Consider the following 1,153,433-nt stretch of genomic DNA (forward strand, 5'->3'; position numbering starts at 1 on the left):
TTTCAGATATTGTTGGAAGTTTCAGGCTTTGAAAATTATGACATAAAATGCAAAGAAATGCAATCAGACAAATTTCTACTAGGAAAAAGCGTTCATTTTTTGCTCAGCAGCTCAAATCAGTGTCGACATGACATTTATGTATCTTTAAGCTTTAAATCAGTGCTTCACAGTGGGGGCGAGGTAGGAGGCTATCAGAATCACCCAGGAAGCCTTTCCAACTCCACCAGCCCTCCTCCTCCCGTGGCCCCTCCTCCCCCTGAGATTCTGTCTAAGATGTGTCTCTGAACTTGAGTAACACCATCTGTTCACTTACAAATAGGCATTTTTATCTCCAAAAGGGCAGGTTTCTGCACATGAGCCTCTAACATGGATGGGGCGGGCGGGGGCAGGAGGGAGAGGGTGGCAGTGGGGGTGGCTGAAACATACATCAATGACATATTCTTTCAGTTGAATGCTGACATGGTAAAAAATGGATGTGTGTCTATTTTCTGAGCGATACATTCCGTTGGCGAGCCCCTGGACTAATGAGAGGAAAATTGCTCCTTTAAATACTCATATAGGTCAGCAAGCTTCATTCTGAGAGTGTTCTATAAGTTCAGGCTGCATTTTCTGTGCGATTTCCATAAATGAGATGTTCATTTGTAGGATGAAGTAAAGGAGTGTGGCCGACTCAGCTCAAATCAGCTACTGCTATTAGGAAAACATGGTGAGTGAGTGACATCAACTGTATTATCATAAACGGTGTTAAAAGCCATTTTTATTATACACACGTTTCCCGTAGCTGAAATTCCTATGACAACTGTGTCACAGTCCCTGAAGTGTAATTTTTTTCCCTTTAAAAAACATTGCGAGGCTTGGTAGATATTGTTCTGTTCTCCACGGAACTGACCTTCGAGGCCTCCTTTGCTGCAAGCGTTATCTTGACTTTGCGAACATAAGGTACCGACATAAACACATACGCTGCTCACATTTTTATACTGTAATCCCATATTTGAATCATTTTATTCTAGCATGCTTTTGCCAAATTTTTGGAATATGGAGTATGTTGAGTATTTTGAAGTAAATATTCATAAATTATCATTTTCATTTTTGAAAGTAAAAATATTCATCTGAAGGGAAGTAAGACATTAAAGTACTTAGGGAATTAAAATAGTCAAAATGTTACAAATATATTTGATATGACAACTTTTTATATCAGCAAAATGACTAAAAGACTTCTGAAACCTCTTTGATACTTATTTACTGAAATATAGTAATAATATTTTACGTATAGATAATATTTATAAATGGCTTTCAATCCCATGCATGGTTAGTAGTCTTTATGTGAATCAGTGTGTTCAACTCTTACAACAGTTTTATAAAGGGGGTACTATTAGTATCCCAATTTATAGACAATTGTGCTGATGAAAAATATGAATTTTTCTGAAGTTACAAGGTTCGTGAGGGAGAGAGCAGAGATTAGAACCCAGGCATTTTTGCTGCAGAGCCTGCGCTCTGAAACACTTGATGACTAATTAGGTCCACTGGTGCTCCTGGGCTCATCCTTGGGTGAGTCCTGCTCGATGGTCCTGCAGAAAACAGTGATTCATTCCCACCCATCCTCATGAGTGAATATTGGGAAAGTTACCATGGCTTTCGAAGGGCATTCCGGATGCCTCTCTGACACAAAATTGTCTTTGAAATACAAAGTAATTTCCCTTTAATTTCTTTTCCCACAGAGGTACATCATGTTGATATAATGTGATCTTGCTGTCTCCTCTTAATCCATAGATTTCTACATATGTCCTCATATGTAGACCTCAGGGAACATGATAGAAAAATGACTTGATGTTCCAGCTCTTCCTTTCTCTCTCTGCTTTTTGCCGGAATATCTGGAGATAGACATGGTGAAATTTGGACTTTCAGGCTTTTTTTTTACTTCCCCATATTATATCCTCGAAATCAACAAGTTCAGTAGCCTTGAGTTATTTAGAAGAAGTGGCATCTTCTCTACACTCTAGAAGCTAATTTAAAAACCCATTATTTGGCTACAGACATAGGAATTTTATCTTGGTGTTCAGGACTAAATATGAATTCTTTCCCGCACACATTTCTGCTCTATGCATAAGTATGTCCATTTCCAGTAACCTTTCCCCTCTTTCTCAGGTAGACAAGTGCCTTGAGATGACAAGGAGGCTATTCCGGTCTTGAAAAGGCAACAGAGAAAAACCCATGAACAAAATTAAAGCCGCTATCCATTTACTATATGTCAGCCAACAGATTAACTGTTGTTAAAGAGTCCAAGGTGTCTGAGACCCAAAACCAAATCATATAAATTAGTAGAAGGAAACTGTATGTTTATGGAGATAGCAATAGAAGGTGATAAAAATGCACATGGACATCAGAAGAAAAAATGCTATAGCACCCAGGGAAAGCTTGATACCTGGGTTAGTATTTACACTAGACTTTGAAGCGTGGTTAGTCTATTTGTGAGGAAGGAAATTTCAGGTAGATTAAGGCTCTTGAGAAAATGCAGAGCGTCTCAAAGGTGTCAATTTTCCAGTTTGTGACCAGACAAAAGATTTGATTACTAGGAGAATGCAAGTTGGCTATGGCAAGGGCTTAGAGGCAATGGTGAAGCCCCAGTGCCAGGCTCCAAATGCTAACACACCTCCTCAGATAACTTATTTTCAATATTTTCAAGAGATTTTAGCCTTCTCATATGTTCAAACAGGTTTTCAAGCTATTTGGCCCTATTTTCTACAATCATAAATTTGCTCTGGAGATTCCTCCTAACGTCTAATCAGCACAATTTGTAGCCTCTGGTTGGAGTGATCAATATAGTGAAAAACAAATCATTGCATATAAATGGTTTCCTTGGGGGTTTTTTTTGTTTGTTTGTTTTTTGTTTTTGTTTGTTTGTTTGTTTTGCAAATACTGCTTTCATTAAATACGTTCATCTGGCATTACAAAGGCGTTTTTGTTGGTGATGACTACATGACACATTTAGTTGTACAACTTCAAGACACATGTATATTAGTATATGCACAAAAACTAGCATGAATTTTTTCAGCTTCACAAAAATTAAATTTTAACAGGGGAGTTCCCGTCGTGGCTCAGTGGTTAATGAATCCGACTAGGAACCATGAGGTTGTGGGTTTGGTCCCTGGCCTCGCTCAGTGGGCTAAGGATCTGGTGTTGCCGTGAGCTGTGGTGTAGGTCGCAGACACGGCTCGGATCCTGCATTGCTATGGCTCTGGCGTAGGCTGGTGGCTATAGCTCTTATTAGACCCCTAGCCTGGGAACCTCTATATGCCGCAGGTGTGGCCCTAAAAGGATAAAAGACAAAAAAATAAAAAAATTAAAAATTAAAAAATTAAATTTTAACAAAGTTTTTCCCATTGCAAATATATGGAACTTAGCTTGTTAATTGTCCTTTAAAAATAATTAGCAATGGAAGAGTCATCCACATATGTAATTTTCTTGCATATAAGCAAAAAGAAAAATAAGTTAATCATCTGAAATCCTATCAACATGGTTAGTCACAACGTTTTATTTTTTTACCAGAGATTGGCAAACATTTTCTGCAAAGTGTCATATAGCAAATATATTAGGCTTTTCAGGTCCTAGAGTCTTAATCTCAACAACTTAACCATATCATTGCAGCAAAAAACAACCAAAGATAATGCATAAACAAATAGATGTGAATGTGTTCCAATTCAGTTTTATTTGCAAAAACAGATAGTGGGCTTGATTTGGGCTGCAGGCTGTAGTTTGTCAACTGTGGTATACACACTCTCAGAATTATTTTCCTTGTAAATACACACATGTGCATATACCCACATGCCTACCTGGTTTTGCATATATTTACAAATACATATTTTATATTCATACATATACATATATGTTTATGTGCATATACATACTATTACGTGTGTCTATTCACAAAAAATTTAGGAAGATCTACTTGCAAAATTCCATGGGGTTTTGCAAGCAGATTTTCCCTTAAAAAATATTATTGAACCAGAGTATAATATTAAAAGCTGTAAAATACTAACTGGATAACTATATCACAATATATTTTCCTAATTCTGTGTTGTGGTTTTTTTTAATTCAATGAATTGTATTATATTTACAGTTATACTACCACCATCATAACCTAATTTGAGAACATTTCCATCCCAAACCCCAAGTCCATCCCTCCCCACCAATCTGTCCCCTTTGGTAACCTTAAGTTTTTCCAAGTGTGGGAGTCTGGGAGTTTCCATCGTGGCTCAGTGGTTAACGAACCCAACTAACATCCAAGAGGACGTGCGTTCAACCACTATCCTTGCTCAGTGGATTAAGCATCCAGCGTTGCCGTAAAAGTCTGTTTCTGTCTGCAAATAAGTCTCCTTGTATTTTTAAAAAACAACATGTCCACAGATGACCAAAAATATCTATGAATAATGAGGTCCCCTTTAATCTCACTAGTGTGAAAAATGCAAGGTGAAATGTACCTTTGAGCATAATAATAATAAAAAGATCTTCCTGGTCCTAACAAAAAGTAAAATGCAAACAACAACAAAAATAGCATGGATTAAATTAAAATGCATATAAATTACTATATCATTTACTCAGTTTTAGATTTATTTTTTCATTATGTAATCACTCTTAGGGTCATCTAACAGGTCTTGGTTAGGTAATATTGGTGATTCAAATATTACTACAGTAGGGAAAAATTCTTCTTGGGAAACTCAAAGTCTAGAGGAGTGTCACATGTAAACAAGGAAGGCAATAATATCAAGGATGTTATTCTTAATTGTACCTCATTTGTAATATTGTCATAAAACTTAACAGTAAGTTGCCCACTGAGTGCTATTCTGCAACACCAGGCTGTTCTTGGCCAGTGGGACCATCTGGTGAATCATGGAGGTAAATTTTCTGAACAGTTGTTGGTTGCTTCCTCACTGCTAAAGTCCATCTTTTTAACTTGTTTCACACAATTCTCTTTAAAATACCTTTGGAAAAGTCTCACTTGAATTATTTTTACTCCTTCTTTCTTTCCCTGAATGTTCCATTCCTTTTGCTCAACTTTATCAGAAAAAAAATACTCTTCTTCTTTGTTCCTTGTTGTTTAATCTGTTAACCAAAAAACAAACAAAAAACAGTCATGATCAACATGAGTGTAGTTAGCACTAGTCCAATATCTGTGTTAAAGAAAATCAAATTCTCCAATTTCCAATGGAAATTAAACATTAAGTAGGAAGAATGGCTTCATGCTGGAGAATCGTTGGAAATATCATGAAATGAACTCAGGAATCTCGGTAGTACTTTTTTTTCTTTTCCTCATTATTTATACCATAAGCACGAAGATCGAAGATCGAATGTTTTCCCTCTTATCTGATTGAATTATAAATGATATTGCTTTATTTTTTGGTAGAGCTTCATCCACTGTAATATCATTGTTTTTTACACATTTACCTGATTAACATGATTTCATGACCTGAATTCTAGACCATAATTTATTATGCGTTTCTATAAAATAAAGCGCAACATATTTTTAACAATGAACTCATAAATAAATTCAGGAAAATATTTCAAGTAAAAGATCTCTAATATATAATAACTGATTTGTTATATATTACAAAACTTTCTTATAATTTTTCCTCATTTATTCTTTAAATGTCTAGTAATTACCTTTTCTGCACCGGGCAAACTATTAGGAACTATGGGGAAAAAAACAATATGGTTATATAACCAAAATGTTAGTAAATCATTACAATATTGCCTGAACAATCCACTTCAATTCCCAGTGAACACAAGTAGTCCTAAGAAATTAATGTGTCCCTCTCACCCGTTAAATCTTATTTCTAATTCTTTAATGCCTTTAATTAAGTTGAGGATAGTTTACTGTAGCAAGTAGCTTTTCAGGATTACATAGTTTATTCTTAATTATATCATGAATATTTAATGATACAAATTTATCTTCCTATGTTCTGGAATTAGTAACCCAACATCCCCACTGAACACTACCTCCACTGGCTTTTTGTCTGCTACTTGTTATGTTCGGGCTCTCACTGCTTTTCGTCTTAATTATTAAAGACACCATGACTTTTCTTCCCCCTTTAGTTCATTTTGCACCTTAATACAAGACATATTCGCAATAGCATCTCCTTGTTCTAAAGCCTTTTGGTACCTTTCTAGTATATTCATAGAGTACAGGATATATGCATATAAATATATAATGTACATATGCATCTAATGTTGGATAGATCACTTAGCAAACTACTAAAAGCCTTTCAAAAATTAGTCCCACCTCCCTATCCAAATTTACCTTGCTGTATTTGCCTGCGTCTATATAAACATGAGTTCAGATCCCAATGTGACACAAATTTAGCCAGGCTAGTTACTTAACTCCTCTAGGCGCTGACATTTTTACTCATACTTAAAACAGGGATGTTAATATTATCTACTTCATAGGGAGTATTGTTGTGTGCATCAAATGAATATATATAAGATGCGAGACTAATGGGTGTTCAAAACAGTAAGAATTTTTTTTAAGTTATAATTAGCAGTTACATTACGCACAATGCTTTCTGGACTCCAAACAAACCCACTCAGTATTTGACATCCATGCTCTACTCTTCTTTCCTGCTTTTGCCCTAGGTGTTTCTTCCGCCTGAAATGCCATCCTTTCCAGATCTGCAAGCATCAGTTCTATTTATCCTTCAAGGCCCAAGCCTATGTGTTCTCATTTAAGACGTCGCTGAGCATTTGAATTTGAAGTAAGTGCTCTTTCTTTTCCCTCCCAGAGCCACGTTTTCATGCCTCTCCCACTGTACTCTCAGTCGTCCTATTTAGTTCCCTATTCTGTCTTACTTTCTGCTGGTTATTAGCACCACAGGGGAGATGGCCGTCTGATTTATTTTTAACTTAATCTGAGAACATGATTTCTCTCACTAGGCACTGCTTGTTGTGATAATGCTGCATTAAAAAAAATCACCCCAAGAGTTCTGTTTGTGGCTCAGAAGTTTAGGAACCCAACTCGTATCCATGAGGATGTGGGTTTGATTCCTGGCCCACGCGATCTGGCATTGCTGTGAGCTGTGGTGTAGGTTGCAGATGTGGCTGGGATCTGGCATGGCCATGGCTGTGGCATAGGCTGGCAGCTACAGATCTGATTTGACCCCCAGCCTGGGAACTTCCATACGCCTCAGGTGCCCTACTTTATGTGTTCACATTGTTCCTGTTTTTTATAACAAAGAAATTAAAGTGCAAAGAAGTTTCAGGAAGAGCTGAACAAATGAGTTTGATAAATAGAGACCTAAATCTTTATTTCCTGATTCAGAATTTTCCCACCATGCCATAAATTATCTTATTTCTTCAATCTATAATGTGAAAAAAACAACTGTGGTCCCATGTGGCAAATAAAATGAAATGAGATGTATGAGGAGCTCTAGTCAGCAAGAAATTATAATATCTGCCCCTGGTAATATTCTAAATTGCAAATTCTCTCATTTTTCTTCAAATTTTTATTGGGCATGGCGTTGTTTTCTCCCTCTTACAGCAATTACAGCTTGTGACACAAATGCAGAAATCATCCTGGACTTTTCTTTCTCTCCCTGTATTTCTTCTTTCTATTCTCTTTCTACTTGTCCTTTTCCCTTTCTTCCTTCCTTTGGTTCTTGCATTCTTACTTCCTGCTTTCCCTCTGTCTCCCTTGTTAGTCTTTCATGTCATCTCTCCTGTTGCTTGTTTGGTTTTTGGCTTTATTTCTTTTTTGGAAATATTACCTCTGCACCTGAACTGTAAAGTCCTTGAGGAGAAAGTACTATCTGAGTGCTACACACATCCCATGTTTTCAACAAATGCTCTCTAGTAGACTGAAGAATACAGTATATTCCATCCTTTTATTCCCCAGTCTTATAGAAAACAGCCCTCCCTATTACTCAACCAAAGACAGAATCACTTCCCATCTATTACAGTTCTCTAACCCGTCATCTTCTGCCGACGTGTCTTTCTCTTTGTGCTGTCCTCTTGTCCCTCTTCCCCAGCACCAGTGAGTTCAACCTAGATGACCAGGCCAGCCATCACAAAATCCTTTCCTTTCCAAAACAGTCCAACACACGAGACTTTTCTAGGTGGGCCATTTGATAGGTTATTGAGAACATGCAAACTGCTTGGGCTGAGAACTTTCAGAGATGTTATTTGGAAGAAACCTATGCTGTCTCCATCTCCTGGGCCTGTTTTTCCTTTTCCTGCCTGGAACATTGATCATGATACCCAGAGGTGGAAAAACCATCCAGAAACGGTTGTGGAACATGGAGCCAAGCCTTGAAAAGAGCATAATTAAACTACTTTAGTCCAAAGTGATCCTGAACTGCCCACTCCCAGATTTCTTATTGTTAGAGAGAAACACACCTTTTGTGTTAAGCTTAGTATTATTGATACACACGTGTTTAAGTCTTAAAACTAGGTAATTTTCTTCTCAGATGCCCCTAGCTAAGATTTTCTTATATCTTTGTATCTCCGCAACATTTTGGTACTTAGGTGAAATCATTTTGTTTTTTCCTCTGTATTGCCCATTAGACAGTAAGCCTGTAGTGCACAGGGACGCTTACTCATGAGAATTCTTCCCAGGGGTCCTGGAATGAAGCCTCAGTAAAACAGGGGCTGAGTGAAAGTTTTCTGAATTGAACTGAGTTGAGCTGAACTTAATTGACTGGCACTGAACTGAAAGGAACGGAAGTAAATAGTGGTCAATCCTGTCAGTCAATTAATGTAAAAAGCAATCTACCAGGAGCTGTTCTTTAGTCCCCCTTAATTAATGCTCTTCATTTGGCACAAAGATGTGTTGTGGCACAAAACTCATGCCTAGAGAAGAACTCATTCTCCCCCCTGCACACCACAGGATGGGCATAGTTATCTCGTCTGCCTGTCATCCATTCTCTTGGCATCTATTCTTTCATATTAACCTTCCTTCTTCGTATGTTCATTTTCTTCTTAGGAAACCCCGTCTCTTCCCACTGTCAATCCAGGTTTCCAGTTCCCAGGAATTGGCATAGGATCCAAGCCTTGCCATTCAATATATTCCAATCATTTGGTGATTAAGATGGTGATTGGCTTAGGTTTGGGTATGTGTTCCAAGACAGGTCAAGGATGTAATTCTGGGATTTTGTCAACTAGATGGGAATGAGCGTGTTCTTTTGCTGAGACCGATTATGTCAAATACAGTGTAAACCTGGAGCTGCCAGGCATCCCAATGTGGACGTCACTGGGTTGTAAATAAAGCCAAGATGGAGGTGAGCAGAACTAAGAGATTGGAAGCAGTTGGGGAGGGACTAAGTCCTATGAGTGGTGGCATTTGACCACGAGATCTAGAATGTGTTCCCTGAAATCAACCTGGGAAAAGTTACTAAACCCCTGTTTCCTCATGTATAAAATGGAGATAATAATAACACCTAAGAAAGATAATTAAATGAAATAGCACATGTAGAGAGTTTAGAACAGTACCTAAGACACAGTGTGTGATCAATAAATGTTAGCCATTGTTAATATAAATACTTTTATCCATGTCTTTGGAGTTATATACATCAGTAATTATCTTTTAGGCTTAAGCTGCTTTGAGTTGGGGTTCTATCACTTGCAACCAAAAGGGCCTTGTCTGATACAATTAATATAAAGCATAAAGCCCCAGAGCGTACGGGTTCCTGGCAGGCCAAATGCCCTTCTGTGGGCAGAGGCAGAGAAGGGGTATTGAATCAATTCAGTCTGGACCATCTGGCTCTCCTTGCTTGATGTCTACCAGTAATTTTACCTGAGGTCTATGAAACCCAACTCCTAGTGAGTTTCTTCTTATTAATATTTTTAATATTTACAAAAATCCCCCTATGTCTATGTTGCCAGTTAATAATTTCTCTAAATATATGATTTATTTTTTAAAATATATAAAAGTACAAAAAGTGAGGAATCGAACACATGAGAGAGATTAAATGAAAGAAAATATTTCTATAATTAATACATCTTCACTGTTTTTTACTTCCTAAACCTTAAGCTGGAAACTTTTCCATACTAGTTTAGAGTAAATAACATTATAACTAAGGAGCCTACATGCTAAATAGCATACTTTTCTTGGTGTAGATTTCTGGAGGGATATGGAGGGGATTTGCATGCTTAATTCCCATTAGCACCTGTCACTGGGATTTATTATCCCAGAGTTAATGCTCCACTCACTGCAGCCAAGAAAAAGGAAGCCCTTGTACATGGATTTAAATGACGCTTTTTATTTTTCAAAATGAGATGAATTTCATGTCTGTTCCTTAAACACCTGCAGTATTCCAATCTTGAAAAAGTCATATTTAAACTCATTCTTGGGGGAAATTTGCCCAATTTGATTTTATTCAACAACATGAAAACCCTATTCATAATTTGAAATTTTGTCCCAAGGAAAAAAAAAAAGTAGGTTTTTTTTTTTTTTTTTTTTTTTTTTTGGTTTTTGTCTTTTTGCCTTTTCAAGGGCTGCTCCCGTGGCATATGGAGGTTCCCAGGCTAGGGGTCTAATTGGAGCTGTAGCCGCCAGCCTACGCCAGAGCCACAGTAACGCCGGATCTGAGCCACCTTTGTGACCTACACCACAGCTCACGGCAATGCCGGATCCTCAACCCACTGAGCAAGGCCAGGGATCCAAACCCACAACCTCATGGTTCCTAGTCGGATTCGTTAACCACTGAGCCATGACGGGAACTCCACAAAAAGAAGTTTTAATAAAGGACTTAGCTCAGATTTAGGATCCGTTAGCTCTCATTGATCTCGTTTATTAAATATTCCAGAAGTGTTTATTGATCACCTATTATGTGTCAGGCAGTTTTCTAGGTTCTGGGTATAGATCCTGGAAAGTACTAAGAAAAAAAAAATTCTTCTCCTTAAAGAAGCATACATTCTATTGGAGAGTACCCAGCAGATACAGACACAGACACACATACACACAGACACACACACACACACAGACACACACACACACACACACAGAGCTATGTATACTTAAACTACACATTTATGTGTTTTTATAAAATAAGCACTATATGAAAAATCAAAGCAGGTAAATGCAATTGTGGGTGAGCTATTTTAGGTCAATTGGTCAGAGAGGGTCCCTCTAAGCAGTGACATTTGAGCCCAGATTTAAGTGAAGAAAGTTAGTAGTTCCATGCTCAGAAGTCTCGGCAACACTATATTCATCATCTTTTCCATGAAGAAAAAACTAGGCAGGATGTTGCTGTGTAAAAGCAAGTTGCATCTGCAATCACAGATTGTAGGAAAGTTGCCTGCTTGGTGAAGTTGATCAGTTTGCTGGTTCTTTCCTTGTTCTCTTGCACTCACTCTTCTCTCCCTTTTCCACCTCATCTCTACATACCATTTCTCAAAGGATTCCTGCTCTCTGTAGGCTGAGTTTTGGTACTCAACTACTTTCCCCTTCTTTTCTCTTACTCTTTGTATCAGAGAATTAATTAATTAATACTCTTTCTATCAGAGAATTAATTTTATGCACCGTCTGTCATTGGGCACGTCAATGACCCAAGTAGAATTTCGTGACAACTTAATTCTACTTAGCTAACTAGACTTTGAGGATTCTTCCCTACTGAGCCTTTTTGACACTCAATCAACCAATACTGATTGAGCACCAGCTACATATTTGGCTCTGTGTTAGGGGCAGGGGATATAATGATGAACAGACAAAGTCTCTGCCTTAGAAAGAATTAAATAAATTCTCCTTAGAAAAGGTAGGCAATAACATTGCAAATGAATAAATAAATAAAATTTAGATGTTGTTAATATAATGAGCACATTGTGGAAGTTTCTTAGTAATTAAGCTGCTGTCCTTTTTGGAAAAATTATAAAGACAAATATGAAATATAATCATAACCCCTACTAGTGATGTCATCCTTAAAATAAAGGATGGCTTATGAGTGGCCTAGCAACACTGTTCAATATAGTAGCCCTAGGAGTTCCCACTGTGACACAGCTAGATCAGCAGTGGTGTCTCATCTCTTTAGCACTGGGACTCAAGTTGGATCCCTGTTCTGGCACAGTGGGTTAAGGATCCAGTTTTAGGCCACAAATGGCCAGGGGAATCAACATATCTGGGGGTGGCCAAAAAAGAAAAAGACAACAAAACAAAAACACAATATAGTCGCCCTAGCCATGCGGCAATAAACATTAATCAATTCCATAAAAATAAAAATGTTCAACTCACACTAGTCACATTGCCAGTACGCAATAGCAATATGTGTCTAGTGACTACCACTTTGGAAAGCACAGATACAAACATGTTTCTCATTGCAAAATGTTTGTCGGCCAGCACTCAGCTGGTATGCAGCTGATAGGAACGTTTTGTCAATGCTAAGAACAGCAGCTAACAATTTCATGTGTCAGGCATTTTGCATATGTTGAACTCATTTTTCTCTAACAAAACTCTAGAAGAGAGTTGCTGCTACTGGATCCATCTCACAGATAAAGAGACTGAGGCGGCTAGCTTTATTTATTTATTTATTTATTTGACATTTGTCAGCTAGTAGTAGGAAATGCTAAGAATTAAACCCAGGCAGACTGACACAGGAACCTCTTACCCTTTTACCCAAATATCCAGATATCTTGGTATGGGGAAGCTGAAGAGGGTGAAAAGCGGTTTGGGCAGGCTGTGTGCCTCCACAGAAATAAGAACTGGCTTGATTTTTCAGTGTCTTTGCCAGGGATGACCTTTTTCCGATCTACCAGACTCATCCAAGACAAGTCTTATCAGCAAGAGGTTTAGAAGGAGCTTGGCAGGCATAATCCTGGAACTTTGAAACCATTTAATAAAATATTTCATAGATGAAGAACTGAGACATGCAGTTTAGCTGCCCTGCCCACTGAATGAGTTAGGACCACAGCCAAGATTAGACCACAGCTTCCTGCCTGTGTGTGTGTGTGTGTGTGTACACATTGCCTCTTTGTCACCAAGAGCTTAAAATTTCCTTGATAAATTACTTAGAAATGTAATAATCTTGGGAACTGGTTTCTTCTTCCCAGGTCAGTGTGCCAGTGTGTTTTGAACTTTTAATCCATCCACTCTCCTTTCATCCAGGCTTTCCTTATTTTATCCACCCATTCTCACACTCCCGCTGCATCATTACAACAGGGATCCATAACTCAGCTATCCAGACAATTCTTTCCTGAAGAAAAAAATAATAAATTAAAAATGCATAGCAGTTTGAGTCCTTACACAGACTGTTAGGAATCTGGAGAACCTGTCAGAGGTTCCACCCTCACTTTAAGTGAGTATTTACAAATTTTGTTGTGCAGTGTTTCTGGGAGTTTCTTCTCGTAGCATCTCACCACGCTTTACATACTCAACCTTGCCAGCCACCAAGATGCACGCCAATAAAGCTCCGTTGGAAAAGAAAAAAAAAAAAATGTTTTCCTTGAGGTTTTAGTTTCTGTTCCACCACGGAGAGATCACGGGTGCTCAGCGCATCCAGCGGTCTGAGGGGCGCTGACAGCCCCCAGACTGCAGCGTGTCGGGGGCGCTGCGAAAGCTTCCTGCCTCTTCCCTGCCACGCAGGACTTCAGCTGGAGCCCGAAGCCGGCTCAATCAATCGCAAGACCCAAAGTCGCAGAGCGCGTCCCGTCCCGGGGAGTCTGGCATGGGCTCCGGCGGCGCCGCGGCGAAGCTGGCAGGCGGCAGGCTGAGCTACCCCGGCCACTGCCAAGCGGCTCGGGGCGCGCCCGCTGCGCTCTCGCAGTCCGGGTCTGGCGCGCCGCGGGAGGCAGGCGCGCTCCCACCCTCAGAAGCCGCCTCTTTGCTCAGGTCTCTCTCGCCTCAGCTTCCTCAGCTAAACCAACAGCCGCTCTCCAGCTCCGGCTCTGGGCACGCAGCTCCCTCCAATCCTTGCTTACATAACGCGGGCGGGCGCGCTCCCGCCGCCGCTTCCCCTCCGGCGGAGTAGGGCTGGGCCCTCCACGCCTCCTCGGCTAGCGCCTCCGCGCGCCCGTGCGCCCCGCACTAGGAGGTGACCCTCCTGGGCCACCCAGCAACAGCGGCAGCAGCCTGGACGTCTCTCCCTCCGCGTGACAACACAGATTGGAGACGGGAGCGGCCTCCCAAGTGCACCACTCCCTCCCTCCGCTCCCCACTCTCTCTTGCACTCCCTCCGCCCCAGCCCCCCCCACCCCCGCCCGCCCCCCGTGCCTGTGTGTGTTTGGCACCGGCAGGGGACCCGGGGAGCAGTCCAGGCTCGGCGCGCGGCGGAGCTACGGCTGCTCTCGCTGCTGAGAGGCGCGGCGCGGCGGCCGCCTTGCGCCTCCCCGGACTTTCCAAGTGGGGGCAGAGCAGCCGCTCGCGGAGCCGCCAGTTAGAAGGCAAGGGAAAGAGAGACCTCCAAACTCCTCCTCAGCGTCTCCTCTCCACCCCCTTTTGGCCCCTGCCCTTGGAGAAAGTGGAGTGTGGCGCTCGGTTATCTTATTTCTTCAGACAGCTTCGCGGAGCACGGAGTCAGCGGCTGCCCTGTGGGGCTCTCCGCTGTTGGCGCGCCTCTGTGTGTGGCTCCCCCAGGCACACCTCTGTCGACGATGAGGAAAGGTCTGCGGGCGACAGCGGCCCGCTGCGGACTGGGACTGGGATACGTGCTGCAAATGCTTGTGCTACCTGCCCTGGCCCTGCTCAGCGCCAGCGGCACCGGCTCGGCCGCTCAAGGTAAGGGGGTCCGCCGATCTCCGCAGCCACCTCCCTTCGCCTCCTCCTTCCCTCCTTCTTCCTCTCCTCCTCCCCGGTTCTCCTGGCTTCGCTAATCCCCCTCGTTTCTCTCCACGGCAAATCACTTGCAATTCTACTTTCCCAACTATTCGAGAAGCTTTGGTTATGATGTTTAATCGATCCTCCGAAATGGGCACGGATGGGCCGGGGACGCACGGGGTGTGGACGCACGTCTGTCCCTGGGCATGTGGACGCCTTGGTGTCGTTTACACTTTCTGCTCCAAACGCACACGTTGTTGCGTATTGTGCAGCCCGAGGTTTGGAGAGACACTGAGTGCGGGTGGCAGCGTGGCATGCCCTAGATGCACCCTGATGCGCAGAGGCTCCCCGCGCTGTGCCGCGTCTGGGAGCCTGGGGAGTCTCTGAGCACGCCAGGCGCGGAAGGGCGCTCAGCGAAGGAAATGTGTCCATTACGGCCGAGGACCCGCCGGCGCTGGTGCCCCTCGGCTGCTGCTCGGGCTGCTGTGGCGATACACCGCGCACCGGGACCCGCCACCCAGCCCGCAGGCCGTGGGGTGTGCACGCCTCCGCTCTCCTACCCTCTCGGCGTCCCCCACCCAGCGGGCGACCGAGAAACTTAAAACCCCAGAGCTCGGAGGAAACGGACTGGTCGTTCAGACCAAATCCGAAACTCCCCGGGGTAACCGGCCACTTTATAACTCTGGCATTTGAATTTAATGCGTCTGAGCTTTAAAAGAAGTGTCCGGAGCCCTGGGCAAAACCGGCGTCGGGAGAAGCTGGGCCAAGGAGTTGAGGGTGGGGAAGGGAGGAGGGGAGGCACGGGAGCTAAGGGCGTCCTTCTTGCCCTCGTAGTTTGAGGTGGTAGAGGCAGATCCCAGCCTCCCGAGCTCCGAGCTGAGCAGAAGGGAGACGGAGAGGAAAGACTCCACGGGGTTTCTGTCGGGTCACCTGGGTCCCCAACCTTCTGGCCAAGCTGAGCGCCCACCTGGGTCTTAGCGCCCAGTTTGGTGGTGGTTGCTGGCTCCGGGGAGGGCAGCTCAGCTGTTCTCTGGGATGGGGGCGCGGGTGCAAGAAGCTTCTGCAGCGTTTCGGAGGTCATCCAGGCATCCCATCATCTCGGTTACACTCTTGCCAAATTTGGAAGGCAGAGGAAGTGCAACGACAGCCTCACCTCCCCGGGAGATGCTCAGACACTCCGGAGCTTAGCCGCAGCAGTCCCTCTGCTCGGGAGAGGCGCTGGGGGCCCGGGCTTTGGAGGTGGAGCGGAGCGCTGAGAGTAGGCTAGAGTCTGGGTGGGGAGGTAAGTGATTAGCGAGGCTTTGTGAATTAGCCATAGCTACTTCGGGAGTAAATTTTCCTGCTGCCTCGCTAAGTAGCCACGCTCATAAATCCTTCCTTCCCTCCTTGCCAGATGCCTCCCTTCCCCGAGGTTCTGCTGCCCTGATTTTCTTATTCATAATTCCAGAGCTCATCTGTCTGTCCATTTTACAAAGAAATCCCCATTGAGAAGCATAAACTTCTTGTTGGTTTCTTGAAATTGGAAGGTCTCAGGAAAGGCAGCTGAGGGTGCTTAGAGGGATGTTTGGAAGTTTAAGTGAGCAACCTGATGAATTGTTGTGGAATCAACCGCGTGACTCCCAGTGGAATTCGCCTACTGTTATTGGGAGCACAAAGGACTCAGCTATAGGGTGGGGGTGGGAGTGAGAGGGGGACAGGGCAGTGAGGGAACTGTTAGTTAAAGTCCCCAAAGATGCCACACAGGCGATGTAGGATCCCTGCCGAGAGCTTACTACAGCCAAATTAAAAAGACTGGATAGGAAGAAAGATCAATATAGATAATCAAACAGGAGATTGTAAGTGGATTAATATTGAAAGAAGAAAGGGGAAGAGAGTAAAAGAAAAGACGCTCAGGATAGAATGAGGGTTTGCTACTTACACATTTTTCATCTTATAGACCTGGAAGTCAAAGATTGTGGATTTAACCTACTCTTCTGATCTTGAGTGGAAAAATATAATGTATTCTTCTGGGTGTCTGCAATTCAGTGCCTTTTCTCTCAGTTTAGTTTATTGAGCTCTTTCAGTTCCTGGTGAACAAACTATTTATGTTTGAATCTTGTGGTCTTTGAGAGACATTATTCCACCACTTTTATCATTGTTTTCCTCCATAAGCCAGGATACCCCAGCATTCCTGTGTTGTCTGTTAGGTGTCAGAATGTAGAAAGCACCAAACTACTTTCAGCTGCTATCACTACCACTCTGATCTGTTCCTCTAGCCTGTTTACTATTGAACCACCAATATGCTTTCTTCTCAGAATCACACTTATATAATGGCCTGGTAGTCAGACCTCTCTTTCCCTCTGATTTCTTCTCTTTTCACTTCTCTCGTTGGACTGTATCACTACGGAAATAAGGGATGCTCTTGCCCCCTCAAAGTATGATTTCCTTGTGCTGAGAACTTAAAGATGGAAATAAAATATTCTTTATGAATGGAATTATGTATGCCATTTAGATAAGAAAGTTCATTTAAGCCCTTTACTATGAGGATAAGGTTTTTATGCTGTTGTTAGAGAGATACTAGAAAAAAATGGAAGTTTAAGGGAATATGTGTCTCTTTAGAGGGAGCCAAGGAAATAACAGATGTTTATGATAAAAAAGCAGAATGGATGTTATTTGTGAGAGTGCTTCATTTTGTATCTGTGGTTTGAAGAAAGACAGCAGTCATTTTTAAACAGATCTTTGGGAGAATCCCTAGGCTTTAGGCAACAACTTTCTCCTTTCTGGCTCTGCTCTAATTATTTCGTTCAGGATTGCTGGGAACTCCAAGCTCCAGGGAATTTGTGGTGTTTCTGACTTTCAAGAATGAAAGATTTTACTAGGAAAAGGATCTGCATGTGTGTGTGTGTGTGTGTGTGTGTGCGTGTGCGCGCGTGCGAGGGGGTGGGGGTTAGTTTGCCTCAGAATTTGTGCCCTCCTGTTTTATAAATGCATTTTATTTCTGGATTACACAGCATTGATATTCTGCTTATCTAGCACCAACTAGTGTTATGAGTGTTAACACCACCAAACTGAGAACAGAAAATTACTGAAGACTCTAATTATATTGGGATAATTCTCTATTATTGTAAGATACTTTATAATGTTTTAAAAGCAATATATTTCTTCAGAGAAAAGAGTAAAAATTACTTCCATGCATTTATGTATATTGGTGCAGTACAGAACAACTGGCATGAAAGAGAACTGAGTTTCATAACAAGTATACTATATTTTTTTTTATGTTAGGAGCAGAATAAATTCATAAACTCACATGGCCTTTGCAGTAAGGAAAAGTAGCCTGGTTTACCTTTGTTAGAACAATAATTGGATGTCTTCTAGCTTAGGGAATACTTAAAAGGCTTCAAAGAGTAAAGTTTTCAAGTAGTTGGAAAGAATGAGGAACCATAAAATTAATGTTTATTGACTCCCTGGCCTTCTGTGTTCTGGATACTGAGCATCCCAAGTTCAACAAGATAGGGTCCTAGAGCAGCTCTCTCCCATTTGCAGTCTGATTGTCCTGATCAGAATTCATATGGGTCTTTGGTAAGCAGTTTCCCCTAAAGACAAGAAGGAGGCATGAGCTCTCCTAGACAAACCATTTTAACTTATTTAGACTTATTGTTGAGACTTAGAAGTAACTGTTCTCTAATGTATGCTAGGTTATCCAATTAGCACAAATAGCCAGAATGCCTTAACTAGGTGCAGGACTTTTCTGATTTAGGTCATGGCTGTGCTGGAGCAGCAGAGGGAGTCACTTTCAGAAGAAACATTAAAATTACAGGCTGCAAGCACAACTTCAGGAAGATAATGGGGAAGCATCTGGGGGCTGGAATTGAGCAAGTCCTCTGGCCTTGCTCTTTTAGGTTGTATCTTTTTTCCTTTGTCTTTTGGGTTTGTGCCAGTTGAAAGCACACCTCTTCACATCCCCACAAATTAGGAATCTATGAACTCCTTTGGATAGTGTATAGTATTAAAAGTAAGGTTCTGAACAATTATTTTGCATGTATCATGTCCCACACTCTGTGCTACTTATTAGGGACACAGAGTTGAGGTGACAGTTTCACTTCTCAAGGAAAGCAGAAGTGTCTAATTATAATTTACTTTCTGAAATGTAAATTATAGCTCTAGTCCCTTCTGGATTCAAGCATCCAAAGATAGTAAACATAGGAGAGGCTAGAGTTCTAGTGTGAGTGGTGGCAGGGGGTTCCATGATTTCTTCACGGAGGAGTTTAAAGGTGGCAGTTTGGCTGGAAGTCAGACGTTCTTAAAGCTGAGTTTGCACTGCAACTGTTTTATAAATCTTACTGAGCTTTAATATATATATGATTGGTCTGGCTTTTGGGAAGCACAAGTTAGAGCCTGTTAGTAGTGTTTGCCCATTCTGCCTGTTTGTTTAATGGTTACCACTGTCTCGTAACGCTGCCTCCACCACCTCCTAGCTGTGAGTTGTTTAGCAACCCCGTGCCTCAGTTTCCTCAGATGTGAAGTGAGGGTAAGATACTCTAAATCATATTAGGGTTGAATGAAGTAATATATCTAAAGTATGCCTAGCAGTATTCTTTGGCTTCCAAATCCATAAACCATGAGCAAAGAAATTTAGAGGTTAAAGAAATTGAAGATTGATACATTTGAACTAGGATTGGGGATTGCTGCAGATGCTGCTTCCCCTAAAGCAACAAGTGGGGCTGTCTGAGGAGATGCTCCCAAGTGTACCACTGCAAACTCCTGGACAGGGCATGGTTCTTTGAACAGCCCGTGGGAAGCTCTTTCCTTTCACAGCCACATTTTTGCCCCTTTCTACATGCTCTGGGAAAATTAACCTAATAGCAGTTCTAAAAATGCCCTGTTAGGTCACAGCCTGTTAAGTCCTGGCTACAAGCTCCACGCTTAACTTTCTGTCTTTACAATCAATATTGAAAGATAACTTTTCATAAATCCATAAACACTTTTATGAAAAAAACAAAAAGGTCCAGTTCCAGGTTTTCAGATAATGATTTTGAGAAAACCAAAATGTCAATAGTTTATGCAAATGTCAATGGTTTTTCTTTAAAAAAAAAATGGACGGAAGTGGAGTTCCCGTCGTGGTGCAGTGCTTAACGAATCCGACTAGGAACCATGAGGTTGCAGGTTCGGTCCCTGGCCTTGCTCAGTGGGTTAAGGATCCGGCTCCGATTAGACCCCTAGCCTGGGAACCTCATATGCCACAGGAGCGGCCCAAGAGATAGCAAAAAGACAAATAAGCAAAATTAATTAATTAATTAAAAAAAAAATAGACAGAAGTATATGTCTAAAGAACATAACTGGGAGTTCCCGTCATGGCTCAGTGGTTAATGAATCCGACCAGGAACCACGAGGTTGCGGGTTCAATCCCTGGCTTCGCTCAGTGGGTTAAGGATCCAGCGTTGCTGTGAGCTGTGGTGTAGGTCGAAGACATGGCTCGGATTCCATGTTGCTGTGGCTCTGGCGTAGGCTGGCGGCTACAGTTCCAATTAGACCCCTAGCCTGGGAACCTCCATATGCCGGGGGTGTGGCCCAAGAATTGACAAAAAGACAAAAAATAAAGAATGTAACTGAATATGTGGTAAAACAACACACACACACACACACACAAATATGGGAAAATAGTTTGACTTGAAGACAAAGCAAATTCACCAGGGCATTCATATATTAAAGTTATGTTTGCAATAGAAAGTTTTAGCATTACAATTGAGAAAAACATGAATAATCTAGATAATGTATATTTTCAAATTTCACATTTAATTACTTCTATTTTAAGGGTTATTGGTATTTTTTTCATGGTTAATGCAGATGTTTTCAGGCAAATTTAAAAAATAAAACTAGATATTTGGGGGGATTTTTATGTATTTAGAGTTAAGACGTCTTTCTTTTACAGTATTTTAGTTCTGCTTTTAATTTTGGATAGCCCAGTCTGTACTTACAGAGCTCCAAATGTCTTACTCTTTTTCTTTTTTAACCTAACTTCTTGAAGCCATGTATGGGCTCTTCTTTAATTTCAGATTTTATTTGGTTTTGTTATTGCTTACGTATTTGTGGAAGAGAGCTCCATGAATCTGAGGCCTTGGATATTGTTCCAGTATCACTTAGTTCAAGGATGTTTAAACTAGAACAGAAACTCAGTGCTATTTTTTTATTTGACTTTGGAAGCAGTGTAAGTTTGCCTTGAGCAAAATTAAAAAAAACAAACACCTACTGTCTCCTTTTTTCTAGTTCTTAAAAGAAATCCAATAATTGAATAATTTATAATTTCTTTTAAATATTTTTGATCTCCAAATTTGTAGAGATTTTGATAAAAACATTTTGTAGTAATTTTTGAGTTAATAAAATTAGAAATAGTAAATATTTTATCTTCTCTACCTGATTAGAATTCTCAGAAGAATTTCTGTCTTTTCATGAAAACCCAAAACATATGTTGCAAATATTTGGACTCTTTGTAATCAAAATGTTAGAAAATATTGTTATAATTTTATAGTTTAAGAAAGTGTGGGTTAAAGTTGTAATGTGGTTTTTTCTTTTTGAGTATTCCTGACCCCCTCCCCCCAAAAAATTCCTCCCTTAGGATTATATAATGATGTTTTGATAGACACAGAAGAATATCTCCATATTTTATAGGTGTTAAAGTTATTGTGACATTAGTTAAAGTGAAATTATAATTTGGAAAGTGAGCTGTAGCTTCGAAAGTGCCAAATATGCAGATATTTGTCCTTATGTCATTATACCTTTTATTAGCAGTGAGCAGTGATTCAAAAGTGCTTTGTGTGGCAAAAGTGTAAGCCTAACATCTGAAAACTCCAGTGTTTGGGGAATACCCTCTTCTAATTAAATAACTGACCATGTCTCATTACCGGCGTGGTAGTAGAACATAAGAGATTGGGGGGACAAGTGAGACTTCATTGTATTTATGTGCCTGTTACAGCTCTTACTTTAACTATGAGGGCTCCAGATAATCATGTTAACAAATGATATTGATTAATCAAATTTAACTCCAGCGTTACCAGTCTTATTTATTTTAAAATGTTGTGAGGACAGGGATTTTAACTTCATTAATCATTGTCATTTGGATCCTGTGGCTAGATTCATTTCTCAGCAATTATGAGAGCCATAAAAATGCCTCATGTAGATAAACGTGTATTATCTGCTCTTCTAACTAAGGATGTTAAACACCAGAAACTCCCTTAGCACATTTAACAAGTTTATTGATGAATGCTAACATTTCTCAGTTTTAGTCAATGTCTTAATTGATTATTTAATCATGGACTGACTGAACTCAAATGTAATTTATTGTCTTCTCTTTTTTCTCTGTTCAGAATAAAAACCTTATTTATGAACATTCATCTCTAGTAAAAACACATTAGTGCTTGCACATTACAATGCATCTGTATCCCAGTTATAAGGGTAAATAGGTCTGTGAGTGGACATGCAGGTATTTTCCAAAATTCAAGAATATTAGTGTGTATAAGAATATAAAATATGAAAGAGCAGTGTAGAAGTAATGTATATATTTGTATAGAAAAGTAATTATTAAAATAATTCATAATATACATTCTCTTAGATGATAGGGCATGTGATATAATAATACCCCATAAATTATAGGCATAGTGAAACATATTCATGTATCAAAGAAAAGTGAAGGGGAGCAGTTTGGAACTATTTTGGGTTTTGTGAATTTACAAGTTTGTTTCTTATATGCAAATTGAGTATTTTTGGAAGATTCTAATATCTTTTTGGAATTTTAAGAATCTAAAAAAATGATTTCGAGAACTAGATCAAAGACAAACAGTATTCTCTAACTTTCACAGAAACTAAAAGTGATAGTCAGTGAAGAAAAGGCCCTACTGTTGTTTTATTATACATGATTGTCAGAGACCTGTGTTATCTCTAATCCAGACCAAACAAGATTACCACCACAATAAAAACTTGATGATTGAAAAGTCATAGCAAATAACGGTAATTTCACTTTGAGCATTATATCTGTGTAAAATATGTTGACATTTGAATTTAGCTTTTGATAAGAGAAAATGATATATTTTATCTTCCATGAATAAAGTGTTTGCCAAATATACACATTGTAGCCACCCAGTGGAAGTAGGTAAGTTTGGCAAGCAGTAATCTTGAAATCATGCTAAATAAAACAGCAATTATGTTACCTGTCCTTTTCTTTAGCATCTTCCCTTCTTCCTTCCGGATCTCCATAGGATGATGAAAGAATATAAGCTTTAAAAATGTGTTAGGGGTCAAATTCAAGGATTGAAAGAGCCTAAGACATTTTCCTCCTGGGCTACTACAGCCATCACCAGCAGAGCAGACAGCTTGGTGGAAAACAGAAGCCCATTTCACTGTTCTCAGAAGCTGAGGAAAAACAGGCATGTTCAAATGATTTATTGTTTGTGCTCTCTGGAAAAGAGACCTAGGGTCAGTATTTCATCATAATATTATTCAGTGGGCACTCTGACTTGAAATTTTATTATGTAAATAGAAAAATAATAAAATGGATATGCACCTATTTCAGTTAACATAGCAAAAGAATTTGGAAAGTATTTAAAAGGTGTATTTTTGAAAGAAGTTACACTTTACTTGGTCCTGTTTGAGTAGGATATACATGTTTGAGAAATGTAGACTTAAATCAGTGGCATACTAATACATAGAATCCTTTGGTGATTTCTATAAAATGCATTGCTATTTCCTCAGCTACTCTGTTAAACATTGCCGTTAATAACAGTATCAATGTTGGATGTTACATCTCACCTATACATCAGAAATCGAATAGCATTCTTAGGATTATATGGGAGTTCTTAAGGACAATTGTCCCAGAAAAGACATTGATCAAAATAGATATTTATTTTTGTTTATATTTAAAAGGACCACGTAGAGAAAGTTAAACTTTACTTACTATAACCTGATGAAAAAATACAAAAAGATGGCTCGAAAAAAATTTTAGCAATAGGTATGTTTTCCCAGTAGGAATGGTGGTAATCGGTTTATTGGATTTATTGGAAATGATGAGCACATGAAAGATACACATGTCATTTTTATTGAATTAAATAACTATGGAATTATTTCCTATGAGGGTATTTCCAGGCAGACTCTTAATGGAATGAAGAGTTACAAGAAGTAGACAAATTTAGTTCTCTGTGAGTGAATATATATATTATATATATATGAACAACAAAGTGTGTATGTGTGTAACTTTTTTATGTTTGTTTGTTTTAGGATAGTTCATTTTCAAACAGCCTTGGCAATATCCTTAAAATACAAATAGAACCTATCAAACAAATGAAAACAATTTTTTTTAATAAAAATATTCGTAGGGCAGTCATTGAATGGGGAATTAGTTTTCACCACTGGTTTCTAACTGAAAAATTATATTCTTTTCTGTAAAAAGATGATCAGTAGCTAAACTATTGACAGTAGTTTTCAGGAGAGACATCTCTGCCTCATTTGTGCAGTGGCTAATCTGATAGAAACAGATTTCTCCTGTCCTCCACGTGGCAGATACGGGGGGATCTCCTTGTTCACTGGCTTATTTCAAACACGTGGAGAACTTCCACCTTTTCCTATAAAGTAGACTGTAATTTTTTTGACCAAAGGAGAAGGTCGGCTTTCCTGCTGCACGAGTAACATCTTTCATTCACACCTAAGACCCCTCTGCAGGAGAGACAGTGTTTGCTCTGTAAGCACCCTACCTGAGGTGACCTCTCATGATTGGGCCGATTGAAGGCAAAGTCAGCTGTGTTGTTTTTTCCCCTGAATTCAGTTCTGATTTGTTTCAACTTCTGAATAAAATGAAGTCAAGTTTCCAGGCTGCGGAATGTTTAACTTTCTTGGACTCCCTCAGATGCCATACAGGTGGCTTTCTTTCCAGATTTCTCCCTTACACTCATTGATACCTTTGTTTAAACAAAGATAAAGTTAGTTGAGGAGAAAGAAAGGTGGTTGTTAAGGAAAGAATATAAAAATTTACTTCCACGTGGATTGATAATGTGCTTTTTTGCTTATTTTTCATATTGTAGTAAATGCAAATTATTTATATGATACATCAATATGTAAATATATGTTAATTGTCACCATATGTTTCCACATCACTTGGCGTTTCTGAACTAGGATTTTCAAAGATATGAATAAATTCTAGCTTTTGGGATATTGTTTCCTGAGTTCTCTGACATATCGTATGTTCATGTATGATGTGGGGTTTTCGTAAGAAAATACGCAATACTCTAATAAGAATAGCAAATAATAATGCCCCCACAAAGTTTTGTGATTACAAGTCTGAATGCTAATGAGAGGGGTTGCCTGTTTAATGCTGAATTGCAAGGTTAAAAAGAGAGTCTTAAAGATAAGAGCGGATTCCACAGTCCTTGAGTTTGTTTTGCATTCAGTGACAGTCACTAAATTAGGGAAAGGAATGTTCAAACAACACACTTGAGGAAAAGTGATTTTTATAGAAAGGAGCCATTTCTGCTAATAGCCAGTAACTGCACGTAACCCTGCTGACATTAAAAGTCCATTAGCTAAGCCCAGTTTAAATAGCAGCTGATGCAGTGTCAGCTAAATGTACGTTGGAATTTTTTCATATAATGCAGTAATAGCAGTTATATAATTTTTTTCTAAAACTACATACATTAAGTAAAACAAATGTCATCTGATAGTGGTGGCAGGGCTGCTAATAAGCAGGCAGAGATTTGTGATGAAACAAAAGTAACCGTCTATATAACAAGAAGATAATAAATGGTAGTGATGGTTTTAAAAGGGAGCCTTTGAGAAAAATCATATGGAGAAGCTTAAGCTGACATCCAGAAAGAGTTGTTTCCATAGAAGCACATATTAATGAGCACTACTTTGAGATGTTCATTTAAAGTGAAGTGATTTTTTTTTTTTTTTTTTGCCATTAGCCTCAGTGTTCAGTTTTCAGTGTATTTTGAAACAACAGGAACCCCCCTCCTTAGGCACTGTTATACGTGTAAATGGCAGGGGAGTGAGGGTAGAGGGTAAAATGAGGTTGAAGAATGAAAACAAGGAAAAAAGTAAAAACAGATAAAACTTCATATGTTAATATTTTTGAGGTGATTACTATGGTAATATTACGACTTTTTAGTACTGCCTACAATGAAATCAAAGGTTGAAATATCCATATTATTCCCCTCTCCTGTTTTTCCATCTTTCGAATATTTCCCAATCTCCACTTTGATCATCTGAAAGATAAGTTTTACTGAAAATTTGTGGTAGAGTCCAAGGATTTTTAATACGTCGTCTTAAAGAATTCTCTAAGGCAGTGTTCCCTAACGATGAGACCATTGTGGAGACAGTGAGAGTTGCTCAGTAATGTGTGAGTTGATAACAGGGCAGTAATTAATCAGTGGCTGTCATGCTCACACCACTGTAAAGTATTAGGAGAACCTCCTTGCCGACCACCCCTCCCCATTATCAGACCATTAGTGAAACCTTGTACAGGCAACAGTGGGGAGCTCTGCTTAAGCTTATGACCCGAATCATTGGGATATGAGCTTTGTGCATATTTTCCCAGTGGTCACTTGAATTCTCATCACACTTTCTAGGACTCAGAATTGATGTGTCATTCGAACCTGAGAATTTATTTATAAGTCCGACCTGAGACATCACCTCTTTTGTCTGTTTTTAGTTTAAAATTAGTTCAGTTTTCTTTCTTTGATTAAAAAATACCTCACATAACCCTGCATTGCTTGAACGTGGCGGGGGGGGGGGGAAGAAAGAAAAGAAAAAGAAAGGAAAAGAGAAGACAAGGACTACTATTTAATCATAATGGGCTGGCAGAGATCTCCCTTTTATGTTCACAGATTTTCATACAAGCATTTCATAATAAAATCAAGAAGTTTTCTTTGGTGTTGGTAACTGTTTTAATTCAGTTCAGGCCACTGCAAAGGCTTATTTTGAATGAATTGGAAGCTTTCAGGGACAGAGTTTATGCAATTAAATTCCTAACCAAAATCCCATTTACTAACATATTGCATGAGGGACTTGATGAGTAATCTCGTCTTTAGTATGTAACTCAAACATTAGTAACAGATGCAAATATGCCTCAGTTCAACCAGTGGGCTTTGATTTTTAATTCTAAACCAACTTAAGTTTTTTCAGACTAAGACATCTGTTAAAAGTGACTATTTTCCGTATGTTTTTCCTTTTCTGTTGCATAAATCTATTGCAAGATGAAAAGAGAATGTCATAGTATTTGGCCACACAATAAATTTGTACACATCTATGAACTAATGTTATGAAATTGAATTATATTGAAAATTACATGATGATGCTAGACTGATGGAAATAGGACAACTATTACATTAGTGTTTGGAATAGTTTTTAGAAAAAAAAAATTACCCTGCAATGCCAATAAACTTACTTTCCTGGAAGTTTTACAGTGTGTCTTTCTTGCATGAAAAATTACATTTTTTAAAAATTTGAGTGAACACAGTATGTAGTATGGATTTGGTGCCAAATTGAATTTATTTATTCATTTATGCTTGGAAAACTTTTCTTAAAATAATGTTTAATAATGCTTAGTCTTTAGTGTGATTGTTTTGGCTGTTTTTAGGGAATTGTTTAGACCATTCCTTTTTTCTTTTTTTTTGCCATTTAACATTTCTTTTCTTTGACTGTTAGGGAAGTAAAAACATATTAGATGTATGCATGTAGGTGCAGGTCTGATAATTTCCTGGTATAGAAAATTGATCACAATTCTTTAAAAAAAATTAATGTTTATATTCAAGAGTATTCCTGGCAACTATGCTCAGGAAATATTAATGCAGCGTTTATATATATATGTAAGTCTCTTGGTAAAAGTGAATAAACTGCGCAAAGCTCTAAGTTTGAAAACTGCATACAAGGTTAAAATCTTTTCGTTTCACACCACATTTATAAATAGAATGTCAGAATCGTAATCGTATTTATATCATAGCATGGTGGGGATTACCAGGGTTGTCAAAATGGAAGACTTAGGACAGAGCCTGGCACCAGATGAGTACTTAATGCACATTAGTGATTGTTGTTGCTGTTGCTGTTGTATTTTCATTATGTACGTCTACACCGTTCAGCTCTCATTTGGCACTACTGTGGAAAGAACTGAATATATCACAATAATGAGAGGATTGCACGCAATTGGAGGTACCACCATTTTGAAAATACGTGAACGAGCAAAAGCATATTGTCAAAGGTGAAATTCTTTTCTTCTTCTTCTTTTTTTTTTTTTTTTTTTGTCTTTTTGCCATTTCTTGGGCCTCTTCCTCGGCACATGGAGGTTCCCAGGCTAGGGGTCTAATTGGAACTGTAGTCGACAGCCTACGCCAGAGCCACAGCAATGCGGGATCCAAGCCGTATCTGTGACCTACACCACAGCTCACGGCAATGCTGGATCCTTAACCCAGTGAGCGAGGCCAGGGAGTGAACCCGCAGCCTCATGGATCCTAGTCGGATTTGTTAACCACTGCACCACAACGGAAACTCCTGAAATTCTTTTCTTTGTTGATTTTTATTTTTTCTGTTATAGTTGATTTACAGTGTTCTGTCAATTTCTACTGTACAGCAAAGCTACCCAGTCATATATGTATATATGTATATATATAATTTTTCTCACATTATCCTCCATCATGTTCCATCACAAGTGACTAGATATAGTTCCCTGTGCTATACAGCAGGATCTCATTTCTTAACCACTCCAAATGCTATATAGTTTGCTGTACTAACCCCAAATTCCCAGTCCATCCCACTCCCTCCTCCATCGTTGGCAATGATAAGTCTCTTTTCCAAGTCCATGACTTTCTTTTCTGTGGAAAGATCCATTTGTGCCATATATTGGATTCCAGATATAAGTGATATCACATGGTATTTGTCTTTCTCTTTGTGACTGACTTCACTTAGTATGAGAGTCTCTAGTTCCATCCATGTTGCTTCAAGTGGCATTATTTAGTTCTTTGTATGGCTGAGTAGTATTCCACTGTGTATATATACCACAAAAGATGAAATTCTTGAAAACAAATTGGTAGATTTTAAAATCACACTTAAAAACACCCAGTTAAGTCATAAGATTTTAATTGTACCTTAAAAATTTTAGAAACTCTGTGTGTGTGTGCATGTATTTCAGTTTTATGGACAAATATTAAATGATTTCTTTTTTTTCTGTGCCAGATTCTGAATGTAGAATATATTCGATTAAAACTAGTACTATTAAAAATAAGTGCTAATGAGATTATCAATTTATACTTTTCTCCACTATATATTGACTATATTTGTAAAGAAAAATGTAAGTAAAAAGGTTAGAAAAAAGGGCAAATTCTTTACTTTCTGCTAATGTGCAAACTCTTTTTAAAGGAATAGGAACAACTTTCTTCACCTATATCAGAAATTTCAATACAGCAAAGCATTTACTTATCCTAGGGTAGAAGCAAAATTTATTAAACTGAAATTTCCAAGCAAGGACCAAGTCCTTATAAGTGCAAGGGGCATATTACAATACAGGCAAAAAGAGAAATTAGATACCAGACTATTATATATGTATATTGTAATTGACATTTGCATTTAAGAAAATATTTTTCTAATGGATTAGTTCATGACCAAACTGGAGCTGAACTCATAGTTTCTCATAGGTATGCATGTGTTAATTATGATGTATAAGAAGAGAAAGGGGAAAAATGTGCAGATCACGGTTTTTTTGAAAAAAAGTTTTCTAGTGTATATTTTTAAAATAGGAGTGTGCTGTTAAGTAACAACTTTATGTTGAAAAAATATGGACATAGAATGTGCTTTCAGCTACGAATAATATTTAGTTATATGTGTTTAGTTCACTGTGACATTAATCTTAATTGTTCTTTTTAAAACTATTCTTTAAAATATTTCATTGTAGGAGTTCCCGTCGTGGCGCAGTGGTTAACGAATCCGACTAGGAACCATGAGGTTGCGGGTTCGGTCCCTGCCCTTGCTTAGTGGGTTAACGATCCGGCGTTGCCGTGAGCTGTGGTGTAGGTTGCAGACGCGGCTCGGATCCAGCGTTGCTGTGGCTCTGGCGTAGGCCGGTGGCTACAGCTCCGATTCAACCCCTAGCCTGGGAACCTCCATATGCCGCGGGAGCGGCCCAAGAAATAGCAACAACAACAATAATGCCGCGGGAGCAGCCCAAGAAATAGCAACAACAACAAAAAAAAAAAAAAAAAAAAAAGACAAAAAAAATATTTCATTGTAAAATTAAAGACAAAACATAAAAAACTTTTTTCTCAAAACTGAAAATAATGCAATTTTGGACATTTAGCAAACAATGCAATAGATGCATTTACTTACTAAATAAACAAGGATGACTCCTTCACCAAACTAAAATGATACCCACGCAGCAATCACTTTAAAAAGCCCATTGAGCACTGATCCTATTGCTATTTTCTTTATGCAAAAAGCAAAGTTTAACATTCTTAGTTTTTAACTCTGACCCAAGTTCAGCACTATAGGAAACTTTTTTTTTTTTTTTTTTTTTTTTTTTGCCTTTTTGCCTTTTTGCTCTATTGGGCCACACTTGCTGCATATGGAAGTTCCTGGGCTAGGGGTCGAATGGAGCTGCAGCTGCTGGCCTATATCACAGCCACAGCAACAGCAACGCCAGATCCAAGCCACTCTGCAATGTACACTGCAACTCATAGCAACGCCAGATCCTTAACACACTAGGCGGGACCAGGGCTTGAACCCACATCCTCATGGATACTAATCTGGTTCATTACTACTGAGCCACAGTGGGGACACCTGCACTTTTTAAAGAGAAAATAAGAACTCCAGAATCAACAGTGTGGTTTGTTTCTACATAATTATAAAAACTTCTTATCTTTGTAAGATTTTATTCCATTAAAAAATAAGAGAAGCAACCTAGAATGTTTTAATGATTGATTAAACTACATATTTGTTTTTTTCTGCTGTATATAACGTTTGGTTTATGGTAGTTTTCTTTGAAGATTTCCAAGATTTCCAGGGAAGAAACCACAATGGTTAAAAAGATGAGACTGTTTATAAACCCTTTTTCCAAGCTGTATCTGGTTGGGTTTTTTTGTTTGTTTGTTTTGCTTTTAAAAATAAAGATGAGCTTCTCAAAACTTTAATTTTCTGAATAATTTTCTGAACACTAAACAGTTTTGGGAAGTTCTGGTGTGTGATTACTGAGGTTTGGGAGTGTTTTTTTTTTAAATTGACATGAACAATATTTTGTGCCAGAATATATTTTTATTTATTATTATCGTAATGAGGTAAGAGGGGAGCAATTTAGAAAGCCTAGTTGTTAAACAAAAAATTATTATTTCAGTCTCATATATTTAGATGTTTGAAAGCATAATAAATAAATTCAACCCTTTAATGATGTTATATTATCAAAGATGACATATATTACTGAAACATGTTCGAATATGTCCATTTCTCCCCACTGGATCTCTTTCTATCCACCACACGGAAGCCAAGTAAATCCTTGCAAATGTCATCAGTACAGTTCTTTTTCTTAAAACTCTCCAATGGCTTTCCATGGCCTCTAGAATCAGATCTAAACTTTTTAATATAGCTGACAGAGATATTTGTTCCTATACCTCTAATTCCATTTCTGGAATTCTTCTGTGGTTATGGTTTCCTCAGATAATGCACTTTTCCCAAACCTGGCACAGGTTGTTCCAGAGTAGCCCTAAAAAAGAACACGTTTCCGGTATTTTCAGCAAGCTGGCAGTGAGCATGGTGGCTTACACTCTTTCCTGTGCTGTGAACAAATGTGCATTCCTCGTGTCCCATCCCTTTCTGCTGGCCGACTTCTGCTCCTCTTCATTTCTTCATAAAGCACCTTTAACACCCAGCTGGAACACTCTCCTTTCCCTTCCGTTCCCAGCTAGCATGTCAGCGTGAGGAGGGCAGGACCTGTGTTCGTTGTGGTGTCTCTAGCATGCAACCTGGTGCTTTACACACACAGCACATGATATAGATCCTTTGAATGATTCTTTTTTTTTTTTTTGAAGGAATGCCTGTTTTTTCATGCATAAATAACACGTCTTAGAAGGACTTTTGGTGACCACTCATTGTGGAGTTAGCAAGAACTTGCTATGTTCCCTGTCTCGCCCACTCTGCGAGCTACTGGATGATGGAGTAAGCCGAATATGAAGTAGTAGGGGGAAAGGATAGTCTCAGGAGTCAAAATTCACCTTCTCTTAGATTCTGCCTAGAAGGCCCATCTCCTCATTCTTCCTTCAGAAATCCATTCCTAACTTCAGACCATCTATCCTATAATTTGGATCTACCAAGTAATGAACTTGTAGTCTCATGGAGTTGAAGGAAATAAATCTCATACAACTGATGAGTAAGCAGTACGAGCACAACTAGTCTCTTAACTGGTTTGGTCTAGTTGCCTAAACACAGAATGCCAAACCTTAAAGAGGTCTGCAAGTCAAAACAGATCCCTAGCACCCACCCCCCAGAGCACCTTTCTGATTATGCAGGTGTAGAATTCTATCCTATGGAATATTGTGAAATTAATAGACTTTTTGTTAGGTGATGACATAGTTTATATTAGAATTAAGTCCGAGGTACTCTTTCTTATTTCTCTCCACTATAAAGTAAACCAGCCTCTTCCAAGATGTGTGTCTGTTTGGGCTGCTATAACAAAATAACATTTATAAACAACAGAAATTTCTTTCTCACAGTTCTGGAGTTGAGGGTTCAAGATTAAGACACCAGCATGGTCAAGTGGGTAAGGATCCACTTCCCGGCATGGTCAAGTGGGTAAGGATCCACTTCCCGGCATGGTCAAGTGGGTAAGGATCCACTTCCCGGCTCACAGAGAGCCATCTTCTCTGTGTCCTCACAGGGTGATAGGGCAGCGGAGCTCTGTGGGGTGTCCTTTATAAGTACACTAATCCCATTCATGAAGCCTCCACCCTCTTGACCTAAGCATCTCCCAAAGGCCTCACCTCCTCGTAGCATCATCTTTGGGGATTAAGACTCAACATATGAATTTGCGTAGGACACAAACATTTGAACTGTCTCAATACAGTAATAGGAATATAAGATGGGAGGGCAGGGGGAGGTGGCGGAGTGGCGCAGAGTCAAGAAAAATAAATCTGTTTCAAAGTGCATGTTAAACAGTTGTTTTCCTGTAAGTGACTGTTGTTTGACAGTTCTTTTGCTCGGACTGCAGTCTGTTTTCTTTGGGCAGGATATTTGGTTTTTTAGACTAGGAAATAGGATAGTGCAATGTATCATTAAAAAGCATTATTGAATCAAGTATTCTCATAGGCACTTTTAAGGTGACCAAAATATGTTATGGATTATGCTACATTGCCAGCAAGGAGGAAATTATAACAAGTAACTACTCCTTTTTTGTTAAGACTTCAGTAAACACAGACCCAACTTGCCCTGAATAATTACCACAGAGAGCTATGCAGTGGTCTTTAACTGGTAGTTGTTTGTAATCAAGCAGCCTGAATCTTGCCTTGACATAAAGCAGAGGAAGTGGTTCGGAGACAGACCTGTAATTATCAGCAGCAGGTGCCCATAATGGAATGCCAGAGAGATGTTTAAAGAGGCCAGTATTACTTTAGGAAAGCTTTCAGGACTGTCAATTTAGACCAAAAGACATCAAAATAAAAACTGGCCTGAGAGCAGTATTAAAAGAATATTTCTTTGGAAACAAAAGAAAATGTAATAAATTCCTTCTATGCAAACTAACCTTGTCTTCCTTATGCCTAAGTATTATCAAGATGTGAAGTCTGAAACAAGCCTGGATTCCATAATCAGGAAAGGGATAATTTAAACACTTTAGACATTTTGGGGTTATTAAACAGTTTATGGTGTAAACAAAACCTCTGCTGTTTATTTTAATAGGGATCACATGATTAATTGAATGAAAAATTAGCTTTTCTCAAATGAATTTTCATGGTGTCAAAGGACATCAGATCATTGATTCTATTAATCATATATGACCAAAATTTTTTATTCAATCACTTAACAGTCTTCTGCATTGTAACTTTTAAGTTGAAGAATAAGAACAAAATAAACTGTGTGTTGTATTAAATGGAAACCAAAACTTTAATGTACATTTTACTACTTTACTGTATATTAACTTATTGGACATTTGTCAGTTGCATAGAATTTTTCACTGGTCAGTGATAACTTTTTCAACTTTCACCTATTTCTAAAAGAAATAAAATATTATCACTCTTTCTGAATGGTACTTAGATGGAATAATGATCCATATGACAAAATATATGTAGTAAAAACTTGTAATCTAGTTATTAGAGGAATGTTAAGTGTAGATTTTAATGCCAGTTCTCCTTTAAGCAATTCACTTAGTTAAGTTGTTTTGATAGTGCACTCTTATTTTGATATTTTTCTTTCATCTTAAACTATAGATGAAAGGCTGTGGTTTATATTCACTTACAGGAAATTCTATTACATGAGGCATAGACAGACCAAAGAAAACCAACAAAATATAATTGCCTGTGTAGCTTTTTTTTTTTTACATTTTTGAATGGAGCATTTCCTTTTGCTTTTTCTTTCTTCCCATGTAAGCAATACTTGTCAGCTGTTTTTACGCTGTGGAGGGAATGAACCTCAGGGAACCAAACACCTTCTGATGGAGAGAGGAGTCGTGGTATATCTGTAAGACCTCATTCGTTCTCAGATGTGTTTAGCATGTATTTTGGGTACCATTTGTTTTCCTGCCTAATGTTAACCATATATCCCTCACTATGAAAACAAGTGGGGAAGTCACTCATTCTCTTCTCTTGCCAGAAGAGCCTTTGGCTCCCACAATAGTTGTATATCAAGATCTTGCCCTACTTAAAAGGAAGACATTAAAATTTATTCTGGAAATTTATCAGGACACACCAACCCTCACAAATGTGGAGGAAAGATCTCTGTAGCTAAATTAAAATAAACTTAAGTCACGTGACGCATTATGCTTAAGATAACTCAGTCTAAAAATGCATATGTAAGTTGTAGAAGATCTCAATCGTGTTCAAATTGGACCCCAAATGTGGAAGAGAGGTTCAAGAATTAATTAAAAACAGATGTATAAAGAGAGGGAAATAGTATTTCTATGATTTGAAATTTATATGCATATTTTAACCTATTTGTAGTTCTTTTCCTTTATTTGTGAGATAAATTAAACCAAGCCTGACATAGGACTCACAGTTTATATAGGTATAACAAAGCACCCAAGTACTTGCTTGCATTCTCACTAATGAAATTTAAAATTTACCTTAGAGCTGGTGGATGTGAAAGTTAGAATATGTCTCACTCTTTTAACATGTATTATATTCTCTCAAACTACAGTTCCATTTAACCTCTTGTTGTGGAGAAAAAACTTCCAGTACAGCTGACATCAGTTCAATTTAGGAAGTATTCACTGGTGTATTCCATAGAGAAATGAAATAAAATAGAATAAGACCTAGTACCCATCTTTAATAAATTTAAAAATCTTGTTTAGAAGATAAAATATGCAGATAAAATATATAAAACAATAAGATGGGAAATTGACAGAAGAATAAGTAAAAATATTTTGGAAGAGAAAAAAGGAGAGATAAATGTTATTTGGTGCTAGAACTTTCTGCTGGGATAAACTTTAGCCAATTTTGAGAAAGGAATAAAGCAATGTCTCTCATTCCCTTTTATAAGTACTGCACCCACTTAACTGGGAGGCCACTGGAAATGTTTGGTTACAGCTGTGCAAGACTCTGTTCTCTCTTCACCTCTTCCCATTTTCTTCCCCTTTCAATTTTGAGAGCAATTCTTCCCTAGGGCTTTCTCCTCTTAACAGCTCTTGTCTTTGCCTTGAAGTGAGGAGTTACAGAGAGCCTGGTTTCTTATTTCTTGAGTAGCTCCTGCCTTTGCCCTCCCAGGGCTACCTTCCATTTCTATAGTGCAAAGTGAGTCTCCAATCCAAATTTAGCTGTTTTATTACATACTTTGTAGCTAAGCTGCTTTAGGCCAGACATTACCACATCTCTCAGCAACAGAGTTTGAGTTTGTCAAGTTGTACAGGTTTGTTGTCTCTTTTTAAATACAGTTCTACGTATTCTAAAGCTTGTTTGGATTTTGAGTAACGGTCTCCTTGGTGCTCTGATGTTTATAAAGTGACGTCAGTGCTAGAAGGTAGAGGATTCCTACGGTAGATATATGCCAGTCCCTTTAAAGGATATAAGAAGGGAAGGAGGACCTTTTGCATCAATCTCCAGGGTGGGAGAATAGATAAAGTTAAGCATGGACCTCCTGTAGAACTACTTCAAAGTCAATTGTAAAACCTCGATACTTAACTAAAATTCTTCAGGTGAATTTAAATGGAAAGGGCCACAGGAATCTATGTGAACAATTCTGAGACTTGGATTTAAAGTTTAACACATAAGAATATTTTGCCTAATATCCTTCACAAATATTTGACTAGATAGATCGATAAGTGACAGACTATTAATTTTAAATTAGGTGGTATAATACATTTTAGAACTTTTTCTTACTCCTTAATTCTTCCTTTAGTAAAAGCTTTTTAACTTTTTCTTATGCTTTTTGTCATTTGGAGAAACTAAGAGTATCGCTAGGGTAAACAGTATATGGGATGCCAGTGAATATTTCTGAAGCTTTGGTACTTTCCAGTTTTAGAATTATGAAAACATGAATGTGGGAAGAATGTGGGAGAAGAGTATAAAGTGATTTTTCAGTATAGTGTTACAACCATGCATGTGGTAGGATCTTATTAAAAGTTTCTGAAATAACTGGATTAAAAAATACATATAAAGAAACTTCGTGTTTTAGATTAATAAGAAAACCAACCTCATTCTCTCAAGTGAAGACTTCATAATTCTTTTTTTAACTTTTTAATTGAAGTATCATTGATTTACAATGTATTAGCTTCTAGTGTACAGAAAAATGATTCAGTTATATATATATATATGTAAAATATATACTATTACAAATTATCAAATATAGCTCCCTGTGCTATACAGTAGATCCTTGTTGTCTATCTGTTTTATATATATATATATTAGTTTATGTCTGCTAATTTCAAGCTCCTAACCTTAACTTTCCCCTTTGATAACCATAAGTTTGTTTTCTTGTTTTCTTTTTTCTTTTTTCTATAATGACTTTTATTTTTTTCCGTTATAGCTGGTTTACAGTGTTCTGTCAATTTTCTACTGTAGAGCATGGTGACCCAGTTACGCATATATGGATACATTCTTTTTTTCACATTATCACGCTCCATCATAAGTGACTAGACATAGTTCCCAGTGCTACACAGCAGGATCTCATTGCTAATGCATTCCAAAGGCAATAGTCCACCTCACACCAGTCAGAATGGCCATCATTGATATGTCCACAAATAACAAATGCTGGAAGGGGTGTGGAGAAAAGGGAACCCTCCTGCACTGTTGGTGGGAATGTAAGCTGGTACAACCACTATGGAGAACAGTATGGAGGTACCTTAGAAAACTATGCATAGAACTACATATGATCTAGCAATCCCACTCTTGGACATATATCCAGAAAAAACTTTCCTTGAAGAAGACACGTGTACCCGCATGTTCATTGAAGCACTATTCACAATAGCCAAGATGTGGAAACAACCCAAATGTCCATCGACATAAGTTTGTTTTCTATGTCTACCAGTCTGTTTACACTTTGTCAGTCCATTTGTACCATTTTTTTTTTAGATTCCACGTACAAGTGATATCATGTGATATTTGTCTTCCTCTGTCTGACTTCAGTTGGATAATTATCTCTAGGTCCATCTAGGTCACTGCAAATAACAGTATTTCATTCTTAAAAAAAAAAAAAAAAAAGGGAGGGAGTTCCTGTTATGACGCAGCGGAAATGAATCCAACTAGGAACCATGAGGTTGCAGGTTAGATCCCTGGCCTCACTCAGTGGGTTGAGGATCTGGCGTTGCTGTGAGCTGTGGTGTAGGTCACAGACGTGGCTCAGATCTGACGTTGCTTGGCTGTGGTATAGGCCAGTGGCTACAGCTCCTATTAGACCCCTAGCCTGGAAACCTCCATATGCCATGGGTGCAGCCCTAAAAAGACAAAAAAACAAAAACAAAAACAAAAAAGTAGCATTTCGTTCTTTTTTATAGCTGAGTAGTATTCCATTGTATACCACGTTTTCTTTATACATTTGCCAGTTGATGGGCATGTGTGTTGCTTCCATGTCTTGGCTGTTGTAAATAGTGCTGCTGTGAAAATTGTGATGCAGGTATTTTTTTGAATTAGACTTTTCTCCAGACACATACTCAGGAGTAGGATTGCTGGATCATATGGTAACTCTATTTTTAGTTTTATAAGGACCCTCCATACTGCATTCCATAGTGTTTGCACCAATTTACATTCTTACCAACAGTGTAGTAGGGTGCCCTTTTCTTATGCCCTCTTCAGCAGTTATTATCTGTAGACTTTTTAGTCTTGGCCATTCAGACTGGCATAAGGTGAAATCTCATTGTAGTTTTCATTTCTCTGATAATTAAGATTTCATAATTCTTACCAAATACTAGTCTTCTCATCTGAACAAGTAATTATAAGCCTGTGAAAATAGACAATTCAATTTCCTAAAATATGCAAAAACAATAATCACAGAAGCAATTATGAATGCTTTACTATGTCAAATGTTATACACAAAAATATACATAGAAATTGATAGCTGTATAGAATACCTGCTTCAGGACCATGAAGAAAGATATGAAGACCAAGATCTATTCCATTTGTTTCAAAAAATCCTAGAGTGGCACAAGGTTTTGGAGTTTTTCTTTAATTTTAACAGTATTAATTTAATTTGTAACCCTGATAAAAGAAGCTCTAGCGTGTAGTATATCTTTGTGATTAAAAATATCTAATCTATTATTTTTCAATAAATACAGTTTATTAAGTAATTAGTATAAAACAATATCAAATGCAGGAAAAACATGAAAAGTCCTAAGTAGTATAAAATTTGCAAAATACTGATATATCTTGTCTATTAGTATTTGTATCTTTGTCATTCGTTATTAAAATATTTGGAATTGAAATTGACCATATTAAGTTCAGTCCAATTTTGTAATTTGATTTCATTTATTGGAATGTATTTGTAGAGTTTTTATATTGGATTTTAAATATCATTACTTGACTCAAAACTTTATCCCAAAAAGCTTTTTTAATCCCAAAAAGTCTGTGTTAACGATGCACTTTGGTTCCCATTATTGGTTTCTTCAGTGCTACATTTTCTTTTAGGAAAACTAAAATTGAACCCTCAGCTACTTTTATTCATGAGGGAATTAATGTAAAGAATTACTATTTTTTGCATCTTTATTGTTAGTCTGTAATGTTGGTAATGTAAGTTAGGATCATTTTCTAATCCAAGTGATTGGTTTCAGAGACACCAACATGGAGCAAAATTGACTTGTTGTGAGAATATTATTTCAGCTTTGGAAAATGAGAGGCCTATTTTTGGCCCATATTCAATATTTTTTAAAACCTGGATTAACTATGCAGTTTTAGAATATAGTTCTTTAGTGGTGATTATTTAAATAGCTCAGACTTTAATTTTGATTTTAAGATACACATTTAAAACCTCATAGATATTGCAAATAATTCATTTGTCCTAGTATTACATACTAGTTTAGTAATTTTAAACTATTTCTGAGCATTTTTCATTAAAATTTTTTTTCATTATTGAGTTAACCTAAATTTAAGTCTGTCTTGACTAAAATTTGTGTAGGAGTGTATTTGTTTATATTTTGTATGATAAACTCTTTTTTGTATATTTTCTTAATCAGGCACAGTTTCATCATTGAACCTACATGTCTGTCTTTCTCCAGCATGTTGAATAAGAGATTAGATGCATTCCAGTGACCCAGAGATAGAGAGACCACATAGTTATTGGCTAAATTAGGTCTCTTTTTTTTTTTTAATGAATGGGAAAGCTATTAAGAATTATTTCTGGACAACTAGCATAAACTGGGATTGTCTTGGGTTAACGGGATGAATAATCACCCTACTAGGAGGCTATAATATCCTATAGTACTTTCTAAACCTCTAGGTTAAAAATGAGCTTATATTCATCGTAGGTTGAGAATCAAATGTACTTTATTCTATATTTCTGTGATTTCCCTTTCTTAATGGTGAAAAGACTAACTGATTAACCAGAACAGCTACTCTCTTTCTTGCCTGTATCAAAAAATAGAGTGTGTTGCTTTACCTGTGCACCTCACTCTTTCATGAAACCTATTTGAATGTTTTATTACATGTATTGTAGGAAGTAAAACAGCTTGCTTCTGGTAACAGTTTGATTTTTTTTTTAAGTATTAGAAATCAAGATTTGTTTTAAAAGACCTAGAACATATTTTACCAGGAATGGTCCTGCCACCTTTTCTCCATTCTTGTTAGTTGTGGTTCTACTTGGAATTGTCACCAAATAGCCATACACTTTGAGAGGCTCTATCACTGCCTTTTTTGGGGCAGCCCCAAGATACTCAACAACGGAACACAAAACAGAGAAAACTTTGACACTAACCTTCTGTAAATTGTCGTATTTGTCTTAGATGATTTCTACTTCAGAATATATTCAAATTCAACTGAAATGACCAAAATGGATTTTTGGATTGAAAAGAAGTAATATTTCTAAGAGTTCCCATGTGGCTCAGCAGGTTAAGGATCCAACGTTGTCACTGCAGTGGCTTGGGTCGCTGCCATGGTGCAGGTTCAATCCCTGGCCCAGGAACTTCTGTATGCCATGGGCGTGGCCAAAAAAATAATAAACAGTATTTCCAAACAATTGTCTTGGACGTAGGCAAGATGTATCTGCCATTTATCATGTCTTTCTTCCTAGAAATAGTCTCAGGTCATTTCATTGATAGGAGGATTGCATAAGGTTGTTCTTTCAACGTTCTGATCTTGAATGAAAAGTTTTGGTAAAATATGTTTGCGCTACATGGGTTTCCATCTTTGTGTCTTGTGGAATTTACGAAAGTCGTTTTATTAAAATTTTCTAGAATGAAACACACGCACACACATAATGCTTAAATACCCATTCATCAAGTTTCAGAAAGTAGTTCTGCAGTTATAAGAGGATAAGGTTGAAATTTCACCCAAGAAGAATTCTAAAACTGATCTAATTTACTTTAGTGCTTGAGCATTCCTTGGTATTTTAGGAAGAAGAATAAATGTGGGAAACAATTAGTTATATGTACTCAATTAGAACTAATGCACAAGGCCAGCAACACAGGGGAGGGCATTCTCAGAACTGCTACTATTATGTATGTTATACTTCCTTTTGGCGTTGGAGCTTCCAAATGTATTCCATCAAGTCTGTGTGCAATGCTTCTTTTTTTGACAGGGGCATGTGGAGGGAGGGCTTTCTCTAATTCAGCCAGGCTTCAGTGACCCACTAATTTGGCATCTTTTTTTTTTTTTTTTTTTTTTTTTTTTTAAAGAACACATGAGAAGCTGAAACCCAGATGGGGAACTGAGTTGCCTTGTGTTCAGAAACTTGACCTCCCCAGAACATATATTTTACAGATGAGGAAACAGACCCCCTTAGAGCCCAGAGTTCACAGAGTTGCTAATGTGGACTCAGGGTACAGTTTATGTCCCCTGGCTCCTGCTTCCAGCTGTTTTCCACTGTGTGGTGCTGCATCTGCAACTGCCCCCATGCAGATTTATATTTCATGCCTCTGAATCTTATTCTTCCTTGGGCAACCCATTGGCCACAAGCTCCAGTGCCTCCTGGGACCAGTGAGGTTTACATGAGTAAGTGGGCTGAGTGGAGGATGGCAGATACTGCTGGCGAATGTGGTGAACCAGAGAGCACATGTCCTGCCTGATAGAGAAGGCTCCAGTCTTTATACCTGGGCCTGGTCAGGTGACAGCTTTTCAAGAAAAAACAGAAATCTCAATTTTTATTTCAAATATCTCAAGCAGAACAAGTCAAAGAAAACTTACCCTCCTCTGGACATGTGCCAGCTGCCTGCAGATTGAAACCTCTACTTCCGTGCTTGTTTCTCATCTTCCTAACAGCAGCAATCATAATAGGCCCTGTTGCTGAAAATATACAAGGCACCATTTGTGCATTATGTCTTGTAACTCTTTCAACATCCCAGGGTAATACTGAAGATGAGGAAACTGAGGCTCTGCCAGTTCGAAGTCATTTTCCAAAGTCCGGCAGCCAAATGCAGAGCTAAGCTAGCCCTGTCTGAATCCACAGGTTTTAATCTTACTCGCATACCCTACAGTCTCCTTGATGGTTCAGCCATCACTGGTTAAATAAAAGCTACTGGTGAATCTGTAAAGTTTTCCGAAGTCCATTTAAATTCAGCTTTTCAAACATGTAGTGAATTATCACTATCTAAAAAGCATTTTGTTCCCTCAAGATGAAAGGTAACACTGCATTAACTATGATACGTGACCTGGTAGATAAGCTTCATTTGTAAACTAATAATTAAGCGTGGACTGTGATAATTTCTAGAATTTAAATATATTTCTGGTGTAATAAGTTTCTATCTGGCCATTTAGTTAGGTTCTAGCTGGGATGACACACATTTTTTCCTCTTAAAAAAATCAATATATTGTATACCTGTAATAGGGATGAAATTCAGGCTTTTAAAACTCTCATTAGGTGATAGGTGATTGATACCTTTGACATTTATTCCTAAAAGTAATGTTTCAATTTGATGAATTATGTATTTGAAATTAGATCGCTAATTGACTCTACGTTTACATTTGATTTTTTCTTATATGTTTTAAATGCAATTGCAAAATTATTTTGTTATTATTTTATTCCTTCAACTTTGAATACAGTACTGTCATTGTCAATTTAGCAGAACTAGTAGAATTATTTAACAAATTAACTTCTGATATTTTTATTATTACTTTCTGTCTCTCTTGCTGTAAGTATGGCCACGCATTCTTTCACAAGTTATATCCCTAATTAATTGCACACCATACTTTGTTTCAATTACAATCATAACTTTTCATCTGGTCTCATGTCTGTTTCTACTACATGCAGAGATGATTAGTTATGTCAAAAGAGAGGTGACAGGAGATCTCTAAGGAATGGACACCACAGTGGATACTGTTGGTTCCCTGTCCTGATCTTCTTTACTGGCCCAGTGCACGCATCCCCCAGCTGCTGTGATGTTGGCGGCTACAGGCTCACAGCTGTCCCTTTCTCCAAAGAATTGCCTTTGGCTGAACCAGGAGCTGTCTTGCCTTGTAGATTTCTTCAAGGTGGAAACAGTACTGCTGGGCAATCCATGCTCCATGTCAGAAAGGCTGAAGTCTGACTTGGTGAGAGCAGATTTTTCCTTACTTCCACCTCTGCTCTCTCTATTTCTCCCGAGAGTGTCCTTCAGTGACAAAAGCATAGGAATCCCTGTATCAGGCTCCTCTTTGAAGGAACCCAGGTAAAGAAGATTCTAGAGCACACCCATAGGTGTTGTTGAAATACACCGTGATTTCCTGGAAAATATGCCTACAAATAAGGGGCCTTTTCATTTCTTGTGCTTTGCTCTGGTCTCTGGTGTTGTTCAAAATTAGAACTACCCAAGACTTTGGCATCTTTGAGCAGAACAATTATGAGAACATGTGACTTGGAATACAGTCTCTTCTCCCCTGCAATGTCTAATGTAGGTTCACATTCACTATTAGGAGAAGAAGAAGTTACGATGAAAATACGGAAGTGATTTTAAGAATTCTGCTGGGGATTACAGTAGCTCTTTGTATTGAAAGGTAGTGGTGATAACAGGGTCCACTGTAATTTGGAGGTTGACTTTCAACTGTGAACCTTAAAGGATTGATTGAAAAACCTTCTTTACTCCACAAGTGAAAAAAAAAAAAAAAATATATATATATATATATATACACACACATAGTTTTTTGTAGGTGGTTTTTCATATTAATAACTTAATAATGATGAAGTTTAAATTCTAACCAAGCATCTCTTTCTCTCCCTCCTCTTTCTCTTTCTCCTCCTTCCCACTCCCCTCTTCCACTCCCACCCCCCACCCTCACCTCTCATACATACCTGTAGATGCTTTCACTCTTTCTCATACCTCCTTTTAGAATAGCTTTCATTCAGACATCTCTATTTTACAGAAAGAAATGTTAGTATTCAGCCTTAAAAATAAATATTTAAAGTTCCTAGCCGTTTGGAAGGTACCAATATATAAACAGTTGAGAATTTTTTTTTTTTTTGGTTTTAATTCTTTTATAAAAAGGGTATTTTCCAAAAATTGTTTTACATATAATTTAATATCTGGAAATCAAATATACAAACTATACCTTAATAAAATGCTTAAATAATATCTTTTTTCACATGCATTTATTCAGCCAGGGACAATTTGTAGATGATTTGGGAAAATTGAGTATGATTTAGAATGTATTATTAAATTATTCTGTAAATAAATTACTAGAACAAATTTGGTCATTTTTTTTTCCTTAGGAAAAAAATGCACATTTCTGACTTATTTTCAGTTTGATATTCATTAAGTTGAATTAACATAATTTGTAACTGCCAGTTTTCTCATTCACCATGCCAGGGCTAAGTTGAGTAATAAAATTAAATAGAAAATTATGTTTACTCTTACATAGTTTTACTCATTTTGTTTTCCCTTGAATTCTGTAATATATAAAGATGGATAGTAACTTATAAAAATAAACATTTATTTCTAGAGTCCACATTTTCAATCAAGTATTTTGGAAAATTTATGAAGATCTGTGTACCTTTCTAATCATTTTACCTTGGATGTTTCTATTTAGGGTACCAAGACAGATGGGAATCATTGCTTCATAAGACTACATAGAATCAAATTATCAAAAAGGAGCACACACTTTCTAAAATTTTTCTGAAAATAGCTTTTTAAATGCAGCTTCCTCAGTGACTCAAGAAATCTGTTTCATGGTATTCTATTTTTAGTCATTTATCCAAAGAGATTACGAATATCTCTTTAGAGCAGAATATTCATATTAGAATTCAAGTATAAATGTCTGTCATGTTTTCACCATTCTGAATTTTGGAGTTCATTATAGTAACTAATATAACCTGAGCAAATATAATGAGTCAATTATAAAAAATGAAAAGTTTCAAATTTTACTCTTAGTTTTAAATCTCATTCGAAATAACTCTTTTTGTCTTGAATTAATTGGAGTATCTTAGAACAATGATATAAGCATCAGTACACCTACAAATATATTTCATATTCTATATCTGGAGGTGGTGTGATCCGTAAAGCGATCTGGGTATCTCTTTCTAGGTTGGGTATCTAGAGACTTGAGAAGTCCTGAGACTTTGGAAAAATTGTTTCATCTTTTGGAAACCTCAGGTTCTTCACCCATCTCAGCATTTGGTGGGGGTGGGGGTGGGGGTGGGGTTGATAGAGATCCCTGTATACTTCAGCTTGTGTGAAAGAGTTAGAATCCATCTTGACACTGTTCGTAGAACAGTTTTATATGATTCCTAGTAGTTTTGTATGATTCCTAGTAGAAGGCACTGGTGATGTCTGGGTTAATGACTCCTCTGGGAGTAGAGCTTCTCACTATGAAGTCAGCATGTTCCAAAAGCTCTTTATAAACCATTTCTATTAAAGATGCAAGCATTAGCAGTTATGCGAGACAGAAATACCTTGAGCTTTGTTTGCAATTTAGGTTTGACGGTAAGTAGGGCAGACTGTGGATGAGATGTGAAATTCATAAAAGTCTCCTCTTTCTGTTCCTTTATACATTTTGGACAATTAAGACATTTATTGAATGTTCCCACAATTAATTCCATTGCCTGTATGGATATAGGAAAGTGTTTGTGGTGAGGCAACTCGGCAGGTAGGTTGATAACACTTCGGTGAGTTCCAGTCAAAATTTTGCCTCAAGCAGCAGTTGAAGGAGGAAAGAGTTAAAAAAGAAAGAAGATGGGTGTGGGGAGGGGAGAGGGTAAGTATTTAGGTTTGCTTTTCTGTTGAAGTTTTGTGAATTAGTAAGTGAAACACGTTTGGGGTCACTGAGCTTAAGTAATGGCAGTGGTAGTGCTGATGAAAATCTTAAGTCTATTTTATGGTCTATAAAGGGGAGAAGTCATTTAATCACTCGAGAGTGATAGGGTCGTATGATGGCCTGGAGGGAGATCTCTAGTTTCTCCCTCCAAATGGATTCTTACTTCTCTGGGGGATTCAGACCCATGCTGATCTTGTTCTAAAGCCAAGCACCCAGTCCCACGTCTGGGTGGGTTCAGATGTCAGCTACCACACTCCTAGAATTTTTTTTCCTTAACCAGCTGCTTGCAGCTTAATAGTATACCCAAGCATCATCATAAAATTCTCTTTAACTCCCTTTTCTCTGCATCCTGAAGCCACATTTACCAAATGTTGATTTAACCTTAAAGCTACATTTCCCAAAGTGTTTGACCCATAGAAAATAGGAGCTGATTCTCTAGTCAAATTTCTCCTCTCTTTCTCTGTTTCTTTCACTCTTTCTTTCTCAGTTTCAAAATGAATTTCAAAAGGACAGTTTTGGAAATAATACTCTAAACCAGTCTCTCTAAATCTTTATCACTAAGACAATATATTTTGTGTATTGTGAAAGTATTTTTTTTTTTGTCTTTTTTTTGTTGTTGTTATTGTTGTTGTTGTTGTTGTTGCTATTTCTTGGGCCGCTCCCGCGGCATATGGAGGTTCCCAGGCTAGGGGTCGAATCGGAGCTGTAGCCCCCGGCCTACACCAGAGCCACAGCAACGCGGATCCGAGCCGCATCTGCAACCTACACCACAGCTCACGGCAACGCCGGATCCTTAACCCACTGAGCAAGGGCAGGGACCGAACCCGCAACCTCATGGTTCCTAGTCGGATTCGTTAACCACTGCGCCACAACGGGAACTCCAGTATTTTTAAATATTAAATTACATTTCTCACTAAAGCCTCATCCTTTAAAAAAATACTTAATTTTAAAAAATTACTTGATTTGAAAGACTACTTATGTTTATTTATAAGGACTTAAATCTTAGGAAAACAACCTCTTCATCAAAGGGGCAGGCATATTTTACTTAATTATTTTTTGAACTCAGTCACCAAATAAACCCTACACAAAATAAATCTAATTTGATTGCTTTCTTGTAAGTGAAGTAAAACTATAATTCTTACAAACTAAATGACTTAAAAAGGACCTTTTAAAGTGAGATGGTTGTTCTGTGTAGGGAAAATGACAAAGTTCCTTCAAGGTCAGCTCCTACAGTTGCAGCTAATTTCCTAGGCCTTACTGCATCCATAGTCATATACCTGACATTGGATCCTCAGATAGTTTTCGCTATAGATGCGCCTATTTAAGGTATGTGTTTTAACTATGTTTGGTAGCATAATTACTAAATCACGTTTTCCTGTGTATGTTACAGTTTGAAGGGATTCAGTCTTAGCACTGTATATGGATCTTCTGTGGGTTAGTCAGTGAGCAGATGAATGAAGTGTTGCTTGAAGAAAGGGAACAAAGATCATCTTCTTGTTCAGTGTAAATCCTGGGTACCGGGGAGCCTGTGATTTATGTGCAGTGAGAAAGTGGGCCTTGTGTTTTTGACGCCATCACCGGTGACACATAGGCCAAACATAAAGGAGATCGTGTGGCTTTAGTTCTGGAAATATGGTAGGGCAAGGCCTTCTTCTACGGCTTTATCAGTTCTTGGACAAGGACTTCAGGGTTATGTTGAGTAACACATTCCCTATCGCAGCCTTTTCTCCTCATTAAGGGGAAAAAAATCCTGCCATAATGGGATCCGTGATTAGAGTTAATGCAGTCTCTAACATCTCCCAGATGTTTTAACGTCACTCATGTCACTTGCAGAGTTTATAAAAGTGATTTGTCTACTGTTTTTTTCTTTTTTGGACCAAACATTATCTTTCTGCTTGAGGGGGAAAAAAAGCTAAATCAGAAACTCAGTGAGTTACTTAACATAATTCACAGCATGTTTAGAAACAGTGCTAAAATGCAAAGTATGTAATCAATGGCACATTCTCATAAAGTATGTATTTGCACTCTGTAGCAGAAATGGGATCATGCCAAAATGACCAGATGTCTCTTCTTAATGGTATCCCTTTTTTTTAATACTGTGCCTCAATTCCAACTTTTCATGACCATAAAATATTTTTATCTTCCAGTATAGGGATAGAAATAGCATAATCCCAACTTGGAAGAGTATTATTTTTAGTGTTGAGTTAAAAGTTTAATTTTCAAAATTGTTGTCTTGATCATGATATTTTTAGGAGCACTCTTCCATAATTATCCTTTTTTGTTTCGTTTCAAGTTTTTGCATGGTTTCAGCTTTTAGATGTGTGTGGTTTTAGATGTATTTATAATATAGGTGAAACACCCTCTTTTCCTTTTTATTGTGTGTGGTAGGCACCCTATATCAGGTAGTCGTATATTTATATGTAGTAAGCGTGACCCCCAACATAAGGTCATTGGCACTTAGAAACCCTATAATTCATAGATTAAAACATAAATCAAAAACAAAATGAGGAAGATGTAAGTAGCAAGTAAGAAGTAAGACTCCCATTTAGAGGAAGCAAGAATTCTCTTGCTTGTTAGATTTAAGGATTAAGATACTAGTATCTTGCATTTGAATAACTCTTTAATACTTCTGTCACTTTTCATTCTTTGTATCTAGGTTTAACATTTATAAATCAGTGTTTATGTTATTACATTTAACCTTCATAATCACTGAGTAAGGAAAAATAGATATTATCTCCCAATTTATGGAAGAGGAAACTGATCAGTGAGTGGCTGAGCCGGGCACACTTCCTTCCCCTTCTTATGCTCTTTCATTACTGCACACTGCCTCAAAACCTCTATGCTGGGACCTCAGTTCTCTTTTTCTAGGTCTCTCCACATATATGTGCTTTGGGAAACACAGTAACTTGGCACTCACTGTAGATCCTTGAGGGCACACAGGAAGTGTCATTCCAAGAAGAGATTTTAAAAATGTGTGGTTGAAATGAAGCCTTCTGTTGCCTGGCTCTCCAAAGAGATAAACACCAGATGCAGACATTGATGTAACAATGATTATCCAGGCTGATGAACATGTTACTTTGATTAGAAGGACAGTGGGCGTAGAAGGCTTTGGGAATAGTGGGGGATTTTGCAAATCCATCACTCCTTCCACTCCAAAGGGTCATGTGATCACTCTGACCAGGGCAGCTGACCACCACCAGGTGGTCACACACATTCAGACCCAAACTTTCACTGTCCACCAGCTGAAAGTCTTGGAAAAGAAGACACTTGATCTTCATAATCTGAAAAATTGGGCCAACCTCCAGAAGTTTCACTAAACCATGTGTGTTTTCACTCTTTATCACATATTCAGTACTAATTCTGTTTTGATTGAATGAATAAAGGCGATTCCAAACCATAAAATATACTATCTTAGTCAATACTATTTTCATTTGCTAAACATTTAGAACCTCCAGTTCAGAATTTACATTCAAGAATTTTCTATGAGAAGCTATATTTTGGCATTAATTCAAGGTATATTTTAGTCAAGTATCAAATGTTTTTAATTTTAATTATATTTTATCCTAATCCAAATAAAATGATTGACTATGACCATTTTTTAAGTACTAGATTTGAACATATAGATAAACATTATTACTATGGTATTTAGAAAAAAAATATTTTTCTGCATAGTGATCCAGTAAAAAAAAAAAAAAAACCATACAAATAAAGTTACTTAATTTTTTACTATAGGCACAATTTATGTTTTAATAAAAAATTTAATTTGTACATAGTACATGCACTCCTAGAATTAATCTATACATGCACAGTGCCACATCTTTTAAAGATTGCTTGGTGAATATTTATACAAATTTTACAACATCTATATACATTCTTTAGACTGCCAAGTTTCACTTGGCTGAAGCCTCTGTACAGTACTAGAATAGGAAAATGTGATCTCAAAAAGTGCAAGAATTGCTGAAATTTATTATTTTTTAATTGAAAATTCACCTTTGTCTTAAAGTACATTGTTGGTTTTTTTTTAAAATCCTATTAGACATGTAAGGTGTTTTTTTCCTTTGGATCTTTATTGAACATCTGTTGACTGTTGACTGTGCATAGTAGATGATTAGAGCTACTTGGCTGCATTATTCATGCTTAACATTCATTTCTTTCTCTATCATAAAGGAAAATTTTAAATGCTTTTAATTATCCATTTTTTTTTCAGCCAACTAAAACTTTGGCTTACTGAGGAAAACCTAAAAGGCTAAGCACAAATACCTTATTTTAAGGGGAAATTTTGGAATACTCTTCAAATGTTGTTGTTGGGATTTTAATCAGAATATCATCTGTGCAGATTTCACTCTGTCATTGTCACTTACAAGCTGTTTAAACGGGCAGTTCCTTAGCATTCTGAGCCTCAGTTTGGCCACCTGTAAAACAGAAACCATAATGCCTTCCCTAAGACACTTACAAAATATTGAGAAGACATGTGAAAGCAGCAAATTCCATGAATGTGCTATAATCAGGAGTTGGATTATAATTAGTAAATTAATTGCTTGTATACCAGTAGAAGGAAGATACATTGCATAAGAGATATTCTTGACGCAACTTTTGAATTGACCTTAGTTTTGCATATTACTTATGTAAAGCAATTGACTTCTTTCCTGTCCTCTATATATAAATGCTTCTCTAGTCTTTCTGTACAAATTGAGGAATGCCTCAAGAAATTGTTTGAGCCATACAGTCTATATGTAAGAATTACTTGCTTCAGCAATAAGAAATTAGATACATCCTATTTATTTGTTTGTTTGCTTATTATTGGCTGTACCTGCAATATGTGTAAGTTCCCAGGCCAGGGATCGAACCCACACTACAGCAGTGACCCAAGCCATGGTGGTGAAAACACAGGATCTCTTAGGCCACCTAGGGCCACCTCCTAGGCCACCAGGGAACCCCCTAGATATATTTTTTAAAGTATAGTATTAAAATGGGGGAACATGAAGGAATAAATTACCATTCATGTATTTATTCATTCAGTAAATATTTATTGAAGCTCTGCTGTTTGCCTGGCACTTTTCTTGTATCTAAAGATTCAGGGTATATAAAGATGATGAGTGGTTTCTGTCCTCATGGAACACAGGCTAGTGTAAGAGATGAACAGTGAAGAGTAATATAGAAAATTATTTAGTTTTAATTGTGACAAGTGCCTTGAAGGAAAGTTACCATAAATTGTAGAAACATACAATGAATTGTAGAATTTGCCTAGGAAGACTTCTCAGAGGAGGTTATTTGACCCTAGAAGAGTCCTAAGAATTAACCCCGTATAAAGAGAATTCCAATCCACTTCAAGGACACAGAGAATTACTACAAATTTCTTCAGATTAGTCAAAGCATACTGAGGTCACTTTTTAAAGTCCGAATTTATTTTTTATTCGTACTTAACTCAGAGGATTTTTTTTTCTTTTTTTTTTTTAATATTTAGATACACAAACTATATATAGCTGTTTAAATATAAATGCATATTTTGGTAGTTGCATTACTCCCAAGCTCATCTATAACAGATTTGAGCTTAAATTATTATATAGTATCTATAATTTTTTAATGTTTTTCTTGTATAAACAACTTCTGCTGAGAGAGGACCATGGAAACTTGAGAGACGTGGTAGCGGGACTAGTAAGACTGGTTCATCACAGAAAATTCTTGGAGAAACAGGGAGAAACAAGTGAAGAGGTTTGTCGTGATGCGCGGTGTTACCTGGGCATCCAACAAAAACATACTGAGGTTTGAATTTTCAAACTCCCAGCATATTAAAAAGGGATTTACCTCGCTCGCTATTCTAAAGCTGTTGCTTTTTTCTGCCTCCCACATTGCCTGTTTCTGTATTCAATTTGGTGTGATCTACCTAATGTATTCAGCTATAGAAATAACATAAAAGAGGAGATGAACATTTCAATATGCTTTGATTCATGTGTCTTAATATACAATAACCTTGAATTTTGTGAGGAAATTCATGGGAATTACTCTTGAAATGTCAACATAACATGTCTGCTTGTAAAGGCAAAGGCAAAGTAGTACTAATACATAATCATGCTGGCAGATTTTTATATCTCTGAAAGATTTCAGTCTACATCCTGAGATGGTGTAACAGAAAAGGAAGTTTGCAAGAGAAAATTTCTCCCTGATTCAGTGGGATCCTAATGTATTTGTTTCTCTAACCATTATCTTCTTATCACGTTATGAATGGAGGCACCACTTAGCACACCAGGTCTGTGTGTGCTTGGCATTCTGAACCTTAATCTGACTAATGCCCCCATTGCGAGATGTAAATAGATTACAAAGAAAAATTCAATATTTTCGCCTTTCTCCCACCAGAGCAGCCCACATTAGTTGTTTCCTGCCACATAATTGCGTTACATGCCAGGATGTGATCCATGGTTAATGGCAGTCAGAGTCACCTGTCACTTTGCTTTTAGCCTCAGTCATTCAGTATGATTTACATATTTAGCACCATGACAAGAACTTGGTTTGTCAAACCACTTGAGGCATTATACTAACCTCTTATCGAGAAAATAGGATTTTAATTTTTTTTCCAGAGGGACACCTTTGCCAGGGGGTAAAGCACATATACATAAAGCATCTATAAGGTAGATGAATTAATTTGTGAAGGATTTTTATGTCCTTAAAATATGGACTGTATTTCTGCACCAATACTTCTGAGATCTTAGTTTTATTACCTGAAAAGTTAATTTTTATTTTAGCTTAATTTTTAAGGATAAAAGCATTATTACTTTTAGATGGTAACAGCAAATACCTGAGTAGTTTTCTGTGAACATGGCATGAAAAAGTTGGAAATCTAGTTTGTTGTTGTCATAAGCAAAACAGATGTAATATCAGGTAGGGAATCTTTCAACCCTATTGAAATGTGAGAAATAATAAATTTTATTTATTTTTATGTGTAAACAGATATCCATTGAAAAGAGCTTAAATTGTTTAGTTGTTTATGTGAAAGTTTCCTCCCTGAAGTGGCTTGAATATCAGAGGGTTTTGAGGAGGAAAGATGACTTTTTCTCATAGTCTTATTTTATATCTGGACTTTTCAGAACCATGCCCCGTTTCCCTCACTACATTATTCTGGGGGTAGAGGATGAGACAGTTGCCAGCTGTGAGTGCGAAATTCTCCATGATTTGTTGAAAATAGTCCATTCGGCTTCTCTACCAATATCCTGATGTGTAAGCATAGGAAAAACTGCCCGATTCCAATCCATTTTTCATACTTTCATCAGGGTATTTTTTTGGTGCATGTGAAATGCAAAAGTAATTTTTTTCATACATTTTCCCGTATTTTTCATGTGTTCCTTCATCAAGTTCTAGCTTGACTCTCTGCTTAAAATCTTAAAATGGTGCCTTATAATGAACTAAATGAAGACAGTTCCCTGTGGTCATAGAGCATGCTGGGTCTTTCACATTCTGGTCCTGCCTCCTGCCCTCTTTTCCAGCCCCTTTTTTGGTTCCATGTTCCACTTGCATTGCCTTGCTCTTCAACCACTTTGTGCCCAGCGTTGGGTATACTGCTTCCTCCTTGTCTGACAAATATTCTTCACTCATCCTTCAAGTTTCATTCAAAACAGGATGAACTTGACAAGGCCACCTTCTTCCCTCACATCTTCTTCCAGATCATGTCTAGGATGTTACCCCAGCCCTCTGCCTCCAGCTCCTCAGAAGAAAACGTCCACCACTTCCCTTCCACAGTCGTTGGCACATGTTACTGGTTTTCTCAGATTTTCCATTGCAGGGCTCTCAATCCCTTATGTCTTTCTCCCACATGTGAGAGAAAACTCTTGAAAGGAAGGGCCCAGGGACCATTTAATCAGCTTTACATCTTGTGCATCTAGCAGAGACAGTGAAGCTTCTGTAGAACGCAGACTTGGGACGCCTGATGTCCACGCAGCTTTACTAGGAGCTCTGTATGTATCTTCTGAAGGAATGAATCAATATAAATAGTAATGGAACAAACCACTAGCTAAAGAGTTGTAGACTGTTGTCAGGTGGTTAAGGATTTCTCTATCAATTTCTACATCATGGGCTATTTTCCCCCTGTGTAATTTAATAAAGTTGAATATTGAACACGTATAACGTTAGTTCGGTGTACCTTATCTTTGGCATGTAGAAGAGAGATTTTATTTTCCTTAGTCATCTGACATAGCTTTTTTGCAATTCTAGAGTGCCATCAAAGTGTTGAGGTTAGAAAACTTTCTGAAACTAAGAACAAGAATTAATAGCAATCTCTTATTAGAGAAAACACACACATTCAAACACAGTTAAAAAATATGTGAGTATTACCAAACTCTCCTTTGTGGTATTTGGGTTTGGCTGCTACCATGCAACTCTTAGCTCCTGCTAATTTGACAAGGTCAATGACGGTACTGCCTGCCTTGCAGTTATCAAGGGTTGCAAGGAGTTTTTTGGGGGGTGATCACAAATTCATTAGCTTTTCTGTCACTGAAAGAGCTTCCCAGCTACTCTTTCTGTCTTTCTGAACCAGTATCCCTGGGGTATCGGTGTCCTTTTATATTCAACAGAAATCATGGAATCTTTTTACCTGATTCTCAGGGCATGGCTGATGGGGACCTGCAGAAACCTTGAATTGTCTCTGAGGACAGCTCAACCTTTCTCTGTGTGTGTTAGTTTTTCTCTCTGGACAACCTAATAAAAAAGGGATGAATTAGGGAAATGCTAAGGCAAATTTTGTATAGAGCTGTAGAACATTCTATGGGCTATAGGTTTTATTTATTAATAAATTACATTAAATGCCACTCTTTGATTTTTCAGTGTTGGCAATGTCCAAGTTACTCTACCAGAATTTGTCTGCTAAGTCTGATTTCTGATTTTCCTGTAGCACAATGTATTTATGATAAAAATTTTAAAGTAAGAATTTATGAAGGGATAAAAACCACTGAAGCATTGAGACTGTTTTTCAAATATATGTGCATGTGTGTATATAAAAAAAAAAGAGAGAGACCCAAGGATAGAGAGAGCTATATTCAATTGCTTTAATTCTGGATTCTCAGTGTATGGTACACAGTAAGCACTGAAAAAATAGTTGTTGAATGAAATAAAGGAAGGAAGGAAAGAAGGAATGAACACCACGTATAACTAGTTATTTTAAGGAGCTATATCCACATTTACTTATTTATAACCTAGATCAGAGTGTTGCTTGCCCTCTAGTGGTCTGTTTTAATGAAATAGGAAAGTAAGACTAACCCGGCTTTGAAAAGTGAATATTTACTTGATAATATAAAGTATTTATAAGTTCATAGTAGGGTCACTTTAATTTTTAGTAAATATATGGCTAATAAAGTTTGCTTTTAACCGTGTCAAAATTTTTCCAGTGAAACATATCAGGGAAGATTTGGGAAATCAAAAAAAGGACTTTTCCCTTTAGAAAGATGCAGATGTTTTACGTATGACATTGATGTCTTAAACTCGATATTATTATATTTTAAGAGTATTCACAATTTGTTGTGTCTCAAAAAAATATAGATAGACTTCAAACTGTGTTTCTTGTCTTACAAGAAGCAATCAGGTACTTCATAGGTAGAAAACAAAATCTATCAGAGTATTGTAATTATAGATGTAAAATACAAACATTCTTCTTTTGGATATCCTGGTTATAGGTATATAGAAAACTGGTGGCAATTTTAAAAATATTATCTCTATTGTTCATATTTGCTTACTATTATACAAATAATTATTTGGATAAAAATGGCCTTTTAGTCTAATATCAAGTATAGTAATCGAATGATATTAAAATTAAATAAACATTCATAAAACATATGTTATGAAAAATGTTTTTGTCTTAACTCTCTAATTTTCTACATGATTGCAATTGTTTTTAATTGAATCAATAGCGAGGTAATTCATTTGTAGTAAGCAGCAGTGGTTGAATCAGTTATTTAAAAGATGATGTCAATCTTTAAGTTTTTATTAAATCTCTTTGTCTTATGTGTTTCTGATATTGCAGCATTCATTTTCCTTGCTTTGCCTCAGTTTATAGCTTATGTAATAGAAATGAAGGTGGAATTTTTTTATCTATAATGCAGGGCCTAAAAATTAGGATGAAGTGTGAAATATCTACAAATGAACATAGAATTATCAAGTAAGATTTTGTATGAAATCAAGCCATGAATAAGGAAGCTTAAACTAAAACTTTAATAAATACTGGATTACATTTCTTTGACTAATTGCTATCACATACAGAAAAATAATTATACTGAAAAATGTGGGCATATATTTTTATGGTTACTAAAAGAAAGCCATTAAAAATCGTTCCCTGGGTTTCTGAAGTCTTTAACTGATATAGTAACGTTAAGTCAGGGGTATACTTAATTAAATGTTATTGAATATTTTTTATTGGTATCATATGTTGAACCTTTTGCTTGTTTGAAAATTGTTTCCACATTCTCGAATTCTCTAGAATTTACTTGAAATTACTTTTGAAATTTAGAATTATTGTGAGAAATTGTGCATACAATACAGTTTGAAGACTTTAAGTTCTTTTCCTTAATCTGGAATGTTCATGTTTAGAATTCTGATAGTTTCTAGAAGGAAGAAAATGCTTCATTTTTAAATTAATTTGGGACACCTTGTTTTATAAAAGTTGTTTACTGTAGGACTTCACAACTTATTATTAACACAATTGTATTAATTAACATGCATTATTAATCCCCAAATGGGTTATAATGTACATCTCTGTCCAAGTTTGATGAACCTTTTTTCTAGAAACTTTGGGTCACAAGAAATTTTCGTCTAGTCCATCCTCTTTGGGAACAAGCAAGGCTTAAGTAGGGCGTTGAAGAAAAAGCACGGTAAAGATGGACAGAAAAAAAAAACATTAAGTGAAGAAGGGAACACCCCTGAGTCACAGCAAGAATGGAAACATAATTTCCAAGCATGTTTTATTAGTTCACCCTGACTGGACTGGAGAATTCATACTGGCAAATACTGTTCCTCGCATCTGGGCCACTAACATGGGGCCAGACTGTCCGGAGCCTCAAGGCCAAGTTAAGGGATTTGGGCTTTGTCACATAGTGTGCAGGAAGCTGTTGAAAGTTTCTGATGAGGAAATTGATATTAGTAATAATGACTGTAGCCATCATTTATTGAGCACTTATCTTAGGAACTCTTCTCATGTTTTACTTGTATTAACCCATTTATTTGTGTCAGCAGCCTTATGTGGTAGGTAGGAAATAAGGCATCAAAATACCAAGTAACTTTTACAAGATTAGTAACCCGGTGAACATTGGAGCTGACATGCATACATTCCCAACCAATGTGATTCCAGAACCTTCGCCCTTAAACTCTATTCCACGGTATAAAAACAGTGTTGTATAGAGAGATGAAACTGGAATCATATGCAGATGGATCCAAGTGGAAGAAAAATTGCTTAAATCAGGAGGTTCTTGCAGTAAACCAAGTGCGAGATCCTAATATCTTCCATTAACGTGATGGTAGTGGGAATGGAAAGGAAGGGGTGAAATTCAGTGACTCTAAGAAGAAAATGTTAACGCTGAGCATCTTGACTTAATTGATGGTTTCCCATTGATCCAGGGAAGTGGAGTTCCCTGTATCAGTTACAGCTGACTGTGGCATTTTGAATAAGACCATGAGAGAGATTATGATACCACTGACAAAACTGAGGACCTCTTACAGAAGAAAAAGTATAGGGGAAAATGATGTCTGTGAATTTTAAAGCTCTTAAGTTGGAAGTGAAGTCAGTGTACTAGAATCCTGTGACTGTACAGTGGAGGGGGAAATGGCCACACACAGATTACTGAGTCATCAGCACCATTGTGACGATGGAGATCAGAAGGTCTGAGCATCTTTTTAAAGCTAAGAATGAGCTAAGAGCTGAGGTTAGAGAAAGGGGTCTTGGGATTGCTCAGTGTTACAAAGCCATGGATGAAGAAAAATCGGAGACGGAAACTAATAATTCATAGAAAACACAAAATGTAATGTTGCAGAGGTTACACAGGAAAAGATGCTTAAAGTGATGACATCCAGCATTGTTAAAGAGAACAAAAAAGGGGGGGCGGGGAAGGGTGAGGGAGAACTGGAAAGAGGGAGGAAGGGTTAAGTCATTCCATTGATTGCTCTGTTTGGCTGTCATTAGAAGTTGGTCATTCCAAAGTTACCAGCTGTCAGCTATCTGTCCTAATTATCTAATGGTGTATCATTAGCTCATTTTCTTTCGTCAGTTTAAATAGATAATCACTTTCCTTTGTATCCATTAATTTTCTCAGTACGATATTAGAAAAGAAATGAAACATGGTTTTTTTAGAATGTTTGATGGAGTCAAATTCATGAGAGTAAAAACTATGAAAACTGACAACTTCAACACATTTATTGGGTTGGGTTCTTAAATATTTATCAAATGCCTACCCTATACCTCAAGATAAAATAATGATTTTCAGGTGAAAGAGTACAATTTCAATCATTTAGGGTATACGTGTGTTTTGTGTATATACGTGTATGCATATGCCATTTATTGTATATGTCACTCATATTTATTATCATATTTGCATTCAGAATTAAGAAAGAAGGCATTAGAAGACAATAATAAGAAATGGGGATATCCTGGATATTATCATTACTATATATTTAAATAAGCATTTTATTCTATTCTTCTTATTAATACGGTATAAATATTAAAAAAAAAACCAGATTGGTGATGTAGTGTCTGATTAATTTTTCCCAGATTTACCATCTGTGTAGGCCAGCTACATAGTCGTTTTGCTAGGTCTTCTTTCCAATTAGCTTTCACTCAACATGCTGGGCTTTTCAAAGAATGTAAAGTAACACGTAATATATTATTACATCAAAGACCACTCAAAATAGCAGCTCTAAAATGTGTGAGTGACAGGATAAATTACTACTGAGTATTATGCTTAACGTCTCTATTACCTAGGGGCAAAAACCATCATGCTGTGTTGGTGGTTTGGTGACATATTTTGACTGGAATGTGTTGTACTATTGGGCATCAGTCAAATGAAATAATTTATAATCTTTACTGAATCTGAGGCAGATAAAGGCAGCATTCTCAATACAAATACTTTCATAGCACTATTGCTCTGATCTTATCACCCCAAATTTGGATATCCTGCAACTACCTAGCAATTTTGCTTCTGAGTTATTTTTGATTAATATAACAGAATGTTTTCTGCTTTGTCTGGGAAGGCCATAAAAATAAATTTATCTACTTGTTGAGATTAAGATGATTATAATGAAAATAAAAATTAGATGAATGAAGTATAAATGAAACAGGATTGTCATCCTCTTTTTGTTGCCAGATAATAGGAGAAAGAATTCAACTCGGCACATTGGTAGCACTCCCAGGAAAAAAGCAGTTTAGAATGAGTCTTTACCCTTGACATGCGTTCAGGCTGGTGTTCTTTGAATTTGTTCTTGGACTTCCTCAGAGACAAGATAAAATCTAAGTTGTGACCTTAATGCTTCCTGTCTGCAGAAGACATAGTTTCTCACTCCTTGCAAAAACTATGGTATTGTTTTTTCAACATCCCCTGTATTTCAGATAGAGGGGCAGTAGTTTTGCCAGTAGACATGAGGTTATACAGACACATGTTTTTCCCCAGTAGCTTAGTAAGTGATAAATTCATTTGGAGGTCACTGAAGTTTCTAGAACACAAACATAGTGTGCTCCCCATAACCTAAATCTGACATGTGTTGAGGAAGAACTTTTCATAATAATGATCAAATCAATTTGCTTTACTTGCTTAAAATATTATGTCACCCAATGACAGAACAAAAAAAGTGTTTATAAGGCATACTGCATAATTAGGAAGTAAATTCTTAAGATATATGGCTAATACAGCAAGGTTTGAATAGCACCATTTCTAAAGCTGAATCATGGTCTTTGATGAAAGTGGGCTGTAACAATGCAGGCTTTGAGAGCCTTGCAAAATCTCAATTAGGTTGCTGAAATGTTTCCACAGTTTATTTTTCTAGGATCTTTTCCATGACTGCTTGCTCATAAAGACCTGGTTGTGGAAGGAAATTGGGCAGGAACTCTTGAATTGGCCTCTTGTTTGCCTGGTTCTATCGACCTGTACCAGGGTGGTAACACTTTGGGGGCCTTAAGTTGTTCATTTGCTACTGTTCTTAATCAATACATTGTTCTATGTTAATGAATAATTAAAATAAAATTCTAATAATGGCCCAAGTTAAATTAAATTAAAGCAGGGAGCAAAATCTAAAATTGAGAAGCGAATATTTGTTGATTTTTGTCTTTGATTCCCTGCCGTATCTAGCATGGCTATTTTCCTTTTTTAGAGAGTATCAGAAATGTTTGGCTAGAGAAGCTAAGTCTGTAAGTTTCAGACTACTTGAATTTGAGTAAAAATGTAGAAATTCTTTATTGAAAGTAATTGTAAAAAAATTAAAATTAAGTGATGTAAAAGATCATAAAAATTATAAAATGGACCCCTCCAAATGTAAACCGAAATATATGACATCATACAGTGAAAACTTTAGTCAGTGATTCACTTAAGTGAGGGTATTTACACATGTATATACATAGATAGTATCTTTGAAAAATACTTTTTTAAAAATTTGGCACAAGGGTTAATTTTTCATTCCCTATTCTAATGTGTCAGCATCTTTTTTGAAACCACAGCTCAATTCTGTTACTGGGTGTATAGACTTGAAGCAATGTGTATTTTTCTCCCATTAAACACTTTTTTCTACTCACATTTAAATAATAGACAAAATCAGTAATCCAGCACTCCCTAAATTATTCAATACCATGGTCATGATTATAATTCATGCTATTTTTTCAAGAGTACTATAAAGAAGTTAGATTCACAAAGATGGGATTCATATAACAGATGTATATACGTCTTTTATATATTTGCCACAGACATGGGGTCAAGAGGAAATGAGAGGTGCCCAAAAGGCACAACTGGGGATTTGAAGATAGGAGGTTAAAGAAATACTTAAAGTTTTCAGTTTATTTTGTGCTATATTTAGAACTAAGGGGTGGGTAAATTTGCTCAGAAGGAAATTCTGTTTGTGGTAAGACAGGGGAAGAAGCCCTCGTGTAGAAAGGCAGAGAAAAATGGAGAACTTTTTCCAGGATCTGAGAACCAGGACATGCCATCTTATAGTCCCATAAATAGAATGTTCGTTAGTAAAAAGTTAATAGGATTTTGAGAACAGAATTGTGGTTTTCCTGTATAATGTGATGGAGTTAAGATCAAATCATACACTGGAAAACCTATAGAAAATAAATTTTCAGGATTCTTCATGGTATTAAATAGTGATGATTGATTAATGACATTAATTTGAAGTTACTCTCAGGTTGATACGAAGTGACAATCAGGGGCAGAGGTGAAAGAGAAGAAAATGCCATGGGATTGGAACTAAAGTTGCTTTGTTATAGTCAGGGTACTAGTGAAAAATTTCCACCGAGTGTATAAGCAAAATGAAACAGGAGAGGATAGAAGCAGTGTCCTATGTCAAACAACAATAAAGAATTTAGAGGAGTCGGGTGTGTGTTGGGGGGGCAGTAGGGGCGTGGGGAGGCATGCTATTTCCTGCTTTTTTAAAGAGCTAGCTAGATGGTTTTGCATATTTTGCAGTTGAAATGAGCAGAAATAAAAAAGTACATAAATCATATGGCTTACTATTCTGTTATTTTAGTGCCTCGTAATAAATTTGCTGAAGTTTTTAAAATTTCATTTGGCTTCTGTTCTTCAATAACTTTCAGAGGGTTTGTGTCCTGGTGATAGCCAAACAATATTAGAAAAAAGGAACTGAATTTATTGCATTCAGAGAATTATGTCAAATGACTCTAATAGACAATAAGTTACAAGAAGGATCAAAACAAATGTCAGCTTAATGTTTAGAAAGAGAAAAGTTAGACGCATTGTCCAATAATTACAAATTTGAAAGTAATAGAAGACATATGGATTAAACTTTTTTCCTTAATAAGAAGTTAGGATATGGAATGCATTCGTGGAATATTAATAAAGGTCAAAAGAATTTTTTATGAAGAACGAGGAAATATATAAAACTAGTTAGAATGCAGCTTAACATCATTTGTAAAACCTAGGATAGGAGATGTGTGGGAGTCTTGGCAAGGGGGAGACTTTAAAGTCTGGGAGTATTTGATAACACCATAATATTCAAAACAACCTGAACGAAAACTGTATTTTACCCTAAGAGGAAGTTACAGGAGATGATTTCATTAAACATTTAACATAATGAAAACGTCTACTTCCATTGTTAATAATGGTAAAAATGGTGACAGGTGTCTACTGAGTGCTGTCTGCAGACAGTCAAGCCTGTGCTTAACATTAGGGGCTGTCCTGTAACGGTTCTGTGATTATGTCATCTGACTCTTTGCAATTGTGTATAAGTCAAAAACATGTTTATGTGAAAATTATCTTTTATTATATTTCTAGCAGTGTTTTCGATCCAGCGTGTTCACTAGGTGATCAGGGGTGAATCAAATTCATTGTAACAAAGCAACTAGACAAAACCAGAACGAATTCTATTTTTCAGTAAAAGATCAAGTGTAAATGCTCATTCACTTGTGTTAGAACTAGTAATGAAGTTTGAATACACCAGCATGATAAGAATTTGAAAATATAACTATTCTTCCAATGAGTGAACCACAGTTTTTGAATTTTTCAAAAAGGCAGTTCTTAGAACCCTAATTTATGAACATAAGAGTGGGATCCGTTTGTAATATTTACTTGACATTTTTTATAAACTGAAGTAAAAATCACCTCTTTATTCTTACAGTAGCATTTGTCTGTGGCTGCATCACCACAGGCTTCCAATCAAGAAATAAATATCTCAGCATTTCCAACATAAGAGGAAAGGAACTTTGTTAAACATACGTATATTTCAAAAACTGTTTTACATGGAAGAGATCATTCATCACTGTGAGAATATTTTCAAAGGTGGTATCAGATGTGAAATTCAAAACTGCCTCAAAGCTGAATCCTGAAAAAGGAATTGTCACAGACAAAAGAATCCTTGGTCCTATTCATAGTCCCAGGATGCTGATTTGCCTTTTTAATATTTGTATACGTTATAGGTTGGCATTTTAAAAGCTATTTCACTTCAAAATTATTTTAAGATATGTATGTTTATATCTATAAGCATTAACAAGAGTCAAAGAATTTATTAATTTAACAACAGCGATTGAGATTTCTACACTCTTTAATATGTGATAATACTAATATATGACAGGCCGGATATGAACTTTCAGCTATGAAAGGGTTCCTTAAACTCACCAGTAACAAAAAACTATAAGTGGGAATGGTTAGCCTTCTTAGAAAGCAAACTCCTTTCAACTTGTCTTAATTAAATAGTAAAATTATATGTTAATACTTTATGCCGTTGTGGACAATAAAACCCCTATAAAATGATGTAATTCTCCTCGTTCTGAGCCAGTGAAATATGCCTCCAGCTAGTCCTTCTTTTAAAGTGCAGAGGCACATACAGATCAGAGGACTAGCTGCATGTATATACATACCTAAGAAGGAAAATCAAATAGTACCATTATCGATTTCAATATTTCAAATACAAATCACTTTCCAAGAACTGAAATAAGTACATTAATTTGTAACTCTGTGTCAAGGCAGAGTTAGAATCATATCTCTTTTTATGCCCAAGAATACAGTGTTTCATCTCTAATTCAAAATGTCTAAATTCTGTAAATACTTATTTAAACATAGAAAACAGCGTTACTCTGGGAGTTTATTTGTTAATGGGTCTATAGTCCTATTTATAATAGCTGTTAATGTTCGAAAGCTGGACAATTTATGTTTTTATGTGATAACACATGGCTTGCCCATGGGGAAGGCTGTGCCATACTTGTAGGTACACAAACCTAATCAAGGTGGTATCACTGGATTTTCCCTCCTTAAATAACCAGTGAATGAAAATTATTCTCTAGTAGTTCAAAGAAGAAAGTGCTAAAAACTATTAGTTAAAAGAGCTTTCTGCCTGACTGCATTAATTTCCTATTCATTTCATTAAAGAGAAAGTTTTGATAGAGCTTATAAATTACAGCATGTTCCTAGCAGACTAATAGCTTGAGGAAAAACACGTAATGGTTCTCCTTAATCAAAATAAGAGCAAGTGGTTGTTTATCCAGCTGAGGAATCTTGGATCCAGGGTGCTCATTTTATTACCTCTATGGCAAATCAAAAGTAACCCGTAGAAACATAACCAATGAAATAAATATGAAGAGTTAGGAAAAAACAGTCATGTGGCTATGATAGACACAGTTTCTTGGGAACTCATCTATTCATTAGCCAGTTTATTTATTTAGGACTTAACATGGGGCAGTTATTGTGCTATAAGCACTAGGGTTATCATGGTAAACAAAACCCTTATAGTGCTTGTCATCATGAAATGTATTATCTAGGAGGACAGTGAATGGGTAGGATAGGGCTTGTAGAAGTTCTTGACTCCTTTGAAACCGGAGGGCCTCTCATTTACATTCCTTGCGGCATGACAAAGTGCTAAGAACGAAGCCAAATGAAAATTAAATATATTCCCTATTAAAAAGAAAATATCACAGCACTTCTTTGAACGAGGGGTTAAAGGATTGGCTGCTCCAAAAATAAAATAAACCTCCAAAATGTGTATCATTTATATTCTCTCCACGTCAACCGATCATTTATATTCTCTCCACGTCAACCGGCTTTCCAGATTTTAGAGGGCTTCAGCTACTGATGATTCAGACACTAAAGGTGTATTAAGTGTTCAGAGGATGGAGGGGTTCACCCTCATGTACCGTCTGTTTTCTGCCATCCAGGGTCTGCACTTAACAGCTTAGGAGGTAGCCAGTTAACCTTTCTGAAACATAGCCTGTCTGGTCTCGTTAATCACAGTGAACGAGTGTCCTTTCACTCCTGTTTTCTCCTCCCCAGCGTCTTCGTCTTCCACATTTGCACACACGTACCAGCTTCTAACTGGACATCAGTGTAAACACCGTGACGGCTTAGGCAAAAGTCTGTGACTGAGGCGAGGGAGTGTATGGAGTGTGTTTAGTCTCTGGCCAAGACTTATAGGAGTTTAGGTTTCCTGTGATTGACTATGTACTCCTCCCTTTCTCTCCCTCCAACTTCACTTCTCTGGCCCAGATCAATGTCATCCAGTTAAGTGAGTCTGCTATATGAAAGCTCTCTGTTGACCTTGCCTTCCTGATTGATTGCATGCAAAATGCACAGGAGTGAGGTGTCTAGGAAGAGAACTGTCCTGCCACTGCCCTTGCCACCACACCCTGAGATCACTGGGGCTTCCTGCAGAGATGTAGGCTGCTTGTGGAGAAGCGAGACCTGAGAACACTCAGGGAACCACAAGGAAGCTGAAAGCTGCATCCAGCCCTTCTCCACGCCTGTGGGCATCATTCATAAAGGGAAGACAGCAGTTGAAAGGCTTGTTGGCCTTCAAGACATTCCTGAAGGAGACAGTGACCAGATCCTCAGATGTCTGTGGGTATCGAGCTGATTTTTTAACCTCTACTTGTTACCTCTAGGATATTCTTCCCACCTTGACCTCTGAGAATCCCTGGAATTTGTGTTGTGTTTTGTTTTGGTTTTTTTTCAAGTTGGAAATTACATCATGAATGGACTTTGACCTAGAATAAGAAGTTTATTTTAACACTGTATGTCTGAAAATATTTTTCTCACCTGAGTGCATTTCATCTCGTCCTTGATAAACTTACCTTTTCCTCCATTTCCATGAGGGGAAAGAGGTTTTATTAGCAAAACACTCTACCAATAGAGAACACTGTAAACTTGCATTTTTTTCCTTCTCTCACCATAGAGAAGTATTTTTTTTTTAAAGACAACAGATTTATGGCAGCAGAAGATACAAAGTATCAGCAATTAAAGTATCAGCTCTCTGTGTCTTGCCCCCCCTGAGTCTTCATGAAGTTTTCCGTGTCATTTCATATAAATCAACTCTGAAATAAAGCACTTAAATGTAAAATATGAATTCAGTTATAACGATACATGACTCCAATCAGAAAATATTTTGGAACAAATAAAATGATTTTAACAGAGGAAATTGCCCACAGGTCTGTGTTTTCCAAATACATAGAGATTGGCTCAAAGTTAGAGCTACAACCAACCTGTGAAGAAAAAAAATCCTACAATTAATTCATAGTATTAGCTAATGCAGGCACACATTTACGTTTTGGGAGCACTTGGGCAAAGCATATCTCATTTGGTATCTTAGAGAATATACAAGGCTTTTCTTCCTACATGGTACAGTTCAGCTAGTCAGGAGGCAAGGTTTTAAGTACAGTTACTCTTTACCTTCTTTCCCTATGACTCCCTGAATGATCTCTTTTTGCCAAAACAACTACTGTGATACATTTCTGATGTGACGTTAGAAAATAAGAGATTCATAGATTAAAATAAGTGGTAGGCAGAATTGCGTGTGGACCTCAATAAAACACAAAGCAACAGTTATTTAAAACATATAATTTTATTTTATATTCTGTATCATTCAGGGAGTAATAATAAGCAAGAGCTGCCGTGTCTTAGTTCTTCACTGAGTTTTGGCATCTGTGATGGGTGCTTCATAAATTTATAGTTTCTGATGTTTGAAAAGCCTGAAAGTTATGTATATTGTCACTCATATTTTACAGAGAAGAAAACAAAGTAGGCTAACAGTAGTGGAGCAGTTATCTAACTCTAAACCTGAGGTTTGAAAGGTTGTGGTTTTAGCAGCATTCTGATCACTGAATGGAATATTATGTAGCTCTTTAAAAGCTCATCATAAAATTATGTGGAATTATCTGAAAATGCTGATGAGGGAGTAAATGAAAATATGGGTCACAATAAAATGCACAATTTTTTGAAAGACTGGGAAATAACATGTAATAGGAAAGTGGTTTTTGAATTATGCTTTTTTTCTTTGCCGTATTTTCTAAACTTCCTTTAATATCATTATAATTATATTTTTTATAAATACCTATTTTAAAATAATACGTGAATCAGAGAGTTGAGTGGTGAACAAGTGCATGGAGAATATTTATTATTAATGTCACCTATGTGCCTTTTGTACCACGAGTTTACACTTACTACCTTAAGTCTTACAATTTGTTTACACTCCTAGGAAACCATTAGTGATTTCCACATAAGAGTGGCCGCCAGGATCCGGCATGGCCCAGAATGCTCACTAAATAAACCCCCTGTGAATGATTGTTGAATAAACAAGGATCTTTCTTAAAGCTCATTAATAATACAGAGTTTGTAGAATAAGCATAGCCTTAACGAATATGATCTCCCAGGAATGGCTTACATTACATATGTCAGTATGGGTTTACATTTCAAAATAAGTGTAAATATATATTTATTGTACTTGTTCTCAATGCTGTTGTCACTTAGTGCCCAATATTTGTCACTTGATCAAGTTAGGGATCTCCTGTACATGAATAACATCCCCATTTTAAACCTAGGGTGGGCTAAACATGAGTCTTTTATTAGTAGCATACTTGAAAATATTTTAGGTCACAATTTACAGATGGGTGAAAATGTGCAGCTTATATTTTCCTAATTAACTTTTTTTTAAACAACTGTAATTATTTCTAGTTCTGTATTCTTCAGATATTTAACATACTACAATGTCCAGGTATTGTATAGTTTGAAATTCAGTCAATACTTTTCATTTCTTATCAGATACCAATATACCTCTTCTTGGCCCATCTGGGACATTCATTAATTTGAAAGAGAAAAGGAAGAAGCCATTAGGCACTTTTGTTGAAGTTCTCATTTCTGAGGCTCACTAAATGTCTTCTTTGAAAATCAGGAAAAGCTAAAACATAAGTCGTGTGCCTACATTGTCAACAGATTGTGCCACTCTGTTAAGCTGTTAAATTAGGATTTATGCAAAATAATTTATGTATAGAATGGCCAATACTGTTTTTCTCCAGAATAGTGTAGTATCTCAGGTCTTGATTTTCAGTCTTCTAGTTTGTAGTAGTTTTCCATTAAAAAAGTTATTTAACATTTATTGAATTGCTCCTGTGTGCAATATAAGTGGGACAATGTGTGTAAAACACCTTGGAAAACGCAAAGTCCTGTACAAATGTAAAGCGTTGCTATTAATATTATGTCCCTGAATAATTTCTAATCTCTCCATATGAGTAGAGTGTTGCCTGATGATTCTTTGTCATACATTTGCACCTTAATAAATCCTTATTCTGCTTATTTTTAGTCCTTCATGTTGTTGCTACTGTAAGTGGCAGAAAGATTTCCACTAACTTCATAATTCAAAAATGAAAATGACTGAGTTGGCCATGAAAACAATAGAGCTTTAGAGTCAGGACTCCAGAGTTTAAGTCCCAGATGTGCTACTTGTTAGCTGTTCAAGCTCGGGCAGCCATTTAATCTGCTGGAGTCTTAGTTTCCTATCCATAAAATATGGATTATATTCTACGTCTTAATTTACTCACTGAGACTATTGTGAAAGTGTAGAGAGATAGTATATGTGAAGCTTATGTGATCTTTGTAGGTATATATCAATTATATCTTTTTAATTATAAATGTGTGGCTCTCAACTCCGTATAATGTCTATCCTCTTCCTCAGAGGGTCTATCAGTGCAAAAAAAAAGAAAAAAGTCAGTGCCTAATTGGATCCTGAAATTGACAAACTTTTCCCTTCTGGTGTTAGAGACAACAGTTTTGTCCATTTCAGGGCACTCTCTATGGACCAGCAGAACCTGACTTCTGTGCTGGTACAATCTGTCTTAAAACTGACCAAAGCTTCAGATGATATCTATAAGGAATACCCCATCGTTTCGCATTCACAGCAGAGGGGAGTGGAAATGTGTTAACAATCTTCCTTTCAGTTAGGTTTAGAAAATGTGGTATTGTGTAAAAAGAGGAATACAGAGAGCAATTCTTTCTTCTCTACAGCTTAATGACTCGCTTGCTTCCATTAAAAATAATTAGAAATGCCTGTGTAAATGACATGCACCGTGTACATAAATGAGTCGCTTTTATTACATTTGGAGAAATATCCTGTATAAATCCAATTTCCAAATAGCTCTCTGCATGGGAACCATATATGTTAATATAAAATATTCTGATTTATAATGAAATCAATTTTTTTCAATGAATTCTTTCAATCAAAGTTAAAGAAAGGTAATAGTGGGTTACTTCTGGGCACTGAGATTTAATGAAGACACTCACAATAGGTACTGACTTAAGAAGTTTTATCAGGTTCACACTTGAAGACCATGTGAACACATTATATGCACATCTTCATCTTTAAATTGGATTTTAAAATGTTTTAATTTTAGCCGATTTAGTTTAATAGGTTTTAATTTTAGCATCACCTGTTAGAAACCGAAGACCCCCCTCCCTCCTCCATCACATTTGCCTGTTCCTATCTAAAATTTACATCTAAAATTTTGAGAGTTTCATTTAATGTGAGAAAGTGTTTTAAACAGAGGTACATTCCATGCACTTTCTTTGATAAAACATTGAACTCTCTTAACTACATATAAAGGAACAGGGACCAGCAATAAAATCTAAAGATCTCCAATACCCAAAACAAATTGTGGAATCTCTTTGGTCAAATTTTTAACAACCGGAAAAATATAGTAATTCTAAAGAATACAGGTTCTGAAATCTTTGAATGAATCACAAGTTGCAATTATTATGCCAGTTGAGTATTTGAACTTATAGACCCACCTTGACACCGTCATTAAATCATAAATGGTTTGTTCTTTTATGAAATGTAAATGGATTTAAATAGCATTTCATTTGTGCTTTTACATTCACCAAATAGTACCTCTTGTTAAGCCTATCCAATCATTTAAGCTCTATTCAGTCAATCTTTTTTTTTTTTTAACTCACTAATCATACAAATGATTTTCCCTTCTTGCCCTTTTCAATCTGGTGAACATTTTTTAAGAACCTTAGAGTGAGTAAGGATAACTAACTCCTGCAGTTTTAATATCTCCTTATTGAATTTTGATATCATAGTTTTAATTTAATCATAAAATGCACCAAATATATGACAACTTTGGCAGATTCAATTTTTTAAAACTAAAAAAATGGCATTGTAATTGAAATAGAATATTAACTGGGAATGGTAGTGGAGATTTCCTGTCTATCATTTGCTTTCAGATTGTTTATTAATAACAAGATTAGCCTTTAGGTAAGAATATTGTTGATCAGCCAGACATCTTTAGCTTTGAGTTAACAGATTAATGATTTCCAAAGATCTCTGTAATAAGCAGGGATATGCAGCCGATTTTGTCCACATTTTAAAAATTCCTTAACCCAGTTACTAGATGCCTTAAAAATCTAGACAGGTGTTGCCCCAGTTTACATAGTTGAAAATGAATACCTAAGCACAACTTAAAAATTTAAAAGAAAGATTTATTCAACATCATTCAGTATTTTTTTGTTTTTTTTGGGGTTTTTTTGTTTTTACCATTTGTATTACTCTCATTTTTTTCACAGATTAAAAACATTGTTCAAGTTTAATAAAGCTCGCCGTGTATTGTTTCCATCCACTTATTAAAAAGTGCACTGTTGGATAAAGACATTTGGAAAACTCTCTTTGAGAAGAATGTTGGAATTCTTATTTGTGACTCTGTGGGTTAAGGACCAGACGTTGTCTCTGTGAGAATGGGGGTTCGATCCCTGGCCTCACTCAGTGGGTTAGGAATCTGGTGTTGCTGCAAGCTGCAGCATTGGTCGTACGTAGATGCAGCTTGGCCGTGGCTGTGGCATAGGCCTCAGCTGTGGATCCGATTTGACCCTGGTCTGGGACCTTCCATATGTCTCAGGTGTAGTCCTAAAAAGAAAAAAAAAAGAAAAAAATGTTCACAGTGGAATCTTAACTTGAAATTTGGTGTTTACAGTCTTTTTCTAACTTTCCTGCCATCTTTCCAACCATGAATTTCTTCACAGTAATTGGATGGTTGTACTCACAGTTTTCCAAAAAAAAGTTCTTGTGAATTCCTCCTTCAAAGATGTACCTTTACTCTCAGTTTGGAATTTTCTTGCACCTTCTTTCCACTCCATTATGGTCTCAGATCCTAGCTCTGGGAACATCTCATCCCTACTAATTCCAGCCCATGGCTTTTTCCCATTTATCTGAACTTATATTGCAGTTGTTGTCTTTGTTCTAATTTGGGATTAAGCGTACATTGGCATCTATTAATGAAGTTTATAGTTTATTAAAGTTGTCCCCCACTATGCCGTCATATGTACTAAATTCTCGCCAACATACATCTCAACATATAAGAGAAGTTTAATAAATATGCTTGAGCTAAACTCTAGCTGAAAAGAGTAGTATGAATCGATCAAAATTATTTATTAAGTTAAAAGAAATGAGGCTATTTACTAATAAATATATGTGTAGCTCTCCAAGTATTATGTAATGGGAATCCTTGGACAATTGCTTTAATACATAAATGGGAAGGAGGTAAAATAAACCTAAAAATCTTATCTAAGTTAGTTTAAAATGTCTTCTAAGTTAAACATTGCATTTGTAAAGATTTACTCTGCTGGATCTCATTAGGTGATAAATTTACCTTAGGACAATAGTAAACAGGTCTTTGCACTAGAAAACTAATCTTCCTTAAAGTTGAGAGTTGAGATTTTTTTTTTTGCCTGATAATATGAACGAATTATTATTTTTCCCTGTCTTGAGTAAAATATACTTTATTTATTTATTTATTTATTTATTTATTTATTTATTTTTGTCCGTTTTTCCTTTTCTAGGGCTGCTCTGTGGCATATAGAGGTTCCCAGGCTAGGGGTCTAATTGGAGCTGTAGCCGCCAGCCTACACCAGAACTACAGCAACATGGGATCCGAGCCACGTCTGTGACCTACACCACAGCGCATGGCAACGCCGAATCCTTAACCCACTGAGCAAGGCCAGGGATCGAACCTGCAACCTCATGGTTCTCTGTCAGATTCGTTAACCACTGCGCCACAACAGGAACTCCAAGTAAAATACACTTTTGAATATTAAACAGTGTTAAAAATGTTTAATGTGCAAGGTAACCAAAAGACAAAATCTTTAAGCCATTTGGTATATATTTTGAGAGTGAGTCTCATTAAAAAAAAGAAAAAAAATAAAGCCCGGATAATTCAGGTTGCTAATGCTAGAAGAAGAAGGCTCAATAACTATGAATAGTTTTTGCTAAGTTGATTGCCTATTCATTTTAACAGAAAGCAAAAACAGCTTTTTAAATTATATAACAAAGTGTTGCAAACGGTTAGTCTTTAAAAAAAAAATCAACAGTAAGTGGTAGAAGCATGATAGAAACAAACACACCTGACAAATATTAAACTGTCAAAATCATGGCTACTCAGTCCAAGAAAAAGGTACTTTATTAAAATAGTGTGGGTAAGCATAGAATAAAAGTATAATTTATTTTAAAAATTCTGTACATTTCTGTTTAAACAACATGGAAAATATTAGAGGCTGATTTCTATCATCCATTTCCTTTCTTCTCACAACTACGCAATCTCCCTTATAAAATTTTGTATGATAGATGGTAACTGGATAACTAATGTACTAACTTTAAGAGTCTCAGTCAGTATACTTCCTTAATCTTATATGCATATTTTGATATAAGCCCAAATTTTCTGGCTAATCTTGCTTGATGTTAACTAAACAGTGCCAGTGATAATGACATTTCAGTGCTTGGACACATATTGATATTCAAGTGGCAATTTCTGTTTGAAAGTAGAACAAGTCACTAAATATCTCAGGAATGCCTTATTTAAAATATAGAACAAGGGAGTTCCCCTTGTGCCACAGCGGAAACGAATCCAACTAGTATCCACGAGTGTGTGGGTTTGATCCCTGGCTTTGCTCAGTGGGTTAGGGATCCAGTGTTGCCGTGAGCTGTAACTTAGGTTGCAGACATGGCTTGGATCCTTCATTGCTGTGGCTGTGGTGTAGGCTGGCAGCTACCACTCCGATTTGACCCTGGGAACTTCCATATGCCATGGGTGTGGCCCTAAAAAAAGAAAAAATATATAGAACAGAACAAAATGCAGAAATAAAATCATTTGATTTGAACTTCACCACTGACATTTCAATATCATTTATAGAGTACTTTCATGTAAATTATCCCATTTGATCTCTGCAACTCTCTTATGTGATAATTATCATTTCTCACTGAACAGCTGGGTGAACAGGTTCACGGATAAGTGGATGAATCAGGATTTGGGTACATGTTCTTTGTGACTGTCTAGTGGGCTTCTCTTTCTGTCATAACCTCACAGTAAACAAAATGAATTGACCCAGAAATAGAATGACTTTTTCTGACTTGTCCAATTTTCCACATTTAGATCTTAAAAATGTTCATTGAAATCACGTATCTTTAGTCTCTTTGAAAAACTCCTAATGTTTGTTGTCCTAATTCTGCATTTTTTTCCCTCTCAGTGAGTGACTGTGATCATGTCTATGAAATCCTGACCTTCTTCCATCTTTAAAATGGCAATGCAGTACTATACTGTGTTGTGCCTGCGATTATATTGTCAGTCCCCAGTTAAATAATTTACTACGCTCACGCTTCCTTCCTTGTTTCATGCAAATGTATATTTATATCTCTCTATCTATCTGTCTCTCCATCTATCTACCTATCATCTATCTATATCACTCTTTTTGGCCAGTCATTTGCCATTATTAGAACTTTAGAAAGGAAGCAGTTTGTGTATTCCCTCTTATTTTTGTGGCACCACCTACCTATTAATGTTCATTCACTAGACATGTAGTAAGTTTCTACTCTATTCCATGAGCTAAGCATTAGGAAATTATACAAACCTAGTCCCTGCCATGAGGATCCTTTTATCTAGTGAGAGAAACAGGAAATGTATAATAATTACAAATGTATAATATATGTAATATATAGTATGTATAATATACATAATATAATGTGTATAACATATAATGTATATAATGTATATAATGTATAATATAATGTATATAGTATAAAATATATGATGTAATGTATATATAATGTATATAATGTATACACATAATTATATATAATGTGTAATAATTACAAAAATAAATAGATTATAGAATTATAATCTATATAGTACAGTGAAATGAGATCTGCCTGAGTGTATAATAACTCAATAATTATTCAGTTTAAAGCATTTGTATTTACAGAATTTTTACATTTTAAAGTGTTTGGTTGTTTATTCTTAGAAACTTCAGAGACCTAATGGACTATCTCTTAGATGTCCTCTTAATCAGTATGACTAATAGGTACATATATTCATAAACAAATTGTTCCCTTAGTCGGAAGATTATTGAGAGAGAACTACTGAATGGTAATTTTCTTTTCCATTTAAATTTGTGGTTAGGCTGACATTTCAGGAAGGTTTTATTGAAGCAGTAAGGTCACTCAGTAAAATGCAGATGATGAATCTGAGTGTTAATTATGCTTTATTTCATACATATAGACGTGCAGAATCTAAGTCATAGTCAAGATGTTAATTACTTTATAATGATTAGAATAAATTAATGTACAGGCTCCTTTTATTATTAATTAAAAGTCCACAATGGGATCAGCAATTCAGATAAGCAATAAAATGTGGTTGAATGCTTATTTCCCACTATGAACCTCAGGATGTTTACTGGCAGAAATATCTTGAAAAGTTCAAAATATTTAGCACCATCATATTTTAATGGCTTTTTTCCTTTGAGTTACTTCTCTAAGGACTTTTGGTAACTTGCTGTATTTGAGTTTGACCATTGCAGCCCCTTTCATCTTGTCGAAATAGTTCTTTTGACCACTCTGAAATCAGATTTTCTTCCTATGTTTCCTTCCATCTCTTTACCTCTCAGATGCATCTTTCTCAGTCTCTTTCTCTGCCTCTCCTTTTTCTTTACAACTCTTAAGTGTTGAGGTTTCGAGGCTCCATCCTGGGCCCCTCTCTCCTCTCTATCTAAGTATTAGGGTTTCAGCATGTATTTGTTGCAGTTATGTGTCATGGCTCTGATTAACTTTTTTAGATTTCATTTAGTCCCATGGATTTTCAACTACAATGCCCCCTAAAATTCAAAATTTCAGCCCTAAAATCCAGAATCACATCCTCAACGGCATAGTTGATATCTCCATCGGAAATAGGCTATGACAGAATTCTTGATTTCTCTCCCTCCTTTCTTCATCCCCAAACTTATCTTCTGCATCCCTTCCCCACTTCTGTTTTCTCATTGCATACTTCTTCATCTCTCACTGAGCTCCGCTTGCCTTCATTCTGTTCCATAAATGCCACTGTGCTTTCCACAAAGAACCTTTGGTTCTTCTGCTTGTGATGCCCCGTCAGCCAGAAATTGATCTGTGCTTTCTCAACATGCATTGCTATTGCATCATTCTATCATCACTTCTTAGACTTTGAAAAGTGTATTTCTTGTTTATTTTCTTTGTCCTTCCCTTCCTTCCTCCCTCCCTCTCTCTCCTCCTTCCTTCCTTTCCAATTTCTCTCATTTTTATTACATTGTTATACTCTCCTTCCCTTTGGGTATACACAGTTTAATGTAGTAGAGAACAAATAAATATCTGTCGCAAGGCATGATTTAGTCAAATTCTCATTTTTCTAACTGATCTTTCTGAGGATACCTCAGAAAGCTGGACAGCGTGCATGTCTATGTGTGGGTGAGCTACTACTTTACCTAACGTTGTCGTTATCTAAAGTTATCTAAATATTTGAAATATTCCATGCTAACAACTCCTGCTTCCTCCTGGGACTGTGAATAGAATTATTTCCAGATGGTCTCGAAATTTCAGCATATTGCTACAGTTAACAAAAAGCTTTTGTAAATGTTATATTAACCACTAAGGAGCATGTGCTACCATTAATTTGTGTTATGAGTTCCTGTTGTTAATGTTAGAATTTGCCTGTACATGCATTTTACTCCTTAAATCATATGTAATAATTACAGTACTGGTTGCAAAGAATTACAGATATCAGAAGATTGACACTGAAATACTTAAAACTGTATTAGGTGTTCCTCTCAGCAAAAAACTGATTTTTCAGAAGTAGTGGAAGTATTGTCCTGTTTGATCTTTAAGTTTCTTTAAAAAATCTGCTAAAACCAAGCTAGGAAGACCTGAATTATTGATGTTAGGGAAGGTATAAATTGTAATTCGTTTCTCTTTCTCTTTTCTTTGTATTTATATCAAGTAAATTGATGGAAAATTCTCTTTAGAACATTGTATTTCTCTTTGTTACTATGAAGAATAATAATATTATGAATAACAGTAACAGCATGTTGCATTCAATAGTACATTGTTTTTCAAAGTTTTTTAATGGGGACATAAATAAATAAGTTTAACATCAATATCCTTGCCATTGATATAGTGGTTATTTCCAGAATATTTCCAGGATAGAGTATTTTAAAAGTCATTTGGGCTCACTGTAGTTTGACTGAAGGAAGCTAAACATTGCTTCATTGATTGAACCTGTGTAGGAATCAAAGCAAAAAGAACGGTTATCACATAGAACATGTGAAAAGTTTTAAAGAAACTGGAATGGGATGTCCTAAAATTCTCTTCTGCTTACTTATAAACAGTTGATTTAAATGAAAAAGACAAACCTAAAATTACTGGGAGGAAGGAGTTAACCAATAATGAATTCAAGGTCATAAAGTATACTTCCTATTTCTTTACAAGAACCTAAGGCTATAGTTTCTTTTGCTGCTTGCCAACTTATATATGGTTACCAGGGAAACTTCCTGTTCCAAATTATGCTGTGTGAAACTTAGATGTATTCTCTGAATTTAGACCCCAAATTTAGATTCTATTTAAAATAATGAGGATGTGGTGGGAGGGAGTTCTCTAATATATCATTTAACATTTGTAGTTTCTTTCTTAAGACAAAAATCTTTGGTGGTGTGTAAGTTTTTATAATAGGGTAAATCAATACATAGCATGTTTAACCATCTCATAAATTTGGCCAGTCTGTTTTTGTTTTTTGTTTTTGTTTTTGTTTCATTTTGTTTTTTTGGTCTAACTTGAATAAGTTAGATAAAAAGCAGTGTTTTACTTTGAGTGATTTTATGTATGAATATTAAAAATTGTATACCACAGAGTTTAGTATTTAAATGGCATTTCGCTTTTCTTTCTCTCGTGGAAAAATAATGTGCTAGAGATTAGTGGGCATATTTTCAAATGGGAATAAATATTTGTAGAGTTTTAGAGAATGTGGTTCCTCAATCCTTTATGAAGACCTGTATTTATGTAGTAGAGATATCTATTCATTCACTTCTCTGTTTATTCAACAAGCATATATTGTTCACTATTAGGTACTAGGCAATGTTCTAAATACAAAGGATTCCAAATCAAATGTTTTACCTACCCTCAAGGACACTGGAGGGACAGAAGGCAATAAATCAGTCATCACAATACACTGTGGTAAATCTATAGAAATGCTGCAGAAATGCTGCCCTGGGCCAGGGTCAAGGTGGAGACGCATTCAAATTAGATGGTGGGACTCAGGACCATCTGAGTCCTTCCAAGATCTGGAAGAAGAAATACATTAAAGACTTTGGAAGCCAAGGAGCAACTCAGATAATCAGATTTGCATTTGGGAATAACTCATCTCCGTGTGGAGGCTGGTGGAGTTGAGTCCAGCTCACCAGAACACCTTATGCTTGGGAGACTACTGTGTTACTCAAGTTGGGGATGATGAAGCCTGAGTGAAGGCAGATGCGGTAGGAATGTCAAGAAGGGATACCAAAGGGTACTGATGTGGCAGTAAATTGGAGTCAAAGAATGTTAGAAAAGAAAAAAGAAAAGGACTAAGAATGGTGACTAAGAATGGTGAATGCCTGTGTCTTTTTTTTTTTTTTTTTTTTTTTTTTTTTTTTTTTTTTTTGCTGTTGAGAGCTGTACCTGTGACATATGGAGGTTTCCAGGCTAGGGGTCTAATTGGAGCTACAGCCACCAGCCTACACCAGAGCCACAGCAACACAGGATCCATGCTGTGTCTGCGACCTACACCACAGCTCACGGCAATGCCAGATCCTTAACCCACTGAGCAAAGCCAGGGATGGTACCTGCAACCTCATGGTTCCTAGTCAGATTTGTTTCTGCTGAGCCATGGTGGGAACCCCAATGTCTATATCTTATAGGCTAGGAAAAGATAGCCTAGAAAATGATGTTTTCAAATTGTCTAAAACTTAGACAAAGGGGATATTGTCAGTGGTGAGTATGCAGTATTTTCAGGAACATTTTGTATACTAGGTTAGAATAATAAAAATAAAAACTTTCTGTAATGTTATAAATTATCAAATTATGCATTTAATTTTCCTTCATGTATATTTGACCTCTTGAACTTGAACAAATCAGACACTGAAAAGGAAGGCTGATGGGGTATTTTTTTTTTAAATCAAAGCTGATTAAATCACATAAAAATATTTCAGCAAAAGGTTGCTCCTTAAGAAACTTGATCTTTTTCAGAAAAATGTTTTTCAGAGTTCATTTCTAACATAAATTTATTTAAATCAGTTAATGTCATCTAACATTTTCTTAACTATTACAATATTCTTAATGCAAGAGATATTGAAAGGTTATGTAATTAAATGCATGTTTGAACCTGTGGTTATTGTGTTCCTAGTGTTACTAATAAGAGTAACCATCTGGGTGAATCAGAAGTGTAGTTTCTAGAACTCTACCTCATAGCCTTGACCCTTTAAACCCATAGTTGAGATTTAACGTCAAAATAAAGTACAGGAAAAAAGTGACAAAACATCAAAGTAATATCTCCTTTTCCTTTTTTCTTTAAAAATAAACTAAAAATCAAGATATACGGTGTATCTGGCCCTTATTAATTTAGGGCCATTTTATAATCATCAATATAATCATCATTCAGTTTTTAAGTGCTCATGAAATTCACAAAGAAAATATGAGTATTCCACTGTTTGTGAAGAGGGAGTCTATATTATATATTATGACACTGTTAATTTACTTTGGGACCCATGAAGGTCCCTACACATTGTCTTTCTCAAAACACTGTAAAATGTGTATTTAGGGCTATAGGCATTGATCTTAAAAAGTTCAATAATGTCTTTATTTGATCATGACTCCAGTATCCAGAGTAGGTCCTCACATCTCATTGTTTCCTTACTACATTTTTGCTAAATAAATCAGTTATCGTATTTAACTTTAGGCACAATTTTAAACGCAGCTCACTTAGAATCACTATAATAGACATTGTCATATTCTGTCTCAGCCTAAGATATCTAGTAATTCCCAGTGCAGTTTAGTGTAGTGAGTTTTTTAAAGTTATACGTCTTTTTATTGGAAGTTATTGCCAAAACATGTAATTAATAACAAACCATGTTCCATTAAATGGAAATTTATGTATTTTTTTTTCAAAACATATGCTCATACTAAAGGAAGGAAGGCAGGATATAAATGTCAGATAGTCATCACTGCATTTGTTTTGAGACCACTTATGGGAATTATGTTCCATCAGCCAAGAGAGATTAATATATGCTTGTTTAGATTGTGTTTGTCATTTGCTAAATATTTTATAACTGAGGACAAAAGTTTAGAAAGTGTTTTCAGGTTTAAAAATAATTTTTTATCAAGATAACAGGAACTTGTCAAATGGTTTAGTTTTACCTTCAAAACTTATTCAGAATCTCACCTCCTCCACCTACACTTTGGTCCAAGCTCATTGTAATAGCCTCCTAATTAGTTGATTTCATCAGAACAGAAAAGGCATTTGCAGCAGTAACTCTCAACTTTCCTAACCTCAGTGGCTTAACCCCCCAAAATATTCATGTGCTTATTCATAAATGTGTACTGTATTTTGAAAGGTGAGGGGGCTGTGGGAGCTTCCTACAGTCATTCAGGGATCCAAGCTGAGGAAGGCTGTACCATTCACAGTGCCACCAGCTGAAGCAATAGAAGAGAGACTGAAAATCCTAGAACCTCAGTGTGGAAGTGACATAAGTAACATTTTCATCCAACTTCTGTCCCGTGGCCACACCTAACCAGAGGGGCTGGGAACCATATCTCTTGTGTGCCCAGGAAGAAGAAGGGCACTGAGAACTCCTGAGCACTGATAATGTCTTCTGCACCAGTTTGTAAGCTCAAACCTTTCCTTGCTCCAAGGCAACCTCAGTAGAACAGTTAAATGATGGCTTTAACTTGTCAGATCACATCACTCGTCTCAAAATCATTAGAATTGCTTCCTAGATCACTCAGAGGGAAAACAAGTGTCCTTACTAGGAACCACACAGCCTAACAGGCCCTCCTGAGTAGTTCCCTCTCTCACCTCCTATGTCTCCTTGTTAGAGAGGCCCTTCTTCATCACCTTGTTTTATTTTTCTCCATGGTACTTACCACACTTTGATATACTATGGTTATTGGTTTTGACTATTTATTGTTTGTCTCTTCCTGCTAGAATATAAACTACGAAAGGGCAAAGATTCTGTTTAGTTCACTGTTTTAACCCTGATGCCTGGAATGGTACCCAGCATGTTAGAACACGAATGAATGGATGAATACACGAATGAATGGATGAATGAACGAATGAATGGGATGCCCCTAGGAACTGTATAGGTAACTTGTTTGTCATATATTATTCCCAAGAAACATGTTTTATTTTATTTTTCCCTTCTTTTTTCCTTGTTGCTGAGGGTATCACTAAAAATTAGTCGTATCAAGACTTGCCCCATGCATAATGGAATCCAGATTGAAAACAGTGAAACTGAGGGATCAAAGGCAAACATGGGGAACATTTACTCTATGGAGAGGTTGTATCAAAGGGAGGTGGTGACTTTTAAGGCAGCTTCTGAGCTGTATGGAATTCATAATAGAATATGAACCATTAATGGATTTTTTTCTTTGCTTTATTTCATTTATTTTTAGAATGAGACTGTTATCTGGTTGTTGAAGTGAGAAAAGCTTATCACTCTGCCATCTTTTATACTAAAGTTATATTCTACCAACTTATAATTACATTTAAGATTTCTAGGACATGGTTCTTAGTAACATAATGAATAGAGAAAAATATACATGTGTATACATATACACATATATATTGGTAAAGGAGTGGGTGTTTATAAAATAAAGTTAAAGATAATATGAAAAGTGCTGACTTGACTTTAATAGTTGCAAAAGGAAAAACATTAATATCCTTTTTAGTGCAGTTGACAAGAGATGAGCTGTCAAAGAAGAAAAGATAGAAGGGAGTCTGGGTGAATTATTTGCTAGTGTGAGACTGACAATTTTTTATGCCTGAATGGAACTTAAGTTCTTTGCCAGTGGACAGTCTAATATACCAGAACCAAGCCCAGCCATTGACTATTAGCAGGAGGTCTTGAAAACAAGGTAGTGATGGGCTGGTGCTTATAAAGGGCTGGCAGTTCCCTTGTGGGAACTGCTAGAATTCCCTGCTGCTCTTCCAGTGAATTCCATTGTGGTCATATTAACATGCCTTTTGGGGGGGGGGGCATCTGAGGCATAATAAGCAGGCTGTGTGCAATGGCAGAAAAATGACAGGGGATGATCTTTGAGAAGATTCTCAGCCAGATTCCACCATATATACCTGCAAATAGTAGCATGTATTGGCCATTTCTGAGGGCATGGCAACTAATAATTTCAGGCAACAGTTTCCTAAAGTAACAAGTGTTCCAGAAGTAGTAAACTGATGCCTCATTGTATGTCAGACTTCTCCAGAGGAACAATAAAAAGAGATGTATTGTAAGAAACTGGCTCCCAGGATTATGGAGGCTGAGAAATCCTCAGATCTGCAGTCAGCAAGCTGGAGACCCAGGACAGCTGGGTCCCAATCTGAATCTGAAGACTGGGGAAGTGGGAGAGGTCAGTGGTATAAGCTCCAGTCCAAGTCTGAGTCTAAAGGCAGGAGAGGACCTACGTCCCTGCTCAAAGACATGGAGAGAGAGAGGACTCTTCCTTACTCAGCCTTTTTGTTCTGTTCAGGCCTTCGAAGGATTGGCTAAGGCCCACTGGCATAAGGGAAGGCAGTCTGCCTTACTCAGTCCACCTCTACTCTTCAAATGTTCGCCTCATCCAGAAACACCTTCACAGGCACACCCAGAATAATGTTTCATCAAATATCTGGGCACTCTTTGGCCCAATCTAGTTGACACTAAAATTAATCATCCATGAAAAGTAAATTACTTTTTTTGGGGAGGGAAGGAAGACTTCTGGGTGGAAAATACTTTCATATTCTTAGGTCTCTTGTAAACACAGCTATTCCTTAGAAGACGAGGGCTATTTTATGTGTTAAAGACAGTTAATTTGACTTTTCAGACCTTCCACCGAGTATAGTAGTTAAGTTCTGAACCTCCATATAGTTTCAAAGGTACATTTGGGTAACTGAGGAGGGAAAATACTGTCCACTTAAATGATAACAGTTTCCATCCTCTGTTGTGGTTTACACTATAGGATCTCAATTCTGGCTGCATATTGGTACTATCTAGGGAAGTGTTTCAAAATACTCAGCTTTGGGTTACCATCCTGAACAAGCAGACTCATTGGGGTGGGGCCTAGGTGATTCCAGTGGGCAGCCAGGATTGAAATCCTCTGATTCTGTAAACCAGAGATGATGGTGCAGCCCTTTACTGTGAATTGCCTTCTGCTTAAGAAGTGCCATGTGCTATGTGTACTGTCTGGTAGTCTAGTGATCCCCATTCAGCTCCTTAGGTTCTTTTTTTTTTTTTCCTGGTCTGATTTGTTTCTGCTGCACCCTGATGGGAACTCCAGAAACAAAAATATTATTATTATTATTTAATAGTTATCTCCGCAGTACAATTTGTTTTCCTACTGTACAGCATGGTGACCCAGTTACACATACGTGTACACATTCTATTTTCGCACATTATTCATTCTCCATCACAAGTGACTAGACATAGTTCCCAGGGCTACCCAGCAGGATCTCATGGCTAATCCATTCCAAAGGCAATAGTTTGTATCTCTTAACCTCAAGCTCCCCAACCATCCCACTCCCTCTCTCTCCCCCTTGGCACCCACAAGTCTATTTTCTAAGTCCATGATTCTTTTCTGTGGAAAGGTTCATTTGTGCCGTATATTAGGTTCCAGATATAAGTGATATCATATGGTATTTGTCTTTCTCTTTCTGACATTTCACTCAGTATGAGAGTCTCTAGTTCCATCCATGTTGCTGCACATGGCATTATTTCGTTCTTTTTTATGACTGAGTAATTTTACATTGTGTATATATACCACATCTTCCTAATCTAATCATCTGTCAATGGACATTTGGGTTGTTTCTATGTCTTGCGTATTGTGAATAGAGCTGCAATGAACATGTGGGTGTATGTGTCTTTTTTTAAGGAAAATTTTGTCTAGATATATGCCCAAGAGTGGAATGGCTGGGTCATATGGTAGTTCTATGTATAGATTCATTCATCTGCTTAGATTCTAATGTCTGTGCTTTGTCAAATAAATTCCAACTTCTGGGCTCTCAGTGGCTCCTTCAGTATATGTGGGTAAGAACTTCAAAGTTTCTTGCCTTATCATTGCTTCACAAAGTTTGCCTGTGGCTGAGCATTCCCTAAACACTCCCCAGACCGTGATGGTTTGACAGTTTAGGGTACCTCTAAATTTATCACCTCCAAGTTCAGATTGGGCTTGTGTTCCATCCCCTGCTAAAAGGTGATTAAAACTCTAGTGTTGCATGATAATGTCAGGAAGCAGAGAAAGATTTCTTTAAGGAGTTTGCCCCAACCCCATGGAGTTGCGTTAGGAAAGCAAGCCTGGGGAGTATCTCTGTAAAACCTTAGTTTCTTTGACCTACGCCTTGATGATAGGGCTTGGTGGTCTTTCATCTTAAGAGTGACTGATTTTCTCTCCTGCATCACAGAGTACAAAAAGTGTATCTTGCTTCTGGCATGATCTTTAATCATACACTTAGAGATCTATCCAGTAGTCTAAGATCCCATATCATATAAGCTCACACAGGAATAGTGATAACAGTTTTTTAGCCGAGATTAGAGACACATGACAAGAAAGAATGTATGTATAAAGATAATGGGAGAGACTATTTAAAATCAAGAATGACCCAGAAGATAAAAATTCATGTGCATCTGCATACAAATAGACATAAGAATAAAGCAGTCTCTTAGTCCCTTTGGGCTACTGTAACAAAGTACCACAGACTGGCTGGTGGCTTACAAACAACAGACATCTATTTCTTGTGGTTCTGGAAGCCAGAAGTCCAAGATCAAGGCACCAGCCTAGTCAGGTAAGGGCCCTCCTCTTGATTCATAGCTGGCACCTTCTCACTGTGTCTTCACACGGTAGAAGCAGCCAGAAGTTTCTCTGGAGCCTCTTTTATGAGGCATTAATCCCATTCAGGAAGGTTCCATTCTCCTGACTTGAGCACCTCCCAAAGGCCCCACCTACTAATACCATCACGTTGGGCATTAGGATTTCAACATGTGAATTAGTGGAGGTGGGGGCACATAATTAGACCATAGCAAGCATTTTTCAGTTCTTAAAGGTAGATGTTCAAAAAAAATTTAATCCTGGATTCTGAACATAATAGACCATTATGTCTGTTATTGATAAAGCTAAATAAATTGATACAGTGCAGATCAATTAAAGAAAAGGCACTTGGGCCAATTGAGGCTAACCGGGAGGGGTCATATATATCAGTTTATTTTACAAGAAGGGTATGGGATAGAAACAGCCACCCAGATGGTAGAATTCTCATCAGTGTTGACAGTATTGTCGAAAGGATGACAGGAGCAAAGATGAAGCAGTCCTGAACCACTGAAAAACATGGAAGAGTCTCATTAACTGTATGGCTAGTAAATGTCAGGTGGCGTGGATATTAAAAGAGGATGTTGGGGAGTGATCTTGGGAAAGTGATAGGGAGAAAGAAGAAGAATGACGATCTCTTTCCTTTGTCCTGCCAGTCAAGAAGTTTGGTGACAGGGACACATAGAAGGGCCAGCCTTTGATGGCAAGAGTTATTACAGAAAAGTAGCTGTGTTAACGGAGAATGAATGACATGGTAGAAGGAGCTTTGGAGCAAAACCCATAAGGTAGAGGAGGATGTCAGGATAGAGAGAGAATGGTGGAAGGACGGAGTAAAGGTTTAGGGTTGGGTATTGGTTTAGAGAGTGGTATCAGTGAACTAAGAAATCTAGTCTAGTAACAATAACATCGGCAGCAACAGTAACAGTTAAAATGTACTGAGCTGCAAGTACCGTGCACCATTCTAAGCATTTTATACATATTAACCTATTTAAATTGCATCTCAGTTTATAAACTAGGTACTGTTATTGGAACTACAGAGAGGCTGCATAATTAGGTCAGGGTCACATGACTAGTCAACACTAGGGCTGCAATTCCAGCCCTGGTAATCCAGCTCCAAAGCCCATACTCTGAAGATTGTGTGCTCTTAAGTGTGACAACACCTGAAGGCAGTTGTGTCTAGATGAGAGTTTTTTTCACAAAAATAATGCCTTTTAAAAAGATAATGCTATTCTAAATTTCAGTACATTTTTTTTAATTGAAGTATAGTTGTGTTAGGTTCAGGTGTACAGCAAAGTGATTCCATTATATGTGTATGCGTGTGTGTGTATGTGTGTGTTCTTTTTCAGATTATTTTCCTCTATAGGTTATTACAAAATATTGAGTAGAGTCCCCTGTTCTATACCGTAGGTCCTTGTTGGCTATCTCTTTTATACATAGTGGTATATATATGTTAATCTCAATTTCTTAATTAAACCCTCTTCCCTCCCTATCCCTTTTGGTAACTATCAGTTTGTTTTCCACGCCTGTGGGTCTATTTCTGGTTTGTAAATAAGTTCATTTGTATCTCTCTTTTTTTTTTCAGGTTATACATATAAGTGATATCATAGATATTTGTCTGTGTCTGGCTTTCTTCACATGGTAGGATAATCTCTAGGTCCATCTGTGTTGCTGCAAAGGGCATGATTTCATAATGTAACATCTACTTGATGAAAAAAGGCTGGTGTGTTGTCTGCCTTTTTGGGAGGTAGTTTGGTGAACATGGATGGACCAGGTAGGAGCATCCAAAGGACTTTTGGTTCAGGAGGCAGCGAGCTTTGGCAGCTCAAAGTTTCCACCTCACATGGGGATACACCCGGCTGGCCAACCATGGAGCCCTGACCTTGGAAAGCACTCTTAGTACTGTTCCACCAGCTTCTGCTTCTCAGACTTTCTCCCTTTCCTCAGTCTGTCTTCATTCTCTCTTACACTGACGTATTCTTTTCTTGGTTATGTTAATATCACTTATGTCTTTGGCCTGGGAATCAGGAGTCTCTTTAATTTTGCAGTTTTCTTTTCTGTGATCTATTTTGTACTGATTCCACAGTGTAACTCTCACAATGCAATATTATTTCCAAATTAGTGATCTGTCTATGTATGGAACATAAAAAGAGTAACACAATCCCTGGGCTAAAGAGGCTCTCAGGAGGGTACCTCATCTGTGTCACAGCCAGTTGGCAAAATTGTTCTCCAGTGTCTTGGAAGATGGATCCCTGCATCCTTACACATCTGTTCTCTCCTCAAATATAGAAGCAGTCTGACTTAATCATCCTAATGGGTAGCTTTAGACATTTTCATTCGGGTTAAAATTCATATTCCATTTTGCTTGCTTTTTCTCTCATACTTGTGCCTGTTGTGTGCATGGATAAACATATATATGTGGTTAAAAACTGTCCTAATTCGGATTCTGAATGTCCAAATGAATGGCTTTGTGTGGTCAGGTTACTTTTGCCGTACAAAGCTGTGAAAAAGAGTGCAGGCTCTGGAGGCGGGCAGTTCTGGATGAAAAGACCCTGTGTGACCCTGAAGAATTACTTTATCACTACCAGCCTCATTTTTTCTTTTCTGTAAACCAAGAATAGGAATAGTATATACCTCAGAGGGTTAGGAAGATTAAATGGAGAAAAATAAATATGGAAAAATTCTTACTGCTACAATATGTATTATTTAACATTAAACAACTATGACTTTTATTAGTAGAGCCATATGCCTTTCTCCTCTTCAAACCAATACTATCTTAAAAAACAAAACAAACAAAAAAACCTCTTCCCAAACAGTTCTAACCAATTGGCTTGATCTGATCTAAATAAAATGTCATCCCAAACCAGTATGTATCGGAGGGAGTTTCCGTTGTGCCTCAGTGGTAACGAACCTGACTAGTATCCATGAGGATACCAGTTTGATCCCTGGCCTTGCTCACTTGCTTAAGGATCCAGCGTTGCCTGAGCTGTGGTGTAGGTCACAGACATGGCTTGAATCTGGCATTGCTGTGGCTGTGGCATAGGCCAGCAGCTGCAGCTCCAATTCAACTCCTAGCCTGGGAATTTCAGTATGCCATATATATACATATGTGTGTGTGTGTGTGTGTGTGTGTGTGTGTGTGTTTTATGTATCAGGGATTTTTTGCATATACACACACTTGAGAATTTCAAGTTCCCAAATTAGTAACAAATGATAGATTGCTTTCATTGGGCACTTAATCTTATCTTGAACTTAAGTTAATATATGTAAAAGAAAGGACAAATAAGCCATTGCTAAATCTTCGTGACAAAGTGCAATTTGTCTCACTTTTCTTACTTTATGGAGAAGGATGTGAGAAACTCACCCTAGTTCCCATAGCGAGGAAGGGCCGTGAACTTGAGACTCAGGCCTGGTTCTAAAGCCCAGCCATTTCTCATTATATCTGCTTCTTTTCAGGCTGTGCAGTTTTAATGTCAGGTGGGACTTTTTGGTGTGTGGGTTTTGGGGTTTTCCTTTTTTGTTTTTGGTTCATGTGAGATGTATGGTTCTTTCAACATGTGAAGAAACAATAAACATTTCAGAAGCTATATCAAAATATGAATTTGTGATTTTAATTTAGGAAAGTAATAGAGATAAAGGAAATGTTCATTTACAAAACTAATGGACACCCTTGTTCTAAAAAGTTATATTATTTTTCACTTGGTTGTGTGAGATTTTATGTAATTTGTGCAATGTCTTATCTGTAATCTGCCACCACCTTTTGGGGCAAGGAAAACAACTGGCTGGCTGTCATCTCCAAACTGCCATTCCTTTTACAACTACAGAATGCCCTGTGGAGATGGTCTATGCCAGGCCTTTTTAAGACTTTACAAAGACTGGAGACCCACTGCTTTCAAACAGAAATATTTACTGAGAAGCTAATCCATGTATCAGAGATCTGAAGAAAGAGAGCCTGACTAACAGCTGAAAATAGGGCTCATTAGGGGAGAAATCTGCAATGAGCCCCGGGGGAGGTTCTCTAATTCTAGAAAGGATGTGTTTAAAAGGAAAGGCCAAGAAATGGAGTGAGATCAAATGATATATTTGAAGTAAGAAGTTGGACAAACTGACTTCTGTTACTGAATATTAATAGAAGTGAATAAAATGGGTCCCATTAAGTTATTACAATGCATCATATGGTCTTTAATCAGAAATATTTGCTTATCTAACTCGGAATCTTGGCCAGTACGCAATAGTATGTAGTAATGCTGGGGAACATAATGTGTGTCTGACATAATTACATGAACTTTTAAAAGTACTTCCTTCCTCTGAGAAACATAGCGGGGTTCTTCTTATCATTAGTGGTTATGCTGCCTAATCAGGGAATGAAGAAGCTGGCACTGGTTTTTATTCAGGGTCAAGCATTGAGAGAATTAAAGCAATTAATGAATTAATCATATGAAAAATTCATACTGACCATAGGAGGTTTCCTAGAAGCAAGTTGTGCTTGCTGTGTTTGTTGTTGTTTTTTTTAATATTCTTAATGTCACAGAGCAAAAGTGAAGAGAAAGGCCTTGCATATAAGATTCATTGTGCCACTTTTTTTTTTTTTATGGCTGCACCTATGGTATATAGAAATTCACGGGCCAGGGATCAAATCCAATCTGCAGCTATGATCTATGCCAGGCTGTAGCAATGAATAATTCTCAACCTGCTGTGCCACAGTGGGAATTTCTTGTATCTTTTTTTTTTTTTTGTCTTTTTAGGACCGTACCTACAGCATATGGAGGTTCCCAAGCCAGGACTCAAATCGGAGCTGTAGCCGCCAGTCTACACCACAGCCACAGCAACACCAGATCTGAGCCATGCCTGTGATCCACAGCACAGCTCACCGCAACGCCAGATCCTTAACCCACTGAGTGAGGCCAGGGATCAAACCTGCGTCCTCATGGATGCTAGTCAGCTTCGTTTCCACTGAGCCATCATGGGAACTCCTATTTTTAATATATGCCATCCTTTAGTTCTCTCAGCACCTCTCCAAACTGTGTGTCGTTATTACTTTCTCGTCCTGTAGATTGGGAGATGGAGCAGAGTTGAGAGAATGACTGAAGCAAGACCCAGTGTGGGTCTCTCATTCATATTCCCTGTTCTTACATGCTCTCTGATTCAATCATGGGTTTTTCACAGTCTTATCCTCCTGAAGTCAGTTTTCAGAGCAGAGAGTATATAGACGCCTCTTAATTTAAAATTAGATTATGCCTTTATCTTTGGGAAAGTGGAGACCCTTGACCTCAGCCACGAGTGAACAGAGCAGGAGGTAGAACCCCAGGATGACTCCCAGCTGGAGCTGCTTGTTAGCGTGCAGGCAGGCTGTAGTACAGATGAGGTGGTGGGGACGCCGTCACTAGGCAATGGTGATGTGAATAGACCAAGATGTTGTAAAACAGCCCTAGGAAGCTCAGAAACAGGGACAGCTACTCTGTGGCGTTAGAAGTCACAGTAGCGGTTACACCCGGGGACAGTGAGTAGTGCTTTGGAGACAGCATGAGGGGGCTTCTGAGATCCTGGTAAAGTCCTCTTTCTTGCTCTGGTGCTGGGTAGGCAAATGGGTTCAATTCATGAAATTTAATCAGTGTTACATTATAATCCACATATTTTTCTTAAGTGTTTTTAAAAATTTTTTCATTTTTACCAAAAAGTGTGTGTGTGTGTGTGTGTGTGTGTGTGTGTGTGTGTGTGTATCAAGCTCGGTTTGGCTGCAGCTCTGCATCTCAACTTTATGGCACAGGGCCAGCCAGGGAAGGCAAATCAACTCTGAGGAATGCAAGCACATTTTTGGGCGATATTAACATAGATGGGGAAAAATAATAACACTGATGCTGAGTGAAAGAAAAACATTAACTACACAACCATTGAAGGAAAAATGTGTCCCTGAGGGTTTAGGTACTCTAAGGAAGGAATTTCACTACATGCGCTCTCACTGTCTTCAACGCAGAAAGACCAAAAGGCTGAGGAATATATTTGGTGATTATAGCCTGTAAGCGTTGAGAACTCCGTGATCCATGTGCAAGAGATGGACCTTGAAAAGAAACAGATTGTCAGATGAGAGCTATGATCCTAACAAACATTTCCCTTCCAGAAGTCTACCATTCTGAGACTTTGTGCTGACCTCACGCTCATAATTAAATCATTAATGGCTACTGTCTCCCTCGTGTAGAAGTTTGCAGTGGAAGTGATACTCGACTCGGAAGATGCCACACAAGAGTGGCGATCGTAATATTTCTTGAGTAATTTCAGCATGTAGGTCACTGACTTTGAAAATCTGCCTGTAGGTGACTGTCTCTAGGAAGACTTCATCTTTTGATGGCTTTCTTAAAAATGAATACTTACGAACAGGTCACCTCAGTTTCACTTAAAGTTATGCCTGTATCAGGAGAAAATGAAGGAAAATTAAACCATTGTTAAAGACATGAATTCTAAGTGGAATCCATGCTTATCCTGAAATTTGAAGATAAAGGCAGGGACATTTCCCAGCGAAAAGAGGAAAGGATACAGCACATTATTCATAAAGCACAAAGAAGCAGGAAGCTCTCAAGAGAGATAAAAGGGAATATTTTGCTCAGCTCTACAGTCAGAACTTCAGTATTCATGGATGAACTTGCCATTCATAGATGTTAAAATAAAACAGGACCCCGGTTACCATGCATGGGGATAGGGCAGAAATCTTAGGCAAGCATATCTTTATTCAAATTAAGTTTCAGATGGTTGCAGTACACAAGTTACAAGGGGAAATTTTAAGGCAATTTGTGAGAAGAAAGTCAAAACCCACCAACGAAGAGGATTCGTCATTAATTACCATCGAGTGAGTTTATCATCGGATTATATTTTGAGGAACCTAATAGGAGTTAAATTCCAAATGCTCTGTACCATTGGCAGCCGAATGTAAGATATTTGAGTAACAGGTTTGTTATTAACCAATTTATGATCCTTTTATTTCAGTGAAGCATAAGGGACATGATAAGAATTTGCTATAAATAATGGCAGTTTGGTTGCATAGGAACATTTATTTTTTTTTTTAGATTTTAAAACAATAGAATGGGCCAAATATCTTTGTAAATTATATTAATGAGATAGATTGCTACTTTTAATGGAGGCTCTGTGCTCTACTTTCTGCCTTATGCAGATTTGCCAGTTAATAAGCCTGAACAGTGTTTCTGTTGGTACAAAATGAATCTGAAACGATTGTCAGATTATCTGTTTGGCATGCCTGGCTGGTGTCTGGAATGGCACTTTGCTAATGTGCTATTACTCAGTGTCATTAACCCACACAAATGATTGAAAGGTGAATTTATATGTGTACCATGGGGCTCAGCACAGGGAACACACTGCAGTGAAACGATGCTACAAAGGATAAAATGAACCATTCGTTCTGGATTTCCATTCTTTAGTCTTCATGTCCTCACTTTAAAAACATATGATATTGAAATATATGGAGAAGAATGAGACAAAACTATTACTCAAAAAAACAAAACAAAACAAAAAAACCACAACTTAGCATGGCATCACTGGCTGAAAATTTATATGGTTGAAAAGTGAGTAGTCATCTCTCTCTCATGACTCTCATATTGGAGGAATCTTGGCAAAAAAAAGTCATATAAATACTTTGGAACTTACTTCATACGAGTATATTTGGAAACCTTAAATAGAAAAGCAGAACTTGTGATGGAAATGTGAAATGAAAAGCCTCTCTCTCCTCCATCCCGGAAATTTACTTGACACTTTTGCAGATTAATTAAAATGCTTTAGGATGGAAAATATTTTTTTCTTAAGTAACACATCTATGACAGATAGCAGAGCCATAAAATGGAAGCTACCAAATATTTTCCATTTCAACTATTTAATGAGTTTTGATAGTCTTTCAAGAGGCATTTTAATGTACACTGATGCATTTTAATTAAAAGGCTGTGTAAATTTTGAATAGATTTGTAAATAATAGGTGGTGCCTTATTCTTAAGGAAATAAATAGAAACTTTTCTATGCAAAATGTGCCTTGACTCTGATTCCCATTTTCTGCAGAGCTGATTTTGTTTAGATTTAACTAACTTAGATACTTAAGGCATTTATTTATTTATGTTTATAGCATAATACAGTCATATTATTTTTATTAACCAAATTTCAAAGCAAAATCAACATTTCCAAAGAAAATCTTTTTTTTTTTTTCTGCTTTTAGCTCCAGCTTCCTCACTGCTGGCTTACTGTATGCCCTACCCTCATTCTTGGCCTCCGGAAATAGACAGTTTTAAGTTTCAGCCATTTTTCCTATTTTAAATTTAAGAACTTGTATGAAGAGCATTTCTAAATTTCCTAATTTGGCTTCATTTTACTTGGATGATGGTTTCTGTCTTTGTATCTTTGACAAGGATAAAAAAAAAAAAATTGTTTCCTAACATTCACCATACATAGCAAGAACTTTTTCAGTGCCACTAATCTATCTTGTTGAAAGATTAAATATTTCATACTTTTTAATTTTTTTAAACAAGGAGGTTTCTTGCAATTGAAAAAGAATAATTAGCAATTTCTGCTTAGCTAAGCAAGTAGACCATAAGTGTAATTTGGACTTGCTAGAAATGGGTTTTCTTTATCACCTCCTTAAAATATTTATCATACCAGAATGTTGTTTATTTTCCTGCTCTAGTTATAAATGTTTGTTAAGCATAAAATTTGATAAATATCTGATCCGTCTCCAAACCTATTATGAAATAGCCTTACTTTGTTTTGAGTATTCACTTTGTTCACTCTTATAATTTATTGCTGCAGTGTTTTTCCTGGCCCTTCCCTCTGCCCTTTATTATCTACTGTTTTCCTGCTCCGCCCCCTACACTGGAGCCACCCCTCCAGGACAGTACCTCATTCAAAGGTGCAGTCCCCATCTTCCCTGGTGTTGTGATGTGCTCGTGGTGTGCGCCATCCTTTGCTGACCAGGCAGTCCAAGTTAAACTGGCAAATGGGTCCATGTTAACGGGCTCACTCATCCTTCCCTTTAAAATATTGACATCTACTCAGAGACCCTCCTGGAAGGAGTACGTTCTGCAGTGAATATCCAGACATAGGGCTTCACTTAACTTTCACGTAGTTCTATGACTTCTCACAACACAACTTTAGAATCTATGCTGTGGTTTTGGTCAGCTGTGGGATATGTTGCTACGGAATAATGATTGTAAATTCCGGGGACACTCTAAAAAGAAAATGAACGTTCTCTTCTCTCTCTCTGCCCTCTCTTTCCCTCCATTCATATCTGTGATTGTTCTTTATGTGACTCTCTTTACACACACACTCCTACATCCACACACACTGATTACATTTCCTGGAATCTAATGCCTTCTACACCCTCCAAAAAATGTGACTGTGTATGGTATGTATTGCTACATGACATGTTACCCCAAAATTTAGCAGCTTAAAACAAAAATATTTTGTAACATTTATCAACAGTTTATTACATATATAAACATTATGTTTATACAGCTTTGGAAGATCAGGTATCCTGGACGAGCTTCGTTGGTTGGGTCCAACAGGAGCTCTCATGAGGTAGCAGTCAAGCTATAGGCAGGGGCCCGCGCCATTTGAAGGTTGACTAGGGCCAGAGGGCCTGCTTCCAAGTTGGCTCACTCCTGTGGCTGTTGGCAGGAGGCTTCAGTTTCTCATCATGGTTTGAGTGTCCTAACGACATGCCAGCTGACTTCCACTGAGCAAATGATCTCACAGAGAGCAAGAGGGCACGTAGGAAGCCCTGTGCCTTTTATGACCCACTCTCTAAAGCTGTCCACTATCACAACCACCTCACTCTGTTCGTTAGAAGGGAGTCACTGAATCTGGTCCCTACCCAATTGGAATGCAATTAGGCTCCAACTCTTGAAGGGAGTAGCATCAAAGATTTTGTGTGTGTGTGTGTGTGTGTGTGTTTAAAGGCATTTTATTTTATTTTATTCTCATATAATTTTTTTATTTTATCATTGTCTCAGCTTTTATTATTATTATTTTTTAATAGTTATTTCTCCAATACAATTTTTTTCTACTGTATATGACATGGTGACCCAGTTAGAATGTATAGAAAGATTTTGATGTATCGTAAAACCCCCACATTTACTAAAAAAATATTTCTAGTTGCTGAAATTAACACTATAATGACATTTATTAATGGCTTTTAAAAATACAACACTATGAGTTTCTTTTGAAGGTTGGGATTTTTAAAATCTTCTTCAACTTTATATCCACAGATCAACTCAAGCATAGAACCTGGTAGGTGCAGAATGCTGGTAGGTGCAGAATAAGAATAGAATTAATTGGAGTTTGTGCTGTGGTGCCGTGGGTTAAGAATCCAACTACAGTGGCTCAGGTCACTGCTGAGGTGTGGATTTAGTCTCTAATCCCTGGCCAGGCACAGTGGCTTAAAGAATCAGGCATTGCCACAGCTGTGGCTTAGTTCACAGCTATGGCTCAGATTCAGTCCCTGGCCCTGGAACTTCCATATGCTGTGAGTGCAGCCATTAAAAAAAAAAAAAGAAGAGTGAATTACCCAATGTCTCCAAAGGCTGGGAGAGGTTTCCTAAACATCTAAAGTTTTACCGTCTACATTTAATTCTTCTTGCTCTGCTCTCAAATAATGTTACATAGGGGAAAACAGAATTAAATGAGTTTATGTCTTCTAATTTCAAAAATCACTTGTGAGAGTTCCAAGTGTCCAAGTTTATCTCCTAATTAGTGTCCTACATATGTGTAGTTTATATGTAACGTATTATATGTTGATTATCTGTTAGTAGATGTCGTGTTCATTGTCTGATACCTTTACTAGATTTTTAAGCTTCATAAACACGAAGATTTTTTCCTGTTTTGTTGAAGGCTGTATCCCTAGCACAAGGACATTGTTTGACATAGCATAGGAATGTAAATTAAGTGAATTAATTAAAGTACTCACTAAGCCAAGGATGTCAGAATCTTAACTTACAGTTTTCATGGATTCAGTTAGACCTAGTTATGCTTATTTGGAGATGTTAAAAATATCTCTTCTTAGAGTTCCCTGGTGGGTCAGCAAGTTAAGGATCAGGTGTTGTCACTTCTGTGGCTCTGGCTACTGCTGGGGTGTGCTAGTTGAATCTGTGGCCCGGGAACTTCCACAAGCCACAGGCGCAAACATAAAAACCAACTCTCTTCTTCTCTCTGGGTTAACATTTTCAGTGTTAAAGTGTTTATATGTAAAGATCTATTGTTAAATGCACTTGAAGCTATTGCCCAGATATAGGCTCTTGGGAATGACCCAGTTTACTTGATTAGATTGCTGGCATCTTGGAAAGTATAGGGTGAGATATTGGGCAGTCAAGTTTTATAATCAACGTGTGGTGAAGAGAAGCCTTGAATACTGGTCAAGACTGAATACACGTTCAGGGCCTGTGCAGGATGAAAAGAGGGGGAAGCTCATGGGAGAAATCCTTCCCTTGTAGTTCTGGCCCTGAAATTAGAAAGAAAAGAAAATATGCAAATCCAAACTATTGCTTTTTTTTTTTTAACCTGAGTACTTTGGATCTATTTATATATATTTGTCACCATTAGATTTTCTAATTTCTGGATATAAATTGCCACAGATCCTAATATAAACTACTCTATTCATTTTTAACCATCCCACATGTTACCCAAAATGATGGTGCAGATCTGCTTTAAAGAACTACCAGGTCTGTAGGAACCATGAGGTTGTGGGTTCGATCCCTGGCCTCGCTCAGTGGGTTGGGGATCCGGCGTTGCCGTGAGCTATGGTGTGGGTTGCAGACATGGCTCGGATCCCATGTTGCTGTGGCTCTGGTGTAGGCCGGTGGCTACAGCTCCGATTGGACCCCTAGCCTGGGAACCTCCATATGCCACAAGAGCAGCTCAAGAAAAGGCAAAAAAGACAAAAAAAAAAGAACTACCAAGTCTGTTCAGAAAGGATGGGAGTGAGAGAAAGACTATTTGGCTTCCTCCCGACATGGAAGAAAAGACAGGTACATATCGAGCAGCTGGAACATCTTTGTGAACTTCTCCACAAGGATTCATGTATTTTTAGAATTCAAAGGGGCTTAAGAGACTATGGATTCTAATCTCCTTTTACTATGATAGAGAATTTGGATAATTATCTTCCTCAAAGTGTGTCAATATGATGATTTTCATAGTTAAGCCTCTTATCTCTTCATTTTTGTGGAGATGGAAGTTACAGGGGGCAGTATGGCTTGAGAAGCTGTCCACTGACAGGGATGAGTAATATAGGGAATCTATTTAAAAGAGTTCATCCTCTTCCCACCTGAGTGTCCCTAACTCTTTGTGGCCATTTGTTTTAAATGTTTTATTGTTTATTTAACTGGCCTGCAGGTGACCCATACAGTTTCATTTGGGACTCTTGGTAGTTACGTGATTCTCATCCTCACTGGGACGTGTGTTCAGCTTGGATCATCTCTGTGAAATCTCCAAAAGAATTCCTTTTTCATTGTTTAACTCCCAGTGATGTATTTTATTTGAACATCAGAACTCTTCACTTGTTTCCCCAAATTAATATGTAACGTTTCACCCTGTTTAGAACACTGGTAAATGTTCTAAGTTCTGAAGATGATTCTTTTATTTAGTTTTTAAAATTATGTTATTATTTTTGAGTTTCACAAATTCTTTTTAAATTATTGTTATTATTTTTGAGTTTAACAGGAAGGCTACATTGAAGACACGCATTAGATTCAGATTGAAGCAAAAGCCTGCTTGGAATTTTTTTTCACATTTGTAAGACAGTGATTTATAAGAGAAATTCGAACAAGTAATTCCTATAAGTGATTTCAGTTACAAAATGATGTGAATTTATTTATATTTAAGAAATCCATTTATGACATCTGGAAGTATTATTAGTGAAATAGGATCCTATATTTAATTATACTTTCTGTGGATAACACATGAGTCCATGTGATTATGATCATAAATTAAAGCATTTAAAATAGCGCTATTTTAGATTCTCTTATTTTTCTAGTTTAAAAAAGGCCTTTCATAGATGACACAGAATACTGTCAAATAGCAATTCCCAAGGCTTAGAAAGAAACTTCTCTCATCAGACTCTCCTTAATGATGCTGCACTCGATACTTGCCCTCTTTTAACTGTCTTTGACTAATTCTCGTGTCTTAAAGAGAGATGGAATGGCTCTCAAAGGCTAAGATTAAAATGCCAGATGCAGCACATGAATCAATTGTAAATGACAAAAACGAACAGTAACAATTTCATTTCTGTAGGAACCAATTCATTATTATGCAGCCTGCCAATGTTCCAGCTCCTCCCAGCAGCCCAGCTTAGCCTTCACCAAATTTGTTCCTTAAAAGTAAACCAAAACAGAGCTTTTTAAATGAGCCTTATGCTGTGGTTCACTATCCAGAGTTTCCACATCGATTTTATTGGGTCCCTAAAATGAGAGGTGGTTCTTCATCCACATATGCAGCGTTTTCCTGTGATGTGGTAAAAACGGTACTTTGTGAATAAAAAAGGCTGTTGTTTTCTAAGTAAGCTTGTAAAAGTACTGTAATTGATACATTTCAACTTGTACTTCCTGAGATGGCTTGTTTATAGTAAGCATCAGCAATTAGTAAAATGCTCCTTTATTTCACTGAATATTAATACTTTAATAATAGAGTTGTAGAGTTTAGAACTACTTAGGAGAGAAACCTCTGGTTTGTTTACATGGTTCTGTCCCTCCCAGAGGGCGAGACCTGCTTCTCAACCCTGTGCCCAACACTGTGGTTTGAAAATAGGAAGTCAGCGGAGGCCTGTTGAGTGAATAAGTGAATGGTTAAATGGTGTAAATGTTGCTTTAAGGCGTATGCTGAGATTTACATTTACAGTGATCTGAGAGGCCTAGAGTCCCTTATTTTCTTAAGCCGCATTACCTGCTCTCTGTCACAAGCCATGTAAATCACATGGGTTATTCATAGTTTTAACTTGGAGGATTTTGCAGATTCTCCAGGCTTCCAGCTTGGTCCTCGGCTCCATCCTTCACGTTCCTGTTTTCCATTAGAATGGGTGCTTGCCTCCTTCTGCCTCATGGTTTGTCACCTGAGCTTTAGCCTCAGCTTGGCCTCATCTTGTGTCCACCGGTCATTACACAGTTGGGCCTCTTGCTCTTTGAATCGGGAGAGGCTAGTGTCTTCCTAAGCTGAGACCTCTCCCGCCCCTGCTTCCTCCTGAGCACCTTCTCTGCACACCAGAAGCCTCTTCTCACTTCTTCCAAAGTTTCTACGCATTTAGCTGCTCCTCTGTCCTGTGATCACTTGTCCCCAGGCAGAGGTTGCCGTTGGATCCTGCAGCCTGGTTGCCACTCTAATCGCTGGCCTTACTTGTCAGCCCTTTCATTAGCCCTGGTGACTGGAAGCCTGGTTTTTCTCCAGCTTGAAAGCCCAGCATTTAGCTGCGGGGGAGCCACCCGTGTTGGAGGGTGGCAGCTGGAGCCCTACCTGCCTCAACAGAACCAGATCAAGTAATCATCTTAGATATTTCCAGGCTTCCTTGTTTAGAAGGCAGACAGATCAAAGACACTGCCCCCCTCTAAGATTTGAAGACCAGCAGAGCAGCCTTAAGGCCTTTACCCCTTCATGACCCCTAAATGTTCACCAACTGTGTGTTATTTCACATGCAAGGGCCTGAGTGTGGTGACTTTGCAGTATGCGGATTTGACTCTCTACCTTAATCAAGTAATCTGGAGAATCAAAGAGCAACTTACATAGACACTTAGATTTCCTGAATACACTTATCAACAAGAGAAAGGTCTTTCTTTAAAGATTTGAATACATTAGAAGAAAGTCATTTGTGGACATTGTTCTTAAATTTGTCACCTAAATCCAGGTTACTTGTTAATAATAATTGTTTTGTTTTGAGGTTTTTGTTCTCCTCCACCCCCTCCACCCCTGGAAAGGTCTAAAACATTACACACTTAACCCTTACTCGTTTCATCCAGAAAGCTTTATCTGACTTTCCCTTAAGACAGTTCCCTTCTGTGCGTTTCCATATTACAAGAACTTAGCCTTGAACTAGGAATTACTCTGGAGGATTTCATTTTTATATTCAAGATGAACGTAACTATATTCTCCACTAGAATGTTTTTAGGCTGATAAGGGCCTTTATGGGCAGGGGACAGGTCTTGTTTATGATTTTATCCCTATTATCTAAATTATTACCAGGAACATATTTATCACTCAGTATGTATTTCTTGAATTTATGAATACATCCATAGTGTGCATTATCCCATTATCCTGTGTCTGGTTTGAGTGTCTCATTTTTTGTTGTCTAAAATTATTATTTACTGTGTATCATCATAGGTATAATCTGCTTACACATGCACATATCAAACAGAAGGTATTCAGATAGAGGGAGGGGAGTGAGCGAGTATTGAGGGACCATTTGGCCCATGCACTAACTGTTAAAAAGCAGCATAGCTATTTTTGAATGTGGTTATATTATTTTCAAAAATAATAAATATGTGGCCTATCATTTTCTCTGTATTCTCTCACCTAAAAAAAGACCAAGGCTCTAATCTAGTTGATTGAGGAAAGGATTGTGGGAATCAGCAAACAAATAAAATGTCAGTAAGTAGTTCCAGCTGCCAATCCTATAACTGCAAGATAAAAAGGAGAAAACCAGGAGTTGTCTTGTGGCACGATGGATGGAGTTAAGGACCTGACGTTGTCACTGATGTGGCTCCAGTCACTGCTATGGCTTGGCTTGGATCTCTGGCCAGGGAATTTTCACATGCCATGGGCACAGCAAAAAAAAAAAAAAAAAGATCGGAACAGGCAGAGAAATATTTCCTCTTTTTTGGCTAAATTTCTGCACATGGAAGAAGATCTTGGGTGGGGAAGCAATCTGATTTTGCCAGCAGTATTACAAGTACTGTTACTATCATCACTCGATGTCAACTGAGATGGACTTAACTCCTGTGTGGTCGGCACTGGGTCCAACAGAGGATCAGAAAAACACCTCGTCTGAGCTGTGCAGCTACTTGCTGAAGGGGGACTTGCCCAATGAGAGACTCAGTGTTGTCTTTGCCATTTTTTTTTTAACCAGGAAAAGACTAAGGGTAATGTGACAGTAAACAACTTAATGGAGCAGAAAATAATGACACATTTCACATTACCGTTAATTCTTTTATCACCTTGAGCTATTTCTAAGGTAAAACTGAAATTTTATTTAGATTAATGTGAATAGTTGATTCTCTCAGTTCTAGGGTTAATTGTATTTTGAGTGAGTCAGCAGTAATTTAGAATGTTACTTAGGAGAATATTTTTATACCAACATGTGACTGTAACGTATTCATAATACAGTATTCTAATCACAAAGAGAGCAACAATTTCTTTGTCTAATTTCTCTCTTCTGACATCTATTCAACTCATTGCTGACTTCTGTTCCATATTGGAAAAGGACTGTATAACATCTTAACTTCACAGGAAGATCAGTCAAATTATATGTGAGTTATTCTAAATTTCTTGTGTTACATTGTCCTTGGAGGAAGAGATATTTTGCCTTAAGAAGTCCTCAAGTATTCTGAAAGAGTCAACACAAGCCCTGCTTATATCATCAGAGTACTTAATGAAGGAGCATCATTGTCACTGTCAATAATTTAAAATTAATACTAGGAATATTTTCTGTAGTGATAAAATCTAACTCTTCAGAATGTAATATGCCAAAATACCAGAAAATATCTGAAATATTTAAGTCATCCATTGTGCCTGTCTGTTCATAATATTATAATATTACGCTGTTCATAATTTTTGTAAATAATAAGCATCTTTTATCTAGTTACGGTGGATATAATTCTAGGATGCCCTATATAAGATTACCCCCTTCTGGTGTACACACCCTTATAGGCTTCTTACCCACTGAGTGTACGCGGACCTAGGAAAGTGTGGGTTGGCCCCTCCGTGATTATGTTACATTATTTGGCAAGAGGGATTTTGTAGCTATAGTTAAGATCCATAAATAGTTGGCATTGAGTTAGCCAAAAGACAAATAAGCAGGTTGCTAACGGTTTAGGTTATTCTACAGAAAAAAATTATTATAGTGTTATTAAAATTTATATGAAAAACTTAGATATTATGTTAATCATATTTATATATTACATACAAATGTATATTATATGATATGAAATAATTATGTAGTTGTATGTATAAATGGATAGAACTCTTTAAAAGAAAGTTTATCACAAGGAAATACAAAAAGCACATTATATACTTCAGTCCCCCCTAAAAAGCTGGAGTTTTGATACCATGAACCCAGGCAGTTTCAGAAGCAAGCTTGTAAGATGAAATTAATTGCCCACAGACAATCCTGATTGGGGGGTTCTCTGGTTACTTGTTACTCTTATCCCTTTAAAAAAATGCAATTATCTTATATTTGATCCAAGTAAAAATTCATTTTCACAAGAAAAAAAAAGAATGTGAATTTAGGAATTCAGTATCTGTCCCCGTGTTTTGACTCATTGACTATTATGAAAAATAATTTCAGTTGCTGTTTAAAATAATTGGTAAGGTGCTTAATGTTACATGAACAAATTCCTACATTATGAGTAAGTTAAGTAACATGTTACCTATGTAGAAATTGTTGAAAAATACTTAGAAAGATATTTCTAAGATGGCTAGTTGCTCGCACGTTGAAAAGAGTGTTATTACGAGTTCCCCACATGGTATTACAATAAGTATCCCAGAGAATGGATAGCAGTTCTACACGAAGAGCCTTTTAGGGGAATTCTTTTAGACAATCCTGGACTCACTTGATCCACCACATTGCAGCATGATGTGAGTTAATGCCACATTCATGTCCCCTCATTTATTTCCAGAGAAGTTGGCGCCCACATTAACTCCTCTGCCTCCAAATCTGTTATCCTTGATAAAATAGTGTGGGCAGAGTCAGTCATTCACAAGATTGTTAAAATATTTATGACTTATAAAGAAGTTTACCTAATCCATTGTATTGAACTGGGTTGTAACTATAGTCTACTTGTATACATTTATTGTATTTTGTCCATTTGCAGTGTGATTTATGGGTCTTATATATTCTCAATCAATTGTATGTTCAAAATTACTATTGCACTAAAATAGACAATGGCAGGTCTGGAGCCAGTATAGTCTGATACCTTGATGGTCTTTAGGACTTTGAATACACTGATTACTGGAATGATACAGTGTCCATCAATCTCCTGAATGACTTTGTACACTTTGATTTTTTTTTTTTTTTTAATATTCAGGTACCAAAGTCAGTTCTTAGAGGAACATAAAGTAACAATTACGATGCCATATGAAAGGAATTAAAGTGAATTCCAGGTGTATTTCACTCTACTAAATATAGGAAGGGACTGGGGATTTGAAGGGAAATTCAAGAGTTGGAAGGAATGGGAAAAACACTGAACTATTGTAGTACTTTTGCCTCTAATGGAAGATAATTTTCAAATGGAACACATGGTTCCTTTAACTGTATGTTCCTTCTTAAAATAGATGTAATGAGTAAATAACCAAGGAAAATTCCTAGGCAGTTAGCTGAGCTATAAATGAAAAGGTGCTAAGAATGCCCATGTAATTTTTCTGAAATTAAAAGATAAGTCAGAAATCTTTTTAGAGCAAGCCAAAGGATATTGTAATTTTAGAATTCATTCACTCACAAATATTATGGTAGCGAATAAAAGCTTGCAGTAAAAAAAAAAAAAAATGTATGGTTATAAATTCCTGCCATACTATTTAAATTTGGGGCCACTGTGAACTTCAGTATTCTACTAAATAATAGTAACAATAGTATTCACTCATTTAATCAGCATGAGGATTAAAGGAGTTAACATATATAAAGCTAGATAGGTACTCAAAATTTAATCGTTATGACTCATGTAAACCCAATTTTTTCTGAGTATTAATTACCTGTCTGACAGAGAAGATCTATTTTTATAATCAACCTACTCTGAAAAATATAAGGGTAACTTTTAAAGGCTTTGGAAGAAATGTCAACTGAAATCCTTGACTTTTTTTTAGTTAGCTCTGGTTGGGGGCCATATATATATGTGAGGTTGAGAGGGAAAAAAGGACAGACAAATTTTATAATTTTATAAAGAAAGAGGAAGAAATGGAGATAGCAAACTAAAACTATGTGTTAGCTTTTGTGAAAAGAGAAACAGAAAATTCTATTCTAATGTTTATTTTTCACCTGGCTGAAAAATCATTCAGCAAAAATGCTGTTGATAGAAACATGTCATGTAGACAGTCTCAAGATCATCTTTTTAGCTCAGTGATCCCTATTTTGTGGCCAAAACAGAGGTAAAGTGGAATATTAATGTAATAAATGCTATTTAAATATTGGAGTAATATTTAATTATATAATTTTATGGGGTAGGCCCTTTCATTCCTACCCTAGGTTCCATTTTTGTTCATTTCAAACTCCTAACCCCCTAAAAAATTCCCGGCCCTGGAATAAGAGTGTGCCACTTGGAGCCTCATTTCCTTATAAAATGCATTGAAACAATATAAGTAAAAAATTATAAATAAGGAGATAAAATGTATGCACACACCCCCCCCATGTTCAAGCAGAAGAAGAAATATAAAGGAAAAGTAGATGAAAACACAAAAATATCTTCACAATAAGTAAATATTCTTCAATACCCGATACGATACCTCCTGTGCTCTTCCCTTCATTGCCTGTTCCTTCTCAAACAAACTGATCCTAGACTGGGAATTCTGAATTCCCCACTAAGGATAGATTCTCCTAGTTTAGCACCACAAAGAAAGCTGTTCACGTTTCTGAGTTGTGTCGGACAGAACTCCAGGAATGGGTTAGCAGGGTTCTCAGCCCAGAGTATCCTCAGGCAGAAATCAAACAGTCCGTCTGGCCTGTGCTACAGTCCCTTCTAGGGCCTAAGTCCTTGACTGGGGTCTTTGGTTGTTGGCAGAATTCAGCTGCTGTGGTTGTAAGACTGATGTCCCTGTTTTCTTTCCGACTGTCAGTTCTTAAAAAGTGCATCTCTTTCTCCTTCTCTCTCCCTCTCACTCGGTGTCACTCTCAATCTCTTTCTCTCCAAAGTCGATGACTGAGGATTCAGAAATAAATAGATAAAATTTGCAGTTTGACCCTAGTGCCGCAGCTGCTGAAATATTAACGACATTAGATGTGCAAGGAGGAAATGTGAGTGCAGACCAGAAACCTTTAAGCTGTGTGCACTTGTCTTGCTGGTTCCTGGGAGTTCCTTTTCTAGACAAATGAAATGTGACAAAGATGGTGAGAGGATGTGATGTGGTCACCACAATTCTTTGACAGCACGATTTGGCAAATGGATAAAGAGGACAAGGGAGGTCACTCTTTTCATGTTTGTTTACTTATTTCAAGAAATTGCTTTCGAAGAGTGTCTCACAAATCAGTGTTATATATGGAAAATGGTTCCCAGGAGTTCCCTTCGTGTCTCAGTGGTTAACAAACCTGACTAGGATCCATGAGGATGCTGGTTCCATCCCTGGCCTCGCTCAGTGGGTTAAGGACCCAGAGCTGCTGTGAGCTGTAGTGTGGGCCACAGACGTGGCTCGGATCCCACGTTGTTGTGGCTGTGGTGTAGGCCAGCAGCTGTACTCTGATTCTAACCCTAGCCTGGGAACTTCCATATGCCGTGGATACTGCCCTAAAAAAAGCAAAAAGGAAAAAAAAAGAAAAAAAGAAAGAAAAGAAAAAAGAAAATGGTTCCCTCCTCTACTTTTTAAAACATATTTGCTTATAATCAGTGAACATAACAGATGTGAGAAAAGGAAATAAAAAATGAGTGCATTCCTAATGCTTCTGAAATTAAGTTGAATGAACTCAAAAATGGTATTGAATGGTGTGACATAGATTCTTTTTTAATGTGTGCATAAACATGTAGGTGAAAGCATTTTAACTTATGTCAACTGATTTGTAATTCATTCAGGAGTAGCTTTTAAGTATATACAAAAGTATTTTCTGTGAATACAGAAGTTAGAGATGAACACAATATATGTATTTTTTCGTCTTTTTAGGGCCACACCTGTGCATATGGAAGTTCCCAGGCTAGGGGTCAAATCAGAGCTATAGCTGCCGGCCTAAGACACAGCCACAGCAGTGCAGGTTCTGAGTTGTGACAGCCACCTACACCACAGCTCACAGCAATGCTGGATCCTTAACTCACTGAGCAAGGCCAGGGATCGAACCCTCGTCCTCATGGGTACTAGTCGGGTTCGTTAATCACTGAGCCACGACAGGAACTCCTGAACATAATATTTTATTGCTTATGTTATGCCTATTAAATATTTTTCGTTTTAAGGACTTAGAAAATACTCTCATTTAATTTTCTAAACAAATATCTAATTTTTATATAGGAAATAAAATTTTTAATAGTATTTGTTTAAGTCTCTTAGTGAATGAGTTATGCTCATTAAACATGTCAGGATATGTAATCATTTTTTTAAAAGGAAACCCTCCTGTTTATTTATTTTTATTTATTCTTTGCTTTTTAGGGGTGCACCTGCGGCATATGGAGGGTTCCAAGTTAGGGGTCGAATAGAACCTATAGCTGCCGGCCTATGCCACAGCCGCAGCAACGCAGGATCCAAGCCATGTGTGACATACATCACAGCTCACAGCAACACTGGATCTTTAACCCACTGAGCAAGGCCAGGGATCGAACCCACAGCCTCATGGTTCCTAGTCGGATTCATTTCCCCTGTGCCATGATGGGAACTCAGAAACCCTCCTGTTTATATCTGGGTACATATCTGTACCTTCAACTTACTTGAAATTTCTAGCGTCCAAATTTTGGAGAAGTCCTTGAATATTTGTACTTTTCTTACTATCTCCTGGCTCTGGTAATTTTTTTAATCAGAAAAATATATGTTATCTGAAGATCAAGTCTAAAAAAGCCATTGACTTCATTTTCTGGATTTATATTGAACATCAGAACCAAATTAATATTTTCCATCCAAAAATTAAGAAAGTTCTAATGACACAGTCAGTGAAAACATACAGACTTATGCTAGTTGAGTTTACCAAAGCAAATCTGTTTATTTCTGTCATTTCTGTGGTTGAGTTCCCTCAACCCAATGATTTCTCTATCCCTACAACTGACTTTTCTGTAATCCTATTATACTATTTATACACAGTTCTCATACCTAGAGAATTTAAATATGAAATCAGCTTAGTCTGTGATTTTATTTTACTTGAGCAGATTTTTCTCTTCTTGATTTTTGTGATTTTAACCTAAAACCACAGATAGTTGTTGGTCTGTTCCAATTGTTTTTTTGTGTGTGTGTATTTTTATTTTTTTTATTTAATGATTTTTATTTTTTTCCATTATAGCCAGTTTACAGTGTTCTGTCAATTTTCTACTGTACAGCAAGGTGACCCAGTCACACATACACATACACATTCCTTTTTCTCACATTATCATGCTACATTCGTAAGTTACTGGATATAGTTCCCAGAGCTATACAGCAAGATCTCATTGCTTATCTGTTTCAAAGGCAATAGTTTGCATCTATTAACCTCAGACTCACAGTCCATCCCACTTGTTCCCCCTCCCCCTTGGCAACCACAAGTCTGTTCTCCATGTCCTTGATTTTTTTTTTCTTTGAAAATGTTCATTTGTGCCATTTACTAGTTTCCAGATATAAGTGATACCATGTGGTATTTGTCTATCTCTTTCTGACTTACTTCACTTAGTATGAGAGTCTCTAGTTCCATCCATGTTGCTGCAAAGGCCATTAATTTTTTTTTTTTGCTTTTTATGACTGAGTAGTATTCCATTGTGTATATATACCACATCTTCCGAATCCCATCATCTGTCAATGGACATTTGGGTTGTTTCCATGTCTTGGCTATTGTGAATAGAGCTGCAATGAATATGTGGGTGCATGTGTCTTTTTCAAGGAAAGTTTTGTCCGGATATATGCCCAAGAGTGGGATTGCTGGGTCATATGGTATTTCTATATATAGTTTTCTAAGGTACCTCCATACTGTTTTCCATAGTGGTTGTGCGAATTTACATTCCCTCCAACAGTGCAGGAGGGTTCCCTTTCCTCCATACCCTCCCCATATTTGTTATTTGTGGAGTTGTTAATGATGGCCATTCTGACTGGTGTAAGGTGTTATTTACCTCATAGTAGTTTCGATTTGTATTTCTCTAATAATCAATGATGTTGAGCATTTTTTTCATGTACTTTTGGCCATCTGTATATTGTCTTTGGAGAAATGTCTGTTCAGATCTTTTGCCCATTTTTCAATTGGGTCGTTGGCTTTTTTGCCATTGAGTTGTATAAATCGTTTGTATATTTTAGAAATTAAGCCCTTGTCAGTTGCATATTTTCACAGTTTTCTCCCATTCTGTATGTAAGTTGTCCTTTTGTTTTTTTTTTGTTTTTTTTTTTTGTTTTTTTTTTTATGGTTTCCTTTGCTGTGCAAAAGCTTGTAAGTTTGATTAGGTCCCATTGGTTTATTTTTGCTTTATTTCTGTTGCCTTAGGGGACTGACCTGATAAAACATTTTTAAGGTTGATGTTAGAGAATGTTTTGCCTATGTTCTCTTCTAGGAGTGTGATGGTGTCTTTCTTCTGTTTAAGTCTTTAAGCCATTTTGAGTTTATTTTTGTGCATGGCGTGAGGGTGTGTTCCAGTTTCATTGATTTAAGTTGCGGCTGTCCAATTGTTAATATTATACTCTGAATTAATATTTCATTGTGTTATTATAATCATTACCATCATACACATGGTAATTAAAACAGGGGGGAAGGGAATCCTCAACACAAGGGGAGCCTGTATAGTGTTACCTGGGACAAAGCCCCCACTGTTACCCGCAAGCCTCATGGAACAGCAGTCATTATCTTTGCAATAAATTAGCATCTAGGGCCTGACTGTCATACTTGTGGTATCAGACACCAGTGGATTCAGTCTTCTCTCATGGTTATACTGAGGTAGCAAACCAAAATTCCAATCTGAAATGGAAAACATGCGAGTTTGTGCCTCATAAACACTGTGGCTCAGTGGTAATGAACCGGACTAGTATCCATGAGAATGCAGGTTTTATCCCTGGCCCCTGCTCAGTGGGTTAAGGATCAAGCATTCCCGTGAGCAGTGTAGTTTGCAGACATGGCTCGGATCTGGTGTTGCCGTGGCTATGGTATAGGCCAGCAGCTGCAGTTCTGATTAGACCCCTGGCCTGGGAACTTTCAGATGCCAGGGGTGCAACCCTAAAAAGACAAGAGAAACAAACAAAAAAGGAAAACATAACCATTATATGGAGTGGAATACCCCCATGGACTATGATGCGCAGTCTCTCCCCATCGTATAGACACATGGGAGGTCAGATGAATGCCAGATTATTCGTGTCCAGTAAGAACTAAATATCTCAAGAACAAGAATATCAAGGTCTGTATGACAAAAGCATTTTCTCTCTTTAGTCAAATGTACATGAAAAAAAATGTAGCAAAGTTTGCTTGGAATCAAGGCAAGGAGAATTAGATAAATTATATGGCTCTGGGCTATTGCAGATGGCTACCAAATGCAGTAGAGAAGTTTCTGGCAATGGAAAGTGAACAATACAAGCCCTCATCTCTCTCCAGCTGAGACGTGACTTTGCCAATGGGAAGAAATTTTTGAAGTTTATTGCCCAAAGCTCATACGCTCCTGAAAAAAGTTTGAAAGATACTTTTGAGTACTGACCTCTGTGACTCCCTTTGTTAATATGATCCTGTGGATGATTAATGGTCCTCTGCCTTCTCCAGGGGTGGAGACACTATTTTTAATACATATGTGCATTTTGCATATCCCTTTCTTGTTCCATTGTGTTTCTATTTTACAGTTTAACATTAAGGGGGCAGTAGAATGTCTTTTTTGTTGTTGTTGTTAGCAACTAGGTTGCCTTTATTTTTTTGTCATTTTATTTTTACTTTATTTCCCCAATACATTATTATTATTATTTTTCTGCTGTACAGCATGGTGATCCAGTTACACATACATGCATACATTCTTTTTTCTCACATTATCATGTTTGGGGGGAACATCTCATTCTGGTCTGCAAATATTGACAAATAAATATCTCTTAATGTCCTTCCCGTTGACTTAATTGTAAAATTAGAAGTGTTCAGCAGATATTTGGACACTGATATAGTCAAATCATTAGAAAATGAGTTTCACAGATGGAGAAAATACATGTATGTGTATTTAAAAAAATATGTAGTATATGTTATTAACCACAACTGCAACCAGAAAGTGATTAATTCTAAGTCCCATTCTGTGTTCAAGAATACCTAGATATTTTCTGCTGGGTTCAAAAGTGAATCAGCTGTATCTGCAGCTAATTATGTATTACTTCTAATTCACCTCTTCCTCCGTTCCCTGCTTCCCCTCCTCCACAAATCCCACTTGCTTGTTTTCTTGCAAAGCTGCCAAGAAACTGTGAACAAATTTAACGTCTGAATAACTGCTTGCTCTCTCAATGACCTTGAAAAATTACTTGCATCATTAAAAATTCATAGAAAAGAAAGTTTTTGAGAAGACTGACACATGTAATCATAGTACCTCCTGTTACACTTCTGCGCTATTACCGTCTTGTGAACTTTACAAAAATCATCTCAAAGACAAACTTTGCTCTTGTTACCCAATTATATCAAAAGTTTGTGATTTTTTTAAAAAAGAGAATAGCGCTATTTTCTGATAGAGAAAAAGAGGGAAAACGAAAGACTGACTCATCCTGTACATTTTTCTGATAACTTCGCAATGACTATTTCAAACAGCGCCACAAAATTTCAGATGAGGTATTACAGGGTTTTTTTTGATTGAGTGAGACTCACAGAGCATGTAATTAACCGGTTTGGTGGCCTTTAGTGCTTTCACCATGTGACTTGCTAGTTTCAGAACTTGTTCATCAGTCTAGAAGATTTCGTACCTTTGAAGTAATCACTCTCCAGGCCTCTCTCCTCCCTTCCCCAGAAACTGCCAAAGGGCTCCCCCTCTCTTAGCATTTGTCTGTTCTGAATGTCAATGGTTCTAACTGTAAATATGTATAGAGTTTATATTCCATTTATACACTGATTTTATTCCCCATTTTTCTTGAGGGAAGAGAGATGGAGGCAAAGGATGTAAAGTCCTAAGAATAAGTTACAAAAAACCTAGCGAGATGTTAAAATGTCATCTAAAGAAGCCTTCTGATACTCCTCTTATAGCAAGTACCACACCGTACTGTAGTGATCTCCTTATTTGTCTGTTTTCTTCAAGACTGAACCCCTTGGAGAACTACTTTTTTCACTTTAGCCCTAGTGCTCGATGCAGTGCTTTTACACATCCAAGTGTTTGCTGTTTACTAAAGCAGATGGGAGAGAAGAGGTGAGGTCATTGATAGTATTTTAACCTAAATAAATAAATAAATCGTTACACTGGATTCCTCTTTTCTTTTCCTTTCCTTTCCCTTTTTTATTTTCTTCTTTCTCCATTTCTTTCTTTCATGCGCGTATTGTTTTGTTTTTGGGGTGTGGCTTTCCTGAAGTTACTTTGAAGTGTATAGACCTGGTCCCAGCATGTATTTATAGAATCAAAATTGGCCTTACCTTCATTTATCCAACATTGAGCTTTGTTAGCATGTCATTAGTGATTATGATCCTATTACTGTCAAATACGTAAAAGAGCTACATTTAATTATTGGGGCAGTGCAGTCTGATTTTGTTCTGTCTTTTTCTTTCTCTAGGCATTTTTTCCTCTTGGCACAACCTTTGTCTTCCACCTCCAGCCCCACCCCTTTGCCCAAAGCATCAGTACTCAGTCCAGTGGGTTCAGCCAATGAACACTCACCCAAGATTGAATGAGAGACACATAGAGTAGCGCCTATGGAAAAGGGAGAAAAACTAGATCTAACACACTTCCTCCTGTATACTTTCCTTAAAATATGATATTTATTTTGCATGGGATATTGGGGAGCATGATCATTTAAAAACCCAGTGTCCATCCCATTCAGTTTTCGACAAGGCAGCTAAACTTCAAGTGGACAAAGTGCCAGCCACAGATAGCAGAGGGTGTCATTTCAGCAATGGCTAAGATAAGCCTTTTCCTTTTCCTTATCTTTTTTTTCACTTCCTGTTTGAAGATAATTCTGCTCATGCTGGCAGATCTGTTTGTTGTGTCCGAAGAGTCAGTGGGAAATAATAGCCGTTTCCATAATTCTTTAAACATTAGTGTTCATGAGCCTTCATTATATATCGGTTTAGACAGACTGCTCCTTCACAGGTGGGGTGTTAGACTGCATTTTAATGGTCTCTTTCCAAGGGTCTATGAAGATAGTGCTGTACACCTGATTTATGGGCAAGAATAGGTTGTTGTTGATTTCATTGAATTCCTAAGGAAATTGTTTTCTGCTCGTTTTGTCTTTCCTCTGGGTAACACATCACATTATCTTGTTTGGGGGTGTTTGCTCGCTGCTCAGCACCATTAGCATACATCTGGGCCACCCTTTGTGTGGAGCTGTCCCCTGGTGAAACCCTCAGTGGTCTGGGATGGAGAAGGACTGCAATTTACAGAGTCCATTATCACCTCTGGACGTGTAGAATGATAATGGAAGTGACAGAGGTGCAGCTGAAAATTGGCTCTTAATATTTTATGTGCTCAAGCAAAGGATTGGAAATCTCATGCTGCTCTTTAGGGAAAATGAAGTATGTGGGTTTTTGTTTTTTTCTTTTTTTTCTATTAGAAAGTTATATGCAAAGGGTTGGCTGCAGGATTTCAAAGAAAGTATTACAGCACATTCATTTTGGGTTAACCAATACTTCTCGCTGAAGGTTTGGAGAGAAAAAAATATTTCTGCATGAAAAATTAAAATATGGGAACCAAGCCCAGCATTGAAGCAGAGCTTTAGAACTGATAATTCTAAAAAAACATACCATATATGTTACCACTTTGTTTTAATGGATATGCCATATCTAAGGAATCCCAAATATTTGCCTGAAAAAGATTATGTTCAAGCTTTGAGGTGTTTTCTTCTCATGTTAGAATGATGTTTCAAGATCTGTCGTAGTCACACTGATCTTTAAAACAGAAAATCTGAGTTCCCGTCGTGGCTCAGTGGTTAACGAATCCGTCTAGGAACCATGAGGTTGCAGGTTCGGTCCCTGGCCTTGCTCAGTGGGTTAAGGATCCAGTGTTGCCGTGAGCTGTGGTTGTGTAGGCTGCAGAGGCGGCTCAAATCCCATGTTGCTGTGGCTGTTGTGTAGGCCAGCAACTGTGGCTCTGATTAGACCCCTAGCCTGGGAACTTCCATATGCCACGGGTGCAGCCCTTAAAAAAAACAAAAAGCAAAACAGAAATTCTATCAGAATCTTTAAGTGTTTAAGACCTGTAAGATGGAAAATAAATACAGCTTCTGAAATAATCATATTAATAATTAACATTTATTTAGCATATTACAATGCTGATAATAGCACTAAAGAGGATTGTTGAAGAATTTTCTCTTGAGAAATTAGTGTCTGGGTGACCAAGATGAGATACAATACAGTACCGTTTTTGTAAGTGTTTTATTACTTGTCATCCATCTTATTTGAGACAAAACAAAAGTAGCACAGTAATACGTTTTCTTAATATTAAAAGACTTGATATAATTGAAATTTGGCAATTGTTAAGTCCTGTCTGCATTTCCTTGATGTATATTTATGTCAGGAATTTCTCGTTTCTCTACTTTACCAATAGAGGGTCCGTTAGTGACATTACTGTATCGCTACTGCCTGATGGTTAGAATGTCAGATTTTACATTTTGAGGCCTTTGGAGATGACGGGATAAGCCTGGTGAGGTTTTTCTTCAGTTGCTTTTCAGAAATGACAACCTACTTCCTCTTGTGTGTTTCTATCTGTGTTTCTTTTCTGGATATAAATATCACTTTACCCAACTGAGGATAAGTTTCAAGTTGCTCTGGTGGATTTCAAGCCTCATTTAAATCAGCAATGCCTGCCTTTTGAATCAGGTCGCAGTAGATCTGTTTATTTAGATGTGTCGTTTGATTTAGTTGCCACAAACAGGATCAAAGCAACAAAACTCCAGATTGAGACTTCAGGAGACTTCTCGATGCTACCAACATACTGTCAGTGGTGCTCAAACTATTTGGATTACAGGTTTCTCATATTCTTGACGCAAATAAAGTCTTGTATGGAATCAGTATTAGTAGCATTAAGTTTTATCACTACACACTTATTGAGTGTTATGTGCCAAATGAAATTTTAGACACATTTGCATGCATTCTCTATATGATGATATCTTTTGGGGCTTCCAAGTTTATGCGGGAAAAGATGGTTGCCTTGGTCACTGTTAGAACCAGATCAAATCCAATTCCTGAAAATTAATAGAAACTCAGTAAATATTTGTTGAATAAAAAACCATTGTTTAATTCTAGACATGTTAACAGATAACTGTATAAACATTTTAGGGGGTAGATTCATTTGATCGGGAGCTCTAGTGTTGATGACAGGGCAGTGGTCCTCTCTTTGCTTTGGGGTACTGAGAATGTAAACAAACAGAATTGCAGGGATAAAAACTTCTTCATCCAGTTAGGGCTTGGTTGGTTTGCTATTTAGAGGTGAGCCAGGTAGCAGTGATATTTCCTTTAGTTGCCAGATGTAGTTGCTCCCTCCAGGTCTTGCCACGTCTAGAACAAAGTGTCAATATTTAACGTGTCTGTTTTTCCTTTTTAAATAATTGCATCACACAACGATGAAATAGTCCTCTCAAAAGGGTGTATCTGTTGCTGGCGGCTTTTCTATGTAAAAATCTATTTCCCAGGTGTTATTACGTTACCATACCTCTGTGTTAGAAATCTGTAGGCATTAATGGTAGTTATAACGTAATTTATCAAAGGGAAATATGTAGAATATTCCAGAGCTTCACACTCTGCCACACTACTGAACATTATCGACTCTTGTAACAGGCCTGCATCCCATTGCCAGCATTGTCTCTCAGTTCCATGCTGAGTTAGAGCTGCTTTTCCCATTGCACATCTGATAAAACCAAACTTGGAAGCTATATGGAGATTTTTTAATAGTCCATCTTTAAATTGCTCTATTGTATGCCATCACTAGAATTTACTTCCTATACGTATGTAATTTAAATATACATGCAGTTCGTATATGTATATGTAATTTAAACTGATCCTTGCTACAATCCCAAGAGGCAGACAGGGCAGGTTACTATTGTTATTAAACTTACACAGACAAGGGAAGGCCCAGCTTGGTTGTATAGTTTGCCCCTGATAATGAGATTTTCAGGGAAAAGGGATTTGTAGGAAATAAATATTTGTTGCATGTGAGGGCTAAAGCGCTTGCTCAGAGTTCTTCCCACAGAAGTTATAATACCATGTCTAGAAATCAGGCTTAGGTCTCTTTTGTAAATGAGAGACGATCCTGACCAAGCAGAAACAACACTCTGAACTAGGTATTAGCTAGAAAAGTGTGAGTGTGGACATGCTTGTTTCCTCTACCGGTGGAGTCCTCCTTCTCACCTTCATTGATCAAAGTTGTATCTCTCCAGTGGGGCCAGTTCTCAGGTCCCTTCTTCCTGCAAAAAGAGCTTTATTTCTTCCAAGTTCTTTCTCCTCTATTTAATATTCTTCACAGGCTGCCTTGTGGTCATCTTTTTTTATTATTATTTTCTATCATGCGTCTCAGTGAATCTGCAGTTAGGCAGGCCTGAATTTCCGTCTCTAATCTGCCTCTTTAAATTAGCTGTCTCTCACTGGGCAAATTGCTAAATTTTCTGGTATGACTTTCCTTGATGGAAATTAGGTCACCTGCTTCATAGGTGAGGTTTCAGGCCAACACATGTAAAGAGCTTTTTGCAAAATGTGTGGCATGGAATAAATGCCCAACAAATAGTAGCTATTATTATTTGGGGTCTTTATATTTCACTAGAGTTTAATTCAGATATTCTTCTGTCTATGAATCTAGCACAGTAGTTGGATATTGACTGTTATAAAAATACCTATCGACTCTCCAGCTATACAGCTATTATTAAATAAACTCGATTCAAGTCCAAGCAAATATTTCTAGATAAAATATAACATTTCTGCATGCTAAAGAGAAACTCTTTAATCTTCATTCCATGGTTCAAGATACTGTGAATATATTTAAGAAATAATTTTTGCATGGAGTTAATTCTTGAGCAGGGTCAGAGAAAGAGATGAGCACAGATAATGGTAAGGTCTCCCAGGCTACTGAACCGTGCATAAGACATGATGGAGAAATGCAGGGAGGACCACTTTGTGAATGGATAACCAAGATATAGCAGTGGTGCCCTAGCCATACTCAGTCAACAGACATATTTAATGGTCCACCATTTACAAATCAGAAAATGAACTGATTTTTAAAATGTAGCACAACTTACACAGAGTCAAAGTCACTCTTTTTAGTTTACTGTTCTATAACGTTTGACAAACACATTCAGTTATGCAACTACCACAGCTGTGTAGCCAACACAATCAAGACATAGAACATTCGTCACTGTCAGTGAATCTGGAGTTAGGTGGGCCTGAATTTAATTCCTGGATCTGCCACATTCAGGCTCCAGGTCACTGACCATTTCCTTCATATTCAAAATAGGACTAGGCATTCCCGCTGTAGTGTAGTTGGTTAAGGATCTGGTGTTGCCCAGGAGCTTCCATATGTCGTGGGTGGTTGCTGCCAAAGGAAAAAAAAAAAAGAATAGGGCTTCAGGTATGCTGTTTGTCAATCCCTTTCCTTACTCCCAGTTTCTGGCAACACTTAGCTATTTCCTGTCCCTGTAGTTTTGCCTTTTCCAGAACTTCATATAAGTATGATCTTATTTTTCTAATAGCTTCTTTCTCTAGTTTCTGTCATTTAGCATCATTATTTGATATTAACCATGTTTTTGTATGTGTCAATAGTCAATTCCTTTCATACCTAAGTAGTATTCCATTGAATGGATGTACAAGGGCTTGTTTATCCATTGGCCAGATGAAAGTTGCCTACAGTTTTCAGTAATTACAAGTAAAAATGCTATAAGCATTAGTGGGCAAGTTTTCATGTGAACCTAAATTTTCATTTATCTTGGGAAAATGCCTAGAAGTGGATTGCTGGGCCACATGGTAAGTGTTTTGAACTATTTCTTAGAGTGTTTTTAAAAAAAAAATGTAATGAGGGACATGTCATACTGGTTATACACACACACACACACACACACACACACACACACACACAGGTGCAGCATATGGAAGTTCCCAGGCTGGGGCTCGAATCAGAGCTACAGCTCCTGGTCTACACCACAGCTATAGCAACACCAGATCAGAGCCTCATCTGGGACCTACAGTTTGCGGCAATGCCAGATCCTTAACCCACTCATCAGGGCCAGGGATCAAACCCGCATCCAAATGGACACTAGTCGGGTTTGTTTTGGATGAGACACAATGGGAACTCCCATACTGATTTTTTAATTGAATAATTATAAGTTTACTCTGACTGATAATATTAAGCATCATGTAATATTTTCTTAAGTAGTCATCATCTAGAGCATCACTTACTGAGTATTGAGTAATTATCATATGTAAGAATTTGTATTCTGTGGTCCTTCAAGGCATCACCATATGGAGTGCTAATTTTCCCTAAATGGATTCGGGCAACTATTTTTGGATTCTTGTCTTCTATTTTGTAGGGGTTTTTTTTCCTTCTGCCTTTACAGATTGCTGTGAAGTTTGCCCTCTGGCTACTTCTTGCTGCACTCTGCTCTTTTCATTTACTATGTTTTACCTATTGCTTCATAGTAAATTAGACTAAGTTGTTAAATTATTCGTTACTTAAGAACAGATAGGCTCTGAATGATGGCCTTTTTTCTTTTAGATTCTCTCTTGCAAAGAAATGTGTCCTTCCTCCATTATAGATACTTTTCATGAAATCTGCTTTAGTAAAAACCAACCCCTTCTTTGCAGGTTTTTTGTCATCTTCCAGAAACTTGATATTCTTGATAAGTAACTCCAGGTGGTACTATCCTTATTGATAACAGAAAGTCACATCCCGTTGTGCCCTCTCTTCCACTCTAGCAGTGACTACTCATCCTGCCCAAGGTAACTTAAGACTTCCTTCCTCTTCAAGAATGTATCCAGATGACTCCATTGATCTTGACTTCTATAACTCAGATTGTTCAGCACACTCATGTATTGCTTTATTACAGACTCTTTCTTTCATAGTAATTTTAGGCTTATCCTAGCAACAAAATTGCCAAGAACTTTCACATTTTCCCCTGAAATGCTTCCCCTTGTACTAGATATACCAACAAGTTGCCACGCCAATTAATATTTATGGGTTGATTGCTTGATTAGATAGTATAAAACAACCTTACTAAGAACATTATCTTACTGAATTTGCATACGTCGTGTTCTGAGTCTATCACAGAATGCTGTTAAAAAGTAAACAAACCGTACATTCTGGCTGTTGCTATCACAGGGTGATAGAGAAAAGTCCCCTCTGATTCCAGATGGAACGCAACAGACACATAAGCTGCATTCAGCTGCACTTCCTCTCTTTATCACCATTACTCACCTAAAATAAAAAAGTCTCATCCTTTTCATTCATATATCTAAGAAAAAGAAGGCAAGGGTACAGATGAAATTAAGGAGTAAAAAGTAGGATTAAAATGGTATATACTTAAAAGGAGGGAAAAAATAAGCCTTGATAATTTAGTTTGCAAAGCATCTCTTGAAATTTGGTACATATTTGATATATGAATTGTCTGTAAACTCTGTCCTTTGCAAAAGTAGAAAAACAAAGGGCAACTAATAATGAAAATAAGTTGAGTGAGGTGACAGCTTTGTCATTTTTAAAATTGGATTTGCTTTCTACTTCCCTTCCGAAATGACACACTCAGGGCCCTGCCTCCACTGCTGTCAATTTAGTTACCTCCAACATTATTAAACCCTGCAATGAAAGTTCCATTAGAATAATTCTACCAAGAGTGGCTAGTTATATGCTTCTTGGTACATTTCTAAATATAATTGAAGACTACTGGGATATAATATTACAGTTAATTTTTAAATGGAAGCAAAATCTTGGATTTGCACAGTGGTGATAATCCCCCTGAAACACATCAACTAGACCAGAGACACTGAGTTCCAGCAGAGACTGGAGGAAAGAATTATTAATCCACTGCTCCAGGCTGAGGACCATGCTCCTTAAATTGATGGTGTATTTAAAACATCCCCATGGCTAATCAAACAGATTCCTGAATTATTTCCCAAGGAAAGCCATTCCTGCTAAGTACTGACAAGCAAGTCCCCCCATTTTATAAATGGGATTTCTGAGACCTACAGTTCTCTTCCCAAGACCTCATAGTGAATAAAAGAAAATGAGGTTATCTAAAAGCAGGTCTCCATCTAACCAGTGCTGTTTTTACTGTAAAACTCCATGTTAGCAAGGGTACCCCAATTCTGTTGCTTGTCTGTCCATTTTCAATATAATGTATAGAGAAATTTTTATGCTCTCCAACTTAGTAAACTGTCAGTATATATGGAGATATACTATGTTAAGAACCAGCTCTGTGACAAAAGACTAAGGAATTCATTCTGTGGTATTTTAAAAGGATGGCGGAATGTTAATGAGTTAACATAAGACTATGTAAAAAGAATAAAACGCTCATGATTTAATTTAAAAATTTTCTAAACTGAAGCCTCAATTTACACCTTGTAGCACTGAAAATGTATAAATTTAAGAGAATAAAATAACACAAGGGCATATAGATAAAAACCAAATTTTCAGTGAGTTCCAAAAAGAGGAATTACTTATCAAGTTCTTAGAGGTTGTTGATTCCACCAAGGCCTGGTGGGGGCGAGATGATCAGCCATTTGCTCTGATTGTTCATATAATATCTAAGTCTGTGTGGGTAAGCAGATAGCATTAGATCATTCAAAGTCATCTCTTTAAAGTTCACAAATCTTAAAGAAAGAGTCTTTCAAACATTAATTCATACTGTGAGTAGAAAAAATACATAGCTTGTTGCCCTTTAACAACTTCTAATTACACTTGAAAAATAACAACAAAAATAAGCAAAGGCCTCTGAAGCCCTCTCATCTCTTTCAGTGCCCCCTGCCTGGCTGTGACCCGTCTAATCTGGTCATTACCATTCTCTTCGCACTGGGTCACCCTGGCCTCCTTGATGTTTCTTGGCACATCCAGGCTGACTCCCAGTTCAAGCCTCATGTATGAGCTGTTGCCTCCCCTGGGGATATTCCCAGAGCAGAACGTGTCTTTATCCTTATCTTTCTTGACCAGTCCCACTAAAATATCACCAGTTTCCCACTTGCCAGCTTTCCAGTGAGCTTCGTCCTTTACATGTTCCTTCCACTGGAATGTAAGCCCTTCGCGGACAAGGACTAGCTTGTTCATCATTAAGTCTCCTAAACCTAGGAAACACCTGCCTGAGCTAATAGTAAGATGAATAGTACAGGCGTAAGCTATACATAGTATGTATTTATATGAATATGTGCATGGGACTTCTAAAAGTAAAGGTCATCTCTGTACATATTACTAATTATTTAGAACACATTGCTAATTATCCTCTCTAGGATAGCTATAATTTTACCTCACCAAAATGTGTCCAAGTACAAATGTTAGAGGCTGAAGAGGATACACGTTGTTAAAAAAACATGAGGGACCTTCAAGACCTTGTAATTCAGTCTTTGCCTCCACTTCTGTTGCACAGTTAGGGTAAATGCAATCCAAAAATGTGACACAGTACACAGGGTCACATGTTTAGTAGACTCTACAAGCCATTCTCCAAAGTGGGCTTCTGAATGGAAGTCAGCTGAAGACCCTTTCCACTTAGCCAGGCTGCCTTTCTTTCCTCTATGTTGGATTGTCCACTGATCTACCTGCCTGCCATCTCTTGGTCGTGGTAGTTTCTTATACTGTTAGGCTTCATATAAGTGACTTATTCCGAAACAGTGTTTGGGAGACTGGGCTCCTGAAACAGACTGTCTGGTTTGAATCCTGACTGTGCTATTTACTAGATACAGTGTACCAATAAATTATGTAACTGTGTCTCAGTTAATTCATCCATAAAATGGTGATAACAATTGATAGCAATACTTATTTTTTCCTATGAGAATTAAACAAAGTAATTTATGTACATATAACAAAGTAAGTATACCTGATTTTTTTTTTTTTTACAAGATCTTTAAGACTTTGGTTTGTAGAGTTATTCTGGATAAATAAAAACTGAGTACTAACATATTAAATAATATCTGGCCAAAATAATTTACAAATTTCTTTATTAGTTAAATATTGATTGAAGAAAAGGCACCCTGGACAGATTTTTTACCACTAACCAAGGAGTTCTCTTTCACCATTAACTAAATGTAAAACAATTTCAGTGTTACCTTTGGAAACATACATATTTAAATTTACTACAAGGAAAGTAATAAATTCATTTGAAGTCTATTATGAATGATTTTTATATTATGTCTTACATAGCAGTGTCATTGCTTCCTTTCATTAAACCAGGTAATGAGGACATAGACATATTTGAATGTTCAGGAAGTGGATAGAAACAAAGACAAAAATGGAAGTCTGGAGGCTTTTAACTGAAATTAGACCTTTTGTATCCATTTTTGAAACAGTTTCTCCAACACTCTTGAATTTAAGCAACCTCTTTGAAAGAATACTTTGTGACTAGTCACTTATGATGGAGCATGATAGTGTGAGAAAAAAAGAATGTATACATGTATGTGTAACTGGGTCACCATGCTGTCCAGTAGAAAATTGACAGAACTCTGTAAACTAGCTATAATGGAAAAAAATAAAAATCATTAAAAAAAAGGGAATACTTTGTGTAGTCTAAAACTTACCAGAAATTCTAAAATCTAATGTTATACTCAGTCTTTTCCAATGACCTGACCACATTTTAAAAAATGTTTTTGTTCTTCTACTTTTTAAAATCACTTGAGTATGTCTTAAGTTTAATATTTGTGAAGTCCTTTTAGATTCTTTAAATGAATGACTCTATATGAATGCAAAATATCTTTGTTAATTCCTAGAAGTGTAAAAAAATTACTTAATGTACTTAGTGTAATGTAGAATACCCTGAAGATGAAAATTGTGATGTAAACACTATGCGTAAGTTTTATTTACTAAAGTAAACCGTGTTCAAGCTGTTTCCTGATGAGTACTTTTAAAATTTCATTTCCCAGACTCCTTTCAAGAGTTCACTGAAGCATGCATGCCATGCTATTCAAGCACTTCAGGAATCTTCCCCCCACCTTTTTTTTTTTTTTCTTTAGCTTCAAGTCTTAGGAATTCTAATTTTCTGTTCTTAACTATCACTTTTACTGCCACCTAGAAACCTGTATGTAACATCATAAAATCATATGCAAATGAGATTGGCTGTATTTGCACTGTTGTCTTTTTTTACTGTAGAAATAGAATTTTTTACTCAGACTTCATTTATTTATTAATTAAAATCAAACCAATATTTGAAATAATTTGGAGAGTATTGAAAGAGACTCTTAACGTCCTCCCTTGATTATAAATGATGTGAATGATTAGTACTAACTTGCTATGGAAAGTTATTACAGAGTCATCTGTTTTGTTCGAATTTCTCACGTGTAGAGGGCAAAATATTTTTTTTAAATGTGCCTAAATTCATCTTGGCTGTCTCATTTTTCCTATTCATTCTTTTCTCTAATACTAGTGATGGGGACGGGGGCTAACACACACAGATAAATGACCTCCCACTGAAAATAATCTTTAATCTGTTGTCTCCATTTATCCCATTGCATATATTTCTGGTATTTCTATCCATGTAGAACAGTGAGCCTATCTGTGACTTCAAAATTTCCTAATACAAAGGTAGCTGAAGGTAGATGGCTTGCCAGACAAAGAATGGAAGTGGCAGAAATGCCAGTAAAAAGCAGAAGCAGCAACAGCTGGCCAAATCTGTGACCCCCAAGAGCTGGAAGACAGGAGAGAAATGTGAATGAGAGAAAACAAGCAATCCTTGTTATGGGTGTGCTGAGCTCTTGGCTTGTCCTGTCTGCCTCCTTCCTCTCCCCTCTCTCCCTTTCTAATATTTCAACTTCCGGAAAGGAGTTGGTGAAGGAGCAGTGCCATGATTACAAGAGAAAGATTGACATTCCATTTGTTAGTGCTTGCGGGGTCACTACACACTCTGACTTATGGGTTTATGCTTCATACCCAATTAGCCAGTCAAAATGGGAATGTCCATTGTTTTAAGAAAATCCAAGTTGACATCAGCATCTCCTAAATTCATTTGACCTCAGAATACTTTTTTTCCCTGAAATACCATTAACATCCCACTTCTAGAGCTAGTGTTCCTTGGAATGTACTTTGGAGGATGATGCTTTAAATAATCAAAAATTTTCATTACTTTTTCCACGTACCGCACTAACAAGGAAATATATGATATGTTTTTAGACAGTTTCCCCCCAAAAAAGTTCAAGTAAAAATGACTTTGTTTCTAAAAGTCTTCCTCTTTCATCTGTCTGAAGCTTGTCTATGACCTTAACCACATCAGATAACTAAGGGGATACTTGTTTGTTAAATAAACTTTGTCTTAAAACATAAAAAGGAAAAGAGAGAAGGAGGAGAACTAAAACTCATGTAACCCTCTTCTTTTTCCTAAATGAATCCGATTTTTCTTCTTGTGTTTGTGTTCAAATGGCCTCTGAACCCTTCTTCATGTCCTCCATGCCAGCTGTGCTTAAAAATCTTTTACGTTCTAGAAATTTAGGATGTTTCGTTATTTATCTGTATTTGTTAGGGCCAGCCTTAATGAAGAAGACTTTATAATAGACTGCTTATTGCAAGGGCTTGTAAAAGAAAAATAAGCTGAGTTTGGCCTGTGAACTTGGATATGCACTAGAGGTATAGGTTTTTTTTACTACGTGACAGAGCAGAAGGAGACTGAAATTGCTAATAGGAGTTTTTGAGGATTTAGGGATTAAAAACAAAGCCACCTTGTGTCATCTTCACTTGGGGAGAAGGAAAGACATTTAGTATTTAGAGACGACCTGGTACTGCATCATGGGCCTCGGTTTGTTGCTGAAGTTTCCTCACTGTTTATGGATAACGTGAAAAGGAAAAGATATCTGTAGATCCTGTCTGGAAAATAATATTATCAGACGCTAGAACTACCATTTGCAAATTTTTCAAGTAGCTCGATCCATAAAAGCAACTGTTTAGGAAGCTGTGCACATGGTGAGCATTTTCTGTTTCGCCCATCTCAGGTAACGTTTGCTTAGAGCCCTCAGATGCAAAATGTAGATAATAAGAAATACCTAGATCTTAAGGATATTTGAGTGATGCCTGTATTTTTGTTTTATTTACCAGTGAAAATTAAAAGCATCCTCACAAATTATGTTTTTCTGTTTTCAGTGATATATTTTTGCTTCATGTTTTACTTTTTAATATATTTTTATGATCATTTCGTGTACAGATATTTTTAAAGAGACTTTTACATGGTTGAATTATTAACCAAGAGTGTATTCTCAATCGTCTTGACACCAACGCCACTAGAATTCAGTCTTCTAATGTGCACTGCTATATAGTGAGATGTTGTTTGTGGGGACTCTGTTCCAGTAGAGGAAGGAGTAGCATGGTTTTGGTCTCTCACTTTTATTGGTTTAAAGTGGTCATGGAATCTCCAAGTTAAGGTCTAGGGCCATCAGTAGGAGAAATGATTTGTTAAAAATAGAGCAATCCTGGAGTTCCCTGGTGGCACAGCATGTTAAGGATGGGGCATTGTCATGTGGTACAGGTTCGATCCTTGGCCTGGGAACTTCTGCACGCAGTGGGCATGCCTATATAAATATACACACACATACATTGTGTGTGCGTGTGTGTATACACACACATATATATATACACACATATACATATAGCAATCCTGGCAGAGCAAATTTTTTTTTTTAGTTATGTGGTAAACTTCAAAACTCTGATCTAGTCATAGAGTACCAGTGTCTGTAAATGGAGTTCCTTTGGAGTGGTTTCTTTGACAGGGTTTTGTTATAGTCACAGAAAAGAAAATCCAGAATGGTTGTTAATAAATTGGGAAGCATGAATGTGCAAAGCTTACCTGCAGCTCTGCCTTTATTTCTATACCCAAATAAACTCCAGCTAAATTGTGAAATTAATCACCCTGAAGTCCTAGGCCCTGATAAGGGTCCTGCCACTCTGTTTTATTTCTTTTGATGCTGTAAAACAATTTTGCAAAGTTTTCTTAGCTGGGCTTTGGCTTTTATTACAGAATCACATGCATCACAAGAGCCCTTATCTTAATGCTGTATCATTCCAGGGATTGGATCCAGCTTATTCAACTTCTTTGCTAAATTGCCATGTTGCAGGAAAGCTAATTACAGTTCTTCATTGAGTCAGTGCTTATTATCTGCTCTCCCCACCACAAAATATGGTGCTCTCTAGGCTAATCAATAAAATTCAGTGTTTTATTTTTATAATTTCTTGCTTTTTTATCTCTATGTATGAGAGAAAGACTATATTGTTTACTTATTAAAGATTATTTAGCACATCTTCACAACTGTAGATTTTTTCCCTACTGCTACGGGTTCCTAACACAATGTGTCACAGAATAAAGACTGGCTTTTATTTTCTTATTTATATGATACTATTATTTATGAATCTTCAATAAATAAATACATTGAACTTAATAATTAAAAATCTTTTGCATGTTTTGAATCCTTGAGAATTTATTCAAAATGACCTATGGTCATAGAAGACCACCAGTTCAAGTATTCAGGGCCATCCAAATATGAATTTTTAATAATATTTTCAATAAAATATAATGACTATATTAGAACTGACATGGTATACTTAATGTAAATTTCACAATTAGAGCTGCATAATTTATTCACATCAATATTAGACCTATATTTGATGTTCAGCTCTGTTTTATTCACTTTAAAATGGTTTTTGTTCTGCTTAATTGGTTTGGATTTGCTCTGTCAGGTTCTTTTTCCTCTATCTCTTTAGTGAGAAAGTTACACTCCTTTATATTGTCTCTATTTCTTTTTAAAGAAAAAGTCTGATTAAAAGCAATTTATTCACAGTTTATGAGCACTTCAAAAAAATGTTTCCTGCCTTCACTGTAGCATTGTGGAAACCTCATGATACATCCTTCATAGAAAATAGACACTAGAAAATACATAAACCATGAGATTCTGTTAAAGGTCATTATTTCTAAGATCACATTATTGACTGTGTTCTGAAAGAATAGAGCCTGATGCCATGGGGACACCTCTATTCACACCCATTGTTAATTGGCTTGCTAACTATTTCTGTATTTCTATTGGCTATAGAGCAATTAGTTTTATGCTAGTATATATTGGTAAAAATATTCTGTTATTCTAGTAGCTTGAAACATTCATTACTCTATTATTCTTAGAGTTATTTAACAGAAATAACCTAGAGCTTTTCTTCATGAGTGACCGGTCTCCATATTTTTAGCAAGATGACCGCTTCAGAAATGCCCAGACATGGGAGTTCCTTGGTGGCACATCTGGTTAAGGATCCAGCTTTGTTGCTGCTGTGGTGTGGAGTCAATCCCTGGCTGGGGAATTCCCTGATGTCATGTGCATAGCTTAAAAAAAAAAAAAAGCCCAATCAATAACCATTCATCCATAGCAATTTCTATAGTTATTTATATATCTTTACAATATTCAGTGTAATATTTGAACAATTACTGTGGTTACAATTTTCCTTTAATTTCGTAATTGTGGTTTTTGTCAACTTTTCTTATACTGAGGAACCTGTTTTATTTAGCTTTAAAAAAGTTTTGGAGGAGTTCCCGTCATGGCTCAGTGGTTAACGAATCTGACTAGGAACCATGAGGTTGCAGGTTCAATCCCTGGCCTTGCTCAGTGGGTTAAGGATCCGGCGTTGCCGTGGGCTGTGGTGTAGGTTGCAGACGCGGCTTGGATCCCGTGTTACTGTGGCTGTGGTATAGGCCAGTGGCTACAGCTCTGATTAGCCCCCTAGCCTGGGAACCTCCGTATGCCACGGGAGCAGCCCAAGAAATGGCAAAAAAGACCAAAAAAAAAGTTTTGGAGTTCACCACCAAGAAAATAATTCCTGGACTTTTTGAAGATTATGTAATAGAGGAGGATTTACTCAATTTCATAGAAATAGACAATGAGTTATTATTTTTAAGCTACTAGTTGATGATTGATGCACTTAATTTTCTTTTTGAATTTTTTTCCATCAAAGAAAATATAATTTCTTATATCCTTAGTTATTAGCAATCCTGGAAATGAATAATCATAAAAAAATTAGAATAAAAATTATTTTAAGTTAAACGTGCATTTAATATCATAAGGCAGTTTTAAATTGTGGAGAAGGTCTTCAAAAAAATCACACAAATAACAATGGGAAGTAGTACATGCTACAACACAACATATATGTTCCTAAAATTTACCTCTCTATTCGAAATCATGAAATACAAATCACAAGCACTTATGGGAAACAAAAGTTGAGGTATACACTTGATATCTGAATTAGGCACACACACATATAGACAGGAACCTAATCGAAATGGTAGCATAATTTTACACATGTAAATGGTTAAGAAATACATAAATATTATAATAAAAATGGACTTTACCTTGAAAGAGACCCGAAATTTGCTTATAGAAGAGCTGCAGCTAGAGAATTATTGTGATGAGGTAGAAGGGAGGTTATCTGAAATCTGATAGGAAGCTCTACACCAGATATGGTTCTTAACACATAGGGCAGACTGAAGTACCTGGTAGATGTTTGTGGGGCATTTTGTGAATTCCTGTGTAGCCAGTGTCAGTTGGGTGCAGTTTTCTGTGTTCCTTACTATTTATCACATGCAAAATAATGCATACCCAAATGGGAAACTGGTATCATATTCAATTATTTCCTGTGGGGAATTTGCATTTTCAAATCAGGAGTTATAGTGGAACTGACTATGCAATTGAAAGACACACTAGGTGTTCCCACTGTGGCTCAGTGGGTTAAGAACCTGACATAGTGTCCCTGAGGATGCGGGTTCAATACCTGGCCTCACTCAGTAGGTTAGGAGTCCGGTGTTGCCGCAAGCTGCAGGATAGGTCCCAGATGCAGCTTGGATTCTCTGTTGCCCTGACTGTGGGTAGGCGGGCAGCTGCAGCTCTGATTCAACCCCTAGCCTGGGAACTTCCATATGCCTAAGGTGCAGACGTAAAAAGGAAAAAAACAAAGATAGACACACTAACTTTCTAATTGAAAATGATGAACTTTATGGTAAAAAGAAGTGACTGTTCGATACTGTCATAAACATCAATATAATCAATGTCCACTGTTTTAATTTTTTCATCCACTGTTATGCAAAATTGAACTTCAGCGTCTTTGTCCAACCTCATTCATTCATTCAAATTTTATTGCGCAAGAAGTAACATCTTACCTGGAAGAGATATCAGAATTGGGAAGACCACTGTGTGTTCATGTAACATTTAAAAATTGTTTTTCTGCTTTCTTATACTATGTGGAATTCGTGCTTACTACACTAGTCAGAACAAATAAACATGAGGTATTCTATTCATTAATGAAAGAATGAATTTAAAGAAGTGAAAGCCATGCAAAATTTATTTAACCTATCCTATTCCCATCATACGTTTTTCTGAAAGAGCAAAAACCTCTTGTGATGTGTTTCTATTACTGTGAGAGAGGTTAACAAATATTGGAAGGAATAGGCTTTGAGAGACTTCAGTGCTTCTGTGGCCCTTACAACGTGCTTTCATATTCCGGAGCTGGACTCCAGTGCACAGAGTAGAAAAATAATAAGTTCTTTGAGCTGAAACTTCATAGTCGCTGTGGGATATTCAAGAAGGAGACCAATGGAGAGAAAGATAATATAGTCATAGCTTTGAACTTGTCCTGGATTTTACTTGCTAGAAGCCAAGTGAAAGTCACTCTGACACCTTATTATTACTAGCTCTTTCTCCGTGTAGGGAAAAGTGCTCCACAGTCCATGTTGATAAAAGTGAAAGGGAGTTCACACATGAGAGAGAAGGTGGTCTTGAATTTAGTGTGTAAAAGAAGGATGGTAAGGCTAAGATCTACTCCACACCTCAGCTTGGAAGCCACTTTCAATGCAAGTCTTTCCTACCCATTTACTCCAAGTTAGGTATCCCTTCTTGCATTCCCAAAGTACTTCCCAGGCTGTAGTGTATGTCTGTTTCCTGTTTCCCATTGTGGAATTGAGGATAGAAACATTTGTCTCATTCCCTATTAAATGTCCCTATTATTAAATGTGTGTTTTTAATTTTCTGGGACAGAGTAGGTGCTTCGTAAACAAAGAGGAATGAATGAATGTTCCTTGAAATTCAAAACTTAACTGTTTAAAGAAAGGAAGAAAAAATAAACATGCAATTGGCTGATAAATAATATGGCTTATTTTTATGGAATAAACAAGTAGTGTCTAAGAAAGAAGCAATCAAAGAGACTATAATTCATTGAGTTATAGTTATCTGCTGTATGCCTCCTGTGTTTCACTATGTTAGATGACATAATGCATTAGAAATATGTGGTCCCTGCAATCATGGAGCTTCTAGTCTAGTGAACTACGTAGACATTAAATAAAGAAAACCTAAACAAATGTGTAATACACATTTTGATTGGAACATTACAGAGCATGACTGGGGAGATATAATCTACATGAATAGGCAATAAGGGCATCTTTAAGGAGGTGATATTTTAAAGTGACAATTGAAGAATGAGGAGGGGCAAAAGGAAGAAGGATTAACCTGTGTGTGGGCTGTAAAGATAACAGGAGCTCAGCTTGGGTGAGAAAAAGAAAGAAGGCTGGTGTAAGGAGATGGGTTAGCTAGAAAGGATGAACTAGGGTTGTGGTTAGAGAAACGACCTGGAGCCAGATCATGCTTGGTGTAGAGGGTTTGGATTTTAAACAGAATGAGTTACATTGATTGGAACTTTAGTTTGGAATTAACCCATACACAATACCATATAAAATTGTGGCTGTGAAAAGGTTCATTTGTGCCGTAGATTAGATTCCAGATATTAGTGATATCATATGGTATTTGTCTTTCTCTTTCTGACTTACTTCACTCAGTATGAGTCTCTAGTTCCATTCATGTTGCTGCAAATGGCATTATTTTGTTCTTTTTTTATGTACAGTAGAAAAAAAAAACAACGTATTGGGAAGATAAAATAAAATAATTAAAAAAAAATAAAATGGTGGCTGTATAGCCCAAAGAACCATATTCAGTATCTTGTAATAACCTATAGTAGAAAAAAATCTGAAAAAGAATATCTATCTATCTATAAAACTGAAACTTTGTACACCTGGAACTAACAAGTATAGTTGAAGTAAATCAACTATACCTCAATTTTTGAAAAAAGAACTGTCACTCAGGGAAAAAACAAAACAAAACAGTGAGTTTTTACTTTGTGAATTCTATTTTGTGTAAATATTACATAAATTGAACAAATGTTGAACTCTGGTTAATGATATGCATCCATAAATATTTAGAGGAAAGCATGCTGGAGTCTCTACCTTACTTTGAAATGCATTCAGAACAGAACATTGATGGATGGAGGAATGGATGGATGTATAGACAAGTGCTTAAAGTTACTAATAAGATCTAGGTGGTGGATACATAGATATTTACTACAAAGTTTCTTCAACTTTGCTGAGTGTTTGTATTAATATTTATAGTAAAATATTGGAAAGATAAGGGAATGTTCAAAAATGATGGTAAGGAAAGACAACACAATCTCGCAAAATCTCACCATCAGAAGGAAGGCTTATTCTAGCATATGACCATTTGCTTCTTTTCCTATGAATTTTTATCTTTATGGAATTGGGATCTGCTTTCGTGATAAGAAGCGTCTCCCATAGCTTTAAAAAACATTTCAAATTATTTGCATGACTTACATCACTTAAACTGTCAAATCTTTTGGTGAAGTATTTCTTTGAGTACATATAAAGATAAATCTGTTAGACTAGCTAAGCCGTCAGTCCTTGGCCGTCCACCAGCACCTATCAGTACAGTAGAAAGGAAGTGAACATGCTCAAGTCTATTGCTCAAGATAGCTCGAGTCTTCAGCTATCTGCAGAAGATTCTACTTAAAATATTTTTTTCAGGTTTGTGGTTGATTTAAATGATACAAAAGAAAGAACCACTGTTTCTTTGAAAGTGTGCCCGAGTCTTGGTGTACTTAGGAGTTTGGCTTCTAACCTATCTGTAAAAATTAAGTAGCATAAGTCCAAGGCTATAGAACAGAGATTCCTCTTTTCCTTGATGAGTTGTTACCCACCATGAGCATTTCACTGATAAATTAGTGCATCATAGAATCACATCAGAAACCTCGTGCTTGATCTCCCTGTGTTTTCAGTAAAAACATTCCCCTTTTACTGATGTTTGTTCCTATTGACCCTTTGAGGTCAGAAGACAGAGTTTCTTTATTAAATCAGTAAATCAGAAGTATTTATTGGCTCTAGAAATGTCTGAGTGATCTTGGCCAATACCAGCCCCAAACAGGGTTCTGACCAACCACTGTGAATTCTGCTTTTCCAAGAAGGTAGGGGGTGAGAGATTATAACAGGCTCCGTGTAAGTAGTCAGTCACTTACTGCCTTCAAAGCACTGATTTTCTTGGTATAGGCAAATTGCCAAAATCAATGTTTTTGTCACACATAAATAGTTTAGCAAGTAGAAGACTGTATGGTTATTTCCCCTATATTGAAAAGCCATCAAACATTTAAAGAGTAAAATATGTGGTAGGTTTTACAGAGGAACTTATTTTTATTCTCCATGTTACACAGAAAATAATTAGATGATTGTTGGCATTAGCAACTGTGCTAAGATCAGCTATACTGCAGGAACGATGAAAGCAGACTTTCATAATGAGAGCAAATGGCCTGGAGTCTACAAGAAATTGTGGAGAATTCTTTTAGGGTGGCACCATTGCTAATTAAAACCTAAGAAACAACACCAAAATTGTTCAGGAAACCCAAATACTCATTGCAGAACCAACCTTGAGGGTCATTCCAATTTTTAAACTGTCTTCATTGGAATTTGAGTTTTAAAGAATGTGTCCAGAGCTGCTTAACTTCATTTATACTCATTTCCTTTTATATCTTTTTCATTGGGCACCCTCAGTTTTCTGTTCTTGTCTTGACATCATTATTACTTGATATGGGACATTGAGAAGTGAGGAAGCAATTTGTTCAGAAATCGTGCCTGTGGCAAGTATTTTAAACTGGCGAGTGTAGCCTCTTTATCATCATCATTATCATTAGAAAGCTATAGGTCAGGAGTGTCTTAAGTCCCTTGTGTTTCAGCATTGTCTACTAAATTAGGGTTAATTAAAATGTCTCTTTTGAAAGTACTTCTCTAGAATACACACAAAACACACACACACAAACACACACACACATGTGCGTGCCCACATTTTTGTTCCAGTCTTCCTTTAAGGGGTCATTATTTCTGTGTCTTGCAGGGAAGAATGGAACTGATGTGTATAGGGTATTATTTCATTTTTCTAGACTAAAAGAGGAAGAAAATCATCTAGAGAACTGTGATTTTTCAGACATGCTCATGATTCTACCCCAGTGTAAAGGCTAGATTTTATTTTTAAAATATTATGTTTTTGAGTCATTACCCTTATTCTCTTGATATCTTAAAATAGCAGAGGTTTCTTCAATCTGTGCTTTGACTCCTCCAAAGAAAGTAGCCTCTGAACTGAGGATGGGTAAGTACTTTCCAGGAGGTTTATTTCTAAAGTGCAGCTCTGTTCCCAGAGATGTTTTTTCCTTTTTATGGCCACACCCGTGGCACATGGAAGTTCAGGTCTAGGGGTCGAATCAAAGCTGCAGCTGCCTGTGTCTCAGCCACAGCAACATTGGATCTGAGCTGTATCTGTGACCTATGCTGCAGCTTGCAGCCATGCTAGATCCTTAACCTGCTGAACAAGGCCAGGGACTGAACCTGCATCTTCACGGACACTCTGTTGGATTCTTAACCCACTGAGCCACAACAGGAACTCCCATTCCTAGAGATTTTGAATCAGGAGGACAATGGTGGGACTCAGAATGCTGTGTTTTAACAATCCCCCAAGCAGATTCTGATGCACGTGATCTTTGGACATATTTTGAAAAGCTCTACTTCATACCATCACTCTAGAGAGTTCTGGAGGTGAGTGAGGGGTGCCATTAAACTGCACAGGAGGGGACCCTACATTGACATAGTAGTGGCACTGGATTCGAGCTGAGGACTGAAGGTTGAGTGGAAGTTACCCAGTCAGGCAGTTGGGATTAATGGGAATGCGAAGGTGAAGACATTTCATTTTAAGTAGAAATAAATTCAAGTGCAAAGACTTAGGAGCTAGAGAGAAAATGGTGCTTTTTGGATGAGGAATGTCCTGTGAGTGGTTGAAGAGGCATCGTATAGATGTATGACTGAACCACTTTGTTGTATGGCAGAAATTGTCACAACCTGGTAAATGAGCTGTACTTCCATAAAATTAAAAAAAAAACAAAACACAAAAGATGATGCTGAAGGAATTGAGGGATCAGATTACAGTTCCTGTAGCCAATTGAAGGATTTAGGGCCACATTCCTGCCAAACAGCACCAGAACTCCTGTAGGCTGTGTGCCTTTCCCGCCATCCCTATGCCCCTTCGTGTTCTTAAGCTCCATGTAATCTTGGGTCTGTCACCATCTTAAGAAGACAGCAGCTTTCAGTTGTTCCACTGCAACTTCCAGGGGTGGAAACGTTACAGAAATAAAAAGTCACGATGTAACATGCAAGAAAAAATGGCTCTTTTGTATTTTATTTGAAAATAACTTCTATCTCATAATTCAGACTGCTCTCTTCATTGACTTTGGTCTTGTAAATATTAGGAAATGAACAAGGATGCTGTGGTACAAGTGTTATGTGACAAAAACTTTTTTAAAATTGATCTAAAATTCTGCCATTTGGATCCTGTGACCTGAATTTTAAAATGCCTTTCTTTTCTACTTGGTAACAGAAAGTAAACCAGACATTTTTTTAATATTTTATTTTGAATACATTTTTTATCGTGAAATTTAAATAAGTAAATATCACCATCCTGATCCACAAATCAATGTTAAGATACATGTTACCCTTCAGACTGAAGAAATTCCATGTTCTGTTTGTGACTTTTGGCCATTAGTTTTTCAGTCAGTTACCCATACCTGTTCTCTCTTCCTGGCTAAGGATACGTGTGTGTTTAAATGTGTGCTTATATGGTCAAAATTGCCGGTCAAGAAAGGCAAATAACTAAATATACACTAGAGGTAAGAAATTTAAGACAACACCTAACAAGCTTAAACTTGATATGTTAACTCTGCTGCTGTGAATGCAACTTCATTGGCCTTGCTCTGATCACATCAGTGTACAAACACCTTTAAATGGAAAGCTTAGAGCCTGCCAAGAAGCAGATTTTTTTTTTCCTCTCCTTTTTCTCAATTTAACTTTGAAAGTAGGAGGATTTGATTTTTTGATCTGCCAAGTAGCTGTCAACTTAAAACAACTAGATTTTATTTCCTAGTGTTTGATTTCTTGATCTGGATTAAGGCTTGAACCAGACATCTACCAATCTAAACAGGTATAGGGGCAAGAAAGAACTAAACTTTTCATTCTACGAGTTCTTGAAAGAATGCAGACGCAACCTGTAGACTGTGTGATAAGACAGTAACCTCCAGATTGTTCATTTGTTTGTTTTTTCTGAAAGGATCACTGTTATTTAAAGGAAAATGCAAAGTGCTCATTCAAATAGAAATCAGCTTCTTAAGACAGTCTTTAAAGACAGTTTCAGACCTTGTCATCTGGATGCTACTTTTAAAGTGCCACCTAATGAACTGGAAAAGGCCTTTATTAGCAAATTTATTTGCATTTGGCCTACCATAGTGAAAGGCTTGTTTAGGGTGGGTTTTGCTTTCTCAAATTGCCCTCTTTAAATAAACAGAGCAGGAGAAGAAAGCTTTTAGATGTATAACATGAAGCCATTACAAGAAGCTGAAAGTCAACCCATGAAAGAAAGGAGCTGTTTAGTGCTTTTCCAGTTAAGGATCTGGGTGGTGCTGGAGAGAGAATGGAAGATAATAGACTCCTAGTGACGGAGCTGTCAGGAGACAGAAAACTGTAGCAGCTTTGTGGGAAAATAGAATCGCTGGCTTTGCCCACTTGACCTTTACTCTGAATAGATGAGCTTAAGAAGATCACAAAGGACTTTGCGAAAAAGTAGTCTGCTCAGTTCTTTTGGTTCTTGAAACTCCTCTTTTATTCAGGGGAGTTTTAAGTTTGTTTCTTGGTATCCTTGAAGGGATTCCTTGAAATCTCTATTATCACATCATAGGTGTGTGTTTTAAATGGAGACATTGCTCACCGTATGGCCATCACGTTTCCTATGCAGCAGTAAAATGGAGTGTGTTTATGAAGAAGGATTACTGAATAGGGACCCCAGCATCTGTAAACTTCACATTATCACTCCTATCAAAGGCATTCATTGAGTCCCCTTCTATGTTTCTGGGTAAAAGCCTAATCTTATTTAAATCGGAAACACAATCACCATTTGAAAGCACAGGGTATATCAAATGCATATATACTGTTGGGTAGATGAAAGGCTTGTAGATTAATTGCCAGCATTTTCAGAAAATAGAGGTTGACAGTAGAGGTTCATGGGAAAAAGATCTGGGAGATTTTAGTTAAGTACCAGTTGAATTGGTGCCAAGGTTATGATGTGGTAGCCAACAACTCTGTTTCATCCTAGTTGCATTCATGGAGTTATAACTTCCTGCCCTAAGATACACGGACACTGATTGTGCACTTAAAAAATTATGTCCAGTTATGAACATCCCACTTCCAAAGGAAACTGGCAACTTTGAGGACATGCAGAAGAGACTACTTTCCAAACTCTATTGAAAAAAAAAGTAATCGATCAAATTTAGCGGAGAAGACTTGTGATTTGAATGGGAAAGAAAGGATAGGCATGAGCACAGATTTCAAATATCTGAAGGCCTGTTACACAGAAGAATATCACTTGTGGGATTTCACAAAATGTATAGTTTCTGAAACCGTATAAATATATGCCAGAATAAATGACAGATGGATTAAGCAGTTAATATAGGAAATATTGAGAAACCATAAAATCACATAAGAAAATAGAACTAAATATTTGACATCTTTTGGATTCGAAATGAGTGATACCAAATGAAGAAACCATAAAGAGAATATTGATGGTTATGAGTAGGAATATCTGAATTATTCAAAAGTTCTTTTAAGTTATAATAAAAAATTTACATACAAAGAAGCTAAAACAACTTAAAAAATATATTCACCAAGAATAATTAGTGGTGTGAATAAATGTTGAGATTATAATGTTGAGTAAAAAGATCCCTAGATCGAAGTCTTAAAGTTGAAATTTATATATTAAAATAGCTTCTAAGAAGTTTTTTTTAATGGACTTCTCTGGGTGGTTAAATTGTAGGTTTTTAAATTTAATTTTTGATATTTCTGTATTTTCCAAAACTTTACATAATAATTCTGTTTTGTTCAGGTTTGTGGAAAGTTACATAAAAAGCAATGGGTACAAAAAACGAAGTGAGTTAATATTTAAGCCTTATAGGTATATTAGTTAAAGTTGATGAAAAAAGTATTTCTGGAGTTCCCGTCGTGGCGCAGTGGTTAATGAATCTGACTAGGTACCATGAGGTTGCAGGTTCGATCCCTGGCCTTGCTCAGTGGGTTAAGGATCCGGCGTTGCCATGAGCTGTGGTGTAGGTCGCAGATGCGGCTCGGATCCTGCGTTGCTGTGACTCTGGCGTAGGCCTGCGACTACAGCTCCGATTCGACGACCCCTAGCCGAGGAACCTCCATATGCCGCGGGAGCGGCCCAAAGAAATAGCAAAAAGACAAAAAAAAAAAGAAAAGAAAAGAAAAAAAGTATTTCTAACAACTAAATTTTAACAATTCTCTTGTCCTATGGCTATGCCCTTCATTAGAAGAATTCCTGGAGAAAAATCGCAGTAAGTCAGAGATGTTATAGGATGGCTTGCATTAGTGGAGAGAGGGAGTCAGGATTTGGGCACCTCCAATGTCCTTTCAACACTGAACTTCCCAGGGGGCAAGTTACCATTGGAAAGATTATGCAGATTGGAGCAGAAAAGAAATCTACAACTTCAGGTTATTTAGACATAGTCGAAATGAGAAGTTGGAGGTTCAGAGAGTCATTCTAATGGGAAGGAAAGCACTCAAAATCTCCTGAGCCCTGTTCCCGTTCTTTCCCCTTCTGCAGAGACAAAATAATTGTTTGGTGGTTAAAAGTGCATGGATTTGGATCCAAGTCCAGTCACTTCTAGTCTCTGTACTTCTCTGTGCCTCAGTTTCCTCATCTGTAAAACTAAGAAGGGTTATTATACTTGTAAGGTTGCTGAGGGGATTGAATACTTTCATGTATATAAAGCACTCAGCAGATTTCAAGACATGCATGAACAATCGATATTACCTGATGTGTTAAAATATGTATCTCTGTATAATAAACTAAGTATTGCAATTTTGCTTCACTGGACATGTATATATGGGGTGGGTGGGAGGAGAGGAATGTCCAGGATCATTTCTATTTATTTATTTGTTTATATGCTATAAATATAAATAAATCTCTCACCAGGTTTCTCCTCCCTCACTAAGATTTGCTAAGAATTTCATGAATCAAAGAGAAAAAACAGAGCCAATAATAATGTTTCCTTCATGGAAAAAAAAGATGACAGCTTTTTAAGTGTGACTTAGCACTGTCCTTTTTATTTAGTACTTCATGTTTATGGAAACTGCGTGATTTTGTTATGCAGTTATCCACGTTGGGAGCCTCCAGTTTAGACCATGAGCATATTTCTATTCAGTCTAGAAGCAGTAATAACTGTACCGAAATGCTTGTTTCACTGCCATTTGTGCCTTCAACTTTAGAAGGTCATGGAGGTATTAGAGAATGTTTAGAGTTGCTCAAGTCTGCCTCTTAACCACACCAATACAAATGCTCATACAGCTCAGGATTTCTCTCCCAGACACACAGGAATGGGCACAGAGTCTGTACATTTAAAGGAAAAAACCGTGATTACTTATAGCTTTGGATGTCTACTATTTTAAAGGACATTTCTCCCGAAATGCTTCCTAAAATACCTTTTATTTGTGATTTATCTTTCCCAATTTCCAAATATGTTTTAAATATTAAAAACTAAAACAAAAAAATAAGCATTTATTTGAAAAGAACAATATAAAAACATTATTTTCATTTTTGAGAGTGTGTTTTCTTGTGAAAGCTTTTTGTTGTTGTTTTTTCTGAAACTATGAATACGAATACAAATAGTGGCCCATAAACCGAATGAATCCCTTACATGCAATTCCATGACCTCATAATTCCCTGGTGTTACCTGCAGCTATTTAAAATTGTAAAATACAGCTGCATTGGGAAAGATGAGATGTGAGCACATACCTTGCTTCCTCCTGCCATATATTAAGTACCCACTGGGATAAGCTGCCAGTGAACACAGGTGTATTCTGGGCAGCATGACCGAACAGCTCTTGTCTTTAGTGTCATGGATGTCCAAAATGCAGTTTTGATTCCTCCAGTTCCCAGAGAGCTATTTCTGTTGGGATGCTCACGTGATATTCGGTTCAGGAAATTCTCTTCTAGCAGAAGATATAATCCTTTCGTATAGAAAGTGCCAGCACTGCAACTGGGTTTGTCAAAGGATTTATCTGCCTTAGTAAAGGTATTCCCTGGAGGTAGCAGGAAGAAGTCTCCTTGTTGAGCCAAAACTACCACCACTTTATGTGTATTTAATAATGATGTTCTTGAGGTTTAAAAATCAGCAAATTTATAGTTCTGAAATTACGGATTGATACTTTTGTTTTAAATGCATGTCCCCTATCGTCATCACTCAAGAATTCTCTTCTCAGGTACTTCCCTCCTAGTTGTTACTGTTCTGTATCTGGAAGAGGAAGTACATTAACCGCACATGTGAGTCCAAACACACACACAAGCACAGCAGAATTATCTACTGGTAGCCATTATCTGTAAAACTAATTAAGGAGAATAGCATATTAACATGCACATCGTGAAGCAAACTCCTTTCTCTCTAGAGTATATTCTCATTGAGATACAAGGACTTTATCTTTGGCACAGTGGGTCTGAACTAATTGAGATGTCATTAAAAAAAAAGAAGTCGGTTAAGGAGGTTAGAGGAGAGCGATGGTGCTGCAAAATTGTCAATGTGCAAGAAGACAGTTTTTAGTAAAAACACCGCCCCCAGTTGCAGACCTAATCAATGGCAGGAATGAGGGAGGGGTGAGGGGCAGATAATAGGGAAAAATAATGTCTCGAAGAGAAAAAAAAGAGCAAGACCCTAATTGAAATGGGAAGCACTCTCATTTTAGAAAATGTTTCCTTAGCAGATTGTTCTAGCCCTCTGCCTCAAGGTTTTTGATTAAATTAATGATGGTAGTGATAAGCTCCATTAGTGTTTCTGTTTCCAGAGGGATATTTTCTACAGCCTTCTCTTGTCCTTTCTTTCCCACATCTCAGGTATGACAATAGAATTGCTAATTGAAGCCAGAACAAGCCAAGAAGATGAACTTATTATTACTATGCAAATGCAGACAATCCAGGAAATTAATATTTCATGTGTGCCTACCTAAACGAGTAATGTTCCCATTATGGGCTTCGTGTCACTCAGCTGGGAAGCTGTTGCTGCAGCTTGTTGTCGTCAGTGAGGTCTTGAACTTCTCTTTCTTGTTGCATGTAGCCTGCTGTCTTGGGACCAGTCAGCACATCTGACATGTTGTGTTCGGTTCCCCTCGCTGTTATCACAGATCTTCCACCAGTGCAAGTAGATGAACTTGTTCTGATCCGCAGGATATTATCAACTTGATTTCTTGTCTTGGTAGTAAATGAGAGGAAAACAGCAGCCAAGTCCTAGATGACAAAGAAGGGAAGAATATTTCAATAAAAGGAATCATAAAATTCATAATAGGGGATGTGATAGGGACTCTTCCGTAAAGCATAATTATCCTACTGAGAGCTTTGGAAAACACAATAAAAAAGTGTTACTTTGGGAGCCTGAAATAGTTACATTAAATTATTCATAAAATTATTCATTTGTTTGCTACACTCCACTATATTGCATATTCATATGAAAGCTATTGTAGGTAACAGCATTGTGTGTGTTTGTGAAAAACAGAGTGTGTAGTAGAAATAAGTGAGAAGTAATTTTGGTTTTAGTCCTCTAATTCTGGTTTGGGGTTAAATATCAAATAATAAATATGGTACCTAAGAGCAGAACCCAAAAGAAATCTTCTTGTTAATCTACCATAGGGCCTGAAATACTATTAAGCATTCAAGTACATATTCAACAAATATGTTGGATTCAATTCATTTTTGTGTCCTTAACCTTGTTGAAAAATAGATACATTCTAGAAATGGAGGAAGAAGATGAGTGACAGAGAAAAATGGGCTTGTTGAGGTGTCCATGATTCTCTGTCATTCTTTCTACAAAATCATCGATTGATATTATCTTTCACAGTTAGTTAGGTTCTTCTTTGCCTTTATGAAGAATACCCTACAGTTATAGGTGGTATTCAGTCAGAGACTTTCAAGGCAACTGGAGTCCAGAATGTCTGTTCCAAAAAGATCATGCGGAAGTTTTGAAGATGCAGAATAATTTGTTAGACAGAAATGAGTAGGGAGTACATGTCTGATAATTGAGAGAGAGAGGAACAGTGGTCACGAACCCGACTAGTATCCATGAGGATGAGGGTTCCATCCCTGGCCTCACTCAGTGGGTTAAGGATCCCATGTTGCCGTGAGCTGTGGTGTAGGTTGCAGACGCAGCTTGGATCCTGCGTTGCCACAGCTGTGGCTAAGCTGGCAGCTGCAGCTCCCGTTTGACCCCTAGCCTGGGAACACCCATATGCTGCAGGTGCAGCCCTAAAAAGCAAAATACATACATACATACATGCATACATACATACATAAGAGGGAAAAAGCATTACTTATGTTTGCCTAGATGAGGTAAAAAGGCTGAACTAGAATATTACAGAGATTGAGGATAGTTATGTCTTCCAGAGAACTGGCCCCAGATCTCAACATGTAATACAAGGTAGACCTGGAGTTAAATTCTGAGATGACCTGGGTTTGCTAAACTCAAGCGTTAATCTTGTGATTTAGAAAATTCGATCAAAGTAGCTTTTGTTCTTCTCGACTAGGGAATTTTCTTTATTAAAGTTCTTTTGAAAATGTTACCTGGAATTTTATACATTTCCCTTTTCTGATCCTTCTTTGAGTGTCATGTATCTTTTCCATGTTACTCACAATAAATTGGGTAGGTGCCTCCATGCAAGAAAAAGGATGTTTTCTACTGTGTTTGCAGTACCTCTGTGTGGAAGCCTGTTTTTGCTGAAATCTTTTTATTATTCCAGCTCACTGTAATGAAATCTATAAAGGATTCCCATTTAAAAGAAAGGAAGGGAGTTCCCGTAGTGGCTCAGTGGCTAATGAATCCAACGAGGAACCATGAGGTTGCGGGTTCGATCCCGGGCCTTGCTCGGTGGGTTGAGGATCCGGCGTTGCCGTGAGCTGTGGTGTAGGTCACAAAGGTGGCTCAGATATGGTGTTGCTGTGGCTGTGGCGTAGACCAGCGGCTGCAGCTCCGATTAGACCCCTAGCCTGGGAACCTCCATATGCCGCAGGAGCGGCCCTAGAAAAGGCAAAAAGACAAATAAATAAATAAACAAATAAAAGGAAGATAAAAGGAACAATACATAAATGTAAACCAATTCAGAACTCTCAAATTATTTTTAAAATTTTTACATATGCATCAATAAAACATACTTGCATAAAGTTTTAATGGGAAATATTTATCAATCCCCTTTTCAAAAATATAAGTGCACAAGTGTTGGTAGCTAAAAAAGATGAAATTTGTTGAATCTCTGGACTTATGAAAATACTTATTTTTGGGAGCTATTATATAAGTGCACAAGTGTTGGTAGCTAAAAAAGATGAAATTTGTTGAATCTCTGGACTTATGAAAATACTTATTTTTGGGGGCTATGTGTCCTCTTTGACACAAATATATCTGATATTCTCAATGAAATTGCTTACAAAATAGGACTAAATCTGCCCGAATTTTATGTTAGACATCCTCAATGAATGTAGCAAGGAAGAAGAGCTGGAAGTGGAACCTAAAGGATACTGTCTTGGTACCTTTTCAGTAAGTTTTCATCAGATTTTAGAGGGTAGAGATTTATTATACTCTTCAAATAGGATTCATTTACCCTGATTCATCTTTCCTCGTTATACACAGTTAAGCACAGAAAAAAATTAACAAACTCTTAATGCCTACTAATGATTTGTTTTCATATTTGATTCTTGCTATTTATTCTTAGGCCCTCCCAAGTGGAAATGTTGAAAATACCATTCCTTGGCTCTCCCTGGTTGGCTTAGTGGGTTAAGGATCAGGTGTTGTCGCTTTGTCACTGCTGCGGTTCGGGTCAGTGCTGTGGCATAGGTTCCATCCCTGGCATGGATACTTCCACATGCCAAGAGTGTGGCAAAAAAACAAACAAGCGAACAGAGATATTAAAGAACTACTGAGCTATGAGCTGCTCTGAGGTTATATTTTAGAAGTTAAGTTCTAGAGGGGAAGAATCTTGTTTGAGGTATTTTGTGTTATCTCGTATATCCATTATAGCATCAGGAGTAATTAGTACCACACACTAGAAAGCCACCATCCTAGGAATGAATCTCCTGGGTGCTGAGCTCTGAAGGAAAAGTTGAGGGTCTTTAGGGCGGCGAGGTGGTGACTGTATAACTACATTACTTCAATGTTCTGTCTTATGTGCGGCTCAAGAAATATCTGTTTACTTTAATTGAGTGGGCATAAATAGCATTTACCAGAAATCCTTTGCTGGCAGCCAGCTGCATTGGGCTGTGGAGAACCGTAGAGTATTCTCCCTGGAGTTGGAGGGAACACAACCTCTTTTTAGTGTTCATCTTTGATCAAAGGGGAGACTTACATTGTAAGATCAGTTATGATTTCATTCTGATTACCATTAAGTGGTTTAATAGAAAACAAATTTTATATTCTCCTAAAGAATCTATGGGCAAAAAAGACAAATAAAGTAAAATACTGGGTTTTCAGATAATTTGTTTTTAGTGGTTTTCATTTTCTTAAGAAATTAAGAATTGCTTTCTTTTTATGTTTCCATAATAGCAAGGCTACTTTGTCATCTGACTTTCTCTGATATAAAACTGGGTGAGCTAGAGGGAATATGTAGAAACCAACCCCAAACCACCTGGATATAGTTTACTCCGTCTCCATCAATCATTTATTGCAGACTTGATATCTTAATGTTTCAGCTGTCAGAACACTGACTTTAATCTAAGGAAGTCTATGTTTTTGTTTACATTATCTCAATTCCAAGTATCTATGGGAAAAAAATTATGGGATGTCAGAAATATCGAAGATTATTATGTCTGCTTAATGAGATGGATACTCCCTAAACAAACTAAAGTCAGTGATACGGAATGTGAGCAGCAGAAAAACATTCTAAAGTTAAGGAAGGTGGGAGTGGGGGGAGGGTAGCAGTTTAGGAAGCAGTGAAGTTAGTCTGAGATATTTGCTTGGTGTTGGCCTCTGATGGTCATGAAGAAAAGGGACTGTCTTGTAATCCTTTTCTCTATATTTTTTCTTTTTATTTAAAAGTGGCTTTTATTACTTTTTTATGGCAGTATAGTTGATTTACGAGGTTGTGCTAATTTCTGCTGTACAGCAGTGACCCGCTCATATATATACATTCCACTATCTTCCATCACGGGCTGTCCCGAGAGAGTGGATATAGCTGCCTGTGCTGCACAGAAGGACCTCTTTGCGTATCCATTCTAAATGTAATAGTTTGCATTTTTCATCTTTCTGAAGAAAGTTCGATTTTCCCTTGTTAGCCCTGAAACGTTTCTTTTTTCTCCAAAGTTTTACCTTTTCTCTTTATAAATGCTCACAGGTCAGAGTCATGAGCATCTGGTGCTTGTTCAGTAAAAGATAGTCATGTTGTCTTAGAAGAAAGGCCTCAGGTTACTACACATACTTCCGGTCCCCAGCCTGGCGTCGCTATGCAGATGGAGATTTTAGATCATAGCATGATTACCTGTGATACATTTTCTTGTCTTTCCTTCTTTCTTAATTTTGCGTTTCTTAAAATTCCTAACCAAGTGTATCATAAGCATTGCTTAAAAATATGACATAAGTTACTTTTCATTTCCAAAAACTATCAGGACATCAAAGGGAGGCGTTCCTGTCATGGCTCAGGAGTAATGAACCCAGGAGGGATGCAGGTTCAATCCCTGGCCTTGCTCAATTGGCTAAGGATCCGGCATTGCCTGGAGCTGTGGTGTAGGTTGCAAACTAGGCTTGGATGCTGCCTTGCTGTGGCTGTGGCCTAGGCTGGCAGATGTAGCTCTGTTTGGACCCCTAGCCTGAGACTGTCCATATGCCATGAGTGTGGCCCTAAAAAGCAAAAAAAAAAAAAAGGAAGGAAGGAGAGAAAGAAAGAAAGAGAGTCAGAGGGACAACCTCTTGGCATGGCGTTTCTCATCATACTTGTATAGTTTGAAGATAGAATTCTGAAAGAGAACGGTAACCTCAGACTGATATTTCAAAGGAGGACACAGTTGTTTTTAAAACCTCATGTAATCATTCAACCTGGCAAGACTAAGGTTCTAATGCTATCGGAGTCCACAGTCATGGGCGAGAAGGTGGGGTCCTCACCCCGCCTTCACCTGAGTGGAATAATGGTCCATGAGACGAGTTTGAAGGATGCAGCCCATTGAGAAAACGTTCCCCAGGGACTTTTTGCCCCTCTGGAGCTACTTACTGCTTCTCCCTATTAAATGAGTACTAATAAAGTTTCTAATCACTTGATGTGCTCACCAAATACCTGAATTTTTCAGTATGTCATTTTCTTTGGGAGAAGCAGCAGCCAGAGACTGCCTGATGCTTGGAGGGAAAGATGGCCTTTAAGGAGGAATGTAGGTACAGAAAGGGAGGCACAGGAGGACAGATTTAAGTTGCTGTAACTTCCTCTAAGAATTGACTTGATAGCAAGCAGATAATTCCATTTTGTGAAGGTCTACAACTTGAAAGCATTCTGAGATGTTTGGAGGGGATGCATTCATCTCAAAGTGGAACAGTAAAGAAGATTGTAAAAGGAAGATTTCTGAAAGGAGGCTATGACCATTTTGAGGAGTAAAGCTAAAAATATAGATTCGTAAAGCATTTAGCTAAATTCATGGATAAACTATACTTATTTAGTTAGGGAGTGTCTGGGTATGTATCCCTAATATCCTGCAATTGGTGTTTTGGGAGAGAAAACAGGTATTGCTTATCCCAAAGTGCCATGGTATCAGGATTCTTTCATAAAATTGATTATGGCATTCTTGGATTTTTGCAGACTCTCTCTTTGTTATGCTTTTCATATATAGTGGTTTTAATTGTGCTTGGTAACAGGTCAAAGAGGAAATAACTGGTATGGCTCTAACAAAACAAGAGATAACAGCCACGTTTTTATTTAGAGGTGGCATAATGCCAAAGGCATACACTCAGTCCTATGCACTCACATTCGCCCACTCGGTCCCTTTGTGCCTGCCCCCGTTTCCTTCCTGCCTTGGCCCTACTTCATGAATAATCATAGTATGAATGATGAAATACAGCTATGAAATGTTATGTCAATTAAAGAGACTTTATATGATGCTAATTAGATGAGGAACTGAAGATGCTTGTCTCCTTTTTCCTCTAAATTAGTTTTAATCAATCTGAACAACATCCCAAGGAAACATTTTCAAGGAGAATTGCAAAATGGTCATCAAGAGGATGATTTTCCCTGCTCACTAAATATGAAAATCACTATGCAACAAGTGCATGATGTCAAACCCTGGCGTTTATTAATAATGAAAGTATAGGTCAAAGAGCTCCGGAGCTGGGGGTGGGAGGATACATTTAAAACACATGATTAAACCTAAGGCACATTCAGGACTTCACAGTGCTAATTTACGTAAAATGATGTATTAAATCTCCACCTGGCAAAGTCATTTTCATGTACAATTCATTTTCTTGTGTGCCATGAGAGTTAGGGTTTCTCATACTATGAAGAAATATAGGGCTCATTCTGAAATATATAAAAAATAAAATATGCTAGAGAAAAAGGAGTCTGGATGTCACTTGGCCCACACTTAACGGTGGGTAAGCATGCGGTTTGGGGCGTCAAACAGACCTTGTGTTCAATTCCTGTTTCTGGCACCTAACTTACCTTGGGCAAGTTCCTTGGCCTCGGTTTCTCACCAGTAAGAGAGTGTCATAGAATTTACCTCACAGGGCGTTTAAAGAAATAAATGAGACGAGATTTAACACCCCTTGAATCCCTGGAACAGATGTTTGAGCTATCACAAGCACTTAGCTAGTTCTAATACATGCATTCCGTAAATCTTTGTAGCTTGTTTACCTTGTGGAAGGATAGGACTTTGCTGGATCCTTTCAAACAGCTTTAAATGCTATTTATTAAATACGCTATTAAATGCTTATTTTTTCCAAAAAGCAAAGCAATTTAACTATGTCATATATTTTGTTCTGTTGCCCTATGACTTGGACATGGTGTGTAGACATGATGATAATGACATCATGGAAGTTTTGGAAGTGAAAGCAATATTTCCGTAATGCTGATAAAAGTATATTTAAGCGAACTGGGACCTAACTGTTTTAATTGCCAGAAAAATCCAATTTATCTTGAAGCAAATTCTCTGTTCTTAATTTTCACACACTAATTTTCCTTCTATCCCCTAGAGCCAGAGAATCGAGATAGCACTTCTACATGACAGCAGAGATTTTGCATCATATCCACACCCTTATAGCCTCATGTTGTTGTTGTTGTTTAAATCATTGTCCCCAACATAGTCTTTAGTCATTTAGTTGGTTCTTAAAGGCAAATACTTAATTGTTCAAAAATGGACTGAAGAGGAGTTCCTGTCATGGCTCAGTGGTTAACGAATCTGACTAGGAAGTATGAGGTTTCGGGTTCGATCCCTGGCCTTGCTCAGTGGGTTGAGGATCCGGTGTTGCCATGAGCTGTGGTGTAGATTTGCAGACATGGCTCAGATCCCAGCGTTGCTGTGGCTGTGGCGTAGGCCGGCAGCTATAGCTCCGATTGGACCCCTAGCCTGGGAACCTCCATGTGCCACGGGAGTGGCCCAAGAAATGGCAAAAAGACAAAAAAAAAAAAAAAAAAAAAAAAAAGGACTGAAGAATGAACTTCCCTTAAAGTAAACTTCCTGATTCCCTGGGTGCGCTACAGTGCCCACCAGCATTTCTGGTGCTTCCTTACTCTAAACACCCATAGTTAGCCAGTCATCTTTCAGATCCCTTAGTCTGAGTGCCCAACAGACACACCGAGAGGTGGTTTCCTTGTCTCTGCTGACCAGCCGGTCCATCTATGAAACACGTGCCTTAACGTTCTTCCTGACATTGACTTAAAACTTTCTAACTTCTACTAACCATTCTTTTTCTAACTTCCACTCTATTTCTGCCCTCTGGACCTTCACAAATGCGTTTATCACAATGCCCCCTTTCTCTCACTTATTTGCTCCTATTTTACTCTTAACATGCCCAGTTCCATCACTGTTTTTACAACAACTGATGAAGTTTTCAGTTCGGGTTGTGAGGGGAAAGGAACATTATTATCTTTTAGTTATTGCCCGTGTAAAAAGCAACAATTTTAAAAATGATTTTCAAGGCACTTGAAAAGTGGTCTCAAAACAAGTGGCTTTTTCTCAGAATGATGAGTTCACACTTCGAGTTGCCTTTGAACACCTGTGTGTCCTGAACTCAAACAAGTTTTCCCTCTTTATCCTGTACTTTCTAATGAGTTGTCATGGACACTTTTAAAGGTTGTTAATCATGAAGGATGTTTAGGAAATGAGGTCTGATACATGTAATAAGTCTTATTTTTTTATTTTTTGCTTTTTAGGGCTGCACCAGTGGCATATGGAGGTTCCCAGGCTAGGGGTCAAATCAGAACTACAGCTGCTGGCCTACACCACAGCCACAGCAAGGCAGGATCCAGCCGTGTCTGCAACCTACACTACAGCTCACAGCAATGCCAGATCCTTAACCCACAGAGCAAGGCCAGGGATCAAACCTGCAACCTCATGGTTCCTAGTCAGATTCGTTTCCGCTGCATCACGACAGGAATTCCAAGCCTTATTTTTTAAGTCAGTGTTGCTTTAATGAAATGAGGTATTGAATTTATTTATTTATTTTTTTTTTTTCCGGCGCCGCAATGTTGCTCGCGGTTAAAAGGGCCGCCGCCGGGTGAACAGACAGCCCCAGTTATGCGCAAGCGCGTGCTCTGGCGCTGCAGCCTGACCCCCGGCGCCACGCGCAGGCGCAACGGGGGCTCAAAGGCAGCGCGTGGATTTATTAAACTAGACAATTAACCTAATGAATAGTATGTAAATACTTGGTATGAATAGTATGGAAATAGTATGTGAAAAGTGACTGACACATAAAAGATTCTAATAAATATCAGTCAACAAATAATCAGTTTCACATATTCATTCTATTTAATTGACTTGCTTTTTTGTTTATTTTTCTTAAAAAATCTGTGTTTTGGGGGAAACTCCAGGTTTTTGCTATGAATCATGTGTATGCCCTGCCCCATCTGAGATTTGGTTTCAGATAGTTAAATTGGGGCTAGGAAGCTATAATCATCAAAACAGTTCTGGTTCTGTTTTGCCAAGTAGTTTGAGAATCATCTTCCTAATATATTTGGAAACTTGAACTAAAAAGTTGTGACTAAAAGAAGGAAGTAGGGTGTCAGTAAAAATAGGCTAGCTTGAGACAAATATGAATGGCTAATGAAACTTTCGAATGCCTAGTTTTTTGTTTTTTTTTTTAGTTATTTACTTGGTATGGTTACATTCATGCTTCTGGCAATCCCTTTAAGAGTTAAAGGGGTCCGTGACAGCTCAGGCTAAAGTATCAAAGAGATTAGAAAAGAAAGAAATTTTTAGTTGTGATGGCCAGGGTTCAGGAAAGAGTTAAGGTTATATGGATTTAATATGATGAGTAAATATTATTGTACTGAAGATTTGGACTTTATTTTATTCCCCACTTATAAAAGAAAGGTCACAATGATCTCCAAAATTCTTTTCTTTATATTTTTGGCATAATTATCCAGATCATTTTTTTCTCCCTCACCGCACTGTATAACCTCCTTGAAGAAAATGTGTTTAAGTTCAAAGGCATTTTACTGAGCCTGAAAAAAATTACCTGAAAGTATTGGGTTATGAGTTTCTCTCTGCCTGTTTAATTACAAAATGTAAAACAGTTGGGTCTAAGTACCTTAGTTTCTAAGTATTTTCTTTATACCCTGATTTTTGCCATCATCTGCCAGTAAACTCAAATACCACCATTGACTGAGCATTCAGATCATGGCTAACAATCTTCACAGCAAAGCCAGGGAATCTCCATATGTAGCTTGTGTCTTCAGAAACTCATAAGCAGTCATGGAGGTGTTGGGAGCACAGAGTCACCTTTGCAGACAGCCTAGACCTTTAGGCACTTGCCTAATTTCTTTGTTAGTAGGACCCTTTGTTTTCATTTTATCAGTCCTTTTTTTGTGTGGGAAGGGGGGTTGTATAACTTTCTCCAAAAGGCTCATATTCTAGGGGAAAAAAGTGAAAACTGAAAAATGGAAAATATGAAGGGTTTCTAGAGGACCAATAAAAGAATCTCACCTTAATTTCAGAATTTTTACCAGCTGTATGAGTGGTTCATTAAATTAAGCTGGTGTGCTATTTGAGGTGATGCATTGATTGGGTTGTAAAAAAAAAATTTGTGATTGGCTAATTGCCTCCACTATCTATAAGGTCCAGAGAAGTTTCACAGCACCTTTGGGTCTGAGTGCAACTTAGGAAACAGCTTTTCTCTGAAGGTGAGGACCCATATCCTTCCCATTTGCAGGCGGTGCCTTTTTTAAAAAAGGAAAACCAGGTGGAGTTCCCTGGTGGCTCAGCTGGTAAAGGATCTGTCGTTGTCACTGCTGTGGCACGGATTTGATCCCTAGCCCACATGCCATGGGTGGGGCCAAATAGATAAATGAAAGGAAAACCAGAGATCCATTCTGTACCTAATTGAACACTGATGTAATCGCAGGGCGTGCAGTACAGAGCTATGTAGTCTAGTGACGCAGGAATGGAAAATGTAGGGTCTTCTGCTCCCTTGGCTGTTTCACAGACTCACAGATAGATTTGGAGGAAAAGTTTTCAACTCTTTGGAAGCAACACTCTTTAATGCAGAAATTATTATGATGATTAAAAACAAAAATGAGATGTACAGCAGTGCTGGCAAACACTTTCTCCAGTCTGTGTTTTAGAACCTTCACTCCCACCTTTGGGAGAGTGAATTCAGTTGAACATTCTGAATTGTATTGTTTTCAATGAAGTGCAAAGGTAATAAGACCCTCCACACAAATGTGGTATAATCAGAATAATTAGATGTTAGGTCCAATTTGACTGATGATGTTGATGGAGGGCAATTCGGAAGAAGAGTGTAGCCCTCTGTGGGAAAATGTTTGAGGCTAGGCTCCACCATGGGTGGCCTTGAGAAAGCAGGGCTGACTCGGAGGTGGGCAGGGAAATACAGGTCAATCTTCTCCCTAGTTGACATCACCAGAGAGCACACACGAAAGTCTGCTTGGGTTGCATTAGTGGTTATGAGAGATACTGGAAGCAGAAGAGAAGCCATACAAAAAATGGAATAGGCTATGCCTCAGGTATATAAAATAAGTAGTAGCTTCAAAAAAAAAAAAAATCAAGGAATAATAAGACCCAGAGGCTGGAGTATGGCAAGGGCATTGGGATATGAGTTTGGGACCTGAGGTTGGTTAAGAGGGATGGTGGGTTTATCAGAGGTCCCATGGGATTCTTCCATTCTCTGTTTACAGTGATTTGTGCCTTCGAAAAAGCACTACCCTGTTCACTTTTGTTCACTTTCCAAAAGTGAAAGAAATGGGGGAGAATCCTGGCTCTGTAGATGGAAAGCAAGAGATAGTTCCAGGGAAAAATTTGAAGCCACACCCATGCTTTCCTCTTCGCCTGTGCTCCCTGTGCAGTTTGGCCTCACCCTTTTGCTTTCGCCTTTTCTCTCACCACCTGTATCTTGTAGTCTTATGCTCTCACTGGTGACAGGAGGAACCTAAAACCTACTCAAGGGCAGGAATTGGTGACTTTTTGTGCTACCTCTCACAAGAGTATTCACATTTTAATAGTCTCCCAGGAATAAGGCCATAAATCATTTATGGAATAAATCATGAATGGTAAATTATCGGGTATCAGCATAATTTTTCTGGAGACAGTTGACTTCTCACTGCTTCTCATTCTATACGCCATACAGTGACTTTCAACTCAATGTACTCTTAATGTATTCATTTACACAACCAACATTATCAAAGGTCTACTAATATATATCAGGCACAACTCCTGGGACCTGAAAAATAACTATAAGATAAAGATCAGATCAGTTCTTTCAGGGAGTTTACGGGTCCAGAAAAGGAGGAAGAGGCTCACATAAAGTTAAAGTGTGAGAAAAGAAAAATAGATCCAGTGGGAACCCCCAATGGATGGGACAGTTGTCCTACACAGAATGTGTGCAGAGACAGCTTCATGAAAAAGGTTAATCTCCGAGGTGAATTTTGCTTAGTGAAATGAACCCCGTGAACAGAATTGAGGAGGGCGAGTTCGAAGAAGGGGGAGAAGTAAAAGTAGGCATGAACATAAGGAGGCTTAAAGAGCACACTGCACACTGCAGGTCAGTTGGCCTGAGTGGAACATGAGACATTGGGGCAGATAAGGGTCAGGACAAGCCACGAGGCTGAAGAAGCCTGTGCGACTCTGTACCAACCTAGACCTTCTGTGTCCTGAATGCAGTGAAGAAATAGCTCTGACATGATTAGAACTGTGTTTTAGAAGAAGCATTCCACAGCATTATGGAGCAATGACAGGATGGAGTGAGGACACGAGGCCAGGAGAGGCCCCCCAGGAGGCACTTGGAGTTGTTGGGTCTTTGATAAAGATAATAGCAGCAGATGCAGGACCCTTTGCAGGGAGACCGAGAACTAGTTTAGGATCCATGGTTGCCCTGGCTGAAAGCCATCAGGAAAGCTCCAACTTAATAAGCAGCCGTATTCTCATAGACATCACTTAGCCAACTGTGCAAATTCAAAATTTATGAATACAAGGAAGAGACAGAGATCCAATTTAGTTGCAGCCCTTTCATTTGCCTAATTTCCTTTAGTGTAATTCAAGCTTATACTGTGTTAGGTGAATTATTTAAAATATATGTACCTTTCCTCTAGTGTGCAGATTTATGGGTGGAAGTGAGGGAGCCTGATGTTAAACATATGTGTACATTCATTTTTGAAATGCAGGAAACTGGACAGTTGTGGTTTCCTGCAGGAACTTCTAACAGAAACCAAAAAAGGAATATAATGTGCCAGAAAGCTCAAGATGGTATATAAAAGCAAATTGCAAGGAAGAGAAAGCTGGCCACCCAAAGGAAGATAACCTTCTCTTTAAAATTCTGCCTTCTGTGCCCCTAATCAGATGGGCTGAGTGACTGACACAGGACCCTTTACTTTATGGATGTCCAAGTTTCTCTTGCCTGCTAGACCAGAAACATAAATCTTGTTGCTCTAATAAAGACATTTAAGGCAGAAAGTTATGATCGTGTCCTCAATATCTTAAAGTTAGATGTGTCAAGACATTGGAAGACATCCATCTTTCCTGTCCTGGCCATTCTCTGGTTTGTCCTGAGGGGCTGTGGCATGTGTTTTCCTTGAAATTTTCAATAAAAGATAAGAAAATAATTTATTTTGGATCATCAGCTTTCCCAGCTGAACTCCTGCGAGGTTGACTTGTAGAGACAATTAAACCGAGCATGTGCTCAGTTTACGTGGACATTGTTATTGCAGCATTTGTCCCTTTCCTGACAAATCGCATTATTCCTCTGCCCTCTGAACCATTAGAAGGTCCGGAGGGAATCAGGTGGTGATGAGGAGGGGCTGATCTCACATTTGTCAACCCCGAGGCAGAGCCAGGCTGAACTGCCAACTCTCTTTGATTCCTTACACTGGTGAAGGGGGTGGGGGCTGAGCTTGGGTGGGACACGCGTTTGAATGCTGTCATTTGCCTCTCAGCAGAAGCCCATCATCTCTTTAGTGTTCAGAGTGAGTGTGATGCCCCCAGATTTGTTCAATAATTGCCCTGATTTCTGCCTGAGGCTTGACTTTCTTCTAGCTCAATGTTGTGTCCCCTAACACCCTCCCCCCATTGCTAACAAAGTGCCTCTTTCATTTGCTCTGGGCTGTAGCCCGTGTGGTCCGCCTGGGCTTTAGCTCTGAGGCCGATTCAGCATCACAGACTTCCCTTTGTGAGCATCTTCCCTCTCTTCCCTCTCTCTCTCCCCTCCTCCAGGCATTGAAAAAAAAATAAATAGTAGGGGATTTTAGTTAATGCTCAAACATCTGTTGAATTCTAAAAGAGTAGAGTTTGTAATGCATGCACGAAAGTAAAATGGGACAGGTAGCCTCCCTTTGAATGGAATCTGTTAGTCTCCTCTTTTTTATTAAAAGGATATGACCTGGTGTGGGATGCCACGTCTTTGGAGTGGTGTCAGGGTCAGTATAACCCAGTGGATTAGGAGAGTTTTTAGGAACCCGCGGATGTTGGGAAGAGGTGCATCAGAACCTCCTCCTAGTGTGGTCAGGGTATGGTGTTGAATTCCTCAGAGAATCAGTTTGCCATCTGCAAAGGAGAGGGAATAATACCCATCTTACCCATCAGAAAGTAAGGACAATACATATGAGAGGTGCTAACAAGATGTGCTGAGTGCCCCATATTATCACTAGCAGTCACTATTTTCATTGACATAGTTGTTTTTCTACTTATACTGTGATTGTCTGCTCTCAAAGAGCACAGAGCCCCCAGCCAGCTGGAAGATTGGATGTGACAATGTCCTCGCATATGGAGTCCGCAGAGCTTGGGGAAACCCCTCCTTTATACCAGGTCAATCCTGTTCACACCGCAGTGAGTAAGAGCAACACTGCCTCACCCCTCATGGGCCACACCCTCTGTGGCAGGCGAGGGATGGATCAGAGTGGACTCCAGAACAAGTCAAAACGATAAAGGAAATGCTTGTGAGTGTAGTGAGTACTATGAAGAGTCTAAGGGGCAGAGCTAGAGAGCAATCCACAGAGGGTGCTTAATTTAGCTTGGTTGGTCATGGAGGGCTGAACACAGTGTAAGGTCCCCCAACTTTATTCATACAGGATCCCTTTCAACATCAAAAAATTTGACTACCTCCACAGGATAAGTCATGGTACTTTCAAGTTTCATTGGTTTGAAAATACAGAGATAAAAGGCTATTATGAATTCAGTAAAAACTTTTGCACACAATATATTTTTTTTTACTCAGAGCAACATCAGTGTGTATCCGAAAAGTAGAAGTATGCATATGTGTAGGATATGTTCTTGGTTCTTCTGAAGATGATGCCAGGTTTGCATTTGGACCTGAGGATTTGAACACTCTAAAATTATTCTGTTATGCTGAGTCCTGGGGTTGTTTGAGGCTAGTCTGGTGGAAATCACAGAGTGAAAAAAGGTCTGGGTGGAGGGGATGAGAGACCTTAGCCCTCTTTTCTCCTTTTACAAAAACTAAGCAAAGAGCAAAGAAGCCAGTTAGCTTTTTGTGTGTGTGTGTCTTTTTGTCTTTTTGTCTTCTTAGGGCCATATGGAGGTCCCCAGGCTAGGGGTCCAATCAGAGCTGTGGCCGCCAGCCTATGCCGCAGCCACAGTAACAGGGGCTCCAAGCCATGTCTGCGACCTACACCGCAGCTCATGACACCGCAGGATCTTTAACCCACTGAGCGAGGCGAGGGGTCAAACCCACTTCCTCTAGGATGCTAGTTGGGTTCACTAACCTCTGAGTTAGAGAACTCTCCACTAGCCTTTTTTTGAGTCTGTTTCCTCATTATTGGAATGACGATAGTAACATCTGTTGTTTAACCTACTAATGGCTGTGTGAAGATGCACTAATCTGACGGGTAGGAAAGTTCTTGCAAAGCATTTTGAATTGTCTGAAGATACAAGTATTAGCCATAGCCTAAGTAAGAAATCCTAATAAGCTAGACTGAAGTTCAATTGCTAAAAAAAAACCCAAAAAACTAACGTATCAAACTACCTACTTCTCCTGCCGCTTCCTGGATTAGGGTCACACGAAACTCTGTGGCCATCAGCTGCTTTAGCCTGTGTCCATTTCTCCAAATGATGTGAAAGTGGGTCACCTCTTGGGCTCAGAAGGGTAAATGCATTATTATTATCCTCAACCCTCTCATCTTTGGAGAGGTTATATTATGTAGGTATGTCAGCTACTTAAATGCTGCAAAAGGAGTTCCCATCGTGGCGCAGTGGTTAACGAATCCGACTAGGAACCATGAGGTTGCGGGTTCGGTCCCTGCCCTTGCTCAGTGGGATAACAATCCGGCGTTGCCGTGAGCTGTGGTGTAGGTTGCAGACGCGGCTCGGATCCCACGTTGCGGTGGCTCTGGCGTAGGCCATTGGCTACAGTTCTGATTAGACCCCTATCCTGGGAACCTCCATATGCCGTGGGAGCGGCCCAAAGAAATAACAAAAAGACAATAAATAAATAAATAAATAAATAAATGCTGCAAAAGAAGTAGCATATTTGAAGTCTCCAGAAATGTCTCTTTGTTTCTCTCTCTCCCTATAGATAAATATACAAATTAACAATTTATTTAACAATAGATGTATTTATCAATATGTTTAACAAGGTAGAGACATTTATTTTAATTTACATATTAATAAATGTGTAATATGTTTTTATAATAATAGTCAAACAACATTTTCAGATGTCAGATAATTCCTTACCTATCCCTTTCAGAGCTCTGAGCCAACCACTTTGGACACTTGCAATTATTTTTTCTGGTGTTTTTTTCATATTTACTCCTAAGCAAACTTTTTTTTCTTTTTATGGCCACACATGCGGTTATGGAAGTTCCCAGGCTACAGGTCAAATTGGAGCTGCAGCCGGTGGCCTATGCCCCAGCCACAGTGATGCCAGATCCAAGCCATATCTTCGACCTACACTACAGCTGTGGCGACACTGGATCCTTAACTCAGTGAGCAAGGCCAGAATCCAACCCACATCCTCCTGGATACCAGTCAGGCTCTTAACCCACTGAGCCACAATGGGAATTCCCATGAGTAAACTCTTGATTGACTTGCAACTCTTGCAAAGGGAAGCTTGGTTCTATTATAATCCCTTTTTTCCAGCCCACGTGCTCCCCTCTCCTAGCTCCCTTATCTGTAGCACTTTGTAGTTAAATTAGTATTGTTAACTGTAAATCAACTATACTTTAATTTTTTTTTCTTTTTAGGGGCTGCACCTGCAGCATATGGAGGTTCTCAGACTAGGGGTCGAATCAGAACTGTAGCTGCCAGCCTACCCCACAGCCATAGCAATGCAGGATCCTTAACCCACTGAGCGAGGGCAAGGGTCAAACTTGCATCCTCACGGACACTAGTCAGATTCGTTTCCACTGAGCCACGATGGAACTCCATATACTTTAATTTTTAAAAGACCGAAGAAAAATAGACGTAATGCCCTTTCACCTTAAGAAGAATATATGATGCTAACAAATTCACCTGTTGCAAATGTTGGAACCTCTGTTCTGTACAGCCAACAACCAAGTGAGCCTATTAAGTGATATTTGTCACTGGGGAATGGAGAAGAGGTTTAGTGAACCTTTGACAAACTTTTGTTTTTTTCTGATTTTTGCAGTAAATGCACTGTATTTCGGCTACAAAAAAATTAGTGTCTTTTTTTTTTTTTGGTCTTTTTTTTTGTCTTTTTAGGGCTGCTGCCTCGGCATACGGAGGTTCCCAGGCTAGGGGTCGAATTGGAACTGCAGCCGCCAGCCTACACCAGAGCCACAGCAACGCGGGATCCGAGCCACGTCGTCAACCCATACCACAGCTCAGGGCAATGCTGGATCCCTAACCCACTGAGCAGGGCCAGGGATCAAACCCTCAACCTCGTGGTTCCAGTTAGATTCGTTAACCACTAAGCCACGATGGGAACTCCAAATTAGTGTTGTTTATAGCCTCATGATGGTATATATATATATAGTTATATTAATTTCTTTTTCTTGTACAACTTTTTAATTGAAATAATAATCACCTCTCTGCATTTCTTTGTTTTCCTCTCTCTTTCCCCTTTTTCCCCTCACCTTAGATTTCTAACTACTAACATTAATGTATATAATGTATCCATGAATTCCTCCACCAAATTCTTAAATTACTCCTGGCAAGGCAAAATGCATCCTGTCATCCACTATGCCTTGGACTCAGTGGTTTTGGAGTCCTCTCTCCCAGCTCCAGCTTTCCTGATCCCGCTCTAGCCTGGCTGCACAGCTGTCTACCTAAGATTTCCCTGCCTGTTGCCCCAGACACATTCGCTGCTTTTACTAGACATTCCGCCTCTTGAAGTACCTCACATCTTCTTGTCTCTTTTACTCCCCATTGTTGGTGAAATACATCTGTTAGCATCTCCCTAAGAAGAGATGTGAGAAGGATAAAGATGAGAAAGATTAAATTTTAGTGTCCTTTGTATACATGAAGACATTCGTATTCTCTTTAAATTGTCAGTTGGTACTGTGCTTGTATATAGATTTCTAGATAATAACTTTATTATCTAAAACCTTAGCCTAAATAATTCACCATCTTATTTCCATATTTCTTTTAAAAAAAGCAAAAAAACCCCTTCATCTGTTATGGTCTACTCTCCTGTTCTCCTTTTCCCTAGTGTGTTTGTAGCTTTTTTTTTTTTTTTTTTCATTAGAATTAGGAGTTTCAGGAGTGAGGCATAACCATCCACTTATAACCAATAAGTGGCTGAAAATATGCCCACTTAACATCACATTTGTTAAATTTGCCATCAGTAACCATTGAACTATTTTGATTTTAAAAGCAAGTGTTTGCATTTTTGAATGGGCATTATTTTTTTTTAAACGAAATTGCTGAAAACATAGTTTGGAATGAACCAGCTTTTGAAAAATATGAAAATCACTTTTAGTTAACAATTTTAAGCACTAAGATTTAAATGTTACTTTTATTCTCTAGGAGTATATCACTTTATTTCTCGTTATTTGAGTTGCTTTATAAATTATACTCAGAAATTTAAACATGGAAATAAACAAGGAATGTATTTTGCCGTAGGGTAGCTTAAAGGACTAAGGGTAAAAGAAATCAAGGTTATGACCTATTTTTGGTTATATAATCTATTTTTTGCCACATTCTGATAAATTTGGACTATGAATCAAGTCTGCCCTAGTTGCATCACATATAAGCCATACCTAAACTACAGTTGGCAGGTTTCATTTTAGAGAAATGAGATCAAGCCTGGGCCTAATGGAATCAAACAATAACTTTTCAGATGATTTCAAGGTTTTTGAAAAGCCTGCCACAGTACTGCAGATCATGGCATTGTCTCTTAAGAAGCTCCTGCTATATATTGCAGCTTATTAACTGGAGGGCAGGCAACTGCTCACTTAACATTGCTGTTAAGATGATATATTCCTACAGATGGGCTGCAGAGCTTTGGAAAGCAGTGAAATGGGAAATTGAATGAGTAAATGATTAATGTGGGAGTGGAGTTAACAGTCAAGATATTGGGAAATCAAGTAATCTTGATATCATACTTTGATCTGGCATGTAATGAGAGTTGTTTTTGTTTTTCAGAAGTCACTAGGACAAGAGTTTCTATTTTTTGCTCCTTGGCTGATAGCTCCTAACATTTGCTAATCTCTATTTTTAACAAAAAGAGTGTGCCTTAGGCCCCAGGCCAATGGCAAGCAAAGTGTCTTAGGAAATGTTGAAGCATTTTTTGTATTCATTTTCCATGTTACAGCCACCCACTGATGGCAGTTCATATCATTTCCATTTAATGTGACAGTATACAAAGTTCTCATGGAATAAACATGCTTAAGCAGAAACATGTATTGATTTCAGTTAATAAAATCACAAATAATCGTTCAAGGTGAGCAAATACATCAGGAATTGTCAACATGGAGCTAAGGTTTAGGAAGCTCTGGCACAGGACAAGAAGACGTGAAGCCTCAGCTTTGATTCTGTCCATAGTAAATGCCATGACATGTGCAGGTCATCTAACTCTTCCATCTAAAATGAGGTGTCAGACCAAATTTCTTATTTTTAAACCCTTCAGATGTCCTAAATTTTGTGACTTTTCCTGGCACTTAATGTACGTGTAGGTTGTTTTTCGTCTGCTACGTCTGGGAAAAGGTGAACAATTCGGAAACAGCTGATGATAACCATCAACAGCTTCCTCCTGAGGCACAGGAAATATAGAAGAACAAATTGACCTTATTTCACATCATTTTAGAGCTGGTAGCCCTCTTAGCGAACCTAAAGACTAACTTCCCCTGCCAACACTCACTTAATAAATGAGAAAACCAAAGTGTCTCAGAAAATGTATGATGCTCATTATCATAGAGCTTAGTAATCAGAGGCAAAAATACTCTTGGATCCTTGAACTTTGGCCTAGCATCTTAGGGTTACCGTGGTCCTCTTCATATAATATCATTATGACCTTGTATGAGATGATTTTCTTGAATTTGTTGAACTCATGCTTGTGAAGAAGTGTGGGTCATGCCTGGATGTAGACTTTTTTCACCTCCAACACAATCAGAAATAAAACAAGGCTCAGCCGAGTGGGTACCTGGATGAATCATGCCATTTGCTTCATCAGTACCAGCCGCTGATAAAAATAACTCAAGACAGCTAATTTTTTTCTGACATACTTTTGGATGGTTTTGTTCAAAAATATTCTATTTTCCTTCAGTGGTTAGGTCTAAATGAAATAGGAAGAGGTGTAATCAGACCCCCTTCCAGGAGAACATCATGAAGACTGGCAGACTGTGAATTATTTTAACTTTGCAAATAGTTGCATTATTAATTTGTTTTCCTAGTTGTTGATATAAAAGCTATTCTTAAGGAAAAATGAAGGGGGGGGGATGTTTATGTGCTTTCTTGTTTTTTTCCTCCCAGTCCATTAGAGTCTATTGACTCTTCATCAATTTAATTATTGTGTTATATACGTCTAATGTACTTGCCACACAGGAGGCTAAATAGTTTCCTTCCCCCAAGGTAGCTTTCTATTGCTAGAAAGCGATCCATGCATGAGGCAAGCTGGCTACTTTGGAAATATCCTCCTATTGATTATAAGAGCTTTCAAAAATGACTCAGAAAGCACTACTGAGGAAACATACCAGGGTTTCCCTCTTTAATTATGACCTAAAGCAAATCCTTGAAACAAGAGATTGTAAAAGACCCGTAGAGCAGAGAAGAGCAGTGCAGTGTCATGGAAAATGGGAAGAGAGGGACTCGGGCCAGAAGAAGGGAACTTGTGAAATGGCAACTGATCTGCAGCTGACAATGACTATGGAAAATATATATTGATTTAGTTTCCTCAGTCTAAGTATTACATTTAAAATATTTACAGTGGCTCCTGAAAGGGAACAAAGTTTTGAAAGGTAGTAGAAATAAAACAAAAATATTAGTAAATGTTTATTGGGCCCTCCTGACTTCCCTGCATAGAAGATTTCACTGGTTTCCCACCGTCTGTCAAATTAAATGCCTTCTCTTCACCTCCACACTGAGCTTGTTCCTATGTGAGTTACAGCCAAGTTGACATGTTCAAGTTCATGCTCTTGGCTGCTCAACACATTTTTGCTCAGGCTGTTTCCTTAAAATGTTCTCTTCCCAGCTAACTCCCTGTCTCTGACTCTCTGACTTTGGAAATTTCATTAATACGGACAGGCTTATTTAAAGACCTTACTCTGAGAAGCCTTACCTGGTTCTCCCAACCAGATGCAATCCTTTGCTCCTTTTTTATTTTTATTTTTTTATTTTTTTGTCGTTTTTTTTGCTATTTCTTGGGCCGCTCCCGCAGCATATGGAGGTTCCCAGGCTAGGGGTCAAATCGGAGCTGTAGCCACTGGCCTATGCCAGAGCCACAGCAACGCTGGATCCGAGCTGTGTCTGTGACCTATACCACAGCTCACGGCAACGCCGGATCGTTAACCCACTGGGCAAGGGCAGGGACCGAACCCTCAACCTCATGGTTCCTAGTCGGATTCGTTAACCACTGCGCCACGACGGGAACTCCCTTTTTTATTTTTAATACCTACTGCATTTACCCCTGTATTCCACTCATTAATTATTGGTGCACTTGTCTAATTCTTTCTTTCTGCCTCCAAGATGGTGAAATTCTTGACTTCCTGAGCATAGAAGTAATTTATCGTCATCAAGTCGAAAAGATATCTTAAATACCTTACATCATATTTTTTAATTGCTATCTAGTAGACGAAAAAGTAAATAACCCAAAATTGAGATCACTTTTAAGGCCACAGCAGAAATGTCCCAAAGAGTCTTTAGATTAGTTTATAACATTACGGGAAAAAAATGAGGGGCAATCTGTTAGACGAAAGGATTCTAGAGAAATTGCTGCCGAGGAATTCCAAATAGGTTTAGAAAGATTGAGGTAAGTGGAGACAATGATCTAGAGAAGCCGCCTGAACTAAAGTGGAGGGGAGTAAAGTATAGGGTACAACCATGCAATAGATAGTAAATACATGTTACAGTATATTTGCATAGTGACAGAGGGGTTTACAGCTTGTAAATTATTTCTGTGTATATTACCTTTGTCCTTAATACCACCCTATAACACTTAGGTACTACAACCCTTTCAAGCCATCTGGGAATATCTGTTTATTCTTTGCCCCTCTTGGTCTCGCATCATCAGAAACAAGGAGAAACATTTGCGTGCATTTTTATTCCCCTCAAGGCTAAGTAGTTCTTTAAGACATAAACAAATGGAGAATGATTATGCTTATTACACAAAATAAGTCCCTGAGAGAAGTGTGCTTGATCACAGAGCCCAGACTTAAACATAGGTCTTCTTTGTCCATGTCCAGAGCTCTTTCTTCCACGTCAAGGCCTCCAGTGTGCTAGGACGGCAGGCCCATGCAGAAGAGAGAGATCTGAAAATGCGTATCTGATGGATGCTGCATGGGGGGTAGGAGTCATTCAAAAATTATATCCAGCAGAGTGAAACAGAGATGATACCTTTAAGTTGCATAATAGCATTGATCAGAAAGCATTTGGAAAAAATTACCAGGAGGTTGAGGTGGAATTAAGTGAAGATGTTACATTAGTCACATTACATTTCACAAAATGAGTAAAACTACAAATGACACATTTTTAGAAACAGCTTTTAGGGAAAAACTAGATAATTGATACCTGAAATTATATAAAGACAGGAGAGAAGCTCTTTTCTCCCATCTCTCTACTAATAACTGCTGTCCACATCAAACACCAACATAAGACACCACTTTCAAGATGCTATCTTCGATGTGACCCATCCTTCTCTGATATCTTTCAGGCTTTCAATTAAAAAAAAAAAATCAGTGTTTCTTGAATGTCAGCTGCGCATCCAGAGAATACACAAGTGAAAAAAATACTCTTGCTGGCCTCTTTGAGAAGACTTCATATCAGAAAATCCCGTGGCTCAGATCCAATTAGGCTCACCTCTCTGGGGCCCTTAGCCACTTGTTCTGCCTCAAATCCTAGCAGGGGCTCCTCCCCAACCTCTCACGGATAAGGACTAAAATAAAAAGACTGTGAAGAGTCGCTAAACATATATATTGAGTTCTCTCTATTACTCTCCAGTCAGTTTTATATTACTTCAGAATGTGTTTTCTCCAGCAGCTTCAATACTCTCCCCAGAAGAGTGCAGATGCTAACTTATACATCCTGGAGTGCACTCAACAAGTTAGAGCCTCCCCAATCAGAAAATATATTGTAAAGAAAAGAAAAATACCTCTAAGATGATTACTCCGGGGGAAAAAAATTCTTTTAGTGAGAAAATCATCTTTTAGAAAAGAAAAAAAAAAGTACCCTACCATCCAAAATTCAGTTGATGAAGTCAAAATAAAATGATGGTTATTTGGCTTTGGAGGTTATGCATTATGGCAGTTGTATTAGTTTCCTACTGCTGCATAACAAATTATTACAAAAGTAGCAGCTTAAGGAGTTCTCATGTGGCTCAGTGGGTTAAAGGTCTGACATCACTGCAGTGGCTTGGGTTGCTGCTGTGGCACAGGTTCGATCCCTAGCCCCAGAATTTCTGCATGCTGGGATCATGGCCAAGAGCAAAAACAAAACAAAACTCCAAAACAAAAGTAGCAACTTCAAATAGAACCCCATCTACTATCTCACAGTTGCTGCAGGTTAAGGAGTTCAGGCACAGCTTACCTGGGTTCTTTGCTAAGTATCTCACAGGCTACCATGCAGGTGTTGGCTAGGGGTGAGTTCTTATCAGAGGTGGGGAGTCATAATATCCACTTCTCGGCTCCCACAGGTTGGTGAAATAATTCCTTTCCTTATAGCTGTTGAACTGAGGGCCATATTTCTTTGCTGGCTGTTGGTGAGGTCTTCCCTCAGCTCCCATCGTCTTCCCACAGCTCCTTGCCTCATGCCTGTCTCAGACCATGGCAGCCTGCTTCTTCAAAGCCAACATGGGGAGCCTCTATCTGCGAAGACAGTCTTTTATAAAGTAACATAGTTATAGTAGAGACATTGCATCACCTTCACTATACTCTGCTGGTCAGGAGCAAGTCACAGGTTTCTCCTGCCCTCCAGGAAAGAGTTTATACAAGGGTGTAAGTCATTGGAATTAGTTTAGGATCTGTCTGCTACAGGAGTTTTGTCCATGGCAGTGTGTGTCTGAGTGTGTGTCTATGTGTGTATTTCTCAGAGATTGGTTACCTTTTTCTGTAGCAATGTTAGAAACCAAATCCAGTGATTGAGAAGGTAATCATTATTTCAGGAAATATATAAGGGAATATATGCAGGCATTGTGCGAAGTTGGGGTAAACAAAGGAGACAGACCCTGTAGTTGAGGAACACATACTCTAACAGGAAAGAATAATATTAAAGATAAACAGAAAATCTACTCCCATACATAAATATAGTTTCTTAGAAGTGCAGAGAAAGAAAAGAGAAGGGTTCTCAGAAAAAGATTACTGAAAAAAAATCCACTTGGGTGTAACAGGAGAGAGTAAAAAGAAAGAAGTACTTTGGAGTTGGTTGTCATGGCATGCCTCCTTGGAGAAATGCCATTTGACCATCTGAAGAATGCCTAGAAGTTATTCAAGAAGAAGGGAAGAGATCTCTAGGTAGGAAGAGCAAAAGCCCTAAGGCAGGAAAGACAAGGCTCATCTGAGAGACCAGAAAAGACCAGTGTAACGGGAGGAGATGCAGTGTGGATAGAAGATGGGGCAGTAGGAAGGGGCTGCAGACCTTGTTGGGGATTTTACATTTTTACTAAGTGCAGTGGGAATCCATAGAAGGGTTTTCAGTGGGGAGGTGACAGGATCCAATCTGAAAACACTAGTGGAGAAAAATGTTTTGCATTCTTTCTAATCCTCAATAACCTTCCAGGATTCTTGCCTGTTACATGCAATACAATGTCTTCTTGTGAAGTTGTTGGCAAGGTTTCCCTGGCAGTCTCTAGGGAAAGCCCTACTGAAAGTAATTGCTATTTAATCATGTCTCATTTAACGTTTGTAGAATACTGTCTTTGGCGTGATAATTCTTGTGTCTTGAGCTTTTTCTTATTTTATACTGATTGCATTTTTATTTGGGGTGCATAATATTACAGGTGACACACTTCTACTCATATTTGTTATCCTAATTATGTTGAAGATATTAGAAAGACCTGTGATATAAATAGCATGTTTAAAATAAATTGACCTTATTTGGGAAGGTTTCAGTGGAGAAACACAGAGCCTACATTCTAAATTTTTCTGGTATTATTCAAGGAATTCATGGAGTAAAATAATGTTTTCTGTTTCCTCTCAAGTAGTAAAAAGTATTTTTCCTGTGATTTTTATCTAATTAGTTCTAAAGCTACATTTATATCTGAAAGCCTTCTGCAGTAATTTCATTCCCACATAGAATTCACTGTTGGCAGAAAAAAGGGACAGGTTGCTGAAGTTTTTTGCTACCAATTAAATAGCAAGAACCATCCCACTGAGAAAGCACAGACTAAACTTCATCTCATTAAGACAAAGTCCAGATACCCTGTTTACTTGTGGTTGAAAATCAATGCCTTATTGTCTTCTAGAAATACATAATTTGCAGCAGAAACAAGAAACAGGAGGTATGCGTTCATTGCTTTGTCTAAACTTGTAATTAAAAATGCAAGTTTTTTATTTTCAGTTGGACAGTTTTAGCACATTAGCAATGGTTTAGAATGTTATAAACCCGCAATGAGGAGAATCCTTTGCTGACAGAACTTTACTTACTGCCTTGTGCCTAAGCTGACAGTCAAATAATTGTTGAATGATTCAATAATGAGTGATTGAATGGAGTTTGCCTTCTGACTTGCAGCTATTATTCTCACAAATTTGGTAGACAATTTGCAGAATCTGGCAACCAGAAATGGGCAGGACTTATATCACAATTAGGGGTGATCTTGGTTGCAACTTCGGTGAAATGTAGAAAGATTCAATTACTGAGCAATACAGAATACCTTTCATTAAAATTCTGGAGAGATAATTTCTTCTGATTAGCCAAGTCATTTTGATGACCCAAGTAAATGGTTTTGCTTGTAACCATGGAATCTTTTATTTCAATTTGCATATGGTTAGTGATATAAATTTTTTTCCTGCCCTTTGGGAGCAAGGATGTGTTATCCACTTTAGCATTTTACATAGGAAGCAGAAAAAGCTACATTTGGCTAGTTCTTATTGGGAAATTGTGTCCCAAGGGTGCAATAAAGATGCCAATTTTATGAACAGATTGTAGAACTGGACACATTGAATTATGAAGATGGAGCAGAATGCAGACAATTAATAATACTACTGCTCTGAAATATACATGAGAGTTTCAAAGAAATGTTTTTGATAGTTGTCTCAGTGTCATATGATGAGATAATCTCTACCTTCTGCCTCGCGCAGCCAGTTTAAATGTGCTTTATTCCCTGCAATCCATGTCTAAAAATTTGAAGGGCGGTGGAAACTCATAACATCATTTCTTCAGTTGAGGGACATTTTTCCAAAGAAGTGAATTTTAAGGATTTTTCTGGGTACGTTGTGTGCATGTCTGTCCTCGGGATCTAATAACATACATAGGCAAAAATCCATCTAAAGAACTACCTAAGTTCTACTTGCAGTACATCCTGCTAGTGTACTTTTTTTCTATTTTGGCCGAATGCATTTGGTGTTTATTTGAAAACTAATTATTAGTGTAATGTCTAAGGAAAAGTCAGGAGGGGATAAACAAAACAGGGTCTTTATCCAGAGGATAATTAACTAAATTGTTTAGATGCTAAGTGTATTCTTACTTTCTCTAATGTTACTATTTAAAAATCATTCATGGAAGGAGATCAACAGGAAATGAATGGTTATCATGTCCCTACTTGTTTAGTTGAAAATAAAGCCAGTTGGCAAAGATTTAAATAGTTAATTTTTTTTTTTTCTTTCTATGGCTGCACCTGTGGCATAATGAAGGTTCCTGGGGCCAGGGGTCTAACCACAGCTGCAGCTGCAGGCCTACACCACCGCCACAGCAACACTGGATCTGAGCCTCATCTGGAATCCTTAATCCACTGAGCCCACATCCTCACGGACACTATGTGGGGTTCTTAACCCACTGAGCCACACTGGAAACTGCTAGTTAATTTATTAACCTTGGAGTCTGGTAGACTATCTCACTTTGTATAAAGCACTTATGTTTCTCAGAACCATGAGATGTTAAGTTTTTGTGCCCAAAGCACAGTGAGGCCAAACAAATGGAAATGTCTGAATTTGGAGTAGAGAAAGGTTTATTGCCAGCCATGCAAGAAGACAGGTGGCTCGTGCCTCCCAAACTGCCCCCCACCACCACCCGCCATCGCTTGCCCCTACCCCACTGCCAATTTCCCAGAACTGTTTTTGTAAAGCGTTTTTGAAAGTCAGGTGAGGGAGTGGGGTCACAGGATATGTGACCAACCAGCGCATGGTTCTCTGATTGGCTGATGGTGAGGTAGCAGATGGTGTCACAGGGGTTCACATTATCAGTCCTCAGGCTCCAGGAGGCCTGGGAGCTGTGTGCCCATGGTCATTGGGTGGTTAACATCTTCCATTTGGTGGGAGAAGCCTTCACATTTGTAAAACAACTCAGGAAATGTGCACCAGATACTGTTATCTAGGTGCTTCAGAGAGGAGCTAAGGCAAAGGATACGGGCAAAGGGCCTGTCCCCAGGAGGCCCCAGAGGGTCCTGCTTGTTACATGTGGAACCTGTTTTATATTCTTCAGGGACATTCTTCTTACTTCCCACTTGTCAAGCCCAGGTTTGTTCTGCTCCTCCCCAGGGCACCCAGATAGCACTCGTAAGACTTCCCACCTTTCTTCTTCTTCCCCCGCCCCCTTCTCTGGCACCCAGCCTCCCGGATTCCCTGTCTGAATGCACTGAACCCATGGGCTGTGCCAGAGATCTTAGTGCACGTAGGAGGATGGGTAGGAGTTTGGTGAATGTCAGTAACTTTAAGCTCTTTGGGCCTCAACTCCCTTATCTGTAAAACTGGCATAATTATAGTGCCTAACTCACCAAGTATTTAAGCTTAGATGAACTAAATACAAACAAAATTAGTTAAACGTAACATGTAATGCCCTTAAATAGAGGTTGGCATATAGAATCATCATCAGTTACCTAGGTACAAATACAAATGCCCATTTAAAGTACAGGTATTTTAAAAAAAAAAGAGTTCCCGTCATGGCGCAGTGGTTAACGAATCCGACTAGGAACCATGAGGTTGCGGGTTCGGTCCCTGCCCTTGCTCAGTGGGTTAACGATCCGGCGTTGCCGTGAGCTGTGGTGTAGGTCACAGACGCGGCTCGGATCCCACGTTGCGGTGGCTCTGGCGTAGGCCGGTGGCTACAGTTCTGATTAGACCCCTAGCCTGGGAACCTCCATATGCCGTGGGAGCGGCCCAAAGAAATAACAAAAAGACAAAAAAATAAATAAAAATAAAAATAAAATAAAGTACAAGTATTTCCCTCTTGGAGAAAAGAAAATACAGGTCATCTCTCTTTTCTTCTCATCTCACAGACTTAGCAAATAGTACAGGGATCTTTGGAATCATATATCCAATACCTTTATAAATGAGAAAAAGAATATCCAGAGAGCTGAGATATCTTATACAACATCAGTTAACTAGATAGTGAGCACCAGATCCTGGATCCAAGTGTCCTGGTATCTGTGGGGTCAGCATATGTTTTCTATGTAACAGAATCTCCTCCTTTCCGTGGAGAGTCCCAGGGTCCTAGAGACAAAAATCCTCAGAGTCACAGCCTACGGGTTTGTCTTAAGCTGAAACTCCTTGCCCTATTTTATTAGTTACCTGTTTATAATAGTCTGCAGATTGTTTCCTAAGATTCTTACCCCAAAGGCTGATCCTGAAAAAAAAAATAAAGAAATTGCTTCTGGTTGAAGTCAGAGAAGCTGTGCTGCCCTGAAAGCAGACCATATGCTCATTACAGGTCAGTGGGATGCAGAGTCAGGGCCAGCTTCATGGTTGTGCCCCAGGCTTGGTTTAGGGATCTGTTCTTGCTATCTTAAAATTCTGAGTATTTTTTTTACAAAGAGTTTCATTTTTTTTCCATTATAGATGGTTTACAGTGTTCTTAGTATTTTTCAAATAAGGAATCCCACATTTTCATGATCTTTTTGACCTCACAAATTATTTGGCCAGTCCTCTGATGAAATAGCAGATCTTTCCCTTGGAATTCAGGAACTTTTAGATCTGCTTTGCATGGAAGGAACTGAGAAGCAAAACTCTGGACTTTTAACAACCCCCCTTAGCATTATAGATAAGAATTGTGTTTTCATAAAAGCAACATGCTGCATTTTATTTAAAAAGAAGGTGCTTTAGCATTAATATGGCCTCTAAGGAGAAAAAGCCTGCTGTGTGACAGCTGTAGACGGGTCATGGCGGAAACTAACAGAACTCTCAGAGATTTAACCTGGACTAATTCCTCTGGAACTCTGTTTAAAGGGATTTTGTTCCAATTTTTAAAAATAAAGACTATAAGTTCATACGTGTATATATATATATATGGATAACATTAATCCTGCTTTATTAGAATCCGTGCAAGAGAAACATTGCTTTACTGGGATGATAACCAGTTTTTAACCATCCAACTGAATTAATGACTCTATGGGAAAAGTAAGGCAGGTAACTAAAAAAAAAAAAAAAAAAAAAAAAAAAAAAAAATCACAGAGGTACATGGCTAATAGACAAATAACTTTGGATCCAATTAGCAGTTGGTTAGCTTTTCAAGGTAGACGATGCATAGAGCTTGGACTAATCTTCTACAGAACAAGTGGCTGTTTCACAATGATGTAAAGAGAGCCTCGGCCAAATGACCTGCCCACCGAGGAGGACTCCTCCAAACCATTTAGCTCCTGGGCAGAGAGGAGGGCTGAAGAAGCAAACTGGTGGGAAGTGGGGGGCGGGGGCTCGCTGTGAATCTTTGCCCTTTGAATTAATTCGAGTTGACCTACTTGAGCAATGATTGAGGAATTTTTGATTCAGTTTGCCCCGATCTATCCCCTGGTGAGCATGGGCTTGTTATTTTTTAATGAAACCATTTTCACAGCCTGTTGTTTTAGGTGTCAGCAATAGAAGAGAGTGAGGTTATAGATATATATTATATATATATATTTTATTCTTATTCCATTTTTTTCATCAATTCTTCTAGTGCTGTTTGTGCTGCCAAGTTGCTTTGAAGCAGCGTCTTACTGCATAGCATATTTTCTAGCATACAGCTGCATAACCCTAACAAAGGATAGAAATAATCACAAATAATGACAGATGAGAAAAAAATATACAGCAAATACCTTTCAGAATTATAACTGTATACTTTTGTCATCTCTTCTGATTTGTGTAAAGAAATCTTTTGGGAGGTACCTGTCCCGGCATTGAACTTTTCCAGCCCAACTCATAGCCTGTCTCTGGAAATCAGTGGAAAAATGGTACTTCCTATTTTTTGCTATTAAGGTGAACACGGTTTATTAATTCCAGTTTTCATCTTTTGGTGGTCAGAGTAAGTAAAGGTCAATCCTTTTCCTACCAAGAGGAGTTTTCCAATTAGAAACATTTTATTCAGTGTGTAAAGAGGGACTGACTGCAGATTAGCTCCTCCTGCTCTGTGAGATTTCATTACCACCTTTCAAAAATTGCTTTAGTAAGATTGAAGGTGCCTTCACAAATTATTCATGAAGCTTCAGGAGTGGACAGAAGTCTCAGTTAGATAGTTAGAAAGCAGCTGGGTACAGAAGTCAAGCTTAGCTAATTCTTAAAACAAATGGAGTAGCAATACTGCCGAGAATAGCAGATTTATTCCACTGTGTCATTGTGAGCTTTGGTGTGTCAGAGCACCACTAAAGGCAATGCATTAACAGTACTCAGTGCAGGTTTGCAGATTAGACATCCTGAGCCACCCAGGCATACATCCTCATTTGTTTTTCTCTTTCTTGATAAGACTCTCAGACAACAGGTTTTCAAAACAGGGTGCCATTATCCTAACTTTAATCTTATTTATATTCAAAACTGTCTTCCAGGATCGATGCCTACAAGGAGGCATATAGTAAGCTTTTTAATTTATAAAAGCATGTCATATAGGATTTGCTTTTTGAATTCTAGTTTTTTAAAAAAGCAACTATAATTTTTGGAATCAACGACTACAATAAAAATCAGAAAAATAGCCGTTTTAGGTCTTGAACTTCAAATAAAATAGCCGTTTTAGGTCTTGAACTTCAAATGGGTAAGGAATCACAGGAGAAGGTACCAGCCTGCTAAATGTTCTCCATGTAAACATGGTAAAATGACACTCCTGTCCATATTCCAGGGGCAGAGGGTGGACACTCAGACCACAGAAGTAACAGTCTCATTCAGTATTTAGGCGCAACAAAATAAATACTTGGCAGTGTACCCAGTGGAAGGTACTTGTCCAGAGTATCAGCTGGAGTAATGCTAATTGAGAAAATACTCCAGGAGAACCTTAAGATATAGGAAGTGTCCTGAGGGGTTATCACTTGAGCCCACATCATTGCTATTAGCAATTTAAAGGAAGAGTTTTTTATTTCCTTTCTTGATTTTCCCCTCTTGATTCCTCCAGCTGTGTTCTCACAATGAGGCAGGCTGAGCAGGTCACAGAAGTTCCATCTCGGAAAACCCAAGTTACTTATATTCACTCAACATTTTTGTTTTATCCTTTGACCTTCTTAAAATAATAATGCCTGCTATATTAGTGGGGGAGGCAACATTGCAGGCAACAGGCATGACTGTTAGATTCCTCTGAACCATCTAATTCCTCCATTTGTCCTACTCCCACCTTGCATTTTATCATGAGGTGACACATAACAGAAGAGCAGTATAATAAATCTAAGCCTATGACTTACTATGTTTCCCCAAGGGTAGAGATCCCTTCTGTTTCTTTTTTCTTTCCAGGTTAAAGGGTGCATTGGTGGACATCTAATACCATGCGTGCTGATCTGAAGGAATTTCCTCAGGGGAGTGTGAGATGCATATATCTTATTTATAGTCTCCTGGGAGATTTTTACTTATCCATAGTCACAGTTAAATCAATATGGCCTCGGCTCTTCCCAACCAGTAATATATGGTTAGCTGAATTGCTTTAATAAAACATAAGATAAATTGAAATTCTCTTATTTTCTCTCGTGTGACCCTTTTAAGCACTTTGCCATGGTAAGATTTTCATGGTAAAATAGTCGATTGGAAAAGTGCTTAGATAATTCAAACTCTTTGAAAAACTGCTCTGCCCATCGTTTAAATTTTGCCAAAATTTGTACCATTTTTAGACTGATTAATAACTAATCATTGACTGGGATGCATTCTTTTAACCTAAGAGTGGTGTCAATTATATAATTTGTCAATTATATAATTTTTTTCTACTTGAGTCACAGAAATGTTAGAAATAACTCAATGATTATTACCTGATAATGAATCAGGTTTCTGGGGGGAGGCGGTCCTTGGTTGAAAATTGGGTAGGTGTTTAAGCAAATTTAGTTCTAGGCCTCAAAGATACATTTCTGTAAAAAAAAAAAAAGTCATTTATTTGTCAACCTACATTTAAAAATAGTATGAATACCTATTACAAAGTGTTTTTTTTTCCCTCATGTGAAGAACATGGCTCATATTACAGTTCGTATAACCTGGTAGTTGAAAAAAGTTAAGATTTCTCATCATCAAAATAGTTACGGCACTGCCTACCAAATAGTTTTTGTCTATATTTAGTAGATATTCTCCCTGAGTTCTAACAGTTTACATATAAAATAAGTGGGGTTGACGGTGAAAGAAAGAGTGAAAGATATATTAGAGAGGAAGAAATGACAGTTATCTGACTGTCCAGCTCATCTCTTGTTCATGATTTGATATATGAAAATTGTTCAGCGTAATTTCTGCGGTTGTCAGAAAATGACAATCAGAATAATATACTGGAAAATGATTTAGATTCGTTATGGTCCTAGGCTCCCCTGTTTCTAAAAATGTGTCAGTTTGGAGGACATTTAGCCACTTTGGGCCTCAGATTTCTCCTCTATAAAAGGGGGTTAAAAAGCCAATCACCAGGCTGTTGTGAATTAAATATGGAAGGTGCTATGAAAAATGGAAAGCATTCTGGAAGAGGTAGCTTTTAGAAAGCATTTGAAATCACTGCTTTTAGAGCTAGAAGCCACCTTTGGAAATAGTGAGCCCCCTGTCTCCGTTTGGGAAATGAGAGACCAGGACACGGAGGAGGTGACCTTTGCTCCACATCACACAGAACTTGGACCTCAATTTAGACCCCTTGATGCACTGAGCTATCTCATTTGTTTACTTGTGCGTTTATTTGTTGTGTTTGATTATAACTACACTGTTGGGATTATTAAGAAGCGCAGGGTTGTAACTTTATCTCTTTTGAAAATGTAGACGCCAAGATGAGAATTCTGTAGAGATTTCAGTTGTACACTCCCTTGTTTAGAAGTTCTAGAGAATAGGCCTGTTTTTGAACATGCTGGCAGTGTACCTTGCTGGCTAGTTTCCAGCTAAGCTTTTTACCAAATCCTGGCTTTAATCCACCAGCAGCATCTGGAGCAATGGAATGAACTAGACACCTCAGAGCCTCCAACTCTTCCTTTTGTTTGCATTGATTTATCTCTTGCTGGGTCATCAGAGTGATGCTTCTTACGATCCAGCAACTAGGATGGAGATTATGATTGAGAAATAATGTTGTCATTTTCATACCTTTTGGCATACTTTTAAAGTATTTTCAAGACAAGCAATGAACTTTCAACTTTACCTTCTAGAACAGCTCTATCCAATAGAACTATGATATACACTGAATATGTAATTTAAAATTTTCTTGCAGTCATATAAAAAATTAAGGAAGCAGTGTTAAAATTAATCTTAGCATTATTTTAATTCAATATATCTAAAATATAATTTCAACATGTAATCAGTATTTTAAAACTATTAATGAGATATTTCATATCCTCTTTTTAAAATGTCTTTGAAATCCAGTGTGTATTTTATACCCACAGTACATCTTAATTCCGATGCTAAATTTTCCTTGGAAATATTTGATCTGCATTTGATTTCATAAAATTTGCATTTGAAAAATAGCTTTATATACTCAAACTGTTCTGAAAAAAAATTTCCTCTAGGAGTTCCCATTGTGGCTCAGCAGAAACTAATCCAACTAGGAGCCATGAGGTTGTGCGTTTGATCCCTGGCCTCACTCAGTGGGTTGAGGATCCTGTGTTGCCCTGAGCTGTGGTGTATGTCGCAGATGCAGCTGCGTTGCTGTGGCTGTGGTGTAGGCCGGCAGCTGCAGCTCTGATTTCACCCCTAGCCTGAGAACCTCCATATGTTGCAGGTGCGGCCCCACAAAACAAAAAAAAGAAAAAATTCATTTAACTGAATTGAGTACTACCTCAGTTTGTCAGTTATGTTAGTCAGATTTCAGGTACTCAATAGCCACATGTAGCTAGTGGCTGCCATATAGGATAGCATGATTTCAGAAGCTTCTGCAATGCTCATATTTTAGCATCTCTCTCTTTATATGGGGGGAAAATAGTCAAAAATCCATCTATCCCTCTACTTTATTTTATTTCATTGACTAATGCTTTATTTTGCTATGCAAACACCTTTCTATACTTTCTGTAGTAAATACATAGATTTTCCTTTTCATATTGAATGGTAAAACATCCATTATAAGAACTGATGGGAAGATAAATGTTGGGAAATTGCCTTAACTGTGCTTGTTAGTGCTTGAATTGACCAGATTTCCTCTCCAGCAGCTTTGAATGCTTTGTGGGTTTGTATAGCTGTGTGCCCTGCTTTATAAGTACTTTCAGTGTAACCTGCTTAGTTTCACTTGATTGTTCTAGTGTGGTTAAGGACAAATGTTTTGGAATAATAACAGGCCTATCAAATTGCCAACTGGGAGAGCCATGGATTATGCTTAGGGCAGCTTTTTGTGGCATTTTCTGTACCTGGCAAAATATTTTATTAAAAAAAAAAAAATTTCAACTTCCCAATGGATTCTTTACTGGCAGATTCTAGAAAATACTTGTTTATATAATATATTGGCTTACTACTTACCATTACTTTCTTAAAAGTTAGTGTTTGGGGACCCTGTAGAGAGATGGATTAACAGAGGAATTGAGAGCATGGCTTATGAGTCAGACTGGCTGTATTTGTATCATGATTTGACTACTTATAAATTATGTGAATTTGTGCAATTATCTCACCTTTCCCAGCCTTAGTTTTCTCATTCTGGTATGGAGATAGGAATTGAGTCTACTTTAGGGTTGTTAGAGAATCAAATGAGAATATATCCTCTGCCCTGTGCCTGGAACAGAGTAAATGCTCAGAATATGAGCTATTACTATGCAAAGACTACCAGGACTACACACTGTCACGCTTTAAACCCATCTCCAAAGGTTAAAAAGAGGAATATCACATGCTATACTTGGTCACATTGAAGGAAAGTCAAAAAGGTATAAACTCTGCAGAGTGGAGTGTCAGAGTGCAAAGTCTCCAGTTTCACTTTTTGTTGTTTTTCTTTTAAATTAGTGTGCACGTTTTTTCTCCCAAGGTGTAAGAGGAATTGTTCAGCAGTGAAAATTTTTCTTTTCTTACCTGTTCCAAGATGACTGGTTTGCATCTGTTTTGAAACAAGGCTTTATAAACAAATCCTTGAAAATAATTCTATGAATAGTAGATCAGACTTTTAATCAAGGTATGGTTTTATGTTCTGAAAATTATAGCAAAGATAAACATCATGAAGTACATTTGCTAGTTTTATGTACTGCCAGATTGGTAAATTACTGTACTTTTTTGATGTCCTATTATTGTTGTGGTTGGTTGTGTTTTAATTTACATCATCCTTCATGTTTCTCAACTCCTATTTCTCAGAAATCTTTTCTGTATTGTTATTAATATGGCATGCGTAATGTTTATAGTGTTTGCATAAAAATAGATCATCTCAGATAGGTAGTTTTCAATGTTTAAAGCAAATGTGCTTACTCATTGACTGTGAGAAATTTCCTTCTGAAACAAATATAGGACCATCCATCTCTTGAAAGAAATTCTTATGTTCTTTGCTTATCTGCCTGACTGCCTTGAAAACATAGCTTGGAAATCATTCCCATATTCTTGGGAAGCAGTCCATCATTTAGCCAGTGTCTACTGAACAGCAAAATCCTTGAGATAATCAGGTTGTTACAAGTAAAGATATTTTAGGAAGGGGGTCTTAATCAGGTAAAATGAAAACCTACACTGAATTGATGTTTAAGATGCATTATCAGAGGCAGAAAAAATCTTACTTTGGTCTTTGACAGAGTTAGTTGCAAAAGTTCATAGTCAGATCAGCAAAGGCAGAAACACAGGGTCTTAGAATATATTTGGCATTATTTTATTTTATTTTATTTTATTTTATTTTTGGCTGCCCTCTGGCATATCGAGTTCCCAAGCCAGAGATCAGATCTGAGCTGTTGTGACCTCTGCCTCAGCTGCAGCAATGCCAGATCTTTTATCCCACTGTGTTGATCCTGGGATTGAACCTGCATCCTGGCACTGCAGAGAGGCCTCCGATCCTGTTGTGCCACAGTAGGAACTCCATATTCAGCATCATTTTAAAAGCCGTAATACTGAGTTGTTACCTTTGTGTGTGTGTGTGTGTGTGTGTGTGTGTGTGTGTACACACACACATATATTTGGAGCTATAAAATACTTTTTTTTTTACATTTGAAAAGTGGAACTAAGTCAAAAAGTGGCACACATTTAGAAATGTCAGGGTAGTTAATTTGAAGTATGGCCATTTATTCTCAAAGATACCACATTCAAACAAATAGAGCACATAAGACATGAATACATTTTTTAAAATATTTCTTTATGAATTAGAATATATGTTTTTCTTCTATATTTGAATTAACATTTTTAAAAAAAATCTGACATTTTATTTATGTGAGGAGTGAAAGAGAAATAAGTGCATCTAGAAGACTAGAGTTTAGATTAGTTTAAACATTATCATCAATGTCCAAGCCTAGATAATGATAAACCTGGTATTTTGTCGACATCTTGTGTAGGTTTCTAATCTTGGATTCGAACTCATATGAATTTTCATTAAGATCCACAAAAAGATCCTCATGAGAGAAAAAAAAATTCTTTACCGCATTAAGTTACGGATAAGAGGAACATAAAAACAGAGACCTTTTTGGTGAGACATGAGAACAGCTCCAGCACCTGCCCTTCCCAGCAAGATAGGGACGTGGCCGTGGTATCTGCTGCTTTCAACATTCTTATACCCAAGAGAGACTAGCAAGTCACAGTCCTGCAGAGTTTGTCCATTTTTGTTAAAGGAACATCACCATCAGGGAGACTGAGAGATTGTCTGCATCTCAGAGTATAAACAGTCATTGTATAGAGATGGACGGAGAGCTTCAGAAAGAGACAGAGGCATTCATGTACAAATTATGCACCTGTTCTAGGCGTGCTCAGAAGAAAGAAATATTTGAGTGCATCAAAAGTTGAGTGTTATGGTAAGGAAGGAGATAAGCTGAAAAAATATGGAGGAGTTCCTGCTGTGGTACAGTGGGTTAATGATTGGCATGTCTCTGTGAAGGCAGTGGTTTGACCCTGGCCTGGTGGCACAGTAGGTTACGGATCCAGCATTGCTGTAACTTTGGCAGGTCACAGCTCTGGCTTGGATTTGATGCCTGGCCTGAGAACTTACATATGCTGCAGAGGCGGCTGGAAAAAGAAAAAAAGGAAAATTTTAAATAACTTAAAAAAAAGAGGAACTCCTGTCGTGGTTCAGCGGAAGTGAATCTAACTAGCATACATGAGGATGCAGGTTTGATCCCTGACCTCGCTCAGTGGGTTAAGGATCTGGCATTGCTGTGAACTGTGGTGTAGGTCACAGACGAGGCTTGGATCTGGCACTGCCGTGGCTGTGGCTAGGCCAGCAGCTACAGCTCTGATTTGACACCTAGCCTGGGAACCTCCATGTGCCACAGGTGTGGCCCTAAAAAGACAAAAAGAAAAATATGGAGACATGAATGCTCAGCCAGCAATACATGCTGAAACTGTATTTGGACATTGCAGTAGTGTCTAAGAGACCAGTTAGAAATTGTAATAATACAAGAGTGAGATGGGGGAACAGAGAAACAAATGAAAGAAACATTAGGAAAATTGCAAGGAGAGACACTGCAAGTTATGACGTACGATTAGAAATGAGTCAAGATGCGTTTCAGAGTGGGTGTTAGCAGTAACAGTGGTGGTATCATTAACAGACTCTTTATGTAGAGAGAATGTTAGGTGTCTTTTTTTAAAGAGGACCGAGACTTTGTGATACTTCAACTTGGTGTGAACCTGATTCATCTCTTGACCAGCTTTTAGATTTGGGGTCATCCAACAATTGTCGTCCTAACAGAGTCTGATTTTTCTCCGTTCATTATTAAAAATGTAGTCAAAGAAGAGATTTCTGGACATATCAGAGCTCAAGAAGATATGAAATAAAAAAACAAGGCTGGTATGGTGTATTTCTTACACATGTGTAAATTGAGGTCCCAGGTGGAAATTCAGATAGGTTGTCTACCAGAATTGTTATCATAAGGCTAGACCTTCAGCCACTGGTCAGCACTGAAGATGAGGTTTGGATAGCCATCAGCAAAAATAATAATTTTGTTGTAAGGATATAAAGATTGGCAAGTTTTTCAAAAACTTTTTAGGTTCTTCTTTTCCATGTGCAAAAAAAAAAAAAAAAAAAAAAAAAAAAAAAAAAAAACCTACCTGCTAGATAGCAATGGAAACTGACACTTTTAATTGCAGAACCCTAGAATAATACACGGTGATATTAAAATCCCTCTTTCTGTGTTCTCTAGTTCTATGAAGTATCACTGGAAGCCATTTGGCTTTAGTTCTTACTTGTTTAGTGATGGTAAAAATGAATTTTAATGAAAATATAATTTTTTTACAAGAACAAAATTAAATTGAGCAGCACAACATTATATGTTTCTTATATCTTCCTATAAATTGTAATCACAACTTTTTGTAGGTATAAGAAATTTAGCACTTCTGTACAATAGGGAAAAAGTCATGACCAGCACAGTTTGGTTTCAGAGTATGTTTGAAACAAAATGAAGTCTTTATGTGCATGAAAAGTTTTTCTTTCCTAAATTAAGAGTTTACAAAGCACCGACTGAAGGGATGATATAAACAGGGACCCATAATCATTCCAGTGGTTGAAGACCTTTCATTTCACTCTGAGAGTTCTCTCACTGCCACTTCCAGTTGGGCTGCAGACCTCCCTCTAGGCACGAATGCTATGTGAAGGAACTCATCCCCCTTCTCCTCTCTTTAAACTCTAGCCCTTTCTTATATTCTTTGTCTAGTTTGTTGGTAGCAGTAGTGGGATAAGCCTGTCACTTCATCTCTCTTCTCCTGTACCCATATCCAGTCAAGGACTGAACCATCTTGAAGGATCTTTAAAATTTTCATCCTCGTCTTGTCCAAAGCCACTGTTGGTACAGGCCTCCATAATCTCTCACCAGATTTTCAGTATTTTCCTCCTTACTCATCCCTTTCTATCTTCTACCCCTTCCAGTCCCTCCTCTACACAGCCACCAGAAATGTTACTTTTAGATGGAAATCTGGACCTGTCACTCCCCCTTCCCCGGAAGACTTTTTAATGGTCTCTTGGCAAGATGTCATTAAGTCTCCTAATTTTACCTGCCAAGCCTTTATCTATTCTCCATCCTTTAATCCATACCGATGCACAGGAAGCCTGTGTTCCAGCTCTGCCGAATGTCTTGTGTTTCTTCACAACCCCTCTTTTCGGTCCTACTTCTACAACACCGAAAGTGTGTAAAGTGCCCTTGACCTACTTGCTGACTTAACCAGGTCATCTTTCCTGACCTCTTCACTTGTAGGCACAATTTGTTCCTCTCACTTTATACTTCCATCTATTATTCCTATAATTGTAACTGTTTTTCGATCTCTTTCTCCATTTTAATGGGAACTTAAAGACTTTCATAAGCACATTCTATTTACAAGCCCAAGCAAAGGACCTGGCATGTAATAGTTATTCAATTAATATTTCCTACATGAAGTTGGTTTAAGAAACTGGGAGAGATATGCTTAACATTGTAAAAATATGCAGTTCTCCTCTTAACCATACCACTGACAAGCTTTTATATAAAGCCTATTGGGGAAAAAAAATTGTATATATCCACATATACATATATACCCGTTTCATCTCTATTTGGGATGTATGTAATTGGTTATATATATATATATATATATAAATACTTGGGTTTGAAATACACTGTTCTAGTTATTATTTTCTTTTAGAGTAAATCAGTTTTTTGACTCTTTACTGCTACTTTAATAAATGACACTGAAGTAAATGAACTAAATTAGTTCATGCTATTTACTAAAGTGTATAGTGTCCTAGGGTAAATAATTTTTGGAAAGAGTCTAGTGCTCTTTTTAAACTGAGAGATGAAAGGACACATTTGAGTATCCTGATGTGAAGAGGAAAACAGTGTGTCCTATTGAAAATTAAGATGAAAAGGGAACATGTATAGTTACTTGCCAGTGTAGTGAGAATGCCCATGTCTCAGCTTATTCAAAATTAGGAAGATAAATATTAAAGTTTGTTGGTGTGCCTCCATTAGGTTAGCAAATATGAATGTCAATATTATCACAAATGCAGTGTTAGAACTGATGTTTGGTCCTAACTTGAATGCAATGATTCAATTAAGTTTAGTACTCAACTCTCTCATATTGAGTAAAGAATAAACAGCCTGTTTTCCTTATCACCGAAATCTCCTTGGTGTGCTGTGGTTTAGTATTTCTATAAATAAGCAGTTAGAAAAAGGTAAACAGATTCATCATGAAGTTGTATTGAATCGGTAAAGAGATAACTGAGTCTTAACATCCAAAACAGAAATCTTGAGGATGACTATTATGGGAATAGTTTGAAAAGGAGTGAAAAACATTAAATCACCAAAGGAAGTTTAACATCCCACTGTTTTTATGCATTTAACAATAGAGAAATCCATAGAGTTTGCAGTACTTATCCTTTTATAACTGCTTAAACACTTTGAAAAAGATGTCTGACTAAAAGTAAATATATATATGTATACGTATATATATATGTCAGATAATTTACATATTTTTGGAAGAAGAAAATAGGAGAACGTGTTGATCATTTAGCTTCTTTTTCTTCATCCTCTTCTCTTTTTTATTTTTCATTTTCACACTTACCTTCTGCTTTGATACTGCATTAAGCTTTGGCAGCACTGTTTACTGTTTATTCTAGGGACGCTTCCTAGGTAGAGTTTCGGTTGTAATATCCCGCTGACAATACAGTAAATGCAAATCTGGAGAAAGCAACAGTAGGAACTGCTGTGCATCTGCAGTAAGGTAATCAGATTTTGATACCCCAAACCTAACACAGCCCACAAGATGAATAACCAAATGCTACAGTAAATTGTTTCTTAGCATACATCTACAGTACCAGTGTAATTTGGACAGTGGTGCATTTGACAGCTGACCCATCAAAAGCAGTGCACCCTGAGGAAGTTGCTTACCTCCAGCTTTACATTTAGCCAAGTCTTGACACAGCAGTGGCTGAGGAGGAGAATCAATTGAGAATCCAATGGCGGCAAGGCTGTTTATTCCATTGCCAGAAAAAGACACAAGCAAAGAGTAGATTATTCTGCCTTCAGACTCTCTACTATGTAATTACTCAAATTAGAAGATGGGTCGCCTCTGCTTTATGAATTCCTTTTGAGTGCCAGTTTGCTTGTATATTATAATAAGCATGATTAAAAGCTAAGCTATTACCTGTTCCCAAAAGATCGATTTACGCAGAATGACACAATGTAGTTCTCAGTTGCTTCTCATGCAGTGTAGTCATCAAATAAGTGAGATGGTGTTCGTGACTTCAAAGAAAAGAGGTCTTTGGAGAATATGTGCATTATGTTTGTCTATGGAAGTTTGTCTTAAATAGTGGGCCAGAACATGTTAAAATATTTAAAGCAAGTAAGGATGCTTCCAGTTCACAAATTGGGAGAGTCCTTGTTTGAATGTGACCTTTTAATGGTTTATCATATTAAATAAAGTCCTCAAAGTTATTTCGCATGCTGTAGAGTTATCATCTATTATTTTCTGCTTAAAAAAATGATTTCAGTTTCAAGATTCCCACTTTTATTCCCATATGCTATAAGCCAAGGCCAGAGATACCAATGACAGTGGAGTTAGACGAGAGGGCAGCTGTGAGAGGGAGAAAGCCATGGTGGCTGTGAAATCAAACCCACTCTCCTATCTGCTGGGCAGCGTCACTGAGGAGAGTGATTCACTGAAGTAGCTGTACTCACCAGCACAGTGCCCTCATGCATCAAAAGCAAAACCAAAAAAAGAAAAAAAAAGTTTGGAGAAATTAAAAGGAAAAAAATTTTCTCTTACAATTATAGGTCTTATGAACTCTTCATACAGATCAAGAGAACTGATCAAATTAACTTTTGAATTGAAACGTGCTGTCATAGAAAAACAAACACTGTATTCCAAGGCTGAGAAAGAAGAAAAGACATGTCTTATTCTTCATTCTGATGTGGAGTACCTTTTGAATGATAATATTTAGGTTTCTAAAAATGTTATAAAAACCAAAAAAAAAAAAAAAAAAATTAGAACCAACCAAGAAGTAAGAAGTTAAAGGGAAGCAGCATTGAAAAATGTTTCGGAGACCAACATGACACTGGAATGCAAGATGAAAATTATAACCCAGGGGAATGGGACCTTACATTGATAAATGCTAAATGCAAATCTTTGTTATATACAAAACGCACCAAAGAGCCAGTAAAAACAGCAAAAATAAAAAGTATTATAGAAGTGTTACAAGCAATCAGTTAAAAAGAAAATGTTACCTTTCTGAATTGTGATATTTATCATTTTTCAGATTTCTAATTTGTTATGACTTCTTTTCTCATTCTAAATAAAATATTCTATTTGTATTTAAATGTATACACATGGTTTTGGATTCTTCTTCTTAATGGGCCTCCCAATTTTTTAAAGCTTATGAGCCACAAATTCTGGACATATTCTTGCAGATCAGAGATGATGACCCTGGTAAAAAGGACTTTACCTTTGCCAAGTGCTGACACTGGACTTCGAAATAGACCACTCTTGACCTGAGCCCATTCATGTGCGTCAATTTCAGATTGGCTGGGAAACCTAAACACTCAGCCTTATCTGGGGCTCCTGAGTCCGTGGGTAGATGCTTTAGTAACTGTAGAGTCAGGGCTTGCCAAGACCAGCTCAACAGGTTAGGGCTGAAGAATGGGTGCTGTGAAACTTAAGGAAAAAGTTAACATAAACAAGACACAGAGACATTTATCTTAATTCAAGGTGGGAACCAGTGGACTCAAGGTCTCAGGGACCAAGAGAGCTGCCTCAAGAAACCACACTGCTTATATTGTGCTCTTTGGGATTAAGTCAAGTGCAGGATATAGTTCTTTTTTATTATTTTAAAAGTTCTTTTATTATTTTAAAAGTCACATAGCTGGTAGATGGTTAAGCTTTTACTCTGACCTTTAGGCATTTAACAATCATTAGCATTTGAGGAAGCTTGGCATTAGCTATCCTTAGCTATCTATGCATAGCATCTAGAGAATCATCACTGTGCTTCTGCAAAAGGCATGCCTATCTGTGGCAACCTGGTGTGCCTAGGTTTGCACCTTGGTTCTCTTTGCTGATGCATATCCTACTAACACTGCTCATAAACCACTTGGGGCCATGAGGTTCCTCTTTCTCTTATTCTTAAGAGGACATATCATGCTGTGTAAACATCGTGCCAATCTGCACAGGTCCAGGTGCCTAGACCAACGCATTATGTCTTCATTCAGCTGACCATATGAAGAACTTTGCCTTTAGGTCTTTGTTCTTAAGCTTAGGTCATTTACCAGCACTGCGACTGTTTTTCAAACAGGAATATGGGGTAAAGTAAAGTAGGACAAGATGGAGTTTTCAGTACAGAGGCTAAGAGAATATTGTAGAAACGTATCTCGCAACAAGGGCTTTGCTCTTTCTTTCTTCTGTTATGGACCACCTGCCCTACCCACACCACACGTACTCTCATACCTATATTCTAGGGTTGTGGTCAACAACCATTCACTATTAACCAGATAGCATCCTAACATGAGAAGACCCCATTGTCTGAATATCTCGTAGTTTTATAGATTTATGGTTTTCATTTAATGCTTTAGCAGGCTTTTGGGTTTTGTTTTGTTGTTGTCGTTTGGTTTGTTTGCTTTTTCAAATTTAGGCACTTAATGTTGCCATTTAGGTAGGTAGTAAGTGTAGATGCAGTATTTTACACAATATTTCCAAATCTCCATTACTGACAATAAATTGCTTAAAATTTAGAAGTGTCACATAATTAAGACATTCTAATATCTGAGCTTTAGACATATTCTTCAAACTTAACTACTTTTTGTTAAAATAAGTGCCACCCCAGGTTACTGTCTTGCAGGCGGGGATATATTGTGATGTAGCAGTGTGATTTTTCTTTTTGGGGAATGTTAAGAATGGCATGTTTATTTGAAATTACATAAAATAAGAAGATATAAGCATAGGAATACCTGCTCCTTCTACTTCCACTTTCTTCTAGCAACAGGGCACCCACACAGCCATAGTCTCCTTTTACAGCAGATTTACTATGAACTTCAAGTCATTCATCACCTTCATGAAGAATTTCACAGCAATATAAAAACAGCACATCCAGGGCCATGATGTAGCTGTGGCTCTCTTAGAAGCACAATGATGTTCAATAATGAGTGTTCATATCCAGAAACAAAGTATACATCTCATTCTGTGCCTATAAGAAATTCAGGTTGTTTCTGGTTAGGGAATAATGCAATAATTAAAAATAATAATAATAATTCTAGGAGTTACTGTCATGGCTCAGCGGTTAACAAACTACTACTATTATTATTAACTACTATCCATGAGAATGTGGGTTCGATCCCTGGCCTCGCTCAGTGGGTTAAGGGTCTGGTGTGGCCGTGACCTGTGGTATAGGTTGCAGACACGCCTCAGATCCTATATTGCTGTAGCTCTGGCATAGGCCGGCAGCTGCAGCTACAATTGGACCCCTAGCCTGGGAACCTCCATATGCTGTGGGTGAGGCCCTAAAAAGACAAAAAGACAAGACAAACAAGCAAACCCCAAAAAACATGATTGTAAAATGAAAACACTCATTAAGAATCTATTTATAAACACTAATGATAATAGGTGTTAGAATTTAAAGACATTGAAATCCTAAGTCTCTCGTATTTTTTTTCCTGTGTACTGAGTTAAATCCTATTTCATATAAATTGCATACATAACAAATCTTCCTTACAATGAAGATTTGAAGTTGGTATGGTAAAATTGAGCAAAATGGGAACTTTAACATTTCACTTGTCACCTCGTCCCTGGGAGAGAGATCCTTTCGCTAGTGAGGTTAAGTTAATTAAAATGGGCTCGGTGTTATTAGCTCCATGCAAAATCCGAAGCTAAATGCTTAATCATAGAAATTAGAAATGATCATTTAATGAATTATTTAATAAATAGTGTGGTTTTACTCCAGGATATTCGCAAAAGCTAGCTGTTTGTCACACATGGAAAGAAAGGTGGGAAAAATAGCATCACAGCAAACTTAGAGATTTAGTTAGCAGGACTTTTTTTTTTTTTTTTAATGACTGCTTTTAAGAAGTTATCCTAAAGATGGTTCATGTAAAGAATAAAAAGATCTTAGACATTAGGAAAAACAGTAATTTATGATCATAATTATATTAATGATTTTTAGTGTTCTTTATTATATATTATTTATATGCCACCTAAATTTGACCATGTTAAAGAGCCATAAAATACAAGAGGATAGCCTCGATTTTATTTTAAATAAATTTACATTTTATATTATTTTAATTATGAAAATCAATGTAATGTTTTTAAATACATTTAAAACCCTTGGAAAGAAACTGGATGTGCAAATACAGCTCAAATAAAAATTGATGCATGAGAAAATGGGACAACATGTGATTGCTTTCCATTGAGGAGAATTAAGTCAACATAAAGTGCATGAAAATAATATAAGGAACAAAGAGGACTGCCAAATAGAAACTTTAAGGAGGATATTTCGGAATGCTTTCTAACAGAGGAGGAACAGAAAGGTAAATGCAACATATGCTGTAATGATACATACATTTTGTCATCAAACCGTGTCTTGCAGGGACTCCTCACAGCTCCCATACATCCACTGGCCCCATCTCAGGTCCCTTCCCTAGGAGTAGGTGACAGAAGTAACAAAGACAGGAGGCAGGGCTGCCATCTTGTCACCTCCTTATCTTCTGCCTGTGCCCTGAGATGCCTTATCACGCCTCACAAGTGCCAAGTCGTTGTTATTCTCATGGCTGCTGAGCACTGATCTACCACCAAGTGAAACTAAATCATGTGAAACTAAATCCAAAATTCCACAAGGAATGGGGTCAACCTATCAGTGAAAATAATAGCCCATTTGAGTGCTTCTTTCTCTGACCGGAAGGCAAGCTCTCCATAGTCCACTGGGGATATTTCCTAAAAACACTTTGAAAGCTCACACATGTGTGCTGTGATTTTTTTTTTTTTTTTTTTTTTTTAGAAAGCAGGATACTCTGCTTGGGGAATAGGAAGGCCTCTGCAACAGTGAAAAATGGTATAGACGGAAAAGATCCACGATCGTGTTCAGAGAGATGTTTGCATAATTTAATGTGGCTTATGTTTTCAAAAGCTTAGATAATTGCTCATTAAAGACTTCAGCAAGTTTATAGAAAGAGTGCTTGCTCCATGGCAGTCACTGTACAGCGTAAACCTATTTTAGCAAATTTTCCGATGTGCACAGCATGCATCTGTGACTGAGACAAAAATCAATGCTTATGGATTTAGCAGTGTAATCCTATCACTTGTTCTGTGAGATATGATTTGAAATGTAAAGTACGTTAAGACTTAAGTGAACTTGGAGGCATGGAATCTCTGGGGTGTTTCTTAGTATCCTATTTATTATTGATCAGTCTATTTCTTTATTGTCTCTCTTCTCCTGGCCCCAGTTATCCTTCTTTCCTTATTCACCAATAGCTTTTAAATTATGTGTACCATAACCAATAAACTATCCTCAGTATGAATATTTACTTTCTACTTTCAAAACAAGTAATAATTCTAAAGTTTTCAAAGCAAGAACGTCATCATGTAACCAGTTGAGTTAACGTCTTAAAACAAAAATATGAGTAAAAGGTGAAGTTGCTCCAAGAAATTTTAGTGTTTTCTCTGGAAACATAATACTGAGTAATTCAACTACTTTTAAGTAATCTTAAATAACTCTGTATTGTTATGTTTTATATTTATAGGTTTTTTTTTTTTTTTTGGCCGCCCCATGGCATATGGAGCTCCCAGGCCAGGAATCAGATCTGAGGTGGGCTGTGAACTAGGCCACAGCTACCGCAACAATGAATCCTTAACCCACTGTGCTAGGCCGGGGACTGAACCTGCATCCCAGCTCTCCCAAGTCACTGCCAATCCCATTGTGCCACAGCAGGAGCTCTTATATGAAGTTTTGAATGTAAAATTTGAGAAATTGTGGGTTATAATCTAATTAAGATTTTTAAAATTAGATGTTTACCCTCAAATTTACTATGAAAGAACAGTTTGAAATAGACATAGCTACCCAGCATTAGTCACTAATTCATTCACTGATTCATTCATTAATTCAAGAAATAACCATGGGAGACCTGTGACAAGAACTAGAACGAAGTCTCCAAGTATTATAAGGATCATATTCTAGTGATTCCTCATAAGTTCTCTACCAGATGCTATTAGTAAGGTGATGTTTGTTTGTACATGCAAAAAGTTGGGCTTTCTGATGATCATTAACTTTCGAAATCATCATCAGCCATAATAACCTTAGGATAGCATAATAAAAATTGCTACAGTTCTGTAGGCTTTTATCCATGCTTTAACCTAATTTGAGATAAAATTCTCCTCAGTTTAATAAAATGTTCCTCCCATTAACAGAGTATATCGCTAAGTACCTGATTTTTAGTCCCTATTCTGAAAGTGAGTTATACTTTTCATTTACTGTATTCTTTCGATGGGGATGATCCATTTCAAACTAACCTGAATTCTAAAGGCTATAATTTTCATTTTCATCAGCATATTCTTAATTTGGGGAAGAGTGTGAACTGCCAATGAAAATTAGGCCACTGTCTACATAAACTATTAACTCTTGAGTTTAACTAGGTGATTTTTAGATATAAATAAAGGAAGTGAAAGAAAAGAATACGTCTCCGTGTAAGGGAAGACATGAGTGAAAATCCTTCAGAACACTTCTGTCCAGACTCTGTGTGTGAAAATAATTATGGGGAAAAAAAACCTCTCCCATTAGTTGTGAGCGCTTCTTGTTTGGGTGCAGGTGTATATAGTTAAAGCTTGTCACTTGTTGAGAAGAAATCCTGCCTTCAGTGAACACTGTGGATGGTGTCTGCTTACACATGCAGTCTGAGTCTTTTAAAAGTTATTTTGTCTTTAAAAGAGCAAATGCACAGAATGACCTTCAGCTACTATTAATCCATCTAAATGTAGGGCATGAATGCAGAACACCATCTGTCAGCTGAGAATTCCCCAGCCACCACCCCAACCCCCATTTCCCCAAAGTCCTCTTGGGGCCTGGATAACTTAGGGAGAGGTCTTTCTTTGCTGGCAAGGAAAGAGTGCATTTAGACTAATCATTAAAACCCATTACCTAACAAAGTGCATGTTCTTCAGGAATAGGGTGATACTTGCCAATGAATTAATCAGCAAAATAGACTATGAGAAGGTGAGATTAACAGTCTCAGGAAAGATCAGAATCCATGAGATGCCAAAGCAGTTTCTAGCAGCCATAAATCTTAGCCCAATTAGAGGGATTTTCTCTTAGCAATTTAGAATTCTATCTGGATTTGGTCTCTCTGCTGCTCCACACTGTTTTATATCCGAGGCTGGAACAACGACCAGGACTTTGCTGGAGCTTGATAGCAAGAATCATTTATTTGAATAATTGATCATTCAATTAGTAGAGCAAATGTTGAACAGTTGGACAGCTCTTTTTATCAGTGTTGATGGGAAGTAATTGGCTGTAGTTCATTATAAAGCAGAAAATTGAAAAGTGTAATTTGAAAATAAGAATATTAAATACAACCTTCCCCGCACAAGAAAGCCTTCTTACCTGCTCTTTTTGTCATAGCTGTTTGATTTTCTTTTCCCTCAGTGTTATTACATTTCAAAATATATCAAGCAACTGATTGCATTCCCTGAATATTACTGAACAGTGACTTGCTTATACAAAGTGCGCCTAATATTAAGTAATTCTGTAGAGTTGTAGCCTAAGAGTAGAGAATGACATTAGCACCTCACTGGGTTTAAAATACAAGAGAAAAGACAGGTGGCCAAAACTTGGGCTATGCTGACTCTCCACCCAATTTATAGGGAGAAACTATAATTTCAAGAAAAAATGCATACATTTTTAAACGGTCAAATTTGAACTTGTAACAAAATAATAGATGGATATATGGTTTCCTATGGACATTACCATTACTTTGTCTTGAAAGTATTTTGAAAATACTTACTCAAGGAAAACTGTTGTAGACTACACTTTTTTCATGGTGAGTTTAATCTAAGGTCAAAAGACGAATTTGATTAGAATGATAAACTCATAACTCAGTTATCATAATAAAAAATTTAAAAAACATAATTTTTTAAAAAAGGAAATTTCTAAAGGTATAAATGATCTCTAGTTCTCAAGCTGACCCTGTTTTTAAACCAACATAAATATTGATACACCAGCAAATCTACTTTTCATGTAGAACATGGGAACAAATTTAATATTTAAAAACAGTCTATTTCTTTCCTGTTTCTAAAATCATATAACCTGCTTCTTAGAGTAGAAACTTTGAATCACCTTATAAATGAATTAATGTTTCAAATATCATTTATGTTTATTCCTTTTATCTTAAAAGTATTTTAAATAAGAAATATTAAATAATATATTATAACTATGTAGTATGAATAATTTAATATAAAACAATGTTAAATAGTGAGCACTCATTTCATTCTGCATTTGAAGGGACTTTCTGAAGAATTTTGCCGTTGAGAGCATTGCTTTTCATTTTAAAACAGGCACTTTGCTGTTAGAAATTGTCTTTTTAATTTTATTTGCCGTGGTTTTATTAAGGATAAGTATTAAAAGTTATCAAATACCTTTTTGGCTTGAATTAATTATATGATATTTTGGTTGCTGTTCAGGTTAGCTTGCTGTATTAACATATTTTCTTTATTATAATCACCTTTGCATTTCTGTTCTGTTTATTCTTCACTGTAGAAGGAATATCTACACATTTCTTGATAATGGTTTCTTTTAAAATAATCCATTGTTGTTCTTTTCACCCTGTTTGAGAAGGTAGAAAATTTATTTTTCTATGCAGTTAAAGACTCTTAAGAGAAGATGTTTTGGTAATGGATTTTTCTTGTTAATTTTAATTAAGTTTTAAAATATTTACTTCAATTCTATCCTTAATAACCAATTCTAATTCATTTTTATATTGATTCAGAATCCTGATTATTTACTCTCTATGACTGTCATTTTCTCTCACCTTTTTCTTAATTTAACTTTTTGTTTGTTCATCCACTTCTTACCCAAATATTAATTGAGAGTCAATTGTGCGACAAGCCGCTATGCAAGGTGGATGAAAGAAAGACCAAAAGGGTAAAATGTTCACGTCCCAGTTTCTGTTAAATATTTGCAGTCTATTTTCCTCCAGTCTATATTGTTTTCCATGTCAGTTCTACTATTTAATATTTGAAGTCCTGATTTAAATATTCAGTATTACAGCTCAACCTATATTATTATAATTTAGTCCCCATGATATTTTTTACTTCCTTATAATTAATAATGTGATTTGTTTCTAACCTCTGCATTTACTTTATATGACCTGTGCACTGTATTTGATTTCCATGCTTTTCTACTTCCTTCTTTCCCTGTTTTATAGAGCAATTCTGACTGGTGCTGGACCGAACCACCTTCAAGCCTGGTTGAGATGGCCTCTTGCCCTGGGCTTTCCATTCTGGAGAGTCTCCATTCTGGCCCTCCTCCAGCTATGTCTCTCTTCACCCACCTCCTCTTACGGACTATGCTCTGGGTACCCAGGACCCCACAATTCTCTGCTCATATGGCACTAGCTTGATTTCAGGCATGGCCGTGTAGTTGCCTACAAGGGATCTACAGGTGGAAAGAGAATAATCAGCTGTTCCCATTCCCCATGGAACTCAGAGCACTTAAGAATGATAATTTAGAACTTAGCCACATAATGAATCCCTGGAAGTTATATGTGTCAAGATCAGAGATACCGAATATTTTACTTACTGGTTTGTTAGCTTGATTTATAACCTCGAACTGTTTAGACATTTGGTACACAGGCTTCCATTTGTACTTTTGTCCTGAGTGCTACAAATGTTGAGGCAGGTGTGCATTGAAGTATTATTTTTCTTTGTTTTCTTGGATCATTTTCTTAGTTCATGACATCAGTACTTGACAAACATTGCTTTTATATCACTTTCCTCTTGTCTTAACATCAAACTGTGCCGTTTTCAAGTTTTTGCTGCGATGAAGACCTGATGATAATACAGTTGAGGGGCTGACTCAGGCCCGTTCTTCAGATTTACTATCAGATGCCAATTGAAGGCCAGTTAGAGAGCAAGTCTTTTGTGTGGTGGTTTGAGTAGAGAGTGTCATCAACATAATTCAGTTATATTTAGAATTGCTTCAGAACCAAGATGAAACAATGTCTTTACTTTTGCCTTTTACCTTGAAGCTTAACATATTTCAAGGAACAAGGAGGAGTTAATGGAAGTATTCCTCCATCTATCCCACATTTGTAAAAGGAGTCAGTGTCTTTCTTTGCTAAGACATAAGCTACGAACTAAGCCATTTATTTCCTATAAACTGAAGATCTATTCGCTTACTCATAGTTTTCTGTCCATACATACTATGTGCCGGCAGCTGTGCTGGTGGTAAAGATACAATCGGGAAATACTTTCAGGACATTTGAGAGGAGGAATTAGATGAAAATCATCGTAACAAATCAACATATGTCACCATGTTGGGTAAAGATAAAAGCCTCAAAGAAGAATGAAGTGTTAAGTAAGGACACAGGACAGTCTCTGGGTAGGTGACAGTGCAGGGGGTCCTGGGTGAGTTGAGAGAGCAGAGTGGAAGGAGAAATGTCCCAACTGATAGAACCAGTCATGATCCTCAGGCAGGAGATTGTTTGGCAGGTGTCAGAGGAACACCAGAAAAGCCCAAGGAGCTGGAACTGAGTTGAGGAGGGAGAGAGCGGTAGCAAGGATGGAAATCTGGTATCCAGTTGTGTAGATATAGGACATTCCAGGCTGGGGTGAAATGAAGGCATTGGGGGTTTTAAGTGGCATGTGTTCATTTATGTTTTAAGAATATCACTCTGATGTTGGGGAACAGTGGCATCTAGGAGTTTCAAGTCAACACAGAGAGAGCTGCAAGGAGACTGCTATAGCAGCTACCAGCAAAAGATCACGGTGGCCTGCACTCCGCTGCTAGCAGAGGATGCACAGGAAATGAATTTGAGGTATGACTGTTTTGCAGAAGTCAGCGCTTAATTCCAGCTTCCAGCAGTTGGCAGAATCCTGCCATCTTCCCCCCCCCCCCCCATTCCTCTCTCATGTAGTAGTTTAGTTTCCTTGAAGGCCTAGAGTCTGGTACTGTCTCTTACACTGTACTGTACAGAAATCTAAACTGTACTCTTTTATTATATATGCATCCTCTGAGCAGGAAGGAATGATTTGGGGGTACTTTACTCTGAAGCAGAGCAAGAAGGTCTCCTCTGTGTTCACACACCACCAACTGCACAGTAGTTTTGGCTTTAAGTGCTAAGCTGTATATCTGCTTTTATTTGTAAGGATGTCACAGATCTGTTTTTTGAATGTGGAGTGAATGCTGATTTTTAATAAAAATGTAGTATTACCCAAAAGAGGCTGAAGAAATTGAAACTCAGAATGGTTAATCTCTTAAAATGTTTTTGACAATTTCTAAATTTTGTAGTCTAAGAAAGAGGAAGGACTAAGAAATCTTTTTGGAATCAGTGGTGCCTGATAGAGCCAACATTTCCTGTTTGAAAATGAGTTTTTTGAACAAAAACAAACAAAAAAACTAAACAAAAAACCCACCATTCTTACTTTTCCCAACTTGATCCATGAGAGTCCCCCCCTGCCCCGCACTCCCCTCTGCCTTTGCAGTTGCTCATTCCTCCCCTTTGCCTCAGCTTAAAGCATCTATGTCCAGTGTCTGTGAAATGATGTTTTATCTGTGTCTCAGGATAAGAAACGGCAATCACTCCACCAGGTGCTGGAAACTGGTTAGCCTTGAGGCAAGGGTTTCTGGGGCCACAGCTCAGGGATGTGTATTTAATTACAGGGTCTCCGGAAACCCCTCTCTTGGCTACCACAAGCAACGGCCTCTTTTCTGGGCTTGGGAGCCAGACATGGACTGTTTCCTCAGGGGCGGGGCCCCACATAGCATGGTGGGGCTTCTTCTTTGGCTGGAGCTGGCCTCCTTTGAGACTTGAAGACTTCTGGCTGTCCTGCAACATGAGCCACAGTGGCCCTGCCTCTACCGACTCAGAAGATGCCTGGTCCCGCTGCCCAATCTGTTCCCCATCTGGCCTCTCTCCTCTGGGCCTGCAGCCCTAAATGGGCCACGACCTGCTTAGGACTCAGTTGCAGGCTCAAAGGGAAGCTGTGAGTCAGGTCAGAGTTTGCTTCAAGCCCAAGAAAAAAGTTGTCTTACTGGTGGAGGCTGGTCTTCCAAACCCCAGAGCCAGCCCTGCCAGCCAAAGGATTGTTTGTTGCCCTTTGGTAACCATTGTTTTCTTTCTCTTATAATAGGTGATAAAGTTGTTGAATCAAATTTCCATGAAAAAGAAAAACAAAACAAAACAAAACTACCTCTTGAGTGACATCCTGGTCGATTCCTCTCTGAGGAATCTGTGCAAAAAGAATACTGTAGCTCTTGCTCTGTTTACATGTTTCTATCAGGAAAGAAACCCCGCCCGCCCTAGGGTGTTGGTGTTTTTGTCTGCAATAGGGGCCCGTGGCTGCGTTGTAATGTCTGGGCTGTGTCTGGGGACTCCTTCCCACTTTCCAGCCAGGGTCTAGCCATCCCTGTGAAGAGGCTTCCTTTTCCTTCCTATGGCATAGGGAGAACCCCCTTTGGCACATGCATCCGTGAGCCTACCCCTGGGCTACCTACCTTAGGCCCACCTCCACCCGCAGGCCTGTATAGGAATCGTGTAAACAGTTTGTCTCTGAGCCCTTGTCCCCAAAGGGCTGGCCAAGGGCTGCCTGCCAACCTGGCTCCATCAGTCCTGTATGACCAAGTGATCGTTGGCGGCTCTGCTACCCAAGCCCTCTGCTACCTCCCACCCTGCCATCTGGCAAGGGACGGGCCTACCTGTGGAAACGTGACCAATTAGTGTGAAATGCATGTTTAGCAAATGTTAGGTACTATATTTGAACCAATAAATGTGAATCCTTCTGCACATGGAAAAAAAAAAAAAAGAAAATGAGATTTTTGTATGATGTTGGGGAGAGGGGGCTAGATACGGCATCTGAAATGTTGTGGAAACCACTATGTCTGCATTGTGTCTGTGGGTTCACCTAGTTTGGGCCTCAAATAAAACACATGGATGCCAAATACTTAGAAAGCGTCTGTTCTTCTAAATGTATTAAGCAATTTACCTTAGGTAATGTAGCCTATAAAATTTTAATTTTGGATTAAATAAACCATATCTTTCGCAGTGCCTATTGCACCTTGATATGCAAAAGATGAAATATGGGCATATTTAGTGAATTTCTTCTCAGGATGCTCCACTGGAGAAGGGTCAGTCATTTCCTAATGAAAGTCATCAATAGCAATTCCTCTTTGGAAGCTCATGGAAATTAGCTTTAAACAACAGACATGGGTATCTTGGGTGTTACACAATTATGTGATAGGATTGTTACATGTTTAAGAAAATGGTTTCAGGAGGCACTGCATTGAAGAGTGATTGATAGGAAGCTAATTTTCTGGGCTCTGGCGCTAGTTGCATTATAATCTAGAAAGCAGAGACACAGATACCTTGAAAATCTTCAGTAAGAAAGGCAGAACATGGTCTTTATAAATAAATTGCCCAAGGTTAATAAGGATTATTGCATTTAATGTTATATTTGGACAGAGCAGATGTTATATTTGAATTAAATATCCTTTTGATTTATTGCTTCTCAGTAAATGTGCTATGAGGTTTCAAGCTTGCTTCCTTCTGTGAAAAGCTATTTATTTAATAAGCACTTATACGTCTCTTTTGTTCCCAGTGCTTTGTACATATTAACTCATTTAATCCACATTACAGTACTTTGAAGTTGGTAATAAAATTGTCCACATTTCTCAAATGAAAAAACATGGAACAGAGAGATTAATTAACTTGCCCATACTCACACAGGGGTTAAATGGGGAGCTCAAGCAACATAGATGCAGAGACATGGCTCTTAACTGACAGTTTATGCTGCATCTTCCTTATCCTTTAGAGTAACCAAAAGGTTTGATCTTTCCCAAGTCTAATGTCAGTTCTGTCTGCCTTCACCACCAACAATTAAGCCCTTACGTTTTTCTTTCTTTCTTATCATAACTACAAGTTCAGCAAATGCTGAAACACAATGGCAAGTCTGTCTTATGCAAGGTGTGTTGGCATCAGTTTAAAAAGCAGCCTGGATTTTCTCATCTTTTACATATCTTACTTATCTTATAACACCATTTCTGCAAGATAAAACCCATGGGGGGGAAAAACAAAAACAAAAAAAACACCGAATGGCACTCTGATGAGGAGCCTGTTGCATCCGGGAAAATGCTGCTTAACCAAAGCATTCCTGAAAATAAAAAGGCCTTCTATTCACCTATGAAGACACTTGCTTTTCCCAGTTAAAAGAAGGAAATAGGTCATAAATATGGAGCCAAGAAAGTTTATCTGTTTCCTCTGTAACATTTTAATAAGTAAAAGGTGAAAAGAAAATCAATGCTTGCCTATTTTCTAATGCCAGCTCTGGTTTATTTCATTGTCTAATTAACATTTGACATACCATGTAGTGTCTTAGGGCACAGAGAATTCACTTGTGGCCTGAAGCAAATTCCATTGCTGTGATTTTGTTAGATCGCTTAAGTTAAACTGTGATAGACAGAGATAGTTGCAAAAACACTAAGGACTATTTTAATGCTCTGGAAGTCTTGCTTTCAAAGATGGCATTTGTCCTTTTAAGTATCTCCCAAATTAATGTCAGCTGTTCTAAAAGCATCAAATGATAACGAGTTTCCAAAGTTCCTGCTATAGCCTGAATGCAGGTCATTCAGTCTTTCCTAGTCCTTTCTCCCTAAAGAGTCAAGAAAAGTTTAGGAAATTACAGCTTGTCTCCCTTTGTCTTTGCTGTCTTTTCACCTAGAATTGTAGCCTTACCATGATTCCATGTGATAAACCCATGTCTTATTTTTCTCAGTTTATATCCCACCTACAGCTCTGTTAAAACAATCAATTTACTGAACATATATTAAGCTCCTACTGTGTATAAAGCAGGACAGATGGGAAGATGCATTACTCAGTTTGATAGTAGACACAGCAGAATCTAACCCAATTTAGACTGGGTTAAATGCTGTGGAGGCATGGGCTGAGTACTGATTAATTACACCTTATGAATCAATGCAATATTAAATCTATGAGTTTAAGCATAGGTGAGATTTTTCCAGTCAAAGGATGGGTAACTAGGCAAGGGAATGGGGTGCCTTGGAAACAGAAGTTACAAAGAACAGTATCATTCAGGGAATTTGTTCATGCATTCAACAGATTATTTAATGAATACTCACCATATTTTAGAAACTGTTGTGGTTATTTGCAATGATAAATGTATAGATGCTCAAAACAGAAAGAAAAAAAAAATCCCTGTTTTGATGGGGCCTGAATTCCAGTGAGAAAAAAATTAATAGTAAATAGTAGAGAAATAAGTAAAATATTGGTAGGTTAGAAGGTGACAGATGTTGTAGGGGAAAAAAGTGGAGCAGAGTAAGAGGAATTAAGAGTGCTAGTAGGGGGATGGAAGGTTGTTATTATAATAAGTTAAATGAAGATTAAAGACAAGAATTAGAGGCCAAGAACTGAGGATTAAGGCCAAGAATAAAAGTCATAGATAATCAGATTAGGGTGGGGAGGTGTCAGATGAGGCTTGTAAAGTGGACCAGAGCCATAATATATAAAAGACTTTGCATATAAACACAGGATGATTGACTTTAATGCCAGAGATAAAAGGGGAACATGAAAGGTTTTTGGAGAAAGTTAGTAATATGATTAGATTGCATTAGAAAAACAAACAGAAAACCACAGGCTGTGGTAAGAACAGATAGGCGGTTCTGGTGGTGATTCACTCAGGTAAGGATCCAGCTAAAAGCTGGTGGGAAAGGCAAATGGGGTGGAATGTAGAAACGTGTCAGAGGTCTGCATGAAATGACTTGAAAATTGAATGATTGTGAGGAGTAAGGGAGAAGGAAGAATTAAACTTGATTCCCGTGTTTCTGATTTTGTTATCTTTAACTATATTTGAGCTAAGGAATGCAGGAAGAGATTCCGACTGGCGGTTGTCATATAAAACTTGTGTAAATATAAATGACTTCATTCATGGTAGGTGTACAAATACATCAGCTTTTTTTACACCTTCCCCTCTCTCCGCCGTAGACAGGTGGAATTTGGAGAAGGTGTCCAACAAGATGCCGATTGCACTTGACCCATGGAGATTGATGAGTTAATGAACTAAAGTCAGGGAAGAGAATAAGAGTATGCATGGAGGAGTTCCCATCATGGCTCAGCGGTAACAAACTTGACTAGTATCCAGGAGGACTTGGGGTCAATCCCTGGCCTCCGTCAATGGGTTAAGGATCCAGCATTGCCATGAGCTGTGGTGTAGGTCACAAATGCGGCTTGGATCCTCTGTGGCTGTGGCTGTGGCATAGGCCAGTAGCTGTAGCTCTGATTTGACCCCTAGCCTGGGAACTTCCATATGCTGCAGGTCTAAAAAGACCAAAAAAAAAAAAAAAAAAAAAAAAAAGTATGCATGGAAAAAGAAGGGTGGCACTTTAAAGTCAACTTTAAGGCATAAAACAGTCCTCAGTCGGTTACAAAAAATAGCAACATTAACTCAAATTTGAAGTCTTTTATTTGATTAAAGAAATTTTCCTACCAACCATCCCAACAGTTTTCTTTGGTAACTCTATAATATGCAGCCCATACTGGGCTATCAAATATGTATAAATCATAAATTATCCACCTGGTGTCCCTCCCACAGTTCTGAGCATTTAATATTCTTCCCTTATAAAAATCTTTTCTTCTTTTATTCCAGATCATTCATGATTGGTCCAAATCAACATTTGCATCCGAGAGAAAAACTACAAAAGTTAACTCTGCCTTACTTTAATAATCTCAAATAAAACTGGCTTATTTTCCTGTAATGCCCTGTCATGTTACCTGAGGGGTGTAATAGAGAGATGTACGTATACATACAGATGTATACACATAGCTTTATGAATTACTGGGAGAGCTATGCATTTCCTTTAGAAAGCCATCATCCCGGCCAATTCAGCATGTACACAGGCGGTTATTCACTGAACAGTCTTTCAGTTTGTTCTCAGACAAAAGACTGAAGAGATTGTATGGTTAATGTCAGCCATGTGCTGTTTCTTGCCTGGCTGATTTAAAGATTGTTCTGTTACATAAGTCATATAACCTAGATGTGAATTGCATAAAATTAGTGTTGTCACAGTGAGTTATGAACAAAAATGCTGTGGCTTTGTTAAGTGTCACTAAAATGTAGACATTGTGCTCTGTATGGCTAAAAACATGGTGATTTCTTTATATGTTCATTTGCTATTTATATTTATGGTATTTAGAACATTATGTAAGCAAAGGGTAATGCCAAGGACTTAGAGATTAGAGGTTTCTAGGTGTTTATTGATAAACAATTACCGTGAATGTTATTCATTCCAAAGATTTTTTAGCACACTAAAATCAATCCTAAGCTTGATCAACATGCTATTTCAAGCAATAAAATTAAAAGATCATATTATCCCCAAGCTTGAAAAAGCAACCTCAGTACTCACTTTTGAATAATTTCTTCAGTAATACGATAGGTAAAAAGTCACTCAACTTTATCTCAGCTGCATCTTTTTCAACATGAAGGTAGCCAGTCTGTTAGCTCGAAGAAGTTCATAACTTTGAATGATAAAAGGAAGGGCATTACACACTTGAATCACTCTTGGAATCCTTCATCTTGCAGATTCTGTAAAGAAAGACTGAGAAACATACCTTTGTCTGTCATTAGAATGATTCGATAGTATGTTCTATTACCAGGAAACAACTGCTTGAGGGCTTCTGCAGGCAGAATTCCTAAATTAATATTCTGTCCACTGGTAACGAGTAGTAACATATCTCTAAAACTTCATATTTATCATTGCATAACTCCTTTCGTGGTAGCGGTATAGCTTAATGGCAAGCCCCAGGCCTAGATCAGGCAGAACAGCATCTAATTTTCTGTAACACAAGTTATGTGACCTTGGGAAACCGGCTCTCACTTACCCTTGATTTCCTCATCTATCTGTGAAGCTCATCCTTGAACTGATTGACATAGATTAAGGAGGCCAGGTACTCAAGTGCCAAGTACTGTGCCTCTGTACAATAGGCTCTCAACAAATGTAATATGATTTAATTAAAAATCTTGGAAATTATGGAGTTCCCATCATGGCTCAGCTGTAATGAATCCAACGAGTATCCATGAGGATGCACGTTCGATCCCTGGCCTCACTCAGTGGGTTAAGGATCTGGCATTGCTGTGAGCTGTAGTGTAGGTCACAGATGCAGCTCAGATCCCATGTTGCTGTGGCTGTGGTGTAAGCTGGCAGCTACAGCTCCCATTCGACCCCTAGCCTGGGAACTTCCATATGCTGCAGGTGTGAGCCTAAAAAGAAAAAAAAAAAAATCTTGAAAATGCTTTCTGAGAAAGAGGTAACAGTTGAGTCTAGCCATAACAATGAAGAAAGTTATCAAACTGTTTAATGACGTCAGCTATAGATTATTCAAGCCATAAATTAATTGACAAATGTTAGGCATAGTCCCCTGGGGGTGTCCCTTCTTTTCCTGTCTATCTCTACCAACACTTCTTACAAGTTTATTAGGAAAACAAGTGTATGAAAATCCCATGCCTTTCACCATTTATTCCCAAGGATATGCCTCTTCTATTTATAAGTGAGATTTCAGGCAAATAATCCTGAGGGAAACCGGCAGATATTATGTAATTAATACCCCAGCTTGACTTCTAAGAATTCGCTGGAATTAGTAATCAGAAAAACAATTATTTCTTAAAACTAGAGCGTATGTTGTTCTGTGCACTTGAAAGACGCATAGGAGCCCACATGGGGTGCTCAAGTCGGTGTTTACGTAAACTGTCATTCAACGTCTTGTCTTTCAGCAAAGATTAACCTTTAAAAAGGTGAATTACATTAGCTGTTTTCCGTTTCAGTTATCCAGGCAACCTTATCAACCCTTTAAAAGGAAGTCCTGAGTTGATAGACCTCCAGTGGGCCTTCTGTATAACTCTGTCCTTTTATGTTTCCTGTTAAAAGTCTGGACTTGGAAATGGTGTTATTAAATGGCGTGTTTTTAATGAGGTTTGACTATTTCATATTCTAAGAGCTCCCTTCCTGGGATCCTTAGAGGCACATTACCAAGTGTTACAAGGCAGGGCAGAAATCTGCTCCTCGTTATCTGGGCCATGCAAGAGTGTGTTGTATCAGAGCCCCAGAGCTACAGTCAAAATTCCTTTCAAGGGCCAAATGCAGAGAGTATGTGATGTGGAAGCAAACTTGCTGTGTTCGTGATAGGTGCTGGGAAACGTCCCATAGACTGGGGGCCTCAGATGTGCTGCTGGCAGCTTGGCCGAATCAGCAAGCACCCTCTGTGTCACTTTGCGATAAGGAATTGGGGACCGTGCCCTGTGCTAAGACCGAGTGCTGAGGCCACACGTGGTTGAATCACGTATCAAAGAAGGTCCAAAAACCTGATATGAAAATGACACTTGGAGAGGTTTCCCAGGTTCTCCAATGTCACTTCAGTATGTGTATAAACAACCCAAGCCACACAGAAACAGTCACTAGGCATCTTGGTATAACACTATTGAAGCTCACTTTCCCTCCTTCCCAACCAAAGGGAGAGTAGGAGAGCAGGCAGCAGAAGTCCTTTCAGCTTTCCTGACAGCCTCAGGACCATGCTAACTAGATCATCTGATAACCAGATAGGCAAGGTAAAGACTGAGGCTTAAATAAAACTAGAGCTTTCCTTCTACACTGCCTGCCTATTAAGGAAGGCACCACCACTTTGAACTGCATATTCTTTTTGATTACGTGCTCTTTTGGAAAAACAGGTGATTGTTTCATTCATATAATCATTCCCATCGTGCTTTTCCTACTTTGCCTTTGTCCCACTGTGATAAAAAGGTAAAACGGCATTCAGTAATTGCATGGAGCCGCCCACAACGGGTGGTGCGGTTTGCTACTTTTGCAACTCCCAAAGAATGAAAAGCACACATCAAACTGCAAATATAGGTACGCAAAAGAAGGTTAACAGACTAAAACAGCTATGAGCTGAAAATGAGTACAGATAAACCTTCCTTTTCATGTAGGCCCCAGAGACCACCCTAACCTTGCTTAAGAAAGCCAGCAGCAGGAAAGCAGGTCATAAAGCCCCACTGTGGCCAGGAGTATGCAGCCTTTGCTTGGCAGCATGTTGGTGAAGAAGAGTCCTGGGAATATCTGGAATCACATGCCCAGAGTAAAGCAAAAACCAAGCCAAGCAGCCTCGACGCAAGCAGATGCAAGGTTCCTCTCTAGACAGAGCTGTGCAATAAAAATATAATGCAACTTCACATGAAATTTTAAATTTCTAGTAGCCGCATTAAAAGATTTAAAAAAAAATCTAGTGGAGTTCGCGTCGTGGCGCAGTGGTTAATGAATCCGACTAGGAACCATGAGGTTGCAGGTTCGGTCCCTGCCCTTGCTCAGTGGGTTAACCATCCGGCATTGCCGTGAGCTGTGGTGTAGGTTGCAGATGCGGCTCAGATCCCACGTTGCTGTGGCTCTGGTGTAGGCCGGTGGCTACAGCTCCGATTCGACCCCTAGCCGGGGAACCTCCATATGCCACGGGAGCAGCTTAAGAAATAGCAAAAAGACAAAAATAAATAAATAAATTAATTTAAAAAAACCTAGTAAAATCAACTTTAATAAATCATATCCAAAATATGATTATTTGAACATGTATTCAATCTTAAAACATTATTAATGAGATATTTTCTCTTTGTGTGTGTGTGTGTGAGTGTGAGTGCGTGCGCACATACACGCACGCGTGCTAAATCTTTGAAATCCAGTGTGTATTTTATACTTCCACCACGTCTCAGTTTGGATTAGCTGTGTTTCAAGTGCCCAGTATGTGGCTAGTGGCCAGTGTGTTGGACAGTTCAACTCTAGACTAAACTTTCTTAGTGATAAAAAGGATTCAAAATAGACACTCATTAGCTCCATTCTAACTTTTTTTTTTTTTTTTTTTTTTGTCTTTTTTGCCATTTCTTGGGCCACTCCTGCGGTACATGGAGGTTCCCAGGCTAGGGGTCGAATCAGAGCCGTAGCCACCAGCCTATGCCACAGCCACAGCAACGTGGGAATCTGAGCTGTATCTGCGACCTACACCACAGCTCATGGCAACACCGGATCCTTAACCCACTGAGCAAGGCCAGGGATCAAACCCACAACCTCATGGTTCCTAGTCAGATTCATTAACCACGGAGCCACGACGGGAACTCTTCCATTCTAACTTTTAAAACTATGCGCTGTATTTTCTTGTGGACAGCAAATAGACAGGTGGCAAAATTATCTTGGATACCACAAAATGACAGAATAATTTTAGAAACTTTTTTTTTAACTCAGGCTTATAAAAGGCAGCCTTATCTATATTTACCATTTCTGCTTCTTTTCTTCCTCTAGAATGTCATCCTTATTTCTTCCTATTTTACCTGCTGCTCCAGTTGAAACTTTTGTTTAATTTGCTTAGATTTGAGCTGTCTAACCTATAACTCCAGTTACACTGAATGACTGAGAACTTAAAATATTGCTGGTATGACTGAGGAATTGTGTGCTTCATTTTATTTAATTTTCATTAATTTAAATTTAAAACTGATACTGGAATCAGCTATTAGAAAATGTTTAGGTATGTTTGGGATATTTTGGATGTGTGACTCTCCTGTAGTTATTGAGCTATAAATTTTATGAAAACCAAGTTCAAATCAAATGATTCCAGTGAAAATTTAGCTCTCAAATTGATTGCTAAAATTATAAATGTAATACACACTGAATTTCATAGTTTTAGTACAAGAAAAAGAATGTAAAATATCAGTAAATTTTTATGTTGAGTGTATGTTACAGTAACAATATTTTGATATATTGGGTTAAGTAAAATATTATTAAAGCTAAGTTCACTTGTTTCTTTTTAATTTTTGTAATACGACTACTGGAAACTTTTAAATTGCCTATGTGGTTTGCATTATATTTGATTGGTTAGCTCTGGCTTAGGTCCTCATACTTATTTGAGCTTTTGGAATGTCCCAAAGACTTGGTTTGAAGAGCAATGGCTGAGAGTGGAAAACATTCCTGAAATCTACAAATCATGGCCGATTTACAGGTGGCCCCTTGAAAAAGTCAAAGAGTTTAATGAAGGCCATCATAAATAAACATTAGCAGTCATCAAAGCTGGCCTGCCTTTCAACATATTGCTCTGTGAAATGTTCTTGCCTTTTTTGTTTCTGGGTTTTTATATGCATTCATATTTTTAAGTCAATAATTTTTACAAATTCCATGAAGTGACTATAAGTATGGTAGTAAGTCTATATTTTGTAAAGTGTTTTGAAATGAACAGTTAAAAAATACTATAAAAACACATTTTTACTTAGATTCTATGGATAGAGGAAAAAAAACATAGACATTATGTTATTGAATTTGCTTTTCCACATACCTCAGTGTTCAATTGAACTACTCAGTTATGATGTATTATAATTTCATACATCACAGATAACTAGATTTAATGTTATTTTAGACGTCAAAATGTTTTTAAATCATGAAAGGGGTATTCATACACGAGGCTGAACAGGCTGTCAGCACACCAGAGGCTAATTTAGACTGTGTCTGGGTTATTTTCCTGGGCTCTAATGCTTCTGTGAAAGCATCTATTCAGTGCCCCGTATCTGTCTTTCATCAGAATGAATTTGTCAGCCATTTCTGGGGAAGATAATATAAAATAATTTTCTGAATGTAATATTTGTATTCCATTGCTAACACAGTCTACAAACGTCTCCTTAGGTAGAAGTTGGTCAACTCAAAAAGAATTCCTTAAACACTTACTGTGAGCTAAGTATTGTAGGCTATAAAACCCATTCCTTGAACCATCTAAAATCTTCATGAATCATTGAAATTAAGCAATGTGGAAGGTTTAACATCTGAAAAAAGATAATATTAAATTAGTATAATAAAGAATAGTGTTCCAAAGTTGGGAAAGAATCAGGAGAACATAATTAATCTTAGTATATTCCATTTTTCTTGGAGTAACCAATAAGATCGATGAGTAGAGATCAAAATTTTAGAGGATATAGATGCTTAATATGTAGACTGTTTAGACCATCTGTTACATAAATTTGAATAAAATGTCACAAAGCATCTTATTAAAGAGGACTAGAGAAGAATCGAGAAGATCCAAACTGGAGTTCTGACCTACCATTGATCAAAAGTGTGACTCGGGGATTTGTTGGTAAGCTTTCTGAGCCTCAGTGTCGTTGCATGGAAAATGGGGGTTGGTAAACCCTTCCCTGCCTGATCCTACAGGGTCTCAGTAAAGAGCGAATGAAAGAGGGTTTTGTCCTTTTTTTTTTTTCCTTAATTTTACATGACTAGTGAAATGCAGGACATAGTTACCAACCTATCTTCTTAAATTCCTTTGAAGATTTATAATGTTCCTCTGCTTTCTTCAGCTACTTGTAGACCTGATAGCACTGCTAATTATTTGTGAGCTCAAATAGAAATGCTTTGGCATAAACTGCCTTACAAAGAAAAGTTATTATTTTAAAATAATCTCAGCGTGTAGCTCTTCAGTTTAATGTGACAAAAATAAGTTAAATAATTAAAAAATACAAAGTTAGATTTGACTGGAATTAATCAGAAGATCACAGAGGGTTTTAATATGGAACTATATTCAAACCATTGAATAACACGGGAATTAGGGATGTCGGCCCTCGCACTGTCAAAAACCCGTGTTTAATTTATAGTCGGCCCTCTGCCTCCAGGGTTCCTCTGATCCATGGATTCTATCAACTGCAGATTGTAGTGCTGTTGTATCTACTTTTGAAAAAAACCCATGTATAAACAGACTTTCACAATTCAAACCGTTGTTGTTCAAGTATCAGTTGTATTTTACCAATTATTTTGCGATTAGGTTTCCAGCTAGCATTTTATTTTAACAAAGGTCCTACCAGGAATAGCTTCTTGTTATACTTTACAATGAAGTAAACACTGGTTTAGTGTTTAATTTTTATTTAAATGGGAAATTTTAGACTACGAAGCAGTTTCTCAAGACTTAAAGGAATCCAGAAGAAGATGGGATTTTAACTGTGTTGTTTCTGTTATTGTTGAACACTTCAGGCAATTTAGCTTCCTCAAGAAGTTTAAGATAAAAGGCTACAGTGACTACTCCATCTCTTCCGATAAATTTAGGGTGAAATATAATTTGTACATTTATTAGAATTTTTGGCATCACATGTATTTTATTACTATAACATAATGCTTACCCTGACCTCATTTCTTTAAAACAGTAAACTTGAACATTTCTCTTTTGAAAAGTTGGCTGCACCTGCAGCATATGGAATTTGCCAGGCTAGGGGTTGAATCGGAGCTGAAGCGGCCTACACCACAGCCACAGCAACACTTCATCCAAGCTGCATCTGTGACCTACACCACAGCTTGCAGCAATGCTGGATGCTTAGAACACTGACCCAGGCTAGGGATAGAACCCACATCCTCACAGAAACAATGCTGGGACCTTAACCTCTCGAGCCACAGAGGGAACTCCTCCATGCTCTTTGATTGACAGGATCAGCTAGTGGGTTTGCAGCATCTTTGCTCATGATATTCTACAGAATAAAATTTAATTTTTCTTCAAATGGTAGATAAACATGGATTATTGCTTATAACTCAGATATGAAAAACCTGCTTCTCAGGAAATCCTTAGAGTGGAGAAATACTGAGGGGGAAAGTTACTTGGTACATAACAGTTAAATCCTGGATTAGAAGAAAGGTATTGCCCTTAGATGAGTGCATTGCTGGAGCTCAGTTTTCTAGAAATGACCGGTCATCTCAGACACCCCAAGTCTTGTTATTGCACTTAACGTTTTATGTTGTTTATTCTCAATAGATTTTCATATGCACTGGTATTTAAGGCATGTGTGGTTTTAACTTATGTATGTTGGAAATTGATCTTTGAAAAGTTCCCTTGGCTTTTCAATATATATTTGACTGCTAGGAACCCTTTCAAATATGGTATGAGCCATTAGAAGGAGCATTATGAAACAGAATCCTCACGCTGCATTATGAAAGAAAATTTTCAATGAGGAAGTGCTTGTAAAAGCAAAGTGGGGCACTATTTCTGTTAGAAAATTAAAAGAATAAATTATGTTGTTTTATTTCGTTTGGTTCATATTGAATTGTGCTCGATAAAGAATTTGGCAATGCTTAGAAAAATACATAAACCGCAATGAGTAAGAGAAATCATAGAGGAAGTTGGTAAGGCAGGAAAATCATCAAGCTCTGATGGTAATGAATTTATGATGATGAGGACATATTTATTCAGTTGTACTCAAAGCCAGGTACTGTTGTGAACACTTTTCATGTGGAAACTCGTTTAATCCTCACCGTAACCTTAGCTAATAAGAATGTCTTCACAGATGAAGAAAAAGCACTGATACATGTCCTAAGTCACAGAGTTAAAGAGGCAGAAACCATGCTGGAAACTTGCCAGCTGGCCTTCGAGCCTGGGATCTAGGTTGCTGAGCTCTGCTGCCTTCTCTGTAAACCCAGCGTGCAGAATTATGGAGTCTTTGCAGGGTACCACAAATTTGGCTCTAGGACATTTAGCAGCTAAACGAAAGCTGCAAAGGTAATCACAGTGTCCACAGGAATAATACATCAATTATTGCCGAATTAAAAAAACTCATAGCACTTTCCGTATGTATTTGGAACTACCTCACTGCACCATGTATTGAATCATACCAAGAGTCAAATCATGCCCCCCTATGGTGAATGACCTTTGAGTCATAAAAGCTCCACTTGTTTTGCCAAGTAATTAATAGATCTTGAGAGTATCTATACCTCTAAACGGCAGCATATTAGCACAAGCCAGGTAAGCGCAGATGTATTTTGCCAGCTCAGCTTAGAGCCAAAACTTTCAGCCTCCAGACCAGTGGTATTTTGTGCCCTACAAGCCTGAGGCTCCTTTAGGAAATTTCCCATGGTGGGTGAGGATAACAGCAGGTCAGACTAAGAATGATGGAGATGGGAAGTTTTGAGCATGCAGCCAAAATAAGTCAAATCTTACTATGTTGACAATTACAGATGTACATGTATATGAATTTGTCATCCCAATACTTTAACCCAAAGAGTTTGGCCAGCATGGTTCAAATTCTGGTGTAAGATTGCTTCCTCCAGGAGAGTAAGAGTCAGCACCTAAGTAAAGCAGTCCAGCCAAGCCCAGAGGCTAGAGCTGTGTTATCCTGGGAACTAGAGGTGGCCTGGTCTGAGTTTGACTCCGGGAGTAAGATGTCAGGCAGTCTCAGCCAGGGTGGCAAGGGGAGCTGTGGCTGTTATTCCACCAGAAAAGAAAAGCAGAGGCATCGCTTTTGAAGGTCTCAGGGTATTTCTTTGTAACTAAACAATGAACTACCTTGGCATTGCTTCAGAAGAGGCATTACATCAAAGAACTTTTTCCCTCTGCCTGTCTTTTTTGTGACTGAGAACAAGAGGGAAGCAAAGCCTCTTTTATGCAGTGCATATTAATCACTATCAAAACACACAGCTGTTGGATTAATTTGGGTACTAATTTACTTAGAGTTTGATTTTGCCACTTAAAATGAAGTATTATCACTGAGGCATAGTGTGAAAGTGTGTTGTTGTGAATGACCTTTGAGTCATAAAATCTCCACTTGTTTTGCCAAATAATCTGATGTTCAGTGAGTCTCCCACTGCCCAAAGACCTCTGTAATCCTGAGATGTGACATTTTATGTTTGCAGATGCTTGATTTAGTGGTGCCTCTGCCAGCTGATCACTAACAAATGGCAGCACAGCCAAGGAAGACCAGTGAGATGTGTCTGGTCTGTGTAATGGTAAACCTGTGGTGCCAGCTGTCTTCCAGAAACTCTCCTTAAAAACTCAGAATTAGCTGGCCATAATCAGTTCATTAAAAAACGCAACAGCCAAGAACTATTACGGAGATTGAAAATATTTGCTGATGTCCCCACTGAGGGAGGTAAAGTTGGGTTGGGTTTCTGTGTATGACTCCAGAGGATGACGTGTACATAGCTCATGTTATGAGTGGCGCCCCCTAAAGTCGTGTAATATCGTAGTTCTACATTTTAAATTGTGCATGGTTTTTACCATTTTAACAGTATCCCATAATTATTTAACATGTGTTCGTGTCCCAACTTGTCTATAAACTCCTTCAGGATTAGTTTTATTTTCTTATTCTTAATATTGCCAAGCCCTGGTCAAGTCCCTAGGGCGCAGGAAACTTTTAAAGCTTTTTTTTTTTTTTTTTTTTTTTTTTTGTCTTTTTGCCATTTCTTGGGCCGCTCCCGCGGCATATGGAGGTTCCCAGGCTAGGGGTCTAATCGGAGCTGTAGCCCCCGGCCTACACCAGAGCCACAGCAACGTGGGATCCGAGCCGAGTCTGCGACCTACACCACAGCTCATGGCAACGCCGGATCCTTAACCCACTGACCAAGGCCAGGGATTGAACCCACAACCTCATGGTTCCTAGTCGGATTCATTAACCACTGAGCCACAGTGGGAACTCCAGGAAACTTTTAAAGCTTATACATTTGGTTGAACAAAAGTGCAAATATATTTTATAAAGCTAAGGTTTTTCGCTTTTGTGTTTAAACACATAAGAACTTTCCGAAAACATTACTCGTATTGGTATGTCAGCTCAGCCTTCGCATTCCTAATAGTTAGGAATCTTCAGGACGCAAGTGAAAGAAGACCAAATCAAATACATCTAAGTCAAACGGAAAAAAAAAAAAAAAAAAAAATGGATGTAGTGGTTCGTGTAACAGAAAATCCCAGAATTAAATCTGTCTGACTTCGGTTGCAGCCAGGTCTGTGGACATGAACGATGCCCTCCAACACATTTTTCCTACATCTCTCAGTTCTGCCTTTCACGTTGTCTCCATTTAAACTGGTGCTTTCTGTCCCACATCAGGATGGCCCCTAACAGCCCATACTAACAGCCAGTCCTTTCAGCAAGCATTTTCTTTCCATGACAACAAAATCCCAGGTTTTATTTTGATGACACTCTGTTGGGTCACATGCACGCCTTTCACCGGTCATTGTGGTCACAAGACTGGAATGCTCTGATGGGCTGGAGGAAAGAGGAGTGGGACACTGAACCACCTGGCCTGAGAGTATAATAGATATTTCTGTCACAGAACAAGAGTAAGTAGCTGATGGGCAAAGAAAAACAACACGGTGCCACTGCAGTGTTGTCCACTTAACAGGTGATGAAACTAGAGCTCAGAGAGATGTCTTGACAATGTAGTTCTTCTAACACTGATTCCGGTGTGTTTTGCCCATTTTCTCTCATCCACCCAGTCCTTCCTGGAGGACCCACATTTGTAGATAATTAATAGTAAGGACTTTTTTAGACCTGCACCAGGATACTCTGAGATACTGAAGATCCAGATGCATGATTGGGTAAACTAATAATAGGAGTCAGGGGAATAGTTTTGGAGTCTTTGGTTCAGTAGGATTCAACCTGATTTCCCAACATATGAAAAAAGGCGGCTTGATTTTCCTGACAGCTGATACCAGTAGAAGAAGCTTTCCCCGAAGTACTCGTAGTGACTTCAACAGGAAAAAAAAAAAAAAAAAAAGTTCAGATAGTCTCCTTGTTTCTCTGCTCTCCTGACTATTGAAAGAATGTTATTTGATTTACTTTGGATGTGGTTCTGGGTTTGGTGAGAACGAAGTGGTGCTATGTCCTGAGAGAATTGTGTGTATTCTAAAGAGTCACAGTCAAGAGCCCGCAGCCCCTACTGCATAGGAGACATCTTCATAAATACTGCATGATTCGGCATCCACATTTGCACAGAAAGACACATCCTTGAGAACCACATTTTATTTTAGTTCAGTTTTGTTTGCTTTCTGATTCACTTTTTGCAGCAGTCAGTCTGTAAGATGTGAAAAGGATAATGATTTCACAAGACCTTGAGTTGAACCCATGCAGAGGAAGAGGGAGTGGGGAAATCTGCCCTGAAATCAACCTGCTTATTTTAGTAGATTTGAAGAAAAACAGAGCATGAAAACAACAAATCAGCCTGACTTATCTAGGAGGAGTGGATAAAATAGTCCCTGCAGGAGGAAACGTGTAACCCAATCCAGGAGTTTATCACATCTTCCTGAAAGCCTGAAATAGCTCTATGAATTTATATTGTTTCCGAAAGCCATGTGCACCTTGCCGCCTTGCCCTGCCCCACTGTGAACCCTGAAATCAATCCATTGCTCTCTCAAACTTTAGGAAAATGATATGCCGCTAACGACAGTGAACTCGCTGCATTCACACGGTGGTTTTTCACTCCCTGAGTTTACTGAAACGGAAGACAGAAAGGGTATGCCTTCCTGAAAATAACCACATGTGTGTGTTTCAAGACCTGGATTTTCTAGGCATGAGTGCATTGCTGATGAAATACCTCCTTAGCATGAGGAAACTTTATTATTCTTCCTTTCCACAAACTGTTTGCCTCTTTTACACTTGTAAAGATTGTCCACTCCTATTTCTCTTTTGGAACTTTGATAAAACAGAAGCCTTGGTGAAAAGAAAATGGATACTGTTCAAGAAATCTACCTCCTAAAACAAAAAACGGTCAGAGCTGTATCCTCTGAGCCCCTGTCTTTCTGCAGACCTCTCTCCTTGGCCTCAGTTTACATTCGTTCCTAGTCATTTATATATTTAGATATTTGAAAGAGGCCCTTTGCTGGTGGATAAATGTAAGTTAGTATTTCTGGCTCAAGGATTACAGCTAAAGGTTCTTAAATTTTACGTTTAAGTTGCACTCAATGTCTTAGAAAATTTTCCTTATATTCTTTGCGTATTGTCCTAGCTTGTTATTACTTGACAAAAATTTTCATGGTGCGAATACCCTACTCTGGACTAGTTAACAATTTTCAAAGTTCTTATACATATTTGGTGCCACTGTGTTTTGTTGTTCCTCTATGTATTGTGAATAATGATTTGCTAAATCTTTTTTCTTAAATTAGATCATAGCTTTTACAGGTAATTTAAAGCTGTTGAATATTAAGTATAAACATAAGGATGTTTGAATAAGTTAGATAGAAAGTAAACCAAATAGAAGAGTAATAACAATATATCATTGTGCTCTCTGAAGAGACTAGCAGATAAATATTGTAAAATTACCTATTGAAAAAAGTGCCACCTGTATGTCTCATTTTGACTTATAACTAATAAATAGGTATTGGTACCTCCTTGAGACACTCCACAGAGCTGACTATTCATCAGGTGATTCTCCAAGTCTGTGTACTGAGGGTCGCTCAAAGAAAATTTTTACTGATCCTTAGGTGTGCAGACCTTGGGCAAGTTAATTGACTTCTCTCTGCACCTGTTTTTTCATCTTTATGATGGAAGCAACTACATTACTCATGGTGCTGTTGTGTGAATTAAGTGAGAGAATAAATCTAGAGTACTTAGAGGGGTACCTGGAATTTGTCAGTACTTTATAAGTTTTTTTTTTTTATTGTTTTTGTGTTATTGCTAATGGAAAGTACTGTAAGAGAAGTATGAATAATGATTTGCTAAATTCTAAGTTTTCATGTCCTGGGAGGCAGCCCTGCCTATCAAGCACTTAGGCTTACAAAGCTGAAAGTCCCTGCATTGCTCTCCTGGTTCTTCCGTTAAACGGGTGGAGAGTCTTGAGAACCACACTCAAAATTTCAAAACCCAGGTTTTCATCTATGGAAAACATAGGGAGCTCCTTATAAAAAGTCACATCCCACAGGGTGGCTAAAAAATGAGACAATGATATAATGTCGTTAAATAATATAGGAAAAAAAATAGTTTTGTTAAGAAAACTTTTTTTCCTCTCTTCTTAGACTTTGGGGGCTTTCAGCAAGTGATAGTGGAACCCGTGATTAAATGTCATTCAGTCTTTTTGCCCTTAAGCTGAGTACCCTGGATCAACAGCAAACAGTACATACCTGATCTTCACATTGTAAAACAAAATTAAGTTAATGTTTTCTGTTTATTTATAAAATATGGGAATAGGTTTAAAGGAATTGGCAACGTGGCAGATTTTAATTTTATCTCAGCAGAGAAAACAGTGCTGTATTCCCAATTTTAATCCCTTGTTTCCTTTAATCTTTACTTTTGTCTTCTAAATAGACAACAATATTGAAAGTGCTGCTTAATTCTGAGGTCCTATAATTTCCCCCCAAAACAACTTATTGAGAATGAGTTCACCTATACTGGTTGGTTAATCCATTTGTGTCTTTTGCTGAAGAATTTAACTAAATACCCTAAATAAACTACTTCCAAATATAATAACACAATTTTAAAAGTTTAACTGTCTTTAAAGGAGACCAGAGTCTTTGGACCTTTTTGTTTACTTGTAAACTTCTAGAAATGCTGAAGCATTTGTCATATTTCAAAATCTAGTCTTTATCTGAAACATCAAGGCAGATTTAGGTTTTGAAAGAAATTTTTTTCTATTTTATAAAAATAGCTCACCTCTTTCAACTTCATGTAAAGATGGCAGGCTAGGCTAAAGTGACAAAGAATGCCTTAAGGGAAACTTTGAATGAATAACTTTGAAGGAAAACTATTTTCACCAAAGACTTGTCCAGATTTAATTAGTTACGGGAGTTAAAGACAGGGAGAAAAGGCCAGGAGCCTAAAGGGATTTCGGGAGTAAAGTGTCAAGGAGAAGTGAGGTCTCATATAGAGAAGGAAGTGTTACTGCTTTCAGGTTTAATACTTTTGTGACCTAGTGTCAAGTGTTGTGATTTCCAGTGGCAGGAAAGGTGACAGTGTGAAAAATTAACCAAGGCTGTGTCTTGCTGGATGTGATTCATACCCTTACCATCTTCTTCAGTGCTCTGGGGATATTATCTTTTGAAACAGTAAATTCTGGAAGAATGTCCTTTGCCCCATCAAAAAGGATTTTAAAAATGGATGTATTGATACATAATCAGTATCCTCATAAGCAGATAAGCAGATTTCATGAAATATGAATTTGCATCACATGCCACACGGAAACTATGATTTTAAAAAATACACAAACCCACCCAGAACTCAACTATCAAGGCTAAAGATAAGAATGACGTTAATAAAGGTGGTGATTCTTGTTTGTTTTTGCTGTAAAAATCTTCAGAAATGTTGGTGTCATGCAGATACTTAACCAAAACCTTAAATGTGCAGGGTTCTTTTTTTTAATTTTTACATTGGATGTTAGTTTATACTAAACATAGTAGCATAGTAGCTGATACATAGTAGACATATCATAGCATTCACTTTGACAAGTGATGATCAATTTGCATTACTATAGAGTTCCCACTGTAGTGCAGTGGGTTAAGAATCCAACCGCAAATGCTCAGGTCACTGCGGAGGCTCGAGTTCTATCCCCAGCCTCAGGGCAGTGGGTTAAAGGATTTTGCACTGCTGCAGTTATAGCGTAGTTCTCAGCTGCAGCTCAGATTCGGTCTCTGGCCCGGGAACTTCCATATGCCACAGGTACAGCCATCAAAAAAATGTTTTTACTATAAAAATCAATGGTGAACACAGAGCTTGACAACAACATACAGCATGATCCCATTTGTATTTTTTAATGCCATATATGTATCCACACACATTTACACACACACCTGCATAAGTAACTGCATAGAGAAAGTTCTGGAACGAAACACACTAGTGTTAAGAGTAAGTAGGTTGGGGAGTGAGAAAGGAGCTTGAGGAGTGAGTCACTTTCTATTTTTGGTATTTTTTTATTATAGAATTTTAGCAACTAAAATCTGTAAGTATTATAGCTTTTTAATAGAGAAAAAATAACAGCATAAAAAGCAATTCCCATAAGGTAGCTCAAAAATAAGAAGATAGCAAATAAGTGTCAAGTGAATTTAAAAGGGGGGATTGAGGCAGTGCCACAGAGTTTACATAATCAGAAAATTTAGACCCACGCCATGAAATTTCGATATTGGCCTGGGGGGCTCTGTTCCTGTCACTTAATAGCTATGCAATCTCAGACAAGCTACTCAAAGTAGCTGGGCCTCAGTTTCCTCTTCTATAAAGTGAGCCAATTCTGGAGTTCCTGTTGTGGCTCAGCGGAAGTGAATCTGACTAGCATCCTTGAGGATGCAGGTTCGATCCCTGGTCTCACTCAGCAGGTTAAGGATCCGGCATTGCTGTGAGCTGTGGTGTAGGCCACAGACATGGCTCGGATCTGATGTTGCTGTGGCTGTGGTATGGGCCAGCAGCTACGGCTCTGATTCAACCCCAAGCCTGGAAACCTCCATATGCTGTAGAGGTGGCCTTAAAAAAGAGTAAATAAATAAATAACTAAATAAATAAATCAAATGAGCCAATTCTAAAATGTATGTAGCTATTGAATTATGCAGCAAATTACTTGTCTTCAGCCACAAGTGATTGCACCATATTTTCCCCACTTCACAGTTTGGTGACAGCCACTCATTCAGTGAGACAGGGCACAAAGAAAGAAGCAATTCCCTGAAGACATGGCACAGGCAAATGAGACAATTCTCTGAGTGTCTTTCTCCCACTGTTGTAACACTGGCCTCCCTGCCACATTCCTGACCAATGGTCATGATGGAAACAGAGACTTTTAGACTAGAGGACTTCTCCAGTACTCTCACTTTCTGGAAGCTCTGCTATTTCTGTATTTGATATTCTCACAGCTGTGATTTTAGTTCTCAAAATACTAACCTACCTATCAACCTACCCAACCGCACTCACAAAAAGCAATAAGTCATTGGGGAGTGACTGGGACCAAAATCAGTTCCCAACTTGCAGTTCAGTTTTTCTTTACCACCTCCTGCTGGTTCCTCCAAAGCAGCAAAATAAACATATTTTGGGAATAATATGTAACTAAAGTTTGTATATATGGAGACTATTAATGAGAGAGCACATTCTGAACTGTTATTTATAAATTATGTCCAAAATTTTAAAAGAGAGAGGATTGAGATGAGATAGAATATTTTATATGCCCACAAGAAAGAAGGAGGACTCTTAAGAAAATGCTAATAGAAAATCTAAAGTCTCATTTGTTACAAAGTAGAAAAATAAGAGCACTGACTTTTACATTAAAAATTTTGTGTAGCATAGTTTCAGTAATTTCTATAGCTCTTCGTCCATTCATTCAATAAACATAATCTTTTATTCATATTTTTGTCCTTTTGTGTACCAAACATGGCTGGGTACTACAGATTCTTAAATCTTGTTTAGAGAAACTCTCTGTGTATCCAGGGACATTGGTATGAAATATTATTCCGTGAGAAGTGTAACAATATAACAATGCTCAGTGTGCCTTGGTGAGAGAGAGAATGCAACAAACCCATGCTGGGTGGGTCTAGAACTTCCTTGAGGAAAGAAAGCTTAAGGTAAATTTGGAAAGAAGAGTAGGATTTATTAGGCACCAGAGAGAAAGGATGTTTCAGGAAAATGGATTAAAGAGATACTATCATTCTAGTATGTGTTTAGGAAAATGAGATAAACTTAGTATCCGCAGTAGCAATATGACAAGAAAATAATGCGAATAGTTATCATAATGATCTTATCTGTGGTAGGCTCTATGTTAAATTGTTCCTATTACCTTACTTCAGGTAACCTGCACCCTATCACCATATTACTATACCTACTCATTTTATAGCCATATAAACTGAGGTTGGGTGAAATGCCAAAAGTCATATATATATTGTAAGTAGAAATTACGTAATTCATAGTCCATGAAAACTCAAAGTCTATGTGTTTTCCCCAAGATACAGAAAGCCCTGCAACTATTTACTCAGAAAATATATACTGAATTCCAAGGTCTATAATAAACACCCAATAATCAAAGATGAATAAGAGCCAGTTAGTTACAAAGTTAAATGCAGTGTTAGAAATACATATAAGCTCTTAACAAATTTGAAGGGAGGGGGTGGGAGAGATAGGTTCTAAGCTTGCATAGGTGAGGAAAATAAAGCAAACTTCCTGAATGCAGTGATGTCTGAACTGGGACATAGAGGATGAGGAGGAGCAGGTGAACTAGAAGAGGAATGTCACTGAAGACAGAAGGTGTAGAAGCTGCATGTCGGGTGCATAGCAGGGTAGACCGTCTATGCTGTTGGAATGTAGAGGTCAAGGCAGGGAGCAGTGAGAGAAGGTAGAATGATAGACATGCTTCAGATTAGGGAGGAGCTTGTATACCATGCAGATGAGCTTGGATTTACAGGAAATGAGGAGCTCTTCTGTGATTTTTCATATATTTAAACATTTCCATCATAGATAAAAAAATGTATACAGATTTTTGATGAGTAGATACAGGTAGGTTATAGTTGATAATTTGACTTATCATAATACATTATCTATGGAAATGGTGTTAATTTTCTTCATAATAATTTTTGATATGTTCACTTCAATTGAGAAAAATTTTAGTGCCTACGGATATATGTATGACTCCGGCTGCAGTAAGGAATACAAAAATAGTTGGGACTCTCAAATTGCATTAAAGAATGTTTACAAATGAACAGTAAAGAATGGTTTCTCTGGGAGGATTATGAATAGATTTTTCAGTAGTATTGAGATAGGCATTGAAGAGTCAATAGGGAATAAAGCATTCCGTGCAGAACAAATATACGGAAGTGACAACAATTTTTAAGCTATGTTTCTGGAATACAGACTTACCAAGTTTAGCTTTGGTGAAGTGATGGTAAATAAGTTGAAATTTAAAATAATTGGGGGCAGAGTTCCCATCGTGGCGCAGTGGTTAACGAATCCGACTAGGAACCATGAGGTTGCGGGTTCGGTCCCTGCCCTTGCTCAGTGGGTTAACGATTTGGCGTTGCCGTGAGCTGTGGTGTAGGTTGCAGACGCGGCTCGGATCCTGCGTTGCTGTGGCTCTGGCGTAGGCTGGTGGCTGCAGCTCCGATTCAACCCCTAGCCTGGGAATCTCCATATGCCGCGGGAGCGGCCCAAGAAATAGCAACAACAACAACAACAACAACAACAAAAAGACAAAAGACAAAAAAAAATAAATAAAATAAAAAATAAAATAAAATAATTGGGGGCCACATTTTGTTAATACTGAAAGTTTCCAGCAAAAGCTGTTATGATTCCACTTTCTGTATAGATAATAAATAGATGGCAAGTCAAATCAGAAACAAGGGTCTTGTAATAATTGCAGTGCAAATGGTAAGATCTCAACTGGAGTTCTGGGGATAGAAAGAGGAATAAGGGTTGATGGTGAGAGAGACAGTGTAGAGCAGATTTTATGCACTGTGCATGTTGTGGGTTCAGCTTGATGGGGAGAGGGGACTCCAGGCTTTGACAGTGAGAATATTACAGTCAGAAATAAGGAGTTGAATCAAAAGAAGCAGCTAGTTTTAGAGCAAAGACCATTTTATCTGATGCCAAGGCTGAGGCTAGAGTGTTAAACAAAATGGGTAAAAATTATGATCTCATAAAGCTTGGATTTTTGTGGGTGAGGAAAAGAAAATAAGCCACTAACTTGAGAGGGTGATAGGAGATAAAAAGAAATCAAATAGAATAGCATGTTCTTAGACATTGGAGATTGAGCTTGTCTCTTTGGCAAGGAGGCAACTTGAACTAAAACCGAAGTGGCAAGAAGGAGGGGGAAGATCTTTCCTAGAAAAATGAAGAGCAAGTGCAAGCTCTCAGTGGAACTGAGTTTGGTGTATTCAGAGATATGAATACCCGTCTGTCTGTCTCGAGCATGACGAGGACAGGATAGGAGAGTTGCAAAGGAGACATAAAGGCTGGTAGCAGTCGGATCAGGTGGATGCTTATTGGCCTTGGTAAAGAGTCTGATTTTGTTCTCAGTCAATGTGAAGGCACTGAAGAATTTTAAGAAGCAGCGGGGTGGTCTGGAAGATTATGTGTGTGACATGATCTGATAATTGTAGGCAGAGTTGTGGATGAGATGCCCAAGGGAGCGACTAAAGGAAAGAACCTTGGCAAGTATCTCACTATATTCAAGCAGCAAAGAAAGAAGAGAAAGGTCAAAGAGGTAGGACAGGAAGCAATCTAGTGCTAATGCACAGTCCCCAAGAGAGGAGGAAGTTTCAAAAAGGAGGGAGTGGTGCAATGAAGTGTCAAATAAGGCCAAGAGGTTGAAGAGGCATTGTAATCAGATGTATCGTTTTATGTCTCACTCACAAAATATTTTAAATTCAACTCTGGCTAGTGAGGGAATGTATTTAGTCCAAAGCTGTGCACAACTCATGATGCATGACATTTACAGTTGCATAGAAGGTAGATATAATTTTTTAAAGCTTCTACCAGCTTTATTTTCCTTTTTCTTATTTTTTAATTTTTATTTATTTTTCTTCAAGTAGTCTTAATTGTAATCAATTGTTATTTCCCCAGTACACCTTTTTTTCTACTGTAGAGCATGGTGACCCAGTTATGCATATATGTATACATTCTTTTTTCCTGAAATAGTTCCCAGCGCAGCACTATTCACAGTAGCCAAGATATAGAAACAACCCAAATGTCATCAACAGATGATTGGATTAGGAAGATATAGTATATATACACAATGGAATACTACTCAGCCATAAAAAAGATATAATTTTTTGATGTGGGAACTGAATCTGTACTTGTTAACACTAAAGGGTAATCTTTCAAATATGCACATTTCTTTTTTTAAACGACTTTAATATTTTCCATTATATTTGGTTTACAGCATTATGTCAGTTTTCTACTATACAACAAAGTGATCCAGTCACACACACACACACACACACACACACATATGTATGTATATATATATTCTTTTTTTCACATTATCCTCCATCATGCTCCATCATAAGGGACTAGATATATGGGCTATACAGCTGGATCTCATTGCTTATTCATTCCAAATGCAAAAAGTTTGCATCTCTTAACCCCGGACTCCCAGTCCTTCACACTCCTCCCCCTTCTCCTTGGCAGCCACAAGTCTGTTCTCCAAGTCCATGTGTTTCTTTTCTGTGGAGAGGTTCATTTGTGCCATATGTTAGATTCCAGATATAAGTGATATCATATGGTATTTGGCTTCCTCTTTCCAACTTACTTCACTTAGCATGAGAGTCTTTAGTTCCATCCATGTTGCTGCAAGTGCCAGGATTTGTTCCTTTTTATTGCTGAGTAGTATTCCATTGTGTACATATACCACAGCTTCTTAATCTATTCATCTGCCAATGGACATTTAGATTGTTTCCAGTTTTTGGCTATTGTGAATAGTTCTTCAGTGAACATACAGGTGCATGTATCCTTTTCAAGGAGAGTTTTATCTGGATATATGCCCAAGAGTGGGATTGCTGGATCATATGGTAGTTCTATATTTAGTTTTACCTAAACTCCTCCATACTCTTTTCCAGAGTGGTTGTGACCATTTCCATTCCCACCAACAGTGTAGGAGGGTACCTTTTCTCTACAACCTCTCCAGCATTTGTTATTTGTTGACCTGTTAATGATGGCCGTTCTGACTGGTGTGAGGCAGTACCTCATAGTAGTTTTGATTTGCATTTCTCTAATAGTTAATGATGTTGAGCATTTTTTCATGTGTCTGTTAGCTATCTGTGTATCTTCGTTGAAAAAATATCTATTCACATCTTTTGCCCATTTTTCAATTGGGTTCAGGGCTTTTTTGCTGTTAAGTTGTATAACTTGTTTGTATATTATAGAGACTAAGCCCTTGTTAGTTGCTTCAGTTGAAATTATTTTCTCCCATTCCATAGGTTGTCTTTTTTTTTTTTATGGTTTCCTTTGTTGTGCAGATCTTGTCAGTTGATTAGGTCCCATTGGTTTATTTTTGCTTTTATCAAATATGTGTATTTCTATTGTATTTTGTCCAAAGATTTCTTCTCACAATGTCTGTTGATAGAGTAATTCCTACATCTCTTCTATCCTATAGAACTTCTATAGGAACAAAAAGTCAAATGGAAAGAAAAAAAAAAAACCTCTGAACTTTGTGCCTGTTATGCAGAAGTGAATAAGATAAGCACTATCCCTAACTCTTGGTCCTACCTTCTAGTGGGGAAGAAATATAAACAATAAGAGTAGAGGGCAATAGGAGATGCTATCTGGGGTATAATGTCCAGGATTTGAAAGGGGAGGCCTTTGGAAGAAGGGGTGTTTGATATCTGAACAATGAGTAAGAGTATGAAACAAGGTGGTGATAAAATTGCAGGAAGTGTGACACCAGCTTTATGTGTCACCTAGGCTGGGCTACAGACCCCAGTTACTCAGTCAAACACTGACTCAGGGAAGCCCTGGTTCTGCTTAAAAAGGCTTAGTAGGTCTTTCAACTGATGAAATCAGGCCTACCTAGATTATTTAGGATAATTTCTCCTACTCAAGCAAATTAATTTTGTCCTAATCACACCCAGAACATGCTTTGACAGCAACACCTAGGTTAGTGTTTGACTGAATAATTGGGTAATATATTCTTGGCCAAGTTAACACAAAAAACTCACTATCAAAGAGTCTTCCAGGAAGAAGAGAAGCATAGGTTATGTGAATATAATGTTGAATTATTCGGTCTTTACTGGATTCTTTTCAGCCATAAATCTTTCTTTTAGTTAACTAGTTAGGTTTACACTGAAATTTATGTTGTCTTATCTATCTATTGATAATTGCTTCATTTCTATAATATTCTTCTAAATGATCCCTTAGATTCCTGAAGTTCAAAGTAATAGTACAAGATTTGTACTTCTAACTATTAATAGAGAGTAAGAAAATTGTAGAAGTTCTTCTTAATTCACTGCATAAATCTCTATATGTATTAGCAGACCTTCCCGACATCCAAAAATTAAACATTTTAAGATGAGAGTTAAGTACTAATGAATTATAAAGATGTTATTTACATAACCAGACTAAGAGGCTATTTTTTTATTATAAGTTCATATTTTCATAAATGTAACATCTTTTATTTATTTATTTTTATAAGACAAAAGATTTCATTGAGAGGTAAAGTGCAGCTTTGGCTGTAACAACTAAGACAGTCCTAGCATATAGATGGTGATCCACAAATATTTATTCTTAAACAAATTTTGAGAAAGATAGTAAGCTATTTTAGTTCAAAGTCAGAAATTCACAGAGATGAGGAGATTACAGAAATGGAAAATAAAGAGAAAAATGAGATTAAACTAGGCAGAATGAAATAAATGCTATATAGCTATAAGCAACATGGTCTTTGAACACAAGTTTTAGTGACAACCTCACATCAGGCCTTGTGGAGTCATATCATTGATTTGGGAAGGTTAATTTAATGAAAAAACCTATGATGGTTATTCCAGGCTGAAGCAATAGCTTGCTCATGGGATTGTTTAATTTCTCCATCTCTTAACTTTAATAAAAACTCAAAAAACACATTAAAAATAGTAACCATCCATAATCTGGCCTTTAAAAAACCTACTCCAAATAGAGGATAAAAATCCCCCCAAAGCTCTCCAGTTTTCTCCTCAGAAGTAATTACTGTTAATGTTTCTCAGCTTTGGCTTCTAGGCTTTGCAGTAGGCTTCTTCTTGTGATGTAGCCATCTACACCCACTCCCACACCCACACCCACACCCACACACACTTCTTTCTCCCATCTCTCCCTCCTTTGTGCTTTCCCTTCTTTTCTTTCTTCCTTACAAAAAGTGGTACCATTCAAATTGACTGAAACATAGTTTTATTTACTTGGTGAACACTGGATGCCTACTAGTTTAATACATACAAATCTGCCTCTTATTTTTCTTGGTGAAACAGTGTGCTCTTAGAAGGATAGATCATAAATAACTATCTAACCATTGCTTGGTTGATTTTTAGTTGTTTTTGTTTCCTTTAAATAGTTAAGTCCAACTATCTTTTGTTGTAATATATCATTTATTTTTTTAATAAACAATACTGCAGTGAACAGCTTTGTAAATGTTTATATTTGGGTGCCATTATGTCTGTAACATGGATTCTAAGAAGTGGGATAATCTTTTTCAAGGTGTGCATAGATTTAATTTTTATTTATATTGTCAAATATCCTTTTCTGTGACACTAGTTTACACTACAGCCAGTACATGCAAATATGCATTTCCTTAACAACTCATCAATCATTTAGTATTTTTTAGCTAATCTGATAAGTAAAAAGAAACTTATCATCTTGCTTTACATCATATTTATTATTTGAAGCAGAAAGCAAATGTATTGTTGAAAATTTTTTTCCAAGAGCATGGTGGATAGACCACATGGCAGAGATAGAAACTGTGGCAGGAAAACACTTAGGAGGATTTTATATTAGTAAAAGTCAGAAATAATACAGTCTTAAACTGGGACAGAAGGAGGTGTCTCTTCCTTCACAGCTAAGTGCATGTCAAATAGCATGCTGGCTTCATGTCACTATTAATAATGTATGGGCATTATTTGGAAATTCTTTAAAAGCAAGAAAAAGTTTTTTTTTTTCTTTTGGAGTTAGAAATCATGCACTATCTCCAAATTGCACAATACATTTAAGGCGTTATATATTCAGCTACTTAAATTTAAATGATGAATCCATTAATACACTGCTTGAAATATAGAACATAGTCTTTGTCTTCCAAAGGATATTTCAATCCAAGTATTAAAAATAAGCTGGAGTCTCATTCAAATAGTTAATTCCAGTTGCCTTTTGTTGTAATATATCATGAATTATCTCTCTGATGGATGGGCAGCCAAATGCAGATAAAATTAGCTTTGCAGTCATTCATTTTAAATTGCTCTTGGATCATTTGGAAGTAAATTCCATTTCAGAAGAATATGCTTCAGGTCTCAGACAAAGAGATAATAGTCCTATATTTTATGATATAAGCAATAATAGTTTAAGTCTTATGATTCAGAAATATAGAAATGTATGTATTAAGTTGATGAAAATTAAGGCTTGATACATAGCAATAAAACCAGAAACCTAAAGCTTCCTAGATTGATGTTCATAGCATAATATTTTCCTGTCAAGAATTAGGTGGAATGAAAGTCTATAAAAATAATACATGGTACAAAGCCTTCTCATATGTATATGAGGTAGCAGAAAAGGAAATGCCGAGATTTACTTGATATCAAGTTAAAAATGACAGTATTATTACTGAGTAATGGTAGAAAGTAGAAAATTATGTCAAGTGTTAGGGGAGGTTAAAATGAATAATAATAATTTATATGGATCAAAAGGTAACTATAGCTTTAAGTTAATACAGAATTCAATGTACAGAATAAAACCAACTTTAGAAATTTTACTTTGTTGTTTTGCACAAACTGCATGTAGAAAATTTGTTTAGCAATTTAATTAATCAAATCATTTTCCCCAGAGAGCATGAGGCAGGCAATATCGGTATCTGGAATGTGCCTTTATACAATGTATAATAACTTAAGATACTGTGGCACTTGTCAGAAATAACTTCACAGTCTGAAGTTGCTATTCACAAATTGAGTTTCTGTTATCTCCCTGAAGACTTTAGGAGGCTCTTTGGATATTTATATTAAGAAATAAAGTGGTAAGAAGATGCACTCACTATTCGCACCAGCTGAAGATCAAATTGTTCTTTTACAGCTTCAAGTTTTGCAGCATGACCTTAATGGTATTAAAAAGCTGGTTGGTTTGTGTAGTAAAATGAATTGCATGAAGGAGCTGATCTCAGTAAACAGTCCACCAGTTCAAAGTAGAATCTCAAACCTTATTTATTATTCTCATGTACTAAACAGCCCTCTGGTGCCCTAAAAATGTTAACCTCGGTGTGGCAGGAATTTTACTTGTTTTGGATCAGGCCCACGGATGGCACTGGAGGACCTCCAAAGGGAAAGTCAGGAGCAGATAAAATCACACACTTTCCCTTGTATGCCATTGCAAAGACACTTGCTTAGAAGATTGATTGGCACCCGAGGTTCTTAGTCTGAAAAGCCGTGTCTTCTAGGAAATATCTAATCGTATAAGAGGCTGGGAAATAGCAAATACGTTTTAAAACAGATATCCACTAAGAAAGATGTGAGTTCACGTCTCACTTCACCTGAAGTGGAACGCTCAGCTAACTGACATTGGTAGACAGGGCCAGGTTCATGTGGATGTGACCTGTGCTGGCACACAGAACCTGTGCTTGGTTTCATACTCTACTGTCAACCATCTCAGAATTCTTAATGCATTTTTTACAAGGATTCCCAAATTTTCATTCTGCATTGGGCCACACAAATTTCATTGCCAGTCCAGTTTGTAGATCTTACTGTTTTTATGAAACCTTATATTTGCAAATGAATTTGAGGCACTAGAAACTCTAAAGTACTGTGTCAATCTGTTAAGAGTGATCACTTACCATTAGTGTGAGATTTTTATTGCCCTAAGTACCTGGCACTATGCTGGAGTTATGGAAAATAAAAATGAAAACGATAGTAGTCCCTGTCTTCAAAGAGCATTTATACTAATGTTTCATACTAATTTTGAAAATTAGGAAGAGTTGCGTAACGCGGGTTGCCAAAATTAAAAAGTAGATTTCTCCATGTGTGAGAGGCAAATCCATAGTATGGAGCAGTTAAATGTTCATGAAGCAGTATTGGCAGATAATCACTTGCAGATGATTTTTCCTTATTGAATACACATGGTATTTGGAAGTGTTCACTTTTTCCTTATTAAATATACCTGGTATTTAAAGATGCTCACTTTTTCCATATAGATGTAACCATGCTAGATATTTAAATACTCAGACATTTCCCTTTATAATTTTGGTTGAAGAGAATTGACTTGCATGTTTGAATTCTTTACTTACTCTAGAAGAAAAGTATAAGATGAAATTTGATAAAAAGGCAATTTATGAAATACCACTATATCTGGAAGTTAATGGTGGTACTTTTTTTTTTTTTTTTTTTTTTTTTTTTGTCTCGTGCACAGAGAGTGTTTTCTGAGCATGCTTAACCTGGTGGCGGGGGAGTTATTATCTAGGCCAGTTTCCATGGTTGGGCATGGTACCCAGACCATCTGTTGCAGATAAAGAAGGGAGGAATTTCACAACAGCCTGTGAGCCTACTGATAGTCACTCCACTTGGATTTTGTAATCTCTACTTCACGATACATATCTTGCTGACTCTGGGTCTTGAAAATTATAAATGTCATTCTTACACCTGAATTGAGTACTAAAAAGTGATGTGCCCTATTGTCTGGTATGAATTAATCTAGGGCATAGACTTAAATATACATATAACAAGAAATATTAGCAACCTAATAGGTTGTCATTGGTTAAGGCATCTCTCTAGATATCAAACTTGAGAGACAGGATTCATACAGAGACTAGAATGATATATTAAGGAAACACTGGATTTATGACATGATGAAAACATTTTCACATGATAGAAATCATTCCTTAATGATTTACATATTAAGTGATATTTAACAGATGCTTTGAAAGAAATCAACACTTTATGATGCCTCAAACCAAGACAATTATGTCTCTTTCCTTGTAGTAATCTTCTTGTCTTAAAACTCAAAATTAAGGACACAAAAATTAGTCTATACATTTTCTAAATATATCAAATCATTACTTTTTTTTCTAGCCGTTAGCAGAGCCTTGTTTGACTTGAAAACATGTATGTGATTTTTCTCAACTTCCATTAATCTTCTCAGTAGTTTACAGTAAAATACTCGGGAGAGGAGTTCCCTGGTGACCTAGGGGATTGAGGATCTGGTGTTGTCACTGCTCTGGCACAGGTTTGATCCCTGGCCTGGGAACGTCCTCATGCTGTGAATGTGGCCAAATAATAATAATAATAATAAAATAATAATACTCAGAAGAATTTTTTTTTTTTTTTTTTTTTTTTTTTTGGTTTTTAGGGCCACACTGGCAGCATGTGCAAGTTCCCACGCTAGGGGTCAAATCAGAGTTACAGCTGCCAGCCACAGCCACAGCCACAGTCACAGCAACGTGGGATCCAAGCCGTGTCTGCAACCTACACCACAGCTCACAGCAATGCTAGATCCTTAACCCATTGAGCGAGGTCAGGGATCAAACCCGAATCCTCATGGTTCCTAGTTGGGTTCGTTAACTGCCGAGCCATGAAGGGAACTCCAGAAGAAAATTTTTTGAAATGACTTAAGCAATTCATATCATCTTACATTTGAACTTCGCTTAAGTCAGTGATGAAGTAAAGGATGAAAATATATGTGCTTAGGGTATATACGTAGGTTGGGATAATCAGTTTTTAGTGCTTCTCTTTCTGCAGGATATAAATATGTAAATCTTTTTGCTACATTAATGAATAAGGTAAGGTAGTACATGATCATCTGATATCTTGCAATCGTTACTACTTCTGAAGGAACAAGTCTCACCTTCTAAAACAATGACTAAAAAAGGGCTTTTATATTTTTCATACCCAAATGAATATATTGTTATGAAACGCGTACACGTGTTGTTGTATGTATAAATAGACCCCGATAGTAAAAAGTAAAATCGAGTTGACCCTCTACCTTCATGAGTAATAATGATTAAAAACAGCAGCTAACATTTTATAGAACTTGAGTCTGATATTTTGTGGCACTTTATTGATTATCAGCACTGTCTGTCATTACATATAACAGTAAGTGCTTTGAAAGAGACAAACAAGAAAAAATGGAATAAGGCTTCAAGACATCAGCTTCAGGCTGATGGATCTGTCAATACCTCAGTTCCCCATTCCTTTGCCTTTCTGAACTGTGTTTATTTAAGCAGTCTTGAGTGTTCTTGCATATTGACTGAAGAAGCTGAAATTGATGGAAATGAAGTTATTCTTTAGTAAGCTGACAGTTTGGGTCCTTGATGTTCAACAATAGAAAAACCAGAGATGATTCCCTGCCAGAAGAAAGCCAATTAAGGACGTAAAGTGAGAAAGCCAGTTGGAGACAGAAAACATCACTTACATTGCAGGCTTAGTAATTTATAATCAAGGAACAGCTTTGAAAGCTAGTTTTGTCTGTGATGCAAATGAAGCCAGTTTCTACTACAAAACAGATTGGTAGGGACCAGATGTCATTATATTCGACAGCTACTACATGACCTAGATCAAAAAAGTCCCAGGCCACATTTCTTAGTGGGCAAATGTCGCCCTGACCAATGGCCATCCCCCAGCACAGGGCCACAATTAATCAAGGATGAAATGAGTTCCAAGATAACATCTTAGCAACCAGTCTTTAACTACCAATACCATAACCGATATTTGCAGCTGAATATACATACTTTTAAAGAACTTGTAAAAACTTTCAATTTTGGCCTCAGTTTTACTGTTACATATTAGCCTAGGGTACTTAATCAACTTAGGGAATTAATAATAGTTTTGTTCTTCACTATCACTCATAGGAGGAAAATAAGTAGGCTTAACCTAAGTGTAGTGTATCAGAAAGACTCCTTTAGGGGTTCCCGCTGTGGCACAACAGGATCAGCGGTGTCTGTACAGCGCTGGGATGCAGGTTCAATCCCCAGCCTGGAACAGTGGGTTGAAGGATCCTGAGTTGCCACACCTGTGGCGTAGGTTGCAACTGTGGCTTAGATATGCTACAGGGAAGCCAGAAAAGAAAAAAAAAGAAAAAGAAAAGAGAGAAAGAAATACTCCTTTGACTTTTGTGGAATACAATAATAGGGTTTTTAAAGGCACTATTTTTGGCCCTGTGTGCATGTATGCATGTACCATGTGGAAGTTCCAGGGCCAGGGATCAAACCTACTGGAGGCAGCAACCCAGGCCACTGCAGTGATAACACCAGATCTTTAACCCACTGCACCACAATGAACTCCTAAAGGCACTTTTATTATTTTCTTCTTTTTTATTTGGAATCATGCAGAACTCAAAGGAAACCGTGCCTCAAATATGCTAATATCTCAAATGGTTTTGAGGCTTTGTTTATTCAGTGGTGTTGGAACAAGAAGGTAGGAGCAATATGTTTGATAAATTTCAAATATAAAAATGAGACTATTGTTCTTCATGTTAATATTCTAGTATTATTAATATTCTAATCAGAATAGGCTTGACTAGTCATTAACGAACATGATAATTGGGATACATTTTCCAAATAAGACTAAAGAGCATTGCCTGACTCTAGGCTCTACTGTGGATCTGTTATCTGACTTGATGTTATCATCTGTATTTCCAGTGTTGAGTATAATTCAGAGCTCTGTAAATGTTTTTGGTGGAGTGAATGAATATGCTATGAAGCAGCACCTTTTAAAAATTATGACAGATTCAAATCTAAAAAGGCCTTTAACTCATGTTTCTAGTATTTTTTTTTAAGCTCCTTACAAAGGAATTAAGATTTACCTAAAAGCCTTATACTTTTCAAATAAATTTTTCTAATGAAGTTCCTTTGCTTGCTCAGCTCTCAAGGGTAACACTGTGTCGTGGGAGGCGTAGTGATATGTTGGGGAGATCACAGTTTTTTGAGGGAAACAAACCTGCCTTCTGATCCTAGTTCTGCTGTTTACTACCTGTATTCTCAGAACACGATAATTATCCTCCTGGATGTTGAGTTTGCCATGTGTAACAGTGAGAATAACTATATACATCCTTAATTGAACAACTAGTCAATAGGCTTAACATATGGCCTAGTTCATAGCAACTACGCACATAGAGATGTAGGAATCATTATTGTTATAGAACCAGGTTTGTTTCACACAGCTCGCAGCAAGCCAAAATGCAGAGATGGTATAGTTTGCAGGAAAAGGGGGGGGTTTATTCGAAAGGCAGCCAAGTGAGGACACAAGGAGCAGGTCTCAGAATCACCCACCTGAAGGCAAGTGTCTTGTGGTATCTATGAGATAAAGAATAAAGGAGTTCCTGTTGTGGTGCAGCAGAAATGAATACGATTAGGAACCATGAGGTTGCTGGTTCCATCCCTGGTCTCACTCAGTGGATTAAGGATCTGATGTTGCTGTGAGCTCTGGTGTAGGTCAGAGACGTGACTCGGATCTGGCGTTGCTGTGGTTGTGGCATAGGCCGGCAGTTGTGGCTCTGATTGGACCCCTGGCCTGGGAACCTCCAAATGCCTGCAGGTGTGGCCCTAAAAAGAAAAAAAAAAGAGAGAATAAAGAGGTAAATCTATCTAAGGCATGGGGAGCTTGGATAAAGGTGATTGGGAAAAGGTGGTTAATTCTCCTTCTGCACAGGTGTAACTAAGCTACAGGTCTCTGTTCTTGAAAAAATGAAAGCACTTAGCATAATCTGAAGGTGGAGTTTTTGGCCCTCTGACATCAAAAGGTCACCAAACGTGCCCAGTTGATCAGTGGCCTTATCCAGTCTTAACCAGCTCAGCTCAAACTAGAGTAAGTTCAGCTCGAAAACAACTTAGTTTTCACAGTTGACTCTAAGTTCCTGGAAAACTCAGGCCAACATCTTACTGTTTAGACTCTATGCCTCTTAGAGAATACGCAAGTCCTTTGTAGACCTTGATTAGTAAAGGCAAGTGAAATAAATTTCACTAGTAATTACCCATGGTTTCCTTATTTTTAAAAGTAGTGAGTGCCAGGCAAATGGCTACAGTTTTGAACATTTTTTACTTTCTTCTTGTTTTACCAGACGACGACTTTTTTCATGAACTCCCAGAAACCTTTCCATCCGATCCACCTGAGCCTCTGCCACATTTCCTTATTGAGCCTGAAGAAGCTTATATTGTGAAGAATAAGCCTGTGAACCTGTACTGTAAAGCCAGCCCTGCCACCCAGATCTACTTCAAGTGCAACAGTGAATGGGTTCATCAGAAGGACCACATAGTAGACGAACGAGTAGATGAAACCTCTGGTGAGTTTGCCATTGTATTTGGACTGCTATTTAGGATTCACTCACTACTTTGACATGTTGTCATATTGTTCTTTCAATCATTTAAATTAAAAATGAAGTTATTATCCTTCGGTAAAAAGTTTTAAATCAGTTTGGTTATGATTTGGTGATCTCCTTCCATGCATTGCAAAATGAACTGTGATAAATCTTGATTTGATTTCTGTTGAACTATGTAGAATTAAAGCATGGTTCAGTCTTAAGAAGATAAATAATGAAAATGAATAGAATGAATCATGGTAAAAAAAAAATACCCTAATTAAAGATGCCCTCGAATTTCACTTGTATGTCAAGTCTAAATATAGTGTCAGTTCTAAATATCCTGGGATTGAGGAGTGTGTTCAACTAAAAATAAATGGTACTTGTTTACATGACTATCAAATGTTTAGTTACATGCCTATTTCCCCTTATGTGTTTTTTAAAAATTTGTTAACACTGTATTCTGTGTTTTTAACTTCCACTTAAAAAAGAATCCTAACTACCAATTCTTAGCTAGTGTTAAATCAAGAGTGATTGAGAGTAGTGATACTGTGGGATCAGAGAGAAGAATTGGTGAGTTTGGCCTCCATTTGGGTGGGTCTTGATCAAAGTATCTTTGCTACTAGCTTTATTCCCGATTTTCTTGCTCTGTAAATATCATCTTTAACAGTAAAATACTAAAGCCATAGAAAAGATAAAGTAGATCTTAATAAGCTGTGGAGTTTACATTGGTCATAAAGGAAACTTTCTTGATAGCAAGTTTTTATTCTACAATGGGTAACTTAAGATAGTTATGGAAACTCCTAGAGTGCTTTTAAATTGGAAAGATATATATCTTTGTGTGGTGGTTTAAGAGTTTTTGCTCTTCAGTAAAGCAAAGACAAATTTGAACTTTCAGATCCCTTCCAGATCTGTGATTTTATAATTAACACTTTAAATATTAAGATTTTACTGATCAATATTTCCAAGCTAAATTATGAAAAATATGATAAAAGTGAAAGTATTTAAATATCTTCATTTTCTTTCATAAACATCTTTACATACTGAAATGATGTGGTTTCCAAATTCAATTGTAGTTAATTTATTTTTGTATCCAAATGTTGGATTAATGAGGTGCAAGTGCTGACCAGCATTTGAAAGAGCTCTGCATTCAGTGTCTCTAACATTAAAGAGCTATTAAGTGATGGAACATAAAGAAATAGAACAGATTGTGAGAGGACTGAGAAGAGCATCTTTAAAAAAAAAAAAAAAGCATGCGAGATGAGATATATACTTACATAACACAAATGGTCTTAGAAAATCAGGTGGCAGCTCTACATAATTGTGTGTGAGTTTTAGAGTCAATATGCTCACTGCATGCAAGCTGATGATTGTAGAAATAACTGCATATCCAACTGTATGGCCGTTTCCATTAGGGAATTGTCCCACCTCTTGGTCTAATTACTCAGTAAATAACTCCACCAGATGTCTTCAAAATCTCAAGCGAATTGAGTTTTATTTGTTTCAGCTCATTTGTTTGTAAAGATGTCAAACACACACGTCTCATAGTAGGAAGATAATGTAATCACAAACTGAAAGTCAAACATAGGCTTGTCTTTACTAAATTAATGAAAATGGTTATATAGAAAAATTATAAATAATACATTGAGTACCTCTACAGCTTTATGTTGTCTTGGTAATATGTGTGTGTGTGTGTGTGTGTGTGTATTTCTTTTTAAAAAGACATTTACTTTCTATAATGCACTATATTTTATTACTTATACATAAGATTAACTAATATTGCATACACCAATGATTAGTAATACTTCTTAAAGCAACTATAGATGAAAATATGGGGCAAGTTTTCATTCAAATTCAGAATAAGATAGATTAGAGCTAAGGAAAGATTTGACAACCCTAATACGTGCATAGTATTCATATTTGGAGTGGAATGCAATGTACTTCCTTGTCTTTTTTTTTTTTTTTTTTTTTGGTCTTTTTGCCATTTCTTGGGCCGCTCCTGCGGCATGTGGAGGTTCCCAGGCTAGGGGTCCAATCAGAGCTGTAGCCGCCAGCCTAGGCCAGAGCCACAGCAACATGGGATCCGAGCCACATCTGCAACCTACACCACAGCTCACGGCAACGCCAGATCGTTAACCCACTGAGCAAGGGCAGGGATCGAACCCACCACCTCATGGTTCCTGGTTGGATTTGTTGACCACTGCACCATGACAGGAACTCCCTTTTCTTGTCTTGTCTTTTGTTCTCATCCAAAACTATATAAGATAGCTAAGCATACAGGTAAATATATTACCTTTAAATTTAGGACAAAGATGCCAATAGATACTAGTATTATTTGGTATTGTTCTTAACATACTAGCCAATGCAATTAGACAAGGCAAATAATTGAAAAACATTAAAATTATAAAACAAATGGAAAATGATCGTTAGAATAAAAATGATTTTGTAGATCTGGGAAACGCAGAGTTTCAAAGGAAAAAACTGAAAAACATCAAGAGAATACAGAAAAGTGGCTGATAGAAGATATACAATACCCATCAACTTTTCTAAGTACAGATAGTCAACTCAAATTATAATGAATTATAATGAAATAAAATGTATCATTTACAATAACAATATAAAAGAAAAATGTAGATACAAATCTATCATGAAATTTGCAGAATTTTGGAGAACTTTAGAATCTATTGAGAGACAAAAAATGTATATAATAACTTAAATAAGTGGAAAGACATATCTTGTTCTTGGATAGAAAGTCAATATTTTATTTTTATTTTTATTTTTTTTGTCTTTTTTCTCTCTTTTTTTTTGTGTGTGTTGTTGTTGTTGCTATTTCTTGGGCCACTCCCGTGGCACATGGAGGTTCCCAGGCTAGGGGTTGAATCGGAGCTGTAGCCACCGGCCTACGCCAGAGGCACAGCAACGCGGGATCCGAGCTGCGTCTGCAACCTATACCACAGCTCACGGCAACGCCGGATCGTTAACCCACTGAGCAAGGGCAGGGACCGAACCCGCAACCTCATGGTTCCTAGTCGGATTCGTTAACCACTGCGCCACGACGGGAACTCCCAAAAGTCAATATTTTAAATATTTGCTATCTATAAATGAATCTAAGTCACCAACATTGTATGAAAATAATTTGTGAAAATAGCTAGAAGAATTCTGAAATGGTAGTGTAGTAAAGGAAATTCAGCTCTTTATAAATGTATTATAAGGTTAAAGAAGTTAAAACAGTTTCATCTTAGCAGAATAAGACACACAGGTTAATGGACCAAAAGAGAAACCAGGAAATAAACATCTAAGGCATTTTACAATGTGATGAAATGATTTTTCAACCTACAAGATAGGCAGTTGGAAAAGTAAAAAATAAGTAGATAAAGCTTAGATTCTAGCTCATTCTTTAGAATAAAATTCTAGATGTTAAGGCTTAACACCATTATCATCATCATTATCACTGTTGTTATCACCATGGTCACTAGGAGAAAAATTTGGCAGTTGGTTGGTTGGTTGTTTGGTTTCAGTGGTGATCAAGAACTTTTTAATGGAGACAAAATCTAGACGCCTTATAAGAAAGCACTGTTAAATTTAAATATCTAAACCAGAAAAACCACAAAAAACAAAGGCCAGACATATATTAGTCAAAGGATTAATTTGATTAACATATTACTAGCTTTTAAAACACATTCAAGAGAAAGATCTGCAACCCAATATAAAATTGAGCAAATTTTGCACATGGAGATATAGGAAAAAAAATGTAAATGGTAAATATGTATCTAAGGAAATATTATCAGGATCAAAAGAGTTATACACAGTGTTGATGGAGGAGTAAGACTGCATATTTCATACTTTGTTGATGAGGTTGCAAACTGATACAATCTTTGTGAAGACCAATTTGAAAGTACTTATCAATATTTAAATGTATATACACTTTCACTTAGAAACTACAAGTTTAGCAACTATCTAAAAATAAAATTCCAGGATTTCCCACTGTGGTGCAGTGGGTTAAGACTCTGACTGCAGAGGCACAGGTTCAATCCCCAACCCAGCACAGTGGTTTAAAGGTCCAGCGTTGCTGCAGCTATAGGGTAGGTTGCAGATTCAGCTTGGATTCAGTCCTTGGCCCGGGGACTTCCATATGCCATAGGTGTCACCACCCTAAAAAATAAAATAAAATGAAATAAAATTCCTAATGAGCACAAGGACTTGCATGCAAGGTTGTCCATAGTACACTTGTTGAAGTTAGTATGTCAAGAAGGCTTTCTTCTAGGATGAAATACTGTGCTGCTTTTTAAAACAATGAGGCTTCTCCACTCATTTAGCTGTAGGAAAATCACTCAGAAAAAATTTGAAATGAAAATCAAAGTACAGAACATTGCCTGCAATATGTTCTTATTACGTAAAAAAGAGGATGCACATGTACTTGCCTATGCATTGGGATTTTCTGGAGAAATATACAAGCAGCTGACAGCTCAGAATCTGGGGTGGTAGGAGACTTATTGTTTGATTTTTGTTCAATCCTGTGAATGTGTTATTTTCATGATAGATAATGAAACCTGAATTTTAAAACCCCAAGCTATTTTGTTGCATCTCTGCCTGCTATCATAAATCTCCAATCTACACAACTACTGGGAGTAGGCCTCTTATATTAGAGCGCTTTGCTTTCCTGTGAGATCAGAACATTGTGAATGGAATTGAGATAGAACTGCTTGGTTTGGGCTTTTTGCCTCTGAAATGGGGTTCACCTATAACGTTGGTGTGCAACTCTTCAGTGCAGTCGGAGTATAGTTTTGTTGTGGTCCTCAGTGATTCTTAATATCAAGAAATGTTAGAATACATTAAATCTTGAAATGTATTACAAATCAGAGAAATTTTGTTGGCATTTTAAAATCAAATTGGTTCACAGATGAGAGAACAGAGAGAAGTTATTGCAAGCAAGCTTGTTTTTATAGTACCTCTACCTTAGAATAATGGTATCTGGAAGCATGTTTAGTGGCAATCAGGTACATTGCCTCACAACTAAGAAAAATCAACTGCATTCAGTAAAATCTCCAGCATAGGTAGATTTTCACCGAAAAACTATAAAACAATAAAACAAAAAAAGAACCAAAGTTTCTCTCCAACTCACAAAATTCTACCTTGTAAATTTGAAGGTATTACATATGCTGTCTTACTCTGAAGTATTTTGTGTGTGTGTGTGTGTGTTTTTGCTATTTCTTGGGCTGCTCCCGCGGCATATGGAGGTTCCCAGGCTAGGGGTCTAATCGGAGCTGCAGTCTCCGGCCTACGCCAGAGCCACAGCAACGCAGGATCTGAGCCGCGTCTGCAACCTACACCACAGCTCACGGCAATGCCGGATCCTTAACCCACTGAGCAAGGGCAGGGACCGAACCCGCAACCTCATGGTTCCTAGTCGGATTCGTTAACCACTGCACCACGAGGGGAATTCCTGAAGTATTAAGCAAATGATTATTTATACTCACCGAGCAAAGCTATTGCATTTGTTCATAAAAGGTACTGATTAAAGATCATTCATTACTGTTACTGTTCGCTTTTCTATAATTTAAACCACATTTGCATATCTTGCAAATATATAACATAAAAACAGAAAACTGGGAAGCAGCTTATGTTAGATGCTTTAGGAAATTTCATTGTTGAGAAGCATTGATTTGATAATATAGTAATAAGTACCCATGTTCCTTCAAAATTTCATAGAAATCTTGATGTGCTGAAAATTTTATCATTACATTTTTAAAAAAAACTCAGGCTTGGCTGCTTGCTTTCTGTTTACTTGAAGACTTTTCAACCCTTGTTACCATGGTACCTAAGATTCACCATCAAAAAGTAAATATTTCCCCTTTATGAAGAAGCAAAGGAGTTTAGAAAACCTCAGTTGGTTTGAAATCTTAGTAATCCCCAGGTTTTCCCTTTTCTTCTTTAGTTATTCTCATATTAGCAGAATATTATCAATAGGACCAACACAACAACAATTAAAAGAGTTGTTCCAAGCTCTATACTGTATGTCAGGTACTATGTGATTTAGCATTCACAGCAATCTTACGAGATAATTTTGGGATTCTCCTTTTGCAAATGAGAAAACTGAGGCTCAGCAGGATAAAAAACTCATCTGCCCCAGTTACATAGGTAGAAGATGATGGAGCCAGGATATGAGCTCAGGGCTCCTGATCCCAAAGCCTCTGTTCCTGGCCCTGTAGCCAGTGTCTCCCTAAGTTCTGACATAACTTTGAACACAGAATGAAGTTAGATTAAAAAAGAGCTATGGAAATGCAAGTGTGCCTTTTCTCAGGAAAGAAAATCTGGTTCCAAATGTCTACTAAACATTAACCTTTCATGCTTTTATCTGCCTTCCTTACCTTGTGTCAAGTTTTTCATAAATGGCCTTTGTGATTCTTTAATGTAATAATTAAGATAGTGCTTAGGATTTGATTATCTTTATTGATTAGGGTATTTAACATTTGGCCAAATAGTAAAAGGTGAGCCCTGACAGGAAAAAAAAAAAAAAAAAGGAAGAAACTGATGAAGAGAATCCATAGTTGGGCACAAATTCGAGTGAATTGCCTTTACTCAAAACAGAGCTTTCAAAAAATATATGGTGCTCACTCAGGTCCCCATTTGTTGGAAGAGTGGCACGGTTGAAATTCTTTCTCCTCCTGTATTCCTATTTTAGATATTTCTTTATTCCATTCCATCACCAAAAACAGAAACCTCAGCTTCACCTCGTATTCCAACCAAGTGATTGATCATCAAATACTGCTAATTCCTTCTCAGAATTCTCCCGCGAAACATTCTCCTGTTTTTAATTCTTGCTGCTATTTCCCTAGTATAGGCCTTAATGGTATACTTCCTTGTTTTGTTTTGTTTTGTTTTCTATTTATGGCCACACTCATGGCATATGGGAGTTCCTAGGCCAGGGGTTGAATTAGAGCTGCAGCTGCAGCTTATGCCACATCCATGGCAGCACCATATCCTTAACCCACTGAGCTAGGCCAGGGATTGAACTCATGTCCTCATGGAGACAATGTTGGGTCTTTAACCTGCTGAGCCAGAGTGGGAACTCCCTGTCTCAGATTATTTAAATCGCCTTCTATACATTCTTGGTGTCAGCCTTTGTCCTCAGCAATAATAATCCATTTTCCAGGTAGTTACAGGCCTAAAGAATAGGTCCAGGTGTTTATTATTTTTCCATTTCTTAAAATATATATCTTTCCTTTGCACTGAATAAAGCCCATCCTCCTCGGTCATATATTCAAAAGCTTCAGTACAATCTGTTACTAATCAAACTTTCTGGCCTTATTTTAAGTTTCCCCCCATCTCATCCCCTTTACACTAGGCCAGTTTGGTTTCTCCTCCTAAACTGTGTTCATGAGCCTCTAGTGTCTTATAAGTGCTATTTGGGGAAAAAACAAAAAGCTTTGTGGTCACATAATTTAGGAAACACTGCAGTAATTTTCCCTTTTGGAAAAAGTATCAAGTGTGGTTAGAGGTAGAAGTCCCAGGAAAGCTCTGAAGTGTAAAAACTATTTTTAACCTCATATTATTTGGTAGCTGAATTCTTTTTCTCAGAACCTCTGTTAAAATATCATGAGAGGGAGTTCCCATTGTGGCTCAGTGGAAACGAATGTGACTAGTATCCATGAAGACACAGGTTTGATCCCTGGCCTTGCTCAGCAGGTTAAGGATCCAGCGTTCCCATTGCCATGAGTTGCAGTGTAGGCCACAGATGCAAAAAAAAAAAAAAAAAAAAAAAAATCATGGGAACTTAATGTCACACTAGGATATGATTTAGAAAGTGCTGCTCCTACATTTTCAAAGAGAAATTAGGTGGGATTTGTTTAAATTTTATTAAATGAGTGCAAACATTCTTTATACTTTTGTTTTTGTTTTGTCTTTTTTGTCTCTTAGGGCCACACTGGCAGCATATGAAGGTTCCCAGGCTATGGGTCTAATCCGAGCTGTAACTGCCAGCCTATGCTGCTGGAGCCACAGCAACGCCAGATCCGAGCCATGTCTGCAACCTACACCACAGCTCACGGCAACGCTGGATCATTAACCCACTGAGCAAGACCAGGGATCGAACCCACAACCTCATGGTTCCTAGTCAGACTCGTTAACCACTGCGCCACAACAGGAACTCCTTATTCTTTATACTTTTGTGTCTTAGAATCATAGAAACTTTAAGTTGTGAGACTATAGAAGTTATTTAAGCCCAATGAGTTATTGGCATTTTCCTCATTAAATTGTATTAAAGTGAATATAATCAGTTTTCTGACACTTAATGGTACTACTTAGGTCATATGGAACTTTAGGAATAGGTTTGTTCACCTCCTGGCCTATTACTAATTTGAGATCCTTAGAAGGGACAGTTGTCACTTCTCCATTTCTAAGTTATCCCTCATCTTCAACCCCGTCATTGTGAGCTGAAGATTAAGCACCATGAATTCAGGGACTGTCTTTTTCACTATTCTGGTTCCAGGCTTAACTTGATGTTGGGTACTTAGTAGATGCTCAATAAATATGTGTTATATAAAATAATGTTCCTTCATATCACACTGTCCCCATCCTATCTCTGTTAAATCCTACTCATTTTAAAGAAGCATCGCAAATGCTTTTTTCACTTAGTTGTGCTTCTCTTTTTATTATAGTCATAAGTGTGAAATGTATATGTGTATTAGGTTAAACCACATGAAATTATCAATATTCAATCATTTTTGAGGTATAAAATGGCAATTTGTGGTATTCAGTATCATGTTACTGTAGAAGAGTTATATTCATATATATATTCAGTTTGATTGGAATAGTATGGTATCCCCTATGTTTTGTAAAGCTTTGTCTTTTGTAAAGTTTATAACACATGGCATCAAACGTAGGAAATGATGAAGTTTGTTTTGTGGAATTATAGCGATCCATCTTACTAAATTTTGGTAACTGAAATGTAGTGATACATGCTGATAATGTTTTTATTTGGAATATTTCATGAACAGGTAGTTTGAGGAGTAAACATAGCATAACTTGTATAAGAGTAGTTATTTTGCATATTAAATACACATAACAGACTAATTGTTGTTCTCTATATAAAATAACTGCTTTGAACTCAGTTCTCATTAATAGAATGAATATTTTCAAAAGGATGTAAGGTGGGCTTTGTTTACATTTTAGTAAATAATGCAAAAAATTGGGAGCCCTATTTGAACTTCATTCCATAATTTTTAATTTATTTCAATGAGAGTAGTACCTTTGCAAGAATAGAATCTTATACTTGTAATATGTTTGTCTGCCAATGAAGATAAATGATTTTGGGATATAAATCAATTATTTATTCGATTTCCTTCTCACAGGCCCTTATTTCAATACTAGAAACTAAAAATTTTTCATTTCAATATGACATAGGCCCCCAGATAAAAATAGAACCTGGGCAAGAATGTATGTGGTACTTTAAAGCTTTTCCACTGAGTCAATCAGATAACTTGGCGAGAAAGTAGTTACCAGGGTGTGTTAACAGAATATCAATTATCCTGAAATCCTGCTTTTTCTTATTCTTCATTTGTTAGTGCTCACAGTGGATTTACCCTAATTTCACATAGACTTTAAATCTTTGAACACCTGGGTTAACATGGCCAACATAATCCTAACTGCAATTACAATAGCTGGTTAGATCGGAGTTCCAGAACTTGGATTTTAGTTACTGCTTTCATTCTGTTGGAGCATGAAGATAGTCTTGGCTAGCTGAGTGATTTGGGCTCTCTCACTGGGTATAAACCTGGTTTTTATTTCCATTCTTTTCCTAACTTACAAACAGGAGTGAGTACTTGGAAAAATTTTAGGCTACACTTTTAGATTCCTTCTGTTTCTAATATATCATTGTCCTGGAGTTTTTATTGTTGTTGTTTGTTTTTGTAATTCACATGTTTGCAAATATCAATATTATAGACTCTGCACATACTCTGAAACACCCTTGCCCCACCATATTTGCAAAACAGTGTAGTTTTCATTTAGTTAGATCCCAAGGGGGAAGAGTTTTAATGTTTGAATTACATACTGTATTGAAAAATGTAATACTGTGTATTTTTTAAACAGAGACAGCCCAGAACATGATTGCAAAGTAGAGGCAAGAAAACATTACAGTGCAGTTCAAGGCAGTTTTAGCTCACTGAAACAGAAATTTTAGAGGAAAACAGAAATTTTCTAAAACTTTATACAGCGAGAGTGTTTACTGTAATAAACACAAAGGGCTTCTCCTCTGCCAATTAACACATGGGGCCAAGTTGCTTGTAATGCATTACTCCCTTTTCTTCCTACAGCTAAGATGAAAGCATTGATTAATACAGTGTAATCTAGAATATGCATATAAATAGGTATGTAAATACATACACATGTATATGTATGTGAGTACATTTGTGTGTGTGTCCACCGAAATTTTGAGAAGAGAAAATCAAACACTGTCCACCCTCAGGCTCACGTAGAGGTTACAATAAGAAGCAGGAGTCCAAGGACCATTCTTCATCTAGAGTACTTGCTACCCAAACAGGCATTTCAAGAACAAAACTAGTGATTGTGTTGCTATAGCAATTTTGCCATGTGCCCAGCAACCGTACATATGCTGTGGCTTAGAGTTTTAATATACCCACTTCGAAGTGAGAATAGCACAAGTGTTAAAAGCCATAATGTATTTTTAATCTAACCTTTGGCTAAAATATGTGAGGGCTTTAGGGAGAGTTTCTTGTTATTTATTTTCATGGGAAGGAACATACTGAGCTGAATTCCAGATTGTAATATGAAATAGATTTATCATCTTGTTTAAGGAAGTTTAAGAAACAATTTCAGCTTAAAAAGAGGGTTTTCCTAAAGAGCATGGCTTTCTCTCAAAATTCAAATGTTCCTTTTTGTTGTCTGAACCTGTTGTGCTAAATAAAAATAAATCTAGTTGATAATTATGCAATAACAACCTAGGTTGTTGTTCTTCTTACTCTGTGATGTCACAAATTATTATCCATTCTATTTGAGCTCTGTATCTATCACTAAATCTCCTATCCAATATTCCAATAATATTTTCCAGCTCAAAATTCTGCTGGTATTTTCTCTCTCACCCCATTTTTTGGGGGGAATTTAAAAAAAACAACAGAAACTTTTTAATTAAAAAATGCTATACTCAATGAATATGCTAATGCTAAAACTTAGAAGAGGCCTTTGCTCACTCTGGATTCTTTAGTCTTCTCCCCAAATATCATCAATCCAGTCATCCATCCCTTAGCTAACCACTCTTGCCAATTGTTCTGTAAAGCACAATTTGGAGATACAAAACCAGCATGTATAACATGAGAGCTACAATTAGCAAAATTCAGGGTCTGGCAAAAAAGCAGGACAGCAGGTAGGAAATATAATATCTAGCAATGACAAACAATTCAGATCAGGGAAGTCTAATTTCATTGAAAGTTTAACCTAATTTTAAAAACCTGTTTTGAAAGAAGTCTCTGAGAACATAAAAGCAAGGGCAACAAGGAACTATTAGGCATTGGCTACATTTGACAGTCACTAGTGCAGGAATTTTAAAAATACCTATGTCCTGTCCCCACCCCCAGAGAGAATGGTTTAATTGGGAACAGGGCATAGTTTTTTGCCTGTCTGTCTGCTTGTTTTAAGATCACTAGTAATGCTAATGTACAACCAGACTTGAAAAGGCTACATTTTAAATGTAGCCAAGAAGAAGTACATCTCCTTTCTATTCAAAAACCAAGAACTGGGAACTATGTCTAGTCACGTATGATGGAGCATGATGGAGGATAATGTGAGAAAAAGAAGGTATATATGTTTGTGTGACTGGGTGACTTTGCTGGACAGTAGAAAATTGACCAAACGCTGTAAACCAACAATAATGGAAAAAATAAAAATCATTTAAAAAAAAAAAAAAGTGACCCAGATACTTGACTTAGTGCTGTACGTAGAGCTCAGCTAAAAATCTGATGCACTTAAGGAGATCACGTCTAGAGAGGGCAAAATAGAGGATGGAAAAAAGGGGTGAAAAAGAGTGTGCTTTGCCATTTGCTTGGGGTCTGCTTTCATTATGAGAATAAATTCACGAACCCCCCTGATGGCTCGTGGTGTAGAGTTACGTGGTGGAGAGCCCTTGCTTTCTTCAATATCCTCTCGCCTGTCTCTGCCTATTAGACTCCTCAGGCTGAGAGATAGCAGCCTCCTGAGGGAAGAGGGGGGAACTCAAGGGCTTGAGTGAATTAAAATTTAGCTGGAAAAACCCAGGGGAATGTTCTGTACAAGGCAATTCCAGGAATGGCAGGGAATGAATGACATGCCTCTTTTTAGAGCTGCAGCTTGATGATCCTGGACAATGATGCCCTCTGTATGAGATGACGTGAGTGACTCCAAGGCTCCCCCTCACACCCATTCCAGGGGCATTTGTGAAACCAGAAAAACACCGCATGGCAGACAGCTTTTCCTCACCTTTTTGCTCTGTCGGATTCCTGAGTCTATTCTTGGAACGTAGAGGCAGAGTAAATGCCCTTAGCCACTGTATTAGTTTCCTATGGCTGCCACAATAAATTACCATGAAATTCGTGGCTTAAAACAGCAGACATTTATTCTCCCACCATTTTGGAGACTGGGTGTCTGAAATCCAGCAGAGCCACTCTTCCCCTGGGGTCTTGAGAGGAAAATCTGTCCCTTGTCTCTTCTAGCATGGGTGGGTAGCTGTCCCAGCATTCCTGGGCTTGTGGCCCCATCACCTCATTCTCTGCCTCTGTCATCATATCACTTTCTCCTCTTTGCCGTCTCTGTATATCTCATATAATGACACTTATCGCTGGATTTAGGGCCCACCTAGATAATTCAGGATCTCAAAATCCTAAATTTAATTACATCAGCAAAGACCCTTTTACCAAATAAGGGAACATTCACCTGTTCTGGGGATTCATATGTGAACATGATCTTGTGAGGGGCCACAGATCAGTTTACTGCAGTCAACAAATATCTGTCAAGAAAAACCGCTTCATGTGACAGCTTAAAGGGCAGTGAACCTCAACAGATGCCTCACCGAGGGGACGTACAGATGGCAAGTGAGCATCTGAAAAGATGCTCCACGTCGAACGCCATCAGGAGAAGGAAAATCGAAACAAAGCAATACCACCACAAACGTATTGGAATGGCCAAAATTCTGAACACTGATGACACCAGTGCTGGCAAGAATGTGGAGAAACGTGCACGCTCATTTATTTCTGGTTGGAAAGCAAAATGGCACATTCCCTTGAAACGCAGTTTAGAGATTTTTTTACAAAACAAAACATACTCTTACCATATGATACAGCAGTTGGGCTCTTTGGTATTTAACCAAAGGAGCTGAAAACTTATGTCCACATAAAAAATCGATGTTTATAGCACCTTTATTCATAATTGCCAAGACTTGGCAGCAACCAAGGTGTCCTTCGTAGGTGAATGGATAAATAAGTTTTAGTCTATCCAAGCAATGAAATAGTATTCTGTGCAAAAAAACAAAAAACAAAAAACTGTCAAGTCATCAAAAGATATGGAAGTTTCTTTTCTTTTCTTTCCTTTTCTTTTTTTGTTTTTTAGCCCCATTCATGGCATATAGAAGTTCCTGGGCTAGAAATTCAATCTGAGCCACAGCTGCTACCTATACCACAGTTGCAGCAACTCTGTATCCATAACCCACTGATCAAATACATACCTGGGCAGCAACCTGAGCTGCTGCAAGACAACACTGAACCCTTGAACCACTGCACCACAGTGGGAACTCCTAAAAGACTCTTAAATGCATGTTTCTAAGTGGAAGAAATCAATCTGAAAACTACATACTATATGATTTCAATTAATGGACCTTCAGGAAGAGGCAAAACTATGGAGAGAGGGAAAAAATCTTTGGTTACCAAGGGAGGGAAGGATGAGTAAGTGTAGCAGAGGGGATTTTTAGAGCAGTGAAACTACTCCATATGGTACTGAAATGGTGGCTACATGTCATTACATTCGTCCAAATTCATAGCATGTACAACATCAAGAGTGAACCCTAATGTGAACTATGAACTTTGGGTGATGATGTGCTCAGTGTAGGCTCATCAGCTGTGAAAGGTATACGACTCTGGTGCAGAATGTGGATAACAGGGGAGGCCATGCGTGTGTGGGAGCAGGAGGTATGGGAGAGATGTCTGTACCTTTCTCCAATTTTGCTGAAAACTTAACACTGCTCTTAAAAATAGTCTCTGAAATACCATGACCAAGAAAGTCTATGATAGAGGAGACATGAGTAGGGCGTAGTGGGGCTGAAAGAGAAACATTTTCTGGCGGTTTTCCCTCATTTAGTCAATATTTCTAAGTCAACTGTAAATGTAACAGACAATAGAGCCATCCCTTGTGTTCTTTACTAGCTTTCGGAAGCCTCCCCCAGTCTGTTGCATTGTACTGTGGGCCAGATGCAGGGAAAGAGCTGTGCAGCCAGGCTCCTGTGTGAGGCTCCCTTCCTTGTGCCTTGGTGTCCTCGCCAGCCTCTGTGCTCTAACAGTTGTCCTGTCTCACAGAGACCCAAAAATTCTCACAGCCAGACTTCTCATGAAAATTCTTTCCCCACATAGTTGCCAAAACCAAATTGAAATAGCCATGCCACCAAAAGAGCTTCACTTGAGAATTTCACACACACACACACACACACACACAGGCACACGCACACACGCATGCAAGCACTTTTGCTTGGCCTAGCAACACAATGGGAATGTAAACACGTTGTTAATGCAGTCACTCTCAGTTGGCTTCCCAGATGGCTTAAGTTCAATAGATTTTTTCCCCCTGATTTCCTCAGCTTCTCCTAGCAAGTGCTAAACAGCCATTATGCCATTTCCCGCACATTGAGATTCATCTGCAGCTACTAAACTGCCTCCAAAGTGCTTCAATTTTGCATGAGTGCTAAGCTGGGGCCTGGGAGACATTACCCAGTGCTGAAGGCCCAGATCATTAGAAAGAGCATGTAAATCCTCTGAACCAGAAATAAAAAGTGCAGAGATTTCCTTTGTGAAGTCCCAACTGCAGCTTTATGTAAAACATGAACCACTGGCAAGATTTTGTGTGTGTGTGTGTGTGTGTGTGTGTGTGTTTTACCTTTCAATTTTAATTTTGCCCTTTTTTAAAAAACTTTGGCATATGTGTTCTACTTTTTTTAAGCAGAGATTTATTTCATAGCCAGGAACAGATGAAATAATTGCCATGCACTATCACTATTTCTCTTCTTAGGACACCAGAGCCTCTTCACTTTTAACAGGGATGGAACTTCAAAGTGTTGATAGATTTTTAAAACAAACTTGAAACCAGCTTTGGGGGGGGTGGGTTAAGATCCATAAGATGTGTGCAGGGGCCGTAAATCTGCATTATTTAAGTAAGCGTAGAAGTAGAAAGTATACAGATACTGGATTATGGAGAGAGGTTGGAGTAGAATCAAAGGAGGATTGTGAAAATCATTAATGAGAAAGAAATGAGTGTATTCTCATTTTTCAACAGACGCATCCTTGTAGATCACTACTTGAGTCTTATTTGTGTTTTTCAAGGTGAACATATTTTTTTATCTGGACTTGAGCTGTATTTTCATCTCTGATGGCCTGCCAGCCTGCTTGTCAGAATATCTTGCCTCAAATTAGAAGCCTGCATGTGGTTGGCTAGAGCAGTGTCTACGAGAGGGCAGGCACGGTCGGGTTGGAATTCTGAGTAGCCTGTAGTTCTGCATGCTGTGGGGCTGAGCCCATGCCCTAAGCCTGTGGAGTGGTGACAAGAAGCACTTATGATGGAAAGGCTGACTTGCCACCCTCGTTCAATATGTCCTTTGCACTAGAATTTTGTGGACAATTATAAGAACATTTTGGAGTTCCCGTCATGGTGCAGCGGAAACGAATCCAACTAGGAACCATGAGGTTGCACGTTCGATCCCTGGCCTCGCTCAGTGGGTAAGGATCCGTCATTGCCTTTAGCTGTGGTGTAGGCTGCAGACGTGGCTTGGATCTGACATTGCTGTGTCTGTGGTGTAGGCTGGCAGCTACAGCTCTGATTGGATCCATAGCCTGGGAACCTCCACATGCCGTGAGTGCAGCCTAAAAAGTCGAAAAAGAAAAAAAGAGGGAGTTCTCTTATGGCCTAGCGGGTTGAAGCTCCTGCGTTCTCACCACTGTGGCTCTGGTTGCTGCTGTGTGGTGTAGGTTCAATCCCTGGCCCAGGAATTCCCATGTACTGCCTGTGTGGCAAAAAAGAAAAAAAAAATACAAAAAAAAAAAAAAAAAAACCAAGAGAGAACCTGAAATAAACATTGCAACTCTCATTAAAAAAAAAGAAAAAAAGAATATTTTACTTTTTTGTCTATAGTCTATCCATTCGAGAGTAATAAACCAGGCCCCCTTTACACGATTGGTCTGTATTTTTTTTTTTCCATATATGTATGTAATAACTCAAGCTCTCTTTCTTTTAAGGTTCTGAGAGGAAAAATATACATTTATGATCAGATACAGAGGTTCACTATTTATCTTTAAACATATTTCTAAGGACCTTTATTAACCACTGATTTGTTGAACACTGCAAACACTGATTTATTGAACACTGTAAGTGGGATCTAACAAAAAGTACAGTGAATGGGTTTATAATAGGGTATGAATTAAATACACTCCAACTTGGAGGTAAAAAGAAGATACTGCATGAATGGTATGCATGTAAATATACATAGTGGGGTTAGGTGCATATGGATACTGTCTATACAACATACCCACTTTAAGCTAAAACCCAGTTTTGTCTGTCACTATGTTGTATGTATCCTTCAGGCTGAATGGACCTGTCTGCTAATTTCATTTTACTAAAAACATGGCTGATCATGAAAATGAGATCAACTTTATTAGTGTATCATCACAAAATATTATTTATGTGATTCTATACTTGCGACACTGAACCACACATATTAAATAACTAGCTTTCCTGTTCTCCCATGGACATTGTTTATCCACTAGGGTGTGTATCCTTTGAAGGGAATACATTTATAAAAAAAGGAAAAAGAACAAAACTTTGCCTGGAGATATGAACAGACACATGATTGAAGCTGTTTGTTCAGTTGGCAGTATTATACTGTTACATAAATATCTCAGGGAATTGGAGCTCATGGTGGAAAACAATCATTTTTCCTTCTTTCTTTTTCTTTGTGATGCTAGTGCAGGCTGGACATGAAGACATTACAAGTTAAACACAGCGTTCAGAATCAGGCATCTTTTTATGTCGTTTTAGTTTTTCTGTCTCTAGAGAAAACAACAAATTCGGACGTTTGAGTATAAAGAAAAGTGTAACAGTAATTAAACATCATAACCTAGATTTTCACATCAATTTGTTCAACATTTATGTTAGAAATAATATTTTGAAAAAATATTGCAAGCATACCATTTGAACATATTTTGTTATATAATAAACAAATTATACTGTGTTGTAGCATTTGGGGCATATTAAAATTACAAATTCAGATATTTGAAAACTCAATATAAATGCCTCTCTGTGTATCTGAAATGCATAGCCAATTTTTAAAAATTTAATAGTTTGGAGCTAAGCACTGAATCATGATTAAAAAAAACCACAAAGTATTGTGAATTTATGAGTATTTTCTTCATTTATTCAACAGTCGTTTATGAAAACTCATTCTGTGCCAAACATATTGTAGTCTGTATCATTCAAGTCTGTATTATGCTAAACTACAGTAACAATTAGACCCTATCAAGGATAGAAAGGCTCAGACATGATAGTGTGGTTTACATAAGTCCCAGGAATGTGCCCTTGGTTGGAGGGCAGTCCTGTTCTCTTTGTCAGGCATGGACCCAGGCTCCTTCCATCTTGTGGCTCTGCAGTCTTCTTAGGCTTCATCTTTCTGTGTCCAGTCAGCTGAAAGAGAAAGGCAACAAGGAGACCACTCACCAGCTTCTTCAATAGCTTGGCCAAGAAGATGTACACATTCCTTCTGTCACATTATAGTGTCTAAAACTTCTAAAACAAAGGAAGCTAGAAAATGTGGCCCAGTTATGTTCCTAGGAAGATGTAAGGGGCTGTCAGTCTTTGCCACAGTCTGTCTATCAAAGTACTTTCTTTTAAAGATTCCTTTTGATCGAGTAACCATCTGTGAAGTACACTGGAAAAGGACTATTTTTATCAACTTAAACTTTAAGAAAATGAGAAATTTAACACCCTGCCTAAAGTTACTCACGATGGTAGCCAAGCAAGGACTAAAAATCTGGTTTTCTTCCTTTTAGTCTAATATTCTATCTTTTCTACATTTAGCGCTCTCTCTGTCCATAAAGATGGTCATACCACAGAAAACAATAACCCAAACTTCATTGGATGTGATACCTGTTAGCATTTTAATATCATGGTGATCTCTTAAAAATTCAATTCCTGTTTTTTCCTGTTAAATTAGTTTTATCAGTTATATTGTAGAAGGACATCTAATACTCATGTCCTATGCTTTCCTTCCTGGGCACACAGGAATACCACAAGTCCTGCATCTTTGCCAGTTCAGCTTGGCCAAATGATTGCTTCTAGCCAATGGGCTGAGAAAGCTTTGTTGAACTGCAGATCCAAGACATTTAAGAGCTGGTGTGAGCCCTCTGTGCTCTGTTGTCCTTGTTTGGAGACCTGATAGCCATGGTTGAGAAGCGGCAGATTGAAGGTAGATGAGGCCAGGGTTACTGTGAAAGTGCATATAAAATAGCATGATAATGTGAGAAAAAAGAATGTATACGTGTATGTGTGACTGGGTCACCTTGCTGCACAGTAGGAAATTGACAGAAAACTGTAAATCAGCTATAATGGAGAAAAATAAAAATCATTATGAAAAAATAAAAAATAAAATAAAAAATATTAATAATAAAGCAGTATTATTACTTTAAAAGAAAAAGCAGCCCTGAAGACTTTTGTGATAGAAAAAATAGTCTTGAATTTTGTAAAAGCTGTGAAATCAGGGGCATTTTTTGTACACAACGTGACATAAACTATTTTAGTTTCTAAAATCACATTAGTTAGGCTGGCTTGTCTCATATTAAGGGCCTGCTCTGCTAAGAGGTTTACATGTATCACCTCATCTAATCCTTAGAATAACACTTTGAGTTAGGTATTTTAATTCCCATTTTCTTATTGAGGAGTGTTATTTAGTGAGTAGAGGAATTTTCCCCAGGTCATATATCTAGTCATTGGAGGAGCTAGAATTTAAATCCTTCTCCAAAGATCATACTCTCAATTAAGTTAATCCCAAGGGTTAATTAAACATAAGGTTTTACCAGCATGTGTGTGGCAATATTATCTTTTGGAATTTTACCTAAAACCTTATGTTTATCAAAAATTGAGTATATGTAACTTAGAATCAACAGAGGGTCAAAGATAGCCCCTGTATAAAAAAAAAAAAAAAGAAAAAATTTTAAGTGCATCATATTTATTTGCATTATTTTATTAAATCATCTCTTCCTTTGAACTGATAAAAGAAAGACTTGAGGCAAAGGTCCCAGAAATAACAAATAGTTATTTCTTGGTCTCTCTATAAAGTTAGAATTGAAAATTGGTGTTTTGGCAGGAGCTCAATATGTATTCCTAGCTTGAAAATATGAAATACTAATATCTTTCATCTCTATTTAGAATTTCACAAGTTGCATTTTTTCCTTCTGTAAATTGATTTGTTCTCACATATTAGAATTCTTTTTTAAAAGGGTAAGAAAAAAGGATCTTTTCATTGGTACTCCATCTGTGTTTATTCCACTATTATTGAAGGCTCAGCAATTTTAAAGGCTCTGAAACGCATGACAAGAACTCCACGTTTTGTTCCCCACTGTCGGTGTGAATACCAAGCATGTTCAAAATTTAAATCAAAGTTGTGTTTGATTATGTCTTTACGGCTAGGATAGGAGGTGCAACTGCCACCATGACTGAAGGTTCCTTTCCTCTAAAATATAATGAGACAGAATCACGTATGTTTTCAATAAGTGTATCACAGTGTCCTTGGGAAAATATTCTTTCAGTAATTCAACAAATATTTGTTATATGCCTGCTGTATGTGCCAGGAAGTATTCTAGGCCAGGGCAATCTCAGGTAACAAATAAACATTTCTACCCGGATGGAGTTCCCATCCTAGTGGGAAAGCGAAGAAAGACTCTTGAAGATGTGACTGTGCTCTTGACATCCTTTCATGTGCTTCATTAAAAGATGACGTTGGCTTATTCTGCCCCCTACTTGTCAGAACTAGCCTAGTGAGGTGTTTCCATTTGGGTGCTTAGTGTCCCTGCCTCACCGTGTACTGGGACAGGGATACTACAAGTTCAGAATGAGTGAGGCGGGCAGGCTTTTTGGTTGCTGCACTCCATTGACTCTTCACTCATGGCAACAGGGTAGCTCCACCCCGCTCTGCACTTTAATACAGCAGGGAGTTAGGGGGTTCGTAAAATCTTGGTAACATGGCTAAAGGACAGAAAATTTAGAGGAAAATCTCTAGAACTAGTTCCTGCTGTTCAAACTCCATTTCTAAATATTGTAGCCACATCTGCATGGCCCTGAACAGTGGACATCCCCACGCAGCCCAAACTCTCTCAGCTCTGTTACCGATTTCCTAAACCAACCAGGTCTTTCTCCTCTGGGAGAATATGATTAGGTATTGATTGGAATAGAATAACTGTGATTAGAATAACTCCCAATCAGGCTGTTCTTCCCCTCTCTAAAGACTATGTTAGTACCTCCAGTGGTAATTTTGTTAATAGAATATAGTTGTATTCTCAATTGTAATTGTTTATAGTATATTTAGAAAGAATTTTATATATTTCAAGAGTTTTTGTAGCTGTTATTCCATTTCTTTTCTCACAACCAAAGGAGAACACATTTTTAACTTCATTTTGTGAAACCAAAGCGTAATGAATTTAAGACTTTACAAAAGTCAGATACAGAGCAGGAATTTATTTTTATTTATTTATTTATTTATTTATTTAGCTAGCTAGCTATCTTTTTTTAGGGCCACACCTTCAGTGTATGGAAGTTGCCAGGCTAGGGTTTGAATCAGAACTGCAGCGGCTGTCCTGTGCCACAACCACATCAACACTGGATCTGAGCCACACCTGTGACCTATACTGGAGGTCATCAATGCCAAATCCTTAACCCACTGAGTGAGGCCAGGGATTGAACCCACATCCTCACACTATATTGGATTCTTTTTTTTTGTCTTTTTGCTATTTCTTTGGGCCGCTCCCACGGCATATGGAGGTTCCCAGGCTACGGGTCAAATTGGAGCTGTAGCCCCTGGCCTACGCCAGAGCCACAGCAACGCAGGATCCGAGCCGCATCTGCAACCTACACCACAGCTCACGGCAACGCCGGATCGTTAACCCACTGAGCAAGGGCAGGGACTGAACCCGCAACCTCATGGTTCCTAGTTGGATTTGTTAACCACTGCGCCACGACGGGAACTCCTATATTGGATTCTTAACCTGCTAAGCCACAATAGGAACTCCTATTTTCTTAGCTAGATAAGTCACTAGATTGCTGCATATTGGACAAGCATTTTTCTAGTCTCTCAGTTGTAATAATAATTGTCCTGGATGAGTTGAAGTATTTTTTAAAGTGAACATTTATAGTTTGGTTTTAAAGTTTTTTTAAGAATACGAAATGTACTGCTTTTAAGATAGACAGGGGAGTTCCAGTTGTGGTACAGCACAAACAAATCCTACTGTTATCTAAGAGGATGGGGGTTCGATCCTGGCCTTGCTCAGTAGGTCAGGGATCCGGCGTTGCCCTGAGCTGTGGTGTAGGTCACAGATGGGGCTCAGATCCCATGTCTCTGTAGTTCTGTTGTAGGCCAGCAGCTATAGTTCCGATTTGACCCCTAGCTTGGGAACTTCCATATGCTATGAGTTCGGCCCTAAAAAACAAACAAACAAAAAGATAAACAGATTGCTGTCCGCCTTATCCAACATGTGAACGCTTATAAGTGGTAGTCACTCCAGAGGTGATTGCTCCTAATGCATTTTTCTCAATTATTTGGGATAAGAAAAAAAAATGAAAGCCTGAGAGTATAAGTAATTATTATTCTGAATGTATGTAGCTGATTTCTATTGTCAGAAAGTGTTTTCAGAGGGTCACCAAGAATATTGCTCTTAACACATGTGGTTAATGACTTGATATAAGATCATAGATCTGAAAACAATTTTTTTAATAATAATTAAAATTAAAATTATTAAAATACAATTAAAGTAAATGAGATTAGTTTTGTTTACTATTAAAGTCATATTAATCTTCCTAAAATATGTTTGTTTTAAAAATGTTATTTCACCATTGCGAAAATTGTGAAATTTCACAATTTTCACAGGCTCCCTGCTCCCCAAAACAGTCTTCTTAGCTGCCATATGAGACTCTCTCTCCTTGAATCTCTCTTCTAATTCCATGGTCTTACTCCTTTACTTAATTCATGTAAACCAGTCTGCACTGTAGTCTCCATGCTTTTTCATCTCTGCCCTTTGGCTCCTTGCTCTTCTCTCCTCCTCGAGTGCCTTTGATTCCTCTCTAAATTTTTAAACCCAAACCATGCTTCAGCATCAAACTCAAATATTCCATTTCCTCAGGTTTCCCAGGATCTCTCCTTCTAAAACAGTTTCACTATGGTTTTCTTTATGGGGTTTTCAAAATTTCCAAACAATGGCTTTTATTCAATAGATCAACATCTGGAGAATGCTAAACAAAACCACATTGACAGCCATGATGACATGGGGTTCTGTGTTTATGTTGACTGTAGGGTTCTGTGGTTGCATAAATTTGGGGGGAATGGTGGCAGTCCAAACTGAACCTTCCTCTTTATGGCAGAACCTCGGACCAATGCCTGCACTATACTAATGGGCCCTCTGAGTTTCTAAAAGAAAGTTGTATTAAGCAGAATGCCTCAAACTTATTCGTGCAAAACACCTATTTTTTAGTTACAATTTGAGGAATACTGATATTTTGAGAAAAGTAAGAACTTTGGATTCAGACAAATGTGGATCTGCCCTGATTTCAGTAGTTACATATTGGCTGTGTGAACAATTGTTCAAATTCTGACCTCATGCCTTATCTGTATTATAGGTGTAACAATACTAATCCCCAAGGATTACTGTGCAGATTAACTGAGATCTATGGTAGATTCTCAATAAATACTGGTTACCTCTACTGTTCTGTTACAATTAAATTTGCTTGTAGTGAAATTTAACACTACTTTGTGTTACAGCTGTAACATACAAATCATTCATTCATTTAACATCCATTAACTAGACAAATATTTGTGCCAGTTATTATACTGATGGATTCACAATGCACATGACAGAGTCCCTTTACTCAGTAAACTACTATTTTTATCTCTAGTATTAGACAATAGACTTCTAAAGGAAGGATCCATAAGCAATCCATCTCTATGCCCACCTTGGAATCTACTGCTCAAAAACCATCTGCATGGTAGAACGTCACCCATAGCAGGACAGAGGCCTTATCTGTCTTCTTTACCTCGGCACATAGGAGAGTGTGGGCACATACTAGAGTCTAAATAAATAACTGTTGAATGAATGACTGGACAAAATTAATAGTAAGGTCTCTATTTCATAAGTACATAGTTAACTAACCTCCAGTAATACATTATGATTCCCCACACTTATTGACAGGAATCTTTTTTTCTTAATTGTGTTAAAATTACTTCTATTGAAATCACTAATGAATCAAATGAAATAAGGACAGAAAGGAATGCAGATAGATTTAGAAAATTATTAAGGATTATACTCCTAAAGAAAAATGTTGGAATATACATTCAAATATGTATAATACTTGATGCTTTAGGACAAGTATTTAGATGAGTAATGCACTTGCTATCTCAGTGGAATGTGCTTTGTGTCCTTCCAAATCAAACAAATTGCCATCATGTTTTCACAGAATTGCTTCTTTATATTCCAAAGAACATCAACATACAGGAAGAGGTTAATTACAAAAAGCATTTTAGTTCCCATTTTTGTCTCAGAAAGGCTTCTTGGAATAATTATTCAATAGGTTTTTTTTTTTTTAATCACCAATGTTAAGAATAGGAATTAAATGATAGGCCAGAGCTGGTACGATGAATTTCTGCCAATTCATTTATACAACTTGATAAATAAGAGAAAATATTTTGGATACCCACCACTCTAATTGTCCTTCATACTCGCAACCCTAAGATTGATGGTGGTTAGGAAGTCAAATCAAAAGTAGGAGAACAAAAAAAAAAAGAAAAAAAAAAGAAAAAAAAGTAGGAGCACGGATTCTCCTATAATATCTAAAACCTGACACTCCTGCAAAAGAAAGGGAAAAACAGTGTTAGCATTGTCAGGGTATCATTTATCACTCTATTTTAATATCATATTGCAATTAAAATTTCAAGAGAGAAGATTGCTCTTATCTATGGTTGTCATATAGCTTTCCAGAAGCACTAGTCATCTCCCTACTCCAGATACATAATCCAATGAATTTTTTTCTCAGTTCAAAAGACAAAACAATATACAGACACAAAGCAGAACAGACTAACTAGAGCTATCACATAAAAGGGAATCAAGTCAATGGCCTACGTATGAAATGCTTCCAAGCAAATACCTTGGACCGTTCAGTCCAAGCCATGTTATTCTTTAACTTTTAGGTAAATTCATCTTGATCACAAAGATAATAAATGTAACTTTAACAAAATTATACTCATAATAAATCTAATATACTAGTCAGTTGCAATTCCCAATTACACAAAGTAATTTTAATTAGATGGCCTGTGTCTATATTAAATATTATATTAAAAATTCAAGGAAGGCATATCAGAGACAAGTTGGTAAATCATGTTTTTACAGTGTCTTTTCCTGATATACTTTAAAGATTGTCAGATGACTTTATGTAAAATAAAATAATGTCTTCATTATAAAGTTCTGCCTTTTGAGTTATATAGTGTTTATTTTAGTGAAAGTTATAAGTTGCTAAAATAATTATTAGATTTTTATGGAATGACATCCTTATACATAATGATAGTATTTTGTGTGATTAAATTTATGTTACAACATCTCCAACTGATATGTTTCAGATTTTAGGTTGTTAGTGAAAACTAATAGGATTAAGTTCTGGAAGAAAGCAAGAAAAAGAGACCACACAAATTCAATAAAATGTGAGATATTCCAGAACATTCTTACCTGCAGCTTTGTATATCTCTCACCAGCCTGTGTCCTACATGAATGTACTATCATAAGATTTTGTAGAGTGACCTCTGCAGCTCTTCTCCCAATAGGGAAAGTGCTGGAAGAAATAGAATCACTGGGTCTGCACGACATGGTGTCTCAAAATGTCCCTTTGTATAGGAAAGATAAAGTAGCTGGAGGAAGGAGAAATAGAACTCAGGCACACCTAACACCTAAGCCTAGCATGAGGTTAGGATGCTTTTTAGTAAAACATACCGGGATATTAGAAGATGCAGACTGGAGAGTCCCCTTTGTGGCTCAGTGGTAACAAACCTGACTAGTATCCATGAAGGTGCAGGTTCAATCCATGGCCCTGCTCAGAGGATTAAGGATCCTTTGTTGCCATGACTGTGGTATCAGTCACAGACAAGGCTTGGATCTGGCATTTCTGTGTCTGTGGTGTAGGCCTACAGTTGTAGCTCTGATTGACCCCTAGTCAGGGAACTTCCATATGCCATGGCCCTTAAAAAAAAAAAAGAAGAAGAAGAAGAAGAAGATGCAGATTGGATGAGCACATTTCAAAAATATGTTAAGATGATGCATGATTTTTTAATATCACCTAATAAACAAGATAAATGAATAGCACAAGCCTGGAGGTGATATTGATCCATCTTTTCGTTTCTAGAACTTAACAATTTTTGATATTTGTAGACTTTAAATTTTTGTTGGCTGCAGATTACATTTCTGGGGGAATGTGGATATTATTTTAAATAATTCTAGAACAGGATTCATTGCATATTTTTGATCACTTTATAATAGTCTCTAGAAAAACACTGTGATGCTTGACCACTATTATGAAGTTAAAATTGTGCTAAAGATAAGGAAGGAGTTCTCTTCATGGCTCAGTGTTAACGAATCCGACTAGGAACCATGAGGTTGTGGGTTCAGTCCCTGGCCTTGCTCAGTGGGTTAAGGATCCTGTGTTGCCATGAGCTGTGGTGTTCGTCGCAGACGCAGCTCGGATCCCGTGTTGCTGTGGCTGTGGCGTAGGCCGGCAGCTACAGCTCTGATTCGACCCCTAGCCTGGGAACCTCCACATGCTGCGGGTGCGGCCCAAGAAATGGCAAAAAAGACAAAAAAACAAAAAAAAAAAAAAGGCAATTGTACTAAAGATAAAGAATAAATATCAATTACCAGATTTTAATGCCATATTCATTTTTAGCCTCACAAAGATCCAATCAGAGTGTTACATTTGCATCTGAATTTCCAAAGTCATTTGAAACTTGCTATTAACACGTGCATATTCATACTCATTATGACTCCTTGGTATAGTATGCTAATTACTTTCCTGCACTCTGGTTCCCAAACCACAACGATTCCTATTATAAAAGCAAATCACTGCAAACTTCAAACAGCATGAATCCTTGAGATGCCACTATTAAAGGAAGAACAGCGATGGGAAATCTTTGATGTTATCAGATGGGATGGAAAATACACATTTGTATTTGAGTAAATCCTGTAGACCGAAGCATTTCCTCCCACCCTTCAATAACCTGAAACCAATTTCAAGTTCCCAAATGCTCTTCAAAGCAACCTGCCTTGGAAATGATGCTGATGGCATTTCAAATTTCAAGGCAGCTTGCTTTTTCCATCTCAAAGCTTCAAGCAGATTTAAAATTTCACTTTCAAAGAGAAAGGATATTACCTTCTTTTACCCCAACCACTAGCCTCTGGTTTGATGGATGTCATAGGTAATGAACAGAATGTCATAGGTAATGAACTTACCTATGGTAATGAAAAAAAATGATATGGAACTGAGGAACTCAGAGTCTAAATAATGTATCTAATTCTAGAGAATTCCAAACTGTCAGTGTTTAGACGCCACACACTTCAGTTTTCTCTTGTTCTGGTGTTGATCAAAAGTGGAAATGTAAACTTCGGGCATATGGCAGGACAACTGTACACAACTCTAATTAATCCATCTCCTCCTGAATGGGGTGTCTGTGAAGCCGAAGGCAAAAATCAGTGTGTGCTTAACTCCTATGCCCACAGGGTGCCTGGGCCACACGATTCAGAACATTCATACTGCGAAAAATCCCTGTAGCAGGACGGTTGGTCTGTGGCTTCTTAAAAGGATTTAGATTTGTGGTCAGTAGAAGCATCCATGAGCCTCTTTGGACTAAGGGAAACAGTGGCCCTAGTGAAGTTCCCCTAGCATTTAATTAGGTTTCCTATAATTGCTTTAAGTAAAAGGAAGGAATGAAACCTGCAGTTATCATCTTGGGATGCAAAATATTTGTATGTGGTTTTAATATCCTGAGCCTGTTTGTTGCTGCTCTACATTTTGGAAAGAGCCATTATAGTTCTAAGGAAGTAACGCACTGCATGTTTATCAGCCCTTTGGTGACTGTAAATTTACTGCAACAACCTTTAGAGGAAGAGTCTTTTTTCCAGTAACAGACTTTCTATGTGAACAGAGAAGGTATAAACAAGTAAAACAGAAAAGTACTAAACACCAGAGAGTGGAATTTAAAAAAAAGGTGGAAGGGGAGTTCCCACTGTGGCTCAACAGTAACGAACCCATGAGGATGAGGGTTTGATCCCTGGCCTAACTCAGTGGGTTAAGGATTCCGTGGTGTAGGTCACAGAAGCGGCACAGATCTGGGATTGCTGTGTCTGTGGTATAGGCCAGCAGCTGCAGCTCTGACTCAACCCCTGGCCTAGGAACTTCCATATACCTCGGGTGCAGCCCTAAAGAAAAAAAAAAAAAAAGGTGGCAGGAGAGAAGGAAGGCTGTGCCCCGTTACAATGAGACAGCAAAATAAATAAGAGGCCTAAGCAAGGACCAGGAAAGTATTATTATTTGTTAAGTTTGGTTATTTTGTTTGTCTGTTTTGTTTTTGTTTTTTGCTATGGAGATCTGTTTTATTGGTTGAACATGGGCTAAAATTATAGAGTAATCTTTTCATCGGTGAGTGAGGGATTGAGATACGCTAGTTACTTGTAAATTCTTTTTAACCTGATCACTGTGTAAACATGAAAGCATTATTAATTTTCAAAACTTTAAAATGATATGAAAGACACTTAATACACTTTTGAAAATAGAATTGCCCCAGCAGGATCTTGCCCTGCTTTGAGCTTAGTAAGTCCATTTTACTGGGCTTTACTCAAGTTCAGAGACTCTTGGGTGGACTTAAGGACTTCGTCATTTCTGTGACCCAAGTCCCATCCGCTTGTGATAGGAAGTATTGTTTACCTCCCAGTGGCTCCGCACCAACTATTGTTGGGAGGTGGTTAATTTCCCTGAGGGCTTTTACGCATTTGAGCATGTCCTAGATTTTAGGGTAAGTGCCAGAATACTCTTTTTTAGGATCTCCAGGTGCATCTTTCATGTTACCTCTCAACAAGAGGTCATGATCAAACATATTTAGAAATCATAACTTTTAGGAACTAATCTCTATAACTTGTACATATCATATATGTGTATATTTTAAATTCTCATTAATTATGTCATCTTCTTGCTTAAAACATTTGGCTCTCAGAAAGGAATCCCAAATCTTAAACCTGGGGTACAGTAGCAGCTCTCCAACTATAGCATGCTTCAGGATTCTTAAAGGGCTTTTTAAAATGGTGCTGGGCCAGACTCAATTTTTCTTGGTCAGTGAGTCTGGGGCAGGGTCCAGGAATTTGCAGTTCCAGTAAGTTCCTAGGTGATGCTGATAAAGCTGTTCTGTGGGCCACACTTTGAGAACCGCTGGTTTACAAGCATGTGTATAAACTGGTCCCTTTCTTGTCTCTAGTTTCATCTCATGCAAGTATTCGTTGTGTCCAGTGCTCAGTTGTCTTCTGGGTTCCCATTCTCCTCCTTCCCTCTCCTGCTCCTTCCATGTGTCCTGTCTCCCTCCGCATATGATTTAGTCAACGTAACTCGTGTTGGATCCTTCATGCTAAGCTGGGTCCACTTGTTACTCACTCTCATTGTTCTTACACTTTTGTGCAGCATTGAACACAATTGTAATTGGAGAGTAAGCTGTACAATTTGGTTAATCTGTGCCTCCTCCCAATAATGTAAAGTCACTGAGGGCAGAGACTATATCACTCATCAGAGTTTCGCAAGTATCTTCTACATCATTGATACTCAATAGATCTTTGATCGATGAATTAAGGAATGAATGAGTAGTACAAAGTAACACATGTAATTGTTCTTACTGTGCTCCTCTCTGACCCACAGCAAATTCTCCTCCTCCCTAAGGGTGCTCCTGCCAGTTCTTCAGCAGACACTCCGTACTGGAAGTGTGTGCAAGAGCTCTGGCAGTCGCCCACATATATTGTTTTAATATAATAATCCTTGCTCAGTGCAAAGAAGTGTATTGCAGAATGGATCTCTAAAAAAAGCATTGTTATCTCAAGAAAAATACCCCTAAAATGATAATCCCAGATTCTTAGTTCAGTTTTTGTTATTTAGGATTATATAATGCTGTGAAATAAATTCCAATTCTCTGAGAATTTTAACTGGAGGCCACTTTATTTTTTTTTGCTTTTATTGCCTTTTTTTTTTCTTTTTTTAGGGCCGCTCCAGAGGGATATGGAGGTTCCCAGGCTAGGGGTCCATTCAGAGCTACAGCTGTTGGCCTACACCACAGCCACAGCAGCATGGGATCCGGGCCATGTCTGCTGCCTACACCACAGCTCATAGCAATGCTGGATCCTTAACCCACTGAGCGAGGTCAGGGATCGAACCCTCAACCTCATGGTTCCTAGTCAGATTTGTTTCTGCTGTGCCATGACAGGAACTCCGAGGCCACTTTATTTTTAACAGGATTTTGGTTACATTATTATTATAGAGAAACATTTGGGCTTTCAAAATATCAATCATGAAAGCTTTAAAGTCGTGCACTCTTTGGAGAGAACAGCAGAGGTTTATTAATTGAGGCTAGTATTTCCTTCAAGAAAACAGTGTATCTTAATAACAGATGAAGCTATTTTAAAAAATGACTTAGTTGTAAAATATCAGCACATATTTATAAGGTACTAGGTCATATTATAATAAAACCTGATATGCATCTGTGTATACAGGTTTATATTATTTATCTACTTATGACTATAGTTTTAGGTCATTGTGTCATTTCATGTGAAGAAGTAGGTAGACTTAGTTATTGTAAAGCCGTACAGTGCATGGGTATCTTACCCACAGCCTGTATAATTAAGATAGAATCCCTGGAAGATGTTAAATTCAAGTTCCTGTTTGAGTACACACAGGAGGATAACTTGATCGAGGGTGAATATCAGTCAGGCTCTAAGAGGAAAGGTATAATTCTGTGGAGTGATAGATCTACTCCACTTTCATTTTCTGATGAATCCAGAAGCTTTGGAATAGCAAATAAGAGAATGAAAAAGTCGTGAGTCAATTAACTCGAGCCAGACGAGAATCAGCCCTGGGATGCTGGGCTGTGGCTTCAGGAAGGATCACGGGGGGAAATGGAGTGTGTTTTGTATTCCGTTAGTACAGGTCTTCTCCTGACTTGGGCTTCCTCTCCCTCCGCAGGTCTCATTGTCCGAGAAGTGAGCATCGAGATTTCCCGCCAGCAAGTGGAAGAACTCTTTGGGCCCGAAGATTACTGGTGTCAGTGTGTGGCCTGGAGCTCGGCGGGCACCACCAAGAGTCGGAAGGCCTACGTGCGCATCGCATGTGAGTCTTCTGTACATTGTGCAGGGACCTGCAGGTTCCATAAGCTGACAGCAGAAGAGAAAATTTCAACTGTGCCTGCTCTAGTGTCAAAGAACCCTGGTTATAAGTGCCTCCCCGACTTCTGCTTTTGATCTGCACTTTCCCCTTCAGTCACCAGAATATCCTTTTATTTGTTGTTTCAAGGCACTGAGTAATTTTCCTTTAGGGATATCAAAGAATTAGTGCTACTTTCAAAAGATTGAATTTTCTTTTTTAATCAGGTACTAATTAGGCAATGGGAAAACCAACTATATTCCTTTAATGAGTTTATTCTGCCAGTTTTTTAGGACAGTGTTGACAAGATTTGCTATTAGAAATAGAAATTACCCAGACAAACTTCTCTCTTTATTTTAGAACTGTCCTAGCGTACCAGAATACATCACTCTTTTCCAAACTGTGTTCATTTCTAGAATATTTATGTTCAGGGAGAGGTTAAAAGGTGCCTCACAAAAAAAGAGTTCCATAATCAGTAAATGTGGGAACTACTTTGGGGGGAACAAAGTTAAAGAGGTTTCATCATTGCAAAACTTTCCAGACTCTTTTTTTTTTTTTTTTTTTTTTGGTCTTTTTGCCATTTCTTTGGCCGCTCCCTCGGCATATGGAGGTTCCCAGGCTAGGGGTCGAATCAGAGCTGTAGCCACAGGCCTACACCACAGCCATAACAATGCAGGATCCAAGCCACAGCTTAGGGCAACGCTGGATCCTTAACCCGCTGAACGAGGCCAGGGATGGAACCCTCATCCTCATGGATCCTAGTCAGATTTGTTAACTGCTGAGCTATGAAGGGAACTCCCTGCTTTAATCTTGTCTTAAGGTTCCATACGGAGAAATTTTCTCAAATGTGAGACCACTGCAATTCATGTAAATTTTACTATCTGAATCCCTTTGCAGATCTGTATTTTACTAGACTTTATTTTGGGTTGATGTGTCATTTTGTGTTGATTTACCTCTAATATGTCACGAAGTCCCAATGGTTTTGGCTCTGATCCTTCGCCCAGTTATATTTTCACCTCTTCCTCCCCTGCTGCTTGATCTAGATCCCAACTATTGCAAACCCTTCCCAGTAGACTCCAGTATGATCAAAAATATGATCATATCATCAAAAATGCATTTTTTGATATATGATCAAAAATGCATTTTCCTAAAACTCAAGTTTCACCTCAGCTCACCTCTATCTCTGCTTAAAATCTTACAATGGCCATAATAAAGTTCCACGGACTGGGTGGCAACAGAAACTTATTTTCTTATAATTCTGGAAGCCGAAGTCCAAGATCAAGGTGCTGGCAGTACTTCTGAAGCCTCTCTCCTTGGCTCGTAGGTGATCACCTTCTCCATGTCTTCACAGTCTTCCTCCGGTAACTATCCAGGTCCAAATTTCTCGTCTTATAAGGATGCCAGTCACCTAATGGCGTAAATGGACACTGAATGGACTTAGTCACCTCTTTAAAGGCCCTATCTCCAAATTAAGTCACGTTCTGGCGTACTAGGGGTTTAGACGTCAACATATGAATTTTGGGAGGGCGCCTTCCAGCTCATGACAGCTGTATTTCATTGTTTACATAATGCGGCCGATGTTTTCAGCTGGGACCACATCAGATTAGAAAAATTTCAATTTCTATGCTTTCCAGCTATTGTTCCTACTGAAGGGCTTCAGCTTTCTCTTACTTCCCTTTATTATTTGTAAGAACTCATTTATTCAATGAATAATTAGTAAGCACTTACTGTCTTCTTGGGACAATTCTAGGCATTGGGTATGGAACTAGAATCCAAACACGTAATGGGTCCCTGCTCTCAGGAGGCGGATGTCTGGTGAGCAAGGGCACACTCTAAATGAAATAAATAGTCAGCAGCAGAGCGGATGGGAAGTGCTATGAAGAAAGATAAATGGGGAGGGGGTGAGTTCTGCTGAGGAGGAAGGCCTCTGGACAACGCTGACGTTAGGCAGAGGGGACAGCAAGTGGCACAGGTACAAACACCCTGAGATACCAGGAAGACCGAATTAGCCAGGGTGGTTGGAAGAGAGTAGGTAAGAGTAGATGAAGTGAGAAAGGTAAGGAGGAGAAGGATGATCTGGAGATGGCCTGGGGCCTGTGGGAGTGTAGCATCTTTGGTACTCAGCATGACATGAGAACTTTGGAATGTTTTCAGCAGAGGAATTCTTGTGTGTGTGTGTGTGTGTGTGTGTGTGTGTGTGTGTGGTGTGTGTGGTGTGTGTGTGTGTGTGTGTGTGTGATGGCCACATCTGGGGTGTATGGAAAGTCCCAGGCCAGGGATCACATCAGAGCTGCCGCTGCAGGCCTCGCTACAGCCACAGCAACAGAAGATCCAAGTTGCATCTGCAGCTTACACCACAGGTTGTGGCAATGCCAGGTTCTTAACCCACTGAACAATGCCACGGATCGAACCTGAATCCTAACAGAGACAACATCAGCTCCTCAACCTGCTGAGTCACAGTGGGAATTCCTCGGCAGAGGAATTCTTGAGATGACTTTCATTTTAGCAGGATCACCCACCTGCTGTATTGAGAAGAGACTGTGAGAAGCAAGAATAGAAGCAGGGAATCCAGTTATGAGGCTGCAGTTATGAGAGATGTTAGAATAGCACAGATTAGAAGCAGTGGAGCTGATGAGACCTGGATTCTAGAGCTTTTTTTTTTTTTTTTTTTTTAGTTTGGATGTGGGATGTGAGAGAAAAAAAAGGAAAGAATGATTCAACAGGCCTGAGCTTTTGGAAGGATTTCTTCCAGTTGTCCTAGGTGAAGTCATTCCTGCCTCATCAGTCTCCAGAGTGATAGGTATGCCTTTCTCAAACCTTTCAGAGCAGTTTGTCCACCCTCTTCATGTGGGGCCTGTCTCCTTTGAATTATATGGACTTGGTGTAACGTCTGTGTTTCATTCCAGTGAGTTCTGTGAGGTCAGTTTTGCTTAATTCCGCTTTGCTTGACTTTATGTCTTTAGTGCTTAGCACAATGCCTAGAACACCAGTGATGTTTAATAAATTTTGTTGAATTAAAACCATTATAAAGACTTCTCAGTGAAGTTTATTAAAATGCTCTATATTAATCATTCCTCTCTGAGCATGTCTAAAGGATTTTTCTCCTTGTCTTATGTGGGTTCTCCATGAAATAGACGCTGAGATGGAGACATGCATGTGGAAATACATTCGAGAGTATTCTTAGAAACAGTATCTGTGGAGGAGTGGAATTGGGCAGGGGGAGAGATTGAACTCTAGTGCTGGTACAACAAAAGACGACCCCACGGGGGGGTCTCTGAGCTAGGATGGCCATTCAGTTGTCCCATCTTGAGGCCTAGGAGGTAAATGACCACTTCTCCTCAAAAATGACTCGTCAACACAGGGGAGCCCCACCTGTACTCCTCACCCTTACAAACCTGTGTGACCTGGGCCAAAGCAGCTCTTCTCAACTGAGAGCAATTCCAGGACTGAGAGGCTGAGAGCCTGCCTTCATCATCACTTCTCCCAACAGGTGGGCTCAGTCCTGAGAGGGGGGTCGGGGGGCACACCAGGGCATCCACTATAGTCATTTGCCAGAAACCTCGAAGGATTGATTTTATGAATCATAGAAGAAAAAAAGAGACTGTCAAACATTGTAAAAAGAAACAAAAGACTGTTTTAGTCAAATAAAGGAATTTAAAATTAGCTTCTAGTTATAATCAAAAGAGGCATAAGTATATAAAACTTTATATTTTCTTGCTATATGTTTGTTAATATCAAGTATGATAAATATTTTAAATTGCCGGTCTAAACTCAACACTAAATTGGCTTGCTTAAAAGAGGTTTATGGGCTTCATTGTTCCAAATGATGACCCTCATATTGTGTCAATTTCACATATAAATATATACATTTAAAATATGTAATATGTATAATAGTTATATAGCATTCTCTTTGTGTAGCCCTATTCTTCACATAAAAATTAAAAACATATAAGAATCCCACCTTTGTTTGCAACATATTGCATAATCTTTGCTGTTTACTTCACATCTTTTTAAAAAAAGATTTTATTACATTTGATTTACAATGCTCTGTCAGTTTCTGCTGTAGAGCAGACTCAGTTATGCATATAGTTATACACATAAGGTTTGTCTTGTCCATGTGTATATATATATATATTCTTTTTCTCATATTATCTTCCATCATGTTCTATTGCAAGTAATTGGATATAGTTCCCTCTGCTATACAGTAGGCCCTCGTTGCTTATGTATTCTAAATGTAATAGTTTGCATCTACTAACCCCAAACTTCCAGTCCATCCCACTCCCTCTGCCTCCCCTTGGCAACCACAAGTCTGTTCTCCGGGCCTTTTAAACATAGTTTAAGATTTTTCAAAGAAGAAGACAAACTCTTCTTCTAGTAGACCATTCATTTTCCCGTAGCCCCTTTCATCTTCAAGTATTAAGGCTGAAGAATGGTTTGCTTGTACTTGCGTAATGAACCGAACTCGTATGTGTGTGGCCAAGGAACAACATCCGACACATAAAGATTTACTCACATAGATTTACTTCATGATGGGAAAAAAAAAGTTTAATTTCAGATTCTCTCTGTAAGGCTCATCCCTACCAAGCCAGTCCTTGCTAAATGTCGCAGGAAGTTTGCAGATTTTCTGGTTAGCCCTGTTTCAAGCCAGCTGTGGTGCCTTGCCCAGTAATATTTAACAGATGGCCCTCACATCAACTGCAATTAAAGTTTAAACTTGTCTCAGGTAAAGATAGCCATGCTGCTGAAGTTAAATAAGTGCAATTATGTCTCACCTAATTCGGTTTATACTCATTATGTGTACTATGGAGGGGCCCATAGTTTTTCATGTAAAAGCTCCATTTTCAGAATTCATAAAGCAGAAATGAATATTTAGCTATTCATTGACTTATTTAATTTTTAAATATTTTGTATATGCAACATATATAAAATACAAAAATAAATTTTTGAGACAATCAGGAGAGAGGGAAAACAGGAAATAGGAAAGTTAGGATTGGGCCAGGCATGAGGTCTGGACATTTACCAGAGGGCAATATCAGGTATCCTTAGTGGCTGTTGCAGCTTCCACTGCAGAGAGGAGTGGCTTCTGAGAGAGCTCAAGTGGACACTGTAATGACTGTTCAGGGTAGAACTCTGACGGTGATACGACTGACAGTTTCACTGGCTTGTATGCTTCAGGGTCCCTGATTATAGGCCCATGGGAAAACTCTGAGGGTTAAAGTCGGAAAGCATCATTCCGGCAAAATGCCAGCAAACACCATCTTTCTTGGTTTCAATGTGGCTGCTCCTGTTGGTGCTCTGGCTGTTGATGGCACGGTTGCTGTTGGCAGGGAGTGGTGGATAGAAAGTGAAAGAAGTGGTCCAGGGGAGTGGTGAGAGCACATGTTTGGGGGCCAGCCTGACTAGTATTCAAACCCTACCTCTGTCACGTGCTAGTGTGACACTGGTCAGGGGACTTGACCCCTCTGAGACTTAGTTTCATCAACTGCGAATGACAATGAGAGCATTATTTTAAGATTAAACTAGAAAAAACCTTAAGGCATGTGGCATGGCGCCAGACACCAAACAAATGCCAAGTGAGTGATAATAGCGTTCACAACAACAGAGATAATGATTTAAACACACTTTTTTTGTGCATTTTGAAACTCAGCCATACTAAGTTAACTTTAAAAACTAAACCGCTCTTCCTTCTTTTACCATTTCCTGTCCCAGGCCTGAGCTATCAGTCCCAGAGGCTGAAGTTCTCTGCTGACTCACGTGTATTTAGACTGTAATTTCATTCCTGTGCCTGAGGATGGAGGAACACTCTATGTGGTTACTCTTCTCCTCAATTTAGGAGTAACTGGATTTACGTGCACAGACAGCCCATCTTCCTGGGGAGGAAGGACAGTTTCTAAAGATTTTCTCCTAATTTGGTGTGTAAACCCATAAATCACGACCACCACCACAAAGGCCACGGACTGCAGATTGGAATAAGATAGTTCCTGGGAAGAATCGGGAGGTTCAGGGTGGCTCTCTGTGCCCTGGTCCTCTTCCCTGAGATCAGAACCACATTGTGAGCCATCTGTGGATTGGGACCAAGCCTTGTTTACACTTGTGAGTCTGTAGGGTCTGGCACACTGTCCAGAACAATAGTGTCCTAAGAAATACAAAGCCAGACACATGTCATTTCAACTTTCCTAGTAGCCACCTTTAAAAAAGTAAGAAAGAGGCAGAAGTAATTTTAATAATGCGTGCTATTTAAATTATCATTTCAACAAAATAAACGAGCAATATAAACAATATAATATAATGCAATACAATATAATGCAATATAAACAAGCATTCATGAGATAATTTACATTGTTTTTTTTTTCATACTAACTTTTGGGATCCACTGTGTTTATACGACACTACTTCTCAGTTGAGACTAACTACATGTCAGCTGCTCCATAGCTGCCTGTGGCTCGTGTTGGACAGATGGGCTGTGGAATAATAATAACAGTAGATGTGCTGTTCCAACCACTTTAGTTTTTCACCTCACACGGTTACGTTTGTGTATATATGGGGGCGGAGGAGGGGGTATGTGAAAACCCTCGGGATCTACTCTCTTAGCAAAGTTTAATTATGCAGTGCCGTATTATTAACGGTAGTAACCATTCTGTACAAAAATATCCCCAGAATTTATTCATCTTGTAACTGAAAGTTTGTACCCAACACTTGGATGGATTAGCTCATTCAGTCCCAATTCTATGTGACAGGTGTTATTATCCTTGTTTTGCAGATGAGGAAATTGAGGGCAAAGGAAGATTTAAAAATCCGCCTGAGTTTAAAGCTCATATATGGAGAAGCAGGTCAGACCAGCAAAGGAGTTCATGCTTTTAACTAAGACACTGAATACAAATAAGAGAGGAGATGACAATGATTTTTGTGGCAATTCACAACAGTATCTTATTTTTCACATACATGATGTCATAGGCTCACTATTATTTATGATGCAGACTTGTAAGAAGACCTTGGGTTCCTGCCTCTCCACTGTTGCTTGGTCTGCTCCAACCACACCAGTTTCCTTGTTTTTAGAATATGATGCACTTATTCCAGGTACAGGCTGTTTGCGATAACTCTTCCTTCCTGTAGGGAAACAACCTTCCCCCTGGCTCTTCCCCTCTATCCCTGGCTCACTTCTTTCTCATTCAAATTTATGCTGAGATTTCAGCTATTCGGAGGGGTCAACCTTGACCAATTTACCTAACGCCCACTGTTGACAATGCTGTCACTCCGCTCACCCCAAGCCTCCTTTATCGTTCTCCAGAGCATTTATCTTCATCATTATTTGTGATCTTTTATGTTGACCATCTTGACCACTGGAATGTAAGCTTCACAAGAGCAGGCACTTTATTTTTTTCATCATTGTATTCCCAAAGCCTAAATATAGTGTCTTGGATATGGCTGGTGCTAAGTACTGAAGACATAAATAAAAAGAATGAAACTAAGTTGAAAGCATATGAGAAGGCAAAGTGATGATGCTATTTAAAGGTAATGATTTGTTCTTTTAGGACAATGTTTTATCATCCAAGGAATTCAAGGACATCAGATAGACTGAAGTGACTCCCTTATCCTCCCCCCACTTTAAACCCCATTACATTTTTGTACTTATTTATTTTCTCCATAACACTTACCAACTTTTATTTATTACATTCATGGCTTGTGATCTGTCCCAACCCCCAGCCCCTTAGAAGGGAAGATCCACGTGGGCAAAGATTTTTGTTTGTTTTCTTCATTGATGAGTTCAAAATGCCTACAATGATGATGCCTGACACAGTGTAGGAACTCAGCAAATATCTTAAAGGAAGGAATGCAGTAATATTTCTATAGTAGGGGTAGTAATATCTCCAGTTAAATATATTTGTGATCTTGTGAATTATTGTGTTAATTTATATATACGGAAGTCATTGTTTGTGGCCTTTTATGTTACATTTTCATTTCCTCTCTGTGTATTCTCTTTGGCTTTAAAACAAAATTAAATACACAATTTAACCAGATAATGCATTTCGTTAGCTTGAAAGATGAAGGTTATACCATGACAGTGTCTGGCAGCCTAACGCCAAACGTCTTGGTAGAGCTCAGCATGCTTGCCAGCATATCACAGTAAATGGCCTATTTACCAACATGCATTTCTGAGCTGTGGTTTGCTCCCCTATATGACCATTTAAGCCCCAGTAAGCCTACTGTATGTTACAGAGACTGGATTTTTAGTTGGATGAGTTTAATTACATAATTTAGACATTTTTAGATAACATGGCAATTTTTAACAATAATTTTTTTTCTTTTTCCTTTTTTTTTTTTTTTTGCGGAACTTCCCAATCTAGGGGTCACATCACAGCTACACCTGTCAGCCTACAACACAGCCACAGCAATGTGGGACCTGAGCCAGGTGTGCAACCTGTACCACAGTTCATGGCAATGCCAGATCCTCAGCCCACTAAGCGAGGCCAGGGATCAAACCTGCGTCCTCATGGATACTAGTCAGATTCGTTTCTGCTGAGCCATGACAGGGATTCCCAGTTTTTCCTTGTTTCATTTAAATCTTAATCATTATATTAATTGGCTCATCATATGGTTCCCATTTTAAGGTTAAAAACTGTAACATATACCTGATTATATCAGTCTGTATGTGTCCTACCATATTTGGTTTTGTATTTAGATAGAAGTTCCTGAGATCTGTGGAGGCCCCACAAATCTATAGACATTTTTATCTCAGATTTGTTCTGGGAGGTAGATATCTAATTGATAGAACACTGTATCATAAGTTATATTTGGGGGGAAAATCATCCATCTATGTGCTATAGGCAGGGCTGGTAACCCACTGAACTAAAATATGTCATTAGAATAATGTTTTGTGCTGTATGAAATGGGAAGTTTATGGCTAAACTGCTTATTTGCCCAAAAAAAGCTTGTCTGCAATCGTTGCATTCTTTTCTCGTGTTCTGAAAAAAAGAGGCTTAATTTTTTGATATGTCAGGTTCCTCATCCATAAAGTTGGCATGTTTTTTACTATTTATCCCTAAGACATACCTTAAAAAATATTGTGATGACATATAATCATTTTTTTCTGAAACTAAAGATGCAGAATGAATATAAGAGTGGTTTATATATATTTTTTCCCCTCACTCTTCTCTGTAATGGATGTCTTTGGAGTTCTAGCTCCAAAATATTTATTTTTAAAAAAACCCTCTAGCAAAACTATCTGAATACAAATATGTTTGTCCTGTAAATGCCCTAAAGCCAAGAAATAAAGAAGAATGGCTGAAATTGTTTTTTTTGCTTTGCAAGGACTTTGCTCACTCAGGATTTCTCTATTTAAATGACCTCATGCAGTGAAGGATAGCCATGCCTTGGCAAAACCAAAGACATTGCCAAGATAATCCTTCTGCTGATTTGCTCAAAGATCATTCTAACCTCTGTTCCTGCATATAACTATGATACTATAAAAATTTTCATGGTAAATTTGTGAAAGAGTAGTCAAAAAATTAGCATTATTTTTAAGTAAGAAGAGGTTACAAAATAATAACAGGAACAAAATCTAAATCTTTCATTTTCGTTCTTTTGTCTTTAAAAAATCCTCTGCCCCAATAACCAGCATTTATGTGTGCTTACTGTATGCCTATTTCTGTTGTAAGCCCCTTGTGCATGTTAACTCTTGGCAATGCCTCCAGCAATCCTATGAGGTAGGTTCTGATAGTTTCCTTATTTTGCAAATAATGAAATTGATGCATGGAAATGAAACATTAGATAACTTACCCAAGTCACTTCTTTAGGAAATAGTTAATCTGACTTTTAAACTTTCCTTGTACAGTCCAATTAACTGCACAGATTTGCAGAGAAACACGTGACAGTTTTTCACTTTGCAGCCTAACCATAGAGGAAACTTCATGTTTTTGTTTGTTGGTTCATGATGTTTCGTTGTAACTTTTACAGTATTTGAGAAGAAAAAGCAAGTGAAAAAGAAAACTCCTTCCAACATTTTTTATGTACTGTGTCTCTTCTATTTCAAAACCTCAAATATAAAGGTTGAATAAAAAATTTTTTCCATGATATTTTCAAATTCCAGCACAGACAACATACTCTATTCCTGGGGTGGGGGGAAATGGCAAACTTTTTAGGGTTCTATGGGATTGTCAAGACTTTTTTAACTGCATGTAAAGTGCCTAAAGCTCAGAAGACTCATCTATTCTCCTAAAAGATGCTCTATTGGTCAGTTCACGGCAGCTATTTCCTGTTAACAGCCAGATTTGGTGATTGCAGTATAACTTATATTCTACTATGACAACATAATTATCCCCTTTTATCATTATTGCAAGAAAGGCACATTTCCCCACCATATTATTACTGTATGTGACCATGGAATTATTTTAGTTGCTAGAGGAACACTTTGAAAGTACATTAAAACAAAATTTCAAAAACTAAAAAAAGTGTCAGCACCTCTGATCATTGAGCATGAAAAGAATTAATTGAAAAGTAATTTGAAAATATGAAAATGTGAATCACGGTAAAGCAGCTGTGTTTGCTTCATGCAAGTTCCAGCCCATGTCCGAGAGTATAGACGATTGCTAAGAACAGCTAACTACCATTAGTTAAGTACAGAATATCCCTAGATCTAGAGCCATTTTGTCATGACCAGCCCAAACTGGGAGGAATGAAGCTTAATGCTAAGACTTGGACTGTAATCTCTTAGAAGAAATAAAATAATTAATTTAATTTAATGTCGGTACAACCATGAACTCTGTGAAAGGTTGCCAGCTATACAGATTTGGGCTGGATGGAGTAGGTAACTAAACATTTATAGAGAGCTTTCATGTATTGGCAAGGGTTATATGGAAATTACCTTATGTAATCTGTACAATAACCCTATGAGGCAGTATTATAATTATCATTATTTTAGGGATGAAGAAAGAAAAGCACATAAGCCTCATTAAGCGCAGGCCAGGATTAACACTGGACAGATTGATCTAGGCCCCAAGTTCATAATACCTGTGGTAACTGGATAATATTACAAGATATCAAGTATTGATGCCTGGGACCTGTAGATCTTACCTTACATGGAAAAAGGATATTTGCAGATGTGCTTAAATTAAGAATTTTAAGGAGTTCCCATTGTGGCTCAGCGGGTTAAAAACCTGACAGGGTGACCATGAGGACACAGGTTCAGTCCCTGGTCTCCCTCACTGGGCTAAGGATCTGCATAGGTCTCAGATGTGGCTAGGAGCTTGCGTTGTTGTAGCCAGCAAAGCAGCCCAGATTCCACCCCTAGCCCAGGATCTTCCAAATGCCACAGATACAGTCCTAAAAAATAATAATAATAATAATTTTAATAATATTAAGAACATAATAATTTTAAATATTATTATAATAATAACAATTTTTAAATTATTATTATTATTTTGAGATGGGGAGATTTTCCTGGGTTATCCAGGTCAGGCCTAAATGTCATCACAAGTGTCCTTATAAGAGAACTGCAGAGGGAGACTTGACACAGATAGCAGAGGGGGCATTGTGACCACAGAGACAGAAATTAGAGAGAGGGAGCAGCCACAAGCCAAGGAATGCTGGTGGCCACCAGAATCTGGAAAAAAAACTACAGATGCTCTTTGAGAACCTCTGGAGGGAGTAGAGCCTTGCTGACCCCTTGCTTTTGGCCCAGTGAAACAGATTTCAGATCGCTGGCCTCCAGACTATGAGAAAATAAATTTTCATTATTTTAAGCCAGCAAGATTGTGGTAATTTCTACAGAAAAAAATACAGCTACTCTGCAGTATTCCCTCAGCAGATCCACATCATGGGGTACCCTGCTTCTAAACAGCTGGTAAGCTTGAACAAGTAAGTTAACCTCCCAGGGTCCTGGTGGTATTATCTGTTAAGTCAAGGGGTTGGGCTGTGCGATTTTTAAGGGCTCTTATGGTTAAACACCATATGAGACATTATTCTCAGACCGACCTTTACTCAAGGGCATGGCCAGGTTATTTTGGAAATTGAATTTAATTTGGCATTCATTAAAGATCTGTTATGTACTCAGCACCATGCACCATGATATATTTGACCTCAAGGAATTTTTTAAATTCTGTTTCTTTAAAACGTTGCTTAATCCTCTGAAATCCTACTTTATTGCCTAAGATACTTTCTCAAAGTAGGTAAGGGAACATGAACTAATAATTATAAAATGCTATTTCAGAAAATGTTATGTACGTAACTCTACTAACAGAAAGAACGTTACCCACCAAGGTATCTTGGTCAGCTTTCTTGGTTGTGTCTGAAAGTCATAAGGTGGGGAGAAGTTAGGGGGTTGTTTCTGAGGTAGGAGAGGGACCTCAAGAAATAAGGAACATTTGACACTGCTAGCAATGTGTTTGCTAGACCAGTATCCCAAAATGGTAGACCACAAGCCCAGTATGACTCGCCGGCTTTCTCGTTTGGCCCTTAAAATATTGGTCCACACAGCTATTTTGATAAAAGTTTTAACAAATTTTCTACTTGTGTGTGTTGGCAACATACGCAATTCGAAAACAATTCACATAATCATTCATGTTACTAGTTTCTGTGAAATAGGGGGTCTGTGGCCCACTGAGCCTGCCTTCCCATATGACAGCATAGAGCTGAGTCGCAAGTAAAAAGTTAAATGAGTTGGTTTTGTACCCATATCTCTACTAGAATTTGGAAAACCAAAGACAGCCCAGGTGGGTGGTATTTTTTAAGAAGAGAGTAATCCTCGCGCCTCACTTTCTTTCATTGAAGTTGCCTTCATGTCCCCGAGACACTCGTGAAATGTCAACTTCTATGCTATGACATTTTGTACAATGTCAGCCCTTAGCCTGCACAAAAGTAAACACTACTGACACTGGGGAAACCCCAACAGGGACTCGTTGCCATAAGAGCCACAGTTTAGAAGCAGGTCTTCTTGGTTCCTACAGCCACTCAGTCCCCTCTCTCCCAGTGCCTACACCTTGCCACGCATGTCATGGATATGCCATTATGGACCAATCAATCAATCTGTGTTTCTCGATTTCAGTGCTGTGTGTAAAACACTCCTGGGACCAGTTAAAACTGTAGATTCCTGGGACCTAACTTAAATATAAAATCTGCATTTTTTTTTTTTCAAGCACGGCAGTGTAATTCCTGCCTTTCTCTTTGTGACGCATCACCTTCATTCATTAGTCTCCCACATTCATAATTATTTTGTTTCACTTGATTGTGTTTATTTTGATTAACAATGATAATGCCTAACGTTTGTGTAGCATAATAAATTCACTAATACTATGGGGAAAGATGGGTAGGGATTACTGTGTTTTTGATACATATTACATTCAAGACATGATGCTAGGATTTTCTAGGTGCCTCCTCCTTTATAACCCTCTAAAATAGTTACTGTTATCATACTCACTTTTCCACTGAAGAAACTAAAGTAAGAGGAGGTTAAGCCATGTGCTCAAAGTCACACAGCTGGTCAAGTGGTAGAGTTGGGACCTGAACCCAAATTTGTCCAAGATGAAGATCTCGCTCTTGGCTGCTTTCACAGTGATCTACCATAAAACATATGTTTATATCATGGCCCATTAAATAAATATATACCTATCTCTTCTCACATACGAATACATGGAGATATGTGTATATATGTGTGTGTGTGTACATATATACATACTTAATAATACGATGTATGATACACCTGGACATTTTCTGCCAAGTCAATTTAATGTTTTTAATGCTGGTTTTAAATTCATTAAGTTGAACTCATAATCATCTAAGTTATCACGACACAGTTTGAAAAACACAATATCCCTTAAATTCCGTAAGAACAATAAAGAATATTAGATACTATGGTTTAAAGGCTATATGGCCCAAGTGTGTAAGAGAATGACATGTTGGAATTTACTCAGATGAATAATCATCTTTCATGCCAGAACTCTCTGACAAATAATAATAGAAATAGTTGTAATAATTTATTAAGTGTGTTTTGTGCCTTAGAGCCTTCTAAAACCTTTTCAGATTCAGTATCTTTTTTAATATTCAAAAAACCCTATGAGATCTAAAAACAAAAAGCAACCAACATTAATAAGGTAATAATATTTTATGATATCTTATTATTCAATGGAATTTAAACATTTTAATTTCCATTACAATAGTCTATTGAAGTATACCCATCAGAGCCTTCTTAACTTCACAGTATCAGTCTATCACATTGTCAAGATTTTGTCTTTTAAAAAATATTTTATTCTCTTCAAGCTTTCTGCATAATGAAGTAGTATTGCAAAGGGAATAGGCATTGTTAACAAATGCAAATTTTTTTAAACTTGGAGTGAGAACATGTTTATTTTCTTTTTCAAAGATAGTAATACTAGCAAGCTTCCTGCTCAGACACGATATAGAGATCTTTTGCTGGTGTCTTCTCCTGGTCTCCTTCCAGAATCAGCAGGGCTTACAGATGCTTGGATGGTAGTGTGACCCATTTTAGTCAAAGCCCCCACCTGTCCAGCCTTGACTTTTCCATTGTAGGCCACTCTCACCCATTTTGGCCAATGTCAGGCAAAGATGCTCAAGTATTGTCACTGTGGAGGGGACCTGATTTTCAGCTTCTTTCATAAATATGCACCTTGGTGTGATAGGCTTTCTTGCATGCTGTTTTTGGGTAGGCATTTCACTCCCACCTCTCCACAGAGAGGTAGAGTACTTAGTTTTGTCAAAGTAATTTTCAATGCATTTATAATCATCAAAGCTTTCATATCCATCTGCTTTGTGATATATTTTATACAGCTCTATTGGGTGTGAAAAAGTATTTTCTGATTTTTTTTAATATGAAATCTTTTGGAACCCACCTATCTCCCCATTTTCTAACTCTTACAAATATCTGCACATTGAAGTGTACAAAAGTTCCATGAAGATTTTCCTAAGAGGAAAATTACAAGCTGTTCTCTTCCAAGATCCATCATCTCCTAGACTCTTCAAAAATAATATCTTCCATTATTTCTCTTGGACACTAATAATTGGTATAAATCCTTAAAGCTCTTAGTTGACAAAGGATAGGCTGTTTTCCCCTAAAATGAATGTTTAAAGAATGTTAGTCTATTCACTCATAGGCCCTTATGACAAAAGAGACCTTCAAAAGCATCCAGCCATTTACTTTCATTTTACAAAAGAGGAAGGTGAGGCCACAGAGTCTTCAAACTCACAGGTATCCTCTTTTCTGTCTAACATTGTCAAACAGTAGAGTTCGCATTTGTGGAGTGCCATGAATTAGTGGGTTTCACATCATAAATAATTCGTTACCATGGTATTAGTACTGTGGGAAAAAATTGACAGCATCAGAATTCTACCATAACAAATGAGACATCATGTGCATCTACACGTGTGTGTCCTAAAAGGCCTTCCTTGATTACTGTGTAAATGGTAAACAGAAATCCATATAGTTTCAGATCTGATTCCACGTCTGCTAACTGGATTTCCCTATATGGATTTAGTCAGCTGATATTCATGTTCTTAAGTAAACATCTCTCTGAGGGCGTGCATATGACAACGCTGGTTTGTTTTTCATTGACGGAATCGATGACTAAATAAGAGGTACGCCAAGTTGACTTTGTAAAAGTCATCTAGGTTATAATGAAAGGACTTTATACTTATTTTAGTAGCAGCCTAAGAATTCATAGAAAGAAAATAGAAATGTAGAATCCTAAAGGTTCTCCAAGGGCAGAAATTCATCTTTTTCTGGACAGAAATGCCCACATTATTATAAAACATTCTGTTTTACATCTAATTCTGAGCTGACAAGGGTCCGTTTTTCAGACTTATTCATTCGTCACCCTTATGTTCTCTCTGCCTGCCAGGCATGCGGCCTGCCTCGTATCACATCTCTCCAAATGATAAAAGATATGCTTAAAATGTTACTCACCCTCTTGCCGAGTAATGTAGAGGCTCATGGAATGGAGCAGCTGCCACGCTGGCCAGCACAATGTATATTCTGTGCTTATTACCCAGCCTGAGAGCCAGAAAAGAGGTTTTATGGCAGCAATTAAAAGGATTTTTCAGGAAGGAGTATTGCTTTGTGTGTTGGGGGGGGGGGTTAGGTGTGAATCATTTTAGAAATTGGGTAAAATTTACATAGAGTTTAAAATTAAACAACACTGAAACAAAAGGCTCGTGTGGTATTCTGTGCTGGTAAGATTAAACCTGTCTTGTGAAGTACATGTCTCTGACAAGGATTCTCATAAAATGTGCCTTCATGTGGCAGGAATTTGAAAACTGTGTCCCAAACTATACCATATCTATACAATACACCAGGAGAATTACAGCAGGCTACATCCGAACTCATCATCCCTTAATGATGCCGCTAACTTCTGAAATCATGAAATTTTGCAAAAGAGTAGCAGTTCTCATAATGGTCATTTTCCCAGTTCCTGTGCACCCTTAACACAGCTGGACTTTTCCTCTCCCTTCACTCCTATTTTCCCAAACCAGTGACTTCTTCTTCTGAGTCCTTTGCTGTATTTGACTCGTTGGCCTCCCAGCCTCTTAAAACTTCATTCTCTTCTTGGATCTCCCGACACTTGTCTCTTGGTTTTTCTCCTTGTTCCTACAATATAATTTTTGCAGGCGGTTTTTCCTCTTGAATGTTGGTGACCTCTAGTTGTGGTGGTGGGTTTTCTGCTAGTTTGTTTTCTGGCCACAGTCTCTCCCGTGGTAATGTCATCTCTTTCTGGTGCTTCAGCTATCTCCTAGACAATGAAGCACAGATCTCCTACCAGGCTTTCTTTTCCAAACTCTAGACCAGTGGCTCTCAACTCGAAGTAATTTTTCCTTCATTATCTAGAGAACATTTGGCATTATTTGGAGGCATTTATTCTGACATGGCTTGGAGGGGCGCTACCAGTATTTGCTGGGTAGAGTTCAGGAATGCTGCTAAGCACCTTGCTATGCACAGGGCAACATCACAGCTGAAGGATCCAGTCCAATGTCAATGTGCCGAGATAAAGAAAACAGGATCTGGACCTTCCGGACTTTTCCATTTGGACATCCCACAGACATACGAAACTGAACATGTACCAAAATAAATTTGCTGTCTTTCTCCCCATGTTCCTGCCCAATTTGGTAACATTTCATTTAACAATGGTATCATCTTAACAATTGCAATAGCTAAGAATATAGTAGTATCCTTTCTTTTGGCAGTCCCTGGATACCTAGCTCTTCCTGAGCATATGATCTATGTATTACTAGAACTTCTGGTAATAAAGATTTCTCCTCTTCCAATCCACTAGCCGTAGCTGAGTTCAGGACCCCGTGATACTCTTGATCTATTCAAATGAGTCCCTGATGACCTTCTGCCTCTTCATCACCACCTCAATCACACTGAGGGCAATATGACATCTTATCTCCCTCCTCTATTCAAAAGCCTCTGAGGGTTTACCGTTCCTCACCTTGGCAGGAAGGCTTTTCATAAATAGAGTTACCTTTCCAGTCTTCATTCCGAATCTTATACATCTTTACCCTAAGTGCCTAATAAAGTGTCCACCATAAGGAGACAAGTAATAAGTGCTAAAGGAATTCATTTTCACTAGTGGGAAGCATAAATGCCTCACTCTTTAATTCTTATTTTGTGATATGTTGGATAGTGTAACTGAGAATGAATAGTCAGTATGTTATTTGATGTAAGAGCTCATTCGGGTCTTTAGGACTTCACCCTGCCCCTCATCATGTGGGATTGATTCAGAATCATTTTTCACAAATGAGATGTATCTTGTCAAGAGTGTTTTAGCCCATAAAAATTATTCACTGCTGCTATTGTTTTAATTAGCATTTGGTGTTTTGCTAAATTTTTTTATCTGCATGCAGATTAAAAACAAAGAGAAGTAACACATGAGGAAAGAAGAGTAGACACAATTTTAATGCTTCTGTTGAAAGGACACAGACATGACTGGGTCACTTTGCTGTATAGCAGAAATTGACACAACATTGTAAATCTACTATACTTTTAATTGAAAAAAAAGAAGGGACACAGATCAACCAAAAGAGATGTGAAGGGCTGTGTGGAATAGTGGAAGAGGAGATTCTAATGCAGTACCAGTAATTTTTCTGTGAGGCTTTGAGTCATTTGAGAAACATGTTTCTCCTGCATAAAATAAGGACCTGGTTTAGAGAACTTGCAGGTTCTAATACCTCTGTGGATTTGAAGTGTTCATAGCTACAATATCCTCAACTTCTTGATAATCAAATCAGAAATGCCCTTTTGACAGAAATTCTGGCACCATTTGAAGAGGCTCTTGTCTTACGTCAGACTCAGATCTAACCGTCTTTTCATGACCCCTAAGCTTTTGAAGATTTTCTTCTGCCGAGAATTTCAACCAAATGGCAAATCTGTGACAATGATTTTTTTTTTCCTCACTGCATTTTTCCAGGTGATGTTTTGAGTAGCTCCTTGAAATTCATTAGAGATAGGCCCCTGGAGTCTTCAGATTTTCACTCATTAGTTCAGTAGACTGAAATGGTGCTTTTAGATTCTTAAGTCTTTGTTGGGGACATGGGATGAAAAGACAGAGGCATCAACTTTTTAATAAAATGAACTGGGTAAAATTCCAGTAGCTTTATTGGAAGAAACTGAACAGTATATGTATGAAATAATTTTTTTGGTTTGCTTCTTTTTTTTTTTTTTTTTTTTTTAAATGCTATTTCAAAGCCCTATGGCTGACTCCTTTACTTTTCAGCTTTGGTGTCTAAACTGAAAAACTGGTTTCTGACATTTTTGTGTCCATCAATAGCAGTTTTAAAATTTGTACTGGATATTGCTCTAGCAACTCTAGCTATATAAATACATACTTAGACTCTTGGTATCTTTGAGCAGAAATGACTCTTTAATCTTCTAATGGTCATGCAATAGCATACGGAGATATTTCTGGACCCATTCCAGTAGTTGCTCTTTTCCCTGCCTTGTGTTTGAGACACCTCAAATTCTTTCAGGATTCCAACATTCTGTTTTCCACTCTAAAACAGAAGTTGCTTTTGAGTTACTGATTAAAAGACCTCAAAATTGTTACAATGTCAATAGTGTCTACAGTGAAGAAAGAAAAAAGTAATATACATAATATACATAACAAGATCATGACAGTGGCATTCTTTTGATTAAAAATGTGATTATTATAGGTGATTATTAAGAAATATAAAGAAAATACAATCAATGAGTTTCCCTCATTGTTAAAATGAGGATCTCTAAGGCATTCCAGTGAGGATTAAAGTAAAAACGTTTCATGGCCTCTGAATTTCATAATTTCTGTCACACAGAATATAATTACCCAGAATGGGTAATATTAACATGTGATTTAAAAAAATACAAAGAAATGGAGTTCCCGTCAGGGCCCAGGAGTAACAAACCTCGCTAGTATCCATAAGGACGCAGGTTCGATCCCTGGCCTTGCTCAGTGGGTTAAAGATCCGGCATTGCTGGGAGCTGTGGTGTAGATTGCTGATGTGACTGGGATTGGGCATTGCTGTGGCTATGGCATAGGCTGCAGCTCCGATTTGCCCACTAGCCTGGGAACTTCCGTATGCCGTGAGTGCAGCCCTAAAAAGAAAAAGAAAAAAAAAAAAGAAACAAAATACTAAACTGCAAAATTTTTTATTGTACTTCCTGTAAATGAATAAATTTTAATTAGTTTTTTTATTTCATTACTTGTGCTTTCCAGATCTGCGAAAGACATTTGAGCAGGAACCCCTGGGAAAGGAAGTATCCTTGGAACAGGAAGTCTTGCTCCAGTGTCGACCGCCTGAAGGGATCCCAGTGGCTGAAGTGAGTGACAAAAATTCTTTGCATTTAGCAATTGGCACTTAGTTATTCTAACAGAGGCCTAATCCATGGCTAATGGTGCAGTGAATTAGGGCATGGCATGATGAATGGTGGGTAATGGAGTCCTAACTGCTTGCTACTGGCAAAACAGATTGATTGAGGACTGATTAATGACTTGGAGTCAATTAGAATGCCCCACTGGACAAGCTACAGGCAGCTTGGTTTAATTTTGTTATTCTCTTTTAAGAAATCAGAAACACTGCTTTATTTTATCTGGCACTAATTATAGAGAAAAATGCTATGACATAATAATGTGCCATCAATTTTACTGCCCTTCTTGATAGTATGCAAAAAATGTAAAAAGGGTGTGTGTGTGAGAGAGAGAGTGTGAGAGAGCCTATGCATTCCATGGATGTATTTCCTGCTCTATGATGTAATAGTCATGGGCAGACCTAAAAGCCATATCCACATGCCATGCATAAAAAATATTTTTGAGGGATGTCAATTAGTTTCATCCTGTAAGCTTTCCATCAGCTCTTCGTTTTCTTTGTTTTTGCTGAAACAAAGCCTATGGATAGTTATTGAAATATTTAAATCAGATTTATGCTGTAACTTTTCATTAGCCCCTAACAGTGCAGTGCCCTTTGAAAATGCCTGTCCATGATCACGAGAAAGGGCCACACTTTCCTTGAGGTACCATCATCTTAGAGCATACGGCTGAGGAAAATCATCTAATACTGTGTCTTTCATTTCCTTTCAAATAATCCCAAACTCTGAAAAATGTTACCCTTTATGATTATCAGAAGACATTCTAATATGCATCAAACACTATTTCCCTGGCAGATTCAGTTTGCTACAGACACAGAAAAACTTTAACTTGACAAGTGTCATATCTGCCAATTTGTTGATGGTCCTGGTTAGCCTCTATACTACATTGAGTTCTTTGGACTTTTGCGTCTTCTATTGCATCTATGAAAAGAGGCATTTTTTTAAATTGTTGCAATTTGGGTCTACATATATATATATGTAGGGTCACCTAATATTTTTGTAAAAATAAGCCCTGAATTTTTCCTGTCTATGAAATTACAAAGCAATATTGAGACTTACAATATTGTCCATTGTCCAAAAAAATGTTTTCATAGTTAATCAATGCGCTTACTGTTAGATTCCATAGTTTTTCAGTCTTTTGAAAGTTCAGGCAGAAGTGGGAGTCAGCACGGTTAGCTGGTCCCATGACAAGAAATTAAACATCTGATTGCTCTTTACGAATTAATAATAATGATGATGATAACAATAATAATGATAAATTAGAAATTTAGGCAGGGTCCTTATTAAATGACTCCGTTTTTCTGTCACGGCCATTCATATCTCCAGTGTGTCAATGCAAAGACTCCAAGTGGCACTCAGTAAAATTTTCTTTTTTACTTTGAAAGAGAGCCATTTTACTGCCTCATACCTGGTGTCCCATGGCACTTTCTAGCGTTGTACCAGAGACTTTATATGATTTTAGCTGTTTTATACAACCACACCAAAACCTGATCTTCCAGCACTGACACACAATATGACTTACCATGATTAAAAAGAAGGCAGCTCTCCTGTGTTAAGTTTTTCCTTTCACTTATGACATAAATGCATCTGTCTCCTTAATTGTATCTCTTTCTTTCTTTCTTTTTTTTTTTTTTTGTCTTTTTGTCTTTTTCAGGGCCGCACCCGTGGCACATGGAGGTTCCCAGGCTAGGGGTCTAATCTGAGCTGTTGCTGCTGGTCTACACCACAGCCACAGCAATGCCTGACCCAAGCCTGTTTGTGACCTACACCACAGCACACCTCATGGCAATGCTGGATCCTTAGCCCAGTGAGCGAGGCCAGGGATCGAACCCGCAACCTCATGGTTTCTAGTTGGATTCATCTCCACTGCGCCACGACGGGAACTCTTCCTTAATTGTATTTCTAAAATTCTAATGCAAACCTCCTCCATTAAACTGTCTTAAAGACCAAAACATGTCCTGAGTAACATGGGTGTCCACAGACTTTTGTTGACTTGATGTTTCTTAAAGGTAACTGGTCCCCCAAAATAAAAAATAAAAAAAATAAAGGAATTCCTTAGCGGCTCAGTGGGTCAAGGATTCAGCATTGTCACTACTGTGGCTCAGTTCACTGCTGTGGCACAGGTTCCATCCCCACATGCTGCAGACATGGCCAAAAAAAAAGCAACTGATAATTCAAAGGCTTTCAATGAGGAGATGCTAGCAATTTCTTCATTTTTTAGTCTCCTTAGCAAAGTGGTTCTCTTTGTCAAGGAATAAAGATTCATGACTGCAAGCTAATTGGCGGTGAATTTTATTTGTACCATCACTAGGGAAGAGACCAATTAACACTTGGCAAGCTCAAAGATCATATACCCATTTGACATTCAAAGAACTATATTTAACGTGAATCTTTTCTTTTTTCTTTTTGAAGTCAGAAGAGAGATCAAACACACATGTTCAAGAGCAGGCTAATAAACTCCTGTGTAGATTATTTGCAACACCCTTGAAATCACCAAGCTCAGAAATCTAATGAATATCTTAACATGACACATCACAACTGTCATTTGCCCAAGAAGAGCAGATAAATTTAAAAAGAAAGGGATGAAATGTAACGTGGTGAGTTAAGGGATTATAAGATTGTTTTAATTTAATGATATATGCATTCATTATTTAATATTTGAGGAATGTAAAATCATAAATATAGCAGAGAGCGAAATACGGATCTTAAAGGGAAACCTGCTGGTAAAACTCTTGTGTTTTATCATAAATAAAATCAGTCCTTAAGACCACAGGCCATGCTGGCAAAGATGTGTGCTTCTTTTGTATTCAAGGCAAATGATTCGGAAAAACTCAGATAGTAAATGTTCAACTAATACATGGTGGCTTAACTCAATTGTCTTTGTTTTATAAGTATATGTCCAGCATCATTGAAGAAGCAGTCAAGTACATTATTATTATTATTATTATTATTATTATTATTATTATTATTTTGTCTTTTTGCCTTTTCTAGGGCCACTTCCTGCAGCACATGGAGGTTCCCAGGCTAGGGGTCAAATCTGAGTCATAGCCACCAGCCTACACCACAGCCACAGCAACACAGGATCCAAACTGCGTCTACGACTCACACCACGGCTCACGGCAATGCCAGATCCTCGACCCACTGAGCAAGGCCAGGGATGGAACCCACAACCTCATGGTTCCTAGTCCGATTCGTTAACCACTGAGCCACGACGGAAACTTCATCAAGTACATTCTTTACAGAATAACATGAGGCAATAATTTTCTTCCTTCCCATGTAAACAGCAGGTTTCCAAAGACCTCTACTAATCTTACATTATAGTGGCATCATCATTGGCACAAATAATGGCAAAGACATTTCTGAGGTAATAAATAAACCTTCAATTTTCTCCCCTACCTTGACTTTAATTTCTGCTATAGAGTGTTAAATTAATTTCCATGTAGAATTCTAGGTTTACCTGTGTCACCATTTTTAAAATTTTTATATTGGGGCAAGGTATTTCTTTCTTTCTTCCTTTTTTTTTTTTTTTTTTTGTGCTTTAAAGCCACAACTATGGCATATGGAGGTTCCCACGCTAGAGGTCCAATTGGAGCTATAGCCGCCGGTCTACACCACAGCCACAGCCACAGCCACATCAGATCTGAGCCATGTCTGCAACCTACACCACAGCTCACAGCAATGCCAGATCCTTAACCCACTGAGTGAGGCCAGGGATGGAACCCACTGCCTCATGGTTCTTAGTTGGATTCCTTTCCACTGTGCCATGACAGGAACTCCCAGGCAAGGTATTTCAATTCTCTGTTCCCGATTTTCTTCAGACTACAAAATGGAGATAATGTGTCTCTCCAGGATGTAGTTGAAGATGAAATGAGATGATGTATGCAAATCACTTAGAATGTGTAGAAGCACACAGGATACATTATGAGTGTTATTATTATAGCATCACCTATTGATTCACAGAAGACTGAATTCAGCCTCTTGAATTCAGAGCAGTCACTGAGCACATCGCACCTCTGCTGGGCACTGTGGGGTGAGCAGAGATGAAGCTTCTGTCCTATGAAGAATCATCAAGATGCCCTCCTGTGTTTTCTAGCCAATTATTTTGGTTAGTGTCCCTCAATGCTACAAAGGAAGATAATACTAGCGCTTTCAAACAAGGAAGCACCCTTATTTATGTACCTATCTACTGTACAAATGTGTTAATGTGATGATGGATAGGGAGTCCCAATATGCTGCTGTCCTTACTCTGATTTTTTCTTGTTGTTGTTGTTGTTTTTTAGTTGTTAGTGTTATAAAGGTTTTTTAATTTTTTTTTTTTTTTTGGTCTCTTTGCCATTTCTTGGGCCGCTCCTGCGGCATATGGAGGTTCCCAGACTAGGGGTCGAATTGGAGCCATAGCCCCCAGCCTATGCCAGAGCCACGGCAACACAGGATCCGAGCCGCGTCAGCGACCTACACCACAGCTCATGGCAACGCCGGATCGTTAACCCACTGAGCAAGGGCAGGGATCGAACCCGCAACCTCATGGTTCCTAGTCAGATTCATTAACCACTGTGCCACGATGGGAACTCCAGGTTTTTAAAATTTTTTTATTATAGTTGATTTACAGTGTTCCTTAATTTCTGCTGCATAGCAAAGCGACCCAGTCAAACATATTTTTAAAGTTCTTATTATCTATTTAGTCATCAGGGTCCCAAGACACTGGACCAGACTTCATATTTCCTCCCAAAGAAGAAATTTGGGCTGGGGCTACTGTTGGTAGTTCTCCTTTCCCCAGCCAAAAGAAAGGAAGAGAGAGACAAAGAAAGTCTCAGAGGAGGAGGCCAACTCAGGGTTCCTCATACTCCATCTCTCCAGGGGGTGATGGTTTTGACTAAGAACTCCTCTCAGAACTCATTGATTAAGAAAAAATGTGTGGTAGGTGCCTCAGAGATGAAGCACAAGGGCTTCAGAGTGCTAGTCTGAGCTGCTCCTTCCTCTGGCCTCCTTGCCACACACCTTAATAATTATTTTCTTTATTTAAAATAATTATCAACCACACAGCTTCCTTAAAGCAAGGTCAGAGTCTGAAGGCCTTCTGCTATATCAGCTATAAACTGAACCCTATGCATTCCTGGGAGCCCATGCTTGGAGAGAGGGGCACTCCATTATTAAGCAGCAGATACAGAACTGTTTCAGTATTTGACACCTGATATGAATGAACCCGCATGACGGGATGAGCGTCAGCCCCTGTGGTACCCTGATCTGTTATAGCTCCCAACTTTTGTCTATGCGGAAATGTATCTGTTTATTCCTTTGCCTGCCTGACTAGATTGTGATGAAATAAGGAAGGAAAAGGGATTTTTTTGTTCATGTTTATCTCCAATGCCAGCAGAATGTAGGTTGCATGGAAGATTCTCTTAGTATGTTTAACTAAACGAAATAAAGGGTCCATGTTGGATGTGAAACAGAAGCTGCACCTCCGGAAATGGAACTTCCCAGAAAAAGGATGTCACCTCTGAAGATGCCTACTGAGGAAATTCAAGTGCTGGTGGAATGAGGGCATCAATCTGTCAGAAGGATTCTGAGCCACTGGATCAGAATAAAAGGCCATCAAGGAAGTTCCCACTGTGGCCCAGCGGGTTAAGAACTGCTGTTGTCTCAGTGAAGATGTGGGTTCAATCCCTGGCCTCACTCTGAGTTAAGCCCCTGGTGTTGCCACAAGCTTCAGTATAGGTGGCAGATGTGGCTCGTATCCAGGGTTGCTGTGGCATAGGCCTCAGCTGCAGCTCCAGCCATTGGGAGTTACTTTTGTTCAAGGACTATAGGGTAGGTTAATAATTACATTGAAATTAAAAGTAGGCTAGGTGAAAGAAAGAAAAACAAATTTCAGAACTACTCCGAAATGGTATTGCTCAGTATTTTTAATAACTCGTTTATTAGGATCAAGCCAAAAATATAATGCTTTTCTTCCATTTCTGGGGAGGCATGTGCTCCCCGCTTCGCAAAACACCCCCATGTCTCTAAAGAATCCAGAAAATTAATATGGCCGTGAACGGGTGCTGGGTTGCTCCAGTGGCGTAATGGCAGCACTCGATGAAATGAATCCCCCTTTGCTCATTTTAGTTTATGCCTGGAAAATGTTGCTGTCATAGGATGAGCTAGAAATACACTCAGAGATGTTTTATTTCATCAGATTATCTCCTTTGGAGAGTACTGGGATCAAAACATCAATGGATACAAGATTTGTTGGCCTGGCAAAGGGAGCAAAACTGAATTTTTCACTAAAACAAACCTGTGATTTGTTTCACCCTAAACAAGGGGATAATTGTGCCTCTAATTATAGTTGAACTATTTCTCATAGGAGTTTAATTGGAGGAACAGGGCACACTCTTCAACTTATTGACCCAGTTGTGCTTAAAAATCGTCGTCTTATTTATCAATATTTGCATCTCTAATTAGCAAGTGGGAAAATATGGGGTGAAGTGTAAAAGAATAGATTATTTTGCTGAGTTTAGTCTTGCTAAACAGGAAAGAGTTTTGGTTTTTTTTTAAGCTGATACTGCCAGGGGAAAAAAAGCTACTGGCAGCTGGAGGCTTCATCAAATGTACAACATCAGGTGCCTCTCCATCTAATTGATTATTAATATGGCCACTGAGCACTTTGGTTTGGGAGAGGCGTACATGTTTCAGTGCCATTCTCTCATAATTGGAACTTCATATGGATGCATTTCCATGCAGGTGCCTTGTCTCCCAAGCTGTGCTTTATATTCTTTGCAGGCAAAAGAGGTTTAGAGAGAAAAGAAGAGTTTGAATACTAATTTGGAGAGAGACAAGGCTTTCAGCGCCCAGTGATATCTGTTGGATAGTGTGTGCTTAGCATCAGGAAGAGGTATTGTTTATGAGAGGATTATCAGTCTTGGAAATAGGTTTTTCACAAATATTAGGTTCCCTTTCCCTGACTCGCGGTCAGCTTGCAAGGCCTGCTTTGGTCTGGTCAATATGTGCCGACGTCATCCCTTTCTTACGGTCACTCCGTATGTTTTTCTGCCAATACGTGCCTCTAACAGTTATACACAGAGATCACCACAAGCACGGATATTCATGTGAACTGAGTTAAAAATTATAAGAAAATTAAACAATATCAACATCAATGTTTAAAACAGGAAGAAATGATAAATCTTTTCTGACTTCTAATGTATTTGCGGCTTGACTTTTGCACATACATAGTGGCTCCTTTGACCCTCTAGTACAAAATGCAGTTGTTATTTTTAATCACTAATTGACTTATTCAAGAAATATCTATTTCCACTGGTTGTGTGCTGGAGACTTTTCTAGTTGCAGGAGATACATGGTGGTCAAAGTCCCTAAAGGGTAACAAAACAAAACAGTAAAGAAGAACAGAAATAAAAGTGCAAGATATTGTTAGATAATTGCAAATTAAAGGAAACAAGGTCATATCTGAGAGGTTGATGGTTGTTGGGGATCAGGAGTCACTTTAAAGTTCAAGGAGAATCTATCTGAAGGGGTAACATTTGAGCTGAGATCTGAATGACAGGAAAGAGCCAGACATGAAAAGATCTGGGTCAGGAAGCTCCAGGCAGGGGAGCAGAATGCTGCTAGAATGTGGTTATGGCTTGAAAAGGAGGCCAGTGTCTCTGAGACACAGTGAGCCAAGAGGAGGGCAGGAAGCCCTTCAGTCAGAGGGGGTGGGATGAGCTTGGGGACCAAAACGTGTAATGCTAAGGGGTGTGGAATTGTTTCTGAATATATGCAGAGTCATTGGAGAGTATAAGTAAGGGATTGTCATGACCTAATATATATTTATTTCAAAGATCATTCTTGTTGCTCTAGGGAGTACAGACTTGAGAAGTATAAGAATAGAAGCCGAAACACCTTTTAGGAGACCTTGCCTTACTTTAAGTGATAGGAGGTGGTGTCCCTTCTTGGAGTGGAAGCAGAAAAGATAAAGGGGGAGAAATAAAGGATGTATTTTAATTCCAGTGGTACTAGAAAATTCTGAACATGGATTTTAAATTTGATTTTATTAAAGGAATAAAATCTAGAAAATACTTGGAATATTTTCACTTTCAGAAGAAAGTAAAATCTTGCATACCAAAAGTCAGCATACCCACTAGAGTGAGCTTTTCTTAGATAATCTAAAATCAGTGGCCTGTAGACTTCAGCTGTTTTCAAATACAGTCTCTGTATCAGTGGTGCTTCAAACAGGCAGTAACCTAGCTGGTGTCCATAATCACAGGGCAAGAGGGGTCTTTTATTTCCACAGCCTTTATTTCCTGAAAAAAAAATGTTTCTTTCTTAGATAAGTTCTTTTGCTTTGGAATTTTTTTCAATGATTCTCCATATGCTTAGAGGCACTATTTATGGTAAACTGACTGTGGATGAAAAATGTCAGTCACAGCAAAAAAAGCAAAAAAACCCCAGTATTTTTTAAAGGTGGTCAGACTTAGCAAGGGTCCCCCACACTCTTAATTGGTGAATAAGAGAAAATACTGAGAGTTATTTAACCTGAATGGCAAGTTTATAGTAAAGACCGGCTAGGAACTATCTCCAGACTAATTGATTTAAGGTCCTTTTGCCCTGAAAATTTTAGCATTTTAAGGACATTTCAGTGCCATTTTGTCCCCTGGAAAGCTATTATTAGATATAGTCATTAGGGCTTTTTCGGTAGTTGTCACTGTTAATTCATTATCAACATTTTTTTTTTCTTTCTCAAGTTAAATTTAAGGCTTTAGAAATGTAGGTTTTCAGATTTCAAGACAAGTTCACCTCTATAATGTGGTCTGCATTCATTCAGCTCTCAAAAGCAATGAGCCAGACATATGTGCAATTAAGGGAGTGTTTCCCCAGCAGGGAAACAAAATCCCTTCCTTAGCAAATTCCTTCCCTTTGCACAAGCTGCAACAACTGAGCAAAATGCCACTCCAATTTCCAGTACCGAACCAAGTCTGGTCGCAGGACTTGCAGGGAGCCAAATGCTGAGATGCCCGAGGTTTGCAGCTGAGAAGAGTTAATTCAAGAGCCTGCCAATTTAAGGAGACCGGAAAACAAGTCTTGGACCCGCCTCCCCGCTAGCAAGGGGTTGGGATATTTGCGGAATAAGCAGGGTGGTCTTAGGCAGGAGAAAGGTGATTGGAGGCGGGAAAAGGCTCGGTAAGGTGTTCTGCGCAGGCGCCGTCTCCTTCAAATGCTTCCGAATCCTCAAAGGGGAGGCGCCCAGTGTGACCTGAGGACGAAGCTTTGCAGCTTCTGAGGTCAACGGCCCACTCGTCCCCTAAAACTGGCCCCAGACCCAGTTTTAGACGGTCCCAGCAACCTTGGCCACTCACAGTAGGCAGGAGGTGACTTCGGGTTCCTGCGTGCAAACTGAGAAGGTACGCAATTGAAGACGGGTTCCAAGAAAGGAAGAAGTAGTAAAATGCACTTTATCAGTGAAGGCAGTTTTCCAACCAGGGGGTTTTGACCAGCTGTTCTCTTATCTGTCGTCCTGTAAGAAAAGCTCAGATTTCCCTTATAAGTTTCTGATTATATTTTTAAGTCCATGGGGTGTGGTTTCATTAACACTTGCTTTTTTGAAAATCTGTTGTCTATTTTTTTGCTTTTTCTATGGTTGTCTAAAGCTATAATTTCAACGTGCTTGAAATCCAGTACTTTCACAAACCTACTAAAAGGTTCAAAGTATTTCGGACAATGGTCCACCCAGAAGTGAGTGAGTGCCCTAATGCTGTTGCCAATCTGAGAAGCAAATAGCTGCCTAAACAAAGTAGCATCCATTCTTGGCAAGAGAGAATGTCTATGGAGCCGTGGTTCCGAGATGGCTCTGGAAAGGAGTGCAGGGGGAGTTTCTTTGTATACTTTTTTTTTTCTTTTTAACAGCCTTTTGGTGCTTGTGTTTTTTTTTTTTTTTTTTGGTCTTTTTGGGGCCGCACCCACGGCATATGGAGGTTCTCAGGCTAGGGGTCAAATTGGAGCTGTAGCTGCCGGCCTACACCGCAGCCACAGCAACACAGGATCCTAGCCGAGTCTTCGACCCACACCACAGCTCCCAGCAACGCTGGATCCTTAACCCACTGAGCGAGGCCAGGGATCGAACCCAAGCCCTCATGGATACTAGTCGCCTTCATTAACCACTGAGCTATGATGGGAACTCTGCATCTTATATTTTCAAGGTGCTTTTTTACCCACAACTTTCATTGGTAAGTAACATTCATTTATGTTACATAATGAAGACTTTATTGGTTGGTCATATAAGACACCTGTTGTCAGTGTGAGACACCAGAAGAAAATCTGGGATTTCAAACTCTGGAGCAGTTGAGCTAAATCCTACCCTGTGAAAGTCTACGAAAGGCTTATTAACTATAAGTGTCTTTTAGCATTGTCAAGGCTTTACTATTCAAGGTGTGATGCATAGATTATCTATATGGGCTGAACTGGGGGCCTGTTAGAAAGGTGGAATTTCAAACCCCACTTGGCATTAATCAGAATCTGCATTTTAACACATCAGAACCAGGCTGCAGTACTGGTTCTCAAATTAGGTTGCATGGGAATCACCTGGGAATCATTAGAAAATACTGATGCTATAAGCCCATGCTAGAGATACTGATCTAATAGGTATTTTATGCAGCCTGGCTATCACTGTTTTTAATAGGTTTTTAATAACTCCCTAGGTGATTGTAAAAATGCCACAAATGTTGAAAACCATTGTTCTAAAGGGTAAAGTTAAAACAAATACAGGAAAAGCCTCAAACTTTTCACTTCTAAGCCAGTCAGTAAAACTTGGCCTTCTCTCTGCTTCTAGCTACTGTTCCTTGTAGAAGCTTGGCTTGGCTGAGTATGCGTTTGATAATTGCCCCATAATTGCTTTTCCCATTTGTTTGATTAATGTACCTGCATGTGTAACACTCCTAGGCTGAATTTCCAATTCTCTTCGGTGTACACTTGCCTCCCAACTCTGTTGTGTCATTTTCAACCTCTGTGTTTGGACTTGCCGGGCCCCAGTTTTGAGCAGAGTAACCTTTCTGATGTGGATTTTTCTAGCTAATGGTTGCTGGTCTCACTTTTCATGTTGGGTGGCATGTGGCAGTTTCCCTTTGTTAATTAGAACAAATGTGCCAATTATGTTAATGTTTCTCCCAGTACCAATCAGTGAATAATTAGACACAACACATCTGTCTTTCACAGGAGAGTAGAATAGAAAAGAAAACTGCAAGGTGCTTTGCTTTTTGTTATTGACGTAGATGATGAGGCAGTTCCTTAGCCAATCACATGGTTAACAAGTTCATCTATCAGAAGGGCCAGGGGTGCCAATAGCTACTTGGCAGTCTGAACACCTCTCCTTGTGAGCACTTTCCTGACCAAAGTCTATTTTTTTTTTCTTTTGTCTTTTTAGGGCCCCACTGGTGGCATATGGAGGTTCCCAGGCCAGGGGTCCAACCGGAGCTGTTGCTGCCGGCCTACACCACAGCAACGCCAGATCCAGGCCGCCAGATCTGAGCCAGGGATCGAACCCACCGCCTCAGAGTTCCTAGTTGGATTCATTTCTCCTGCACCATGATGGGAACTCCCCAAAGTCTATTTCTAAATGATCTCTGCAAAGAATTTAAGTGATTTTTCCATTAAATATTTTTTTTTCTTTTTTACATTTCCTTATCAGTAAGATGCCCATATGTCATTTACCCTGAACTGTGGAAGGAAATGGGTTTTTAAGAAGTATTTAAAACTCTTAAAAAGAATGCGGCTTTATTGATGTAAAAGATCATGCTGAAAGAAATCACAAAATTCAACCTATAGGATTAAATTGAAGGTTTTTGAAAATACAAGTAAATCTCCATTGGATTTATAATTCGCTACAGTTTCTTTGTCTCCATGTGTCATAACTCTGGAGCTCTATGATTAATGGAAAAAATTGATTTTGCTTCTCTTGTTTTTATTGGTATTTTTGGTGCATACTTGGCAGGATTTTAGAGAGAGGTGATTGTAGCCAAATGATTTCATAATTCAGGCAGTGCCTCTATCCTTGTGTTGATTCTGCCAGTGTGGGGAAGAGACTTAGGAAAGCAGCACATCTGCCTTCTTGAAGGTAGTCAAAATATATCCTAACTGCCTTTCAGATAAAGTTTTTTATTTGGTTTAGAATTTATAGTATATGCACTCTAGCAAATGTGGCTCACATTCCTAACGGTTGATAATATTAAACTATGTACTTTTGGCATCTGAAGGTAAAACATCACCATTTTTATAATGTCTGTGCTATGTGTCTCTACTGTTCTTTTATAAATGGTCAGAAAGGAAGAATGACTTTCAAATTATAAATTCTTTTTTCTCACTGACTTAAAACAAAGGAACAACTGACATCAGACATTTAATGTTTGGAAATGGTTGTGCTTACAATACTAGTGCATTTCTAGAACGCCCTAACACATGAATCATCCTGGGATATGTTCCTTTTGCCCAGGGGGTCGGAGGCATCAGGCAGTGAAAAAGAAGACATGGCTGTTGATTTATTTTTCAGTACATCCTTCTGACCAAAATAGGTCTTTTATAGTAAAACATGAACATAGTTATGTTTTAAATAATTTAAGTAAGCCATGAAGAAAAAATACTGGACATAATTTTTGGAAAATAATTGCTGTGTGTAAGTGGGTTCCCCACTTTACGTACTCTTAACATTGGAAGTTTTGAAATCGGTCTTAGGTAGCCTAGCTTTTATGATGTTTAATTAGAAGGTGAGTATAGGAAAGCCAGGATTAAAAACAGGGGTGATTTACCCCATTTGGAATGTTTAATCCACCTCTTTCTGTCTTTCCTGATGGTATCAATTGCAAATTAAATGGAATATGAAAAACGAAGCATTTAGGGAAGAGGTAACAGAATTTTCGAAACCTGAAGGTGGTTGAATGCTGGAGGAGCTGCCAAGAAGAGGTTTTGCAAGCCTGAGCCATTGAAAATGATCTCCCCGTTTTTCTTCAAAACTTCTCTTCCCCTGACAGCACTTAGGTAGCCAATAGTTCTGAATTTTATAAAATATCAGTGACAGTAAAACTATAAAACCATGCATGTAAAAGCCGTAAAAAGAGTTGATCCTTAAATCACACCACACACAGGAAGGGATGGCAGTTTTACACGCCTTTTCTGGGAACACACAATATGGTGTGCTCTAGTCCTAAAACTTATCATCAAACTGGGAATCACTCATCTCCATTAATAACGTCAAGTAGGGTTTTCAGAACTCTGCCAGGCTGAAGGCATCAATAGAACCGAAAGGCGTAACTATTGAAGGAGTTTCTAAGCAGTTTATCCTCTTAGAGTGAGAGCTGGAAAGCAGTCCTATAGGATGGCTAGAAATACCACATCTTTTCTGCTACATACACTAGGAGAGATTGAGGTTGTAAATAAAGAGAAACTTTCTCACGAGGAGAGTTTTATCAATAAAGTCTCATAAACCAACATCAGGAGGCCTGTGTAGTGGGAAATTGAAAGATTTCTCGCATTCCACCCCCCTCCGCACTTGGTGTTATGAACATAGAGGTATGTACTTCTTGACGACAAGCACTGAGTCATCACCATTTAAAATGCATTAATAGCAGATATAGCTCTGTTTGAGGTAAACTTAGAGAAGAGGCAGTTAAATTGAATTTATTGACTACCTCCTAATTCTAAGTGCCTTACCTTCCATATTGCATTAAATCTTCTTACAAACCTGGGAGGGCTGGTCCTTCCTCTTGTACAGGTGAGGATTGTAATTCTGGGAGCTTATAGCCCACTTGCAAGGCTGCAGCTTAGCACGTGGGAGGGCCAGCATGCAGCACCACGGCTAACTCTAAAGCCCATGTTTTTTCCTATAAAAAATTTTATTGACTGTATGTTTTTAAAATTTAGTTTTTTTTTTTTTTTTTTTTTTTTTTTGGTTTTTTTAGGGCCACAGCTGTGGCATATGGAGGTTCCCAGGCTAGAAGTCCAATCAGAGCTGTAGCTGCTAACCTACACCCCAGCCGCAGCAACAGGGGATCCGAGCCACGTCTGTGACCTACACCACAGCTCATGGCAACGCTGGATCCTTAACCCACTGAGCAAGGCCAGGGATCAAGCCGGCATCCTCATGGATGCTAATTGGGTTTGTTAACCACTGAGCCACGACGGAAACTTCAAAATTTAGTTTACTTAATGTGATACAAGTTGTGTATAGACTTATTTGATCAATTTTCATGAGCTTTCATCATATGGGAAATATATTTTGTTTTGTAAGTGTTATATCATCTCATTGACTCTACAAAAGTATTCACATTTATTTGATTTGTTACTATTTACACACTTCGTGAAATAATTAGAATTTTAGAATGTAAAAGAAATTAAACTCAACTTCAGTTCCATTAATAAAGAATATCCCAATGATTTTTTTAAACATGTTTTATTTTCTGTTCAAGAACTTTTCCAGAATATTTTTCTAAAATGAAATTAATTGGTATATACTATAGGTTCATAGGTCACTTTTTTGTCTATCACAAAACTGCTCTTAGTTTTACAATAAAAAGTGCTTAGTACTTACAAGTCATCTGAGTATTTCAGCTTCTAGAAATCTATATATATATATTGCTAAGAATGAATTCAAAATTATGAAGTCATCTGAAACTTGAGAAGTCATAGTTATTGAACATTTCTGCCTAATTTCTACCACCTGCAGTGGTGCTTGGTGCATGGATATTCACAGAACTAACTTTGAGTAGATCCTACTGTCTTGTATTTTCCTATGCAATCATATCTTAGTTTCTTCTCTTTGAATGTGGCAACCTCTGTCAGTTGAGAGAGTGCTTATTTTTATTTAAAACCTTATTGTTTATGGTAATAGCTTGTATTTTTCATATGGCTGAAACTTCATTCATCTATGTCTCTGTTCTTCATTCATTCTTTCACCACACTTCGTCATGAAGGTTTTATTTCTGTGCGTCTCAAACAAGTACTCTTCCCTGTTCCTGGAATATTCTGCCTCAGGATTGGCTCTATATAGGTATTGATTTCGTAGTGTGTTATCACTTCTTCGGAGTAGCCATTCCTGTCACTGAAAGCAAGAGTCAGCAAACTATAGCCTACAGGCCAAATGTGGCCCACCTCCTGTTTTTGTAAACAAAGTTTTATTGCAGCACAGCCTTGCTCATTCATTTGCATACTGTCTGTGGCTTTTGTTCAGAAACCATTTGGCCCACAAAGCCTAAAATATTAAATACACAGTCCTTTACAGGAAGGTTTCTTACTCCAGATGTGAAGTACTATGTAATGCTGATTTGTTTTTTTCTAGACCTTAGGACCACTGAAATTATCCAGTATGTTTGTTTATACATTGTTTCTCTTTTTGAGAATCACTTTGAAGACAGACTGATTTACTGATGCATTCTAAGTATCAGAAATAGTGAGGCCACATAGTAGATGCTGAGCAAGTATTCATTGGATAAACTATCAATACATTTTTTTTAACATCTTTGCTAGGGCACTATGCTTGATACTGTGGGCATTCAAAATATATTGTTCAAAATGTATCATAGTGTATATATCATATATGAGATATATAAGTATGTATTTTAAATAAATAAAATGCATGCATATATAAAATCATGCTCTTGAGAGCTTTTATGGTAGGAGTCCATAAACTCTACAGTAAATTGTAATACTACAGTATGAAACATGGTTTGAGAAGAATGCTAGAGCTGCACATAAAAGGAAAACTTATTCTGCTTAGCAGAGCCAAAAAAGGCTTCAGAAAGAAAGTGTCTTCTGAGGTGAACATTGAAGAATGAATGGAATTGTCTCAGCAGAAAAGCAGAAAGGCATTCTGGGTAAAGTGCACAGACAATGCAAAGGTATAGTGGCCATGGTAACAGTGGACACATGCTGAGGAAACTTCAGAAAGTTCAGCGTGCCTGAAGGCTAGAATTAAGTGTCTAAGGTGAAGCTGATACCGACCAGCATCCTTGGACCCTTTAATCAATATTGATTATGAAATTGATAAGAATCCAGAGGAGCTATTCAGAGAAGGCTATACTGGGACTTGTAGCACAAGGAAACAAAAACCAGAAACAGGTGTCTTTGCTTGCTCTCCAAGGAGGGTGAGCTGGTCCCTTAAATGGGGTGAGGGTGGGGGCAGATCAGTGGGTTAGGGCCAGAGGGATGGCTTAGGTGCTTTGCCCATTCTCTTGGTGGTCCTTTGCCCTGGGATCATGCTCAGTTGTACCCTGCTTTTGCTCATGGTACCTGGGAAGTAGAAGTTGGTTTTTGTATTTTATAATATACTATAGCTGGGGCATGTATGCAGTTATTTTTAGTCCCTTATAATTTCTTTGTATTCTGTTGCTTGAGACATTTGTTGAGGTGCCAGCACTCCAGTAACGGGTCCCAGTTCGAGCCTGTCTCAAAGCTACAGCAGTAACTGGGGACAGCTTGCAAAAGGTTTTGTGTGGCACACTGTGAAGTTTGAATTTCAACCTAGAGACAGTGACACAATTTTTTGCTGATATGTGCTTAAGATTTATATTTTAGAATTATTGGGGTTAAAATAGTATCACAATACTTAAGAAAAGTAGGGCTAGGGAGGTGGGCCCAGGTTTGAGAAGCACTTGAGGTAGAATCTGTAACTTAATGGAATGATGTTGAGACAGCTGTGAGGATTATTCCAAGCTTTAAGTTCACGAATAGGAGCATAATGACTCCACTAATTATGACCAAATTTTCAGAGAGAGGACCAACGTGGGGAGAGATTGAGATCAATTCAGCACCATAGGCTTCTCATATTTGTTGAGCATTCAGATGGAATTACCTAGAAAGTAAATGGAAATGTGAGTGGAACTTAACAGAATTTAGGACTAAAATTAATGATTTTTGAGTTAGGAGCCATGAGAGGGTATCACCCAGCCAGTGCATAGAGGCCAGTTGTTTGAAAACCGAGCCACACTTCAGCATCACCTGAAGAGTTTTAAAAATGCCAAAGCCCAGGCCCTTTGTCAGCCCAGCGAAATCAGACCCTCTACAGGCACAGGCAGGTCTTCACAACTCCCCTCGTGATGCTGGGGGTTCTCACCAAAGTTGAGAACCACTGCTATAAAATGAAAAGGGGAGAAAAAGAGAGCTCCCTGAGGAGAACTACATAAACATAGTGAATGAAATAAAGGGACCAATGAGGAAGTCTGAGAAAGAACAGAGCCAGGTGGCAAGAAAATAGCAGAGGGAGACAAGATGCCCATGGACCGGTCACCTTTGAAAGTCAGGGTTGAGTGGTGAGTGTGAATCCAGACAGCAGTAAATTGAGGAGTGACTGGGCAGGTGAATAGTTGGAAACTGAATATTCAGCTCTTTCAAGCAGTTTAGCCATTAAAGGGAGGAGAATGTGGAAGCAAAGATGAGAAGGGACAGGCTTGTCCTGAGTAATTTTGTCGGTGGTTTGTTTGGGGGATGGAGGAGATACGTGTGTTTGTGTTTGACTTAACACGATAAAGGAAGAGCTTTGAGAGGAGTTTGGCGTAATTGGTCTGTTAAACACGTGTGTTATCGGCTGAGAGTAAGGATGATGACAAAAGTATTGAGTAACTTGTTGATGACCTAGGGCTTCAGAAAGCCTAAGAGGTGGAAGAAGTGACCAGCAAGCACAAATCTGAGTGCAGGTCTCAGCAAGGCAGAGAAGAGAATGATCTTGGGAGTGGTGCCTCTCCCTTCGAGTTTGTGCCTTCTGGATACACTCTCTTCTTCCTATTTGCTCATACTTTTCAGCTAGAGTAAGATGACCTTATTTTCATTCGTCTATCCTTGATTGAATGTTGAACAAGTTCTCACAATGTAAAGATTGCTCTTCATAGGAGTGTATCACGTGGCTCAGCATTCTTGCCATGGACCATGTTGCCTAAAATAACAAACCACAGAGTGGTAATTTAGATTTAACGCATGTGAATCTGGATATATGCAAATAGGTGTCTTTAGAACAGAATTTTATGGAATGCTATTAGATAAAAATGTGACCATTAAAATATTTTCATGGATAGCGGATATAATTTATTCTTTCCTGAAATCGTTGTTTATAGAAGCCATTTAACTAGAAAAGACTAAAAGTTGTAACTTAGTTGTAACTGAAGTAAATTATTCTGTAGAAAAATAATAGTAATGCCAGCTTAAAGTCGTATAGCAGTAATCAAAAGTGCTGTCATGTAATTTTCATATCTCACAGGGCCTTTTTGAAGGAATCAGGACAGATATTAATATGTAGAGATAGAAAAAGAAGGTTTAATAATATTAAGTGACTTGCCTAAAGTTGAACAATGGATAGAACATCTGGGTCTTAACTTTAGCCCTTTAAATTTGAAACTCAAGTGTCTTTTGGTAAGATCTCATTGGCCTTATGTAAATGTGAAGCCATACATATAATTGCAGAAGCACCCAGGAGAAATGTGCAGAGGGTTCCATTTACTGGTCCCCAACTCCCACTTCTATTATCCTGTTCTATGGTCTTCCTAATTCTCAGCCTCTCTCAGTCTCCCCTGATAAGAGTTTCTTTCTTGACGACAGAATCACCATCTTCACATGCACTAGTGCAGTAATCTTCAAATTTTTGCTAGCATATTCCTAAAAGACCTAAATAAATAAAAATAGCTGGAGAGATAATATTATCTATTATATCTCCCCATTTTTAAGTTGGTATCTAAATGTTCATAAAATAGTAGGAAAAGATACTGTGTCTGGGTATGTTATAAACACCTGGTGTTTTTCAGTACAATGGTTAAGTGTCTTAAGCTGATGCAGTGGAATGCAAACACCAAATGCCATAATAACTTCTTACCCCAAATCATCTGCTGACAAAATGTAAGAACAAATTCTTTAACAGAAGGAATATTTGCAGTGTCTCTTTTTCTGTCTTGTATTTCTATGTCACTTCCTCCATAGATTTTTTTTTTTTGCCCTAAAATGTTTGATGCAGAAGTTTTTATTGATTACCATTCCATACTCTATAACAAAATATACGTACAAATTTTATTTCTTTAATAGACCATGGAAATCCGTGTTAGATTTTTGGGGGGTTAAGTTGTCAGTACATTCATTAAGATTAGTACGTGATTTGTCCAAAGAACGCAAATGATACTGCAAATTTTGATATATATTTAGTATAGATACTGACTTTTTATTGGAATCACATCTTGGAACAGGAGAAATGAGGCAGTCCTCTTCCCCAGTTAGCTCATTTAGCCCTGTTTGAATGTTACTGTCTACTGAAATGAGACTGGATAACATCAGTTTTATTTCTGTCTGTCGTTTATAATAGATTCAAATACTGAGATTCTTCTCATCCATAAATAAGTAAACAGGAACACATGGAGTTATATTGTAACAAGGTCCCCTAACTCTGTGCACATTTTCTGAATTATACACTAAAATCATAGTGCTCTATCATCAAAATTTATGTTCAGTGACCCATCAGCTGGCATATTAGGTCCTCCTTCAATTTTGATGAAAGCAAAGAATCATAAACCACTGATTTTCAAGAGGGTTGTTACCCTATCATTACAGTTCTTATTCTCAACTGCCACGCTAATATTTCCAATTATTCACTTGTTTGGCCCCTTGGGTTTTTTTACATTCTCACAACATACCATAGGATATTAGAGATGCCTTTGTTATGGAAAGTAGATAGCAGGATCTCAAGACAATTAGTTTTAGGATGAAGCGCATAGGGGCATTCAAGATGCAAATACTGATGCCCTTCAATACATTTTTGTTTGTGTGCCCCTTGGAAAATTTTACATACTGCTGGATACTCGAATCTCAGTTTGAAATCCTCATACCTTTGGACTTTATTTAAATTGAAAAGGATTTTCTCTTAGTCATTTATGTGCCAAATTTTATAATACTTCATATTGTTTTAAGATGTTATTTCTTCAGGTCATTTGCATGTAAAGAGGATCTTCTAATGGTGGGATTAAGAATTGCCCCTTCTTAAGTACATTTCACGTCACTGCCAAAAATTTGGGGGACAGTTTTGGAGAGGATGGAGGTTTTCCTGATCTCCTGAAATTCAAAATACACCTAGTCCTAGTGTTAGCTCTGAAAGTAAATGTGAGTTGGTCATTTAAGGAAGGCAGAGTAGGAGTTCCCATTGTGACTCAGCACAAACGAACCCGACTAGTATGCATGAGGATGAGAGTTCAGTCCCTGCCCTCGCTCAGTGGGTTAGGGATCTGATATTGGCTTGAGTTGTGGTTTAAGTTGCAGATGCACCTCAAATCCTGCATGGCTGTCTGTGGCATAGGCTGGCAGCTGCCACTCCGATCCGACCCCTAACCTAGGAATTTCCATATGCCACAGGTGTTGCACTAGAAAAAATGAGGGGAGGGTGCAGAGTAGTGGTGAAAACAGGGTGGATCCTCTGTCTCTCCTGGGGATCTCACTGCCTCCCTGGAGAACATAAGCCAGAGGCTAGTCCAAGCCCCTGCACTGAAACAAAATAGCTAAGGTATTTTTTGGTGTCCCAGTTTCTTCCAGCCACCATCATATGGTCTGGAGCCCATTCTGTCCTCAAGTCTATGGCACTGTAGTTGTCTCCCCGCAGTTCTTTGCTTAGTAGACAAAAGAGAGCCAGAGCACAGGCAGTCCTGAATTCAGATTTAGGGTCACTCCTTTATGAGCTTTGTAAGCCTGTGCTAGTTCTTCATGAGCATCATTCTTCTCATCTGAAAACCTCCCTCACAGGAACAGAAGGAGGAACAGAGCTGATGTACATAAAGTTCCCCAGCTAGGTGCCTGAAATGCTTACTGTATTCCTCCTCCTCACCCATGGCCAGCGTGCTCCATCCCTCTCACCCCCCTTTCTGTCCTCTAAATTTCAGCACAGGGAAAATAACTCTGCTTTTGAACTCTCCATAGACAAGGTCATTATTAGTTTTCAACCTCCTCAGAAGCTTTCTGGGTGAAATCTGAAACTGACCCCAATTAGGAGAGGGCAGGGAGAGACCCAAGAAAGGCAGACCACTCCACATTGGTAGGTGGCAGTTTCAGTAGGCAAGGAAACTTACACACAAGGCTTGTCTAGGATGGCTCCAAGATGAGTAGATCTCTGCACCCTCCTCTTGAATCTTAAAAATTAATATAGAAGTCTTGGAGTTCCCGTCATGGCGCAGTGGTTAACGAATCCGACTAGGAACCATGAGGTTGCGGGTTCGGTCCCTGCCCTTGCTCAGTGGGTTAACGATCCGGCGTTGCCGTAAGCTGTGGTGTAGGTTGCAGACGCGGCTCGGATCCTGTGTTGCTGTGGCTCTGGCGTAGGCCGGTGGCTACAGCTCCGATTGGACCCCTAGCCTGGGAACCTCCATATGCCGCGGGAGCGGCCCAAGAAATAGCAAAAAGACAAAAAAAAAAAAAAAAAAATAGAGGTCTTGAGTGAGTTCTGTCATGTATACTGTCAAGATGGTCTCAACATCACATTACTATCTCAAGGCTGCATCTTTGGGCAGCTTCTAGGATGACAGGAGCAAGACAAGCATACATTCCAGAGACAGGGAAGGGTATGAAGGACCTCCAGTTGCCCAGGTCCAGCTCACAGGTCAAGCTGCGGTCTTGTCCTCTCACTAACCTCCCCCAGCAGTCATGATTCACGTTCGAGACTACAGGGTGCCCTTTCCACCTCCAGGTTGAAGCCCTATTTGCCCTGCTCCAAAAGGATGAATTATGTACCATAATTTCTACTTCTTTCCTGTTAAAGCTGTCCATCTGCCCCACAATCTTTTCCATGTGAAGAGAATGAGGAGCAAAAGGAAGAACTTGGGATACTCACTCCTGTAGTTGCGGGCAATGGGGAGAGGGAAGGTGGCAAGAAAGAAATTGCATCTCTTGAGGACTTGGGTAAAGGTGTTAATAAGTCTAATGACAGGTGTGCCATTGTATGAGAGTGGAGTGGAGACTGATTTCATTAAGAGAACGGGTGATGATGGCTCACTTGAAGTAGTGGGGGAACTGGAAAACACAAAGGTAAAATAAAAGCTATAAAAATGTCCATGCTCTAGGTAAAAGTAATAGTAACAAATAAATTGCCTTTTATGCCTTATTATTACCAAGTACAATAATTAATGTTTCTCAAATTAATCTTGATAACATTTACTAAAAATCTATTCTGGAGTTCTCTGGTGGCCTAGTGGTTAAGGATCTGGTGTTTTCACTTCTTTGGCTCAGATTCCATCCCTGATCTGGAGGCATGACCAAAGGGGGGGAAAAAAAAACTGCTTACACTCCTAAAGAGTTAATGTAGTGTGATGGTTTATTTATAACCTAAAAGAATCAGAAAATAATATTTATTTAGACTGATTAAAATCTCATGTTATAATATCACTAAAGCACGTACATACCAAGGACATCTCTAGAATTATGGATTTAAAGAGTTTAAATAGAAATATGTGTTTAGGCTTAGAATACAAACTAGATTGGGCAACTTAAAGAGATTTGATGTAATGGTGAGTTGACTTTGTTTCAAAAGAAGCATCGATTGAGGGTTAAAGGAATTCAGATATCAAAATACTGTTTTATTTTTTAAATTTTTTATTGAAATATAGTTGATCTACAATATTAGTTTAATAATATATATATTATTATATTTTATAAAATACTGGCTCTATTTCCCTGTGATGTTTATCTTTGTATCTTATTTATTTTATGCATAGCCATTTGTATCTCCCTGCCAGCAACTACTTTCTTCTCTATATCTGTGAGTCAGTTTCTGTTTTGTTGTATTCATTTGTTTATTTTTTAGATTCTACATATAAGTGATAACATACAGTATTTGTCTTTCTCCAGTCTCTTTCGCTAAGCATAATACCCATTAAGTTCCTGTTGTTGAAAGTGGCAAAATTTCATTATTTGTTATGTCTGAGTATTATTTTATTGTATGTATGTGTACATATATATAAAATACGTATACCCACACACTCTGTGTCTTCTTTATCCATTTATCTGTTGTGAAACATTTAGGTTGCTTCCATGTCTTGGCTATTGTGAATAATTGCTGCTTTGGAGTTCCTGTTGTGGTTCAGTGGGTTGAGAACCCAACTAGTATCCATGAGGATCCAGGTCTGATTCCTGGTCTCATTCAGTGGATTAAGGATCCAGCATTGCCATAAGCTGCAGTGTAGATCGCTGATGTGGCTTAGATCCGATGTGGCTTAGATCCGGTGTGGCTGTGGCTGTGGCATGGGCCTACAGTTGTAGCTCCCATTCAATCCCTGGCTCTGGGAATTTCCGTATGCCATGGGTGTGGCCCTAAAAAGAAAAAAAAAAAAAAATGTTGCTTTGAGCATTGAGGTGCATTGTCTTTTCAAGTTAGTATTTTTGTTTTCTTTGAATCTATACCTGGGAGTGGAATTGTTGGATCATATGGAAATTCTGCTTTTAGTTTTTTGAGAAATGGTCATGCTCTTATCCTTAGTGGTTGCATCACTTCACATTCCCATCAACAGAGGGGTCCCTTTTTTCTACATCCATGCCAACTTTTGTTATTTGTAGGCTTTGATGATGGCCATTCTGGCAGGTATGAGGTGCTATTTCATTGTGGTTTTGATTCACATTTCTCTGATGTTTAGTGATGTTGAGTATCTTTTCATGTGCCTGTTGGCCATCTGTATATCTTTTTTAGAAAAACATGTATTCTGCCCCTTTTCAATTGGCTTTTTTTTTTTTTTTTTGAGAGTTTGGGAGCCCATGCCAATAGCATGAAGAAATTCCCAGGCCAGGGACCAAACCTGTACCATAGCAGTGACAAAGCTGGATCCTCAACCTGCTAGGCCACCAAGGAACTCAGGGTTGTTTGTTTATTGATTTTGAGTTGTATGAGCTGTTTTTGGCTATTAACTGCTCATGGGTCATATCATTTACAAATATTTTCTCGCATTCAATAGGTTGTCTTTTTGTTTTTGTCAGTGTTTTCCCTCGCGCTGCAAAAACTTATAAATTTAATTACGTCCCATTTGTTGATTTTTTGCTTTTGTTTCCTTTGCCTTTGGAGACAGATCACAAAAATAATGCTGTGATTTACATTAGCCTTCTGCCTATGTTTTCTTCTAGGACATTGGGGGTTCCAGTCTTACATTTTGGTTTTTAATTCATCTTGAGTTTATTCTTTGTGTATAATATAAGAAAATATTGCAATTTCATTCTTTTACAAATAGCCGTCCGTTTTTTCCAGCACCACTTATTAAAGATACTGTCTTTACGCCATTGTATATCCTTGCCATCTTTGTCCTAGATTAATTGACCACAGGAGTGTGGGTTTATTAGTGGTTTCTTTATTCTGTTACATTTATCCATGTGTCTGTTTTTGTGTCAATCCCATATGGTTTTGATTAACGGTAACTTTGTAGGATAGTCTGAAGTCGGGGAACATGATAACTTCAGATTTGATATTTTTTGTCAAGATTGTTTTGGCTATTTGGGGTCTCTTGGGATTTCCTGAAACATTTAGGATTATTCTAGTTCTGTGAAAAAATATTAGGGGTGTTTTGATTGGGATTACATTAAATCTCTAGTTTGTTTTGAGTAGTATGGACATTTTAGCAATACTCTGCCATCCCTGAAAATGGGATATTTTTCCTTTTATTTGTATCATCTTCAATTTTCTTCATCAGAATCTTACAGATTTCAGGGTATAGATATTTCACTTTCTTGTTTAAATTTATTCCTATGTATTTTACTTTTTTTTTTTTTTTTTTTTTGACTACCCCCATGGAATATGGAAGTTCCTGGGCCAGGGATTGAATCTGAGCTGCAGCTGTGACATATGCCACAGCTGCAGCAACTCTGGATCCCTAACCCACTATACCAGTCCCAGGATTGAAATCGCATCGCAGCAGTGACCCATGACACTGCAGAGACAATGCCCAATCCTTAACTCACTCACTGTGCCACAGGAGGAACTCCTGTGTTTTACTCTTTTTTCACGTGATTGTAAATGGCATTATTTTCTTGCTTTCTCTGATAATTCATTACTAATGCATACAAAAGCAATGGATATCTGTATATTATCTTGAACCCTGCACCTTACCTAATTCATTTAATAGTTCTGAAGTTTTCTTTTTGGTGGAGACTTTTAGGATTTGCTATATTTAGTATTATGTCATGTTCAAATAGTGTCAGTTTATTTCTTCCCCTCCAATTTGAATGCCTTTTATTTCTTTTTTGTCTGATTCCTGTGGCTAGGATTTGCAATACCATGTTAAATACAGTGGCAAGAGTGGGCATCTGTATCTAATTCTTGATTTTAGGGGAAAAGAATTCAGCTTTTCACTCTTGAGTATGATGTTAGTTTTGGTTTTGTCATAAATGGACTTTATTATGTTTAGATATGTTTCCTCTGTACCAACATTGAGAGTTTTTATCATGAGTGAATGTTGAATTTTGTCAAATCCTTTTTCCCTGAGATGATCATGTGATTTTTTTATCCTTCCTTTTTCTAATGTGTATCACATTGATTTTCAGATATTGAGTCATCCTTACATCACTGAAATAGATCCTACTTCATTGTGGTGTATGGTTTTTGATGTGTATTGTTGAATTGAGTCTGCTAACACTATATTCATCAGAGGTATTGACCTGTAATTTTCTTTTTGTAGTGTCTTTGTCTGGTTTTGAGGATAAGGTCATGGTGGCCTCATAGGATGAATTTGGGAGTGTTCTCAGCTCTTCAAATTTTTGGCATAGTCTGAGAATTTTAGATATTAACCCTTCTTTATATCTTTGTTAGAATTCCCCTGTGAAGCCTTCTGGTCCTGGACTTTTGTTTGTTGTGAATTTTTTTTTTCCACAAATTCAGTTTTACTACTAGTGATTGGACTTTTCTTCCTAGTAGATCCTTGGAACATTGTGTATTTTTGGAAATTTATCTATTTCTTCTGGGTTGTACAGTGTTGATATAACTGCAGTATTATTTTATGATTTTTTTGTATCTCTGTGGTATAGGTTGTTATTTCTTCTTTCTCTCTTTTTTTTTTTTGGGGGGGAAGGCCTCCCTCTTCTTGATGAGCCTGGCTAAAGTTTTATCCATTTTGTTTATCTTTTCAAAAAACAATTCTTAGTTTCATTTATCTTTTCTATTTTTTAATCTATATGTATTTTTTTTAAAGTTACTTTTTATAGTCTTTAGTATATCCTTCTTGCTGACTTTGAGCTTTATTTATTCTTCTTTCTCTAATTCCTTAGATGGTTGACTGGGTTGTTTATTTGAGATTTTTCTTGTTTTTTTGAGGAAGGCCTTCATTGTTAAAAATTTCCTCCTTAGAACTGCTTTCACCATATCCCATAGATTTTGGAAAGTTGTTTTGGAAGTTTTATTTTCATTTTTCTTAAGGTATTTTCTGATTTCCTCTGTGGTTTTTTTTATTGCCCTATTGTATTTTAGCAGTATGTTGTTTAGTTTCCATGAGTTTTTGTTTTTCCCATTTTAATTCCTATAATTTCTAGTTTTATATTGTCATGGTCAGAAAAAATGCTCAATATAATTTCTATCTTCTTAGATTTGCTGGGACTTGTTATATGGCCTAGAATGTGATCTTTCCTAGAGAACATCCATGAGCATTTGAAAATGTGTATTCTGCTGTTTTTGTATGAAATGGCTCATAGATACCTATGAAGTCCAGCTGGTCATTTAGGATGACTGTTTCTTTATTGATTTTCTGTCTGGATGATCTGTTCATTGATGTAAGTGGTGTGTTAAAATCTCCCGCAATAACTATGTTATTAATTTCTCCCTTTATGTCTTAGTGTTTGCTTTATATATTTTCATGCTCTCATCTTATGTATGTACATGATGATGGGTATAATATCCTCTTCTTGTATTGATCCCTTTTAAAACAAAGTCTATAATACTTATAAAGTCAGAGAGACTTGACTTTTGTTATAGACTTTTGTTTTAAAGTCTGTGTTGTCTGATATGAGGCCCCTATAATATGAGTGTTGCTACACTTGATGTTGTCTTAAAGTCTGTTAAACTACTCTTATTTTTAAAATGTTTTTCTTTTTGTTCTTATTGGGTAATTTCCATTATTCTAGGTCACATTTTTTCTTCTGTATCACTTAGTCTGTTATTAATTCCTTGTAGTGTGTTTTTCATTTTAGCTAATGTGTTCTTCAGTTCTGACTGGTTCTTTTTTATATGTTCTAGTTCCTTGTTAAAATTCTCACTGTGTTCATCTACTATTTTTCATAACTCAGCATTCTTTTTTTTTGGTCTTTTATTTTTTTTTAGGGCCACACCTGTGGCATATGGAGGTTCCCAGGCTAGAGGTTGAATCAGAGCTGTAGCCACTGGCCGACGCAACAGCCACAGCAACATGGGATCTGAGCCACATGTGCAACCTACACCACAGCTCATGGCAACACTGGATCCTTAACCTACTGAGTGAGGCCAGGGATTGAACCTGCGTCCTCATGAATGCTACTTGGGTTCGTTAACCACTTAGCCACAACGGTAACTCCTAACTCAGCATTCTTATTACTAAAGCTTTGAACTCTTTATCTGGTAAATGATTTACTTGTTTAATTGCTTGTTTCTCCAGGGGTTTTTCTCTTGTTTTTTCATTTGAAACAGATTTTTCCTGTCTTCTCATTTTGTTTAACTTTCTCTGTCTCTGTGATATTAGGTGAAACAGTTACCTATTCTGCCCTTTTGTGGGAGGATCCCTATACAATTTGTTAGTGCCCACCGGTTTTAATAGAAGAGCTGGATCTAACGTGAGCATGAGTCACATCTTCCCTTATGGTGCCTTGGCAGCTTTCGCCTTTGTAGGAGGTGAGGCTGAGTTGGAGGTGCTAGAGCCAGAGCCAAGCGTAAGCTGGGGTTTCTTCTCTGCTCAGTGGCCAACAAAACCCTATTAGGGGCAGAGGCAGGTCCCAAGTTGCTGGAGCAGAAGCCCTGAGGGTCAAGTCTAAGCTGGCTCCATTCCCTCTATAAGTGTGTGTAATACTTGCTTCCATCAGATGCATTTGGGAGCCAGCTTTGCTCACAACTTACACTCCTCTCAGCCACTACAGCCCTCTGCTTATTGTGGAGCTGTGTAGTGGAGCAAGAGGAGCCAGAGCTGGTGCTCAGCTCAGACTGTGGCATGTGCTAGGGCAGTCATGGGAAATGGGCCAAGGCCCAGACAGTTTCAGTCGTCTTCCTCTCTCTAGTTCCTAGGAGAAAGCGAGCATGTGCACACTCTTCACAAGCAGAGCCTAGGTTCCTTTCAGCCCTCCTGTTAGTCCCACTTGTTTTCAAACCAGCTAAGGGGACTCATCTTGCTGCTGTCACACCTCAGGCTGGGGTGCCCAGTATGTGTCTTGAATGGTCCACTTCCTATAGTGGATCTTTGTGTAATCTCTTTTTCTTCTGTGTCCCTTCCTAGGGGGCACAGGTCCCAACCTGACCACTTCTCTTCTTTCCTACTTGATTCTTTGTGATTCTTTCTTATAACTTTGGCAGTCTTAAGAGTCTTTCTGCCAGTCTCCAGGTCATTTTCAGTGAGAATTACTCCATATGTAGATGAGTTTTTGATGTCTTTATGTGGGGAGGTGAGCTCCACATCCTACTCCTCCACCACTTTGTCATCTCCTCCTTTCCTTTTTGTTTTTAGAGTAACACCACTTCTCCATTTCTTTGTACAAGTATTTGGATTTTTCCCATCTCCTTTAGAATATCCTTAATATTAATGATAATTTGAGAATACTGACTACACGCCAAGCACTAAGCAATCTGTGTATTAACTCATTTGATCCTCGAAAACCTCATGGAATCAATTCTAGAATTATCCTCATGTTATCAGTGAGGACCCTGGGGCACAGAGAAGATAAGAAATTTGCCCAGCAGAGGTGCAGGAATGGGTTTTGAACTGCCTGAGAACAGCACTCTTACCTGGCACTGCAGGAATTGCTCCTCCTCCTTCTTTGTTTTTTTTTTCTTTTTCTTTTTTATCTAGGGCTGCACTCACGGCATATGGAGGTTCCCAGGCTAGGGGTTGAATCGGAGCTATAGCTGCCGGCCTACGCCAGAGCCACACAGGATCCGAGCCACAACTGCGACCTACACCACAGCTAACGGCAATGCCAGATCCTTAACCACTGAGCGAGGCCAGGGATCAAAACTGCAACCTCATGGTTCCTAGTCGGATTCGTTAACCACTGGGCCACAACGGGAACTCTAGGAATTGCTTCTTAAAGTTAAGATTCACAATGGGAATAATCAATACCAACAGCAACCTGTGTGCAAATAGAGCATCCTAACATTGGCTGAAAACTATTTTTCTTACCTATTAATAAAATCCTATGCCTTTATAAACACTTGAGTAAATTACTTCGAATGTGCCCCAAATTATTTGAAAAGATTGCAGTTACAGAGCCACAAGGACAGAAGCAGTATTTTGCCTCACTGCAACCCTGACAAGTTATGGTTTATGGGCACAGCCTTTTATTGTTTTCTGAACTTCAACCTATTTTTCTCTCTTCTTGAATGTTTTATACATAGCTAAAAATAACTTCTAACTTGCAAAGACTTCACCCTTGTATAAATCAAATGGTTTGCTAAACGGGAGGGGGTGGGAGGAAGCCAAGTCTCAGGGTGAAATCAACAAGAAGCACTGACATGAAAAAAATAAGAATAGAATTCAGAGGCCAGACTGAAATACTGACTCCAGACTAACCAAGATTAATTTATAAATAAATAGCAAAAATGTCATTAAATACTTGCAACTCAATACAGTTAATTTCTAGCAGCACAAAAGACACTGGATCATTTCTTGGGATTTTATGTACAGTTTATGTAAGGAGACTCACGGTGAAACTACTCCAAATGGAAGATTGTCACTTTATTTGGTGGTGTTGAGTTCTGGAGAATACTGCATGAAAAGAATATATATTTTTTTCATAAAAGGATATATTCATAAGAATTTTATATTGATTTGCTGATTCAGAGAACCCTTTACATGATAAACAGAATTACTCTCACATCCTTTCCTAAGTTTTCAACCAAAATGGGAGTCAATTGTGCTTTATCCTTTTTATCAATATCCGTGTTCAGTTCTTTTGATCTAAGAGAAGCAGAAGTAATGAGGATTTTGTCATTGTTATTTTTGTATTCCAAAAGCTGAGAGAAAAAAAAAAATCACCTTGTTCATGGAAATAACGGGATAATTTGAGCAGTTTAGGTGTTGTAGAGAATCATGCCGTGCTACTTGGGTTCTTTGTAAGATCAGCCAGATCAACTCCTCATCCTTTCAGCCCTTAAATCTTTTCTGCCTCCTTTATTCCTGATTCACACACGGGTCCCCCAGCCAGAACCAGATATGGTTTCACTGTGCCCTCTCCTTTCCACCAACAGTCAGCTCTTCTGCCCCGTTCCTTGTCCCTTCAAATTACTTTCTAAATCCATTCTTTTCTCCCTACTCTCTTTGCCACTTCCTTAATTCACTCTTCATGGTCTTTCACCAGAACTATGTCAACAGCCTCTTTAACTGGTTTCCGGCTTCTGCTGTGTCACAGTAATGATCCACACTGCCTCCAAAAGTCATTTTTTTTTTTTTTTTTTTGTCTTTTTGCTATTTCTTGGGCCACTCCCACGGCACATGGAGGTTCCCAGGCTATGGGTCGAATCGGAGCTATAGCCACCGGCCTACGTCAGAGCCACAGCAACGCGGGATCCGAGCCGCGTCTGCAACCTACACCACAGCTCACAGCAACGCCAGATCCTTAACCCACTGACCAAGGGCAGAGATCGAACCCGCAACCTCATGGTTCCTAGTCAGATTCGTTAACCACTGCGCCACGACGGGAACTCCCAAAAGTCATTCTTAAAGCCAGGCGTCATTACGCCTCTTCTCTTCGGACCCTTCAGTGGATCGCAACAAATACAAATAAAGGTCAGGTGTGTTAGCACAGCATTGGAGCCCCTCCGTGATTTCCCGAAAGCCACATCTCCGTCCTTGCTTCACTCCCCCGACGGTGCAGTTAAGACCACTGTCCAGTGCTCAGACTCCCCAAGAGGCTTCAAGCCTGGCCTTTTCCTGACATGTCCTCTCCTTCATCCTACGTGTTCCTTCTTTCCTTCCCAACAAGCTTAATTCCATCTTTGAGAAACTAGTTCAGATGTCTTCTCCTTGTGTATCTGAAGCCCAGTTTACCTCCATCCTTAGATGTAATCTTTTGTCTCTGTGACATTGCATTATGTGTTGATAAGTTTGTCTTCTTATGCAGCAGAGGGCACCACAAGCAAGCACTTGCCTGATTTGTCCCTTCGTCCCCCAACACTTAATACCTTCCATGTAATAGGTACTCAGTATTTGTGGAATAGAATTGAAATTCTAAAATGCCTAACTCTTCGTTTATTGAAATTGAAAGTTTTGGGGAGCTATATTGTAGGCTCAGGTTTGCTGTGATCACCTAGACTCTGTGTTAAGTAGATGAAATTCTGCAATAATTACTCAGACACCTTTTAAAAATTCTCCAGACATACAGATAAAACATGGGCTAGAGGGAAATCCACTTTTTTTTTTTTTTTTTTTGGTCTTTTGTCTTTTTTTAGGGCCGCACCCACAGCATATGGAGGTTTCCAGGCTAGGGGTCTAATCAGAGAGCCACAGCAATGCCAGATCTGAGCTGCATTTGCGACCTACACCACAGCTCATGGCAACGCCAGATCCTTAACTCACTGAATAAGGCCAGGGATCAAACCCGAAACCTTGTGGTTCCTAGTCAGAATTCCACTTTCAAATATGCCTTAGTTAAAACATACTGGCCAATGGACACTTTAGAATACATGGTGGTGAAACACAAGGAGTCTCCTAGCCTAAGTCCAGAGACCCTCTTCTGTCTCATGGTTTCCCCAGTGAGTCCACTTGGAGGCTAGGCCAGCTCTGTAGGCTTTGGCCTTGGGCAGTGGAGCTTTGTGTTCTGAGTGTCCAGCAGAACTTAGAAGAGATGTTTGAAATTGCTCTCACTATATATATATTCATTATTAATTTTGAGAGTTAAAATTTATAGGGACTTAAAGATGTCTGTAGCAGACTTGATGCCACTGCATGTTTTGTTCACACATTTAACAAATGCTAATTAAGTTCCTGCTATATGCCAGTTTCAGGTCACAGGAATATAACAGTAATCAAAAAATCGACCAAAATCCATGGAGCTGACATTCTGGTAGAGAGGACAAATAATAAGTAAAATACAGACTATATAAAATGAAGAAAATAGGAGTTCTCATTGTGGTTCAGTGGGTTAAGGATCCACTGTTGTCTCTCTGAGGATGCAAGTTCAATCCCTGGCCTTGCTCAGTAAGTTAAGGATCCAGTGTGGCCACAAGCTGCATTGTAGGTCCCAGATGCTGCTTGGATCCAGGGTTTCTGTGGCTGTGGTCTAACCCTGCAGCTCCAATCTGACACCTAGCCCAGGAACCTCTATATGCGGCCAGTGTGGCCATAAAAAGAAGAAAATAAAAGAGCAAGAGAGTGGGCGCGTATACAGAGGTAGATGTTACCCTGGGAAGGTGACATCTGATTAAAGATCCGAAGGAGAGAAGAGAGCAAACTTACTGGGGGAAGGATTATTCCAGGCAGATGTACCTGTAGACTCAACATCTCCAAGGCAGGAGCACCCCTGGTGTGCACAGGAACCAGCAAAGAAGCCAGCGTCTAAAGAGATGAGAGAAAAGGGGAGAGTAAACTAGGTGATCTCAGTTGAGGGGTCTTTATGATGCAGAATCTTGAGTTCCCTGTAAGAACTATGGCCTTGACACTGAGAGATACAGGGAGCCATTGGAGGCTTTGAGATGAGGTATAGCATGGTCTGACTTAGGGTTTAAGCATCCCTGTACTGTGTTGAGAATAGATGTTAGGGCCAAGGGGAAAGGCAGGGATAAGACAGGAAGTTGTTCAATAATCCAGAGAGAACTGACAGTGACTTGCATGGGAAGTGGGTGCTGAGGGGACAGGAAGTGGTCCGATTCTGATATGCTGCTCTGACATCAGATTGGCAATGGCACGGAAGAGAGGAGTCAAGGCCACATCTGAGATTTCTGAGTATTGGAGGATAGCGTTGGCCTTGACTGAGATGGGTAAGGCTGTGGGAGGAGCAGATTTGGAGGGCAGTTCAGGAGGTCGTTATTAGACAACCCAGTGGAGATGCAAGAAGGCAGTTGGATATATGAGTCTGGAGTTCAGAGATAGGATCTAGACTGGAGATAAATTTCAGAGTCATCTGCTTGAGACTGGATGAGCTCACCATGGAACTGAATATGGATAGAAAGTAGAAAAAGGAGGAGGTCCAAAGATAAGAGTTACCACAGGGAGAAGAGACCTTAGCCCAGGGAAGCGATGGGGGGTGGGGGGGAAGGATAGGACAAAAGCAGGAAAGTGCCCTGTCCAGAGGAAGCAAGTGAGGAGGAAACCAATGGGGTTAAATGCTGCGGCTGAGTCAAGTTCGTTAAAATAGTAAAACCTCACCAGCCCACCTAACAAAGTGAAAGTAACCACTACCTTTGGAAAGAGCAGATCTGACGATGGGAGTCATAGATGAAGAGGATGAGAACTGGAGAGGGTGAATATACACAAGTATTCCAAGAGGTTACGATGAGCAAAGACTTGTGGGGGTGACCAGAGGCAGAAATGAATGTGGCAGGACTTTCTTTTAAGTTGTGAAAAAGTCTTCTACAGTGAAGCCAGGAGGGGAAGCCTCTGGCCTAGCATGTGTGACTCTGTGAGTGTGAGAGGCTTGCAGACCAAGATCAGTGCAAGGGAGAGCCACGTAATGGAGAGGCCAAGATGCTGAAAGTGTCGTCTTTGTGATTTTGAAAATCATCAGAAATTATGACAAAGTTGTGCTGGATAAAATGATGATGCATGAAATCTCACAAAACACAGGTGTTTGGAGGAAATGGTCTGGAACGACAATACAGATCAGAGGGACACTTAGGGGACCCCCCCCCAGGCCTGGTGGTGTGTTGGCTTAAGGGAGATCAAACACCCCCCCATTTGAAAGGACTGTAGAAGGAATAGCAGCATTCTCAAGGGTTAGGATTTAAAGAAAAGTGGGAAAAAAAATCTAAAAAGGGGTGCAGGTTTTAGAGGATACCACTGCTGTAATCCAAGACCTTGTGGCAGGATTACAAGAGTTTTGGAGGGTGGGTGACGGGGAGCACAGCGCGTGGTGATTGTTGTGCAGGAGGTGGGTGCTGGCTGGCAGTCCGACCCAAGATTCTTGTCAAAATAAGCCCTCAGAATAGGACATTGTGACAAGACTGGGAGCTCTGGGGCATAGGGAACTGGGAAGGGGGCATCTTGACAAAAAACCAGAGTCCTTGGCTCCTTTCTTCATTCCTGCGGGTAGTTTCCAGCTGTAGATCCCATTGTTTCCTCAGACAAAGGCATGTAGGCAAGCCCAGTGTGGAAAGCAGATCAAAGCCAGCTTCCTTGGTTAAAGCCCAAGTTAGGGGAGGGAAGGCATTGTCCCTCACAGGTCCTGGGGTGCTGCCACAGCATTTCTGGGGCTCCTTGGGGTTCCTCAGAGCTCATGTCATAGTCACTGCCCCAGTGTTGGTGAGAGACACCTGAGGAAAATGCAGTCATGGATAAGAACATAAAGATCATATACCCAATAATCACCTAAGTCTTTTTAAATCTTCTGTCAACAGTACAGATTGCGTTTTCCTTCCATGTAATAGAATATTCAAATAAACAAGTGGTTTGCAGTATCCCTGAGGATCTCCTTATGTCATTTATGATCAGGTTCACTTGACTGTTGTTACCTGATGCTACGTACACAGAAGAAACCATAGTTTTGAACAGTCCTGACTTAGATCAGGTTCTCCAGAAGCAAACCATGTGGCAAAGGTTTGAATGCAAATGGCTTGTTATGGAAGTGCTCCCTGGCATCCCTATTAGCAGTGGGAGCAAGCAGGAGAGAAAAGGAGAAGCCCAGAACATAGCAATTTGAGATGTCTCAGGGAGGTAGCTTCGGCTGATCCCTGCAGGGAAACTTTGGAGAGAAATAACTCAGGTTCCAGCCTGTTTGGACACAAAGCTTATTTCTACCCCTGTGAGGCGGTGGCAGAGGTGGAAGTTGAGGAGGAAGCTGTGATCCCCTAGGAACTTCAAGCAAAGCATCTGGGAGCCTGAGGGCCATCCTGCAAGAAGAGCAGGTATGGGTCCTTAAAAGAAAAGCACACTAAGTGTGTCTGCATGTGTATACCTGAGCACAGACCCACACACAGAAGGGATCTAAGACCAAAAAAATCAGGGGAGACCAACAGTACCATCTGTAAGTGGAAAGCTTTCCTTCGAATGACAGAGATAACCTGTGTAAACATTAGATTCGGAAGGTATTCATGTCAACTGCTTGATGACAATTGAAAGGGTTGGAATTTTGCTACCTTTCCCCTTGCTCTTGTAGAGGGTTCATGTATGTACGTATATAAGTATGTATATACCACATACATAGGGCCAAATTTTGAGAAAATCCAGGTCAAGTGAGTGTGAGTCATCAAATATATCCAAGCATATGACTGAATGTGCTGTCTTTATTTAAAACAAAATGCATGTTTTAGAACTTCACTATTTTAAAGGGATTGCACTTTCTCATTTCCATTGTGTAAATATCAACAATGTTTAGCTATTTCAAAATTTGCATCATTACAAATAGATGCTCTTATCTATATCCTCATATGTTTATTTCAAGAAGTTTGTTTTTTGTTTTTCCCTTAAATTGTGGTCTTTTTTTTTTTTTCCTGAGGATTAGAGAAGCATTTTAGAGTCCCTATGTTAGATATAATTTGGAACAGTGCAGCATCCAGCCCACTGACAGATTTAGAGATTAATTTCCAGACCTCTTGCGGTGCTGGGGAAGCAAGCTCCTTAAGATTTTGAAAATGGCAACAATATTGACTCCCTACCTGAAGGTTACTTGTATCCATATCCACAGTACTGCAAAAGAAAATTTTAAGTGTGGTAAATATCAATGTTGTTCTGTTTTATGGAAAAAATCTGTGCATAGGGGGAAAAAAAGCAATTTGTAGGACAAGAAATAGTTTATCCTTCATAAGGACATCTTATGAAGATAGATTTCACCCCCCCCTTCATTTTTTAAGGGTAATACTGCTGCTGCTAAACCATCATTTGCATGGAAAAACAATGTTCAGTAGTTTTGAACAGTCACATTTTAGGTCAAGATCTTCAGAAGCAAACCACAAGCCAAAGATTTGATGCCAGAAAGAAAGTGATAGACAAAAGGAGAGATTTGACAATGACTTATATGCCATTTAGATTGCATTGAGAGCTGGTGGAAAACCTTTTTCTCCTCCCAAGTATTTTGGCTTAGATAACTCTCTAAATACATGTTTGCTATATTTTAAAGTAAGTGCATTTTCAGGGAAATTTAATCCATATGTCTCAGCAATGCTACACATAAATCATCCAAATGTTGCTTTATTAGAGCTACATGATGTCTAAGATGCCTTTTGAGCTTTTTTAATAGTCTTATATTCTTTTCCGAAAAGCAGCAGGTAAGTTGCCAAGAGTAAACCAATCAAATAGGAAAGGTTTGAGTTCAGTTTGAAATGCTTAGCCTATTATTTTTGATTGGGTTCTGAACTTGGCATGCACCATCCCGTGTTCCTGCCTTCAGGGCAAAGTGAAAACAATTTGAACTCTGTATTTCCCAATTGGGTCATTGACATTTGAGAAGAATGTAGCATAGACAGAATCAGCGTGTTTGGCAGGTGAGTGATACACTTAACATGACCTCAGAAAGTTACTTCCTCCAGTTGGCAGAAGTTCGTAGCATAGAGCAATGCTATTCATGCTGCAAAACAGAAGTTCAGACAGACAGCCGTGGAGGGATCCATACCGGGGGTCTAACTGTTTCTCCTGTGCATCTTTAGGTGGAATGGTTGAAAAATGAAGACATCATTGATCCTGTGGAAGATCGGAATTTTTATATTACTATTGATCACAACCTCATCATAAAGCAGGCCCGCCTCTCAGATACTGCAAACTATACTTGCGTTGCCAAAAACATTGTTGCCAAGAGAAAAAGCACAACCGCAACTGTCATAGTCTATGGTGAGTAAGCTTTTGGGGATCTCAATTTAGATCAGGTAAAAGTGCAGTTTCTCATTTTAATTTTAAAATATCAAGTAAAAAGGCCTTTCTTCAATCCCCATTGCTGCTATCTTCCAGCTTCTTACATGGACAGTGAAGTTTAACTGCTTTCCTGTTACTCATAGAAAAACTAGACTTAGAAATCTCTAGCCCTTTGTCAGTTAATAAGAAGAGAAGGAACTCTATTTAAGGACCAGGAGAGTTCCCTGTCTCCCTTAGCCTTCCCTGCTTCGTAGGCTGGACCACCAAGATCTAGAGGGAGTTTGAGATGAAGATGCTTAAAGCAGCCTGCAGCTCTTTCTGTGGGCCTCAGGAGAGTGACTGCAAAACCTCAGGAAAACTGGAGCTGACATGTTCTCCAAATATATCAGAGAAACTTTCATTCCCTGAAACTTGCTTTGCACTACGTCAGGGACATCCAGAGTGAAGACGGGCTGCATTGCCAAATGGTCCTAACTTAACCTAACTGTATAGCGAGGTTTGACATGACTTCTTTAGGAAGCTTCCCTTCCATTCTCTGGCCCCTTCTCATCCATCTCACATCTAAGCTTATCCTTTCTCTAGAAGTACTAAATGATTCTACACTCCATTTTGCTGTGGCATATGATACTTGTATCTCCTTGTCTGCTTTAGCTCTCAATGGCTTTCTTGTCATTTCACAGGTAGTTCTATCTTCCCAGCTAAGCTTTTAAGCTCCTCTGCAGCCTAAGAGACAGTGCCTTAAATTTATATATTTCTCACTGTACTATTGGATACATAGTAGGTCTTCCTATTCTTGATGAGTTTTTGTCTCAGAGGAAACAGAACAACTCTGAGAACTATTTTGAGGTTCTGCCACCTTGGGAATGATGTGGCTACCACTTAGAATGTAGGGAAGCTCTTCACAGCTGCTTCAGTGTTCAGAGGCACTCCAGGGGATTTGCCTAAATGACTGGGAAGGAAGGACAGCCGCTGGCAAGTCTGTGGCTCATGGCACTTACTTACTGCAGGTAGTTGCATTTGGCTGGTTGTGTCCTCATGCTGCAGGGTGTTATGAGAACCGAAACCACTGTGATGTTTGAAAGACTGAAGGTAGTGGTGCTTTAAAACTGTCATTTTCATTACAGGACAGAGGCCTACTATCTTTTAAAAATCCTCTGAAATTTAATTGCCTCGTCTAGATAGTGGCTATGTTGAGATAGAAGCCGTTGCTTTTCTTAAGTCACAATTAAATGTTTCCCACCTTTTGTCTTTTTCTAAACTTGCCGAACAACTTAATTAACAGCATTGGAAATGCAAAAGAAATGGGGCACATCTCAGCTTGTACCAATCATAAACAACTAATGAGGTGGATTCTAAATAGATGTATTACATAGGTGTTTAATGGACATGCAGATCTCTTTTCCTGTGTATAGCATGCTTTAAATATCCATAAACACAAGCTGAACCTGGTCTTTAGGAAGGATCAAACACAAATAACAAGCATTTCGAGTTTAGAACACAGCATGGCCCTAGGGGTCAGGAGTCTGATGCTCGAGGACTATCACTAACTTAGCTTCAGTTGGCCGCTGAAATAGGATGCTTGTAGCCATTATTTTCTCCATAACATGAGGGAATGGCCTAGGGTCTTCAAGACCTTTCTTTGTGTAAAAGTTTGATGATTCATTTCTCAATCAGATACTGAATCATCAATAAAATTCTAGCAGAGCAGTGCGTGTACATTGTAACCCCACATACTGGCTTGCCAGTATGTTGGTAAGCAAGTTACACTGAAAGTTCCCCCATGTTCGGAGTTTTGTGAAGTTGAGAAGATTAAATTGCTTTTTGGAACACTAAATGAAACTACAGCGAGCAAACATCTGTTTGTCCTTTTCATGGCCTCATAAAATAGCCTGTCCAAGGCTTATAGGTTGGGCTCACTGCAAGTCCACAAAAGAACCATATACATCTAACAAGTGTTTCATTTTTGACTCTGTTGTATATATTTAATTTCATTAGTAGCATGTTTAGATTGCAGATATATATTCATTATAGAAAACTGGGGAACGCAAAAGAGCAAAGAAAAGAATACCTATAATCCTGTCATTTTGTTATCCACAGATAATTTTAAATAAGATTGATATATATGCTAGTATTTTCTAAGCATAGATGGGATCTTAAAATATGGAATAGACATACATATTTTTTACTTAAAAACATAATGGTGAAATATCCATGTATTCTTAGACTTCTACAGCCTCATTTTCAATAGCTCTCTAGTCAGTTGCATGAATATACATGTTTATCCTTTTCTTACTGTTGAGTATCAGTTGATTTCAGTTATTTACCTTTCTCTGCTGTGAAAAAAATCTTGTCTATGTTTGTATATGTAGCACATTCAGATTATTCCCTATTGTATAAGTTTCTAGAGAGGGAGAGGACCACGTGATGTTCACGTATTAAGGTTTGTGTTATCTGAGTAATACTCTTCTTTGCTATCAAGAAGCAGATGCATATACCAGCTGTGCCATGTTTTAACCACACACCATCAAATTATTTTTGTTAGAAATTGCTTAATTTCAATATTTCATGGACTCAACATACTGAAATACTAAATATTGGAGGTTTTATAATCACACCTATACTGACATCTCCATCAAACAGCATAATTTGTCTTTGTACACAAAACAGGTGTCAATTTCAGTTACATCAGCTAATCACTAATTCACTCAAATAGATACTCAGTTAAAAATCCAGCTGTCAAGACTTACAAAAGCAAAAAAACTAGGTTCACTTAGTAATGAAACTAACTAAAAATCATTAAAAGGTGAAAAAGTTTATATATACTAAGGGAAAATAATCATCCGTCATTTAGATTCAATGATTTCATCAGTTCCCATGCTTCAGAGTCGCATGCAGCTTTGGGGTAAGGATGTAAACATATGTTATTTTAGATAAGTTGCCAAAAGTAATGTTTAGACCTTTATAAGAGGATTCTTTTTTCCAAAGAACACCGGCTGAGGAGAGTAGAACACAATCCTCTTTTTTCTGAGTAGGTAAATAGAAGTTGATAATTCATTTTATTTATCTCTGTGCTTAGATTCTTCAGCTCTGCAATAAAATTTTGAATGAAATAATATCCAAGGCTGCTTCTTACTTTGAAATTCTCGCTTTTTTTGTTTTGTTTTGTTTTGTTTAGGTCACTTGGGATACAACTTTTTTGTTTAGGTGCTATGTGTGGTTTGTGTGTCTCTGTGTGTATGGGCATATGTTTAATTCACGTTTTATTATTTACACCCTTCCAGTAAATGGTGGCTGGTCCACCTGGACAGAGTGGTCTGTGTGTAATAGCCGCTGTGGACGAGGGTATCAGAAGCGCACAAGGACCTGCACCAATCCAGCCCCACTCAATGGTGGTGCCTTCTGTGAAGGGCAGAGTGTGCAGAAAATAGCCTGTACCACGTTGTGCCCAGGTAAATAAACCAGTGCTCTCATTCCAAATGTCTCCTCCTATTCTAGAAATAAGTTTTAGGGTATGTATTACAAAACCTTACTCTTGACCTGAATGTATAATAACCATGTTTTAAATCCATCATATTAGTCAGGGCTCACATTGTTGGGAAATCAAATCTTTTATCCCAAAGAGTACTTGACTTTATTACCCAAACATGCAAAATAGTATAAAACAGAAGATTAAACACACATGACCATAATCTCTCCCAACAAAAACTCAACAAAACTGTTGGAGCCAAGATTGCAGGTTCTGTAATTCAAGGCGTTTGAGCAGCATTGAAAGCCACATATTTAGGATGACAACCCTTGATATCCAGAAGGCCATAGAAATTAACTGGAACTGAAATTTATAAAATGTTTTAGGTGAAGTACTTGATATTTGTGTCAGTTTCTGGACAAGGGCAAATAAAACATTTGGAATGCATTAAAAGGAAATCAAGGAGTTCCATCGAGGCTCAGTGGTTAACGAATCTGACTAGGAACCATGAGGTCGTGGGTTCGATCCTTGGCCTTGCTCAGTGGGTTAAGGATCCTGTGTTGCTGTGAGCTGTGGTGTAGGTCACAGACGCGGCTCGGATCTGGCGTGGCTGTGGCTGTGGCATAGGCTGGCGGCTACAGATCCAATTAGACCCCTAGCCTGGAACCTCCATATGCCGCAGGTGAGGCCCTGAAAAGACAAAAAAAAAAAAAAAAAAAAAAAAACCAAAAAATGGAAATCTAAGCTTTGTGACACATGAGCTAATTAATGGATTTTGAAAATGCAATGTAGTCATCTCTTTATTGTCTGTACATGTTGGTCATCTATTTTGTGGATTACTTGCAGTGGTACCTATAGCAAGATTGCGTCCCTTTGCCTCTCTGAGCATCGTTCTGTGCTATATCATATTGTCACCAGCTCTTAACGCCTGGTAAATTGAAGTTAATATTTGCCAAAACCAAAACCCACTAAAATGTCTAATTATACAATATACTTAAAAGTTAAGCTAAAATTATTTTGAAATAACCATAAATTTAGTGTGTTCCATTGGGGTAGCTATTAAATTGTCACTTCCATTATTTAGATGCACAGAACTCCTTACTTCCCTTTATTCTGCCCAACTTTTGTTAGGTTCATCTGTTAATAGAGCCTTTCTCAGAGATGGGTTGCAGAAATGAACTGGAGAGAAAACCATAATCTGTATTTGATATTCCTGTGTTGATTACTAAATATCAAAAGAGTATTACCACACTGAATTTTTTGAGAGGTTTTATTTATAGAACAAACTTTTGACATGTAGCTAGGCTAAGAATTTCAGTATTTTATCTTGCTCTCTGCTGTGTTCTGTCTCTATACTGACTTTCACAATTAAAATGCCCTGAGCATTTACTTAAAATAGAAATATGTGTGTGTGTTTTGTGTGTGTGCTTTGGGATGGTCTAGGTCAAAGCAAATGTCTTTTCTCCAAATAGCTGGGAGTTGCTTATACAGCCAACTTTGTACAGTTGAAATATTAATACTTTCATTATTTTTTCATGTTGACATATTTATATCTCTATACATATTATGTATAATGCATATATTTACATAGTAATTTGAATATGAAATCACATAGATTTCCCAAACTATGTAGACTGTTAAAATTAATGTAATTTCTATCAATATGTAGACATAACATGTTATGTACATTGTAGTTTGACAGTGTCTTACATTAAGTCCTAGATAATTATTTTATATTTCACAAACTTCTTTGGAAAATTGACTCTTACTTCACTAATTTCCCCTTATTTATGTTTAGGACCTTTTAAAAAAATGCATTTTAAAGTGTGACCCGTGGCACATGGAGGTTCCCAGGCTAGGGGTCGAATCAGAGCTACAGCTGCCGGCCTGCAGCACAGCCACAGCAATGCCAGATCCGAGCCATGTCTGCAACCTACACCACAGCTGCTGGCAACACCGCATCCTTAACCCACTGAGCAAAGCCAGGGATCGAACCTGCAACCTCATGGTTCCTAGTCGGATTCGTTAACCACTGAGCCATGAGGGGAACTCCAAGGTCCTTTAATTTTCAATCCAAAAGTATCCTCTTTAATAGAACAAGGGGCACCGCCATGGTTTACTTTTATGTAGCTCCTGGTGACAGCTTTGGCTTCCTTGTGTCCCGTTAAGCTTCCCTTGCCTGGTCAGTGAGGAAACAGTCACACACCTGACAAGGCAGGGTCTCAGAGCCCACAATGGGTCTGTAGAACATGCGGTGCTTCCACTAGTTCAGGTCAATACAGTTCTCCTTGGTGGGGCATTTTCTTCAGTGTTGGGTGTTTCAGTTACAGTTGTGTGCCCCTCTGCCCTTGCGAAGTTCCTTCTCCCTTTGACCTGATGCTGGGTTTTGTGTGGCAGTGGATGGCAGATGGACCTCATGGAGTAAGTGGTCGACCTGCGGGACCGAGTGCACACACTGGCGCAGAAGGGAGTGCACAGCACCAGCCCCCAAGAATGGAGGCAAGGACTGCGATGGCCTCGTCTTACAGTCCAAGAACTGCACGGATGGGCTGTGCATGCAGAGTAAGTCTACTTGAGCAATCAGCAGATGCTGGGGAGCTCTGATATTTAACCATCTGGGTTCCTTTGAAGGAAATATTAAAAATGAAAAACTCTTGAATAACAGCAAAAATGCGATATTATACCACCATCCTAGATTTATCTCATAATTGAAAAAAAAAAAAAAACAAATTTCCCAGGAAGCAGAAGGAATAATAACTGTGTCCAGTTAACAAATGACACACAGTATTGCTCTCCCATGAGCAAAAAGGGATTTAGTCATTTCCATGGAGGGGCTTGTCATTCTTTCCAGAACAGGGAAGTGCTACACAGTTTTTTTAAAGTACAAAAGGGCCCCCTCAACGCCTCATAGAGTCACATGATTTCCAAAAAGTAAGCTATGTATTCCTAATTTATGATTGTTACTAAACCAATGTCCACAGAATTTAAAAAATATATATAAGGACAGAAAATATTTCTGCAGGTAGATTTACTAATGTACAACAGTTGTTTGGTGGGAACATTCTTACCAACTCCTTGAAAATGCTGGGTTTGTGCTAGAAATTACAATGTTTAAAGGAAATGTTTATAAAATTAAATTTTAAAAATAGGTGTAGAAGATTGGCTCAGGAATATAATGGGTGCTATAAGCTAAATATTCCACATTTTTCATGGCTTTGTTCCTTAGATTTTCTTAATGAGACAGTAGTTTGATTTCCATGCTTGCAAACTCTCTCCTTTATTGAGGAGCCCTTAGATATACAGAATTTACCATTCCTGTTATGACCATGAATTAAGGTACTAAGAATTGTTCTGAAATCATAGCTATATGAATGAATGGATCAAACAGTGTACTGTCTTTGGAGTAACTAACAGCGGCCAGATATTGACATTTCTTACAACACATTACAAGTTGCTTGTGGAATGCAAACAGGTAAAGGTATTTGTATAGAAGTATTTGTATTTCTTATTTATCTGAAAACAAGCTATTTAAGTCTTCTGCTATTGCGCAGTGGATTAAGAATCTGACTGCAGTGGCTCAGGTCACTGTGGAGGCAGGTTCAATCTCTGCCTCAGTGCAGTGGGTTAAAGGACCCGGCATTGCCACAGCTGTGGTAAATGTTGCAGGTGCAGCTTGGATTCAATCCCTGGCCCAGGAACTTCCATATGCCACGAGTGTAGCCATAAAAAAAATTAAGATATTTTATTTTCAGTGCATTTATACAATTCTGTTTACCTTCTTGTATCTACAGGGACCTTTAAAAAGAAACCTTATTAAAAATACAAATAGATAATTATGTTGCTGACAGAATAAAATCCAATGGGTCTCTTAGTTTTCTGTCCATGGTACGTGGTGTTCTTTGAGAGCAGACTGCAGCTGAAGTTAAAGCACAGCTTCTGGTTGTGATTTGGGGATGGATACTGTGCATCTCACTAAGTTTGTATCAGAAACACAAGAATAAAAAGAATACAGCTATTTTACTAATCATTTATCCAGAGATACAGTGTTTGTTCCCTTAGGCATTAGTTTTGAGTTGAGGATTAAAATGAAAACATACCACAAACAAGTTTCTTTTTTTTTAACATTTTTATAATTTAGTATTCTTCTTTTAGTGTTGAACAGATTGATTCATGTGATCAAAAAGTAGCAAGATTTGAAGTTTCTTTCACTCTCTCCCTCTTTCAATATCATATTTCAGCTTTGGGTGATTCAATGCCTCCTGCTTCTATTGTGCATATTTTAAAATTCCCAAAGCAACCTATTTAACACAGCTGCAAGATAAAACATTGGGCCTTTTCTTAGTTATACAAAATGACACTTTTCTAAATTACGACATTTGTCAAATACAAGTGTGATATGTGTAAGACTTTCAAGACATAGAATCCCCTTAGCCTCTAGCTTATTTCTTATAGTAGTAATAGAATTTTTTCTAATGATTAGATATTTTAACAGTAATGATGCCAGGACTTGTGTGTAAAGAAGGAGGGGAATGAGGCTTACAAGGGGGATATTTTGTTGTTTTCATTTGTTTACTTCTTTATCAAGTCTTTTATTAGACTAAATCATTTGGGTACGTGAATTTAAATCAGTCAGTTAAAAAAGCTGTTTCCTTTTTCAGGTCTGATTTGCTATAGTAGCAGTCCCTAACTAAGTCAATAAACTTTTTCATTTTCCCTCCTCTATCTACTGCAGTGCAAAAGCAGTTTTGTAGTCTGTGCTATTTATTGATTTCCTCAGTGATAAAAACCTCAGAGATACTGTTGTGCTATATAATTACAGTATTTTACAGTGAAAGTTACAGCTTCTGTTTACCAGTAAGCTGGGCGTTTCTGACATAGCACTGCTGACAAAGTCTTACAAAGAAATAATACTGTTCTTGGTCCTTATTTTTGAAAACAGAAGACTTTCTCATAGTGAAAGTACCCAGCTTTTAAGAGGGACAAGTCTGTATCTAAGAAAAAGAATGGGAGTTGAAAAGACAGCTAGAAAGTTGCAGTTGACAATTAGAAATTATCGCTTAATGTTTATTTACTTTAGGAGTATTAGTATCTTCAATGCATTGATAAATAGCTCTTTATCAGTATTATTATTATCTCAAAATAAAGCTAGCCTACTTCCTTTGAACTAGAGAGGCAACATAACCTCTGAATCTACTCAAAGTTGTGTACAAATGATACAAAGGTGATGAACTATTAGGAAGGAGAAATTCAGAGTTCACAATGGATGTCAGTGGAATTCAGAGTTACCTAGATAATGTAATGTGGTATATTTTAAAAGCCAAATCAGAACTTAAGAGTCCTACAGTATGAAGTATATAGAAAACATTACTGTTAATGCTTTATTTACAAATTTGTTCAGAATAATCATATTCAGACACATTTCTTCTCTAGCCACTGTCCTCGTTATAAACACCTTTGTCTCAAAGTGTCTAGAAAATGTGGATAAAATATTAAAACTTAAAAGACATGCACACACATTTGGGGAGAGAGTATGTGTGTATGTGTGAGAGGGAGAGATGGAATATCAAGTTCAAAAGAAAGTAAAGAAATTCTCAAGTGCCAGAATTGCAGCAGATGTCAAATCTAGAAAAGGACCTTTGTGAGTGGACAGCTGGATACCGAAGAGGTGCATGAGATGTGGATGTAGGTCCTAGAGAGTTAGGCCTTCAGTTCTGAGGCTGTGGGTTGAAAGAAAGAACCATGAATAAAACTGCATCTCATAAATGGCTGCTGCCATCATGAAAAATTACTAGAAATTTTTTATCCATTAGCCCAGGGAAGCCACAGGAAAATTCATGGTCAAGAAAAGAAAAATGAAGTCTTCACTTAAGTAAAATCTGTAGTGAAACCACAGTCCTGTACCCAGTTCTGGTGTGGAGTCTTAGATATAATCCAGGGAACAAAAAGTAATGTATAATTTATGTAATTGATAAAAATTTCTGGGCTACCAGCACAACTGAACAGCAAGCCATTTTCTAGAGTTCTTTCTGCAACTCAAGTGAATTTGTCTGTAATAAAGATAGTCCACTCCTGAAAATGAACTTATTAAAGTTTTATATCACCCAAGGGAATAGTCTGCTGCAAGGGAGGGAGATTTGGCAACATAATAGATAGGTGAGTTAATACTCTAATAACATGGACTCCTAGAGCAACACGAATGAGGCTGTATAATCAATAAAAATAAAAAGACTATATTTTTAAAAGAACACGTGAAAAAATACTGTAAAATACAGACAAATTTGAGGAAAAACCAAATAGGATGTGACCCATTGAAGTGAAAACTCAATGGGTGATTAAAAATCAGAGCAAAGACAGCTTCAGATAAAGCTGAAGAGAAAATTAGTAAACTAGAAAGTAGACCTCATGATGCTTTTCAGAATACAGAGAGGAAAGATAAAGTTATTATATGAAAGGTAGGTTTAAACACATGGAAGATAAAATGAGAAAGTCCCATATTTCTTAAGAGAGCAAAATTAAAAGTTTTTCAGACAATCAAGATAGAGAGGGCTTACTCCTCACATTCTCAATAAGTAAACTACTAAAAATATAAAAATTGATTATTTTTTAATAAAAAGGAACCAATTAAGGGGCAGGTGAAAATCAGATGGAACTAAACTATAGACAGAAATAACACAGAATATGAGAAGGTATAATCTTCTAAGTTAAAATGTTTTGCTTACTATGTATTGTTCAGGTAAAGAACAGTAATACCATTTGTGTCAAACTCTACTGATTCAAGTGTTCCAGTTAAAATAAGGTTGAATATATAAATGTGAAATAAGATTTTTAAGGGCAGGAAAGAAAGAAAAATTGTAGTTAATTGAAAAAAATAAGATGGTATATATTAGTGATTATCATATATCAAGGATAATAATATAAATGAATTAAAATTATCAGGTAAAGGAAATACAAAATTATGAGAGTTTTATGAGAGACCTACTTAAATCATAAGTATAGAGAAAGATTGAAAGTCACAAAGTAGAATATAGTTCAGTCTTTATTTATTTTTTATTACTCAGTTTATTGCATTTGTAGTTGTACAATGATCATCACGATCCAATTTTATAGCATTTCCATCCCACAACCCAAGCGCATCCCCCAGCCCCCAAACTGTCTCCTCTGGAGACCATAAGTTTTTCAAATTCTGTGAGTCAGTGTCTGTTCTGCAAAGAAGTTCATTGTGTCCTTTTTTTCAGATTCCACACATTAGTGAAATCATTTGATGTTGGTGTCTCATTGTATGACTGACTTCACTTAGCATGATAATTTCTAGGTCCATCCATGTTGCTAAAAATGCTGGTATTTCATTCCTTTTAATGGCTGAGTAATATTCCATTGTGTATATGTACCACATCTTCTTGCTCCACTCCTCTGTCGATGGACATTTAGGTTGTTGGCATGTCTTGGCTATTGCAAATAGTGCTGCAATGAACATCGGAGTACATGTGTCTTTGCAAGTCATGATTTTCTCTGGATAGATGCCCAGGAGTGGGATTGCTGGATCAAATGGTAGTTCTATGTTTAGTTTACTGAGGCATCTCCATACTGTTTTCCACAGTGGTTGCACCAATTTACAATCCCACCAACAGTGTACTAGGGTTCCTTTTTCTCCACACCCTCTCCAGCACTTACTATTTGTAGTCTTTTTGATGATGGCCGTTCTGGCTGGTGTAAGGTGTTAACTCACCGTAGCTTTGACTTGCATTTCTCTAATGATGAGTGATGTTGAACATCTTTTCATGTGTTTTTTGGCCATCAGTATGTCTTCTTTGGAGAACTGTCTTTTTAGATCTTCTGCCCATTTTTTTAATGGTTGGTTGTTTTTTTTTGGTATTGAGCTCAGTCTTTACTATAAAATGACTAATGCTGTAACTATCTGATGGGGTCATTCTTAATCCAATTTTATTTTCCATTTCTAAGTAATACATATTACAGATTTGTTTCATTCATAGTTTTAATTTTTCTGAGTATTTCTGGGTTTTTTTGTTTGTTTTGTCTTTTGTCTTTTCAAGGCCGCACCCGCAGCATATAGAGGTTCCCAGGCTAGGGGGTCCAGTCAGAGCTACAGCTCTGGCCTATGCCAGAGCCACAGCAGCGCCAGTTCTGAGCCGCATCTGTGACCTACGCCACAGCTTATGGCCACGCCGGATCCTTAACCCACTGAGCAAGGCCAGGGATCAAATACACAACTTCATGGTTCCTAGTCGGATTTGTTTCCTCTGTGCCATGACGGGAACTCCTATTTCTGGTTTTGATACAATATTTGTGCATGGATGATTTCCTACTTCTGCTATATGTTTGCCTTTACCAGTAACATTCTCATTTGTAATTTTCTTGTTTCTAGTTGTGGCCTTTTCTTTTCTGCCTAAAGAAGTGCCTTTAGTATTTGCTGTTAAGCTAGTTTGGTGATGCTGAATTCTCTTCTTTTTTGCTGTCTGTAAAGTTTTAATTTCTTCTTCAAATCTGAATGAGAGCCTTGCTGGGTAAAGTATTTTCGGTTGTAGGTTTTTTCCTGTCATTAATATATTGTGCCACTCACTTCTGGCCTGCAGAGTTTCTGCTGGCAAATCAGCTGATAACGTTATGGGGATTCCTTTGTATGTTATTTGTTGCTTTTACCAAGCTGCTTTCAGTATTTTCTCTTTGTCTTTAATTTTGATCAGTTTGATTAATATGTGTCTTGGGGTGTTCCTCCTTGGGTTTATTCTCTATGAGACTCATTGTGCACCCTGTAATTGAGTGAACCATTCCTTTCCTGTGTTAGGAGAATTTTTGGCTATTATCTCTTCAGATAGTTTATCAGGTCCTTTCTCTTGTCGCCTTCTGCCACCCCAATAATGTGCATTCAGTGTCGTCCCAGAGGTCTCTCAGACTGTCCTTTGTTTTCATTCTTCTTTATTCTGTTCCATGTAAGTGATTTCCACCAATCTGTCTTCCTTGCTTAGTTATTCTTCTTCCTGTGTTCTGTTAATGATTCTTTCTAGTAAACTTTTCATTTCTGTTATTGTGTTGTTCATCTCTGCTTGTTTTTTGCATTTTCTCTTTCTTTTTAAACATCTTTTGTAATGTCTTGATCTTTGCCTCAGTTCCCCCAACCCCACGGGATCTTGGATCATCCTTACTGTCATTGCTCTAATGTCTTTTTCGTGTGGATTGCTTATATCCACTTCACTGTGTTGTCCGTCTGGGGCTTTGTCTTGTTCTTTCATCTAGAGCACATCTCTGTGCCATTTCATTTTGTCTAGCTTTCTGTCTTCATGATCTCCTTTCTGCAGGCTGCAGGGTGTAGCCTCTCTTGTTTCTGGGTCTGCTCCCTTGAGGGCGGAGTTAATACAGGGATTCATGGCTGGTTTTCTGATGGGAGGGACTGGTGCCTGCTCACTGGTGGGTGGAGCTGTCTGTTACTCTGGTAAGCCCATGTCGTTGGGTGTGGTTCAAGGCAGCTGTGTGCCTAGGAAGACCTTAGGCAGCCTGTCTGCTGATGGGTGTTTATTGTTTGGCATGGGGCTTCTCAGCCCTGGTGCTGGCATGCTGCTGGGTGGGGCCAGATTTTTCAGAAATGGTAGCCTCTAGGAAGCTTATGCCAATCATTATTTCCTAGGACCTCTGCCTCCAGTGTCCTGCCCCACAGTGAGACACAGCAACCTCTGCCTCCCCAGGTGACCCTTCAAGACCTGCAGGTAGATCTGTCCTGGATTCCTATGTGATCCTTGCTTTGCCCTAGGAGCCAGTGCATGTGGAAACCCTGTATGTGCCCTCCAAGAATGGTCCTGTTTCAGTCCTGTAGGGCTCCTGTGCTCAAGCCTTGGTGGCCTTCACTGCTGAATGCTCTGGGGGCTCCTTCTGCCAGTGCCAGACCTCCAGACTGGGGAACCTGACATGGGATTCAGAACTGTCATCCCTGTGGGAGGGTCTCTGCGATAGTTACTTTGCAGTTCGTGGGTCACTGCTTGATGGGTATGGGATTGCTTAGATGGCAAAAGTGCCCCTCCTATCATCTCCTTGTGGCTTCTTCTTTGTGTTTGGTGTAAGGTAATCTTTTTTGATAGATTCCAGTCTGATTTGTCAATGGTTGTTCAGCAGTTAGTTGTGATTTTGGTGTTTCATGAGAGAAGGTGAGCTTGATTGGCACTCTGTATTCTGCCATCTTGTCTATGAATCTGTAAATGATTTTTTTTTTTTTTGTCTTTTTCTAGGGCCACGCCCATGGCATGTGGAGGTTTTCAGGCTAGGGGTCTAATTGGAGGTGTAGCTGTGGCCTACGCCAGAGCCACAGCAATGCCAAATCCAAGCAGCATCTGCCACCCACACCACAGCTCACAGCAACGCCGGATCCTTAACCCACTGAGCAAGGCCAGGGATTGAACCTACAACCTCATGGTTTCTAGTCTGATTCATTAACCACTGAGCCATGACGGGAACTCCTATTTTTTATTTTTTTAAATTTTTTTAATTTTTTTTTATTTTTTAAGGAATGCTAAGGATTGGCTAGAACAACTGCCTGATCTTGGAAGCAGGAGTCTTATCTCTGAATTTGAGATGTAGCAATACCACTGATCTGTCCTGGGAATTTGGTCTCCTTTATTCATGTTAGATTTAAATTATAATATATAAATTTGCATAAAATGCTTGTATAAAACTGTAGGTGGCAAGAGTTACTTATAACAAGTAAACCAAATGGACATATAAAAGTATTTTAAAGCTACAGCGATTTGGAACTGAATTTTAGTTGTACCCTTTTTTTCTCAATTGCTTATCATGTATGGCTGTGTGTATATGTGTATATATATAAAATCACTCTGTATCCTTGCAACCAAACATACGCTGAAACTGTTTCATAAACTGCATTCATTATGTGGTTCTATGTACTTTCATTTGTGAAAAAAGTTCATAGTCTTTAAGCAGTTTCAGAAGCTCCACTAAATTTTTAAGCCATCCAAACACATTAGTTGATATTGAAATATTGCATATACCATGTATATATTATACTGGAGATATATATATCCTGGGTATATCATTGGCCTGACAAAGTAGTTCTTACACGGGATACCACTTTCAAATTAAGAGCATACAGAAATTGGTGTTATTTCACTACAATGCATTATTCAATAGTAATTAAAAACCATCAGAATCAATATCCCAGAAAGAAGTTAGACATTACTGGTTTATAAGCACATTGTTAATTTGAAAACAAAATTAAATACTGGTGTTCTTGGTATGCTAAAAGATATGGATTGCATTCAGAAAGAAAGGGTATATGACTTGGAGTGTTTTTCACTATTGAAAATAACTAAACGCACAAGTCCTTATAGCTCTGATGCAAGAGACAGCATTAATAGGTTAGATCGTTTTTACTTAATACTATAGAACAGTGTATCTTATTCAGAAGACAGTAATGGAAGGTCTGTTGTGCTCTATATCCATTCAGGTTTCTGTATATCATCTCTAATGTTCTATGAAAGCAGCTGCTGGTTTTGCCGTGTAGTTTTGAAATAGGGTTTGTGTAAAATGGTTCTGGAGAGAGAGAAATGAGGGAGGGGGAGGGAAGAGGGGGAGAGAGGGGAGTGGGGAGGGGCAAGAGGAAGAGAGGGAACAGGGAGAACACATACTAGACACAGAAAGAGGAAACACTTAAAAAAATCTCCAAAAATGCTAAGCCAGTAAGCATGTTTTCTACTTAGGTTGAAATACAGCTGTATTACAAAGACCGGATAACTTGGAACTTTTGTAATTTTTATAGTGAATTTGTATTAAGACCTACTTTGTCATGGTTGGCATGTAGTGGTTTAATCCATGCTTATGTCTTCCTTTGAAGACAGCAATCCAAGGACTACATATGTGTCACTTGGTCCCTTTGTGTGTGTGTGTGTGTGTGTGTATATGTATGTATGTATGAATATACTCAATTAGATTATTACATGACTGCAGCTCTTCCTACAGAGTTTGTTTTTTAATCCCATTTGAGGTGGAATCCCACATAGGAACGCCTGAGAGTTCAAATCTGAATTTAGAATTACTTTTTCTTGCTGAAGAGGGTTTATGCCACAGTAGACAAATTAGAATTTGCAATTTACAAACAAGAACTGCCTGAAATTGTGTCTGCCTCAGTGCACTTCCTGACTTTGGGAAATTAAAATGTTATGCAGTCTGCAAATTTAGCACTTTCTGCTCATTAAAAAATTTACATGTCACCCGGCTCTCCCATTAATTCTCACGTACAGAGGAAGTGGCAGAACTCTGTGTAAATTGTAGTGCGGACACACTGCATTCCAGGGCCTCCAGAATCCCAGGTGCATTTAATGTGAGGAAATAATTTACAAATAGTCTGCTCTTGATTTTAGCATGATACGTCTGTAACCACCTTGGCAGGGATTTGAGAAGGTGCTAGTCAGTTTGCAGTGAAATTCTTGTCAACACAGCGGTGTGATAGGAACGCATAATTGTGAGTGTCAGACAGTGAGTGCTTTTATCTATAGTCTGAAAGAAGTTGATGTCATAGCTGTGTCTGTATAGTCCGTGATATGTGCAGTGTCCCAGCTGGCAAATAAATATTCCGTCAGTGGACGGGCTGCCCAACACGGCGCTCTGCTGTCTCCGGTATAATGAGTGTGGTTTGCTTCTGCTTTTTTCCTTTCTGGTAAAACATTTTCCTGCTTTTGAAAGCAGGGATGTGGTTAGGAACTTCAGCCCACAGAAATCTGCCGAATACCTGTGGAGCCCCAAAGAGTTTGGTGCAGGAGGACAAATGCAAGGTCTTCGGCTTCGAGGATGCAGTAGAAACTCTGAGGGGATTAAGAGAGGTCCCACCTTGTGCAACCACAGCAAAGCTTGGAGTCCTTCGAGATCACATAGGGGAAGGGCCAGTGCTTTTGCTTGTTTTCTTTTTGCCTAAAAACCCAGCAGATGGGGTGATGTATGCTAGGAATCAGCCTTTTTCCGTTAGGACTTTTCATCACTTCACTTTATCAGATGTCTTTTTACTACCATGGATTTATTTAACATCACCTTTGGATGTAATAATTTATCCTCTTTCTGAAGGAACATTGACAGGGACAGAATCTACTGCACTGAAACACTATGGCAGCTGATCTGTGGGTTTGATTTTACTCAACTGTTGAGTTAATTTTCAGACATTTATTCATCACTTACTGTGGGTCACAGATAAGACCTTTGTATCTGAGGTGTTCACGCCCTGCTCTTCATTTTCAGAAAAGCGTGGTTGTCGATGTTAGGGACAGGGCTGTGGATTGGTTACCAAAGCATAGCTGGCTGTCCCTTGAAGGCTGGAGCAAGAATTACCAGGGCAGTTTGGTAACTGACATCAGTGATAAGCGAATGTTCTTTTCAGTTTTTGTTGTCATGTCCTAGGATTAATGTATTCATTTATTTGGAGTTCCTTAAGCCCCCATCAATAAATAAATCCTCAGAAGAGTGGTAAATTATAATAAATGACCTTAAGTGTCTTTGACAGCCCTGACCTTTGACATCATTAGTGCTGTCCTGATGGGCTGGCTGGATAAGAACCAACCTAAAAAGAGAAGAAAAAAATCTGGACGTGTTTATTTTGAATGGCCCTTGAGGTTTTTAATAAGAACATTTCCATCAGAAGAAATGTAATTGGAATGAGAAAAATCACATATGTTGGCTTAGTGTAAGGTCACTGGCGTGTGCACACACACACACACACAAAAACCAAGCTGCCAGGTCAAGGCGCAGGGAACATCCATGGAGAATACAGATTCTTCTAATACTAGGATTATAAAAATGAGGACAGATCTTCTGAAATGCTCTATTGTACTTCGGATGGATAAATAAGCTAAAACTAACTGATAGCTTGATGATTTAAAAAGGTATACTTTATAGAATACATTAATGCTTTTATAGACTATAATTGTCATATTCATAACTTATATACTACTCCCCATTTGAGATGAATTAATCCTGTTTAATCCTCATAGTGTCATAAGATCTATTTATATGTAATAAGGTCACAGATGCAGCCCCATATTGAAATAATGAGCAACTTTGAAGGCAAGCAGGAACACCTTAAAAAAAACTCCACCCATCTGCCTTCTGGCTACAGACTTGATAGCTCATCTAAAGGCACAGTTTTAATTCCAAGGCATCTACATAAAGATTTTCTTTTTACATGTTCCTTAAATCGGGATTGATAGTTCTGAAACTTTGGAGAATATGGAAATTACTTTATCATATGTATTTTAGTCTAAAGGAATTACAGATATAACTTGTAATTTTATTCATTTTCACCTGATATAATGACTTAAGCCCTGGCATTAGTTGCTTCTAAACCGCCAGTCTACTGTGTAACAGGTGGCCAAACTAAAGTGAAATTGACCTGAGTTCAATTTAATAAAACTCATAAAGAACAAAAAATAGTCTACAAATAGAACTTTTGATATTCCTCTAATAATAGTTCTATCTTGGGAAGGAAGAACCTGAGATACAAAATTGAAACAGCCCACCCAACGCCCACAAGTTAGTATAAGAGCCAATATATGAACCCAAATCTGTCTCATTTTGAAATAAGCCTTTTTTTGTGTGTGGGCTCTTGGATCCTGAAAGCAAGTGGTTGTCAGCTTTTACTGCTTTAAAGTGTGATTTTCTTCTTATGTGTAGTGTCCCTCCAGTTTTTATTGTTTATTCCTTTGTTTCTCTTGGCATCATTTTTGAGGGAAATGGTGCTTCTCTTTTAAATATTTACATTTATGGTAGGTTCGGTGCCAAGAACAGTGCCATCATTATACATTAACAACTTCATCATTCTCGCATTAGCTCCCTAGTTACACTAGAATAGAGATGCCCATTTTTGCTTACCCCACAATGAAACAAAAGACACTATTTGGAAGTTGTTTTATATAAGGGCGAGAATCTTTGTCATTTCAGCTTTCTCATGCATGTCAGTGATAACATTTCAAATGGAGAGGTGTTTTCTAGTCTAAATAGTTAGTATTACGTCATGCAATAGTTGAATTCAAATTAACATGAGCATATCCAGCCGGTTTCTCTTATTTCCTTGTCTCTCATTTAAATCTGTTCATTGGTGTCAGACAATACTTAGAAAAATGATGGAGCTGGGATCTGCCCGTGCTTTGCTGTTTCACCAGCTTTGTGCTATTTAGGCAAGTCCCTTCATTACTCTATGTCCTGGCTCCTTGGTCTGCAGGTACAAATAGGATTATAAGAGGGGATTCTAGTCAGTGGTTCATTTTAACTTTAACAACCTGGGGATTTGAGTTAGTAAGCGCATAAACTTGGTTTTAAGGAATTTAAACCTGGCCAGTGACGGTCAGGAGTTGTAACATTTCTCGCAACAGAGTATTTGCTTGAAAACTTTTTTACTAAAGTTATGGGAAGTTCCTCCCGTGGGGCAAGCAGGTTAAGAATCTGGTGTTGTCTCTGCAGTAGTTTGTGTCACTGCTGAGGCTCAGGTTCGATCCCCGGCCTGGTGCAGTGGGTTTAAGGATCCGGTGTTGCTGCAGCTTTGGTGTAGGTCGCAGCTGCAGCTCAGATTCTGTCTCTGGCTAGGGACCTTCCATATGCTCTCGAGAAAGAAAAAAACAAAAATGCTACTTATGATGTAAAAACAGTTTGCATTATTTTTTAAAAATTTAATCATAAAGTCACTATTCTATTGTCTATCATTCCTATTGCATGAAAAAGAAAATATAAAAGTCCAGAAACATCAAAGCAGTTGTTGTTTATTGGGGAAGGGAAGATTGACATATAATCACTGGAGTTGTTTCTGAGGTTTCCCAGATAAAAACCCACCAGATAGCCTACATTCATGTGATTGCACAATGACAAGCCATGTATTTGAGGGTAACTTGATCGTGCTTACTGCTGTATAAAACCAGAGAAAGCTCACTTTCCTTTTTAAGATCCTTAGGCATGGGCTTTCTTCTTTTATAACAGTTGGACACGAGCTAAAAAATAATGGGCAAACGCCATATCTAGTCCAAAGGATGACCTTGCGAAAATTAGAAAAAGTCATTTCTTCCTCGAGTTACTTCACCACCATCAGCCAGAATGTTGCTTTATTAACAATCCAGATCTGCCAGTCACCGCCAATGTGAACAAGGCCTCCCAGAGCTGGACGGTGCAAAACTTGCATGTTGTCAGCTTCACTGACAGGAAGATGGAAACCAGACTTGAGTCTCGATACTTCCTTTGCGTTTAGCTATCACTTCCCATGTTTGGGACTGATTTTCCTCATTTGAAAGAAAGTTTGAACTAGATAATCTCTTAAAATGATGCTTTGAGCAATCCTCATGTGGCTTCCTAGCACAAGAAGCATTTCACTCCTTAAGAACAGCCCACTCTTGGAGTACCCATCATGGCGCAGCGGAAACGAATCCGACTAGGAACCATGAGGTTGCAGGTTCGATCCCTGGCCTCACTCAGCGGGTTAAGGATCTGGCGTTGCTGTGAGCTGTGGTGTAACGTCGTAGACACGGCTCGGATCTGGCATTGCTGTGGCTCTGGCATAGGCTGGCGGCTGTAGCTCCGATTCAACCCCTAGCCTGGGAACCTCTATATGCCGCTGGTGCGGCCCTAAAAGGACAAAAAAAAAAAAAAAAAAGAACAACCCACTCTTGTTCTGGTTTTCAGAGTGTTTATGCCTTCACTTAAAGTTTTTCTCCACAATCAAACTTCCTCTAATCCCAGATCAGGAAAATCTCTTATTCGAATAGGATAAATATTCTTAACAAAAAGCACTACTCTGGGGTGACTTCCTCTGGTTGAAGTTGCTGATCCTGCTGCAGCCAGATGGGCATGCCCTGTACCCTTCCCCGAGCTCTGTGCTGGGCTCCTTCTGAGTGCTCAAGCAGTGATTCTGATTGTTACCAGTGGAGGTGTGTTTTGTTCCAGACAGTTCTTCCATGACAAGACCATTCTTCCTGTTGCAGGACTTTTCAGTATCCTTGGTCTTCACTAAATACCACATGCAACCCCCTAATCATTATGACAAAAAAAGCCTCCTCTGCCCCCTTTCCAAACACCCCCTTTAGCAGTAGCACCACCTCTGGTGAGAAACCATTTTAGCATCAAGTTGCTCTCTGGCCCTGAAAATTTGCTTCTCAAACAAGCAACTATTTCTCAAACTATGTCTTTGCCAGAAGCCACAAATAACCTTCTTTAAAAGGAGAGGGATGAAAGAGTATACAGTACTTGAAAGCGTGCATTTCTTACAGCTTTGCAGAAAAACTGGGCTCCTTGTTTCTGTCGTAACTAAGAAACCTGAAATTCAAACAAATTTCCTATTTATTATATTGAATAATAGGCAGTGTTGACTCTAGAAATAAAATGTGTCAAAAACCCAGTGTTGGAGTTCCCTGGTGGCTTAGCAGGTTAAGGATCTGACATTGTCACTGCTGTGGCGTCGACTCAGTCCCTGGCCTGGGAATGTCCATAGGCCATGGGTGTGGTCAGAGTGAAAACAAAAAGCCCAGAGTCTTAGTGTAATTAAAAGGTGCATCATAATGACATTGATAGGGCTGTCATTTACTGATGGCTGATAGTATACCAGCACTTTATTAATTTTATTTATCCTTTCCACAACTATATGGAAATGTGTATTCAGAATTCCTTACAGATGAGAAAACTGATGCTTGGAGAAATGAAATAGTTTGACCGAGCTCTCATAGTTAAGGAAGTGACAGGGCTGGGATTCAAACTGAAGTCCATGGGACTGAAAAACTTATTTTCACTGCCTTGGCCAACAACCGAGGTGCTTTTTCAATCGACCTGACTTTCAAGTAGTAGGAAAGTTAACTGAAAACCCTAACTTATGAACCAGGCTGTTAACAGTGGCACTAAGAACAATTATTTTGCGGTGTGTTCTGCCAGAGATGCGATTTTTCATTATTGCCAGGACCGCTCTCAGCAGGATCACCTCATTAGCTGAAGAAAATGTTCCCTGTTGTTCGGTGAGAGGGGGATCAGATGGAGATGTATAAAAACAAACTCTAGAAAGTAATTCTGTGTTCCCCTCATTTAGGGAATAGAACAGTAATCCCTGTCTTTTTTGATTTCCAGCCTCCTAGGTGATGTTTTAGTTGTATAGTTGCAGAAGTGTTTTGAAAAAGATGGGAAAAGTTTTCAGAGTTGCCTTCCAAAACTCTTTATCAGTGTCTCCATAACCATAAATTGGGGTGTGAAACCCTTATGAGCGTACTTAATACTTGTCTGTTTTTAATTTTTCCATGTAGGAAAATAACAGTTTGGCTAGATTAGCCACTACTGGCTGTGAGGAATAACTAATAGTGAGACTTTTATTTATTTTATTTTTTAGAACAACCCCAAATGTAAGCCCTTTCATTAAATAGGTCAATACATTTATTGGTAGACATCTCCCAGGCTTTGCTTTATAGAAACCATCCATAAAATCCGGTCACTCTGCTCCCTTTTGCTCTGCATTATCTAGAGAGAAACAGTGGTCTTTCCAAAAGTACATTTTTGATCATAGGATTTGAATTTCATTTAGAATAAAATTGAAATGCCTAACCCTGGGCCACCGGGCCTGTGTGATCTTGCTGCTGCTCTCCACTCTGAGGCTGCCTAGTCCCTCTTTGCTTTCACTCACTGCCATCTAACTGCTCCATTTTTATGTCAGGACTTTGGCATCTCCTGTCCCTCCGCATGGAACACTGTTCCCTCCCGATCTTTACTTGGCTGGTTCCTTCTCATTGTAGAAGCTTCAGCTGCAACTTTGTTTCAATAGAGAATTCTTCCCTGGTTATTGTTTTTATCTCCAATCCCATTATATTCTTTTATTTTCCAAAAGAACTTTTTCAACATTTGATCATTTTGTTTACTTGTTGCTATTAAATAAGAATGAAAGCAGTGACTTTTCCCATCTCGTTTGTCCTTGTACCTCATACCTGGAATGGAACCTAGCATATAATAGAGTTCAAGAAAAATGAACGAATGAATGAATGAGCAGAGTTTAGTTCTGTCTCTAGAAATATGTCTCAGATAAATATCACAAGGCACAAAAGTATTTATTGAGTGGTCCAGATCTAAACATGGGAAAGTAGAGATTAAAATTAAAAAATTGGAGTTCCCGTCGTGGCTCAGTGGTTAACAAATCCAACTAGGAACCATGAGGTTGTGGGTTCGATCCCTGGCCTTGCTCAGTGGGTTAAGGATCCAGCGTTGCTGTGAGCTGTGGTGTAACGTCGTAGACGCGGCTCGGATCCGGCATTGCTGTGGCTCTGGCCTAGGCCGGTGGCTACAGCTCCGATTAGACCCCTAGCCTGGGAACCTCCATATGCTGCAGGAGCGGCCCAAGAAATGGCAAAAAGACAAAAAAAAAAAAAAATTAAAGAATTATAGGTGTTCCCGTTGTGGCTCAGTGGTTAATGAATCTGACTGACATCCACGAGCACGCAGGTTCAATCCCTGGCATCACTCAGTGGGTTAAGGATCCGGCATTGTCGTGAGCTGTGGTGTAGGTTGCAGATGTGGCTCAGATCCTGGTGAGTTGCTGTGGCTCTGGCGTAGGCCGGCGGCTACAGCTCTGATTTGACTCCTGGCCTGGGAACCTCTATATGCTGGGGGCGTGGCCCTAAAAAGCAAAGAAAAAAAAAATTATATATTTCGTTTTTATTATTCCTTGGTCTGCTTGTCATAAAGAGGAATTCTGTTGGGAAGTAGAGATGAAAGCCAAGGAAACTCCGTAACTGCTTCACAGGGCAATATTTCAGACCATGTTCTATCTTTCTGGAGATAGGCTTTTCTTTTTACAAGATATGGCTCTTCTGCTTACTTGAGCAGGCCCACCCTGATTCTTTTCAAAATGTTCAGGGCGAACATCAGACGATCCCCAAATATCCTATTTTACACTCATTTCCAGTCCCTCTCATCTGAAAAAAAAAAAAAAAAAAAAAAACCTTTTGACATCCCTCTACTTAAAATCATCCCTGCAACAACATCATTTATCTGGTCTTTTGTACAAGCAGTGAAATTATATGGTCTTTGGGTTTCTAAAATAAATAACCTTTTTTTCTTGTGCCAGTATATGTCCCAGATGTCCTTTTATTGAGTTCACAGAATACAAATGGAAAAAGGTTATTACCAGACAGAAGTGTTTAAAAATGAAAATCAAACCTAATACATGGACTCAGACAACTGGAATAAGGAATATAATATTTATAAAACTGAGTAGGAGGTTGCAATCATTGCTCTAAAATAAAGCATTAAAAATTAATTCAGAGCAAACCTGTCTGTGCTATAGCAAACCTCTTTTTCATTAAGGTAGCACTGCATGTTTCTTCAGAATTAGTTCCCCAAAATAGGTAAATAGCTTGTAAGAACTGCATGTTCTGCAAACTACAGAAGATGTATCTGAAGCACGATTTGGAGTTACCTTTAGTGTTAAAGCTTTACAGATCTTTAATTTTGAACCGCTTAATTGTGATTCTCCGCGCAGTTTCTCTGTGTTTTGCCCTTGAGTCTTACTAGGAACGTTTAATTCACACGATTCTTCTTCATCTTCATTTGATTAATCCAAATGGTACTGTATCATTTGATTAATTCATATGTTACAGAATATTAAATATTTTGAGAGCTGTGGGTGCTAGTTATAATCCTTTAAATATTTGCATAGATTTTCATTTCAGAAAGTTTGTGTCCCGCATTTTAAATCTTTTACTTCACATGACTGATTGTTATCATCATCATCAAGCATCGTCATTATCCTCATCAGTTTCCTACCTTGGAATACACTGAAAAGAAAGAAAAATACAACTGCTCACATTACTTCTGCATTTACTCTTGAGTTGAGATTTTTATTTTGCCCAATGTTTACTATTCCTCTGAGGCCCTGAAATAACCTTATAACCTCTAGGCCCTATTGATTTTTGAATGATTTCAGATCTAAAACATCCAGTTTCCGTTGTGTTGACAAAATGCTCAGTCCCTGGGCAAAATCTATTGAACTCCTATTACGTGGAGGGAAAAGAAACAACTGAAAATCCAAAAAGTACGTCTGTGAAGGAGGGAGGGAAGGTGGTCCTGCCCAGCTCAGTAAATGGGTATTTAACCTTTGACCAGTGACGACAGGTCTTCTCTGGCTCTATTAGACAGAGAGCAAGCTGTTATGATTAAATAAAACAAAAAAACTGTTTAGAGCCTTACTGAATATGTCATGGGAATTAAAGCATATGGCGGGGAAAAGGAAAAAAGATTTTCCTTATGCTAATGACCCTTGATGTCTGAAATAAATTAGATCCATTAGAGTTTATGCTCAATAAAGAAAGACTTTAAGCACTCCAAAGTTAGTGACTCGAGACCAGTTTTTGCTCTGAAATTCAATCTGCCTACTTATTAATTCTTAGTGAGGCTCCAGAGCAGACAGGAGATGCAAAATCATAATTCTGTACTGAAGCAGAATTTTAAAGGACTCAGGTTTCTTCTCCTTTTATTTTAATTTAACCATTTTTCATACTTTTTTTTTGTTTCCCCCATTAATTTGATTTGGTTCCCATTTTTGTTTCATTTTTTGTTTCTTTTCAAGGTTTCATTTATCCTATTTCAACTGAGCAGAGAACCCAGAATGAATATGGATTTTCTTGTAAGTTTGATGTTTGGTTTTTATGTTGCTGAATAATCATTTAACGTTATTGCCCCCAGTTCAAGTTTACCTTTCTTTGGATCACAGATGTGCACACAGGAAATAGGCGCCTAATATATTCTAACATGAAAAACAAATTAGATTTTCACTGCTGAAGAGAAGAAAGGGTCATTTCAAGTCTCTGCCAGCGTTAAAATCTATCAGTCTACCATTCAAAGCTTGAGGCCCAGAAGCCGACAAAACATATCATGAAATATGCTGATCTAAATAAAGGGAAAAGTTCGAATGCTAAGAAGTGGAGGGTTGAGAAAACGCAGATCTGTTGAGTTAGAAATCCTGAATGGTGAATAAGTAATTATAGCCTGGTAAAGTAAACATTAAGGATTTAGATACAGTATTCTGACCAGAGTTCAGAACACTGCTCTAGAGCCTCAAATAAAACCCAGCAGCAAAGTGAAGTCAGCACTTTGAAAGCAGGACTCCCACAACCCAGAGGGTTTGGTGTGACACTGGTTTTCTGAAAAGATCTGTCAATATTGATTTGATTGATGCAAAAGCAGATATATTAGAAATGTTGGGAAAGACAGTAGTTTAAAAAGCAAAAAGATGCTTTTGCATATCGTACATTTTAACACACAATGCTAAAAGAAAAGGAGTGATTTCCCAAAGTGCATTGAAGATACATGACATGAGAGTGTGGGTGATCAGCGGGCCACTGGCGATCCAAATATCAGTCATTTCGCCATATAAACCCTGTGGCTGTGAGTCTTAGGGTAGTGGTTCCTCCGCTCTTAGGATGTCGTGGGACCTAGAAACCTGAGCATTCTCTTCCTGCAAAATGCACCTGTATAAACCTGAGCATAAAAATGCTGCTCTTTACCATCTGAAGCACCAATTTCATCACGTGTCATGGTGAGTGGGACAGCTTTCATTAACTTTGCTAACAATTTTTGTGGGTCACAGAAACCTAATAAAAACAGAGACTTAAAGACATCTATGGGATTCAGCAAATGTTTAGTTTTCTTGGTTTTGTTTGAATTATCAGCTTCTATCACCATTTGCCATTGTAACAAAGAATATTCTGTGCCACTAAGGCAACATGCAACATTTACTGGAATTTTCTTCTTGCCTTACCCAGAGACAACCCCGCCCCCGCAACCTCAGCTGACCTCGCACTGTGTTAATCAAATGTTTAATTGCCTTTCGGGGGTAGTCTGACCTTTCTGATCACTGAACCAGGCCTATATCTTACTCAGTCCACCATAAAGCTGCATTTCATTCCAGTAATGAGTAGCTCAGATGTAAATCTCTGACAAGAAACCGTGAGAAGCTTGGGGTTCTCAGAGGTAATACTCAATCTGTAGCAAAAGCCTAGGTTATCAGCATTAACCTCTCCTCCCCAGATCTGGGTCTTCTGAAAGTATACCTTTCACACCCAACACGTTTGCTCACAATGTTTGCTTTGCTTGGTTCCATCATTTCACCCACCCCTTCACCGATTTAGGGGAAAGTGAGAAGAGTACTGTGGAAACTAATTTTGTGACTTGGAATGATACTTAGAAAAATATTCTCATTCAGTAAATATACAGATTCAGAATATGCCAGATATTTCTAACAGAGTGTTTATGTTTATGTTTTTATAGAAATATCAATGAATTCAGAGCCACCTTCCAAACTTTTCTACCTGAAATTAGTCATAAACTTGTTTTTTTCCTGTGGATTGGGATCATTTGAGCTCCCAGTTTCTTTTATGCCTTGTAATAAATGGTCTGCTATGCTGCCCAATTTAGGGTAGATTAGTGAGTGGATAGATGCAGGGTGAGAAAGGAAAAGAAATCAGAGATAATTTTTCGCTGAAAGGCCACAGTTGTTTTATATAGCTTTTGAAATAGATTTGAAATTAACCTATAGAAAAGGCAATAAATGTCTGAAAAAAATGAGAGCGGTACCTATGTATACTGTGGGAAACTTCTCTAACCAGTTAATCCAGTGTTTCCTTCTCCCCTTCAGCCGCTCCTGATTCAGATGATGTTGCTCTGTATGTTGGCGTTGTGATCGCTGTGATTGTCTGCCTGGCCATTTCTGTGGTCGTGGCCCTCTTTGTGTATCGGAAGAATCATCGTAACTTTGAGTCGGATATTATTGACTCTTCGGCACTCAACGGAGGCTTTCAGCCTGTGAACATCAAGGCAGCAAGACAAGGTCAGTGGACATTGCACTTCACCCATAGACTCGTGCATAGAAGCAGCCTCCCTGGTGACTTCAAACTAATGAAATCACCCAGTGCAGCTGGACTGTAAGCCCCATGAAGACAGGGATTTTGTTCTGTTTTGGTGATTGCTATATTAGTTTCATTCACGTAGCAAATTAGAGTTGACAAGGTGCATGGATCTTTCCTTCTTGTCCTTCTCTAATGGGGTTCTCTGTCATACTTTTTAACTTTTATTTGAAAAGAGTACCCAGACTGGTTCATTGATTTCTTGACTCTCCTTATTCTCCCTTTGGACAAGACATCTTGTATTGCTATGAAAACAGTGATCTACCAGTGTAGACAAGAGAAACTATTCCCTATAGTCGCCCAGTGAGGATCACTGTCTATAAGTCCATTCTAAGCTAAATACCTTAGAAACAATGAGAGGACTTCAAGACAAATTATCGAATGAACTTGTCTGTTTATTTGTAGCCAGTAATAAAACAGATCCTAGCTATCTAATTGCCCTGTTTTCACCAGACCTTTAGAGTCTCTCCAGCTCTAATACTTGTTGGGTCGCTTAGCTATTGGCTCAGAAAGTGTCAGGGGGCGTCTGACTAACGTGAGTTGCCTGAATGAAGAATGGGAAACAGACAATGGACATCCTTTCTCTTTCTGACTCAGACCTCCTGGCAGTACCCCCAGACCTCACATCAGCTGCAGCCATGTACAGAGGACCTGTCTATGCCTTGCATGATGTCTCCGACAAAATCCCAATGACCAACTCTCCAATTCTGGATCCACTGCCTAACCTGAAAATCAAAGTGTACAATACCTCAGGTGCTGTTACACCCCAAGATGACCTCTCTGAGTTTGCCTCAAAGCTGTCCCCTCAGATGACCCAGTCTTTATTGGAGAATGAGGCCCTCAACCTGAAGAATCAGAGTCTAGCAAGGCAGACGGACCCATCCTGCACTGCATTTGGTACCTTCAACTCCCTCGGGGGTCACCTTATTGTCCCCAATTCAGGTAATTCCTAAAGGTTTTTTACATCACAGAGGTAGAGCTTGAAAACTTATTCTTACACCAAAAACCTTTATTTTTGGTTTTCATTAAGCCTGAAAAGCTAAATGTAGCCTACCTAACCCAAATTTACTCTCAGTGTAAGTCAAACATTACTTCAGACAAAATCAGCAAAATTGCATTATCTTCCTCCAACCAACTCTGAAAACACCTGTTCTCGAAATATTATACTCACAACTTTCTGCTAAAGCATAATTTAGAACTGTCATTGACCTTTTTAATAGAGCTTCAGGAGGCAACATTAAGCCAGAAGCCCTCACTGTTGTCATCACACTTTAAAAGGACAAATTAATTAGAAAGCATATCGGTTGATTCAGTTCCAATTCTGTACAGGAAACAATACTTCAGCATACTAATGTTTAGATGATCAGAGGACGTGATAATAGCTGTCAGATCTTCATTTATTAACTTAACTTTATTACAAAGACTTCAGTCTCAAGTTATTGACAAGGTACCCACTCCAACCTCAAATATATCTAGCTAGAATCACAGCTTCATTATGTGTCTTTTTTGTAGTATTACCTAGTTTTCAGTTTATTCATTTAGTTACCTGCTTCTAGAGAATAAATCCTATAAAGCTTTAAATAGTGAACTAAATTTAGTGACTTATAATGTTTAAGTTTGGTATTAAATCTAATCAGTAGTAGTAATTGGTTTGGAGTTATCTACTATAAGAGGCTTAATGGATTCCTCTCTGAATGTACAGTAGCTTTTTTTGGACAAGACAAAAGTATTTTGTAAATACAGCAGAAAGGAACAATTTGAATCAAAGTCTACATGTAGCATAAAAAGAGAATAATATGTGTAAGAGCCATAGAGCCAAGTAACATACAGAAACAGTTGGTCTTCAGATCTGAATATGAACTTGTCTTTGATTTTTTTCCTCTCGTTTAGTCCCCCGTTTCAACACCTTGCAGTTTTTCACCTCATACTTTTAAAAGTGTATTTTAACAAATTGAGATATTTAGTAGAACATCAATTTTCCTTTTTTAAAATATATTTTACATAGCCGAGAGCATACATTATATATTAAAGCTTTTAAACTTATTCTCATGCTTATTGCATGCTCTTTAAAATCATGATTTTAAATATATTTTTAATAGTCTCCCAAATGAATAGATCAAAATATACCTTACTGTTATTTCATTGTTTAAATACTACATTCCCAAGGCAATTTTTTCATGGTATCCTCCTTTGCATTTTTTTCCATTCCATACACATGTCACTTTTTCATGTGAATTATTATGAGGGCTTCTTAAGTGGAAAGGAGGGGGCTAGCATGTTTTAAATACTTCTGTGTCCTGGGCAGTGGTGATTTACATGCATTATTTTATTTAATACAGTAACAGGACTTACCTTATATGTGTCAGGCATTATTCTTATTATTTTACATAATTCTGTTTCATCCACAAACAAACATAAAGGCACATTTGATTGTTCCCAAAGAAAAAATAAAAATACCAAGGTTTATGTGCCTCAGGTGTGGTCTCCCTGCTTCCACTCTGTGCCTCCCCAAACCATCCTGACCCTGGCTTGACATTGCACTTCCCACAGTCCTCGCGTTGCTTCCTTCTCAAGAAGTTCATGACTCAGCATTTTCAACCAGTTATAGAGGCTTTGACTAACCGTTCCTCTTTAACTCCCCATTCTTTACTCTTGAGACGTTCCAGCATTTGTTGGGCACATTTCCTTATTGCCCTCTGCTCACTTGGCATATTCCATTTCCTTGCTATTTAAATAAGCAAGTCAAAGATAAGAACACTGTCTCTTACTTCTTGACATTCACTACATGCCCAACACTGTACTCACAGTCATGTTCCATAAATTTTTATTGAGTTGAAATTAACAGTGTTTATTACAATAAAATTATGGAGTCAAGTATCTTCAGGTTGCTGCCCATCCTGAATTATGCTCTATGATGAGGCCTTAGTGATGGAAGCCCATTGTTCCTATAGTGTGGTCCACATACCACCATCACTGGCATCACCTGTTGGAACTACAACTTCCCTAGGCCTTCTGAATCAGAAACTTGGCGGGTAGAGTACAGTAACCTGTGCTTTAGCAAATCTTCCGAGTTGATGCAAACCCGGGTTGCAAACCCCTGCCCCTGGTAGTTGACTTAGAATAAAGCTCAATCCAACAGTCCTACAAAGGCACCAGTTAGCAGCTAAGGAAAAACCTGCTGGACCTGCTATCACTAAACGTAGCAGTTGCTCTTCACTTTCTACAGTTATTGTGTGATGAAAGAAGTTCTCCACCAATTATTCTATTGCCCAAAAAACACTGAGGCTAACCAGATACTTCACAAATAAATGATTTTTGATATTGTTAAGGTTAGCTTTTTCCTGACTTTGAATCTTGTGGGGATTTTTCTTTTTTTTTTAATTAGAAATGATGTGTCATTACAGCTGTTTGAAATTTTAAGAGCAGTTGTTGGTTTTGCCCTCATTTTTACAAGGAAAACGGCAGTGGAACCATCTGTCCATTCCCTAAATAAAACTAGAGTTTAAAAAATTCCATCATTCCTTTAAGTAATTCCATAACAGTTCAGAGGGAGCTGTGGTAACAAACAAGGCCAATAAGGAAGGAAAGCAGGGCACCTATGAATATTTACATGTCTTTAGAGAAAAAGCAGCAGGCTTATGGCGACATAGCCACAAAATCTCCTCATTCCTTTTCACGTGCTTCAAAGGCATTCTGTGAAGTTTCTTTTTGATTCCTAGGTCTTATGTGACTGCTTTTCTCTTTTGCTATTCAGGAGTAAGCTTGCTGATTCCCGCTGGGGCCATTCCCCAAGGGAGAGTCTACGAAATGTATGTGACTGTACACAGGAAAGAAAATATGAGGTAAATATGCTTTTTCTGGTGCACTTGACTTTATCAATGTCTGACTTGGAGGAGAATTGTACATTAGAAAGAAGACACCCAACATATTTTTCTCTTCATTGCCCCGCTTCTGGCATATCCTTTGCCCTCTAACCCTATAAAAGGTCACCTTTTGCTTCTCTTTATCTCTGAAGCTCCAGACGCCTTTGCAGGTCTTGAATAGGGGAAGGCCAGAGATCTTTTCTCAAGTGGACATGTGACCGTATGAGCTGAAAAAATGGCCAGGCCTGTGATCCGTAGACAGTATGACAGAGACACATGGCAGACAGAGAGACATCAGCTTCCTGTGGCCTGGCTCAGGAATCCAGCCTGTTGCCATTACAGGGTTAAAGGTCACAAAAAATTAGACAACCCCTTAACCCCTGACCTGCCACCCCCACCTCAGCCCAGCACTTTATTCTCACTTGCAGATTCTTCTTTTAGGGACTGTCTTCTAGCGTTGAAGCTGAGAGACCGCCTTCTTAACGTGCAGCACCTGTAACGTCTGCCCTTGGGCTTTTCTAAATGGGCCTAAGGTTGACCCAAACTAGGTTGAATCTAAGGGCTGTTCTCAATATTTCATAATCACCAAGATGAAGTTATTTTAAGTAAAAATAACAAGAGGAGTTTCCAAGTCCTAAGTTCAATTTTCACTTTGGCCTCTAACAAATCGTATCTGGTCTGTCTTGATTAGTTCTCACATAAAGTGTGTGTGTTAAATAGTGCTTTCAAGGCCTGACTGATGAATGCTTCTGAAGTGCACGGAGATCTTAAAAATAAGAGATGTAGTTGAAATGAAGGTCCTTACATGTAATTATCATTATTTTTCCCAAGGCAAAGGCATTGCTCCGCGGCCCTGAGCTCTGAATGCAAAGCTCTGACAAATGTGGAGCTAGGTTATCATTAGACGTCATCATACCTTTTCTCTTCCCCTCAGGCATCCTCAGGAAAACATGCATTTTTAGTCGTCTTCTTCAGTAGCCAAAAAGCTCTTTCACTATGTTCTCACATGGAGATATTGGTATTTATCATCTGTAGGGTCCAGAACGTTGGTTTTCTCAGGTGGTGTACTTTCACCGACACACATACCAGCCTGTCTAAGAAAAATAATAAAATTCCTTGAGCATTATTCATGTGCCTTAAATTTGAGCAACCGAAAATCACTAAAAGCTTGTATTTGCTCACATCAAATATTCATTTTTCCATTCTCAATACAAAGGAACAGCCACAGGCCCTCTGAACGCCCTTCTTTTGCAACAGGAGAAATGAAGATTAGCAAACTCTAAGACCCCTTTGTAGTTTTGTTTCTTTCTCTTGTCCAGAGTCGAGGTTAGCATAAGTACATCCATCCCTCAAGGCCTTTTGCCAACATGGACATGTTGTTTAAACAGAAATGAGTCTTGGCTTGTGCTTGATGCTGAGAAGTAGTGTTCATGGTCTCTTACTTTTCCATATGATCACCATTATCTGTACCTGAAAAATCAAGCCTTAAGGGGCTGCTGCAGGGCTGTACTGAAGCTGAAACACATGGGCAGTCAGGTGCCTCGTATGATTTTTGCTCCCACAGTTTTGTCGGCACCCTGACTGGGATAATTGTACACTTTGGGTGAAGGAGAGAGAAACAGGAAATTGATAAAGCTAGACCCTTCTGCTTTTAGCTTCCTCTGCCTTTGGCTTTAAAGAAAAGGAAACTATAAATCACTTCTTGCCATGCCTGCCACCTGAAGTTAGGTGCAGAGGGAATTGCACTATTAAAGTTGCTGTGCATCAGAGAAGTTCTGCTTATAAAAATGAAGCTAGAGAAATCTTAAGATCCCAAGAGAAACTATGCACAAGAGACCATGAAACAAGAAACAAACACAAGAAGATAACTGTCTTAAATAAATAAGAACGCCCTTTCTTCACTAATTCTCTGTTGTGATCTAGATGCATTTTTCTTATAAAAACACAAGAAGACTATTGTTTTAAGATACAGCAATACTGCAAAACGTAGCTACCATACAGTCAGCCTCCTTCTGGTTTCATTTACCTCTCACTGCAATTCTGTAAGTTATGATGAGTTTCCCTTTAAGGGTGAAAAGACTGGGGTGTGACTTGAGTCACACAGTCAAGGTTTTACAATTAGCAGGTGAGAGAAGGCAGAATTCCCACCCAGGTTATCTCCTCACCAAGTTCTCGCTCCAACATGCCATCCTGCCCTCCATGGCACCCGGTACCAGACAGCCTCTGCCCTCTTATTTTTGATTGTAATTTTTATTATTGTTGAGCACAGTTTCTTTCTGTTATTCACCAAGGATCCTTTCTCGCATCACATTTTAGAACATCTTTCAGAGAAGACACTGTGAGGACCGCAGGAGATAAAAATGTTCCTTCAGGGCATGTGTAGGAAAATGGTGATTCTTTTTCTCCATTTTCCTTCTCTGTGACCGCCTTCATTGCATCCAAAACTGGGTGTTTTTCCAGCTGGATACCAGCCAGCTGATCCTCTGCTGATATGAACTGTCTAAAGGGAGGTGTGAACTTAATTGCATGTGGCAAGTGAATGTGACAAGAGGGGGCCTTATCATTACGGAAGATGCTCTAAGAGAAAGCACAGAATGGCAGATGAGCAGCCTAAATGAGCTGCAGCGATGGGCCAGGCTGTCTCTGACCAAAAGCTAAAGGGCAGCGCTGCTGATTTCTGCCTCTCCCGCTTTACACATCCCTGGAGAGGCTGCCAAGCCCGTTTCCCCCTGTGGATACAATCCCCGCCATTAATGGCACCACCATAGGCCTTTTTGCCTTGTTTCCAATAGCAGTTTTAAAAAATGAGTCTGACTCAGACTGAAGTTTGGCCCTTGATCATTTCTTATTGAAAAACAATTTGAAATGAAGATATGTATGTTAATATTCCCTTTCTCTCTATTCTCTCCTTGCCTAGTAGTTTTCTCAAAAGGCCAAAAAGTCAATTTAGACATTCCAAATATAAAGGTAAATAGAACTTTTTTTTTTTTTTTGGTAAATTGTGGGAAACCTTATAAGCTCCTGAGCAGCCAAGTGCTGCAGGAACAGCAGTGCTCTTCAAAGGTTGATCTGGTGACACTGTGCAGGATGAATTGGTTAGAGGAAACAGAAAGACTCCCCAGAAAGCTAGGGGGCCTGGTTGGCCTGAGACAGTAATCACGGTGTGAGGCGAGGAGGAAAGGAGCCAGGCCTGAGTCTAGAGAATGGAAAGAAAAATGTATTTCAGAAGAAGAGGGATTTCACAACTGGTCAGAAGTGTGGCAAAAAGCGGAAAAACACACAGAATGTATCTAGGAGTCAAGCCTTGGGCAGTGCGAAAATTGTGAGAGTAATGCCAAGGGTCAGAAGCAGCATTTGGTTCACGGAGCAAGAACAAATTCTGATTTTGATGTGCACAGCATGGGCAAGGGGCGACATGGGATTCACGTTAGAGACGCAGATGGGAAGCCACCAGTGAGTGGATCCTCGGAGGGAAAGAGTGCAGCGGCAGAAAGCAGAGAACTTAGGAGACAACTTAAGGAAATACTCTGATTAAGTTTTGGGTATGATGAACAAAACTAAATCGACTGTACAAGGATAAGGCAGAAGAATAGTTTGCATCTAGCAAGGTGCTTAATAGAGAGTTTGCTCCTCAGTAAATGTTTTTCGACTGTACGAGGATAAAGCAGAAGAATAGTTTGCATCTAGCAATGTGCTTAATAGAGAGTTTGCTCCTCAGTAAATGTTTTTCAACGCAAGAATGAATGATTTTAAGTCTAATAGGAAAAAAATCCAAGGTGAAGAGAGTTTCAAGCTGGAGGAAGTGATTCACAGAGGTACTACTAAAATTAAAATGCAAAGAAAAAGAATAATTTTTTTAGGTATTGGATTTGTCAACTTTGAGACACTGGTTGCTTTTAGTGTTGGGTTTTGTTTGTCTGTTTGTTTGTTTTAAAGGATGCAATCCCAGTAGGAAAGGTTTAAGGTATGAGTTAGTGGTGAGGCAATTAAGAGTATCATTCTATTTACTGAGTATAAATAATGAAGTAATATGTTAGGATTGTGGGCCAGATACCCTTTGTACATAATCATGTAGCAGAAGGTTTTCATTTTATTTAATGTGTTGTCTGGACCTTTGTAAAATAGCAGTTGTTACTGTTATCTCTCAGTGAAACCCAGTGATAGAGTCCTAAATCTCTTTTTTGAAGGAACAGCTATAAAAAGACTAAAGGTAGAGAGGGGAAAGGAGCGGAGTCCGGGTGTGTTTAAATGTTATTCTCTCACTGTGCTCCGCAGTGTTTATTTATTGAGTCCTACTTCTAAAGAAATGATTCAAGGTGATCTATGAAAACAGGCTTTTTCAACAGAAGGAAAAAAAAATTTTTGAATAAGCAGATGAAAAAATGAGAAAATGGAAAAAGTAAGATTCGAAAAGAGAAAGCCAGGTAAGCAGTTAGAATATAAAATATGTGGTATAATTCCCAACAGAATTCTTGTTAATAGGTCATGAAGTTACTGTTTCAAAGCTTTCGCTAGGGGAACATGGTAAGTTACAAGATCCATGTGTCCAAAAGGGAAAAATATGCCAGGAAGAAGCTCAGTTATTTCTCCTTTGGCTTCTCATAAAGGAAACATTTTGTTCATACAGTGAACAGCATTGAATAGTAAAAAATAGCAGTGAGCTTCATGTAGATACTTCTGTCAGTGTCCTTCCGTGTGCAGATAGTGTAAAGCCCAAGTTTAAATTCAGTAAAGTAATTCCACAAGGTTTAGCGCTTCAGTCTGGGGCACAGTACTTAGCTGTTCTGGCTTAATCCAGGGACAGATTTTGGCCTGTCTAGGGAAATGGGAGCACACCCTTCAGAGTGGCTCCCATAAATTTTTTTTTTTTTTTTTTTTTTTTGCTCAATCGAGCTTTTGAGAGCAAGTGAGTTAGATACTCCTTGTCGGATACCTTGAGTGCAGATATTTCAAGTTGCCAGTTATACATGAAACCCTGTGCTTTAAGAGGCAGCTGAGTCTAGGATGCGATTGTCATCCTGAGGGACCTGACGAAAGATGTGTGTTAATCACACAGAGGTAGATGGAAAAAGATTCTTTTCAAGAAGCAGTGCTGAGCTTGCTTTAGCAAACAAATCGAAAACAAAAAAATATATATTAAAAAAAAAAAAACCTGCAAGCCCTGAATCCAGATAAGCAACCCAGAATATACGACTGTGTGAAAGAAACCAGACGACTTGTGCTTGGATCCTAGCTTTGCCCATGACTAGCTTTGTGGCTTTAGGGAAGTGTGTTAATATCTCTAGATTCCAGTTTCCTCTTGTGGGGAAAAAAAAAAAAAAGGTAATATAAATACTTATCCTGACTACCTTACAGATGTGCCTTGGGCAGCAAATGTAATAGCTTTTATGAAAGTTTTGTAAATTGTGCACTTCTGTATCGGAGAAGTTCTTCTTGCTGATAACAGCAAGAAAAGGATAAGAAAATCTGACAGGAAACTAAAACTCCTCTCTGAAGGCTTTGTCTTAGAGTTCTCAGAACACCTCCAGCATTTACCATGATCTTTTTTTCCTTGTTGGACTTTGAAAAGCCTTTAAGAATTGAATCATTGTTCATTGCTGAATTTCTACTTAATTGCTATTTCTGCAGCTAATTTTTACCATGAGTTCATTTCCATATCATCTGCAATTAATATTTACAGAATGTCTGCTTAAATAGCTTAGATAGCACATGAGACATAAAGGAATAAAGACCCTTCTCTGCAAAAACATAAAAGATTTATTTTTTACTATTTTGGCTGTACATATTTTAATATCCTCCCTTTATGTAAATAAAGAAATGTGGATTCAAACTCTGACCTTTGGTTTCACAAAGTTAAATCTTAACCTTCCCAAAGAGGCTCCTTCCATATATGCTTGGAAATGTTTCCAGTTTGAGTATTATACTTCTTTTATCTTGAAAACCCAAAAAAGATTCTTATCATTATTTCTTCTTTGTTTTGCATTCCCTGTTATCAATTCCACATCACCACTTCCCTATTCATTACATTCTTGCACCTCACTGGGTTAATAAATTCTTTTGACACCTACTGCCCCTTCTTTCCCTTGCTGTCCCTCCTCCAAGAATGTTGCCCATCAATATTGCATGCCAGGGGAGTGCAGGTCTGACAGCGCCCCAGCCCAGCAGGGAGTCTTCTCCCTTCTGTTCCAACTCAGTGATGAGAAGAATCTGCCCTCCTTCTGCCTCAAGCACCAGCTGCTAACAGTAGACTAAGACACAGATGTTTCCAATCCCCAACTTTGTTGCAAGGACCACTTGAAATGGATTCCACTTTAGTCTCCTCCTTAAAAGTTTAATGCTCATTCTTAAGGTACACTTGAAACTAAAAGGTAAGAGTAGTGCTCAGGAAAATGCAGCCATTACTGCCTTCCCTCCTGCCCCCAGTGGGAAAAGTAGAATTATGCAAGAATACGATTACTGCTTACAGCAAATAATATAATATCAACTAAGTCAACACAGTGAAAGCAAGACTTCACTCACATTCTTAGAGAGTGAATTTCAGACTGGGACAAAGGAAGACAAACTGGGCTAAGAGGAAATGAAAACCAAAAGGGGACAGTAATGAGTTCTCAAGCTGCCATTCACCTTGCAGTTCCAAATATAAGTACGTTTCCAAGTACTTTGATAACTTTTGATGCAGTAAAACTATGTTATTATTCGGTGAAAATGGAGATGGTATTAAAAGAATAAAAAGATAATTTTTGAAAAAAAATTTCTGAAATAGAAGGAAAGGAAAGCTGTAAGTTGGGAGATTCTAGTGAAATTTTATAATTAACGAGGAAGCACTGATAGCCAAGTTTTATTAAGGAGAAAATACACCAAATTTTAACTTGAGTTCTTAGAACGGGTGATAATAATTACTAAGAACTTCGGAATTTCTAAGATTTGACCTTGCTTGTGACGTACCAAGTCGGCTGCCACACTTTGGTGGATGCTCATAAATGACATAAAACTCCTGAGTCAGAGACAGAGGATAGTTTATTGCTCACAGCAGTAGTGCTAGCCAAAGTATTACCATGTTGGTGCCCATTTCCCAAGCCCCAGTTCTGAAAGAGTGATGTAAAGACAAACAGGTGGCATCTACACACTCTGTGGTTGTGTTCCAGGAATAGACCTTTGAGCTTAGGGAACCCCAGAGTGTTTTATGATGGGAAGTAGACATGTCTGCCATTTCTCCAGAGGTAAGTACAATCTTTATCTTCCAAGGTGATTGCTGTACAGTTGCCTTGAAAAAAAAAAAAAATAAGGACAATGTAGAAACATGAGAGATCCATGAGGAATAGTCTTCCAACAATATTAAAAAAATAATAAGAGCTACTATCTTTCATTGAGTGTTAAGTGAGTGTAAGCCATTGATATAAGCTAACTTCTAGATTATGTAGTAGTTAATATATTAGCCACAGATCAAGACTAGAGAAAAATCCATTTCAAGTGGCTGTTGCAATTATAAAGGAATTTGATATGTCCTTTGTAATATCCACATGAATGAAATGGAAAGATATGAACTGTGCAATGTGCATTTTAATGGGTTTATATTTGACTGAACTAAATAACTCTTAAGTGTTGATGTCAGACTAGAGAGAGGTTTCAAGCATTGTCCTTGAAAGAGCTCTGTCTTTGCCCTATTCTTGTATTACAGTGTTATCAGTGATTGGAATGAGAACATAAATGGCAGGCATATCAAATTTATGGAGGGTAAAAGACTGAAAGAGATAGACAACATTTGGAGGGAAGACATAGCATTAAGAAATACATGACCTGAAAATTGTCCTAAAACTATTAAGGTGAAATTAGATAGCTAAATATAAATTTCTCTATATAGTTTCAAAAGCCATCATTTCAACCACAGACCTATAAAGACAGCCTAAGAGGCTTTCATGTTAGGAATGCATAGAGTGGTTAGCTTTAACAAATTACTTAACCTTCTTGGGGCTTCGTTGCCTCTTTTTATAAAGGAGATGCTTAACCATATTATCTCTATCTTCCCATCTAACTCAAGTCTGCTAAATAATATTTATAAATAATTGATTGAGAATAATCAAAGGCAACAATTTTGTGAGGCATTGATCTAACTACATATTCCAAAGCAAGGAAAATGGTGGTCCCTCAATACTGTGTCTTAAGAACAGTCGGTCCCCACAGAATCTCTGGGTTCAGTATCTGCAGATTCTACCAACCTCAGATCAATAACACTTGGAAAAAAAACCATTTTTTGCAAGAAATCTCCAGAAAGCAGACTTAAATTTGCAGTGGCACATTTAATTTGCAGTGGCAGCTATTTTCATAGCATTTAAATTATATTAGGTATTATAATAATCTAGAGATGATTTGAAGTATATGAGAGGATATGTGTAGGTTGTATGCCATTTTATGTAGTGGTTATATAATTTTTTGGTTATAAATGATTATAAAATTTTTATAATGGTTGCATAATTTTTACGCAATGGTTATATGCCATTTCATATAAGAAACTTGAACATTTGGGGATTTTGGTATCTGCAAGGTGTCCTGGAACCAGTTTTCTACAGATACTTAGGGATAACTGTCTCAGCTTCATTTCAAGATGCTCCACTCGACCGAAGACACTGAAACACTGACAGACCATCTCTAAGAAAATAAAGATAGAATTATGATAGGGAGATACCTGGAAACCATGTTTTTCTAGCTGAAGTTGCAAAAATTGAGGAGGGTTGGTCTGGAAGAAAAGACTTTTTAGAGATGTAATAACCTGTCAGTGTGTAAGAGGTTCTTTCGTGCTAGAATGGGGAGAAGACAGGCCAGGGATATATGAAGAGAAGTGTCAGGAGGGCAGATTGTGTTCCTTCTAAGTAAGAATGTTTTATAAATGTGACTTAATAATAGATGAGGTGACCCTTCAGTAGTAGCTGGCTACAATTTTGGAAGAGTTTAAAGAACTGACCCTATGTCAGCATGTTGTAGAGAAGCTCTGTGCTTATTGACTCTGAGGGCTCGCCCGTCTCTAAAATCCTGTGAGGCCAGGATTTCTTAAGTCATGCTATTCTGACAGCATAGTTTTGAGTATTGTTTCTGCAAAGGCATTGGTTTTGGATCCAGCAGTAGCCCTTGTTAGTCGTGTGACTTGGGGCAATCCAGTCAACACCCGGGGGCTACTTCCTCACATATCAACTGGTAGCTCGGGTTCATTTATCCATTGGCTGGTTGGTTGCAGTCTTGTTAGGGAAAGAATAAGGCAATTGGGGGAAAAAAGTGAAAGTAAAGAATTTGGGTCTTTGAAGTTCATTCCACCCAGATCTCAGAGTGTGAAGCATGCATGTAGAGAAATATCACTTTAAATTAGTATAGAAATACAGTTTTATTTTCTTTGTGTTCATATTTGAAATACTGAATCTGCTGTGCTAGCCTCAATTATTCCTGAAAGTCATTTGGAAGAAGTTCAGCTCTGGGGTGTTCTTACTCTATTTTTGTTTTTGAAGTGTTTTTCAAGTTAGGTCCTAAAAGCAGAAAAGTACCTAAAACTCTGTGAAACCACTGGCAGCTCTTATCAGAAAAGATAGTCATGTAACTTCATAAGGATCCGATCTTTCTCATTCCATCCTGAAAGTATCTGTATGTGAATTCAGAGGAAATGACCAAAGCCAGACCTGTGTCTGAAGGAAGGGATCAAAGAGATGTAGGCAGATTCACTGTTATCAGAAAGACCCCAAGTCTTACAAGATCAAAGTCTTGGTATAAAGTGCATGTCTTCCCATTTAATTCTACCTCAACCCCCCTCCCCCTCCCCCCGCAAAAAAAAAACCCTCCAAGAAGAAACTATTTGTACAACTTTAGATCTGAAATTTCAGTGGGTATGTAGTACGTCAGTATTACGGCACTGTCATGACGCCAATCTCTGCTCTCCTCCTAGGCCGCCCATGGAGGACTCTCAGACACTCTTGACCCCTGTGGTGAGCTGTGGGCCTCCAGGAGCCCTGCTGACCCGCCCTGTCATCCTCACTATGCATCACTGTGCAGATCCCAATACCGAGGACTGGAAGATACAGCTCAAGAGCCAGGCAGCACAGGGACAGTGGGAGGTGAGCCTCTACTGGGATAAAGTCGGAACCAAAGAGTAATCCTTGTAGATGAGCCAGAACAGTTATGCAAAAGATTTTATTTTTAAAACAAAACATGGATTTTTAGCCTACCTCAAAATGAAAGAGAGTGGGGGACAGAGAGGAAGGGAAAGAGGGAGGGAAGAGGAGAGAGACAGACACTGGTTCCTGAGAGCATTTATCTACTGATTGGTAGATAGGCACAAAGAAAATGATGGCGAAGCATTAGCTAACACATAGGGAAAGTGCATTTAAGAGTTTTATCTAAGTCTCTTTTAGACTATGCATACCGTCTTGGGAAGGGAAACATATATTTTCTAAATTTTCAGTTCGGCCCCTGGGTCAGAAAATGTTAGGCACTTACTTACCAACAAGCACCAGGACTGTGGGTCTGAACTTCCCTGGGAGAAGAAGAAGGGTGTATCCTAAGCACCTACAGTGAAGGACCTCTGTGGCATCTTGGCTCTCTGTAGCCGCTGCCTGCAGAACTTCTTAAGGACAGTGCCTTAAACAGAACCTGTTCTTTACATCAGAACCCTGCAAACACTTGAAATTAAGTACAAAGGGATTCCTTATATTTACCATGAAGATTTTCTACCTAGTACCTTAAAAATATGATTTGCGTCATCATTACAGAGAGAGTTATCCAGCATGCATGTTGGATATATTTCGTGATTACTTACGGTGTTTTTCTTTGGGGAAAGAAAATTTTAGGGAAAAAAACCGTGAAGACTCAAACCCCTAATATTTTAGGAAAACGTAGCAGTAGGGTTAGCAGCATAGCAGGCATCCTTGGAATTACCTGGAATGTCCCCTCTGGACGTGCTCTCCTCTTAGTAACGAGGCATAACTCCTTGCCAGAGGACCTGAAGTCCAGGATTGAAGTCTAGGGCTGTACTTTATGTTAAGACTAGACTTTACCAAATCTAACTTCAGTTCCATTTAAGTTGAAATGATCTAAGAAATATCCCAGAGTCTTATTCTCAAGGGATCCTAAATTGTTCACACAATTCTCTGCCTTAACACCCAGTTTCTGAATTTGAGTAATAACAGCAATAACCACAGTAACATTATGAAAAGAAAGGAGATGAGACGAGTAGAAGAGCAAAATCCTGATGCAAACACTCATACTTGTGACAGAGACATGGAGCATCTTTATTCTCCACCGTTTCTTCTGGGAGGCTTTCTATAATAGGCCATCAGGAAATGACACTCGAGGCTTGCCCTGCTGGAGAAAGCAGCTTCTTTCCAGGTGTCCTTTGGGGACTGGGCCAAACTGGAGGTGCTGCATTTCTTTCTCCCCTTTCTGATTCAGTTTGAGCTTCTTTGGGTACTGATGTCATTGATGAAATGACGTCATGAATGCTATTAAAGCACAGCCCTTACTGTAGTTCAGATGATATCATAAGGCCCAACTACTAAACAACTACCTTTAGGGACTCCTTTCACAGCTTTGTCCAGCCTTTGTCATTCACTTTTATTTTTTTTATTTTTTATTTTTTGACAACCATTTGGCCCAATGAGATACAGTAGGAAGCCAAGTAGATAGGGTTGCTGCCTCTCTGAGATTAACCTAATGCAGAGGCTAAATCCACACATGGATTTTATTTCTCCCACATAAAATTTTCTTTTAAAGTTGGATTAATCAAACGTTGGAGGGGAGGTTCCTTGTGGCACAGCAGGTTAAGGATCCAGCGTTACTGCAACTGCGGTGTTGATTCAACCCCTGGCCCGGGAACTTCCACATGCCATGGGTGCAGCCAAAAAAAAGAGGAAGATTTCACATAAAAAATCAACTTCCAAGAAACTCTTAAAAAATTAAAGGCTGTGTCCTCGCTGGGCCTGTCTTCCTGCTGTGTCTGGTACTTTCACCGTAAGCTTCTTCACCATAGACATTTTTGCCACCTAATTAATTGGCCATAAGGCAGTTTTGCTGTAAAAGATAAAATAACTGGTTGATGGTTTGGTTTGACAGTTTCATTTCAACTGGTTGACAGCTTGGTTTCATCTCTCCACTGATGCAATACTCTCATTTTTATACTACATAAATCTGAAAGAGGCCGAGGGCTGAAAAGACATAGAGTTGAGCCCAGAGAACTTTGGAACATCTATCAAGGAACATGTGACAGCACATACCAAGAAGAAACAACAGTGCAGAGGCTTCAGCAACATAATGCAAAGCGTAGTTATAAATATGCAGCTTAGTATTTGGAACCTGATACCTCTCTTGATGATGAAGGAATTTTAGCCAAAAAAAAAAAAAAAAAAAAGCCAAATGAGATGAATTAGCAAACAAAAAACCCATATAATACTACAAATGAAAGGCTTTGAAGACAAGTGCTTAGGTACAACCCACAAAAGAAAATCAGTTTATTGCATGGGATTGTCATGAATCAACACACATTTCAAATGTATTTAAATATTTTATGTTTCATGATAATGTCTTTTAATTTTTGTTATTCATTTTTCATGTTTAATTTTTTAAAATGCCCCTCTTTTATTTTTTTGCTCTTTTATCTTTTATGGAAAAAAAAAACAAAACCCATTTCACTAGCAAAGATGCCTATGAAGTGCCTAGAGGCCATTCCTGCAGCGCTGCAATGGCTAAAGCCAAGTGGAGACTGAGCTCTTCAGACTGGCTCATGCTCTGCTTCCCTGCAATCTTCACCACTCCTTATTATCTTCTGCCCTACCTGCTTCACACATTCCATCACCTGGCCACCCTGGGAGGCATGTGGAATTGTGAGCCTTGGTTTATAGATTCCATTCTTAGTCTTTTAGATAATTTCTGTGACCTGAGTCATTGGGTTAAATCAAAATCTAGTTAGTAACTATTTTTTATAAAACTCATCAGTTCCACTTTGTTTTTTCCTAAATGTTTTAAAAATATAAAAGATTAGTTTGTTTAAAGGATTATATGAAAAATAACATGTCTTTAAAGGCATAGAGGTTGCCATATTGTACTTTTAGGAAGGTCAAAGAGTCCAGATTATGAGCAAAAGCAGTGTATTGCTGTGGAAAGTAGCTGATGGGTGAGTTTGGGAGAACACAGTAGAATAGTGTTGCATAATTCCTTAATTTCTGTAATTCTTTTTTAAATTTTTTTCAAACCCCTTAATTTTTTAGGGGGAAACACTACGATAATGGCATTGAAATAAAATAGTACTTTTGGATTAAATCAGCAATATGGAGATTAAAGCAAATACGAGAAACAGATAATCAACTCAGATACACTGAAGTTAAAAGGATAACTTCCTGTTGTGGCTCAGCGGTAATGAACCTGACTAGTATCCATGAGGATGCAGGTTCCATCCCTGGCCTCGCTCAGTGGGTTAAGGATCCGGCATTGCCACGAGCTGTGGTGTAGGTCACAGACTCGGCTTGGATCCTACGTTGTTGTGGCTATGGTGTAGGCCAGCGGCTGTAGCTCTGATTTGACCCCTAGCCTGGGAACTTCCATATGCTGCAGGCAGGGCCCTTAAAAAAAATAAATAAATAAATAACCTATGAGTCTCTTTTGGAATTTTAGATAGAGTCTAGTAATGTAGATTCTTGGACGATCAAAAAAGGCTAAATGAAGATCTTCTAAATAAAGTATGCTATCAGTATAAAGACAAGGGAAGTGAAGGAAAGAACAGACTAAGAATGCAAATAGAACTATAATAAGGTCAGAGAAAGAAAAAAGAGCAGGAGAAGGAATAATCAAAACTCAAGAGGTCCTGCTTTGTGCATTGCCATTGGTCAGCGTCCCGGAGGCCAGGAGCTCCCCAGTGCCTCAGCCACAGCCTCTTCCTTCCCGTCCTGCAGGATGTGGTGGTGGTTGGAGAGGAAAACTTCACCACACCCTGCTACATTCAGCTGGATGCAGAGGCCTGCCACCTCCTGTCTGAGAACCTTGGCACCTATGCCCTGGTGGGGCAGTCCACCACCAAAGCTGCTGCAAAGCGCCTGAAGCTGGCCATCTTCGGACCACTCTGCTGCTCCTCTCTGGAGTACAGCCTCCGAGTCTACTGTCTGGATGACACTCAGGATGCCCTGAAGGTAAGTGGCCCCAGCCTGAGCCACCCACCTCACACCCTAGAGATGATAGGCGTGCGTACCTGCACCCAGGTGCGTGAACACAAGTATTTGGCCCCCCGAAATGCAGTTACAGAAACAAATTAGAGATTTCTCTGAAGCCATGCTGATAAATAAGCTGTTTCCGGTATGCTGATTCCTCCCAAGGGCTACTTTTGTTTACCTTCCTTGATTTCTTTTAATGAAAAATTTAGTAGTGGAAGAATTTGGCAATGAGACCTGTGGATGGTAAATAATCTGCTTCCGTGTTTATCTCAGCTGTGTTCTCCCTATAAAAGGAATTGGCATAATTGCTCACACTCTATGTTCCTCTTGTGTGCTGCTTCATTATATGTTTTCCCATCCTTTTTATGAGGACTGTGAGGAAGAGAGTTAGCATTTGACAACAGGCTGCTGCTTTACAGAATAAATGAGCTTAATTCCTTGTGCTATTATTGCCATTCGTTTTCTCCCTTTTGAAGCTTTAAAGGATGTATAGTAGGTGCCTCTGAAGAAGTAGTAAAAGAAGTATGTGAAGGCTTAGGAGACCAGTTGGAGGGTGATAAATGCATTAGATGAGGGCAGAGTCCTGTGAGAGTTCAGGGCAAGAGGGCATCGTGTTATTCTGAGGAAATCTGAAAAGGAGCTAACGTTTGAGATTGGCCCTAAGGGAAGGTAGAGTTTGACCAACAATACTGGGAAAAATAAAAGATTTCTGGATGAAGGGAACAGCATGAAGAAACACAGGGGCAACAATTCAATACAGACTCTACCCGGCATGCCTACAGGCCCTCCTATCTATTATTTTAGGCTTTCCAGAGAGCCTAAAATAATAGATAGGAGTTTTATTGGGATGGACCGTGACAGCAGGAGAGAAAAGTGGAGATTCAGTTTGAGTTAGTGGAGAACTATTGGAGAGATGTAAACAGAAGATAGACATGACTGGAAATAGATGTTAAAGAGTCGTCTGAGGTCCATGGAAAGATAGTGTCCAGTTCAGGAAAGCCTGGAGCGCTGGGGTGAAGACAGATGAATTACAGGAAGGGAATGGGTATGAAAGGTTCTACTGAGTAACTCTTGCAGGTGCTGGCGACTAACCCTGAATAGAGTGGAGCAGAAGATCAAGTCTGTCGCTAAGTAAGAGTAGCAATTCAGGGGCAGGTACTCTGGAGTGTGAATATGGGAAGTTTGCTTCTGGAATATTCAGTCAGAGGTATGGATTCGTCATCAGGACAAAGGGGTCCAAGGGACAGTTAGAAACACAGGTGTGGCTTTCTGAACAGAGAGCAGATCCTGAGATAGACTCAGGAACCAGCTGTATAATTTTAACATTTGTGATTGGGGAGAATATCAAGGGAGAGTGAAAGGAGAAAATAATAATAGAAAATTCTCAGTAGTGTTTATTTGTTATGTGCCAGGCAAGATTCTAAATATCTTCTATTAACTCAATGAATCTTTGAAACAATCTGTAGGACGCCATTGTCCCTGCTTTGCAGATACGCAGTCCTAGGCACAGAAGGGCTAAGTAAGTTGCTCTAGGTCGGTCACTCAGCTATTGAGTGGAGAAAGCAGGCTTTGTGCCAGGGCAGCTGGCTGTGGTCTAGACTCTCGGCTCCTAAAGTGGGCTGCTCGAAGAGCCACACCTAGAGCTCAGGGAGTGGGGAAGCCCTGCCCTTGCAAGGGAGGAGGAAGGGTAGCCAGAAGAGGAAGAGGAGCAGTGGTAGAAAAATGCATCCAGGAAGCCACAGGAAGAAATCCCCCCACCCCCGAAATTCAGAGTATTTCCTTCTGGAGTTTCTGTCCAGAGAGTACTTCTGGGTCATGGAACACTGAGAGTTGCAGGTTGGGTCTATGGAGGGGATGAGACATAGTTGGTACCTGGCTATATAATTTTTTTTTTCTGTTCTTTTCTAGGGCCACACCTGAGGCATATGGAGGTTCCCAGGCGAGGGGTCTAAAGGAAGCTATAGCCGCCGGCCTACACCACAGCCACAGCAACACAGGATCCGAGCCGCGTCTGTGACCTGCACTGCAGCTCACGGCAGCGCCAGATCCTTAACCCACTGAGCAAGGCCAGGGATCGAACCTGCACCCTCCTGGTTGCTAGTCAGACCCATTAACCACTGAGTCACGACAGGAACTCCCGGATATAATTTTGGTGGGCCTGTAGGCATCGTTGATGTTATATAAATGATGTGAGTACACAGCTCCAGTGTAAGGCTTAAGGTTATTTCTTTTACATCCCTTGCAAATGTACTTCTAAGGCACTGTCAGGATAGATACCATCCTAGGCTTAAGTTCTTCTTGGGGAAAACTGTATTTGTAGGTGAGCCATGCGTCTGATTAAGGCAAACCTTTTTAATAATTCAATGAAAATCATTTCAAAAAGCATACCTACCACAGAAGATCTACATCATATTTGAAATGTCTGATATGCGTATTATATATTCACACAAATAGTTCTTATACTCAGGCACTCTTGACCTTTCTTCCCAACAGACACACATATCCATGCAAAAAAAAAAAAAACTAACATTTCATAACATAATTTGGTTTATGTTAATTAGTAAAAAGAAATGCAAATGGTCAAAACTGAGGAAGGCTGACAAAAAAGTTTAAGATGTAAAAACAACCCAAGAGCAGTTTGTATTGTGGTCAGTGCTTTCCAAATAGACATTTATAAATTCTCAGCATCTGGGAATCCAACACTTAGCCTGAAACAAACATGAATAATGGATAAGGTTTGCTTACCCCTCATGGCCTTTTAAATAATGCAGAAATAGCAGAATTCTGAGTTATAGGTAAACGGTCCATCCAACATACTGAAGAGACAATTAGCTCAGTCCCGCCAACGCGGCCTCATGCCCATGCTTGAATTGGAACTTTGGGGCCGATTAACTCAGAAAAGCCCTTCATTACCTAAATTCTGCCTTCCTGGCACCTCGACTGCTAGTGTTCGCGCCAGCCTCTCTCCCATCGCCCTGCTCCACTAATCGCCGTCACCCGTAAATATTATCTTTTGCATCACGCCTCAAATACCTCCTCTTTGAGGCCCAGCCCCACTCCTCACTCATGCTCATCCTAAATCCTAAATAGTAGCTCCCTATCCTGCACGTGTGGGAGTCAGGGAGCTTTAAAGAAGACTTGTTTCAGGTTCCAAAGATGCTGATCTGATCAATGTAGGCATTGGGTTTGGTTTTCGACCTCTTCCTGGGTCATTCTCTTGTGCACCTGAGGTTAAGAACTATTATTCTAAAAAAGTTTCACATATTTTTTGGAGCTTTCATCCTGTTATAGAAAAACTTTCTTATATCAAGTCATTTTATCACCCATTCCTTCGCCTGCTCACATTAACTGCAACCAGCACTTCTAAATGACATGCATCCCTTACAGCCCCTGCAGTGAGGACCACACCCCCTAACTAACCACAAGACCCAGAGGAAAAGTTCCAGTACTTCTCATAACTCTGACCACTTCAGCAGCATCGCTTTACTTCTAGCCTGGCTTTTTGTTTTTTTGTTTTTTTGGTTTTTTTTTTGCTTTTTAGGGCTGCACCTGTGGCATATAGAAGTTCCCAGGTTAGGGGTAGGTCGAATTGGAGCTGCACCTGCCAGCCTACGCCACAGCAACATGGGTTCTGAGCCGTGTCTGTGACCTACACCTCAGCTCACGGCAACGCCAGATCCTTAACCCACTAAGCGAGACCAGGGATCGAACCCATGTCCTCATGGATACCAATCGGGTATGTTACCACTGAGCCATAACGGGAACTCCCTGTTTTGTTTTTCTTTTGTTACACTGTGACTTGTTACCCCTTTTCAGTTCCTTAGCACAGAATCCCCTTAGTGCCCAGGCAGCAGTACCTGCTTTGTTGTCTTCCTTTTCACTCATTTTATTCCCATCATCCTCTCAAAATCAAAATCACCTCTTATTCGCAGCTCCTTTGCCCACGTTTCTTCTAGTAACTGTGACATCATTCTACATCACCCAGCCTCCAGTGCAGGCACACCTCATTCTCGTTCAGAACTGCACCAAGATCTCCACCTCTGAAGCCCTCTGACCTTCCTTCTCTCTCACGCAAGGTTCACAGCAACTGCCCTTTGTTCTGAAGGAAGACCGCCTTTAACCTCTCCTGGTTCCCGGTCCACAAACCTTCATCTTCTCTTACCTTCATCTCCAGGGAACTGACTTCCACTCGGAAATCCCTTGCCATCTAAAGCTGCTGCAGGTTTTTCTTTTGTCTTTCTTTCTTTCTTTCTTTTTTTTTTTTTTTTTTTTGGTCTTTTTAGATCAGCACCCACGGCATATGGAGGTGCCCAGGCTAGGGGTCTAATCAGAGCTGTAGCTGCCCGCCTACATCACAGTCACAGCAACATGGCATCTGAGCAAGTCTGTGACCTACATCACAGCTCACCGCAAGCAACACCCTTAACCCACTGAGCGAGGCCGGGGATCAAACCTGCATCCTCATGGATTCATTTCCGCTGAGCCACGATGGGAACTCCTGCTGCAGGTATTTCTAATTCCTGTAGTTACAGATGACCTCCACTGAACAACCCCTCTACTTCTGTTGAGTTTCTCTAAAGAATTGCTGATTGAGGAGTTCCCACTGTGGCTCAGCGACAACAAACCCGATTAGTATCCATGAGGATGGGGGTTTGATCCCTGGCCTTGCTCAGTGGGTCAAGGGTCCAGCACTGCCATGAGCTGTGGTGCAGGTCGTGGACGTGGCTCGGACCTGCTGTGACTGTGGTCGAGGGTGGCACCTTCAGCTCCGATTTAACTTGTTGCCTGGGAACGCCCATATGCTGGGGGTGTGGCCCTAAAAATAAGAAGAAAAAAAAAAGAATTTCTGACTGAGTATGTCACACTCTGTAGACATCTGCCCTAAGCTATGGCTCTCCTGCTTCTCCACAGTCCTTTTATGCGTTTCTTCGTGACTCATGAGCTTTCGCCCGGCGCTTCTGAGCCTCTCTCACGCTCCTCAAGTCCTTGATTGCACCGAAGCCCCTTCTTGCAGTGTAATGACCTAACACCTATGGTAGCACTCAAGGGATGATCCCTCAGCTGCTGTCCTTTACCCTCGAAGCCTTTTATTTCAGCCTCTTCTCACCTAGTCTGGGCTCTGATGGGAAGGAGCTCTACTTCTGTGTTTGCGCTTCCATCCACTTTCTCCACCAGGTCTATCTCCAGCCTAGCAAACAGAGCCTGAAAGTGGGTCTCCCAAGACCTGGTATTTTCCTAGAGTTACACTGTGGACTGGGAATTCTTTCTGAACTGTAGAAGCCCCTCGGAGAAGGTCAGACAAGGGCGAAGAGGGAAGCCTAGGGCCGCACTCATTTTCAGGGTCAGAGCTACCCAGTTTGGATAGCTGTTAGAAAGACTCTGGCCCAATGTCTGGATCTGAGTATATCAAGACCATTAATTCCCACTTTCATCATACTGTCCATGTAGATAGGGAAGAAATAAAAGGAGACCACCACAGCAGTCAGTCTCAGCAACCCTGCTGCGTTCTTTCCTCTCCCCACCCACCTCTTTGATTTTGGCAGCCTTATAACCATTTCGCTGAGTGTTTTTAAACCTGGAAGCAAAAATGGTCACCTAAAACTTAAAAGCTGCGTTTAGCAATGTGGAACCATTGATGTGGAATTATAATGCTGGCAGTGACTGCTGGAGTAAAAAAAGTCAAGGCTGCTGGGAGACAGTGAAATTCTTTTATCCACCTTTCAGGTGGATTTTTTTTCCCCCGTGCATATGCTAGAAGGACCAGTGGGAGCAATGTGCAGGTTGAGTTCATGTAAAGAGATAAAGGTGAAAAGAATTGGGAGAACAGTTTAGAACCAGTTCTGTTCTCAAATAGAGAGGTTACACCTATTAAAAAGATTGACTGATCGTGTCACACTTTTCTCTTTACCTCCTCTTCAGGTGATTCAAGTACTACTGGTATTTTCCTTTCATTGTTTGCAAAGACTTGAATCCTAATATAAATAGGCCAGAAATGAATAGAGAGCAAGGTTATATGAGGGGTAAGTTGAAAAACAGTCAGATAGAAACATACATCAGTGTTGACATACTTATTTCTGTCCCACTATCCTAGGGGTACAGTTATAGGTTCTCCTTTCCTAATAAAGGGGTGTACACGAAACTCTGAACAGGAGTTATTTGCTCACAAATGGGCAGTGTGTGATGTTACTTGAATTTCTGACAGATGCATATGTGATACAAACCAAATGACGTGTAGAAACATAAGCGGTCTTTCTTTATGTAGTCATTTGGCAGGCAAGAGTCAACTTTGGATTACTTCACTTTTCACTAACCCTCATCCAGGCCGGAACATAGCATAGTCACTCTGAAAGATGATAGTATGAAGATATAAGAGACACGCGAGAAGTCTAATTGAGAACTGAGCTAGACACAGTACTACGGTCATACTCAGTTTCTTGGGCCACAGAGGTAGATGGCCATAGGTAGCTTCTGAAAAGTTTTATTTCATCCTGCCACCTGATGCTTCTCACCAGTGTCCTTCTGGTGTCCCCTTCATGGCCAGCTGTGACACTACTGAACCCAGAACACCCCAGGCTGGCCCTCCATTGGTTGGCCCCATGAGCCATATATTTGCTTTCCCTTTCCTCGACCACCTCAAAACTAGCATGACCTGGAGTTCCCGTCGTGGCGCAGTGGTTAATGAATCCGACTAGGAACAATGAGGTTGTGGGTTCAGTCCCTGGCCTTGCTCAGTGGGTTAAGGATCCGGCGTTGCCATGAACTGTGGTGTAGGTCACAGACGTGGCTCGGACCCTGCGTTGCTGTGGCGTAGGCCGGCAGCTACAGCTCCAATTGGACCCCTAGCCTGGGAACCTCCATATCTGAGGGAGCGGCCCTGGAAAAGGCAAACCAACAAACAAACAAAAAACTGGCATGACCTATGTTTCATTATTTTCAGGATCCTGGCCTCTGGAGTTAATAGATTCGCACAAGAACATGTGCATTATATAACAACAGATGTGTTAGAGGTGACTAAAGTGTTTTCCCTGCTCAGTATGTGTAAGGAAGGGTGGCGTGGAAGGAAAGTTTGAATTAGGTTGGCTGACTCCACCCTCGTCACTTCTATGTCACTGATCTTTGAACTTGATCCCTTGGACAACCATCATCACAACCGAATTTTACATTTCCATCTGAAACCCCCAGTCCATCCCTTTCCCTGCCAACCTGTCTCCTTTGGTAACCATACGTTTTTCAAATTCTGTGAGTCAGTTTCTTTTCTGCAAAGAAGTTCATTGTATCCTTTTTTTAGATTTCACCTGTAAGTGATAGCGTATGACATTTGTGTCTCACTGTCTGACTAACTTCACTTAGAGCATGATAATTTCTGTTCCATCCATGTTGCTGCAAGTGGCATTATTTTGTTCTTTTTTATGGCTGAGTAGTTTTCCCTTGTGTGTATGTACCACATCTTAATCCATTCATCTGTCAGTGGACATTTAGATTGTTTACATGTCTTGGCTATTGTGAATAGTGTTGCAGTGAACATAGGGGTGCGTGTGTTTTTTTCAAGGAAAGTTTTGTCCAGATATATGCCTGGGGGGGATTGCTGGGTCATATGGTAGTTCCAAATTTAGTTTTCTGAGGTACCTCCATTCTGTTTTCCATATGTCTTCTTTGGAGAAATGTCTCTTCAGATCTTCCACCCATTTTTCAATTGGGTTTTTTGTTTTTTGCTGTTGAAGTCTGAGCTGTTTGCATATTTTGGAGATTAAGTCCTTGTCATTTGCATCATTTGCAACTATTTTCTCCCATTCCACGGGGTTTTTTTTTCATTTTTTATGGTTTCTTTTGTGGTGCCAAAGCTTGTGAGTTTGATTAGGTCCCATTGGTTTATTTTTGTTTTTATTTCTATTGCCTTGGGAGACTGACCTAAGAAAACATTTGTATGGTTGATGTCAGAGAATGTTTTACCTATGTTCTCCTCTAGGAGTTTTATGGTGTCGTATCTTATGATTAGGTCTTTAAGCCATTTTGAGTTTATTTTTGTGCATGGTGTGAAGGGGGTATTCTAGTTTTGTTGATTTACGTGCAGCTCTCCAGTTTTCCCAGCACCACTTGCTAAAGAGAATGTCTTTTTCCAATTTTATATTCTTGCCTCCTTTGTCAAAGATTAATTGGTCATAGGTGTCTGGGTTTATTTCTGTGAAACTATGAAATAAGTTTATTCTTAGAAAACTATGTTGAATAGTAGAGGCAAGAACAGACATCCTTGTCTTGTTGCTGATCTTGGTGGAAATTTTCTCAGCTTTTCACCACTGAGGATGATGTTAGCTGTGAGTTTGTCATCTATGGTCTTTATTATGTCAAGGTAGGTTCCTCCATGCCTGCTTTCTGGAGGGTTTTTATCAGAAATGGGTGTTGGATTTTGCCAAAAGTTTTTTCTGCATCTATTGAGAGGATCATATATATGGTTTTTATTCTTAAGTTTGTTAATGTGTCTCTTACACTGATGGATTTGCAGATATTGAGAAACCCTGGCATCCCTGAATAAATCCCACTTGATCATGGTGTACTATCCTTTTAATGTATTGTTGGATTTGGTTTGCTAGTATTTTGTTGAGGATTTTTGTATCTATGTTCATCAGTGATATTGGCCTATAATTTACTTTTTTGTGGTATCTTTGTCTGGTTTTGGTATCAGGGTAATGGTGGCCTCATAGAATGAGTCTGGGAGTGTTCCTTCCTCTGCAGTTTTTTGGAAGAGTTTCAGAAGGATAGGTGTTAACTCCACTCTAAATGTTGTTTTATAGAATTCACCTGTGAAGCCATCTGGCCTGGACTTTTGTTTGTTGTTAGTTTTTAAATTATAGTTTCAGTTTCAGTACCTGTGATTGGTCTGTTCATCTTTTCTATTTTGTCTTGGTTTAGTCTTGGAAGATTGTACTTTCCTAAGAACTGTGCATTTCTTCTAGGTTATCCATTTTATTGGCATGTAGTTGCTTGTAGTCTCTTATGATCCTTTGTATTTCTCTGATGTCCATTGTACTGTCTTCTTTTTCATTTCTAATTTTATTGATTTGAATCTTCTCTCTTGTTGAGTCTGGCTAAGGCTTTATCAATTTTGTTGATCTTTTCAAAGAGCCAGCTTTTAGTTTCATTGATCTTTTCTATGGTTTTCTTCATTTCTATTTCATTTATTTCTGCTCTGATCTTTATGATTTCTTTCCTTCTGCTAACTTTGGGTTTTGTCTGTTCTACTCTCTCTAGTCACTTTAGGTGTAAAGTTAGATTGTTTATGTGAGATTTTCTTGTCTTGTGAGGTAGGCTTGTATTGCTATAAACTTCCCTCTTAGAACTGCTTTTGCTGCATCCCATGTTTTGGATTGCTGTGTCTGTTATTACTTGCTTCTAGGTATTTTTTAATTTCCTCTTTGATTTCTTCAGTGATCCATTGGTTGTTTAGTAGCATGCTGTTTAGTCTTGACCTGTTTGTGATTTTTGCCATTTTTTTGTTTATTTCCAGTTGTATAGCATTGTGGTTGGAAAAGACGCTTGATATGAATTCAGTTTTCTTATATTTACTGAGGCTTGATTTGTGGCCCATAATATGATCTATCCTGGAGATTGTTCCATGTGCACATGAAAGGAATGTGTATTCTGCTGTTTTTGGATGAAAAGTTCTGTAAATATCTATTAAGTACATCTGGTCTAATAAATCATTTAAGGTCTGTGTTTTCTTTTTGATTTTCTGTTTGGATGATCTGTCCATTGCTGTAAGTGGGGCGTTAAAGTGTCCTGCTGTTATTGTGCATTTCTTCTTTTAAGGTTGTTAGCAGTTGCCTTATATATTGATGTGATCCTATGTTGGGTACATATATATTTACAATTGCTGTATCTTCTTCTTGGATTGATCTTTGATCATTATGTAATGTCCTTCTTTGTCTCTTATAATATCTTAAGGTCTTTTTTGTCTGACATAAGTATTGCTACTGCAGCTTTCTTTTGATATCCATTTACATGAAATACTTTCTCCATCCTCTCAATTTCAATTTGTATATGTCCCTAGAACTGAAGTGGGTCTCCTGAAGAAAGTATATATATATCAGCCAGTCTATGTCTTTTGGTTGGGACATTTAGTCCATTTACATTTAAGTTATTGATTTGAATGTTTTTATTGCCATTTTATTAACTGTTTTGGATTTGTTTTTTTTCTTCCCTTCTTGTGGTTTGAAGGTTATCTTTAGTGTTGTTTTTGGATTGCTTTTTATTTGTATGTGTATCTATTGTAGAGTTTTGGTTTGCAGTTATCATGAAGTTTTGATATAGGAGTCTATATGTATATATATATATACAAGATTGTTTTAAGTTGTCTTTTAATTGCAAGTGCATCTCCAGTATCCTGCATTTGTACCCTCCTCTTCTTGTGATTTCTGGTTTTGGTAGCATATTAGTATGTGGATGATTTACTACCTTTATTATATATATGCCTTTACTGATGAGTCTTGTCACTGTAATATTTTCATTTCTAGTTGTGGCCTTTTCTTTTCCACCTAGAGAAATTCTTTAGTATTTGTCATAAAGCTGGTTTAATGGTGCTGAATTCTCTTAGGTTTTGCTTGTCTGTAAAGCTTTTGATTTCTTCTTCGAATCTGAACAAGAGCTTTGCTGGGTAGAGTAATCTTGGTTGGAGGTTTTTCCTTTCATCATTTTAAGTATATAGTGCCATTCCCTTCTGGCCTGCAGAGTTTCTGCTGAAAAATCTACTGATAACCTTATCAGGGGTCCCTTTATGTTATTTGTTTCTTTTCCCTAGTTGCTTTCAATATTTTCTCTTTGTCTTTAATTTTGGTTGGTTTGATTAATATGTGTCTTGGGGTGTTCCTCCTTAGACTTATTTACATGGTACTTGTACTTCCTGGATTTGAGTGAGTGATTCTTTTCCCATGTTAGGGAAGTTTTCAGCTGTTATCTCTTCAAATGTTTTCTCTGGCCTTTTATCTCTCTCTCTTCCTTCTGGCACCCATATAATATGGGTTTTGGTGCATTTAACATTGTCCCCGAGTTCTCTTAGACTGTCTTCATTTCTTTTCAGTTTTTTTTCTCTTTTCTGTTAAGCGTGAGTAATCACTAATCTGTCTTCCACCTTGCTTATTTGTTCTTTTTCCTCCTGTATTCTGCTATTGATTGCTTCTAGTGAATTTTTTTTAATCTTTTTTGTCCTTTTTTAGGGCTGCACCCACAGCATATGTAGGTTCCTGGGCTAGGGGTCTAATCAGAGCTACAGCTGCCAGCCCATGCCAGAGCCACAGCAACACCAGATCGAGCTGTCTGTGACCTACTCCACAGCTCACAGCAACGCTGGATCCTTAACCCACTGAGCAAGGCCAGGGATCGAACCTGCAACTCATGGTTCCTAGTCAGTTTCGTTTCTGCTGCACCACGACAGGAACTCCGAATTTTTTATTTCAGTTGTATTTTGCATCTCTGGTTGCTTAATCCTTAAATCTTCAATTTCTTTGCTCAATGTAATTTATCAATCTTTGCCTCCAGTTTATTTGCAAAATCTTGAATTGTCTTTACTATTATTAATCTAAAGTCTTTTTCATGGATGTTGGTAATTTCCAGATCACTTAGCTGTTTTTTCTGGGGCTTTTTCTTGTTCCCTTATCTGAGTCATAATTTTCTCTGCCTTTCATTTTGGTGTGGTCTCCTTTTTGCAGACAGTAGGATTGTGGCCTCTTTTGCTTCTTATGTCTACCCCCGCCCCCGTGGCTAAAGTTGGTACTGGGGCTTGCTGCAAGCTTCCCAATGGGAGGGATTGGTGCCTGCCACTTGTAGGTGGAGCTGATTCTTGTTCCTCTGATGGGTGGAGCTTTGTCTCTGGGTGTGATTAGATGCAGCTGTGTGCCTGGGGGGGTCTTGAGACAGCCCGCTTGCTGACAGGTGGGACTTTGTTCCCACCAGGTGTATTGTTTGGCCTGGGGCTTCTCAGCACTGATGGGTAGGGACCAGATTTTTCCAAAATGGCCACCTCTAGAGGAGCACATACTGATGGTTATTCCTGAGACCTTTGCTTCCAATGTCCTTCCCCTGACAGTGAGCGATAGTCACTCCATTTTCCCAGGAGGAAGGTAGGTAGGTCTGACCTAGATTCCGATGGAGTCTTTGCTTTGCCTTCAGACCCAGCACACACAAAAACCTGTGTGAGCCTTTCAAGAGTGGAGTTTCCATTTCCCCCAGTCCATGAAGCTCTTGTGTGTAAGCCTCACTGGCCCTCAGTACCAAATGCTCCAGGGATGGCTTCTCCCAATGCCAGATCCCCAGCATGGGATCCTGACGTGGGGCTCAGAACTCTCACTCCCATGGGTGAGCCTTCTGTGATACAGTTACTTTCCATTCTGTGGGCTGCCCACATGGCGGGTATCGGGTTGATTATATTGCATAATCACCTCTCCTACCATCTCAGTGTGGCCTCCTCTTTATCTTCTGGAGCTGTAGATCTTTTTTGATAGTTTTCAGTCTATTTTGTTGAAGCTTGTTCAGCAGTTGGCTGTAATTTTGTTGCTTTTGTGAGAGAGGGTGAGCTCCAGTCCTTCTACTCTGCCATCTTAATCCCTTCTCTACCCATGGTTACACCCATGGCTTATGGAAGTTCCAGGACCAGGACTGAATCCAAACCACAGCTGTGGCAACACCAAATCCTTAACCCATTTCCCTAGGTCAGAGATCTAACTTGAACCCTCTTTGGGAACTCCTAACCCATGTTTATCATCTTCTCATTTGGTCCTGTCCCTATTATATGTTTTTGAAGTGACCTGCAATGTTGAATTCTGTTTTGAGAGAGAGGGAGGAAAGAGAGAAAGGGAAATAGAAGTTGTGATAGCAGAGTAATGGTTTCCTAAAGATACCTATGCACAATGTTCAGAACCTGTGAAGTGTTACTTTATGTGCCAGTGGAAACTTGACAGAGATGATTTAGAGTACAGACCTGATACAAAGAAGTTATCCTGGATTATCAGAGTGTGTCTGGTATAATTCCTTGGGGCTTATACTTTCCGAGCTATGGTCAAAAGGATATATGACCATGGAAGAAGCATCAGAGATGTACCATTGTTGGCTTTGAAGAGGGAGGAAGGGGGACTATAAGCCAAAGAATGTAGGCAACACTGGAAAATGGAAAAGACAAAAAAAAAGCAAGTTCTTCCCTAGAGCCTCTAGAACGGAAGGCATCTCTAGTACCACCTTGCTTTTAGCAACTACTTCTGACCCACAGAGCTGTAAAGAACAAATTTTTTGTGTGTTTAAGTCACTAAGCTTACGGTGATTTCTTACTGCAAAAACAGGAAACTGACATAGAAGTTAAAGAATTAATGTCAGGGTGTTCCTTTCAGGGCTCAGTGGTAATGAACCCAACTAGGATCCGTGAGGATGTGGGTTTGATTCCTGTCCTCACCCAGCAGGTTAAAAGATCCAGCATTGCAGTGAGCTGTGGTGAAGGTCACAGATGTGGCTTAGATCCTTTGTCACTGTGGCTGTGGTGTAGGCTGGCGGCTGCAGCGCTGATGTAACCCGTAGCCTGGGAACTTCTATGTGCTGTACTCGCGGCCCTAAAAAGCAAAAAAGAAAAAAAAAAATGTTGAAGGGAGAAAAGAAATACAAGATGTCTTAAAGCTCTAGAACAACCTAAAAAGTCCTATTCCTAATCCATAGATGCGATGTGTGAGATCATCTTTTCCTTAGAAGTAAGCCCAGAGGTGGACAAGCGATGTGTCCACTTCCTGAGTGCTACCCTTTTGCATTTTGCTGTGTCACAGATCTACCTGACTGGGCAGCTGGAACTGGCAGCCCAGACCAAGCATCCGTGGCAACAGCAGCTGTGGGAGCAGCAGGCAGAGCCCTAGAAATGAAGTGACCTGACGGAGAGGGGTTTGCACATGGTCACCCAAGTCCAACCTTGTTATTATAAGGGAGAAGTATGAAAGACACACTCAGGGGAGAGCAGAGCACCCAGCATGAGCCCTGAAAGGAAGTAGTGCAGAGAGCCTGGGCGCCTGTGGTGATGCTTGAGCAGTGAGAGGCCGGCCACCGGTCAGATGCTCCCATAGCTGCTCTGCTGCCTGAGGCCAGAAGGGGAGGCAGCCCACCGGGAGCCAAGAGCCGAGCTGACAGGGAAAGGAGAGAAGGATGGCCCTCTGTCTGGCCTCTGCTTTGGAAGAGTACAGCCCATGGCTGTGACAGCGACAGCAGAGATAGCCTCTAGCAAAGAGATTCCTCATCCCAAGTTACAAGGGCAGGTTTCAGCACAGGAATGAATAGGAGTAAAGCAGGTTCCATAAAATCTGATGGGAGATGTGACTTTTTAAAAACACCAAGCAGCACAGTCCTTGAGGCTGGTCTCTGGGGTTTAATGTGTGTGGCACACTGAATGTCTGCCAGTTTGTTCTTTGTACCTGGAGAGCACTGCGTCCATATGACAGAAGCTTGGTGAAGGTAGGACACAGGTCTTAAACTGCACAGAGTGTGGCGTGAGGGTCCCTTTCCTTGGAGCTGAAGAGACAAACCAAACAGAAAAGCCCTGACATGCAGGGCTGGCTACTGCTCCACTAACTGCCCTTTGTGGTGTCCCCACGAGAACTGCATCCACCTGCCCAGGATCCAGGCGCTGCCTGCAGGCTCCTTGGCAGCAGTGAATAGAGCCCACACAGGGCTCCGTGCGTCTGTCAAAATGAAGGGCATGCAGACAAGTCACATCCAGACTATACCAAGAAAGAAGCAAGACAAAATAAGCAAAGCCTTGATTTAACCTCTTCCAATCCTCTCTTTCAGAAGAGATTTTAATGTGTTAGATGGGATTTAAGTTTCATCATTTGTGTCTTCTTATCTGTAGCGGATAAGAGTTCTAAGAAAAGGAGAGGAATGATAGAAGACTCGTTGGAGGGAAAATAAGAGAGATGGAGAGGCTAAAGGCTGGATAACTCACAAATTGGATGATCACTTCTCGAGAAACTGGAGGCTAAAAAAAAAAAATGCCTTCAAGGAAGAAGCACAGTTCATTCAGAGAAGTGGTATGAGAGAAGAGCCAAGTCCTTGAGCAGGACAAGGGTGAGCACGGAGTGTGGAGGACGAAGCCAGGGCCCCAGCACCTCACACAGTTCCTGGGCAAAGTCACTGCCCTGGGATGGAGACGTGTCACATTCCACGACACGCACCTCAAGCATCTCAGTGTTCGTAGCCCTGTTTCCTGGGGCTCAGGTGCACTAGCTGAGGCTGACACCCCCACATACACACCCCCCTGCCTGCTGGGAGGGACCCAGAGGAGGAGGAGCAACAGAGTGGCAGTGTGGAGGCAGGCTTGGCCTAGCCCAGCAGTAACAGTGATGCAAGTGAGAAACTCCCGGGCTTGGAAAGCAGAGGGTGGGAGTTGTAGGGCTCCTCCCACGTGCCTTAATGAGAGCAGATCCCATCTGCACGGAGCCTGCGAGAGCTGGGTGCAGGCCAGAGGGTGCTCCCTTTGTACGCGCAGCCCTTTAAAACAGCTTGGATTTATTGTGGCTCTTAAGTGGCCCAGGCTAATGGCTGGGCATGGATAATGTCTTGGTTTAATTGGTTATTGTAAAAGCTGCTTGTTTCTACTGTGGAATCCCTTGTCCTTGCCTTTCGAACAATCCCTCACAGGCTCCCGGAATCAATACAGCCCTCACTCACGGCCACGGAGGAGCCTGTGTTGGGGCGACCACCACACTGAGAAGCAACCATTCCACGGGATTGCCTAGGTCCCAGTGGGCAGCAGGCTGTGCTGCACAGGCCTGCTTCTGGCAGTGTGGGGTTCACGTGTATGTTCCCATGGAAGGATGGGCATTCTAGAAACATTTTTGTTGATAACTGACCTCCGAAAGAGTCTCTTCAAGGCTAAGTTGGAGGAGTGGACACAGAACGGACGAAGCTGGCAGAAAGTCACCCCTTCTGTAGAAGCAGAGCCCGAACAAGGCACTGTGGTGGAGGTGCTGCTAGGAGGGAGGACAGCCTTTGCAAAAGGAAGGTGACATTTATATTTCTGACTACAAAGAGCCTAGATGATCCTAATTCCTGTTATGGCATTTCTTTCCAAGGTCATGATATTTTTCTTAAGTCTACCTAAGTCTTTTGACCTTAAATATATTTTGTTCCTACCTTCTTTTAAGGTTTGTGAAATATCCTAACCTTTGGGACCCAAAAGCTGTCTGGAATCCCAAAGAAGCTATCTTCGAGCTGAGCACACTGTGCTGGGGTTATGTGTCTGTATGTCGGTCTCCCCACAGCTATGGTCTCTGAGAGTGTGGTTTGAGGCAGGGACAGAGACCAACTTGTCCCTGTGTCCCAGAGCCTGATGTGACGCCTGCAGGCATATTGAATGAATGCTTTCAGGAAGATTAAGGAGAAGAAAGCATTTTATTCTAAAGCTGTATCTTACTGATTCACACACCTGTTATTTTTATGTTCTCTTACTTATCGGTATCATGTATAATAACCAAAATGACCTCCTGCAGAAGGAATTCAGAGAATCAAGCTATTTAAAGTATAAGTTACATTAATTTTAAGTGGTATCAGCTATAAAATGTCTGACGTTATGATACTTAAATCATAACAATATGGAACAAAAGCCTGATTTAGCCTATCAAGTGGGCCTGCCTCTTCTGTCTTCTGACACAAAATTTATGTATGGCATTTGCCGTATGTAGCCAGTCATCTCCGTTTCATGTATGAGTTTAGATGATTTTAGTTTCCCAGTAATATTATTTATTGATTTTAATAGCTTTAATTCACACAATAATATTTCCAATTTGTGCTTTAGTTACTGTCTCTTCCTCTATTTTGGTGTGTTTCCTTAAAGTTGAACATCCTGGGTGTATCATACCAGTTGCTACTTTTTAGGAAAAAATGTTAAGTTTGGTAAGGATTTTTCTTACTGAATCCTTTACTCCTGGGCTAATTCCCCCCAAAGTACCAATCGAGGGACAACTGCCCCAGCCAGCAGTCTCCAAAATGGACTTCCCAGCCCCCAGACCAATGAGCTTTTGGGGGCAAAAGAGGACCATATAGGGCTTACCGTGTGTATTCATCTTAGCTCATAGTTTTAACCTTAGTTATATTCTGGTACTATATTACCGTACCTATGTATCAGTGTAGGTATGTAACTTATGAGGAAACAAACAAAATGCTCGCTCGATTTTTTGACTGATGGCATATGCCATCATATACGTTTAGAGATCTTACTCTAAGCATGGATGTGTCTTGGTGGGCAGTTACCTTTCTCAGCAGGTTTCCTTTCCAACTGAAAGAGAAAGAAAAGTCACGTTCCTCCCAGCTCTGCACAGCAGCTTTGTGTCCCTCTTGGTTGGTGGAGAGATGGACAAATTGAGAATATGTTGCATTGTCCAGTGGGTTAAGGATCTGGCATTGCCCCAAACTGCAGTGTAGGTTGTAGAGGTGGCATGGATCCATTGCTGCCATGGCTGTGGCATTTTCCTGTAGCTGTAGCTCCAATTTGACCCCCAGCCCTGGACCTTCCGTATGCCACAGGTCTGGCCCTAAAAAAGAAAAGAAAAAAGAATTTGGACATGTGTTCTCTGGCCCCAAGTTTTTTAAGGCACTTTATGTGATACTTTCTTTCAAAAAAGGGCCCAAACCAACCCAATCTCTCTCCTCACTGGGGAGAACTATTACCATGACTTTGGTCAGTGCCAAAGAAGCCAAGGCCTGAGCCTTATTCTTGGGCTGCGTCCAACTCTGACTTTGCACTAAAACATGGTATTAGATTTCTTGACTTCAAGGCCATGGCCAATAGGCAGTTTAGGGTGGGTTTTTTTTGCCAAAAACCCTGATCCTGTTCTCCGTCTCCTCTGGCCATCTGTGTTGAATGTAGGAACGGGGTGTGGATTATACATTGTTGGGTACAATTACCTCCCGGAATACAATGCATCGTCTTTTAGACATCCCAGGGAGATAATTTGGACATAATGAAGATCTATAGTAATCAGATAATTACTATCGATTGCTCTTTAGATGTCTTGATGAGGTAATTAGGGTGTACTGGAAAGAAGCTAGAACTGATTGATTGGCATGACTGTAATCTCAAAGATTTCTAATTATGTTTCTTTTCTTCTAATGGCTTATAAACAAACATCATTTTAGCTTTAGAATTTGTCAGGTGCCAGGTTCACTGGGAACATCAGCTTTCTCTATTATGCTAACCAGACACCAAACATGATCAACATAAGCTCATTATGCCTTCCTGCTGAAGCAGAAGCAACTGCAATTAACCCTCACTTTTCTTATTCATCTTCATTTCCACATGGCCAGCTTCTTGTCAAGGATGGAGTCTGAAGTGTTGTGGGGAGGGTGTTCCAGGAGGAGCATGTGTGACTCTGGGCTGGGTAGATTTAGAGGGTCTACAGGGGACCCCGCAGGACCTGCTGAGCTGCCGCCCTGCAGGGCCAGGGTGCAAGGACACAGCATATGTGGCAGGGGCTGGCTGACTGCGCAGGCTGCTGTCACAAGTAATAGCTCCTCCTCAGCCAGCAAGGGTGCATATTCTCAGCGGCAATACTCTGCGGCAGTGGGACCACACCCACCTCCCTGTCAGTGTGCTCTTGCCTCCTCTCTTCCATTACACACTAATTAGAGGAGTCCCCGCCTGAGACGCATTCCACATTACCCTAATAATCCCTACACCTTAAAGGACCTCTCAGCAGCTTGCTCCGTGCAGAACAGTGGCCTGACTCAAAGATGATGGATGCTAAGAACCACTAAAGGAGCAGTTTGAAATGAGCTGTTGCCATCTAATCAATGATGTTGGTAAGCTCTGCACTTACTGGCCTGTAGTTCATGCCCCGTACTCACAGTTCTCCACTGTGACCCTCCATCTCTGCAGGAAGAGATGCCCAGCGCATGCGTGTGGAATGGCCTGAATGATCGCCTGGGCTATTGAACCCCATGCTTTCCATTGAAAGTTCACTCAGGAAGGAAATTGTATTTTGCTTTTATATTGTTATAAAATCCATCATTTCCCTAAACTCTTCGGGGCATGCATATTTGTATCCCTAAAGCTTTAAAGCATGAGAGGAACAAAATGCATAGGGATGGTTCAGGTAGCAGAGGAGGCGTGGATACTTTGTTTTTTTGATAACTTCTGGTTTGCTGATGTTTGGATAACGGCAGCTGTAGTTGGCTGAAAATGCCTCATTAACTTCCATTAACGAGCTTGAGGGATGGAAATATATATAGAATTTATCTTCATGTTAAACATCTTTATAGCACAAAGTTACAAAGCAGATTTTTAAAATCAGTCACAGTTCTTGAGACATGAGGTGGTTTTTACAGAATTTAATCTCTGCAACTCTTTAGATCAATATTTTTGGTGCTGAAAAAACCCTCCTAATCTGTGTCAGTATATTTTCCTCTAGTAGAATATTAGCATGTTTTAATTTTTGATCACTTGGAATGGTGCAGTGAATAACTTTAAGCAAAAATGTTATTTCTGGGAGTTCCCTTGGGTGCAGTAGGTTAAGGATCTGGCAGTGTCACGCAAGGGCTTGGGTTGTTGCTATGGTTGAGGTTTCATCCCTGGCCTGAGAGTTTTCACATCCTGCGGTAACAGGCAATATATATATTTGTTTATGTAGGTAAAGAAACAAACAAACAAACAAAAAATAGAAAAAGTACCCAAAACACATTTCAGATTTTTATTTGTTGGCTGCAGTCACCAATCCATGATATTTGGTTTGTTTGGTTTGTTTTCAAGTTATTCGTCCCTTTCCTTAAAAGTTCATTGAAAAATCGACTTATCTGTTTATTTTTCTACCTCTTTTTTCTTTTAGTGGGGGTTCTTCCCATGCAGGGCTCTGACTATTATTTCCCTGTCCTTGGTAAAATATTCGTCTTGTCTATCAAGAAATGCAGTCAGTTCTGAATGTGCCCCACAACAGTGCGATGTGGGTTGCTGAGACAGTGACGGTTGGTGTGGCCCAGTCGCATGCAAACTGGCTGGGGCCTCAGGTGGGGGGTCTCTGGGCTGCAGAATGGAAGTCTCGAGTTGCCCAGTTAGGATGTGGGGGGGCGGGGGGCGCGCAGAGTGAGGAGGCGTCTACAGAAGTGACGTGGGTCAGTCATTTGCTTGGGGTTTGGGGCATGTCGTTGCAGGAAGTTTTGCAGCTCGAGAGACAGATGGGAGGACAGCTTCTAGAAGAGCCCAAGGCTCTTCATTTCAAAGGCAGCACCCACAACCTGCGCCTGTCCATTCATGATATTGCCCACTCCCTCTGGAAGAGCAAACTGCTGGCCAAATATCAGGTAGGTTCCCAAGCTGAACTAAAAACATCTCCAAGAAAAAGGACCAGGGTGATGAGACAGAAGATGTTCCCTGTCTTGAAAGTAACCCTGCTGCAGTCCTCGCTTCTCCAAAATAGTTTGGGGTTATTTCAGGTTTTTGAAAAATACTCTAGACATACTTGAAAAAAAATCCTTTTGTCTTAATTTCGCTTTCAAATCTGTGTACCATCATTGTTTTCTTTTGAGTACATAAGACTTCCAAGTCTATCATTTCAGTTCATTTTCCATTTATTTTCAGAGCGAATGTTAACATTGAATTGATAAAACCAGCCTCAAATGGATTCATAATAGAAAGGACGTTGTTATCCCCCGTGACCCCAGTCAGGCTTCAGGCTGGCCAAGAGGGTGCCTTTACTCGGAGGACTTAGAAGGGACCTCAGCCAGGAGGCTGGAATAGCAAGTGTAAATAAAACCTGATCCGTATATTGTTAAACAACAGCGTAAAAATGCTGGTCTCAAGTCCCCTTGTCTGTAGCTGTGGGAAAGGCCGGACTCTTCAGGGATTTTCAGGTCCTCCTTCCGCATCCACCAGCCTGAGCTCTCCGGGGACTGTGAGATGGGATCTCCAGCCTCAGACCAGTCTTAGGAGACACAGACACTCTTAGATAGGGACAGTGAATCCTTGTCTACACACATGCAAATCCAATCCCGCACCCCACACTGCAGCTGCACTGCTTGAGATTTCCTAGTGTACGTCAATGAAAATTCTAGAAGGAATGAGAGGAAGATTTTCAGCTGCCTTCTTAACTCTCAGATGTCTGGCACTCACAAACAAATTGTGGGAAACAAACCTACTAGTCTGCTAACAGTCTCCAGCTTTGATGGAGGTGCATGCCAGACCCTTCTGGGTGACTCAGTGCTTGATTGAGAGATCCACTTTGACGTTCTCATTAAATCTCTTCCTTTCCTTTCTTTCTCTGATTTTGCAACTGCCATAAAAATCCAAAAATCTTCCCCTTTTATGAACCATTTCTTTTGTGCAATCATAATAGAAAATACTGTTTTTGTAATCATGATAATCTGGTATTAGTTCAAGCTGAGCCTGGCTGAGATCTCACCATCTGCCGGACTCTCTCATGTACTTTGGTTAATCTCATTTAACTGCCTCCATTCAGGTACTCTTTGGTTTAGGTACAGACTTTTGCAGAAACTGAGGCATGGAAAGGTTAGGTAACTTGCCCCAGATCACCCTGTAAGCAAGAGGAAGGTGTTTCATTTGTACCAGATTTGGTTCCAGAGCCTCTGTTCTTAAGCAGAGTGTTCTCCTTTTTTTTGGTCTTTTTAGGGCCACACCTGCGGCATATGGAGGTTCCCAGGCTAGAGGTCAAATGGAAGCTGTAACTGCCAGCCTACACCACAGCCACAGCAACATCAGATCGGAGCCTCATCTGCGACCTACACCACAGGTCATGGCAACACCGGATCCATAATCCACTGAGTGAGGCCAGGGATCGAACCTGCGTCCTCATGGATACTAGTCAGATTCATTTCTGCTGAACAACGGAAACTCCGCTCTCCCATTTTTTTTAATGGATCAATTTCTTTATTGAAAAAAAAAAGATTCTAGGGTGATAGACAGTTATGACTGTTAGAGACTTGGTTCTTTTTAGGCCAAGAACTTCTCTGTGGCAGCTAATCAAGCTTCCGTTTTCCAACAGTTAGTGAGCCTTGACTTTCCCCGTCCTGGTCCTGGGCAGAGACGGGATGTAGGTATGAAGGGGAACTGGGTCAGTGCATTAGCCTTTAGACTTTCTATGCTTTTCTCCAGGATACCAGGGCAGGGATTCCTTTTAATGGGCAATGACTGGAGTGTGTAGGTTGTATTTGGGGAATTGTCTAAACCTTAAAGAAAAAAAGCATTGAGAATGGCTTTTCTGTGCATGACCTGGAAGTAGCAGGCTGGTTAGCAATATGGATTCTGGGCCCGATTCCCTAGGTTCAGATCTCAGCTCAGCCACTTACCAGCTGTCGGGCTTCGGGTGGGCTGTATGTAACATCTCTGAGCCTCAGTTTTTCATCTGAAAAGGGGGTCGGGATGTTCATGGACCCTGTCGTGAGGATTAAGGAAATCCTGTGTGCAGCACTGTATCTGATAGGTGGTTGCTTTTAGTGTTAGTCCCTCATGTGTGGTTCACATTTCTCTACGCTTTAGGAAATTCCTTTTTACCACATCTGGAGTGGATCGCAGAGAAACCTCCACTGCACATTCACTTTGGAAAGATTTAGCCTGAACACAGTGGAGCTGGTCTGCAAACTCTGTGTGCGGCAGGTGGAAGGAGAAGGGCAGATCTTCCAGCTAAACTGCACGGTCTCAGAGGTAAGAGGCGCCGGTGGGTCTGGGATCAGAAGAGGGGAACAAGGGAGAAAGCATCTCAGTGCAGGCCTCACAAGAAGTTGTGAAAAGCTCTCCGTGGGGCCTGCTTGTTCACAGAATAGTATTTCTTAATGAACACAGAGAGCTAAAAATACATAAAAGAATATAGTAGAGAATCCTTTTCAAGACACAAGTCTTTTATACTTTGTGACATGAATTTAAGAACCAGGTCCTTGGAGTTCCTGTGGTGGCACAGCGGAAACGATTCTGACTAGGAACCATGAGGGGTGTGGGTTTGATCCCTGGCCTCGCTTAGTGGGTTAAGGATCTGGCATTGCTGAGAACTATGGTGTAGGTTGCAGACGCAGCTCGGATCCTGCGTTGCTGTGGCTGTGGTGTAGGCTGGCAGCTGCAGCTCCAATTTGACCCCTAGCCTGGGAACCTCCATATGCTGCGGGTGTGGCCCTAAAAAAGGACGAAAAGACAAAAAAAAAAAAATCATGTCCTCTTTATACAGATCTGAATTTCAAGTGTAAGTTTCGATTTAAGTAGCACACATATGGAGTGACTTTCCCAGAGCATCCGCGCCTCCCTCGCCTGCCTTTCTCACTCTTGCCGCGGGAGCGCGCCTGCCTTTGCCTGCCCAGTGGGGGGGAGGAAGCCAGGGGCCTCCGCCAGCCCCGTCCTTTTTCCTCCTTTCCTTTTTTCTCCGTGTTGAAAGGAGCAATCTCTTGGTCTGCGTGCTCTCTTGTACATCATCCTCCAAATAGAAGAAAGGAGGCCCTTCTCCCCAGGGTGGGAGAGACTGTTCAGAAATAGAAGGAAAGTGGAGGTGGCCGCCCCCCTGCCCTCCTCGCTGCGATCCTCATGCCCTTCGGACGGGACTTTCTTCTGTGTCCCTGTTACAGGAATAAGTCATCATTGCTATTTAAAACTTCTCTGTGGGCCAAGAAGGGGTGCTCATGGCCTTATCAGTTACCTGGGACCCCAAAGCTTGGAGTCAGAAGGGTGGAAACCCTGCAGGCTGGAGGAAAAGGAGGGGTGCGTGGGCAGAGGCAGCACTTCTGGGGCCTGCGGTGCTGAGGTCGGTGCTGCTCTCTGAGCCTCTGGACCGAATTGTCGTATTTTAGAACGACAACAGGATGGTCTGTGATGTAAAAGACTCCTTGTCCCGCTGTTTGAGGCACAGTGACGAATGAAATGTCACCGTGTTTAGCATGTCGCACTCCCCACGTCGTGTTTAAAGCCCATCTTCCTTAGCAAACCGGGCGGGAAGCGCATCAGCCTTGACGCCGCAGCATCCTTCTTTCCCACAGCCTGCCGAGCTGTGGTCCTCATTTCCTCCTGCCGTTTCATGAGACTTTTGACTCATAAACAACTTTAGTCACAGACCTCGCTGACATTCACAAGGCGCGATCTGGTGTCAGGGCGCCATGGCAACCGCCGGGCCTGCCGCTGCCTCGGCCTATCTCTCGGGCCCACAGCTCCACCCCCGCTGGCTCGGGAGGGTGTTTTCACTTTCCAGGCCCAGCAGGTCTGCAAAGTTCAATAACTGCCCCGCTCCAGTGACAACAAAGGCTGCGGAATTTTGGAGGGGGGCGCGGAGGTCTGCTCCTTTGATGCTTGCTTTCTGTGGGGCATGAGCGTTTGCTGTGTGATGAAAAGGTGGATCAGCTGCAGCCGCAAATCAAAGAGTGGCTGTTTGAGGGCCCTCCCCCACCAGGCCCACCGCCCCTTCCCGAGGAGGGACAGGGATGCTTAGTGTGATCACAGTTGAAGGACTGTCTTTCTTGTGCCAGCAGAGAGGAGAGACGATGTCGTTTGCAACCTGGTGGCAGTCAGCTGAGAGAGACCAACCCTTTAGCCTCCTCCGAGGCCTTGTGACAGACAAGCACATTTAACAGAGGAGGGGGCCAGAAAGGACCGAGTCAGATGATTTCGGGGATTAAGGGGTACTCTGCCGCTTTTACTTCTGGGTCACTGAGTCCCACTGTGGTTGTTAGCATTTGAATGCAGTGCCTGCGGCCCACGGAGCAGGGGGAGCGGGGCTGGGTACTGAGGTTGGGGAGCGAGGCTCTGTGCTAATGAACAACCCGAGAGGCCTGAGTCCTGGGTCCGCATCAAAAGCTCGAGAAGGGGTCCCCTGTGACTGACAGGCCATAGGCTACCAGAGAAAAGGCTCCATGGGTGGTGTCTGTCTTTTGGACAAGTCCCCTCCCCAGGGTCACATGGCAGGCTGGCAGGTGGGCTGGCGTTGCTGCAGGGTCCCGTCTCCCAGAGAGGCGCTGCCTTTCCAGGAATGTGCTGCTCCCCCTCCCCTAGCCACCCACCACTCAAGGCTCTCGGCCCTTCGGAGGCCACTCAGCCCTTGGCCTCTCCCGACAGGCAGAGACCCGGCTGGGCCTGACAGAGACCACGGGGACGTTAAGAACTGGGTACCTGTTCCTCTCCGGGTGCCTTGGCCCGAGAGTCCGCCACTGGAGATAAAGCCTTTAGCCCCACAGAGATGAAGTTTAAGTGTGGAGATGAAGGAATGTCAGGATGTAAATGACGATAAATGGTTGTTTTCCTAGAGGGCTAGGGACACTGATGAGAGAAGCGGGGAAAATTGCCGTCTTTGGGGGACTTTAAACTATAGACAAAGACGTTACCCCCTGGCTGACTCTTGACACTTGGCGCTTCTGTGTGCAAAGAACAGCATTAAAAACGGGCGGAGCCTCACTCGGCCAGAGCCAGCTTCGTACTTACCTCCGCTGTTTCCCAAAAGCAACCTTGGGAAAATCTGGTTTTTCTAAGGGACTCCAGGAAGAGTCAGAATCCAGGCACGGAAAGTTCCTTCTCCTGTGGAGGGGTGAACACGTATGCCAGAGCAGCTGTGTGGCTAATGGTGAAAAATCATATGTGTAACGAAGGGAATCGTAACATCAAAGACAGATGGTACCAATATCAGAAACAATTACTGTAATAAGCATTCCGCAGGGGCAAACTCTACTTTTACCTGGAAGTAGAGGAAGAACTCCAAGCAACTGAAATTATTAGATGAAATGTACATGAATCTAGATATCCTTCTTTTTACCTTTACCTTCAAGGCTGGGGTCATCTTAAAAGAGAGACAAGAAATCATGCCCTGTTGGCTTTGTTTCAGATAGAAACTGGCACAGTAGCTAAGGCTGGGGCTTCAGGGTTGGAAGGCCCGTGTCAAAGGAAGGGGGGGGGGCACGTGGATGTGTGAGCCGACCTTCCTGAAAGCCACGCCTGCTTTACCTTCAGTACTGGACGGTGAGAAGCATAGGCTTGGCCCTCTGTAGCTGGAAGGAAGCTCAGCACTACGCTGCGGGCTGGCGTCCTCTGTCTCTACTAAAAAACAGATTTCTCTCACTTCAACAAATAGGGCTGGAGTGGCTTCCATGGGCAGGGTACTCCCCTGAGGATTACAGGTGTTCTGAAGATGACAGAAATACTCTCATCTGCAAGAAATTTGGGGTATCAAAGAAGGCACCTGTACACAGGGCAGACTGTGAGGATGACAGGAGAGCCCAGGGAGGTGCCATCAGACGGCTCCAGGGGGATGGCTTTGGGGATCTTGGATCAGGGAAGGTGCTGGACGGTCCCAGCTTTGAGGGCTTTGCCTGGAAAAGATGAAAGGAAAGGGCAGCAGAACTAGCAGAGGTACCTCCTTGAGAAGGGCGCTAGGAACAGGGAAGGTGCAGCCTGAGGGGAGTGAGGCAGGCCCGGGGGGGCAGGGGGCAGGGTGTCCGTGCTGGGAGCCCACGGCCTCCTGCACGCAGGGCCAGCTCTGAAGGTTGCCGGCCTCTCTGGGGCTGCTGGCCAGCTAGCCAGGCAGGCCGCGCCAATCTCCATCCCTTCCCTGTCTGATCACGTGGTAGGCATTCTGTTTAGTGCTGCTGATTGAAAGCAGGAGAAACGCCAGCCCCGGGCTTAGGAAAAGGAGTCTGGCTCGAGGGACTGATCACAGGTATGCAGGAGAGTTGGGGTGGCCAACAGCATGAACATCGGGGGCCGCAAGTCACTGCTACCCGGACAGCCCCTTCCTGCTGCGGACTCAGCCTCCCCTGCCAGCCAGGGCGGGGCAGGCGGGGCTTCTTTCTAGGCCGTGTTCTTTGGTCCAGACAAGAAGCCAGCAGGACATCAAAGTGAGCGGTGGCACTAAGCTGTGGAATAAGGGGTGCCCCCCTCACCCCACCCCTCATTTTATACCTGAAATCAGTGTAGGGCACCGGGGCTCGGACATCAGCATAAATCCATGGAAAACCAGCAACACGGGCTTTCAGATTACTCTCCTGGTCGCCTTTGGTCACACCTTCGGGCCTGATGGTCCCTTGGAAGGAGCACCATGTCCCACGGGGAAAGGTCTTGGGGCTTGAGGGACTCCAGCTCCCATTGGTTGCGCCTGTGTTTCCTACCAGGTTTTTCACATCCTGGCCTGTGCTGGAGGTAACAGAAACGAACCCTTGGAGACTCAGGTTGCCAAGCCTTGGGTTTCGAGGCCAAATACTATGATCACAGGCGATAGCGCTGTGGGGGCTAGGGCACAAGATTCATTTTGCTCTAACGTGCCCCCCACAGCCTGGGATGGACTCTGTGCAGTGCAGTTGTACAGGCTTCACAGTGAGCCTTGGCTGCTGATCCCGGGACACTGGGACACAGCGGCCCCCACGGTGCAGGCTGGCAGGCTTGGGTGGCTCTGGGCGACCAGGACTGACCTGAGCTGAGCCCTGGAAGGGCCGAGACTTCCTGAGGGCGGGACCTGTGTGCGACTGTTTTATCCTCCAGCAACAAATTATGTTCACCAAGGAGTTACCTGCACTGAAAAAAAAAAAAAAAAAGATGACATTTAAAGTAGATTAAGTGGATTTTCTTTTATTGCTTTAATCGTTCCCAGGCAACATTTGCTTTTGCAACCAGCAGAAGTGATCAGAAACTGATTAGAGTTTCTCTTGCAGATGAATTTCAGATTTTTGCATTTGTGCTGTTTTATGAGCTGAAACTACCTTAAGATCATTTGATGGTTTTTCTCTACTAAAATTAGATTTACAAAAATAAGGGTGTACAGCAATTTGAAGATTCTGATAGCAGCCTGCCCCAGGGCAATGCACTCTGCTCACCATTTTCTTTTAAGAAATTAGTCTTAATTTGATATCATTTAGAAGAGAGCTGTGTTCCATTTCATTCAACCAAATTAGAACTGAGCCATCTTCAGCAGGGGTTAGAGGGAGAATTTACTGGAGCATTTGCCCAGGGCGTTCCCTTCAGGGTCAGACAGTTTCTCGAATCTCACATCTGTTCCTTCTCAAAGAACTGCCTTTTGAAACGTTTCTCCTCTCCTGAAATCTAAACTTTTAGGAGTATTGATATTCTCCCTCTCATCCTGGAAGATCCCATTAGAAGAGCTGCTATTGACTTACACCTGAGCCTCCCACCTAGCCCAGTGCTTACGGAAAACCCATAAATCCAAGGCTATGCAAAGTCAGCTCAAGATGTACCTCTTCCTCTCAGCCAGGTTACAGAGAATTATAACTTTCAGGCAGGAAGAAGCCATTCTCACGAAGGGGAATAATAGCACTCCTTCTCTTCTTAGCGCTCAAAGCAAACCTTGATGTTGATTGATTCCACAAGCACTGCTTTTGTCTTCAGAAGTAACGCTGTGTCGTTTCTGTGCCCGAACTACAGGAACCTACCGGCATTGATTTGCCTCTGCTGGATCCAGCAAGCACCATCACCACCATGACGGGGCCCAGCGCTTTCAGCATCCCTCCCCCAATCCGGCAGAAGCTCTGTAGCAGCCTGGATGCCCCACAGACGAGGGGTCATGACTGGAGGATGCTGGCCCATAAGCTAAACTTGGACAGGTGGGTGAGGTCAGGCTCCAAGACTAGTTCCTGTTCGAGGCAGGGCTCCAGCACAGATAACTGCTAGACTTAGGGCAACATTCGTTTTTCTCCATCTGTAGGTTTGCTTACTTTGCATTCTCCCAACATGTATTAAGCTCTCCTGCCTTGCATCTCGCACCGTCGTCTTACAAACACAATAGCGAGAGAAATCCTGGGCTTATCTGACATTTATATGTATCACGCTTTGTAATCCACTTTGCGAAGCTGATAGGCTAACGCCCCCTAAATTATGTATCCATTCATTAATTATTGTTCCTAATGCTGGATGAGTAATTAACATGCTGAACACAGCACTGCTATTAAGTTATGAAGAAATCTCAGGAGCCTCTTCTCTGTAGGATGTTGCCATCACTACCAAGCAGAGGGCATGGCATGACCTGTCAAAGATGATCAGAGCCTGGGCTGGAAAGAAAACATAAGTCTCTTGACTTCCTGTTTAGGATGTGACCCATACACATCTTGTCTCTTAAATTATCTTACTCAGAGTTGAGGTTAACAAAGTTAAACATCACGTCTCCTGTCTGGGCCTGATCTAATTAAGTGTGGGCTAGTTGTTTAGGACGGCTCACCATGAGCCACAGTTTCTCAAATGGGGCTCGGATCGTTACAGAAATGCGGAGACCAGAAGCTTGAGTAAAACCTGCAAGGAAAATAGATGCGTAAATCACAGCATTCAGCACATTTTTCCCTCCCCAATTACAGGTACTTGAATTACTTTGCCACCAAATCCAGCCCCACTGGCGTCATCCTGGATCTTTGGGAAGCACAGAACTTCCCAGATGGAAACCTGAGCGTGCTGGCAGCTGTCTTGGAGGAAATGGGAAGACATGAGACAGTGGTGTCGTTAGCGACAGAAGGGCAGTATTGACCCGGGCTGGGGCTGGGAATGAAGCACCAGACTTGCAGGGGGTCCGTGGCCCTCCAGGGGCTCAGAGCGGAGGAGGAAACCCAGTCTAGACCGATGCTCCACAGGCAAGACTGCAGCGGGGGAGGGAGAACAGACCCAACTGCCCTGTATGTGCCCACTCCCACTCGGCCGTGGTCACAGGAGTTAAGAACAATTGTACAAATGTGTATCTTGAATTTAGCAATCAACCTAATTTTCCTCTTAGTTGGGCTGTATGCTGTGTGGTACAGGATCTTACAGTTTCCTAGGAAACGCTTTTTATTGCTATCCAGATCTATGGATAAACTTTCTTAACAAACCCAATTTCTACAAACGTTGTTTACATCAAATTGGACAGGGATGCAGACGCTGTCCATGGCTCGTTCTATTTTTGTTTAAATCATTTGAAGTCGAAGCTGTGGACGGTTTGCTGTGTCTCTTTCAGATTAGTCATTTACAGAGAAATCACAGACTTTTCCTACCACTCGTGTGTCCGATAAGCCTCCCATCGGTGTCCTGTTTCTAGAACGTGTAGAACCAGTGTTCCTGTTTGTATCAGGGAAGCGGAGACTCTTAAGTGTAACGGAGAAATAGCTCAGCCTCCTTCTTCCCGAGGGCTCTCCTCTCATGTCCTCTGGGAGTGAAGCTATAGCATCGCAGGGAAGACCGTGATTCACGTTCAGCCACAAACAAGCATTTCTTCACAACATGTGTGTTTGTAATATGCAATCGCAAGTGTTTTTTTTTTAAAGGTATTATCATTTTTATTATTATTATTGACGAGTATTTACAGGTATTCTAGTAAAAGGATATTCTTTTAACTTCTGTTTTTGTTAGCAACACTGTTAGTCGTTAGGGATGGACCTAACCTGCGCACTGTCTCACGGAACAGGGCGGGCATGGTCCGCAATTTGATTAAACAAGCATTGCTTCTTTGACCTTTTATCTTTCTTCCATCATTCTGCCCTGGAAAGGTGGTCAGGGCTCACTGACGTCGTCAGTCTGTTCTCTCTCGGGCAGGGCCTTTGTCCTCTGGGTCTTGGCCTGAGACGCGTTCTCCATCGAAGCTCACGCAGCCCCACCAGCCGCCCGTGGGTCCCCTGTCCGTCTCAGAGACGGTGCGGTTGGAGGAACAGCCTCGGAACTGGGGAATCAGGAGGCCAGCTCTCATGCTGGGTTTGCCATCGTCTAGCTCTGTCACTCATCCTCGCTGGACCTCCGTTCCCCCACCTGCACACTGAAGGGGTTGGCTTCGATCCGCTGAAGGTTCTAAAATGCTCGACTTCCACGGTGATGCCGCCGGTCCCTTCCATCAGTCCGAAGACCACAGTGGACGCTGACCTGGACCCTTCGGAGATGCAACTAATCGTTCGCTCTGGTTGCATTATGCGTTTCGGAGCGTTCCGACTTGGAGGATAATTATTCTAACCTGTCAGGCTTCCCCGTCTCGTTTTTGTGTCCCCGCATCACGTGGTTCCCTGAGAGATGGCATCCCTTTATCACCACTTTCTTTTTCTCTTGGGACCACATGCCTTCCTGACTAGTTGCAAATTATGTTCTAGTATTGTCTTGGTCAAAAAAATTTTTAATTAAAAAAATTTTTAACTGAAACATAGTTATCCAACAGATGACTTTGTGCAAACTATGATATCCCCTAAGGACCATCACAGGCTGTTGCTTTTAATGCAGGGATTCAGTTCATTCAGCAGGTGGGGAATAAAGAGTCAACAAACAGCCCAGCAGCCAAAACCAAGACTGAACAACAAGCACCCATGTGTGTGAATCAGAACTTGCAAAGCAGGGCTGTGGTTTACTTTTCAGTGGGATGTATCCAGGTTACTGACTGGATGTGACTTTAAAATAATTTTATATATTCTCCCCTTCTTTCCCCATGGTGTTCCTTACCTGGCTATTTTGGTAACTTTTGCATAGTCCCAGGTTCCTCTGTTGAAACCTTGGTAAGGAGCCGTTTCTTTCATGCCTCTTACTTTGTATCTTCAGTTTTGGCTGCCTGCGTCATAATCTCTCTCGGCCCACCCCTCTGTACCATATATAAAGACATCTCACACTTACTGTGAAAGCAAAAGATTGCACTAGAAAGTAAGTTCAGTGGATAAAGTTTACACCAATGCATATTTGACCAAAAGATAGTAAAAGCGTATTCTACATTAAAAATGTAAATATTTTTTAAAAGCAAAGAGAGCTGTCACCCATTGCTGCATCTTGAAATCACACTCTTCAAGATTCCTCACCATTACTGGTTTGGGGGACTGTCATCTATGGAAATCAAGAATTAGAAAAAAAAAAAAAAAAGAGGAGCAAACATAGTTTACAAATTAATTCCAAAACTGACTAAAAGCAAGTCAAGTCATCAAAAAGCCGTCAACACAGAACTCTAGAACGTAGCCAAACTATTTGTGAAGCCATTGCGGGGTTGACTTCAGGGGCTCTGTGTTTTTGGTTCTGTGTCTCGGCACCAGAAAAGGGACCTGCCGTTGATTCCCTACACTGGAGGGACCCAGCAGTCACAGAACCCTCCCGTGCCCTATCCGGCGAATGGCAGCTTCCTTATGTACAGCCCACCAGAGACATCAAATAATTTACACTGCAAAGTCTGATTTCCTTCTTGGCGGATGCAGTAAGAGCTGTTAGATTGCACGCAACTCAGCAGGTCGGGACTCACCAGCTCAGTAAGTAGCTAGGGAGCCACTTCATCAGCCATCCCCAGACGGGAACTCCACCTTGGGTTTCCCTGTAGCTTGTGAGGAAAGACTGGCTGGCTTCATCTGGAAGGAAAAAAAAAACCCCAATCTCTCACTTGTGCATGATGCCATCTAGTGGTGGACAACACCGTCGACCCCGAGTGTAATAGAGTAACTCAGGAAACGCTGCTGGACAAAGGGAAGGAGTCCCTGTACAGTGGACAGGACCTTTACAACAAACAGTGTTGGGGAAATTTTCGCTTCAGATATAGTTTCCTTAGTCTCACTTTCTTCTCTTACCCCTATCAAAAATTATGAGCCTAGTCGATTATGCATTCATACATGTCTCAAGTTGGGTTTTGGTTATATAGAAATAATAAAAATACAAACTTTTACAAAACAGTCTTTGACGTGTCATTTTAACATACGTGAAATGGGCTTTAGAGATTTTTAAATCTTTTAGTTCTCTGATATTTATTATCGAAGGGGTAAAATATCCATTTAGAAGTACATTTCATGTCTGCAAATGCAAATACTACGTCCAGTGAAGTGAAAATTCTGGTCATTAAGGAGAACACAATTAGCTTCCGTTCTTCTGAACTGGCAGACCTCAAGGCAGACGTCTCATCCTGTTTTATTTTCCTCTCACCAGGCTTGTTCGGATTTTCTTGGGATGGGGAAGGAATAGAAGTGAGATTCAGAATGGATACCAGGCGTAAGGTGTCCCCAGACACGTTACACCAAGGCGCTCACCTCCCCAAACAGCATGACCACCAACCTGCACCTCAGTCCCCGGGGAGCGCCCATCCTCACCGGAGCAAGGTGAAGCTTTTCTAAGGCAGGCCCGATTTTGCAGTGAGAGGCCTGTTGCTAAACTGCAAGACCATTAGCCATTTTTATGTAAACGATCACTTTGTAGGTTGAAACAGTAGAACCAGTCTTTAGGGTGACATCGTGGAGAGTGAGTTCGGGACCCTGTGGAAACTACATGGTCCGTCCTAATTTTTAGGGGCCCCTCTCCTACAAGAAATCTTAAACATTCCAATGGTAAAATCGAGATTTTTTTTTTTTTTTTTTGCTTCTCTGGAGAGGAACAGAGAAGCTAATGTACCCTTCTGTGTGTAACCGTCGGGGACACAGCAGCTGTGCTCCTGGTCCACTTACTTTTCTGTCACTCATGTTTGAGGAAGGGATGGCACTGTCTCCTCAGAATTCACAAGCCTTCACCACGACACGCGCTGCCCCGGTGGGTCAAATACAGATCCCTGCAAGCGTATCAAGTATGTAGAAAGAGTTTATCCGTCCAGACTTCAGGTTGCATGTGAGCTTTGGCTTTTTCCAAGTAGTCGGCCTTGACAAGTCTTTAGTTTGTCATAGAGATCGCAGGACAAGTCCAAGGCTGCTGAAAGAAAGGAGGAGCCAGGAGACAGCCAAAATGAAATTGGATTTTATCCATCTTCGTCGAGAGCGGAAGAGCGTTTGTGACGCTGAATGCTGAGGCTCAAAGTCAGTCATTTGTAAATACGATGGTCAGTGAGCATTAAATGTTATGGATCCAATAGGAAATAGTAGCTCAAGGTAAAAACGCATGGTTTCACCTTTGGAGTGCCTCATAGGACCAACTATTACACTGCGGTGGGTTGGTTTTTCATATTTTTTAAAACCTTCCTGAGCGAGTGGTAACTGAATTCCTTTGAACTTTGCCTCCGTGCAATGAAGTGCTGTTTCTTTAAGAAATCTATGTAATCTCTGGCTGTGCTGAAATAGTTCCCTGGCCTCGTCAATGATTTTTTTTTAAGGAAATAAGGCATAAGGGGAAAAAATACATTGTACCCATTATTAATTCAAGCCTGTGTCCATACAGGTCAAATAAAGCAAGTGGAGTCCTAAGTGTTTCCAGAATGCATGTCTAAAACTTCCTATTTATGAAAAATAGGGAGAGGGCCTTGTATGTCACTAGGTAGGTTTTCTCTACAAATAACTTCCTGATCCTTTAGTCTTAGCAGCATTTTGTGCTTGCCCCAATTTTCACAAAACCTACGCTAAAAATCTGTCTTCAGAAGACTTCACTGCTTCCAGGGTTTTCAAAGGGCCTGTCAACGGGCCACTTAATCTTCAGGTGGCTCATGCAGCCAAAGTCCACGCCTAGCCCTATTTTAGCCTCTGGTCCAGGGAGGCCATGAACGCCACAAATGCGCCGGCACAAAATCAGGCAGGAGTAAGAGGCTACTTTCCAGCCTGCTGTACACTTTTGTGTTTTGCAATGAGGTAGCCAGGAATCTTCTGGAATCCCAAGTCGGGAATCTCTGCAGAATGCCTCAAGAGTCTTGGCCTCCCAGCTGCTGAGTAGGACATGAGGAAGATGCCCACCAGCCCAGGCACTTGCTGCTGAACACCAGCCTTTTCATGTGCCATTTCGCATTCTGCCTCAGCAAACTCCTAGGTTGCTGGAGGCTGTAACACTTCAGGGTCTTTTACAAATGATGCTTAAATCCTCTGTGCCAACTTTACATTCCAAAGGTCTGCTGGACTTGGCACTATCAGAGCTGCGGCTGAACCTGATGGCACTGACCCAGGGTGGACTCACGATCGGGACTGGAGCTCAGAATATGAATCATAGGCACATTTTGCTGATATGCAGCCTAAGAATTGATGAGCCCTTGACCTCTGAACGTCAGCCCCGCAGTGATGCAACCTCCGAGAATCACGACCAGAGCAACGTCCTAGATGTTCAACCTGTTTAGAACAGCATGAAAGAGCAAGCGGGCTGCAGCCAGTGAAAAATGCCTTTGCCCTTTTCTACTGCAAACGTCCCTATGACACCTGTCAATGTGGGGTATAAATTCAAACACAGTCCTCCAGGCCTTGTGACAAGCTGATCGTGTGACTAGCGTGCTCCCCTTTGCTCTTTCCCAGGCCTCCCTTTGGTGGTGAGACCGTTGTCACCCTCCACTGCAGGGAGTGGCATCTGTGTGTGAGTGTGTGTGTGTGTGTGAGTGTGTGTGAGATGTCACAGTATTGTACGTGTTTGTTGAGTTTAATGTTGACCTCTCGTAAGCTCGTGACCTTCCTCTGCTCTTTCTAAAGATGACAACCGGTGTTTGTCAGAGAAAAACTCCCCAGCAGTCTGTGCTCAAGGGCCGTGTCATCCACCCGCCACTCCCTGTGGACCAGTTCAGCTGCAGAAATGTCAGAATAAGGTTTTGTGCTTTGTGGTTTTTCTTTCTTCTTTTGTCAACACAATGACACAACCTTGGCTCTTCAGAGATGGAACACGTCTTTTGTTGTGGTGGAGTTTCCTTCTGCTGGCTCTTCTATGCAATTCCTTTTCTAGAAAATCCCCCGCGGAGGCGTGCTCTCTGCCCTGGAGGCCCAGAGGTGCCAGCTCCAGCTGTGCCTCTTCTCCCTCCCTGGCCGTCGCGCCCCATTTCCCCTGCAGTCCCTTGCTTTGTAAATCTGCCCGCATTTATTCTGTCGGCCACTGTGTACAAAATGTAAGAAAGGATTTTTCAACAGGGAATAAATTATATTTATAAGCAACAGAGAGCGCTGCCTCCCTCGTGTCTTCCTGACAGAGCCCTCCGTGTGAGGAGTCACCCAGGGTTCCTGCAGCAGGACAGAGAAACTCTTAGATTCTGCACTGATGGTCATTACAATCCCCCCTGGCTCCGGAAGGTTCTAGAACGATGCTTCTCAAGCTTCTCTGCACACTGGAGCCACGTGAGGAGCTTGAAAAAGTATGACTGCTTGGATCTCACCCTCAGGGAATCTGAATTCATGGGTCTGGGCAGCTCGGGGGACAGCTGGGCAGAGGCCCTGGGGCACGCGAACCTCAGAAGGCCTGGCCTTAAATGATACCTGCAAGCAGCTGCTCTGGGGCTGGAAATGAAGCGGGTGGGAGGGGTGTTGGGGGCAGGAACACGATGCCAGAGCCGTAGCGAGTGCCACTCTGACCTGCTCAGCCTCAGGGGCATGGGCCTGAAAGAGGCTCCCAGGGTGCAGGGACAGCTTTTCCCAGGGAGCCTGGTGGACGGAGAAGCAGCTTCCAGGGGCAGCTCCTGCCTGCCCCTGCCCCTCGGCAGCCAAGGAGCTTGGGAGCAACGGGACCTGCAGGGACGCACTGCCCCCAACTAGACCCACTCGAGGCCCGGGTCACAGAGCACCCGCGGGGCAGGGCTGAGGAGGTGGTGGTGAGGTGTAAGCTGGAAGGGGGGTAAAACAGGAGGGAGAGGTGGGTCCTGTGGTGCAGAATTTAACTATGTGAGTCCATCACCAGAATGGAAACTACAAGTGCAAAACAGCATTTCATGCAGGAAGCACAGGGCAGCACAGACTGAGCCCAGGACCCGCCACTTCCTCCTGTTTTACCCCCTTCCACTTTACACCACTGTCCTGAGCGCTGCTGCGGAGCTTGGGTGGCTGGGATTCCTGTTGGCAAAAACACACCCGGGAAAGCATGCACACGTTTTCCAGGTGTAGTTGGCTGGGGGGCTGGCCCAGCTCCCCTCCAGGTTGGGATGCCTGGAAAGTTCTGGGATGTGGCCCCGGCAAAGACCCCTCATCAGCCCCAGAACTCCCTCCAACCAGGTTAGCATCATAAACTGGGGCAGGAGGACTACTCGGCGGGAACCAAAGTCCTTCTGCGAGCAGGGTCCCCTATACATCACTGCTGTTCTCCTTGGCTGCCAGTTACTACCCTGAGTCCGGGGAAGGCCCCCAGCCTATGGACGCGGGTGCAGAGAGGGTGGGAGAGGTGTGCCACCTGCTGTGTGCCTGGCGGGGACCCCCCACACACCTCACATACTCACCTCCTCTGTTGCTCCTAAAAGCCTCTTGAGGTGGGTATTTTGGTCCCCCTTTAGAGGGGGAGACAAAGGGGGTTCAGACTACGAAGTTCTACTTGAGAAAGTGAAAACCACACAATAGGAGTTCAACCAACCTCAACCCAATACTGGGATGAATCCCTTTGGCACAAGCGCAGCTGGCTAAACACAGCCACTCACTCACAAACTCCGGAGTTCCCGGTAACTGAGAGGCAAGCCTTCCCAAATTCCCTGTGCCCAAACAATTCTGGGTCTCCTCTCCCTAAATCCAGTGTCCAATGGATGCCGTCAAAAGCAAACCTCCCATCCTGCCCTCCAGGACTCCCAGCCCGTGGACCAAGGACCTCACACCTCCCCTCTCCCTCTGCAGAGGGTTTTCGCCTCTCCAGGGGACACGGATTCAGAAATGACAGCAACAACCTGGCTGTTCCACATCCCAGGCACCCCGAGTTGGGAGGAAGATGGGGTCTTTCTCACACTGCTGTGCTGCTGCCAGGCCACTGTCCTTGCAGGAACCCCCGCTCCTTTGAACACCAGCGCCCCCAGCCTGTCTGCACTCTCTGCCCCTCACTGACCGCGCGCCCCATCCTCCTGTGGCCCCCGAGAATCCTGCCTTACAATCTGCACGTCATTAGACGTCACCATCCTGGGGGCTTCCCAATCCACAAAGATAGATCCAAAGGCCCGGGCTTGGGGGTCCTCTTTCATCACCAACCATCCTGTCCAGTAACCAGCTCTGCCCGCCCACCCCTGTGATCCCACCCTCAGCCTGTCCTCGGTCTCGCTCTTCCTCCTGAAACCTGGATTCTGAACACAGCGCCTGCTCAGTACCTGCTGATACACCACCCGTCCCAGCGTGGCTCCTCGTCCTCTGACCTAGCTGCTCGTGGCCCATCAGCTGCCTCCTCTTGAATCCCCTCCCTCCTCTGGACCACGTCAGATGTCCCCTTCAAGATGACAGTTCTCATTTTCCATGACCCATCGCTGCCATTCCATGCCACGGGCTCCATGCCTGCCTTTGGGCTGCTGATAGAAAAATACAATCGTAAAACTCCACAGAAGAGCAGCCCGAGGCCTGGGCAACGACAACTGACATTCAGTAACAGGGCACCGCTCACCTCTTGCCCGGTGCATGGATGACTTCGATCCGTCTTCAGAACCACTCCACGCAGTAGAGGTTAACATCATTCTCACGGCCAAGGGGAAGTAATGGAGTCTCTGAGAGGTCAGAACATGCCCACGGCCAGAGAACTAGGAGAACAGCAGAGGCTGGATTCATACGTGGGCTGTATGGTGGTCCAGAGGCCACACCTTGGCCACCAAGACACAGGGCATCGTCGATCGCCAGAGGGCCCTGGGCCAGCTGTGATCTTCCACAGCGCAATTGTAGACCTGGTCACTTCTCTCAAACCACCGTCCTTTCTACCCTTCCTCTCCCTCTCACCACCTGACCCTGCCTCCTGAGGACAGAGAAAATAGGAGCCAGCAGAGCACTTGTCCTGCCTCCTGCCACGAAACATGCAAACTTACCTGCATCACCTGCTTTTCCCACCTGTTACAGTGGGATATGTTTCAGACGAGAAAAGGGCACAACTCTAAGATAAGAGACATGCTCTTTCCAAGGGGAGAATGAAACCGTTTTATTTGGGGGAATGTTAAAACAAAGCCATATACACTTTGTAACAAAGACAACACAACTGTTTGTTCCCTCATCCTGAATAATTACAGTATGTACAAATTCAATAAGGCACTGGTTCCCCAAAAGAACACGAGTCTTCTTTAGAAACAAACAACAGAATCCCTTATATAGTCTAACTTTTCTCCAAAAAATATGGCATTTTTTTTTAATATTTTACAAAAGGAATCATAACCTCTAAATGAAGTCACTTTTGGTGCCACGTCTTTCCTTTCCGTGGCTACGTCACGAAGTTTCCTAAGGAGATACACCTAGAGAATTATTCAAGTTTTAAAAGCTGTACTTTTTTCAGTGCCTTTCCGCCTACAAACAAAAAAGAACCAGAAGAGACCAACAACATAAAACTCTTAACTTCTAATCAAGACGCGTGACTCTACAAACAGGGGGGTCGATCATTACTCAGTGCTGGCCCTGCCTGACGATACAACAACTGAAATGCATCTAAGAATTCCCTGTAAATAAAATCTTAGCATGTTTTCTATGAAGCTTTATTTTGAGAATAAAAAGAATGGTCACTAGTGACTTCTGAGCAGTGCTTTCCAGGAGGTCAAAGGCCTGTCTCCTCACACACAACTTTTATAGAGCTGTTGCCTGTGATTGAAAGATCTACACCCCTTTATAAATAAATATTATGTTTCATTTAGTACTTTATCATCCATAATATTTTACTCTCTAATCCACAGAATGGAGTTGTGCCAGACTCCAAACTGAGCATAATATTTATATATACATACATATTTATATAATATATACACACATAAACTATAAACCCGAACATCTTAGTGTACAAAACTTATATTAGCTAACAAGTAATATGTTAGGATTCCTTCTCAGGGGAGCGATTAGAAGAAAATCTTACTCTTTGAAATAATCCTGAAAGTAAGCAACTGACTACTTTATTTCCAGGTTTCCACTATTCTATTGAACGACAAAATAAAAAATAAATTCACTTCTGAGCTACGAGAAGCTTAAAAATCAAAATGAATTATTTGGAACTGAGTAGGTAGTCTCTTTAAAAACAATTTAATATTCCCTAAACAAGGTGAATTTTGGTTAGATACAAAGGAAAATCTAATCATAAATAAATTCTTGTCTCCTTGAAAGACTATAATAACTAAATGGGTCTTTTTAAGTGTCTCAGGAATAATTTTTATATGTTTGTAGTGAGTAAATCAGGTTGGGGATTAGGAAGTGATCTGTCCATGTTTTTCCAAAGCCACCAAACAAACAAAATAGAAGAAATTTGCGTACAATTTTAATTTCTTCTCTTTCTTCACAGGAACCAACACCTTCCTAGAAATTTATTTTCAAATCATCACCTCCCTATAAAATAGTCTGATTTGAAGATATCCATGTGTAAGAACTTGCCAAACATAAAACACATTTTAAACCCAAGATCACTTAAATTTAGGGAAAATAAACATAAGCATGTCGCCACTTCACTGACACACGTTTACTCGTTTGTAAATGATCCGATTAGAGGCACTGAAGTTTGTCTCCCAGGCTCCAAGGATTATCACACGTTGTTGGAACCCCAGACTCCTTCTAAGCTCTCACAAAGAATCTGCTTTGACCCAAAGAAAGGAACCTTTACACTGCTCTTCAGGTACCTTAGTATCAGTCAAAGCGGCATTTGGATTACACGTATAGTTAGAACCAACTGTTTTTAATCTTGGAAAAAACAGAAACCTCTGGGCATAGTCAAGGATTAAGAAAATATCCTGTCTTCGCTACAAACGAGAGGTGGTTACCAAGTGGGTGCTGAACACACAGCACTGCTTCTCCTGCTTCTCCCCACCCGTCCGAGGAGCTCACAGCCAGTCTCTGCTCTGCGACGCTCTCAGGAGGACCAAGCCACCAGCGGCCAGTCCACTTCCGCAGTGAGGACAACACTTCCTCTTTTTTCATGCAGCTGTCACATCTTCAGAAACCCTCCATCCTTCAGCCACCCAGTGGTGAAACGAAAATGTTAGGAAACACTGCCCCCTGGAGGATTCTGGAAGGAACATCTCCTTTTTGTGTGGTTTGTTTTGTTTTTTTGTTTTTTTCTCTAAGGGCAAAGGGAGGTACTCCCGAATTCTTTACTAAACATTACGGAATTTCTGAGCAGCAAAAGAAAACCACAGTCAGGACGGAAATGAATAAAGCTGAGAGGGGTGTGTACATCTTAGCCGTTATCATGTTCCTCTTGCTAAGGACTACTGGCCCTGTCAACAATGGGACGCATGTTGCTCAAAAGTTAAAACCTCACAGCAAGGAAGAGGCCAGGAGATGCTTTTGCACAAGCGCCACAGAGAAGGAAAAACCAATAAATTAAAAAGGAAATTGAACATCATGAGAATAAAATAAAATAGCGTCAGCATTCCTAAGATGCGAAACGATCACGGAAGGTGTACATACTCGATCCGTATCTCTTCCGGAAAAAAGAATCAGAGCAGCCCTGGTATTTTGCAGCCTCTGCTATCATTTCTCTGCTGTCCCATTTGGAGGTTAGGTTTATCTATTTTTAAATTAAAAATTTAGTTACATTAACCGGACACACGATTCCCCTCCCTCCCTTAACTCAGACACAAGAAGGCAGACAATAACCAAAAGAAACCATCTCTGTCCACACACGATGAGCTGTGCACGCGCTGCCCCTCGGGCTCCTGAGACTGGCTCTTCGGAGTCTGTAAGAAACAAGCCACTTGCACCTTCACCCTCATGCTGTACCTTTTTGACCCAATCTTCTTACAGCACAGAGGGCAAAATGATCTCTATTTTAAAGCCCCTTGTCTTCAACAGACCTGATGGCCATTAAACTGAATATCGATCCTTTCATTTGAGAGATCAAAAGATTGCATGGGTTACTTCTCTGCACAAAAAAAAGCTCAGTTTGTGTTTAACGAAAAGGAAGGGATTTCATCAGGGAAAAGCAAATGCCTAACAGAATCAGACATGCAAGTGGTTGTGAAGAACAGTGTCAACATTTACTGCTAAGAGAGTCGCATAAAACTTTCATTTGTTCCATATCCCCTGAAAGCTGCAAAAGGGCATCTGCAGGAACCCCCAAATGTGGTCCCCAACCAGAGGTGGCTGGTTCCCAGGTGCGTTCACGTTGCCTCGGCTGCCCCTGGGCAGGGCTGGCAGGAGTGGTCTGAGCAGGCAGGGGGGCAGCAGGGGTCAGGGGCCTTTTAAGATGCCTTCCATCCTGTTCTCCAGCGTCACAGACTGTCTTTCAGTTGGGAGAGTGCAACGCAGTTTGTCAATGGAAACGTATTTTAAGTTACCGTCCAGTAGAGGTTCCCGGAAGAACGTCTGTTGTTATTATTTAATCTCTAATCGTATAAACCTTAAAAAAATCTGCATTGTTTGTTTCATTTTGGCAAAATTAAAGCATCTTTTGAAAAAACAAAAAGGCGATCCCCAAATCCAGGGCTTTCTTAGAAAGCAACACGCATCACATCCTGAACAAGGAACCCAAGCGGTTTCTTCCTCCTGCGAACAGAGGCGATGAATTCGTGGGAGCTTCTCTCTTGTCTGGGCTGCACCCCGAGCGGTGGCGAGGCTGAACCCACCGGGAAGCAGGATGATGTTCACAGTCTGTACTGTGGATGCTTCTGCAACATCTTTTGCTCGGCCTGCAAACCAACGAGTATCTACCGGCTTCCTCCAGAGATGCTTGTTCTTGCCCTCAGGTCAGAGTTTAATGTCCTGGGACTCTGACATCTTGGCCAGTGTTTTCTTCACCCGCAGGGCTGTCAGTCTGGAGGCAGGATTCTGCGCCCAGCATTCTGTCATGAGTTTCCCCATCTGCCTTAGACACTGTGGGAAGGAAAGGGGAAACTGGCGTTACTCTAGAGAAATGTACCCTCTGCAAGGTCAGCCCTTGACACTGGCTTTTAGTTTGGAGTGTCTCAAGTTTGACTCTATTTTTAAAAGATATTGTTAAAGCCAGGCAGACACCAAGTTCCATAAGCATTCATTTCTCATGCCAATGGTCAATGTCTCTGACAGATTTTCACGTCTTCCTAGTGACTGGAGGGAGCAGGTGGTTTTGCTGATGGTAGATGAGCACCTTTGAAGGCAGAGTGAATAGACAGAAAAATACCCAGGAGTGTGTATTCCACGGCACACTCCCAAACTGGCTGTAACTCTTGATAAGCTTCAATCTTTTATCTAATTTCATAGCATTCAAACAAACCTGGTTATTCCTAAATCACAGCTGTCTGCTGTACTAATAGCATCACCCTGCAGCATTTCACAAGATGAATGACCTGCACGCAGCCTCGCTACCGCTTTCTCCCGCGTTCTCCTGTGGTACATCAATTATTGGTCTCCGTGCTGAAAAGCACCATTTCACTTCATTAGAAATCCTCGAATGGGACTCTGTGCAGGGATTCTGAGGAATATCAGTGTTCATAACCACCTTGCAAACAATACGACTCTAGCCTCTTATAAAGCTTTCTGCACAGCTCACTGGAAACATATATCTTATTTAGCATTTCAGTAACTAGCCACAAACCCAAGGAACCAAAGGTTATTTTTAAAAGGATGTGTGGCACGGAAGAATGAGTTTATAAACAGTGTTCTGCCCACCTGTCTGCTCTGGCTTTGGTACCTTTTTTTTGGGGGGGGGAATGCTCACCCCCCTCCCTGAGTGTCCCAGCACTCTGAGTGCCCGGGGTTCTCCAGGCCTGGGTGTGGGGGCAGGGTAGGGGGTGGCGTGTGGTGTGGTTAGAGGCGCAGCGGGTGATGGAGACGCGGGGGAGCAGGAGGAGATGGGGCCAGAAAGGCCAGCCGCCCGGCTCATCTCCTGGCAAGTCTGTTAGACCTGTTTGGGTTTCACACCGTGGACCTGCTCAGAGCCCGGCCCACGGTGGGTTTATTCACACAGCATCGCATCATCCTTATTCACCAAGATCCACGCCACGGTCAGGCATCTCAACTCGCTCAGCGTGGACTACTTCTGTGTACGGTAAGCCGAATTCTCCAGATGGCCAGCTCTGCTTTGGTCAACACACATGAGTGCTGTACGCACATTTGTCGTGGAGAAAATTCACCATGTTTTACAAACACACGCAGGGAAATAATAGCCTGTGTGCAAGTGTCAGGACGTCACCAACAAATGAAACAGTGTCATGGGTCATGCTGGTGAAACGCTGACCCCATGCCATGAATTTTGGAAGTGGCAAGATCAAGCCGGAGAAGGCACAGCAACTTGCACGCAGCGCACCCAGCTCAGTCGCTGCCATGAGGCCCCATCAGCTTCGGCATCACAACGACCTGGTGTCATGAGCATCGGGAATCCTGGCAGAAGGAGACAAGTCTGTTTGGACACTGGTCACAGCTACACAGTGACCTCCAGCCTCACCTCGTCGCTACTCCACCGGTTGGGGAAGGAGGGCCGCAGCTTCTTGATACACACAATCTCCCTCATGTCCTCGTAGGAGGGGTCGCTGGGCACCAGGTCATGGTAGGGAAGCTGATACTCTTCCACTATACCTGCCAAGAGGGTTTTAGGAATGTTACTATTTTCTTGGGAAGAGGAAATACAAGTCTAACCAACTGGGCTCCATGGAAAGTGCTGTCAGTACCAGAGACCAGGTCAGGCTGCAAAAGAGCAACAAACAAACAAAAGCAAACCACCTACATTAAAAAAAAAAAAAAAAAATGCTCCCAAATGACACAATCTCATTTTTTAAAATGACTAGAAAACATAATGAAACATATTATTATATCTCTTCGAGGCTTTTTTCCTAATTTCCAAATGCTAATTCAATTAGCATCTCAAATATACGTCTGATTTTATTAAGACGCTTGTATGCCACATTAAAAAAAAAATTAAACCCCAATGCAAATTTGGCAGATGCACCCCAAACTCATACTGCACAAAAAATGTAACTCTTTCTATTACTGCAATATGAGGTTATGAATCTCATAATAAATTTGGCAATGTCTTCTACTTGAACAAAATGTCAGATTTACATTTTTTTCTGCTCAATCATAAGAACTCGCTTTTGCACATTTAAAATCTGGAAAAGTATACACACCTAAATATATTAACCACGACTTTTAGGTGCAAGGACTGTCTGATTTTTTTTTTTTTTCTTCTTCAAATTTTCTGCATCTATCAAACTTTCTACAAGGAATGTGTTACCATTGGAAACAAATAGGTACTGTTGAAAGAAGCGTTAAGAAATATGAAAGCGTGTCATCTGTGGGGAAATGGTACTTGTCACGCTGAAATTCTATCTCCCTTCCTTTTCCTTGTATCTAATTTCTACCTTTTTCTTCTTGTCCTTCAAAAGAGCAGGCTACCTGTGTCTTCTTTCTGACCTTATTCTGACGGCACTGCTCAAAAGGATGAGCAGCCTCTGTCTTCAGAGGCTGCTGCTCTGAATCATCTTTCAGAAAAGCCCTTACTCCCTCTCCTAAACCGTCTTTTATAGGAATTGCATTGTTTTCTATCTGAACAAGACGATCCCGCCAGGTTGGCCCATGATATTCGCTGCATCATTAAATTCACTAAGGGTTTTCTTTCATAAAAATGTGGAGCCTGTATTATTGTCCTTTCTTGTAAACTCGCGCCCATCTTTCATCATAAAGGACCAGAGGGTTCAAAAGTTTGCTCAGACCATTCCAACTCCCCATTTATTCTGTCCTCTGCTGAGATGGCCGAGCATAGTTCTATGTTAATACTTCCCTCCTCCATGTGCCTCTCTACCTAAGATCATGAATGCACAAGGTCTGACGGATAGGAAATGCTCACTTCACTCCTGTTCTTTCTCCCTTTCTCATTCTCAAGACAAAGGCTCTGGGAACATCCCAAGGGCACGGACAATGTCAATCTAGCTCCCATCAAATGTTCCTTGGTGTCTAACATTGGTGCTACCAGCTGGCTGGACGGATGCATGTGTACGGGGGGGGCTGGTGGGTACATGACAAGAGACACAGAGCCAACCACTGAAGTTTTCATTACGTCTGTGTCACTCCTTTCTTCTTATCATGCAATCAAGTGATCACTGTTTACCACGTCTGCTCCCTTTGTGTCTCAAAACTTCACAATTTTCTTTTTTCTTCCACGGTTTGAAAGGCCTGGATATGTCTACGTCACCCCAAAGCACCCGGACTCAAAAGATGAGCCCCCAGACTTGCAAAACCTGCATAAAGCAAAGTGTCAGGGACCAGAACTTCATGAGCTTTGCCTTTCTGGAGACAGAAAAGCAACTCGTTTGCTGAGAACTTACTATCTACCAGGCGTGGAGGCAGCTTACGGGTTATAATGTATCGTCTTAAATTCTCACACACACATTTATGAGATAACATTATTATCCACATGAAGCAGATGAGCAACGTGGGTTTTGAAGGATGAAGTAAATTGCTGAAGGCCACACAGTTCCTAGGAGGTAGAGCTGAGACTCTAAAAAATACACGTCAATCTTATGCTGAGATAAGGGGCTGTTTTGGTACCTCTTACATCTCCTCAGGCAAAGAGGAGGCCTAGCAGAGCAGTGACTACCCTCCTTCTTTCTAGTTAAGCAGAGAACCAGGTCTCCTTCAGTCCAGTCTTCGGGCTTTCAAATACAGGCTTCTTGAAGCCCTATTCGCTTTAGATATTCAGGAAAACCTAATTAGAAAAGTAATGCTGGAGTTCCCCTCATGGCGCAGTGGAACCGAATCCGACTAGGAACCATGAGGTTGTGGGTTTCATCCCTGGCCTCGCTTGGTGGGTTAAGGATCCAGCATTGCTGTGAGCTGTGGTGCAGGTCGCGGACGCGGCTCGGATCTGGTGTTGCTGTGGCTGGGGCCTAGGCTGGTGGCTACAGCTCCGATTGGACCCCTAGCCTGGGAATCTCCATATGCCATGGGTGTGGCCCTAAAAAGGACAAGAAAAAAAAAACAAAAGGAAAAGTAAGGCTGTGCCCTGCTACTCCTTTGACTTCTATAAACCTACCTGAATAAAATGTTTAAGCATATTATTTAAAAATAGGCTCATCTACTTTTTTTGTTTGTTTGTTTGCTTTGTCTTTTTGCCTTTTTCTTGAGCCGCTCCTGCATCATATGGAGGTTCCCAGGCTAGGGGTCCAATCGGAGCTGTAGCCACCGGCCCACGCCTGAGCCACAGCAACGCAGGATCCCGAGCCGCATCTGCGACCTACACCACAGCTCATGGCAACGCCGGACCCTTAACCCACTGAGCAAGGGCAGGAATCGAACCCGCAACCTCATGGTTCCTAGTCGGATTCGTTAACCACTGCGCCACGACGGGAACTCCTAGGCTCATCTACTCTTAATAAAGCATGGCCTCATAATTATGATGGGAGATGTACAAAATGTCTGGGTAGGAAAAATTTTCTACATTAACTTTGCTTTTGGACTGAAGACTTTTCTCGCTTTAGAGGGAATGTGTGCTGATTTAAATTGCTTATAAGAGGCACAGAATTCCCAGAGTGATTAGAAGCCACTGCCTCATTGAAAACGTTCTTCGGTGTATGAATGCCTGCTGATTGACCATTTGTCCTTCATATTTAAATCTGAATCTGAATGTAAGTGAAGGCTCTACCAACCAAAATGAAATTTTTTTTTAAAGAAGCTAACATGGACTGAGTGCTATTTACAAGCCAGGAAGTTTTAATTCTTTTTCCAATCACTGAAACCTCAGAGCAACCATCTGAGGTAGAGAGGATAATTTACCTCCTTCGGACAACAAGGGAACAGAAACAGAGAAAAATTTAGTAAGTTGTCAAAGGTTCACGATAAAGGGCAAGTTCCCAAAACAAAGCCGGTACTAGCTGAGTGCATGCTGCACTTTCAGACTCTTGGACACACGCACGTTTTCATGAAAGCGAGGAACTAGCTGTCTTAAGAAAAGGCAGTAGCATAACGGTCTCTTAATGAGCACAACTGTGAATAGAGCCATAAACAGGGGACTGTTTTTAATTTTTTTTTTTGGTCTTTTTAGGACCGTACCTGAGGCATAAGGAAGTTCTCAGGCTTGGGGTTGAATTGGAGCTACAGCTGCCAGTTATAGCCACAGCCACAGCAATGACAGATCTGAGCCACGCCTGCAACCTACACCACAGCTCATGTGAATGTCAGATTCTTAACCCACTGATCGAGGCCAGGAATTAAACCTGTGTCCTCATGGATACTAGTTGGATTCCTTACCGCTGAGCCACGACGGGAACTCCACAAACAGGGTGCTTGATACTGAAGAGCCTAAGCCTCCTCTCCTCCCTAAAAGATGTTGAAATCTATTCAAAGACAGATTATGCAGCTGGTAAACAAAATACTACAGGCAATAATCATACCTCTGAATATTTAAGGATGTTTTCTTAGTCTTACTAGGGAATCTCTGTAGAAAAATTACCATGAACGAGAATAATTTTCTTATTGCTTTCATTTCCTTTTACTACAAGCTGATGTTTTCAAACTGCTTTATGCGGAAGTATTATCGGAAGTGGGGAGTTAAACAGTGGGAGCCCCACCCATGTTTCTGTCTCCCTCCATGTGCACAGAGGAAGCCACACGAAAGGGGCATTGATATTGGGGGGTGGGGCGCAGGGGGTGGCAGGAAGCTGCTGGAAGGGATAAGCAAGGGGGTTTGGCTTGATGGAACACGAGCTCCAGAGACCAAGGGGCCAACACATTTCGTGGAAGGGGGTGAGCTCTGAAAAGGCAAGAGCAAGGAAATGATGAGTCTCTTCTGACGGTGGGTCCAGAAGAGACCCATCTGAAGCAGGTGGGGGGAAGGAGGCAGTCAAAGCCAACGCCAAGAGGTTAAATATCATTTCCTGGAAGGACTGTGACTGCACCAATGGAAATGAGGGGAAAAACAAAGTCCGATCTGATTTTGTAAACAATAATCCTGGATTTCTGGTCAGCGAGGACTTGCAGCAGCTCCAACAGCCTGTTGCTTACCTCCTGATACGCATCTCCTAGCAACCTCCCAAAGGATGAGTCCAAAGCTGTACATGTCGGCCATGATGTAGGACTGAAAGTGATTCCTGTTCAAGCTCTCATCCAGCACTTCTGGAGCCATGTAGCGCTTGGTGCCAACTCGGGTGTTGGGTGGTATGTCGACCTCGTTTGTATCACTAAGGAAAAAGGAGAGCCAAGCACCATCAGCGGTGAAGAGGATCAATGAATGACAAGGACCAGTCAAGGGGATTCCTGATCCAGGGCTTCAGGGACAGGTGGGAAAGGATATCCTTTCAGGGAGTAACGCTTTATAAAAAAACATTTCTTGGAGTTCCCATTGGAGCTCAGTGGTAATGAACCCAATTAGTACCCATGAGGTTGCAAGTTCCATCCCTGGCCTTGCTCAGTGGGTTGAGGATCCAGTGTGGCCATGAGCTGTGGTGTAGGTTGCAGATGAGGCTAAGATCCCAAGTTGCTGTGGCTGTGGTGTAGGCCGGCAGCTTCAGCTCCAATTCAACCCCTAGTAGCTTGGGAACTTCCATATGCTGTGGATGCAGCCCTGAAAAAAAAGAAAAAAAAGAAAAAGAAAAATTATTGCCCCAAATTAAGTTACAAATTCACAGGTAAAAACCTAATGAAGATGATATTCAATCAGAATGAAGGTGCCATGTAGAGGCTTACACTGCCACTAGAGCAAATGTTAAGTCTAAATTACTGCTAAACACTTGTGAAGTATCTAAAAAATACAGTCCTTCCCTTCATATTTTAGTAGCTTTACTCTTTTTTTTTTTTTTTTTTTCCTGCTACACCCATGGTACTGGCAAGTTCCCAGGCCAGGGATCAAACCTGAGCCACAGCATTGACAATACTGAATCTTAACTGCTAGGCCACCAGGGGACTCCAATAGCAGCTTTACTCTTAAAATGGCATGTGCGCATGCCAACTCAGTTTGTTTGAAATGTTTTTTTGTGGCTGTATCCTTGGCATATGGAGGTTCCCAGGCCAGGGGTCAAATCAGAGCTGCAGCTGCCAGCCTACACCACAGCCAGATCTGAGCCACGTCTGTGACCTACACCACAGCTCACAGCAAAGCCAGATCCTTAACCCACCGAGCGAGGCCAAGGATCAAACCTGCATCCTCACAGATACTGTTGGGTTCTTAACCCACTGAGCCATAACAGGAAATCCTAAGATGTCTGTCCTTCCTTCCTTCCTTCCCTTCCTTCCATCCTCTTTTATTTTGTCTTTTTAGGGCTGCACCCACGGCATACAGAGGTTCCCAGGCTAGGGGTCAGCTCCGGCCTACGCCACAGCAAGGCAGGATCCAAGCCACATCTGTAACCTCCACCACAGCTCACAGCAATGCCGGATCCCTAACCCACTAAGCAAGGCCAGGGATCGAACCCACAACCTCATGGTTCCTAGTTGGATTCGTTTCTGCTGCGCCACGACGGGAGCTCCTGAGATGGTTATTTCTTAAACCAAGCATGGTGAGACTTTTCTATCTGCCAACAAGTAAAAATGTGAGGAGAGGACCAACAAAGCCCTGCGAATGTTTTAATTTGGTAAGCGGGGATGTACAGACAGCTTTCTACTACCACTGTCCTACCATAAACCAAACAACATGGATTTTTCATCAAAAAGGCAATCAGTGCGTATAATGTCTTGAGCTTTGGGACAACGTCACAGCATGACCCCTTCATTATTATTTCCGGTAGCCAGGGAGCGCACCCCTGCTGGAAGGCACCCATCCACAGCCTGCCACACGGGAACCATGGCCTCTGCACAGTGAGCTGGCACACCAGCCATGCGCCCACGTTTCCATGCTGGTGAGAGATGGACCATCACACGAGAGGAGACGTGTAACGCCGCTGCCAGCACAGCGTGAGCACACGTCAGAGGTTTCACAGGTCCGCACCTCAACAGAAACCAGTGGAACGAAGAAGGACTGAGCCCCTGTTTTGATAGATGAGACTTCGTAAGACAGAAAAGGTACCAAAACTCATGACGAAACTCTAGTTTCTGGAAAATCTTGGACAAACCCTCCTCTCTCCCGATTCCCAAGACTGGGCTTTCCTTTTTCTTTCTGCCACACTCCACGGATGCTCCAGCGTTGACACACGCCTTTCCTTGACGTGGCAAACAGCCGTGTGTATCAAACATCACATTTCCCACGCTGTCTGTGATAACAGAAAACTTGGCGAAAGACTAGCGGCTTTTGGGAAAGACTTCTGCGTTTGATCTTATTGCCTCAATCTCAATCTGCTAAAACATAACCTATTGCGATGGTCATTTAGGAAAATTTAAAGAGTGGTCTTTGTATCTATCTCAAAACTGTTTACATTTACTAAAACTTATCAATATAAAGCTTCATTCTTACAACCATTTCAAATTCACTTTCAGCTAAAACCCTTCATCTAAAGCTGTCTCATCAGATGTGTCACCAGGTTACTCATGAGGCTCTTCAGGACCTTCTGAAAACAACGACCCTAAAGAAGCCTATTTTCCTAAAATAAAAGTTCAAGTAGAAACCTGTTTTTTCTTTTGTGGCTGCCCCACAGCACGTGGAAGTTCCTGGGCCAGGGATCAGACCCGAGCCACGGCTGCGGCAACACCGGATATCCTTTCACCCACTGTGCCAGGCTGAGGATGAAACCTGCATCCCAGTGCTGCAGAGATGCCACCCATCCTGTCGCGCCACAGCAAAAACTCCGAAATTTTCAAAAATGAAAAAAGCTAAAGAGCCAGTCCCCCTCACCATCTCTAAATGCAGGTCGTAGTGCTCTGGCTCCTGGACTGGAAAAATAGTGCAAAACGTGAAGCTTAGTGTTTACCAGCAGGATACAGTAGAGGAATGTCACCTGTGCCCCTGAATAGTTCATGGTAAGGGAGGAACGTTGAGCCAAGCAGAGGCTTAATGATAACCTGGAAAAATAGCAGATGTAAAAGATGCCACAAAGGCTCCCCCTTCAATTACAATTTCTCTCCTCTTCTGCCCACCACATCCTCGCATGTGGACACACAGTGGGTATTCCGTTAATGTGTAACATGCCTGTGTTATAATTCTGACTCATTAGAGAAAGTCAGTGGTGGGTAGAGGATTCTGCATTCAATGCAGAGAAACAAACATGGGGGTTTGCAGATGGAAAGAAGACAGAACCAATTATATTCCAGAACATGTCCTAGGAAAGGAAACCAAGAACTATCTTAGCAAAAGGGACTGTTGGGCCAAAGGCACACCCTGACTACAGCTGATAAAGATTACAGGCAATTCCTTTCCATTCTTACACTTCGCTCTGTAACACTGTGTTTGGATTTGGAAGGTCAGGAAGGACTGATGGAAGCGGCGACGTGAAGACTCTACTGGAAAGCTGAATTCGTCCCTGATGACGACAGAATTGAGATTTATGTTGGCCAAACTACATACGGTTTATCTCTAATCTCTCATTCCCTCAAACACTGAAAAAATGTATAACCAAGGATTCTTCTTGTCCATCAAATGCCCCCAAACCAGTTCCTTACCCAGGCCAGGCATGCTCAGCACATGCTCCTCCACCTTCCTCTCCCAGCCTGCATGCTTCCTCAGTAGGATGTGAAGTAACAGCTTCCTTTGGGAATGTCTGAAGAATTGTCCTCCAGCAGAAGAGTATGAAGAAATATTTTGCTTATAGGATCTCAGTAAATATCAACCTTCCAACCTAAGGCTGCCAACTCCTCTGAGGCCTGAATAACTGTCATAGTCATTTGGAATGTCCCTAAAGAGATGATCCCCACCCTATCTCCATTCGTGGTGTGCCTGGCTCATGGCAGATAAAGAATATACTTTTTGTTTTAGTTTTTGGCCATGCCTGTGGCATGCAGAAATTCCTGGGCCAGGGATTCAATCTGCACCACAGCAGCAACCCGAGCTGCTGCAGTGACAATGACAGGTCCTTATCCTGGTGCACCACAAGGGAACTGCAAAAACATCCTTTAAATGCAAAAAGGAAAAGGGATTTTTTTTTTTTTTACAGTCAACTTCGCTATGGATGATTTAAAGAGAAATGTATAAATCTCCATTATATATAGACCATAAAATGAGACAGTACTGATAATCGAGGAGGATAAATGAAGTTTGTTAAGCAAATTAATCTTGTAACAGATGACTATTAACCTAATGGCAAATGCTTTTAGCACTTTATTTAAAGAACAAACATACTAATTTTAAGTAATTCCCATCTGATATTATAAAGTATCAGATCCTCCCAGACATACAGCTCTGGCCCTTCTTCCTCAGGAGGGTTTCTCTGCATGAAAGTAACTAAACTACATTTCTCTCCCAGGGCTTCGGTCACATCATCTGACCTGCTCCCCAGTAAGGGCAGTGGGAAACGAAACTTGTGTTAATCTTCAAGGCCAAAAAGGGCAATGAGAGTTATTTAATACTGAGGCACCAAGAATAAAGGAAGAAAAAGAGACAGGAAGTATAGTCAGTGCAGAACCTGTGGGATAGTAAGGAAGGAAAGGGCCAACGAGAAAGAATGAAGCAGAAAAAGTCAGGCTGCTGTCAGTTTTCCCTGCCTTCCTCTTCCATGGAGGCTGGCAGGCGTCCCATCAGCAGATAAGCTGTGCTAAGTTCCCTTGAGCCTAAAGCCACATCTAAAAACACCCCTTGACATGGCACTTCCCACCAGAGCAACAAGACCCAACTCCATCCACCAATGCACAGAAATCAGTTCCTCCCACCAGGAAGCCCACACAAGCCCCCAAACCAAACTCACTCACCAGGGGCAGACACTAGAAGCAAAAATAAATACAACCCTGCAGTATGGAAGAGAAACCACAAACACAGAAAGTCAGACAAAATGGAACTGCAGAGAAATAAGTTTCAGGTGAAGGAAAAGGTAAAATCCAGAACAACTAACTGAAGTAGAAATAGGCAATCTACCTGAAAAAATAATTCAGAGTAATGACAGTCAAGATGATTTGAAATCTCATAAAAGAAATGGAAGCACAGACCCAAAAGACACAAGAACTATTTAAAAAAGAGATAGAAGATTTAAAGAACAAACAGAGATGAACAATAAAATAACTGAAATGAAAAATAGAAGAAATTGATAGCAGAATAAATGAGGCAGGAGAACAAAGAGGTGAGCTGGATAACAGGTTGACTGAAATCACTGCTATGGAAAAGAATAAAGGAAAAAGAATGAAAATAAATGAGGGCAGTCTAAAAGAACTCTGGGACAATATTAAATGGACCAACATTCAAATTATTGGGGTCCCAGAAGGGCCTGAGAAAATATTTGGGGAGACAATAGCCAAACATTTCCCTAACATAGGAAAGGAAACACTCAAGGTCAGAAAGTGCTGAGACTCCCATACAGGAAAAACCCGAGGAGGAAGATGCTGAGACACATATTAATCAAACTGACCAGAATTAAAGATAAAGAGAAAATATCAAAAGCAAAAAGGGAAAAGCAACAAATAACATCAAGGGAATCCCCATTAAGCTATCAGCTGACTTGTCAGCAGAAACTCTGCAGAGCAGAAGGGAATGGCACTATATATTTAAAGTGATGAAAGGGACAAACTTACAACCAAAAATACTCTACCTGGCTAGGCTTTCTGTCAGACTCAAAGGAGAATTCAAAAGCTTTACAGACACACAAAAGCTGAGAGAATTCAGCACCACCAAACTAGCTTTGCAAGAAAAGCTAAAGGAAATTCTCTGGGGAGAAAAGAAAAGGCCACAACTAGAAATAAGAAAATTACAAATAACGGAGTTCCCGTTGTGGCGCAGTGGTTAACGAATCCGACTAGGAACCATGAGGTTGTGGGTTCGATCCCTGCCCTTGCTCAGTGGGTTAACAATCCAGTGTTGCCATAAGCTGTGGTGTAGGTCACAGACGTGGCTTGGATCCTGCGTTGCTGTGGCTCTGGTGTAGGCCGGTGGCTACAGCTCTGATTGGACCCCTAGCCTGGGAACCTCCATATGCCGCAGGAACGGCCCAAGAAATGGCAAAAAGACAAACAAACAAACAAAAAAATAAAATTACAAATAGGAAAGCTTGTTGGTAAAGATAAACATACAGTAAAGGTAGGAAACCATCCACATACAAATATGATATCAAAACCAACAACTGTGAAGAAAGTATAAATGCAGGATATTTGAAATGCATTTAAAATTAAGAGAACAGGAGTTCCCGTCGTGGCGCAGTGGTTAACGAATCCGACTAGGAACCATGAGGTTGCAGGTTCGATCCCTGCCCTTGCTCAGTGGGTTGACGATCCGGCGTTGCCGTGAGCTGTGGTGTAGGTTGCAGACACGGCTCGGATCCAGCGTTGCTGTGGCTCTGGCGTAGGCCGGTGGCTACAGCTCTGATTCAACCCCTAGCCTGGGATACTCCATATGCCGCGGGAGCGGCCCAAGAAATAGCAACAACAACAACAAAAAAGACAAAAGACAAAAATAAATAAATAAATAAATAAATAAATAAAATTAAGAGAACAGCAACTTAAACTTGTATATACATAGACTGCTATATCTAAATCTCATACTAACCTCAAACTGAACATTTACAATAGCTACACCCACACAAAAAGAAAAAGCAACCCAAACATAACACTAAAGATGGTCAAAAAACAACAAGAAAAGAGAACAAAAGAGGAAGGGAAGAAAAAAGACTAACAAAAACAAATCTGAAACAATTAACAAAATGCCAATAAGAACTTACATACTGATAATTACCTTAAGTATAAATGGATTAAGTGGTCCAACCAAAAGACACAGACTGGCTGATTGGATTAAAAAACACCCCCAATAAATATGCTGTCTACAAATGACCCATTTCATATCTAGGGTCACATACAGACTGAAACAAAGGAATGGAAAAAGATATTCCATGCAAATGGAAATCAAAGGAAAGCTGAAATAGCAATATGAATATCAGACAAAACAGACTTTAAAATAAAAACAGTTACAAGATACAAAGGAGGAAACTACATAATGATCAAGGGATCAATCCAAGAAGAAGATGTAACAATAGTAAATATATATGCACCTAAGACAGGAGCACATCAATATATAAGGCAAACAATAACAGCCATAAAAGGAGAAATTGACAGTAACACAATAAGAGTGGGAGACTTGAACATCCCACTCATATCAACAGACAGATCATCCGGACAGAAAATTAATGAGGAAACACAGGCCTTAAGTGACAGATTAGACTAGATGGACATTAACTGGTATTTATAGAACATTCTATCTGAAAACAGAATGCACATTCTTCTCAAGTGTACATGGAACGTTCTCCAAAATAGATACATGCTGGGCTACAATGCTAGCCTCAGTAAATTTAAGAAAAGTGAAATCATATCAAGTATCTTTTCCAACCACAACATTAAGCAATTAGAAATAAATTACAAGAAAAAAAAAACTACAAAAACCACAAACAAGTGGAAGCTAAACAGTATGTTACAAAACAGCCAAAGGACCAGTGGAAAAAAAATCAAAGAGGGAATCAACACCTAGAGACAAATGAAAATGAAAACACAATGATCTATAACCCAAGGAACAGAGCAAAAGCTATTCTAAGAGGGAAACTTATAGCAATACAAACTTAATTCAGGAAACAAACAAACAAACAAAAATCTCAAACAACCTAACCTTACATCTAAAGCAAATAGAGAAAGAAGAACAAACAAAACACAAAGTTAGTAGAAGGGAAGAAATCATAAAGATCAGGGCAGAAATAAATGAAATAGAGATGAAGAAAACAATAGAAAAGATCAACGAAACTAAAAGCTGGTTGTTTGAAAAGATCAACAAAAATGATAAACCTTAAGCCAGTCTTATCAAGAAAAAAAGGGAGAAGGATCAAATCAGTAACATTAGAAATTAAAAAGGAGAAGTTACAACTGACAAGACAAAAATACAAAGGATCATAAAAGACTACTACAAGGAATTCTATGCCAATAAAATGAAAAAACTAGAAGAAATGAACAAATTCTTAGAAAGGTACAATCTTTCCCATCTTCCAAGACCAAACTAGGAAGAAAAAGAAAATATGTAGACTACTCACAAGTACTGAAAATGAAACTGATTTAAATACTTCCGACAAAGAAAAGCCCAGAACCAGATGGCTTCAGAAGGAAATTCTATTAAACATTAAGAGAAGAGTTAACACCTATTCTTCTGAAACTATTCCAAAATTTTCAGAGGAAATAACACTCCTGGACTCATTCTATGAGACCACCATCACCCTGATACCAAAGTCAGACAAAGACATAACAAAAAAAAAAAAAAAAAAGAAAGAAAATTACAGGATAATATCACTGATTGACACAAATGCAAATATCCTCCACAAAATACTACCACACTGAATTCAACAATACATTAAAAGGATCATACACCATGAGTGAGATTCATCCCAGTGATGCAAGGATTTTTCAATATCCAAAAATCAATCAATATGATATACCACATTAACAAACTGAAGAATAAGAACCATATGATCAACAGATGCAGAAAAAGCTTTTGACAAAATTCAACACTCATTTATGGCCCCCCCCAACCCACACACACACTCTCCAGAAAGTGGGCATAGAGGGAACCTACCTTTACATAATAAAGACCATACATGACAAACCCACAGCTAACATGATTTTCAATGGTGAAATGCTGAAAGCATTTATTCTAAGATCAGGAACAAGACAAGGATGTCCACTCTCTCCACTTGTATTAAAAGTCCTAGTCATTGCAATCACAGAAGAAAAAGAAATAAAAGGAATCCAAAATAGAAAAGAAGTAAAATGTCACTGTTTGCAGATGACATGATACTAAACCCAAAAAACCCTAAAGATGCTACCAGTAAACTATGAGAGCTCAGCAATCAATTCAGTGAAACTGCAGGATAAGAAACTAATACACAGAAATATGTTGTTTCTACATACTGACAATGAAAAGATCAGAAATAAAAATTAAGGAAACGGTTGCATCAAAAAAGAACACAGTATCTAGGAATAAACCTACCTAAGGAGGCAAAAGATCTGGACTCTGAGAAGTATAAAATACTGATGGAAGACGACACAAACAAATGGAAAGATATACCATGTTCTTGGATTGGAAGAATCAATACTGTCAAAATGATGATACTACCCAGGGCAATCTGCAGATTCAATGCAATCCTTATCAAATTATCAATGGCATTTTTCACAGAACTAGAATCATTTTAAAATTTATATAGAAACACAAAAGACCCTGAATAGCCAAAGTAGTCCTGAGAAAGAAAAAGGGAGCTGGAGGAATCAGGTTCCCTGACTTCTGACTATACTACAAAGCTACGGTCATCAAAAGAGTATGGTACTGGCACAAATACAGAAATATAGATCAATGGAACAGGGCAGAAAGCCCAGAAACATACCCATGCATCTACGGTCAATTAATCTAGGACAATGCAGGCAAAAATATACAATGGAAAAAAGACAGTCTTTAATAAGTGGTGCTGGGAAAACTAGATAGTTACATGTAAAAGAATGAAATTAGAATATTCTCTAACATTATACACAAAACTAAACTCAAAATGCATTGAAGACCTAAATGAAAGACCTGATACTATGAAACTCTTAGAGGAAAACAGGTAGAATGCTCTTTGACATAAAACTTAGCTGTATCTTTTTGGATCCAACTCATAACAATTCTCATGAGCTTTCAGAAGAAGGGGCCATGTACATCCTTTGAGTTTCCTGAAGCATCTTGCAAACAGCCATGGGACTGATCTGCTGAATTAAGCTCTGCCTAGTCAGATGTCAGCCAATAAGGAGAGTTTTTCTGCAGTGTTTTCCAACAGAATTCACTGTTCCTGTGATTAAATCCTAAGAAATCTCAGTTTCTTAGAAAGTCTTCAATAGGTTCCTCAGAAAACTGAATAGAGAACTACCATATGAACCAGCAATCCCACTCCTAGGCATATGCCCAGACAAAATTTCATTCAAAAGTATACATACACCTGCATGTTTATAGCAGCACTAGTTACAACAGCCAAGACATGGAAACAACCTAAATGTCCACTGACAGATGAACGGATTAAGAGGATGTGGCACATATATACAACGGAATACTCCTCAGTCATAAAAAATAATGAAATAATGCCATTTGCAGCAACATGGATGCAACTAGAGATTCTCATACTGAGTGAATTAAGTCAGAAAGAGAAGGACAAATACTATACGAAATCCCTTATATGTGGAATCTAAAATATGGAACAAATGAACCTATCTACAGAACAGAAAGAGACTCACAGACATGGAGAACAGACCTGTGGCTGCCAAGAGGGAAGGAGAGGGAAGGAGAGGGAGTGGCACGGACGGGCGTTTGGGGTTAGTAGACGCAAACTACTACACTTAGAATGGATAAGCCATGAGGTCCTACTGCACAGCCCAGGGAATTCTATCCGCTCTCTTCAGAGAGATCACGCTCGATCAAGATAGAAGATAATACAACAAAGGAAATAGGGGTGTGTGTGTGTGTGTGTATCTCCAGTATATATACATATGCTGTACAGCAGAAAATGGCACGACATTGTAAATCAAGTTTTTCAATAAAACTTAAGGGGGAAAAAAAAAGAACCTTACTGGGAGTGCTGACTCTGCAACTCATCAGCTGGTCTGTGACTCTGGCCAGTCACTGAACCATGTCACATTTTTTTTAAAAAACACTACGTACACAAATCAGAAGCCACGATAAAAATGACATGGATGGCGTTCTCTCTTTGCTTGGCAGGTTGAGGATCGGGCATCGCCAATGCTGTGGCTCTGGTTAAAGCTGTGGCTCAGGTTCAGTCCCCGGCCGGGAACTTCCGAATGCCGCCAAGTGCAGCAAAAATAAATAAATGAATAACAACATCAAAAGATTCTGTGGACATTCTGTGCCCACTGGGCCAGTCTACTCTGTCTCCTTTGTACCTGACAATTCCACAGTCATCAGTCCGGAGACACATACTACAGGCCAGTCTTCGTCATCATAGGTTTGCTATTCAAAATTTAATACTCCTGAGAGGTCTTAACCCAGGATTTATTTTTCCCCCTAGGAAAATATATTATTCTGACACCAAATTACCAGAGGCATTGCTTGGTCCTCCAGAGTGAAAAGTGAAAAGCTTGGTAAGTTCCTTCAAGGGATTTCACGTGTCATTGTTTTCTTCTCCCAAGAGAGATGCGGGGTCGCGGGAATGTCTGCCACAGCTTCACCCGGATTAAACCTCTGCTGGGCAGGAAATGCATTGGCACTTACATCATGTTCAAGAGCGTGCATACAGAAAGCAACACAGGATTTTAAAAAACCAAATGAGCAAGAAATCCCTAAAGCACCCTACCCTCTGCTCTCTCGGTGGCTCTCAGCTTCCCTGGGAACCTCCCACATGTGATTAAAAGCCTGAGAGAACACACACCACTGAGACCAGGGCAAAGACAGGTTCTCACAGGAAGTTCACACACACAGTCTGAGAACTCAGCACCAGGTTAGCTTGGACTCCAGCTGAAATAAAATCCTCCACAGGCACCACATACGCCAAAACAGGGAAGTCACGAAAAGAGGGAAAACCGAAGAAGCATATACAGCAAGGTTTAAAAGTGAGGCTCAAAACTTGATTAGACCACGGTTCCTTTGAAACATACAAAATAAAAATGTGGACAGGACCTAAAGTTATCAAGTGCAGCCTCATTTAACGTAGAGGAAACTGAGGCCCAGGAGGCTGAGTGGTCCCACAGCGGCGCTCTAGCCACATGAGGCCTGTGCATCCAGCGGCATCTCAGTTATACAGGTGAACCAGTATCCTCGTGTGCATCCCCTCTTGGTGAACTAGTCAAAGCACACCAAATATATCTTGGAATTACACCTTAAAGCATTTCTTTTTCCACTTCGTAAATTGGGGTTTGGATGAAAGTTGAGAGTTCATTCAGGTCATTGCCTTTACACTAAGCAGAAGAGAGTTTCAGCAATATAACAGGTGCTCACTTTTCTTGTTTGGTTTAAGGTCTATAAAGAAGATGAACTCTGAATTACTTTGATATTGCCAACATGTATTGATTCAAATCAATGTTGGAATGCCCATCATGAGTAAGCCACTATGTCATGCCAAATGGGAAATCCATTACATCACTTGGCACGGATCCTACTTTCAAGATGCCCAATGACTAGGAGGGCAAGAGGAGGCGTGTACTAAGATAATTATGGTATCAGGTAGGCAGGGGCCAGGAAATCACTACAGGAATAGAATAACTGGGGGATGAGCAAAGTGACTTAAAGGCAACTCTGAGACTGGGCTACAGAACAGGGGGGAAGCCAGGACACTCCAAGCTGGATGCTGCTCAGTCCAGAGCAAGGCAGTAGCCAGCATGGAGTATACATGGAGAAAACACAAATAAGTTCAGCTTTGCGAAGGAAAACATACGATTTGGAGAGTTGATGGGATATAAAACTAGAAAGGTGGCCTTAATCCAGAGTGCCAGATCTCTGCAGCTATGACAAAAAATATTTTTTCCCTTCATTCTATAGTCCATATGCAATCATTCAACTACCCTTTACACAGAAATCTGAAGCAACCCCTAAATAATAAGCACCAAGGGAAGGCGCCGAGGATGTCAATTTGAGAAAAGCATGGTATCTACCTGCAGAGAACTTAGTCTCCCTTGGAGATGACAAGGAGTCAATGATCGCCATGCATCCGTGTGAGAAGCATCATGAGAGCAAGCTGGGGTCACACAGAAAGGCACAAGAAAACTTACTCAAAGTCAGGCTTGTGAGAGAATAATGACAGGTGTCCCAAAGGGAGAAACTGTGCAGATAGGTGGTAGTTATCAAGAGAGAGGCAGGGGGGTTGGGTGGTCAGGTAGATAAAAGCATGCTAAAAACACGTGAAGGTGTGACCAAGTGGAAGGTGTTCAGAACAGGAACTACATTTTAACCCAAAGCCAGAGGGTACTATGATATGATGATGCCAAAAAGATGCTTCAAGAGAAAACATCTGGCAGTATCATGTAGGGAAAGAAAAAAAAAAAAGAAACAGAAAAAGTCAAAGAGGAAAGAACTACAAAGTGCTTTTCTCCAGAATCTAGAAAAATGGTAAAGACGACTCACCAGGCCCAGTTCCAAGCGAGCAACATGGAGACAGAACACATTCAACTGAGCAAGTTGGAAACTCGGGCAACAGAGGAAACGCCAGGTGCTCACATTTTAGAATATGGATCAACCCAAACTGGGAACCAGGAAGAAAACGCAGAGAGAGCACAAAATCTAGAGGTGGGCAAATATGTAAGGAACAGAGAGCAGAACCCATAGAGAGAAAGGAGAACCTGGAATAAAGGTACATCAGGAACCCAGGAGGAAGAGGTGTGGGAACTGCAGAGAGCAGGGTGACAGTAAGATGGGCTTCTGATGACAAAGTGCAGGGTGCCCTCAGTAAAGCAGCTTCAGGGGAGAGGGGAACAGAAGCTCCCATTACAGAATACTATGAATTACGGGACCAAGGAAGCAGATCACTCTTTGGAACTCTTGGGAAATTTAACAGCAGAGGAAAGGACAGAGGCTGGTAATCTGAGCAGCATCACGGGAAATTTTTTGGGTAGAGGCGACCAGAAAAAGGTTGTAAGTCAGAAAAAAGAATTCAGAAGAGAAAGAGGATTTAGTAGCCTGCATTGGCAGGGGGGTTCACATTTCTAACTTATATCTCTAGTCCCAAGCATTCCCTCCAGCTTTGTTTTTAAAGACTGAGCATTTCAATTTGCCGTCGTCTAAATGGTGAAAACCTCCATATATTGGAGGCCTATTATGATATCAGCCCTCTGTCTTCACTTTTGGGTGAAAATGCCAATCCATTAAGTCCTTTCTCCCAAGTTTCCTTCCTTGCCACGGCTTTTTCTTTGCGCCCCTCTCTGTATCTTGCAGGGCCTTCTTTAGAAACAAATCCGTCAGAGGGTCCGACCATTTAATAAAGGCTCAGCCTAAGTGGAGATTTTAAAGTAAGTATATGATGATCCTTCTGTACCTGTGATTTGCAAACTCATTTGCTTTTGTTTTCAAAGGAGAAAAACCATTTCTTCTAATGAAATCACCTACAAGGTAAAAGAAGCTACTGTCTTGAAGCCAGGTCACTGATGAGTTTAGAGACTGTGGGACCGACCCGACCAAACACTTTATTGGTTGCAAAGAAAACGTTCCTTCTTTTTCCCTGCAAAGAAAAGTCGAAATGAATAAAAAAAATTCCTCCTCTGCTGAATATCCTAGAAGCCCTGAGCTATAAAATGCATCATCTATAAAAAATGATAGAAAAGAACCATAAAAAGTGTATGTGTTCACCTTGATACTAACCTAATAAATTTGACAGCCAGACCCAGGTCAGCTATACAGCAAGTTCCATTTTTCTTCACCAGGATGTTCTTACTTTTCAGATCTCGATGGGCAATTGCCGGTTTGCCTTGAGTACTGAAGATTTCGGTGTGTAAGTGACATAGGCCACTGACAGAAGAGTAAGCTAACTTCAGCATGGATTTAGTATCCAGGGTGGTGGACTTCAGGTAATCATAGAGGGAGCCGTTTTCATGATAATCTGTGATGAGGTACAGCTGGGTCCAGGAGCCCGTCCCTTTGATGTCTGCAGCAATGAAGCCTACGAGGGAAAAAGCCAGTAAGGTTCGGAGCTCCTTGTTTGCTGAGTACTAGAAGGATAATTCATATTTGCAACTGCCATTCTTCGCCATAGGTGTCTTTTGTATGACGTTTCATTCAGGTTTCTGATTGTGCCTTTGACACTATCGAAATGCCTCATACCAATCAGAGACCGTCAAAACAGGAGGGGTAGAGAAACACTGAGAGGCTGTATCTGAAAACAGGATCCTTTTTCCTAATCGGTAATCGGTATTTAAGTATCTCTAAGTGAACACTAAATAGTTCATGGTATTATAGTTACACACAAGACACTGTTTATAAAACAAGCACATCCTCCCGTGATGAGCTTGCAGTCTTTCTGCTTGGATGATTCAGCCAGATCACCTCTAACTGGAGACAATGAAAAGGAAATCAATTTTCAATGTAAACTCGGGATATAAATAAACCCTGCAGGTAAAATTCCCCTAACTTTTCACAACAAAATTTTAACAAAAACGTGCACCTTCAAATCCCTAAGAAACCATAAGAAATTCTGGTGTTCCATTTGCATTTCCTGTCCCTGAAGGGAAAAAAAAAAAGAAAAAAAACTGCTTTGAGCACCTTCCACTCCCAGCCCACATTCATTCGCAGACGTGCCTTAGTCATTCCTCCTGTGAGGGCTCCCATAAGAAGCGTATGACGTTCTTGGGCTCATGCCAAGAAGAAAAACGTCTGTATATTTCATCAGGGGTCTAGACTGATGAGTTAAGATGCAGATGTTAACAGAAAAAAAAAAAAAAAAAGCGAGGAAAGCTAGGAAACCCTGAACATTGCAATACAGCCTCTTACTCACCCAAAATGTTTTCATGCCTCATCAACACTGTCTGATATATTTCTGTCTCTCGGAACCAGCTGGCTTCCTCCGTGGTGAAGAACACTTTCACAGCTACCTTTTCGCCACGCCACCTTCCCATCCAAACTTCCCCATAGCGACCTTTTCCAATCTGTTTCACCATCTGAATCTGCTTAGCTATAGTCCTCTGGACCTGTTAAATCCCAAAACACACTGTTAGTGTATTCACAGCACGACAGATTTGTTGAATCTTTTTTTTTCCCCTCCAGAGAAGAAACAATGATTACATGTAAAATATAGTTAGCCTGTAGCTTTTCTTTATATGGATAAGTTATCTGCCCTTATTTATTAATTTCTTCTATCCGCTTTTAAATCTACTTGCGGATGACTGCAGATTTTGAGTGTTTGATACTGCTTCTGAGTTATTAAGTGTTTCATTCTACCTATTACTATTTGTATAGAGACAAAAAATCTGACTGGGTTCATGGTAATGGGCAGGTTAGAATACTTTTCACTTGTACCGCCATAGTGGGTTCTAGATACTCCTGAGGGAATCATGCCATTATATGCTTGGATAAGATACAACAAAAGCGTAAAGCACTGTTGGACACATAGAAATAAAGGAAATTTCCAAGCAGGAAGGGGTGGAAAGAAGGCGTAAAAGAGGAAGGAAAAAATGAGACTAGAGCAGGGGTAGATAAGCATGCAGGATATATACAAAAGCCAGGTTGCTGTCTGAGCCACGAATAATACCAGCATAAACTGAGATCTAGAACATGAACTTTGATCCCTTTAAAAGTAGACAAACTGAACCTGGAGCTTTCGCATTAAGCTGGAACCACTGAATGGTACAACATCTGCCTTAGCTTGGTAGCACACCATCACCATGGCGCCCAGAAAAACACAAATACGAATCCTCTCTTGAGAAAAAGCACTTGGAGAACCCTTTTCATTCCACCACTGTGGTGAGATTCCAGATACTCTGAAGGAGCTCTTGCTGCCATACGTACAACCTGACCATGGATAAAATATAAGAAACAGAAAACCATAATGCATCATTAGGCTCAAGAGCAAATAAAGGAGATCCTCAAGGGAGAGAAAGAAGGGAAGAAAGAAAAAGGAAGAAGAGGAAAAAAGAGAGAAAAAGAAGATCCCACAGAGTAAATTCCTTAAAACTGAAGGAAACAGCCACTACAGATGAGAGTCAAGAGAAGAAAATCCAAGTAAATTTAACCCCTTCGGATTACAGACACTGGAATTTTCAGATGCCAAGAATGTTACATGAAATGTGTAAAGAAATAGAAGACAGAATAAAATGTAAGCAAGCAGTAAGAAGTTACTGAAAACTATACTGAGGTGGAAGAGGTGTCATAACCAAAAATGTAAAATAGACAGGTAAAAACAGCCAGTGAGAAGTGGGGGAAAGTCCAGCTATGAGAGAGCTCTGAAGAATTATAGAGTGCAGCGGAGACAAACAGAAAAAAATACAAGTTAAGCAGTGTAAAGGTTAAATGTCTCCTTATGCATAATCTTCATTCCATCTGTGTTTACATTAACTTTTTAAAGAACTCCACGCATGAAGGGGCTAAGTATTGGGGACCATATATGTTAATTTGGGAGACATACAAAGAACCTAACATAGAACTCTTGTGAGAGCTTCTCATAAAATTAGGATGTACTCTTTCAGAGACACACTTTGCATCAAGTAAACCCCAAGTGTTTCTTCATTTGCACTTTTAAGGGTCATGTAAATACAGTGAGTCCACCCAGATAATCCAGAATAATGTCACCTTGAGGTCATCTGATTAGCAGCCTTAATTCCCCTCTGCCACATAAAATAACAGATTCTAGGGGTTAGAATATGGTCATTGGGGGGGGGGGGGGAGGGGTTGAGGGCTAGTGTTCTGCCTATCACAGAGGTCTACCGACTGGGATGGGTTCTGATGTTGCATGATGGATGATTTTATCAATTCAGGAGGTCATGCTTTCCATTGCCAGAACCATAAACAGCACTAATATCAGACCGAAAGCTTTTGGGGACAAGATAAAAGTCTTTTTTTCTTTTCCTCTGCAAGAAGGATTGAAAAATAAAAGCATTGCCGACATGCCATTAAGTCACTCAGACTGAAGGAAATGAAGAACCAAGTAAATGAGGTTCCTCCCTTTAGGAGCTACAAGGACTCTGTGAAGAAATACTCAGTATATTTCCTTCCCAAATGAGGAAAGAGAGCATCAAGAGCACTCAGCTGCAGACAGCCAGAACCATATGCAATTATAATTACTGACTTGAGAGAAGACTTCCTAGTTTACTAAAGAAATATTATGAATTTACAGAAGTTACAAAGCCTTGTTTATGAAACCTATGGAACATTTCCTAACATACACAGTTTCACACCCACTTCTTTTCTAATGATAACACCCATAATTAATCTAATGAAAGTGCAGATGAAACTGGGAATGCCTGTATGAATAGGAGTTCCTTATCTCAAGGATAAAAAGTCTTCCTCAATTATATTCAGAAATTTAAAATGTACTTTGAAAGTTATTTTAGCATCTATGGACCTGAAAACATAATCTGAAAAAATGTTTTAACTGTATTATTTGAGTTTTTATTTGAGTTAACGTTGCAGATCTTACACTTTCATACTAGATTACATTCTTTAGATATCTATTTTGAAAGTTGGATTCTACAAATAAAATCACTAGAACTGTGATTCCAAAAAGAGAAGGATGATTTCATGTACAATGGGTACAACTAGCTGTACGAGGAGTTATCACCGTTTCCGAAATGTCCTCTTATCCAGCAATCCGCTATCTTACCACGTGTAATGGTTAAGCCCATGTAAATGACAGACACCAGAAACCATTTAGTTGGAAATAATGCTTTGCACTCTTCACATGTCCCTGAATTAGCAACACACACACACACGCACACCCCTGCACACAAATATACTGTATTTGCACACAAATACTCCGCTGAGCAAGGTTGTGTTAATAATACATACTAGAAAGATGCTTCACATCTAACTGAACATGAAATCTCTTATCAATTAAGAGGTTTGATGTTCTGTTAGACAATTTATTTTACCTTTTGTTCCTTTAAAAGGTCAAATAAACAAGGCATAAATAAATAAATGAATAAATAAAGTTGCTATCCTTGAATCCATATGATATGTTAAATATTCCAGGCATATTTATATGTCCATATGGCAGGGAAACACAGACTACCTTAATTCTCACAACCACCCTATGATATTCCCTCCTTAAAAGATTCATATATAAAGTTTTATATGTATATGCTAAGTATTAGGTCTATGTATGTGTTTATAGTCAAGGCAAGACCTTTCCTGCAAAGGTAAACATAATGAAATAAGAAATAAATTGGAATTAAGGTATCTCACTTATATAATAATAAGACTATTGCACATTTCAACATTGTTTATCTCAAAAACCAAATCTTAAAACAGGACCTTAAATCTGCAACTGAGACTATTCCTTCACTAAACTGAGTTTTATAGGAGTCTTCTTTTCCCATCCTGCCATGATCAAATGCACTTCTAGTTTTATTTAACTAACATTTGGTCCACAAACATTAATGGCACCCTCTCTGGAGGGAGATCATCCGGATGCAAACCCTGGCTTCCCCACATCTCAGCTAGCTGACCCATCTGGGCCTATGCCCCTGATGTGTAATGCAGCCGTATATTCCTGGTACAACCTCACAGGGGCTATGAGGTTAAATGAGATCATACCTTAAAGGCTTGTGCCTGGCCAGAACTGCAACCTTGGCAATCTGGCTGCTCTTAATCACTACATGGTTAGTAGCCCAATGCTGGGGTTTTGGCATCTAGATTACAGAAATAAGACAGTATTTCACAGATATGAAAAGTTAGAGATGAAAGTTTTAAAAAATAAATAATTGAGGAACCTCTTGAGTTAGAGTTTTGCTACTGAGGATACAGGGTCACAGTGCAGTTTCTATCCCTGAAGGGATGCGAGCATACTTACAGATGCAGGTCCACTAACACCCATCACAGGGTTACTCAAAACTGCTGTACTGCTACTACCAGCAAACTATTACGACCAAAGATAAACAGATGGGCTCAGTCTGGGGTAATCTGTTACAGAGATAAAATCTGGAGCAGGCCTTGAGCCATAGTCTGAGGAACTCACCTGAAGGACCTCACATTAGCAAAGACATGGATTTTAAAAACATGTTGTATTTTCAAAACAATTATTCACAGCTGATGCTAGAGCTCAAAAAGCAGGTGGGGAAGAGGTGAGAGGAGAGGGATGCTGTGTTTACCAAGCAGAGAAAAGAAGACCCATAACCACTACTGGATACTTCAACGTGTTATCCAGGCAAGTAAGAGAGTAAGGCCGAGGGAGATGTGAGGGACAGAATTCCACAGGAATGAGAAAGACGGGCTAGGAAGAGAAAAACGGGTCGTTTTCAATTCTCAGAGCATGAGTATCTGATTCATTTCTATCAAAGAGGATTTCATTATTTGTATTTTAAAAAGAAGTATACTAAACCAGATTTTTAATTATAAGAATGGTATTTACTATATATTAAATTCAAAAAAGGAAAACAATCAAGCAATTTGATAAGAACTTTTACATTAAATTTAAAACATTTTAAAAAAATTACATCGTAAGCAGCATTGGTTTGGTCACAATTACTACTTCACAAGTGGTCTTCTGTCTGGTTTATTACCTCTAGGGGAGGTATTAGTCAGAGTAGAGAGTTTGAATTATGCGAGATGAGTAAGCCCTAGAGATCTACTGTATAGCACAGTGCCCACACTTAGCAACAGTGTATTAAATTCTCTTTTTTCCTAGTTTAAAGCGAAAAGCTGACACTTTATTTTCATAAGATCTAACTGACATAGACCATTGGCGGCTTTAAGGTGTACAACATGTTGGTTTGATATGTTTATATATTGTGATACAATTATCACAGGAGCATTAGCTAATGCCTCCATCATGTGTGTACTACATTCTTAAAACTTTGCTAAGTAAGAGATTAGTGCTTATGTTGTGTTCTTACTATAAAATAACAGTATGGGGCAGGAGGGAACTGTTGCAGGTGCTGGATATGTGTATGGCATAGATTGTGATGATGGCTTCACGGACGCATATTCACCTCCAAACTCTTCAAGTTACATACGTTAATCACATACAGCTTTTTGTATGTTAAGAAAATAATTATGAAATAAATTCTTGGCTTGCGTTCTGTTTTAAAAGTTACTTTTAGTACTAAATAAAAGGTCACCAAAAGAATCAAATATACACGATATCCAAAGTCAGACCCAGACAATACAGATTAGGAAAATCAATCTTAAGAATTTATAAAGGAAACTATTTCTCATTAAAATTGTTATTTCCATTCTGAGTCCCAACAATTCTTTTGCATGGTCCATAAAGAAACCAAATGCTTTTCTCATCAAAGTAAGTGCCTTGGATTCAGTGTATATTCGCTTCCAAGTTGGCAGTGTTGACCACAGCAGAAAATTAAAACTCTCCTGAATGGAAAAGCCAGTACTTCACCCTGAAACATAAACCCTCCAGCTGAGACGCAGCCTTCTTCCCTGGTGGAAGTACTCAGGTCCCAGTTAGCTGTAATACCCTCCCCTTCAAAAGCCCAGCCAAAGTGCAGTAACGTTATCCACACGGAAAACAGAGGGAAGACGGCCCCCTGTTGAATGTCTTCTAATCTGCTCTTTATCAGAGCGTCTCAGGGTCTGGACTGGAACCACACACTTACATGAAGGAACCCTCACCTTACCCTCAATCTGTCAAAACGTTATCAGGAAACCCTGCATCTGGGATCTGATGCCTGACTGGCTGCAGAGAGCTTTGTCTTTGCCGGCGGCCCTATCGGTTTCAGTAAAATGAAGCCCTGCAGTTACTGACACTTCATCTCAGAAGACATTGCCTTCACGTCCAAGCTATGTCCTTTCTCATACCAGCAGAGGGAGGCCTGATCCGCTTCCTGAGCTCTGAGACTGCTCAATTAAGTCCCTCAGGGATTCTCCAGGAGGAATATACGTTTCATCCTGTTCTAAACCAATGCTGTACCGGGGTCTGGTTTCTTGCCTTTTATACCTGAAGATGCAAAAAGGAAGATCATTTGAGACACTGGATTGCAGTGACGGGGCAAAACATTGCAGAGCAAGCAGTAAGCACAGCAGGTTTTATCTTTGCGGATAAATACAAGATGAAATGCTCAGTATTTATGACCCTTAGTTATGACTTCCAAAACACAAAATCATAATTATTTTTCTAATCTATTTTTAAACTAAACTACATGCTTTTTACTCAGTCACAACCATCTGTAACTTTTCTTTATTCCTTTCAATTGCATATATGCAAGTAGCCTGCATTCCATCAGTGTTTCTAAGTAATTCCAATGTTCACTCCCTAAAATCTTTTCCTAGAAGGTCTCTAATTAACTAATTACAACTAACTTTAACATTAGTATTACAACTAACTTCCTCATCTCAAGTAATTATATAAATCAAAACTTGACAAGCTTTTATCAGTAAATACATCTTCAATTAGAAATGATGTTATTTGAATCAACTCCTATTTGTAGAATAGTAACTTAAACGCGTAGACTAGTACAAAAGGCCAATGACAAGAATTGGAAGGTCCTTGGTATTTCACAAACTAGAAAATGAGTTCTTAGTGACCGAAAATAATTTGTAATGACCATACTTTATTTTAATAACTCACTTTAATGATTTACCTATACATGATTGTCAAAAACTTTCAGGGCTAAGGGGAAAATGTTAGCTCACGAAATAAGGAATTACTAAAGTGGGTCTAAGTTTAGCATGGTCCTTTTTCTGCTTGGAATCAAACTTCAGTAGCAACTAGTTGCTGAATTCCCTAACTACCATAAATTTCCTAGGGATGAAATATTTCTGGGTGGTTTTGATATCTGAAGAAAAATGATGTAGGTATCTATTAATAGCTTCATTAGGACAAATATTTACCAAGAGTAACTGATCTTATCAGTGAAATCTAAGATATAATTAAGGCAAGGAAAGCTGTGGTCAAAAACCTTAACAGGTAGAAAAGTATGAGCAAGATATTACATGCTCCAAATTCTACCCTTACAGGTTGGAAACTTACCTGAAGTAACAGAATAAAATGATAAGTACCAAGAGCAAACTACAGACAGTCACAGATATAAGTAAGGCCTTGTGGTGTATAGGTCCATCAACAAAATCTGAAATTAAAAAGAAAGTAAAGAGAGTTATAACACAGAGATTATTTTCACTTAAAAATTAGGAAGCAACTCTTCCTAAAAGTGCTTGCTAAGCTCCATGTGCAAGATATGAGATATCATTTTAATGTGCTAATTGATAAGAAATATATACATACTCAAAATTAAATAAGTTTGGCTAACATGAATTATTACTCCAGGCACTCATTTCAAGAGCATATATTTCTTTCTCTCTAAAAGGAATAGGTTTGATGTAGGATAGAAGCACAGAATGTAAATAAATGTAAATGGATCAATACCCCTAAAATATAAGCAGGTAGTTCATCTTAATTTCAGATCCAGCTGATGGGTTTACAGGCTTTACTCATGTGGTTTCTGGAGCACTCTCTATCATGAGTTTGGATAAAATAACTAATCCATATTCACTGTACATACAACACTAAGTAATCCTCTGATGGATACAAAGGAACAGAATTCCTCGAGTATTGTCAAATGAATAGAATACACAGACATGCACTACTTTAAACAAAGATGCCCTTCAAAATACATAGCAAAATTCTTCATAAATGGAATCATATTTTAAAAGAATATGTCTATTCTACATAAAACCTTCTTCTTTTAAAGAGCAAATTAAATAGTATGCATGTTGTTTTCACTACGGTTCTTGATAAATAAGATTTACTTACAGCATGAGTTTCCAAACTTTGTGAAAATAAGAAGGATCGGGAGAGCTTTATACAAAAGCATATTTCCTGACTTCAACCCTAGAAATTTCTATTCAAAGTACTTTTTTTTTTTTTTAAACAACCATCTCAGGTAATTTATATGCAGGTAGTCTCTGGAACACATTTGGAGAAAACTGACTGAAACCAGGTGCATGTATATAGTAATAGAATTAGCACCCTTCTTATTAACGGCATCATATACCTTTGGGAGAGTAATTTCCTGTTATTTCATTTTAAAAGGTATCATCTATTATAATTTATGACTTTGGTTACCTACAAACAAGATGCTTTCCAACTGTGCTATATACTTTTTTAAAAAAAAAAATAGAGTATAGCTTATTTACAGTGTTGTGTCAATTTCTGCTGTTGTGTTACATACTTTTAATTGTACAGCTATCTAAACATCTTGACTGGGGACCTTATCCCACTCAATGTAACTTTCTTTTTTCATTCAGGAAATGTTCCCTGAAGAAAAACTGAAAAGCACCAACTAATTAAAATAAGTAAAACTGCCACCACTTCACTACATAAACAAATTACTACTAACATTTTTATTTTATTTTATTTTTAGGGCCACACTTGGGGCATACGGAGGGTCCCGGCTAGGGGTCGAGTCAGAGCTACAGCTGCCAGCCTATGCCACAGCCACAGCAATGCCAGATCCAAACCACGTCTTCGACCCACACCACAGCTCACAGCAACGCTGGATCCCCAAACCTTTGAGCGAAGCCAGGGATCGAACCCGCATCCTCATGGATACTGGTCAGATTTGTTTCCACTGTGCACAATGAGAACTCCACTACTAACATTTTCGTGTATGCCTTTGTAGTAGCATTTCAATGAACATAGTATGTTTATAAGCAAAATATTTCACAAAAAAAGGTATTACATACATCCATGGTCTGTAAGTCTGTTTTGGTAACACTATCATACTGTCTTGGCTTTCTAAGATTGCCTGAAGTCTGGGAGAGTTATGCCTCCTGCTTGGTTTTTGTTCCTCTGGATTGCTTCAGCAATCCTGGGTCTTTTGTAGTTCCATACAAATTTTTGGGTTGTTTGTTCTAGTTCTGTGAAAAATGTCATGGGTAATTTGATAGGGATTGCATTGAATGTATAGATTGCTTTGGGTAGTATGGCCATTTTTACAGTATTAATTTTTCCAACCCAGGGGCATGGGATATCTTTCCATTTCTTTACATCTTCTTTAATTTCCTTGATGAATGTTTTATAGTTCTCAGCATATAAATCTTTAACCTCCTCGGTCAGGTGTATTCCCAGGTATTTGATTTTTGGGGGTGCAATTTTAAAAGGTATTGTATTTTTGTATTCCTTTTCTAATATTTCAGTGTTAGTATACAGAAATGTGACTGATTTCTGAATGTTAATCTTACATCCTGCTACTTTGCTGAATTTGTTGATCAGTTCAAGTAGTTTCTGGGTTGAGTCCTTAGGGTTCTCTATATTAGTATCATGTCATCTGCATACAGTGAAAGTTTTACCTCTTCTCTTCCTATTTGGATGCCTTTTATTTCTTTTATTTGTCTGATTGCTGTGACTAGGACTTCCAGTACTATGTTGAATAACAGTAGTGAGAGTGGAGGTATATATACACAATGGAACACTACTCAGCCATACAAAAGAACGAAATAATGCCATTTGCAGCAACATGGATAGAACTAGAAACTCTCATCCTGAGTGAAGTAAGTTAGAGAAAGACAAAAACCATATGACATCACTTATATCTGGAATCTAATATACGGCACAAATGAACCTTTCCACAGAAAAGAAAATCATGGACTTGGAGAAGAGACTTGTGGTTGCCAAGGGGGAGGGGGAGGGAGTGGGATGGATGGGGTGCTTGGGGTTAAGAGATACAAACTGTTGCCTTTGGAATGGATTAGCCATGAAATCCTGCTGTGTAGCACTGGGAACTATGTGTAGGCACTTATGATGCAGCATGATAATGTGAGGAAAGAGAATGTGTACATGTATGTGTAACCGGGTCACTATGCTGTACAGTAGAAAAAAAAATGGTATTGGGGAAATAACTATTAAAAAAATATTTAATGGTTAAGAGTTTCAGGTCTACAAGACTGACAGAGCCATAGAGATGGTGGTGGTGACGGTTGCACAACATCAAGGCATATTTAACATTACTGAGGTTTACACTTAAAAGTGGTTAAGATGAGAACTTTGTTATGTGTATTTCATGACAAATAAAAATTGGGGGGAAGAAATCAGTATGACTGTCTTATAACTAGATTGTTTTCATGTATAATATTGTAAACATTTTCCAAAACAATAAAACTGTGCAACACGAGTTTTAAAGATTACATAGTATACACACAGACATATTCGCAGGATAATGTCAATCTTTTGATGATGTATATTTAGCAGACTACAAAGATTTTTGCTATAATACATCTTTGCTGTGATGCATAAAACTCTCTGATGAATATTCTTACACACACATTTTTGCACATATCAATGATTATTTTCTCTATCTAGATGCCAAGTAGAGTCATTAGTTCAAAGGATATGTATCTTAATTTTTTTCATATTATGTTGTCAAAATACTCCTTAAAAAACTGCAATACTTTCTTTTTACCATCAATGCGAACGTATGTCTTAATTGTTTTGAAAGAATTTCAGCCTTATAGAAATCCTGTAAGCATAAAGAATTCCAATATGCCTTTTAAAGAGAATCCATTTTAAAAACTTTACCATAATTCTCTTGCTCTCTCTGTGTGTGCTTATCTTCCTCTCTATATAAAGATATGTGTATGTATTTGTATATTTGTGTTTATTTTTATATATGTATAATGTGTGGATCAACAGAAGTTACAGACATAATGTCCCTACTCATAAACAATTCAAATGCACTTCCTAAGAACAGGACATCGTCTCACCAAATGGCAATACAATTATTCAGTTCAGACATTAACACGAATACATGAAATGAAAATAAATCTTACCTCAAAATATACCTAAGAAAGCTTGGATTATTTATTATAAACTGAAATGCACAGCTCTTTATATGAATTTTTTGTCCAAATCTTATGATAGTTAACATTATGATTAACTCATCAGTCTAAAAATATACATCTGACCTCCCTATTGCTAATTATTAGAGAGATGCAAAAGCAAACTACAATTACCATCTCACACCAGTCAGTAAAGGCCATCAACAAAAAGTCTACAAATAACAAATGCTGGAGAGGGGGTGGAGAAAAGGGAACCCTCCCACACTGTAAGTGGGAATGCAAACTGGGTGCAACCATGATGGAGAGCAGCATGAAGCGCCTTAAAAAACTAGAAAATAGAACTACTATATGACCCAGCCATATCCTGGCATATATCCAGAGAAAACCACAATTTGAAAAGACACATGCACCCCAATGGTCACTACAGCACTATTTACAGCAGATAAAACATGGAAGCATCCTAAATGCCCTTTGACAGAGGAATGGATAAAGATGTGGAACATATATACAGTGGAGTATTACTCAGCCATAGAAAGAATGAAATAATGCCATCTGCAGCAACATGGATGGCCCTGGAGACTATCATACTAAGACAGAGAAAAACAAATGTCACATGGTATCACTTGTATGTGGAATCTAATAAAAAATGATATGGATGAACTTACTTACCAAACAAAAACAAATGCATGGGTTCAGAAAACAAATTTATGGTTACCAAAGAGGAAACTGGCAGGAGGGAGGGGTAAATTAGAAGTTTGGGATTAACATATACCCATAATATAATTATATATATAACTTAATTATGTATATAATTATATATATATAACTATAAATTACTATAGATTAAATAGATAACCAACAAGGACCTACTATATGGCACAGGGAACTCTACTCAATATTCTGTAATAACCTATATGGAAAATAATCTGAAAAAAATGTATATATGTATGTGTATAACTGAATCACTTTGCTGCATACCTGAAACTAATGCATTTTAAATCAACTATACTCCAATAAAATGTTAAAAACAAACATCTCATCTCAGAAGTATTTATCCCACTTTAAGTGTTCAAAATTCTAACACTATCGCATCAGAAAAAATAAAATTAGGTTTAACAATTATTTATGATCTACACTACTTGTAAAACATTAAGGGAAGTAGTCAGTCTGCATCTGAAAGACTAAATGAGAGACCACTGTGTGTTTTTTTGGCCATGCCCACAGCATGTGGAAATTCCCAGGCCAGGGATCAAACCTGTGCCACAGCAGCAACCCAAGCTGCCACAGGGACAATGCCAGATTCTTAACCCACTGTGCCACAAGCAAACTCTGAGAGAGATCATTTTTTTAAAAAAACCAATTTTACATTAAATTGAGAAACATTCTGAGGGATCAGAGGAAAGGGAATCCATGGATTTGACCCACTACAGTACATGCCTAAAAAGCCATTCAGGCTGTAACACCAAGAGGAATCAAACATAACTACTACACGCATTGCCTGAGAAGTGTTGCTTGGGAAATCTTGAAAATAATTTGTAGCCTCTTAAAATTAAGCAGGCTAAGATTGTACACAACGAATTGTCTTTGTAAATTTTCCCTCTACGCCTCCTTCCCTTGGGTTATAGGCGAAATCACTACGAGGCCTAAAGTGAGCACAATACCTCTGCCAGTGAGAGAGCAATTGACAGTGTTTATACACATGCAGAAGTACAGACACCATGGTGCAAATAATGTCTCTGGAAACTTAGCTTAAAATCTATTTCCAGGTTTAAGGACAACACAAGTAAAAGGTCTGGCTTTGCAGGACACCAAAGAGAACACTGGATTCTCTAGCAAAACTAGAGGAACTAACTACATAAGCACACCAGATTATCAGTAACAGAGTAGTTTTTCATTTGAGTACTGTAATTTTACTAAAACCTTCAGCCTCAGTGATTTTCACTTTTCCATGTAAATGCCAAACCCTTGTGACACGTAACAACAGTATATTTACTACTCATCCTATTAGATTTCTGATATTTAAGAGCAATGAGACCAGAAAGGATCTTTTCCTCACTATCAAGCACTTTTTTAAAGGCTAGATTTACCTTTCTGTTTTCCCTTCCTTTGCCCCTATAGCCCATGCCCTGACAGCCTCAGTTTGTCTTGCATGGTGAATAGGTGAGTCTTATCAATAAATCTTTTGTTTCTGTTGGTCATGCCAGTCATGTTTTAATATGCCATTACCTGTGCCCAGAGCATTAACGGTGTAAACATTCAAGCCACCGCCAGACTCTTGGAAAGCGAACACTACCAGGTAACCTATCAGGAAAGGAACAGAGCCCACACTTCCCTCTAGGGCAGCAGATTTCTACCTGCCTGTCACTCCGACTGCTCAGCAAAGTGGAAAGGAGAACTCTCCAGGGGAGTCTGGTTCACTGCGAGAGGCAAGTAAGAAAAACCGGGGGCTTCCTAACAAAATAGTGTTCTGTCACTACTCGTCTCCTCCTGGATAATTAATTGGTTTGCAAGTGCTTAAAATGCTAGAACGGTTTTTATAAGGCTAGAAGATGGTTCATAATTGCAGTAAGAAATAAAAGAAAAATCTAGCTAGAAAGAATCCTGGAAATAGGATGGCCTGAAGACATCTTTATATGTGCTGCCAATCAGATATCTGCCAATTATAATCACAGATCAATTGGAGACCTCTCTCTATTAGCAGAGCAGAAAGTGGTCTGAAAAGCATATTCTTGTCAGAGGATTGCAGTCAACAAATAACACTGTAAAGTAATTTACTGTCATCATACATTGGGATGTCATCTTACAGGAATATCTAGAAATAACTTCACCGTAAGGACAAACACATAATAGTTATATTCCTGCATGAAAATTATTTAAGATTATATTTCCTGGTAACAAAGGAAGCTAAGATACAATTGTTTTTCAAGGGCCGAACCCATGGCACATGGAAATTTCCAGGCCAGGGGTCAAATAAGAGCTGCAGCTGCTGGCCTACACTACAGCCACAGCGAAGCAGGATCTGAGCCACATTTTGGGCCTATACAACAGCTCATGGCAATGCTGTATCCTTAACCCACTGAGCAAGCCAGGGATCGAACCCGCATCCTCATGGATGCTAGTCGCGTTTGCTACTGCTGAGCCACAACAGAACCTCCAAGATAGAATTTTCACATCCAGATTGTTGGGTTCAGTGAAGAAGAAAAAGACTAATTATTTATAAATTTGTTTCATCTGTCCCAAATACAAAGTTAACCACAGTTTCCAAAATAGTTTAGGAGCTGTACATTTCAAGAAATGTCAGAGCAACTCCCTAGCAAGGAATTCAGCTCAGACTTGTGTATTGGTTTATACCGCCACAGGCATAATATGTGTGTCAGAAGGAAAACTCTGCAACTGCTCCTTGCATTCTAGATGCTGTCATATATTCAACCCAGCTGTGCTGTGGAAAATTAGGGAAATGTCTCACTGGTTAAATACCTGCTGGATATTGAGTTTAATTTGTAATTGACAATATCAAAGCCATGCAAAAGCATTTTTTAAATAAATCTGTAAATTGCCCAGCATATATATGTGTGTGTGTATATATATATATACATATTTTCTTTTTGGGGCCACACCTGCAGCATATGGAAGTTCTTGGGCTAGGGATCAAATTAGAGCTGCAGCTGCCGGCCTATGCCACAACCACAGGACCATGGGACCTACGGCACATGTTGTGGCAAGGCCAGATTCTTAACCCACTGCACAAGGCCAGGGATTGAATCCACTTCCTCATGGATACTAGTCAGGTTCTTAACCCACTGAGCCACAATGGGAACTCCCAGATATTATTTTTTAACTGGGTAAGAAAAGAAATAATAAGACAAAAGTTAGCTTTGGAAATCCCGTTTTATAATTTTACTTAAAGCACATTGAAATTAACCTATTTCACAACAGGAACAGTTTTTCTGATACATTTTCTATAAAGTACACATGTAGCATGTGAGTAATTCCCATGTTTAAACACATAAACTTTTATCTATTCCAAAAAAATTATATGAACTTTATTTGGCTTATTTGTAAAAGCCAAATTAGAGGATCCCATATAATAAAGCAAGGCTTCTGTTCACTTTAAACCAGTCTCTCACTTCTTTAAGTGATCATTTGAAAAAAAAATTAAGCAAAAATAAGTGCCTATGGTAAGTAATTTGGGAGGAAGGGGGAAAACCCTTATCAAATTCTCTTGCCTATATACCACTTCCAGAGAACATTCTACTCAGAGTTTCTTGGTTAGATCATGTGATGCTGAGCATCTGGATATACAGCATCCCTCCAGCCCCATGTTCCTTTATCACTGATTCTGCAGGCAGGGAGCCAGACACCAGGGCAGCACAGCTTCTCCCTACAAGCCTCTCCATCAAAACAGACATCTCTCCCTACTCCTAGCACCAGCTTCAGTGTTACTGGGCTCCCAGATCATATTTCATTGTTTATGATAAAGGTGCTGCGTTTGATCTAATTACCCTTTGTATTTCTTCCTTCAGGAGAAAGAATGTTATTCCAGGGTATTCTGCTTTGCTGGTGCTAAAATGGAATAAACAAAGCAAGCAGAAACCTAATATTCATAAAAGAAATTTAGCTGCATTTTGGCCACCCTTCATCATCTTTTTTGAAACAGATGACAACATTTCAAGGACCTAAATATACACCGATGAATATTTCTTGGATATGATGATTTTTTTTTTTAATGGCCACACCTGAGGCATTTTGAAGTTCCCAGGCCAGAGACTGGATCTGAGCAGCAGCTGTGACCTATCCCACAGAGAGATTCTTAACCCACTGTGAAACCCTCGGCAGCCCACCTTTGACCTCAGTAAAGGCAGGTCCTCACCCTGACACCTGCAACCTTGCTGTGTAGCCCTCAGGTGTACTGTGTAGCCTCCAGTTCCTGCAAATAATACATTTGTGCTTTCAAAGTTCTCTGATGGTTGTTGCTGAGGTGTGCTTACATAATAAGAACCACACGGGCTGGTCTAGCCACACCATTTGCTCCAGTCAGATAAATGTCTGTGGGGTTGCCACAGTGGTGTGGGCCAGGTAAGTGCCTCAGGCTTTCCCAGCCGATGGTATCACTATCAAAAGGCTGAGAGAGACACAAAACAGGCAGCCACGTGCATGCATGAGAGGCCCCTCACCGTGCCAGACAAAACCAAAGACAGGCTCTCCCTGCTGCTCCCACCCCCACACTGGCGTGAAAAAGTCTAAGGAGTTCAAGCATTCTAAATGCAAGCTGGTTCCCCACCATCAGGAAAACATACTCGTTAAGTTAGGTCAATAGCAAGTCTTTTATTTACCAGTTACATTCGTTTATGAGTTTTAAGTAATTAGTTGAATGGTATAAAGACTGCTACTTATACTACTGCCCTAGCTCCACAGAAGTTAGGGTAGGTCTTACATATAAAAACACCACCTAACTTTAAACATATCAAACTAAGATGGTTCCAGGTGTCTTTAACATCCCTGCTCCTTATCTGGGGTTTTATACCAAAACATATATACACATTATCTCCAATATGACTATATAGAAACATATATCCAATATGGCTGCAACTCAAAAGTTTCTGACCAAGGCATTACGAAAATTCAGTAAACATATACGGTACACATCTAATAAAAATGCTGCCCATGTGTATATGGCAGAGGGAAAAACAAACAGTAGCAGCTCTACAGTATAGTAAGGCAAAAAAGACCAGTGCTTCTAGACCACAGTCTGCAGTGACTTTTACTGGACCCCAAAATGCTGTGCCAAAAAGGCTAAGGTAGAATCTGCAGAGACCTCATCAAAGCACCACCTGGAATCCTCAGAGTTCAAAATAGTAAACCCTAAGGCCACTAAACTCCCCCCAAAACTATCACCTTGTATAATCCACAATATGACCCACGAGCCACACCAGCATCTTCTTTCCCACACTGCCCTGAACCAAGGACTCTTCTTCCCAATTCTACTGCCCTTTTTTTTTTTTCTTCTTCAACCTTTTCAACTCAGTTCTCTAGAGACTTACTCTACTAATAAAAGTTCCTCTGGATGGAACTAGAGACTCTCATCCTGAGTGAAGTCAGTCAGAAAGAGAAAGACAAATACCATGTGATAACACTTATATCTGGAATCTAATAAACAGTACAAATGAACCTTTCCACAGAAAAGAAACGTGTGGACTTGGAGAACAGACTTGTGGTTGCCAAGGGGGAGGGAGTGGGAAGGATTGGGAGTTAGGGGTTAACAGATGCAAACTATTCCATTTGGCGTGGATAAGCAATGAGATCCTGCTGTAGAGCACAGGGAACTATATACCCAGTCACTCGTGATGGAGCATGATGGAGAATAATGTGAGAAAAAGAATATATTTATGTGTGTATGACTGGGTCACTTTGCTGTACAGTAGAAATTTACGGAACACTTTAAATCGACTAAAATGGAAAAAATAAAAAATCATTAAAAAAAAAAATGACCAAAAAAAAAAATCCCTAGGGGCTTCGTCTCAGAGAGAAATTCTCCCGGCCTGCCTCGCCCTAACCAGAATCTGGCTCCATCTACAGGACAGTATGTGCACTGCAGCCATTTCAGCACTTGAGTCAAGGATTTTCCCAAACCCTCCAGCTACTGTTAGGACACATCACTTCCACTGACACCTTTTCTCTGTCAAGAGAGTCTAGCATGTCTACCTTCACTTCCAGAACTCCTCACCCACCACCCACCTCCACTCCCAGTACATCCGCCGCTATACAAGTGCTTTTCAAAACGCTGACGAGAGATGGTCTAATTTTTGCAACTGGTTCACAAGGGAATAACCACGAATATTGAAAGGGAACATTTATACTTTCTTAGCACTTTGACATCGGTGGAGGAGTTTCCTCTGAACAAGGTGTTGTTGAACTCACGTGCTGAGACACAGGGGCACTAGCCATATCCACATACAGGTCTTTTTCTACCAAAAGTGTTGCCCAAACTTTAATGTGCATATAAATCACTTGGGGAATCCCGTTAAAAATGCAGGGCTAGTAGCGTGGGGTGAGGCCCAAAATTCTGCATTTCTAGGGAGCTCCAAGAGATGCCGATGTTGCTGATTTGCAGGCCTACTTTTAACAGTGAGGCTTCAGTGGACTGGATTAGGAGGCTCTCAAACCAGCCATGCTGTTTCATATGCTTATATTTTGCAAATGTTTCTCAAATATGACAAACTAAACCTCTGCACTTCATAGACTACCTCTGTTTAGCATCAGTGCTAGGCAAAGGCTGTGCAATCTTGGGAAAGTTAATCAATCTCTCTGTGCCACAACATCCTCATGTTTCAATGGGGAATAATAATCCTAAATTGTGGGACTGATGTGAGGCTCAATTAGGTTAATTAATGCAATAGTTGTTGGCATAATTCCTGGCTTATGTTAGTCATTTTAATTTTTTATTCCTGCCTTATCTACTTAGAACACTTGTGTTCATCCTTAAAGTTTGTTCAGGAATCACTTCTATAAAGCTGTTTTCACGTCCTCCCACCCCAGACAAAGTGAGCTATTCACTCTTCTGTGTTTAACACTCTTTATAATCTAACTCTACTGCTGAGATTTTCCTGAGTATTCTTTAATTATTTCCATGTTTCTCTCTCACATCCTAGTGTGCCCGTCTTGAGAGCAAGAACTTTCTTCATCCGTTTCTGTATCCTCAACACCTGGCATGTTGACTGGCAAAACTGAAAAAAAAAAAACCAACTGAATTTTTTATGTGGATTATTATGACTCCATCTTACAGAACTTTCTAGGTTATAGTAGGAACAAATGTTATAAAATGCTACCATCAAAACTCTGAAATGTCCTTGTATTTTGATGGGAAGACTTCCTCTCTCAAGAAAAAAAACTGGAGGAGTTCCCATTGTGACTCAGGGGAAACGAATCTGACTAACATCCATGAGGACGCATGTTCGATCCCTGGCCTTGCTCAGTGGGTTAAGGATCCAGCATTGCCGTGAGCTGTGGTGTAGGTCTCAGACACAGCTTGGATCCTGCATTGCTGTTGCTGTGGTGTAGGCTGGCAGCTACAGGTCCGATTTGACCCCTATCTTGGGAACATCTACATGCCACAGGTGGGGCCCTAAAAAGACAAAAAAACAAAAAACAAACAAACAAACAAACAAACAAAAAACACCAACCTTAAAAGCAATGAAAAATCAGGAGTTCCCGTCAGGGTTCAGTGGTTAACAAACCTGACTAGTATCCATGAGGATGCAGGTTTGATCTCTGGCATTGCTCAGTGGGTTAAGGATCCGGCATTGCCATGAGCTGTAGTGTAGGTCGCAGACACGGCTCGGATCCTGCATTGCTGTAGCATAGGCCGGCAGCTACAGCTCTAATCCCCTAGCTTGGGACTTCCACATGTTACAGGTGCGGCCCTGGAAGGGAGGGAGGGAGGGAGGAAGGAAGGAAGGAAGGAAGGAAAGAAGAAAGAAAGAAAGAAAAAAAGAAAAGAAAGAAAGATCAATCATGATGAATCATTTTAAGCTACTTATATAAGACATTGGACTCTATAACAAATTACAGATCATTTATTTTGTGATGAGAACAGCAAGAAAAGAAACATGGGAGCTGTTTTCAACCAGGAGGCTTTGGGATACAGTATTTATCTTTTTCAATGAGTGATGCTAAATGTATAAGTCTTGGAATTAAATTTTCTAGATATTTTCTTTTTCTTTCTTTCTTTTTTTTGGCCATTTGTCTTTTTAGGGCCACACGGGCTTGGAGGTTCCCAGACTAGGGGTCTAATCAGAGCTGTAGCTGCCAGCCTACACCAGAGCCACAGCATCACAGGATCCGAGCCACGTCTGCGACCTACATCACAGCTCACGGTAACACCAGACCCTTAACCCACTGAGCAAGGCCAGGGAACCTCGTGGTTCCTAGTTGGATTTGTTTCCACTGTGCCATGACGGGAACTCCATAAATTTTCTAGGTATTTTCAGAAATTTTTATCAATATATGATTTGTCTAAAAAGTAGTTACTCCAGCATAAATAAAAGGAAATGTCATCTAGGAAATAGTCTGATTTAGCCCTTCATAACGTCTTATTTTTAACTTTTTACTTTTTATAGCTGCACATGTGGCACATGGAAGTTCCCAGGCTAGGGGTCGAATAAGAGCTATAGCTGCCAGCCTACACCACCAGCCACAGCCACAGCAATGTAAGATATGAGCCACATCTGCAAAGCACACCACAGCTTGCGACAAGGCCAGATCTTTAACCCACTGATAGAGGCCAGGGATCGAACCCAGATCCTCATGGATACTAGCCAGGCTCTTAACCCATTGAGCCACACAGGGAACTCCAGGTCCTTACCTTTAAAATGAATGTAGCCAAACAGTGGTTTTTGAGTGTAGTACAACTTCTGAATAATATTTAGGGATAAACATAAAACACTATTTCACTCCAGGCTCTAGACACCGTGTTTTTCTGAACGAAGTGAGAAGACGTTAAAGAAGCTTTTTGTTTTTGTTTTTTTTAGGTCTGAATCTGTGGCACATTCAAGTTTCAGGCTAGGGGCTGAATCAGAGCTGCAGCTGCCAGCCTACATCACAGCCATAACAATGCCAGATCCATGGCGCAACTTCGACCTATGCAGCAGCTTGCAGGAATACCAGATCCTTAACCCACTAAGCGAGGCCGGGGATTGAACCCACATCTTCATGGATACTAGTCAGATTATTAACCCGCTGAGTCACAATGGGAACTCCAGAAGTAAGATTTTTTTTTTTTTTTTTTTTTTGTCTTTTTGCTATTTCTTTGGGCCGCTCCCGCAGCATATGGAGGTTCCCAGGCTAGGGGTCGAATCGGAGCTGTAGACCCCGACCTACACCAGAGCCACAGCAACGCGGGATCCAAGCCGCGTCTGCGACCTACACCACAGCTCACGGCAACGCCGGATCATTAACCCACTGAGCAAGGGCAGGGGCCGAACCCGCAACCTCATGGTTCCCAGTCGGATTCCTTAACCACTGCGCCACGACGGGAACTCCAAGAAGTAAGATTCTTAAGAGTGAAGCCACATGCCACCATTCTCCAGGGAACTCCTTGCACGTATCTTTGCATGACGGTTTCACTGTCATCTTGCCTCCGTCCTCTGCCTCAGGAGTAGGAGACAGTACAGGTAGATACATTTAGAAAAGAGTCATTCTTATACCTAAAGCTTCCTTATACCTAAAGCTTTTCCAGCCTGGAAGCCTCCTCCCCTTACCTCTGGTCTTCAGCGGAGGCAGTGTGGGGTGCAGATCTTTATTACATTCATTCCGCTCCGTGCAGCATTCAATCGATCGTCTTTGATGAGGAATGGGCGTGTCCTAGAATTGAACCCCAGCAATTATTAGTACGTTCCCCTACATTTCAAAGTCATATCCTCTAAATCTAGTAAATTAACACTACTTGGAGAACTCAAAATTTTGATAAATTTATTCAAACTCGAGGAAAATGTTGTTTTAGGTAATGTCTTTCAAATTATCATGCGTTATCTTATTACAACTTTCGCATTTCAACAAAATTACTCTATTTGTAATAACCAATGTGCCACACTATAAAGACAGGAAGAAGGTGTGGCTTAACCCAACTAACCAAACGGAGCAGGATGATCTGAGTCACTAAGTCAGAAGTGAAGAGCAAAAATAAAAAGAACATTTGATTTCACAACGAAGGGAGGAGAGTTTCCTTGGAGCGCAGTGGGTTAAGAACCTGGCACTGTGGCTGCAGCCGCTTTGGTTGCTGGGGACTTCCACATGCCATGGGCACAGCCAGGGAAAAAAAAAAGAAAGAAGGAAAGAAAAAATGAAGGGAGAAGTGATCTAATAGGAATTTTCAAATTATTTTCCAAATTACTAAAAACTACATAGTCTAAAAAACAATAATTGTTTTATCTCGTTTGGAACCTGGGTGTTTGAAATCTGGCCAATGAAAGGTTGCAAAGTAGAATTTAAGGTTATCTTCCTTACCCGACACTGAAAATCTGAGCCTTCTAGTCCTAGGCATCCAGAAGTGACCACAGGCATCCCAGAGTCATCTTCTTCTATCATTGTGAAACAATATCCATCTGTGCTAAAGACCAAACAGGCAAAGTAAGTGTGTGTGCCTGTGTGTGTGTGTCTAGGGTAAAAGGAAATGAAGATGTTTATCACTTGTTTCATTGCAAACAAGAAGAAAGTCAATGGTCATGACAGGTTACGAATCTGTTTAAAGAATTCCCAAACTTCCTTTCAGGAAAGTTGATTCAGTTTTCATAAAACACTCAGCAATCTCTCCTCTGTCCAGAAACTTGGGAAAGAAGGAGGATCCAAAGTTTCTATATAGTATATATACATTAATAACCACATACATCAAATACTAAACGCTTTGGTCTTTCGCAGGTACCACCTTCACCAATCCAGAAACTCCCGCTAAGTGGAAGGTAGTAGCACTCCGCGTACCTTCTGGACGGGGAAACTGAGGCTCAGGTTCCTTGAATAATTTCTCAAGGGCCATACAGCTACTGAGAGGCACAGGATGGGGGTTGAATCTGTACAGGTGAAGGTTTACTGTGGTTCTACTTGCTCCAAGGTAGTGAAATCTCTCTTACTAAGGCGCACAGACTAAAGAAGGGGAGGGATCAGGGCAGCCTAAGTGAGGTGACTAAGAAGACTCTGCCATGCGGTACCCTCCGCTTCAGGGCTGGCGCCGCAGAACACCAGGCCCTGTGGTAGCCAGGCCAGTCTTAAGTTGGGTGTGGGGTGATGAGGGATGACAGAACCTTCCCTTAGTCCACATCAGTCCATCCTCGCAACAGCAGCAGGAAGGAAGATTCTATTTCACCATTGGGTAAAGTTATGGGAGTCTAACAAACTTTTGTAAGGTCATAAACAGTTACAGAATCAGGCCTGAAATCAACAACTGCTTACTTCATTCCCACACATTTTCCAAAAGCCCCTCCTGGGACGAAAACTGAAAAACAAGACCTAAAATATAAATACAACTATTTATAAACAGACATTACTGTATTCACAAGCTCGCATGAGGAATGCCAGCAGACTCCCAGTAGAAGTCATAAGCCACCCCTGCGTGTACGCAGAAATAAAGCACTACACGATATCGCCAGATTTTTCTCCTGGACATGCATGCTCAGGGTCCAAGACAGAGGTGACCACGCAGTGCTAAAATGTCAGGGGAAGAAAGCTCTGAGCACGGTGTCAGCCACAACTTGTGTGTTATCTACGCTGTGGTAGAGGGAGCAGCACCAGCCCTTCCATTATCATCAACACCCTTAGAACTGCTTACTTGTTATAAGCCTCAAGTGATCTCAAACACCTCAGTTTCCAGGAACCTGCACAGTCAAGGTCAAACATACGAATGAATGGCAAGGAAGGGCCAATGAGAAATCTCTCTGTTAAACGAAGGTCAAACGCATGAATATTCTTGTAGAAGAAAGACTGCCCCTGACTAGCCCACACTCTGAATTCCTGGGGGCTTTTTAGCCAATTTACTGAAATTGCTAGGAAAATCTCAAGCTTGTAAAGGCTGCAGGCCACAAGTAAAATAGCTGTCGCTTGGAAATTCACTTTAAACAATAATAACTAAACAACATCCATGTGATTTTTAAATTCCTTTCTTCCAGTTAGTCTATGTGTGCATCTGACATTTCTCAACAAAAGTAAAATGCAAGTATTAGAAATAAAGTCGTTTTAAGGTTCTGACATGACGAAATCATAGAGCAGCTAGAAAGGTCTGATAGAATTGGTAAATCTAAAATAAAATGAATTTCTTCATAATCATGAGGTCCTCTCACTCAAAATCTAAATACATAGAAACGTACTTTTCAGGCAACTTACAAGTATCGAAAAAGCTGGTAAGGCTGTTGGATGTTACCCTTGTGAGGTCCTGGGAAACGTAAAGAAACATCTCAAAAAGTAAATCCCAGCTTTAAAACTGCACTCCCTTCTCTGTGAAGAGGGGGAAACTAAAAATATAAAGAGGGAACAGAAACTAAACTTTTGGTAGAACGCACACTGTAGTGTATGAAGAAGCAGAAATAAAATGCCGTCCACATGAAACATATAATTCCAAAAACCAGTGTTACTTCAACAAAAATAAATTTTAAAAAGAGGGGACAGAAAGGGAGAGAGACCCTGGGGAAAAGAATCAGTGTCCCTAAGTCATAAATTTGAATGGGAAATCAAATATTTCGTTGAGGACAAAAAGGAGAGGCGTGCATATTATCAACAACAACACAAAAATAATTTATAAGCTTCTTATTGACACTGCTAGCTAGTAAAGGACACTAACGGGAAACTAGCAGTACAATTACAGAGCCTTAAGAATTACTGGAGAACGTTCAACTCTCGAGCAAGCACAAATGTAAACACAACTACGCTCTGGCGTCAAAGCTGATCAACGTCACCTGCCACAAACAGACGGCTGCTGAATGTCACAAAAGACATTCAACTCTTACCAGTGGCTTATTTCAACATTCTGCTGCTGGTTGCCATACTGAAGCTTAGTTTTCAAATGTTTTACGTAGATTATTACCTCTGTTGTTCCCAGAGTGTTGACAGCAATAACAAGAAGAGATGAAGAATCATGAAGGAAACAAAACTTGAAATAATTCTAAACAAAACTCAATGTAGTGAGATGTATACATAAATGCAGGATGAATCATATGATTACAGTAATGATCATGAACTTTAAAAGAAGACAAGTGGGAGTTCCCGTCGGGGCACAGTGGAAACGAATCCGACTAGGAACCATGAGGTTGCGGGTTCGATCCCTCGTCTCGCTCAGTGGGTTAAGGATCCGGTGTTGCTGTGAGCTGCAGTATAGGTCGAAGACACGCTTGGATCTGGCATTGCTGTGGCTGTGGCACAGGCCAGCGGCTATAGCTCCGATTGGACCCCTAGCCTGGGAACCTCCATATGCCTCAGGTGCAGCCCTAAAAAGACAAAGACCAAAAGAAATAAAAAAAATTTTTTAAAAATTAAAAAAGACAACTGACTGAGGGTGGAGGCAAGATAGAATAGGAGGTCAAGAGATACAAACTACCACGTATAAAATAAATAAGCTACAAAGATAGAATGTATAACACAGGAAAATGTAACCATTATTTTGTAATAATTTTAAATAAAGTATATCTGTAATACTGAATCATAATGTTGTACACCTGAAACTAATACTGTAAATCAACTATATTTTAATTTAAAAAAAGAAGACAATTGATGTAACATTTCAAAAATGCTGCCCTTGTGTTATGGGAAAAGTAACTGACAGAACAGCTGCACGTGAAGATGATCCGTCATCAATAATGAATGCCTCTCAATACGATGCTCATTCATGAAAAAGCAAAGCATTTGAAAATTTAAAGGTCACAGAGGTCAAAGTCATGGTAACAAAACTTTTGTTACAACCTTTGGATCTGCCCAATAATCCAAAAGCATAGGCGTGCCTGGGACATCCTGAGAGATCATCAGGGCTAAACTGCCTCAAGAGATGGGAACAAATGACCATCTCTAGGGCGATATGCATCCAGAACCTGAACGCCTATTCTCATTTGGAGTCAAAGGGATTTATAAACAGCCTTCTGGATTCCAACTCATTCACTGGTTTTACACAGAATGGTTAGAAACCAATTTCTTAATAGGTCTAAAGTAGGTCTGACAGTGTCTTTAAGGTACTCCTATTAATTGTTTTATTTTAGTGAGTACAGTGTTTATAAGGTTTATCCAAGTCTTGGTTCCTTTAACTCTATTCATCCACTGAGATTTTAGGCTTCATTATTGCAAATCCTAAGGGTGTTCAGAAACATCACGACCACAGTTGAGAAGGGACCACCACAGAAGTTTTCTTTGAACTAGTTTAGATCTATATAAAGATTACTGTAACTATAAAATAATTTCTAAAGTATTAGTTAAAAAGAGTTTATCTGAGCTGCCCCATCAGAATGACAGGACATTTTAAGGCATTAATCAGAACTGATTAAATAAATGGATACATGCTAGACTGCTTCTGCTCATTGGTTGTAACAGCTTTCTATACTGAACAATTTATTTATTCCAATAAAATTGCATCAGATTATTCCATTTTTATTCCAATAAAATTACATTAGATTATTTATTCCATTTTTATTCCAATAAAACTGCTTCAGATTATCTATTCCATTTTTTTAGAATGTGAGAAATAAAATAATTCTTAAATTTCTTTCGAATATCTTTTAAATTTTAGTCAGAATCTTTTTGAAAAGGCTGTTTGTTTTAAGTCCATCATAAATAGGTCCTTGAGAACACTATCTCCTAAAACATCTATTTCACATCGAAGGGAATAAAAGTTTTCAAAGTGTTCAGTCACAAGTCAAGACAAAGATACAGCTTTCAGAGCTGCCGTTTAAATCATGTGGATTTTAGTCAGTTAACTAAAACAGCTCAAAGCTGCTTAGATGAGCTTTGTGAACAGTAGTTAATTTCACAAACACTTATCACGCATACTATGCCTCGGAGTTGGATGTTGAGAAGCCAGGGTGAGGAAGATGCAGCCTGCACTTTGGGGAGCTCAATGTCTACCAAGGCCACCAAGCCTACCAAAGACAGCCGTTCAACTTCAAGCAGGAGCAGCGTAAATCACAAGCTAATCAAGTGCTTCCTACTGACTGGGGCAAAAGCAAAGAGGAATGTGGAGCAAAGGTAATTACCAGTGTAATAGAATCCTATGGTTTATATTGGTTTGTCCCCCCTTATCATCCTAAGTGGGTGGGTTCCCACAGTGGGGGAGGGAAAGAGGGTATGACTATCACTGCTCCCCTTCTCTGGCTTCTCCTCTGAAGGGTTGTAGCACTGGAGGAAGATGAAGTTACAACATTAATGACGAAGTTCCAGTGTGAGAGAGGCCTCTTTATCCTCAAAACAATATAGCTACCATACATCCTTCTCTGGCAGCCATATCAGCGATTTGGCTTTTTGTTCAGTTTTTTCTATGAGCTTTAAGATTTTCTGAACTCACCTCAATTACAGTAAACAAGCATTTGCACATTCCCCACCCCTACCCTGTGCAGACCCTCCTACCTCTCACCTGGACTGCTCTAAGATCCTTCTAGAGACCTCTCCGGTCTTTAGACTCTAAGCCACTCTGTTCAGCACTGCCAGATACATCTTACATTTTCCCCTGTTGCTCAAATATCTTCAATGGATCTCTATGTATAACTGCAAAGAGAGCCCAACACGATTCGCTTTCTAAGAAGTCCAAGAACAAATGGGCCCATTTAAGTATTATTTGTGGGGAATGAGAGGCCCAAAAGCAGTTATACCCTATCAAAAGACTTCATAAGTGAATTTGAAACCATATCTGCTTCCAACCCAATTATAAGTTTTAAAGAAGGACCCACCATTGCTCATAAGTGAAATGCTTTGAACAAAACATCTTCTACTAGAATTCTACTAGGAAAAATAAAAGCTCAATGTCCATGTGGCCTGGGCAACAGAGGATAAACTAGATGAACAGAAGACAAACAAACGAAAGAGAACAATGCTCACTTTAATCACTCCGAGACCTGGGTCAGGAGCGCCTGTCCGAAAGCACATAACACCACATTCAGCAAGAGGCTCAGAAGCTCTGAGTTAATACAAGCTCTGTGTAAGGGCTCTGCTCAGCAGGGCCTGATAAATCTCACATCTTCCTTCCTGCTCAAAAATCCTCAGTGGTGCTCTCAGTATAGCTGCAAAGAGTTCTGCACTGTTCTTTCCAGTAGGCTCCTAAGCTGTCCCTTCTGCCCCCTTTGACCCTTCGATACATCTGGAGACTTCTCCTCCAATCCCTCGTTTAGGCAGCCTGGTGTCATTTGCACATCTTTGTGCAAACATCCAATGTGATTTATTACACCTACAAACCCTGAAAACTCCCCAGGCAGGAGAATTTTTGGTCAAAACCCAGTGAGGCAAATGAGGAAGTATTTGAAAATACCTTGAAAAGGAGTAAAAAAAAAAGTTTTTAAACTGAATAAACTTGTATGAGAGAATAGAGGACTAGAGGGAGGTAATCAGAGAAGAACGAAAAGCGACGATCACAGACCACGTCAGGTCCAAAAGCGAAGGAATCAAGGGGAACAGATGATGTACAGAAAAAATAAACAAGGCTGAGATTACACCTGCTAAGACAGGAAAATAAGATAGAACATTGCATGGTGAAAGTCATAAAAAAAGTCAATTAAGGAGACTTTGCTGCTTTCAAGGCATGCAAAGTCTCAGGGATAGTCTGGGGTCCTAGGAATAGAATCTGGAAAAGGAGTAAGGGGGATACACAAAGCAAAGCAACACCTGAAAGGTATTTAGAAGATAGATGTTCTGTTGAAGGAGACAGGACCTTGACTTCATCCCTTACTCTGAACTAGGGATATTAAAAATGGTTCTAATATTGCATTTGACATGATATATTTGCACTACATATCTCCCCTAACATGCAGGCATCCTCTACATGTATCCACTAGGCAATGTAAATGGCATGGATTTTGGAAGCAGCCCACATCTATACCTGATAGGAATCAAGGCCAAGAATGACTCTGGCTTTGGTATTGGCTGGTAAACTGACTGGTGGTACTCATGAGTAGTTTTTTTTATTGTTGTTTTTTTTTTTAAAAAAAAACAAAAACCTCTAGACTTTGCACATGTCTTCTGAATTCTCATGCGACATTTCATCTGTTTTAAGAATGATGCACTTTTGATTTGGGCCACTTTTTAGATTATTCTCTCTACAAAAGAGGGATTAGTCATGAGGATGTGATCTACTCAGGACACACCCAGCTTGGCTAAGATTTGCCTCGTAACAGCCATTAGCTAAGCTTCAGGCAAATGCACCCTTGTCTTCAGAACTGTTTGACCAGGAGTGCGAGACCAAGTGCAGTATTACTGAAAGTGTGCTACCTTGCAAGTTACTTGTTACTGGTCTGTGAGAATGTTAACACAGAAATGGAAACTTGTATAGCAATACATTGAGTTCTGCTGAATCGAACAGCCAATAGAATAATGGAGCGTGCAATCTGCAAGTGATTTTTAAATTATTTTTTCTAATTCATTTTTATTGTACGTTAGAATGTTTAGTGCACAGCTATTGGAGAGAAAAAACTTTGACCAGAGATAGCTTGAGAAGTACTGATTTGGAGGGCTCACAGGAATGGATGCAGAAGGGCCTCGATCTATTTAGGTCTAAGGGCACAGGTACAAAAGGAGGCCCTGTGATTCAGACAGGATTGATCTCAGTTCACAGGAGACTCGACTGGACTCAATACCGTGTTAGCAAAATCAATGTGTATTTTATTCAAGAGTGAATGTTTCTGCTCCTTTGAGCGTCAGGGGTAGCTATTCGTCAAAAATTCGGGACTTTGGGGAGTTCCCATCATGGCGCAGTGGTTAACGAATCCGACTAGGAACCATGAGGTTGAGGGTTCGGTCCCTGCCCTTGCTCAGTGGGTTAAGGATCCGGCGATGCCGAGAGCTGTGGTGTGGGTTGCAGACGTGGCTCGGATCCCGTGTTGCTGTGGCCCTGGCATAGGCTGGTGGCTACAGCTCCGATTCAACCCCTAGTCTGGGAATCTCCATATGCCCCAGGAGTGGCCCTAGAAAAGGCAAAAAGAAAAAAAAAAAAAAAAAAAAAAAAGAAAAGAAAAAAAAAATCAGGACTTTGGAATCTTGGCCACAATGTTTTAATCATTTGGGCATGAACAATGAGTAACCTAGTAAAAATTAAGTAACCTCTCAAAGCCTCAGATTTCTCACCTGAAAAATACAGATGTTACATTATTTATAGGAATGCTATGATGATTAAAAGTGGGTGAAAGTAATCACACCAGCAGTATGAAAAGCTCAACAAATACTAGTTTTCTGTTGGCTTGAAGTTAACTGATGCATGTTGACTATCACAGTATACTCACAATTTTTTGAGGGGTTCCATTTTTCTAGACTGCTAGTTTTGTTTTGTTTTGCTATCATACATCAAAGGTTGGAAGCCATACAATTTATAACCCATTCCAATCTGGCCTCCATATCTACTTTCACATTAAATATTTCTAAACTTCAGTCCTCAAGGTCAATGAATCTGATTGCAGTGTTTCAGTTCTTCTCCTAACAGCATCTATCACGGCTGACCTTACTTCCTCCCTTTGTAAACTTGGCTTCAATGACCCATACTCACTGGTGGTTCTGAGTATCCTGGAAACAGCCTCCTTCATCCAAGCATTAAAGTCTAAGGCTCAGTCCTATGCTGGTAGATTGAATTGTTCTGTTATTGCTCTCAATTCTTCACGCCACACCCTAACCACTGCTTCCCTTTGACTTTGAATTTGAAGACGTCGCTTGGCTTGGAAAATGGAATGTTAGAGGACATGACGCGAGCAGAAGCTTTAAGAAGTTGCTTCTTCAAATTCACTGGAAAAAGAACAGGCCTTTTGCAGCTGCTGGGCTGAGAAGAATGAAGAAACCCTGGGAACGGGTCTAAACTCAGGAAGCAGCCTGAAGCCACGCCCACCAGCCCAGCAGCGTCCAGCGCAGCCGCAGTCCATGGGTACACCCGGAAATGGAACAAATAAATGTCCTTTGCTGTAAGCCACTGTGCTCTGAAGCTTGCTTATTTCACGTCAAAAACTGACTCATCTTCTACCCTTTCAACACTCTCTCCCCATCCTCTTATCTGAGCTCCAAATCCATATCTACTGCCTAGTCCCTGAGATCTCCACTTGGATGTGTCAAAAACCGCAAACTTGGCATGTTCAGATTGAAACTTGATTATTTTCCTCATCGTCCATCATCCAAAGGTTGCAATATGCACATCAGTGTACACTGCAAACTTATGAAGCCCCTCCTGGCGGCCTTCCGTATCCATGCCACGAACATAAAACTTTCCTTCTAAACATTTTTCCAGCACATCTCTCTCCTGCACCAGCATCACCCTGGTCCAAGATCACTCCTCTCACGCGAAATTTTTTTAACTTTAAAAAACAAATCCTTTATGATTGAATAGCAGTTTCACAACTATTTGGTTTTATTTCAATGGACAAGCATAGCAAGAACAGCTTTGGTGATTTAATTCTTCCTTTATGAACCAAGTGAATTCTTTATTGCTTTCAGAAATGAACCTCTGCCCGTGAGACAGTCATAACAGGAAGAGAAATGAAAATTCAGTCTTTTTAAAGCAATGAAGCAATGTAGGAGTATAATAGATATTATAATGAAGGTAAAAAGGTTCCTTAACTTCTAACATGAACTGTCCTTGAATCTACTTTTCTGTGTCTCTTACTGGCTGCTGTTGTCCTTGAATTCACTTTTGTCTCCCTCTAGTACATTTAATATTTTGCAGCAAAGACAGTTTTTCAAAAACGTAAATCAAATCACACAATCTCCACTGGCCCTCCTGCTTAGACACCCCCTCAGGCCACAGTCACATCTCCCCGTCTTCAGGCTCAAATCCTACCCTCTCTCCTCCTACACGCCAAGCTTCTCTCTCCCACAACAGAGAACCTGACTGCAGCCCACCATGCCTCAATGTGACATAATCAATTGTTAAACAAAACCCCCACACATTGGACACCCCCTGCTGTCCAGGGCCGAAGTCTTTTGCAAGAAAATAACTGGTTCTTGCTCCTTGGCAAAGACCTTGAGATCCGTGCTCTGTGTGCACATGTGATGTGTGGAGGAAGAAGAATCTCAGAACGCATTTCAGGGCAAAATGCAATTCAATACTTCTGTACATAAAGGTGCGGCTCCATGAGTTAATGGAGTTAGGTGCTATTTCCCAAAATGTGTTCTTGGAAACACTAGCCTACAATTCTATGGTCCAAAAAGGATGACCTCCTGTTAAAACTAGAGTTAAATAATTGCTTTGACCAACCTGCAAATATTGTTGACTGAGTCTTCTGGACAGTGGTGGTGGCATTTACATCGCAAGATCTTTGGACGAGGGGTGGGGGCTGTACTCTCACCATCCTCTTTCTTGGTGCCCACATTTAATTTTCCTGAACTTCGCAAAAGCATGTTATCAAGGAAGTTTGCTGAAAAGAAGAAAGAGTCAGAGTTTAAGTATCTGTGGGATAGCCCAGCCACAGTCTTGCGTCCAAATAATGATATGAAACAAAATCTTAAGTACTCATGATACTTAAAGATTTAAACAGAAAACATTCTGATGTTTTGATACTAAATTTTGTATGTTCTATATATATAAGTCTCACACAGAAATGCTCATAATCCTTTCAGGGTAAGTTTACACATTAGGTCAAAATAGTTGTATTGATTGAGTGCAACGAGTCTGATAAGACACTAGTACACAGGTTCTCTTTAGGCTGCATGGTACTATTGTGGGTAAATACTATCATTCCCATTTTCTGCTGAGAATATTAAGACTCGAAGTTTAAGTGACTGCACACAGCTAATAAATCATGAAGCTAACATTTAAACCCAGACTGCTGGGCCCTCCAACTTGCTACTAGTCTCTTTTCTTCAGGCGTCCTCTTTAGGTATATCATGTATTTTTTTAAGAAATCATTTGAAACATTTAACCTGCAAAATTGAGCAGGAAGATGAAAACTCAGTTTTCAAGATAAATTTCAAAAGATACATCTTCCTCATCAGTTTCCACAAGCGGAAGTGCTGATGCCACATCTTCAATGCAAGACACGATAGTACACATGATGTCTAGAGAAAGATTTTTCTGGGTTCAAAAGCAGTCTTTACTGTTTACCAGAGAGTTAACAGCGAATAACTTTACCAATCATCTCACTATGCTTCATTTTCCCATCATCGAAATGGAGATAATCTTAAGTACCTACCTCACATTAAGAGCCGAGAGTGTGTATGTTATGTAGTAATACCTGATAGATGTTAGCTAATGTTATTGGCAAAGTCTTACCATATACCTTTTAAATAGTAAGACAATGTTTCATAACACATCACTGAGAGAGTTTTCGTATTTTCTTTACCACTACTTTTGCAAAGTAATGACACTCAAGAAGGAGGCATGGATTAATACCTACTAGGTTTTAGAGAGCTCTCACACATGCTATGTCACTGTTGAAATTGTCACTCTGAGCAGTTTTTTTTTTTTTAATTTTTTATTTTCCCACTGTACAGCAAGGGGATCAGGTTATCCTTACATGTACACATTACAATTACAGTTTTTCCCCCACCCTTTCTTCTGTTGCGACATGAGTATCTAGACATAGTTCTCAATGCTATTCAGCAGGATCTCCTTATAAATCTATTCTAGGTTGTGTCTGATAAGCCCAAGCTCCCGATCCCTCCCACTCCCTCCCCCTCCCATCAGGCAACCACAAGTCTCTTCTCCAAGTCCATGATTTTCTTTTCTGAGGAGATGTTCATTTGTGCTGGATATTAGATTCCAGTTATAAGTGATGTCATATGGTATTTGTCTTTGTCTTTCTGGCTCATTTCACTCAGTATGAGATTCTCTAGTTCCATCCATGTTGCTGCAAATGGCATTATGTCATTCTTTTTTATGGCTGAGTAGTATTCCATTGTGTATATATACCACCTCTTCCGAATCCAATCATCTGTCGATGGACATTTGGGTTGTTTCCATGTCCTGGCTATTGTGAATAGTGCTGCAATGAACATGCGGGTGCACGTGTCTCTTTTAAGTAGAGTTTTGTCCGGATAGATGCCCAAGAGTGGGATTGCAGGGTCATATGGAAGTTCTATGTATAGATTTCTAAGGTATACTGAGCAGTTTTTGATTTAAAAATCTCTCAACACATCCAGTTTGCCTAGAGCTAAATAAAATTTCAATACAAATATTATCTAAAAGATGTTGGGTTAAAAATTGAAATTCTAGATCAGAAGTGCAGTGTACACAATAGGTGTGTACAGTGTGCATTTGTTATTTTTTTAACTACAAATTAGTGTCTCCAGCTACTGGTTATGTCTGAGAATGAGTGCAGAAGATGATCTGTGATGATTTCTCCTGACTTGCTCTATTATGCTAATTAGTTGGGTTCTTACAGTATAATAATTGAAGGAAAAAGAGCAATTAACTATGTTAGGTCAATTTATTTACTTTTTTAAATTTACTTTTTGTCTTTTTAGGGCCACACTCGCAGTACATGGAAATTCCCAGTCTAGAGGTCAAATCAGAGCTGTAGCTTCTGGCGTATGCCACAGCCACGCCAGATCCTTAATCCACTGAGCGACGCCAGGGATCGAACCCACATCTTCATGGATACTAGTTGGGTTTGCTGAACCACAACAGGAAGTTTCAGATCAATTTATTAGAATTCCCTCCAATCATGCACACTAATATTTCATTCAATTTTTCAAATTTATATCAGAGGTACCTTTCTCCAGCAGTTCCTTGTATTTTAATCTCTAGAAGACACATCAATAGCTATGCATGAAGATAATGTTTAAGTCAGAATCCTGGGCCACCCACAGCGATTCTGATTCCAGGGGTCTCAAGCGAGCCATGGGAAGGGCACGTTTGGCAAGATTCCATGTGATTCTTAGGTGATGTGCAGCATCCACTTTGAGAAGACTGGACTAGATTAAGCAAATATTTAATCCAATCACAGATTAATCCCAAGAGGTGTTTATTATTTCTATAAAATAGGGTGCTCATCCTTAAGTTAAATCCCAAAAATCAAGTGAAATTTAATATAGTTCATGTTAATATCTTGTATTTAAAGTCATGTGTTACATGTCGGCCTGCATAAATGCCTTAGCACTACTGGCCATCCAGTAGGTCAATATTGCAGGGCTGTTTCACTGAGAAACATCTAATGCCCCTGTGTTTGGATTTTGTTCTTTACCTGGTCAAATTCTTGAGTACAGACGGCATAAGGCAGGCTGCACTGAGTTCCGAAAGCTGTGGGGGTGGGAGGAAGGGTCAGTGTCACTCAGTGTAAATGCCCCCTGAATGTGTGCAGTAGTGGTGCCCTTGCCGCCCTCTCTGGTGCCCTGAAGTCTCTCATCTTAATTGTGAAAATGGGAAATAAGGAACTCCTTAGCCATTTTCTTACAGTGAGATTTTGTCATTAAGATACCTTATGGAGTTCCCATCATGGCTCAGTGGTTAACGAATCTGACTAGGAACCATGAGGTTGCAGGTTCGATCCCTGGCCTTGCTCAGTGGGTTAAGGATCTGGCGTGGCCGTGAGCTGTGGTGTAGGTCGCAGACGTGCCTTGGATCCCGCGTGGCTGTGGTGTAGGCCGGCGGCTACAGCTCTGATTCGACCCCTAGCCTGGGAATCTCCATATGCCGCAGGAAGCAGCCCTAGAAAAGGCAAAAAGACAAAAAGAGAAAAGAAAAGAAAATGGCTAAGAAAAAAGAACCAATGATATAAAAGAGACCCAGAGAAGACAGTGGCAGTAAAAACTTGGAAACCAGAGGACAAGCAGTAACTGGTTTAATAAAGCTGAGACTGCTGATTCTCTCCAAAGGTGGGAAGAAACCAAGAAGAAATACAAGCCAACCACTTAGCTCCTAAAGGCTTCACAGTGGTACCACAAGTTATTTTTAGACGTGAGAGTGAAGGGAGCATTGAAAGCAGGAGGCGGCTTAAAATCTATCTGAGAAGTAGTTAGGGCTTCAGCGACCCTCTTCCATTCCCTACAGGGTGGTTACATTTCTTCCTCACCTCCCCCCCTAGAAGACGAGAAGAGTAAATCCAATATGCATAATAGCACTGAGATGCCTTCCTTATTTCCCATTTTCACAATTAAGGTGAGAGACTACAGGGCACCAGAGAGGCGGCAAGGGCACCACTACTGCACACATTCAGGGGGCATTTACACTGAGTGACACTGCCACCCCCACAGCTTCCGGAACTCAGTGCAGCCTGCCTTATGCCGTCTGTACTCAAGAATTTGACCAGGTAAAGAACAAAATCCAAACACAGGGGCATTAGATGTTTCTCAGTGAAACAGCCCTGCAATATTAACCTACACTGATGTCTCTGATGACAGCATCGACCCACCACAGAGCTTCTCATCAGCCTTTTTCTTTTTTTCCTTTTTCGGCCGCACCTGTGGCGTGTGGAAGTTCCTAGGCCAGGGATGAATTAGAGCCACAGCTGTGAACTATGACACAGCTGTGGCAACTGCAGGTCCTTAACCTGTTGCACAGGGCCGGGGTGGAACTGGCACCACTGGGACAAGCCAGATCATTAATGCACTGTGCCACAGTGGGAACTCCCCCATCAGCTTTTAAAATGCTCCCTTCTCTTATGCAGAAGCCACTAATTCTAGGGTCATTGGATATACTAAGAAACCCTCAAACATCAAAGGCTGAAAACAAAATAAATGCACAGAGGAAAGAAACTTGGAAGGAAACGTCAAAATTTAAAGAAAACCTATTATTAATGCTCTCAGCTTTATAAAAAATATATTACATCAATGAAACAAGAATATGTTGCTACATAAACAGAGTAACAAATAGGGAACTCTACGAATGTGGTTGCATAAATAAAAATCTCAGTAGGAGAACTGAAATAAAGATTAGGAAACCTCCCATGATATAGGGCAAACCACAGATACACAGGTAGGTAAATTAGAGCATTAATACAAGAAACTCAACATCTGAATAATAATAACATCTCTAGAAAGGAAGACTTGAGAAAAGAGGGGGAAGGAAATGAAATTAGTACATAAATAGTGCAAGATTCCCATAACCCAGAGTTCATGCTGTGGTGCAGTGGGTTAAAAATCCTACTGTAGTGGCTCAGATCGCTGCAGAGGTAAGGGATTGATCCCTGGCCTGGCACAGTGGGTTAAAGGATCTGGCACTGCTGCAGCTGTGGTATAGGTCACAGCTGTGGCTCAGATTCAATCCCTAGCCTAGGAACTTCCATATGCTGTGAGTGCAGCCATTAAAAAAAAAGGATTTCCATAACCTCAAATGAAAGGACCCACAAAGTATATGAATAGATTCAGACAAGGGCATGTTATTTTGAAATGTTAAAACAATAGCAAAAAGGGAGATCCCAAATTTATCTATAGATATACTTAGAGATTAAAAATAACTATGGCAGGGAGTTCTCATCATGGCTCAGCAGGTTAAGAACCCGACTAGTATCCAATGAAGATGTGGGTTTGATCCCTGACCTCACTCACTGGATTGAGGATCTGGTATTGCCACAAGCTGTGGTGTAGGTCCCAGATGCGGCTCATATCTGGGTTTGGTGTGGCTGTGGTGTAGGCTGACAGCTGCAGCTCTGATTCGATCCCTAGCCTGGGAACTTCCATATGCTGCAGGTGCAGCCCTAAAAATAAAACATCAAAAACAAAAAACTGTGGCAGAGTTCCCGCTGTGGCACAGCAGGTTAAAGATCCACTGTTCCTGCAGCTGTGGTGTAGGTCACAGCATCAGCTTGGATTCATTCCCTGGCCTGGGAACTTCCATAGGCTCAGGGTGCAGCCAAAAAAATAATAGTAACTATGACATTGAACTTGCTACAGCAAAACCAGAAACTAGAATAAAGTTATTTCTTCAAAGTTCTGAGGGAAAAGTATTTCAAATCTAGGAATGAATCCCTTCGAAAATTACAAATCAAATAAGCATAGAAGAAAAGCATTTTAAGATTTTTCAAGGTCTTGAAAATTTACCTGTCATGCATCTTTCACGGAAAGCTATGGCAGGAGAAGCTCTGCCCAAATGAGGGTATAAACAAGAAAGCAGAAGAAATGGGTTCCTGATAACAGGACAAACCATCCTAAAGAAAGGAAAGGCTTCCTTTCTCAGGATAATGGTGAAGGCAGATGAAAAGATGAGAGCTAAGGAGTGGACCCGAGGAACACCAGGCCTGACTGGGGGCAGGGCAAGAGACTCGGGGAGAGAAATGCCCAAAAAGTTGTAAATAATAGAGTAACTCAAGTGTTTTAGTTAAACTGACTGAGTTTGGCCTTGCTCCATGGGTTAAGGATCCGGTATTGCTATAAGCTGTGGTGCAGGTCGCAGACATGCATTGAATGTGGCATTGCTGTGGCTGTGGTGCAGGCGGGTAGCTAGAGCTCCTATTCAACCCCTAGCCTGGGAACTTCATATGCCATGGGAGTGACCCTAAAAAAACAAAAAAAAAAAAAAAAGAAAAAAAGGGAAAAAGAGAAAAAAGAAAAATAATTTAATAATGGGAACATAGGAAACTAAGAAAACAAATAACATTTTAACTGCTATATACGGACGAAGGGGGACAGAAATGTGTGTGTGTACAGTAGGCATGAGGGTGGTAAAAATGTCTATAATGGGAATTCAAAGGTAACATATAAAACGGAATAATCAAGCAGTAGTAGTGCAATTGTTCGTTTGGTGATACCTAGGAAAATAATAACAAAAAGAATGTAAAAAGGTGCTGCTGTAGTTACTAACGGAGACGGAGAAGTTGGGAGATGCTTTCATTTAAAAGCCTCTTGTAACTTCTGTGTGTGTGTGTGGGGGGGGGGTGCAAGTGCAATAAATGTATAGGAAGATTCACATCTATATAGATATGATGAAATATGTGAAGATCCTACTTAGATCCTACTTCTTGGGGAAAACTTAATCACCCTGTGAAGGAATTACTCAATTCTGCATCATGAAATTCTCCTATTTTTCATCCTGGAATTCTTCACAGTGTGCATTCAAAGGGGCCATGAATCCTGTTCACACAGCAGCATGGATCTATGGAGTAGCAATAGATAACAAGTGAAGCTTCCTGAAAGCATCTGCAAATTTGCTTCTCAGTTCAAAATAGGGAAATGACTAGTCTCATATTCTAATGTGGAATTAAGAATATTTGTGAGCAAGAAAGTAACAGGAAATCAAAAAGGAAAATCCAGTGACGAAGAAGCAAGTTTTCTAGCCAATCTTCATTGTGAGATTCAGCACTGGACTAATGACCACTGGCTTGGTACTAACACTAAACCCCTTATGGTTTACTACGCTTTATGTGTCTACATATACATGCTTAAAGCTGTACTAGATCCAAATACATCCTTCTATACCGTGAGTTATCAAAAATCTATTTTGTGGTATTTTGTAGAGCATTCTAAGTTAACTACTTCAGTTAAATTAAGATACCCGAGTCTCTTAACTTCAAGCAACCTTTATACTCAAATTCTGGCTCTCAAAGACTAGACAAATCCAGTAAGAACCATCCTTTCTATAGGGATTACAAAGATGAATGCTGCTGGGTAATCTTTCAAAAAATGCTTAACGCTTTAACATGCAGTCAGATACAAGCTATTTTACCAAAAACACATTCAAAAGAAAAAAAAAAAGGTAAGTACAGCTAGCTCATAATAAAGACATCATTTCTATCAACTGAGTTAACAGAAGACAGACTGAGCATATAAGGCTGCCTTCATACAATATGACCTGAACAAGTAAAAGCAATGAGATGATAAATGATTGCTTTTAATTAGCATTAAATAAATGGATGATTAAATGCAATTCTGAGACAAGTGGAGAGGTGTCTGCTTTTGCTAAAATAATCAAGCCAGTCATTTACGTAAAAATGTGCAATTGCTACTTAGTGGTCAATTAACCTGTATGTGTTTAACTCCTTGTGAAATGAAAATTGTTATTACATAATCCATAACATTTTGATCATAAGATAAAATTAAAATAATTGAGTGATATTTAGAGGCTAACAAAAGACAAGAACAAGAGAAGCAGTAGCAGCAGAATAAATACATCTGATTAGACTCATCTTAAAAGCTAAGAACACTTAAAAGACAAGATCTTTTTTTAGTTGAGGTATAATTAACATACAACATTAGTTTCAGGTGTATGACAATTTATATATTGCAAAATAATTACAATAAGTCTAATTAACATCTATCACTGTACATAATTACAATATTTTTCATATGATGAGAACTTTTAAGATCTACTCTCAACTTTCAAATAGGCAATACAGTGTTATTAACTATACTCACGGTGATGGACATTACACCCCATGACATATTTATAAGGAAAAGTTTGTACTTGTTAACTCTCCTCACTCATTTTGAATGCTACCCTACCCCTGCCTGTTCAACTACCAACCTGTTTCTATGAGCTTGTGTTTGATTTTGCTTTGTTTTAGATTCCACACATAAGTTGAGTCATATAATATTTGTCTGACATTTCACTTGGCATAATGCCCTAAGGTCCATCCACACTATCATCAATGATAAGATTTCATTCTTTTTAATGGCTGAATAATATTCCATCAAATATATATACACACATATTCATACACTCATCTTTTTTATCCATCCCTTGCTGGACACTTAGGTTGTACTATATCTTGGCCATTGTAAATAATGCTGCAATGAACACAGAGGTGCATGTACCTTTTCAAGTTAGTGTTTCCACTTTTTTGGATAAATACCCAGATGGGGAATTGCTGGATCATATCATAGTCCTATATTTAGCTTTCTGAGGAACCTCCATACGGTTTTCCATAGTGGCTGAACCAATTTACATTCCCACCAGCAGTACAAGGGTTCCTTTTTCTCCACATCCTAACCAGCATTTGTTATTTCTTGTCTTTTTGACAACAGCCATTCTGACAGATGTGAGGGCACAGCTCATTGGGGTCTGATATATATATATATATCCTTTGATTAGTGATGTTAAGCATTTTTATGTTCCTGTTGGCCATTTGTATGTCTTCTTTGGAAAAATGTCTATTTAGATCTGCCCATTTTTAGTTTTATTTATTTTCTTTTTTAGGGCCAAACCCATGGCATATGGAAGTTCCCAGGCTAGGGTTTGAAACAGAGCTGCAGCCAGAGCCTACACCACAGCAATGCCAGATCTGAGCTGCATCTGCTACCTACACTGCAGCTTGTGGCAACACCAGATCCTTAACCAACTAAGCAAGGCTGGGGATCAAACCTGCATCTTTGCAGACATTACATTAGGTTCTTTACCTTCTGAGCCACAATGGGAGCTCTTGCCCAGTTTTTAAATGGAACTCTGTTGTTGTTTTGATACTGAATTATATGAATTCTTTATATATTTTGGATATCAACCCCTTCATCAGACACAAAACTTGTATTTTCTCCCACTCAGTAGGCTACCTTTTCATTTTGTTGATGGTTTACTTGGCTGGGCAGAAGCTTTTCAGTTTTATGTAGTCCCACTTTTTTTTTTTTTTTTTTTTTTTGCTTTTCTCTTTGCTTTTGGTGTCAAATACAAAAAATCAGAAGCAAGACCTATGTCAAGGATCTTACTACCTACGTTTTCTTCGAGAAGTTACACGGCTTCAGGTCTTGCATTCAAGTCTAATACATTTTGAGGTAATTTTTGTGTGTGGTATAAGATAATGATCGAATTTTCCCAACACTGTTTATTGAAGAGACAGTTGTTTCACCATTGTATGTTCTTGGCTCCTTTGTCATAGATTAATTGACCACAACTGTGTTGGTTTATTTCTGCACTCTCTATTCAGTTCCATTGATCTATGTATCTGTTTTTCTGCCAATACGATACTGTTTCAATGATTACAACTTTGTAATACAGTTTGCAACAAGAGAGGATGATGTCTCAAGTTTTATTCTTCTTTCTCAAAATTTCTTTGGCTCTTTGGAGGTCTTCTGCGGCTCTATACAAATTTAGAATTGTTTGTTCAATTTCTGTTTAAAAATGCTGTTGGAATTTTGATAGGAATTATATGAAAGCTGTAGACTGCTTTGGGTAGTATGAAAATTTTAGCAACATTAATTCTCCCAATTCATGAGCATGGATTATTGTCTGTATCTTCTTCAGTTTGTTTCATCAATGTCTTATAATTTTTACCATGCAGGTCTTTAACCTTCTTGGTTAAATTTATTCTTAAGTATTCTATTCTTTTGGACGCAACTGTAAATAGAAATTGTTTTCTTATAGGTCATCCATTATTAGTGTATACAAATGCAATAGATTTCTGTACAGTGATTTTGTATCCTGAAATTTCACTAAATTTATTAATTTTAACAGTTTTTGGTGGAGTTTTTAGGGTTTTCTATATATAATATCATACCATCTGCCAATAGTGACAATTTTACTTCACCCTTTCCATTTTAGGTTTTTAAAATTCTTTTTCATACTTAATTGTTCTGGCTAGCATTTTCTATACTATATGGAATAAAACTGGCCAGAGTAGGCATCCTGGTCTTGAGCCTAACTTTAAAGGAAAAGCTTTAAGCCTTTCATTGTTGAGTATGCTGTTAGTATGCTACTGAACTGAGTATTATATATAACAAGCTGTGGGATTGTTATATAAATATCCTTTTCAGGTTGAAGCATGTCCCTTCTATACCTATTCTGTTGAGTTTTTGAAATCATACATGGTTGGTGAGTTTTGTCAAATGCTTTTTTCTGCATTTATTGAGGTGATCATATGATTTTTATCCTTCACTTTGTTAATGTGGAAATTATAGAAATTGATTTGTGGACCTTGTAACATCTTTACCTCCTTGGAATAAATCTCACTTGATCATGGTGTATGATCCTTTCAATATACTGTTGAATTCTGTTTGCTAGTATTTTTTTGAGGATTTTTACATTTACGTTCATCAGGGATATTGGTCTGTAATTTTTTTTCTTACGGTGTCCTTGTCTGGTTTTGGGATCAGGGTAATGCTGGACTCATAAAATGATTTTGGAAGTCTTTCCTCCTCTTCTGTTTTTGGAAGAGTTTGGGAAGGATTAGTAATAATTCTTCTTTGAGTGTTTGATAAAATTGACCAGTGAAGCCATCTGGAAGTAGACTTTTGTTTGTTGGGAGGTTTTTAATTATTGATTCAATTTCTTTAAGAACTTTCCTAATAGCTAGTTGACATTTGAGATAAAGGATCAATGACAAACTTAACTTTTATCTACTGCTATAATAATAAAAAGGAATTTATAAAGGGATCACTTTCACATAAAGTAATTTTGCATTTATTGAACACCTAGCCAGCCTCACACAGACAAGCTTAGGCATTTTGGATCAAAAACAAGACTGAACACATCAGCTAAGGCATAAAAAAACCATTGACATGTATATACCATGAATAATAACCTCATAAAATCATGAATTTAGCCTGATAACCATGTCAAAATAAGAGAAGAAAAAAGACAAAGATATATATTTATGATAATGTGAGCATTTAAGTGAACAGTGGAGTAGTGATAATGAAGATACATCCCAAATACCTGATGTTTGATTAAAACAATTCTCAAAATGCATATTTTACATTTTATTACATTTGTAGCATCCCTCCATTTGAAACAGGAGAAAGACAGACTTTAAGATATAATAAAGTTTGACTAGCCCATTCAAATAATGTAAGATCAGTATTAACTAGATCCTCAGTTTATTTGATTTTGTGCTAAATTGTATATAAATGATAATCACTGAAAACAATTGGAAGATGACTAATTATTAAAGAAACATTATGTATAATTTAGTACACTGTATTTTCTAAATCAACAAGTTAAATAAAAAAAATTCCACCAAGGAAAGCTAAATAGTGAATGGTCTCTACTAAATTAAGTTGAAAAGAATTTCAATAAGACTGATTGTTTCTTTCCAATAGCTTTCCAGGCAATGAAGACTTTTTCACTGCTTAGTAACAGAATTATAAACAAATCTGACAGAAAAAAACAAAATGTAAGGAGAAAAAAAAAAAACTGAGAAAACTCAGGTTGTCCAGAAACATCTTAGGAATAAATACTACACCAGATACATCTCTCTTGAGGAGCTCAGTCCATTTCTCAGTTGCTTTCCTCCCTCCAACCCGCTCCCTCTCTAATGCCAATCCTTAGCTTAATGGTGTGAATCCACAAGCTTGAGATGCTGCCCTGTTAACTGAGCTGGTTACGTTATGTTAATCCACATAGTTAACCATCCAAATTATTACCAAAGTAGGGCATGTGGAAGCCAACCTGTAATTTTTTCTCATTTTTCAAAGGATCAGTAGATTTTCAGGGAGCAAATGAACCACAAGATCCCTTCAAAACATCTATTTGTGTGTGTTCTTAATGAATCACAACTAAATTATAATTCTTATGACTTTCATATATGAGATAGATTTACAGATTTTCAGGCTAATTAATCAAACTTCATGAAATAGCTGAACGATCAGCATACAACAGTGTGACTTTCATTCAATTACAAAGGCTAACAGATGGTTATTTTTCTTGACTATTTTTCTTGGGTATATGCTGTAGTTATATGCATGTTTTCAGCTAGAGTGCATATCTATATATAGTCATGTACAAGTTTTTCTACGCCATTCTTTCCTGGGTAAGTTAGGAAGTAAGGCAGTTATAAAGAGTTTCTTTAAAGCACTTATATGAAATCAGCAGACAATTGTTAGCTAGTATAAACACTATAAAATAACTCATTTTTTTGGTTTACATACTTAATAAATTCTTGATTTTTATTATCTTTATATTATTTTACATTCTAATGTACCCTTCCATATGTTTTTTTAGAAAAATGAAAAAGATTTATCAAAAAAATCAGAAAAAAGAGCAAAAGCAAATTGTAAAAAAAAAAAACCTGCAATACTACAATTCTGCAAGAAATAAATTTAAGCTTCTGTATTCATCCAATACACCCTAAAGTATGTTTTAGCTAAATTTAGTTTTGAGTATTTTTCTTGGTAACATTCTTATCACTTCAAAAATACGATGGAGCATCTTAAGTTTGTGATATAAAATACTGTTTTATATATCACAGTGAAGAGAATCTCAGAATCTGCTGTCATGTTACAACGCTCAGAGAACCATCTTTATGGTGGAGTTAATTCAAGGATATTAACTCTCAGGCACACAGTGCAGTAAGAAATGGATCTGAATCTTCAAAATTCATTCAAAGATGATGTAATTATTTTGTGCCACAGGATCTACTAGGAATCTATTTTTTTTTTCATTTTCTTTTTCACTTTTTAGCTCTTTAAATATCTCAAGAATTAAGAGATTTTTTAGTCTTCTCTGTTCTACCTATTGTTCACCAGAGGGCAGGCTGGAGCAAGAGGAGAAATTCAAATTCATTTCAAGTAAGTCTGTACTTTACGTAGCTTGGGTAAAAAGATTAGTGGAAGAAAATGTGAAAGGACTGAACTGTCCAGTAACACTCTGGAAACGGTCCAGTCTGTCACTATCCATACTGTTATGATAAAAAATAAAATGAATCAAGGCCCATTTCCTCCCTCAGCCAAAACTTGCTTAAACAGCACTTTGGTTAAAAATAAAACCCCCAAATACAGAGGACTAAAACAAAATCAGAGCTTGAAAACAATATTAATTTTCAAAATAACTTTTAGTGATCCTGAAGAGTGGGTTTAAATAGATAACTAAGGTTTATTTTCATCACCTAAGCCTTAAATCATTTCACTTAATTGAATAACTTACTGTCTGATAAGCATAATCTATTCAAAAGTCCTGACCCTCTTTCATTACACCAAGACATTTTCAAACAAATTTTCTATGTTGTTTGCAAGAAGAACTTAGAAAAAAAATATATATATGAACAACATGAAACCCAATCATTAATAAAACGTTGGGATAGGTACCTAAACTCTTTTGAAAACAAAATCTAAGGATAATTAAGATTTTAACAATGTCTAGATACTCATGTCACAACAGAAGAAAGGGTGGGGGAAAAAAAACTGTAACTGCAATGTATACATCTAAGGATGACTTGACCCCCTTGCTGTACAGTGGGAAAATAATAATAAAAATAATAATAATAAATAACAAAACAAACTCCCATGTATTATAAAGCGTAGACTTTTGAGTTCTCAACAGCGGTGTTAAGAGCACAGGAACTCCCTTCTCCTTCACGAGTCTTGGAAGTCGGAGGAGAGGGGGACAAGGGGAGGGGGCGGTGGGAAGGGCCTGGGCCAGCATGCTACAGAGGGGGATGAAGTGTCAGGTGAGAAGCCACCACCTGGTAAAGGCCGCCAGGCAGTGGACTCAGGCTTGAGCAGGATATAGGGCGTGACACACACAACAGTTCAAACCCCAGCTTAGCCAGCTTCACCCTGTGGCCTCCGCAAGTCACTCAACCTTCCTAAGGAAGCATGTGGCGAGTGGCAGCAGCACACAGTGGCCTGCGAGGAGAACTTGCTGGGGTATTCCAAGTGAAGCACCCCACAGATCCTTGCACAAGATGAGAAGAGTGAGTAACAGTAAACGGGTGTCCGTTTCTGTGCTGCTGAAGCTGTTTCTCTTGTTTTCATTCTTCAGAGCCTTCTCTTTTCCTCCCTTAATTGTTTTTGCTCTTTTCCCCAACTCCTTCATCTCCTACATGTTGCTATTTCTCTTCCTTTTCCTCTTTCCCCCTCCTCTTTCTCTCAACCCTGATTCTCTCTTCAATTCCCCTTCCTTTTGCTTCCTTGTACTTCCATTAACTTGGCCTTTTTGGATTCATCACGACGCACAAAAACTCTACAGAAATATGGAGCGTTTTGCTCTGAGAAACATATGGCTAGTTTGCTCAAGGCTGACTAATATAATTTTCTTTTTTCCTGTGGTACATTCATTCATTGAGCAAATAATCATTAAATCCATCCTGTCTACGTAACACAACGGCCCAGAGCTCCAGAAATGCCTTCAGTAACATAACCATCTTGCTGCTGAGACAAATCAACTGCATGTGGAGCACAGAGAGACAAATCAACCACAGATGGAAAACCAAAAAACACTACATGAAAACAATAAAATAAATGTCACAATGCCACATATAATTGTCAAATATCAGCAAGTCCTAGGCACAAGGCATAGGAGGGAAGGTTACTGGGAGTGGCAGTAATCAACCAATAACCTTTATGGAAAACATAAGCACCAAAACCAGGAACACTGACAGTTTTTCATTTCAGCGGTTCACTGTTGACACTACTCAATAGGTTAAGAAAAACGCATTCGTTTTACAATGTTAGAGATGTGCTGGATCTCTAAAGAAAACAGGGCTTTCCTAAGAAATTTTATATGTTTCCATTTACTGGCAATTGTTTCCCTTTTCACCGCACTTACATCCACATTCCCACATCACTCAGGTTCGGTATCATAATCATGTTTTCAACATTTTACATCATAAAAGCGCTGCCTAGAGACCCCAAAACATCTGGATACAAAGTGAAAGCTTCAATAAGGCAACGGTTTCATTTTACGGGTTGCTGGATTATGAGTTGAACAAATCATGAAAAGATGAAATAGTATATCAATGTGAACATACAACGTATACACTTATAACTGTTTTGTAGGTAACTAATACAAGAGCTATGAGCTTGAGTAAGTCCCATCATTGTTTAGAACAGCAATTCCAGTTCTTGGAACATTGCATTGACACTCTTTAGAGGTACAACAGGGGCTGGCTTTCCCCCCAGGTTTCAAAATGCTTTTGAATTTGGAGTGACTAGACCAAAATGTTCATATAAACTAAATATATGAGAGTCCTCTAAGGCACGACAAGACTGTATCTTAATGAAAGTATCAATATAAGAAATAATGAACTTTCTAAGCGACTATTCACCATGTTTAAAGATAATTTAACATCAAAGTGAATCTACATCCATAAAATAGTCATCACAGTTAACAGGAGGACTTAAAAAATTAAAACTATCTCCGTTATTTTAAAATACTTCATGTGCCTGTTCGAATCCACATGGCTGGAGAAGAGACTAACCACAGCCTCCTGGTCAATAATGTCGAAGTCAACTAGGACGGGGAAGATCACCAAGCCAAAGAGGTTTCTATCAGTGCTCTGCTTCACAGACTTCTGAAGCTAATTAAAGTGGACGTGCAACCTGCCGTCACACCAAAACTTACTCTGGAGCTTTCCCACGCACCCCCGAGACAGTCTGATGTTTGTACAACTACTTGGAACAGACATCTATGTAAAGAAGAACAATGAAGCCAGACAGATCAGAACCCAGGTTCATACTATATTCTTTTCCCCTAAAGAGAAAACCTGGAAAGCATTTAAGGTCTCTCTGTTTCTAATCCGCTCTGAATCCTCTAATTGGATAATTGCTAAAAGATACTTTAGTCCAGGAGCATATTGATCTTAAAAATACAAGTGTATTACTATTTCAAATGTTCAAATATTTCAGGCATGAAATACAGAGAATATGCATTTAAAAACTTAACTTAAAATGTGCTATTTTCAACTATCATCACCAATGAGTTTCAAGGTCTATGGTGAAACGTATCCTTACCCTTATGGAATAAGGATAACCAGCAGCAAAGTGAATTCAAATGAAATCTGAATATTAGAAAGCCAATATAGAGTTTTAAGAGAAAAACTAAAGAAACAACTGTACCAAATCTGTAGAGCTATATACATGGCTTTGTTTACAATTATGTGTTATGCTTGATAGAAAAGTTTTCTAAGATAGGTACCAAAAATAACATGAATTACTAAAATTTATCTCTGACTATATACTTTATCTTGCTAAAACAATCTATAGCCTTCCTGATCAAGGTTAAATAACTTAGGAACTATATTTTCAAAACATTTGCTATAATATTTAATCATTAATTTATACTTTAAAATATTTTTGAACTTTTTAAAAACTATCTGCAAGAAAGCGACACTTTTATAAATCTAAGAATTGAGACTCATATGTCAGAGATAGCAGAAAAATTTACAATGTCAAAAACTACAAATAATCAAATTATACCACAAGACCCTACACAGCCATAGCCCTTGATGTTGCCTAGGACAGTACTGGAAAATGCACAGAGGCAAACACACACACCCACTCAGACACGCAGTCAACACAGAAGTTAAAGTAATACCTGAAAACTTTCAGTAGTTTAAAAGTAACCTCAACACCGCTGGATGGCTAAGGTAAACTGCATTTGCATGCCCTGCATTGCTGTGCACAAGACATGTAAACCTCTTGAACTGTTCTACTCCCCACCCTCCATGCCAAGAAAGACAAAGTTCTAAGACTGTTTCTTTTTGTGTGTGTGCCAGAATTGGCTTAACTGATCTTCCTTACATTTCTGGAGGGGCAAGCCAGCCTCTGTAAGATATTAAGCTGCTCCCACTACTCACTTTTGATTTCTGTACGCTTGATAGATCGTTGCCAGGTTCCCCGGGATGAGACATGAGGAGGGAGCCCAGAATTGCTAGGGGTTTCCACTAAAAAGCCCAGCACCGTAGGCAGCACTAATCCTGCACCTGTGATGTGTTATTCAGCAGTTAAGAAATGCAGTCCAGACTGTGGTTGCCTAATACAGCTCAGCTGTTTTTCTCAGTACTCCCTTTGATTATAAGCTGGCGAGAGAGATGATTCTGGCCAGGCATTGGGCTATGTTCAGGATACATGGCATGTGACAGTGGAAAGGTAAAAGAGAAAGGAAACCTTAGAATCAAAAAAATAAATAAAGAGAAAGAGAAGAAAAAAAAAAAAAGTCACTGACCACAGTGTATTATGTAACATTTCCAGATGGTTGAAAGCTGCCTCAGATTATATATGCAAGGCAGAAAAAATACAACATTTAAATATCTAGAAACTATTTTTTTATATTATCCTTTTGACATGTAGAATGATACTTCAACATGCAATTCTTTGGCTTATTTTCTTTCTTCTTTTTTTTTTTTTTCTTTTTGTTTTTTTGCCATTTCTTGGGCCATTCCTGTGGCATATGGAGGTTCCCAGGCTAGGGGTCGCATCGAAGCTGTAGCCGCCGGCCTACACCGGAGTCACAGCAACGTGGGATCCGAGCCGCTTCTGCGACCTACACCACAACTCATGGCAACGCTGGATCCTTAACCCACTGAGCAAGGCGGGATCGAACCCGCAACCTCATGCTTCCTAGTCGGATTCGTTAACCACTGAGCCACAACAGGAACTCCTGGCTTATTTTAAAATAAGCACAACTTCACAAATTGATCAGTTACATAAACATTTAAAAATCTTGTTTTAAAGAGGTTTACCTATTCGAGATATCAAACTCCTTTTACAATGGTGGGAAAACTGAAACCAAATGATTACCATTAATTTTATCTTTTTAATGAAGTCCATCATATCATTTGACATGACTCATTAAAATGTTTGATATAAAATTTATATATGAAACCTAACTATCCTATTCATCAGGTATGGCTTAAGCCAGCATAAAATATTTATTTCAACCTGAATAATATTGCTGGCAACTCCAAATGGATTTTAGAAATATTTATCACACCCAGAGGTGTCCACAAAGCACTGTGGTTTCACAGAGATGAAGAAGAAATGCTCACAAACCTTAAAATCTACTTGGGGAGAGTGAATAAAAATTACTTTTTGTTATGGTTGTTCCTTTGTCATAAAAGGGCTGCTCATCATTCACTTATACCAAAATTTCACTCTTTTTCCTTCTATACTCCACATAAACACAAAACCGTCAGTCTGCCAGGCCAGCATCTGGGCCATTTTCAATCATCTAACACCATACCCCAAGACCAGTCACCCTTCCCTAATAACAGATGGTTACAAAAATTCATTTATACATACCAAAAGAGCTGAAATCAGAAAATATATCAATTGCAAAATGCACATATAAAGGTATATGTTAAAGAAAATGTTTAACATTTTAGGTTTTTTGTTTTCATTGACTAGATAAGAATTACCTGCTAAAGCAAAGCAGTATATAAAAACTGTTATTGGAAAATTTGCATATGATCTATATTAGAAGCAACAGGGTGAAAAGAACTTTCTATGTCCATAAAGCATCCTCTCTCATCAGAACTGACAAGTCTTAGAAGAGCTTTTCTTTATATTTAGACATAAGTGTGAAAAAATACTGCATTTAAAGTTCAAATAACACTCTGAGGCTAATTAGAGGAGGATTTAGGCAGTATGCCACAAAATATTATATTAATATTCTCCTAACTATTCCCATACTTTGGTCTTTGCATCCACAATAAAATAACATGGTTGAATTGGGTCCTGGGTACATATAGGACTAGTAATATAGACACACCTGCTATTTTACAACAAAAATTTTTTTCTGAAATTATACTTCACTGGCCATGAAAATAACGCTGAGATTCTGAACCACTGTCAGCTTGTATTTGATTTATTAGAATAAAATTGCCAAAGGCAAAAGTCTTGTTAACTTTTGGGCAGAAATACGGAGGGAAGATCTGAATTGAAACCATGTTATTTTAATGATTATGTTATCTTAGATCTGGGTATGGCACACTTTGGAACATTGTGGCCTGATGCTGCTCGAGCCGTCCCTCTTTCAATAAACACAGGGCTTCAGTTTTCAAAACATTCTTCAAGAGCAATCTTGCTTTCTAAAACTTTTAATTGTATAAAGCCTTGTAGACTCAGTAGCTCAAGCTCTGAAAAGCTTGATCTTATTTTTTTTTTCATCTTACCTTTAAAATTTTCCTTCTTTACCTAATTTGTATCTCCCCATTTATGCCAACAGTTACTTGCCCATACATTATCCTCGAAGGTCAAAAAGTTTCCTTGCTCCTTTTAACAATTGTTATCAATATGGTATTTCATGATAAACAACCAAAAAAAGAACAAAAAACCTGAACCTAAGACGCTACAGGAAAAATAACCTCTCATAAATCCTTTCTTCATATTTTTCTTTGTTTTGAACTGCACCAACATGAGGCAGATGTATCTCTGTGTCTTGTGTTTCTTCAACCTGAAATATTTTGCTACGTTCAGACTTTGATTTTAAATTTCAGTATCACCGTAAGAAGTGCCTTCTTGTTAAATGACCACGGTACTCTCCAAACAATAATAATATTGGTATGAGAGGAAAGGACAGTGGTTATTTTAAACGGCCACTTCAGTAGGAAAGTTTTTCACTTTGGCAAAGAATATATGGAGATCAAGCAAAAAATTTTTACCAAAATTTAAGACCTGGTACTTCAGCTACTAAGAAACCATTCTCTATATTCACCTACAGAATGGCCTATTCTCTGCCTAAAACCCCGGAAAATAATTCAGTACGGGAGGCAAGTGCTCTTATCCTTTCACGAATTAGAGATTGGAGATGCTTGTCAGCTTTAACGACTATGGTCTGCAGGTCTGCTGATCCTCAGCAGGAGTGAAGTCTCAGAGCCGTGCTTTGTTTTGCTTTGTTTTATCCTTAAGGAAAGAGCAGGAGGCTCTTTCAGAATGAATAGGCTCCACTGATGATAAATGATTAGTTCCCAAAGTTAGTTTCTTCTCATCTTACGTGGCAGACAAAAAAATATTTGCTTTCAGCATGAAAGCCACAGCAGCTATTTGGTAGTAATATGAAAATTTCCTGGTGGCTGCCCTACTCTGTCATCAAGTCAAATGGCCTGACCAGAAAAGGTTAAACTTGCACTAATTATGAATGGGACAAATAATCTGGAATAAAACAAATCACTCTAATAGAGACCTCCTAAAATTTTTTTACCCCAACCCTGAGAAGACAGCACTTTGTGACAGCTTTTGTGCATGCTGAAATCACAGTAAAGGACATATTTCCTCTCCCATTTCATACCAGTGAGGCGGGGGGGGGGGGGGGGCTTTGTCCAATAGGCGCCATCCCAAACCATCCATCCATCCCCGAGTGTGCAGGGCTCTTCCCTTTGTAGAGTTCAGTGTCTCCTCAATAGCAAGAAAGTATAAGCAGAGAGATCATTAGTTATGACATGTAGACGCTAGCAGATAATGTTGACTCACTTCAGGAACTATTAAACTATAAACAGTGTGCTGAAAGCCATTTATCTGCATTTTAGGATAAACAGCAGCAGCTACTCAATTAAATAGATTGCAAAGAATAAGCTGCTGATGCCAAACCTAGTGAAGCCTAATTTTGAAAAGAAAAATCTGTGAATTTAATAAAAAATCCATCTAGAATCCCAGGGGTGCTGGCATATAAAATCGTTAAACATTTTATTTTATAATATAACTATATGAAACATATAACATATATTTTAAAAGGCCGACTGCTTCAGTTACCAAAGTTATTGCAGGGTAGTCTGAGTTCAAAGGAAATTTACTTGATAGCTATCTCTCAACTGACAGCATTCATGGTAATACCGATGCTGAGCAAATTCTGTTATCAAGGAAAGCTTTACCTGTCACTATGTAAAAGGAACAGTTGAATTGGTACAATTTTTTTATCAGCACTATTCCTAATTCACAAACAATTTCACTGTTTGGAGAGAGAATTCCTAAATGATTCCTCCCAAGAAAAAGAAACAATCTGAAGACAATTGTTCATTTACACTTATTATTATACACACACACACACACACACTTCCCATCTCTAGCATGTTAAAATGCTTCAGGAAAAATACTCATCTTTCATGCAACCTTGGAGGTTTTATTCGACAGTTGGTTAGAAGGATATGAGATAAATAAGCCCCTTTCTGCAAGTGCCATATTCAGGTAAAACACACCACATTTAGAACGTATTCTTCCTGCTTGTCAGAAAACAAATCAAAATCTGCTCTTTTTCACACTTGCAGATGTCAGAAGCTTTTCAAAACAATGTTGAGGCCAGAGAAGAGAACACACAGGTGTGTGTTATGTCCACTACTGAAAGCAACTTGAAGATTAGCCTGGAATCTGATCCCTCTACCGACACGTTCTTGTGGGCATTACAGATGCCCCCAGCTCCCTGAAGGAACATTACAGTAATGCTGGCTCATTTTAAAAAAATTCCTCAATCTCGTTAGACCTACTTCTTAGCAGTACTGTTCAACAGCGTCTCTGCTAGTCACATCACACCACTGCCACCTCTTAGCAAACCTTTAATGTTTGTGTCACGATCACCTTCTCTGTTCTACTTCACTGACAATACGACAGGGTGAACAACAATCAAATATTTGCTATCAACAAACATAAGTTTTAGTCACATCATGAAAACCATGACAACCCACAAAAATCAAATGCTAGGGTGTCAGTAACAAATGCTTAAGAAGAACTGATTCACGTTCACGGCCACCTGAGGAAACCAAGTTTGAGATAGAAAGATGGCAGTAGTATTTCAATTCTGAAATTAGCGGTGCTTATGCAAACAAACAAACAAAAACTGTACTGAGTCACTCAAAATCCCCATCAACTTAAGCGTAACATGTTCTTAATTTTGAAAGAAGAGTGACCAGAAGGAAAGTCTTGCCTTTCAATGACTGGATTCCCAATCAAGATCAGAGAAATTCTGCCTACCAGTAAAGTGACCTTATAGTCATAGATTTCTGATTATTTATTAATAATCTAGAGTAAACATATCAATTTAGACATTAAAAAAATCATTGATCATTGTCGTTCATTCAAAAGATTTAGTATTTATATAACCCTTCCTTCACCCCCCCGCAAGTGTGTCCACAATGAGGATCCACAAGTAACAAATTATTACCATAAAACTTGTTTCTTCTTGCCAAGTGTTCCTAGTATTTTCCAAACCTCAAAAATGTCTCACTACAGAATGACACCCCGCCCCCTGCCAAAAAAAAAAAAAAAAAAAAAATTGGAACTTTCAAAGCATTTTTCCTTTTCCTTCTTCCCAGTCCCTCATCCGGTGCCTGATGCTCCCGTGGGAAAAAGAGCCGACACCCAGAGCAGGAGGCACGTGGCACGCGGCGCTCTGGGGCAGTGTCAGGGGTGGCTGGTAGATGTGCTTATGTATTTCCGACCTACACAAGCCAAGTTTCTCAGCCTAACTTTTCTTCTCAGCAGCAGCAAACACTGAGGACCTCACCACGGACATTCTACAATGTTTGGGGAAATCAAGGGCAGGGGTCCTCTGTTGGAGTGTATGTGCAGACTAGGGCTTTAAAAAAAAAATCAGAGACTATTTCTTGCTTTCCTTTCTCACTCCTTTTTTTTCCCTTTCTCACTTATCTCCCAACCCCCAATGGCTTCAAAGAATCCCTCTTCTTGAAGATCCAGATGTCTCCTTTCTTCCCTCCCACTCCCACCCAGAAGACAGGAAGTGCCAGGTGTGAAATGTCCCTGTTTGCCCCTTCCCACTCCACACACGCTTCCTGTGAGCTTCCATCCTTGCCTGTCCTCCCAGACAAGCTGCCCTGCCATTTGTCTGCTGGATCCCGTCACTTCTCACACGTCCCGACGCACAGCCGAGACCACAGTCGGTCGCAAAGGATGCCTTGCTACCTTCCTGCCTGGATGATGAACAGAGAGCCGTTTTCCCAGGCCAGGTCGGCCCAGCTGAAGAGGGATTTTAGGACAAAGAGAAAATGACTGTATTGAGAAGAAAGGGCAGAGGAACCCTGAAAGGAAAACCTGAGATGCTTGTGCCTTTCTATCAAAATGTAGTAACTTATACGCAAAACATGTAACCAAGCACCAACTCTTACAATAGGTCAAGTCACACGTATAACAGGATAACTAGATTCCAAACAGGTGTAGGAATCATGATGCTGGCCCTAGCTCTGCTACCAGCTTGGTCATCGCCAGAATGTCCAGCATGTTTTGTTTGAGGAAACAGCACAGTGATGATTCACCAAATAAGGTGTAGGCAGTAAACATAGGTTCTCAGGATATGTTTGTGGAAGGAATACCAGTGAATGAATTAGATCACTAGAAAAGACTCAGCCAAACACACCTGTGTAGATTAGAACCTGAGTGTGAAGGAAATGATCCTGAGTCAACACGGTAATACAGCAGTGCCACCCGGGGAGTGCTTTTCCCATGACCGCAGTCCCTGGACAGGTAACAAAGAGAGGGGCAGTGGGTGTTTCTAAAGAAAGGAATCTTGTGCAGCAAGCAGTCGTGGCAGCTCTGGTAACCCAACTATTCCAAAGCACTACATCATGTTCTATCTCTACCTCCAACTCTACCCTTTCCCAATCAACAGTTTGGGAAAAGGATATCTAATCTCCCCTCTGCCTAGGATCATAACTAGTCACGGGCAGGGGTAACGAAAATCAATGCAAGCCTGCCTGGCTACAAGCACCGAGAATCAGTCATAACTAAGTCCATCTATCTTTGTATACAGTACATATGGATACCTTTGACTTCACCCATCTAATTTCAGGCAAATTTTAAGGCTGATGTTTATATTTACATATTTAGGGAATATTACACACATAGTAAATTATGAATACTTGTGGGTTTGCATTAATGAGTTTACTGAAAAGGGGGAATTGAAACAGACTGAAACTGTACTATATTAGAGAAAGGGGAAAAATGACAGATCAAACAGCTAAATATGAACAGCAGTTGGGAATTTCTGAAATTAAACTAACATACAGAGTAGCCTGGAAATAACTTTTATTTCCCCTGAATACAAACCAGGTTTAAATAAAGGTTGGATTTTACTCTGACACAGCATATTAACCCAATTAAGTTCTACTCAGTGATGATCAAACAGGAAGAAAATGAATTATGAAGAAGTGCATAGAGATGGAACATAACAGAGTGGTGGTACCAAACCTTGACGTCATCATCCATGAGGTACCACCAGGTGGTGGGTGAAGAGAAGACGCACAAGCAGGTGCAGTGAGGGCTCCGCGCCCCATCTCCCAAACGAGGGCTACCCTGGAATCTTATCAGCCTGCTCTGAGCAGATGCACTGTGTGATCCTGACGGCCGTGTGTGTGCTTTCCTGTTCCAAACACTGCTGGTTCCTTCGGTATTTTTATTACAGCTTTAGGGCTTCCCAAGTGCCCCCTTCTTAAACTACTTCTTCTAAATTTCCAACAAGTCCTGAGTCCCTAAGGTTTGCAAAGAATCAAAATCATGGGGGGGGGGGAAGAAGAAACAAAGAAAAAAATAAAAATCAGCCAGTCGTCACGGAAGGTCATGGCTCTTTACCACAATCTTCCTGTCTCTTTTTCATTTGTTTTTGTGTGCTTCTGTTTTCATCGGCATCTGGCTAAGCTTGGGTAAGAGTTTAGTTCTTTCCAAAGATACTGGAGTCCTTTCAGTCTGGCCAAGCAAAGAAGAATGGGAAGCGAAGACAGGATCACAATTCTGTTAAAAATGCTCCCAGGTTCGAAGCAATTGAGGGGTTTCAACAGTGTATTTGTGTGCCCTGAATCACCTGATCAGTAAAAGGAGAGGGCAGGAAAATATGTTCTCCAGCCTCCCCTCTACGGGAAACACATCGTGTTCCACTTTGCTAATCTACGTTCTTTTTTCGCATCTATACTCTAAAAAGAACGTTGAATACTATGTTAGTAAAAGAGAAGAATCCCACTTCTGTTACTTATTAGTTGTGTGAACTTAGTCCAATTCTTAATTTTTTTTTTTTTCATTTCCAACGCTTCATAGTAACAGCACTTACACTTCAAGGAGTCTTTAAGAGGACTAAAATAAGAGGTAATCACTTGTCTATCCCCAGTTATGTGCTTATAAATAATCTCGTATAATGTAATTCTCAAACACACATTTTATCTACGAGGGGACAGGGGCTGAGAGAGGTTATTTTCCTGAGAATTAACAAGTGAGCAGCAACAGTGGGAGACAAGCTCTGGTCTCTGTGACTTTCAGAAGCAAGGACTCCTCTAGACAGCAGTTCTCAAATGTATTGTTCTCAAGATCCTCTTGCATTATTAAAGACTGGTAAGGATACCAAATGCTTTTATTTACGTGGGTTAGAGATATCAATATTTATCATAACAGGAATTAAAATTGAATAGTTTTAAGAGATATATAATTCATTTGAAAATAATAATGGGAAGTTCCCATTGTGGTTCAGAGGTAATGACTAGTATCCATCAGGATGCGGGTTCGATCCCTGGCCTTGCTCAGTGGGTTAAGGATCCAGCATTGCCGTGAGATGTGGTGTGGGTCAGAGATGCAGCTCAGATCCAGTGCTGCTGTGTTGGCTTTGGAGTAGGCTGAGAGCTGCAGCTCTGATTTGACCCTGAGCCAGGGAACTTCCATATGCTGCACTTGTGGCCCTAAATAGCAATAATAATAATAAAAACATAATAAACCCATTTTATTTTGCCATATTTTCAGAAAATAAGGAAGGAAGTGATACTGTTTTACTTTTTTGCAAATCTCTTTAAATGAATAGACAAAATTGAGTATATTTCTGAATAAAAACTATTGCAGTACATTGTGTCTGACATATATGAAGAATACATAGCCACAAATTTGTAGTTGGAAAAGAAGCTATATTTTAATAGAATTTTTTCCTAATAGTGGTTATTCTTTGATATTACACAAACACTGGATAAGGAGGAGTCTCTTCAAAGTTAGACACAATGTTGAATCTGAAACCCTATCAATGAAGTTTTCATACTCTGATAAATTGAAATCTACTGTCTATCCTACACTTTGAATGGATTTTTTCATATCCATAAATATGAAATGATAGGCACTGATTATGTGGAGAAAAAAGTCTTGGTTCTGTTTATTTATCAGTTATGCAGATAAATCCTGTGGATAGAAACTTTTCAAAATCCTTATTTTTGTTTTAAAGTTTGAATTTTATCAGTAACAATAAACAGTGTCAGTTGTTCTCCCTGAAGTGGGAGGCTCACTTGGTTCATTTCTGAGAATATATCTGCAAATACCCGTGCCTGAATAATCACAGTTTGTCTGTCAGTCATTTTTTCCAGCAAAAATTGCATTTCATGAAAAAAAGTCTCAAGGTAAACATTAATCTTCAGTATGCTGAAGAATTTCATTATGTATACTTCACATTTTGACACACAAAATATTAAAAAGAAATCTACTCAGATTCTGCAATTTAATAAACATTAATTTACAGCTTCATTCAAGATATTAAATGAAGGTAGCTTTTTGTTTGGTGTTGGTTGATTGGTTGTTTGTTAGATGATTGGGTGTCTGGTCAGTTGGCTTATTTGACTGATTGCTTTTGCTATGAATACATGGCAGTGAAGAATACAAGGACAGTTTCCCCCGTCCTGGTTTGTGCTCAAGTCCTACCAAAAGTTCTCACCATTATTTTTTGAAACCATCAATGCAAACTATTAATAATACATCTTATTATTACACTTGTGAATCATATTTTGAGAACAGCCACACCAGATGACCAATCACTAGCCACTAGAAGATAAAAAATTTATATAAAATTTAAGGTAAGAGGAGTTCCTGTTGTGGCTCAGTGGTTAACAAAGCTGACTAGGAACCATGAGGTTGTGGGTTTGATCCCCGGCCTTGCTCAGTGGGTTGAGGATCCAGTGTTGCCGTGAGCTGTGGTGTAGGTCGCAGACATGGCTTGGATCCCGCGTTGCTGTGGCTCTGGTGTAGGCCAGTGGCTATGGCTCCGATTAGACCCCTAGCCTGGGAACCTCCATATGCCGCAGGAGCAGCCCTAGAAAAAGCAAAAAGACAAAAAAAAAAAAAAATTAAGGTAAGAAATTTTAATAGTGGAAGAGACGGGAGTAAAAGAGATAGTTTTTAAAAGAAAAATGAGAAAAAATATACTACTGAACTCTTCTGAGATCTAAGGAGATTCACTTGAGAGACTGCTCACAAAAGCATTGTGTGCCAAATACATGTGAAAGCAATTATTAATGTGAATTTATGTTTTACTGCTTTTAATTGGCCTTTAATGACACAAAGGACAGGCCTTAATTAAGCTAGCACCACTTAGATGCTGCCAGTTATAAAACACTGATAAACACTTGAGAAAAGAAGAAATGATTCATTAATATGAAACTAAAACACAAAGGTACAGAAAGTTCACTTTCTCAGCAAAGTAATTAAAAAGAAAAAAAAATTGCCAAATGTGGCACCAATTACTCATGGTTGATTTTTGTTTATTTTCTTTGCATTGATTTTTGTTTGTAAGCTATCATAAGTAATATCTTCTGTTTCTTCTGCAAGGCTGTGGTTTGTTGTTGTTGTTGTTTTTTCATATTGAACACTGAAAGGTTGACCACAATGAGACAAGCTTTTCTCTAACTATGATTATGTTCATGCCTTGATTTGAACATAATTTAAGTCTTGATTTCCAAACACAGGTCAGTTTTTCTTTCATGCTTCAGAAGGCAACCAATTCTGAATTTTAAAAAGTCAGATTTTTATACTATCTTAAGGGTCTTGAAGGGATACACTTACAGATCTTTTTTTTCCATCAAAAAATATTATATGGAGAAACTCAGAGTATCTTACTCACATGAGGTCTTAAATGTACTGTAATTTCACACTCGGGTGAAATATTTAGAATATTTATAGAGTATAAACTGCCTGAGAGTAAGGGTTATATTAACCGCGGCAACTTCAGCAGCTAGAATAGTGTCCAGCACCTGACAGGTATATACAATCTGGAACATGGAACAGTTTCCCTAGTATGAAGATTTCAAGGATCATCTGATGTGAGAGAATGTAAAAATATCATCTTACATATGTTTATGATATTATTGCAGAGAAGGGAGTATAGTGTGTGGTGTGTGTTCTACGATGATTTCTATTTGGTAAACTCTCCACTTTTTACAACTGAAAACAAAATGCCAACATGTAGCTGAATTTCTCTGTCACTCCTTCTTGTCCCCTCTACATAAAATTTTCAAACTCAAAAAAGATAGACTTTGACCCCACTTTGACAAAGCCAATTCAATTCAACCACATGTTGGGATATTAAAGAGTGAAACACTGGAACAAGGTGTGAGGGGAAGGGCCTGACCACTGTGGCTAATGCCAATGTAATGTGGACAGCATTTACAGAAGGGGGTACATGGGCTAGAGGTCATGCCGGCGTAGCTACTAAGCTGTATATACCTTTGGAAAAACTCATTCATTTCTCTAGACCTCTATTTTTCCACATTGAAAATACAAGAAATAATGTCTACTTGTCACATGGCAATTGCTAATTTTAAACGAAGTACTGTATAAAGCATTTAGCATAGGCCCTGCAACTGAGATAGAGTAAATGCCCAATAAATGCTAGTTCCTTTCACTTTTCATAAATCTATGGATTCAAACTTGGTGACAAATACTGTGAGGTTTGTAACACAGAAAAGGATGTGTTTCGCTCTAACTATGTAAGTTATAAAAACACTACCCGAATTCAGAACCAATGTAAAGATAGAGAGCAGTTAATGAATGAAAGACTAAATGTGAGACCAGATACTATAAAACTCCTAGAGGAAAACACAGGAAAAACACTGACATAAATCATAGTTATAATATTGGGGACCTGTTTCCTAAAGGAAATAAAAACGAAAAGAAACAAATGGGACTTGGTTAAACCTAAAAGCTTTTGCAGAGCAAAGGAAACCACTGACAAAATGAAAAGACAAACTACTGAATGAAAGAAAAGATTTGTAAATAATGTAACTGGAGGAGTTCCCGAGGTGGTGCAATGGGATCGGTGGCATTTCTGCAGCGCTTGGACACAGGTTCAATCCCTGGCCCAACGCAACGGATTAAAGATCTGGCATTGCCACAACTGTGGTTCAGATCTGATCCTTGGCCTGGGAACTCCACATGTCTCAGGGAGGAAGGAGAAAGAAAGGAAGAAAGGGAGGGAGGGCGGAAAAAAAAGAGAAAAAGAATATGAGTGATAAGGGATTAACATCCAACATATATAAACAGCCCATGTGACTCAACATTAAAAAAACAAACAAACCAATTTTAAAAATGGGGCAAAAAAACTAAACAGACATTTTTCCAAAGAGGAAATGCAGGTGGTTAACAGGTACCTGAAAAGATGTTCAGCATCGCTAAACATCAGGGAAATGCAAATTGAAACCACAAAGTGGTATCATCTCACACCTGTCAGAATGGCTACCATCAAAAACAACAGGAATAACGAACATTGTTGAGGATGTGGAGAAAAGGAAAACTTTATATACTACTGGAGCAAAAGCAAGTTGGTACAGCTACTGTGGAAAACAGTATGGAGGGTGCTCGAAAAACTAAAAATAGAACTGCCACGTATTCCAGCAATTCCACTCCTGGGTAGACACCTGAAACAGAAAATGCTAATTTGAAAAGATCAACTCGCCCCAATGTTCATGGCAGCATTATTTACCATGGCCAATATTTGTAAGCAACCTAAGTGTCCATCAATAGATGGATAAAGAAGTGGTATACATAAAAAAGAACGCTACTCAGTCATTAGAAAAATAAGTGCCATTTACAGCAGCATAAATGGCCTTAAAGGAGTTCCCACAGTGGTGCAGTGGAAATGAACCCGACAAGTATCCACGAGGATGCAGGTTCCATCCCTGGGCTCGCTCAGTGGGTCAAGGGACTGGCGTTGCTGTGGCTGTGGTGTAGGCTGGCAGTTGCAGCTCCGATTTGACCCCCAGCCTGGGAACCTCCATATGCCTCAGGTGCACGTCTACACAACAAGTTGTTGTTACCAACTGCTAGAAACCATTAGCTACTAATTTTCAGCAATATTTTATAACTTCAGAGCACCTTATACTTTTCAAGGTACTAACATGAACATATACATTAAACAGATTCAGAAATTACACACACATGCATTCTGTAACACCCAAATAAAGTGTTAGTGAAATTTAAAAAGTGGCCTACATTTAATCTTGCACCTCAGATCTTCTATTGATATCACAGATAGTCAGTTATGTAACCTCACTAGACTCTAATGCCCTATGTTTGTAAGCAGGAAGACAATTAGGAGAATATTTAGGTGATACGACCACTCATTTTAAAACGTATGAAGATAATATAAAAACTGTATGTATAAAGTCGCTTGTCAATTAACCCTTTACTGTATACAAAGGCTATCGCAATGTGGTTTGTATGCTCCAGGCAAATAAATAACAATTGCTGAAATGATCCACAAACGAGAGAAAGAAAACTACTGAGTACCTGCTACAGGTGAAACGCCGTTCTAAGAGCTTTCACATATTTTCACATTAATTCTTATCAGTGCCAGCAAAATAGGTACAATTAGACCCACTTTTATAAATGACAGAGGCCCAGATATGAGGTCTTAAGCCTGTGCTTAGATTTTCGTTATCCCATGTGACAGCTTTCATGAATTCTCTGATATTTCTCCAACTTCTATAATCCCTTATTTGCAGTGCTGCCTTCTAAAAATAACAACGCATGGACATGAACTCACAAAAGCAAAAAGCTGAAGCGAAATAAATCAAAGTTCTTATTCTGAAGTCCTTAGGAACCCATTCAAGGTACTTCACCAACTGACTCAACCTATCTTTCCAGCTCCGACTCCCACCATGCTCCCTGCCTATTCATGTTATAGGCACCATGTTTTTTTATATTCCCCTGCCTTTGCGCATAACAGTCCTTAGCCTATAACAGCCTCCATTCTCCATCACCTTCTAATTTCTCAACCAGAAATATATTCATCTTTTTTGATTTCTCCTGGACCTTTGTCATGTTACAATTTTACTCTCCCTTAAAGAATAGTTAGTTGCACACATATTCTGGCCCATCAACTATCACCTTCTTATTCCAAGTAGTACAGTTTATTTGCATGAGTCATCCACCTGACTATTAATGTGAATAATTAGTAGTGTGTCTTCAGATAATTTACTTAACCTCCATGAACCTCAATGTCTTCATCTATAAAAGGAGGTATTTTTTTCATTCATATGTATAAAATTATGGAGTTTGCCTCATCTAAGGGTGAACAATTTGTATGCTACTGTTGGGTGAAATTAGTGACCAAAGATATTCACTGTTTGACATTACCTAGCTCACGTATCATCCAACTCTCATTTTAGCATCTCTGAATTTTTTGAAGGAAAGACATGTAAGTATAAAAACATTTTTTTAAAAAAAAAGATTTTATAACTTTTCTAGTTTTATAAGGGCAAATATGTACACAATAGCATAATGGACTCCCGCAGAGCACGAAGCAGCTCTGAAATGTTACCACATATACAGTGAAATGAGGGTTATAAATCAAAGCAGGACTCTTGGAAAGAGACAAGATTACCCGCTGGACTTTCCCATCCCTCCAGTACCATTTGGGGACTCCGCCTGCTTTATGAACATGCTGCCCATCATGCAGCTCAATTAAGGCTGTTGCAGGACATTCACAATCCAGCACCTGCATCTCCTTCTCTCTTTGCATCAGACAACTTTACAGCTTTGACCCTTTAGCTCCTGGGATCTACCTCAGGGTTGTGACAGGGGCTTTATGGGAGAAGGAAACTAGAGACCACACTGGGCTGGGAGACAGCGGCCTTAGTACCGCATGCACCAAGAAGCAGACTTATCAGTGGTAACACACAGAGTGCTTATTTGGAAAATGCAGAAATATTTAGTGTGTTCTTTAGGGAGTTTCCACTTCAAAATGAAGACGAGAGGGCGAAGAACTATAAAGGCACATTTAACGGCAATCAAAACTGGGAGTAAACACTCAAGTACAAAATAGCCATTACGCAGTAAGAAGACTCTTTGCTGACATCAGGGTCCTTACCAATCCTATATCACGCACACAGAGCAAGTGAAAATGAAGTCTCCCTACAATGCTTCTTGAAGAATAAATTGCAGTAGATTCTCCTTCTCAAAAATTATGAGTCACTTATCCAATAGAAAACAATTATTAGAAGTGAAAAGTTTACTCCGTTACTGCAAAAAAGAGCCAACACCTTGCACAGATCTTCTCATAGACTGGGAAGAGCAGATGGTTAAAGCAGTAAAAATTCCAGTGGAAACGATGACTAATTATTATTCAATTTATGAGGCCTGTCTTAAAGATAAGATTTGAGTTAAATAACAGCAACTCAGCACTTTGCAGGGACAAATTTAATCTTGTGACCTACGGTGTGTTAAGGAGGATGGCAAATTACTTAAGAATAGACGGGATGTCCTTTAGAGGAATACATTTATCAATAGAAAGCAGATTTTTGGTTTTCAGGGCAGTGCCTACTTCCTCAAATGCAAAGTCTCACAGCAACAGAACTATGTGGCTGGATGCTTTAGTATTTTTCTATTCATCCCAACGTATAACTTCAATTTCAAATTTAAACTAATGATGAGCAGGCATGTAATTTTCTAAGCCATTATCCGATTCCATGTCCAGCTATTTATTTCCATTACCAAATAACAATGACTCACAGTGAATGACAGCAGAAATTGTCTAACTGCTCTCACTTCAAAATGCCTTGTTAGCTGAGGCAATCTCTCATTCACAAAAGACTGTGCTTCTGAATGTGATTACATAAATATTTATGCATTTTCTATATGCTGTGTGACATATTTGAGCCAAGAGACAGTTGCAGTCCAAGGTAGCTGTGAGTGGCAGGACACAGAGACTTGGGGTCCTCGGAAGTAAGAATGGAGAAAAACTGAAATGAAAAGGGAAGCTAAAACGCTGCCCATCAGAAGTGAGGATCTATTATGTATTCCTTTGTACCACCCTCAGCCAGGGGAAAACAAAGGCCGTTCCAAACTGAAAGGAAGGATTTCTCAAAGCACAGAAAACTAGTGTGCCAGGCACTATTCTCAAGAGTCTTTCAGGTAATAGCTCAGTTGCTTCTTCCGACAAACATGCGAATCTGACTGTCACTTCCCCCTTACAACTATACAGAAACTGAGGCACTGGCAACTTGCTCAAGGTCACTGAATGAGAGAAAGAATTGAAACTGAGACTGAAACGAGAAGTCTGACTCCAGACAGACTTCCAATAAGGCATGCCATACAAAGGCAGGATTTCCTAGCTTCTACAGAAAAAAAACAAACAAAAACTCACTTAGACAACAGTCAATGCAAAGTTAAAGCCATCATGTAAAACCAAATATATCTATTATATTTAAACTGCTATCTAGAATCATTTTTTTGAAAGAATCTTAGTTCATTTTCAGAGTAATTCTGACTTACAAGGAAAGAGAGATGTGAATTTCTACTTGTCACCACATTCTGCTCTGGTCTTAAAAGTGTTTTTATCTCTTTTCTTTTGAAGTGAATTTTAATGAGCCCTTAATTGTCCAAGAACTTCATAAATATTCATTAAACATTAAGAGAAATTGTGTTTCCTTTCCCTAAAAGCTGAAAGAGAACACAGTTAAGATTCCAAAGTAGACTAGGCATGATGAAAGCCTAAGTGGAATTGTAAACATTTGGTATTATATTAGATGTTCATCCAAACGCTTCATATCATTAGAACACTTAAGAAAATTCATAATGTGCAGATACTTTTATTTCAGCCTTTACAAGAAGCCCTCCACAGTATCACCTCTGTTGGAGACGTTTTCATTTTTATCACTCATCCAATTCTAAATGATCCAAAATATTTCACTAACTCTTTATGATGTCTTCTGCACCACTGAACAGTAAAATGGTTATGATGTTGGGAGGAAATGATTTTGATCTAAATCAACAGGGCAGGCTCAGCTATTATGAAAGTGCCACAAACCTTTTTCATAGGAAAAAAAAAAAAAAGTTTTCACACTGGATTTGAGTCTTCAAAGAAGGCATTCACCCAAGTGTCGCATTTTACAGCTGTCAGGGACAATAATCACACACACTGACGTCTCCTGACGAAGCCACGGCCTCAGCTATTTCCCAGGTGCCAAAAGGTGGGAGAGGCTCACAAGATACCACGGCCATGCCTGTGTGCCCAAGGTCAGCCTCGGAGATGCAAGTGGCCCGGCAAGTCAAATACTAACTGAGAACAAATCTCTCCAAAACCCACCACATACAAGTCCCTGAGTCAGTCTGAAAAACGCTAACGGTGAGAAAGGGGGAAATATGGGGGCTATTTTGAGACGTATAGCAATGGTATTTTCCCCTTTGCTCTTAAAACTTTTGTTTCTTCAACCAACAGAGATCAACTTAAAAGCTTATCTTTTATAAAGAGATCGCCCAAAAGTCTGAACTGTGAAAGTAACTACCTTCCTTTTCATCATCACGCAACCAGAAAGAAAAAATACAACAGTCACATTTGAGGAAAATAAAACATAAATACTGACAAAATGAATATGCTTACTTGGTAGAGTCCCGAGTCCTAGAATTTTCAGTCTGAGTCAAAATCAGAATCTTAATTTATTTAAATGCTTTTTAAAATTTTCTAAATTAAAAATTAATTTTTGTTTTGTATTTGACGCTAAAATATCTCAATAATTCAAATACAGTTATTCAATTCTTAAAATCATTCCCCCAGGTGGCTTCATATTTTCCACTTCCTACAGTCTGGATGGAACTGGCGCAGATGGGGTGGGGAGGGAGACACATCTGTAATGACTATTTAATAAGCTATGCTTTGTAGCTAAATGATTATGTCTATAAAGATTCTCATTCTTTTTCAAATTAAAAAATAAAATCAAAACTTCATTTACCTACAATATCCAGTAAGCCCAGAATCATTTTATACCACCTGAATTCAGGAACACATGGCTCAAAAGAATGGGCTACAAGTATGATACAGGAATAGAGTCACAAAACTGAGGGGTGAAAAGAAAGCTGAGAACATTTCTTCTTGTGGTAGCTTACTAAATACAGTCTGCCCACCCCCAGCACTGCCCCGTTTTTAGGGCCGGACCTGCGGCGTATGGAGGTTCCCAGACTAGGGGATGAATTAGAGCCACAGCTGCTCAGGGCAGTGCCGGATCCTTGATCCACTGAGCAAGGCCAGGGACCACTCCATGGATACTGCTCGGGTTCATAACCCACTGAGCCACAAGGAGAACTCCTGGTACAGTCATTTTTTTCTTTAACAGACTAAGCTTTTATTGGTTCATCACTTTATGATTATGCTACCACTTTCCAGATGAATGTGCACTGTGGTATAAATAAATGAAAAAAGGAATGAAAATGAAAAAGTAAGTATATAGATTTTCTGAATGTCTGTTTACTAATTCAAAGTTCAGAATAAGAAATTCAATTTTAGTCCCATGTACTTAACTTCAATACACATGAAAAATGTCTTGCTGAAGAATGTAAACAATAAATGCCTGTATTTTTTCTTGATTTTATAGTACTTTATTTGGGTCTTATTGAGCATTACCTGACACCTGTTCTCTACTTCTTTAGAGGCTCAAAATGTTTTACCCTCTGCTGAATCTATAGCACTTTGCCTAAAATGCTCATTAGATGAATGAATTTGAATGGATTTTAAAATAGGTTATTGTGAATGACTTAACTATGTGTCAACTTGACTAAGTCAGGGGTACCCAAATATTTAGTCAAATATTATTCTGGCATCTCTATGAGGGTGTCTGGGATGAATTTAACATTTATGCTGATAGACTGTGTAAAGCAGACTGCCCGTTCTAATGCCAATGGACCTCATCTAACCAGCCGAAGGCCTGAATAGGATAAAACAGCTGACTCTCCACCAAATAGGAGAGAACTCCTCCTGCATGATGCCTTCAAGCTGTAACATCACATTTTTTTTTTCTCTTGTCTTTAAACTGAACTATCAGCTCTTCCTGGGTCTCAAACCTGCTGAACTTTGGACTAGAACTACACCATCAGTCTTCCTGGGTCTCTAGCTTACTGAGCACAGGTCTCAGGACTTGTCAGCCTCCGTAATCATAGGAGTCAGTTCCTTATAAAAAAATATATATACATATATACATATACACACACATATATATACATATATACACACATATATATATGTATATATATATACATATATGATTCTGTTTCTTAGTTCAATTATTCTTAGTTTTCTAAGTTTCCTAAATTATCCAAGCTTCTTTTAAATAAAAACAAAAAGTTCTTTTAATCTAAACTACCTTGGGCCCCTGAATGGCAGTTCTTAGAATTTCTTCCATCTAATAAAAAGTTATAACTTCACTGTCAGCAATATAGTTTAGATCTCAGGTATGTATTCAGAAGCCATGCTTTATTGATGGCAGATGAAGCATTATAGCCCCTAATACCTCTATGCCCAATGCAAGCTAATAAGACTATGAGATCATTCACATCTTAGTGAAATGTAAGGTGTCAAATGAGATCAAACAGCAAGGATTTAATTCAAACAACAAGTCAAAGATTCTACCCAAAGCTAAGGTGCACTCAGCAACTCCAAGATAATCACACGTCAGACAGAATGATTTTGGTTTTGTTTCTAAAAATCTCCTTGGCAGTATCTTTCCCATCTCTAGCCTCTACTGGCCCAGAGATTTGTATATAGTAATTTCTTCCAACAGTGTCACCCCTTGAGAAATCAAAACTGTTAAATAAATGTCGAGGTTGAAGACCAATTCAAGATGCTTGACGTTCCTCTACTAAATAAGGTAATAAAAAATCACCAGATGTATGAAAGCTATTGGCAAAAATCTAAGCTTCAAAATACATGTAAAATCTGTTGATGGAGAACACAATCACTTAAAATGTATATTACTAAGCAGATACATATATACCAGAAATCTTACTTGAAACATTTAGACATCTTTCACTGCATGCATTCTGATGTTTTACTAAAGAATGTACTCATTTCTGGTGACTAAAGAAAAAAAAATGTACTTCAAGATGTTTTCAATAAAAGAAGATGGCTTAAAGTGAAATGTAGAGTTTGAGGCTAGCCAGGGCAAGCTAAAGGTACGTTTTTTGTACTCTAGAAGTCCTGAGACACTTCATCCTAAGATAAATGCCTTTTTCTTTCTTTCAAAATGTACCAATGTACCAATGAATCTGAGATTTTTCTTCTTTTCTCTTTTTCTAGGTTTTGTCTTTCAAACTTAAAAAAAAAAAAAAAAAGAATATAGGAAAGAAATAGGGGCAGAATTCCTGGGCTTCTCTAGGAACACAGAGTAACATAGGGTTTTTCCTTGTTTGAATTTTGTAAGGTCATTAGCCTACCTCAAGGCACAATTCCTTTCTAGGCACTAAAAACATAACCCCACCCACTCATCTCCCTAAATGAGACCCGAGAATCTTCCTAGATGTCTCCCTCTCCCATATTCATTATACCCAATCCATCAACAGCACCACCATTTTAATATTCTAAATTTTTTGGTAATGCTTCCTCAACTCTCTATTGATACTGTTAAAAGATGCTAAATGTGGCCCTCATCATTTCTTACCTGCTAGTCTGCAATAGGCTCTTAATATCTGCTCACTAGCCCTATCTTCTTCTAACCAGCTTACCCTAGAGCCACAATTACATTTTCAAAAATACATGTTCATTCACTTGCTTAGCTCAACAAATATTTGGGGGGCACCTACCAGGTACCAGGCTCAGGTCTAGATCTCAGGATGTAGCAGTGCAAAGAAATAAACACAATTCCTTGTCCTGACAAAGCTCCGTTATCAGAGAAAAGAGATGAGAAGCAAAATAAACATGAAAGCATATTAATTATAATACATACAATGGAGAGAAACAAAGCAGGGAAGGAAGACAGAAGATGCTGGGAGTGGTTGTTATTTAAGAGAGGATGGTCAGAATGTCCTCCCTGTGGAAGTCATTTCTGAGAAGGGAAATGTGGAGAGAGTGAGCTGAGAAGTGGAAGGGTTCAGACAGAAGAAAGAGCAGGCATAAGCCTCCAGGTGGAAGTGTACTGGGGTCCTTGAGGAGCAACGAGCACCAGCGTGTCCAGCAAAGAGGAACAGCTGGTCCCGTAGTAGGAGGCGAGGTCAGAGAAGGAAGAGGGGCAAGTCCTGAAGGGCCTTGTTGAAACTTACTACAGTGGCTGTGCCAAGCACAGACTATGAGGACAAAATAAAACCAGAGAGCAGCCGTTAGGAGATGACTGTGATAAGTCAGGTGAGCAATGATTGCGGTTTGAACATGGGTGGCAGTGGTGGAGGTGATTATAAGTGGTCAGGCTCAAGGTTTTGAAGGTAATGTCGTAACCTTAATTTCCAGAGAAAGTAGAGCCTACAACAGCTGCTTGCAAATAGGCAGATATTGGGAATGTCATGCCACAAGTCAAGAGTATATGATAGGGCTGTGAACAGGAAAGAAAAAAAAAGTGGCAATCTGAGCATGAGATATCTAGCTCACCCCCACTATAGGTATTATGACATGAGCCTTGGTATACTGATCCTGGGGAAAAAAGGAAAAGTAATTATGGATCAGCTCTACTCCACCCCCCCACTGGTCATGTCTGGCCCTTCCCTGCAATTTGTGCAGGAACACGATGGTTCCTGCCAGGGCTCCATGTGCTGCATCAAAGAGGCTGCAGGGCAGGAGGCCAAGAAGTAAGACAGTATCCAATTCCACCTTCAGGGAACTGTTTGCTGCACCTCTGACAGTGGTGAGGGGTTGTTTTAAGAGGATTCTGAGGTGCTGCACATGGGGGCCCAACAATGACGGTGTTGAAATAATTCTCTAACGGACTATATGTACTATGTGAGAGAGAAAGTAGAGTTAAGAATAAGTCCAAGGGTTTTGCCCAAATCAACTACAAGGATGGAAAGGCCATTAACCAAAAGGGAAGACAGTGGGAAACAAGATTATTTTATGTCTTCCAGGAACTACGCAACCCAGTGGAGCATGTGCTTCCCAACCTGGTGTGCACATGCCGTCGTCTTCTGCCCCCACCTTACCCCCCAAACTAGCTACTCCCTACTCCTCCCCTCCACCTCCGCAGTTATACTCAACGCAGCCCTCTGGCCACACCACACTCCCACCAACCTGGGATTTGGCTCAGGTTGGTCCCTCCATCCATTTTTTTGCCCAGATAGCTACTCATCAGCCTTTAATTGCCACCTCAGGTGATAGCGCCTTTTAAGTCATATACATACTACCTGCTCCCAAAGTATTCTATGTATTTGCCTGCCTCCCCTCCAGGATGTAACCAGCAAATATTTTCCTTGAACTCACAGGGTATTTACAACACTGGAAGATATGAGGTGTGTAGTTACAGTACGCTGAATTAGGAATAAATGAAAGGTTTCTCCAAGCCATTTGATGTTTATTTTAAAAATACAGTATCAGTGTTCCAAATCAATTTCTAATATGAACTATTTCAATGTTTTAATATGTCACCTTATCTGCTGAGATTTGGAGGCTTATGTCCAAAGTCACATGAGTATTTAATAGCAAGGCAACAATTAAAATTCAATTATTTTGATTCCCATCAGAAAAAAAACTGCTGCCTTTCCCTAAACAGTTAGTTAACTCTTGGATAAGATCTGAGTATAACAGGCTCTAGGATTTTACAGAACTAGGTCATTGAAGAGTAAAATGCTTACTGAATTTTCTTTTTTTCTTTCTTTTTAGGGCTGCACTTGCAGCATATGGTGGTTCCCAGGCTAAGGGGTGAATCGGAGCTACAGCTGCCAGCCTATACCACAGCCACAGCAACATGGGATCCAAACTGCATCTGTGACCTACGCCATGGCTCACGCCAACGCTGGATCCTTAACGCACTGAGTGAGGCCAAGGATCAAATCCATGTCCTCATGGATACTAGTTGGGTTTGCTTCCAATGAGCTACAATGAGAACTCCTGAATTTTTTTTTAATTGAAGTTGATTCACTACGTTTCAGGTGTACAGCAAAGAGAATTCAATTATACATACATATATGAACTATATTTAATATCTTGTAATAACCTATAATGGAAAAGAATCTAAAGATATATTTAGATTCTCTTCTGCTCTAGGTTATTACAAGATAGTGATGGTAGTTCCCTGTGCTATACAGTAAGTAGGTCCGTGTTATTTATCTATTTTATATACAGTCATCTGTACCTGTTAATCCCAAATTTATCCTTCTCCCCACTTTCCCTCCCACCCCTCTTACTGCATTTCAACAATAACATTCCACTTAACATAAAAAATAAGACCAACTGGACGTAAATTACAATCATCATAGTGAATCTGAAATCTCAAAAAGACTCTTAAGAGAGAAGTGGTTTAACCAGACTGTGTGCAGTCAGCACTTTATCAGACTTACAGGTAAAAGATCTTTTTCAGCGTGTCGTCTAGTATCTACAGGACTAAATGACATATTTAGTTAATGCCGTTCATGCAGGGCAAAGACCAGCAAACGTCTCCTGGTGCATTCTTGGCTTCTTTCCCTTTTAATTCCGATGGAAAACGTAAGCACATTAGTTTTAAATTCAATATCAGTTTCTGTCGGGTAAACTTTTTGGCTGACTAGATTTTCTGAACCTAGTCTTTTTCACTTGGAACAAATGTGTTATTCCAGAAGATGCCAACACGTCACGTGTTACTGATGCATAACAAGATTAAGAGGAAAAATGAAAACATTTAAAATGCAAAACATACTTGGGAAAAAATTACACAGTAAAGTGACCTGGGAAATGCCCTCAGTCATTTTCTAAAATTATTTAGAGAGTATCTTCAGGATTTAAGAATACAATTAAGTTCTTTTAAAAGTGCAAAATATTTTAAGCTTAGGGAACAAAATGGCATACAGGAGTTCCAGTCATGGCTCAGCAGTAATGAACCCGACTAGTATCCATGGGGACGTGGGTTTGATTCCTGGCCTTGCTCAGTGGTGTAAGGATCTGGTATTGCCTTGAGCTGTGTTTTAGCTTGCAGACGTAGCTTGGGTCCCGCATTGCTGTGGCTGTGATGTAGGCTGGCAGCTAGAGCTCTGATTTGATCCCTTAGCCTGGGAACTTCCATATGCTGCGGGTGCCGCCATAAAAAGACCAAAAAAAAAAAAAAAAAAGAAAGCATCATTCTATAATTTATAATGAGCAAAAATCATTTAAGTTTTGAAATTTCCAAAGTTCTACTAAGTCCTTAAACAACTCATATCTAACTATAACAAACTCTAAACTAATTTACTCTTCTAAAACGTATGGATTAAATCACATTGTTAGATGTGGCGGCATTTTTATATTTTCCTAACTTGAATCCCTTCACTAGAAAAACAAGGCAGAAGACTCCTCTATCTAACTACAATAGGAATCATTCCATAGCTGTGCTCACAAATCTTCCATAAGTTTCCACTGCCTGTGGGATAAAGTTCAAGCTTACTCACCAAGCAACACAATTGAGCCCAGAGTTCTCCAACTTGAGTCGCACATCAGTATCACCTGGAGAGTCTGTTAAAACACAGTTTTCTAGACTCATTCCCTGGAGTTTTTGATTCAGTAGATCTGGCTTGGGACATCAGAATTTATATTTCCAACAGGTTTCCATGTCATGCTGATGCAGAGACAACTTAAAAACCACTATCAAGTCACAATCTAGCCTTTGTGGGCCATTCAGCTCCCCACACAAATTTCTGGCTCTGCTCATTTTCTTATCCTTTGATTTTATGTCAACTATTCCAATCACTCTTATGTTTATAGGTGCTGGCTTCAGCTGAAAGAACTCTTGCTTAACCTGTACTCACCAGGGCAACAGTATTGCAAATGGATTTGAATGCTGTCACAACCACAATCCAGCTTATCCTGAATCAGCTTTGGCGTCACTTATTATTAATACTGTGATGCATAAAACCTCAAGGCCCTGAGGTCGTTTTCCGGTCCTCATGATGGCCGTGGCCCTGAGTAAGAGAAGCATGAAACAATATTCTGGGGAAAAATGTTTTTGTTATGACTATGAGCTTCTCCTATCTGAGAAGTGCTTGTCAGGGCGGGCAGTCTCCCAACTACTCCACAGGAAAGGCATTTCTGCTACAGGAACAAGCAGAAAAGCAATGGGTGCCTCTGATTCAGGAATGAGCCTTCCCAGCTTATGCGCATGCTCTCTGTCCCTAAAATAATCTTTTAATCTGTGTGAGGAGAGTTCATGATAAAGATTCAGAAGTAAATGAACAGATTCCCTTAAAGCCCAGATGCAGAATCATACAGGGCAGCTGTCCTAAGAGGGTATCTTTCCCCCTTAACTTCAGAGTTGCAGGTGGGCTATCCGCTAAGTTTTTTCGCAAAGGAAAAATGATCTGATTTTAACTAGAACTAATGGTGACTCTTTATTATAAGAAACTTTTCTCATAAACCAACTAGTAAAATTACAAATACATCTGCCTCCCTGAAATGCTGTTTTCAGAAGCAAAATAGTATTATAATTGCTATCAGAATGGTCAACACAGTATTTGAGCCCTAATTCAGTATTTCATTTGTAAAGAATATTCTCTGGAACCAAAATCTTCAATTGTTAGAGGTTAGAGGAAAATGTACAACATTTTCTAGCTGAGAAGGGGTGTGTGGGGAGGTATGTACTCAGTTTTGCTGCTGGTTATCTCTTTTACCACATAAAATCCTCTACTACAAATTATACCCCGAAAAGGAGAACATTGGCTTCTCAAAACTCACTTTCATAACATCTTAAGGGATTTTTTTTTATCATTACAGAATAAAATACTATAGAATAAAGCCAAATGAGGACTAACCCGTTCTCCTCCCATATTCCCCACTATCCTAAATTCGCTACTAATCACTCCTATGAATGTTTTAGGAGCTTAACAGAAACGTAATTCACCTGCCATAAAATTTAGCCTCTGAACATGTCCAATTCAATCCTTTCTAGTATATGTGTGCAGTTTTGAAGTTATATCACAATGTAGTTTTAGAACATTTTCAAAATCCCCAACCAAGCCCCATAATCCTTAGAAATCACTCCCCATTCTTGCCTTCAGCCCCATCATCCCAGGTAAGTTGAGGGTCACTTTTCTGCTTTCCTTCTGTTCAGTTTTACCTTCTAGATATTTAAGTGAAATTTATAAGGAGTTCCCGTCCTGGCGCACCGTAAATGAATCCGACTAGGAACCATCAGGTTGCGGGTTCCATCCCTGGCCTCCCTCAGTGGGTTGGGGATCCGGCATTACCGTGAGCTGTGGTGTAGGTCACAGACACGGCTCGGATCTGGCATTGCTGTGGCTGTGGTGTAGGCCGGTGGCTGCAGCTCCGATTGGACCCCTGGCCTGGGAACCTTCATGTGTGGCGGGTGCAGCCCTGAAAAAAAAAAAAGACAAAAGACAAAAAATAAAATAAATGAAATTTACAAAATGTCAGCTTTGACTTCCTAGTACAATGTTTTCAAAGTTTATTCATGTTATAACATGTATTTGCACTCCATTCCTTTCTATTTTCAAAGAACACCCTATCATATAGCTACAAGACATTTTATTTATCTATTCATCAGCTGATAGACATATGAGTTGTCTTCATTTGTTGGCTGTTACGAATAATGTTGCTTTGAACATGGGGGTACAAGTCTTTTGGGGCCATTAGGTTCTCATTTCTCGTGGGTAGACACCCAGGAATGAAATTTCTGGGGCATGTGGTAACTGGATATTTAACACTGCGAGGAATTGTCAGACTATTTTCCAAAGTGGCTATACCATTTTCTATTCCCAGAAGGAGGGTACGAGGGTTCTTATCTTCCTACAGCCTTACCAACACTAGTTATTATCTTTTTGATTATAGCCATTCTAGTGAGTGAATCAGTATCTCATTGCGGTTTTTGACTTGAAGTTCACTGATAGCTAATGATGTTAAATACCTTCTCACTTGATCACCAGTCATTTGTATATATTCTTTGGAGAAATGCCTGTCCAAATTATTGACCTTTTTAAAATGGGGTTATCTTTTTACTATTGATTTTTAAGAATTCTTCATATAATCTGGATGCAAGTCCATCATCAGATATATGACTTGCAAATGTATTCTCTCATTCTGCAGTCTCTTTTTTCACTTCCTTGATGATGTATTTTTAATGAAATCCATTTTATTATTTATTATTTTATTGTTGCTTGTGCTATGGCATCATATCTAAGAAACTATTGTTTAAACTTATGACTATTCCTATATAATTGCATCTAGATCTAAAAATCGTATATTACTCTTCAGTATGGTTGAAACAACTTAGGTTCCAACTAACAGTGGTTAAGGGGGTCCCAATTCTCCTTATCTTTGCCAAGACCTGATAATCTCAGGCTTATTTTGTCTGTCTCTTGACTATAACTTGGTAGCTCATGTTATTTTAACTTGTATTTCTTTCCTTAGCTTCTTTCCCTCTATTTCTATCTTCTAAGGGACTGTTCATATCTTCTGACACTTTTTTTTCGGTATTTTCTCATTTTTTAAGATGTTCTTTATATACAATTGACATTAAATATTTCTCAGTTACATGCTTTGCCACATGCTTTCCAAGTATGTGGGCTGTCCTATGGCTTGTTTGGTATTTGCTTTGCTAACTACCATTACTTTCACTGTTAAGGAATTCTAATGTAATTTATGTTCTGTGACTTTTGCATTTTTTTTCAACTTTATAACATATAAATTCTACTCTAAGAGATGTTGTATTGCAGAGCTACTAATGAAATGGATACTAGAACCAAGCTGTCTTGATTTGAATCCAGATTCTACCATGTGTTACTTTATAATCTAAAACACATTATTTAATTTCTCTGACCCTGTTTCTTCAGTTGTAGAATTGGAGGAATAAAGCATCCATCTCATGCTATGTGGAATTTAAATGAGTTAGTGAAGTGCTGACAATACATGAAATATCATGATTCCATTATTTTCTTCTAAATGTTTTTCAATTTTTGAATTTTACCTTTAGCTATCTTTTTTAAAATGATTTTTTTATTTTTTCCATTACAGTTGGTTTACAGTGTTCTATCCATTTCCTACTGTACAGTAAAGTGACCCAATCACACATACATATATACACTCTTTTCTCATATTATCCTCCATCATGCTCCATGATAAGTACTAGATACTGGAGATAATTATGTACATAGCATGAGGAGAAGTTTTTGTATAGTCCACCTTTCCCCACTGATCCATAATGTCCCCTTTGACACATTATTTCCTTATATAATATGACTCTCTATTATGGTCCATAAGGCTATGTCTACCCTAGACCATAACCACACTATTTTAATTATTATAGCTATTAAACTGTAAAACCATAGTAAGTTTCATATCTAGAAGAGCAAGTATCCCTAACTTTCCCTGTGCTCAACAACTACAAATGCAGGCATTTACAAGTGAAAGGATAACAATGCCAACATTTTTATATTTGGATTTGTGAATTATCAAAGCACAAATAAGTCAGTTATTTTCTATTAGATGGTTAGTATTTAATGTAACTACAAGAATGTCACTTTCTTTTTTAACCCCTAGACCACTTGGATTATTTTCTGAGTAATAAAGTAATGACTCTGAAAGGCACAGGATTAATAAATAATTTAGACTAAGAAGTAAAACATTATAGAACCTTTTCTGAGGGGTGAATAATTTTGCTCGTGTATCTTGTAGTACAAATGGGTGATACGACATTCTCAGTAGATCTTAAAAACTCCTTAAATAACAATTACAAGAAGCAAAACAAAGCCCCAGAACAAAAGACCAAGTATTCCCATTTAGTTTGCAAAATCACAGCGTGAGTTCTCACTTACTAAAGAAATAGTCAATGGGGAAACTAGAAAAATTAGGAAAAACACTATAGAAATGTTACCTGTTTGTTAATTATTCTAAAACATTCTACAGTGACTGCTCAAAACCATGAAACCCAATGTGTAAATCTCAAGGATCCCTGTACAAGTGATAGCCTACAATGGGAAGGAACAATGACCTTGTAATTTGAGCATTATGAAACAAATCTGCAAAGGGCTTAGAACTTACTCTTAAGGTGTAAAGCTGCCTATCACATTTCTCGTTTGCAGTCATAGCCACACAGGGTATTTTACAAGTAATCTCTTTAGATTAACATTTGCAGGAAATCTTAGGAAGAGGAAAAAGGGTAGGATCCTCCATTCTTCAAGATAGAGTGTAATTTTTTTTTCCCCTAGAAAATATATGTGTTCCTAATTTTGCCTTCTCCTCACCTCAGCTGGTAGGGTACTGTGGCTCAGAACAAAACTGCAAATAAACTTAATTCCTGTGAACTAAATTAGAACTGCCTTTATGTGGTTGAACATATGGTACTTTTTTATAAACTAGAACATATTAGAGTAAATGGGAAAAATCAAAGCAGAAGTTACCAGTTCTGAGCTTTATTCATACACTGGAATATTTATTTGTGGTGGTGGTAGTGGTATTAAGTTTTTTTGTAATCTGTTTCTCATACAAAATATTCCTGGGGCAAAGACTTTGATTTTCTAAACATTCAGCCTCAATAGCCATCCTAAAGTCAAATTTACATGTCAGTCCTAAAAGAACAAGAACAAAATCTGGACTCCCAAGTTCTGGTTGTGCCACTAAAAATAATAGTGTGACTTAGATAAGTCACCTAAAAATTGTGTGCCTCTGTTTCTTCACTTGTGAAAATAAGGAAACACAAGTAGATCATGAAAACTGGCATGGTCTTTCTCAAATAGGAGTGTAGGTGTCTGCAACATTTATTTCTACCAGGCTTTGGTTGTGTAGATGTTTGTTTATACAGTGGCACTTTATTTTCTGTTCAAGAAAACCGTCAGCTCCATCATCCCACACACAAACTACTTCCGTTCCTACTTGAAAGGAAATTCCTTTTCAAGGTTCACAGTACATTAGAGACAGCTGCATTGCTGAGCTTCCTCCAAAAACTTTTAAAAAGCTGCAGATGTAGCCCATGCATGACATGGATCATGAAATGAGACAATCCCAAGCACTTAGACTGCCCCTTCTCTTACCCTCTTCTTATGTTGTATTTTCTGGGGTGTTGCCTGCTTACATTAAGTGGGGGTGGGGTGTGTGTGTGTGTATGTGTGTTTATTTTAAATCAAGTTCCCAAGAGAATGCAGGAACCTTCTTAAGTGAGGATCGTGAGTGCTAATTTTCAAAGCAAGATAAGGGAAAAATACATTTTCATTTAATGACATTTCAACAACAGACAGTCACCACCCTATTAACTTCCACAGAGGCAATGGGAACCCTCACTTCAAACCACACATTCCCTGGGTATGTGTCCATACTGCCCTGGAACTCTTAAGTGTTTGTCTGGAAAACTCAATTCTGGACTCAGAACCAGTAAAACAAGAATACCAAACTAGGTAAGAATTCTGGCATAGAACTTTTCCAGCAGAAGCAGAGAAGAGAGTTACGACTTGGTTTATTTCAGGATAGTCACCAAAACAGGCTATACAGCTACAGGGACAAAAGACTTTTACTGGGAATAACATTTTGAATGTAACTGGAGGTGAGCCCAGGGCTCAGGAGCATCCAAACACGTATGGTGCTTTCTGAAGCTAGTTCACAGGGCCAAACTCTGAGAAGACTTCCAAGAGCCTACCAATTGTCCAGTGACAATTTGGAGACAAAAGTACTTAATTAATGTACCTGAGAAAGTGATGGGGACTTTGAGATTCACATGTTTTGTTTCACTCTCCCAGAAATCTTTCACTTCAGATTTGAATTGTTTCAAGTCAATGAAGACTTAAGATACCTTCTTCGGCACTTGAGGCAACATTTTAATAGGAGGACAACTGTTTTGTTAAACAACAGGTCATACTAATGTAATATTTTATGCAAGAACATCTAAACTAGACATGTGGGCAAGTTACTTTTGAAACAAATTCTGACAACTCCTTTTAAATACACATTAATAAAATAGGTTCTTCTCTTGATCAGAAAAGGGGGTTAGAGGTTCTGTCTGCAGGTAAAGAATGAACTGAAATTTATTAACTCGAATCTAGTGTGTACCAAATTCCTTGGGGTAGCTTAATCAACTGCAGCCTTCTGGGCTCAGCTCCCAAATATTTGCTTTAGTAGATTTGGGATGGGGTAGAGGGAGCCACATCTTTAAAATAACCTACAGTGACTCTGACGTAGGAAGGACGCTAAACCACGCTGCAAGGACAACCACAGACTCCTTGATTCTCAGGTGCATCAGTGCTGACTGCGCATTGCTCGTCGACAGATTCCTATTCAATAGCGGCTGCAGCAAGCCCTCACTCAGCCAGTGCTCGCAGCAACATCTGTATAAAGCCCTCAAGTTCCTCCCGTCAAACTAGAAAGAGGCGGAAAATCACCTGATCCTGAATTCAGGTCTCTTCTGCCACACCGCACCAAGCTGCCACAAAGAAAACACATTGGCCAACTGCTATATTATTGTTGGCAAGCACCGAAATTTGCTCAAAACCCTTACAAATGAAACCCAGCTGCTTAAGCTCAATACCAGATGTCTTCTACAATGCGTGGCTTTGATAAATTAAATTGAGCATAAGAAAGAGATGAAATATTTGAAAATCTAATTTGCAAGATGTTTGTCATTAAGTCTGTTTAACAAAAAAAGAAAATTATATTTTTTACTATAAGCAGTTAAGCAGGGTAGATGAATAATATTCATAATAGCTATTAAAATGCATGTTATGAATAAACTGTTTAATGTCTATTTGTAAAATCCAGTCCAAACACAACCTCCAAACATGCCCACTGAAAGAATGTCTTAGGTCTGTGAAATCATGTGATTTAGCACGAGGGTCCTTTTCCTTTAAATCTATTCCCCAATTTGAACACGTTTTCACCCAGGGCATAGGAAATTAAGTAGGAAATATTTAGTGATATTCTCTGATTTCAATAAACTGCAATAACCCTATGAAAACATACATATAAGAACCACATGTGTGTGGCTATGCATGAGATGTTTAAGAAAGTATGGAAGTAAAAGGCAATTTGTTTAGTAACCTCAATTAAGTGGCATCGACCCTTCTTGTGTTACTGCGTAAAGATGGAACTCTTTTTGTTGTTGTTTTCCAGGTCACTGCTCAGTTCTCAATAACTCAGCTGATTTCCGAGCCTAAGTTACACTCACAGCCACTCAAATACTCGTCCACTGAGTCGCTGCACATTCCCTCACTTATATAAGCGAAGAGTTAATGGGCAAATACAGCATATTACTCTTACGACAGGAACCTTTTTCCTGTTTCAAAATAGAACACATAAAAAGACTCTGTAATGGAATTTGAAAACAACAAGCAATTGAGCATATTAACTCGAAGCAAGACAAACATTCAGTTGAGGTCTAACCCCATAAAAAAGGGCATAATCACTAAGCGTACACACAATTACAACTGGCAGGTTATTGTTTCTTCAGATTTAAAAAATATTGTCTTAGTTTTCTTTTAGAGAGAAAGCACAGTAAAGCTAACCACTTTAAGAAAGACATAGTTTGATCATGAATATTTCTATAAACATAATAACAGGAACGATTTCATGCAAAATTGACAAGACAAACCTGGCCGCCGGTTTCTAAAGCTGTGTGCTATTGGCCTTGGCACAGTGTGCAGGTAAAGGGAAACAGAAATAGCCATAAAAATGTTTAAGAGGCCTTATTATATTAAATAATCTCATACTCAGCTGATACCTTATCAGTGCTGTTCCCACATCACAGAAAGGCCACAATGGATGCAAACCTAATGTAAGTCACTATTTTCTCACCTGTAAAACTATTTAAATTGCGAAGAGACCAAGACAAATACGGGGACATTATGTATCTACGTTATGACCACAAGGTTACTGTCAGACAGTAAAACCTATGTGCCAGAGCCAGTCTTCTGCATGTACTCATGAAGCTTTTAAAAAGTGAATTCGATATGTGCATTCCTTCTCTGGACTTCAGAAGGGATCAAAAGCATAGTTTCAGACACTTAAGTTCCCAGAATCTGATCAAATGAAAGATGTATACTGCCGGCCACAAATGTGTGGCCTTTTTGGGGATCACAAGGCAAAATTTATGAGATGATCTCTGTGAGACATAAGGTTTGCAACTACTGTGTTTTAATAAAAGAGTGAAAGTTATATGTAACCATCTGACAAAACTAGGGCCTAAGAGAGCTCACTACTTATTTCATCTGCTATTTTTGCCACTACCTTGATATCTTGAAAAAACAAAAACAAAAACAAAAACACCCTTCATGTACTATTAAAATACTTCTGCAGAAACTACAGAAATACATTACCGTAAATTTTGGTAGAAACATTTCCTGGGTACCCAAGTACATGCAAAATGCTTTTTAAACTTTTTCGACACAGATAGCTAATAAGTCCCTTAGTAACCAAGAGGAATTCATTATAAACAAAGGAATACTAGAAGTATTTACATTGCTGCTATAAATGACAGTAGCAGTGACATGAGATGTTTTGGGTTGTCAATTGCCATCCTAATCTAAAAACCTCTTCCAGAAAAAAAAATGCCACTGCCCACAGAGTCTATCATTGTCTGATGGCCATCAGACAATGGCTACACATCCCACCTGGTGCTACACATCCCACCTGGAATTACACTGGGATTATAATTGATTACCATTAGGGTCAGCAGTCCAACACACTCTCTCATTAAAAAATTAAAAAGAAACACAGTGAAACATTTGTAAGCTAAGCAGAAAAAGTCTTGAAACATCAGGACATACAGAAGTTATCCTGGGTCACATGCAAAATAATGAGTATGTCCAAGGAGGAGGTCTCCTCTCTATGCAAAGCATCGTATTATGCACAGAGGATGCAGCAGTAAATAAAACAGATGTGTTTTCTTCCTCTAAGATGCTGAGCTTCCATTATGAGAGTGACATATATAATGACAGGCCATGATATGTACTGTTCATGACAAATAAAACTTTTTTAATTTATTTATTTTTTGGCTTTTTGCTATTTCTTGGGCCGCTCCCGCGGCATATGGAGGTTCCCAGGCTAGGGGTCCAATCAGAGCTGTAGCCACCAGCCTACACCAGAGCCACAGCAACGCGTGATCCGAGCCGCGTCTGCAACCTGCACCACAGCTCACGGCAACGCCGGATCGTTAACCCACTGAGCAAGGGCAGGGACCGAACCCTTAACCTCATGGTTCCTAGTCGGATTCGTTAACCACTGCGCCACAACAGGAACTCCAGAAATAAAACTTTTAATGAGGGATTATATCAAGAGAATCTCATATAATTTGGATGGTTAAGGAAAACAGTGACATTTAAGCAAATGGACAAGCAGAGTAGAAAAGCAAAGAACTTTCCAGGTTGTGGAAACAGTATACAGTGAAACGCCTGAGGAGAGAAGAGGTTTGGATCATTCTGGACAGGAAAGGTGTTTGTGGCTGATGACCACTGAGCCGTGAGATGAGCTGCAAAGGAGTCAGGGGTTCACGCGTGGCAAGCCTGGCATGCTGTGGAATGGTCTGGGTTTTGCAATGAAAGGAGTGTCTGCTAAAGACTTTTAAACACAAGGACGGTAAAAGACACCCAGAGGGAAGAGGAGAGGGATGTCCAGGAAGCCCTCATGGACACAGATCAGTGGAAGTTCATGTCCCTGTGGCCTCTGCATCCCACAAGGCCTCTGGTTCCTTTAGCTTTCTTTATGTCTCCATGCAGCTTCTTCCTCTACTTAAGTTTCTATATTTTTGCCCAAAATAGCAATACTAATAATGTGATTTGTATATGAATAGTTAACTAATTATGGAAGGAATGTGACCGAGATTATATCAAGCAAGAAATCAGTTAATCCAAAAGCCATAGCTTCTCCAGTGTTGGAAGAAAAGCGGGAGGGCCTAGAAATAAGAACGAAGCTCTTCCCAGCCCACAGTCCCCAAATCTCATGTCCTATTTTAATATGAAACATTTCCTCACGCACACAATTCTACAGATGGAGAAAAAGTATAACAATCAAGACCAAAAGGGTCTACCTAAAATATAGTCTAAGAAGGCTTGATAGACAGCTGATTTTAATTGTCAGTATTTTGTCTTAGAGATTTTTCTAAGGTCCTGTATGAATTCTAAAAATAGATACACTTTTAAAAAGTTGGGGGGAAATATACGCACAAGTTTGTTCTCGGCAGTTCTAAGTCAATACAAGTTCAGCAAATGGTATTTAAGATTCAAATGGCTCGCATAGACAAAAAAAAAAAAAAACCAAAAAACAAAAATCAAAACTCAAAAAACCCCCAATATTGGAATCATTCTGGTCTTTCCAATACTATTATTCTTCCAGAAGTCTTCAGGTATTGGTAATTGAAAGATGAAAATTACCTGCACACGGATACTGAGAAACACAGATGACTTACGTGGTTGCCGCCACCACATCCTTAAAGAAGGCAACTTAAAATAAAAGGAAAAACCAAATCATTTTGAGTTTGCACTCAACAGTGGTCTGAACCTCTGCTCTCCAATCTACTCTGAAGAATTCAAGTTGAGAACTATCACTTAGCCACTTTCCTCCCAGGTAAATTACCAAAGAGATCGAATATCTTGCATCTGTGGTGCTCACCACAACATGCAGTTACTGCCGATTAAGATCCCGAGATTAATTGTTGGAAGTGCCACATAATAGCTGTAGGAGCAAACATTTTAAACACAGAACCACATTTATGCATTTAACAGCTGTGTCGGTCTAACAGTTCAGATTTTCACTCTATTTTGCCATATGGTAATGAGGATCGTTTTTCACTTAAAAAATACTACCAAAAATTGATGCCCTCTAGCGATTCTACCCTTTTAATTTTGAAACTACACATTCACAGCCATGTTGGTTATCTTCCTGCTACTGTAATTCCTATCAGCCTTCATTCTACTTAAAACGTTTAGTAACAGAGATATTTAAAACCATTTTAAATTAGTGTCCACCAGATCAAACACAAAACGGACAACAGGAAACCTGTGGAATACGACCTGGCAGTGAAGAAGCAGGAAGTAAAACCTGGGTTATGGAAAACTGTAGGGGCCGTGGAGACGGGGATCTGTTTTGTTCGCTGGGTTTGGGGGTTTTCCTGCATTCCAAAAAGGGCGAAATCTACTTCCTAGCTTGCCTCTTAGTCCCCTGTAACTTAAATTACTGATAAAGAATTACTCCTAAACCAAAGAAGTTGGTGCCCAATTTGTATTGTCATCTGATTGCTGTAATAATCTATTAGCATGATTTTACAAAGGGGGTGCACGCGTGGAAATTTTCACATACACATTTACCAAGAAGGGAAATAAAAATCTCGCCTTTTTTAAAATGCCATTAACGTGAGGCCCGCCCATCCATGTCAAGAGGGACACCAATGTGTTAGAACAACAAACAGAAAGAGTCCTTTAGTTTTTAGGTCTGTCAATCTATCACCTTTATAACCTCACTAAATTCCTTCAGCAGAACTTAGGAAGAATGGTAGTGACCAAAATGCTGCCTTAAAACGTACAGTTCACACACTGCACCGAACTCACTATGATTGCCTGTAATTCTCTGTGTTTTGAGAATAAAGGGGCAAGGTACTACAAATAGCTCAATCTTTAAAGCAACACATTTTAAGAAGAAATCAACACTGTAGATTTTCACCCTTACAGGTCATATTCTCACTTTTAGAAGAAGGCAGTTAAACATTTCATGACCCCAAGCCTTTAAAAAATGCATTTCTGAAACAATCACAATGTGCCAGGATAAAAAACACACAAGTTCAAAACCTACCAAGATGTACCCTTGCTTCCTTTTTTTTTCTAAACCTGTTTCTCAAGTAAAACATTTAAGATTGAAGCAGTGATAAGATTTAGGCTGATGAATCACCCCACCCACAAGCCACCTCAGCTACTCTGTTCTGAGTGTGAAAAGTTCTCCTTTCCACTTACTGTAATTTTGCAGAGCTTTGTACCATTTGAGGTAGAATTATAGTAATAATTATATAATTATAATATCATACATATTCCTTCTGTATAGAACTTTCAGGTTTTCATAAATGCAAACAACTAAATATTTTCATTAGCCTGAAGCCCACACTCCCTAATGTCTCAAGGTGTCATTTTGTAACACATGTACTGTAAGTAAGTATTTAAGGTCTCAGAACATTAATCTTGGCTTTGTCCTTCACAGAAGAAGTCGTGACTACTTCAGTTGTCTGTGCTTCATATTTAACTATCTCTGTGATCATCATTTCATCAAAGTACATGCAGAATTACTGATCATAAAGTACCGCAAGTTGTCAATGAATATTTAATAGTCACAGTTGCTTAGTCTGGTTGAACTCATAGTCCCTGTCTACAGCACATTGTGTTTTCATCAGGCAAAGAAACAAAAAGTGAGCCTCATTTTTTTATAGGAAGAGATACTCAGAAAATGTTAAAATTTCATTGATGATAAAGCTGGGAACATGCACTGGGATTCAGTATGTTGACTGCACTAAGATGAGCTATGGGACTCTTTCAAAATCTTGTTTCAATTTACATTTCCAGATTGGTTTTCTCCTATTTTGCATAGATTAACATAATTACTAATGATATTAATAATAGCAAAACCTCAGAAAATACCATACTCCAGTTACTCTTCTAAGTGCTTTACGTCTATACATTTAGTAATTTTATCAATTCCACGGTTAATTATTATTATTATAATGCCCATTTCACACTTGAGCAAATCAAGGCATCAATAAGATACCTCATTTGAGTTTACATATCTAGTACACGGTAGAGCTGAGATTCAAACTCTGGCACTCCGGGTCCAGCGTTCATACTCTTAACCAACATGTTATGAAATAAAGTAGCAGAGACACACACACTCATATGATGGGCTCTGGACAGGGGGTTAAAAAGGTTGTTTCCTAGAGGAAAAGTAGGAAATGTCTCTGAGCTTCAACCTTCTCACTGGAAAAGTAAGACAACTACACAATATTATTTTAAAGTGTATACTAACACTAAGGTGTATTCTAATGCTACCATGTATGATTCAAAGATTTAGTCTGTAGCATATAGCCTCTTTACTTTCGCTTGACATAATTCAATAATTAATTCAGGTATTCATATGTTTCAAAGGAAAATGCTAAAAGACAATGAAAAATTACCATCAGGCAATCAAGAAATAGTAGTAGTATGAGTAGAGAAATCGCATATATTATACTTTGAGTTTCCTGGAACATTCTTAGAAAAGTTTCCCTGAGGTCTTCCTATCTTTTCTAAAAGGTGCCAAATAATATCAATTTTTGGAAAATAAACTAGCAAACCAGGTAAATGAAGTACACACTGTTCCTTCATATCAATACACAAAAAGGCCTTTGAGTTAACACTTATCTATGCCAGAAATTAAAAGCATTTTTTCCATGGAGCAAAGCTACAAAACAGAGTATTTAAAGAGTGTCATGGAATACTCTGAGATTATGAAGACCGTGATCTTACAAGTGCCAACTGAAACACATGCCACTTGGTAATACATCTTCTCAAATAAATGGTGTGGCGAAAATGGTTCTATAAAATGCATTCCCAGGTATTTGAGGTTGAACTGTAAATGAATTATGATCACACACACACACTGCCACCTGGATTAATTTTATAAAACTGCTATTTCCTCACTTCCAACCTCATGACTCCCTTGTTGCAAATCACAATCCCAGATGGTTGTTTCATGTTCATTATCTGTCTTCTAACCTGAAACGAGTTCACCTACTTTTCCAAGTAGTCCTTTAAAATAATTTTTAAAAATTGCTATCCTTTAAGTCAATTCTATATAAGAATAATTCTTCTAAACAAAATGATCACTAAGCAAGCCCCTGTTCTTCAATATGGATAAACATCTGACATACAAATTATAATTATTGCCATTATAAAACTAGAGAGTTACTCAAAGCATGCATATTAAAATTACAATGAACTTCAAAGTTAATTAGCTAACCTATAAAAATCTAACAGAATTCAAATTAAAATGATCAAAACAAGGCTTATTAGAATTGTTGTTTTCTTAAATTCTTCACATCTAAACTGTCAGAGTATGCTGACAGTCAACTTCATAACTCAAGTTCCAAACTGGACTGCATTTAATTCTTCACGGCTACAGCAAACAAACTTTGCATCCCTTTGAAAATTACTCTAACACACAATCTAGAAAGCTTTGCCATAATAAAGTAGCAAAATTACAGAGCAGTTGGAGGATGGGGGTTGGAAATGTTTAGCCACTGAACTTCTGCCCTGACTTTCCCTTCTGTGATAAAACCCACAAAACCAGACATTAAAGGAGCCCCCTGTCAGCACTGTACTGTGGGACACTGATCCTCTTACCCCTCGTGTGCATAGACAGAAGAATGAGCAAGGAAATGTGAAGCTGCCAGTTTAGTTCTTCCAGCCAACCCATTGCAGCAGGAGAGCAGTCAATGTGACCCGCCCGTTTAAGCCTCCTGCTTCTTGCCTTTCCTCCTTTCACTGAGACTCCGCTGCTGCCACTCTTGTCAGAACTTCCGGCAAGCCGCCAGCAAGCCCTGGACGGGACCGTGAAAGACAAGCCTGTTACAAACTGGTTCTGTCACCGCAGAGACTTCAACTGATCACCTCGTGGGGAGGACAACAAAGGGCCGGGAGGACCCCGAGCCGGATTGTTTTCTTAAGAAAGGAGCCTGACCCAGCTGCCCACACAAGGGCCAGCACAGGCGGGACTGTGCTCTGCACTGGCCACACCAAAGTCCCACACCTCCCAGACAGCTGCGGACAGAGCCCAGGCAACACACCCCTTTCCTTTGCCATCATGCAAATGCTTCTTTCTTTAAGGTTTGTCTTCTCTGCTAAGGATTCTAACTCTTTGGGAATTATAGAAAGATATGGAGAAATAATTTTTTTGATCAAAGGAAAAAAATATTGCAGCACAACAAAGTGTCATGTTAACAGCAGTTTTCTCACACTACATCACCATGTAAATAATAAGGCACATGCCTTTGAGTCAAGTGCACAGATACAAAAAGGGGTCACATGTAAAAGGCATCTCTAACTTATTTAATTCAAGTTAAAATATTTCAGTTAAGCTACTCACCAGAGAATTAACTTGACATAATTATAGTTTGAAGTTTCCTATATAAGAAAAAGGGAGTCCTGTGAACCTAATTTTATTATGTGAATAAAACCAAGGTAAGTTACTCAATTTTTAGATGTTCACTCTAAAAGTGCCTCACGTAACTTATGAACACTTTGTAATATTTCAATTTCCCATAGTATTCTGAGTGACCTTTTTTTAATTCTAAAGAACATTTTAAGAGGCTGCTTTCTTTTACTCTGGAAACAGTCTATCATAAAACAGCAAGAAATGTAAATGAACTGTCAATATGTGAAGAAACTACCTTATCACCATAGACAGATACAAACAGAAATAGTTATTAAACCAATCCATTTGCATGATAAAGAATTTATGCATGTTGACAGTAGAGACACAGTTCACTGGTTATATCTAAGACAGCATCAGAATGTACTTACTCAAAATTTTAAGAATTATTTTCTGGGGGAAAAAATCTATGCTGTCTTCTCATTTGTAAGAGACATTCCCACCTCGCCACATACACACTGGCATCCCCCAGCACTTCCCCGCTAGGTGCCATTCAGATCTACTCCCGGCTCAGGGATTGCTTTTAGGATTTAACAGATACTACTATCGATCTAACACCCTCAGTTCAGTTTCGTGAGAGGGCATTTAAAAGAAACACAGTATTTTTAATGACACAGAAAATTCTAGATCATCCTATGCTTAAACTATGCTCATTTTGCATTTCACAGGATCTATGCAACTTACTCTAAGTTGAGGGTGGTAAGTGAGGGAGTCTTGCAGTATCATTTATCCACATCCCTTTCAGCTAAGACGGAGACGGAGGCATAGAAAAACGAGGAAGAGTCATCAAGGGTGGAGGGGAACTAGGAGTAAAAAGTAGATCATCAAGCAATGGAGTCTCCTGTTCAAACCTTCTAAAATCGGCTTAGAGCCACATCGCCACATGGTTCCACTGCCAGTTTGGAACCTAGCCTTGAGCCCCAGGACAAAGAATGAAAGGCTGAAGTGTGGGACAGCTCCCACCGCTCACATTTCCCCCATGTGGGCATCCATAAATGGTTCAAGCATAAGGGGCGAATAGTCGCGCTCTCCCCAGAATCCTAATTCAGTTCAAAACATTCCCTATCAACACCTATGTCTAACTTGTACTATCTGCTAGCTGAAGCAAATGCACTCAAGAAGTATACAATGTCACCGAAAAAGGAGTATGATGGAATAGAGAACGAAGGAAAAAAACATAAGCTATTTTAAGACGAAGTGTCTTTAAATGGAATAAAGATGGAAAATCAGAGTGAAGGATGGAGTACACTGAGCCAGAAATTGAAGGCAGGGCTGGATGCTGAAATATGAATTGAACTAATACAGAGATAGAAGAGAAGACAAGAGAGGAAATTATATGAACCAGGATTAAATATTTCATTTTTGCAACAGCATGAGGAGAAAAGTCTTACTGGAGCAGACAACTCCTCTTAGGAAAAATGGTTGCAGCGAAAGCTAGACAGAGTGGAACCACATTGTGCACGATTCTGAATGCAGGTATAGGCTATATATATATCAAGTCCGGACGGGCTTAATGATTTTTTTCAAAAAGTTTAGGATTTCAGAACATAGGATGAGTCTCTGAACCTCCACTTCCAACTATGTGAGTAGAGTGAAAATAGAAGTGTGAGGACAGGTGTCCACTCAATCAAACGTTTTGGTAGTACCTATTTCCTTCTTTCATTTATACTGCTAAGAAATTCAAGAGGTGCCCAATTAACTCCGTCTATTTCACCCTTACAGTTTAACCTATGCTGGATGCTAACAGTGAAGAAGATGTATAAAACACATAATCAGATTCCAGACAAGTCCCGCTCGAAAGACTTGGGGGAAAAAAAAATCTTATAATGTAGATCAGAAATCTGACTTAGCAATAAAAAGATCCAGGTCTGCATATGTTTTAGCCCACTCACCTTAAAGTACACACCCCAAGAGGCTTCAAAGAAAGCTCTGAGAGAGTATTAAAAAGAAAGGTCTCGGCTTGAATACATGCACATGAAAGAAGGGCAAGAAAAAAGACTATAGCCAGCGCTACCAATATGAATACAACATGTCATCGCTATATATCATGTGTGGAATTCTTAGAGACCTACTCATTCCAGATTTATGGAGTCTGTGTTGCAGCAGAAAGCGAGCCTATTTGTATTATCTGTTTAACTTTGGGCAAAGTATTTGCACTCTCTGTTCTATAGTCTGTTCATTACCTGTTAAAATTGTTACATGGATTAGACAAGTAAATGAACAAAAACTACTGGACACCAGTGCCCAGAACTTAGGAGGACATCGGAAAATGGTCAATTTCCCGACAACTCTCACTAATCACTCTCCTGCCTCTTGACAAAAACAAAACAAAAAACAAAAAAAACCCAAACCCTTATAAACAATACTGTTCTTTGATGTCACATTCACCAGATTGTTCCTGTCACAAATAATGTGATCATAAAACAAGGGCAGAACCTACATCTTAGGATAATCAAGGTTTTAGAAATTCCTATTATATCCATAAAGGCAAGTATTTATTTAATCATTTTATTTTTACTTCATTTATTAAATAATCATGTAATTGAAGCAGAGGTACGCAAAATAGGTTTAAATTATGAGACCTTTTTAACAATTTCAATTTGTGACTTATTTTTGCACAGAGCGTCCCCCAAATTTTCCGATTTTATGGATAAACACAGTTTTTTAAACTGAGTGTAGGGCCCTGTGCCTAGTAAATGGGCTAGGAAAACATTAAAAAGACAGTATTTCAGGACAAAGCCTACCCAGTAATGGATGAAGAAAAACGTATCATCAAGTAGTGACAATGCAATACAGTAACAGCCTGCTCTGCTGAGGGAACATGGCAAGTACAGCGCATAAACAAAGATTAATCCTGGCTGGGGGTGGGTTTGGACTTGCGGGGGAGAGGCATTTGAACTAGGTCTTCAAAGATAAGTAGGAATTCACTGGGTGAAGGGAGGGCAAAGGAATCTCAAAGCAAAGAGAACAGATAGTACAGACATTTATGAGTAAGAATTTGCAGAGAACATGAGATCCTGGATATGCCTTGAGAGCAGGGAAGTTGGGATGGAAACGCAGACTGGGAGACACTGGGGACATTATAGCTCCTAATGTGATTTTGTTTCATCCTGCATACACGAAGCAATGCCTGGTTTCTAGAGGAGGCATTCGCGCAGTTTCCGTTGCATGAATTGACTGCAACTACTTCTTGCAGCCGATTACATTGCAAAGGAAACTAATAAAGTTTTGGAGCTAAGGTGAAGAATAGTTTTCTTCTTATAAAAGAAAATGCTACAATATGCTTATTATTCTCCATGAGAACAATAAGGTGAGTGTTATTTTAATCCTTGAACATCTCTGCTGATATTGCTTGGAGCAACACTTACTTCTTACCTAACCTTCTATTCAAAACACAGGCGCACAAAACAAGTCATTTCCTTCTTCCTATTAGACACTCTCATATTTTAGGTCCCTTCCCTTCCACAGAGTGCTGCAGTAAAATCACTTTCAAACTTTCTTACTGGTTGTGCAGAAAACAGCAAAGGGTGCTCCGAACTGTACTGGCTAATTCATGCCATCATTCTGATTTTCAGCTACACACATAAAGATACAAAAAGTTACTCCATTATCAGTGGGGAAAATAAATAAGGGACTTCCAGTGTCCAGAAACTTTTCTTCCCCGACGTTGGCGTTTACAAAGCCCACAGCTTCAGCCTGCTTTCAGGCTGCCTCCTGCCTCCCCGCCCCGTTCTAATTTGCAGCATTCCACATCACTAGTCATTAACAACCCAAAGCTCCCTTCAGCTGCAGAGTGAAAGACCATCACATCATTACAAATAAACAATCCCTTCCTCTCTCCAAGGAGTGACACATTATGCTGAGCACGTCTTTGCTCTGCTTTCATTGCTCTGCCAAGGTCCCCCGTGAGTGGGAAGGGGTAAAAAGGGAGAGAAAAAAATATCCCACAACTTGTCTGCAGCAATGTGGAGGATGATTTGTGTTCTTACGTCCGGGATGTGACTGTCACTGTTGATCTGCTTTCAGGCCTAGATTACATGTGATAAGGGCTGACCTTCTTTAAGTATTCACACATTATGCACTCATGGAGAGCAGGCAGGACACAAAAGTCCTTCAGATGTTCTGGACATCAATCAAGTGCACAGCATGGAGGCTGCCAAACTTTTCTTCCAGTTACTCAGAGAGAGGAAGGGGGAGTTCAAGACAGACTTAATCAAGTTTAAAGCTATGCCACAGTATATTTGGGGAGACCATTGTTAGAAAAAGGGGACTCTTTGAAAAAAATTCTCTCGAGTTACCACTAGCAACAAAAAAATTCACACACACAAGAAGACAACCAGACTTCACGTCGGCTTTAAAATATCAAAACTTTACTTACACACCATGTTTCAAGGACCTTGGCAGTCTGATTTTTCTGAAATAATTGTTTATTAAGGACATGCATCAAAAACTAAAAATATGAAATTTTATACTATCATAAAGTGTATCCTTTGAGAGGCATTTATAAAAGTAGTAGAGTATTTGTTATGAAATACTCTGTACACATCTTAAGGTAAATTAAACACCAATCAATAGCATAAACCATTTTCCACCTAATATAAACATGATCATAATTAACAGCCGAGAGCCCCAATATTATGAAACAGACATGACAGTATCTCCTGATACAGGCTTTCAATGTGGGTCTTTTATCATCACTATGCCTGACAAGTCATTACGGGGATTTGAAATGGATTTTGAAGGAGAACAAGTAAGCCCTGAACTTTCTTCTCCCAAAACGTTGTAACACTGTGTACCTGGAGGGCATAACTTGATCTTTGGTACAACCAAACCCATTAGAGCAAGATGCTTCATGGAATTTTCTAACAGAGTGCTATCTTACATCAAAGACAGCATCATTTACCTAGAGACTGCAGAGTTCTTTTTTAAAGTTCATATTAGACCATGAATAAACAAGGATATGTACAGCCTGCATACAAGATAAGAAGACTAGACACAAAAAGCAATTCACATGAAAGAGCAGAAGAGAATTAAAGGCAACTTACACAATTAAACTACTGATGAACATTCATTTAGTGAATTTGCCGAGATAGGCTCTACAGTTAAAAAAACAAAAACAAAACTAACCTCCAGACTGCCCCCAGGAGCCCTAAACCCCATACAGGCATAATTCTGGTTATTACCTGGTTTCAGTGAGATTCAACTAAAGGTTAATAAGGTCACACTTGTAACCTAGGGATAGGGAACCAGGTGATAAATAACTTGTGAGATTATTCTTTAAAATATTCACTATAGAGAAATCCATCACCCGGTCAATAGGATTATCTCAGACCAGAAACTAAAATTGGATGGGAGGAAGATGCCCAGGCCAGAGCTGGAAATTAAAGAATCCAGAGAAGATAAGTAGGCTATACCTAGGTACAGCATCGGATGATGATTCTAATGATGCTACATACCACTTAGTGAGCTTTCCTATTTAGGTACCAGGCTCTGTAACTAACATATTTTGTCTCATTGATGCTCACTGCCTCCTTGTGCAGCAAGCAGTATCATTCCCATTTACAGATGATAATACTGAGTGTTCCTGAGCAATGGAGATCTGGAACTGGTTTTGCGTAGGCACCAGTACCTTCACCAGCTAGGGACCCACAAGTTTTTGCTCTGCAAGAGATAACTGGGGCAGAAACAGTCCATTCAGTAGTTGGAGGACTCAGAGGGGCTGGTGAGATGCATTCAGGGAACATGACTGCCAGAAATTCTGAGTGCTGCAGAGAAGAGGGGTCAGACACCCAGAATCCCAAATCTGTCAAATCAGAGGAGGAGACAAGAGACACTTTGAAAGCCACAGCACTGAATTTAGAAGTCGATGTTTCAGACCCAATGAAAGATGGAATTCCCCTCCACAGCATGTATATTAACTTGTTGTTTAAAAATTATATTGATAACCATTTAAAACTATATATATATATATTATTTTCCCACTGTACAGCAAGGGGATCAAGTTATCCTTACATGTATATATTTTTTTTCCCCCACCCTTTGTTCTGTTGCAACATGAGTATCTAGAAAAAGTTCTCAATGCTATTCAGCAGGATCTCCTTGTAAATCTATTTTAGGTTGTGTCTGATAAGCCCAAGCTCCCGATCCCTCCCACTCCCTCCCCCTCCCATCAGGCAGCCACAAGTCTTTTCTCCAAGTCCATGATTTTCTTTTCTGAGGAGATGTTCATTTGTGCTGGATATTAGATTCCAGTTATAAGTGATGTCATATGGTATTTGTCTTTGTCTTTCTGGCTCATTTCACTCAGTATGAGATTCTCTAGTTCCATCCATGTTGCTGCAAATGGCATTATGTCATTCTTTTTTATGGCTGAGTAGTATTCCATTGTGTATATATACCACCTCTTCCGAATCCAATCATCTGTTGATGGACATTTGGGTTGTTTCCATGTCCTGGCTATTGTGAATAGTGCTGCAATGAACATGCGGGTGCATGTGTCTCTTTTAAGTAGAGTTTTGACCGGATATATGCCCAAGAGTGGGATTGTGGGGTCATATGCAAGTTCTATGTATAGATTTCTAAGGTATCTCCAAACTGTTCAAAGCAGTATCTTGTATCTTTTTAACTTTCCAGCAGCCCATCAGTGCGGGTATTAAGGTAGCCACGTTTTACAATGGAAGCAACTAAGGAGCATAAGGTACCTCAAAAATGAACAAAGAGTTTTTTCCCTTGAGCTGGCCTGTGCTTCAGGAAGTAGACTGAGACAACTCTGAAGACTTGGGAGAAAGAAAACATGGATGAATGAATGGATGGATGGATGAAGTCACCAGAACCATGGAACAAGGTCTTTCCTCCCCCAGATGCGTCTGAATGTGTTTTAACAAAAGAGGCAGTTTTCTTTACACCATGAGAAGGCTACAGAGATGCCCCACTTACAAGGAACGGTGTGAGAAGAAGGTGGGGGTTGTTGTTTAACAAAAGAGGCAGTTTTCTTTACACCATGAGAAGGCTACAGAGATGCCCCACTTACAAGGAACGGTGTGAGGAAGAAGGTGGGGGTTGTTGTTTAACAACAGAAATACCCTAGTTTTGTTTGTTTGTTTTAAAAACACTTTGGCCCTGGGCTCCACAGAATTTAAGTTACACACCAGGAAAATAATGAACCCAGGAAACTACTAACTTGTCTTGCCTGAAGCTCTATTCCAAAGGATTTTATCTTTTTTTTTTTTTAAATCAAATTAGTGCTAAGGCAGCCCTGAGGATAAAATCCAGACTTCTAGTACCTGTCTGCATTACTTACTAGCCATTATAAAAATCTGAACACGGTTTTATATAAAAATCAATTTCTTAGAGAGGATTACTTATCACTCATTTCATTCTAGAGTCAACTGTGCATTCATTTCAAGCAAATCCAACCTGAACTGATATTAACAAAATTAAAATTTTAAATATAAATCATATCAATAAAATGTTATGTTCCTTATAAATCCCTCTGAATATAACTTAGAAGTGCATCTTAGTTTCCACATAGAAGAAACATAAAAGGAGTTAAAGCAGAGGCCTGAAACATTTGAAGAGTCCATGCTTAAGTTCACACAGCATACGGACACAGCTTCTAAAAAACTCGTTTTCCATTGTTTGGAAAACACCTTAATATGTATATAAGAAAGTACAGGAGAACAAGTTCTTAAAGGAAAAGAGAATACTTTTTTTTTTTTTGGTCTTTTTAGGGCAGCACCCGTGGCATATGGCAGTTTCCAGGCTAGGGATCGAACTGGAGCTGTAGCTGCTGGCCTACGCCACAGCCATGCCAAATCTGAGCCACGTCTGCCACCTACACCACCACTCAACGGCCAGGGCAGATCCTTCACCCACTGAGTGAGGCCAGCGATGGAACCTGCGTCCTAATGGATACAGTGAGATTCTTTCCACGACGGGAAGTGAGCCCGGGGATACATTTGTTTCAGAGAAAACTTTTGTTTTTATTTATCATACAGTAGTTTCTCCATAGTACTTTTCTCAATAGTGCTGCAAGCATATGATTTCCACTTTCCTTAGCCGATTTAGCTCTTAGCACCCTTTTAAAAATTGATGCAAGAAGAAATATAAAGATTATAGAAAGCTAATTTTTTATTTAAGATGAAGCTTAATATCTATGTGCATGCAAAAATATTTTCAAATAAAAGAAGTAATAATGCCATAATTTTCAGCTGGGATTCAGGACATGCTAAACCTTTTTTCACCTCTCCTACCAGCCAGAAGTCAACTGCGCATATTGAAATATTTTCCTAATGACAGATGGTTGATACCAAGAGGATGCCTGAAATACACTGTATTTCATAAATACATGTATATTTCCCTTATCTTTCTCCACCTGTCCTCAGATATAAAGCACAGCTGCTTAGTGTTTCGAATTTCTTTATAAGTCACATCCTATGATAATTTCATTAAAACTTTTCTAATAGACCCCATATACGGCAAATTCCCACAAGATTGAGGGTTGGTTTGAAATGTTTAAACAACTCGTTTGTAAAAAATAAATAAAAAGAAACTCCATGTACAGACTTTAATCCCAGTACATCACAGGAGAGTGAAATCAGACTTTGGTCTAAGTGAAACCCTTTCTTTCTGTGCTCTATCTAGAGCATTACAGCAAACTCAGAGGATGCTACATGTGCATGAAATAACAGAAGATGCTTATTAAATTATGGAGGTAAAAAAGATGAGCTTTCCTGATCACAATATCAGATAAAACCACTGAAAAGGAAGAGATCGTATACACACACACACACACCTATGTGTGTATATATTTTTACGTATGTATATGTGTGTGTGTATGTAAACTGATTTACTCTGTTGTACACCTGAAACTAACGCAACTGTGTAACTTTCTTTTCTCTTTTTTAGGACCGTACCCACGGCACATGGAGGGTTCCAGGCTATGGGTCGAATTACAGCTGTAGCCATTGGCCTATGCCACAGCAACGTCAGATCTGAACAGTGTCTGCGACCTATACCACCGCTCACAGCAATGCCAGATCCTTAACCAATGGGCGAGGCCAAGGATCGAACCTGGATCCTCGTGGATACTAGCTGGATTCGTTTCCACTGAGCCACGATGGGAACTCCACAACTTTGTAATTCAACTATACTCCAATAAATTAAAAAAAAATCAATGTGTTTTGATAAAGAAAACAGAAAAAAAAAAGAGATGTATTTAGACACAAAATCCCTATTAGTCTAGTGAAAATATACGAAGTTGTAATACCATTCTTGGCTAATACAAAAACCACCATTCTAGTCAAATTCTTCTTTCAAAGGTCAACAAATCCAGTAAATTTTTCTTTGCTCTTTACTTTTTTCCCCTGACTTATCACCTCTAACCACTACATCATTAATTTACTATATTTATTCTTAACTATCTGGCTACCCTCACCCCTCTAAAATGTAAGTATGCCAGGGGCACTGATCTTTGTCCATTTTGCTTAGATACTACAAGCACTTCAAGCAGTGACTATGAAGTAGGTGCTCAATAAATCTTTTTTTGAAAGCGTTTCGTTTGACAAGTCTTCTCTCTCTCTTCCTGAACTACCTGACCCTTACTGCCACCTTATTCTTATTCCAATGACTTTTTCCTTAGAAATCTCCTTTTGCCCTCTGGATTCTACCCCATCATTCTAATGAAGTTCTTCTTTCAAAAGTCAAGAAATCCAATGACTTTTTCTTAGTCTTCATTCTTTCCACCCCAGGCAATAGGAGGCCCTGCCACTACTTCCCTTCTAAACACCTCATTCATTTAGAAGTCAATAGCGTAAATACACTTTACTAGGTACTCTCTAGAAGCTCTTCCTTTGGATTTCATAAGGAGAGTTTCTCCATCCAAGTTTCTTCCTCTCAAATTCATATGAGCAGAGCAAATCATGATTCTTTCCCAATTATTTCTTCTCTCAAATTTTTTTTTTTTTTTTTTTTTGTAATGCTCATACTTCGGCTAACATCACTTTGACTACTACTAGGCTAAATCTTTTTTGGAACTGGCCAGTGCACATCTAAATATTACTATTACTCCTCCAGCACTTCAAATTCTGCTTCTCTCAGCCCTGTGGATGTTACCACACTTTGCGGCCACCTGGGTTTAAGCCCTTCTCACTTCCTGTGTGTTGGGTATTTTCCATTTGTTTGAGACAGAACTCTCCCAAAACGAAGGTAAAAAAGAGTCACAGACTATCTTCACCTCTCCTGTAGCTAGGACATGACGACATGTCTGAAACTTTCCAAATCAGGTACACCTCTCCCAAACTTTACAGGAAGCTAAGATCAGTCTCAAGGCATTTATCCCGACCAGGGCGATTTAGAGCATTAGCAGCTACATTCATTTCCTAGAGGAAACAGCAGCAGCACCAAGTCTAGGGGGGAGCATCTGGATCTAGCATTGATGATGTCAGTGGGATAAGTTGGAGTGTCCCCTAAACTGTGGTGACCGTGGTGTCCTTATGACAAGATAAATGCTGGGGCAGAATTTTAGGTGCTGTTCTAGGCTAGGTCTCCTCCAAACCAGGTTCTCATCTCCTCTGGAGAATCTATGAACTAGCAAATATTCTTTTAATATTTTTGTTTTCTGTGTGAATTAATCACAGTCGGTTTTTGTTGCTTTCAAGAGGGAAATTTTGATGACTATATCCAGGAAGTAACTGATTCTCTCAGAAGTAATGTTTCCTCTTCTAAAGTGCCATAGTCCTTGGTATCATTTCTAGGACACGGACCTTATTTTACCTGGTATTCATTATAAATACTGATGCCTACTGTCTTCCCCAAGACACTTTATATTTCCTTAGGGTGAGGGGCCTGTCATTCATCTTTGTCCCCACTTTTAACATTCACTCCCTGTCAACTTCACAAACATTGTTTTGTATACTTTTTCTGGCTCCAGAATTACCTCCAAAATTAATTTATTTAGAAAGTCTCTGGTGTCTCCCTAAGATTCTGTCTCTTAGGTCCTTCCCTTATTTCCAGGCACTAAATGCCCTCTTTTTTCTTTGCTCCAGCAGTATACACAAAGCATCAACAAGATAACCAAGACCATTCAATGGGGAAAGGACTGTTTGTTCAACAAACAGTGTTGGGAAAACTGAATATCCACAGGCAAAAAGGAGAGCTGCACCCTTCATTTACACCATATACAAAAATTAACTCAAGATGGATCAAAAGAACTAAATGTAAGAACTAAAATTTAAAACTCTTAGAAGAAAACATATGGGAAAAGTTTCCTATCATTGCAGTTGACAGTGATTTCTTGGCTATGACAAAAAAGCACAGGCAATTAAAGAGATAAATTAGACATCAAAATTTACAACCTCTGTTCATCAAAGAATACAATCAGTAGCATGAAAAAACAACCTATGGAATGGAAGAAAATTTGCAAATAATATAGCTGATAAGTGGCTATAATTCAGAATACATAAAGAATGCCTAGAACTCAATAACAAAAAACAAGCAACCCGATTAAAAAATGGGCAAAAAACTTAGACATTTCTCGAAAGAAGATACAGAAGATACATGGCTAAGAGGCAGAGGAAAAGATGCACAACATTACTAACCAGTGAGGAAATGTAAATTAAAACTATGATGAGATACCATCCTATGTCAGAAAAAACAAAACAAAAACAGGTAGTGAGGAGAATATGAATAAACTGAAACTCTTAGGCACTGTCAATGGAATATAAAATGGTGTAGCTGGTATGAAAAACAGTATGACAGCTCCTCAAAAAAATAGAGTTACTATATGAACCAACAATTCTACTTCTGGATATATACTCAAATGAGTTGAAAATATAATTTTGAGAAGATGTTTATACATCCATGTGTATAGCGACATTATTCACAACAGCAAAAAAAGCAGAAATCAAGAGTTCTTCAATAGATGAATGGATAAATAAAACGTGGTATAACATAAGATGAAATATTATTCAATCTTAAAAGGGAAGGAAATTCTGACACATATTATAGTATGGATGAACTTTAAACACATTATGCTAAGTGAAATAAACCCGTCACAAAAAGATAAATATTGTTAATGATATTCATATGCTGAAGCTGTAACCACCGATATGACCGGTATTTGAAGGTGGGGCCTTTTGGAGATAATTAGGGTGGGATGAGGCCATGCGAGGGTTACTGTCTTTGTAAGAAGAGGAAGAGGGACCTGAGCTAACCAGGTAAGACGAAGCAAGTCTACACACCAGGAAGGGGGTCCCCACCAGGAACTCAACGTTCTAGCACCATGATCTTGGACTTTCTAGCCTCCAGATTTGTGAAACAAATGTCTGTGATTGTTTAAGCCACCCAGTACAATGTATGAACAGCCTAAGTTTTAACTTTGCAATGATGAAAAGAGCTAGACAGACTGGCTGCTCATCATTGTGAACGTACTTAACACTACCGAATTATAACATGCAATCATGCAATAATGATAGAGATAGTAAATTTTATGGTATGCATTTTACCAGAATTAATTTTTTTTTTTTTTGTCTTTTGTCTTTTTAGGGTTGCACCTGCAGCAGATAGGTTCCCAGGCTAAGGGTCAAATTGGAGCTACAGCTGCTGGCCTACACCACAACCACAGCCACAGCCACATGGGATCCGAGTCACGTCTGTGACCTACACCACAGCTCAGAGCAAGGTTGGATTCTTACCCCACTGAGCGAGGCCAGGGATTGAACTCGCAACCTCATGTCTACTAGTCCAGTTCGTTAACCACTGAGCCACGATGGGAACTGCCAGAATTAGATGTTTTAAGAGGATTTTTCTTTTTAAAGAAAATGAAACAAGACAAAAATCCCTTGTTCAACCCAGGCTTCTAGGATAAGATATCTCAGCCAGGGCAAATCAAAGAGCTAGATTCCCATGCCTCCATAATGCTGGTTAAGAGTGATGAGTGGCTTAAAATCCTACAGTGGCTCCATAACATCCTCTATGATCCAGCAGCCACACACAGAAGCATCTGCCCTGCCTAGTTCGCCAATCCCATCTCTTGCCACCGATCTCCATGCAACCCATGTTCCAGGCGTAGCTATATTTCCAATTGCGTTCCTCTCCTACATGCCAGCTTCTCTCTCAGCTCTCTTCAATTAAGTTCAATAAGATTTCACTGAACAGGCACTCCATATAGAGCACAGGGAGATAGGATACATGGATTAATAAAAAGCATCTCTTCTCAAGAACTTAAAAGTCTAGTGGAGGGACACTCATCAAGAAATTCCTTCCATTATAAAAAGGTTATCTATTCTCTCAAGGAGACTCATCATAAGTCTAAGTTTTAAAATGTTTTAAAGATACACTGGTGACAAATGTGTGCTTTCCAAAGTATGTGTTTCAACTTAAAAAAGGTATTAGAAATCCACTATTTCTACTGTAGGAATTCCATTTGTAGACCAAATATTAATAAAAATTTGAAGATATTAATATGAAATTTAAAAATATGATCTAAGCATTGCACATTGATTTGAAAACTTCTGAAATATGAAAGAAATTAAAAAAGTAAAATCCAAGTGGCATGTGTGTCATTTTTTTATTTATCAGCATATAATTATGTGTGAACACTATAATATTTTTATAGGAGAAGGAAAAAAAAACACAGGTACATTTCTTCCCAGTTGATTTATCACTTTTAAACTTAGGTATTTTTGCCTCTTTACCGGTTTTACAATTAAAGTTTCTCCTGCCATTCAGAGTAAACACAATTTCAGTCATGAGAGAGAAGAATGACCAGTTCAAGTTCAAGGGTTCACTGCACATGAATATCCATAAATGCCCCCTGACAGTCCTGGTAGTATAATGAACCTTGCAATTACTCAGCAGGCCATCACCACCACAATACATAAACATAATGCTTCCAACGTCAAACAACAAAACATTATACAAATAATACCAACTGTTAACAGTTCACATACGGCTTTTGGAAACTAACCAAATGGCAAAAGTTCCTCTTAAACCTCTTAAGGTCTGCAAAGAGTTTTGCTTTACTGAGCTATGCTTACGGGAAATAACTCATTCAAAAAAGGTGTTGGCATTATATACAATTGGGAGATGCCAATTAGCAAAACCCTCCTTCAAAATGACACCAGTTAATTCCAGCATGAGCCCTCCGAGAGAAACAGCCTCTGTCTTAAACAAATGCCAGTGCTTCATTATCTTTTGGAATGTTTTCACTCATCCTACATACAACCTCCTGGGGTAAATGCGTCTGGCCCTGCCTTCCTGTTGCCTCTACACTTAAGAAATGACCTTCATTAAGTTAATTCAGCTGAATAGTAGTGTGATTTCCTTTCCTCTGGTGGCTCTTCCACTGTGGGAAGTTTACTCCTAAAGGACAATCTTTGACACTTTTTGAGCAAAAAACATGATCACATAGAAAGTAACACACTGGCAAAAGACTGGTAATTACTAACACCCCTAACAAAAAGTGCATACCAGACACTCTATGTGTCTATGTGCATAAAAGCAGGCATCTCATCTGCCCATTTAATTATCTGAGTGGTTTGGGAAATAAAAGTACAAGACTGAAAGTGAAAAAATACATATATTCTATCTACGATAATCCATTTTAACTCCTGGTTCCCAATGAATAAGCTGAAGACTGCTGATGTGCCAAATACACTGCAATATAGACAGTAAGCAAGTCCGTGATTTTTAACTTGGTAAAGAGCTATGCTGTGCTATTTTCATCACAATGGGTTTATTGTTACTCTGGACATATTCAGAATAGGTTTGACATGATGGTTCAGCATTTATCATCCAGTTCAAAAGGAAAGACGAACACTAAAGCAAGCTGGGTTTCCCTCTCAGAATCACATACTGAGGAAAACGCATGTAGGATCTGGTCATGACACACGGAGAAATCTTGGTTTCCACTTTCTATGTTTTTAATCAGATAACGGATTGAACGTTATCAGACTCCAAGAAATTAATCCAACAAGCAATTAGTATTTCTACCTCTAATTTTATTTTCAATTTTTTAATAAAGCGAAACATTCGAGGAAAAATAAGAAGAATGAAAAACTCATTCTTCTAGGTTTGGAAACAAGTATTTCTTTTCCTCTTGTTTTACAAACAAAGCTAACTGGCCTTCTGATCCTAAAAGAATACTACTCCTTTTTTAATTGGCCATAGAGAAACAAGCAATAACCTAGATTACGGATAACTTTATTTCGTTAAGAAAAATCTGCCTTTCATTTTTAAAAGTGCAGACTGTTTTTTTTCTTGGCTGTTCCCACGGCATGCACAAATTCAGGAGCTAGGGATAGAACCTGAGCCACGGGAGTGACAATGCTGGATCCTTAACCTGCTGAGCCACCGGGGAACCCCAAAAGTATAAAATATACATACACAAAACTATAGCAAACATCACATTTTAAAAAATGATATTCAGAATAATCTGATAATTGTTATTTTTATCTAAAGTAATAGACATTATGTGGAAAACTTTTAATGTTATCTAAAAATTATATGAACATTAAAGGAAATTTTTTTTCAAAAAAAAAAAGAAACACACTAGTAAAAAAAAACGGAGAACGAAAGATATAAAGTACCCAGAGTAAGAAATGGTGAGAAATCATGCTTAAAGGGAATCAGGTCAGTATGGACACAAAGTTGTCTGGCAACTTTACAAAGGTTCAGCTGAGGTCTTACCTTTGCGTGGTATTAGGATTGCTCCTAATATTATTGTTTGGTGTTGAATTACTAAGAGTACAGAATTAAACACATGATACGTATGATGAAAATGTTATAAGGTAAAAGGTTCAAATATCAACTTCTATACAGTAAAATTCTGTTCAATAAAATGAGCCAAGATGTACTGTACACATTGCTGAAACAGGGGCCTTATGTTCTATCAAGTGCACTTGCAACACATAAAAATTCAATCATAAATCCATGCTGGTCATGATAAAACCTAAACAAATGTCTACCAATTGTATTTTTGATCTTCAAACATTATTAGTACTCTTATGAATTCTCTCACATTCATAGCACAGATTTCAGCAATGTTCTTTTCTTCCTTCTTGGTAAATAAAACCATGGTTATCAGAGTATTGCTACCAAACATTCCAATAAACTAAGACTTTGAATCGAGTTCCATAAAAAATATTCAAAGAGATGATTCCTAGTGAAGGCGATGTTTCTGAAAATCACTCTGAAATTTAAAAGGAGACTCGGAAATCTCTCTCATTCATTTTCTCTTCTTCTGGCTAAGTGTATTCTACTCAACTGAAGCAGCAACTTCTCGGAAACAATTCACGTGCAAAATGCTAAGTCTATCAAGATACCTCACACTTCTGGAAAAATGGATGAATCAATGCTGGCCAGCCACGTTGTTACCATTTTTACTTTTCCCAGGAGTTATTTTCTGTTCACAAATCATTAGATCTTTCTTAAGTCCTCTCCTCCTCTCAGGTCTCACATCCAATCCATTGTATCAAAACCTGGCATACACACCAAACACATCCCAATCTGAACCACTTCTCAGCACTTCACTGCAACATTTCTAGTCTAGGTTATGAACACATATCTTGCAGAAACTTTAAAACAGCCTCCTCTTTGGTATACTGATTCCATGCGCCCTGCCACAGAGCTCTCTCCTCAGCAACCAAAGAAACATCAGCAAAATGTAAATCACACATTAATTTCCTGCAGAAAACCTCCAATTAAAAACAAAACCACTCTTGCTCCTGTGGCCTCATGACATTGCCTCTGTCTGCTTTCTGGACCTCATTTCCTATCACTTTCCCCTTGGTCCAAACTGCTCCAGGAATGCTGGTTCTCTCTCTGTCCCTCAAACATACCATGCTTTTTTCCCTTTCACCGTCCCTCTACTTGTTCCTCTATTTTATTCTCATCATTTAGATTCCAGTTCCATGGCCATCCTAAGAAAAGCAACCACCACCATTTCTAACTCACTTTCTGCAGATGATTTCTAGGTTGATAACCTTTGTTTTTTTGGCCACCCTGCAGTATATGGAGTTCCCAGGCCAGGGATCAGATCTGGGCCTCAGCTGTGGTAATGCCAGATCTTTTAAGCCACCAGGCTGGGGAGCGAACCTGTGTCCTGTCACTGCAGAGATGACACCAATCCTGTTGCACCACAGTGGCAAGTCCTGGTAATCTTTGCTTTTGTATTTATTGTTTGCTTCCTCCTAAGTATCAGCACTTTGAAGGCAGGTATTTTGTCATGGTCATTACAACATCCAAAGCATCTCCAACTGCACTGGCATATAGTTGGCACAATTGACATTTCTAGAATGAATGAAGTAAGTTATAGTATCTGTGCTCATACTGTATCTACAGATACAATAAATCCTTGTTGACTCTGTCCTAAGAATGCCTGGACCAGCGAGCGGGTAACCGGGGGCAACCCTCACAGTAACAGATGCAGTGGGTTACAGGGGAAGGGAGCAGGATTAGACATACCTCTCCCAAATCCAGGAGGCATCTTAAGTTCTCCCTAGCACTGACCTTGAAAGGGGCAGATCAATCTTCGGTAGAATCCTCAAGAGTGGAAAAACCCTGAAAGACTGAGATACTTACCTGGTAGCTAAAATTGCAATCTGAAATGCAAGAAATATCTTCAATTGCCAAGATCAATCATCTCTCATTATTGGAGAGAAAAAGGGAGTTTACTAAAAGCAGGATCAGATAAATCAATAGTATTTCTCCCTTTACTAGACAAGGTATGCAATGTAAATACAGATTAATATATTAGCTACTAGAATAATTATGCCAGCAGCTAATAAGCTCATGGGCTAAATTACAGACAGATTCAGCAATTCTGATTTCAATAGTACTGTTAATAAAAGCAGTGTCATCTTGCTGAGTTTTAAAATAGATTTTTTAGTGTGATGTAATAAAAAGTGCTGTGCACCAAGGGTCACAGATCCAAGCTCTGCGCAACTCATCCCTCTTAGCATCAGTTTGTGCTAGAAGACAGAAACCCCCTTACTGCTCACAATGCTGTCATACTGAACAAATGACATGTCATATGTGAAAGCTTGTAACTTGTAAGATAGGGCACAACATTAAAGTCCTCACATTAGGACTTCTTATAATATACACTTTCACATTGATGTGTATAAGCATGTATATACTAAAATCTATTCTGTGCAAGAGGTCGGTTTCATTTGTGGCATATGCTTCAAAGCCAGAGAACCAGAAAAAGTCTTACACAAACACATTTTAAAAGAAGTGAGTGTTGAAGGCTTGCCATCATTGCTTCTAGATCTGAAGCAAGTTCAAGGGTCTCTGACATAAGAGTTGGAAAGAACACATAAATTGAAAACATTTTCCCATGCTAGAAGCTTTGTTGGCAGGCATGAGCTGAATAGGAAAGGCAGAGGTCTCTGAGGAGAGGGAAGAAAGGTATGAAGGAAAGCGTGGGGGGTTTGTGTGTTTAAACTGAAAACATGTTAGGTTTCATTTATTTTGAGCCCTATGGGGTTTTTCATTCAAAATGGGAAATACTTTCAGAGAAAGGAGAGTAAAGGTAGTGGCAGTTTTACTGTGAGGAAAATATACTGTGCTCACAGAGGTAAGCGTTCAAAGTTTTCCTCAATTCCAACTTTAGAGCGTGATCCTGCTAACAGAGTCGTTTTCATTTCTTCTGTCTAACCCGAGCTCTAAGACATGACACAGTCCTTCTTGCAATCAGCCAGGCTGCTCTCTTTATCTCTGTCGTAAGGAAAAAAGACTTTAAATCAAATCTTCCTAACATTTGAACTAGCAGTGGTAGTTCTGTGATGTATACGATTTTTAATCATTGTGATTAAGTCACATTTGGAACACAAGTCCCATACTATTATTATATTTTTTGGAAAAAGGAATTTTATTTTATTTTACCCAATGAATTTTATTACAGTTACAGTTGTAAAACAATCATCCAAACTCAATTTTACAGCATTTCCATCCCAAACCCCCAGCCCACCCCCACCCTGCAAGCTGTCTCCTTTGGTAACCGTTAAGTTTTTCAAAGTCTGTGAATCAGTATCTATTCTGCCAAGAAGTTCATTGTATCCTTCTTTTAGATTCCACATATAAGTGATAGCATATGACATTGGTGTCTCACTGTCTAATTTCACTTAGCATGATAATTTTGAGGTCCATGTCATTGCAAATGCCATTATTTCTTTCCTTTTTATGGCTGAGTAATACTCCATTGTGTATATGTACCACATCTTCTTGATCCACTCCTCTGTCGATGGGCATTTAGGTTGTTTCCATGTCTTGGCTATTGTATATAGTGCTGCAGTCAACAATGGAGTACATGTGTCTTTGAGACTCATGTTTTTCTCTGGATAGATGCCCAGGAGTGGGAATGCTTGATCAAACGGTAATTCTGTTTTTAATTTTCTGAGGAATCTCCACACCGTTTTCCTCAGTGGTTGCACCAATTTACAATCCCACCAACAGTGTACTAGGGTTCCTTTTTCTCCACACCCTCTCCAGCATTTATTGTTTGTAGACTTTTTGATGATGGCCATTCTGGCTGGTGTGAGGTGTTACCTCATACTGGTTTTGATTTGCATTTCTCTAATAAAGAGTGATGTTGAACATTTTCTCATGTGTTTTTTGGCCAACTGCATGTCTTCTTTGGAGAACTGTCTATTTAGATCTTCTGCCCATTTTTTAATGAGTTTTTTTTTTTTTCTTGGTATTGAGCTGCAGGAGGTGTTTATAAATTTTGGAGATGAATCCCTTACCAGTCACTTCATTTGCAAAGATTTTCTCCCACTCACTAGGTTGTCTTTCCATTTTGTTTATGGTTTCCTTTGCTGTGCAGAAACTTTTAGGTTTAATCAGGTCCAATTTGTTTATTTTCATTTTTATTGTTATTACTCTAGGAGGTAGATCTGAGAAGATATTACTGTGGTTTATGTCAGAGGGTATTCGCCCTATGTTTTCCTTGAAAAATTTTATAGTATCCAGTCTTACATTTAGGTCTTTAATCCATTTTGAGTTTATTTTTGTGTATGGTGTTAGCACGTGTTCTAATTTCATTCTTTTACATGTAGCTGTCCAGTTTTCACAGCACCTCTTATTGAAGGGACTTTTTTTTCTCCATAGTATATCCTCGCCTCCTTTGTCATAGATTAGTTGACTATAGGTGAATAGGTTTAATTCCGGGCTTTCTATCACGTTCCACTAATCTATATTTCTGTTATTGTGCCAGTACCATACGGTTTTGATGACTGTAGCTTTGTGGTATAGCCTGAAGTCAGGAGCCTGATTCCTCCAGCTCCATTTTTCTTTCTCAGGATGGCTTTGGCTATTCTGGGTCTTTTGTGCCTCCAAACAAACTTTAAAATATTTTGTTCTAGTTCTGTGAAAAACGTCCTTCATATGACAGGGATTGCATTGGATCTGTAGATTGCCTTGGGTAGTATAGTTAATTTGATAATATTGACTCTTCCAATCCAAGAGCATGATATGTCTTTCCATCGTTTGTGTCATCTTTGATTTCCTTCATCAGCACCTTATAGTTTTCCGAGTACAGGTTTTTGTCTCCTTAGGCAGGTTTATTCCTAGGTATCTTATTATTTTTGATGTAATGGTAAATGGGATTGTTTCCCTAATTTCTCTTTCTGATCTTTTGCTGTTAGCGTATAGAAATGCAGTCAATTTCTATGAATTAATTTTGTATCCTGCAACTTTACCAAGTTCATTGATGAGCTCTAGCATTTTTCTGGTAGCATATCTAGGATTTTATAGGTATAGTATCATGTCATCTGTAAACAGTGATAGTTTTACTTCTTCCTTTCCAATTTGGATTCCTTTTATTTCTTTTTCTTCTCTGATTGCTGTGGCTAGGACTTCCAAAACTATGTTGAAGAGTAGTGGCAAGAGTGGACATCCTTGTCTGGCTCATATCTTAGCAGGAATTCTTTTAGCTTTTCACCACTGAGGATGATATTAGCTATGGGTTTGTCATATATGGCCTTTATTATGTCAAGGTAGGTTCCCTCCATGCCCACTTTCTGGAGGGTTTTTATCAGAAATGGGTGTTGGATTTTGTCAAAAGCTTTTTCTGCATCTATTGAGAGGATCATATGGTTTTTATTCTTCAGTCTGTCACTGACTGATTTGTGGATATTGAAAAATCCTTGCATCCCTGGAATAAATCCCACTTGATCATGGTGTACAATCCTTTTAAAGTATTGCTTGATTCCATTTGCTAGTATTTTGTTGAGGACTTTTGCATCTATGCTCATCAGTGATATTGGTCTTTAATTTTCCTTTTTTTTGTGTGTGTGGTATCTTTGTCTGGTTTGGGGATCTGGGTGATGGTGGCTTCATAGAATGAGTCTGGGAGTGTTCCTTCCTTTGAAGTTTTTTGGAATAGTTGCAAAAGGATAGGTATTAGTTCTTCCCTAAATGCTTGATAGAATTAGCCTCTGAAGCTGTCTGATCCTGGACTTTTGTTGTAAGTTTTTAAATCACAGTTTTGATTTCAGTACTTGTGATTGGTCTGTTTGTCTTTTCTATTTGGTCTTGGTTTAGTCTTGGAAGATTGCACTTTTCTAAGAATTTGTCCATTTCTTCAAGGTTATCCATTTTTTTGGTATATAATTGCTTTTAGTAATTTCTTATGATGCTTTGTATTTCTGTGCTGTCCATTGTAACTTCTTTTTCATTTCTAATTTTACTGATTTGAGTCCTCTCTCTTGTTGAGTTTGGCGAAGGGTTTATCAATTTTGTTGATCTTTTCAAAGAACCAGCTTTTAGTTTCACTGATCTTTTCTAGGGTTTTCCTCATTTCTATTTCATATATTTCTGCTCTGATCTTTATGATTTCTTTCCTTCTGCTAACTTTAGGTCTTGTCTGTTCTTCTCTCTCTAGCTGCTTTAGGTGTAAAGTCAGGTTGTTTATATGAGCCATATTTTTAAAATAAACTCAAATTTCAGAAACTGCATTGATGCCACAGAAACAGAATTGATGGTACAAGCCCTTATAAACATAGAAATAACATTTTCCTGCCATAGAACATAACATTAAAACTCTGGACTGGTATATTCTGTGACTTTTAAAAGCATAAATAGCAAAGGTCACCTAGAACATCAATACAATTTCCTTCAATTTCCTCTTTTGTTTCAAATATTGAACATCTGCCAAAATTCACAGAAAAACTGTGCTGAATCATGATATATGACTTCTAATATCATTCTATCATTCTAAAATAAGCATGCCATAATAGAATTTGAGAAATGCTGATTAAGGTAGTTACTTAATGTGGTTAGAAAACACATCTGTTTTGGAACTAGTAACAGGGCACAAAAAGATATTTTCTAACAGCCACTTCCTAAGACTTGCTTCCAAAGGGGGAGTTTTCATATTTTCTTTCGAGTAAAACAAAGTGGCCCTTTAACAACCATATGGCCCTATACTCTACAAGAAGTTTCATTCAGCATCTATTTTTACACACAGGTTTCCTTATAAAATATACTGCAGTTACTAAGCTGAATGAGCCTTCATGTTTCTGTGGACAAAGCCTCCTGCCATCTAACAAGTTCTCTACAGCGAAGTCGGCCACAGTGCCTGTCCTATTTCTTCTCTCCCAGGGAATAAGTCATAAAAAAAAAAAAAAAAAAAAAATACTGAATTGTTTTTCAAACAAGTTACCTCTCGTTTACTTAGAAAGCTACTTTTGTGAATTCATATATTAATCTTGAAAGTAGAAATCTTTCCTACTTCTCACTCACTCAGTATGCATTCATTTTCTGCTGAACTTTTTAAATATAAAGTGCTTTACAAATAATACCTGAAAATAGACTAGTTCAAAAAGCAAACATCCCTTTTTCAGCCAAAATTCACACAGCATTAACAATGTTAAATTTCTTGGGTATGGTGGTGGGTTTAGGAATATTTTTATGTTCCATCACTTACATACACCATATATATATAACATAATTTTAAAGTTTTTACATAGTATGTCCTACTACATACCGAAATCAGTATGAACTGATTTAGTGACTTTTAGAGGATCAATGACAAAAACCAAAATGCCAAAAAAGGCATTTGATATACACTACTGAGCATATGTTTATCTGTATTCATGTCATGAAAGAAAAATAATGAGCAGATGAAATTTAAACTGTTTAATTTGTAATCAAGTTATTGTTTACATAGTAAATAAACACCTGATTTAAATTTTATCTACAGATCATGGGTTAACATAAAATCACACAGGAATAAAAGTTGCGGGCAAATTTTTTAAATCAGATGAACTGAGGCCTGAATTTAGCTGCTGGGTTAAAATCCTCCTGTAAATAACTAATACTTAGCTACTCCACCACAAGGAAACCATACAGGCTTTATAAGGACAATAGCATGCAATATGGCACAGTCACATCAGTCACACTGTATTCTTTCTAGGCCAAGGAAATACTGTAATTACTTCAATTTTCAATATATAATAAAAACTGAAAGAAAAAGCTCCAAAGAACTTGTAACTTCCTTCCATATTTCAGACTATTTCCCCCATGCGTCACTTTCCCGCCAGTCTTATTTAGATGTAATTGACATATAACATTGGATTAGTTTAAGGTGTACAATAGAAGGATTTGATATACATATATATTGCTAATTAATCACCATACTTTAGTCAGCTGTTTAGTTTACATTATTGTAGTTAACATTTATGATCTCACATAATGAAGTCACCTTCACTTTTTATTCCTGCAGTACAAAAGTTATCACTTGAAAAGCTGAGAAAAATAATAAAAACTAAGAATGGGTTATTTATTAGCCAATCCCGTATATATTGAACTCAATACTTGCACACCCACATATGACTGTTTCCTTAAATGTACAGCATTTCTGCACAAAATCTCCAGCATTTTCTCAATCCACTGATTATAATATGTAGAGTTGCGTAAGAAGAAGGCATCATTAAGCAAGACAATTTCTTAATCCCTGCAATATTAACATTTGGGGGCTACATAATTCTTTTTCATGGGGGAACTGTCCTGTGCATTTTAGGATGTTTAGCAGCATCTACCACTTCCACTCAGTAGACACAAGTAGTACTCTTTCCCAGTAGTAAAAATCCAAAATGTCTCCAGACAGTGCCAAAATTCCCCCTGGATTGAGAACCACAAATTTGAATTTTCATTTTAATTGTAAATTTAAATCAAGTAAGGTCAAGATTCTGTGATGAGGCACAAAAACATTCTAATGAAATTTTGTTATCATCAGCTGTAAGTATATCAGTAACATCCAAGTTCATAGAAACCTATACTTTCATCTTAACACAAATTGTATCAAGGTACCAATTGCAGAAGTAATTATTTTTGCTTTTCCAATAATATTACCCAGTGAAAATGTTTTCTTTCACCATTTGAATAAGATTTATTTTGGTTTTGGTCTAGCCCAAAATGGCTAGAAGTAAGTACAGGAAGTTTTATCTGAAAAATGAACATGGACCAAGTCTTATAAATTGGCCCTAGTGCTATTTCCTATCATAGCTCCTGTTTGTTTATATTGGAGTTCTTATAAATTGGGTGTTATTTCCTTTTCACTAAGTTTCAAAGTATTAACAGCCAAGGAGGTGTTTTTTGACTTCTTCCTCCCTCATTTTCTCCCACTTCCCCCAAATAAATAATGCATGGCTTGGAATACAATTTTAAGCCTGGTCCCCAAACTTCAAAACTGCTGAGAATTTATTTTACCTAAACCTACCTTTGTATTTGAAAGTCTAATAGTCTCTTTAAAATGGAAGTTAGCAAAGTATGCATCTTCTAATAGGTACCTACGTTCTAATAGAATCATTTATCTAGTCATTTCACAGCTGAAACTTGTAAATTCTTAAGTAAATCAGTTCCATTTATTTTGACTTCCTGCCTAGGCTCTTCGTTCCAGAGAAAACATTACTCTAATATTTTCATCCATTAAGTACTCTTAAAATTAACGTCCCTATTTAAGCAAAATTTCTTACCCTTCCTCCAAAAAAAGGGGGGGGGGCACAATTAAAGGAAGCATAGATTTGTTCCTTTGTTCTCTGAATACTTATACCATCTAGTTGTAAAGCAGCCCAGGGTACCTCCATAGTTATTTCCATTTGTGAGTTAGCAACTAAATCAGCAAAACAATTGGCTTTGTATGCAATCTGTAGCCTAGTCTGACAATTGCAAAACTGTCCTTGCCCAGTGAACTTCCAGGGAAAAAAAGCTGTTGAAAGTTCATGCACCCCAAATGCACATTCATTATAATTAAACAAGAAGATTACACAGACATTGCTGACAAGGATTATCAAAATAAAACGGCGCCACCTGCCCCTTGCTCTCCCATTAATTAGTACAGAGTCCGAGGTGCCAATTAACAAGAAGCAGAAAAGGATCAGTAAACACAGCTCAAGCTGAACTTGAAGATTAACTCTTCTAGTGCAGGTCCTGTTTCTTAACCATACTATGTTAATTCATCTACACAAGCCAACATTAAATCCTGTGCTTTTTTTTTTCCCCGAAAAATAGGATCATTAAAAAGACAGTAGTACAAAATAATTCCTAAAGTAGCTGCCTGAAAAGCTCATCTAATTCATGAATAAGGGGCCATTCAATATTTCACAGAGATGGAGAATACTAAATAATCCAGGGAATCCCAGTGACTAAAGTACTTTCACATTATAAATTACAAACCAGTGGTAGTTAATATTAACTCTGAGAAACAACTAGAGTACTGTATGGTTAGTACTAACTAGCATCCCCCACACACCCACCCCCTGCTACTAAAGAGCACTTTATGGGCTGGAGACCAGAATTTTTTTTAAGTGAGTAAATGGCTTCATTATTAGTTTTATAGAACTATTATTAGCTACTTTTAAATTTAACCATTCATTCTTCTTAAAAATACGTTTCCAAAAACAATATAGGTATTTTCGTACAATTCCCAACTTGACCCATAACTTCTCAGTAGACAGTATTATGATTATGGAAACCTAAAACTATTCTTAATAAAAAAGCACAGTAAATGCAAATTATCAACAAAATTAAAATGCAGATTTTATTGCTTGTACATAAGGGACACACTTTGCATGCCTACGACCCTGGAGTCCTCTTCCCCAAGGAACATCCTTTGGATGGCCAAGAGCAATTAGTTACTGACCCTGTGAGACAGGGTTCGGACAAGAGGGCGGAGATATCCACATATATGCAAGGTAAGTCCCCTTGCGGAGCAACGAGAAGGGAAGTGGGCTGTGGCCAGCGTCAGATTTCCTCTCCCAAGGCAGCAGTAGTTCAGCAGGAAATTCGAGTTAATCTGGGAACTCGACATTGAAATCTGGCCTTCCAGTGCGTTTTGTTTGAAAAACTCCGAAGAGCAATGTTGTTGGGGAGGGGGAGAGGGGGCTGCCTGCATGGCTTGCTGAAGATTAAACAGGAATCTTGTAGACTCCTCACTTGTCTTGTACAGCAATAGGGTGAAGGTTGGAAGAGCACCTGAGTTTTGGGTAGGAAGGAAAAAGCCTCCTTTCATACAGAGGAGAAAGTGATGTTTTCCCCGGATTTGTCAAGCGTTGGGAAGAGGAGGCTAGAAGACCAAAAATGAAGATAAATGTTCTTCCCTATTCTTCTCTTTTCTAGTCAATGCTGCTAGGTCTCCCTAGGATAAACCATAATCCTTGGTAGAAAGGCCATCATTCTGAATGTGCACTCTGCAGAGTTATATGGCATAAACTGTTGCTTTACATATATTTTCCTAATCATTGGTTACATGGCATATTTTTGTCAGAGCATGAAGATAAACATTTAACAGTGTGTGTCAGTATAAGTTCTAACTTTTTAATATTTTGACATATGTAGTTCTCCATTCGTCTCTTGCCCTGGGCTCTCCAAAAGCTAGGGGTAGATCTGGAAAACACTTTGCAAATACCGTGATAAAGCTCTTCGTCTCTCCCTTTCCCATACTTTTCTTGTCTCTTGTCCCTACAATCTGTATGTAATTGCATATATGCAAAATATTGCAAAGATATATACCTCTTCCATACTTTCAAACATTACAGAAAGAAAGTAGGGGGAAGGATATACTTGTTCAAATATTAGCCAATCCCTGCCATAACAACAAACGGCAAAGACATAAAAACATACCAAGCAACATCTCCAGAAAGTTGAAGATAGGAAAGAAGAAACCAAATATTCCAGTTTTACCACAATTAGGGAAATAAAAAGTATAACACATGGACCTGGCTTTAGAGCACCTTAAAAATAAGCAGGGGATGGATCTTTACTTGAAGTAACTCAACTCCTACGACCTAAAAAGCTATCTGGAGAATAGAAGGTAACCAATAATCATTTGTTGAAATGAAAAAAATAAAATGGTGGAGTTCCCATTGTGGCTCAGTGGTTAATGAATCTGAGTAGGAAGCATGAGGTTGCATGTTCGATCCCTGGCCTCACTCAGTGGGTTAAGGATCCGGCATTACCGTGAGCTGTGGTGTAGGTCGCAGAAGCAGCTTGGATCTGGCATTGCTGTGGCTGTGGCGTAGGCCGGCAGCTGCAGCTCTGATTAGACCCCTAGCCTGGGAACCTCCATATGCTGCTGGGGTGGCCCTAAAAAGGATAAAAAGACCAGAAAAAAAAAAAAGAAAACAAAGAAGAAATGAAATGGTAACAATGATACTGAGACAATACTAACGTGTTAAGCAATATTACTCCAGACCTTGGCACCCTGACCACTGACCTTACCCAATCTAGAAAGTGTCATCACATTTTTTGGTCTCGGGATTCTTCTATATTCTTAAAAAAATATTAATGACCCAAAAGAATATCATGTTTATTTTTGTTTGCGTTTGTTTTGGTTTTGATTTGTTTACCATATTAGAAATTAAAACTGACACATTTATAAAATACTCATTAATTCATTTTAAACCATCTCTTACATGCTACCATAAATATTTGCATGAAAAATAATGAGGTGTCCACAAAATAATTTGGTGAGAAGTGTGTGGCTCACCAGAAGACAGATAATAACTCTGCATCTGTCTTCAATATGTTGGGAATAGTTGCTGTGGGTGAGGACTATGAAGGCAATTCTGCCTCCCACAGAAAGAACTGAAAAAGGGAGAAATATTTTAAAAGCCTTTTCAGATAGTGTGGATATTCCTCCTTAATACTACACCAAAACTCAACATGGAGAAGTTTCTTAAAGTTTATCGCAATGAGGAATCTGAACCATACAGTGAAATATTTGTATTCTTTTACATTAAAATCAGCTCTGCTCCCTCGCACGTTGACCAGATCTTTTATCCATGCATAGTTTTATAACATCGTACAAGGACCCATACAGAACTTGCGGATGTTAACACATTTCCTTATAAAATTACAAAAAATCTTCCAGTATCATCTACCAAAAATTTACCAATAGCACCGATATCACCTGAAAAAAGTGGTGGTGGCCATTGCAAGTTTTCCAAGCACAAGTTTCATTAGCAGCACAAATCCTGTCCTTTATTTTCCTTGATAAGTTCGCTTCATTGTTTTTAAGAAAATGCCCACCATATATTCAAATCATATAAAATGTCATGGTTTGTCAGTCATTCAATTAAACATGAGGACCCATTAAAAAGGAACTAGTTTGGCAACAATTCCTTGAGTTAAATCATTGTCCTTTGGTATCCAGGAGCAGGACAAGCATACATCCATTTCATCGCAAAGAATATTAAAATAAGGCATGCACTCAAGGGTTGAGATTTAATGAAGTGATAATTTCTACTACTTTTAACAAGGACATTTTAAGTTAAATGTTCATTTTTTTCTTTTTTCTCTTCAAGGCTTTGGCAGCGAAAGACACAATGATGAACTGTACTTCTGCGGCCACCACCCTGGGTTGGTGCTGAGGTGCCAAAAGTTTTCCCTATCATTGTTTTTTGAGCCATCAGAGCACATATCAGCACAATGAAAACGGCAGATAAATAACAGTAATTAGTAGTAGTATAATAATGATAATAATAATAATTAAAATGGTTTTGAATTCACAAATGCCCTCCAAGGTTCCCGGAGACCTCCCAGGGGCTCAGGGACCAGCCATACTTTGAAAGCCACTGTTCTGGCTGCCCCTTCTCTTCACATATCAGGGAGCCCACTAGGACAAATGAGCATTCCCCCAGCCCTACCCCATGGCCCTTCTGGATGAGGCTCAGAGTCGTGCGGAACCATTTTGTTCTTAGCAGAGTATCTTCTTTAACCAATATTTAGGGGAAAAAAATCATAGGGAAACACTGACATTTCAAAAAAGGCATCGGTTTTGAAATCAGGAGAACTAAGTACTTAGTAAGCCAGGTAATAAAAATCTACAATTCTAATCACTTAATTTCCAGTAATCCTTTTTAGGCGTAAAATATTTAAAGAGGGAAGAAAGTCCGTTTTAGAATGTTGATGCTACAAAATCAGATAAATGAACCAGTATGATCTTACCCTACATAAAACAGAGAATTCAACCATCCCCAAGCTGTATTATATACCCATGTTAATGTACCTGTAGTCTTCATAAACCACAACATGAATTGAAGAGGAATGTAACTCAGTTAACTAATTGGTAAGTTTATATTAAAATTTAAATAAAATTTAAATGGTAGGTGAATCCTAGAAAAGATTGTCTTGATCAAAGTAATTATTCGTAATAGCCTTGAATCTACACCACTTGAGTGATTTCTGCAACACTGTAAGATAGTCCAGCTTCTGAATTTGGATACGGATGTAACACCTTTGCTGAATTAACAAATATTTACACTAGTCACAGAATTTAGAATTAAAAGGGACTTGAGAGTTAATTTAGTAACAGAATGCCAAATATGTTGCCATTCTTCCTTCCTCTCTCAACTATTGCCAGAATAATTCATTCACTCATCCAACAAATATTTAATACCTCCAGCCTGTTGGGCACTATTCTAAGTTTCCGATATTGCAATTTATAAAACAGAGTCCCTGGTCTAATTTAACACTTTTTTTTTTCTACAAACACAGACATAGAAGCCTCAAAACACTGCATGAAGGAACCACTACTTATCAGATGTGCCACCTAGATCCTCCTTATTTTAGGCTTAAAATGTGTCTGACATGATGCTAGATGCTATAGGTGATCTGAAAGAAACACAAGGTAACGGTTTCCACAAACTAAAATCTAATTAGGGACGATAATATTATAATATAAATCGTGTGACAAAACACGAGTTTTATAGTATAAAATAACAAGTACAACGTAATCTAGGTTTCAATGTAGATTAATGACATTAAATAGTATCTTTTTTTCCCCTCATTTATCACCTCTTTAGTTCCCTTTATTCTCCATCCATGTATCAGTTAAGTACCATTCGCAGGTTTACATGCTCTCATTTCCTTTAACTGTCTTTAAGAACACTGTTCACTCCCACTTATAGGAAAAAAGAATATGTAAATCCTGAGAAGCAGGATAGTTCAGTACCTGTTTTCTCATGCAAGTCAGTGTTTTCCAGAGCACAAATAGCTGGCCTGGGGCAGCATCTCTGCATGGGGTGGGCTGCCTCTTCTGTGAAGCCTATTCATGTGGCTCCTTTAGTACTCACCCGTACCTGCAAGTCAGCCAAGGAAGCAAATGTCCGTGTTTTCTCAAAGGAAAATCAGATAAAGATAATTTTATCCAAAATAAAATCAGTTGGAGGAAATACATGAGGAACTAGCCTTGGAAAGTTCAAACTAGAAAATTAACTATAAAAATAAAACACAATGACTTTCACATAATCTAATTGCATAGATACAGAGTCATTGTTTGGTGGGAAAAATAACTTGGGAAAGTCAGGTTTATTAAATCTGTTTATCTTGTATATCCTCCTAATTTGCTTTAAAGAGTACACAACGTTTTTGTCAGTTGAGGAACTAGTTATTCAATGAAAAGGTTGCAAAATTTTTTGAACACAAAAGACAGAAACATTTGAAAACAACAACATAAACCTCTCCCCCCTTTCAGAAACTGATTTCACATTTTCAATATTATTATAAAGTTCGGCTTTCCAGAGGCTCTCTTAAAAATGCCTCCTTACTTATTTCAGATAGGCTTCTATTTATTTTCATGAGATATGATTACTAACTCAAACTGTGTTAATTATTAAAGAATTCTTTTTTCAATAATGTCATTCTTTCCTCCAAGTACTATTGTGTTATACTGTCTTTGCACAAATACTTTTAATTGGGCCTGTGTTACAGACGTCTATGTTTAAGATATAGTAAATGAAGGACAGATGGTTAAAACACTGGGTTCACAATGAAGCTGTAAATACTGCTAGCACAGTAAATTCTGTGATTAATTTTAGTCTGTTTATGCAACAGGATATTTATACAGCTGGAAAAGCACCAGAAATAACTGTCCTATGTAATATTCATTCAAATCACTATTAATTAGAAGCAGTCTAGGTACAATCATATCAAAGTATCTAAAGGCTCAGTTAGTGTTTATGCTTAAGACTAGAAATTAATCGAATGTATCAAAAATCAATTTCTCTTGGATTCATAACACTATAAATTACTGAAATAATTCACTTATGACCCTGGGCAAATTAATGTCTCACTTTCTCTTTCTGCCTAAAAACATGTACCTTTCCTTGAACAGACCAAAATTTTGGGATCTATCTGTACATCCAGACATAAGACTTCTTTAGTTGAATTCTTAGTTCCTCGACTGTCTAACATACTCATGGGAATAGTTATTCAAATCTCTCAATGAAACCATGCATTTTAACTCAATGTGTCAAGAAAAACAGAATGGTAGGATTTTCTTTTTTCATTTTCAATGGCTAATGACCTTTAAAGGTATCCATCAGGGACATTTCAATATGAGACACCTGCACATAAAATATATGAATAAAGAACAATGTCCATTTTTCCACCTTCACTGGTATCTTAAGTTGAATACATGAGACAAAATGGGCTAGTCATCACCCATCATCCATTCTTCCCTTCTTCCTTGGCCAAAGAATCCTGGTTTTTGAAGGTAGTAATATATCCAACTAGAAGACCATGATGTGGTCATTTGATCAAAAGCTGGCCATGAAATCTAACTAGAGATGGGAATCCTGAACTGCTGCTCACAAGAAGGCTTGTCCATATGATCTGCCCCTCACGTCCAACTCTTTTCTAGTGCCTAGAGACTGGACTGCTAGAATAACAGCCACCGAGGACCAAAATGTGTCTGTGGAGATGGAAGCCACGTGGTAGGTTGGCAGAATAGGAAATTAGATAAAGAGACAGATGCTTGATATCTATGGAACTGCCATGTCCTACCTGGACTGCCTGCCCCTGGTCTTCTTTATATGAAAGAGAAATAAACTTCTCTGTTTCCACCATTATTTCTATTCCTGTTAACTGAATCCAAATACAATTCCTAAAAGATAGGAAGCACGGCTCTAGCCTATGAGAAGTCAAACACATGCCTGATTACGATGACCCTAGCACTTCCACCATCTGATACAAGCCTAACATATCTTTGATGTACAGGAACACCAAAACTCACCCTGCAACAAATCTTCCTTTGCCATTACTGTATAATTTGAGTGGTTTTCTGATTATGAGACGTTAGGTAAAGATACACCATTGCTCTGGATTAAAGGTTGCCTAGGAAGATTGCTACAAGTCACTGGAGTTTAAAAAAACTGTTCTCAGGAAGGAGCTCAACAAATCTTCATATGGATCAAAGGATATATATATATATTTTTTTTTTTTTTTTTGGCCGCCCTGCAGCATACGGTAGGGATCAAATCAGAGCCAAAGTTTCGACCTTTGCCACAGCTGTAGCAACACCAGATCCTTGACCTACTGCACCAAGCTGGGGATTGACCTTGAGTCCCTGCTACTGCACAGACACCATCAATCCCGTTGCATCACAGCAGGACCGCCCAAGTGATTTCTAAGGAGCAGAGACTCCCAATTCCATTCTCTTAGAAATGTAACAGCTTTGGAATATTTAAAAATGAACGGGAACATTCCAAATGATTCCCAAGGACACCAAGACACTAAAAAGATTGGAAGGAGCATCAAAATCAGGTCTTAGATGAGGGAGCTGTTAGAGAGAAGTGGTTCCAATATAGTGGATAACTGAGGATATGCAAGTATCTCTAAAACAGAGACGTTATCATTTCAGGGTAAGCAGGAGTAGAAAACACCAACGAACAACTAATCACTGGAATGTGTATCAAGAGTTTTCAAGAGTGACACAGAATAGCAGGTACAGAACAACCATAGGCAAGATGGTAAGTATATTTCTAAGTTTGAAATTACTGTATTTATACACGGATACGTAAAGTGCCCATCCTTCCTCTAAAATGGGCCCCTCCTATATTCTGTCTTGATAGACTATACCAGCATCCATCCACCTGGCCAGGTCAAACAACAAGAAAATACATGCTACTGTTCTTTATCTCTGCCCTTCCAGTCTATTTGATTTATACCTTTTTTAGGTCTACAAAATTTCCCCTGTCTTCCAGTCCTCTGCTTCTGTCTTAAGATAATGCCTTCACTGGGTCTCAATCTGTCATAGTGTGCCTGCCCTTTGACCTCACTCTCAACTCCAGTCCACCCATTCTCCTCACTGAGACAGGGACTCCTAAGTAAAAAAATCCCACTTTACAAGTGAGGAAATTAAGGCCCCAGAAGGTGAACAAATTTGCTCAAATTCAGACAATTACTTGGCAGTAGAGTTTAAGCGCTCTAACTTCAGAACCTACCGTCTTAATCTCTTATCACACTATTAAGCCTCCCTCAGATAAATGATCTAAGTGGAGAGTTAGATTATTATGAAAACTGATGCCTGACTCTGCCTCATACTCTGTAACTTTTTCTTAAACATCATATTTTTTCAATTACATGAAGTCACCTTCAATCTACTACGTGCTCTTTTGAGAAGAAACTCTACCTCATTAAACACACGTCTATGCTTTATAAGATACATGTTAATATGTGAAAGAACATTCACCTCAGAATGAAAGAAAATATAGTTGGAACGGTGTCTACAAGGCTGCAGATACAACAGTGTGTTCTTGTACAAAAGCGTGTACACAGTCAGACAGAGAAAACCTCACACATAACTGAACACAACTATCACGACAACAGCAGCCTAGACAGCGTTCCTTCAAATAGAATAGCTAACAAATAATTTTTAAAAAATCCATCCTAACTTAAGAAAAACTAACAAAATGAGCCTGGTTCCACTAAGGCAGGAAGGTTCATTGCAAACATAAGTTTAACTGGGTAGGTAGCAGTTGTTCCAGCAACAGTGTGGGAAAAATATCCTCATTTATCCTTTAATTTATATTCATAGACATATACAATATTAATATATTTCATTAATGAAATGCAAAATGCACTTACGTATACATACAATGCATATACATATATTTAATACAGTAGACTTTCTCCTTCCCCAAAAATCTAGTAATAAATTGAAGTCGGCTTCATGCTCTCTCTCTCTCTCTGAAACCATTTGTGAGGCATGCAGCAATATAACAGAGTGTAATGGAAAGAGAAAAGGAAGCATGTGGTCCACATTTTCTCTTCCTCCTTTTGGCTTCTCTTTATTACATTTATTGGACAAAATAAGAAAATATGGCTATTTTTAAAAATTAAGTGTCCTGAAGTTCCCGTGGTGGTGCAGTGGTTAACAAATCCGACTAGGAACCATGAGGTTGTGGGTTCGGTCCCTGCCCTTGCTCAGTGGGTTAACGATCCGGCATTGCCGTGAGCTGTGGTGTAGGTTGCAGACGCGGCTCGGATCCCGCGTTGCTTTCGCTCTGGTATAAGCTGGCAGCTACAGCTCCGATTCGACCCCTAGCCTGGGAACCTCCATATGCCATGGGAGCGGCCCAAGAAATAGCAAAAAAAAAAAAGACAAAAAATAAATAAATAAATAAAAATTAAGTGTCCTATCAGTTCCTTTGGGGAAGCATATTGATTTTGCCAAGCCATCCCAAAGGTGAAAATTTACTTTCTCAGCGTTCTTATTATGAAATGTTTCAATAATGCCAAAATGTGAGCGAACATAAAATACCCATGTATCTCATCAAGATGAAGAAAGCAAACATTATAAATCCAACCGTATATAGCTAATCCTAACCTCATATGCAGTCTACTTTTATAGGTAATCACTATTATTTTGCTGTTTATCATGGTCAGGCATATTTTAATGTATGTGTGTGTATTATGTAGATATGTATGTGTATCTATGCATGTATATGCATATGAATATATGTGTCCATCAGCCATACATACTCTTTACGGATTTTTAAAAATATTTTTTATAAAGGACACTACAATTCATGTGTCAGTAGCTTATTTTGTTCCATATTATATTTTAATGATTAATCCATGCTAAGCTCAGTCTCATTCAACTACAAAACTATGCAGTTATTTATGCACATAGTTATTTATCTATTCTACTGCGGATGAACATTTAGAGGATTTCAATTTTTACCACTACATTGTAACAATAAAAGTTCATGTTTCTTCTTGCAGAATTTTGATCCCTCTCATTCTTTCCTGAATCATTCTACAAGAGAGCTCAAGCTTTTTTAAAAAATCAAGCTCTTTCTTATCCTGAAGTGTATATCACTTATAATTCAGGGGGAGAAGTTACTGAAAAATTACACTTACTTGTACCATTTCATGGGAGTTTAACAGTCCTTAATGAAAAGGTAATCAAATGTTGATTAAAGAGATTTTACTGGCTGGGGAAGTACTGTAGCTTCTGAGAATTACAGTTTAGTAGGCAGGATACCCAAACTTTATAGGATAGATTCTCAAGTATAGCATATTATCTAATAGAATAGAGTGTCATCAAACAGGACATTTCCTATCAAAATAAACTGCACCCCTGAGCTGTTGCTTTCAAATTATTATATTCACACACAAAAATTCATAACTGTGGTGATACATTCAGAAAAAGTTAACATACCTGAAGTCAGATACTAAAAGATGCACTTAACTAAATTTGTGTTAAAATTTGTTTTTAACATAATTTAGTGGTTAAGCGCTCAGGCTTTCCAATCAGGTAGCCCTATTGTGTAGCAGAGTCCCATTTTTCACCATTTAGCCAAATTTTGCTTATTTATGTTATCTGAATCTCAGCTTCATCACTCATAAAATGGGGATGAGAAAACCTACCTCATAGACTTTAACATAATTTAAATGAAATGATGCATAAAATGTAATAACCCTTGCCACTGCTCTCTGCTACTCTAATTGCTATTGTTTTTTATTGCGATCCAGGCTAAGTTCAAGGTTTAGATGCTGACACAGGCAGTGACGCCTATGTTAGGGACACTAATTCTCTCCAGCTATGTAGTGCACCACAGATTTACCTGGGGCCTGAGGAACCACCTGAGAAGTGTTTCAAACATGATCTGCAGTAAGAGTTTGATATTTGCAAGCATGTCTGAGTCTCTGAGAACCTAGGGTTATATATGTGTGTTTAAGAAAGAGACTGATTGATAGATCAATCCCAGGTCTAAAGCTATACAGAAAGGAAAAATTTCTCAAGGCAAAATTTTAAGGTGGAACCAGGACCTCTGAGAGAATTTGCCCATAGGAGAGAAATGAGTAGGAAAGTTCAATTTGACAGTAAGACCAGCGATTCAGAGGAGAGTCGTGTTTCTGGTGATAACTTGATGAACGTGAATATTGCCCTTCCTGATCCACCTACCTTGGACCTTGGTAACACATGCGTTCCATGAGGACAGAGCTAAAGCCAAAACACATGATTCCATAGAACTCATAACACGTTAGGGTCTAAGCAAACATGATATAGGTCCCTAAAACAAGAACAATTAACAATTAACAGAGGAAGGCAAATGCTCCTCTTCTCAATTTGCAGCAGAGTGTACACTGTCGGGATCCAAGTATTAATGAGGATTAATGGGTCTCGACAGAACCTCACACCCCTAAACCTAGAACAAGCAGACAATCTGGAGAGACAGAAAGATGCCAGTGGCCAAGGACAGATCGCCATCATCAACAGTGGTGGGAAAAGTATCTAGAGCATAGCGATGAACAGCAGTGATTTAAAGTAGCAACACCTCCCGACTGCAGGGGCCTGGCTCAGCTGTGAGGAAGAGGGCTCTAAGGATGGTGGCGCTGCTGAGGAAGGGCAGCCTGGGATTCAAAAAAGGCAGCTTTGGAGCATTTCCATTGTGACTCAGCAGGTGAAGCACCCAACTCGTACCCATGAGGATGTGGGTTTGATCATTGAGTTAAGGATCCATCATTGCCGTGAACTGTGGTGTAGGCCACAGACGCAGCTCAAGTCTGGCGTTGCTCTGATTCGACCCCTAGACTGGGAATGTCCGTATGCCACAGGTGCAGACCGAAAAAGGAAAAAAAAAAAAAAAAAAAAAGATTAAAAGTAAATAAATAAAGGTGGCTTTGGAAATGGCCAGAGTGGTGTTGGACAGAGGTAGCCTGGTCAGAGTGGGAGCAAATAATGGAAATTCCTGAGCATCCCCAGAAATACTTTAGGGAGGAAAAAAAACTTGAAAAAAGGGCTCAAAGTCCTGTGGTTGAACACATGGGAGTCAGTGAGCTGAAGAAATATGAATATACAAAGGAGCAAAAACTAGTGAGACACAGGGAACACTGGAAAGCAACATTACCAGAAGAAAACCATGATGGGGTAAGAAATCAATACAAATAATAAACCGTCCTGGATATTAGAGCCAACAGGTTAAAAAAAAAAGTCACACCAAGTATGAATTATGAAAAATTCAAACTCCTAAGTACCTACATAAAAGCCAAATAGCATTCTCGGATAAAAATTAGTTTGAAACTTAAAAGGTTTTTAGAAGAAAACGAAGAGGAAATCCTTTCCTCTGATTATTTTTACTGTATTATAAAATATGTCATACGTGTGCATTTTACATAATTGTATTTTTAGAATACAATGTTATGATAATAAATTTCCATTATTTAAAGTAACATATCAATTGTTTCACTGTTAATAATAATACTTTTAAATATAATTTTTAAGGATCATCCAACCTCTTTGGGCTCCTCCCTGAACCCAATTCCTCCCCTTCTACTAGTAATGCAATATCCTCAATTTTTTTTTTCTCCCCAGAGCCGAACCCAAGGCATATGGAAATTCCTAGGCGAGGGGTCAAATCAGAGCTGCAGCCGCCGCCTTACACCACAGCCACAGCAATGCCAGATTCGAGCCGCATCCGCAAACTAAACCACAGCTCACGGCAACGCTGGATCCTTATCCCACTGAGCGGGCAGGGACCAAACCTGCATATACTAGGGTTCATTACTGCTGAGCCACAATGGGAATTTCTTCTCGATTTTGTTTCAGTATTTTCCTTTTCTTTACAGTTTGATTATATAATGATTCCACAAAAATATATTACTCAGTTTTGCCTCTAATCAAAGTTTGTCTAATTGGAATCACGCTGTATTTTCTGTGACTTGTTGAATGAAAAAAAATTAAGTTTGGGGGAGTCATCCTGGTTCACTCATTTTCATTACGCTAATTCCATTGTCTTCAAATATTTCCCGACTTATTCATTCTATTCTCTGTTGTTTCCAAATTTGGTTTGCATTTTACACAACACTGGACTGAAAAATCAGCTACCTGTTTCCTAAGGCATATTGTAACTGAGCAGGGCATATGTGTATCCATCCCTAGAGAGGGAACCAGGACCCTGCCCCAAAACGTACTATTATTTCTTGATTGTTCCTTGTCTTTGCATCCCCTTTCTTCTCTGATTAGCAGCTGTTTGAACCTGCCCCTTGAAACTTAGGAAAGGTCATGGAGGCTGAATGAGGCCCATTACATAAAAACAAGACATGGGGAACACAGAAAGGCCTTTGTGCCCAGAAGCCCCACAGGGCCCTGCTCAGTTACATTATGAGCAAGAATTTCTATAACATATATACTCCTAGGGGTGGAACTGCTGAGCAAGAGCATACTCATGCTCAATTCAATGTATCCATTCAGTTGTATCAAATACACTCCCTGTGCACAGTGTATGAGAGTTCCTGCAGCTTCACTTCCAAACTAACATTTGATATATTTCAGACTCTCATATTTTCAACATGATGGATATGAAACTGCCTACCCACTCCAGTTTTTAACTTACATGTCTCATTATTAATGAGGCTTAGCAAGCTTTCACACATTCACTGAGCTTTTCTTTTTGAAATTCCTGTTCATTTTTATATTGGCCAATTTTACAATTTTTATTAAGTCATAGAATCTTCAATATACTCTACACACTAAACCAGTTTTCAGCCTATCTTATTCTTTGATGAACATACTTTGTAAGTTTCAATGTCGTTGAATTTATTAATCTTTTTATGGTTTGCTCTGTTTATGTTTGAAATTATCTTACCCTAAATAATAAATATATCCTTTTCTAAGTATTTTAAAAATTATTGATTTTCATAGTTAATTCTTTCTTCCACACAGAATTTGTTTCTGATTACAAAATGAGGGAAGGATCAATTTTAGTCTTCCGTACAGTAACTAATCACAGATTGTAGTGGCAACTTAAATTCAGGGCTCACCGGGACTCAGAAGAAGACAGTATAGATGGGCTGGTGATGCCTGCCATGGATGGATGCATTAAAGCTGAAGCCCCCACTGCATCATTACAGATGATGAAAGAGAGAACAAATATAGTTTCAGGAAAAGAAAACCAATTTGATAAAGTCACTCCATTCAAATTCTTATGAATTTTACACGGTTTATATAATTCTTCACAGTCATGCTGTCATCACTTTACCCCATAGCGCGTGAGACAACATTCAGTAGTTTATTTAAACTGGACTGTATTCCTTATAAACTCTTTATGGACATACCAGCACAGCTTATGAAAATCTTGAGGAAAATATTACTATTACACTATATACTGATTAAGAGTTTTTATGTGATAATTCAGTGGTTCTCAAACTTGACTCCCATATAATTCCACAAACTCAATACAGGTGTTCTGCCACTATAATCATATTAAATTCCTTTCTCAGTTTCAGAAACAACTAAATTAAAAGTATAAAATTTTCTCAATATTAACACTCTCATAATTTTTTTTTCTTAAATGACTTGCACCTGTTACTCATTATTTCTACTACAGCCTGGCGTGGGTTAACATATACTTACTCATTTCTTTACATTTCATATATTGCAATTAAGCTAATCAAGTTCAATAACTATTCTGGTAATAAGGTCAAAACACTTTGCTTTTTGCAGTCTGGGATTTTCACCCCCCCTTCCTTCATGTTAATTGTTCCATGCATAAAATGTATCTAATTCACTTCAAAGCATTTTGGAGAGCAAAAGGTCAAAAGGAACACTGGGTGTGAAAATGCTTTTAAAATGCCTAACTTTTAAAAACAGAAGTTAAAATTCACAATAACCTTAAATCACATCTTATAAATACAGGTTGGAACAGTCATGGAAAAAATAATTCCTAAAGGTCATTTTTATCTACAGTTTCTTTCATAGTCAATCTTTTAACAACACAGATTTCTCAACTAGACTAAAAATAAAATCTATCTGTTTGAATGTCATTTCCTGCCCCACACAATTTTTAATAAAGTTCTTGAAAAGTAGAGCAGGGCAAAGGTAAAAAGCTAATCTATATAAGCAACCTAACTCATCTCCAAATAATCTGAAAATAACCGTTTTTATAATGGTGTGTCTAAAAAAAAAAACCATGCCATCCAGGTGTGATTTATAACTAATGAGAAAGTCTATTAAGAGTCCACCTGAAATCAAGAGTGTATAGGTTACAGATGAAGCTATAACCTTACTCAAAATCATTTTAGAGCATGGCATGGATTTATTTGGAAGAAGACACTTTCCTGATTATTTATTTTGTTATTTCTTTGCATAAATAAACCCTGGTAGAGTTACAAAAGTGAAGAAAATAGGGGATGAGACGAGAATAATACACTAAAATTCAGATTTGTTCTTCCTGTCTGTGCACATCAACAGAGGTTCATCTTCCTTGTAAGGAATAAACTTTCTGCCCTCTGGTTTGGGCCTTTGTTCCAACAGGAAGCCCTCTGCACAGCTGTGCTACTTCTCGAACTTTAGACACGTGTAGGAGTAGGAAAGTGACTTTTCAAAGAAAGTCATACATTATACTGTAAAGCTTTTAGAGTCAGAAAGAACTGGATTCCAATCCCACAACTTCTATTTTCCAAGCTGTGTGACCATAGGCCTGATTGTTTAACCTCAAATTCCCATTTCTTCATCTTAAATACAGGGATAGTAATAACCACCTTCCAGAAATACTGTGAGGGTTAAATGAGATTGTTCTTACAGACACAAAGAGTCATCACGTAATGCTGACCCAGTCACCATTCACTATGAAACCAGAGAGTAAATGACTTTAGAGAAAGTCTGTAATATACTAAATGCACTTTAACATTCCATGAAACAAGCTTTTCTTACTTCCAGGCATTAACATTTCTGTTAAAACTGGAAAGATTTTTCTTCGAATTGTGCAAAAAACTCTTCTGAGAAGATTGGGAAATAGGTGGGAGATGGAAGATAAGGAAAATGTGAAAGTCAAAATCCGTAACAATTTGGTAGGATGGGTACCCGGGAGCAGGCAAAGGAAGAGAGTAACGAGCGGGGAGGCAGGGTGGGGGTGAAGAGACAAAGTGGGAAAGAGAGAGGGGACCTGTGTGGCGCTTGGCTGGATGGGTGAACCTGTGCTAGTCATGCCGGGTCCACCTGTCTGTTGAACTGGTCAGCATGTAGAAATAAGCAGCCTTACCGTAAGTATGGGATAGAAGTGCAAAGGACAATGCTATTATCTACAGTTTGGTCCCGGGCCCCACTCAGTGGGTTCAGGATCCCAGGGAACTATATTCAATGTCTTATAAGAAACTATACTGGAAAAGAATACGTATATAACTCAATCACCTTGTTAAACGCCAGAAACTAACACATTGTAAATTAACTATACTTCATTAAAAAAAAAAAAAAAAAGTCAGCTTCTAATTGACCAAAAAAACCAGCTTCCCTAGTTAAGAACACGTGGCTTCAGCATTTTTCAAGCTCACTCTTGCGCTTTGGAAGCTATACCAATCTACTTTACATGACAACAGGACAAGAAAAAAATAATTCTCAACAACTGTCTCTTTCTACCAATGATAATTTTAAAGATTACATGTGGAGTATTAATGCGTAACTCACAAGAATATATGCATTGTGTGTTTGCTCACTTAAAACAAACGAAAAGCTTTGCACATTCAGAGAAGCGTGAATTACTTCAGTAGAACAGTGTGTCCTGGGTCATCATGCTTCCCTTCTCTATTATTGTCAAGTTTGATTTGCCAACAAGCCTCTGATAACAAACACAGAAATAAATTTCAAGGTTAGTAAGCTAAACTACTACTGTGAATGATGATATATTAATTTACTGTCGAAGTTTAAAGTGGTATAGAGAGAAATGGAAAAGTCTCAATGAAATAACTTTTATGTATAGAAAAAGCCAGTGTTTACCTGCACAATAAATGTATGAAATCATATATGGAATTATGTTAGAACTCTGCAGCGTGCAGTTCTAATTATCTTTAAATAAAACAGGAAACTAAAAAAGATGAATGAAGAGGAAAAATAATATGAATAATCTACTGAGAATTTTTAAAGCTATTGGTACAAACACCAACTAAATGCAAGTAATAGCACAAGAATAACCTGTTTATTAACTAAAGCTACAATATATTTTCAAGTTTTCAAGGGAGGGCCATCAACAACCAATAACCAATAACCTGTACTGTAAATCTTAGCAGACACACCCATGTATCAACAAAGGGTAGAGTAATGCAAGGAGATAAAAATCCTGTATTATCTTAAGGCAAAATTGTTTGCCTTGAATCAAAGAGGAAAACAAATTACTCCATGATGGCCAAATTATAACAAACAACTAAGATGGCAAATGATGTCTTTGTATAAACTTTTATATATGAATTCCCACCTCCAACATACACAAACATAAACTATATTTATGAGTTAAGTCCATTCATAACAAGTAAAGCGATCCTTTTACACATTTCAGGTAACCAATTAGTGCTTTAAGTGCTGAGTTCTAATGATACTAAACTATCTACAATTTCTTTTCCTGCTTTAAATACCAAAGCAACAACTATGAGTCTCCTAACTGAGTAGCTTCATATAGAGACGATCAGAGATGATGGTGAAGGCTGCCAGGTAGGCAGGCTCCTTTCTTCCCTGAACGACATGTGTAGTTACAACAACAGGGACCAAATGGAATGGTCTCTCCCTGCTGACTTAGCAGCCCCTGGCCAATGTCCTTGCTGAGGTGCTGAGCAGCTATGTGGCAGAGGGAGTGGTGCTGTGATTTAAACATATGAGGGAGAACTGAACACATCAGCTTGGAATGAAAGAAAGTTATAAAACCAATGGGGGTACTACCATCTGAAAAAGTTAAGAAAGTTTTTTTTTAGCTGATTTTACACTGATTCAAAGGAAAGGGTTATTTCTGCCCATCGTGAGAATCCTGCATCAGGACTCTCCCAAACAACAAAAGGCTCCTCTTAACCCTGATTTCACTGGCTTGACTCTATGCTTCGAAAGTCAGCGTTCCTGAGTTCACTTTTTCACAAATGGAGGCAGGTGAGCCAAGTTCTTGCCATCTGACCCCTTTTAACATTTATGGCAAAAGTGTAAATTCTCTATTTGGCTGTAATTTCTTAAAAGATGGACTTTGGTCAGATCTGAGTTTAAATCATAACCCTATCACTTGTTTGTTTTGAGAGGCTGATCATGCTGCTTTACATCTTGGGGTCTCAGTTTCTTTATCCTGAAAAAAATCAAAGTCACTCAATGGTCCGTTACAAGGATTTAATGAAATCATGTAGTTATAGTTCTTGGTAGAATGCCAGATATATTATCAAGAAACCATTGATAAATGGCAACTATTATTAATGCATTATTTCTCACTCACAGATTCATATTCTTATTATGTCTGCTTTAACCTAAGTAACAAATGCAGCCTCCTGTCCACAGTAATTCCAAGGAACATGCCAAGTCCCAATCCCCCTTATATGTTCCAATGCTTAAATCTTATTTAATAAGAAACATGAACTTTTATTCATTGGAGATAAAATTTTAAATGCCATACAAATTTAGAGGTGACGCAAAGATTTAAGTTTACACCACTGGAGCACAAGGTAAAGGTGACTTCAGAAAAGAGTGGGAAAGGGAACTAATGAGTCAACCCAAGTACTGAACTGCATCGTCAATAAATTCCTTGTGAAACACAGAATTAAGTTAAACCATAAAATATATAAAAATAGTTTTCATATTTATAGATTGTAAAGAGCCTACGTTTCAAAGGAGATGAAGAAAATATTGACAAGTTTAATAAAGATATTTCAAACACGCATATTTCAAACTACACATAACAAAATTTAAAAGTAATCAAAAGCTTGTGAAAACAGTTACAATCTTAATAGGACATTAAAGAATCAAAGTTCTTCGATTAAAAAAAAAAAAAAAACTCGGGGTTCCTGTCGTGGCTCAGTGGTTAACAAATACAACTAGGAACCATGAGGTTGTGGATTTGATCCCTGGCCTTGCTCAGCGGGTTAAGGATCCGGCATTGCCCTGAGCTGTGGTGTAGGTCACACATGCGGCTGGGATCCCAAGTTGCTGTGGCTCCAGTGTAGGCCGGTGGCTACAGCTCCGATGAGACCCCTAGCCTGGAAACTTCTATATGCCACTGGAGCGGCCCTAGAAAAGGCAAAAAGACAAAAAACCTCATCTAAACCAGTAAGAGAAATACAGTCTCTGAGGAAATAAGAAGTATATGAATGATAAATGATGAAGAATAAAATGCTAATAACCCCCTCGGATTCAAGATTACCAGTAATTAAAAACAGAAATACAGTATTACTTCCCCCTATCATATTAGCAAAGATTTTAAAATAATACATCTCTTAACCAGCAAGACTTTAGGAAGATAGGGAATACATGTTTGAAGTAAAAAGTATTCATCCAAAGGAAAATGTTTACAAAAGACATTCAGACTTTTTTCACTGCCTGTAGGGGTGGTCACTGGAATTTTGAGGCGAGCAAAGAGGAAGGCATAGAAATCATAGGCTGAGGCGGAGAACAACCTTCAGCCACTCTTTCACCTTTAAATATACAAGCGAGTGTTTCCAGGGCCCTTAATATTAATGGAAATGGAAGGAACCAAAGAGCCCCAATTTCTTGGGGAGTTTGGTGGGGACAGGAGCAGAGAAGCCAAGTCTTACAAGAAGAAGAAATGTACAAAACAAGCTTGTTTTGCTCCTCTCTGCCCATTTAAGTATTTACATTTTTAAACGACTCTTAGAAGGAAGTCACTATAATCTAGAAAAGTACATTTGATTCTTTGATTTTTGTTCGACTCAAAAATCTTCCAGCTGGAGTTCCCATTGTGGCACAGTGGTTAACGAATCCGACTAGGAACCATGAGGTTGCGGGTTCGGTCCCTGCCCTTGCTCAGTGGGTTAACGATCCGGCGTTGCCATGAGCTGTGGTGCGGGTTGCAGACACCGCTCGGATCCCGCGTTGCTGTGGCTCTGGCATGGGCTGGTGGCTACAGCTCCGATTCAACCCTGAGCCTGGGAACCTCCATATGCCGTGGGAGCGGCCCCGGAAAAGGCAAAAACACCAAAAAAAAAAAAAAAAAAAAAAAAGAAGAGCACCCCACAAAAATCTTCCAGCTATAAATAAATAGGCATCTTGAAAGAAGTTATAGAACAGGAGTTCCATTCCGCGGCTCAATGGTTAACAAACCAGACTCGGATCCGTGAGGATGTGGGTTTGATCCCAGGCCTCGCTCAGGGGGTTGGGGATCGGGCAATGACGTGAGCTGTGGTGTAGGTCACAGATGTGGCTCAGATCCTGTGTTGCTGTAGCTATGGTGTAGGCCGGCAGCTGTAGCTCCAATTCGACCACTAGCCTGGGAACCTCTGTATGTTGTGGGTATGGCCCTAAAAAGACCAAAAAAAAAAAAAAAAAAAAACACAAAAAACAGTCCCAATTGGAAGGTCTTAGATATAATCCAAGTATTATTATTCTGCAATTTCTGTCTTTTGCTTGAGATTATCTTCCATGTTCTACTTAAAAAGGAGCATGATTATGGGGCATACATCTAAGTGTACTACCAGAGAGAATGAGAGAAATCGGGAAAGCCAGAAAGGGTAACTGTCCTTAAAAAAGAAATACCTATATTTTTAACTATATGTGGAAAGGCCTTCCTTCTCAATTGGGAGATATAATTATTAGCTTTAATTTTCAGGAGTTATGAAATAATGGAAACGAGTCTAATACAATACAAAAAGCAGAGTTACAACAAATTAAGCTTTACATGTAATACACAGAATAAAAAGAGCAATTACAAATAGGAAAAGCACAGTGATAAAATACTGGCCTTATAAGCCTTTTTTTTTTTTTTTAATCAAAATCTTAGCTAGCTACTTTAAAAGCTGATGTTTGGCAAGTTATGTTACCAGTGTGTACATATTTGCCCATATTTTATAAAATAAAAAAGTTTAAGTATAGCTTGAAGGTTCCATTTCCATGATTAATTCATTCTTCTCCTCTCATGTTCTATGACTCCTATGCCATGCATACCTATGAAAAAACACTGACTGTCAAGCTAAGCTGCTAACAATAATAAAATACTTCATTGTTTTGGCAGAATTCTTTGTGCCTCACTCCAACCTCCTCACTGTGGTGGTGGTGGTGGTGGTGGTGGCTGCAGCAGCAATTTTTGCTTTTGTTTTTACTATAATCTTCTAATACTGAGGCAATCTGAGGTTTCTCTTAAAAAAAGCTACTTAGAACAAGCTACATTTCTAAGTCCATGACCATAGAAACCCCTGCCCTTCCAGTTTTATAATGTTTATATTATTTGATATGCCAGCAAGATACATAAAATGTATTATCCATAATCCTTTGGTAAGACCCCTTATCCATACCTATTTCACTACAAGAGGGTTACATGGGCAAAATCAATCTGAAGAGAAATTATAGAATGAATTATGGTCCATTTTAAAGCATATTAAAAAGCTACCAAATTTTCCTATGGAAACACCAATCTTGTTTTCATTCCTGAGACAGATACAACTCAAGGTTAAACAAACAGAAAAATCGTATCAATAGCTGGAGGAGGTTTATAAGGCTTAAACAGTAGTAGAAACCACTGGCAGAGCACACTGAGAAATAAAAATAAGCGAAGCAAGAAAAGTTGTGAATTACTCTAAATTGTGTATCAAAGCTTTAACTATGTTTCTGATATGTACAAATTATTTCCTTCCTATACAAAGTAAATATTTTTATGCATGATGGGGGGAATACAACACAATTAAAGACAAAAAAATTTATTGAGAATCAGAACTAAAAGCAACAGCTGCTATTTCTCAACCACTTTTTTAAATATTGACATCCTTTTCTTTCAACATTTCTGTTTTGAGGAGAAATTTTTCCTCCAGCTGAAATGAAGTATTGTCTTTCCTAAAAATTTCTTAAAAATATGAGAATTTTAAAAATTTATTATAGTTGATTTCAGTGTTCCATCAGGTTCTGCCAGACAGCAAAGTGACCCAACCATTCAGACACATACATTCTTTTTCTCATATTATCCTCCATCATGCTCTGTCACAATGAAGCGATGATATTCTATTACTTCCTTAAATCTGTAAGTTTCTCTACAATAGGAAATAAAATTATGAGATGTAACTTTACTTGTAACATGGGGAGTCATTCCACTCCGTAATTCTTCAGATTACAGGAGGATGGACCATCCTCTCCTGAAATTCTCTCTGGATCTTTCTGAAGGTGTAACACTGTCTTCAATTTGCTAAAGCATCACTTAATTTATCATAGCAGTGCATGCAGGTGTAGCGACAAGCTGATTTTCTTGATAGATTTCATGAAGTTAATTAAACATCTGGAGGCTATATATCATGAATCCGAATGTGTTAAACAGTATAATTCTGAACTTTTGTCATTCAAATAGTTTATGACTTTAATAAATATCTACTTGCATGAGCACACACCACTATAACTCCTGGTAGAAAGTAACTTTTTAAAGTATTATTATAGTTTTAAAAGATTTACCAACTACTTAAGGGGCTCTTCTTCAATCCAATTAAAGTTTTAAAATATAAAAATAAAAACTCTAACAGTGGGTTTAGGAGTTCCCACTGTGGCTCAGTGGTAATGAACCCAACTAGTATGAACCCAACTCAGTGAGTTAAGGATCTGACTTTGCTGTGATCTGCAGTGTGGGTTGCAGGTGAGGCTTGGATCCCACATTGCTGTGGCTGTATGTGCTCATTCAACCCCTAGCCTGGGAACTTCCATATGCCATGGGTGCAGCCCTAAAAAGACAAAAAAAGTTTTAAAAAAAAATTTAAAAGGGAGCTTAAAATAAATATGACAAAGTTTTTCTTTAGGCCAAGTTCTTGAGTACCTGTTTTATGCTAGGTCTTAGATGAACATAAAAGTATAAATTTTAAAACCTGGCTACAATTACCTCACAAACTCATATGGGAACACAGAAACACTGTGTCATCAGACTTGCAAAAGTGCTGTGACAATGGTCTATACAGGAGGCCAAACCACAGAGGCTGACAGTGGACCAGTGGGGCATTTCGGAAGGCTGAAACACAAAGACCTGGCAGAGAGTTTTTCAAGATAGAGGGAGCAACCCAAAGAAGACATGCAGATGGCCAAAAAACACATGAAAAGATATTCAACATCACTCATCATTAGAGAAATGCAAATCAAGACCATTATTAGGTACCACCTTACACCAGCCAGAATGACCATTGTCAAAAAGTCTACAAACAATAAGTGCTAGAGAGGGTGTGGAGAAAAAGGAACCCTACTATACTGTTGGTAGGATTGTAAATTGGTGCAACCACTGTGGAAAACAGTATGGAGATGCCTCAGAAAACTAAAACTAGAACTACCATTTGATCTAGCAATCCCACTCCTAGGCATCTATTCAAAGAAAACCATGACTTGAAAAGACTCGTGTACGCCAATGTTCATTGCAGCACTATAAACAATAGCCAAGACATGGAAACAACCTAAATGCCCATCGACAGAGGAGTGGATCAAGAAGATGTGGTACATATACACAATGGAACATTACTCAGCCATTAAAAGCAAAGAAATGACAGCATTTTTAGCAACATGGATGGACCTAGAAATCATCCTGCTAAGTGAAGTCAGCCAGACAATGAGACACCAACATCCAATGCTATCACTGACATGTGCAATCTAAAAAAAGGACACACTGAACTTCTTTGCAGAACAGATACTGACTCACGGACTTTGAAAAACTTACAGTTTCCAAATGAGACAGGTTGGGGGGTGGGGAGATACAGTGAGGGTTTGGGATAGAAATGCTGTAAAATTTGGTTGTGATGATTGCTGTACACCTATAAATAAAATTCATTATGCAATAAAAAAAAAAAAGAAGGCGGGAGCAACAAACAACCCCAGAAAGGAGTAAATCTGTATGGATTGTTTTGAGAAACACATATATTCAATAATGCTGGAGCATAAAACAGAGGGAACAAGAACACGCCTGTGGGTAGAGAAAGGAGAAATGTGGAAAACAGTCCAGATGGAACAGTAGAAGATGAATACAGAACAAAATTAGCAGCTGGATCAAAAAGAGACTCATTGTGCCAAGATGCCTGACCTTTATTTACCTGGGAGCAGCGGAGACCCAGGGATGGGAAGGCTTTAGCAGCAAAGTGCAGGAATCATCAGGGTGGGGAGGCTGTCACTCTTAAGGGCAGTATCACATGTGGACCGAGCACAGATCAAGTGAGAGCACAGCACCGAGACCCACTGGGAGGTTAACATGAACACTTCAGGCTCAATTCACTCGTCTTACTCCAACAGACAGTTAAAATGTGATACAGAAGATCCCCTATCCATTTTTATCATCTGTCTACATACGAAATATTATTTATAAATATGATAAATAACCAGTGTCAGGGTTGACATTAAAGTCAAAAATAACGTTGAGACGGAGTTCCAAGTTTTAAAATGCTCAACCAGCCTACAACCAAAATATACCCCATCTTAGTCATTATCAACCAATATCACAATTTTCTATTTCCTCTCTTGATCAGAGGGAAAACTTTACTGTTATTATAGTAGTTTTACTAGGTTGTTCTCTGACCAAAGTTTCCACAGGGTACTTCAGAAACTAGATACCAGAACCAATAAAAACAGAACAAAATATTCAAGACATCATAAACCAATTATCATTGATTAAATATCATGTTATTTATGCAGTATATAAAGTGAACGAATAAAATATATTAAATAAAGACCTGAAATTACAATCTTGATCATGAGATATTACCCAAAGGCCGTAGCAAAGAAAAATTTAATTGAGAAATGCCCATTCTAGATCAACCATGGCTACATTTGCAAAATGAATATACTGTTGTCAAAAATCTAAATCAAACCCATTAATAAACTGGTAGGCAGTACTTGAAAAAGTACACAGAAAATGCTTGATGCAGAGGCTTACACAAGCATTAAATGAATGTTAAAAGACAGTTTGAATTTGGATATCAGAGTAGCCTTGAAGCACACCTGAATTAATAAATTCTAAAACCTTTTGCATTATTTAAAAAATCGTATGTGATTCAACAACAGTGATACTCTACAACTACTGGCCTCATCTGAAGATACTCACTTTGCATTCAGACCTCCTCCACCTACCGTTTTGGACATGGTTTATTCCATTTTAGAATGAGCTGGTTCCTGAATATTAACCGTAGTACAAAACTTATGCCTGAGTATTCGCTTTAACTTTTCTCTCTATTGGCCTACAGTTTAAGGCCTACGGCAGCTTTCCTATCATTTTTGGTTTTCACTTAGATAGGTGACACAGAAAATCCTTTGGAACTATCATTATCATCTATAACTCGGCCTAAAAATGTTAACTATCAATGCATATCTTCCACAATTAAAATACCACCACAACAAACTATGACTCTGTCAGTAGCTAAGTTTCATCTCATTAATGCCACACCTACAGCAAACCACTATATACATGTAGCAGACAAAATACTTAAGTACATAACTATCATGGGTGTTGTACATCAGGCAACACAGAAAACCGTCTCTTTCTGTTCCCTTCGGCACCACTGCCTCTAACATCAATCCGGAATATGCAAAACGGAGATGATAAATGAACACACGACAGCACTGTGGACACACAGAGCATGTGTCCAAGCGCTACCTGTGATGAAAGGAACAAACCACTGATGTGGAGCAAGAGATGTTAATTTAGTGTCTTTAGTACAGTATCGCATTTTGCGAGGAACCAACGCAGCAAGTCACTTGGACAAGCAGAGACATTCTCCTAAATGCTGGGTCCTTTTGCACCTCGGATTAAGACGACGATTCCTACTTTTCAGCACTCCTGCTTCTATTCCCGAAAGCGGTCTTCACCTCACTTTCCTGCACTGCCAAATGCACACTGGCCTAAGAGGGAGGGAGGTGGGGAGGGGAAGGACTGGGCGTTTGGGACTAGCAGAGGCAAACTATCATATGAAGGATGGGTAAACCACAAGGTCCTGCTGTATAGCAGAAGGAACGGGATTCAAATTCCATGGCAGACCGTAGTCGAAAAGAAGATACATGGGTAACTGGGTCACGCTGCTGTACAGCAGACATACTACTGTAAAACAACGACACTTATTTTTTTAAGCGGACGTTGACTTTTACTAAGAACCTATGTCGCTCGCATTCACCGCCTGCACATTTTGACGTCCACACCGTCTTTCCACATTCATCTGAACGTCTCCCCTATTCCATTTCTGGACCACTCTCCATGACAAAATTACCCATATTCATGTTTTAAGACCACCATGAAGGCAAACAAGAAGTCACCCATCAAAAGACTTCACGTCTGACAGAATGAAAGCATCAAAAATCTACTGATAGGACAAAACATGACATGAGCACTCAAGAGCCCTTCCCATGTCACTCAAGTGCATTATGAAGGCGCACAGCATTCCGAAGAGCAGAACACGAAACTCCACTGCCACCAAGAACACTCTCACCCAGCGGGCAGCCCCTCCTGATCAGCTTGAACGTGCCACCCAGCCCTTTGCTTACCGATGGAGAGCAGCCAACGGGGAGATGGAGTTTACGAGGAAAAGCGAGAGTGAACCGGCTGATGACTTACCTTCTGGTGTATGGCAGGCTTGCTCCTTTAACTTTTTGTTTCCTCTCTTGTCATAGCTCAGGGACAACTGGTTGTGATTCAGCAGAAGTTGGAACCTGACAATTAAAAAGAATTGTTTAAGAAAGAAAGCAATTGGCAATTAAAGTTCCCTCCACGGCAGTCTTTCTTCCCTTGCCCTCTGTGTGCGTGTTGCTCTCTCCACCAGGCAGCTACGTCGTGGTCTATAAATATTGACCCTGACACTTGCTCAGTGCTTTACTTGCTCATGGCACAGGTCTGTGTTACTGAACACCGCGGTAACACGCCGGCAAAGTTCTCAGCTGCTCAGACAAAGCTGTGGATTGGCTCACTACCCAGCAACCCTGTGCCTGCCTGGAAATACCATTTTGCTGCCAGCTTTACAGATGCTACGGGCCTTTCCTGAGGCCCAAATCAGGCACAGAAGGGCAATTATGAGGTTTGAAGAAATACAGTTTTCCTCAAGCAGGTGGAGAAAAGAGGGGCTGGGAGGAGGGGAGGCCAAGAAAGGAAATACTGCCTTTTTTTGGGTTAAACATAATTTCAAACCTTTTGCAAAAGCTTTATGAAAGTGAACTACGGCATATTATGAGAGATCATAAAATGTAGGAAAGCAGTTTTGTAATTGTTTTCAATATTGCTTCTCATTGAACAAGGCTGCAGTGACTGAGTAACTGGTCATGAAGAAATGCTTCGACATAAATAAATTCATGGCCAGAATGACAGAAGGGCACTGGAAAGGAAAATATTAATCAGAGCAAATTATGTATGTGGTGAAAGCAGCTAAAATATAATCTGGAAATTATATAAATCAACATATTATATTAAATCTAGGTTTTCAATCATAACAATCTGTATTATTTTACCTTTACTTTTTTTTAAAAAATTAAGGATAAAATCTAAGCCATGACTATACAGTTTTGTAGGTGATATGGACAAGGTCAGCATTACCTACAGATACCATGTATAATGCCCACAGTATGCATGATTAGAACATAAATCATCTTTTTTTTTAATTGTTGGCAAGAATAATCATATGCTTGTTTTATTGAAATGTCCTCTCCAGAGTAAATCAAGAATAAAGGAAACTTAAGAAACAATCAGGTCTCCTACTCATTTAAGAGATGAGAAAATGACCCCCTGGCCAGATAATTTACCCACAATCACATGGGAAGTTGCAACAGAGTCAAAGCCAGAAGTCCTTGCCTATTGCTTACAATGCTGTGCTCTATTACAAGAATGGTTCTTAAACTCATTTTTAGGGTCAAAATTTGATTTTCATACGACATGCTACTGAAAGCCTTATCAGTAAGGGCAATAGGACAGCCAGAAAAATGAGCATAAAGCCAAAAATAGCTTTTAACAGTTTAATAGATTCCACCCCCCAAAAAAAATAAAGTTATGTAGGAGAATTAACTTTCTAACAGTTGAAATCTACCTTTCCTTGATTCATTCCACAATCAACATTTGCCCAATAAATTAACTTAATGCCAGAAGAAGTACACAGTTAGATGCAGAGGAGCCAAAGATGAAACACAGTTCCTACTCAAAAGTTCCTGAAGTCCAACTGCATAGGAAAAAAAAAAGCTAAGGACAACACAACGTGTTAGTACAGTGATATAAACTAGGAGGGCCACAAAGGGGGTACGGAGCCCGATCACAGGAGCCAGTATGAAGTGGGGGGCACAGACCATTCCTCAAACCAGGCTTTCCGTATCTTAGAGAGTTGACAGCAGTGAGGTAAAGGGAAAAGATAACATAATAAACACAAGGAGGCAGGGAGAAGCATCACAGGGAACTTCCAAGTTCTTTCTTGCTGGTACGCAGAATGTGAAGCAGGAAATAGTTTTTAAAAAAAATTTTTAAAGGGATAGAAGGAGAAAGGTGATGAAGGGTTTCATGTGTGTGGTTAAAAAATTTGAGATTTATACAGTAGGCTAGGAGCCTTCAACTATTTTTATTCACAGACTCTTAAAAGAATTTTGAAAAAATACATAACCACTCACACATTACCAAGTTAACATCTAAAATTTTTCACCTGTGGTAAAATACGTACTTAAAATAACTTACTTTCCACCCTACTGGAAATATTGACATTTTAAAATAAAATTTATAGCAACTAGTTTAAGAATGCTCAATAGACTAAATCCGAGGTAGTAAAATCATTATCCATTTTAAAAAGTATATGAATAGACTCTCCTTTCAACAGCTGAAAATTTTACATTACTATTTTCTCAGCCTCATTTCCATCTCATTTCCTCAACGAATTCTTACGTATTTTGTAATTAAAAGTCTTCCATTTTTCACTCTATCATACTTCTCTACAATAAAAATTTAAGGCACTAATTAACATTTTTTAATTCTTAAGTTTTCTACGACCCCAGGACAACGCACTATCGTATGATTTGGGATGGATGAGGATGTGACTTTCTTTGGTAAAGTAAGAGAAAGACTTGTGACTAAAGCACTGCTCTTTGTTAATGTTAATTAAAGAGTTTAATCCAGAAGTTAAGAATCTGGATACTGACTCCATTAAAACTATCCATTCAATTGCAAAGTGAGAGAAGGCTAGCTACGTGTGATTCCAACTATATGACATTTGGACAAAACTACAGAGACAGTACAAAAATCAGTGGTTGCCAGGGGTTTGGGTGGGAAGGGAGGATAAGTAAGGGTAGCACAGGAAATTTCAGGGCAGTGAAGCTATGTTGTTGTTGCTGTTGATACTATAATGGTAAATACATAACATTACACATCTGGCAAAACCCATAAAACTCTACAACGAAAAGATAGGGCCTTAATGAAAATGACGGACTTTAGTCTCTTGTCTTCCTGAAGTATGTGGCCTAAGAGGAATATTATTTTTTATTGAGTGATTATTGCCTAACAGAGGCTTTAAAAGTATTATCTCTAAACACTCAAAATAACCCTGACAGATTGGGTATGCTTTCACTTTTTTCAAGAGAAAGAGGAAGAGGCTTGAAGTTATTAAGCGGCTTGTCTGAAGTCTTATAACTAATAAACAGTAGATCTAGGATTCAAGCCAAAATCTGTCCTACTAGACTGTAGTACCACATACTGCCTTCTATCAGCTACTTAAATAAAAGGTAGAGGCAGCCCAGGCCAGGCCAGAAAATGGACTAAGCAGTGCCCTCACCAAGTCAGAAAGAAACATAAGAGTCTTATCCTACATTTTTCTGGAGGAACGACCAGAATTTTAATATTGAGATTTAAAGGGTAGCAAGAAGAAATTAATCAGTGGAAATCAGTGGACAAAATGAAAATAATTAATATGCCCTATAAATAATAACTTAAAGGGTTTTGCCTTTGCTTTGACTGAAGGGTTATAATGCATAAAGAGTGAAAGGTATTTAGACAATATTGACAAAAAAAATCAGTTCTTTCAAAATTTATCTAAAGATTCAATGCAATTCCAACCAAAATTTCAGCAAATTATTTTCTGGACATTAATGAATCTGTATTAAAGTTTACATGGGAGTTCCCGTCGTGGCGCAGTGGTTAACGAATCCGACTAGGAACCATGAGGTTGCGGGTTCGGTCCCTGCCCTTGCTCAGTGGGTTAACGATCCGGCGTTGCCGTGAGCTGTGGTGTAGGTTGCAGACGCGGCTCGGATCCCGCGTTGCTGTGGCTCTGGCGTAGGCGGGTGGCTACAGCTCCGATTCAACCCCTAGCCTGGGAACCTCCATATGCCACGGGAGCGGCCCAAGAAATAGCAACAACAACAACAAAAAGACAAAAGACAAAAAAAAAAAAAAAAAAAAAAAAAAAGTTTACATGGAGAGGCAAAAGACCTAGAATAGACAATACAACATTGAAGACCAAGTTGGAATACTGACACTACTTGACATCAAGACTTGCTATAAAGCTGTAGTAATCAGGACAGTGTGGTATCAGAGAAAGAACAGACAAATAAATCGAGAGCCCAGAAATAGACTCCCATAAATAGAGTCCACTAATCTTTGACAACATAACGAAGCCAAGACAGTATTTCCAAAAAACTATGCTCCAAATGAACCCATCTACAAAACAGAAACAGACTCCCAGACATAGAGAAGAAACTTGAGGTTGCCGGTAGCGGCAGCGGGGGAAGAGAAGGGAATGGGATGGACAGGAAGTCTGGAGTGGGCAGATGCAAACTATTACATTTGGAATGGATAAGCAATGGGCTCCTACTGCACAGCACAGGAAACTATCTCCAATCTCATGGTATAGACCATGGTAGAAGATAATACGAGGAAAAGAATGTGTGTATATATATATATATATATGACTCAGTCACTATGCTGTATAGCAGAAATTGACACAACACTGTAAATCAACTATATTAAAAAATTTTTTTTAACATTCCAAAAAAAAAAGTGGTGCCAGAACAACTAGAAATCCATAAGCAAAAAAAAAAAAAAAAAAAAAAAAAGCAATCTGTACACAGACCTTAACATTCTTCACAAAAGTTAACTAAAATTAGATCACAGGTGTGCATGCAAAATGCACAACTATAAACTCCCAGAAGATAACGCAGGAGAAAACCCACATAATCTTGGATATAGGGATGACTTTTTAGATACAAGACCAAAAGCATGACCCATGAAAGATGTAACTGATAAGCCAAACTTCATTAAAATTAATAACCTCTACTCTGAGAAAGATAGTATCAAGAGAGTGAGAATACAAGCCACAGACAGGGAGAAAATATTTGCAGAAAACAGCTAATGAAGGACTGTTACAATATACAAAGAACTCTTAAACTCAAAATAAAAATGGGCCAAAGACCTTAGACCCCTCACCAGAGAGGATAAACAGAAAAGCAAATAAGCAAATGGAAAATGCTCCAGCTCAGGTCATCAAGGAAAAGCAAATTAAAACCATGATATGCCATTCCATTTTACATCTATCAAAATGACCAAAATCTTAACACTGACAACACCAAATACTGCCAAGGACGTGAAAGAGGATCTCTGACCTTTGTTGCTGGTGGGAATCCAAAATGATCCAGCCACTCTCCAAGACAGATTTGTGGTTTCCCACAAAACTAAACATACTCTTACCACGTGATCCAGCAATTGTACCCATCACTTACCCAAAGGAGTTGAAAACTTACATCTACACAAAACACAGATTGTAATACAAGCTTACAGACTGCAATAGAGGCTTTGGTTGTAATAAAGCAACCAAAAGGTACTTCAGCAGGTGAATGGATAAATAAACTGTGGTACATGTAGACAATGGAACATTATATAGCACTTAAACATTGGCTATCAAGCCATGAAAAGACATGAATGAAACTTAAACGCATATTATTAAGTGAAAGAAGCCAACCTAAAAAGGCTGTATACTGAATGATAACAACTACATGACATTCTGGAAAAGATAAAACTATAAAGACAGTAAAAACATCAGGAGTTGTGGGTAGAAAGATGACAAGGTGGAACACAGGATTTTCAGGGCAATGAAAATACTCTATGATGTTATAATAATGGAAACATGTTCCTATACATTTGCTCAAATCCACAGAATACACAACCCTAAGAATGAACTGTCATCTATGAACACTGAGTGACTATGCTGTGTCTAGGCAGGCTCAATTATAACAAATGTACCACTGTGGCGGGTAAGGCTGTTGATGGAGGGGTCTATACATATGTGGGGACAAGGCACATAACCAGAAATTTCCATACTTTCAATTTTTGCTGTGAACCTTAAACTGCTCTTTAAAAACAAAAACAAAAAACAGAGTCTTTTTTTAAGAAGTCAAAGGTGGCTCCTGTCTTTGGTAGCTGGGTTTTCCCCAACACAGAGGTTACAGAAAGAGTGAACAACTTTGAAACCAGAAACTGGGAAGAAAAGATGGAATTACTTTTAGGTGCAATAAACTTGAGGGTATCTGTGTTACAGACAAGTGAGTATGTTCAATAGGCACTTAGGCGTACTATCTCTAACACAGGAATGACGAGGTCTACATTAATTCAGCAGCCTTCCATCACGACTTTCTGCTCCAAATCTTGTCATCAGATAGTTTATTCTCTACACAGAAATCAAAGTGGTCATTTACAAAGATCATTCAGATCCTACTCATGCTTCCCCATGTTACTCAGAGCAAAAGCCAAGAGCCTTAGATTCGTCTACAAATCCTTATTCCATCTGCCACCTCATTATGTCTCTGACAGCAACCACAGGGCCGCTCATCTTCTTACCTCCAGCCTCCTTGTCCTCCCAGTATTCTTTAAGTATGTCTGACAAGTTTACCTTGGTGTCCTTCTATTTGCTCTCTCTGCTCTGGGATGCTCTTCTTGCACAGAGTTTCATGGCTAGGACTCCGCTTCGGCTCCTTCAAGTCTCTCTTCCAAGGCCCCCTTTCGGGGAAGCCTACCACTACCGTACAATTTAAAATGGCACATTCATTATTTGACTATTTTTTGCTTGTCTCTTTCCAACAGGATGTAAGTTCAATGACAGCTTACATTTCAAGGGCCTAAACTGAGCCTGGCACACGATAAATGCACAATAAATGTGTCACGTAAATAGCAAATAGAGGTCCGTGATGCATGTCCCAACGCCAGGTGGCTCCTGAACTCACAAGGTCTCTCAGGAATGAGAAATAAGCCCAAACCAACATTTAAAAGATGGGTCAAGGAAGATAAGCCCACAAAGATTGTAAAACCCATGAATGTAAGTAGGAAGAGAATGAGAAAATGAAAACAGTTGGAGCACTCATGAGGGAGTGGTCAGCAATGCCAAATGCCACGGAAACACCCAATGTGAAAGCGACTAAAAAGAGCCCATTATACACAACATGCAGAGGCACTGTGATACTAAACATCTCTGAATTACACACTGTACAAGACTACACTTTATGCCATGAATTATGTTTCAGCAAGGCAGGAGTTTAAAAAGAAACAAATAGAGCACTAGTGGCTGAGTTATTCCCATTGGAGGAGGAAGCAAAGTGAGACCTGGGATAAGATCGCTCTTTCAAAAAGTATGGCCATGAGGAAAAGAAAAACAGAGCGAGGGATGGTTTAAAACCACTAACAATAACTCATCACAGGACAGAGGTTAAGTGAGCATTCTGAAGTCAAGCCAAATTGAGTTTTCATCTTTGTCAAGTTACTTTGAAAGTTGTATGACTTTGGTTTCTTCATCAATAAAATGAGTGTAATATTAGTACAGCACTGGGTATCAGTATTTCATTTCTTCTTATTGTGGAATAATACTTCATTGTATAAGATAGGCTTTTTATTTATCCATTCATTAGCTGATGGATATTTGGGTTGTTTCCACTTTTGAGCTATAATGAATAATGCTGCTACGAACTTTCTGGTGCAAGTTTTGGGGTGAACATGTTTTCATTCTTCTTGGGTAAACAGCAGGAGTAAAACTGCTAAGTAATATGGTAATTTTATGTTTAACATCATAAAGAACCGTCAAGCTTTTCCAAAGTGGCTATACCATTTAAATTCCCGCTAGCAATGTATGAGGGTTTCAATTTCTCAACATCCTTACAAATACCTATAATCATGTCTTTTTTATTACAGCAATACTTGTAAATATAAAGTGGAATCTCATTGTGGTTTTAATTTCCATTTCCCTAATGACTTATAATGTTGAGGATCTTTTCATGTGCTTATTGGCCTTTTGGCCATTTACTCTTTCTAGTAAATACAATTTAAGAGAATTCTAGGACCAAATAAAACTTAAAACATTTTCAAATTACACATGACATATTTACAGCCACTCGCGTGTTAGCTAAAGAAATGAAAAAACTAAACAAATGAAAGATTAAGGACTAGAAATACTTATTATACTGTTTCAGTCTATAACTTAATTTTAATTCCTATGCAGTTTTAATAGAATTTTTAGTAAAGGAAATGTGGCGTTCCCATCATGGCTCAGTGGTTAGTGAACCCAACTAGCATCCATGAGGATGTGGGTTCGACCCCTGGCCTTACTCACTGGGTTAAGGATCCAGCATTGCCATGAGCTATGGTGTAGGTTGCAGACACAGCTCATTTCTGGCATGGCTGTGGCTCTGGCATAGGCTGGAAACTACCAGCTCTGATTGACCCCTAGCCTGGGAACCTCCCATATGCTGTGGATGCGGCCCTAAAAAGACAAAAAGACCAAAAAAAAAAAAAAAAATTGTGACAACAAAATGTGCTAATCCTCTGTTCAGTATTACAATAAATACCTATACTAGTATTTTCTAGTTTGATAATAATAAAATATTCTATTAGATCAGTGTTAAGAAACTCGAATTCTGGAGTTCCCATCGGGGCTCAGTGGTCAACGAACCTGACTACCATTCATGAGGTCCAGGTTTGATCCCTGGCCTCGCTCAGTGGGTTAAGGATCCAGCCTTGCCATGAAGGTTGCAGACGTGGCTTGGATCCCGCGTTGCAGTGGCTCTGGTGTAGGCCAGTGGCTGCAGCTCTTATTGGACCCCTAGCTTGGGAACCTCCATATGCCGTGGGTGCGGTCCTAAAGAGACAAAAAAGAAACTCAAATTAGAATCCACTTATTTTAATGCTTTAATGCTTCCTTAAAGTTAAAGGTGAAGAAAAAGCAAAAAATTAAGAAATGAATGATCTTAAAACATGTTTTGACCAACTCAATCAGATATGAATACTGCAAGTCTATCCAACACCTTAAGGAATGAGACACTCCTTAGGGGCAAATGAGTACGAGGAAAATATGCATATCCCAAGCTTGTCATCATTTTTAAAAGCCCTGAGGAAATATGTACCTCTCAGTGTAAATGACTAAGGAGAGAGAAAACGCTCTGCAATGTGTCCAGGGAGAAGCAAACTATGGACTGTCTTCCTCTTGCTTTTCCTTTGTAAGCAGATCCTATACAGACTCACTTAACTTTAAACTCCAAGGCTCTTTGTTCTCCAGTAAAAAATACTTTGGGCTCTCAAGACCCCACAGGAAAATAATACCATCTACTAACCTTTACTGCTGCCAGCTTATTTTAAGGACTTACCAATTATTGGTTTGACTGCACAGTTAATAAACTGGTCATTTGTTCTTTTCGACCAGAACAAAGTTGCATATAAACTAAAACGAAGAAAAAGGCCAAACAGGAAAATGATAGCAAAGCATGTCCTTTATAACTTTTGACATTTCACCAACTAATGCCAAACTAAACTTAAATATTTTATCATTTATAAATAGAAATTATTCTGAAATTCATAGTGTATTGAACATACATGCCTGTAATCAATAATAAAGCTCAATTACATTTAAGAAAATGAGGTGATAATACAGAGCGAAAAGCTTCAAGATATCAAGTTGTTCTTATATAATGCTAACTGGACTCATAATAAAACTATACAAATGTCTCCTCAAGCTTATTAATAATAGCTGAGTTCCCAGCTACACTTCAGTATTTCCATTTGTTTCTTCTTAAAGGCACACGTATTTATAGAGCACCAAGGACAATCTCAAAAACTGTCTGCAGTATAATTTTTTTGCAATATAATTTGCAAGCATTTTCTACTTTTAAAAAAGTACATAGTTCTTGAAATCATCACACACCTTTAATATCTATTTCTTAAATTTATTCACTCATTCAAATTTTCCTTCTACCACTTCAAAAATGGAAATTAGATTGTCTAGGTGACAATAAGAACCTTTATGAGAATGTTTAATACCATTAAACTCTGAGTGGTTCTAATACCCAGATGGCAGATGACTGATTATCCCACATTTGAAACAAAGGTTTTTTTTGTCACCATAAAGATACAGTTGAACTCTCAATATTTGTTGCTTTTCCAAGAACAATTCATTCGAGGATCTTTTTGTTCATAATTAGCAATGTGATGTTAAATTAATGGAACATTTCTAGAAAAAATTACAGTGCATTTTATTGAACAGTGGAACTGACATTCTGAGAAAGGGCTAAATGTCTTCTCCAAGGAAGGAGGAAAGTACAGGTGACTGTGAAACTGTCCCTCAGCTATAAGGAGAGCAGGAAAGACGAGGGGACGTGGTAAAACAAGTTAACTCCAAGCGTTCCTTAGGCTGGATAAAGGGAAATCACAGCCACAAAGGATTCGGCAAAAACCAGCCCAAAGGGGGGAAGAGAACACCTGTCTACCACACTTAAGCTGACCTCTTTAACTGCTCATTACTCATATGACAGTAGCTCACTAAAATATCACTGACTAATTAAATTCAATAGGCAGTGAAAATAGGAATGTACGTTCGGTTTCATCATTCCTAAAAGAAAATAAAAACAACACTGGTTTATTTTACTGCTCCTTGATGAATCTGCTTTGATACAGAAGATGTAAATTTGTAAAGCTGAGAGAGGTAAATAGTCACTGTAATGTCACATTTTCTGAAGCAAAACCTCTTTCGAAGAAAAAGGAAAGGAAATAGGAAGAAAATAAAGGAAACCAATTTAAACAAAAAATGGAGAAATCCAATTACTCTCCTTTTGTTCACGTATAAAATGTGCTTGTTTCGAATGGCTGTCCTATTTGACAGGGCCTCAAATTTTCTTGAAATATGGTACCAAAGATAACTAAAGAGTAAAGAAGAAAGATTCAAATTTTTTTTTTTTCTTTTTTTTTTTTGTCTTTTTGCCATTTTCTTGGGCCGCTCTCGCGGCATATGGAGGTTCCCAGGCTAGGGGTCCAGTCGGAGCTGTAGCCACCGGCCTACGCCAGAGCCACAGCAACGCGGGATCCGAGCCGCGTCTGCAACCTACACCACAGCTCACGGCAACGCCGGATGGTTAACCCACTGAGCAGGGGCAGGGTCCGAACCCGCAACCTCATGGTTCCTAGTCGGATTCGTTAACCACTGCGCCACGACGGGAACTCCAGATTCAAATATTTTAAATCGAATTTTACTTCTGTATTTTGGTGGGTCTGAATACTGTTACATACATTTCCAAGAGGAGATGAACCGAAGCTGCCTGTCCAGCTGCGGGAGGCTTTGGAGGAGGTGAAACTGCACCCAAGATGCCCTTTGAGAGGTTTTTTTCTTCTCCCTCTAATCTGCTTCTTTCTAGTATTCAGCCCACATTGACCAAGATCAGAACTGGAACTGGGCTGACTAGGGGAGTGGGCAAAGCAGAAAAGGTAAAGATAAAGACTATCCCTCAAGCTTTCTTTCATGATCCAATAAAGAGATGAAATAACGTTAACAAACACCACGCCAATTCAGTCATCAACCTGCTCACATTTTTGTTTTCTTACAAAGATAATTTGTATGACACAATTAAACCAAAACAACCCTTTCATGCGAATATTCATTTTTGGAAAAGCAAGCATCAATGCCACTCATTCCTGATGCTTAAATCACATCAGTAAAGAATATGAAAGGGTATTTGAGAAGTACAGGGACCTCAAAACATGCCCCGCATTAAGGGATCCAGGTTGATGGGGTATAACCTAACTGTCCAGCTCTTAATGGTGTGTGTAAATCTAACAACTCGAACTCAGGACACCACCTCACCTTTTTTTTTTTTTGTCTTTTTGCTATTTCTTTGGGCCGCTCCTGTGGCATATGGAGGTTCCCAGGCTAGGGGTCTAATCAGAGTTGTAGCCACCGGCCTACACCAGAGCCACAGCAACGCGGGATCCGAGCCGCGTCTGCAACCTACACCACAGCTCACGGCAACGCCAGATCGTTAACCCACTGAGCAAGGGCAGGGACCGAACCCGCAACCTCATGGTTCCTAGTCGGATTCCTTAACCACTGCGCCACGACGGGAACTCCCACCTCACATTTTTAAAGAAGTCTTCTTTCATATGTTTTCTCATTTGATCTTCAGGACAAGCCGATGAAAAAGTACCCCTACTTTACACAGGAGCAAAGCGAAGTTCAAAGTAGGTAAGGGAACAGTGCCATGTGTCAACGTTTGAAAGAAGTATAGACAGAAACTGAATTCAGGTCTTCTCACATCAAATCCTTGGCCTTTATTACTTGACTTTTTAATAATACCTGCGGGGCCATATCTCAATAGAATTATTCTATGGAAAAAAATAATTCCTAGGGGACAAACCAAAGTATTCCTATGTTGAGGTATATGCACTCTTGTTGATAATGGCAACACACACACACACACACACACACACCCATTACTTGGGTAATGACAGTGCCACTACTCAGTCATCCAAGGGAAACATTTCAGGGTTCCGCTTCTGCTCTCTGCTACTTCTCAATGGTGACTAATGGCTCAGACGACTCTCTCAGAAGCATCTCTCAAGTTGGTGCCCTCTCCCCATCCCTGTGTTCCTACCCAAATTCATCTGTAGCTTTTACATACCCTTCAGTGCCGAAAGGTTCACAGCTGAGTCTCCTGTCACCACTCCACCTTCTCCCTCATCCATCTTGGAACTGCTCCTACACTTAACACAATTTCAGCACCTACTCTTGCAGGTTTGAACTTCGGGCACAGAACACAGGCCACCCCGCCGTCTTGACCCGGCCCTCTCCTCTTGGCTTCGTTTCCTCCCTGCCCACACCACCACCCTCACATTACCTCCTCCTCACACGGCAAACCGCAGGTTCACAGGAAAGGCTGTGTGGACCAGCACGTCCACACTTCTGGGCCTCCTCGAAGAACCACCAGACTTCTCTGAATCCTGATTCCTATCGAGTAACATCCAAGCTGAGGCAGAATGAGATCCAACTACGTGGGAGTGCAGAGTCGAAAATGAAAGGGAGGGAAACATCTTTGGATGCGCCACCACCGGCACTAAAACTCCCTGCTCTCTTGGCCCGTTTCCCTCTTAGAGATGTGACAAATTTAATGTTTCCTCCCCAAAGCAGAAGGAAAAGCATGTACCAGCTCCCAGGCCGCCAGCAGGAAAGCAGTGACAACCCTGTGAACTGCAGGATGATGTGGGAGGCCTTAACAACCATTTCTGTCCCAAGTATTCACTCTTCTTTCTCTGTTCTGTCATTTTTTTGGTGACAGAATAGGAGGCAATAAACAATCCCACAATATTACTGAAAGCGTTCATTTCAAATGCATGACTCTCCTTTCTAATCTAGCTTTCAGGTACGATCACCTAGTGCGATGGAGATGCAGAAGCAGAATCTGAAAGGGCCATCCAAAGTAGCATGTAAGTACTAAAATTATAACAGCAGTACCGTGAAACTACAGGGCTCTACACAGAGATGTTAAATATTTATATACCCAAAGGTTGTTCCATTTTCTTTTGGGCAGAACAACAAAGTTCAAAGTATACGGATGAACGTTATCATTGGATTTACTGGCAATCAGTATCAATTAAAAGCTACATTTTAAAATGCATATCAGGTGTTACTGGAAAATGCATCCATCTGAATAGCAGCTATTGAAAAGAAGTTTATCAAAAAGGGTAAATAATGTATAAAAAGTCCCAAGTGAGTGATGAAAACCTTGAATAGATGACAAGCCACGTATCAATTAGAAGCCAGTGCTCAGACTTATTGGCACCAAGAATGTTTTCTTAATTTCCTAAGTGTGCCTAACATCACACCCCTCCCCCTCCATCGGCCTGAATACCCTTATTTATTGCTTTATTAAAAACTACTTCAACCTTCTTAGATTCTTGACAAATCCATTTGATACTTTAAATTCAGCAGTTCTAATGCTTCTTTGGAATATTTTATATTTATTTATGCTTTCATTCAACACAATACTTGCTGAGTACCCATCATGGGCTTGGTGCCACAAGCACAATCCCTGTTCTCAGGGAGGCTGGTGAACAGGTCACTATCAAACAGTATGACAATGGCCACGACACACGCAAGCAGAGCAAAGGAAACCTAACTCTTCCTGGAGACTGAGCTCAGGGAAGGTTTTCTGAAGGAGGAGGTACTATCCGAGAGTTCTTAAAATAGAAGTTAACCAGAAAGTGTATGAAGATTTCAAATGTGTGGCACTTTGGGTTAATGGTTATGACCCAAGATACAGCATAAGTAAGAGTCTCAAGTGGTGGCAAGGAGCCCTGTCTTAATATCACCGACTCAAAGATTTCAATACCGGGGGCCACCACCAACCAATGTCTTCTTTGTTGACATTTTCTCTCATTTCATCTTATGGCTTTATTCTAATTTTTAAAATGTGATCCCATGTTTTGTGTTGGTTTTGGAGAGAAAAAAAAGGTAACAATTATTTATATAGCCACAATCATTTTTCTATCAACATTTTAATTCATTTACCCAAAAATATTTATTGAGCGAATGCTATATGACGGGCTTGGCTTTAAATGCTAGGAATATAATGGTGAACCAGACATGCCCTCATGGACTTTACATTCTAGTTGGGGGTAGGGGCTGGAGCCTAACAAATGAATAGGATAACATCTCATGGTCCCCCTCAAATGGCAATAATACAAGTAAAACAGGATAATGGGACAATGGGGAGTGGGGAGGGAGTAGAAAGTGTCAGGGGCATTAGGAAAAGCCTTGCCTGAAGCAGAAGCCTTGGAGCTAAACCCTGTGTGATGAGGAGACAGCCATAGAAAGAGCATTCCAGGCAAAACAAAGTGCTAATGCAAAGACCTTGGGGTAAGAACAATCCTGGTATTTAAGTAACCAAAACAAACAAACAAAGGGAGAGAGGGTACACAATGAAGCCAAATAATTAGCACTGAAGGAATGGTGTTTTAAGGCAGTTATTCTTAAACTATGAGGATCACAGGTAACACTTTTAAAAATCCAGATGCCTACGCCATATCCCAGCACAGTGGGTTAAGGATCCAGTGTTGCAGCAGCTGGGATGTAGGTTGCAGCTATGGCTCTGATTCAATCCCTGGAAACTTCCAAATGCCATGGATGTGGCCATAAAATATATATATATATAAAATATATATATATATTTTATATATATATTTAGGTACATGTATCACGTACAGATGGTATTTCTATTCTTCAAATAAACACCACAATATCTTTTATTGGACTGCATTTAATAGAGATAAAAGTCTCCTAATGGTAGTCAAATGTCTCATTTTCCAACTCTAAGTGTCTACTTCAATTATTTGTTTTTTAACAGCTAATGATCATCCACAAACTCAGGTACCTAAATTAAAATAAAAAAAAGCAAAAGCGATCGAGTCCTGGTCCTATTTCAGGCAAGCAAGCCAATTTGCTAAAAAACTGACTTGTATCATGTGGTTCTATTGTCCTAGGAGGTCTGCAGGTGATACCATCTCCTCCAGCTCTCTTAGCATATTAAAATACATTAACTACCTAAAGAAACTTTATTTAAAAAGTCAATCATTCCACAGAAAATAAATTTAGGATATTTCTTAATCTCCCTATCCCTAATAATATTTTATCAAAGTTGCATATATAAACACAGTACTACCATCAATTATTCTTTATGTGAATTTCAAGGCAATAGACAGCTTTTCTACATGGTCCATCAGTCATGGAATTCAGAGTAAAAAGGAATGACAAACTTCTACTCAACCTTCTCCAAGGTCTATCTGATAAAGGCAGCTGAGCCCATCTATCTCAAAACAGCCTTTGCATTTTTTTTTTTCTGTACCTTTATAAAAACCCACATATTCTCAACTTGTATTAGGTATCTGTTTTCTCTTTTCTGGTAGACAACACCTTAATTAAAATCAGGAGCTATGTTTTATGCAGTTTTGCATAATCACAGGACAATTCTTTGTGGTGGTTCTACAAACACCTGCTTAATGAGTAATTAAGACTCCCACTGTTGAAGGTATACCACATTCAAGCAGCACAATGCTGGTATAAGCTTCTGCAAACATACATTACCAAGCCCTGCCTACCACGCTCTCTTCCTTGGTACATTTTTTTTTTAAGTGAGAAATACTAAAAATGTGCAATGAGAGGTACTGCCATGCTCCATGCAAGAAGGGTGGCCTGGTAAGACAGAGGATTCGACGATAAAAGACTGCAGACTCAAATGAAAAATAAAATGGGCCATAAATTCATTGAATCACTCATTCCTTCAGTAAACAATTTCAAATATCTAATATACGTCAGGTATCTATACCATACAAAACTAAAGACACAACTCTGCCTCCAAATAGCACATAGGCAAAAGCTATAACACACAGTACTAAAAACAGTATAAGAGCTATGCACAGGTGAAAAAAATATAAGTGCCTAATTCACTGGAGAGGAAAGGTGGTCAAGGAACTAAGCCTTAACAGGGTGAGCAGGAATCAGAAGAAGAGGCAAGGCAGGGGGATCCATTCCAGAAAGAGGCAAAGGCAGAGCTGTGAGAGAGCCTGTCGTCTGTGCAGGAGGTGACAAGCGGGTCTCTGTGGATGGCGCAGAGGCTGCAGAGAAGCATGAGGCAAAAGATAAGGCAAGGAGGGAGGAAGGAGCCCACAGCAGAGGGCCTGGTCTTTCTAGCTTTTATTATCTTCCTGGCAATGAGATACCACTGAGCAGTTCTCAGAAGCAGGGTGGCAATGATAAAATCTGTAAAACTGTGTGGAAGGTAGGTGGGAAGGGAGGTGAGCAAAAGATATAAAGGCCTAAAAAGAATGTTTTAAAATTATTAATACATTTTGGGGAGTTCCCACTGTGGTGCAACAGGATTGGCAGCATCTCTGCAGAATCAGGATGCAGGTTCCGTCCCCATCCAGCACAGTAGGTTCAAGGGGGTGATGTTGCCTCCGCTGCCATGTAGGTCACAATTGTGGGCTTGACTCTGATCCCTGGTCTGGGAAATCCGTAGGCCTTGGGGTGGCCCAAGGAAAGAAAAATAAGTAACATTTGGCTTATATGAACATGCATAATGGCAAACACATCAACTTAATACAATTACTATGCTAATCAATGAGTTACTAACCTTAGGAAAAATAACTTTTAGAATTGGGGTAGAAAATGAATAAATATGACATTTAAATTCCTACTTAAAATGAACGAGTTCAGTTTTCATGGATAATAACACTAAATAAAGTGTTACTACCTTTAGTTATACAATTAAGATGCTAAATGAATTAAATTGAAATGAGCTGAAAACATTTATCAAAACCCGACATTCCAATTGTCTACTCATATTAAATAATTTTATGTTACTTTATGATCCAGTCTTCAATGCCGTCATCGTATTTTACATTTTTTTTTTTTTTTTCCTGCTTTTCAGGGCCATACCTGCAGCATATGGAAGTTCGCAGGCTAGGGATCCAATCAGAGCTACAGCTGCTGGCCTACACCACAGCCACAGCAATGCCAGACCTGAGCCACATCTGCAAACTTCACTGCAGCTCAAGGCATTGTCAGATCCTTAACCCACTGAGCAAAGCCAGGGATCAAACCCGCATCCTCATGGATACTAGTTGGGTTCATAATTCACTGAACCACAACGGCAACTCCCATCATTTGTCACTTCTGTAGATTTACTGTATACCTAATGATTGAACTTCTTTGGTTTGAAAAACAATTGAATATTCTTAAAAATCAGTTTGCTAAAAATCATTAAATGAACAAATCTACTGCCAGTTTCACTAGGCTCCTTGCTGGAATTCAGATTTTATCACAGAGAAATTTACCTAAGGGTGAACTGTTGAGAGGCAAAATTATGACTATGAAATCCCACATTAGTATTTATTATATCATAACCACACTTTGCATGTACTTTAAAAGATCATCTAAATTACAGTTAATAATTCACTAAGTTATGTTGCCTTCAACCGTATGATGAGAGAATTTTCACTGTTAACAGGCCAGGCTGATTGCTAAAAAGTGGTACTTTCTTAGGTACAGTAATTGCAATAAACTGTAATGATCTACGATTGTATTTTTAACTCATCATATACCACCTCTGATCTGCTGAAGAGGGCTCAGTGGAACCTGGTCCTTGACAGCCCTGTGAAGACATAGCTGTGTTTTACACAGGTAGCAGCTTTCTGGTCTTTGGCTTATAAAGCTGCTGAAAGCCTGGTGCTTCTACAAAAGCTAGCTGGATAGCAGCGCTGCTGACAGCAGAGGGGGAAACTGAAGTAATAAGATGCAGTGAACAGGGTCCAGCCTATGCAGACTAAACATCCGAAAGCTAAAAATTTTCCAAAGCTCACGTGGCTCCGAGATGTAGTTGACAGAAGACGAAGCTGATGTGGCCATGAAGAAAAGAGATGCTAGCAGCTCTCTGCCTTTAGGCAAGTTCTCACTGCTCATATCTGTGAAGTTCAACCTATGGTTCTTGGTATTCAAAAGATTAATTTTAAGACTCTCTCAGACAAACTGTCAGTTCTTATGCAGAGCTGGATTATAGGAAGAAATGTAATTTCACCTATTTTTAGGAAACATTTTCCTTCTTTCCTTACAAAAACACAAGGTTTCTTCAATAGCTGGCCAGTTAAAACTTTTACTATTCATAAACTCTGCATGGCTAAGAACTTGATACAACTTAAATCATGTGCCACCCACAACCCTAATTTTGGCTTAGCTGAGAGAAAAACATGAAATTTAGATCCCCATTAAATGCTATAACTAGAAATTCATTGCATGTTTAAAGGGTGAAATTTGAAGATGAAAGCAAGGATGTTAAGGTCAAGGCTTTTTTTTAACCTAAAAGGTTCTATCTATATTTCTAACATCAATACCTATATCCATAAATTCTGCAGTTAACCTTCAAAGACTGGATACAAAGAAGCCTGGTAGATTTTACTTTCCAAAAATGGCCACAGCAGTACTTTCCATCCTAGAGGCTCTTCTTACATCCCATTGACAGGTAGGGTCTAAATTCTCTCTTCTTCAACCTGAATGAGCTTAGTAAAAGCGACACTATGTGCTTCAAGGGCAGGTGATAAAATATGATTCAATTTCCACCTGACCCATCAGAACCCATGTTCTTAAAGCCTTTGGCTGCCACATTACCAGTCTGACGATGCAGAGGATATGATGCTGCGAGACCAAACGAGCAACATGACAAACTCAGAGAGTTCCTCCAAACTACGTGAATAGAGAGATGCTTCAGCCTCTTGCTGTTCTCACTCCAGACACCACTGACTGCAAATGCATAAGAGACCCTAAGTTAGAACTACCCAACTGGGCTCTGCCCAAAATCCTGACCCACAGAAATCTTTAAGAAGAGATAACATTGCTTTTGCTGTTTCAAGCCACTCAGTTTTTTAGTTCTTTGTTAAAAAGCAATATGTAACTAGAACACACTTTGATACAAGAAGTGAAGTAGTATAATAAAAACAAGGAAAAATTAAAACATGATGTTTGCCTCTGGACCAGACAGCAGATATAAGCCTGAACCAGACTGTTAGTGGGAGCCTGTCAGGCCTCAAAGAGTTTAACTCTGAGGTCCCCAGAGGTTATGTTTTTGGAAGGTGGAGAAAAGGAGGTCCTTGCCACATAGTTGAAGAACATTGAGCAATATGAATGTTCGCAGTGATGTAGAAAATCGAACATGTCTCCAATGTACTCCAACCTCCTCTAAGCTAAGGAGATTTCTGAGTAGAATACTGAACGGAGCACCTGCCTTCCCTTTGCCGCTTATGATAAGATGTTTCAGAAGGAACTGCTTGGTTTTTAGCAAAATCTGGAGGAGCAATAAAAAAGAGAACTTGCTGGGTGTGAAAATTCAACTATTTATTTGGAGTTCCCGTCGTGGCTCAGTGGTTAATGTATCTGACTGGGAACCATGAGGTTGCGGGTTCGATCCCTAGCCTTCCTCAGTGTGTTAAGGATCTGGCGTTGCCGTGAGCTGTAGTGTAGGTCACAGATGTGGCTCGGATCTGGTGTTGCTGTGGCTGTGGGGTAGGCCGGCAGCTACAGCTCCGATTCGACCCCTAGCCTGGGCACCTCCATATGCTGCGGGAGCAGCCCAAGAAATGGCAAAAGAAAAAAAAGAAAATAGAACTATTTTTCATTCCCTATCACTTCAGAGAACAAAAGCTTTGCCAAAAAAAAAAAAAAAAAAGCAAGCCTCGGGGAAAAGATAAAATGCTGAAGTGTAATCAGAAAAATTTGGTCTACAAGTAAAAGTAAGTGTGTGACTATAAACACCCTGTGATACCACCTCAGGAATACCAAGGTGGTTGCCTCAGAGATCTTTCAGTACAGATAAAAGGTCTTCTAAGGATCTTAAAGGCATAAGGAACCAATTCTCTCTTCTAACCAACAGGACTAATAAAAATATTAGGGAAAGGGCAAAATAGGGGAAGGAGATTAAGAGGTACAAGCTACTATGTATAACATAACATATAGAGATATAATGCACAATACAGGGACTATAACCAATACATTTTTTAATTTTTAAAATACTTTCATTAACTCAGTAGTCTTCCCCCCCCCAAAGTAAGTTCTCTGAGATTAGTGAATCTAGAACAGTGATAAATTGTGCTCTTATTTTTTAAAGTTGTAAAGAAATATAGTTAACTTACAATATTGTGATTTCTGCTGTACCACAAGGTGATTCAGTTCTACATGTGCACATCCATTATTTTTGAGATTCTTTTCCCATATACATTATCAGAGAATATGGAGTAGACTTCCCTGTGCTATACAGCAGGTCCCTGTTGGCAAGTCATTCCATATACTACAGTGTGCATCTGCCAATTCCAAATCCCCAGTCCACCCCTCCCCCAAACCTGCCCCCTTGGGTAACAGTACCTTTGCTTTCAAAGTCTGTTTCTGTCCTGCAAATAGGTTCATTTGTATCTTTTTTAAGATTCTGCATATAAGTGACATCACATGATGTAGAGCCAATATTTAAGAATGCATTTACATAGAGTATCCTCTATAAAAATATCAAATCACTATGTTGTATATCTGAAACTAATGCTGTAAATCAATTATACTTCAATTTTTACTTCAATTGTTAAAGAAAGAATCTTAAGAGTGTTTTCCCACCATAGCCTCATAGGGAACCCATAAGGCAGCAGTTATCTCAAAAATTTTCTGGGTGTGGCTTTTGCTAATAGAGGGGAATATAAATTAATATATAATATACCCTAAAGATTTTTTTTAAAGAATTATATCAGCTCAAACTAAACGGAAACAAAAACAACACAAAATGAAAAGTGGCTTTTGTACCCTCCAAATTTCATGCACAGAAAGAAGGTTGAGAAAACTAGTCAGCAATAAACATAGGCCATGTGTTTTTGGAAAAAGAAGGAAAATTCAGAGGATGGAAACAAGGACACAATGGGAAGAGCCAAGAGTCAAAGAGAACAGTCCCCAGGGAACAGACCGAGCCCCTACTTACGCAAATGGCAGCAGGACCATCTGGGTTTGAGATATGCTATGGAATACAGTAGCCTCTCATTTCTCCCTTTTTGAACAGATGGGACCATAGCCTTTTCCCATGCTTGTCACACCATTAAATGTTGGCTTTGTAAAGGGCAGATAACTTATCTCTTTAGTTCAGAGCTTTTCAGGAAATCCTCTAGTTCAGGCATTTTCAATATTCAGGAAGTCTCACTCAAGGAGTCTCCTCTGCACCTGGACTTTAGAAGACAAGATTGGAGACGGCAAGGTAACACAGTAATGAGGGGACCTTTAGGGGCTGGAAGGCAAGAATAAGCGTGTTTACATGTTCGAGGGCTGTAAATGGCTGTGGTCAGAGGATGAACACTGGTAGATTCTGTTTTCCAAAGATCACCGCAATAATGTCTCCCATCCCAGCCTGCTCTTCTTACAACATAATTCTGATTCACCTTGAATTTTTTACTTGCACGTAAGTATAGCTATGCAGTTGAGAGAGCCCACGTCCTGATCAGATCTTGGAACCTGCAGTAGCCCCAGTATCTTTTATGACGCCTTCAACAGCCAACTGGAAGCTTCCTCCCTGTGCAGTCACTGGCTCTTCGGCGTTAATGATCTGCCGATTTTTTGATGCTGTATTGGGTCCAAATGAATCAGGGCACAACTGAACTCCCAATGGGAGAGGGAGATCAGAGAGAAGACCACCAAAAATGGGAGCCCTGAAAACTAATCTAAGAAAGGCGAGAGATGGTAAAGGCTGCTGAAAAAGAATTTGATACGGAAAAAGAGATAATTGAAGTAATTGTTCTGTAGAACAATTAAAACTTTCTATAAATAAAGGATAAATATTAGGCCATGAATAACATCTTTGTGAGAAACATCACAGTGTTTTATATAATCAAGTTGGTAAGAAAAATACTAAATAAAAAAAGGCCAAATCATACCACGATAATGAACAGAAAAGAACCATAATCATGACAATAACTTCACCGGTAATAAAATAAATGAAAATTAAAACAACTATGAGAGTTTCTAGCAGGGTAAATCATTATCAAGTTTTGTTAATATTCAATACTGTGAGGGCTGTGGAGAAAAATGTATCCTTGCACGTTGATGAGGGAAGTATCAATTAATCCGAACATGATGAAAAGGAATTTACATGTATGACTGGAGTCTTTACAATGTCAAGGCTTTAAATACTTTATTAAATTTAAATTTTAGACATTTATCAAAAGTGAAAGTCCTAAATTCAAAGACGGACTTTTGAATTTGGTACACGAATTCTGAATCATCAAGGAGTAATGATTATCAACTATTATTATGATGCCTCTATTTATTTAGCAGCTACTACGAACTGTGTTCTATGAAAATGTTTTTACTGTAGTGCTTCTAATATTGTGTCACATTTTAGTAGTTCTCACAGTATCTCCAATGATGTCATTTTTTAAGTATTTGTTATGGTGATCTATGACCAGTTATCTTCGACATGACTCTGACTCGCTTAAGACTCAGACGACTGAATTTTTCCACAATGACTTATTTTTAAATTAAGATATGTATTGTTTTAGACATAATGCTGTTGCACATTTAACAGACTACAGTACAGAGTAAACATAACTTTCATGTCACTGGGGAACCAAAAAGTCATGTGACTCATTTTGATTGCAATATTCACGTTACCATGGTAGTCTGGAATTAAACCCGCAACATCACTGAGGTATGCCTGCATACGATACACTTATTAGCATATGCATGTATGTATGTATGAACGCATCAGAATAAGTAATGGAAAGAAATGAACCCGTATGTTTCCTATGGTTATCGGAGGTGATGATACTAATAAATTGATTTTTTTTTTTTTTTTTTTTGGTCTCTTTGTCTTTTTACAGCCAAACCCATGGCATGTGGAGGTTCCCAGGCTAGGGGTCCAATCAGAGCTGCAGCCGCCAGCCTACACCACAGCCACAGCCCCGCCAGATCTGAGCCATGTCTGCAACCTATACCATAGTTCACGGCAATGCAGGATCCTTAACACACTGAGTGAGGCCAGGGATCGAACCCACATCCTCATGGGTGCTAGTCAGTTTTGCTAACTGCTGAGCCATAATGGGAACTCCCAGATTTTTTATTTTTATTGTAATTTCCAAATGTTTTTCAATGGGAAGATATCATTTTCCTATTCAAAGAGATCATAAAAAAAGTTGTTTAGGGCCTATATCCAGAAAGATGAAAACTTTAATTTGAAAAGATATATGCACCTCAATGTCCATAGTAACACTATTTATAATAGCCAAGACATGGATGCAACCTAAATGTCCATCGTCAGTTAAGTGGATAAATAAGATATGGTGTATATATAAACACAAAATGGAGTGTTAGCCATAAAGAAAATGAAATAACGCCATTTACAGAGCAACATGGAAGGACCTAGTTGTCATACTAAGTGAAGTAATTCATACAGAGTAAGACAAATATCATGATTTCACTTATATGCGGAATCTAAAAAGATGATACAAATGAATGTATTTACAAGCGGAAATAGACTCATACTACAAACAATAAATGCTGGACAGGATATGGAGAAAAGGGAACCCTATTACATTGTTGGTGGGATTGTAAATTGGTGCAACCACTGTGGAAAACAGTATGGAGATGCCTCAGAAAACTAAAACTAGAACTACCACTCGATCCAACAATCCCACTCCTGGGCATCTATACAGAGAAAACCATGACTCGAAAAGACACATGTACTCCAATGTTTGTGGCAGCACTCTATACAATAGCCAAGACATGGAAACAACCTAAATGCCCATCGACAGAGAAGTGGATCAAGAAGATGTAGTACATATACACAATGGAACATTACTCAGCCATTAAAAGCAAAGAAATGATGCCATTTGCAGCAACATGGATGGACCTAGAAATTATCTAAGTGAAGTCAGTCAGACAATGAGACACCAACATCAAATGCTATCACTGACATGTGCAATCTAAAAAAAGGACACACTGAACTTCTTTGCAGAACAGATACTGACTCACAGACTTTGAAAAACTTACGGTTTCCAAAAGATATCGGTTGGGAGGTGAGGGGATGGTGGGGGTTTGGGATGGAAATACTCTAAAATTGGGTTGTGATGATCGTTGTGCAACTATAAATGTTAAATAAAAAATCTACTGAGTTACAAAAAAAAAAAAAGAAATAGACTCACAGACATAGAAAATAAACTTATGGTTGCCAAAGGGGAAAGGGGGTGGGAGGGATAAATTAGGAGTTTGGTATTAACACAAACATATTACCCTATATAAAATAAAGTACAAGGACTGCTGTATGGCACAGGGAACTATATTCTATGTCTTGTAATAACTTATAAAGGAAAAGAATCTGAAAAAGAATATATAGATATATCTTAATCACTTTGCTATATACCTGAAACAACACTGTAAATCAACTATCCTTCAATAACATTTTTTAAAAAATTATTCAATTTGGAGTTCCCGTCATGGCTCAGTGGTTAACAAATCTGACGAGGAACCATGAGGTGTGGGTTCGATCCCTGGCCCCGCTCAGTCGGTTCGGGATCTGGCATTGCCATGAGCTGTGGTGTAGGTTCCAGACACGGCTTGGATCTGATGTTGCTGTGGCTCTGGTGTAGGCCTGTGGCTGTAACTCTGATTAGACCCCTAGCCTGGAAACCTCCACATGCCACAGGTGCAGCACTAGAAAAGGCAGAACAACAACAAAAAAAAATTATTGAATTAGTTTAAATTTGATAATAAAAACATTTTAAAAATCAGTATTAGTAGAAAAAATAATTTGTTTAAAGAAAGCAAATAAACAACACAGCTAAAGTTACAGCTAACAAAACACGACACTGAATAAAAATTATATATTTTAAGTGGACTTAATTCTTTCCAAAATACTTTGTACACATGACTCATAAAACTCCTTCAAAGAAGATTTTATGTTATCTATAGCTTGAACAATGGGTTTTTTTTCACCTTATTATTTACTGCAAGGGAAAAAATATTCAAGAAATAAAGATATTGTACATATTACATTCTGCATTAATACTATTTAAATACTTCTAATTCCTTAAAGATTCTGAGGATACATTTTACATATTGTAATATATGTATGTAGTAGCATATATATTGTAATATATATATTTTGTAATAGATACACACACACGATAAATGATCACCCAAACCTTCAATACAAACAAAGGCAATATGATGCAATGTCAGAGAAAATCAGGGGGTTCCTGTCGTGGCTCAGCAGAAATGAATCAGCCTAGTATCCATGGGGACACCGGTTTGAGCTCTGGCCTCACTCAGGGGTTAAGGATCTGGCATTGCTATGAGCTGTGGTGTAGGTTGCAGAAGTAGCTCAGATCTGGCACTGCTGTAGCTGTGGCGTAGACCAGCGGCGACAGCTCCGAATGGATTCCTAGACTGGGAACCTCTACATGCCACAGGAACAAAAAAAAAAAAAACAAAAAACAAAAAAAAAATCAAATAATTTTAAAAAAGGAAAATCAATCTTAAAAGCATTTAGGCACCTTATTTTAAACTATTATTTTTAAATAAGATCATATTCTACTTTTATCCATCAATAAATAATCAATAAAAGAAAAAAGTCTATCAATAATAATAAAATAAAAATGCTAATTAAATAGGATCTTTGTCATGTCAGGCTTGATAACATCAAGAAGAGAAATAGATACGGAGTTGCTGCCTGTGGCTGAGGCATCTCTGAATTAAATCAGGGTGGTACATGTTTACCCATATTTTAATTGTCATGTGAAACTAAACACTGAAGTTAACTGACGCAAGTGATAGAAGTGAGGACCAATTTTTTTTTTTTTTGGCTGCACTCTGTGGCATATGGAAGTTCCCAGCTCAGGGATCAAACCCATGCCACAGAGTGACCCAAGCCATAGCAGTGACAATGTCAGATCCTTAACCCACTGAGCCACCAGGGAACTCCTAAATTGTTTTTCTTTAAAGTAAAAAGTAGAATAATAAAGTGCCTAAGTAAAAATTAGTTTTTAGTAATGACTAATTCAATTAATAAAAATGTTGAGTTCAAACACCAATGGGATCATACTATTCCAACCAGTTGGATGGTCAAACAATTTTTTACTTAAATCAAATTGAACCTTTCTAAAACACATCTATTCCTAGAGAGAAAACAGTTATTTTTGTTTATCATATTCCACAGGCCAGTTCTCTCATTTCACAAGGATTGAAACTGAGACTCTGGGGGGTTGAATGACTTTCTACAAAGTCCGTCAGTGAATCAGAGGCATCAGTTCCTCCAAAACCTGACAATTCTACCTAGTTTCCCTGACACCTCGTACAAGTCCCTTGCCTCCCTCCTTGGAGGATATATTCTAAATTCTCACAAACACTTGTTTATGATGCTAATATGCTACCAAAAACTGAATGGCCTCTGGAGGACACCTCTGGTTTATTTAAGAGATAGAAAATGCATCTTAAAGAGCATGTCACACGACAGGCTGAGCTCATCTGTCAAACTGAGAACAGACACGTTTTCCATTTCATGCGATGTTAGAAGTAGTACCTTGAAATCACCATCAAGTGATCAATCACCCCCTCTGGTTCAAGATTTAGTAATAGCAAAACTCCCCCTGAAATATTATTTTGTTCGAGTAATTGAGGTATATGAAGTGTATAAAAGAAGTGCAGTAAATAACAAAGCATTGAGAAGTACAGCCATTATTTAAAACTTCATGAAAGCACCCCATTTTTTTACACTTAAGAAACCACAAGGCAATAACACAGTACACATCAACTCCTTAGCAGACTTCTAAACTTAAAGACACAATCATCTGACTAAGTTAAAATTTCAGTCTACAAATATTTACTAAGCATATACTATGTGCCAGGCACTGTTATAACAATTGAAGGTACTTATGGGAATAAAGCAGGCAAAATTCCTTGCCCAAATGGAGCTTACACTGCAGTGGGGGAGACAAATAATAAGCAAGATTTAAAAATGAAATATGTCCTGCTAGTCATGAGAAAACTAAAGCAGAGAAGGAAGCGTTCTGCTCTACTAATTCTGTTATTGCAGCAAGAACACAGGCTCCTAACCCTAAAATGCAAATAGGACGTTGTTAAAATAATCAGGATGCAATGGGGGTGGGGTGAGGTGGGGGAAGGCTTTGTGACAGGCTATGAGTTTTCTGAGAATATTGCTCAATGTTAAAATAAAGGCCTTCAGGTTTGGAATAGAAGAAAGAGCCCAGTCTGCTAGCCAACTACAGGTGTCTAACGAACAAACGTCTCAGGGGCAGAATGCAGTCTCAGGGGTGGGTGGCACACGGTGGAGCCAGGAGACCTGGGATGGAGAGGTGAACTGCGACTGCCCAGCAAAACTGCTGGAAAATCCACAAAACAAGTATGAGTGAAACTAGGAAAAACATGTAGGTCATCAGGGAAATGTGACAACGGAAACCGGAGTACTGGGTGAGGGTGGATGCAGGAGAGTAAGACCCCGTTACTCTGGAACATGGGCTAGGGTACAAGAGCACAATGGTGCCCACTCACCAATCAGGAAACTCACTAATCTGAAAGGTCTTACATCCTCATTGACTTGGCCCAGGATGGATGCTCAGGTTGTCTCAAATACGAGAGGCCCACAGGCTGTGGGCCTGCCACCTGCCCAGTCCATGAGCTGCCTTCAAGTTCTAGCATAAGGATCAAAGCTAAAACGAACTTCAGGAATACAAAATGACTAAGTTGGCTGCTTCTCAAATACTCCTCCTAGCATTTCAGCATCTAAAATGGTAGCGTAAATTTCCTAACATTTTTTAGTCTGATAAAGATAGCTAGTTTTTTTGTTTGTTTTGTTTCTGTTTTTGTTTTTGTCTTTTTAGGACCACACCTGCAGCATATGGGAGGTTCCCAGGCTAGGGGTCTAATCCGAGATGTAGCTGCCAGCCTATACCACAGCCACAGCAATGGCAGATCCAAGCTGCATCAGCTCACGGCAACACTGGATCCTTAACCCACTGAGCGAGGCCAGGGATCGAACCCACAACCTCATGGTTCCTAGTTGAATTTGTTTTTTTGTTTTTTTTGTCTTTTTGCCTTTTTTTGAGCCGTTCCTGCAGCATATGGGAGCTCCCAGGCTAGGGGGTCAATTGGAGCTGTAGCCACTGGCCTACACCAGAGCCACAGCAACGCGGGATCCGAGCCGTGTCTGCGACCTACACCACAGCTCATGGCAAGGCCGAATCCTTAACCCATTGAGCAAGGCCAGGGATCGAGCCTGCAACCTCATGGTTCCCAGTCAGATTCATTAACCACTGTGCCACGATGGGAACTCTGATATCTAACTTTTAAAAAAGCATATTTTTGCGCAGAACTCAGGATAGCATTTTCATTTTCTCACTTTAAAAGGCAAGCCATGAAAAATGGCTTTCTTAAACTTGCCCTTATTTTTTATAATTAATTACTCACCATGTCCACGAGCTTAGCATTACCGGGTTCCTCTGTGGAGGCCCAGTGAGAATTTGTCATAAGGAGGGAAGGAGATGGGGGGGGGCACACTAGCCAGGTATAAGTAATCACATGGTCTCTAGCTACCTCTTTCAGCGACAAAAATAAGCCATGCAAATATTATTAAACAACGGCATCTGGAGAGATGCCAGGAAAGTCCGGAGATGACAAAAAGAAATACAGTGGCTCTGGATGCAAAGTCACAAGCATCGTTAATACTTATATAGCTAAAAAGAAAAGTAACTAATGATGCGTTATCATCACCATCTGTATGGAGATACCCTCCACATGAGATCAAGAATATGGTCATGTGTGATGTCACATGTTCCCTAATAAATTTCTGCATCTGACTTGCTTTGAGCTCCTAGAGTACCACAATCAGAATTTTTCATGTTCTATTTGATTAAACAGTTAGAGGAAAATCGATCTCTTTCACATGGACAAGAACACCTGTAAATTAAAGTTATCTACTCCAAAGTCATCCAATCCAGACGTTAATAAGAAAACAGAATGCAATTACAGAAAGTCACTTTACAGTCAATGGGGTCGATACTTACAATCTGTAATGAAACTGCTACATTTACAAGACTGCCTACTTTCTGAATGGCTCTAGTTCTAGGCAGGCTGTTTGACTCCATACGCTTAAGCCCAAGAAAGGTGACGAAGGGGTCTGTGCATCTACTTAACAGAGCTGGAGACGGAATCCAAGGTCTGCAAGTGTGTGGTCTTGGTCAGAAGAGGAAAACTACCCCTGAATGCCACGGATTTATTTTTCTGTAAACTTACGGACCTTGAAAACAACCCAGCTTTTGAGATGGGATCTCCTCCCCACGTATCAGGATTATGTAAAATTACCTCCTAGGCTTGGTTTGACTGCCTCCTCTTGTCACCTCCCAAGATAAAAGATTTCACGGTCGACTGACTTGCGTTTCTCCAAGGGCCTGCATTCCCTTCATGGAACTTCCAGGATCTCTCCTTCAATTTTCCCACACTATCTCTTAGGATATAGCTGGCTGTGTTCATGAAAAGTTTTCAGTGTTAACCTACCATATAAAATAATATTTTCAATGACTGCATGTGATCTGAATTGAGGCATCATATTTTAGGTTTTCAACTCTTAATGGTACTTTAAGTTCAAGCTATTAAAATGCAAAAGTTCTCAGACTTGACAATGAAGTCATAAACTCTCTTGAGAACATTCATGCCATATACACATAGCCAAGGGAAGGTTCTGCTCGCCTGCCATTACGGCCAATGTTGTTTCCATTCTAATAGTGGTTTCTCGACCATCATCTAACCCTGAGGTGGGGCCAAGGGGCTCTGTGAAGTTCCCACAGGAGCCCAGAGGGGAGCTGGGCGAGGGATATTCAAACACGGCAGTTCTGCTTTTATCTTTTATATACTGGACTTCTGATAAAATTTATTGGAAGAAAAGTATCTCCCTGTGAAGAAAGTACTCACGTCTTCATTCGTGATCAATTAACACAGCTGAGTTCTGTGCTATGTGACAGACACAAACATAAAAGAAAGAAATCTTTTGCTTTCAACAAATCAAGTTACTCATTTGACAATCAGGTTCTGAGTGTCCGTTGGGTGCCAGGTACTGAGCTCTACAGTGGGAAATCTGATGGTGAACACAGAGCTGCAGGTCTGGCCTGGGGTCAAGTAAGTGGTGAACTAGAAGGATGTTCAAAGAATACAAAGAAATACAACACACAACTGCGATAACTGGCATGAGGAAAGCTGCAAGACAAAGGAGAGCATATGGCCAGAAAACTTCAATCTACGGAGTCACTGTGTGGTAGAGGTGAAAATAACTGTGTGAACTCCTACCTATTACAATTCGAAGTGCTCACTAATAAGTCTGCACAAGGCTCTAGACTAGCACAGAGGAGCCAGTGATGCGCTCAGCAAGAGGGAAGGGACACTTTACAATGAAGGTGCCATTCAGGCTTCACCTAGGAAGAGTTAACAAGGACACATTATATTGCAGAAAAAGGCTGGCAGGAAAAAAAGGGGGAGAGGAGAATTCTCCAGACAGAGGTTTTGCTTGTGCAAAAGGAACAGAAATTTTAAAAAGGGCAAGCCCTCAAGGATGAAGTAAAAGGTCTTCTCAAAGAAGAAATGAAATTACAAACAACATGCAAGAAAGCCTTGTATACTACTCTACAAACCAAGATTTAACCTGCACAACCTGCCATGCAGGTGACATGGGGTCAACTCAAGGCTGTAATCAGGAGTGTGAGATTATCAGCACTGCATTCCAGAAAACTCACCCAGAAAGCAGTAAGAAAGATAATAGACCAGAATAGAGAAGACTGGTGGCCAAGAGACCAATCAGAAGCGGCCACTCTTTTACAAGCCAAGGATCACTACAGATGTGGATGCGTTTTGGGTTTCCTAGCGCATGCCGGCATTTGAAAAGTTTGTTAAATCAATTAATAAATGGATACAAAATAATGCTGGCATGCTAGACCAGGGCAGCAATATAAAGAATTATAAAAGACAAGCAAAAATGGCATGACCTGATGGCATAGCAAACAGGAGGTCACTGAAAGGTTTTGGTCAGAGAAGGGACATAGTGCAAACCCTGCTTAAGAAAGCTTACCATGTTGCGATGTATCAGAGAGAACGAGTAAATGACAGAATCAAGACTGATTTAAGAATGCTTGCAACAACACAGCTAATGAAGTTCAAACATGAGCTAGACGTGTTTAGCCTGATAAGGACTGATATAAACACAGGAAAAGAAAGATGAAAGAGACCAATTTTCAAAGAAAAATCAATGAGGTCAATCAATAGATGAGACCAGCATTTTTTTTTTTTTCTATTAAGGGGCAGATCATAAATGTTTTAGCTTTGAGGGTCAAATGGTCTGTAACAGAGCTACTCAACTCTACCCCCATACCAAAGAAGCAGCCACTGCCAGCCAGAGACGATGTGCAGGCAAATGGGCATGGCTGTGTTCCAAAAAAGCTTTATTTACAGAACAGGCAGTAGGCTGGATTTGGCCAGAAGACCATAGTTTACTGACTCGAAGAATAAAAGCAGCTGGGGAGGGTGTATCAGTCATGACTGGGTTCAGCTATGAATGAATCCAAAATAACAGTGGTTTAAACAATAGAGAAGTTGACTTCCATCTCCTAAACAAAATCCCCAGGTAAAAGATAGGTGTGGCATGGCATCTCCGCAATTCCAAAAACCTAGTCTTGCCATCATCAAAAAGTCTATAAACAATAAGTGCTAGAGAGGGTGTGGAGAAAAAGGAACCCCGGTACACTGTTGGTGGGATTGTAAATTGGTGCAACCACTGTGGAAAACAGTTTGGAGATGCCTCAGAAAACTAAAACTAGAACTACCACTTGATCCAACAATCCCACTCCTGGGCATCTATCCAGAGAAAACCATGACTCGAAAAGACACATGTACTCCAATGTTCATTGCAGCACTGTAAACAATAGCCAAGACATGGAAACAACCTAAATGCCCATTGACAGAGGAGTGGATCAAGAAGATGTGGTACATATACGCAATGGAACATTACTCACCCATTAAAAGCAAAGAAATGATGCCATTTGCAGCAACATGGATGGACCTAGAAATTACCATGCTAAGTGAAATCAGTCAAACAATGAGACACCAACATCAAATGCTATCACTGACATGTGCAATCTGAAAAAAAGGACACACTGAACTTCTTTGCAGAACAGATACTGACTCACGGACTTTGAAAAACGTATGGTTTCCAAAGGATATCGGTTGGGGGGTAGGGGATGTGCTGGGGGTTTGGGATAGAAATGCTCTAAAATTGGGTTGTGATGATCACTGTATAACTATAAATGTAATAAATTCATTGAGTAATAAAAAAAGATCAGGAAAAGGGGTGTAATGTACAACATGATACGTATAATTAACGCTACTGTATGTTATATACAAAAATAGGGTAAATCCTAAGAGTCCTTATCACAAGGAAATATTTTATTTCACTTTGTACCTTATGAGACAAATGTTTACTAAATTTCCTGTGATAATCTTTTCATGATAAATGCAAGTGAAATCATTACACTGAACACCTTAAACTTATCGTGCTGTGTTTCAATTATATTTTGGTAAAACTGTCAGGAAAAAGGTCTAAAAAATAAAAATGCCACCTGCAGAAAACAAAACAAAACGAAAAACCTAGTCTCTTTCGATACTGTTTTCACACCATCCTCCACCTGTGACTGCCAGCTCTTGGTTCAAGATCTCTGCTTGAGGTCCAGCCATCAATCAGCCTTCTAACAAAGCAGGGAAGAGGAGTAGAAAAAGACATACCATCATAAGTGACTAGACAGAGTTCCCAATGATAAAAAGAAGGATCCCATTGCTAATCCATCCCGAAGGCACTTACGATGGAACACGTAACGTGAGAAAAATGAATGCACACATGTAAGGTAACCGGGTCACCATGCTGTACAGTAGGAAAAAACAAATAAACAAAAAAAAACAAACATATATATATACACACATATAAATAAATGATAAAAAATAAATTAAAAAAAAGATATACCCTTCACCCTGAAAACAATTCTGTAACTCATAAAACCTTTTTACTTGGCTGTCTACTGTCACATAAAGGCCAAAAAAAGACTGCACTTGTTTCAAAGTGAATGGCAAAACGTCTTAAGCCTTTTTCATTCATTCTAAACCAGAAAATATTTTTGTTCACTTCTTGATTGCTGGCTTGTATAAAATTTCTTATTGGCTGAAAGTTACTCAATAAACTGTTTTCCTTCTGTCTGAAGTAATAAAACTATACAACACTATAAACATTTTCCACGTTTAACTCCAAGATACTTGGCCTTCTGGCTAGAAACAGTAGAGCTTTTGTTTTTAAAATTAAAGCAGCCCCTTAGACCTAATTTACCTCAGAATGCCCAATAATTTTTTTCTTGTTATGTTCGAATGCAACTATCACCTATTCCGAAAACACATGGATACACCAGAGATGGACCTCACTTACTCTGGCTGTCCCTGAAAATGGTTCACTGACACAAAGAATAGGAAAAATGGAGTTCCCTGTCCTGGCTTAGCGGCAATGAACCCAACTAGTATCCCTGAAGACGTGGGTTTGATCCCGGGTCTTGTTCAGTGGGTTAAGGATCCAGCATTGCTGTGAACAGTGGGGTAGCTTGCATATGCGGCTTAGATCCCAAGTTGCTGTGGCTGTGGCTTAAGCTGGCAGATGCACCCCAATTAGACCTCTAGCCTGGGAACCTCCATATGTCTTGGAGGTTCCAAGGTTTTAGGTGCCAAAAAAAAAAAAAAACACAAAGAATAAGAAAAACAACAATGTCTAAAGATCTCCTGAAGAGTCTAGTTCACAGGAGATTTATGCTATGAAATTATGTTCAAGGTAAGCAAGAGTCAATACTACAGCTACAATGGGGAGATAATGCCCTCGCAATGGTAACAGAGATGCAGTATTTCCTTTTATTGAGACATAAGTTGACTTTTCTTAAAAGACAACGCATGACTAAAACTGCCATCATAAACCAACAGCTTTGCAGTTTTTCCCTTCGTATTAACAAAAAGAGAAAAAAATTAGCATCCCAGAAAATCCCAAGTTAAGAGGAGGGGTTGGTCCTTAGAATCACACAATAATGCAAGACATGTTGATGCTAACTCTCAATTTAAACAGTAATTCAAGAGCTGTTAAGCTTTTCCTTAAACACTGAATACATGCACACAATTCAATTAACATTTAAATCTCCGAAGACTGATTTTTATGAGAAGACGACTAATTTCTTGATTGTTTCTCACATGGACCTTTTTTATGTTTTCACTTTTAAGGGGACTGCAAAACTAGTAAATAATGCACTAAACTTTCCAAGTTGCACGTAAAGTCATACTCTCTACCCCAGATTTGCTTTCAGATATGTCTCAACTCACATAATATTTTTATTACCTGACATTTTAATAAGCAAAGATCAAAAACTTCACTAGCCAAAGCACTTCCAAGGCTCTGTGAAGTAAATTAACTTTATGAAATGGAACCCAACTACGTATTTTTGTAATGAAATTTTATATGACATTTCAGGAAAGAATGCTGTCCTTATAAAGATAGCCCATGTGGCTCAAACAAGAATATTGGTAAAAAAAAAAAATATTTAAAAGAAATGTGAGAAGGAACACTTTAATAATCAAAAGGAATAGTCAACCTTCAGGAGCCTCTGTAAAATGCTTACTGACTCTCCCAGGGATTACCCCCAGATCCGACCTGACTGGCCTGAGAAGGGTCCCTTGACCTTATTTTTCTGGCAGAGACAGAGGAGGGGAGAGCATGTGAACGCACTGGCTCAGGGCGCACCACGAGGCTTACGAGACCACTGGCCACCCAAGAATTACCATGAATAGCTAACAAGATCATTTCAAATGTTTTGACGGGTATTAGCTGTAAAGCAGTATGTGAAATATGTTTCATATTAAAAACATACAGAAATGTCTACAGTAAAAAAATAAGTAAATACAAATATTTTTGACCCTCCTAAAATTCTTCTCACATCACACTCCAGTTCAATAATCTTTATCCAGCCTGGTTTTCAAGCAACTCTAAAATCTATTCTCCCCCTCACCTCATGGGCACTTAACCTCTCATGTCTTCCCAGTGCAGAACTCTTTTCCCACCAAATCAGCTTTCTCACTTTTTTCCAACCGTATTAAGCTCATTCCAAACTGAATTTTTTTTTTTTCTTTTTATAGCCGTGCCTATGGTACATGAAAGTTCCCAGGCTAGGGGTCAAACTGGAGCTACAGCCACTGGCCTATACCACAGCCACAGCAACACCAGATCCAAGCCACATCTGCAACCCACACCGCAGCTCATGGCAATGCCAGATCCTTAACCCACTGAGCAAGGCCAGGGATCGAACCTGCATCCTCACAATACCAGTCTGGTTCTTAACCAGCTCAACCACAACGGGAACTCCCAAACTCACCATCATTTACTTCTAAGTCTTGACCTTTGGCTTAAACTTGCACTACCACCCTCACCCCCCAGGAAAACCCTCCGTGTTCTCAGATGACCCATCCTGACCACGCTCACCTGAGACCAGTGCTCCAATTCCACCCCACCACTGCTGGTCTTTTGATGCTACACACTACCCGAGAACCCTTACAGAAGCAACAATCATTTCTGAATAAGCTCTAATACGGTGGAGCTGCTGCTAGAGTCTGAACTGCGTTTCCCCAGAATTATATGTTGAAGCCCCAGTTACCTCAGAATGTGACTGTATTTAGAGAGAGAGGGCTGTTAAGGGGGTAATTAAGTTATAACTAGGCTGTTAGGGTTCTTTCTAATTCAACAAGACTGCTGTTCTTAAAAGAAGAAGAGGTCAGGACACAGGGAGAGACATCAAGAATGTGTGTCCACAAACGGATGACCATAGGAAGAGGTAGCAAGAGGGCAGCCATCTGCAAGCCCAGGAGAAAGGCCTCTGATGCCTGCACTTTGACCTTGGCCTTTCAGCCTAAAAAACTATGAGAAAATCAATTTCTGCTGTTAAACCCCCCAGCACGAGATACGTCGTTACGGCCGCCCTAGCAGACTAATACCCCTGCCATACGCCCAGACACTGTCAAGTGTCTTCCTCACAGTAACCACTTAATCCTCAACACAGCTCTATGTGTTAGGCGTGGTTACTGTTCGAGAAAACCGAAAGAAATGAAGTCATCTGTTCAGGTCTCAACGGAGACCCTTGCAGCAAGTAGAATCTAGGTCTCCTTTCCTCTGAAGCTCATGATATTAAACACCACGTTTTACTGAGTCTATGTGGATGATCCAAAGATAACACTGTTACCACTAGCACTGCTGACGGATGATGAAATGATAGATCGAGAAGCAGAAAGCTTCTCTTTTGCTTTTTTTTTTTTTTCTTTTTCTTTCATATATGTTTTAAGAACACATGCAGTAGTCAAGTTCCATAATTAAGAATGGCCTATTTAAAAGAGTTGTTTTAGAAAAGCTTCAAGGATACAATTTGGCACATCTATGTTTATCTTGGTTCCATCCAGATTCTTACTTCAAATCAAACATGAATGATAAGCCACACTAGCCAGGACCTAATAAAATTTATCATATTTCACTGAATCAAATGCCTGCATTTTTTTTCTTTTTACATTGCAACACCCTGGCGAAAGGTACCTGTTTCATCAGTAACACCACCACTTCGGGCATGTTTTCACATAGTTAGCTCTGAAAATGGACTGTGTCTTGTGTCTGAGAGTTGATAAAGGCTTTGATTCACTAATTGGACTTGAAGAAAAAAATGAATAAGCACAAGACTATCTATGAAGCATCCTTGGGATAAGCTCAAGTAACACAGGAAAGGCAGATCAAAGAAAAATGTTTCTCATCTACACCTGTACTGTAGACAAGAGGGGAAAAAAAAAACCAGAGAGAAATCAAAGAGCAAATGCTAGATTTCAAACATCCTCAAGTCTCCCAAGAAATACAGAAAGGAAGAACCACAAAGAATTGCTATACATGTTCTCCCACCCACACACTCCGAAAGGAAAATAACACCCAACCGAGGCAGACGCCATGGGCCCAGTCTGTCCATAAAGTGGAAACCAGTCTCACACTTTATAATCACACCTTCCATACCACCATGGACGGCAGGCCTCCTGCGTGAGGCATCGAGTTTCACAGCCATGCTCAAACACAGGATTGTTAACACTAAGCCACAGCAAGATCTGTGACTGAGAAGGAAGAATGATAGGTAAATACCCGCATGAAATATGGCCCCAATTAGAGAACTCCACAACTCTTGCTCTACAGATTATCTGTTATTTGGGCAAATGAATAAACCAGCAACAATTGAATGCTGGGTGCATCAACACAGCAATCAGTTACACTTTAAGAGACTTTATTTTTAACACAATCAAGTCTGCTCACCTTTAGCCACCTACCTCTTAAATGATTTCTATTTCTTTTAGAAACTAAATGATTCCCTTTGATGTCAGAAGGAATACAGCCTACATCTCATTAGAAAAAGACACAGTTACAAACTGAAATCAAGACCGTTATTTTGATGAGTGAAAAAAATGATGTATTTCAATTTTTTTCTTTAAACAACACAATAAAAATCAAAGTCTATTTCCACTAAAAGGCTGCCCAAAACACTGCTGATGGGATTTGCCAATGATCCACAATTTATGTTATAAAGTTTGACAAGAGTACACTAAGTCTATCAAAGTTGTTCAAAAGCAAATTCTAGTCTGTTACTGGCACCCAACTAGCTAGAAATTAAATCCAGAACTCTATCACCGTAAATATTTTGCAAACTCAATACTCAACTTATTCTTGCTAGAGATGAGCTTTACCAGTTGTTTTTAATCAGACAAATCAGAAACCTTTAAAATCTGGTGAGCTGACCTAAGTTATAAAAGAAGTTATAAAATTATAAAATAAGCTACTCCACATTCCAAACCCATGAAAGCATTTTATCTTTTTGTGTTGTTGTTCATAATTATATTATGGCCTTATGGGGAGGGAACCATCATAAAAACAACTTTCATTTAAAATAAATTAAAACAAAGATTAAAAGGCATGATTAAAGAAAATATGATGGAACATAATCTCAAAACGTTGGATCTCGAGAAACTGTAAAGGTTTTGTTAAACTTGTAATCATGATATCTGATCACTTATAATGGAACATGATGGAGACTGATGTGAAAAAAGAATGTATCTATATATGTATGTATAACTGGGTCAGCTTGCTGTATAGCAGAAATTTACAGAACATTGTAAATCAAGTATAATAAAAAAAATTTCTTAGGAGTTCCCATCGTGGTGCAGCAGAAACAACTCTGACTAGGAATCATGAGGCTGTGGGTTCGATCCCTGGGCCTCGCTTAGTGGGTTAAAGATCCAGCGTTGCAGTGAGCTGTGGTGTAGGTCGCAGACGCAGCTCAGATCCTGCATTGCTGTGGCTCTGGCGTACGCCGGCACCTGCAGCTCCGATGAGACCCCTAGCCTGGGAACCTCATATGCCACAGGTGCGGCCCTTAAAAAAAAAAAAAAAAAATTTTTTTTAATAAATTTGTAATCATGACCACAACTAAATGAAACCTATTGGCAACATCGAATTCCTTATTTTTAACATAGGGATAATAGCAGTTCCTGTCTCACAGATTTACTGTAATAATTAAATGTGTTAATATGTATGAAGCACTAAGAACAGTTGCTTAACAAACGCTATGTTAGTATTTGCTCTTAGGATATTAGTGTATAAGCTGTTAGTATTAACATAAGCATTATCAGCATTATCTGAAGGCTTAGTTCAGCTTAATCTATTCATACATAACTCTAAGCTGTACCCCACAGGAAGCCTTTTCTCACTAACCCAACTCTGACAGACATGGCTTTCTTCTAAACTCCTGCTTTCTGTTAGTCTAATCATATATCAGAAAATTTGGTTACAATTTTTTTTTTTTGCTTTTTAGGGCCACACCTTCAGCATGTGGAAGTTCCCAGGTTAAGGGTCGAATCAGACCTGCATCTGCCAACCTATATCACAGCTCACAGCAACAATGGATCTTAGTCCACGGTGTGAGGCCAGGGATCAAACCAGCATCCTAATGGATACTAGTCGGGTTTGTTACCTATGAGGCACAACGGGAACTCCAGGTTACAATTTCAATTATTCACTGTTGAGCATGTTAATCTATAACGAAATGGGTTATAACAGCCTTTAAAAAGAGACCACGAGTACACCACGTCTGCTGTCTTTTCTGGTTCTCAAGCCTCAGACTCTTAGGAGAGCACCTTCCTTCAGAGCAGAGAACACACACACACTGGATCATCTCCACCAACGCCAGTCACAGGTGAGGCAGAAGGGGGTGAAAGCTGAGAACACTGTAAAGGTACCGATGAGGTCCTGCCTTGTAGAAAGAGAAATATGCATACTAGAAAAGAGGTTACGTTCCAGTTAAATCATGTGACTGTTATAATCCGCGCTGGGTAGAATTCTTAAGGAAAAAACCTTCAGTGTAAAGGGGTTAGGAAAGACCTAATGGAGACAGATGGTGCATGTGAAGAGTAAGCCTTAAATAACAGAAGAACTACCAGTTAAACAGCATCAACACCACAGTAAATAATGTCCATTTAATAAGAAAAAATAGCTAACATATACTAGGTGTTCGGTATACGTCAGGAACTATTTTAAATGCTTTATAAATATTAACACATTTGATCCTCAAAATATCCCTGTGAGGGTAGGCACTATTGTTTCCATCTTAAAAAATATGAAAGTGAGCCCCGGCAAAGGTTTCATGATGTCCTCCGCGATCATAAAGCTATGAAGTGGAATGGCTGCATTATAATCCCAGGAATTTGGGCTCTCAAGTCCCTACTCTTTATCATTACGTTCAACTACTCTCTTCACGAGCTCATGTAATTTTCAACCATCCTGCAAAGGATGTCATGCATTCCACATACTGTAATCTATGTAAACAGAGCCCCCAGAGTCGTACGGTGCACAGTTTGAGCCGCTCTATACAGCACCCATAATGATCTGCATCACAGAAGTAGAAAGTTTAATAATTTATCCAGAGTCACACGGTTGGTACAATCAAAATCTGAAACAGGGTCAGTCTCACTCTTTTCACTCAGGCATACAATCAGGAAAGCCAAGACAGAATAATGAGCAAGATTGGTTCTGGGACCCAAAGAGTAGACCAGTTTGGTTTGGTAAGAGAAAGAAGAAAGAAAAAGGATAAAGGTACTAGGTTCATTTCCCATCTGATCTCTATGGTCTTGGTGAGAGAAAAAAGCCAGTGAGTGTTTCTGAAAAGCACAGTGTATAAAACACTGTCCTCAAGCGAACCTACCTATATTATATTATACTACAAAAATGAACTGTGTACCAGTGTTTTACAAGTGAATCTCCACTGGGGGAAAAAAAAATCAAGAAGCAACAAAGAACAACTGTGGGCTCTGCCTAAGGGAGGTGGCAGCAATGGATGGGGTCTAAACCAAACACGTAAGTGCTAAAAATAGAGCTGTCACAGAATGTAATTCATTAATGGATGTAAAAGTTACTCTGAAAATAGAAAAGCTCTTACAAATAGAAAATGCTCCTACCTACAGGGAAGCAAGGAATTGGATAAAGGGTGGGATGAGAATGCAGTATTGTTTTTCAAGATCAACTGGAGTCTATATTATGCAATGTGGTCTCATTTTTGTATTTGCATTTGCACTATTTTAAGTTCCCAGAATAACATTCAGAAAAATGTACGAACAATGAATTACAAAGTAAACCATAACTGTACTCATTACACTTAAATATGTACTACGTAAATCTCAAATGACTAGGGAAAAAAGACTCAAATAAGCAAACAGATAAGCAAATAAGATGTCCTTCAGCAGAAGGTGGACGGATAAACTGTGGTATATCCACACAACAGAATTTTATTCAGTGCTAAAAAGAAATGAGTTCTCAAGTCATGAAAAGATTATGATCATTAGACAACTACAGAGGTGATAAATTCATTTGAGTAATAAAAAAAAATGGAAAAAAAAAGACATGGAGGAGACTTCACATGCATATTAGTAAATGAAGGAAGTCAAATCAAAAAGGTTACATACTTTATGATCACAACTATATGTATAAAAAGCAAACCTATGAAGCCAGTAAAAAGATTAGTGGTTGCCAAGGGAGGGGATAAATAGGCAGAGTCTTCTGGATTTTTAGGGCAGTGAAAATACCACAGTGATAGGTACATGCATGTCATACCTTTGTCCACACCTACAGTGCACCACCACCACCACCACCACCAAGTGTCGACTGTTACAGAAACCATAAACTTTGGGTGATTACAATGTGTCAGTGCAAGTTCACCAACTGCTGCAAAAGTACCATTCTGGAAGGGGATGCTGAGAGCAAAGAATGTGTGGGAGCAGGGGGTATACACCCATCTCTACACCTTCCCCCTCGATTTTGCTGTGAACCTAAAACAGCTCTTAAAAAACAAAGCCTTAATATAAATAAACAGACAACAACAAAACATCCAAGAACTTTCTGGCCTCATGACCTGCACATGTGAAGCACTTATTCATGCTGCTACTTAGAGGCTGGAACACTTTGAGAAAAATAACATTTCTTAAGACAGTATTAATCTGATACTCCTTTTGCAGAAGTCGTTTGATCCTCAGCAACTGCATCCTACAGGAATGAACACACCCATTTTGTAGATAAGAAAAACTGAGGCTTGGTTAAGAAATCGATCTAGGGGACTCATCAAGGGGGAAGATGTAGCAGTCCACAGATCTTTCCTTGATGAGGCTGTAGCGGCCTTTTGAAGACAGGATTACACATTCCAAAAGCTGCTTCTTCCACCACTAAACCATTATGTCTCAAAGGTCTAAGTATCGGTCAATTCAGTCAAAATTTCACAAATCTGAATAGGTTTACTTTTACGATCCCTGGCTCTTATAAAAGGAAATTACCTGACAGCCCCCATCAGGTACTCTTTTTCTATCACCTCCCAGTAAAGCTCAATGAGCTTCAGATGCCTCTACCTTCCTGTAAAACTACGTTCCCTAAAGGGAATCCCAACTAACATTTTCATAGGCAATGAGGAAAGAATTTAATGGAAAATACTAAAACCGAGGGCTGAATGAGAGTTGTTTTTCTCCCCACAATAAGAATTCTGGAAAAGACATACAACCCGCTCCAAATACTCAGCAGGAACTGGAGAGAGGACCAAAAAAAAAAAACCTGCAAAAGTGATATGAAGCAGTCTGTGGCACGGTCTTCTGTACTTGATAATGAAACTGAACGTTTCTCTTTAAAAGGTTGTGATTTTTAAAAATTAGAGCTGTCTTTAAACGCTACCATAGAAGAGGCATGTATACAAAAGTCAGAGATAATTAACACCTATTTCTTTTCTATCAATTAGGAGGTCTTTGTTCACCAGATTCAAAATCTGGTGATAATTTTGATAATAATTTTGATAATTTTGAATTTCCATTATTCCACATGTAGAAGCTGAGGAAGCCCAAATTATTTTCTCTGAGGAAGTACCATCGTTTCTGTCTGGCACACAATTAATAGTCCGGAAAGAATGAATTTTCAGGTGGAGAAAAATTAGAAATATAAATCCATACTTGAAACGAAAAGCTCATCTCTTAACTCACTTTACCTTTTGTCCTTCCCAGAACACAATTTATTGACAAGTACATTGACCCTAAGTTAAACATTTCACAAAATAAAGCAATGTTTAATTACCTGTTTGATGGCACACCTTTTGCCTACCTTCATTCACTCTTGTCAGAGACACTAATAAACTGCTTTAAATCTTGCACAGCCTCCAGACCGGCCGCACGGCCACACCCACACTGCTCAGAAAGAAACGCTCCACCACCTCCCACCCCAGGCTCATCTCCCTGTTCTACACAAGCCCAGGCAAAGACTGATTTAGCAAATCCGAGCTGAAACCTAGACACCTGTAGTTTAAGAGGGGAGAGGAAAAAAAAAAAAAAAAAAAAACCCAACTGAAAAATAAAGAGGAAAAAAAGGCCCCAGGAGATTCTGTCACGCAGCCTGCATTCTGGACTACAGTTTCCCATTTACAAATGATAAAATCTAAGCTCAGAGAGTTACAGAAGTTGCCAATGTCACATGGTCAGCTACAAAGGACCCCAGAGTGTATGGACCTCTGAGCTCTTAGAGAACCTGAGCTCCTCAAGGGTCAGAACCACAAAGCCTCATCTCTTCTTGTTGTTTCTTTTTATTTTCCTTTGTTCTTAACTTCTATCTCAGTGAGAAAGATTAGATACCTCAACAGTGCTCTCTGCTCATCTAGTTTCAGGCAGAAATATTGGTTTTGTACTTTAAATACACTATTTGCCTTGGGAACTGAGAACGTGTGCCCGAGACTGAGGAACCGGGCAGGTTCCTTCTCTTCGCTCTTTCTTCCACGTTCCTCATTTCAGGTGTCCTTATGCTTCTCAACTCACTTGCTTCTTTGGTGGGATGACTGCACAAATACCACCTGGTAAGAACAAGGGCACTCCGATGGTTGGAACTCTAAGTACCGACTACAGTGTGAGCACCTGGTTTGACAGGGGAAACAAGCTATGACCAGGAAGAGACTTCAGGGCAGAAGCGTGGGGTCAGAAAGTGCTGGCTAAAAAATCTGGGCTCTCCCTGGTCTGGTGTGTGTCACTGGACGTGCTACCTGTTCCCAAGAGCAACACGTCTGTCTCACGGGATTGTGAGAATTAAATGAATTTGCATATGTAAAGGACTTAACACCTAATGCAGTCCAGGAGTTGCAGCAACAGGTGCAGCAGTATGATCTGAATGGGTGAGAACTAGAAGAAGCAAGGGAAGCCTGTTAGGGCAAGCGTAGCTCTGGACTGAAACCGTGAATAGCCAGAGGGGATGTGTTGGAGGCGGCCTCTTTTCCACGAAGAGAATGACACTGCAAGAAGGAATGGTGCTAAAGGAGCCAAGACAGGCCAGAAATCAAATCAACTAACCACCCCTGGCTACTTGTCCAGCTGGTCCTAGTATCACATGAAGGTATGTGTCCTGACTACAAAATCCTGCTTGCTAGCAAGAACATTACTTCAGCTAACACGTTTGAATTTAATATCTATTCTACCCCTAATCACAGGGCGGTACAAGTAAAGAAAGAATCCAGCCCTCAAGGAACTTCTAATCTAACAGAGTAAGTCACATAAGTGACAGCCACTCATTAGTTCAAAGAAGCAGTTATCGAGGAAGAACTGTGACGATGTTTTTTAAATATGCTTGTTCCATTTCAATACTCCTAAGCGACCTTACACCAGCAAGTCTTTCACTTTATCCAGCTCGTTAAATCTACCCGCACTGCTACACAAGCATGTCAGCAGTATGAAGTCCATCTAGTAGTTACAGCTGGAATTTTGTTAACTCAAAATAATACTTGTTACCAGAGTCCAGGAGATGCAGCTTAAATTTTCTTACCAGACTTATTCAATATACACATAATTAATCTCCCATCTTGGAGTGAGAGCAATCAACCTAAATGTAATTCACAAGAATACACAGATTATGACTGCATGTCTTTTCTACTAAGAGTCAGTATCCTCCCCGGAATATGAACTTTGAATATCATACTATAAACTGCAGCTTCTCATCTCAAAATATAGCATTTGAAAGAGAACATCATTTATGTAATATTGGCTTTTTGACTTGACTAAAAAATTCAGTGACTGAAGCTAAAACCTGTCAATTCAAAATTCACTCATAATTCATAATTTTATGCTATTCTTAAGTATATGTAGGATAAGTTCAGTTCTTTCCACTGAAAAATCAATTCTATGTAGCTCATTTCAAATTTGCTCCAGTGCTTTCTGTAAGAAGCTTTCCCCCAAGCAATTTTTCCGCTATGTATTAGATGCCTCACTCATAAAAATGAACTCTCATCTATCAAAGTAAGTGATACATGAACACAATGGAAAAATTGATAAAAGTTTGAAATTACTCTCTCTGACAAATTTGAGCTTTTTTTTTGGGGGGGGGGTTTGAACTGGAGATACAGATACTGGCCTACATCGCAGCCACGAGGATCTCTGAAGCACTGAACGAGGCCAGGGATCGAACCCGCAGCCTCATGGATACCAGCAGATTCGTTTCCACTGTGCCACAATGGGAACTCCCAAATTTGACATTTTTAAAAGCTACAATTTTCCTTTCATTTTTACTGGGATTATGAAAAATGTTTTACATTCTTACATTGCTGAGCAAGAATTAACCAATCCCCACTCAAAAGGGAGTGATGACAACAACAATCTGAAAAATTAAAAAGAGTTTGTTGCTGAAAGATTCATTAGCGGGAACTCGAATATACTCCCTCATAGTCCACGGCAGGATTCACTTCTTTTAGCAAGGGTTATACATGATTATCTGTGAGATCACTGTAACGTGAAGAGTCTAGATTGATAATCAAACAGGGAATCATAAAAAGTATCCTTTCATTTTCTCATGTCAGGAACTTTGATCTCTCTTGTTTAAAATACAATGCAGAATTTTACATAACCCAGTAAAAGTCATTATGTCCTAGTTATTGTTTTTTTTTTTTTTTTTGGCTTTTGAGGCCCACACCCGCGGCATATGGAGGTTCCCAAGTCTAATCAGAGCTGCAGCTGCCAGCCTATGCCACAGCCACAGCAATGCCAGATCCAAGGCGTGTCTTTGACCTACACCCCAGCTCAGGGCAACGCCAAATCCTTAACCCACTGAGCGAACCCAGGGATCGATCCTGCTACCTCATGATTCCTAGTCGGATTCATTTCCACTGCGCCATGACGGGAATTCCTATTACTCTTTTTTTCCACTACAAAAAACAGACACATATAGAAGGTATAGTTTGTCCATGCAAATCACAGTAATAAATTATTATGCAAAAAGAAAAAGTCTGATAAAGGCACAATATGTAAAGAACTTTTCAGGTAGGTCTATACCCGTTAAATAAATTTCTCTGATAAATGATTTATTTTCTTCACTATTTTACAGATTAGAAACAGATGCATTATTATCTACACATCATAATCCAGATTTTTTTTTCACATAATCTATTCCATTAGATTCTTACCTTTATGCTAAAAGTAAATATTTTTTTTTATCATCATCATGGAAAACAATTCTTATCTTCTATTTAAAGCTGGGACACTCAAATGCTGGAAAATCTGATAGTTTCAGAATAAAATTCAGGCTATGTTACCTCTGTTGATGCAAACTGTGATTCTCATCGCTTTGCTAAGTTACACTGAACGAGAGGTAAAGCAAAACCTTTCAGGGAATGTGCTAAATGACAGTCACCGCTGTTTTCCCCAGTTGTGTTATGAAATGTTCCATACATGGGGCCCATGTCATTACTAGATCTGTTAACAGTTTCACAGCTCAGAGCTGGGCTTCATTTGTTAAGCATCAAGCTGCCCTATCACTAGTATAGAGCTGAAAAGGTTGTTATGGTTCATAATGTAAAACTCACAAAAGTGCACAGCTGCTGTTCATATTCTCAAAGAAGTCTGTTACAACAATGATGTCACGGAAAAAGGCTGGAATCTATTACATGTCTCAGACAGCCAAGCCATTCAATCTCTCCAGTCAATGCAGGTATACAGGTTGCACCATAAACATTATGGTAGCATTACAATAAGGCAAAAATTCATTACAAAAAAAAAAAAAAATCACTGAGGGCAGGTTAATTAGGGCTTATTTATAGCTTCACTTACCACTGGAACCACCTAAAAATACAATGTCACCATCAAACTGACAACTCTATTGTGAATCACAAAGCTTTGCAAATCACAAATAATTAGGCCTTTGAAGGAAATGATACAAGGCCATCTAAATAAAGAAAACAATTTCCCTTTACCTCCCATACAAATCTATATAGGAAGTGATGAATTCTTGGTTTCCAGAGAAATGCAAAGCAATAATGCATTACTAATTTTAAGAGTTCATCTATGAATTTAAAACAAAAACAAAACTGCTACCACTTGTCAGGGCACAGAATGTTAGCTTCCCACCCTGGCAGATGGCAGAGGCGATGTAGAGGAGGAGCCTGGCTTCTTTCTTTTAGTCTTTTTCTTAGCAAAACACACAAACCATTTTCCAAGTGAGGATTTCTAAAGTGCATTTAGAGATATATAAATATTAGTTTATACTATATACATTTGCGGCATTTTGACTATTTCCATGAAATTCCAAATTAAAGAGAAATTCTGAGTATCTTTTGTATGTGCAAAAGTATCAATAGTATCTTTTGAATGTGCAAAAGATGCCATTAAAATGATTTGAATGCCCTTGAGATAAAAACAGAGCAGATGCCAGAGATGGAAAAATGCCTGAACTCTAGCTCCAAAGCTGCCACCTTCAACAAGTCATCTACCAGCATTCAATTTCAATGTCTTTTACTTTCAAAATGAAAACCACGAGAAACAGTGGTACATGAAGTCCCACCTTCCGCCAACAGCATTAATATTTCTCAACCTACAGGCATCAGGTGTGGGAGGACCAAGCATCTGAAGGATGACAGCTAAGCCATATGTGATTCAGGGCCCCGTCCTGAGCACTGAACGCATGCTAATTCATTTAACCTTCTAACAAACCATGTAGCAGGGACCATCATTATCCTCATTTAAAGATGAAGATGCGCTGTGAACGGAGTTTGTCTTGCCTTAAAACAGCAATTTATTCCTCACCGTTTTGGAGGCTAGACGTCTGAAATCCGCAGGCCATGCTCCCTGTGGAAGTCCTAGGCGAGAATCTGTGCCTGTTTCCTGCAGCTTCTGGTGGCTTCCTCCCTCAGGTGTGTGCCTCCATCTTCACACACCTTTCTCTCTGTGCTGAGTCTTGTCCCTTTGCCTCTGTCTTAGAAGACATCCAGCCTGACTGATCGAGGGCCAGATCTTTTCCCCACAACTCTAGACAACTGCCCCTTCTGCGGTATCCTTTGGAAGGGAGAGGTCTGGCTGTTTGAATTTCCTAGTAATAGGGGAAAGTCAAAATTGAAGAGTGGAAGGGGAGTTCCCATCGTGGCTCAGTGGAAACGAATCCAACTAGTGCCCATGAGGATGCAGGGTTGACCCCTGGCCTCACTCAGTGGGCTAAAGATCTGAAGGTCATGAGCTGTGGTGTAGGTTACAGATGAAGCCAGATCCCGAGTTGCTGTGGCTGTGGCTGTGGCTGAGGTGAAGGCCGGCCACTGTAGCTCTGATTTGACCCCTCACCCGGGAACCTCCACATGCCTTGGGAGGGACCCTAAAAAACAAACAACTGAACAGTAGAAGATGTGCTGATTGAGGACACTGCAGTGCCTTAGATCATAGCAGTTCTACAGGAGGCACAATATGTGGAGAAAGTATTCAGTATTTCCCTAGTGCCTAATCATTTTTACATTGTCCACAAAGTGCAAACATATCCTCAGTGTTACCATAAGAGCATTTTATCTGCATGGACATACTCTATCCAACGCCTACAACTCTAAGGCAAAAATTCTTAACACCTGCTTCTATGTGGAGTTGGACTATGAGGCTACAATTTAGTCTATCCAATAATGGCATGCCATACGGTGACAGCAATAGTTAAACTTGGTATCAGCTATAAGATGGCATTTAAACATGGTACCTGTTGCATATAACTACACTCTGCAAATAAGATGTTTCTACCATGATTATTTACAGCTGAAGGCAAACCCTACTTATCAGTATGGAAACAGCTTTGTTTAATTTACTGCCTACCGAGACTTGTTTATTTGGTTGATTAATAATAAGTAAACAAAGAATAGTTTCAATCTCAGTAGCATGAAACATAAATATTCAGAAGTTCTAAAGTTTAGTATCTTGACAAAAGTGTGATATACTCACAAAATTTCCTACATGTCCGCATTTACTTTCACTAAAAGCACTTTACAGATAGAAAAGACCTGATGTATTTTTTACTTTTTCATCAAAGCAGTCAAACATAGAGATTCTTCTCCTCCATTGTAATAGGCCATTTAGCTCTAAAATCTCTGAGAATTCAAACTCTTTCATTGTGTCTTCATGCAGCTGTAAAAATAAAATTATTCTGACTCCATTTAAATTCCTTCTTGTCCCAACATAAACATGCATGCCAAAGTATACAAGACGAAAAGAAAAATCCACTTATAAGTACCATTGCTGCACAAAAACCAATCCCAGTCCTCCCTCTTCTTCCTCCTGAAGCAACAACAGGCAGGTAAACCTCAAACTAGACTCCCTTTTCCATCTTTTCTGACTGACTCCGGTCCTTCGCCTGTGCCGACAACGATGCAATCAGAGAACTCCTTTTACAGTTAATAGCCACGATACAAGGTAAGTGTGGAAACAGATTCTAAATCATTTGAAACGTTTTGGGCACAGCTGGCAGAGCACCTGTCAGATGTGGATGACTGATGTTGGAAACACAGAACAATGGAAGCAAAGGACTATTCATACAATTTTCCCCGCACCCTTTTCAGATATTTTAAATTTACTGAAAGACTCTGATGAGAAAGCAACAAACTAGAATTAGATTAGCATTTTATTTTTCTTCTTAAAAACAAGTTCCACCCACTGAACATAAGCTCTGCACAAATGAACTGTTTCCATTTTTCACATATCTGAGACTGCTCAACAATTTCAGATATGCGAAAAACTCCTATAAAATTCTAACCTTCTTTGTTTATGCTGTCCATACCACCTGCTGGCTTTAACCATCATTTTTAATCTTTTCAAATGTCTAGTATATTTTACAGATAAAAGTGGAAAATCTATATAAAGAAAATATTACTTCTGTGAGTTCCCAATGTGGTTCAGCAGGTTATGAACCTGACTAAGATGCAGGTTCCATTCCTGGCCTCGCTCAGTAGGTTGAGGATCCAGCACTGCCGTGAGCTGTGGTGTAGGCTGCAGACAAGGCTCGGATTCTGTGTTGCTGCTGTGGATGTGGCCAGCAGCTGTAGCTTCGATTTGACCCCTAGCCTGGGAACTTCCATATGCTACAGATGTGACCCTAAAAAAAAAAAAAGAAGGAAGGAAATCTTACTTTGAACTTTACTATCTTGAACTACTCAATGTTTATTCAAAGGTTAGTAACCGGCACTTTTTTCTTTTATCACCTATAGGAGAGCCAGGGTGCACATTTCACAACTAAAATCTATAAGGTGCATAAAGAAAGAACCAAGCTGAATTTCATAAGATATTTCACCAAACAGAACAAAAAAACATGGTTTCGATCATTAAAGTTCCAACATCCAAATGACGTATCTGACTTTCTACCTCTGAGATCTCACTTCTAATCAATCAACAAGCATGTACTGCATCTTGCATGTATAACGCTACTACTATCACTACCTCTAAAGTCAGATCAACTTTTCTGGCGGGGGGCCCCCCGCAGGAAAAAACAAAAGCAGAAAAAAAAATGAGTTAAAAAAAATCTGTGCCAAAATCCAATCATTCCAGACCGAAAGTCTTAAAGAGGATTGTGAAAGTGAGAATGAACTTTAGTGGTGATTCTGGAGACCAACAGAGAACGAAGGAACAGAGCCTAGAAACATATTCAATTCAGCATAAAGGAGAGGAACGGGTTTGGTGCAATTACAGCGGCCTTAGTGCTAGCTAATGGCATGGTAGAGACGCTCTGAAGCGAGCAGTAATCTAAGTTGACTAGCACTTCAGCAGCCTCATGTTAAGTCAGCCTATACGTTCTTTACCATTCAGTGACATTTTTCCTCACATGTTCAACAACTGTGATAAAGACAAAAAAAAAAAAAAAATCCTTTAAGAACTTAAAGCTCTGGTAAGACTACAGAAATTTTTATCACCAGGAACTATGGCATCTTGGAAAGATGATAATACGGCAGAAGGTCAAATTTATAATAAAGCAGATGTAAAAATTCAACAGACCCAGTGTCTAATTGCCTCCTGAACAATTTTTGCTTTGTTATTCCACAAGTGTTTGATTTTTACATCATGATTATAATAACCCCCCGTGCATTAATATGGTTGACTTAGTTCCTAGACCAAAAAAAAGGGGGGGGGCGCGTAGTATTAGATTAATTTACAAGAACGCTGTGGCTACATGACAAATGTTAGGTATCGGTTTGCTTTGGACCTCTCTGTGACAAAGTTCACGGATTTTACAAACTTGACAATGTCGAGAAACTCATACTGCATTAGGCTGGGGAAACTTCCAAATGTGCAAGTACAATAGGCACTCGTGTTCACTTTCACATTGTGGTTTTTAAATTTTCATGACAAGTAATAACATCACAGACCACCATGTTGTCAAGAACCATTACTTTTACGTTGAAGAGTTTAGTTATTACCCTGGTTTTAAGTGCTCATTACTCCCTAATTATAAAAGCTGTAAAATCATCCTAGAGCAAAGGAGAAGCGTGGGGAAAACTTAAATTTGTAGTGGTAGCTCTTCTTGGCTCACAAACAAATTTCTCAATCTATCACTTTAAGCATCTGGTTCCATCAACACTTTTCTTCCCTTTTCTTTACCTTTTTAAAATTAATGCATAGCCGATTTACAATGTTGTGCCAATTTCTGCTATTGTGCAAAGCGACCCAGTCATACATATACATGCATATTCCTTTTCTTCTATTATCTTCCATCATCATCACCAATTTTTTTTTTTTTTTTTTTTTTTTTTTTTGTCTTTTTGCCATTTCTTTGGGCTGCTCCCGCGGCATATGGAGGTTCCCAGGCTAGGGGTCCAATCGGAGCTGTAGCCGCCGGCCTACACCAGAGCCACAGCAATGCGGGATCCGAGCCGCGTCTGCAACCTACACCACAGCTCACGGCAACGCCAGATCCTTAACCCACTGAGCAAGGGCAGGGACCGAACCCGCAACCTCATGGTTCCTAGTCGGATTCGTTAGCCACTGCGCCACGACGGGAACTTCCACCAATTTTCTTAATCCTTTTCTGAAAGTTAGTGATTTCCAATTTAGGATGTCAGAATCCTAAAAAAAATTATTCATCAAATAGGGGACACAATGATTAAAAGTTGAGATTATGGAATCAGATTGTCTGGGCTCTTTGGCAAAATTCGAAAACCTCTTTTTGGCGTAGTTTCTCTTCCACATAGGGTTGAGGTAGAAAAAGGGTACTGTGCAAATTATAATGTGCCATTTTAAAGAGGGTTTGGTATACGGCAAACGTGGCTATTATTTGCTTGTCTGTTGTTGCCTAAGAATTCACAGCATCTTGACGCTACTAATAGTTCCCTATGTTTGAAAGGCCATCAAAATTCATTACGTTCCAATCCTAAATTCCAAGGACCAAACAGGACCTTCTAAAAATCTGTGTGACTCTTGAAGTTCCTGTTGGGGCTCAACGGTAACAAGCCCAGCTAGTATCCTTGAGGATGCAGGTTGGATCCCTGGCTGAGTTCAGTGGGTTAAGGATCTGGTGTTGCCATGAGTTATGGTGTAGGTCCCAGACATGGCTCGGATCCCAAGTTGTGCAGGCCGGCAGCTGCAGCTCATATTAGATCCCTAGCCTTCGAACTTCCATATGCTGCAGGTGTGGCCCTAAAAAGAAAAAAATCTACGTGACTCTGGACTGAGATAGAGTATAGTTTCTTATTCCTGTTTCTCCCATTAGACTCCTACAAGTAAAAACTCTGTACCTCATCCTACAAAATGCACATTAGAAGACTAAGAAAGTGCAGAAGGGATGACCAGTTAGGGACCTCATGATCCAAGAGGAACAACATGACTTTGAGTCCCCTCAATTCTTTCGCCACCTCATACGTCCTACGCTGAGGCAGTGTCATCTTCATTGTCCTCAGGGAGCTAATACGCAAGTGCGAAATGTAGAGTCACATCCTGTAGCTATCAGTTTTAGCCTTTGTAGCCTGACTTAATTACTGGCTCAATTTGTGAAGCTTCTGCACATTCCTCCTGGTTTCGTCTTTTTTGTCCACCCAGGAAGATGGTTTATCTTCCATGAAGCAGTCATGCCCAATTCAATGTAAACCCTTTCTCACTGTTCACCTGAAAACTGATGAATTTGGCCGGCTTTTGTTCTTTATCTCTGGTTTTCGTTTTCCCTGTGAGGGTGAAGAGTGTTCTAGCCATAACATCCTTCATCCCAGTAAATACTGTTTACAACTACTGTTTAGAACCCAGCCAAAGAGGGGGTCTTACCTCACCGTCATTATAAGATCATGCCAGCTGTCAATCATTTCATTTCGTACTTGGGCATCTGCATTTAGGACTCATTCAGTCCAGATTTCACTATATATGGATTAATCTCTTACACATCCACCTCAACTTTCATTCACTGTTGTAATTTTTCCCTGTTTAATTTTTGGCCCTTTAAAAAATAAAAATATTCAAGATTTGCCTTTATAAAAAACCTAGGTAACTAAGATTTACTAAAAAAATAAACTAGGCAAAACATGTACAGAAGGACTCACTGATCCAATCCCGTAACTTTGCTCAGGCCTCAGACCATGTTCCAGCCTCAACTCCCTCACTATCCCATGATACTTTTTTTAATCCCTCCTTAGGGCCGAGCCTGCAGCATATGGAAGTTCCAGGCTAGGGGCAGACTCAGAGCTACAGCTGCTGGCCTATGCCACACCCAGAGCAACACAGGATCCAAGCCAAGTCTGTGACCTACACCACAGATCAGAGCAAATGCTAGATCCCACCCCACTGAGCAAGCCCAGGGATTGAACCTGCATCTTCAAGGACAGTAGTTGGATTTGCTTCCACTATGCCACAATGGGAACTCCCCCATGTTACTTTTATTTAGTCCAAGAAGCTTATCCCATACCTCAAACTTGATCTTTGCCCTCCTTCCCAAACTACCATGTGTATTATGTGTGTATGGATATATTAAACTTCTAAAAATATACTCATTCATTTGTATACTATGCTTTATCTTGTATTCCCTAATGATTTCGAGTATTTAATTCATGTCCACCAAATAAAATCTTAACCTCCTTGAAAACAGGAAGTAAATCATAATCTTATGATTTTTCTTCCACTATAAATAGCATGGTGCTAAAACAGCAAGCGGGTATTAGTTTATTCCTTCAGTGCATGACAACGGAATCACTGCTAGTTAATGCGTTGAGGGCTGGGGATCAAGAGGAAAGCAGCAGGCAGTGCCTGTCCAAAGTGGTTTCCCTAGCACTGTGAGGGAGCCCTGGCACTATTTACATTGAGAATCAAATCAGAGATGCAATCAAGGCATCATGGGAAGACAGACAGGAAGTGCCTAACCATGATGGGAAAGTGTCACCAAGAAGGGTGCCCTTTAAACAGAATCATGGAGAATATGTAAAAAACTGCCAAGCAAAGTAGTAGTAATGATACTCAAGAAAGAAGAAACACCAGGAGCAAAGGAAGAGAATCATGGATGAGTGAGCAAGCAGACACACTGAGGAACCACAGGAAATTCAAAGGCTGTAAGTGTAACTATAGAAAGGGCACTGACCAGAGACAAGCAAAGAGCGGCAGTAAAGATCTGATGAAGTCAAAGGGCCCTATGTGCTACAGGATGTAATCCTGGGAGCATTAGGGGCCACGGAAGAGCGAGAGGTAGGATCGGATATGCCTGAAACGGTGGACAGCTTGGAAAGGGGGAAGTGGGCAGATGTTGGAAGCTATTTTAGAGTGTAACTGAGAAATGGTGAGGATTTGAGCTAAGAAATTCACGGAATGGAATCGGGTCATGGAACGTATGGGCACGGGTGAAAACAGACAGAAGAGAGGCGAGCCAAGGACAGACCATGCAGCGTCAACATTTAACAGGGATCTTCCCTGAAAGCTGAATCCCCTCTCGGCATGTGACTACATTAATCTTTTTTTTTCTATCGTTAAAACTGTAGTGTTCAGTGTATCAACAAGAAGAAACAGGTCAAGATCAACATTTTAAAGCCTCAACTGGAAACCCTGTTTATCTATCTACTGATCTTGGAATGTCTTTCAAACACGAAGTGTTCAGAGATAACAGAATTCCATCCTCCCTGCTCACTCCCAACCTGTCAAAGTGAAGGGACTGCAAACATACCTGTTCATCAGGTTCTCTTTTGAAAATGGGTACAAATAACATTCACTTGAAGGCAGTAAACAGAGTCTGCAGTCACTCTTTCGGTTTGGTCTCTGTATCATTTGACTTCTTGCCTTCACGAGCACCTCCTCTCACCTCTACATCAGATTTCAAATCACTGCTTTAACGCCTTAGCCAGTCTTTACCTGACCTGGTTAGATATATGGTGACCTGCCTGCATATAGCTTGACACACAGAATCATCTTGTATTTTTTTCCCTTAAAACCAATGATGTCATTACCATGAGGTGAACTATGGCAAGTCCTTCTTGCTTTAGATACCAACCAGATAAACAGGCTGCTGCTAACCGAAGCATACGACCTTCTGGATGATTTACGCACCGCACATCCACTTCAGAGGCGTTCACTCTCTGGGCCACCCTGAAACCTATAAAATAATAAACAGATCAATAACAGAAACAATTGCAGGACAGAAACTTCAACGCAAGGCTCACATTACATTTTCAGAAAAACAAAACACACGTGAAACCGAAAACTCACCCCACGACTGGAGGCAACATAACGTGAGAAAGGTGAAGCACTTCCCCCTCAAATCATATGCCAAGATCTATGTATTGTGCTCATCCTATGAACCTCTGAGCATCCATGCACTATGCCTATTCTGGCAAGTGTGTGAAATGTCACAGATTCCCTCCAGCAAAGCAACTACCAGCCACCAAACAAGAACGGCATCTACTTAAAGGCTACCATCTCATGGCTGAGTGCTCAGCTCTCACAGTGCCTCCCTGAAAACTATTCTCAACACTTTGGCTAAAGGAGCATCTCACACATATTCCAGTCCCTCTCTAGCCTTTCACTTTGTTCCACTGTGTATATATAACAAGCAGACCTGTCTGGAGTTATGTTATTACGCTTTGTGTTTACATTGTATACGATTCTGGCTACTGGACTCTCAGCCTCAGCAGAGCTGGGGATCATCAGTCTTGCTGACCACCTTTTTAGCAGCGCCTAGAAGAGTTTTTGCCATGTGTTCAACAGCCATGGTTGAGAATAGTTTTCAGGGAAGGACTCATTAGGCTTCCAAAGCTGTAAACTCCCCAAATATTAAAACACTACACTAAATAAAATCCCAACAGGAAAGGGTTATTTCGTACCTCTGCGAGTTCACAAAACTCAGAGAGGTGCATAATCTACACAGCGACGGCTAATATAAACATATTGTGTTTTTCATTTCAGCTTCTATCCAGAGCATTGTGAGAATTCAGTGGCATCAGATGTTAACTGTCTTTCAAGTATACTTAAATGAACATGAGGAAGGGAGAAAAGGAATATAAAGGAAATAAAACAAACAAAATTAATCTTCTTACTGATAGAACCTTAAATAATAGGCATGCACGCATAATGCACACACTTTTTCAAGTGTCATTCAAGCTTCAAGTTCCTATTTTTTTTCCCTATTGCTATGTGAGCATACGACATTGGAATAGGTACTACAGAAATTGTGGTCGTCTATCCAACAGGCCTTCTCTGGAAGTCATCAGCATAGTTGGATCAAAGAGTGTGAGCGTTCTGCTTAGTACTACATAAAAAATGAGAGAAGAAACCCGACACAAAAAGGCACACAGAATCTTGGGATACCTTCCTTCCAACGCATGTTCCATTTTCAAAATCTACCTTCTAAAAGAACACAGCACTAATTGCATGTTCAGGTATAAAGCACACAAAAGTTGCCTTCTCTCTACTCTGGATCCCAGACTCTCTGTTCTGTAAGTATAGCCCATTGTATGTAATTCCCAGGTCAAGGGTGCAGTAGACAAATTAATTAGTCTATTAAGTCTCAGTCGTATCCTGGCACTGATGTTTAGGTTAGCACCTTCAGCAACAAGTTTCTAATGCTTAACTATGCTGCCATTTGTTCCTGAGAGAAATTAGGAATGAAGGGAAAAAAGCAAACAGGGCTGGGAAACGTTCCCACTGACCTAAAGGCAGAAACATGCACGTGAGTCAGGGGTAGACTGTTGTATTTAGAAAAGGGAGAAAAACTCCAGTTGAATAATTCTTGCTATTTTCAGTGATTAGGAGAAAAATAAATGGCTTCCTATCCAAGTGAAATTTAAATAGCATTTAACACTCTACAAAATCAACCTAAAAACAAGATGATAATTTGCACGAACTTAGCACTGAAGAGAAACCAATGATTTCATATGACAAATCTCTGAAGCATTTCATGGGAAGATAAATACTTGACTAAATATTTGTGGATGCTACAAAATGACTGAAACGAACCAAATCACGGGTTTGAAAAAAACAGACATGAGACACAAATACAAACACACAGCAGAGGTGGGCGGGCAGAACTATTGGTTATCTTTCACCTTTCAGCCATTCGCTACTGCGAGGTGGATCTCAAAGAACCACATACCAGACATAGTTTGAAACGGAACAATAAAAGCAAAAATTTGTTGATTAGCATACAGCACAACAGAATACCTCTGCCCTGTGTAGGAATTTTCTTTTAAAGTTTTCCTTTTATTCAGGGGGGTCATGGTACCGTGGAATGGCTGTATAGCATCGGTGACCCAGATGTGTAAGATATTAGGCTCTAAAAGCTGTCTTACGCCTATGAATTGGGGGTTGCGATTGTCTCAGATATCTCTGAGAACAGCGATGGGAAGTCAATGACTCAGTTTACAAGGACACTATCTGTTACAGATAAAAATCCCTCCAGAATGCTGGATTCTTAAAAAAACAGCCAGAATAACCATGTCTTTTACTTTCTCTCAAATATCCTATTTTCTGTGCTCTGTAAAAGCTTAGGTTCATCTAATACTCCCCAAACACAGTGCCATTAAATTGAGGATTATTGAAATATAGTTACATTTTTTTCTTCAGGCAATAATCACATGTTTTGAAACAGAAAAGTAATCTGAAGTAGAGAGATCAGGTTTTTTTGTTTTGTTTGTTGTTTTTAAAGGCCACACCTGCAGCATAGGGAAGTTCCTGAGCCTGGGGGTCCAATCAGAGCTGCAGCTGCAGGCCTGTGCCACAGCCACATCACATCCAAGCCTTATCTGTGACCTCTGCCGAAGTGCGCAGCAACACCAGAGCCTTAACCCACTAAGAGAAGCCAGGGATTAAACCCACATCCTCATGGATACTAGTTGGGTTCTTAACCTACAGAGCCACAACGAGAACTCCAAGATCATGGTTTAATATTATTTGCAATAGCAAAAGGCTGAAACAATGGAAATGTCCAACACTAAGAAGACATTTAATAATGTAAATACTGACACATATGCCCACATTTTAGGAATACCCATGGAATCAATATAATTACATAAAGTGAAATATGAGGAAATGACATTAAGAAGGATGATTATCTTTGTTGTGGGAGGATGGCAACGGGATGGGATTGGAGGACAGGGAAATCACAGAGTTAGATACAGAATACCATCTGTGAGCTTACAGGTGCTTATGTTATTATGTTATTAAAGGCAAATAGTTAAACATAGACATGAAAGCAGGCCATGCACAGACCAATGCTTAGAATGTATTAGGAACCCAGGATAATGATTCATTAAATTCTGGTGTCCCTCAGGTTCAAAAAGAATAAGAAAATCCTTATGCGACATTCAAAATTAACTTTAGGTTAAAAAAAGAAGATATTTACATAAATGAGACACTAAGCAGTCATTCAATGTCATACTTTCAAGGAAAATTTAATGGGACAGAACCTCCCTAGATTACGGCAAGCACACCATGAAGAACCATTAAATAAAGGAAATACAAACGTATTTTACAAAACCTATACAAAAACCATATTCCTAGTTTGATTCCAATTTTAAGATATATGTACATTATATAAAATTATTATACATCTATCTTTTGCATATAATATGCACAGTCATACAAAAAAAAAGACGCAACACAATGTTCACAGAGGTTATCTTCGGGTAGGAGAACTAAACACAATTCTAATTATGAACACATATCGCTTTTATAATTAGAAACAAAGCTACCGTAGCTACGATGACAGTTTTGGCCAAGTGGAATTGCTGTTCCTGAAGATAACGTTCCTTGTATAAGTCAGCAGTGGGACAAAGGATGAGTCAGACCTTTCCGAGTGCCGTTCTCCTCCGCCACTTCCCCAGGTCCCCAACTCCACCCAAGTCCACTCATCTTGATAACCTACCAGCTATCTCTGCCCCATGTATAATTAATCCCTGTTCTTAAACTGTTTCCTCTTAGGATGTGTATTAATAAAATGTCTGCTTATCTGTGAGATGTGTTGTTAAAATGCTCAGTATTTCTTTATCTATGGCCTTGGAATTTCTTCGCTGAGCCAAAAAATGGGTGCGTGTATGTATATGTGTGTGTATTTGACAAACTCATCTATTTATGATAAACTACGAAAACGAAACCTGCCTCACATATGGCAATGGATATTTTTACAAGCGCTGCTGGAAAAAATCCCATCCTTCAAACTGACAGTTACAGTTCTCCCCCCCAAAAAATGCCATTTTCAAAGTGAATTTTTAAATAGTACTTTAAGCCAACACTGCCAACTTTTTAAAGTGTTTAAAAAGATGCCGTTACTCCCATGATTCGGCTTAAGACATAGTGACTTTATGAGCAAAGTTCATGCCAACCTATTTCTCATAGACACATTTTTATACCATCATCTATGTCACCTATAAGCATCTCCTTGTGTAGGTTTCCTCCCATTATTATGAAATTAAAGCAAAGAGCACTCCTTTGCGCTCTGTTTGTGTGGTTGCTATGGCAGTGACCTGATTTTGCACCTCGGATAACCCTATTTGGGGCAGGGGAGAGAAATAAGAAAAAAGAATGGGAGGATAAGTTAGGACACCGGTCAGCACCTTTAAACATTTACCTTTTTCTCTTGGAACTGCCTTTGGCCAAAATCTATAAAACTCTGACCTGACCCTTCAGCTTCCTGGCAGAAAGTACTCAGCCTTATGATGTGAACACCATGAAACTGGCAAGATCAGAAACTCTTTCTCCCGCTCTTCAGAAGCATTAAAATTCTGTTTCTCTCACCATCCCTAAAATTTCCACCTCCAGCTCCCCCCAAACCTCGTCAGGCCCTGGTTCACAGGTTCTAAAGATCAGACCCATGGAAACACCACATGGTGACTAAAAGTCTTTGATGGAAAACAGATGAGACAGGACACACTGCTGGCCTGGTGCTTTTGAACGCACGGCTCTCAGTCACCGTCTCGGAGGACGTTGCTGACACATGGAAAGAGCGGTTAATGAAAGAAATGCTGCATGTTTCCTCTTCTCATGGGTTTTCTCAGTTGTCAACAGGGTGACTTCCTTGAATATTTTCATCACGTGAACCAACAGTCTGGGGTATTTTTCAAGTGTTTTTCCCCCTTCACTAATACCCTTGACAAAGAAAAGGCAGCAGAAGAGAGAGAAAAGCAGCAGATACGACTGAAGAGGAAGGCGCGAGAAGGGCCACAGAACTTCACGGATGGCCTGCCCACCTGCTCCTCAGCTTCCCCACAGGGCTGCTCCTGAGACACCCCTCGGAATTCTAGAGCCCCGAGGGACATGATCTGAAAACCAATGAAACAGATCCTGCTCCTGCAGTCACGGAGTTAAGTCACAGTGTTGCCTGTTCTAGGCAACATAAGAATCCATAATGCACACCCTTTACAACTTTAAAGTCCGAAGGGGGCACTCTTTTTTTTCAACAATATTTTACTTCATGATTATGAGGAAAATTATGCTCTGATGGCCTTTTTAAATCTGGGGGATCAAAAAAGTAACAGGCCCGGGTTCTTAAAAATGCATCATGTCCTCTTAAATTGTTGTAGAGAAAAAAAAAAAAAAAAAACTGTAGTTCTTGTAATTAGTGAGTTAACCACAGAGCATAAAGTCATGTGAAATCTCCTTAGATAATAGCAATTGCTGCAGTAGTTGTAGAAAGGGAAAGAAAAATAAGCTATGATCCCCATGCCTCCTAGCTAGCCAAGTAAGCTGTCTAGAAACTTAATACATCCTGCCTCACTTGGGTTGAGTCCTCATAAAACTGACAAAACAAAAGACTGGGTAAAGTTTTAAAGAGTCAATAAAAACGTTTTTTTAAGTACGCTGAATACCTTAAGTGTTACAATGAGACCACACTTCAAAGAAACACAGTTGAATGCCATGAAAATTTGTTTAATTCTATTATATGTCCTCAAGAGACAGTCTCTTGAGATATTAGCATTTAATTACTTCCTACTCGAAAACATGACTTTTAATAGCGCATACCACACTATTCTGTAACTGTCTGTCAATGATTTTACTTTTTAATTATTTGTACTTGTAAAAATTCTCACGAGGCACTGAGGTACTTGAGAGGAGAATGTACGTTTTCTTGACCCTGACTTGATTACTAATTAAATCATTCAACATTCTTATTACCTATCTACTAGCTATATGCTAAATACTTATAATAAATACATGGGGTAAAAAAAAAGCCACAGACCCTATCCATCGACACTAAAAAAAAAAAAAAAAAAAAAAAAAAGTTTAACAAATAATGAGAAAACAAATGACGGGCACGCATTTTCTTAGAGTTGACCACTGTGTGCCAGAGGAGCACAAGAAAGGGAGAGAGGGCTCACCTGGAAGAGAAGGGAACCAGGCAAAGCTGAGCTCCAGTGGAACAGGTTCTGAATACTGGTGGGATTAACCCCAGAACATATGATGAAATATCAGATGCAAAGATGTAAGGAGTATCTTATATTCAAGAGTCTCATATGGCATAGTGAGGGTTTTGTACTGTAGTTTGAGGAATCACTCAAGAACACCTTTTAGAAAAGTCACTTTGATGATAAAACATGCACAAGAATGTAAGAAGCAAAACTGGTTGCAGGGAGACCAGTTAAGAGATAGTTACAGCGATTCAGGTGAGAAATGATGGTGTCCTCAATTAAAGCCACAGCAATCAAAATAGAGAATGGCCAACCTGCAAAGGGACACAGAAGCAGCAGCACCAACACTAAGTAAGAGTACATCATTTTGAAAAGGGACCACCTAAGTGTCAAATGATCCTGAGGTACAACAAAAGAACTAAAAAGGAGCCAACATATTTTGCAATGAAAGAGGTAACCCATGACCTTTACAAAGACAGGTTCAGGGAGTTCCCGTTGTGGCTCAGCAGAAACGAATCCAACTAGTATCCATGAAGATGGGGGTTTCATCCCCAGCCTTGCCCAGTGGGTTAAGGATCCGGCATTGCCTTGCACTATGGTGTAGGTTGTAGACGTGGCTCGGCTCTTGCATTGCTGTGGCTGTGGCATGGTCTGGCAGCTGTAGCTGGGATTCGACCCCTAGACCTGGGAACTTCCATAAGCCAAAAAAAAAAAAAAAAAAAAAAAAAAAGAAAAAAAAAAGGTTCAATAGTGAGATGACAGAGTGATACAAAAGTTATTGAAGAGTAAATACAGTGTGGAAACAAAAAAACTGCATAGCTCCTGAAACATATGAAATGTTCCAGCAGTTCCTAATTTATACTTACCTGCTGCATGTCACTGGACCAAGTTCTTAAAATATACGACAGTTCCCTAAAACAATACCAAACAGATATTTAATGATAGCTTGACCATGGTGGGAAGTAGAGAAAGGCTCTAGAACACTCCCTGCATTACCTGGGAATCTCTTAAACCATTACCTTAGCCAAGCTTCATGCTCCTCAGTCTAAGGAAGCTGGAATTGTTACGAGGTATTGGCTTGGGTTGATTTTAAGTGTCTATGTTATGAAAACTATTTGATAAATTGTGTCATAAGTCATTTTGTTTTTTAATGAATCTTAAGGGAATAAATACAACTACTTTACTTCTATCTAAACATTTAGGTAATATGAGCATATCTTTTTATTGCATTTTGCTTTATTGAGCTTTGCAGGTAATTTTTTATCAAATGAATGTGGCAACCCTGCATTAAGCAAGTCTATCAGCACCATGTCTCCAGCAGCATTTGCTTACTTCATTTTATAATTCTGGCAATTCTGTGTCACGGTCTGGCAATTTTTGCAATATTTCAAACTTTTCCATTATTATTAAACTTGTTACAGTGCTCTGTGATCTTTGATGTTACTGTTCTAATTGTCTGGAGGCCCTATGAACCATGCCCATATGAGACGGCAAACTTAATCAGTGCTTTATGTGTTCTGAATACCCACTGACTGGCCATTCTCCCATTACTCTCCCTTTCTTTAGGTCTCCCTATTCTCTGAGACACCACAGTATTGAAATCAGGCCAATTAATAACCCTACAATGGCCTCTAAGTGGTCAAGTGAAAGAAAGAGTTGCAAGTCTTTCACTTAAAATCAAAAGCCAAAAATCCTTAAGCTTGGTAAAGAAGCCATGTTGAAAGCCAAGACAGGCAGAAATCTAAGTCTCTCGTGCCAAAGAGCCAAGAGTTGTGAATGCAAAGGAAAAGTTTTTGTGGGAAATTAAAACGGCTACTCCAGTGAACACACACATGATAAGAAAACAAAACAGTCTTATTTATGACACGGAGAAAGTTTCAGTGGTCTGAATAAAAGATCAAACCAGCCACAACATTCCCTTAAGCCAAAACCTAATCCAGAGCAAGGCCTTAAGTCTCTTCAATTCCCTGAATCCAGAGAGAAGGGAGGAAGCTGCAGAAAACAAGATGAAGCTGGCAGAGGTTGGTTCAGGAGGTTTAAGGAAAGAAAACCATTTTCATCATATACACGTGCAAGATAGAAGCAGCCAGTGCTGATGTGGAAGCTAAGGCAGGTTTATTCAGAACATCTTGCTAAGATAGTTCACGCAAGTGGTTACACAAAACAGCAGGGTTTCAATGTAAACACAGCAGCCTTCTATTGGAAGAAGATGCCATCAAGGACTTTCGCAGCCAGAGAGACGTCAAGGCCTGGCTTTGAGGTGTCCAAGAATAGGCTGACTCTCTTGGTGGGGCCAGTGCAGCTGGTGACTTTAAGTTGAAGCCAATACACATTCACCCTTCCAAAAATCCTGGGATCTTAAGAATTACAATCTTGGCTAAATCTATTCTGTCTATACTCCATAAATGAATACACAGCCCAGATGACAGCACAAAGTTTACAGCATGGTTTACTGAATGTCTTAAGCCCACCGTTGAGACCTACCACTCAGAAAAAAATATTACTTTCAAAATAGAACTGCTCACTGACATTGCACCTGGTCATTCAAGAGCTCTGATGGAGGCGGGCTAGATTCATGTCGTTTTCATCCCTGCTAACGCAACATCCATTCTGCAGCCCCTGGATCACTGACTGTTGACTTTCAATTCTTATTGAAGAATAATATTTCATAAGGCTAAAGCTGCCGCACATAGTCATTCCTCTGACGGATCTGGACACTGTCAACTGAAAACCTTCTGGAAAGGATTCATCATTCCAGATGCCATTAAGAACCTTTGTGATTCATGGGAAGAGGTCAACATGGTAACACTGACAGGAGTTTGAAAGAAGTTGATTCCATTCTTGGTGGATGAGTCTGAGGGATTCAAGACTACAGTGGAGGGAGGAACTGCAGATGTGGTAGAAATACCCAGGAATGAGAATGTGAAGTGGATCCTGAGGATAAGACTAAATGCTGCAATCTCAGGATAAATCTTCAATGGATGAGGAGATCCTTCTTATGGATAAGCAAAGAAACTGGTTTCTTGAGACAGAATCTATTCCTGGTGAAGATGTTGTGAAGACTGTTGAACCAAGGATTTAGGACATTATGTAAACTTATTTGATAAAGCAGTGCAGAGTTTGAGAGGACTGACCTCAAATTTGAAAGAAGTTTTCCTGTAGGTAAAGTGCATTACATGCTACAGAGAAATTACTCATGAAAAGAAGAATCCGTGTGGCAAACTTCCTTGTTCTCTTATTTTAAGAAATTGCCAGACATCCCAACCTTTAGCAACTACTGCCTTTGAATCAGTCAGGAGACATCAACACCAAGGCAAAACCCTTCGCCAGCAAAAAGATCACAACTCACTGCGGGGTCAGATGATGGTTAGCATGTTTTAGTGATAAATCATTTTTTAACTAAGGTACATACTGTGTTTTTCAGACATAATGCTAGTAGTGTATGCTTAACTAACTGCAGTATAATGTAAAAAACATATATGCACTGGGAAAAGAAAAAAAATCATGTAACTCACTTTTTTGCACTATTTCACTTTACTGCAGTAGTGTGGACATGAACTTGCACTATTTTTAAGATACACCCATATGCCAAGTGTAAAACATAGAATATACTAATATAGTCTCAAACGATATCATGCCATAGATTCTGCGTCAAGAAAGTTACCCCAGCTCATCGTTCAATTAATTATTAAATATTAATGACTGTACAGGCAATACCTCTTGTACGTTCACTTGTCTCCTCACATCACCTATTAAACATTTTAATGAGGTCTAAGAGCTTCTAAGAATTTCAGAATTGCATGTTACTGTTGGTAAATAACATGGGTAAATAAAAGCGCTTGTAAAGATAAAAGCAGGTAACATATCTAGTATGAGCAAAAGTTCAAACAGCAAAAGCGAGGACCCTATTTACACATATTCCTAAATATGTTTTAATACCTACAGCAAAAAGAAAGCAGTGCCTGAGTGTGGGCAACATGGGTGAAAGAGGTCACCAACGTGGTGATGGATGGTAACCAGACCTGTGATGGTGATCACCTTGCAATGCACACAGATCTCAAATGATAAAGCTGTACACCTGAAATGTACACAGTAAGAAAAAAAAAAAAAAAAGAAAGAAGAAAAGAAAGACCTAGCCCACCATTTATTTCCATAGTAGCTGACCCAACAATATTCTCCTTTTGTTTTATCATAGAACTTCTTAAAAAAAAAATAAATCAGGTCTTTCATTCACTCCATGTGCATGACAACACAGCAAGAGGTGGGCCCCACCTAGTGTTGTCACCGAAGAATCCATCAGATACTAGACTGCAGTCTCAACTCTGAATTGTTTTCACTTTACCAAGATTAAAATGTGAATGGTCTGTGCAGAGCAGCACTATTTACAAGAGCCAAGACATGGAATCAACTTACGTGTCCAACAGATGAAGGGGTAAAGAAGATGTGGTGTGCATACACCCCCCCCCATACATACAAACAATGGACTACTAATCCTCCATAGAAAAGACTGAAATAATGCTATTTGCAGCAACATGGAAAGACTTAAAGATGACCACATTAAGTGAAATAAGTCAGCAAGACAAATACCTTCGGATATCACTTATATGTGGAATCTAAAAGAGTGATACAAATGAACTTGTTTACAAAACAGAAAAAGATTCACAGACATGGAAAGCAAACTTACGGTTACCAAAAGGGAAAGGGTTGGTAAGAGGGATAAATTAGGAGTGTGAGATTAACAGAGACCCACTACTATATACAAACAGATAACAGGATTCTACTGTATGGCACAGGGAACATATTCAATATCCCATAATAACCTATAATGAAAAAGAATCTGCTTAAGAATACATATATATATATATATATATATATATATATATATCACTTTGCTATACAACAGCAACAAATTGTAAATCAACGAATTCAAAAAATTTAAAGATTAAAAAATAAAAAGATATGAAAAGTATGTCATTAGTCTGGCAACATGCACAATATAAGTCTCTGCATATAACACCAAATGTAAGAAATTTCTAAAAGAATTTCATATACAAATTAGAGTGACTTGCAGGTACTGATAGAAAAATAAAACACTCATGGGCATTTAATCATCAGATGAGCCTTCTCCTGCCAGAGCTGTGGAAACAACACATGTGAAGTCCATTTTATCTAATTCATATGTTTTCTCCCCACAAAGAGCGCCTTCTTTGACTCCCCAACTTCTATTAACAAAATAACCAACATTCCAGAGATACTCAGGCTCCAAACCTTGGACTTATCCCTAACACCGGTCTCCCTCGTCCTCTACATCCAAATATTTGCTAAACTCAATGGGTTCCACATATTCAGTATGTCAGGAATTTGTCTCTTTCCATGACTTCTGCCACGATGCAGTTCTGCTTTTTACTATCTGCGCAACTTCCGAACACATTCCAGTTCTTCTTAAGCGGAGTTCCACCTGCTCTGCACAAAGCCCAGTTCCAAGTGACTTTTTCAGCCCTGAGCGGTTCCCCTCTACCCAGAGAATTAAGTGAACACGCCTTGGCCTGGCATTTCAGATCCATTGCATGGCATTTGTGTGTGTGTGGTTTTTTTTGGTTTTTTTTGTTTTGTTTTTTGTTTTTTTAATGGACAACCTCTTTCAGACTTATCCTTCTGCAATTTCATTTTCCTCCCCTTGCCTAACTGTGCTTCCGTACCTTTGCTCACGCCATTTCTGCTCATTGAGGGCCATTTCCTCCTGTCTCCTCTCATCCGAAAGGCTTGATGTTTCAATGATAATCTCAAACACCCCAGTTCCCTCGTAGTTTTATTTTTCCCCACCCACCTCTGAACATGCCCTCACAGAACATCTGTATCTTATATAGTTTCTATTTATGTCTTGAATATTGTTTATTTTTGCTTTTACATTACTCCATTAGTGATCCATTGGCTGCATGAGGGACAGGAAATGTGCCACAGCTATTTCTCATCTAGAGGCACCCAATGGTCTGATCGTGGTAACACTATCAGTATTTGCAGAATCTAGCTGAAGATGTTAATGCAGTAATGTGGGTTTGGAAACGAATCAACTCGTGAATGACCCACAAGGAGTGAGTGAACTGATCTGTCCACTACATCTCTTCCTGCCCCTTTCTTATGTGGGACCTGCAGATCAAAGTTACCAGTCACTGTCAGTGAAATTTAAGAACTTTGGATGAATGGCGTATATACAAATAATTTTCAACAAAGAAAGTATTAGGTTAATTCTGAGAGAGGAACTATCTTTTTGAAAGTAACTCCTATCATTCTACTGCAAGGAAAATTATCCTCTCACCAAGTTTCAATAGAAAATAAAACACTAAATTTAACATGTTTTTTAAAAGTCAAGCATAAGTTAATTTGAGGTCATCTGTTTTCTAAACTTTATCTACTAGATTTCCACCTTATGAACACCATTCAAAGGTACTATTTTAGCTAATTTTTTAAACTCCAAAAACCAAATGTAGCCATCACACACACAGACATACACACACACACAGTAAATCAATATAACACTGTAAGATTCAGTGAAAATAGTGACAGCTCTAAAAAATGCAACCCAATGTATAGCCAAATAAGTCATGAAACTCAGCATGCATTGCTGACTTTGGACGTGATCACCAAATTTAACAAGGTGTTCTTGAGAGAAACAAAATAAGACAGGTCCCTGGAGCCTCCATTCAAAATGGCAGATGCATCTGAACTCCAGAACAAACTCCTTCAGGCTAGTATTGTGGTTGGTCTTGAGAAAAACTGTAAAATTCAAATATCTTTAATAACACTGTAGAACACTCATTGCTCAGGTCTGGCAAGCAAGCATAACAGAAAACTTAGAGCAATGTAAGGTCTAAATATGATCAAGTCATTTTTCTTTATGGATAAGACCAAGAAAAATTTGGTACTAATTATGCAAAATCTATAAAACATCTGTTCAGAAGAAAGAGCATTAAATGCCCTACAGTGCAATCTGGAGGAACTTGTCTATTTTTCATAAATTGCATTTCACAAAGCCATCTATCATTGAGTCACACATACGAAAGCTGTCATTTTCGAAAACAAAGAGAGAGAAATGTGTACCTTGAAGTAATCTTTGTTGCATGAAATCAAATTCCTACAAACTACCATTCACTGAATTCATATAAAGCCCTGATGGCTGCCTGCCATTGTTCAATGAAAGTTAATTTTCACTAATGCCACCCCTCCACCAACCACCCCCACCATCGCCACCCATTTGGCTTTAAAAATCTACTTGGTTCTTTACCTTGCCTTTTTGAACAGATAGTTAAAATCCTTATGAATATCCAAACTCTATTCAAATTCCCCTAGTACCACGTCCAAGTTTCAAATCACTTCTGTGCACTTTTTTACATGTGAATTTGACCTGGCCTTAGAATATTTTTAAGGCATGTGCTCTGAGTTGTTTCTCTAACACTAGGTTAAAGATTTGGGGTGATGTCTGAAACTATTCTCAAATAATTATTTTAACTGCTGACAACATTTAGGATACAGCTGGCTCATTCAGGGAGCCAGTGTGTTATTGAAATAAATAAATAAATTGATTTACATTGGAACAGACTGCACTGATTCTGAGCTTCCCTATATAGTCATTGGTTGTTTCTTAATTATAATAGGGAAAATAATAATGTGTCATCATTCTTACATCCATCTTTCTCTAAACTTGCATCTCTAAGAAATATTTAGTTCTTCAGTAAAAATGGGGAAAGTAGTCATACATTGTAAAACGGACTAAAAGCATATGACATTTATGCTGTATGGTATTGAAGGCATCCAAATTCCTAGAGTCTAGACTGTGGCAGGATAAATAGGAAGAGAGGTTGGCAAATTTCTGATCTAACAAATACGACCTCCATTATTTGGAGGCAGAGAGAAAAAAGCGATCCAATGGATAGTTCTGTATAATCCAGCACAAACTCTGCATTTAATAGATGAGAAAACTAAAGTCTAAACAGATACGAAGTTTTACTTCTAGGAAAGGAAACTACATTAGGACAATCTAGGCAAAACTACAAAAGACTTTTAGGTATCAGTCAAAATTCATTCAATGGCAGTAATTACACTTAAAGGAGATTTATTGGCTCCCATAACTGAAAAGTTAAGAAGTAGGAAGAGCTTCAGGTAAGGCTTAGTCCAATGGTTCATGAAATAACCAAGGACCCATTCCTCCACTGTAACATTTTAGCTAATGACTTCACACTGGGACCAGGAATTCCTGAGGCTAAATACTCCCCTAAAGTCACCAAGTAAGAAAGCACTGTTGTTCTAAAATGCTAGAACAAAGCTCTATGACTCAGTTTGAATGAATTGACTTAGGTCACATACCCACCCTGAATACATGGCTAGAGCCAGAATAATGAAATGCACTGATTGTCTTGATCTAAAATGTATGCAGGAGGTACAATCTGCCTTTCTGGAAATTCCTGGATACTCAGAACGAAACCATGGACTACTGGTAGGAGAGAAGATGAATGTTGGGGAGGCAGGCAAACAGTCCACCCCACCAACAAGTCTGGGACACGTTCTGATCCTATCTCTGAGACTTTTGCCTCTGCCTTTTTTTTTTTTAACAGTCCCTGTTTTGACAGATTATGGTGGAGTAAATAAGATTAAATTTCATTGAAATGAAGTAAAATGCCACCAAATGTCCCTATTCCAAGTTAAGGAGTTAAGCCTCCTGATAGGCTCTTATATACCTTTCCCATATCCTCCAAATTATGTAATCTCAAGAAACATAAAGCCAAAAAAATGATTAATATTATTTTTCTCCAATTTAGGAGTACAGTACATTTTGCCTAGAAACCTAAGAGCAAGAAGTTACTATACAAGGAAATAGTTCAGCTGATAGGATGATTTCAGTGATTCTGCAGCTCCAACTTTACCTTGTTTGCTTGTCCCAGAAAAAGTGAAAAAAGTTAGCTACAGCGGCCAAGCAGGAGTAACAGAGATATATCAAGCGAAGGTTTTAAATGCCTAAGGGCAGGGAGGAAAAAAATCAAATTATTCTCTTAAGGAAGAGGGATTTCTTCCAAAAATGAAAAAGAATACCATAGTCCCCAGAACAGCATATGCTAGTCAGGACTTAACACCCTTAAACTGGATCGCAAACTGGAAACAACTGAGTGCTGAAGGTAATCCCACCCCCACGGCAATGAGTAGTTTACTCATCCTGTTATTCAGCTCCATACTACAGACTCTCCCAAGGTCCAGCCCAAGCCAGGCCTTTCTCAAGGCGGTGGCCAAAGCGATTTGGAACCCATATTATCTTTGAGCTGAAAAATCATTCCGTCTAGTACATTTCACACTGCCCAGTGGTGAGGACAAACAGTGAAGGTTTTACAGCCACTCCCTCCTCCCACTACTACATGTCCAAGAAGAGCGAGCCTGCTCTTTTCTACTTAATATTCAAGAATAAGTTCATCTAAACTTGTTTCTCTTTTTTCCTATTAAAAAAAATGTTTAAATGCTATTTTATTGTGGTTAAAGCACAGCGTGAGATCCACTGTATCAACAAATTTTAAGTGTAAAGTACGGTATTGTTGATTCTCCGCTCAAGGCTGCACAGCGCGAGTTTACTCATCTGGCATCACTGAAACTTCACGCCTGCTGGTTAGTAACTCCCGACTTTCCCCTCTCTCCTCAGCTCCTGGCAACCACCATTCCACTCTTTGATTCTATGAATTTGACTATTTCAGACACCCCATGTTTTTGGAATCACCCCAATATCTGTCTTTCTCTGATGATTATTTCAGTTTGCAAAATGTATCCTCAAGCTGCATCCATGTTGCAATATATTGTAGAATTTCCTTAAGGCTGAAGAGTGTTCCAGTACACTGTTTGTCTTTTCCCCAACCTGACTCTTACAAATAGTTCTGCAATAAACATGGGAATGCTAATATCTTTCAGAAATCCTGATATCAGTTCTTTGGATTCATACCCTGAAGGGGGATGGCTGGATCATATGGCAGCTCTATTTTTAATTTTGGAGGCAACTCTTGACTGTTCTCCACAGTAGATGCACCATTTTACATTCTCACTAACAGTGTGCAGGGGTTTCCAACTTCCCCACATCCTTGCCAAAGCTTTTATTTTTTTAATACTAGCCATTCTGACAGACGAAAGTATAGTACAACCCACAGAAGAAACGCTGACAATGGTTAAAAGAGCTCATAATTTGAGGTTTGAATTAAAAATGACAAAGTTAAGTTCACAGAAGTTATGAAAAATAACATTTATCTTTAATAGAGTATGGTTGATTTTATGGATCATATTACTAAGTTGATTCTTACTCAAAATAAAGACATAGGGAGGGAGTGGGAAGGACTGGGAATTTGGGGTTAATAGATGCCTTTTGCCTTTGGAATAGGCAAATAATGAGATCCTGCTGTATAGCACTGGGAACTGTATCTAGTCACTTATGATGGAGAATAATGTGAGAAAAACAACGTTTATGTGTATGTGTGACTGGGTCACCTTGTGGTACAGTAGAAAATTGACAGGACACTGTAAACCAGCTATAATATAAAAAATAAAAATCACTTAAAATTTAAAAAAAGGAATAACAAGGGGCCATCCAGAGATATAATCTGGCTTTAAGGAATAATTTTTCATACAATAAGTAATAGCAGACTGACTGAGGCTATTCTACATATAATTATATAACAGAAAAAAATTTCTTGGAGTCACAGTGATGAGGAAATTACTATCAAGGATCCCTCTCGGTTTTAGATTTTTGCAATCTTCTCCAAGTTTGAAAGAAAAAATATAATTGTATGAATAAAAGACTTAACAGACAATTTAAATTACCTTTTATTATTAGCAAAATCAAACTTATTTCTCACTTAATACAATGCGTTACTTGTAGTTGGCTCTCTACGTTACACATTGCTGCTGTTTTATTACAAGAATTTAGAAGAATTTGTCAGCTTGTGTGTGATGCGTAACAGAATATCACGCATCACACACAAGCACCACACACAAAAACCATCACGTTATACACACATATAAGAAACGCCCTAAGAAAGGAAGAATAATTTTTTTCATGAAAAATTGTTAATTCAAGATTATTAAAAATACGAGAATTATTTTTGAATGGCCACACCTACAGCATATGGTAGTCCTCCAGCCAGGGATTGAATCTGAGCTGAAGCTACGACCTACTAACACTGCTGCTGCAGCAATGCTGGATCTCTTTAACCCACTGCACTGAGCCAGGGATTGAACCCACTACAGGGACCTGAGCCACTACAGTCAGATTCTAACCCACTGTGCCACACTGGAAACTCTGAGGATCATTTTAATGAGCATATTTCAATTACAAAGATGAACTCTATTCATTTTTCTCCTTCACCAACTTCCAAAGAGATATTTCAAAATTTACAAAAATCTCAGTGTATGTCAATTTGTTTTAATGCTGTCAACCTGCAAGGAGACAGGTTGTACCTATCTTCCCACTGAACACAACATTCCTACTCTTGGCCATGCTGAAGTGTGTCTCAAATAATTCTGTTCACATGTCAACACGAACCAACCTAAAAACACTCTCTAGGTTCATACTGTACCTCAAAAATATTCTGTTTCAGGCAGTTCCCATCATAGTTCAACAGTAACGAACAGGACAAGCGTCTATGAGGATGCTGGTTCGATGATCCCTGGCCTCACTCAGTGGGTTAAGGATCTGGTGTTGCCGTGTGCTGTGGTGTAGCTCAAAGACGTGGCTCAGATCCTGAGTGGCTACGGCTGTGGCGTAGGCCAGCAGCTATAGTTCTGATTGGACCCCTAGCCTGGGAACTTCCATATGCTCGGAGTGGGGCCCTAAAAGACAAAGCAAAACCAAAATCTGTTTTAGCGTCTAGAGTAAAAATCAGGTTCGGAATCCCAGCAGATTGCTTGCGACTGAGAAAAAGACAACTTCAGGGCCTGGAGAGGGAGTAAGAGTTTCCATTCTGCCACTATAGCTCTTCTGTAAAGCTTAGAAGTCACTTTTTACAGTGTAGATACACATACAACTTAATGGTTCGTAGGGGGTAAGAACACACTTCCTAAACCTTTTCAAAGGAAAAAAAGATAACGAGGCAAAGAACCATGAAGACATTATTCTAGAACTAAATGTTCACAGATAACTGTGACGAGTTATCCCCCCTTGAAAGGACACATAAAAATATTTAGTTTTATAGATCTCTGTGTGTGTATGTATGTCTAGGTATATGTATATATGTGTATACACACATATATAAAACCACTTGGAAAAAAACAGTAATGCATCCATGCCAAACGTTCAAACGAGCACTCAAATCAATTATGGAGTTATTTTTCATTCGATTTTCTCCCCAAAATGTGGTGAAGTGAGTATTCTCTGAAATAAGGGCCACTGTTTAAAATCAGTCAGCCTTTGGCATGTTTTGTGTTCTGCTTCTGCTCCTTGGCAACAACAGCAGAGCTAACCGGGATTTTTTTTAGTGCTCTTTCTGGGTATGTTTGACAACTCCTCTCTCCCGCAGTCTTTTAACATGGGGCTTCCTCCTTCAGGGACGCAGATCCCACACTGAGCCCATAAAACAATTAGTGGGAGGCCTTGGCATTGCATTCAAAGACCTTTATAAAAAGCCAGTGTAGCTGCCTGTGTGAAATCTGACATGTAGGGAGCCTCCATAAAACTCTTTAGTGGAAACTGGGGGCTTCTTCTGGAAAAGGTTGAGAAGTTGGGCCATGGCTGAATAATTAAGGTAGTTATTTAACAAGAGACAACAAGCATTTCAATAAAAATAACCAAAACACAATAAAAAAAAAAAAAAACTAAACACTCTGGGCACTACTTTGTTTGTAAAAGAAGGTGAAATAACAGCTCTTTAGAAAGGAGAGTTTCCTTGTATATTAGCAAGGTGTTTTGGTTTGTTGTTACCATTTAGAAGACTTTGGCAGAAGGCGTTTTACCTAAGACAGAAGATACAATTAACATCTCTTTTCCTTTTTCCAACATAACCATTACATCTGGTTTCGCTTTGTCTTGTGATTCCTTTTCTCTTATTGAACTACAATCGACATAAAACCCTGTATTTGTTTTTGATGCATAACATAAAGATTTGATAGAAGTATGTATTATGAAATGACTACCACAAGTAAGTTTGCTTAACAGCTATCACCACATATAGTTAGACTTTTTTTCTGGTCATAAGAATTGTAAAGATCTACTCTCTTATCAACTTTCCAGTACACAGTTTGGTATTGTGAACACTGGTCACTGGGCTCCACCTCACACACTCGAGCCGCCCCAAGATGCGACTCTTAGATACAGAGGACAGATCGGTGGCTCCCAGAGGCAGGGGGTGGGGAAAAGGGGTGAAGGTGGTCAAAGGTACCTTCTAAGTCTGTCGCACCTGTTTTCACACCTCATACAGTACAGTGGAGCGTGAAGACTCTCCTGGCAATTCTGAACCCCCAAACACTGAACACTTGCAAGGACACACCTTCTCTACCAGCGGCACGACCACCCTATACTGATTTTAAAGCATGACTAATATTCATATATAATTGAAAAGCAATTACTCTTAACGAACAAAATAAAGAATATGACAGCAAAATAAGCACCCTATCCCCACGTTTATTCACCGTTTTCAAAGAGAAAACAACAGCAATATACATCCTAACAGAACAGCATGGTCCTAATCATGGTCCCGGGGGGACACTTTTTGGGAAGTTAAAGACCATAATTTTTTACTGGCAATCCCCATTTCCCTATCAAAGGCTGGATGACCTGATCATAAATCTACCCATAATACGGACAGGGCTCTGCCTATGATAAAAGAGAAGCACCAACTCACAGAAGGAAAAAGATCAGACATACATAATGCACCCAAAGAATACCTCACCTAGAGGCCCACATCTCAGGCACAGCCCGCGGAAGCCTGTGAGCCTCTAAAACAATGTTCATTCAACTTCAAAAAATGAAGTGAGGACTACTAGTAGGTCACAAATCAACTGACGAGGCCACAAGAAGCGTTTTGAAAAACTGATTAGAATAATATGGAAGACAAAAATGCCATCCTCAGTAACAAGGATAAATATTAGTTTGTGAAATTTTTGATTTCATGCTAGACTATAGGGGTTTTTTTGTTTGTTTGTTTGTTTTTGTCTTTTTGGGGCCGCACCTGCAGCATATGGAGGTTCCCAGGCTAGGGGTCTAATTGGAGGCGTTGCTGCCAGCCTACACCACAGCCACAGCCACCCAAGATCCCAGCCGCGACTGCAACCTACACCACAGCTCACCGCAGCGCCAGATCCTTAACCCACTAAGTGAGGCCAGGGATCAAACCCTCAACCTCATGGTTCCTAGTTGGATTCGTTTCTGCTGTGCCACGACGGGAACTCCTCCTAGACTATAGTTTCAAATGTATATATTATAGTTCATAGCATAACAGTGTGAAAGCAGCTGTCCTAGGAGATGACCAACTCTCAGTTCAACTCCATATATTACATGACAAGGGAACATTAATACAGCTTGGAAGAGGGTGGTAACAGATATACCTAAAGCAGTGCTCTGGGTATTCATGGTTTGGGCATGGTTTGCAAGGGACTCACAACCTCCCACAGGTTCTCCTAAGAGATGAAGCCCCCTGAGAGGGTTTTTAGACTAGCAAAGGCCTAGGATCAGAAGGCAGGGTTGCTTTAGTTGAGTTCTTCAAATCTAAAAGTAAAAGTAAACAGCTGGAATCTTGGGCTTCATTCGTATATACCCACATGTTGGTCAAAAAGACTAGAGAGAACCAGTCGCCCATCAACAGTCACATGACTAGATTCACACCAAAGCAGGCTCCCAACAGCAAAGAACTCACAGCCACAAGAATAAAGACAGCACTGACCAGATTAAGTGCCACAGGAAAAGTGCGTTCCCTGAGACAGGTACAGCTGCCGTCTCACAGACTAATATGGAAGAGATAAAAGAAAAGTTTTAGAATTTAAACCAAACAGAAGCAGTAAGAACTGGCTTAATCCAGAAGAGGCTAAAATATTGACTGGCAAGGTTATATTTGGAATAGCCAGGTAGTCAGCAGAGTGAGTTAATGAGACAATTTAAATTTATTAAAGATAGAATTTGCATTTCTTTGCAAATAATAATGACTACAACTACCCTCTTGCTCCATCTACCACTTAAGATGAGGTCGGGTGTGAAAATAAAGAACTTAATTTCTAATTAATATGCTATAATATGTATATTTGTACAATTTTAAAAGAGGTGCCTCAATATTTAATTCTGAGAAAATCAGGAAGTACTATCTTTCATTCCAGAATAATTGGAAAAAAACTGTTATTTGCAGAGCTGTCAGCAAATTGATCAAGTGTTATTGTGCATATACACAAACAAGAGATCACTAAAAAGCAAAAGAGATAGTCATGACATGATATTATATACAAAAAACCCTAAAGACCCCATTGAAGTTATTAGAATAAATCTAGTACAGCTGCAGAACATAAAATATGCAAATTATTTGTTGTGTTTCCATACACTAACAATGAACTATCAGAGAGAAAAATTTTTAAAAATCCCATTTACAATTTTTGAAAATAATAAAATATCCTGGAAGAAATTCAACCAAGGAGCTAAAAGATCCATACTCTGAAAACTGTAGGACATTGAGAAAAGAAACTGAAGATGACATAAATAAATGGGAAAATTTGCTATGCTCCATAAATTAGAAAAAGTAATAGTGTTGAAATGCTCACCCTACCCAAGGCAATATACAAATTTAATGCAATCCCTATCACAATTCCAATGGCATGTTTCACAGAAATAGAGGAAACAATTCTAAATTTATATGGAACCCCCCAAAAAAAACCTTGAATAGCCAAAGCAATCTTGAGAAAGAAAAACAAAGCTGGAGGCATCTTGCTTCCTGATTTTAAACTCTATTACCAAGCTACAGTCATCAAAACAGTATGATACTATAAACAAACAAAATAGAGCAATGGAACAGAAAAGAGAGCCAGAAATAAATTAACACACACATGGTCAATTAACTTATGAAAAAGTAATCAAGAACATACAATGGGGAGGATACAGTCTCCTCAACAAATGACTCTGGGAAAACTGAACAGCCATATGCTTAAGAATAAAACTGGACCACTATTATACTCCATTCACAAAAAATAACTCAATGAATTAAAGACTTGAATCTAAGTTCTAAAACTATAAAACTCCTAGAAGAAAACAGGTGGTAACCTCTTTGACATCAGTCCCTGTGATGATTTTTTTGGATTTGACACCAAAATCAAAGGTATAAAGGCAAAAATAAACAAGTGGTATTACACGAAACCAAAAAGCTCTTACACAGCAAAGTGGAAAGGCACTAAGTAATCTCCCCTTGGTTGAATTTCTTCCAGGATATTGTATTCTTTTCAAAAATTGTAAATGGGAGAAAGTACTTCAAGTCATACAGCTGATAATCTTCAAAGGGTACAAAGAATTCATACAACTCAACAGCAAAGAACAAAACAAAGGCCCAAACCAGTTTACAATTGGGCAGAGGATGTGAACATTTTCTCAAAGAAGCCATACATACAGGTAGTCAAGCTACATGAGAAGATGCTCAACATCACTAACCAATAAATATAAATCAAAACCACAATAAAACCTGTCAGAACAGCTAATATCAAAAAGATAAGTGTTGGAGAGGATGTGAAGAAAAGGCAACACTCATGCACTACTGGTGGGAATGTAAACTGGTACAGCCACAACAGAAAACAGTGTTATATGATCTAGCAATTCTCCTTCTGGAATTTATCCAAAGAAAACACTGGCTTGAAAAGATATGTGCACCTCCATGTTCACTGCAGCATTATTTACATTAGCCAAGATATGGATACAATCTAACTGGCAGATGAATGTATAAAGAAAATGCGACATGCATACACACATGGGAGATATTATTCAGCCATGAAAAAGAATGAAATCTTGCAACAACCTGGATGGACTCTGAGGACATTAGGTGAAGTAAAAAAAGTCACAGAAAAACAAATAATATACAATCTCATTATAGTGGATTTTTTTAAAATACAACCCAAACAACAGTTCCCATGTGATTCTCAGCAGGTTAAGAATCAGTGTTGGCTGCAGCTGTGGTGCAAGCCACAACTGCAGCCCAAGTTTGATCCCTGGCCCAGGAACTTCCACGAGCCAGGGACACAGCCATGGGAAAAACAATGAGCTCATAGATATAAAGAACAGATTGGTGGTTGCCCGAGGAGAAAAGGTGAAGGATGTTACAAAGAATAAACCTCTAGTTATAAGTCATGGGGGTGTAATGTGCAGCATGGCAACTACAGGTAATAATACCGTAAAGCACATGTGAAAGATGTTAAGAGTGTAAATCTTAGAAGATCTCACCATAAGAAAAAAATTCTGCCCGTACTGTGAAGGATGATAACTAGAATTACTATGGTGATTATTTCGCAACATACACAAGTATTGAATCATTGTATTATATATCTGAAATATAATGTTGAGTGTCAACTGTATCTCAATTTAAAAAAAAATTTAAAAAAACCACTGAAATCAAATACTATAGCATCACCCCTCCCTGCCAAAAACTGCAAAATGTTAGGTCTATGTACCCAAAAAGTTAAATAAATTATAACTGAAAATTGCTATTTACATTTATACTTTTATATCATTCTTTTATCCTAATATCTTCATTCTGGTAATTAAATATGTCTTGATTTCAAAAATATTTAAAGAGACAAGAAAAAATAAAACATTTGTCAAACTGGACAGTTATATTCAAATTATTTTAAAATAATTTTAAAAATATATTTTACAATTTAGCCTCAACTAGAAAGGTCAACCTATGGGTACTTAGCAAGCAAAAGGGAAAAGGTGAGAATTGGTTCAAAGATAGTAATTCAACACCATTCTGATAAATATTTCCCTGAAGATACTAAAACTCACTGAATTGTATTCTTTTTCAGAATAAGATCCATGAGTTCCTGCTGTGGCTCAGTGGTAACGAACCCAACTAATATCCATGAAGATACAGGTTCCATCCCTGGCCTCACTCAGTGGGTTAAAGATCCGGTGTTGCTGTGAGCTGTGGTATAGGTCACAGATGCGGCTCCGATCCTGCATTACTGTGGCTGTGTGGTAGGGCAGTAGCTGTGGCTCTAATTCAACCCCTAGCCTGGGAACATCCACATGCTTCAGATACAGACCTAAAAAGCAAAAAAAAAAAAAGACTAAGATTCAAACAACTCAGGTTCTTCGCAGGTTGTGGTTTTAGTTAATTATAAAAAGGAAGAAAAAACGTAAGGGCAGCTAAAAAGTCAAGCCAATGAAAGACGAATGATGAAATACTGGGTTTTAAAGATTTCAAAGCATGGACAGGTAATTCAATTTACAATAATACCTTTAGAGTTCCTGTTGTGGCTCAGCAGGTTAAGAGCCTGAAATAGTGTCCATGAGGATGTGGGTTTGATCCCTGGCCTCGCTCAGTGGATTAAGTATCCCACATTGCTGCCAGGTGTGCCATGGGTCACAGATGCAGCTCAGATCTGGCATTGCTAGGGCCATGGCACTGGCCTGCAGCTGCAGCTCTGATTCAGTCCCTAGTCCAGGAACTTTCACATGATGCAGGTGTGGAAATAATAATAATAATAAATAATAAAGAGGAAATAATAATAATAATACAAATGCAAAATTTGAATTTTATTACTGGTATCTAACAAGGGTGAAGAGCCATAAAATTTTTAAAATAACAGCAAAAATCATCTTTATCATTTTCAAATGACAAGAAACCTTCAAATTCTGAATCAATGAAAGCTCTCCAAGAGTGATCATTAGCTTGATTATCTACCGTAACAAATGAGGAGAACTACCGTATGATCCAGACATTGCACCCCTGGGTATTTATCTGGAAAAAAAAAACACTAATTTGAAAAGACACATGCACCCTAATGTTCACTGCAGAATTATTTATAATTGCCAAGATATGGAAACAACCCTAAGTGCTCATGTATTATCAGTGGATAAAGAAGACGTGGTGTATATACTTATACAATGGACTATTAGCCATAAAAAAGAATGAAACCTATACCTTGGCAACAACACGAATGGACCTAGAAGGTACTACACTAAGTGAAATAAATCAGAGAAAGACAAATACTGCATGGTTTCAGTTACATGTGGAATCTAAAAATTCAAATGAACCAACGTAACTAAATGGAAACAGTCACAGGTACAGAGAACAAACAGGTGGTTGCCAGAGCGTAGGGGGCTGGGAGAGAAACGGAGGAGGGAGATTAGGAGGCACAAACTTTCAATTTTAAAACAAATGAGTCACAGGCATGCAATGTACAGTGTGGAGAAGATAGCCAATAATCATGTAGTATCTTTGCATGGTGACAGAGCGTAGCTAGACTTACCATGGTGGTCATTTTAACATGTACGGAAAGACTGAATCACTATGTGGTGCCCTGGGAACTAATACTGTGCTGTACATCAATCACACGTCAAAAAAAACCTAAACAGACTCACAGAAAAAGAGATCAAATTGTGGTTCCCAGAGATGGGAGGGTGGGTATGGGGGGAAGGGAACTAGATGAAGGCAGTCAAATGGTACAAACTTTCAGTTTTAGGACAAATAAGTACTAGGAATGTAATGCACATGATAAATGTAATTAGCTCTGTGGCAAGCTATACATGAAAGTTAAGGCTAAATTCTGAGTTCTCATCATAAGGAAGAGGTACTTTTCTCCCATTTCTTTCAATGTATCTACATGAGATGGAGGTTCCCTGACCTTACTGTGGTCATCCTTTCAAGACGTAAGTTAAATCACTATACTGTACACCTTAAACTTACACAGAGCTGTGTGTCAATTATATCTCAACAAAAGCAGGAAAAAAAAATTCAGTTCCTCAGTTTGACCAGCTACATTTAAAATGACTAATAGCCACCTGTGGCTAGTAGATACCATACTGGATAATACAGACACACAACATGTCCACCACCTCAGAAAGTTCTATTAAAAATCCAACACGGCGAGTTCCCATCATGGCTCAGTGGTTAAAGAACCCAACTAGCATTCAGTGAGGACATGGGTTTGATCCCTGGCCTCGCTCAGCAGGTTAAGGATCTGGAGTTGCTGTGAGTTGTGGTGTAGGTCACAGACGCGGCTCAGATCTGGCGTTGCTGTGGCTCTGTCATAGGCTGGTGGCTACAGCTCTGACTGGACCCCTAGCCTGGGAACCGCCATATGCTTTTGGTACGGTTCTAAAAAAGACAAAAAATTAAATAAAATCCAACAATGATATGTAAGCTGCATGACAGCACCTGTATCCACCACCCACAACCTGGCACTTGCCACAATACCTGAAGCACAGCAGTCTACACACACACAAACTACTGAATAATAATGAACATAAGACAATGGAACAACAACCAGAAATGATTTGTGGTTCATATCTGTCATACTTTGAATCTCATTTACTGCAGTAATTCCAATCCTTACAAGAACCGGTGAAAGGAAGCAATTGTAGGATCTGCAGTGGCAGATAAATTTCATTCCATGGGGCAAGGGTGGGGGCGGGGGGATGGTGGTTATTGTGGGTTGATATTATTCTTAAGACTCATTCCTGCCCCTTGGTTAAGTTTTTAAGTTAATAATGTATCTCTGACAGCATTTACTGTTGAAATGGATATGGGAAGCAGAAAGCACACTCGAGCTCTATTTATGAACTAAATAATACACATATACTGTCTACCTGGCAATTATTTCCTAATGAAATCTTCACTAACTGTAACTGAAATTATAGTCAGTTAAAAAATTAGATTCCCTGAATCCAAGGATTGTCACCTCTCCCAAAAGCAGTATATGCATTTAAATCTTATTTTTTCTAGGATTTGTAAGAATTTTAAACAATTAAAAACAAAAAAAAAGGACTTTGAAAACTGACTGAAAAAGCCAAAAAAAAAAGCACACTAAGCACAATACAGTAGAAAAATCAAAGTCAGAATGATGTACATGAAATAGTCAAAATTTAACATTTAACTCTGTCCAAGACTTAAACTCTCTGAGTTTCAGAATCCGCACCTGTAAAATAAGACATCTGGCTGGTATTAATACTCAAGTAAGTTAAGAAGGGAAAAATGTCCTAAGAGGATGTATCAGAATCACCTGAAAGGCTTTCTTAAACTGCTTGTAATTCCAAAGCCCTTTTACTCCCTCCTAGGAATTCTAATATACACCATGGCTGTAGAAGCAGCTGGTCGCCCAGCAAAAATCTGGGGTCATCTTTCAAAGCATCAGTCCAACAGGAGTCTAGTATCCTCCTTTGCATTTAGGTGGGGGTTTTCGGTTGATTTTTACCAATGGAACATGAGCAGAACTTATGTATATAAATTCAGGGCTTAGATAAAAAGCTGATAGGCCTTTTCCACATTCTCTCTTCTTCCATATGGTACTTGGATGGGAAGACCCAAGGCAACTCTGGAAGCTGTATGCTAGAGACAGTGGAATATCTATCAGCCTAGATCCCTGAGTAACTACGTGGAGCCAAGACCACTTGCCTCTCACCTAGCTTTCCACCACTCCACCATACTCAGTTATCAGTCCAAATCTCTCATGACAAACAACTCATACAACTCAATAACAACAAAAAAAAACAACCCAATTGAAAAATGGGCAGAAGACCTAAACAGACATACAGATGGCCAGCAGGCACATGAAAAAATGCTCACATCACTAATTTTTAGTGAAATGCAAATCAAAACTACAATGAGGTACCACATCACACCAGTTAGAGTGGCCATCATTGGCAAGTCAACAAATAACAAATGCTATAGAGGATGTGAAGAAAGGGGAACCCTTCTACACTGTTGGCGGGAAGGTAAATTGGTACAACCGCTGTGCAAAACAGTATGGAAACACCTCAGAACACTAAATACAGAACTACCATATGACCTAGTAATCCCTCTACTGGGCATATGTCCAGACAAATATTTCATTTAAAAAGATACATGCACCTGTATGTTCATCGCAGCACTATTCACAATAGCCAAGACTTGGAAGCAACCTAAATGCCCATCGATGGATGAATGGATTAGGAAGATGTGGTATATATATATACAATGGAATACTACTCAGCCATAAAAAGGACAAAATAATGCCATTTGCAGCAACATGGATAGAACTAGAGACTTTCATACTAAGTCAGTCAGAAAGAGAAAGACACTATATCATATCACTTATATTTGGAGTCTAAAATATGGCACAAAGGATGTATCAACACAACAGAAAAGATGATGGATATGTAGAACAAACTCATGTTTGCCTTGGGGAGGGAGAAGGAGTGGTGTGTATTGAGAATCTGGGGTTAGCAGATGAAAACTCTTGCATTTGGAGTGGACGGGCAATGAGATCCTGCTGGATAGCAAAGGGAACTATATACAATCACTTGTACTGGAACATGATGGAGGATAATGTGAGAAAAAGAATGTATATGTATGTATGACTGAGTCACTTTACTATACAACAGAAATTAACAGAATGTTGTAAATCAATCATAATAAAAAATTAAAAATAAAAAAAACACTCTCATCCATTTGCATGGATGAGAAATAAATACCAAGTGTGTTAATTCCTTTGCTTTTGGAGCTTTATCTTTGTAAGGACTAGATTAACTTTAGCAAGTACACGGCTCTATGTCAGCATACCCCCACACCACTGCCTGCGACTGAGATCACCACCAGGGTGCGCTACCATTACAGCAGGACTGCATCACATGGATGTACTAGAGCAGAAGGGAGATTGAAAATGCTACAATTATAATATTATGTAATACTTTTCAAACCTCTGATACTGGGACAATTAGCAGAGGTGAATGCACACTCATGCAAATATTAATTTGATACTATATTATCTCTTCAAATGATTTGGCAAGTATCATGAGATAAACAAAATTTCCTCGATTTCCACAAACTACACCAAAAAACACAGCTACTAGGAGTCCTAGATATTGAACGACCATGCACTATATTCTCCAGCAAAACCAAGTCATTTGTAATTCTTAAACACACCGTATTTCTAATGCATGCTTTTATCTTCTCTGTTCATATCAGCCAATACGCTTCCTGTATGTTTCAAAACATGGCTCAGATGTCACCTTTTGGCAAATTTGTCCCCAAGCTTGATCCTAGATAAAGTTAATCATTGCTCCTTCCTGCCTTTTTCACACCAAATTATGAATTTAATTTAAATTAAATTTAAGGGTTTACATAGCAATTCTCTCTTCTAGAGTCACTAAGCAAAGTTTGAGTCTCATTCATCTCAGAGGATGGCACCAAGTCAGTAAAATGGCACTCTAAATACTGATAAATGAATGAGTGAACAATTTTCTCAGTTCATCTCACCAAAGACAAGAAACCAGACTAGTCTGTTTTGAATACCTTAGTATGTGTCAACTATCTAAAAACAAGTCGAGATGGAAAGCAAGATACAGTATATCTGCTTGATGTAAGTATTGGATGAGTCCATTTGATGTTATTTCATCAATAAGAATTTTACATGAAATTATTTGAAATTTTAATACTGTAGCTTAACTTGAAAATATAGTAGAAATAGGCAGTTACATCTTTAAAAAAATTTATAAATTATATCAGACAAAGAAACTTACATGTATAGTTTACTTGGCTTGATTGAGTTTCATTTTTTGCACCTGGTCTGTAGTGACAAAAAAGAATCCAATAAACTTGAATTTACTTCAGTGAATACATCGAGAGTTCCAAAGTAAGCTCAGAGCACTTCTATCACCAGAGATACTGGTGGCGTGTTTTGTTTTTTAATTCGGAGAGAAAAAAAATACTGCAGAGAATAACATAAACTGAAGCATGCTTTGAAGTAAAATCACTTCTAATGAGGCCAGAAGGTTCACAGAGGAAATATGAGAGTACCTTTCCTTATCTCAAGGTCCCTTACTTGACATAAATGCACCTCAGCCTTCCAAAGCACCCTGTCTGAAGTAACCCCAGAATCTTCAGCGGGACCAAAACCTCTACTCCAAGACCTACAACCATATATTTTTTTGTCTTTCTAGGGCTGCTCCTGTGGCACATGGAGGTTTCCAGACTAGGGGTCCAACTGGAGCTGTAGCCGCTGGCCTATACCACAGCCATAGCAATGTGGGATCCAAGTTGCATCTGCAACCTACACCACAGCTCATGACAACACTGGATCCTTAACCACTGAGTGAGGCCAGCGATCAAACCCACATCCTCATGGATGCTAGTCGAGTTCATTAACCTCTGAGCCATGATGGGAACTCCTTTTTTAAAAAATATATAACCAAAGTTCTAAAAGGTAAAAATTTTCAACCTAGAATACCCTACCCAACAAGATTATCATTTAAAATGGAAGGAGAAATAAAGAAATTCTCCAACAAAAACTAAAAGAATACAGCAATACTAAATCCATTATAAAAGAAAGACAAAGTTTCCTGACTAGGAAAGAAGATAAAGGATGGAGGAAATCACAATTGGAAAGTAATTACTTAAATCAGCCAGTATACTGATCAAAAAGAAAAAACCTATTTGTAAAAGTGACTATAAACACAAGGAAAGGAACAGAAAAAAAAAAAAAAAAGATAAGCATAGGATGTAAAAAATGGGGTGAAGGAGAGTAAGAAGATCTAGACTCATTTTGTATTTGAGACTAAATGACTATCAGGCTAAAGCAAGCAGATACAGAAAGGGGTTAACATACTTGAAAAACAGAGCACCCACAATAAAAACCAAACAATACATTCACAAAAACTAAAATGGAAGCATACTTTAAACCAGCTTTGCAAACCTAGAATGCCTTTTAGAAACTCTTGAAGATGACAAGGAAAGCTTCAAGTACAGTCTCCTATGAGGGTGTAAGTGAACAAAAATGTCACTTTGGGACCCAATTCAGAAACTCTTTGTTCCAGCCTCAGAAGTAACTTAAAGGGAAATATGAAAATTAATTAACATTCCAGGGATCACAAACAACCACAGGCATTTGGAAGCACAATAGGCCCCACAATCTCTGGCCATTCAGCCGTGTCGTGGCTTCTGAGCGGGTTGGTCCAGAAGTGACCTTGAAAGTGTGCAAAGGCCATCTGCACTACCATAGTATACCTCTTGCAGAACCTCACTAATGATTACAGGAAGAAGAAGAAACAAATGAATAATATTTAAGATCAGGAAATCAAGGAGTAATGAAATTGGGAGAAAGTTTTTAGGAAAGCATCTGCATAGGCCTATGACTGTGAAAGCACTTATCACTAAAATTTGCTTACTTTGTGCTAGGTATTCTAGGCACCATACATATATTAAATATTTTAATATAACAATTTTATGAGGTTGGCACTATTATTATCTCTATTTTATACACAAGAAAGCTCAAGTACAGAGCAATTAAGGAACTTGCCCAAGGTCACACTCTTCTAAGTGGCAGGATCTGACGGTCATTTTCCAGACTTTGCACTCAAGCTCTACAAGACAGCTGTCTCTCATTTTTTGGGTATTTGGCATGGATAAAACCTAGAGTATAGTGGGTTACTGCACTCCAAAAATTCATTCGACCCAGAACATTGGAGACAGGGCCTTTAACCAAAATAAATAAAATTAGTTCATACTGGATTAGGGAAGGCTTTACATCAGTGATTTATATCCTTGAAAGAGGAGAGGACACACAGAGATAGACACAGCAAAAGAGGCCATGTGTAGATGGAGGCAGAGATTACAGTGACATAGCTACAAAACAAAGAAGGCCAATGACAGCCACGAGCCAGCAGGTGCTAAGGGAGGGCAAGGAAGGATTCTTTCGTAAAGCTTTCAGAGGGAGTATGGTCCTACCAACACCTTGATTTCAGACTTCTGGCCTCCAGAACTATAAGAAAATTAATTTTTGTTAATAATTAACAAACCTGCTTGTTTGTGGTAATTTCTTACAGCAACCCTAGAAAACCAATATAGGGAGTAAGATTTTGACAGTGATGTCAGAATCAAGGTAGAATTAGATGCTGTCTTTGCTTCACCCCTTCAATCTACAACTAGTAAAAACAGCAATAACTCAAAAAAGCTTCCTCTGCCCAGCACATGAGGATTCCGGAGAGATCCACACATCCATGTCTAAATGTGAGTGGACTGGACACACAGAGGAGGCAGAACTGGGAATACTGCAAAGGCAGTGAACCAACCATGGCAGCTGAGCCCATGTCACCAGGGAACTTGGTAGCAGTGGCAGAAGCAGCACACACAACTGCAGCCACAGCAGCAGCTGCAGTGATGATAGAGAACCAGGCAGTAAAGGTGGCAGTGCCTGGGACCCCATCCCTCTAAACCACTGCAATACCCACAATTCTCTTGGTAGTGCCCAAGAACCTGACAACTCCAGTTATAGGACAGGTGCCCAAAAGCCCAGCCCCTCCACACACTCCCCCTTCCCACATTGTGGTAGTGCTGCCCATGAACCAGGTGACCCTGGACACAGAAGGGGAGCCCACCAACACAGTACTGCCAGTAGCAACACTAGCTGCAGCAACAAAACTGGCAGTGGCAAAGCACCCATGACCTGGAGGTACCAACAATGAGGACAAGGGCATGGTGACACCTCTGGCAGAAGTGATGGAGGGTGGGTAGTGCCAATTCTCAGGACATCTCAGAGGCAAAAATAGTCAGAGGCAGCTGAGGTAAGAGAAACCAAGAATTAGTGCTATAGCTCCATCTACTGAAAAATGAAAGGGCCTCTAATTACAAATCTTTTGAACTCTTAGAATAGAAGTAAACAAAGCTTTACTTAAGAAAAGTGTTCACGACTCCAAACGTGCCAGAAGAAAAACTCATCAAACACCCCCCAAAAACATAGTAATGGATCACAAAAAGAAATGCTAATTCTCGAGAAACCAAACTTCAAGTCACCGAAGACTGTAATTTGATAGAGAATTCAAAATAGCTGTCATGAAACTCAAGCTACAAAATCTCAGAAAGACAGTTCAATAGACTCAGGAGTAAAATTAATGAAAAGAAGGAATACTTTACCAAACAGATTGAAACTTTAAAAAAAGAACCAAACAGACCTTCTGGAGCTGAAGAATTCAGTAAGTGAGATGAAGAATGCATTAGCAAGCACTGGAAATAGAGCAGACCATTTGGAAGAAAGAATTAGTGAGCTCAAAGACAGAAATCTAAAAATGATTCAGAAGATGGAAGAGAACTTAAGTTGTGTTGTTTAATTAAGAAACTCCATGAGAACTATCCAACTCTGCTTAGAAAAGGCAACACAGGGATAGGAGGTATCCTTGAAAAAAGAATAGAGGGAAAAGAAATCAGAGAGCTTTTTTAAAGAAAAAAATAACTGAGAAGTTCTCAAACCTGGGAAAAGAACAGGGTATTCAAGTCTATGAAGCTAAGAGAACATTTAATTATCTCAATGCAAAAATACATTCTCTAAGACACCTTATATTAAAACAACAAAAGTCAATTACAAAGAAAGAATTTTAAAAGCAGCCAGGGAAAAACACATAGTAACCCACAAAGGTACCCCCATTATACTATCAGTAGATTTCTCAGCAGAAACTCTACCAGAGTGAATACAATGACATACTCAAAATAATGAAAGATTAAACACTGTCAGACTCTAACACTCTACCCAGCAAAGTTAACCTTTGATAGGAAATACAAATAAAGGCTTTCCCAGATAAGCAAAAGCTGAGAAAGCTATTATCACTAGATCTACCTTAAAGAAAGGTTGAAAGGAGCTCTTTTACCAGAAACAAAAAGGCAAAAGTACACAAAATTTGTGAGTGAGGTGATAAATAGAATCAGAAAATTACAACTCTATATCAGAGCAAGTTGTTAAACAATTATAGCATAAGGTTATAGGGAAAAAAGCAATGAAATAACTATAAGTACTTCTAATTTGGTAACAAATGCATAACAACAAAAAGGAAAAAATTTTAAACAGAAAAAAAGACAAGGACAAAACCTGTATTAACAAATGAAGATAAGATATTATCAACAGAAAAAAAAAGACTACATAATCTACAAGGTGTTTTAGACAAATATCGTGATAAACAGAGTAATTAAAAAAAAAAAACCCAGAGACACAAACAAAAAAAGAAGACAAAGAAGAAAACATCATAGAAAACCACCAAACAAAAGAGCCGAGAGATACAAAAAGAAACAATGAAGATACAGAGTAACTATAAACAACAGGCATTAAGACAATACCAAGTCCTCATTATTAACAATCCCTCTTAATGTACATAAATTGAACTCATGAATCTAAAGACAAAGAGCGGCTGGATGGATTAAAAAACAATACCCAACTACATTGTGCCTCCAGAAAACTCATCTCAGCTCTAAAGACAAACATAGGTTCAGAGTGAAGGGATGGAAGGTGATACTCCAAGCAAAGCGCAGCCAAAAGAAAGTGGGTGGAGCTAAGTCCATAACATTAAATATACTTTAAGACACAAAGTAATGAATGACAAAGGTGAACATTACATAATGATAAAGGGGGCAATCCAGCAAGACGACATAACATTTATTAATAAATATGCACCTAACATAAAAGCACTAAAATATACAAAGTGATCCTTAACAGATACAAAGAGAGAAGTTGAAAGCAGCACAATAATAATAGGGTATATTAACAGCCTACTTATATCAACGGATAGAACATCCAAACAAAGTCAATAAGGAAACAGGTCTTAAATGAAACATTATATCATACAGACCTAATAGATATATACAGAACATTCCATCCAAATGCAGCAGAATACACATTCTTCTCAAGCACACAAGGAACATTCTTGAAAATAGACAATATGCTGGGATACAAACTTAGTCTCAATAAATTTAAGACCAAAATCTTTTTAAGAATCTTTTCTGACCAACAATTGTGTAAAATTAGGAAGCTGAAAAATCACAAATATATGGAGACTAAACAAAATGCTACTGAACAACTATTAGGTCAACATAGAAAACAAAGGAGAAATTTTAAAATATTAGAAGACAAATGAAAATAAAAATATGACATACCAAAATGTATCAGATGCAGCAAAAGAAATACTAAGAGGAATGTTATAGGAATACGGTCTTTACAAAAATAATCTAACCCTACACCTAAGGAACTACAAAAAGAAGAACAAAGATCAAAGTCAATAAAAGGAAGGAAGTAATAAAAATCAGAAGAAAACAAATGAAATAGAGACCAAAAAAATGATGGAAAAGATCAACAAAACTAAGCACTGGTCTTTTGAAAAGATAAATAAAACTGAAAAGGCTTTAGGTTGACTAAGAAAAAAAGAAGGTTCAAACCAATAAAATCAGAAAAAAGAAAGAAGAAATACAAAAGATCACAAAAGACTACTATAAACAGCTATAAGCCAAAAAAATGGAACATAAAAGAAATGGACAAATTCTTAGAAGCATGTGACCTTCCCAAGACTGAATCAGGAAGACACAAAAAATCTGAATAGACCCATCACTAGTAAGGAAATTGAAACAGTAATCATAAACTTCCCCCAAAGAATCAAAGTCCAGGACTATCCTTTTCAAACACTTCCAAAAAACTCAAGAATGGGAAATGCTTCCTACCACATTTTTCAAGGTCATCACCTTGATACCAAAACCAGACCAAGACAACACAAAAAAGAAAAATCACAGATTTTTCATAGAGAAAACCACTACCACTGATAAAAAAAAAATGCAAAAATACTCGGCAATGAATTAGCAAATTGAATTCAACAACACTTTAAAAGAATCATATAACATGATCAAATGGGATTTATTCCAGGGATGGAATAATGGTTCAACCAACTGCAAATCATTCAACATGATACATCACATTAACAAAATGAAGGCTAAAAAGTCATACGATCATCTCAATAGATGTATAAAAAGTATCTGACAAGATTCAATATCCGTAATCAGTAAGAACCTACTATACCAAAAGGAACTCTACTCAATATAATCTACATGGGAAAAGAATCTGAAAAAGAATGTATTCATAACTGAGTCACCTTGCTGTACACCTGAAACACAACATTGTAAATCATCTATACTCCAATATAAAATACAAAATTTAAAAAAAGATTCAACATCCAATAAAATGGGTATAGAAGAAACACTTCAACATAGCAAATGCCATATGTAACAAATCCATAGCTAACATCATACTCTGATGAAAAACTGAAAGCTATCCCTCTAAGCTGATATCCACTCTCACCACTCTTACTCAACATAGCATTGGAAGTATTGGAGCAATTAGATAATAAAAAGAAACAAATAGCATCCAAATTGGAAAGGAAGGAAAATCGTCACTATTTTCTAATGGCATGACTGTATATATAGAAAACCCTGAAGACCCTACCAAAAATATTATAAATAATAAATGAGTACTATTAAGTTGCAGAGCACAAAATTAACATATTAAATCTGTTGTATTCCCATGAACTAACGACAAACTTACAGAAATAAAAATTAAGCAAACAGTCCCACTTACAATTACAATAATACCTATGAGTAAATTTAACCAAGGAGGTAAAAGACCTGTATGCTAAACACAATAAGACACTATTGAAAGAATTGAAAGAGACACAAGTAAATGGAAAGATAGTCCATGTTCATGAACTGGAAGAAAGAGCATTGTTAAAATGTCTATAGTACTTAAAGTGACCCAGAGACTCAATGCAGTTCCTATCAAAATCCCAGGGACATTTTTGCAGAAATAGAACAAAAAAGCCCTCAAAATGCCTGAAAGTGCAAAAGATCCCAAATAGCCTAAACAGTCTCAAGAAAAAACAACTAAGCTGGAGTTATCACAACCCTGATTTCAAATTATAATGCAAGGCTACAGTAATAAAAACCACATGGTATTGGCAGAAAAATAGATACACAGATCTATGAAGCCAAATTGAGAGCCCAGACATAAACTCACACATACATGGACAACTGATTTACAACAAAGAAGACACAAACATATAATGGAGATAGGAAATTCTCTTAAATATGGTGTTGGGGAAAACTGCAAAGCCACTCGAAAAAGAATTTAACTAGATCACTTTCTTAGACACAAAAATTAACACAAAATGAATTCAAGACCTCAATGTAGGAGCTGATACCATAAAAATCGCAGAATAAAACATAAGCAGCCTGCTCTTTGACATCAGTCTTCACAATATCTTTTTGGGTATGTCTGATCAGGCAAGGAAAACAAATACGAACATGGATAAGTGGAACTACGTGAAACTAAAAAGCTTTAGCACATCAAAAGAAACCATCAATAAAACAACAACCTACCAAATCAGAGAAGATATTTGCAAATCATATATCCGATAAGGGGTTAATATCCACAAAACTGTATTAAAAAAAACTCATACAACTCAATAACAACAACAGAACACTTGATTTAAAAAATGGGCAGAGGATCTGAACATTGCTCCAAAGATACAGATGGTCAACGGGGTACATAAAAAGATTTCAACATCAATTATTACAGAAATGCGAATTAAAACCACAATGAAATATCATGCTGGAACTATTAGAAGGGCTACTGTCAAAAAGACAAGAACTAGCAAGTAATGGAGAAAACCATGTGGACAAAAGCAAACCTTTATACCTTGTTGACAGAAATGTGCATTGGGGCAGCCACTATAGAAAACACTAAGAGGATTCCTCAAAATATTAAGAACAGAACTACCATATAATCCAGTTATTCCACTTCTGGGTATTTGTCTAAAGAATACAAAAACATTAATTCAAAATGAAATATGCACCCCTATGTGCATTGCATTAGTCACAATAGTTACGATATGGAAACAACCAAGAGCTCATGGGGGATAAATGGATAAAGATGCGATACATATATAACACACACATACATACACTGGGATACTACACTCAGCCATAAAAAGATGAAATCATGGCATCTGTGATAACATGGACGGACCCTGCGGGTATTATGCTAAGTGAAATAAGACAGAACGAGTCAAATACCGCACAAATGCCCTCACACATGGAATTAAAAAATGATCAATAAATGGAGTTCCCGTTGTGGGTCAGTGGAAACGAAGCTGACTGGCGTCCATGAGGACAAGGACGCAGGTTCGATTCCTGGCCTTGCTCAGTGGGTTAAGGATCCGGCCTTGCCGGCAGCTGTGGTGTAGGTCACAGATGTGGCTTGGATCCCACATTGCTGTGGCAGTGCCATAGGTCGGCAGCTACACCTCCAATTGGACCCCTAGCTTGGGAACCTCCAAATGCCACGAGTACAGCCCTAAAAAGACAAAATAAATAAATAGATAAATAAATAATAAAAATGACTAATAAACAAAACTAAAATAAATGCATAGATACAGAGAAGAGATTGGTGCCTACTAGAGGAGAAGGGAGACAGAAGAAGGATGAACTGGCTAAGGGGGTCAATTGTATAGAAACAGAAACTAGGCTTTTGGTGGTAAGCATCCTATAGGGTATACAGATGTCAAATTATGCTGCTACACATGGAAAACATATGCAACATTATAAACCAACATTACCTCAATAAAAAAGTGTGTTCATGAGTAGACATGAGTAGATAAGAACTATGTAAGAGGACTCAGTCAAGCAAAGACTATGGGTCTTTCACAATTTATTTAAGGTGAAGATCTGATGTAAACGCATTAATGGGGTACCACTGTATCTGATGAAAAGTTGTGTCTTCATCTGTGTACCCTCTACCCATGACTGAGCTTTTGTAATGAATTACCAACTATAATAAGAGGACTGAAGTAGAAGATAAAAATCTGGAATTGGTGACATACAGATGGTGTGGAGAGCCTTGAGAAAGAGTGACAGCATTACAGATAATGGTATAGAAAAAGAAAAGTTCATGTGAATGAAACCTTGAGGCCTCACCATTTAAAGGTTTGGATAAGCAATGAGATCCTGCTGTATAGCACAGGGAACTCTATCTAGTCACTTGTGATGGAACATGATGGAGGATAATGAGAAAAACTGTGTGTGTGTGTGTATACATGGATGAATGGGTCACTTTGCTGTACAGCAGAAATCCACAGAACATTGTAAATCAACTATAATAGAAAAAATAAAAATCTTAAGAAATAAAATAAAGGTTTAGGATGAGAGACAAGACCAAGACACTGAGAACAGTATGATAACTAGGAGAGAAGAGCATCACAGAAAACACGAGGTAGGAAAGTTTTAAGCAAGAGGTTGAAATAATGCTTGTTGAATAAATTAACAAAAAAAAAAGCCAAATTCAAATATAGTGGATAGAAAATGAGACATATACACTAATATGATAAATTTGTACAAAATTTCTGTAATTCCAATGTAATATCAAAACTTCTGATTCAGTCTGGAAAGCAGAGTTATGAAAAATATCTTCTCATCTCCTATTCCAGGTTAACAGGTGAAATTCCATTTCCCGTAGCTATTTAGAATGGACCCTCCCTGAAGACTTTTTCCCTTGTAAAGATCTCAGACCTGGAGTTCCCATCGTGGCTCAGTGGTCAACGAATCTGATTAGGAACCATGAGGTTGCGGGTTTGATCCTTGGCCTCGCTCAGTGGGTTAGGGATCTGGCATTGCCATGAGCTGTGGGGTAGGTTGCAGATGCGGCTCGGATCTGGTGTTGCTGTGGCGTAGGCTGGCAGCTAAAGCTCCAATTAGACCCCTAGCCTGGGAACCTCCATATGCCATGGGTGCGGCCTAGCAAAAGACAAAAAAAAAAAAAAAAAAAAGAAAGAAAAGAAAAAGATTCTAGACCTGCACATTTCCATTAATTCTACCACTAGAAAGCAAAAGGAATGTCATTCAGCAAACATTTAAGGTCAACTGCTATGCTTTAGCACTGGAGAAGCAAAGATTTCCCGGGCTAGTATGTAAGTCACTGCCCCTTTCCTGAGTGAATTCTCAGACTAATGGGGGGGGTGGGTAATACATACACACAACTAAGCCGTAATAAGTAATGAGAACATTTTTGTATAGTATGATACACAGATGATAGCAATATACTAAGGATTCTAGAGACATACAGAGTTGGCCTTTAATTCTAACTAGAGGTTCCCAAGAAGGTGTCAATGAAACAAGATGGCACTGCCTGAATTATGTCTTAATAGCAAGTCACATAAAGAGGGATTGGAGATTAGAAGAGTTTGAAAGAGAAAGATTGAGCATACGGACATGCAATTACCTTGTTTGTGGCCTGAGTGTTGAAACCTCAATGTCCCTGCCACATCACAGGCACTCCTGCAGGGGTGGCTGAATGAATAATTTTGTTTCCTGTTAATTTAGCATGATTTTCTTCACCTGTCATAGGCAAGGCCCTTCTGGGTCAGAAACAAACAACCAAAAAAAAAAAAAAAAAAAAAAAAAAAAGGCTTCCTCTAATTTAAAAGAGGAGTATTGGGAGTTCCCATCATGGCGCAGTGGTTAACGAATCCGACTAGGAACCATGAGGTTGCGGGTTCGGTCCCTGCCCTTGCTCAGTGGGTTAACGATCCGGCGTTGCCGTGAGCTGTGGTGTAGGTTGCAGACGCGGCTCGGATCCCGAGTTGCTGTGGCTCTGGCATAGGCCGGTGGCTACAGCTCCGATTCGACCCCTAGCCTGGGAACCTCCATATGCCGCGGGAGCGGCCCAAGAAATAGCAACAACAACAACAACAAAAGAAAAAAAAAAAAAAAATAAAAGAGGAGTATTACCAATGACACATTTTCAGGGTTCATGATATAGCCGATGTCTCCTCACCATGAAAAGTGGGGGGGGGGAGGAGTTCTCATCATGGCACAGTGGTTAACGAATCCAACTAGGAACCATGAGGTTGTGGGTTCAGTCCCTGGCTTTGCTCAGTGGGTTAAGGATCCAGCGTTGCCGTGAGCTGCGGTGTAGGTCGCAGACATAGCTTGGATCCTGAGTTGCTGTGGCTATGGTGTAGGCCAGTGGCTACAGCTCCAATTCAACCCCTAGCCTGGGAACCTCCATATGCCGTGGGAGCGGCCCTAGAAAAGGCAAAAAGACAAAAAAAAAAAAAAAAGTGTGTCACGAAATACTAAAAGACTTTTCCAGAATGCACATGCCCACTTACTGCCTCCAAAATTCTAAAGCAGTACACCTGGAATAGAGCACACTTTCAGCAGGCATGTGCATTTTAAAAAACCTGCCTGCGTGACTGGTTCCATTACATCTCTCAGAGTTACTGATCTGAAGCTGAGTGTTGTGGCATAATCATTATACTGATTGGTACTTTTGACAGCAGGTGAAATGTTCTTCCTACCTGGACATGAGTGGAAAAATCCTGGTGGAGACTGTAACCCAAAAGCTGCTCTGCAAAACCCATAATTGACCAAATGAAAATATAAAAGATCTTGTTTTTGTTAAAGAAATGATGTGAGCTATCTCTTAGAAGTTAAAAAATAAAAAGATACATGATTGTTCAAGTGTTTCATTCACCATTTAATAGATCAGGCCAGAGAGCTGTAAAAAGAAAGGATGTATCTTTCTTAAATAAGCAGCCATGAACACTAACGTTGAATCTTGAAACATTTTTGCTTTTGGCTACTGCCCCACAAGTATGAATATTTTATGTGATTTTTTTCCCATATAAAATTCAAATAAATGTCTGGTCAGAAATGTATTGGTATTTGCACGGGGCTTTTTGACATAAAAGTAACAAATAAAAAGGGGGGGGGTTCCGTTTTACTTGGTCTCCAGAGGCATTTTCAAGGGACTGACCCATTTGGGTTCCCAAATCAACTCAACAACTCAAAACTGATTGTTTTACCCCAATACCTAGAGAAAGAAAATATCATTCGGCAGAGTTACCCAGCTTTAGCAGCCAGGAAAAAGTGGAGTCACTGGAGATAATGTGAATTACATCCAAACACTATTCAGAAGAGAAAAATCTTGGCTGAGTAGAAACTGTTTCCTTGACAAGAATAAACTTTAACTGTGAAACACTTTTTTAAAATCACAAAAATTACTTTGTTAATTTTATTATCCATTCCGTGTTCCTTTGTAGCTTAATATTTTCCCAGAGGGAAATAAATTTTGATTCGTAACAACAACAAAAAAGAATGAACAGTGAAGAAAAAAAAAAAAAAGATGAATCCTACTATTTAAATCATAAAGCATATCAGTTTCCTTAATAAACATAAGAAATCCAAGTTTTCCATGAAAACAGAAAAGAAAATGCAAAGAAAATCAGAGAGAGAAAGACACATACTGTCCTGCCCTCCACATGCCTAGCTATGACAAATTTAGCTTCAAGGTGAGCTGGGACAGCCAGTGCTAAGTAGGCATTCTATACAGGGAGCCCTCAGCATCACAGCTGAGAGGAATGCATGGGAATACAAAACTTGTAACATGATCAAGCCAACTACCTTCTGGATACATATGTAATGGAATTAAAGGGGGAAAACTGAAGGAAGGCTATGTAAATTGATGATCTGCTTAGTCAAAAGAGGTCTGGTTTTCATAAATCAAAGTGGACAGAAAATATACATGAGTTCATTTCCACTGATTAACCTGTATAAACAATATCTGTAGTTACTAAGAGTTGTTTCTGGACTATAAACTGATCCTAAGAGCTATATATTTCAAACTGTTAACTGTTTGGCATTAGAAATTAGTTGCCTTCACTGCAGAAGCAATACTAAATGGTAATAAAATCTATACATTGAAGTATGATTAAAATGGGGAAATTTCAAAGCAGTCCAATGAAAAATGAAATCTAATTTGCTTTTTAATGAACAAAAATGAGAAAATTCATTTAAATTAACTCATGCCACTGGGTCAGTTGAGAAATTTATCACACTAACGATCATTACCACCCTAAAGAAAAAATGTCCCCATCTTTGGACAATTTTGTAAAAGAATTCACAAATAGTTCACAAGTTAAGTGAAAGTATCTATTTTAAAATAATTTACAAAACAATCCTCATGGTACCTGCTAAAAATAGGGATTATTTGAGGATGCCAAGACCTTTGAAGCTCAGAGTTACTCAAAATAGGACTCAAAATTTAAGGTAGACTATTTCTCATAAAATACTGCTTTCATTTCCTTGCAGCATTTGAAATATACACACAGAATTTTGAGAGCTAATGAGGAAAAACAAATAATAGCAGAAGGTAAGATAACCCAACCCTGCTTTTCTTGATATTTGCCATGTTGTAAAATAAAAAAGTGAGTAGGTTCAAATCCAACCTTTTTCATGTTTTAGTTTCATGATCTTAAAACCTCAGAGAACTTGCCCCCCCCCCATGCTTGCTACCAGAGAAAATAAGGTTCTACATTATTATTACATCTTTCATTTCAGAAGCAAAATGATATTTTACCACTGGCCATATTTTATCATCTTTGAGGTCTCTTACTAGTAATTCACAAATCACTTGGTATAGAATGAATTGAAACCAGCAAAGGCAGTTACTGCAAAGTCAATGTACCAAATATTTATTGATTAACTGAAAGAATTAGCAATTTGAGCTAATTTGATGTTCTGAATCCCCACTCACTACCATATTAATCCATTGGTTACCACTTCTTTGGATGTTAGATTAAAATTAACACTAAATCTAACTGAAGTGGTAAACTGTTTGAAAAGTACTAGTACATCAAAATCACTATGGTAGGCATGATTATAGAATTGCACACCTGTAAGTCCCACGGCCAAATATACACTGAAATACTGCATCAACTAGAAGGTATTTCGAAGCAAGTCCGGATGTCAGACTGTGATCTAAGGAGATGAAGTATGACACTTTTTTCCTTCTCCATTATGGTTTAATACAGGATATTGAATATACTTCACTGCGCTACTCAGTAAGAAGGACCTTGTTGTTTACCGATATTATACACAGCAGTTAGTATGTGCCAATACCAAACTCCTAACTTATCCCTCTCCCCTCCCTTTCCCCTTTGCTAACCATGAGTCTGCTTCTGTTTCATAAATAAGTTCCTTTGTGTGCTATTTTAGATTCTACATCTGATATCTATGTATTTGCCTTTCTCTTTCTGACTGACTTCACCTAGCTTCATAATCTCTAGGTCCGTCCATACGATACTATATTTAAAGTATAAAGAAACAAATAACTGTAAATTATTACTCTATAGAATACACACCTGACATTTTTTTCCTTTTTTACAGCCACACCTGCAACAGATGGAAGTTCCGAGCTAGGTGTCAAACAGGAGCTGCACCTGAGGCCTATGCCACAGCCACGGCACCCCTGGATCCTTAACCCAATGAGCAAGGCCAGGATGGAAGCCGCAACCGCACAAACACAAGGTCAGGTCCTCAGCCTACTGAGCCGCAACAGGAACTCCTCCTCTGACATCTTTTAATTCCCCTATTATTACGATTGCATATTTTTTAAGACATAAATGGCAGGCTACTGCCTGTTAAAAGTTAACGAAATAAAAGATAAATGTTTAATTATTTATTCCCTTGCCAAATGTATTCGTTTTCTAGTTTGCTGCTGTAACAAATACCACATACCGGGTGGCTTCAACAACAGAAAGTTATTTTCTCACAATTCTAGAGCCCTGAAGTCCAAGATCAAAGTGTTGATACAGCTGATTTCTCCTAAAGCCTCTCTCCCTGGCTTCCTAGTAGCCGACTCCTCTCTGTATCTTCATATAATCTTCCTTCTGTATCTTATGTGTCCTAATCTCTTCTTCTTATAAGGACATCAGCCACACTGGATTAAGGACCACCTTTGAATGAGGTATTTTAAAGAGCTTATCTCCAAATATAGTCACATCCTGTGATTTGTGATTAGAGAACTTGAACATGTGGATTTGCTTTATAAAGATCCTAAATGAATTGTGTTAAAACTATTGACCCTCAGGTACATTTTAAATGATGCATTTTCACAAAAAAAATACAACTTTAAAACAATAGAATTTTTATGGAGATACAGCAATTTTCAGAAAAACTTTTGAGAGTGTATAGTGCTAAGATCATATGAAATATGATAATAGAAGAGCAACAAGAAAAGCAAACACAGGAGTTCCCGTCGTGGCGCAGTGGTTAACGAATCCGACTAGGAACCATGAGGTTGCGGGTTCGGTCCCTGCCCTTGCTCAGTGGGTTAACGATCCGGCGTTGCCGTGAGCTGTGGTGTAGGTTGCAGACGCGGCTCAGATCCTGAGTTGCTGTGGCTCTGGCGTAGGCCGGTGGCTACAGCTCCGATTAGACCCCTAGCCTGGGAACCTCCATATGCCGAGGGAGTGGCCCAAAGAAATAGCAAAAAGACAAAAAAAAAAAAAAAAAAAAGAAAGAAAAGCAAACACAGAAACTGGAAAACCATTACACAATGTAAAGATACGGGTACGCATGCATTCATTCGATAATATCTAATGGCCACTGTGAAGTTAGCAGAAAATGAGATATAAAAAGAAATGTAAGGGTGGGAGTAACCAGTTTCTCATCTTTTAAAAAAATGTAGATCATGAGTTTGTCCAAAGGCAGAAAACTTTGTCCTGGCAGTAAGTTCTCAGACGAAAGTAAGGAATGGATTAAGACAGAGGCATCTCCTAATGTCTTTTATCATTTACTTCCCTTAGCATGTAATATGTGCTGGCCATGCCACATGCATAAGCTAGCAGGCTATGAGAAAGCAGTCATCACCGCTGGAGATTCATTCTTTATCCTTTGGTTCCTTCATTCAACAAACATTACTGAGCCCTATTAGGGTCAGGCATTAACTACTGTAGATGCTGGTGAGCCCTAGAGACCAAAAACACCAAAATCCTAGCCCTCTTGGCGCTTCTGCTCTAGTGAACATACAGGAGAACGCACAGACTGAATACACAAGGACAAGGAAGCCAAGCATCGCCCACTACCCTTTCACGCCGACCATCCTTTCACGGAAATGAAGGCGAGATCAGCAGCTGAGGCTGTTGAGATGTAAACAGCTTCCCTTTTCTTCAACATTTTAAGTTGTAAGTGAGCGCATTCCCAGAGTAATTTCCACAAATGTATTAAACTACAACTTGAAGATGTAAAAATTCTATGCATTTTAAAGATAGGACAGAAGGTATTTTAAATTTAGTATTTTGGACAAAAGAAAAGTTCAGAAAATAGTATCATGCCCATGTGCTTAGAAGCCGCATTTACCAAACAGTAACATGTTTCACTTTTGTGCTTCACCAACTTTTTTGTCAGAAATAGAATGGTACATAATAGCTGAAATATCATCACCCAATATCATCACCATCCCTCTCACTCTCCTCCTCTACAAAGTCGACCAAACCTCAGAATAGTATTTGCCATTCAGGTTGTTTATTTTAATAAATAGGAATGCCTAGCCATTAAACATACTATTGTATTTTGTGGATCAAAGTTTTACATAAATAGCACTAAACTATATGAATTCTTTGCGGTTTGTTTTCTTTTTCCTGTTATTTTTGATATATTCCATTGGTACTGGTAGGTCTAACACATTCACTCCAATACCTAGAGTATTTAAAGCATAAATAAACCTCAGGTTGGTCCTCAGTGGAGAGAGAGTCTGGTTGTTTCCTTTAAACACACGTGTGCACACGCGCATACACACACACGCTCTGCAAAAAGTGAAGAGAGTAACGGAAAAGAAGTCAAAGCATTTCGAGTTACCCTCTTCATCATTCCACTGTTAAAATAAAGCCAAGTGGAGCAGAGATCAGATCTCTATATCTGCAGAATCAAGAGAGAGAAGTACAGATATGTGTGTGTGTGTGTGTATATATACATATGAATGGTGTAATAAACACCCAGTGCAAGCGTTCTTGTGCTCATAAGACACACAGACAAGGAAGTGCTGCGTCAGAGGACACACGTATCTTTAAATTCACCAAGATTTGACAAACTGCCTTCCAAACTGATGGCAAATAATTCCTCTCTTGCTATATTCAGGTGACAGTTGGGGATACCAATTTTTTTTTTTTTTGGCCCATCTGATGGGTATAAAGTGGTATTTCATTGTTTTAATTTCTATTTCCTAAATTAAAGACATTTTGATTGACTAAATTCACAATTTTAGGAGAGTAAATAGCTAGTCAGGAATACAAGGGAAAAAATCTCTCAGCTATGTTAAGTACAGTTAACTGCTTAAGGTCAGTACGCATCTATTTCTACCCTATCCATCGATCAGAAACAGTAACTGCCATACAGGTATCTCCACCCCTCCCAAGGTCTGAACACAAAGGTCTAGTGGTACATTAGATTCCTTCCCCACTAATGAGGGAGACCTAGACAGAGTTTATTACAAGATTTAGACATTACATGGCAGAATATAAATATTCCTAACACAGTGCTTACTTAGCCTTACATGTGACGCACTCTGCTATTTTCTATTTTATTGCATCTCAATTTATTTACTAGTTGAGACCCATTAAATTGATATCATGACCCCATTAATGCGTCACAGCACTCCATCTGAAAAACACTGAATCTTTTCTATGCTCAACATGCCTAGAGAGACAAGACTATAGTTGCTAAGTTTCAACACATAGTGAGCTGGGGCTCCCTACCTGCCACACAGAGATACTGACAGCAAAACCTGCCTCACTGGGCATTTGCCCAAAGAGTTTCAGGCTTTCAGCCTGTGTTACAAGATCTCATTCTACTTCTCTTATGGACGAGCACTGGACAGGATCATAGACGGTCCAACACTCTTGAGACATATTTTTAAGAGCTATTTTAACTATTCTGGGGTTTTGCTGTTCTTTTTTGTTTTACATGATAAACTTTCAGATTCCAGAGATATGGACCAGAAGCATATTTTGAATATGTCTAGAAGCACACTTTATTTTCTAAACTAAACTTTAGCGTTCCAAGATTTGCCATGGCAAAAGGCAAAATTGTTTCCATGCTCCTGGAAAACAAACAACCTATTGATATCCTTACCACTCAGGTAATACAGACAGGTTATCTGCTGTCACAAATATTGCCTCAAATAATATAGACATGTGCATTCTTAAATAATCAACTCTAGAATGCGCAGCTTATTTTAAATTACTTTTTTTTGGCTCACTGTTCTCAAAACTCTACCTTTGTTTTTAAGTACACTTCCATTGTTTTCAGCTGGTCTTGAGCAATGAATCTATCTAAATGTTTGCATATACACAGGAAAACTCAAGTTGTACCTTTGTGATTTGCATTAAAAAGACGGGACCTAACTTTCTCTTAACATGTAAAATATTCTTAAAACTGACTAGTGCTATGCTGACTACACTTTGCTCGCTATTTTATCTTTTCATTTCACAGATGCAATATAAAAATACACCATCTAGCCAACTGATGTCTCAAGTTCAAGTTATATACAAAGCCAGTACTGAAGCAGATTTGGGCACTTCGTGCATTACAGGGTGGTGTCTTTCTAAAAAAGTGTGCATGCACTCAGCATGGAATGTTATGATTGGATAAGTTACAGGTTTCAAAATTAAAAAAAAAAATAAAAAACACAACCACACTGTTTTTACTCCAATCTTGTTTATGCAAAGGTTCTGAAGATTAAAACTGGCAGGTTATGTCTAACCCTTGGCCTTTTCTCCCACTTTCATACTAGGAGTCTAGAAGTGACTACCTGCTATTTTCTGGAACTGCACAGCAGTAATCTGAATAACAAGCTCTGTATCTAGCATAAATTGTCACAAATATATACCTTGTCAATGATATCTCAATTTTAAAAATTTTAAACAACTGTAACAAACTATAACCGTACTACGTGTGGCTGAAGAGGGAAATTTAGTTGCTATCAGGTACCTAGAGGGAGGAAAATGCCCAATTTAATTCAAATAGAAACATTCCTTGTTCAACAAGAAAACTGTATTATCTTTCTTTACACTGACTCTAATAAATTTTCCCAGAAATTTTTCATGAATTTAAATGAGAAAGTTCCTACTTCTAATGGAAAGTTCATTAAACACCAATTATAAATACCAACTCTTCTTTTGTAATGTCTTCAGAAATATACCACAGTTAATGGTAAGTCACCTAAGACTCAGAAGAGAGAAAACTTGGAGCTCTTCACATCTTTATGTTCACACTCATACTTTATGTTCAGCCGTAACATTTCCCAATAGTATCAGTTAATTTGCTCTAAATATGTAAAATGTTTTAAAAAATCCAAATCATTATGCAAATCATCTTACTCATCTTAGTAATCAATTACTGTAGGGGCCAGAATGGTGGCTCCCAAAGACATCAGGTCCCACTACCCAGAACCTGTAACTATTACCTTATATGACAGATCTTAGTAGGTGCTGTTAAGGATGCTGCGACGCGGAGATGATCCCGGATTATCCAGGTGGACCCTAACTGCCATCACACCTGTCCTTAAAAGAGAAAGAGTGAGGGCAATCTCACACACAGAAAAAGAGGCAGTGTGACCACAGGCAAGGAGTGCCAGCAGCCCCCAGAGCCTGGAAGAGACAAGGAATGGTTTCTTCCCCACTGAAACTTTGATTCAGCCTCAGTGAAACTGGTTTTGGACTTCTGTCCTCAAGAACTGTGAGAAATGAATCCATCAGGAACCATGAGGTTGTGGGTTTGATCCCTGGCCTTGCTCAGTGGGTTAAGGACCCGGCATTGCCATGAGCTGTGGTGTAGGTCGCAGATGTGGCACAGATCTGGTGTTGCAGTAGCTCTGGCATAGGCTCTGATTAGATCCCTAGCCTGGGAACCTCCATATGCTGTGGGTGCAGCCCTAAAAAGACAAACAAACAAACAAACAAAAAAAAGAACTGTGAGAGAATAAATGTATGTTGTCTTCAAACTACTAAGATGGGGTATTTTACTGCACTAGTCCTTGTAACTAATACAACGATAATTTTTATTAGCTCAAGGTAATATACTGAATTTTCAGATGAACAGATTCAAGCATGAGGGGTCCGAAATCACTTGGGAGGATGAGAAATGCTGGGGGGAGTCTGGGAATGTTTTAGAAAGAACTAGGACTAGAAAAATGAAGAGTGTTTTAAAGTGTGAAAAGTAAAGAAAATGCTGAGTCCAAGGAGAAAACTTAACTACACTTAAAATCTTCCAGAAAATAATTTCTCAGTAATTTTCAGATCATTACTTTTCTCACTTGATTCAGTAATTCCACTGCTAAAATCCAGTATTAAGAAAACATGCCAAAATCAGCAATTCCCATCGTGGCTCAGCAGGTAAAGAACCCGACACAGTGTCCATGAGGATGCAGGTACAATCTTTGGCCTTGCTAAGTAGCATTGCCATGAGCTGTGGTGTAGGTCACAGATGTGGCTTGGATCTGGCATTGCTGTGGCTGTGGTATATAGGCAAGCAGCTACAGCTCCCATTCAACGCCTAACCCAGGAACTTCATATGCCACAAGTATGACCCTAAAAAAAGGGGAAAAAAAAGAAAAACATGCCAAAATCAGATCAGATTTTATGGATTAAGATGTCTCTGGAGCACCTATCTTTACTATCAAAAACTAGAAACAATCTAATCATTCAAATATAAAACAAGATTTAAGAAAGTCACAGTAGGAGTTCGCGTCATGGCGCAGTGGTTAACGAACCCGACTAGGAACCATGAGGTTGCGGGTTCGATCCCTGGCCTTGCTCAGTGGGTTAAGGATCCGGCGTTGCCGTGAGCTGTGGTGTAGGTTGCAGATGTGGCTTGGATCCCACGTTGCTGTGGCTCTGGCGTAGGCCGGCAGCTACAGCTCTGATTCAACCCCTAGCCTGGGAACCTCCATATGTCGTGAGAGCGGCCCTAGAAAAGGCAAAAAGACAAAAAAAAAAAAAAAAAAAAAAAAAAAAAAAAGCAAGCAAGCCACAGTATACTTCCTTGGATAAACATCTTAGACATCCATCAAAAAACATAGTATTACATGAAACAGCAACATACAAAAAGGCTACATATACTATTGGTTTTAATTCTTACTTTAAATGCATAGACAAAAGACAAGAAAGAAATCATAGGGTTACAGCTGACTTTTTCCTTCTTTCACATTTTTAAAGTTTCACTAAAAATACACCAGATACCTTGAGGGCAGGAGGTACTGAAAAAGTAGTTGGCAGATAACAAATGTTCCAGTTTTTTGTGTGATTAGAAGACGTACAAATAATGTCTTGCCAGACAAAACTCCCAAATGCCTTCAAATGTATTGCATCCTCTACGAGGACTTTGAATCTCTGTGAGTCGTGCAGGATTAGGTATTACTATCATTTATTTCCACTGGGAGCGTAAGTCTTGGAGTCCATTCCAGCTCATCCAACATAAGCAGGGGGAACTGGGACAAATGCCACCACGTCCTGTCATTTCAGCCTAGGGGTTGATTCCCCCTCTAGGATGGTGGAGCAACAGCAAAGCCAGACTTAGCCATAGGGAGGAGGCAACTCTTATCAGAAAGCTTTAGAAAAACAAGGCTGAGGCCCCATACCTATTCTGACCAGCTGATATTTAAGTATGGAAATCCTATCATGTAAATATCTCAGGTTTCCTTATAACCCTTTCAGATTCATGAGTAAGCCAGGAGGTATAAATAAATCAGCATTTTATAAATATTGCCTACTATATATAAATACAAGAGATACCCCCATCTTTCAAAGCAGTAACATCTCTTCGTTTCTTTTTTTTTTTTTTTTTTTTTGAGTCAGGATATAGTTTATTCTTTGGTTCAAGCTTCTCCATACAAACAGGGTCTTAGTTTTGTACTTGAGCATTTTATGATATATTCTAATATTCTGCAAGCCATAACTTTCAGCAAATATTTCCTTTAACTTTACTTACTAAATGAAAAAAAAAATAACTCCTGCAAAACTCTGAGGACTTAATGCAACCCAAAACATGCAACAAAAAGTATTACAACTAGTTATGTTTTTTCAAAATGTTTACAATCCCCATTTATACTGTAGAATCAACTTACGGGCATTTTATATTTATAAAAATACTCTATAGAACTTTATTATTATTTTTATCATTTTTAGTAGATTTGAACCTTGGTAAGTTCCTAACATTAGAATATAATGAAATCAATGATATCCATAATTAATTGCTATAAAAAGAGCATGTTCAAATTAGAGATAATTTTCAACTTTCAGATTTACATATAGCAAACTCAGAGCATCAGACAATAATCACCTAAGACCACATATCAAATGCTAATTTAAAAAACTCCACTCTCATACTCTTTTCTTTCTGTACAGAACAGAGGTTTTCATCAAGCCCAAATTTAACTGCCAAAAATACTGTACTCATGGTCTAGGTAGACAAGCACAGATACATCACGAATTTGAGAAGTTACATCAGTTTCAACAACAATGAGGATAAACATTTTTTGAACATCTAAACAAAGATATTATTCACCTTTATCCATTGAGTATTAGAGAAGGTACATATATGCATTTTTATAAATATAAATGTAGTCCCCAAAGAGCTTTTAACCAAGACTATATCATTAAATGAAAACTGAATTTTCAGAAGTAGAAAATTTTTATTGCTATCCTTGATAAAAAGAACACTAGTAACATCCAAAAAGGCACACTACTAACTGTGGTCACACAAAACACTGAAATATCTATTTAAGTCAGCAATAGACTTCAACCCAAAGGCCAATGAGAAGCTCTTTTGAGAAACCCTACAGTTCAGCACAGGTTGATTCCCTCTTTTTGCAATGATTGGTATGTTGGGTCACCTCCCAGCATTAAATAAAGTATACAAGGCAATCACTATTTTAGAATGCTCAGATGCTGATTTCTAATAACTGGATACAAAAGAACAACTTGTTTAGGAAATTTTCTCTTTTATTTAAAAAATGCAGTGCTATATAGAGCATATTTTTGATACCCTTCAAAGAGACAAAGTCACACACATCATAAACACCAGTGCATTTCTTAGTGATTACTTTGAAGTGCCATATGTTCAAATTTAACCAATGGATTATATGTATAAGCCTATACGCTGCCTCTAGGAGCCCGAAATCAAGATAATTTTCCTTGCTGCAGCTGCCTGATGGAGCAACTCTTGGAAGAACTGGATTATATAATTTAACATCAAAGCTGAAGCACAGCAGGCTGAGTCTTCCTGATGAACTGAATTTTAGAATTAACAGATATGTGCCTAAAATATCCCTGTTGTTTTTTTTTTTTTAACAGACAAAACACCCCAATTTTCTCCTAGATTATAAATCAAAGAAAAATTGAAGGCAGCTACATAAACAGTCCACTGGCTGCATCTGTTGTATATGACACAATGATCTCTAATGTAGAGTGTTTAGCCTCTTCACCTCTTTGCTGCCATCTTTGAATAAACATGTCTTGAAGCACCATTAATCTAAGCACTGAGGGATATTTTTCTTTCAAGAGCAAACACATTTTCAACTTTGGACCAGCCATACAACTGTAAAACCAAAAGAAAAGAGCATTTTGTGATACATGTTTACCTTAACACTTGGACATGACACTATCAAGTCTCTCCAATGAGAAGTTACATTAAAGAACGTAAGACATCAATAGTAACTCTTTTATCTTGTAATATTCTTCTCCATCATGGTACTTGCAGAATAACTGTTCTTGCCTCATCCTCAGAGAAGCAAGAAGAAGACATCAGCTTCATATTGGATTTAATCTGATTTTAAAAAGTCAATAATGATCAAAGGACTATTTATACAACCATTTTAAGAAGTACATTAAAATGTGAAAGAAAAAGAACTAGCAGCCTCCCTCAGTCTTTAGTGCCTAAGATCAGCAATGAGAAAGAAATATGGAGTTTCCCTTCCTCAAATAATAATTCCAAAATAGCCCAAAGTCAAATTCCTCCCTATATGAAAAACAATCAAGAGAAATGTCAAGGAAAATGCACATCCTTCTTCATAAGTATCTTTTGAACCATTCTTGTGAAGGCAATAAGCCACATAAACTATTCTCAAAAGAAAAATCCTGAAAGAGCCCATCTTTTAAATTTAAAAAGGGGAAAGACATGAACTAAAAAGCAGTTATGACAATACTGGCCTGACACTAAGTGGAAACTTCTACATCGGGGCTCCTGTCTTTCTCTCTCTCTCTCTCCTCTTGCTTCTCTCCCCTCTTCCCTTCCTACCACCCTCCTCCCTCCCTTTCCCTCTTCTTTCTCTCTCCCTTTTTTCTAAGACCATACAAGCTAAATTTTGTGAGGAGGAAAAATAGGTGGGAAAAAAAGGTATAAATGCTTACTATTCAAGACAAGCTGGTCTGTGCCAATACATTGGAGAAAAGTTGATCCATGTGAAAATATAACCCCTGAAATGTTGCCAAGGTCACAGAGACCCAGGGTGATCTCTGACACACAATGGGTACCATTGGTGCATTTGCAAAGAGAACTTGGTAGTGGGTTATTTTTACATTATGCATCTCACTGCAAGCAAGCCGGGAAAAGAAAACGCAGGTCGGTTGTGTTTTCACAGTATTTCATTTCACTATCCTTCTTGTGGGGTTACTAAAATATTAGCAGTGCCCAGCTTATGAGATACATGTGATCCCTTTCAAGGTGGGAGTTAGCAGCACTGTTTTTAAGGGAAATATGAGAGCCACATTACAATTTCCAAATTCAATTTCAATAACTACATTAACATGACAAGGTTCTCAAGAATTGCCAAAGACAACACCGCCGGACTGTTTATCTTGAGTAACACGTTTCACTGGAGGACTCAGTCCTGCTCCTCAGCCCACTTGATGTTGTTACCCATTTCTGACTGTGCCACACGGCGCTAGCTTCTCTGCACCATGCTCACTTTTCTGCAGATTAATACCTTCCATGGACCTTTTGCCTCCACTGGTGGTTCTCAGATGGCCATGCTACATGAATGGAAACACACCAAGACATTTTGCCTGAGGTCAAGTGAGACCCCAGCAAGAGCACAGCAAGGAAACCCAGTTCCAGAGCACTGAATAGAGAACATTTCTTTCAGAGAAGGCCAATTTCAATTTCTGCTTATGGGAGAAACACTCGGCTGCTCTGGATTAGCTTGGAACTTAAAACGTGTTTTCCAAATTTGTGAAATTAGAAAGAAAAAAGAAAAGACGAGTCACGTTTTCTCTAAGAACACATGGATGTATTTCTTCTCGAGAAGCCCACACACAACGCGGTGAAGAGTCCACTTCGCACAAATTTACTATTCAAATATTTAAAAGGCATTACGGTGAAGCCTCATTAACAAGGACTGAAATGGCCCATTACTATAGACAGAGAGGGCCTGTCCTGGAATCGACTATAAACACGAAAGTGCAGGACCGAGAGCCAAAGCAGAATGTTGAGTTTGCAGGTTTCCTCGTTAAGACGGTGAAAATGTTTTTTCAGTTTGGGGACATTATGACTCATTGTTTCTCATTTTTAATCTTGTCAAGTCTTAAATTATAAAGAAGGATAACAATATAATAGTATTTATTATAGGGGAATATTTTTAAATGTGTCACATGGTTGTATTTTTCTTTTGCTAAAATAAATTAGCAACATAAACTCTTCTACTTATTAGTAATAGTTACAATTGATTGGACTCTATATATTCTTTGTACCAGTAATCTTCATTAAAACCTTGTAAAACTGACATTCCCACTTTACAGATAAAAAAACTGAGGCTCAGCATGTACAATTATTCACATTGAACTTCAGTGCTCATTTCCTTAAGCAATAATGCACTCATCCCATTGACAAAATATACAAATCCTGATGTAGGAGCTACTTAATAATTTTTAAAAGACACTCAACAATCTCTAATAATTCACCTATTCAAAAGCTGACAGATAAATGCAATCTGAGAAAAGAGTCGGGGCTATTTCTCCCTCCCCTACTAAACAGATCCTTGCAGATTTTTTTAAGGTCTGGTGAGGTATCATATCTTCTCGAGAAAGTTTCCTTACTCTCACACTGATAATTACTTACATACTAAGTTATAGAGTTTATTTAATGATTAATCATGTCTAAAAGTTATCTGCTTTTTGTCCTCACATCCAAGTATAGTACCTGATACATGTTCAATTAATCACTGTGTTCACCAAATGCCTGTTAAGAGAACACATGTGCAAAACAAACAACTCAGCTATGAGATCAGATAAAGTCTCATATAAATATGAATACAAGTCAAACCTTGTAAAAGCTTCCTAAACTTTAACACGTGTATGCATCATGTGGACATCTTATTAAAATGCAGACTCAGATTCAGTAGGTCTGGAGTGGGACCTGAGATTCTTATGCCTTTCCAGGAATCTCTCTCAAGTGATGACACTGCTCCTGGTTTTGAGACCACCCTTTGGGGAGCAAAGACTGAAACTACTGAGATAACACATAACAGACTTGGTGAATGGTTTGGAAAGCCCTATGTTCCTCTCGAATGTTAACCCCTATTTAGACCTGGCACCCAATCTCAAGTTATTAAACTTAGGAACTAAGAAGACTAATATGTTTATGTGTACTTCTCTTGACGAGTCACAGCTTTTTTGAAAAGGACAATTCTTAATGTTTGTATTTTCACCTTCAAGAGGCAGGACAGTACTGTACGTGTAGGAGGCACTCGTTTTAATATTAAATATGAAAATAAATACGCAAGGTGAAGAGCTATCATTGATTTATCTCACTGACAGTGTTTGACATAGTGCCTCAAAACATAGGAGAACCTCAGTAAATCAATTATGAATGAATGAATGAATCAACAAGCAAAGAAACCATTCCTTCTCCGTGTATCATCAGGTTTTTATCACCCTGATCAGTGCCAGTTTCCGGCACCTGACAAAAATTCAAACTGATCTGATAAGCCCTAGTTACTAATGAATTTGCAATACTATAAGAATCATACAAATGATCTCTTTACTGTTTTGAATGCTACATTTTTCCCCCAAAGGCTAAAAACACTTTCATTCCAGTATTTTCTTGTTGCTATGCCAGAATTAAAACATGTGGCCACTACTGTTTTGTTTTAGGTTCAGGATTACTGCCACTTCAAAAACCACAAGTACCGAAAAGATTAGTGTTCACCGTATGATGGAAGCCACTCCAGTCATCTCATTTCTCTTTTGCCACTTAGTAAGCATCAGGACCTTCGCTTTATATACACACAAAAATTACTTAACTAGCTAAACATGAAATTTACATTTATTTCCTAAACATACCTTGTTAACCAGCTTTTGTTATCAGAAGGGAAGAGAATTATCTATAGAAAAAGTTTCTCCTAAGAGAGGATGTGCCCATTTCATTGAATCAAGTTTTATAGGTTTAATCTCTGTATATTTTAATAAATTGAGATATATGTTGTATGGACTATGGGAAAGTGCCAAAAATGTTTAAGTTTTTAATGTGCCAAACAGGTATTAAGCACCTACTACACATGATGTACATATTAGGGTGCTGTGAAGACTAAAGATAAATATCCCAACAATTATGATTTTTAAAGTAAAATTTAAAATAAGGTTTTAAGGATATATACTTAACTTTAAAAGATTCCATATTTGTTTTTTCCTTTCAACATTTTTGCTATGGGACTGGATTGTGTCCCCTCCAAAATTGTACATTGAAGCCCTACCCCTCAATATGAAGGTATTTAGAGGCAGGGCCTTTGGGAAGTAATTAGGTTTAGATGACGTCATGGAGCAGGTGCAGAGAGATGTCTTATGGTACCATTCATGCTCTTATAAGAAGAGACACCAGTGAGCTCACCTGCTCTCTTTCAATCTCCACTTCTGCCCTGCTTCCCTAACCCTCAAGTGAGGATACAATGAAAAACTATCCACCTACAAGCCAAGAAGACAGCTCTAATCAGAGCCACAATGCTGGTACCTGTATCTCAGACTTCCAGCCTCTGGAATTACGAGAAAATTAACTTCTGTTGTTTAAGCCACCAACTCTGTGCTATTTTGTTATGGCAGTTTGAGTTAACTCAATACTTTTCTGGTTGCCGTTTGCACCTTAAGAATTATTCTAGGTCATGACTATGTAATTTAAAATGCCACGAATACATTTTTATGAGATAGTAAGAGTGTTAGAAGTGGAGTTGGACTAAATAGTCATTCTTCAATTGCCAATTATTTGTAAATATGAGAGAAAGAGAGAGAGGGAGGGAAAACTCTACATGTATTTTAACAAGTAACTCAGAATATGCTTTGGGTAAGGGGTTACCTCATTAGCAATAAGCGCAGACATGCAGACATTCCCCCACACAAAACCTCTTTCAGCAGCATCAGAAAGAGAATGCTTTTTGCATGTGTCACCTCTCAGGTTCAAGCCTCTAGCACGCTTCTTGTTATATGCAATTAGCTCCATGCCAAGATTTAGTACATTTCATAATAAATCCCTTGACCACATTAACTGCAGGCTTGGCAAAGATGGAAAGGCTCTATTCACGAAGGCAGAAAACAAGCCACAGGACTTACCCCACAGCAAAACTCCCTTGCTGGATGCCAACACACTACAAATTTCAACAGCCTGCCATGTCCTCCCTTCATCCCTCCTCCTCTATTTGGGGTGGAGGAGGGGGCAGAAAAATGCAACCTGCCACGTGACTGTAACTGAGCTGTATATAAGAGTGAAAAAGGCTACAGACGAATTTGGTTTATTTCTTCCTCCTTCTCCTCCTCCTAAATCTTGTTACTAGCTTGTTCCCTTGACGAACCCTCCAAACCCACCCACCCGGCGAAAACCTAAACCTCAAATCACTTCGTAGATGAGATCCAGAGTTTACCTTAGTTTAAACAGTAACCATCTGTTGCTTACAGGAAGACTGTGGCTCCTTCTCAGGTTTCCAGCTTGGGAACTGGGGGCTGTGCTACATCATGGTGACTCTGTACGGGGAAGCTCACGACAGGACAGAAGCGTCAGGGGAAAAAAACAACTGAAAGAGGCTTAGGACGAATAAGCACTTCCTCTGTTCACATCAGAATAAAGAGTAAAATCTTTTGTTTTTCTCAATGACCCCTTTTTGTACGGAAAGAACCATAACTTTAGCACCTCAGAGTAGAACACGCATGATCTTCGGAGTTGCAGAAACCTAAATTTTAATCCTAATTTGTTTGTGAGCCCGTTTCTTTACCTGGGAAATAGATGATACAGCGGTGACTTAGGGCTTAGACGTTGCTGGCTCAGAAACTGGCTTTCGTGGACAAAGTATTTAAAAAATTCCAAGTGTGACATATTATTATCGAAAAAATATATTAACCACAAGCAAAGTAAGATAAAAATATAGGAAGGATGGAGTTCTCACTGTGACACAACGGGATGGGAGGCAGCTCGACAGCACCAGGACAGGTTCAATCCCAGGCCCTGCACAGAGAGTTAAAGGAGTCTGCGTTGCCACAGCTTCGGTGTAGGTCGCTCAGCTGTGGCTGGGATCTGATCCCTGGCTGGAGAACTTCCAGATGCTATGGGGCAGCCAAAACAACAACAACAACAACACTGTGTGTATGTGGAGCAGGGGGAGAGGTGGAGGCAAGGGATAAAAAATCTATTAAAACTCCACTCAGCTGGCTCTTGGTTAACACGTTGGGAACATCACCACTGTACTAGTGACAATAAAAATTCACTGGGGGGAGGTCTCTCTTGGATTCCACTCAAGAGACTTTGGTACTGACATACTAAGAGGACTTCATTATAAATTTCTTTCTCATTCTTGGAGGCTCTAGTATACACTCACAACTAAAAAAAATAAGGCTCCTGAATTCTCCAGTTTTCAACTACCCCTATTTCCATTTAGCATTTTGTACTATACAATTCAGACTATCTTAATACTCGTGAAAACTTGGGTTTGCTCTAAGCAACAAGAGAGTCTGTGGTTTCCTTAGTAATGTCAGTAATAGCTTTACTAACAATAAAATGCAGTGGAATAATTCAATCTCATGTAAATAACCTCCTAACAACACATATAAAGTTGGCCCAGGCCCAGAAATTGTGGTTCACAAATCACTTCACTTTGGGTCTAAGCACAAATCTATTGTTCCAATTTCCTCAGTCTTGACCCCAGCTTTATTACTTCCCAATGTCAGACCAAGTGAGTACTTAATTCTACTATGTTTTAGTTTCCTTATCTGTAACCTGATTCATGATAGAACCTACCTCATATAACTGTGACGAAACTAAATAACATTTAATTATACAGTGCTTAGAACAGTGCCTGGCCCATATAAACTGCTCTGTGGCACCATGAAGTGTTGCTTTTATTGATGCTTTTATGATGGTAAACAAACATACAGTCACAACTATTTGCATTTGCCCAACAGTCTAAATTTTCCTGCCCCTGTGCCTTTAGTAAGAGAACTTTACCCACCACGGGCTTCTTCCCCATTTTTGCCAGTCAAACCAACTGTCTGAAACCCAGCTCAGAAGCCCCCATCTCCAAGAAGACCTTCCTCAGTCTGCCAAATTGTAATTTATCTTCCCTGGGTACCACCATCACACTGTGTGAAAGAACAGCAGATACATAAAATATTTTTAACTGTATACATACAGAAGGTGCAAATGAAAGAGGAAGAAGGAAATACAGAGGCTAAGGTGGAATGGGAAATGGGAGAGAGAGAAAGAGCATGAATACAGACCAAAGTATAAAAAGTGCTTATTTGGGTGACCATTAGTGAAAATATTTATTTTCTCCTTTTTTATTTTGTACTTTCTAAATGGTCTAAAATAAACAAGTCTAATTCAGGTCACTTTAAAAGTAACAATTACATTTTACAAATAAAACAAGACAACCAGCCATCTCACTGCTATCTCAAAATAAGTAAAAGAAATCCCAGAGCAGACAGCTTCTCAAAAGAGGTCTGTTCACCTGAAAAACCTCATCTATGAAGTGAGTCTCAATTTCTTATTTTTAAATTGTCATCAACTAATAAAATGACAGCAAGTCCCTATAAAGTACCGAAATGAGATCACCATTAATCGGGTTTTAATTATACTGAATACATACTGTGTGCAGTTTATGAGACAAGCATTGTATCATTCAAGCCACAAGGCATAGAAGGAAAACAGCAGAGGGTTTGGAGGGCTTCTGCCTCATATGAAGACCCTGCTCCTCCACATGCAGCGAAACTATCAAAATATTAAATTAGATGCTGAGCAGTTTCCATAGTGCTTGATCAATTCTGCCGCTCTTCTAATGGTCAGAATCACCCATTTCCACTGCGATCTTCTCCAAGGTAAGGCAGTGTTTTTCATCTCTGAACACTCAGTATTTTGCAGGGAGCGGGAAAAACAAAGTTGGTTGACAGAAGCACAAGTACTGGTAAATTACAATCTTTACTCAATTCTGACGGGGTTTTTTTTAAGCCCACTGTCACTTTGACATCAGTAAAGATGCACGCCCCCACCATTCCACAAACTTGGCGCCTTCGCTCCTGGTCTTCTCTCTGTAAACTCATTATTTCTACTTCCTTCAAAGTTCCTAATGTGTTTCGCTTTTGTTAGGAAATTCTACTTTTAATGCATAGTGATCAGAGAATGCTATTTGACCTATTTCTACTTCGGAAGTGTTTTCTTTGTGATAAAATGTGATCAATTTTTGTGACTGTACAATAGGCGCTAAGAAGAATGTACACAATCTCTGCCACCTGCGTGTAGAGTTTATCTCTATAAGCCCCACTCTGATTACATTTTCTTTTCTTTCTTTACTGATATTTTGTCCACTGAATCTGACCTATGTTGAGTGTCATGTATAATAGGTGTTGAGAGTCACCTATTATTTAGTGGGTGGCTCTGTCTTTTTGGCATCTCCTGTAGTTTTTGTTTAAGGTTGTGCTGGATTATTATATTGTAACCTCATTTTGGATCATGGTTTTCTGCATTAAAAGTGTCCTTCTCTGTGATTAAAATTAGAGGGTTGCATTCTATGTCAATATCAAAACCTCTGCTTTCTTTCTAGTGCTTTTACTTGATCTACTTAAGCCTGCCCCTTTATTTTTGGCCTTTTTGAATCACCTCACTTTAGATGTGTCTGTAATAAAATAGGCTATTAGCTGGGGTTGGGGGGGTGCCAAAATGAGTATCTTCTTCTTTTAACTTGTCAGTCAGGGAGTTCCCGTCGTGGCTCAGTGTTAATGAACCCACTAGTAACCATGAGGTGGTGGGTTCAATCCCTGGCCTTGCTCAGTGGGTAAAGGATCCGGCATTGCTGTGAGCTGTGGTGTAGGTCACAGACACAGCTCAGATCCTATGCTGCTGTGACTGTGGTGTAGGCTGGCAGCTACAGCTCCAGTTAGACGCCTAGCCTGGGAACCTCCATGTGCCGCGGGTGCGGCCCTAAAAGGACAAAAGACAAAAAAAAAACTAGTGAGCCAGCCCCATTTATATTTATTGTTGTGGCTGATACATGTGTTTACAATTATATCACTCTTGTGTAATTACGTATAATTTATTACATTTGCTATTTGTTATTTTAAAATACTTGGTGATAATATTTAGAAACTATACATTTGCTATTTGTTATTTTAAAATATTTGGGGATAATATTTAAGAACTATATTCCTGTTTCATTCACTTATAATAATAACGATGATTAAAAAAAAGTTCCATTGTTGTCCGTCTTTCTTTCAATGTTGGTTTTGAAAAGTCTTACGCTAGTCTAATTATTTTCCGTATATGAGTTGTTCTCTTTGCCTATAAGCCTTGAGGATTATATCATTATCTCTGAAAGAGGCTAAATCTCAGAGTACACTTTCAGGGTTAATTCTCCCTTGTAAGTACTTTCAATGTGTAGAGGTTCAGGAATTTTTCTATCTCTGAAAAGTTTTTTTGGATTATAGTTTTACGTATTACTGCAGCAGGCACATGAAAAAATGCTCAGTGTTATTAATTATTAGAGAAATGCAAATCAAAACTACAATGAGGTAGCACCTCATACCAGTTAGAATGGCCATCATTAATAAGTCTACAAACAGCAAATGCTGCAGAGGATTTGGAGAAAAGGGTACCCTCCTACAATGTTGGTGGGAATGTAAATTGGTACGACACTATGAAAAACAGTATGGAGATACTTCAGAAAACTAAGTATACAACCACCATATGATCTAGCAATCCCACTCCTGGGCATCTATCTGGACAAAACTTTCATTCAAAAAGATACATGCACCCCTATGTTCACTGTAGCACTACTTGCAATAGCTAAGATATGAAAGCAACCTAAATGTCCACTGACAGATGAATGAATTGAGAAGATGTAAAACATGTATACAATTGAAAACTATGCAGCCATAAAAAAGGACAAAATAATGCCATTTGCAAAAACATGGATGCAACTAGAGATTCTTAAGTGAAGTAAGTCAGAAAGAGAAAGAAAAATACCATAAGATATCACTTACACATCAAATCTCAAACATGGCACAAAGGAATCTATCTCTATTTATAGAACAGAAACAGACTCACAGATATGGAGAACGGACTTGTGGCTGACAAGGGGGAGGGGGAAGGGAGTGGAATGGACAAGGAGTTTGGGGTTGGTAGATGCAAGCTATTACATTTAGAATGGATAAGCACTGAGGTCCTACTGTACAGCACAGGCAACTATATCTAATCTCTTGGAATAGAACATGATGGAAGAGAGTAAGAGAAAAAGAATGTATCTATATAACTGGGTCACTGAGCTGTACAGCAGAAACTGGCACAGCACTGTAAGTCAACTGTATTTTAATAAAAAAGAAAAGAAGAAACACTGAAGAGTGCTTGTGCCTATAAATTGAGTCATTGTAAATTTATTTCACATCATTTGGAGAGAAGATTTGAGGGAAGTTACTTAATGCACTACCTTCCATTGTCTCCAGCTACCTGGAAGGGCTATGGTTATTTATTAAAATGTTTCCCTTTTTTTTTTTTTTTTGAAAAGAGTGTGTATCCAACAATTCTGTAGTGCAGTTTACAACACAGAGCCATTATAACAAATGTATCTGTGTGGCTCCACTCTCCTATGTACCTACTGGTTTGGGTCCTGCTTGGTTGATTAATAACAAAGAGCATTACATTCAAATCTCCTACTGAAAGGATCCACTTGTCAAATTCTACTTGTAATTCAGGTAATTTTACCTTATTCAAAAAAACTTAAGCCATGCTTTTAGACAGACCCAAGAATTGCTGTATCTTTCAGGATATTATACTTTTCCATCTTAAAGTGTTATTTCTTCTCACATTATCTCTCTCCCAGCTTATTTTATTATTTGGCCAATATTTCACATTTTTAAACCACTGTAAGTCATATTTTAGACTTGGTACATGTAACCAACATATAGTTGGACTTTTTTCAATGTCATGAGATAATCTGTGAACTAAAAAGTTCAGTACATTTATGTTTATTGTGATTGCTAGTATATTTGGACTTATTTCTATCATCTTATTTTATCCACTTTTAGTAAGCTTCCTTCTGAAAGTTTTGGTCCAAGTATATCCTTCCACTGAGAACACCACGCTTCCAAGGTTGGGTCACCAAGGCTGTCAGATTTAGAGTTCTCTTTTTATTTTCCTGGATTGTTTTCTAATTAGCCTCTGAAGGTTTTTCTTAGTATCCTGCCAGCTTAGCAATGCATTTAAAAATTATATTTAACATAACACTGTGCTTTTTATACATTTTTAAAATCCAGAAAGGGTTTTTCCACATATTTACTCTGCCATAATGTCAAAAATGGAAGTAAAGTGGGTTTTTTCCCTATATAAATTTAACATTTCCTTCAAAAACTAGAAGACAGACATTTTGGCAAACTATCTTTTGTATTAGCTTCTTCTCTGACAATGTGTTGGCTCTAATGGTTCCAGTGAAAAAACAAAGACATGATGTGGTTCCTTCTCACAGTTTTTAAAAACAAATTAGAATAGAAAAAAGCTCAAACGCTATTACTCTATGTAAATTCTTGGAAATAGGCAGGTACATTTATCAGATACTTCTAAACATCAATAATGATTTTCTAAATAAAGATGTAACATTTCCAATGTGTTTTTTATTAGTCTTTTTTTCAGTAACTGGATGGAAAAAGCACGACTATCTATATCTATCAGCAGCTGCTACAAAAATTAACTACCCTAAAACTCAGCAGCTCTAAACATTAATCACTGCTTATGGGTCAGCTAGAGGGTTCATATCTCAACTGGGCTCACTCAATATAGTAAGATAAAGCTCTGCTAAGCTCCACTGGGCTCTCTCATATGTTTCAGAGTCAGCTGGCTGGTGGATAGTCTAGAATGGCTGGTTTCCAGTACAGCAACTTAGCTGTCCATCAACTTCACTGCTCTTCTTCCACCAGGCTATGCTGTCTTTGTTCTCATGTCAGTGGCAGGGTTTCAAAAGGAACAGAAGCAAGCAAGGGCTCTTGAGGTTTATGGCTGAAAGTGGCCTGCTTTTACTTCCACCATAATCTACTGGCTAAACCAAATCATCAAGCCAGCAGATTCAAGAGGTGGGAAAAAGAGTCTATTTCTTAACAGGAAGAACTGCAGGGTTATATTGGAGACAATAGAGATACAAGAAAAGAACTAGGGCCATTTTTGTATTTGCTAAGTCACTATCTGCAAATATGAAATGTAAGTTTGCAGCTGATATTTCATAAGATGTTATCTTCTTAGTGCCTAGAAATTCTTTACTACCTACATAAGATTATGTAAAATTTCTGATAGTGGACCCTGCAGTGTTCACAACTTTTACCTAAATTGGGGAGATCCTCCATTTAACTAACCTCAGGTCAGATTTTCATATGAGGCTAGAAGATCAATCTTAGTTAAGATTCTACCCTAAGGACAAGGAAAATCTATTCAAGTCTTTTTTTTTTTTTTTTTTTTTTGCTTTTTAGGGTCGTACCCACAGCATATGGAGGTTCCCAGCCTAGGGGTTTAATCGGAGCTATAGCTGCCGGCCTACACCACAGCCACAGCAACGCCAGATCTGAGCCACATCTGTGACCTACCCCACAGGTCATGGCAACGCCAGATCCTTAACCCACTGAGTGAGGCCAGGGATCGAACCCGCAACCTCATGGTTCCTAGTTGGATTCCCTTCCACTGTGCTACAATGGGAACTCCTCTATTCAAGTCTTTTTTTTTTTTTTTTTTTTTTGTCTTTTTGCTATTTCTTTGGGCCGATCCCACGGCATATGGAGGTTCCCAGGCTAGGGGTCGAATCGGAGCTGTAGCCACCGGCCTACGCCAGAGCCACAGCAACTCGGGATCCGAGCCGCGTCTGCAACCTACACCACAGCTCACAGCAACGCCGGATCGTTAACCCACTGATCAAGGGCAGGGACCGAACCCGCAACCTCATGGTTCTAGTCGGATTCGTTAACCACTGCGCCACGACGGGAATTCCTATTCAAGTCTTTTAATTGAAGGAATTATATTATTTAATTGAGAGAGTTCTGAATCCTTGGAGGATCACGCTGGCTTCATTATGCAAAGATTGACACCGACCAGACTAGGGTCCGAAAAATTCTTTCACTAAGCTCTAAGTTAAAGCAGTGCCCTAGATCAGAATAGTGACAGTGGTGATGCACAGGAACAGGCAGAGTTGGAGGAAAATTAGGGGGCGGAACTGACTATATTACTAAATATTTTCAACAGACTACTATGGGCCAAAAACTCTGGTAGGTTCTGAGGAGTCAATAGTTCATCTACTCATGGAATTTTCATGAAGAACATTTTAATGAAGAATAGAAACCTGGATCAAAAAAAAAAAAGAAGGGAGGGAGAAGAAAAGAGAGAAGTGGGGGAGAGAGGGAGAAAGGGAGGAATGGATCACATGTTCCTCAAAGTATGAGTAAAAAATCATTTGCTTCCATCTTGCCTCAGTTTAACTGCAAATGTATCTAATTGACTGATGTATCTTTAGTCCCTACAAAGGGAGCAGAACAGGGGCCGCAGACATCTGTCCTTGTCCATTGTCATTAAACTATAAACATTTTTCTTACAGCGTGCATGTAAATGCTTTAGAGGTGCAATTATTTTCTATTTTGTCATAGTTCCTGCTACTCCCTATTGTCCTTGCCTCAATCCACTCTATTCCCATTCAACTCTCAAGGCATTCAAATTTTCAATCTGTGTATTGGAAAAGTATTCAAATTAAAAACTGGCAAAATCATTATAATGAAGCAATAATAATTTACAAAGAAAAAACAAGTTAAATAAATCCTATATTCTGCACCTTATATTTTTGTATTTTACATCTATTGCTCATACTACAATAAAGAATTCTCCATCTAGAAAACATCTTTTAAGTAAGTATATTAAACGAAAAGCTTATGGAAGGTATTATGTGATGAAAATTATTCCCCTTGGATAAAAATCAAGTTATGAATAAGTTGTTTGATGTTTTAATGAAAAATCTCAATTACTTTGTGAAAACAGAGACATGTATACAACAAATAAATGAGCATGTGTATTAGCAATGAATAAGACAGCCTTGGGGAATGAGCTATCACATTAATATTTGATTAGCAGCAGAGATAGAAAACATAAGATAAGGCCATCTAGAATGTCAACGTGATGGAATGCAAAAACTCTTTGTTCCGTCTTGTTTTTTGAACATAGACTCCTTGGAGACGCTAATGAAGTTGTGGACCAGAAAATATACACAAAGACAAATCTGCAAGTAGTACCAAAGTTTGAAGACACTCTGTCCCAACAAGCTACCTCAGATTCAGAATTACTTTATAAAAGAGTGAGCCCCGGACTGGAATCTGGCTAACACAGTTAGCCAGAAGGTCTGAAGGTCGACTGAAGGTCGACTAGAACAGTTCCTTTCCCAGGTCCGGTCTTCAGTGTTTCCGAGAGGCACTGCCATGAAGGGCAGATCAGGAGAAAGAATCCTGCACCGTGAACTGAGTACTGCCTAAAAATGTCCAGGTAACTGAAGAAGGAAAAGGAGGAGGAAAAGGGCAAGGAGAAGAGCTTATTGTGTGTGCCTCATCATTTTGTCTGGTGCCAATTCTGATTCTACATGTAAGCACCTCTAAACGAGGGGCTATTCATTCAATTTGCACTGCCAGCCAAATCTGAGCAGTGATAATATTTTAAAATGATTAATTCCTACATTTATAATTATGATATATGATAAATGCCTTTTGCAAAACCATTTTACATTACCTCTATTTCATCATCTTTTTTTTTTTTTTTTTTTTTTTGTCTTTTTGTCTTTTTAGGGCAGCGCCGCCTAGCTAGGAATCTCATCAGAGTTGCAGCCTCACACCACAGCCACAGCAATGTTCGATCCAAGCCGCATCTGTGACCTACACCACAGCTCATGTCAAGGATGGATCCTTAACCCACCAAGTGAAGCCAGGGATCGAACCCACAACCTCATGCTTCCTAGTCAGATTCATTTCTGCTGTGCCACAATGGGAACTCCTATTCCATGATCTTTGAGGAGAGCTGAAGAACCTTATTGGAAAAGGAGACACTTTATCTTTCAAAAGTACTCTAAGTCAGATTGACCTCATCAATTCAAATCTCCACTCTACCAATTCTAGACAGGTTACTGGGATCAAGTAAATAAAGTCTTTGCTTCTGACTTTCCTCATCTGTAAGAAGAATAGATTATACTATCTTCTCTCCCTTTAAGAGTTGGTGACAAGACAAATGAAATAGTGCACACTGCATTAGATGGCAACTTGAACAACAGCACTGGAGAGGAAAGGCCAAACAGCAAATCTGCAGCTAAATCTTTACATATCCCCACTCTTCCTCCCCCATCCCCACCGTAAACTTGAGGAGGGACACAATATTGCTTGTTTCCAAGGTAAGGCAAAGCTACATGTATTCCCACATAAAACATCTGTCTGGGGATAGAATAGCTCTTGTTTCCTGGAACAGAGACACAAATGACATCCACTTCCCTCTGCAGGCTATTAAACGCCCTCCTTGGCATTTTCTCTGATAGCTCGGCAGCTTAAGAACCTAACTAGTATCCATGAGGACGTGCATTCGACCTCTGGCTTGGATCAGTGGGTTAAGGATCCAGCACTGCCACAAGCTACAGTAAAAGGCGGCAGCTGGACTCAGATCCCGCATGGCTGTGGTGGAGGCTGGTGCAGGTGTGGTGCAGCTGCTGCTCTGATTTGACTCCCAGCCTGGGAACTTCCATATGTCGCAGGTGCAACCTTAAAAAGCAAAGAAATACATACATACATATGGACATAACCTTCCTCTATGGAAAAGTTGACAAATTTTTTAAATGAAAAGAATCCACAGAAAGATGCCCTCCTCCCTAGCCTTTCAACAGAGAAACTTCAGAAAAGGACAGCAACATAGGGTTGGCTTGTTTGTTTTTTCAAATGAATGGTTCCAAACGTGGCTATCCATTTGCTTCACTCAACAGTAAAAAAAAAAAAAAAAAAAAAAAAAAAAAAAAAAAAAAAAAAAAAAATTGTGAGTCTGGAATCCAAAACTTGGAATCACAATATTCTAGAGACGGGAATCAGAATTTTTCAAAACTTCACAAATATGGTCAGGTGAACAGCCAGAGTTGAGACACTGTCTTGCCCTTAAAGAGTTTTTCATTTCACATATAAATTACGCCAGGATGCCTCAAACTATTTTACAAGGACTTTATTTAGAGCTGAAAGGGACCAGAGCCATCCACTCTGGGTGCAATCAATGGCCTTATTTCACAGCTAAAGAAAAAAAAGGTCTAAAGAGCTTTAAGTATCTGCCTGAGCCTAGAACTTTAACCCAGATCCTTTCATTGCCAAATTCTTGTGCAGCATCTTTTTCACCCTCAAGCCTTTGACAGAAAAAAAAGGAGTGGTTTTCTATCTCTGAAAGTTGATTGAAATATCATTTTAATTCCTTGTTTTGAGGGCAAATCAGCTGTCCTGGCTTGATTTTATGGAGATAATCATGATTTAGAAAGTCATCTCTGAAATTCTACCAGTTTGTGAATAAGAGTCATTTAAATATGCAGTTAAGTGTTCAGCTGCTTTAAAGAGGGGCTTTCCTGCTATGAAAATGCAACTTTTTAACAAAAAAACTTAAAAAACACACACGCTACTGTATATAAAGTGGATAATTAACAGAACATACTTAGAGCACAGGAAAACTCAGTGTTCTGTAATAAGCTACGTGGGAATGAAGAATGGATATACGTAGGAGTTCCCATCATGGTGCAGCAGAAACGAGTCTGACTAGAAACCATGAGGTTATGGGTTTGATCCCTGGCCTTGGTCAGTGGGTTAAGGATCCTGTGTTACTGTGGCTGTGATGTGATGGATGTAGCTGCAGCTCTGGTTGCATCCCTAGCCTCTGAACCTCCATATGCCACGAGTGCGGCCCTAAAAAGGAAAAAAAAAAAAAAAGAATGGATATATGTATATGCTTACCTGATTTGCTTTACTGTACACCTGAAACTAATACAACATTGTAAGTCGATTATACTCAAAATTCTTTAATAATTTAAAATTCTTTAAAAGTTAAAATTATTTTGTCAATGTGATAATCACTTAAACACTGGATAAGGGGTTCCCATTGTGGCTCAGGGGAGATGAATCTGACCGGCATCCATGAGGACACAGGTTCAATCCCTGGCCTTGCTCAGTGGGTTAAGGACCTGGCATTGCCATGGGCTGTGGTGTGGGTCGCAGACGCGGCTCGAATCTGGCATTGCTGTGACTGTGACAGAGGCCAGGAGTTACAGCTCAGATTCGATCCCTAGCCTGGGAGCCTCCATATGCCATAGGTGTAGCCCTAAAAAGACAAAACAAACAAAAAAAAAAACCCCACTGGATGAAAGCTAAAAAAAGCAAATCTAATTACTTAATTTCAAATGTAATCTAGGAAATCTGAACAACCATATAGTTCACTTAACTACAACATTCACAATATATGAAGTTTTTTAAAACATAGTGAACATCATATAAAGAACTAATTGTTCATTGTCTAGTTAAATCTTGTGAGGCGCACACTGATTTGATGATAGTGGAAAACATATTGAACTATAGCTAGACAAAATATTTTCCTAAGATACTGCTCTCATTCTATAATAATGGAATTTTTAAAAGAGTTTCTAGAAAAAGAGAAAATAAATCATTGCATGTTAGAAAAAATGAGGAACAAATTCAAATATCAGCTAAATCTAGTGTCTCCCATGATGCCTTTTTTCCATTAATACCTGAACTGTTTTAAGAGTCTGTTCTATTCTAAGCACATGGTGCAGAGCGTGGGGTCTGCAGTCATAGGACCAGTTTAAATGCCAGCTCTACCATTTACTTACTGGGTTATCTCAGACAAAGAACTTACTTTTCTATGTATTGTTTTGTCACCTGTGAAACAAAGCTACTAGCAGCCTTCATACAAGTCAGTTATCATCTAAAACTGCAATAGATACATTGGCAAATATGTGACAGGAAAATCACAGAAGATGAAATACAAATATCAAAAATATCAGAAGTAAAAAAAAAAAAAGAATCTCAGATGGGATCAAAGAATATTAGAATTATAGAATATAAACTCCCACCTAATTCGCAAAGATTTTCATAACACTACTCATCAGTAAAACTAGTACCCTCAAACTCCTAAAAGAAATATAAATCATACAGCATTCTGATAAGAAATTCTGCAACATGTTTAAAGAGCCTTTAAAAGGTTCCCATATTTTGATCTAGTTATTCTACTGTCAGGGTCTATTCTGGAGACATCGCCTGACACAACAATGGAAGACTGTATAGATTTTAATTACAATTCTATTTTAGAAAATCATGGGACAACAAGGGCAACCATCTATTCCCACTTAAAAGTGGAGAGAGAATATAAAAATATAAAAATTCTAACACTGAGGTGGCAGAAGTGCCTTTATCTCCACTACCTCTACAATAAGCACAGATCATTTTCACTAATAAAATTTTCACTCATAAAACGTTTCAATTGTCCTAACATGATGTTTATAGACAATATAGTAAAGGGAATTCAACACCTGTGGAAGTTATGTCTCTGGAAAAATACATTTGCATATCAGTTTCTATCTTCCTGGAGATCAATGTTTAAGAACGTCCTTAAAATTTTAACTTACGGGCTGAGCAGTTCCCATTGTCCTGGCACCCATTCCCCAAGCCTTGTGTTAGAAGCCTTACAGAAAGAGGGGTGGGACTGAGATTAACCGTGCAGTCTCCAGGACTCCTCAATCTCATCCCCAGGGAAGTGAGCCCGTAGGCTCCTCCACAGACGGAGGTTCTCCCGCTTTTCTGATTTACTCCAGTCCACTGACTGGCAGGAAATCCCAAATCTGAAACCACTGCATCTGACTAGCTCTCTGACCCCATTCCAACATTGAAGGGAAAACCCTTCTCCCCCTTCCTTTGGGGTTAAATTCTAAGCCCATCAGCAACTGCAAGCATGCCTAAAAAATGGATGGGAACCTCTGCCATTCTCCTCAGCCTGGCTCTGCAGGCCGGTCCCTGATGCCCTGCCCCAAGCCCCAGATGCCACCCTTTGCAAAAAGACAGCAGCCAGATTAAGACCTATCGTTTCTGGTTTGCTCTCCCCACCATCTCTTCCTGAGGGAAATTCCACGATTCTGATACCCAAGTCAATGTGTGTTTTTCAGTATAATGGTGTAATGCAGCAGATCTGGGCATTTTATCACCCAGTTGCAAATTTAATCTCAAAACACTTAACTCAGGGGAAAAAAATGAAGTTGTATTGATAGCCCCAAAAGTAATAATAATAATACTTTTAAACTGCATTATTCATTCTTACCTAACATTATCCTGTCATCTTTAAAATGATCTTAAACTTTAATGACAAAGCAAGCAACGGAATCTTTTATAAATATAGCTTAAGTAACTTCCTGAAAATTTTACTGAGTATATTTAGTAATGATTCAAAGTATAAAAAAAATTTGGTGTTCCCATCGTGGCGCAGCATAAACAAATCCGACTAGGAACCATGAGGTTGCAGGTTAAGGATCCGGCATTGCCGTGAGCTGTGGTGTAGGTTGTAGACGTGGCTCGGATCCCGCGTTGCTGTGGCTGTGGTGTAGGCCGGCGGCTACAGCTCCGATTCGACCCCTAGCCTGGGAACCTCCATATGCCACGGGTGCGGCCCTAAAAAGACAAAAGGTAAAGAAAAAATAAATAAAAAAAGGATAAAAAAATTGATACAGTTCACTGCAATAAAGTCCCACACATTAAAACGTGTAACTTTTATTCTCCCACTGCTTATCTGTTATCAGAAAAGATGTAAGGAAAAAAATGTACCTCTTTCCACGATTATCATGAACCAGTTCACCCCACAATGTTCGCACAGAACAAGCGTCAATGGACCCTTTCATGATCTTATCTTTTTTTCTTCTCCTTATGGGAAATGGACTGACTCAATCTCACTGAAGCACCTGATGAAAAACTCATTCTCTTTTCAAGTTGCACTAAGGTGTCATCTATTCTCTATTACCTAGAACAAATTAAGCACCTCCCCAAGTTAAAAATTACCGACATCTAGATACTCAGGAGTTGTTACTCACATCCATTGCTCTTTTTCTTCATTGAACACCCGTCTCAGGCTGAAGAGGCGTTTGTTCACCTTCGGTGTAGCTGGTTGTCAACCCAAAGATTTAGATTTGAGAGCTAACAGGGCCCTCCTACTTCCTTCCTGTGCTAGGTCTCTAATGCAGGCTGCTGCCACTAGGTGGATGGTGCTACCTTTTATTATAGAAAGAGCAGGAAGAAGGCACATGGTTCTCAAGAGTTCTTACTTTTTACAAAAAAAAAAAAAAAAAAAAAAAAAAAAACTTATAAAAATAGAGCAATTAAACAATTACTGGCATCCATGAGGCTTGAAACAGCAATAAGAGAGCACCTTTGAAAACAGCACAGCTTTCGTGGGCAGATCTCCTTGGTCTTGTGCTTTCTCAAAAGATGTTCTGGCCACGTCCTGCCTCTCTCATCAGTCATGACGCAAAAGTAAACGTCTTCACTCCAACGGTATTTAATTCATGTTCCTAAATATTTCATTTTCCAACAAATGTGCAGTGATGTCCTCTTACAGAATTTGCCATTAATCTTGTAATGTTTTGTGCAAATATTCCAGGAAACATGAAATAATGAAGCATGTATTTTCCGAGGATTTTTTTTTTTTTTTTTTTTTTTTTTTTTTTTTGTTTTTTGTGCATATATTCCATAGGCAACATGAATAAGAAGCAATGATGAGGTCTATACCACTAGAAGCGATCTATGAGAAGAACCTATTTTGTAAACATGAAGCCTGAATAAAATCACTAACCAAAAGGTAAAAATTTCATTTTCTCTTACTACCATCTCACTTTTCACTACAGCAATTTACATCTTTAAAAACACAGAAATGTGGACCTTAGAGGAGAGTCATTACATCAGTATTTCCACAGAAATAATTTGCATACATTTGTTTTTGACTGAAAACAAATTAGGTAGTCAAAAATTAAGATATTTTGAAATAGAATTTTATTTAGAGCTAAGATTTGACCAAAATTTTGAGTTCACAGCTGCAGTTGATGTGTGATTAATAACCAAGGGTCTACCATAGGGTAATTGTTCAAATAGCGTTATAGTTTTTCAGTCTAGCATTAGCAGTAAAGAACAAGATATAGTGATTTAATCCTGGCTCTACCACTTACTAGCCATCGGAATCTTGACAGGTGTCTAAAACTTCCACTGCTCAGTTTCACCATCTTTAAAGTGGGAATATTAACAGAATATCTCCACAGAGTTGTCACAAAGAAGACTGAATATCTATAAATACATATTGCATATATGTGTGTGTGTTACATACACACACATGGTTTCTATGTACATATATGTATGTCACCCTCTGGCAATCTCTTCAGGGCTGGAGCCTCTGAAGTCCTCACACCTGTTTCACATTTGCTGTCTCAAATGAGTGAAGCCAACCAGAACTATCAGCCTGAAAATATACTGGATTGGATTTGCTTGAAAACAATGTAATCCTGCAATCTAGTTTCTCTTAACCTGAAAAATGTTATCATGCTGATATCAGCAATATTTAGGAAAAGGTTATTACCAAGCGTGTAAATATTTGATGAACAGACTAAGTGCATAAGCCACAACATTTCAAATGAAAGGCACAAGTTACTTTCTCATTATGTAACAAATCACATCTACTCTGTCATATTGATTTATACCAGTTCCTTATCTTATTGTGTTTTTACTGATAACTAAAGGAACAAATGTACATTCCATTCTTTGTATAAAACACATTATCTTTCTGTTAACTTCAGTATACCCCGAAGTCAAAAATGTCAAAAAGCAACAGTGATGCCCAACAAACATCCTAAACTCTTTAATAATAACTGTGATCTTACTTTTATCAATAAAGCAGAGCATGCAATGACCTTCCCTTGCTATCACATCTAGGAGTAGTTTGAATTCTACTCGGTCAACAGAGGGGAAAAAAAAATTGAGGTATTATTTCTTTTAATCTATCAGCTTGAGAAAAGGGTGGGTAATGTTTTATCAATTGAAATGCAGAGACAATGATAATACAAAATTAAACTGGAAAAAAGTATATTTGTATTATAGCATCTCAAAGCGCTAACTTTTGAGCCTCCGGTTGGCAAACATAAGAAGTACTCTAAGAAAGTACAGTACTCCATCTAATAAAATTACAGGCACGATATGAAGTTTGGTACCTTTCCCAAAAGAAGTGATAACAAGTCTCAGTAAGTTTAAGACTAAAGATTTTACTTTTATAAATGGAGAGCCACAGTTTTGAGAGTAAATTATATAAAGTTGATTTTCATCTGTAACATTTTTCTAAGTTTGTTTACTAAAAAGTAGAAAGCAAGAAAAATTGGATTTTCATAGCCCTTTGCTAGTATTCACATCACCTCATTCTAGTAAAATTCGTATAAACCACAATGAGATCTTAATTAGGTAGGAAATATGTTTTTCCAGTTAAAATACATTAACAAGAGAGATTCAGAATAAGGAAGAAGACTAAAAGCAAAATGTGTGGTCAAATAAGGTGGTAAAAAAAAAAACTAACATTTTTCATTATAGGGTATCAGATTAAGTAGGCAAAGTAATATCTGAATTAAATTGGCAAACTGACCTGTCAGATTGAGTGTAATAAAATTCTCAACAATCTTAAAGTAAAATAAAGTCCATTTCTTATACAGTTCAAGCTTACTAATGCAACTCTTTAGATTACAATTATATTTAACCCAAAATCAGGAGAGACCTTGATTTGGATTCACAAAATAGAACATTTTCATAGTGTGAAAAACAAAACTGGGGAGTACCTGCTGTGGTTCAGTGGAAACGAAACGGACCAGGATCCATGAGGATGCAGATTCGACCCCTGGTCCCCCCAGTGGGTTAAAGATCTGGAGTTGCCATGAGCTGTGGTGAAGGTCACAGAGGCAGCTCAGATTTGGAGTGGCTGTGGCACAGGTCAGCCACTATAGTTCTGATTCTATGCCTTGCCTGGGAATTCCATATGCTACAAGTGTGGTGTCCCCCGCAAAAGAAGCAAAACAAATTGTGTGAGATTATGATGCCAAGTATGAATTAGTGACTTTTTAATTAACCTTGTGTTTTAAAGTTATTGCAAGCTTACAAGCATTCAAATTACACACACAAAGCATTAATAAACAGCAGAATCAACATAAATCATGTCACTCTACACAGAGCATCAAACTGAAATGCTTAAATACACTAGTAGCCTTCCCCGAAATTCCAAAAATGAGGTCAATTCACTTAGAAACACAGTAACTAGGAATTAATAAACACAGGGCATTTCATCCTGCCTTAGATGAGTTACTGAATTACCTCCATGCTTCATCTCCTCACCTGTAAAAAGTCACCATGTCTCAAAAATTCCTAACACTTAATGATAAATGTTAGCTTCAGTATGATTAATGAATAAATTAGATAATTTTCAAGATCCAGTTTATAGACAGTCTCTTCAGCAAATGGTGTTGGGAAAACTGGATCTTCACATTTGAGGGCACTTAGATGAAGCCAGACCCCTACTTTACTCCAAAATTAACTCGAAATAAATTAGACTTAAAGACAGAGTTCCCATCGTGGTGCACTGGAAACGAATCTGAGTAGGAACCATGAGGTTGCTGGTTTGATCCCTGGCCTTGCTCAGTGGGTTAAGGATCTGATGTTGCTGTGAGCTGTGGTGTAGGCCACAGATGTGGCTCAGATTCCACGTTGCTGTGGCTGTGGTGTCAGCTGGCAGCTGTAGATCCATTTCGACCTCTAGCCTGAGAACTTCCATGTGCCATGAGTGCAGCCCTAGAGGAAAAAAAAAAAAAAAAAAAAAAAAAAGTCTTAAAGACAAACTAAAATACCCAAAAGAAAATATAAAAGGAAAGCTTCTTGACGTTGGACTTGCCAATGAATCGTTCTTGAACATGTCATCAAAAGCACAGGCCACATATGCAAACAGACAACTGGGACTACACCAAACTTAAAAAGTTCCTGCACAGTAAAGGACACAATAAACCGAGTGTAAAGGAAAACTATGGATTAGGAAAAAACACAGCAAATTACAGATCTGCTAAGAGGTTAATATCCAGAATATATAAAGAACTCTTACATACTAAAAACAACAAAAAGGAATCCAATTAAAAGATGGGCAAACGACTTCAACAAAAGTTTTCCAAAGATGGGGAGTTCCCGTCGTGGCGCAGTGGTTAACGAATCCGACTAGGAACCATGAGGTTGTGGGTTCCGTCCCTGCCCTTGCTCAGTGGGTTAAGGATCCGGCGTTGCCATGAGCTGTGGTGTAGGTTGCAGACGTGGCTCGGATTCCCGAGTTGCTGTGGCTCTGGCGTAGGCGGCGGCTACAGCTCCGATTAGACCCCTAGCCTGGGAACCTCCATATGCCGCGGGAGCGGCCCAAAGAAATGGCAAAAAGACAAAAAAAAAAAAAATTTTCCAAAGATGATATACAAACGACCAACAAGCATAGCAAAAGTTGTTCTGCATCACTAATTGATAGGGAAATGAAAAATCAAAACCACAATGAGATACCATATCACATCTATTAAATGACTATGACTACTGAGTTCCCGTCGTGGCTCGGTGGAAATAAATCTGACTAGTATCCATGAGGACACAGGTTCGATCTCTGGGCTTGCTCAGTGGGTTAAGGATCCAGCATTGCCATGAGCTGTGGTGTAGGTCACAGACACAGTTCAGATCCAGCACTGCTGTGGCTCTGGTGTAGGCCGGCAGCTATAACCCTGATTTGACCTGTAGCATGGTAACCACCATATGCCATGAGTGAGGCCCTAAAAAGACACATACACACACACACACACACACACACACACACACACAAAGACTATGACTACTGTTAAAGAAAAAGAAAATCAATGTTAGAGAGAAAGTGGAGAAACTGGAACACTGGCACACTGCTGGTGGGAATAAAAAATGGTGTAGCCATTACAGAAAACATTACAGCAATTCCTGAAAAATAAATAAATAAAAATACCGTATGATCCTGTAGTCCCACTTGTGAGGATATATACACAAGAATCGAAAGCAGGATCACAAAAAAATATTTGCACCCATGTTCACAGTAGCATAACTCACAACAGCCAAGAGGTCAATGCATCCCAAATGCCCAGAGATGGATGAATGGATAAACAAAATGTAATATACACATACACTGGAATATTAGTCTTTAAAAAGAAGGAAATTTTGTCACTTGCTACAACATGGATGAACCTAAGGACATTATGTAAAGAGATATTACCAGTCATTAAAAAAAATTAACTGTTTATAATTTCACTCACATGAAGTGTCTAAAGTAGTCAAACTCACAGAAAGTAGAAGAGTGGCTCCAGAAGCTGGGGGGAAAGAGAAATGGGGAGTTGTTTAGTGAGCAGGAGTTTCAGCTTTGCAAGATGACAAAGTTGTGACAATCTGTTGCACAGTATCAAAATACTACTACTGAACTGTACACTTAAAAACTGCTAAGATGGTAATTTTATGTATTTTTTTTCACAATTTTTAAAGTCAATAAAATACAGGTAATAAGGAACATACATGAATTTACAAAGTCAGAATTCCTAGGCTTGGAGTATGGCTAAGATTTAGAAAAGCAGAAGAAGGAGTGGAAAGATCAGACAGAAGATCCAACCTAATGAAGGAGAAAGAAGACAAAAATCCAGGTAAGCAGGCTGGATGAGAGAAGAGTGGCCAGCTAAAACTAGAAAAGTGGATTGGGGACCATTTGGTAAGGCGGTCAGTCCTTAAAGACAGTCTCTGAAATGACAAAACAAATATAGCTAAGGGCCACAGAGACCAGAGAGGTGAAAGAATGCCACCCAGAAAACCTGCTCCAAGATTGCTCTGTGATGATCCAGGAAGCTTGAAGGTGAGTAAGATTCAGATAGAATATTTCTAAATGTAGCCCAGGCACATGGGAGGTGGGTTCCCTATAAACGAAGACATATCCTACAAAATCTTTCAAACCATTTATGGACTTACATTACCTTTAAATTGGTTCAAATTCAAATTTCTTCACTCCAAGCTTCTTCAGAGCAGAGATTATCTCATATCCTCATCTGAAGTTCAGTTTTATGCACACAGAAAGCATTTATAAGTCCCTGGGCGACCAATGATCAGCTTCTATTGCTGAATGTTTACACGGAACTATGCTAAATACACTGTTAACAATCTCAAAAGAAAAAGTGGCAGACTCATCAATTTATACTATACATCAAAGATGAAGAAATTTCTCTAGTTCCCATCTGAAAAGTAAGGTTAATAATTTCATGTACTTTAGTCAAAAAACCAAATTTCAAAATTTTATATTTTAAACAAATACTTATAACCATCACTAAATAGGTGCTATTGACAAGGACTTTTCACACTACATTGCTCTTGGATTTAAAAAAATAAATCTGAAGCGTGTTTAAACTACAGTGTAGGCTTGAAGTCTTTGTCTATAAATAAGCATTTATATTAGTTTTACTTAAATATCACTGTTAAGTTCCCAAACCATATTCTAGAACTTTGCCTTCAAAACTGCTAGAGGTTACAAGATTTTTTAAAACGCCCTTGTGAGGTCACACAGGCTGCCAAGAGGCCAGTAAGACAAAGCAGACCTCACTGCCTGGATGTCAATTACCCAGCCCTTGGGCGCTCGCTCACAGAGCGCCACAGCTTAAAATCATTATAAAGATAGCATTAAGACAATTAAACAAATTACTTGGAATCAGGAGTACTTAAAATCCATTCCGAACCTGAATAAAAGGTACCAGAGGACCACCTCAGAAATTGAGGGAAATTACAGAAAAGTGTTACAACATGAGTAAGCATTCATTTGTTTTCCTCTGGCAATGTAAAATTTTTCAAGCATTCTAGAGTCAAACCTCAGGGTATTTCAGCAATGCATACTAACTGCAGAAGGCATTAAACTATTTCAGTAATGCACAACTCTCAAAATAGCTTGTACATACAGGTAATACATTGGTTAACATTTTTTGACTATTCAGCGTCCTCACCGAAGCAATCAACCCTTTTTAAAAATGTGTCCGCCCTGTGTTACTTTTTGTTTCAGAATTGTGGAGTGTTAAAGATCCTATTCTCCAGCATGAAATTATGAGCAAATAATGTAACAAACTGTTCACTTCTGAAGTCCAGAAAATCCTAAAGAAGATTTCAAAGCACAGCTATTGATTTTTTTTCCCCCCAGAACAAAATTCCATGGAATACAAGACCTGGGAGAGAGAATTACAGATTTCCTTCCCTCTTAGTGAATGTTTTAAAAAATAACATGAGTACTTCATAAAGAAACATGACACTGACAAAATATTAACAATCCTGAAGGTGTAAAATATTTACATATAAAGTGATGAAATAAATTAAAATAGCAGAGGAGATTAACAAAAGTTCCAATTCCCAATATATCCGTATTTTACTACAGTAAGACTAGGAGCTTACTTTACAAAGGATGTACACAATAGCTTCTTTAATCTTCACAACAAGAACACAGTACCTTACAAGAAGAACACCCAGCAGAAAAACAGCCAGGTCTTGGAGCCAGACATTCCCTGGGTATGAATTCCAGCTCTGTATTTACTGGCTTGATCCTGGGCAAGCTGCTTCACTTCTCTAACCCTTTGTTTCCTGGTCTGTAAAATGGAGATAACAAGGCCCAGCTTACACGGACTATAAGAAGTAAGTAATGCACACACAGCATTGAACCTAATACCTCTCACTAAAAAAAAAAAAAAAAAAAAAAAATTATTTACAGTTGAGTGTCTGAAACTCAAAACCAATAGAATCTACTTGAGAACTCAGATTATTTAGCTCCTCATCTGAAGCTATTTCCTCTGCAGCACAATTGCTCTTCAAGAGCATACCACAAGACAGCTTCTAGCAGATGGGAAATCCTGAATTCGGATTCATGTTAACCTTTTTTGTATCCTCTCAGTTTTAGAGAAGATGCTTCCAGTCAAGTCAGAATCCAAGGCAAGACTTTCAATAACGCTGAAGCAATTGTAAATTCGCTGTGCTAACAGAGGATAATTTGTGCCAGAATAATATCAAATCCACAGATAATGCAAAAGCCTCACTGTAACAACAACATTCACATTTACTCACATACTCCAGAAAAGGTGAATTACATGATGAAACATCCAATTATTTCTTTTCCTTCCCAATTCTCCATTCTCTGAAGTGTAAGGAAACAAGCAAAAAGACTGAGGAAAAAAAAAAAGAAAGCTAAGGATGCTTTAATCCAAAATGTGCACTGGTAACAAAGTTGACAGTGTCTATTAGAGCAGTGATTCCATAATCATAACACAGCAAATAGCATAACCAAGTAAAGATGTTCTCCACTGCAAGTGGTAACTTTGTAGGATTTTTTTTTTTTTTTCTTTTTGGTTGAAACGTTTCCAAAATCTTGGCTGGAAACAAGGAGAAGGGGAAGTAACACACTGAGAGCTCCATGAGCAAGACACTCCACAGACACAGTGATTAAGAATTAGTGTGTGACTATGATGGCCCTTGAGAGCCAAAACCCTATTCTTCAAGACTGCATTCCAACTTCAGTGGAGGAAAATTACAAAACAAGTCCAAATACGGCCATTAAGTTCACACTGAAGGCACTCAAGTAATATGAATTTCTATCCCAAGTTTTAAAAGCAACATTGAGTTAAGACTTGTCAGAATTTATAAAAATAGAACTTTAAAAGGCTGTTTAGGACAACAAGATAAATTTCTTTAGGTCTAAATTTCTCTGAGATTTCTCCCCTAAGTTATGTAACTTTGTAACATGTACTCCATGTATTTTCAACTCGATTACCCATAAGGCTTGCTAAGTATCACTTTGAAAGTACTACCAATAATTTATTCACTCTGCAAGACATTTGCTATTCCTTACACAAAAAGTGACCAGGTCTCAAAAGGGAAAAGTGGAGCTGCTGTTCTTTATTCAGTTTCACATCTTTAGAAAAAAAATGTTTAAATCCAGGCATTCGTAAAACACGAGTCATTTCATAAAACTCAAGTGAAAAAAGAAATGCTTACATGATCTCAAGGAAGGTAATTTAAATATTACCAATTAGGAAAAGTATATATACTTGGAAATGCAGTCACATTCTTTTTTATAGTAAGAGGACTTCAAAATCAAGCAGGTCTTTGAACCCATACAATATAGATGGAACACATCTCTAATTTTAGTCAAATCTAAAAGAAGAAAAATAAATGCTACCTGGTTAAAGTACAGCACATATGCAAAGCTGAATGCCGAAGATACATGCTATCTCACGAGTTTAAATTTAGACAAACTAGCTCAGATTAAAGACCTGGCCATGTATACTTAAAAGCCTACAATTGATCACTTAAAGAAGAACCTCAAAGGAAAAAGGAAAGCATACTTCGGCATGTGATCTGGAAGAAATTTTAGCATCACAGGAAAAAAATCTGGCTTTCTTCTGGTGCTTAGTAATATAAAGGAAAAGGGTTTGAAGGAAAAGAGTGTAAAATTGTTTTCATACAATATATGAATAGTGATTCTAGACCCTAAAAGAAAAGCTATCAAAGTTTTAATCTTCTACATTACAGAAGGAATAAACGAAATACACAAGTTACCTAACAAGTAGGAACACAAGTTCGCATTCCTTCTTTACATGTGTGTACATATGTGCGAAAGACAGTAAGAAATGATTTTTACAAATTATAGCTTTATCATATTTTTAAAAAGAGGTTTTAGAGAAAGTTAAGAAAGTCGTTGATTTTTAGCCCAATCCTCAGAGTGCTCTAACATTTAACTTTTAAATAATGACTCCATGGAGACTCATACTACTATGTAAATAAACAGTGGTAACAAGAAAATAGGACTAACAGCAGAAATGAAAGGACATCATACTGGTTAACTAAAGTGGGAATCCCTAAGATGAATTATTTGTCTAAATAAAAGTGACTAGGCAAACGTAAATATTCATCTGCTTACACAATACTTTTGATTAAAACTAAGTCAAATGCATTCACATAAATTCAAACACTTATTTTCATGTTCCAAGAATATTTTCATTCTGCTTCTTTTCAAGGCATTAAGCATTGGCTTTTGTCTTCCCTCCACCTAGAATGTTCTTTCCCTTATATACAACTGTTAAAGTCATGCTTATCCTTCAACGCTGGAAAGAAAGGACACTTCTTGACCCTTCCAAGAAACATAATCCCAGTTAGTTACACCACGCCCAAAGCCAAAAACAGTGAGATCTCTTTTTCACTGAATAAAGTAGTAAGTTGTAATCTTATATGCAACTAGAACAAACTTTAATAAGATAATTATATTGAAATCATAAACATGTGAGCAATGTGTCAATCACTTTTTGAAGGTTTTACCAAAGATTCACACACATCTTCAAGTTGATCGAGAAAAAAAAAAAATTCATGCATCTCAGGGAAACTCTAAAACTTTTCTTTAGGTTCAAAAAAGAGGAGACAACAAAAATATCAAAACATAGATAACCAAAGGTAGAAAGGCAGGCATAGAGACTAAACTACTAAGTCTATCCCAGGTAAAAATTGACATGGCACCCCAAGGCCCTATGATGGAGGAATAATGGGAAGAGGAAGACAACAATAACAACGTATTAGGCGCAGCAAGAATTAGAGAGTGTTTCTAGATCTGGTTTCAGTGTTTGAGTATCTGGTGATGTCACTTATAAGTAATGAGATAAAAGGACTATATTTTAAAGAACTGCGCACCTGTTCCAAACTGGACATCCTGAGTTTAGGACTCCATGGAACACACTACGAGACTCAAGTCTTTTAATGTGGGCCAAGACTTAACGTGAGCGACCTGCTATCTATTTTGGGGGGCATGCTTGCAAATGGAATGTATATCCAGAGAGTAAAAAATCATGCCAGAATGAAAATGTAGTCTCTCAGAACCTTAGAACACAGATATTTAAGGAGCTCGTAAGACAGCCTGGAGAGGTGAAGTCATATAAATGAAGAGAAGGTAATACAACTGGAAAATGTCATCCACTTAGACATTCATTTTGTGCTTAACATGCAGCACCACGGGATACAGGGGATATGCCAGTGCCTGAAGCAAGCATCTATGTGATTGCCAAACCAGTGGTCATTAGCGACCTGAAAGCAATTCCAGCTACTGACAGTGAAGGAACGATGAATGCATAGTAAGGAACACCGGTTTCTTCCCAGAGCGTCAGCGAAGCAGTTAGAGGGTGACACTAGGTCAGGGAAAGGTTATGCCAAGTGGGAAGTGTTTGTAAAGAGGAGTTCGCAAAGAAGAAAAGAGGCAAAGGGAGCAAGAATAGAATACGACTGAATAAGGAGACTGTTATTCGAAGTTTAAGGAGGAGGATCCTTAATACTTAAAAGGAGGGAAGGCGGTGTCAACGTGTGGGAGCAGGGTGGACACCGGTGTGAAGCAGAAAGCTGGCGGACCTCTCTCATGACCCGGACTTTGGGAAAACAGAAAAGATGAGGCTGCCCTGATAAAGATATTGGACTTCGTCTTGAAGGCAAGGAGAACTGCTGAGATTTTAAGTAGAAAACAGTATCAACAGATTTGTGTTTTGAACTATGTCCTACATTCTGATGAGTTTTAATAAGTAAAAATAATTCTACATTTGTACTTCTTGATAGCCGAAATTACATAAACTTGAAAATTCTTACTACTCTATAAATTATTGTATTGAAGTGTATCATTTGTAAATTATAAAACAAACCTCCATATACCATGAAGCTATTAAAACTTTTTGTGTAATATAAAGTATATATTTAAATAGAAAAAAATAAGTTGAAGATTTGCAATGTTTTATGATTTAAACGTGATTAAACAGCAATCAAGTAAGTCTGACTTATTGTTGACTTTTAACCTCTAGTCCTAGTATTTCCTAAAACATAAAAAAGTACCTTGAGCTTGTAATCCTTTGTCAAATGCAGTGACCTGATATAACTAAGTTTCTAATCTACAGTCAGTAAATTCCAAAAAATGATTACTTATGATCTACTTCTATACCATTTAAGTCCTTTTGTTTGTTTTGGTTGCAGCTGAAGCATGTGGAAGTTTCTGGGCCAAGGATCAAATCTATGCCTCAGTGGTGACACAAACCACTGCGTTGGCTACGCCAGATCTTTAGCCTGCTGCCCCACATGGAAACTCCCCAATGAAGTCACTTAATAAGTCTTTGAATCTCATTAAATGACCCATTTGTGAAAGAAATACAAAATTAGATGACTCAGAAATAGCACCTAAGACACATTTCCTTCCAATGGAATTCAGGTCACCCTAATATTCAAAATGATCTCCCCATTTTCCCTCGATCTCTATCCCCGCCCCGCCAAATTCTTCCTAACAGTACCCTGATGGTGATTTTTTTAATACACGAAAGGTTTTTTGAATCCTGACTTTAATCCTCTCATCCTCCCACCTGCCACCATTACTGCGCACCTGCTCCAACAGAGGAGATGCCAAACGGGAGACGCTGACCCGTGAGAAAGGGAGGATGTTCTGGAGACTACATTCCGATAATTAAAATGATGGGCCCTGGAGCCACAGGCCAGTCTCTTTTCAGTGCAGCTACTAGAACACATATTCCCTGAATTGCGTCCACTCCCAATACCTGAGAACACAACAGACTTACCAATGTTTTCACTTTTCTTATTTACACATGCCAGTAGGAGATCAACTAGAATCTGCAGTAATTAAAAGAATAAGGCGAGTGCACAATTCGTATGCACATGTGAATCTATTTTCCATTACTTTAACCTCATCACCACCCACATGTTACCGTAATCCTCCCTTATCCGTGTTCCAAGACCCTCAGAGGACGCTGAAACTGAACAGTGCCGAACCCTGTACATACCACGTCTTTTCCTTGCCATCCCTACCTATGATCAAGTTTAATGTATAAATCGGGCACAGTGAAAGAATATTCAAATGGCCAGCATCACTACTCTTGCACTTCGGGGCCACTGTTAAGCAAAACCAGGGTAACTTGGACACAAGCACTGCAACACCTCAGCAGTTCACTGGATAACCAAGTGGGCTACAGAGCGACTAGTCGGCAGGGTACACAGCATGGATTCGCCCCCAGGTGGGGTGATGTGAGCTTTCATCACACTACTCATCGTGACGTGCAATTTAAAACTGAAGAATTGCCTCTTTCCGGAACTTACTATTTAGTATTTTCAGACCTGGGTTGACTGTGGGTAACTGAGACTGTGGAAAGCAGTACCACAAATAATGGGGAACTACTGTGGCTACTCACGTGTTCGATCCCATTCTGCCTGAAACCACACATCACTGTGCAGTCATTTAATTAATTACAACTTCCCATGGGCAAGTATAAAATAGGCGCCAACCTCAGAAGATGCTGTATGATTATTCAGGTAAGTCTGAGGCATGAACTACAGAGCAACTCTGAAACACGGACATGAATCACAAAGAGAGCTGCCTCTTTCATTTGTATAATTAACACTATTTCTGAAATGAGTTTGAGTCTGGTTCTCTTCACAAATGATTCAAGTAAATACAACGCAGCCACACTGTCGCCCAGAACTTGAGAAAATCCTATCAGAAAATGTTTATCCACGGGAAAAGTCCATTTTAAAATATATTTTGTCAAAATGAAACATTAAAGGAAAACACACAGCCTAAATTAGAAGCTAAGTCACAATTGCAAACTAAATCCGCAGTGCTACTATTTTCTTCACGTTTCACTTCGAAGAGCCTGAAGACTTAGAGAGCTTTTTCGTGGAAAAGAAACTCCTAGAACTATTACTCGCCACTCCATGTTGCCAAGGGCGGTGTCCTCCACTGTCCCTCTCTTTCCTTCTCTGCAACCACCACCGTCAGAGAGTCCCCAGAGCTAGAACCAGCCAGGTGAGCTTCCAGAAGCACCATTCCTATTAAACTCAGAACTCACTAAACTAAAATCTTCCTTTTAAAAAAATGTCTAAAATTTTAATTAAACTTGGACTCTCCCAGATCATCTTCTGTTTTTTAAAGCTTTTCTGTCAAGATTCAGTGTTGGTAGACAGGCACCATGTGACATATAGTAAGTACTACAGAAAGTTAACTAGTAGCGGTATTATGTCCACTAAAATGTATGGCTTCCTCACCACTTACATCTGTACAAAGTAGTAAATTCAAACTACTCAGCTCCCTGGATGAATTTCATCCTTAGGAGGATTCTATTTTATTCAAACAGGTCAGGGAATATACGATGGGAAAATAAACTGAGTAGTCCTAAGCTATTCGTAAGGGCACAACTGGAATTATAATTAGCAAAAATCTATTCTGACCTATATTACTACGTATCATTTCTAAATTTCTCTTTTGATGAGCACCAAGCACAATTTTATCACCAGCATGTATTTACTGGGTAACACTTTTGCTCAGCGCTGTCATAAAGAATGTCTGGGGATACCAAAAAGCAGTGTCTGCATCTGCAAACTGTTTGCAGTCTCTTTTGGTAATATGAGTTTTGTGAGTTCAGGGACCACGTCTTTACATTGAGCGTAAGAAAAGGGGAGGCCAGGAGGCTTGACATGCACCCTCCCCAACAATGAAAATTCAAGTAGCTGGAGCAGTGTGGGGAATATTCTAGGAACACACAGGGCATGAGTAGACCACGCCAAAAGAAGAGTTCCGACTTGGTCAAAGCAAAATACAACCATCAAGCTGGGTTAAAAATACACTGGGATGAAGCAGTTGATACTGACTTCTACTCAGCCTTCCAAGATAGGCAAAGGCATTTAGATGTGCACTGCACACTGTTCTGAGCACTCACATGTATTATCAATTCATCTTCAAGAGCTCTGAGAAGTGATATTACCATCCCAATTTTACACATCAGGAAGGTACCACACAGAGGGCTTCAATAATGTACTATAAATCATCCAGCTAGTAAGTAGCAGGACTATAATTTGAATCCAGTTTAGCCACACTGTCCTTTTCCTTAATCTCAAGACCAAAATGAAAAATATACACACATATATGAAGGAATAAAAGAATGGGCTAGAATGAAATTGAATGCCATCTGTGAAAGAGACAGACGCAGAAAAGTGAACTTTTACGTGGACTTCGTCCAAGAACGTCTAGGAGGTTGGCAGCAAAAATGCCAAGAATCAAGAAGCCCAGGTCTGCCCAACTCCAAAGCTGGTTGTAACTATTGCAAAACAACTTACTATACTAAATCTCAATACTTACTAATAGGAGGAAGAGCAAACTGCTATAAAATTTGTAAAAAATGGAGTTGAAGTAGCCAACACTCTTCTTTTAAAAAAGAAAAATGCCTGGCTATTAAGAGATCAATAGATAAAACAAGTTTGATAAGACAGATACAATTTAATTCATAAACTGAATCCTTAAGCCTCAGTTTTTTAATTTTCTTGATGGAGATTTAAGCAAACCTCTTTATGTAAAAACTGCTATTCAAAACCTAGGAATTTAACAATCAGAAATGGCCCTTGTCCCCAAGAGCTGCCCTTTGTAATTATTATGTATCTCTCATTCTACAATGTCTACACTTCAGGATCTCTAAATGCTTTTAAACACAGAATTTTTTGCTCCGGAAGTTGGCAGCATATGCATTTCGCAGACCTTACTTTATTTCTCCTCTCCCCAAAGGAGACCAAATTTTCCCCTCTTAGTAATAAAATGTGGATATCAAGTAATTAGCCACACTAATTCTCTCAACCTTCAAGTTTTCCCTCCATCAGCAGGGAGGGCTACACTCAGTTTAGGAAGTGTTAGGGAATCATTTGCGAAGGGAAAACAGGCAGGAAAATTTGCTTCTCTTATTCCAATTATAAAGTCTCACCAAGGAGGTGGAATTTCCAATTAAAAACAAAAAACAAGGTCTAATTAGTTACAGATGAAAATCTCCAAAACCACACTGATCACAGTGCAAAACATTAACTGAGCTCCAGGTGACTCAGGAGAAGGAAGATTTTTCATTGGATGAAATGGAAACGATTTACTTTTGAAACCCTAACCACCACACCACCCTTTAGTCACTGATATGCAATTAAGTCATTTTTGCTCACTGGGCCAAAATAACTCAAAAAGGCTGTTCTTTCCATAGATCTCTCTATTACCACATATTAACCCTTTTTTAAAGCTTTGTCACTGAAACCCATTGTTTTAAGGTTCATCATCTTTATGCCACCTGGTTTAGGATTTAGCTTCAAAACTGCCACACTGCCCTGATCAAAGTGTTCACCACATCAAGAATGCAGGAGTTAACCACGTGAGGGTTCCCGTACTTTCTCTCTTTGTTCTAAAAAATACATGTGCGGAAGGCCTCCTGAAATTATGTCTTAGCGTCTTACCCGGTGAATTAATATAAGGAAAGAAATCCTATTTTACTTGATACACAAAGTACATAAAGGTAAGACTGGTCTCTTGACTCTTCAGCAATTCTATCCCTCGTGGCAAGAGTCAGGTTGTATGCATGAGCGTTCAGTTTAAGTCACAAAAACATTAACTCATATAACTGAAAAGATGGAAAGCTGTTTTTTAAAAATAACCAAAACGTGCATTTCCTTCAACTTGACTTTACAACTTACAGTGAGTACTACCTATTCTAACGAAGCCCCCAAAACTTAATTCTCTCACCTCCCAATTTAACTCTCTCTAGACAGTCTGATGGAACTGTAATTCAAATTTTTCAAACAGGCAAGCATCTAAATCACTTCCAGATTTTCCTCTGTTAGACTAAAAGTCCTCGCATTAATGGAATATGATTAGGGCAAATAGTAAACTTGATTGACATGCTTATCTATTAACATAGCTGCAAAAAGAAGGGTAGTTGCCTCTAAAAGAAAGAGAAGAGAAAACAGAACAATAATATGAACGCATTCTTTGGACCTAATCTCATCTGTGAATAATTAGAACTTAAGTCGCTTTGGAAAGGGTGGGTAAAGACTCTAAAGCGATATGATTACAGTGTTTTTCACTTTGATGTATTAAAAATGAAGAAAATAAGAAAAATTTAAATACAGCATGTGTGTGTGCACGTGCGCACACACAAACCATATCCTTCAACCATCAACAGCAACTAAACTTCCTGTCCTATTTTTCATATGGTCTCGGGGTTAAAAAATAAAGAGTTGTATTCACTTTTTTGATTAAAACAAAATAATGAAACAATTACTTTCACTCTCTTATGACTCAAGATAACTCGATGTGTTAGTCTATTGAAACTCATCATTAATTGTTAGAGAAACTCTATTTCATTCAAGATTCGCTCAAAATCTCTTCCCCATTTTAAAATAAATGCCTAGTCCAAATTTCTGTAACAGCAAATATTCATGACATGAATTCTACCAGAATGATGATTCCTCTGATGGCTATTAAGTTCCATAGCTGGAGTTCCACCAAAAAAATTAATACGTTTGCTGTATTTTCTTTTATTTAAAAAAAGTATTACATTCTTATTAAAGAAATTCTTGAAAACTGGAGTTACATTTAAGTATAAAACAATTCCACTAATCAGAGAGAATTGTTATCTGGTGTGTTTACGTCCATTTCACAGAAATATATGTATGCACGTGCATGTATACATGCATCAGTTTAACATACTCTTTCCCAAGCTGTTATTTAAAGAACGTTCTTCTGGGAGATGCTAATATCTGTTCCACCAAAAACAGGGTTTTGTGGAGTAAAATGGTATAAAACAATTTAAGCAAAGTTAGCAGATGTCTTTATTGCAGGATTTTTCAGAGTCTATCATGTGCCAACATTTATTATGACTTTTCAAATCACAGTTAATGACTTAGGCAGCAAATCCTAACAAATTTGGGTAGCAAGCAGCTTCTCAAATTTATTTCCCACTTATTTTCCTTGTTCCTCTACTAGCATCCTGCTCTCGAAGCAAGGAATCTACATTAGGGAAGAACACTGCCATATCATTAGACATTTTCAAAACCATGATTTTAAGGCTATACATTATTACATTTAAGTCTCTCATAGTTCACTGGATTTTTTTTCCAATTTCTGTTACTATATACAAATCTTACTACATATGCATCATTCCTTTTGAAAAAGTGTTAACCTTTTAAAGAAAACTTATCTAAATGACTGTACTTTTTCTTTTGAGGGCTTCACAGGTGGCATATGGAGGTTCCCAGGCTAGAAATCAATTCGGAGCTGCAGCTGCCGGCCTACACTACAGCAATGCGTGATCCAAGCCATATTTGCAACCTATACCACAGCTCACCACAACGCCAGATCCTTAGCCTATTGAGAGAGGCCAGGGATCGAACCCACATCCTCATGGATCCTAGTCAGGTCCATTTTTGTTGAGCCACAACGGGACCTCCTCACTGTACACCTTAAACAGCACCTTTTTTTTTACTGAACTTGTGTCAGAAGTGGGTCACTTGATTAATGTCTATTAATTGCATTGACACAAAGTGAGAGCTAATTTTTTTTTTACACTTCTTGGCATAACAATAAAGCTGAATTACTTTCATATTTTTATCAGCCATTTGTATTTATCTTTCTTAGATTGGATTTCAGTTCTCCCGTTTGTTTTTTTTTCATTGCTTGATCTTTCTGAAATCTAAGGAATTCCCTCTCATTTGTTCTTCACATCATTGATTTAGTTTTTCAAAACACGATTCTTCTTTCCTCTTCCACATACATAAATCCCACTCTCAGTTTCAGAGTTTCTTGAAATCTTTATCTTTACATTCAACATTGAGCATCTCTTCCCGTTTCATAGATACCATGGCTGGTATGTTTTGTTACAATAAACTGCTTTCTAAATGTTCTTCTGGTTGTTATAAATATTTCCCCAAAATGTGCTGCTTTCTTGCGTCTTCAGGATGATCAACCTTTGTCATCAAGTACAGTATTTGTTCCCAGACGCCACGTCACTGAGTTTTTCTACTGCCTCCTCCACGAGGATGAAGGGGTTCACCCTCAGCAGAGGCCCGGGCTCACTGTGCTCTCAGGTGGCTCCAGAAACCCCTTTTAATGCCGGCGCAGCCATGTGAAGAGTTACAAGCCCAGACCCCAGTGCCTCTCAGGCATTAACGTAAAGCGGCTCTTGAGGGCTGCAGAGGGACCGTCTCCTTAGGCACATGCGGGTCTGGAAAAGGATCATCTAAAGACTGAAATGCCAACCATTTCGTTCTCCATCCCCACCTTGAACCCTCCCCCCCCCAGGAGCCCCCTTCCTTTCAGGATGCAGTGGTCAGCACCTCTTGCTGTCCTTCGCATTCTTGCTGCTTTCTACTGTTCCCACAGCTGCTGGCCGGACGCAGAAAGACAGAGGAGAATGGAGGCCAAAGTGACAGTAATACTATAGCTTCCTCAGAAAAACAGCACCCCTGCGGCAGAGGGAGAGCTGCCTCATTTTCTCACTGTTTAAAGATCATGGGCATTTGAACAAGCAGCAGATGTGAGGAAAGCAGCAGAAAGTACATTTCCTACTGAAGACTGGCTGGGCTATCTGTTTCATCAGACGATCCTGTTTTTTCCCAGGCAGTTCCCTCTAGGGTCAGGAAATGCATCAAAATTTCTAGCAGTGTCAGTCTTTTTTTAACCTCCAATACTGTGTTTGTTTATTTCTAGGTCTTCACTGGTCTTTTAGCAGAAAATTGGAAGAGGCTGTGTCAGCAACTGCAACCAGATGCTATTTTTAGTGGGAAGCCTCTCTAAATGTGAAATGTAAGTTAAAATCTGATTATTTCACTGTCAAACACAAGAATAACTCATTGGATCCATTCATATGACTTTATTCTAAATAAATTTATTAATGCTGAAAAGTGTAACACACAGGAGACTAGAAAGCACTGCTTATCAAGAAGTCACCAAACCCACCCATGGCAGCAAAGTAAACTCATTTTCTTCACTGTAACTGGCACCCGAAGAATGAAAAGCAGGCTCTCCCGTTAGGTGAAGTTGAAAGTGGTTAACAAAAAATAAGCATTATCCTCTGCCTTCTGGCTTTTATTATTCTTGTGGTTTTTCCTAAGCGCATGGCAGTGTTTTCCTATTTTCTATCATTCTAGACCACACAGGGAGAGGAAGCCCTCGTCTGATAACCCTGATGAGTATCATGATAGTAGCAAGTTTGAAGTTCTCGGCTGTCATCAATTTCTCATTGCCATTTTGCCATTTAGACACTAGCAAATAGAAGACGTTCCTTGTATAGGTCACTTCTATATCCCACACATATAGCTTCTTCCCCCCAAAAATGCAAATAAGAGCAAGTATAGATAAATACGCTATCAGAAATTAGAAAAGCGTCTGCGAAAGTCTGTGGTAGACACGTTTTCACAATGATCCACTTTCAAAAAGTTTTTAACCAGTGCAGTTTTAAGAGGAATGGCTGTCGAGTCCGACACACTCCTGAGTTTAAATCCTGGCTCCACTATTTAATAGCTGTGTGACTTTGAGCAAGGTCATTAACCTCTCTATGGCTCTGATTTTGCTTTTCCAAAATGAAGATATTAAAAGTGCCTGCTTCTTTGGATGGCTAGCAAACTTAAAAATAAGAGAGAAAGCAAGCAACGTAACAGCTCCTTAAGCATTCTATAAATGTTTGGTGCTATTATTATCGCCCCACATATTTTAAAACAAAAGGTTCAATCTTTACATAAAGTGGAATTCTACTTCAAGGTGAAAAGATCTCTTTGTAGTCACCCCACAATGCTATGTTGGAAACTGGTAATTTGCTTAAAAATTTGTACACCTAGATTATACAGAGGTAAACAAATTTGAATTCCTTACCTTTGTTGATTATAGTAGGATAAGGAAAAGAAGCGGATCGTTTATAGAGGAGCAGGACAAACTACTGGTGCTTTAGAAAACAGACCCTAAGATTTAAACATTTATCCTAGCGCAAAGGTTCTCCAAAGCATCACCTAGGGCTGGCCTTTCTGAAAACAAGGGATCACATTTTGGCTTGCACAGTGACTAGCGAGTATTCATTGCTTTTTGTAGGCTGAAAAGAAGCATGCTCTGTTTGCTACAATACAAAAGAGACCCAAATAAAGAATGTTCTTGGGTCCCTCGAGACTTTGAAATGAATAGCTAGAGACTTAGGAGGGTAAAAATTATGTTTATAATGATCCAAGTCTAGAAGCTTACTCTATTTTACATAAACACATAGCATTTATAAGATTTTTAACACTCACTGAATTTTTCAAAAACATGACAACTATGTAAGTCAAGGGATTAGTTTTGTTCAGAGCCTTGTCGAAAGTGATTCACCATATAAAACTTGCTCCACAATCTCAACACCACTTATATCCTGTTTTCCGAGTCACTGATAAAACAATTTTTTCAGGCTGCATTTGTAGCTGTGGTCTTCACAGCGATGCTACACATATGTACAAGAATTTAACTACTTTACTCTTCTTGGTGTGGTCACGCCCAAGCATTTTCATATTGAAATTCATGTTATTCTTGAAAACGTATTTGTTAAAATTTTATGAAAATAGTTTTTTTTTTCTTTTTCTTCTATTTTTTTTCTTTTTAGAACCACACCCACAGCAAATGGAAGTTCCCAGGCTAGGGGTCCAATCAGAGCTGCAGCTGCCAGATGATACCACAGACACAGCAACGCGGGATCCAAGCCTCATCTGCGACCTTCACACCAGAGCTCATGGTCAATGCCAGATTCCCAATCCACTGCATGAGGCCAGAGAGCGAACCCACATCCTCATGGATACCAGTTGGGTTTGTTTCTGCTGCGCCACAATGGGAGCTCCAAAAAATAATTTTAATGTGATTTTTCATTTATATTGCAAAGGACATTAGACTATCCTATCACCATATCATTTCAGGATATTAAAGGCATATTATTAAATAGACAAGGCAGCGTGTAGTTTGAAGGAACAGAGAGCTAACAAGAATAGAAGCCTTCATAGTAATCCTCAAACACACAAAGGCAACCTGGAGAAAATGCAATTAACTCAGAGTTACTTTTCCTCCAATTTTAGACAGAACAGGAAAAATTTTAACTTGCTGTAAGAATTTAGTTTAGGTATTTTAAACACTATCCTGAAGAAAAAGACTGTAAAATCACTAAACTGAGAAATTTCTATCAGCATACTTGAGCCATTTAAGAATGTGATAAGCAGAGAGCTCCTGCTGTGGCACAGCAGAGCAGAAATGAATCGGACTAGGAACCATGCGGTTGCAAGTTCAATCCCTTGGCCTCGCTCAGTGGGTTAAGGATCCGGTGTTGCCATGAGCTGTGGTGTAGGTCCCAGACATGGCTTGGATCCTGAGTTGCTCTGACTGTGGCACAGGCTGGGAGCTGTAGCTCTGATTGGACCCCTAGCCTGGGAACCTCCATATGTCTCGGGTGCAACCCTAAAAAACAAAACAAACATAAAAAGAAATGTGATAAGCAAAACTTTCTTGAAAATTAAATTTGATTGTAAACTGGGGTGACTCTACAATTATTCATTTAACATTTGTTTTAACATTTTTAAATGTTTCAAAGTGAATTCAAAGAAAATTGAGTCTTTAGTAACAGCTTTAGTACTTTTACAATGATCTGGAGAAACTGAGGGTGGTAGGTGATATGTTTAGAGTGTTCGAAGCCTGATGGTGGCATGTGCTGCTCGTCTAACCACAACCCTTACACCAGAGAAAAAAATACAAACAAATATGAGCAATGAAAAATAGCACTGGTCCTGAAAATAACAAAGGATTATTATTTCAGATATCTCTTAATCCAAGTACATACAGTAAAAGTTATTTTAAAAATATGATTACACTAACACATGTCCATTGCATTAAGAATAATACATATAAGATGTACCAGCCTCCACACATACCTCATCACAGAATTATAAAACTACTTGCATCTCCCATCAAAAATTTTAATGTGGTATAAAAAGTAGCTCATTAAACTTTGATATTCACCATGAAGTAAAATTCAGAAATGAGCTATGGCAGTCAAAAGGCACCAACTTCCAGTTGGTTATAAAATAAGTAAGCCCTGGGGATGTCACATAACAGCATGGTAAATACAGTCAATAATACTCTATTATATATTTGAAAGTTTCTACACATAAATCTTAGAAACTCTCATCACAAGAAACAACTGTGTGTGGTGATGAATATTAACTAATTGTGGTGATCATTTCACGGTATGTACAAATATTCTGTTGTACACCTGACACTAATATGTTGTAAGTCAATTATATCTCATGTTTTTAAAAAAGTGAAATTCTCTTAGCCTGTCTTCTTAGCTTTACAAATGAATATGTGAATTCAATTAATAAATCCCTAGACGTAACAATCTCACATATACAATAGTTGCAGAGATCAGGCTTCTGACTGATCTGAGTCTTTCCCACTTTTTGTTATTTTTACTCCATGTTATCAAACATTCAGTAAACACATTGAAGTTTTTTTTTTTTAAGAAACACTTGCTCTGATTTAAATAAATCAAAGAAAAACTACTTCAAATCAGTACTTCTGACCAGGATAATATGACCAGTGAGTGGCACCCATCGGGTTGCAGGTCCTCAGGAGTTTGAAAACTCCAGACAGGGGACCATAAGTCCACAGTATATTAGGTTCCAAAAACAAAATATGGCCATTAAGAGCAAACCAATTTTTCACAAACGGACCTTCCATTTTAAACCAGCCAGTATTTCTTTGTCTAAATCCCAGAGTTTTTCCTGTAGCTGAAATTCCACACATGGTCTCCATATCCCCAAAGAAACGGTCTTTCCAGATGAGTTCCTAAGAACAGAACTATGTTTCTTCGAAGTCAGCAAGCTATTTATAAAAACTACAGTAGCCCCCAAGGGAAGCTCAATTGGCAAGTATAAAATTACCTTGTATATAGTATAGCAGTTGCTCTGCCTTTTCTTCAGGGGGAGAAATAAGATGATGATGATCAAAAAATAAGGTAAGTGGAAGGTTATCATTGTAATGTGGGTGCTTATCTTACAAGAAGAAAATGCTACTGATTCATTTTCACGACCCTGTAAAATATTCGAGTTCCCTACCAAGTTGGCACGTACATAAATGTAATAAAATCAATCATGCACTTCCACTACCATGAATGCCATTTGGAATTAGAAAAAGCAACATGCTAAATGTTAAAATATCTTATTTTTAATAATATTACTAATTTACACAGGTTCTTTAATATATAAATGGTTTATATATGTTAAAATGTCAATCATCACTTAGAATTAGACACATAGTATTTAGCAATGGCGCTTGCTTGATGCTCATCAATCCTATGAGAATCTTTCCTTCATATATATGTGTGTGTGTGTGTATGCATTTTTCCATCTATACCGCTTAACTGAATAACCTTTCTTCCAAATATTCGCTTAAGCCCAGATGATATTCAAACTGTAATCCAATGAATATGGCCTTATATATGTGTGTGTGTGTATTTATACGTACACACACACACACATATATATACAGGACTCACATATATCTAGTGAGAATGGAAGCTTCCATAAAGCATAAAGACAGAAGAATAGACTTGTGGTTGCCCAGGGGAAGGGGGAGGAAGTGGGAGGGATTGGGAGCTTGGGGTTAATTTACAATGAGATCCTGCTATGTGGCACTGAGAACTATGTCTAGACACTTACATCACAACAGGACATTGGGAGGAAAAATTATGTATACATGTATATGTAACTTGGTCCCCGTGCTGTACAGTGGAAAAAAAATAAAATTAAAAAAAAAAAAGAATAAAGACAGCAGTTCCCGTTGTGGCACAGCGGAAATGAATCCCACTAGGAACCTTGATGTTGCAGGTTCGATCGCTGGCCTCACTAAGTGGGTTAAGGTTATGGTGTGGCCGTGAGCTGTGGTGTAGGTCTCAAATGCGGCTTGGATCTGGCATTGCTGTGGCGTAGACTGGTAGCTCTAGCTTCTACTGGACCCCTAGCCTGGAAACCCCCATATGCCACGGGCGCAACCCTAAAAAGCCTAAAGAAAGGGAAGAATGAAGACAGTCATGGCAGTGTGTCCTGGCTGAAAAACGTACATCTCTACACCACTATATCCACGTGTAAGAAATATTGATTGCACTAAGCACCAGCAGGTAAGAAGAGGAAATGTGTTTATCTTTAGTACAAGTTACCAGAAAAATCTCCACTTTTTCCAATTCTGTTTCTTCCCTACGTGACCCCACTGCTTCCTAGGGGCTTACATTCATGCAGCAACTACTTATTAACAGTTTTCTATGAGCCAGATACTGGGCCAGGTATGTCTGGGAGAAGAGAATGTAGAAGAAAAACAAGGCCCCATGTTCACAGAGTTTACACACAAGTTTTATAATCTGGTTGGAGAAGAATAAATGTTTGCATCTACGTGTTTGTGGTTCTTTATTTTATTGTGCGGTGCTTATTATGTGCCACACAATGAGCTAACACCTTTAAGTTACTTACCTCAACAGACTCTTTTATGTTGGTATAAACACACACAAAAATTCAAGTAACCATTCAGTAACTAAAGAATAGGGAAGAACAGAACAAACACATAAAATAAAAATGCAATTCATAGCTACATGAATTATAGAGGCATGTGTTCAAAGAATATTAGATACTGGCTTATGAGAAACGTAAATTAATTCAGCATAGATTGAATTAGAATAGAATAAAAGTAATCTCATATGAAGGACAAAAAAACATGTTCTAATAGTGACTACTTCTCCAAAACTAAATTCTACTGTCATTAAATTTTATCCCTTTACTCTAACTCGTGACTACATTCATTTACTGCAAAATTTAAATCAGAATTCTATTTTTAAACATATATTTACTTTTTTTTGTCAAACATATATTTAAACACCTGCAACTTAACGAAACTGAAGTTAACTGTATTTTATACAGTTATCATTTATAAATCATTCAACATTTTCTTCTTTATCAGATTTTCGTGGAAACCAATGAACTGGTTTGACCGAGTCAATCTCAACGTTTCTTAACAAAACTACTTAAATTTGGACACCCAGAAAATCTCTCTGTGAGGATGTTCCCTTTCAGGACTGACTTGTGAATTTACTTCCTCCACTGAGTTTACCAATGGTGCTCAGACAATGTTCAGCAATCCTACGAAGATCTTCCTTCACAGAAGGAAGACAGCTGTAATTGAAGACATCCTCTAATTGAAATAAAAGACTATGAATTTTCCCTGGAAAGAGAAGTCCCTTTTTACTTATTCGAAACATTTAATGAGCACCTTCTACAAGCAGACACCATTTAAAGAGCACATACCAGTCACTGTACTGGCCACACCCCAGCAGGCAAGCAAGGCTACTTACTGACCTCTTGGGAAATGCAAGATGGAAGACATGCAAGCATAGTCCAAGAAGGAAGGGGAAAACCCCTGGACAGAAAAAGATTCAAGATACAAAAGCAATCTGGGGTATCTGTTTGGAGTGGGTCCCAGAGAAAAGAGGGAGCAGGAGGGCAGACTGTGGGTGTTAGGATCAGCCTTGGTCAGAAGAGGTGCGCTGTTTCCTCTGAGGCCAGCGTGATCCGCCTCTAGTCCACTGACTTCCAAAAAGTTCACCGAGAGCACAGCACAGAACAGAACTTGAATGGGGGAAATGTTTCATCTCTTTTAATGAACCTTTGGCTGAAATTTAGCATTTTACTATGAAAGTAGGCAACAAATCACAGTCCCAATACCTGTGGCCTTGTCACCAGTAGAAATCACATTTTCCTACTATACCTCTGTTTATACACGTAGCTCAGAGTATAGCTTACTCATTAAACACTTTGACATTAAGGTAGTCATGTGTCCTACTGCTAGAGCTTGTGGTTTATTTGATTTTATTTAGGACTGCACCCATGGCATATGGAGGTTCCCAGGCTAGGGGTCAAATTGGAGCTATAGCTGCTGACCTACACCGCAGCCACAGCAATGCGGGATCCCAGCAGGTCTGTGACCTTCATCACGGCTCACCGCAACACCAGATCCTTAACCCACTGAGCGAGGCCAGGGATTGAACCTGCATCCTCATGGTTCCTCGTCAGGTTCATTGCAAATGAGCCACAATGGGAACTCCTAGGGCTTGTGGTTTAATGTACAATACTCACATATTATCACATCACAGGTGGGGTTTTCTTAATATCATGAAAACTGGATCTTGCTCATTGGTTTCCTTTGCAATATTATGACTTTTTTCATTTAAAAGTTATCTTGAGGGGTGAGGGTCCACAGGCCTCCCTAGTTTGCCCAAAGCATCCACGGCACAAAAAAGGAAGAGCAACTGCTCTGAGGCACAAGGGGAAGGATGTTTAAAAATTAATGTAGGAAGGACTATGTTGTCATCTCCCTGCATCACCTTAACTTCTTAGTCAAAGTCTGCTAGAGCCCTCGTGTGCAGGGTGCAGTGGGGGACAGGGGTTACATCAACAACAGGAACTAAGAGGAAGGGAAAGGAGCAGGTCTGGGAACAACCCCCTGTGTGCTCTAGGCGTGACTGAAGGGTTAGAACAAATGGAGAGAGAATACAATGTACCCTAGGAGAGGCAGCAGCTGTGACCTAAGTCTGTGCACCACTGGCCTTTCACTCAGGGTTTAGGACTGCTCTTCTCTCTATGACCCTTCGATCCTCTGTCTAGGGCAGCCCACAGCAACTGAAATGCAAACACTTAATTTTAAAACACACTCTAGAAAAACCCTCTCACTCTATCGTACCCCACCACACCCAATCACCGACTTGCATCTGGGCCCATACACGCCACCCTTAACAGGAGCAACAGTCTGTGTCCCTGTGCGAGACCACCTCCTCCCCACTCTGCCCCCACCCCAGGGTCCCTCTTTTTGCTCCAGATCCCATTGCCTTTGACAAACTGAAGGACGGCACCACCGCAGTCCACACACACACACCTCTGTATCTCTTGACCGGATCATGACTGTGCTGAATCTACTTTCACTTTAAAAAAAAAAAAAAAAATTAAAACCAAACACTTATCTTGGCCTCATTTCCTTTCCAAATACCACTCATCTCTCGGCTCCTTTTATCCTCTAGAGAACTGTCTCTACTTGCTGCCTGCAGTTCCCTCCTCCACTCTTGCCCTCTCTAGAACCCAGCCCTATCACGCTTTCCTTCAACACTCCAGGATGCTTTTATCAAGGTCGCCTGCTGACCTTCTCTGTTGCTCAACTTTAAACAGGAGTTAACTAAGATTATAAACTCCTTTGCCTTGAAATACCTACACCACACGGCTGCCTGGACACACACAACGCCCTGATCGCCCTTGTACCTCACTCCTCCTGATCTTCTTTTGCTGTTTACTCATCTTCCCGACTCCCGAATCTCAGAGGTCTCCAGGATCCGTCTCCCAACCTCTGTCTTCTGTCTACACTCACTTTCTCAACAGTCTCATCCAGTCTAGTAGCTTTAGGCAAAGCCTGCACACTGGCGAAACTCAAATGTCTCTCTCCAGCCATGCCCCTCCCTCAATGCCAGCCTCTCATATCCCTTTGCATTGACATCTCAACATGTTCAAAAGTAAACTCCTGATTTAAACCACACCTTCACTTCTCAGCCTCCCTTTGGCCCCATAATAAATGGCCATTTCACCCTCTGATCCGGACAAGTCCTTGCACTTGTTCCTTGCGGCTCCCTCGTATTTACCTCCCACATGCAACTCAAATCCTTTTGGTTCTCCCTGTGAAACACATCCTGTGTTTTACTGTTCCCCGACCACCCCCAGCCCTGCCATCCTGGCTCACCTGGGGTTTGTTGCACGAGCCTGCAGGTGCCTGACTGCCGTCCTTGGTCCTGACCTGACTCCCCAGGCAGCAGCCAGAAGGATCTTTTTAAAGCCAATGACAACTCAAGTCACTCATTTGATTAAGACATTCCAATGACTTTCCATATCACTAAAAATACAAGCAAAAGTCCTTAAGACTGCCTACAAGTCTCAACATGATCTAGTTGCCTCCTGCCTTTCTCAATACCCTCTTAGTCCTCTCTCCTCAGAGCCTTGCCCTCCAAGCACACCAGCCTCCTTGCTGCCTTTGGAGCACATCTGTCACACTGCTGGCTGGTTACCTGCACTTCTTTCTTATTCCACCAGGACAGCTCCCCCCCAACATAAAATGAAACATACCTCACTTCTAATGTGTAAAAATCGCTGCGGTGATTATTTCAAATAACTTATTTCCCATTTTTTCTATACTTTTGTTAATGAAAAATGTACCTGCTGGGTACTTTGAGGATTTAATTATACAGAGAACTGTTATATATAGCAGTTCAATGAATAATTTCCCTCCTAAAATGGCCATCATAGACTTAATGAAAAAGCATAGCTGATATTTAGCTTCAGCTTTCTCTGAATTCCTAACTAAATCCCAAGATTAAGATGACAGGTTAGAATGGCATTTATTTGCCAATATTTCAACTATAATAAATTGGAACTTTTATGGTTATTTTCCTGCAATTTGCAGAACACTTTTTAATGTACTTGCTAGGGTACAAAAATTAAATTCAGATTCCTAGGAAAGAAGGAATTCTTCCAAATGTAGTCTCCATATTCTGATCCTCTATTAAGTCAAAATAGTAACACTCGGTGACTTAGTATTTCTTCTTAAAGGTTTACGAGTAAATGGACTGGATCCCAATATTTTCACTTATAACTAAACAAAATTTCAATCAAAAAGTGGTTTTTGTAAAGTTTAAATGGAGAATATAAGCACGAGCTAGAAACTTCAGGTTGTGATGGAAATAAATGAGGTTCTCCCTAAGTTGTGAACACAGTCTTTCTTAGAAAAAATAATGTCCTGGGTTATTGTCAGTCTCACTTTTTCTAACAATTTAATTTGAACTGTCTTAAAATTCAACTTTCTGATACTGAATTGAAACCATTAATACCAATTCCCTCATATAACACTCAATTGCTTATCCTTTAATTCACGTCATTAAATCCTCCATGAAGTATGCCATATGTGATAAAATTTTATAAAATGCTAATTATCAACATGCTGTGATGATTTTTTTTCTTGTCCTTTAGTGTTATATCCTATTATGCTTTATTAGTTGGTAAAAACAGAGAAGTCTTGCAAAGAGCTAAACTGGGAGAATCAGCAAAATTACTCAGCTAATTCTTCTCCCTCCTTCCTCTCTGGGTTTTCCCTGAGGAAGGGCATGGGTGGTAATATATGGCTTCTAAGGTTTCTGGCCCGCTATTATCCTCTCACCCCCATTCATTAGTCTTAGCAATTTGCATTCCTGATTAGTGAAAAACACAACTCATTGAGAATTACCCAGCCATCCATATGAAACTGATTTGGAATCCAGAGCCATCAGCAAGTCTTCCTTCCCTAAAGCAAACTCCTGCATCAAATTAGACTGCCTATGTCTGGGAGTGCGCATGGAATCCAGAGAGAGACAGACAGACCCGGCCAGGGTCCCATCTCCATGGTCCTTTGGGGCAAGCTCCTTCACACAGTAAATCCTCATCCCTCCGGCCTAGAGATGGGCTCAGGTGGGGGACTGGGGTCCTCCCCCACTTTCCCCAGACACCGCAATCCTGAGCAGAGCGGGTAAGCGGAGATAGGCCATCCACTTGAAGGACGTCTGGACACAGGTCAACAGGCAACTGGTGCCTCATCTGAAAGTCTGGTTGTTTGACTCTTCCTTTGAGCACTCTGAACCCTCCCCCCAAAAATCTATCTTTAAGATTGGTTTCTCTGTCCCGTAACTCTAACAGAGGTGGCTGGAGTAGGACAGAGGGAAGAGGTGAGAAAAAAGCAAACCACAATGGAAAACGATTTAACACAGAGAGGTATTTTTACATTTAATATTTCATCAAAGTTTCTGGCACAGGGTTACACCCTCAGTTCACCCTGCACTATTCCAAGACTGGAAGTGCACCTTGGAACCGACAGAACCGTGGGGAGAGCATCCCAAATTAAGAAGATGGAGGTGAACTGCATCTCAAGGAGGCTCAGAGAGAAAATGATTTAAGGCTTTTCACCCAGTTGTTGCTTATCAGGACACCAATGGAATGCCTTCACCACACTTCTTTTGCAGAGCAGCTGATGTTTCCAAGAACACTATGTAAAAGGTTCTAATTTGATCTGTCACTGAAGGCATCAACACGGAAAACCACCCCCGCAAGACAGAAATCGTACAACTCAACATTCTGATTCATTCAAATAAACCTCCCTAAAAATCCACCATATTATGATCAACATAACAACAACAAGGATCAAAGCACCCAAGTTCCATTATGTTATTGGTGAAGAATGGCTCCATTACTGTTCATTTGAAGTGAGACACCTGAAAGGAACCTGGACAGAAGAAACACATCAAAGACCCAGCGAAGCATGACTTCAAAAGGCACAGCACAGATGTGAGCTTCTGGGAAATAGCCAGCTCTGAAGCCAGAGCTCAAAGAGAGGGCTGGCTCTTCACCTTCAAACTAGCAAAGTCTATGAACAGTATCACCACAAGCTCTTTTCCTAACAAACTTCCATAGAATTACCTGGCAAAGGCTTCCCTTTTATTAGTAGAATAACTAGGAAGCAACAGTGTACAGCTAAGACCATGGCCCCCAGAGTCTGGCTGCCTGAGTTCTCCGACATGACTATTTACTAGGTATGTAAATCATGTGAGTTAAGTTCTTTAACCATGCTGGAACGTGACTTGCTCAGGACTGATGTAAATATTAAAAGTGATTATATTTTAAACATTAAAACGGTGGCTGGCACAGAGTAAGGTTCACTTCTGCTTGAAAATAATTACAAGGTTTTCTCTACCATCCAAGTCTCATACAAGATCTTAGGTATCATGGTAAATGGCTAACTCTGTTTCCTAAAAACAGACAGACGTAAGGATGTGTTTGTGTATAAGCATGTGAAATGAAAATATCATTACATTGAAAAGGCACCGAACAGCACTGTGAGGTATTTTTATGAACAAAGATAGATGGTTTTTTCCTTAGTCATTTTTTATCCTGTCATTATCTCAGGGGAAACGTGGGGTTGAGAGTTCAGTTCTAGTTTTTAAAATGTCCTGCAGCACAGTTACAGCTACTAAACACATTCTCGGTCTAAGTTTAATGACCCAGGGCACAAAGGATGCTTTTATAAAAGGATCCTGTTATTGTTATCATAGGTATTACGATCCAAGAAGTGGTTAATCCTAATAATTATATATAGTTGTAAATAAAAGTGATTTGTGGAAAACTTACCCTTAAAATTGGTAGTCCTTTATAAAAATCATGGCTTAAAATACATATAGGATGTAATATTTAAAATGTCTTTCAGTGTCCTCTTTTTTTATTTTTTTATTTTATTTTATTATTATTATTTTTTTTTTTTGCTATTTCTTTGGGCCGCTCCCGTGGCATATGGAGGTTCCCAGGCTAGGGGTCCAATCGGAGCTGTAGCCACCGGCCTATGCCAGAGCCACAGCAACGTGGGATCCGAGCCGCGTCTGCAACCTACACCACAGCTCACGGCAACGCCGGATCGTTAACCCACTGAGCAAGGGCAGGGACCGAACCCGCAACCTCATGGTTCCTAGTCGGATTCGTTAACCACTGCGCCACGACGGGAACTCCCTCTTTTTTTTATATATATCAAATGTGTGTTTGCACTAGAGGGTAATACATTAAGATTACGCAGGACTGGTTTCCAGGTATCTACTGCAACGGAGGTCTGAACCACAGGTTCAACGACAGCTTCGGATCATTCATTTTACTCAAATTTTGAAAGAATTTTGACATAAACAAAAGTGTAATGAAGAATATAATGTAAATGCATCATCCCTATTTAACGTAAAACAAGACACATTAAAGGTGTGCACTTCAGGCGACTTGTCCAAGAGCCCGAGGCTGTGTGTTTCCTCTCCCTTCCCCTTGGTACTCAGAGAACTCAGTTACCTCATCCGGCTGTTTTCCCACCTCCCATTCAAGCCCCATTTCCATTGAAGATACGTCATCCCAGGGACCCTAACTCCATTCCCAGCCCCAGGGGCAGAGTCTGCAAGCCAGCTGAGGGCTAATCAGAGGGAGTATCAACATTCACACTAGAATGTGAGGTGACTGCATCAGGCTGTTATATCTGAACAGCATGGCATGAATACGCAAGGTAGTGAGGACATCCAGCCTGGGGAGGGCACAAACGTGTGGAGCAGGGCACAGTCCAGAGTATCTCAGAAAACGGAGGTGGATCCCACGGGCACCCCGAGCCTCCGGATCAAACCTTGCCCTGACATCCCTCCACGTTTCGATGTTGTGAGCCAGGACCTCTCTGTTTAGGAGCGTTTGAGATGCATTTCCTGTAACATGCGATGGATTTGTAACAATGTTGAAGACAATATCAAGGTGAACTAAGACAGCAAGGACTGTGTTATCCACTGATACCTTCTGTTACTAAAGTCCGTGTCGCTTCCTGTCCCCATATTCTCTTCTTCCTCCTCTCCATCACTATGCCTACGTACTTGACATCAAGAATTCCTAGCAATCTGTGTCCATTCCTCCCTTGAGAAATTAACTTAAAACTTCCAAGGCCTTGTCCGGGGTATAGTCAGTCCTGAATCATCCTATCAAAATTTAGACAAAACTACACAGGTGTCTTTCATGACACTTCTCACCATCTATGTTCTATGGCCCTTAGAATCCTAGGCCTTTTTTCCAGCATGAAGAATTAATGTCATTTTAAGGGGGAAAATGAACACAATAGAGTTCTCTACTTATAAACAATCTGGAGTTTCTTAAAGTTTAATTTTTCCTCCTGAAAAGCTGTAATTGAGAATGCATATTTTCATTTTTCACGGACTTAAAAATCTCCAAAGAGACACAAATCTTTATCTTCCCTGCTCCTCCTAGTTTCAGAGGAAGAGGTCTCCTCCATACCAATCAAGATTAATCTCTCCAAGTAATCTTCACCAACCTCCCTCAACCTCACCAATTATTTCATTCTTCCCATCCTTCCTTATAGCCTAAAGGATGTCTAAGGCTCTTTCACAAATTAAAAAAAAAGAAAAATCCTACATGACGTACTGTGACTCCCATCTAACTTTTCTCCTTGGAGGAAACTAAGTTTACCTGTTTATTTTTTACTTGTGGTAATATGGTACTAAAACTTTAAATTACATACGTGGCTCGCATTATATTTTTGCTGCACAGCACTGTCTCAGATGCAAACATTTTTGACACTTGCCTGTGTCTTCTCTTCCCTTTGGCCACACTAAACCCCGTTCAGTCCTTCCGAGAGACAACGCATCCGCTGTGGGCCTAACTCCCTATTTGTGTGATGCTGCTTCCTCCTCTTTCAGATGTGGCTCAGGTGCCATCTCAGCCACAAAAGCCTTTTCCCACCTGCCTTTCTTTCCTTCCCTGGTGGAACTGTCTTCCTCTCAGTCACCCATAGTATAATTCACTGATTTTTATCGAAGACCCATGAAACTTGACCACAGAGAAGCCCTTACATTATGCTGTTTTGAAGGCAGTAATTTTTTTTTTTTTTTTTTTTTTTTTTTTTTGTCTTTTCTAGGGCTGCATGTGTGGCGCATGGAGATTCCTAGGCTAGGGGGCCAATCAGAGCTGTAGCCGCCAGCTTACGCCACAGGCACAGCAACGCGGGATCCGAGCCACATCTGCGACCACCACCACAACTCACGGCAATGCTGGATCCTTAACCAATCCACTGAGCAAGGCCAGGGATAGAACCCGCAACCTCATGGTTGCTAGTCTGATTCATTAATAACCACTGAGCCACGACGATGGGACCTCCAATAACTTTTAAGTTGCGAACAAGTAAACAAGCAGTATCTTCTTTTAATCAAGAATTTTTTTTATTGCTGAATAGCACGTGTTAATCATTTTAAGTTTTTTTTTTTTTATTTTAAAGATTCTTAATATTTAAGACAGGGGAAAAAAAAAAACTCAACGATTCACAAAAGGTCCTGCTCAATAATAGGCTTACCCAGAAAAGAGAAATGCACATCTAAGGTAGTAAGATAGGCTCTGGCCTTTCCCCACCTTTCTGAAGTTGGGACTCTCAGAAAAACATGGCTCCATGTTTATGTGCTTTCTACCTTAGGGTTCTGAAATGCCAAGAATATTCCAAATCATCTAATATTTATCACCTAAAATCCAATCATAGTAAATAAGTATTCTTATTTTTTCAGACAGAAAAAGAGAAATCAAAATGCACTACTATTTTTAAATATCACCTTTCAGATATCAGTTTCTGCCATGTCTAAAATTCCTTCCAACAAATATAAAAGTGCTTCTATAAGCAAAAGAACAATAACTGTCAATATTACTTTGAAATGAATAGTGTATCAGTCGCTGCATTTCTATTTGAAAACAAGTAATTAAAATATACATCTGCTAGTTATCAGTTGCCCATATCAGGGGAAAAATACTCCTGCCAATTCAATTTTTTTTTAATTCAGAATAATTACATTTTTGGTCTTTAAGAAAAACAGACTTAGGCACTAGTAGAGTAGTTATAGGGATAGGCTTTGGGGTCAGACAACCTGTGTTTAACTGTGGGACTCTAGGCAGGTTATTTAACTTATTTAAATTTTATTAATGATTAAATAAGTTTATAAGGACAAATTAAAGGGTTTATAAGAGTGTGTGTCACAGAGCAAAGGGCAAAAATAAGTTACCTATGTACTTAGTTAAAATCAATCATAAATCAAGTCAAACTACAATTTGAGTAAACATTTCCATCACAAAGGACTATTTTTTCCCTAACATCATCAAACATTACTCAGACATACCAATAAAATCTACATCTTCCCAAATGGGGCCTAAAAACTGTAAAAGAAGATGGTTGTCAAATAGATAAGGCCTCTTCCAGGTGAGGAGGGGAGCTAGTTTTCTATCTTTGAAGGATACTTCCAAAGGAAAAAAAAAAACCAAACTGCATCGATTCCTCTGAGATTTTCATGTCAGCCTCTTAAGAACTGTTGGGTTCAAACAGTGGTGGGAAAAAACGAGTCCCTTTTATTATCAAAATATCTGCAATTTGGCACTGCCAATTCCCTTTCAGAGTAAGGTATGGCAAAGCTGCTAACTGCTGAGTTTTGGTGATGTTGGACTTTCTGTACTAAGCGATCAGTGATCCAGAAAGTAGAAAACACTCCCATCCTGGTGAACCGTTTTATTGGTTCTGGTTCATAAGGTTCTACACTATAGAATTTCATTTTCTATGCCAAACCTTAATCTCCCAGTCAAACAGGAGTTTAATGTCTTTGAACAGGTTTAATTTTAATCAGTTTTTCACTGCCTAAATAGTACAAGGCTTCAGAGATTCACATTTTAAAGCATTTCAAAGGAGTGGGAGGGGGAGCCTCCCTCAAATTTTCAAGCCAAAGAGGAGGTTGGGGGTGGAGAGAATGTTTCCTAGTGGGCGAAGTTACAGGAAGTCAGGAAAAAGCAAAGAGAAACATCTAAGCCTAGAAAAGACAGTGGGACAAGTGTAACGGGAAAAGGGACAGAAGAAAAGGAACAGAAGCAGATAATGAATACAACCTAATGGAACTAGTCTGTCCTGCAAACAAATCTGTACTTGCAAAGTTCTAGCAGGATCCTTAGCTCCAACTTACTCTGATTCTCAATGACTTCCGCCTGCAGGCAACCGCCTCAGGGCAATCACCTGCAATGCACACCAGGGACACAGCCCTGCTTCCTGCAGCCCCACAGCAGCCTGGGAAAGCAGCTTAAGCTGGGGATATTTAAAGCACCAGGTAAAATGGAAGGCAGCTGGCAATAGTCATGCTATGATTCGCATATTTCAAGCGTAATACTTCCACACAATTGTTTCACACAATTCGCAAAAATCAAAAAGACCTTTTTTTCCTACTTAGTCAACAAAACCAAACATACTTACTTGGTATTGGTATAGTACACCTGCATACAGTGAAGCATTTACCTTCTCGAGTTTCAAGAACAACAAAAAAAGTCTCATCTCATGTATCAGGATTATCTGATGCCTGGGTTTATAGCACTAACTATGCCTAATACCAAGTGTATACAGGGTAATTGATTCATTCACAATTGGATTCCTTACGCATATACACATTCAAATCGTTATTTTGTACTAATGACAATTTTGGGTCCAAAATACACTGTGAAGTGAAGAGACAACCAATGAACTAATTGTATCACTTAAACGGTTAAAATTCTGTAGCGAACATAGCCGGTAACAGGGAGCAGCACCTAGTGTCTGAGACTATCGGGAAAGGTTAAGAATCCCCCTTTTTTTTTTTTTTTTTGAGCTCACATTTGAAGCACGAGTAAAAAAACCCACTCATTAAGAACCGATGAGGGAAAGAGCATTTCAGCAGGGACAATAACAAAGAGCTTCAAAACCCCCTAAAGATAGAAAGTAGCTCGGAAGGTTCAGGGAATAGAAGAGGTGTAGACAAAGGATAATGGCTAGATAATGGGACTGTTTTAGGGGCCTTATTAAAGGACAGTATTTTCTTCAGCGTCATAATGAAACATTATTACAGCTTGAATGAAACATGGTAATCGCTAATATTTACTGATCACTGACGTTGTGCCAGGATCTAGTCTAAGCACTGTATATTAATTTACCTTTTAAATTCCCATTACGACTCGACGGAGCAGGTATTATTTACACCTACATTTTAAGGATAAGGAAACTGCCAAGCACAGAAAAGTTAAATGATGCGCTAATGTAAACGCAAAGTAGGGATCTGACCTACCCAATGTGACTTTTAGACTCCCTTTCTACGAGGGGCTGACCTGAGCAAACAAGTCATGAGCTGCTCTAATGTGAAAACTTCCTCTATTAACCCCAGGGACTCTGCTCAACTGGAATAAGAACAGGGTCTGGAATAGATAATCATTTCCCTCCACAGGTAAATACCCACCCCAAAACATTAAAACATACTTAAATTATCAACATTATTAACATCCACCTCTACTCTTTCAGACACCATGGCACTTTCTAGAGGCAAATATTCTGAAAGGAGCACAGTAAAAAAACAGTGCCTGGAAGAGTTTCAAAAAGGAGAGGGAGGAGGAATCTAAAATTGTAAACTACACAGAGGAAAATCCTATCTACAGTGTGATATAATTAACAGTTAATAAAATCTAGCGACTCAAAAATATATTAAACACTGGAATTTTAAAATTAACATTAGCTTTACTGACACAGTATGAATAGCTTATTTGTTTAAAGAGACAAAATTATATTCATAAAAACAAAACACACTGAAGCACGTAAAACACATACATGGGTAGAATTCTATAATCACATGGTATTTACACATTAGCATTCCTGAAAAGTCACAAGTGCTTTTGGTATTATTCTTCCTAAATTTGGGGTTTTCCTTTTCAAAGAAATCCAAATAAATTATATTATTTAGTACTTACGTACTTATTTAATGTAAATATTCTTTCTTATGGTAGCCTAAATACAATTACTTTTCAGAACAAGCTTGGATAACTCCATCACATTTATTAAGTTTTGTTTCCGATTTTTTAAAAATTCAGGATGATATACGGTCTTTGTTTTTCTACAATGATTTGCACAAGACAGAGGCAATGACTTTTATCCCACGTGATGAACTGCCTACTAATCAGAGATGCTTCCAAAGTACTATTGTTTGTTCCTAAATTAGAGATGACTTAGAATATTCCTGTACTTTCTTTGCTAATGGCACACCCATGGCATATGGAAGTTCCCAGGCCAGGGATTGAACCCGAGCCACAGTTGTGACCTATGCAGCAGCTGTGGCAACCCCAGATCCTGTAACCCACTGCACCCGGCCAGGGATCAAACCCCCCACACCTCCAGAGAGAACCCAGCTGCTGTAATCTGATTCTTCACCCACTACACCACAGCAGGAATTCCCTCCTGCACTATTTTTCAAGTTACTGCTATGCAATTTAATAAACTGCTTCTATCAAATCACAGCATTTTATTCAGTATTTCCTCTGAAGAACCTTCCATTAAGGTCAAAGGTCTAGCTTATGTGCTATTCCTTTTCACCTGGGATCTTGGACTTCCTTTACCAGAGCACTCTGCTTCTTAAGCCAAGTCTGTTTCCTTGCCTCTGCCTCCCCATGCACAAGTTCTGTGATGAGCAGCACTGCACTTACTAAGGTATGTCCAAGACTCAGCACAGCACCTACCGAGCCTAAGCAGCCAATAAGTAATGGTTGAAAGAACTTCCCAAGAGCAGTATCATAAGCAAATTGTGACCTGTTGGAATAAATTAAGAGTCAGGAAATTTTAAAAGGATAAAAGCACACCTCCTTATGAAAATTTAAATCCTGAGGAATTTTACTTTGTAATTCAAGATATAGAAGTATGCACTTTTTCAATGTACAGATATATAAATCTGAAGTAGTCAGGGTGTGGTATTACAAGGTCAGATGAACAATCTAAAGCTAATCCAACTCCACTTTCGCTAAATCCTGAATCAAACTTTCAACACCTCTTTCATTCTACCACACCTATTCCACTTGGCAAAAATGCACTTTTGTTTTTCTTTGATTTCTCTCTCTCTCTCTCTCTCTCTCACACACACACACACGCACACGCACTCCTGCATGAAAAGTTTATTTATTTTGTCTTTTTGCTATTTCTTTGGGCCGCTCCTGCGGCATATGGAGGTTCCCAGGCTAGGGGTCGCATCGGAGCTGTAGCCATTGGCCTACGTCAGGGCCACAGCAACGCGGGATCTGAGCCGCGTCTGCAACCTACACCACAGCTCATGGCAACGCAGGATCGGTAACCCACTGGGCAAGGGCAGGGACCGAACCCGCAACCTCATGGTTCCTAGTCGGATTCGTTAACCACTGCGCCACGATGGGAACTCCGTGAAAAGTTGAGCCCTAAACATTACTACTTAGAATAGAATGGATATATGCCCATGAGTGGGATTGCTGGGTCATAGGTCTATATTCAGTTTTCTGTGGTACCTCCATACTGTTTTCCATAGTTGTTGTACCAACGTACATTCCCACCAACAGTGTAGGAGGGCTCCCTTTGCTCCACACCCTCTCCAGCATTTATTTGCTGACTTGTTAATGATGGCCCCTAATTGCTGTGAGGTGGTACTCATTGTAGTTTCGATTTGCATTTCTCTAACAATTAATGATGTTAAGCATTTTTTCGAAATTAAAAAAAAAAAAGCATTAGAATGACGGCTTTTTAGAAGCATATGTTTCTCAGGCTCCTTGATTTTCCAAACTGTGTTCCTAGAACCCAGGGCAGCGGTTCTCACATACATTAGAGGTCTTATTAAAACAGACCTCCCGGCCCTATCTTCCGAGATTTTGATTCAGGATGTTTGGGGTGGGGCCCAAGTGAAGGTGATGCTGCTGGTCCTGGACCACATTTTGAGGACTAATGCTCTGCTGTTAGTAGATGCTAACGAGTGAAGGGAAAATACCCATTCTCCAATACTGTCGGGGAAATGCTACCAATTTTGTATCCCCTCTTAAAATTTCACTACACACACAGCATATTAAAAGCTCTGAAAAGTTCTGCAATAAATTAACACTTTTATTCGTTTATCACACAAAATTATTTAACCCTAGAGTAAAAGAGCAATCATTAACACTTTACCACGCTCTGTGGAATCCACTGGAAAAATCTACACTTGACTCTTCAGAACTGTTTCCTTAAATGTATGATACTGCTTATATGTGGGATCTTTAATGTTACAGATGAACTTACCCACAAAATAGAAATTGACTCACAGACATAGAAAACAAATACATGGTTACCAAAGGACAAAGGGGGTAAAAGGAGTTTAGAATAAAAATATACATATTATATATAAAGTAGATAACCAACAAGGGCCTACTATGTATCACAGTGAATTATACTCAGTATCTTCTAACAACCTATAATAGGAGAAAATGTAAAAAAAAAAAATACACATATATCTGTATATGTGTAGCTGAATCACTGTGCTATATACCTGAAACTACAACATTTTAAACCAACTGTATTTCAGTAATTTTCTAAAAGTAAGTTTTAAAAAACAATTCAGTTTTTTAAACAGGGAGTAGAACAGAAAAATATCTTTTTGCAGAACATAATTCTGTCCTTGGAAATACTCCGATTTCTTATCATGTATGATTCTTGTCCAAATAAAACAGGCTCTCGTCCAACCATGTATATCACGTCATGCTGGCCTTACTTCAGTGGCTCTTAGTGTGAAGTAAGCATCAAAATCTCACCATGCTTCAACCATTAATCCAGTTGATTAAAAGTTATGCCTAATTTAACATCATTTTGAATTTGAATTACTGAAAACCACAAATCCACCTTGTATGTTCACATTTAGTAATAAAACACTTAAAGCAATGTTTCAGAAGACCTTAAAATATGTTCACCTGACATGAAGCTGATACGGCAGGCATATCTCTCTGTGTTACGAGTTAATTCTATGAGAAAAGGAGCAGCAGAGTGAGTCACCAATTCATGGAACTAAGTGATGACACATCTTTTGACTCACATACCAGTCATCTCTCTGTAACACTGAACCGTCTCGGTGGTAACTTGTACACTCATCCTGTTCATTTTATCTAGAAACGTGTGTCTTTTTTGTTTTAAACACAAAAACTGCATGAGAGAATACTTTAAAACTCTTCACATTACAGTATAGACAGATATATTTGAATACTGCTAAGAAGCTAAGCTCTTATGGCTGCCATAAAAAGAACAAAATTACTGGGGGAATGAATAGAAAAAAGTTAATTCTATATGAAGGCACCAGTTAATAGGATTTAAAGAATATATACGCTTCAGGAATCAAACAATTTTGTCTGTTCTAGTGCCTAACCTGGTACCAAGCAAGCTATAGGTATTTCACATATATACACTGATTTTTTGAATGAGTGACTGAGAGGCCATCATTTGAATGCAGCACGGAAACATAAATACTGTGTTTAAGAGTTTTGTCCTTCATGTAAAGTTTACTTTGAAAGAATTATTTACATTTCCAAAGGGCAATAAGGACTTAACACAATCACACTCTCTAACGTCAAGGACGAGGAACAAGCACTGAAAGCCCTTACCCTACAAAAGGAGGTAGGTGATTTTGCCACTCAAGTCTCAACCAACTCAACCAGAGAAGCACAGCAGGGAATTAGGAATTGGGTAAAGAGAATACTGATTCAGTACAATGCCATTTTAAGAACTGTGTTCATTTAAGAAGCCAAATTATATTTATACCAGGAAAATTATTTCCTTAAAAACCCATAGATATTTTTTAGAACTTGATATGTGGGGCTTATTTTTATAATTATATCATTTGAAAGTGGTGACATGCTGCATATTTTAATCATACAAATTATTTTAGTTTAAGAAATTACATTTGGGAGTTCCCATTGTGGCTCAGTAGAAACAAAGCTCCCTAGTATCTATTAGGATGGGCATTCGATCCCTGGCCCCACTCAGTGAGTTCAAGGATCTGGGGTTGCTGTGAGCTGTGGTGTAGGTCACAGATGTGTCTTGGATCCTGAGCAACTGTGGCTGTGGTGTAGGCTGGCAGCTGCAGCTCAGACTTGACCCCTAACCTGGGAACGTCCATATACCACAGGTGCGGCCCTAAAAAGCAAGAAAAAAAAAAAAACTTACATTTGTTTAGCAAGTCATATCAAAAGTATTGTATTTTAACTCTTACATTTTATGGGGAAAGTTGTTACTCTCAGGAACATAAGATTTTTCACTGAAATCTCTAAGATGAATATAAAACTATTAATTTCAGTTTCAACAATTTAATAAGTATGTATTTGCCTTCCCTTGTGGGTGGGCAGAATAAATTTTTTCCCAAAATTACTAATAGAGACTTCTGACAGGAGACAGGGTAGCATTCATGCAACTGTTTTCATTTTTATTATTGAACAGAACTTTCCAGATACTCTCCTTCATTGGAATTACCCAAAGAATGCATTTACCAGGTTCCTTTTATAATCACCTTAGTAACAGTAACATTAATTGAACAGAAGAAAAACTTTTAATAGGAATATTTTTTATATTACAAGAAAATACAGAATTCACAAGAACAACTTCCCCTACCAAAATGGACCAAACCAACCAACCAGAAAGAGGACACAGAAGAGCACAGTGGAAAAAAGAAGAAAGTAAGCAGGAAGTAAATCTGGAAGCAGTCTGGCCCCTAGTGAGCTTTTATCCACATAATAAGAAGACTCTAGTGTAGCAGGTGCACAAATGACTGCACTTGGCAGAAGAGTAACATCTGCAATATGCTTTCAGCCTTTATTTAACCTTAACATTCTTCATAAGCTATAAACTACCACCAGGAGACTGCAGCCAAAATCTCATGTAAGATTTCTATAAATGTTTCATTTACGCTTCACAATGTAATTTCAAAAATCTAAGTTCTACATTCCATACCGTTCTGTCAATTCATTTATCTCTCGAGACTATCAAAGAAAATATGACTTTTCTATCCTTTTAATGAAGTTCAAAATTTTAAAAACATTTTGACACATAAAAATAAACCTTTAGATCCTTTCCCAGTAACCAATGGCGTAAAGGGGGAAAGTATCCTTAATTGCGAAAGCATGGAATTAAAAAGAAAATCTCATCATGTGCCTGAATCCAAAATTAAAAAAAAAAATCAGAAAAAAATGTCATTTTCGTAGCATTTATTTATAAATATGTTTATTTATGAGCTTTGTTTTTACTTTCTTAAAAATTATTTTCATTGATGTGTAATGAAATCCATTCTGTTTCCACATTCAGCAAAGCACTTTGTGGTTTGTACATAGGTGGTATAGTTTTATCTATTATAGTGGCTGTTCTGATTTATCCCCCAATATTTATTAACACAAATGCTAAGTCTACGGCAGTTACTACCAACAACTTATCCTTCTACCTAAAGCAACTAGAGAACAAAACCCAAAGCACATAGAAAGAATCAAAGATCCGAGCAGTAATAAATAAAAAACACCAGAAATAAAAAAGATCAGTAAAACTAATAGCTGGTTCTTTAAAAAGATAAACAAAATTGGTAACCTTTAGCCTGACTCATCAAGAAAAAAAGAGAGGGGGCCCAAATCAATAAAATCATAAATGAAAAAGGAAAAGCTACAACTGACAACACAGGAATATAAAAGATTGTAAGAGATTGTTACTAACAACTATAGGCCAATAAAATGGACAACTTAGAAGAAATGACCAAATTCTTAGAAAAGTACAGTCTCCTAAGACAGAACCAGGAAGAAATAGAAAATATGAACAGACCAATTACCAGTACTGAAATTAAAGCAGTAACTTTGAAACTCCCAAAAGACTAAAAGTCTAGGACTAGATGGCTTCATAAGTGAATTCTACCAAATTATTTACGTAAGAGTTAACTCCTATCCTTCTCAAACTACTCCAAAAAATTGCAGAGAAAGGAATACTTTCAAACTCATTCAATGAGGCCACCATCATCATGATACCACAACTGGACAAAAATATCACAAAAAAAGGAAATCACAAGCCAGTATCACTGATGAACAAAGATGCAAAAATCTTCAACAAATACTAGCAAACTGACTCCAACAATTGAGATCAGACACATCATCAACCGAGATTTATCCCAGAGATGCAAGGATTTTTGAATACCTGCAAATCAATGTGATACACCACAATTACAAATTGAATAATAAAAACCATATGGGTGTCTCAATAGATGCAGAAAAATATTTTGATAAAATTCAACACCCATTTATGATAATTCCACAGCTACTTATGGTAAAAACTCTTCAGAAAGTGGGCATAGAGGAAACACGCCTCAATATAATAAAGCCACACAGGACAACCTACAGCTACCATAATACTCAATGGTGAAAAGCTGAATGTACTTTATCTAAGATCAGGAACAAGATAAGGATGTCCACTCTCATCACTTTGATCCAGTATGGTTTTGGAAGTCATAGCCACAGAAAGAGAAGAAAAGGAAATAAAAGGAATCCAAACTGGAAAAGAAGTAAAACTGCCACTGTTTGCAGATGACATGACACTATACATAGAAAATTCTAAATACAGAGTTCCCGTTGTAGCGCAGCAGAAATGAATCTGACTAGGAACTCTAAGGTTGCGGGTTCTGATCCCTGGCCTCGCTCAGTGGGTTAAGGATCTGGCGTTGCCATGAGCTGTGGTATAGGTCACAGAGGCAGCTCAGATCTGGCATTGCTGCGGCATAGGCTGGCAGCTACAGCTCCGATTAAACTCCTAGCCTGGGAACCTCCATATGCCATGGGTGCTACCCTAAAAAGACAAAAAAAAAAAAAAAAAAATCCTAAATACACCACCAGAAAACTATTATTACAATTCATCAATGAATATGATAATATGATAAAGTAACAGGATACAAAATTAAGACACAAATCTGTGGTGTTTCTACACACTAACAATTAAAGATCAGAAAGAGAAATTAAGGAAATAATCCCACTTACCACAGCATCAAAAATAATTAAATACCTAGGAAAAAGCCTACCGAAGGAGGCAAAGACCTGTGCTCCAAAAACTAAAAGACACTGATAAAATAAATTGAAGACAGCACAAAACAGGTGGAAAAATAAGAAAAAGCACTGGAAGAATCAATATTGTTACACTGACATTACTATCCAAGGCAATCTACAGATTCAATGCAATTCCTATCAAATTGCCAATGGCATTTTTCACAGAACTAAAGTGATTTTAACGTTTGTATGGAAAGCAGGATCAAGACAGTGGAGAAGTATGATGCAGCGCTCACCTTCTCCTACAAACACAGCAAAAAAACAAAAAAAAAAACTACATATAGAACGATCAGAACAGAACATCTACTGAACACTGACAGAAAACCTTAAACATTCAAAAAGTGTAAGAAACTCCCCACATAACTGGGTGGAAAAGAAAAATAAAGAGAAAGAAAGAAGAAAAAGAAAAAGGAATCAAGACAGGACCAACATTCCTGACCGTGGGAGCCGCCTAAGTGACAGGAAGGTGAGCTGAGATGGAGGGAACTCAAAGTTTTGGAGAAAAGTGCAGCAACCAGGTTAAGGAGGGCAAAGCACAGAGAGAGCTACACAAACTCTCAGCAAACCACCCTGGACAACATAGCTTGAAGTGATTGAGCAGGGGCTGGGTGCTGAGAGTCAGGTTCCAGAGGTCAACTGGGGGAGAGGACTAGGGTTGGCTGTGTGGAGAAAGCCTCAGGAGCTAGGGAGCAGTGTACTATGGACTAGGGAGTGGAGCACCACAGCCGAAGGAAACTGGAGGAGGCCTGTGCCTTCAGGAGAAGCAAGGCACCATTGTTAGGAAGGTGAGAGGAGGAAAGGCAGACCACCATAGAAATATCTTTCTCTGCACATGCTCAGGATCTCAGCAGCAGGGCATCTCTTGCAGAGGCTAAGGGCGGCAGGGCAGACTCCTGTGTAGGCTACAGGCAGGATGGGTAAACCATCACAGCCATCTAAGACACCAGAGGTGGGTGTGGACTGTCCTGACTAGGGTTCATGAACAGGCACCACTCACAGCCCCAGTCACATCAAGAATCAGAGCAGAGGAGAGCACTGCAACCAAGCACCATCCATTGTTGCTCTCACTCTCCTGGGAACCATTGCCAAACTCTGTGGGCACCACCTACACCTTCCTGAGGGTCACTGCCACATCCCACGGCCCTGCAAACAGGAGTAGCCTGTGCCACCTCCACACAGGTCACTGCTACTCTCAAGGGCTCAGCAAACAGGCACTGCCTAAGAGCCCCATACACTGCCTCATCTCCCTGGCAGCACCAGCATAAGGATAAGAGCCTACACAAACTGAGGAAAGAGATAGCAAGCACCCAAACCAAAGGCAGCCCTCACACCAAAAGAAAAAAAAAAAAGCCCTCACAAAATATCCAGGGGTGCTTTCGCATATAAACAGCCCTCCAAGACTACAGTAGTTGTTTTACCTAAACTCGTAGAACAAGAAAAAATATAAGCAAAATGAAGAAGCTCAGGAACCCTTCCCAGTTAAAAGAACAGGAGAATTCACCTGAAGGAGCCAACAATGAAACAGACTACTATAGTCTGACAATGAGTTTAAAAAGGAGGTAGTGAAAATACTGAAGGAATGAAGAGAAAATATGAAGAAATGAAGAGCAGATACGAACAGTAATGCAGATTACTTTAGAAAGGAACTAGAAAACAAAGAGGGGCCAAGAAAAATTACAAAATTTATTTGCAGAGATGTAAGCTGAGTTAAAGGCAATGAAAAGCAGAATAAATAATGCAAAGGAACAAATTGGTGACTTGGAAGACAGGATAATGGAAATCACCCACTCAGTACAGCAGACAGAAAAGAATATGAAAAAACATGAATGCAGTATAAGAGATCCATGAGATATTATAAAGTAGGCCAATCTACACATAATAGGGATTCCAGAAGGAGAAGAAAAAGAAAAGGGGATTGAAAATATATTTGAAGAAATTATGGCTGAGAATATTCCAAATCTAAAGGAAACAGCTATCAAGATATTGGAAGCACAGAGGGCCCCAAACTGAACCCAAAGACAGCAAGAGAAAAAAAAAAAAAAAACGTTAATTATAAGGGAACCACATAAGGCTCTCTGCTGATTTCTCTACAGAAACACGACCGGTCAGAAGAGAGTGGCAAGACATAGTCAAAATTCTAAAAGGAAAATATCTGAAGCCTAGAATACACTACCCAGCAAGAATATCATTTAAAATAGGAGGAGGTGGAGTTCCCAACATGGTGCAGTGGAAACAAATCTGACTAGGAGCCATGAGGTTGCGGGTTTGATCCCTGACCTCGTTCAGTGAGTTAAGGATCCACTGTTGTCGTGAACTGTAGTGTAGCTCACAGGCACAGCTAGGATCTGGCGTTGTTGTGGCTGTGACATAGGCTGGCAGCTGTAGCTCCGATTAGACCCCTAGCCTGGGAACTCCATATGCCTTGGGTGTGGCCCTAAAAAGCAAAAAGAACAAATAATAAAACAAAACAGGAGGAGAAATAATTTCTTCAACAAACAAAAATTAAAAGAGTACATCAATACTAAACCATTCTAAAAGAAATAATGACAGGGTTCCTCTAAATAGGAAAGAAGTCAGAAGATACAGGATGGAGGAAATCACAATTGGTAAGTAATTACTTAAATAAGCCAGTATACAGATTTTAAAGGAAAAAAAAAAAAACTCCCATTGTAAAAGCTACAATAAACACAAGGAACCACAAAAGAATAAGCATGAGGATGTTAAAGAAGGACATAAAAATCTAAAAATGTGAGGAAGGCAAGTAAAAAAATCTTGACTTTTTTTAAGAATGTTTTTGAGCCTATACGACTATCACACTAAAGCAAGCAGATATAGGAAGGGGTGAACATACTTGGCAAAAAGGGCAACCATAATCAAAACCAAACAATACATTCACATAAACTAAGAAGAAGAGGACACAAGCATCAACTAAAAGGAAATGACCCTACCAAAAAAATAAAGGAACAAAGGAGAGACAGAATCAACTGGAAAACAAGGTTTAAAAAATCAACACGTATTTATCAATAATTACCTTAAATGTCAGTTCAATGAATCTTCCAATCAAGAGACAGAGTGGCAGTCTGAATGAAAAAAAAAAAAAATAGCCTACAGTGTGCTGGCTACAAGAGACTCATCTTAGGTCAAAGGACACATATAAATTCCAAGTGAGGGGATGGAAAAAGATGTTGCATGCAAACAGAAAAGACAGGCAGGTGGGAGTTGCAACACTCATATCAGACAAAACACACTTTAAAACGAATGCTATAAAGAAAGAGGAGGAATGATAAAAGGATCAATTCAAGAAGAGGATACTACACTCATCAATATATATGACCCTGATATAGGAGCTCCCAAATACATACAACAAATACTAAGACATAAAAGGAGAATTTGATGGGAATATAGTAATCGTAGGAGACTTTTGACTCCCCACTCACATCAATGGACACATCCTCTAGACACAAAATAAATAAGGCAACAGAGATCCTAAAGGACACAATAGAAAAGCTAGACTTAATCAACATTTTCAGGACATTACATCCAAAAAAATCAGAATATACATTCTTCACAAGTGCACATGGAACATAATCAAGGACTGACCACATAATGGGGAACAAAACTAACCTCAACAAATTTAGGAGTATAGAAATTATTTCAAGTATCTTCTCTGACCACAATGGCATGGAACTAGAAATCACCACAGGAAAAGAAATGAGAAAAAACTGACAACATGGAGATGAAACAACATGCTACCTAAAAAACCAATGGATCAGTGAGAAAATAAAAGGGAAATTAGAAAATACCTTGAGACAAATGATAATGAAAACACAACCATTCAAAAACATATTGGATGCCACAAAAGTAGTTCTTAAAGGGAAGTTCATAGCAATACAGGCCTTCCTAAGAAAAGAAGAAAAATCTCCAATCAGCAACTTAACCTACCACCTTAAAGAATTAGAATGAGAAGAACAAACAAAACCTAAAGTCATCAAAAGGAAGGAAACCAAAAAGATCAGAGAGGAAATCAGTAGAATAGAAATTCAAAAAATAGATTTAAAAAATCAATAAAACCAAGAACTGGTTCTTTGAAAGGGTAAAGAAAATTAACAAAACTCTGGTTAGATTCAAGAAGAAGAAGAGAGAAAGAACTCAAACAAAATAAGAATGAAAAGGGAGAAATCTCAAAGAATATTGCAGAAATACAAAAAAATCATAAGAATACTATGAACAATTATAGGCCAACAAATTTGACAACCTAGAAGAAATGGCTAACTTTCTAGAGACATACAGCCCACCAAAACTGAATTAAGAAGAAATAGATCAACTTAACAGAACAATCACTAGAAATGAAATTGAATATGTAATAACAACACTCCCTACAAACAAAAAAGTCCAGGACCAGATGGTTTCACAGGTGAATTCTACAAATATTCAAAGAAGAACTTATACTTAGTCCTGTTAAAATCTTCCAAAAGGCTGAAGGAAAAGGAACATTCCCAGAGACATTCTATCAAATCACCATCACCCTAATACCAAAACCAGAAAAAGATACTACTGAAACAGAAAATTATAGGTCAGTAGCTTTGATGAATACCAATGTAAAAACTCTCCACAAACTTTAGCCAACCTAATACAACATATAAAAAATATCACAAACCATGACTAAGTGGGATTTATACCAAGTTCACAAGGATGGTTCAACATACAGAAACCAATCAATGTCATATACCACATTAACAAGTGAAAAGTCAAAAACCATGTGTTCACATCAATAGAAAGAGCATTTGACAAAATCCAAAATCCATTCACAATAAAAACTCTTATCATAGTGGGTATAGAGAGAACATAGCTTTACATAACAAAATCCATCCATGACAAACTCACAGCCAATATAATACTCAACAGAGAAAAGCTGAAAGCCTTCCCACTATAATCTGGAACAAGACAAGGATGCCCAATCTCACCTTTTATTCAACACAGAATTGGAAGTCCTAGCCACAGCAATCGGAAAAACAGAAGAAATAAAAGGTACCCAAATTGGAAGAGAAGAGGTAAAATTGTTACTCTATACAGATGACATGATACTGTATACATAAAACCCTAATGAATTCACACAAAAAATTACTTGAATTGATCAATGAATTCAGCAAAATAGCAGGATACAAGACTGACATTCAGAAATTGGTTGTGTTTCTGTATACTAACAATGAAATATTAGAAAGGAATATAAAAATACCTTTTAAAATCACACCAATATTAAATACCTAAGAATAACCCTGACCAAGGAGGTGAAAGTCTTATATGCTGATAACTAAATAACCATCAAAGAAATTAAAGAGGATTCAAAGAAATGGAAAGATATTCCACACTCCTGGATTGGAAGAATTAATATTGTTTAGAAGACCATAGTACTCAAAGCCATCTACAGATTCAATGCAATCCCCATCAAATTACCCATGAGATCTTTCACAGAACTGGAAAAAATAATCCCAAATTTTATATGGAACCACAAAAGACCCAGAACTACCAAAGCATCATGAGAGGAAAAAAACAAACAAAAAAATAAAAACAAACAAGCAGGAGGCATAACTCTCCCAGGCTTCAGACAATATTATAAAGCTACAGTAATCAAAACAGTGTGGTACTGGTGCATAAGTAGACATACAGACCAATGGTACAGAATAGAAAACCCAGAAAAAAAACCCAGACACCTATGGTCAATTAATCTTTTATAAAAGAGGCAAGAATATAAAATGGAAAGAAGTCATTCTCTTCAGCAAGTGGTGCTGGGCAAACTGGACAGCTGCATGTAAATCAATCAAACTGGAACATACCTTCGCAACATGCACAAAAATAAACTGAAAATGGCTTAAAGACTTAAACCTAGTAAGACACTATAAAACTCCTAGAGAGAACACAGGCAAAACATTCTAACATTAAATGTACAAATGTTTTCTTAGTTCAATCTCCCAAGGCAATAGAAATAAAAAAAAATAATAAAGCAATGGGACCTAATCAAACTTGCAAGCTTTTGCACAGCAAAGGAAACCATTAAAAAAAAAAAAAAGGAAAAAGAAAAGACAACCTATAGACAACAAAGGCTTAATCTCCAAACTGTAAAAACAACTCATAGAACTCAACAACCAACAAAAAAACTCAACAACAACAACAAAAAACAAACAACCCAATTGAAAAATGGGCAGAAGGCCTTAATATACATTTCTCCAAAGAAAACATATGGATGACCAACAGGTACATGAAAAAATGCTCAGCACCACTATTAGAGATGTGCACATCAAAACTACAATAAGGTACCACCTCACACCAGTCACAACAGCTATCATTAATCAATCGACAAACAAATGCTGGAGAGAATGTGGAGAAAAGAGAATGCTCCTACACTGTTGATGGCAATGTAAATTGGTACAATCACTATGGAAAACAGTATGGAGGTACCTCAGAAAACTAAATTTAGAACTACCATATGATCCAGCAATCCCACTTCTGGACATACATCTGGACAAAACTTTCAGTGAAAAAGATACCTGCACCCGTATGTTCACTGCAGCACTATTCACAATAGACAAGTCATGGAAATAACCTAAATGTCCATCAACAGAGGAGAGGACAAAGATGATGTGGTACATATATACAATGGAATACTACTCATCCATAAAAAAGAACAAAATAATGCCATTTGCGGCAACATAGACGGAACTAGAGACTCTCATACTAAAGGAAGTCAGAAAGAGAAAGACCAATACCATATGATATCACTTATATATGATATCTAATACACGGCACAAATGAACCTATCTATAGAAAAGAAACAAACTCATGGACATGGAGGACTTGTGGTAGCCAAGGGGGAGGGGGCTGGAGCGGGATGGCCTGGGAGTTTGGGGTTGGTAGAAGCAAACAATTGCCATTTGGAGTGGATAAGCAATGAGATCTTACTGTATATAGCACAGGGAACTATAGCCACTTTTGATAGAACATGATGGAGGACAATGTGGGGAGGAGAATGCATGTACACGTGTAACTGGGTCACTCTGCTCTGTAACAGAAACTGACATGCTGCTGTAATTCAACCATAATAAGAAATTTTTAAAAATCTGTTCGGAAACACAAAAGACTCCAAAGACCCAAAACAACTTTAAGGAAGAAGAACAGAGCTGAAGGAATCAGGATCTCTGACTTTAAACTATACTACAAAGCTTCAGTGGTCAAAACACTGTTACTATCACACACAAAAAAAAGACATATAAATCAATGGAACAGGAGAAAAAGTGCAGAAATGAATCCATGCACTTATGATCAATTAATCAACAAAAGAGACAAGAATATACAATAAAGAAAAGGCAAGCTCTTCAGTAAGGGCACTGGAAAACTACATATTAAAGAATGAAATGAGAACATTCTCTAATACCATCTACAAAAATAAAACAGATTAAAGATCAAAATGTAAAACCAGATACTATAAAACTCCTAGAAGAAAACATAGGCAGAAAACTCTTTGACATAAATCACAGCAATATTTTTTAGATCCATCTCCTAGAGTAATGGAATTAAAAACAAAAACTAGGAGTTCCCACCGTGGCCCAGTGGTTAACGAATCTGACTAGGAACCATTAGGTTGTGGGTTCAATCCCTCGCCTTGCTCAGTGAGTTAAGCATCCAGTGTTCCCGTGAGCTGTGGTGTAGGTTGCAGACACAGCTTGGATCCTGCATTGCTGTGGCTCTGTGTAGGCTGGCGGCTACAGCTCCGATTAGACCCTTAGCCTGGGAACCTCCATATGCTGCAGGAGCAGCCCTAGAAAAGGCAAAAAGATAAAAAAAAAAAAAAAAAAGTAATGGGACCTACTTAAACTTAAAAGCAAAGGAAACCATAAACAAAAAGACAACCTACAATATGGGAGAAAATTTTTGCAAATGTTATGACCCACAGATTAACTTCCAAAAGCTATCTTACAGCTTAATATCAAAAAATCAAACAACCCAACCAAAAAATGGATATAAGACCTACGGAGACATTTCTGCAAAGAAGACATACAGATGGCCAATAAAAAGATGCTCAATAACAAGAGAAATGCAAATCAAAATTATAATGAAGTATCACCTCACACTGGCCAGAACAGCCATCATTAAAAAGTCTACAAATGCCATAGAGACGGTGTGGAAAAAAGGAGCCCTCCTATACTGTTGGTGGGGGTGTAAACAGGGGCATCCACTTTGGAGAAAAGTATGGAGGCTCCATAAAAAGCTAAGAGTAGGGTTTCCACACAATCGTGCAACCCCACTCCTGGACACATATCCAGAGAAAACTTTAAGTCAAAAAGATACATGCTCCCCAATGTTTATAGCAGTACTATTTACAATAGCCAATATATGGAAGCAACCTAAATTCCATCCATCAACAGATGAATGGATAAAAATGTGCTGTGTGTGTGTATACACATACATACATATACACACACAATGGAATATTACTTAGGCACACAAGAATGAAATAATGCCATTTGCAGCAACATAGATGGAGAAAGACAAATATAATATCACTTACACAGAGAATCTGAGAAAAAAGATACAAATGAACTTATTTACAAAACGGAAATAGACTCAGATATAGAAACAAATTTATGGTTACCAAAGGGCAAGAAGGATGACAAATCAGGAGTTTGGGATTAACAGATACACACTACTATAGATAAAGCAGATAAACAACAAAGACCTACTGTATAGCACAGGGAACTATGCTCAGTATCTTGTAACAACCTATAATGGAAAATAATCTGAACAAGTACATTGTGTGTGTCTAACTGAATCACTTCGTTGTGCACCTGAAACACAACTGTAAATCAACTGTATTTCAATTTAAAAAAATTTTTTTTAAAGATTAGCCCTAACATCTCATGGATGCACTACATTGGTGTCTGCACATGGGCATTCATCTTGCCTTGGTTAAAATTTTAAAGTTTCACAGGTGATTAAGCTATCTTCTCTGTTCACATGCCCCAGATCCACTAAAGAAATCAGACACAGAACAATCACCAGATCATAGGCGCTCCCACAGAGCTGAATACCAGCCCAAAAAAGGGGGGTACCTTATTAACTGGGGAGCCCATGGAAGCAAAATGTTATGAGGAGGAAGGTTTCTTTACCTCCCTCCTAAACAGATGGATGGGAAAGTATCAGGCACTGACCAGGCTAATTAATGACTTTTAACTTAATGCTTCAAAATCCAAACAGAAATGACTTAAAGTGTTAAATACTTGACTTAGTAGCTTAATATACATTTGATTTTATTTCAACACACTTCTGAAAGAAAATTAAATACCAGATGAGATGAACTCTAACAACTAAAGGAACTCGAAGATAAACTATTCCATCTACAGGCTCCTCATGTAGGTTCATCTAACCTCTTCTCTACTCCCTCTCTCAGGCAGAGTGTTGCCTGGGAAATAAATGTAGAGTCAGCCATCTGCCGCTGTGTTGTGGTTGGACTGTGTATGCAGTAAAGGGCTCCCAGCATGTCATCTCAGTTTTCTTCATAAACTATGACAATTCCCTTCACCTCTGCTAGCTGTCTCTTAAAGTCACTTTCCGGACACTGGTTCCCCAAAGTGTGGGTAGAACTCCCCAAAGCAAAGATCTAAAGATCAGCTTTGTCCCCAAGTCCTTCCCATGGCTCAAACATGTCCACCATGGAACCTGGCAGGCCCTCAGGAGGGATGCATGGAAGAGAAGGGAAGCAAAGCCATTCCATCAAGTCAGTTCTCCCACCAACCCATCAACAGCAAAGGACCCCTCCCCTTTGCCCGCTTCACTCTATTTTTAATCAAAATTTTGAGAAGTCGCTTTGTCACACTGAAACGTTAAGCTGCTCTTCCATGAGGTCAGTTGAGGATGTAAGCTGCGAAAGGGCATCACAACCTCAGTAAGAAGTGATTTCAAAATATTTCAACTAAGCATTTCAAAGAACCTTGAAATGTGAATGCTTACAGTGTAGCAAAGAGGCTGCCTACGGAAATGTTTGCCAAGTGCTGATACCAAATACTAACTTGAAAACACCAGGGTTTGTTTTTTGGTTTTTTTTGTTTTGTTTTGTTTTTTGTCTTTTTGCCATTTCTTGGGCCTCTCTCGCGGCATATGGAGGTTCCCAGGCTAGGGGTCCAATCGGAGCTGTAGCCGCCAGCCTACATCACAGCCACAGCAATGCGGGATCCGAGCCGCATCTGCGACCCACACCACAGCTCACGGCAATGCCGGACCCTTAACCCTCTAAGCAAGGGCAGGGATCGAACCCGCAACCTCATGGTTCCTAGTCAGATTCATTAACCCCTGAGCCACGACAGGAACTTGGGGGGGGGGGGTTGACATCAATGCTTTTGAACTGGAAGGCCAAAGTATGACTGTATCCAAGGATCCCATTTTAAGAATATCATTTCCCGCTCAAATGCAGTCATCACTCAAAGCTGAGAGGAAAATCATCGCCGTGCTGTGGAAAGAACGTTGGACTGATCAGTATGGCACTAAAACGTCTTGGTATCCTTTGCCCTGGACAAGCAGCTGGAGAGGCTAAACTGCTGTTCAGGAGACCAAGTGGGGACAGTCCCCCGTCTGCCTGGCTTGGAGTGCATTCCTAGAATACAATAGTTTGGTCCTCTAGGCATTAAGCCCACAGCAATGAAGTTGCAGCAAGCCTTAGAGACTTGCCTCAGCCCAACACTGGCTACAACACCGCTGCTATTTTGCCCTCCCCAGGGTCCGGGGACAGAAGGTCACAGCTAATAATATCATTTGAAGACGACAGGGAAAAAAGAGGTTGCTAGGCATCTCCTATTTTCTCTCAAAATTTCCTTGTCTCTTTCTTTTCTACCTTGTCCATCTTCCTTCTTTTTCTTTCTTCTCTCTTTTCCAGTTTCTCCCTTTCCAATTACCCATCTCTCCTATCATAGTTAAATATGCTTGATGTGCTGAGAAGCTCTGAACTGTATCAACAAAAGACTGGTCTCTGCTTTCTAGAAGCTCACAGTCCAGTGAAAAAATAAATCAGACAGATAAGCAACTGCCACACAATAAAATAAATGCTACCAGAGAGCTCGGTACCAGCACACATTGTTTCACTAACTGGGGAGGGAGCAAGAGTCACTCATCTACCACCTAAATAAGATGTATGCAGCATGACTTTGCCAAAAGCGACCCGATTTTTTGTTTCCCACTGTACAGCAAGGGGATCAAGTTATCCTTACATGTATACATTACAATTACATTTTTTCCCCCACCCTTTCTTCTGTTGCAACATGAGTATCTAGACAAAGTTCTCAATGCTATTCAGCAGGATCTCCTTGTACATCTATTCTAAGTTGTGTCTGATAAGCCCAAGCTCCCGATCCCTCCCACTCCCTTCCCCTCCCATCAGGCAGCCACAAGTCTCTTCTCCAAGTCCATGATTTTCTTTTCTGAGGAGATGTTCATTTGTGCTGGATATTAGATTCCAGTTATAAGTGATATCATATGGTATCTGTCTTTGTCTTTCTGGCTCATTTCACTCAGGATGAGATTCTCTAGCTCCATCCATGTTGCTGCAAATGGCATTATGTCATTCTTTTTTATGGCTGAGTAGTATTCCATTGTGTATATATACCACATCTTCCGAATCCAATCATCTGTTGATGGACATTTGGGTTGTTTCCATGTCCTGGCTATTGTGAATAGTGCTGCAATGAACATGCGGGTGCATGTGTCTCTTTTACGTAGAGTTTTGTCCGGATAGATGCCCAAGAGTGGGATTGCGGGGTCATATGGTAATTCTATGTATAGATTTCTAAGGTATCTCCAAACTGTTCTCCATAGTGGCTGTACCAGTTTACATTCCCACCAACAGTGCAGGAGGGTTCCCTTTTCTCCACAGCCCCTCCAGCACTTGTTATTTGTGGACTTATTAATGATGGCCATTCTGCCTGGTGTGAGGTGGTATCTCATGGTAGTTTTGATTTGCATTTCTCTTATAATCAGCGATGTTGAGCATTTTTTCATGTGTTTGCTGGCCATCTGTATATCTTCTTTGGAGAAATGTCTATTCAGGTCTTTTGCCCATTTTTCCATTGATTGATTGTTTTTTTTGCTGTTGGGTTGTATAAATTGCTTATATATTCTAGAGATTAAGCCCTTGTCCGTTGCATCATTTGAAACTATTTTCTCCCATTCTGTAAGTTGTCTTTTTGGTTTCTTTTTGGTTTCCTTTGCGGTGCAAAAGCTTTTCAGTTTGATTAGGTCCCATGGGTTTATTTTTTAAACCGGCTGCCAGCACGTCGTTGCACCCAGGCCACAAGAAGAAAACATTTATGAATCTTGTTCTTATTACACTGATAACTAAGTCCATACAATTTAGCACTTACATCTTATTCATACCTATATTGCCTAGCACAATGCCTAGCAAATATTAGGGACTTCCAAGTTTTATAGAATTGACTTTAATAGTTTATGTGTTCAACTGTTTCACTGAACTCTTATTAATTTTGATTTAAGACCTTTCTAGGCAGGAACCACTTTCAACATTCTTACACCAAACCACTCTTTTGCACGAATTCTGTTTGAGAATTGAATTTACATTTGTATTCAGTGTAAAACAATGTTTATGTTGTCATATATAAATGTATATATTCTACCTAAAATTATTTGAGAACATTTTGCTAGTATTTTTTATTATGAATTTTTTGTTAGCGTTTAACTTCAAAAACGCTAAATAAAACTTACCTCATAAGTGCTTACTAATGCTTACTAGTTACAGAATACATGTTTTCAATTAGTAGGTTGCAACACCTTTTGGCTTTATTTTCGCCACAATTTTCTGTGGCAGTAAATTTAATTTCAAAAGAAAGTAGCTATAGATTATGGAACCCAGCATAGCTGGGTAACACATAAATAAGTCTCAGCCAGCTTTAAAAGCATATTAAAGAGAGTTGTGAAATATACGTGTAAACATGAAATTCTGAAGTGTTAATCCAGTGACACTTAAGTATTGGTTCCAGTTTATAAACAGATTCTTTTAAAGCTTCTAGGCAAAATCTGAGGAATAGCAATGGCGTGCCCTGTCACAGCTGGTAAGACTTAAAGTATATTGTGAGCTCTAATGATCTCTCTTAGAACTCATTATTCCTAATTATTATAAATACCATATTTCCAAAATCTCCAATTTTAGCAACCTATGGTATTTGGATAAAGTTGGTGCTAAAAGTAGACTGAATCAGGATCTTTTTTTCTAATAGTTTAAATGTACCTCTTTTAATTCATGAAGTTTGAGGACACACTAGATTAGGTACCTATGTGACATTAACATCTAAAAGAACCGAAAACATATTTTTATTTCTGATTTTGTTTAGGATCTGAGTCTGAATTAAGAATCCTAGGTACAAATGCCCTTTGAGAATAAGTTAGCATCCTTCTTAAAAGTTCTGAGGTCTTTCAAATACTCAAAGAAAAGGCTTCTGTTGTTGATGCAACTCATTACTGTATCTTTATGAGAAAAATATGTTTTAAACATAACAAGGCATTAAGTAATGCGAAACACTTTTTCATAGAACACTCTGCATAGCCCTGGGAATAAACAATAAACAAAGCCCTCTCCCTGCCCTGGAGGGGTTACAGTCCCACTGGAAAGGCAGACCAGCAATCAGGTTACATGGATAGTAAACTGTTCACAAGTCATGAGCTTGGTAAAGTTCTCCAAGAAAACCAAGAGTTTTTTGTGGATGAAGTACAATGAATTTTTAATTCACTTAATATTTTGGGGTGTTTTTTTTTTTGTTTTGTTTTGGGTGAAGTTAAAGCATCAACTTTTGAATCTGACCACCTGAGTTAAAATCCTGCCTCACACAGTCAAGGTCCAGCACCCTAATAAAATGCTTCTTGCTTCCCTTACTTCTTTTTTCACCAGTTGTATAATGCGGATCTCAATGGGCCTCATGGAGGAAGAAGTGGAATAATACTCTCAACAAGAAAGATAGGCTTCCTAGGCTTCAAGGAGCTCAGTTTTGCAGCAAAGATCAATAATAAATCCAGGCAATTTCAGCTTGTTCAGCTACTCACTCATCCTGAGCAAACTGAAGGGGCAGCAGTGAATAAAAATTCACATATGACATACATCTTTCAGGAACTGATCCTGGTGGCAGGAAAGCACTCCTTTAACTATGATGGAATACAATGCTTTCAAGCCAGCCTTTCAAAAACCAAAGTGTCATTAGCTGAATTCTGTGCCACCATTAAGGTGCTACCAACGGGGTCCAAATGTGCAGTACAGCATGAGCTCCTTGTTAAAAGATCTGTTTCTCCCCATGAAGCAGATACGTACATATTCCCATAGAATCTCTGTCAGCATGTACTTGAACATCTCAAGAGCATCCAGATTAGAGAAAAAGGTCACAAGCAATGCTCTATTTGTGAGCGACTGAATAAGAGTCTCAAATCTAGGTCCTTGGGGAGGAGGGAGAAGAACTTGTTTACACACACAGAGTAAGCAGCTGTTTAAGTGGTGTGACTGGAGGGGGTGATGAAAGGGCCTCTGGGCTAAAAATACCTCCATTGGCTGCACCCCAGTGCCCCAGATTCCCACACAGTTCTTTCTTTGGAGCTCACGTGGAAACTCCTGCTAAGATGCAACTGGCATTGGAGCTCCTTTAGCTATTATCAGCCATTATTCTGGCTCAAATTAGTTTAGTTCATTAACCACCCTTATCATTTAACAGTGCCCAGAGAACGAGATGCCACAAAGAGGAGTCGCCAAGGTGAGTGAGGATTAATAAAGGTCTGGATATGTATTAGGGTTTTTCCAGTTAGGAAAAACAAGAGGGGGGGCATATGTTAGGCCCCTTCACACTGAGAGGACTGAGCACATTCTAACCATAAAATTGTGCCCTCTGGCCCAAGGCTAACCCTGTAAGAGCAAAGTAGCAGTCCTGAGACTGTGGGATGTTTTGCTATAAATATTCACTTATTCACTTCCCACCCCAAATCAGTGTAGACTAATAAACCCTTTCTTAAAGCAAGATAACATATATTTTCAATTATTCAAAAGTATAATTACAAAGGGTGAGCGAACAGCTTAGTGGTAGAGCATTTTCTGAGACACAACATCTTGACTAAAAATCAGGAGCACCCGTAGAACTTCCACTAGACTGTACGTCCCATCATGAGTAGAACTTTGTTTCTATTCTGTTCACTGTGTTAACCTCAGCACCCCAGAAAGTCCATGGCATATAGCAGGTGCTCAACCAGAGACAATGCAGGCTGGAAGCTAAAAGCTTAGACCCTACCAATGAGGTCCAGCTCTGTCTCTTATTAGCTGTATAACCCCGAGCAAGGTTTTTAGCCTCTTTGTGCCTCAGTTTCCTCATGTGTAAAAAGGGGGTGATACTAGCACCTATTTTATGGAAAATAAATGGGTTAAATAAAGTACTTATAGCAGTGTCAGGCACAAAATTAGCAGTGTTATAAATACTGGCTAGGAGCATTATTGTTTGCTGAATCAATGAGGAGATCTAGAAGGCTAAACTAAAATAGCAAGACTATAGGAGTCCCGTTGTGGCACAGCAGAAAAGAATCTGACTAGGATCCATGAGGATGCAGTTGGATCCCTGGCCTCCTTGAGCAGGTTAAGGATCCGGCACTGCCATGGGCTGTGGTGTAGGTCACAGATGCAGCTCAGAACTGGCATTGCTGTGGCTGTGGTGCAGGCTGGCAGCTGTGGCTCTGATTTGATCCCTAGCCTGGGAAATTCCATATGCCATAGGTACGGCCCTAAAAAGCAAAAATAATAATAATAATAATAAATTAACGAATAAAATAAAGTAGAAAGACTATAGATAAAAGCACAAGACAAAGTCACTGTAAGGAACTGCTACAGGGGCATCTGTCAAGGAGGCTTTAATAAAGTAATAAAAGATTGAGGACAAAGAGCCGTACTGTTTTCATTACAGAAAAATAATCCCGAGTACTTGTCCTTAAATCTAGGTTAAGAGAAGAGCTTTAAAAGAGCAATCTAAAAAGTAGTGCCTGGCACCAATGTAGAGTTTCTGACAATTTTTTAAGTTCCCCTGGTGAGTCTCCTGTGAAACGAGTTCGGAACGACCTACCTACAGCTGGGCTTTCCAGTCTTCCCCACCTCAGAGCATTTGAGGCTTTCAACACACTCCTTCCAAGTAAGAGAAGCTCCCCAGGAAAGTGGTGGGAAGACACATAGAGTGGAGGCATCCAAAAAGGTTTTTCAGATGTCCCCTACACCTTCTCTTGCGGTGCATCTACCTCCCATCTGCACCCCATAACCTCGGAGCATAGAGCAGATACTCTCTCTCTCTCTCTCTCATCCCCAAGAAGCAAAAGAAAGTTTTGCAGTATTTAGCAACCAGCCAGACACAGGCACCAATCAATCAGAATGCTACCAGCTGAATGCAGCAATAGTATATGGCTCCTGATGAGCCCTGCCTACAAGGGAGACAGGATTTCCATTCTGCAGAGGCAGGAAGAGAAGCGGAGGCCTTGAGGCTATATGCCAAAGGCCACAAATTGAAGAAACTGTAGAGCCAGAATCTCAACTACTCAAAGAATGAAAAGGGGAAAAGTCTGAAACCATGAAAGGAAAATGACACTCAGTATTTGAAAATTTCTGTGCCTAAAAACTAATTTTCTAGGAATTTTGTGGTATGTTCTTCTCAGAATTAAGCTGCTGTACTAACCAGTAATTCTCAATGGACTTTAGAGGTGTGAAATTACTATCTTTATGACAGACACATGGAGAAGCAAAGTTCTGTGCGCCTTTCTCTTTCACCTTAAAGACTTTAAGAAAGGAATGAGCCGGGATCCCTTTATTTTCCTTGATAAGAATGCCTTCTATATGACCAACTTCTGTAAAATTCACTTTCTAGAAGATAAATTCTAGAAAACAATGCAATAGATAGATTTTCATTAAGAATCATTTCATGTCTTTTTTATTTCTATAGAAAAATAACTTGAGCTATTGAAAAGCAATGGTGAAGAATAATGGTCATCAATTCAGGAAGTCTGATTTAGATCCTATTTCACATCTTACAAGTTCCAAACAGAATGGAGAGTTACATACCAACAGTTCAAATTTTATAAGTAGTAGCATAAATCGAAACTATTTATCAGATATATGAGAAGGGGGTTGTAATGACACACACACTTTTAAAATAAAACAGACGTGAAAGAAAATAAATAGACCAAAAAAACTATACAATGCCAAAATACCAGATAAAATGTACATATATACTATATTCTATGAAGAGTGTCACTGTTTAGCATAAAATAGGCTAAGTTCTCCAAAAAGAAAAAAATAATAATCCACACATCCACGCACACACAAAAATAAAATGTAAACAAATTTCAAATCTGTTTGACATAAATGTTCATACTGGTAGCCAAAAGCAAAGAAAAAAATTGAGCATAATAATAATAACCTAATAAAAATGTCACATGAGGTGGGCTATGGCATCACTCACAGTTTGCAGCCCAGCAAAGCCTGCGCTTAGGACCGGTAAGCAACCTTCCCAAGATCACTCACCTAGTTAGGGGTGATTCTGGGGTTTATATCCAGACAGCCTAACTCCAGCACCCATGTTCTTTATCACAATGTCCCCTCAAATTAGCAAAAATATCATTTCTAATATTTTAGTATCAATTTATCAATAACCACTAAATCAACAAAATTAAAAATATTATCAATATTGATTATTCATCATTAGTAGGAGGATTTATTGCACAGATCTGAAAGAAAGTTAGCAAAATGTTTCCAAAGCATACATTCCTTTTCCCAGTAATTCTACTTTTAGGAATATAACCTCAGGAAATAAGTGAAATAAAGTGAAAGACAGGAGAATTACTTGCTGGAAAATATGCATAATCCCTAGTATTATATAATAGCACTATTTTTAATTATAATAGTCAAATATCCATCAATACAGGTATAACCAAGTAAATTCTGGTACATTAAAATGTATGATCATTATGACCATATTACAACATGGAAAATGACAGTTATCTTAAATATGAAAATGAACATGTCTGAGAGGGACTAAGGAAGAAAGGGAAAACACCTCATTAATTTGAGATAGCAAAGTTCACACTAGTTTTTTAAAATTTAGTTTCCCATTAACGCTGTTATTTTGTGTAACGTATTCTGTGCAGAAAATAGCTTAAAATTATACACCACAGTAACATATGCAACATGCCCACCATAAATCTGGACAAATACTAACCATTTAATCAACAGCGGATAATAACAGCTATAGCTAACACACTTGCTATATTGCCCTGCACTGTTCCAAGGTCATTAGATGAATTAACACTTTAATCCTCTGAACAATCCTATAGGTGCATTGTTTCCTGTTTACTAATAAACAAGGCAGAGGAATGGTTAAGTAATTTGCCTACATTCATCCAGCTAATCAACTGCAATGCCAGGATGTGTTCCAGAGCCTACACTCTTAAGAGTTCTGCTCTTTGGCACTCGCCATGTGACCCTGTCAAAAATTATTACTGGAAAGCAGAATGAGGACATAGGTAAACAATTAGTAAGCATAATGTTTACATACGCCAGTAACATGCTGTGGATTTAGGAAGGCTGGCTGAGTCCAAATTAAAGAGAAATCATCTCTTCAGGTTTTCCTTCACCAAATTTTGGACTTATAAACATGATACTATGTTTAAAAGAGAATTTTAAGATAAATAAAACAAAAAGATCACCAAAGAAATATGTTTTATGAAAACAATCTAATTTTTTAATCATTGCAACATACCCTTATTCTTTTTTTTTTTTTTTAGGGCTATACTTTTGGCCTATGGAAATTCCCAGGCTAGGGGTCAAATTGGAGCTGCAACTGCCGGCCTACACCACACCATCACCAGATCTGACCTGAGTCTGTGACCTACTCCACAGCTCCTGGAAATAGCGGATCCTTAACCCACTGAGCGAGGTCAGGGATTGAACCTGCATCCTCATTGATGACGGTCACGTTCTTAAGCCACTAAGCCACAACAGAAACTCTCATTCATTTTTCAATGTTATTACCTGTTTAAATATTTGGAACAGATGTTACATGAGTTATTTGAAACCGGTTTTAACATTATTTTTTCTCTCCAAATACAATCAAAACGTCTTCAAACTTCACCTCTGACCTTCTGACGTCCAAGGTCGTTTCCTTGGCAACTGCCCGCCTGGGACTTCCACCTTTATGTCTTACAGACACAGCAACTTAATGATGCCCCAAAACTAAGCTCCTGATTCTTGCCCTCCCCGTCTTGGTGTTGCTAAGTCCATTCTTCCAGTTACACCAGGGGAAAAGCTCACTTTTCCATGCTCAACCGCGCTCTGTCGGACCACACACACAGCCTGTCTGCACCTGTGGTCTCGGTGGGACCATCTCTCACCCCCCAGCCCCCCGCCACTCTGCTCCAAGTCACCATTTTCTCTCTTACCTGGATGGCTGAGTGAGTGCCCTCGCCACCTCCCACCCTAGCCCACTACACTCTGCCCTCAACATCACAGCCCAGGCTCTCCTTTCCCAACTTCAGATGTTACATCCTGTTTAACTCAAGAAAAATGGCCAACATCCCCACAGCGGCCCACACTGGGGCAGTGACGTGGCCGCCGTCTCGCTCTCAGACTTCCTCCCCTCCCCTCTGCTATCCTCTTCCAGGCTCCCTGCCACCCCTGGGGTCCCTCACCTACAGGCCTCACAGCTTTGCACCTCAGTCTAGGCACCGGCTGCTCCCTCTACTTGAACATCCCTTCCCTGGAACCCAAAGAGCTCATCTGCTCCCACGGTCGGGTCCCTCCTCACACGCTGCCTGCGAGGCCCTCCCTGGTCCCTCCGTAGAGGACAGACTTTCCGTCGTTGCCAGGCCCCGTGCCCTGCCTCGCTTTTCCCTGTAGCTGCTAGGACCACCTGCCACTGTGTGCAGAGTTTCTTACTTGATGTGTTATCTGTCTCCCTCCGGAGAACATTCGACTCCATACTGGCAGGAGTTTTATAGGTCATGCTTCTCTGAGCATACGCAGATCTTCTCTAAATAGTCAGATAATTAACCACGCTGATACTAAAATTAGAACAATGGTTAAAATCCTTATGTGGGATGGAGCGAGGGAAGAGGCCTTAGAGGAAAATAATTATTATCACAGTAAGCAGTAATCCAAGGTATCTTCAAGAGTTCCCTTGTGGCTCAGCAGAAACGAACCCGACCAGTATCCATGAGGATGCGAGTTCAATCCATGGACTCGCTCAGTGGGTTAAGGAGCCGGCATTGCTGTGAGCTGTGGTGTAGGCCAGCAGCTGTAGCTCTGATTTGACCCCTAGCCTGGGAACCTCCATATGCTGCACCTGCAGTGCTAAAAAGCAACAACAAAAAATAAAAACGAAAAAATGAAAAGTTGTCTTCATCTTCTTGTATATTTTTTATTTTTCCTGTATTTGATATATAATGTAAAAATCTATCAACTGTATTTAAAATTAATTTATTAAAACTTGGTCAAATATACCATTCAATTTTACTTACCATTATCTTTTCCATTTCTCATGACAAACCAAAAAAAGAGACCCTTTCAGAGACTAACTGATGACAAACTTTTGGCAATTCTACTTGTGGCCTCTCTTTCCCAGTCATTTTGAGCTCTCCGCTCCAGGGAACTGCCCTCGTCCTCTCTCCCCTGTCTCTGGTCTTTCCAACATTAACACACCATTTGCAGAACTAACAAGATTCTCTAAGATACGGAGCGTATCATCGTCCAAATTAAAAACTCACACAGAGATATCTAGTGCCTACAGAAAAAAGCAAAAAGCCTCAATATGGACCTGCGAAAACCAGTCCAACCTATAGGGAAAGGCACAATTCCTCCCCAAACTGCCAAACACTCAGCCTTTCACAACGAATTCCAGGATCCCAATCATGTTATGAATGGTTAAAACCTGTACCTCTTTGCCCTAAATACTCTCCTTCTATTCCAGGTAAATACCAATTGAGATTATTCAAAAGCAATTTGCTATGTTAGTTGATGAAAACTTCAAAATGCCCCTAAAAACATCATTCTCTTCCACCTTCACCATTTCCCCTGTAGCATGATTGATTACGTGTTAGGTTCATAGATAAAGAGCTTCTCTCCCCGAACTGACTTGAAATTCCAGAGAACTAGGGAAATAAATGTGTGCCCCTCACACAACACACAGCTGGTGCCCAATAAATATTTGTTTAATGAATGAGAATATAAAACAATATCTTGGCCGAGCATACCAAGTAACCTAGAAGAAAAAAGCTTTACATGTCCTCTATATATCGCTGCTATCATTTCTATAGCACACATTTTTGAACTATAAAAACTCAACATTTTCAAGTTTTCAAACAGCACGAGGCCTTTATGAGGACCCTTTCCATCTCAAAGCCTATAAATCCTATGGAAAAAATAAATTTCCACATCTCCGAATATAGTAAAATTGTGTTTATATGGAAACACTGGCACCACATTTCAGTAGAAAACTTTTTTTGGCACTTATTCACAGGGAGCAATAAATCATTTCCTTCTGCGAATGAATGTTATTGTGGGTGGGCCTTTTCTACAGAGAAAATATTTGGATTCAAAAGTTCCCTCCCTGGCCCTGGAGAAAGTTGTCATGACCAAGGTATCAAGGCTTAGCAGTTCTTAAACTTAGGAATTTTGTACTCCAACATTCAGTATAACCTTGATTTTTAAAAGAGCCATTAATTCTCTTAGGAATCAGCCCAGACTGGGGTGTGATAGCCCTACTGGAGTCATTTTATTCATGAATGAAAAGCAACAGTGATGAAGGAAGACTGAGATGAAGTTGACTATCTATGGGCAAGCACACATACTATATTCCCAGTCCCTGCCAGGTACCTGAGGACCTATGAATGAGTTCCAGCCAATGAGATGTGGGCAAAATACGGGCAGCCGCTCCAGGCCTGGACCATGAGAACTTCCAATGTGCAATTTCCCTGCTCCCTCCCCTCAGCTGGCTTGAAGCACATAAGGACCATGGAAGCCGTACATGTAAAATGATGGAGCCATAAAATAAGATCAGCCCAGGTCCTTGAATCATTAACCCAAGAACCATCCACCAGTCAGAAAAACTCTTGTGAACTGTATGTGAATATGAAATTTACTTCTATTTTTTCTAATGGTTGAGCACTATATATCTTAAGATATCATCATTATGCAACAGTTAGCATTATTGTAAGTAAATACACTAAGTCTAAAAATAATTTGAGAACTTTTCATTAATAAGTCTTCAAACACCTTTATTATGTTACCTTTTTCTCATTTCATAAGGAGATGAAGAACATCGCATTTTTCCTTGTAACCACTAACCTTTCTACCCAATCTGCCTATATTATGCACTATAAAGGAATTTTACATACAAATTATATTTACATACTATATGCTATTAACTAAGATACCTGATCCTTGCTTTGTATCTATAAAGCATGTAAGTAATTTATATATAAATGTAAAATGTATAAAGTATAAGCTATCTATTACACACAATATGTAAATAAAACAGTATCTGATCCCTGTTGTAAAGAATCATGCTCAACTATCCCAATGAGCATCAATTAATTACCCTATCATGTGCCTGACACTGAGGAAGACACCCAACACTCAACAAGGATCAACATCATAATGCCCTTTTTCCTACAGCAGAAAAGCGGACTGGTATTCTCGAGTCCTTCGGATCCTTAGCCACTGTTTCTAAAACACACTTGTTTCACTCTTCAGAAAGAAGAAAAAAAGTTATTGATGCAGACTACGGTTTCTCTTTTCTACAAGCTGGCAGGAAGAGACAGCACAGTGCATACAAAAGAGAGAGAAAAAAAATTAAGGAAAAAAAGCATTTAATGAGAATATTTAGTAAATGAGAAGAAAACACCTATAACTAGACAAATTGGTTACTTGTACTCGTCTTACAGTCAGGATGACCCTCAGAGACTTGAAAGTGACATTATCTAAAGCTTACACATAGTAAAAGAACTGATGTGCTATACATTTCTCAGAGTCACAGTAACCTCATTTCAAGAGAACTTATGGTTTGTTTGTTTTTTTAATTATAATGGTATAAAGGGAGTCAAACTAGAAAGTGTTCAAAAAAGAATAATTTCACATGATGTCTTACCTACATACAATACTCAAGGAACAAGCATCTATTAAGCTCTCCTCATGTGCCCATAACACACTGCTGCTACTCTAAAATTTGATTAAAATAGTATAAAAAGTAAGCAAAAATCAGTGGTCAAATGGGTTGACCTATAGTATCAAAGAAGTGTAGAATTCGTGTGTTTTTAAATACTCAATTAGCAAAAACTTCTGAAAATTTAAGCAAGGTCAATGCTAAAGGGTTAAAATAAAACAGGAATTCTGATACACTGCCAGTCCTGACAAAAATAACCACAATCCCTTTAGACAGTGATTTTGAAAATTTCTATCTAGGATCTTATAACTTAGGTTTCTTTGAACATTAAAATTCTACCTTTGGAAACTAGCCTAAGGAAAAAATCATAACCAAATAAAAAACTATGTGCCAAAAATGTTCATCTCAACAATACTTCCAATAAAAAAAAAAAATGCAACTCAACTAAATTTGTAACGGCACTGGACTGGCTGAGTGAATTATGGTACACCAGCAGGATGTAACATTAAGCAGTCATTTAAGTCACACTTAGGTAATGTTACTCTATTATAAAATAGTATAATAATTATGAGCAATCTAAAATATATATAAAGAAAAAGGTGAAGACTAAGATACTAAAAATAGACATTGACCAAGATGGTGACATAGGAGGACGTGAAACTTGCCCACACCCATGAACACATCAAAAAATACATCGACATATGGAATAACCCTCACTGAAAACCAACTGGAAACTGACAGAAGGACTCCTATACCACGAAGACTTTTACAAAGTTTCACAGCTAATTGGACAGGAAGAAAAGAACCTGTGCCCCTGGGAGGGGTCACAGTGGAAAAGGCAGAATAGATGAGCAGGGACTGGTCTAGTGGAGTGAGTGACAAAAGTCACAGATTGGGCACCCCAGTCCTAGGGACCTAGAAAGGGGAGAAGAATCCCATTGGCTGCTTGGAGGATGGCTGGGACTAAAGGGAAAGCTGTGAGAAGCCTGGACTCCACTCATGAGTAGCACACATGCTGACTCAGGCAGGGGAGAGAGAGTGGAAAAAGGTTTCCCATGACTGCACCTCAGCACCTGCACCAGCCCAAGTGGAGAGAATACTCCAGGCCCACTTACTACATGTTACAGCATGGCACTGGATCTAAGACTGCCACAACTGGGTAGAAACCCCAGCCATGAAATACAGAGGCAACCTGGTCCCAGGGAGGAGCCTGGGTTAGGCAATGGCATCCATCATTGGCGCTTACTCAAGCAATGCATCAAAGAGCCCAGAACTCTGATGGAGACTGCTCCACCGCAGTTCACAATCTGATATACATCAGGAGTCAATATGCCCTGCAGCATAGCTCCACAACAGGGCATGGGCAGCAGAGGCTAGGTACAGTGATCTACTTTGAGCGACAAAGCAGACATGAACCAGAGGCTGTGTTTGAGCAGAGTGAGGGGAAACAGAGGTGGGCACCTTCACAGAAAGTGCATCAGAGACAGCTGGGACCCCTGCTTGCAGCCTACACAAGCTCAAAACCAAAACATGCCCGTGCACTTCAGTGCTCTCCTACTTTAGGGCAATGTCCAACACACACTCAAAAGGAACTGAGCCAGCTCCAGCCAAACCTTAGAGCTTCTGCTCCAGCAACTTGGGTCAGACCCTTCCCCTAAAAAGCAGCAATAGCCACTGAAGAGAGAAATCCCACCTCACACCTAACATCAGCTCTAGCTCTTCCATATCCAGAATCACCCCTACAAAGGTGACACCTACCAGCACACCTTGAGGAAAGGTATCAATTGTGTCCATGTCAAATCCAGCTCTCAACCAAAGGGACTGGACACAAGCAGTCTTTATAGTGATGCTCCCACAAAAGAACTCCCCCTTCAAAATCACAACAGGTAACTTTTGACCTAAATTCACATGGGCAGAAAAAGTTAAGCAAAACGAAAATGCAAAGAAACTGCTCTCAATTTCAAGAGCAAGAAAAAGCCTCTGAAAAAATAATGAAATTACCAAAGAACTCAAAGCATTGCTAATAAGAATGTTAACTGAATTAGGAAAAGAAGAAAGGAATACAGAATTTTAACAAGGAACTAGAAAGTTTTTTTTAAAAAATCAGAGATGAAGAATAGCTGAAATAAACACACTAGAAGGAATGAATAGCAGACTAGGTGATATAGAAGAACACATAAGTGATCTTAAATATAAAATAATGTAAATCACCCAACCTGAACAGCAAAAGGAATAAATTTAAAAATTAAGAATGGTTTAAGAGTCTCAGAGATAACAAGCATACCAGCATTGCATTATAGAGATCCCAGAAGAGAGCAGAACGAGAAGGGACAAAAAGTGTATTTGAGGAAATTATGGCTGAAAACTTCCCAAACCTGAAGATGGGAACAGATATCTAAGGTAAAGGTAGCACAGAGGGTCCCAAACAAAATGGACCCAAATAGAACCACGCCGAGCCATAGCATAATTATAATAAGAAAAGTTAAAGAGAATTCTAGATGCAGCAAGATTTTTTTTAAAAAGTTATATACAAGGTAATCTCCAAGAGTTATATACAAGGGAATCAGCTATCAGATTATTTTTTTTGAAGAAATTCTATAGGCCACAAGGGAGTGGCAGGATACACTCAAAGTGCTGAAAGGGAAAAATCTGCTCTACCCAGCAAGATTATCATTTAGAATCAAAGAGAGAAAGAACTTCTCAGATAAGCAAAAAGTAAAAGAGTTCATCAATATTAAACCTATCCTAAAAGAAAGGTTAAAGGATCTTCTCTAAGTGGAAAAGAAAAAAACAATCTACAGTTAAGGGAAAATCCTACTAGGAAAAGCAAATATATAGTAAGAACCGAAGATCAAGCACTTAAATAGGCAAGTATGAAGGTTAACCTAAAAAAAATTGTAAGAGCAACTATAGCTACAGAAAATAGTGAAGGGATAAACATCAAGATGTAAAATATGACATCAAAAACATAAAATGTATGAGGTTGTGGGTTTGATCCCTGGCCTCACTCAGTGAGTTAAGGATCCGTCATTGCCGTGACGGATCTGTGTAGGTCACAGATGTGGCTCAGATCCTGTGTTGCTGTGGCTCTTGCATAGGCTGGTGGCTACAGCTCCGATTAGACCCTAGCCTGGGAACCTCCATGTGCCACAGGTGCAGCTCTAGAAAAGACAAAAAGACAAAAAGACAAAAAAAAAAAAAAACCCATAAAATGTGAGGTAGGAAAGTAAATGCAGATCTTTTATAATGTGTTTGAACTTAAATGACTATCATTTTTAAAAAAGTAGTTATATTATAGGTCAGCATATATGAACCTCGAAGTAACCACCAACCAAAAGCCTACAGCAGATAAATGACAACTACAAAGAAAGGAATACAAGCATACTACTATAGAAAATCAAATCACTATGTGAGATTCAAAGAGAAGAAATGAACAGAGAAGAACTAAAAAAAAAAAGAAAGAAAAAAGGAAAACAAGTAATAAGATGGCAATAAATATACACCTATCAGCAATTACTTTAAATGTCAAAAATCAGAGTGGTTAATTGGATTAAAAAAAAAAAAAAAAGACCCATCTAGATGCTGCCTAGAAGAGACCCAGATCAGAGCTAAGGACACACAGGCTGCAAGTGGAGGCATAAAAAAAATTTCATGTTAACCAAAAGAACAAGAAAGCAGAAGTAGCATACTCATATCAGACAAAATAGACATTAAGACAAAGGCTATAACAAAAAAAAGGGGACATTATACTCATTAACATGTATGCACTCAGTACGGCAACATCTAAATTTATAAAGCAAATACTAACAGGCATAAAGAGAAAAGCTGACAATAATAATAGTAGGGGACTTTAATAACCCAACTTATATCAATGGATAGATCACACAGACAGAAAATCAGTAAGGCAACAGTGGTCTTAAATGACACAATAAACCATGTGGACTTAATAGATATCTACAGAACATTACATCCTAAAATGGCAGAATACACATTCTTTTCAAGTGCACACTAGGAGAGATCACATGCTAGGCCACAAAATAAGTCTCAATAAATTAATAAAATTCTATCAAACATTTTTCCAACCACAATGGTATGAAACTAAAAATAAAGAAAATAGCCAAAGAAGAAACACATGTACATTAAAAAAAATATGCTACTAAAAAGTCAATGGGTTCATGAAGAAGTCAAAGAGAAAAATCAGAAAATAGCTAAGGACAAATGAAAATTGAAACACAACACATGAAAATCTATGGGATATAACAAAAGCACTGTTAAGGATGATGTTTAGAGAGATACAGTCCCTCCTCAAAACACAAAAAAAAATCTCAAACAACCCAACATACCACCTCCTCAAGGAATTAGAAAAAGAACAAAAAAAGCCCTAAATTAGTAGAAGAAAGGAAATAAAGACAGGCAAAATAGAAAACATCAATGCAACCAAGAGCTGGTTTTTTGGAAAGATAAACAAAATTGATAAACTTTTAGCCAGGCTGACCAGGAGAAAAGAGAAAGAGCCCAAATGAAATAATAAATGAAAGAGAAGAAATAAAAACCAATACCACAGAGATATAAAAAAATCCTAAGAGAATATTATGAACAACTGTATGTCAATAAATTGGACAATTTAGAAGAAATGGACAAGTTTCTAAAAACTTACAACCTGCCAAGACCGAATCAAACAACTTGAACAGACTTGTCACTGACAGTAAAATCGCATTTGTGGGGGAAAAAAAACTGTAACTGCAATGTATACATCTAAGGATGACTTGACCCCCTTGCTGTACAGTGGGAAAATAATAAAAAAAAAAATTTAAAAAAATAAATAAATAAATAAAAATTAAAAAAAGATTATATAGTCATATACATATGACTATATAATCTCTTGGTCTAATATTTTCATTCCCACAATAAATATTTAATATTGGCAAAAAAAAAAATCGCATTTGTAATTAAAAACAAAAAAACAAAAACTAAAGTCTAGGACCCAATGCCTTCATTGGGGAATTCCACCAAACAAACTCGACCTTCTCGAACTGTTCCCAAAAAGTGAAAAGGAACATGCCCAAATTCACTCTACAAAGCCACCATTACCATGAAACCAAAATCAGACAAAGACACAACAACAAAAAAAAAAGTTATGGACTAATATATTTGATGACTATAAATCCAAAAATATTCAACAAAATAAGAGCAAATCTAACCCAACAAGATATAAACAAAATCGTACACCATGATCAAGAGAATTTATCTCAGGAACAAAAGGATGGTTCAATTCACAAATCAATCCAGGTGATACACATCAACAAAAGGAAGGATAAAAATCACATAACCTTCTCAACATATATATAAAAGCATTTGACAAAATTCAGCATCAATTTATGATTAAAATCTCTCAAAGTGGTAGAGAGGGAACATGTCTCAACATAAATAAGGCCATTTATGACAAACCCACAGCTCACATCATACTCAATAGTGAAGAGAAAGACTTTCTTCTAAATTTGGGAACAAAATAAGGATGCCCATTCTCACTGCTTCTATTTAACACAGTGTTAAAAGTCCTACACTATACATTGAAAAAGCTTAAAGGCACCATCAGGAAACTACTAGAGCTCAACAATTAATTTAGTAAAGTTGCAGGGTGCAAAATTAATATACAGAAATCTGTTGCATTTATGTACAGAAACAATGAAATATCAGAAAGAGAAGTTAAGGAAATGATGCCATTTACCATCACATCAAAAAGAATGAAATACCTTGGTATAAACCCACCTAATGAGGAAATAGATCTGCACTCCAGAAACTTAAGACACTGATTAAAGCAAATGAAGATCACATAAACAGATAGAAAGATATTGAATGTTTCTGTATTAGAAGGATCAATATTGTCAAAATGGCTAGACTACCCAATGCCAACCTAGAGATTCAATGTAATCCCTATCAAATAGACTAGCACTTTTCACAGAACTAGATAATTTTAAAATTTATATGGGAACACCAAAAACCTCGAACAACCAAAGCAATCTTGAGAAAAAATAATGGATCTGAAGGAATCACATCCACAGACTTCAGGCTATACTACAAAACTATAGTAATCCAAACAACACGGCACTGGCAAAAAAAGAGACGTAAAGATTAACAGAACAGTCTAGAAAGCCCAGAAATAAACCCATGCACTCATGGTCAATTGTCTCTTGCCACAAAGAGGAAAGAATATACAATGGGAAAAAAAAAAGACAGTTTACTCAATAAGTGGTACTGGGAAAACTAGTCAGCTACAAGTAAAAAAGTGAAATTAGAACATTCTCTCACATTATATACAAAAATAAACTCAAAGTGGATTAAAGACTTAAATGTAAGAGTTGAAGTCATGAAACTCCTAGAAAGGAGCATAGGCAGAATATTGTTCACACAAATCACAGCAATATTTTTTTCATCTTAAGTAAATAAAAACCAAAATAAACAAAAGAGACCTGATTAAACATAAAAGCTTTTGCACAGCAAAGGAAATCAGCAACAAAATGAACAGATAACCAACTAAATAGAAAATATATCTGCAAATAATATGACAAAGGGTGAATATCCAAAATATATATACAACTCATACAATATCAATAAAACAAACAACCCAATCAAAAAATAGGCCCAAGACCTTAACATACATTTTTCCAAAGAAGATACACAAATGACCAACAAGCACATGAAAAGATGTTCAACATGGCTAACAGAGAAACGCTAATCAAAACCAGAATGAGATATCACCACACACCTCATGGAATGGCTATCCTCAATAAAATCTATAAACAAATATTGGAGAGAATGCAAAGAAAAGGAAGCTTTTCCAGCTACAATGCAATTTGTTCCAATTACACTGTTGGTGGGAAAGTATACTGGTGTAGCCACTACAAAGAACAGTATGGAGGTTTCTCAAAAAACTAAAAACAGATCTACCACATGATCCATCATTCCCACTCCTGAATATCTGGAAAAAAAAATGAAAATACTAATTCAAAAGATACATGCACCTCAATGTATCCAGGATAGCAGCACTATCTAAAATAGTTAAGATAGGGAGTTCCCGTCGTGGCACAGTGGTTAACGAATCCGACTAGGAACCATGAGGTTGCGGGTTCGATCCCTGCCCTTGCTCAGTGGGTTAACGATCCGGCGTTGCCGTGAGCTGTGGTGTAGGTTGCAGACGCGGCTCAGATCCTGCGTTGCTGTGGCTCTGGCGTAGGCCGGTGGCTACAGCTCCGATTGGACCCCTAGCCTGGGAACCTCCATATGCCGTGGGAGCGGCCCAAGAAATAGCAACAACAACAACAAAAGACAAAAAAATTAAAAAATAATAAAAAATAAAAAATAGTTAAGATAGGAAAGCAATCCAGTGTCCACCAACAGACCAATGGATGAAGATGATACATATACACAATGGAATATTAGTCATAAAAGAATGTTTGCAGCAATGTGAATGGATCTCGAGAACATCACACCTAGTGAAATAAGTCAGAGAAAGGCAAATCGTGTTTGTTATCACTTATACATGTAATCTAAAAAACAAAGCAGACCAATGTATATAGCAAACAGAAACTGACTCACAGATATAGGAAACATGGTTACCAGTGGGGGGGAGGGAAAGAGGAAGGGGCAAAATATGGGTATGGGACTAAGAGATACAGACTACTATATATAAAATAGATAAGCAGTGATATACTGTACACCAGCTAAGTTATTTTGTAATAACTTAGTGGAGTATAATATATAAATTACTGAATCACCATGCTATGTAAGTGAAGCTAATATAATGTAAGTCAACTATACATCCATTTTTTAAAAATTTTATTTGAGTATATCCGACTTAGAAAGTTGTGTTAGTTTCAAGTGCATAGCAAAGTAATCAGTTATACATATACATATATCCATTCCTTTTCAGATTCTTTTCCCATATAGGTTATTACACAGTATTGAGTAGATTACCCTACTATATACAATAGGTCCTTGTTACCTATTTTATAGACAGTAGTGTGTATATGCCAATCCCAACTCCATTTATCCCTCCCATCCCACATTTCCCCTTTGGTAACCATAAATTTGGTCTCAAAATCTTTAAATCTTTCTGTTCTGTAAGTTTTGTAGCAGTTTTTTTGAGAATCCACATATTAGGGATATCATATGATATTTGTCTTTCTCTTACTTCACTTAGTATAATGATTTCTAGGACCATCCATGTTGCTACAAATGGCATTATTTCATTCTTTTTTATGGCTGAGTAATATTCCATCGTACATATGTACCACATCTTCTTTATCTAGTCCTCTGTTGACTAACATTTAGGTTGCTTCCATGTCTTGACTATTATTTACAGTAGTCTGCAATGAACACTGTGGTGCATATATCTTTTCAAATATGGTTTTCTCCAGATTTATGCTCAGGAGTGGGACTGCTAGATCATATGGTAGTTTTTTGTTTTTTTTAAAGGGCCTCGCCTGCAGCATATGAAAGTTCCCAGGCTAGGGGTCTAATCAGAGCTGCAGCTGACAGCCTACACCACAGCCATGGCAACACCAGATCCGAGCCATGATGGTGACCTGCACTGCAGGTCACAGCAATGCCGGATCCTTATCCCAATGAGCAGGACAAGGGATCAAACCCGCATCATGGATTCTAGTTGGGTTTGTTACCACTCAGCCACAATGAGAACTCCCCAGTAGTTTTATATTTGGCTCTTTAGTATGAAGATTCCTTCAAAACTCAATATAGAACTACCAATTTTAAAATACTAAAAATAAATATAAATAAAACACCAAAAAGCTACTTTTCTTTATGTAATGGAGCCACGAATAATGTTTCTGTCAAATCTTCTATAAATTCCCCATTTTTATATTAAGTATATAATACTTGCATAGCAAAGAAAATGCAAAAACCTCTAATAATAAGCATTAGGAACAAGTATGTTAAAAAGTTTAATTGCAGAAATCCTACAAAGTAACAATCACAAATAACTACAAAATAGAAAATCACAAATAATGTAAGTACAATGTTTCAATGAAAAAATTAAGTTTTCTTTATTATTTCAAATGCTAAAGCAATATAAAACAAAATCCCACTGCAGGTCATGTTGGATCCATACTGCATTTCCTTCGTGTTCTCCGCAGACGATACAACATCATGTTGTTCTTGTCGGTCACAATATCCCAGGTATGCGTGACACATTCATGGGATTTGCTGTTACCCTATTTCACTTCTTAATTATCTAAGTGTGACTCATTTCCTGAGTTAACTGAGGTACAACCAAAAAGTACATTCACCATTTCTCTCTACTGGATTCTCACCTCTCCCCCTCTTTTCTCTCACCCCTTCCTCCCTCCCTTCCCCATCCTCTCTCTGATGTTTTAAGAAATAAAACTCAGGCAATAATAATGAAATATCATACCAAATTTTATATCAAATATAATTATTTTAATATATGACTTTATAATACACAAATCACTAGCAACTAAAAACATGCATTATGAACTTATTTTTTCTTATTAAAGATGTTATTAAGTATCAATTGCTAATAATGTAAAAGTCAGCATGTAGAAATAAAGCTGCCAGACTTAGTGAATAAAAATACAGATACTCAAGTTAAATGAGAATTTCAGATAAACATAACTAGTGTAAGTATGTCCCATGCAATACTTGGGACAAATTCACAGTAAAAATTTCTTGTTTATCTGAGATTCGAGTTTATATCTGGTTAGCCTGCATTTTACCTGGCATCCCTCTAAGTAATAAAGAGAATATTAAAGCACAATCAACTCAGTTATTTCCATTCTGACCTGTACTACAGTAAAGAAATATTGGGGGGGGGGTAGTTTGTAAAAGTGAAGAAGGAATACCAGTTACCGGTGCAATAACCTCCACATGAACTGTGCAGGGCACAAATGATCCATTTCATCCTCATCCAAACCCTGTGAGGTAGGTTTTACCCTCATTGTACTATTGTGGAGACGGAGTCTCTGCGAGCGTAAGTCCAGCAGCACACAGTCTACTACAAACAATGGGTTACGCCGTCAAAGTGAATGACCGAGCCAACTAATGAATTCTGTTCCAACTCTCAGTTACAATGGAGAAAAATGTTAACTCTGGACCTAACATACAGAAACTGTCAACACTGACTGAATCCACTGAATATTGTTAAAAGTGCCTGGACTCAGCCTGAACTGAAGTTGTATATACACTCCCTTAAGATCAACTTGACACAGTAAGAAGAATATCCCATTTGGATAATAAAAGGTTGGTTTTCTTGAATAAAGCTAAGGTGAACTACTCTCAGAAAATGTACTTCTTGGACGAGTATTTGTTGCCTTGCACTGGATTCCACCACTTACAGGGAATGCTAAATCCAGGCAATGAACATATCGGATGAATGTACCGTAAAGGAATTGAGGACGTCTCAATTGGATGGAAGATCTTCTTCTGTTACACTCTTACTGGCTACAGTTTTCCAGATCTCTATTTATTCATTCATTTATTTTCTTCATTCACTCACTCTGTAACTTTTCAGCTGTACTATGTATTAAGATACGGAGATTTCAACATAAAGAATACAAGTTAAAGACAAAATTTAACAGATTTATTCATTCCAAGGGCATTTAAGATTAAAAGCCAAGGTTTTACCAGCATCTCCATCTATATCCACACTGCTTTCCCAGTTTCCACACTCCCCCCCACAGTAATTCTTCTATCCCCACAGCATTTAATTATTCTATGACTTCTCTATTTAAAAGAAAAGAACCCATTTCAACTGCTGGAAACAATAATATAAGTATGGTTTATAAACTGCATTATAAATTCATTCCATTGTGGCTCACAAAGACAAATCATTCCCATTAGGGGACAAAAGCCTTCTGCCATAAAGTTGCAGCTTTCATCTATCATCTATCACAAAATACTCTTATTTTCAAAACAAAAGTTGAGGCTGTTTCTCCACATATTATAAGTTTTGTAAATATACTTCTTTTCAGTGAATAAAATATACACAGACAATGGGGAATTTCACATCCTCGGTGTGCATCTGGTTTAGGATCTTTTTTTCCCCTTTTTGGCCACACCCACTACATGCACAAGTTCCTGGGCCACACAACAAACCCACACACCAGCACCAATCTGAGCCACATCAGTGCTAACTCTGATCCTTAACCCACTGTACCACCAGGGGAACTCCTGGTTTAAGATCTTAAAAGGAATCAGATTCCTTGAGTCTCAATGTAATGTTTTACCCCAAAATAAAGTTACTTAAATGTTAAATTATCATTCAGATTACCAAAAGGAAAATTATACATTAGTGCTCATTACAGAATCTTACAATTGTTATTTAACTTATTTGGGCATAATTTCTCTTTGATATTTGGTTATAAGGGTACTGGCATAGTTTCTTCCAGCTCCAAAATTCTTAATTTGGTAAGTTTCAATCTATCCCTTTAATAAGCAGAACATATTATTTTCTTCATTTTGTAGGTCAAAAAAGAACCCTAAAATAAGCACTGCCAGTTGGTACATGACTTCAGACAAGTGTCACCCTACTTCCTTTTTTACACATTATTAAAGTATAAGTGATTTAGAATATTGCGCCATTTTCTTCTGTACAGTGATTCAGCCATCCGTGTATATACATTTTTAATAATATTTTCCACCATGGTCTATCCCAGGAGACTGGATATAGTTTCCTGTGCTATACAGCAAGACCTTGCTGTTTACCTATCTTGATTATTTCTGTCTGTAATGAATTCTAGATTTATGTAAACATAAATATTTAATATTATACTCCTCATCCCCAGAAAGCTGATGCCGAAGAGGTCCCAAGTGAATCTGCTTGCCTGCAGCCAAGTGAAACAAAATTTCAGAGTCTCCCATTCAATCTAAAACTGTCTCTAACACAAGGCTCACTGCTTAGGCATATGTATTATAGTTTCCACATCACATAAATTACTTTACAAAAAAGAAGTCCCCAAAGAAATATCTTCTACCAGGGGTTCAGTTCAAAGTAAATACTAAGTAAACAGGTTTAAAATACAGATTTACTTTGAAAAATACCTTAATTAGAGGTTCAGTAACGGTCTTTGGTAAAAAAGCATTACAAAGCAAGTTGTCTGAATAGCCATTCGAATCTCCCTTTTGTTTTAGGCTCTAACTGGCATGGCCATGACCCTGCCCTGTATTTAGGTCAACCTTGGCTAAAAGCTATTTTCCTCTAAGAAATCAGGACGTATTTAACAATTTCTTTAAGCTTCATGGTGGAAACTTATCAGAACCTCTTTTTTTTTTTTTTTTTTTTTTTAATGCAGGACTTTTCAGAACCTTTAATGAGCTAATATTTGTTGTGAATCCCTAAGAGGCAGAGATCCTTTTGTCCATACATCCCTTCTGGAAGTAATCACTTTAAGCATGCTGTTAACTAATCCTACAGGACAAGAGTTTGCCAAATCTGGTTCAAAGAACCTGGGTCAGTTTTGAGTCACTTTTTACCTCTTCTACCACACCCTGAAATGTTAACGTGCTTTTTTACCTTTGGCCTTTTTGAGCACATGGTCTTTTCCCAAATCTGCTCCCAGCTTATAGCTTGGAAAGACTAAGATTTGTCATAGGAGAATTGAAAATGCAAAGATCAAGACGGAAAAAACATTCAGAAAGCAAGATTTTGCAGCCAAACATGAGCCTTGGAAAATCAAGTTATTATCTTCAGAGATAATATCCTTCCTTTGCTATCTTTACTGAGCTAAACTATAGAATCCTACATAGTCAGGACCTGAGAGGAAGAGGAAGGAAGAATCCTGCCTGTTTTTGACACTGGAAGCATTGTGAGAAAGGAGAGAAGGGCACTGAGATGAATAGACACGTCAATTCTTTTTTACTTCTCCTAGCCCCTCTCTGTTTATACATGCCTTTCTCCGTTTGCATGCTTTAAGACACCCCTTAAGGTCCTGGGGTGGAGCCATATCAAAATAAACCACCGTTTACAGGCAGGCAGGGGAATCCCTGAGGTTTAGCTTTTCTGAACAGTGCTGGATTACTGTGCAGGATAGACAAGATGCAGATGTAGCTAAGGATCTGACAAAGAAGAGTCTCAGAGAGAGATCACTGCCATAAACAGAGCTAACTCTGGAACAAGATCTGCAGAGTGGACTGCTCATGGCACGATCAAGTGGGTAGCACAGCCAGACCTCCAAGGATTCCAAGGTCCAGCGAAAGCCAAGGATAAGTCTGGAGTCAGCCAGTGTGTACCCAGTGAGAGAAGATTTTTTAAATGGACCATTCGAGTTCATTAGTCACAAGCATGAGCACTGTAGGTCAACGAGGCATTCAGCAAGCAGGAGATCAGGAGACACTGCCCCACAGATGAGGGCAATGGACAGTGGGCACAAGGGAAGTAACTCTTTCCCTCCCACTGTCCCGTACACCTCGTCATCTTGGAGAAGCATAGGAAGAAGGGAGAGAGAGATGAGTGATGTTTCCCAGACAGAAGCATCATTACCCCAGGAGACTGTTTAAATTATAAACTCAAACTCCTTTTCTTCGAGACTGGCTTCAGTAGTTATGTTTTATTTTTGAAGCAATGCGTAAATGAGCCTTACTAGAAAAACCAGATTCCCAACAAAACAAAGTACACATTTCTCTGGACATTCGAGTTACAACAGGTGGATTTTTTTACCCCTCTTCCTCTAATCCCATCAGAGCTTCCTAAATACGGCATCAGTTTTAGGTCTAAGGTATTGTCCTCTGTGTAACACACCGAAGTAAATCCAACCAGCCATCAAAGTTCAGCTCAAAGTCCAAATTTATCCCAAAGCCTTCTACTTTAAACCCGCTCATCTTCCTTCTCATGGTCCTCCTTGGACAAAGATAGTTTTAACCTAGTTTTAACCAAGATGACTGAACTGCTGAGATGACAAAGATCCCTTTAAAACACAAAAAACCTGGAGGAGTTTCCCCACATAGCACAGTTTCCTTAGCTCCTGAGCCTCCCAGGGCCCTGACCAGCCCTGCTGCCAAGAGGAACAGTTCTGTCATAATCCTAGGCTAGACCAATTTCGACACAAAAGCTTGGGACTCAGCCAGAACCAATGACCTGGAAAAGGCAGTGAGTCAAACATCCAATAAACACGATGTCTATAGCACCTGTCTCTCCCCACAATTACGGTAGGCAACCATGACATCTATAACCTAATACAAAACATTCCTTGCCACCAGGCAAAGTATTCCTCCCAGCTAACAAACAAAACCACTTTTAAATGTTTAATCATTTTGCCTTGGTAAATATTCATTTGTAAAATTTGAAATAATAGAATCCTATAACCAGAATAAAGAATTTTTTGGACTTAGTGCTTCACAGTGGGAAAAAAAAATACATTCTTGAAAAACCTGAGTCAGTTGTAATTAACTCCTACTTATCTCAACATGTTATTAATCCTTTATTTTATCGCCAGGTTCATTTTTTTCTATTGCCCTGCAAAATCCAGGAGGAAAAAAATATGGGACCGTTCCCAAAATCTATTTTTGTCTTATTTTTCTTCTCTCATTTATTTACATGCAAAAACTTAAAATCAGGTAGTTAAAAATCATCTTTCAATTTTCCATCATTGAGAACAGATATACACTTAGCTCAAGTTGCAGTACCTATTATTCGCTCAAGGACCTTGGGTGAAATCAACTTTCAGAGCCTCGAGGGTTTTCAGTATTATTTATAAAATAAGGATGATACAGCAATACCTAACGCGGGAAGCTATTATAATGGCAAAATGAAATGGTATTTAAACCACATAGCTAATTTAGCTAAGTCATGAGTAATGAAGCCCTCTAGAAGGTCCAGTAGGAAAGCAGAGGAAGGCAGGCTTCACTGAGCAGCAAAGGCACCAGAGAGAGGATACCTGATCTTTAAGATACGTGACCCTGGACTGGGAGAGGAAGGAAAGGAGGAAAATAATCCCATGAAGAAGAACGGGGATGTGCAAAGGAATAGGCTGAGTTCCAAGCACTACGAGAACTGGTTCTGAAGGGCTCTGGATGGCACATGAAGGCAAACAACTTTCCATTCCATGGCGCATGGGTGAAATCAGGCTCATCCACTTACCTACCTTCCTCCCTACCACGTTCACCTTCTTCTCTAGGTCAGGGTCTCCGCTCACTCGCTGCCCTGTCCACACTGAAACACCACGCTCAAAATCCACCTTCTCCAGAATGCCTCCTCGGACTCAACTACCTACAGCCACCTCTCCTTTTCCCGATGTCCCGTCAAACACAGAAACTGCTGAAAGATGAACTGCATTTAGTTATATAGCCTCTTTTATGATGCTAAGTATTTCTTTTATACAACCCTTGTTCAAATTATGAATTCCTGAAGGACAGTGACCGTACCAACAAAAACAAGAGTAAAAATACCACCAATTTTTAGGTAATTGTATTATCGTTTAAAAAAGACATAGCTTGGAGTTCCCGTGGTGGCGCAGTGGTTAACGAATCCGACTAGGAACCATGAGGTTGCGGGTTCGATCCCTGCCCTTGCTCAGTGGGTTAAAGATCCGGCGTTGCCGTGAGCTGCGGTGTAGGTCGCAGACGCGGCTCGGATCCCGAGTTGCTGTGGCTATGGTGTAGGCTGGTGGCTACAGCTCCGATTAGACCCCTAGCCTGGGAACCTCCATGTGCCGCGAGAGTGGCCCAAGAAATGGCAAAAAGACAAAAAAAAAATAAATAAATAAAAAAGACATAGCTTCTTCTGACCCTCAAAACAACCCGGCTGGAAGACAAATAGTGCCCATGATGTGACAATTCCCACTCTACAGGGGAAGACGCCAAAGTCCAAAGCTGAGGTCACAGAGATACGGAGCAACGAGCTGACCTCACTCCCTTTGCAGTTGCCCACGACACCCTAGCAGAATGCTGGAGTCCTGCTTGTCTTTTACACCAAGAGGCCATTTGCTGACCAGAGAACATAGAAAACCACCAAAAGACCCTCAAATAGTTTTGCTTCCCACCGCAGGGAAATGTCCAAATAATTCTTATGGTAATCTTGCATTCTCAGGGATTTCCTAATCCCTGAAATGACCTAAATCATCTCCCATACCATCTTCAAATATAAACTCTCAACTAAAATAACATCTTCCATCTCATTCCTACACAAATGCTATCTATCTCTGACTCGAAATGCATAAACCTTGCTCAAACATTCCTAACTTCACAGAGCCAAGGAGGCAGTGCAAACAGTCTGGAATTTCTTTCTGTAGACAGAGCAATGAAAGAACAGCTCTTGCTAAAGAGGGTATGGGGGTAAATGACAAGAAAAATTGGGATCACCTCCTAGTTCCATCTAGAAAGAGAACATTTACTCCCATCACACATACCACGCTGTTCCGACTGAATTCCACCCCGAAAAAGTGACAGCCATTGAACCAAGTGCATTCAGAACCGGGGGGAAAAAAAATCATGAATTAAAGAAGAGATTTTAAATCACATTAAACCAAAAATTTCCTTAAAATCTGGCTTTCATTTCTCCTTTGTCTAAAAGGCCGAAGTGATTTCCTAATGTCTTCCCTCCCTGGAGACGGAAGGTTGGGTCCGTGTCACTCTGTGATGCAATCACTCTCCATTCTAGCCATCACAGATTCACAGAGATAGGATCTTTTCTGTCATCAGAGGGACAACAGAAAGAACAAGTTCCTGCTCTGTATGAAGGAGGGGAGGTGGGACTGAAAAACCATGTTCTAGAAGCACAGTATGAGTGCTAAGCACTGCTGGGTTTGCTTTTGTTTGCTTGACTCACCCTGGATCAGAGAGAAGAGCTTTATGGGGTAGTCTGAGAAATGGCTATGAAAATGAGCCTGCAAAACAGAAACAGACTCACAGACATAAAGAACAGACTTGTGGTTGCCACAAGGGAGGAGGAGGGAGTGGGATGGACGGGGAGTTTGGGGTCGGTAGATGCAAATTATTACACCCAAAATAGATAAGCAATGAGGTCCTGCCATATGGCACAGGGGACAACATCCAGTCTCTCGGGATAGAACATGATGGAAGATAAAATGAGACAAAGGACGAATATATGTGTGTGACTGGGGCAACTCTGCTGCGCAGCACAGACGGACACAACACTGTCCATCAACTATACTTTAACTTACAAAACAGTAATTTGAAAAACGCACTGGGATGCTCCATGGGAAGGTTTATGAGAGAACCACAGGGACGCACATAAGACAAATATCTTGCTGAGGATACTCCCTGTCCTCCATCCACCTCTCCAGATACTGCTTTTTGGAACAGCAACACAAGAGAACAGAATCTCAACACCAAGGTTCATCCGTGCTTGAAAACAAGGAGGATGGGCGGAGGACAAGAGAAACCCTCGGGTTTATAATCCCGAGGACTCCCAGGGTGAATCAGTCGCACTCGGATGCTCTTGACCCTCCCCCACAGTCAGCACCTTAGATTATCAGTTCCCGGATGCAGCTCTGACAGGCAGTTGTCAACATCAAGTTATCACTTAGGACTGAGGCAGCTCACTTGCCAAAGGTCTGTGAGGGGTGGAAGCTGCTGCCTGGCTTCGAGAACACTCGTGCGGGGGAGGGTTGGTATGATGGGGGTGAAAGGATGGTAGCGATGGGGTGGTTCTCTGTGCACCTCTCAGTGGCTACCTGCTGACGTACAACGAAGAGTGAGGGACACTCTAGGACCAGGTCAGGCTACTTGGTCTGTCCTGACACTAGGGCATTCCTTGAGAGCTGTGGGACACACTTCTTCATTGCGAATGGAAACAGTCTTCCAGGACAGCCAACACACTGAGTCTTGCCTGAATTGCTTTCTTCTTATAAGGACACTGGGGTTGAGGCCCTTGGTATTGAAAACTCCTACCCAAGGAAGAAGACATCAAAGCGTATGATTTACCTATAGTTGGAATAATAAGACGCTAACTCTGGCGACAGACTGCCTAGGGTTAAATCTTACTTTCCCCATTCATTAAATTTGACCCTAATTAAATCATAACTCTCAATCTTGGTTTCCTCAACTCTGAAATGAGATTAAAATTAGATGAGACGTATAAAATAATAACCGCAAATCTTGTGTAATACATCAACACAATGTCTGGCACATCCTCAGCACTAAATGAATACTAGCTATTATGCTGAAGAAACAATGCAATTATATGACTAGAGCTACCTTCCATCATCGCTATTATAAATTCATCCACTAGCATGGCAGGGTCCCCTCACTGCTTAAACACTCTTGTTTGGCAGCTGCCGTCCACGGACGGACACTATTTCCCAGTCTAACTCTTTAACCCATGCCAGTGTTTGCCAAACATACTTAATCATTTAAGAATTGTCTAGGGTATTTCTTAAAAGGACAAACTCATGGGCCCCATCCCAACCTTACTGAACCAGAAGCCACCCAAAAAGAGCCCAGAAATGTGTTTCAAAACTAACTCTCTCTCACACACACACACACACACACACACACAAATCCTCTACCACCCAGAAAAGCCTTGTTATCCGTCAAATTTGGCAAATACGAAATGCTCCACCTCAGGCACTGTGAATTCACTTTATGGTTCATTACCACACCCAAAGTTGGTCACAGTTTTGGTCTCAATGACCCCCTGCACCTTTAGAGTTCATGTTTAATGTTCGGTTACATCATCTTCTGTACAACATGTGCAATCGCAACACTTCAGCTTACAGAACAGACACTTCAAGAATCTAAGAAAATTCTGAAAATTTTCTCTTAGCACTTTTAAAACAAATATTCTGGCAACAGGAAAATAATATAACTTAATTATGTGTATTTCTTACACATGTATCTCTTGAGCTGTGAGTACTCCAGAAGCCCAACTATTATATACTTCTGTATTTATACTCAATATTTAAATCAACAAGCCTTATTAAACCTGACTACAATTACAGATTAAAGGTAAATAAGCAAAAATTATTTGGAGGTTTTTTGTTGTTGCCTTCTTATAGCACACACAATTTCAAGAAACGCTGGAAATTATTATAACTATGTCATCAGCAGAAACTCCAGGAAGCCCAATAAAGTTATACGGGTGATGTAAGAACTGAGAGCACAGAAAAAATACCCTCTTCTGGGAAAATTTCTGTTACCTCAAAGTCTATATTTAATGAGAGTAAAGAAATCAAGAGATGTGTTTAGATAACACCCCTTTTCATTGATTCAGTCCTGATCCTTACTCTACCTAAAATTTCAAAGACATTTTTTAAAAGGTTCTCAAAAGTTTCAACTACTTCCCATTTGCATATAGTCTCGGAATATTGTTTTATTCAGTATATATTGATACTATTTGTCCAAGCTACTCAGAAACATTGATAAAGCAAACACCTGTCACTAGTCTGCAATTTCACCAAGCACCGCTTGATAGAAGAGAGACAAACCTACGTCACCTGACTACTTCTCACGACATACCACATCTGCAGAACCAGAGAGCATCGTTCAAAGCTCCTGTTACATTTAGAATGGATGGGTGATGGGGTCCTACGGTACCACACGGGGAACTGTGTGTATATGGGTGGCTGGGTCACTTTGCTGTACAGCAGAAACTGAAGGAACACTGTAAATCAATTATACTTTGATTAAAAAAATCTCATGTAAAATTGGCCTGACAATTTATTGGCTAGCTCCAAACATGCAAAGTAATATCATCAGTCTGACAAATACAGTATCTTTATTTATTGTTTTGTTTTGTCTTTTTCTAGGGCCGCACCCGTGGCATATGGAGGCTTCCAAGCTAGGGGCCTACGCCAGAGCCACAGCAACGCCAGATCCAAGCCGCATCTGCAAACTACACTGTAGCTCATGGCAATGCCAGATCCTTAACCCACTGAGTGAGGCCAGGGATCGAACCCACAACCTCATGGTTCCTAGTTGGATTCATTAACCACTGAGCCACAATGGGAACTTCTGCCATATCAATCTATCAAATATACAATCCAAAAAGCAAAATCTGAGGCTCAACATTTTATAGTTCTGGCTTGTTATCATCTAACTCCCCAACTGTTTTTAGTATATTCAGATGTGGTACAATGCTTTACTTTTTTAAAGTGTTTATCAAGACCTAAATTATTTGTTAATGTTTCAGTAAGAAGTTTTCTACACATCTTTCCATAGGAAATTAGTTGCACCATATTTTCCCCCTTTTTATAACTATCTGAATAACGCCATTGCTTTGAGACATCGATTTTCTAAAATGTAGAAGCAGAACGTATTTAAGTTGCTGTGGATAATTTTTCAGTTAAATTTTTGTATATACCATTGTTTTGGCGAATACTATTTTTAAAAGCCCATTTTATCTTCTTGGATATGCTTCCATAATCAATTCTGCTTCAAAATCCATTTGTAAGTATCTAAAAGTTATATTTTTACAGCAGCATCTCAATTAACCTAAGGTCATGTTTAATTAGAAAACTCAACTCTCCAGCCTAGCCAAGAATGAAAAGCAAATTCAACAAAGCCACTGACCAGTTAACAGAGAAGCCAGATGATAAACACAATGAGATTTAGGTACTTGACTAATACTAGGACCTCTTGACCTCAGATTAAAGACCTTATTTTATCATATTTTGGACATAATTCTCATTTTTCAAGTAATGGAAGCAATACAAGCAGCCAAGGGGTGTGTGGGCGTGGAATCCGTACTGTGTTATGGAAAAAGAGGCCGATGTGCAGGGAAAGCAAAGAGGAGGGGGGGGAGCGAGCATGGGCCCACTAGGGGCAAAAACACTCCAGCCATCAAATAAATGACACAAAGCAGAGGCCAAGACAGAAGAACTCAGTCCTGAGTGCACTTAGAGTAGGGACAAAACAGTCCATTTCTATCAGCAGTATTTATGAAAAGTGGAGTTTTTAAGGGTGTGTCTACAACAATTGAGAAATCAGGAGATTATGTTCAATATAACCTCTTTTATGAGACAGGAAGACATATTTTATTTATTTATTTTGTCTTTTTGCCATTTCTTGGGCCACTCCCACGGCACATAGAGGTTCCCAAGCTAGGGGTGGAATCGGAGCTGTAGCCACTGGCCCACGCCGGAGCCACAGCAACTCGGGATCCGAGCCTCGTCCGCAACCTACACCACAGCTCACGGCAACGCCGGATCGTTAACCCACTGAGCAAGGGCAGGGACCGAACCCACAACCTCATGGTTCCTAGTCAGGTTCGTTAACCACTGTGCCACGACGGGAACTCCAGGAAGACATATTTTAAAGCTGCCTGTCAATAATAACTAAATACCTTGATCAAAGATGTAAAACTTAATTATCGGAAAAATTCTCTTAATTTGAATAATCCATTATTTCAATATGCCAGATTTTTAAAGTGGCTCAATCTAGTAATTTTAAACATTTATACCTCTTTTCAAAATATACTATAAATCAAACAGTGCCAAGTAATGAAAAACCTAAGCCACTGATTAAAGGAAGGAAGAAGAGTTTTAAAACAACCAGTAAAGATAGGGTTAGGAAGTAAAGAACTAGTCATTTCAGAAAATAGCCAGGGGTGAAGGGTAGGAGGCAGGGGAAGCCTCTTATGGCTGATTTTGGTTAGCTTTTCCTAAAGCATTTACTTTGGGACAAACGACTTACAATATAAAACTGGTAGCCAATAGGAAAAGAACATGCAGAACTAAGTCCATTCTCTTTCCATTTATTTGACTGTACATCACTCTATCTTTTAAGCCAAGCAAATACAAATTTAGATAATTTAAGTATTTTTGCAAGTGATTAGAATACTCCAAAGTTTTAAAATGTTTTCATGAAATTTAACAAGAGTATCACTGAGACAAAACTTTTCCTTAGGCATTTAAATAGTTTACAAATATTTTTCAGCTCTTTCCAGAAAAATAGTAGTTGAAGAACATGAAGCAGTGACCATTTCTAAACTTCACAGAGATAAAAATTTTACTTCCACCCCAAATAAAAGCATCATAATAACTGAATAATACAAAGATACACTTGGTAAAGTGGATAACTTCACAACTATTAAAAGAGTTATTAAAGGCAGTGCAAGAATGTAAGTCAAGGAAGACTACACACAATTTCTAGAAAACAGATGCCACAACCTACCAAGGAGCATCCACCATGATGAACCATGAAGAAAAAAACTAAAAACTATCTTCCTTTTGTTCAAAAGTTACTTAAACCTAAAACTGCTCTAAAAAATAAAGTCTATTATTTTTTTCAAGTGAACGTGATAGAAGTTCCTTCTACCTTAAACTACAGGAAGATGCAATGAGAACTGTGAACTGAACAAGTGAGTGTGGAGAGTGGAAAAGCAGTGGATGAATTCCAGAAGACCAGGCTCCTAGGAACTTGACGGACAGCTCAGGCCAGGGCTGAGAGCACACAGGAAGCAGGACAAGGTGGTAAGACTGGAACCTCAGCATCCCAGGACCCCACCCAGCAACCTATTCCAGACACTCAGTAAAGTTTTATCTTCCTAAAACCATTACCTGCTATCAGTCCACTATGTTTTAATAGTAACAACACAAACCGGTTCTCCTTAGCACCAATCAAGTACCTGATGTTCTATATATGATCTTCTGTACTAAGATATTTATATACATAAAATAGAAATTTATAAAGGATGACACTAAAAATAGGTATTAATAGAATTTTAATATGATCTTCCTACACTGCAATGAACAAACATACCATCTTGGAGATTACTATAAACTCTAGGATAGAGTGTAAACTTTTTTTTTTTTTTAGGGCCACACATGCAGCATATGTAGGGGTCAAACTGGAGCTGCAGCTGCCGGCCCATGCCACAGCAGCCTGAGATGGGAGCCAGGTCTGTGATCTCGCCACAGCTCACAGCAACCTCAGATCCTTAGCCCACTGAGCAAGGCTAGGGATTGAACCCACATCCTCATAGGTACTAGTCAGATTTGTTTCTGCTGAGCAACAATGGGAACTCTCGAGTTTCAACTTTTAAGATCAGGCTTTTATCCACCACTCAAATCTCATCTATTCCAGTTATCCTATGAACACCACTTACTAAACTCTTTCTGTTCCTCCATCACAGGCTATGTTTACTGATCTTAACAATGCCACAGAGGCTGTGCTCCTCTATTTGGAACAAGTTCTCTCTCTTCCTGCCTCAGGCTTCCTGTTAAATATATTTTCATCCTTCACAACACAGAGAGGCTGATGGCACTGAGGTCTCTTAGAATGACCTGCTGAAGGAAAGAAAGAGGAGCAATTGTTTGCCTTCTTCCATCTCACATCTTATAAAGTCTGCCACCCAGGGCAGTCCCTCCTTCACACTTCGGGCTGTGCTTCCCGGACCCTCTGCACAGCTTCTGAGAAAGTCACCTCTCCCCTTAAGTGACACCCCAGCACTGGTGCTGCTGACACATCCTAGGCTGAGTGATGGAGGTGGGTGGGAGCCCGGTCCTTGTCTTCTCAGAGGAATCTGAGGTAGAAGTGGTAAGAGATACTGGCAGAGGCAGGGCACTCCAGGTAAGACCACAGATAACCCGGGGCAACCATGAAGCACCAGAGAAAGCCGTTGAGACCTGGGCAGTGGGACCCAGAATACCTAAAAGCCAACCTTCCCCTCATGCCACTCATTTGACTTGCAGATCTCATACAAGAAGGCAGCTGCCCTTATGTTGTCTCCAGGAGAGGAGGCTCAAGTCCAGTTCTTCATGGTAGTTAATTTGCAATTGCCAAAAAGAGTCAGTAAACCAAACTACAGTTTGTACCATTTGCAACCGGTCCTGTCAAGTTACATTTATCATCTCCTCTTCCACCTCCCATTTTAGATGCCCTTCACCCTTGACCAGTGCTCTGGGTCATCTGGGCTTCTGCTTATGGAGGGACCCAGACATTTATTTTCAAGTTGGCTTGGGCCTCTAAGTGTTTTGCCTTTGTCAGGCCATCGTTGCTTAAATGGTCCAACTGCAGTTACCAGAAGGCAGGGAAAACACCAGAAAGATGACCCAGCGAATCTCCTAAGCCAGACATACTCCTCCCTATACCCAACACAGTGGACCTTGCACATAACCTACGTTAATAGTAACCCTAACTTCTCCTGGCGTTCAAGGTTGCATAGTCTAGCTGGTACATCTTTTAAGCCCACCAGTGCACTGTCATAAGCCCAAAGTGAACAGGTGGTATTCACAGCTTCTAGTCAACGGGAGTCTTACTGTGTCCTCTGGCTAAAACGTTCTTCATTCCACCTTCCAGGAATCAGGTCCTCTAAACGAGCAGAGGCTAAAATTGCAGGGATAGAAAGCAAGAAGTCTGAAACACTGAGACTGATGGTAAAAGCCAAGTCCAACTTCCTCCCCTTCGTTTTCAGATTCTTTTAATCTGTTACCAAATTAGCACTATTGATCAGCTATTGAATCAGCACCCCAACAGTGTATCCAACCCCACCGAGGCTGCTTCCTTCATTGCATCTTTCCTCCAGACGCTTCCAGGTACTGGAGAACATAGTAAGTAACATAAACCCTGTGATCATGGGCTCAAGTATAATATAATCCCCTTAGTCCTACCAGGGAGCCATGTTATATGTGGTACCATACTGATGTATCAGTCACCCCGTCTGTGGACTGTACACTCTGATGATGATATTGGTAGGTTTCTGCAGGAAGGGGAATAAAAAAACCTCGATCTGGTGTACATGTCTGATAAGGACAATGCTATCTCTTCCAAGGTCAAAGGTTTCCAAGATAACCCATCTTTCACCAGATACTAGCTGATAGTGCCTTATCAAGGGCTCTGTGTCTATCTCTGGTGATAAGCAAGTTAGACACTTGAGTACAAGGTTTGGAAATGCATTCTTTGGTGACCTGGTGAAGGGGATGCCCCGAGGAGTCTGAGTGGGGGGTTCTCAAGTCTTACAAAGCAGATCCTGTCTAATCCCCCCCGGCCAAGACGTTTGACTCCTTTCTCAACAACACACCAAGGAAATTTTGACATTTCCGCATGTCCTCGCCAGATCACAGTTAAGTACCTATGTGGTACTTTTCACACAATAGCACCTTCCAGTCCATATCCTACCATCTTTAAATACCCTCAAGATCTACTCCCACCAATACTCATACAATCCCTGAGAGGACATGCTCTCTTGCACTTATTTTGGCATACAGTACATTTCCTCTTGGAGTAGGGCTCAAAATCCCCCCCTCAGCCTGTACTGAGATGCTATTCAGGCCACTCAACCTGAAAGTAAGCAGGGGTAACACAGGCAGATCTTGAGGAGCTTAAGCATCAACTTACAAAGCACCGCTCAGGCTCCAAAAGAAGGTAGGGCTATTTCCCCTAACCAAGAAATACAGGGCAATTTGCGGGTTCAGTATAGTCAAGCGCATCCACCTCAACGTCTCCAGTGCCAGTCTCAGAGTGCTACTCAGGTCCACCAAAGTCCTGAACTTGACCTAAGTGACCTGTCAAAACTGTACACTTGGTCTACTTCGCAGCCCTGCTGCCCTTACAGTTACACCCTGGGCCTGGTTTCCAGCGTAGTATTCACCTGGATGCAGAAATGAGTCTCTTAAAGCAATGAGGAGGGTCCTCTAGCTTTCACACTATGCCTGAAGTTGACTTTCAGCGGCCCCAGGTCTACCCCTTTTCTTTCTCAAAGACTCCAATGCCGCCAAAACATTCAACGCCTCACAGTGATCCTCATCCCTACACCAGACCACCTCGGCAGCCACACCTTTTGCCTTTCACACGCAGACCTCACACCAAATGACCAGAGCTCAAAGCTGTGCCGCTGGGAGAGCACCACATGCTGGAGGTGTTCTCAGCTCCCTTTATGGCTTCCAGAGAGGGAAGCAAGCCAACCGTAAAACCCCAGTCAATATTTAGAAGTATCTGCTTCCATTTCTGTTCCCTAGAAAGCAGAGTCAGAGACAAAGCTTATATACCAAGCTTTTTTTGGTGAGTGCAGGAAAGTTTCCTGCACCGGGTGAGGGGAAAGGGGAAATGAGGCAGGACAGGAAGGAAAACAAAACTATAGGGCAATATGTTAACAAACTAAGGTACGCTTTTTGAGAAATCACAGTTCCTAGCAAACTCGCTAGGACCATCTCCACAGAGACCAAGTGGAAGCAATTTACCTCCTATCTTCTTCCTATCTCCCATTACTCATTGGTCACTGTCTGTTACACAGCAAGATAATTCCCTGTATGTCCGGCTTCTGTTATCTGGCCCCTCTAGGCAGCTGCTGGGGAAAGCTGAGGCTCTTTAGATGTGGCTGATTAGAATGTGCCTTGGACTTGTTGTAGCTCCCAACCTCAAGATCATAGGAAATCTGCACCAAAGCATGGAAGCAGCAGCTAAGGTAACCTGGGGTGTCAAAGATGAGGTTGTGATGAAAATGCCCAGGGCTCTATGATCATGAGAATGGCAGGACCTGATACTGTCTGTGACCATTCTGGAAAGAAAGTGGGGTAAAAAGTCAAGGTCTGCGGGGTTGGTGGAGTCCAATGAATCTGAGAAGAGACAAAGTGGAGCCAATATAAACTTTATGCCAATGTATTAAATTTAGACATAAGAAGCAAATTGAAAAAATATACACACGCATATATGTATATATACACATACAAAAACATATATATATAAAACCTTGAAAAACTAACTCAAGGAGAAAAAGAAGGCCTTAACACTTGGTGTAGCCAAATAAAGAAATCCAATCAGCAGTTTTAGTTTTAACTAAAATCCCACAGGTTCAGATGATGTTATAAAATTCTGTAAAACTTTCAGGGGACCTAAGATTCTAACCTTATACAAGTACCTTAGTTCAGACTAGTATAATAAAGCACTAGTGAGTAGCTTAAAAGTAAGAGAACTTTATTTCTCACAGTTTGGAAGCTGGAAGTCCAACATCAAGCCGCCAGCATGGCCGAGTTGTGATAATTGCTTCTTACAGGTTGCAGGCCATCATCCTCGTAATATTCTCATACAGCAGAGAGCAGAAAGGACCAAGCTCTCCTGTGACTCCTATAAGGGCACTAATCCCATTCAGGACGGTTCCACCCTCGTGCCCTCATCTAATCCCAATTACCTCCCAAAGGTCCCACCTGTAACAGCATCACATCAGGGGGTAGAATTTAAACTTAGGAATTTTTTTTTTTTGGGGGGGGACATACAAAAATTCAGTCTGTACCAAGTTCATCCAAAGAACAGCAAAGTAAGTTACAATCTCATGCCAATGGGAGAGCATAATTTTGATACCTGAATCTCTCATGGGCAAAAAAAGTTAAGACAATGAAAAGCAAATCTCACAATAATCCATTTCCAGAATAGCAGCATGAGGAGCTCCAAACACCTACTCCCCTGTCAAAAACATGTACCTGGTGAAAATTGTTAAATTTTTTTTTTAAGTTTTTAAATAATCTCGTCTCTGAAAACTGTCATCAGGAAAACATTTATTCAACAGAATGTACTAAATCTTGGTAAGGATAGTCTGTGGAACCTAAGCCATGCTCTGCCTCCTCTACCTGCTCCCAGTTCAATTTAAGGAAAGCTCCGTTCCATGTGGATGTAACCAAGAAAATGGTGATCTCCTTTCCCGTAGCTTTCAGCACGACCTCACTGGGAGCGAGAAACCACTACCACCTGTCATCCTTCCAGCTCTGAGTTGCATGGCTAAATTCCCATTGAGAGTACCCAGGAGGTTTTGCTTCCTTCCTCCACCAGCCCAGACTCATAGAATTAAGGCTCTACACCAAGTGTGGCGGGCAGACAATACAGAGAACCTGCAGGCCCTCACCTGAGATCACTTATAGTGCTAAGGTTCCACATCAAGAAGGGCAAGACTGGAGTTCCCGTCATGGCTCAATGGTGAACAAACCTGACTAGGATCCATGAGGAGGTGGGTTTGATTCCTGGCCTAGCTCATTGGGTTAAGGATCCAGTGTTGCCGTGAGCTGTGGTGTAGGTCGCAGATGCAGCTTGGATCCCACGTTGCTGTGGCTCTAGCCTAGGCCAGTGGCTACAGCTCTGATTGCACCCCTAGCCTGGGAACCTCCACATGCTGCAGGTGTGGCCCTAAAAAGACAAAAAGAATCACAAGATGACAGGACCAGAGGCTACACACTTCAGTCTAGCACCATGCTTGCAAAGAGTGGTGTCCCTCCAGGAAAAAGCCATCATCCCCTCCCACACTCCAGATAAGTGGTCTAGAGATTTTGCCCAGGGGAAAGGCAGTCCATAAGAATAGAGGGCTTCAAAACTCCTGCCAAAGGGACAAAATTTATTTTTTCCCCACAGATTTTTTGTTTTAAAAAGAGATAGGTAAGGGCTTCTTTTTACGCTACATAGCAAGTAGTCTTCTATGCACTGATAACGATATATCACCAAACATCTGCAGAGAACTCTATTGACAAAGTCTGGGAAATCCTGATAAGAAGGTAAGCCAGTAGGAATAACTTCTTATTTTTGTAAAGTATCAGTCCATTTTTAATACTTCTATAACCAACATAATAGCTGGGTCATCTAAACTATGGCCAAAAAAATTAAAATGCTAAATTAGTATGAAATGAAATAGATATTCTTCACTGAATACATTATTTGCCAAAAAGACTAACTATAGCTGGAACCACAGAGTATAGCAAAGTTTAAGTTTAAGGACACTCTCGAATAAAGATTTTGTTGGTAAGCAATTAAAAGGAGGCGGGAAAATCCATGAGCAATATAAGTTAAACCATAGGCCACTGACTTTACTAGACAGAACTAGGAAAAGCGCTAAGAAGAGGTCACAACAAACCAACAAACCTCAAACACTAGACTTTAAAACTACTCCTGCAAAGTAGCCTAAAAATCTATTTGAGTAGACTGAAAAAATTTATGCCCCAAACAATAGAGCTGTCAGTCAACAACAGAAGGAGCCAAACAGCTAGGTGTGAGGACAAAGGAGGCAGACAACTTAATCAGGGGAAGAGATAGTCAGAGAGCCCTGCTAAAGACACTGTCTTCCCAGGGTGCCTGCATTTGCTCAAGTCTGCACCTTCTTAGGAGTGATATCATAACCTTCACACTGCATGGGGAAAATAATTAGTTTAAAAAGTCCAGCTAAGTCATGAAAGAAATAAGCAAACAACAACAAAAATGAGTGCCAGAGGAAGGTAGGAATCAGATTTGAAAGGCGCTAGGACATACTATTTAAAATATCCAGTTATTAAGAAAAAAACTACAAGGCATACAAAGAGGAAAGTGACCCATACACAGCTTAAAAAAAGCAAGCTCCAGACACTACTGGCAAGAAGGTCCATACGTCAGATTTTAAAAAGAAAGCTTTCAAAGTGGCCATTATAAATATATTCAAAAGATTAAAGAAAACTATTCTTTAAAAATAAAAGATGATAGCATCTTATCAAAGATGAAACACTATTGATAAAGAAATAAATTATTTTTATTGTAAATTCTGGAGAGAAGTAATACAATTGTTATAAAAATTAGCAGAGGGACTTATCAATAGATTTGAACACGTAGAAGAAAGGGTAAGCAAACTAGCATAAAGAGCAACAAAATTTATACAACCTGAATAGGTTTAAAAAAAAGAAAAATAAGGAAAGCCTCAGAGAAATGTGGGACACCATTAAGCACACATCTGTGTAAAGGGACTTTAAATCAAAAGGCAAGAGATAGAAAGGGGAAAAATTTTGAAGAAAAATGACTGAAAATTTTCCAAATTTGATGAAAAGCATTAATTAAAAGCAATGATCCAAAAAGCTCATCAATGAAAGACAAAGACAATGAGGTTATTTTGAAAGCAGATAAACGAGAATGACTTAGCATGTACAAAGAAAATGCAGTAAGATTAATGGTTACTTACCATCAAAAACAGTGGAAACCAAAAACACTGGGATGATAATATTCATGTGTCAAAAGAAAAGGCTATTGGAGTTCCCTCTGTGGCTCAGTGAGTTAAGAACCCAACATAGTGTCCGTGAGGATGAAGGGTGGATACCTGGCCTCACTCAGTGGGTTAAGGACTCAGCATTGCTCCAAGCTGGAAAGTCAGTTGTAGATGCAGCTCGGACTCAGGGTTTCTGTGGCTGTGGTGTAGGCCAGCAGCTGCAGCTCCAATTCGACCCCTAGCCTAGGAACTTTAATATCTCATAGGTGTGTCCATAAAAAAAGAAAAGAAAGAAAGAAGAAAAAGCTGCCAACCATGAATCTTGCATCCATCAAAACTATCTTTCTAGTATGTAGCTGAAAATGCTTACAAGAAAACACAGGTATAAATATATGTGGCCTGGGATTAGGCAATGATTTCTTAATATGATTCCAAAAACAGAAACAAAAAATAGATAAGTTGGACATCATCAAAATTAAAAATATTTTTGCTTCCAAAGACACCATAAAGAAAATGAAAAATACAATTCAGGGACTGAGATAAAATATCTGCAAATCATATATGATAATACATTTAGAATATATAAAGAATACAGATTTCCTTAACAAAAGAATAACCCAAATTTAAAATAGACAAAGGATCTGAATAGTCATTTCTCCAAATAACACATACAAATGGCAGTAAGCACATGAAAAAATGTTTAACATCACTAGCTAGCAGGAAGATGCAAATCAAAACCACAATGAGATACCACTTCACACCCACTAGGATGGCTGTAACAAAACAAAACAGAAAAGATAATAATAAATGTTGTTGAAGATGTAAAGAAACTGGAACATGCACATACTGCTGGTGGAAATGTAAAATACTGAGACACCTCTGAAAAACAATCTGGAAATTCCTCAAAGTATTAAATATAGAGTTTACCTTACAGCCTGATTAACTCTACCCCTGTGTATACACCCAAGAAAAGGAAAGTGTAAGTCCACACAAGACCTTGGACATGCATGTAAATAGCAGTATAATTAATATAAGCCTGAAAGTATAAACAATCTCAACATTCATCAGCTACTAAATGGATAAGTGGTATGTCCATACAGTGGAATATTATCTGGCAAAGAAAAAGAACTAAGTAGTAATACATGCTAAAATATGGATGAAACTTGAAAATATGCTAGCTGAAAAAGGCCAGTCACAAAAGATCACATAATGAATAACAGCATTTACATTGAACCTCTAAAAAAGGCAAATGTATAGAGACAGGAATTAGATTAGTGGCTGCCAAGAATGTTGTAGGAAAAATTAAACTGATTATAAGGGAAAAGGTAATATTGTTAATGAACACATATGCAAAAATCATAAGTGGGAGATATTAGTAAGCCAAATAGCAGTCTATTAGGAAGATACTTAAGGAAGTGGCCAAGAAAGCAGAGTAGGAAGATGCTTAACTCATCTCCTCCCACAGACACCAAAATTATGGCTATTTACAAAGCAAGTATCTGAGAATCTCCTAAAGACAAGCAGAAAAGCTTTTCTACGACTAGACATAAAAAAGTAACCACAATGAGACGAGTAGTGGCAGCAGAGATGTGCTTAAAGCAAGACACATATCCCTGGGTCAGTGGCCCACAAACCTAAGAAGTAACACAATCACTGAGGAGCAAGGGGCCCGAGACCCCATGGGCATTCCAGCTTAAGGGTCCTGCACCCAGCACATCTGGCTTTGAAAACTAGCAAGGCTTATGTTTAGGAGAGCCAGAGGGAACACAGACACCACTCTTAAAGGGAACACACAGAACCTTACATGTTGTGAGTTCCACTGCAGAAAGGAAACTGAGTCAGAGCAACCTGCAGATTTTGGAGAGTGACCCAGAGAGGGAGGCAGCAACTGGGACTCATGCTGGGGATGGAGACACTGGCAGCAGACATTTTTCAAAGTTCATCCTACAGTAATAATGCTGGCACTGGTAAAGACCATTTTGAAATCATGCCTCTAGCATATTAGTGCGGGAAACCCAGCCCCACCCTCCAACAGGCCAGCACCAGCCTCAACACCGCCACCATCCCAGCCTGTACAAACAGCCATGCAAGAAGCCTACCTCATCCTCCAGCAGCCCCACAACCACTGCACAAAGCATGGTCTCACAGCCAAGCAGGCAGTAACAAATTCACAGCAGTCTCCCCAACACAGAAGAAAAGCACAGGCAGCCCATTTAGGGGGCACCCCTAGAACATACAGCTCCAGTGACCAGAGGGGGGCGAGTTTCTGGGTCCTACAGGACCTCTCCTACATAAGGGTACTTCTCCAAAATCAGGAAATGTAACCAAATGATTTAACACATAGAAATACACACAGAGGACTAAGGAAAATGACAAAATATGACAATGTTCCAAATGAAAGAACAAAACATAACCTCAGAAAAAGAAATAAAATGAAGATAAGCCATCAATCCATTCAAGAGCTCAAGTAATGATCATAAAGATCCTCAATGAATGAGCACAGAATTTCAACAGAGTTAGAAAATGAAAAGAACCACCAAACAGCACTAAATACAGTAACTGGAATAAAAAATACACTAAAAGGATTTAACACATTAGATCATACAATCTGATCTAATGGATCAGCAATCTGAAAGACAAACTAGTGGAAATCATGCAAGCTAAACAGAAAAAAAGGGGGGGGGCTTTTAAAAAATGAGTATAGTTTAAGAGATTACTAGGATAATACCAAACATACTAAAATTTACATCATATGAGTCCCAGAAGGAAAAAGAGACAGAGATGGGGGCAAAGAACGTATCTGAAGAATAGCAGCTGAAAAATCCCCTCACCTGAAAAAGAAAGCAGACATCCAAGTTCAGGACGTACAGAGTTCCGATGAAGATGAACCCAAAGAGGAACATATTTCAATTAAGACAGCAAAAATTAAAAGAGAGGATCCTAAAAGCTACAAAAGAAAACAAACCAGTTAAACATAAAGGAATGCCCATAAGACGTATTAGCAAACTTTCCAGCAGAAATTTTCCAAGTCAGAAGGGAATGGCATGATATTTTCAAAGTTATGAAAGGTAAAAACCTACAACTAAGAATACTCTTATCTGGAAGGATTATCATTCAGATTTGAATGAGAGAGCAAGAGTTTTACAGATAAGAGAAGCCAAAAGAATTGAGTACCACTAAAATAGCTTTACAAAAAATATAAAAGGGACTTTTCTCAAAAAAAAAAAAACAAAAAAAGAAAGACCACATAGAAATATGAAAAGTAAAGTATACAGTGAAAGCAGTAGCTCAACCAGTTAAAAATCTAGCAGAAAGGTTAAAAAAAAGTAGTAAAACCATCTATATCCATAGGAAGTAAAGAGTACACAAAAAGATTGTCAAATATGATGTCAACATTAAATGTGATTAGAATGTGTTTGAACATGAGACCATCAACTTGAATAATCATATAGACATTTTTCCAAAGATGACATAGATGGCCAACAGGCTATGAAAAAATGCTCAACATAAAAAAATGCTAATCATCAGGGAAATACAAATCAAAACACAATGAGATACCGCACCATACCCGTCACAATGGTTAGCCTCAAAGAGACAAACAATTACAAATGTGGGTGAGGACATGGAAAAAAGGGAATCCTAATGCACTATTGGTGTGAATGTAACTTGGTACAGCCACTATGGTAAACACTGTGGAAGTTCTTCAAAAAAATTAAAATATAACAGCCACAGTTCCCATCGTGGCTCAGTGGAAACAAATCTGACTAGTGTCCATGAGGATGCAGGTTCAATCCCTGGCCTCGCTCAGTGGGTTAAGGATCTGGTGTTGCCATGAGCTGTGGTTTAAGGTGCAGACACAGCTCGGATCCCTCGTTGCTGTGGCTGTGGTGTAGGCTGGGCAGCCTCAGCTCTGATTCGACCCCTAGCCTGGGAACCTCCATATGCCATGGGTGTATCCCTAAAAGACAAATAAATAAACCAGAAAATAATATAACTCCCATATGACACAACAATTTCACTTCTGGGACTTCCTCTCAAGAAAATAAAAACACTAACTCAAAAAGAGATGGCAGCAATGAGATCCTACTGGACAGCGCAGGGAACTATATCAAATCTCTTGGGACAGAACATGATGGAAGATAGTATGAGAAGAAGAATGTGCGTATATATATATATATATATGTATATATTTATGTATGACTGTGTCACTATGCTGTACAGCACAAACTGACAGAGCACTGTAAATCAACACTTCAATTAATTTTTTTAAAAAGATATATGGCACACCAGTGTTTCTTGCAGCATGATATGGAAGCAACCAATGTGTCCACCAACTAGGAATGGATAAAGAAGATGTGATATACACAGGAAATCTATTTAGCCATACAAAAAACATGAAATAGGAGTTCTAGTCATGGCTCGCGGTAACAAACACAACTAGTATCTATGAGGACACAGGTTTGACCCCTGGCCTTGCTCAGTGGGTTAAGGATCCAGTGTTGTGAGCTGTGGTATAGATGGCAGATGAGGCTCGGATCCCGCATTGCTGTGGCTGTGGTGTAGGCTGGCAGCTATGGCTCCAACTGGACCCTTGGTCTGGGAACTTCCATATGCCCCAAGTGCTCCCTAAAAGGACAAAAAATTTTTTAAAAAGCATGAAATCTTGCCATTTGTGACAACATGGATGGATCTAGAAAGAATTATGCTAAGTGAGCAGAAGACAAATACCATATTATCTTATCTGTGGAATCAAAAAAACAAAGCAAAAGGAAACAGACTCAGATAACAGAGAGCAAATCAGTGACTGTCAGAGGAGAGAGAATTGGGGGGGGGCAAAACAGGTGAAAGGAATTGAGAGGTACAAGCCTTCAGTAATAAAATAAATGAGCCGAGGAGATGTAATAGATAGCTTAAGGGATATGATGAATAACACTGTAAAATCTTTGTATGGGGACAGATAGTTACTTAACTTGGTAATCATTTCATATGTATGCAAATGTCAAGTCACTATGTAGTATATTTAAAACTAATATTGTACATCAACTATATTTCAATTAAAAAAAATAAAGACCCATGATAAACTTTCATGATTAAGGTAGTGTGGTATTACCACAAGAATAGAAAAATGCAACAAAATTTTAAAGCTCAGAAACAGACATACACAAAGACACATATATCACAGACAGACATATACATCTATAGCATACATTCAGACATTTATAACATAAACATTTGTAACATATAGACATACACGTATATAAAACAGCTGACATAAACGGACAGTCACTCAGAAATGAATGGTTATAAATGTGAAAACAGAATTAAATTGGACCTCAGCTCACAGCTCACAAAATTCCATTGCATATGGATTAATGATATGAGAATATCTTTATGACTTTAGGGTAAAGCAAGGGTGACTTAAACAACGGATTAACCATGTAAGCCATAACTACTGAAAATTTGACTACATTTAAAATTGAGAACTTCCGCGGTCAAAAGTTACCATTCGAACATAAAATAGACAAACCACAAGTCAGAAGATATTTGTGATGCACTTAGTTAACTTTTTAAAAATTAGTAATCACAATTTAAAAATATAATCTTCTGTTACCTATATGCAATGGAATACTACTCAGGAGGGAAAAAATGCCATTGCAGCAACATGGATCCAAGTACGGATTATCCTACTATGTGAAATAAGGCAGAAAGAGAAAGACAAAATACCATAAGATATCAACTGTATGTGGAATCTAAAATATGGCACTAATGAACCTATCTAGAAAACAGAAACAGACACTCAGGCATAGAGAACAGACTTGTGGCTGTGAAGGACGAAGAGGGAGAAAGTGGGAAAGACGGGGAGTTTGGGGTTGGTAGATGCAAAGTATTACATTTAGAATGGATGGAAAATGAGGTCCTACTGTAGAGCACAGGCAACTATATCCAGTCTCCTGGGAGAGACCATGATGGAAAAGAAGATTAAAAAAGACTGTGTATTTATGTATGACTGAGTCACTTTGCTGTACAGCAGAGATTGGCACAGTGTAAATTACCTGTAATTTAATAAGAAATTAAATAAGGAGTTCCCATTGTGGCTCAGCAGGTTACAAACCCAACTAGTATCCATAAGGATGCAGTTTGATCCCTGGTCTCCTTCAGTGGGTTAAGGATCCGGCATTGACACAAGCTGTGGTGTAGATAACAGATGTGGCTCGGATCATGTGTGGCTGTGGCTGTGGTGTAGGCCGGCAGCTATAGCTCCAATTCGACTCCTAGCCTGGTTACTTGCATATGCCACAGGTTCGGTCCAGAAAGCCAAAATCAATCAATCAATCAATCAATCAGAGTGTTTCTCAACAAATGGGACCTATTCGAACTTACCTGCTTTTGCACAGCAAAGGAAAGTGTAAACAAAACAACAACTGACAGAAAGGAAGAAAATATTTGCAAATGATGTGACCAACAAGGGCTTAATTTCCAAAATATACCAATAGCACAGCACAATTTCCAAAATATACAAACACCACATACAACTCAGTAACAAAAAAAAGCAAACAACCCAATCAAGAAATGGGCAGAAGACATAGATACTTCTCCAACGAAGACATACAGATGTCCAACAGGCACATGAAAAGATGTTCAACATCCCTAATTATTAGAGAAACGCAAAATCAAAACTACAATGAGGTATCACCTCACACTAGTCAGAATGGCCATCATTATAAAACATGCAAATAGTAAATGCTGGAGAGGGTATCGAGAAAAAAGAACCCTCTTATGCTGCTGGTAGGAATGCAAACTGGCACAGCCACTATGGAAAACCGTATGGAGCATCCTTGAGAAAAGAGAAAAAAAAACTAAAAATGAAGTTGCCATATGATCCGGCAATTTTACTTCTGGGCACATATCCAAAGAAAAACATAATGTGATAAAGATACATGTATCCAAATGTTCAAAGCAGCACTATTTACAACAGTCAAGACATGGAAGCAACCTCAAAGTCCATCAAGTCCATGGACAAATAGATAAAGATGTGGCACAAAGATATACAATGGAATACTAGCCAGAACATAGATAGACCTATGAGATTATTATACTAAGTGAAGTCAGAGAGAAAATGACAAATACCAGATGATTATCACTTATATGGAGAATCTAAAATACGACACAAATGAATTTATTTACGAAAGGGAACCAAAGACATAGAGAACAGATTTGTGGTCGCCAAATGGGGTGGGGGAGGGTTGAGTTTGGAATCTGATCAGCTGCTGCAAACTATTATATGCATAACTGAATCCCTTTGCTATACACCAGGAACTAACACAACACTGTAAATCAACTATACTTCAGTAAGATAAAATGTTTAAATAAAAAATAAAACTATGCTCTTAGGAAGACATCAGGTTAATCTTAGATATCAATAAATATTTGATAAATGCCACAATGTGAAGCATAGGTTAGGAGGTGGCACAATACAAACTATCTTCTGATGCTAGTAAGAGTTTGAAGTACTTTGGAAGACAGTATGTCACGATTTTATAAATCTGAAGAAAGTGCACCTTTTCTGTAACCAAGTAATCCCACCACATCCTTTGCATCTGCGCACTAAAAGACAAGCAAAGAAGCCCGTGACATCTTTTCGAAAAACTAAGAAAAAAACCATCACCAAGCACATGTCAAACTAAACTGTGGTCTATTCACTACTAGGCTACCACAAAATAATGAAAATAAGTGAAATCCAGCTTTAGGCACCACGGATAAATTTTACACCCATGACTTTGAGAGAGGAAAAGTAAAAACATACAATGTTGACATAATGAGATTTTTATAAAGCTCAAAAATGCACTGTCTAGGGATACACGGGCATATGGTAAAAGTTTTTAAAACAAGTGAATAATGAAGACAAAACTCAGGTTAGCACTTACTCGGGGAGAAAAATGCAATTGAGTACACAGAAAGCTTAATGTATATTGGTGTAACTTTGTTTCATAAACTGACTAGCAGATGTAAAAACATTCACTCTATCATTCCTTAAAATGTACGTATGTTATATACCCTTTAATAGAAAAGAAATATCTCATTTTAAAACACACATTGAGAAAAGGAACAAGAATCATACAACTTAGTTTCTGCAGCTCTGCTACAATACAAGGGCATTTTCACAAAGCATAAAACCATCTAAAATTTTATTTCACCTATCAAATAATTTGAATGAGATTTTTTTTACTACGGTCATTTCTGCCTTTGACTTCAAGAACTGTGTGAATTAACAGCTTTTTCCTTAAATCATTCCAATTGTTAAAAAGAACCATAATAACAGAAAAATGATTGGAATTAATTTGTATTTATTTTATACATTTTATAAAACTAAATGAACACGCAATAGTTAGTATCTGTAAATAGTAAAAACACCTGTTTTTCTTTCTTTACATAAAATAATGAAGCATTTTCTCATTCGAAACTACTCTATTGTTTGAGTTTTTCACATTTCATTCAGTCTTTTTCTGAGCCTTATGAATTTTTTTTTTTTTTTGGCTGCACCAGTGATAATGTATTAAGTTCCCAGGCCAGGGATTGAATCTGAGCCACAGCTATGGCATAGGTCACAGCTGCACCAACAGTGGATCCTTATCCCACTGCACTAGGCCAGGGATCAAATCTGCACCCCAACAGCAACCCCAGCCACCAATGAGACAACACTGGATGCTTAACCACTGTGCCACAGCAGGAAGACCTCTGAGCCTTATGGAAATTTAATGGAAATAACTTAAATATTTATTAACACACCTAAGAATATGAATAAAATTAAGTAGCTACCCTGCTGGTAGTTTTATAAATTAGAATGAATTCACTAGAAAGCAATTTTGTGTTATATATAAAAGCCTTCATAAAAACATCCAAAGATCTATTCATAAAGATGTTCACTGCAGCATTATTTATAAGGAAAAACATAAGAAATGCATATTTCCCAGTCATTAAATATTTTAAAGCATATTCATAATATAATTTCATAATATATTCATAATATAATTTCAAGCAGAAATAACATACAAATTAAAATGTCACCTTCACAGTTTTTTAAGATCTAAAAATACCTAAGAGGGAAGGACATATATCAAAATAGTAACAAGGAACAGACTCCCAAGTAGTTCAAAATCCTTTTCCATCTCTTCCTGTATTTTACGAAGTTTCCATCAAACATGCATCCATTTAGTAGTTAGTTCTTTTAGAATCAAAACATAGCAATAGAGTAAATAAATGAATTCTGAACTTTGAGATATCACAAGCTTTTGTTTTCTACCATTTTAGAAATTGAGTATGGTTTAATTAGAAAATTTAAATTCTGATGTTTTTCTCTAGATATCACTACATATTCTGAATGAAATATACTAAGATTCCATTCCAGAAATAAGAGTAAAACACAGAGTCCCATCGTGGCTCAGCAGAAACAAATCTTACTAGCATCCCTGAGGATGCAGGTTCAATCCCTGGCCTCGATCAGTGGGCTAAGGATCTGACATTGCCATGAGTTGTGGTGTGAATCATAGGAGCTACAGCTCTGGTTAGACCTCTAGCCTGGGAACCTCCATAGGCCATGGGTGCGGCCCTAAAAAGACCAAAAAAAAAAAAAAAAAAAAGAAGAAGAAAAAAAAGATTTACTGAAGAACTTTCTACTGTCAATGAGGGGGAAAAAAAAAATAGGGCACTTTTGCTTAACACTAGGTGAGCAAAATGGCACAAAACTTATCTAGAATTAGCCTTTCTAAAGAAAAAAGAGAAATGGAAGGAGGGGGCCATAAGGTCCCCAATCAAAAAAGCCAGCTTAAATTCCTCTAAAACATCACCATAGAAATTTGCATTTAACATGAAAGAAGAGTCCTGCTTTACTGTTCTTTTTCGTTTGTTTGCTTTTCAGGGCCACACTCGCAGCATATGGAGGTTCCCAGGCTAGGGGTCTAATCGGAGCTGTAGCTGCAGCCACAGCAACATCAGATCCATGTCTGCAACCTACACCACAGCTCACGGCAAAATGCTGGATCCTTAATCCACTGAGTGAGGCCAGGGATCCAACCCGCAACCTCAAGATTCCTAGTTGGATTTGTTTCCACTGCGATACGACAGGAACTCCCTTTTATTTTTATTGTTCTTAGATAAAATACTTCTAAACACTTCCCTGCATTTCTTTTGTATAGTTATTATTCAGATTATAAATGTGATTTTTAAAGTAACCTTAACATCTCAAAAATATTTTAATACAGAGAATAATGAGAAGACAGAAAACAAAAGTTTCAAAAGGAAAACTTTCAGACTTTCAGGGGAAAAAAAAGCTATTAATTTCTAACTGTAGTAATAATATTTGAAACAGATGTCTATCTACTTTCAAATCCAAACTGGATCATGGTTTACACAGTTTAATAAAACTTTAATTAAGGTTCTGCAATAGTGTAAACTGATCGTGTCATGCAACTAAACACTTGCTTAATACTAACATCTTTTCAAGTTCCCCTGGTGCTAAACTTAACCAGACTTTTCATAGTTCATCCAAGGGAAAATGTCATTCAAATTAATAAAAACATACAATTTATCCTATTATATGGACTTTTTTTTAAAGAAGAAAACATTCGAAATAGAGATGGAAATATCCCGAGTAAAAAGAGAAGGAAATAACTTTGTTTCTAAGAGCTTCTTGTTTCTAAACTAGGCGTTCATCCTTTAATATGAGTATCTGTGACCTAAAACATTTTGCATTTAGAAGTATTTTGTAAGAAAATAGTCTCTCATTAAAACTGATCAATTAACTTTGTAAATTTTCTTCATTCTGTTCCGTAGAACAATTTCCTAGGAAACTGTTAAAGGAGGCCAAAGTGCCAGTGCCAGTTCACTACATCTAAAACAAAAGGCAAGCGTGAACATTCACTGAACAATTAGTGTCCGCCAGGCAGAGTTTGAGGTCCTTCATTTAACTCCCCCAACATCCTTACTGAGTTCTCCTGCGATCCCCACTTTACAGATGAGGGCCCTGATGGAAGGGCCAGAATACATCCCCGGTTTCTGCCACCAGAACTCGGGGCAGAACATTTGTGTTGGCTTTAGTCAAAAAAATTCAGAGAAGTTTTTTCCATTTCACATCCCAGAACACAATGATAAACAGAACAAATGACTCTCTTTTTCAATCCCAAGGCTCCTCACGTGTTCTCAAAGTGAACATTTCCGTAATTACAAGGAAATAAAGATTAAAATCTTGCAAAAGAGGCAGGTCCATCAGTCAATCCACATTGAGCAAGGCTCTTTGGGGTGTTATATTCCATAATGTGAAATACATGGATAAAAACAGAGAAACAGAAGACCGTTTTTCGGCATTCGATACATTTAAAATGGTGAGGATGCCAATTCCACCAGTAATTCAGGAAACCGGGTAATTACAAATTAATACAGTTCAAACAGTGCAGAGTACACAAGAATAGGAGAGGGTGCAAGGAGAGTAAAGGAAGAAAATGAGTCCAGTGGAATGAGATTAATAGAATCTTTACTGAAAATGAACTACGGATTAATTTTCCAAAGACAGGAAAAGCACAAGAAGTGTATCAGTATGAGAAATTCATAAATAACACATGTTATAGGTGTAAAGGTAATCAGATTATTTTTTTCATTTCCAATCCAACTTCCAAGAAAAAAGTCCATTTGAAGGGGATTTGCTTTATTTTGTTTCATAGTCTCAGTTTTGATTCAAGAGTGTTAGTATCATGAACTCTAATCCATTCAGTATGGACTAGAACATTTTCAGCATTACTTAAGAATTTCCATTTTCTCCCTATCTTTTTTCCTTTATCTCATAAGAGCGAGCAATGCATGTAAAACAAGCAACTCTGTAGTTCTCAGTAGAAGTTTCCTGCTTTTTTATTAATGGCAAATGCTCCAGGATGAATTTTTCGGGGCTCTATTTGTTTTCCCCAATTTTTTTTTCTTTCTTTTTTTTGCTTTTTAGGGCTGCAAGTGTGGCATACGGAAGTTGCCAGGCTAGGGATCAAATTGCCAGCCTACACCACAGCCACAGCCACAGCGGATCTGAACTATTTCTGCAACCTGCACCACAGCACATAGCAATGCCAGATCCTTAACTCACTGAGTGAGGCCAGGATTTGAACCTGCACCCCCATGGACACTAATTGGGTTCATTTCAGCTGAGCCACAATGAGAACTCCTCCATTTTATTTTATTTAGCTTGATAAATATCATTTTCCTCCTGGTATAGATTCTTTCAACACATACAGACATAACTATAGGGAAGGGTTTCAGAAAAGCATGCTGGGATTAAAAATTTTTTATGGATAATCTAAAAAATGCCACTGAAACCTTCACACATATAAATTAGTTGACTACTGAATGAAAATGCAGTACTTGAAGAAAATGACTAATAAACGTGAAAATACTAAGAATATATCAAGTTGCCAAGAAATTTTAAAGGAATCTGAACATTAAACCAAACATGGGACAATATGAAAAAAAGAATATTTTGGAAAGAGAATAGAACAGGTACTGGATTCTCTCAATTGAGAGATCCAGGTTAATTGCACAACATCTAAACCTAGTTCAGTCCTTATTTTTATATTATAAAGGGTTTTAAAAGAGAATGCTTAGTATGAGTTGTCACAGAAACACAGGTACCAATGAGGCAGACAGAAATGATTTCTTAATAATTAATGAAAAGCTCTAATTACAAAAACAAATTTATCATATTGCTGGCATGCTCTACCTATTTTACCTCTAGTAAAATCAGCCACTATAATCCAATATAATCAAACATGAAATAGAATCTAACTCCTTTTTTTGCATTTTAAGGCCATACCTGTGGCATATGAAAGTTCCTGGGCCAGTGAACAAATCAGAGCTGCAGCTACAGTCTACACTACAGTCAAGCAGCACCAGATCCAAGCTGCATCTGTGACGTATACTGCAGCTTGCAGCTTACAGCCATGCCAGATCCTTAATCTGCTGAATGAAGCCAGAGATCAAAGCCATATCCTCACAGACACTATTGTTGGATTCTTAACCCATTAAGCTACAACAGGAACTCCTCAATCTGACCTCTGAAGAAAACCATTTTCAACAACTGGCTTAAAGTTCTTAGAAAATAATTCATAGAAGGTAGTTCAACAGTACTGACTGCAGAATTACTTTGTACTAACCAAAATTACCTGCAACCCCCAAGTAAAGGGTTTATTTATAAAAGCATAAAAATGGTGCACAGTATAATTATTATTTATAAGTATCAGTCTCTCATGTAAAGAATTATAAAATATCATAGTGATTAGGTTTGGAAGCAGCTTAATATGTGAACATTCTTTTGTCTCAGAAATTCTAAAAACCAAAAGAAATTGAAGGTGATTCAAAGAAATGGAAAAATATCCCATGATCTTGGATTGGAAGACCTAACATTGTTAAAATGGCCATATTAACCAAAGCAATCTATAGATTTATTGTCATTCCTATCAAATTGTCCAAGATATTTTTCACAGAACTCAAACCAATGATCTGCATGGAACCATAAAAGATCCAGGTTGCCAAAGCAGTCCTTAGGAAAAAAAAAAAACAAAGCAAGAGGCATAACTCTGGCAGACTTAGACAGTACTACAAAGCTACAATAACCAAAACAGTGTGGCACTGGCACAATAACAGACACATGAGCCAATGTGCTAGAGGCTGGATATAAATCCATACACCTACTGTTACTCTTCAACAAAGGAGGCATGAACATATAATTGGGAATAACAGTCTCTTCAGCAAGTGCGTCAGGAAAGTTGGACAACCGCATATAAATCAATGAAGTTAAAACACACCCTAACGCCATTATAAAAATAAATTTTAAATGGCTTAAAGTGGAGTTCCCATCATGGCTCAGTGATTAATGAACCCAACTAGAATCCAGGACACAGGTTCCATCCCTGGCCTTGCTCAATGCATTGAGGATCCGGCATTGCTGTGAGCTGTGGTGTAGGTTGCTGACAAGGATCGGATCCCACGTTGCTGTGGCGTAGGCTGGCAGCTACACCTCTGATGCAATCCCTAGCCTAGGAACCTCCATATGCCACAGATGTGGCCCTAAAAAGAGACAAAAAAATAGCTTAAAGAATATAAGACAAGACACCACAAAACTCCTAGAAGAGAATATAGGCAAAACATTCTCTAACATAGATCATAGCAATGGTTTCTTAGGTCAATCTTCCAAGGCAATATAAATAAAAGCAAAAATAAACAAAGGGGACCCAATCAAACTTAAAAGCTTTGGCACAGCAAAGGAAATCAAACAAAACAAAATACAACCCACAAACTGGGAGAAAATATTTGCAAGCGATACCACCCACAGGGGCCTCATTTACACCATATACAAACAGCTCATACAACGCAGTAACAAAAAAAACCAAAAACAACCCAATCCAAAAAAGTGGGGGGGGGCATAAGATCTAAATAGACATTTTCAAAGAAGTCATATATAGATGGACAATACACACATGAAAAGATGCCCATCATTACTAGAGAAATCCAAATCAAAACTACAGTGAGCTATCACCACACAACAGTCAGAATGGCCAGCATCAAAAAGTCTACAAATAATAAAGGCTGGAGAGGTGTATTGAGAAACGAGAGCCCTCCTAAACCATGTGTGGGAATGTAAATGGGTATAGCCACTGGGAAACAGTGTGGAGATTCCTTAAACTAAAACTAGAGTTGCTAGAGATCTAGCAATCCCACTTCTGGGCCTATATATCCAAAAAAAAAAAAAAAAAAACCTCTAATTCAAAAAGACACAGGCACCTCAGTGTCCACAGCAGCACTACTGACAACAGCCAAGACATGGAAACCACCCAGATGTCCATCAACAAATGGGTGGATAAAGATGTGGTATATTTATACCCTTATATACAAAAAGATACACACACATACACATACAATGGAATGTTACTCAGCCATAAAAAAAGAATGAAACAATGCCATTTGTAGCAACATCGATACAACTAGGGATTTTCATACTAAATAAATCAGAAAGAAAAAGAGAAAAGTGGTATCATTTATATGTGTAATCTAAAATATGATACAAATGAATTTATCTGCGAAACAAACACAGATACAGAAAACAAACTTGTGGCTGGTGGGGGAGGGATGGATTGGGAGTTTGGGATCAGCAGACGCAAACTATTATATAGACAATGGATAAACAACAAGGACGTATATTAAATATCCTAAATATACTGTAATGAAAAAGAATACGAAAAAGAAGACATATGCACATAACTGCATCACTCTGCTGTTCAGCAGAAATCACAACATTGTAAATCAACTATTCTTCAGTAAAATTGTTTAAAAAATTCCAAAAAGCACCTGAAGAAAAAAGCATACAAAGAAGAACAGTTCCTTGCTCTAAAGACACTGATGCCACATTGTAATTATTAACTGCGATAGGATTTTCCCATTTGGGTTACAGAATCATAGCATTTCAAGCCAGAAATACCTTAGGAAAGCTTGGCTAATCTTTTATTTAAGTGATCAGTCTCAGGTTCCAAAACTAATTATGGCCTTTCCTGTCTCCCAATATGTGTTGTTTTCAACATACTAGTTGCCTCCCTCTCCTGGAAAGCGGGAAGAGATGTAAAATGCTAAAATAAGAATAATAAATGCATTGAAATATATTACTCTGTCTCATCCATTACTGTGATGAGAAATTGCAAAACAAGAATTATTTGACCTGAGAAATGAGAACACAAAGAAGATTTGAATTATATGAGATTATGAAAGTTAAAGTAAAAAATAATCAACTAGTCCTTCCTTATTATATGGTTTCATAATAAAATTATGAAGGGTCATTCAATGACTTAAGTGGCAGGTAAAATTAAAACAAATAAAAGGAAATACCCTTGACATGCATAACAACCCTCCAGAATACACAAGGTCACAGAAGAGAGGTCGCATCGTTAAATCCAGTAACATGATTTTAAAATAATCTGGATCATTAGTGAAGCAAATATCTGATTATTTATGTTCAACATAAATACAATTTTCCATAATGGAAAAATTGTATTTTGGAATATAGGGAGTCACTAAGGAAGCTTTCTCTTTGTTCCAAATTATAACTTATCATGTTTTTTGTGGTTATAGGCATACCTTGGGAAAAAAATCAAATGGTAACCACAGATGGTAATCACTACTGGACTAGCAATAATGTAGTGATTTAACATATACATAATATTTGTAATGTAATTTTTTTTCATTTGCCATTTTACTTTTAATGCTTAAATCCACTTTAAACTTTGCTTTCCTCACAGCACTTCAGCTCCACATAAAATACACATTTCATCTGATTATTCTGGAAACTGAAAATTTCTTTAGTAACTCTGCCTCAGCTAAGCTCTATAGCCACAGCCAACAGGCCCCATCTCATCTAACCCTGTAAAAAACAAAGGTATTATGATTCTTTAAAAACCACTATGGTGATTTCATTTCACTCTAACATATTCTGACGAATACAAATAGAGAAAAAATACTGGTGATATTTCTATTACAGACGATGATCTAAAGCCCACTAAATGTCAGAAACAGTGATTTATAAGAGTTGCATAACTTCTGATCTACCCCAGTAACTTAACTTTTGCCAAGCCCCACAATCCAATGACTAAGTAAATGTTATGATGCTTCCTTCAAAGTAATTTTCTTAAGTTTAACAATGCCCTTTCAGACAAACTGACCAAATTTAAATGACTCTTCCTCATTTGCATATCTATATTCTTAGCAAATTACCTGAGCTATCTGATTTCCCAAATTCACTAACACACATCACACGCTGGACCCATGTTAATGCCCCCTTTCCCTCTCTTCCTCCCTCGCCACCTCTCCCATACCCACGCAAAATATGTGGATCAAATGGAAGTCGATCTTAGTAAAAATGCGTACCGCTTCTCACGGTTCCTTCCCCATGCAAACACCATCTCGTGCAATTGTTCCTCGAGGTCTCTTCCTTCCCTCCAGTCTTTTGAAGGTTTTGGACCAAGTAGGCTCAGTGCGGCTCATCTTTGTATCACTAACCAACACGACATCTGGCTCTAAGGAGCCCTCCAACATTTAAGCACAGGTTTGGAATTAGAAGCCTGGACTGACACCTGCTAAACCTCACTATGCCTTAAGTTTCTTCATCTGTCAAATGGGAATGACAATCACTATCTTAAATGTCATGGGCTTATTTAGCTCACTGCCTGGAAGATGGGAATGACAAACACAGTAACTTTTTTTTTTTTTTTTGCTTCCTTATATATAATTAATTGCATTTCAGCCATCCACGTTAATGCTAAATTTCATCTCTTTCATCCACAGCTTTTCGAATTTCCCCAATTCAGTATTATTTATTGGCAATTTGGCAAATTTGTGAGGTCTCTATGTGCTAAAGCAAAAGGTCATCCAAGAATTTAGCAAATGATGGGGAAGCGGGGAGGATTTTTTTCAGGGGTAATAGTGCCTTGGCATATTAAATGCTGTATGAAGCCTCAAGGAGACACTAGTAAACATAATCCACCCTGTATTTTTTAAAGCCCTTAACAAGTTATTAAAAAAATTATTAAAAAGAACTGAGTCACCATAGGATTAGATGAACCTTTAACTGGAGAAACAGAGAAAACAGTAGAAACCAAAGGGGGAGAGGGGGCATTATTTGGGCAAGGAAACTATAAATAGGGCAGGTGCTAGAAGTGATCTTACTTATAAATGATCAATTTATAAACATCTTTATAAATGATGTAGAAGAGGAAATTCAGATTAAGTTTTCCAGGTCTGCAAAAGACAGTGACGTTTTTCCAGTATGGGAAGTGCCAAGTCAGGGGGATAACCTACAAGATTTCCAGAACTTTTTGAGTTACTAGGAGGGTAACATCAACTAAGATTCAGAGTGGAGAACTACAGGGTTATACATGCAGGGGAGGAAGAATATAGAGACTGTACTTCTTAGGATAACGGGCCTTCGTTATCATAAAAAGGAGCACAGAAGCCACTGTGTTAATGTGTTCCCACAGCCAACAAAGCTCACAACAGCACGGACTGACGTCAGTCAAGAACAAAAAACATGCCTCTCCAGCCTATTTAAAACCACCGGGCATTTTCACTTAAAACACTACTTGCAGTTCTAGTCTAACATAGCCTACCACTCCACTCTCTGCTGCAGAATAAAGTAATTGTCATTCTAAGTTCACCAAGAAAGAAGGGGAAATACAACTTTAGAAAGTGAGGAAAATCCACGCAAATAAATGATCAAATGGACCACTAGACAGGCCCATGAAGCAAACAAGACAGACGAGCATTTTTTCAGTCTAGAATAAGGTTACACGGAAACACTGCAGATGTCAAAGCTCATAGACTCGACATGACGACGGAGAGTATGGACAAGACAAACACAGCTAAGGAACTGCTGCTCTAACTTCTACTGGAATACACACATATAAAGCCATGAAGTGAAACTGAAAATTTCCAATCAGTTCCAACAAGAGAGCAGTGGTTTATATCGAGGAAATATAAGATATGTGTAGAGTATAATACCAAATTTTACAAGTGAAATTATGGGACACCAGTCACAGCCATTCCTAACAAATTTCCTCATGGCATCACCTTGGCACTTCATACATGTGCACATCCACTTTTCATTTCGTCTTTCCCGTATTCCTTCTGTGTATGCTCTGTGCTTATTTCTTGATAGTCTATCATCTATGATTTTTAAACATCTTTCCTTTTGGAGAAAGACTCAAATTATCTCCTTGACACATATAGCATCAAGTTCAAACACATTGCATAAATATTTAATAACTCCATTTGTGAGAAAGACATTATTCACAAACTAAAGATGTAATATATTATTGTTCAACTGCATTATACTTTCCAGGCTTAGGAGAGAGGAGCCAAAAAAGGAATTTACAGTCTCATGATAAGCTAGGCTGCATGCTAGTAAGTTATAAGAAAAATGTTTAAAAATGCATAATAACAACTTTCATACCACCATACATGTTTAAATACATGAAATTTCAAATAAAATAGAAGCTAGAGAATACCTGGTGAAAACCTACATAATGCCATTACAGATGTCTGTATGTCAAAGAGATGCACAAAGGAATGAAAATTATCTAGATCCAAGTTATATCCAACAATATACTTATTTTATATAATGTTATCTTTATGCCTTTTTTAGCCACAAGAAGCCATTTCTTTAAATGGTTAAAGCATGGACATTTTATAAAAATACTTTGAGTGAAACTGTATAATTAAATAAGTGATTTCATAACAAAATAGAAATGCATCTTGCTATTATCTTTCTATAATACTACTAAAGTATTTTTAAATTATGTCTACTAAATATCAAGTTATTATTCCAATCATGCTAATTTAGTCAAAACTCTCGTCACAGGATGGCAAAGCTAAGAAGGACCTTGGAAATACTCTAGAAGTTCAGAATCATAGAAGTGAGCATTTCTTAACATCCTCTGATCAGAGGAAACTGTTTTCAAATCAAGTTCAAAAGTGGGGTGGGAGATGGAGAGTACAAGAGAATACAGATGCACATTCCTGTATTGATAGGCCTGAGGAGGGAAAGGGCTGCAAGTCCCAACATTCAGATTGTGGCAGATACGGGCAAAGGATTTTGGAAAAGGCTAAATGTGTTTTAGATCTTGAAACTGCTAAGTAGGAAGTATTCAAGAACTAAAGGCATTATGTCATGATCCTGGTCCAAGCATATAAAATATATCCCCATGCTGTTGATCGCAAAGGATAAATTTTACAGCTGGAAAAAAAAAAAAAAAACTTGAAAACTGAGTTTCTCTGAGCAGTTTTCAAATTCTTCATGGCTTTCGGAAATAACAGATTGCAGTGTGAGAGAATGCAGAAAATGTACTGCACAAAATAGCTGATGTGCCTTAAAGGACAGATTGTTTCAAGGCGATACATATACAAGTAGTTTTGGATTATTTGCTGTTTTAGAAACAGCAGCACCTGCTGTTACTAGTAAAAGGTGTCAAAACCCAAACTGTACAAAGCACTTTTTGGAAAAATTTATATATTACTTTTATTTCAGCCTTACCATACTCTACAGAATGCTAAAATGATAAAATTTAGATAATTTTAAATTACAGAATTACAATTTCTATAAAAAAAGAATTTCTTATACCATCTTTACTTGAGGAAGCATACATTATTCCATAAATATGCATAATTATGGGGTAGGAAATGCCTAATTTGCCTACAAAAATTGCAAGCGTTTGATGACTGAAGCAAGGAGTGAATCAGGTCCATTGAGAATTTCTAAGAAAAACATAATCAAACATAAATGCCACAGAATACAAAGATCATTTTCCAAATTGGTTCCAGAAACAGCTCCTAGGTAAATTTCCATGAAAAGCTAATTTAATTCAATTAAACAGTATAGTATGGTTTTCCTCTTCAGAAAGAATTTAAATATTTTCATTTGCTACAGATGTTAAAGATAAGTGTTTTAAAGTGTGATTGATTTAATCTCGAGATACAGATTCAAAACGGCTGAAGAATTTTGAATGGAAAAGGACTAAGGACACACATTTTAATCACAACAGCATCCATCATTTATGAAGTGCCCAGAGAAAAACCCACAATTATTAACAAAGTCTTCACATTGTGTACTGACATACAAATGCAATACTGTTTCCCACTCAAAATTATAAAACTATAGAAGATGAAATAAACAATGTTTGCCTTCTGTATTAGTTTATTATTAGCATCTTATACCTCCAACATGCAATGGAGTGAACAAATTTTCACTTAAAAATTAAACAGTTAAACATTTACATTTATTTTGGAATAATTCAGGTTTTCCCGGCTCACTTTTCCTAGTTAATCGCAACGTTATATAAGTTCACTCACAGTCACTCAGGATGCGTAATGCCTCCAAAGCAGCCTGGTCATGGATGCTCGTGCGGACATCTGGCTTCTGGCTAGAACACTGGACTGACTCATAAAAATGAAGCCACCTGAGGCCACCTACTCCAGGTCTCTTCAGCAGATTTGCCAACTGCTTGCCAGGTGGTTCCAATTTCCGAGAATACTTACAATGAGAAACTCATTCTAGATACACCATGTTATTTTCATATTGTCTCTGGCCACAGAATTGAGTAAGGAAGGGAGCCTCTTTTGAAATGTAGATCACCACTCATCTGAAGGCCAGAAGTCACTGCAAGCCATGGACTGAGAATACTATACAAATACAGTCAAATGAAAAAGAAAGGCAGGATACAAAATTGGTATGCTCCCAATTGTGCAAAGAAAAAAAGCTCCCAAGTGTTTAATAAATAACTTTCTTTGTGTGGTAGAAGAGAATGATTTTTATTTGTTACAATTCTATTTCCCAAGTTCACTTCAAGGAACATGTATTCTTCATTAGAAAGATCTAACAGTAAGAAGCCTTTTAGAAGACTGTAAACCTTAGCTCAGTGAGCCCCAGAGGCCCAGAGTATACTCACGTCTATACAAGCAGCAAGCCCTTCTGAGTAATGAACATTCTATTTTACCTTTAAAAAGAAAGAGGGGGGGGGAGCTGACGGGAACTGGGTTCCTACCCTGTAACAGGTGTGACAGGTAGAGGAACAAGTCCTGGCAGTAAGAATGATCCCTTTCAGAAGACAACAGACTGGTGAAATGCTTAGCTAATTTTTTGTATCAGTTTTTCCCAGAGTGTGTTCCGAGGAACATTAGTTCAATGATAACATGCAGAGAAAAATACAAGCCCCAAGGTCAAAAACCTCTTCTGGGCACAGTCACCGTGCACATTAGCATAATCAAGGCTCACAGAAGGTTCGCAGTTTAAAAATATCAGCACTTCCCAGATTTCTTTGATCAGTTACCTATCAAACGCCTCTGTGGTGTTTACCATGTGCCTCGAATTGTTCTAAACACTTTACAAACGTTCACTATTCGAACTCTCAAACAAACCTGGGAAATCATCGCTATGACTGTCATTCCCGTGAAGCGGAAACACAGAAGGTTCAGTAACTTGCTCAAGGTCACGCACCCGGTAAGTGACAAAAACGCTGCCACCCACAGGAATCCTTCTTGGGCTATACGACCTGACGGCCCCAAAACCATCAGTCCATGGAACATAACAAAAGCAAATACAATCCAGTAAAATACACTGTTCTATGTAAATTCTTCATCTGAATTTGTCAGGTAGCTCATATGCCCCTCAAATTCCAATTTCTCAATATGTAATGAGACAGAAATAACTTGCAATGCGGTTGGGCCTAAAAATTTCTACCATTACTAAACAAGAGCAATTTGGCTAAACTGTTTCCCCTCTTTGTTGTCATTTAACTGATCACAAACTTGATTTCTAAGTATTATATTCAGTATTTTATGTCTGGCCCCCTCCCCAGTCCTCAAACCACGTGAGGGCAAGTATCTATTCTCTTGTATGCAGGCCCAGCACAGTGCATGGACCTAAATAGTGACTCTACCACTATGCAGTGTTGTTAATAAATGAAGATGCTTTTCCCATATACATTATCACAGAATAGATAGTTCTATCACTGAGTAGAACTCCCTGTGCTATATACACAGCAGGTCCCCGATGGCCAGTCATTCCATATACGTTAGTGTGTATATGCCAATCCCAAACCTCCAAAGACTCTGAAAAAGAATGGATGTGTGCATATGCATAATTGAATCCCTCTGTTGTACAGCAGAAATTAACACAACTTTGTCAATCAACTACACTTTAAAACTTTTTTTTAAATGAGGGGAAAGACTGAATGAAACAACCAAATTAGCTACATAGAAGGTTTGAAGACTCTCCAATAAAAAATTTCTACCAGTACACTGGTTGATAGAAAACTAACAATGGAACAACTTAAGTTTTCTGTGTCGCATCACATGGATAGAAGCATACCACTGGGGGTAGAAAGCAGATGTCCAACAGAGGTCAGGGGAGCCAATGGCTCTCATCAATCCAACAAGACTCTGAAAAGAAGGTGGCTTTTAGAAGCTGAATCAACAGAAAAGAGACCTTAGTTGTTACAACCTCGGATACATTGAAGAGGATTTATTTACAAATAAACAGTGTAATAAGGAATAGGCAGGAGTGTAAAAGAGGCTGAGAGGTAATGCCGTCAATCAGGGTAGTAAAAGCAAAGGAGCTAAATCCAGAGATTACGGGAATCGTGAGGAAGAGACTGACAGCAAAAGTTACCTTAAGAGGAGCAGTGACTATTCTGCACAAAGACGCAGGCAGCCCAACCTGATCTATCGCGGATGGAGCTAAACCTTCAATACCTTCTCCCCACCCACCTCTCATCTCCCACTGGAGGCCCCCAAACACCTAAGCCGCCTGCAAAAGACCATGGTACAGCCAGGTCAGCCTGGGCAGACAGATAAAGTAGAAGGGCTGAGAGCAGATTTGCAGAGGCAAACAGAAGGTAGCTGACGTGGGGGTATAATGCATGTGGTTTTAGCACAAATGGAGTTAGACAGGAAGAGACAACATCAGATTCCAAAGGAGCTCTAACAAACTGAAAACACCTAAAGAAATAGTGAAAGAGAATGGCTAGATACATAAAAGCAAAGTGATGCCAAGTTGCTTGCAAGCCCATTTGAGTAAAGCATTACATTCTGTCATAAGAGGAAGGATTTGGGGATAATCCCCCATTATGTGCACGAGTGAGGCTAAGTGTTTATGGGACAACAGCAGAACAGTGGCCTGCTTCCAGAAAAGAAACTGATAATTTAGCACCTTCTATAGATGGTTGTAAACCGTATTAGTTAGATAAAACTCACTGATTTCTATCAAGAGATTAATTTAGACAAAGGCACCATCATTACTGACTTCCTTGGAATCACTTCAGATTCATAAATCAACAAATTAATTAGTGACAGATGTGTCTGTACTTGTTTAAGTCCATATTTAACTGCTATAAAAATGACTAAAATGTTTATATCAAGACGGCCAGGCAAGAAATGTTATCAAGAGATATATTGGATTGTATCTTTCTTCCTTTAGCTGCTAAGTAAACACAACCTGCAGAAAAATCTTTTCCAAATAAGCTACTTAGTTCTTCTAAAGTTGAAGGCACATGCAGCCATACACTTATTCAGAGACAGGAAAAATACAGTCCGTGGAATCAAAACCATGGGTTTCTCTAACAGACTGCATCCTGCAGTCTTCCACAAATATTTACTGAATGCCCACTATATACTAGCTCTTTGCAAAGGGCTGGGATAGGATGGATGAGAGCCAGATCTCAAATATGGACTTTGCAGTGAAGTCTCAAGAAGCATGAGAAATTTTCTAAGCTGAAGCCTAAAGGAATTAAAAAGACACTCCAGCCTCCTGAGAGGAATTCTGACCTGCTCCTTTTCCTTTGTAACCAGAACTCAGACCTTATGTACAAAGGAGTGAGGTGATGTCAGTTCAAAGAGCCAAGCCTCCCCCAGGTAATCCAAAGATCACTCTGGGCCCTACAGAACTTTGCCACAACACTTCCTGAGACATACTGCAGTCTCTGAGCCAAGAAGCTTGCTTGCAGCCTAGGAGCAATCTCAAGGAAGGCAAAGAGGTGACATCTGGGAACAGTGAGGTGTTGAGGTCTGCAATTTAAAAGTAAAAGCAACCACTGAACCAGTGACACACCACACGCCAAGATTCATGATTCAACTCAGTGACTCTTCTTCAGTGATCAGCACAAGGTCTGATCCATCTCTCGGGGTTCCACCCTTAGCCAAACCACCACACCAAGCTAGAGCCTTCTCATAGCCTCCCGCATCTTCAGTCATTCTTGCTCACGCTACAGACAGACTTGCAAAGTCCTACTTATGCACTTTTGCTTAAAATCCTCCAGGGTAATTCAATCAAACGTATTCTGAATAAAACGCATCCTTTCGCACATGAGCCTGGCCATCTCTCTGACCTCAGTTCTACCACTCCCCCAAGTGCCCGTGAGCCCAGCTGGCTGCTGCCTTAGAGACAACCTTACTGTTCCCTCTGCCAGAGATTCTCCCACATCTTTGCCGCGCTGCCTCTTTTCTTGTTCAAGAACATTCTTGGAGAGGCCATCCTTGACCACCTCCTATCAAGTACCCCTAGTCACTCCCTGTCACGTCACCCTGTCTTATTTTCCACACGACAATTTTCACTATTGAAATTATCTTACTCATGTGCTTGTTTATAGTCCATTGCGTTTCCACTCCAGAATGAGCGCTGAGTGACAGCAAGGATCTTGTGCCTCTTCTGGCTGCCATGTCCCAAAGTATATAACAATGCCAGGCAGAGAGTAGGCACTCCAATATTCAAGTAAAACTGAATATAATCAAAGTGACTGGCATGTAAGTAGAAGTTCCAAAACTCACGAAAACAGGTTATTGCCAGATGTAAATTATGCGTCACTTTATCTCACTACTAGAGATGAGCTTTAAAAATACTCAGAAGTAGCATAAAACATCTCTCTTTTCCACTCCAAACCTTCATTTCTCTCTCCAGACTATCTCTAAAAAGTTTTTTTTTGTTTTTTTTTGGGGGGGTCTTTTTAAGGCCATACCTGTGGCATATGAAGATTCCCAGGCTAGGGATCCAGTTGGAACTATAGCTGCACACCTACACCAGCACCACAGCAATGCGGGATCTGTGCCACATCTGTGATCTCCACCACAGTTCCGGGCAACGCCAGATCCTTAACCCACTGAATGAGGCCAGGGATCAAACTCACGTCCTCATGGATGCTCGCTGGGTTCGCTAACCTGCTGAGCCATGACGGGAACTCCCATTTTCCTTCATTTTAAATTATTAATTCAGCATGAATGGCTTTTAAATCTACTTCTAGCCCTGTTCCCTCCCTCTGCATCCCCACCCCTCACCCCGAGAAGAATTCTGGCCTACTTCTATATACTGCAACACTTTCACTTCCGTTTCTGCCGTGACATCAGATTCAGCTCATGGAAAAAGCTGAAATTAGTATCTCTCCAGCAAAAATCTGTTTCTCCTACCAGCCTTAACACTTTTACCAACCATCCTCCAGATACCCAGAATTAAAAGCTAAAAATTATCCTGATTATGAAATTCAACAACTGGAAGGGAGATTAGAAAACATCAAGTGAAGGGGTCTTCAAGCTTTTTTTAAACTGTGTTAGCCTTTTTTCAAACAAAAGCTCACAGAGAAGTCTGATATGTGAAACAGATGAACGTGCAGTTGTTCTGGGAGTTAAACTGGTGGTCTCTGAAGAAAAACTTCAAAAAGAGCCCTTGATCTGGTCCAAACGTCCCCACTCCCCTTCAACATACAGAAAATCATGGAGGAGACAAACAGTCCAGAGAGCGTAAAACTTCTTCCCAGGTAGAAATAATTCGCCCCCCAAGATGTCACAGTTGGCACGCAGAAGAATGCTTAATACATAAAAAGCGCCTAGAAGTCAATGTTCTGGAAGACAAATATTACCTCCATGCATATTATAACAAATGATTATTAGTTGTTTTTTTGTCTTGGGTTTGTTTTGTTTTGTCTGCTTTTTTAGGGCCACACCTTTGGAATATGGAAATTCCTAGGCTAGGGGTCGAATAGGACCACAGCCAGAGCAATGCAGGATCGGATCCCCGTCTGCGACCTACACCACAGCTCACATCAACACCAGATCATTAACCCACTGAGAGAAGCCTAGGATCGAACCAGAAATCTCACGATTCCAAGTTGGATACATTTCCACTGGGGGGAACTCCAGGTGTTTTAAATTGATACATTTCATACATGACTTATTGGTTGGCATGGGAAGAAATATTCAGAGTTTAGATAGCAATTACTAGCTTCTAACAACAGATTTATCTTCTTCTAGTGGAAGAAGGCAAGCATAGGTCCAGTGAAAAGAACTGTGGGAGAGTGAATACAAGACAAGGTCTCAGTTCTATAGGCCCTGTGGCTTCAACTGTCTAGTTCTGAGCGTGGTTTTCAAATTCTTTGGACTTCATCAGTTTCATCGTTAATATTAATGTGTGATGAGACATGTTCTATAACTCTTTCAGTCTACGACCTGCTATTACACCATGCTGGAGTATTTCCCTTGAACTCCTGCATCTACAAAAGGTTAGTATCACAAGCTGGAGACAAATGGGAAGCGAACAAGTCATCCTTCAAGCGTCTTTTGAGTATCTACTATCAAATGGCAGCTACCGTGCTGGGCATCGCATGAGACATGCAGGGATGGTAAGAAAAAAGGATAAGATCTCCCCTCAATGAGAAAACAGCCAGAGGAAGAGCCAAGCAAGTAATTATCCGGCAGAGAGGCGAATGCTGAAGGAGGGCTGTACCAAAGCCCAAGAGGCATAAATGAGCAGCTTATGAAAAGTAGGAAAGGCTTTGCTAGGTTGGAGTAGATGACAACTGACTTTAGATTTCAATGACAAATATGAGCTGAGCTGAGCACCGAGGAGTGGAAGGTGCCCTCTGTGCCCTCCCCCAAAATCACATTGTAAATTGCCTTATACTTTTAAATTAATACAATCCGCATTCACTGTAACAAAAATCGTTCACCATCTCACACAATTTTCAGAGTTTATGAGGAAACAAAAATTAAGTCAATTTCCTTTACTAAATATTATTTAACAATTGGAACATTTTCAAGGGCGCATATGAATACACCCCAAGTAGAGGCAGCACGTCACTTAGGCACAATAATCTAAGAGGGGGTTTCAGACAACCCTGCCCAGGCTCAGGGCTGTGCAGCACCTGGCAGACAAGGTGGCAAAGCCCCTATAAATAGTGATGATTCACTAACATGACATAAATCAGGATTTTAAATCACCAAAAACTAACATTTTGATTTAAAATCACAAATCAGTGCCATTAAAATTCATCAGCAGACCCCAGCATATAAGTAATGAGATCATATCAACTCATATCTTATGACCAAAAGGAAAAGGTGGTTTTCTAAATGGTAATTCAGATTGGACAAATAACACACTGTATCAAGTTTTGTAGCCCTAGGCCATATTTTGCTAAAAACAAAGGTACATTATGCATGCCTAAAGAAAACAGTGAAAATCAGAGCAATTAATTTCCCAGCTATGTTTCCCATAAAAAACCATCACTGCTATGATTTGCTTACAGCACACAACTTTTTTTTTGCATCTTACAATGATCTAAGTGTGTAATAACTTGCATATTTCACTAAGATGTAATATCCTTCAAAACATCCTTATAGTGAAAGTTTTCCAAAAAAATTATTGATCTCTGGAATGTCTCATGTTTTAAAATTACTGACAAATCCTTTCCTATTTTCTTTGCAGTTAGAAATAATTCTTCTTGATCACTAGAGTGTAAAGAGGTGTAAGCGTACAAAGACTGAGTATTTTCTTAAAGACAAATGTCCCAGTTGACACAGGACATTTCCCATAATGTTCCCAAAACAATCATTAGGAGAGCTGTCACCGGGATCCTAAAAATACACCTAAGAAAACAGCTATTAATTGGCCTCAGTTTCGGAGAGCACCAAATTTCCGTACGTGCTCCTTCGAATTATTTTCAAATACTTTTTAAGCTAACTCCTCTCATTATTGGTGGAGTCCTTTGTGCTTCTTGCCAGAATCTAGGAACTTTTTCTCAGGTGGATCTGCTTCCCTGCCAATGTGTTTGGGGCCATTCTCTTCATTTGTTTGCGGCAATAAGCAGCTCTCTTCTGTTTTCCTTCACTGACCTCACCTTGGCGGCAAGGTGCTACGAAAAGAGCAATGCCTAGTAACTCAAGGAAGCCAGTGTTTCCATTCTGTGGGGAACAATCACGAAGGACCCAGGATCCAACTGGAGTGGCGCGGCTCCCAAGGAGCAAGGCACCGCACCGGACAACTTCCAGAGAGTCTTCTTACATGTGTGAGATCCAGCATCACAAGGGACAGACAGAAATACAGAGCCAGGGCAGAAACGGGGACGAGCAGACTGATGAGAACAAGAGACAGAGACAGAAGAGGAGAGACGGGGCGCGTAGGAGCAGAAAGTCAGTCTCTAAAGGAGACAGCGAGGGTGGAAGCTAAGGAGACAGAGAGGGAGGGATACCCGGCAGAGCCAGAGACAGAGAAAGGGCTGGGAAGAAAGAGAAAGCGAGAGAGAGACGGGGTGGGGAGAGGGGGAAAGAGAGCAAGGCAGGAAGAAGGTAGAGAAACACTAAGGTGAAAGGGACAGCAAAAGACTGGGGGACAGACACAGGCACCAGCAGCAGCGAGCCAGGTCCCAGGCGCCGGGACCAGCCGCCGGGCACTCTCTCCCGCGGGAAGGCTGGGTCTCAGAGGCATCCGGGGCAGGTGGCTCCTCATGGAGCTGGGAGCCCGCGGGTCCCGCATCAGTAGGCTCGGCGCCTCCGACTGGCCGGGCACCCCCAGCTTCCCCGACTCCAGAGCTGCCCTCCGGCCGCATCCCTCCGCCCGCAGGTTCCGTCTCCCCGCGTCCTTCCTTCCCCAATTCCAGAGCACGTGTCCCGCCGGCGGCCGCCTCTGCCCCCGACTCCTTGCTGGCTCCGGCACAAGGTCTGAGAATCCCGGCAGAGCAGCCCGCACACAAAGCCCAGGTGCCGCCGGCCCATGGCCGTGTGGCTCGCTCTCCTCTCCCCGCCAGCGCGCCTGTTCGCGCCCTAAAGGACCGCCGCCCGCCCAGCCCAGCGCCCAGCTACCGCCAGTCCCGCGTCACTCCCCGCCTGCCTGCCCGCTCGGCCGGCCGCCCGCCCGCGCGCGCCTTACCCGCCGCTGCGCCCCGGCACTGGCGTCCTCCACGCCGCCGCCCCGCGGTCCCGGGTCCCCGGCCCGTCCTGGCGCCCCGCAGGCCCCGCGCCCACTCCGCGCCCGGCCGCGCCGTCAACTTCTGGCCGCCGTGGCCGCTCTGCCGCCGCCGCCGCCGCCGCGGGACTTTTTTTTTCCCCTCTCACTCCTCGGCTGCCTCTGGAATTTTTTTTTTTTTTTTTTTTTTTTTCACTTGCCCTCTCCAGCTCCCACTAGTGATTGGAGACTGAGAGCCAAGTACTTAGCGCAGGGATTACACTTCTCGATGCACTTGGAGCCGCCCCAGCGCCGCCGCCCGTGGAAGGAAGGGTGAGCGGACTTGGGGAGCCCGATCCCGCCATCGTCCCCTGCATCAGGGGACACCTCCCAGCTCAGCCTGCAGCACAGTCCCTCACCTCAATTTTAATCACAGATGCCTTCTTGGTCATGTCTAAGAAGGGGTTTCCAAGAGAAAAACAAACAAAAAAAACCACCTAGGTTTGAGGAATAAAGATTCCTGGGATTACTGTACATGGAGAGCTGGAAGGGGCTCCCAAAGATGACCTAGAGCAGCGGACTGAAAATTTTCAGGGCCATAGACACTTTCGAGACATTGATTAAATGGTAACACACCTCGTCAAAAATAGCCTTACACGTCAAGTTATGCTTGCAGTTCTGGACAGGGAGCATACGGAACCCCAAAACATAGCTGGGCCTCCTAGGGAAATGATATCTCCATTCTTCAAATATTTTCAAATTGTGGAAAACATAACAGGTAAACAAAAAGAAAACGCCTTCTGTTTTTATTTGATGAAATTTTACAAGTAGCATGTTTATTTTGGAGAAGTATGGAACATCCGTACTTTGCGATTTCCTTGCTAAGTCTTTATGCTGAAACATCTTCTAAGAAGGTAAATATAAATTAAGCTAGTTCAGTGTTTCAGGAGACTTGGAGAGAGTAGTTAACTTTAAAACGAGCCATGTTGCCGACTGTATCTCCCAGGGAGATATCTAATGACTTCCAAATATTTTTTTCCTCCCAATGCCTTTCAGCAGCCCATCCTCCAGAATTAATTTCCTCCTTTTGTAAAATGTTTCCATCTTCCAGATATACTGATAACCTTCTCTAGTTGCTATCATATGATTCAAACAGTTTAACATAATTTCACTCTGATGTGATTTTCCAATTTTTTTTCACATCTATTTCTATTACCTAATTCTTAAGCTACCATTTTCTTTCAAATCCTCCCTTTTCTTAAATTATTCCCACTAAATGATATTATATTAAACATTGACTAGAATCCTTTGAACTTAGGAAAATAAATTCAATTGTATATAAATGTATTTTATGCAACTTCCACTTAGGAGCCAGTGGAGCTCCATTTATTGATGAGTCTATGAAATGTGGGCATGTTTTTCCCAAAGACATGTTAGTGTTCCCTACAAAACTCTGTAATATACCTGAACCATGGTATTATCAGGACTAACCTGCATTCTGGTTCCCAGTGCCAGACTGAGAGGAAAATTGTGTTTAACATGTAACATTACAAATTTTTCAAAACAATCAGCCATTTGTCATTGGCATCATCTGACCTCTCTTACTCACCCTTTATTCTAGTCCTTGGTACCAGTCATCATTTCACTGTCCCCTGAATCCCAAGGCAGAATCCATACTTTGTTTTACCCTTAACTACCAAGTCCTCTCTGCTGGTAAATTACCTTCCTCTTTGTCCTTGAATTTCCTTTGTCTCCATCTTCCGACATTAACTAGGTTTAAAGAGGAACCAAATCTGATTGAACTGGTCCTCTCTAGTGTGTGAATTACTGGTAACTTTTATGTGACAAACATTTTTTCCTCTTAGAGCTTCAGTCCTTATAAACTGCAGTAAAATAAAAGAGACATGGAGAAGGATTGGAGCAGGGAGTGTTTGGTTTGTCCATATCTTTTCAGAAGCTGTACTAAGAATTGGCTTTCCTTGGCTTCACTATAAACAGGTTATCTCCTAAACTTCTATTGGGCATATGATATTAGTCCAGGGAATGCTGGTTATCTCTGGGTAGTGAAGACAGAGATGAAATGAGATATTTTTAAAATTCCAAAATCAGAGAAATAAAGAAATTTTTATAGGTTTTCCTTTTTTAAAAAAGCACTCTGGTTGAGAGAATTAGAGAGGACACATCAAGTAAACTGAGGTGGACCTTAGAAGGTAGCATTCCAACAGTCAGGCATGACGAATTTGGGGTATAAGCCATTTGACAACCTGCTTTTATTGAGTACCTATGGCCTGCCATGCATTGGTGTTTGAGATTTAAATTCTATCTATTCTTTCTTTAAATTCATAAGAGACAATGGCATGTTATAATATATGTATAATTAGAATATTCCATGAGAAGCACAGTAATCAATACATGAACACACATGTCAGTACAGAAAAAGGAACTATTCTGCCTGGGAATGGCAGGAAAAATTGCACATAGAGTGGTCACATTTTATCAGGGTCCTGACAGGTCTTCAGAGACCAAAGAGCAGTTAGAAAAAGAATAAGCATTCTAAGTAGATGGAACCAAAGGAAAAGGCACAGTGCATCACGGGAGAAGCTGGTAGTTCAGGGCAGGTTATGAGGAGAAGGTGCGACAGCTGAATCTCAGGCTAAGTGGAGTTCAGAAGTGACCTTGTCAGATCTGCCAATGAAATTTTCCCTGTTTGGTTTAAAAATCCCTGATGCTTCCCATCACCTAAGAGTTAAATGGTGGTTTGGGACTTTCAGAAGATCATTTAGAGGCAGACAGAATGGGAGAGATGGAAGCACAGCCCCAATTAGGAGTTTATTGTGTAAAGAGCTGAACGAAGGTAGCAGTGTGGCCACCCATCACTAGCAGACTGGAATACCTCACATAGACAAGCTGATTCCCTGACCTTGCAGCTTGGGATGGCAGTGTCTTTAAAGGAGTAGGGACCCTTCAAGGAGGACCTATTGAGGAGAGGAAGCGGCAAAGGCTCACTTTGGGTAGAATCACCGATCTGAGCAAAAGCACCATTTCTTTTCATCCAATTGTAAAAGTAAATCATCTGAAAGTGCCAAGTATCTCAGGAGAAGACACCAGGGCAGCAAAGGAAAGGAGTCTCATAGAATTTGCAGGCTTATTTCCCATTGAGGAAGACATTTTACCCAACTCTGCCGGACTCAAACTATTTAGGGCATTTACATGCAGCTACTAAACAGGACAGACCTGAGAAAATGACTCAGTGAACTTGCTTCTGTTTTCCGCTTCCCCTTTGTGTTTCGTCTTCATCGATACCCTTAACTCCCACATCTTTCCATTTTCCACCTCCCCCTCTTTCTCATCAAGGATCTGACCACTCTTATTTTATCATAAGCCAAGGTATGCTGTGCTAAATAATGTTCCAGAGTGTGTGCTTTTAAGTTATTTCTCTCTGGATGTGACATAAGATTGTCTCGTTTTTGAGAGATAGTTTAGGAATCCCGTAAAAGAAATATTTCAGAAAGAAGAAATCTTTCCCTCTGACTCGTATTGCTGTGGTTGTCTTAGAACCCACTGCTACATACCCAAAATAAGAGATTATACTTTCACTTGGAGGAATTAAGTCCCTGGCTTTTTAATGTAAGAATGTGTAAGTATTGGCAAAATGTGTAGCTTATATAATAGACATCAAATTGCTTAATTACCATGTGCTGTCCACACTACCATGTACTTCATACCTAAGTCTCATAACAAGGCAGGCACTATTTTACAGATGAGGAAATTAAGGCACAGCAAAAGTTAAGTAAGATGCTCAAGGCCACGCTACAAAGTGAAAGAGGCAAGACATGAACCCAGGCAGAGTGGCTACAGCATCTCAGACTTATTCTGTCTACAGAACTACCCTATAGCAGTGAGAACATTTTTAAGTATCTGCTAACAGATACTAGACAAAAATGCCTCAAGATCTTGAATCTAAGAGAATACATGAGCCAGACCCTGGAAAGCAGGGAAAGGCAAAGGACTTGAATTCTTCATACCGTGTCAAACAGTTTCCTAAGCTTCTTAGACAGCCAGCCCCTGGGTTACTAGCTGGTGATGCCAGGAACATGAAAAGCAATAGGGTCTGTGGCTTTCATAATATTCCTCTCTAGGTTAGCACTTCATGCCTTTGGCGAGGCCCTCTGCCAAGTTGTAAACGTCCTGAGAATCCCCCCTTCCTTGTCTTTTACTGCTCTCCTCAACCACATTTAAAACACACACACACAATTTTGCTAGCTAGATATGGGTGAGTTTATCTCAAAGTCAGAATTTTTCACATTGTATAGCAGACTGCATCATAAGGCAGAGAGATTTCCATCACAAGCATTCAAGCAGAGGTAGAGGTGGAATATTATGGAAAAGGTTGTTCCAGTGGGTAGGAAGGCAAATCAAAAATCTCTAAGACTTTCTACTTTCTAAATCTGCATTTAACATAGTTAAGGTAAATGATTTAAAATATTAACACAAATACGAGATAAACATGACATATGTGATTCATATAAATATTGATGTTCATAGTATTACAGTGGCTATTAATAACATTAATGTGAATGTGTTGATAATTCACTCTGATGTATGTCACTAATAATCTCACAATTAAAATACAAATTACTTCCATACTTGTATCCTAAAACTTCTACTGTATTTTCTGTTCTCTTTAAACAACTGTGACTGCACACAGTCAAAAAAATAAGATTCTAGTTCTAGAACTAGATTAATTTTGTCTAATATGTAAGTTCAAGAAAAATAGAATTCCTCAATTGAAACAGAAATAAGCATAAAAAAATCTGAAGTAGAAATGCTAAAGTGATTTTACTTTCTTTTGCTGTCAGCATTGTTCCAATTTTTCTTAATAAGAGCAGACATAATATCTACCTATTTATATGCTGCCAAATTATCCAGGGCCTGATACAAATTAATCCCTTTGAAATTGGATTTGAATACAATGTCATTTCATTTCAATTTTTTTAAATTTCTAGAGCCCGAGCATCTTTTTTTTTTTTTTTCCAGAACCTTCCTGAACCATACACCTACATAATTCCTAAAACTGGAAAATGAGGAAAAAATTCGGCCATGAAACTTATAAAAATTCTTACATCTGTTTCTTTGGAGTCTCATGTTCCTGAGGACTTTTTCCTTCTAAAACGACCTGCCAACCTTGGAACTTCTCAGTGTTTTCCTGACTCACAGTATATTTACAGTGTGTGTCTCAGCAAGAAATATACAGCCACTTACTTCCTTCTGTACTAGCAAAAAGAACAGAAAAGGTAGGAAATAAAAACAGATGAAGAGCAAGCTTCCAATTAAACTATCTGAAAAGAATGGTGCTGACTCATTCACTAAAAGCCTGTTCTTTCAATCCATAGAATTGTTTTAAGCTAGTTGAGAAAAGAAGTTTAACTTCTGTTCCATGAGTTGTTTTGTGCTTTATATAAATTTCCAAGGACTTTACACGGTGTGAATGTCAGAACCATATTGAATGTAACTGCATGAACTAAAAGAGGACATTTTAAATCCTTATTGACATTCCTAATTGCAAGAATATCACATGCTTTGAAATGACACAGTGTAAAGACATTCATACTAGGGCATTGAAAGCTATGTAGATTTCAGTATAGCACAAAATAAAATAGTCGATTATCTCCAAGGCATAGTGCAGGATAAAGCCACAGTCTTCCTTGGCAATCTTCAGCAAATCCTGAAAGTTTCACACTACCAAGGGAAAGGAAAATGACAGAACTGAAGTCTAAGGAGGAAAGCACCACGAGTCCTTCAAGTGAAAACTAACAGTATCGTGGAAACAAAAAACCAAGGAGGAACTGTGAAGAAACTACCATCTAAAATGTATCTTGGAGTTCCCGTTGTGGAGCAGTGGTTAACGAATCCAACTAGGAACCATGAGGTTGCGGGTTCGTTCCCTGGCCTTGCTCAGTGGGTTAAGGACCCGTCGTTGCCATGAGCTGTGGTGTAGGTTGCAGACGCAGTTCAGATCCTGCGTTGCCGTGGCTCTGGTGTAGGCTGGCAGCTACAGCTCCAATTAGACCCCTAGCCTAGGAACTGTGGGAGCAGCCCTAGCAAAGGCCAAAAGACAAACACACACACTCAAAAATTAAATTAAAAAATAAAATAAAAAATAAAATGTATCTTTACAGGAGTTCCCTTGTGGTGCAGTGGAGTCAGGACCTGGTGTTGTCCTCACTGCAGCAGCTCAGGTCACTGCATTGGCTGGCTTCAATCTCTGGCCGGGAAACTTCCACATGCTGCAGTCATGGCCACAAAACTAAATGAATCTTTTCTTTCTGGCAGAATGCTGTTTGAACACACATATAGGATTTGTGATTTTTTTCAGGTAGCTCTATTCATGAAGCTCGCTGTTTACATAGTGAGTCAGAATAGAGGAAATGCTGAACTTCCAGTTGTAACTCACATGCTCACAAAATGCTGAGCTTCTCGTTTGCCTGCAGAGTGAGTCCATGCATCCCAATAGGATCATCATTGGCCCATCACCATCTGAGCTCAGCATCCCATTCTAGCCACATCCCCTGCGAAACACTCTCACACTACGTGCCAAGTATCCTCACACCTCCCAGTTCCTCTTGGCTAGTATACCATCTGGCCCCCTGACTACTGCCGCTTCTTCACTTGAGGTTCACCTTCTAGAACCAAGTCAAACATTTTTCCTCTCACCAAACCTGTCTTCATTCCCCCAGGCATATTGGTCACTACTTCTCACACTTCCAACATTACCACACAAACACACACACACTTTTTGTCTTTTTGCCTTTTCTAGGGCCACTCCCATGGCATATGGAGGGGTCGAATCGGTGCTGTAGCAACCGGCCTATGCCTGAGCCACAGCAACGCCAGATCCAAGCCGCGTCTGCGACCTGCACCACAGCTCATGGCAACGCCGGATCCTTAACCCACTGAGCGAGGGCAGGAATTGAACCCACAACCTCATGGTCCCTAGTTGGATTTGTTAACCACTGAGCCATGATGGGAATGCCAACACACTCATATATTTTATACCTTATTCTATTCTTAAAACATAGCATAGTGCCTAGCACATAAGAGACGCTCCAAAAATTCCCACCATGGCGCAGCCGAAATGAATCTAACTAGGAACCATGAGGTTGCAGGTTCAATCCCTGACCTCACTTAGTGGGTTAAGGATCTGGCATTGCTGTGGCTGTGGCGTAGGCCGGCAGCAATAGCTCCATTGAGACCCCTAGCCTGGGAATCTCCATATGCCTCGGGTGTGGCCCTCAAAAGACCAAAGGAAAAAAAAAAAAGCAATGATAATAGACACTCCATATATAAAACTATAAAACTTCATGGTTACATAAGATTCCTGAGGCCAGATTTTTGAACCATTTGTAGATTTCCAGCTGCACAGCCACTCAAAAAAGGCATTTGCGACAATTAACATCCTGCATGTGGGTTGTACGGGCAGCAGCGTATATGGGGTTTTGCTTGGGATTTATCAAAAAAAAAAAAAAAATTGAAAAGTGAAGAAAATTTAAGAGAAGGGGGAAACCCCCCTCAAGTTTATTTCCTGCAAGATCAGGGCAAGCAGTAGCCCAGCACAAAAGCACAAATTGGCTGGGCCGAGCTGTCCTGTGGGTTAGGTATAGGGCGGGGAGAGCCTTGAAGATGGAAGTTCAGTCGGGCATGGGAGTGACTGTCTCTGGGGCAACATTTCTTCATTCCTTGCTCAGGAATTCAAAGACTATTATCTTCGCCAAATCAGGGTGCTAAAACCAAATACCTACCACGGACCGAGTGGCTTAAACAACACATTCATTCTTCACAGTTCTAGAGGCTGGCGTCTGAGATCAGGGTGCTAGCAAGGCCAAGATTTGCTAAGGGTTCTCTTCCCGGCTGCAGATGACCGACTTCTCTCAGGGATGAAGGCAAAAGCTCTGGTTCCTTTATCCGCCACATAAAAGCACTAGTCTCATTCATGAAGCCTTCACCTTCCTGACCTAGTCACCTCCCAAAGGCCCAATCTCTTCCTACCATTAAGGGTTAGGATTCAACATCTGAATTTGCAGACATTTCATTCCTAACAACTAATCATCTCTAAATGGTAAAAAACAGCCATCAGATCATTCTGCCGAGAAGGTTAGATTTTCAAAGCATCCATGTCTGAACACAGTGTTTCAAGATATTTTTCTGAGGCAAATGAAAGCTCCTTCAGAACACAGACACAAAACCCAGCACATATTAAGGATGTGATAAATACATGATGAATGAGAGAATAACATATCATGACAATGAATATCAAATTCATAGCATTACTGTTTCAGCCAAGTGCGCTTATGGAAGAATAACACAACGATTCTTCTCACACACACTCCTATTATAGGTAAAAATAATGAAATTTAGCGGTGAACTGAAATAACAAGGAACAGTAATAATACAGTATAAATACAGGTGATTACTTGTTTATTTAGTATGTACCCGGTACTACAGCATTTATTTCAGCTCATTTCATCACAAATGCTATTAAAACCATCATTTTACAGATGAAGAAAATAAGCTTTTGAGAAATTAACTTGCTCAGATACAGAGCTGGCACATTTTGGAGCAGATATTTAAACCCAGGTCTTTTAGGATAAAGAGCTCACCTTCTCCTCCAGAACACCTGCCTCCCTGCCCCCCACCCCAGATCGTCTGAATACTACCACACATTTGAAGTTCAAAGTGTCAGAGTTCCCTTCAGGGCTCAGTTAACAAACCCAACTAGGAACCCTTGCTCAGTGGGTTAAGGATCCGGTGTTGCCGTGAGCCGTGGGGTAGGTCACCAAGGTGGCTCGGTTCCAGCACTGCTGTGACGTAGGCCCGCAGCTGTAGCTCCAGTTCAACCCCTAGCCTGGGAACTTCCACATGCCCTGAGTGTGGCCCTAAAAAAATAAATAAAAATAAAAAAGTTCAAAGTGTAAGCTGATACATGGATTGACTAAAATACTTCTCACCTTATCATTTAGCTCATTTTGCTGTTAGTAATAGACCTTTCTAGAACCATGGACTTATCTCAGAACGTGGTTCTATTGGAAGGCTACAAAAGTAAACAGATATTTTACCATCTGTTTCACTGTCTTCAAGTTACTTAACCGCTGCTACCTATGGGACATGGTGTCACAGACAATGGCATGTTCATGACAAAACTACCATGCAGACACCACAGAGGACTTTCACTATCTTTTGATGTTAAAAATATCACTTTTCTTTTCTTTTATGGTCACACCTGTAGGATATGGAAGTTTTTGGGTGAGGGGTTGAATTGAAGCTGCAGCTGCTAGCCTATGCCATCGTAACACCAGTTCCCAAATGCATCTGGCAACATACTTCACAGCTGGGGACTATTCCAGATCTTTAACCCACTAAGCAAGGCCAGGGATCAAACCCGTATCCTCGCAGAGACTACATTGGGTTCTTAACCTGCTGAGCCACAACAGCAATTCCCCAAGATACCATTTTCATGTTTGATTAAAATTCTAACATTAGCAGGGAGTGAGGAAATATTATAGCTTAGGATCCCCTTTTGTTTTGTTAAAGGTTTTAAAGCATTAAAATTATATTGGATTTTAAGTTTTCATTTCCTTTTTCTCCTCTACAATTTGCTAAACTTCTTGACGTCAAGACTGTATCTTTGTATTTTTGTGTCGGCAGCATTTAGCATACTCTGTGGCATATGAATCAAGGTTAATACATGTTAATGAACAGGTAAGTAAATCACATAATTCTAGACCCATTTTGGCATCATACTAATTTTTCTGACCTATGTGTATTAGGGATATACATACATGTCAAAATGAAAAAAAATAAATGTAGTTCAGTTATATTGATACTATGACCTAAGTTCTGGAATAGGGACAGAGAGAGCATCCTTCAGACTCCACATATCAGTTCTGCAAAACAGAAAGGGGTCTCAAAACTCACAGGAAGCCTGGGTACTTTGGGTGACCATCGACTACTGTGCACATTACACGGAAACCAGATACAGTAGTTGGAATGGTGTTAACAAGCCAAGAGACACTGAATAGGCATGAAGAATATTCCCTGAGCAGTGAGAAATCCACCTGGAGAAAGACCACTCATTCATAAAACTATCACCTTATGCTACCCAAGCCAACTGTATTTTTTTTTTTTTGAAGAGAAAGCCATTGACGAAAAAGTTAATGATTATGAAGGCTTTTAATAACTTCCCAATCATTGGGTAGGGCATTTCACATGACTGTTTACTCTATCTGCAACTCACTATAATCTAAGATTACCTATAGTTCTTCATTTATAAATTGCACGATTTTGTGTTTGGTACCTAGCAAACCAAGGGCAGAGAAGGGTATTGCATAAAGTTAGCATGGAGATAGCCAAGGTATTAATCGAGATACTGTTTTGTGGACGCTGTTGTTGTTTAATGACCTTCACACTCCAGGTTGACATCCCCTTGGGAGTGTGCTTATGTGATGCTCATAGGGAGGTGGCAAGTTCGGGAATCCCATTCCCTACAGCCTCTAGCATCTATTACCCCCAAAATATATTAACCTCAGACTTCCTTACCAATCTGTTTTATCACTGTACTTCCCAATTAATAAGTAACAAATCGAAGGCATCGTTTTCAGTATACACATGAGAAAATAGGCTACTGAATTTTAAAGCAGCATTCATTTCTACATAAACTTACCAGGCTGGACTATATTCCACATATTCATAACATATAATAAGGTATTACAATGTGTGTGTGTGTTTGTACTTTAACAGATCAAAAGCCTGATACCCAGATTTCCATTTCTTTATAACAACTCTCAGGAAATGATTTAGATCTGGGACCTGCCTAACTTATAAAATGTATACCTAGAATACGTCAATAAACTGTACCAGACTTGGAAACAAATGAAGATTCAGACAGCTGAATTTCCCATATCCTAGCTTTGTACTTCCATAAGTAGAGATAGTTCATTAAACAGCAACTCACAGACTTTTTCTTAAGGCCTTGTCTGTTTTTGTTTTTATTTTCCTGTGAAGCCAAGTCCTACCAAATCCTTTAGTCATGGTCTCTTGTTGCAGTCAAATGGGTGTTAACCAGGAAGGTGAAAAACTTACGACTGCAGCAAGAAAAAGAATTGACGTGTCATGAATTATGGCTCTGTTTGCATTTCTACTTTAACCATAATCGTTTGTTAAACAACAAGTGCTTCTTTTGAATTTCCACCATTGTGTGCATATTATGAACATCTCATCTTTCACCCAGACTCAGCCAGCACTTGAGTTTGTTGACACTCATCATCAAGCCCTAAATCTTATACGAACAAATAACTGGCCTTCATAGGAATAGAAACAGAACCCAGATTCATAAACATGCTAATTAACATTTCTAGTTGCATTGATTCACATTTTTGTTAAGAACAACTTTACGACATGCTAATTATTTAGTTAAAACGTTCTTCTTTATCCCTCAAAGGCTTATCTACTCCTCATGTTTGGCTTAGACAGCCAATCCTATTGATTTTACCTCTAAAAAAAAAAAAAAAAGCATTCGTATCCTTCACCTGTGGCATATTACTATGTATACGTATCTTTTCCAAGGTCATATTCTAGTTCATGTAATTTCCTCCTCCGTGTTTTTTTTCTTATAGGGGGATTTGTAAGATTTAGGATTCATTTTAATGTGCAGCATATTCTTTCACTTTGGTTTTCCTATGGAAGCCCGTGTATTTTCATTGAAAACACATTAGTAACTCTGTCTTTCTATGTCCTACATCTGGATGGCAGCCTCCTCTAAAAGAGTGCCCTGATGACGTCATCCCGGACTTTATCGGAACTCCTGAGCAAGCAGGACTGTTAGATGCACTCTCCCAGTAATCAAGTGTAACAGGATAATCAGCAAGATTTTCAAAGAAGTCAGCGTGTTTTTCTCCTCTAATAATGACAATTTATTTGCATCCTTATTTTGAAGAAGTCAGTTTTACTGTGTCATTAAACCAGAAATACAATAACCTGGAATGTAAGGTATAAATTTGTCCGAATCAGTGTGCCTGAAAAGATGTACAGAGAAGAGATTCATGAGTCTAATCATCTAAACCAAAGAATACTGAATTCCAAGTTAATTTTCACAAAGTCTTTGTCCATCTAACTTACTTGGTAGAGAACACATAGACTAGATAATCTCAACTGTAACCGTTTGCAGTTATGTTTTGGCCCCCTTATTGCAACATATGTAATATAAATAGACAATATGCTGTATGCTGAGGATGTATTAGGCAAGACAAAAACTTGTCTCAATTGAGTTTGTAGTCTGAGGAGGGAATTTAATAAATAAGAAGTTACTAAACAGTGTGATTTTATACTCATGGTTTATTAGCCACCGTGCTTGATGTCAGGAATATAGCAGTGAGCAAGACACACAGGCCTCTGCCCTGATAAGGTTATGTGTTAAGTCCTAAGATATTATCAAGAAATAGATCCTATCACACAGGAGTACTTAAGCCAGTCTTTAGGGGATAAGGAGAATGCTGAGACCCCAAATGAAAATAACACTTGGCCAGACAAAGGCTGAGGACAGGCAGTGTCCTGCTGCACAGGCTCAAATGTCAGAAATCATCCTATAGTCAGGGGGCTAGAGGCAGCTCAGTATGGCTGAAGCAAAGCATGAACAACAGGCATCTGTGAAAGCAGAGGAAAGCAAAGTCATCAGGAACAAGGTCATGAAGGCATCATAAGGTGGAGAAGTGTAGAAGCTGAGGCAGGCTACCTGTGTTCACATCGTGGCTCAGACACAAGCTCTGTCTTTCCATTATCAGCTTGGTTAACTTGACAATCCTATTTCATATTCTCTTTCCCTGGAGAAGTTTGTTGTTATGGATCAGATAAGGAACTTGTACAAGATTTAGGAGATGGATATAGAGCAGCAGCCACTATCCTGTGAAGGTCCACACGGTGGGATGCAGTGATAGACAGACCAAGAGGAGCCTGGAGGGTTCCAGCTTGTCTCTTTCCTCGGTTCCACTCCTTCCAGCTCTTCATCTCCTCAACTCAGTCTCCCCTGACTAAAAGCAGCCCTAGGACCATCCCCAGATGCTTGACTGCAGACCCACAGAGAGAAGAGCTCTCACCAACTCATCTGCAGGCACCCTCCCTGTCCCACCTGAGTGGCTCATATGCTTGGTTTTTCTCTTGGCTTTTCCTTTAAGACCTTCCTCCCCAGTATCTCATCATACTATATAAATTCATACTGTGATAAATCCCTTATCCCCGAACTCACAGTGGATCTGTTTCTGGACACATTACATAACCTCTCCACACCTGTTGCTCTTACAAGGGGATGAGGGTGGTTAGAATAGTATCCACTTTATGGGGTTGTCTTGAGGAAAGAATGTATGCTCACTAAATCACAGTCACTTTCAGGAGTTTATATTTGACCTTGAGGTGAGTGCAAAGTCAATAAACGATTTTTGATGAGAAAGTGACAGGACCAGAATTATTTCAGAGCAAGAATCTGAGCGAAATGTGGAATACAGATCTGAGGGGAACAAAGAAATATTTGCAAGCCTGTCACAGCAGTCAGAATTTGAGACGTTGGTCTTACCTAAGGGAATGACAGTGGGACTAGAGATCAGTGGACAGATTCAAGATTCAAGAGCCCTAAAAACTTAAAACAGTGTCTTTCTGTTCGACTTATCTTGTTAACATAATTCCCTCAAGGTCCAGCCATTTTGTCACAAATGGCATTATTTCCACTCTCTCTCACTTGTATATGGAATCTAAAAGGGCTGAACTCATCAAAACAGGGTAAAATGCTGATTACCAGGAGCTGGGGTTGAATAGGGAACAAGAGAGGTGCTGTCTAAGGATACACATGTGCAACTCATCCTTCAAGAAGCCCAGGAGATCCAATGCCCAGCCCAGGGATCACACACAATGTTGTACTGTAAACATCAAACTTGCTCAAAGACTAGATTTCCAACCCAAAAAGGAAATCATACTTATGTACGTGATAGAAGTGTTAGCTAATGCCGCAAGGGCAACCATATGGCAATATACAAGCATACTGAATCAACTTACACCATGTTATAGGTCAAATATATTTCAATCAACATTAAAGTAAAGAACACATATACAAAGACAGTAGAAATGACGTAACTTGGTAAATGATTAAATATGAGAATAGAGGAAAGAGACAAGAAAGGTTATTTTCAGGCTTCTAGTTTAAGACATTAGGTGGAACGTAATGCCATTCTTCTGAAGCACTCAAAGTGGAAGAAGAACTCATTTGGTGAGCAAGTAAGTGATGAAACTTAGCTTCGACACAATGAGCCTGAGGTGTCCATGAGACATCTAATTGGACATATTTAGAAGCAAGTTGCTTGTGCTGGAGAGTTGACTGGAGATCAGACCGGAATTGCTGTCCCTTGTTTTTCCATTATACTTAACAAAGTCAATGTGCTTCTGATAAAGATAAGCAACTGAGAGGCTGAGATACTGGGAGTTTTTTTAATCTACTTTTTGGCCTCATGAAACGTTTACACTCAAACTCCGAGGACCCTAAAAAGATTTTGTTCACATAAATTTATACGATGAGACTTTTAAATTCAATTTTCAATTAAAAGTTATTAATTCATTTCAAAAATAATAAATCATTACATGTTAACATAAACATTTATGAAAAGTAGCTTTTCTAAGCTGCCAGTTTTGGGGTTTTTTAACAAAAACTTAGAGATAAAAATAACATGCTTTTGGCTTTTTATGAAGTGCAAATTTGGCTTAACAGGAGGTAGCTGAAGCCATGTACCTTTTCTACATTCAGCCTATTGCAGTATCACACATCGTGTAGGCTCTAGAAAGCTCTACCGTGCCCTTGGGAGAGAGTGATTTAAAAAAAAAAAAGAAGTGATAAAAAAAGGAAATAACATCTTAAAATTATTATAAACATAGTTTTGCCTTCATGGATCCCCTGGAAAGGTCTCAAAGAAACCCAGGATCTCTTTGAAAACTACTCTTCTTTGTGAACATAACATCAAAAGAGATGATGGTTTAGGATGGGAGTGGAGAAGAAGAAAGAGAAAACTCTTTAATGAATTAAAGGCAGTGATGGACAGTAACCGAAAGGAAGTATCACATCCGCCTGTTTGTAAATAAGTTCTTTTGTTTCACTTTTACTAGATTCCATAAATAAGTGATAGCAGGTGATATTTCTCTTTCTCTGACTCACGTCACTCAGTCTAAGGGTGGGAATCATACACACACTGCTGTATAAAATAGGTGATTAACAAGAACCTACTGCACAGCACAGGAAAATCTACTCCATAGTTTGTAATAACCTCTATGGGAAAAAAAGAACAGATATATTTATACATATGACTGATGCTCTTTGCTGTACACCTGAAACTAATACAACATTGTATGTCAAGTATACGCCAATAAAATGAAATTTTAAAAAAACAAAGCGAGTATGATATAGCTGAAAGGCCCATAGCTCAAGTGACAAGAGGTCTTTAAAAGAGAGGGAAATTATTAAGTGGTCTTGAAATAGTTTAGGGAAATGAGAGCAATTCAGATCACCTTCTCCAGCCTCTCAATGGGTGGCATCTGGGAGAGAAAGCAGCATTTATAAAAAAGAACCGACTGGACCACTGGGGAAGCAGTGTCTTCTGTAAGACAAGAGTCATGTTTCAACTAATGGTAACAGAAACATGAATGTTATGTTAATATGATGAGGGAATTTCTGTCCTCTATACAGCAAGGTCCACTATTTGCCTACAAATATCAATTCTCTCTTTCTTCCTTGGAAACCAAACCCTAATACCCAACTGGGCATACTGCCACCCAGAATACATCCTCTATTTTCCAGCCTCCTACATAGCTACGTATTGTTACATAACAATTCCTGCTCACCGAGATATACATGCAAGTGTCATGTGATGCTTCTAGAAAGATCTTAAAGTTCGGAGAAGCCTATTTTTTGCCTTCCTCCTCACTGCTGCAGCAAATACGTACGTGACAGCTTGAAAGGATGATCTAACCAACATATATGGAACTTTGCACTCAGCAGATGGAGAGTACACATTGTTTTCAAGCACACAGAAAGGACTGCCAACATTCTACCACTTGCTGCAAACATTATTGCCTTAGAAAGGACTGCTATCACACAGACCATGAAGGATTTGAACACATCATCTCCCAAATATTCCCAGCATTTTCTTGGTGATTAAAGAAAGGGGAAGTCTTCAGGCCTGTCTAAAAAGGTCATCTCTGTCCGTAGATTGACTGTGCTCCCCAAGGAAATCCTCATCCTTTGAGCAGGAAACCAACAGCTTTAACTCAATTCTAAGGACATTCACCATGCATTAGGGAGAGCAGAGTAACTGGATGCAGGAGGATTTTCAGACCTTCGGAAGAGTCAGGCCCAGCCTAAAAGGATTAAACTTCTGAAAGGGTCCTAGGATCAGGTAATCCAGCAGGCGTTTTATAGAACAAAGCTCCTTACACCAAAGGCCTAAAGATTGCCCGGGGACCTTGTTAAAATGCAGATTCAGTAGATTTTGGGTGGGGTTTGAGATTCTGCATTTTTTTTTTTTTCATCCACATCCATAGCATATGGAAGTTTCTAGGCCAGGGACTGAATCTGAACCACAGCTGCAATCTATGCCACAACTGCAGCAACACTGTATCCTTTAACCCACTGCACTGGGCCAAGGATCAAAGACTCCACAGTGACCCAAGCTATTGCAGTAGGTTTTTTTTTTTTTTTCCTTGTCTCTGTCTTTTCAGGGCCACACCCACAGCCTATGGAGGTTCCCAGACCAGAATATGGAGGGTCAAATCAGAGCTACAGCTGCCAGCCTACACTACAGCCACAGCAACACCAGATCCAAGCCGCATCTGCGACCTACCCCAGAGCTCACGGCAACACCGGATCTTTAACCTGCTGAGTAAGGCTGAGGATCGAACCTACAACTTATGGTTCCTCATTGGATTTGTTTCCACTCTGCCACGACTGGACCTCCCTGCAGTTGGATTCCTTAACTCACTGTGCCACAGCGGGAACTCCTAGATTCTGCATTTCTCATAAGCTCCAAGATGATGCTAATACTGCTGGCTCAGGAACATCATTTTGAGCAACGTGAATAAAAACAATGAGTATGGAATCAATCTGCAGCCTTCATACAGGCCGTGAAACCTAAAGCCTAATTATCAGCCTCAAAATGACTTCTTGCATATATTGTCTACTTAAGAATATTTATTAGAATCTCATTATGTGCCAGAAATATGCTAGATTCCAGAGAAATCTAGCAATGAATAGAACAGAGTCCCTGCGCCTTCTGCATCTTAAGGTTTGCTGGGAAAGCCAACTATTCAAGAATTATACACCTTTCAGTTCTTCCTGTGGCACAATAGGATCAGTGGCATCTCTGCAGCATCAGGACACAGGTTCAATCTCAGCCTTGCACAACAGGTCACAACTATGGCTCAGATCTGATCCCTGGCCCAGGAATGCCAAATGCTGTGGGGCAGCCAAAAAAGGAAAAAAAAAAAAAAACAAAAACAAGAAGAATGAGGGAAGAGTTCCTGTTGTGGCTCAGTGGGTTTTAAGGACCCAGTGTTTCTGTGAGAATGCGAGTTCAATCCCTGGCCTCACTCAGTGGGTTAAGGATCCTGCATTGCTGCAAGCTCTGACATAGATCACAGAGGCAGCATGGTCCTTATGCTGCAAGTGCAGTGGTAAAAAGAAAAAAAATTAGACAATTTTCTACATTTGGAAAAGGTAAGAGGTTTTTTGTTTGTTTGTCTTTTTAGGGCTGCACCGGCGGCACATGGAGGTTCCCAGGCTAGGGGTCTAATCAGAGCTGAAGCCGCTGGCCTAAACCACAGCCACAGTGACACCAGATCTGAGCCTCATCTGAGATCTACACCACAGCTCATGGCAACACCAGATCCTTAACCCACTGAGCAAGGCCAGGGATTGAACCCGCAACCTCATGGTTCCTAGTCGGATTCATTTCCGCTGCCCCACAATGGGAAGTCCTTTAAGAGGTCTTTACAAAGAACACTATAGGGTTTGCTGATATAATGTTAAAGCAGATGGAAAAAAATAGAATGATCAGAGATTGCTTCCCAGTTCATGTTTCCCAAACTCATCTACAGATTAAACGCAAATCTAACCAACACTCAAAGTATCACGAAGGAACATGAACTTGACATGCCATTTCTACATCGATAGGAAGGTGAAAACGGCCAAATCACTACCAAGAAGCAAGAACATGCGTAGGTAATTAATAGCAATATAGAGCTATAGGAACTAATGCAGTCTGGTTTTGGTACAAATGTGCCCAGACCGACATGCCTATACAAGTGCGAAACTTGATTTTAAGTAGAACTTGCATTGAGAACAGTGGGGACAGACGAACTTTATAGTAAATGCTGTCAAGACCTTGGATGGACATATGAGAAGAAAAAAAGGAAAGAGACAAGGAGAGAGAGGGAAAAAAAAAGGCAGGGAGAAAAAGGTTGAGAGCAAGAAAGAGGGATGGAGGGAAGGCGAGAGACAAAGCCAAGAAGTAAGTTGGCTTAATCACCGACATCCAGATAGATTAAAATTTAAATGTGAAACAAAGATAAAAGGGAGATTATTTTCAGGATGGGCAATATCTTTAAAAAGATGCAAAAGCGCAAACCATACCAATAATCTTGAAAATTGTCATGTTCTTTTAGCATAGTATTTGTTATTATTATAAATGTGTTATTTTTACAAAAAAAAATTAAATATACCCATATGCATGATCACAATTTACCATATATGTCCTATTATCTGGGGCATCAGGGTGAAGGGAGGAGAGCCTTGCTAACAAAGACCAGTTCAAAGTCTGTTTAAGAAGTTTGACTCCTGGTTTCCATCCCCTATACTGTACCACTTACCTAGGTAACTGTTTCCTCACCCTTGGACAAAAAAAAAAAAAAAAAAGCATTTGTTATTTGTGGACTTATTAATGATGGCCGTTCTGACTGGTGTGGGGTGGTCATCTCGTGGTAATTTTGATTTGTATTTCTCATTAATCAGTGATATTGAGCATTTTTTCAGGTGCTTCTTGGCCATCTGTACATCTTCTTTGGAAAAATGTTTCTTCAGGTCCTTTGTCCATTTTTCCATTGGGTTGTTGGCTTTTTTGCTGTTGAGCTATTTAAGTTGTTTGTATGTTTTAGAGATTAGACCCTTGTTAGTTGCATCATTTCAAGCTATTTTCTCCCATTCTGTGCAAATGCTGGAGGGGGTGTGGAGAAAAGGGAACCCTCCTGCCCTGTTGGTGGGAATGTAAATTGGTACAACCACTATGGAGAACAGTGTGGAGGTACCTTAGAAATCCATGCATAGAACTACATATGACCAAGCAATTCCACTCTTGGGCATCTATCCAGATAAAACTTTCCTTAAAAAAGACACATGCACCCTCATGTTCATTGCAGCACTATTCACAATAGCCAAGACATGGAATCAATCCAAATGTCCACTGATAAATGACTGGATCAGGAAGATGTGATACATATACACAGTGGAATACTACTCAGCCATGAAAAAGAACAAAACAATGCCATTTGCAGCAACATGGATGGAACTAGAGACTCTCATCCCGAGTGAAATAAGTCAGAAAGAGAAAGACAAATACCATATGATATCACTTATATCTGGAATCTAATACATGGCACAAATGAACATTTCCACAGCAAAGAAAAGCATGGACATGGAGAATAGACTTGTGGTTTCCTTGGGGGAGGGGAAGGGAGTGGGATGGATTGGGAGCTTGGGGTTAATAGATGCAGACTATTTATTGCCTTTGGAGTGGATTGGCAATGAGATCCTTCTGTGTAGCACTGGGAACTATGTATAGTCACTTATAAAGGAGCATGATAATATGAGAAAATAGAATGTGCACATGTATGTGTAACTGGGTCACTATGCTATACAGTAGGAAAAAAACTTGTATTGGGGAAATAACAATTAAAAAAACATATGGGAGACATCAAACCAGGAATTCAGTACAGCATAATAATTTTGCCCTCAGTAATTTTAAGAAAGTTATATCTGTAATTCCACAATTTTTTGAAGACCCAGTACAGCATTTGATCTTTTTATCATGAGAGAAAATAGAAGACATTAATACTATAGAAAACCAAGTTAAGTTGCTCTTATAAATAAAAACTGTCAAGATTTTTTGTTTTGTTTTCTTTTTCTTTTAACAGCCATACCTGCGGAATATACAATTTCCCAGGGTAGGGGTCAAATCAGAGCTGCAGCTGCAGCTGCAGGCTGTAGCAACAATGCCAGATCCAAGCCACACCTGAAAGCTATACCACAGCTCACAGCAACATCAGATCCATAACCTACTGAGCAAGGCCAGGAATCAAACCTGCATCTTCATGGATACCAGTCGGGCTCTTAACCATTGAGCCACAATGAGAACAAGATTTATTCTTATATCCATTTTTACCACATATCTTTTTGTATTTCCGATGATGTATTGTTAAGTGCTATCATTTGTAGCCATAATGTAAATTTTTAAGGTTTGGCCCCTTAAGACAATAAACACAGAAATATACTTACTGAAATCATTTTACCTCCAACCTTTACAGAAAAAAAAATTGCAACAGAAAGCCATCTTCTTACTCCAGACTTGATATTATTGTAGAATTTCTGTCCACATTAACGTGGCTGGTTGAAATTGCTGTATATGACAATTTAGGACTGTAAAACAATATAACTGTTTCCTGTCCACTGTGCTTTATGGATATGGCCAATACGTTAGTGCCATTGAGGTTCAATTTCCTAGCAAATTTAGTAAGCCATGTTTAAAATTAAAATTTACTCCAAGTATTCTCAGAATAATAGAAGCAGCAGAGAGGAAACAGTAAATCAATTAAAGAAATGTTAAGCCAAGTTTGTTACATTATCTTGTTTGAACCAGAAATTCAATCTTCCTTCAACGGATGACCTAATTGTACTAGATTCCCTTTCTAGCGATACAAAACTCTTCTCAGTATCTCATAGTGATTAAATGTATTCAAGGGAGCGTCTTCATTTCACCAAGAGTCAAAACTATTTTTCAATCAGTTTTATTGAAGAATAATTTACACATAATAAAATTTACCCATTTAAGTGTATAATGCAGTAAGTTTTGATAAATGTATATAGTAGTGGAACCATCACAATTTTGTTAGAGTATTTCTACAAACTATCTTTTAAAATATCCACTGCCATTTTTTCTTTCATCTATTTTGCAGTAACACCTGCAGTGTAAGAACACACTGCACAGCAAAAACACAGTGTTATCATGAACACTTGAGACCATAGCCTATCCCGTGAGGCCTGTGAGAACAGGGCCTGAACATCAATCTAGCCGAACATCGATCTAGACAATTCCAGAAATCCATCCAAGAGGAAACTGGAAGGAAATCAACTCTATTGAGTGCCTAATATCTATTTTGTGACAGGCACCCAACACCCATGTGTTCTTTTAGTAAAATATTTTCCTTAAGCAAATCAAGGGAGGACAGGGTAATAGCTAAAGGTCAAGGCTATGAAGTTGATGATGGACATTCAGATCCACTCTGTCACTTACTGGTTTTGAAATCTTGGGTGAAGTATTGACTATCTTTGCACTTCAGCAAGTGTTACTGATGTGTTAGAGAAAGACAATGAAGACCGTGCTAATTAATCATCAGTCGAAAACACCTGAGGAGGAGACCTTCCTTGGCAGTGTATGAAGCAGTCCATCTCCTGCAGCTGGAGGGCAGTAAAACTTGAAGACCAGGCTTTGAACTTAATCTGAAAGGGAGTGAACCCACACCTGGGCATCTATCCAGAGAAAACTATGACTCGAAAAGATACATGTACTCCATTGTTCATGGCAGCACTCTATACAATAGCCAAGACATGGAAACAACTTAAATGTCCATTGACAGAGGAGTGGATAAAGATATGGTACATATCAACAATGGAATATTACTCAGCCACTAAAAGGAAAGAAATAACGGCATTTTTAGCAACATAGATGGACCTAGAAATCATGCTAAGTGGTTAGACAGTGACATACCAATGTCATATGCTATCACCTATATGTGGACTCTTAAAAAAAAAAGGATACAATGAACTTCTTTGCAGAATAGATACTGACTCAGACTTGGAAAAACTTATGGTTTCCAGAGGAGACAGGTTGGGGGTGGGGGGGATGGGCTGGGGGTTTGTGATGGAAATGCTATAAAATTGGGTTGTAATAATTGTTGTACAACCATAAATATATATTAAAAAAAAAAAAAAGTGAAGCCCAGAAGCTTGCGTTCTCAAATCTGACAAGTGAGCTCAGTTATAGTACCCTACTGGGAAGAATGAGATTGGGATGCGAATGCCGCAGTGAGGGCGTTCATGGCCTTTGAAATTTCAGATTCTGCTGAACCACGTGCGCCCACTGCTCTCTTTCAAAGGCTAGCGCTCCTGACCTTCCTGAAAGACAATGCACACAAGTCTCTATCTTGCAAGATACGTGTATTCAGAGGGTGTGAGAAAGCCAGTGACTTTTTTTTTTTTGATGGCATGCAAGGAAATCCTCTTAAAAATAAAGGAAAAATTACTGCATCTTATAACTGCCACCACTGAGAGAGAAGCACCGTGCGTTGGAGGCCTTTTCAAGTTTGTGGAAACAATTTATCAACTCTCCCAGCCCCAATGTCCAGTCTTTATCACACACATCATGTGTCACTCCACTTAGGATTCTGAAATTAAATTGCTAGCACAGCTTTACAACACCTATGTTTTAAATGCAATAAAATATTCTAATTGAGTATTTATAATAAACTAGTACATATGCCAATATGTAAATACTTTGATTCAACAGCACTAAAAGCCAAAATTAAGCAATCAGATCCTTGGACCCATATATTTCATTACCAATTGTGGCAATTCTAATATAGACAGTCACAGTATTTGAGTTGCACAGGGTCAGATGTCCTCAACATGATTTTCTAAAATAGTAAGCAACTGTTGGTAAAAATTCAAATATGAGAAAGTATAATTATTTATCCGATAGTTACATTTTGGAGGGGTGCAAATCAATGTATATTGAAACCACGAAAAAAACTCAATTACATATAAAATGGTGCCAGGTTCTAGATTCAGAACAAGTTTTTACTTGCATCAGTGTTCCAGCAGGACATTCAAAAGTCACATATAATAATTCTTTATTATATAGAAATGTCCTTTCATTGTAGGACACGAGATGATAACAGCACTACCAATCACCATGATAAACAAAATTGCCCCCCCTTTAGGCATTAGCTCCCTTCTCTCCCGATGAGAGCCACATCTACATTCTCTGGTTTCCTTTGCCACTCTTTACAAGCCAGCTCCTCAGGCAAGCAGATGAGTGCTGCTGAGTCCAAATCCTCATCTCTGGCATAGATCACTCTCAAGCTCAGACCTGTATCATTAACTTCCTGTAAGACCTGGGGCCTGGACAGCTCACCCCTACCTCAAACTCACTTGTCCCAAATTGTTTTGTTAACTTCTTAACATTTTCTGTTATTTGAAAACTTTTTGTTTTCTGTTATTTGAAAACTTTTTGTTTTCTGTTATTTGAAAACTTTTTGTTTTCTGTTATTTGAAAACTTTTTTTTTTTCTGTTATTTGAAAACTTTGTTTTTTTATTTGAAAACTTTGTTTTTTTATTTGAAAACTTTTTGTTTTTGTTTTCTAGGTGTTTCTACTTGTGTGGTTTTCATCTGGAGCCATGTCATATCCCCAATGACACGAGTGAGCACCTGGGTGTCACCTCTGACTCCTCCCTTCCCTGACTCCCATCTCAACCCAAAATCACTAGGACTTCCCAGCTTTAACCTCTGCTCCATTCTGTCGGCACTGCGCAACCATCCTGCAACCAGAGGGGAAGAGCAGGACTGCGAATGTGACCTTGCGATGCTGCTGCTGTAGACACTTCAGGCTGCACTAATGCTTCTGTGTTCATAAATACTGCCCCGGGTGTGTCCCATACTACATTGTATTATAACTTCCTTTTCTGTCTCTGTCCCATTGCTAAAAGCTCCCTGGTGTTAGGGGCTGTGTGTTATCCCATCACTGTACCCCTAGTGCCTACCTAGTGCTAGATACAGCACAGGCAGGCAGGAAGCATTTACTGAATGAATGAAATATTCATAAGCAAACACACTATTGATGACTAAGTTAATGTGAGTAAATTAAGGAATGCCTTGCTTCTATGAGATACAGAGTTTGGTACTGATTGTAAACATTACCAATAAAATGATTGAGTGTCCTCCTTTGGAATTATTTAGATAAGTATTTAAATAAACTGAATACATCCTTGACTTTAAATCAAAACAACAAAAAAATCTTAGCCTGATAACTTCATGAGCTTAGTTCGCCTGTATGAACAAAGGATTGGTAGAAAAAAAAAAAAAAAGAAAGAAAAACCAAAAAACAAACAGCAAAAATGAACTCTCTTCTAATGAAAAAAGCAACCATCTTCTAATCCTAAGAGGAAAATGGGGTTTCTGCTGTCATTTTCTCATTTATTTTAAAATGGTCATTCAATATCAACCATGAGTCAAGAACTGTGCCAGAAAATGAGAAAGGTTAGAAGGCAGGGGAAGATACTGATGGTTAACTAAGATAGTGTCTTTTATGTGGGCGTTCAAAGGATGACAGCATACAGTCATGTAAGCAAAACCTACCATGTACTGTGGCAAGTGTAAGGATGAGGTTAGGTACCAAGCATCATGAAAGCACTGAGAGAGTTGCGATCAAAGTGTTTTGCAGGAAAGGGGACAGCAGGATTCTTAGATACACTAAGATTTGAATTGGATTCTGTTAGGTCAGCCAGGATAGGTGAGATTAAGCCATGGTAATGAACACCACCAAAAACTCTGTTGATCTAACAAAGACATAAACGCTTGTATCTCACTCACATTATACATCAAGGTCAAGTTAGCAGGGAGCTGCTGCTCAGCGTAGTCATTAGGGGATCCAATGACAGATTCTTCATCTCAACCTATGCTCTCTTAAGGGCAAAACTTCTCATGCCTCTCAATTCCAGGAAATTTCTGCCTGATACATAGCACATCTCACAACATATTGGAAAAGGCAAGTCACATGACCACAGCTAAATTAACACAGGACAGGGCAAGAGAAATCCTATCAAATGCCTGAAAGCAGGAGAAACTGATCATCTATAAACAGCTCTAAAGATCCAAATTATTAAAGATGAATGAGACCATTAAAAAAAAAAAAAACGGGCAGAATATCTGAGACAGAAGGAATGGCAGGCACATTGTCACAGAAGTGTGCTGGATGCTGTATATGGATTCTATTACTCTTACTGCTGGCTGTGCTTAAAAAAAAAAGTGCAGAAGGTAGATTGGGATCATGTTAGCGAGTTGAGGAGTTTCGACGTTTATCAGTAAGAAACTCCTTTCAAAGGTTTCAGTCAGTCCAATTAGCGTATCCCATGGTTACTGTGAGACAGTAAACAAGTAGGACAGACTGGCTAGAACGGAGATGCTTAACAAATAAACTACGCAAGAGAGCAAAACACCCTTGAATCCTCCATAGCCTGCATCCCTAGACCCTGGACACAGGACCTGCGGCTGAATAGATGTGTGAATGAAGATCACTGCATTCTGGAGGGAGGCTCTGACACTTCCCATCAGACAGTCAAGGTCTGGAAACAACAAGATGCTTCCCCCACCCCCGCAAGCCATGCCTGTGGCATGTGGAAGCTCCTGGAAGGAGCAAACCCATGTCACAGTGGTGGTAACGCTGGATCCTTAATTTGCTGCACCACAAAGGAATTCCAACAACAGGGTGCTTTGAACTCTTAATTCACCCTGGAAGAGAAAACCACAATTTCCCCTGTGGCTTGAGGGTAACCAAGGTTTAATTTTAAAATTCAAAGTCAATTACTTATGTTAAAGATGCCCTGAGGACCATTAGGTACCTATCACTTAAAATAAACCAAGCAGAACCTTGAAATTATTAGAATTCATCCAGAGGATGTGTTGAGCTGCCTCCTACTGTCCACTGAATGGCCTGTTTATTAGTAACTTTTATGAGGATTCCATATCAAACTCAAAGCTTTTTCTATTTAATCATACAGAGAGGGTCTAAATAAATAGACAACATAGGAATAACAGATGTATCTTTCTAAGAGACATTGATGAGAGATCTCAGGTTCAAATTCCACTGTGGCCACTAATACAGGCTTGTAGGCTTTTTTTTTTTTTTTTTGCCTGTCACAAACCACATTTAATAAATAAACTGGGACATATACATGGATCTTAAAATCGAGTCTCAAATACATTTATTCACTTGCTCAAGTTCTAGCAAGGGTCCATGCTTGGCTCCAAGCAGGACATCAAACATGACCAGCATCTCAAAAAGTAGATGTTTCAGGTCTCTATGAGTTGAATGAAAGTTTTTCATGGGCACAGAGATGCAGGACCAGGAGAAAGGGGTCAGCAATGCATCCTTCTGTATTCCTGGTCCTACCACACTTACCCAAGGCGTGTGTAAAATGAGGCTGTATGCAGAAGCTCAAGTTGTTTACAGAGGGACAGGACACAAGCAATGCTGCTTCAGTGCTCAGGAGTCCAGAGTGTGCCATAGCACAACAGGAAAAGAACACGCTCCCATTTCTGCACTAACACACATGCCCTTGAGACATCATGAACTCTGGGGAATAGAGCACCATTTATATACATATACACACACACACACACACACATATATATCCATCCATCCATCGGTAAAGCAAACCAAGCCTTGTAGGAAAGAAAACAAAGCATTTTAGCACAATTGTAGGCAGTGCCCTTCACATCGGGGATAGGAAAATGGGGCTTCCTGAAGTTGTGCAGGACATAGCTTTTGTTGTCCTACATAGACCTACCAGTGGCTGGTGCAGAATATCAGAAGGCTGCTGCTTAGCAACGATGTTAGCGCTGCCATGCTGAGCCTCTCCAGCAGTTTCTAATCAGCAGAAATCGAGTAGGGGGCTGGAGTAGGGACCATGCTTTTCAGCTCAAGAAGGCATTCCCTTCAAACTCCTAGAAATCACTGCAGGAAACATTCAGGGAGTTGAAGGTCCTATAACCAGCATACCCAAGGAGTTATTGCTGCTAGTTTAACCGTCAGGGGCCTAGAGGGTTGGGGATAGTAATTTATTAAAGAAATTTACTGAGCACCTCATGTGCCAGAGTACTGTGCCTTGAATTTCTCAGAGAGCCTTCTCAAGAACCATGCAATTCACCCTGTAAGTTTTGTCTGCAATCACAGATTTCCCTCCACGCAGCACTCCATTCTCGGCTTCTCTCATTCCGAGTAGCAGCCACGTCTGAGTGCCTGAATTAAGTGCACACACGTATTCAGGCTTTTCTTGTTCTATTCGTGTTTTCATTTAAGCAGCAATACCAAAATTTCCATGGGTGCTCTTTTTTTTTCCTGACTGCATGCAGCATAAGTGATAAAACAGAAAAGATTTTCTCTTTTTCTCTCCAAATTCCAAGTGGTATTAAAAAGACAAAGTTCCAATAAACATTGGTGGTGTGGCCAGGTTTGGCAGAGGCGCCATCTTTGCTCTTGTGTTGCAGTTTATTGCCCACCTCTAGTTTGGTCCAGCCGCAGAATATCCCTGCCAAAAAAGGTGATGCTGAGAAGGGAGGGGCAAATTCAGATAGATTTGACGCTCAAAACAACTTTACTGTAGGTACTGAGGTCACTTAATACAGGTGTCATCTCCCCTTAATTATCCCTGTTCTGTCCTTGGACTTTCATCACTTACACGAATATAACCTCTGAAAATTCATCAGAAGCAATTTACGTTCCACCTATGTAAAAATCTCTATTTTATTTTGAAGTCCAATTTCAGTGCTGCAAACCAGTACAACGTAAAAACAAGAAAAAAAAAATCACGAAACTCTGCCAGGCAAGTCAACTTTCCCCTACAAGATCCAAATATTCCAGGTTCACAGTACACATAAAACCTTTTATACTGTTGCATTGGAAAGGTATTTCCAGTGATCCGCCCATGCATTTTTTTTTTTTAACCCTTTAAGTATCGTAATCCCCTGAATCATGCTTCACCCTGGCATTCTCATCCTGGACATGAAACTGTTAAGCTCCAAGTGACAGATTTTTGGTTTAGAAAAAGCAGCTCACTACTTAACAAAATAAATACATTTCCTCCTAGAGATTCAAGTGTGAAGACTGCCCCCTCTCTCCCCAAGACTCAGTCTCTAGATGAAGCCCATGTTTAAGCAGCATTCACCTGGTATGCTGACAAAAGTTACATCAGAGAGCCTTTGTTCAATGTTCTTTCAGAGGTGATAAATGAGAAAGCACTTTAACAGAAATTGATGTAAGCAAAGCCCATGGCCCGCTTAAAGCTTTTTCTCACACCATCCTCTCTGCTGATGGCAAGACTAGGTTGACAGCTAAGAAAGGGCAGTGACATTGCAGAGGCAAAACTATTTCTTACACTATGACACTGAGAATCGAGATTTCCATAGACTTCAAAGAGTTTTGTTTAATCTAATGATCAAATAGGACTATTTCAGAGTGGATTCTAAGCCACTGATAGGCTTTCTGTTTTAGTCATACTAGAATTTGCTCATCTTCGTGGCCATTAATTACTGAACTCAAGTATCTGTTTAGAAGTAACCATTCATATTTTTTTTATGAGTGAGGTTGTTTGCTTTTTAGATAGTAGGGCTCATTTTCATTTGTGGGATATAAAAAATATATGTGGATAAGTATTAGAGACTGTCACTTTAAAAAAAAATCAATGCTTATTTGACACCTGGCAAGTGATCTCTCAGTTTCAGATTTTTTGATGGGAACGCAATTAAATTTTAAGTAATACTTCAGTTGTGCTTCCCCTGAGACTTGTAGACATAAATCCAAGCTCTTGTCACTTCTTAACACCTACCACCAAGCACAGATTTAATGAGGGAACTGAATATGATAATATCACACCCAAATATTTAAGGTGAAAAACAGCAGCTTTGTTTCTGGCTTCAACTCTGCTAACCACATAAACTGTTATACCACCTATGATTAAATGGAGTGGTCATTTAATATTAAAAAAAAAAAACCCACTGCAGTCGGATCGGTTAAAATAGTCAAATTATCTAACAGTATCTTCCACATTTATGTTAGTCGAGGTTCCTCAGATTCTAAAATCTTTCTTTTACCAGTTAATGGTGAAAATTTTCCATCTTAAAAGGACATGGGATGTGTTTGATAACTGAACAGTAAAAAAAAAAAAACAAAAAACAGAAACTGATGCCTGATGCTGTCCAAGAAAGGAGAGGGTTACAGTACAATGGATGGTAAATATAACCTGGTTTCAGCAGCATTAAAACTGTAATTTAAATGTTTACTTCTAACAGAACACATGTGAACATGCTGCTGTATTTTTTTTTTTTTTTTTTTAGGGCCCCATCCACGGTGTATGGAAGTTCCCAGGCTAGGGGTCGAATCAGAGTTACAGCTGCCAGCCTAAACCTCAGCCACAGCAATGTGAGATCCAAGTCACAACTGCGACCTACACTACAGCTCAAGGCAATGCTGGATCCTTCACCCACTGAGCAAGGCCAGGGATTGAACTCACATCCTCATGGATACTGGTCAGATTTGTTTCCACTGAGCCATGACAGGAACTCCCATGCTGCTGTATCCTTAAGTAAACTGGCATACATATTCTTGCATATTCTTATGAAGGGTAAGTGCCAGGATCCAAATGGCTAGTCATAGTAGGTGTAAGATTCATGGCCAATTTTGTGGTTTATCACATCTCCCCTTACAGGAAATCAAAGCATTAAAAAAAAAAAAAAAAAAAAAAAAAGGCAGAAGCTGTGAATATGGTCAAGGGCAATTGATGCTTGTAAGTACATACTTAACTTTGCCGGCTAACACTCTATAAGTCTTCCCATATCATTACAAACTGAAATCACATCTACAAACAATTTTGTCATAGAGAAAAATCCCATCCTTATTTTGGAGGATAGCTAGAGGCAAAGAGGGATAAGAAACCCAGCCTAAAATAATAAAATTTGTATGAAATAGTTTGTTAAGGAAGTCTGTTTTTATTATTCTCAGGTATATATAATAATAAATGTAAACTGCAAGTTATGTAATTTCTTGAGGATTAGAATGAGAAGATCAAAACTGCTTTAACGAGTAGAGAAGGACAAATTTGTAGGTTGGGGGGAAAAAAAACCCCACAGGGCCACTGAGTATGACGGTGCAAGCTATGGCCTATACGAGGGCGCCCAACCCAGAAGGTCAGGGGGCTGATAGACAGTGGGCCTTCCTCTTACCAAGCACTATACCTTGGTGGGGCCCTGTGTCTGCCCAAAGAGGGGCACCTTTTTCTGATTATTACAAAGGCTCTCTTTGGACAAGTAGACGCCCTGCTTTAAAGAAAATGCTCAGTGTTTCCCTGGCTTCAGGAAAATAGAAACTCACAGATAGGAGTAAAATGAATACAAAGTGTCTAAAGGCAATTTAGCAATTTGTCTAAGCTAAGCCTTAACATGTCCCATATCCTTTGACCCTCAGGTCCCCTTTTTAGGAATTTGCTTTAAGGGTAGTTGTTGTGGCGGTTTTTAAAATATGTTTATAGAACTTTTTTTTTTTTAAACACTCCTCCTTTCCAAAAATGGAGCCTAATGCCTTTCCTCTTGGATGAGGACTGGGTTAGTGAGGACTCACTTCTAACAGACCCAACATGGCAGAAGGGCTGCTGTGTGAATTCTAAGGTGAAATCATAAGAAGAGCTTCTGTCTGGTTTTCTATCAGATCAACTGCTTTGGGGCAGAAAGTCAACTGCCATGTTGTAAGAACACTCAAGCAGCCTGTGGAGTGGCCCACGCTGGGGACAAACTGCGCCTTACTGCCAAAACCCAAAACTAATTTGCTGGCCATGTTTGTGAGCCATGAAAATTAAGCCTTTGGCCTCTGGCTTCAGTAAGAGCTGTTAGGAAAAACAGACAGCCACCTGCAAAAGCGTGAAACTGGCTCCCTGACACTACACACAAAGGTCAACTCAAAATGGGTTAAAGATTTGAACATAAGGGAGTTTCCATCGTGGTTCAGTGGTTAATGAACCCAACTCGTATCCACGAGGATGCAGATTCCATCCCTGCGGATCCAGCGTTGTTGTGAGCTGTGGTGTAGGTCACAGATGTGGCGTGGATCCCATGTTGCTGTGGCTGTGGTGTAGGCCAGCAGCAACAAGCTCTGATTCGACCCCTAGCCTGGGAACTTGCACATGCCGCAGATGCAGCCCTAAAAAAAGACAAAAAAAAGGTTTGAACATAAAACTTTGAACCATAAAAAGCCTAGAAGAAAACATAGGAGGAAAGCTCCTTGACATCAGTCTTGGCAATGATTTTTTAGATTTGACACCAAAAACAAAAGCAACAACAAATGGAACTATGTCAAACTAAAAACTTCTATATAGCAAAGCAAACTGTCAACCAAATGAAAAGGACACCTATGGAATGGGAGAAAGTACTTGCAAATCCTATCTAATAACAGGTTAGTATCCAATACATATGTAGGATTCATATAACTTGATAGCAAAAAAACCATTTACTTTAAAAATAGGCAGAGGAAGTAAATGGTTATTTTCTAAAAAAGACCTACATATGGCCAATGGGTACATAAAAAGTTATCAACATAACTAATCATCATGAAAAGTAAAAGCAAGATCACAATGAGCTATCACTTCACACTTGTTAAAATGACTGTCATCAGAAAAATAAGAGATAATTAAGTGTTAGTGAAGACATGGAGAAGAGAGAACCCTTGTACACTGTTGGTGGGAACGTAAATTGGTGCAGTTGCTATGGAAAACAGCATGGAGGTTCCTCAAATATTTGCAACTCAAACTATCATAAGACCCAACGATCCTACTTGTGGGCATACATCCAGGGGACATAAAAACAAGATAGCAAAGAGCTATCTTCCCTCCCACGTTCACTCCAGTATTATTCACAGTAGCCAAGATATGGCAACAACCTAAGCATCTGCCAGTGGATGGATGAATGAATAAGGATGTGGTACACATTTAGTGGAATACTATTCAGCCACAAAAATGAAGGCCACCCTTCCACTTGTGAAAACATGGATAGATCTTGAGGATATTATGCTAAGTGAAATGTCAAACAGAAAAATACCTAATTAAAAAAATTTTTTAAAAGAAAAGTAAATACCATACAATTTCACTTATGTGCAGAATCTAAAAAAGCCAAGCTCATAGAAAGAGACCAGAATGGTAACTACCAGGGTCCAGGGGAAGGGGAGTTGGAGGCAGAGGAGATGCTGCTCAAAGGATATAAACTTCTAGCTATAAGATAAATAAGTTCTGGAGATCTGAAGTAAAACATAGTGATTATAGTTAATAATACTCTATTATATACTTTAAAAAAATACTTAAGTTGACTACAACCTCAGCTGATTATCCTGACAACCTATGAGAAATCCTGAGCTGGAACCACCCAGTTCTAATTCATATAAGGATAGTAAATGTTTGTTTTTGTTTTAAGCTATTAAGTGTGGAATAATTTGGTAATGCCGCAATAGGCAATATGGATCTGTATACAAAACTTTGACTACAGAGATTTGTATGTTGTCTTACAAATAAAAAATTTAAACATTCAATATCAAAAAGTGAATAGAGTATTATGACTATCCATAAAATGAAATTAGAGGTAGATAATTAAAATTATATCCTATTTATGTTTTATAGTTTTTTTCCATTATAGCTGATTTAAAGTGTTCTGTTGATTTTCTATAAAATTATATTGTAAATAAGATTTGATAACAGAATATTTTAGTATTAAGTGAAAAGTAATTTATAAACCATTAGGTACAATATAATTACATTTTGTAAAAAAAATTCTATTTTTTATGTCTAAAAAGACTAGAAGACTGAAATAAAATGTTAGCAATTATCTATGAATAACATAGGATTAAAGTTTCCCCCCACCCCCCTGCTGGTAGCTATTTTTCAGTTTTTTCAGTAATAAGCATGTGTTACTTTTGTCAAAAACCTTTTTAAAAATAGAGGTTTCAGAGCAAATTAGATGATTAGAACAGCAGAATCCTGATAGTCAATGCTTGGATTCCCTCTTGTCAGCGTCCCTTGTCCAAACCTTCTATAGTGAGATGGTAGCATGGGAGCTCCTGTTGTGGCTCCATGGAAATGAATCCTGCTAGGAACCATGGGGTGGGTTCGATCCCTGCCCTCGGCTCAATGGGTTAAGGATCCAGCATTGCCACGAGCTGTTGTGTAGGTCGCAGATGCAGCTTGGAGCTGGCATTGCTGTGGCTATGGCGTAGGCTGGCAGCTGTAGCTCCAATTAGACCCCTAGCCTGGGAACGTCCATATGCCATGGGTGTGGCCCTAAAAAAGCAAAAAACAAAAAACAAACAAACAAACAAAAAACCCAAAAACCAAAAACTAAAAAACAACTTACTATTGCCCAAAATGACCCATTTCATCATTAAACACCTTTGACTAAGAGAAAGTTTTTTTTTAAGTACGATCTGAAATTAGTTTTTCTATAATCTCCAAAGTTTCTGAGCGAGAATACACCATATGCATGATATAATTTGTGAAGAATTAAAGGATATTTCCATCTCTTCTAAATAGAAACACTTATCAGTAAAGCAGAAGATCTTATTAACTTTTTGTCACCTCTTTATTTTAATGAATCCAGAGCCTACTGTCAAATACGAAGCAAATTCTTTTTCCAATTTTGCCACAAACATGACATCCAACCTCAACTTGATAATTGACATTTTTACAATAAAATTTTTTTCAACTCTTTTGGCCAAGAATTTTACATTAGTCATTTTAAAGGATTTAACGTTCAGTAAGATGGGTCCTGGGATTCCATCCTGTTAAAAATACTTTTTTTGGAATAATTCAGAATCTCAAATTACACTTTGAAAAACACTGAGGTTTTGGTTAAAGCTGCTGAGCCTTGCCTCAGAAAAATACAAACTTTGCACACATTTAGGGGTTTCGTGGACTTTCTCAAGCTCATCATTTGTCCTTGAAGCTGAGAGTGCATGGGTCCTTTTGGGGGAGGAGGAAATGAAAAGCTTGTGCCAGCTTTTCAGATGCCACCCAGCTGCAAAAAGCAATCAGTACTACTGCCTATGTGTGACCTGTCTGTACCACTTGTAGGACCCACTATTTGGCAAACATTGGCAGAAATCAGATATTTTGAAGCACAAAAACAAAACAAAATTTTAATCGATACATGTTTGCTTATGCAATAATAAAAAATGATGTCTAGAAAGCAAGCAACATTTTTTTTCAGGTTGCACAATATTTAAAAGAATGGCAGACACTTATTTTTTGGCCACACCCATGGCACGTGGAAATTCCTGGGCCAGGGATTGAACCAGTACCACGGCAGTGATCTGAGCCACAGCACTGACAATACCAGATCCTTAACGTGCTGAGCCACCAGCAAAGTCACTGGCACAGAGTCTTACATGATCCTTAGATGTTGCATAAAAAACCCCAAATGTGAAGCAGTTATAAGTATCTTTGTTTAGTAAATGTACATCAGTGCCGAGTATGCACCAGATATAGTTAGGTGCTTAATAAGTTCCCAGAAGTCAAAGATTTGAGAAAAGGACAAGAGAGGAGGGTACAAATCGGTACCTTTATAGGATTTAAGTTTGTAAAATGCAAACTTTGGACCAATGCAAACAAGAGTAACCTCATTGAGCAACTTAGGTGACATGTATTTCACATTCAAAATTTTAGCAAATGTTGACCTAAAGAATAGAATCAAAGACTTCTGGTTTAAGGTTGTAGATTGGATAGAATTCTTCACCGCTAAATATTCACAAAATTAGTCATAATAAAAATAAAAATATTAGCTAACATTAAGTGCTCACCATATGCCAGAGACAGTTTTAAAAGCTTTTCTTCTATTATTTGATTTAATCTTCACAATCCTTCAAGAAAAACATTTGATAAACAGGCAAACTAACACTATAGAAGCTAAATATCTGATTACAAGTCTCAGAATAAGCAAGTGGCAGAGAACTTAAGCCAGGTTGTGTGGCTCCAGAGTTCATGCCTTTATGCACTCCACTAAAGTTGCCTGTCTTACAGTACAAAAAGAAAGAAAGAAAGAAAGTAAAATTCAGCAAAAAGAAAAATCTATCAAACCACCAAATAAGGCAAAAGGCATGATCTATTGCAATATGAAACAACCGATTTTGGAATGAAGCAGTGATGAAGAACCTAGCTTGGCTCAGAATGCAGCCCTCAGCTTTCCAGAATGTATGATAGTGGGTTCACAAAAATCTGAGAATTCCCACAAAAACTTCCAAATATGGAGAAAAGGAAATTGAGTTGGTTTTATTGTCCAATTCCTCTTTTGACTGAGGAACAGGGCAAAAGGACTCAAGAGGAGAAATGGGTGAAACAGAAAACAATCCAAAACTCAAGGGAACACTCCCCATTGTGAATGGTATTGAGTCCTAATTAACTGAAGTGAACTCTTGCACAGGATATGTAATAAAATCCCAGAAAAAAAGTACAAGACCCCAGGTGATCTAACACAGCCTGCACACTGCTCTCATTCTCCACCACTTCTTTAGGGTACCGGGAAAAAAAGGTAAGAACACAGAATCTCAAGCTGTAGGTTGGGAGTGGGAAAACAAACCACAAACCCTCAGTTACTATAAGAAGAGTTCTGAAGTCACCCCCACGTTATCTGAGAAAATAGAGTCACTCAGGCACAAACAGCACAAAGAGAAACAGCACAGCAACTCTGCAACTTGCAAACATTAAAATGGTAAGAAGCAACGAAAATCCACTAGCAAAGCAAGAGGATAGGAACAAACCATTGGAAAGACAGAAACAAACAAAAAGCCAGAAAGTCAGAGGAAAAAATAAAAGCCAAAACAAATAATTCCCGGAGAGTCCATCGTGGCGCAGCAGAAACAAATCCATCTGGGAACCATGAGGTTGCGGGTTGGATCTCTGGCCTTGTTCAGGGGTTAAGGATCCGGCGTTGCTGTGATCTGTGGTGTAGGTTGCAGACGTGGCTTGGATCTGGCGTTGTTGTGGCTCTGGCATAGGCCAGTAGGTGTAGCTCTGATTAGACCCCTAGCCTGGGAACCTCCATGTGCCGAGGGTCCGGCCCTAATATGACCAAAAAAAAAAAAAAAAAAAAAAAAAAATCCGAACACAACAGATTCTTCCTAAGTTCTAATAAAGAGCTTAAAGATGTGACTACACAACAAAGTGAAATAAAAATATGATACAAAGTTAACAGCTAAGGAAGATGAAGTCAATTCCAAAATAAGGATAATTGAGATCTCTGAAGCAAAAAGCCCATGAAAATAATAGAAGATATATTCAAAATATTATCTATAAAATGAAGGGAAAAACACTATTTGCAATATATAGGTTTTGGGAAAGTTTTTGTTTGTCTTTTTGCCTTTTCTAGGGCAGCACCTGTGGCATATGGAGGTTCCCAGGCTAGGGGTTGAATCAGAGCTGTAGCCACCGGCCTACGCCAGAGCCATAGCAATGCAGGATCCGAGCCGCATCTGTGACCCACACCACAGCTCATGGCAATGCCGGCTCCTCAACCGACTGAGCAAGGCCAGGGATGGAACCCGCAACCTCATGGCTCCTAGTAGGATTCGTTAACCACTGAGCCACGACGGGAACTCTGATTTCAGGAAAGTTTGATACAGAAATCTTAAGCCAGACACACACACCCCAGTTAAGTTATGGAGCTTCAGGTCATAGAACAACAAAAAAATATATTTTGAAATCTTCTACTCAGAAACTTAGTCTAGATTCTTAACCTAAATTATACCAAAGCTTAAAGCTAGAAGTCAATGAAAAAAAATCTTGCCAAATTCTAGGGAAAAGAAAAGCATGACCCATAGTTATTGCATCCAGACAAGATGCTTAAGTATAAACGCAGCAGGCAGAATTCTCAGATAGAAAAAGGAACTTAAAAATAAAGTCCTGGAGTTCCCTGGTTGCCTAGTGGTTAAGGATTCAGCATTGTTACTGCTCTGGCTCAGGTTTCCTGGCCCAGGAACTTAAGTGTGCTGTATGGTCAAAAACAAACAAAAAACCAGAAACTAACAAACAAAAATAGCCCTATAAGCCTTTCTGAAAAAAACTGTTTGACAATGAAATTCAGCCTTTAAGAGTTGAATCAAAATACAAAATATACGGAGTTCCCGTTGTAGCTCAGGAGAAACAAGCCTGACTAGTATCCATGAGGATACAGGTATATCCCTGGCCTTGCTCAGTGGGTTAAGGATCCAGCGTTGCCCTGAGCTGTGGTATAGGTTGCAGACATGGCTTGGATCTGGCGTTGCTGTGGCATAGGCCCACGGCTATAGTTCCAATTCGACCCCTGGGAACTTCTGTATGTGCCAAGGGTGGCCCCTAAAAAGCAAAAAATAAATAAAATACCCAGAAATAAGAAAGTTGTGATAAGAGCTGATGGCAGCACCAAGTCAATTTAAACATAGAATTAGTAAGAATGGGCGTGTATTCTATAGAACAGGGTAACACCACATACCCGGGCAATATAAAATAACATACATGACAAATCGGGATGTGAAAGAGGGCAAAAGAGCTGTTATGAGCATGCTTATGTCCAAACTTTCTTAAACCAAAAGTGAGTTTCTCCAAGGATCATCAGCATTTCTCTTTCCCAGCCTTGCTTGGGTTAAAAGTCACAACTGGAGTTTGTGGGTTACAAGTCACTCATGGAATTTGAGAAGACACAATTTTTTATTCCATTCTCTCTTCCTGGTGATTTCTAAGAAGCACCTCACCGCCCCCTTCATGTAAGGGGCTTCTATGAAAATGGTTATTTTATCTTAAAACAATTATTTTTAGCCACACTTACGGAAGTTCCCGGACCAGGGATCAAACCCACGCCACAGCTGTAACCTGAGCCACAGCCGTGACAATGCTGGATCCTTAACCTGCTGAGCCACCAGGGAACTCCTGAACATGGTTATTTTAATATGCTTTGGAAAGCTCTTGAAAAAACTCAACATACAGAACAATTACCCTGAAGCTAATGGTTAATCCCTAAGTGGAGAGTCGGAGTCAGAATATAGATTGAGTGAACCACTGCCGGCCTCCCAACATTTCCTTCTGATGATTCATCACATGTCCTTTCATCGCCTACAGCACACGCTGAGGTTGTAACTTGGTGCTGTGCTCATGTTCAAAGACAGTACCAAGACTAGCTTAGAGCCACAACAGCCCCTACTTTTTTCTTTTTTATACAAATGGTTAGCAACAAAGGCATGCTTTGATTTAGCTGAACAGCTGCTTATTTTCAGGCGAAAATACTTTTAGAAATGCTAATGCTAGATAATCAGGGAGTATGTTATTCTGATACCATGCATTTGAGAATTAAAAACGCACCATTGTCACTGTCACGATCAGAAGGATGAACGTGGGCAAAAATATGTTTTATTTCCTACTACATGAGTGTAGTGTATCTTCTATACACACCTGTCTTTATTACCTGCTTAGTGGAAGTTAGTTCACAGTCTCGGAGTAGAAATAATCCTACATACAGGATGACAAACTAAACTATATTTCAAAGATCCATGTCTTAAGAGCCAGTGGCGTCTTTCTGAAGAGTGGAACTCAGATTAAATGAGACCGAGTGTCATCATTATTCCCTTTCCTCACTTCTTCATTCAAGGAATACAGTATGTTGAACAAGAGTGAGCCTCTGGCTTTTTTCTCCCCCCTTCCCTAGTAACAGCACCTACATGTTCCCTTGGAGAATAACTTCTTCCCCTTTCTTACTCAGTCTACTTGATTCTGTTGGCATGATTTCCATTCCTGGCACATGACCCAAGACTGGTCCATTCGTATTCCCTATCCCTTTTGCCATAAAGTTTGGTCCAAGGATGGCACAGACCCAAAGACAGGCCCTGTGGGACTCAATTCTGGACTCTTACTGGAAATACTGGCAAACAAAGAGAACTTTTTTCCTCTGGGTTGAAAAAAAATGTGAATCCGAGTCCACCAGCAGCCATTTCTCTACCTCAATTTCATTCAGTTGGCAGCTGAGACCACTTGAACTTGTAAAGTTTAGGCCCCTCCTCGAGCCCTAAGGGATCATGATTGGCATTTTAAGTAGTAATTGTCAACTTTGGCTGCATGTTAAAATCACCTGGGAAACTGAAACAAATAAGCCTGATGCCTGGGCCACACCCAGAGCTATTGCACCAGACTCTCTGGAGGCTAAAACTCAGGCATCAGTTTTTTTTTTTAAAAAAAAAAACTCCCAAGATGACTTCAATGTGCAGCAAAATCTGAGACATGCTGCCCTGTGTCAATCATTTAATCCCTTTCCTTTCACTAGTGATTGGTCTGGGTAGGCATGTGACCTAGTTTTGGCTAATGTGTATAGACTCAGTTCTAGCCCAAGAGATGTTAGAGACAGCTCATGGCTTCTGAAAAACAAATTTTCTACACAGGTAATAGACTCAGCCTCATGAGCCAAAGGCCTTCTATTAGGACCCTCTCTTCCTTCTTTGAGCAAGTTGAAAACATTGACAGCCCAACTGTTACCATCATAAAAGATGGAAGAATAGAAAGGGAGAAAGAAGCAGAGTTCTTGATGATAGCCATTTCTTTATGAAACCTGCAACTACCTACCTTCACTCTTCCTATTGTGTGAAATAATCAGAGGTCTTTATGGCTTAAGCCCCAGCTAGTTGGGTATTGTTACTGCTTGTTAAAAGTATTCCTAACAAAACTGATTATTTAAGAACTAGTTTTTACAAGGGAAATGTGTCTCAGAAACATAAAGGGCTCAGGTCATAGTCTTTGCGCAAATCAAACGTTTACCACATACGAAAGACAGGAACAAGAAGCACATTAGGTAGACTTGTAGAATGCTATGCTAAGCAACATGAAGGCATATACCCAAGAGGATGGCATCAAAGCAGGGTGTTTCTGACTCTTGCTTTGACCTCTGATGCTCTAGCGAAAGCAGCCCCCACGTGCTCTGCCATTTCACCCTTAGTTTTAAGATCCCTCCAGATTTGAAGCAGACAGGAATTACTTTAGCCATAATCTGTGCCTCTCTCTGGTGAAGTTAAATATCAACACGTTTTTGTTTCTTTTGTACCTGGAGCAGGCTCAATGCCCCTAGGTCAGAGGTCGAGCCCCACACTCTTCCCACAGTGTGCCAATGTATGCCACTGACTAGCCACTCTCATTACACTTTCCCAAATAAAATTACAAAAACTGTTAAGCTCTCTATTTTATCTCATTGTTCAACCTCTCATACACCCACATTTAAGTTGGAGGTTTCCTACCTCTGCATGCCTTAGTCCATGTAACCAGGTCCCTCTTTTTAAATAATTTGATACCTAATGGAGTATTCTAGCATACTTCTAGTAGTGAATTTCTCTCTTGCTCTTATCAATCATCTTCCTTCGGATGAAATTCCATCCTTATATTCCTGACCAGGATCTGATTTCTCCTTCTTATGGTGGGTCCCCTCTTCAAAACTTTCAAGGATCCCCTATGTTGGGTTCTCTGTTACTGAGAATTTACTTCTTACGATACCTTGTTTCTTATTGTCTCCCTATACATTATATAGCTCATCACCAAGTCTGACCTCCTGCCAAGAACTGTGAAGGGTCTGGTATTTTGCACTACTTGTCAGCAATCAAGTTAGCCTGTCTCAGCTCTATGGAGTCTTGCAGAAGACATGAGAATTTTGAGGTAGAGCCAAGGATTTTATTAATTAATAGCTATAGCCAAAATATCAGCATTTTCTTGTATCAACTCAAGTTCCAGTTCCCACAGGGCAATGCAAAGAGAACCAGGTAACCCTTGCATCCACAGTGATTTGCTTTCCAGGAGAGGAAACTTGAACTTGGAAGACTCGAATCTTTTATAATGGCAGGTAAGCGTGCCTGCCCTTTGTTACACAGGAGAACACTATCTGTTGTCTAAGATTGTCCCCCACCCAAAAGACATCATCTAGAAAAGGTTGTCCAGAACAAAAACCTCAGTGACTCTTCTTGCAAGACATACAGAAATATGAGGACCCATAGAGAACTGTCTTGCAGTCCCAAACCACAGATGATGTATGAAAGTATTTCTCTTCTACCTTCATCGGTACAACCATCATCTGATACTACTATGATAGGATTCTAAATATTTCTGTTTCCACTATCACGCTCTCACTACTCATTCTACACACAGTATAGTCAGAATGCTATTTTTTTTTTTTTTTGGTCTTTTTGTCTAAGGGTGCACCTGCAGTATATGAAGATTCCCAGACTAGGGGTATAATCGAAGCTGTAACCACCAGCCTACACCAGAAAACCACAGCAACGCAGGATCCGAGCCACGTCTGTGATCTACACCACAGCTCACGGCAACGCTGGATCGTTAACCCACTGAGCAAGGGCCGGGACCAAACCCGCAACCTCATGGTTCCTCTTCGGATTGGTTAAGCACTGAGCCACGATGGGAGCTCCCAGAATGCTAGTCTTAAAATGTAATTCAGACTTTGGAGTTCCTGCTGTGGAGCAACGGGATACCTGGCATCTTGCGAGTGTCAGGGCACAGGTTCAATCCCTGGCCCAGCACAGTGGGCTAAAGATCTGGCATTGCCCAGATCTGATGCCTGGCCTGGGAACTCCATGTGTTATGGGATGGCAGAAAAAGAAAAAAAAATTTAATTCAGACCTTGCTTTAAAATCTCTTTGCCAGTGGCTCCAATTACTTTTTATAATATCCAACTCCATATGACAGTAAGTCCCTTGTCACATGAAGTTGTATTCTGGCCTCCATCTCCTTCTTTGGCCTCAACTTCTACCACTTTCCCTCTCCTTAATTACACTCCAAACCCTGCCCTTCTGTTTCCAAATATGTAATCTTGGTTCCTCTGCCTGAAACACTCTTGGCCTAGATTTTTGCAAACTCTGGTTTTTAATATGGCCTTCCCCGACCCTTATTCTAAGTTCACTAAGTGTCTATAGCTGTGGTTGCACTTAAAGCTCTCTTTTAATTCAATCATCATTAGTCTAGTTTTATTTGGTTCATTTAGAATCTGCTAAGATCTTCAAAATAGTTTTCTAATAGTTCCTGCAAATGTTTTTAGGTTTGTCTTTTCTTTCCTTACTGTAATTTGGTTAAAATATAAATTGATGCTTGTATTTACACCAGAATCTGTGTCTCATATCAACACAAAATTTATTATGTCTGCTTTTGTTGCCTGTTGTTTCTGTTGGTTCTTGCCCATGGTAATTTGTTTCCTTGTGTGCTTGGTTATTGTTGGCTGTGAACTACTCTTTTCCCCTGAAAAATTCCTGGGAAATCTTTGAGGTCTGGGAGGTAGGTGGTTTTCTCTAGAGTGATTTGTATGTACTTCTGCCAAGTACACAAGGGTACTATCAGTCCTGGAACATTTTAGGTTAAATTCAAGGCTTGATCTTTTGAGGGCCTCCCAGAAGATGTGAATTTACCTCTAAGATTCTTTCAGGACAGACTTGTAATTGCAACTTCTCAGGAATTGATTTTTGCTTTTCTTTTTCCTGACACCTTGCTTTGTCCAAGAACTTTCCTTGCAGTTCTTATAACCTCTTGATGTTGGGGAAGTGGAAGAAGCAGAAGGTTTATTATTAGTTCAGTCCTACATTCTTACATATATAGCACAACACTTTGAGGTCCCAGGTTTATCAGGTATTTACTTATTAGATTGCCTGGCTTTGTATTAGAAGGGCTCTATCTTTTGCTTTTCACCCTCCAGAAGACCTTGATAAATTGAGCTAGGTTCAGCATCACGGCTCTGTTTATTTTTCTGGTTATTGCCTCTACATGGATTTTAGGTTGATGTTTTTGTACTATTTTTAAATATACACACACACCAACATTTGTAGATGTTTTCAGCACGAAGGTTAGTATACATACTCTAATAGCTCTATTACAGATGTAGACCTCATAGAGGTGACCAAAATATTTAAGGAATCACTTCCTTTCTTTCCTATTCCCATAACTCCTAACCTCGTTGAAGTCATTGCTTCTTAACTGAATTGTTGAAATAGTCTCTTAAACTGTTTTCTCAGCCTGTAGTCATTTGCATTAATTTCATTTTCTCCCCTAGTAACAAACACCTTGTAAAATGGTGATCTGTCATGTGATGCTTACGGAAAGTATCAGTGGCTCCCTGATGCCTACAGAGGTTTAGTCTTGTCCCAACTTGACCCATGTTCAATGACTTTCTCTTCTACACAAAGTGTAACACTTACCTCTAAATGACCATCCACTTCCAATACTTCCATACCGTGGTTCCAACCAAGCCTTCTGCCTTATGCACTGTTCTCCTCTGCTTGAGAACTTTCTTCTCACTCTACATGAACCGGCTCTTGTATCTTCACCTCTCTTTACTCCCACAGCAACAACTACTCTTTTCTCCCACTGCTCTACAATATTACATATTGATAGTTTGCACGGTCATTCGTCAGAATAGAATGTGAGGCTGGACTCAGTCAGGGAATGAGTGCTATTTATTTAAAGATTTTCAGCCTTTAGTATAGCGCTCTGCAACAGAGCCAGTGTTTAATAAATAAATAAATGAAGGCAGTTGGCCTGGCCTTTCTAAAAGTCCAATGTGTACTTTTGTGTTTTAAACTCCCCATCTATGGCAGGGTAGTCATAGCATTTCAGAGTTAAAAGGCACTTTAGAAGCCATTAGTTTGAGCACTTTTATGACTATAAAAAACTAAGATCCAAAATGGTTAAGTAGAAAACTACACGGAAACTCAATGGATGTTTGTTGTGAAAATGAATTCTATTTATCCCCTGTTTACGTATACCAGCCATCACTGTGTTTTACTTCATTTTCCCCACGACCCTATAAATTAAGAATATTTACTTCGTTACATGCACCGTGTTTATCAGTTGTACCAACTAAACTTTGTGATCTGAAGTAATGCCACAGGTTCAAGCTATTGGACCTTTTCCTGGCCCTCTGGCACCTTCTCTTTCAGCCAGTTCCTGGCTGCCATGTAGAGGAAAAGGTTTTATTGCCTCCTTAACACCTTCTAGTTACTCTGGTCTTTTAATTTTTCTCCCCCAGGGCTGTTCCTGATTTAGAGGCTAGAGCTTGGAACCACCGTGCACTTTCTGCTTTTATCAAAATGATGGTAAGTTATGTCCAAAAGCTCTCGGAACAATTCCCGCATTTTGGCACTCTGGTTTCTTAAAGGGACCATGTCCTTTTTATATCTATTTTACATATATTTTCAATATACTTCTTCCCACACCATTGTCAACCAAATCTGAACAATTAACTCATTTAAACAAGCAGCATATGATTCAGTCAGGACTCTTTCAGTCATAAATGTTCTACATTCTGTGGCTTTTATCTCATTTTAAGAAATTACCCTACCTGTAAGTCTTAATTGTCACAAAATAATTTTCTAATTTTCCAAGATTATGATTTTGAAAATGGAGTCTCATAAGGCTCAATTAGTTGGAGGCATTCAGTAAACTAGTACATTAGGCACAGGGAGCAATTAACTACAAGAAGCCTCAGTAATTCAACTTGTATTTTGGTGTTAGTAAAACTATTCTTCTAAGTATGGCTATCATGATCTTGCCCTAATCAAGTATTTTAAAACATCACAGAATTCTTAATGGAGAAGGAATGAGAAGAGAAAACAAACAATAGGCAAACACGGTTTTAAGGCAAGAAGTCACGTTTAGTGAGCAAAACATCAAGAGAAACAGCTTATTTGCATCCTCTGAAAAGTATCTCCTCACAAGATTTGTGCCTGTGTGCGTGTGTCTTTTTAGGGCCACACCTGTGGCATATATGCAAGTTCGCAAGCTAGGGGTTGAATCGAACCTACAATTGCCGGCCTGAACCACAGCCACAACCACACCGGATCCAAGCCACCCTCTTTGACCTACACCACAGCTCACGCACAGCAACGCTGAATCCCCCTGACCAAGGCCAGGAATGAAACCTCCATTCTCATGGATACTAGTCGGGTTTGTTTCTGCTGAGCCATGATTTTTAATAACCAAGAAAAAAATAGTCACTTTATAGTAGATATGGAAGTTTGGCAGACACCACCTTACAAAGACTCCACGATCACCACAAAGGAGGCAAATCCATGTTACATACACTCTGATGTGATGTACCCAGAAAGGCACAGCTTCATTTCTGTGGTTTTCTGGCCCAAGAGGCGAAACCCCAAGCTAATCCCAGCAAACCCCATTTGGGAAACATCCTACAAAATACCTGACCAGCACTCTTCAACCACAGCACGGTCACCAACGACCAGGACAGATGGAGGAACTGTCAGACGGGAGGACACTGAGACGACAGGACCGTTAACACAATGTGGAATCCTGGATTGGATTCTGTGTAGGTCAACACATTCCTGAGAAAACCGGTAAAAAAAAGCTCAGTATAAGGGCTGCAGCAAGGTTCAAAGTTCTTTCTCGACTTCCTAGTTTTGATCTCTGCACTGTGGTCCTCCAAGATGCTCACATCAGGGGAGGCGGGGTGAAGGGTACACAAGAACTTTCTGTACTATTCGTGCAACTTCTCGGTAGGTCTAAAACCATTCCTAACAGCAGAGTTCAAAGGAATCATGAAATTTCAACAAAGCAGCTCTCTGTGCTGTATCCTTTCCAGTTTATCCCAGGCAGGAGGAAAGAAAAGCTTGGCTTGGGCCAGAGTCTGGCACTTTGATGACCACTCATGGTACCAGTCATTGCTGCAACTCTATCTGATGCTTCAGTTCTTCCTGAGAACTTTGTGAGCTGTTCACTATCTTTCCCCTGTGGCATATGGAAGCTCCCAGGCTAACGGCCGAATCAGAGCTACAGCTACCCCCCTACACCTCAGCAACGCGGGATCCCAGCTTTGTGACCCCCATCACAGCAATGTTGGATCCTTAACCACCTGAGCGAGGCCAGGGATCGAACTCAAGTCCTTAGGGATACTAGTCGGGCTCATTACCATTGAGCCACAATGGGAAGTCCCTCCCCCTTTTCTTAAAATTGTCAGATGTACTTTTTTACTTTGTAAAATCTACAATGTTAGTTACAGATCATGATTACATGCCATTAACTACCTGTCTGTACAAAGTGAAGTCAAGAAATACAGTGGACCCCTGTCTTAGGAGTTTACAATGGGCTGATGACTGAGAAATCCTTGCCTCTGCACCTGTCCTCACACCCTCAAGCCCCTCACTGCTGTCTACGTCCCTCTTTCCAGGAGAGCCATCCAGAATCTGGTTTGTTTTGTCACCAGACAACCTGCATACCTTAGAGCTCGCCTCCCACTTCTGACTTCTTGTCCATCATTCCCCTTGATCTTCTCTTATTTTATTCTGGTCTTAACCTCATACAGTCCTGTTTTCTGAATTCCTACCTTTTCCGGTTCTCATGATCTACCTCCTCCTCAAACGAAGCACATCTTCCCATATCAACCGGCAGTCCGCAGGGCAGATTAAAATACCTCTCACCTGAGCTTCCTGCCTTTGAAGGTGCATGTGTATACATTCCTTTATTGGACCCTGAGAAGTAGGTGAGCCTGTTCTCTATCCTGTGTTCAAACAAGGAGATTGAATCCCAGAGGTGCGAACTGACCAGTCCAAGGAGCCAAACAAGATTGGGGGCTCCTGAGCCCTTGCATCTTTGAGACCCAGGGGGCTTCCATAGCATGGACGGCCGGGCAGCAGTACCCAGAGGCTGCAGCACCAGGAGGGGGCACAGTCCCCAGTGTGATAGCAGACAAGGAGAGCACATCAGGATGCCTCTCCCAGAAATACACCTGCCCCGGGGAGGCCCCTCAGGAGGCAGAGTCCTGGAAGGCTCAGGACGTCAAGCAGTGGGGACCCCATGCCTTTCTTTTTCTTCCCTATTGAAAAAGAAATCACAGCTTTAGAGCCCTCCCAGAATGGCTCTTTCCAACGCAGAAAATTCTCACAACTGCGCTTGTTCCCATTTTCCAAAATATAAAAATAAAGGGGGGAAGGTTCATTATTCCAGTGCATTTGCTCTCAAAATACACAGCGATCAGAGCGAGCTATGTCATTTGGCAGTGACTGTTGGACCACCCTTTGGTTTTTGGTCAGTTCCATTCTTGAAGGCCATGGGAATTCCTGGCGCTCAGCTTTCTGTTTTCACAGCTTTGCCCCAGCACCTGTTCCAAAAGCAATTGGAAGGGCTTGCCTGGATTCTGATTCTTAATTTTCAGCTCACGAGCAAGAATGTTTAGGATTTAAGATATAATACTGTATTTTACAGTATAAGAACTGAAGCTTTTATGTGGAATTATACCATAAAACACTTCACAATTTAGTGAAAACAGTCTATTTAAAAGGGATTTTGTCCTTACTGCGAGAAGAAAAATAAACATATATAATAGCCATGTAAGGAGGGAAAAATACATATTTGTATGAGCTTTTATTATTTTGACCTGTTCATTAGATTGTACACATTTCCCTTATGGAATTTTGAGGAGCATAAATGCCTTATAAATGTTGTTTCATCAAACAATGAAAGAATTAAAGAATAGTTACTCCAGTATTTTGAGATGTCTGCCCACCTACACGAATCCAAGATTCTTTCAGTCCTAACAACTGTGTGTGAATTCTTCATTAATTCATCAAGAATATTTAAGTACTAATAAATTCAGTATTGCACATAAAATAGTGTCACACTGTTACCTGAGGATTGGTCCAGTTCATCAAAGAGGACTTGCATCAGATGGTCTTGGAAAGCAAACTTTTAAAGGGTTTTAGGCGATTTGAGAGCAGAAGGGGTAAAAACAAGAAAATAACTGCGGGAGCCATCTCCTTTCCTTTGAACTCAGAACTAAACCACTCTAAGGTGACTTTATAATAGAAACTCATTTTTTTGGGTCTGGAATTCACTCAGTTTAAGAAAAATGATATCATCATCATAAGGGGTCTTGATTTAGTAGGACCCTGGGCTTCAGTGGGGACTCCCTTCCTGGGTATGGATTGGCCTGGGCAGGCAGGGGGCTCTTCTGGCCAGGGTCCAGTCAAGGACCATAAAGCGGTCAGGAGTCCTGGGTGAGAGGGAGGCTGGACGGAGGTTTGCCTCAAAACAAAGCAGAAAGCAAGGTTAGGCCTGAAACCACCAGTACAAAGGAGTGGGCACTGAAAACCTTCAAGATTTGCTATGAAATTAAAGAAGGGGGTGGGGGGCAGTCAACCTGGTGACCTGCAGGGGGTGGAGGAAGCTGTTCAGAGGAGCCAGGCCCAGGGTCTCCTTCTGGGAATGGCTGTGGGGCAAGGGCAGGGTGGGCGAAGGGGATTGTCAGAATCATCTGAGTGGGTGCTCGTCACAACTAGGCTTCCAAGAGCACAAGCCAAAGACAAAGAGGACTTCACACTCCTCTTTTCTGTAAAACAACAGAAGGTCATTCTCTTAACAGTGGGTTCTGAATTGTGCATGAAATGACCTGTCTGAAGTCACCTGTGAGATGCCATCAGATTTGTTCACTGCATTTTCCAAAAGACTAAAGAAAGAATAGTGAAATTCCTCATGTATGGAATTTAAGCACAAAAACATGATTGTTCACGAGATACAAAGTCTAAATACCAGATTCAAAGCTCTTTCATAGTCTCATCCTTCTGGATTTTTCTCATTGAAAGTGTGGACTTTTGCGAACTACCTCTTTACAATTTTTACTCTTTTTTTTGGTCTTTTGTCTTTTTAGGGCCACGCCCGTGGCATATGGAGGTTCCCAGACTAGGGGTTTAATCGGAGCTGTAGCTGCCGGCCTATGCTACAGCCATGCCGGATCTGAGCCACATCTGTGACCTACACCACAGCTCACGGTAACGCCAGATTCTTAACCCAATGAGCGAGGCCAGGGATCAAACCCTTAACCTCATGGTTCCTAGTCAGATTCATTTCTGCTGCGCCACAGTGGGAACCCCTATTTTTACTAAATTGTTAATAAACATCCCAGTAGAACTGACAGTGGGACACAGACTGAAAGTTTTTTATAAATTGATCTGTGAAAGCTGAAGTTCCTAAACTTAGCATTTCTGTGCTTCTCAATTAAATAGCCATCAAGAGCAAAAGCAGTCAAACAATTGAACAATCACTATAGTTGCACGTAGGATTTGCTTCATCAAGTAAATTGTACATTCTCGAATTGTGAAGTAACAATAAAAAGAATATCTTGCACTCTTTTTCCGATGCTGTGTTCTGATGCTCACATTGTAAGGATTTGTTTAAACAGAGTGTTAGTCTTAAGAAATGTGGAAATCTCTGACCTCGTCCAAAGTGAGGCTCAGGATCAGAGCATCTCAACGAATGGCAGTTGTTATGACTAGAATCTGAATTTTCTGACTTCCACCCTGGTGCTATTTCCATTAGAACATACTTGGGCAAGCAAAGCAGAGCTGATCAAACTTAAGGTGAACTTGGGAAAAAAAAAAAAGTACATTAAAATGTAGTTCCAGATTTTGCCAGTGTATTCGTAATACATAACAGAAAAGGAAACTACAGTCTCATTAGTTTGAAAAAGAAAATGAAAATATTTTGCAATAGTCATTTAAATATAAACTTTATGGATCAAGGGTATGCTGCACTAAGTCCATATTTTAGCACCTAGAAACAAGAAAATATAGTGCAAGTAAGTGTATACTCTAACTGGAGAAGGAATTCTGCCAATGTCATAAAATTCAATACCGTAAGTTTTCAATTTTATACCAAAAATGTAAAAAAGTAAACAAATAAGAACGCATTGAGAAATTATGCAGAAAACCCATTAAATGTTTAAGGGGCAATAAAACTGCCACCAACCATGAAGTAGGAGCATTAGATCAAGAGCCAATAGCACCAAAGTTCCCACCATTTTTTTAAAAGACAAAAAATTCTAAAGGACAGACTTACTGAATAAAAATGGCTATCATGGAGGAGTAAATAAATGTATTTAAGATTCTAAACATTATACCCAACTGAACTATTGTGAATCATGAGTCAAGGAATTTTTGTTTGCAAGCCAACAAAGACCGAAGGTAGGATGTTTTAATTTGGGATAAAATTAACTAGGAAAAATCTTCAAATTAACAGAAACCTAGTATATTGCAGTTTCTTTGCTTTAAACAAAATTGGAAAGGGAACACATTTTGTGTTCTTCCTGAGGTAAAGCAAACGAAATCACGTTGCTGGAGAACCTGAAGATAATCTGTGACTCGAAAATGCTATTTGTGTGATGCATCTGCATAATGTTGAAGAGAACAGACACTCATTGTATTCAGTTATTTACTGACAATATGAACGATTTCTCTAACAAAATTGATTTGTTTCAATCAACTTGTTGAATTTCTAAGAAGGGAGCTAATTAAGGAGGACTTTATTGTGAGGATGCATGTGGCATGTCAGTTTTCTGACAGGTGTTCTCTAAAGGGCATGTGGTATCGAGAAATATAGCCAGCTTCTTCTACCCTCAGGAGGGGGAGGTCTCACTTTGGTTGACTTTTATTTGTATCCACTTACCTTATGTAAGCTCTGGAGTCAGTTTCTCTGGATGGGAATCCTGAGCTACCCACAAGCTAGTGCTATAATGTTGTTATTAAAATATGTTGTAGCTTTGATTAGAAAACATAGCAATGAAGTATATTCATAGCCTTTGTCTACACTTCTTCTGACTACTTTCAAACAAAAATTCACAATTTGTTTCAACAGCATAGAAAAACAAAGCCCTTCAGCATCTGTAAAGTTTTAGTGATATGGTTGATGCCTCTTTTAAGAGTCTCCTATCGGCAAATTTTTTTTTGGTCTTTTTTCAAATATTTTCTTAATGGCCTGCCAGATGAAAGGAACCAAAATCAGACGAGTCCATATAGGATAAGCAATCATTTACAGGAAATCCTCCCCACAAGCTGGAGTGCAAATGAGTCACACCTTCAGGATAAAAATCTAACTATAGGTAAAACAGCTATTGCCTGGATATGCAGTCCAAGTTCACACTACCTGGGTTGTAGGGAAATTAAGTTGGCTCTATATTAGCAATGTCACCAGGATAGTGTAACTATATTATATATTAAGGCAAAAAAGAATTACTAGAATAATTTAACAAAGACAATACTTAATTCACCAGGAAACGTAACAAGTTATGTACTTCGTAATATAGCCTCAAAATTCATAAAGCAAGAGTGGCCCAAGAAATAGCAACAACAACAACAACAAAAGACAAAAGACAAAAAAAAAATATTCATAAAGCAAGATGACAGAATTCAAATGGGGAAATAATGTCAAAATGAGACTTCTATGAGCAATTTGATTGAACAAATGGAGCTAAAAATGCACTAAGGTTAATACATTATATAACCTGATTAACAAATTTGATCTGGTGGCCATACACCCCCCCCAACTGCTGAATATGTATTTTCTCAAGGATACATGGCACATTTTAAAATGTTAAATATATCTTGGCCATAAAGCACGTCCACAGATTTCAATTAATTGAGACTCTAAATTTTAGCAATTAAACTAGAGATAGCAAAACAATAATTATACTTCTACAGTTTGGGAGGTTAAGAAATCTACTTCTAAGTGATTTAAGGGTCCAAGAATAAATCAAATTAGGAAGTAACTTGCAAGCCAATAGCTAACATCATACTAAAGCTGAGAGCTTTTCCACTAAGATCAAATAAAATAATAATAATTGTTTCAGTTAAAAATGTGTTGATTTCTATGGATCAAGCCATTATTGACATCATGTTTTGAAAATATGCTATTTTATAATAAAAAAAATTGATTTAGGTTAAAAAAAAAAAAAGACAATGGTGCCTACTCTCCCACTTTTATTCAACATAATATTGTTACACCTAGCCAGAGAAATTAAGAAATAAAAGGCATTTAAGACAGTTTTACATCTTCTTTTCTGATTTATCTGCAGCTGATATAAAATATACAGAGTAAACCCTAAAGAGTTGCTATAAAAGACGTTAGCATCAATGAAATTCAATAAAGTTGCGGGATACAAAAATCCATACACAACAAACAGTTGCATTTCTACATACTAAGAACTATCAGAAGGAGAAATTAAGAAAGAGTCCTATTTGGAGTTCGCATCGTGGCGCAGTGGTTAACGAACGAATCCAACTAGGAACCATGAGGTTGTGGGTTCGATCCCTGGCCTTGCTCAGTGGGTTAAGGATCTGGTGTTGCCGTGAACTGTGGTGTAGATTGCAGACACGGCTCAGATCCCGAGTTGCTGTGGCTCTGGTGTAGGCCGGGTGGCTACAACTCCAATTCGACCCCTAGCCTGGGAACCTCCATATGCCGCAGGAAGCGACCCTAGAAAAGGCAAAAAGACCAAAAAAAAAAAAAAAAAAAAAAAAAAGAGTCCCGTTTACAACTGCATCAAAAAGAGTAAGCTATCTAGGAATAAATCTAACCAATGATGTCAACGACTTGTACAATGAGAACTGTGAGACACTGATGAAAGAAATTGAGGAGGACATAAATAGTTTATGCTTATGGATTGGGTTTTTTTTTTTTCTTTTCACTTTTTAGAGCCAAATTAGCAGCTTATAGAAATTCCCAGGCTAGGAGTCAAATCAGAGCTACAGCTGCCAACCTACACCATAGCCTTGCCAGCTCCAAGCTGCGCCGCAACCTATACCATAGCTCACAACAATGCCAGATCCTTGACCTACGGAGCAAGGCCAGGGATTGAACCCGCATCCTCATGGACACTAGTTGGGTCACTTCCACTGTGCCACAGTGGGAACTCACTGAGAGAATATTGTTAAAATGTCCGTATTACCTAAAGCAATCCATAGACTCAATGCAATCTCTCAAAATTCCAGTAATATTTTTTCTTTTTTTTTTATAAGTTTTTTCTTTCTTTTTTATTTTTATTTATTTATTTGTTGTTGTTGTTGCTATTTCTTGGGCCACTCCCGCGGCATATGGAGGTTCCCAGGCTAGGGGTTGAATCAGAGCTGTAGCCGCCAGCCTACGCCAGAGCCACAGCAACGCAGGATCCGAGCCGCGTCTGCAACCTACACCACAGCTCACGGCAACGCCGGATCGTTAACCCACTGAGCAAGGGCAGGGACTGAACCCGCAACCTCATGGTTCCTAGTCGGATTCGTTAACCACTGCGCCACGACGGGAACTCCAGTATTTTTTTCAAAGAAACAAACAAACAAACAAAAAATGTAATTTGTAGGGGCCCACCAAAGGCCCCAAATAGCCAGAACAAGCTTGAAAAAGGACAAAGCTAGAAGCATCCTTCGAACTATATTCCAAAACAATAGCATCAAAACAATATGGTATTGGCATAAAAACAGGCACAGAGGAATTCCCATTGTGGCTCAGCAGGTTAAGAAACCAATTAGTATCCAAGATGATGCAGGTTCAATGCATGGCCTCATGCAGTGGTTAAAGGATCTGGTGTTGCCACGAGCTGTGGCATAGGTCACAGGCACCGCTCAGATCCTGTGTTGCTGTGGCTGACAGCAGCAGCTTTGATTCAGCCCCTAGCCTGGGAACTACCACATGCCCTAAAATCCAAAAAAAAAAAAAAAAGAAAAAGAAACTCCACACACAAAGAAACCCACAAAACAACAGCAACAAAAACACAGAATAGGGAGCCCAGAAGTAGACTCACACATACATGGTCAATTAATTTACCACAAGAAGCCAAGACTATGCAGTGGACAGAAAACAATCTCTTCAAAAAATGGTGTTGGTGGAGTTCCCATGGTGGCGCAGTGGTTAACGAATCTGACTGGGAACCATGAGATCACGGGTTTGGTCCCTGGCCTTGCTCAGTGGGTTAAGGATCTGGTGTTGCTGTGAGCTGTGGTGTAGATTGCAGATGTGGCTCGGATTCCATGTTGCTGTAGCTCTGGTGTAGGCAGGCGGCTACAGCTCTTATTAGACCCTTAGCCTGGGAACCTCTATATGCCGCGGGCACCCCTAGAAAAAGGCAAAAAAAAAAAAAAAGGGTGTTGGGAAGTGGAAAGCCATATGCAAAAGAACAAAACTGGACCACTAGCTCACATTATCTACAAAAATGTACTCAAAATGGATTAAAGACACAAACGTAATGCCTAAAAATATAAAATTCCTAGAAGAATATGTAAGAAGTTATTTGGCACCAGTCCTGGTAATGTACTTCAGACTGATACCAAAAGCAAAGATAGCAATAATAATTTTTTTTGAAAAAGTGACTATATCAAACTAAACAAGCTTTTGCACAGCAAAGGAAACCATCAACAAAATAAAAAGGCAGCCTACTAAGTGGGAAAGAGTATTTGCCAGTCACATACATGATACAGGGTTAATATCCAAAATATACAAAGAATTCATGTAACTCAATAGCAAAAAGCCCAACAATCCAATTAAAAAATGGGTAGAGGGGAGTTCCCGTCGTGGCCCAGTGGTTAATGAATCTGACTAGGAACCATGAGGTCACGGGTTCGGTCCCTGGCCTTGCTCAGTGGGTTAAGGACCCGGTGTTTCATGAGCTGTGGTGTAGGTCACAGACGCGGCTTGGATCCCGTGTTGCTGTGGCTGTGTGTAGGCCGGTGGCTACAGCTCTGATTAGACCCCTAGCCTGGGAACCTTCATATGCTGAGGGAGCGGCCCAAGAAATGGCAAATAAAAGACAAAAAAAAAAAAAAAAAAAAAAAAAGGTAGTGATATCTACCTACCTAGGAAAGACAATCTGGTGGAATGACAGCCCTCGAAAAGGCAAAAAAAAAAAAAAAAAAAAAAATGGGTAGAGGGACCAAATAGACTTTTTCTAAAGAAGATAAACAGATGGTATATAAAATGTGTTTACACCACTAATCAGAGAAATGCAAATCAAAACCATGAGATATCACCTCACACCTGTCAAAATGGTTAGCATTGAAAACAAAGACAGTATGTTGATGAGGATATAGTGAAAAGGAGTCACTTGTACCCTGTTTGTGGAAATATAAAATGGTACAGCCACTATGGAAAACAGTATAGAGATTCCTCAAAAAATTGAAACTACCATATGATTCAGCTATCTTACCTCTGGGTATTTATCCAAAGGAACAAAACCTATTAAATTCAAAATTATCTGTGTCTCCATTTTCATTGCAGTGTTATCATATTCAAGACATAGAAACAATCTGTGTGTCTACTGATGGATGAATGGATAAAGAAAATGTGGTATATACACACACAATATTCTTTAACCATAAAATAGAAAACTGTCATTTATAACAAATGGATGGACCTTGACAGCACTATCAAGTCAGAAAGTTAAAGACAACCATATGACCTCACTTATATGTGGACTCTTTTAAAATTGAGGATTGATTTACAATGTCATGTTAGTTTCTGGTGTACAGCCCAATGATTCAGCTACATATATATATAGCTCAAGAATATATATATTCTTTTTCATATTCTTTTCCATTATAGGTTATTACAAGATATTGAATAGAGTTGCCTGTGCTATAGGGTAGGACTTTGTTGTTTATCTGTTTTACATATAGTAATTTCTATCTACTAACCCCAAAACTCCCACTTTATCCCTCCTCCACCTGTCCCCTCTATAACCATAAGTTTTCTAAGTTTATTTTTGTTTTGTAAGTCAGTCCCATTTTTTTAAGATTCCACATATAAGTGATAGCATATGCTATTTGTCTTTCTCTGCCTGACTTCACTTAGTATGATACATCTCTAGGTCCATCCATGTTGCTGCAAGTGGTATTATTTCATTCTTTTTTATGGCTGGGTAGTATTCCATTGTATATATGTATACATCTTCTTAATCTGATCCTCTGTTGATGAACATTTAGGTTGCTTCCATGTTCTGGCTATTGTAAAGAGTGCTGCAATGAACTCTGGGGTGCATGAATCTTTTTTAATTAGAATTTTTCTCTGGATATTAGTTTAGGAGTGAGATTACTGTATCATACAGTCATTATTTTTCGTTTTAGGAACTTCCATACTGTTTTCCATAGTGGCTGCACTAACTTACAATCCCACCTATAGTGTCATAGGAGAATTCTCTTTTCTCCACACCCTCTCCAACATTTAGTATTTCCAGACTTTTTGATGATGGCCATACTGACCAGTGTGAGGTGAAACCTTGTAGTTTTGATTTGCATTTCTGATAATTAGCAATATTGAGCATTTCTTTATGTGCAGACTGGCATTCTTTGGAGAAGTATCTATTTAGGCCTCCTGCCCATTTTTTTTTTTTTTCACTGCATTGTTTTTTTTTTTTTTTTGTTATTAAATAGTATGAGCTATTTGGGTATTTTGTAAATTAAGTCCTTGTCCATCACAACATCTGGAAATACTTTCTCCCAGTCTGCAAGTTGTCTTTGTTTTATGATTTCCTTTGCTATACAAAAGCTTGTAAGTTTGATTAGGTCCCATTTGTTTATTTCTGTTTTTATTCCTATTGCCTTGGGAGACTGACCTAAGAAACCATTGCTATGATTTATGTTTGAGAACGTTTTGCCTATGTTCTCTTTTAGTTTAAGGTATCCTATCTTATGGTTAAGTCTTTAAACAATTTAAAGGTTCTTTTTTGTGTATGGTGTGAGGGAGTGTTCTAAATTTATTGATTTACATGAGGCTGTCCAGTTTTCTCAACATCACTTGCCAAAGAGATTATCTTTCCTCCATTGTATATTCTTGCCTTTGTCAAAGATTAATTGACCGTATGTGTGTGGGTTGGAATCTTAAGAAAGCTTTTTAAAGGGAAAAAGAGAAAGTATCGTCAACAGATCAGTAGTACACTAACTTTCAAGTTTTTTGATAGACAGATACAAAAGAAATATAGGCCTTCAAATACATTACAAATTACATGAGGCAAAAATTAATGAGGTAGATATGCATCTCAAGAGGTTAGAAAAAAGGGCTATTTCTTTTAAAACCCATAGATAGAAAATAAAAAGCAGAAATCAAATAGCAGTAAGTAGCTAACAGATTCAATAAACACAAACAAGCATGTTCTTTAAACAGTGATAGACCTCTGGTGAGATTTTGGTCAACACAACTTATAGACTATGAGAAATGAAAATGGATATGCTGTAAACAAAGAAATCAAAGGGCATTGAAAGCATTTTGCCAATAATCTAAAAACGTAGATGAAATGAATGCATTTAAGGGATAATCTAGTCAAGAAGAAACAAATTACCTGGAACATTCTATAATCTTAAGAAATCAAAATCTGTCACAAAAAAAAAGAAAAAACACCTAGACCCAGATGGCTTCACCAGAAACATCTACCAAACATTTTAATAAAGAAATCATCCTATCTTACACAAACCATTCCAGGAACAACAAAAGAAACATTCCAAGTAATCATCTTTCATTAGCAACAAAACACCAAGAAAACGTAATTTTAAAGACATCATATAAAAGTAATAATTATTAGGTCTTAGATATACATTTAATACAAGCTATACAGAGACTTTATGTAGAAATCTGTGAAATTTTACAGAAAGACTTTTAAAGATTCCTGAACAGAGGGCTATACTATGTTCATAGACTAGGTTGTATTGACCGAACACAGTTACATAGCATGAGAAAGTAAGTAATGAGAAATATACTGCAGTGTGGGGTTGGCCCCCATATACCAATCCTAGACCCAACAAGAGTGAAGTTTAATCCTTGGAAAATGCCTTACCAGTGCCCTATGACTCTTTTGGGGACTCAAAACTGGGAGTCTGGAGAGTTTCCCTTATCCTTGTGTGATTTCTATCTAGGAGCCAGTGCAGAAGAGAAGTATGGGTCCAGACAGTGGCTACCAGTAACATATATGGCAAGTTTTCTTGCTGATTGCCAATTCTTAGAGTCCAGTGACGGGAGGCTGTCTCCAAATATTATGCTTTTTTTGTGCTGCTAAATAGGTTTAGCACTGGCCCCTTGTAACAGGAAAAAGTCACCTTACATTATAAGTAACTAAAATCTACTTACTGGTATTCTCAAAAGTATGCTCTTCATACTTATTCCAAAAATTGACATATTTTTGGAGTTCCCATCGTGGCTCAGTGGTTAACGAATCTGACTAGGAACCATGAGGTTGCAGGTTCGATCCCTGGCCTTGCTCAGTGGGTTAAGGATCCGGCGTTGCCGTACACTGTGGTGTAGGTCGCAGATGCGGCTCGGATCCCACGTTGCTGTGGCTCTGGCATAGGCCGGTGGCCATAGCTCCGACTGGACCCCTAGCCTGGGAACCTCCATATGCCGCAGGAGTGGCCCAAGAAATGGCAAAAAGACAAAAAAAAAAGAAAAAGAAAAGAATTGATATATTTTTAAAGTAACCTCCTTTTTGTAATAAATCATTTCTCTGTTAAATATTGTTAGTCAGGGTTCTCCAGAGAAATAGAAGTGATAGGACATATTGAAGAGAGAATGACATTTTAAGGAATCGGCTCACACAACTGTGGGGCTACCAGGTCCCCAACCTATAGGGCTAGCCAGTAGGCTGAAAATTCCAGCAGGAGTTGATACTGCAGTTATGAGCCAGAAAGCAGGCTAAAGACATAATTCTTCTGGAGGGAGACCTCCGCCTTTAAGGCCTTCAACTGATTCAAGTCTGTCCACATTATGAAGGTGGTTTACTCAGAATCTACTAATTTAAGCATTAATCACATCTAAAAAATACCTGCACATCAACATCTAGACTGTTACTTATCCCAACAAGAGGGCATGTTATCCTAGCCAAAAGGACATATAAAATTAAGAATCCCAGTAAGTGAGCACTGTTTACTTGTGAAATGGGATTAGAGGACAATGGGACCTTCGATAAGTAGTTTCACCTACAACAGATGGCTCCTATCATCCTAGGATACTCTTCCATCTTCTGTTAGAGCTGACTCATCTGTTTTATCGTAGAGATGCCTCACTGAAGAAAATAATTACACCATGAGAGATGAGGAATTTCCCAAAGAACATGGTCTATGATCATATCCACTTTCAAGGAGTAGTGACAGATGTACCGCCTGGGTCTTGGTATAGCACACAGATGTAACTTGGTATACATCAGCAAATTGGGTCTTTCTGTGTAAAATAAATCCATTGAGCTAGTAAAAATAAAGATCCTGCTTTGGAACGGGTCATAGGAAGGAATAGGGCAATGAAGAGACCCCCATTTCTGAACTACTTTAGGGAATGGAAGTGGACCAGTGGGAAACAGGATCTTGGTGGCTTTGTGGCACCAGCATAAGAGAGCTGTGTACATCTTGCTTATTCCGAGAGTCATTAATTCCTAATTAAAACATGTGGTTTGCTCCTTTGAACAAGTGACAAATATAGGGAATTCAAGATCAAGAATGAGAAGGACAGAGGTGCTAACCAACATATTTAACAACTCATGGACACCATCTGATATATTGGATATATCTGGAGAAAACCATAGTTCAAAAAGATACATGCACCCCATTTTTCATTGCACCACTATTTACAATAGCCAAGACATGGAAGCAACCAAGATGTCCATCCACAGGATTGGATAAAGATGTAGTACATATTTACAGTGGAATATTACTCAGCCATAAAAAAGCATGACTAATACTATTTATAGCAACATGGATCTAGAAATTATAATACTAAATGAAGTAAGTCTGACAAAGACAAGTGTCTGAGGTCACTAATATGTGGAATCTAATAGAAATGATACACTAGAACTTACAAAACAACAGACTCAAATTTCAAAACCAAACCTGTGTTTACTAAAGGGGAAATGTCAGGGGTGCAAGAGGGATAAATTACTTGATTGATATTTACTCATTATTATATATGGACTAGATGGGTAATGTGAACCTACCCTAGAGCACAGGGAAATTTATTTGGTACTGTGTTGTAGCTTGTTTGGGAAAAGATTCTGAAGAGGAATGTATATAAATATACGTATAACTGATTTACTTTACTGTACCCCTGAGATTAACAGCTTTGAGTTACCTATATTCCAATAAATTTAAAAGTCATTATAATTATTAATGATAAAACTGGTTTTGCGCATCTTCAATCAGTTTTGTTCAATATTGTATTTAGAAACCCAAGGGAAGGATGAGGAAGCCCTGCGTCAATAGAAATAATTTGATCTTATACGGATTAAATGAGTAGGAGGTTGTAGAAACTACTAAAGGTAATTTGCGATTTTTCTATGCAGTAAATTTGAATTAAATCTCAATATTATGAAGTGCTTCTCATAACCATGATTCAGAAAATGTTTCATGTGCAATGGAACACATCAACAGAATTTAATTTTCACTTAGTTCCTATATCATAAATCAATTTATAAAGAACATTTATAACCTCTTTTAAACTATTTGGGCCCTAAATTTATATTTTATAGGATTATATGCACGTTTCTTTTCTATTACATACCTACTATATATAAAACACAATTTTTTTCCCCAACTTATTGATTTATGATTTGCAAATATCTTGTCCAAGACTGGCTTATCTTCTCACTTTTTAAAAATGGTCTTCAATGAACTTGGGTTTTATATTCTAAAGAATTTATCAACATTTTTCTTTGTGGGCATATATGTGTAGTATTTTTTATTTATTTGTCTTTTTGCCTTTTTTAGGGCCGCCTCCCACAGCATATGGAGGTTCCCAGGCTAGGGGTCTAATCAGAGCTGTGGCCACTGGCCTACACCACAGCAATTCGGGATCCGAGCCGTGTCTGCAACCTACACCACAGCTCACGGCAGTGCCGGATCCTTAACCCACTGAGCAAGGCCAGGGATCGAACCTGCGACCTTATGGTTCCTAGTTGGATTTGCTAACCACTGCACCACGATGGGAACTCCCTATGTGTGATATTTTAAAAGTCATGCTACCTCCAAATAATAAAAGTTTCTTTGTCTATATTTTTTTCTAGCATTTGTGAAGTTTCACTTTTCATTTTTTTGTATTTTTGCTTTTTAGGGTCACACCTGCGGCATATGGATGTTTCCAGGCTAGGGGCCAGTCTAATTGGAGCTACAGCTGCCATCCTACACCACAGCCACAGCAACGCAGGATCCAAGCCAGGTCTGCGACCAACACCATAACTCATGGTAACACCAGATCCCTGACCCACTGAGCGAGGCCAGGGGTCGAACCCCTATCCTCTCAGCTACTTGTCTGATTCATTTTGCTGCACCCCAACAGCAACTCTGACTTTTCGTATTTCTATCTTCATACACTTGAAATAAAAATTTGCATATAAAGTATCAATCCCATTTTCCCTGCATATGGCCAATAATAGCAGCATTATTTATAGAAAAGATGATTTTCTCCGGCTGATGTGCAAAACCACCTCTGATTGGATCCAGTTTTCATGTGTTCATGATTTGAATCTGGACCTTCTGTTTGCCTCTACTGATCTGTCGACCCTTGTGTCAATATACTCCAATTACTATTTTAAAACATTGGTTAGACAAAAAGATGTACTGCGAGGAGGCTTAAAATGATTAAAATCCTTTAGGGCATTAATAAAAACTTAACTGCAAAAAATCGAACTCACATCGTATTTCAGGAACCATTTCTTCTCTAAAAACAATAAGCTACATTCACTGTGTGATCATTGGGCTTAACATTTAGTTCTCATGGGTGAAAACGGGTCCTTTAACAGTATCTATTGATCTCAATACCTGTAAGGGCAATGAAGGGATGGATGACTTACCGTCTTTGGAGGTGGAATTTCTGGCATGTTTGTTAGAAACAACTTCATTATTCCATCGTTATACTTTCGATTTCTAACTCTAAGGCAAAGGTGTGAGAGCCCAGAATTGTCCTTGTCCAAAGCTCAGCGCTCCTAGGCATGACCTCAACAAAGATGTTACTTGTTTTGTTCTGGCAATTCACTTCCGCAATGGGCTTCAAGGGATTCTTCTTCATACATTCCTGGGTGTGCGCGTGTGCATGGCTGAACATGTGTGTGCTGGAGAAGGTTGCATTTATCATTCTCCAATTATTTTCCTATTCGAGTTTTTCAAAATATGCACATAGACCTCAGTTTCTGTGTTGAGACACTCAGGGCCACTTAGCAGAGAAGGGAGCTCTCATTGCAGCAGGAGGACCTGCTCTTCAATGAGGAGGAGAAAGGAAATGAAAAAATGTAATAGAACCTTGCCTCAGGCAAGTTTAAGCAGCTGCTGAGGATCTTTTTAAAACTTTTATGGCAAACTGGCATCTCGTTTTGATTTTATAGTAAATTGATTATCCAAAAGTCAGTTGGGAAAGAAGCAGCCGGAAATTAGTCTTATTCTATGGGAATTTAACTTTAGAGGCAGGTAAGGTGTGCATAGCTTAATTTACAGTGCTGGCCCTAAATGTGTCATGATGATTTCTAGTAAGAGTCCAGAAGCAATTTCTGTTGGAGAGAGAGAGAGGAAAGCAGATTCTGATAAAGACCACAAGCACCCAAGGCTGACGGGACCCTTGAACCCACCGAAATTGGAGTGATGTACTTCTAAAATATTTTTAGAGCATACCCAGAATGTTGGAATTGAAAGCTCTTTTTCAAATTTGTTTTATTCACAGTGACTATTTCTGAACTTACTATTGAGTATTGTATACCTAGTTTTTATGATAACCGTTAACATTCCAAGTTAACGCAAACCTTTAAGCAAATAGTGGCATATGATGTAAACGTCTGAAAATCTCCCCAAGTCAAACAGACTCCTGTGCTACTAAGGATGCCTGCTCGAGGGAAACAAGCTAACGATGATAATAATTCACATTTTCAAGTGTTTACTAGGTACGGTGACATGTACTGCTGTGTTCATGACTCTATGAGCTAAGATAATTCCAGTTCACTTCAATCACTTACTAGGACTATAGTCTTAGGAAAGTTAATTTGTCTGAGCCTCAGTTTCTGTGTTTGTCAAATGCAAGTTGGATCTAAGGGGGCCCACACCATTTTTTCTCTCCCAGTTGGGTGGATGCAACATATGGTAGCTGAGGTAGGCATAGAATCACCTTCCAAAGATTCCACAGCCTAATCCTCAGAACCTAAGAACGTGGTATTACATGGCAAAAGGGACTTTGAAATGTGATAACTAAGGATCTTGAAATCGAGAGACTGGCCTGGATTATGAAGGGTCCTTATGCATAAAAGAAGAAGGCAGAAGAGGCAGTCAAAGTTCTGTCCTGGAAGATGAGCCGCAATGATGTGATTGTTGGAAGGGGCTGAGTGCCAACCAAGAAATACAGGCAGCCTCCAGAAACTGGGATAGGCAAGAAATCGATTCTTCCCTAGAGCCTCCAGAAGCATGACATAGCCCTGCCAAACCCTTGTTTTTAGCCCTAGGAGATCCATTTGGGATTCAATTGTCATACCAATTTCAATTCTGATGCATGCGTTTTTTTCCTCATTACACCACCAAGCAATTCTACAACAGCTGGGTATCCTGCAATTCAACCCAACTCTACCTACCCGCAAACAGCATCAGATTCCAGAAGTCCAAGGCTCAGTCCTACAGGATTACGCCTCTGCCCCCACTTAACAGGCCCAATTCAAGGCCAGGTTGTCACCCATGCTTCTGACTTACTAGCGACAAATCAGGGTTCCAATAATCCCCTCCTTGGGTTCAATTAACTTGCTAGAGGGGCTCACAGAACTCAGAGAAACCATTTCCTTAGTAGATTACAGGTTTATTATGAAAGGATACTCAGGAACACCCAGGTGGAAGAGGTGCATAGGTCAAAATAGGGGAGGAAGGGCAGGGAGCTTCCATACCTCCTCTGGGCACATAACTCTCCTAAATTCTCTACATGTTCACTAACCCAGAAGCTCTCAGAACCCCATTATTTTGAGGTTTCGTGAAGACTCCATGACATAGGCATGATATTACCTCTTTGGCTACTAATGATTGAACTCAATCTCCAGCTCTTCTCCCCTCATCATAGGCTGGGGTAGAAAGGGGAGGGACTAAAGTTTCAAACCTCCAATCACCTGGTTGGTTCCCCTGGCAACAAGCACCTCCATCCTGAAGTGCTTTCCCAAAGTCACCTCATTAACATAACAAGGGACATCTTTACTGCTCTCCTCACTCTGAAAATTCCAAGGGTTTTAGGATGCTGTGCCAGGAGTGGGAACAAAATACATTATTTATTCTAACTCAAAATAGAACACCTTACCTCCAGAAACATAATAAAAGTATACTGTTTTAAACCACTACATTTGTGACAGTAGCAGAAAAAGGAAATACATTAGTCAAAAAGAATGACTATCTGGTGCTGGTTAAATCAGAACTTGATTCAATGTCTAGAAATACACTTAATGAGCATGTGTCGAATTGAGCATTCAATGTGTTAAGTGGTTTGAAGCCCAAAAACACGGTATGTGAAGAACCATTGAGATATGATGAGTTGTGAAGACCTCAGTTACATAATCCTCCCAAATTTAGGAGGATTTTGAGCATCCTTCTGCCAAAGCAGCCAAAGCGCGGGTGTTCAGTAGCTGGTGAGTATCTCCTGCAATTTCTACTTTATTATTAATGAGGCCATGAATAGGCATAGACTTTCTAAAAGGAACTACAGTGGCAACATAATGTCAATCTCAGAGAAGGCTGCATTCCACAACTTTAACTAGACACAGCCTGGGAACCTGTTCTAAACTCTGACAGGAAGTTCACCATCCATGTCTTGGGCACCAGCTCCCAAGAACTGAAGATGCTGAGAGTCCGCAGATGCCAGGAAGTTGCATGGTTCCTCGTCATGAGTATTCACTTGAGTATTTTTTTTTTCTTTTGTCTTTTTGTCTTTTCTAGGGCCGCAGCCATGGCATATGGAGGCTCCCAGGCTATGGGTCGAACTGGAGCTGTAGCCGCCGGCCTACACCAGGGCCACAGCAATGTGGGATCTGAGCTGCCCCTGCTACCTACAACAGAGCTCATGGCAACACCCAGATCCTTAGCCCACTGAGTGAGGCCAGGAATCGAACCCGCAACCTCCTGGTTCCTAGTGGGATTCGTTAACCACTAAGCCACAATGGGAACTCCCACTTCAGTATTTGTTGAACATATATTATGTGAGTGAACAAAATAGACCAGGTCTCTGTCCACACAGAGCTTACATTCAGACAGAGGAGGCAGCAGAAATAAGCACTGCAGAAATAAGTTTGTCAATGGAATCGTGCTAAATGCTGCGATGGAGAACAGCAGGGATGGGCCCAGTCTAGAGAAGCAGAGCAGGTCACTTCATCTTTGGCGGAAAATTACCAAGTCATTTTGAAAATGGTTGGCCATTTATTAAAGATCACATGAGATCTCATTTAACACACCCACATGTCAAGGCAAAGTTGTAAAGTCCTGTGAAAACATGACTACATAAACATACGGGATTATTATATCAGAAAACCTATTTCGGCTTAAAAGCCTTCAGTGGTTTCCCTTAGCCCTAGGATGAAGTGCAAACTCCTGGACATGGCCCACGAGGCACACGCAGCTCTGTGCCCTGCTTCCTCCCATAACCCACCTCATGTGCCTCTATCACATGCCACTGCGTGTACCCTTCCCTTGGTTGACTGTCTCCCTCCCCAAGTTAACAGCCTCACCCACATGCCCCCAGAAGGTTTCTCTGACACTGAGTCGGTCACAGGCCCTGCCCTGTGTGCTTACAGCTCCTTGTGTTCCCTCTACCTTCACCTACCAGCAGGTGCATCCACAGCTTATGTCATACAAATTCTGAGGGCAGTGTTGGCGTCTCATTCCCTGAGGATGGCTGTGCACACGTGGTCTAGGTAACAGAAGGGTGATGGGTGAAGAAAGGACGAACAAGCCTGAGGGCCTCTGCATGGACGTAAAGGTAGCTGTCCATGGGGCTCGACTGAGTATTAAAGATGAGAAAGGGAGAGTCCTATCTAAGCATGGACCTCCAGAGTCAGGCTGCCTGGGTTCAACTCCCAGGGCCTCTATTTGCCACATGATCCACCAAGGATGGTCGACATAAGGCAGCAAAGCTGCAGAGGGAGCTGTTAGGCCAGACCTAGAGATAAAATTCAGCCCACTGCTCCCTAAGCCGTATGCCCTGGTGTAGGGCTGTATCGGCTTTGAGGAAACAGTATCTCCCTCGGTACAAAGTTGATACTCCCACCTTAAGATGTCTTTGCTGAGTCCCCACTAGGGGGCTATATGGACACAGAAGGACAGGAACCTTTTTTTTTTTTTTTTTTTTAACTCCATTTTTCAGTGTCGCCTTTTTATAATCCATCTACCTTGGCTAGTGCCTTTTTGATTTGATGCAATGAGCAAATACAGGCTAGCCTCCAGGCTAAGAACTTGTCCCAGTTGCTAATCTCAGTCAACTCCAGCTTTGTCAGTGTCTACAGCTCATGGAGCTCTTCTGAGGCTTGTGTCAGATGACCCACATGAGATACTGAGCATGTCACAAGGGTGCAAAACTGGCAGCAATTCAAAGTGTTGACAATGGTCAGGTCCGCATGCCACCATTTGGGGTTTAAACAAAAGCCTTGGAGGCGGCGCCCGAAGTTTCAAGAGATGCCTTCTTCTTTGCCTGCTCTGCTTACATTTCTTGTTAAATCTTTCTTTGTGCATTATGCCCTTCTGGGCCTACTTGTAAAACTGCAGGATGCTGATTTCCTTACACATAATATAATTCTCACAATGGATATTTAAAATTTATGGCCAAATCTCCCACATGAAGGTGGTCTGGCAGCCATAATTTTTTCCTTGTGTACATAAATGACTATTAACTTGTTGGCGTTTTGCAGACAGGTTTTGATGAACTATGATATTTTGCTTAAAATCATTCCAAGAATAATGTCAGCCTTCGTAATTGCCTTACCCATGACCACCAGCAAGCAAAATTCACCTCAACAGCACGGCTTATGTTAAAAGGAATCAAACTCCAACCAGACAGAACTGTGAATTCAAGAACTCAAGGCGGACAGCTCTTTTTCTGTAAGGTTTTCAGAGTATACGCCAAAGTGGCACAGGGCTCAGACTATAAATATATATGTCAGCTTCTACAAGCAGAGAATTATTCCACGAGAACTGTTTTCATGGCTCTTTCAGATTAAGAAAAACACTTTTGGCAGATGGTTTGACATGAAAATAAAGCCATAATCAAAATTCAGTCACAGTGGCAATAAAAATATTTCGTCTGTAGTTGGGTGCCGTTGAGAAAAAAGGGTTCCCAGAAACCGGACTATGTTAGAAGGTTCACTCATTCGGAGCAAGATCAGATAAAATTTACACACGTGACACTTGCATGCACGCATTTGTTTGTACATAGACATCAGGACTAGATTGCCCACCATCTCTACTCAGGAAAGGTTGTCGGTTACACTGAGATCATGTTCTTTCAGCTTCTTTGATGTTAAGATATTTTTCATATCATGATTTCCATAGCAAACGGGAGTTGTCAATATGTGACAAGTTTCACAACTGGCAGCCTGTGAATTTTGGTTTTTTGGGAATGTTCATGCGACATAAAATCCAATGACGTCAGACCCAAAACTTGACTCTTTTCTATTTTCCAGGCCACTGGTTTGCTCTCACATACACCAGGCTGACGTAGCTTCTGTCAAAGGATGGGAGTGGGGGCAGGTGAGGGAGGGGTGCGAAGACCTGCACATTTTCAGACGCAATCTCAGGGCAAACAAGTTTGCAGGGAACACCCGAGCCCACCCTGAAATCCATGAGATATTCCTTAGAAGGGTTATTAAAAAACATAAAAGATCAAGAAAAAAAATCAGTTTCCTTATCCCACGTATAGTTCCAACTGGACCTTTACTCAAGGCGAACTACCAAGTATATTGATACTTTATTTGGAAAAATATCCTATTGTTCTGAATATATGGACTTTCTCACACATATTCAGAGCGAACAGCTTTCACGCCACACAACTTTGGGGAACATTGCTCTTCCTAGATAGGTCTTTCTGTCCTCAACTGTAAAACCAGGGTTGGACTCAGTAGCTAATGTCCCTCCCAACACCAACATTACACATTTATTGGCTCCTTCCGCTTACAAACAATCCTCTGCTCCCCAGAATAGCTTCCTGAGTGGGGAGATTTGAATGGAGGTTGGTGCATATTAAGGATTGCTAGCAGTTGCCTAAAGGGTTATATGCACCAAATTTAAAGATCTATTTTCACATATCACTTTGTCCTTTTCTTTCATTTTCAAAACTCTCCTTTAAGCATGTTACTCCCTTGCTGAGAACCCTCCTAGCTCTTTGATATTAAATCAGGGGCTGGCACGCAAGTGTTTGCTGGACCAGGCAGAGGAGGAAGATGAGCAAAGAGACTGCAGGACCACAGGAAAAAACTGAGAAAGAAGCAAAGGCAGCCACTTGGTTCCAGCACTTTCCAGGAAGGGCAAAAAGCCTCACATCCTCATAGTCAAAACAGAATTCAGACTTGAGGGTATAATCATTAGGATTTTTTTTTCCCCCTCCTTTTTATGGCCACACCTGCAGCATATGAAAGGTCCCAGGGTAGGGGTTGAGCCAGAGCTGCAGCTGCCAAGCTCCATCTCAGCCATAGCAACATTGGATCTGAACCACATCTACACAGGATCCTTCACCCACTGAGCGAGGCCAGGGATCAAATTTACATCCTCACGGACACTAAGTTGGTTCTCAACCTGCTGAACCACAATGGGAACTCCTAATCTTTAGAATTTTAACAGTTGGCAAGTATGTCAAATTAAAAAAAAAAAAAAAAAAAAAACAAAAACGCCTGATAGCCACATAAAGATTGTAACTGGCAAGTAGGCTGCTTACTTACAATTTCTTACATAAAGAGTAAAATTCTGATCATTAAGACTCTATCAGGTAGCCCTGATTTCTTTGGGGTCCCAAACATTCTCTCTTACTCCCTTGCAATCAGCAAGTAAGTCCTACCCTTATGCCTTATAAATGAGCGCACAGAGCACGGACTTTGAAGAAAGGCCACAATATAAGTTTTGATTCTGTCATTTGCTACCTCGTGCAAAATACTTAAACTCTTCTGAATCTCAGTTTCCCCATTACAATCAAAGTCAGTAAGTCTTATCTTCTGGGTTAAATCGTCCCCTTCCCACACACCTTTTCCCTGTTCTTTGCAGGTGGGAAGCATCTTTGGACCCATCTTGATGGCCTGAGACTATTCTCCACCTGCCCTTCTAGTTCCCTAGAAATGTTAAGGCGTGACGTGTATTTCACTCCTTTACGCAGCCCTTTCAGACCAGCTAGGTCTGAATTGACGTATCTGCCTTATTCTCCTTGCATGCTTGTTTTGGCCATCAAAAAAAAAAAAAAAAAAAATTATGTGTTGATGATGTGTCTCATTCTGGATTTAAAAGGGTATGTTGCCAATAATCCACTCCCTAGTTTTCAACTCACAACCTAGGACTGAAATGATTTGAAAACATGCCCAGATGTTGTGTAGGTTTCAAGTTTTTCATTAGTCCTAAGCAACAGCCCATTAAAACGAAATCAAAAACAAAAACCACACACTCCCCCTGCAGTGATACAAAACTTCCACTAAGGATAATTCAGAGATTTGGAAGAGAGATCAGCTTTTTAATAGTTGCTTTTTCAATACCAACTGGGACCAATTTCAATAGCCATAATTAGGAACCTCTTCTATCTTGCTGGTTAAATAACAATAGAATCAATAATAACGAGAATAAATTGTCATAGCTGCTTCCTCCTGCACTCCTAGTTCTGAGCTGCTAATAAGATTCTGCTCTAATTTTCCTCTGGGCTATGTCCAGACTTGATGGTGAAATGCTTGGGCTACACCGAGGTACGTGGAAGCCCCAGGAGTGTTTTTTGTCAAAGCCTTGCTTTAGTGATCAACCCTGCTCTTTAAGGAGATAAGTAGTGCTCTCCTGCGGCAATCCATTTCAATATCTGTCCAGCACAGGTTTCTCCGGAGATTTATTTGCACTAAGTTCCCATGATGTCACTTAGAGGTGGTGATCTGGAAACTGAATTAGAGAGACTGTTTGCAGGAATCATCCTGATGACTGATTGGCCAAGGAGGGTGGTAATGGTGAAAAAAACAAACAAACAAAAAAAAAACACACACCAATGGCCGTTTCTCCATTGGTGAAAGGATAAGTAACCACATCAATTGTCAGTGGCCCATCACCTTCTGAAGCTCATACAACGAGCCATCAAATTGGCAAAAGCACACAGCGTACCCAGATTCCACAAGGAACAAATGCTGTTATGAGCATTGTTGAGTAAACCTTGTGTGTTTCGAGGGAACCATCTGTAAAGATTTGCAAACTTGGTTGTGTGGCCCGAAAGCAGTTTGAAGAACAAGGTGTGTGTTGTCCACCTGGACAGGAACTCAAGATGAGCAGAGAACAAGGTGGAGGGCCGCCAACGAGGACACTTCGCCCACTCATAGCCTCCACCACCACCCCCAAGTCCCACACCAAGACAAAGGCTTTCAGTCCCAATCTTCCTCTTAACAAGCAGACGTGCGTGATTTGTTTGGGGGACTCTTTTTTTTTTTTAACTTTTAAACCTAATAGTTACTTTTCCTGGACAAAAATGTTTGGAGTCGAGATCACAACGCAATGTCCCCAAAGCTTTGTAGGTCTCTCGAACAGTGGTTAGAAACAGAGAAGTCATCAATGAAAAAATGAGTCTTCTACTTTTAATTTTTAACTGAAGTTCCATACGCGTTTCTTCGTCTCCTCTTACGACCACACCTGCAGCATATCAAAGTTCCCAGGCTAAGGGTTGAATCGGAGCTGCAGCTGCCGACCTACACCCCAGCCACAGCAACACCAGCTCCAAGCCACATCTGCTAACTATGTTGTGGCTTGGGGCAACACCAGATCCTTAACACAGAGTCAGACCAGCCATCAAACTCCCCATCTCAGAAGACAACATCGGGTCCTTAACCTGGTGTGGCTCAGTGGGAGCTCCCCACACCTCTTTGGACGGGTTGTAGGAGAAAGGGAGAGGTCTTTCCCTTCACCTGTGGATGCGGGTCCATCTATTTAACTTCCTGGGCCTTCAATCCATTTAGCATCTCATCTCACCCCTTCCCACTCCTGCTGGGCCTGAAGCATTCTAGGCGAAACCTTAGAGCCTCTCTTTGAACCGGGGGTGGTTGAAGGCTCGCCTCATTGTGTGGCAGCCCTAAGAGAACAAGCCTTCTTCCACGCCCAGAAACAGAAAGCAAAGGCAAACTGGAGACTACTAAAATTTTGTATTACGGAAATTAGAGGGAGTCCAGACTTGTGAAATGTCATCAAGATGAGAACTACATAATTTCTCTCACAAGCCAAAAATAGAGTGTTCAGGAAGCCCTGCCCTGTGAGCAAATCTCAGTAAAAGTCAAAGGTGGTTAGTGACGCGACAGACACACTCAGGCCTTCACTCATTCAGACATTGGAATGTGGTCCATGGGTTGCCAGGGATCTGCCTCCGAAAAGGAGGGAGGGGGAGGAGGGAGGGGGAGGAGGGAGGGGGAGGAGGGAGGGGAGGAGGGAGGGGGAGGAGGGAGGGGGAGGAGGGAGGGGGAGGAGGGAGGGGGAGGAGGGACAGAGAGAACAACGTGCCCTCCTGCCATCCTTTAGGACTTGTGAACTATTTACCCTTAAAATACAAGCCCAAGTTCCCCTTCTGGAGCTTTCCTCCTCCCCCTCCCCAATCCCCTCTCTCCCCCACATTCACTCCCAGCCACACTGGCTCTTTGCTGTTCTCGGAACATGCCAACATGTTTCCTTTGCCTGGAACAACCTTCTTCCAAATACCCACGTGGCTCCCTCCCTCCCTTCCTGTCTGGTTCACCCACACCTACACTGCTTTTCCCTCCCCCTTCTTTGTTTGGCTTCACTTACCATCCAATCATCAATACACTCAATCGCTACCTTGTTCATGTGCCTCTTGTGATGGAGATGGAAGCCTGCAGAGGGCAGACACCTGTGCTCCATCCCCAGGGAATAAGATGACGCTTGAGAAACACTGGGTGCTCCAACACGTTGGTTCCAGCAACGCGTGTGTCCAAGGGCGGAGGAGGGGCACCCACATCTGGGGACCATGTGCTTCCAACTCCCTTGCAGAAGTGTTTTCCAGGATAGTGAATATTTTGCTCTCAGAAAAAGCTGATATAAACACGGCTTTATACAAATGCTTTTTCCTACCCTTTCCAAGATTGAAAACACGTGCAAGAGCGACCTTAGATAACAAAACGGCCCAAGGATCAACACCAATTCTGTCAAGGATCCAGGGCCGAAAGACTTCCTTAGATTTAAAAAATGCAAACAAATGTCCTAACTATTCAGACCACACAGTACCTTTCTCTTAGTTGCCAGGAACATCACGATGCAATCCCACTGTCGTTACTAATACAAGGAAAGTGTGTGCGCACACGAGTAAGAAGCTATTCCAATGAAAGTTAGCTCTGTTTTTTATAAGCTGTTACACTTTATATTGATAAGAAAATGTGTATGTACCTGCTAGTCCCTACCACATTGCATGGAGTTACAAGTAATGTTATTTTGCTGTTTCCTAGGAGAACTTCTGGTTCTTAAAGTGGTTTCCAAGTCCTTTGAGATGGAGGGAACTAACAAAATCAGGCCAAATATCATTGTATTGGAATAAACCACAAGGAGTCATTTCCCGGCGGGTGGCAGAGAAGGAGGGAGTGAGAGAACGGGAAATTACAAGGATGACCCCAGTTGAAGAGTGGGGAAACACGGTGCGCCTGCCTCCAAACGAGCCTAAAGGTATCCTGGAATCTCCATTACTCCACTGAGAACAGCATCCACCTTGGCGTCTGTCCAAGCAAGTTTAATGGAAAAAGTATTAACGCCTGCAAGGTGGTCCCACAGCCAGGTCCCCAAGGACAGAGGTTCCAGGATAGCAGGGGAAAAGCTGGAGGGACAGGCCTATTCCAACACCGCAGCATCTGCTGCTCCGTGACAAGGCACTATATCATGTAACGCACTGCAGCTTGAGAATGGGAGACGGGGGAGGAGTGACGGAAACCCGTGTGTCCCACGGATGGACGCCAAATGAGCCAGCAGGGCTGTCCTCGAAAGACATAATCTACATACTAGAATAGACAGCGGTTTGTTTAGGTCTAAGCCATGGCAACACACTCCAGCTTCACAGCTCCCTGAGCAGCTGTGCCGAGGGGCCTTGGGCAGGGCTGCCGGTGGCTGTCCTAGGTGCCCTCCTCGGAGCTCTCCGTTGTGTCGTATCTTCCAACAGCGCCTACGTGTTAAACCTGCAGTTGGTTTGCACAGCGCAGCTAAGCAAACAGAGCAACTCCCAGACCTCCCTGAGCGACTGCAGGGGACCTTGGCTCTCCCCTCCCCCTCTCAAGACCAGGCGTTTTCAATACTTTGAAAAGAAGCGGTGGGGAGGGGGGAAGGAACCCAAACACACCCTGCTTGTTAGTTAGGTAGGAAAAGCATTGAAGACATGGATTGTGATTCAAAACCAAAGCATGTGTTTCTCAGAAGTCAAAGGCATGGCACAGCATGTGAATGGATATGTACCAATCAGAACAAATCCACCAGCCCCACAGGTGGCTCAATGGCCACTAGAAGAAATGCAGGCTGCCGTCTGGTTAAGCGACTTAAAAAAGAGTGTTCCTGAGAAGCTGAGGAATCCAGAGCTTCTTGGGGGTGTTGCAAATTAGAAGTGTCTTTTGATGAAACTAAGAAATCAACGTGCTCAATGCTCACCCCTGTTTGATGTGTTGGTGTCTGAAGAGACTCTGAAAAAGTCACGGAAACAATCCGAATGTAGAAGCCACTGAACTAGTTAATGGTCATCGAGGAGGGTGGGCTGGTCAGGATTGGATCCAGGCCATTTCCAGGATCAGAGAAACAATAAGTGATCAACTGGGCCGAACACCCAAATCCCTTCCTCCGGGTTCCGTGCAGTGCTGGTTTACAACTTAGGGCCGCATCGCAACCCCCCAACCTCCCCATGAAGTTTATCTTCAAGGTCTGGAAAATTAACCCTCCAGATATGAAATGATGGGGCAAAGCCCTACCACTTAAGGGTCAGTTGACCTTCTGTCTTACTTGCCAGGCTGCACATCCGTGGGGCATGCAGCGCTCCAGCTCAGCAACAGCCGGGTCTCTACAGGAGCTGTCATAACTGCTCTGTTCTCCGTGAGTGCTGTACAAATCCTGGAAAGAAAAAAAGAAGGGAACTTGCAGAATTCCCAGAGAAGGACTAATTTCCCTATGTAGCTCATTTTCAGAAATTGTAGCAGGAGTCTCATATTTGAGACAATAGAGAAAGAGAAAACATACCAATTTCTACCTAGAGTCTCCAAAGGCCTTTCATCCTCTTCTTTCAGGACATTTAAGCGAGAAACCTCTTGCCTTGGGAGACCAGCAGCAGCAGCAGAGAGGGCGCCGAAACGCAAATGTGTAGACCCCCATGCTGACGAATCAGAATCTCTGAAGGTGGGCCCAGGGAGCCTTTTAGCAAGAACCTCAGGTCATTTGCATATTAAAGTGAGAAGCACAGGTTGATCTATGCAGAACAGATGCTCCCTCCAAAGTGGTCTTCAGACCAGCAGTATCAGCTTCACCTGGGACCTTGGTGTAGCTTTGCACAGGCTCCATCCAGACCTACTAAATCAGAAACTCTCGGGATGAGGCTCAAAAATCTAGTTAAGGCCTCCAGAAGATTCTAACACACAGCAAAGTCTGAGAACCGTTGGTTTAAAACGTGAAGACAGACATGACTCAGGGCATCACCCTAATAAGAGAAAAAAGATGATCCAGTATTTCCCAAATTATGTTATGTAGAATATGTAGATTTTTAAAAAATAAGGGAGTTCATGGTCAAATATGTTTAAGAAGTACATAGTTAAAACAATTACTTTTATATTTCATAGCAAGATCACTCAGTTTAAATGTGCACTGTGAATCTCAGTTGATGGCATTTTCCAAGATTTATGTTAGAGCAGTCCATTCACATATAACAAAATAGGTCTCATTTTTCTGAACAAAGGACTAACAATTTGTCTTTTTTTTTTTGCTTTTTTTGCTTTTCTAGGGCCACACCTCTGGCATTATGGAGGTTCCCAGGCTAGGGGTCTAACTGGAGCTGTAGCCACCAGCCTACAGCAATGCCAGATCTGAGCCACAGCACAGTTCACCGCAACACCAGATTCTTAACCCACTGAACAAGGCCAGGGATCGAACCTGTAACCTCATGATTCCTATTCAGATTCATTAACCACTGAGCCATGACCGGAACTCTGGACTAACAATTTGAATTTGCTTTTTTGAATAAAATCCCTTACTGTCTCCTAGAAAAAGGAGACAGTAAGGTTTTTTTGTAGCTCAAGTATGTTCACATGTACTGTCTCATGGGTGTCTCAGCCATTCTCCAAGACATTGGAAAATTTTCCTTCAAAGTGGTGAAGAGACACATTAGTGAAAAAAAGCACAACCCAACCAAATCCTGTAGCTTTTCCAGGGTCAGAAGGTTCCTAATGGAGGAAACCAGTTAAAGAAGCTGGTCTGCCAGTCAGTTGCACAAGGTGCCTAAACTTGAGAAGTTCGAGACATCCCTGGAAACATTGTGAGTTGGAGAAAATATACTAGGGCGATCCTTGGGGAGAGAATGGCATAGGGTTGGATAGGATACCTTAATAAGCAGTATGGAGTCAGAAAGGGAGACTCCGAAGGGAGATTTACAGCAACACCTGCTGGCCCGGCATCTGCTGTCCCCCTCCCCCCGCCCTTCCCTCTCCCCTGGCTTTGCTGGGGGGATGGGCAACCATGGGGCAAAGCTTAGTTGATTATGGTATTTTAGGAGTTGATCTCTGCTTTCAGGGGTCCTCCACCTACTCCACCCCCCCCCAAAAAAAAGCACTCAGCCTTCCCTCTACATAAATGTTCAATAAAAAACAAGAGAAGCCACACCATCGCTTTGGAGGTGATCCATATTATTAGCTTGCCTGGGGCAACCCTAAAACAAGTTCAACCTGAGTGTAGTCAAGACTCAACTCAGATAGGCTTCTCAAATGCCAGTGTCTGTATTCCTCCTAAGCAAAGTTCCTCCTCTTAAACCCTTGACTCCAATATTCACACCCAACTGCTGTGATCCGGAAAACCGCTCGACCCAGACAACAGCTAAAGCTGATCTTGGGATGAACTGAAGTGTGTTCTTGAACCTGTTCCCTTGGCTCCGCATCAGATGAGAGTGAGCATGAAATTTATTAGTGTGAGAGTGACCTTTATTACAATCCTTTCACAAGATTCTTTAGTGATTTTTCTCCCATCTTTTTTCCTTGCAGAATCTGTTGCTACAACCTGGAATTCAAGCAAGCACTGTGACCAAGTCAGGGCTCTCAAATAAGCTGAGAGTAAAGTCAAATCACACAGGTTTCTGCCGTCTAATGAATGCAGTTATTAGAAGTCTAAAAGATATTATTTCATCAACGTTATTTTAGTTTGAACCAGTTTAAGAGCCTAAACACTTAAGACTTAAGCCAGAGAAGTCCATTCGCATATTTCCTAATATGTCCCATTTTGTGAACAAAGGATTAACAACTTGAATGTAAGAAGCAGGTGTGAGCACTCTTGATAGGTCAAAACCTTAACACCACCCAGACAAGTCTCTAATTTCTGGGCACAGTACATGGCATGCGTGAATTTTGTTTCAATATGTTTTCCATAGTGATAGCTTAGAGAGTCACATGGCCATATCCTACCCACACTTCCATTCCTAGTGGCAGAAGTATTTGCTGATGATTGAAAGGTCATGCAAAACAGATGTGAGGGCAGCTGGATTTTTCAGCTATGCTTCAGTGGACTTAGCAGTGGTGCCTGCCATTACCAAATAGCAGAGGGATTTTATTTCACTTGAGTAAAAGAATCTTAGGCAACCTTGTCAGCGTAATTGGAGGTATATGCCATTTCTCACTGAGCTCTCACCTTTCCCACCTTCCACTCTTCACTCACAACCTGGAAACTCACTTCGTTCCACCGCAGAGGTAACAATGAACTGGGGGTCAACCAGCCAGACCTGTTTTCCAACATGTTACAAATGGGTTATTATTGACCTCTGAGTGTGGGAGTCATGGAAATTGAATTTTCTACAGGCGTCCCATTTGTTTGGTATCACATTGAGTATGATCTCCACTTTGAACTAACTTAACTTACTCTCCATTATTCCTGTGCTTCTTTGGAACGAAGCAATACAAAGACAGCAAATGGTGTATTGCCAAGGGGGCTCCCACATCACAAATCCCCTTGAAGAACAGATGGTCCAGTTGCAAACTCCCAAATATTGACATCCGTGTGGCAGGCAACTGTACAAGTCAGATGGATATGGCTTTCAAATTTTGCATGTTCTATCAAAATTAGGTGATTCCTAAAGCTTCTTTTACCAACTGAATATATGGGAATTCTCGCTTCTTTCTAAGAGGGACTCTAAGGGAATGTGGATTCAATAGTAAATTTTCTCCCTAATCTTTTCAACAGCCTAAGTCTCAGATTTGCTAGTTAATGACCATGTTGTTAGAGAATCATTTCTCATCTGTAACATGTGGGTTAAAAATACTTGATCTCAGAGTTTCTCCAATTATTAGAACTTTACAGTGTATCAGGGTACCCTAGCGTAAAAAAATGGCATAAGATGCCAAATTATGATGCCTATACAACAAATACTCGTTATTATTTTTTAGTTGAATTTATTAAAGTATAGTTGGTTGACAGTGTTGTGCCAATTTCTGCTATACAGCAATGCATCACTATTATAGATCTACTGGGCGTGATCCTTCATGGTTTATTGCAAAGGTGGAATTATTAATCTCTTTGCTTTCTATTACTAACATGAAAATAATCCATTTTTTTCTATTTGATAGAGATTTAGATGTCTACAGAAAAACTTCTGTTAACTGAAATTCCAATTACCTAACACAAACTTTCAATTAAGAATGTCATACTCATTTTAACTATCGGACAGCATTAGAGTAAAATAAACTCATTAAAAAAACTTTTGGTTATATTTTGGGATACATCCAACTAAGTCTCCTAAATATTCACAACTGTTCAATTTTACTGCGTGTTTAGAGGGTAGACCTGGAAAAAAACAAGTGCTACATTAATTTTGCATATTAAAGGTATACTAATTATCAGAGGATTTTGACAATAAGTCAGAATTTCTTTTTTAAAATTTTTATTTGAATATAGTTGATTTACAGTGTTGTGCTAGCTTCAGGTATACAGCAAAATGATTCAGTCACACACACACATATATATTTTTTACATTCTCTTCCACTATAGGGTATTGCAAGATATTGCCTACAGTTCCATTGTAACTCTACAAGTTAGAAGAATTTCTTTTTTTGTTTGTTTGTTTGTTTTTTTGTCTTTTTGTTGTTGTTGTTGTTGCTATTTCTTGGGCCGCTCCCGCGGCATATGGAGGTTCCCAGGCTAGGGGTCCAATCAGAGCTGCAGCCACTGGCCTACGCCAGAGCCACAGCAACGCGGGATCCGAGCCGCGTCTGCAACCTACACCACAGCTCACGGCAACGCCGGATTGTTAACCCACTGAGCAAGGGCAGGGACCGAACCCGCAACCTCATGGTTCCTACTCGGATTCGTTAACCACTGTGCCATGACGGGAACTCCTAGAAGTATTTCTTGTTCAAGTTTTCGATTTACCAAGAATATGCATTGATGTTCTAGGTGATGGAGGTTTCGATTTAGTTGAGAATATAAGGTTTGTATTGTGGACCCAGACTGTCCATTATCAATTCATTGATTTTTGGTTCCAGATTCACCCTTCAGTGCCTGCTCTGCGATAGAGCACCAGACTCTTCAAGCATCTCTCCTCTGCGATGAGTGCAGGGTCACGCTTGGTCAGCTGTCAGCCAAGGAGCTGAAGGAATATGCAGAAGTAAGGGCTTCTCATCCTGGTTTCAGGTGCTGCATTTTTGCTCCAGCTGCATGGTCCACTCGGCGCAAGTGTGGGGAACATCTGGTGGAGCCCTGCCCCAGCTGTGCATCCGGAGTGCACAGTCCCTCAGTGACCTTGCATCGCTGGCCTGGGTGACCCCCTTGCCACAGCCCTCTTGACATGGACACTATGGATTCCACCTTGTGCCCACAGCAGTACCCCAACTCCTTTTGCACACCCACTCACCCCACCTGTTCCGAGGGCTGTTTCCTAGGTCTGGACAACTGAGGTCCAGAGAATTTCTCTGTCACTGTGGGCCATAACCACACTTTCTTCAACCAGGTCTGACCTCTAGCTGTGAGAAGGGGGCATCATCTTTTTTTGTTTGTTAAATGTTTAATATTTAAGGTTACTTATTTATTTATGCCCATGGCATGTGGAGGTTCCCAAGCCAAGGATCAAACCCGCCTCACAGCAGTGACAACGCAGGATCCGTAACCGGCTGAGCCACCAGAGGACTCCTAGGGAGGCCTCCTTCTAAGGTTCTCCCTTTCTTCCTTGGGTCCTCTCTCTCAGCCCTTGGTTACCCTTCAGAGTTCTCTTTATATTTGCAGAGGTACTTTCCTATCATAGCTTAATAATTCTTCACATTTAACTTTTGTTACCTTACTGTGAAACATCTGTCTCCTGATGGGACCCAGTCTGATCCACCACACACACCCCCAAGCTGTAATCTATACTCTGAACACCTATATTATGTGGATATATTATTAAAGATCATGAGGAACTCCCTGATTCAGGCATCCGAAAACTCTTAATAGATTCATACCATTGATTCGTATCTTTTCAGGTATAAGTACCGGGTTCACTTCAGTGCCTCTCATCTTGAAGTTCATTTTTATTTGAAGCATTTATACTATTATCAGAAAAATCATTAAGCAGTAGCATCACAATTTAACAGAGCAGAATAAATGCAATTGATAAAGCCAGAATTAACTTCTATTTCAAAGTTCATGGCAAAGCTCCATAGATTCTCCTGCTCTTCATTTCGTTTAATGGAGGAGGCTTGGGATTGTCAAAATGTTCAAGCAAAGAGGACAGAGAAAGGTTCCAGGGTGAGATGACATCAATATGAGGTCACCTAAGCAAAGACTTTCATGTATGCAAAAATTAATATTAGTAGAAGTCACTGGAGTTCAGCTTACTTTCCTAATCACCAAGGGGACAATCTGGCGTCTCAATGACACACTAGGGAAAAAAAATCAAAAGACACCTCTAAAGACACCACAGTCTACTAAAACACCTTAAATAAACAAACGATGCCATTTTTGAGTAAGTGCTTAGAATAGCACCGGCGCTGTGTGCTTTGCAAGCAAAAGAAAAACGTATAGAAAAAGAAAATAATAAAAACAAACCTGGAGAGTAAATGTGACAATTGAGAACAAGATGAAAAATGATTTGGGGAACCAGTTATTCAATAGGAACGTTGTCCTTTGAAACATGGATATATTGGAGACCATGTCAACCCATTCCCGGAGCTGGCACAGAAGTCATTTTCCTTGGGAAGTGAAGAGAAACTGACAAGTTATACTCTGAATTCTAAATTGTTTTATTTTTCTCCCTGAGGTCAGTGAGCAGTGCTTTTCTCACATGGAAATGTTTTCTTCTTTTACCCTAAGCAACGGGCTCCAAGCTTTATTGTATATGATGAATGTGGTTACAGACCCAGGACAAAAATTTCCTTCTTGGCCAACTTTCAATTCATAGGACTCCCCCAGCGCGCCGCCATCAGTGCCAATCACGAAACACACCTCGCTTTTCCCCAATTCTGTGTTCAAGGTGTGGACGCCACACCTTTTGCACTAATCGTTGATGCAATCTTGCCACCGGCTCAGCCAGCTTCTAAATCATGGACTTCAGAGTCAACGATCAGTAACACAATACCACGAAGAGCTGGTTCTCAATTCTCTTCTTCGTACAATGAACAGTTGAGTGAATCAGACACCTGCCACATTAAAAATACGCCCGCATAGCTCCTCGATGCGATAAACATACTGGCTCCTTCTGATTTTTGGAGGGAAAGGGCTTCTTTCACCGACGTTGGGACTTGGTGCCTCCCGAGTTAAATACTCTCATTCATAAATACAACACAAGCCCGGATCAGTCTGAGATTTCTGTTGGGTAGTCACGTGGTCCTTGCCCCTTTCCTCTTTAAAATTTTAAACACTGCAAGGGAGCCATTTTCCCTGTGAGGCTCCCACCCTCGGGATGAAACCTCCTCTGCGGAATTTTGGCACCTTATTAATTAGTGGTTATGAGTGGGAGCTGCTCTCTCTCAGCAACTCCTATTCTGCCATCAGTCAAGTGGGATTCTGTCATAAATTCCCACGAAGCGAACTATTTCTGGTAATTCTCCCTAATTAACACCAGGCCTGCTAATAATACGCCAGGTCCTATGTGTTTCTGATATAACCAAGATCTTGTCTGAGAGGACTCACAAGGGGAAAACGCCAACCTAAATTAAGCTTTTGCTGGCAAAAAGGATTTTATATGTCGTTCTGTAAGAAAACCTTTGATAATCTGAGATTGGGGACATTTTGACCAGAACACACGGAACGACAGGGAAGCTTGTTCTGGTTTGAGCACTGAATGGGGATTTCATGTGAACACACACTGTTGAGTCTTAAGCCTATAAATCTTGTACTGGATTACTGTTTCTTAACGAAGAAATGACAGATCTCTTATTTTGTCGGTGCATTTTAATGTGCAATGACGCGATTGATAGAAACCAAACAGCAGCTATTAAAACGTCAGATGCAGACTTGATGCCCTTGGCTTCTGGAGTTTAATATACTGTGAGCAAACAGACTTGAATTTGTCTTTCATTTCCAATACACAGCCTGCGACAGAAACATTCTCAATTTTATACAGCGGGGGGGAAAGAACCTTACTCAAACCAATCAACAAGGAATAGGTGAGCCTACCTAGTTACAGGAGTTAAATGATGAGATCAGGATGAGTGAAGAAGGAAGTAGCACACCCTGGCCAATGACAAACGTGAAAATGGAACTCAGGACTGATGTGGTTTCCATATTGATACACAATGTCATGCTTGATACGACAGCTTATTCCAATAAATAATTTCAGCAAGGAATAGTTTTTAAAAGAAAGACAACAGAGCTGATTTATCTATTCACAAACATGTATTGTGTACATGCTACATGCAGAGCATAAATATGGATTAAGATAGAATAACTGTGATGGTATTTTCACATACTTTGTTCCCGAGACATGTGGATAGGCAAATACCATAAAAGAGGAATTCTCCTGAGGGAGTCCCCCTCATGGCACAGCAGAAACAAATCTGACCAGGAACCGTGAGGTTGCGGGTTCGATCCCTGGCCTCCCTCACTCAGCGAGTTAGGGATCCAGTGTTGCCGTAAACTGGGGTGTAGGTTGCAGATGTGGCTCAGATCTGGCATTGCTGCGGCTGTGGCGTAGGCAGCAGCTGTAGCTTGGATTAGACCCCTAGCCTGGGAATCTCCATATGCAGCAGGTATGGCCTAAAGAGCAAAAAAAAAAAAAAGGGGGGGGGCGGAATTCTCCTGAGCATGATGACATCGCAGCCTATCCTGCAAACATGACTTTTTCTCCCGTGATGACTTAACGGAAACCACATGCCACCCAAAAAGAAAAACCAGGAGAGCTTGTCTGTATCACTGCAGCCATTTATTTATTGAATATGTGCACTTAGGGTATTACCATACTGACTATATTTCTCATGTGGTTTTTAATTAGAAGACATATCCACAAGCAAAACAGAACAGACATATGCAAACGGAAAAATGTAAAGAAACATAGGATAGGGATTAATACATAAGGCAAATGATACACTGAAAATCCAAATCCAATACCTTAAAATATGGAGGGGGTGAAGAGGTAACAAACTGAAGCCACATTAAATTCGTGTAAAATTATTCAGGGTATGTTCCCTTCCCTTATGTCTGAAAGGCCTCTCCTTTCAATAGGGGTGACTAAACCCAAATATCACAGAAATATTAGTACACCACCACATTCACACTGGAACAGGGAAGAGGAATTACTTTCAGTAAAAGTGGTCCTTGAAACTGGTATCCCAAATACCTTTTTGTTGTAGATCATTTTTAAATATAAAGCTGCACCAACATGTTGAAGACTTTACACTTTTATTTCTCCTTGTCTTCATACTGTGACCAAATGATCAGGTTTTAGTTGAGACTCTAAATGTAACCTGTATCCACAGGAAATAATGCTACGAGCATAAGCAGAGGGCGTTATTTTTGGGCAGCTACTTCTGAGAGCAACGGTTGGTCCTTGGAGAAATGAACTGTTGTACATCTGAACTTTCACTAACATTTGAAAACTGGGAAACACGAGCAGGGGATGTCTTGGCATCAGGAACAGTGATTTTAATCTGTATTATATGCACAGCATCCAAAATATACATCCAGAGAGATAAAAAGTACTGCTCTACAATAAAGAGGTAATAATTACAAAAATGCTACTGACATGGAATATTTATAATCAGAAAAATAAATATTCAGGTAGCTCACCAGAAGAATAAAGTGCTATGCCAGTTATTAAAGGATTAATGCTGGTGTATTAAATAGGACATCCCCACTGTAAGATACAGAGATCCTTCTGGGTGATCATCAATATTTATTTCACAAGATTAACTATCTTAGGAACAAAGAGAAGGCTTTGCCACAGAAGATAAGGACAAAGCACAAAGACAGAAGGATAAGTTAGGAAGCGATGTTTTCCTTCCAGGGATAAAATTTAGAGAAATGCAACATTATGCTCTATGAATAATATGCAGAAAGAAAAGTGTAATAAGAATGAAATCTTGGGAGTTTCGGTGGTGGCTCAGAAGCAACGAACCCAACTAGTATCTATGAGGATGCGGTGCAATCCCTGGCCTTGCTCAGTGGGTTAAGGATCCAGCATTGCTCTGAGCTGTGGTATAGTCACAGATGCAGCTCAGATCCTGAGTTGCTGTGGCTATGGTGTAGGCTGGCAGCTGTAGCTCCAATTCGACCCCTAGCCTGGGAACGTCCATATGCCGGGGGTGGGGGTGGGGGGGCTAAAAAAAAAAAACAAAAAAAAAAACGAAATCCCTAACATAACTTTCTAAGAAATTCAGGTCAAATAAAATTCTTTGAAGGAAATACCCAAATGCCATTCAGATGCCACTGACTTATCAAATACTATCTTGGCATATAATCTATAAAGGCAAAACTGCACAACAAAAATCTCTACCACACCAAAACAAAACCACCAACTTATTTTATGTTGTGTACAGATACATGACAGGGCACATTGGCCAGCATGTCCTCTATAGGTGGCTTCAGCAGCAGCGGGAAATCATACACAATTCAGTTCCAGGTTTGAAAAAAGAGAACGACAAAAACTTCCTTCTCCCCTACAAAATGCAGGCTGAGGAGGTAGTTTGGGGTTGCTATTGGAGCATTTAGTTGCCTACTCTGTGTCACCCTTGTCTTGCTTTTATCCCCAGTTAATTATTATCTGCATATAATATAAATCTGCTAGACCATAAATTAGCAGCTTTCAGGACAGATACCTTGCAAAGTTCTTAGGGAGGTTAAACAAATACTGCAGCCTAATCACCCCCTCTTCTAACAAACATGTGCACAATGGAAGTGAAGGTGTAAGTGACAGGTGAGACAGGCAGAGCTTGGGGCTCAGTCTCAACTGGAAAAGCACCATTCCCCAAAGTTCAGTTACAACTTAGTGCGGTCATGGGCTTTTGTCCCTACTGAAAACAACGACAAAAAACTCTTCAACACCATCATCTCTTTTCGCACTGGGCAAATGTCAAAAGGATCCACAATTGTACTGCAATTGGTTCTCTGTCTTCATGTGGTATCTATGTCATTTTTCTCTAAAATGAAGAAAACAAAGAACAGGCCAGTCTCAGGAATGAATCACATTTCCCTCTATACTACCAAACCTTTGCGAATAACAGCTTTCCAAACTTTGTGATTACATTTGGAAGTGTTTCATTTATTACTGAGAAAGAATTACCAAAAGAAAAAAAAAAATCTATCACATCCCCAAGCCAATCTTTCATTTTTCTAATGTAGAACTGAAGAAAAAAACTATTCTGCAAAGAGAACTTTCAAACCTTCATCAGCCAGTGGTAAGTAACACTCTGAAACTAACCTAAGTGATTCATTGTCCGAAAGGGGAGAATTTAAAAAATTTTTTGATCCAGCCCTCTGGTTTACCATAATTCTTGACCACATTCTTTTCTATTTATTCTCTTTAAAGAGAGAGGGAACAGGGTCAGAGACCAAAGTTACTCAACTAGTTCTTTACCTCAGCATGGCAGAGAGGAAAAATAGAAAGTTTTACTAATATAGGTGATCAAACATACACAATGAACAGAAACAGTTGATTTTAATAGAAGGCAAACATTTGAAAATGATAACCTCTATGGTGGCTTTTGGGGGTGGGAGGATCAGAGAAAAATATAACATCTCTTGTGGGCATGACCCATTTCGATCAAAATCTCAATGGCCTTTCCTATTGGAATGACCAACTGTAAAGACAAAAAATAAGTACAGTTTCAAAAAGAACCGGACACCTACTCTGATAAAATTCTCTGTTTAAACTCCTATTTACTGTTTTAAAGATAAGCACTAATTTTTTAAGAAACACAATGTTTCATTTATTAAGTGTAAGGTATGTTCATTGCCTTGTATAGATGTACTCGTAACTACCTAAGGAAAGAGAGTATCATTATTTCAGCATAGAGATTGAAGGTTTTTATTCTAAAATTTAATTCTTCGCTAATTTATTCTAAGATGAATTTAATAGTCAACCAGGAAATTGGTTTTTATAGAAGTTATTTTATGGGCAGAAAATACAGGAAAGAAGTAATAATAAATGCCAAACTGTCTCTTTGCTTTATGAAGCCAAATATTTCCTCATAGACTTGGTTTTCAAAGCTTGGAATTTATCCCTTCAGGGCTACTATTATTTTTCAAAACTCCATATAAATATTAAATCTAAAAATTAATTGGTAATTTTAATTCTCCTCTTTGTCTTCAAATGTCTTCTCTTCTCCTGAATTGCAGACTCTCAAAAATTCACAGAATGAGCATGTTTCTTGCAAAGTGGCTTGTCCTTTTTGGAGAAAAAGGTCTGACCTTCCAAACTTTCACAACATACCTAAAATAGAAGCATTATTTAAGAGAATTTAATTATCAGGCATGCCTAAGAAAAGGGAAATAATTATTTCATGGTTGATACGACAAAGCGCTTTCATTGGTTGTGTTAGACCCCCTGATATTTCACGATTACAATTACATTTCATGTAATCTTTCAAAAGCAAAGAAGAATGACTTTTTCCTGGAATGCATTCTAATTTATTTAAATTCACTGATCTCTATTTTTCTTTATTGGGAATGAACACTTGGCCCTAGGGAAAAACTTAACACATAAAGAAGGCACATTAAATATAACATCTCTTCTCAAATTCTAATAAATGCTTTAAATCTGCCTCCTGTTGCAGAGAACCAAGCATTCAGGAAAAACAAAAACAAAACAAAAAACCCAACTCAATTGCTTTGCCACACATTCCCAAGCCCCCAAATACACAGGCACAGAATACCTGAGGGTTCTTTTTAATTCAGTTCTTTGTTTCGTATAATAAAAACACTGGTTAACATCTGACTGCTGGATCCTTATATCATCAGTTAACTGTTCACATTTATGTCTTTTTATCTTTCCCACTGTCTTTGTTAATTTTAATGCTCCTGAGCAGATGTACCAGAGAATAAGAGGAGGCACATCTCAAAAGTTGTTGCTTTTGATAGGTTTTATGAAGTCTAAGAGATGGATGAGATAAAGAAGACAGGGCTCGATGGTAATGTTTGGGGAAATTATTTGACTTCAATTAACCAGACTTTTTAAAACTATCGGTACTGAAAACTATTAAAAAATATTAAATCTAGTTAAAAAGCAACTATCGAAATAGAATACCTTTATTAAATATTCGCTTTTAAATTTCAAAAATATATATCTTAGGTTAATGTGAATCTCTATATCTACCCTCATCGTTAAAAATAAAACCATAAAATTGATAGGAGTTCCTATCGTGGCTCGGCGGAAACAAACCTGACTAGGATCCATGAGGATGTGGGTTCGATCCCTGGCCTCGCTCAGTGGGTTAAAGATCCAGCGTTGCCGTGAGCTGTGGTGTACGTTGCAGATGTGATGTGGTTCGGATCTGGCGTTACTGTGGCCGTGGTGTAGGCCAGCAGCTGTAGCTCTAATTCGACCCCTAGCCTGGGAACTTCCACAAGCTGCAGGTGCGACCCTAAAAAGCAAAACAAAACCAAAAAAACAACATAAAATTGATAAACAACAAGGACCTCCTACATGGTGCAGGGAACTATGTTCAATATCTTATAATTAACCTATATATACATGTATATATGCATGTGTATATTTTATATGTAATATATACATACCTGAATCAATTTGCTGTACATCTGAAAACCCAATATTTAAAACCAACTATACTTCAATAAAGAAGAAAAAACTAAAACCAAATAATATTGAAATATCCAATGAAAGCGGTACATACATAATACATGTTTATTAGTCTCAAAAAAAGGAATATTCACAAGCTATTGCTAAGGAAGGAAATGGATCAACATATTATTTACTCGTAGTGTTAAGTCAATAATAGATTTTTATAACAGTTTACTTCTATTTTAAGAAGTACTTATGTTTCCAAAAATTACTAAAAATACAATAAAACAGTTTTTAAAAAAGTAAAAGACTCTTACTGTTTTAAGAAATACATAGCTTCTCCTTATAAACAAAAATGTATAAAATAGGATTTTTTTCTAAATGGGTAAGCATCTTATACTGTACCAAGTAATTTCAAAGAGTATCAAAAACTTTAATAAACAACTTTCAAAATCACTGTAAAAATATTTTAAGGTTTGAAGGACTGAAAGATATAAAAACTGTTATTTCCATCTAGTGCTTAGGCTAGAACGGGCCATGCTGTGCTTCTTTAATTTAGAAATAAGAATTTACTTACTGAGCATACAAAGCAAGTGTCATGCCAGGTATAGCCCAGAGCTTCCAGGAACATGTCGCCAGCCTCTATGGGAAATTCACATCCATGGCATATAGTACCAAAGAGGGCATAATAATCTGTATGGAGCAGGGGTGGGGGTAGACAAAATTTAAATATTAGAATGACAGTTTTTAGAAAACAGCAACAAAACTGGAATGAAATGAGACGATGAAGATAAAGTTACTAGTAACTTGGAAATGTTCAAATAGCGTACTATTTGGCTTGAGGTATATTTCAGATTACCCTTGGTAAACATAATTTAGTCATCTAACATTCTTTATTATATTTGTCCATAGAATACTTCTCATGTCTGTCCACAACTATTTAAATACCCACATACATCTGAAGACGCTCTTCTCTGATAAGTTATCAATAGACATGACTGTTTCAATAAAATATAAGAGAACTTCCAATAACTAGCAGCCAAAAGACTAATAAACATAAATCAAGAAGAAATACCTATTATTAGCAAATTTCATAGCACATCTGACTTGTTTAGGAGGGAAAAACACCCCACAGGAAGCCTTCATAAATAAGTGCTTATGACTGACTATCTAGCTGGACCGTATCACAACAATATCTGCTGTCACTACTTCTGCCATATTTTCCTTTCCATTTTATGACTTCATGCTGAAAAATCCCAAGCCAGACAACACCTCTTACTTGATACAGATTAGAATCATATTAATATCTCCCTTATGAAAACAGCAGTTTTGACAAAATGTTTATATATCAATGCTAAATTAGAACTAACCTAATGGCATTTTAATTTTCTTTTATGCAGCTACTCTCCCTCTGCCTATTTATCAAGGTTCACTCTGGCCTCTGGCATTTCCAATCCCACCTGCGCTGGAGCAGAAGGAGGCTGTCACCTGCAACGGGAGCCACCTTTCCAGCCATCTTCAATCCTCCCTAACGCCGTGTGCTCAACACATACCCACAGAGTCGTACTGTGCGCCAGGCACTGTTCTTGGCACCGGTCAGGGGCAGTCTGGCTGTTTGCCTCATGGGGCTGATGCTCTCATTGGGAGCAGGATGTCATCATTTATTGTATTTTTAAAGCAAATGATAATAAATAACCCCAGATTGTGATAAGGACCATAACAGGAAAGAGAAGAGCCATGTGATACAGAAGAACTGGGGGAGGTGTACAACACTACTTTATAGAGAGAGGTTAGGAAAGGTCTCCGCGAACAGGTAAGAGTTGTGCTGAGACTTGAAAAAAAAAGGGGGGGGAGGGGGAGGAATCACCACAGAAAAGCTGGGGAAGAACATTCCAGTCAGAAGAAACAGCAAGTACAAAGCCTTGAGGCAGGAAAGATCTTGGCAGGTTCAGAAACAACCAAAAGGGTTGGATATGGCTGGAAAGTCAGGTGGAGGAGCCAAGGTCGGCAAAGCCAGCCCTAGTGAGGAGCAGAGTTTTACTCTAGTGGAAGCCATAAGGGGGTCAGGTGCACTCGGATTCCCATTAAATAAATCACAGCATGGCCATCTGCTGGGTTGGGGGAGAGAAGATAAACCATTTTAGCTGGCAGTTATAATGTCCAGGCAAAGGGTGAGAGTGAACCGGATTTAATGGTGACAGGTGAGGTGGGAGAAATGACTGAATTCAATATGCACTGGGGGCAGAACTGGTAGCACTTACTAAACTGATTGGGCAAAGAAGAGTCAAGTCACGCTAACTAGCCTCAAATTAGAAAGAGAAAGGGAGTTCCCGTCGTGGCGCAGTGGTTAACGAATCCGACTAGGAACCATGAGGTTGCGGGTTCGGTCCCTGCTCTTGCTCAGTGGGTTAATGATCCGGCATTGCCGTGAGATGTGGTGTAGGTTGCAGACGCAGCTCGGATCCTGCGTTGCTGTGGCTCTGGCGTAGGCCAGTGGCTACAGCTCCGATTAGACCCCTAGCCTGGGAACCTCCATATGCCGCAGGAGCGGCCCAAGAAATGGCAAAAAGACAAAAAAAAAAAAAAAAAGAGAAAGACAAATACCACATGATATCACTTGTATCTGGAATCTAATATAAGGCACACATGAACTTTTCCACAGAGAAGAAAATCATGGACTTGCAGAATAGACTTGTGGTTGCCAAGGGGGAGGGGGGAGGGGATGGGGTGATCGGGGAGCTTGGGGTTAACAGATGCAGACTATTGCCTTTGGAATGGATTAGCAATGATATCCTGCTGTGTGGCACTGGGAACTATGTCTAGTCACTTATGTTGGAGCATGATCATGTGTGAATGTATACATGTATGTGTAACTGGGTCACCCTGCTGTACAGCAGAAAAAAATATTGTATTGGGGAAATAACTACTTAAAAATAAATAAAATAAAAGAAAGTGACTCTGTGGAAAGCAGTATGGAGATTCCTCAGAAAACTAAACACAGAACTACCATTTGATCCAGCAATCCCACTCCTGGGCATCTATCCAGAGAAAACCACGACTCGCAAAGACACATGTAGTCCAGTGTTCATTGCAGCACTATTTACAATAGCCAAGACATGGAAACAACCTAAATGTCCATCGACAGAGGAGTGGATCCAGAAGATGTGGTACATATACACAATGGAATATTACTCAGCCATTAAAAAGAACGAAATACCAGCATTTTTTGCAACATGGATGGACCTAGAAACTATCATGCTAAGTGAAGTCAGCCATACAATCAGACACCAACATCCAATGCTTTCACTGACATGTGGAATCTGAAAAAAGGAGAGACTGAACTTTTTTGCAGAACAGATACTGACTCACAGACAATGAAAAACTTATGGTCTCCGGAGGAGACAGTTTGGGGGGGTGGGGGGATGTGCTTGGGCTGTGGGATGGAAATCCTGTGAAATCAGATTGTTATGATCATTACACAACTACAGATGTGATACATTCATTTGAGTAATAAAAAAAATGGAAAAAAAAAAACAAAGAAAGTAAGTGACTGCTTCTTCAATTGGACTGCTGTGGAATATTCCCTTCTTCCTGCCCCACCTTTTGAATTTCAAGGAAGAACAATAATAAAAGCCCACAGTGGCAATGCAGTGGTCCTGAATGAAGACGTAATAATGGAAAAGCATTTTCTTTTTAGAAACACATGCGTGGAAGTCCTCTCAAGGGAGTAAGTGTTACGACAGTTCACGTACAGCCTCTGGGAAGTAAAAGGAAGTGCTCAGAGTTGAGGTAACAGGACAAATGCGGTAAACTGGTCCTTAGAGCCTGCTTTTTAAAAAAACAATTTTGCCAAAGGAGCAATCCAGGCCACAATCACTCTCCCACTCAGTAAAAGTAACAAAGGATTTCCAACCTGCTATCAAGGCCGTTACCTTAGAGAGCATATCAACATCAGGTTCAAAAGCTGAGCATTTCTTGTGTTTATAACCACTCAAAACTCACCACTGGAGTGTAAGCTATGGCTTTAAGCTACACAGTTTTGGAAGGGTTTATATCCATGAATTATTGGGGATTTAAGTAAAATAGATTTCTAAGTAATTGCTTAAACACTCACTTTTCTCTCTTTTTTCGGGGGCTGGGGCCCAGCTGGGCCCACGGCATGTGAAAGTTCCTAGGCCAGGGATTGAACCCACACCACAGGAGGGAGGACACTAAATCCTTAACCACCAGGCCACCAGAGAACTCCACATGCTCACTTCTCTTAATGAATTTGGGGATATCTGCTTTGACAAAGTTATTTCAAATTTTACATAGTTTTTATTATATATTTAGAATAACATCAGTGCTCCTAAAACAATAAAACTATTTTGCCTAATATTTCCTTTCAGTTTTATAGCACTACAGGGGTTAGTGTTTTATCTTCATTCAAAACTTAAGAAACTGGAGTTCCCACTGTGGCGCAGTGGAAATGAATCCAACTAGGAACCATACGGTTGCAGGTTCGAGTCCTGGCCTCGCTCAGTGGGTTAAGGATCCAGCATTGCCATGAGCTGTGGTGTAGGGCACAGACATGGCTCAGACCTGGCGTTGCTGGGGCTGTGGTATAGGCTGGCAGCTACAGCTCCGATTTGATCCCTTAGCCTTGGAATCCCCATGTGTCGCAAGTGTGGCCCTAAAAAGCAAAAAACAAAACAAAACTTAAGAAACTAATGGCTTCAGGATCTTACCAGTCTCACAGTAAGGCTCACCATCCTCCAAGTGAAACACATTATTGCGAATAGGTTTTCCACAGGCCACACACACAAAACAGGAAACATGCCAGGTTTGTTTCAAAGCATTGATGACTTCCTGTTAATAAAAAAGGGAATTGAATGTAACAAAAAGATGATGCTTATTTTACTACCTGTATCAATACAGCCCTTTTAAACTGACCCAAAGGAGATCCACATACTTTGTCTTTTTTTTTTTTTTTGAGCTTTAAAATTTTTATTTTTTAAAATTACTCAATGAATTTTATTGCATTTATAGTTGTACAATGATCATCACATCCCCATTTTATAGCCTTTCCATCCCAAACCCCCAGCACATACCCCCACCCCCCCCCAACCAGTCTCATTTGGAAACCATAAGTTTTTCAAAGTCTGTGAGTCAGTATCTGTTCTGCAAAGAAGTTCATTCTGTCCTTTTTTTAGATTGCACATGTCGGTGATAGCATTGGATGTTGGTGTCTCATTGTCTGCTGACTTCACTTAGCAGGATGATTTCTAGGTCCATCCATGATGCTAAAAATGCTGTTATTTTTTTCTTTTAATGGCTGAGTAATATTCCATTGTGTATATGTACCACATCTTCTCTATCCACTCCTCTGTCGATGGACATTTAGGTTGTTTCCACGTCTTGGCTATTGCACAGAGTGCTGCCATGAACACTGGAGTACATATATCTTTTTGAGTCATGGTTTTCTCTGGATAGATGCCCAGGAGTGGGATTGCAAGATCAAATGGTAATTCTATTTTTAGTTTTCTGAGGAATCTCCATACTGTTTCCCACAGTGGTTGCACCAGTTTACCATACTTTGTCTTTGCCTAAGCTTTTCATCTAAGGAACTGATCATCATCCAAACTGATGCACTATTTTAAATATGCATTTTTCACAAATACACATCAATAAACTTATTTAAAGAATGATTAGTGTTGTTTAAACATTATAAATGTGGTGGTTAAAAGTAAGCATTTCATAAGTGCCTGCCATACCATCTTCTGCTTTCTCTCAAAGAGTGTCAGGAAACATTAACTTATAAAGTTTCATAGTATTATCTTGAAAATGTCATGGAGGAAGGGCAAAACATTTAAAAACAAAAACAAACCTACACTTTGTTGCACTAAGGAAGCAATAATTTAATCAGTGTAATCCAATCATGTTTAACACATGTTTAGGATTTTGGAAATCAGCTGTGACTGTACTAAGTACACGTTCAAATGAGTGTCTAAAATTTGAACCATCAGGCATGGATTCTAGTCAACAATGGCTCTATGGTTACATACACCAAGTATCAAAGACTTGGGCCAGATTTTAATTAGTAAAAGAAGTTTTGGGGGTGTGGGTTATGAATAGGATCCAGGAGGATGTGGGTTTGATCCCTGGCCTCACTCAGGGGGTTAAGAATCTGGTGTGGCCATTGCTGCTGTGGTGTAGGTGGCAGACATGGCTTGGATCCCGGGTTGCTGTGGTTGTGACAGAGGCTGGCAGCTGCAGCTCCAATTTGTCCCCTAGCTGGGAACTTCCATATGCCACAGGTATGGCCCTAAAAAGAAAAAAAAAAAGAAGAAGTAGTTTTGGGAAGCTGGTTTTTCAAGGAATCATTTCACTGAACTGGGAGAAAGAGGCAGAGCCATTAAAAATCATTTCTGAAGAATAATTAGTAACAGGAATTTATACAGTATTTATTACACCCAAAAAAGGATGCCATACCTAAAGTATGGTTACCATTTTGCAAAGGAATGACTTATAAGGAGCAAGCTGGAAGAAAGCACATCCTACAGTTAACAGGAATTACCTGGGACTGGTAAATATATTTTAATTTTACTCTTTATATTTTACGTATTTTCTAATTGTTGTAGAGCGAAATATTTTCTTTTGTAATAAAAACATTGTCAAAATAAGATGATACAGAGTAAATCACTAGCCACAGAAAATGCCACAGTTCATCGCTGAAGAGCAATGGGAAGAACCAGCAGTTATTTAGAGCCAAAGAGATGCCCATGAAAGACACAACAAATCATTCAACCAAATCATTTCCCAAGGCTTCTAGTATACACTCAATTTTCCACACTTGAGGCAGCTTATGATTCTTTCTTTAATAGGTTATCAAACAACTAAAAACATGAATAAGAGAATTTGTCCATTTAGTGAAATTCTAGCCCAGTTCCAAAGCAATGAATTTAAGATTTCCATTTCTTTTTTTTTTTTTTTTTTTGTCTTTTCTGGGGCTGCACCTGTGGCATATGGAGCTTCCCAGGCTAGGGGTCTAATTGGTGTTGCAGACATCGGCCTACGCCAGAGCCACAGCAACGTGGGATCCAAGCCACGTCTGTGACCTACACCACAGCTCATGGCAACGCCGGATCCTTAACCCACTGAGCAAGGCCAGGGATCGAAGCCACAACCTCATGGTTCCTAGTCGGATTCATTAACCACTGAGCTACGACGGGAGCTCCAATTTCCATTTCTTAGAACTTCATTTGTCGCTAAGACTCTAACTTGACCTTGTTGTGTTAATTATTCTAGAATCCACAGAATACATTTACATGCTAAAACAGTATTAATGTATTCTACTTATTGTCATTTGAAAAGGTACCATGTGAATCATTCTCCTCTTTTCTTTTCCACCCACGTTGTACAAATAATACAGAAATAGTCCATGCACTATATTTATAATTTTTAAGTATCTCAAGTTCTAGACCCATTTAAAGATATAGTCTAAAACCAAGGCTACCAATAATTCATTCTCCCAATTGATATGAATTAGAGTTTCATTATCATGTTTTCAAACTGCGAAGGTCAGAACTCAGCCATATCATTTCCAAATTTTATATGCACTGTATGAGTTTTGTATGAGTTTAGGCACCTTGACCATTTCTAAAGTAAAAGTCCATATTTCTGGCCACCCATAGGAGGTGCCTTACCCTTACTTCGTAACTGCAAACTGGATATTCCAGAGAAGGAAATTCATTCATTCTTCACTATTTATTATGTATCTGACTCCTAAATTACTCCCTTTTTTTGCAAAAAAAAAAAAAGGTGGTTTGATTATTTTTCTATCACATGAATAATCTCATAAAACTGAGATATTTTTAAACATTATATGCATTCAAGAAAAATATATCATTTATAAGCCTCGTGTTTTCTGTATTTCACAAGATCTGTGCCCTGTGCTTGAACCCTGACAAATGGGGAAATGCTGCTCTTATAAAAGCGATGGAATTTAATTTAAAACAGTGAAGGTGTCGGTTCTGAGAACTCAGATGTGTGTGGTCCTGTGGCGACCTCTTCATTCCTGAGCAAACAGGGTCCTGTTGGGGTAGCACACCCACACTAAATTATTTTTTCCCCACGGTGGCTAGACTTTCACCAGACAAGCCAGCACTCAGTAAGACAAAACCAAAGACAACTTAACCCCATGAGTCTGATATATTTCTGCAGAGGTCTATTTAGTTTTGCTTCCCAAAAATAAATAGTGATGAAAGCAGAGAGGGGATCAAGAAAGAACAAAATAGAAAGTAAAAATGATGGAAGGGTTTCATACCAAAAAAAAAAAAAAAAGTTCTGCTTTGAAACTCACTCAGAATGAAAAGGTCTGCAATACTTACTCCAAGGATCTTCCTTTGGCAACGACCGCATTCAGGAGCAAAGAATTTCTCGTAGCAGAGCTCACAGTACAAGGCTCCCTGTTCCTCTACAAATCCAATGTAGGCCATCGTATTTTTGCAGTGAGCACAGTTAAATTCTTCTGGGTGCCAAGATTTCCCCAGTGCCACTAGGAATGGTCCCCTGCCAGAAGAAGAGATCAAGTTGGCTTTGGAATAAAATTACTAGTTAGCCTGAATAGGTCCCTCTATGATGCACATCCAAACAATTAAATACATGCTCAATTCTCCTCAAGGACTGAACACACAGGTTCTGGAATTTCCGTAGGAACTCTGTGCATTGAAGTGAAAAGAACACGAGAGAGGATGAAGCACTGAAGGGACGCCTTCAAGAAAGAGCTTCCTTGCCCCCTGGTTTTCTCTCTTCAAGGGATTTGGTAGTTAGGGGTTTTTTTTTAGCTGCAATGAGCGAGTCTGTCAGGGTCATGATTACAATTAAGAATGACAATATTAACTGTGACAGAAAATGAAGTAACCAGGAAAAAAATAAATGGGTGAGGCAGAAATGAGAGTTTGAAATTTCTACGAAATAAACTAAAGAAAAAAACGCCTCAGAGTTCCTGTTGGGGCTCAGTGGGTTAAGAACCCAACAGAGCATCCAGGAGGATGCAGGGTGGATCCCTGACCTTGTTCACTGGCTCAAGGATCCAGTATTGCTGCAAGCTGTGGCATGAGGTTGCACACATCATATCTGGTGTTGCTGTGGCTGTGGCATAGGTCGAAACTTCCAGATGCTGCATGTGTGGTTGTAAAACAGAGGGGAAAAAAAAAAAAGGAAAAGAAAAGAAAAAAAGAAAAGAAAACCCCTCACTTTGGTAACGTCAGAATTTTAAAAACAGTAATAATTATTATCTGAGAGACCATTTTAGTCAATTTCTCTTCCCCCTATGTTGTTTCATATAGTTATTTCTCAACTTTATTAAACACATCATATCCTCACCCTCCAAAATGATCACAGAAATTATTAACTGGATATAAGAGATTATTTGAAACTACTTAGAAAGGTTTTATTTAATTCAAGCATGCCTGATTTTTAATGCATCTCTGTATCAAGGCAAGAACTGTTTGTAAAGAGATTTTTTTCCCATTAAATACTATACAGCCATGAACTGATTAGATGGGTTTTGTTTGCTTGATAGGAATCCATTATAAAGCTTTATCCAGTCATGAAGCCTGTGGAGATTAACCATGCTAGCCCCTGCAACACAGTTTTCAGTAGCTACATGCCACTAATTTTTATTTATTTTTATTATAGAGTGGCTTTACCTCCAAGGCACTTTTACACTTATCTAATTTGTCCATGCAACATTCCTGTGAGATAGACCAGGGCAGTTATTACGAACTGGGTTTAACAGATGGAGAAGCTGTGATGCAGAATGTTCCAAAGATATAACCTTTATCTTAACATCGATGACAATGAAGGCAAGAAGCTCTGATATCTAGTACCCGGCTCTGGTCAACTAATATTCTGCCTCTGATCTCATTACCATCAATTATCATCACTGAGTGACCACAGGGTAATTAATTCCTAGTAAGCATAGGATAACCGAACTTTAGGCAGATTATTGATAGGAAAAGCAACAGTAATGAGCATCACAAAGTTGAAACATTTTTTTTTTTTTTTTTTTAGTCTTTCACAATTACGTCTTCCTATCTACCTCCCCTCTGGAAATTCTTTGCAAATATATTGATGTTTACTCAGAATCAGCACTTAATTCTGCTAGGAGTCAAGAAAGAAGAGAGGTTCTTGATGAATGATTAAAATGTGTTCTGTGGGGTGTAAGAAGGTATCTTCTACCCTGCTTTTTGTTAACTTGTTTCTTATTCCTAATGTGATCCCATTTTGTATAAGCCGATGCATGCAGCTCTCTAAGCATTTGAGACAAGTAGTTTATTATTATATATATAGTTTAAATTTCAGGGTACTATTTTTGTTACCACTAACAAGGAATGCCTTTGTTAAGCAATTCCTGCCAGAAAAAAAGAGCTACAGATCACATATTCTGTAACCTAATGTGTTGGGCAGATTTTTCCCTCAGTTTTTTAACTGGTTTATAAACCACAGTCATACACGATACTTTATTTCATTTTTTTTTCAGTATATATTTGGCAGGTAGTTTACCTTCAAAGACAAACCAACAAGTCACAATGCTCAAAGCGAGACAAAATTTTGAGCGCTCTGAGCTTTAGCCCCCAGGTGGGCATCTTGTTATGCACACCGAAAAAAATCTGCAGGGCCAAATTTTCTGTGCCTGTAACACAGAGGATGGTAGAACTTTAGGGTTTCATTTGTCTGGACATTAAAGCAGATGCAAAACAATTTACTAGGGTGAATTATTAGGGCCCATCTTCAGCTTGCCTAGAAGCCAGAAAGGCCCTTGAGATCGGTCTCCTTCTTTGACTCCTCAGTTTGCAAAAGAAGGCAATGCAACCTCAAATTCCACATTCGGTTAATGAGAATATGTTCGTAGGTACTTGGAAGAAATCATTTTCTTTTCAAAACATGTTTATCAGTGCCACCAAAGATTTAATAAACTATACCAGAGGAAAAGAGACATTTAAGAACAGCTGACTGAGGAGCAGTGATGTATAGATAACTGAATATACAGATTCTTTTCCATCACGGCTTATCACAGAACATTGAATACAGGTCCCTCTGCTACACAGTAGGACCTTGTTGTTGATCCAGTCTATATGTGATAGTTTGCATCTGCTAATCCCAAACTCCCCTGACTTTCCTCCCCCACCCATCCTCCCTCTTGGCAACCACACGTCTGTCCTCTATGTCTGTGAGTCTGTTTCTGTTCAGTAGATATTCACTTGTGCTGTATTTTAAATGCCACGCATTCGTGGCATCCGATGATATTTTGGACTGCCTTTCTTACACAAACAGGCTCCATGCAGATATGGTCAACCTGACAGTCCTCGGCTGAGCGGAAAGAGCATCTTTCCTCAGTTGCGCCCCTGAGGTTACTTAGAGACCAAGCAATACAATCTCTTGCATATACCCCAGTTCCCTCTTCTCTGTGTCCGCGGAGACTAACTGCACACATTCATTAACACAGGATTAACACCGAAGAAGCTCTTCTCACGCCAGGTAGGATTGCAGGATTGCGTTTCTGTCTGTGAACTGAAATGATGGGTTGGGATAACAACACAGTGGACTGAAGCATTCAGCCACCTCTCAGAGCGCTCTGCACCCTGCCAGCCTCACTAACTACCTGCTGACGGACCAGGGAAGGAAAGCCACTGATTGGCTGAGAGAGAAGAGTGGTGGTGTGACATGACCCTTTTTACCCTGTTTCTCTTCTGTGAGATTTACCCCCAAAAAAGGGGGGGGGGGAGGAAAGGTAGAGAAGGATGCTAAGGGAAGAATTCAGAGAAAAAGAAAAGCTTCATCAGAAAGGTGAAAGGAACTGCAACTTTCAACAGGCACAAGCTAACAGGGACGAAGCTTCAAAATCAAACACGTACTTCTTGCTTCCCCTTGTTATCTAATTCTTATAATTACTCTCAGTAATAGAAATTAACTCTACATTGCAGTTCCCGCTGTGGCGCAATGGGATCAGTGGTGTCTGAAGCACTGGGACACAGGTTCAATCCCCAGCCGAGCACAGCTGCAGTATAGGTTGCAACTGTAGCTTGGATCTGATCCCTGGCCCCAGGGAACTCCATAGGTTGCAGGGCAGACCAAAAAAAAAAAAAAAAAAAAAAAAAGATTTTCTATTACTTAAACTTTTCTTGAAGCGAGATTAATTTTTCAACTTTACAACTGTGACAATTAAGAACCCTATAGGTATCTCAAGACTTTTCCTAAGCACCATGATTCAGGACTCTTTATTATGGATATAAGAGTAGTACTTACATATTACTGATATTATTGTAAGTGTACAGTGTACCTTTCATGACACTTACATTCCTATATTATGGTTACTGTGCCAGGTTTTTAGCTTCTTTATCAGATGATAAAATATATGAAATCAGGGACTGCCTCTTAACACTTACATACTCTGGCGCTAAGTATAGCAACTTGCTGTTAAGTTTTCTTTGTTTAATTTTTATTTCAGCCACGCCCATGACATGAGAAAGTTCCCAGGCCAGGGACTGAACTCACACCACAGCAGTGACAACACTGGATCCTTAACCTGCTAGGCCACCAGGGAACTCCCCCTTTTAAATACATTTTTTGAAAATTGAGATGCAACTAACATATAACGTTGTAACTAAGGTGTAACTTTGTAACTAACATATAACATTGCGATGTGACTAACATACAACTTGTGTAAGTTTAAGGTGAACAATGTGTTGGTTTATATATTACAATATGATTACCACCTTAGCATTACCTAACACTTTAGATAAGTTTTTGATGGATATTTGTTGTATAAAAGTATCATTGTATAAGTAGACTATGGAACTTTATTGCTTGCAATTTCTTTCAAATAAAAGTAATCAGTTGTTGAAGCTAGCTAATTCTCACCTCTCCTCTTTACACCAACAGGATTCTAGATGTATCTCTATTAGACTCACCACACTGATATGGCTGTTGATTTGTTTGTCTGTATTTTTTTACTAGAGGAAATTGTATTAATTTGCCGGAACAGCCTTAACAAGTGGGGTGGCTGAGACAAAAGGAATTAACTTTTTTTCCAATTTTGGAGGTGAGATGTCTAAGGTCAAGATGTTGGCAGGGTGAATGTCTTCTAAGGCCTCTCTCTTTGGCTTCCTTCTCTGTGGTTCTGTGTCCTGACTTCTTCTTTTTTTAATGGCTACACCCACTGCCTATGGACGTTCCCAGTCCAGAGACTGGATCTGAACCACAGACTGCAACCTGCACCACAGCTACAGCAACACCAGATCCTTTAACCCACTGCGATGGGCCAGGGACTAAACCCACTCCACTGAAACAACCCAAGTCACTGCAGTTGGGTCCTTAAGCCACACCGCCACAGCGGGAACTCCCCCAATCTCTTCTTCATATTGGATCAGGCCCACCTTAACGACCTCATTTTACTTCTTAAAAATCCTATTTCCAAATACAATCACAGTCTGAGGTACTGAGGGTTAGGACTTCAATATATGAATCGTGAGAGGACACAATTTCGTCTACAACACAAACCGCCTTAAGGGAAGGAAGCACACCCCTCATTTCTGTATCGCTGGTATCTAAAGGAGGTGGCACAAAAAATATTTGGTGACACTGCTTATAGAATGACGATGGTTCTACATTAGATGAGGACTGGAAGAGTGGACCCCCACCCCCGGGTCCCTCTGTGGGTCTAAGAATGCACGTATGTGGGACAAAGCTAAGAACTTACAAGTGTTCCACCTGCTGTTCACTCCCTTCTTTCTCACTTACTCTAACCTTATGAGGAAGAGGAAATTGCCACACTCTCTAAGGTGTGGCAGGTCTGCGTAAACCTTGTTTTTTTTCTTCCCTGACTTAAGACAATTGTTTACGTATTATATGTGTATACATTCACAATATTTATGTATTACACATTAATATATTTTGGTATATACTTTCTTTACACAACATTAGAATAGTACTTTCTTTAGAGGTCAATAGTTGCTTTTTATCTTAATAGAACACTATGACATATTCTTAAGTAGTGGAAATTAAAGTATGAATGAAATTTACAGGTAGATAGATCTAGGCTCACCTTCAGGTTTTATCATTTACTATCCATGTAACTTCAGCAAATACATAGCTTTTCTGTGCCTCAGTTTTTCTCCTTATGAAACTGAGGCAAATACAATAACTGTCTTACAAGGTTATGAGAATTCAGGTAAAATTCTTTTTTTTTTTTTTTTGGTTTTTTTTAGAGTTGCACCCTTGGCATATGGAAGTTCCCAGGCTAGGGGGTCAAACTGGAGTTACAGCTGCCAGCCTACACCACAGCCACAGCAACTTGGGATCAAAGCCACTTCTGCAATCTACACCACAGCTCATGGCAACGCCAGATCCTGAACCCATTGAGTGAGGCCAGGGATTGAACTCATGTCCTCATGGATGCTAGTTGGGTTTGTTAACCACTGAGCCATGACAGAATTCCTTTTTTTAATTTTTCAGGTAAAATTCTTAACACATAACGAATCTGATTAGCATCCATGAGGACACAGGTTGGATCCTTGGCCCTGCTCAGTGGGTTAAGGATCCGGTATTGCCATGAGCTGTGGTGTAGGTTGCAGATGAGGCTTGGATCCCACGTTGCTATGCCTCTGGCGTAGGCCAGCGGCTGCATCTCTGATTAGACCCCTAGCCTGGGAACCTCCATAAGTCGCTGGTGTGACCCTAGAAAAGACAAAAAGAAAAGACAAAAAAAAAAAAAAAATTCTTAACACAATATTTGGCATATACTAAGCACACAGTGAACAATTATTATCTGAAAACAAGACCTTAACGGCACCAGATATTAATCATACGGATGCAGAACATTTTGTTCTTTCTGAAACCCTGGTCTATGCCTTGCTCATAAATCTTGGTCAATGTCTCTGATTGTTTCCTTACACTGAGGGATAAACACATTAAGCCAAGAAGCCTTTTATTTTCAAGTAAAATCTTAACCAGAAGGGAAAATAAATAAAACCTATTCATAACGGGAGCGCTCAGAGATGGGAATGGATGGTGAAATGGGCAAAAAACTCTGCTGGCTTCTCCTTGGGGTAACTCAGATGGCCCTCCTTCTGAGAAAAGTTGGAAAATAAGAGCGCAAGAAAGCAGTCAATGATGTGAAAATTTTCTCTCTCCCTGGAATAACCAATGGGTTGCTCAAATGCGACTGTTTGGGGCTGTACTGCAGGCAAAGGTAGGAAAGTAGAACGGTGGCTCTTTTTTTAAGCACTGCATATCTAGGAAGAAATGCAAACACTGTAAATCCCTTACTTCTTCCACCAAAATGCTAAGAAGCTAAATGTGAATGCTCCATTTAGCTCCAGGTAATGCAAGTGGGCCACAGCTTTTAAGGCCACTAGATATCGCAGTCCAAAAATAAGCTAATGCTTTCAGAAGCCTATTCTACCAGAGAAACTCAAATGTGGGTTTTGGCTATGTTAGTAGCCTGGTTTCTGTTTTCCTATTATATTAACACTCTAACAGTCAATCTGTTCTTGAGTGTAAGAGTCAAAGAAGGAGTTCCCGTTGCGGCTCAGCAGAAATGAATCTGACTAGTATCCACAAGGACAAAGGTTTGATCCCTGGCCTCGCTCAGTGGGTTATGGATCCAGTGTTGCCATGAGTTGTGCTAGAGGTTGCAGATGTGGCTCAGATCTGGTGTTGCTGTGGCTCTAGTGTAGGCTGGCAGCTACAGCTCCAATTCAACCCCTAGCCTGAGAACCTCCATATGCGGCCATTGTGGCCCTAAAAAGCCAAAAAAAAAAAAAAAAAAAAAAAAGGGAGAGAGAGAGAGTCAAAGAAATGGTACTTCTATCATAAGCAGATTGGAAGTGCTCTATAGCAAATGTAATCAGAGCTTCAGTAGAATTTCCTAAAAATATAATGCTCTCTATCTGTAAAACCCAACTAACTAATCAAAGCATTGCCTAAATAATACAATTTAGGCAAAACATCCATAATCCTTCTAAGATGCAAATGCACCAAAAAATTTTAAACATTAGGTCAAAATAAAACAATCTATGGAGTTTTAAGCTAAAAACATGTTCTGTAAGAGACAATCTGTTCAGTTTTAACATTCAGTGATTCAGGTTTCTGAGATTTTCCAAAAACAATAAACTTAACTTTGCCTTTACTTTAAAAAAAAGTTTTTGAGGGAGTTCCCATTGTGGTGCAATGGAAACGAATCCGACTAGGAACCATGAGGTTGCAGGTTTGACCCCCGGCCTCACTCAGTGGGTTAAGGATCTGGCGTTGCCGTGAGCTGTGGTATATGTCACAGATGTGGCTTGGATCTGGCATTGCTGTGGCTCTGGTATAGGCTGGTGGCTGTAGCTTCAATTAGACCCCTAGTCTGGGAACCTCCATATGCTGAGGAGTGTGGCCCTAAAAAAATGCAAAAAAAAAAAAAAAAAAGTTTTTGAAAATTTGAAACATTTGGAAAATAAATAAAAAGCAAAACAATATAAATTATAAATAAATAACATATACTACATGGTAGAAAACAATACAAATGATACAAGAATCAAGCTTTTCAGAGTCTGCCAGGTTATAATATTCTATTCTGAAAGTAGCAAGCCTGCAACTGCAGCTTGTTTTTAAAACAGGTGTCCAAGGGAACGTCACTTGATCTAAGGCCTCCTTGCTTTGGTAAGTGATACTGACACTGAGGCCAAGAACTGGAATTATGCTTTGACGAGGTCTCTGAACTGACCACAATCTATTCAAGCTGCGATTTAGCATTTGAGCACCAAATGAATGTGTTATGTTAATTACTGTTATAGGATCTTGACGTGAGCTAATCCTTGTTCTCATTAACTTGCCTAGCAAATGAAGCTCTAATGCTTAACTGATAACAAGTGCCGGGATAATCCAGAGCAGTGTGAAATTTAACAGATGAGGGGGCATTAAGTGATAGCTATTCATGCTATTAATGTAATATGTATTTATTTCACTTGGCAGAAGATTGTGCTGTAAAATTACAGCCTGGTCTAGCATTCAACACTGCAACCAAGGCAGTGAGGGCTGGGGAATGGAGTTTCTATTTTGATCTTCCCATTTTCCACCTACGAAGGTTTTCAGATCTGCTAGCGGTGGTGAGTATAGGATATCACAGAATCTGGTAATCTGACAAGAGGAATCAGCAGCGGATAGGTTTGACATTTTTGTTAACCCTTCCAGTAATTACTTGCTCACAGCAGCCCACAAACAGCAGTGACGCCTGTCTCCATAAAGGGTGTTTTTATCCAGAGTATAGTATTCCCCACACACTAGGCTAGGTAACCAAAGTACCATAACTTACAGAAACACTGTTACAAGTCAAAACTTATTTTTATTAGCATTAAATCTATGCTAAAAATATAACCCTAAATATAGTTAGTAATGAAAGATATTATTTATTGGAACAAAGCCATACTACACTAGATTTTATAATAGTTTAAATATTGCTGTAAGACCCTATAGCAGTACTTTTTAAAAAAACACTCTAACCAAACTGATACCATGGCCTGAAGGACAAGTGGATCTAGAGTCATGGATGATCAAACATTCACCAAATGCCTTTCATGTGTTGGACACTGTTCTAGACTCTGGAAACCTCTATTGATTTTTCTCCTTCTCCCTATACCCACTATTCCTCCTCCCACAGCTGCTGGCTGATTCTTATAAAACAGGTACTCAGTGTGGAAAAAACAAACTAAGTGGAAAATAACAGTTTACAAAATATCATACCATGATTCCATTTCTGCAAAACAACATCTGTCCTTATGGGTGTGCATTTTCAAAGTGTGAACTAAAATACTAACAGTGGTTATCCTGGGAGGTGGAATTCCTTCCGGACTTTTATTTTTGCTTTCTGGTTTTCTATGCTGTGGAAATGTCACAATACAAAAGCTATTTTTAAAAAAAAAAAAATATAAGGGACTCTGTGTTGCGTACTTGATACATTTTTTATTTAATAGTGAGTTAAGGAGAAGAATTCTTTATATTTGGTGAAAAAAAGGTATTGAGACTTTCTGTGCTCCATTTTTTTTTTCCCTGTTTTTCTGGCTGCCCTGTGGCATATGGAGTTCTCAGCAACACCAGATCCTTAACCCACCACACCGGCAGGGGACTGAACCTGGGTCGCAGTGTTCCCAAGACACTGCCAATCCCATTGTGCCGCAGTGGGAAGTCCCCTGAGCTCCCTTTTAAGTAGTAACTAGAAACATGATCCTAAGGAATAATTACGTAAGAGAGGAGGGGAGGATGCGAGTAAGTCTTAACCTTATTCAACTTGAGACATCACTGTTTCAACTACTTCAAATCAGGGTCCATGAAAGAGGAGGAGAGAGACTGAGCCGTCATTTCAAGCCATCATCTGCTCCTGCCAACAAGGCAACTCACAGAGGCAGCAAAAGGTCCCCAAGTGGGACACCTGCATTAACATTCCCACCTAAACTTCAACATTTTAAGAGCCACTGGTTCAGAAATGCTGAGATTTTGTAAGTGCCAATGTAGTACAGTCACTCAAGAGCTTAGCTTTTTTTTGCTTCTTGGAATTTAAGAAACAATAAAATAGATTTGGATAAAGACTATTTTAAAGAAGCAGGGTATGACCTAAGCTAAAATGCAGAGCATTTAAGAATGGATGTGAGGGTGATGACATCTTTCGGTGCCTCGTACTTGAAAATCCAATCTTCTTTCCTCCAGGGCTGAAGTTCTTTATTTTACATTATTTGCTATTTTTCTTCTGAATTAAAATCCTCACCTTTATAATTTGTGACATAATGAAGTTCTGATAAGTGATCTTCAGGGTCCCTTTGCATCTTAATAGTTTATTAATTATTATTTTTCCTTAGTCCTGATAGGAATTCCTATCTGCTAAATTGGCATTTTTAGTTTTATTTTCACAGAGCCCAGAATTACTTTTCAGTCAAACAGATTCTAACATATATACACATATTCATATTTATCTACTTTGATAGTTGCTATTACAAAGAAATAGAGCAGGAATATTTTCACTAATAAAATTTCTAATCTTTCAGAATATAACCCAAAAAAAATCAACACTGGTATGGAACCCTTGCAAGAAAATTTAAACATCAAATAACCCACCTGATGACCTGGTTGCAGTGGGCGCACATCGGCGTTCGTTTCCCTGCAGGAATGTGCTCAGCCCTTTGCACTAAAGTGTCCTCATTACTGGGCTGGGGCTGCCCTCTGGCTGAGGTGGCTGGTGCGCTGGCTCCTGTGGGTGTCCCACTGTTGGTGACTCTTCCGGTGGAAGGTGCTAGGCCGTAAAACACAGAAGAATCAAAATGAGGATAAGCCAACTATAAACTTTCCCAAATCGATCAAAGAATAAGGTTACTTCAGAAAAGAAATCAGATCTACTTGGAGTTCCCACTGTGGCTCAGCAGTAATGAACCCAACTAGTACCCACGAGGATGTGGGTTTAATCCCTAGCCTGGCTCAGTGAGTGAAGGATCTGGTGTTGCCGTGAGCTGTGGTGTAGGTTGCTGAAACTGCCCAGATCTGGTGTTGCTGTGGCTGCAATGCAGGCTGGCAGCTGCAGCTCTGATTCAACCCCTAGCCTAGGAATTTCTGTATACCATGGATGTGGCCCAAAGAGGGGAAAAAAAAAATTACTCACTTCCTCACTCATTTACTCACACTTATGGAGTGGCTATGTACCAAACACTGGTCTTAGACTACAGAATTAAATAGAAGAGGAATTCAAGGATTGCAACACGGGGGAAGAGATGAAAGCAGAGATGAAGAGGGTGTTAGAGGAAAAGCAGAGTCACCTCTGCTTCCAAGAGGAGATATGGTTGAGTTGAATATTGACAGGTGAATCGAATATTAATGGTGATGTATTTCTGGTCATCCAGGCACCTCTGCTAACCATTAATTAAAGACTTAATTTAGAATATATCATAAGCATACTGAAGATTGCAATGAGTTGACGATAAGAGCAAAAATGAACTCACTACATTCTCTCTCTTTGTGCACTAAGTAAGGTGACATCAGTTACCCAGGCATATAAGGTAGCAACGTAAGAACCATTCTAGGGCCTTCCTTTCCTCGTCTATGGTTATGACAGGTCCTGCTGTTTTTTGTTTTTTTTTTTTGTTTTTTTTTTTTTAATCACAAATGGTTCTCGATTTTGCCCCCTTATCTCCATTCTTACAATACTATCTGGTTTATGTCCTCAAAATCTCCTACCTTGGACTAGGCACTGAAAAATGTCTTGTCCTCCTTAAACTCCCCTTCCCACTGCTACCCAGGACAGAGTTTTATCTGATCACAACTCTGCATAAACCATGTCAAGGAAATCCCTCTTCTTTGACCACAGAGCATAGTCCACGCTTCTAAGCACTACATACAGGTCCCTCCAGGGGTCTCTCTGCCTGGCCCACAGCCTCATCTGTCACCACCTTCTGCCTTTCTCTCTGTGCTACAGTGAAGACCAAGTGGTCCCATTTCCCCCGTTCAGGGCTCCATCCACTCACAGGCTGTCCTCACTGTCATTTTCCTACCCTTCTTCCTACAAACTCAGTAACATTTCTCAACAGGATGTAGTCCTGGCGTCAACTGCTCCAAAAATCCTCCCCAAACTCCCCCCTGCATAATCCAGATTAATGTCCCTCTTCCAGGCTCCCATAATTTTCTGAAGATGCCTTTATTATTGTTGCTACTGCATATATTTGTGTCTTTTCTCCCCAACTAGAGCATAAGCTCCTTGAGGGCAGAGACGATGTCTTATTCCGCACCCTAGCAACTAAAACAGTGCCTGGAACGAATGAATGAATGAGTAAACTGGAATCAATACACACCATGAACAACTGCAAAAACTATGAGGGGCTGAAACCAACAAAAGCCCTGCTCCTTAACCACAGGCAATTAAAATGCGGTGGAAGAGAAAAGGCATATACTTAAAGGTTGGAAAGGAACAACTCTTAAGAAAAGCATATAAAGGAGCTGTGTGTGTGTGTGTGTTTGTGTGTGTGTGTACAGACAGGGTTCATACTAAAGGTGTGATTAAAATTAGATAAAAGGAGTTCCCGTCGTGGCGCAGTGGAAACGAATCTGCATAGAAACCATGAGGTTGTGGGTTCGATCCCTGGCCTCGCTCAGTCAGTTAAGGATCTGGCATTGCTGTGAGCTGTGGTGTAGGTTACAGATACAGCTTGGATCTGGCATTGCTGTGGCCTAGGCTGGCAGCTACAGTTCTGATTAGATCCCTAGCCTGGAACCTCTGCAAGGACAAAAAAGACAAAATAAAATAAAATATAAAATAAAATAAAATAAAATTAGGTAAAATAAAATAAAATTGAAAGGCTAATTTTTCCTCGTCAGAATAAAGCCTGCTAGCAATGATGTGCAGCTACAGATCCAGAAACCCAGTGCTTAAAAACACTTAGCACATCCCCCATCCAGGTTCTGCCTGGCACGTGAGCTGTGAACTTGCACTTTTACAGGCCAGGGAGCTCGATGAGTACCCATGTGTCAAGTGAGTCAAGTGCGCTAAGAACATGTTTTCACTCTTTTAGATTCACACCTTCTCTTACAGAAATGGGAGAGAAAATCACGGTACCATTCGCTTTGTGTGCTCTCTTCCTTGTTCCCTCGCTGACCTGCAGGCACAACCCTCTCCTTCCATTTCTGTTTCAATGCTGAATCCCGCTCGTCTTTAAATTCAAGACATGCAACCAGATTTCACCTTCTTGCACACGTTACCAGCTCATCCTCAGAACAGAAATCTGTGCCTTGAATTCTCCCTCTTACTCAAGCAAGCCCTCCGCCTCCTCCATTCTTGATAGTTCCCAGACCCTTACAACTGGTGCCCTGGAAATGTTTCCAAGGTGTGTTCCTTCTTCTTCTCCTTCTTTTTTTTTTTTTTTTTTTTTTTTTTTTTGTCTTTTTGCCTTTTCCAGGGCCGCTCCCGAGGCATATGGAGGTTCCCAGGCTAGGGGTCGAATTGGAGCTGGTAGCTGCCTACCTCCGCCAGAGCCACAGCAATGCGGGATCCGAGCCACGTCTGCAACCTACACCACAGCTCATGGCAACGCTGGATCCTTAACCCACTGAGCAAGGCCAGGGACTGAACTCACAACGTCATGGTTCCTAGTCGGATTTGTTAACCACTGTGCCACAAAAGGAACTCCCCTTCTTCTTCTTCTTTTTTTAGGACCCCATACCTGCGGCACATGGAAGTTCCCAAGCAAGGGGTCAGATCAGAGCTGAAGCTGCTGGCCTACACCACAGCCATAGCAACGCAGGACCCGAGCCATGTCTGCGACCTACACCACAGCCTGTGGCAACACCTGATCCTGAACCCACCAAGCATGGCCAGGGATCAAACCCGTGTCCTCATGGATACTAGTCAGGTTCGTAACCCACCGAGCCACAATGGAAACTCCTGTCTCTTCTTTTTAATCCAAATCCATACTCTAGCATGAGTCCTGGTCCTGAATCCCTCAGGTCTAAACAATTACAGGTCTAGTCTCTCTGTCATCAGTCTCTTTTTTCAACCTATTCTGCTGAATTATTTTTCCAAATACATCACTCTGATCACATTTTCTTGCTTTTAAAGCCTCCATAATTCCTCTTTGCAAATTTCATGTGTTCCTGAGTCCCGTCCCTCCTTGAGCTCATGCCAATCTTCTTTACAACCTTGCTTCTTATGTTCACCCCAGCCTTGCCATTCTTGCCATTATCATCAAACTCGATTCTCTTTATTTAACATTTAACTTGTGTCATCACTATCCGAAGGCACTGTCCTCAAATCCTGACAACATCCCTATGATTTAGGCATCATTAGCACCACTTTTTTACTCTGAGGCAAAGAGAGGTTAAGAAACCAGCCCAAGGTCACGCAGCAAATAAAGGGCAACCCTAAACCCGGGTGGTCTGGCCGCAGAGTCTACTCATGGTCCTCTGAACAGGCCATGCTGGGCCCTGATCCTCTGACCCACAGCCAACGACCTGCTCCTTTCGCCCCTGCTATTCATGGTTTTCCCATTTGGCAAGCGTCGTGGAAATTCCATTTTCTCCCCTAGTCTTCCCTGCCCATCCCAGCCAGAACTGTTCTCTTGGTCCTCGTAGCATCTTTAACACTCCCACCTATGTAATGTATTTGCTATTCATCAACATCCTGTAACATCTCTTCCTTCCGAAGTCAATGATAAACTCTGTAAGATGCGAACTTCCTTCCATTAACTTCTTTCTACCTGTTACCAGAAAGCTGCCTTAGAAAGAGAAGGCCAAAAACTACGACTTCATCAGGTAAACGAAAAAGGGGAAGGTTCCACATGACTTTCGGTTTGCCTTCGCAAAGAACACGACTGGGAGAGAGAGTTTTAAAATGCGGATTAGCTCCAGGATTTCACATGATGGGAAAGTTACCAACTGAAAAATCTGAAAATCAGACCTCAAAGCGAGTCAAACCCTTTCATCTACCATATGACTTGATTTTATCACATTATCTATGCATAAGCCCTAAAGTACTGAGTCATTGAGACATTTTTAGAAATAAAAGAGTGGAGTAATTCTCCGTCAGTCACTGAAAAATGGGACATACTCCATCTGGCCCATGTCTCAAGGAGAAGGTTCGTGGGGAACGAACTTCTATAACCTGAGAAGCCACTCTTAGACATGAAACATGGGACTGTGGTTTAAACATACATGAAGTGACTCTAAGCTCACTGCTGTTCCTTCCTTGGGAAAAATGCTTTGCTTGCTGTTACGGCCCCATTTTAACCACTTTGGATAAGACAGAAATTCTTATACCTTCGTTTTGCTGCTGTGTTGCTAGTACATGGGCCCACACACAAAGCTACACAACCCTTATTAATTATCAAGGCCTGAACACTTCCAAGGAACAGTTATTTCTCATATGAATAAAGTGATGTTTCATTTCTTCAGATTGAGGTTCTCACTCCCCCAGCACAAGAGTGGGCAACTTTTGAGCCATCAAGTGCCAACCGCCCCCCTCCCCCACCAGCCTCTGCTCACTTGGCCTCTTGGGGAGAGGGAGGTGAAAGAAGGTGAGGTTTTTGCACCAAAAAAGGAGCCCAGCCTTCCTTTATAATTCTTTAGAGAAGTGTTCTACCATACAGACCAAAACAGTCTTCCATGGTGAGTAGAGACCAGAATACCATAAATTTTATGGAACTTGACCTAAAGATCATTTTTATGTAGCAAGAAAATATACATCTCTTTAGAGATAGCAGCTTAAAGATCTCCATCTACTTCGCTGTAGCAAAACCAGATTTTTCTTCTAAGTTCTAATCGAAGTAGTACACGGGAGCAGTGAATTAGCCCTGTTTCATAATCCAGGACTCTAAGTCACACAAATTTAAGTGACTTGTTCAGACTGAATAATGAGTGAGTCAGGGAAGTGTCACAATGAGAACATTAGGGGAGGTTAGTTCTTAACTCAAGTTTTCCTTTTTAACCTTAATCTTGAACAGCTTCCACTAAATCTGGCTTCTTTTGTAGCTGATCTCTATCCCAATGGGACCATGTTTAAAAGTGAATTTTTTTTCTTTTGTATCAAATATATTTCAGTACCATAAACCTCATCTCGAAATTTAAAGCCAGTAGCTACTCTCCAAACTCACAGTGTTAGTGAGTTAACATTTATTAACTTTAGAATGAGTTATCTGTGAGTCTTCTAAACGTCTGGAATGACATACATTCATACTTATTCTATGCTTTTGTTTTCAGCACCGTGATAGTCAAACTTAAGATTATATAGATGATCATTAAATAGGTAAACATGAATCACTGGGAAAACTTAGCAGCATAGTAGACTACTTTTTCAGTATATAAAAATGTAATGTAAAGTTGTCAAATTGAGTGCAATATAACAAACCCACAATATGTTGAGTTGCTAGCTTTTAAAAATATTTATCATAGTGCTATATCTGAGAATTCTAAGGAGAAATATTAAAAAAAAATCAACTAGACCCCTGGCTTACTAACCATGAAATTTAATTTACTACAAAGAAATGAAGTCATCTCTTTTGGACTACAGACTACAAATTGGAGATAAAGAATTTTCAAAAATTGAACCACATAAGATTCATTAATTTAGTAGAACATGGAACCTCCTGTTAGTGGGGAAAACTCTGTGATATATTACTTGGAAAGATAAAGTGAGAAGTCTTTTCTCTAGACAGACCTTAGTTGCATTTTTCCTCAAGCAGATGATTCATGCTTGCATTCATTAGCCAATTAGTTAACACAGTTTTAAGCAATCGTATCCTGAGGTTTAATTTTCCTTTCGAACACCCTAACCCAGTGATTTTCAAGTTTATCCACGTCACTTCTCAGTAATGGGCCACATAAGTATACTACTGGGGATTCGTATAATATTATGTTATAGAGGACTATGTAATATACAAGGAATTAGAAATTATCTATTTAGTATGCGCTTCATGTGTAGCTGAGCTCAATAAAAGGCACCTGTTTAGACAGATAAAGTTTTCCAGAGAGAAAACACAGATCAAGACCATCTTAGAACTCCACAGAGGAGTGCCTGCCAGAGCTCAGCATTAACAAACACGACCAGTATCCATGAGGTTGTGGGTTCCATCCCTGGCCTCACTCGGTGGGTTAGGGATCCAGCATTGAGATGAGCTGTGGTGTAGGTTGCGGACACAGCTCAGATCCAGAGCTGCTGTGGCTGTGGATGGCAGCTGTAGCTCTGACCCGACTCCTAGCCTGGGAACTTCCATATGCCACTGTTGTGGCCCTAAAAAGACCAAAGCCAAAAAAAAAAAAAAAAAAAAAAAAAAAAAAAAGGAACTCCAGGTAGTACAAAGTGTGAATTCTCTGAAAAACAGATGTTTTCCAATTGTATTAAGAATAAAGAATATGATATTTTATGATATATATGTTATGTGATAAGTATAATATTACTATATGATATTTCTGGTTTCTATCTGTTCAAAAAGCTGTTACCTCTAAATCAATATTCTTAAAAAAAGAGTAGTGAGCATTTTAATGTATATATTAAACACCTGGCCAGGCTGTACTTGAATAGGCATAAAATGTATCAGTTAATGGAGTTCCCGTCGTGGTGCAGCAGAAATGACTAGGAACCATGAGGTTGCGAGTTCAATCCCTGACCTCGCTCAGTGAGTTAAGGATCTGGCGTTGCTGTGAGCTGTGGTGTAGGTCCTGCATTGCTGTGGCTCTGGAATAGGCCAGCAACTCTAGCTCCGACTGGGCCCCTAGCCTGGGACTCTCCATATGCCGTGGGTGCAGCCATAAAAAAAGCAAAAAAAAAAAGGAACTTATCAGTTAACCCTTCTAGTTCAAGTCAAATATTCAACCACCAGTAAAATATCACATTACTGACATGCATTAGGTGAAAAAAACACTACATTGTGTCAAACCTTCCTTGGAAACTTAACATAAATCAACTGGGGCTGGGAGATGACATTCCCAAACTCACACATGCTGTTAGGGTTTTCCAAGGTACGTTGCTCTTACTAGAAGCAGCGTTTCTGAATTGCTGGACATGTCATTCAGCAGGAGAGCAAGTTGGTGCTGGGAGATGAACCACCCATGAGGATATGAGAAATACGTCATCTGATGACTTCTCACCACGTCCATCACATGTCCCAGTTTAAGCCATTACTATCTCATTTGGCTGATTGCGGCAACTGACCAAAGATCTTGTTCCCAACGAGACAGAGGCCAGGGAAACCAAATTAGATCATGCAATTCCTCTGCTTAAAATCCTCCAAGAGCTAGTTCCCTTCTAACTCAGAGCTAAAACCAAAGGTCCTATAGAATCCAACCTCTGTGCCCTGATGTGCCACCTTCCCTTTGCTCACCAGCTACGGGGCACACCTGTCTTCCTTACTATTTCTCTAAATGGCCAGTATACTTCTGATTCAGGGCGTTTGTACCTTCGACTCCCTCTGCCTGGAAATCTTTTCCCCAGCTGTTTGCATTGCTTGCTCTCTCACTTCCTTCCTGCTTTCTGCTTAGAGCCCATTGTATCAGTGTGGCTTTCTCTGATCATCCTATATAAAACAGCAACCCTCTCCCTCCAGACCAGCATTCTCTACACTCCGTAACTCATTTGTCATTCCCACTACCGTATTTTATATTATTATTGCTTTTCATTATTTATCACTCCACACCTTGAGGCCAGAGACAGTCTATTTTGTTCATTGCTGTATCTCTAGCACCAAGAACAGTCCCTAGCACACTGCTTAACAAATTTTTCTTTAGAGAATGAATGACTCCAGCACCAAAATTACTGTCTTTCCACGGAAAGGAACCAGATTCCTTAGAGAAACTGAAAATTTCTAGGACTGGGATGACAAGGGAACATAGAAAGTGTAGAATATCTTGTCACATTAGAAAGTGAGGATGGGAGTTCCCGTCATGGCCCAGTGGTTAACGAATCTGACTGGGAACCATGAGGTTGCGGGTTCGATCCCTGCCCTTGCTCAGTGGGTTAACGATCTGGCATTGCTGTGAGCTGTGGTGTAGGTTGCAGACGTGGCTCGGATCCCGCGTTGCTGTGGCTCTGGCGTAGGCCGGCGGCTACAGCTCCGATTCGACCCCTAGCCTGGGAACCTCCATATGCCGCGGAAGCGGCCCAAGAAATGGCAAAAAGACAAAAAAAAAAAAAAGTGAGGACACTAACAAAGAAAGAACTCCAGTTGTATCAAATGGACTTGAAGGAGCAGATGAGACAGTCTGAGAGGAAAAATAATAACTACAAAAGATTGAAATACTTCAAATAAGTTTACATGAACTCAAAATGATTCTGGAATTTTTTTTTTAAAAATTGATCATCTCTAGCAAATGCTTAGGAAGTAAGTCATTATTTTAGAAACCAGTAAAATTTAATAAAGAGGAAAAAGATCAAGCTTTAACAATTTATCACCTGATATCCAATCATATTTCAACTATATCCCACTCATTCCCCTGCCATCTCTGAACTATTTTGAAACAAATTCAAGATCTATTATTTAATCCATATCTTGGTATCATTTCTAAAAGAGTACTCTTTTAAAAAATCTACCCATACTACCATTATCGCCCTAAAATAAAACAAAAATTTCCTTAACCTCATCAAATAACCAATCTTACCAATTTATTTCTGATTATCTTCTGTATTAGGTTTCTCTTGCTGCTGTAACAAATTACTAACAATTTAATGGCTTTAAAACTGCACAAGTATATTATCTTACAGTTCTCTTTCATGGATATTACCAGGCCAAGGTCAAGGTACTGACAGAGTTGTGTTTCTTCCTGAAAACTCTAGGGAAAATCCACTTCCTTGCCTTTTCCAGCTTCTAGAGCTGCCCAAATTCCATGATCCATGGCCCTCTTTCACCATCTCAAAGCCAGCAGGTTGAGTCCTTCTCACACTTCAGCACTCTAATCCCTTTTCCACTTTAAAGGCCATTGTAATTATAAAGGGCCCACCAGGGTAACATCTCTATTTTAAGGTGGGCTGATAATCACAATTTCATCTGCATCCCTAATTCCCCTCTGAGGTGTAATATAACATAGCCACAGGTTCTGGATATTAGGACATGGATATCTTTGGGGGAGCATAATTCTGCTCAACACCCCCCCCCCCACAGTAATAGTCAGGATCCAAATAAGGAAGGTCTATATATTAATTTAATGTATGTCTCTTAAATCTTTTCATCTACAATCTCTCCCATCTCCCCACTCCTTGCAATAAACATGTAGAAGAAACCAAGTCTCTAGTTACATGTTTGTATATGTATCTGAACTAATTTATGGTAAAAAGTTCAAGAAAAATTTTATACAGACTAAACTGAATTATTTCATCTTCACAACAACAATACACTCGTATTATTATTTGGTGGATCAGGAATACAAAGCTCAGAAAGTATCAGTGATTTGCCTAAAGACATGTACAGCAATAAAATAAATGTTTTTTGAACTGCTATGTACCAAATAATGCACTAGGCTTTACTGCTACAAACAAGATAGACATGATTCCTGTCCTCAAGGAGTTTACAGGTTATAGGCCAGTATTCAATCAATTATGTTATAGTGGGACTAGTGCTAGACTGATGGAAAGAGAGATAGTTTAACTATAGACATTCATTTGGTCAAGTGTATACTGAGAGCCTACAGTGTGGCAGGCCTTATGTAATACACAGGTACACAGTGGAGGATAAAACATATTATTCTTGCCCTCACAGAGCTCAAGGCTTTTTTGGGGGGCAGGGGTTGGAGGTGCTTGTAGGTCATCTAATAGATAGTCAGTTGATGATACAAACTCAGGAAAAAGACTGGAGCTAGAAGAACTGATTCAAGAGTCATCAGCATATTGATGAGAGTTGAGGCTGTGAGAATTAATGAGCCTGTTCAGGGAAACAGCAGCATCAAATAGATGAATAGAAGAGCTCCTGAGGTATACGACAAACAACAGAAATACTTAGGGAACAGAGACAGAGATACGGGAAAAATCAGGAGAGAGCATCATGCCAACCAAAGAAGCAGAATATGGGATCCAAATTCATTTCTGTCTGACTCCAAAGCCTATGTCCCTAAGCGTACATTCATCAAATATTTATTACGCACTTACTGGGCGCCAAGCTCTCTGCCAGTCACCTTGATCCATGAAAATATGAAGGCAGATCTTCTCAAATGGGAGCCAAACCCAGAAGTACTAACCTCTAGACCAGTTTAGAAGAAGAGGAAGTGATAAGTGAGATGATGAAGTTCTGCTATTTTAATTTCCTTAGTATGCCTGCTAGGATAAATTTAGGGAAAATGCATGAAAGTATTATTTCTTTATTTGCCCTGGTCTGCTTGACATCTTGCATTATCACTCCTAAGCCCTTCATGCATCCCGTAAAAGATTAGTTTCCTACAGAGATCTTTCTTTCCCTCAAGCTGGTGGCCCATACTTTCCGGCCATTGAACATGGTTTTTCAAGTTTGGAGAAATATTTAAGAGAATTTATATAAACTGTTTCAGAAAGGGAAATACAGATCTAGCACTTTTGCTAAAGATAAAGAGGCACGAAGCATGAGAATGCTGAATTCATGTTGTTGTACAAACTATCCTGAAGTAAATATTCTAACGACGACATTTGAATCAAGATAAAGCAACAGACAGGAGTTCCCGGTGTGGTGCGGTGGAAGCAAATCCAACTAGTATCCCTCAGGACAAGGGTTCAACCCCCGGCCTTGCTCAGTGGGTTGGGGATCTGGCGTTGCCGTGAGCCGTGGTATAGGTTGTGTGATTCCGATCCCGTGTTGCTGTGGCTGTGGCATAGTCCAGCAGCTGTAGCTCTGATGTGACCCCTCTCCTGGGAATTGCTATATGCCACAAGTGTGGCTCTAAAAAGAAAAAAAAAAAAAAAGATAAGGTAACAGCAGTAAATCTATGGATAGCTATAAAATATGTTTGAGAAATCCTATACTAGTTCATCTCCTCAAGTCAGAAATAAGACTGATATCAAGAATACAAATATTCTCCCTCAAAAGAAAAAAGACAAATGTTTACAGCCTGGACACGACAAAGGGAAGTCATATGTGAGGTTTTATGGTATGAAAAACAACTGGCTCCACTTCAAGGGGGGAGTCCTGTTATAAACACTGAGGCTAATGCTGTCCTCATATAAATAACTGTGCTACATCAAAGTGACCCTCTGGCACTGTTGGGAGATGAAGGAGTGGAATTCAGCATCTCGGAGAATATGTTCACCAAAGTATGGGAGAAATTTTACACATACTAAACTGGATAGCAGCGCTGGCAACACAGTCGCACAGTAGAGTGGGCAGCAAGGGATTTCTCCTCGGCCTGGTCCCCAACCGTCCCAAACAGATGGTGGCCACGAGAAGCACAGAATCTGTGTGTTTCGTCTGTCAAGCTCATGTTGAAAGCATAAACAACAGTCTCTCCTCTTCGTAATCCAGGCATGAAATCATATCCAGTAGAAATGGAAAAGGTTTTCGCTGGGCCAAGATCAAGGATCAGAGGAAAGTACATTCTAGAGAAGTTTGTGTAAATTTTATTAAGTGGAATCAAACTTTTTTAATTCAATGATTAAAAGCAACATTGGACAGATTAAACGACTGCCATCTCCCTAAGCAGTGGAGAATGCTGGTATGTATGCCCTAAAGAACGGCAACAGGTGTGCCTAAGGCTAAGCATCAAATATGTCCACAACTTCAGGAGGCTAGTTTCTTCCATGAGCAACCAGCCTTTCAACTCTTAAGAACCTAGATTAAACGGGATCTCCAGTGTCTTAATGAAAGTGAGAGTGGGGACTTGGATGAGGTTTTCTCTTCTTTTTGAATTTGCTGCACCAAACATCACCAAAATTCGGGATACAGAGACCTGCCTTTTTCTCCCTACTAACTGACTTTAGAAAACTTCCCTGTGGTCAGAGTTACAAGTAAAAGAAATCCAATCTGTACCTTGAAGATAAGGAGAGCTTAAAATATCCTTTTTTTGGGGGGGTCACCATTCAATTAAAAATCAACAAATTACTCATCACTTATAGAGTTTTCTAAATACTCTCAACAGCACTGTTCCAATTTCTAATTTTACAACGGGAAGACACGTCCATGCTCTAATTATGGGTGCTCAATGTGCTTGATGATAAGGGGGAAAGGGAGAGAGAGAAGGAGAGAGGGAGAAATATGGATGGTGGGAAATAAAGGAACAGAAACCAAGAAGAAATCAGATAAAATATTAAAAAAAAAACAAATGCAAATCTGAAGTGTGATTCATGACTACAGGAATACTGAGGCGGATCACTGGTAAACTCATACAGACTCGATAAGCTAAGAATTTAGTTAAAATATTAACTTTGTAGAATTCTGCTCATATTTGAATGAGAAAACCATAAGAACACATAGTAAAATTATTTATACTCACATTATATCTAGAGTGTTCGCATGTCTTATTTCCAAAGTAACATGAAACCCATTTTCCCACCCGCTTTCATCTATTTATATAAGTGAGAAAGCAACCTAGTCTCAGAAATAAAGAAGAAGGGTATCTCAGATTTGGGTGCTCATATAAAGAGAGCTCTTTTAATGCAGGCAAAACAACTGAAGCGGAAAGGGGAATAAAATTTAACACGATTCCCCCATGTCAAACAATATCAGACATGTCTCTACTGATCAATAGAAGTGATTGCAAAATTTCAAACCTGGAATACTCCTCACCTTTCTACCACGACTACTCATTCTCTAAGACACCATTCTCCATTAAAGTCATTAGAGCTCCAAAATAAAGAAAAATTTATTATCACCATCCAAAGTTACATCTGAATTTCACATCTTTTATTTTATCAGAATTTTTGTTTGTCTGTCTGTTTCTTTTTTCAGCTGCACCTATGACATATGGAAGTTCCTGGGCCAGGGATTGAATCCAAGCTGCAGCGGTGACCTATGCCCCAGATTCTTACATTTTGGGTCTTAGTTTCTTCATCTGTTAAATGGCAAAAATAACAACTACCTCAAAGTCCGAGAGAGTTAAATAAGGTCGTATAAGTAAAGTGTTCGTGATGGTTCCCTGAATGTGTGAGAAATGCTTCATAATTATGACTATACACTGATACCAGACCTTTAACGTGGTTAAAAATAATAAAGTATCCACTCATTCAAGGACTGCCTGGTGAGCACATTCAATATTTTAGACCTAGGAACTCCTCTGGTATGAAAGATATACCCAAGAATCAGATACCTGCCCCCAAAGAATTTATCTTTTTATAGGTAGTGTTCACAAGCAAATAGGGAATAGAATGCCTTAGGATTAGTACCCACAATAAAGTTTTCATCAACCGTGCAGAATTATTAAGCATAGTTTTTCTCATTCCTGTGGTTCAAACCCAGGGTTGATACTTTTTTTTTTTTTTTTTCTCTTTACTATAAATGGCTAGAGAGGAAATATTTTAGGTTTTGTGGGCCATATGGTTTCTGTTGCAACTACTCAACTCTGCCACTGGTGCTCAAAAGGAGCCACAGACAACATGCAAATGAAGGAGCATGTCTGTGCTCCAATAAAACTTTATTTACAAAGACAGATGGTGGGCCAGATGTTGCCAGGGCCATAGTTTGCCACCCTCTGGTTTCAACCATATGCATTAATTAATGAGAAGTAATAATTCTTTACGAAAAACACATATGAATAAATCCGGGCATCTTTTCTCGTAAAAGATGTAATAGTTTAATCTCGGGATGAGAGGAAAATGGGGAGAAAAAAATGTTTTCACAACAGTGCACTTGCATCAGCAATGGGAAGCTTCCAGTGTGGGAATAAATTCCAACAAAAAGACATTTAAAAGAAACAAAAGAGGGCAGTTAATGGCGACTACTTTAATTTTTTCCTATATGAGTCATAATTCTAAACAAAAATATATTTACTTCATAAGGATATAGAGTTTATTTACATGTTTCACACCATGGTTTTGACAATGGACAGCTCCAGTCAAGACTTTACAGCAAGTGGACTGTTTAGTTTAATGATGTCAAAATGCAGGGGAGCAGATGGCAATAAAACATTATTAGAAGAGATGAAACATACGCAACTGGTAGCAGTTTACTTATTCATATCAAAATTTAAAAATGGAACCAATAAATCCATCCATCTTTGCTAAGCAAATCTAGTTATCTCGATTTATTATTGCAGCGTAAAGCCTACAATGAAATTTGGGATGGTTGTAGAAACAGTAATTTCCTTTCTCACCCCTATCTCCTTTGGACTTCAAATAAAATATAGAATTTATATCCACTTATAACTGAGATGCACATCATTCAGTCTTTGATCTAATCAGATCTCACAAATATATCCAAGTCTTCCTTGAAAAACAACAAGGAATACATTGGATCTCCCCAAAGCTCTGTCCATAGTGAATAAAGAAGCTTTTTTTTTTAATTGCTACAATGACGAATACACCAGAGGCAGGGTATGATAAAGGGTCATGTTAACTAGAATCTTGGCTAAATTTTTAAAATGTAGTTCAGATGCAACGAAAATTTTACTTGAAACAGACCTTAGTAGTTGCTAGTTCCCTAGTTTACCCGCCCCATGCAAGGCAAGAATCCTTTTAGTTCTCCCTAAGTGTATCCACTGATGTTACCTTGTGATACAGGAAACTGCATTATTTCGTCAAAACAACTGGCTTCATATGACTATGGGACTCTGAATCATTCTTATGATATTTCTCAGGCTCTTACCTCATTGGGAAAATGACGCCCATTTAAAATTTAAATGACATTCTCTTATTGTACATTCTGGAATAATAAAATACTTTTAAAAACCGAGAGAGTATTATAAAAACAGAATTATTACCACTAGTCGAGACCCACCATTTTACTGCTAAAGAGGACATGTGTTCCCTTCATGGCTACAGATTAGATTCTTAAGTTCCAAACACCCAAACGGGGATGCTGAGCACTCCTCGAGACAGGACAAAACAGAGACTTAGGTTACCTAAATCTTCATTTTGAAAGTAAGTTTGCATCCTTTTCTTTTATAAATGTGCATAATTATTTTTATTCAAGTACAGTTGATTTTTTCCCCTTTCTTATTTGACTGAAATTTACTGTGTCACTAAAAGATCTTCAAATGATCCCAACTTTTCTATTTATAGCTACTTGCACTGTGCTTCTTCAAAACACAATTCCTATTTTAAAACAGAAAAAAAAGAATGTACACCTACGGATGGCTGAGTCACTTTTGCTGTACAGCAGAAATGGACAGAACATTGTAAATTGAGTATAACAAAAAAATTAAAACATAAAAAATAAACCACACACACAAAAACAAAACAATTACCAATTTTTATAAATCTCGTTGTCAATGATGAGCCCCTGGCTTTGCTACATATATTAAAATTGCTTCATAAACAAAAAAGTAATCCACTAACACAAAGCCTATAGACATCTGACAGGTACGCCCCACTTTTAGGAAGTTTGTTTTATGGCACTTCCATTTTAGGGAAGAACTTCTAAGTCCTCATTTGTGCTAAATTGAAAGAAATTCAATTTTCACTTTTGTGAAAAAAGGTAATCACTGCCTTGCATTACATGATTTTGACACATAAAGGGTTGCATAGGAACCTCTGCTTTCCGAGAGCAGGAGAAACCTGACCTGATACATTTAAAGAGCAGATGCCCTAAGTGGAATAGAGGTAAATGCTTGCTCAATATGGAGTTCTCAGAGGTTAGGAATGTCTAGTGGTAAATAAAATACTCCTAGTGTATCGAGTATGTCACTGTAACAGCAGCTAAATACCTTTATTATCCTCTGTAGAATGTCTGCCTCCATGGGACGCATTTAACAATAAAGTAAAAAGAAAAAAAAATCCAATAATTTCTTGCCAACACTAGGGAACAGAAGAATAAAGACAGAGTTGTGTGTCATTAAAGCACGAAGGGGGCATTGTTCTAAAATGCTATAAGAAGTGCTAATGAAAACAGAGAAAAAGGAAAAAATTTCAGCACAGCCAGACTAACGCTAATGACTGGGAAGCAAAACATAACAAAGCCTTGTGTTTTCAATGGCCTGTGAAAGTGTCACACTGCTCTCTCTAGAAAGTGGTGACTAGAGCCTTAGCTCGTGCTGTATAGCACGATGATTTTCCGAGGAAGAAATTCTATGTTATTTACTAAAAGCACGTCATAATGTTAATACATTAAGCATCATTACGAATGCTCTCAATATGAACATAGTTTGAAAGTGGGAAAGAAGACAAAAGACCCTATACTTAATGAAAAACAAACAAACAAACAAACCTAAAAGCCCATTTATGGACTAAAAGCTTTCTGAACTATAAAACTAATAAGAACATAAATATTTCAATTTTTGACCAATGGGGCTCTACAGAATTTGTCTTCTCTTGTCTTGGAAGAAACTCTTTTTCCACCTGCTCATGTTTAGTTCCATGATAAGAGTAGTAAAAGTGCTTCCTGCAAAGGCAAGCAAGGCAGTGAGGATCGTGCCAAAGCCACCAGACGATATGTGCAACCATAAAGACTGGAAAAAGACTTAACCTTTAGAAAATGCTGGTCTGGGGACATCAATGCAATCGCCTGAGACAATGCTGCAAAAATAGATTTGCTATGTTATAAAAGTAAGCTCCAACTTTCCCCTCAGTATACCCTCATGTCTTAAAATTATATATATTTGGGTGCCACAGTCTAACCACACTTAGAACAAAGTACAGTTTCTCCAACTACAATCCTCTAGCAGGGTTCTACCTGGGGGACGCGTGAATACTGCATAAGGAATAAAGCTCCCGAAGGAGCACTGGTTACAACTTGCTCCCAGGTTAGGCTGGAATGTAAGTGCTTTGCATTCTCTTGCTGGTGGAATGCTCTGGGTTCCCCCTGCCGAAACCCAGGGTAATGTTCAGCATCATCACCCCTCCACTGGATTGCCTACCAACGGGCAGCAGTCTCCAGGACTCAGGTCTTAATCTCCACACTGAGGTCACAATAATCCTGTAAACTCATTAACACTATAATGAGCTCGTGGCAACTCAGAGCTGATTGTGTCCCTTTCCAGCTTCCAAACCTTGTCACGGTTTCCATTCTGCCTCGATCCACACTCTTTTTACTTTCAAAGCCCTTTCTGACCAGCCCCCAGCCCCCCGCCCCCACCCCCACCCCCGTGAACCTGTCCGACTTTCTTTCTGGCCACAATATTGTCCTGAACGCATGGAACAGCAACGCAGGATCCGAGCTACATCTGCGACCTACACCACAGTTCACGGCAACCCGAGATCCTTAACCCACTGAAGCAAGGCCAGGGATCGAACCCACAACCTCATGGTTCCTAGTCAGAGTCATTAACCACTGAGCCACGTCGGGAACTCCTATGCCCGTATGTATAGTTGTGGACTATAACTACATGTTGTAGGAATTGAGTCTCAGATAAGGAAGATGAGGATGTCCAAAATGAAAGAAACTAATCCAGCCACCCACCACGGACATATACTGAGAGCCTGTAAATGGTGCCAGCTATTGGTTAAGTGCCATAAAACAAAGATTAATAAGACTTGGTCCCTGTCCTTAAGGGGAGCTAAAAACAGTGATAAAATACACACATGTCAAGAATCAGAATGAACGTGATGAAGGTGATAACAAAGCTGTCATCGAAATTTTGGAGGAACGTAGAGAAAGAACAGGCAACTATTCAGAGGGTTCAGAAAGGTCACAAAAGAGATGACATCTGGTCTTCAGGAGTGCAGAGTAATTCGGCAGGGCAGAGGGGTGGGAAAGGCATTTCAAACAAAAGGAGCCCCTTGCAAAGCACAGAGGTGTGCGCCTGGGGAATGGTGTGAACTGCTGAACTTGAGGGCGACTGGATCAGGTTGGGGGGGGGGGTACCCTGAGGAACGATATTACAGAATGAGTCTGGAGAAGAGGCCAGCACGGGCTGTGGGGGGACTGCAAGGCCGGTGAAGAAGCCACACATGCCATGTGTGGGCAGCAGAGCACCTAAGATACTTTCCAGCAGGGAATCACAGGAGAACCGTTCTATTGGATGGTAACAGTGTTACTCATGTTATCATTGAAGGGAATAAAGGGCCAAAAATTTAACCTTTCTTGAGTCCCCTCTATGTACCAAGCACTTCAATATATGTTACATCATTTGAGCTTTCCAAGAAGGCTAGGGGACTTCTTAGCCCCTCATTCTAACAAGGAAATTGAAGGCTCAGAATTCTCCACCTCGGAGAGTTTCCATCATGGCTCAGGGTAAACGAACCCGACTAGCATCCATGACGACGCAGGTTCAATACCTGGCCTCGCTCAGAGGGTTAAGGATCTAGCATTGCTGTGGCTGCAGCATAGGCCGGCAGCTACAGCTCCAATTCAACCCCTGGCCTGGGAACCTCTATATGCCACATGCAGCCCCAAAAAGACCAAAAAAAAAGTTAAAGAAAAAAAAAGAATTCTCCTCCTGGGAACATATCTGGCCTTCTAAAAGTCTTACCCCAGTGGGACTGGGCTTCCTATTCTTCAAGCCACCTCCAGGTGGCAAACTGGGGGATTCCATGAACAATAGGACTGATGTAGCAAAACTTACATTTTAATGAATTGGTCATTCTCATTTTGTATATAATTACACTAAAGTTAGAAAACTGCTGTGCTTTCAAATTAATGGCTCTTCATGATTTTAAGACTGAATTTGTGAAAAACATTTGGTTATGTTTGGTAAACTAATATTTAATATATATATATTTAATATTTAATATATATATATATTTAATATATATATTCATCAAATGAACTAAACTTACCTAATCTGGTATCAATAACCTAAACAGAATCTAGGAAAAATATTATATAGCAAATTAGGTTACCTATATAAACACAGGAACATATTTCTAAACTTACACAATTAAATTTACAAGGGTTTTAAAAATATCTAACCATTTGTTATACACAAAATGAAGGTTTTGATCATTAAAAAACTGGTTAGACATACAAATATAGTGAATTAAAATATAAGTGTAGGGAGTTCCCGTCATGGCTCAGTGGAAACAAATCTGACTAGTATCCATGAGGACAAGGATTTGATCTCTGGCCCCGCTCAGTGGCTTAGGGATCCGGTGTTGCCATGAGCTGTGGTGTAGGTTGCAGATGCAGTTTGGATCTTGTGTTGCTGTGGCTGTGGTGTACAGCTACAGCTCCATTTGACCCCTAGCCTGGAAACCTCCATATGCCACAGGGTGGCCCTAAAAAGAGAAAAAAAAAAAAAAAAATATATATATATACACACACACACACACACATATATATATTTATGTGCCAAAAAGTACAAATCCTCAATTTTGAAAAATCACAAGAAGAATCTCCTCTTTTATCTTTTTTCTAGATCAAGTCAACATTGCCAAAGGGCTTCCTACATCTGAATCTTGGAAGTCCTACCAAAGACATGAGTCAGGCAGGAAGCTGTACTGCGAGCTGACATAAAACTCAGGCAAGAGTTCTCATTTCTTTTGTATTTGATACTTTCATGCAGACTATGAACTTTTGAACACTTTGCATCCTAAAATAGCTAGCTCTTTGTCAGTCACTGGCAAGCTTGCGTGTGTGTAAGGGTATATGTTAAAACCACATGGCTAAGAAAAAGGAAAAGGATCCAGTCTAAACATTTATGCTGTTCCATACACACCTAGTTCCATTAATCAACTGGTATGGCATCACCGTGTTCCTGAAAGACTTCTGGGTAACACAGGCTAGATAACACCAGCGAAATGATCAGAAGTTCAATGCAGGTAGGAGAAACCCACAACAGGTTCAGTATACACTAGGAGGGCTTAAAATTTCAAGTAGCCCTTTTGATGCAGTCTTTTTTTTTTTTTTTTTTCAGTTATCATTTCAAAACTAAATTAGTCATCATCCAACAGGCAAAAGTGTGACTAAAATACTTAAACAAGAGATTTTCAAACTTTTTCTTAACTATAAAAACAATAAAAAATACACTGTACCTGCTGATCCAAAATATGTTTGTATGTGTATATGCATATATACTGACATTTATAGAAACTAAAACCACATTTTCCTAACATGATTGCTACCCTTAATATGCTAAAATGCTTTACACGGTAAAATATTCTCCTCTTTTCTATTTTAATTTGTTTAATGAAAATACTGGCTATGAACCATTAAACTGTTTCATGATCAACTAAGCCGGCCACAGACTGCATTTTAGTGATTCTGATCCCTCTCTTTCCACCCAACTATAGGAATTATTTTAAAATGTCATCATTGGTAACAGGCACTTGTTGGTGATGGGGAGGTATCAAAAAAATCTCTTTTTCCTTCCTTTTTACCCACACTAGAGCACAGCTATGAATTATCAAGAGAAAGATGCCCAAAGTTCTCACTGTGAGAGAAGCAATGCCACCTGCTTCATGCTTTATTGGAGTCCACACTAGTGCAGCGACTTGCCTTTCTAGGTTCTGCATCCTCTGATTGGCACTGTCGTTTTCACGGATGAGTTGTCAAGGATGTAAGAACCCATCATGTGACAGCTATCACCTTCTAAATCAAAAGGGCTTTTTCATTTGCATTAGGAAGCCCTTGAAATATTTATCAAAGACTAAGAGTAGATTCTGAGGTGCTGTTTTGTTTTGGACTATTTTTTTTTTTTTTTTGTGGAAACATGGTATAATATTAGGTAGAGTAGAATAAAAGGATCTGAGTGGCTGGGAATTTTGTATTTATTTTACAACTTTTACAAAACAGCATTAAATAACTTTTACATAACCTAGACTCATTAAGTGCCAGTTTATAGCCCAAGATTCTTGTTCAAACACCCAATTCTTGCAGAGCAAGATAAATAGCAGGAGTTCTGCAAATATTTTCTGATTTGAACTAAGCATCTTGACATAATTCAACTAAGACAGCACAATGGCAAAACATATTTTCTTTTAATCCTAATTAGTGCTTTATAATGTTATATAATGTATAATTTTCTATGCTGTTATAGGTTTTCTCAAATTAAATTCAGTTATACTTTCTGTAAAAAGATTAATATTTTATACACTAACCATGTGAATCATGATTAGTTATTTGCCAGCTTTATTAAATTAGACTGAGAGAAAAGGACTCTTTCGCCCTCTTGTGGTAATTTTGAGGTAGTGTATTCTCCTGTGTATTGGAATTTTTTCTTTTTACTCTAATAGGAGAGTGGGATTTTTGACCATAGTTTCTGAGTTTCCAGAAGCAGTACATTTACTTTCTGCCCTTCACAGTACATGTACATTGTACCCTCCCTTAAGTTTCGACCTCAGAAATTTAGTCTTCTCCTCGCTCTGTTAGAAAACATTCTGTTTCCCTCTAATTAATTACTATAGCAAATTTTTTTAATGAAAGTTACTTTCTGTATTCTAATAACAGACAAAATAATTACAGCAATTCTCCATTGTCACGGATAAGCTTTAAGTAAACGGAAATAATGAAAAATGTGGGGGGCTGAACCATCAGCATTTTTTTCCAAGAGAATCGCTCTTGTGAAGTATAGACATTTCAGAAGCTAATGACATTAGTCTAAATATTTTAAGCTTTTGAAAGTAGTAAAAGTCTTTTATTTTTTGTCCAAAAATATAAACTAATAATTTTTTATGCATCAGTCTCTTAAATTATATAGAAAACAAAATATGGAATTACAAGGTTACAATAATACTAGCTTTTGGACTAATAATGAAAGTCTTTTCTTTAAAATAGCCCTGATCATTAAGCAATGGCCTTTCCTCTTTCTCCCACAACACAAAAATTTTAGCTTCTTTGCAAAATTAATAATGGTAGTTCAAAACTGTACAAAAATGACCCTATGAAATAAATTTTAACTACATAAATAATTAGTAACTTTTGAAAGATAAATTACTTATAACAAAGTTAGCGTTAATATAGTTAAACACTATGGAAAATACAAAACAAAGATGGATTCCTAATTAAATGAACTAAAAAAATCCACTCTTTCCATTTTTACAACTGTAAAAAATAATCTTATAAAATTTTTTTTTCTTTTTAGGGCTACACTCTTACGACATGGAAGTTCTCAGGCTAGGGGTTGCATCAGAGCTACAGCTGACGGCCTGCGTCACAGCCACAGCAAAGCAGGATCTGAGCCACGTCTGCGACCTACATCACAGCTCAAGGCAACGCCGCCAGATCCTTAGCCCACTGAGCGAGGCCAGGGGTCAAACCTTTACCCTCATGGATACTAGTTGGATTCATTTCTGCTGTGCCACAAGGGGAACTCCTAAAGAATATTCCTAAATAATATTAATAAATGATCTATTTTTAAAGCTCTCATATTGTTCAAAGAAGCCCCTTGTATAGTATTCAGTCAATTCTCATCCCAAAATAGCAGAGGAAAGACTAGAATTACAAAACTGCCTTCTTTGCAGAGGAACCAGCACTTTCAAGAGCAAGACAAGAAGGCATGTCTCAGTAAATGAAGATGCTTTAGGGAGACCACAGCACAGATTACACACTGGAAGCAGCAGGAGATGAGACTGAAAAGCCAATAGGGGTCAGAGTGGAAAAGGTCTTAATGATAAGTGAGGGAAGGGGAAACAGCACAGCGGGTGCAGTAGGAGAGAGACACGAGCAAATGAGACTTTTGAAAAGACCCCTTGCTGTATGGAGGACAGAACAATGGGGTAAAAAGGAGACGGGGCTATCAGTTAGGAGTTGTTTGCAAAGACAAGGGCCTGAACCAAGGCAACGACTGTGATCACAGAGCGGAGAAGAGAAATTTGAGAAACAGTAAGATGTGGAATCACCAGGTATGAGTTACCGTGAGGACCTGAGGACGTACTGTGGAGGTGGGGGTCTCAAGCTTACAGTCTAGCTTTGGACTCTCCCATCCCCAGAGATGAGTGATGATGTTTTTGGACATGCTGCATTTGAGGTGCCACGTGGAAAAAGCACGCAACTCAACAAGTTTGAGGTTACAGAATTCAGGGGAGAGTGGATTGTCAAGCCGCTGTAAATTATCAGTGGCTGGGTAGAAAAAGGAATCTGGATAACAGATCATCCAGGGAGAGTGCAAAGCATGAGACGAGATGGAGGCTGAGGGTGGGGTCAGCAATACTGAACGGTCCCATCTTCCTGTTGAGAGAGGTGCCATCATAATCGTGACCTTGCTTTATGCTGGGAGAAGAAACATTTAGTTTCGTTCCACTTTGCAGATCAAAAAACTGAGGGCCAAGGTTAAGTGACTTTATTTAACGCTATTTATCTGTAGAAGGGAATGAAAACTCAGATTTCCAGACTGAGCCCAAGTTGTTCCATCGTACCACTCAACGTTCTCTTTCTAGTACAGCCTGTGTGTTCTTCCTCTGCTTCTGCTGGTAAATCTTCAGTGGACAACAAGTAAGAGAGACCCTTTCTGCAACAACTGATGGCAACAGATGCTTCTTGCTGTTGTTGTTGTTTTGTATATACAATCAAAACCAAAATGCTGTACTTCCACCCCTGACCTTCCAACAAAGTAGTTCGTTAGTAAGACCCCAAATTTACACCCCATGCTTCCTGAGTAATCTGGGAAGCCAGGAAATGCCCAATTCTATAATTATGAGTAGCAAGTGGCAATTTTATCAAAGACACACAGAGAATGTTTGAGACACTTCAGAGAGAAAAGCAGCTGGAACGACTTTTCGTGGTCCTTCATAAATCCTGGTTGAGGATGGGTTTCACCAGTAAATTCTACCATATATCCCAGAACACTTTTTCACAACGACATTTAAGAAACGCAAAAGGCAAGAGGTTTCTTTGGTGTACCTGCTTGGTTCGGCCGTTGCCAGCTTGGTGACTTGATCCCGCTGGGGGACCCTCCTGGCTTGAAGGCGGCAGCTGTGGTGAGTCCTGCTACCCCGGGTCTAGCAAAGGCTGGGCTTCCTGGTCTCTCGGCTGTGCTCTGAGCTCCCACTGCTGATGGAGCTGACGGCTGGGAAGCCTCTTGGGTGCTGTTGGAGGGAAAATAAGGAGACGTTTTTTGGTGACGTGGTGGCAATCTAACTTAGCAATGATTCGCTCTTTTCTCTGTTTAGTAAATCTCCAAGGAAAACAAAAATATTAAACCAAAAAATTAATTAGTAATCTTTAAAAAAGAAAAATTCTAATACCATCACCAAGGGGCAGCTTCTCTTTAAAAGAGTAAAAAAAAAAGGAGTCAGATTGCATCTGTTCAACACTTTGGAAATTCTCTTTAAAGTTTCTACCATGAGAAATTAGGCACTGAAAAACTGGTACAGTCAATCCTCTTAAAAGAGAAGCTCAACATTTCAGAAGAGGTTTCTAGATTAAAATAATTAATTACTGGAGAATCCCTAAAAATCTCTATGAAATGGCACAGGTATTGCTTTCCTCTTTCCCACATTCTTCTGGTATTTTATGAATCAAGTTTCTCTGACATCACACCAGTCACGCTTTTTCACACACATACTCATTCAATAAATACTTAAGTATCTACTAATGCCGGACCTTGTGTTACACGGTGGTAACCAAGAGACGGCATCATAGCCTAATACAACAGCCAGTGCCCTGTGCTCACAATACAGGAGAACAAGAAACTAGTTGCCACTGTCCTCTCCAAATCAGAGTTATTTGCCTAATAAGAGGTCTTATCTGTGCTGGTTCCAGTGATTCAGAAGATCATACGCCTTTTATTATCCTGGTCTTTTTTTTTTTTTTTGGCCGCACCTGCAGCACGTGGAAGTTCCCTAGCCAGGGCTCGAACCCATGCCAGAGCGATGACCTGAGCCACTGGAGTGACAACACCAGATACTTAACCAGCTGTGCTACCAGGGAACTCCAAATGTTTTATTTATTTATTTTTTGGTTGTGCCCCCAGCATGTGGAAGATCCTGGGCTAGGGATGGAATTCATGCTACAGCAGCAACCCAAGCCAATGCTGTGACAATGGCAGATCCTTAACCGACTGGGCCACAAGCTAACTTCCCCAGTCATTTGTTATTGGAATGATGCAACATGACAGCAATTTCTCTAAGTGCAGCATAATAATAACAACAACAACAGCAGCGACAACAATAACACATCCCACTGACTTTTCAATAGAAATTGAGGTACTTGTTGCTAAATGATTCCATGCATAGCAACTCAGTTCTTTCAACAGCTAAAATCAATAGCTGGAGGAACAGGTCATAAAGATAGGATACTATTTTAATGACTTCAGTAAAATAAATTATGCTATAATTTACTATTTATTATATACTGTAAATTATAAAGTATAGGTTGAGCTTGCTTAATTATATTGTATAGGCTGAGATTATTCCAATGAAAATTTGAATGCAATCATGCCCACTCTGCAATGAAATGACCAAGAATAATTTCCCCAAAGCCTCTTGAACCCCGGTTAAGACCTAACCGAGCAGGGCTGAGGCTGCCTATCCTTGGGAAGGCCTGCTGCAAGGCTGCCCTTTGGCATTTTTGGAAGCTGGTTGGTTCAACAGTTTGCTACAGTCATTTAAAAGTCTCTCTAAAAAAAAAAGTGTGGCTCATTGCACCTAAACGATATAAACAATGTGGCTTATGATAAACACCTGCTTTCCTTCTGAGAGTCAGGAGTTTTGGAATGAAGGAGGCACCGCGCAGCTCACCTACATAATGAGCCTGAATTAAACCTGTCTTAGATACCTAGTTTCTACAGAGCTTCTCAGGTAGGTGACACTTTGCACATCTTAACTTACTGGTGTCAGGATCTATACATTGTGTGTGACTTCCCTGGAAGGCGACTTTGGGAAACCTGAGCCTCCTTTCTCCTGGACTTGGTCTCATGCACCTTTCCCCTTGCTGATTTTGTTGTGTATTTTTTTCACAGTAATAACTGAGTCACGAGCACTGTGATAGACTGAGTTCTGTCCTCCAGCGAGTCATCAAACCTGGGGGTGTTCTGGGCACCTCTTAACACTAAATAGTTTGGAAAAGTCGTACTGGACCTATTTTAATTTTCTTGAAATGTTGTTCCTTCAAATTCAAGTCTGGTGGAGCCATCACCTACCTTCGTTCATCATTTCTAATTGGTTTAATGAAAAACTAAAACCTGTTTGATGTTAAAACATACTATACAATGAAAAAAATCAAGTACTTTAATAATCTTTATCATAAATAAAAAAGCAAAAGATTGTTTAATGGCAGAGCTGAACGCAACAAACAATAAAGATGACACAATAAATAATATTAATGGGAACAGAGTTTAAGATTTACTTAGTGACTTTTAAAAGATTTGTGATGAACAGATAATTTTACTTCTTAGTGACTTTTAAAAGATTTGTGATGAACAGATAATTTTACTTCTCTAAGCCTGTTACCTACCTTTTAAATGGGGATAATACTTTTCTCATAACAGTTTCAGAGACATAAATAAGAAAATCAGGTACAAAGTGATTAGTATACTTTAGGATACAGAATAAAAGCTTAATATATGAGAAGGGTAATTAATTTATTCATATAATAAAAACTTATTGTCAATATTTTTACACATTGCAAATCATTTTTGAAAGTAATACAGAAGTACAGATCATTTTAATTCTAGGAATTACTCATGAGGATTTGAAAAAAAAAATCCATATGGTCACAAATTGAGAAGAAAACTTATGACCAAGCAATGCTAGAAATTACAGATGAAAAAAAATATAATCTGAAAACAATAATAAAACCCAACTCATCATTTAACATTTAATAACCTGAATCTAAAAAATGCTACAAATGAACTTATTTACAAAAGAGAAACAGACTCACAGACATAGAAAAAAATCTTATGGTTATCAAAGGGGAAAAGAAAGGGGTAAACTAGGAATTTGGGATTAATATATACACACTACTATATATAAAACAGGTAAATAAAGACCAACTGTATAGAACAGGGAATTATATTCAATATCATGTAATAGCCTATAATGGAAAAGAATCTGAAAAAAATATATATGTGTGTGTGTGTGAATAATTTTGCTGTATACTTGAAACACGGTAAAACAACTATATTTCATTTTTAAAAAATACTATCTTTATTCCAAGGCTATTGTTAGGAGTGGATGAAATACAATGAGATAGGAATTCCCTGGTGGCTAAGCAGGTTAAGGACCTGGCTTTGTCATTGCCATGGGGCAGGTTCAATCCCTGGCTCAGGAAATTTGGCATGCTGCAGGTGTGGCCCCCCAAAAAACAGAAAAGAAATACAATGAAATAATACAGGTAACACACGTAAAGGACTGAGTACAGTGTTGAGCACAGGGTATATGCTCGAGAAACACTATATAATACCTAACTCAGATATCCAGAGATTAGCACATGTACTAAGTAAACAACCTTCATCTGTACTAATAATTCTGCTTCTGAATACAGTTCATAGAGAGCTCTGATCCAGGATTTTGAGACCAGATACAATCTTGCTTCCTCAAGTCAATTTTAAATAACACAATATTTCTTAAAATTCCCATGGAATACGTCTCATAAGCAAAAAGAATTTTCATTTTTTATTGTATCTTTTGAACAGAGTCTTGTATATAGTCTCTCCACAAAGGCCTAAGATGTTTAAATCTTAAATGATACTCTTCAGATACAAAGACTGTGCAGTAGATTATAAAGAACTTATAAAAACCTAAGTTATAAGCAAGAAAGGCCTTCCACTTATTTTTATTTTCAGGACTGATCAGAAGAGTTAAATAATATCTTGAGAAATAGATCTCTATTGACTTAAAGTCTTTAAGGCAGCAACAAGAGAAGATAAAGTTGTATCTAGACAATCACAAATTGGAATATATGATGCCTAGATCTGTAAAAATCCAGTGTCCCTTTTTTCCTATTTTTAACTATTAGTTATTACTTAAAGAAAATAATAAAACTAGGTATCAGGTATTAAAGAATCAAAAATTAATAAAGTCATTGGCTAAATAATTTCATATTTGGAGAAAATGTTATCAGTAATCTCACAGGAGTTCCATATGGCCTAGTTGTTAAGAACTCTGCCTTGTCACTGCTGAAGCTGGGGTTACTACTATGGATTTGGGTTCGATCCCTGGCCCAGGGACTTTCACATGCCATATGCACAGCCAAAAAAAAAAAATCACTAATTTATTAATATACTATGTCAAGAATACATAAATTAGATGGGCACCTTATTTATGAAATCTTGACTCATATGCATTTTTTCTAAATTTAAACTTTTTAAGGTATACCTAAATTCTAAACAAAAACTAAAATGCTTTCTAAAAGATTTGAAAGCAGAGCCAATCCATAAATATCAGTAGCTACTACCACAGAAGCTGAGAATCAAATACAGTCATTTTGGCTAGTCTGCCAAATAAACTGGTACTGACAAGAAATGCTAATATGACTTCCATCTCAAGAAGAGCAAAGATACTGAAGCATATTTCAAAACCTGAAAATGGAGAAAAACATCCTGAGGGAGCAAAGGTTCCTTTTTAAGACTGAGCTAACGAGACAAAAGACAAAGGAAGAAACGTTAACGTCCAGTGTCAGCAACCTGATTGCTCTTGAGTTTACATTCTTTCTCCATGTTTCTTTCACTATGACAACAAATACATTTTCAGCTGCAGATTGGGAATAGTTGGAAATGTCAACTCTATTTTCAAAGGAAAATCTCTGCTCAAAGAATAACTGGAGGTAGCTTTTATTCTAATTACATGTTTAAAAAAATTTTAAAGCCAAGTGTACATCACATGCTTATCAATATTTATTTATTTATTTATTTGTTTGTTTGTTTGTTTGTTTTTGTCTTTTTGCCATTTCTAGGGCTGCTTCTGCGGCATTTGGAGGTTCCCAGGCTAGGGGTCTAATCGGAGCTGTAGCCACTGGCCTACACCAGAGCCACAGCAACGCGGGATCCGAGCTGCATCTGCAACCCACACCACAGCTCACGGCAACGCCGGATTCTTAACCCACTGAGTGAGGCCAGGGATCGAACCCACAACCTCATGGTTCCTAGTTGGATTTGTTAACCACTGGGCCACGATGGGTTTTTAGGTAGACTTACCAAAATTTATATACTAACACACAGATTCTGAAATGGGAGGAGAGGGATACTTCTGGAAGGTCATAATTACAAGCAACTTTTAATTTTAACAGAATTCTTCTGTCAGAACTCTCTAAAAGGACGTAGACCTATAAAACAGTCATCAATCTCCTTCTTTCCAGAATTCTGTTTACAAGAAAATGTTTGTATGTTCTTAAGCAAAACTCCTTAACTTAGATTTTCTGTATCAAAATTCAACATGCTAAATATACTATAATGAAAAGATACAAGTCTGGCATTACACCACACTTTATTATTATTATTATTTTTGTCTTTTTGTCTTTTAGGGCTGCACCAGTGGCATATGGAGGTTCCCAGGCTAGGAGTCAAAACGGAGCTCCTATGCCCGAATGATAGCAATGAAAGATATGAGATGCTTCTGTGACCTACACCACAGCAACACCAGATCCTTAACCCGCTGAGTAAGGCCAGGGATCGAACCGTGTCCTCATGGATGCTAGTCGGGTTTGCTAACCACTGAGCCACAACGGGAACTCCCACACTTTATTACAATTTTAAAGATTACTGTCATACAAAAGTAATAATTAGAGAGAAAATACCTCTGACATTATCCCAACTGCTCTTTTTGGTACTCTTCTCACTGAAGTCAAAAAGACTCCTCCTGAAACCCTAAATTTCTGCGTTGCAGAATGCCGACTAGCTTACCTTGTAGGGAATCATTTTCCTTCCCCTAGAATCAAAAGCTATTTAGTTTGTGCCCACTGCTGTTAATAAAAAGTAACAAAAATGACTATTAACACTTGCTCTAGAAGTGGGTCCATGGATAAATATTCCATCAGTGCATAACTGCAGGCATACCTTTGTTTTTTTTTAAACGAAAGGTTTATTTAAATAATAAGATGCCTGACTCGAAGGAAAAACTATCCAGGATTCATTTCTTTTAGAGTAACTTTCCCTGCTTAAAGATAAACTGCCTTATATGTAACAATTACTTATAAAAAGTTATAAAAGTGTCCTCAGGTTTACAATGAAAAATGAAAACCATTAAAATTCTCCAATCAAACGAGGTATGCAAGGATTTTTATGGTGTTCTTTTCCTATTACAACAGCAAGAACAAAGGAACTTACTGGAATATAAAGCTAGAAGCTGAATGAACACAGCACTAATGGAAAAAGGGGATATTTTCTCAGAGCCAGTATTTTTCTCCACCCCATCACCATTTTTTTTTGTTTTAACTTAATTTCATTTATTTCTTTATTTTTAAAGAAAATGTAAGAATTTTTAAATGATTTTTTTTTGCACGTATACAAACATCCATTCTTTTTCAGATTCTTTTCCCATGTAGATTATCACAGAATATTGGGTAGAGTTCCCTGTGGACCAGTCGTTCCATACGCTACAGTTTGTATATGCCAACCCCACACTCCCAGTCTGTCCCTCCCTATCTCCATTTGATGCCAATCAAAACACACCACAGGCCATTTAGCTAAACACACAAACAAAAAGCTTGAGGGGCTTTTCTGCAGAGAGGATTTGGAGCATTCCATCAGGTTCTCAAAAGGAACTTTTATCCCAAGTATAGTCCAGTAACCTGTCTTTGTACAGACGTAGCCCTGCCAATGTAGTAATTTTGCTCATTTAAGAGTCACAATTCCACAAATATAAACTAATTTCAGGTGTTATTTTCTTCATAGAGCAAAATATACAATGATGTCTTATCCCCCCGTTTAAACACCTTCCTTAAAACTTATCCAGAACTACACAGGCACACCTCGTTTCTCATTTTATTGCTCTTTACGTAACTGTGCTTTGCATATACTGCCTAATTTTTACCAATTGAAGGTTTGTGGCAACCCTGCATCCAGCAAGGATACTGGCATCACTTCACCAAAAGGATGTGCTGCTTATTTTGTGTGTCTGTGTCATAGTGTGGTAATTCTCACAATATTTCAAACCTTTTCATTATTATTAATTTGTTATTGTGCTCTGTGATCAGTGATCTTTGACGTGACTATTGCAAAAACATTATGACTTGCTGAAGGCTACGATGATGATGGTTTGCTTTTTTTTTTTTTTTTTTTTTTTTTCCTCGTCTTTTTAGGGCCGCACCAGCAGCATGTGGAAGTTCCTAGGCTAGGGGTCGGATCGGAGCAACAGCTGCTGGCCTACACCAGAGCCACAGCAACTCAGGATCTGAGCCGCAGCTGTGACCTACACTACAGCTCGTGGCAACGCCAGATCCTTAACCCACTGAATGAGGCCAGGGATTGAACCCACATCCTCATGGATACTGGTTGGATTCGTTTCTGCTGAGCCACGATGGGCACTCCAATGGTTAACATTTTAAAGCAATTAAGTATTTTTTAAAATTAAGGTATATATGTTAATTTTTTTAAACATACACTATTGCACACATAACAAAATACAGTGTAAACATAGCTTTTATATGCACCAGGAAACCAAAAAATGTGTGACTCATTTTATTGTATTATTTCCTTTGTCACACTGGTTTAGAACTAAACTCTAACATCTCTGAGGTATGCTAGTAATTAAGAGTTCAGGAGCATCCGTAAATGTTGGTAGGACACAAATACATGATCCGGAGGCAGTCTGTGTCATATCGGGCTTTTACTAATTATAATCATAGTTGTACATGTTGCCATTAATTTTACGTTCTGTCAGAAAAAACTAGTCTTTCATTAAGATTATACCTTTAGTAAACACTTGGGATATTTTTATTTTTATATTATACCTAATAATTTTGAGTGCAATTGTTAAGTCTTAGGAGAAAAATTCATTTTTGCATTTCAGTATTTCCCAGATACAGTGAAAATTAAGTTGTTTGCCTAAGTAAAACCTTCTCTCTAAGAACTATAAGGTAGTAGCCAATCGGAATTAACAAAAGCCAGAGATGGTACGGAGAAAAGAGAACCCTTCTACACTGGGAAGGTAGAAGGACGGCGGGAATTAAATTGGTACAACCACTATGGAGAACAGTATTTATTTATTCTTAAATTTGGAAGTACTGTATAATCCAGCAATCCCACTCCTGGGCCTATGTTTGGACAAAACTTTCATTCAAAAGATACGTGAGCCCCTGTGTTCACTGCGGCACTCTTCACAATAGCCAAGACATGGAAACAACCTAAATGTCCCTGACAGATGAATGGATTGAGAAGATGTGGTACACATACACAAGGGAAAACTACTCAGCCGTAAAAAAGAACAAAATAATGCCATTTGCAACAACATGGATGCGACTAGAGATTATCATACTAAGTGAAGTAAGTCTGAAGGTGAAAGACAGATACTGTATGATATCACTTATATGTGGAATCTAAAGTATGGCACAAATGAACCTACCTACAAAACAGAAACAGACTCACAGACATAGAGAATAGACTTGTGGTGGTCAAGGGGGAGAGGGGGAGGGAGTGGGATGAGGGGGTTTGGGGTTAATAGATACAAACTATTACATTTATAATGGATAAGCAATGAGGTCCAGCACAGGGAGCTATATCCAGTCTCCCGGGATAGATCGTGATGGAAAATAATATATATATAAATAACTGGGTCACTTCACTGTACAGCAGGAATTGGCACAGCATTGTAAATCAACTATACTTTAATAAAAAAAGATAGCTGCCAATCAAAACCAATTGTTATCTTTTGCATTTTCTTCAAAAGGTATAAATGGTATGTCTTACTAATAAACATTTGACTCTTCTCGTATAGCTACATCCATGCAATAAAAAAAGGTTCTACTGTAAATTAAATACCTACCCAAGTACTCATAATTTCATACCAAACATCAAGTGTGCTAATAAAAGATGTCACAAAATATTAAAAGGCAAGTTAATAATTATAAAAAACCATGCTTGTGCATTATCATTGCATTGAGATTAGTGAATTTAAAACTGATCAGACATCAGCTTGAGGATTTCTCACCTGGGCTGTGTTACTATGGTGGTTCAGTGTTAGAGAAAGCAGCACCTTTCACAGCAAACCACCCCTTCTGACAGCTGCTCCCCCCAGTACCTGGTTTTCTTAACACGGACAGAGCCAGTTGATTTCCTCGAGGGCTGGAGATACGAAAAAGCTAAAGGCTTGGAAACAGGGCTGATGCAAAGTGCATCCAGGAGTGAGCGATACTGTTCAGGACTGGAGAGCCTGGTGGGCATTTAGAAAGAGCTTTAAGTGGAAAAATCACACTACCAGTAGCAGAAAGTATGCAGTTTTTACTTTTATGATTTGAAACGTTTCCAGAGAGAGAGAGAGAGAGAGAGAAATAGAGATGGAGACAGAGACAGACAAAACAAAGTAACAGAAAGAGGATGAAGAGTCTACTACTCATTAATACAGAATTGGTTAAACTTGCACAAAATTGACCAAGGCAACCCTTTGCAGTTAGAGCTCTGAAAACTACTAGAAATTACATAAAAACAAAACCCCACCACAACAAAAAGGTTTTATTCTTTTTATGGGAGGAAAGGGTGTTAGAAGAGGCTTTAGATCACCTTCAAACAGAAGCAGTTTGTGGGCGAAGATGAAACCAACACACACTTACAATACCTACTTATACCCGATACTGTTCCAGATATAAAAATTGAAAATGAGAAAAACCCACAAGTCAGTAGGCACACAACATGCAACAATCCACGCAACTGAGAGGTATCTCAGATGAAGGGTGGTAATGCAAAGAGATAAAAGCATGCTTTGAGGAAAAGTCAGTAATAAACATTGCGGGGATGTGTCCACAAGCTAGATGAAATGTCCCCAACACAGTTAAGGGCTCATACTAGGGCTGTTTCAAATGGGTATGTTTTCTCAGACGTGATCTGTAAGACAGTGAGAAGCGCTGGGTTGACATCAGACTCACAATGGACATGTAGTTCTACCTGGTTTTTGTCGCAAGAACAGCAGACACAGTAGCGGCTGCACTGCTCAGAACTGCAGCACTATATCTAGTGGGAGAAGACAAGGTCGACAAGGTTCGAGAACCTTCCAAAGAACTTGTCGCCACATTTCTGGTGGAGCTGCTTTCATTGATCGGTGGAGGAAGAAAAACAGAGGACAGGCACAAAAAGGAAGGTGAGAACAGGTAGCATAATAAAGCTAAGAGAGCAACCACGCGATATCGATACTTTATAAAGGTGTGACAGGTCACGAGGGTAAAAGGAGCTTGAGTCGGGTATTTATTGCGGCTGTGCTTCAGCTCAGATTAAAATCTGATATATAATCCTCCGTAAAACTGATTTTCTGAACATGTATTTAAGTTCACTGTCTCTAATCTCATTTAAAAGGAAATCAGTATCATATAACAACACACATTTGAAGACGGATTTGTCAACAACCAAGGAGAAAATAAACCCAAGTGTGAAGGGTGAATTTCCATAAACCGAGAAAGAAGGAAACTTATGTCACTTTTTTCCAAAAAGTCTCTCTATGAACAGTGTTTCCTTAGAGATGATATACACCCAGAGCCTGACATTTTAATGAGACTTGTGTTTTCCAGAGAAGCAGGTATAACCAGCTGCCTGTGCAGAGGCAGCAATTCATATTAATATGGAAAAGAAATAACTTTAAAATATTGAGAGTAAAGCTACTTGGGGAGGAGGGCAAGCACCTTTGTAAAATAAACTGTCGTTCCAGTGATATGACCAAAACATCACCTTCTCTGCTGATGCTTTGGGGTTTTTTTTTGTTTTGGTTTTGTTTTTTTTTTTGGCTTTTTAGGGCTGCACCTGTGGCGTATGGAAGTTGCCAGGCTAGGGTTGAAATCAGAGCTGCAGCTGGCAGCCTATGCAACTCAGGATCTGAGCCATATCTGTAATCTCTATCACAGCTCACTGCAACGCCGAATCCTTAAGAATCCTTAACCCACTGAATGAGGTCAGGGATCAAACCTGCAACCTCATGGATACCAGTCGGGTTTATTGCCGCTGAGCCACCATGGGAACTCCAGTTAGTTTTCTAAAGATTCAAAAAATGCTGGTATGAAATTCCATCTTCAGAATTCTTATTACTTAGGAATTTGTTTCTTCTGGTCTTTTAGAAAAGGTCAAACACACCTGGTCAGAAATTAACATTCCACCATTAGGAATGCAATTATTTTGAAAGTTGGTTTTCAAATTGGAATCGAGACTTTCTTTTTCGTTACATAAAAAGAAAGTCTAAAATGCACAGGGTGAAACCTGCGTCTCGCGTCTTCATTGACGAGTGTAAGTTCTTAATGAATATCCTCTCTCTCCTGTGATCGCTTTTCCCAAAATGTGGTGACAAGGGCCACCTCCAACACGGAGCAATCATGTACCAAACTCAGTCCGAGCTAATGAGAGCTCGACGTCTCAACTGTGAGGAATAACACGGGTCTCTTCTCCCTTTCAGAAGAACTTGATAACCCAGAGTTCCTAATTCCACTCGCTATAATTTTACAGACCCTTAGAAGACAAATTTTAAAAACAGTGGCAAGGCATTATATATATGTATACAAACACACACAACTGTTTAAGTATAATTTTTTTGGTAAGTCTATAATTTAATTGAACTACATGACTATGTTTTAACAACTGTTATGAATGGTGAAAAAAGAGAAGGGGAGCTGAGAAAGAGCAATGAGAGATGCTATCAGTGGCAGTGCAGGGAAATATGAGTGTCATGCAAAGTAAAAGAATAAAGTTACCCAGTGATTCAACTTTGAGTTTCTTAATTACTCCGCATCTTTAAGGCAATGGCTACTCTTTGAGGGAAACTGCAACTAACAAGAAACTTAAGTCTATAAAGAGTCAGCTAAAAAAAAACAAAAACAAAAATAAATCACCTAAATCATCTTTCTCCTGTAAGAAGAAAAGGAAACTGTGATGAATTTCTTTCATCACATTACATCACAAGTAATAACATAAAAGAACCGAGTGTCAGCAGAGTCCACAAAATCTTATAGGAAGAATTAACCTGAATACCTTTAGAACACGTCTATCGTCTCCATCACTCCTTTTTTCGGAGGTGACTGCTCTGACTCAGTAAGGTCGACCCGGGAGAAACTCAAGAAAGCTGACGCTCCACATCACAGCAAATAAAAAAAAGGCACAGATTTCCTGACTCTAAGTTAGAACTTAACATCTAAACAAAAAGGAGAACTATGAAAGTGGTGCAAAGCAGTGTTCCAGGGCCAGGTGCCAAGCATTCTTGTCTATTGTTAGTGATGTCAGTTCTGCAACTTATGATCACTTTTTCCTTTTTAGTCAAACAGCTTTAGTACTTAATTTCACCACCAGCATTAACGTTTAGACATACCAAGAGAAAAAAGACTCTACCTAGAATGTGTAGTTACTTTAGAAAGTGTGGCTACTTGGCTACCAAGATATAAAACCTGAGAAACTGCAGGTGGGTGAGGTCCACTCTTGGGGAGGTCTTCCAGGGAACTGTCAAACCTGAGTTTTTAAGTAAAATAAACAAGGCAGAGAAAATATTAATGAAAAGTATAGACATGTATCACATACACTACCCAAAAGTACATTGGTTCCATTCTGGAATACTGCTAGGTTTGTTTTTTTTTTTTTTTTTCCTTCAAACTTCATACCTGCATGAGGTTAAAACCAACACCAACACACCACTAAACACAAGCTGTTTCCGCCCCCCCAATTTTTTTTTTTTTAACATGTCAACTTCCAAGGGATAAAAGATTATGCTTACAAGGGAAGAAAAGTGGATGGGAATTTCCACCACTGACTGTATTTTGCATACTTTAGGGAAACTTCAGCGAAACTTCAGCTCCGAGAAGTTTACCAAGTTGCCCAGTATCACATACCCAGTAAGGGTCAGATGGACTATGGAGCAAGTCTGTCTGTCCTACTGGGACTAACGATGCTTTCCAGCATCTTGTGGGGGCTGAACAGTGCACTATACCAAAGCAATGCAGAATTTCCTTTCGAGTCAGGATATTGTATTTGCAGATCTGTAATTATACGGATGTTGTTTATCTTGATGTAAACAAAGTGTTTTAACCAGTCACACAGCAAATGTTCGCATGCAGCTGTGTTTCAATGTTTTTCACTTTGTTCTTCAGATGTCGCTACCATTTTTTCTTTTGAATGCTAGAAGTAAATTTTATAACTATTACCAAGTTAAAAAAAGATGAAAAATTCAGTGTGAGGTTTGAAAGAAGAAAACAACCACGTGTAACATTTTGGGAAGAAAATTAATAGGAAAAATACAAAATTACCCTTAGTTTTGAAAAAGGCTGAGGATAAAAAATAGAATGGGCCAGTCATGGTATACTGATTTTCAAATAGAAAATGTAACATTAAGATTAAAGAAATAGAAAAGAAGAGATCATATTCCTATATATATATTTTTTTTTATTTAGCATTGGTTATACCTTTACCAGAGGGTTGCAAAAAATGTAGACAACTTATGAAAACTGTCAAGGTAGAAAGAAAACACCAACTAAAAGGTAGAGTGAAAAGAACTTGAAAGAATAACAAATGGCTGTGCTATAAGAGGGGTCAGCAAATCATGGCTCTCAGGTCAAATTCAGCCTGCCTCTTACTGTTTTGTGTGGCCTGAGAACTAGGAATGGTTTTCATATTTTTAATTTTTTTTTTTTTTTAATGAAAAGAAGGAGGAGTTCTCACTGTGGCGCAACGGGATCTGTGGCATCTCTGGAGTGCTGGGACACAGGTTCGATCCCTGGTCCAGCACAGTAGGTTAGGGATCCAGCATTGCTCCAGCTGCGGCTCAGATCTAATCCCTGGCCCCTGGGAACTCCTTATGCTACAGGGTGGCCAATAAGAAAAATAAGTCAATAAAAGGAAGGAAGGGAGAAAGAAAGGACAGAAGGAAGGGAGAGAGGGAAGAAGAAAAAGGAAGGGAATTTCACAACACATAAAAACTACATGAAATTCAAATGTCAACACCCATGGGTTTTATAGAACAGGTCTGTTCCTGTACATCTGTCTATGGCCACTTCCATAAAACATGGAGAGTTGAGTAGCTGCAACAGACCATATGACCCACAAAATCTAGTATATTTACTCTGGCTTTTTACAGAGAAGGCTTGCTGACCCCTGTCATGGAGAATGATAGCTCCACACAGCCACCAGAGGAACTCTGAAAAACGCAAATCTGATCCTGTCTGGTGTTTACATACTGCAGCGCTGCTCTAAGCACAGCGGTGACCCCGGGCTCCCTGCTCGCCAGCCTTTCTCACAGAGCCTTCTCTCTGCCGGCCTTGCTCCAGTCCAACCGGTCTTCGATCTCTTTGTGAAACAGGCCCAACTTCTTCCAGTTAGTTCTCACTTTCTATACCTACCTCTGCCTCACCTTTGCGATGCTAATTAAGCAGGCTTCTGGCCTCAGTTTAAATGTCACCTCCTCGGGGAGGCCTCCCTGATTCCCCAAATCACCTTAAGGCTGCCCACGTCTTCGGCTTTCCTACCACCCTATACTTTTTCTTCACATAACCTGTTATTATTATTGTTATCATACAGTTTGTGTAGCTATTTGTTTGAACCTGTACTCCCTCCCTAGATTAGAAGCTCCGTGGGGTCAGGGATTATGGGGTTTACTGATATAAATGGAGTGTAACCAAGGGCTTACCACAGAGCAAACCACAAATAAGTATTTGCTGGATAAATGCCTGAAAGAAATGTATTGTTTTCAAATACAGAACCCATTCACAACACACTTATATTTCTCAGAACACATCTGCACCTTTTAGAGACCATTTCTCAAATCGGTAAAACAGATAATACTGCTTAAGAACTGACATGCGATCAACCTCAAAGAAATGACTGGAACTCCAAAAATATCTTTTAAAAATGTCCTTTAAGGAGTTCCTGGTGTGGTGCAGCAGAATAGAATCCAACTAGGAACCATGAGGTTCCAGGTTTGATCCCTGGGCTTGCCTAGTGGGTTAAGGATCCGGCATTGCCGTGAGCTGTGGTGCAGGTCACAGACCTGGCTCGGATCTGGCGTTGCTGTGGCTGTGGTGTAGGCTGGTGTCAACAGCTCTGATTAGACCCCTAGCCTGGGAACCTCTATATGCCGCGGGTGTGGCCCTAGAAAAGGCAAAAAAAAAAAAAAAAAAAAAAAAAAAAAGACAAATAAAATGTCCTTTAAAATATAAATAATTGTCAATGTTCTAGGAAAAAAGAAATTATACTTATAAAGAAACAGTACTTATATATTTGTAACAGAGACAAGTAAGAAAAAAGAGTGAGTTGGAGAAGTCGAGTTTTCCAACCCTGCCATGAACTGGAAAAATGAATGCCATTTCAGAATAAAGTTCATACAACTCAGGAGATGCCTTTCAAAGCCAGATTTCCAACTTTCCAAACAAAGGCACTCGGGAGTTTCCCGCGTGTTATACACACTGATTACCTATGACTTAGCTTAGCCAACATCTAGAAATGCCAGACCCCAGGAAATCTTAAACCACCTCATTTCATATGGACCAGACATCATTATCTATTCTCATTCTGTCATTCCCCAATACTTACTCTTCAGAGGGTTGGGAGAAGCTCTGATTAATGGCACGTCTGCAGCAGCCAGACGTTGCGCTTTGTCTGATACTTGAGTGTCTCACCAGAGCGCAGAATGAAAACGTTCTCCTTTCCAGTTATGTCTGGAGAGCCGGGCTTGCAGCCTTTTGGCCTGCTTTTTTCAGGAAAAATGAACTAAGAGCTATTCGTGCATCATCTCTCTCTGTAATTGTGCCTTTCTTTGCATCATCTCGGCACTGGGTCTTTCTATGCATTTCCCTGGGGACCTGTGTTAGTCATCTGCCTAGTTACCATATCTCACTGACTTACCAACCTGCCATCCTGCAGGACCAGCAAGAGGCACTCTCCCTCTACCCCCCAGTTCTGGCAACACCTGTATGCTGAGGACCGCAGCTCCTCCCTTTGTCTCAGGGCCTCACTTAATCAGTCTCCATTTCTTTCACATTTTCCATTTCTCCTTCTCCACTGCAGGCTTTGCATTCCCATTCAAAACGCCAGTGTCTCCCAAAATGACAATAACGAAAGTGCCATCCCCTTCTATTTTCCCATTCACCTTAACATCCAAACCCTGCGGAATAATGGTTCACTCATGTAGCCTCCATTGCTTCACCTGCCTGCCCTGCTTCATCGCCTCCAGGGGAGCTCACTCCCCAACCTCTCGAAAATCATAATCTTGCCAAGGTCTCGAATTTTTGACCCCACTGTAGCTAAATTCAATCGACAATTTGCATTCCTTGTTTTCTTTTTATTGTGGTAAAAAACACAACATAAAATCTGCTGTCTTAACTCTAATGGAAATAAATCTGAAAAAAATACATATATAACTGAATCACTTTGCTGTACACTTGAAACTAATGCAACACTGCAAATCAACTACACTTCAATTAAAACAAACAAACAAAAAAAACCCATCTTAACCATTTTTTTTTCTTTTTATAGCCAAGCCTGTGGCATATGAAAGTTCCCAGGGGTCAAATCAGAGCTGCAGGTGCAGCAACACTGGATCTGAGTCACATTTGTGACCTACACCGTAGTTTGCAGCAACACAGGATCCTAAACCCACTGAGCAAGGCCAGGGATCAAACCTGCATCCTCACACAGACAGTGTCGGGTCCTTAGCCCACTGAGCCACAATGGGAACTCCCAATCTTAACCATTTTTTTTTTTTTTGTCTTTTTGTTGTTGTTGTTGCTCTTTCTTGGGCCGCTCCCGCGGCATATGGAGGTTCCCAGGCTAGGGGTCAAATCGGAGCTGTAGCCACCGGCCTACGCCAGAGCCACAGCAACGCGGGATCCGAGCCACGTCTGCAATCTACACCACAGCTCACGGCAACGCCGGATCGTTAACCCACTGAGCAAGGGCAGGGACCGAACCCGCAACCTCATGGTTCCTAGTCGGATTCGTTAACCACTGCGCCATGACGGGAACTCCGAATCTTAACCATTTTTAAGTGTACAGTTCAGTAGTATCGAGTAGAGTCACTTTTGTGACAGATCCTCAGAGCTTTTTCATCCTGCAAATCTGAAACTCCATACCCATTAAATAACAACTTTCCTTCCCCCAGCTCCTAGTAACCACCAATCTACTTTCTGTTTCTGTGAATGTGACCACTGTTGATATTTCACACAGTGGGAATCATATAGTTCAGCTCTTGGGGTGGGTTCCTCCTTTTACTTAGTCTCGGTATAGGACACAATGGCATATGCCTTCTCTTCTTGCATTTTCTGTGCTCTAACCCTACGTATACACGTACCTATTTTTAGGATTACTTCACCGGCTATGCCTGGTGGCAGGCTGTTAAAGTGTACCATTAGTAATACAATTTCAAAATGTTCATTTGGCTCATCCATATTGTGATGGAATGACATGCACACTATACAGGTACTTCACAAAGGCTAACCTTGAAAAAAGAAAGCAGAAACTTTCCTTTGCAGTAGGAAAACTTCAAGTCTCTCACTACAAAGGTCAATGCCTCCTCACCCTCCACTGAAATATCACAAAAGAATCAAGCAGAGTGACTTAGTACATCCCCACATGGCAAGTTTTCAATACGAGAAATTCGGAAATCTTAAAATGCACATGTTAGAGCAGGTAAAGGAGGAAATTGACAATAAATTGTCCTTGGTATTTTCACTCTTCCACAAAGCACACTTTCACAGAATAATGCTGCTAAGCAGAAAGTTCCATATACCAGGATCACAGCTGCATTCTGTACTTGTGGGGTTCACCAGCATGGCAACGCTATGCATTTTAGCCCAGGAAACTGCTGGCTGTCAGGAAAAATGAGTACCTTCCCACTGGCTTCCTGACAAACACCGGTGAGCATGCTCCCTTATCATCATGCTCTGCCTTCTGGAAGATTAAATCAACTGAACCTCAGCTGGAAATTTCTGACACTCCTAAGCACAAGCGAAATTTATTAATGAACTTCAACAGTCTTTGTTTCTGTAGCAGCCTAAAAACAGGATTTGAGCTTGCTCATTCTACCTGTAATTGACATGGCATCTCGAAGCGAATTTAAAAATCAGCAAGTAGGGGGCGTCCTTGATTTGCACGCAGAGGAGCAGAAATGACTATCAGAGGTGAGAAGATCATGAAGCTCATGACAATACCACCCCAGATGAGGTTTCTTTGTGTGAGAGCAACGAAAAAGAACGGACTCAAAGAAATGATTTTTCTTGGAGCTTTTCCAATTTACTGAAGCAAGGAAAAGAGGGAAACAGGAAAGGAGATCTCGAAGGAACTGGAACGTATTTGTGTTGGGAGAAGAATTTGCTCTTTGTTGTTATATCTCATTTTCTTCACACCTTTCAAACTTCACTTTCATGCATTTCTCTGCTCTTGCCTTTTGTCTAATGGATTTTCCCATTATTAAATGTCCAGTCTCAATATTACATGAACTCTTTAAGTTAGCTATACAGTTCCTATGTCTCTTTAGAGAAAAATGTAGGAGTTCCCGTCGTGGCGCAGTGGTTAACAAATCCAACTAGGAACCATGAGATTGCGGGTTCGATCCCTGCCCTTGCTCAGTGGGTTAACGATCTGGCGTTGCCGTGAGCTGTGGTGTAGGTTGCAGACGCGGCTCGGATCCCATGTTGCTGTCGCTCTGGCGTAGGCTGGCAGCTGTAGATCAGGTTAGACCCCTGGCCTGGGAACCTCCATATGCTAAAAAATGTAGAAAGGGGTCTGAAGGCAAGATCGGTAATGAACGAGCATTTATTTACACTACATCTATAAAAAATACCCATATAAGGATTTTAAGGTGTAATGCCTACTTACAAATCACCTGTTACAATCCACTGTATAGTAGTCATGTAATGCTAAGATTATGAAAAGAATTAATATATGATAAAAGCATTTTTCCAAATTCAGATTAAAAAGATGTACTATTCAATACTGCAGGGTCAAATTACCTATTTGAAAATATAAATGACTCTGTCTGAATGCCCACTGTTACAGCCACCCACTGAGAGTCCCTGGAGATGCCATGTGTCTTGAGAAAGCTGTCACAGCACCCCATGCTCCAAAAAATATATGCAGTAACATTTCCCCCAATCTATCCAAAATGTGGTGAGTGTGATTTGCTTCTTGAGAACTTTTAATTCTGGGTCTTGGCAATCCTGCCCTCCTTTTTTCAATACTATTTGGCTTTTAAGAAGGCCTTATAGACTTTTTTTTTTTTTTAAGGCCACAGGTGCAGCATATGGAAGTTCAAGGGTTAGGGGTTGAACTGGAGCTGCAGCTGCCAGCTGACACCACATCCAAAGCAACACAGGATCCGAGCCGCATCTGCAACCTACACCACAGCTTGTGTCAACACCGGATCCTTAACCCACTGAGCAAGGCCAGGGATGGAACCCACGTCCTCATGAAGACTAGTCAGGTTCATAATCTGCTGAGGCACAACGGGAACTCCCTCTGGTCTGAACCAATTTCTAAAGGACTTAGTGCATAATTTCGACTATGAACATCAATTTTTGCTTATTATGAGGTGATTTTGATGAAAAAAATCTTCATAAATGGTAGTCTTACCAGCTCAATTTTGGAAAAGAACCCAAGTATTCCCATAATTAAACTGAGAAATAATTTGTGTGTGAAAAACAGCGTAGAAAGGAACTATGTTTCTGACGTCAGTAATTTCATACTTTTCTCACCAAGAGCTTAAGTGCAGTAATTACTTCTGTTCAATAGATGGCGACCTTTACATTATAGTCGCCAAACCAACCCTCGCATAGGACCATGAAACTCACCAGCAGAAAATGAAAAGGCGATACAGCACAAATATTCCATGTTTTGCAACAGTAATTACTGCTTGGTTATATGCCCATTTTTTGAAACTGCAGTCTTTTTTCCAGGTTTGTGAAACACTTTTCGGGAATGTGTACGATAACATTGGCTAAGCAATTCTATCTGGCCTTTAAGGTTTTATTTTTATTTTTAAAAATTAGGCTATGCCTGGGAAAGCCTTGGTGTTCTGTGCTTTGGGGCAAATCTGTTTATTCTTACATCATGAAAATACGTGAAAATATGAGCCTAGGGAATGATTCTTGAGATCTCTGTACAGCGTATAGAGGATGGCAAATTTACTCAAAGGGCACATGCCTTAGTAAGGATATGCAACAAGAGTCGAGAATATCTATGAAACATCAATAATGAAGAAAGGCACAGGCCAGCCCTCTGTGTTTCTTCATTACTCTATTTTATGTGATCATACGAGTATCTGTGAACAAGCTAAAATGTTTTAAAAACTTGCTGTAAAAAGAGTATGTTTGGAAGTACTTATGCAGGTTCTGCTGTCTAAGTTTTTTCTTTTCTTTTCTTTGTTTTTTTGCTTTTTAGGGCTGCATCCGTGGCATATGGAGGTTCCCAGCCAAGGGGTCTAACCTGATCTACACCCGCCAGCCTACGCCACAGCCACAGCAATGCCAGATCCGAGCCGCCTCTGCGACCTACACCACAGCTCACGGCAACACCAGATCCTTCACCCACTGAGTGAGGCCAGGGATCGAATCCATGTCCTCACGGATACCAGTCAGGTTTGCTAACTGCTGAGCCTTGATGGGAACTCCAGGGATATTTCTTTTTAATCAGTGTTTTAGATTAAACTCTTAATTTTAATCATTTCCTTCGTATGATAAATTTTTGTTGGTATTTGCAATCGGAGCACCAAGTATTTTAAATGCCTGTTTCTAAAATTAGTCAGGTATTCTCACCTCACAGGAGGCACTGAGCTCTATTCATGTTGAAATAGGCCAAAAATACAAAGGAAGATGCATTAAGGAACAAATGTTCCCTTACTTTTTAAAAAGTATCTTCCATGACCACTCAACAGAAAATACCAAGGGAAAAGCATCCACTTTTGCCAGGTAGGTTGCCCAGGGCACAATTCTCCTTTCCAGCAGCTTTAGATGGTTCTATTTCACGTTCAGTATAGATATTAATGCCTTGATGTTTTTATGAAATTTTGACCTTGTGTTGAATTTTTATTCCATTAAAAAGACAAGCATACCATGTTGTAAGCAATTTCCTAAAAATTCAACTATTAGGGAATTGGAGAAATGAACAATCACATACCATTATTACCATCAGTCATCAGTGCTAATTAGAGCCTAAGACAAGGGTGGAGGAGTGAAGCATACAAAGACCTGTGTTCAGAGAGCTTCTACTCTAGTCAGGCATATGGGATATGGAAACAAACAGCTGTCACACAGATCAGAAAAGGAGGGACCACAACAGAGGTAAGAGTAGTATTTCCAACCGGGTCTAAGTCAGTGATTCCACGTTAGAATAACTTTTCCTTGAATGCTAATCAGTCAAAATGAATGCAGGTTTAGGAAGGCATCTGCTGTGTGTTATGGACTGAACCATGTCTCCCCCCCCCCAAATCCACACGGAAGCTGACCCCTCATATGACAGGATTCCGAGACAGGAAGAGGGAATGAAGGAGAAATGAGGTCATGACTGTTGACGCCCTGATCCAAGATGACCAGGGTCCTTTAAGGGGCGGGAGAAACAGACACCAGGGCTCTCTCGTTTTGCACGTCCACAGAGGAAAGGCAGGGACACGGCAAGAAAGTGGTCATCTGCAAGCCAGACAGGGCAGCCTCACCAGCAAGCGACCTGCTAGCACCTTGGTCTTGGACGTCTAGCTTGTAGAAATGTGAGAAAATAAATTTCTGTTGTTGAAGCCAGCAAGTCTGGGTATCTTGTTAAGACAGGCTTACCTGACTAATAGAGCATAACTGTAATTTAAAAAGTAGCTCATGAGACATGAAGCTTACACTCAACATGCACCTTCAAACTGAATTTGTATATTTACAGACAAGGGACCCTTGAACAACGTGAGTTTGAACTGCACTCACGGGTCCACATACACGTGTTCCCCGCCCCCCGCCCCCCGACACTATTGTAGAATCCATGCTGGGCTGAATCCACGAATGTGCAACCACAGAAAGGGAGGGTCAGCTGTAAAGTTACATGTGGGTTTTTGACTGCATAGGGGGTTGGCACCCCAACCCCACCCACATTGTGTTTATATACTTAAATATTATTTATATTTTAATTTACATATATATTTATGTGTAAATGCTTAGAAAGAAGTACCGTGCCTATCAGAATGCCTTTTGCTTCCAATTTATATTATACTAAGAAGCCTGTATTCAAGGAGTTCATACTCTAGCTGGGAGATTTAAGACATATAGACAAATATCCATAATACAACGTAGAAAAGGAGGTGCCCAAGAGGGGTAAAAATGACACACTTTAGAAGTGAGCTGTTTTTCCACTGTGGAGGGAGGGGGTGGTGCTCCATGGATGGGAATGTGTGGGGGATGTCACAGGAGGAATAAGAAGAGCTTGGACGAGGAGCATTTGCACTCAGCCCAGCCATTCTCATCGGCACACCTCCAGCATCTGGGGCAGCTGATGCTCAACTCGGCAGGATTATTCAGGGCATTACAAGACTGTAGCATCCTTGGCCCCCCCTCGTAGCATCCTTCTGACCTTGTGAGGTCCGCATTCCCCCCCACCCCCGTGAAAGGCCGAGCAGCAGCAGCATCTCTCCAGGAAAGAAGAACTAGAAGTAAACTTTTAAAGACATGAAGGAAACGGCAGAGGTGTTCAAATGAAAAATGTATTATGTGACTGACTAAATGGCTAATACACTGGATTCTAAAATGCTGCATATGGAAAATGATAACTTACAGAATGTATTAAGTACTGCTTCCCAGTTACAAGATCCTATCAGACTTATTCAGAGTTAATCTTAATTTTCTGTTATGGAGTTTATTTCACTGATTCATTCATATAGCCCTGATGATATGTGATTTTTTTTTTTTGATCAGTAAAACTGCTTTATTTCAAGAATTAAAAAAAAAACAAACTCTACAAACACCAAAGTAGGAAATAAAAGTTATTTTTGATAGAAATACCTTACCGGACTTCTTGTCGTGGCTCAGTGGTTAGCAAATCTGACTAGGAACCATAAGGTTGCAGGTTCGATCTCTGGCCTTGCTCAGTGGGTTAAGGATCTGGCTGTGGTGTAGGTCGCAGAGGCGGCTCGGATCCCACGTTGCTGTGACTCTGGTGTAGGCCGGTGGCTACGGCTCTGATTCGACCCCTAGCCTGGGGACCTCCATATGCCGCAGGAGCGGCCCTAGAAAAGGCAAAAAGACAAAAAAAAAAAAAAAAAAAAAAAAGAAAAGAAAAGAAAAAAAGAAATACCTTTACCTACTCATTACTTCCACGGCGCGGCTGATGAAATTGACCAACGTCCTTTACTTGAGGCGGAGAAAAAGAAACGTCTCTTTCTTTTGACTTCCATACGTGTTTCAGGCGGCCCTAAACTGATCTTCTACGTGAATGATTTCCCAAAATGGTGTGTGTGATCTGATTTCAAAATGTGAAGGCGAAAGGATGAGAAATGTCCCAGACAGAGAGGGTGATGGGAAGGCGCAGACAAGGACCACGCTGGAGGGAACAGGTACAACTGAGGTCCAAACCAGGACTAAAGGGCAGCCCCTACCCGAGCGGAAAGGCCAGGCTTCCTCCCACCCTGCATCCAGTTTACTGCAGACTGGCAGCGCCACCAAGGCTGTGGCCTTGGAGCAGGGGGTGCTGCAGCTGAAGGGATATGTGAAAACCAAGACGGGCTTTCACAGAGAAGACTAAATTGTCACATTCATCAGTAAATTATGGATAGAGCTTTATGCGTCACCTTTTATACAGAGAAGACTAAATTGTCACATTCATCAGTAAATTATGGATAGAGCTTTATGCGTCACCTTTTATACAGGAAAGTTTTACTTGCGAGTGATTTTATTTATGTGTGTTTAAGGGGCATTCTGTCCCTTAGAAATATGTCAAAAACAGATACTATATTAATGCCTCCCTTTTCTAGGTCTTCCCGGGGTCTCCATGGGAAAAACATTACATTGATCATTATGCCCAGGGCTGGCACTAACTAGGCAGGTATACTTTATTTTAGAAAGTTTATTACCTCCTTGATTCACTTTCCTTCTCCTTTTTTCTTTTAGGCCATGCTCACAGCATGCAAAAGTTCCCAGGTCAGGATCGAACCCATGACAATGCCGGATCCTTAACCCAGTGTGCTACCAGGGAACTCCTTCATTTTCTTTTTTTTCCTTGAATGTGGTTAGAAAATGATAAATTGACAACCTCCCATTTAAAATTCGGTGGACAGCATTGGGAGTAGGTTATTGGCCTATATGAGTAAGTGTTATGTTTTTGTCTCATGCTTCCCCTCACACACACATTTTAGACACACTGTCCTTTCTGTTCTGTGCCATGCTTCTTTCCACCCCAGGGTCCCCTGAACACTCACCCCAAGTCATCACATGGTTGACCTCTTCTCTCGCAGCTCATGGCGTTAAGGTCATCTCCGCAGAGATCCATGCAACCCAAGTAACCCATCCTGCCTGAGCCAAATACCCTTTATATTATTAACTTATTTTATATCTCGGTTACATAATTAGTTCAGATTTTCTGGTGCATACAGGGATCTGTATGTACTTTTTTTTTTTTTGCTTTCTTTAGGGGTGCACCCACAGCATATGGAGGTTCCCAGGCCAGGGGACTGATCGGAGCTGTAGCTACCGGCCTTCGCCAGAGCCACAGCAACGCCAGATCAGAGCCACGTCTGCGACCTGCACCACAGCTCACGGCAATGTCAGATCCTTAACCCACTGAGCGAGGCCAGGGATCGAACCCACGACCACATGGTTCCTAGGTGGATTCATTTCTGCTGCACCACACGGGAACTTCTGTACTCACTTCTGAATCCTTAGCACACATCAGTCCTTGAAATTTCAGTATCCAGCAATTATTCATGTGAAAGAATGAATGCAGGTAACAAAGGTATGTTTTTGATTTATATGATTTTAAATACACATCAGCAAGACAACAACTGCAAAATTATTGTCTGGGAAGTATTGCTCTTGGAATGGATTAGCAATGAGATCCTGCTGTGTAGCATTGAGAACTATGTCTAGATACTTACATCGCAACACAACAATGGGAGGGAAAAGTACGTATACATGTATGTGTAACTTGGTCCCCCTGCTGTACAGCAGAAAAAAAAATCAAAAAAAATTATTTGTCTGGGGAAATCAATTCATCCTATATTTCTGATATATTTCTGATTAAAAAAAAACAGGAATAAAAGAAGGGACTGCTACTTTCTTAACATCACAATTGTTATTAAATAAGCTCTCTAGGTTATTCTTTTTTTTTTTTTTTTTTTTTTGTCTTTTTAGGGCCACATCCTCAGCATATGGAGGTTCCCAGGCTAGGGGTCAAATGGGAGCTGTAGCTGCCAGCCACAGCCACAGCCACAACAACACGGGAGCCCAGCCGCGTCTGTGAACTACACCACAGCTCACAGCAACGCTGGATCCTTAACCCACTGATCGAGGCCAGGGATTGAAACTGCGTCCTTGTGGAGGCTAGTCAGATTGTTTCCGCTGAGCCGCAACGGGAACTCCTAGGTTATTCTTTATCTGAGTCAGGGTATAAGGATGTACAGAATGAATAGGTCTCTGTTTTTCCACAAATAACTTGTTTTTCAAGGTAACAAAAAAATTGTGTTAGAGACATTCAATCGTCTGGTTGGGAAAACATTATAAGAAAAAAAATGGTGAAAATGATTAAGCGCAACTTTCCAATTTTATATGAAAAATAAGCCTGTGATAAAGAAAGTCTGTTTAAGAGAAACAAACAAAAACATGCTATAAATTAGGTCACTAGACTTACAACAATATTTTTGCAAGAAGTTTTTATAATTTTTGGCCAGCTTTTAAGCTTGGAGTATAAGATGTCCCAGGAGAGTAATTGAGAGCAGGAATTCAACCTCTAACAGGGTCAAATGGAACGTCCTCTGCGATCCTGGCTGAACACGTACCCTCACATTCAAATAGGGACCATTCATCTTAGTCTACGCTTTCAATGAGACACTAAATATTCTATTTTTAATTAGGCAAGGTATTAAACTCTTACTTTCAACCGTACCTATTTCAAGTTATAAGGTTCTACATACATATGTTTTCTTGTCTTTAATAAGGAAAAATTCCTTTATTTATGTAAAATCCTCTTTTTAGTAGTTCTTTCTCTCAACTTTGAAGTTATTCTAGAAATTTGGTTCTTGGTGTAAAATACCATGTTTACTCTACCCAGGCCATTTATTTTCATGAGAATCTGATTCCACCTTCTTTTGAGATCAATGAAGAATTATAAGGTATAGGAAAAGCTGATCTAAGAAATTAGGTTTTTTGTGCACCTGTGGCATTTGGAAGTTTCCGGGCTAGGGACTGAATCGGAGCTGCAGCTGCCAGCCTACACCACAGCCACAGCAATGCAGGATCCAAACTGCATCTGTGACCTTCGCCGCAGCTTACAGCAATGCTGGATCCTTAACCCACTGAGCCAGGGATTGAACCCATATCCTCATGGTTGCTAGCTGGGTTATCTTAACCCACTGAGCCACAATGGGAAGTTGAGAAAGTAGATTTTCTTATAAAGGCCGGAGACACAGCAGTAACTAAGAGGGGGGTCAGAATCATAAAATCAGAAGCAGTATCTGAAGAAGAACTAATGCAATTAAAACAAAGACATCGTAATACATTATGAAGTGTAGTAAAAATGCACAGAGATAAATCCTAGAAAATTTTAAAAATGCGTTTGGCATGCCAAATCTTAAGTAGTAAGAACTGAAATTAATGTTAGTTTCTCCAAATTATCAGTCAGCCTTCCCATTCTACAGTGACATTAAAGTGAAGAAAATCAGGAAAAATAAAACAGAACCTTGAATGCAGGCAAAGATGCTTTAGGAATAATTTTCACACAAGGACTCATTCCATGTTGTGTCCCCGCCTAACTGATCTTACGTGGTACTCGTGTAAGATGTCATGTGAAATAATGTGGCACTGCAGGAAAAAAATGAATATGGATCTTTGCCATATTCTACACTCACATTTTTGCAACCTCACAAAATTAAAACTGTTTTCCAAATTAAGTGTCAAGAGAATTATTTATTTTACCCAAGTGATACTACAAAGTCTTGGATAGTTTTTACTAGCTTCAAGGAAACAGAAAACAGTACAAAGCTAAGTTCAAGGCAACTTTATTACAATACTTTTCCAAGCTTCAAAATGCATTTTATTATTGAATTTAATCTAATTTATAATACATTATATTACAAGATAGAAAGCATTCTGGTCAGATATTGAGCTTGTGTGTATTGCCCCAAACAAAGCTTCCTGGAATAGCAGCAACGCAGAGTAGTTTATGTCACTAAGCAAAATACTGCTCTGATGTCATGTAAAGAATCATTCGTATATTGCAATTTTTTTTTATGTTCATTTCCTCTGATTTAGAAACAAAGCAAAGCTATCTTTTCTATATCTTACTAGTTAATACTCAGAAGTTGTCTATACCCTAAACACATCCACCAGTTTAGAAATACTTTCTTGGGTAGAAAATAGGATTTTTAAAACTAACCACACCAAAAGAACACTGCATTTTTCCCCACTGCAAACAGGGGCAGAATTCTCTTCCTTTCTTTTTTAGGAGCCAAATCTGGGCCTCCTGCTCTTCACATAACCATCTTCGGTAGTACCTGCTTTGAAAAAATACCCAAATCTCTAACAAACTCTAGGCTAACAGTCATTTCTTTTTTTATCTTGCCTCCTCATATTTGCTGATTTCGCACAGTTTACAACCCACTTTGAACATTACATACAATGAACTTAAAAGTAACCTTGGGAAGTGCAGTAACACAAAGGAAGAATGTTCCACATTAGACGAGGGCATTAGATGCCCACCCACCTCTGTTTCAAATAACCGAATTCCACTTACGAAAAGATAAGACGTCCCCTTCCAAGGTTACTACCATAATGACAATGAAAACAAACGTCAATCCCCTGCATCGATCTAGCTCCTTAATTTGCTCTCTTGGTTTAACAGCCGTGAGCTCTCAACTAGCACAAAATGCGTTCATCCTCCTTGTTTTCGCAACAGCAGGAAATGGTCAGAAAAGTATAGAAAAGGGACTATTTTGTCTTTCATAAGGCAGATTTCATACAGATTTTGCTATGAAGTTGGAGAAGAAGAAAAAAGTGAATGAAAAGGTATGTGCTGGCTGCTGGGGAGGGGGAGTGTGGGGGGGGCAAGGCTCATAAATCACTGTACGTTAAGAGCACGTGCTGAAACTTCATGGTGCCAGTCACGTAATTTTGTGTATTTGGGACTAAAGACGTGAAGGGGTATCTTTTCCCTGTGGAAATAAGAAAGAAAAAAAGAAGAAAGAGTGATAGAAGAGTCATAAGAAAGAGAAAAAAAGCGTCTACTTTTAATCATCATGCAGAAAACATGCCTTGTAAACGTTTAATTTCGCAGAGCCGCTTTATTTAATAGCAAAGATTCTACAGGTAGAGCATTTTTAGAAATAGAGAAATTAATCTATAGCGCCCTCTTGGAAACTTCAAATTTTATCCCCCAAATAAAGCTACTGCCAGACAACACAAGAACTCACTCACAGAGATTCCAAGTGTTAGCAAAGCACCCCCAAATCGACCCTTCTGCCCACTTTCTTCAATACTGAAGAAAACAAGCCTCAGACACATAATTCAGACATCCACTAATTTAAAAATCTGTACATTGTACGTTTAAGTGCCACAAAGGGCACCAAAATTAAGCTTAGCTCCAAGTTGCAAAGACAAAATGCCATATATGATTACACTTGAAATGATGAAAAAAAAAATCGAGACCATTCATAAAAGGAAAGCATTTATCAGAACAAAAAAACAACCAACCAAACAAAACCAGACAACTTACTTTGCCTTCTTTGTATTGTCAGTTTCAGATTCTTTCACTGAAATAAAATAAGCAATACCCAATGTTAGTTCACTTTTTAAAAGTTTTAAAATCACTTATGCAATTTCCTGTATCAATGAATACCAAATAGTCAACTTACCCAGAGCCACTATAAAAATTCCATATCCTGCTGTCCTTGACCGTACACTATAGTCAGTAGTGCAACTACGGCTACTTCTCCACTTGTCACTGTAACTCTCCCGTGCTGGCTGCTTCCTTACAGTGCCATTACGCATGGCATCATGTAAAAGCAAACTTACTATTACTATTTTCCCAGTAACTGCCCATCAGTCTCAGGGCTACTTTCTGTGACAAAGAACATGCATCCACTAGAAGCCCCGGGAACTTACGATGTTCAGTCCCGGTGATTTGGGCGAGGATTCGGAAAGAGCGAGACTGAGTCGTTCCAGTCCTTGGACGCCAGTCCTCAGTGTCCTCCATCAGTCTCTTCTTGCTGGCATCGCTGTGCGTAGGTATGTGATAAAACTCTGTATTGCGCTCCACAATGTGTTTCCTGGGTGGGCTAGGGTTAGGAAGGAAAAGAAAGGGTTAAAATTTTCTTTGTATTAAGGATAAAATATCCTCTGCCGTATTACTTATAACATATATTGAATCCTTGATGTTCCTTTTATATATTTTGCTTTTTCAAGTATACTCAGTCTCACTTTTTCTTTAAAAAAAAAAAAAAGCATCCTTCTAAAATAGAGATTAGAGGTTTTTAAAATTAGTTTAAAGAAAAGGTACTTGTATGTGAATCTCAAATGATAGGATAAGTGTCTATTCAACAGAAGAGTTACCGTTTGGGTGGGATTTTCCTTTTAATTGAGAGAAGAAGGCAGCGGAAGAGAGATTTCCAACATAAAAAAAAGGAAAAGAAAAGAGTAAGAAAAGAAAGAAAATAACAAGAAATTGCAACATCCACAGTAAATAAAATCAATTCAAAATCACCTGTATGCATTTTACGGCTAATAAAACAGATATGGATTACATTCGCAATCATTAGTAGATGCCCATATGCTGCTAAAATATGCTGGCTTTCACAAAATCAAATGATCATTTCTTCACTAGGCCATTTGGTACAGGCTAAACCAACAATCCTAAACCCAATTTGAAAATGGGTCAGAACGGTTATTTTCTACTGTTTTCTCATATATACATACAGATACCCCTCACCTGAAATAAAGCTGCATGCAGGATGAGCATAGTGAAGAAAAGAGGTGCTCCTTCAGAAACCAGTGAAATATTTATTTATTAAAGACCAAGATATGAACTGTGGCCTTATGGCTGTTCAGATATGTGATTTTGGACAAACCAATCTCACTGAGCCTCAGTTTTTTTCATTTTTAAGATAAGACTATTGCATACAATGTAGCACTGTCCCAGGATTAAATGAAATAACATGTGTGAAAGAGATTTGTAAACTACAGAGGTTCAAGAACTTTGAGTTTGCTAAGAACATTCATTTTTCCGTGAATAAAGCATAAATATTAAGGCGTTTCAATGTATATTGTTTTAACACTTTCACCTAAGATCTAAGTAACTTAAGAAACACTCCTCCCTTCTCAAACCGCAACCACCATCCCCGCCATCCCCTGAACCCCCCGCCCAGGATAAATGCAAACTCAACTGTGGGCTTAGTTTCAGACGAGAAAAAGAAACCTGAGTCTGGACTGGCAGACAACTGGCACAAGATCCAAGCAAAGTGTCCTAAGAGTGTCAGATGTGGGTGGCAAAACCTGCTAGGTGTAACTTGCTGCTAGAAAATCACACTGCTCTCAGAATGCCACCTGGCTGCTGCCATTCTAATAGGGGACACTATCAAAAACCACCTCAGTCCAACAGTTAATAGTCCTAAGCATTCATCCTCCACTCAGTGTTTTGTGCAAGTCATTTAACTTCTCCAAGTCTCAATTTTTCCCATCTGAGAAATGGGGATTGCATCTACCTTAAAGGGTTGTTCTGAGCAAAAAATAAGATAAGCAAAGTATGTAAAGTGCTTTTCACAGTAGCTAACACTAAGAAATGATCACACAGTGTTTTTATGATTACTAGAAAAATTATCTGCCATGCATGTTCTGAGATTATAGGTCATCCATAGATATAAAGAACAGAATCAACAGCATTTACACACAATGCTAATCGTATTTTAATACTATTTAATAGTATACTTAATAGTATGTTTTAATGGTAATTAAAATTATTTATGATGAAACTTTAATATTCGAGAAACGAAATACCTAAAACACCTTTTACTGACATTGAACAAAAGCTCCTAATCCTTTTTAAAACAGACAATTTTTTAAAATTAGAAAATAATCAACGTAGATTAGTTCATAAATGTACAGTCTCTGGCAGATTCCTAAACAAACACTTTATCTTATGCAATTACTTGAAAAACTTTTAAGCTACTAAACTTAAGGTTTAAATATCTCTATAGTCAGTAAATGTTGTTTACTCTTCAGTGGTGCCAATTTTAAGCATGAGACTATTTTATCCTCTATAAAAGGTCTGGGCTATAAAAATACAAAAAAAAATGGTATCAAGCTAAGACACTAAGATTATGACACCATTTAAGAATTTTTTTTAGCTATGACACACTTGCAAAAAGTATTGTATCTTAGACTCTTAATGACATTCACCACAGTGTGTGTGTCAAGTGATAGAAAGTTTCTTAACATCTACCGGCTTTGAAACTCTAGACTCTGAGGACTATGATTAAAGAAGTGAATAATCTCAATAATTTTATTTTTTAAAATGTATATGGATAGAATATACACTTTATCAAAAGCAAGTAATTTATTTAAAAAAATAGACATTCAGGAGTTCCTGTCGTGGTGCAGAAGAAAAGAATCTGACTAGGAACCATGAGGCTGTGGGTTTGATCCCTGGCCTTGCTCAATGGTTAAGGATCTAGTGTTTCCGTGAGCTGTGGTGTAGGTTGCAGATATACCTCCAATCAGGTGTTGCTGTGGCTGTGGTGTAGGCCGGCAGCAACAGTTCCAATTAGACCCCTAGCCTGGGAACCTCCATATGCCGTGGGTGAGGCCCTAAAATAGACAAAAAGACCAAAAAAAGAAAACAAATATATATATATAGACATTTAAACTTAGCAAATTTATTCGAATTTTAATTTTTTATTTCTATTTTTTTATTTATTTTTCCTTTTCTAGGGCTGCTCCCACGGCATACGGAGGTTCCCAGGCTAGGGGACTAATCGAAGCTGTAGTCACTGGCCTATGCCACAGCCAAAGCAACATGGGATCCGAACCACGTCTGTGACCTACACCACAGCTCACGGCAACGCTGGATCCTTAACCCACTGAGCAAGGCCAGGGATCGAACCCTCAACCTCATGGTTCCTAGTCGGATCCGTTAACCACTGAACCACAACGGGAACTCCCGAATTAAAAAAAATTTATATTAAACAAGGGAGGCCTCAATTACACCTCTAACTCCAATATCTACTGTCGATAATGCTTATCTATTCTCTTGAAGGTTTAGCTTACTAAGTTCTTCCACTGCAGAAGTGTGGGTTTTCTAAACACACCCACTAATTCACATGGCATTCTCTACCATAAAAAACAGGGAGTTCCTGGAAGTTCCCATCGTGGCTCAGTGGTAACGGACCCGACTAGCATCCGTGAGGATGCAGGTTTGATCCCCAGCCTCTCTCGTTGGGTTAAGGATCTGGTGTTGCTATAAGCTGTGGTGGCAGATGTGGCTCAGATCCTGTGTTGCTGTGGCTGTGGTGCAGGCCAGCAGCTACAGCCCCAATTCAACCCCTAGCCTGGGAACTCCCATATGCCATGGGTGCAGCCCTAAAAAGACAGGGGGAAAAAAAAAAAAAAAAAAAAAAAAGAAGGAAAGAAAAACAAGTTTGCAAGGCTCCTTAATATAGTTGAAAATTTTAAGCAATGAAAAGATACTACTGAAATCTGCTGGTGGTGGTAAATTGAAAGCCAGATGGAAAGTTACAGAGAGATGATGAAAATGAGAAAAGAAATCACTGATTAGGTACTTACACGGTGCCAGGGTTACTGAAGGAAGAATAACACACATACAAAAAAAGATGTGGTAGAGTAGAGAAGACATTGAGGTTCCAGGATGATGGAAAACAAACATCAGGTCAAAAAAAAAAAAAAAAAAAAGGAGAAAATTGAAAAACAAAATTCAAAACACTGAATTTACACGAAGATGTTACAACAAACATCATGCTTCAAAAGAATTACATAAAAACAGACAAACAAAATGAACAAGTGTTAGACAAAATTCTGTTATGCTGTTTTTGTTAGGACAACAGTTTTACGGGGTTTTTGTCTGTTTTCAGAAACAATGAAAAATATTTTATATATTAATGCTAGGTTCAAATCTCAAGTTACTAATACCAAGAGAGAAACACCTACTATTTAAAATTTTTTCTAGGTTTTTATAAAATTCATTTTAGAGTGAATCCAAATTCCTATCATGTTCTTTACAAAAGGTAGAGATTAAAATATAAATTAGATATAAGATGTAGAAACAGATCATTTTAGAATCACTTTTAAAATTGAGCAGACTAAGAGAAAATCTTTCAGTCTCAAATAATATAAGAAATGTACTTTAACTAACGGCAAGTGTAATCTTCTATTATAAAGGAATGATATGCTATTTGAAAATTTTCTCTTTTTTAAAATGTAGTGATTATGATGAAAAATATGTGAGGCAGTGGGTCATAAATACTGGGCTATTACTCACTGCTCATGCTCTTGCCTGTCCATCAGGATCACTGCCTGCATTCACAAGCAAGTCCTAGGAAGTTTAGAACTGATTTGTAAGAACTCCAGATTTATATCATCAGCAACCTAACTATTGGCCCCTAAAGACAATGTATATGGTAACACATGATATAATATGGCAAAAGAACTGTAACACCTAAAGAAGGAAGACATAATTCATTCATATAACCTATTAAGTGCAGAATCATTAAAAACAAATATATTCACAATCTATTATGGATAAGGACTAAAGTATAAATTCTACAGTTTCTCAACAGCTTGGTGAATCAATCCCACTGCAATAAAATTTAGTCAGAGTAACTACTAAATCATGATCAACGTAGTGAGAAAAACTGCCTATTAATTTGAAGGCTAAAATTGTGCTGTGCAGCTGAGTGGTATTCCAACACCTCAAAGGCAGTTGAGTTTTACTGAGTGGGAGTGGGACACAGGATTAAGTCAATCTCAGTATTTACGTGTATTTTTTCTTCTCTACACCATAATGCAAAGCATTCCCTCCTCTGCCTTCCTGTTTTAAGTAGTAGAGAAACAGTTTTTCAAAATAACTCCCTGTGACCAGAACAACATTTTAGATACATATTTAAACATTTTAAAGTTTAGGGGAAAAGTTTTATGTCAACATGAAGTTGGTGGGGAAATATTCTATGGTGTGGGGAAGGGTAACCAGCAGAGAATGATTGGTTAAAACCTAAAGATACCAATTCAATAAGATGAGCAGGTATTTTCATGAATCTGAGAAAATTTGAGAGTAGCCCATCAGACACCACAGTGACATGTATGCCAGTGTGCCCGTCGGACGACATGGCTTTTCACCCTGGCTGCTTTGCCCACTTCCCTTCAGCCTGGATGAGCTGCAACCTCCAGAAGCCTCTTTTTCCTCCACAGAGAAATGAATTACAATTTCTCTATCTTTTGGACTTCCTGTAAGGGCATATATTTCTTTATTGGAAGGCACTCTGAAAACTATACAGACATAGGTTTGTTGCTAGAGTGTCCAACGGCTCGGTATAAAAAAAGTACTAGTAAATCCAACTGCAGTTTATGTACCTTTTTCACTCATGTAGCCTCAATTCACTCAGTTTATCCTCAACTCTATAACCATTAAAAACAAATACTAATTCAAAGTAACAGAAATAAGACCAGGTCACAGGGAGTTGATACAGACCAAGGCACACAAAAATTTGGCTTCAAAAATACCTAGGCTCAAATCTCAGCTCTCTCACAACCTGCATGACTTGATAAAATTAAGTAACCTCTTAAGGTTCAAAGTTTAAATCCTGATTAAATCACATACTGCATTGAAAACACCTAGCAATGCATAGCAATACTGAATAAATCAATGAATCTTAATCTTGAATTTTTTAAAAAAATATATTTAACCTAAATGCTTAAATTTATTTTTCCAAGTCCCATTTTTCCCCTTTACAGGTCAAACTGTTACACTGGAATCTAGTAACTAGTGAAAGTGTTTGTGTATATAAGAAGTTAAATGGAAAAGCAATAAATCAGAGGATGCTTCTCTGGTGCGCTGGTGTGCAATATTCCTGTGTCTATAACACGAGACTATTCAATTAGTGAGACCATAGCCACAATGGAATAAAGCTGCTCTAATAATTCAATAGTTAATTCCCTTGAGTGTGTCTTAGATATTCCACATTCTCAATTCTTTTCTGGAGTATGATGATAAAGAACCTTCAACACATGTTCAGAATAATCATAATGTAACACAAAATTGGAGCTCTCACCTAATGTGATTTTTCTTTATTTTTGAGCCAGTAATCACTAGTTTACCATTAATATCAACAGACATAGAATCAAGGTTCTGAAGTTATACCACAGTGATTTCCAATGTCTATGCTAACTACCCGTGACAGTTAACAAGTTGGTGATTATTTCTCTTAACTAACTGCAAAAGTATAGACTTTTTGTATATGTGTGTCTTTTTGCCATTTCTTGGGCCGCTCTCGCAGCATATGGGGGTTCCCAGGCTAGGGGTTGAATCGGAGCTGTAGCCACCGGCCTACGCCAGGGCCACAGCAACACGGGATCCAAGCCAAGTCTGCAAGCCTACACCACAGCTCACAGCAACGCCGGATCGTTAACCCACTGAGCAAGGCCAGGGATCGAACCCGCAACCTCATGGTTCCTAGTTGGATTCGTTAACCACTGAGCCACCACGGTAACTCCAGTATACAGACTTTCTATTTTCTAGCAGCACACAACTGCACCTAGAGTTCTAAACCTTTCAGCAATACTGTCTGAAAAAATCAAAAAGGTTCTTAGAGACCTCACTGGGAAACAACGGGTTTTGATGTGAATTTGGAAATCAAACTGGGTTTTATATATGCTATTCACTAGTGGCATATATGTTTATGCTTTCTCTTCTGTCTTTGTCTTGTAACAGTCTTGACTGATACCAATTAGCCCCAACATCATGTGTTTTTAACTGTTACACAGCAAACCCCAAATATACTTTATGGCAAAAGTTAAACACTACAATGTATTACTATAAAGCAATTCACCACAACATAGCAATGCAAACCAAACTTAATGAAAATACTAAATGTGGTTATTCTAAATTACAGCTGTTTTGCAAAATTTAACTTAATTTTGCAAAAATCGGGCACTCATGCTGTTTACTCATATATAAATCACCATATTTCCTCTCCAGTAATGTGGATACTAACTTTGTCACTTTTGTTTTCTGCAAAAGAGAAAAGCATTTAAAAATATTACCACCACATCATATTTTGTATCTTCTAAGGCCAGGTTCTTCAAAATACCACATAGGAACTGTCAGAAGAAAGTGAAATCCAATGAAATTAACATTAAGAAAGGATCCATGAAAGACTTACCTCTTGAAAGCAGTGGCACATTATAATGCAAGGGCATATGGAAAGCGATAACGTAAATCACTCAAGATGCAAAAGAGCTTCCCTTCCAGTTTGGAATATAAAGTTCCACTTTACTGGAAGCAGAGTAAGGAGAGTAGTAAAGAAAACAGTCAAGCCAAGACCAAAAATTTGCATATATACAGAAGACTAAAAATTTCTTTTTCTTTTTTTTGGCCACACCCATGGCATGTGGAAGTTCCTGGGTGAGGGACAGAACTCACGCCACAGCAGGGGCCCCGAGCCACAAGAGAACTCCTAGCAGACTAAAATTTTCTGAAAAGTGCCTTATTATTTATAAGGAACAAGAATGCTAACAGAGTATTAAGAAATATTCTGAAAAGTCAACATAATTATTAGATTCCAAACTATTAGGATGAGTAACTATTTCTCTGTAATGATGCATAATTAATAAACACTTCTTCATGTCTTTTTTTTTTTTTTTGTCTTTTTGTCTTTTCTAGGGTCACACCTGTGGCATATGGAGGTTCCCAGGCTAGGGTCTAATTGGAGCTGTAGCCACTGCACTAGGCCAGAGCCACAGCAACGTGGGATCCAAGCCGCATCTGAGATCTACACCACAGCTCACGGCAACGCCGGATCCTTAACCCACTGATTGATGCCAGGGATCAAACCCACAACGTCACACAGTTCCTAGTCAGATTCGTTAACCACTGAGCCGCGACGGGACTCCTTCTTTGTGTTTTGCGTTTATTAATTCTATTGAAATTTGAGTTGGATGCCTGTTAAAACTGGCAAACTAGCTTGTTACTTTAAATCACTTAAAAACTAACAGTCTCTTCATGTGATACTGAAAAAAACAAAACAAAACAAAACCTAACAGTCTCCTTGCTTTGAGGAAAAAGGTAACTTATTCCTTTAACTTTATATCCTTCTAAACTCCTCAATTTTGGATATTTTTTTTTTCCATTTTTAAAGTCTTACTGAAGTAGAGTTGATTTACAATGTTGTGGTCATTTCTGCTGCACAGCAGAGGGATTCAGCTGTACATTTATACACACATCATTCTCTTTCAGATTCTTTTCCCACACAGATGATCACAGAATATTGGGTAGAGTTTTTTGTGCTATACAACAGGCATATATCAATTTTAAAATAAAAAGTCATTAATAAGAAGTAACAACTCTCAACTGTGAAAGACTTCTGCTGCTGATCTTTTCCAACATTATAAAAATATGGAAAAGTAAAAATCACATAATTAGTAAAAAGGCTGGTAGTGATTTCAGCCTGACATACCTGATGTGGGAAATACATTTGTTCATCAATATCACAAAATGCTGGCTCTTCATAATGACACATTACCGACTAGTACATAGTAAAATGTGTGATTTATTTTTGATTTCCCTGATGTAAATGTAGTAAGAGAGAGAGCACTGCAAATGTGTCTTAGAATTTCAGATGCCACACTTTGTTTTCTGGAGCAATCAAGTGTTCACTATGCTAACATTTGAAATTAAGCTATTTTATTTATTTATTTATTTATTTATTTATTTATTTATTTATTTATTTTTTGTCTTTTTGCCTTTTCCGGGGCCGCTCCCACGGCATATGGAGGTTCCCAGGCTAGGGGTCCAATCGGAGCTGTAGCTGCCGGCCTACACCAGAGCCACAGCAACGCGGGATCCGAGCCGCGTCTGCAACCTACACCACAGCTCACGGCAACGCCGGATCGTTAACCCACTGAGCAAGGGCAGGGACCGAACCCGCAACCTCATGGTTCCTAGTCGGATTCCTTAACCACTGCGCCACGACGGGAACTCCTAAGCTATTTTTAAATGCAATCAGTTTGTGAATGCAAAACAGTACCTTGTTAATGATGCGAAATATGCAATAAAGCCTTTTCTCCTGAATCTTGCACAGCACTGGACACCAGGCAGGTGCTCCATAAGCACAGGTCGACTGATTAAGAAGTCGCTGTAAAGGCCCTGGACCTACCCCACTGCGTACAGTTTTGGTTTGAAAATAATAAGCTTTAAATCACTGCAAGTTTAATCACCATAGCTGCACTCATAAAACACAAAATTTCAGCTTGGTACTTTGACGTATTTTCAGTGTAGGATGATTCCATAACCTCAATTTGTGCTTTATCTCTACAGCGTTCCATGAAGAAGCCTTTCTTATAAAATTTCCAGAAGAAAAGAATGTTAACTCAAACACTTCCTTCAAAGGACTTGTTTTTACTCAACCTGGTAGTTCACTAACAAAATCAACTTCTTTCTTTTAGTCTTCTGTGGAGCTAGTGTTGGATAGGCAGTATCTTTCTTTTCAAGGCATCTACTCTGATGACTCTAACATCTGTGGCCTTTAAATAGACACATCAAGAAAACATACAACCAAACACACCTCACCATGACATACTATTTCCCTTCCTCACAAGAAAGAAGAAATAACTTCCTTTGAAGGACACGAGTTTCCCTCAATATATACCTCAAAACGTTCAAATGCCACCCACAACCACAAAACCACACGTAAGGCCTGGGAGCTGTTCTTCCAGACCTGCTCTGTTGCCTCAGCAGCCGCCTGGAACTCTGCCACCTTCTTTTTCGAAGCCCCCAAGTTGCCATGGCAGCAGTGCCCTGAAAGCACAGCCCCTTCATTGCCTGAATTAACATTCAGCAGGGATTATCTCAGAAAGGACCCATCCACAATTACTTTCATTACATTTTCTTGGGAACCGACATTGGTAGAAACAATCACGCATGCAGATTATTTCCCTTTATTTTCTTTCTTTTTAAGAGATATTTTTGTCACAAGAAATCTGATGAAAATGATTTTACTAAAATGATTTCGGCTTAAAGGACTGTCACTGAATTCCAAAAAGAATAAAATAACCATTTATAAATGGAGGCTGCTGAAAATAGAACTTCTGCCAATTTTTTAGAAAATTTATACCACAAAAAGAGGAAAATTATAAGGAATGGATTTTCAAAAAGTTCTATGAACATTATGTATTTAATGTCTGTTGCTTTAAATCCCTTCATTTTAGAAAAATCTTTACAATGAAAATATTCTCTCGTTTGCTTCTGATGTTTTATAAATATCCCTTAATGTTACTGTCTTCTCATTACAGTTTGCTTTTAGAGACTAAACTCCAGAAGAAGTTTCTCTCAAAAGAATGTTGCTTAGCTATTTGACCTAAACTAATGCATCATACATAGACATGAGCCAAACGAAGTTTCTTTTCTGTCTTAAGATTACTTCCTAGAGAAAGAAGCTTCTTATAAACTTCTCATTTCCCCTCTCTTCAGCGGAGATACATAAGCTGACACAACTGCTACCATTCTGTTTAAACTCCTGGTGGCTCATAAAACGATGGAAAAATTGAGGAAGAAAGAGTCAAGATTTGCCTTGCATTATAAGTGCCAGCTGCTTCATGTTGTGCCAGGACGCGGAGAAAAAGAGTTACAGAGTATGGTACGTGGTTCATAACATGTCACAATGCATAATTAGGTTTGGATTAACCTGTAACAGCCTTGCAGAAAGTGCTGTATGTACGTAACATAAAGCTACACGTTAATGAAGCAAAGGAACCTTCGCCTCCCTTCCTTCCAAGAACAGCTGCTCTTGGGGGGATGGAGATGAAGTGCTGCCTGGAAGTTGCCTGAAAGAAGAGTTTTGATAAGAGCAGAAAGCACCCTGGGCCACCTACCCATTTAGCTGTTTACTGTCACCCTGGGATCCTCTTCTCTGTCCCTCTGCTAGCTCCTGAGCAGTCTCGGCACACACGCTGGTGACTGTGGGCTGCCGTGGGACATGAACTGCAGGTTTACCAGCGCTCAGGGCAGACGAACGCTGGTCGGCACTAAGACTGGCATTAGCATGCAGTCCAGATGCAGCGAATGGGGGAGGAGTGGCAGCGGCCACGGGTGGAGGGGAAGCATGTGATGAAGTGGTCGCATGGGCTGGGGTGAAGGCGGACGATGGTGATGGGATGGATGTGACTTTTGGTGCAGACACAGAACCAAAGGGCCGTGGCGCCTTATTGTAGGCCGTGTTGGTGGTGGAAGTGACTTTGGACACAGCAGGAGATGGAATGGGCACAGGTTTAACTACTTCTTTAGGTTCTCCCTAGGTGAAATAAAAATAAACATACACAAAAACACGCCAAACACATGCAAAACAGATCCACCGAAAAGAACGCAGGGCCAGTTTGTAAAAAGACGAACACAATCATGCTAGCAGGCCAAACTTTACATGTTTCCAGATAAAAACAATGAGCTGATATAACATAGCATGCATGCTAACTGGTCCCAACATGCATAACACAGATGCACGTACTGAGTATATATGTATTTTTTACAAAAATGAAAGGAGTTCAAAATATTTAGGAAATAGATTAGAAAAGTTATCAAAAAGCCTAAAGGCCAACATAAGTGCTAATTTAGACATATTCCAAAGGAAAACTTTTAAAATACCCCACAGTAACCAGAACAGCACTAACCACATTTATTTTAAAATATCCAGTCTCGATTACACTTCCATCTTTCAAACATGTTTAATTACTCTCCAGAGTATGATTATTTGATTCATGCAGAAGCAGTAGCACATTTCTAATTCTTTAATTAAACAAAAAACAAAAATAGAAGCAATGTTCATTTTCCTCTAACTCAGAAATGTGTCCATTCCAATTAATTATTTTGAATCAAGAAATTACTTCTTAAAAAAAAATCAACAAAAAAAGCAAAGAAATGAACAAAACAAAATCAATCCTTTCCTCTTCCTGGAGTCCACCCGTTTCTCTCTGTAATGTCTTCAGTATTACTAAAGATGGAATAAAATTCTTCCCTTTTCCAAAATAAGTATTTCACATTTACATGAGGGGGAAAGAAAAAGATCTTAGATGTTTCTTCACTGCCATCAAAGAAAAAAATAACTTCTAAGAAAGATCATTCCTCCTAAAATTAACAAAATTTGTGTTTGCAAACCTGGCCTACCCCAGAACAAGTGTAAAGTTTTTAAAAAAGGCCAAAAATCAGCTTAAGCTTCCATGATACTCAAGAAAATGTCTCACTATTCCTAAAGAAAAATAATCAAGTTTTTTTTTAAAAAAGCATACAATTGTGGCTCTATTACTTTTAATTTGAAGGGGGAAAAAAGTAGTCTAAATTAATCTTATAGAAGTAATAAAGCTAACTGAGGGAGATAGGCAGCTTAATGCCTTAGTGCACCAATATAATTCAATGGAAAGCCACAAGTAAAATTAAGAAACCCCCCCAAGAGCATAAACCAGATGTATATGAATAATAATTTGGGACAATTTAAAGATATGTGTGAGGGGAAAAAAAAAGGTACTTGCCAGCAACCTAATCCAAGAATACTATGAAAATGTAATTTTTAAATGTATTAATATTACTAACAAAATATTATTAAAGACATTGTTATATTATTTTTGATAAGCACTTAATCTCTTTGAATACATAAATAAAGACAGGCAAATTAAAAGTGAAGGTAAGGAATTTGGATATAAGTCATTGACATTATATGACACTGGAAGCAGTGTTGAAGTAATATAGGTATAATGACCAATGATAATTGTTACGTGTTAATTTCCACTTTCCCCCAACCTCTTTAAAGAAAAGAACTGTAAGGAAAATCATATAAAAACTTTAGGTTGTTGGTATGGCCTGAGACAGGAATGGAAGTCACAGTGGTTCAGAAGGGATAATCAAATAGTACCTAGTGATGCTAGACCAGAAACACACCTTTTGAACAGGAACCGGCTCAGGCTTGGGTGTAGCAGATGCTCTGAGGGAAAAAAAAGAAAAAGAAAAAGGACATGAATTTTTGCAAACTTCTGATTAATGGAATTTTTATTATTACATACCTTAACATATATTTACAGTTTCATAATTCATGGTTTTGACTCTTCACAATCTATGAATTAGTTCAGGCAACGCAAATGCTGTAAGACTCAACATCTCACACACGAGGTTTTCATTAGTTGTCTACACACTCAAATGAGGAAAGACAAACACCAATCCTGTTTGCGAATGCACCCTCCCTTAACCTTTAAATTAAGGCTATCCCCCACCAAGAAGGGTAAAGTAAAATAAACATGACTTTCTGATCCTTGAGCAATTCCTGAAACAAATAATCTGCATCTCTATCTCCAACAGGATCTGCCTTTTCTCCTGCCATCCATGTCCCTAGGACAGCGGATCTTTCTGTGAAGATGCTGAAAAAATTCTGGTTGAACTGGGTCCCTAAAGGAGTATGTACATTCCTGAGGGCTGGCTAACGTATTTGTTCTGCTAAAACCAAACTACAAGTTCTCCCACTAAGCTGTAATTTCAGTAAAGGCAATGACCATGCCCCGAATCAGCCCTGTGTCTGGCTAGTAATAGCTCATCAATGATGAATGAGGAAAGGAGAGAACACGGAAAGGACAAGGAAAAATCCATGCATAGAACTATTCCCATAATCAAATTTATTATTTTTAATATAAGTCTTTTGCATCATCACTGTCCCTTTGATCAGCATGGACATAGTCATGATAACAGTGAGAGCGACTGTCTCATATCATCATGACAAATAACCAAAGTAGCAACTATCAAAATTCCCATTTGTTCACATGAGGAACTCTGACGTTTAAGCAAATTACTTCTAGTGTGGAGCTAAGACCAACAGCCTGATATATTACAAGATAAGAATAAATAATAAATATGCAGTCAAATAATAAATGATTGGAAAACTTCTAATGATTTAATGACTAGTGTCCCAGTATTAAGGTATATGTTATGTTTATTAATGTCAGAAGCAGTTTAACTCTTCTTATTATCATACAAGCCTGAGGATAAGACAGCAAGTGCAGACTTCTAGAAATGTCATCATAGCGGATAAGTAACAAGTGACCATTTTAAGCTGCAAACCACGAGATCATTTTATTCACAGAGAGACTAACATATCATATTTGGTCTCTACGATCATAACCTAGTAACAAACTCTGATCAACATTTTTAGCAGCAACTGAATTTTCCAACAGCAACTAATTCGGTTAGCCAGGGCAAGCACGGACTAAATAATTGGCTGGCCTGATGAGAGATTAACCGACACTAACGTTCTGTTCCTACAATGGAGAATTACACTCTGCAGTTGCACAACTTTCCACGTGCACTCTCAATCAGACAGTTTCTCTTTTAGCTTATAGGGTTATTAAAAACAAGCAAAGGAAACAAGTCCAAGTACAGAACAGTGGAACCGTCCTTTCATTGAAATTTCACAATAAGATGTAATCACAAAGGATCTATTTATTAAAACCACCTAAGACATGATTGAAACTTCGTCACAATAGAGAGGACAGCATCCTTCTTCATCTGGACACTTCAAGGGATATGGAGCTCTTCCAACAACACAAAAAATAATCCACAAAAAAATGGTGTTTAGGGAGTTCCCTGTCGTGGCTCAGTGGTTAACGAATCTGACTGGGAACTATGAGGTTGCAAGTTCGATCCCTGGCCTCACTCAGTGGGTCGAGGATCCAGCGTTGCCGTGAGCTGTGGTGTAGGTCACAGAAAGCGGCTCGGATCCTGCGTTGCTGTGGCTCTGGTGCAGGCCGGTGGCTACAGCTCTGATTGGAGCCCTAGGCTGGGAACCTCCATATGCCACGGGTGCAGCCCTAGAAAAGACAAAAACCGAAAAACCATGGTGTTTTACAGTCACCAGGTTTCCAAACAGAATAAAACACATATATCCCGTGTCTATGAAAACAAACCCTTTAGTTTTTTTCGAGGTGTGAGTTCTTATTTAAACAGTGTTAGCAACAACAATACCAAAAGCCCCAGAAGGGTTAGTTTTCATTAACTTTGGAATTCAACCTCTTAGTTTGTTGAGAATGTGTAGCATAAGGAGTCTTTTTTTTTTTTCTGGCCACACTCACTGCATATGGAAGTTCCCAAGCCAGGATCGAATCCCAGCCACAGCTGAGAATGTGGGGTCCTTAACCCATTGGGCCAGGCTAGGGATTGAACCCATGCTGCCAAAGAGGCAACCACCATATCATTAACTCATTGTGCCACAGTGAGAACTCCTGTAAGGAGTCTTAATGTATTTTATGGATTGAGAGTTCTACAAAAACACTTTTCCAAGTATGGAATTCATAAAAAAATATTAAAACTCAATCTTGAATATCTGCTGTGCTTGCCTTCTGATAAAGTCTCATAAGTGCAATGACATGAACTAAGAAGTCAAAGAAAAGAGAGACAACCTGTCCTCAAAACCCCTGGATTGAGCCCATTATGCATTAAATACACAGGCATCATTTTGTAAGGAAAAAAAAAAGACTGGCTTATAATTAAATGTCAAATGAAAGAGTTGATGCTAGATGCAATAAAAAAACTAGTTCTGTTGGTTTAAATATTTAAATAACTACCAAATGAGTCACGGAATCACTAAAACTTAGAAGGTTCCTTAGATTTACTCTATCACATGTCAATCAGTTCTGACCTCTAAATATTTATAGGAGCTCACGGTTTAAGTCTTATGAATTTTGAACCCTTCTGTTTAGAATGGTCTTCATTTTAATGTGTTATTTTGCCTTTTGGAATAAAGAGAAGTCAACCTGTCCACTTTAAAAATATCTGGAAAAACATTTTTAACACATAGACTATGTATGTAAAATCTATAAACACACATTAGTTACATTTTAAAAGATTAGTAAGGTACATAAATCTTCAGTTAAGTGTGATTACATATTCTTAAAATGCTAAAACTATTATGGTTTAGGAAATTTAGAATACATGACAAGTGGAATCCAAAAAATTAATGAATAGCAGTAACACTAGTTTTTTAAAAGTCAGATTTTACTATTTTTCACAAAAGCAACGAAATTAAAAGCTACATAACCTTTTATTTTCAAATGTCTCATTTTTAAAAATACTAATACATAATGCTTATGAGAATATTCTATGTTGCTAAAAGGACTATACATTATTACAGCTCTTTTGGAAAACAAGCCGGCATTTATTTATAAAAAGCCTTGAAGAGGAGTTCCCTGGTGGCCTAGCAATTAAGGATCTGGTGTTCTCACTTTTGTGGCTTGGGTCACTGCTGTGGTATGGGTTCAGTCCCTGGCCTGGGGAACTTCATGCCATGGGGGTGGCCAAAAATAAATAAATAAGTAGAATAAAAACTAAAAAGCCTTGAAGAAAGCTCATGTCCTTGACTTACTAAATCAACTTCTGGGAGTCTATCATAGGAAATAAACTAAACAGGGAAAGACTTTATGTATAAAGATATTCATTCCCTATAGTACAACTTACAATAGCGAAAAATAGGAAATAATTAAATACTCAATGAAGAAACAGTTAACTGTAGTATAACCACATGATGAAACATTATGCAATGATTAAAATCACTTTTGGAAAGAATTCTGAATTGCATGATGACATGCTTACTTTATGATATTGCGTGCAAAAGGAAAACATCAAATAGCATATATAGCATGATCAATGCACTGGAAAAAGTGGTCGGACACACCAACATTTCAGTAAAGGCTCTCTATGAATGATACTTGTTTTCTTCTCGTTTGCATGTTTCCCATATTTTATGCACTGTACACATGTGACTTTTTATAATAAATAAGTCGATTTCTCAAAGCATGCTTCGTGGCAAACTACTTTCCAAACCACCCCTATCCTCATCCCCACCCCAACAGGTTCTGTTATCAGACTCGAAGTTATATAAGCATCACACCACAGGACTACTCAAAGCCTTTAAATGCCTGAAGAAGAAAGCACTGCGGATCATGGTCCACACCCATTTGGAGTTTGGAATACGCAATTTTGGAACTCATTTTTAGAGTATTCGTTTACTTAGGAAATCTTTCTCAAGATTTGAGTTAGGAAAGGGAAAAACCCTCTGTGAATGCTATTTTAAAGAAGCAGTAAAGAAGAGTTCCTGTCTTGGCTCAGTGGTTAACGAATCCGACTAGGAACCTTGAGGTTGCAGGTTCGATCCCTGGCCTCGCTCAGTAGGTTAAGGATCTGGCATTGCTGTGAGCTCTGGTGTAGGTTGCAGATGTGGCTCGGATCCAACATTGCTGGGGCTCTGGCGTAGGCCAGCAGCAACAGCTCCGATCAGACCCTTAGCCTGGCAACCTCCATGTGCTGTGGGTGTGACTCTAGAAAAGACAAAAAAAAGAAGCAGTAAAGAGAGTGAATCTCTGTTAGTCTGAAAAGTTTACTAAAGTCTCCTCCAGGTGGCTAAAATTAAGGGAAAGACACACTACAATTCATAAATTCCTCAAAACTTTTTGTTATACAGAATATCTTTCTTATCAAGCGAGTGCTTTCTTGAACTTTGTTAAACAGGATCCCCAAAGACTCTGGGCCTAATTTAATCAATGCTTAAGGAGGAAAAAAAAAAAATTCATTTTTCTATACCAAACTGAAAAATATTATTTCCTATATTCCCTGAGGACAAAATCCGAATATACGATTAAGGAAAACTACTCAAAATTAAAATGTTTCTAGTTGTTTTTCTTTAAAAAAAAAATATTATGTTGAGCATGTGCTCCTTCACTTTAGAAATATTTTTACTTTATACTTTACTTTTATAAATTGCTTAAAAACAACTTTGTAAAGATATTAAAATAGTTTTAAAAAGATATGTAATTATTAAAAATTATTCCTATATTTTTATGTTCAAAACCTGGGGAATACACAGTGGGATGACATATCTCTCCCATCACCACAGTGATTGTCACAAGTCACTTTGGTAAAGTGTGTGTGTTTCAAACCAGCAGAGATCCTGGCTATGGCTTGGGGCCACCGCTTAACAATCTGCTCATTGTTCTCTTGGCCCTTACTGCGAAGCCTCCTTAAGGGAGTAAGCCATGCTGATGAGACACTACTGCCTTGGCCTGGTACTATCCTCAGCTCAAGGAATCCAAAGAACAAAGCCGTCAGTGTGGCTAGAACAATCTCTTTTGAAAGTTGATGGATTTTTGTAAGAGCAGTATCCAAACTAAAAAATCCCTGATGCATTACACCCAGAGTCAGAACTTCTGGCTGAACAGCTGAAAGCAGTTCAAAGTTATCATGGATGGATCAGAAGCTAGACCTGTGATGCCTTAGTTAGAAGAATGCAGAGGAAAAATAAGGCCAAAAATGAGCAACGGACTTATTAAAGATTAGATTCAAAGGAATCATGAAAAACTGCATCATATGAACATTTAATGCATTTTCTTAAACTGCTGTATAAAGTAACGTGCTTTGAGCTAATGAACGTTCACATCAATGTTTAGAATGAGGAATTCTGCAACAGAACTGGACTGATAAAGGTTACACTATTCATTATGTCTTAGGGATAACTTCAACCATATCTAATATATTTAAGTCATAAACAATCATATGGAAAAGAGGAGGATTTTTAGTCCTTCTTCTGTGAGATGAGCTCTATCTAAGTTTCCCACAGCATGGCCATCTCTGGGCTCATTGACCTCAGGACCCATAAACACTAGGATACATCATTAATCACTTTAATTGCAAAGTTGTCAATTTGCAATAACAAAGCAACTCCAGAGGGGGGAAAAGGGAGCACTCAAGTGTGCAGAGGGATGTCTCCTTAAAAATTTTCCCCCATATTTAATTGTACGTTGAATCAGTTCACTCTTCTAAAAACTCAAACCTTGAACATTTAAATCACTTTTGGCAACGCATCACTGATTCTTTTCTAAATGATTGCAAATATGTAAAAGTTATATTCTCCCTAAATAAAAGTACAAATTAGTTATCTATCAGCATGTTATAACACTTTTTAGCTTATAAAAATTATACTCCAAGACACAAAGGCATTCATACACAGTCTCATTTTCTTTCTCTCTTTGCATTTTCTCTATTTTACCGTGGGTACTAAAGAAAGTTTTTGGTTTGTTTTTTTTTTTTCCCCCCAGAAGAAAGAAATACCCCAAAGCTGGACAGACTTTGAGGAGTGGAAGAAGAAGGTAAAAAGAGAAGCAAAGGAACTGCTGTAGCCCATCGGAGTAACTAGGACCTCCTCTGCTTGGACTTGGCTTGAAATTGGGTGTGGCTTTGATAAATCCAGAACAGGCAGTTACCATTTGATAAATACTTCCCTGGGTAAGGGAAAGGGCTTTTGTTGTAAAGATCCTTTTGGGGTGACTACAGGAATTGATGGGGCTTGAGAAGAAATTTTCAACAACCGGTGCTAAATCAAGCCACAGAGGGAAAAAGGGAGGGAATGAGGGAGTGAGCAAAGAAAGGACTTCTACTAAGCTTCCCTCACCTGCAGGATTACACTAATTTTAAGGAGGGGAAAAAAAAGAGGGAGGGAGGGAGCAATAGGCTAAACTTAATATAGTAACGTATTTCCCATTATACAAGCAATGAGAAAATCAGCACCAGCTTTACAGCTACCATTTACTGGGGTCTTACTAGGAGCTCAACATTGAATTAAAGGCCTTATACACAAAGCATTGCTTAAATTTCTGAAATAAAGTCTGGAAATGTTAATTAACTTGGACCACTAAGAAGTTTAATTTTCACATTATCCTCTCTCCATCTCATCCAGCAGGAGCCAGCAAATTAACAAATGTTTCTTCATCTCATGACATGCTATTTTATTTTCTATGGTTGGTGTTCCCCAATTCAATGCCATTAAGATCTTCAGAAATGCACACCGAATACTACTAATTTTAATGGAGGAGGCAGATAATAAGCCAATAAATAAGATAGTTTTATATAGTGATAAGTGCAAAATTTCCCATTATTCTACTTGATTTTAGATGAAAGAAATTTATTTTTTTTTTTACGTACATTTATTTCTACAAGAACATTTTTATCAGGGAAGAAAGTTTCCTCTGTCCATTGTGTCTCATGTCCACACTCAAAATAACCTCAAAATCATTTAAGGAAAAAAAGGTGCACTTTTCAAATTAGTATTTATAAAATAATTTCTATCAAAAAGAATGTTATAGAGATTATATAGCATTTTAGATGTATTCGAGGTTATATAAAGGGAATTTCAAAGTTCAGGATAATTCCTTCTTCTCGTAAGTAAAATTCTTTCAGAGTGAATATACTGTTTCAATCAAAAATTTCATACAAGGAGACCCATTGTTAAGAAATGGCAGACTTGGGAGTTCCCTGGTGCTCTAGTGGTTAGGACCTGGTACTTTCAACACTGTGGCCTGGGTTCAATCCCTGGTCTGGGAACTGAGACCCTCTATCAAGCTGCTGCACGCCACAGACAAAAAAAACACAACAAACAAACAAAAAACTGGCAGTCTCTACTGTAAAGGGTCAGAAAGCCAGTATTTTAGACTTCCGGGTCACAAGATCTAGGCTCACTACTCTGCTCTGCCATGATAGCAAGAAAGATGATGGAGTCAAAATGTAGTGAGCATGACTGTGTTCCAATAAACCTTTTTTTTTTTTTTTTTTTTTTTTTTTTAATAAAAACCAGGTGGGGAATAGATTTTTGGCCTGTAGGTCAGAGTTTGCCAACCCCTAGTCTATTGCATGGTTTTGACTATAACAAACATTCCAGGACCACAGCTCTTTTGGAATCTAAACCTCATCATCACTCTGCATAATGGAAATTACAATTTGTTCAGACACTGACAGGCAAAAGAAATGAGAGTGGGGCTTCTCATTATTCCTCCTGTGGTTGCAGGACACTAGCTTTCAATCCCTCTTAACTCCTCTACCTCATCTTTCACACTCTGAGACCGAATGATCCATCAAAACTTCCAAACCACCCATTCAAACAAAATTCACACCAGAGGGCGCTGACACTGAAGCTTGGTAAAGGGACAGGTTTAATATTATTGGATTAAGGGTGACATTTTAAGCTCTATTTTTAACTGTGCTACTCGGCACCTCAGTTCCTTTGCTAATATATGGTAAAGGCTACTAAAAATCTCTCTCGCCTCTGCTCCTACATACTATAAATGAAACTATTAGTGATGTATTTTCTTTTTTTTTTTTTTTTTACTTCTAGAAGAACTAAAATGGATGCACCATGCTTTCTGTAAGAGAAGCTGAAAAGCATAACTTCCTTCTTTCCCATTCTTTTCTGCCAAAAGAAAAGACATGGATTATAACACTTTTGGGATTGATATAAACATGTGCTCTATTACAGAGATGCATTATTTCAAAGCCTACTATATATCTTCTTTAGGGCATGATGTTAATTTCCTCTTTCTTTCTCTTTCTTTCTTTCTTTCTTTCTTTCTTTTTTTCTTTCTTTCTTTCTTTCCTTTCCTTTCCTTCCTTCCTTCCTTCCTTCCTTCCTTCCTTCCTTCTTTCTTTCTTCCTTTCCTTCCTTCCTTCCTTCCTTCCTTCTTTCTTTCTTTCCTTCTTTCTATTTTTTGGTCTTTTCTAGGGCCGCACCTGTGGTGGCATATGGAGGTTTCCAGGCTAGGGGTCTAATCAGAGCTGTAGCCTATGCCACAGCCACAGCAATGCCAGATCTGTGACCTACATCGCAGCTCATGGCAACACCAGATCCTTAACCCACTGAGTGAGGCCAGGGATTGAACCTGTGTCCTCATGGATACTAGTCAGATTCATTTCCGCTGAGCCGCAATGTGAAGTCGGATAATTACTTCTGTTTAATATGTCTTCTCTTCCAGCTCCAACCAGGTAGAGTGAAAAAAAAAAATATGATCAATATAGCACTTTATTACTAATAAGAAACTAACAGGATTTGCAAAGCAGATAATCTGCCTTTGAAAAATTAGGTGTTCCATTTGTATATATCTACATTTTTGTGGCTCTTCCATGATGTTATCAAAAAGCCCTTGAACAATAAATGTGGTCAAAATTCATACTAAGAGGAGTTCCCGTCGTGGCGCAGTGGTTAACGAATCCGACTAGGAACCATGAGGTTGCGGGTTCGGTCCCTGCCCTTGCTCGGTGGGTTAACGATCTGGCGTTGCGTGAGCTGTGGTGTAGGTTGCAGACGCGGCTCGGATCCCGCATTGCTGTGGCTCTGGCATAGGCCGGTGGCTACAGCTCCGATTGGACCCCTAGCCTGGGAACCTCCATATGCCGCGGGAGTGGCCCAAGAAATAGCAACAACAACAAAAGACAAAAAAAAAAAAAAAAAAATTCATACTAAGAGAGTAGGTATCAATAACAAACCATATGCACAACTGGATTTTCATAGACTTCCAGCAATACATGATAAGGGTCAGATGCTGAAGGGTAGAATAAAAAGCAGTATAATCAGACACAACTCACACCCTGATGTTTGCCTACTTATTTTTTTTTCTTCTTTTCAGGAAAATCTTAGCACCCGAAAGAGACAGAGAGATTCTACCTTTCATACTCAGACCTTCTCCTATCAAGCTCTTCATTTATAGAAGAATACTTAGAGAAATGGGAGAAACAGCTAAATGAAGACTGCAAATCTAGGCTACTAGCAAAATTAATTAGCTATTCTACAGTTGCTGTATGAGGTTAGTAATTAACCAGTTAGTATGAGGACAGTACTTCTTCCCTTGTAGAACTGTTCTGAGGATGAACTGTGGTCATATATGTAATACTTGTAGCACTTGTGGGCAGAGTAAGCAGTGACAGATATCACTTTCCTACCCTTTATGTAGAAGATACGACCCTGGAGTTCCGGAAATTATCTTTGCTTCGAATTATATACTGTTACAAACAAATCAAATTATCTACCAGGATAAGTTTCAAGAGAAAACAACAACAGTAACAACAAACTAGAAAAGTAATGAGAAAATATCACTTACTGAGTAAGTAGCAAATGCCAATAATTTCATTTGGCCCATTACATAAATTATCTCCTTTATTCTTCCTGAGAAAGTAGCATTGTTCTCCTTTTAATTGCAGGAAGCAGAAACTCAAATAGGCTAAATAATTTGATCACAACTCAGAATTTGAAAATGTCAGAGCCAAGATTTGAACCAAGTTCTTCAGATGCTTTAAATCCAACTCTTAACACTTTGCATTCTAGGAACAATATCAAAGTGAAATCTGTAAAAATAACTTTGGTAAAGAACGTCAGAGAGATGGACCTAGAAATCATGCTAAGTGAATTCAGTCAGACAATGAGACACCAACATCAAATGCTATCACTGACACGTAGAATCTGAAAAAAGGACACAATGAACTTCTTTGCAGAACAGATACTGACTCACAGACTTTGAAAACCTTACAGCTTCCAAAGGAGAGAGGTGGCGGCGTGGGGGGATGTGCTGGGGGTGTGGGATGGAAATACTATAAAACTGGATAGTGATGATCATTGTACAACTATAAATGTAATAAATTCATTGAGTAATAAAAAAAAGAACATCAGAGAGAAATGCTTTTAAACAATGAATAACTATTAGCTTTCTACCAACTAATAACTATTCATTTAAAGAATGCCACCTTTGGTTTAATTCATGTAAAAACAGAGGTTGCTCATGGTGATACTAAGAGATATATAGAGACAGATGATATGTGTGCATATCTACCCATCTGATTCTTGACCCATAGAAAGTACACACTTTACAGCTTGAACAATATATACATAAATAAGAGTTTTTAAGTTCTTCAGAAAATTCCCAGTTAAAGGTTTCTAAACATGCAAAAACAAAGAAACAGGCACTTCAGTCCATTCTTCCTTATTTCTCCAGACAAGAGGAATAGTTTCCCCTACAATAATAAGAATTCTCTAATAACTTCATTTTCCAGCAGGATGGGGCTGCAGGTTCCTTAATGAAAATCAACTATGTGCTAAATTGGGTGGTCTGTTCAAATTAACAACCACCTTCTGGAAGTAAGAGCCACGCAGATCCCAAGATCTCCTAACGGGTATGTGTCAAGAACCTCATGTTTATATGACTGGTAATCCTGAGAAAATAAAGGAACTGATGTCACAGTCCCCTTTACAATTATCGTTGGTGACATGATACCAATAGCCCAGAATGAGTAAGAACGCTGGTCTGATACATGTCCTGAGGTACAGGGTGTATACTGAGCAGGTACAACTACAGAAAGAACCACGATGGTGCCTTTTCAATTTGGTTTAGCTACACTTATTTTTATATATACCTCGTCACTGAAAACCACATTTTTATAGTGTTTGCTTTTTTTTGAATCAGCCTATATACTTTTATAAACAAACAAATACACCCTTAGGATAGGCTCAGAATCTATTTCTGTTAACCCTCCAGATCTGTTAATAATAGCTTTGGGATTCTCTATTACCATAGATTATTTTAACCAAGCAGCTTCTCATGCTTGACCAATATGTTGGTCACAGTGTACCTCACTTCCAGTTCAAGGATAATACTTGTGCTATATCTTTTCCTTAAATTTATTTCATCAATTTACTCATTCCACAACCATTTATTTGAGCCCCTCCCAGAGCAGGCTTTGCTGTAGGAGGTGGGCAACGGTTATGAATCACACAGGCAAAATCCTGACCTTACATTCGACTGAATTGGCTGAAGCTAGAATGGGAGTGAAAGCAGGAAAAGCAGTGAGAGATGAAGCCAGCGAACAAACTGGGAGCCAGGACACCCAACCTACTGTAAGGACCTTGACCTTCACTCCTCTAAGTGAGATAGATATGTATTCCCAAATACAGTACTTTATTCTGTAGGAAAGCTAAGTCCGAATCTCTTATTAAAGAAGAGTAAATCTAAATACAGTGTAGATTTATATTTATATTTATTTATATTTATATTTATATTCAGCCTATTAATATGTCTGCACTGTATGAGCCTAAAGAAGGGGAAGAGGGGCCAAAACTTGCCCCACATCTTAATTATACCAAGATAAACAGAATAGAAATGGAAAAGAGCAAAATATCTCTTATGCTTCCAACATCCAAGTACAAGATAAGGCTCTTCAAAGTTCACTTCTACACGCTCTGTGTCCGATGCTAACGATGGAGGCATAATTTTGCCACTAACTTTTCCCAGATACATCTTTTTCTATTCTTGTCTAGGCTAAACACATGAAATGGCAAACCTTTTCAGAAAAGTGGGTATTTTTAGGTATTTCAATAAAGTTCAAGGAGACAAGCATTCCAACGTTTAGCACAGCCTTATTAGGAAAACAAAGTCAGTCTGCCTCTTGTGGAAAGCAGCACAGAAATGAAAACTTTTCATTCTGTAGAGTCTAAACTTAGGTTTTCCCATTTATTTAACACATAAAAATAATTTTGGGTGAGTTTAGGCTTTTAAAAAAAATCTGGAAGTACTCAGAGTCTAGGAATTTAAAAATTAATGATCAAATGTGGCCATTTTGGCCATAGATAAGCCAGATCTATCTTATTGAGTAACTTTAAGATGAGCTCTAAATTTCACATTGATCAGTTTAGAATTAGAATCCTATTCATCATTCTCATCACTGAATCTTAATAAATTAGTTCAAAGTATTCTATAGGACATTATCTAAATCTGAAAAAGAAAAATTTAAAGACACGAAGTGTTCAAATAAATCTTCAATTTTGAAAGTTCTTATTTATGATTAACTTCACATTTATACTATTACATAGAAAGGACTGAAACATTCAATTACTTATTTCTTAACTTTTGTTTATAAAAATTGAAATTTATTTATAAAATAAGACGGTATGACTTATATTTCTGATTGATAATGGAGTCTGCTGCAGAATTTCAGCTCTATTTTCCGAGGCTTTCAAATGTTAACAAACTATTACGCTTTTAAACAAAGTGATACATGAAACATCGTAAATTATATTCTCTAATACCTCTGCCATTACAGGAAGAAAATCTGAAACTGTAGCAAATTAGACACACATTCTGCCTATTTTACCAAAAGGTAAGCTTACTGTCCTTAAAGAAGTAATTCTTTCCACCGCAGTGTGAACCTAATATATGAGGAAATGATCCTAGAATGGCGCTTCTTAACAATATACAACTTGAAACATACATGACTCACGATGCAAGTTCAATGACACACAAACTGGTCTACACCTTTCAACGGGACAAATCTACTGATCGAAATCTTGAAAATTTTGGCAATGTCAATTTCTACTAAAATTTCTAAATGTTTATTCTCAATTTCAGTACTTATCTCATTGCAGACCCAGAACAAACAGTTCAAACTGGCACCAGGGGCTGCAAATTAAGTAGCACTGATGGAGATCGCTGTTTTCAAACTTATCATCACAACACACAGTCAGAAATATGTTTCATATCATCACCTACATGGTATAAATACAAACCAATAATAACACATATTTTCATGTGCAATCCATTATGAAATATTCTGTTCTAGTCCATTTTATCTACATAACAAAAAAGGGAATTAGGGGAGATGCTGTCCCTGACTCAATACATTGACTGCATAATAAATCTCAGTTTGATAAACCCTAATCTTGACTCAAAAGAAAGGAGCTCAGACGGGTTTGGTCAGTAAACATGATGGCTGCCTAAGAGGAGTCACACAAAAATGCTCACCGAACTGAAAGAGCCCATTCACAAAACAATATGAAGCTGGTTTTAACTTGTGGAAAGTATTAAGTATCCATATATCCTCAAAGGTACAAAATAAATAGACCTAGCAACAGCAATAATTAATGCAATGTTCTGGCTAGGGCATGTTGGTAAAGCTCCATCTCCCCAGATTTGCTTTTGATGGAACTGGAGGCACAGAGAAGAACAGTAGGGCTGACCACAGGTTACTCCATGTACTGTTCTAACAACAGCATCTTCTAGCAAGTACTTCACAAACTGAACTAGACGACAAACATTTTCTTAATTGAAAGATGTGTAAAAATTTAGAAAATTAATGTTCAACTCAAGACAAGTAATTTGAAATGTATTTGTACTTTTAAAGTTATTAAATAAGGAGAGAAAAACACATCCTCTCATCTGATGTTTCCCTTATAGTGGTGCAAAGCATCCCCAAAAAAACCTACAGAGTACAGAAACAGGAGATTCTGGCTGTAGTTACGTTCTTTTTTCAAGATTCATAGAAGGACCTGAGACCTCATGAAAGACTGGAACCAATATATAAACAAACACACAATGTGCTCTATGCTGTGATCCTTAAAAGCAAAACAAAACAAAACAAAACAAAAAACTATCTACAATGAATGCAAATACACTTACGTAATTTTCATACCAAAGCGCCTGATTCCTTTCAAGATAACAATAATCTGGAGTTCCCATTGTGGCTCAGCGGTAATGAACCTGACTAGTATCCATGAGGATGCAGGTTCGATCCCTGGCCTTACTCAGCGGGGTTAAGGATCTGGCATTTGCTGTGAGTTGTTGTGTAGGTCACAGAAAGCGGCTCGGATATGGCATTGGCTACGGCTGTGGTGTAGGCCAGCGGCTGTAGCTCTGATTCGACCCCTAGCCTGGGAACTTCCACATGTCATGGGTATAGCCCTAAAAAAACAAAACAAACAAAAAGATAACAATAATTCTTTTCTTCCTTAACTATTCTGATATTTAACTCTTTTGACTGCTTTTCTAAAATGTTCTTGCTGAATACTGACCATGAGCTTTTAAAGAAAAGGACTTTCTCTTAATTAGCTGTCTAACTGGAAAGGGCTGTTGAGCGGTCATGTTCACACAGGAGATATAATACTGTCTGGGGATTCCTTCACATGAGAAGACTGCACCAATTGGCCACAAGGGCTCCTTTAATCATCAAGAACACAAACGCCTCTCTAACATAGCTTGTATCATACCATGTTCTTTGTCTTTCTAAAAAATCTGTCTATGTCAGCTAATTCTTTATTTCATATATGTGTGTGTGTGTCTATACATATATTTTGTTTGCTTTTTAGGGCCGCACCTGCAGCATATGGAGGTTCCCAGGATCAAATTGGAGCTGTAGCTTCCGGCCTACACCACAGCCACAGCCACGCCAGATCCAAGCCGTGTCTGTGACCTACGCCAAAGCTCATCACAGTGCTGGATTCTTAATCCACTGAATGAGGCTGGGATTGAACCTGAATCCTCACAGATACTAGTCAGATTTGTTTCCACTGAGCCACAACAGGAACTCCTACGTATGTATTATTTATGACCAGATGTAAGAGACTCAGGACAGACCGGCACATAAACCCGACACTAACAATTGGCCTCAGAAACAAGCCAGAGGTAAATTTAAAATACCTAAGTCTTAGCCTGGTCGCTTCGATAAGCAAGGGAGTCCCCAGAATGTCCAGTATCTCACGACTTGAGAAGCAGGTGTCCCACATTCTAATCCTAGTAGAAGCAGATAGAATGGGGAGTTCTCAGACAAAGAAAACCTGGCATAACTTTTCCTATGCCTTGTCCTGACATAGGACAAAACATTTTTAATCTAAGTCATTCTGTGACTAAGCCTGGCCACGACACGTGCCCTTGAAGGGTCTCAGTAATTAATGATTTTAAGGGAATTGAGGGAATGTAGGAGCAAAGGAAAAGTAGTCAAGAAACAAGAGTTCAGTGATAAGACAGAGTCCAAATTCCTCTTAGAGGCATAATGTAACAATCTGATACATAATTGAGTTCTGCAGGAACTAAGGCCCCCAGCCGGGTGGAGAAAGGTAACTACCTGCTAAGACTCCAGGCCCGTCAGGACCCAAGGAAGGGTGACCTTTTCTGACCTTTGTGACTTCAATCAGCTAAAGCTTGAACTCTGTCAACTGCTGCCCCAATTTTATGTCGGATTCTCCTCTGTTCAAATCCCTTCATGAGTATGCATACACCACCCAAACCTCTCATGAATATGCGTGTACTCATAGCTTAAAAGGTCCCCAGTTCGGCGGTTTGGGGAGACAGTGCTTTGGGAAAGATCCTCCGTATTCTCCTCATTTGCTGTGCAAGTAATAAATCCTTCCTTCTCCTGATCTTTGGCTGGGTTGTTATCTTTTGGCTCGCCACCCACCAAGAGGCGAACCTGCTTTTCAAGCAATACTAGTTCCTCCATTTACTAGTTGTTCAACCTAGAACAAATTAACCTGAGTGCCCTGTCTTTGTTTCTTCACATGTAAGATAAGGATAGTAATACTACTTATCCATCTTATTGGGCTATTGCGAAAACTAAAGGAGAAATTTTGTTAGGTACTTAGACTAGGGCTTGCCACATAAAAACACACTATTATAGTGTCAGCTATGATATTTACCATTCTCTGTGACGCAAAAACAGAACATAAATGGCAGTTAGAGTCTTCCCGCTCTAGGCTTTTGTAAGAGAGAAGAGTCTAACATTAAATACAACCCAGTTTCGTGAAAGCCGCTTTACAGATTCCAGTTCAGAAATGTCAGATCTTGGCTACAGTAATCACGCGGCTGCAGAGAAGGGAGCACTGGCTGCACTGGGAAATGGGAGACATGACCCAGTTACAAACCATCCATAACATACAGAATGACCCCAAAATCCCCAGAGCGAAACTAAGGTCGAGGGGTTTTCCAAACAGTTCTTTCCACTAACAACAATGCAGGGCTTGGTGATGGCTACATTTGCTTCTGGAAAGTGAGCTGGAGGAGAAAGGTGAAGCCAATGACCTCCCATTCTGAATTCCCCTCAGGCATGTCCCTGAATCTAAGGTCCAAGGCCAGTACCTAGGCTCACCCTGCAGGCAACTATGTGCACCTGCCCGGATAGGTCATGTATGGGGGACAGTGTGTGCCTTGGATGCCTATGAAGCCATCACAGTGATCAGCCATGGAGTCTGCATAGATAAGAAACTATCACAGACTGGCTAGAGAATAAGCCTGAAGAAACCCAGCATATTAAACTTCCTTCCACAGTGCTTCCAAGTACTGAAGTTCTATGAACAGAAAAAAGTTCTGATGACACAGCTACCAAAGCCAAGAATATGTACGTATGACAAGCCAACATGTTCCCTTCTCTTTCATTTGCATCAATGGTTACAACCCAAAGGCCCAGTCACACACAGCAATAAAACAGAAAAATTACAGATCAGAATTGGCAGCTATGTTCATGGGCCACACCCAAGGCTCTGGATGAGCTGCATACCTCAATCAATGTTGCGATCCACATTTAAGGAAATGAAACTTGCATTATAATTTTTGTTCCCGTTTTGACATGCACAACATCTAAGAGTTTGGCTGCTTTCACTCATGACCCTACTTTCAGCTGTCCGTCACACAGAATTGCAGTTTAGCACACTGAGCTCCTGTTTTCTGGGGCAACCTACCACAAAGCCAGCTCCGGTACACGCTTACGCTTTGGTGCACCTAGGAAAACAAGATACAGCACAACTCACTGTACTTCTGGTTGAATTACATGTCTTACGTTAGTTCTAAAGAGAGAGACTAGTAGTTAAATGTGCTGAAACACTCATACATATAAGAAACTAGTTTATAAGAGACTAGTTATGGTGTTCCCATTGTGGCTCAGTGAGTTAAGGACCAGACGTCTCTTTGAGGATGTGGGTTTGATCCCTGGCCTCACTCAGTGGGTTGAGGATCTGATGTTGCAGCAAGCTGCAGCGTACATCACAGATGCAGCTCAGATCCAGTGTTGGCTGTGCCATAAGCTGCAGCTGCAGCTCTAATTTGGCACCCTAGCCCAGGAACTTCTGTATGCCATAGGTGTGGCCATGTAAAAAAGAAAATAAAAAAAGAAAAAAGAATAAACCAGTTATTTAGAATGAGTATTTGTCAAGGTAGAGGGGACTTATAAAAATAGCACTAGACAGAAGGTCCAGCTGAAATAACTACAACTTTTCATTTCAGAATCACCAAAAATATTGGCTGCATTCTAGATATTTGTATAGCCTACATCAGACGAAGTTGGATATTCAGAAAACTAGGCCAATTTCTAAAAATTGACAAAATTCTCAGTAAAAGCTTAATACACTCAAGAATCACAAAGATCTTAAGTTATCTAGACTGACTTTTCATAATAGCAACATCAAAATCATAATAAAATATTTTTTCAGGCTGCCTGATAACTTGGTTAATGTCAAGTTATCACTACTAGTACCATAAAAATTCATCATTCTATAATATATATTTTCTTTAGTTCACCAAATATACTGAGCAAATATCTATTAATAGACTCAGTATCATTATTATAGATAAAATGCTTCAGACAAACAAAAACTCATCACAACTACTTGAAGAAGAAACCCAACACAGGGTATTATTAAAAACACTCATCAAGATCAATATCCACTTACATAAATTAATTCTCATTAAATTTTATACATTAAAAAAGGTCCCAACCATTCATTTAATAGAAAAATATAAAATAGTGAACTGATTTATTTATGAGCCCACCTAGAATAAAAGTAAAGCAGCAAATCAAACCTCAAAGTCAACCGTTATTCTCAAGCTAGATTAGTAATATAATCCTTCGTTATACTTAAATGTGTTTCAAAGTCCAATATATAAAATAAATAAAAGCACAGCTTCGCTGGTTGAAGTATAAGTATACGCAGAAAATTCGGAATGCATTCCACTGGCCTTCTGGTACCACTGCAGCCTAGGACAGAGTTTGATACCAAGAATCCCTTACACAGAGACAGGAAAACTGAAGTTCAGAAAGAATAGGCTGACTACTCTTTCACTGCCCTCTATATATTGCACTTGAAAACTTTGCCTTTTCTATGCCTCAGTCTTCTCATTTGAGAGGAATTTCCCACTCCTCCACTTCACCATACAAGAAGAGATCATAGTATCAAGAAAATCAAAAGCATGAATTTTATTTGGAGCCACGCAAGACTTATAACTCAATGACATCCTCACCACAGTAAGACAGTCCAAGTTAACTAACGTCTCTAAATTTGTTTTTATTTATTTATTTATTTATTTATTGCTTTTTAGGGCTGCACCCATGGCATATGGAGGTTCCCAGCTGAGGAGCTGAATCAGAGCTGCAGCTGCCGGGCCTATACCACAGCCACAGCAATTCCAGATCTGAGCTGCATCTGGGACTTACACCATAGCTCACGGCAACGCGGATCCTTAACCCACTGAGGCGGCCAGGGATGGAATTGACAACCTCACGGTTACCAGTCTGATTCGTTTCCTCTGCGCCACAACGGGAACTCCCTAAATTTGTTTTAAAATTTGTCCTCCTCTGTAAAAAAGGTTACCACCTACCTCACCGGGTTACTCTGAGGATTAAATGATGTAATATATGGAAATTATCTAGCACTATATCTATAACTTGTCGTCCACAAATAAAATAGCCTAAATTTGTATGGCATTTCCATGTATTTAAAAAATAAATCTACTTAACATTATAATCATCATATGGTAACTTTCATGGGCAAGTTCAATAAGCCGTCTATCTCATTACTCTGGCACTTAAGCAGTGGCTGAAATAAAAGATTCGAATGAAAACATTTATATATGAAAGCTAAAGTTAAAAGCAGGAAGATTCTTTACACTAATATCCAATTCCACTAGGCTGCAATTCTATAATATCTCCTAAAGAGAAATAACATTTGACAAATTTACCTACACTGGAGACTAAATATATGTCATATGGCAGAAGAATTTTATTAAATATTATGTCAGTAAGTTTTTTTTTTAATGATAAAACCTGCTCACAAACTTGATAATGCTACTCCTTTCCTTAAAACTGTTTGTGTTCTCCAAGAGTCATTCGCTATACACCCAAAACTAAGATTGTCAATCAACTATACTTCAATTTAAAAGAACTGTGTTCTTATACCATATGCACTTGTTAAAATGATAATTAAATAATTATGTACTATATGTTGACTATCTCCTTTATTAGCTACTGGAGCAGGTCCACCATGACAGGAACCATAACTATGTATTCACCTCTATACTCCTGAAATACATGTGGAAAGAATGCATTGCCTGTGTGTGTGTGTGTGTGTGTGTGTGTAGAGTCAGGCTAGAAGAGGATACACCAAAATGTTTGTCTTCTTTGGATGGCACATGGGTCTCCTGGAGCTTCCAAATGTTCTTCAAAATAGGAAGAAGCCACTAAGTATTTTCTTAAAAAGTACTGGAAATAAAAGATAACAGGGAACAAGTAACACAACAGCATTCATGTGAAAGCCACTTAAACTCAAGAGATTTTGTAATTCTAAAAGGGATTTGAGCGTGTACTCACATCATGGGACACAGATAAGCAATTAACAAGCTTTAAGTAAGAAAATGATGAAAACCGTATAAAGACAACAGAAAGATGAGAGAGATGTCCAATAACAAAAGAGAAGGTGAATGTCTCATTCCTGGCAAAGACAAAGTGACTGCAAATACATTATCTGTGGCGATATAATGTGGAACAATTTAAATAAATATATGAAGGATGTGAAAGAAGAGTTTTTGCGGGTTTTTTTTTTTTAAAGAGCTTTCAGAAAATATCCTTCCATTTCCCAAAAGCTTACTCCATCCATCCTTCCTCCAATGCCACATCTGTATATCCTGTGTAAGCCAAAATATACAGAGAAGAGGCTACAACGTGGCAAGGAGAGCTGGCTTCTAGGGTCACCGGCCTCACATACCAAAGCCAGTCCACAGAGTGAGGCGGGCTGTGGCCCACACACTCCTTTACGGCCCACAATACTCGGAAGTGGTCTCTGTGGGACACTGTTGACCCTTTTGCTGAATTCTGATACACTGAATTCTCCCCAAACATTGGCAGAGTACTGAGTTACCCAAAGAATGAATATAGGCTTTTTAAAACTTACTGTTAAATAATCCTCCCAAAATGATGATATTGATAAGGCTGCAGGAGAAATGGAGCTGTAAGATAAAATTCTCACCCACCAAAAGAGAAAGTCAGTGAATAATAACTAAAATGGATAATTCAAGAGTTAGGAGATGATTATACCAGGAGAAATAACTGGTTGCCTCTGATGGAAGAGAATGGGTAAGTGGAGGTACGAAGAAAGGACTGATGGGGAGCTTTTTCGCATGTAAGTTTTTAAAGTTCTTACACTATTTGCCCAAAATCTTTGGACTAAAAAAAAAAAAAAAACGTTTAAGAAGTACATTTGGTGATTCAAAACGTAAGATGGAAACATCAGGGATATATATGATGAGAGAATTTACGCCTCATAATTTCAAGTATCACATAAAAAACAAAAGAAAACAAGGGAGACTCTTACCTACCAATGTCCACACCTTCCTACATTTCCAGCCACTCCTCTCCTGCTCCAGAAGCACTAATGGAATCAGAGGACCTAAAGCTACCCAAGCTTGTCCTGCCCCTTCCAGGTTCTGTGACCACATGGCAGATGTGCCTGATGTTTCCTGCTGTGCCTTTTCCCCACTGCCACCATATGAAACTAGATCAGTGATTTCTTCACCATGATCAAACACCACTATTTTATGAAGCAAAATCTTAGGGGAAAGATCTTTTTCTTCTCTATGTTCTCTCTTACATATTTTTGCTGATGGAAAATTCCTTCTTCTGACTTACATAATACTCGTATACATTAAAATGAGATTTTACCTAGAGTAAACGTTGCTATCTTTGAGATTTTTTAAAATTTATTAGTCAGCAAATGCTCTACGAGAGTCACAGAACGCATCATCAGAAGTTAATTTTAATACTGTCTCTTCAGTGGGAACTGCCTCTTTGCTATTTAAGAAATAATCAGTTCATAGAAAGGCAAAAAAAGTCAATCGGTCCTTGTGCCGAGAATGAATATCATTTCCTAAAAGTGAAAGAAAGGAAGCTTCTTCCACTGCTCCATTTCCTCTTAGAGAACAATTGATATTCAGCCGCACAGGAAGACTTTTTCTTCTGAGCTGACTTGTCGTTTTCAGTTTTTCCTTATGGGTCCTATACTGGACATAGAGGCTAGTTAGGTAAACCATTATGTTGACCGGATTTAGTTAATTCCTCATGTGCATGTATAGTTTAGCATCTCTTGTGTATGAAGACTCGGTTATGGATTTGGAGGGGTTATCACAGAGCTGAAGAGAAATGGATCCTTCCATCAAGAATCTTAGCATTTACTGAGCGAGATGAAATAAACAAGTCGGAAGGGCCAGTGGTTGAATACCTGGGCTTTGGAGTGAGAGAGACTTCGTTCTAAAACCAAAATCTCTGGGGATGGGAGTTCCCTTTGTGGCGCAGCGGGTTAAGAACCCGACTAGCATCCATGAGGATGCAGGTTGAATCCCTGGCCTTGCTCAGTGGGTTAAGGATCAGGTGTTGCTGTCAGCTGTGGTGTAGGTTGCAGAAGAGGCTCAGATCCTGAGTTGCTGTGGCTGCGGTACAAGCCGGCAGCTACAGCTCCTATTCGACCCCTGGCCTGGGAACTTCCATATGCTGCAGGTGCAGCTCTGAAAAGAAAAAAACAAAATTAAATAAAAATAAACAAATAGGCAAAGATATTGCATAGTAAAGTTCACTTGATTAAAGTAAGGTTTTGGCTTATGCCTAATGATTTTAAAGCTGGTTTAATCACTTCTCAGGAGCCACCTGTTGGATAAGAAGAATTTGCTTCTCTAGCTAAGTTGACCTATGAACATGAATGTTTGTTTTACTGCTATTGTGAAATCACTTTGGTGATTCTTTTTTATGTATCTTACAGTTAACTATTTTCAGAATCTGAGGCGCTCAGTCTCCTATATGTCATATATTCCATTTAGTGACAACTGTTTCTTGAAAGTGTAATATATACTCTAGTATAATTTAAAAATATCTACAAGTTGTCACATTGAGTGGCTGAGAGATTTGTTTAAAGAAACGTGGGCAACATTCTTGTGGTTGGAGAAAATGAAAGTATGGTTTAAAAGATTTGTTTTAAAGCTTGCATTATGAAACAGATTATATCTGAGATTTAGGGTCTGTTTTTAAACATAAAAATGAGAACAGACTAAATTCTAACTCTGTAAATATCTTCTGAATAGGACCCCTGGCCTGGGAACTTCCATATGCTGCAGGTGCAGCCTTGGGGAGGAAAAAAAAAAAAAAGTCTGGGGATAGAACCCAACACTCTGCTTTAAGCTTTTTAAGTTCAATTAAGTTTGAAGGCCTTAATTTTGGAGAATCTAAGGGATACCCCTTGATTCACGCTCACAAATTCACAAGGATCCAGCTTTAGTACAAGCAGTTTACAAGGCTCTGTGCAAACAGTATATCCAGTGGTCTTCACTCAGATTACCAAGTTTTCTACCCTTAGCATTTGGCTGAAGAGTTGGCATGAAACAGGCACCCAATAAATTTACTAAATAAATGCTAATTAGTAAATGAAACCACTTCGCTGGGGAAAAACAAATCTGTGGATTTAACAGAGCCACAGACAGACGAACCAGAAAACTCTGAAATGAGAATGATCTTTTCCAGCAGAAGCCTTAAACTGATTCTGCAGCCTCACAGCAACAATTTCACAGGACTTTTGGCTTCACATTGTGATACAGTGTAGGGCAATCCTCTTGCCTGGTTTTTCAACATTTTCTAAAGTCTTCTTGAGTGTTTGCTCTTCCATTTGAATTTTAAATAGGCGTGTTCTATTCTTTTCGTTTATTTCTTTTTGGCATATCTCATTCTCTTGGTTCTTTCTGTATCTATTTAATTTTATACTGATAAGGACCTTGACCTCAAAGTTCGAATTTTCGAGAAAGGTTACACATGATTTTCAGACTTCTTTCTAGTAGCACTTGTGCAAGTAAAATGCCAAAATACGATGATGTGGGTAATTTTTAGTAAGAGAAATAATAAACACATCATTAATTACAAATATCAGACCTCTTTCCTTTTGCCCCTCAAGTAGAAAGAACTGTTGTCAGAATCTCAAAAAGAGAGTTTCAGAATTCCAGACTTTGAGAGTTCCAAAATTAGACGGGTATGGAACTGCAAGTCATCAAAGCGTCAGTCAATCTCTGGTGTCTCTGATAGATATTTTGAAGTGGGCCGACTAAGCTAAAATGCCACTAAAGATAACACACCAAAGTTATTCTGAGACGTGATAAGCTCCAGCCAACACCACACTGTTTCCTTCATCCTTCAGTGTGTGACAACAGATAGAGCTTAAAATAATTTTACAAGGACAATAGCACATGTCAAACGTTTGCTAACAAGTCCTTTAAATTCCTCATCTTCTGTGATGCTTTTAGTCTTTACATGTGAGAAAGTAATGAAAAGGTCTCTACTAAATAGATAATGCACAAATCTTTCTGAAATGTCTTGAGTTTTGAATCCAAAAAGTGAGAATAAAATGTATGTTATATAGAAAAGTAATTCATATGCAATTGCATATTAGGACAAAAACTACAGAGATGTCTTGGAGTTCCTGGCGTGGCTCAGTGGTTAATGAATCTGACTAAGAACCATGAGGTTGCGGGTTGGATCCCTGGCCTTGCTCAGTGGGTTAAGGATCTGGCGTTGCCGTGAGCTGTGGTGTAGGTCGCAGACGCGGCTCGGATCCTGCGTGGCTGTGGCTATGGTGTAGGCCAGCGGCTACAGCTCCGATTCAACCCCTAGCCTGGGAACCTCCATATGCCGAGGAAGAGGCCCAAGAAATGGCAAAAAGACAAAAAGACAAAAAAAAAAAAAAAAAAAACCTACAGAGATGTCTTAAATCAAACCTTATAAATAAGCAAACTGGCATTCCCGTCATGGCACAGCAGAAACGATCCGACTAGGAACTATGAGCTTGCGAGTTTGACCCCTGGCCTCGCTCAGTGGGTGAAGGATCGTTGCCGTGAGCTGTGGGGTAGGTCACAGACATGGCTCGGATCCTGAGTTGCTGTGGCTGTGGTGTAGGCTGGCAGCTACAGCTCTGATTCGACCCCTAGCCTGGGGACCTCCATATGCTGTGGGTGCAGTCCTAAAAAGCCAAAACAAAAACAAAAAAACCCAAAAAAACAAAATCAAAATAAGCAAACTAAGAAATGTCTTCAGAAGACAATTCTATTGAATCATTATATAATTATGTAATATTGCATTATTATGTAATTGATATGTGTATATTTGTGTGTATGCCACATATGGTACCACTGACTTCAGCAAGGAAACATGTAAGTAGAAGGTTTCCATTCTGCAAACCATTCTATAGACACCTGGTACTGGTATCATTATCATTTTTCTGAAGATTTATGTTCCTGAAGATTTACTGAAGAATTTTTGAATCATGGTATTCCAGACTCCAGGCCTTCTGATCATGCTGCAATTCACCAATCTCCATTTTTCCTAACCTTTGTAAAGATCTTAGCCCAGGGATACTTAATATATGGTTAAGAATGAATGAGTAAAGCAGCTGGCAAATCCTCACTTCTTCAACAATAAAGAAGCCACCTCTGACAACCAAAGCAAGTGAACATGGCTGAGGAAAGTGACTGCTCAGTGCACTGGGCCGTCAGAGAGGTGCTCTAATAGGTTTACAGCTTTTATACAATGCTGACTTCAGAGAAGGGGAAAGACCCAGAAAATAGAACAGTGAGTCAAAGTACAATCTAAATTCGGTAGCACAATAGCACTTTGGCCATAGGGCATCTGTACAGCGTGTGGGTGTGAGTGCTGGGGGAGGGGGGCGGTGTAGAAAGGGAGGATAGAGATAAGCTATCGGAGGAAGCTAAGCTGACATTTAGACTTCAACAGACCCTAAGAGCACCGAAATGTCACGCTAAAGATGTACCTGTTATACCAAGGGTAGGGTGCAAAGCACGGCACTGCCACTTACTGAAGTGGTGACCTTGGGCAAGCTACCTTCTGCGCTTCATTTGGCTCATTTATAAACTATTGATAAGACCATCATTTCTGGAGTTCCTGTCGTGGTGCAGCGGGAACAAATCTGACTAGGAACCATGAAGTTGCGGGTTCGATCCCTGGCCTTGCTCAGTGGGTTAAGGATCCGGCATTGCCGTGAGCTGTGGTGTAGGTTGCAGATGCGGCTCAGATCCCGCGTTGCTGTGGCTCTGGCGTAAGCTGGTGACTACAGCTCCAATTAGACCCCTAGCCTGGGAACCTCCATATGCAGTGGGTCTGGCCCTAAAAGGACAAAAGACCAAAAAAAAAAAAAAAAAAAAGTATCATTTCCTTCATAGGAAATAGACTATATTATATGAGTTAATATATAGAAATCAGAGCAATGACTTAGCTATTGTTAATTATATGAAGGTGTTCCAGTATTTGGCTCTTGTCCTGATTTTCACCATCTCCCTAGGCACCCATTAGGGAGACATGAAGTGTACCTCAGACAATGAATGTTATTTAAAAAGTTCACTCAAAAACTGAAAAATAAAAAACTCTCAGACTACTATGAAAGGTTCATGTGTCCAACACCCAGAATTCAATCCAAACTAGAAAATTAAAAAACAAAACCCAAAACGCCTCTCAAGATTTTTGTAACATGGTCATATATGTCAAAAGCAGAAGAGAGCCTGAGGAAGACTTTGCAAGCACTGAAATAAAGGTCAGCCTGAATTCTCATGCTCGTCAAGGATGCTCTCTGACATGCCACGACTCTGCAAGTGAGACAGAAGGGCAGGGGGACAGAAAGTGTCTGCTTTTTACTCTGCTAACCATTTCTTTAAAAATCAAAGATAGTGTTTTCAATCTCGGCATGATGTGATGACATTTCAAAGACAATGTTATAGCGAAGAATCAGATTTTTTAAGAAGGAAAAAGCTATTTTGGAAATCTTTGCTTCTGTCTCTGAAGCACAAACTACTTCTAGATAGAGGTAGGCACTTAATGTCCAAAGGGATCATCCTTTAGGGGCAGAGGCAAATTAAAAGCCACAACAGCAATGCTGACATTCATGGCATCTCAGAAAAGCTGGACTCAAGTTGCATTCAGCTGACCCAGGGCCCCCGTTATCCTCCGTGTGTGCTACAGGAGGGACAAAAGAGAAGCAACGCTGATTGAGTGCATACAACACTTTATCCAAATAAACCCTGACACCTGTAAGGTCTGTTCTCTTCTAAACATGAAGAACGAGCATATCCTCTGACCTACCAATTCCATTTCCCTATCAGCTTCTCCCACATACAATACTCCCACATGAAGGAAATGCAGCACATTTAAAGTGAGCCATTAAAGCACTGTTAAGAGCAAACTAAATGTCCATCATTAGGAAATGGGTGCAATGTATTCTGGTACACCCATATCATGGAACATTGTGTGCCTAGTTTTTAAATAAATGAGTTTTAATTACTGACACAGAAAGCAAGCGATAAAATAGTACGCATAGTATCTACTATCTGTAGGAAATGTACATGCATGAAATATCTCTGTAAAAATACAACTGAAAATGCTTCAGTATAGGGACGTATCAAAATACATTAAACTGTCTCCAACTGGTTGCTCTAAGGAAGAAACTTTGGTGACTGAGAGACAGGAAGCAGGGAAACAAATTTTCAAAGAAAAAGCTTTGTACCTTTAGGATTCTGAACAACATGAATATACTGCTATTTAAAAATTAATTAGTTAACAAAATTGTGTGTTTTTTGAAAGAAGAAGAAAAACCAAAATTTTCCTAAGGTCCCCAAGGCTTGGAAAAGGCAGACCCAGAGACCTAAATTTTGGACCAACACCCAAATTCATTTTTTATTACACCATGCTGCCATTTTAACTGCATCTTGGGCACCTTATGGCAAATGGTGCCTATAAAAAAAAGATTCTCAACTCCCAGAAATGCTACCAGGAAGTGTACTCCATCTACTTTCTAATACAGAAATCAAGTAAATGTTACCAGGATAAACTTCAGCTCCGACTCACTGACACTGAAGGCATATTCTTTCCATTGTATCATGACGTCTTCAGCTAAAGGGAGTAACTCATTTACCCAAGAGATTCACAGAGTAATAATTTGCTATAGCTGAGAAATTTTCTCAGGTTTTAACTAAATTTTCCTAGCTCCAGATTATCATATGTGTAATTTCAAAATATTTTTGCTAGAGGTAGTCACGCTTTCAAGAGTAATGCCTTGAATATTCTGGACTATTCAGATGCCAAAGCTCTTTAAGTAACTTCAGTCATTCATTCTTACGGTTTAATCAATGAAGCATAAAAGATTTCTAGATCTTTCTGAAAAAGCTTACAATAGAAGAAAAGAGTGTGAATCCTCGTTTCCAGTGTGGTTTCCGATTTTGACTCCTGATTTCTAGTACAGTCTCCAAAATAGAGAATTTTTTAATGCATTCTCTTTCTCTAAAAGAAAAATTCAAAACTAAATAAATATAAATATGTTAAAATATAAGTGCCAACTGTCAGAGCACCTGTCCATCAAGGGGCCTTGTTTGGGAACACATTCAAACAGGCAATTTAACAAGAGAATGAGAATGCATATATAAAAAGTAGAAGTCAAGGAGTGAAAAAGCAAAAGAAAGGAAGAAAGAAATGAAGGAGTACAGAAGTCATTTGCAACTAACTGTATATAGTTAGTTGTACAGAATCTCCTGACTGTACCTAAGAATATGAAGCATCAGGCATTATATTGGCCCAAACACAGTACTAGCATGCAAATCAAGGAACAACATTAACTCTGCATACAGTGTCCTAAACCTTAAGACAGAGCAAATATGCATAAAATGGATGTTTCCTGCAAAAAAAAAAAAAAAAAAAAAAAAATTCATGGAAACCAAGGATGTACGAAACTAGGAAGAGTAGCCAAATAAAGTAAAACATGAATCAGAGGACAAAGTGACCATCGTTATGGATTTAGTACCGTCAATGGCTTTTTCAGCTCCCAGAAATACTGCCTAGGCAATAGGACATCTGAGATTAGGTGAAATATTTGTTAGTCAGGTACTCATGTATATAAGGAAGAAACTGAGACAGAATAGGAAGTCTGGCCAGGCCCAGGACCTCAAATCACCACTGGCAGGGGGACTGCACAGCACAGTGGTGAGCTGAGAAAGACTGGGTGAACTCTAGTAGGCTTAGGGGGAAGTGGGTGTGCCCTGAAGAAGATTAGATGAATTCCTAACATGCTTCTAAAGCCAATAATGTGACTCACAGGGAGTAAACAGTCACTTCATATCTGATGTCTTTTGGTTCACCCCTTTATTTCCATTCTTATCTTCTCCTGGAAGAATGTCACAAACACAGCTCAAGTCCTTATCTCCTCCAATGTTGAGAACCGGGTGTATAAGAACTGTTTCCACTGAAGCTACCAAAACATAGGTATTGCCCCTCGGACTGCCCATTTCAGTCCTCTAAAGGGGAAGGCAGAGTGAAAGCATCAGTCCACCCTACACCTATCTTCCCGGTGGTAAATGAAATTACGTTCAATGGAAGGTTCTCCCTTCTAGTTGCAAAGCCTTTTTTATGCAAATATCAGGACAAAGGAATTTCAAAGAAAAGGCTCAGGGTTCGCAATGAATGCTGGATAGCAATTCAGTGGAGCAGTAAGGCACAGGCTCTCCTGGATGGGCTCTCATTCAAATCCCGAATGAGCCACTGATGAGTAACCTTGTGCAAGTTACTCAAAATTCCATTTCTTCATCCTAAAAAAACAAACCCAAAAGAAAGCACTCTTATACACAAAGGAGAAAATGTGAAGAACGAAGGGTGCAGCAGACAGCAAGAAGACCAGGGCAAGACCAGACTCCGACAAAGATCAGAGGTCTTAAAAAACTGGCACCCTAAGTGACTGAGAGTCAGATACATCGACTGTGCTAATGGCAAGAGGTGGGAGGGTGAGAGATGGGATGATATGGATGGGAATGAGCTTCTTGGTAATAAAGACAGTCAGCAACAGAACGATCATTCAATAGCACTGAACTTCCCAGGAGTGAGAAGAGCTGCCAAAACCCTGATACGTATCCCAACCATAGCCCTTAGTGACGCTGATGCAGAAAATCTCTACGGTGTTTGCAGAAGTACAGTCACCCACAACGAGTGCTAGTGAGCCACAAAGAAGGCCCACCAACCAAGCTGAGGGGAAGCTTGGAAGGGACTTTTAATTTCCCTTTGGGGCAGTAGACGGTGATAAAATAAATCGGTCAGATCTCCTATCTCCTGCAATCTATACAGTGACAGTCAGATCGGTATAAGTAATTCCACACTAGGAAGGCAAAGCATGGTAGGCAGAACAATGGTTCAAATGTCTCTAATCCTAACCTTCCAGAACCATCAATAATGTTAAATTACATGGCAATGGAGAGGTAAGGACCCTTAGAGTGGAATTAAAGCTGTTAATCAGATGATCTCAAAATAGGGAGATTATCTTGGATTATCCGGTGGGCCAACATAAAGACAGCAGTCCTCAACTATGGAAGAGGGAAGGCAGAAGAATGTGCGGTGAGAGCCTCTGTAACATTCGACGCCTTTGAGGATGGAAAAAATGGGAGCCAAAGCAAGCAGGAAGTCTCCAGAAGATGCAAAAAGAGATCACACTTGCCTCAGAGCCCCAGAAAGGAAGGCAAGCCTGCCAACCCCTTAATTTTTAGCTCAGTGAGACCCATTTTGGACTGCTAATCTCCACAATTTTAAGATAAATCTGTGGTTTTTTTTCAGCCAGTAAGTTTGTGGTAATTTGTTACAGCTACAATAAGAAACTAATACACAAAGAAATAATTCTTGAAAGACTTTCATGGAAATGTTAATAGTAAACATTTAAAAAGAACTAATGTATTTAATTCCAATTTATCGAAAAAATTCAGATAAGAATTAGCTATGCCCTTAGATTTGGAAGATAACTGAAGTTTTACCACTAACTCCGTTTTTATTTTTATTTTATCTTTGCTTTTTAGGGCTACAGGCGTGGCATATGGAGGTTCCCAGGCTAGGGGTTGAATAGGAGCTGCAGCTGCCTGCCTATGCCACAGCCACAGCAACGCCAGATCCGAGCCACATCTGAGACCTATGCCACAGGTCACAGCAACGCCGGATCCTTAACCCACTGAGCAAGGCCAGGGATCAAACCCGCAACCTCATGGTTCCTAGTCAGATTCATTTCTGCTGCGCCACAACAGGAATGCCTATCACTAACTTTAGAGAAATGTTTTTTTTTCCCCTTAAGCATAAAATTACTAATTTTACTAACTGCAAACCAAATGTTCTGATGCTAATTAAGATAACCACAACATAAACCAGATGAAATTTCTAATACCTTAAATCCATCACATATTTAGATTTGAAAAAGGAAGGGCCTGTTGCCAAAAGGAATCCTAGGGTTGAATCTATTAAGTAAAAATTATAAAACATTAAAGTTTAAAAAGTTGACATTCCTGATGATTTGATACCTTTTACCACAGATAACTTTAGCTTTATATTTTAAAAGCTACTTCAAGGAATTTCCCGTCGTGGCTCAGTGTGTTAAGAACCTGATGTAGTGTCTGAGAGGATGTGGGTTTGATCCCTGGACTCAGTGGGTTACAGATCCACTATTACTTACAAGCTGCAACATAGGTCACAGATGTGGCTCGGATCCAGCACTGCTGTGGCTGTGCCATAGGCTGCAGCTGCAGCTCTGATTCAACCCCTAGCCCAGGAACTTGTGTATGCTGCAGGTGTGGCAGTAAAAAAGAAAAACTTTCAAAACATCTTTTACTCATAACAGAACTTTTTAACTTATATTTACTACAGGCAAATATTGAATATATGAATGTACTTCCAAAAGAATAAGAGTACAGACAACAGATCACATCTGCAACCTCTTCAGGTTCCAAATACAGGCAGGCCTTGTTTTATCGCACTTTGCTTTACGGTGCTTTTTTTTTTTTTTCTTTACAAATTGAAGGTCTGTCACAGCCCCGTGTCTAGCAAGTCTATTGGTGTCATTTTCCCAACAGCATTTGCTCCCTTTGACCCTTGGAGTCACGTTTTGGTAATTCTCGCAATATTTCACACTTTTTCATTATTATCGTATTTGTCCTGCTGATCTGTGATCTTTGATGTTACTATGACTCATTGAAAGCTCAGATGATGATTACAGCATGTCTTACCAATAATGCATTTTTTAATTAAGCTACGTACATTGTTTTTCGGACATAATGCTATTGCACGCTTAGCAAACTACCATACGTAGCATAAACATGATGTGCATGCATTAAGAAACCAACGACTTCCTGTGACTCGCTTGATGATGATGTTCACTTTACGGAGGTGGTCTAGAACTGAACCCACAGTATCTCCAAGGCACCTGTAGCTTTTGTGTGCCATCAATTAAATATTAAACAAAAAAAATGCAGAGGAAAACTGCTACGTAGATATACTTCTCTAGGTGAAGTTTTTCTTCCTTTTCTATAAAGTTACTTCTAATCTGAAGCTATGTTGCATTGAATAGAAATGTGGGCGTGTGCACATGGATGTATATGTGTGGGGGGGGTGGGGAGGGAGGGGGAGGATGTTTAGATGGGCTACAGTAGGAACAAATCATTTTCTACTCCAAGGAAAAATTAATAGAGGGGAAGTATCAGTAATGCAGTATCATTTGGGTCAGAATATTTTAAAAAACCCATCACTACATTCAGCTTTTTGATAATATACTCTTCCCGAAGCAAACATCATAAATGCTAATGGTCAAAAATCTGGCATCTATCACTGTATTATCTGCACAAAAGTGGACAAATATTTACAAATACTAGTCAGTTGGGTCTACGATCTCACAGGCCTTGCATTATCTAAACAACAGTTCAGGAGTTCCCATCCTGGCTCAGCGGAAATGAACCTGACTAGCATTCATGAGGATGCAGGTTGGGTCCTTGGCCCCGCTCAGTGGGTTAAGGATCCGGGATTGCCCTGAGCTGTGGTGTAGGTAGCAGATGTGGCTCGGATCCCGAGTTGCTGTGGCTCTGGCGTAGGCCGGCGGCTACAGCTCTGATTAGACCCCTAGCCTGGGAACCTCCATATGCCGCAGGAGCGGTCCTAGAAAAGACCAAAAAAAGAAAAAAAGAAAAATAGATCAGAAATATATCCAAGCACCATGACCTTATCAAATAGACTTATGCAACTGCGAAAAACAAACAAGAATAAGTAAGAACAACCAGACTGGGGCAGTTTCTTTTATCCAGCACCCAGTATTCTCAATAAACATCCACTTAGAAAGGGCAGTAATATGAAAAATAGTCATGTTTCCCATTTAGGAAACATTAATTTAAATTGGAACATGGTGCTCTTAAAAAGAAACAGTGACCTCTGACTTTAAAAAGAATGCCTCCTGAGGAAGGAACTATCATTCACAAAATGTTGAGAGTATAATAATCCAATAATGTGATCTGAGCGACATTCTTTTTTGTAATTTTCCACTTTTTGGTATGTGTGTCAGGCACTGGGTAAAAGGAAAAATCTTTTTAAAAAAATATATAAACAATAAAACCAAAGTATGTTTGGGGAAATACCACAAGCAGGCAAAGCAAATATTATTTGGGCTTTAAAAAAATATCACATATGTACATGGATAATGAAAGATGCTGATGTAGTACATTTTTTTAAATTTAAAGGAGCAAGTTTTATCGTTTGTGATACAGAGAATTGTTCAAGAAGTATAACTTTCATGAGTAAAGATGTCTAAAGAAACCTAAAGAAATTCATAGAGATTGTAACTAAATTTTTTTAATTCATATGCTTTATTTAGGCAAATGACTATTTTCGTTTTTTAAATCTTTTAAAAAATTAAAGGATGGTTGATTTGGCAAACTATGTATTAAATGTTCCAGTTTAACTTTTTCAACTAATCTAACTACTCTACAAAATAAGGATTCCTAACTTATGGGTAAATAAACTGAGTTTTTAAGAACTGAAGTAACTTGCTCATAATCCTAGAGCTTCTAAGTGATAAAGTCAGGACTAAAACTCTGATGCTTCCGTTTGGTCTTGCTGAACCAGAAAAACTAGTCTATATGCCACTTTTTCCCTGCTGGTTAACCATGACAAAGTAACTCCAGTTTTCTGTTTTGTTTTGTTTTTCCTTTTTGGCTGCCCCGCAGCATATGGAGTTTCAGATATCACACTGAGCCACAGCTGCTGCAATGGTGGATCCTTAACCTACTGTGCCAGGCAGGGGGATTGAACCTGTGTCCCAGCGCTCCAGAGACCCTGCCTTTCCCATTGGGCTACAGTAGCAACTCCAAGGTAACTCTAGTCTTTATCAAGAGAATTCATTAATGAATCTTATGGCATATACTTCCCAAAACAGACACTATACAACAAGTAGAAAAAATTTAGCAAGTGTGTGTAATACATTCCTAATTAAATAAAGAGCTATTATACAGGTAATGCCTCAACACAGACTATCCACAAATAGAGCAGAATAAATGAGTACAGCATCTCAGTGTGGTGGCGAAGAGGCACAGCTCCTAGTCACAACAGACTCGCCCCTTATTCACGCAGTATCTGCCTGGAATACTGGAGTAATAAGGGCGTATGTACCTGTAGTGGACTGAATGGTGGTCCCCAAAAAGATATGTCCATGTCCTGATATCCAGACCCTGTGAATGTGACCTCTTCGAAAAAGGGGTCTTTGCAGATGTAATGAAGTTAAAGATTTTGCCATGAGATCATCCTAGAATCCCTGAGTAGACCCTACAGCCAGTGACAAATCTCCTTATAAGAGACAGAGGAGGAGTTCTTGCCATGGTTCAGTGGGTTAAGAACCTGCCATAGTGTCCATGAGGATGCAGGTATTTGATCCCTGGCCTTGCTCAGTGGGTTAAGGATCCGGTGTTGCCATGAGCTGTGGCGTAAGTTACAGATGTGGCTCAGATGCCCCATTGCTATGGCTGTGGTGTAGGTGAGCAGCTGCAGCTCAGATTCTACCCCTAGCCTGAGAACTGCCATATGCCGCAGGTGTGGCCCTAAAGGAGGGGGCAGAGAGGGAAAGAGAGGAGGTTAGGGAGAGAGACATATGGAAAGGAGATCCAGTGACCGAGAAGGTGGGACTGGAGGAGTGCAGGCATCAGGAAGGCTGACAGTGATCTGAAGCTGGAAGAAGCAGGGAGGGTTCTCCCCTGGGGCTTCCAAAGGGACGGTACCCCTTCTGCCACTTTGATTTCAGACTTCCGGCCTCCAAAAATTGTGAGAGAATACATTTCTGTTGTTTTTAAGCCACCTCGTTTGTGGTAATCTGTTACATCAGTTACTATTAACTACAGTTACAGGAAACTATTAACTACAGTATGAAAAAAGAGGGTTGAAAAGATCTGATGAGACTGTATTCAAAGCAGCTTGATCTGTAAGTATTCAATAAATATCAGTGATGACTATTAGTGAATGAATATATATGACAGCCAGCCATTTGACAAGCAAATGTCTGTTTTTGACTTTTCCTAGGGCAGACAATGTCACCTATTTCTTTCCTCACTGTGAAATTCATTGCCAAAATGTACCAGATACCCCAGTAAATATATTTTTAAATTAGCGACTATAATCATTAAGCTTTAATGATGAGGCTTCGTTTGGAGAAAAATAATTTTGAAGTGATTTCTCATTTATTTCACTAACTTAGCCTAAAGCTAAAATTACCAGTAGGCTGGAAAAAGCGCCATTCACTGCCAATCTATTAAACAGATGAAATAAAAGGTTTGTGAGTTCACTGGGAATAGATGGAATTATAAAACTAGAGTGTATGGTTTAACAAAGAAAAGGAAAAATAATCCCTGCCCAACAGGTGAAATACTGCTTCAGTGTGTCACTACTGAAACATAATGACTTCTTTTCTTCTCACCCAAAGAGACACATCAGCCACTTAAGCAGACCATGAGATGTACTGACCTGGTAGGCCCCCAAACCTCCTCTCATCTAAGAGGTAAGAGTATCACTGAAACCTTCTCCACAGGCTACTAATGACTGGGAAATAAATGAGAAATAAATGTAAACCCTTCATAAATGCAAGTCCCCATTAAGGCCCAAACAGTAGCACTTCTGATTTGTGCTGGAGCAAAGAGGAGACTCTCGTTTTAAATTTCACCTCCTTAACTCCATTCACTTATCAAAATAATAGAGAAAAGTTGGTCTCTCCTCTGCCCAGGGCCCCTGTCACCCCTGAGACAGAAGGTGAATAATGGGAACTTGGAGAGGAGGACCCTGTTACGGCACAAGTTTTGTCCATTCACCGGTAAATGTGACCCAGTGAGTATCAAGTTAGGGCCAATCAAGCACAGACTCCAACTCTCAGGGCAGGCGCTGATCTGGACAGAGAGCAGGTGCAGCCCCCATTAGCCCCTCTCCTGGTGGGGTGGGGGGAGGGGAGGGGGAGGCAGGGGCGATGTGGATGGCAATTCTCTTCTCCCAATGGGCAGAGCAGCAGAGAGGAGAATGAATTACTTCACTCCGCAACTGGTGGGGGGCAAAGGAAGGGTCTGGGTACCTAATCAAGATCTAAAAATGGAGACATGAGAGCTACAGCTTTCTAGAAAGGGATATGACATGGGCGTCTGCTGCCCTCCCTGCAAAAAAGCCTGTTCTTGCCCATTGGTGGCTACAACTTAGTGTAATTCTATGTAACACCACCAACGGCTGCTCATTAGCCTCACTCATTTCTGTACATCTCTGAGCTCTCATTTCCTCATTTTTGACAAACGTATTCTTGGGAAACGTTCGCCCTCAGATGCAGTATTCAATTCCACAAATATTTTAGCCCACAGCATGGGGCGAGTCTACACAGAAAAGGTCAGGACATACTACGGTGGACAAGGGAGGCAAGGCCTCTGCCCTTAGGAACTTATAGTCCAGTAACAGACGTGGATGAGGTTTTACAGGAATGAGATTTTTTTTTCCCTTAAGGCCAAAATGTTGGGAAATTTGAAAAGGGTGTGTGTGAAAGGGGGGGGGGGTGTCGATTTTACAGACATAAACGTACACTTATGTAAAATAATTTTACATTTCATTATAATCATTAAAAGGCAATATCTCTCTGAGGGGCCCAGTTCTGATCTCTAAGGAAACTAGGGAGCTGCAGACCTCACCAGCCCAGAGAAATTTCTCTCAAATTGCTTGAGAAATGCAAAGGGATGAAGTCCACAGTTAAAGGAACATGGCTTTTCCAGAAGTTTGTATCATACGGTTGGCCTCTCTCACACTGACCTGAATTACAGGTTCTGCATGGATCTGACCTGTCATACACCTACACCCCTTGAAAAGGAGCTGTGCCTTTTTTTTTTTTTTCCCCTGTAACTGCACAGTAATTAAGGCAGCCTCTCATCAACTAAGAACCTGACAAATATTTGTTAAAGGAATTGAGTAAACAAGTATTACTAGTAGGAGGGATGAGAAAACCTAAACAGAAGGAACAGACCAGAGTTCTAAGTGGGAGGCAGCAGCAAGAGGAAAAGGCAGCAGGACCTGAATCGGCACAGCTGCTCACGAGAAAGTGACTCAACCCGTTCTGGAGCTTTCCGTGCTCTCACTGCTCTGCCCCGCCTCTGTCTGGCCTGGGCCTGGACGGGCTCCCGCCTCCACCTGCCAGGCTCTGACCGGTCTCCTCCCGTCCACGCAGCCCACGCAGCTGAACCCTGGGCTCTAATCCCACAGCTGACCGTGAGCAGAGTCCCCCTCCACGTCCTGATCTTTGACAGAAGCACAGCATCCGTGCCTCACAGCGTTGTTTTTTTTTTTTTAAGTTTTATTGAAGTATAATTGATACACCATGTTGTGATATTTCTGCTGTGCAACAAAATGATTCAGTTATACATGTACACACATCTATTCTGTTTCAGAGTCTTTTCCAACAGAGATGATCACAGAATATGGGGTACAGCTCCTCGTGCTAGACAACCTTAGGGGGTTCTTGAAAGGCTTAAACGAGTTGCATGCAAAGCATTTAAAAGAATGTATATGTATGTGTGACTGGGTCACTTTGCTGTACAGCAGAAATTGACAGAACACTGTAAACAAACTATAAGGGAAAAATAAAAATCATGTAAACCTAAAAAAAAAATAAAAGGATGCCTGACATACAGTGCCTGCTCAATAAATATTAACAACGATTTTTTAAACCTGGTATTATTGTATTGCCAAATAATTCTTCTGCAGTTGCCAATTTACTAACAACCAAAATTCAGAGGGTCACTGATGGCAGCTGGGACTCTTTTACGATAATCTGAACCCTCTCAGCCCTCTCAGCATCTCCTGCTCTTCCTGTTCTCCCAAAGACTACCTTTCAGCCAGAGTGAAGTACTGACAAGTTCTCAGAGCACAGTGTGCTGGCCTCTCTGCCCAGAATGCCCTCTTTCTTGCTCCTGTTGCCCCCCTGGCAAGCCCCTACTCTTTTTTTTGGTCTTTTTAGGGCCACAGCTGCAGCATATGATGGAGGTTCCCAGGCTAGGGTTCAAATCAGAGCTGTAGCTGCCAGCCTACATCACAGCCACATCGATGCAGGATCCGAGCCGCATCTGCGACCTACACCACAGCTCAAGGCAACACTGGATCCTTAACCCGCAGAGAGGGGCCAGGGATCGAACCCACATCCTCTTGGATACTAGTCGGGTTCGTTAACTGCTGAGCCACAGTGGGAACTCCAAGCCCCTAGTCTTTATTTAAGCTTTGACTCATGCATTATCTTATGGAACATCTTCTTTGCCTCCTTCTGACTCCTTCCTCTATGGTCCAGATGCTACTGGTACACACCCACCTTCTGACCACCCCACCTGTGTTATCAAAAGATCTACTTCTTCCCATTACGGGCTTCTTGAACTAAGAGATGCGTTCATTTCTCTACTTATTCCCTGATCCCGGCATAGTCACTGGCCATATATTTAATAGGCACTGAACACACTTTCAGAAGAAAGGGAGGGAGGCAAAGAGGGGGCTTTCTCTCTCATACATCGTGGCCCAGCAGCCTCAATCTTCTCCTCAATTTCCCCATTCTCTATAGAACTCTTTATCCAGCATTCAGTCAGCAGCCTACAGGACACACACAGTTTTCTATACTACAAAGGAACTGGGAATACAATGATGTATCATAGATATACATGTGTAAGTTAAAGAAAGTTCGGTTCCTCCTGTCACTCAGTCACATCTTGCTAAAGTTTTCAGTCTTTTTTTTTTTTGTCTTTTATCTTTTGTCTTTTTGTTGTTGTTGTTGCTATTTCTTGGGCCACTCCCGCGGCATATGGAGGTTCCCAGGCTAGGGGTTGAATTGGAGCTGCAGCCACCGGCCTACGCCAGAGCCACAGCAAAGCGGGATCCGAGCCGCGTCTGCAACCTACACCACAGCTCACGGCAACGCCGGATCATTAACCCACTGAGCAAGGGCAGGGACCGAACCCGCAATCTCATGGTTCCTAGTCGGATTCGTTAACCACTGCGCCACGACGGGAACTCCCTCACAGTCCTTTAACCTCTAGAATAGCTCATCTCATTTGATTCCTGGGGAAACTGAATTCTTTTTGTACTCACTCACAACCTGCCCTGTATATTAATGAGGGAAGCACTCTGAACTAGGATCTCCTCTGAGGTCCTAGCAAACCTTCTCAATGCCAAAAAAAAAAAAAAAAAAAAAAAAACCAAAAAACCAAAAAAACAAACAAAACAAAACAAAAAAGGCTGCCTTTTCAGAATTCCACACTTCTGGTGGCTGAACAGTCTCCTCGGCTCCTTTCTGACCTCGCCATTTATCCCACGTGTGTGTGTGTGTGTGTGTGTGTGTGTGTGTGTGTGTGTGTGTGTGTATCTGTTGGGGGGACTTGGGAGAGGTGGCCGTACTTCAGTATTTTTAAGGTCTCTGTCCACTGCAACTAACATCAACAGTTTTCTTATTTCTATAATTCAAATACATATATTTATTCAAGCTCCAGACGTGTACAGTTTGGGGAGGACATTCTGACAGAGTCAAGTGGAGGGAAGTTTAAGGCTCTAAAGAAAGGAATGCAGGAAGAGAAGCACCTTTAAGAAGTAGGAAGGGTTCCCTTGCAGCATAGCAGGCTAAGGATCTGGTGTTGTCACTGCAATGGCTGAGGTTACTGCTGTGGCACAGGTTTGACCCATGACCCAGGAACTTCCACATGCCAAGGGGGTGACCAAAAATAAATAAATAGATAAATTTAAAAATTAAATTAAAATTTTTAAACAAAGACAAGGTGAGAGAAAAGATGTCAGTTTCCTTAGCAGTTACGGTATTTCCTATAAACCAGTTATCATTAAATCTATCGTATTTCCTACACTCAGCTAAGACAGTGATGAGATACCTAAAAGAACACTGTAATTAGACCAGAAAACAGATGAAGAAAAGAGCAGAACAAGGTGACAGGCACATGGGGTGAGAAGGTACAGCTCATAGGCTGACCTAAGCTCCTCCCTTGCGGCACAGCTCCATACCAATGTCACTGCTGTCGCAGAGTGGTCCTTAGGTATTCTTAACACAGATCACAAAGAAATTCTCAAGTACAGAGACAGTGTAGGTGGACAAAGAGCTCCATAGGTTGACAGCCAGAGATGTTTCAATTTCTAAAATGCTATGAACTGGAGTTCCTGTTGTGGCTCAGCAGAAAAGAATCCGACTAGCATCCATGAGGACGCAGGTTTGATTCCAGGCCTTGCTCAGTGGATTAAGGATCCATTATTGCCGTGAGCTGTGGTATATGGCACAGACACAGCTCAGAACCTGCGTTGCTGTGGCTGTCATGTAGGCCGGCAGCTACAGCTCCGATTTGACCCCTAGCCTGGGACCCTCCATATGCCAAGGCTATGGCCCTAAAAAGACAAAAATTAAAATAAATTAAAATAAAATGCTATGAATCTACAAACTCTGTTCTCTATACTTGAACTTAGCCATGCATTTTTATTCAACTGAAAAATTGTTTCACAGATGAAGACATTAAAGCTGCTTTAGTTTATCCAGACAATGTATGCACTGCATCTGCCAAAGGAATGAGTTTCCTCCTAAAATTTGAGCTTCTACAAAAGCACATTTTTTCAAAAAGCATTGACTACTAGTATTTTCCATGGAGTTTGAAATTTACTGGAATATCAAACATCTCCATAATGCCTCTTTCTGTGCCTCGCATAGAACAAAGTTAATGGCAAAAATTCTTACTGTGGTATATTTGGAAAAGCACACTGAACTTTTAGACAGCAGGCTGTACAATAAACATATTTTTAAAGAGATCACGTGATGTTGTAGAAAAATCTTTACATTAGGAGGGAATCAGACCTGAGCATGACTTCAGGCTTACTTACAGGTTGTGTGACTCTGAAGTACTTACTTAACCTTTCTGTGAAGTGGAGTGATAATATCTGCCACAGTAACAGTATATGAAGTATATGAATTTCCTAGCTCAGTAACTGGTTGGACTAAGAATTTAAAATTCCACTTTCTAACTGCCCCACTAGCTTAGTCGGTAGAGCATAAGACTCTTAAAATGCGAGTTTCTTTAATATGCTTTACTTATTAAGTTCCTACTGTGTCCTAACAAGACTGAAACTGCATCCCTAACAACTTTTTTAATGTGTTTAAGTGTTTAGTATTTCATTTTGTTTTTCTAAAAAATTCTGGAGTTCCCGTCGTGGCGCAGTGGTTGACGAATCCGACTAGGAACCATGAGGTTGAGGGTTCGGTCCCTGCCCTTGCTCAGTGGGTTAACGATCCGGCGTTGCCGTGAGCTGTGGTGTAGGTTGCAGACGCGGCTCGGATCCCGCTTTGCTGTGGCTCTGGCGTAGGCCGGTGGCTACAGCTCCGATTCAACCTCTAGCCTGGGAACCTCCATATGCCGCGGGAGCGGCCCAAGAAACACCAACAACAACAACAAAAGACAAAAAAAGACAAAAAAATTTAAAAAAAAAATTAAAAAAAATAAAAAATTCTGTAGTACTTTATAAGCTTCACATACATGATTTCATACAATCCCATAAAAACCCTTTGTAAAACATCGCTTACTCCCAAATGGTCCCTCCCTCCTTTCTTTCTCCCACTGGTAACCATGAATTTGTTCTCCATATCTGTGAGTCTGCTGTTTCTTTGGTTTTTTTCAGCAACTGGTTGTATTTTTTTAGATTCCATATAAGTGATATCACACAGTACTTGTCTTTCTTGATCTGACTTGTTTCGTTTAGAATCATGCCCTCAACGCAGCTTTTTCATCCATTCATTTCTTCATGAACGCTTCAGTTGCTTCCGTATCTTGGCAACTGTAAATAATGCTGCCATGAACACTGGCATCCCTAGTAACTTCAACACTTTCTCCATCAGGTATCACAGGAGAAAAACTATTATCTAAAGTCCTTGGAAACATGAATACTGCAATAACCAACCTAAGCTTCTTTAAAGGGATAAATAAAAATGACCGCCTTTCTACATAACACCAAAACAACTTCAACTTTAATGTTATATAGCAATAAAAAAATACATGCAAAAAAAAAAAATCACAGCAAAGTTTCAATAAAGGAAGAATTCACTTTGATCCCTCCCTTAGAGAGAATTCTATACCTCGTGAAAGCGAATAGGCTTCTCACTGGAAAATGAAATCTACATGAACATTACAGAATCTATGAAATCTGGAAAAGAGACACTGTTGTAGATTTCGGTGTGCCAAAGAGATTAAAATCCCAATTTGAAAGAGGCAGTTCACTAGCTTATCTCCCAAATACAAAAACACCTTTCTTAGTTTTAAGAATAATTTGGTGACCAACATATCCTCAGGATAACAAAAACATTCTGGGCTAATAAATAATCCATTATTTCAAGGCACTGTCTATATAACAAAATTCCAGTAAAACAAAAGAATCTGGAAAGTCCCTCATACTCATTATAATAAGAGGAATTACACAGGAAAACAGTGCTATAAACTTCAGCCAAACCCGCCAAGATAAAGGCAGGCTCAATTGTAAGAGAGGTTGCTGCATTCAAGATTATCATCTATGGATTTTTATTGTGATGCAGAAATGAACTCTTGCTGTATTACACAAGAAATTAAAATTCACGGATACAAAAAAAAAAAAAAGATGAAGGAAAGACAATTTTTCATATGCTTTAAACTTCAGACTGGGCTTAACAGGGATCACAGCTGATAAAAGAAATTATTGGGACTAGTAAACTTAGACATCTATTTATAAAGCTGGTTTATTAGGAAAACACAGCCTTTGAAATATATGAAAGAAAAAGTAAGCTGCAAAGTTCAACAATATAAATACTCTGCTTCCTGTGCTTGGCACAGCTCATCACTCCCGTTTACTTTGCAGTTCATGTAAAGCCTACGCTATTTCAGCCTCTGAGACCTTAATAGCAACAACAGCCACTGGAAACAGTTGGGAATGACTTGCATTTCAACCCTTGCAAAGGCTCTCAGCGCTATGGACAGCAGTGTTTATTTGGAATTCCAAGGACACGGCTGCCATTCAACACAAAAGAATGCCCAGACTGTCACTCTATCTCACTGATAACTTCTTGGGGACTATTTCTATATTTATCAGGCAAAAGGAGCAAAATTTACCGTATTTCTTTGAAGTAGCAATCTGTACAACTCAAGGCAATAACTATTTATTGAGTGTCTTCAATGTCCAAGCCCCCAGTGATAGCCACTGGAGTGTGTAAAAATAGGACATTCTTTCTTTCCTTCAAAAGTTGGGTGTGATAGGTTACATCTTTCTCAGCTACATCTTTTTATAACAAGTAGATATTGTACGTGTCTCCTTTTAAATTCTGAAACCAAGCTTTTTTCTCAAAATGATAATGAAGGTAGATTTGATGGAATCCAATGTTGCAGAACCACGGTCTTTAATCTGTTAAGAAGCAGATGGGACCCGGGAAACTTCTCCTGTTTCTCTAGTCCTTTGACTCTCCTGCTGTTTTTGTCTAAGTTTCGCTTCCCACCCTTCGCTTTCCTCAGTAGGGCCTTCCCTGTCCCTCCACCTCCAGATGCTTAAAATGTTTTTGGCCACTGGTTCCCAATCTGTGAACCACACTTGAGGCAGCTGGAGGTGCCGGGCACACATTTCTAAGTTTTCACAAATGATTTATGAATTTGTCTGTGTACTAAACATTGTTTAAAGCCTGCTTAAATCACATATCAATTTGGATTTTTAAATAGGTGTAGTTTTTGGGGTTTTTTTGTTTTGTTTTGTTTTGTTTTTTTTTGCTTTTTAGGGCCACACCCATGGCACATGTAGATTCCCAGGCTAGAGATTGAATCAGAGCTGTAGCCGCCAGCCTACGCCACAGCCACAACCACAGCCACAGCCACATCAGATCTGAGCCATGTCTGTGACCTACACCACAGCTCACGGCAGTGCCGGATCCTTAACCCACTGAGTGAGGCCAGGGATTGAACCTATATCCTCATGGATGCTAGTCAGATTTTTCTCCACCAAGCCATGAGAGGAACTCCTAGATGTAGATTCTTGTACATTAAACGTAAAAAAAATCTTCTTCATTTAAAACTGCAATACAACATGTAGAAAATCAGCACTTACTTAAAATTACTATCGTAATGTGGTGGGGGCAGGGCTGTCCATGAAATATTTGACAGTAAAAAAAGTTCTTATTTAAAATTAGAAATTAGTGTTCCATACAGTGAGCTCCTTGAGGGCAGGTGTCAGGACTTCCTTTCTATTCCCAGGGACCAGCACAGCAAATGTTTGATTAGCATGTGCCAAACAAATGGATCTCAAACATTTCTGTTGAAGAGCTAGCCATTAGGCCTAGGAGCTGTGCCTCTCTGCACCATACCCAGAGGCTGCGCTAATTTATTCCATTCTATTCATAGTCTGTTTTGAGATCTATACAAATTGCCCTGAACAGGTGGTGAGAGATGAATGTGGGAGGTTCAGGAAAGGAATGAGTCTTTCTGATCTGGGTAAGGGGGTGGATGGAGGGCCTTCACCAAGTGCAGCATGAGATGCAAACTGGTGAGATCCTATGCAGAGCTCAATTTTGACCACGTTGAGTCTGAGTGTAACTCGGTTTCAGATATATGACAGGAGCAGAGGCCAGAATCCAGTGAGGAGGGCAGCACGGGGAGGCAAGAAGAGAACAGAGCTGGGGTCCAGCAGGCTGAAAACCTGAGCTGCCTCTAGCTCTTCCCTCTTTCCTCATATCCACACCTTTACTACGGCTTTTAGAACTACTGGTCACAAGTTCTCATTCCTCTTCATTTCTCCTGTTTTCCATTCCCAGCCTTCAAGTAGGGAGGTTACTGCAGTAATTCCCTGATAGTCTCCCTGCCTCTTGCATCTCTACCTTCTTCCAAGCAGTCATACTACATACCATCCTGAAAATATCACTTTTCCAATCAAAACTTTTAATATCTCAGTGTCTAAGAATCTGCAAAGCACTATTCAAATCTAACTTTTAGGAATTCCCATCATGACTCAGCTAGTATCCATTGGGACTTGGGTTCAATCCCCAGCCTCGCTCAGTGGGTTAGGGATCCAGTGTTGCCATAAGCAGTGGTATAGGTCACAGATGTGGCTTGGATCTAGAGTTGCTGTGGCTGTGGTGTAGACCGTAGACCGGCAGATGTAGCTTCAATTTGACCCTAGCCTGGGTACTTCCATATGCTGTGGGTGCAGCCCTAAAAAAAAAAAAAATGACCAAAAAAAAAAAAAAATCTAACTTTTATTCTTATCTCCATTTCCATTTGGCCAGCATGCTCATCCCATCAGATGCCTGGGGACTGGCCACCTCCAACTGAGACAGCGTCTCACCAAAGCCTAGCCCAAGATTCAGCACCTCTAAGAGGCCTTTCCATTTCAATAGGATCTTGCCCTCTTTGAACCTCTGTAGCACTTTCTATCTCTTCTTGTCTCACTAAATATTCCAATAAATAAATTCCTTAAAGGCAGAAATCATAAATCACTCTCTTTATATCTAAAACGTACGGCCACTGGTCATAAGGTAAATCTAGAGAAGACCAACCTTCAAAAAATTTGGATCATGAGCCTTCCCAGCTAAACTTAAGTAAGTAATGACAGTGTTGATGAAAAGTTACAAGAGAAAATTATTTCTAAAAGCACCATAAAAACACAGTCCAAAAATTAGCAATTTAACTTGACTTTAATGTTACTCAGGAAACTAAAGGGTATACACACATGAATTTGGATGGGAAAGTGACAAAAGGAAACTTTGTTTGTTTGTCTTCCTGGTTTAACCCACCCTAAAAGAGAATTACATCTGTCTTGTTCCTCTAAAGAGAACAAGAGGAATTAGAATAAACAAGACTAGGTGGTGTCCTGGTTTCTCTTTGCTGCGGTAAATTATTGGTTGAGACGGTTTTTGCACCAAAGCAGTCGTTAGCTGGCACGCAGCATAATGGCTGTATCCCCGACACGCTTTTAAAAAAGCTGTAATTACAACTGTGTGATCAAAAACCACTCACTTGACTAAACAATCCTTTCTTCTAACACCTGCATCATCGTCTTTCTGGCTTTCGAAGATAACGACCTACCAGACTGTCCTCTCATTTCTTCCCTCGCTGTCTCTGGTCACACCTGTTTTGTTGCTAAGAAACAAAATAAGTATGATCTCCTACAAGTAACTTTACAATGGATACTATAGCAAAACTAACTTATATTGAAGAGAGAAGTAGGAAGAAAGGAGAGAAAACTTATCTTTATTTGAGGTTCTCTACATTTTCATTTCATCGAATCTTTATAATAAAGACCTAGAAGGCCGTTATTACTATGCCCATTTACAAAGGGTTAACTGAAACTCATCTGCATAACTTGCCTAAGGTCACACAGCTAGGAAGTGGTAGCGTTTACCTAAATTCAAAGCCAGTTTTGTTAGCATTTCCCTTCTCTATATCTCTGTTTCATGACCTTTAAAAATGCTGCATATATAGGAGTTCCCATTGTAGTGCAGCGGAAACTGAATCCGAATAGTATCCCTGAGGATGTGGGTTCAATCCCTGGCCTCACTCAGTGGGTTAAGGATCTTGCATTGCCATGAGCTGTGTGTAGGTTGCAGACACAGCTTGGATCCCATGTTGCTGTGGCTGTGGTGTAGGCCGGCAGCTGAAGCTCCAATTCAACCCCTAGTCTGGGAACTTCCATATTATCGAGGGTATGGCCCTAAAAAGGAAAAAAGAAAAAATTCTGCACCTATAAAATAGTCTACGTATTCAAATTTTACAATAAAGCTTTAAAATTATATAGGTCTTTAAGCATATTATTTCCTAGGATTACTTTTTTCAACAGACTACAACTGAAATATCTATTCCCTCAGAGAAATAAATAAGACTTTAATGTTAAAAAATAACCGCACACTTTCAAGATGCAAAGGTCAGGGAGGAATTTCAAAATGCAAAATATGCCCTGATGAACCCATATTTACCAAATTGCTATTGTCAAATTGCTACAGACTATCAAAAGAGATGCACTAAGTTGAGCCTCTGAGTTCATTTTCAACAATCTTTATCCCTACTGAAGAAAAATACAAGATAATTACTTCTCTTCTATGTCTATTGATGGATTTGTTGGACAGTTACAGTATCTTTTCTAGTCAGTGTCATAATGAGCAAAAAGTCTTAAAAACATATTTTCAAAATTCCTGAGTTACTTGTAGGATACACACACAGAAGCCTGCTGATGATAAAATCTTCAAACTTTATATAGAAATAAATTAGCAAACATAGGCAACAGCCTTATAAACCTGGGAGGGAAAAATAAAAGGTGCTATTCTGATGAAGGACAGGCAACCATATATACGAGTCAGTATCCAAATGAATGCTCCTACTGAGTGGCCCACCAACCTACTTCGCCTCCTGTTTCTCTTTTACTTTTATTCTAATATGTAGTGTCTATGAAGCAGGTAGAAAATAATTTAGACATAATTTTATTACAGAAGAGTGACAGGTGAGAGTGAAAATGAAAGGAGACCCTGTTGCTTACAAGCAAAAGTCAAATTACTGATTTCCTATGCCCTACTGAATGACTCTCCTGTCTTATCAAATTTTATTAGGAGACTATAGTCATTAAGTCCCCTGCTACAGCCAAGAAAGTGGGGAGGGCACAGTCTTTGAATTCACCTGGATTGGTTAGGCAAGTCACAGAAACTCCTGAAACCATAAATTGACCATCTGAAAAATGGGTATGTTAACTCCTTCCTTGGTACACTGATAGGATTCAATGACATAAGCAAAAAGATTTGCACAAAAGAGTTGTCAGTGCCTGCTTATTCTCTTCCCCTTTCCTAAGCAGCAATTTTAATTTTATTGATAAGGGAGAGGGAGGATTAATCAGATAGGCCTTCTGAAAAAATAATCCTCCAAACGAAGAATTAAAAAATGAAACTAGGAGTTCCCGTCAGGGCTCAACGGTAACAAACCCCACTAGTATCCATGAGGATGAGAGCTGGATCCCTGGCCTCGCTCAGTGGATTAAGGACCCGGTGTTGCAGTGAGCTGTGGTGTAGGTTGCAGACGCAGCTCAGCTCGGATCCCTGGCTGCTGTGGCTGTGGCTGACAGGCAGCTATAGCTCTGATTTGACCCCAAGCCTGGGAACTTCCATATGCACAGGTCCAATCCTAAAAAGACAGGAAAAAAAAAAAAAAAAAAGAAAGAAAGAAAGAAAAGAAAAAAAAAGAAACTAAAACCAACACAAACAATCAAAAAAATCAAACAGTAAAACCTAACTTCAGAAAAGATATTCAAAAAGCATGTGAAACACCAAGGGGTTGGGGGGGAAGAAACCTGAGATGGAATAATGTACAACTCCAATTAAAAGAAAAGATAATAGAAATATATAAAGGTCTTTTTTTTTGCGGGGGAGGGGTGGGCGGTGGCGGCAACAACCATGGCACATGGAAGTTCCCAGGCTAGGGACTGAATCTGAGCCACAGCTGCAGCAACACCAGATCCTTAACCCACTGCACCACAGCAGGAACTCCTACTAAACTAGATGTCTTTTAATTCACATGAATGGAAATAGCCCAATTAGAGAACTGAAAACCTGTGTTAAAAAAAAAAAATACTTTCTGGAGTTCCAGTCATGACCATGAGGATGCGGGTTTGACCCCTGGCCTCACTCAGTGGGTTAAGCTGGCATTGCTGTGGCTGTGGTGTAGGCCGGCAGCTGAAGCTCCAATTCGACCTCTAGCCTGGGAACCTCCATATGCCGTGGGTGTGGCCCTTAAAAAAAAAAAAAAATACTTTCTAACGTCTTGCCTATATGCTACTAGTAAGAGAAAGAGTAGAGTGGACCCATTCAAATGAGCAGTATTCGGATGTTAAGAGATTCATTAAAAGTAAACAAAAGATGGCTAATAGCTTCGGTCTGGTACAATAGCTACTTCTTCTTTCGTAACCCAACGTGCCTATTAAATTATTCCAATCTGTCATTCAGTTGCAGTAGTTACTGGACCTGCGACAACTCTTCTGTTGTTTGCAGGATGAGGAAGAAAGGGGAGACAGGGAGGAGGGCATCCATATTTTTCAAAATTCAATCCCTCTAGAGCTTTCACTTCCAAACATAACAAGTTATACACTAAATGAAGTCTAAGGAACCAAAATAAATAAATAAGTAAACCCACAGACAATGCCACCACCAATAATGCAAAAAAAAAGGAAGATTAGTAAAGTTATATATATTCCCTGTGATTCTGAGAGGATTCATTCAAAAAATATAAAATAAGGACAAGTGTATTAAGTATTTTTTAATGTCTAAGTGCTGTCTGAATATCCCTCTGACCTACCTTTCACCTTAAAGCCAGCAGAGCAGTACAAGTGACTTTGCTAACCTGGCCTGGTTTAAGATAAGTCCAATGAAGAAAGTCCAGCTTCCTGATTCTCTCAGCCAAAACAAGCAAACTTAAGTTAGTTGGCTCTAATAAAAAGCTCTAGGAAACATGCATTTACAGCTGAAAAACCAGAATAAGAAACAATTTAAGGGCACTTATTTTTTTGTCTTTTTAGGGCCACATCCACGGCATATGAAGGTTACCAGGTTAGGGGTCAAATTGGAGCTACAGCCACAGCCACAGCAACACAGGATCCGAGCTGCATATGCAACCTACACCACAGCTCACGGCAATGACTGATCCCTAACCCACTGAGCAAGGCCAAGGATCGAACCCGCAACCTCGTGGTTACCAGTTGGATTTGTTTCTGCTGTGCCACAACGGGAACTCCCAAGGGACCTTAGAAATCACTCATGACTTCATTTTATAGTCAAGAAAATTAAGGCCCACGAGTTTAGGGATTTACCCCAGATCATACAGTAAGTTAGTAGCAAGTTTATCCGTTATGCAAGAGAATTACTGAACTAAAACGAAATAGTTAAAAATCTTATTCACAGACTCAAGTCATATAGTTAATAGAATTATTGGACGTCAAAGCTTTAGAAAGTGGGTTTCTTCTTTTATGAGCTGAAATAATGTAATTTTAAAAGTGATCCACTTTGACATGGATCAAAAGCATAGACAAAAAGCATTTCATATTTTAAAATAAGCACACTGCTATTTGCCTAATTCTCCCAAGAGGAAAAATAATTTCAAATAGAATTTTTCATTGTTCAGTAGTAGCACACATATTTAGTGCTAGTTTCCAGGGAAAACATGTTTTCCAGTCCTCTCCAAGGATAAAAGACAAATCAAAGTGAAATTGCCCACACCTCTATATTCATTAGATATCCAAGATATCCTGAGTCGAGTTTTATTTTTTTAGGATATCAATGAGAGAGAGTATGTTTGCTTCATTACATGCCCCCAAATTAGACTGGATAGAAAAACCAGTTATAAAATAATATTACTCAAGCAAGTATCTTTATCTTACTTTTCCTTATCTAAATCTTATTTTAGGATACTGAGGTTGGACTGAAAGAAGAAATCAATTACATATATATTCACACACCCAAATATCTATATCCGTACTTTTTTAATGAAGATATATAACAATAATACTAAATTTAAAAAATGCACAAAACAAAATTGCTGGTTACCTCTCATTTCAAAAACAAAGATGGGTTTTCCCTATTACAGAATCAATCCCCTGGGGATTCTTGGGTGGAGCAGAGCAGAAGCAGCAGTCATCTGGTATCTCTACCACACCAGCAGGAAAAAGGCACTGCCATCAAGACTGGGGAGAGGCTTGCTCTGCTCCTCCTTCTGGCCCCTCTGCCCAATAATAAAGTCATTTCTCACCCAAATCCAGCTGCAGATCTGGCCAAGCAGCTAGAACTCTCCAAGGCTTTCTCAGCACATTGTATAGGCCTAGGAAGACTTAAACTCAATTACCATAATTACATATCCATTACATGATCCACATGTCCTGCAAGTTCTGTCCCATCTCTACCCTCTTCTCCTGCCTCTCTGACCTCACTTCTTATCCTTCTGCCTGTATTCAATCTGCTCGTGGCGCACTGCTCTCCTGACGGGACCACTGCACCAGCTCTGCCCTCTGCCTGGGACACTCATGACCCAGGCAGCCAATAACCTCCTCATAGAGGCTTTCCCGCCCACTCTATGGTAAGTTGCAACTGCCTATCCCTGCATTCCCTATGCCCCTCACATGCTTTATTTTTCTCCAGGACACTTATCACCATGTGATATACCATACATTTTTATTTACTTGTTTATTGTCAGTCTCTGCTCACTAAAAAGTCAGCACCATGAGGACAGGAATTTTGTCTGTTTTGCTCACTACTAGGTCTTCAACATCTACAACAGTCCCTGGCCCACAGTCATAGCTCAAAAAATATTTTGTGGAATAAATGATGCCAAGTTTAAGAAATAATGCTTGTGCCCATCAACTATTTATTAGACACTGAAAACACCAAACTACACAAAATGTCAAATACAAAGAGTACAAGGAGTTTCCAATGTGGCCCAGTGGAAATGAATCCAACTAGTATCCATGAGGACGCAGGATTGATGCCTGGCCTTGCTCAGTGGGTTGGGAATCCGACCTTGTGGTGAGCTGTGGTCTAGCCTGAGAGCTTCCATATGTCGTGGGTACAGCCCTCAAGAGAACTGAGATACATGAAGTAATTAATTACCTAGACAATATCAGGTATGACAAATAGCAAATCAGGTTCATTCGGATATGGCTCAGAATCTGCCTTGACACTCTTGGTTAGAACTTGGGTGTAATTACATGCTGAGATGAATGGTATAAACTTGTGCCAAGAGCTTAGAGGGGGAAAAAATGAGCTGTGACAGTAAGACTATGGGTAGATGATGAGGTCCCGTGCTGGGTCTGTGGGAGTGGAGGTCTGTGCTGGCAGTGAAGAGGGAGGTAGCAAATTTCATCAGGGGACGAACAGGCATGCGAGGGACAGTGGGAACTCATCTGGGGAGGACCATCTGTGTGGGCCTGCGTCACAGAGAGCCTGATCCTCTCAGTGGAAGACTTCAGTCTAGATGGACGCCCACAGCACCTGCTACAGTAGGATTCTGGGCCCAAGTCCTCTCCCGGGTCAGGCGGATGCTAGGCACCCCCTAAAACCACATCCCTGCTCAGCTCAGTTTCTTCTTCCCAACCCTGCTTCCCTCACCCCCTTGTCGGTAACATTTGACAGAACTCTCTGGAGGGATCCCTCGTCCATGAATCCCACCTCAGGTTCTGCTTCTGGCCTAACTGCACTAAGACAAGTCTGTCAAGGAAAGGACCCGATATTCATCAAGAAAACTACATGTTTATGAAGAAAAGGGGTACACTGTGAAGGACTACTGTAGGTCATTCGGGCTGGAAGGAGAATGCCAAGCAGTCTGGTGAGCGAGACGCCGGATAAAAAGGGTAAAGCGACTGGAGGCCAGTTAAGGACAGTGTTGTTCAAACTTAGAAATGAGTAGAAGAAAAATATTTGCTTTGATATGAGAAAGAGAGAAAACGTATGAAGAAAATGGCCTTGGTAATAAAGAGGAATCGAAGATAATGCTTCAAAGCTTCATTTTTTCCATAAAAGGCAAAAAGTATTTCTTCGGTAGCACTGTCTGTGCTATAGCACGAATTCTCTTAAAAGCAAATCTCTTTCAGGCCGGAAGCACTTAACACAAGAAGTATTAAAAAACTTGAATAGAATAACAATGAATAACAACAGAACTAAAGTTCTCTCTCATATTTTGGGTCTTGGAATATCCACATTCAGAAATATGAAGATAAGGTTTAAGTCGTATCTCCAAATGTTTATGACAAATTGGTTTGTTAGATTTTGGATTTAAGTAGCTAAAAGGAACCTTTATTAGTTAGTGGATTACTTAAATTGGAAATGCATTCAAACAAGTTTAACATCTGGTTTTCATCGACTCTTATAGAAGCCAGGAATGTTTTCAATAGAAAATAAGATACTGAGTTCTAGGTTGAGACAGGGAGTAGAGTGCAGAAACAAGTAGGTTACTATGAAAGAAGTAATACACAGCGCCCAGGAAAAAACAGCTTACACCCTACATAAACTGCTATTTTAGAATTTGAGAAGCAGCCCAATATCATCTGTATTTGTTTTGTTTTGTTGATACCTCAGACAAATTAAGCTTCTTGACTTCTTGGTTTCCTTTCAAAATTCATACCTAGCAAAAATGCCTATCAATAAAAAAATGACTGCTTTCATTTAAGTAGTACTAATTTTTGTGTTACATGTCTCAATATATAGCACAGAGTGCTACTGAAATAGAGCTTTTCAGTAAGGTTATTTTTCTCTCATTGATTACTTTTCTATGCATTAAAAAGTATATCTAATAGCTTTCAAAATTTAAGTACAAATGACCTTTGATTTAACAGTCCCACTGAAAGGAATTTCATACACATACACACACAAATTCCCCCAAAAGAGAACCGGCCCGGAAGTCATGATACATCAAAATCAATCTATAAGTCTAAGTTCACAAAAACTCTTCCTATTTAGGTTTAAGGCAAAACTGATACTCCTTCAGACAAATACATATAATTTACTCAATACAAAACCTTTAAATACTCCCAAGAGAGACTCCAAGAACAAAAGGGTTTATGGCTAAAAATGTTAGGAAGGAACTGTGTAAGTTATTCCTCTCTTAAAGATTTATAATATACACAATAATTTATGGGAGACTATGAGATGTTTGGGGGGGAATGATGTTCTCCAAATTTTACTGCACAGAGAATACTTTTGTAATTATTAAAGGCAAGACTTGGAGTTCCTGTCGTGAAGCAGCGGAAACAAATCCGACTAGGAACCATGAGGTTGCGGGTTCGATCCCTGGCCTTGCTCAGTGGGTTAAGGATCCAGTGTGTTGCCATGAGCTGTGGTGTAGGTCACAGACTTGGCTCAGCCGCATGGCTGTGGTTCTGGCGTAGGATGGTGGCTGCAGCTCTGATTAGACCCCTAGCCTGGGAACCTTCATATGCCACGGGTGCAAACCTAAAAGGACAAAAGAAAAAAAAAAAAAAAAAAAAAAAAGCAAGATTTGTTTAAAACCACCTGGTAAATGATAGCCACCTTCTTATAAACCTGTGGGTTCAGAGCCATCTTTCAATGATCCTTCTTCTACTCCCTCTTTCTCCTCCCTTCCCCTCAACCCAAGCTACTACAGTGGGTCTAACTTTATATTTCATAAGAATCACAGAAAATTTAGTAAGATACAATTCTTGGTCCTTTCAGAGAGTTTGATTCTTATCAGTACTTTTTCTTTGTGTGTGTTTTATTTTTTGAGGGGGTGGGGGGAGTCTGCACCTGAGGCATATGGAAGTTCCAGGGCAGGGACCAAACCCGTGCCACAGCAGCAACCTGAGCTGCATTCTTAACCCACTGAGCTACCAGAGAATGCCTTTTTTTTTTTTGCTTTTGTTTAGGCCCGCACTTGTGGCGTATGGAAGTCCCCAGGCCAGGCGCTGAACTGGAGCTGCAGGTGCAGACCTCCAGCACAGCCACTGCCATGCAGGATCCTTAGCCCACTGAGCAAGGTCAGGGATTGAACCTGTATCCTCAAGGATACCAATCAGATTGGTAACGTGCGGAGCCACAACAGGAACTCCCAGGAAGCCTTTGTTTTCTTATTGTTGTTGCTGATTCTCATCCGTATTCTTAATAAGCAATCCCTATACTCTCAACATAGTTCAGATGTTAGGATGTGAAAAAGACCTGATAGAGTATAATCAATGAGATGATTAGCTATTTTCAAACTGAAACCAAACTAAACTGAGAAAATTTGGACTTCAAATGAGTCTATTAACAATTTGTTTTTCTAGCCAGGAAAAAAAGGGCAAAAGACATATTAAGAAAAGCCAAGTCATACCTTAAAAGAATACCCTTGATATACTGCCCAGGATAGTCAGGCTAAGAGTTTTACCCTATAATAAGAATTCTTAGCCTGCATTCCATTGAGAAGTTTCAGGAATTCTTAAATAGCTCTGAAACTATACACACAATTTTTATAAGTGTGTGAATACATGTGCTATAATCCAAAGCCCTCACATATTCTCATACTGCCCAAGTACCCAATTTATTTCCTTCTTTCCTTCCTCCCTTCTTCGGCCACACCCAAGGCATATGGAAGTTCCAAGGCTAGGGATCAAACTTGCGCCTCCACAGAGACAAGCCAGATAATTAACCCACTGCGCCACAGCGGGAACTCCTTAGTTACCCAGTTCAAAAAGCCATTTTATTTTTTTATTTATCTACCCGAAACAATGGCAGCAAAACCTGCGTCTTAGTTAACACCATGCATCAGACACACAAAAACACATTCCTCAGTCTTGTTTTCTCTCTGGGACAAACAAAAAGCAACTTACCTTTGCAGAGTCATATTCAAAGAGCCTGTACTACCCTTAATCTTGTTCTGGGCTTCAAGATGAGTCATGCCTTGTGCACTGATTCCATCAATGCTCAGAACCACGTCACCTATTCTCACATTTGCCTGGGATGCTTTGCCACCATCTTTCAGCTGTAAAAAAAAAAAAAAAAAAAAAAAAAAAATTTCATTAGGACTGTGACTCTTAAAAAAATAAAGAATAAACACATATCAAAATTATACTTTTGTTATATCGAAAGAAAACACAATAATATACTATTAGACAAAGTAATGCATATTATCTTGCTTATTTAAAGGTAAAGGAAAAATTCAAGTGATCTTCATATTGATTTTCTTAATTCTTACTTTGCTTTCCAAAAAACCAAAAATGTCTGAGAAAGGGTCCCTGTCATTTCTCCATTTCTTTCCTGTGCAATCGTAATGTGGGACGGCTGCAAATGAGGACAGAAACAGCAAGGGAAACTCTATTTTAGCAGGAAAAAAGTAATCTGAAAAAGGTACTTAATACTCTTTTAAAATTACTTTTAAAACTCTTTAACAGCTGGATTTTTGTTTGAGCACAAAGAGTAATACAGACGGAAGATCTAGTGAACAATCCTTCCTGTTGAGTCCATTTCTATCTAGGGGCTGAATTCTTTTAGATCACAGGCCCAAATACCTTTTATGCTGGGTGTGCTTCCTGCTCCAGGCATTTAGCAGGTGGGGACTGTGAGACTTTTTTGTGTACCAAAGTCTTTAACCACCAACCTTTCTTCTCTTCACAAAATTTTGACATATTTGCATTTAGTTTGATCTCTTTCAAACTTCCTGTGAATCTATTTCCTTGCTCCAAGAGAAGCAAACACATGTAAAACGAAGATGATGCAATTTTATTTTTCCTTTTACAGCTACACCTGCAGCACACAGAAGTTCCCAGGCTAGGGGTGGAATTGGAACTGCAGCTGCCCACCCACGCCACACCCACAGCAAGGCCAGATCCGGAGCCGCATCCATGACCTATGCTGCAGCTGAGGCAACGCCAGATCCTTGTTAACCCAGTGAGTAAGGTCCAGGATCAAACCCCCATCCTCATGGACACTATGTCAAATTCTTAACCTGCTAAATAAGCCACAATGCGAACTCCAAGTGAAGCAATTTTAATAGATATTCAGAAACATGGAACAAGCACAAATCAAAAGAAACCATTCTAATTCAAATGACAAGCTCAGAATTCAGTAAGTAAAAGTAGACCACACTGATTACTGGGTTGTTGGAAGACAGGTGAGACTAGCCACCACCCCCCTGCCAAAAAAAAAATCAGTATTTCTTTAATACTTAAAACTAAAGATTTTATACAGAGTTTCTATTTGGGATGAGGAAAAAATTCTGGAAATGGGCAGTGGTGAATGGTTGTACAACATTATAAATATACTTAATACAATTAATGGATTGTGCACTTAAAAATAATGAAAATGTCTAACTTTTATAAGTATATTTTGCCACAATTTTTAAAAAACGAAAAACTAAATATTTTAGAGAACATTTTATTACAATTGCTTCTTGATTAGAAGAGAAATAGCCCTCGGCAAAACGAATAAGAACTGAGTGCTGGAATTCGTAATTTAGAAGCAGAGCAATAAATACAAATGAACTGTATGTTTAAATAGGTTAATTAATTACCATCAGCTGTCAAATTCTTTCCTTAAAAAGAATGATCAGAGGAGACCAATCCTGGAGTACAAGAACAAGTATTTGGATCTATAATCAAGAAAAAAGTATTGGCTGCTAGATCTAGCCTAGCAGTACTGCCCGCTAAGGCCCATGAGTGTGTATACGGAGGACAGACTATAAATTATAGGCGAATTTTCAACTTCACAGAGGGCTGACACCCTAACACACCCTAACCCTGGTCAACTGCAGTGATTTTGTTTTCATCTTTGCACCAATGTAAACAAACATATATCTATACACAGACATACCTTTTATTTTACATTATATGACAGGCAATGTAATACAAAATTCAATGAAAATTAAAGAGACTGAATTCTAGGATCACAGATCAAGAAGAAAATAATTAAGATATGGAGTTCCCGTTGTGGCTCAGTGGTTAACGAATCCGACTAGGAACCATGAGGTTAAGGGTTCAATTCCTGGCCTTGCTCAGTGGGTTAAGGATCCGGCGTTGCCGTGAGCTGTGGTGTAGGCCGGTGGGTACAGCTCCGATTAGACCCCTAGCCTGGGAAGCTCCCTATACCGTGGGAGCGGCCCTAGAAATGGCAAAAAGCCAAAAAAAAAAAATTAAGATAAAACTTTATTAAATGTACTTTAAAATACTATATAGGCAAATATATTTGTTAACATATGAAAGTAATGTGTGTGTGTTTGAGAATAATGAAAAATCCTTCAAAAATAACAATACCTACATTAATATGATTTTACAATATTAAGTGTGGAATGTCTTAAAATTAGTATTTCCCTTTTACTAATAGAAATATTAAAGAAATAATTTAATTTAATAACAAATACAGTTTTTCTCCACAGCAAGGAACTAAATTAACTGTAAAGGATATTTGCAAATGAAACAGTTCCTAAAGCTAGCAAGGCCACTGTTTTCTATGGGACTTACTTGTAGGGTTTTATAATGATAATGTGTGATAACATCTTAATCAATGTTAGCCATTATTATTACTATTCTCTTGATCTCAGATTACTAATCCAAGAAATGCAGAGGCTATACTGGATAATCTCAGAGGCTTTCTAAAGTTTCTTCGGGTCTTAAATTTATCTATCTGTGAATAACCTGTACAAAGGTATAGTAACTCTAATCCTAAAATAAGTTATATCTGAAAGACTGTTGGTAGAGCAAAGGGACATCTATTCCCTACTAAAAGAAAGGAATTGAAATTTGGATCCTGATAATGAGACAAAGAATATACATAATTTGTCCTAAATTATGTTTTTGCAAACAACAGCAAGCATAAAAACAAACAAACAGACAAACACAAAAACCTTTTGTTAACCAGAAATAGAACACAGCTAAATTACCTATCTCACCACTCCTCACACAAGGTAGCCTTAAAATAGAAACGATCAAAACCTATGGGCATTTACTCAAAATGTACCCAACTGAAGCAATGTAAATACCCTGAGTCCAGTCGTAACATAAACGTAATGATCAATTAAGAAAGTAATCTAATCAAATGTCACACACTAAATAAAACTTTTCTTACTCCTTTGTTCCAGTTGCCTCCTAAAGCTGAGATCCTATCATCTCAAGATGTTCAATTCCAAATTTCCAGAATGACCCACCTTTTGAGGATAACTTTTACCCTAACTGCCACCTTTATTTTCAAAACACGGGAGCACAGAACTCACATAGCCCCTGTGACTTTTGCCTCTTCCTTGGGTGGGACATACAAGGAAATTCCTAACTTCTATGGTTCTTCCTTTCCTCTCCCATGCTAGTCTCTACCCTGATCACCTATCACCCTGCTCTTGCCTGCTGCCTACAGCACGTCTTCTAAAGACCCTCTACCCTCCTACTCCCCACACTCGCCTCATCCCTTCCCCGGTTTCATTTCCATAATGACAACCCTACTACCACTTGGCACGGAAGAGTTCCATCGTGTCAGCTATTGATCAAAGGAGGGTGAAAAAAACTTCAAATATTTTTTGCTTCTGACAATGAAGAATAAAGCTGAAGCCTGAAATGTACCCCAATCTGTAATTTGTCATCAACCTGTTTCCAACTTCAACGCAAGTTCCATAAGGTCAGGGATCATATTTTATACATTGTTCTTCTCGAGAACCTTGAATATTGTTTAAGTATTAGAAAAATAACCGATTAAGCCACAGTAAATAAGAAATCAATAAATCCATTCATCAGTTTCATATACTAAATTCCGGCAGAAATATACTTAATTCACCAAAGAGAAAAATATGAATTCTAATGTGAAAATGAGACTTCAGTTAAACATGAGGCTGAACCTAAGGTTAAAAATCAAACTGATTTCCAGCAGAACAAAGTAAATACATTTTGGACAGTTAGTTAATATATTTTTTCCGAAGGATCTCCAAAGAGATATTAAAACTCCCCTTGGTAACTTTATCTAAGGAGGGTCAGGAAGAGCTTCATTGTATTTAATCTCAACTCCATCATCAGAAGTGTAAACAAATGCTCATCACCACTCTTTCATGTTTTTTAAACTGTCAAACTCCTTTTGTCTACAGGCTTTTTTTTTTTTTTTTTTTTTTTTTTTTTTTGAGCTTTGTAATATTAACGGTCTTGGGATTTTGACATTCACATCTTTTCTAAATCTTCAACATCTTCACCATATAATACTCAGGCTTTCTACTCAATTTAAACTAAAGACCAGGAAGAGCCTAAATTTCATGCCAATGGAAAAGGCTCAAAGATAGAAACAAATGTAAAACTTGTGAAAGGTGGCATCTCACTGAATCCTCCTGGGAGCTTCATTTATCCCCCAAACCACTTTCTCAAGCCATCCACTCAACAAAATGATAAATTTTCCCCCTTAATGGATAGGATATATCACTATTATGAGTTGTGAACAGCTCAGGAAAGAGTACAGGGACACCCGTTACTTGCGTAGTTCATTTTTTCCTTTGTTCTTGCAAGTCTAAGCAGCTTGCGTTTGTTTGAAGCAATAATAACTCTCTGTCATCAGTAAATCTTGTACATATTATATGACAGCCATAAGTGTGTGTGTATTTCATAAATTCATAATGTGTAGGAAGGAAGCAGTCACAGAAGGCTCCTGGGTCAGGTTTAGTATAAATCAAACTAATCATAAGCAAATGCTTCTCCTTTGATCTTTAAATATATTTTTCAGTACTGCTGTCCAATTTTCCATAAACTCAACTGTAGTGGTATGCTTCTGTAAAAACACTGCTTTGTGGTCTCACTTAAGTTGCAAGCAGACTTGGCTGCAGATGTTGGAATTACCTCTAAGCTTCTGTTTACTGATGCAGAAACTAGGACAACCATAGGCTCTCAGCATCTTTACTGAGGGCCCCCTCCTACCCCCCCCCCCGCCCCCGCCATTAACTTACCCAGGAAAGGATCAAATTTCAACCACCTGTACTTGGGACTAAAACTCACCTCAAGGGATGCAGTTTAACTCTTTTATCTGTAATTACAGATTTTACAAGATGTTTTCTCTTGAAGAGGAAGTCCAGTCGTCAGTAAGCAGATGGGGAGATGCTGTGTGTGAGAGTGTGTGTGTGTGTGTGTGTGATGTGTGATGTGTGTGTGTGTGATGTGGGAGAGGACAAAAGGAAAAATGGCATCATGGACTTGGGCTTCCCTCGTCTTACTCTAACTAGGAAATACCCAAAGGCATATGTTCTTCAGCCATTTAGACAAATAGCTCCTCTCACGAGAAATGACCCAGAAAAAGTCTCACGACTCTTCCCTGAGCACCATCAGTAAGGGAGGGGTCTTGGGAGGCCTGCTGTCACCTTTACTGCTACTCTGGTCTACAGGTGGGAAAAGAGCACGTCAGAGGGATTAAATGACTTGCCCACATCCGCACAGCAAGAGAGAACACGGTTTCGAGTAAAGGCTCTGAAGCTGGGCAAACATGAGTTCGTGTCATGCTCTGCTCTCTATCACGTGTGCCCTGCGTGCACGAAGCCTCTCTAGGCCTCAGCCATCCCTCCTTGAAAATGGGGCTATGATTCCACTTGCCTCCCAGAGCTGCTGAGCTGATCCAGTGAAACCCCAGCACAGCACACACTGCACAATGCACAATGGCGGTCACGGCCATCATTATCCTCATAGTATGCCATCCATCCAAAGAGGCAGGACACCTACTTCCAGGGCACACAGGGCGGAGAAGACAGCTTTTCAAACGGACGGTCAGACCTGACTCTTCTCTTCCCTCCTTAAAGGAAGACCACTCCCCACTCGCCTCTTCCCTCTGCTTCTGGAAGCCTAACCTTCCTCCTCACTTAGCAAAGGGGCTTGATATGCCGCTGCATCGATCCTCAGCTCACCATGTCCTCCTCTCTGCTTACCACTCATTTGGGCCTGAATTTTCCAAACTCCGTTCCCACAGGATGGTGGCCCCGTATCACCACTTTCCAAGACAGGGAGAAGTTGCCGCTGTACCAAGAGGCCAAGGGATGAGAATCAGGACGGTAATATTGGCAAAGAAGTCTTGAGTTGGGGGTCAGGAATGGACAGGAAGGAAAGAAAACAAGAGAAAAGAAGGTAAGGGGAACAAAGGAGGGTATTGGGAAGAGGGCACAAGAGGGACCCAAGGCCACAAGGGAAGAAAGAGCCATGAGGTGTCCCAGTTTGTACATCAATGAACACATGTACAAAGTTCTATGTAAACTGAAAAGCACATCAAAATGATAATTATAGAAGCGAGATCTTACAATTTGATTTGAGTAACTAACCTAAATGACTATAATTAATAACTATGATTTAGAGCCAATTAACTCACTGTAATACTTACGTATATCATTAAACATGTCATTAACTTTATTGTACTCAAATAAAATTTAGAACTAAACTTTCCCCAAATACTTAGGCTCCAAACAAGTGTGTGGCTCCTTGAGTTTTTCTCCTTAAAACTTTTTAACAAAAGAGGAAAGTGGCACTACATCTTTATAAAACTGCATTGAGGAGTTCCTGTTGCAGCTCAGCAGGTTAAGGACCTGACGTCTCTAGGAGGATGCGAGTTCAACCTCTGGCCTCGTTCAGTGGGTTAAGGATCTGGCATTGCCATGAGCTGCGGTGTAGGTCACAGGTGTGGCTCAGATCTGGTATTGCTGTGGCTGTGGCTTAAGCTGGCAGCTGCATCTCTGATTTGACCCCTAACCTGGGAACTTCCAGATGTCACCGAAGCAGCTGTAAAAAGAAAAAAAAAAAAAAAAAACTGCACTGAAAGTAAAATGTTAATACCTGAAGACAGCATACCACTTAGATAAGAAATGAACCAAATAAAAAATCTGTCTTATTCACAAAGAAGTATATTACTTGGGATTCATAAGGAGTTATAGACATACCTGTTAAACTAACTGTTCTCTGTAGCTATTACTTCTTAAGAGCTCATCACAAAAACAAACCAATCATTGAACAGATAGCAAAAAACAAGCAAAATCAACAACAGCATTAAAGGGTTTTCTTTTCTTTCTTTCTTTCTTTTTGGTCTTTTTGCCATTTCTTGGGCTGCTCCTGCGGCATATGGAGGTTCCCAGGCTAGGGGTCGAATCGGAGCTGTAGCCACCGGCCTACGCCAGAGCCACAGCAATGCGAGATCCGGGCCGCGTCTGCAACCTACACCACAGCTCACAGCAACGCCAGATCCTTAACCCACTGAGCAAGGGCAGGGACCGAACCCGCAACTTCATGGTTCCTAGCCAGATTCGTTAACCACTGCGCCACGACGGGAACTCCGGGTTTTCATTTTTAAAAGTTAGAACCGAATAAAGCATATATAATTTTATTTTTATTTATTTATTTGGTCTTTTTAGGGCTGTACCAGCAGCATATGGATGTTCTAGACTAGGGGTCTAATCAGAACCGTAGCCACAGTCTACACCACAGCCACAGCAATGCCAGATCCAAGCTGCGTCCGAGACCTATACCACAAGCTATGGCAACACCGGATCCTTAACCCATTGAGCAAGGCCAGGGATCAAACCTGAGTCTTCATGGTTCTTAGTGAGATTCATTTTTGCTGAGCCACAATGGGAACTCCCAGATATCATTTTAAATAAGTCCAGCTGCCTAAGATTTCTCTATAAAATGAACGTTTAATACAACTGCCATATTGCCCAAAGCTTTTTCATAAAAAGGCAAAATATTTAGCCACAGGAGTGATTCCAACAGTCTTAGAATTCTCTAATGAAATCTCTTTCCAGATCACAGGAAAAATCTTAATAAGCACACAAAAACCTCTATTTGTCTTCCCCTGGACATAAGCCAGCAGTTACAAACCTCAGAAAATAGGTGTCAGCAATAGAAGTGATTTTTTTTGTTTGTTTTTGTTTTTGTCTTTTTGCCTTTTCTAGGGCCGCTCCCCCAGCACATGGAGGTTCCCAGGCTAGGGGTCTAATCGGAACTGTAGCCTCCGGCCTATGCCAGAGTCACAGCAACTCAGGATCTGAAGCTGCATCTGCGACCTACACCACAGCTCATAGCAATGCTGGATCCTTAACCCACTGAGCGAGGCCAGGGATTGAACCCGCAACCTCATGGTTCCTAGTTGGATTTGTTTCTGCTGCGCCATGACAGGAACGCCCAGAAATGATTTTTTGAAAATATATGTGCCCAAGAATACTACAGAGATCATTTTATAATATAGATAACACTTTAATGGTCAAATGTTTTCTGAGAACAATTTATGCTGGTTAAAAAGAAATTTACTTTGGCATTAAACCTACTATGTTACAGGTAACAAGCAGGAGACAGGTACCTATAGAATGAGCCACTGCCAATGTGCCGGTTTTCAACCTTGCACATATTTTCAACAAAGATGGAATGTTTGCAAATGCGTGACCCTAACACCATGGGTATGACAAGAATGCCATCAGGCTTAGTAAATGTAAAAAAGGAACACATAAATATGACAGCTACAGAAAGAAACACTAACAGAAAATTCCCATGCCCCAAAGCCATGGGAACTAACCCATGGGAAAAAATAAAAGCTATTGTTTTTCTCACAGTGCCATTACCAAAATTTGGAGAAATACATACACTAAAAAAAAAAATTACATCAATCTGGCCAATAGGACCTTCCTGAGGCAAAGGAAAGCAAAGAGAAAAATCGTTCTGTGAATTAATTACCTAAGTCATTAATACCTAATTAACAGAGAATCTTTAATGATGCTTTAAAATGTATTTTCTGGAGTTCCCCACGGCTCTGCAGGTTAAGGATCCAGTGTCGTCATTGCTGTGGCTCTGGTTACAGCTGCAGTGCAGGTTCGACCCCTGGCCCAGGAACTTCTGCATGCCCTAGGTGTGGCCGTAGATAGATGGGTAGATAGATAGATAGATAGATAGACAGATAGACAGATAGATAGATAGATAGATAGATAGATAGATAGATAGATAGGTAGGTAGGTAGATAGATAGATAGATAGATAGATAGATAGATAGATAGATAGATAGATAGATAAAATAATAAAATGGATTGGAGTTCCTGTCATGGCGCAGTGGTTAACGAATCCGACTAGGAACCATGAGGTTGCAAGTTCGTCCCTGCCCTTGCTCAGTGGGTTAACGATCCGGCGTTGCCGTGAGCTGTGGTGTAGGTTGCAGACGCAGCTCGGATCCCGTGTTGCTGTGGCTCTGGCGTAGGCTGGCGGCTACAGCTCCGATTCGACCCTAGCCTGGGAACCTCCATATGCCGCGGGAGCGGCCCAAGAAAAGGCAAAAAGACCAAAAAAAAATAAAAAAATAAAAAAAAATAAAATGGATTTCCTAGTAGAACCTACCGTAGAATAAAAAATTTCAACCCAGATGATTGAAAGTATCAAGTGTTCATCTCCCATATACCTCCCAGAATACGGTGACCGGGATTTTTTACGCTACCACCTGCCCCCCAAAAACACCTAAAACCATGTGAGCGCTACCCCAAAAGGGCGAACTCACAGAACTTGTTTTCTTGCCAAATGACACATGTGCCTCCATCACCAAGAAATAGCACAAATCCACAAAAATGGCCACTTTTTTGCCCCTCAAGCGCACAGAAGAACATCTGAAAAGCACTCATTTTTTTTTTTTTCCCAGACATATCCTTGAAGGCCTTTTTCCAATGCCAATTCATTTACCATCACACCAGTGCTCATTAATCTGCCCTACATTATCACACTCGGCACTTCCAGGTGCTCTCTGCTGCACTGCTCCTTGTCACACTGGACTGGCGCCTTGATCAGCAGGTGAATGCCACTCAACTGCACACAAAACGTCAGGCACTGGCCTGGGTGTCTCCTGCGAACATGCCTCTTTGAAACTGGAGGTCACCTGGAGTTCATTCTAACATCTTTTCCTGTGAAATAAAATGATCTGGCTTTCTGTAGGTTAGGATGGTGAGAAAACAAAAAAAAAAACCCAGCGGTCACTGATATTGCTCCGTGAGGAAGTTTGTAACATCCTGACTCCTGGGAGCACTGGCTCCTCTCACTATGGGCCTTAATTTTTGGCTTATGAGTCAAACTGTAATCAATTTTGCCCAAAAGTCTGAGAATACACCTTATATGGTAGCAATGAAGAGAATACCTCAAAGTATGTGTCATGAGGCCTTACAAAACCAAACGGAAGCAAGAGGGTGATTATGCCTCTTGACTTACGTAGCCACTGAGCTACCTAGTTCAAACAGATGTTTGTTCTGCTAACGTTGGTTCCAACAGTCTAAACGTATTTCCATGATGAGTCCTTCTTAGTTGAAACAACATCTTAATTCTTCTCCACCGCTGTCTTAAGAAAATAGAAACATGCCTTCTTAAACTGTAATTCACCATTAACATGCCACCTGCCATTTGCATTTTACATTAAACCCTATGTGGTTCAAGTCCAGAGACTTTAATGGGCTTTGTAGTTAATATGTGTGCATATATTTCTAGCAGAAATGTGAAAAGTAGGGTAGTTTGTTAAAGAAGAAAAAAGCGCAAACATCTCAAAATCAAACGAATTTGTTACTTACAGAGAAATTAGTGTTTCTATGTAGCCCACTCTATAATAATAAGGACAACGGTAAGGAATGTCACAGGGACCATAAAGGTTCAAAATGAGTCAGTCGACTCTAGTTTACCTGAGAACAGATTAACAGTGAAATTCACATCGTTCCACCCGTCCTCCTCATGAGTTCTTTCCAATGATGAGATAAACGCCCCCTAAAATTGTATGTAAATTGTGTGCGAGTACACACATATTTTCCACTGAGTTGGTCCATAGCTTCCCCAAATTCTCAAAGGCATCTATGACCAGAAGAAATGTTAAGAACTAATGATTTAAGGAAACCTTAGAACAGTGTTTCTCAAAGTGTGGTTCCTAAACCACCAGTGCCAGCACATTTCAATGACAGGGGAAACAAATCACAAGCCCTCAAAACCCACAACCTCAAGAAGTTTCAAAAGAAAACACAACAAAAATTCCGTCGGCATCAAAAAAGAGAATTAATACTTTTTCAAAGTGATACAAAATCATGATTTCACATGCTGATGGCGGGTAGTGTAGCCTAAAAAAAGGGGGACTCTCTTTTAAACGTTTAAAATCTTCATTGCATAGTCACTAATATTTAATAAGGGTCTCTTCCAAGGATGTACTACATTCAGGACTGAATTCTGAGAACAGGCATGGCCCTTTCTCTCATCTACCATTTTCTACTTTCTAACTTCTCCCGCGTGCATGCCACTCTCCAAAGCAGCGCTCTTCAAACTATCTGTGATGAAAGACACCATCTGTGGGGAAAGGTTTCCTCCCGTCTGCCTTTACCAATTCTTCTGCAATCTATGATAAAGATAAATTCCTGGAAAAACAACATTTAAAGATAAGAATCAAAATATAAGGCCACATTTTTTTATCATCAGATTCAGTAGACATATAATTACTCTAGTGAACTACAAAGTTTCAAGATATTCACTCTTCATTTCTATCCTTGTTTCATCTCAAACCACAACAGTTTGCTGGTCTGCAGCTCAGCAACGATGCTCTTTCCAGGCAAGGACTCTTTTATATCTCTTTAGGTCCACTGTACAAGGACTTATACATAATATACATAAACATCTGACAAATCATCACACTGGAAATGAAACAGGCTATTATTTAATAAATTAATTCATTTCCAATTTTTTTTCCTCTTATGTTAAAGTGATGAATGATACTGTACGTTTATTTTGGCACACTTATCTGACTTTTTCTTTAAGAATTGTTTCCAAAAAGGTACACACATTTAAATTTTTGATCCATAACATTAGACTGCCAGCAGGAATATCTGCAGCCATTTATAATTCTGCAAACTGTGTAGGAGAGTGTCTGTTACCCACACTCTTGCAAGCTTTAGTTTTATAAAAGAAGCCTGAGGTTAGTAATTCTAGCTCTACTACTAACAAACCCTGTGACCCTGGACAAGTCATCTACACCTCTGGCCTCACTGTGCTCAGCTGTGCACGAAAGTTGGATCCAGTGTCCTAGGGTCCCTTTCAACTCTAAACCATAATAAATATTTATACAGACTTCAAAACGTCTCATTAGTCTAAAGTCATTACAATTAGTATCCATTATTCAGGCACTAAAATAAATATTGTATAATCTCCAATTACTTCATATATATTTTTCTTATTTCTCTATTACAAAACACTAAAATGGCAAACAGGGGTGCTTTTCAAAAATCTGAAACTGCATCAACACTAGAAACTCAAAAGACGGGATTTCTGAGTTAATTAGGAGAGAAGAGACTCTAGCTTTCCTACATTTTCAGACCCCACGTGAGTGTTTCTTTTGGAATGAATTCGCCCAAACGACGAGAATCTTCTTTGCACTGGTAGCGGCTGAGCCCTCTGGCATTTAATACTGAATTATGCCTTCATTCATTCATCACACATGTACTCGTTCATTCATTATATATTTACTCATTCATTCTTCACACATTTACTAACATATGGACCAGATGCTAATAACTATAAGAAGAAATTATGAGGCTAATGGGGAAAGCAAATAGTCACTGATCGCATCACTTAACAACTACTTGCCAAGTGTCTCTTACGTGCCAGGCTGTTCTAGCCATGGTGATACAACAAATGAGTCCTTGCCCTCATGGAACTTTAATTCAGTCAGCTGGTAACAGACACAGAACATACAAACATGCAGAGATGCAGCTGTCAGGCAGTAACAAGTGTTACAGAAGAAAAATAACGCCAAGAAAAGGATAGAGAGTGTCCAGAGATGCTCTTTTAAGGTAAGGTAGTCAGGGACGGCGACCACGTTACCTGAACAGAGACCAGAACACAGGAAGAGAAAGAGCCATGCAGATATCCAGGGGGGAGGCGTTCCAGCCAGAGGGACAGATAAAGGCAAAGGACACACTGGGTCACACCGAGCAATAAAGAAACATATATAAATTATCATCAACGCGAAGGCTGGAATGCCTACTGCATACCTAGGTGGCGTGAAGTTTCTCTGTGATAAAGACAGCTGCTCTGAGTGCTCGACTGGGTTGGAACTTGCAGAAACAAAATGAAAGAGATGCCTGTGCTCCGGGCAAAACTAAAAGCATGCCAAAAAAAACGCTGATAGGAAAGTACTACCATCTCCATGGAACGGTAAGTAGTGAAGGGTGTTCACATAATCTGGAGAAAGCGACAGGGAAACCGACAGCCCGGGCCAGCGAGGTTGCCAAAGCCGTACAGGAAAGGGCATCATACGTGACCATAAACAACTTCAGAAGAATCTAAGTCAACAAGTTGCTTCCACAGCAATTTGAGTGAGCTGCTTAAAATGTGCACTGCTTAAAACGGATTGTTTACATTCACACCTATCACTCCTGGATGCCATACTGTTTCCAAGAAATCCACACCTGTCAACTCCTGGTTCCTTTCAGTGCCTGTTCTGCCGCAAGCCTCCCCTCATTCCTCAGAGAAGATGGGTAAGTCTTCACTCCATCTGTGTCTCTGGAAGCGTGGCCGCGGCCTCCTTTGTGCATCTGTAGCCTTTCAGAACGAAGACTCCTCAACACGTGGACCCAAGGAGTTAACATTTCTGTATACGGAATTATTTTCTTATCCACTTGGGATATGCTGAGGGGGAAAAACATCCTAGGAATCCTTTCCATCCCGCTCTCTTTATTTAGGTCAGAACGACCATCAATACCCCTTTATGGGTCTCCTGGTGCCTTTTCCTGCCATCCCAGGTTTATTTTTCTAGCCCAGTCATCCAGCCTACACAGTCGGCTTTTATCAAGATAGCACCAGATGTGGGTAGGCCGCTTCTAGCACTCTGGTCGCTAGTCCCAAAACACTGATTTACCCTAGATATTTCCTCCCTCCACAGAAAGCAAACACACCATGACAAACAGCAGCCAGACATGGAAAGGAAATGTTCTTACGTCAGCATCACGATTTTTTTCCTTCTTCACACTAAAAGTAAAAGAAACTGGAGCAACACTGAAGGACTCTTGTTCCAGTGTGACTGGTGTACCATATGTGTCTGAGGTCTGGGCAACACAGGACTTGGCAGGGAGCAGGGTGCCAACAGCCGTCAGAGAAAGTCGAGTAAGCAATGTCACTGTCCCCAGTTGTGCAAAGTCTGCACACAGGTGGGCGTGAGGGAGTGGAGGGGCTAAGATCTGGGTTTGCCTGGTAGAACCTGTCGGAAGCACAGTGTCTGCTGTTTCATCTTCACCCTGTTCCCCACTTAATGACATCAGCGCTTTGATGAATCAAATCACCTCCTTCCTCAAGAGTAAGAGCCCAGAATCACTTAATATAAGGGTAAGACTAACACCATTATTGTTCAAGAAAACAAGGGTTTACCAGCAGAAGTTATAGGTAAATGGAGTCTCTATATGGAGCTTTTATTATGTAAATCAACCATATCAGCATTACCAACAGTTGATCATTACTGAATGATGAAAGATCAATGTTTTATTTAAAAGTCTTTGAGCTATATTAAAGTAGCTGACATGAATTTCATTCTTTCAGCAAATGGTTAATGAGTAAATGATATACACCAGCACATAAGGTATCCTGTGTGTGTGTGTGTGTGTGTGTGTGTGTGTGTGTGAGAGAGAGAGAGAGAGAGAGAGAAAGAGGGGGGGTGGTAGGAATATGCGGCGAAGAGGGGACAAAAAAGGGAAGGTAACAGTTATATTTTTTAATTGTTAGACGTATGTGTAAGCCCGGAAATAAACCCATGCACCTGTGGTCAATTAATCTGTGACATGGGTGGCTCAGCAGGTTAAGGACTGGGCATTGTCACTGCTATGGCTCAGGTGGCTGCTGTGGCGCAGGTTTGATCCCCTGCCCAGTAACTTCTGCATGCCCTGAGAATGGAAAAAAATTATATAAAAAAAATTGACAAAGGAGGCAAGAATAGACAATGGAGAAAGATAATCTCTTCAACACGTGGTGCTGGGAAAACTGGACAGCTATAGGTAAAAGAATGAAACTAGAACATGTGCTAACACCATACACAAAAAACAAACGCAAAATGGATTAAAGACCTAAATGTAAGACCAGACACTATAAAACTCTTAGAGGAAAGCACAGGCTGAACACTCTTTGACATGAATCGCAGCAGTATCTTTTTTGATCCACCTTCTAGAGTAATAAAAATAAAATAAAAAATAAACAAATGCGACCTAATTGAACCGAAAGCTTTTTGCACAGCAAAGGAAACTATGAACATAATGAAAATACAAACTAATGAATGGGAGAAAATCTTTGAAATGAAGTGACAATAAAGGATTAGTCTGCAAAATATACAAACAACCCATACAACTCAAAACAAACAAACAAAAAACAACCCAATCAAAAAGTGGCCAGAAGGTCTAAATTTCTCCAAAGAAGACATACAGCTGGCCAAAAAACACATGAAAAGCTGTTCAACATTGCCAATTATTAGAGAAATGCAAACCAAAACTACAATGAGGTACCACTTACACCAGCCAAAATGGGCATCATCAAAGGGTCTGCAAATAATAAACAATGGAGAGGGTGTGGAAAAAAAGGAACCCTCCTACACTGTTGGTGGGAAAGTAAGCTGGTGCAACCACTATGGAGAACAGTATGGAGGTCCCTTAAATACATACGGAACTACCACGTGATCCAGCAATCCCACTCCTGGGCATATACCCAGAGAAAACCATAATTCAAAAGGATATATGTACCCCAATGTTTGTTATGGAACTATTTACAACAGCCAAAACATGAAAGCAACCTAAATGTCCATCAACAGAGGACTGGATAAAGATGCAGTACATATGTACAATGGAATATTACTCAGCCACTAAAAAAGAATGAAATAAAGCCATTTGCAGCAGCCTAGAGATTATCATACTAAGTGAAGTAAGTCAGAGAAATACAAATATCATATATCACTTATATGTGAAATCTAAAAAAATGATGCAAATGAGCTTATTTATAAAACAGAAACAGACTCACAGACTCCAAAAACTTATGGTTACCAAAGGGGAGAGGGATGGATTGGGGGTTTGGGACTGGCAATATGTATATGGAATGGAGGAGAGTCAAAGGGACCTGCTGTACAGCACAATGACCCTACTCAGTATTCTGTGATAACCTACACGGAAAAGGAATCTGAAAAAGAACGGATATGTGTATATGTATTACTGAGTCACTTTGCTGTACAGCAGAAATGAACACTGTAAAAAAACCTGTACTACAGTAAAATATTTAAAAATGAAAAAAGTTAATTTTTCTTGGAACACGCCTCCCCCCCAAAAGAAGTATGTGTAATTAACAAATAGTATTTATAAGTCAAACTACCATTTACTGAGTACTCACTACACACCAGGCACTATGCTAGGCACTTTTCTACTTTCTCTTTTAACAAAATCTTCCATTTCTACATGCAAAAATCAAAGATCAGATAACAAATGAAAAATGCTACATCTGCTCTCCCATCTCACAAGTTAACACTTTGCCTTAATATTTCTTCAATATATGCACACATGTATCCAAAAAATTACACATTAAGAATACATTTTGAAGAATATCCGGCAACCCTTGATTAGCTTAGTTGTTATTCTCTGCTGGCAGTTATTATAAGCCATTTCCCCAACTTCCAAGAAAGAGAGAGAGTACCATACCATATTACAATATTACATGAGTTGGAAAACTCTTACTCTGGGAACAAAAGCCTATAACTGGTCCATAAGTTCTTCAACTAGACTGTTCAACATTACAGACAAAAATCAGACACCAGTGTGCTCACATGTAATGTCTAACAGCTCAGAAACTGTTCCTTGCAACAGATTCCTTAATCACAGACATACTTCATGGACTAAAAACTGTTCTGGCACAAAGCCAATGGACAAGAAGCATACATTTTCACTGAGAATTCTCTAAAGAGTTACAGCAAGCTTCAAGAGTAAAGATTTTTTTCCAATAAGTATTGTTTGTTTGGGTATATTTTATTTTCTTTGGAAGCAACAAGAGAAGGAGAAACACTAGGCATTTTGCCCTACCAACGTGATTCACAAACCAAAAACTTCTCTCCCTAAAGCAATGTAAAACACACAAAAAACTGGCAGATATGACCTAGCCCTAGCTGAAAAGGAAATTTTAGTATATTTATTTTCTTTAAATCTAAAGCTATATCTAGATATTTTATTGAATAAATGAAATCTTTCTCGATTTTCACTTGATAAAATCAGTAACAATTTTTTGGAAAAGTTTGAGAAGGACAGGTGTTAGCCAGGATGTGGCAAAAAGGGAAGCCTTGTGCACTGCTGGCAGGAATGCAAATTGGTGGGGCCACCATGGAGAATGGTATGGAGCTTCCTCAAAACATTAAACTTAGAACTATTACCGAGTTCCCATCGTGGTTCAGTGGTAACGAGCCTGACTAGTATCCGTGAGGACATGGGTTCGATCTCTGGTCCCACTCTTTGGGTTAAGGACCTGGCATTGCCATGAGCTGTGGCGCAGGTCGCAGATGCAGCTCAGATCTGGTGTTGCTGTGGCTGTGGTGTAGGCTGGCACCTGCAGCTTTAATTCGACCTCTAGCCTGGGCACTTTCATATGCCGTGGGTAAAGTCCTAAAAAGGCCAAAAAAAAAAACAAAAAAAAACAGAACTACTATATAATCAGAACTACTATATAAACAGAACTACTATATAATCCAGTAATTCTACCTTTGAGTATTTATCACAATAAATACTATTTTGAAAACACTATTTTGAAAAGATATATGCATCCATATGTTCACTGCATCATTATTTACAACGGTGAAAATATAGAAGCAACCTAAGTGTCCATCAACAGATGAATGGATTAAAGGGGTGTGTGTGTGTGTGTGTGTGTGTACATACGCACAATGGAGTATTACATGGATGAACCAAGAGGGTACTATGCTATGTGAAATAAGCCAAACAGAGAAAGACAAATACCATATGTTTTTACTTCTATGTGGAATCTAAAAAATAAAACAAATGAACAAATATAACAAAACAGAAACAGACCCATAAATCCAGAGAACAAATTAGTCATTGCCAGAGAGGCAGGGAATGGAAGGATGGGCAAAATAGCTGATGGGGACTAAGAGGTACAAAATACCAGTTATAAAATAAATAAGTCACGGGGACGTAATGAACAGCACAGGGAATACGTCAGTAACACTGTAATAACGCTATATAGCATGCAAAGCATAAAAATATCAAGCCACTATGCTGTACACCTGACACTACTATAAGTCAACTATACTTCAATTTAAACAAGAGTTAGTAACACAAGCTCTGTTTCTTGGAGATGATTCAATATTTGTTTCCAGTAACTTTTTATAAACTTAGAAGGTATGTATACCAATTCATAAATGTTAAAAAAAAAAAAACAGGGTAAAGAGAGTAGTATCCTGGGTTGTGGGAAAAAAAGACTTAAAAATTCCTTATAAAGATACAGAAAATGCAGAAGAATAAATCTATAACTCAGTGTTTAGATTCAAGAATAAAAAATTCAAAGAAATTCATAGTTAATAGCATTTGGAAGGCTTGACAAGCAGCTCACAAAAATCAGGGAGATTTTAAAAGGCTATGTTATCCCTTTAGTCAATAGTGACAGCCTGTTGGGTTTTTTTTTTTTTTATGAAGTAGTAATACAGTCTTAGATTGCATAACAAAAAAAAAGTACTATCCATTTCAGGAAAAGTGTTAGTCCTATTGTATTCTATATGTTCAGACCATATAAGAAATACTAAGTGTAATTTAGGACCAGAGAAATAACCATAGTCGGAAGACTAAAAGATCCAGAAGTTGTATCATACCGGGAATTCTTATGAAAATAGATGGTGCTGTAAAGACAGAGTATATAATACAATAGTGGACTAGAATTACTGTGGTTTACAAAGCAGTGATTCCCACACTTGGCTGATCAAACTCTCTCAGGGCACTTTTTAAAAGGATAGGTTATGGATGGAGTTCCCACTGTGGCTCAGCAGTAATGAACCCAACTAATAACCATGAGGACACTGGTTTAGCCCCATTCAGTGGGTTAAGGATCTGGCCTTGCCATGAGCTGCAATGCAGGTTGCAGGCATGGCTCGGATCTGGCTGTGGTGTGGCTATGGTGTAGGCTGGCAGCTTCAGCTTCGATTCGACCCCTAGCCTGGGCACTTTCATATGCCACAGGTACAGCCCTTAAAAAAAAAAAAAAAAAAAAAAAAAGATAGGTATTGAGACGCATTCTGACTCAGAAAATCTGAGCGACAATCCAGGAATCTAATAATCCTCTAGGAAAGAACAAGGGTCTATGGGTACAAGTTCCAGAAAGAAAGATTTCAATTCTCAGCACAGTAAGGGCTTGAAAACATTCAGAACATTCCAGAAATGAAATGATTTCCTTGCAAAGTAATGAGATTCCTATTCCTGGGTATATTCAAGCAGAAGGCAGACAGCCACATGCTACGGGTACTGTACAGGAGACACATGACTCTGAAAAGGAGAGACAGCGTGAGTGCACGATAACTCATCGGTGAGGAAACAGCCAGAATGCAAGAGACCAGGACTCAGTTTTAGTCACACATGGTAAATGGTCTTCCTCCATGACAGTAATACGGCCGTGAAGCTCTGATTTTCATTAGACATCCGTTACTTCAGTTAGATTGCAAACATTTTTTGTTCTACTGTAACAAATGCTAGAAAATGAAATATGAGTTTCGTTCTAGCTAGAGTTCAGAGAAACTAAAGGTACATTATTAAAATAAATAATAAGCATAGCTTCAAAATTATTGCAAAATAACTTTCTGTGAAACTGTGATGACACTGGTAAATGGAAGAAAGAAGAGAGTAGGTCTCCAGGCCAGAAAAAATTGATTATTCAGGGTATTACGAATTACCTCTACACAGGAGAGTTATATTGTTCCATAAAGATGTAACAGTAATCACTCCAAATGGCAATAAAGGAGCTCAGAGAAACAAGCAGATCAGGGTGAGAACCTAAAAGGGGTAGAACTCCAAAGTGGTCCAGAGACAGGGGTTCGAATGACCTTTCCTGAGGATCCGATAGATTGAAAAGTGAGTCTCGGATATCGAAGCTAGCACAGGTCATCAGACGCTTGGGCCTTTTAAAACAGGACTATCATCAGAGATTGGGTGGTTTAATTGGTAAGAAAAGAATTCTTTCTGGTAACCAAGTGACAGACACAAACATCTAGGAGGAGAAACTTAGCAGATCTCTGAAATAAATTCATGTATGACCAGTACAATATTACTGCTATTTTGGTCCCAATGCGAAGTTGCACCATCAAAAATATCTTTCTTCAGGTTCCCACTGTGGTGCAGCCAAAGCAAATGCAACTAGTATCCATGAGGACACAGGTTTGATCCTGACCTTGCTCAGTGGGTCAGGGAACTGGCGTTGCCATGAGCTATGGCGTAGGTCTCAGATGCAGCTCAGATCTGGCGTGGCTGTGGCTGTGGTGTAGGCTAGCAGCTACAGCTCTGATTCAGCCCCTAGCCTGGGAACCTCCATATGCTGCAGGGCAGCCCTAAAAAGACCAAAAAAAAATCTTCCTTCTACATGATGAAAGGTTATTATAATATATTATTTTGGGAGAGGTCAGTGAAAAATACCCATCTTGTTCAATTAAAAATTCTACTGGCTAAAGAGAGGTTAAGGAATGCTCTTGTAGTAATAATTTAAATACTGAATTAACATCCGAAAAAGTTGTTTTCAAAACTAAGTACACCAATGAGTTCCCTGGTGGCTCAGTGGGTTAAGGATCTAGCATTGTCACTGCAGTGCCTTGGGCTGCTGCTGCGGCATGGGTTCAACTCTGGCCTGAGAACTTCCACATGCCACAGGCATGGCCAAAAAAACCTCAAAAATACAAAAAACCTAAATACACCTATCACTGACTTTATCTGCCCTGGTTTGTTCACTTGTTTAAGAAAATAACTGGCAGGGAAAGGGAGGTAGTTTGGATGATATAAGGTGTCTTGCCACTCTAACAATTTATCTTTCGATGCCTGTTTATGACTCCTAGTTTCACAGGGGTAGGAAAAATAATTTTAGAATATCCAACATCTAGGAGTTCCCGTCATGGCACAGAGGAAACGAATCCGACGAGGAACCATGAGGTTGCCAGTTCCATCCCTGGCCTTGCTCACTGTGTTGCTGTGGCTGTGGCGTAGGTCAGAAGCTGTAGCTCCAATTCAACCCCTAGCCTGGGAACCTCCATATGCCACAGGTACGGGCCTAAAAAGCAAAAAAAAAAAAAAAAAAAAAAGAAAGAAAGAAAAAAAGAAATATCCAACATCTAATATCTCCAGTCTTGAAAACAAAAAGAGAGTATCACAAATGTCTGTTGTTGATTTTAAAAAATCAACAAAATTGCAAAGTAGGAAGGAAGGAACTTGACTATGTGCCCATCCTACAAAATATTTGGCATACCTACATTGGCACTACACCCACACAGAGATCTATTTCAACATGCTGCCTGGAACAGGTTTGATGCTAATAATAAAGAAGAGAAGGAGGGAAGGGGAAGCGACATTGGAGAGTTAGATGTTTTACAGGTAGTCATTCATTTAACCTCACAAAGAGGCTGTAAAGTACTAGCATTCTTAGTCTATAAGTGAGGAAATGAAGAGAGAATTTATGTTATCACTTTAAGGTCACAGAGCTAGGAGGTCACGGTGCTGGGGCTGGAACTCAGGCCTTGTGATTGCAAAGTCCAGCTTGTGATCCTGGCTGGGCTGCCCTTCCACCTGGCACATCATCTGCCACTCATTCTCCCTCCTGAGATAACATGCTGCACGCTCCAGCCAAAGGCACATGTTTTACTCTCGCTCAGCTGAATTCCTAAATCCCATCGGGCTGTCGCTCCTACCTAGACAGACCAGGCTAGCTCTAAATTGCTACCCTAACTCTCAGGTATCCAAACACAGGTATCCATACATCACACAAGTTTAAGAAAAATTCTTCAGTCAAAATTTCTAACCATACAGACCAAAAAGAAAGAGAGAGGAAGCAGAAGGAGAAGGAGGCAGGAGGGAAAAGGAAGAGAAACAGAAAAGAGGAAGTGAAGGAAGAGAGAGAAGTGGCCAGAAGGCGAGGGACCTCCCCCCTCACCGTCGCCTCTCCCAAAAATTTCCTTTCTTCACTTTAAAATCCCTGCAGTTCTCCTACTGAGTGACCCTTACTCCAAAACCCAACACATAGGCTCATCTGAGGAGGAGGGAAGTTGGCCTGCCCAGTGTCCGCCTTCCAAGGGGGGCTGTTACCCTATTTCCTCCTGCCACTTTCATCTTGGAGGGAGGATCTTCCCAGGGACCCCACCCCACGCCCCCATGAATGATGACTGGAGCGTCTCCTTGAGGAGGCTGGTGAGGGAGGGATAAGAATTGATCAATAAAACATGACTGATCAATGAACTAACACAGAGCAGAGAGCATGGCTCCTCAAAGCATCTGTGAACAGCCAGTTTTTCAAAATCTCCAATCTGTTTAATAAAAACACAACAAAAAACCAAATTATCTGAAAATTTAAATGTAACTGTATTAATATCAAAGACCAATTTCCGTGCCTTTAAACATCATGATATTTGAGAGAGTTAAAAAAGATTTTTTAGAAATTCAGAAAAACAATTTTTTTCTAAGTGTCAACAGGAATTACCAGAAGGGATTAGACAACGTGATTATGGGCAATTTTACAATTTTTCTTCTTTATACTTCATATTTTAAAAATTAGTGGAAGTAAATCAAGTTAAAAAACAAAACAAAACAAACATCATCTCAGTTGCTACAGCTTATTTCATGACACATGAAAGCTTGAGTAGCCCGAATGTCATTTCTGCCTTTTTATCTTTTATACTTTTTCGGTGTTCTTCCGCCATCATTTCCCCAGTGTAAAAAGAAAAATGTATGCATAACTTACGTAAAATTTCCTGGGGCTGGATATTATGGGTATCGACTCCCTAGTTTGGAAGATCTATTAAAATGTTAACTGTGTTCACACATGTCTCTTCGGCTAAAAATTAATGAAAGAATTCACAGACGTTAATAAAATTTGCAACTTTTCAAACACCCTTAAATGGTTTTAGATGCTTTGAAAGGAGCTGCTTTTGCTGATAGGCAGAATAACTTATTCAGAAAAAAAAAATCGTGGCGTTCCCATTGTGGCGCAGTGGTTGACGAATCCGACTAAGAACCATGAGGTTGCGGGTTCCATCCCTGGCCTTGCTCAGTGGGTTAAGGGTATGGCATTGCCGTGAGCTGTGGTGTGGGTTGCAGACGTGACTGTGACCCCGTGTTGCTGTGGCTCTGGTGTAGACCAGTGGCTACAGCTCCGATTAGACCCCTAGCCTGGGAACCTCCATATGCCATGGGAGTGGCTTGAAAAAAGGCAAAAAGACCAAAAAAAAAAAAAAAAATCATATCACATTTAGATTCTCTATGTACAAAGTTTTTATATTAAGAGTCTACCCTCATAGAAAATATATACAGTTCTTAAAACACAGGAGGAACTCCCTGGGGCCTTAGCAGTTAAAGATCCTGTGTTGTCACTGCTTTGGCTCAGTCACTGCTGTGGCTCGGGTTCGATCCCTGGCCCAGGAATTCCCACACACTGCAGGCACCACCAAAAAATATAGATATAGATATAGATATGGATATAGATGATACAAAAAGTTGGTCAACACTAAGATTATTTGCCACCTATCAGAGAGCTAAGCTGTAACTGTGTGTTGCCAGGATGTGGGGAAATAGACACCTTCATACATTACTGCACTAAACAGTAGGTTCCTGTTACTTACTGATTTTGTAGGTAATAGTGCTGTGTCTCAGGGAATAGGGAGGCCTGAGGACAGGGAGAGAGAAGTGGGTGCAGGGCTGGTGGATGCAGCTGATGGAACACATAACAACATCTATGGGTTAAGTTCGCTGTTCTACACGGATATGGTTTGTCATATCCCCAGACAATTAGAAGAGTGACGTCAAAGAGGATCACAGATCACCATAACAAATATAATAATAAAGTTTGAAATATTGTGACATAAAGACACAAAGTGAGCAAATGCTCTGGGGAAAACGGCAACAACAGATTTTGCTGGACCCAAGGTTGCCACGAAACTTCAATTTAGAAAAAAATGCAGAGCAGAGGGAAGTTACACAGAGGTTATTTACTAGGTATGTCTGTTATAGTTTTTTATTTGAACCCTACAAATATATTAGAGATTCAATAAACATATAAATAAATAAATGAAAGCTTAATTTTACTCTCAACAATGGGGAGAGAAGATATAAATAATTACTTTTTCTCTCCATTTTATGTTTCCTCTTCTGTAATTAATTTAATAAAGACCTGTGGTCATAGCAGTTGATAAAAATAATATAGTAGGTAAAAATAGTAATAGTTTATATGCCTCCTGACCATAAGAAATGTCTTCTACAGAGATAGCTTCACTTTTTAGGCACACATATTAACACAAAATATCTTTTGGTGAATATTTGGTCTACTCAATCTTACTTCAAAATTTTCTTTAAAGTATTCAAGCTCTCATCTATCAATTTTTACCTGCTAAAGTAGACCACAATGCCCAACACTAAAGGAGTGCATGCAATAATCTGCAATAAAAACCCACGGGCAAAGTCCTTTCTGCCTACATTTATAGCATTCACAGCTTTTACAGCTATTGTTTTAACCGACTGCTAAATGAGAGTAAAATATTGGACAGCTATCATCATAAAGTCACATCATGAAGTGAAAAGAGTTACCTATTTTTTAATGTGAGGTGTTATGAAAGTAAATAATATGGGCCTCTCAACCAGTCTAGAGGTCAACCAGGTTGACTCAAAAATCTAGGGGTTCCCCAGGCAGAAAGATTTTCAAAAAGATCAGTATGTGTGAAGATCCTGAGCTGGGAATACAGGACTACAATAGCAAAATACACAAAAAGTCAATGAAAATATGAGAACACAAAAGCATCTCTGTTAAATATATTTAATTTGCATTTCTAGCCAAGAGCAAAAGACCTCTGAAATCACGCATGAGGTACTCAGTTTTAAATTTAGCCACTGAATTTGAGTGAGTATATAATAATGTAACTCTAATAGCTCTCTGCAGGTACCATCCAAATGAGCCTGCTTTTTAAAGCACACACATTTGGTCTCTCAAGGCCTCGTCCTGACCCCGAAGGCTGGGTCATTCCTCATGGGGACTGCTGGCTGAACATCTAGGTTTAGCTCAACAGGGGCAACACGGTCCTCCAAGGATTCTCCAGTAACAGACAGAACAATGGATATGGTTTCTCCTCTCAGGCGATCTAGCAAGTTAAAACTCTGTCAGGGCCTGTAGCTATACACTCAGTGTGGCAACCTTGCAAAGTGCTGGTGGCAAACAGTGATTCAAAACCTCTGATTGACCCTGGATGGTGTGCTAGATACAGATCCTTCTATGTTGCAACCACATATGTAGTGAACGGCAAAGAGATGCTCACTTTACTAAATGGAGCTGTTTCATGACAGCCACATACATCTTTGTGACAGCATGTAGACAAGTCACACTACAACAAGATTGAAGCTTGAACTCCAGAATAATCCACTAAAAAGTTGTTTTTCTCCTTTTATCGAACGGGAATGTCAGAGTACTCAAAAGGTATCTTAACAAATGAGCACAGTCAATCTACCTTTCCCGAATGAATTTTGGATCACATAATTGGTAACCATATTTCTATCATGATCATACCATGTTTTATATAGTTTGTTGGATATAAACTGTTCCTTTTTTTTTTTTTTTTTACCTATATTAGGATACTAGTATTAAGTTCCGAATTATTATTTTCAATTCTTTATTTTATTTTTTTGCTTTTTTATTTTATTTTATTTTTTAGGGCCACACCTGTGGCATATGTAAGTTCCCAGGCTAGGGGTCGAATTGGAGCTATACCTGCCGGCCTACACCACAGCCACAGCAACTTGGGATCTGAGCCGCATCTTCGACCTGCACCACAGCTCATGGCAACGCAGGATCCTTAACCCACCGAGCAAGGCCAGGGATCAAACCCACATCCTTATGGATCCTAGCTGGGTTCGTTAACCACTGAGCCACGAAGGGAACTCCTATTTTCACTTCTTTAAATAAAAGGTAGTCATTACTAGTAGGATAAAAATAAATTCTCTTAACTTTAAAATACTCAACAAAGATTTTATTGACAGTGAATATATTATTGTCAAGACGTGCCCTCACAATGTCCATCGAGATAACCAGGAACACAAAAACATCACAGAAGAGCATTAATTCAATTAAATCCACTGACCATATCTTCCCTTGAGGGAAATCACATAAGACAAAGAATCATACATAAACTGGTCTTCTTCTTCAAAAAAGAAACCTCTACAAGAAGACAGTTGCAGACAATTCTTAATAAAAATCACAGCTCACGCATTTGGTGTGAGTTTGAAAGTGTCATACCGGCCGGGCATAAATCTTCTGAAATCAGAAAGACTCAAATTTTAATGCCTTTTTTCCTCCTTTTCTTTTCAAGGCCATGCCTGAGGCATATGGAAGCTCCCAGGCCAGGGGTCAAATCAGAGCTACAGCTGCTGGCCTACACCACAGCCACAGCAACACCAGATCCAAGCCACATCTGCAATCTATGCTGCAGCTTGCGGCAATGCTGTATCCTTCACCCACTGAGCAAGGCCAGGGCTGAGCCCACATCCTCATGAATACTAGTCGGATTCTCAACCTGCTGAGCCACAACAGGAACTCCTTAATGCCGTTTTATTTATCATCATCAATGAAGATTTAGAAAGGAACTACACCACAACGAGAGGGATAATGGTAGATGTTTCTGTTCTTTCTGGAACTGAGTTTGTAGGCTGTTACCTATTTATGCTCTAGTTTTTAGGATTAAGTCGAATAGAAACTGAAATTGGCAGTGAGGGGTCAGTTGGTTTGGTTCCTCCTTTATTAGGTCAAACGTGCTTCTGGCGAGCTATCAGCCCAGGCATTTTCTGGGCATCAGTGTGCTGGCCAAAGCAGCCCCCAAATAATTCAACTTGCTGCATTCATGCTGTTCAAGTTGCAAAAATATTTCCCCAGACTCTCCTTGGAAAACAGCTTGTACTGATCTTCATAAAAATGTCCTCTTACATATTCATCAATTCAAGACGACTTCCACAAGAATTCTCATCCTGGCAATAGCAGAGTCCTTTCTGTTTTTAATACAAAGCAAGAATACATTTACTTAATATTCAACACAACATGCAAAAGACTCTAATTTTTTAAAATGCCCAGACAGTTGGCTATATGAAATTTATGTCTTCACCACTTGAGGAACAAATCTGTAAGCTTAGAGGAGATGGACAAATAACTACAACGTTAAACTTCATTTTTAAAAACCAAGCTCCGGAAGTTCCCATTGTGGCTCAGTGGTAATGAACCCACTAGTATCTGTAAAAATGCAGGTTTGATCCCTGGCCTCGCTCAGTGGGTTAAGGATCCGGTCTTGCTGTGTACCGAACTGAAGAGGTCCAATTTCATTCTTGCAAAAATTAACTAAAAATGGATCATCAACTTAAATGTTACAGCTAAAACAATAAAACTCTTGAAAGACAATATTGGAATAAACTCTTTTTTTTTTTTTTTTTTTTGCTTTTTAGGGCCGTGCCCACAGCATATGGAGGTTCCCAGGCTAGGGGTCTAACCCAAGCTATAGCTGCCAGCCACAGCCACAGTCACAGCAATGCCAGATCCAAGCCATGTCTGCAACCTACACCACAGCTCACGGCAACACCGGATCCTTAACCCACTGAGCGAGGCCAGGGATTGAACCCGCAACCTCATGGTTCCTAGTCAAATTTGATTCCACTGTGTCACGACAGGAACTTCTGGAGTAAATCTTTAAGACTTAGTGTTTGGTTAGGTCTTCTTAGATGTGACACTATTTATGAAAAAATACATAAACTGGACTTCATCAAAATTAAAAACCTTTGTGCTTCAAAGGCTAAGTGAAAATATAACCCACAGAATAGGAGAAAATACCTGCAAATCATCTATTGATGAGGGATGTGCCTCTGGAACATATGCTTAAAAAAATAAAAACCTCTTGCTACTCAGTAATAAAAAGATAAGTATCCCACTTTTAAAATGGGCAAGGAATTTAACATGTATTTCTCCATAAAAGATATGCAAATGTCCAAAAAGCATATAAAGAGATACACAATATCATTAGCCATCAGGGAGTGCAAACCAAGATAACAAAGACACCACTTCATACCCACTAAGACGACTACAGACAATAACAAGTGTTGACAGGAATGTGAAAAAGTGGAATCCTCATAACTCTGCTGTTAGGAAATAAAATGACACAGCTTCTTTGGAAAATAATCTCACAGTTCCTAAAACAGTTATACACAGTAGAGAATTATTATGAGACCGAGTAATTCCACTCCTAAAGAGGCACTTAAAGCAATGGAAACATATGTCCACACAAAAACTTGTTCATAAATGTTCTTAGTACCAGTATTCACCATAGCCAAAAATTAGAAACAACCTAAATATCCAACAACTATGAATGGGTAAACATACGATACAGCCACAAAATAGGATAATATTCCTATAAAATAAAAAGTAACGAAGTACTAATATCTGCTGCAACATGGACGAACCTCAAAAACACCACGGTACGTTCAAGGGGCCAAACCCCAAAGACCACATATCTTAAGAGTCTATTCATGTGAAATATTCAGAATTGGTAGATGTAAGAGACAGAAAGCAGACAGGTAGTTATCAGAAGCTGAGGGGAAGAGAAAATGAAGAGCAACTGCCTAGTGGGGATGGAGATGCCTCTGGGGGTGATGAAATGTTTTGTAACTAGAGAGAGGTGGTAGTTACCTAACACTGAATGGACTAAACTGCAAATGAATTATTTACCTTAACATGGTTAATTTTTTTTTGTGTGTGTGTGTGTCTTTTGTCTTCTTTGTTGTTGTTGTTGCTATTTCTTGGGCCGCTCCCGCGGCATATGGAGGTTCCCAGGCTAGGGGTCTAATCGGAGCTGTAGCCACTGGCCTACGCCAGAGCCACAGCAATGCGGGATCCAAGAGCTGCGTCTGCAACCTACACCACAGCTCACGGCAACGCCGGATCGTTAACCCACTGAGCAAGGGCAGGGACCGAACCCGCAACCTCATGGTTCCTAGTCGGATTCGTTAACCACTGCGCCACGACGGGAACTCCCTTTTTTTTTTTTTTTTTTTTTTTTTTTTTGTAACATGGTTAATTTTTAAGTGAATTTCACTCTCATCAAAAAGAAAAAAAAAACAAAAAACCATGAGCAGGACACTGCATATTGAAGAATCTAATAACTCATCATCTTGATTTTTAAAAAAGATACTACATACCTATTAGAACGGCAAAATTTAAAACCTGATCATACCAAGTGTGGACGAGGATGTGTAGCAGCGAAACTCTCATACACTGCTAATGGAAATATACAATGGTACAACCACGCAGGAAAACTGTTTGGCAATTTCTTCAAAAGCTGAGCATGTACTTCCCACATAATTCAGCCATTTTACTCCTAGGTACTTAACCAAGAGAAATGAGAGCACCTGTCCTCACAAAGACTTATACGTGAATGGTCACTGCAGCTTTCTTTGTAAATTAACAGCCAAAACTGGGAAATAACCAAAATGTACATCAACAGGTAAAGAAACAAACTATGCTATATCTACACAAAGGAATACTACTCAGTAATGTAAGGGAATGAACTACCGTTAGCTACAGTATGCATGAATCCCAAAATAATTATGTTGACTGAAAAAACTCAGACCAAAAAAAAAGGGTATACTATATAGTTCTCTTTATATAAAATTCTAACAAATGCGAACTAATCTATAGTGACAAAAAAGCATATCAGTGGGGCTTGGGATAAGGAGGGAGAAGTGAAAGGAAGAGTTCCTTGGAAGCTTCACTACAAGAGCTTCTGGGGAGTTCCCGTGTGGTGCAGTGAAAATGAATCTGACTAGGATCCATGAGGACATAGGTGAGCTGTAGTGTTAGTCACAGATGTGGCTCGGATCTGGTGTTGCTGTGACTGTGGCATAGGCTGGCAACTACGGCTCCGATTAGACCCCTAGTCTGGAACCTCCATATGCCACAGGTGCAGCCCTAAAAAAAAAGAGAGAGAGTTTCTAGAAGCTTCTGGAGGTGACTGGTATGTTCATCTCTTGACAGTTTTGCGGGTGTGCAAATACGTCCCAAGTTATCAGATTATACACTTTACACATAAGCAGTGTATTTCATGACAATTAAACATCAATAAACTTAAAGATTTAGACTATAAAACATATATAGTGATTTCATTTAAAAAAAATAAACATTTATAAGCACAGAAAATAATTTTCTTAGTTGTATGTATTTCCTATGGATATCGCGTAAGGTATTTTTTCTTTTATATGGAAACTCAAAGATGTACTTGAATATTGTTTGTAATTCACCAAAAATAAACTAAATTTCCATTAGGTAAGAAAGCACAGTTCAACATAAAAATCAGTTAATTCCAACACACTGTGTTATAATAAAAATCTTGAGTGTCTTTTAATCTACAAAAAGATATAGGAGATTCTGCTCCATAGATTTAATTTGGTTCTACTATCTCTTAACCAATGGGAAATGGGAATAAAGTAACTCTCTAAAAGCTCCTCTTGAATTAGTTCAGGATCTTAAGACTGAACAAAAATATGTCAATACTCACAATTATATAATTATTTTTAAAGGAACATTTTTTTAAAAATTAGGTTAAAAATCTTTATCTTACTATAAAAATGATATTCCTTCCCTTATCTAATTCCGGCATAAGAAACCTCTAAATTAAATGAGATAGATGCTGGACATTCATCTTACCAACACTATGGGGGAAAAAAAAGGAGGGTTTGTAAGTCTCAGTTGTAAAGACTGTGAGCCTTAGCTGTCGCTGAAAACTTCCAAAGGCATAAAGGAATAGTAAATATAACATGCAAATGACATATTCTGCAAATTAGTCAAACATTGAAGATACAGCCTGAAGAGATTATTCAATATTCAATTTGTTCTCATTCCAAAAAGAAAAGGAAATTGTCCCAGGATTTTAAGTATGAACTAGTAACAGTAAAAGGTTCTTTCATGCGATCAACTTTGTCAGTAGCCAGAATCCATTTCTGGCTTTTTTTCTTTAATAAGGTGATGATCATAGCATTTTCCGCAACGAAAAAGTGACCACACCTCTAAAGCAAAACATCAAGGATCTCTGTTGGTGAATCTAAACAAAGTTCACACTAGGTGTAAAAATCCCCATTGGAAATAGATAATGTTACTTTGTGACAGACATGGAGAATAAAGAGCTTTTGACAGATAAAGTTGTATAAACAACAATGGTACATAGTCGTTTAATATTATAGTACAAAATTCATATTCACATATAATACAAAAAGAACCAAACAGAACTGAAAGCTATGTTAAGAATCTACTCGTATCTTCTGGATAGAACTCAAATTATTCTACAGAATTGTTTAACACTGCAACACTGGCTAGTCAGTAAAACACCAGTCTAAAAGGATCATTTACCTTCCTGATCATCACGTTTTGAACCTTCTCTCGGTTTTCCACATTTGGATCGTATAATTGGCAAAGCAACCACAATAATTTTCTTCAATCCTAAATTGGCTTCTGCTGCCATTTGTCATCTGCACAATTATCAGAAACACTGATTTATTTGAATATCAGCCTACCTAAAACAGGACTATAAATATTCAAACTAAAGAGAAATTCTACAAAGATAACAGATATACAAAATAAATTAATCTACTCCTTTGGGTCATCTCACCAAGTTTGGTTTTTTGTGTGTTTTTTTGGCCACACTTAAGACATATAGAAGTTGTTCCTGGGCTAGGGATCAAACCTGTGCCACAGCACTGACCTGAACCACAGCAGTAACAGCACCAGATCTTTAACTAACTGAGCCATCAGGGAACTCCTCACCAATTTTTTATCCACTGTTATATGGAAGGACATGGTCAAGAATTTTAAGTACTATGAATAAATAATATATAGGATATGGGACTAATTCTAGCTACTTTATAAATCTTTAAACATTTTGGAGATAAAACTGATAACACTGTATTAGTTACAGATTTTTTATTTAATTTTTTCAATTACTTAATGAATTTTATTACATTTATAGGTGTATAACAATCATCACAACCAAATTTTACAGTATTTCCATCCCAAACCCTCAGTTATAGATTTTTAATTTTGAGAAAAGCTGAATGGAAGGCATATTTGCAGATGTCAAAGTTTCAAAGACTTAAAACACAATCTAAAATCATTCAAATATGATTTTGCACAGAATCAAATCACTGCTGACAAAGATGTCTAGTTCATTTTCAAATTATTTATGAATTTTAATTGGAAATCTACATATAATTCATCATAATACTCATTAATAAGATTACCTACACATTATATTTAATTTTTTTCTGTTATAGTAGCCATATAAAGGCATGAATTAAAAATAAATAAATCAGCAAATATTCATTTTAAAAATGTGGATACAAAGAATAATTCAAAAACATTGACATGTAAATTATGTATATCAATAATAAATGTCTATATTACTGGCCTGGAAACATATCCATGATACCTATTAAAGAACGAAAGGAAAGTTGCAGAACAACATGCATTATTGGGAAAAAGTGGTGTACATTACAACATAGAAATAAAGAGTAAAAAGCTAGAAAGATTACATCTGGGAAGAAGGGAGGCTGGAAGAGGGCTGAGGAAATTTTACTTAATACTTTGTATATTTTTATATAATTTGAATATTTTACAAGTGCCATTAAACTGGAATTTTTGGATGAAGATATTTGTTTTAAAAGATGTTACCAAATACTAGTGAATAGTCTTGACAGCCTACACCTAATTAGTAAGGTTTATATTATGACCAAAACCATAAAAGCAACAAATTTTAACTGTTACCTGATAACCAAACTCCACAATGACTTCACCATTAACGTGCCATTTACCAATTATATACAAGTGTCTGTCTAAATTATGCATAATATACATGCATAGGCATTCGTAGGTTACATGCTGTGTAACCCAAGATGATCAAACATTCCCGATCAGCCTATAAAATTCTAGAACCAGGGACAGAGTGTCCCAGGCTGACGTGGTTTGCAGGTGCTAGGATAACTACTTGTCTCAATCATCCATTCTATTCCCCCAGGACTGAAGAGAGCCCACATGTTATCTGAGACTGTAGAACTGCCAAATCTTCTGGGCTACTTGCATTTCATCCACAGAAGAAAACACACGTTTATGACCCTTTTGAACCACCTTGACTGCGACTCTCAGTGGGTGGTGTCCAAAGTAATTCTTCCTGCAAAACCACTTTCCATAAAAGGAGATGAGCTGTACTCTCTGTTTACCTCACTTCCTTAGTACTCTTATTCCACCTTAACTCATGGAGAAATAATTGCCCTGGAGGCAAATCCTTCATGGCATTTGCTTTAGTAAAGAGAAAGCATTTTATGACAACTGAAACAGCCCCAATAAAGGATGTGATAAAGGGGAATGCACAACATACGCTCAACCAGGAGGCCTCAAAAATATCTACTAAACTGAAAGCAATTGCCAGGCCAAAGAACTGACTCAAAAAGTGCAAAAAGTATGTGTGATTGGGTCATCTTGCTGTACTGTAGGAAAGTAACAGAACACTGTACACCAGCTATAATCAAAAATAGGAAAACCACTTCAAATTTTTTAAAAAGTACAAACAATTAAAAGTGTGTAAGTGTTCTATTTTATACATGTACAGATTCAGGTTCAGAGAAAGGTTTGCCTGCTGCTTATATATTTTACTTGCAAATGAAATTTTTGTACAAAAAAAATAACAAGAGATTTTTTTCTATGGCTACTTACAGAATGCATTTAAGGCAAAGATATGATTTAGAAGTGACAACTGCATTTTTCAAAACTATTCAGAGGCGGAAGTCAGTTTTTTTGAGGATGACACCGATTTTTTAAAATTACATTTCCATTTCTAAAGGACTTTGGGAAAGAGTGACTAAAAAATAAGCACCAATGAAAGAGAAGAAAACAGAAGTTTCCTCAATAAAATGAAGGTAATAGGACTTTCTGGAAAATCTGAATGAATATGAATCTTGCAGGTCAGATAAACACCAGTAAAGGAAAAAAACAGCTCCCTGGCTATTTGTAATAAAAACTGTCTCGATTCAAGAATAACAGCAGAGCTCCCTGGTGGCCTCGCAGTGAAGGATCCAGTGCTGTCACTGCTGTGGCTCAGGTTGGATTCCTGGCCCGGGAATGTTCGCCATCCCACAGGTGCAACCAAGCAAAAAAAAAAAGAAATAACATCAACTACTCCAAGACAAAGTACATTCCCCAAATATTAAACACTTGTGTAGAATTGATCTAAAGGTTGATTTCACGCACAGAGCCACCATTCGGGAAGCTGGAAGGCGTCGGTATCAACTGCAAATGTGAGCCGTGAAGGATGCACTCACCACGGGAACAGGCTGATTTCCCATTTGAAGATAAACATGCAACTTGAGAGCCCTGAGTAGGAGGCTGGGGGAATCTAAGATGGCTCAAAAACAGTATTTCTCAAATATTTGTGTCCTTGAATCACGGGCACTCCTTGCTAGAAACACTGATTCCCACTTTCCATATAGTCTAATTCAGTAAGTCTTGAGTGAGGCACAGAAAAGTCTATTTTTATTCAGAGCTCAAGGTGATTCTGATACAGGTAGGTCAAGAAACACTGTTCCAGAAACTCCCTTACGCTCTCTGTAGTTTCTTAAGAGACACACATAGCCAGGAGTTCCCAACGTGGATCAGTGGTTAACAAATCTGACTAGGAACCATGAGGTTGCGGGTTCGGTCCCTGCCCTTGCTCAGTGGGTTAACAATCCAGCGTTGCCGTGAGTTGTGGTGTAGGTCACAGACACGGCTCGGATCCAGCGTTGCTGTGGCTCTGGCGTAGGCCAGTGGCTACAGCTCCAACTGGACCCCTAGCCTGGGAACCTCCATATGCTATGGGTGCGGCTCTAGAAAAGGCAAAAGGACAAAAAAAAAAAAAAAAAAAAAGAGGCACACACAGCCATCTGCAAGTACTCAAAGGAAAATCTGAGTACTCAGACCCCACCAGAGGACTGACTCCTGTGTTATGCACAGTGGATGAAGCAATTCCTGAACGGCTGCAGCACGGGACCAGTAAGCACGCGGTCTCCATTCCTAAAGAATTTTTAAAGGAGCACGAGCAGACTAAAACAGCAACTTTTTGCATACGTGCATGTCCCATCCGTCTTAAGGGCTCCATCTTTTCAGAAACAGCTGCAAGAGGTAAGAAAGCTGCTAGCAACTTACAGAAACCAAACTGCAAGAACTTACCTGGACTCAAAGTTGTTTTCAACTTACTGTTAGGGAAGACAACAGTCTGGAATCACATGATTCATGATGATGCATTATATTCAAGTTACACTGAAATTATGCTTTTTTTTTTCTCATAACCTCTCCATCCCAGCTGGTAAGGTTCTACACGAGTTGCAATTCACTGACAAAATCTGTATCTGAGGGTACTAAAAGATTTTCATAACAAATGCTCTGGGGTGAGGAGCAAACAAAATGTTTTTTAAGCAGCCAAGTTAGGATTATACTCAGTTGCTCATACTCGAAAATCCTTCTGCAACAGTTTTAATAGAAAAGAAATTATCTTCTTCACATAAAGAGAATTGCAAAGATAGGCAGGCCAAGGCGGCTTCCACGACGACATCACTGCCCCAGGCTCCTTCATTCTTTCTCCTCAGTCACCCACACACACAGATTTTATCCACTTTCTAAATGTCACAAATGGTGGCAAGAAAGCCCAAGCACCAGGTCCATTTTCCTGACAAGGAGAAGAAAATCAGTGGGGAATGGGGGCGGCTGGGGACCCTTCACTTAGGCAAATAAAAACATACCCGAGCAACCACCCACAGGACTGCATTGCACTGAGGCTACAAAGGCAAATCTCTCAGCTGGGCACACTACCACCCCAGAGAGTATTTAAAGTATGGGAAAGGATTGATGAAAAGTGGTAAATAGGCGAATTTCAGTGTTTTTCCGTCAAAAGTTTCTTACGAGAAAAGTCACCGCAGCATTTCTGTCTAGAGAGCTTGCCCTGCAGTCGAACATGTCAACCTATCCTACTCACAAAAGATCTTTCTCTTATCTCCTGGAGCCTTAATGCTACAAGACAGCATTTTGATCTGGAAGCTACACATAAATCCTTACCCAATTTATCAAAAGCTAAAGGATCCTTATCTAATAATATCCTTTATTATTTGGTTATATGTCCAAATACAAAAAAAAAAATGTGAAGATTATTTTAAGGAAAAAAATATTGGTCCTAAAATAGCTACTTATAGGTAGTAACCTACAGAGCCTAAGAAATACAATGAAGAGCATGGTGGCGGAAGCTGGATGTATAGGGTTTGTGGGAGAGGTGAATCTGAGGGTTCTGCAGCAGCACCCTGACTCCCCAGATCTGCCTTCCTGACCCCAAGGGAAACCTCTGAAACCACCTATCATCCTTAGCCCAGATTTATTATCTGTTGGCTTTCTACCACACAGATGTCATATGATTTATGTTATTTTAAGAAAGAAAAGAGCCACTGGTGGCAATAATATTCCTTAAATATAAGGGGTATGCACTAGTTCACTGACTTTAACCAGGTAATTTCCCAACTGCATATGTACTACATTGGCCATGCAGTGTGTGAAACAACTGCTTTTATTTGCAGAGTATTTTATCATCTCACTGGATGACATAGTTATAGCACAATAAAAATAAATAACCAAAAGGAGACATATTGTAGGTATAAGCCTAGAGTGCTAACATGACTAAATGGATAAGCTTAAGAGAAATAAACTTGGAAACTAGCAAAGATGGATGAACAGGAGAGAAATGGAATTTGGCCAAAGTCAAAGAGACGAAAGCAGAGATTTGTACTTTGTTATGTTCTTCTATCAAGTAACAGATGCCCACTAGGCATGTATTCACCTTTATGATTCTGTACCTGAAACATGAGCTTCTCTTTCCCCTTCTACTCCTTTCCTTCAAGACACCCCCTCCTCTCAAGAGCACAGGCACTCCTGGTAGGGGCAAGTCCCAATCTGAATAATCACATGAGTTTCAATATGGGCATAACCTCTTTGCGTCTAGATAAATAAAAGAAAGATGAGTATTGTCCTGTACATAATATCATATAATTATAACTAATCTTTCCCTCAAACTTTCATGGCACTCTTTCATCTTCTAATAAAGCATTTTCCATGCTCTGCTGAAATTCTCTTGTTTTTTTTTTAAGTCTGTATCCCTCACGTGAACTGCAATCTCTCCAAGGAAATGAAATGTATATGCACTTTTGTATCCCCAGAGCCTATCAAAATGTGACAAACAAATGAAATGTACACTGAATTTCCCAATTATAGAAAAAGGAATTCCACAAAAACAAACTGTGCTAGAAAACATTTAAGAATGCCTTCCGGTTACAGTTTTATTACTTACTTATATGAAAACTTCCTTAAAAGGCAACAAATCTTTACTTAAGTACTCGCTAAAAAGTTTTTATACTGCTTATATTTTTCACCTTCATTCCCAAGAAAGTTCTGTAGCAAATTATCCCAGTTTAGTGATTTGAAATAAATTACCCAAGTTTATACAACTCAGCTAATAAATAGCATGAGGTCCAGAACATCTTATATCAAATCTGGTACCTTTTCATTACAGTCTAAGACAGATCTTTACCTGGTTCTCAGTATGTCCTCTGATTCGCTGTGTGTCTATGGGCAGGTCACATGATTTCTCTGGGCTCCCTTAAGCTTCCTAGTTTGTACAATGAAGATAACTCCTTATACATGAGCTACAACTAAGAATGTATGTGAAACAGCTTTGTAAGATATCTATAGCATATTTATTTTGACATATAAACAAAGAAAATCCTTATATAAAAAACCTAGTTAAATATAGTGATCTACCAAAATAAATTAATAAATTATATTTTCCCCAAAATTAATATATCCAAACAAATTATTTTATTGCAATGCCTTCTCCACAAATTTTTAGAAACTTTAAAAATATCACTGTTTTCTTCTTAATTTATAATATTCAAATTTAATGTTCCCTAAAAGTCAAATCCTGTTCAACAGAAAGAAAAATGTTTCAGCTAACACCTAACTCCATTTATCAATAATAAACTGAAAACTTCAATAAGAATCCCGAAGCAGGTTTTGGGAATTTTTTTCCTTCCTCACGTAAAGGAATTTGAACCTGAAAGATAAAAATGCTGAGCTATCTAGACCATGACCTCAGATTGGTAACACACCTCACCAGCAGTGTGCTAGTAAAACCATACTTTGCACAGAATGTACCTTGTTTCTGGACACACGCAGGAAATGTATCTAAGGTTTCAAATTGGTCCCTCTTGGGGTAAGTGATTAGATTTCAACACAGAAAGTGAGTGGAGGGAATAAGAATAGACAGTAAAATTAAAGCAGTGCTTCCTAAGGTGTGGTATACAAGATAGTTTATATGATATGTGGATGAGGCATTTTACTCTAATAGATACATTTATCTTCATAGGTCTTTTAAAATATAATAAAGACAACAAAACTATGATTCTATAAATGTGAATGATGAGAATGAGAATAAACTATGAATTTTGGTTTTAAAAGCAGGGCAATAGTCAGGAAAATAGTAAAATAAATCTGGGATACGGCAAAAATCATGAGCATGGTACACGAATTACAAATCTGGAAAACATGCTGAACCAGTTAGCTCTATTTTCTACAATAAAGCTATCCTTCAAAAAAAAAGCACTTTATACAAATGACTCCATTTTTTTAAACATAAAATTGTAAAAAAAAAAAAAAAACTATGGAAGAAGAATGTATAGATTAAAAAGGATTTAAGGAACATATAAACTGCTGATACTAGGAAAATTACTGTCAATTTTTCAGGTGTTAAAGTGTATTGTGGATTATGTTTTTAAAAAGAATTCTTAAAGACACATACTGAAAATTTTTTTTTTTTTTTTCCCTAGGGCTGCATGCAGCACATGGACGTTCCCAGGCTAGGGGTCCAATGGGAGCTGCAGCCGCCGGCCTATGCCACAGCCACAGCAACGCCAGACCTAAGCCGAGTCTGCGACCTACACCACGGCTCAGGGCAACACTGGATCCTTAACCCACTAAGAAAAGCCAGGGATCGAACCCGCAACCTCATCGTTCCTAGTCGGGTTCATTAACCACTGCGCCACCATGGGAACTCCGACACATACTGAAATATTTGAATGAAATTATGTAACTAGGATTTTCTTCAACAAGAATTTGGAAGTAAGGAGAGAAGTCAAATGAGAACATAGATAAAATGGAATTGACTACATGCTTAGTTGAAAATCAGTGATGGATACAGCTGACTCATTACATTATTCTTTTTTCATTTTTGGCTGTGCCCACAGCATGCAAGAGTTCCCAGGCCAAGGATCAACCCAAGCCACAGCAGTGACAACACTGAATCCTTAACACTATGCCAACAGGGAACTCTAATCCTATTTTCATAATGTTAACATTTTTCACATTAAAAATTTAAGTTTGTATGAGTAAGTTTTTAATGAATACCAATTACACCAGAACTTAAAATTGTGACTATAAAGGAACTGCAAACAAAAATTGCTTACTTCCAAACTAAATACGAAGGGCTCATTTTTTAGATCTTTTCTAATAAATAATGTGTTTTAAACACATCTCTACTCATTACCCTAACAATCCGATTTTTAGAAAATGCTTAGTTAACCAACCATTCTGTCACTATACAAATATTTCATAATAATATACTGCATCTCATAAGCAAATAAAATGAAATGAGTGATACACCCTCTACTTAGATATTTTCAGAGTTCCAACATCCTTATCGCAAATCAATAAAAGCATCAAGGAAAAGGGGAAGGAGTTAATAATTAAGAAATCTACCCTTCCTTTCTTTTCACACTTAGACTTTTACTTCCCCGTCTACTAAATTTAGACAGTGTTCCATGGCACAATTATCAGATTAATGTGATTACAGCAATTGATTTTAGACACCCATTACTCAAGACAGTCACTCCCATGACTAAACTAAATAAAGAATGAAAATCGTAACTGTCCTTTGTGGACCTGCACATAAAAAGCAGTTAACAGAGATGCACGCATCAATACTGAACTTGTACCTATTTGTTAGTTAACATCAAAAGGTCTTAACATCAACCCAGATCTCAACATGACATCCTAGATTTTTCAATTAAAAAAGGAGGTAAAATGCCTTTGGAAAGGCACTTCAAAGATAGTTAAAAATAGAAGTACACGTTACAGTCAATAACCATAAAAATTAGCAAGGATGGCACTTCAAACAAAATCTGGAATATAACCATAGATCAGTATCTACCAAATTTTTAAAAAGCCAGCATAGACTAGGCAATTTAAAGAGGAAAGATAAAGACTCTCAAAGCATAAGTAACCTTTAAAAATGAATAAACTGTCTTAACTGACATAAAATAATATATCATCCCTACAGCAAATTAATTCCAGATGGATTACTTAGTTTAAAAATGTTGAAAACCTACAAAAAGCAGATGACAGGAGAGAACATTTATTAAATATCTCCAGGGAACTGACTTTCTAATCTTTGAAGACATATAAAGAATAAAGGAAAAAGATCTGAACAAATGAAAACGATAACTCCTGTATCTCATATATAAACAATAAAAATGAAACGAAGCCAGCGGACATACACGCAGCAAATGTAATAACCGTTTAATACGACTAAATATAAATGGCTCCTGAAAACTGAGACCATATACATCATAATTATTTCCATCTTAGAACAAGAGGATCCTGAGCCATGGAGGAGAAGCGTCTTAGAATATGAAATGCACTGACAGCTGTTTCCAAGGGGGGCAAAACACATTTTTGGTGTTGTCTCTGCAACCTGTGCCTGTGTGTCTACTCTCAAATCAATTCCTTCTCCTTCTCTGCCCCTCCCCGTGTGACAAGGAACGACAGTCCCCAGGCTCCCTTGCTCTGGCTTCCAGATACAGCCTATCAATACGAGAGGCAATGGCAGGGGCCTGGAGGGTAGGAGAGAGAAGTCTTGCTATTTTTCCCTATCTACATCTACCCTATGGTTACATCTCTCGTCCTTCAGCCCCGAGCTCTGTGGTTCCAGCTCTGGGTCTGTGCCCTCTCTGTGGTTTTAGCCCCTGCCAGATGGCCTCAGCATCCAAGCTCTGGTCACACTACCTCTTCCCCCATCTCTCTCTGTCCTCAACATGGCAATGGTTTCTGCTGTTGCTCACTCTACCCAATTTGGCTTCTCTGCTCTTTCAAAACCTGTTTATCAATTCCATGCACTAAAATATCCTATTTAAGATACCCAGAATTTTTTTATTTTCCTAACAGGACCCTGACTGAATGAGGACCTTAAAAGGTCCTACAATCGGGACCTTAATAGGAGATTTCAATAGAAGAAGCTGCTAACTCAAAGTAACACTTACTGGACCTTACTTTTTAGGGAAAAAAAAAAAAAACAACACACACACATGAAAACAGAAAACTGAGATGCATAAATTACCCGTGAGCCTGAACCACTTAACACTGACGATCCTAACACGAATGGGCAGCCTCTGGGTCAAACCTTGACGTATAAAGTCACCCCAGTAAGCAAAAGAACGCTTTAAAGAATGAATTAAAGGTGTTCCCATCATGGCACAGCGGAAATGAATCCGACTAGGAACCATGAGGCTGCAGGTTCAATCCCTGGCCTTGCTCAGCGGGTTAAGGATCTGGCGTTGCCGTGAGCTGTGGTGTAGGTCGCAGACGCAGCTCGGATCTGGCATTGCTGTGGCTCTGGCGTAGGCCGCCAGCTGTAGCTCCTGTTAGACTCCTAACCTAGGAACCTCCGTATGCCAAGGGTGCGGCCCTAAAAAGACAAACAAAACAAAACAAACAAACAAATAAAAAAGAATGAATTAAAAAAGACGGTTTCTGATTTAGAAACCTACAGTTAAATAAGCTTCGGTTCCAGCCTCCTCTCAAACTCTCAACTTTGTCCTTCTTCCCCCTCCTCCTGTGACATTTTCTCCATGAACAAGAAAAATTCACAAGTTGGTGAAAAGCAGTGGAAAGTTTTATTCAGAAACTTGAAAATCAGACTTGCAACAACTTTGGCCAGCATACGGCTGCCAAAATGAAAAAATCCGAATCAAAGCAAAGATAAATACCATAGAACAATGATAATAGAGGTAAAAGTAGATAAATAGGTTGTCTGTGAAAAACTTCGCCAAGTATGATAGAATATTTTATCTAAATCTTATACGTATCTTAACATAAGACTGAGTAATCTAAGACCAGTTTAGCGTCTCACCATGGCTTACCTTGAAAACCTTCCAATATACAAAGATCTCCTCATCAAACTCCCATAAAGGGACATTTTGACTGACCAAATAATGGGGAAAAAATTGAGTTTAAAAAATGTAAACAAAACAAAACAAAACAGTGTACTGAAACAGCGGTTTGGGTATGTTTTACAGAACAAAGGACAACACTGTTCCTAAAAATCACAGAAACTATCTCTAAATTTCAACCAGCACCCTGATGCTCCTGCTCGTAGCTTAAGGTTTCTAACCAGAGAGGCAGACTGAGGAATTAGGAAGGGTTGGCTCCAGGACCCCCTGAAGAGACAAAAATCCGAGGATACTTGAGCCCCTCATATAAAACAACATAGTATTTGCATACAATCCACATACATCCTCCATATACTTTAAATCATCTCGAGATTACTTATAACTAATATGATATAAATGCTACGTAAATAATTATAAATGCTATGTAAATAGTTGGCAGTATGGCAAATTCGAGTTTTGCTTTTTGGAAGTTCCTGAAATTTTTTTTTCCCCAAATATTTTCGATTCACATTTAGCTGAATCCACAGAGATAGAACTTGCAGATGTGGAACTCCCAGATCAAAGGGCCAAATATATAGCTGTAATACTACATTAAACCATATTCTAGGGAGTTCCTGTCGTGGCACAGTGGAAACAATCCGACTAGGAACCATGAGGTTGCAGGTTCGATCCCTGGCCTTGCTCAGTGGGTTAAGGATCCAGCGTTGCCGTGAGCAGTGGTGTGGGTTGCAAATGTGGCTTGGATCTGGCGTTGCTGTGGCTGTGGTGTAGGCTGGCAGCTGTGGCTCCAATTAGAACCCTAGCTTGTGAACCTCCATATGCCTCAGGTGCGGCCCTATAAAGCAAATCAAACAAGCAAACAAACAAACCATGTTCTACTGGTCATAATAGGTTTCCTTAACTTCGCATGTGCCTAACTCACTATCAAAAGTGAAATACACAAAAAAATTAGTAGTCAGAAATCAAATACTGTTTTAAATGTATACTTACCATAAAAATGATCATCTGATTAGTAACTTTTCTTTGATTTTAAGGAAGTTCATAAGACTATATTAAAATAGAATTTCATAAATCCATAAACCACAGGCCAAATTTTCTTAAATTTTTTCGTTTCATTACATTTCATCTATTCCAGGCCATTAAAAAAAAAAAAACAACACTTTAATATGAAAAACTAAAAGTCATAGTTTCACTCTTTTCCTACAAATTTCAACTTTTAAAAAAATAACAACTATAGAAATGGAGAAATCAAAAAGGCCAATTCCAATATTCCTCAATTAACATGCCACTTTTAACACATAAATACATGTGAATACTTTAACACAAAAATAAAGAAAATGTTCCATTAAGGTTATGGGGTACATCTCTGGGCTTGACTGCCTGCCAAAATTCACTAACTCGTATTAACTTAAATCGCCTTTTATTGGCCCTGGTTGAGAACCTTTAAAACTATTCCCTAGATTCCAAGACACAGCAAGTAGGGCTGACTTGACTTAGAGCAGCTCCAATCATAGGCCACCCAAGTTATGCCGAAGGCAATATAGCCAGAAAAGCATGGATAACTGCCAAGAGTAATTCTATCCAGGTCTCTGAAACCCAAAACCTCCCTTCCAACACCTTCACCTCACGTCACCTCCATCTAACAGACACCTACTGATATCAGGCACAAACTTTTGAAGAGATTGGGAAATGGCAAAAGGATACGTGTGGATGCTTGGACTAAATACCTAAGATTGTCTGAAATCTACATCAACCTAAAATTTAGCAATCATAACACCCATAATAACAAAAATATCTTTACTTGTATTACATGCATTCTTTGCCAGGTATTCCAAGTACTTAAAAAATATGGACTCAATCTTTCCAGTAATCCTACAATATAAGTACACTATTAATAATCAAACAAGAAAGCAGAGACCCAGAGGAGTTTTGTAATTTGCTCAGGATCACACTGCAAGAAAGTTTAAGTACTGGGATGTGAACACACCATGACTGTCTTCAGAGTCCATACTCTTGCATGCCTATATTTCTTACATCTCTTCTAAACTATCAACATATAAATACTCAAAATATTTAAGTTTAGAGCCAACATAGTAAATCAAGATAACCAAAAAAAAAGAGAGAGAGAGAGAGAGCAAGAGAAATGAAAAAATTCTCTATATGAATTTTTATAGATGATGGAAGAAGATCCAAGATAGGAATTCCCATTATGGCTCAGCAGTAATGAACCCAACTAGTATCCAAGGGGGTTGGATTCCTGGCCTCACTCAGAGAGTTAAAGCCGTGATGTAGGTCACAGATGTGGCTCTGATCCTGCCTTGCTGTGGCTGTGGGTGTAGGCCAGCAGCTATAGCTCCAATATGACCCTTAGCCTGGGAACTTCCATATGCAGCTTGGTGTGGCCCTATTAAAAAAAAAAAAAAAAAAAAAAAGGAAGAAGAAGAAATAAACTGTTATAGGAAGAACCTCAGTAAAAAAAATCTGTTTTTAAAGATATTTATGAACATGTCCACAGTTTCCTGGGTAGCTAGACTTAAGGTTTGCTAAGGTGTTTTGTTTTGTTTTTAATTTTTTTTTGTCATTGTTTTCCAAGTATTTTCTTTTTTAAAAAAGTATGTTCAACTAGAATGTATATATATAATTTTTCTAATCAGAAGTAAAATGTTCTCTTGAAAATGTGATTGTGATAAATTACTATTTTCAAAATAAGACAATGACAGAGAAAAACTCTTCATCAAAATCTAACAGTTATTCACAACAATTCTACAGACTATATTTTGAGGTAGAAAGAAGCGGGAAGAGGTTTGAGTTACCTAAAAAAAACAAAGTGACACTCTTACCTACTTAAGCCAAAACATTCAAAACATCAGAATTACAAACACCATCCAGTGAGAAATAACATGGGCTATACAAGCTATAAAGGGAACAAGGGCAATGAGTCCAGAAGATCTGAAGTAAGACTCAACACTGGCTTCAAGCACGTATACGCTCTGTGCGCGTGTTAACACCAAAATAAGATGAATCAAGCTTGAGCGTTGATACTAAATTGTCAAATGCATCCATACCTTAGACTCATGAGTTGTGTAGGCGTATTTTTGACATATTTTGAGGTTTTGATTTCTGTTTGTTGTTGTTTTGGCCATGCCCACAGCATATAGAACTTCCTAGGCCAGGGACTGAACCTGTACCATAGCAGTGACAGTGTCAGATCCTTAACCTCTAAACCAGCAGGGAAATCCCAACGTATTTTAAGTTTAGATACGATGCAACTTTAAGAGTTACCTAGTAGTTTAAAAGACCTGGGAGCCATATATATACATATACATGTGTGTGGTATATATGTGTGTTTAAAGAGAAGGCAGAATTGAATTCAGTAAACTAGCATTACTGAACTGAGAGATGATTTTCCAATTGACACGCTTACCACTATCTTTAAGTATAGAGGCTATTCCTTGGTTAAGTATGTTCAATTTAGTTAAGAAATCATGTTACCATTCCTGTATCAATCCCTGAAGTTAAATTTTAGGTCCTATTATTTCAAGTAAAAGTAATAATTTGCTGTCTACTCATTCCTGTTTAAATGCTACTACTACTTCTTCGGCACTTCGGTAAAAATTTTTTTAGAATGTATACTCGTACTATGTATAAGAAATAGCAAGGGCTTATAAACTGATCATTTTATGTCGATCAAATAAAGTCACATCAATTTGCACAGTCCTGTAGTGGTAAATATATACACATTGTTGTGAAACAGATCTTTAGAACTTCATGTTGCAAAAGTGAAACTCTATACCCATTATACTCACTATCTCCCTCTCCCCCAAGCTCCTTTAATTACCTTTCTATTTTTCTGCTGTCACTTTTATTTTCCTCTTTGAAGAAAGACTATGACTTGAGATTAAAATAAAATTAACATCAATGCAAATTAACAATCATCATTTCTGGTGAAAGCCAAATCTGACCACGAAACTCAAGCTACTGTATTTGAAAAACCTGGATTATCAAAGCTAGAGAGGTATGAGACCTAATTATTTAAACAGGCTGCGAAATCAACTTCCAAATTATGCTGAAGGAAACACTTGCTTCACAAAATTGCTGAAAAATCAGTCTCAAATTGTTACCAACTCCAGAAAAACAAATCATCTGGATGACATTCAGAGCTTTACTATTAGATTAGAAAATAGCTCTCCCTTAGAACAAATTTGTCCTTTACACAGAAATTGCCTTTGATGAGAAAATTTCTATTTATAACATTTCTTGCCCCTCCTTCAGACAAGTTAAAAGGGTGGGGCTTCACTGACACAAAAGGTAATACAACTGATTATTAAATTTTTAACTGGGCTAACAGATATTTGTCTGGCAATAATAAAACAAGTCTCAAAAAGAATGTAGGCTTGTGGTGATACTAAAATAAAGCACTTTGGGAAAACTGTCTTCCCTAAGAAAGTGTTTAGCTATTTGTATTTTATTTTATTTTATTTTATTTTTTATTGTTATTTCCCCCAACACGCTTTTTTTCCCCACTGTACAGCATGGGGACCCAGTTACACATACATGTATACATAATTTTTTCTCCCATTGTCGTGCTGCATTATAAGTATATAGACATAGTTTTCAGTGCTACACAGCAGGATCCCATTGTAAATCCATTCCACGAGCAATAGTTTGCATCTATTACCCCCAAGCTCCCAATCCTTCCTACTCCCTCCCCCTCCCCTGGGCAACCACAAGTCTATTCTCCAAGTCCATGATTTTCTTTTCTTTGGAAACATTCATTTGTGCTGTATATAAGATATCAGATATGAGTGATACCATATGGTATTTGTCTTTCTCTTTCTGACTTATTTCACTCAGTATGAGAGTCTCTAGTTCCATCCATGTTGCTGCAAATGGCATTATTTCATTCTTTTTTATGGCTAAGTAGTATTCCATTGTGTATATATACCACATCTTCCTAATCCAATCGTCTGTCAATGGACATTTGGGTTGTTTCCACCTCTTGGCTATTGTGAATAGAGCTGCAATAAAGCATTCGGGTGCATGTGTCTTTTTTAAGGAAAGTTTTGTCCAGATATATGCCCAAGAGTGAGATTGCTGGATCATATGGTAGTTCTTTGTATAGATTTCTAAGGTACCTCTATACTGTTCTCCATAGTGGCTGTACCAGCTTACATTTCCACCAACAGTGTAGGAGGGTTCCCTTTTCTCCACACCCTCTCCAGCGCTTGTTATTTGCGGACTTATTAATGACAGCCATTCTGACTGGTGCGAGGTGTCACCTCATGGTAGTTTTGATTTGCATTTCTCTAATAATCAGGTATGTTTAGCATTTTTTCATGTGTTCGTTGGCCATGTGTATCTCTTCCTTGGAGAAATGTCTATTCAGGTCCACATGAACAAAAGAAAAGTCAAAAACCATATGATCATCTCAATAGATGCAGAAAAAGCATTTGACAAAGTCCAACATCCCTTCATGATAAAAACTCTCACCAAAGTGAGTACAGAGGGAACATTCCTTAACATAATCAAGACCATTTATGACAAACCCACAGCAAATATAATACTCAGTGGAGAAAAAGTAAAAGCCTTCCCAATAAAATGTGGAACAAGACAGGGATGCCCACTCTCACCACTGCTCTTCAACATAGTATCGCAAGTCCTACCCACAGCAATCAGACAAACAAAAGAAACAAAAGGCATCCAAATAGGAAGAGAAGAGATAAAATTGTCACTGTATGCAGATGGCATGATACTACATATAGAAAACGCTAAGGACTCAACCCAAAAACTACTTGAACTGATCAACAAATTCAGCAAAGTAGTTGGACATAAGATTAACATTCAGAAATCAGTTGCATTTCTGTAAACTAACAATGAAATATTAGAAAAGGAATACAGAAGCACAATACCCTTTAAAATTGCACCACAAAAAATCAAATACCTGGGAATACACCTGACCAAGGAGGTAAAGGACTTACATGCTGAGAACTATAAACCATTAATCAAGGAAATTAAAGAAGATGTAAAGAAATGGAAAGATACTCCATGTTCCTGGACTGGAAAAATTAATATTGTAAAAATGGCCATACTACCCAAAGCAATCTACAGATTCAATGGAATAGCTATTTGTATTTTAAATTTCAAAAAAAAATGTAATCTGGTGACTCTAACAGAAGCCAGGACAACTGGACTGAAGACAAGCCCACGGGAAAAGCTAGCTGACTTCCAAAGGTCATTCCTGCAAGGTACAAATGAAACATTTTAATGATCGTCCAATGTAATGAGACCAAAGCTTCCCAGGAAATGTTTCTGAAAATAAAACTTAAAAGGCAATCACACGTATTATTTGATAAATCTTTCAATGGACTGGATCATTTTACATATCAGTATGCCTTTAATAACCAGCCTGTTACTTTAAGTGATTACCCGACAGATACTAAAATTTCTCAATCTCCATTATGGAACTGAAAAATAAGGGTAAAACCAAAATCTTGGAGAAAAGACAAAAATAAGTTTTTGTTTCACCTTATCTTTCAAAGTAAATATTCTTGTAAAGGTGACGGCAATGAAATTAATGAGTAGTCACCCTCCACAAAAGTTACTATCACTGAAATATATATTAAATCTGACTCTACCTCGCATTTATAATTACTCTTCCTACATGTAAACTGAAGTACTAATAAGGAGATAAATACCAACATTTACAACCTTTTAAACCTCAACTACCATTAAAAAGGAATATCACAGAGAACTATATCCAGTCACTTGTGATGGAACATGACGGAGGATAATGTGAGAAAAAGAAGGTATATATGTATAACTGGGTCACTTTGCTGTTCAGCAGAAATTGACAGAACATCGTAAATCAACTATAATAAAAAATTTTTTAAAGTAACATCGATCCTGGGAGTTCCCATCGTGGCGCAGCAGAAACAAATCCGACTAGGAACCGTGAAGTTGCGGGTTCAATCCCTGGCCTTGCTCAGAGGGTTAAAGATCCAGCGTTGCCATGAGCTGTGGTGTAGGTCACAGACACAGCTTGGATCCTCTGTTGCTGTGGCTGTGGCGTAGGCCGGCAGCTGTAGCTCCAATTAGACCCCTAGCCTGGGAACCTTCATATGCTGCATATGCGGCCCTAAAAAGTCACACACACACACAAAAAAAGTAATATCAATCCTGAATAAAATAACACTGCAATCAGCAGACTTTTCAGACTTCAGAGAAAATATTTACTGTGTGTCACAGTACTGTGTACTGTGTTCCAAAACAAACAAACAAACAAAAAACCCCACAAAACCCTCTCTTTGTTGACAAGGTCTTATTCTAATCTACAGGCAAAATGCTCCTGTCCTATCAGCTAAGCTACTGTGGGTTTTATTACAGCTAATCTTAGGAAATAAATACCTCAACTCTCTAAAGTCACTTCCCATCACTCTCCCCCCTTAATCTGCTCCAGCTACTGAAGTCTGGCTGTACCTGAAACATGCAAAGCAAACATTCATCCCAGGGTCTTTACCATTTGCCCAAAATGCTCTTCTCCCCACTTCATCCAAGTCTCCTCAATGTCACCATATTATTATTATTATTATTATTATTATTATTACCATGCCTTATTTGCTCACCTTCTATTTATAAACCAGTAACTTCCATCCAACCACCACTCCCTCGCTCCCTCGCCCTACACTCCTCTGTTTTGCCTCACACTATTTATCGCCACCTATTTTTACTTATTATCTCTTCTTCTTCACTTCTCTAAAGTATAGGTCTGGAAGGGCAGAGTTTGTTGTATTCACATGACCGTATCCCCAGTGCCTAGGACAGTGCCTGGCATATTAACCATGTTCAGTAAATGTTTGTGGAGTAAGTAAATAAGTCAATGGATGAACAGCGATGCTTTACCTTTATTTGTACGGCTAAAATTCAGACTAGTTAAATTTTATTTTATTTTTTATTTTTTTGTCTTTTTAGGGCCGCTCCCGTGGCATATGGAGGTTCCCGGGCTAGGGGTCTAATTGGAGCTGTAGCCACTGGCTTTTGCCAGAGCCACAGCAATGCCAGATCCGAGCCATGTCTGCGACTTACACCACAGCTCATGGCAATGCCAGATCCTTAACCCACTGAGCAAAGCCAGGGATCGAACCCGCAACCTCATAGTTCCTAGTCGGATTCATTTCTGCTGTGCCATGGTGGGAACTTCTAAATTTTACATTTCATAAAATTAATAAAGCGTATAAATAGTATGACCACAAACAGATTTTCTAACTTTGTCTACATTTGGGTCAGGCACTCATTCCAGCTGCAGGTGGCTAGGGTCAGACGAACACAAGAGCAGGCAAAGAGCAGAGGTCAATACACCAGAAGCTGGTGTTGTGCAAAGACTCCGGGAAAGGGACTGCTAGTAGTGTTTTTTTTTTTTTTTTAAGGCTGTAAATTAATTACTATTAGATTATTTTAAATCTTAAGATAAAATCATCTTTTAAAACTATTATTATTTTGTCATACTTAATGTAACATAGATATTCATAAGATGGTTGTAGAGTATTATTTTGCAAAAATACCCCCAAATTAGAAAACTCATTATTTCCCTGCATTTATGAAAAGCTGACCTTAAATAAGAAGTATGCAGTTACATCATTTGCTAAGGCATAATGATTTATATTATTTTGGACCTGGAGCTACATGATATTGATAACACTTTTATCCATTAATAACATATTTAAGGCAAGAAAATCTGAATTTACTGAAGTGTCAACTGTCAGGCTTGTCTTATTAGATGTTGACCCTGCTCAAGAGACGTCTCTGAAAAGTTCACAAATGAAAACCATTAAATCTTATAAAAACGCCCTCCCCTTGAAATAATAAAAGGGCCAGAAAACATAACTTTGGGCACTGGTCATACTGACCAACAGGCTAAAACATTCTTTTTAAAAATAGACACTATTAAAAAAATATTTTTCAGTTCAACATACCTAACCTAGAATAAACACTCTAACACTCACTTTATCTTGGAGGCAGACCCGAACAAAAGTGTCACCAGCATAATTTGTAAACAACTACTGAATGTGTATGCAACATTTCCTTATTAAAGTAGAAGAGGTCATAACATCACAAGGAAATGAAAACAGAAGCCATCTGGCAAAAAAAGCTGCTTCTTACAGTGATAACAAAAAAATTTCAAAGAACACAAAATAGAAAACTGGTCATCAGCGTACACATAACAGTGAGAAAATAATGAATGCGTTACGAGTTACAAATAACTTTTTCAAACAAACATATTAAAACGAGCATCTTCCTTCCAAGTCGTCACCTTGGAAGGCTCTGTGGTTACTCCCTTGCTCAAAAAATTTTTGGAATTCTCCCCTGAAATGTCTATCAAAACCAATTTTAAAACATACCAGCTGGCAGAGATGGTAAAAATCACAGGAGCAGTAAGCTACTCTCCCTCCCTCAGCTTTAACCCAGAGGAATGAGAATCCCTCTCAAAGCCCCAGCTGTCTCACCATCACCCCCCACGTCATCCTTCTCATCTTCTCGTTACCTTAAGCCTCCTCCGCCCTCATTCTGACGCTAGGCTTCCCTCCCCTCCCTCATCTCAGGACACTCCCCTCCTTGCTCACTGCACTCGGGCCACACTGGCCTCCTTTCCTCTTCCTTGAAACCCAAGCTCTTTCCTGCCTCATAGCCTTGGCCCTTACTGTTCTCCATGCCTGCAGTGCTTTTCTTGCTCTTCCCACAACTGGCTTCTGATGCTTAAGTCAGCGTTACGCCATCAGTCAGAAGGACCTCTGCTGACTGCCCAACTTCAAGTACCACCCTTTACCCCTTCTCCCCTTCCCCCAACTATTCTGTAGCTTATTTATCTAAATACTTGTGAGTTATTAGAATGTAAGGGTCATAAGAATAAGGACTTCGTTTTGTGTACTTTCAGTGCCTAGACCTGTACTGAGCATATGGTTAGCTACTCAATAATGATAATAAATAAATGGCTCAGAGTTCCCATCGTGGCGCAGTGGTTAACGAATCTGACTAGGAGCCATGAGGTTGTGGGTTCCATCCCTGGCTTCGCTCAGTGGGTTAAGGATCCAGCGTTGCCGTGAGCTGTGGTATAGGCTGCAGATGTGGCTCGGATCCCGAGTTGCTGTGGCTGTGGTATAGACCGGCGGCTATAGCTCTGATTAGACCCCTAGCCTGGGAGCCTCCATATGCCACGGGTGCGGCCCTAGAAAAGATATTCATTCAATCAATCAATCAATAAACGGCTCTGTGCCCAGATGCAGCTCCAGCAAATCCTGTCTGTTGCTGCTACTTCTGTCTCCTCTCTGGATTCTACAGACCCTGGTCGAGAAGTCCCTTGCCATCCTAACCGGGCTATGTGGTCAACATACATGTTACTGTGGTCTTTTCCTAAGTCTGATTACATAGATATCCTCTCCTACTCGCAAGCTCCTTCTTAAGTTCCCTATCATGTTCCATGTACCTTTATGTCAGAAAATAGAGAACCGCCCTCTCTACTCAAGTCTAGTACACAGTAGGCGATCATCAAATGTGGTAACTAACACCTTCTCCTCCTAGGGCTCTAGCATGAATCATTCGAGACCAGATAAAACCAAGAGGACATACTCTGCTCTACCAAGAATTTACCCATCTCTCCTAAAATATAATAATAATAAGAAGAAGAATACAATCTCCAAAGACTAAGCTTGAATACACCTCCTATTACCTGTTCCTTAAATTCCTTCCCATGATACCCCCTGATCTTTCATGCAAACAGCACACACATACACAAACACCTGCCCTTCTCAGTCTCTCCTAACCTCCATATGTGTCCACATGAGCCTGAGTTTGCACACATACAAAGCATAGGCCAATTTTAATTTTCATTCACTTTTTAAACAAAAGACACATAAACTGTAAACATTTCCAACAGTACGAAAGTATACAGAGAATTCTACCAAGCCCACCGCCTAAGAGGTATTTTTTTTTTAATATTCCTTTTTGAATTCAGTAAGTCTTAATATATGTGAAGTGTTAGGTTCAGTTCTGGGAGTCAACACAGAAAAACATTTAGAAACTGAATTACTTCCAAAGGCAAATGCTCAGGAGTGTGAAGAGAGGCAACTGTCATGAGAGAAACATTTGAAGAAACGGCTTCCAACAGAACATCCGCAAGACTCAAAAGGAAATACAGCTCAGTCACCTATTTAAAAGGCTGTAATGTGAGCAAGGGCTATCCTTTGTTGTGTGTGACCCTGAAGGACAGAAGTAGAACCCCTGGGTCACATACAGAGAAAACAGATTCAAGATAACACAACGGCAAGTCTCTATCTAGAGAGGTAGAGAGCTATTACATTAAGTCATCTCTGGGGCATGTCGCAGAAACAAGGTCTAGGATCAAAAACAAAGAAGAGCAAAAGGTTTCATCCGTTAATTATAACTGTCAAAGATACAGATGACTACTACAACTGCAACCCGACTTCCCATTTGTCTCCTATCATCATTATGATCTCAGTCAACAGTTATGGAAGATGTAATGGGAATTTTAATATGATCCTGAGTAAATGAGACCCAGAGTTGTAGAAGATTTTCCCCCTGGTGAGAGAGGTTCATGATTTAACAAAATAGATGACCTAGCTGTGTACTTCAACTGTACTGCCAGGAAAACCTAGCGTGAAGATCAAGAATTTGAACGGATCTCTGGCCCATGGCTTTAAAGACTATAACCAGTTCCTCTTCATTTAAATGCTACCACTTTAGCATAACAATGACGTACAAAACAAAACCAAGTATAGCCAAAGATGCCTTCAGCAATCAACATTCATTATTAAATTTAAAGTGTTAAAATATTCTAAGTATTGTGTCAACTTCAAAGTCCTGTAAATCATTTGTCACCAAGATACTTTCGGCATTATAACAGGACTAAAGCATGGTATCATGTATTATTAAAACTGACATTTATTTCCAAAAAGGATTTGACCTAGGGTGACTGAATTCTGAAAAAGTAAAAAGATGAGTAGTTGAAGAAAAGTAGATCTGTCACAGTATTTAGTCAATGACAGTTCCACTGCAACTTAGCCTTAACCTTTTTTTCTGCAATGATCTAAATAACAAAAGATCCATAATGTAAATACGGTTTTTTAAATAAAAGCCACAGAGACTTCCCAAACATAAGTATACAAAATGTAATTCAATGGTACATGAGAAATATCCATAAAAGCATGTGAAAATCCCTAAACATCCTGAATTCAAAATCTGGGGCCTAGAAGCTAAAATTTTAAAATCTCACTGATGATGCTGATGATTAGTTTAGAAACTAGTCATATTTTTTCTTAATAATCCATTTATACAAGCCTTTAATTCTATAGTATGTATTCTCTCTTTGAGAAACACACACAAAAACTCAGTTGTCAGCAGCAAACCAGAAGAGTACACGGGTTGAAAGCATTATAGTATCACTATTCAGTTTGACTGCTATCAAATCCTAAGCCTAACCAATTACCAGCTATGCAACTTTGAGCATTATATTTAATTTCTCTGTCTCTGTTCCTTCATCCGAAAATCAGAGATTTAAATCATACTTGCTCAAAGGTTGTCATGAGGATTAAACAATCAAACATGGGCAAAATATTTCGAGTAGGGACTAGACAATAACAAGGGCTCGATCTATGTTAGTGTATTTTCATCATTATTATTTAATAAAGGAAAGAAAGGAGACCCACGTGAGTTGGAGCAGTCAAACATTTCAAAGAGCACCTGGTATATAAATGCACCTTAATGGACGGGGAGGGCTTCAGATATAAGAAATAAAGGTACTGTGAGAGTTCCTGTTGTGGCTCAGCAGAAGGACCCGATGTTGTCTTTGTGAGGATGCAATGTGAATCTCTGGCCTTGCTCAGTAGATTACGGATCCCGGAGTTGCTGCAAGTTGTGGTGTAAGTCACAGATGTGGCTCAGATCCAGCCTTCCTGTGGCGGTGGCACAGGCTGTAGCTGCAGCTCTGATTCAATGCCTGGCCTAGGAACTCCCATATGCCACAGGAGCAGAGCAAGAAAGAAAGAGAGAAAGGAAGAAAGGAAGAAGAAAGGAAGGAAGGAAGGAGAAAAAAAGAGAAAGAAGAAAGAAAAAAATGAAAGACATAAAGGTATTTATGAAAGAAGAAAGGTATTTACAAAGGAAGGAAGGGGGTAGAAAGAAAGAAAGAAAGAAAGACAGACAGACAGAAAGAAAGAGAGAAAGAAAGAAAGAGAGAGAGAGAGAAAGGAAAGGAAAGGAATAAAGGTATTGTGCATGAAGAATAAAGAGAACCAGGACTTCAGGGTTCAGAACAGGCAGTTTAGACCACAAGCTCCGTTCCATTAAGTAGGCCCACCGACATACAGCCTGAATGGCAGGCAGAGGGGTTAAGCAGTAAGTAACAGGAAGCCCTACAGTTCTATAACAGGGCAATGATGTATCAAATATAGGATTTTAGAATTTCTGCCTGGGCAAAGTGCCAGCCTGAGGATGAGGAACCAGCCTAGGAGGGAATAAGCCATTGATAAAGTTTGGAAACACATTTGTCTGCTAAAATATCAAAGTTATCACTCTGAAAATTAGATACCAAAGAAATACAACCTCCCAGAATGAATAAAGGCAGATGTAAACAGAAATCCTTAGTATAAAAAGATCAAAAGAAGCATCTACAGACTATTTGGAAGTCAGTAGCATGGAGATACTGCAAGAGAATGTGATAATTACATGAGTAACAATGCTTGTATTTATATACAAACTTCTTTCTGCAGAACATCTCTAAGGGTTGCAAGTGAAGGAATAAAGCCTTTGTTTTCTTAAGGACGTTTGTCCTCCAGTATCTTTTCTCTAGAAGCAAAATACTTTCAAAACATACCCACAATCTCCTCTGGCTAGCTATTACACAACCTTATTAAATGTTTTAATTTCAGCATCTCTAAAAGTTAATATCTCAGAAATCATGTGAGAAATACCGGGCTAATCACTGGATACTCAATACAAGCAAATCACAACACTCAAACCCCCAATGCAATCAACAGGGATTCAGTTGTTACCGTCATTCAACACCTACTTCTGCTTTTGGTAAATCAAAATTTAGCCAAGACAATTATCAGGAAGAACAGTGGGCACTGTGAAGTCAATTTCTGAATCCTAGGAATTAATGAGTCACAAATTTCAAATGACAAATGGTACAAATTTTTTTTTTTTTTTGTCTTTTTTTCTGCTATTTCTTGGGCCGCTCCCGCGGCATATGGAAGTTCCCGGGCTAGGGGTCGAATCGGAGCTGTAGCCACCGGCCTATACCACAGCCACAGTAACGCGGGATCCAAGCCGCGTCTGTCACCTACACCACAGCTCACAGCAATGCCAGATCCTCAACCCACTGAGCGAGGCCAGGGATCGAACCGCAACCTCGTGGTTCCTGGTCTGATTCGCTAACCACTGAGCCACGAGGGGAACTCCTACAAATTCTTATCTAGTTCCAAATCTCTCTCATCATATTTAAAATTTTACAAGCAACATACTAAAAGGGAAATCCCTCCTTCCCTCATCTTTAAGTGTGTAAAATACACACAGTCCTGGCATCCTGACCCTATCAGCGAGGCTACCAACCCTTAGAGGCTCTGCGGCTTACACCCAGGTAGAACGAAGAAAAACATCGTGCCACAAGTCTAAATGCTTTCCCAATGCCTGACTCACTAAGCCATGAGACACTATAAACCACTGTGACTTGCTATGCTCCACTGGCTAATAAAGGTTGATAGGAAAACACTGTGAGGCTCCCAAGGGTGAATTTTACCACACCCAGGGACCAGGCCAAACACCTTGTTATGGTCAGTCACCTTGTCACATGCTTTCAAAGGAGCTAGTGACGTGCGGGATTTGAAATTACACAATATATCCGGCTACTGGAGAAACTCCAAAGAAACTCGATTCAATTAAATGCTTAATTTTTCAGAAAGTCTATGACAGGGCACCATGCCAAAAACTGTTCCATTAAAAAAAAAAAAAAGTTCACCCCATAATTGGAAATAATATGTTAACAGAGAGAGGAAATCCATTGGGAAATAGGAAACAAATGATAGAGGATAATTACTAATCAAAGCTCTAAATGGAAAAACTCACATAACAGTATCCCCTCAAAGTTCGTGAAATCTTTTAAAGATCAGCACGTTTTTGTTCATACATTCTCATGCAAAATGGAAAAAAAAATGAACCACTTAAAAACATATAGGGTCCTCTGTAGAATACCTGTGATTAAGCCCTATAAGAAAGGTGAAAGATGGAAACAGGCCCATCTGATTGGAAAGATCAAAGTCTGTTGAAACATGTGCTAGCACAGGTATGAGGAAACCAGCATTCTCAAATTGCAGGTAGGAGTATCTCTACAGAGATATTTGGCAGTATCAGTCAAAATCACAAATGCATAGAGCCCTTTGATTCAGCAATTCCATTTCTAGGAATCTATCCGACAGATATGCTCACGTATATGCCATATATAGATATAGATGTAAAAATTACATCACAGTGTTACTAAAACAAAAAGATTAGAGACATGGACTTCCACTGTGGCTCAGTGGTGAACCTGACTCGTATCCATGAGGATACAGGTTAGATCACTGGCCCCACTCAATGGGTTAAGGATCTGGCGTTGCTGGGAGCTGTGGTATAGGTTGCAGACGCAGCTTGGATCTGGCATGGCTGTGGCTGTGGCGGAGGCCAGTGGTTACAGCTCCAATTCAACCCCTGGCCTGGCAACTTCCATATGCCACAGGTTCACTGGTTAAATAAATTATGATAAATTCAAATATAATGCAGCTGTACAAAAAAAAAAAAAAGAAGAAGATATATTTACTGATTTGGGTTTAAGTGAAAAAAAAAGCAAAATGCCAAAAAAAAAGTATATTTTTAAGGACACTATTTGTGTTGGGGGGGTGAGGATATATACTTATTTTCACATTTCGGTACAGCTTATCCCTGGAAGTATACACAAGAAACTGCTAGTATAGGTTGCTTCCAAGCAGAGCAATTTAATGACAGGGCAACAGGAGACTCTTTCCTCAAAACCCTACTGAATCACTTGGCTTTCAACACACACAAATGTCTTACCTAAAGAAAAGCACAAATTCACCAAACTTTAAAAGGGAGAAAAAGGTGAAGGGTTAAGATTTCTTGAGTACCAACTTGGACCCAGTAAACAACTGTTCCCATTGTTGCCTTTTTAAAATTGCCTTTCTCTTTTCCTTCCATCTAACTTGTTCTTTTCAGTTCCTCCTGTCGACTTTCCCAGCTCGCTTTACTTTCCTCCTTTTGGGCTGGACAGGGACATTTGCTGCAACTGCTTAGCCTTGCTAAATGTGCTAAATGCCAATGAGGCTGATGACCTTTGTTCCAGTAATTATCACACTAAATGGGCAAGAATCTCAGCCATAAAAGAAATCTGAGTATTTGCAGAAGGATAGACAATGCCACTTATGCAATAAGAAAGAAAAAAGAACAATAATGTGACAGAAGACAGGGGAAGTGAAGATGTGAGATTCCTTTGTATGATTTGACAAAAAATTCTCCCAAACCTAACTTGAAACATGCATTCAATACTCTCTGCTCTGTCCATACCTCAATATTTTACCACTGAAAAGAAAGGAGAGGGGAAGAGTACCTGTGCTATATGAAAGTGATTTTTCCCACTCTGTAATCAAAAAAACAAACTTGAATTCCCAGAAGAGTCATATATTAGCTCTGTGCCCAGAGGACTTAAATGAGGGGTCACTTATGGTCACTGCTCATTACTTTGTTAAACTAATGTCTTCTTTTCATTCCCATTATTGTATCATTTATTTGCAAATCCTTACATATGAACATTTCACAGGCTAGGCTCCTGTCAAGCTTTATATTATATACTCAATATTTCTACATCTTTAAAATTTAAACAAAGCTCTAGATAGAGTCTCACCTACTGAAACTGAAACACAATTATCTTTTATAAGGTGCCAAAGAAACAACCCTTTTTATCCAGAGCAATGTTTGCTTCTGGATTAACTAATTCCTATCAGATTTCTCTTCCATGCAGTTGTGACCCCGGGAAAAGGCCATGCCTTGAGGTACACGGCAATCTGGGTAAGAACTACTGCAAACAGGATATTTCAAAGACACCAGGTTAACCACACAGTCACATGGCAGCCTGACCAACAGCCATCATAAAGACAAGCTCTTTGTGTTGAAAGTTCTCAAAAATAAGTAAAAACAGGAGTTCCCAATGCGGTGCAATGGGATGGGTGGCCTCTTGGGAGCGCTGAGACACTGGTTCGATCCGTGGCCCAAAAAAGCAGGTTAAGGATCTGGCGTTGCAGCAGCTGCCACTTATGTCACAACTGCTGCTCAGATCTGATTCCTGGCCGGGGGAACACCATCTGCCACGGGGCAGCCAAAAACGAAAAAAATAAATAAATAAGTGAAAATAAGTCTACAGGCTTCAGGATTCTCAGTCTAAGTAAACACTAGACCTCACTCGTGAGCAGATGAACAGGTTGTATGACAATCTCCTTCACTTAGGTCTAAAGTGCTGTTCTTGGAATTCCCTGGTGGCCAAGTGGTTAAGGACTCAGCGTTGTCACTGCTGTGGCTTGGATCACTGCGGTGGGGCAAGTACGATCCCTGACACAGGAACGTCTACCTGCCGAAGGCACAGCCAATAAATAAACAAATACATATATACATACATAAATAGTGCTATTCTGACTTCACTCAATCCCTAAAATACTGTTTCCTCCATCAGACACAAAAATCCTGCATACCAGGATTATTCCTTATTTTAATAAGTAAATTTCCAAAATGCCCAATAGTCATTAAAAACTTTAAAAAAAAAAAGCCCCTTTTTTCTAAAACTATTAACTTAAAAAAATACACTGATAAAGATTTTCATTTCTTGACAAAGATCAGACTAGAAAAACATTTCCAGATTTATCTTCAGATTCTAGACCCTCATCCCTACAAATGATAGCAAACTGCCACATGGGAAGAGGCAGGTCTCTGAGCCCCCACACAAAAGGTAATTAATATTTTAAAAGCAGAGGGTGAACATACATGTGAAATATACATTATGGAGTTAAACAAAGTAAATTATTAACTTTCTAACTTGGCGTAACGACTGGGCAGTTGGGAGGGAATGTAAAAGAAAATACTCAACGGCTTAAAATGAACAATGGGCCCATTTATTCAAGGTAGGATGGTTCTCCCATTTCAGCTTAGGCACTGAAAGTCCCTTTCTCCCTTCCTCCAGGAGGGAAACGCTGCAGCTGGCCTGTCTGGAGAATCACTCAGCTATATTCACAGCTTCACCCAGAGACAAGCAATGGAAGAAAAGTCTTTGCCTTCACTTTGCACTGGAAACCAACACAGAAATGCTAACTTGGAGGTGTTCAGATTTCATCCTTCAAGGACTAGTTCCATTAGTACTTCCTGTAGGAAGGCAACTCGCTACCCCCAAACAACCAAAGGTCTATGCCCACTGAAGCACTTATCTGTTATTTCTGCCTTTTTATCAAATATTGTCTTGCGACAGGTCTGAAGACATTTTCTAACAATGCATTTCTTTCTTTTCTCCCCAGGCTTTGCAGTCCCCAATACTCTGTCTCTTCTTCAATGGTTTCTGGGCACTATGCCTTTAAATACCGAATCAATGAATTCACAGCAGTGTTTTTACAGTTCTCTGCGCTATGTATACTCCTAAACAGCGCTCCGTAGTCCACGAAATGGTACATTTCTTCTGCTTTTCAAATTCAACTAAAATTCTGTCTGTCTTGGTAACGACTGATCCTCCCCTAACTCTTGAGAATTGAAATGTTATTATTTGGGTATTAAAATGTCTTCCCTCATTTTATCTGCTAAAGAAATACCATAGATGTGTTGACGGAGAATTGGGAAATCACCTTTCGGAAATCTAATACTGACGGTTAAGGGGAAAACTCTGATATCATAAGTCAGAAAATAACACAGAGCAGAGCATCTTAACTCTAGGATGCTGTACTTAAAATGTTATTCACAAATACACTATCCTTCTTGTAATTCCATCATGAGGAGCATCAACTTGCCAACACACGGCCTTGAATTGTGCAACAAAAGTCTCCTATTTCTTCTTGTAAAATATATTGGCAAAGACCAACAAACCCACACTGCTACAATGAAACCCATGCCCACATTCCATGGCTTCACGGCAATTCCATAAATATGGGGTCGTGAAAAGGCAGCCTACAAACTCCAGTAGCCAGTGCTCCACTGTAAAAATAGGAAACTGAAGACCATGACATGTGATCAAGAAGTTACAGCAATTGGAGGATCCTTTAGAAAAGTTTGCAAGAATTGCCAATCTTAGAAATCCACCTACTAAAAAAGTAAGTAAAACTCATTCAAAAACGATGGGGAACAAGAGTAATGTTGAAATTTTACGGTTTGCATGCTTTCAGAAAGCAAGTCTTTCAACATATTCATATGCAACAATACTCAAGAAAACAATGTTCAAATCCCAGCTGCCTATCTATTTCAAATACATTTGCTATCAGAGTTCCAATGTTATAAGAGAATGTAAAAAGCCATTTGGAGTTCAACAAAATAATATCTGACCAGAGGAAAAATTATATACTTTTGAACTCTATAAAGACACAGGTTCTGGAGTTCCCATCGTGGCTCAGTGGTTAATGAATCCGACTAGGAACCATGAGGTTGCAGGTTCGATCCCTGGCCTCGCTCAGTGGGTTAAGAATCTGGTGTTGCCGTGAGCAGTGGCATAGGTCGCAGATGCGGCTTGGATCTGGCATTGCTGTGGCAGTGGCATGGGCTAGGGGCTACAGCTCTGATTAAACCCCTAGCCCGGGAACCTCCATATGCCGTGGTTGCAGCCCTACAAAGACCAAAAAAAAAAAAAATTTCCTATTGCTATAAAAGATAACAACCAAGAAAATACCATGTTCGCCCTTGTTAAGAATTTCATACACCTTAAAATAAGAGAATCACTAAATGACATGTATGAAGGCATGCTTTGAGGTTTTAATTGCTTCTTGATACTATTAATTAAATAATCTAGAGACCACTGAAATATATCCCAATAATTGCACACAATTAAGGCAGAATAAATACAACCAGAGAACTAATTAAGATGAGGTATAACATTAATCATCTTACTATAACACTATAAATTAGTTATTAGGCACACATCTTTATTAGGCGATATTACTGGGCATGTTTGAACTGAACCACACAAGGGGTTAAAAATAACTACCATGAAAGGCCAACAGCCTGGCTGCACAGTTGAGCCAACATTCCCTCGCCTCCCCCTCCTCTTCCCATCCTCTCCAGTCCAGAATGAATTGCATGCCCCGCTGCACAAGGCCCAAAAAGGTCACAGGAGATGGCAGAGACTTTTTGTAAGAGAACAGAAATAACTCAGCAGCTTTGTTACCATAGTCTCTTTTAATCAGTATGTTCAAAATCCTTTAATTAGCACTCTGTCTACACAAGGAAAGCATTTCTTCGGTGCCGGGGAGGGCACATATGTATGTACACAGTGTCCTGTTGTATCAGCATCAACAACATGGAGCTCAGATTGTCTGCCAGGGAACTGAAGCACTGAAAAAGTTCTTAAAGGCCTGGTACCACAAAATTTACACATTCTATTTGCATCTCTATAATCAAACAGCAAAGTGATGACTAGGTTTGTTGCATTTGGGTGTCAATGTGTTTCTGGACTTTTTTCTTTGCTTTTAGCAAAAATGGAAGTATTTACACAATAAGTTTTGTTAGTCCATTATCATAAACTAGTATAGTCAAACTTTATAATGTTAACAGCATGTGAAAACAGACAATATTCAAATATTGTTCCTTTTTTCATAACAGCTCTTCCGTAAGAGGAAAAAAACTCTGCTTCCCTCTAAGAGGAATAAATCATAGGGCACATTTTCACGTGGATGTTTTACATTTAAAATTTCATCCAACCATAAAAAGTCTTAAAACTTGCAGGCTAGATTGCAGGTTTGTGTTTTCTTGTAAAATCTGAGTAACTGGAATCAAGACAAAATCTGGTGATGGAATAACTGTTTAAAAATCCACAATCAAGAAACAAGAAAAATTCATCAGTAAGCTGGGATTTGAAGTGTTTTAACAGAGACATGTAATTGTTGTAAACCTATTTTTAATCTTTCAAAATCAAGTTGGATATATACACTCTAAGAAGCAGTGTGTGTGTGTGTATATATTTATACATAATAACTACATATATAATAACTACATATATAATTAAACCAGAGATATCTTTTAAATATCTAACTAGAGAAACAATCTACCTAAATTTATGATAAAGCCTATTACTAGGGAAGCAGCAGAGCATAATTTCTTGAAGGCCAGCTCTTCCACATCAGCCATGTGAGCTCACAGCACAGCTCTATACAATGAGAACAGTACAACCACTTCACAGGCTGGTGTGAGAATGAGATGAGATGAGGCAAATAAAGAGCCTGGCAAAAATGCAAGTTTGTTGGTAATGCTGTGGACAGGGAAGAGGTATTTTCACGTATCACACAAAGTATAAACTGCACAACCTATCAAAAAATTATATATATATATCGGAGTTCCCGTCATGGTGCAGTGGAAACGAATCCGACTAGGAACCATGAGGGTATGGGTTCGATCCCTGGCCTCACTCAGTGGGTTAAAGATCCAGCGTTGCTGTGAACTGTGGTGTAGGTTGCAGACGCAGCTCGGATCTGGTGTGGCTGTGGCTGTGGTGTAGGCCAGCAGCTGTAGCTCTCCTTAGACCCCTAGCCAGGGAACCTTCACATGCTGCAGGTCTGGTCCTAAAAAAAAAAAAAAAAAAGACAAAAAATTTATATATTTATTTATATATTTAGAGTTGAGTATATATGATAGCCACTGCTTCATCACCTGTAATAGCAATACCGGAACCAATCGATATAAATGCTCTTCGATAGGGGATTGCCTAAATACATGCTACTTCCCTACAAGAGAATTCTATATAGCTGGTAAAAAAAAAAAAAAAAGGCAGAAAAACTATATATATTAATAGGGAAAGTTCTCCATGATAAATTGTTGAGAAGAAAAGCAATGTGTGGATCAGTGTGTATAATTCGCTACCGTGTAAGTAAAAGGGGAATAGATATTCATATTTTCTGAATATACAAAAAAAACCCTCTAGAATATTATATAAGTAATTAATAGCAGTAATTACCCACTGGAGATAAAACAGTGTCTTATACAGAGTTAGTCTCAATAAATGAAAGCTATAGTTACTCCCCTCATCAGTGTCATCATCATGAACACATATCCTGAAAATATGTACCCAGAATACATTCAAGCTAGATCCATATGAGGTAAACAGCCAATCTCAATTATTCAAAGGCTAGCTATCTAGTTGTTGATCCAAACCCTTCGATTCTTCTTCAAAAGTAGCTTTTGGCCATTTTACTGTAGGCTACTACTTTCACCAGAGAGTGAGCTGAGAAACAATACCAAACATAGTCATTTTATTCAATATTAAGCAACAGTTTTTAACAGACAGCTTTAGGAGCTGAAAGGGTCCATGAAAATCCTACAGTGCAACCTTCAGTTATACATGAAGAAACTAAGGTCCAGAGAATTCTCCAAATTAGGAACAAGAGTCCAAAGATTTGGGGTCTGCCCAAAATGAAACATTTTCCATTTTATTTATAAGATGGGGGAAATAAGCTTAATTGAAATCTACTATCCTTGCTAAACTCCCTCCTCAGCCTACCCTTTATGACAGGTTACTAAGTTTGCTGAGATGAAATCCCATAAGCAATTCTATTAAATAGAGCTCAGGTCATCCAGAGAATTCAACAACTCAGCCCCGAGGTTTCCAGGACTAAGCACTGAATGAACATTTGCAATAAAATCTGTAAAGTTTGCTTACACTGGAGATTGTCAGAGGCATGTTGAAATCCTTGCCACCTTGCAGCCGGAAACCCCAAGGCGCCGGGCCAACCAAGGACACACTGTAGTTGCTCATGGTTCTAATGGCTCAAAGTCCAATTCCCAAAAAATGAAAGGATCTGGGGAAAAAAATTAGATGGTTAACACAAAAGCTTACTTATTACATATTTAACTGTATTGAATACAAACCCAACTAAACTATGTTCAGTATTTTGTTTGGTGGGGAAGAGGGCATATGCAGAATAAGTCCATATGAAGTTCCCACTTCTATAGCAAAGAAATGAAGCTACAAGCTAATAAAGAATCTATAAACTCATGCCAATTTCTGTAGTCTAAAAATTCCATATCAAGAGTGTTACTTCTAGGAGTTCCAGCTGTGGCACAGTGGGTTAAGAATCCAACTAGAGCAGCTTGGGTCACTGAGGAGGTGTGGGTTCAATGCCCAGCTGGCACAGTGGGTTAAAAGATCCAGCATTGACACAGTTGCGGCATAGATCGTAGCTGTGGCTCGGATTCAGTCCCTGACCCAGGAACTTCCATGTGCCATGGGTGCAGCCATAAAATTAAAAAAAAAAAAAAAAAAAAGTATATTTCTAGACACTTGATCAGTTTTACAACTTGTGACAATTTGTGGCTTCCTGCATACCAACTTTAAATCAAAGTACCTTACAACACTTGGTTTTGTACTTTAAAAAGAACAAAATTTTATTTCGGGTTTAATTCAAAATGATTTTCCCCATTCTCTTTTGCCTGCAGTTGGCAAGAGTCCTTCAGTTTCACTTACTTAATTTCAAAGTTATTCTAACATAGAAAAGAAATGCAAATTGGTAAACTCTCATTTATGCTTTCCAAACACTAAATTCTTTAAAGTAAGTTGCTTTTTAATGCACAAAACTATTCTCTCCAATCATAAACTACAACTTGTATATCCTCTTACAGGGGCGTAGTATTTTCCTTATTTAAAGTAATTATTTACTTTTTCTTCAGACAGGTGATGGGCAATATACTCTAGCACAGTGATATTTCAGTCAGAACCTACTTTTTGTCTTATGCACACACCTCCAGGAAAAGCAGGAGCAGTTACCAGACAGTGAATAAGGCTGACTAGACCTGGTAGGAATATGGGGTTAATCTTAATGCATGAAAGGGAATCAGAGCTTTAGAAAAGAAGCACCACTTCAGTGCTTTCTTTTTTCTGCTTTGCTAGAGGTGCACTCATAATGACTCTCGTGGTAGTAATTTTATATAATAAAAAACTAAAGAAAAAAAGCGTGACGAAGTTTGATATTGGTTGTTAGGATGGTCATGTGTGAGTGGGAGAACTGGAAGGAATGGAGATTTTCTAAAATGTAATACTAAGAAACCAAATATTTCCCTCTTTAAAAATATCAATAATGCACCAGATGTGTAATAATTTTAAAACATTTTTAAAAAGCTGTTTAAGACACACGTCCTTGGGAAATCTTTGCTGTTCAACTAAATTATCACCTGATATTACCCGTCTTAAAATATTATTCTACTTTTTAACCCATTCAAAATTACTATTCCATCACCCCAAACTAACAGTGGCAGATGGAGATACTTGAACTACTGGGTATATTAAAGGCAAGCAGATTCCATCTTCTCATATGGGGAAATGAGTCAAAACTTTCCAGTCTACCAGAGTTCCTGATGTGGCACAGTGGAAACGAGAATCTGACTAGTATCCATGAGAATGCAGGTTCAACCCCTGGCCCTGCTCAGTGGGTTGGGGATCCAGCATTGCTGTGACCTGTGGTGTAGGTTGCAGATGTGGCTCGAATCCCACGTTGCTGTGGCTGTGGTGTGGGCTGGCAGCTGCGGCTCTGATTTGACCCCTTGCCTGGGAACCTAAAAAACAAAACAAACAAACAAATGCTTTCAAGTCTAGCTCTTAAAAAAAAAAAAATCAGTGAAAATCCTCACTGCATCTACCCAGAAAGAAAACGGGCTTTTCCACTAGCATACTACCAGGCGGTAATATGTTACATCAGTACTGATGTAACAGGCACTAAAAAGATGAAAAGGCCAAACCAGAGGTCAGACTATTAGATGTATGTGAAAAATGAGCAGTAAGGCCGTCATAAGGGGCAACAAATAATGTAATTGCTTTCTTGCTGTAATAAAAGAGTTTCAGAGAACTTCTAGAGAAAGACTATTTTAATAATGGCTCACAACACAAATTAAAAGTGCATAAAGCCGACAGATATTTCACAGGCAGCCTGCCTCTCCTTCTTTTTTAATCTTTAACCTTCGTCAGGAGAAGAATGTGAAAGTCAGGCTCAACTTCCTCTGATCTCATTGTTCCCTACAAGAAAATGTATTTAATTCATATATTAACCCATGTACCTGCAACTTCCCCTTACTTGGAGTTTCCTTCCTGATTTCCCTCATTTGTTATTAAAATTTCTAGCGCTGGCCAGGTCACGGCCACACTACAGGAACCCGTGTCAGTTCATTCCTAGTCCATGTCATTTCCTTTCCAGTATTCTCCCTTTGCTAGCTCCACCTGCCTTAAAATATTCTGATCCCTTAAGCAACGGTAACATTATTGGCCTTTTCCAGGTGTCTCTCCTCTGGTTATTAATGCCCAAAGTCTGCCTAAAATACCAAGCAGGCAGGAAATAGCAAGCAGCCTCTCCGCTTTCAAACATGTAGAAAATGTTGGAACTTCTGTATGGTGCTGGATTTCCTTTAGGGAAAGTCCGAACGATGTCTTCACTCAAGTACTTGGGAAGGAAGCTTGGTATTTCCCACACTTCTATCTAAGCTTCTTTGGTGGGTGGGAAGAGGGAAAGGAAAACTCCTGATGAATTGCTGGGAGTGACAAGAAGAGTCTGCAATTAAAGCAGTATCTTGAGATTCTTTTTCCGCAGACTCAGAGACTGCGGAGATAGAGTGAAAGAACTAAAGCCACAGGCACTGGATGAAAGCAGGCGACGAGACAGTTTGCCAGCGGAGAGGTTCACGCCTAGCCCTGTTTGCCAAATAAGGTTCCCGAGCCGGCTGTTTCCGAGGCCAGGCGGGTTGCGATGTCCTCGTGGTCAGGAAGGCGGACTTGGGATAGGATCTGGCGATCACACCCTAGACCTGCCCTGCCCAGCGCAGCCACGAATTTTCTTTCCAAGCTCTGCCCTGTCCATACGCCCTTCCTTTTTCCACTTATTGTCAAACGAACCGAAGGCACAGCCTTTAAAAAGCCCCAACAAGTACGCAAGTACTAATAAATCCGGCGTTCACGGCAGATTTGTTTTTTTAAAAAAGCTTTTATTTCTGGACGCACGGAAGTTTCCCCCTAACAGGTTACACAATCCTAAATATGCGGGGGAAATACACGCTTCTCGGCGTGAGAGCAAATAAAAAAAAATGCACACGCCATTCCCGTTTAGCCCCGCTTCCCACCCACACCGCCCGGAGATTCGCACAGGACGATTGTGCCCCGGGACGCCTAGGTGGGTGCCCGGCGGCGCCCCGCAGCCGGATCGCAGGTCGGTGCGGGGGTGCCCGGGGAGCCCCTCCGCGCTCGCGCTCGCCACGCCGGGCGCCCGGGTCCCGCGTCCCTGCCTCCGCCGCGCTCGTGCCGGCCCTCCCGGGCTCCGGTGCCCGTCCTCTGGCCTGGCGCCCACTCCCGCGCCGCCTTTTCCAGGGCGCTTCTCCTCCCAAGCCGTTGGGCGTCCAGCAAACACCTGAGAAACCTCCCAGCGCTCAGCGCGCCTCTCCTCTCCCCTAGCTGAGCGTCCACCCAAGCGCTCGGCGCACGGCCACCCCTTCTTTCCCTCCTTCCTACCGGGGATCGCAGACGTACATCCCCGGCGGACGGCAACTCACCTCGGGGCCGCAGCGGCTCTGCCTCCGCCTCAGACGAGAGCTGACAAGTGACTCCGTTGCGTGCGCCTTCCCCGCCGCCCGCGGGAACTTCCGCCTCCTGGCTCCTCCCACCCGCCCCGCCCCCGCGCCAGGACACGCCCCCTCGGCTCCCGGCCACGCCCTCGGGCCGGGCAGGGCTGCGCCGCGCTGGGAGCAGGCTGCTTGCGGCGGCGCCCAGCTCGCGGGCTTGCTGGGGCGAGCTGAAGCCGTCGCGGAAAAACAATTGCACTACCTAGTTTCGGTGGGAGTAGTCTTAGGGGATTTTTGTCCGCCCCGCCTGAATGTTTTGTACTGGAAGCATTTCTCTCTCCAGAAACTGAATTGGCAAGCAGTTGCTTTGGCTAAAAATAGGAGAGGGCTTTTGATAAATCCCTATCAGTATGCAAGTTCCGCGGCTACTGCCTGGTTTTTTTGAGAGAGCTTTGTGTGCCCTAAGAAGTGAAGACCCTGAAGTTTACTGAGCAGGAAGGTGAAAATCAGTCACTTTAATATTAGAAGTTAGGTCCTCTGATCAAACCAGAAGATCGAGATACAGAGCAGCTGCCCAAAGTGGTTCAACCACTATAACCTCAACTTACTTTTCTAAGTCCAGCTCAGTGGTTCAGTTTCCAGTTTGTAGAAGATTGTTTGATTTAGCTCAAGGAATTTATTCACAAGTAAATTTGAATAGTGGCCATATGGAAAGTAACTTTTTGGCTTCTTCAAAACTGTGAATTGCCTTATAAAACGTGAAAAAGACAATTCTTAACCAAGTGACATGTAAAGCACGGATCACGAGGTCCATGAATACACTAGAAGGACAAACGAAATTCTAGAGAAGATGCAGTCCAAAACGGTAGCCGCTAGTGAACATTTGAAACATGGCTACTGTGACTGAGACCCTGAATTGTTTGTTTTACACAAGTTTGCTTTAAATTAAAAACTGAAGCAGGGTAACATGCTTATGTTAAACACAAATTATTTGGGTAGGACTACATTTGACTTAATCATTGAAAATTTAGTGCCCAAATTGAGCTGTAATGAAAGTGTAAAAATGCACACTGGATTTTGAAGACTTGGTATAAAAAAATACAATGTAAAATACATCAATAATTTTAAACTGATTGCATGTTGAAAGGATAAGAATTTTTTAGTGTTTGGTTAAACATATAATTAAAATTAGTTTTGCCTGTTTTTTGAATATGACACTAAGACGTTTTAAATTACCTATGTCGACAGGCATGATGTTTTCATTGGACGGTGCTAGTCCATAGTTTTCATCACATTCTCCAGAAGACTGTTGGAAGGAAGGTTAAATATGTGTTAAAATATGTTGTCATATTTGACTTTTCACTCCCCAAATAAATAAATAATTAAATAAATAATAACAATAGCTTCCATTTATAAATGGACAATGTGCTACACAGTGTAGGGATCCTTACGGTAACTTTGGGAGACAAATCTCATCCCATCCATAGTCAACAAAATTGAGGTTGCAAGAGATTACAGCTTGTGACAGTTGCATAGGGCAATGGCCAGAATTACCCTCTAAGAGTCCCATGTCTGCTTCTCCTCTCTTTGCTGCTGACACGATTTCATTTGAGCCTGAATCAACTCAGATTGATTAAAGATATCAAGAAGTGGAATTCTCCAGTGGCTCAACAGCTTAAGGATCCTGGGGTTGTCAGTGTTGTGGTACAGGTTCTGTCCCTGGCCCCAGAATTTTCACATACCACAGGCGTGGCCCAATAAATAAATAATACATCAGAAACTGCAGGCAGTGTATGGAGGTCTCACTGGAGGTTGGGCATCTTCAGGTAACGAAGAAGAGTTGAGAATGAGAGGAGTGTTGCTTACCGATACAAATGCAGATACAAATGCAGCGTTGGCCTACAGATGTCAGCCTGCCTCTGAATCTGCCTTCTCCTCACACAGTTTAAAGTCTGGGGTGTAGGGAAAATGAATTAAATTCAAGGATCCGCAGATTGATATTTATCCAAGTGTCCTCCAAAGAACCAACAGCACCACAATGGCGTAGGCAGCTTGTTAAAACTGCAATATCCTGGGCCCCACCTAGACTGGCATCCTTTCAGGGGGCCTCCAAGAGCCCACCTTTTAAACAAGTAGCCCCTTCATGTAATCATTCAAGCATAATGCTTAAAAGTCATTTCAGGAGTTCCTGGGGAGTTCCGGTCATGGCTCGGCGGAAACGAATCTGACTAGCACCCATGAGGAAGCAGGTTTGATTCCTGGCCTCTCTTAATAGGTTGAGGATCCTGCATGGCTGTGAACTGTAGTGTAGGTTGTAGATGAGGCTTGCATCTGGTATGGCCGTGGCTGTGGTGTAGGCTGCAGCTCTGATTTGACCCCTAGCCTGTGAACCTCCATATGATGCGGGTGGGGCCCTAAAAAGCAAAAAATAAAATAAAATAATAAAAAAAATTTTTAAAAAGTCACTTTAGGAGTTCCTGTTGTGGCTCAGTGGGTTAAGAATCTGACACAGTATCCATGAGGATACGAGTTCAATCCCTGGCCTTGCTCAGTGGGTTAAGGATCTGGCATTGCTGCAAGCTGTAGCATAGATCACAGATGCAGCTCATATCCCTCGAGGCTGTGGCTGTGGCATAAGCCAGCAGCTGCAGCTCCAATTCAGTTGCTAGCCTGGGAACTTCCACAAGCAGCAGGTGCAGCCTGAAAAAAAAAAAGCCACTTTCCTAGGTGTTCCTGCTATGATACAGCAGGTTAAGGATCTGGCAGATCTGGTGTTGCAGTAACTGTGGCACAGGTTGAAGCTGCAGGTCAGATTCAATCCCTGGCCTGGGAACTTCCATATGCCATGTGCACAGCCATGAAAATAATAGTAATAATTTTTAAAAGCCACTTCCCCAGGAATATTTCCATATTCTCCAATTTACTGTGTGTGCGCTGTTCTCTGATGAGAACATGCATCGCAGTAGCCAGAGCTTATCTCAGTTTCTTAAAGAAAATGATAAATAAACTTTTGAGGTTATCACCAGGAGTAGGACACACACACACACATACATGTATAAAGCACTGCACAGCATGCTTAGCCCTAAGTAGATGTTAAATAAATAGTAGCCATATGAAACTTTCCTAATTAATTTATTTATGTATCACAAAAAACAAATAGAGAACTTTATTATGCATGTATTATATTCTTTTTTCAAATTTTATTTTTTATTTTTTTAAATTACTCAGTGAGTTTGATTACATTTATAGTGGTACAATGATCACCAGAACCCAATTTTGTAGCATTTCCATCCCAAACCTTCAGCGCATCCCCCCCAACCCCCCAATATGCTCTTGACTTATGTGTATTATCTTATTTAATTCTTACAACCATATAAAGTAGGTATTTTTTCAAAGGAAAAACAGAAACTTAGAGATTAAGGCATTTAACCAAGGGCACACCACTAATTAGGGACAGAAGTAGAGCAGAGGGTCTAAACCCCAAAACTGTGTGCTTCTCATCTCAGTAAATTCAATAAGCCATCCAACTTGAGGACCAGAGAAAAGAGATGGAAAGTTATAGCAACTAATGCTTAGAGGTGCAATTAAATTATTTTTTAATTTCCATAATTAGAGAATTATAGAAATTAAATAAATACTGAATTCTATATGAGAAAACAAAACTCTTGAACCACTTCGAATAGAGCACATGCTTTAACTAGCTTTAGAATGAATTGACATTGAACCATTCTGACTCCCCTTCTCTGTCTCCCTCATGACTAACATTTATGAAATGGTTGGCCATGGTTTGAAGGGCAGTCTGTGACTACAGACTTGCAGGAAGATAAGCAAACTATTGGGAAATCAGACCGACGTCCTTAACCTCGTTAACTCTATGGGCTAAGCAATGAGGCATTTGCCACAAAGAAAACCACTTTAACAGTGTCAAAACCACTGTGCAAAAAGCTAGAGTAGAAACAAAATAATAAAGTAGATCAAAAGACTAACTGATTTAGCAGGAAGAGTTTTTTTAAGAATATTCCATCTAAATGCAATATATACCTACATGTGTAAAGGTTTGCTCTAACATTTTATTATCCAATGTATGACTCAGCATCCTCTTGCAGTACTTCAAAATCACAGAAACTTTAAATTACCAGATGGCATAGCTGTGATGAGTTTTTATAGTTGTACCCAATAAACTATCAAGTGGCAGTCTTTAAAAAGTTCCAATATTACTTTAAGTCAATTTATCTCTTAAGTCCTCATCCCGAAAGGTAAATAAACCACTCATAGGTATGACTATTTAATGTTTAAAATCTGGAATGGAGAAGACTTAACTATTCTAATACCTAAAGGAACATTTGGTAATCTAGGGAGAAAGGCACACTGTCATTCTAAAGCTTACTACGGAATCCTGGGAGAAGAGCCAAAACTAAGGCAGGCACAGAGAGTGGAAAGAAATAAATGGATGAGAAAGACTCTAAGAACAGATCCATGAAGCTTAGGTAAGTGCATAAATGTGTGACTGAGGAAGATGTTGAAAAAATTTAAACTTTTTCAAACTAGTTTCAGAGTTTCTAGTCTGAGCATCAATAACTAACGGATGCTGAAAGTGGCACGTTCTGAAGGGGCTATGCATTTCACTGGCAATTTCTAATAAGCCACAAAAGCCAGCTGGTAAGTGAAGGGTATCAATAAGGGTTGATAGAAGGGCACTAAAAAAGGAACGGGGAAGCTCTAAGTTTGAGACTTCAGAAGAAGAGGAATAGTCCTCCTGATAAGATCCAGGTTTAGCCGGTCTGATGTTTTGCTCAGATAAAGTTAGGTCACTGAGGCATTTGGTGGGTGGGTTGTTGAAAAGATAGCGAACACTGAATTTTGGAGATGAGATAGAAATAAAACATCTAAGTCAATTATTGAAAAAGCTTGATGTATGAAGAGAAACATTATTTGAAGAAAGTCAAGACAGTAAGAAATGGGCCTGGGGCACAACTGCCCAATTAGTTGGTAATGCCAAGATATTATCTCCCCAGCCTGAGAGATGAGATAGGCTGCAAAGAAACCTTATTCATTTTCCTGTTTCCAAGTTTATTTTCTGGTAAAAAGAGTTAAAAGGAAAAGTGTTAGGGAGTTCCCATCATGGCACAGCGGTTAACGAATCCAAGTAGGGACCATGAGGTTGCGGGTTCGATCCCTGGCCTTGCTCAGTGGGTGAAGGATCTGGCATTGATGTGAGCTGTGGTGTAGGTCACAGACTCGGCTCGGATCCCAAGTTGCTGTGGCTCTGGTGTAGGCTGGTGGCTATAGCTCCGATTCAACCCCTAGCCTGGGAACCTCCATTATGCCGGGGGAACGACCCTAGAAAAGGCAAAAAGACAAAAAAAAAAAAAAAAAAAAAAAAAAAAAAAAAAAAAAGAAATGTATTAGGAAACCAAAATGAGATAAATTTAAAAATTGGTGTTTCCATCGTGGTTCACCGGAAGCGAATCTGACTAGTATCCATGAGAACGCAGGTTTGATCCCTGGTCTGGTTCAGTGGGTTAAGGATCTGGTGTTGCCTGAGCTGTGGTGTAGGTCACAGATGTGGCTCAGATCTGATCTGATCTGGCGTTGCTGTGGCTGTGACATAGGCTGGCAGCTGCAGCTCTGATTCAACCCCTAGCCTGGAAACTATATGCCTCGGGTGCGGCCCTAAAAAAAAACAATAAATAAATAAATAAATAAAAACCGTCAGTTTTCCATGTGCTCATTATAATGTCTTGCATATTTGTACTAAATGAGTTAAGGAAAATGTGAAGAAAGAAGATTTAACATGCTCACTGTGAGAGTGCTCACTTAGAAAGATCTTACTGAAGTTCCCACAGCGATGCAATGGGATCAGCCTTGTCTTTGGAGCTCAGGGATGTGGATTCAATCCCCACCTGGCACAGTGGGTTAAGGATCCAGGGTTCCCTGGCCCAGGAACGCCACATACTGTGGGGGTGGCCACAAGAGAAAAGAGAAAGAAAGAAAGAGAGAGAGAGAGAGAGAAAGAAAGAAAAGGAAAGAAAGATCTTAGAAAACGTATTAAGTCATTTTGCCAGAGGTCACTGTGCTCACACCTCTATACAGAATCCCTTTGTTAAATTATTTTCATTTGAATACATCTGAGGATACCATCCTTTTCCTCTCGGGTCCCTGACTGAGGTGTTATTGGTGATTCTTTTCATAGTCACCACCTTGGATAAATCATTAAAATGCTATGTATCCCTATTTATTGAGCACTTGCAATGTCTCATATTGCGCTGATATAAGTGATTTTATTTTATTTTATTTATTTTTTATCTTTTTTGCCTTTTTCTAGGGCCGCTCCTGTGGCACATGGAGGTTTCCAGGCTAGGGGTCCAATCGGACCTGTTGCTACTGGCCTATGCCAGAGCCACAGCAATGTGGGATTCGAGCTGCATCTGTGACCTACACCACAGCTCATGGCAACGCCAGATCGTTAACCCACTGAGCAAGGGCAGGGATCGAACCCACAACCTCATGGTTCCTAGTCGGATTCGTTAACCACTGCGCCACGACGGGAACTCTTGATATAAGTGATTTTATAAGTGATTTTAAAAGCAAACTCAGGAGTTCCCTTTGTGGCTCAGTGGTAATAAACCTGACTAGTAACCCTAAGGACTTGGGTTCCATCCCTGGCCTCGCTCAGTGGGTTAAGGATCCGGCATTACTCTGAGCTGTGGTATAGGCCGGCAGCTACAGCTCCTGATTCTACCCCTCACCTGGGAACTTCCATATACTACAAGTACAGCCATAAAAAGATAGAAAAAAAAATTGGGAGGAAAATATTAGATACCTTGCTTTGGGGATTTTTTTAAATTGATGAGGTTTTAAATTAGGCATTTTCATTTTTTTTAGAGGCATTCCTATTAAAGGGTTATGTTATGACCAACTATCACTTAGAATATGGAAATAAATATTTTCTTTGTATATTGTCAACTTTTTAACCAGTAAAAGAGCTAGTAATAGTTGTGATTATTCTGAGTTACAAATAAATAAAATACTTAAGTCAAGACCTTGTCTATGTATATAATTAAGTATATATAGTGGTCATCATGGGAGATGGGATTATGAGGCTGTTAGTTTTTTTCCTTAATAATTTTCTAAATTTCAGATTTTTAGAGAATATTTAATACATCTAGAATGAGAATGAAGCAGCACATATTTGTTTTTTAAAAGACTATGACTTGACTAAATCCATCATAATGATATAAACTTAGATTAGCCCCAAATTAATTTTAATTTAATTCATTTTTAAGTCTCAATTTCTTTAAGTATGGTTTTGTCCCAAACCGCTGATATAATCTCTACTGATCCATTAGGTAATTTTTCACATTGTCTGGGTTTAGAATTTCTCATGCTTTTCCATGTATCTCTCCATCAGTGGTGGAACTATGAGGACATAACTATTAACAGGACTAGTGTACAAATAAGGTCATTTCAGCAAGTGGTATTTTAGATTGGAGAGATCTTTGGGGAAATCTAATCATAACAAGCTTTATTTACAGTAAAATCTCTCCACCCAAAAGACAGTACCTCCACTAAGTATTTTTGAAATCCGTTTACATACTCTGGGAAAAGCAAAGAAACTAATATTTTCCTTGGAAGGTATCCACATGTGTAGTCATAGTGGAATGCTTTAAAGCATGTCATTCCTAGCCAAAATGTAAGGGATGCTGTACTAAGAATGATGAGTCAATTCATCAAATCTAATTAAAGCATAGAACAATTTTTAAGATAAGGAATGATATGAAAGAATAAATATGGATCAATAACATAAACCAGAACTATGCTTAATTCCACTGAACATATCCAATTTACACATCACGTCAAATTCTTTGTGTGTAATATGTACATTTCGATTGGCATTTAATTTCCTAAAACTAATTCTGGGAAATTCCTCAAAGGCATTTTCTGCCACCTGTTCAAAGGTTAACTGATGAAGAAAGTAAACAAGACTATTTTTTGTACATCTATGAGATATGAAACTGGAATCTTTGAATATTTTCATAATCTGATTATTTCACATGATAACATATTTTTAAACTACATTTTAGCCAAAGTTTGATGCCTGCTTCTTCTCAGGATTTAAAAGCTTTAACAGGAGTTTCCATCGTGGAGCTGAGGAAACGAATCCAACTAGGAACCATGAAATTGCAGGTTGGATCACTGGCCTCGCTCAGTGGGTTAAGAATCTGGTGGAGCCATGAGCTGTGGTTTAGGCTGCAGATGCGGCTTGGATCCTATGTTGCTGTGGTTGTGCTGTAGGCTGGCAGCTGTAGCTCCTGTTAGACCCCTAACCTGGGAAATTTCCTATGCTGTGAGTTTGGCCCTAAAAAACAAACAAACAAACAAATAAATAAAAGCTTTAACAAAATAACTGCAGTTTTGCTATACACCAATAATAAATCCATCCATTTTTACTTAAATATTATTACTTTAGACATTACATCTCACATTTTAAAATTGATGGAAAGAGTCTAGATAGAATTGCTATCAATGGCTGCCTCTGGGTAGTGAAAGTTGGTGTAATTTTATTTTACTCCTATTTGCTTTTTTTACTTTTCAAATTTTCTCTGAAAATATTTTACTTTTAAATAAACTAAAAATGAAGAGTGGCATATTTGTATCTATTAAAACACATAACATTGTTACATACATATATATTGTTATATACATTGGCATATACACTTAAATATCTTTGGCATACATTAAAATTATGAATAATAACTATCACTTATTGAACACTAACAACTAGATACTCTTTTGAATCCTTTACATATATTGATTTATTTCATTTTCATAGCAACCGTAGGAGCTAGATACTATTATTTTCAGATAAGGAAAAGAAAGTACGGAGTTAATATAACTTACAGTTGTATAGCTAGGCAGGGCTAGATTTTGAGCCTAAACAGTTTGACTCTAGAGCACATGTACTTAGCTAAACTAAGTGGGTATGTTTACAGAGTACATTGTAGAACTTTGTATCTCTGAAATTTCTTTTTCAACAAGTCTGATTCAGCCCAATGGGGGTCTAATTCATGCTGTAAACAATGATTTTTTTTTTCTTTTTACTTCCACATCCATGGCATATGGAAGTTCCCAGACTAGGGGTCTGATTCCCAGGCTAGGAATCAGAGCTGGAGCTGCAGCTGCTGGCCTACACCATAGCCACTGCAACGCCAGATCCAAGCCTCATCAGCCACCTACACCAGAGCTCAAGGCAATGCCAGATCCTTTAACCCACTAACTGAGGCCAGGGATCAAACCCACATCCTCATGGATACCAGTGAGGTTCTTAACCCACTGGGCCACAACAAGAACTCCAGCAATGATTTTTATGTCTTTGCATAAGTAAGTATTAGTTGAATAAGCTACAAAAAGATCAAACAAGCTACATAGGGAGAGGGAGTGGGAAGGACTGGGAGTTTGGGGTTAGTAGATGGAAACTATTTCATTGGAGTGGATAACCAATGAGATCCTGCTGCATAGCACAGGAAACTATATCTAATCACTTGTGATGGAACATGATGGAGGATAATGTGAGAAAAAGAAAGTGTAGAGATACATGTATGACTGGGTCACTTTGCTGTACAGAAGAAAGTGACAGAATGATGTGAATCATCTATAAAAAATTAAAAAAAACAAAGCTACATAAAATGTTACAAGAAAATTTTGATAATTTTTTTAAACAAACACATTCAACACACCATATTATTAAAGTAGAATGGCAAAAAGTACCATGAAAAACAGGAAAAACAAATACCACAGTGAGACAAATGAGGTACCTTCTCTAAATTAACATCCATTGAATATCTCATTTAATGAAATTTATTGGGCTGATAAGTCTTTCTATGTAGGATTTAATCTTCAGGGGGAAAAAACAGGGCATCTCTAGCTTTCTATCTGGTCGGGTTCCTTGAAAACTTGCAGCCATGTTGTTATATTAAATATAATTTTATATTACTTAGAAAGTATATTATTTATACTATGTATTAATTGCATATTTTAAATTTTATGTTGAATTGATACAATATTATATAGTATAATATTTGAATTGTACATATAGTAATTAAATTAGTGTCATCATTTTGGTAACTTACCATCTGAAACACTTGACAAGAGCATATATAAACTTTGAGCAAGACATACTTTTGGTGTACAAGGAGAATTTCTAGTTATTTTATTTCTAATTTTTAAAATTTTTTATTGAAGTGTAGTTGAGGGGGTGGGGGGATGCGCTGGGGTTGTGGGATGGAAATCCTGTAAAATTGGATTGTGATGATCATTGTACAACTATAAATGTAATAAATTCATTGAGTAATAAAAAAAATATAGTTGACTTACAATGTTCTGTCAATTTCTGCTCTAGAGCAAAGTGACCCAGTTATACATATATATATAATATATATATGCATTATTTTTCTCATATAATTTTCTATCATTGTCACAAGCGACTGGATATAGTTCCCTGTGCTGTACAGCAGAAACTCATTGTTTATCCATTCTAGATGTAATAGTTTGCATCTACTAACCCCAAACTCCCAGTCCATCACAACACCTCCCACTCTGCCTTGACAACCTCAAGTCTGTTCTCCATGTCTGTAAGTCTGTTACTATTCTGTAGATAGATTCATTTGTGACATATTTTAGATTCCACATATAAGTGATATATGGTATTTGTTTTTCTGACTTCTTCACTTAATATAAGAATCTGTAGTTGCATCCATGTTGCTGCAAATGCCATCATTTTGTTCTTTCTTGTGGCGAAGTAGTATTTCATTCTGTGTATGTACCACATCTTCTTAATCCCCTCATCTGTCAGGGACATTTAGCTTGTTTCAATATCTTGGCTATTGTGAATAGCACTGCAGTGAGCATAGGGGTGCCTGTATTTTTTTTGAATGAAAGTTTCATCCAGATATACAGGAGTGGGATTGCCGGATCATATGGTAGTTCTATACGGAGTTTTCTGAGGAGCCTCCATACTGTTTTCCATAGCGGTTGTATTAATTTACAGTCTCACCAGCAGTGTATGAGAGTTTCCTTTTCTCCATACCCTCTTCCGCATTTGTTATTTGTAGGTTTATTAATCATGGCCATTCTGACCAGTGTGAGGTGGCACCTCATTGTAGTTTTGATTTGCATTTCTCTATAATTAGTGGTGTTGAGCATTTTTTCATGTGCCTGTTGGCCATCCATATGTATTCCTTTGGGAAATGTCTATTTCGGTCTTCTGCCCATTTGCTGATTGGATTGCTTGTTTTTTCTGTTGAGTTGTATGAGTTGTTTGTATATTTGGGGGATTAAGCCCTTGTCAGTTGCACCTTTTGCAACTATTTTCTCCCATCCTCCTATTCTATAGGTTGTCTTTTCTTTTCTTTTTTTTTTTTATGGTTTCCTCTGCTGTGCAAAAGCTTGTAAGTTTGATTAGGTCCCGTTAGTTTATTTTCATTTTTATTTCTATTGCCATGGGAGACTGACCTAAGAAAACATTTGTATGGTTGATTTCAGAGAATGTTTTGCCTATGTCTCTTCTAGGAACTTAATGGTGTCATGTCTTATGTTTAAGTCTTTAAGCCATTTAGTTTATTTTTGCACATGGTGTGATGGTGTTTTCTAGTTTCTTTAATTTACATGCAGCTGTCCCATCATCACTTGCTGAAGAGACTGTGTTTTTCCCATTATATATTCTTACCTACTATGTCAAAAATTAATTGACCATAGTGTCTGGGTTTATTTCTGGACCCTCTATTCTGTTCCATTGGTCTGTAAGTCTGTTTTGTAGCAGTACCACACTGTCTTGATCACTGTAGCTTTGTAATACTGTCTGAAGTCTGAGAGAATTATGCCTTCTCCTTGGTTTTTATTTTTATCTCAAGATTACTTTTGGCAAGTCTGGGTCTCTTATAGTTCCATATAAATTTGGGGGTTGTTTGTTCTAGTCCTCTGAAAAGTGTCATGGGCAACTTCTAGTTATTTTAAAAGAAAGCAGAAACACCCCTAGGAAAATCAAAATCCTATCTGTTGCACAGATATGTCAATATGATCAACAGGGGCAAACAAGTATCTACCCCTCCTAGAAAAGAAATGAGTTGGTTCATTACAACTTGAGCCAAAGTATCAACTGTTACACATAGATCCAAATATAGTGCCTCCTGGCAAAGAAACAGCATACAGCATGGGGCAGAGCCTGTAGACACCCGATAGCATTGCCTGGGTAACTTGAGCTCAAGTTTTGCTTGTTGTGAAGACAAATACACTGAAAATCCAGGCAGTGAACAAATCACCTTCCCTCAATTTTAGAAAGTTCTTTAAAAATGAATTTTAAATCTCCTGATCTATCTTTTTATTTGTTTTTGTTTTACTTTTTATTGTGAAATTTTCAGACACAAAATAGAACGAATAATATATGAAACTCCCCATGTATCCATTACCTAGCCTCAGCCATTACCACCAGTAATATAAATTTAAAGTTTTATACATAGTTTTAAACAAAAATAAGTTTTACACATGATAAGATTTCACAAACTATTTTCCGTGTTCAGTGAAGGAATGTGGGTTTTAGTTCATCCACGTTGCATTTAGAGAGTTGGTTAAAAAAAAAAGAATAGAAAAGAGAAGAAGAGAAAGCAGTTGGTAGGGTTTTTTTTTTTTTTTTTTTTTTTTGTCAGATTGGAATTCTCAGGGAAGGTAAATCTTTGTGAGGTCTCCATCATTGAAAACTGAGTATGTCCAGAAATGCACTTTGATTAGTCCAGCTATGGAATGGACAGACTTTCAGGGACACATCCATGCTAAGAGTGAACTTCACTAGAAGCTCATGAAAAACCCAAAAGTTCCATTTATTAATTTACAATAAAGATACTTGTGAAGCAATCTGGAAGGTTCAGGTCATTTCGCTTCCGGCAAAGTTTAATTAAAAAGTAAAATTTAGGTTGGAGGTTTGCTCGACCAGAACAGAAGCCAGTAAAATACGGTGGACGCAGTTAAGGAGACCCTCACCCGACTGGGGTAACCAGATGGACTTTTCCCTTTTTGAGGACTGCTTTAACAGGCCAGGCTGGGAGAGCATTAACAAGGGCTTACTTTCAAACTTTTCCTGGTTAAATTTCCTAATTTCCATTTATTCCCACTACTAAAACACTTTGCTATGAAGATACCCAATTTCTAAGCTTGTAGTGTACCTAACACTTAATTTTTGTCATTTTTTTTAAAGTTTTAAAGCATAGTTGATTTTCAATATCATGATAATGTCTGCTGAACAACAAAGTGATTCAGTAATACATAAACATATATCCATTCTTGTTCCGATTCTCTTCCCATACAGGTTATCATACACTATTGAGTAGAGAGTTCCCTTTGCTACACAGCAGGTTCCCTTTGACCTTCCATTCCATATACAATAGCATGCATATGCCAAGCAGCATTTTAAATTAATGTCTTCCATTTGAAGGGAAACTCCTAGGCCCCTTGCTGACGTTTGGGAAGCAATCTGCATAGAAACTATTGACTCCGGGTATGCTATCTACTATCCCTCAGGTCATTTAGACTTGAATACTAGCAAAACACAAATACAGATTTTTCCTGTTTTTCCAGCTTTCAGAGAAAGGACTTTGGCTTTTTTCTGGGATTGTTGAAGGAGGACTAGCCTACAATCCAATCTCCATAGGAGAGCCTCCCAAAGAACCATTGTTCTCACTTAGATTTTCAACTTGAACATGCACAAAATATTTTTTTCATCTTTTGTGAACTTACTGAGTCTATTAATATTTGTTTCTGTATAGGATTAATCAAACATACCCTTTGTTTCTCCTTTGTGCATGCTCACGCTACCAATTTATTATCACTATGTTAGCTTTTCCTTACTAAAGGGTTGAGAATTGAAACCATTTCAACAGCTCTCAGATAATAGAATTACAATTTCTGTTTCATTAACTCTCTTTCTCTCACAGAATAACAAGAGTCACTAATCAACAGAGCCAGGAGTATTGGACTTCTTTCCTTTGTTCTAAGTGGCTTCCTTTCTAACCCAATCCTGACCAATCCATAAGAATTTGACTAGATCAAATATCTGTCCCCTGACATAAATTCTTAAAAATCATTTCCACCCCAAAGAATAATCCTGGGTTGGACCTGTACCCTTAAGGGCACTGCAACCTTGAGAACTGTCAACAGGGTGTTCCCACTGTGATGCAGTGGGTTCAGGATCCAGTGTTGCTATAGCTGCGTCATAGGTCACAGCTGTGGCTCTTATTTGATCCCTGGCCTGGGAACTTCCATAGGCCATAGGTGCAGCCCCTCCACCCCCCAAAAATGGTCAACACATTCTGATTCTGATATTTTTAAAGAGCAGCTTCCTTCTCTGCTAATCTGCTCCAAGATGGTTGGCTAGTAGACCATGCAGTAACAAATGGTGGGGATGCTGAGGAATTTCCTGAGCCATAGCATTCGCAGTAACATCTCTGGAATATTGACGTGTGGTTATCTTATATGCAAATACAATGTTGGTGGTAAATACTTTCACCAAAACTATTTCACTTCTTAGTTTTGAAGTAAAAAAAAAAAAAAAAAAAAAAAAAAAAAAATTCCCTGGTGAGTTCCACGAAATCTACAGCAATCTATTCTTTTTTTCCCCCCTTCTGATTTATTCACCTGTGTTAATTTTCTTACCCATATAATTACAACCACTACTTGGACTGGACTGACAAACAATTTCTTTGAAGAGTCCACTTGCAAAATGACAGTATCAGAGCATAAATACATTTAGCTCAGAGTGACCTACATATTGAGCATAAATACAGTGTTTGCTCTTCATATTTTTGCTCTTCATATTTTTTCCCTTAAAAAACTTGTAAATGCCACCATGTAAGTGGTAGGATACCACTCTGCAAGTGGAACCTTGCAAATAGTACTGGGCAACATGAGCAATGACCTTTAGATGTTATGTGTTTGACAAACTTGCTACTGTATTAGGCAGTTGCAACAACCGATTATAATTTTTAAGATTTTTATTGACATTCATTTTTGCTTCAGTGGGTTTTAATTGATGATTGTGGTTTTGTGGATGAAGTAATAGAAAGGGGAAAGTAGAAGGAGAAGGGAAAAGAGTATAAGAGAGAAAGCAAAGAAAACAAGAGACAAGGAAACTGAAAGAGAAAATATGGATGGAAGAAAGCAAAAGTTGCTTAAAAAGATGAGCTGGGAGTTCCCGTCATGGTGCAGTGGTTAACGAATCCGACTGGGAACCATGAGGTTGCGGGTTCGGTCCCTGCCCTTGCTCAGTGGGTTAAGGATCTGGTGTTGCCGTGAGCTGTGGTGTAGGTTGCAGAAGTGGCTTGGATCCCGCGTTGCTGTGGCTCTGGTGTAGGCCGGGGCTACAGCTCCAATTCAACCCCTAGCCTGGGAATCTCCATATGCCTGGGAAGGCCCAAGAAAAGCAGAAAGACAAAAAAAAAAAAAAAAAAAAAAAAAAGATGAGCTAGATGCAGAAGGAAAAATTCTGAGAGAATAGGAATAATTTGGTTGGTCCTCAGAGTAGTAAGATTATTTCTGGCAACAAGACCCCAAGCACCACTCAGAAGAAAAAGGCTCCCATGTAGCTCCAATGATAAATTTCCAATTCCCATCATGTCCTCTTTACACTTAACCTTTGCTCCTCTTTGTTATATGTTCCATTACTGTTACCAAAAGCTGTTGATCTTTTCTTCTCTCTCTCTTTACTTTTAATCTTAAGGTTACAAGACACCTGATCCTTTACTGTCATAATGCCAGAAAGGAGGGACAAACAGATGTTTAGGAGAAAGAAGAATGAGGTTTCAGGAACCTTCGACCCCAATCTGTACCATCATGTCATCTCTGAAGTTCAATGTCCCTCTGCTAAGCTTCTGAAATGCAGGGCTTTTGGAAGTAATATGCCCTTTTACAAAAAAAGAAGCTGCAGTTTAAATGCCTTGTCTGTGGCTCCCCAGTGAGCAAATAACAGTCAGAAATAGGACCCAGACTTCCTGACATCAGATTCAATGTTCTTTCCACTTCACGATGCCTAAAAATACAAACAAATAAAACACTCCCCAAAGCAAATAAAACCATATCCACTTCCAAATTTTATGTTGCATCTTAGAAGCCTGAGGTTTAGTAAGATTGATTTTTACAATTCTAGCTTTTTATCGTATTTTGACTTTTTTTTTTTTTTTTTTTTTTTTTTAGGGATGCACCTGCGACATATGTAAGTTCCCAGGCTAGGTGTCAAATCAGAGCTGCAGCTGCCGGTCTACACCACGGCCACAGCCACAGCAACGTAGGATCTGAGCTGCGTCTGTGACCTACACCACAGCTCACAGCAACACCACATCCTTAACCCACGAAGCAAGGCCAGGCATGGAACCCACATCCTCATGGATCTTAGCTGGGTTCGTTACTGCTAAGCCACAACGGGAATTTCTCAATTCTAGCTTTTTAAATATACAATACTTGACTTTGTAACAAATTAATCCATTTGAATATATTTTACTAAATAAAATGTTCCTAATATTTGTATGGAGTCTAATCATCTAGTAATACCCCATAATAATGTTTTTAAGCTATAACAACCCTGAGGACATTTCTTCTATCATTTTAAAATAAAAATGTCTTCAGCTGAAAAGAGATCTTTTTTGGTGGTTTGATGTATACATTTGAATGACTTCACTGTATTCCATCAGGGCCGCCGTACAAATCTGTCCTTTGGACTCTAGATCTCATTTTATTTATTTATTTTTTTATTATTATTATTTTTTTTTTGTCTTTTGTCTTTTTGTTGTTGTTGTTGTTGCTATTTCTTGGGCCGCTCCCGCGGCATATGGAGATTCCCAGGCTAGGGGTTGAATCGGAGCTGTAGCCACCGGCCTACGCCAGAGCCACAGCAACGCGGGATCCGAGCCGCATCTGCAACCTACACCACAGCTCACGGTAACGCCGGATTGTTAACCCACCGAGCAAGGGCAGGGACCGAACCCGCAACCTCATGGTTCCTAGTCAGATTCATTAACCACTGCGCCACGACGGGAACTCCTAGATCTCATTTAAATGTCACTTCCCTGGGGGGAGGCTCCGCGATGCCTCAGAGTAAGTTATCCATCCCCACCCCCTGCATTTATACTTCTATAGTACCTTACTTCCCCTCCACAGTCCTTGCTATGGGAGTAAACAATAATTTGAGTAATTACTGTCCAATGACACTGTTGCCTTCTAGACCATAAGTACCCCAAAGGCAAAATTGGTCTTGTTCACTAATATACCCCCAGCATCTACCACAATGATTGGCACATAGGAGATACTCAGTAAATATGTATTTATGAGACTGAAGCTCTGCCTACTACACTAAGGAGGCAATTAAGAAATATGTATTTAATAAGTGAATTTCTCTTGTAGGTTTCTCAAGTGTTTCTTAGTATAACCACATTCAGTGTTTGCTTATCCAGCTTAAAAGAATAACAAATAATAATGGCCCTCTTTGGTCTGTGGCTATTCTTTATAATGCACTAGGTTACGTGTTCTGTGTGCATATTCTCACAACAACCCCATGAGTAGCTACAATTTTATTTATTTTTTATTTTTATTTTTTGGTCTTTTTGTCTTTTTAGGGCCATACTGGCGGCATATGGAGGTTCCCAGGCTAGGGGTCCAGTTGGAGCTGTAGCTGCTGCCGGCCTATGCCACAGCACCAGCAACTCAGGATCCAGGCTGCATCTGCGAACTATACCACAGCTCACAGCAATGCTAGATCCTTAACCCACTGAGTGGAGCTAGGAATTGAACCCGCGTCCTCATGGATGCTAGTCGGGTTCACTAACCATTGAGCCACAATGGGAACTCCATGTAGCAACAATTTTAAATCACACTTCTGATGAGGACTCAGAAGTTTAGAAAGATTAAGTACCTTGACCAAGGTTACCCAGCTAGAGGCTGAAGTTTGACTGATAGATGAATTTAGGAAATAAAATGCGAAGAAAACATTATGCTTTTTTTTTTTTTCAAAGAGTAATCTCTCCTCCTACTCTTTTTTTTTTTTTTTTTCATTAACATTATACCAACACTGGGGAGACATGGGAAAGGGAAATGCCCACTTCCTCTAATAGTGATTCAGTGTCAGATTCTTCCACTTTGATTCCTGTTTTAACAGATCCCAATGGAAGTTCCCAGGCTAGGGACTGAATCTGAGCAGCAGCTGCCAGCCACAGCCACAGCAACACCAGATCTAAGGCACATCTGTGACCTACACCACAGCTCACAGCAACACCGGATCCTTAATCCACTGAGCAAGTCCAAGGATCAAACCCACACCCTCATGGATACTAGCTGGGTTCTGGTTTGTAACCTGCTGAGCCACGGTGGGAATTCCAACTTTGGCTTTTACGTCTATAAGTGTAAAAGATTCCAAATTTTCCATTCCCCATCCACATGTTACCTATATAACTGTTCAAAATGTTATATGAGAGAAGATGTAGTACATATATACAATGGAATACTACTTAGCCATACAAAAGAATGAAATAATACTATTTGTAGCACATAGATGGACCTAGAGATTATCATATTAAGTGAAGTAAGTTAAAAAGAGAAAAAATACCATATGCTATCACTAATATGTGGAATCTAGAGTATGACACAAATGAACTTAGTTATGAAACAGAAACAGACTCACAGACATAGAGAACAGACTTGTGGTTGCCAGGTAAGGGGGTGGAGGAGAATTGGATTGGGAGTTTGGCATTAACAGATGCAAATATCAAATATAGGATAGGTAAACAACACGGTCCCACTGTATAGGGAACTACATTCAATATCCTGTTATAGGAGTTCCCGTTGTGGCACAGCAGAAACAAACCCAACTAGGAGCCATGAAGTTGCACGCTGATTCCTGGCCTTGCTGAGTGGGTTAAGGATCTGGCATTGCCATGAGCTATGGTGTAGGTCACAGATGTGGCTTCGATCCTGTTTTGCTGTGGCTTTGGTATAGGCCAGCATCTATAGCTCCAATTCGACTGCTAGCCTGGGAAACTCCATATACCATGGGTATGGCACTAAAAGACAAAAAGAAAAAAAAAAAATCCTGTTAAAAACCATAATAGAAAAGAATATGAAAAAAATATATGTTTATGTGTATATAACTGAGTCACTTTTCTGTACACCAGAAACTAACACAACATTATAAATCAAATTTATAACAAAAAATAAATTTATACAGTGGAAATTGGCACATTGTAAATCAACTATACTTAAACAAATTTTCACATAAATTTAAAAAAATAGTATCTGGGGAGTTCCTGTCTTGGCCCAGCAGTAACGATCCTGACTGGTACCCATGAGGATGGGGGTTCGGATCCCTGGCCTCACTCAGTGGGTTAAGGATCCGGTGTTGCTGTTAGCTGTGGTGTAGGTTACAGATGCAGCTCGGATCTGGCATTGATGTGGCTGTGGTGTGGGCCAGTGGCAGCAGCTCTTATTCTACCCCTAGCCTGGGAATTTCCATATGCCGTGGGTGTGGCCCTAAAAAAATAAAATGGTATCTGATGTGAAAGTCCCCAGATATGTAAGTGAAGGTGCTTCCAGATGATTCCAGCCCCCAGTCACCAAGTCTTCACCATTGAATCCCCAGACATGAAAGAGTGACGACAAGCCAACCCCACTGTGCCCTGAGTTCCTGACCCCCAGAATCCATGAGCATAACAAAATGGCTGTTACTGTAAGTCACTATGTTTTAGAGAGTTTTTTACACAGCAATAAGCAGAACAGATGGATTGCTAGAAGGATAGAAGCTGGAGAAAAGAACAGATCTGTGATAAAGCAAGTATAGTAAAAATATTAATCACAGCATCCAGATGGAATATGCATGCTGTACAATTTGCTGTACAATTCTTTCAATTTTTCCATATATTTGAAAAGTTTTATAATAGAATGTAGGTAAGGGAGAAAAGAATAAGAACCAACGTGAATGATAGATCTCTAGCTAGCATTTATCATGTAATACAATGTGTGAGATATTGTGCCAAGCAATTGTATACTTGTTATCTCATTCAGTTTTTTCAACCCCATGTTATTATAGTCTGAGGCTATTCTTTTCTCCATTTTATAGATGAGAAATCTGAGGCTCAGAGAGGTTGAGACACTTATCTCAGGTAAGAATGCTTTCAAATAGTAGAGATGGGATTCCAATTCAGGTACGTGTGATTCCCTAATTGATGCTCTTAACCCTTCAGATTTAGAGCACTGGCATCCCTGTCCACCCTGCCATCCATTTATCTGATTAAAAAGTAATGTGTATCAAAGTGGGTAAAGAGGGAACACACCTTAACGTAATTAAAGCAATTTATGACAAACCCACAGCAAATATAATACTCAATGGAGAAAAGCTGAAAGCCTTCCCACTAAAATCTGGAAAAAGACAAGGATGCCCATTCTTACCACTGTTATTCAACATAGTGTTGAAAGTCCTTATCACAGCAATCAGACAAACAAAAGAAATAAAAGGTATCCAAACTGGAAAAAAAAAAAAAAAGTATCCAAATTGGAAGAGAAGTGGTAAAACTGTCACTGTATGCAGATAGCATGATGCTATATATAGAAAACCCTAAGGACTCAACCCAAAAACTACTTGAACTGATCAACAAATTCAGCAAAGTAGCAGGATACAAGATTAACATTCAGAAATCAGTCACATTTCTGTATACTAATAATGAAATACTAGAAAAGGAATACAAAAATATAACACCTTTTAAAATTGCACCCCCAAAAATTAAAAACCTGGGAATAAGCCTGACCAAGGAAGTGAAAGACTTACATGCTGAGAACTATAAGACATTAATCAAGGAAATTAAAAAGGATTCAAAGAAATGGAAAGATATCCCATGCTCCTGGGTTGGAAAAATTAATAGTGTAAAAATGGCCATACTACCCAAAGCAAACTTCAATGCAATTCCTATCAAATTACCCATGACATTTTTCTCAGAACTAGAACAATCAAAAAATTTATATGGGGAGTTCCCATCATGGCACAGTGGTTGATGAATCTGACTAGTAACGATGGGGTTGCGGGTTCGATCCCTGGCCTTGCTCAGTGGGTTAAGGATCCGGCGTTGCCATGAGCTGTGGTGTAGGTCTCAGATGTGGCTCAGATCCCGAGTTGCTGTGGCTGTGGCGGAACCTGGCGGCTACAGCTCTGATTAGACCCCTAGGCTGGGAACCTCCACATGCCATGGGTGTGGCCCTAGAAAAGGCAAAAAGACCAAAAAAAAAAAAAAATTTATATGGAACCACAAAAGACCCAAAATTGCCAAAGCAATCCTAAGAAACAAAGACCAAGCAGGAGGCATAAATAACTCACCCAGACTTCAGGCAATATTACAAAGCCACAGTAATCAAGACAGTGTGGTACTGCTATAAAACAGACATACAGACCAGTGGAACAGAATAGAGAACCCAGAAATAAACCCAGACACCTATGGTCAATTAATCTTCAGCAAAGGAGGCAAGAATATAAAATGGGAAAAAAGACAGTCTTTTCAGCAAGTGGTGTTGGGAAAACTGGACAGCTGCATGTAATTCAATGAAACTGGAACACACCTTCACACCATGTACAAAAATAAACTCAAAATGGCTTAAAGACTTAAACGTAAGACAAGATACCACCTATAAGAGAACATAGGCAAACATTCTCTGACATCAACCTTATAAATGTTTTCTCAGGTTGGTCTCCCAAGGCAACAGAAATAGAAGCAAAAATAAACCAATGGGACCTAATCCAACTGACAAGCTTTTGCACAGCAAAGGAAAAAAAAAAAAAAGGACAACTTACATAATGGAGAAAATAGTTTCAAATGATGCAACTGATAAGGGTTTACTATCTAAAATATACAATTTATACAACTCAACAGCAAAAAAGCCAACAACCCAATGGAAAAATGGGCAAAAGACTTGAATAGTCATTTCCAAAGAAGATATACAGATGGCCAACAAGCACATGAAAAAGTGCTCAACATCACTGATTATTACAGAAATGCAAATCAAAATTACTATGAGGTGCCATCTCACACCAGTCAGAATGGCCATCTTTAATAGGTCCACAAATAACAAATGCTGGAGAGGGTGTGGAGAAAAGGGAATCCTCCCACACTGTTGGTAGGAATGTAAATTGCTACAACCACCATGGAAAACAGTATGGAGGTACCTCAGAAAACTAAATATAGAACTACCACATGACCTAGCAATCCCACTCTTGAGCATGTATCCAGATAAAACTTTCCTTGAAAAATACACATGCGCCCATATGTTCATTGCAGTACTATTCACATGGTGAATAGCCAAGACATGGAAACAACCTAAATGTCCATCAGCAGATGAATGGATTAAGAAGATGTGGTATATACAGACACAGTGGAATACTACTGAGCCATAAAAAAGAACAAAATAATGCCATTTGCAGCAACATGGATGGAACTGGAGACTCTCATACTAAGTGAAGCAAGTCAGCAGGAGAAAGACAAATACCATATTATATCACTTATATCTGGAATCTAATACATGGCACAAATGAACCTTTCCACTGAAAAGAAAATCATGGACTTAGAAAACAGACTTGTGGTGGCCAAGGGCGTGGGGGTGGGAGTGGGATGGACTGAGAATTTGGGGTTAATAGATGCACACTGCTGCCTTTGGAATGGATAAGCAATGAAATCCTACTCTATAGCACTGAGAACTGTATCTAGTCACTTATGATGGAGCATTATAATGTGAGAAAAAGCATGTATATATGTATGTGTGACTGGTCACCTTACTGTACAGTGGAAAATTGATGGAACACTGTAAACCAGCTATAATGGAAAAAATAAAAAAAAATTAAAAAAAAAGGAATGTGAAAACTCCTTTAAATAGGAGTTCTCTTGTGCAGGGGGTTAAGGATCTGGTGTTGTCAATGTGGTAGCTTGGGTCACTGTTGTGGTGCAGGTTTGATCCCTGGCCCAGGAACTTTCACATGCTGCAGTCTCAGCCAAAAGAAAAACAAAACAAAATGCCTCTAAATATGGAGTTCCCATTGTGGCTCAGTGGTAAATGAATTAGACTAACAGCCATGAGTATGCAGGTTCAATCCCTGGCCTTGCTAAGTGGGTTAAGGATCCGGCGTTGCCATGAGCTGTGGTGTAGGTCACAGACACGGCTTGGATCCCCTGTTGCTGTGGCTGTGGTATAGGCTGGCATCTACAGCTCCAATTTGACCCCTAGCCTGGGAACCTCCATATGCCTCAGGTGCAGCCCCAAAAGACAAAAAACAAACAAACAGAAAAACCTCTAAATAAATAAATAAAATCATATCTGAATTTCTATGAGTTCAAAGAGATAAATATTTTTTGCTGTTGTTTGTTTTCCTAAAGTACAAAGAACAACAGGGAAGGACATGATAATAGGGAGGTTACAGGGAGAGCTAAGAAGACAGGAATCAAGGAAAGCACTGTGTATTTTTTTAACAGTAATATTCCAAAAGATATCAATGGTGACTGGTTTTTAAAATTAGTTTATAGTGCAATTACACTTATATAGAGAAACCAAGCTGTTTTCATATTTTCCTAAATAAACAACAAAAAAATATAATCATGGATCAAATAAACCAAACACTTCTTTATCCTTTAGACATGCCTTTTTTTTTTTTTTTTTTTGCTTTTGCTTTTTAGGGCTGCACCCACGGCATATGGAAGTTCCCATGCTAGGGGTCAAATCGGAGCTGTAGCTGCCGGTCTACACCACAGCAACAGCAATGCAGGATCCAAGCCATGTCTGCGACCTATACCATGGCTCATGGCAACACCAGATCCTTAACCCACTAAGAGAGGCCAGGGAATCAAACCTGCTTCCTCATGGGTGCTAGTCAGATTTGTTTCTGCTGAGCCAGGATAGGAACTCCTAGACATTCCTTTTTTGGAGGCCTTCCCAAGAATTCCAAGTGGGACCCACTATTTGACCTCTATAAACTGTGAGATCCTTTGAAGAACAGTAGAAACTTGTTAAAAGTGAGGTAATGTGCTGTATTAGAGGGAAGCAGCTATTACTTAGCCAAACATGAGGGGGATTTTGTAGGGAATTATATTTTTGTATGAGGTTATTTTTGCTCTTCAAAATAATATTTCCAAGATGACACAAACAGATGGAAAGACATACCATACTCTTGGAATGGAAGAGTCAATATTATCAAAATGACTATACTACCCAAGGCAATCTACAGATTCAATGCAATTCCTATCAAATTACCAAGGACATTCTTCACAGAACTCGAACAAAATATTTTAAAGTTTATTTGGAAGCACAACAGACCCAGAATAGCCAAAGACATCCTGAAAAAGAAACATGGAGCTGGAGGAATCAGGCTCCCGGACTTCAGACTATACTACAAAACAACCATCATCAAAACTGCATGGTACTGGCACAAAGACAGAAATATAGATCAGTGGAACAGGATAGAAAGCCCAGAATTCAACCCACGCACCTACAGCCAACTCATCTATGACAAAGGAGGCAAGGATATACAATAGAGAAAGGACAGCCTGTTCAATAAGTAGTCCTGGGAAAACGGGATGGCCACATGCAAAAGAATGAAATTATAACACTTCCTGACACCATACACAAAAATAAACTCCAAATGGATTAAAGACCTAGATATAAGACCAGAAACTATAAAACTCTTAGAGGAAAACATAGGCCAAACCCTCTCTGACATAAACGACAGCAACATCTTCTCAGATCCACCTCTTAGAGTAATGACAATGAAAACAAAAATAAACAAATGGGACCTAATTAAACTTAAAAGTCTCTACACAGCAAAGGAAACCCTAAACAACACAAAAAGACAACCCACAGAATGGGAGAAAACATTTGCAAATGAATCAACTGACAAGGGATTAATCTCCAAAATTTATAAGCACCTTCTGCAGCTCCATACCAAAAAAACAAACAACCCCATCAAAAAATGGGCAGAAGATCTAAACAGACAGTTCTCCAAAGAAACCATGCAGATGGCCAAAAAACACATGAAAAGATGTTCAACATCACTCATCATTAGAGAAATGCAAATCAGAACCACTATGAGGTACCATCTTACAACAGCCAGAATGGCCATCATCAAAAAGTCTACAAACAGTAAGTGTTGGAGAGGGTGTGGAGAAAAAGGAACCCTAGTACACTGTTGGTAGGATTGTAAATTGGTGCAACCACTGTGGAAAGCAGTGTGGAGATTCCTCAGAAAACTAAACATAGAACTACCATTTCTAGCAATCCCCCTCCTGGGCATCTATCCAGAGAAAACCACCACTTGCAAAGACACATGTACTCTGATGTTCATTGCAGCAGTATTTGCAATAGCCAAGACATGGACACAACCTAAATGTCCATTGACAGAGGAGTGGATCAGGAAGATGTGGCACATACACACAATGGAATATTACTCAGTCATTAAAAGGAATGGAATACCAGCATTTTTAGCAACATGGATGGACCTAGAAACTGTTATGCTAAGTGAAGTCAGCCATACAATGAGACACCAACATCAAATGCTTTCACTGACATGTGGAATCTGAAAAAAGGACAGAATGAACTTCTTTGCAGAACAGATACTGATTCACAGACTTTGAAAAACTTATGGTCTCCAAAGGAGACAGTTTGGGGGGTGGGGGGATGCGCTGGGGTTGTGGGATGGAAATGCTATAAAACAGGATTGTGATGATCATTGTACAACGATAAATGTAATAAACTCATTGAGTTAAAAAAAAAATTTCCAAAAATCCTTTAATTCTAACCCTACCACTCAAGTCCTCACCTAATTTTCCCTTTTTTTCCCCTTCAAAAGTTATAAACAAGTTCTTAATGGAAGATACATATGCAGTAGCAGATACTCAAGGATAAAACCTTCTCTATATATTCAGTTTATTTTGTGGCCCTGTCTGGCAACTATAAGACAACACAATGTAGAGTCCACACCCAAAGGCAAGCATCATTTCAGAAATTAGACCACATGGTATATAAAATGAAAGAAAACCAAATTTACTGAGTGCCCATTACATGCTTAGCTCAGGGAGAAGTTCTTAGTTTTGTTACAGTTTGATCAAAACCCTGGAATGTTTTCCTGTTTAAAAACAGTCTGCATAGGAGTTCCGGTCGTGGCTCAGTGGAAACAAATCCAACTAGGAACCATGAGGTTGCTACCCCTGGCCTTGCTCAGTGGGTTAAGGATCTGGTGTTGCAGTGACCTGTAGTGTAGGTTGCAGATGTGGCTTGGATTCTGTGCTGCTGTGGTTGTGGCGTAGGCCAGCAGCTGTAGCTCCCATTTGACCCCTAGCCTGGGAACCTCCATATGCCGCAGCCCTAAAAACAAACAAAAAAAAACCACAAACAAACAAACAAACAAACCAATAGCCTACATGGGTCAGTGCCACACTGCCAGGAGAAGGATGGATTAAAGAGGTCAGCCAGCTGACCTCACCTACAAATGAGAGGACTAAATAAGCACAATAGACCTTAGCTTCAATAAGGCCTATTATTTCATGGATTAATCGACCATTCCACAAATATAACAACTGTATCCAGAAAATAGTTTAGTATTTTTTTATAGACTTTTAAACCTGTTATGGGTAATCGCCATGGATTTTTTAATTTAGTTGTGACCCTTGCTTCCCATCAAGTACCATCACCATCACCACTTTAGAAAGATTTCATTGTATCATTTTATTTTAGCCCTGAGATAAGTTTTCATAAGTTCATTCTTTCTGTCCTAGTTCCTTCATATCTAAGAGTTTTAAACTATTATGGATTTATGTCAATATCTAATCAATAATTAAATTACTAGCATATTTGAGGAGTTCCCGTTGTGGCGCAGTGGTTAACGAATCCGACTAGGAACCATGAGGTGGCGGGTTCGATCCCTGCCCTTGCTCAGTGGGTTAACGATCCGGCATTGCCGTGAGCTGTGGTGTAGGTTGCAGGCGCGGCTCGGATCCCGCGTTGCTGTGGCTCCGGCGTGGGCCAGTGGCTACAGCTCCGATTCAACCCCTAGCCTGAGAACCTCCATATGCCCCGGGAGCGGCCCAAGAAATAGCAAAAAGACAAAAAAAAAAAAAAAAAAAATTACTAGCATATTTGAGACTTAGGTTGTTTTCCCTGTTAAGTGAGGACCACTTGATTGTGTAAAACCTCCCAGCAAAATTCCAATCAAGACATCTTTTCATTAAGGTAGCCTTAGAAATATTTTAGACTGAAGCCTTAAATTTATTTTCACATCATCTATATTTCACTGGATACCATGAACGGAGTAAAAATTTTTCCTTAATTGGCTGCTTTACTTGATCACTAGATACCATCTTGCCAAATGTACAATGGGACTGACGTAATAGATTAAATGGTTACATATGCTGGGAGAGCATCTTGGGGTGGTTTCAATCTCATATCTCATTTGTTTAAATTGGAGGATGCAAAGAGTGATTCAAAACGTTCTGTGTTGTGTTGCATATTCTCGTCGATGGAAGCAGACTGAAACCACCTATTAACAATGCGGTTCAAAGTTCAGGACGACCATCGTCTCCATCAGGAAGAACACACACTGTCGGAGGACCCAGATCCACCCTGCAATTTCAAAAGGGCCTTTGAAGATGTCCCTAGCTTTGGCTGTGTTCCAGAATGGGCTGGATCAGAGTGATCCAGCTTAATATAGAACCCTGCAGCCCTGAAGACTTGTGAAAGCCATAGAGTGTCTGGAGCAAATGAATGTAAATGAATGCTGATGGATCCAGCCGTCACTGGGAGACATCTGTCAAGATTTCTTGAGGAATGAGATTGTGAGTCTAAAAAGAAGAGAACAAATAACTAGTCTCTGAAATACACAAACAGTAATACTATTTTTTTTCTTTACTTGCAGGAAAGATTCTAAGGGATCATTAATCACTATTCTAATGTGTTTGGTTACTGGTAATAAAAATTACTACTGGACTTGGTTCAGTTATTTCCAGTTGGCTCTTTTTTCTTTTTTTCTTTTTTTTTTTTTGTGCCTCTAATAAAGACAAAAGATATTTCTAATTGACCTGTGCTCAGTGATCACAGTAATGATTACAGTTTAATTGCATAGGAAGCACTTCATTAAACTATCTAAATAGCTAAAATGCTGAGGTTTCCTTCATTTGTTCAAAAAGCCATTTATTGAGTGTTCTATGACAGACACTGTTCTAGGTTGAGATGTAACTATTACGATAAATAAACTAAGTCTATTTTCTCATGGAGTTAACATTTTATTGTATCTAATAGGCAATAAAACAGGTACATACAGTATTTCAAGTGGTGATAAATGCCATAAAGACTGATAAAGTAGGGTAAGGATAAGTGAGTAATGACTGATGGGATAGGGTGGTATTTTAGGGTAAGAGTTTTTGAAGGAGGTGACATTTAAGCAGACTGCTAAGCGATGTAAAAGAGTGAGCCACACAAATATATGAGGAAGAGTATTTCAGGTAGAATAAAAAGCAAAAAACAAAGAAAAAATATCTTGAGAAGGAAATGCATTGAATTTGATTTCAGAGCATCAAGAAGACAGGTTTTGCTGGAGTCAAATGAACTAGAGAGAGAAAATCCTGATAGGAGATCAGACAAATAGCCCAAGGCCAGATAGATGTCAGGCTTTGTAGCCCATAAAGAACTCTGGATTTCATTCCAGTGTGTAGAAATTCCTTGGAGGGTTTTTAGTAGGGGTATGACATAATTCCATAAAGTATCCAGACTTTAAAAGGTACAAGTGCAATCAGGGAAATCAATTAGGAGAAGGCAGCAGCTTGAATCTAGGTGCGACAGTTGGAGATAGTGGTGAGTAGTCGTGGAATACTGGAAGAGGTTAGGAGTGGTTTTGAAGATATTTGCTGCTGGATTAAATATGGCATGTAATTTTTAAGATGAAGAG

At 39.1% G+C, this 1,153,433-nt stretch overlaps 3 protein-coding genes across 40 annotated transcripts; 1 reads left to right on the top strand and 2 right to left on the bottom strand.

Annotated features, from left to right (window-relative positions):
- On the top strand, positions 13,962-398,353 carry UNC5C (unc-5 netrin receptor C). Of its 2 annotated transcripts, XM_021100734.1 has the most exons (17): positions 13,962-14,689; positions 229,138-229,359; positions 260,116-260,259; positions 279,984-280,087; positions 317,031-317,211; positions 320,514-320,681; positions 323,096-323,260; positions 342,276-342,332; positions 344,343-344,534; positions 345,208-345,552; positions 348,365-348,452; positions 358,399-358,567; positions 362,393-362,626; positions 382,805-382,954; positions 385,146-385,310; positions 390,999-391,177; positions 391,922-398,353. In XM_021100734.1, exons 1-17 carry the CDS (start codon positions 14,566-14,568, stop codon positions 392,085-392,087), a joined length of 2,853 nt encoding a protein of 950 aa, XP_020956393.1. In that variant the 5' UTR covers positions 13,962-14,565; the 3' UTR covers positions 392,088-398,353. The 2 variants fall into 2 exon arrangements, with proteins under 2 accessions (XP_020956393.1, XP_020956394.1); XM_021100735.1 differs by lacking the exon at positions 342,276-342,332 and having other exon boundaries at positions 13,983-14,689.
- BMPR1B (bone morphogenetic protein receptor type 1B) lies at positions 401,246-900,439 on the bottom strand. Of its 24 annotated transcripts, XM_021100409.1 has the most exons (17): positions 900,303-900,437; positions 900,069-900,176; positions 705,775-705,872; positions 705,167-705,302; positions 623,903-624,004; positions 568,281-568,375; positions 546,491-546,617; positions 458,545-458,704; positions 448,653-448,755; positions 447,908-448,010; positions 433,849-433,945; positions 432,678-432,816; positions 426,709-426,901; positions 425,580-425,877; positions 411,230-411,405; positions 406,680-406,810; positions 401,246-405,130 (listed from the first exon to the last, which is right to left on the bottom strand). In XM_021100409.1, exons 7-17 carry the CDS (start codon positions 546,555-546,557, stop codon positions 405,005-405,007), a joined length of 1,593 nt encoding a protein of 530 aa, XP_020956068.1. In that variant the 5' UTR covers positions 546,558-546,617; positions 568,281-568,375; positions 623,903-624,004; positions 705,167-705,302; positions 705,775-705,872; positions 900,069-900,176; positions 900,303-900,437; the 3' UTR covers positions 401,246-405,004.
- PDLIM5 (PDZ and LIM domain 5) lies at positions 908,625-1,124,567 on the bottom strand. Of its 14 annotated transcripts, none has more exons than XM_021101756.1 (18): positions 1,124,438-1,124,567; positions 1,120,572-1,120,710; positions 1,054,936-1,055,087; positions 999,271-999,313; positions 993,344-993,360; positions 989,904-989,918; positions 986,679-986,696; positions 986,232-986,404; positions 985,843-985,879; positions 969,307-969,423; positions 966,892-967,032; positions 966,032-966,163; positions 956,760-956,944; positions 932,590-932,764; positions 921,825-922,005; positions 918,183-918,303; positions 914,033-914,148; positions 908,625-912,147 (listed from the first exon to the last, which is right to left on the bottom strand). In XM_021101756.1, the coding sequence occupies exons 2-18, from the start codon at positions 1,120,665-1,120,667 to the stop codon at positions 912,058-912,060; spliced, it is 1,809 nt and encodes a 602-aa protein (XP_020957415.1). In that variant the 5' UTR covers positions 1,120,668-1,120,710; positions 1,124,438-1,124,567; the 3' UTR covers positions 908,625-912,057. The 14 variants fall into 14 exon arrangements, 13 of the variants coding, with proteins under 13 accessions (XP_020957415.1, XP_020957410.1, XP_020957406.1 ...); XM_021101751.1 differs by lacking the exon at positions 993,344-993,360 and adding an exon at positions 997,218-997,309; XM_021101747.1 differs by lacking the exon at positions 993,344-993,360 and adding an exon at positions 997,218-997,636 and having other exon boundaries at positions 966,892-967,029.

This window comes from Sus scrofa, chromosome 8, assembly GCF_000003025.6.
Source record: "Sus scrofa isolate TJ Tabasco breed Duroc chromosome 8, Sscrofa11.1, whole genome shotgun sequence".
Classification (NCBI taxonomy): Eukaryota; Metazoa; Chordata; class Mammalia; order Artiodactyla; family Suidae; genus Sus; species Sus scrofa.

What these genes read in the sequence shown, in the direction of transcription:
- UNC5C (XM_021100734.1), top strand. Translation starts at nt 14,566, where the DNA reads ATGAGGAAAGGTCTGCGGGCGACAGCGGCCCGCTGCGGACTGGGACTG. An exon ending in ACGAGTAGATGAAACCTCTG is followed by an intron (nt 229,360 to 260,115) that starts GTGAGTTTGCCA and finishes CTCCCTCCGCAG; the next exon opens with GTCTCATTGTCCGAGAAGTG. An exon ending in CATCAAGGCAGCAAGACAAG is followed by an intron (nt 344,535 to 345,207) that starts GTCAGTGGACAT and finishes TTTCTGACTCAG; the next exon opens with ACCTCCTGGCAGTACCCCCA.
- PDLIM5 (XM_021101746.1), bottom strand. Translation starts at nt 1,120,667, where the DNA reads ATGAGCAACTACAGTGTGTCCTTGGTTGGCCCGGCGCCTTGGGGTTTC. An exon ending in GACAATACAAAGAAGGCAAA is followed by an intron (nt 969,424 to 985,842) that starts GTAAGTTGTCTG and finishes TTAAAAACTCAG; the next exon opens with GTTTGACAGTTCCCTGGAAG. An exon ending in AAAGTAACTACACATTCTAG is followed by an intron (nt 967,033 to 969,306) that starts GTAGAGTCTTTT and finishes GATCAATGAAAG; the next exon opens with CAGCTCCACCAGAAATGTGG.
- BMPR1B (XM_021100407.1), bottom strand. Translation starts at nt 515,301, where the DNA reads ATGGGTTGGCTGGAAGAACTAAACTGGCAGCTTCACATTTCCTTGCTC. An exon ending in GCTCAGATTTTCAGTGTCGG is followed by an intron (nt 448,011 to 448,652) that starts GTAAGGAAGATA and finishes GTTCAATTCTAG; the next exon opens with GACACGCCCATTCCTCATCA. An exon ending in TAGGAGATGCGTATCAGGAG is followed by an intron (nt 406,811 to 411,229) that starts GTAAGCAACAGG and finishes CCCTCTTGGCAG; the next exon opens with GTATAGTGGAAGAGTATCAG.